This window comes from Cavia porcellus, unplaced genomic scaffold, assembly GCF_034190915.1.
Source record: "Cavia porcellus strain 051 isolate PalLab524CR breed Dunkin Hartley unplaced genomic scaffold, mCavPor4.1 scaffold_26, whole genome shotgun sequence".
Lineage (NCBI taxonomy): Eukaryota > Metazoa > Chordata > Mammalia > Rodentia > Caviidae > Cavia > Cavia porcellus.
The window spans coordinates 22,307,013-23,460,445 of NW_026947509.1; the positions used below are offsets into that span (position 1 = coordinate 22,307,013).

General features: G+C 40.3%; 13 protein-coding genes, 6 long non-coding RNA genes, 2 other non-coding genes, 8 pseudogenes and 16 gene segments (V, D, J or C); 12 read left to right on the forward strand and 33 right to left on the reverse strand.

The window, feature by feature from the left end:
* Window positions 1-8,633: 8,633 nt before the first annotated feature.
* Window positions 8,634-17,730, forward strand: Haus4 (HAUS augmin like complex subunit 4). 4 transcript variants are annotated; one of them, XM_013157787.3, is made up of 11 exons: window positions 8,634-8,774; window positions 10,347-10,421; window positions 11,307-11,393; window positions 13,571-13,713; window positions 14,009-14,140; window positions 14,454-14,588; window positions 15,950-16,046; window positions 16,471-16,616; window positions 16,720-16,850; window positions 17,156-17,224; window positions 17,303-17,730. In XM_013157787.3, exons 3-11 carry the CDS (start codon window positions 11,339-11,341, stop codon window positions 17,484-17,486), a joined length of 1,092 nt encoding a protein of 363 aa, XP_013013241.1. In that variant the 5' UTR covers window positions 8,634-8,774; window positions 10,347-10,421; window positions 11,307-11,338; the 3' UTR covers window positions 17,487-17,730. The 4 variants fall into 4 exon arrangements, with proteins under 4 accessions (XP_013013241.1, XP_063092967.1, XP_003474354.1 ...); XM_063236897.1 differs by having other exon boundaries at window positions 11,312-11,393; XM_003474306.5 differs by lacking the exon at window positions 10,347-10,421 and having other exon boundaries at window positions 8,635-8,774.
* A 15,469-nt stretch (window positions 17,731-33,199) lies between these two features.
* Trnar-acg (transfer RNA arginine (anticodon ACG)) lies at window positions 33,200-33,272 on the reverse strand. The gene has a single exon. It is a non-coding gene; the product is annotated as a tRNA-Arg (tRNA).
* Window positions 33,273-33,537: 265 nt separating this feature from the next.
* Window positions 33,538-42,006, forward strand: Prmt5 (protein arginine methyltransferase 5). Of its 3 annotated transcripts, none has more exons than XM_063236899.1 (17): window positions 33,538-33,736; window positions 34,358-34,476; window positions 34,781-34,866; window positions 35,039-35,173; window positions 36,438-36,550; window positions 36,634-36,704; window positions 37,273-37,436; window positions 37,995-38,156; window positions 38,489-38,566; window positions 38,662-38,720; window positions 38,799-38,921; window positions 39,009-39,184; window positions 39,825-39,934; window positions 40,164-40,257; window positions 40,429-40,545; window positions 40,662-40,726; window positions 41,461-42,006. In XM_063236899.1, the coding sequence occupies exons 1-17, from the start codon at window positions 33,627-33,629 to the stop codon at window positions 41,611-41,613; spliced, it is 1,935 nt and encodes a 644-aa protein (XP_063092969.1). In that variant the 5' UTR covers window positions 33,538-33,626; the 3' UTR covers window positions 41,614-42,006. The 3 variants fall into 3 exon arrangements, with proteins under 3 accessions (XP_063092969.1, XP_003474547.1, XP_063092970.1); XM_003474499.5 differs by having other exon boundaries at window positions 36,655-36,704; XM_063236900.1 differs by lacking the exon at window positions 34,358-34,476 and having other exon boundaries at window positions 33,608-33,736.
* A 5,047-nt stretch (window positions 42,007-47,053) lies between these two features.
* On the forward strand, window positions 47,054-48,186 carry LOC100718606 (tubulin polyglutamylase complex subunit 2-like; annotated as a pseudogene).
* Window positions 48,187-68,214: 20,028 nt separating this feature from the next.
* Window positions 68,215-72,854, reverse strand: Rem2 (RRAD and GEM like GTPase 2). Of its 4 annotated transcripts, none has more exons than XR_002792376.2 (6): window positions 72,639-72,849; window positions 70,989-71,324; window positions 70,639-70,712; window positions 69,640-69,847; window positions 68,623-69,315; window positions 68,215-68,363 (listed from the first exon to the last, which is right to left on the reverse strand). XR_002792376.2 is itself a non-coding variant. In XM_063236901.1 (5 exons), exons 1-5 carry the CDS (start codon window positions 72,739-72,741, stop codon window positions 69,020-69,022), a joined length of 1,014 nt encoding a protein of 337 aa, XP_063092971.1. In that variant the 5' UTR covers window positions 72,742-72,854; the 3' UTR covers window positions 68,215-69,019. The 4 variants fall into 4 exon arrangements, 2 of the variants coding, with proteins under 2 accessions (XP_063092971.1, XP_023422775.1); XR_002792375.2 differs by having other exon boundaries at window positions 68,215-68,367; XM_063236901.1 differs by having other exon boundaries at window positions 68,215-69,312; window positions 72,639-72,854.
* Window positions 72,855-77,201: 4,347 nt separating this feature from the next.
* Window positions 77,202-83,381, reverse strand: Lrp10 (LDL receptor related protein 10). The gene is made up of 7 exons (XM_003474501.5): window positions 82,793-83,381; window positions 82,361-82,405; window positions 81,775-81,910; window positions 79,914-80,104; window positions 78,782-79,799; window positions 78,377-78,506; window positions 77,202-78,264 (listed from the first exon to the last, which is right to left on the reverse strand). The coding sequence occupies exons 1-7, from the start codon at window positions 82,941-82,943 to the stop codon at window positions 77,677-77,679; spliced, it is 2,259 nt and encodes a 752-aa protein (XP_003474549.2). The 5' UTR covers window positions 82,944-83,381; the 3' UTR covers window positions 77,202-77,676.
* Window positions 83,382-83,473: 92 nt separating this feature from the next.
* LOC106028642 (uncharacterized) lies at window positions 83,474-97,394 on the forward strand. 2 transcript variants are annotated; one of them, XR_010043367.1, is made up of 3 exons: window positions 83,474-94,748; window positions 95,577-96,422; window positions 97,039-97,394. It is a non-coding gene; the product is annotated as an uncharacterized LOC106028642 (long non-coding RNA). The 2 variants fall into 2 exon arrangements; XR_001202252.2 differs by lacking the exon at window positions 83,474-94,748 and having other exon boundaries at window positions 94,757-96,422.
* Window positions 97,395-99,672: 2,278 nt separating this feature from the next.
* On the reverse strand, window positions 99,673-111,002 carry Mmp14 (matrix metallopeptidase 14). Its single transcript, XM_003474502.5, has 10 exons — window positions 109,425-111,002; window positions 105,559-105,707; window positions 105,153-105,275; window positions 104,478-104,785; window positions 103,893-104,054; window positions 103,451-103,611; window positions 103,139-103,277; window positions 102,867-103,017; window positions 102,290-102,405; window positions 99,673-101,666 (listed from the first exon to the last, which is right to left on the reverse strand). The coding sequence occupies exons 1-10, from the start codon at window positions 109,521-109,523 to the stop codon at window positions 101,329-101,331; spliced, it is 1,746 nt and encodes a 581-aa protein (XP_003474550.1). The 5' UTR covers window positions 109,524-111,002; the 3' UTR covers window positions 99,673-101,328.
* LOC100718878 (rRNA-processing protein FCF1 homolog) lies at window positions 109,522-111,855 on the forward strand (annotated as a pseudogene).
* A 1,642-nt stretch (window positions 111,856-113,497) lies between these two features.
* Mrpl52 (mitochondrial ribosomal protein L52) lies at window positions 113,498-117,062 on the reverse strand. Of its 4 annotated transcripts, none has more exons than XM_005005653.4 (5): window positions 116,974-117,062; window positions 116,811-116,871; window positions 116,660-116,727; window positions 114,807-114,871; window positions 113,498-114,078 (listed from the first exon to the last, which is right to left on the reverse strand). In XM_005005653.4, exons 1-5 carry the CDS (start codon window positions 116,999-117,001, stop codon window positions 113,926-113,928), a joined length of 375 nt encoding a protein of 124 aa, XP_005005710.1. In that variant the 5' UTR covers window positions 117,002-117,062; the 3' UTR covers window positions 113,498-113,925. The 4 variants fall into 4 exon arrangements, with proteins under 4 accessions (XP_005005710.1, XP_003474551.1, XP_063092972.1 ...); XM_003474503.5 differs by having other exon boundaries at window positions 116,811-116,868; window positions 116,974-117,030; XM_063236902.1 differs by lacking the exon at window positions 116,811-116,871 and having other exon boundaries at window positions 116,873-117,009.
* A 14,518-nt stretch (window positions 117,063-131,580) lies between these two features.
* Window positions 131,581-177,472, forward strand: Slc7a7 (solute carrier family 7 member 7). 8 transcript variants are annotated; one of them, XM_003474504.5, is made up of 11 exons: window positions 134,420-134,517; window positions 138,269-138,420; window positions 139,282-139,828; window positions 171,223-171,348; window positions 172,132-172,276; window positions 173,987-174,110; window positions 174,497-174,600; window positions 174,984-175,080; window positions 176,072-176,221; window positions 176,658-176,841; window positions 177,027-177,472. In XM_003474504.5, exons 3-11 carry the CDS (start codon window positions 139,324-139,326, stop codon window positions 177,131-177,133), a joined length of 1,542 nt encoding a protein of 513 aa, XP_003474552.1. In that variant the 5' UTR covers window positions 134,420-134,517; window positions 138,269-138,420; window positions 139,282-139,323; the 3' UTR covers window positions 177,134-177,472. The 8 variants fall into 8 exon arrangements, with proteins under 8 accessions (XP_063092977.1, XP_063092978.1, XP_013013181.1 ...); XM_063236905.1 differs by lacking the exon at window positions 134,420-134,517 and adding an exon at window positions 137,734-137,750; XM_063236907.1 differs by lacking the exons at window positions 138,269-138,420; window positions 139,282-139,828 and adding an exon at window positions 131,581-131,635 and having other exon boundaries at window positions 134,404-134,517.
* Window positions 144,542-151,323, forward strand: LOC106028617 (large ribosomal subunit protein eL39-like; annotated as a pseudogene).
* A 421-nt stretch (window positions 177,473-177,893) lies between the features above and the next one.
* Window positions 177,894-183,733, reverse strand: Oxa1l (OXA1L mitochondrial inner membrane protein). Its single transcript, XM_003474307.5, has 10 exons — window positions 183,578-183,733; window positions 183,009-183,170; window positions 181,816-182,029; window positions 179,860-180,003; window positions 179,527-179,612; window positions 179,180-179,344; window positions 178,906-179,010; window positions 178,633-178,795; window positions 178,481-178,561; window positions 177,894-178,399 (listed from the first exon to the last, which is right to left on the reverse strand). Exons 1-10 carry the CDS (start codon window positions 183,638-183,640, stop codon window positions 178,275-178,277), a joined length of 1,308 nt encoding a protein of 435 aa, XP_003474355.2. The 5' UTR covers window positions 183,641-183,733; the 3' UTR covers window positions 177,894-178,274.
* LOC111758183 (U6 spliceosomal RNA) lies at window positions 177,940-178,046 on the reverse strand. The gene has a single exon (XR_002792407.1). It is a non-coding gene; the product is annotated as a U6 spliceosomal RNA (small nuclear RNA).
* Window positions 183,734-232,585: 48,852 nt separating the features above from the next.
* Window positions 232,586-233,602, reverse strand: LOC100719437 (olfactory receptor 6E1-like). The gene has a single exon (XM_003474308.2). It carries the CDS (start codon window positions 233,567-233,569, stop codon window positions 232,586-232,588), a length of 984 nt encoding a protein of 327 aa, XP_003474356.2. The 5' UTR covers window positions 233,570-233,602.
* Window positions 233,603-263,429: 29,827 nt separating this feature from the next.
* On the reverse strand, window positions 263,430-264,359 carry LOC100719712 (olfactory receptor 6E1-like). The gene has a single exon (XM_003474309.1). The coding sequence runs from the start codon at window positions 264,357-264,359 to the stop codon at window positions 263,430-263,432; it is 930 nt and encodes a 309-aa protein (XP_003474357.1).
* A 61,727-nt stretch (window positions 264,360-326,086) lies between these two features.
* On the reverse strand, window positions 326,087-338,332 carry Abhd4 (abhydrolase domain containing 4, N-acyl phospholipase B). Of its 2 annotated transcripts, none has more exons than XM_003474505.5 (7): window positions 338,215-338,332; window positions 334,697-334,785; window positions 332,612-332,984; window positions 332,301-332,455; window positions 330,885-330,996; window positions 328,139-328,325; window positions 326,087-327,482 (listed from the first exon to the last, which is right to left on the reverse strand). In XM_003474505.5, the coding sequence occupies exons 1-7, from the start codon at window positions 338,274-338,276 to the stop codon at window positions 327,393-327,395; spliced, it is 1,068 nt and encodes a 355-aa protein (XP_003474553.1). In that variant the 5' UTR covers window positions 338,277-338,332; the 3' UTR covers window positions 326,087-327,392. The 2 variants fall into 2 exon arrangements, with proteins under 2 accessions (XP_003474553.1, XP_005005711.1); XM_005005654.3 differs by having other exon boundaries at window positions 338,106-338,265.
* Window positions 338,333-345,398: 7,066 nt separating this feature from the next.
* Dad1 (defender against cell death 1) lies at window positions 345,399-363,312 on the forward strand. Its single transcript, XM_003474506.5, has 3 exons — window positions 345,399-345,691; window positions 355,432-355,600; window positions 363,118-363,312. Exons 1-2 carry the CDS (start codon window positions 345,481-345,483, stop codon window positions 355,560-355,562), a joined length of 342 nt encoding a protein of 113 aa, XP_003474554.1. The 5' UTR covers window positions 345,399-345,480; the 3' UTR covers window positions 355,563-355,600; window positions 363,118-363,312.
* On the reverse strand, window positions 350,277-351,643 carry LOC106028698 (transmembrane protein 126A-like; annotated as a pseudogene).
* Window positions 363,313-374,818: 11,506 nt separating the features above from the next.
* LOC100719991 (T cell receptor alpha chain MC.7.G5-like) lies at window positions 374,819-931,335 on the reverse strand. The gene is given in 9 exon segments (XM_063236909.1): window positions 374,819-375,387; window positions 375,998-376,105; window positions 376,874-376,918; window positions 377,745-378,002; window positions 439,221-439,277; window positions 917,595-917,598; window positions 930,860-931,073; window positions 931,075-931,159; window positions 931,275-931,335. Coding segments are annotated over 8 exon segments (816 nt in total). The 5' UTR covers window positions 931,321-931,335; the 3' UTR covers window positions 374,819-375,387; window position 375,998.
* LOC134473228 (T cell receptor delta variable 3-like) lies at window positions 451,215-452,704 on the forward strand. The segment is given in 2 exon segments: window positions 451,215-451,560; window positions 451,796-452,704. Coding segments are annotated over 2 exon segments (420 nt in total).
* On the reverse strand, window positions 454,476-469,963 carry LOC106028675 (uncharacterized). The gene is made up of 5 exons (XR_001202284.2): window positions 469,808-469,963; window positions 457,727-458,005; window positions 457,110-457,175; window positions 456,646-456,759; window positions 454,476-455,486 (listed from the first exon to the last, which is right to left on the reverse strand). It is a non-coding gene; the product is annotated as an uncharacterized LOC106028675 (long non-coding RNA).
* LOC106028677 (uncharacterized) lies at window positions 470,731-522,536 on the forward strand. 9 transcript variants are annotated; one of them, XR_001202288.2, is made up of 14 exons: window positions 470,733-471,049; window positions 484,125-484,266; window positions 488,635-488,842; window positions 490,618-491,829; window positions 494,300-494,402; window positions 498,150-498,258; window positions 504,033-506,593; window positions 507,764-507,841; window positions 507,958-509,428; window positions 511,216-511,298; window positions 516,383-516,465; window positions 516,790-516,820; window positions 518,749-518,847; window positions 519,735-522,536. It is a non-coding gene; the product is annotated as an uncharacterized LOC106028677 (long non-coding RNA). The 9 variants fall into 9 exon arrangements; XR_010043370.1 differs by having other exon boundaries at window positions 470,734-471,049; window positions 507,958-509,153; XR_010043371.1 differs by having other exon boundaries at window positions 470,734-471,049; window positions 504,033-504,433; window positions 506,411-506,593; window positions 507,958-511,298.
* Window positions 524,916-529,216, reverse strand: LOC134473232 (uncharacterized). The gene is made up of 3 exons (XR_010043377.1): window positions 529,087-529,216; window positions 527,915-527,991; window positions 524,916-525,210 (listed from the first exon to the last, which is right to left on the reverse strand). It is a non-coding gene; the product is annotated as an uncharacterized LOC134473232 (long non-coding RNA).
* LOC134473226 (T cell receptor alpha variable 38-1-like) lies at window positions 669,780-670,637 on the reverse strand. The segment is given in 2 exon segments: window positions 669,780-670,256; window positions 670,522-670,637. Coding segments are annotated over 2 exon segments (477 nt in total).
* Window positions 726,115-726,951, reverse strand: LOC134473225 (T cell receptor alpha variable 35-like). The segment is given in 2 exon segments: window positions 726,115-726,554; window positions 726,802-726,951. Coding segments are annotated over 2 exon segments (477 nt in total).
* Window positions 747,730-757,335, forward strand: LOC134473233 (uncharacterized). Its single transcript, XR_010043378.1, has 2 exons — window positions 747,730-747,906; window positions 757,267-757,335. It is a non-coding gene; the product is annotated as an uncharacterized LOC134473233 (long non-coding RNA).
* On the reverse strand, window positions 757,289-758,119 carry Cavporv1r-ps603 (vomeronasal 1 receptor cavPorV1R-ps603 pseudogene; annotated as a pseudogene).
* LOC134473231 (uncharacterized) lies at window positions 777,266-779,744 on the forward strand. Its single transcript, XR_010043376.1, has 2 exons — window positions 777,266-778,152; window positions 779,670-779,744. It is a non-coding gene; the product is annotated as an uncharacterized LOC134473231 (long non-coding RNA).
* On the reverse strand, window positions 854,989-855,804 carry LOC134473224 (T cell receptor alpha variable 25-like). The segment is given in 2 exon segments: window positions 854,989-855,434; window positions 855,654-855,804. Coding segments are annotated over 2 exon segments (480 nt in total).
* LOC134473223 (T cell receptor alpha variable 12-2-like) lies at window positions 923,387-924,342 on the reverse strand. The segment is given in 2 exon segments: window positions 923,387-923,969; window positions 924,175-924,342. Coding segments are annotated over 2 exon segments (492 nt in total).
* Window positions 931,336-939,004: 7,669 nt separating the features above from the next.
* Window positions 939,005-939,825, reverse strand: LOC106028671 (T cell receptor alpha variable 14/delta variable 4-like). The segment is given in 2 exon segments: window positions 939,005-939,516; window positions 939,687-939,825. Coding segments are annotated over 2 exon segments (480 nt in total).
* A 14,441-nt stretch (window positions 939,826-954,266) lies between these two features.
* Window positions 954,267-955,104, reverse strand: LOC134473230 (T cell receptor alpha variable 9-1-like). The segment is given in 2 exon segments: window positions 954,267-954,908; window positions 955,050-955,104. Coding segments are annotated over 2 exon segments (384 nt in total).
* Window positions 955,105-973,619: 18,515 nt separating this feature from the next.
* LOC111758115 (T cell receptor alpha variable 23/delta variable 6-like) lies at window positions 973,620-974,352 on the reverse strand. The segment is given in 2 exon segments: window positions 973,620-974,066; window positions 974,219-974,352. Coding segments are annotated over 2 exon segments (372 nt in total).
* A 4,288-nt stretch (window positions 974,353-978,640) lies between these two features.
* Window positions 978,641-979,521, reverse strand: LOC134473227 (T cell receptor alpha variable 12-2-like). The segment is given in 2 exon segments: window positions 978,641-979,067; window positions 979,276-979,521. Coding segments are annotated over 2 exon segments (456 nt in total).
* An 11,253-nt stretch (window positions 979,522-990,774) lies between these two features.
* On the reverse strand, window positions 990,775-991,495 carry LOC134473229 (T cell receptor alpha variable 9-2-like). The segment is given in 2 exon segments: window positions 990,775-991,124; window positions 991,234-991,495. Coding segments are annotated over 2 exon segments (381 nt in total).
* An 18,855-nt stretch (window positions 991,496-1,010,350) lies between these two features.
* LOC101788054 (T cell receptor delta variable 1-like) lies at window positions 1,010,351-1,010,988 on the reverse strand. The segment is given in 2 exon segments: window positions 1,010,351-1,010,658; window positions 1,010,876-1,010,988. Coding segments are annotated over 2 exon segments (357 nt in total).
* A 32,784-nt stretch (window positions 1,010,989-1,043,772) lies between these two features.
* Window positions 1,043,773-1,044,566, reverse strand: LOC111758128 (T cell receptor delta variable 1-like). The segment is given in 2 exon segments: window positions 1,043,773-1,044,261; window positions 1,044,452-1,044,566. Coding segments are annotated over 2 exon segments (393 nt in total).
* A 24,557-nt stretch (window positions 1,044,567-1,069,123) lies between these two features.
* LOC101788115 (T cell receptor alpha variable 23/delta variable 6-like) lies at window positions 1,069,124-1,069,785 on the reverse strand. The segment is given in 2 exon segments: window positions 1,069,124-1,069,496; window positions 1,069,645-1,069,785. Coding segments are annotated over 2 exon segments (420 nt in total).
* Window positions 1,069,786-1,077,405: 7,620 nt separating this feature from the next.
* On the reverse strand, window positions 1,077,406-1,078,246 carry LOC101788143 (T cell receptor alpha variable 8-4-like). The segment is given in 2 exon segments: window positions 1,077,406-1,077,875; window positions 1,077,991-1,078,246. Coding segments are annotated over 2 exon segments (405 nt in total).
* Window positions 1,078,247-1,084,940: 6,694 nt separating this feature from the next.
* Window positions 1,084,941-1,087,179, reverse strand: LOC134473112 (T cell receptor alpha variable 25-like; annotated as a pseudogene).
* A 3,957-nt stretch (window positions 1,087,180-1,091,136) lies between these two features.
* Window positions 1,091,137-1,107,263, reverse strand: LOC111758129 (coiled-coil domain-containing protein R3HCC1L-like; annotated as a pseudogene).
* Window positions 1,107,264-1,118,155: 10,892 nt separating this feature from the next.
* Window positions 1,118,156-1,124,319, reverse strand: LOC101788199 (uncharacterized; annotated as a pseudogene).
* Window positions 1,124,320-1,138,671: 14,352 nt separating this feature from the next.
* Window positions 1,138,672-1,139,530, reverse strand: LOC111758130 (T cell receptor alpha variable 9-2-like). The segment is given in 2 exon segments: window positions 1,138,672-1,139,236; window positions 1,139,379-1,139,530. Coding segments are annotated over 2 exon segments (381 nt in total).
* A 2,996-nt stretch (window positions 1,139,531-1,142,526) lies between these two features.
* LOC101788265 (T cell receptor alpha variable 9-2-like) lies at window positions 1,142,527-1,143,025 on the reverse strand. The segment is given in 2 exon segments: window positions 1,142,527-1,142,861; window positions 1,142,971-1,143,025. Coding segments are annotated over 2 exon segments (381 nt in total).
* Between the last annotated feature and the right edge of the window lie 10,408 nt (window positions 1,143,026-1,153,433).

Below are 1,153,433 nucleotides of genomic sequence, written 5' to 3' on the forward strand. Positions count from 1 at the left end.
TTATTTGCTTGGATATCTTTTTTTTTTTTTTTTGTAAGAAAATATAAGTGTTTTGACTTGAGGAGGTGGGAAAGGAGAAGAATAGGGGGAAATAGAAGAAAAATAAAGACCTAGAATGCAGCACAGGGGTTGGGGATTTAGCTCAGTGGCATAAGCACCTGCCTTGTAAGCAGGTGGTCGTGAGTTCGATCCCCGGTACCGATAAAAATGAAAAAGATAAAAAAAAAAAAAAAAAAAAAAAAAAGAATACAGCACAGCATGAATTGGGGATGTAGGTTAGTGCTGGAGTGTTTGCTTAGCATGTGTGAAGCCCGGGTTCAATCCCGCTGTAGTAGGAGAAAAGAACTAAAAACAAGTAAATGGCAGGTGGGCAGTTGGACATTCCTACAGTGCCGGTAATAGTCCCAGACCCTAACCTAGGAGCTGCACATGTAGCCGTGTGGAGGGACAGTCACCATTTCCTGGAACCAGTATGTACTGGGAAGGGATTAGTGGCAGTGTGTCTCCTGCTGTAAGAGAATTAGAACATTCACTGTATTTTGTGATCATCTAATATGTTCTTGATGCTTTCCATTCCCCAGAAGAAATACTACACGTAACTTGCTGTTTATAGGAAATACTGGGGATAGAGAAACAAACCAAAGGATACCAGGTGGAAGCAACAGAACAAAACTAGAAAGTAAGGGTTCAGGGGGCCGGGGATTTAGCTCAGCGGCATAAGCGCCTGCCTTGCAAGCAGGCAGTTATGAGTTCCATCCCTGGTACCGATAAAAAGGAAGAAGACAAAAAAAAGAAAAGAAAAGAAGGGTTCTTTTCCCATATATTTTTCTTTTTTTGAGACAGGATCTTGCTATGCAGTTCCGCTGGCCTTGAACTTACTATATTGTTCAGACTGGTCTCAAACTTGTAGTGATCCTCCTGCCTCAGCTTTCGAGTGCTGGGATTGCAGGCATACACACTACACCTGGCTTCAGTATGATTTTTTAAAAAGTTAACAGTACGGGGCTGGGGATTTAGCTCAGCTGCATAAGTACCTCCCTTGCAAGCAGGTGGTCCTGAGTTCGATCCCCAGTACCGATAAAAATGAAAAAGACAAAAAAAAAAAAAAAAAAAAAAAAAAAAGTTAACAGTATGCTAGATGAAAGCACTTTAGGAATATGATAACGATACAATGCACAGTCCTGGATTCCTTACTGTTTTAAACTAACTGCTATTAAATATATTTAGGGATCAATTACAAAATTCAAATATGAATATGCTATGTTTCTTTTTTCTTTCTTTCTTTTCTTTTTTTTTTTTTTTTGTCTTCTTCATTTTTATCGGTACGAGGGATCAAACTCACGACTGCCTGCTTGCAAGGCAGGCGCTTATGCCGCTGAGCTAAATCCCCAGCCCCTATTTTTATTTTCAAATATGGGCAGGGGTTACATGAGATGAAGATTTACTGAATGGAGGATCAAGGACTAGAGCCATAGTAAAACACTTGCTAACATGCATGCCCTGGGTTCCATCCCTAGCACCAAAATTAAAGTTCGAAATAATCAGTAAAGCGGTTCTAAACTCGTACATGTAGGATAATCACATTCTGTTTTTAAAATGTCTGTGTACTTGTAAGAACAAGATCTGCAAGGATATGCGCTAAGGTGGTAATGGATTGATTTGTGGCAATATGTTTTATTGTTGGCCTATATTTGTTTTTGTACAATGCATGTGAACTGCCTCTTTAATAATAATAAGCTGCTATAAACAAAATGAATGGTTCCCAACATTTATAATTCAGGAGACTTAATATAAAAGTCAATATTTTGTGTGAAAAAGTGGGTCCCTAAAGTTTTTTGAAGGGCAGAGGATTTGTCATCGGGGCCTCCAGGAGCCCCGCAGTAGCCGTGGCTTGGTCTGTCCTCTGCACCACCCGGCTCTCACCGGAGCTCCCAGCAGCTGTGTATCTGCTTTGGAGTTCAGTCCCCACCTTGCTACAGACTGCCCTTCATGCACTGCATATCACCCTGGCTTCAGCAGACTTTCTCAGGTCAATAACCCCTGATTTGGGTGATTCTGTTGGGCTCCCCATCCTTAGAGCCTTCCATTGTTAATCATTTAAAGAGAACAATAATCCCAGCACTCAGATGGCTGAGACCTGGGGAGTGAAAAGTTCAGGGCCAGCCTGGGCTACATAGAGAGAACTTGTTTCCAAAAATAAAGTTTAAAAAATAATACAAGGACCAATAAATGAATTTTGAAATGCTTCCCAAGAAACATATCAATTCCAGGGCTGGGGATTTAGCTCAGTGGCATAAGCACTGGCCTTGCAAGCAGGCAGTCATGAGTTTGATCCCTAGTACCAATTTAAAAAAAAAAAAATTATACACACACACACACACACACACACACATATATATATATATATATATATATATATATATATATAAATTCCAGATCTGATCTATGCCTAGGGTTTTAATTTGTATTTATTAGTACTTATGAGGATCACATTCATCACATGGAATTATTCTTTGTTTATTAAGCACACCAGTCATGGGAAACCCAGATGTGATAATCTCCTTAACTACCATGGTTGCATACTGTAAATAGCTAAACTAAATTTCTTCCCTTTGATAAATAGAATGTAGAAAATATATGAAATTGCTAACTTTCTTAGGGTTTTGCTTTTTCTGCTGTAAAACCTTAATCATAGGAGGCATTTCAAAATGAATAATGTAATGCTGGGCCTGGTGGTGCACACTTATAATTCCAGCACTCTGGAGGCTGAGGCAGGAGGATCACAATGAGTTCCAGGCCAGCTTGTACTACATAAAGAGACCCTGTCTCAAAAAGCCAAAAACCTCACAATTAAATTCTTCCCAAGCATAGAACACGAAGTACCCTTTGGACTATCTATTTTTTCCACTGGTTCTTATAGTTTTTTTTTTGGTACCAGGGATTGGATGTCATGCTTACCAGGCAGGCACTTGAGCCTCTGAGCTAAACCCCCAGACCCTTCACACATCTTTTTTTGTTTTTAAATCTCTTTCATATGCAAGTCAGTATACAATAGTGTCACCATAGGTGTAAAATCCAAGGAAATACATTTATCAGCCTGGCACATGCTTCCGAGTTCCAGCAACACACGCATTTGTAACAAGAACTGCACATGCTGGGTTTCATGTCCAGCCTTCAAATGATATGAGTCTTCTTCTGAATCAGTTTACAGTTTCTGACCAGACGTGGTGGCATAGGCCTGTAATCCCAGCATTCAGGAGACTGAGGCAGGAGGATCACTGAGAGTTTGAGGTCAACTCAGGCTATACAGTGAGCTCAGGGCCAGCCTGAAGTTTGTGAATATAGCAAGGCTCTGTCTCAAAAAACCAAAAAGAAAGAAAACAATAACAAGAAAAGAATTTATAGTTTCATATTCTTTTGATTAAAATTGTTTCAATCTGTCCCATTTTAGCCCAATTTCTCAGCCTTTCTTTGGGCTCCACATTTCTGGCCAGGCCTAGTGTATATACTAATTCTCAGCAGAGTCTCAAAGTAGACCAGACTCATCTCAGTTTGCATCACAAGTTTCTGTGAACAAAGGGGTGACCCTTCAATCTGTGAGGGGCAGGGTTTGAAAGCCCATGAGAAGTGTTAAGCAATTGCAGAAATGGCACATCAGGAACATTTGTTCTGAAATTTTCATTTTGATGCCATAGGTTGATTACATATTTTCTTTATTTTGTTTTCTTTTCAAATCATGTACTTACAATGGGCATGGAATTTTCTGGCTTAATCATCAATCGCTGTCGCTCTGAATACCTTCATTTTCCCTGAACACCCTTGAAAAGAATTCAAAAACCTCTTGATGCAAGTAAATTTTTTTATTCCTAAAACTAGTTTTTCAGTCCATACTATCATCATCTATTCAATACTTTCAGAGTGCTCTGGCTTACTTTTAAAGTTTTTCTAAACAGTTGGTCTGTTAAGCAAGTCCAAGCTCCAAAGGCTAATTTAACGTTTTAATTTTACAACTAGTTATTTAAGTCTATATTTTTAGCTTGAGAAAATATTCTACTTAAAGATTCCCTTTAGTATCATAAACAGAATACTAAATGCTCAATGGAATCTCTCTGGAGCCTATTTTGTTCTTTGGCTAGAGTAGGAGCACCTGTAAATTTCCATTCTTTGTCATTGTAAACAATGCAGCAAAGAGCTACCTCAGTCTGAAAGGTTAAGTAGACTTTTCCGCAGACTCCCATTTACATTTATCACCAAGGGAAAAACATACGTGAATATTTTTAGAGACTTGACCAAAAGCATTATCTTCACGACATCAGATGAAGGATGGGAACCATGGCTAATGTATCTTTCTCCATTCCTGTCTTCCGGCCTCGCAGGAGTCCAGGTCAGGAATACTCAAGTGTGTTCTCGGCTTTCCCATTAACGATCCCTTAAGCATCGAGTAACTGTATTCTGAACAATTGTATTTTGCACAGGGTGCCCCGGAAGGGGAGATGCACAGCACTGAGAGAGGCTGATCTTGCAGGCCGAGCATTTCATGGAACAAACTACTGAAGATACTAGAGTGTAGGAGTGCTCAGGAGTTCATTCTTCCAAAAGGCAAGTGCCTCCCTGTTCCACTCTCTAAGCTGGGTACCTGGGAGTAACAAAGGAAGTGCTTAGTGAAATATAAAACCAAATGGTTTAAAAGATTTCATATTACTTCTCAGCAGTAAAAACCCTGAACTTAAAAACCAAGTTATAGGGGGCTGGGGATTTAGCTCAGCGGCATAAGCGCCTGCCCTGCAAGCAGGCAGTGGTGAGTTCGATCCCCGGTACCAATAAAAAGGAAAAAGACAAAAAAAAAAAAAAAAAAAAAATTATGAGCTCAGTAGATAGCTCATTGGCATAGTCCCTCCTGGCAAGTGTGAAGTCCTGAGTTCAAATCCCAGTAAAAAACAAAAACAAACAAAGAAACCCCTGAATTATTGATCTGAATTACCACATATATGCACCTCAAAGTAATTACACTGAAAGAACCCAGACAGAGTATCTTTTATTCTATTTCATTTACGGAAACCTCTAGAAAATGTGCAGTAATCTCTAGTGACAGGAAGCAGATCACATCATGGTTAATTCAAGGGAAGAGAAAGTAGAGAGGATTTGGGAAGAAGCGCAAGTGTTACATTACAGAGGGCAACATGTATGTCCACCATCTTCATCATGATGATGGGCTCATTGATGTATCGTTACAGCAAAACTTCTACTGAATTGTGATGGTATGGACAACTATTGTGAAGATAACAAGATATATTATAGTGGCCATAGCTGATTTCCTGTTATTTTGTTTTGAAGTTCTATACCACTTTCACTGCTTTGTTTTGATGGGCTTTATTTATTTATTTATTTGTCTTTTTCGTTTTTATCGGTACCAGGGATCGAACTCATGACTGCCTGCTTGCAAGGCAGGCACTTATACCGCTGAGCTAAATCCCCAGCCCCTTGATTGGCTTTATTCTGTTTTGTTTTGTTGGTTTTATTTTTGTTTCTTTTCTTTTTTTTTTTTTCTTTTTGTACCAGGGATCACACTCATGACCTTGCACTTGCCAGGCAGGTGCTTATGCCGCTGAGCTAAATCCCTGGCCCTGGGTTTTATTTTTGTTAAAAAAAAAAAAAAAACTTACTGAAAAAAAGTTTTTTAAACTTACTGAATTGTACTTTAAATATGATAGGCCGGGCTCAGGGTTTAGCTGTGTCAGAAGCACCTGCCTGGCAAGAGCGAGGTCATGAGTTCAATCCCCGGTATCAAAATAAATAAATAAGGGGCTGGGGATTTAGCTCAGTGGCATAAGCGCCTGCTTTGCAAGCACAGTCCTGAGTTTGATCCCCAGTACAAAAATAAATAAATAAATACCATATGCCAAGATGCCTTTAAAAAAATAGAATTCTGGATAAAAGAAGAGAGATTGGCATTGAAAGAGACAAAGGGAAAGAAAAACGTGTGCTTGTGTATGTGTGCGTGTGTGTGCGTCTGTGGTAGGGTGGATTCTGGGGCTTCTCTTGCATTTCTTTCCGCCTCAAGAACACCAGACGGAGTCTGACTGTAAGATTCTTTTTTCAGTACTTCCCCGCATTTTCAGCTGCCAGGGTGGTCTACAGGCTTAGCTTTCCAGTCTCAGGCAGAGTGAGCCTTAGAACCGCTAACTTCAGCTGCTGCTTTGTGGCTCTTGGGCCTGGAATGCCGCTTCTACCTGCGTATGTTTGATGGGATGTTTCCTCTAAATGATCCAAACTTTCTCACTCCTTTTAGGCCCTTGGTGAAAATAAGATTTATTTCACTGTCTTTTCTAGTTCTGAAAACAAAGTTCAGTATCCTCCTGAAGTCTCCCTGCTACTTATTATCTAAACCGCTCTTCCGACTCCTATTTGCTGCCTGGCATTGTTTGCTTTCCATGTGCACATCTTCTAACTAGAATATGAACTTCTTCGGGGTACAGACTGGATCATATTTATCTTTATGCCTTGCCCAAGGCACCTAATAAGTGTCAATTTAAAATACCTCCGTTTTAGAGTCCTTTCAACACACTTCCCCAGCCATTATCTCATTTGATCATTACATCAACACTAGGAGGTTATAGCCACTGGAAATATGTTATTTCCTCCTTTTGACACATAAGGAACCTGAAGCCCAAGGTCACGTGGCTCCTCAGAGAGGTCTGGTCCCATGCAAGGCCTCCCAATGCTGTCTCCTCAGCCCTGCTGCTGGAGACAGGCATCTGCACCTTCCCCTCCACCTCCTCCTGCGCACTCCAGAGCTGTGCAGCCAGAGCTTTGTAGTCCCACATTTGAGAATTTGACAAGCTCTCCGCAAGAAATTTCTGTTGGTTTCTGATCAGCTCTGAGTCACCAAACAAGCTTGCTATTTTATTCCAAGTGCTGTTTGTTAGGGACATTACGTCTGATATTTAATGACGCTGAGCTATAGAACTGAAGCATAAATGATTTTTAAAAGCCCTAGAAAATGACAGCACTCTAGTATTAAACATGAAAGCTGGCGGCTGACAAGCCACTGAGGTTATGGAATTTCTGCACTAAACCACAGCACCCCTGTTACATACTGTACTAAAGGAAAAGCTGAAGCTGTCCATCTTCCAGCCCACCTCAACCTGAGGGTCCTTCCTCAGCATCCCAGGCTCTCAGCTTCCCTGATGCAAGATTTGATAGCCTAGGTGCAGTTTACTTAACTTTTTTTTGGGGGGGGGTGTTGGGTATTGAACTCATGACCTTGTGCCTGCCTGTCAGGTGCCTATGCCACTGAGCTAAATCTCAGCTACTTAGCACCATTTCATGTCTTTATTTTTTAAATTTTATTTATTTATTTATTTTTTGTTCCAGACAAAGTCTTCCTATGCAGTTCAGGCTGGACTTGAACTCACCATTGTAGCCCAAGCTGGCCTTGAACTAAGGGTGCCCTCCTGCCTCAGCTTCCCAAGTGCTGAGATTATAAGTGCGCACTACTACACCCAGCCAAACATTTTTATTTTTATCTTTTTTTAAGTTTTTTTTTTTAATCGGTACTGGGGATCAAACTCACGACCCATGGGCTTGCAAGGCAGGCGCTTATGCTGCTGAGCTAATTTTATTTTTGAGATGCCCTCTCACCATCTTTCTTGGATTGGTCATGGACTCATGATCCACCTGTTTCAGCCTACCAAACGGCTGGGATTACAGGTGCGCCTGTCCAAACATGTTATTTTAAAAACTAATTCACTTTCTGAGTAGATTCCAATCAATTTTACAGAGACTGGGAGCACTCTGCGTTTAAAATTAAGACACATATCTCAGGCATCGTGGCACACCTTTGTAATCTCAGCACTTTTGGGGGGGGGTGTTGAACTCACAACCTCACGTTTGCCAAGCAGGCACTTACGCCACTGAGCTAAACACCCAGTAATCTCAGAGCTTTTACAGGCTGAGGCAGGAGGATTGCACATTCAAGTCCAGGGGTGACTCGGCCAGATCTTCCTTTTTTTTTTTTGTCTTTTTGAGGCAAGAATTTCATTATACAATTCAGGCTGGTCTTGAACTCATTTCGTAGACCAGGTTGGTCTCGAATTCCCAAGGATCCTCCTGCCTCAGCTTCCCCAGTGCTGGAATTACAGGCATGCGCTACCACGCCCAGCGATTTAGCAAGATTTCATTTTTAAAAACAAAAGAGTCCGAGGATGTAGCTCAGCACAAATGCTCTGGGTTTAATTCCCAGCACCAAAGAGATGAAGGAGAGAGGTAAAGGGGGGAAAGCAGCGAAATGAAAGCGACTACCCTGCCGAATGCTGTAAGAACTAAATGAGGCGAGACCAGGGAAGCAAAACCTTGGCACAGCGCCTGACTCACACTGCAGGCCCTCAAATGTGCGCGATTATTACCCCCTCACAACGTTTGCCCTGAGCAGGGACCGCAGGGTGGAGATGAGGAACCAAGCAGGCGCGCAGGGAACTCGAGGGCGCGCCCTTACAGCTGTATCAAACTCCCGCGCTTCCCCACCCTTAAGGCCCCAGCGCGCGCCAGGCAAGGAAGGGGCGGGGCTTGGAGGGCGGGGCCAAGCCGCCCCGCCCTTCCCACCCCACGTCGCCTCGTGCACTTTCTGCCCCTGCGCCTGCCCCAACTTTCCCGCGCGGTCCTTCGACCTCGGCTTCCCCCAGGGCCTGCGCGGGGCGCGAGTCGGAGGTTCCGGAGCGGGACGCTGGCGGGGAGTGGACGCTGCGGTCCCCTCAGCGCCGCCCCGGGGTGTGAAGGTTTGTGGCGAGGGACTGTGGGCTGCGCCGCGGGTGGAGGCTGGGTCCGGCCGCGGCCGCGGTGTCCGCCGTCCGCCGAGGCCGCCCTCGCCCTTGGGAATCCTTGGCCGCCCAGACGAAAGGGAAGTCGGCGCCGGCGAGCCCGCTCTGCATTTTGATTCATCTCAGGCCCTGTGAGGGTCACATCTTGTGAAAATACCTGTAAAATCAATTTAACGTTCAGTGCAGCGTGTAAAGACAGCTCTAAGGATTTAAAAGACGCCTGAGTCAGAACGTTTAAATGCTCGCTCGGTCCCTGTGGCAGCGTTTTAACACGTCTGAGTGCTGAGGGCGGAGAATGTAGCCTGATTGCCGCCACCGTTTTTAAAGGGTAAAGAAAAGCACCCATTAAAAAACAAAACAAAACACCCTAAGTGGGCCGGCCCCTAGGGACGGAACAGCTGACTCGTGGAAATTGGGGTTGGTCCTTATTGCTTACGAAATTTGTCTGCAAAGCTTATTATGTAGACCGAGATTTTAAAAAATAACAGAATTGTTAAAACAGTGAGTTTAACTAAATAGTGGCCTTTGTTAACAAGTCGGTTATGTTATTTATTCTTAAGTCTCATGCAAGGCAGGAATCTTTATCTCAGTTTTGCAGGTTGAAAAAAAGTCTGGCACCAAAAAAGGGATTTTCTCTTCAGTTCACACAGAAGCAGCGCAGAGCTGCAAATTAGTCTCAGCTTTCTGCCTTCTCAGCTGCATCCCCAAAGACCACAGTTACAAAACACATGAGTAGTTACTTTGATGTCCCTCATAAAAGGAGCAAGTAAACCAAATGCTCTCTGAACACGAAGTGTTAAATCATAATAGCCTTCCAGGTCTGTCCTGCTTTGGGAGGCCCTGCTGTCCCTTTAGAGTTAAATACCTTGCAGAGGGAAAGGGGGTGGAGCAGAAATGTGGAAAATAAAGGGAAAAATTTTGCCTCTGGAGGCCACCCTGCGCCCATCTTTGCTGCCCCCAGGGTTGACGTCATTCTTTACCTGGTTCTGCCTGTTCTGGCCATCCATCCATCGCAGGTACATTAGCTGCGCCTTCCCCCTACTGTGTTGGCATCAACCTCTGTCAGTGTGTCTGCCATGTTCCTCCAGGTGCTCCTTACAGATGCTGTTATGTGAAGTCTAGTTGTTCAAGTGTGGAATGTTTTGTCACACCTGAAGGATAATTCTAGAATGAATGACCGAAAACTACCAACTGATTTTCAGTGAAAGACAAGTTAAAGAAGCACAAAGAAACTACTGTGGGGCTGGGGATTTAGCTCAGTGGCATAAGCGCCTGCTTTGCAAGCCCACAGTTATGAGTTCAATCCCCAGTACCAAAAAACAAAACAAAACAAAGAAACTACTGTGGACTTTGATAGCTGAATTATTTGACTGGGGGGACAAAAGCTGACTGATTCCCCCCCCCCCCCGCAATCTTTCCTCAGTTCGTCCATAATTGGCAAACAGCTCAGTTTTAAACTCAGCTTTATGGTGGTACTGGTGGGGAGCCCTCCTGAGTAGACTTTACTGAATTGGAAACTTTTCCTTTCAGAAAGAGGCTCCTTTCTGTACAGCTCAGAACAAGGAGATATTCCTGTGCTTGGAGTACAAAAATATTTTGACATTGGTGAGTCTGTTCATGAACCTTATGTGAGAGGTTGGCCCCAAGGATGTGTGATTTAGCCCCTCACTGTAGAAGGCCTCCCTGCAGTTCTTTCCAAGCTTGTCGATAACATAAATTCAAACCTCAAGCACATTCATCTGGAGCAAGAGCTGTTTATCTATTTTTTATTTCATTGTTTTGGTACCAGGGATTGAACTCACAACCACACCCTTGCCAGACTAATTTTTTCATTTTTAAAAACTTTCTGGTACCTTTTAGATATATATAACGATAACATTCATCATAGAGAATTTGTATCTGTACATAATATATCTTGCTCCTTTTTTTCCCCTCCCTTCAACCCTGCTTCAAGCCTTCCTTATTTATAAACTGTTTGTGTCCATGTTTTCCTCCTTTTTTTCCTTCTCCCTTCTTTCCTATTCCCCTCTGTTACACATTTTGGTCTTTATTTATATTTCAGTTTCTCATACCATATGAACAATGCAGTAAACGTGTGTCTGATTTATTTTACTAAAGCATTGATGTTCTAAAAGTGTATTCATTTAGCTAGAAATGTCTCAAGTTTATCCTTTATGGAAGAGTAGCACTCCATCATAAAAAACTTTTTTTTTTTGAGACAAAGTCTTGCTGTATAGTTCAGATTACCCCTGAACTCACTATGTAGTCCAGGCTGGTGTTGAACTTGTGCAGTACTCCTGCCTTAGCCTCCTGAGTGCTGGGATTACAGGCATGTGCCACTTCACCTGGCCAAAACACACACACACACACACACACACACACAATCTGTTCATCAGTTGATGGGCATATTGGGCTGATTCTAAGATTTAGCTATTACAAATGGAGCAGGAGCTATTTCTTCATCTTTTTATTTTCTTTCATTTGTTTCAGCACAGATAAGAATCCTAACCTAAGAAAATAAAATGGCATCCGGAGATTTCTGCTTACCTGGGGAAGGAATGGAAATAGTTCAACAAGGTAAGGGTAGATATTTGCAAAATTTTTGATGACTTTATCCAGAGAGGTCTTACCTGGGTTGGGTGTGGTAGTTCACACCTATAATTACAGCACTCTGGGATTTAATATCAGTTTTGATACCTCAGATTGTTTCTTTTCCTCTCTCCCTCTCTCTCTCTCTCTCTCTCTCTCTCTCTCTCTCTCTCTCTCTCTCTTTTTTTAAATCTTTGAGACAGGGTCTCTCTATGCAGTTCAGGCTGACCTTGGGCTCACTTTGTAGCCAGACTGGTCTCGAACTTGGAAGGATCCGCTTACCTCAGCCTCCTGAGTGCTGGGGTTACAGGCATGCGCCACCATGCCTGGCTCGCAGATCATTTTTATGTTTTAAATTCTCCAGAAACTAACTAACTTACTTACTTACTTACTTTGTATTTTTTTTTCCCTTGAGGGCCCAGGCTAGCCTGGAATTCACAGAGATCCTCCTACCTCAGCTTCTTGAGTGCTGAGATTACAGGCATGAATCACCATGCCTGGCCAGAAACTTACATTTTCTATATTTTTACTATCTCTATATTGACTTTTTCAGTACTTTAGTATGGGGAGAGAGAGAGTTCTTATTCTCTTAAAGGACTATGAGTATAAAGGACTACAGAATGAAGATTTGAGTTTTGGTAAGTAGAAGTAAAAGATCCAGCAGAAAAGAAGAAGTGGAAAGAAAGCTCTCTTGAGTACCTGGAATAGCCAGACAACCTAATTTGCTCTTTTTCTCACCCTTGTGCTGGTCTGTATTCACATGGGTTAGTCAGCTATGCTTACAGTAATGAGAATTTGCTTAGTTTTTACTACCCTAAGGATATACCTTTTCTTAGTTTTGCTTATGCTACTAGAGATCAAATCTAGTGTTGGAATTTTACATGTGTTCCCCTCCCCCTTTTCTTGGTACCAGGAATTGAACTCCGGACTTGTGCTTGCCAGACATTGTCCCCGCTTTTTAAATCCTCTAGTGCTAGATGTGATGGTGCACACCTGTAATCCCAGGGAGGCAGGCCAAGGCAGGTGCATTGCTGCAAGTTTGAGGTCAGCCTGGGCTACATAGTGAGTCCCTGTCTCAAAAAACTAAACAAAACTCTAGTAATTCTGCACAAATGAGGCATTTGGGTGCTATGATGACCCCTGCTAAAGGGTTCCTTATTTTTCTTCCTGTCTCATGTTTACCAGCTGCACTTCAATTTATTTTTCCTTTCCTTCCCCTTCGCCTTCGCCTTTGCCTTCGCCTTCGCCTTTCCCTTTCTCTTTCTTTCTTTCTTTCTTTCTTTCTTTCTTTCTTTCTTTTCTTTTCTTTTCTTTCTTTCTTTCCTTCCTTTTTTGGTAGTGCAGAGGATCAAACCCAACCTTGTTCATGACAAACACATGCTTAGCCATTAAGCTACATCTCTAGCCCCTGCATTTCCCTTTTCCAAGAAGTTAGTTTTATTAAATAAATATTTCCCTTTGACATACTTGTAGCCAGGAGAGGTGGTACATACCTAAAACTGCATCACTTGGGAGACTGAGTCAGGAGGATTGTGGGTTTGAAGTTAGTCTGGGTTGATGACCCTACCTTAAAAAGACAAAAGCCAGCTGTGCTGGCGCACATGTCATCCAGCATTTGGGAAGCTAAGGCAGGAAGATCCAGGCCAGGTTGGGCTGCATAGTGAGACACTGTCTTGACATCTACCCCCCAAAATAGGCATAGTAATCCCAGCACTTTGGAGGCTGAGGCAGGAACACCACCATGAGTTAGAGGCCGCCTGGGCTATGTTAGTGAGTTCAGTGCCAGCCTGAACTATAGTGAGACCCAAAGAAAACCAAAAACCGCTCCAAAAAATGAAAATCCTTACATATAAAACAAATGCTTGCTACTTCGAGTATCACCTCTAGTTTATTGTTTTGTTTTGTGATAGGATCTTAAATGTCATGCAGGCTACCCTTGAATTTACTATGTACTCCAGGCTGGCCTCGAACTCATGTGATCCTCCACCTTAGCCTTTGAGTGTGGGATTAATGGCATGTGCCGCTACACCTGGTTTAGTTGGTGTTGCTTTTAAAAGTCTCGTTAGATTTAGAAGCCTGTCCTATCAAAAGCCAGGTTTCTTGGGACTGGGAAACTCAGCTATGCTCAATGCTATAAAGAGCTTTTTCATCCCCACGCCATGAAGTGTGCAGCAAACAGTTTCCTCCTTGTAACCTGAGGGAAGAAGACCTGCTGCAGAACCCGCACTTCAGCCAGCTGCTGCTGAGCCTCTCGAAGCACGTGGATGAGAGTGGCTTAAGCCTCTCGCTGGCCAAGGAGCAGGCTGAGGTAAGGGTCCCAGGCAAAGGGAGGATGGAGGCGGGAAATCCTTCTGAGAGAGGCTCCTGCCTAAACGGTTTTGGTTTTCTGTTTTCTGTTTTTTGGGTGTTTTTGTTTTTGTTTTTGTGGGGTTTTGTTTTGTTTTTTGAGACAGGGTCTCGCTGTGCAGATCAGGCTGGCCTTGAACTCACTTTGTAGTCCAGGCTGGCCTTGAACTCACAGCAATCCTCCTGCCTCAGCCTCCCGGGGTGCTGGGATTACAGTTGTGTCCCACCACGTCTGGCCCAGGTTTTTGGTTTTGTAGGCGTGGAAGGAAGTCCGACTGCATAAGACAACGTGGTTGAGGTTTGAAGTTTTACAGAGAGTCATTCAAGAGCTGCTTGTGGACTACTATGTGAAGAAGCAAGATACAAGTTTAACTTCTGAGGACAAAAAGGTGAATCTGCATGATGAGGTTGGAGTCAGTTACCAGTTATAGGAATGACAGGCCAGCTGCCACTTTGTGGGATGATGTGGTGTAAGGGAAAGATGGGCTTTGAGTAGTGGCTTATTAAGAAAGAAATGGACTGCAGTTATTGGGTGAGGGTTTGAGATAGAAAAATGGACAGGAGAGGCCACTTGCCGCTGAGTTATCTAAAGAAGATGATGTGTAAGGACTTGGAAAATGTGTGAGAACTAGTTCCTAGGGATAGAAGAGTTGGAGGAGGAGAAGTTTTATTATTACTTCTTGCTTTTTCATTCTCTCTCAGTTCCTTGAGACCCTTGAACATCGGCTGCTTGTGACTGAACTGACACAAATTTTAGGCCCCGGCCAGGAAAGGGAGGCACCCATGCTGCTGGGCCTGGAGAAGGCAGACCTTCTGGAGCTCATGCCACCCTCGGAGGTTGGGAGTGGGCTGTGCTGGGAGGAGAGAAGCAAAGTGGTGTGAGGGCCAGGGGCACAGCTCAGTGCACAGCACCTGCTCGGCCAGTGCGAGGGCCTGAGTTTGATTTCCGGTGCAAAAAAAAAAGTTGTTAAACTTTACTGTTTTGTGAAAATTATATACATCCAGGATAGTCAAACTCATAAAAAAATCTATACAAAAAACACTTTATATGGAAAAAAGAAAAGCTGAAGCATTACATCTAGAAATCATACTGTTTATTATAAATAGCTTGATGTAAATGCTATTATAGCCTCCATTCTTGTATAGAGTTTGTTTTTGTGTTACATATTTTAGACTTTTCATGTCAATAAATATCTATAAATAAGGTGGTACATTTCAACCAGGTGTGATGGCATACCTGTAATCCCAGCACCCAGGAGCTGTGGAATGAGGATTATGAGTTCAAGGCCAGCCTGACCTGCACAGTGAGTTTCAGGCTAATCTGGACTACATAGTAAAGCCCAGTCTCAAAAACAAACATAGCTGGATGTGGTGGTGCACACCTGTAATCCCAGCTCTCAGGAAGCTGAAGCAGGAGAATCCCTGCAGTTCAAGGCCAGCCTGAACTGCATGAAACCCTGTCTCAGAAAGACAGTAAAAACAAAAACTAATAAAAATCAAGCTGGGTGTGGTGGCACATGCCTATAATACAGCATTCGAGGAGAGCAAGGCAGGAGGCTCACAAATTTGACCTGTCTGGGCTACATAGTGACACTTTGTCTCATAGTTAAAAAGGACTTAAGTTGGGCCAGGGATATTGCTCAGTGGCACAGCACCTGCCTGGCAAGCTCAAGGTCCCAAGTTTGATTCCTGGTACTGTACAAAAAGGGACTAAATCATTATATATATATATATATATATATATATATATATATATATATAAATTTTTTTTCTTTTTTTTTTCCTTTTTTTTTTTTTTTATTTTGGAGTTGGAGCTAATTGTGAAGGCTCAATCCCTTCACAATTTTTGTTTTTGTACTGCAAAAACAAAAACCTGCCACACTGATATCTGCCTTGCTGCTCACTGGAAAGGTGTTTCCAGTGTTTATTGTCACCAACATGAGGTCTTGACAGTCATGTTACTTAAAACCTTTTTTTCTCCTGCAGTGCTGGAGATTGAACCCCAGACCTCGAATGGGCTCAGCAAGTGGCCCCCTGGGCCTCGCCCTCTGTGCTGTCAGGCTAACCATGGGTCTCCTTCTTGTCTCTCAATGTGTTTTCCTTGGTTGTTACTGCAGTTTTATTATCATGTACTCAAGGCGAGGTCTCTTAATTTCAGCAGTCTACTTACACCTCTCTTTTTGCCTCTCTGGCTATAGGATTTTGCGTGGATGCGAGCTCGGCTCCAGCTGGAAGTGGAGGAGCAGCTCAAGAGGAAGTGCTTTGCTCTGCTTTGCTACCATGACCCCAGTTCAGGTGCGAGCTGGCTCTGTTCTGCTTGTGGCTAGCCTCAAGGGTCCTGAGTGCTCTTTGAGAATAATGGGTTTGAAGGGTCAGAGATGCAGATTGTTTCCTTGCTGAGGGAAGAAAAACACTTTGTAAGGACTCCTTTTATTTAGCAAGGTTCCAGGGGCCAAGTGAGAGAGAAGGACACGTTGTGACTCTGGAGGATCAGATGGCAGAGTGGGGAGAGTTTGCATCCTTGCCTGCTCCCCTAACCTTTATGAATTCAGGGCCACAGCAGGACTCAGAGGTCAGCATGAAGGGACCTAACAATGAGAATTGGACAGCGGAAGGAACTGGGAGAAGGCAGAATGTAGAGGGCTAGATGGGTGGCAAGAACCTGCCCTGGACAGTAATGCCTAGAACATCCCAGGCAGTCCTTTGTCTTTGTGCCCAGATGCTGACAGCGAAACCCTGAAGGCTGCAAAGGTGTGGAAGCTGGCAGAGGACATGGTGGCTGAGAAGCAGCAGTGCCAGGACGCACAGAGCCAGCACAAGGAGCAGCTGGTGCTCCTGGAGAAGAAGAGCACCACTTACACCCAGGTGAGCGGCTGGCCTCCCTCACCCTCCTGGGGACAGAGCTTCTGGTTTGCCTGGCTTGTGCTAGCCTTGCTCATGGCCTCTTCCTCCTCCTCCTGGGCCTCAGGTGCTTCTCCGCTGCCTCACCTTGCTGCAGAGACTCCTTCGGGAGCACCGGCTGCAGGCCCAGTCCAAGCTGGACCACATCAATGCCCAGTACCTGGAAGTCAAGTGCAGTGCCATGATCCTTAAGCTGCGGTGAGGCTCACATACCACTTTGTTGTCCCCTGCCCTCATTTCCTCTCTCCTGTGCCTAGCACCCGAAGGCATCCAGGAAGTGTCACACGGCAGCATTAGCCTTGAATCAACCAAAGGCTTTTGGCTATTTCACTTTATAGCTGCCTGAAATTGATGTGTTAGGTGAGATCCCTGTTCATGGATTGAGGGTGACCTTATCCCAGTCCTTGCTTAGCCCCATCTTAATCATGGCCAGGTACCATGTCTGCACCTAGCTCCGTTGCTTCAGCCAACATCCATGGGACTTACTTTCTTCTCTCTGTCAGGATGGAGGAGCTGAAGATCGTGTCTGACACTTACACCACTGAGAATGTGGAAGTTCACCGGATCATTAGGTGAGGCCCCATGAGGCTGGCTCCTACACCGACAGCTGTGTGCATCCTCATACTGACCTTTCTCTGCCTGGCCCTTAGGGACCGCTTGGAGGCAAGCATCCGCCTACAGGAGCAGGACATGCAGAAGTCACGACAGGCACTGAGCACCTATGAGGTGCTCGGGGAGGACTTTGACAGGCTGGTAAAGGAGTACACCCGGCTTAAGCAGGCTGTGGAGAACAAGCGTTGGGCCCTGCAGGAGTTCAGCAGGTCTGACAGCTGAGCACGGCTTCCACACTGCCCCTGCCTGCCTCCCTCCTGCCCACTGGGCTGCTTCCACTGGGGGCTGCCTTTACTTGGAGGAGAGTCGTGTCACATGCTCAAAACACAGCCGTTGTTGGGGCTGGGGATTTAGCTCAGTGGTATAAGTGCCTGCCTTGCAAGTGTGCGGTTCGATCCATGGTACCAATAAAACCGAAAAAGACCAAAAAATAAAAAAATAAAAAAAACCAGCAGTTGTGCACACATCCTCCTGGTTTCTTGTCTACTGTGACGGGGTCTGTTGAGAAAACTTGGCAGATTTATAGTAGCTCTTTGTCAGTGTCAGCCCTGTGTTTGATTATCTCCTGAATAAAGTTTTGGCATTTTTTTTCATAGGATTTTGGTCGTTTTCCACAGGCAAAAGTGGAGAAAGAACACTGAAGTCTGTGAGTAAAGAGAAGGACTAAATGGGTGTGAACAGAGACAGCTCTGTAGTGCTCACCCAAAAGGTGAGTGGCCATAGCACCAGCCTGTCGCCCTTTGGTCCTAAAGGCTTCATTCTGGGAGAGCAGAGAAGAATTAAACCCAGACTTGCCCTTGAAGAACTGTGATGTCCAGGGTAGCAGCTGCTCAGTGGGCCGTCAGTCAGCAGTCACAATAGACAGCAGGCATTCAGCGCAGTGCTAGGCAGAAACACAGCTACTGGCTCCTGGTTCCCTCTGACATGGTGTGAGGACTTCGTGTCTCTTCAAAGCAGAGGGCAGGAGGAGACCCAAGGAAACAAGTTCACAGGTGCCTTAGCTGAGAACAAGGCAGGGGCCTAGCTGTTAGCAAAACCAGGGGGTGAGAACAGAAGCAGAAGGGTTTTGTTCTACTCAGCTGCTTCTCAGAGACTGGCTCAGGCAGGCTGCTAAAGTCAAATGATGCTCCAGGTTGGTACAGGAAGAATTAGATTCTTACACTGTCCATAAATGATGTTTAGTGCTATTTTTGCTACAGGCAAATGTCCCACACAAAATGGATACATAGCCAGATATGGTGATGACTGTCCCCAGCACTCAGGGTACTGAGGCTGGAGGACACCATAAGTTCAAGGCCAGCCTGGCCTACATAGTGAAACTGCCTCAAACAATTGAAATGGACAAATATCAAGTAGATAATAGAAAAATTCAGAGATAACCAATAATAGATGGACATGGTGGCACACACCTGTAATCCCAGCACTCGGGAGGCTAAGGCTAGAAGATCTCAAGTTCAAATCCCACCTGAGGAACTTTGTGACTTAGCAAAAAAGGGCTAGAAATGTAGTTAAGTATGGAGACCCTGGGTTTAATTTCCAGTACTGTGGGGAAAAAATAAGTTGACTATAAAAAATTGGGCCATACTTTTCAGAATGTCTCATGATCTCCCTGTGGTACCTGATGTGTTCCTCTCCTGTTCTCACATGGTATCCACTAGCTACATGTAGCTATTTAATTCAAGTACGAGTCAGTGATTGAAAATTAAGTTGCCAGTAGCTTGGTGTTTACTGTTTTGTACATACACAGAACATAGATATTATTGCAAAAATTTCTACTGGACAGTGCTGTAAACCTGTATGTCTTGCAAATGGAAGGTAGATCTACAGGCTTGACTGGATTCAGGCAAAACATTTTTGCAAAAGTATGTAACAGGTGACATATAATTCACAAGACACAAACCGGAGCCTCAGCAGGTCAGGATGTCTCTTGCTGTCTCTTTTTTTTTGTGGTTGTTTGTTTTTTGAGACAGAGTCTCACTGTGTACTTCACTTGAACTCACTGAATAGCCCAGGTTGGTCCCAAATTCGCAGTGATCCTCCTGCCTCAGCCTCGTGAGTGCTGGAATTATAGGCAGGTACCACCATATCCAACTAGAATGTTTTAACGTTTTAGCTAAATTTGATTGCTTGGTTAAGGTGGCAGCTGACATGACCATTAGTGAGATCTCTGTAATATAAAAAGGTAGATTTTTTTCCCTTGGGTGTTAGTAGCATCTAGAAATGAACTTCAAAATTTCAAAATAGTTCTAATTGATATGGTATTCAACATTTCCTCACTTAATTAGGTGCTCATCCTCAACCATACTGGGTTATGGTATTTGAAATAGTAACAATCAAAAAAAAAAAAGTGGAGCTTGTCCTTAGTATTTACAACCTGTAGATACCAGTAGGCACACAAAAACAGTCTAAGGAGCCTGGCACAAAGGCATTGTGGTGGATTAACTAATGGTAATGTGTAACACCCAGCTGAAGTGAATCATCATGGTGCTGGGTATACAGGACCCAGCTGAGGATTGTTGCCAACAACATAAGAGAACTGGAGAGGAAGATGATGGCTGTTGATTCTCCTGGAAAAGCTTGTCACGTTGGTTTTCCTAGTACAAACTCAGCTGTTACTGTTGGAGGACCTCAGGTTCTCATCAGCACTGAAGATTGCTGTGGGTCTCTTTGGGAGAGTTCTGGTCCTTACTTAAGGCATTGCTTCCTGGCCCAGTACAGATCCCTCAGCCTGCTGGCACAGACCCTTCATCCCACTGGCGCAGACCTTCTAGCTTCTACCAGTGACTTGGGCCTTCCCAGTGCAGATCCATGAAGCAGACTTGCATGAGTCATTGCTGTGAGCTCTAGGTCTTCAGCTGAACATTACTGTGGGTCCAGGCCCTCGGCAGGATTCTTTGGGTCTCTGGTGTATAGGCAGATTTCCACTCTTCGCATTTGACTCTTTGGGTGAATATTATACAATAATCCTATAAATTACATGTCCTGTATTAAATTTACTCTCTTGCAAACCTTGACTACAACAGGCACATGCCTCTTAACTGCAGCTACTGGAGAGGCTGAGGCAGGACCAGTCAGAGCAGCTTAGCAAGACACTGTCTCAAAGAAATAAAAATACCTGGGCTGGGTATGGTAATGTGCTGTTTTAATCCCAGCACACTGAGGCTGAGGAAGGAGACGTGGAAGTTTGAGCTCAGCCTGGACAACTTGGTGATTTTGCAGGACCCTGTCTCAAAATACAAAGTAAAATTTTAAAAAGGGCTAGAGGCTGGGGATGTAGCTCAGTGTGAAAGCCCTGGATTCTCTCTCTCTCTCTCTCTCTCTCTCTCTCTCATTTCTCTCTCTTTCTCACACACACACACACACACACACACACACACACACAATACTGAATGTAGCTCAGTGGTAGAATGCTTGCCAGCGTGTGCAAGGTCCTACCGGGTTGAAACCCCAGAGTAACAAAAACAAAATGGGTGTGTGTTTACATGATATATATTGCATATAACTATGGTTGCCAACCAGAAATGATGATTCAGGAGGGCTGGGGATTTAGATCAGCAGCATAAGCGCCTACCTTGAAAGCATGTGGTTGTGAGTTTGATCCCCAGTACCAATTGAAAAAAAAGGGGCGGCACAAGCGCCTGCCTTGCAAGCAGGCAGTCGTGAGTTTGATCCCTGGTACCGATAAAAAAACCAAAAAGACCAAAAAGAAAAAAAAAAAAAAGCAAAACACAACAACGAATCAGGAATTTAAAGCAGTGTCTTGGTAAAGAAAGCAGATTTGGCCCAGACTTGTGGAGGTCCATTCAGGATAGAATTTTGGAAGAAATGGTAAAGATAATGGGAAGGTGCAGTGCGTGAAGCCACAGTTGGGAATGAGCAGATCATGTACCTAGGAAAAGCTGTCATTTAATGTGGCCAAAACTTGGGGGAAAAAAAATCCATGGTTTAAATAGAGACTGAAGAACTGGAGGTTGAGAAATGTTCAGATTTTCAACCACCTGAGAAAATTAAATGGCTTGTAGGGCCTGGGGTTCCCAGTTCAGCTCCTGATAGAACATGAACAGTGAGCTAGTTCTTTTGTTTCCAAAGTCCAAAGAAATCTGAGTATTTTTCTATAGCAGTTACGCACGAATTTGAAAATAAAGTGCGGGGAGGGCCTCAAAGACAAAAAACACATACTCGGTAAAAAACTCAAAACTGAGGTGGGGCCCATATTGTAATCCTAACAGTAGGCGAGGCAGGAGGATCACAAGTTCAGTCCAATCTGGGTAATTTAGTGAGAACCTATGTCAAAAAAGCTGGATACTGTGGTAGACACCTGTAATCCTAGCATTCTAGGAGGGTAAGGCAGGATCTGGGCAATTTAGCAGTTCATTAAGAGCCTCTCTCAAAAAATAAAAGGGCTGGGTATAGCTCAAGGTGAAGGCTCTGGTTTCAATCTCCAGTACTATAATAAATAAATAAAATTAAAATTTTTAAAAAATCGGCCATGGTGGTACATGCCTGTAATCCCAGCACTTGGGAGTGTGAGGCAGGAAGATCAATGACTTCAAGAGCTGCTTGTACTACAAGGTGAGACCCTGTTTATTTAAAGAAATAAAATTTAAAGCCACAAAAGTAATTTCATCCTACCTGGGGGTATAGCTCAGTGCAAAGGTCTTGGATTCAATCCCTAGTATAGTAAAAACAACAACAAACAAACACTACTCCCCTTCATTAAAAAAAGTAATCTATTGCTCCCTGGGAGGCTGACACAGAAGAGCAAACACTGGAGCACAACCCAGCAATTTAGTGACTTACCAAGATCCTGCCTAAAAAAAGATGAGGTGGGGGAGATGTAGCTGAGCTCAGTCTGAGGGCCCTATTTTCAATCTCTAATACCTCACACACATGAAAAGATAACGTGTTTAAAGTCAGCTGATTGCAAGGCAGTCATGGTGGCTCATCTAATCCCAGCTATTGGGGAGACTGAGGCAGGAGGATTAAAATTTGAGGCCAATCAGAGCCACTTAGTGAGAGCCTGTCCCAAAAAGGGATGGGGATGTAGCTCAATGACATGGATCCTTTTGATTTCCTGTACTGAAAAAAAAAATTGCAGATGTTAATTACATCTGTATTACACTTTTTTTTTCTTTTTTTTTTTTGTATTACACTTTCACTGCAGCATGGAGGCTAGTGTTTGATGAAGTATCTGTGATCTGGAACAATGCACTCCTAGTGTATGAGGACAAGCCCTAGGGTGCCGTGAGACTGAAGAGTTCTAGAAAGGCAGACAAATCTGGGGTTGCATGAGTGCAGCTCACTGAGAGGCTTCCTCATGGAAGCGTGGACCTGGCTGCAGCAACCCCAACTGAGTCCTTACAATTAGGGTCAGAAAAGGGGTTGTACAGATGGGTTAAGACAGGAGTGGTTTCATCCTAGCTGGAATGAACCTGGTTTCTTAAACCAGTTATGAAAACATTTGGCATTGCTGGAGCCAGGGTCCAGTATGAAAGCTCCACATACCACTCTCATGGTCTTGTCTATTTATAGTTCGCTGGGAAACTATGCAGGAAAAGGAGGCCAGGGTTACTCAGGGGCAGCCATGGCCGGCACAGCTCAAGATGGTTGCATTTGAGTCAAGCAGGAGCCCTACAGCCTGGGACCAGAGACTCAGCCAAGTCAACACATCACACTCACGGGCACTCAAGGCATCTGGCTGTCCTCCAGCCCTAACGTGTTTGAAAGAGTCTCTGAATTAGTAATCAGGGACATTGAATTAAAGGTAGGAGTTAGGTCACTGGGGAGAGGGGCTCTCGTAGGGACAGAGACAGGACTTAGCTGAAATTCCTCTCTATAAAACAAGAGCTTTGACGGGTACCAGACATTTCTAAGCACTTTGCATTCAGTAAATCATTTAATTTATAAGATTAAATAGTATTACTGTTTTCATATTACCAGTGGGGAAACTACGGTACAGAGAGCTAGGGTAACTTACGCAATGCCACAACGCTGGTGAGCATAAGCCCAGGAGGCCTGTCTCCAGAACTTGCTGTACTAACATCCTCCAGTGACATGGTGCAAACCGGCACCTGCCAAGCAATACTGCTTGTTTGTTCTGGGTTTGGGTTTTCTGTTTGTGTTTTTTGAGACAGGGTTTTGCTATCTATGTATACAGGCTGGCCTGGAATTTGAAGTGATCCTCCTGCCTCAGCCTCCCCAGTGCTGGGATTATAAGCATGTACCACCATGACATGCAACACCATGTTTATGTGTTTGGCTTTCTTGGTTTTCTGACTCTGGGAGGGGGATACTCCACATGTCACATGAAGATGCCATCACTTCCAAGTACTGTCCTCCACGGACACTGAAAATGCAGTTTAAATACTAAACTAGTATGCATCCCAGAGACTGGGGGCTAAACGGAGCTTGCCAACACATACAGGCTCCAGCCCTGCACAGTGGGGCCAGGCCCTGAACCGGGAGACTGCAGTGTCCTGGCACCCGAGAGACCAGCCCAGGGGAGCCCTTCCCTCCACAGCTTCACCTCCCAGCTCCTCATTTCAGCCCTGGAAGATTGACCTGACCCCTTCACCCCCATCTCATATATACCACTGCCAAATAAATCTCTCATCTGATTTGCAAAGTTTTCATAAGTATTTTGTAATTTTTATTTCATTTTGTCATCTCTCTGATCAAAAGAGTTTAGGTCTCCACACTGCACACCAAACACAGTCCATGCAATTTAGCTGTGGATTCAGGCTTCAAACTCCAGCTCTACTCCCCACCCCTCTTCCTCATACCCTCTACTAAAGGTATGTGCCACATGGGCACATTTACCCATTCTCTCTCATCTTCTCTCTCTCTCACTCTCTCCCTCTTTTTGGTCTTTTTGAGACATGGTCTTGCTATGCAGTTCAGGCTGGCTTTGAGCTCACTTTGTACCCAGGCTGGTCTTAAACTTACAATGATCCTCCTGCCTCAACTTCCCGAATGCTGAGATTAAAGGTGTCAGCCACTACACCCGATTCCTTACTTTTTCATGCTTTACTGTGCTGATTACTATCCCATTTGTTTTGAAGATATAGAGTCTTGTTATATAGCCCAGAATGGCCTTGAACTCATAGTGATGCTTCTGCCTCAGCCTTCCAAGTGCTGAGATTACAGGCATGTGCCACTACCCTCAGCTTGTTGGTTACTACTCCAATCACCTGATGAGAACTGGTCATTAAATTCTGCCATCAACTGGTGTGGTGCTCCACAACTGTAACCTCAGCACTCTGAGGGGGCAGGAGGCTGAGGCAGGCAAGTTTGAGACCAGCTTGGGAAATTTTGTAAGACTTTGCTTCAAAATTTAAAAAGGGCTGGGTGTGTACCTCCATGTGAAGGTCCTGGGTTCAATACCCAGTACTGGGGGAAAAAAAATCCTAGCATCTTTGAGGGCCATCTCAAATTCTGCTACCTTACTGTCTTTCTAGCTAACAAGGTCTTGCTGTTGCCTAAATCCCCACAAGCACTTTATTACAGCTTCTTGTGAAAAGCTAAGGTGCTTTCCAGGTAAGCCTCAAATCTCCATAGTGTCAGGAAGGGTCTCTGATGTTACCTACATCAGAGGTACTGCCAGGCAGGCAGGAAAGGGTATTCTCCAACTTTTGTGTCTCAGGACTGTTTTACTGTCTCAGTGATTTCTGAGAACTCCAAAGAGCTTCTGCTTTACCAATAGTTTTTCTCACATTCAAAATTGAAAGGGAGAACACTTAAAAATATTTATTTACTTATTTCTTAAAAATACCATTGCACATTACCCAAGTAACGCATTTTAAGGAAAACACCACTGTTTCCTGAAATGAGCTGGGGTGGGCAGAGCAGTCCTGGTTTTCACGGCAGCAAACCCACCTGCCTCCGCCTTAGCAGAAGCTGCTGGGCTCATGCAGACTTGTGTGCGCTGTGATCTGTGGCTTTGGTCAAAGCAAATGAAGAGAAAGTGACTGCACATGTTCATGCAGGAGGTCTTTAAGAACATTTTGTGAAATCTATTGTTTTTTGAAACTTTCTTCTTTTGGCTCTCTTCCATTTAATTGAATCATAACTTTGTTCAAGACACATTTAACCTCAGTTTTCTTTTTCCTTCTGCAGTGCTGGGTATGGAAGCCAGGGCCTCCCCCTTGGCAGACAAGTGCTAAGCTGTATCCCTAGTCCCCAAACCTCAGTTCTCCAATCTATATAATGGATGTGTTAAACCTCCTCCCTCACACTGTAGCTTGAGGATGAAGTAAGATGATACTTTTAAAGTGACTGATGTGTGGTAGAGCCTGTTAACTATTAGCCTGGCTAAGAGGACTGCCATGTTATTTCTATGGGGTGACAGTGTTTGCCAAAGGATTAGTCTACAGAGAAGCTGGTGTTGATTAGGGCTTTGAAAGAAAGCATGTAAAAAACACATAGACCGGAAACACAGCCCGAGAGTTTCCCTTTGTCTCTGTCTCTGTCTGTCTGTCTGTCTGTTTCTGTTTCTCTCTCTCCCCCTCTTTTTCTCTGTCTTTCTCCCCACTTACAGATAGGAGGATATATATATATATATATATATATATATATTTTTTTTTTTTTTTTTTTTTTTTTTTTTGAACTGGGAATCAAACTCAGGACCTCACATTTGCCCAGGCAGGAGCAATGCTGCTAAGTTATATCCTTGGCCTGGATATATTTTTAATGTTTAAATAATAGCTGGACTTGGTGATATATGCCTGTAATTCCTGAGGCAGTAGGGTCACTATGAATTCAAGGTCAGTCTGCACTACATAGTGAGACCCTGTCTCAAAAAAAAAAAAATTACATACTGTAAATATGCTCATTAAAGAAAATTTGAAAGAGATGATTTCACTTGAGGTCATTTTGTGTGTAGAATATGTAATCTGAGTCATTTAATGACATATTACGAGCATTTCTCTACATTATTAAATTTTCTTTGACAACATTGATTTCACTGCATGGATGATTTATTTAACCATGCTTCTGTAGGATATCCAACTTGTTGTACATTTTTAAATTATAAAAATGCTACTCTAAGCATTTCCCTTAATTAATCTTTGTTCTAGTCTGGCAAGATTGGCAAGGGGAGTTTTCTAGAAGTAAATTTATAGACAAGGTAGCTTAAGGTTAAGATCAAAGGCTCTAGCTGGGTATGGTGATATTCACTTGCAAGCCCAGCACTGGGGAGGCTGAGGCAGGAGGACTGCCGGGAGTTTGAGGCTAGCCTGGGCTACATAGTGAATTCGAGGCCAATGGAACTACACGGAAGGAACTTAAAAAAAAAAAGCCCGAGAATCATTTGCTCTAGGTTGGCAGACAGTTAATATCTCTAACATTAGTTTCTTCACCCATGTAAGAGTAATACTTTAAAGGGAGGCTGAGGCAGGAGAATTCATGAGTTTGAGGTCAGCCTGGGCTACAAAGTAAGTTCAAGGCCAGCCAGAACTACACGGTGAAATCTTGTCTATAAATAAATAAATAAAAATAAAAAGAATAACACTCTTCCTATTTCACAGGGTTCTTGTGAATATAAGTCCTTTTCATAGAACTTCACACAAAGAGTTTAATAAAAGTTATTATAATTTTAAGTCATATATAGATAGATAGATAGATAGATAGAGAGAGAGAGAGAGAGAGAAAGAGAGAGAGAAAAACCAGAAATACACATATATATATTTCCCCCCAGGGCTATTGATTTGGGCTCTTGTATTCCCTGGGGCCACTCCACCACTGAGCTGTGTCCCCAATCCTTCAGTCCTTTTACTTTTTTATTTTATGGGGTAGGGGTCGGGTCCGAGAGAAGAACTCACTATGCAGTCCAGACTGACCTTGAACTTGAAATTCTTCTGATTCGGCTTTCCAAGTGCTGTGATTATAGGCATGTATCACCATGCCTGGCTCCTATTTTTTTAAGTGTTATTTTATTTTTTATTTTTGCAGTACTGAGGATCAAATCCAGAACAGAACCTTCACTGAGCTACATGCTGAATCCCTTTTTATTTTTTTGTTTTAAGACAAGGTCTTGGGGGGCTGGAGGTTTAGCTCAGCAGCATAAGCGCCTGTCTTGGAAGCAGGCAGTTGTGAGTTCGATCCCCGGTACCAATAAAAAGGAAAACGACAAAAAAAAAAAAAAAAAAAAAAAAAAAGACAAGATCTTGCTAAGCTGCTATATTGCCCAGGCTGGGTTCAATTTACGAATCCTCCTGCTCAAATTGAAGAATCCCAGAGTGCTAGGATTACAGGCATGTGCCACTATGCCAAACAATTTTTTCTTGTACTGGGGATTGAACTTACTGCCTTGCCCTTTCCCAGCAGGCGCTTGTGCCAGTTTTTGAGATGAAGTCCTGTTAAAATGCCAGACTGGCCTGGAACTTGTTTTTATTTTCTTTTTTAAAATTTTATTTATTTATTTTTTTAATAGCCAGTCAAATTTAGCAGTGGGGGGGTGGTATACCAACTTTAGTGACACTAATGTTAATAAGTTCTGATAACCCACTGCCATCGGACCAGCCTGGCCTGGAACTTGTGATCCCCTTGTCTCGGCCTCCAGAGCAGCTGGGATTATAAGCACATGGTACCATGCCTGGCTTATTCTGTCCATTCTTGTACCAGTTATAACTGTAACTCTATTTATTTAAATATTGTTTTTATTTTTTTTCTTTTGTTTTCTACCACTGCTGAGATGAGATATTGTTGTTTTTATAAAGGATTTGAGGGGCTGGGGATTTAGCTCAGCGGCATAAGCGCCTGCTTTGGAAGTAGGCAGTCGTGAGTTCGATCCTCGGTACTGATAAAAAGGAAAAAGACCAAAAAAAAAAAAAAAAAAGATTTGAGGTAAAGTCTAAAAACACAGACTTCCCTTTTCTTTCTTTTTTTTTTTTTTAATTAGGGTTTTTTTTTTCTTGTTTGATTTTTTCTACAGATGAAAAGTAGAACAATATTTACCAAGCAACAAAAAATTCTATTAGAATTGTGATTGAAAGTTGTAAAAGTGAGAAATTAATTTGGTGAGAGTTGACATTGTTATAGGATTCATTTTTTCCCTAAGAATATGGGTTGTTTCATTTTTTTCAGATTTCTATGATACCTTTAACAAAATTTTATAATTTTATTTACACAGGTTCTTCATCTTTTTTTAGTCAAATTATAGCTGAGTTGTTCTTTCTTTTTTTTGGTACCAGGGATCGAACTCAATAGCTGAGTATTTTATAGCAGCCTTACTCTTAACACTATGAATGGAGAAATACTAGTTACAATAGGTACGTAGGTTGGAGGGTTATTATGTGCAGGGTAGATTCTAAAATCTTTACTATATTAACTAATTTAATCTTTATGACAGCCTTATGAGATAAGAGCTATTATTTACATTCTCATTTTACAAATGAGGAATCTGAAGCAAGAGAATACATTGACATCATTATTAAACAGGTAGATGAACAGGGCTTTCACCTTTTCCCCCTGTCTCCACAGGCAATACTCTTAATTTACAAATTATTGGAATTTATTTATTTATTTGATAATTCTGGGAATTAAACCTAAGGTCTTACACATGCTAGGCAAGTGTGCTACCACTGAGCTATATCTCTAGCCTCAATATTTTTATTAATTATGTCTTCGGATTCTTCTTAAAATATAAGAAAACTGAATTTATGCTATATTTATCTTGCAGCAATTGACTTCTTTGCATTCTAGTATTAATTCTTGTCATTATAAAATTGATTCTCATGGATTTTTCTATGTATTCCACCATATTATCTGCAAACAATGATAAATGTACTCCTCCCTTTCTAAAAGTTATAACCTCTTTTTCCTATTTCCAGTATTATTATATTGATTTTTTCAGAAGAATATTAAATTAGTGATGAGACAAGACATTCTTGTTTTATTTCATCTTTACCTAAGTTGCTGACTATGTATATGTATAGATATATATGTTTCTATGAAGAATATTAAGACTATTAAGCATATTTATAGAAAATGAAATTGACTTACCATTTTTATTTGACTAGTAGAAATGATCAAATGGGTTTTTGGGGGGGTTGGTTTATTGTTAAACCATTACGTAAATAATTTTTTTTCTTTCTTTTTTCTGTCTTTTTGAGACAGGGTCTAGCTACGCAGTTCAGGCTGGCCTTGGGCTCATTTTGTAGCCCAGGCTGGTCTTGAATTTGTGAACAATTCTCCTGCCTCAGCCTGTCAAGTGCTGAGATTACAGGAGTGCACCACCATGCCTGGCATAAATTTCTTCATTCTATAACCTCGTACTAATTTTTGAAGCTCTAGTTGATTGTGTTATATAATTCCTATGTTATGTTAATATACTGTTAAATTTTTACTAATACTAAATATTTTTGGAATTTTACATTTATATCTATGAGTGAGACTGGTCTACAGATTTTTGGGGTGCTATTTCTGACAAGTTTTGATATTAGATATGTTCTGCCTTCATAAGTAAATGGTGTAGTTTTTCATCTTTTTCTGTGTTCAGAACAGTTCTTGCTTTCTATTCATTTTGACAGATAAATATATAATAGAGATGACAAGAAAATGCAAATTGGCACAGATTATTTTGCCTCAGTAACTCTGCCACTTTCATAGCTGGAGGACAGCTTTGATTGTGAGGAAGCAATCTGGAGTGGGAGGAGGGTCACGCGGCCGCTCTTTGGGTACTGAAGAGTGCAGCTGGCTGTGCGGCGGCGGGAGGTGAGTGGAGGCGGCTGGGAAGGCAGGTGAGGGGGGGAGAAGGCAGCGCAGGGGAAATGAGATGAGCAGTCCCTGAAGGTGAGTAAACAAAGGGGAACAAGCAGATCCTACAGAACTGAGCTCAGTGCTGGTGGGCTAGTGGGAGCAGATACGCTTTCCCTTCCAGAAAGTCTCCCGTGTGCTGGCCGGTTGGTTATTGTCTCTTACAGGGAAAAAATAGCATCCTCTCACCCAGTGTATTTGCTCTTCTGTCCCTATTTTCGTCCGAGCAAAGCCTATGCCCCTTGTGTACTGAGTTCACAGGCTTTGAAGCGCAATAGTTCAGCACAGAGGGCAGAGACAGGAAGCAGAGCATGAATGGGTGCCACAGCTTTTTTGAGACAGGGTCTCACTATGCAGTTTGGGCTGACCTCGTGTTCACTTTGCAGCCCAAGCTGGTCTCGAACTTGCAGCCGTCCTCCTGCCCAGCCTCCCAAGTGCTGGAATTCTAAGTGTGAGCCACCTCGCTTGCTTATGCCACAGTTTTTTTTTTTTTTTTTTTTTTTTGTCTTTTTCCTTTTTATCGGTACCGGGGATCAAACTCACGACTGCCTGCTTGCAAGGCAGGCGCTTATGCCGCTGAGCTAAATCCCCAGCCCCTATGCCACAGTTTTGATTGAATGCCTCAGACATGGAGCCAAGACTTGTACATGTTCTCTATTTCTTTTTCAGTCTTTCCCTTCTTGCTCCTCTGCACTTCATGCAGATAGACCCACCGTCACCTGCCATTGTGTGTGGTATAGGAAAGTGCTGCAGGGGAGACTAGGACCAGTGTGGTACAGGGTTACCGAGAACCGTTCAGCATAGTGTTTGCCACGTGGCCAAGACCATTTTGAATGAAAAAAAGACAACAGAAATGAAATTCAGCCCATGGAAGCTTACTCTAAGCTCAGCCACAAATTCTAGACCCTTTTCCCACATTATTTTAACAATATTACCGTTTCACGGATTTCCTTCTTTCTCTCTTCCCCATGGATGGGTTAGTTAACACCCAACAGAACGGCCTCCAGCTTGACATCAGGAGTGAGATGCCAGGAGCACAGATGGTCCACAAGCCAGATAATTAGCTTCTGAAGAAGAAATAACATTAAGTCTTCTGTGAATGCAGAGTTTGGTTGAACACAGCTGGGGCAGAGAACAAGCAAACCTCTTCAACCATTCTTCTTACCTCTTACAAGACTGCAGTGATTGCCCATGTCCTGTGGTCAACAACTTACTGAAAAGACCAGCAGGGAAGAATTCCAGATAAATTCTGTAAATGTTTTACCATGCCAGAGAGGGAAACATAACTCCCCATTCTTTGGGTATAGGTCATTTTCTAGTAACTTCCTTCCAAAGGGCACAATATGGAAAGTTGGAGGAGAGGGAAGGAGAGAATCACTTTACAGTGGAGAAATGAACACCAGCAATTTCTCTTCTACTAGGTAACAGAGGTCAGCGTCCACAGCTATAAATCATGGTGACAGTATATAGCTTGAATGTGTGTGATGTGATGAAAATTATATTTACTTCTCTGATCTTTCTTCCCTAAATACATAATCTCAGTATAATCATGTAAAAAAGAAGAGACAAATTCCAGTAGAGAGACATTTTACAATACACCTGACCACTGCACATCAAAACTATCAGTCATCAAAACTAGGAAGTATCTGAGAAATTATCACAGCTGAGAGAGCCCTAAGGAGACATGAGAACTAAAGGTGATATGGTATGCTGCACAGGATCCTAGAAGAAGGTACAGTTACCTGGTGGTAACAAGGATACTATGGGCCAAAAGCACCTCTAACCGTGTCACGGTGCGTTTTCTTAGCTCTTTGGTTTTCTGACTTTTGGACACTTACGTTGCACCCAGGGCTCCTCAAAGCATATCCTATCCACACCTTTTCTGTGTTTCTCAGGGCTCTGTCCCTCAAGTACCATGGTGATCTCATGTACCCTCAATGCTTCAGTCATTACATTTCTTCTGGAGTCTGGTTCCCATCGTGTTCACACAACTCTCTATTCTACAGCGCCCCCTAGAGGTCCAAATCAGTACATCCAAAACCAAACCCTGATTCTCCCTAAACCCGGGATGACAAAGCTTTTAAAAAGAGGAGCCCCCAAACTGCAAACCCAAACCCACCTATTTGTCGCAAAATGCCAACACTGCAGTTGCACCTGGATACTGAGGTTGTAGTTTATAAAAAAATATATTAACATCATTTGTCTTAAAAACATAGTAACATCAATTCCCCTGGTACCAAAAAAGCCCACAAACACACACACACACACAAAACCCCCATAGTAACAGAGCTTTCAATGATATGAACAGCTTTGTTCTGAAAGGGAAGTTTGCAGTTGGCATGGTTTTGCACAATTAATGTGATCTTTGCCGTCGTACGGATGCTGATAATTTGTCACACCTTGACTAGAGCGATTTGGCTCGCTTACTGACAGAGGGCTCTGCGTGCCCGCTGCTGCAGCACGAATACCATAGGTTCGCCGCCACTGCCCTGAACTGTTTCTCACTTCTCACCGCTCCCCGCGCAGAGCGAGTCCCGGGCATCGCCTCGGACTTTCGTGCCTTTTGCGCTCCTGAATAGCGGTCGACGCCTCCTGCTGTCTTCTCCCCGCCTTCCTTGCGGGTTCCTCAAGGCCGGCGGGCTCTCAGCCTTCCTTCGGGCTCCATTTCGCTCCCTCTGTCTTTCCCTTCTGCTCACCATGGGATTCTTGTGTTTATTTACCTTTTCTGTATTTGAGATCATCACTAGGAACGTTTGGCTGAGTTAGTCCATTTAAAAGGGGACCAAAACCCATTTTTAGCAGTCTCAGCCATTAACCCAGTTTTCTATATACTCAAGTGAAAAAAATTTTTTGATAAAAAGGAAAAAGACACACACACACACACACACACACAAAAAAAAAAAAAAAAAAAAAAAAGAAAGAAAGAAAAAGAAAAAAAAAATTTTTTTGCGAGGGTGCCGGGGATTGAACACAAATGAATTTTTAAAAAGATACAAAAAACACCTCTGAAGAGAGTGACAGGAAAAATTGACCTAGGATAGCTACAGAACTCAACCAATTTAAGACCTGAAAATGTGAGCGTGAAGAGAAAATGAAACTTGAGGTAGTGAAAAGCAAAAGTAGACATCTTAGGTACCGGCGGCCAGGAGTTTAGGGTTGTAATAAAGGAGTACCAGTCCCAACGAGCCAGCCAGGAGTCGAACCTGGAATCTTCTGATCCGTAGTCAGACGCGTTATCCATTGCGCCACTGGCCCTGAGACATGAGCAGCAAGCTCAGTGATGACACTTCAAGCTTACGCTGCAGGGTTTCATGGGACCTGTAGTCTCTTAGCAGAGTTCTACACATACAGAGGCATTCTGGGAGACTGAAACTCGTCCCTGACTAGACCTGGAGATTGGTAGACACTGCGAGAACCTCGCGGGTCCTCACTGTCCAGTCCTCCAATTGGCGGACGGAACCGCGCCGCCCCAGTCCGCCTCTGCCTCTTGAGCTGTGGTAGACGCTCTGGTTGTTAAGGCGACTCGTCCCGCCTTCTGAGGACGCTTTTCGGCTTTGTGATTGGCTGTTGGTATCAAGGAATCCCGGCGTGGACAGCGCGAGGGAAAAGATGGCGGCGATGGCGGTCGGTGGTGCTGGTGGAAGCCGCGTGTCCAGCGGGAGGGATCTGAATTGCGTCCCCGAAATAGCGGACACCCTGGGGGCTGTGGCCAAGCAGGGGTGAGGGCCGTACCTCCACCAGCGGAATGCGGAATTCGGACTCGGGGATGGAGAGGGCAGACTAGTCATACCCTGCAGGAGACGAGGGCGTGAGGAACCTTACTTTTGGAGGGGAGAACCTCGGCCCCCAGTGACGCGAGGAAGGAAACTTATGGGAGGCGTGTGATCACTTGAGTTCAAAAGTCGAGGGAGTTGTTGGTAAACTCCAGCGACGTACGGTCAATACCCCAGGGCCTTGGAAGCTGAGGATACTGTCTGGGAGTGGGAGGAAGTGTTGTGTTAGTGGGCAGGGGTGAGGAGAGGTTGGTCTGGAGTGGGGAGGCGTGAAGGAATGCTGGGGCAAGTCTGGATGTGACAGTTCGGGGAAGAATGATGCTGCGTAGCGTGGATTTCCTTTTCTCCTTACTCATCTTTTCCACGGCCGTGTTTTTGGGGAGAAATTGAAGTGCAGTTTAACAGAAGTGATATGTCCCAAGATGGAGTAAAATCAATAGTCCCGTGGGGTGACTGATGGTTCCTGAAAGAGCTGTGAAAAATCAGAATAGCCTAAACCCAGCTGCTTGTATCTCTGGGCACTGCTACTCACTTTTCATGATGATTCTGGGTCTGTCGCGGTTGTAGGTTTGATTTCCTCTGCATGCCTGTCTTCCACCCGCGTTTCAAGAGGGAGTTCACTCAGGAACCTGCTAAGAATCGACCTGGCCCCCAGACAAGATCAGACCTACTGCTGTCAGGAAGGGGTAGGGACCATCCCATATGCCCCTTAACTATTAGAGACAGTAACAACTTCTACTTTAGTAGGGCCCGTTCTCCCACTTTCCTGACTTGGATTATAATGGTTAGTACCTGGGATATAGATAACTTGTTTTCTCTTGCTTATTGCTAAAAGCCTTAGTTCCCTATTGTGCATCATGCTATCCTATATCTGTGACAGAATAATCTTTGTCTCTCATCTCTGTCCACGTTCTACTAAGAACTAGGAATTGAACAAGTAAAGTGCTGAGCCTCATTTAGTCTTTATCTTTCTTGGGTTGGGGAGTGCAGACTGGAATACACTAATTGTGGGAAAGCTTTCCCCATGGATTCATCCAGACTCAAAAGTGGAGAAGATCCGCAGGAACTCTGAGGCGGTAAGACTGGTCTCTCCCCAGGATCTTTCTAAACATTAGTTCTGTCAGCAAGGTGGTTGGAAAGTCATCCCTTTCCCCAGTGACTTGGAATGGCAAAGTAAATCAGTTTATACAATGTAATTAGAAAGATTTGGTTGTTACCTCTTAACATTTTCCTCCATCTCCATTCCAGGCAATGTTACAGGAGCTGAATTTTGGGGCATATCTGGGTCTTCCGGCATTTCTGCTGCCTCTTAATCAGGAAGATAACACAAACCTGGCCAGAGTTTTGACCAACCACATCCACACTGGCCACCATTCCTCCATGGTATGGCTGAAGGGCTTGTTCCCTGTTGTATGTAGTGATAGCTAGGCTTTGCTAAGTGCTGTCTTATACCCAGGCATTCAGTGGTGCATTTGGCAGAACTGAAAGGTCAATATCCCCCCTACCTAAAACTGTCATGCAGGGCTGGAAATGTAGCTCATTAGTGGAGCTTTTGCTAGCATGGACAAGGCCCTGGGTTTGATCTCCAGTGCTATAAAATAGATAAAAATAACAATAGTATGCAGTTTCTCAAAATACAGAATAGTTGGCTACAGTGCCTCATACCTGTAAGCCTAGCACTTGGGAGGCTGAAGCAGGCTTGCAAGGCCAGCCTAGGCTACATAGTTCAAGACCAGCCTGGAATACCACGACCCTGTTTCAAAGAAAAATTAAACCAAGGTTAGGCATGGTAGCACACACTAGTAATTTCAGCACTTTGGAGACTGAGGCAGGAGAATTACTGTGAGTTTGAGGCCCAGCCGAACTGTATAGTGAAACCTTATCTCAAAAAGAAAAGCCTCCTTTCTCATAAAGCTGTGGAAAAAAAAAAAAGAAAGAAAAGCCAGGTGTGGTGGCACATGCCTGTAATCCCAGTACTCAGTAGCTGGGGCAGGAGTATTGCTGTGAGCTCAAAGCCAGCCTAGGCTATGTAGTAAGTTCAAGGTCAGCCTAAACTATATAGTGAAACCCTGTTTCAAAAAACAAGCCAAAAAAAAAAGAAAAATTTAAACCAAAAAAAAAAAAAAAAAAATCCCAAATATGTAATATATGACACTGAAGGTATAGCTCAGTGGTAGATCATGTGCCTAGCATGCACAAGACCCTGGATTCTGTCTTATCATTGTGTGCAATAAAAGAAAACCAAAAGCCCTATACATAGAGAGTATATAATTATTTCTAGTTGAAATTAAATAAAATCATGGCAGATATTTGTAGAAAGATAATGTACAAAATACTTAGAATCAAGAACAGCATATGGAGGGATTAAATTGTGCTGGGCATGGTGTCACATGCCTATAATCCTAGCACTTCAGGAGGCTAAGGCAAGAGGATCAAAAATTCGAGTCAAGCCTGGGCAACATGACTTGGTGAACCCTCTCTCAAGGTTAAAAATTTAAAAAAACTTAAGGATGTAACCCAGAGTGAAGGTCTTGGGTTCAGTCCCCTTTTCCAAAGGACAAATTGAGGTCTAAAGCAAGGTACTTTTAACTGGCTTTCTGGACTGGAATTCAAAACCAGTTCTAAATTGATACTCAATCACATGCAGTTCTGGATGCGGGTACCCTTGGTGGCACCAGAGGACCTGAGAGATGATATAATTGAAAATGTACCAACTACACACACACAGGAGTACAGTGGGGAGGAGAAAACGTGGATGTGGTATGTCTCCTTTCGCTGCTATACCAGGGTATGGGAAAGTAGGGGGCAGAAATGGGAGGACGGGGGCCATATATATTTGACAGTATTTTTCTGTATTTGGCCAGGTGGCACAATTTCCGGACTTTGTGTGACTATAGCAAGAGAATTGCAGTAGGTAAGTCTCTGAGGATCTTGGGATAGGTATGACCTCTCATGAATAAAGAATCAGTAAAGCCCTGCAGTAGGGTGTGGTGGTGTACACATGTAATCTCAACACTCTGGGAGGCTGACGCAGAAGGACTGCAAATTGGAGCCAAGCCTTGGCAGTTTAAATGAGACCCTGTCTTTGAAGTAAAATAGAAATAAAGAACTGGGGATATAGTTTGTTGAGAGGGATCTGGATCCAGTCTCTAACCCTGGGGGGGGGGGGGGGAAGTTTCATGGATACTCAGCATTTTGACTATTTGCCCTGTGCCTTGTCTTTTTTTATTTTTATTTTTATTTTTAAGGCAAGGTCTTGCTGTGTGGTTTAGGCTGGCATTTAACTCGCTATGTAGCCCAGTCTGGCCTCAAATTCACAGTGAACCTCCTGCCTTAGCCTCTTAAGTGGTGGGGTTACAGGTATGTGCCACCATGCCCTGTCTACCTTGCTCTTAAGAAGAAGAAGCAGACCTTGTGGAAAGGAGCAAGAAGACCTCCTTGCCTGACAGTGATTGACAGGTCTTTCTCTTCCCCTTGCGTAGCTCTTGAAATTGGGGCTGACCTCCCATCCAATCATGTCATTGACCGTTGGCTCGGGGAGCCCATCAAAGCCGCCATTCTTCCCACCAGCATTTTCTTGACTAATAAGAAGGGATTTCCTGTTCTTTCTAAGATGCACCAGAGGCTGATCTTCCGGCTCCTCAAGGTGGGTAGATGGTTCTAAAGGTGGTCTGGCTATGTGCGTTACTTTCATATGCTTAATGCTTTTTTTCCTCTCCTATGGGAGTTTTCCTCTAGTTTCCTTCTTTTTTATTTATTTTTTCTTTTTTTGTACCAGAAATCGAACTCAGGACTTTGTGCTTTCCAGGCAGGCTCTTGTGCTGCTGAACTGTATCCCCAAGCATCCTCTTTATTTTCTAAAGAACAATTTCAGGAAAGTTGGAGGCCTTGACAACAGTGAAGCAGATGTCAGCAAGAACTCCAGAAACCTTGCCAAAGAAATAAAACTCATAAATTTGCAGATTTTATTTTGGAAGTTACAGCAAGGATGCCTATGGTCCTTTGAGCTAGGATAATGTTTATATTGTATTAGAAGGCTTTTTAAATTTATGGGAGACTCTGGCTACTTTTTGTTGGTTTTGGGGCACACACTCAACTGTGGGTCCAAGCCTTATTTTCTAGTAGAGCTCTTTGGCCATGAACCATAATCCAGTATCCTAGATTCTTGGTCGAGGGCTGTCTGATGGTCTGACTTCTCTTGTAGTTAGAGGTGCAGTTCATCATCACTGGCACCAACCACCACTCAGAGAAGGAATTCTGCTCCTACCTCCAATACTTGGAATACTTAAGCCAGAACCGCCCTCCACCCAATGCCTATGAACTCTTTGCCAAGGGCTATGAAGACTATCTACAGTCCCCACTCCAGGTGGGTTTAGACTACACTGAGATATAGCAGGTGGGATGGGAAACATCTCTTAAGAGTAGGTGCCCCAAAATCCTGCTGTAGCTCAGGAGACAATGGAAAGGTTTGGTCTGTTTCCGTTTTGATGGTACTGAGGATTGCACTCGGGGTCTTCACACTGAGCTAAATCCCTAGCCCTTTTTATTTTTGAGACAGGCTCTCACTAAATCAGTAAGTGGCCCAGGCTGGGCTCAAACTTGCACCACCTTTCCCAGCTGAGAAGTTATTGATGTCCTGATACATTGTCTTTTGATAGGAACTGGCTCTCTTACTTTATCTTTTTCCTCCCATTCAAGCCACTGATGGACAATCTGGAATCTCAGACATATGAAGTATTTGAAAAGGACCCCATCAAATACTCTCAGTACCAGCAGGTATAGTGTTGGGCCCAGTGAAGAATCCACACAGGGCTAGGATAACCTTGGGGAGGATGGGAGTATAGCCATGAGGTCTTTTCTCTTTTCTCCAGGCCATCTATAAATGTCTGTTGGACCGAGTACCAGAAGAAGAGAAGGATACCAATGTCCAGTGAGTGCTTTTCCTGCAACCCCAAGGACACGCATGTCTACTTCTCAGTGTGCCCAATCTACTGATTCTTCCCCTTAGGGTACTGATGGTGCTAGGAGCAGGCCGGGGTCCCCTTGTGAATGCTTCCCTGCGGGCTGCCAAGCAGGCTGACCGGCGGATAAAGCTGTATGCTGTGGAGAAGAACCCAAATGCTGTGGTGACGTGAGTAGGAACCTGTCCATTCGGAAGTTTGTCCCTATGATCAGTTTTCCATAACATCACTCCTTATCTGTATGATCTCTGTTTCAGGCTAGAGAACTGGCAGTTTGAAGAATGGGGAAGCCAGGTGACAGTAGTCTCTTCAGACATGAGGGAATGGGTGGCTCCAGAGAAAGCAGACATAATTGTCAGTGAGCTTCTGGGCTCCTTTGCAGACAATGAGCTGTCACCTGAGTGTCTGGATGGAGCACAGCACTTCCTGAAAGGTGTCTTCAGGATGGGTGTATAAATTGGGCAGCAGTGGGGAGGAGGTTACAGGGCTTAAGGGAGATGGCTGGATTTGGGTGGGATCATGTGACTTGGAGAGCTACTGCTCGATGCCCATGAGTAGAGCAGACTTTACCTGAGGACTGCAGACTCCTCAGTTGGCAGGCGTGTCTGGGCTTAGCTTTTGTCAGGAACTTTTGTTGAGCTTTGTGACTCCACACAAAAGTTGGGAATTACCATAGCTAATGACATTTCCATCAGCCAGACTGCCTATGTGAGGTAGTCTCATAATGACGACTGTGTAGTGACATTGTAGCCATCTTTGTGTTAAGTACACCACCATGTTGTCACAGTGATGCAAGCATGCCAGGACTTGTTCCCTTATCAGGATAAATATATGACAGTGCATTTTAGGTTCCTTCAGTTTTAATCTTCTGTGACTGCAAATTAACCTAGCAGGGAAATCTCCCACGAGAGGAATTGGGAGCAGACTAGCCTGGGAATGTGACATCAAGCCACCTCTTCCTGTCATGCCTTTGCCAGCCTTGGTTGGTTTTGATGAGGGTAGAATGAGCTTTTGTCTAGTGCAGAGGCACCATGTTCCTCCTGTGGGAACTAATCTGGCTCTTCTGCCTGCAGATGATGGTGTGAGCATCCCTGGGGAGTACACCTCCTTCCTGGCTCCCATCTCCTCCTCCAAGCTGTACAACGAGGTCCGGGCCTGTCGGGAGAAGGACCGTGACCCTGAGGTAAACTGAGCTTCTCTCCAGAAGGAAGTGCTTTGCCGGTAGTCCTTTAGTTTTCTACCACTAAAGAAGAGGCGAAGGAGTAGTTGGGGATGGGGGAAAGCGGTTGAAGTAACACTGTGTTTTCATCTTTTCCTGTGTCTTTGGGGCTTGAGCTTCTTTTCCTGGGGAAGTTGGTATCCTGTCTGTTTTTTCCAGCTCTTGCTTGCTCTTTCTTTCTCACTTGGGACAGGCCCAGTTTGAGATGCCTTATGTGGTACGGCTGCACAACTTCCACCAGCTCTCTGCACCCCAACCCTGTTTCACCTTCAGCCACCCCAACAGAGGTAGGTTCCTGCATGCTGTCCTGACCGGAGAAGTCTGAGCTTACTGGCCTGCTTTCTCCCACTGGTGTCCTCAGTCTGCCCGAGCTAGGCTTCCATTCCTGGAACGCTTGTGCTCCACTACGTTGTCTGGGCTTCTGGTCCTTCATCAGTCACTTAATTTTTTCTTGACAGATCCTATGATTGACAACAACCGCTACTGCACCCTGGAGTTTCCTGTGGAGGTGAACACGGTGCTGCATGGCTTTGCGGGCTACTTTGAGACTGTGCTTTATCAGGACATCACTCTGAGTGAGTGTCTGCAGTGAGTGTGGCAGACTGCGCCTGTGTACATGTCTCATTTAGATTCAGGGAGAGCCCCAGAGTCAGTAGAGACTGTGATCTTTTTCATTATTTCGTCCACACAGGTATCCGTCCAGAGACTCACTCTCCTGGGATGTTCTCGTGGTTTCCCATCCTCTTCCCCATTAAGGTAGGAGTTGCATTTAAGACTTCATAGGTTAAGGAGTAAGTTTTCCCATTGGTATCCTGCCCCTTTCCCTTCCCCCAGGATGATACTTGGCTGTGACCCATGTTCTTGCTCTAACACGCTCTTTGACCCTGGTGATAGGCATTGGGTTATCTACAGTTACCTCAGTCTTTCTATCCATCTGTACTGTGAGCAGAGCCATCTTTAACAATTCTGATCTTCTCCCTCTCCTGGTACTGCTCTTTGGGATAAAGGCCGAAACCTATGGTAACTTTGCTTATAAGAATCGATACAGTTTTGTCTGCCTGTTTAACTGTTGTTCCCCCCACCACCTCAACCCTATGAGGCTTCTTTGGTTCCTGTAATACTCCGAGGTCTTTTTCTGCCTCAGGCTTTGATAATTCTCTGCTGTACCTGTGAAGTTGTTCATCTCACCACCCAGCTAGCTAATCTTCCAGGTCTCCTTGAACATTTCTGCTGTCAGATAAACTTTCCTTAACCTGCTAGGCGAGATTAGCATCCTGTTTCTTAGGGTTACGGCACCACATACATGTGCACAGCACCTAGCACACCTGGGTGTGATTATTTGCACACTTTTGATTACTTGCTCAGTGTCTGATTGTTCCATGTAGATTTGATACAAGTGTGTGGCTGTTGGAGTAGCCCCTTGTGTATTTAATTTACACAGCTCCATCTAACTCATTAGCTCTACCCTGAACCTCTCTTCCTTCTTACAGCAGCCCATTACGGTACGTGAAGGCCAGACCATCTGCGTGCGTTTCTGGCGATGCAGCAGTTCCAAGAAGGTGTGGTACGAATGGGCTGTGACAGCACCAGTCTGTTCTGCGATCCACAACCCTACGGGCCGCTCATACACCATTGGCCTCTAGTCTTGTGGGCAGGTGTCTAGAGCTTGGAAGCAGCTTTGGGCTCTGCCTGGATAGCAAGAAGGTGCAGCATACCTACGGATACCGTACATCTGTGAATCCCCTTGCCCGTCAGAGAGGAGTATTGAGTCTGGTTTCCTACCTTCCATCAAGGGGGGCAAAGGATAAGAAGTAATTGCAGGGCTCAAGCCAGCACTCTACAAAGGTCATGGACCAGGGTGTGTGGAAGTAGAGATGGATGTGAAGCTGCATCAGCGGGCACTCGGCCTTGAGGACTTTTTGGAATGGCCCTGAGAACATGCGATTGAACAGATCTTCAGCCTTTTCCCTGCCCTTCCTATTGTTTTGATGGTTTAACGTAAGAGGAAATACAAATAAAGTGAAGTTATGGCTCTACCTTGCTACCCTTGGCCTCTTTTTCCACACTTCACTTAGACCCAAGAATATTCATTCAGATCTGTACCCTTATTTTAGCTAAGCTGCAAGGAACCTAGTTTAAGAGGCCGAGTGAAAAGCTGGTTGTGGTGGTGCATGCCTGTAAATCCAACACTGGGAGGCCAAGTCAGGAGAATTGCAAGTTGGAGCCCAGCCTGGGGGATTTAGCAAAATCCTATCTCAGAATTATAATTTTAAAATATAGGCTGAGGATGTTGTTCAGTGTGAAGACTGAGTTCAGTGCCTAATACCACTAAACAATGACAACAAATTCAGAACTGGGAGTGTAGCTAAGTGGCATTTAGGTTCCATTCCCAGAACTACACGTGTGCACACACACAAAATGGTGACTCGCAGACTTCTACATACAAGCTTTCTTTTTTTTTTTTTTGTTCCTAACTGCACTACAGAAACACAAGCTTTCTAACCAGCTCTAGTGAGCTCTTATCTCTTAACGATTCATGGTTAGGCTCTGAGGAGGAGGCACCAGAGAAGCACAATAGTGAAGCTAGCTTTACTTCTGCCTTCATGAACCACTGTTCACTGGTCATCTCCAGAAAGAAGCTGTTTTGTTTGAATAAGATCACAGGATTAGGGGCTGGGGATTTAGTTCAGCTGCATAAGCACTTGCCTTGCAAGCAGGCGGTCCTGAGTTTGATCCCTGGTACTGATTAAAAAAAAAAATCACAAGATTAAACCCGGCATAGTGTTACACATAATCCCAGCACTCGGGAGGCTAAGGCAGCAGGATCACAAATTAGCCCAGTCTGGGCTACAAAGTGAGATACTATCTCAATAAATCAGAGCCAGGAATTTAGCTCAGTGGTGTAAGCCCCTTGCCTGGCATATGTAAGGTCGTGAGTTTGATCCCCAGATCCCCAGTACCCAAAAGGAAGAAAAAAAAAGTCAACCAGGTTGCAGTTATAAATCCTAAGAGATAATTAGTCCAATTCTCCATCGTGCATAAGAGACTCAGTATAGTGATTTTTCTAGTCAAGTCAGACCTGGCACTCAGGTTCTCCAACTAACCAGATATGCTTTTGGCAGCTATATTTAGTAGAACCCCCTCTAAGATACACTTAAAAAGTAAAGGTGCGTATCAGTCTTTTCTAGTTAGAGGAGAAAATATTAGATTGCCTGAGAAACTCAGTTTATCTTGCAGTGGGACATGGAGGGAGGATGGAGGCATGTGACCTGTGGAGCTAAGCTCTGTGGCAGATGAATTTGTGACAAGAAGTGCCTTTCTCAGGTCAGCAGGCCATGATCTGAAGGATTGGGTATAGGACCCGCTCAGAATGAGGGTGTGGAATCCTTCTCCAAAGTGAAAAAGTGCAACTACTCTCTTAAGAAGTTGTCACCAAGGGATTTAGCTCAGCAGCATAAGCGCCTGCCTTACAAGTGCATGGTTGTGAGTTCAAACCCCGGTACCAAAAAAAAGCTGTCGCCAGGAAGAACAAGTACCCCACTTGGCAACTCGGACTAGGGTCGGCTAAAAACATCCTTCTTCCCTCTTTGTTGGCTCTACTCGAAGCTTTGACACAGAAGTGAGACCACCCGATTCCTCGCTCGCTCTTGTTCCAGACAGCTTCCACCGCCTTCTGCGATCATTTAACCAATGAGAGAGTGATGAGTGACTACTAAATGAGGCTTTCGTTCCCCTCAGTCTGTGAGGGATTAGCCAATCAATGGAAAGATATGGTTGCTAAGAAACAGTTGAGTTTGGCTCCACCTAGGGTATAAACCAATGAAAACTTGCATTTTGCACTCTTGCGCCAAAACCGTGATCCAGCTGCTGCGCAAGCACAGATAGCGAAAAGTGCTGGAAATAGCGGGGTGCCGCCATTTTTCGGAAAGAGAAGTAACTTCGGCGGCAGGGCTAAAATTTTGCTGCTGAGACTGTACCTAATAGCTATAGTCGCGTTTCCTCACACACAATCCAAAGCAACAGAGAAAACCGGCCCCCCAACCTGTGGGTGGAACTGGTGAGAAACCCCCGCAACCTTATTCTCCTTTACATCACCTACGTGTGACGTTGCTGCGGGGACCTCCCGTGACGTCACGGCGGAAAACTGCGTCATAGGTAGACTCAGGCATACTTTTAAAATTAAAAACAGAACACGTTTTTTGGCTTACTGTGTTCTGGAAGTGTTCACTGATAGAACTGTGTGGGGGTGGCGGCTGAAAAGATAAGTATGAAATATAAATGACCTTTTTTTTGAGAATGTGGGGAGAGACCCCACCCACCCACCCACACACACACCCTGGGGCGCGGCATCTCCCCCTGGGGTCGCGATCTCTCCGTGGAACACGTGGAGTGGAGGCATATATGTAGCTTGGGTTTGGGGTGGAGCCTGAGGGGACATTAGGGATGCACAGGTAGCCCATTGGTATTCTTTTGGCGCCATAGGTAAATTCCTAGGGGTAGGGGGAGATGGAGCTCCTTGGTTCCGCCTGAGGCTTTACCGGCTACAGCGTCCTGTCTGGGCCAAAATCCTTTCATTCACTATTTACTTTTCTATTTTCTATTTTGGGTACCAGAAATTGAAATCATGATCTAACATTTGCCAGGCAGGCTCTTGTGCTGCTTAACTAAACCCCTTAGCTATCATTGTTTAAATGTAGACCACTGACATGACTTTAGAGATCGTCATCCTTATATCGGCTATGTCCTATACCTACAAGGATACAGCTTCAAGGATGCCGTGACTTTGATCTCTTACTGTGTTTCCGCAGCGTGATCCTTAAAGTCATTCCTACTATAGAAGGAGCTTGGACCCTTTGCAGCCTAAGAGGAAACATACATGTTTTCGGCCATCTGTGCCATTACTCAGACGGATAAGGGAATTAAGACTTCCTGTGCTGGTCATGATGGCCTCTACTTGTAATTTCAGGACTCTGGAAGGCAGAGGCAGCATTGCAAGATCCAGTCCAGCCTGCGCAGTTTAATGACTTAGTGAAACCCTTCCCCCTTCATTTCCAGTGTCTCTAATTGCCCTTTAACTTCTACTGTAGATACTGTAAGTGTATGGTGAGACCACATGTGAGTATCGAGTACTGTACTGAGACACTGTTTTTAGCAGAGAAGGTATCAATGTTACCTATAAAGTTATTTTATTTTATTTATTTTTTTGAGTCAGGGTTTCACTATGTAGTTCAGGCTGGCCTTGATCTTGCCAGGTATCCCAAGCTGACCTCAAACTCACATTGATCTTCCTGCTAACACTCAGGAGGCAGAGACAGACGTTTTGAGTTTGAGGCCAACCTGGATTACATAGAAATACCCAGTCTCAAACAAACAAAAACAAAAAAACAGTAATCCAGCCATATGCCTATAATCCCAGCACTCAGGAGACGGAAGCAGGAAGATCACAGCAAGTTTGTTGGCCAGCATGGGCTATGTAGTGAGCAGGGTCTTGCTATGTAGTTTCAGCTGGCCTTGATCTCAGTATGTATTCCAGGCTGGCCTCATACTCACGGTGACCTTTCTGCCTCAGTCTCCTGTGCCTAGATTACAGATATGTGGCACCAAGTCAGGTAGCAAAAAAACACCAGTTCTTGAAACCAGAAACATTTAATTAGAGAGTAATGGCAATACTGCAAAAAAATAATTCTTAGAAAATTTGTGTAGGTTTAGCAGCCAAAATAAGTGAAAGGAACATTTTGAAGGTCCAAAGATTTTATTTTCAGAGTAATTTTTCTCCACTGAGCCCGAGATTTTGTTTTATTTTATTTTTTTGTTTTTTGAGACAGGGTGTCACTGTGTAATTCAGGCTGGCCTTGAACTCATTGTGTAGTCTAGGCTGGCCTCAAATTTATGTTGATCCTCCTGCCTCACCCCCTTGAGTGCTGCCTGGGATTTCAGGCATGTGCTATTACAACCAGCTCTGGGACTGACTATTTTGATAAATTTAAAGACTATACATGTTTTGTGTGTGTGTGTGTGTGTGTGTGTGTGTGTGTGTTTAAAAGTAAACATTTTAGGGTTGGGTGTGGTGGTTCATGCCTATTATCTCATCGGTTGGCAGAATAATCACTTGGTTGAGTTCTGGACCAACCTGGGCTACATAGTGAACTCAAGATAAGTGTGATCTACATAGTGAGATCTTACATTTTAAACATATAGGTGTAGGCTTGTAATCCCTGCACTATGGGAGGGTGAGGCAGGAGGATCTTAAATTGAATCCTAACCTGGAGAATTTAGTGATTTATTGAGATCCTGTTTCAAAAATAGGGTAAGAGATGTAGCTCAGTGTAGCACCCCTGTACTTTCAGAAAACAGTAAAAATTTAGTTTGTTTCTATAATAACTTATATTTAGATGTTCCCCCCAAATTTCATATGCTTACAGGCAGGACTTCTGGGGGGTGACTGGCTCATGGGGTAACCATCAAGCTTGCAGCCTGGATTCAGTATGAGTGAGGAAGGCTGCCGCTTCCTGCCACCACACCACCCTTCTAGCTCTGGAGTCAGGTGACTGTGGACCTAAATCTGCACAACGTGTGCACTAAATTAGCCTTTTCTCCTTTAACGTGTGGGTGTCAGGTATGTCCTAGCAGTGAGGAAGTAACAAAGATTGCATTTTTTTTATTTTCCATTTCTTTTTGAGATATAATCTTGCTTGTATCTCAGGCTGGCTTTGAAGTTAGGATCCTCCCATCTTATCTTCCAAGAGTAGGAGTCTCAGGATTTCATACATGTACCTCTCCTCCCAGCATTGTTTTACATTTCTTTTAAAATTAGTTTGCAAATCACATGAGAGGGAAGTACACTTATGGCTGGAACATTAGACTTGGGGTCAGAAGACCTCTCATCAAGAATTAACTTCTAAAGTTAAAAAAAATTCAAAAAACTTAACTTCTTCATGTGAGCTATATGACTTTAGACAGGTCACAAAATCTCAGTTTTTAAAATCTGAATGGGTCATTAAGCTGGGCATGGTAGCACACACCTGCAACCTCAGTGCTTAGGAGGCTGAGGCAAGAGGATTGCTGCAAGTTCATGGCCAGTTTGGACTACACAGTGAATTCAAGTCAGTCTGAATTACATAGTGGTTCAAGGTTAGCCTGTCTCAAAAAAAAAGAAAAGAAAAAAGAAAAAGCCGTGGCGGAGACACTGCCCCTGCCACTAGGCTGCAACAAGCCACACCTGGAGAAGCTGACTTTTGGCATCACCTGCATCCTAGAATCTTCTCCAGGTGTGACAGAAGTAACTCTCATAGAGAAGGCACTTGCTTCGTATGATTTCTTCATGGGAACAAAAAGTAACTGTGATTCCTGAGGATGTGAAGAACTTTTATGTGACGACCAATGGCTTCCACATGACCTGAAGTGTGAAGCTGGATGAATACATCATTCTGCTGGCAATTAACACCATCTCAAAACTAACTGAGCTCAACCCATCTTCTATGTATTCACTTCCTAATGCACCAACTCTGGCAGACCTGGAGGACGATACATATGAAGCCAGTGAGGACCAGCCAGAGAAGCCTCATTTTGACTCTTGAAGTGTGGTATTTGAATTGGATTCATGCAATCGAAGTGAAAAGGTTTGCTTTGCAATACTGGGAAACCAGTATTAGCACAAGACACTGAAATCTGATTCCTGGACAGAGCATTAAAGTCTCATAGATATTTTTACTGCTGTAACAGCCTGCTTGTCACCCACCTGGCCCTGCCCCAAGGGCAGTATGCTTTCACCAGCTATGGCATTAGCACACAGGCCCTGCAATGGTTCAACTTACATAAACTCATCACCTACAACACAGACTTGCTCACAGGAGAGACTGACTCCAAGGACAAACTGGATCCAAGCAAAGTGTTCAAGACCAAGACTAAGACTGTAATCCCAAAAAAGGGGCTTAGTCACCCTGCAGGTGGCCAGAAAGGGCCTTTAGCTCCCTCTGCCTCTAAATCTTCATCCAGCTCTGCAAACCCTATGTGCAAATGAGCACCACCACCACCTCTCTATCAGTCCCACAGTAGTGATTTCCATGCACAGACAGACAGCCCAGGGGAGGCCACAACTTAGTTCTGTGTGATTGTAAGCATCCTCCAGACTGATGAGAATCCTCCTGCTGACAATCGCTGGGAGTCAGAAGGATGTAAGTACTGAGTTTTACCCAAGTGTCCTTCTCTTATACTCTTCCTAGGGGGTTGCACCAGCCTCTACCTCCAAAAGCTGTGGAGAATTTTAGATCGCCAGAGAAATCAAAGAGCTTTCCTTTCTTTGCACCCCTGACCTTCAATCCCTTAGCAGTAACTGGAGAAAGAAACCACTGGTTTTTGACTCAAGAAACATTGGAACTGCACAGTTGAGTAGCCACTAAGTAACATGTGAATATTTAAATTATATGAAAACTTCATGTCCTTAGTTGCCTTCACATTTCAAGAATTCACATGACTAGGGCTGGGGATTTAGCTCAGCGGCATAAGCGCCTGCCTTGCAGGCAGGCAGTCGTGAGTTCAATCCCTGGTACTGATAAAAAGGAAAAAGACAAAAAAAAAAAAAAATATATATATATATATAAGAATTCACATGACTAACAGAGTCCATAATGGACAATACAGAGAGCAAGTATTTCCATCATTACAGAAAGTTACTTTGAACATTACATTACAATATTTTCATGCTGGTCCTCCTAAAATCAATTAATTTTTGTTGTTTGATAATGTTAATGCCTTAACTTCATGGGTTGTAATTTTCATGAAAACTTTGAGTATATAATTGTGTATTCTTTATATTGTTTACCAGAAACATATTTCAACATTCTCATTTTTCAGTTTCCTATAAACTCTTTTTCATTGACAAAAGAAAAAAAAATTTGGATGGATTAGATATTACCTGCTTCCAGCATATATTATTTTTCATTGCTAAGAAAATGTAAGGTTATTATATGTGCTACCAAAGGGAGCATGAAATACAAGGTTACTATAAGGCATTTATTTTAGATACACCCATTTGATTTTGTTTTGCTTTCCATTTTAAGCCTTATATTTAGCTTCAAGTATTTTTCCCAAGAATCTTACTCTATAATATGCCTAACACAGTGCCTGGTAGGTATAGGTACTTGAGTGCTAGGTGTAATAATACATATAATAAATCATCAAGCTAGTGTGTGGGCTCTAAGGGTCATCAGGACAGCTTCATTAGCTGCTTTAAAGAGGACAAAGCTTCTGTGCTTATGAAAAGTGATTATTGTAGCCTGTGTGCACCACTGAGGTATATGTAATTGGAATACAATAAAGCTTTTTTTTTTTTTTTTTTTTTTTTTTGTCTTTTTCCTTTTTATCGGTACCGGGGATTGAACTCATGACTGCCTGCTTGCAAGTCAGGTGCTTATGCCGCTGAGCTAAACCTCCAACCTCTACAATAAAGCTTTAAAGTATATAGTCTGTTTTGGGTTTTTTTTATTTGTCTGAGACAGGATCTCGTTATGTAGTCCAGGCAGGCCTTGAACTGGTGGTCCTACTGCCTCAGCCTCGTGATTGCTGGGATTACAAGTGTGTACTGCCATGCCTGACATCTGGGGGATTTTGATATGTATAAACATCCAGAAAACTGTTACGCTCAAAGGGTTTGTTGATACTCTTTTAATATATATGCTGCTGAAGCAAATACTTTTGCCCTTTTAAAATCCTTTCTATCCCCGCCACCTGCTCTCCTATACCTCCACAACCACTGATTTGCTGTGACTATAGATGAGTTTGCATTTTCTAGAATTTTACATAAATGTAGTCTTTTTGGTCTGATTTCCTGTATTCTGTATAATTATTTTGGGATTTATCAATGTTGTATCATTAACTCCCAACTAATAAGTTTTGATATTATTATTATTATGTTGTATCGTGTGTTTCTCCCGAGTGACAGACGTGTATCGGGCAGCCTGAGGGAAGCCAGTTCCTAAATGTGAAAGCTAGTGGTGCAGGGCGCTCTCTTCCAGATCTGCCACAGAAGTGTCCCAGTGGAATTGGTTAGGCTGTCTTGGTTAGCCTGCCTCAACCCTAGTTGGTGTTGGACAGAATGTGCTGAGTGATGAGGTGCAAATTACTGGTGTTTGGAGTATGCGGGGAAGAACTGAATGATAATCTGCATTGTTCTGATGGTGCTTTGTCTTCTGATTTTTAACCTTCTATCTTTACCTCTTTATTGGAAATATGTGCCTGTTTTATGGTCTAAGTTTAAACTAGTCAGTCAGAATTTTGAACAGTACAATGGAAGCCTAGTGTACCTTAACAAGTGAATAGTAATTTAGAGTAGCAGTATTTTCTTTCTATAGGGTAAGGATCTGAACTGCATTTTGGCTCTAGGTATTCAGTCTCATTCTAGACTCTTGACCATTCTAAGCAACAGAGCAGAATTAGTTCAGATCTGTATTGTGCAAAAATAAACCGAAGGGGCTGGGGATTTAGCTCAGCGGCATAAGTGCCTGCCTTGTAAGTGTGTGGTTGTGAGTTCAATCCCTGGGTTCCAGGAGCACGGTTGTGGATTCCCAGTTCGAGCATTCGAGAATCCTCTTTCCCTGCTTATTGTGTCCAGTGAGGGTGTAAAAGACAGTCTTAGTGAGCTTTGTGGGGACCTGGACTCAACGACTGCACTTGTAGAGAGGGCCGTAGGGTGGGCGCAGTGTAGTGGTGGTAACATGTGAGTGACAGTAAACAGTCCTGTACCTCAGACCTGGGCCACATTCCTAATAAAATAATGTCAGTGGAACACAATCTGTCATTCTGATGACTTCCTTTTGGGTAGTTTCCTTGCTTCCTCTGTTACTTACTTTTGTTAGGAAATCTGGGGACTCAAAAACTGGTTAGACAACTGAGAATTCTGATTCCTTCTTGTCCGCTGTTGATGTTTTGCCTACTGGCATCTGTATCTGCTGCCTTGTACCTTGTACCACTTTCCTGGTGAACTCCTCAGCATGAGCAGCGAAGGAAAGAGGTTAAGAAGGACAGTTCCCTGCTCTCTGGGACAGGGAAGCTGAGCAGCGTGTTGCGGGACATCATCTGTCAGGTGTCACAGTGACGCAGGCAGTGTGCACATCGGTGCGCACCAACCAAATGGGGCTCATTCTCAGCGTGGCTGCATTTAAAAAAAAAAAAAAAAAAAGGACAGGACAGTCCCGGCCACACCAGCAGCAGCACCAGCACCTGTACCAGTGGGAGCGGCACCACTGGGGACGCAGGTGAGGGAGTGTGGGGTGGACTCTGGCTGGCCTCTCTGAAGGGAATGGCTGAGTGCAGTAGAGAGAAGCCGGGCAGAAGGTGCTGCTCGCAGGCTGCTGACCTGTGGTAATGGCCCCACTGAGTCCCAGGGCAGTGGTGACTTGGTGTAATGCTCTTCTAGCCTTTGCTTCCCGGTGTGGACTTGGTTTTTTTTTGTTTTGTTTTGTTTTTTTTGGTATGGGGGATTGAACTCGTGACCTCACACTTCCCAGGCAGGTGCACTACACCTGGTGTAGACTTGCGGGTCACTGCTAGCATCAGTGCACTTCAGCTGAGCATAATAAGGAGCGAACTCCCCAGTGGGAAACAGTGGGTTTTACCGCTTTAGGGAAGGTGAGGAATGGCAGCTTGAGAAGCCACCTGCGGACGGGCTGTGTGGAAGTCGGTGTTGTGCAGGCACAGTGAACTGCTGCCAGGTCATCTGAGCTTTGAGCTTTTGAGGTGACCTGTTTCATCCTGGCCCTGCACTCCTTTTGAGAGAGATAATGGAATCTCAGTACTGTGAATTTAACACTGTCTTTCACAGGAAGAGGAGGAGTTGGAGCAGTGGTAGAAAGCACGAGTCTGTAGTTACAGGCCTGTTAAGCTTGGAGAATTACTAAAATGGGAAGAGACTAAGGAAGCCTGTATATTAAAGTCCACAAGAGGCTGGACGTGGTGGTGACTGCCTGTAATCAGTAGTTGAGAGGCTGAGGCAGGAGGATTGCTACAATTTTGAGACCAGCCTGGGCTACAAAGTAAATTTAAGACCAGACAACTGTATAGAAAGCCCACAAGAAATTGTTTCTATTGTAGTCATAGTCGAGACCAGGAGGGAAAAGTGATAGGAGCCAAAGTCATGATCAGCAGCAGACCCAATATTGAGTCACAGAGTGGAGGGAGACTGCATCATGAGGGTCTCGTGTGCTATGGGAGTCCCTCCCTTGCCACGGGCAGCACCCTTTGCTAATGTCACTCTTGTATCTTAATCTGCTAGAACAAAAATGTACTGTGGATCCTGCCTGGGTGTGCTAACTCTGATAGATAGGATACTCAGGTCATCGGAGGGGTGTACAGGTTGAGTACTTGTACCTGAAGTGTTTTGGAGTTGTGCTTCTCAGATTTTGGAATATTTGTGTACATGTAGTGAAATACCTTGGTGGGAGGGACCCAAGTCTAAATGCAGTATTCCCTTTATGTTGCATGTTTACCTAATACATATAGCCTGAAGCTAATTTTTTTTTGTAGGTTTTTTTTGGGGGGTACCAGGAATCAAACTCACAACCTCACGCTCATCGGGCATGTACTTATACCACTAAGCAAAATCCCCAGCCCCACCTGAAGGTAATTTTATGCATTGTTTGTTTGTTTGTGTGTGTGTGTTTGTGGGTTTTTAGTTTTTTGAGACAAAGTTTTGCCATGTAGTCGTCTTAAACTCACTGTAGAATCCAAGCTGGTCTCAAACTTGTGGCAGTTCTGCCTTGGCCTCCCAAATGCCGTGATTATGGGCATGTGCCATCAGGCCCTGCAGTTTGCTTTTGTCCTGGCTACAACTGCAGGTTTCATATTTTCTCCTTGTGTGTGACACACAGCAAGGTTTTGGATTTTGTATCATTTTAGAATAGGGATGCTCAGCCTATGTGAAGAGTGACTTGTGGGAAAGAGAAGGCCAGTGGGAATCAAGTTTTCCTTTTGCTTTTCTCTCTTCCTTAGGCATAGGAAGAGGTCTCATTTCAGAGAAGTGCTTGCACAGGTGAGTTGAGGTGAACCCTGTTTTAGGGTCATGTAGTACGGATGAAAGCTGGGGGAGGCAGACCATGGGATGTGTGTTACTTGGGGGTTAGCTGGAGAACAGTGACCGAGTCTTGGGATATTTTAATCTTAGGGAGTCAATTGATAACCTGAGCCCCAAGGAGCATGATGCTTGTAGTTTTCTGTATGCAGTTAGCTCCCCATATTTGGCCTTGAGATCTGGAAGACTTTTTTCTGTTGGCAAAGTAACCTTCTCACCTTAGTTTTTCTTCTGAGTAGCCTGTCTCTCATTATGACCTCCTTTGCGTCCTGGCATAGGCTCAGATCGGCACCCACATCATTCTGAGGGCATTGCCCGTGGGGAATTCTGTGACATCCTATGCCACTGGCCACTGGTCTGACTGGGCAGTGGCTGCTGGGAGTGCCTGTCATTGTTGTAGGTGTCATGGTGAGCAGGCTGGGAAATGGACATAATACAGTTCAAGACTGTAAGGTAGGGAGGGATATGGAACATAACCCATCATACAGTTCCTCCTTCCAAAAGCTGAGAAAAACTGATGGCAGCTGTAGCCGAAACCAACAACCTGCAGGAGGACAGTGGTGGACCAGTGCCTTTCCATGGGCTTCAATCATGCTCCGGGGCATCTTTGAGCCCTTTGGCAAAGTGAGTAACAAGTTTGGTGTGGTAGCTGTGTGCACACCTGTAATCCCAGCTGTTTTAGAGGCTAAGGCAAGAGGAATGCTTTGAGTTTGAGGCCAGGCTGGGCTCCATAGCAAGACACAATTGCATCAAAAAATAAATAAAATAAAAAGTAAAATATGAGGATCTAGATTGAGAAAAATTAAATTAGAAAAAGTACTTTGGAAAAATACTTTGTCTTTTTTTTTTTTTTTTTTTTTTTTGTCTTTGTCTTTTTTGAGACAGGGTTTCACTATGTAGTTTAGGACAGTCTTCAACTTACTGTGTATCCCAAGCTGGCCTTGAACAACTCCTTTGTCTTTTTTTTTTTTTTTTTTTTACATCTTTTTTTTGGGTCTTTTTTCGTTTTTATCGGTACCAGGGATCGAACTCATGACTGCCTGCTTGCAAGGCAGGCGCTTATGCTGCTGAGCTAAATCCCCAGCCCCTGAGCTAAATCCCCAGCCCCCTTTGTCTTTTTTAACAGAAAGTTTGGAGAGAGATAATTTGTTGACTAGAAAGTTTGAGATATTTAGAGTGATCTGTGAAAGAAAGATTAAAGATGTAAGGTAGTAAAAAGATTACTAATTTCTTCTTATTCTACTATAGATTAAGAATATTGCCCTGATGAAGGACTCAGATAGAGGGCATTTCATTACGGTGAGTCTGGTCTTTTTTTTTTTTTTTTGGTACCGGGGATTGAACCCACGATTGCCCGTTTGCAAGGCAGGCGCTTATGCCACTGAGCTAAATCCCCAGCCCCTAGTCTCAGGTTTTTTAAATTTTACTTTGGGGTTGTCCACTTGTCTGATTTTAGAGTTGGAGGACTCATCAACCTCTCACTTGCCTTGCAGGTGCTGTGCCACTCAGGTAAATCCCCAGTCCCACTTGTCTGATTTTGTAGCTCAGCTTCACCCTCCTCTAGGAACTGTCTCAGTGACCTGTAAGCCCAGCTGCCTGAAGCTCGGACCAGCCTTCCGCACCTTAGGGTGAGTATATTGCTTGAGAACTTGGCTTTGCTCCTGCACTTTGTCAGTGGCCCTGTGGGGGGGCCCCAGCATTCAGCCAGCGTACTGGGTGCTGTGTCTTGATTTTTGGGTAGTAGTAATGATTCCAGGCTGCACCTAGGAGGTTGGGGACCTGAGGGAGGTTGGGTATGGGCTTTTACTGATGTGCTATATAGAACTGGCAGATCGTCAAGATAGGACATTATAGTTCCCCCAGCATTGCCCCATTTGCAGCAGTTTCTCCACTGAGAAGGGTCTTTGTATTAGAAGAGCACTGCAGGGGGAATGGCAGAGCCACGTGGTACTGGGCAAGTCATCTTTCTCAGCCCTCCAACAAAATTATTTCTATTGCCTGTCACTGCTTCTTCCAGCCCTATTTGATTGCAGGCTCAGAACTGGCTTTCTGCCAGCTGCAGAATCCCATTAGAAGCTGCTATTTTCTGGGCTTGCAGTGAGTTATGTTCTATTATGGGAATTGCTCACCTCAAAAGTATCCTATAAAGGCAAGCCACCTATCCCACTGACCCTTGAACTGTCTGTACCACACACCAGGCTGCAGAGCAGCTAATACCAGAATAAATAAAGCCCACTGTGGCGCTAATGGTTCCATAGTGACAAGTACCCATTTCAGGATCTCTGGCAGAAAGGCTTCTGTTGCTGCCTTTTAGGTCAGTGGCCTCAACCCAGAAACAGCAGATGGGAATCCTCTGCATACCAGGGTGCTGTGGTGAAAGGGACTAGAAGCAGAGGCTTCTGCAGATTGCTTCGTTAGCAGCCTTGGTGTGTATGCGTGAGTGGCTTGTCAGCTGCTGTCAGCATTAGTGTGTTCCCTCCTAAGTGAGGCTCTGGAGTTCACATTTCTAGTAGTTGATTCAGAACTAAAATGTAGCTGGGTGTGGTGACACATATTGGTAAACCCAGCACTTGGGAGACCTGAGGCAGGAGGATTGTCATGAGTTCATAGCCCACCTGTACTATATAACAAGACGTCGTCACTTAAAAAGACCAAAAACACAGGGCTAGGGATTTGACTCAGTGGCACAGGGTCTGCCTGGCAAGTGTGAGGTCCTGAGTTTGATTCCCAGTAGGTACCCCCAAAACAAAAAAAACAATGAATTGATCCAGGAGCTTTGGCTTTCAGCCTACCTTACTTCTATTTTATGTCCATTTGTGAAACAACCTGTCAGCATGGATTCCCTGAAGATGATAAACTTTTGCATTGTATAATTCATAGTGGAGCTAGATCAAAAAGTAAATGCATGTACTAGACTGGATTTAATTTCTAGTGAAAAAAAAAAAAAACCCTGAAAAGAAAAGAAAAGAGCACAGCTGGTCCTTTTCAGGGAACCGTTTTTGGGCAGTGGGCTTCTAGGTCACAGGTCCTGGGAGAAGTTTGTACTGAGGCAGCTGCCCTGGAGTAGTAAAATAGGAGGTGTGAAATGGGGCTCAAAGAGCAGGTCTGTGCCAGGCAGTAACTGACACAGCCTGGGCTTCTTTAAGTTCTCAGACTGAGTGTGCCCAATCGGTCCTGGAACAATGCAACTTTAAACCTGCTACTTGACCTGTAAGAGCTAGTCATGTGACAGAAGTTAGCTGGTGGCACAGACATCACTTTTCCTGATGGGGACCAGGAGCCGGATCTGGGATCAGCAGGTGAACATTTGTCACTCACAGCTAAACTGGAAGTGGGTATGGTGTCTACTGGGCAAAACATGGGGTTAGGGCTGGAGGTGTGTAGCTCAGTGGTAGAGCGCTTGCACAGTATGCCTAAGACCCTGGCTTTTATCCTCACACCACAAAAAAACAAAACACATACGGTTAAATGGTCAATCGATTGGGACCTTACTCTTTCTTCTTTTAGACTCTGGAATTCAACTGCCGACCACAGCTGCAATGGCCCAGGCTGCTGCCTGCTACTGATGCAGTGGTTCCCTCTCGAGCTCTGAACCCAGCCACTCTGCCTGGGAGACTCAGACTGGGAAACAGAGTTAGTGGCTGGCCGTGGGAAGAGGGGATGCTCTGCTCCCTCAGCCACCCATCTTTCTTTATTCTAGTTCTGAGTCCAGCTCTGAGACGCACTTCATTGGCAGCTGCATGCCAGTGCTTCTGTCTCTCCAGCCTTTTTATCTCCCAGACCATGTGAGCTCAGGCCAATTTATTCCGAGTGTGTGGTTTTCTTTTGACTTTCCGTTTCCCTTTTCCCTTCTTCTTGCCCCGGTAAATCAGTGGTGCAGCACACTGCCTGCCTGTTCCTGTGGGCCCTGCAGCTTCCTCCTCCAGGTCTGTGCTCTCCTTCCTGTCTTCTGTTTGATGGAACAAGCCATCCTGAGAGCACAAACATGGACTTTTGGAGGAACTGGGGCCACTCAGAAATGAAGCTGCTGCCCGTGCCCCTTTGGGAACAGAACTGTTGAGCAAAGCCCCCAGTTGAAGAGCTCAGAATCTATTCCTACCTCGACACCTGTTTGACCTGCGTATGGTCTCCCGAGATGACTTTCTTGCCCTTTCCCGCCACATCTTAGCGATTCCTGATTCCTCCCCCATTGGGAAGACCATGGGTCATTACGGAATCTAATTAACCTCTCTCCATCCCCTCACCTATAATCTGATAAGGGAAACCCAGTGGCCCTCTGGTCCAGAAGCCATTGGAATATAGGGTGTGCACGTGTGTCTTCTGCTTCGAGGCCCTGGAAGATCGTGGGAGCACATGCATGTGAAGCCTGCCTGAGGCCTCATGTGTTGCAGCTGGAGGCCAAAACTGCTACCGTAGGCTCTGGATCTTGCTGAGAGGCGTAGGAATCATCGTTTTGCAAGGCGGTTGGGATGCCTTGGGATTTTTGCAGTTTAGGAAAAGATGAGGAAGCCAGGCGTGGTGGCTCATGCCTGTAATCCCAGCACTGGGGAGGCTGAGGTGGGAGGATCTTTGGGAGTTTGAGACCAGCCTGGGCTACAAAGAGAGCTCAAGGCCAGCCTGAACTGCATAGCGAGATCCTGTCTCAAAAAAGACAAAAAAAAAAAAAAAAAAAAAAAAGGAAAAGATGAGGAACGTTTCCAGTCTCCTCTGCTCCCTTTGCATGCTTCTCCTTTTGGTCTAGGGTGGGAGGATGGAGGGGAGGCTCTTACTCCTCACCACTTTCTGTGTGCCTCTGCTGTAGCCTCAACTGCAGTGGTCAAAGCCACTCCTACCCCTACCTGGGCATGTGTGAGCCCTCCTCTCTGGATTTCATACCATGTTGTGTATATAAATAAGTATATATATATATATATATATATATATATATATATATATATAAATTTTGTACGAAAGCTGAGCTCTGTTGTGACTGCTGTCCATGTGGTCTGAGTCAGTTGGTATATTGGTACAATGTTAACTTCTGAGCCAAACCCATGATGATTCTAGAGATATAAAATATATATGATGCCATTGTATTTTGTTTTATTTAAAATTTAGAAAGCAGTGTGGTAAGGTGGCAGATGCTTGTAATCCCAGCACTTGGAAGGCTGAGGCAGGTGGATCGCTGAGAGTTTGAGGCCATCCTGGGCTACAAAGTGAGTTCAAGGCCAGCCTGAACTGCATAGTGAGACCCTGTCTCAAAAAAGACAATCAATCAATCAATAATAAAATTTAGGAAGCAAAATGGAGCCGAGTATAACAGCAAACACTTGGGGCCGGGGATTTAGCTCAGTGGCATAAGTGCCTGCCTTGCAAGTACACAGTCGTGAGTTTGATCCCCGGTACAAAAAAAAAGCAAACACTTGTCATCCTAGGACTGGGAGGCTGAGGCAAGAGGATTGCAAACTCAAGCTCAGCTGGTGCAAATTAGTGAGCTCTGGTCTCCAAAGGGAAGTAGCTCATCTCAGTGTGTACTGGGGTAGGGGGACAGCTCACACCTGGATGGAATTCCCCATCTGGGACTGCATTACACTCTCAGCCCCTTGGTTTCTTCCATCTGTTGTCATCTTAAGTGCAGCAAGTATCTTTATTATACCTTCCTGCCCACTATACAGATTGCCAGTCTCCTGGTCTGTGCTTAGAGACAAATCTTGTCTTTCCACCAGATGGCAGTGTGACTAGTGCATCCTAAACGTTTTTCTAGGGGTGTTCTGTGATCCTGAGGTCTGAAGTGCCAGAGAAGTCTCTTAAGCTCACAATCTACCCCATTGGGCTGACTGTACCTTATTTTGTCATTCAGTAGTAGAAATCCCACTCCAGGACCCAGCAGAGTTTGAGCATCAAATATACATGAGGGCTCCCCTGACCTAATGTCCACAGTTTCTTGGTTGGTTCTGTCAGCGCTTGCTTTTCATGTGTGGCTCTGCCTGGAGCACCAGGCGTGGGGCCAGCGGGTTCTGGAGCACTGGTTATTTCAGGGATGGTCCTGTGTGAAGAGCAGGAGCTGTACCTTCTGCTGCCTGCTTTGTGTAACAGGGCTGGGAAAGAGCTCCACTCACTACCCTAGGAACCATCTAAAAAGAGGCCTAAATTCAAGGGCAGGGTTCTGTGTGGGGTTCTTCCATTCTTTACCATCTCTATGGCAACAGAACGTTAAGACTTTATTATGCTAAAAATATGGATAATTGCTGTTAGGTTTTAATTTGTCAGCTCTCAGACTTCTAAGTGAGGTGATGGTTTGGTGGCAATGTTAGTCTTGGGCTGTGCCTGTGTCATAGGAGGCCAGAGGGATTCTGGACTGGCTCCTGATTTTTGCTTGCCACTCTTCACAGTCACCCCTAACACCCCCTGGCCCTATCCTAGTTTGCTTTCTGGATTTGGAGGAAGAGAAGGAGGATGCACTATTTTTAAGTAGGAACTGCTGATCCAGTCCCTGATAGTAGTGATTTGGCTGCTAATGCATCTTTAGAGGTTGAGTGGGGATCAGTTTTGTCAGTCATCCTGAAGCCATGAACTGGGACTCCTTATGGCTGGTCTGGACTCCTCCACATAATCATGTGCAGAAGGCTTGCTTCCCTGTCCTGCTGGGCTGGCTCTTTCCTTGCTTTCTTCGTGCTCCCATCCCTAGCTACTTTGGCTTCCCTAAACATTGGTCCTTCTGCCTCAGGGCCTCCTACTTCCTTAGACAGCCTCTCACTGGGAGGGAGGTGGTGGAAGTGAGGAAACATCTGAGACAACTTCTGCACTGGTCTTACCCCATATAAAGTGATGGCGTCTAGTGGGTGACAGCTCGTGTCATTGTGTGTGACTCAGTGCCTTCTTGTTACTCATTCCTCCACAGGGAGTGATCGGAGTGGAAAGAAGGGGGCAGTGAACAGCCTATATGCCCAGCCTGGGGTAAAATAAACCTCCTTCTGGCTCTCCCACCGCAGCATGGATGGGGTAGGAGTAAAACTGACCCAGATTCTTTCCCAGGAGAATTAGAATTTCCCTATCAGAGCCGGGTGAGGTGCATGCCTGTAATTCCAGCACTTGGGAGGCTGAGGCAGGAGAATCACTGTGAGTTGGAGGTCAGCCTAGGCTACATAAGTGAGTTCAAGACCAACCTGCACTACCTAGTGAGGCCCTATCCACCTAAAACGAAAACAAAAACAAACCCTATCAGGTATCTGGACCAGTAAGATTCTTATCTCATTTGGGACTTACAGCCTATGCTTCTGTCCTCCCCAAGGCAGTACCACTTCTTTTCTTTCCTTTACTGCTCCAGTATTGCCATGGGAACTCTGCTTTTGTCCTCCCCAGACTCCAGCAACTCCAGCTGTGAGCTCACAGTGGGACTCACAGACATTTTCCTGCCAACCTTTAGTCTGGCCTGATGATGAACATGAGGAGAGAAATCCCACCACGCTGTTTTTCCTGTGAAGAAGACCTGATGAGAATAACGAAATAATACTTGGACAGTGGAAAGAGGCAACTTTAGCTCTGAAAAACAGGAAAGTAGAAGGTGGCGTAATGAAAATTGTTATGTCTGTACAAGGTTTGTTGGTCAGGCCTGATTCTGATCACTTTATGTGTATGAAATAATTTTATTCTCATAATGACTGTCTTAAGGTGGGTATCTTGGTCTACTTTGAAAATAAAGCTGATACCCAAAGAGACTGATTCACTTGTTCCACTATCTCACAGGAAGTTGGAGATTCCAGTCCACACAGGCTGGTGTGGATCCCTTGGCCTTGTTTACACTTACCTGCCTCGTAGCACCACTGTGGGAGCTAGGGCTTGAAGTCAGTGACCAAGTGTCACTTTTTTCTATATTCACTATTCAGCTGGGGATGTAGCTCAGTGGCACAAAAACCTGCCTGGCAAGTACAAGGTCCTGAGTTTGATTCCTGGTACCAAAAAGAAAAATATGTGTATACTCACTAGTCTCAGGAGACACAGATTTGGAGGAGGTACTGGGCACTGAGCATAGGACCTCTCAGATGCTAAACAGGAATTCTACTACTAAGCTAAACTCTCAGCCTCGGTCCTGAAATTTTTGTACCTTTAGTCTTAGCTCATCTTGTTCTTTCTTCCTTCTGGTGGTTAAAATCCTTTCCTATTAGACCCTAGATCCTAAACTTTCTTAGTTGGAATTAAACTTTATCAGTATTCCTTGCCCTATTATGGGTCTCATTATGCCTTTATTTACAATTCTTTGTAAACTCTATTATAGGCTGATAAGGCCACCATATAAGTCTTTTTTGTCATTGCTTTTCTTTGTGCATGTTAAGTGTCTGTTGAATTAATTCTGTCTATTAAAAGTCAGAGTCAAGCTTTCCAAAGTTTGTCTCTTCTAGCCTGCTTTCTCCAACATCTTCGTCCATTCCTTTCTAAAAGAAGATGCAGGTCTACTCTTTTTAGTGTTACCATGGTAGCTTGATACTTTCTGTCTAAAGTGTTGCTTGCCATCCACCAGAGACTGATGTTTCCATGGCAACCAGGTAAAGGCAACAGTGATGAGCTGGATACAGGAGAGAGATTCTGGTCTGAGAAGCTGTGTCTGCATTTTCTAGCTTCAGACATTCTTTCTCCTATCTCCCAACTTTTGCATTCTAAATCCAGAACTAGTTTGCTGTTGAAATCTGTGCCTGGTAGAAGAAAGCCATGTGAGTGTGAGGCAAAGTCGACCAATCAACTTCAATCTTGGGGGTGGGTAGGGGGCAAGGAAAGAGCTGATCACAGACCACTTTAAAAAGCTGGATGAGTTCTATTAGCTGTTTCAGATGATCTGTTCTCAAGAACCATTGAAGAGTTGGCTGCAGTTACTGGAGAGCCATTAGGCAGTTATTTTTGAGAGCAATGGGTAGATGGATGAAGTGGTTGAAGACTGGAGAGGAGCCAGTCACTCTGGGTTGCAGAGAGGGGAAATAATGACCTTGGAAACCAGACACTTGTCAAACTCTTGCCAGTGTTCTGGAAAGCATGAGAGCTTTACTCAGCTTTTTAAGCACTGGGAAGCCTACTTGTTCAGAATGAGGGGTACTGAGCATTGGCTTCCTCTGAACTCTGATTACGAACCAGCTATGAGATTTTACCCCCTAGTGGAATGGTCACTCTGGAGCCTCCTGCATGGTTCAGATACCTCTTCCTTCACAAACTAGCTGTGCAACTGTGGTACTTACCTAGCTCAAACTTCTATAAAAAGAAGATGGTAACAGGACCTATCTTCTAGGGCTGTTGTGAAGATGAGATGCTGAGCTTGAAAGCTTAGAACTCGTGATTAGCTAACAATCGTTACTCCTATTTTCTGGGTGCCTACTCACTTGACTTCCTCATTCTCTTCCCCAGCTTCAGAGAACACTCAGCGCTTACAGAGGGAGGAGCGATGATGAAAATCAATTTTAATTGTTCGTGGGCTAAAGTCCCATTGCCAAAAAGTCCTGTGTGACATAAAACCAGCTTACTTTTCAGTATCCCACTAGCCCAGTCTCTTGCATATGGTAGTTCTTGAAACTGAACCCAAGGTGAGCTACATCCCCAGCCCTCTTTTTATTTTTTATTTTGAGATAGGGTCTTGCTAAGTTTTAGTTTCCCAGAGTGCTGAGAGTATAGACATAAACCAAAATACCCAGCCTCCATTCCTTCTGTATGCCTGAGGCTCTATCCATGTAGTCAAATTACAACCAGCTGATTTTAAAACCTAAGGTGAACCTCGCCGAGGTACCGTCAAGGTGCACAGTGCTCTCTGTTTGTCTGGCCAGGGAGGAAGCACCCTAGAGCACTGTGCTAACATCTTCTTAGCGCCATTCCTGACCCACTGTGCTCCCACAGGACCTGCCTTTGCTGGTCTCCAGAACCTCGCCCTGCCTTGCTCATTCCCCTTCTCAGTAGGGACTTTACATCAGCACAAGTCCTCTGTCAAAAGATAAATTACAGTTTGAACAACTAATCAGAAAACTGTAGTGCAATAACATCACATAGGCCTCCCCTTGCTATTCTTCCCTCATATAACCAACCCTGACAATGGCTCACCTGAGCCAATGGGACGCTTGTTGGGTCCCTTGACCATATTTGTACCTGCAGAGTGGAGCTGGGTTCTGCATTTCTCAAGCTGCCTGGGTGCCTAAATAAGAGACTATGACTTAAGTTTCAAAGAACCAAGATTTCCACTGTTTATTGGATGAATTATAAGTGTTTTCCCACAGGAAAGTTGGAAAAAAAAAAAAGAATTATGAGTCTTTGCTTTTTTTTTTTTTGTCGAGACATGGTTTGACTATGCAGTTCAGGCTGGCCTTGAGCTCACTTTAGCCCAAGCTGGTCTCAAACTCACAATGATCATCCTGCCTCTGCCTCCCAAGTGCTGGGATTACGGGTGTGCACCACCAGGCCTGGCTAGTGTTTGGTTTTTTTTAGGTCTCATGTCTGACCTAGAAGATAGGTACCTTATTATCTTTATTTCATAGTTGGAACAGCATAGCTGATGAGGTTTAGAAAATCAGAAACATTTAAAGTGACTCTCACCAGGTGTGAGGATGCACAGACCTGTAATCCTGGCACTCTAGGAAGCTGAGGCAGGAGGACTGCAAATTGGAGCCCAATCTATGAAATTTAGTGATCTAGCAAGACTCTATCTCTAAATTTAAAAATAAATAAAGGGTAACTGAAGTAGATAGAGTGCCTGGGTTTAATCCCTGGTAAAGTGACTTCATCCACTGCCCCTCCCTTAGGATAATACCTCCTGAACGCTAACTGAAAATTCTATAAAGGTCCAGTGAATTCCCACACGGCATGAGTCAACAAGGCCACTGACCTGTGGAAATCTGACATCAGTATTTGAATAAATGAACAGGGCTAGTGAGTGACTTACCCATCAGAAAGCCACCAGGTGGTCAAGGACTAAGAAGCAAGACGCTCTTGCCTGGTTTTTAGGCCCCGAGGTAACTTGGCTTTGCTGTTCCATGTGGCAAAGTTCTTTCCTCATCAGGCAGGCTCCCTGCCATTTCTCTGCCGTGTATCTGCAGCCTCTTGTAGTCTCACCATGAGGACAGTTTTCCCTGCTTTCTCTCATCTGTCTCTAGCTCACATATGCTTCACGGTTCAGTTCCTCAGATGTAAGTCTTCTGAATGTATTTCTTCCATTCAGTGTTTCTAGATCACAAAATAAGGCCCACAGCTGGTGCAAGTACGGTCTGGTGCACTGCAGTTTGACCTATGTTAGCCTCCGTACCACCCCGTCCCTTCCTTTCCCAGCTCCAGTGTGAACTACTTGAGGAGTGGGAATAGTGTTGTCTGAGTATTTGTTTTCTCCTCAGGGCCCAGCACAGTGCTTACGTACTGTGTATGTCTAGTGTTCGAGTAGAAAATGTCCTTAAGCATTTGTCAATGAAAGATAAAGTGTCCACAAAAAGCTTACTCAACACTGGTGTGGACTGTTAGAGAAATAAAGATACGTGTGTAGGGGCTTCCTAGGGTTTGGGAGGACTGCCACCCACAACGCTGGCACCCCTGCAGAAGGGGACAGTCCCTGCCCATCTCTCTGCATCTGTTAGATGCAGCGAGGCCCACAGGTGCAATGGCAGCAGAGCCCAGGGCTGTGGGACACCTTCCTGCACAGGGCTGCCTTCTCCTCTGACCGCTCCTCAGAGAGCACACAGTCTGTGCTCTGCACTCTGGACATGAGGAGGCCTTGCCTGGTGTGGCAGTGCACACCTGTAATCTCAACTCTCTGGGCAGCTGAGGCACGAGCATCCCTAGTTCACATGGAGCCTGGCCATTGTACTGATTTAGCAAGATCCTGTCTCAGAATGAAAAAAGGATGAGATTAGTGCAAAGGCCCTGGGTTAAATCTCTAGTAGCAGTGGGGAGGAAAGGAGGCCTTGTGGGTAATGGGGAGTTGGAAGTACCAGGAGATGGTAAAGGGACATAGACTAAGACACAGCTGCCCTGATTAAGAGCAGCCAAGAACACTCTACCTGGCACAGCTGCTCAGGCTCCAGAGCCCTTCGCTGGCCTCTCACCACAGTGCAGGTCAAAGGTTATTTTGGCTTGGCCACAGGGAGGGTGAAGAGTGGACTGGCTCGCAAAGAAGAATCACCCTCCCAAGTCTGGCAGGCGCCTGGCTTCGTCTTCCGTCTGTTCTGAGCTCTTCCCTGTAGGCGTGTGGAGGGAACACACAGATGGGTCGGCTGCTGGGACTGGAGGGGTGGGGGAGGAGGCCTGTGGTGTGTGGCTCCCCTCCCGGGGGAGGTCCTGCCATCATCTTCAGTAGACGGCGCACGTTTTAAGCTTCTGCCACATGAAAGGCACTGGGCCTTTCTTGTTCCTCACGCTTCTCTCTTCCCACGTTTGAGTCTTGGTGAAACTGCTAGAAACCTGCCCCCTTTTCATGAGTAGCCACAATATACTCAGTCCTAGTTCCTCGCTCTCTCTTCAGTGGCCACTTCTCTACCTTCATCTGTTTGTACCCAGGGCTCTCCTGGGTTATTCTTTCTCTGAAACAGAGGGTTTTAAATTACTTGTTTTTGAACAAGTACTAAATGCCATGGCAGAAAGTTCAAAAGACAGAAGGACATTCAGTGACAAACAAACCTCCTTTTGTGTCATCTGCCTATCCACTTCTCTTTCTGGGGGCAGTTGCACTGTCAATGGTTTGTAATTTGTTGGGCTACGGATACTTCTGTGACTGTAACGAAGTTTGTGAACCCTATTCTTATCTAAATGCGTGACAGCATAAACACATCAAACTGTATATGCCATATCCCAAGAACCACAGATCCCAGGCTGGGCATGGTGGTACAAGCATGTAATTACAGCTCTTGGGAGACTGAGGCAGGAAGATAGCAAATTCAAGGACAAACCACCCTGGGCTATATAGTAACTTCAATGGCAGCCTGGACTACACAGTGAGACACTGTCACAAAGAACCCACCTACGGTCTGGGGCTAAGGATCTCTGCCTGTACTGTATACTTATACTCTTACTATCTTCCTTAATACAACTCGTAGTTCTCCACACAAAATGAAATGCAGGGCTCCTTTGCGTTTTGCATGTGTGTGTGTGTGTGTACATGTGTGTGTACCAGGAATTAAAAACCCAAGGAGCTCTGAGCTGTTATCTCCAGACCTCCCTGCTTTTTAAAGTTTTGAGGCAAGATCTTACTAAATGGCCCAGACTGATCTCAAATTTGCCATCCTTCTGCTTCAGCCTTCCAAGTAGCTGGGGTTATAGGCATACTCCACCATACCCCATTCAGAGATCCTTCTTCAAACATTTTAGCATTAAACTAGGTACAGGACCTGTGTGACTGCACAAGCCACACATCCATAAAGCTAGTCCTGTATCTCATCTTCCTGTGGCTTGTCCACTAACAACTTGATGGCAATTATGCTCACGTCTGTGAGCACTCAACTGTCCAGGTTGTTGCAGAAACTCTTCACATGGAAATTCTCACAGCACCTCAAACTCCTCAGTTACCCTCAACACACACACTCTTCCAGTCCCAAATCTGATTTCTTACCTACTCCTATTACCTGCAGTACTCTTCTTCTTTTAATTTACAGCACCTTTGCACTGAATTCCAGCCCCAGGCGCTATACTGAGAAATTTGCTAAGCTGCCCTAGCTGGGCTTGAGTTTGCAATCTTCTTGCTTCAGCTTCTCAGAGTGCAGAGATTATTGGAATGTGCCAACACACCCAGCCCTTTTATCTTTTCCTTATCTACTCTTTTGCCAAACCCCGTCAGTGCTCTAAAATCTATGCCTCATCTCCTTTTCCTGTCACCCCCCTCAGACGGTCCTTTGTCACCCTCCATATATAGCACTGTTACTGGCCCTTGAGCTCCACTCTCCCAGCACTGTTCTCCCAGGAGACCCTCCTGATCATGTGGCTTCCACACTCAGCAACCTTCACTGACTCTCACTTCCTACATAGTCAGGTGCAAACTCCTTTGCCTGGCATTTAAGGTGCTGTATGGTGGGGCCCCCAATCTTATTTTCCACACTCATCTCTTCTTCCTCCTCTTCATGTCCCTGAGGTTTCAACCCAACTGTACAACCATCTGGTCCCTCCTTGGCCCCATGTTTTCCTGCATTTTAGAATTTGAACTGCCTTCCTTGGCTCTTGTCATGTTCCGCAGAGTTTACACCTTGCCTGCTCCACTACAGCCATGTAATTTCTCCAGCTCTGACACCACAGTCAGCTGCACATGGCCCTGCCCACTGTGTCCCTGCATCTCTCCAGCTCAACTCCCATTTTTTCCCCAAATCCCTATTGGAAGAGGAATCTCAGGTGCAACTAAAATCATCATGAAACGTCAACCAACAGTGAAATCAATCAGCTTTGTGGCTTACTGGGTGACCTCAGGCGAGCTACTTAACAGTTTTATCCAATGTAAAATAGGTAGTAACACCTTATATAGCCATAAAGAACTAACAAACAAAGCCAGTGTATCACTAGGGACAGTGCCACTATTCAAATCATCTCATAACTCCTCTTTCAGAATGCAAGGAAGTCAGAAGTCTGGCCATCTTTCTTCCCACCAAGTGCTGGGAGGTGGGGCGAAGCCCAGCCCTGAGACACTCAGGTAGCTGTGCCGGCTGTCTAGGGTAGAAGAGAGCTGCTGCTTTTGCTCCCTTTGTTCAAACTCAGGGCTCAGGCAGCAGCAGGCGTGGGTGTCCCCAGGGGAGGTAGTGACAGCTTTAGTGCTCACACAGGTTTTGCAGGTGACAGCTGGGACTGTCGGGCCCTGCCAGGAGAGGTGCTAATAGACTCCATGATGCCCCAGTTAATGGGCTCCCGCCCCCCGCGCCCCCCGCCCCATGGATATGGGTCCCACAGAGAACCAGTTCAAGTCAAAGCTGAAACGTTCTGGGAGCTAAATGGAGCCTCAGGTGGGGTGAAGTCTTGGCGCCAGAGCTGCTGAACGACGTCTAGCAGGTCTGTTTCTCTCCACGTCTATTTTCTCTTTTTGTACACGCACAGTTATCTGCAAGAGCTCCGGGTCGCCGGAACTCTTACTACCACCGGACAAAGTTCCAGAGCCTCCTAGAGATTAAATTCCTTGCTCCTCTGGGCCCCCTGACCTTTCTCGTTTATAACAAGTTGCCATCCATATCCCTCCCAAGCCTGGGAGCTCCAAGAACGCAAAGTCAACGTGAACAGATGAAATAGAAAAATTATTTATTGAAAAGGGAAGGGATGGGTCCCTCGCTGGTGCCTCCTAGGACCTGGCCAGGGAATTGCCACCACTCTGCTCTTTCCAGCATTCAAAGGCAGAAAGTTGTCCTGGGATATAGCTCAGCGACACAATGCCTGCCTGACAAGCACGACATCGTGAGTTCGATCCCCGGTACAAAAAAAAAAAAAAAAAAAAGGCAGAAATTCTGTCCACACTTTACCTTTAATAACCTTAAAGGGAAGTACCATTGTGGAAGAGTAAATCACAGAATTTAATCTCAAGAATAGCACTTTCAGCCCCTTCCTGTTAAGCACTTAAGGGCCAAGTGGAGCAGCGCGGCAGTGAGAGGCAGAGTCCTCAGAAGTCTTGAGGAGCGGGCTCTCCGTACCTTACCTTTAACACTTAAAAGCGAGGCATGTTCGGTGTACAACGGAGGTCCTCTCCGTCCAGGAGGCTACAAACCGCTTTTCCAGTTGCCGTTTTTAGAATTTCTTTACCGAAGTGACCAAGCGTTAAGAAAACAAACCAAATACCTTCCAGGATTACTTTCCTTCCTGACCGGACCACTACCCCTTCCACATACCTCCCGGCCGGGGCAGCCGACCAGCGGAAACGCCGGGTGGTTCTGCGCGGTGAGGCCACGCCCACCACCCCCGCCCCTGTGTTCACCCCAGAGCATCCTGGGAGTTTTTGGTTTCCTAGACGGCCTCTACAAAAGAAGCTGGACCTGGGCAGAGGCAAGCTGAGGGCGCGGTGGCCATGACGACCGCAGTGGCCATGGCGACCACACTCAGAGCACTGAGAGGTCGTGACACGACCTGGAGCGTTGTTTGAAGAACTTGGCGTTGCGCGGCACCAGGTTGGCGAGGAAGCGCTTGGCCTTCTTGGTTAGGCTCTCGCGCCGCATGGGTGGCGCGGGACCCTGGGGGCTGCCAGACTCTGGCCGTCGGCCCCCAACGCTGCCTGAGCCCCGCCGGAGCCGGATCTGGCGCACCACGCCCTCGAAGAGCTCCCGCGTGTTGTGGTGCAGCGCGGCAGATGTCTCGATGTGCTTGCAGCTCAGCGTCCCGGCCAGGTGGCGGCCTTCTGCAGGAAGGGATCAGCTCAGGGTGGGCCTGTGCAGGTCCCCCGAGCGCGGCTGAAAGGGGCTGAGACTCGGAGCGAGAAAGGATCCTATGTTGGGTGGTGGAGGTGCGAGGTGGAGGGTGCAAGCGGCCTTGGAGGAGAAGTGAGGGCGAGCGAGAAAAGATTCCTGGGGCCCGAGGTGTGGGGTATTGGGACTCTGACCCTAAGCCTGGGAACTAAATGCAAGTGATTTCGTGTACCAGCGAAGGTAAGGCGACTTTTAAGGAGAGAGACCTCTCTGGAGATTGCAAGTATGGAATCATGGCATAGGCTCAGGATACACACCCTCCAGTGACACCTCCCGGGAGCGCGCCAGGTCGCTCTTGTTTCCCACGAGGATGACGGGTATGTCGTGGTGGGGCCTCCCAGCCCGGAGCCAAAGTAAGGTCTCTGGAACTTTGGAGAAGCTTCGTCGATCGGTGACTGAGAAGACGATGAGAAAGGCATCTCCTGTCTCAAGGCAGTGGTCCCGCAGCCACCCCCCAGAGTCTCCCTGCAGAGGAACAGAGAGCCATGAAATGTTAGGACTGGAGGCATAAAGAGACTAGCTCTGCGTCTCAAAGATGAGGAATCCAGCTGTGAGGCAGGAGCTTTCTGCGTTGGACAGCAGAGTTAGTTAATGGCAGAATCTTCAGACCTAGTGTGTTTGTGGAGGTAAAAGTCCTGCATGGGCATGGAGTACTTGTGGACATAGGATCCTAGACTATATTAGCCAGCCTATGTGTAAGTTCTTTTTTTTTTTTTTTTTTTTTTTTGGTCTTTTTCCTTTTTATCAGTAGGGGGTATCGGTACAGGGGATCGAACTCAGGACTGCCTGCTTGCAAAGGCAGGCACTTATGCCGCTGAGCTAAATCCCCAGCCCCTATGCTTAAGTTCTTAATTCAGAAAAGGCAGCTATAGTAACCTTATGTGCAAATGTTCCAAAGTCCTCACTCTTCCCCTTCCTGATTACTCTTGAGTCCTCAGCTCTTGTTACACACACTTCCCAGGCTGAAGGATTTGTGGATGGGGTCTGTCTCGGTCTGGCTTGAAGCTGCAGGGCTGGTCAAATTCAGATCCTGACTTTCCCCTGGGTCAGAAGGTCCTATAAAAAGTGGCTCTTTTGCCCATGGACCATGTGATTACATATCGGTATGGCTCTTTGCTCTCAGAGATGGTATAAAAGGTCAGGTTCCAGTATGTGTTGAAACCAGGGCCTGCAGTCCTGCTAGTCTTCAGCCAGATTGCCTCTCCCCAGTTCTCCCAGCCCTCATCACCTGCTTATAACCACATCTTAGACCTCACCTGTTCCCAGATGTCATAAACAACTAAAGTCACTTCCTCTTTATCCACCATGATGCGTCTTTCATATGTGTCTTCTGTTGGGAAATAGAGAATAAAACCCATTAGGATGTTCCCCAGAACTCATGAGACCTGGTAACCAGGAAACCTCAGATCCTAGGGCCAGGGAACCCCCTTCAAGGAGGCTGCCACAGAGAACAGTGGAGAAAGTTCTTTGGTTCTGTGGGGGGGGGGTGCTGCATATGCTTGGGGGGGCTGCATATGCTTGGGGGGCCTGCATATGCCACAAGCACATGGGTTCCTGAGTACACTTGGCCCCTGAAGGTTTTGCATTCTCCTGCATTCTCCAGTACCTGCATTCTCCAGATCATGCGTACTCTCTCCCTGGAGACCGCCAAAAGTGCCTGCTAGAGTGCTCTTGCCTACACCGCTCTCCCCCACCAGCATGACCTTGAATACTCCATCCTTTTGGGCTGCCTCTCCCGAGCCCAAGGAATCAGAAGAGCCAGAAGATGAGGCCTGAGGTGGCCAGTCAAGTTCATCTACAGCCTGGGCCCGCCGCAGTTGGTGCTTGTAGGGTAGAGGCATACTGCCTCTTCGTCTGGGAGCTCCAGGAGCAAGGGGTGGCCCGCTTGGGTCCAGCCCTGCTAACAGTTTCTCTGGCTTCTTCAGAAGTATAGCATCTGCTTCTAGAGGGCAAAGAAAAGGAAGCCATGAGTAGGGTGTGCCCAGCTATCTGCAGAGAGCTCAAGCTGTTTGGCTCCAGTATCAGAGGCCCAGTGCCCTGTTAACTGTGACCTAGAAGTTTTTCTTTTTCTTTTTTTTTGTCTTTTTATCAGTACCAGGGATCAAACTCAGGACTGCCTGCTTGCAAGCAGGCACTTATGCTGCTGAGCTAAATCCCCAGCCCAGCTGTGACCTAGAAGAAACAGAATCTTTGGCCCAACCTCTTCCACTAAAGTACTAAAGTCCCCCAGAAACCTGACCCTTGAGCTTCAAGGAGCTGGCATAATGGCTTCCCCATTATAGTTCTAGGCATGACCTGTTCACAACATGCCCCGAGCACAAGGGTACCTGTGCGCAGGCTCACAACCCACTCACACATACACTGACACAGGCACACCCCAAGCTAGGTCTCTGGCCCTGGGGATTGGGGAGGCTGTCCTTCCTTCCACCTTGGGACCCTGCCTCTTCTCACACTGGCAATCCCCAGGCTGAGGAGGAGCAGGAGGGATGAGAAACTGAAGCTGCTGCCCAGATTCCAAAGAGTAGGTGCTAGTAGCCTCAAAAACTTTGTGGGGTGCCTGTTCCAGCACTCTGTAAGATGATGCCTGTGTTGTTCTTTGTAGGTAGATGGGTGTGTGAGAGGCTACTTCCCCCAGTGCATGCTTGTGTGTGAGAATCTTTCTGCATCCGTGGATGTCCCTGTGGATGGCAGAGAATATTGTGTTCCAGGAGAGGTAGAAGTGGGGAGAGGGAGAGAGAGAGAGAAAGAGAGAGAGAGTGAGTTAGCCAGGGGGAGAGTGACAATGCATGGTCAGGGTAACCAGAGAACAACAGACACAACAAAGAGGGGTGGAGAGAGGCTGGAAATAGCCCAGGATCAATATTTGGCCAGCAGCCAGGGTCTCCAGGAGCCAGAAGAAACCCTTACAACAGGTCCCCAGGGTAGCCCCCCAGCTGTGGTTCCCAGGCTTGTGGGCTACCCCTTCCTTCCCGCTTCCCTCCAGGCTATCCCAGCCTGTTATGAATGGGGCTGACCCAGGGGGCCAGGTACCAGTTTCTCAAGAAAAGCCCTGGACTGGTGGGGGATGGGGCACTTGGGTAGTTCCTCTCCCCTCCACGACGACGACCCAGCCCCAGTGCGAGGGAGCAGGGTCTTCTCTACTCCCTGATTGGCTTTTCTTCTCTTGCTGATTGAGCCCCTAGTTCTGACCCTCCCTCCACAGCTTCAGCTCTTACTCCTATGGTTTCAGCTGGAACCTGCTCAGGTTAGCTCTCACCTGGTGTGGGTGTCCCTGGTGGGGAGGCCTGGTGGCTGCCGAAGGGACAAAGTGCTGTGGTTTCTGTGTCCGTGTCCATGTCGGCGTCGGGGTCTGTGTGCATCTGTGTGCGTGTGTGAGCACAGCCCAGCAGCTCGCAGCACCCGCTCCCAGTCGGCAGCACTGTCAGCTTTTCCGTTTAAGTACCACCCCCCCATATGCCCTCCCCTCAGACACCTGGAGGAATGTCCCGCCCCCTGATGAGGTCACATATGCTAATGAGCAGTGATGTCAGCGGGATTCCCTCCTTTGGCCCCCCCTCCCTTTTCTTTGTGTCGTTTTCCTCTGGGAGCACACTCACTGCAGTCTGGCTAAAGCAGGACAGAACAAAGTCAGTGGGGCGGCAGACTAGCATTCAGAGCAGACTGGGGGGGGGGTGCGAGCTAAGAGTGGCAGAAGGCAAAGTCCTGGGGAGGACAGAGTCTTTTCCTTAGGGAGCCAGAACTATGTCTCATTTGTCTCTGTTTCCAACCCCTATCCCAGTGGGTGCTCAGTGGCTAAACAGAGGGATGAGAGCACCAAGACTAAAAGCTGATCTGAAAGGCAAAGAGAAATAGGCGGAGAGATGCAGGGATAGTGCAACAGCCAGCACACCACTGCTCCATCCTGCCTCTGGGTGAAAAGGTGCAAACATACCCATTACCCAGCCTGGCCCCAGGCAAGTGGGGGCTCTCTGGAAGCCACTTCATTTGGGCAGCTTCCTTTACCATTTCCAGGTATTTATCTGCATTATTTCCTTTCTATAAGTCTTCAGGCACAGGGTGGCAGGTGGGTTCCCTGTTCTAAAACAATCATGTGGTGGTCACCAGAATTCCCACCTAGACCCTTCCAAGGCCAGTTTTTTATTTTACACTACGGTGCTTTCCCTGTTACACATATCATCTTTTGGGGAGGAATAATCTATTTTTGCTGTTCTCACCAGACTTTTCCAATGGGAGAGGCAAAAAGTAATCCTGACAGTAATGCACACTGATACTTCACATTATCTGAAGTGAGAGCAGGAAGGACTCCTCAGTAGCTAAAATACTCATGCACTTGCTCATTAGATAAGATCCTTCAGTCCTAATCACAGCTATTTATTCTCATTTTATTCACAATTTTAATGTGTCTATGTGTGTTCCTGTAGTAATAGATCAGAAGCACATTTAGAGCAGCAAGTGATTCTACAAAGGAAGAAAGGGAGGCACCCGTTCTTCCTTTTTAAAGGTGAAGATTCAATAAAGGACCTCACGCTAAGCATGTGCTCTGCCACTGAGTTAAAGCGCAGCACCATCCCCAGCCCCAAAAGAAGCAGGGTGTAAGATCACAGTCCAAGGCAGTGGGCTAACCTCTGACACACATCCTGCAGCAGGCTGTTTGTATCAAGCTCTCTAAAAGGTTGGTCAGCACTGGTCTATTAACATATAAAGTAGCACTGCACATCTCAACAGTAACAGCTTCTGAAGACACTGCTTCAGGGAAGCCATCAGTTTGTATGAATTACCCTCAGCAGTTTAGAAAATTTTATATTGTATTGCAAATCTGCTGAAGATTAGTGTAAAATTATAAAATTATTTCCTACCCAGAGGAGCTCTTTTCTAAAGTTTTGTTGTGCTGGGCCTTGCATGCACTAGGCAAGTGCTATACTGCTGAAAACTATATCGCCAGACCTTTTGATTTTTTTTTTTTTGTTGTTGTTATTGTTCTTTTGTTTGAGACAGGGTCTTGTAATGCAGTTCAGGCTGGTGGAAGAAGAGAATTCACTTTGTAGCCCAAGCTGGTCTTGAACCTGCAAAAATCCTCCTGCCTCAGCCTCCTGAATGCTGGGATTATAGGAAAGCGCCACCATGCAAGGCCAGAGCTTTTAGAGACAGGTTCTCACTAAATTCCTCAGGCTGGACTCAAAACTCACTACCTTCTAGACTTAAGTCTCCCAAGAAGCTGGGAACATACCTATGAGACACTGGTCTGGTGTAAGTCTTACATTGTAAAGGTACAAGCTTTATATATCTGGAAATTTCACCTGAATTGAATTCAGACCCTAGCAAGTTTTCTGCTGCGACTTTTGCCTCCCTCAATTCAGCCCTAAGCCACAGCAGGAGGCTGGTTTTTGCTCTGAGCAACCTGTCCCCCTCCTCAGGCTAAGGGGCTAGAAACTTCTGCTTGAGCACTTGTCCATGACCAGGCACCCTCAGGAATGGCAAGTTTCTGAGGGTAATGATATTTGGAACCAAACACTGCCAGGTATGAATCCTCAATCTAGGAAATGGGGTTGATTAGGCCTGTAACAGAGGTCTGCTGTGATAGTAGCTATGTGTGACAAAGATCCAGCAGAGCCGGCACCTAGGTCTGGGGCTTCGAGGCTTGTAGAACTTGGGGTTGTATAGCTGGCAGTCTTTTCCCCTCCTGCTGGAGCCTTGCTCAGGCTGATTCTGTGCTTTAAGGACTGTTATTTCAGATTGGAATCCACAGCTTAATCTTCATCTGCTGAGAACATCCTCCCTCACCAAGAGCCTTGACAAGGGGCCCTACCCCCAACAGGCACCTGGAAGAGTGGTATCATGAGAGGGTTTTGAGTTGCCCCATGCTAGAGTTTGAATATGGAAAGTGCCCAGAGGTCCCTTGCCCCTGGTTGTATTAGGAGGTAAGACCTAGGGGGTTCAAGTCCTTGGGGGAGTACTCTAAAGGAAACCAAGGGCCCTGGTCTCTCTCTTTCATTCTGCACTAGATGAATGGTTCTAACAAGGCTTGAGCTGCCATATGTGAGGCCTGGGTCAGCAGGGTCTATCCATCATGAACTGAAATCTCCAAAACAGTGACCCAAAAGAAATCCCTCTTTCTCTAAGTTGGTTATCTCCAGTACTCCTTATGGCGACATAAAGCTACTGACACCTTGTTTCTTTTTCCTTGGGTTTCAGTGAAAGCAAACTTGAGTGTGCCCCCAATGCCCCTCACTTGGGCCCTATACTCCTAGAAGAAAAAAGGTCTGGAATGGGTCAAGGGGTGAAGACAATTAGATCATGAGCTTTTGAAATGGCTGTGGAGGAAGAGCCCTGAGGGCAAAGGCTGGGTGACAGATGGGAAAGAAAGCACCAGGATCCTGCTTGTTTTCAGAGCCCAACACTGGGTGGGTCCACAGGCTGTTAGCCTTGGGAAGCAGGCCCAGAAGGGAGGGAGGACTGTGAGCAGCACCCAGGGTTTCCGGATGGTTTCCCATCCAATCTCTGGGACAGGCATGGAGTAAGAGGAGCTCAGTTCTTCTGTAAGCCAAGAAGCCAGGCCCAAAGGTTACACCTGGGCGCATACCATCTTTGCTGCTGATTCAGGTTCCTGCTCACCAGAAGAGGAAATTGTGTAATTACTGCTAGTGAGGATGTTGACAGGGTGTAATCCACAGGCCCCTCTGCCACTAGGCTGGGAATGGTCGGCCCCAGGGGAATGGTCCAATGGCAGATGCCTCAGGGTCTTTCCCAAGAATGGGCACGACCCCTGGTTCCTCCACCCTTCTGTAGCCTTTGTTCCCCTGTTCCTATCAAACCCTGCAGCAGCCACTATACCTTGCTCTCCAGGGACAAGGTTTCAAAATTCTACACGGCCAGCTCTTTGCCTCTGGCCACTGCTTATGCTGCTGCTTTTCAAGTCCAGGGGCTGGCCCTCAAGTGTTTGCCTGTCCTGTCTAGAATTCTCATATCTGTACCAACTGCTGAGAACATCTTTTTATTTATATGGAGACAGGGTCTCTATGTAATTCATATTTGTAACAATTCTCCTGTCTCCCAAAAGTATTGGAATTACAAGCATGCGTCACCACACCTAGTTAGAGAGCAATTTGGAAAGGGGATTCCTTTCGAAACAGGGTCTCATGAGGCAGTTCAGGCTGGCCTTGAGCTCATTTTGCAGCCCAGGCTAGTCTCGAACTTGCAATGATCCTTTGGCCTCAGCCTCCCAAGTGCTGGGATTACCCGTGTGTGCTACCACACCTGGCTAGCTGAGAGCATCCTTTACAATTCTGATTGAGCCCTCTTCCAGAAAGACCCCCTGGATTTGGTCATGGTGATGCCAGCACTTTTATATCCTGAATATTTGTGATTTTTTTTTAATTTATGGTTGCCTGCTTTGAGAGAGCTGGGCTGAGAGCTCATCTGCCTTGCATAGCACAGATGACTGGTGAGATGGAGGGCAGAAGTCACAGCTCCTGTGTGCCTCCAGGACAACCTGCTCCTGTGATCTGCACTTGAAGAGCACTTCATAAATGGGAACTTCCAAGCTGCAGGGGTCCAGATGGCTCCTGACTTCATGCCTGGCACTGAACAGACGACTGGTACTCACCCTTGGGCAGCGGGTAGAGGTGGAAGGGGCTGGTCCTTTAAAAGGGTTTCTTGAATTTGCTTATCTTCTGAATGACACAAAAATCAAGAATGGGGTGGCTGGAAGATGAACAAAAAGACGGCAGCAGGTGGGGCCTGCGCAGAGTCCCTTCTTTATGTAGAGGTAGAAGAGGGGGTAAACACAGGCTGAGATGGCAGGAAGGCAGGGCTCAGCTGATTTGTAAAATGTTAAAACTTATGATTCCTTTATTTTTTACTTTGATTTCCTGGGCAATGGCCTGGTTATGGGACAGAGATATTTGGTACGTGCTTTTTGGTAAATCAGGTTCTCTAGGGATGGAGGTTGGCAGAAGCTCTGGTTCTGCTTGAAACCTCCCCTTGGACGCTGGTGGGCTTCCAACCAATTGGCATTCTGCTGCTTAAGGCCACTTCTGGGTGAGGGTTTGGCAAGAATGGAGTGTCCAGGCCTATGATCCTTTAAGAACCATATGTTCCGGATAGCTGTAGGATGGGGAGTGGGTGGTGGTGGTGGACGGTGGTCTCTGGCTCTATTCAGAGAGGGGTCTCACTGAGCACTCTCCCTGCTGCAGGATGTCTAACTTTCAGCAGCTACACAGGTCAATGGGGGAAGCTGAGCCACCCTCTAGAAGGTTGTGCCACTGTGATTAGAGGCCAGAGGGTGCCAAGTCACCTCAGGAAAGCAAGGGCTCATCCTCTGCCTCAACCACCCAGACTCCTGGCTCAGCCAGTGGCATCAGCAGCACATCATCCTCATCCTCTGGAGCCAAGACTGCTGTGTGGGGCCCAGGCGGGGTCCAGGTTGGTCCTGGGGGCCATAAGCTTGGCAGGAGGCGGCCTCGTAGGGCCTGCACCACTCCAGACAACAGGGATGGCTCTAAAGGCACTGAAGGCAGTGGCCCCGGGGCCTCAGGGACGGTAGGGAGGGCTGGAGTTGTGCTGGCACACGGGAGAGGGGTCTTGATGGGCAGAGCAGGGGCTTGTTCCCCTTCCTGCCCACCTACTGCCCCACCCTCACAGGCTGAACCTGTGCTGCCATCCAGGCCTTCTGGGGGAGCAGAGGAAGGTGTGACTTGGGACCTGGTCTCAGGGGTCCGAGCTGAAGAGTTGATTCGAGGAAGCAGACCCCAGCGACGGAGTCGGCGAACCAGGCGACGCATTGAACGGCCCCGCTGGCGGCGGCGGCCACCTGAGGCACCCCCTGGGGTCATATCCTGTCGCAAGATCTGTAGCAGAGAACGCAGGTTGCCCAGCACTGAGTTCTGCAAGGAGAGGAGGTAGAGGTCAGTCAGAGGGCTAGCCAGGAAAGTGAAGGAGGTGCAGTGTGGGCCATAGTGGGGCCAGTACGGGATCAGTAGGGGCTGGAATACTCACATCATTGGGGTTCTCCGTAGGAAAGTCCTCCACAGGCGGGATGGCACCCTGTGCAATGAGCTGCCCATAAGAGGGGGGTGCCTGCTGTTGCACAATCTCAGCTTCCATCCGGGAGAGGGGTGCAAAGATGCTGGGAGGAACAGGGGCTGCTCAGTCACCGGTACCCCTGAGTCAGGGCAGCTTGCCCCACCCTGACAGGCCTCTCCCCACTGCACCCAGTCCAGGAGAGCTGGACCTACACAATGGCATTCCTAAATATCATCTGATGTCCCCTCCTTCCTTGGGATTGCTTTCCAAGAGCTAATCAAGGTGGGTACCCAGATAGTTGCCTGTAGTTGCACCAGTGGCATGGTCCCACCTTGTCTTGGTCCCCACACTTCTACAGCCAGCCCCACTTCCACTGACCTGTATTCCTGGGTGCGAATGGCATAGAGTTTGCAGGTACAGCCCAGGGCAATGACCAGCAGCAGGCCACATACTAGGCTGCCAATGACTGCAGCTGTGATGACCTTTCGGGGCAAGGCATAGGAACATTCCCACTCATCGCTGCCATCGGCACAGTCTGGCTGCCCATCGCACACCCATGTCTCATATACACACTTCTCATCTTGGCATCGGAAGTTGCCAGGTTGGCAGTGCCGGCATCGTCTCTCATCAGCTCCGTCAGCACAGAAGGTCTGGTAGTTGCAGCGGTCAGCAAGTAGGTAGCAGGCGGTAGCACCAGGGGTGCCAGCAACCCCACAGGGGAAGTGTCCGGGTGGGCAACCAGGGCAGCCCTCCTCATCCGTGCCATCGGCACAGTCCCATGAGCCATCGCAGCGCTGTGCATCGCTGTAGCAGCGTTCCCCTAGGCTTTCACCAGCCCCCAGGCCAGAGCGCAAGCCACAGGGCCGGTCCCAAGGCAGACAGTATCCTCGCACATGGTAGGTAGCATTGAATCCCCGACCACTGTTCTTAGCAGGTGTGTAGTAGGTCACAACAGCCTGGCCAGACAGTGTCTCGACAGTGACAGCCTTGCCATTGCTGAAGTGGGTTAGACTGCGGAGCAGCCGAGGTGTCTCAGGAGGCCCAGGGCCATCATACACATGCACTGCATCCCCTGGGCCCAAGTCTAAGGTGGTGAAGCGCACGGCCAGCCGCCGGCCATCGTGAGGGTCCAGCAGCCACAGGCAGGACTGGGGGTGGGAGACTGAGGAAAAGTGTGCAAATCCAGGGGAGGAGAAGACCCCATAGAAGTCCTCCAAGGTAAGATTGCAGGATAGGATAGGGCTGGCGTCTGGGGTCAGGCTTGGAAATAGGTCTGAGCTGCAACCTGCTTCATCAGAGCCATCGCCACAGGCATCGACCCCATCACAGCGCTGGGCAGCAGGAATACAGCGGTGGTTCAGGCACTGGAACTCTTCCTGCAGGCACATCAGCCAATCTGCAGAGGCATCATAGAGAAGGACTCTGAGGCACCAGCGCCTTGGGACCCTCTCCTCTTCTCCAGGTCATCCAATGTCTGTCTAATGGGCCCTCACCCTCTTGTCCAGCCTACCTTGGCTGTAGGAGAGCAGAAAGCCCTGGCCCATGGGTGCTCTGGCCCCAGCATAGCTGTAGGTGATGGTGACATTGCCCCCAGGCAGCTGCAGAGGGCTGGCAGGTGCCTCACACAGGGAGATCAATGGCTGAAGAGGAGAGCGCAGGAGTAAACGCTCTGAGCCACAGGCCAGGTGCAGTTTCTGGAACCTACAGAGGTAGAAGAGAGCAGGACCTGAGATATTCTAGACTGCCTCCTGCTTCTTCCACCTAGTGCCAAGAAGCACAAACAACTGCTTATCCATGACTCAAAGAGCCACATGAAAACTCAGAGTGAATGCTGGATGTAGAGATACCTGTCTGTAACCCCAGTACTCTGGAAGGCTGAGGCAGGATGACTGCAAGTTTGAGCTTAGCTTGGGCAAATATTGATTAGTAAGACCCTGTTTTCAAGATTTAGCAAGACCCTCCCCCACCCATGGAAAACTCAGCCAAATGTAAACAATGGGGACAGTCCTAACAGAGGCCATGGCACCATGAGATCACCAGATATATTCTGGGATCCTTTCGAACAACTAACTTGTATTCCAGGATTAAGTGAAGAACAGTTTTATTAAGAGAGCAAAAATTTTATTGCTTTCTGGTTGTTGTAGTAATATCATCCAACTATGGCTAGATAGTTCAACGAACCAGAACTCACTAATCCTCAGTACCAGCTGAGCAAGACTGACCCTCAAGGAGGCTCTCTCCAGATCGCTGGAGATCTCTCCAGATCTCTCCCTTTCTGGATAAATTCAAGGCAAGTAAACTGTGTGAAGCAAATAGCTAAGTATTCACCATAGACCTTGACCTGGGTAGACTTGGAATGTTTAACATATATGGGAGGAACTGGAGATGCAGCTCTGTGACAGAGCACTTGCCTAGCATGTGTGAGGCCCTAGGTTCAATTCCAGCATTATAGAAAAAATTCACACCAACCAACCAAACAACCAAGAAAACCAAAACAAACCAAACCAAAACAAAGCAAAACCCTGAAGCCAATAAAAATGATTATGACTAGTTGTGAATTTCAGGCATGTATGTATAACAGATTGAAGAACTCTTGAGAACAGTTTCATCTGAGGCCAAGACCATTTCAAGAGTGACCATGGTCTTTTGGAGATAGCCAGGCCTCAAACTAGATAGGCACCTCTGCCAGGCATGGTGGCACACACCTGTAATCCTACCCTTGAAGCAGGAGAATTTCAACTTCAGACCAGCCTAGGGTACATAGTGAGACCTGTCTCCCCCATCCTCTCCCAAAAAAAGAAAAAAGCCAGATGTGGTGCTGCATACCTGTAATCCTGACACTTTGGGAAGCTGAGGCAGGATGACTGGAAATTTCAGCACATCCTGGACAACTCTGCAAGACTCTCTTAAAATAAAAAATAAGCTGGGCCTGGTGGCACATAACAGCAATCCTAGCAATTGGAGACAAGTTCAAGGCCAGTCTGGGCTCTGGACTACATAGTGAGTCCAAGACCAGCCTGAAATGCATAACAAGACCTTATCTCAAAAAATAAAACAAAACAAAAAAAGCCCCAAAAGAAAGCATAAAAAAATTAAAAATGAAAGAGCTAGGAATTTAGCTTAGTGTGAAAGCTGTGAGTTTGATCTCAGTACTGGAAACAAACAACAAAAAAAAAACCCCAAACAAAAAGTCCACCTCAGTCTAGCCACCAAATCTGGCCCAGAAGGAACCCAACTTTTTGGCAAACTAGACCAAATAAAATTCTCTCTTCCTGTTGGCAAGGATGGAAAGGCTACAGAAGCTGACTCCTGAAGACATCCAGAGTGGGTGAAGAGGCAGGGGAGAGGAACCAGCCTGTCCTGCTGCTCACCTGACTGTCACAGTCTGCTCCTTGCTGCCCAAGATGATCCAGGTACAGTTGGCGGGGAAGCTGCGGCTGTCCCGGCCCAAGGGCCTCTGTAAGGTCCCCTGCACTTCCAACAGCAGTGCTGGGGAGTTCGTACAAGCTGGAGGGAGGAAGGTGGGGACACTGGTAGAGAGATCTTAACACCCCCAATCCTCCCCAGGCCTGTCCTTTTCAAGAAGGAGCAAGCCCCTGCCCCAGCCCATAACCTCTCTCTTCCTCTCCACACTCTTCATAGCTTCACCTTAACTATTACCACCATAAACAATGCTCAGGTCAACTTCATGCCAGCCCCTGGGCAGGAAGAGCAGGAAATACCGTCTCTACTCTGCTGAAGACTATTATTCTAGCAAGGGAGACTAAGCAGGGCTATTCCGCAGAAAAATGAAAGGGTACCTAACAACTACGAGGTGAGGGCCTGCACTGTACCTTAGTCCCCCATCTGTAAAATCAAAGATAAATAGTCTTAATAAATGGCCTTCATTCTAAAATCACAGTAGGTCAGTTCTAATGCCCAAATCCCACGTATAGCCACGGGGCTCCCTCTGCTTACCACGATTAGAGGAAATGGTCCGGTCTGGATGGGCCAGAGCGCCTCCTAAAGGGAGAGCCAGAAAGGGCAAGAGAGTAAGTGCACGAAGTTTTCTTCACCCGAACTCCAGAAGGAGACTTCCGGGTAGCTTCAGGGTAAGTGCAGAGGCGCTGAGGACTGCGATGTGTGACTTGGAAATAAGGCCCGCCGGCGGGGATCGTGGGGCTGCTAGGGTGATCTGGGAACGCCTGAGAGAGGTCCAGGGCTGTGCGGAGCAGCACCGCGCAGGGGTTGGGGCGGGGGACAGCGCTGGGAGCGACGGCAGGGCTGGGGGTCTCGGGCATGCAAGGCAGGACAGGGCGACGGGTGGCAAAGCAGGACACTGGCCGGGCCGGGCCCAGTGACAGCTCTGGCGACTGGGCTCTGGGTGGATCGTCGGGTCTCGGTTCTTACCAAGGAGGAAGAACAGAAGGATGGCAGTCAGCATCCCGAGGCGTCCGGAGACGCAGGGCGAGTCCCCGAACTCTAGTTGTTTCCCCAGCGGGGAGGCAGTGGCGCCCCGAGGGTCCAGGCTCTCGGGTGCCGCCGCCCCGCGGGGGCTCATGGCCAGGGCTCGACCCGAGCTCCGCAGGCCAGGGCTGGGGGCGGGGAGGCGGCAGCCGCCTAGGGCTAGGGGCGGAGCCTCTCGTCAACTTCCGAGTTGTTTCCTCCAGCCGTCGCCGCCCGTCCTCTCCTGGGGGCGGGCTCCGAGGTCCCGGGACTCGGCTCCAAGCAGAGCCGGGGGCTGGGGCGCGCCCTCTTCTACAGTCAGGCAGAAGGCCGCGAGCGTCCTCGTCCAGGCCCAGGCCCGGCTGCCACCTGCCGGGGCTGGCGGCCACTTCCTCTTCAGGCCAAACTTTGCCGACTGTCAGCCCCCAGGGATGGTCCACGCGCCGCTCAGCTTATCCAGCGCGTCCAGTCCTCAGGACGCGGCGGGGGAGCGGGTGGTGAAGAGGTGCGCGGCGCGATTCCCCGGCCGGTGCCCGGGCGATACCCTAGCCTGCCCGGGAGTTGGAGCGGCCAGGCGGAACGAGGGAGGGGGCCGGGAGCTTGGCCCCACCCCTGCCAGTCAGCGCCAACGCCACGCCCACACGCGCGCCTACCCTTTCCGGCCCCGCCCCGCCAGTCGGACTGGACTAGCAGAGCCAGCCCCGCGCCTTGCAGTGGTTTGGATGGAACCTGGTTTCTGTTACGGGACACGTTTTTAATGCGTTTGTCAAAGGACATAAGCATATTTCGTAACTGTAGAGTTTTTCCTTTGGTTCCTTAAGTTCTCAGTAGTTCTTGTCGCAGGGTCAGATCTAGCCGTATTTTGGGTGGTGAACCTTTATTGTAGCAGTTACCACAGGGGTTATAGTATTTGTTTATTCATAGTTCGCAACTCCGCCCCGCCCGATCCCTACTCTGAAACTTCTGGCCGGCCTGGACTGATTACCTTTACAATTTTGGGGGGGGGGGTCTTTTTCCTTTTTATCGGTACCAGGGATCGAACTCACGACTGCCTGCTTGCAAGGCAAGCACTTAATGCCGCTGAGTTAAATCCCCAGCTCCCCCCCCCCCCCTTTTGAGACAGTTTCATTGGGCAGTTCAGGCTGGCCTTGAACTCACTCTGTATCCCAGGCTGGCCTCCAACCCTGCAATCCTCCTGCCTCAGCTCTCGAGTGCTTGGATTACCTGCGTGCACCGCCATGCCCAGTGGACTGTTTAGCTTTGTACTCGCAGACCTGCTTTGCTACTAGAATCCAGTCAGAACTAGTAAATGGTAAATGCATGAATAAATGTGCTACTCCTCGTGCCTCCTGTGTGACTTTGAGAAAAATACTTAAAAGTCTCTGTGAGTCTTGGTTATAAAAAATTTAGAGTTGTTCCGCTTCCTCTTAAGGTTGTGAGCCTCTAGGGAGATAATGAAAGTTGAGCATTAACCATGCTGCTAGGCATAAGAAGTGCTCCATATCTAGCAGCAACTGTTATTTTCAGTCATAGGAGAAATTTCTAATATATCTGGGCTTGGGGTTACCGATTTCCTGTGGCAAGAACAGGTAATATTAATAAATATTAACAACTAGATTGTAAACACTTTGAGCTTCTGCCTTTTGGGCATAAGAGGAGGCTGATGAAAAAGATACAATGTGGGTTTAAATTTTAAAGATATTACAACAAAAGACACATTGCCATTAATCCCCCTGAAAATACTCTCCCTCTTTGGGACACATTTAGCCATTGTTCTTACTGCTTTCTGAAGTGGTTCTTTTGCTGTTTTTTGAGACATGGTCTCACAATATACCCCTGGCTGGCCTTAAACTCTTGGCAATCCCTCTGCCTCAGCCTCCCCAGTGCTGAGATAACTAGGGAGTGCCACTGGACCTGGCCTGAAACAATTCTGGATGTGTTGTTTGGGAGATGTGATTTAAAAAAAAAAAAAATACAGAGAATGGGCTGGGGATTTAGCCCAAGTACTTGCCTGGTAAGTGGGTGGTTGTGAGTTCAATCTCTGGGACAAAAAACAGACAAACAAACAAACAAAAAAACAAAATACAGTGAATGGCATTCAAAGGAAGGATACTAAAACATTATAATCCCAGCATTTGGAGAGGCTGAAGCAAGTGGATGGGCGAGAGTTTGAGGTCAGCCTGGGGTAGACAGTGTCTTCCAAGCCAGCCTGAACAACAGAGCAAGAGTTTGTCTTAAAAAAACCTAAAAAAAAAAAAAAAATTCCAGTGAGCCCCCACCTTACTCACTGGAGCTGGCACTGTAGTGCTTTTTACTGTTCCCCAAAGTCAAAATGACAGTGAAAGGCACCTGTTTTGAATTGATTCAGCACAACAAGGCAGTCATGCCAGCCTGGCCCACATAGCATAGATTCTATGTCAATGAACAAACAAACTTTAAACAAAAATGAGGCAGAAGGAAAAATAAAATACACAAAATAACGAAGACCTTAGAGAAATTAGGGGTTTCTGTAGTGTAAGTTTCAGTGGAATTACTTCATTGAGGTATAGCACATAGGTCTTGGCTGGGGATTTAGCTCAGCGGCATAAGCGTCTGCCTGGCAAGCTTGAGGTTGTGAGTTTGACCCCGGTACCAAAAAAAAAAAAAAAAAAAAAGTGCACGGGACCTGGACATCGGGTCCCTATAGGAAGGGCCTGTGGAAATGCTCTTGCAGACCTTTAAGGAATTGTGCAAAGTGGTAGAAGTAATGGATAATGAAAGTAATGGGTAATTGATATTTTGTTTTCGAACAATGTCTAATAACTTTTTTGTTTTTTTGTGGTGCTTTTATAGGCTGTTCACTATATATGAGGCAGTGTTCAAACCACTTTGGATTATATTAGCACATTTAATGTTCACCACACCCCTGGGAAGTAGGAGTTATGTTTCTCCTCATTTTATAATTGAGGAAACTGAGTCACAGACAAGTTGGATAACTTGCTCACAGTTAAACTATTACCATGTGCAAGAGTCAAGACTTGAGTCACACTATCTGGATCAGAGTCCTTTCTGTTAAAACTGGTAGATTCTAGTATTTTTAGAGCAACACCAAGCTAACCCTAAACCAGATTATAAAACAGTTTATGAACATACACAAGAGAGAGAAGGCATGCCAGTTGTTCACCTGCTCTCAGAATCTTCAACTTCTTTCTGAAAACTCCATTTCCCAGGTTCCCTTGCAGTGTGATTTGATTTCTTTTGAGCTATCGGGATGCACTCATGGGAGATTCTTGCTATTCTGTGAGCTACCTCAGTATCTCCTTTTTGGCTTTTTCTTTTTTTTAGCAGCTTCATATTTGTGACTATTTTTATGTTAATATCTTTTGTTTGTTTTTGAGACAGGGTCTTATACATTTCAGGCTGGCCTTGAACTCATTATATAGCGAAGACTGACCCCAAGAGGGAACAAGATAGAAGTCACAGTGCCTCTATCACAGGCAGTGTATATCTAGTCACAGGCAGAAATGGATATACAAGGCCCTCACTAACCTATACAAAATCTAAAAGCAACACAAGCAGGGCACAGCAACACATGCCTACCATTTCAGGACTTGGGAGGCCCAGGCAAGAAGGTTGCAAGTTCAAGGCCAGCTGTGTGTTATATAGCAAATTTAAGGCCAGCTTGGACTCATAGACCCTGTCTCAGCAAAACAAAACAAACAAGAATATCTAGCAGGGTAACAAGCTGTCCATTCACCGACTGGAACTCAGAGCCTGAGCATAATTTCCAATGGCTCTTGGCTCCCATATTGGGCTCTTTGTTCTCTCTGTCCTCTGGGCCAATCTTTCTTTTTCCATAAAAGCCCATGTCTGCAGCTATGTAATTTTCTCAGCCTGCTTTTTGCTGCAGAAGTTTGGAGACTCAGGGTCCTCTCCTCATTCTGTGTTGTCTGTGCCCCTTTTGATCCAAGCTGAGAATGTTTCTGTCGATCGGGCTTCCGCTGAGATGCTGAGATTACTGAGGGACGACACTGTTCAGGTTTTCCTTTTCTTTTTCTTCCTTTTTTTTTTTTTTTTTTTTTTTTTTTTGTTGTTGTTTTGTTTTGTTTTTGGTACTCAGGATTAAACTCACGACCCTGCACTTGCCAGGCAGGCACTTGTGCCACTGAGCTAAATCCCCAGCCCCCCTTGTTTTGTTTTTGAAATAGGTTCTCATTAGGTAGTTCAGGCTGGACTTGAACTCACTATGTAGCCCAGTGGTCAAACTCTCAGTGATCCTTCTGCCTCAGCCTCCTGAGTACGGGGATTACAGGTATGCACCACCATGTGTGGCTCTGTTTCGTGTCTTAAAAATCTCCATTGTTTGGGCTGGGGATGTAGCTTAGTAGCACAGTGCCTGCCCGGTTGGTAAATGTGAGGTCCTGAGTTTGATTCCTGATACCAAAAAAAAAAAAAAAAAAAAAAAAAATCTTCACTGTTTAACCTTTAATCAAAGGGCTTCCAGAGCTTTACCTTAGCTGCTTTTGAGAAATTTTTATTTTGTACATCTTTTTTTTTTTTTGGTACCATGGATCAAACTCACAACCTTGTACTTGCCCAGCAGGTGCTTACACCACTAAATCCCTGGTGAGAAATTTTTGTTTTGCAAAGAGATGAGATCTTACTATGTGGTCCAAGCTAGCCTTGACTCTAGGACTCTCCTGATTCAGTTTCTCAATTTCTGGAACTACAAGTGTATGCCACTATGCCTAAATCCTTTTGAGATTGTGTGCGTGTGCGTGTGCGTGTGTGTGTGTGTAACTGAGGGTTGAACCTAGGGCCTTTGCACTGAGCTACACCCCAGCCATATTTAATTGTAATTTTTTTGTTTTGAGACAGGGTCTCATTAAGTTGTTAAACTGACCAGTCTGGTGTGAATTTAGTGATCCTCTTGCTTTGGCTTTTCAGAATGCATGGTTAAAAGACATGCTCTACCATGCCCGACTTCTCAAATTTTAACAGAGGATGTTATAGTCAACCTCCCCCGCCTCCCTCTCCCTTTTGAGACATTGTCTCACTGTGTAATTCAGGCTGGCCTTGAACTCACTATGTAGCCCAGGCTGACCTCAACCTCATAGTGATCCTCCTGCCTCTGCCTGCCAAATGCTGGGATCACAAGCATGTACCACCACACTTGGCCTGGCCTCGTTCTTATACAGTGTTTTCCTGAGAGTACCCTGGATTTGATGTCTGCATAAGAAGCCATTTTTAAATTTAGTGTAATTTGCTATCTGGAAATGCTGATTTGAAATCTGGCTACACTTGCATTTGTTTTTGTTTAGAGAAGGTCTTGCTAAATGGCTCTTGAATTTACAGTCCTTCTACCTCAACCTCCTGAGCATCTGGGTTTCTAAGCATGTCCATCACATCCAGCTACCGGCTCCTTTTAAAATAGTATTATCCTGCGGCTCAACACTTCTCACACTTTACTATAAGCAACAAAAGAAAGCAGGTGCCACCTCCAACACTCTGCCTGAAAATCTCCTTAGATTTCTCATTCATTAGCCAGATTTTCTGCTTTCCCCATTGCTAAAGGTTAACTACTGATGCTCAGCTCACCATATAATGAGACTCCTCTTTCTCCCAGTTTAAGAACACCTCCTCATTACCCTTTAAATCTTTATTGGCTGCCCCCCCCCTTTTTGGTACTGGAAATTTAACTGACAGTTTCATGCTTGCCAGGCAGGCACTGGGCTACTGAGCTATATCCCTGACCTTGGCTGCATATTTAAAGGTCTTTGTGAGGCACTGGGGCTCAGCATAGCCCTTGACACTTGCCTAGCAGGTACACGAGGCCCTAGGTTCAATCCCCAGCACTCTGAAAATAGAGACCATAGTTCTACTTATAGATACTTTTTTTTTTTTATCAGTACCAGGGATCGAACTCACGACCACCTGCTTGCAAGGCAGGTGCTTTTGCCACTGAGCTAAATCCCCAGCTCCTACTTATAGATACTTCGAGGCATTTTAATGTTACGCTAACTTCCCAGAATCTTCCCAGTGTCTGCCTTTTGTCGGATTTCAATGTTACTTGTTTAGGGGTGGGTGGGGGGACAGAGTCTCTCTGTGCAGTTCAGCTATGTAGTTCAGGTTGGTCTCAAACTCACAGACATACTCCTGCCTCAGCCTCCCAAGTACATGAGCAGGCATGAGTCACCATTCCCAGCACTAAAATCATTTTTTTTTCTTTTTTCTTTTTTTTTTATCACAGTAACATTCTGCTTTGAGTGTTCAAATCTAAATTAAGTTTCTATGGCTGGTTGATCCATTCCCCAGAATTTCAGCAGTTTAAAAAATGAACATTTGACATTTCAGCATGGCAGAAGGGTGTGATATCCAGTGCAACAGCAGCCATTACAACAACAGTGAGTTTACAAGCTTGAAAATAAAAGGTAACACACCAAGGATGATGGCCTGGCACTATGGGAAGTAGCTTGGTCTTTGATGATACCTGGACCAACCTACTACCAGGCTTCTGGTTCAGTGAGATAATATGTATCTCCATGATTTAACTAGAGATTTAAACGCAGGTTCACTTATTGGTAACCAAACACATTCCTACTTGATATTGAAAGGTAAATCGGACTCTAACCCATGGAAGGACGATGGAGACTCTGCCACGAACAAGTTTATTTGGTGCAAGGGAGGGGTTGTCTCTGACAGACAGTGACCTGAGGGGAGGAAGTCAAGAGCTTCTATGCTCCAGGAGGCCTAACAGGTACATTCTGGGCTAGAGCTGCATTATTAGCATCTGTGAGCAGGCAGTTCTTGGAAAGTATGCAGGGGGCTTTGCAGGTTTGCAGGGGTGACTGGGTTACACCTTTTACCTCCCTCCTTCCCGTGCCCCAGAGCTTGCTGCTCCTTCAGATATAAACTATTAAAGTTAGTACGACACTGTTGTAAAGTTAGTACATGCTCCTGTTCCAAAAAAAAAGTTACATTGGGCCATTTTTTGGACCAATCTGAAAATTTCTTCAGAAAAGATGGAGGAGTCAGTAAAATGTTTAGGAGATGGAATTTTAATGGTTGGGAAATCATCTATGCTTTCATAGAAAAGGGAGGGAAGGGTGGAAGAACATGTGCAGCACAGGGCAAGTGAACCGGGAGTGCATCCAGAAGATGAGGGCCACCATCTTATCTAAACTTTTTTTTTCAGCTTTGTGAGATCCAAATCTTACCTAGACTTTTAAAGACAGAATTTTAAATCAAAATGAGAAAGGCACACTTCCTCCAATAATTTTTGCATTTAAAGCTCATTCTTCTTTTTTATGTCCCAGGGATCAAACTTGGGACTTCGTACTTGCCAAGTAGGCACTTATGCTGCTGAGCTAAATTCCCAGCAATTTTTGCATTTAGATCTGTTTTAATCTATGAAAATTTTCAAAACCTTTTCATGCCAAAATCCTTATAACAAATGTGCACCCATCCACACACACACACACACACACACACACACACACACACCCCTGAACATTTAGCAGAACGTGGTAGCACATGCCAGTAATGCCAGCACTTGGAAGGCAGAGACAGGAGGATTGCTGCAAGTATGAGCCCAGCCTGGACTACATAGTAAGTTCAAGGCCAATATGAACTACATAGCAAGATGCTATCTCAAAAAAAGGGAGGAAGGAAAGAAGGAAGAAAGGAAGAAAGAAAGAAAGAAGAAAGAAAAAGAAATCAAGAGCAAGAGCCTTTACACTGGCGTACAAAGCACTATGGGATTTTGCCGTTACCTGTCTGACGACCTCTTCTGCCGTTTTGCCTCTTCCTACGCTGTTGCAGTCACGTGACCCTGCCCCTTACTACAGCAAGCACGTTCTCACCGCAGGCATGGCATTTGCTGTTCCTTTTGCTTGAGTGTCTTTCTTCCTGAGAACCATGTGGCCTGTCTCTTCATTGCCTCAGGTTCTCCATGGGACCTTCCTTGGCTTTACTATCTAAAATTACACCCCAAAACCGGCTGTGGTGTCACACACCTGTCGTTTCAAGGTTCTGCAGGGTGGAGATAGGAGGATCACAAGTACAGGCCCAGCCTGGGCAGTTTAGTGAGACTCAGTATAAAAAATAAAAAGGTCTGGAGGTGTAGCACAGTGCTAGGTTCAGTCCCTAGCACTGAAAACAAAAAGAAACACAAACAAAAAACAATACTTTCTATTTCACTTCTTCAACTTCCTCTTTAACACTATCACTATCCACCCACTACACATTTTACTCACTTATTTACCATTTGTACTGTGCTCTCTCACAGGAGTGTGAGTTCCATGTGGGTGAGGGTCTATTAGTTTATGTTATGTCCTTAATACCAGAAACCATGGGGCCCTTGTAGGCACTCAGGAAACCTTTATAGGAAGAATGAATGCATCCTGGACTGCTGGTTGTAAGCATCATATGGATGGTGTCTTTTAATCCACACAATTATTTGTTTTTTGGTTTTTTTTTTTTTTTTTTTGTCTTTTTTGTTTTTATCGCTACTGGGGATCGAACTCACGACTGCCTGCTTGCAAGGCAGGCGCTTATGCCGCTGAGCTAAATCTCCAGCCCCAATCCACACAATTATTATTTTAGTCACTTTCCTGTCACTGAAAGAATACCTGACACTTGCAACTTTACAGAGGACAGGTTTATTTTGGCTTACAGGTTCAGTGGGTTCAGTCCATGGTGACAGGCCCCATGGCAGAAGGGATGGGGAAACAGGATGGAAGAGGAGAGTGGCTCACACCATGGTGACCAGGAAGCAGAAAAAGAGGAAAGGAGCCAGGGATGAGAATACACCCCTCCAAGTCACATTCCCACTGACCCACCCTTTTTGACCAGGCTCCACTTCTGAGCATGAGACTTTATTTAAACCATAACAATTACCCTTTCTATTACTGTTGCATTTTTTAGGGGAAAAGGTTAGAGGGGATGAAATCCAGGGGTACCCTGCTAGCAAGTTACATCTCTAGCCCTATTATTATTATTATTATTTTTTTTTGGTCCTTTTCATTTTTATCGGTACCGGGGATTGAACTCACGACTGCCTGCTTGCAAGGCAGGCGCTTATGCCGCTGAGCTAAATCCCCAGCCCCTATTATTATTATTATTGAGGGTTTTTTTTGTTTTGTTTTGTTTTTTTGTACCAGGGATTGAACTTATGACCTTGTGCTTGCCTGGCAGGCACTTTGCTGCTGAGCTATATCCCTGGCCCTTTATTATTTATTTTAAGACAGGGTGTTGTTAAATTGCTCCAATTGGCCTCTCCTCCCTCAACCTCCTAAGGAACTGGAATTCCAGACATGACTCACTATACCTGGCTATGAGTTGCATTTTAAGGATGAGGAAGCTGAAGCTCAGGGAGGATGAATTATACACTGAAGGTCACCCAAGTAGTAAAGACTGGATTGAAATTCAGATTGTGTGATTCTAGTGTCTTTGCCCCTTATTAATATAGGATACTCCTTGCCTGTACTCGAAGCCATACTTTAAGAGGTTAGTAAAATGAAACAACCTGTTACCAGAGGAAGGTAACAGAAATGTTGAGTTTTTAAGCCATGACATATGATGAGGTGTTTATGGAACTAGAAGGGATTTTCTTGATTTGTTTTGTTTTGATCCTGGGAATCAAACTCAGGACCTCATACTTGCTAGGCAGGTGCTTATGTGGCTGAACTATAACTCCAGCCCCTAGAAAGGATTTTCAGTTAAAATTATTTTTAAATTGTTTCAGTTTTTTCAAGGCGGGGTATTGTTATACAATCCAGGCTGGCCTTGAATTTGCAGTGATACTCCTGTCTCAGCCTCCTAAAGCTAGAATTACAGGCATGTACTACCATTCCTGGCCAAAATTTAACTTTAGTGGTAGAATACATGAAAATTTGTCTCAGCACTATGGGAGGCTGAGGCAGCAGGAACTACCTCAGCCTGGACAATTTAGCAACTTAGGGAGACCCTACCTCATGATAAGAAATAAAAAAAGGCTAAGGATGTGCTTCAGTGTGAAGGCCTTGGGTTCAGTTCCCAGTATTGCAAACAGAAAAAGAAGTTTAAAAAGTAAAAAAAGAGAAGAGGAAGAAAACCAGATTCAAATATTTGGCAAGTTGTAGGGTGGAGTGAAAGTGCATTTATTTGGTATAATTTGAAGAAACTCAAGCTGGAATTGACAGCAAATGAAGACGCTCAGCAGACTCCCTGTGTGAGGCACAGAGGCTGAGGGCTCCAGCTGTTGGAAAGGAACAGCCACAGCTGTCTGGCCTCAGAGCCCCCTGCGATGACTCCTGTATCAGGATGGAGACAAATCCCAAAGGACAGAGGCCAGGAGAGCCTCCTGGAGCAAGCTGTGTTAGGTGCTGAAACAAAGCCAGTGAAGGTGGAGGCCAGGAAAAGTCCCTGAGGTCGGGAAGGCATTTCCTGAAGGCAGCAGCTTCAGTGGATACTGTGTTGCAGCTGTAGAGACTGAGTTAAAGAGCTTGCCCAGTGGCCTGTGTCTGTAATCCCAGCTATTTTGGAGGCTGAGGCAGGAGGATTGTGAATTTGATTTCAGCTTGGGCAACTGGGTAACACTCTGTCTCAAAACGAAATTAAAAAGAGGAAAGGGCTGGGAGTGTATTTAAGTAGCATAGTGCTTGTCTAGCACACCCACAGGGACTTGGGGTTAATCCCTAGTAACTTAAAAAAATAATAACGGTGAAGGAATGTAGACAGCTTTAAAATTTTTGGCTTGCGAAGATAGGAAAAAATAGGGGAAATTATGCAGTATCCATATGTAGCATCCAGGAGAGAGCTTTTCAAGATGGGGAAATCTGTGTCTGAAGGAGAATGGAGTTGAAGAACCTGCCATATGGTCACAGGAGGTGGCCTGTCCTTCAGCAGCGAATGAAATGCATTTTAACCTGTTATATCACAAAACTAAGAAATGCGAAGATAGTTTCAAAAAATACTTCGTATATTTAGAATATTTACACTTAACAAATGAAAAATTTTAGCACAAACTGCCATACAAGATACCTATAGTTCTTTCATTTGTTTGCTTTTTGGTTTTTTGAAGTTACAGCTTTAGAAACTTCAGGACTTTTATGGACCCGAGACTGGGTGGCGCAGGGCACAAGCCTGGAATTGCAGGACTCTGAGGCAGGATTGTTGTGAGTTCGAGGTCTGCCCGGGCTACACAGTGAGATTCTGTCTCAAAAAATAAATACATAAAGCCGGGCATGGTGGCGCTCTCCTGTAATCGCAGCACTGGGGAGGCTGAGGCAGGAGGATCCTTGCAAATTTGAGACCAGTCTGGGCTACAAAGTGAGTCCAAGGCCAGCCTGAACTGCTTATCAAGATCCCGTCTCAAACAAACAACTGCTTAGCAAGACCTTGTCTCAAACAAACAGACAACTCAAGTAAAAATAAAAAAGGAGAGTGGACAGGTAGAAAACAGACAAGAGAGAGATTGGGATCAAGGGATTCTCTTGGTTCTTGGGTGGGGAGGAGGAAAGGAGACGGTGCAGGTTATAGGCCTCCATGACCCACGAGGGTATTCTCTAAAGGCCTCAGGGAGGCGACACAAAACTGTCCCGCTGTTGGGCAAAGTGGACAGGGAGCTCCCCTGGCCCGGAGGGACCTTCTGTGATAGCGTTCTGGTTCTGCAAAGTCTCACCTGGCCTCGACCCTGCGGCCTAGGACACTGGCATCCTGGAGCGATCATTGTCGGAGGCATCCACTGGGGGGCAGTGTGACACCCAGGAGCCCAAGGACGGGCCCGAGAGCAGCGTCGCCCTCCCCTGTCCCCCAACCTGCGCCTTCCCAGAGGTGGCGAGCGCCGCGCTCCCTGCAGCCCCCGCAGGCGGACGGAAACTCTGACCTCGCTCTCGCCAGCTGGCAGCCTAAGAACGGCTCGTCTGCTGGTCCCGCCGGAGTCCCGCCCCTTTAAGTACAGGTGTCGGGGTGGAAGCGCGGGAGGGGAAAGGGGGAAGGGCGCTGAGGGTGCGGTCCAGGCCTGGGCTGGGCGGGCTCCGCGGGTCCTGACGCCCAGCACGAGGGGGCGCCACCGCCCTCTGCCAGGCGGGTCTGCAGTTGGGGCGCCCACCACCCTCTGCTGGGTGGCCGACTCGGTGGTGGGGGTGCAGCTTGGGACACTCTGCAGCCCAAGTCGCAGGAGTGTCCGAGGGTTGGGGTATCAGTCATGGAGCTCCGAGGAGTGTAGGTAGGAGACCTCTCTGCGGGGCCCAGCAGGCCAGGTCACCGCGGGACTGGGGGACGACCTGAAGGCATAGTGTTTTCAGAAAAAGCTGGGTCAATGCATCTTAACACTGAGCCCTTCCAGATAGGGAGAGGTTAGAGTTGGGAGTCCCTGCAGGGAATATGAGCCTCTTTACTCCAGTACAGTTTTTCTTTCTTTGTAAAAAGATACTTCTAAGGGCCAGGTGTGGTGGCCCACGCTTGTGGCGGGGTTAGCACTCTGGAAGCTGAGGCAGGAGGATCCCGACGAGTTCACGGGCTGCCTGGGCTACCCAGTGAATTCAAGGCTAGCCTGAACCACACAGCAACACCTTATCTCAAAAACCCAAACCAAACCAAAACAACAGAAACTTAAAGACTGAGGTAAAATTTACAGTGATGGTTCACAAAGTCCACGAAGTTTAAATGTACATTCCAGTGATTATTTAGCTTGTGTATTCTCTGCTTACATGTACACAGTTCTGTACCTAGGTATACAATACTTACATAATCACAGCCTTCACTGTCTGTGTGTGTTTTATCACAGCTTCCACTGGACATTCAGTGCAGCAGGCTTCCTGTGGACCTCCAGTGTGCCCACCACCACATCACCCTTTTGTAAAAGAAAGGACAGAGAACATGTATCCGTGGCTGTGAGGGAGGTTACGAGTTCTAGAAATTCCTTGGGAGAACTGTGCCATCAGAGGATAGTAAAGGCGGGTAACGGCTATGGGATCCATTTCCAGTGGCCAGAGTTTGGCGGATCTAAAGCGCGAGGAACAGTCCCTGGTGTCTGAATAGACCGTCCTAGCTCAGAAGCCCAGAGTTTGCTGGATCCAGGCCTTGTGCTCACCCCAGCCACGCTCCTAGAATAGTCAGGATCTGAGTGTCGCACGCAGTGCTTATGCGCTGCCTGTTGTATGCATCTCTGGCAGCGGGGTGAAGGTGATGTTGGCCCCAGAACAAATGCAGGCAAGTGAGTCTATGTCTGCTTGGCCTTTGGAGCACAGGTCTTTCCTCCTCTTGGTGAGCTGCCTGGCCTTGCCCTGCCCAGGCCCTTCCTGCCCCAGGTCTGGGAAGTAAGTAAGTGGGAAATCCAGTAATGGAGCAGGATGTGACCCATGGTGAGGCAGCTCCCAGATGTGGTCCAGTCCCTGAGTCAGCAAACCACTGTGGGCACTCGAAGTAAGTCCTTCCGTCCATTCATTGCAAGGTCTTGTGCTCTGCTGTTCTTCCTACCCAGATGCCCATCTGGTTCACTGTCCCTTTTGGGATAGGGAGCTTGCCGCCTCCATCCTCCTCCAAGCCATGAAGAACCTGGGTGGCCGAGGAATAAGGGACTTTGCAGGGAGCTGGCCTCACATGCAGGTGGAAGAAACTGCTCCCTGGGGAAGTAAGGACAGTCCCCGCCTGAGGTGTCTTGTGATGCCACCGGGGAACCTGCAGGCCTAGGACTGGTGGCGGTGGGGAGGGGAGGGGGCCTGGGCCTGGCTGGGGAAGGCTGGCCTGGAAGGCGCTGAGCCAACGGTACTAGGTCAGGGTGGAAAGTATGTGTGTGATCTCATTTGGAAGGTGGCTTCGGGCCAGTCAGGGCTGCCTTCCCTCCAGGCCTTGGCTGCTCAGCCCCTTGCAGGCTGCCTGTGGGTCTCCCTACTCTAAGACTGTCTGAGCAAGAAGGCAGAACGCCCAGGGGTGGGCCTAGGAATGCAGAATTAATCTCCTAAAGAGGTGAATTCAGATTTGGGGACAGTAGGAAGGAGGCACCGGGGCTTCTGGGCAGTAGATCAGCCTTGTCTGGGGTTTCTTGGGGGCCTTAGAGAATGGTGACCATCTTGAAGGCCTGTACCTTCTCCAGGCCCAGGAACCCAGATTTTCGCTGCTCCCATCCTTTCCCTGTCCCTGGCATGGTCTCTTGCAGCCCCACTTGAGTCTTGGTGCCTGCTTCAGCCCCTAAGAAGGATGGGGGTGGCACAGCAGCTTCCTGAGGAAGAATCCTTTCCCCCACACAGATGTCGCTGATGGTGCAGTGAGCAAGCCCACAGATGCTGACCGATGTAGGACACAATACCACAGAGACACCCAGCTACGCAGGGTCCATGCTGGAGAGACAACCCAGGCATACTGTCAGAGTCTGATTGTGCAGACAAAAAACAAAACAAACAAACAAAAAAAAAACAACAGAAAAAAACCCCAGACCTAAGGCTTTAAATTTGGAATTAAAACTAAGGTATATCATGTACAGGTACAGATCCCCTACAATGAATGTGATCATTATACAGCTCTAAATTGTACCATTAAACTTAATTGTAATTTAAAAAATTTGGACTTACACACATTGAGCCTGAGTAAATCATTTATCTTTCTAGGCCTCAGTTTCCTGATCTGTAAAATGGGGGGCATTTTAGTGCTTGTGTCATTGCATGTTGTGGGGACCTCAGCAGTTGCCAGCTGTCCCTTTGCTGAAATAGGGAGGTGTGTATGGAGGGGAAGAGGATTGGGAAGCCCATCAGATTGTGGGCAGGGTAGCCTGAAGTAGACAGTGAAGCATAGCAGGGCCAGCCAGATTGTGCGGGTGCCCAGGCCTCTCTCTTCCAGAGGGCACGGTTCCTCTTGGATCTCCTGGCCCCAATCCACTGACCTAGCACCTGGCTGGCAGCCCTGGAGGCATGGGCCCAGCTGGTGGCAGGAGCCCTTAATGAGGAGGTAGGGACAAAGGAGCCCCACAGCCCCCCTCTAATGTGTAGGGTACAGAGGTGGGCAGAGTACTGCCCCTTCCTGGCCCTGGCCCTTAAGCCAGCACCTCTGTAGACCTGGGTCCCTGGGATCTGCCCAAACCTCCTTGCAGATTCCCCTTGGCTCCCTGCTGGCTGCTCCAACTCACATGTGCTGCTTTCGAATAAAGGAACTTGGAACCATAGAAACTGGGTCAGGCCAGCAAAAGCAGAGTTTGCAGCCCTTGAGAGCTACAGGGCCCTTTAGCGCCCCACACCCTAGCCTGGCCAGGGGTTCACTGCAGTGGTGCCTTGTGATCACCAAGACACCTCCCTGGGTTGCAGGTGCCTTGGTGGGGTAGGTTAGACCGGCCCAAGCACATCAGAAGCACAGGACCCCAAGCCACCCGCTTGAGAAAGAACAGAGGCAGGGCCTGGGGAGCTAACCTGAGGCCCCGGAAGGCCAGGCCAGCGCTCTAGCCCTGAGCTACCATCTGCAGCCCTCACTCCATTGGGCTGTTTCTGAAGTCGTCTTCCACTTTTCCCCCTTTGTTTCTGGTCTTCACTCCATTCTCTCCCCCTTGGCTTCAGAGAGCATCTTGTGATTCCAGAATCACGGCCAAACAATTTCCTCGTGATGGAGAAACCGCACTCCAGCCACGGGAGCCTGAGGCTCCCCCTCTTCCCTCTGGCAGGCTCCCCTTTCCAGCTCCTCCACTGGCTCCAGCTGTGTTTTGCAGAACTCCCACTGGATAACATCTGTAATTGCCTCCAGATGTGGACCACAAAAACACAAAGGGACATGAGCTCATCTTTGAGTTTCTCGCCACACACATACCCCCCCACACTGCCCTGAGCTCCCCATACTGCCTTTTCAAGGTCCCTGTCCCGCTAGTGAGGGTGGCGAGATAGACACACATCAGTCCTACCAAACAGCTGTTGGCAGGGGAGGTGCAGGAGGCCAGGCCTGGGGTCAGGGTTCCTGGCTGGCAGGAATGTGGGATACCCCTCTGCCAAAGCAATCATGCCAGCAACCCTGAATAGCTGCTGGGTGGATGACTGGCATAGGTGGGGCCAGAGCTCCGCCAGGCAAGCTGTGGAAGGGCCTGGGCTGGAGCCCGGGTGGGCTGGGCTGAGGCAGGAAGGGAAGGGGGGTGAAGAAAGGGGCTGCTCGCCTCCAGCTGAGCTGACTCAGCAACCAAGCCCATTCCACCCTTGGGCTGCTTTTTGGAGGAAGGGTGGGTCAGTAGCTGGGAACCCCATCTAGGGCAGCAACTCTAAGGAAAGAGGAAACAAAGCTTGGTTATTCTGCCCTTCCAACCTGGCCACCCTAAGCAACTGAGGGGAGACCACTGTTTGCCACGGGCAGGGACCTTTTAATAAGCTACAGGGCAGTCTCTCTTTGGAGTCCTGCTCCAGCAGTGGAGCCCCTGGCCCAGAAAAACCTTCCTAGGCTACTGAGGCTGCCAAAGACAGGCCTCAACCTCGGCAGAGAGATGTTGGGGAACTCACGGGCTGTGGCCAGATCACACGGTAGGGTAATGCAATTTAGGAAGATTTTCCAAGTAGCCTCAGCTTGACCACTTCCTTTAGCCTTCAGCAGCCCTATCTTTTTGAGACAAGGTTTCATCATGCAATTCAGGCTGGCCTCAAACTTGCAGGATCATCCTGCCTCAGCCTCCCAAGTAAAGGTAGCATTTCAAGGCAGGTTGGGAGTGAACAGTTGGCCCTAATAGCATATGACCTGCTCCCCAGTTCTGGGCCCTGAATCCTCTTCGTATGCCACTAAGAATAAACATAATCTTTTATGAAAAATCCCCAAACCCCACCTCATGGAAAACTCTGTTCATGACGCCAGCTGTCTCCCTTTCCAGCCCCCTCTCAACCGCATCCCACGTGCCCCTATGCAGAACAGAACTTGAGCCACACAGAGAATGTGAAACACAGTTTATTCTTTGTGGAAAGGTTGAACAAAGTCAAAAATGTCCTTAGAGGGCACTGACCCGGCCCCGCCCTGCAGGTTTCTGGGGTCAGATGCCTCCACCTCCCTCCCCTCCCCCCTCCCCATGCCCCTTAACAAAAAGAAACAACTTGAATGGAGTTCATATATAATAATTATAATAAAAATATACATTAAACAAAAAAACCCAAAAAACAAACAAGACAGAAATTTAGCCGAACTTCCAGCACCGTTCACCCCATTTCCCCTACCCCCACACCCTACCCCCAACATCCCACTCCTCTCAACACAGGGTCTCGTTCTTCTAAGTCCCCAGTACCGTGGCCACGTCTGGTGGCTGAAGGAGACTTCTGGTGGGTGGGCCAGGTGGGCAGAGTGAGGGCAGGACACAGCGAGGTGGGCTGACTGTGGGTGGCAGGGAGGTGCTAACCCCCCATGAAGTACCCCTGGGCGTGGTGAGGCAGACTGCAGGCCCCTGGAATCTCCTCTGATCCCACGAGTAAGTGGCCTCTCTCCCGAAGGTCCCCAAGTTCCTAGTGCTTGCACTTGTGCCTTCTTAGCTCCCGTCTCCCTAAGGTCCCCAAGTTCCTAGTCCCTGAACTTGTCCTTTCTTGGCTACTGGCTCCTGCCCATCCCCTTGTGCTGTCTAGTCAGCAAGAAAGGGGACACAGAGGAGCCCTCCCCGGGCACCACAGCCCAGCCTGCGGCCTGCCAGCCCCCAGCCACCCACTGCCGCTGCCCATCATTCCCATCCCCGCCGACTGCTCTGCCTCAGGTCCTGGCCCCAGCTGCCTGCCATTTCACCAAGGCTCCTTCTGCGGCTACCAGGCTGATGCCCAGGACTCCAGCTCTGGTCCTCCACTCAGCCCATTCCAGCCTGGGCCACATCCCTGGCCTCAGCTCTCCAACCCTGAAATCCCCATCCGAGGCTAACATTTGAGAGGGGTTGGGGCTGCCAAGGGTTTCTTCCGCCCCAGCTTAGTCCTAATGGCTCAGGCTCCTCCTTTGGATGGTCTCCAGGGTTGAGGGCAGGGGGCAGAAGCAGATCTCTATGAAGAGGAAAGTGACCATCCAAGCCTCCAAGACCCTCTTTGAGCTTCCACCTAGATCTTAAGGTGGCAGAGCAGTCCTTCCCCTTACTTCCCTCACGGTCTCTGCCACCAAAATTAGATTCCTTTTAGCCAAAGAGTGGTGGGAGGCTACTAATTGGGGTCCACCTAGGGTGTGTGGGGCTGGAGTGCCCAGAGCCTCCTGAGGTCAGAGTTCAGAGGTTTAAGGTCAGTCAGGGGATGGAAAAGGAACAGATGACCCCATCTGACCTTCACCAGTGAGGTCCGAGGGTCCTGCCTTCAAGTGCAGAGCCCCCACGACATTCAGATGGGGTTGGACACACACAGAGCTGTAGGGGTCCCCTGAGTGCCAGAGGCTAGAAGGGGCTGCCCTCTTGCTCAGCCCTCAGGGGCCCCAGAAAGGGAAGAAGCAACACCAGGGTGAGGGAGAGGCCAGGCAGGAAGACAAGGCAGGACAGGGGCTCAGGATGGGTAGGAGCAACCCACCCACCACCATCTGCTGCTGCAGCCCTGGAGGCAAAGTCCTTGTGGTAGGAGTGGGTGGGCGGGCAGTGGGGGTCAGACCTTGTCCAGCAGAGAGCGCTGGCAATACAGCAGTCGCTTGGGGGTCCCGTGGCGTCTGAAGAAGAAGACTGCGAGGCCCACGGCCAGTACCAGGAGCAGCAGCAACACGGGCAGCACCACCGCGGCTGCATTCACAGCCCCGCTGCCCTCCTCCTCCACCTCGATGATGATCACCTCTGTCTTCTCAGTCCCCTGGTCCGGCTGGTCCGGCTGGCCCCCTGACGGGCAGCCCATCCAGTCTCGCAAAGCCGACTTGGGGTAGCCCGGCTCCACCTTCAGTTTCTGGTTGTTGAATTTCCAGTATTTATTCCCCTTGTAGAAGTAAGTGAAGACTGGAGGGGTCAGTGCAGAGGTGGTGAGGAGAGCAGATGCGTGTCCAAGAAGGCCCCAGGATGAGAGTACAGAAGACAGTGCAGTTAGGTGAGCGGCAGGGCCAGCCGGGCTCACTGCAGCTGCCCGGCCTCCGTCTCACCTGTCCGTCCTCCCTCCTCTGTTTCTTTCTTCCTTTTCTCCCCTCACACTGGAAATTGAACCCAGGGCCTTGGCACTGAACTATACCCCAAGCCTTTTTCAATTCTTTTATTTATTTATTGCCTTTTTCAATTTTTAAAAATTTAGAGTCAAGTTCTTGCTAAAATGCCCACTCTGACCTTGAACTTCCCTTCCTCTTGCCTCAGCTTCCCAGAGTGCTGGGACTGCAAGTGTGCACTGCTGTGCCCAGCTCACCTCAGTCTTTCTAAACATCACTTCCTTTAGCTGTGAAACTGAGCAGTCATCACAGCAAGTTGGAAGGGTGGCAGGGACAAAGTGGTAGATGTGTCAGAACCCCGAGTCTGATGCCCAACCCACGGGAAGCACGGTGCTGTCATCACTGTGGCTCACGCCACACTCTTCCTTAACCGCGCTCCCCTCCTCCTCCTCCTCCTCTCACAGACATGCTCCCTGCCCGACTCACCTTCATCGCTGCCCATGAACGACCCTCTGGGCGAGTCAGGGATCCCTTCCCAGACTTTGATGTTTTTGGGGTACTCGCTGTCTACTGCCCTGAACTCCTCATTGAAACGGTAGTACCTGGGGGAAGGGGTGTTTGGACACTTAGCATGATTTCAGATGGCAGCAGGACCCAAGGTGGCACAGTCCAGTGAACAAGGGCTGGTGTGGCCCGAGGTAGAGAACAGGCCATTCTGGGTAATGAAGGCCCACAGAGGGAAGTGGCGGCAGGAGGAAGTGGGAGGTAGGGACCAGTCTGCAAAGAGCCACCAGTGGCCCTTAATGACAGTGCCTGGCGGTTGGGTTGGAGCACAGCACTGAGCAGAAGGCATCAAATGACCAGGTCTGAAATGATGACCCGGTCACATCCCACTCAAGCAGCACCCAAGGAGGCTGGCCATTTTAGGCAACATCAAAGGTTCAGCTGGGACTTCTCTAGAGAAACATTTTGTGGGACAAAGAAGGCCTTTTTCCAGACCATGGGGGTGGGAGTGATGGTGTTTCTGAGGAGAGGGGCCTGGGGTTAAGGGCCCAGGTCTCACTTGTTTCCCCGGAAGAAGTAGGTCTTTCCATTGGGCATCCAGAAGAGAGCTGCATCAATCCTGTCCGTAGGTAGCCCTCGGCCCAGCTCCTTGATGTGCTTGGGGTAGCCGGGTTCCAGGGAAGCCTCGTCAAACACCCAATGCTTATCTCCTGCGATGGAGGAAGAAAGGTAGACTCTGGGTTCAACCTGGGTGCTGGGGTCTTTGGAAGAACTCGGTTCCTCCAGGGAGACCCTGCCCACTCCCAAAGAGAAGGTGGACTGCCCGGTTACCTTTGAAGAAGACAAATTTGCCATCTTTCCTCTCATAGGCAGTGTTGATGGATGCTGGCAGGCCCCTCCAGAACTGGCCAATGGGCATTGGATATCCGTCCATCACCTGGTTATTCCTCACTCGCCAGAACCAGCGCTCCTGAAAGCCAGTCAGAGTAGAAGAGCTCTTTACATCCTGTGGCTTAGTTCCACTCCTCAGCCCCTCAGACTCCCCTTAGATTTTAACAAGGGCCAGCCCACCTGTGGCTGGTCCTGCCCCACCTCCCCCCACACAGCCCTTTCATTCCCTGAACCAGTCTACTTCTTACTCACCTTGAACACAAACATCTCCCCTCGGAGCATGGCCACGGTGTCAAAGTTCCCGTCACAGATGTTGGGTCCATAGGTGGGATTTTTGGGCTTATCGGGGACAGAGGGCCGGGAGGTAGTCCTGGGTCGAGGGGGCATCTTAGTGGGTAGCCCTGACTCACTCCCTGGGGGACAGAACAAGAGGAATACTTCAGACTTGGAAGGACAGACAGATGGCCAGAAAGTGCCTTAGAAAAAAGGATATGGATAGGTCCCTGGGGGAGGCTGACACAATCAGCTGGAGGTGACAGAAAAGGTATGCTCCATGGTGGGAGTTGATGAAGGCAGGGGCAGACAGTGTGTGCGTGTGTGTGTGTGTAGGGCACAAGAGAGGGAAGATGCAAAGACCAGAGACCCAGAGGGAATGCAGTTTTGGAAGGAGCATGTGTGGGTGTAGATTACTCACCATAAAGTTGCTGGATGCCCCGGCGGTCATCATCAGGCAACACAAAGTTCTCTGTGTCCATCCACTGGTAGAAGGGTGCCATGATAGCCGAAGGGTCATTGGAATGCTCCAGGCCCAGAGCATGGCCCAGCTCATGCACAGCCACCAGGAAGATGTCATTCCCTGGAGGGATGGAGATGGTGAGACAGCAGCCTAGATCCCTTCCCTTCTTCTACCACACGAAAGTCAATTGGCCACATTTTCCACCCAGGGGCCAAATCCTGAGGTCCTGATTCCTATTTGGCACATAAGGCACAAATCTAGTCAGTAACTGAGGTGGAGTCAGAGTACTCTGAGCAGCAGCCCAATCCCAGAAAGATCTGTGTTAACAGTTCGACCTGTAGGATGCTTTGCAGTCTTTCATTGGCAAGTCAGAGAGTGAGTGAGAAGAGACCAGATGTAAAAAGCTTAAAACAGGACACTGGCTTTTGTTAGACTGGGAGATCTTTGTGGTCCCCTCTAGCCCTCGGACTTTGAAAGAGGAGAATCTTTCCATAAATGACTGCCGGTTCTCCCCAGTGTAGGACCCAGGGCTCCCTCACTCACCATTCAGATCCTCATTCCGGACAGTCCAGGGCTCAGCAGAGTCAAAGTGGGTGTCCCCTCCAATGTTGGGGCCTGGGAAGTAGGCATGGGCCAGGAAGCCACCCTCACCATCAAAGGGTGTGCTGTCGCCATGGAAACCCTCAGCAAACAAGATCATGATGTCGGCCTGCTTCTCATGGCCCTCTCGGATGTAGGCATAGGGTACTTCTCGGAAACGCAGTGGTGTGGCACTCTCCCACACGCGGAATGCCTTGCGAATTGCCTCAAATGTGGCATACTCGCCCACCTTGGGGGTGTAATTCTGGATGCTGAGGTCCAGCCATGGGGGGAAGAGGATGGGGTATGTTAAGATAACAAGGGGCAAAGCTCTCCTCCCCTGCACTTTCCCAGGTCTGAAGCTGCCCAGCCCCTTGTGCCTGACCTGCACCTCCTGCTGCCTACGCACAGCACCTCAGCCCCAGAACTGTAAGCTTAGGGGAGCCTCAGGCTTTGGCTCTCAGGCACTGGGGTATATGCCGGTGGCTGCTCTCTCTTCAGGATTACAGCCATTGTCCTCCCCACTCCCCAGGAGGCTTCCCAGGAATGTAGGGGAGAAGTGCAGGGAGTCTCTGGGTAACACAACTGATAGCGAAGGGTACCAGATGGGAGAGGGGTCCCTGGCCTGTTGGGACTCACCAGAAAGTGATCTCATTATGCTGCCACTTAAGGCCCTGGATGGCATAGCGCTTCCTCCGAACATTGGCCTTGATCTCAGCCCCAAACTTGTCTGGAACACCACAGCGGGGGCGCATCATGGCCCTGGAGTGGGAGACTGGGGTCAGTGTGGAGTGTGAAGAATGAAGACAAAGGACTGCAGGGGAGAGGGTGGAGCCCTAAAGCGGGCCCTGGATCCTAGCTTCTGGCCCCAGCATCAGGGCAGGGCTGGCTGTGTATGTGTCAGTTTGAGGAAAGGCCAAGGTTATGAGGTCAGGGTGACTCTGAGGGGGTCCAGATCAGCACAGGCATTCACGTGGCAATATCTCTGGTGCACAGCACTGCCAGCTGGTGCTGGGCAGAAATCCTAATGGGGTGGAGCACTTACCTCATGGTATCCGCATCAGCTATGCCTGTCACCGGCAAGCCATAGAACTTCTGCATGGCAGCGATGGCAGCTGAGAGGGACTGAGGTGAGCGCTGTGTGTGGGTACGCAGGTCCCCAGGAGGCAGGTAACCATACTGCTGCAGCCAGGCCTGCAGGGAGAGGGGAGTTGCATAGAGCACCCCCACTTGGCCAAGAGCTGCATCTGCATCCCCATAGTCCCTGGCAGACAGGCAACTTTGGCACAGTGAAGAAGGGCGATGTGTTCCTAGCCTGGCTCTGGTGCAGAGTCTGGAGGAACTCCCAGGCTGCTCTGGCCTGGGACCCAGAATGGCTTGTGCTGTTGGGGCTGTGAGCGCAGATAGGACTGGGCACCCATGGCTCCGTACTGGCTGCAGCTTTCTTTTTTTTGGTGTGGGGAATTGAACTCAGAACCTCAAGTTTGCCAGGCAGGCTCTGCCACTGAGCAACATCTTCAGCCCTGCAGTTTTCTTGAAAATGAGAGCACTGGTTGTTTAACAGAGACTTCTACAATCTTTTTAGAACTGAGATTCCTTGCAGTACTTTGATTTCGGGTCAGTGTTCTTGCAAATCCAGCAAGTCCATCTGGAGCAGTTTGTGTCCATGATGGGTACAGGAAAATGTCAGGGCTACACTTCTGTGCACAACACAATGCTCTCCTAGAACAAAGCCGCTTGTCTCCAGGACCCTCACACTGATATCTTTTGAGAAAGGAGAGGAGCGAAGGTGCTAGGGCTGAGGCTGGCTGCTGACAGGTGAAATGGTGAGAGGTCTGATGTAGCCATGTCCCCACTCAAGCACCACTGAGCTAGGCCTTGGAACCTCAAAGCCCATTTAAGACTTTCAGGATGGTGGAGGAGATGAGGGAGACAGTGAGATTCAGTGACTGTAGTATTCTATTTCAGGTATGCTGTGAATTGTTCACAACACAAAGGCTGGAAATTGCCCTAAATTAAAATTAGATTTTTGGGGGCTGGGGATTTAGCTCAGTGGCATAAGTGCCTGCCTTGCAAGCAGGCAGTTGTGGGTTCCATCCCTGGTACCGATAAAAAGGAAAAAGACAAAAATAAATAAATAAATAAAAGAATTAGATTTTTGATCAAAAGGTATGCACACTGCAAAGTCCCACCGAGGAAAAAGTCAGCCTTTATTATAAGAACAACGGAGTATTTTGCTAAAGCCTGAAAAGTAAAACAAGCCAAGATACATATGAAGATGCTTGGGATTCTCTTTATATGGAGACATGACCCAGACAACTCTGGTCCTTGGTCCGGATTTGCCTTTTTAAGAGTCCAAAGGAAGCTACAGATTGCCTAGGCCAGGGACTTGGGAAGTGAGAAGGTGAGGAGGTAGGGTGCTGCACCCCCTACCCATGGTCTCTAGGATGGCTCTCCCCAGGGTCCTTCCCATCTTGGCCCAAGCCTGGGTGGTGGAGCAATGCTCTTGTACCAGGAATGGGGGTGATTCAGGAGCAGCTGACTGGGGACCTGAGCCCGCAGAGGCAAGAATTGCAACACAGTTTTGGGAAATGATCCCCCAAGGCAGACAGCAGTCAGGGCTGCAGATATAAACAACCCATTCTTTTTCCCCAAAAAGCTCTGACAGCCCCTCTTCAGGGGTTCAGGGGTGAGTGCCCTGAACCTCTGGTGTACCCTGGGGAAGCCCATCAGGGTGCTCTGCTCAGGTCCAGAGGTGATCTCTGAGAGCTGTAGGCTTGCCCTGACCTGTGTTGACTGATGGCATTGTCAGTGCCCTCAGGAGGCCTGCTGTAGCCTGTACCCAAGTATGTGGGACACTCCCGTAGTCCCTAGCCTCACCTGTAGGATAGACACACCCTGGACTTCTGACTATTGGGGGAGCATCTGTTTCAGGACTAGGGGAAGGACAAAGACCCACTTTTACAGCTGGAAGTCAAGAAGACTGGAGGAATGCCCTCAGAGAGCCAAGCTGAGGGGAAGGTGCCTAGGGCAGGGTGTTATGTGGGAGGGTGACAAAGACTTGGGCAGAATCCACAATCTGAAGCTCTGGGGTAAATCCCTCTGTGAATCAAGAGGCAGGCAGGTCTAAATATTTACACCCACAAGCCCTGCCCCGTACCCTGTAATGAAAAATGGTAGCTTAGTTCTGAAAGGGACTTCACTTGAGAGCCACAGGCCTGAAAAGGAAGTGCCCGATCCTAGGCCTGGGCAAGTTTTTTTCCCTCCATCTCACGGGGGCAGGCTTGGAGCAAAGCAAGAACCACACAGACTATGAGGTCGGAACCACAGAAGAGAGGACTCTTGTGTCTGCGGCGGGATGGGGGAAGGGCAGGGTGCCAGACAGGCCCAGAGGAAGAGGAGAGGGTCGTGCTGAAGCTGGTGCAGGGCTGTGGAGGCCTAGTGGGAGGGGACCCTGCTGGCTGAGGTCTAGGCCATCCCAGCTTTCCCTCCAGATTGGCTTGTGTTGGGTTGTGGAACTCAGTAGGCTGGCTTTGTCCTGATGAATGGGAGGTGAGAGAAACGTCTAGGGAATACCTCCCACCTGGGGAGTCCCAGAGGGGTAAGCCTGCAGCAAACAGCAGACCTGGATTCCAGCCTCTGGGACTGCGCCTCCTTCCCTCTGCCTCCCACTCTTCCAGGGCCCAGAGGCAAAATAGTGGTTCTGGCACAGAGATAGCCCATGACCCACTTAAAACCGAGCCAGGACTGCGGCCCCTCCCCTAAGGGGCCTCGCAGGGCAGGGCAGGAAAAAAGAGCAGGGCGTGAAGTTGCCAGTGGGTAGCCCCCAGCCATAGGGCCACACTTTTCCGTGCAGCCTGGAGTCTTTCAGGGAAAGACAACGTGTTCGCTCTTCTTTCGGCAGAGGTTTCCTACAAGCTTGGGCCTAGGACTGGGGGCCAAAGCGCAGGAAGCCAAATTCAGATCCCATCCCCCTTCTTTGGCCTTTCCCGGCCCCTCCCAACCGCACCCAGGCCCTCGGCCGGCCGGAGTGGGTTGGGATGGCCCAAAATAAGAAGCTGATTAAATCCGTCTCCCACCTTCACCCCAAAATAAAAGAGTGAGAGGAAAACTTCTCAGGCAACTCCCACGCTGCTTCCTCTCGGGCCCGATGGGCCACGGTCAGGGAAATGGTGAGGACCGAGGTCGGATGCCCTGCGCTGGTCCGCTCCCTAGTCCCGGTGCAATGCCCCCAGTCACCGTGCAATTAACGCAGAAAAACAATTAACGTCAGGAACAAAAAGGCCTAAAGGCGCCGGCGGGGTGGGGACTGAGGAGGCAGTGGCCTGGCTGAGCCCAGGGCTCACAAGGAGCGCTTTGTGCGCATGGAAACGCGGCCAGCACGGCGACCCTGGGGGCCAGGGCTCGGGGCCGGCACCCAGAAGGGTCCCTAGCAGCGTGGGGGCGCAGCAGACAGCGGCAGGCTGCAGACGCGTCCGCACAGGGCTCACTGGCCCGGCTCGCAGCGGGCGCGGGAGCGCAGGAAACTTGTGGAAACAAGAAACTTGCACATGACACCAGCGACGGCGCAGGGCCGGCGCGGAGTGTGAGGCTGCCGGGCTCCCAGGGTCCCGGCACCCAGAGCACAGCCCAGGGCAGGGAGGCGGCGCCCCCATTGTGAAGCTCTTCCAGGGAAAGAAGGAATGGGGAAGCAGGTCGGCGGCGCGGAGGCGGGTTGTGAGAGGCAGGGAAAAGTTTAGTGGATCGGAAGTTTGCAGACCAGGAGGACCAGCGCGGGACAGGGTCCTGCAGACCGGGGCGGCGGGGTCCGAGAGCCCCTGCTCCGCGGGCCGGGCCCGTCCCCGCCTGACCCCCGGGCTCGCCTCCCTCCTGGCGGGCGCGGCCCCAGGAAGGGCCGAGGGGCTCACTTACCTCGGGGCTGAAGTTGCTGCTCTGGGTCAAGCCGAGGGAGGCGAGCGCGGTGCCGAGCGTGAGCAGGGGCAGCAGGAGGCTGCGGGGGCCGCGAGACATGGTCCGAGACGTCGGGGAGCCGGGGCGGCCCGTGCGGCTCCCAGCGGAGCCCGCGCCCTGGGGTTCGCGCTGCTCCCGTCGGGCGCCTTTGTCTCCGGGAGGCACTGAATTTGGATTCCGAGAGCGCGGTCGGCTTGGAGATGACGGGATTGTTTCTCAAAGGGCCTGTTTGCTCTTCTCCTTTCCGTTTTTTGATCTTTCTTCTGCTTAGTCGGCGAAGTGGGCCGGGAGGCTTCTCTGCTCTCCCGTTTGGTCCCTCCCTTCTCCCGCAGCCTCTCCTCCCGTCACCGCCCTAATGCCCTCCTTTCCTTGTGGGGACGTGGTTGTTACAGCCTGAATCCAATTACAGCCAGGAGGGACAGGGAGGGCGGGGGCCGCAAAGTTGCCTTTCTGTGGTGCAGACTGCCATCTGCAGGGGTTGAGGCCACAGCGGACCACTGGGGGGTGTAGGGAGGCCCAAGGGCTGGACCTTGGGAGACTTTGTCCTCCTAAACACATTGCAAGTAGCTTGATACCTGTGGAGTCAGTACTTACCTCATTTCAGAGGGGAACACACCAGGAGGTGAGGGGGTCAGGGCAAACCGGAAGCTCAGGTCTGGGTAGTGGTGGGGACTGGTCTTTCATGTCCCTACACTGGGTGCCTGTTGGAATCTATTTACAATAACCTCTGCTCCCAAAGCAAAGTGTAACAAAACCCAGCTGTCAACCCCAGTCACACTGGGTCTGGGGGTCCAACCTTGTAGAAAGATGTGCTCTCCCACTTACTGTGGTTTACAGTCTGGGTGCTCCCTAAATTAGAATTGCTTGGGTAGGGAAGGGGTACAAAACAATGGAATTTGGGGAAAAGCAAATCAAGTTTAGTAAAACTGTTGGAAAAAAGGGTGGGATTGGAGGTTAGGGCTTTGAAGTTTAGTTCTGCGTTTTCACTGGACTGGAAAAGGAGGTGAATTTCTTTTTTCTTTTTTTTTGAGACAGGGTCTCACTGTGTATAGTCCAGGCTGGCCTTTAACTTACTGTTTACCACAGTCTGGCCTCAAACTCCCAGTGATCCTCCTGCCTCAGCCTTTCCAATTATGGGATTACAGGCTTACACCACCACATCTGCTGGCAATTCTTTAGAGTAAAATCTTCAAAGAAAAAGGGGCAATTACTTAAAGAATAAAATTTTCAAGACTGGACTCAGAACTAAAAGTGAGGAGGAAAAGGAGGCAATTAAATGTAAAACTGTCAGTGATTCTAGAAGAAACAGGAGTATGGTGTGAACATGAGGAAACAAAAGAAAGCAAGGGAAGTGTGCCACCGTGAATTGAATGCTTATTCTCAGAGATGAGAGACTCCTAGAAAAGCATAAATAGAAACCTAAAAAGGAAGAAAAGAAAGATCCTAGTGCTCTCAAGGAAAGGAAGTCTCCCAACATCCTTCCTGTTTATTCTTCCAGTGTGTCACACAGCTGGGCCCACCTTTACTCATATCCTGGCCGATACCAACTTTATCAACTTTTGCATCAAAGCCAAACTGGACTTAGTACAATCAATGATAGACTGCTTGAATACTAAGTTTATCCGTTGTATAACTGATTGTGTAATGGCTGAAACTGAGAAACTGGGACAGAAGTATCGAGTGGCTCTAAGGACCGCCAAGGATCCATTATTTGAAAGATAACCCTGCACACTCACAGGGCCTATGTGGATAGCTGCTTAGTGCAGAGTAACTCAGCACCAGTGTTACACTGTGGCCATGGTTGAACTGACCTTAACCTGGGAATCCAGAAGATTCCTAGAGTTCCTATCCTATGCATTTCTAAACACAGATATAATATCCAGTGGATGCCAGATGATTATGGAGCCCCTCAGTTCTATTTCTTATAAGACAAAATTCCTCTGCCTTCTCCCAACTAACTTTCTGTTTTTAGTTTACTAAATATGCTATAGCATGAATTATCATTTTTAAGGTTATAGAAACCTTGCCTAACTTATACAACATGAATTATTATTCACCCATTTGCTCTATTATCAGCCTAATATGGTTAAATACATTCACTTTTTCGGGGGGCAGAGGTACTGTGGGGTGCGGAGACAGGGTCTCACTATTAGTTCAGGTTGGCCTCAAACTCACAGCGATCCTGCCTTGGCCTCCTGAGTGCTGGGATTACAGGCATGCATCACCACGTCTGGCCTCTATACATAAATTCACTTTTTGAAAATGATAATTTAATATTTGTTGCATTATATTTTTATAAATCAGGTGTTCCAATGGTTGTTCACATAATTTTTTTACTCAACAAATATTAAGTTTATGCTAGGTACTTATTAAGGTATGCTCCTGTCTTGAAGACACAAATAAAAGAGAAAAACATACAAATGAAAAAAAGTCAGGTGTGATGGTGCCCACTTATAATGCCAGCACTGCAATATCTCGGCCAGCCCAAATTACATAGTGAGACCTTACCTTTACAGGGAGATCCAGAAGGATGTGTGAATCATTTTTGTTCTTAGCCCGTTGCTTAAGAGTTCTGGCTGCAAGAAAAGTTGAAGTCTCCAGTTAGAGGACACAGCTAGAAACACGGATGTTCTATCACTGTACAAAAGGGAGGCATGAGTACCTCAGTGTTTGCATGGAGATACAAAGTCATATGGCCTGACTGTACTTGACATGGTCAGATGACTGCCAAGACATTTTTATGACTAAAACATAAACTCATGGAGAGATAGGGTCTGACGTCATTTCAAAGGTTTTGGACTTGATCTTGAGAATTCTATTTCTGTGCAAGTTATTTTACTCCTTGATATAACAAGCAACCAATCAGATTTTCCAGAGTATGTATTTAAGGGTGTGAGGAAATGGGTGGGTATTCATGACTTTTTCATGTTTTTTATTAATACATACTTGCCATACATATTGATCACACTTATAGGGAATTTGTTCCTGTATGTCTTTTTCTGTTTTTTTGAGACAGGGTCTGGATATGTAGCCCACACTGGCCTTGAATTCATGGCGTTCTTCCTGCCACAGCGATTTTTTTTCCAGTCCCCTTTCTTCCTCTTGACCCTGCTCGCTCTCGTTATACAAACTCTGCTTTTTTCCCTTCCAGTCTGTGGGTATTCATGTTGAGGAGTGAAACAGGCAAATATGTATAACCACTTTTTTTTTTAACCTGGAGTCTAGTTTGAGAAATGTATAACCACTTTTGACAGAACCCATTAAAATAAAAATTATTGCTATCCTGTTGAGGGCAGAAAAAAGTAAAATCTTCAGACTGACTGGGCTTTGAGAATAACAGGTGAGTTATGCAGGGCACGGGGAGGGTGGCCTAAAGCTTTCTGTGAGAAAGGGACACAGGTAAGAAAGAGGCTGAGAACTAGGTCTGGAAAAGCAGCAAAAAGCAGCACAACAGAAGCAGGAAAAGTGTGGGAGATAGAAAACTGGACCATCAGCGAAATCTAAGCTCCAAGAATTGCATTTGGTCAGGGAGAGGAAGGACCTAATGGGGGGAAGGGAGGGAAAGAAAAGCAAAGAGAGTATAAAGGGGGAGGGGCTGACAAAAAAAACAAAAACTGAGGTCAGGTAGGAAGCTCCAGAAATGCTAGGGATCCAACTATTGTTTGAGGCAGAAAGATGGTTGTCTAACGCCCAGTCCTGGAAGGGGTACAAAGTCCTTTGCCCTGGAATCCAGAGGGATCATGATCAATAAATAAAAGGCTTCTCAGGTCCTCGGCAACTTGAGTCTGTGGGAGGTGGACCGCGGGAATTATTGGTCTCACAGTGACTATCTGGGGACTGAGCACTTATGTAGGGTGAGGAGGCACTCTTAACCAACCCTTGGAATTCATTCCCAACTACTGCAGGTCTCAGAACCCAGCACCCAAGTTTGGGTCTCCCCACACCAGCCTGGCAGTATGATATCCTGCTGGGTCTACTGAACCTGAGGGAGACTGACACCAGCTATGTGCTGAGAAAGAGGTCTTAGCTAGATATTTTTTGTCTAAGCTTGCTTTTATTTACTTATTTTTCCAAGTACTTATGAAATAGCTACAGCACATGGCTGAGCTACTATTGCATACATCATGAAAGACATGCATGCTGGCTAAAGCCAGGAAAACTGCTGCCTACTTTTCATGTTCACAGAGCAACTATTGCTAGTAAGTTGGGCCAGTCCTGTGGTCCACAAAGGAGGGGACAAAAGCCTTACAGAACATTCAATGCAACTGGTGGAGCAAGGGATCAGGGCTCTGAGCCACTTCCTGAAGATCTTATGGCCTGTTCTTCCTGGTGTGCCACCTCGTTTTACATGGAGGTGGGGGGTAACAGGACAGGACACAAGGCTCTCTTCTAGCTGAGATGAGACATCCAGGTGGTGGAAAAGAAAGCCAGAAAGGCTGGGCAGGGGCATAAGAGTTGCTTCCTATTGACTTTCCAGTGAGCTCTGCAGCAATGTCCCTTTGCGCTTAAGAGCGTTTTTCTGTTTCTGTTCTTCCTCTTGCAGCTTCTCCTGCTGCCTGAGCTGCCAAGCCTGTAACCCAGCATCCATTTCCTGTGACAGCAGTACCACACGTCTCTGAAACAGACAGGAAAACCATGGATAATATCTGGAGCGTGAACACTACACCACACATCCTTTCTTTCAGAGTCAGAAGATTCAGCTAGAAATGAACACTGCTGACTTGGCAACCAGTGCACCAAACCCTGTGCTGGGAAGCAGAGGGAAGAAAATTTGAGGCAGAACACCCACCACTGAGTTCAGCCCTGGAAGCACCCTGCTCGCTTCCTCTCTTCTTGCAGTGTTAAACCATTTGGTTGATAAACCTTGGTATGCAGCGTAAATGTTAACTTACATGTAACATCATTCAAGACAACTTTTTTTTTTTTGTTTTTTTCCTTTTTATCAGTACCAGAGATCGAACTCATGACTCCCTACTTGCAAGGCAGGCGCTTATGCCGCTGAGCTAAATCCCCAGCCCCTAAGACAACTTTTTAAAACAAATTTTTAAGACAGGCTCTTTCAGTGTAGTCCAGGCTGGCCTTGTACTCATGGCAATTCAGTCTCAGCTTCCTCAGTGCTGGAATTACCATCATGTGCCACCATACTCCTGATTTTTTTTGAGACAGGGTCTTACTATGTAGTTTGGGCTGACTTTGAACTCACTAACATGTAACAATTCCCCTGCCTCAGCCTCTGGAGTACTGGGATTACAAGACTATACCACTTCACTTAAGACAAATTTTGATCTAAAAGTATCCCTCCAGTTCTACAGAGGCAGCCCAGCTGGAGCTCTAGCAACTCACTGCAAACTTTTCCCTCTGGGCTTTTCTTTGAAGCTGTCGTTTCATTGGAGGAGCAGGACGACCATCTGCGGACAGAAGGGAGAGAAAAGGCAAGTGTCAGAAATGATCAACATCTCCTCCTAACAGCAATGAGAATACTCCTCTCCTCCATTTCATACCCACTGTAGCTTAACTCCTCTAAGTCTCTTATCTTCAAGAGTGGGTACAACAGACCCTCCATGAGCAAATTCCTAGGCATCTACTCTATTTACTTAACCCTTATTAGCCTGAAATTCAAGGTAATCTGCAGAGCTGAGCCCTTTATGTGCTGGGTGTGGCATGCAGACTCAGAATCCCAGCACTGAGGCTGAAGCAGAAGGACTGAGAGTTCAAAGCCAGGCTGGGGTATATATTGAGTTCAAAGCCAGGGATGGCAGCACACGCCTGTAATCCCAACACTTGGGAAGCTGAGGCAGAAGAACTGCCATGAGTTGGGAGGCCAATTTAGACTACATAGTGAGACCCTGTCTCAAAGAACCAAAAAAACAATCAGGTACATAAACAACAACAACAACAAAAAAACCATTTAGGAGATTAGGAGTGTACTTCAGTGGTAGTGTCTGTTTAGCACACAAGCAACCCTGGATTCATCATTAAAAAAAAAATCAGGTATATAAAATTTCAATCCTTGTAATATTTCTCCACACACTACTGCAAAGAGATCCAGTTACTGGTTAAGCAACAAGTGAAAAAATTTTTTCACTATACTCAGTCACCAGGTACCTAAATAAGCAGGACCAGGTTCCTTGAGCATCCACCAGTGTATCACTACCTACCTCACTGTGTTGTGCAGAAGGCCCCTCCATAATTCAGTTCTAGCTTGGCTTCTGCTGCTACCTACTTGTACTATCACAGGCATTTTTCACTTCAGCATGCCTCAGTTTCCTACTTGCAAATGGAATCTAGAGTGGGGAACACATCTCAGCGGTATCCCCCTCCCACCTTTGAATATATCTATATTCTCTCTCTCCCCTTCCTACTCTTTTTGAGACAGGGTCTCCTTATACTAGCTTGGTCTGCCTCGGTTTCTTAAGGGCTGGATTACAGACAAGTGCCACTATGCCCTGTTTCTATTTTCTTGAGAGAGAAGACTTCTGGGGCTGGGGGTTTAGCTCAGCGGCATAAGCGCCTGCGTTGAAAGCAGGCAGTCGTGAGTTCGATCCCTGGTACTGATAAAAACGAAAAAGACAAAAAAAAAAAAAAAAAAAAAAGAAAGCAGGCAGTCATGAGTTCGATCCCCAGTACCGATAAAAAGGAAAAAGACAAAAAAAAAAAAAAAAAAAAAAAGAGAAGACTTCTTTTTGTCGTTTTGAGACAGGCTCTTGGGTTGTAGTTCAGGCTGGCTTTAAATCACTGGTGAACTTCCTGCCTCAGCCCCTCAAATGCTGGGGTGACAGATGTGCACTACCAGGAGGGCTGAAAAAAGACTTTTGAAAGAAGCTTCTGTCCTCAGTCTCTATCCTCTTGCATTTGGTATAATTTTGGTATGAAGTCTCAAGAGTATTCACACTGAACGGCTTCTTCCTATTTGACTATCATGTCCCCTTTGACCCATGTTGAGTTTGTCTCCCCTCCCCCGCAGTCCCAGGACGGCCCCCGTCGGAATTATCTTCTGCTCATCCCCGAAACCAAGCCGATCCTTTCTATCTTTATTTTCCGTAGTCGTAGTTTACTTGACAAAAATAAACAAGAGAGCTTCTTTTCCCAAACTCCCCTTCCCAAAAACTGAGCCAGACACGGCCCACGCCGCCCCACGCCCCCGCGGCCGGCAGCCTGGAGTAAAGACGCGCAGGGGCAGCGAGTCCGGAGCTCACCCGCGTACGACCAGTCCGGGAGCTCGGTGAGCGGCCCGTAGCCGGAAGGGCTGGCGGCCAGGCCCTGCCTGCGGGGGGGAAAAAACAGTCCGGTGAGGCCCTGCTCCGCCTGCTGGACCCCGCGCACCCCCACCCTGCGCCCAGCACTCACTGGAGGCGCCACTGGCCGCCCGCCCGAGCCGACGCGCTGCCGTGCAGCCTCCGGACACCTACTGGGAAAACAAGACAGCGTTACAGCACTGCCCGCACAGGCAGTGCGGGGTCGCAGGCCGGCCCCTCTCGAGCTTCCGAGTCCATAGCCCTGACCCACTCACTCAAGAGCAAAGTTCCCAAAGCGGCCATGCTGGTGCGGAGCAGCCGGAAGTGGGCGTGGCCCTGATGGCCACGTGTGGTGCTGCTGGGAGAGTGGAAAGCTGCCATCTTGAATCGGTTTTCAGTCATGGGCTCCGCCATCTTGGGTCGGCGTACGGAAATAAGGAGCCAATACAGCTTTGGTTTTAGGCTAGAACCAATTGCTGTCCACTGCTTGCAACCTCGGTGGTGGTCGTTTCTTCAGCGGAAGTCGTGATAGCCTGATAGAATTGTTCTGAAATGTTCCCAATGGACTCTGCCCAGTGGTCTCCAGTCTTGAAGTTTATAGTAACTTTTTTTTTTTTTTGAGATAGTGTCCCGCTATGCAGGACAGACTAGCCTTGAACATATTAAGTCGCCCTGGCTGGCCTGGAACTCACAGCGATCCTCCTAGCTCAGTGTCCTGACTACTGGGACTGTAAGCTTGTGCCACTACCTCCTGCTATTATCGTTTAACTTAGGCACAGTACCACGTAATGGTTATATAGTCTCCCGCATCACTAACATTTTTCTCAGACTGAGTGATCAAATCTAGACCGAATCTGATAATTTTGTTTTTAGGTCTCACTCATTTATCCAACAAAATTGAAGTTGTATTACAAAGTGCAGCAGTAGGTGTAGGAGATTATGTGGCGAGTACAACCAGATGTCATCACCATCAATCACAGAGCTCCTCTAACCTCTCTATAAAAGGTAGTAACAAGTAGTCACACATGTGATTGCAGTACATGTTGTTTGTGAGCATGTATAATTGGGAATGTGAGCCTATTTTAATGGTAAATGCAGGTAAACCCAGCTACTTCAGGAGGCTGAAGCAGAAGGATCTCAAGTTGGAGGTCTACTTGGGCCAATTAATTTTTTATTTTTATTTTATTTTTTATTTTCATTTTTAAAGCCAGTCAAATTTAGCAGTGGGGGGGTGGTGGTATACCAACTTTAGTGACACTAATGTTAATAAGTTCTGATAACCCACTGCCATCGGACCAGCTGCTTGGGCCAACTTAACAGCACCCTGTCTCATAATGAAAAAGGGAGAGGGATGCAGCTCAGTATCAGAGTGCTTGTGCAAGGTCTGGGTTCAATTCCCCAGTAGCAAGAAAATAAGTTTTTCTGCGCCTAGACTAGGGTCCCACCTCAAAGGAATCTCATTATTTATATGCAAGCATTAAAATATTTGAAATTGGAGTTTACTCCCCCTCCCTAGTCCCCCTGGTGCTGGAGATTGAACCCAGAGCTTTCTCATTGAGCTATATTTCACCCCTTTATATTTTTCATTTTGAGGGACTTGCTAAATTACAAAAGTTGCCAACAGCGCTGGACTGGAACTTGGAATCTGCCTCAGCCTCCCAGAGATTACAGATGTGTGCCAACTTGCCTGGTATCTGAAGACACTTTTGATACCAAGCATTTCAAAGAAAAGATTATCTGTCTAGTAAATGTCAAAGCCAGATCTGTGATTCTCCCTCCTTTTTATCACAAGCTATTCAATACTGCTGTGGGAGAAGTCATTTGTCCTTAATGTATTAATTTCTAAAAATACCTAACATTGGTGAGAACAAAAACTTTCAAAGTCATAAATGTAAGTAAAACTGCTTTATGAAGCTCCTACGAAAGTGCACGATACTGTCAACTAGGCCAGACCAGGTTAGACATTTAAGCACTTGCTGACTGGGGGAACCTGAGGGAGTGGTATAATCGCCTCTTTGGAAGTTTATCATTTCCTTCTGCAGGACTGAAGTTTTTCCACAGGAGGTGGCTTTGGGTTGTGCTTTGAAAGAGGGGAAGGGTGGATCCTGGTTTAAGAAAAGCAGCGATTTCAATAACAGTGAAAATAGTATAGGCTAGGGCTGAACAGGAAAAGGGGATGGGAACAAAAGAAACTCGGCTAGTGGCCAAGCAAGGGAAATAAGACAGGATACCACTACTGTCTTGCAGTCCTCGGCTTATTATTTTCTCTTCAAATGCTGAAAATTAAACCAAAGGCCTTGTGTATGCTAGGCAAGCCCTCTATTACCGAACTATGTCCCCCACCTCACACACTACATTTTTACTTATCAAAACACATAATTTATCAAAATTCATAATTTACCTGAAAAGTAGGTAAGACAGTTTAGGGAGCGAGCTATCACTGTACACATTTGCTTGTAGTTTCTAGGGACCTGGAAATGTGGCTGTTGGACTAGGGATGAGGTTGTGTGTAGCGTGTCTGAGGCCAGGGGTTTCAGCTCAGCACCATGGTGGGTAGGCCAGGGGGAGGCCGTGGGTTTACTGTTTTATAGCTACTGTAGTTGCAGGATAAAGACAGAGCGGGTGCTGATCCTAGACTTGGCTCCACACGCCTTTGGTAGTGTTATGGAATAGTTTGTTTAGAAAAGACTCCCCAGTCAAAGGTTTTCCAGATTCTTCTTGCCTCAAACATAGAACTGGATGAGATAAACCAATAGCGGTGCCAGAAAGTATATTTGAAAAGTGTGAGGTAAATGGGTACGGGAGAAACCAACTCTGCAGAGCAAACTTAGGCCACACAAAGAGAAAAAGAGGGTAGAAGCAAAAAATAAAAGTACACGCTAGTTGTGGGCGAGCATGCACACTCACACAGGACGTGCTTTCTGGAATGGCAGCTCTTTTATTCTGTCCAGTCTGCATGGGAGCTCATGAGAAGTCCTGGGTTGCCTTGGGATCTCATAATGGACAGATGCTACTCATTTCTTCAGCCAGTTTTGCCTTGGCCTATCTCCCGTAACATTTCTCCCTGAGAGACACAAATCTACTCATCTTCACGAGGTGCTGAGGGAGGGGAGGTCTCTGTCTTCTGTAGCTCTTCATGCTGGCAAGGCTGTAGACTCTGCCCACTACGATTCTGTACTCTCCAATACCTTGGGCTACTGTGGCCTGTGGCTGCATTGAGGGAAGAAAAACCTGTCCAAAAATAATGAGAAAAGACTTAGTGAGTTGTCTGTTTTATGGGAGAAAGAAACTTTACAATTAGTCCAGATATGAAGAGGTCAGACTTCCACACTTCCTTTGGAGAAAAATGTTTGTTAGAAAGGTTTGTCAGATAAATTACCAAAGGCCTAAGAGCCTTGGCCTTAGCAAGGTCTTGTTTACTTATCTGTAGCACTCCTGGAACTTTTCGCTTTGAAGAAAAGGTCCAGAGGTTTGTAGGAGTAGCTTCTTTCTTTTGGGTGATCTTGTTCTTAGACAGTTCAGGTGGGACTAACTTTATTCTAGCAAGATGAATCCAATTATCTCTGCTACCTTTACTGCAGTGGGTGTTGCAGGGATCAAGGATCATTGAAAAAGGGCCTTTCCATTTTGGCTTTAGCTGCTCAACTGCTGTTTCCTTTCTCCAACAAGTTTTTATGAGCACTTGGTCTCCAGGATGGTCCCTAGGTGGTCCCACTGAGCTGGCCAAGAGCTGGCAGGACTTTGTTCCCTTGATGTTCAGATGTTGTTTGTTCTTGGCCCAGACCAATGAGGTACTGTAGGAGTCTCATGATCTCTGGGTCTACCGTCATGTCAGAGGGTACAAATGGTCTTCTGTATGACATCTCAGTTAGACTCAAGCTTTGCCCAATTTTGGGCATGTTTTGAATCCCATGAATGCTGTTAGTAGCAGTCAGAGCTAGGATTCAGACGCGTCTTGGCATAGTTTTGCCAGAGCTTGCTTTAGGGTCTGATTGGCTCTCTCTGTCTTTCCAGAACTTGGAGGCTACCAGGTAGAATGAGGCTGGTACTTTATTCCTAAAGACTTTGTCACTCCCTGAGCTATTTGAAAGGTAAAAGAAGATCCACTGTCACTCTGGAGACACTGGGGGAGTCCAAATCTAGGGATGATTTCTTTTTATTTATTTATATAATTTTTTTTGTCCTTTTGAGACAGGGTTTCACTCTGTAGTTCAGGCTGATCTTGAACTCATTTTGTAGCCCAGACTAGACTCAAACTCACAGTGATCCTCATGCCTCAAGCCTCCAGAGTGCTAGGATTACAGGTGTGCATCACCATGCCCTGTCTTAGAGGAGAATTTTCCAGAGAAGGAAACCAAAACAGAATGAGCTACCCCTGTATCTATAAGCAGTTGAATTGGTTTATCCATGACATCCCAGATTACCCAGGGTTTCTTGGAGGAGATGGTGGTGTTTGGAGACAAGGACATTGTAGGTTCCCCCAAGCACTTTCTGTCTCTGTCTCTGTCTCTCTCTTTTGTCTTTTTGAGGGTCTCGCTATGCGATTCAGTCTAAACTTGAGCTCACTTTGTAGCCCAGGCTGGTCTCGAACTTGCAATGATTCTCCTGCCTCAGCCTCCAGAGTGCTGGGATGGTAGCTATGTGCCACCATGGCCAGCTCCCCAGTCTCTTTTTGTCATCAGAGCAGGAAATGAGGGTTCTGGCTGGCCTGGCCCTTCTCTGGAAGTGGGGACAGTCAAACCTCCAGTGCCAAGAGTCACTGCCTCACATTTAGAGCAGGACCCAAGGGAGTCGAGGTGCAATCTTGTGCCTAGTGTCCAGTCTTCTTACCCTTGAAGCAGGAACCCTTTCCTCAGATGTCCCAGGGTTTTTCCTTAGGTGACCTGCATGAGTTTAAAGCACCACTACTGGTAACAGCTATAATCTTAGCCTTTTTTTTTTCTTTCCCCTCTGGGTCCTGATTATTGAACACGGAAAAGGCTGTGTCCAGAAATTGGGTTATCAGTATCTGAGGCCCCCTCTGAAGTTTCTGTAGCTTATGTCAAATATGTGAGGCAGACTGACAGGTGAAATGTCCTATTAGTGCCTCTCCCTCCCTGGAAAATGGGTCCGTATGACTGTACTGGAGAAGGGCCTCTGCTAATTAGTTACAAAACAAAGCTGGATTTTGTTCTGTGTTCTGTAAGACCTCACTCACTTCATACAATTAACAGAATCTTTAATGCACCTTTTCATCACCATAGTAAGAGCAGCTATCAGACATCATTTCTAGTCCATGCTGAGTATTATGGTCCTAGTTGGGCTCTGTTGTGGGGAGAATATCCTCTCCAGGGTGGTTCCTTTCCTTTTTTTAAGGCATATGGTCCCTCTTCCTAGCCTCTTCTAGGAATCTTTGTTTTTCATCTGGGGTACAACAAGTGGCCAAGATGAATTTGACATGATAAAGCAAGAGCCAAAAGCTTGGAACCCATTTGCAAACTTCCTGGGGTCTTCTGAGAGCCTGATCCTTCCTTGCACAGCTGGACATTTGCAACTGAAAAAGAATCCTGTACTGGAGGATTTCCTTCCGTCCTGGGGACTCCTCTTAGGGGCAGGACAAGTCGTGGACCAGAGCAGTCGGATGTACCATGTCAGGTTTCACCCGCAGGGCCTAGGCTGTCTGTGTTTCCAGTGGGACTGAGGGCTTCCTGGGGAGGCTGTTGCAGGAGCTGAGGAATGCTGGGTTCCTTTCGAGCACTAGACTCTCACGGAGTCCCCTGGCTGCTCAGAGGGGATGGACCTGATGTTGTGGTCTCAGGGTTAGAAGGGGGAGGGCTTCAACATACATGAAGGTATGGACAGCTATTTTGAAGAGGATGAAAGACATTGTGGCAGCCATTGTTGATTTCCCTATTGTCTAGTTTTTTTATTTTTTTGTCTTTTTCATTTTTATCGGTACTGGGGATCGAACTCACGACTGCCTGCTTGCAAGGAAGGTGCTTATGCCGCTGAGCTAAATCCCCAGCCCCTTATTGTCTAGTTTTGAAGGCCTGTAATGCCTTCATCATCCTGTTCTGATCAGTTTAATACTATTTTGTTTTGTATGAATTCATTGTGTGTGAAGATATGGACAACTATTTAGAAGAAAACAAGAGATGATATGATAGCCAGTGATGATCTTCTGTTGTATTGCTTTGAAATCTGTGTCACTTACATTGTTTTATTCTGATCTGCTTTGTTCTGTTTTGTTCTGTTTAGTTTTACCTCTTTAAAATAAAATTTAAAAAAAAGAAGGGGGAGGGCAAGGTGACCTCCCAGTGTGGTTGTCCTCCCTAAGTGACCTGGCCTGTGGGTCAATCTGGATCCGCGGGCAGTTTCCTGGAGAAGGAACGGGGATTAACAGATAGGGCCAGAGACAGAGAGACGGAGACAAGTCGAGAAAATCTGATCAAGCCTCATTTATCGAGAAAGTGGTTGCGGCTTTTATAGGGCAGGGGCGGGTTGGTGGGACAGGAAGAGGCTATGGGGTTATCTCTGATGGGTCATCGTCACGTCCGTGTATGTGACGTGAGTAGGAGAGGATTATGGTTAATGTAGGCAGGCGCATTATGTGCCCATGTGAGGGAGAGGCGGGGAGACAGCAGCAGGGCAGTCACGCCGCTCCCTACATCTCCTCCCTTTCTATATTTTTTAATCAGCAGTATGGCAGGCCCTGTGAGGACAGCACCTGTCTTAAGTCAAGGACCTCATTACATGGACCCAACCAGGCCTTGCTTGTCATGGGCTTGCAGGACAGCAGTTGGTCCTGTGCCTGTCTTTTTTTTACATTTTTATTTGTCTTTTTCTTTTTTATCAGTACCAGAGATCGAACTCACGACTGCCTGCTTGCAAGGCAGGTGCTTATGCTGTTGAGCTAAATCCCCAGCCCCGCTGTGCCTGTCTTAGGCGGCCGGTGTTGTGGCATGTATGTCCTAGTTGCCCATCTCTGGCTGCCTGTCCATTGTCTCAGGGCGGTTAGGCCACATCGTCATATGGGCCACTCGTGGGAATTCTTTCCCAGTAGGTTTATTAATTTGCCATCTCCAGCTGGTGATAGTGTATCTGAATGGGCTTTGTCATAAATGCGTCTATCTGGTTATTAATGAGAGTCATAATCCTCTGAAAAATACAAGGACCCACAGAGAGGAGAAGCAACAAGGCAGCTAGGGGACCCAGGAGGGGCGCTAGGTAGGGGAAGAGCCCTCCCCAGAGCATGGAGAAGGGGTTAGAGGCCATTTGTGATGGGAGGTCCAAATCCACCATTGGTCAAGGGTGGTCCAAGGAGGTTCTCGAGAAGGCACCACGTAATCTATGGGTTTGGCATTTTCTGTAAGGAAGCACAAGAAGTTGCCTCAGGGTATGTGTTTACTCCTGGGCCTTTTTGGGGTTATTATTATTTGGCTCATTAATTTGCCTAACGAGGCGTTCGGGGAGCCATCTAGCCTCTTTGTCTTGGTGGGAGTATATGCACACTGAACCACATCCCCATATGAGAACGGGGTCAGGGCCATGCCATGAATTAGTCAGGGGGTCTCTCCATAGTACAGAAGCAAATTGTTTTTGTGTTTCAGTATGCCAAAAACACATGGCTGCTGACTGTCCAAAAACATCCAAATTTAAAAATTAAGGATGAATAAGGCATGAGGTAGAATATTTTTGGGGGGATCCTTGGATAGGGTACCATGATCCCCCTTTGACTTTATCAATAGTGAGTTTGAGAGAACGATGCACACGTTTCAACAATGCCTTGGCCTTGTGGGTCAATTGGCACTACCTGGGGCTTGGGATGACATTGCCAGAGCCCTTGGGAATACTGAGTGAGGTTAGGTGGGCTAGCTTGTTACCATAATCGACCGAGAGGGGGCCCTGCTGTTGTTTAGAGGGCAGTCTGAGACAAAGTGTCCCAATTGGTTGCATTTAAAGCATGTACCATTATTTTTTTGCACAAGAAAGACTTGTTTGACCACAGCGGCCATAGCTAGACCCTGGTAGTAGGCGAGGCCTATGTCAGCACATAGGCGTATGTAGCCAGATAGATCTTTCTTCTTTTTATGAGGCCAAATTGCAGCTTGGCAAGCTGATGTTGCATTCTCATAGGCTAATTGTTTAATTAGGGCAGCATTAGTTTCAAAGGTGCCAAAAAGGCACTTGGCTGCCGGAACAAGGCGGTCAACAAAGTCAGAGAATGGCTCTTCTGGCTTTTGTCTAATCTGGGTGAGGGAGGAGGTTACATCACCCCCGGAGGGAAGTTTTCTCCAAGCCCTCATAGCAGCTGCATTAACTTGTGCAAAGAGGCCAGGATTATATCTCATTTGGGCCTCTTTGGTGTTAATATCCCCAGTTCCCGTTAACATGGGAAGGGTCTAAGAGTTTTGTCTAGCGGCATTATCTCTAACAATATTTTCACATTGTTCCATAAATTTAGACTTCCAGAGTAAATAATTGCCCCTAGAGAGAGTAGCTTTGGCTAAATCCGTCCATTCATTTGGAATGATCCAACCTTGGGTCATAGAATCTAAAACAGCAAGAATGAAAGCAGCTGTAGGGCCATATTGGGCAACTGCTATCTTTAATTCTTTTAAAGCTGCCACTGTGAATGGTATATGGGTCCTAATGACTTGTGGACCTAGCTGTGCGGCACTGTCTTGCGGCTGTGTGGCACCATCTTGGGGAGGTACGTTTGTTTCCGTCACTGGAAATGCCATTTTGGGGAGGGGCCCACCCTGATGTGGCGGAAGTGAGGCAAGCACCATTTTAGATAGACAGTTGTGGCGGGCCTTGGGTGGTAGGGGCTAGGATGGCGGTGGGCTGCTATCTTGGGGCTTTTTAACATATCATTTGACTTACTGGAGGGGCAAGAAGGTTTACATTCGTCTCCTGAAGGAAGTGATGCTGGCGAAGCAGAAGCTTGGGTGATGGTTTTATCAATTTGAGGGTCTCAGCAGCGCTGTGTAAGTAGCTCTGAGATTAAGTTCCAGTAGGCAAAGGCTGTAACTGGGACCTTTTCAGGGCCAAAGACCCGATAGTAATCCTTTAATGCATCTCCTACTCTTTCCCATCTTTTTGCATCAATAGAGCCCTCCAAAGGAAACCAAGGGCAAACCTTACGAATAAATTGAAAGTACTGCAATAAATCTTTTTTTTTTTAGCCTTTATCCCTCTTGTCTTTAAAGCGTTACTTAAACTTGACACAAAGCATCGCTTAATGCCTGACCCATGCCGGAAAAAAAGGGAAAGGATCACCATTCACTTACCGTGACTCGAGCGGAGTTGGTCACAAAACTTTTAGTTTCACTTTTACGCATGTGTCTCAGGACGGCTCCCTCGTTGAGCTCTTTGTGCCAGGAGCCCCACGACGGGCACCACTTGACCCAGCCCGCGGGTCAATCCGAATCCACCGGGCAGTTTCCTGGAGAAGGAACAGGGATTAATACAGATAGGGCCAGAGACAGAGACGGAGACAAGTTGAGAAAATCCAATCAAGCCTCATTTATTGAGAAAGTGGTCGCAGGGCAGGGGGCGGGTTGGTGGGACTGGAAGAGTCTATGGGGTGATCTCTGATGGGTCATCGTCGCGTCCGTGTACATAATGTGAGTAGGAGAGAATTATGGTTAATGTAGGCGCATTATGTGCCCATGTGAGGGAGAGGTGGGGAGACAGCAGCGGGGCGGTCACCCTGCTCCCTACACCTAAGTAGATTGGCAAGAGGAGATCCCCTGGAGAGACAAACAAGTCTTAGAACAGGATCACTTGTGACATCTTTGCCTTTCTGGAGCCTGTGCTAAGTACCTAAGTACCATATCCTGGAGCCTTCCCTCTGATAAAGAGTTATAGAAGCCTAAACAAAAGGCAGCTCACACCACCTTTCATGTTTCAGCAGACACACTGTACCTGGACAACCGTCTTATAATAATCTAGAGCACCAGCCTGTACCTGTCTTTTGCCAACTCCTCATTTGTATTGAGTCCAGACCACATTATAATAGTAGATAAGTTGTTCTTGTTTTACGTTGTCAGATCACTTGACACTGTGCCACTTGACAAGGATACAGCATAGTGGTAAAGTTGGCAAAATTCACATGGCGAAGACATCCAATAGATTTCCCTAAAGACAGAAAGGCAACCACTAGCCCTCAGTGTCCCCCTCGTAAGGAGGAGGCCCAGAGTCCGCTTTTACAAAACCCCGGAGAGACGTCTCTGAGAACCTCAGAATGACACTATTCATATCTACCACAGACTGCAGAAGAAAGTTGGGGGCTGGGGTGGGAAGGAGGGGCTCCACTTCTGGACCCATCAGCTCACTAGGGAGAACGGGGCTGGGCCATCTGTTGACCTTGCCTAGCACAAACTTCTGTGAGGGAATGGCGGAACTTGCCAAGCAAAGTTCTTTTAACACCTTGTTGAACTTCTTTATGATTTAACTTGCACATAGAAACCACATGGAAAAATATTTCTTGTGTTTACTCTGACAGAAGAAGTACCATGAGTGGAGGTGGCTCTGTTTTTTTTTTTGGTCTTTTTCCTTTTTATCGGTACCGGGGATCGAACTCATGACTGCCTGCTTGCAAGGCAGGTGCTTATGCTGCTGAGCTAAATCCCCAGCCCCATGGCTCTGTTTTGTATATGTAGTTATTTTAATTAGTTGTTCTGTTAAGCATTAGGCATAGGTCTTTAATGTAGGGCATAATGCCAATTTTGTTATAAAGGTACATTATTGTGGATGTATAATACCCATATTTAATTTTAGAATATTTTTATTGATGAATTATTAAATTTAACCTACAAATTTTTAAATTTTGATATTAATTTTTATTTATTTATTTTTTTTATTTATTTACACAGGGTCTCACTATGTAGTTCAGGCTGAACTTGAACTCATTATGTAGCCCAGGCTGGCCTGAAACTTGGAGCAATCCTCCTGCCTCAGCCTCCTGAGTGCTGGGATTACAAGCATGCACCATCATGGTTAGCCATGAATTTTGTTATATTAAATAATGAATACTTAACAAGGAAGAATTTTTTTTGTGTTTTTCCTTTTTATCAGTACCGGGGATCGAACTCAAGACTGCCTACTTCCAAGGCAGCGCTTATGCCGCTGAGCTAAACCTCCAGCCCCAACAAGGAAGAATATTTAAAAATATTACATTTTTAATATTTGCTTATAAAAAATCAAAATTTTCAATATTGACTGTTTTTTGGTGTACAAAATCTAAAAATTAACAACAGAAATAAATTCCTATATAAAATATAAAGAAAATACCAACAGAACTCTACAAAAAGATCTTCAGTTATCACATCTAAGGTACCCTTCATATATGGCAACAGCACAACTCCATACACACGTGCCACTTACAGTGACAGCACATTTGTTTTGCTTTCTTTTTTTTTTTTTTTTTTGTCTTTTTCGTTTTTATTGGTACCAGGGATCGAACTCACGACTGCCTGCTTGCAAGGCAGGCGCTTATGCCGCTGAGCTAAATCCCCAGCCCCTTGTTTTGCTTTCTTGACCTTTTTTGTGTGTATCTTTTTGAGACAGGGTTTCACTATGTAGTTCAGGCTGGTCTTAAACTCACTTTGTATTCCACGGTGGCCTCAGACTTACAGTGATCCTCCTGCCTCAGCCTCCTGAGTGCTAGGATTACAGGCATATGCCACTGTGCCCACCTTGTACTTGACATCTCGTTGGACTTGCTGCTTTGTCAGGAGATCCTTATTATATTACACAATGTGTAGTCCACAGGGAAATAAAATATCAATAAAGTAGTAAATTCTTAATATATATTGTGCATTTACAATAAACATCATTTCCATATTAGCTCCATACTTATTTACAAACCCTAAAAGACCACATCAGAAATAAGGCTCTATATGAATTTCAATGAAAATACCAATAGAACTTTACAACAAAAATAATCTTTGCTTCAACTGTCATATCCAGGGCAGTCTTTGCACATGAAAGCCACATGTTCCATCTACAAGTATTGCTTATAATGATAGCACAATATGTATTGTTTTCCTGTCCTTTCCTGTAGGGCACAGTTTATTTATGTATGTATTTATTTATTTATTTTGAGACAGGGTCTCTTTGTGATTTAGGTTGGTCTTGAACTTGCTTTTGTAGCCTAGGCTAACCTGGAATTTATGGGAATCCTCCTGCTTCAGCCTCCTGAGTGCTGGGATCACAGGCACGTACTGCCATGTCTGGCTCTTGTGGCCTTTTATTTTATTTTTTTGGTATAAGGAATCAAACTCAGGATCTTGCACTTGCCAGGCAGGCACTGTGCCACTGGGCTGTATCCCTGGCCCTCTTTTGGTATGTTAGAAGAAACAGTGTGCCCATGTAGTTCTTGTCTTGGGCTCTATTCCTGAGCTTTATTCTCATGCCTGGCCAGACCCAAGTGTACTCTGCTGGCTGACTCGCCTGCCAACTTACAGGGTAGTTTCTTTAGAAATGGCTCAAAAGCGTGGATAGGACAAGCCAACAGTGGTACCAAAAACCACAGTATGAAAAGTGTGAGGTAAATGGCTATGAGAGAAACCAGCTCTGCAGAGCAAACTGGGGCTGAACAAAGACAAAAAGGTTAAAAACAAAAATAAAGCTACACGTTGCATTCAGACACAGAACGAGCTGCTGTGCACAGTCACAGGATGGTGGCTTTCCACGATGGTTATCTTCTTCTGCGGGTCCATGTCCTCATGGGAGTCATGAGATATCCTACATAGGGAGTCCTTTATGGCTTGGGTTTTTTTTTTTTTTTTTTTTTGTCTTTTTCAGACAAGGTCTCGCTATGCAGTTCAGGCTAGCCTTGAGCTCGCTTTGTAGCCCAGGTTGCTCTCGAACTTGCAAAAGAGATTCTCCTGCCTCAGCCCAAGTGCTGGGATTACAGGAGTATGCCACCATGCCTAGCAGTCCTGCTCACTTCCCCAGCCTGCTTTGCCATTCCTATCTCCTATAACAATAGCACAGGAATCCTACTGCTGGCAGTTGGAGAATCAAGTAGAAGCCAAAGGTTCATCTAAGAGTCAGTGTTTGGGATTGACAGGGAAGGTGATAGTCTTACTTGACCAGCTCACACTACCACTTATGTTAAAGGAACAGAACCAACAACATGTGTATCTTAGCTCACACATAAGAAGGACACCATCCATTTGCAAAATCGCACAAAAGGGTACATGGAGTTAGCTGAACAATAATGGTGGACCATGTGAATGCTATGTGCAGAAGTGGATACCTGCAATCATCCAATAGCTGTGATGTCCAGAACAGGAGCCTGAGGGCTGGGGCAAGATGAGAAATTTGATCAGAACCAGGAAATTGGGGAAGGGAAAAAGGCGAGTCTTTGGCAGGTTGACAAGTTCAGCTTTTGACATGGGTAGTATGACGTGGCAGGGAGCCCATCCATGGGCTGTAAATAGCAGGAAACATAAGTTAGGACTTTGAGACGGGACAGGGGACACTGTCAGCACTCTGGAGACCTCATGGGGGGTGTCAGGCACCTGGACAGCCCTCAATGACTTCATCAGCCTTAACAACCACAGGAAGGCAGGGTCATCCCAAACTGGGCATCCTTTAACCTTCCTATGACATCAGCAAAGGCGGGAATTAAGAGGAGCATGAAGCACCAGGAGCCTGAGGTTCAGGCCTTTCCTCTCTGAAACTCCTCTGCCTTTCAAGGACACAGTATTATCCACTCAAGTTTTTGTCTAACCTGTTTACCCAAAAATCCTTCTCTTTTGTGGTCTGTAGTCAATCTCTTTTGTTCAAGCGCCTTGCTCAGAAAATTAGGTGCCTTTTGATAGTCACGATGAGTAACAATGACAATGGAGAAGAAACATGTGAAACTGACTGGGCACCCAATTCCACCTCTCTGTGTCCTCTTCCCCTTTCTGTATGTAAGGACAAAGAAATTTTCTGGAGTTGCAGTTGTGGAGAGAAGAGTGGGCACTTTTTCATTAGCTTCCTTTTTAGGACAGTTGAAAGATCAAATCATTATTACTGCATGAAGAAATTAGGGAGTTGAGCCAGGTGCAGGCTGTAAACCCAGCACTGGGAGTGGGTGTGGGGACTGAGGCAGGAGGATGGTGAGTTCAAGACCAGCCTTGGCTACAAAGGGAGCTCTTGTCTAAGAAAAGAAGAAAAATAGGAAGAAATACTGTGGGAACTGAGGGTACAGATAGCTCAGCTATACAACACACTGTTTCGCATATTTCCTCGTTGTTTATGTGCTTTATCGTAAAGTAAAAGTTGTGAAAACCCTGCTAAGTCTGTACTGGCTAAATTCTTTGTTAAATGATTCAGCTTCAAATTGGGTCAATTATGACCTCGGACTACATTTTCCTTGTTGCTGGGTGGCTGGGAAGTCCCTTACACTGGGCACCCTTCCACCAGACTGGCCTCAGAGGCGGGTGGCTCCCTGCGGATTTCTGCGGAGTGGCAATGTTGATTTAAAAAAAATGCAAACGCCGGATTGCACTAAGTATTATTCATTTACAAGCCACCTTTTGGCGTTAAATGGCGTGAAGCGTTTCCGGGTCCCTTTTCTTGAGCTGGCCCTACCACTCCCTTTTTTGTTAGATCTATACTGCGCTGAACTCTTTCAGAGAAGGTGCTCTGGGGATTCCGACCTGTGAACACCCTTACTCCGGACATTCTTGGTTATGTGCTGCCTCCTGGCGGCAGTTTCCCTGCCCGGCCTCTTGCTGGGTAGGGGAGACCACTTTCTTTCTTTCTTTTTTTTTTTTTTTTTTTTTTTTGGTCTTTTTGAGACAGGGTCTCTCTGTGCAGTTCAGGCTGGCCTTGAGCTCACTTTGTAGCCCAGGCTGGTCTCGAACTCGCAATGATCCTCCTGCCTCAGCCTCCCGACTGCTGGGATTACAGGCATGAGTCACCACGCCCGGCGGGGAGACCACTTTCTGCAAGGTGGGATCTCCCGGCTGACTCAATAGGAGTCCCGACGGGGGCGGGAAGTCAGGCCGCCGTCCAGGAGACCCCTCCCCTGGTCCTGAGCAGGCACCGCCCGGTGCCCGCTGCCCCCTGCCCGCGTGGGGCTTCTCAGCCTAGAAGTTCCCGCCGAGCGCCTCCCCCTGCAGGTGAGGGTTGCCAGGGGTGGGAGCGCCGGCTGGCTCGGGATTGGGACGCAGGGAGGGGGACCCGGTGTGTCCCGCGCCGGGAGAGAGCTGGGGAGCGGGCGCTGGGCCTGGCGGCGCTCAGAACTTTGCCCTGCGCCTGCATAGACCCCTCCTGCAGCGCTTCCTAGGGCCGGGCCGTGTGGGTCGGGGCCAGGGCTGCCTGGCCAGGTGAAGGGCCGAAGGGACGCCCTCTGAGGTGGGGTCCTGGCCTCCCGAGAAAGCCGGGGTCGGCGCCCGCAGCCGGCCCTGCCCTTAGAGGTGACCCAGAGCTTCTGGGGCGCCAGGGGGGCGCGTGCTGATTAGACTGGGTCTCGCGAGGGCGAGATCTTAGGGCCGCGGATTCGCATCGGGCCGGAGGCGCAGGGAATGCGGGGCGACGGCGGGCCTGGGAGAGCGAGGGTGCCGGGCGGGCGGCCGCGTGGGAGTCGGGGGCAAAGGTGAGCGCGGGGCGGGGGCGGGGGCGCAGGGAGGGGCGCGCGGGCCACCGGGACCGGGACGCAGCTGTGAGAGCTGAGCCGACGGGAGGCTGGGCTGGCGGCCCCCTCGATGCTGCGTGAACCCCAACGCTGTCCCCGTCTGCCTTTTCCGCCCTTTCACCCGGTCGAGGTACTTTGGTTTTTCCGTGCCACACCTGAGCCTTGGTGTGGGATTAGGGCGAACCAGCACTTCTGGATGCGGGGAAAAACGTTAGATGAGGGCCTTTTTGTATTATTTATTTTTTTCCCATTAGTGAAACCAAAAATCGATTGCAAACCGTTCTAGGCCTCCCTCCCAGTCAAAGTGAAAACCATGCTGTTCCAACCCAATACCATCAAAAAGGCTAAGGAACTCTTGTTCTGAGAAGCCAAGGGCAAAGCAACAAATAGGTCTGTAGGGCTACAGGGTGAATTCAAGGGCCTGCCCAGGGCTCAGCCAGCTGGGAAATCAGAGGAACAAGTGTTCATTCATTCCCTACTCATCCCGCAGACATCTGTTGACTTCTGTCTTTGAGCCTGACACTAGAGGATGGAGTGAGAAACACACTTCGTGGTGCTTAAGTTAACACGGGATGAGAAATGTCCCGGGGAAGAATATTCTCAGGAACAAAACTGTCAAGCAGGCACCGAACAGGCACAGCAGCTCCACCACAGCAGGAGAGGCAGAGCCGCTGCCTGAGGGATAGCCTCTGGCTCTTCCTAGTGCTTCCCTTCCAACTTGGACCTGACCCCAGAGAATGATTAAGGGGCAGGCCAGCTGGGAAGCAGCCTGAGTTTAAAAGGTCGCTGAATTATTCTTAGAATAATTCAAAATTTGGTGCCAGTGAACTCTCATGTCTGTGACTAGTGAAATACAAGTTGGCCTCCTTTCAGTAACAGACAACCCACTAGGGCTCCTTACCTGGACTGCCCATCTCTAGAGTAATTTGTGGAATGTAGTTGTAAGTTGCATGGTATAGCCCTGAGGCTCACAAGCTGACTGTTGTCTGAAGATAGCAGTTACAGCTGGAATTTTGAAAATGCAGGCTGCATTGTTAAGTGTTACTCCCCAGGACAGAAATTTTATGGCATTTCTGCATCTTTTTTGGGGAGAGTTGGGTGCTTCGGATAAAGAACCAAGGGCCTCATGCATGCTAGGTAATTACTCCACCACTGAACTAGGTCTCCACATTTTTGTCTAGTCTTAAGTAGTTTAATTTGTCCATCAAGAAGATGGCTGCCTCAGAAAACTGCAGGACCAATTGTGACCAATTCATTTCTAATTTTGAATATAAAGAGGGTTACACAGTTTTTGTTCTAAAACACTGGTATTCCCATTACCTCTGCTAAGCACACATTTCACAGTGCTTAAATAACAATGCCAACTCATAAGTCTGCCCAGGGTGCCAGGATGCAGTTGGCTTTTACCTAGTGACTCAGACTCACCTGTTCACACCAGCTGTACCAATTTGGGATCTGGGCTGATCTGATGTCCGGGTGTGTGCACAAGTGGTTTTCCCTGGTGTGCACTGCCTTCCTTGGTGAAAACTCTTGGAATGGCATCAAGTTGCTTGACTGCTTGACTGTGGAATCATATGCCTGCTGCAGGACTAGGCACAGTGGTCTGTGAGTGGGATACAGTAAAGCAGGAAACAATGACTGGGGGAAAGGACATGGGAAGTGGGAAGGGGGCTCAGAGGGCACTGTAAATTGTAGGGGAATCTTGCTTGCTTGCTTCCTCTTTTTTTTTTTTTAAGACAGGGCCTGGCCTTGAACTCACTGTGTAGCCCAGGCTGGCTTTGAACTTGAGGCAGTCTTGCCTCAGCTTCTTGAGTGCTGGGACTACAGGCGGGCACCTCCATGCCTGGGTCTGCAGAGGACTCTGAAGTATTCAGTAGATGTGGAGTAAGTGGGGAGGAGGAGCTGAGACTCAGGGTGGAGGTGGTACCTGGAGGCTGTGCGCATCCAGGCCTCCTGGATCTGACCCGGCAATCCCAGCTCCAGCCCATCCCCCGGCCCCGCCCCCCTGCCGGTCGGAGAGTCGCACATGTGTTTTCCTGTTTTCCATTTCGGTCCCGTCACCCTCTGCCTTTCTGCTCCTCAGAATCAACAGCTGCTGCCGCAGGAACCTTAGCTCTGGTCCCAGTAACTAGCACCTTCCCATCCCTGAGGGGAGTCCTGGGAGTCCCTCCTCTCACTGCTGTAGCCCAAAGGACAGGTAAGAGGTGGGACAGCAGGGATGGTGGGGAGAAAGGAAGTGGAAGAGGAAGATGGACTGAGCCCCAGAAAATTGGCAGGGGAGACCCTAGCGCGCCTCGTTTCCTAATGCCCGCCCAGCCTAGGAACCTTCTGCTGGAGAGGTCAGCTCTCCCTGTATGGTAGCCGTGCCGGCCATAGAAGTAAACAGTTTTCTTGCTTCACTTTTTTTTTCTTTTTAAAGGGACGGTCTTAGCTACAGTTGAATACAGAAAAACAAATGGGGAACTGGGGAAGGAGGGGCTGAGCGGCTCGCGTGTGTCTGTTTTGTCTCTGTTGTTAGGGGAACAGTTGGAGGCAGGAGGGCAGGCCGTGGGGTCTCGGGGGAGCACGTGTGCTCTCCGGGCTCGGCGGAGGAGCCCAGATGCTGAGCTTCCCGCTGGCTTCTGGGGGAGGTATGTGTTGTTGATGCCATTGGAAAGTGGAGTTTGGATTTGGGGTTCCCCTGACTGCTCTGCCGGGCGCTGAATGGTGGGGTTCCTCCTGCTGCTTGCTTCCTTGAATCCCTGGATGTGAAACTTCTTCCACAGGCTGTGGGAACACTGCATTGTTCTGTAGTCTCCACAGCGACTCCGGGACCCGGGAAGGTAATGCAATGCGGGAGGTCATCTCCAAAGGCTGCTGGAAAGCCTGGGGCGGCAGAGCCCCTTCCGGAGAGTCTGGGGTTCTGCCTTCCCCTGACTGCCCGAATGGTGGACACATCACCTTGAGACTCAGGGTGAAGGCGGTTCCCTCTTCCCAAGATGCTAGGCAGTGAGTGAGAAAGAGTAAGACGTCTCTATGCGAGCAGCCTGCCCGGCTGGGGTAGCCAGGGCTGACCTGAAGAGGCCAGAGCACTTCCTGCTGAGGCCGCTAGGGGACGCTATTTGCCGGGGTGTTTATGCCTCCTAGGCAGATCCCGCTGGAGATTGAGAGGATTTCACTTGTCTGATTGAACCAGTCAGGAATTCAACCTTGCATAACTTCTATCCGCAGTTCCTTAGTGTTTTCCCTTGCTCTGTCCCTCCGTTTCTTGTCTTGATGTCATATTAGGATTCGTGCCCGTCTCTGCTGAGGATTTGATCTTAAAAGGGAAGTTGTGCCGCTGTGTGGCTGTGTGTCTGAGTGTTTCTATTTGGTTTAGAAGTGGGCAGCCCCTAGCGGTCCCAGTGCTGCCACCCTTTCCCAGAATGAGAGGGAGGAGCAGCCAAGATGGAGAGGAACAAGCATTAACCTAGCCTAAAGGGCAGCAAACCTTTAATCACCTCCTCCCGCAGGTAATTCATGGGGAGCCACCTGAAGGGCTTTCCAGTCTAACAGGAAGCTCCAGAAAGGGATGGGTAGAGGATGGGACACAGGGCTTTAGGGAGACGAGTAGTCCTTTGATGAGAGTGCGCACTGTGTTTCAGATGCGCTCTCTCTCTCTACTCCAGCACCTTACAAGGGGCTTGGGACTTGCCTATAGGGCTGCACAGAATGTTTAAAGAGATCACACTGCTTAGCAGTGTCTGGTCCGGGCTCAGTAAATGCTAGCTATTATTATTATTACAGGAGCACCTTTGGAAGTGCTGGGACAAAAGGACAGTGGCTTCTGAATGGATTTCAGATATATTTGAGGCTGTTTGGGAGACATGGTCCCAGTGGCCCGTCTTGGGTTTGAATAAAAGATTTTGGGATGGGCATGGTGGTACACACCTGTAACCACAAAACTGGGAGGCCAGGGCTGGAGGACTGAAAGTGCAAGCCCCATCTGAGCAGTTTTGTGATTTAGGGATTCTATCTCAACGACAAAATTATCCGGATATGGTGGCACATGCCTGTTATCGCAGCACTCTAGAGGCTGAGGCAGGAGGGTCACTGAGTGTTTGAGGTGAGCTTAGGCTACCTAGTGAGTTCCAGATCAGCCTGGAATGCATAGCAAGACCCTGCCTTAAAAAAAATAAAGAAAAAGTGAGGGAGGGCTGAACATGTAGTTCAGTGAGGTCTTGAAATCAATCCCTAGTACAAAAAAAAAAAAAAAAAAAAAAAAAGAAAAGTTTAAGGGCTACAAAGGGACCAACAAGTAGATTTAAGAATGGTTAGCTGAGCATGGGGGTGCACTCCTGTAATCCCAGCACTTGGGGAGGCAGAGGTAGGAGAATGGTTTCAAGTTTGAGACCAGCCTGGGCTACAAAGTGAGCCCAAGGCCAGCCTGAACTGCATGGCAAGACTCTGTCTCAAAAAGACAAAAAAGACCAAAAAAAAAAAAAAAAAAATGAATAGGTTGAGTTGGGCATGGTGGTACATGTCTGTAATCCCAGTACTTGGGGGGGAGGGGTGGGGCCTGATGCAAGAGGATTGTGGTGAGTTTGAGGCCAGCCTGGTTTACAGAGTGAGACCCTGTCTACAGAAGTGGGGAGCGAAGGTTGTGTTTCTGTGAGCAAAAGGGAGTGATAATTTCAGGCTGATCTTGAGCTCAATGGGGAGCCCAGGCTGGCCTTGATCTCTTGGTGATCTTCTTGCCTGAGTGTCTTGAGTGGTAGGAACACACGTGTGTGCCACCGTGTCTGGCTAGAATACATTTAAAGTATACAATAATCTGAGCAGCTATTTTGAAGATAACAATATGCATTATGGGCTGGGGATTTAGCTCAGCGGCATAAGTGCCTACCTTGCAAGCAGGCAGTCGTGAGTTCGATCCCTGGTACCGGTAAAAACGAAAAAGACAAAAAAAAAAAAAAAAAAAGCATTATATGGGGCTGGGGATATAATTCAGCGACACTGACAAGTATAAGATTGTGAGTTCGATTCCCGGTACTAAAAACCAAAAATGTAATATAGTGACCATTGTTAATTCCTTAAAATTATAATAATAAAGTAGATAATAAAGATAGCATAAACTATGATTTCCAAAAAAGTAGTTAGCTTCTTCTACTTTTTAAGTCAGGATCTTATTTCTTTTTTTTTAATTTGCTAGGCAAACGCTCTATCTCGGAGCTACACTCCTAGCCCTTCCTATATTTTTAAGAGATTAGAGTAAACCTGTATTTGGAGAAGGTGTTTGTAGGAGTTTATGGATACTCTAGGGATCTGACTGTGTTTTCCTAAGGATGAAGGGGCTTATGGGTGGGGAGGAGCTGTAACCAGAGGTGGAGTTTACTTCTCGGTCTTGTTTCTTCTTCTTTTTTTTTTTTTCATTGGTACCAGGGATCGAACTCACGACCGTCTGCTTGCAAGGTAGGTGCTTATGCTGCTGAGCTAAATCCCCAGCCCCTTGGTCTTGTTTCTTTTAGGAGTTTGGCACTCAGACTCTGGGGGAATGGCTGGCTAGAGTTTAAATGTGGCCACCGTCTCTGTGCATGGGGAAGTGTGCAGAGTTCTCCGCTTGGGACACCAGTCACGGGGTGCGGGGTGCTCTTAACTTCCTCTAATCTCAGCTATGAACAGGCTCTGGGTCACACCCTGCAACCTTCCTGCCTTTCTTCATAGCTGGGGTGAGAGCAAAGTGGGGCCGGTGGGGCAGGAGAGCAGGCAGGGTGATCCTGCAGACCAGTCCTTCGCTAGGTGGCTCCCAGGGGAGGTGGCAGAGACTAAGGGCACCCACAGCTGACAAAGGAGATTCTTGAGAGAATGACCTCTTATCAGCGAAAGTGCTGAGCCCAGAGCTCCTTGCTGCCCCTTTGGAAGATGCAAAGGGCCTGTGTGTGAACCTTGGACCCAGACAGTTGCTCAACATTCCTCTTCCCTTCCCGCAGGCCCCCCTCCCTTGGCTGGACTTAAATCCATGGGCCTTTGTCTGGTCTTCCCTTTTTCTGCTGGCTGAAAGGAGAAAGTCAGACCACCGTTGTTCCCGGAGTCAGTTGGCTGCTGCTGCTTCGGGGAACCTGCGTATACCCAGGGCCAGGGAGTGAGTGTGTGTCCCTCCCTCTCCTCTGTCCCCACTGTCCTTGCTCACCCCCGTTGCTACTCTGCTGTGTCCAGTCACTTCCTCTCCTGGGTGCCTCTCACGCTTCATCCCGCCACTTGCCTGAGCAGCCACTCCTGTCTCTGTCCCTGCCGTCTCCTGCTCTGTTGCTGGTTTCCTGTCCTGCTTTGGCTGTTTCCTGGCCTTGGTTTTGGGTGGCAGTCCTGCTGTGCACCCCTAGGTTGGGCTGTAGGTTGGGCCACCCTCCTCTCCCTGGTACTGTTTTGGGTAATGTGATGACTGTGATGGATTGGATGGCCGGAGACCTGAAATGCTGGACACTAGGAATGGTGTCAGGGAAAGGAAAAGTAACAAGAGGAGGAAATTGCTCGACCTCTGCAGGATGGGGTGGGGCTGCTCGGCTTTTCCAGGGATTAAGATGACAGCTGAGGGCGGCTCATGGAGGTGTCAGAAACCTTTAGATTTATGCAGGGCTAGCTGGTGTTACATCTCAGCACGGGTAGCAGGTAAGGCTGAAAACCCAGGCTCAAGCCACTCAGGCCTGTCTTGTGTCTGGCAGTCTCAGGGGAACCAGGGTGCAGTTGTCTACTTGGTAAATCAAGTGAATTGGCCATCCTGATTCTGAAAGAGACATTTTCCCTCTGGGGAGTGAGCACTTGCCCTTGTTAATGCAAGCTGGGGTTGCTGAGATGAGCCAGTTGGAGATAGGTTGTTTGGAGGGAGGAAGCAAGAGAGGTCAGCGGAGGGGCCATCGGCACCATGCCCGCCTCTGGGGGGCGGGGGAGAGGGTCTGTGGCCAACGGGTGGCCACTCAGTGTACCGCACCACCTTTCTTCCTCCAAGGGCAATGCCAGGAAGCTGGTGAGGGCTTTCTTCTCCTCCACCATGGTTGACGACGGCAAGGGCAAGTACGAAGTAGCCCCCCAGCACGAGGCTGCCACCTGCCCTGTGGGCGATGGGGCCAGCCCAGGAGCTGAGCAGATAAAGCTGAAGAAGGAGATCTCGCTGCTGAATGGCGTGTGCCTGATCGTGGGGAACATGATTGGCTCGGGCATCTTCGTCTCCCCCAAGGGTGTGCTCATGTACAGTGCCTCCTTTGGCCTCTCTCTGATCATCTGGGTTATCGGAGGCCTCTTCTCGGTTGTTGGGGCCCTTTGTTATGCGGAACTGGGCACCACCATTAAGAAATCTGGGGCCAGCTATGCCTATATCCTGGAGGCCTTCGGGGGACTTCTGGCCTTCATCCGTCTCTGGACCTCCCTGCTCATCATCGAACCCACCAGCCAGGCCGTCATTGCCATCACCTTTGCCAACTACATGGTGCAGCCCCTCTTCCCGAGCTGCCACGCCCCCTATGCTGCCAGCCGTCTGATCGCCGCTGCCTGCATTTGTAAGTTGGGTCAGGCTGGAGCATTGGGGTTGGAGGGCTGGATAGAAACAGAAATATGAGTCCAGGCAGGCAGTGGGAGGGTGCTGGAGAGGAGTGCCTCTGGAAGCAACTATTTTTATTGGTGTTAAATTAATGTGTGCACTTGGGAGGCTGAGGCAGGAGGATCACTGTGAGTCCAAGGCCAACCTGATCTACATATCTGGGACCCTGGCTCAAAATTCAAAATCAAAAACAAAATCTATGCTGTGAGATGGGGATGTGAATAAAGTATTTGCCAAGCACATGTGAGACCCTGAGTTGCAGCCCTTGCACTGCAGAAAGGAAAGAAGGCAACTCATCTTTCCTTCGTCTTCCGTACTAGACACCGTTGTCGGTAGGTGTGCCCTTTGTGGTTTTTTTCTTGCTTCCTAGGGGATTAGTTTTGTTCTGTCTTTCTAAAAAAGGGATCACAGCTGAGCGTAGTGGTACATGCCTGTAATCCCAGCACCGCACTCAAAGGCTGAGGCAGGAGGATCGCTGTGAGTTCAAGGCTAGCCTGAATTACATAATGAGATCCTGTTTCAAGAAAAAAAGAAAAAAGGATAGTGTTGTTCTGTATGTAATTCTGTGGTATGCTTCTTCCTAGCATTTGTCAGTGATGTTTTCTTCTATGTACAGATCTATTTTTTTTTTTGAGGCTGGGGCTTGCTGTGCAGTCCAGGCTGACTTTGGACTCACTATATTGACCAGGCTGGTGCCAAACTCTCAGAGATCCTCCTACCTCAGCCTCCCAAGTGCTGAATTACAGGTGCACCACCACGCCTAGATGGATTTACTTTTTTTAATGCTTCGTGTTATCCCATGTTAGTTTTGAATATACGTGACTTTTTTTTTTTTTGTCTTTTTCCTTTTTATCGGTACCGGGGATCGATCTCACGACTGCCTGCTTGCAAGGCAGGCACTTATGCCGCTGAGCTAAATCCCCAGCCCCTATCCCATGTTAGTTTTAAGGATGCCCTGTATTTTATTTAGCTAGCCAGTTCTCTGTTATTAGCCATGTATACTGGTTTCAGCAGAGATAGTGTTCCAGTGGCTCTTTGCACTTTTCACGAGTGTTTTCAATTGTGTAGATTTGGAATTGGCACATAGAATTGTACATACTTATGGGGTGGAACGTGGCAGATCAACACATACGTGCAGTGTGTGATGATCAGGTCAGGGTGACTGCCTGTTTGTCTCTTCCGCTATATATCATTTTTTGTGTTGAGAACATGCAAAATTCTCTCTTAGTTACTTTCTTTGTTTTTGAGACAGGGTCTTGCTGTGTAGTTTAGGTTGACCTTGAACTCACTTTGTAGCCCAGGCCGGTCTTGAACTCACAACCATCCTCCTGCCTCAGCCTCCAGAGGACAGGGATTATAGGCGTGCGCCATCATGCCCAGCTGTCTCTTAGTTCCTTTTAATTGTTGTCAGCCTCAGTTATTCCACCTTGGAAGTTCTTCCCACTTCCCACCTGCACTCCTGTCTCCATCCTTCTTACTAGCTGCCTAGTAAGGCACTCGGCTTGTTCCTTCTTCAGATCAACTTTAATGTCTGCTTATGAGTAAGAACTTGTGGTATTTGGCTTTTTGTACCTGATTTTACTCAGCATAATGTCCTCCAATTCCTTCCATTTTGCTGTTAGTGACAAAATTCCATTCTTTTCGTGATTGCGTAGTATTCCATCGCATGTGTACCACGTTTCCTCTACCGGGCCCCGCTGGTGGACGCACAGCTCTACTGCGAGAGGGGCTGCGACAGCACAAGGGTGCAGATGCCTGTTTGCCGTGCCGATGTCATTTCCTGTGGGTGCATCCCCAGTGGTGGTTTTTCTCTTTCTAATTTTGAGAAGGCTTCCTACTGTTTTCTACAATGGCGGTGCCAGCAAGTCTCATCCACAGTTCCCTTTTCTCTGCATTCTGGTCAGCATTTTCTGTTACTGTCGTCATAACGGGTGAGAGCTCATGGTGAAACTTTTTTTTTCTGTAATGGGAATTGACCCAGGACCTAACATGCTAGGAAGTGCTCTATCACCAAGCTTCTTTACTTTTTTATTTTGTGTAGATTCTCACAAGTTATACAGGCTGGCCTCGACCTTGTGATCTTCCTGCCTCAGCCTCCCGAGTGGTTGGGAAGACAGGTGTGGTCACTGTGTCTGGATTAATTTTTAGTTGATTTTTGTCTATGGTGAGAGAGAAGGCTCTAATTTTTCTTTTGCATATGGGTTTCTAGTTTTTCTAGCACCATTTATTGTAGAAACTTGTATTCTTCAGTATACATTCTTACTGTCTTTGTCAAAAATCCGTGACTGTAAATAGGTGGGTTTATTTCTGCAGTCTCTGTTCTGTTCCATTTGTTTATGTATTTATTTATTTATTTATTTTGAGATAGGGTTTCACTATGCAATTCAGGGTATACTTGAACTCACTGTGTAGCATGAGCTGCCCTTGAACTCATGGCAGTCTCTTGCCTCAGCCTCCGCAGTGCTGTGATTACAGGCATGTGCCACTACACTCAGCTTTCTTTCCTTTTATTTATTTATTATTTGGGGTACCAGGGATCAAACTCATGACCTCGTGCTTGCTAGGCAGACGTTTGTGCCGCTGAGCTAAATCCCCGGCCCTCCTTTTATTTTTTATTTATTTATATATATTTTTGGTACTGGGGATCAAACTCGTGACTTCACGCTTGCCAGGCAGGCACTTACAACACTGAGCTAAATCCCCAGCCCTCTTTCTTTCCTTTTAGATCTACTGTATTATGTAATTTTTATGTAGCAATATTGAGTGCATAAATTTTTTTTTTTTTTGTCTTTTTCATTTTTATCGGTACCAGGGATCGAATTCAGGACTGCCTGCTTGCAAGGCAAGCACTTATGCCGCTGAGCTAAATCCCCAGCCCCAAGTGCATAAATACTCACAATTGTTATTTCCTATTTTTTTTTGGTACAGGGGATCTAACTCACGACCTTGTACTTGCCAGGCAGATGCTTATGCTGCTGGGCTGAATCCCCAGCCTTTCCTATTGTTGAACTGATGTTTGCCATTATATAGTGACCTTCTTTGAGTCTTTCCAGTTTTTTTTTTCTTTTTAGAGACATACTGTTTTGTTTTTGTGACTTAGGCTGGCCTCAAACTTGTGACGGTCCTCCTGCCTTCACCTCCAAATGCTGGGAATACAGGTGTGGGCCACCATACCAGGGTATTCTGTTTGTTTCTGGGGAGTCCATTGCATTTCCCAGGCTGGCCTTGGGTTCCTAGGCCCAAACAGTTCTCTTGCTTCAAGTTCCCCAGGAGCTGGGACTACAGGTGTACACCATTATACCTGGCTTCTTTATTTTATTTTACTTTATTTAGCGTTTTTGAGACAAGGTTTCACTATGCAGTTCAGGCTGGCCTTGAGCTTACTTCATAGTCCAGGCTGGTCTCCAACTCTCATAAGGATTCTCCTCCTGCCTCAGCCTCCCAAGTGCTGGGATTACAGGCGTGTACCTCCACACTCAGCAATATTTTATTCTTTTGCTGCCAGGAATTGAACTCAGGACCTTGTGCTTGCCAGGCAGACAGTATTCTGCTGAGCTATATCATGGCACACCTGGCTTCTTTACAGTTTTTGCAGTAAGGTTTATCTGATGGAAGTGAAGCTCTTCCTGCCTACTTTTATTTTTCTATTTGCCTGGGTCATCTTTTTCCATCCCTTCACCTTTAGTCTATGTGTATCTTGGTGAAGTCACTTTCTTGTAAGCGACTTGTATAGTAAGTACTTTTTTCTTGTGGGCTAGGGTTTTCAAAGTATCATTTGCATCAGTCTTGACTTGTTATCTAGCTCATAAATAAAATATTATTTAGATCTGTACGTTCAGCAAAACTGCCGTGGAGGTGCTGAGGTCATCACTGCAGCTGCCTTTTTAAATTGTCCCTCTTCTTTTTTCTTTTTAAGAGAGTTTCACTATGTAGTTCAGGCTGGCCTTGAACTCACAATGATCTTCCTGCCTCACCCTCTTGAGTGCTGGGATTACAGTTGTGTACCACCAGGCCTGCCTGTTGTACCTTTTCTTGAAAGATGCCCTTCCAGAGCTGGGCATGGTGGCACATGCTTGTAATCCTAGCACTTGGGAGGCTAAGGCAGGAGGATCTGGAGTTTGAGGACAGCCTGGGCTATCTATCTACCATGACCCTGTCTTTAAAAAAAAAAAAAAAAAAGAGCCCTAATTGTGTAATTGTGGAGCAGCTGACATTCTATCAGTTTGAGAGTTGTGGCAGTGGTGGTATGCAGGAATTTTGCACTCGGTCTATCTGCTCACTGCATCAATTTTTTTTTTCTTTTTTTCTTTTGGTACCGGGTTCTAACTCAGGACCTTGTACTTGCCTGGCAGGCACTTTGCCGCTGAGCTAAATTCCCCGCCCTGTATCAGTTCTTTCCAGTCGCCCTTATCCCTTCCTTTTTCCCTTTCATTTTCTCCACGCCCTTGTGCTTCTCCCTCTCCAGTTGCTGTTTGTGTGGAGAACCGGCTGTCTCCTGTGGATCCCCCTGGAGTTTGCATGTTCGTGTGCGTGGCTCACTGACCTCCGTCTCTGGGATGTTTGTTGAGCATGGCAACAGCTGGGGAGCCATAGGAGTTTGTGTGCTTTGTGTCGTAAGCAGGGGGTTTTGCCTTGAGGTCTGGATGTGACCTGTAATTTCCCATGCACTACTATGGATGATCTGGTAGGTTGCTTAGGTGGAACTCATTTTAGGATCTGTTGATGCTCAGACCCTACAACCATGAGTATATCCAGGCTTGATGAACATGCCTGTACTTCCAGTACTCAGGAGGCTGATGCAGGAGGATCTCCACAAATTTGAGGCCACATAGTAATTTTGGGCTGCACAGTAAATTCAAGGCCTGCCTAACTACATATTGAGGAACTCCCTCACCAAAAAAAACCTCAACCAACCAACCAACCAAACAAACAAAACATGAGTATAGAGATGCACGTGTTGTGTACAGAAGGATCATTTCATTGAGGTAGTATTTTTGAGATGGCTGCATCACAGTAAGCACCAGAATTCTATTCTCTAGCCATCTTTGCTGACGTCTCTTTAAAGCAGTGATTTGTCTTCCTTCATAATTTGCTTGCCTTTGTAGTTTACTTGGTTTCATAATTTGACATTTCTTTTGGTGACTCAGGATCACCCTCTCACTTCTGATTTCCTGTGCAACTCTGTGGTCTTTGGGCACCGCTGAGGCAGGGAAGAATATTTGCCTCCCCAGTGGCCTCAGACTGATGGCCTGGCTTTATCTTTCAGATTTCTCCTGTTCTGGTTTCTTTCTGTGTCATCTCTGACAGCTGTCATTCCTCCAGCTGTCGATTCTGGACTGTGGCTAACTCCATCAGTCCCCCTGTTTTAATTGCTGCTTCTAATTTGGGAATAGAGACATACTGCAAGCCTGGAATACCCAAATACACATCTCCACACAGTGCACTCGTGAAACAGGCCTGCGTGGTAGCCATTGTTACGATTTGTCTGTTGGGCTCCCCAGCCTGTGGGGTTTTGTGTGTGGACCTGTGACATGCGCAGCTCTGGGAGGGTGAACTCTAGCTGCGTGATCTTCGGTGCAAGGTGGAATGACTGGTCACCCCCAGGCTACGGTGAGAAACAAGATTTCCGGAAGCTGGGCATGGTGGTGCATGCCTGTGGTCCTAGCTATCTCAAGGCCAAGCAGGAGCATCCCCGACGCCAGTGAGTCTGGGAACAGCCTGAGCAACATCGACCCTTGGAGACAGAAAGGTCACAAATTCAAGGCTAGCCGGTGCATCTTAATGAGGATTTGTTTCAAAATAAAATTTAAAAAAGAGCTGGGACTGCAACTTAGTAGTAGAGTTCTTGCCTAGCATGAGTGAAGATTCAGTCTCCAGTATGAAAACAACTATAACAATCACTGTTCCTCAAGTGTAAAGTATTGATTATTACTATCTTTAAATTTACTTTCTTTCTTGGCTACTTGTGGGCCTTTTTTCCCTCTTACTGCTTGGGTTTTTCCTGAATAGTGATGGTGAGATAAATGGGAGGAACTGCATAGGCAGATCTGGACTTTGTGCTATTTTTAATAACTTCAGAGACCTAGAGAGCTGGAAGGTTCAAGAGGGCAACCTAGATTGTAAAAAGTTAGTGACGTGCTCTTCTACTCTGGTCTGCCATCGAGTGCGTGCTCTTGCCTCCAAGTCAAACCACGGTGAGACCATCAGCCACCATCGGATCCGAGGTGGCTTCCCAAGTCAAGAGACTGCCATGGACTCGCTAGGGCCACACAGAGCATCGAAGGCCAGGGGCATTTTGAAAGCATTTTCAAAAGAAGTCTTCTCACAAGACTTTCAGAATCAAACGATTCTTGGCCAAGAAGCAAAAGCAAACTCGCCCCATTCCTCAATGGATTTGGATGAAGACTGGCAATAAAATCAGGTACAACTCCAACAGGAGACACGGAGGAGGACCAAGCTGGGACTATAAGGAATTGCACGTGAGCTGCAGCCCATTTACCCATCGGAAGTCTCAAAGATATTTTTCACCCGCGATTACAGTGTGATAAGCACTAGTGGATCAACAATAAATATTTGAAACCTTTTGAAAAAAAAAAAAAGTTAGTGACGTGATTCACGGGTTTATCCCCTCAGCCGGTTTAATGAACCCCTAGCATAAGCTGGACACTGGGACCGAGGAGGATGTTTTGTTAGTGAAAGGGAGGACTTAGGGGGAAATCTCTAGATTTAACAGAAGAAAGAGATCGCTTCCATTCATTAGCTCCCTGAGGAAATGTTTACTTAGGACATTCTCTATGTCAGGTATTTTACTTTGCTTTGGGAAACAAAGAAGAACATATGACCATGTCTGTCCAAGAATTCATTGTACAGGAAGACGACAGACATTTAACAGGCAGTTGTCATGCAGTAAGCGCATAATGGGCAGCATAGGGGCAAGTGGGACAAGTTTTTTCTGTGTATGTGTGGATGACAGCTCTAGCGGACTATACAGAGGGTGTGACACCTGGTCTGAATTTTAGAAAGACACATCGTTGCATCCTAGGGAACTTCTCCCGGAGAGAAGCATGCAGGCAAATAGGTAGAGAAGCAGAAAAACACGTTGAGACATCATAGAGTCATGGGTCAGCAGTACCCCTGGAATGTCGGGGAGAAGAGCTGAGGTGGCTGGGAGGGGGGAGAGTTTCACGGGATCCTGAGGAGGCTGGACTTGATCTTGACGGAAGGAGAAACTGATGACTTCAGGTGAGGGGCAGCAGGTGGAGGGAGCTACTGAAATGGTCAGAACCGCAGAGCACAGGCGGCCATGTGGGAAGTGTTCTTGGTAAAGATCGAGGGACCGAAGGTGGAGAGCCCAGGTTAGGGATTGAAAGCCGGAGGCTGTGTGAAGGGTGGTGAAAACCTGCTCTTAGATAGCCTCAGAGGCAGAGGCAAGGAGACAGAAGGTAGAATTTCTGCGCCCCTGTCTGGAGGACTGTGGGCGTTCTCAGAGCTGAAGTGAACGCCTGGGTGTATGTAGACCGCACGACTACGCAGAAGGGCAGCCAGGGCTTGCTGTGGGCTGCCACCATGAACAGCGCCTTCTCTGGGTCACCATGACCCAGACTTGGGTCATTTCCCCGGCAGCTGAGTCACACATAGAGAATAAATCAGCGTGTGACCAATGCTGCCAGGTTGTTAGTGCGCGATGGTAAGGATGGACGTGTGACTGCAATGACCAGAATAAGTGAGCTCCTTGCTCTGAAGCCATCACCTTCTGGGAACTGTGGGCACTGGGACCAGGACCTGGAACAAAGGAAGAAAGTTTGGACTGCTGAGAAAACATTTACAGAAGGTGGTGGGCTGTATAACACATGCAGCTGGAAGGTAACTTGCAGTGTGACCGAGGAGCCAGGAAAAATCAGTCACATGCAACCTGGGGGATGGGGTGGGTGCTGGAGGACTGAGAGCAGCTCACTGTGGGGAGGACTCTGGAGCTCCCCTCACCACCACCCCCACTTTCTTTTCCGCCCGGCTTCTCTAACTTCTACTCGCTTTCTCTCTTGTCCTCCTAGCGCCTGTTTTACTGGCCTCTTGGCTTTTCCTAGGGTGTGCCTGGCGTGCCTTGGGTTTGATACAGGTTCCTGTACCAGGAAGCAGAAGCATCCTCCTCAGAGGACCAGAGAGCTCATTCCCTGACTCCATTCACCTCTTTGTACAGATGGAGACCTGTGGGGTGTAGCTCAATGACAGAGCCCATGTTCAGTGTACAGAAGCCTCGGTTCAGTGTCTCACACCAAAAGAGTCAGGTTCAGCCCTGGCTTGGCTTTTCTCCTCCTCCCCCTCCTCCCCTCCTCTTACCTCCTCCTTCTCCTTTTCCTCCTCCTCTCTCTCTTTTTTTTTTGGTCTGTGCTGGGGATCCAACCCTTGGCGTTGAGCAGGCTAGGCGAGTGATCTAGCACAGAACTACCGCCCTCATCCCTCCACCCTACTCCCTATTTTGTTTTTCTTATAGCATTTATCACCACTTGGCATTAATGATTTACTTGTTTATTGCCTGTCTTTCCCTATCAGATACAAACATCATGAGAATAAGAACCTTGTTTTACCCACTTGTTGCATTTCTAGTACTTAGGTCAACATCTGGCTTTTGTTAGGTGTTCATTAAATATCTGTGGGATGAAGAAGGTGGCAGGACATTTTCGGCACAGGGAGAGGCCACACAAGGGCACAGGTGGGAAAAGATATGGGGTGTACATGGGGGACTGGGAGATGAGGTGGCAAAGGGGGCTGGGGGCTGGAACACAGTCACACCTTCCTGGGGATTTAGATTTATCCTAAAGCTTGTAAGGAGCTAACGGAAGATTTTAAGCAGGGCAGCGAGATAGCTGGGTTGGAACACAGGCCAGACTGGAGGCAGAGACATTGTTAGTCAGCTCTTGGAGCGATCTGGACAATGAATGACGGAAGCCTTCAGGAGGCCCTGGTGTGGATGGGCAAGGATACACCTGAGAACACTGTAGGCACTGAAGAAGTTGTAATTAATACAACCAGCGACACTTCCGGCGTATCTAGGGTAAGGGAGAGGAGGTGTTTAGGAAAACTTCCACCAGTCTTGTGTTGGTGCTGGGTACTTAACTCAGTCTAACCATGTGCTTTGCCACAGAGCTGCAGCTGGAGCCCCACAGACTACTAAACTGTGGGCTGGCAAGGTCTGTGTAATGATCTACAACATCTCCAGCAAAGGAACAAAGAGGGAGCTTGGTAAATATCTTTTGAACAGCTGGGCACAACAGTGAGCACCTGGAACCTCAGCTACTTAGAAGGCCGAGATGGGAGAGTGGTTTGACTCATGAGTTTGAGACCAGCCTGAGCAACACAGTGAGATCCTGTCTCAAAAACTAAAGCAAAGTCAAAAGCTGCAATTCTGAATAAAGAGATGAGGTTTCTGGTTTGAGCAGCTGGTAGGAGGTGGCATCCTATACAGGAAGGGGGCAGATTGTGTTGATTGGAAATGGATTTGTGAGATCAGAGATGGGTATGCGTATTTTGAGTTTAGAAAAGAGAGAGGGCTGGAGATTGAACGTTCAACAAATGTTCAGGAAGAAAAAAAAATGTTCAGGAAGCATTTGGCCTGTTTGAGCACCATCCATTGTCTTCTCCGAGCTGTGTGTGTCCTCGGGGCAGGGGGAATATGCACTCTGGGGGTCAGGTTGGGTGCCCCCGTGTGAGACTGCAGTGGATTGTGTGGAGTATGTGATTTACAAGGCAGGAGGTTAGAAACTCCTTCTAGAAGCTCAGGCTGACACCTGAATGAAGACTCAGTGAACAACAGAAGTAGAGCATGTCGGGAAGCTAGTACAAAACACAGGAAGCCTAGAGGTAAGGAAGAGGGCAGCTCTGAGACACGCAAGTTTCAGGCTAGGCTGCCTCACGGGGCTAAAGAGAGTTGGCCTGCGGAGGGAATGAAGGTTGCTCTGGATGTTAACAAATTGCCTAAAATTTAGACACATAAAACAATATTGTTTTCTTTTCATTTTTTTCTGTGGCTCAGAAACTTGTGAAGAGCTTAGTGGCACAGTTTTAACTCAGGGCCTCTGGAGTGGTGGTGGTCAGACGGTGGCAGAAGATGGAGCAGGAGGGCACTGAGCAAGAGGGGGATTGTCCTGCTGTCTTTTTTGTTTTAAGTAGTTCCAGCACCTTTCCTGATGGTTTTCCCACATGGACCTGTTGGGTTTTTTTCCTTACATTGGCAACCTGAGGGCAGTGAGACTGCTTACTAAAGCCAAAATCTTCAAGAAGGAGCATTTTAAGCCACAGACTTTTTTGCAAATGGACCAACTAGAGGAAGCCAGGAAAGCTGGAAGGGAAGGGGACAAAGAGTTAAGAAGTGTTATGTACGTGTGTCAACTTTCCATGGTGAGTGTAATCTTTATATACTGCAAACATGTACTACTACCATGAAAATTTGAAAGAAAGTTATTTCAGCAAACAGCCTGAAGCTGCATTGCCTTTTATAACGTAGCCTACATATTCTGTAGATAGGAATGTTCATAGAGTCCATCCAGCAAGGACCATCTAGTTGCAAAGGAAGTGATACAGTCCCAACATCATCATCTTCATCATCATCACTTTCTTCTTCTTATTTTATTTGTTTAATTCCATCTTTTTTTTTGTCTTTTTCATTTTTATTGGTACCGGGGATCAAACTCATGACTGCCTGCTTGCAAGGCAGGTACTTATGCCGCTGAGCTAAATCCCCAGCCCCCATTTTATTTGTTTATTTTGAGGCAGGGGTCTTGCTGTGTATCCCAGGCTGGCCTTGAACTCACCTGTGGTACTCCTGCTTCAGCCTTCCAAGATCTGGGTTTACAGGTGTACACCACTGTGCCTGACCCAGTCCTTACATCTTCATATGCGGAGTGTCAACATTGCGTTGGAGGAAAAGCATGTGGAATGGGAGACACTATTCCTTGCATTGCCAGCATCTTCTGCTTGACTTGTATATTTATTTGGTACTGAGAATGGAACTCAGGATCTTGCACTCGCCAGGTAGGCACTGTGCCACTGAACTATATACCTGGCCCCTAGGAGACATCTTCGTTAATTGGTACTGAGATGCCCAGGGTTCCTTTCCAGGTTCTTGTCTTGTTTGAAGAATTGGAAAAGACAAAAAAAAAAAAAAGTTTTTACTTTTTTTGTTACTGGGAATCAACTCAGGACCTGACCTTTGCTAGGCAGGTGTTGTGCCACTGAGCTATATCCCCGGCTGGTTTTACATATTTTAAAGACATTAAAGTTAAAGAAATGTAGAGAGAAGACGTGCTCTGAAAAGAAGTGTTCTGCACAGTGAGTGTGGGCTAGTGAAAGTGGGAGAGAAGTATGCCCTTTGGGGTGCCAGGTGGACCTGTAAAAAGGCTCAGTGACCAGGAGGTTAATGACCACCTTCTGGGGATCAAACCCATGACTTTGTGCTTGTCATGCAGGTACTTGTGTCTGCTGAGCTAAAACCCCACCCTGTTGGGTACTCACTTTCTGATGTCAGATCTAGGCTGTCCCATCTTGTGCCAGAAGAATTGAGGACAGCGTTTTCTGATGGCTGAAGGCCCAGGACCTGGAAGCTGCTCTGTGTGTGTAATTGACAGATCACGCCCAGCTGCCCCAGCCTTGCTATGCCCTAATCTGCTGCCTCATCTTTGGAAAATATAGTCTATCTCACACTTTGGAATTTGGTGCATTTTTTCTTTCTTTTCTTTTCTTTTTTTTTTGTACCAGGGATTGAACTCACAACCTCACACTTGCCAGGCAGGCACATAAACCACTGAGCTAAATCCCCAGCTCTGGTGCATTTTTTCTTAAGACAGGAAAAAACATCTTAAGGCTTTAAAAGCTGAAACTGAGTGGATATTCATGACTTAGATTTTAGAATTTGTGATTTTTAGAAAGATTCTTTTTTTTTTTTTTAACATATGCATGACTGAACACAAACCAGTTAAAAAACTGATCCTGGTGAGGGCTGATAGAGGCATGTTTTGGGGATAAAGGTATTGATTATGATCTGTACATTGATTAGATATTGGTGAAAGTAGTTGTTGGGGTCTCTAATTCCAGCAAGTAAGTAGAAAGTAATACCAGTTACTTACAGAGGGAACACTATAAGACCGGTAGATTTGAGAGAATTTTTTTTAGTGTCAGGGATTGAACTCATGACCTTCCTCTTGCCAAGCAGACGTTGTGCTGCTGAGCTAAATACCTGACCCTTTGAGAGAGTGATGAGATTAATTTTGGATATGGAGTTTGATGTGCGTGGTTGTCTTAAGTTACTTTTTACTTCGTCGCTGAGACAAAATACCTGAAGCCCAAACTGGGGAAAGGAAAGGTTTATTTCTTATAGTTTTTGGAGGTTTCAGTCCACACTCAGTTGGCTCCAAGGCAGGCGGGCATGGGTGGGCCGCAGTTCATGGCAGCTGCAAATAGCAAGCCGGAACCTGCAAAGAGCAAGACACACCTTCTTCCTGCCATTACATCACATCCTGGCTCCACCCCTTTGTGGGTGGAGCACTGACACCATCAATCCAAGCCCTGGGCAATGAACGAATAACAAATGCACAATTCAAACTCATGAGGCCTGGGGGACACAGACATAAACCATGACAGTGGTAATGTCCAGTAGTTGGTTGGTGATTCCTACCTCTGCAGTCATGATCCTTGGCTGGTAATGTGCTTTGGGATTGACTTTCCTATAGTAATTTAAAGCTGAGAGACTAGATGAGCTGATGTTGGAAAAGAAGGGAGAACAAGGGGACATTCTAAGGAATATGAACTTTTTTTGTTTGGTTTCGTTTTGAGACAAGGTCTTGGGCTGGGAATATAGCTCAGTGGTACAGTGCCTGCTTGGCAAGCACAAGGTTGTGGGTTCAATCCCTGATCAAAAACCAAAAAACCAAAAAACCATGCAGGGTCTTACTATGTAGTCTAGGCTGGCCTTGAACTCCTAGTGATCCTCCTGCCTCAGCCTCAGCCTCAGCCAAGTGCTGGGATTACAGACATGTTCTATCATGCTGGACCAGACATATGAACATTTGAAGGGTAGGCATTCTGTAAAAAGTTAGAGAAGGAACAGCTATCAACAGGGAGAATCAGGAGGTATAGGTGAAAGGGAATGATTTCAGGAACCTTTTTTTTTTTTTTTTGGTCTTTCTTTTTCATTTTTATTGGTACCAGGGATCGAACTCACTACTGTCTGCTTGCAAGGCAGGTGCTTATGCCGCTGAGCTAAATCCCCAGCCCTAGGGGAATGATTTCAGATTGAATGAATAAGTAACTGTCCAGTCTGCTAGTAACACTGTCCAGTAGGTCAAGCTAGATAAGTAGAGCTGATTGGCTTTATCTATAGGAAGGTCTCTGGTAACTTCCCATGTTAACTTTTTTCCTAAGATGATGAGATTTTAAGGCAGTGAGGGTGCGATTGGAGTTTAGAAATATCTGTTGTTTATGTAGTGAATTATATTCAGTGTTGTTTCTGGGCTAGGCTCCCTGGGTACAGGAACGATGGTAACACAGACTTTGTCCGCTTGTAGCTCAGGATGGGTGGAAGAGATGGCTCTGTAAACTACTTAAGCGTGATGTGATTAGGTGGAGAAGGTGGGGTGGGGGGATGAGTTATAACTCAAAAGTAGCCTTTCTGGAAGAACTGTCAGAAAAGATAAGGAATCAAATGTCATTTGGGATTGAAAGTCCAAGTCCAACCAGAGGAAATCGGGGGAAGCTTTGGCAGGGTGGAAGAGAAGGGGGAGACACCAAACTGCTGGAGGGATGAGGGGAGGGACATAGATACGCTCTCTGGAAGACTGACCCTGGCGGTTGGGTGACGCACCGCGGTAAAGCCCTTGCCTGGCCTGTGCCAGGCCCTGGGCTTGATTCCGATCACATGAGACAAAAAAGGATTGACTCTGAAAGCAAGGAGGGTTACTATTAGTGAGTGGGACCGGAATGGGGGAGGATTTTATGGGAAGACTTAGTACACTTTTAAATCCTAGATTGGATGCCTGCCTTCTTGCCTTCATTGCTCACCATTGTTTTTGTTATGTAGGTCTCTTCTGTTTCCAAATGAATTTTAGGATTATTTTCTCTAATGCTGTGAGGTAAGCTATTAGAGTTTTGATTGGGATTGCATTAAATCTGTATAACAATTTTAGAAGTATGAACATTTTCACTATATTGGGTCTTCCTACAGAAGAACAAGGGATATTTTTCTTTGTTTCTTTTTCCCCCTTGAGGCAGGGTTTCACTATGCAGTTCAGGCTGGCCTTGAACTCACAGCAGTCCGCCTGCCTCACTCTTTTGAGAGCTGGAATTTCAGGCATGTGACAGCATGCCTGGCTTCTTTCCATTTTGTGATAGCCCCTTCAATCTCATTTTCCAGAGTACTGTAGTTTTCAATATAGAGGTCTTTTTACTTTCTTTATTAGATTGATTGCTAGGTATTTCACTTTTTTGGATGCTATTGTGAAAAGTGTTTCTCTCATTTCTCTCTGTGTGAGTCTTTTATTAATGTACAGGAGTGCTATTGATTGGAGTGTTGACTTTGTATCTACTTTTGCTACTGAATTTGCTTATTAAATCTAGAAGTCTTTTGGAGTTTTTGGAGTCTTCTATATAGAGTATCACATCATCCACTAATAGTGATACTTCAACTTCTGTCTTCCTATTCTTACTCCTTTTATTTCTTTCTCTTTTCTAACTGCTCTGGCTAGTCTGCCCAGAGCTATATTGAATAACAATGGAGACAGTGGACAGACATCTTGTCTTGTTCCTGCTTTTGGGGTGAAAGATTTCAGTTTTTGTCCATTTAGTATGACATTGGCTGTTGGTTTGTCACAGATGGGTCTTATCAGATTGAGATAAAGATTTCTGATTTTCTATGGAGTTTTATTTATTTTGGGGTACTGGGAATTGAACTCATGACCTGGTATTTGTCAAGCTGGTGCTTATGCTGCTGAGTTATAGCCCCAGCCCATGAAGTTTTATTTTTATTACAGATGGGTGCTGGGCTATGTCAGACCGTTTTTCTGCACTATTGAGATGATCATATGGTTTTTGTCCTTGATTCTGTTAACATGGTGAATTGCATTTATTGATTTATGTATGTCAAACCATCCCTGCATCCCTGGGATGAATCCCACTTTGTTATGGTGTATAATCTTCGTGATGATTTACTGCATTCTGTTTGCCAGTATCTAGAGAACTTTTGCATCTATGTTCCTTAGAGAGATTGGTGTGTGATTCTGGTTTTGGTTGGATCCTTTTGTGGTTTTGATATCAGTGTAATGCTTTTTTTCAGAAATGAATTTGGGAGTATTGCTTCCCTTTCAATTTCATTAAAAGAGTTTGAAAAGTAGTGACATTAGGTCATCTCTAAATTTCTTGCAGAATTCAGAGGTAAAATCTTATCAGGAACTGGGCTTTTTTTTTTTTTTTTTTGTCTTTTTGAACAGGATCCTGCTATGCAGTTCAGGCTGATGTTGAGCTCACTTTGTAGCACAGGCTGGTCTTGAACTTGCAAAGTTCCTCCTGCCTCATGCTTCAGAGTGCTGGGATCACAAGGTGTGCACCACCATGCCTGGCCTGGCTATTTCTTTGTTGGTAAGTTTTTAAGTATGTCTTCAGTTTCTTTTATTGATACTGGTTTAATTGAAATTTTATATCTTCTCAATTCAGCTTTGGTGATTCACATGTATCTAGGAATCTGTCCATTTCTTCCGTGTTTTCCGTCTTATTAGATGACAGGTTCTAAAAGTAGATATACATGATTTTCTGGATTTCCGAAGGATCTTTTCATTCCTAATCGCATGGATGAGTCTTTTCTTTCCTTTTGTAGATAAAGTTGGCTAAGAGTTTGTTGATTTTTTTTTTTTCTTTCTTTCTGTTTTTGGTCTTTTTGAGACAGCTTTTTGCTATATAGTTCAGGTTGGCCTTGAACTTACTTTGTAGCCCAGGTTGGCCTTAAGCTCACAGCAACACTCCTGCTTCAGTCAGGAATGCTGGGGTTACAGGCCCATGCCCTCAAACCTGGCCTATTTATTCTTTCAAAGAACCAACTGATTCTCTGTACTGTTTTCTTAGTTTCTATTGCAGTAACTTCTGCTCTGATCTTTATAATTTCTTCCCTCAAGTCAAACTTTGGGCTTGACTTGCTTTTCTCTGTTCTAGAAGCTTGAAGTTCAACAGTAGGTTATTTATTTGAACTAGCTGTTTTCTTGATGTGGGAATTTACTACTATAAATATCCTTCATAGGACTGTTTTCATTATATTTCATAAATTCTGGAATGCTGTATTGGCATTGTATTTATTGATTGATTTTTGTGGTCCTGGTGATTGAACTCAGGGACTTGTGCGTGGTAGGTAAGCACTCTACTACTGAGCTACATCCCAAGCCTGAGGCATTATGATTTAATTATGGAAACTGTCTAATTTCTTCTTTAATGTACTCTGTGACCCATTGGCTGTTCAGGAGGGTGTTATTTCATTTGTATGTGTTTTGTGTTTTCTTTTGCAATTGATGTTCAATTTCATTGTACTATGGTCAGATAACATGCATGGGACAATTTCAGTTCCTTTGCATTCACTGAAGCATATTCTATGAGTAGTATGTGGTCTGTTTTGTAGAAGGTCCCATGTACAAATGAGAAGAATGTGTATTCTGACGTTGTGGGGTGGAGCTCCCAGCAGATGTCTACTAAGTCCATTTGTTCAGCAGTTTGGTTCAGATCTAATATTTCTTTGTCTACTTTTTGTTTTGTTGATCTGTCTATTTGTGACAGTTGGGTATTGATGTCCTTCATTACAATTTTATTAGTACTTTAGTTTTCATGTCTGTTAATGTTTGTTTTATATAGTTGGGTGTGCTGGTATATGGTGGATATATTTTTATGACTGTTATCTCTTCCTCTTGCATTTTTCTTTTTATAAGGCTATAGTTCCCTTCTTTGTCTCTCTTAATCAGTCTTGGCTTGAAATCCACATTGTCTGCAAATAGAATAGCTACCCCTGCTTTTTTCTGAGTTCCTGTCACATGGAGTATTGTTTTCTATCCTTTGACTTTTAGTCTATGAATTTAGGTTTTAATTAAATATGTTTCTTGTATGCAACATGTTGTTGGATCTTGCTTCTTGATCTATTCTTCTAGTCTGTTTCTTTTAATTGGTGAATTGAGATAATTTCCATTGATAGTTATACTTGATATGTATTGATTTATCCTTGTCATATTATTTTCCTTTTGGTTTCTTTTTTCTCTCCTCTGTTTAATTACTAGTCTTGTCTGGTGGATTCATTCTGTTGGGATTCATGTAGTTATAGTCCTTATTAAATCTTTCTAGAATGTCCTTCAGAGTATTTTGGAGTGCTGGTTTGGTGGTCATGAGTTTCTTCAGGTGTTCTTTATGATGGAAATACTTATTTCTCCATTAAGTTTGAAAGATAGTTTTATGGGATACATGGATCTGGGTTGAAGACTGTTTTCTTTTAGGGCTTGAAATATTTTACTCCAAACTTTGTTTGACTTGCTTGTTTGTGTTGAGAAGTTTGCTGTGATTCTGATGGGCTTTCCTTTATAGGTGGTTTGTTTCTTCTTATTTTTTTAAGCAGTTTTTAATATTCTGTTCTTGTGTTGAGTTTCTAGAATCTTGATTTACATGCCTTGGTGTGGATTTTTTTAAAATCATCTATATGCCTCACTTATCTGTATATTGAATTCTTTTTCCATGTTTTCTGCCATGATGTCTGTGAACAGGTTTTTTTAATGTCATTGGTACATCTGCTTTTTAATTTCTCTGGTCACTCTTACATTGCTACCCTTTGCATCATTTAGCAGCTGTTGGGTTGATTTTTTTTCTGTCCCTTGCTGTTTTTAAGAAATCTTTCTTTTCATAGCACTGACTGCAGTCCTGTTTTCTGTGTTTGAGATTCTGTCCCCATGTTGGCACATTCTGCGGCATATGCTTTCAGTAGAATTTTTAATCTCCTGAATATCTGTTGGAATATGTTTCATGAATTCCATTTCTTTGTTGGACATTCCTTATCATTTGCTTTGTTACTTCTGCTGTTCCCACTTCTGAGAGGCCAGGTGGGTAGCTTCAAGTTGCTCCACCTCATTGCCTCCTGGGTTTGCCTTTGGTGAGCCAGAAGTCTGGGGTTGCATCTTGCTTAAGTATTTTTTCTTTTCATTTAATTCCTCTTTTGATGCTTGTAAATTGCTTATGGCATTTAACTTTATTGATAGTATTTACAGCCTTTAGGAAATGACTACTTCTCCGAAGTGTCTTCGGAGTGTCTTCCAGGTGTAGCTGGCTTTGGGTGTTGAGTCTGTTGTAAGATCCTCCCTCTTCCGTTTATTGAGGTTAAGTTGCTGCCTACTTGGCTGCACCCCTGGTTCTTTGGCAGTGCCCAGTAGTAGTTTTTATGATCTTTAGGCAATCTCAGCATTGGCATACCAGGAAGAACAACTGAAGAAAAACTGTGTTACTTTGGCTAATTAACAATAACAATAGTGTCAAACACAGCCTAGAAAATGACAAACTGTAGTAACTATTAATTTGTCACCTTCAACCATATGAACTATATTTGTAGTTATATAAGAAAATCTAAAATAAACCAGAAAATTATATGCAGTATATGTCCCTCAATATGGCAGTTTCACACTCATAGGAGAAAATTTAAAAGGGGGTAGGGAGACCAATTGAGAAATAGAAGAATAGGAAGTTATTAGAAGCAAGGCTGGAGGAGAGAGGAAGATTATTTGAGAAACTGATAAGACAGGAGGAGAAGAGAAGGAAGTAATAAAAGAAAGAACAGAACAGAACAAGAACAACAAAAAACTAGAAACAATGTCCAAACTCAAAAATAAGAACAAGCAATCAAGAAAAAAGAAAAGAAAACAAAAACAAGAAAAGAAAAAGAAAGGAGAAAAAAAATGTCTACCCCAGTATGTGTCTTTGTTGTCAGTGGTAGACAGAGTTGATTCATCCCAGAAAACCAGCCGTGGATTTGTGGTGGGGTAGTGGGTGATCCCAGCACACCTGCACTTTTAGTTCCACTGAAGTTTAGAAGTGCAGTCTGGTTTAAATAAAATTTAATTAATTAATTAATTTATTTTTAGACAGGTTCTCACTGTGTAATGTGTGCTGGCCATAAACTCACAGTGATCCTCCTGCCTCAGCCTTTCTAATGCTGGGATTACAGGCATGTATTATCACACCCAGTTTAGGCTGGTTTCTGGCTATGAGCCTGGAACCTGGTTTGTTCAGTGGGTAACACTCTGTGTGCCTCCTGCTGTCTTGAAATCAGCTTCATTACAGTTTGAACTCAGTTGCTTGACTCCTGCCATCTGTATCTAATTCTCCCTCACTCTGACACAGGAAGGCTCTAGAAGGAACCAGCCTGAAACTGCTCTGAGTTCTGTACTCAGCTGGCCCCTCTCCAAAATGGAAGGGCCAATTGCCCTCTTCTGTGGAACATCCTAACTCAGATTGCTCACCAGCCACCTCAGTCTGCTGGGTGCACTTCTCTGGTCCTTTGGTGCATTTCTGTGTGGAGGCCTCTGGGGTTGCTAGTAAATCACCCCTCTGTAGGTTCGAGCTGGACTCAGGGAGAAGGTGCCAAAGCCACCTCCTGTGCTTCTCTCTCCGTGGGCTTCAGTTCTCACTTCAGATCCTTGCCAGCCCCTGGGGACCCACTTTCCCTCCTTCTTGTCTTCCTCATGTTGCTGTATTTGTGTGTGGACACCAGATCGCAGGGAGGCTGCTTCTCTGCTGATCATCAGCCTCTGCCCGAATGGAGGAATTCTGACTTTTGTTGTTTTTTGAGACAGGGTCTTACTATGTAGTTCAGGCCTCGACCCCGCCGTGACCCTGTCTAGGCCTCCTGAGTGCTGAGTTATAGGTGTGAGCCATCACATCTGGGGACTTCTTACTTCTAAAGGACGCTTCTACCTTATCTAGCCCAGGGTATGGAAATGGTTGCTCTTTTTTTCTAGCTACTCTGGCTTTTCAGAGCTCTTTGGGGATCCCTCCAGTTCTCTGCACTGGGAGAGTGTCTGTTACCACAGTAGGAGATAATCCCGCGCCCGGGGCATGTCCTTACCCACAATTAGGGAGCTGGGCACTGTGGTGAAATGGACGTAGGCTTCAGAACTGGCCACTGATTAAGAGACCTCAGCTTTCTCAATTGTAATATGAAGATAATAAAATCTAAACTCTCTGTCAGATTAACTTAGATTATATATATATATATATATATATATATATATACACACATATATAAATATATATATATATATATATATAAAATGTGAGTTATCTAGCACATAATTGTCCGTCAATTGGTGTGTCCTACTGCAATTTATATCCACCATTATTTGCATTTTGCTCATTTTTTCTTTTGTTTTTATTTTGTGAGACAGGGTCTCATTCTGCAATTCAGGCTGGCTTTGAACTCACTGTGTAGTCCAGGCTGCTCTCAAATGCAAGGGGATTCTCCTGCCTTAGCCTTGAGAGTCCTGGGATTGCCATTCTGTGGCACCACACCCAGGGGCATTTTATTCATTTTTATTTTTATTTATTTATTTTTTGGTACTGGGGATTGAAGTCATGACCTTGTGCTCGTCAGGCAGGTGCTTGTGCTGCTGAGCTAAATCTCTGGCCCTTTATTCATTTTTATTTTTTAGTTTTTGTCTTTTTCTTTTTTATTGGTACCGGGGATTGAACTCACGACCGCCTGCTTGCAAGGCAGGTCCTTATGCCACTGAGCTAAATCCCCAGCCCCTCCTTTATTCATTTTTAAGAGCTTTAATTTCTACAGTCTGTCTTTAGATGACTCCAAAGCCATTATTTAATTTTAATTTTAATATTTATTTTTCATCTTTTTTTTGTACTGGGGATCGAACTCACAATCTTGTGCTTGCCAGGCAGGCGCTTATGCTGCTGAGCTAAATCCCCAGCCCATTTCTTGTCTTTTTGAGACAAATCTGCAGTACGCAGTTCAGGGTGGCCTTGAGCTCACTTTGTAGCCCAGGGTGGTCTTGAATTCACAATGATCCTCCTCCTGAGGATCACAATGACCCAGTCTCCTGAGATGCGAGGGACACATCGCTCAACATGTAATCTCCTGGGATTACAGGCGTGAGCCACCACATCTGGTTTTTTATTTTTATTTTTTAAACCATTCTAATTTATAATAGCTCAATGATCAGATAGGAAAGTGAGGTTTGGCAGGGGAGGTGAAGTTTTTCTCTTGGCAGAGTCAGGGTAACTGTCCTGAAGTCCAGCTTCACCCGGCTGTCCCCTCCCCAGGACCACCATCGGCATCCTCATCTCTTCTAGTCTTGCCTTGCCTACCTTGCCCACACCATAACCTAGTTATTTTGGTCTGATTTTTTTCTACCCATTGTTAACAGGACATTTTACCTCCTGTGTCTTTAGTTTGCTTTCTGTACCAGTTAGTAGCACTTTTTCAGGCCTCCAGAGAACAAAGTAGTGCTTTTGTTTGTTTTTTAAAGCAAAGTCTCGCTATGTAGTCCAGGCTGGCCTTGAACTTATTATGTAGCCTGCACTGGTCTCATGGTTATCCTTCTGCTTTAGCTGCTGCGTGCTGGGATTCCAGGTGGGCACCACCATGCCCAGCACAGAATACTGTTCCTCAGGGAACAGATAGGTTCTTTGTGCCCCTTGCATTTGCCCCTGTGAAGCTAGTAGGTTGGATGGATAAATGTCAGGTGGATGAATACACAGAAGATAGGTTTCCAGGTTCAACTTGGCTGAGATGTACATTTCACATTTGTGGATCTCAGTGGAGGGTTGAGGGCTGCTCTGGAAACAGGGCAGAAGAGAGGGCAAACAGCTTATCCTGAGTCTGCCTGAGCCACAGTGGGCCATAAGGGACTTCAGATCTCTGTGTGTCTGTCTGAGGGCCTGGGCCACGTGTTCTTGTTCAGCTTTTCCTGACTAGAATGGTTGACCTCATGTACTTGTGACTAATGAGGTGGAACAGCCCGATGCCAGGTCTCCACCTGATTTTCGCCCTTTGAACCTCCCCCTTGGAAGCCAGTTGCTTCCCTTAGGGGAATTTTCTCAAGAGCCATCCCAGGTTGGCGAGGTTATGTCCCATATTCACCTTAGCAAGTAGCAGGCAGGTCATCGGGTTGCCTCATGCCACTCTGCTTTAGACCTCCTCAATCTGAACTTCTGGGCGAGCCTGGGTGACAAACTCCCCCATATAATCTTTTTTTGGTACTGCAAATTGAACTCAGGACCTTGCACTTGCCAGGCAGGCACTTGTGCTACTGAACTATATCCTTGGCCCTCCCCATATAAACTTGAAGCCCATTCGAGGCTTGGTGCCTGGCTTCTGAAGATTTGAGCTAAACCTAAGCAAGCAAACAATGAGGATCTGATTCATAAGGACCAGAAGAGAGAGGAGGGGGTGTGGATTTGAGAGCCTTCTGGTACCAACTGCATGGCTGCTCCCCAAGAGAGATCAAGGCCACAGGGACCAAAATGCTAACCGAGTTCCAGAGAGGACATTGGGAGAGGTCTGACCCCATGAGCCATCGGGTATGTGCTTTGTGTGTCTTCTTGATCTCATGTGTGATGCCTGAGGAGGTGACACGGGTCTGTAACATGAAAAGGGAAAGTCTGAGGGCCGTCTGTTATCTCAGAGAAAGAGCTGATCCTCGGAGGGGTAAAGAAGTAATATAACAAGGAGACGAGGAATAGAAAGTGTTGTTAAGGTATAGAGAGAATCTCAAGTCAGCAGTAGAAAAGCCACCAATCAACCAATCCACCCACCCACCCAGGTGGGCTGCAGCAGCAGAAAGGAAGGAGGAGAAACTTGAGAGTTCTGGGCGTAGGCAATATGTCTGAGACTCTTCCAGAGAGTTTAAATCTGGACATCTGAGAATACAGCAGTGGTAGAATATTTTGCAGGCCCCAGGAGGCTGACAGGCCTGAGCACAGCAGAAAAGGGGCTTGGCTGTTCTCCCTAAACAGTGTGCCTCCAACTGTACGTAGGCCCCACCTAATCTAGCGACTTGCGGCTTTTCTGAGCAGCATGTGAACACGAGCTCGCTATGCCAGTGCAACCTGTGCACCGTGGTCCTTGCTGATTGCTGTAGGACGAATCAGGTTACTTGCCAGAGGATGCCTGAGTGTGTCACTGCTGCTGCCGAAGTTCAAGGCAGTAAGGCATCTCTTTTCTTTTCTCTTTCTTTTCTTTTCTTTTCTTTTTTTTTTTTTTTTTTGAGACAAAGTCTCACTGTGTAGTTCAGACTGGCCTTGAGTTCACTAGGTAGCCCAGGCTGGTCTTGACCTCGTAGTGTTCCTCCTGTCTCAGCCTCCTGAGTGCTGGGATGACAGAAGTGTGCCACCACGCCCAGCTATCTCTCTTCAGTTGAAGACTGTGATATGAAATAATAAAGAATGCAGGACAGAGTACCTGACTGTAAATTGTGGATACCAGAAAGATGGACGTGGAACAAGGGGTAGAACAAATTTTTAGAGTGATTGTAAGAGAGATGATTAATGTGAACTGAAATTTTAGAGGCAAGGAGAAAAACACAAACGGAAAAGAAAACCCAGCATTTTGGAGTCAGTTGGGTATTAAATAAGCAGAAGAATAAAGGTGTAGGGACTTGCTCAGTAGTACATTTAGAGAAACAGGATAGAAGCCCAGGAATGAAACATTTGAACTCATACCTGCAAGCACTATCCGTAAGACTGATAAACACATTTGACCTTTACTGTAAGGAAGAAGCAGTTTCTAGCCATCAGTGATGTTGATCAGAGTGTGATAGTGAATGAATTGTTCAAAGGTGATGGATTTGCTAGCAGAGCCAGGATGTGTGTATCGGAAGGAGGCAGACTTGTGTGAGGGTTTGCTATAGTAGTCCCATTTGGATTCTTTTGATTGCAGTGAGAAGGAAATTTCAGTTCACCAAGGAACTGAAACCTTTCAAAGGATTTTTCTCTCTTCTGTCTTTGTTTTCCAACACATGAAATGAATGTACCACCCAGTACTACTTCTAGTTCTTTGCCTACAGGTAGGTTTCTTCTTACACCTCAACAGAAGTTTCTTGTTGCTACACAGTCGTGGCCCGTGACTCGCAGGGACACAAAGATGCGGCTGTCCTAACTCCTATCTGCTCACCTTGGGGGAGAAGGATTATCACAAGGTGCCGTGGGAGGGCTCTTGTGTTCACTTGTACATTTTCCCAAAGGCTTCCCCTGTCAATACTGCTGGAAATAAATCCCCATCCGGAAGCAAGACACACAGGGAAGAAAGGGGATAGCACAAAAGCAGGAATAGTACAAATAGTGTGACTGGGAATACACTGCGTACCGTCAGATTAGCCGATGAATAAGCATTTTGTTTTCCTAGTAAGGATCATAAAATTTGCTCAAAGAGGAAAATACAGTGGTAAAGGAAGCCCCAACCCCTTGAACATGTTTTGCTAAAATTGTTTTTTTCTGTTAGAAGTAGAAACTGTAAATTAAAACACAAAGGTTGTTATGCAAAGCATGTATAATCACTGCCATTGAACCTGAGGCTTCAGTGTGTCTCTGGAGGGTAGAGACTTAGTATTGGTTGGTGCTGAGGATCGAATCCAGGGACTTCTTAGTTTTTATTTGGAATCAGGGTCTCACTAAGGTGCCTAGGTGAGACTCAAACTTGTGTTCCTTCTGCCTCAGCCCCTAAATGCTGGGATTATGGGTGTGCACATCTTTGCCCAGCTTGCTGGAACTTTAATTCTGTCTTCTGTGGATGTGATGTGGCCTAGGGATTAGGATGTAGCTATCTTGAGAGGAGTCAGGGGACACTGTTCCATCTACCACAGGTGATAAACCAGCTGTGTGGAAAAGGTGCTTTCTGAACACTCTGGATGGTGCTCACTGCGGTAGCACATGCACTAAAATTGAGCATTCTGGATTGATAGTTTGAGGTTGACTCTTGCCCAAATCCTAGGCTTATTGGTTAAATCTGGTTAGCAAAGTATGAAAAAGAAGAGCGATCACTAGTAAGCTGTAAGCACCTACTAAGAATGTACCGTGCTCATTTTTGGGTTTAGTTTTAACTTTTTTCAGCATGAAATACAGAAGAGCTAGTGCATGTATTGCAAGTGTGTGGAATTTTCACCAAGTCAGTAGGCACAACATTATCTACATGGGGAAACTGGCCCCTGGCCTCTGTTCCCCCACTGTTTCTCCCGATTCTGCCCCTCTCCCCCACCACGGAGAGGGAAATCACCATTTGGACTAATAGCGGCATAGATTTGCCTGCCTTCTTATGTGTTGGGGTGTTTCTTTTTTGGGGGGGGTGTTTCTTTTTGGAGACAGGTGCTCATTATGTAGTCCAGATTGGCTTTGCACTTGCTGTGTAGCTCCAGTGTGGCCTTGAGCTTGAAGCAAGCAGTCCGATTGCCTCAGCCTCCCGAGGGCTGCCATGGCAGGTGGGTGCCGCCACACCGGGCTGATTTCCTGTGGGAATGAACATCACGCTTTTGGGACTGGCATGTTTGTTAGATGTGTCGGAGATTCCTCTGTAGTTTTGTCTGTAGTCGTGGATTGTTTATTCTCCTTGCTTTTCAGTCTTTCACTGAATTTGTCTATTTACTGTGCTGTTGGGAGCATTTGGGTTGTTTTTAGCTTTTTGACTGTTTTACAAGAATGTAGCTTGAACATGTTAGCATAAATGTGTACTAATTTCATTTGGATCATTTGATAACATCATGAGATTGTTAGAGCAGAGGAAGTTCTCCAGGAAATATACTTTTGGTGACAAGGTGAAAAAAGATAGACCAGATAAATGTACAAACTAGTGGATTATTTGCTGGTCCTACTGAACACTGATTTTTTTTTTTTTGCTGTGAATTCTAGAAATAATTATTAACATAAATTCACTGAACAATGTAATGGATTTTTTGGTGTCTGGTCAACATTTGTACATGACTTCTGTGAACTCAGGAGTTATGTTAATCAAATCTGCAGATTAATAGCTGGGTGAGGTGGCACACCCCAGTAATCCCCACACTTGGGAGGCGGAGACAGGATCACTGAGCCATCAAGGCCAGCTGGGCTACAAGCATTGTGAGTTCAGAATGGCCTGAACTACAGAGTGATACTCTACCTCAGAACTCCCCCAACAAACAAACAAACAAACACACAAACAAATTTGAAGGGGTTTGAACGACACAATCGAGGGAGGGGAGGGGACCTATGGTATTTCCGATAAGTGGGAATGGTATGCTAGAAACTCAGAGAAAAGCTACTCAGAATGAATGCAAAGTCCAGTATCAGGCTTAAAAGTCATTTTTTCAGGTCCCAAAAAGAGCTGGGGGAAAATGCTCATCAGTTTGAGGAGGGGAAACAGGAATGGTTAAGGAGTTCAGACTGTGTGTCCACACACGTTTTGAGGCTTCCCCAGCCCTGTGTTTCCAGGGAGAGCCCGCCGGGTGAAGGGAATGAGAAACAAGGCCTGGAGTGGGGGCTGAGTGCTCTGGAAGCTGTGTTTGCCCCATAAAGAGTAGAAAAAGTTGAGTGTTTAGCCTCTACGGGAGCAGACTTAAGGCGGATGGGAATTTTTCTTTTGCAATAGTGGGGATTGAACACAAGGCCTTTGTGCTACGTCCCCAGTCCTTTAACATTTAAAAATTTTTTTATTTTGTGACAGGTACCACCCTGCCCCATTCTGTTCCCAGCTCCCTTTTCTCTCTTTCTCTTTTTCTCTCTTCCTCTCTTCCTTTTTCTCTATTTCTCTCTCTCTTTCTTTTTTTTGTTTGTTTGTTACCAGGGATTGAACTCAGGACTGTGTGCTTACAAGGCAAGCTGTTCTATTTCTCTCTTGTTTTTTTTTTTCTCCATTTAAAAAAAAAATATTTTGAAGGTAGGAAAATACAATAGAATAAGATAGAACAAAGCCAAATGAGACAATGCAGTGAAATTGGTACAGAACTTCACAGCAGGTTATTGGGATAACAGTAATAGGTACTATAGTGTATCTTGTTATCTTCACAATAGTTGTCCTTTCAATCAGGTACAGCAAAAATCAAACCAAATATAGTACATTATAGAACTTATCAAAACAGAATATTGAATAGAAATACAGTTAATCAGAACAAAGCAAAACAGTGATAACAATATTTGCCTTCAAAGAGATGGTAGAAGGGAATCCCCCATATTTGCTATGTTGCATATGGTCAGCCTCCCAAGAGATGCTCATATCTCTGGCTCCTATTTGCTACCAGGGGCGGGGGTGGGGGAGAAGGATGGGAGTTTGAGTTTCAGCCTGCACATAGGTAGGCTCATGGCTGCCTACCAGGGAGGTGAGTGGGTTGTTTTCTTTCCCGGCGCCCTAAGTTCCAACATAGTGGGATCTCGGGAGATGCTGGCTGGCTCTCTCCCTAGGGCACACACTGCTTGCTCAAACCATGGTTGCTTATCAGGGAGGCAAGTGGGTTGCTTTCTTTCCCAGTGCCCTGAGTTCTCACATGGAGGGATCTCAGGAGAAGCTGGCTGGTTCTCTCCCTGGGGCTTGCTCGAGCCATGGCTCTCGGTTTTTTTGAGACAAGGTCTTGGTATTTAGTTCAGGCTAGCTTTGAACTCGCTACATAGCCCAGCCTGGCCTCCATCTTGCCCTGAGCCTCTTGAGTGCTGGGATTATAGGGATTATAGGTGTGTTCCACCATGCCTAGCCCAGGATGTTTCTGAATTGCTAAGTAGTCCAGGCTGTGCTCAAACTTGCTACCTTTCTTTCCTTTTTTTTTTTTTTGTCTTTTTCCTTTTTGTCGGTACCAGGGATCGAACTCACGACTGCCTGCTTGCAAGGCAGGTGTTTATGCTGCTGAGCTAAATCCCTAGTCCCATTTGCTGCCTTTCTGATTCAACCTCTTGAATAGGTGGGATTAGCTTGTAGATATAATATTCTTTTTCAGGGACTGTTTAGTTGAGTATCTAAACTAATCCTGGACAGTGATCTAGACTGGACCTGAAAGCATTGTTCTTTTCTGAATCAACCTGCCAATGGTACATGCCTATAATCCCAGCACTTGGGAGGCCGAGGCAGGAGGATCACAGTGAGCTTGAAGCCAGCCTGGGCTACGTAGGAAGACTCTCTCTCTCTCTCTCTCAAAAAAAAAAAAAACCCAAAACGCACCTGGCATGTTGAATTCTGGGTTTTATTCTAGAGCTGACCTTGGGCCCTAGTGCTAAGGCTAGCCTCTTATTCCTCGAGACCGCATGTAGGCAGAGTTTGATATGAAGAGAACAGAGCATCTCTTTAGATGCTATGGGAATAAAGTCTTTGCAGCAGATTCTTCCTTCCCCTGGGGTTAAATCAGGAATGGACTTGCTCCTGGATCAAGGGCTGAAGGTCATTTTAGGCCATCTTTGTGTGGACTTGGTCCAGGACTGGACGGGGACTGACTTGCCTCTAGAGGTGGAGGAGTCAGGCATATTTGTCTCTGAGGTTAACCTGCAGATACCTCTGTTTTCTGAGCCCATGGTCCCCTCTTGGCCTTGACTTTGAGGCAGGGGGTTGAGCTGTACTTGAAGAGCAGTGCACTTGGCGCTCTAGGGCCACCAGGCAGCTGTATTTGCTGGGGCAGCCATCTGCCATGCCCATTTCCTGATCCCACAGGCCCTGGAGGGAGCTGGGCTCTGGGTCAGTGCTGGCCGGCTCTGAGCCATTCCCTCTACGTCTGTGTGGTTTTCATAGGACCCCTTCCTTCCCACTGAATCCTCAGTATCAATAAAGAGCAGATCAGAGCAAGATGGCGGGTCTGTGACTGAGAAATTAGCTCAGGAGTTAGGGGAAGAGGGTAGTGGGATACAAAGAGGGGTCAAATGTGTGGGTGTGGCAGTGAGAAACAGTAGGTTCAAAATCTTGCGTCCTCATTGCTGAGAGTGCTCCAGTAGAGGTGGCGAGTAGGTTGGCTGTCCTGTCCTCCCTGCCCACACCTGTGGGACCTGAGAGGAGACCTTGAGGTGCACAGCTGCAGACTTTATGCATTAGAACTAGGCCCCTGTGTCTATTTAATTTGGTGGTGTGAGCAGGGGTTACCTTGAAGGTCAATGGGGAATTTGCACTAGTGCATCCTGTTCCCCCAGGCGCATATGGCAGCACACTTGTACCTGATGTTTCTGGTGGGACATCTGCTCTGTGTTGAGGTATGAGGTGGGATTGGAGCCTGATAGTGAGGGGCTGGGTTACAGGAAGGGGAGAAGGCAGAAGTGTAGTGGGAAGAAAGGAATAGATGACTGTTGGAGGAAGATCAACAGATTTGACAGATTTGTAGAGGGCAAGATACAGGCACTTTGCTCATTTTGCAGGATGCCTGGGGAGACTGTCCACTGTGTCTTTAATTATTAACTTAGCACTGGGAAGGTCTGGAGTGTGCATTTTGCTCAGCCCTATGTTGTTTATTGTCTTGTTTATTAGTCAGAAGGGCAAGCCTTTGAATGGGATAGGAATGTCCTTTTTCTGGAAGAACAGAAAAAAGTCTGGTAGGGAGTAGGATGAGGGTGGGGGGGATGGTGGAGGGAGGGAGGGAGAGAGGGCAGTCTTTCCAGCTTCTCAGAATGAAGTCCTCTCTGGCCCAGAAAGGATGAGGCCAGGAAGCAACAAAACAGGAAGAGTGGGGAAACCAAGGCCTTGCACTGTGAGGAGACCTCAGGCAGGGAGTGGTGTGTGACAGCACTGGTGGCCTGAAGCAGATAAACGTACCCTTTCTCCACAGTAAGGCAGAGTGAGGCTGCTCTGGCCCTTGGGGCCCTTGGGAGAAGGTCTTTAAAGTAAGCATTCCTGAGCTGGGTGTGATGGCACATTGTAATCCTGGCATCCGAGGATCACCAAAAGTTTGAGGCCAACCTGGACTACATAGTAAGATCAAATCCAATCTGAAATATATAGTGAGTGCCACCCTCACAAACAAGTAAGCAAACCAACCAACCCCCAAGAAACCAAGAAAGTAAGCAGTACCATGGTGTTCCATATGCTGGGCTTGGGAGGAGGTAGATCGCCAAGGGGAAGGTGTTTGCTCCAAGGCAAGGTGTTGCTTGTGCCTGTCTGCATGCCTGAAGGCCAGCAGAGTATCCAGCTGAGGGGCCAACAAAGGGTACCTGCACCCCCATTGTTTCTGTCTTCTCTGCTACATCTTGGTATTACTGGTCAACCTCACAGCATGTGCAGACTTTCCTTCTTGAATTTCTTTTAAAGTAATGAATTGCAACTTTTTTGGGAGGCAGTTAATAGATACTCTAAATTGTGATGATGATGATGATTTTTTGGTGCTGAGAACCTTGGGCATGCTAAGCATGTGTTCAGCCACTGAGCTACACCCTTAGTCCCTTCTGAGATTCTTACGAAAGTTGTGGACTGTTTTGTTTTGTTTAAATAAAGATGTATGTAATCATACAGGTACAATACTTTGGCAAAGAAATTCAGGCCTTGTGGAGATCCCCATTAGGAACTCTTTTTTTTTTTGTGTGTGTGTCGGGGATTGAACTCACAATCTCACATTTGGCAGGCAGGCGCTTATGCCACTGTACTAAGTCCCTGGCCCAGAACTCTGGTTTTTTAAGGATGGTCTCTAAACTTTACTGATGCTCACTTGGGTAAAGGGCTTGCCTCTAGCACAATGAAGAAGGTCTTGAGAAATGTGAATAGCTCTTCTGCGTTGTCCAGGCATGAAGAAATGCCCGATCCCCATTCTATTGGACTTGGTTTTAGCTGCAAGAGTCTTTTAAATCACAAAAACAAGCAGCTGAGCTGGCAGGCAGTGGGCAGGAAGTCTGGCCTCCATCCTAATGCTTGGCCACACATCCTGACCTGCTGCCCAAACATTGGCTAAGTCCCAGCAGGATTCTGGAAGGTTAGCAGGAATACTGAAGTCAGAGGAGTGGGTGCTGGAGCTGTTGTGAGGAGGATAGGGGTGGGAGTGTATGATGAGAGACTGTCCTAAAAGCCAAGAGCCAAAACATCACTGACCTCACACAGCTACCAATGGCTCCCACTGCTGTGGTTAGGAATTTGGTGCACTGTCCTGGGTAAGCAAAGCTATGATCACGTTGTCTCCTGTATAAGGTGCTAGGGCAGGGGCACAGGCATGTGGTGGTGTGTCCTACCCAAGTGCTCTGCAGATGCCTTTGAATGATCATGGCAAGGACATTCTGGGGCAGAGGTTTCTTATACAGAGCAGACCAGAACTCAAGACATGAGCTCTTTTGGCCCAAGGGTACATCTTGGTGACTGGTGATAGAAATATTGCTTGGGAGCCTAAGGCCTTCTGGGTGGGAAGGGTCAGTCACCAATCAGTATTATTTTTCTTTCAGGTCTCTTAACCTTCATTAATTGTGCCTATGTCAAGTGGGGAACCCTGGTACAAGATATTTTCACCTATGCTAAAGTATTGGCGCTGATTGCGGTCATCATTGCAGGCATTGTTAGACTTGGCCAGGGTAAGAAATAATAGCAACTAACACTTGTTAAGCATTTTCTGTGAGCCACACTCCTCCAAGTACACTTCGTGCATTATTTCATTGAGGCTTTCCAATAACCTGATTTAATAGGAACTGTTAAAATTCCCTTTTTATTACCGAGGAGGAAACAGGCTGTAGAATTCAGTATCTTGCCCAAATGGCTAGTGGTTAAGAGAGGAGGTGAAATTTGTACACAGGCCAACTGACCGAAAAGCTGTCTTTAGCTTGTCTCTGGAGGAGGCTGATTTTGGCAAAAGAGCCGACAGCCGTGCTCTGGGAGTTGGCTTTTATAGTTGATGCTGACTGCTCTGCCTCTGGGAGTGGTCAAGGGTCAGGGATGAACTCCTCATCCCTTTCCTCTCTGGTTTCCCAGTATGAAACCTAACTGCTCTGTAGACCCAGGCATCCTGAGTCCTGTCCTGCTTCTACCTGTGCCAGCCCTACCTGGAGCTAGAAAGGCCTCGGGCACTCTGAGAAGAGCAGGGTGCAGTTCCTGTTCTCCGGCCCTTTTGCTCTGTGGTGGTTTTCTATCCTAGAGCTGCTTGGGTGCTTTCTGTCAAGATTCCCATTCGTCCCATTCTCTATCTGCTGGCCCTCTGTAGATGCCTCTTCTGCTCCCTGTCCTTACAACAATCTCAGGTGCTATAAACCGTTCATCTGCTGCTGCTTCTGTACCTAGCACTGTACTCCTTTCCTGGGTCAGCTGGAAGTCAGGGGAAGGAACTACTAACCCTGCTGCCTTTCACTGTGCTTGGGTTCCAGGAGCCTCGGCTAACTTGGAGAATTCCTTTGAGGGTTCATCGTTTGCAGTAGGGGACATTGCCCTGGCACTGTACTCCGCTCTCTTCTCCTACTCAGGCTGGGATACCCTCAACTATGTCACTGAAGAGATCAAGAATCCTGAGAGGTAGGTGTCTCACCACTGATTTTTCACAGCAGCGACAGCCATCATTTAATGAACTCTTACTTTGTGCCAGGCAACATAACACAACCGCCATGGGGCCAATTTCATGAGCCCTATTGTAATGTGTGAGAGGCCTGAGGTCCTGAGATTTAACTGGTCCATGAGCCAGTAATAGAGCTAAGATGTGAAGTTTCTTGAGAACTCTTTGTAAATTCATCCCTGCGAGTTGCACAATGTGCTCGTGTGTGCATTTAAAATAAATGCTCCTTGCACTTATTTTGGAGGCACATGTCTATAGCCCTGCTACTGAGGAGACTGAGATGGGAGGATTGCTTAAGCCCTGGAGTTTTATGACCAGCCTCAACCTTGACAGTGAGACCCCTTTCTCAAAAACAAACAAACAAAAAACCCAAAAAATACCCTTTTTTAAAAATCTTGGTAATCTCACCCACCTTTATTCCTGTGTAGAGAATTTTAGGTCACTGTCTTCCATTCCTGTTTTCCTTTGGTTCCTTTTGATTCCCTAATGTCTACAGACAATGTGGTATTGTTTCAGTCACCTGAACATTACTACAGAGTGCTTTGTGGGCTTGCAAGGTGAAGAGAACTCTGGCCGGGGTGACAGAGGTCCTGAGCCGGTCTTCCCAGTGATTTGTCCAATGACCTTGAGGGTGTTGCCTGACCTTTTTGCCTGCTTCATTACTGAAGAGGTTAAATTATGGAATCTCTAGGACCTTTCTTGGCTCCAAAATACTATGAATCTGGAAACTAAGATTGCCAGGGAGTGGAATGCCTGTAGAGTTGGAAAAGAATAATAGCCCTCTCAGCAGTGAACTGCTTCCTGCATTAGGACAAAGCTCTCCTGGTGCACAGCCAGTCGCAGCCTGTGGAGCAGATAGCAGCAGGAATCAAGGGCTGCTTGGTGCTTCCACCTACTGGACAGAAGCTGAATGACGTGAGGATTTGCCCCTCTTTTTGGCCGTCCACTGTCCCAAGATATTTGTAATTATCACAACTCTTTTGGGCCAGGGGTACCTTAAGAGATCCATGGCTGGCCTTTTTAAATCCCTTTTTTTGAGACAAGGTCTTGCTGTGTAGCCTAGGCTGGCTTCAAACTCATGGTGCCATGGTGCCTCCCTGATTCAGGCTCCTGAGTCTGGGATTACAGGTAAGTGCCACCATGCTTAGTTTATGTTTCTCAATCATTTTTTCCTTCTTCTTCTTCTTCTTCTTTTTTTTTTTTTCTTGCTATCTTGTTCAGGCTTGCATCAAATTCTAGGCAATCCTCTTGCCTCAGCCTCCTGAGTGCTGGGATTACAGAAGAGAAGCACCATGCTCAGCTGTATTTCTTAACCTTAAAACAAAACTTCCAATGTTTATAATCTTATTAGAGAAGGAATCTAGGTCTTTGGATATAAAAACAAAATCATTGCTATCTTCCTGAGCTATCATGCTGACATCATTCTTGGTAAATCCCTCACCCCTCTACCCCTTTTTCTTTTTTTGCGTAGCCTTTTCTTCTAATGTGATTTTCCTTGCCCCATTTTCTTTATTCAGCTTTGAAGAGTTCAAAGCTTCAGCCAGTGCTCTAGACAACCTCAAGGACAAAGGCACTGAGGAAATTTAGCGGAGTCTCCATCCTGGAAAGACTAAGGATTAACAGAAGGATACAGCTGTGTGACTGATGTGTCCTTTTATTGTGTTTGGCTATAGGAACCTGCCCCTCTCCATTGGAATTTCCATGCCCATCGTCACCATCATCTACATCTTGACCAATGTGGCCTACTACACTGTGCTAGACTTGAAGGACATCTTGAGCAGTGATGCTGTTGCTGTGGTAAAGGACTTTTACTTACAGGAGGTCAATGGCGCATGGTGGGCTTCTGGAAATATCTGTTCTTTATAGCCTTTGACAAAAGAAGGCCAGTTAGGATACTAGGTTTGCAAAAGTTCTGTTAGCCCATTGTGGAAGTTTCAACTTCTGAAAGGAGGAATCTAGGGGCAAGCCTCCTGATGTCTTTCATACTTTAGGCTTTTTTTTTTCTTTTTGAGAGAGGATTCCACTGCAGTTTAGCCTGGCCTTGAGCTCACTTTGTATCCCAGGCTGGTCTCAAACTTGCAACAGTTCTCCTGCCTCAGCATCCTGAATGCTGGGATTACAGGCATTTGCTACCACACCTGGCTAGATTCTTCAAATAATTGTTTTCTATTCCTTTCCCTTAGACCTTTGCAGACCAGATTTTTGGAATATTCAACTGGACAATTCCCCTGGCAGTTGCATTATCTTGCTTTGGTGGCCTCAATGCCTCCATTGTGGCTGCTTCTAGGTAAGAGGGGCATCTTCTGCCGGTGGGGTTGTGTATTCCAAAGAGCCACTGCAGGAGGTAGTACAACTTACAGGACCTGGACTTTAGAATCATCTGTCTGCTCCAACCTTTCTTTTTTTGTCTTTTTTTTATCGGTACCGGGGATCGAACTCACGACTGCCTGCTTGCAAGGCAGGTGCTTATGCTGCTGAGCTAAATCCCCAGCCCCTCTCCAACCTTTCTTATTCCCAGTGGTAGCCTCCAGTTTTTCCTCTCAATACTGAAATCCCTTCTATAGTGTTCACATCTTTCAAAGGGATGGCAAACAGGGAAGCTGTGTGGCAGGTAAGCCAGTCTGATCCCATGCCCACAATTTCCTTAGCCTTTCCTATCTTCCTAAACAGGCTTTTCTTTGTGGGCTCAAGAGAAGGCCACCTTCCTGATGCCATCTGCATGATTCACGTGGAGCGGTTCACACCTGTGCCTTCCCTGCTCTTCAATGTGAGTGTCTCAAGGATAAGACTGAAACCCATATATTGTGGGGGAGGCTTTGGTAGATGTGACTGTTCCTATCTTTCTGAAAGCCTAAAGGGGATTGTGGTAGAGAAAGTACTGATGCAATCCCCGCCATGGGCCAGGCACTGTGTCAGCTGCTGCAGTGGTTTCTAGGAGGCTGATTTCTCTGAGCAGTGGGAACTGCATCGGGTCTAAGATACGGCATCAAGCATGTGGAATATATAGCAGTGATGAAGAGTCGTGACAGTGAGGCAGGCAGCCTTTTTTTGACATTGCTTGCCCTGCATTTTTTTCTAAGGGAAGAAGTAATTATTTCCACAGAAGTGTTTAATTAAGGAAAAACAAAAACCACCCCCCCTCCCCCCAACTCTTTGGAGGAGGAAGCACAGTTGCAGTAGCTTTTGAAGATCAGGGTTAAAATAGTGCAGATGAAGTTTAGGGAAGAAGAGCATCAGAGTCCTGAAGTTCTGTAGCAAAGCAGTGGAACTGGAGATACGAATTAGAAATAAAAAGTTGGAATCATAATGTAAAGGAAGGCACTTTCAAGGGATTATTTTGGGTATTACATTGCTAACATATTGGTTCATAGTTTCCAAGGTTGCAGTCCATGGTTAGCTGGCCCTAAGGCAGGAAAAATGTGCTGAAGGGAAATTTCACTTCTTGGCAGCTGGGAAAGGGAGCACCAGAGAGGAAGGGGCCTGGGACCTAACACGGTCCCCACAAGTCATGTTCCAGGACCCATCATTCAGATGTTCATGCCACTTGGCAAAGAACTGAAGAATGAGCTGGAAATCCAGTCAATGAATTACTGACTTGTACTAGAGAGGGAATGAAGGGCTGAAACTAAGGGTGCTGAAGGGTGAGAACACAAGAGGACAGATGAGAAGACTCTGAAGACTCGGCAGGGACTGGTTTGTGGGGAGCAAAGGGAGTGACAGGGACCCCAAAGGGCACTGACTTGGGCTTGTGCCTGTAGGGCATCATGGCACTGATCTACCTGTGTGTGGAGGACGTCTTCCAGCTGATTAACTACTACAGCTTCAGCTACTGGTTCTTTGTGGGGCTTTCCATTGCGGGTCAGCTCTATCTGCGCTGGAAGGAACCTGAGCGATCTCGTCCTCTCAAGGTAACTTCTGTCTCCTTTTGCTCCATCTGGCTATAGCTTGGTTACAGGGCCTTTACATTGATCTGCACATACAGCTCTTTATATACTAAGTTTTGAGACAGGGTTTTCCTAAGTTGCCCAGGCTGGGTCAAGCTTGTGATCCTCCTGCCTCTCAGTTCCACCAGAGTACTGAGATGACAGGTTTGTGCCCCTTTGCCCAGCTTACAGGGGAGTCTTACAGGACCATTTATTCAAAAGCCTTTGCCTTGGACTTGGTGGTTTTGTTGAAATGATGGGAACAAAGGCAGGCCGAGTGCTTTGGTCTTATTTTTGTGGTGCTGGGGATTGAACCTGGGGTTTGGGCATGCTTGGTTAGCATTCCACACACTGCTAAGGTGGGGTGATTCCAGCTGCCAAGAAAACCAAGCTAACTCCTGGTTGTCTCCTGTGCCCTCAGCTCAGCCTTTTCTTCCCTGTGGTCTTCTGCCTCTGTACCATCTTCCTGGTGGCTGTTCCACTTTACAGTGACACCATCAGCTCCCTCATTGGCATTGGCATTGCCCTCTCCGGCTTGCCCTTCTACTTTCTCATCATCAAGGTGCCAGAAGAAAAACGACCGCACTGCCTTCGAAGGATTGTGGGTAAGCTTTGGATCCTCAAGTTGGCTCAGTGACTTTGAAGGGGTTGTTTTTTCTAGGCTCCTAGTCACTTCTGCCATGGACCTTTCCCATTTTAACCCCTTAGCTTAACTAATTCATTCCCTTCAATGCCCCTGGAACTCAGCCCAGTTGGCCTTCTCTATTTTAACTCACACTTTTCTTTGCAGCATCTGCCACATGGTACATCCAAGTCCTGTGTATGTCAGTGGCTGCAGAAATGGACTTTGAAGATGGAGAAGGGATGTCCAAGCAGGAAGATCCCAAGTCTAACTAAATACCACCTGGGTCCTAGGTCGTGGAGAACAAAGGCTGGTCTGCTACTGGTTAGAGCTGAAGAAGCTGAACAGGAACACTCCCTTCTCCGGAGGTGCTTGCCCAGAAGCCTGGTCTAGGCAGTTTTACCTCTAAACTTGCTTTTTAGAGATGCAAAGTAATTTATTTGTTTTGCTACATATCGTTCCTGATTCTGTAAAGGGACAATAAAGCAGACTGTACTGGGGAGCATGGCACCTCTGGGTTTGCCTATCTACTCTTTCTTGGGCTGTGCTCCATATGTGTCTCATTTAGAGACACGGACCTGTGACGCGGACAATAAAAGGGTTATATTCTAAAAGTCTCAGTGGCTTTATCTTATTAGTGTCTATGAAACACCTCAATTACTCTAAAGATAGACAGACTAAAAACAATGTATCTCATTATTTCTTCCCTCTCAAGCCAGCTGGTAAAAGTTCATAAAATTCATCTCTACACAAAGACAAAAAAACTCCACACTGTTGTGAAATGTATGTGCATAAAATGAACACTACTTTTCATTTTTCCTAATTGTCACTAACCTTCAGCACCTATACTTGCAGTATAGAAAGTGTATAGGAATTCTTGGGTCAAGAAATAGTTTGCAAATGTGGATGAACAACACATGTAAGAGCAAGGTTTAAGCTCTTAATGGCCAGGTTAAAATATTAACACTTCCCAAGAGTAGGCCAGCAAAAGCAATCATGACCCAACCTATTCCCTGTTTTGAGAAACACAACCTCTTTTTTTTTTTTTTATTTTATTTTATTTTATTTTTTTTATTTTTTTTAAAATATGGAACGCTTCACGAATTTGCGTGTCATCCTTGCGCAGGGGCCATGCTAATCTTCTCTGTATCGTTCCAATTTTAGTATATGTGCTGCCGAAGCGAGCACAACCTGTTTCTTTTTAATAAGTACCAGGAAGCAGCCCGTGGCACAGAGGTTTACTGACCCTGTGGATGGAAAGGTCACTTGGACCCCCAGTGCTCTTACACGTGGGAGTGAGTCTGTAGTGCAATCAGTTTTTAAAGTGAACTTCTCTATACCCCAAGGAGATGGCGTTAAGTCTGTGTGAGGATGAACTGAAGAGACAGTTCCTGCCAGGAGGAGCGGGAACACAAGTCAGCCAAGGGTGTCGTGCCAGGGCTTCGACTTTGGTTTTTCGCTGCTGCCGCCACTGCTGGGAGTGTTGGGATCCTTTCCATGCTGCAGCAGAGGGTTGTGGGTAAAGGTCTGTCGTAAGGGACCTGGATGAGAAAAAGAGAAATCGCAGTGAACAGAGGAAAAGAAGACATGGAAGACAGAATCGAACTGCAGTGCTGATTTACCCCTGGCCGCGAGGTCCAAGTGATTGTGCAGGCGTCGCTCACGCTCACGGAGCTGATGTGCGATCTCAGCATTCTTCCAGCCTGTGTGAAGAGGAGCAGTCAGTCCCATCTCCACTTTCAGACCACTGTCGCCTGCTTGTATGTACCTTTACCTTTTTTGAAGCCTGCGATGAGGCCTTCCCGTGGAGGTAATTTGTCAGGGTCATGGACAACACGCGGAGGGATTTTGAGGACAGTGCGTACAGCTGAAATCCGCAGGCAGGACACTTGGACCAGGGAAAACATATTGGAGGAGAGCCAGTACACAAACACTGCCTGGGGGACAACAGAGAGAGGGTGCTAAGGAGCTGCATCAATGGCCAGGCCACTAGGGGGTGGCGAGGTGAGGTGGAGGCTGTGGAGCTGGCTCCAAACTCATTACCTACCGTGGGGAAATGGATGGTTATGGGCAAGACCACCAGGGGCATCACCCTGATGATGTTTCTCATCCACTGAAGGTCAGAGCTCTGCACCCCCGTCTCAGCACCTAGCTGCCAGCAGGGAAAAGCTACAGTAAATGCATGTGACTTTAGTGAGTCTGTTCTCGTCTCTCTTCCATCTACTGTTTCTCCAGGGGGTAGAGAGTGACCGTTCTGCACAATCACTCTGTCCTACTCCTATTCACTCTGGAGGCCTGGTACCTGGTCAACCTGGGCTTACCTCGAGGACACACCACATTGTAGCAGTAACTGCTAGCGGTAATATATACAGGGGATCGCAAACTGTGAGGTCCTGGAACCACCAAAGGCCACCCGTCTGCATGCTGGGCACAGGAAGGTTGGCCATTTCTCTCAAGGCAATGAAGAAGGAGATGAAGATAGGGGCCTATTACACAGGACAAACAGAGATAAACAGTGTCAGCACACTTCAACAGAGAGGACACCTTCACTAACCCATCACTGGGGGCCCAGGGCTGTCACCACCACCTGCTCTTCTGGCATGAGAAACATACAGGAGGTCATTTAATGGGTTCAGGATGAGATAAGAAGGGAAATGGTTTTGCTTACCTGAGTTAGCGGTAGAATGAGAGGTCTTAATAATTTAATATCATGCTTTTTCTGGTACAATGCCATTTCTCTGGAGACCCTGGAAACTGGGTTGAGAAGAAATTAATGGCTAGATGAACAGTTATGTCAGTGAGTGTGAATCCCTTCATCACCTAGGACATGAAATTTCAAACTGACTTTGGCCAACCTTCAGAGGCGTTAGGCCCAACAAACACATACTCTTTAGAACTTGCTCAACTGCAGCAATTCATAGTTTAGGCTGTCCCTTTCTCCCAGTGGAATGCCACAAGTACACATGTGGTCCCCACCATGGTCAGCCTGCTGATGACTTACACTCAGCACTGTCTCCTGCCAACTTGGCCTCTCGGATTCGAGCAGAAAACCTCTGGATCTCTGGTGAATGGTTGTGGATCTTGGCTGCCTCTCGCTGGCCCTTTACAATAACAGGAAAAATCAGGCAGCGGGCAAGGACTGTACCTGGAAAATACAAAATAGGATTGGCATAAACTGAAAGCAGTTCTGCAACTAGGAGTTCTGCAACTAAGGTCTTTAGCTCCTCACTTAAGTCTTTCTGTATTCTAGACTTTTTCACCCTGTGGCTAATGCCCAAGGAGCCCAAAAATTAGGACAGAGTATTGACTTAGTGTCTGCTCCGGCATCACAAAAGTTCAGCAGTAACCTCTCTAAGCAGATGCCCAGGAATCTCGTTTGTCTGCTTGAACAAAAAGGCAACAGGAGCTTCTTTACCTCAATTGCCCCTAAACTTTTCCATGACTAGTGAAACTTTTCCCCTTAAGCTTTTATTTGTATATAGACACTATACACAAATAAATCAAGCTGCCCTGAGTGAAGGAAAGCTGCGCTTTTTATGCTGGAGCACGTATCTAGCTTTGAGGGACCTTTCTAAAACTCTGCAGCTCTGGGGAATGAGGTTTGAAAGCAACTGTTCTAAATCCCTGAAGTAGAAAGTAATTTGGTGGCTTACTGCTTTAGCTCTGTTAATCTTTTCTTTATACTTTGTCTAACCGGTCATTTCCACAACTGTTTTTACTGGGGATTTAACCCATACCTTCACATTGAGTTATACCCCCAACTCTTTTTTTTTGGTACCAGGGATTGAACTCATGACTTCGTGCTTGCCAAGCAGGTGCTTACGCCACTAAGTTAAATCCCCAGCCTCCAACTTTTTTTCAAATTTGAGACAAGATCAAAGATTTTAAGTTGCCCAGGCTGCGTTTGAGTTTGCAATTCTCCTGCTTCAGCCTCAGACTGCTGGAATTAGAACCATGACTGGCTTCTAACAGATACTTAGTTTATGGCATCTAGAGACATATGAATGTTTGGGTTGAGAAGAGACCAGAGAGCTAAGGGTGAAACTCAGAATATCAGCACTGAAGAGGCAGTTAAGGGTACTGGGTAGTGAAGATGGCATGGTCAGAAAGTCAAAACCAGGAAAAGATTTTCATAAAAGGTAAGAATAATATTTCAAGTTTTAAAACAGTTAAAGTAGAAAGGTCAAGTATGATATGAAAAGCACATGTAGTAATGGAGGCATTGGCAGTTAGAGTGGGATGATTTTAGTAAAGCCCAGACTGCTGAAGGTTAAAGAGTAAGGAGGAAGATGGGGAGCCACTGGATGCAGATCTTCTTAATTATAAGAGATAAAAGGAAACAAAGAGGGACAAATATGAAAGGAAGAAAATCTGCCACGATTGACCCATGGGTCATGGTTGAGGGTGATCATATGTAGGGCAGTAAGGAGGAAGACATTGAAGGTGCAGGAAAGAGGAGACAATTGATGTGGCAAGGTATAAGGAGAAACAGGATTGCAAATCACCATTTTGACCTTCACAAAAGCAGTACTGAGTGGCTTCTTATTTGGGGGTTTAAGTGCCTGATCTGACTTTCTACTCTACGACACAAAGGTAGCTTTGTTCATGTTAATAAGATGCCCTTACTCCATTTCCCTGCCTACATTCAAGTGTTTATAACTTTTTTTTTTTGGTACTGGGGATTGAACTCCTGACCTTGCGCTTGCTAGGCAGGCACTTGTGCCACTGAGCTAAATTCCCAGCCCAAAGTATTTATACTTTTTGAGCCCCAGATGATCAAGTGGTTTTGTAATGCTCTTTAGAACCTATAACTATAGTACATCTAAGTACCTTGAGCTTCATTTGAATAATCTTCTTTTCTGACCCTTAAATTTCTATTCACAGAACTGTCATCTTTAAGGGTCCCCCTCAAACACCCCCTTTCCTCTACCCTTGTCCAGGATATATTCTCCCTTACATCCAGCGATGGCCCCCCACCAAGGTAGGCCCAGATCAATATGCATAAATTCCAAAAAGTTCTGGATCAGTCCTACTGGAGTGTATGACCCAAGCCCCAGTTCTGTGAAGCTTGGTTCTACAGCAGCTTGGACTACATCTGTAGCTTCTCCAGGAGCCACCTCAGGTACCACGGCGGGTGAGGGAGTTGCAGGAACAACAGGAGGGGCCTGGACCTGTGTAAAAGGAGGCCATGTGTGGCATTTAGTCATGTGGGACTTGCAGAAAGGAGGTCCTTCTAACAGCCATGTCCAACCTGCAGTCTGCAAGTTGAACATGCCTGTGTCTTAATAAAACATATATGTTTATATACATACATATATATATATATATACCCACACACACATATATATGTATGTTTTGTAACATATATGTTAACTATGTATTTTATATGTGGCCCAAGACAATTCTTCTTTACTCAGTATAACTCAGGCAAGCTATGCTGCCAGATTCTGGGGGGCCAGCAGGCTAGACACACCTACACAGTAACTATTGCTGGTTTCCATTTTGTCAACTCTACTTCTCGTTTTCCCACTTGGCCTACAATGCTCCTAGAGTTCATGCTTTAAAAAGTCACATTATTTTTACAGAAGGAGAAATTACTTACATTGAGATTACGACTTCCCTTTATGCTGGGAAGTTACTTGAATTAGTGCCCAAAGTTTAGTCATGTGAACATCGATATCACCATTTTTTTTTCTGTATATTGAAACTAGTCATGCTTAACAATTTCTCGTTAAATCTTTAAAAAAGATTTGTCTCCAGAGCTGGCGATTGAACCCAGTGTTTCCAGCAGGCTAGGAAATTGCTCTACCAACGAGTTACATCCCCAGTCCTCAACTCAGTTTTTGTGACCAGTAAACTTATTTGATCTCCCAAGAGACAGTATTCACAAAATCACGTATTTGACGTGGAATTTACAGTTTCTATAGCACACAACCTGGAATCACATCTCACACACATCTTCATTGGCTTGCCACATCTGACACAGACACACAATGCCTAGCATGTAACACTTTTTTTTGTACTTTCACTTATTTCCTAATTGAGTTGAAAACTCCAAGCAGGATGTTCATATTTTTGCGAAACTGTAATGTGGAAAAGAACTCTGCTACGTGTTTTCACTTCTTGTAAACGAACAGTGAGGCGTCGTACCTGGGCTTCCGCAAAGGAGACGGCAGAGGTACTGAGGCAGCGGGGGCCGGACACAGCGAGGAGGACGCATTGCGGTCGCCCGCAGCTCCGACCGGCTGGGATCCGGAACCCGGTGACCTGTGCTTTCCAGGGCCACTGCGAGGGCTCCGCGACGCTGTGGAACTGCCCAGGGAAAACGATAACGGAGCCTTTTACTGAGAGTGTGGGAGCCTCAGGGCCTTCTTTATGCTTCCGCCCTCCAAACAGGCTGAGGCCGGGGCTGTAGCTCTGCGCGCGCTGACTGCTGGCCGGAAGGCAGCAACAGGTGCGTGTAGGGCGGCGCTCAGGTGGTCTGCATCTGAGTTGCCGCAGACTCGGGCTGGGATACAGAGGACCCCGCCGAAGGGCGCTGACAGGGGCGAAGGCAGCCGCGGGAAACCGCTAACCGGAGCCATAACCCTCCCATGTCCTCAAGCGATGCTAGGTCATGACACGCTGGTCCCGGCCACCGGGTCAGCATCTGTTCATATCCTCAGCTCTGCTTGCTGGGACAGGGTAGCATCCTGGTGCTCAGCCTCCCGCAACTTTACCTGACGCTGGGGTCGTAGCAAGCGCAGAAGCTGCTGGCGTCCGCACATCAAGGATGCCGCCATTTTGACCGGAAGCGGATTTGCCTTTGCGCTTGCGCAGTTAGAACGCGACGCCGCAGAAGGCGGCCCTCTTGGAAATGGGCGTGGAAATCGTAGTTGTCCTCGCCCTCCAGGTAGTACAGAAGGTAGGTGGGTGGCCATATTTGAAGTGGGTACGAACCCTCGGAGCCGCATTAGCAATCGCGTAAAACCCGTGCCTTGCAGAGATTGGAAGGCTGAAGTCAAGAGCCACTTTAGTCGCCGTTGTTGGTGATGGGGTAATCCTGGGGTTTCCCAAGTTGTCCTCTAATTTTTGTCAAAAAAAAGCCTGCAGAGGGCAGGGGATATGACTCAGCGGCACAGCGCTTTCCTGGCAACCACAAGGTCCAGAGTTTGATTCCTGGCTCCAAAAAAACCCTCTCCAAAAACCAAATAAAAACGGCCTTTAGATGACTGGCTGTGCTTGGCGTGGATTTTTCTTTTCATTTTGAGACAGGGTTTTGCAATGCAGTTCAGGCCGGCCTTGAACTCATTGCCGAGCTCAGGCTGGCCTCGAACTTGCAGTAGTTCTCCTTCCTCAAACTCCCGGAGTGCTGGGATTATAAGCATGTGCTACCATGCCTGGTTGGTGTAGACGTCACACCTGGTGATGTTCAGTTGCTATTACTGTATGACATTGAAGTTGTAGACTCAATGAAAGTTGAGGGTAGTCTGTAGTCTGACAGAAATGGAGGGAAGATAGCTTGGAGTAAATATTTTCCTCTCCTATATTAGGTATGAAGGTACACACCTGTTATCCTAGCATTGAGGAGGCAGAGGTGGGAGGATTGGCTCAAGTATGACCAGCTGGGCTACACAGTTCAAGGCCACACAGAAATCCTGCCTCCAAACCAAACCAAACCAAAAACAACAACAACAACAAACTGAAAACAAAAGAAACAAACAAAAGCAAAACAAAATGCCAGTAACAAAATCCAAAGTGCCACCTTCCCCATTTCCCTTGTTTGAGTGGGGTTGTGTGTGTAAAGTGTGTGACCATAAGGCTACCATGTTCGCCATAAGGTCTAATGTGCTAAAATGAAAAGCTAACATGTTGAAGATGGTTAAATGAAAGCAAAATAAACCTGATTGCTTGGTGATATCATTGAGTTGCTGTACCACTCTTTTTTTTTTCTTTGTCTTTTTCCTTTTTATCGGTACCAGGGATTGAACTCACGACTGCCTGCTTGTAAGGCAGGCGCTTATGCCGCTGAGCTAAATCCCCAGCCCCTTGTTGTACCACTCTTATAACCACCTATTTCTAGACTTGGTTGTGTAATGTAATTAGAGGTCTTTATTGTCCATTCTTAAGTTTCTGTCTTTGGGTGTTCTATTTTTCAAAGCAGACAGCATCCCTGGAAGATGTGTGAGGTTAAGTTCTCTTCCTCTGTGGGGCTGCGGTGCTGGGGAGGATTACTGCCTAGAAGGCTGGCATTAATTATATTTGAACTTGTTGCTGGAGGCTCAGGGATTGGGAAGTCTCAAAAGACCTAGCTTGGCCACCTATCCTAAAAAATCAATCAATGAGACAGGCAATTGTGGAGGGCAGGAAAGGAGCTTTAGTCAATATGACCATGCTGGGAAGGACATGATCAGTTCAAGATCTGTCTTTAAGGGACTGACAGAAGCTTTGGGATTTTACAAAAAAAGGAACAGAGACAAGGGCTGGGCGTCTGCATAGCTGAGGGGTTTGCATAGCTGGCAGAATTGGTAGTCTGTGGTCTGGATGATTGCTATGCCTGGACTGGTTCTGTGAGGTAGCTCTGAAAAAGTCCTTATGGCTTGCAGGAGGAGGACTCTGGGTTCTGTGAGATGTTTGCTTCTGCTTGGGTGTGGGCAGGCATTTCATTACCACTAGAGCTTACTGAGGTATGTTTTATATTTAGTGTTTTGCACTTATATTTGTGTATCTTTGTTAGTCTTCCTGAAATGGGTCCTATTTCCTCCTTTAGGGTTAGGGTATATTTCTGGAGATAGGGTCCTTCCTTGGACAATCTCTGCTCTCACAGCTCTCTCTACAACTCATCTTCTGGATGGGGACAAAGAATCTTTCAAAGCAAGATCAAGTCAGAGTCCCAGCCTGGACAACATAGTGAGACCAGTTTGTTTGTAGGGGTTTTTGTCCTTAATCAGCTGGCTCCAAGACAGGGTGGCATCACAGAGGAGAAACAGTTCATGGCAGAGCAGGCCGGAGGTAGTGAACAACAGAACTGCAGATTTTAAAAGCCACGGCTTCGGTGGTGGTCACTGTAGTTTAAAAATATCAGCGGGTGCAGCTTAATTATGTTTGCAGGCTGTGTGTGTGTATGTGTGTGTGTGTGTGCACGCGTGCATGTTGCATGGCACTGTAGGTGGGATGGGGAGAGGGGAGAAGTATATTAAAACTGATACATAGCTTCAGATTTTAGGCAGAGGGAGGAGAGAGCCTGGAATAGCCGAAAGGTGTACTAAGCTCCTTTGTCTTTCTCAATGAATGCCGCATGAAAGAGATGAGGCAGAGTTTTTTCCAGCATAGGCTTTAATCTGAAAAGCAACTGGAATTTCAGGGAGGAAGCAGCCTGTATATCCACTTGGGAAATGCAGAGCCTATAGAATAATTGGCACTGCCCAGAGGAACTTGTAGGCTTCACAGTTTCAGGATGGCCTAGAAGTGTGATATGGGTTCTGTTTATTGTAATTTACAGCTTTTCTTATGCTACCATGTAAAGAATATTGAAGTTGATACTCGGAGAAAGAGGGCTTATTTAACATTTATCTGATAGACCTTTTTTTTTTTTTTTTTTTTTTTTTTTTTTAGAGAGGCTTTACTATGTAGTTGAGTCTGGCTTTGAACTCACTGCATAACCCAGGATGGCCTCAGACTTGTGGCAGTCCTCCTGCCTCAGCCTCCAGAGTAGTGGGATTACAGGTATATGCTCTCACACCTGACTTACTTTTTTTTCTTTCTTTCTTTCTTTCTTTCTTTCTTCCTCTCTCTCTTTCTTTTTTTCTTTCTCTCTCTCTTTCTTTCTTTTGAGATAGGGTCTCATTATGCAGTTTAGGCTGGCCTTGAGCTCACTCTGGAGCCCAGGCTGACCTTGAACTCGTGGCAATCCTCGTGCCTTAGTTTCTCGAGTACTGGAATTACAGGCATGTGCCACCATGTCTGGAAACTGTTTTTCCCTTCAGTACTGGGAATTTTACCTAGAGCCTTTGTACTCAGTTACATACCCAACCCTCTGTATTTTTTATTTTGGGGCAGAACCTGGCTAAATCATTAAGGTGGCCAGGCTGAGCTTGAACTTACAATCTTCCTGCTTCAGCCTCTCAAGTAGCTGGATGTGCCACAAGGCCCACACAAAAGTCTCACTTATATTGTACAATAAATAACATAGAAACCACCAGTACTTGATATTTAAAATCACAAACTAAGTATAAACATAAAATTTTATCAGTGCATGAAAAGTGAATACACATCTTTTTCTGGACATAATGGAGTGGATTTACTCAAAACAACCAGAAAACTGAACAAGTATACAAAATAACTGCGTTCAGATATTTCACAGCAGACAGTGCAGCACTGTGGTCTTTATGACAAGGGAAACAACAGGCTCATCTATCCAGCTGTCCAAGCCTTCTTCCCAGAGGCGCTTTCCTGACTATGCAAAGGAAGTGGAAAGCCAAGTGCGGCTCGTGGCCTTGCTGGATGAGAAGCTGAGATCACAGCTTGGGGAGGTTGTTACAGCTGAGAGTGCTGGAGGTGAAGGAGCGATGGAGAGAAAGAGCTCTAGAAACCCCATGGCCTCCCCTTGAGTCTTTGCTTGATGCTAAACTGTACACAAATAGGGAGAAACTTCAAATATGCTGACAAGGAACCGCTGAGGAACTGTAAGCTGGATGATTACTGAAGTTCACACAGGGCCCAGAGTTATTCCATTCATCCAGAGAGGGGAGACTTTCTTGAACTCCTGGAACATTAGCAAGTAGAGACATGGAAGAGTTATGTCCTTTTTTTTTTTTTTTTTTTTGGGACAGGGTCATGATAATGTTTGAGGCCTCAAACTTTAGTTAGTCCTCCTGCCTCAGCTTCCTGACAGCAGGGGTTATGGCAGGTTACAGTTTAATAGTAGGGCTAAACCATCTAACAAAGCTACACAGTACCCATTATAACAAAGCTTAAATATAAGTGTTGAGAGGATCAAGGCTGATCTACAAAAAAGTGCCAAAACTGAACATTCTTTAAAGAAAAATAACATGATCTAGACACTCAATAATGTAACATTCATGTGTTTTATTTAATAGCCAAGAAAAGCTACTAGACAGACTGATGCACACCTGCAGCCCCATCACGTAAGAGACTGAGGCAGGAGATCTCAATGAGTTCAAGGGCTGCCTGGACTATACAGAAAGACCTTGTTTCAAATTGAACCAATCCAAACCAAACCAAATTACTAAACAGGCCAAAAAAAAAAATCAAGAATAGAGAAGAGTCAATAGGAACAAACTCAGAAGAGACAGTAATAATGAACCAGAAGGCAATAATATTAAAACAGCTATTTTAACTATGCTTAAGAATAGTGCAGTATGTGCTTAGCATGTTTCAGGTGTTGGGTTCAATTTCCAGGACACATGCACTGATAAATTTAAAGGAAACTTTTAAGTAAGAACTAAATGAAACTAGTAGAGATGATATTTGTATAAATTGCTGGATGACTTATCAGCATATTAGATACTGTGAAATGAAATAATTTCTGTTTATTTGAAAAAATCAGACTAAATAAAACTAAAAAATTACACAGCATCTTAATGTCCTGTGGGATGATATCAAGTGGTATAATAGATGTGTGACCACCAGCAGGAGGAGAGCAAAAATAATAGATAAAAGTTTTCAAAAGTAATAAACTCATAGATCCTACAGATTTTTTAAAAATCTTTTTCCTTTTTATCAGTACCAGGGATCAAACTCACAACTGCCTGCTTGCAAGGCAGGCACTTATGCCGCTGAGCTAAATCCCCAGTCCCAATCCTACAGATCTTAAGGAGGATAAACATACAGAAAATCACATCGAGCCTCATTGTGACTGTGTTCACTTTCTGTCACTGTAACAAAATACCTAAGATAATCAACTTAAAAGGGGCAAAAGCTGATGTCAGTTCCGAGGGTCAGAGGTTTCAGTCCATGTCACTCGGTCTTTTTGCTTTGGACCTGTTATGACACCATAGTGCTGGTGACTGAGGGCATGGTAGAGGAGGACTGTTACCTCATGGTGGCTGGGAAGAACACAGAGAGACAGGAAGGGCGGGAGGCCCATATCCCTTCAAGGGCATGCCCCCATGACATTCTTTCCACTAGGACCCATCTTCTAAAGATTTCACTATCAAGCTGGACATGGTAGTGCACATCTGTAATTCTAACACTTGGGAGGCTGAGGCAGGAGGATTGTTGGAGTTCAAGACTAGCCTGGGCTACAAAGTGAGCTCAAGGCCACTTTGCATAGCAAGACCCCATCTCAAAAAAAAAAAAAAAATTGAAGACAAAACAGAATTATCACTAGCAGATAGACATATATTACAAGGAATGTTAAAAATTCTTTTGAAGAAAAATGGAAACCAGGTGGAAACTCAGATTAAAGCCAAATAAAAAAGAATACTGGGAAATGATAAATATAAAAGATATTTGTTTTCCATATATTAATTTCTCTAAAAGACAAGTGTTTAAGGAAAAACAATGTCAATATTGAGTTTATAAATATGCAAATGTGAAATACATGCCCACAAAAGCTGGCGAATGTAAATGTGTTCTAATTCTGTATTTACTTTCTATATGAACTAGTATAATGTTATCCAAAGATAGCCTGTGTTAAGTTAAATATCCGTATTCCTAATTCCCTGTAGTAACCACTAAAAAATAGATAGGTACGCTCAGAAAGCTGACGGAAGAGAAAAAATGGAACATTAAAAGTATTCAACTAGTACAAGAGATAGAAAGAAGGAAAAGTTGGATAGAGAAATATATATTTATGTTTCTGGATCTTTGGGAGTCTGAGACAGGAGGATGGCAAAGTTGAGTCCAGCTTGGGCAACTTAGGGAGAGCCTGTCTCAAAATAAAATACAAGGCCTGGGTATGCAGCTCAATATGAAGGTCCTAGATTCAATCTGCAGGACCGTTACCACTACCACTACCACCATAAACAGACAGACAGACACACAGATGAAGAAAGGTAAAGGTGGAAAAAGAACAAAGACTACGTAGGATAAATAGAATATAGCATATATAAACACATAGCAATATGACAGTCTTTTCTGGGGGAGGAAGTACCGTGACTTGAACTCAGCATCTCAGTGATGCTGCATTACTGAGCTACATCCCCAACCCCTAATATGGCAGACTTAAATTCAATTTTCTGAATAATCAGATTAATTAAAAATTATTACAAGACTTTAAAATACAGAGATTGCTAGGCTGGACAAAAGAGCATTGCCGGTGGTATCACATGCCTGCAATCCCAGCACTTGGGGGGCCTGGGGGAGGAGGATCGTTGCAAGTTTGAGGGCAGCTGGGGCTAAACAGTGAGTTCAAGTCCAGCCTGAACCCTGTAGTGAGACTCTGTCACACCCTCCTCCACCAAAACCAAAACCAAAAAACCCAGAAAGAAAAAAAAAAAAAGGAAGATCCAGCTCTAGGCTCTCTTTAGAATCTCCTTTAAGTGAATAGACACAGATAGGTTAAAGGAATACTCTTCAAACACTAATTATAAGACAGCTATATTATAGAGAAGCTGTAACAAGAAACATCTAATGATTTAGAAGGGCCAATTTATCATAAAAATGTAATCTCAAAGCTTAAGTACTAGCAGAACTTAAAAATATATGAAGCAAAAATTGATACAACTAGAAGTTGAAAGGAAAAGTAGACTAGTCCACAAGTATACTTGCATGTTTAACATTTCCCTTTCAGTAAATGATGGAAAATCAGGAAGAACACGGAATACTTCAATGATATTATCAACCAGTTTGATCTGGCTGGCATTTATAGAACTCTGCACCTTAAAACTGTAATCATTCACATGAAATAGTCACTTAAATAAGCTGGCCTGTAAAACGGATCTCAAATTTAAAAGGACTGACACTGTATCTAATATACTCTCTGACCACATGGAATTAATACATTCTCTGACCCCATGGAATTAAGTTAGAAATCAATGCAAATATATAGAAAATAGATAAGTATTTGGAAATAAACACATTTCTAGAGAAGCTATAGTCAAAGACAAAATTGAAAGAGAAGTTTAAAAATATTTTGAAGTAATAAAGTGAATGAAAATGAAAATACAGGACTGGGGATATAGCTCAGTGGCATAAGTACCTGCCTGGCAAGTGCAAAATTCTGAGTTTGATCCTCGGTACAAAAAAAAAAAAAAAAAAAAAAAGAAAGAAAGAAAGAAAAAAAAAATGAAAACACAACACATCAGTATTTATAGAAATAAGTAAAGCATACATAAGGGGCTACAATTTTAAGTGCTTATATGAGAAAATAATTAGTAATTATTTTTATTTTGTTTTGTTTTTTGACATAGGGTTTTGCTATGTAGTCTAGGCTAGCCTTGAACTCACAGCAATTCTCTCTTGTTACAGCCTCTTTTTTAGGCAGGGTCTCACTATGTAGCTAAGGCTCTCCTTGAATTTGCTTATGTAGCTCAGGCGGGCCTTGAACTCACATCTATCTTCCTGCCTCAGGCTCCTGAGTGCTGGTTTATAGGTGTGCACCAGCATGCCTGGCAAAAATAATATTTAAAAGTGAATAAACAGAGCTGCCATCCTCATTTCTTTTGTATATGTGAAATAGATATTTCCCCTGTGGTCACGTATAGAATCCTAAAGTGGGTTGTGTGCTCCTTTCCATGTCCTCAATTCAATAAACCTGTTCTTTTTGTTTTGTACTTTTTGCTTCTTTATTGTGCCAGGTAACTCTAACAATTCAGCCTGGCCTTGAACTCACTATTTAGCTCAGGATGGCTTTATAATTTTTTTTACATCTATGCTTTAAATCCTGTAGAAAATAAAGACTAAAGTTATAGCAATATTAGCTTTTTAAAAAATTTTTGTATTATAAAAAGGAAAAAACAAGGAAAATAAAACAGTAAAATCAATCAAAATAAACCAGAATAAGTGATACAGGGCTTCCAAACTTTTTGAAATCAATAATAGTTACCACAATGCCTTGGTTGTCTTTAAAATAGCTGCAGATACCACTTTTGGGCATATTAAAAATTGAACAAACAGGATAGAATAGAATCAATAAAAAAAACAATAAATGCAATAAAGAACCTCAAAACAAGCCAGCAGTGAATACATAATGGCTTCCATAACATGTCTTGTTATCTTTCAAATAGCTGCTCATGCCATCAGAGTTAACATAAACAAAACAAAATAAACCCCAGCTCCTAAAAAACCCAAAACATTGAAAATGATATGGTTGTGTGGGGGGATTTTCTTCATTTAGGTCGTGGTTCTCTCCTTCCGCAGTCCGCAAATGGTTCTGACTCATAGAGAGAGGCTTGGGTCTAATATTGGCTTTTAGATTGTTGTAATCCCCACAGAGCCCCTGAGATGAAAAATGGGGCAAGACCCCAAGATGACAAATGGGGCAAGACGTCTTTTTAAAAGAAGCGCTTTTATTTTAGCTGGCCCAGCAACACAGTGCAGATGGAATTTTAGAGTTTTGACTGATTTTTATAGTTCATTTATGATTAGCTCATTGATCATTAAGTACATAGTGATAAGAAACAGAAATAAGGTGGGCCTTTGTTCCCCTTTGCTTGAGGTAAGAGGCATTTCACAGTGGGTGGTTAGCCAATTCATAGCCCTTGGTCTGCCAATTCCAGGAACATTTATCTCTCATAAAGGGAACAATGGTTGACACAGCATCATTTGTCTCTTATAAGGGGAACAAAAGTTGACACTGCACACAGGTCACTAAGGTAGGGGGGATGACGCATTACAGAACAGCAGAACGATGTGGTCAGTTAATTTATAACTATGTGGTTGGTGCTTGGTTACTAGGGTAACAAGCTCAGTGCAGAATGACAATATTACTAATAACTATCTTTTCAAGTAACTATTTTTGTTAATTATCTTTTAATCAACTATTTTAATTTTTCAGCATCTTAATATAACAAAATTAGTTCATGGATTTATCTTTACAAGAGATCTTTATATTTTCATATGGCTTTGAATTACTGCCTACTATCTCTTAATTTCAATATGAAGTACTCCCTTTGACATTATTTTATAAGGTAGATCTAGTGGTAATGAGTTCCTCCAACTTTTGTTCTCTGGAGTATCTTAACTTTGTGTGTGTGTGTGTGTGTGTGTGTGTGTGTGTGTGTGTGTGTTTCTGGGGATCAAATATAGGGCCTTTTGCATACCAGGTAAATGCTCTATCACTGAGCTCTACCATAGCTCTCTCTTACTTTAAAGATGGTTTTGCCAGTCAGAGAACTTTCAGTTGACTTTTTTTCTTTGTGTAAACCATTTAAATGTATCATCTTATTGCCGTATGGGCTTCCAGGGTCCTGCTGAGAAAAATGGCTGATATTCTTATGGAGATTCCTTTGTACATGAACAGTTGCTTCTGTCTTGCTGCTTTCAAGATTTTACTTGCTTTTCAGTAACTCAAGCACAGTGTGTCTGAGTCTCTTTGGATTGACAACAGTCATGCATTGCCCTCTCAGGGGCTGATGACAGAGACTGTGATCTTTTTTTTTGTCTTTTTTGAGACAGTGTCTCGCTATGCAGTTCAGGCTAGCCTTGAGCTCACTTTGTAGCCCAGGCTGGTCTTGAACTCGCAAGGATCCTCCCACCTCAGCCTCCTGAGTGCTGGGATTACAGGCATGAGCCACCATGCCTGGCTTTCTGCAGTACCAGGGATGTAATTTACGACCTGAGCTTGCCAGGCAGGCGCGTATGCTGCTGAGCTAAATCCCCGCCCCCAGGGACTGTGATCTTCTCATACACCCCATTGCCCCGCCTCTCAAGTGTTCTGAAATCAGAGTGGAAGCCTCCATGACTACATAACTCTTACATATCTATGAAACCAGCACCATGTGGATGATGTCAAGGTCTACCGCTAGCTCGAACAGTATCCAGGTACCCATGGGTCACCACTGCAGCAGCCTTGAGTGCCTGGATGGCTAACAGCATGGAGATATTTTATCAGGTGGCCCTGATGAGAAGGGCACCCTGGAGCTCTCATTTCAAAGCAAAGCCTTGTAAAGGAGTTTACTTCCCCGCTACCACCCTTGGGTGGGTTCTGATCAATTCTGGTGGTATCCTGGCCAGTTCTGGTGGTGTCCTCAAGTCATCATTTCTGTCATCTCAGTGCAAAGCACTTTTCTCCTTCTCCTTCCTTCTTGTGTTATTGGGGATTGAATCACACTGAGTTTTATCCCTAATCCTTTTCGATTTTTTTTTGTGTGTGTGAGAGCTGGCATGGTTGGGGATTCCTATAATCCTAGCATTCCGAAGGCTGAGGTGGGAGATTGCTACAAGTCTGAGGCCAGCCTGGGTTACATAGAAGACCTCAAAAAAAATTTTTTTTGAGTCAAGGTTTTCTAAGTCATTAAATTACCCATTTGGGGCTCAACCTTGCACTTTCCTGTCTCAGCCTCCCATAGAATTGGTATTAAGGGATACATCACCATACCCAGCTACTTGGTTTCTTTTTAATTTTATTTAAGAGGAAAAAGAGAAAAACACAAAACAAAACAAAGCAGTGTAAGGGTACACATAATACAGAACTACCAAAAAAAAAAAAAAAACATAACAGTAAGAAATCACCTGTTAATAGATTACATATTATCATCTTGGAAATAGTTGCTCAAATCACAGTATCAAAGAATACAAAGTGGACATTCAAACAGAGAGACTGCAAACAGCTGTGTTCAATGATCCAAAAACATTAATATAGTCAGCTATTTAACACCCCTAAACACACTGGCTGTTATATCCGTTAGAGCTCTTTTTTTTTTCCCCTCTTTTTTTTACGCATTTTGTATTTTATTACTCCTTAGTTCTTATTACTTTTTTTGGGGGGGAGAGAATAGACACTGCTAGTTCTCCCCCTGGAGGGGCTGCAGTGGGCTAAACTACCGCCGCTTACCAGGGAGGGGAGATGCTGGCTTGGCTTCCCAGAGTCCTAAGCTCCAGCATGGTGTGGATCTCAGGAGACACTGCTAGTTCTCCCCCTGGAAGGGCTGCAGTGGGCTAAACTACCGCCGCTTACCAAGGAGGGGAGGTGCTGGCTTGGATTCCCAGAGTCCTAAGCTCCAACATGGCATGGATCTCAGGAGACTACTTGGTTTCTTTTTAGTGTTTGTAAATGTTCAACAACCATACCTTCTGTGGCTTCAATTTTACATGCACTTCCTTTCTGGAAAACCTGTCAATTTACACATCTTTTGACTCACTTTTGCTCTTTTTTTTTTTTTTTTAATCAGTACCGGGAATCAAACTCACAACTGCCTGCTTACAAGGCAGGTGCTTATGCCACTGAGCTCTTGTTTCTTTCTGTAAATCTGGCTAAAAGCAGCCAATAATATCCAGGCAATTCTCAGAAATAACTGCATGCTGGGGCACTTTAAAATGTCCTCTGTCAGAGTAATTAGTCTGCCACCTTCAAATACCTTACTACAATGGCACTCTGTTTATGAACTTGATTTGTTTTATGATTTGAAGATGGCCATGATTTTGTTTGTCACTCAATTGGAGTTTGTGGAGAATCAAAATTTTGCCAAACACTTTTGTTTGCACACTGAATTGCTTGCCAGCAGATGTGTTGGTGAACCAGCACAGAAAAGCATTACTGTACATGGGAAAATGAAGACTTTTTTTTTTTTTTTGCCAGAATGTAACCCATGGATCCTAGTCCGGTTTCCAGTAATGGTCTTATTCCTACTTGAAACCTTGTGAACCTGGTCTTTACTGTTCACATCCCTATCGACATTCTGGTCTTCCAAGGTCTGAACATATCATTCTGACTGATTCCCCAAACCTTTCCAAACTCTTCCTTCAAACTGCTTCCAAAGGCTTCTGAACTACTTGGTCAGGTACGGTCACAGCCATGACCTCATTTTTCTGGTACTGGGTTTCTGTATGAGTCACCTTTCATTGTTGGGACGAAGTATCTGATATACACACCTTAAAGGAAAAAGGGTTGCATTGGGGCATGGTTTTAGAGGGTTAGGTGCATGGGCTGCAGGGTCCAAGGAAGAAAGGGTAGAGTGGGAGGTCCTGGGGGAGGAAAACTGCTCAGTGTACTGCATCTAGGAAGCAGAGAGAACAGGAATAGCCAGAGAGAGAGAGAGAGAGAAAGAGAGAGAGAGAGAGAGAGAGAGAGAGACAGAGAGACAGAGAGACAGAGACAGAGACAGAGAGAGAGAGAGAGAGGAAGGGGAGGGGAGGAGGAGGGGAGAGGGAGGGGGAGGGAGACAGTCTGAGAAGTCTTATCCCCGTGATCTGTTCCTACAGCCAGGCCCCACCTCTGAACAGCACATGTGACTATGAACTCACCAATGTATTAATCCACTTAATATCAGTCATTCTGAGAAACCACTTTGTAACAAGTAAAATACCACTTTGGGTAGAGAGTATATAAGTCTTAGCCTTTTTTTTTAGGTACATATTTATCCATACATGTTTTTTTTTTTTTGAGTCAGGGTCTTACTATGTAATTCAGTCTGGTCTTGAACTCAATGTGTAGCCCAGGCTAGCCTCAGACTCATGGCAATCCTCCTACTTCAGCCTTCTGAGTGTTAGGATTGTAGGCATACACCACTATGCCTGACTTTTTAATTAATTTTTCACACTATGTTTTTTTTTTTTTCTTTTTTCAGTACCAGGGATCGAACTCACGACTGCCTGTTTGCAGGGCAGGTGCTTATGCCACTGAGCTAAATCCCCAGCCCGTACACACTATGTTTAACAGTCTTGAATACCAAAATAAGTCTCAGAGGAATACATATGGAGAAAATACCTATCTGTGACCTGATGGAGTATCTAATGAGGTTCGAGGACTACACACTGATTAGCCAGGTATGGTGGGCATGCCTATAATTCCAGCACTTGGGAAACTGAGGCAGGAGTATTGCCACAAGTTCAAGACCAGCTTAGACTACATAGTGAGTTCCAAGCCTCTCTGCTCTACAAAGTGAGACCTTGCCTCAAAAAACCCAAAACAAAAACAAAAGACAAAATATCCCCACCCCACAAAAAAACTGTTATACTAAGAGGCTGAAAAATTAAAATAATTGATTAAAAGATAATTAGCAAAAATAGTTAGTTAAAAAGATAGTTATTGGGGCTGGGGATTTAGCTCATTCGCATAAGCGCCTGCCTTGCAAGCAGGCAGTCGTGAGTTTGATCCCTGGTACCAATAAAAACGAAAAAGACAAAAAAAAAAAAAAAAGATAGTTATTAGCAGTATTGTCATTCTGTACTGAGCTCATTACCCTAGTAACCAAGTACCAGCCACATAGTTAGGAATTAACTGACCATGTCGTTTATGCTGTTCTGTACACGTCACCCCCTCAAGTAATTTGTGTGCTATGTCAACCTTTGTTCCCCCTTGTAATAGACAAATGATGTTATGTTAACCATTGTTCCCTTTATGAGAGACAAATGTTCCTGGAATTGGCAGACCAAGGGCTATGAATTGGCTAACCACCCACTGTGAAATGGCTCTGAACTCAAGCAAAGTTTCTCATCGCAGTATACTTAATGATCAATGAGCTAATCATAAATTATTTTTTTTTGTCTTTTTCCTTTTTATCGGTACCGGGGATCGAACTCACAACTGCCTACTTGCAAGGTAGGCGCTTATGCCGTTGAGCTAAATCCCCAGGCCCCCATAAATGAACTATAAAAATCAGTCAAAATTCTAACTCAGTTGCACAGCTTTGCCAATTCCATCTGCACTGTGTCGCTGGGCCAGCTAAAATAAAAGCGCCTCTTTTAAAAAAGACATCTTGCCCGTTTATCATCTCAGGGATCTTGCCCCGTTTTTCATCATGGGGCCTTCTTTTTGGGTGGGTTACAACAAAAACCCACACTAATTGTGAAGGCAAAATTAACATGGGTCATCGTACACAAGGGAAATTTATAAAGGAGGAGAGTGGGTGAGGCTTTGCCTAGTGCTTTCAGACAGAGAGAGCAAGGCAGTAGATATGGAAATAACAATGAGCATGGTAGATGGAGGACAGGACAGCAGCCCGCAGGAAAGTCTACTCCTATCATTGCTTTATGAGGACTTTACCCTAAAGAATTAATGAAGTATTTTTAAATAAAGTATGGGCTATTTAGTCAATAAACAGTACATGGATAACTGGTTATTTATTTATTTACTTATTTAAGACAGGGTCTTGCTTGCTATGTAGTTCAGTAGTTCAGGCTGGCCTTGAACTTAGTATGTAGCCCAGGCTAGCTTTGAACTTACAGCCTGCTGAGTGCTAGGGCCACAGGCATAAGCCAGACTTTAAATCAGTGAATATATACACATAGGAGCACATAGACACATAAACAACAGATGCTCAACTTAAATTATACAGAGTAAAAAAGTAAATGTGAGGCTGGGGATATAGCTCCATGGTGTAAATGCCTGCTTGGAAAGTGCAAGGTCCTGAGTTCAATTTCTAATACAACCCCCCCCCCGCAAAAAAAAAAAAAAACCAAAACAATAAAACTAAAATGCAGAGGAAAATTTTATAATTTGGAAGAAAATAGATAATTTTACTATTTTTGAATAAAATAGATGATAGCCTATTGCTGCCAAGAAGTACGGGTGATAAACCACTTCTCTTGGGGAAAAAAAAAAAAAAAGAAGAAGTATGGGTGAGTTAAACCGAGTTGGCTGAGACTGAGCCTCAAGAAAGAGGCTGTGACCTCTCGGAACATAAACATCACACATCAAAGCTGAAGCACCAGCCTCAAAACCTTAGATGCTGCCTAAACTGTGTTTTACAGATAACTCTCTCTGCATATTGCAGAGGTGATTTCAGGCCTCTTACCTGGCCCAGCTCACTGTACTCATGTATTTCCCACCACTCTCACTATCACTTACCTCCGAGCCACTCCTCACTTTCTGAATTAATCAAACCTGGGTTTGGCCCTGGGTCGAGGTCTTGGTTCCAGTTAGCCATCATACTAGCTGGACTTAGGAACCCCTTGGCTCCCCACAACTACAAATATGCTTTAGGATTTTCATTCTCACCATGTGTTGCATTGGAAGTGGTAGACTGGAATTAACTTATTAGAAGTCCAATATCTTCTCATTGGGATTACAGATGTGGACTTTTCTGGACCGAGACGAGGTCTAGAAAGGCTTCAATAGTAGAGCACACCTGTAATCCCAGCACTTGGGAGGCTGAGGCAGGAGGATTGCTGTGACTTTGAGGCCAACATGGGCTACATAGTGAGTTCAACTCCCAGCTCCTAAATACAGACGTCACATTAGGTATCAGAACTTAGACTGCAACAAATGAATTTGGGTAGACAAAATTAAACCTATACACTACTATTTATTCCTTTCTCACCCCCATACACTATTTTAAAGAATAGTTGACATATCACTGACATAAAAACAAAAAATGGGACCAGTTTGACAAGAGTAAACAGGTTTATGGTGGATAGCAGTAAGAGTTGGTGAAATAAAAACTATGATACCTTAATTATTGATGTTCACTGTGTGTTGAACATCATTTTTACCAAGTCACTGATTTGAACATTAGTTTAATATGGCTCCACATTTTAAAAAAGTTTGAATCATTACGAATTTGGACTTGGTTTTATTCTTTTAATTAATACTAAATTAATTTATTGTACTGGGGAATGAACCTAGGACCTTTGCACTAAACTATATGCTTAACTCTTTTCATCTTTTAAGTTTGGGAAAAGTTCTCAGTAAGTTGCTAAATTGCCTAGGCAGAGTTAGAACTTGCCATTCTCCTGCCTCGGCCTCCCAGAGTGCTGGGATTATAAGTGTTGGTCACTACACTCAGCTGGACTTTCTGTTTTATTATGTAGACCTGATGGATAATTTGTTTTTTTTTTTATTTAAAGAAAAGGAAACAAAAAAATACATGGAGATAAAAAAGGGTAGAAATAATACAAACTTACAGAAAAACAAACAGTAAGAAATTGCTGGTTGATAAGTTACACATTGTCATCTTAGAAATAGCTGTTCATGTTATAGAATTAAAGTATTTAGAATGACATCCAAAAAGTGACACTACAAACCGTTCTGCTCTATGATCGAACAAAAGCTCAGTAATATGGTTATCAGTCCTACACATTTGTTTTACATCTCAAAGAGGGTAAGAGTAAACATATCAAAACAGAACAAAGCAGTTAAAAAAACAATTTAAAGAAATGCAGATTTCAAAGCGAGTCCACTGGAGATCTTCATTGTCTATCTACCTGTCTCTAGTTTCTTACAAATAGTTGTCCCCATCTTCACCCACTTTATATACTTATTGCATATTATAGAACTAATCAAATCATTGGAGGCTTTTTAGGTCCTCAAGTTCCAAATTAGGAAAGACAATAGTAACTACCATCGCATCTCTCATTCTCTTTGTGATAGCTGTCCCCATCTCTACATCTGATGGATAATTTGAAGTTAAGAAAAGGACACAGGAAAAGTATTTTAGGAAGACCAGTCTGCTAACAGAATAGAATGGAGTCTATTCCATTCCGGGGGACTGTAGAGGTTATCTGTAAAGGACCTGAGGGTAAATAGTTTGGGACATCTCATCTTTGTTTCCATCACTGAACTTTGTCCTTGGGATGTGACAGAAGAGTGCGGTGGTGGTATTCTGGGGCAACTTCAGGTAGGAGAACAAGTGGCAGGCTAGAGGTGGCCCAGTGACCATAGCCAAGCCCTGGGATAGGCTGTAGGGAAGGAAGGTAGCAGGTGAAGAGGAGCTGGGAGGAGAACTGGCAGTGACTCTTACCTATGGTGAGGATGAGTGCGTTAAGCCAGGGCGATGTGATAGGCAGGGAGAGACAGCGAAGACATTTTAGGGGAAAGCCCTGCAGTCTAGGTAACAGATGTGATGTGGGACTTGCCCCTATTAAGGGGTCCAAGCAGCCAAGTGAGGAAAGTGGGGCTGCTGCCGAAAATGGGCAAGTTAGTGAATTGTGTATTGTCCGGCTGCTTCAGAGCCTGTTGTGCTCTTTCCTTCCCTGTCGTCTGACGCGTGGAACTCCATTTCTAGGGCTCTCTTGGCTTCCATCTTCTGGAGAGATTCTGATAATGGGAAGTCACTGGCTGGAGGATGCAGAGAGGAAGGAGAAGGAACCCAAGGTGACCACAAATCGCCTTTAGCTTTCTCTGCTTCACATAAGACTTCCAGCAAGTGCACCGCCTCCCCCTTTGAGCATACAGTCTTTCTGCCCTTGATCCCAGTCTCCTTCTCGCTTGGCCTTTAACTTCTTATTTCCTAATGGCATCTACTGACTTCATTTCTCAGACTTTGAGTTTTGAAGGTAGTGTTATCCCGAAGTATAAATCACAGTACTCTTAGGTAAGAAAGCTCTGGCCAAATTCATTTGTTTATTTGTTTGTTTGTTTTCGGTACTGGGGATCAAACTCATGACCTTGTACTTGCCAGACAGGCACTTGTGCTGCTGAGCTAAATCCCCAACTCGACAGGTTTTATCCCTTCTGAAACAGGAGTTATTCAACATGACCTAGACTTGAATAACAGAATGGTACTTGGAGATTTTGTTTGTTATACAAATTGCAGAAAATAAATTGAGTGTCATGATGTGCATCTGTAGGCCTAGTAACTTAGGAAGGTGAGGAGAAAGACTGCTTGAACACAGGAGTTTGAGGCCAGCTTCTACAACATGCTGAAACCCAATCTCAATTAAGAAAAAAGCAGAAAGTATAGTTCACTGTAATATGAAAAATGTCAGCACTTTATAAGACTGGGTAAAAATAAGAAAAGATAACATGGTTTTATATAAGAAACAACTTTTTGTAGTGTGCAGTTATAGGTAAACGTCTAGTTTTTACGGTTTGTTGACTCATGAAACTTTAGGCAAAATATAAACACAACTGTGCGAGCAGAGTAGCTCACTGGGAGAGTCTTTGCCTGGCATTCAAGACACTCTGGGTTCACCTCTCATCCCTTGTGGTGGGGAGAGAAAGAGAAACAACAAAAATACCTGAGCTTTGTGAGTTGGTGGAAAAAGAAGTTTCTGTTATTACAACAAAGACAATAACAACAGGAAGAAGACTGAAATTGTTTCTCTGAAGCTGTATTATTTATGTCAGACTGAAGATTCTTGTTGAACATTAAAATTTGTCTCCACTCTGTCATTTATCTTGACTCAACCTGTATTGCTGAAATTTACAAAGATAGGTAGCAGGATGATTTCTCTTCTTAGGTTCAGAGGCTTTCCCTCCTTTTTTCCCTGTATTCTCTGTGTTCTCTTATGTTAGATTGTCTGCTCCTGCACAGACACCGTGTACTGTAGTTGGGCGCATTGTGTACACAGTCAGCCTTTTCTACAGTATAAGGTAATTGCATAGGACAAGGTCACTTGGCTAATAAGTCAGGGCAAGGAGGTATTCTGGAGCTTCTACTAACCAATTCTGGGACAGTTTGAGCCTCAAGATTAATAAGGGCTGGAGATGCAGCTTAGGGGCTGAATGTTTGACTATCAAGTATAAGGCTCTGAGTTCCAACATTGACACTGAAAATTATTAATGATTGTTAACTAATAATAGCCCATTGATTAAGATAGGGACCCATGAGTATACATGATATACATGAATAAAGAAAAATATAAAGGGCAGAGAAGGGAAAAACTTCTCCATATAGCATAAAACCAACTAATAAATGCAGAAGGAGATATGGAATTACAAAATCACATTTGGCAACTGTCATATTAAGGTTGGCTTCAGATTGGGAGCGGTGACCATATATGAAAACTAAATTAGCCAGGTGTGGCAGTGCATACCTGTAATCCTAAGGATTACTCAGGAAGCTGAAGCAGGAGAATTGTGTGAGTTCAAGGCCAGTTTGGACTACAGAGTGAGTTCAAGAGTAGTCTGAGCTATATAGTGAGACCTTGTCTCAAAGCAAAACCAAACAAATAAAAAGCCAAAAAACTAAAAGCTACCAGATAAACTCAGTTCTGAAGTTTTTTTGGGAGTATTACATTTTTAAAAACAAAAACATTATTTTTTGGTACTGGGAATGGAACTCAGGACCTTGCATTTGCCAGCAGGCACTGTGTTAAAAATAAAAAGTTAAAAAACATTTTTTTGTGACATACACCAAAAACGGACACATGCTGAAATATATGGCTTGGTACAGTTTTGTAAACCCCAACCCTTGTCACGACCCAGATCAGGAGGTAAAACATCACCCACAACTTGAGAAACACTCTTCCCAGGCATCACCCTTCTCCTTTCATGAAGGTCAGTGACCATCTGACTTGTATTGTCACACAAAATAGTTTTGTTTATTTTTGAATGTTTTCTCAATGATTGTAATCATCCTCAATGGTTTTCTTTCTTTTTCTTTTTACATTTTTTTATTTTAAAGGGAATAAAGCAAAACAAATAAAACAAAACAATGAGAATGATATTGGACTTAAAAAACAAGATAGTAGGAAATCTAGAATAGTTACTATATTCCATATTGTTACTCTCTCAATAGATGCTCAGACTACTTACTAGCTTTAGGCCTGCAAAGCCAATCAAAGAATACAAGCATTAAGCTCTTTCTTTACTTCAGTTGCTATCCTCTCAGCCTGTGTTCCTCTGAATCAGCTGTTTGCTTAGGTGGGGATGGATCTTCTCTCCCTGCCTGTGCTCTGGCTGACTCCTGGCTGGCTGGACCACTGATGACACACGGGATGGGGAGGGCTCTGCTTTCTGGTTCTCTACGGCTGGCTTGCTTGACTGCTTTTTAAAATTCTTTTTGATTCAGGGTTTCACTATACATTTCAGGCTGACCTTGAACTCACAATGGTATATTTGTGGGATTCGTTCTTTGTAAAATTCTATTTATTTATTTTGTAGTACTAGAGATGAATCCAGTGGAACTAACTCTACCGTTGAGCTACCTCCCCCAACCCCCGGCTCTTTTGGTTTTTTATTTTGAGATAAGGTCTTGCTAAGTTGCCCAGGCTAGCCTTGAACTTGCCATCTTTTTTCCTCAGCCTATGTTAGTAACTGGGATTATAGGTGTGCATATGATGCCTGGCTTGTGGCACTGTATTTCTTTCTTTCTTTCTTTCTTTATTTTTATTTAAGGAGAAAAGAAAAAAAAAACAGTGAAGGGGTACAAGTTATACAGATTTACAGAAGAAAAAAATGTGCAGTAGGAAATCACTAGTTAATGGATTACATATTGCCATCTTAGAAATAATTGTTCAAGTCACAAAGTTAAAGCTTGTAGAGTGGACATTCCAACAATGATACTGCAAACAGTTCTGTTCAATGATCCAATAAAACTCTGTGTTATCATTTTCTATCTTATACACTTAAATATACATGCAGTTATATAGTTTAGAGCACTTTCTTTTCCTCTCTTTTGTACAATGACTATTACACATTTTGGGTTTCATTGCTCCCACGGTTCTTATTGCTTTTTTGGAAGAGAGTAAAACCAAATGTGACATAACAGAACAGAATCGGTCAAGTCAAAAGGGTGGACATAATAGATAATATAAAAACATAATACAAGGTGATCAACAATGGTTACCATAATGCCTCCCGCTATCTCTAATAGAATTGCCTATATCATTAGTTGTAATACAATTGAACAAAACAGTAAAGAACAAAACCGACAAAACCAAAACATTGGAGACATTGTAGGTCTTCAAAAGTAGATAAAAGTCAACGAGAATGGGCGTTAAAATGAATCTCATTATCTTCTCAGCTGATGCCTAAACTTTCGAACCTGATACTATCCAGCAAAACAGAATAGAGGAACCTCAGTCAAAAACAAGATGGTGAGAGTAATACAGGGCTTCAAATCGAGATAATAGAAAGTCAAAGTGGGTTACTATATTATATCCTGCTATTTGTTCCCTTTAATTAAATGGATAAAAATAAAAAAGTAAATAATGGAGTGGAGATTGAGAAAAAAGAGGGCATAACAGCGAAACAGGGCAGATCAAAACATAACCATTTAAGCAGAATAGTGTTTCACCACCAGATAATTCCGACCCAAAAGTAGTTACCATATTGACTCTTTCCTTGAAGTCCTTGAGTACAACTTCGTATACTGTAGCATTAAGTATATCAAAACAATGTAAAACCATTTAAGAGAATGACAGCATTATAGAGTATTTAGAATCGACTAACAGAAAATGAACAATGGTTTCTGTATAATCTCCTTGTCTTTAAAAGGTTTTTGCTTATACTATCGTACATAATAAAATCCAATAAGATACAACCTGTTTAGACCATTGGAGACAGAAGAACAAAAGCTAGATGAGACTTCAAAACAAGATGGTACTAAATCAGTATTACCTATTAAGATGTCATTTTCTCCAAAATAGCTGTTCCTATCATCCAATCTTCTCTGTCTCATTTCTGTTGAGCTCTTTTTCTGTCAGTAGCTGTCAGTTTGTCTTCTTCATTTTGTTCTCTGCTCCATTCGTTGTGGCCTCCCCGCCACTATTTCTGGATTCTTTGTATTTTTCTTTTTTTAGAATATCCTGCAGTACTCTCTGTAGAGTTGAATTGGTGGTTGCAAATTCCCCCAGTTCCTCTTTATCCTGGAAGCACCTCGTTTTTTTTTTATCAATTTCCAGGGACAGTTGTGCAGGATATCTCAATCTTGGCTGGAGATTATTATCTTTCAAAGCTTGAATTATTTCCCCCCATGCTCTTCGTGATTTGATGGTTTGTGGCACTGTATTTCAATAGTCTATGATGCTTTTTGTGCCTTCTGTGACTGTTAGACATTTGGGTTGGGCAGTATGTAGCCTTGAAAGTGGCCCCCAACGATCTGTGCCTCCGGCTTTTTGTGACATTATGTAATCCTCTTCTGCTGAGTGTAGCCTTGCTGACAACCTGACTGCGACATCGAAACAGACGGTCATGAAGCTGAGACATGCTGGGCTCATTATTCATATCAGTGTGGACTCATGAACTTCTGCCTGAGCTGATGGCTTAGGCCATATTATTATCATTTATTATAATTCTTAGATTGTCCCAGTGAGAATTCTCTCAAATTGTAATCCCTCCTTTGACTATTTCCCATTCGTCCTTTGAGCATTTCCTCATTTTATGCTACAACAAGATATCTGAAGCTCATCTTACCCCACCTCTCTGGAATCAGTTATTTCCCTTAGAGATTTTAATGAAGGATGAGATCTATAACCCAAAATCTATCTGCTTAGTGTGCTCATTGTAGCTAGAGTGTTCCATGCCTACATTATCCTTCCATCCTTGTCATCTGTCAAGCATAAATTCATGTTAATACCTCCAACTCCAATTTAATACCTCCATTTCCCCCAGTCTTCTTGCATTCTGTATACATAAAATCCCTCCCAGTCACCAATAAACCTGACTCTCATCTTTTGTACTTTACTTATTTGCTCAATCCTCAGTATGTAACCAATTTTCTAGTCACACAGACACCTCCTTGGCCTGCTTTCCTCTTAACTCTGCCAACTTCTTCATCCTACCTCTTATGCCATCTCCTTGGCCAGCATCCACCTTGGTTCTCTGCCTCCCTGTGGAGGCCTTTTTCATGAGATGGGCAAGGAAGCACGGGGAGGGAAGAGGAAGAGCCTCTGTGACATTCATCTGCCTCCCACTCTCATGAGAGTTGGGCACCTCCAGACATTCCCGTGTGTGGTTGCTTCACAACTTAAAGCGATTAGCATTTGCAGGTTAATTGTTTAGTGAGAATAAGGGACAGCTAAGAGAAACACTATGGGAGACTGTTCTAGCTGGCGATGTGCAGCGGCAACTCTAGTCTTAGTTTTCTAGGGAAAATGTTTCTGTTCTCATCAGTATTCATGTCCATGAGTTTGCCATAGAGGATGGGCTGGTTTGGTGGGAGTGGAGTGGGAGGTGGATTTTCAGTTCTGCTCTGGGATGGAATGGACATTTTAGAATGGCTTTGGGATCAGTTGACCTCCCCAGATACCCTGTGGTCAGGATAGACTTCTCAGGTACCTTCAAATTGTAGCTGGGTCCCGGGCCATGGGCTAGAAGTCTAATGGCCTCTGGAGGGCAGAAGAACACCATGTGAGGCTTCCTCAGCTCGAGTCTCATGACTTTCTCTAGCCAGGTTATTTGTTAGTAAACATCTGGGTTTCTTAACAGACCAATTGTTCTTCACAATTTGTCAAATAAATTACAAAGAGAAAACGTTTGATGGTCTAGAATCAAACTCAGAAAAATGAAGTGCTATTTAATGTTGTAAAGTTAGGCTGTGGTTTACAAATACAAACAATTAAGAGCAATTTATAAATTCATCAATTACCATAATGTTGACTACAGCGGTTTGGTGTAGTGTTACTTGAATTTCTAGCAGGGATAATAATTGCTCGTGACCTGTGTATCTGCTGTGTAGACCGTAGCTGCAAATGAGGATTCTCAGACTGTCCAGGTGCGCAGCCTGATGACACCACTTTCTAGACACATGTCTTTAGGCACATCAGTTACTTTTCTTGTGCTTTGGTTCTCTCATCTAAAAAAATCTGTAAAAGTACTAGATGGGATTGTTATGATGCTTAAGTAAGATACCACAAAATTTTATTTTTGTATTCAATACTTATGTCATTACTAATAATACTGATATTATTTTCTGAAATTAATATATGCCACATAAAACAGATGTGTAATCTTAGTCACTAGGACCAAGATTTTCACTTTAAGTGATTAGAGTTACAACAAAAAAAACCAAGAAGCAAATTTGAGAAGCCCATGTTTGTAATCCTAACTACTCAAGAGGTTGAGTCAGGAGGGTTGCAAGTTCTGAGGTTAGCCTGGGCAACTTAATGAGTTGGGAACTCCTGAGTTCAATTCCATTACTTTCAAATTAAATAACTAAATAAATGTATGCATGTAAACATTCTTTCGTTTCAATTGCTTATATCATTTTGTTCATGAGGAATTTTTTTTTTCTTTTCCTGTATCTTTGAGACTGGCTTTCATAAGGTATTCAGCCTGACATTGAACTCATTTTGTAGCCCAGGTGGGCCTTGAACTTGGAGTGATGCCCCTGCCTCAGCTTCCCAAGTGCTGGGGTTACAGGCATGTGCCACCACACCAGGCCTAGAGGTTTGTTTTCCTAAACTGACTTTATTTTTCAAAGTAGTTTTAGATTCCGAGAAAACTGAGTAGATGTCACAGAGATTTTCCACATCCCCTGTGCTCACACAGATGCAAGGCCTCCTTTACTATTGATATCCTGGACAGGAGTGGTACATTATTAACATGGATAACACGTCATCACCCCAAATCCACAGTTCATAGGGTTTATGCTTGGTATCGTTGCTTATGGATGTGGGCTGATGTCTTCCTCTTCAGTGCAGAGTTGTCCCTGTTTCCTGTGCTCTGTCACCTCATTCATCTTCTCTCCTAGTTCTTTTGTATTAAAAAATAAAATGTCTCACTAATCTGCAACTGTTGTATATTAAGCAACCAATCAGTATTTTTTAATGAATAGATGAAGGAATCACTGAAAGGAAAAAACAGTTACAGGCCTTGAGCAGACCTAGAAATGAGCTGAGGGTGTGGACATAGTGAGGAGGTAAGGTGGAAAGAGGAACAGAATGGAGCAAGGATCAGAGGAGTTGGGAATGGGACAGAATAAGCAAAAACATGGCTCTTTATGAGAGTGGTATAGTGGGTTTCTAATATTTTGTGATAGATAAGACAGACAAAAACCATGGTTTGCTCACTATATGAGTATCTTCTAAAGAATGAAGTTCAGCCAGGTGTGATGCCACATGCCTGTAATCCTAGCATTTGGAGGCTGAGGCAAGATTATTGTGAGTTTGAGGCCATCCTGGAATCATACGATGATTTCAAGGCCATCGTATGAATTACAGAGTGAGACCCTGTCACCAACTAGCCAACCAACCAAACCAACCAATCAACCAGCCAAACCAAAAAAGAACAAAACAAAACATTGTGAAGGTCCAGACTGGCTGGGTGGGGCAGTGATCTGGTATGTTTTCAGAGTCTGAAGAATAAACAATGTGGTGATCACCAGTGTAAGATAACCTAGAGGAGCACCCCAGTAAAAGGGTGTCACTAAACTGCCCCAGCTGGACTTCTGCTTGGGATCCTGCTGCGTCAGATTGCCAGAATGCTGAGATTATGGGTATGAGCTGCCATGACGGGCAGCAGTTGTTTTTCGGAATCATCTGCAACGTAAGGTATTATCATTATTAACCAGTTTTATTTTTCAGTGTTTTAATTACTTGAGTTTGTTGGTATATTTTAGGTATACACAGTGATCACATTCACTAGAGGGAATTTGTGCCTGTACATGATAAAACTTGATTCTGTCCCCCCCCTTCACTTCAGCCCTTCTTCCTCTCCTTATTTACAAAAGCTTTGTTGCCATTTGTTTCTCCTTTTCTAACCAGTTTTTCTTCCCCTATCCTTTCCCTCCCTACCCACTCCCTGGCTCCCCTTCCCATTTGAACATTTTCTTCCTATTTCATGATATCTATTATACTTTTTTGTGCAGAGCAGCTGAAGCTGGAAATCCATCACACATGTGGGGCTGGAGCAAAGCCAGGGAACAAAGAGTGCCCTGAGCAAGCTATGTAAACAAAGTGCTCCAGCCTAGAGGACATCAAGCCCCAAGACAATCCAAGCAATGGGTTGCTAGGGGTGTCATGTGACATTATCTTGCTAACTGTATAACTAATCACACTGCACTGGCTGAGCAGTTTCTTTTCTCCCCTCTGAAGAGAGGGCTCCACCTAACCTGCATTACACATTTTGATACTTATTTACACTGGGTTTCTCACACCAGAGAAACCATGCACTATTTGAACACATGTGTCCATTTTATTTCATTTAAAAATATGGCCTCAAGGTGCACATTTAGCTAAAAATGTCTCAAGCTGATCCTTCTGTATGGCAGATAATACTCCACTGTATATATATAAAACACACACCCAAATCTTTTTCATCCATCCATTGGTTGATGGGCATTTGGGCTATTTTCAAGATTTAGCTGCTATTAAACTGTGCTGCTATAAACATGATATGCATATATTGCTGTGATATAGTGATTTTAATTCTTTTTTTTATTTTTTTATTTTATTTAAAAAGAAAAAGAGAAAAAAAAAGCAGAACAAAACAAAACAGTGTAAGGGTACAAGTAATTCAGAACTACAAAAAAAAAAAAAAAACCAGTAAGCTATCACCAGTTAATAGATTACTCGCTATCATCTTAGAAACGGTGTTTCAGGTCACAGGATCAAAGCACATAAAGCGAACATTCGAACAGTGAGACCGCAAACAGTTGTGTTCAGTAATCCAATCAAAAATATTAATATGGTGTTCTATGTAACAATGTAACACACCTAAACACCCTTGCTGTTGTATCCTTCAGGGCACTTTTCTTTCCCTCTCTTTATTACAACAAAATTTACACATTTTGGGTTTTATTGCTCCCCTAAGGGAGTAAGATCTTATTACTTTTTTTTTGTAAGAGAATAAAATCAAGCATGATACAACAAAGCTGTCAGTCAAAACCAAGGATAGACATAGCACATGATGTAAAAACAGAGTACAAGGTTATCAACAATGGTTACCATAATGCCTCTTGCTTCCTTAAGAAGAATTGTCTATCTCATTAGGTATTATAAAGTTAAACAAAACAGTAGAGAACAAGACCAATAAAACCTAAACTTTGTAAATCTTACAGAACCTCAAAAGAGGATAATAGTCAAACCAGAATGGGCATCATGGTGAATCTTATTGCCTTCAAAGTAGTTGCCTATACTCTGATACTTGATACTTTCATATAGAACAGAATAGAGTCTAATCAGTCAAAACAAGATAACGGGGGTATTACAGGACTTCAAGTTGATAGGAAATCAAAAAAGTTACTATAATATATCTTGCTAGATTTTTTATTTTTTCCCCTTAGTTAGCAAATATTACTCTAGTACCAAAACCTGAGAAAGACCCAACTGAAAAAGAAAGCTACAGACCGATCTCCCTAATGAACACAGATACAAAAATCCTCAATAAAATATTGGCAAATAGGATGCAGCAAATCATCAAGAAGATTACACACCATGACCGAGTTGAATTCATCCCAGGCATGCCGGGATGGTTCAACATACATAAATCAATAAATGTAATCCACCATATCAATAAAGCCAAAAGTAAAATCACATGATCATTTCCATAGATGCAGAAAAAGCCTTCGATAAGGTCCAACATTCATTCATGATAAGAACTTTACCGAAAATTGGAGTAGATGGTCTTTCCCTCAATATAATAAAGGCCGTCTACGACAAACCAACAGCCAGTATCATACTAAATGGCCAAAATTTGAAAGCCTTTACTTTAAAAGGAGGCACAAGACAAGGATGTCCTTTATCACCTCTCCTATTTAACATAGTACTGGAAGTACTAGCCAGAGCAATTAGACAAGAGAGAAAAATAAAAGGGGTAAAGATAGGAAAAGAAAAAGTTAAATTGTCATTGTTTGCAGATGACATGATACTCTACATAGAAGACCCCCTAAACTCCATTGAAAGGCTCTTAGATATAATAAATAAATTCAGTAATGTAGCTGGATACAAAATTAATACTCAGAAATCAATAGCATTCTTATACACTAACAACAAAAACACAGAGAGAGAAATAAGAGAAGCCACACTCTTCACACTAGCAAGCAAAAAAATGAAATATTTAGGAATTACTCTTACGAAAGAAGTGAAAGACCTATACAGGGAAAATTATAATACACTGAAAGATTTTAATTCTTTTGAGCAGATACCAAGAGGAATATTTGAGTCAACTGGAACCTCTAGTTCTAGTTTGCTGAGGAATCTCCACATTGATTTTCGTAGTGGTTGCACTATACTCCCAGCAACAGTGGAGAAGGGTTCCTCTTTCTCCACAGCCCCAGTAGTATTGGCTATTGGTTGATTTCTTGATGATAGCCATTCTTTCTAGAATGCGAGGGAATGTCAGCACAGTTTTAATTTGCATCTATCCAATGACCAGTGATGTTGAACATATAATTATTTGTCATTTCTTTTTCATCTGAGAAGTGCCCATTTATTTCAGATCCCCTTTTTTGGATTGAACATTTAAATTTAGGGAGTCTGGTTTTTTTGAGTTCTTTATGTAGTCTAGATAGTAGTCCTTTGTGCTAGAAACAGCTGGCAATATGTTTTTCCCACTCTGTGTGTTGTCTCTTCACACTGTTAGTAGTTTCCTTGGCTGTGCCAAAGGTTTTCAGTAAGATGAAATCCCAGTTGTTGATTCTTTGAGATTCCTGTGCAGCTGAGGTTTTGTTCAGAAAGATTTTGCCTATACCGGTGTCTTCAAGAGTCTACCTGTTCTTTGGTTTTTTCTCTTTATTATTTTTATTTGCAGGAGGAGTTGAAGCAAATTTTAAAGAGTGTTTTTCTTTTTCCTCCACATATGAATCATTCAAGTAAAACCAAATTAACTGTAGAAATGTAGCAAAGCAAGTGGAAATCATAACAACCTAAGAAGCAAAAGGTTGCATCGTGGTAATTACTGTTAATTAGGGGTTGTCTTCTGGTGAAATACTGTGTTGCTTATATTATTCTGTTCTGATCTGCTCTGTTATGTCCTGTTTTGTTTTAATTTCGTTAAAATAAAAAAAGAAGCAAAGGTTGAGAAGGGTTTTTCTCTATAGAACAATATGCCCAAATGCCATATGATTTACCTGCTGAGGTCAGCCTCCTCAGGAGGTGAGCAAGGACCCACTGTAAGGGGATGTTTCCCTCTAAACATCTGAGAATGTGTTAACTTAAAGCTTAAGATTAAAAATAGAAAGAAAAAAAAAACTAAAAAATACACGTAGCCCCAAGACCACCCAGTCATAACCACCTTCCATCATCAATCATAGGCATTTATTTCATTTTATAAAAAGATTAATAAAAATATTGAAAAAATTATTTTCTCATCTTGTATTTGTAAAGATAATAGAATTTGTAAAGATAATAGTAGTATCTTCGAGAACTGACCAGAAACTGCCCCGCAGTTTCCACCCTGCTAAGGATCAGCAGAACTAGAACGTTTGGGACACTGGAGCCGCTGGTGGAGAGTGGGAAGCCCAGCTCAGGAGAAATCAGAACATACAGGAATGGGGGGCGTGGGAGTGATTAGGAGCAACTCCACGTGACACATGGCTGCGTGGAAAAGGGGAACACAAGGTAAGAGTTCTACTTATTCTATCTTCTGTAGGCTTAGTGCTTTTCTTTTAATACTTATTAGCTAATTTATTTTTGGTTTTAGTATTTATATCTTGATTAAATATTATCTTTCATTTTAGCTTAGTGCATGGTGAAAGATAGGGGTCTAGTGTCAAGCTTCGGCATGTGCAAAGCCAGTTTTTCCAGCAGCATTTTTACCGATTTATTTATTTGTTTAGTACCGGGGATTGAACTTATGACCTTACACTTGCTAGGCAGGAACTGTGCCGTTGAGCTATATCTCTGGTCCACCAGCAGCATTTATTAAAAATGTTATCTTTCCTCTGGTAAAGGTATTTAACACCTTTGTCAAACATAAGGTGACTAAGTATGTTTGGAGTTGTTTATGCATATTCTAATATGTTCCATTGATACTTGGGTCTGTTTCTTTTTCAGTACCATGTTGTTTTTATCATAGTAGCATTGTAGGATAGTTTTAAGTCATGAACTGTGATGATCCCTGCCATGTCTTTGTGGTCCAGAATTGCTCTTGTTGTTCTAGGTCTCTTCTGGTTCCAAATGAATTTTAGTATTGTTTTCTCTAATTCTGTGAGATATGGTGTTGAAATTTTTTTTTTTTGAGACAAGGTTTCACTCTGTATTTCAGGCTGGCCTTGAACTCACTTTGTAACCCAGGCTCAATCTCACAAGGATCCTCCTGCCTCAGTCTCTCAAGTGTTGGGATTATAGGCATGTGCCATCATGCATGGTGTTGGAATTTTGATTGGGTTTGCATAAAATCTGTATAATAGTTTTGGAAGTATGGTCATTTTCACTCCACTGGGTCTCCTACCCAAAACCAAGGGATATCTTTCCATTTTCTGTTATCTTCTTCCATCTTCTTTTTCAAAGTCCTGTAGGTTTTCAGTGTAGAAGTCATTTACTTCATTGATTAGATTGATTCCTAGGTATTTTGTTGTTTGGATGCCGCGGTGAAAGGTGTTTTCCTAATTTCTCTTTCAGTGAGTTTGTTATTTGTGCATAGGAAGACTATTGATTTTTGAGTGTTAACTTTGTATCCAGCTATGCTACTAAATTTGCTTATTAAATCTAGAAGTCTTTTGCTAGAGTTTTGGGGTCTTCTATGTAAAGTATCATGTCATCTGCAAATAATGATAATTTAACTTCTTCCTTTCTTATTGTTATTCCTTTCCTTTCTCTTGTCTAATTGTTCTGGATAAAGTTTCCAAGAGTATATTGAATAAGAGTGGAGGAGTTGACATCCTTGTCTTGTTCCTGATTTTAGAGTGAAAGCTTTCAGTTTTTGTTTATTTAGTATGATATTGGCTGTTTGTTTGTCATAGATGGCTTTTATCAGATTGAAATAAAGACTATTTCAATTTTCTGTAGGGCTTTTTAAAAAATCACAATGGGGTTGTACTTTGTCAAGAGCTTTTTCTGCATCTGTTGAGTTGATCAAATGATTTTTGTCCTTGGTTCTACTGATGTGATTCATTATGTTTCTTGATTTTTGTATGTTGAACTGTCCCTACATCTCTGGGATGAATGCCACTTGATTATGATATATAATCTTTTAGATGATTTGCTGCATTCTGTTTGCCAGTATCTTACTGAGAATTTTTTTTTTTTGGTACTGGGGATTGAACTCATAACCTTGCACTTGACAGGCAGGTGCTTAGGCCACTGAGCTAAATCCCCAAGCCTTATTGAGGATTTTTGTCTCTGTGTTCATTAGGAGACTGACCTGCAGTTCTCTTTTTTGGTTGGATCCTTTCGTGTTTTAGTATCAGGGTAATTCTTGCTTCCAGGAATGAATCTGGGAGCATTGATTCCCTTTCAATTTCATGAAAGAGTTTGAGAACAGAAGCATTAAGTCTTCTCTAAATTTCTTGTAGGATTCAGCAGTGAATCTGTTGTGACCTGGGTTTTTATTTTAATTATGTCTTTAATTTCATTCACTGATATTGGTTTATTTAGATTTTTTCTTGAGATAGGGTGCTGACTCAAGCACAGGTCTTGGAACTCTTCAGAGAGATGGCAGAGGATGATGAAAAACAAAAGTCAAGGTCAGAAAGCTGAGGTCAGATGGAGCCTTTCCTCGAGGGAGAGAGAGAACTGCTCAGTGACTGCTGTGCATTTATTTGTACACTGGGGAGGCTTTTGTCAATTGAAACCTCTCTGCCTAGCAACTTGTTTGCTTGGATTGCTTATGGCACCTGGAGTTCTTGGAGCTGGAACAGCTTATTTGTGTGTCTTGCCTCCTTCTCTCTATGTTCTCAGAGCTGGCCTTTAGCCCCACACTGATCTCCAGCTTCATCTGCTCTCTACAACAGGGTCTCACTATGTAGTGAAGGCTACTCACTTATGTAGTCTAGGCTTGCCTCGAATTCACAGTGATCTTCCTGCCTCAGCTTCCCAAGTGCTGGGATTACAGGCATGCCCAAATTATAGCAAATGTTAAAGGGCCTAATAGCCTGGGATAATTTTGGCATTCTTTCTTTCCACAGTTACAATGCTCTAGTTGGCCAAGATCAGGCAGTCGGTAGAGAATGCCAGTTCACAGTTCACACTGCTGGCCAAGCACCCACTCTGTGCGTGCAGAAGCCAAGTATTCTTTAATGTCTCACAGAGCTAAGAAGGCTCATCCCTTGAATCTGATAAAGATGATGTGAATAGACAAGAAAGCAGTCATAGGGAAATGGAAAGAGTTGTTAAAGTTGTGAAGAAAAGTTTCTGGATCATTAGCCATCATGATTGGCTTTTTAGTTTCCATGTCCTTTGCATGTGACACAAAATTTACATATAATGGGAATATTATATCTAAAATTTTGGTAATCAAAAACATAGTATGATGGCCTGAAGAGGTAAAAATAGATGAAGGAAACAGACATCTAAATAACTAAACATTTGTAGCTATCCGCATAGACTTTAGTCAAATTGACAGTGTTTCTTTCATATGAAATATTTTATCTTTCAATTTTAATCTTTCTTTTGTCCTATTTGATCACAAGGCTATATAACCTCTTGTGGAGTGGCAGCAACTCCTCCTCCTCCTCCTTCTTTTTTGAGGTACTGTTGCTTGAACTCAGAGTCTTTTTTTTTTTTTAATCGGTACTGGGGATCAAACTCACTACCATGCGCTTGTAAAAGCAGGCACTTATGCTGCTGAGCTAAATCCCCAGCCCTGAACTCAGGGTCTCATACATGCTAGGCAAATGCTCTACTATTGAGCTGTATCCCCAGACTTTTAGTTATCTTTTAAAATTTTATTTTAAAGAGAAAAAAAAAAAAAACCCAAGGAAAATCAAGAAGTAAACAAATCTAAAAAGCAACAATAAAAGCAAAATGACAACAACATCAAAAACAAAAAAACGATAGCTATATAAGTTTTCAAACAAGATGATAGGAATTTAACAATGGTGTTATACTGCATACTGTTATCTTTAAAATAGTTACTCAGGTTACTAGATATAGGAATAAAACAAAACATTAAAATGTAACAAAACATTGGATTTCAAAAACAAGACAGGAGGAAATCCCCCACAGGTGCTGCAGTACACACTGCCATCCTCCAGATAGCTGCCCGGACCACCAGTCCCCCACACCCCCTCCGCCTGCAGAGTCAACCAAACAGCACAAGCACCGAGCTATTCCTTTCACCACAGTTGCTATCATCTCACCCAGAGTTGTCTGAATCAGCCATTTGCTGGCCCACTAGTGGTGGGGGAGGGGATGCTCTTCTGGTCTCTCTGCCTGTGCACCAGCTGGCTCCCAGGAAGGTGTGGTTCTGCCTCTTGCTCATTCCCAAACATTTTTTAAAAAATTTTTATTTTATTTCATTTTAAAGAGATTAAGACAAAAGAGGATAGAACAAAGCAGATCAGAACAGAACCATGTAAGCAACACAGCACTTCACCACAGACAACTGGATATTAACAGTAGGTACCATAATGTCTCTTTCTTTGAAATAGTTGAGCACACCTTCACATACAATACTATCAAACATAACAAAATAGTATAAACCATTCAACAGAATGACAGTGTCAGAGGGCATTCAGAACCAAATAACAGAAAATGAACAATGGCTACTATCTCATTTTTCATAAAAAATTTATTTATACTATCACACATATTAAAATCCAATAAGACACAACATGATAGAACCAATGGAAACAGAACAAAAACATGGTAGGACTTCAGAGCAAGATGATATTAAATCAGCAATGGCTGCCATAATGTCTTATTTTCTTCAAAATAGCTGTTCATAATCCCCAGACTTTTAAAACATTTTAAGTTTGGAACTTGGTCTCACTTGCCCAGAGTGGCCTTGAACCTGTGGTCATCTCACCTCAACCTACCTTGTAGTTAGGATTACAGGTGTGTCTAATTCTAAGAAACATTTGGTATTTAATGTCTAGTTATTGTTGTTATTAATTTAATTTGCCCTATTAATATTCTAGATTTCAGTCTGGAGATGTGAATGGATAGTCACATTACAGGAACAGTTAGGTAATAACATAGTATCCTTTTAATTGTTTTTGATGAAATTTGTGCCTTCCTCACATATCAAGTGTTGCTAATAATAGAAGAGACAAAGGATCACTCATTAGAAATTGGGATTTTTTATAGATTACATGGGCACAAATGTATCTTATTTCTTAGTTTACAGAGAGGGAAATGGAACTCACCTCACTTTGTAGTATTGCCTATCTATCCAGGTGTGCTGGTTGATGCCTATAATCACAATACTGGGGAGGCCGGGCAGGAGCCTGAGGCAGGAGGATCATTGCTAGTTTGAGGTCAGCCTGGGTTACATAGTGAGTTCAAGGATGGCTGGAACTACATAGTGAGACCTTGTCTGAAAAAAACAAAACAAACAAACAAATGTTGCCTATTTCCCAATAATAAAATATGCATTTGGTTTAGTTTTTTTTTTAATACAGGCTAACTGTATTCCTAGATAACTTAAAGATTCATTTAATTGGAACATGGTTTCTTAAGGGACAGTGTCCTACAAGTCCCACCTACTATTTTCCATAAAATTTTCATAGGTTCTTAACCCTCACTTTTACATTAGGAAGGTTTAGTTATTGTCTCATAGTTACTTTAGAGTTCACCTACATCGACATTGTCAATAATTCTGTTTAGTTAAAATGTGGGCTCTTTTTTTCCCTTTGAATAGAGGAGTAGTCATATTGTTTGCCTACTATTTTTCTTTCCATTGTTAAATATATAATTTTCTTTTGAAAGAATTACTCATTTTTTAAATTTCTGAAGTAACATTTCTTTTATATATCCTACTTTTTATTTTTAATTGTTTATATGTCTTATTTTTTGAAAATGAATTCTTTTTAAGGAATGTCATTCTTTTTTTTTTTTTTAGGAATGTCATTCTTGATTTGTAATAAATTCAGTTTGTCCTAGAATTCTTGGCTCAGTACCTACATCTTCAGCAAGGTCTCTCTTGGTTTTAGTATTTAAATAATTCTAATAAATTGAATGTTATTGTCAAGAAATGATAAAATGATTTTGTACAATTTGGTTAAAAATAGTCAACTCAGAATTGTTGGGTATTTTATATAAGTCAATAGAATAGGTGAGGTAGGCAGAAGTCTGAGTATGCCATAAAGCCTTTCAAGAGTCTTGGGGCTGGAGATTTAGCTCAGCGGCATAAGCGCCTGCCTTGCAAGCAGGCAGTTGTGAGTTCAATCCCCGGTACTGATAAAAAAAGGAAAAAGACAAAAAAAAAAAAAAAATCCTTTCAGAGTCTTCCAGGCCTGATGACAGTAGTACTTGTATTGTCTAGAATCTGAGCCTATCGTATTATTCCTATGAATTGGAGTTCATGTAAATGATAGAAATGGTTAAGTCCCATCAGTAGGGTGGCCAGCCATGCTGATAAGGCACATGCAGGTTGTCATCAGGACAGGTTTATGCTGTGGCAGTGTTGTAATCAGGGGTTGCAAGGAGAACAATTACATGCAGGACACATAATTTATAGTATTATTTATAATGGTCACCCAATGAGTCAAATATAAAGGAAGTGCAGGACATCTGTCCACAACACTAAAGACCTAGAAAATCCAGCCAACGGCCTGGATCCCATGGCAATAACCTTCATGAGTTCAGCAGAAAATCTAGATCCTGTGACAATGACTCATGCAAATCTGTTTTAGGGATCTGTGCTGGGAAGGTCCAAAGGCGGAAGCTGGAAAGTATATGCCAGCGGCATGAAGAATGTATATCAGCAGGCTGAGGGTTCTATTTACTGGAGCCAAGGAGCGATGCTCAAAATAAGGACCAGGGCTCCTCTGAAATGTACTGAAGTCATCCTGAGGTCCTAAGCTCTTCTGACAATGAGAATAGCTGAGTACATATCAGGAAGCTAGCATGACAAGCTTCTCCTGGAGATTAAACAGCAAACGTCATTTCCTGTGGAGCCAGGAAGTGATGGTCAAAGGATGGACCAGAGAACCTCCAAAGTGAACCACAATCATTTGCAGCGACAATATCCCAAGCTCCTCCAATGATAACAGCTAAGTTCATATCAGGGGAGCCAGCATGATGAGCTCCTCCAGGAGAACCCACAGCTCCAACAACAATACTTAGGAGAACCCACAATGCTACTGTTCCTCTCCAGGTCTTCTTTTTATGGAGGCAACAGTCCTCAGGTGGGCCATCCATGGTCAGCACCACACTGATTCAGTTCAGCTGGTGTTTAAATTAACCACCAGTTACCAGTCCACTACAGCTGGCTCTAATAAACTGTCTACCAGGTAAAGGAATTTGTCATATCTATTGTCTCCAATATGAATAACAATATTCTGTAGTCATCAAATTGATTGGACCCAATTAATATTCTTCCCTTTTCCTTCACAGAAAGAAGTTCTACTGTTTTAGCTATGGGGTTTTTGACCTAAAATAGAAAAATCTAGAAAAATAAGTTCCTTTTGGTAGATTTAAAATAGGATTCTGCCAGTCTTAAACTTGGTATTTAAAAACAGTTTAATCATGCCACATAATGAAAGGATTTGTTTTTTGAGGTAGTGTAAAATTTGAACCTTTCTGATTATCAAGACTTGGTTTGAGTAAGAGGTAAGGAAACAGGAATAAGAAAATCCTGACTGAGGAGATCCGATATCATCACCATCATTAGAAATTTCATTAAAATCATCAAGATTAGCACAGTTCATTATTATTTAAGAATGCATACCAAGTCAAATTCCAAATAGCTCAGATTTTGGTGAGGGGCAGTATTTAGGATTAAATCCAGGGTATTTACACTGAGCTTCTATCTTCTAAATTTTGAAACAGGGTCTTGCTAAATTGTCCAGTTGGGGGTTGGGGTTGAATTTATTTTCCCACCTCAACCTCCCAGGTTGCTGGGATTACAGATATACACCAAGACACCTGGTTTAGGGGAGACAATTTTTAAAAAGATCTATTATATAAAGGCAGTTGAGACTCTAAGAAATATGTTTTCAAAGACAGTCAGTGGAAGAGTTGTTAGAGGGGTTTTGGGGTTCATGTCCTTGATTGTTGACTTAGTTGAAAATGGTTATCACCAGGTTTTTAAAAAGCCCATGTGAATGTGTCCTCAGAAGGAGTCAGTGCACATCTGAGATTAGAAATGTGAACCTGACAGTGTTCTCCCTGAAGTTTTGTTTAATAGCACTGGGTAGGGTCCCTTATACAGAGGCTGGAGAGTCTTTGATGTGGTGTCCCTTGCAATAGAAGATGAAATCACCAGGTTTTCCCTCTTAACCATTCACTCTTTTGTCTGCAAAGAATGCCAAGTCCACTGTTAAGATTAGTTTTATCTGTTTGCACATAGCCAGCCTTATCGATGGGAGTTATAATTCAATAGAGTTTAAAAAAACAAAAAGTACAAAACAAAATCAACAAAAGCAAAGACATATGTAGTTTGTATAACAGTTTTCAACCAAGAAACATTTTTAATAGCAATACCAAGGTTTACCAAAGATAATAAAAAGTCTAGTTTGCTTATAAAATGAATTTAGTTTATCAGAAAACTATAAGAGAAGAAATGTGCCTGGAAAGAAACAAAAACAAACTTAGAAGAACCATGATTAAAGATTTGATGACTTTCACAATTGACAAAGAAACTGGCCTATTTCTTGAAGCATCTAATAATTTAACATTAGAATTGTGACTGATAATGTTACCATAGATACTGAACTTGTGGTCCCGCAAATGTCAAGGAATGACAAACCAAAGGAAGAAGTTACAGGGGTTATATTAGAAATAAAGAGTTTCAGGAAGGATCCTGCTTGGGTGACTGCTGAGGCTCTTTGTCAGGAGTAATTTATAGAGGCAGATTACAAGGTGTGGCAACATGGGTCAAACTACAATCAAACTGTAGGATCACAAGTACAACCACTTGGTGAATGTGACCCAATAGGGAATCGAGTCATGTAGCAATGGTACATAGCATCTTTCATCACTTACTTTAGCTCATTTAGAACTTCTAATTCAGGAGGACAAAGAGAGGGGAGTATGGGTCCACATGTTCTGGTTACCACCTATGCATCTGTGGCCTAGCTGGGCTCACATGGTGCTAATCACAGTATAATCTCAAGCTGGTCTTTATCACCAGTGAGGCTCACAGGTGTGGTCAATGCATTTCCATCTTGAGACCTGCTCTTCAGATTCACCTCTGGCCACAATCTTGGTTTGTCTCATCTGCATTGACCTCCTCAAGGGCCCCATCCCTTTCTGACTGTCTATCAATTTTTATCTCACTTAGCTGTCTATAATAAAAGTATATGGGCCTCAAACTTATGCTTAATAAATGATATTTTAGCTTTTTTTTGTACTGGGATTGAACTCATGACCTCGTGTTTGTCAAGCAGGTACTTATGCCGCTGAGCTAAACCCCTGGCCCTTAGCATTTTTACTAATAACCTAGACACCTGAGTGTAACCAAATTTAGTATATTGTAACTTTAAGATTTTAGATTACTAAAAAATGATTTTAAGGTTATTAAAAATTTATTTATAAATACCCCATTTTTTTTTTTTCCTTGCTGGAACTGGAGACTGACCTCGGAGCCTTCACATTGAGTTACATCCCTTCCCTCTTTTAATTATAATAAATTGCTGATTTAATGAGTTCTCTTTCAGGAGAATTGTTTGTAAGCTGAAAAAGTGAGTCTTATGCAGTGCATCTATGAAAGTTCACAATTTGTTTGTAAGTTGGGGGACTTACTGTATTTATAGATAGGATCTCTGTCTTAGGTATTTTTTCATTGCTGGGACAAAATACTCAATACTCACAAATTAAAGGAAGAGAGGCTCATTTCAGCTTACGGTTTGTAGAGGTTGCAGCCTGTAGTTGGCTGGTTATATGGCTGTTGATGGCCTGGCAGAGGGGCATAACAGAAGAGAAACTGTCCGTAGGTGGGCAGGCAGGAGGCAGCAGCCAAGGAAGTCTGCCTTCCCCCCATTCTATTTGGACCACAAGCTGCCCAGGTGGCACCACCTGCACCTAGGGTGGGCCCTTCCTCCATCCACACCCGGAACTGTGCTAAACCAATCAGTGGATCAGTTTAGTACCACACACGTTCAATCCCAGCATCACATGCCCCACATCCAGCCAGCTTCCCAAATGCCCACGTATCAGCCTGTGAGGCATTGAGGCGACATCAAGCAGGCCACAACAATCTCCCTAAATTGCTAAATTGCCTAGGCTGGGGTTGAATTTGGAATCCTCTTGCCTGAACCTCCAGAGTCATGGAATGATTATAGGTTTACCCCTCTACACCTGGCAATTTATCCTATTCTTAGCAATTATCTGAATTGCTCACAGAAATTCTGAAGCTGTAAACAAAGCTGGCTGAGTATCATTTAACCATCTTTTAAAGTACATGGATGTTGGGCAGTTTTTATCCATTATGGTTTGGATTAGAAACTTATACATTCCATTTAGCAGTGCTTATAGGGACCTTTGGGAGGTGAGGTGGATCATGATGTCACTGGATAGGGACTGAGGGGTTCCCTCCAAGAGGAGATGGGGACCTCAGCTCAGTCTGCTCAGTGGTTTTTTCCTAGGTTTTCCAAAACAGAGTCTCACTACGTGGTCCAAACTGGCCTCGAACTCACTGTATAGAACAGGTTGGCCTTAAACATGAGGTGATCCTCTTCCCTCAGCCTTCCGAGTGCTGGGTTTCCAGGCTTGTGCTACCATGCCTGGCTAGAAAGCCATACTTTGGAACATTATCTAGTGGACAATCCTTCCAGCTGGACTCATTTTCTATTTCAGTTATAGCCTTTAATGAGTAGGGCAAAAGCACTTTCTAATGACCACCCAATCCAAGAAAGCCTCCTTTGAACTTTCTAAAGTTTCCCCTTCTAATTTATTATAGGACTCAGGCATTTTGTTTGTTTGTTTATTTATTGGCTTTTTGAGACAGGGTCACTTATGCATTTTGAGCTGGCCTTGAACTGACTTTATAACCCAGGATGGTTTTGAAATCACAACGATCCTCCTGCTTAGCCTCCTGCTGGGATTATAGTTGTGTGCCACACACCAGGCTAAAATAGAACATCTTGCCACAAATCACAATGTTCAGGTCAGCCAAGGTCAAGCAGTCTGTGGAATCTTCAATACAGAGGCAGCTTCTTCACAGACTCTTAGTTCCTAGGGTTTTCACGTACATCCATTCCACTTTCCCCACCATCACGGACCATTCTGAGAGGGTTTTATCTTCCTATGGAAGCTCTGGACAAGGTGTCGTGGTCTATTTTCAGTTATTCGTTCTAAGAATACACAGACCCTCCTATCAGGAAAGGGTTTTGTTCAGGAATAAAAAAGGCTGAATACCCCTTTTTTCTGTCTTTGACCATTGCTTATCACTTCTCTGATTTCTACTTACCTTCTTTTTTTTTTTTTGTAATTTTTCTTTTAAAGAGAATAAAACCAAGCAAAATAAAACAGTAAAGCCCATCAGAACGAAACAGTGAGACTACCCTCTTCATTAAGATGACCAAAATTAACAACTTTGGCTATTAATCAGGCATTAGTGCCCAAGACCTTAGCTTTGACTAACGTTTTAAATACAAAATGGATAGAATATATTTTTTGTATTTCTCTTATTCATCCTTCAGTTTTTCTCTATCTCTTCCCTCTGACTTTTAGTTTATAGACAAAAGCCTTTCCTGGGGGTTGACTGTTCCTTCCAGTCTGACTCTGGAAACTTTTCCTCCTCCCAGTCCCAGCTGTGTTTCTCAGGTGTCTCCTGGCCCTCTCCCTGGAGGGCTGGGGGCGCATCTGCCTGTGTAAGCTGCTTGCACAGGGCGGGCAAAGCCTGGGCTCATTCTTCGGTGACAGAGAATGAGGGCTTTTGCTTCCGCTTTCCATGTGTAGAAGAAAGAGAAGCCTACATGGTTTTCTGACTGTTTGTGTCCAGGAAGGGCCCACTGATCATGAAAGCCCTCCAGCTTCTCTTATCCAAGCAGAAGGCGGTGTTCATTTCCACTTGAATAGAGTCATGAAACTCTTTTTCTTACACTGGAGCTGGCTATTTTGCAAAAAACAAAGAAGTTATACATTAGCATGGAGTAACTGGCTTTTCTCACTAGCTTTCTAACAATGACTAGAGACAATGGTGTAATTATAAGTTACCAGTTGAGAGAGGCATAGCTCCACACAATCTGAACAAAATTTCACAATTCCTTTAGAAGATTTAAACTGGTCTGCAGATCTAATGAAGAGCCTACTTTGTCCTTCTCACTTTCTCACGGCTCCCACAGCACTTCCGCCTATTTCAGCCTCTGGTCTTTGCCAAAGCCGTTCCCACAGCCTGGAGTGCCTTCCCTCCTTTCTTTTACTTATCTTTTATTTACTTCTCATTCAAGGCTCATTGCGGGCACTCTGTCCTTTATGAATGTTTTGCTTTTGCAGCTTCAGCCTATTCTAGCTCTGCTCTTTGGGAGCACTCGGTGGTAGCACCATCTGATTTCCCAGACCACACTTCAGCTGTTACATGGCCATGTTATTTGCAGAAATGAGCTCTTTGAGTAAACCGAATCATTTTTTAAGTGTTCCAGCACTTAAAACAGGTCCTGGCAATGTGGGATTTTGCTGAACTTCTGATGGAATGAATGTTAAGCATATGACTGATTCTCAGTAATAATTACTGATTGATTGATTGTGAGACTATGATAAGAGATGGTAGGTACCCTACCTCCCAGTATCACCATTTTAATGCTCATCAGTATTGGGTGCAGTGGCTTGGTTAGAAATTACACCTTCCTCATCCCACCATATATTTTTACAGTGTTTCCTCTTCCCCCTTCAAAGGGGTAGGTGATCTAAAAAAGAGAAAAATAAGGAGGATAAGAAGGGGTGAGTAAATAACTGGGAAATATTTACAAACCTTGTATAGTCTTGGTTGTGAACTGCTTCCAGCTCCACAGTTTGGGATTACGTTCCATCATGACTGCATGAAAATTGTAGAAAGAATGGTGACCGAGCAGGGTTTCATTTACATGCAGAAATGTTTAAGTATAGTGCCTGTTTTCGCAGATCATGGGGCAGTTTTGATCAACCAGCCTGCATGCCCTATGGCATCAGTGGCATTTGACCCAGAGGGAAGACTACCTCCCTCTGGGAGCGAGGTTACTTATGGACTCAGGATTTAAGGAGAGAACCCGTACTTATGGCTTACTGTCTCACCTCAATGGTAAATTCTCTTCCTGCTCCTCCTGAACATTTTTCCAAGTCAGACAACTGTGGGCAGTGAAACAGAGTCTCCCTGTACTCCCTGGGCTCCTGTCACCAGCCCCTAAGGACTGTCCATCTGGTAGGAAAAAACTTTCCAGATGTAGGAACTAGCAGGGCTTTACCTTGAGATTTCTCCTCCAAGTTGTTGAGATGACAGAAGTACAGTTATAGGTCTCTAGGAAACAAGCTAAAAATGATGAGTATACTTATTTATCAAAACTTTGTGATATGTTTTGAGAGAATGTAACTCCCAAGGATGTAGTAGGTAACGACATGTAAACATAGACAAAGGGGACCCTATTCTATCTGTAGGTGGCAAGAGGAGAGCAAAGTAATAGTAACTGTATTAGCTTTCCCACTGCTCAGACACAATACCTGATACCCAAATTTATAGAAGTTTAATTTGGTTTGTAGTTTTGGGGATTCAGTCCACCATCAGCAGAAACATGGTAGAAGGGGATGGTGGGGAAAGATGCTTAGTTCATGGTGGCCATGGAACAGAGCAGAGGAGTAGTGCTAGAGTGCAACCACATTAGTAGCCAAGGTCATCCCTCCATGACCCACCCAGACACACCAAGGAGGGTGCTTTCCTGATCTCCTAGGTTTTTCTTAACCCAGTTAAATCGACATATTAGGATTAATCATTTTAATAACCAACCAAATGATCAAATGTGTTTGTAGCTTGATGTCCACCATGCAGTAGCCATCTACTGAGGACCAACTTAATGTTAGACCTGAAGCGAGTTCCTGTCATTAGAAAGCACATATGCCTGTAATCCCACGTTAGAAACACACATGCCTGTAATCCCAGAACTAGGAGACTGAGGCAGGAGGATCCTTGTGAGTTCAAGATGAGTCTGGACTACAAAGTGAGCTCAGGGCCAGTCTGAACTGCGTAGTAAGACCTTGTGTAAAAAAAAAAGCAAGCATATAGTGATGTGGGGATAGGGAAACATGGGTTTTAAATTTGAAGTTTTGTATGTGAAAACTGACACTGAGACATAAAATTACTAAGGCGGTCAGAGAACACCTTGTTGGAGAATGATATTTAAACAAATTTATAGAGTGAGCTGGACTCATTACAGGTCCAGCTGGGGAACAAGCACTCTAGTGGAAAGAACACATCAAAGGCTGTCCATGGAGGGCAAGCACAGAGCAAGCATCTCAGAAGCAGGAAGGAGGTTGGTGCAGCTGGAGGGCAGCAGGTATAGCATGGGGGACAGGAGCTGCTGCTGGATGATAAGGCCTGGGCCAGATAGGGAGGAATGAACGGGAGGATCAATTTTAGCAATTCAAACCCTCAGAATCACTATGGCTAGTGTAATTTGGGTCTGATTTGAAGATCGAAGGGAACTATTGATGAGTTTTAGATAGGAAAGTCATTGGATCCAGGTATGTTTTATCAGATTCACTCTGGCTTCTGTGTGGAGGACGGTTTGAAGGTAAATGAGAAAGGGCTAGGAAGGTGGGTGAGGGGACCATCAAGATCCTCTGTATTAGTCGGCTTCCTCATCACTGAGATGAAATAACTGCTACCCGCAGCTTATCGGAGGTTTATTTTGGCTGATGGTTTTCAGAGAATCCAGCCCATCATAGGCTGGTTCCAAGGCAGAAATGGCATGGTGTGTGGGGTGGGGGCACACCTGAGGAACACTGCTCATCCCGTGGCAGCCAGGAAGTGCAGAGAGAAGGCAGAAGCAGGGGACGGCAACGCACCCTTGGTCATGTTCCCAGGGACCCACCTCCAACCCGGTCCCACCTCTCAGCACAGTTCACTGCTGAACTCATCAAAAGATCCGCTGATGTGTATAAGGCCTCGTGATTGAATCACTTTCCAAACACATGAGGCTTTTTGGGGGGGTTATTTTATATCTAAACCACAATTCCATCCACAAGAGACACTGGAGAGAGGTGAACTAGATGATAGGAGAGGTGAAAGTAGAGAGGAGAGGTTGGTGGATCTGTCTATCTACCTACCTACCTACTTACTAATCATCTGTCTAATCTATCTGTTAGGGTTCACTAGAGGAATAGACTTAATATAAAATAAATATAAAGGGTTTACTAAGTAGGCTTACAGTGTCTGCCTGTGGAACCAGGATGGAAGAATGCAAAATGACTGCATGATGGGGAGCTGGAGAATCTAGTCAGAGACAAAGCCCTGGAACTCACTGCAGAGTCTGGAGTAAGAAAGCTGGAGGATCTGCACTGAAGGCCTGAAGGAGCTGGAGCTGGACATCCAAAAGCACTGGTGAAGCCTGGAGCTTCTAAAAGAGGTGATGGAATGATGTTTCCCTTTTTATTCTTTTCAGGCTACCATCCTATTGGTTGGTGGTGCCCATATCCATGGCAGCAATTTACATGCCCAGAACTGTGCTCCCCTAATCCACTAGGCATTTCTTTTCTTTTTTGGCAGAGGGGTGGTACCAGGAATCAACTCAGGACCTCATGCTTGCCTGGCAAGTGCTGTGCCACTAAGCTAAATCCCCCGCCGTACTAGGCATTTCTTAATCCATTCAAAGTGACACATTACAATTAATTATTGTAGCTGTTGCTGTTGGAATTGAACTCAGGGCCTTGTGTATACTAAGTAGGCAGTGTCACTGAGCTACATCTCCAGCCCTTTGAGACACTTTTTTTTTTTTTTTTTTTTGAGACAGGTTCTTGCTGTGTAGTTCAGACTGGCCTTGAACTCACTCTGTGGCTCAGGCTGGCCTCCAACTCGCACTGACCCTCTGCCTCAGCCTCTTGAGTGCTGGGATTACAGGCACATGCCATCACGCCTGGCTTTTGAGATACATTTTCAAGGGGATATTGGTAGAGGTTATATTTATATTTTCCTTAGTGACAGCAGGACTTTAAAAGAGAAAATTGCCCTGAGTCACTGAAAGCAGGCTCCTGTGCCACATTTTTCTTCAGGAAGGGTTTCACAGTGGCTCTGAATCTGTCTGAGAATCTCCCTTAAAATGTTGAATGATCTTTGACTTTCTTCTTGTTTTCTTTTAGAAGGCTCTATTCTTTCTTTTCTATTATAGTGGCTTCTACTCTTTTAGTCTAAGTATTTTCTCCCATCTTCCCCATCTCTCTCTCTCTCTTTTAATATTTCTCCAGCAAGATGCTAATTTCATTAATTTTCATCTTTCTTCTTTCCTTAAATGTTTTAACTTATAAATGTTTCCCCAGGTACTGACAAGGGGTTGTTTTTCGTATTTTTGTTATTGTTTAATTTAATGTTTTATAACTTCCAAATCAGACTTATGAAGTAGTTAGAGATTTCTAAACATACAGCTCTTTTTAGGTATCTCTCATGCTTTTTTTTTTTTTTTGACAGCAGTAATGCCTTCACACTTCATTCCAGCTATCTATCTATCTATTATCTATCTATCTATCTATCTATCTATCTATCTATCATCTATCTGTTTTGCTTTTTTGGTACAGGGGATCGGACTCACAGCCTCACACTTGGCAGTATTTTTAAATTTTGAGACAGAATCTTGCTAAATTGCTTAGACTGGGCTTGAGCTTGTTATCTTCCTGTTGGAACTTCCCCAAAATGCTGCAATTACAGGGAAGTGCCAACATGCCTGGTTTAAAGCTTAGTTATTTCTTTTCTTTTCTTTTCTTTTTTTGTCTTTTTCTTTTTATCAGTACCGGGGGTCGAACTCATGACTGCCTGCTTACAAGGCAGGCGCTTATGCCGCTGAGCTAAATCCCCAGCCCTTAGCTTAGTTATTTCTTATTGTTGACTTCTCTCTTAATTTTATGCTAGTCAGAGAAGAGAGTCTTTTAAAAAAGTGTCATGCTTTATGGAATTATACATGATCATTTAAAAAAAATTTAGAGAGAATAAAACCAAGCAAAATAGCACAGAATAAAACAATCAAAATAAGACATATAAGTGACACAAGATTTCAAAACAAGATAATAGGAAATCAACAATGGTTACCATAATGTATTTTATTATCTTTGAAATAGCTGCCTATGCCATCATATACAACAAAATCAAACAAGATAAAACAAAATAAAACCCAACCAAGCAAAACAATGAGAATGATACAGGATTTTTTTCTTTTCTTTCTTTCTTTTTTTTTTCCGGGTACCTGGGATTGAACTCATGACCGCTTGCTTGCAAAGCAGGTGCTTCTGCCACTGAGCTAAATCCCCAGCCCAATGATACAGGATTTTGAAATAAGATAATAGAGAATTAAAAATGGCACCACCTTCAGAAGGAGATTCCCCCATATCTGATACATTACTTATTGTTATCCTCTGAATAGATGATCAGACTGCCAGCTTTAGGCCTGCAAAGTCAGTGAAACACTAAACACTACAAGTGTTAGGTTGTATTTTACCTCACTAGCTATCATCACAGCCTGTGTTTCTTTGGATCAGCTGATCACTTATGGAGGGAATTGGCTCTTCTTGTCTCTCTGCCCATGCACCTGGAGGGCTGGTGTCTGGCTCTCCCCCAGTCATCCTGCACATGGTGCTGACTGACAGGAGGTCTTAGCTAAGCTTTCAGGTAAATATTAACTCATTCAGAGTGAATACGGAGTCTGTGAGGCAGATTCTCTAGTGATCCCCACATGCATAACTGACATAGAGAGGAGTTCTGCTTGCTCCGGGTCAGATGGCTCACAGACAGCTGTGCTTGGGTCTGAACACAGGCTGTGTTTCCAGTAGTTCTGCTCACAGTCACTGTGTTACACGGCCTGCCAAGATAACTACCGTCCATAGTGTGCTGAACCTGTGTAACTAGGAGGCTTCTGACCACGCACCCTTTCAGCTCATTCATAAGGATTGGTTGTTTCTGAATCTTTCTTGGATAATAGGGATTGTGATTGTAATTATATAATTTAACTACATACAAATTAAGCCAATGAAATATGAAAAAAGAAAGTTGTTTCTATGAAAATTAAGTTGAGGTAAGCGCCCCCGGTGTGGGCCAGGAGGAGAACCAGCGGCTCCCATGAGCCTACAGGCACATGGACTGAGAATCAACACCCGCTCCGTAGCTACTGGGGATAGATGTCTCAGCATCTTTTGGGGGGATGACTATATGCAATATAGCAAATATGGGGGATTTCTATCTTCTGTTTGAAGGCAAATGTTGTTTTCACTGTTTTGTTTTGTTATGTTTCTTTTGTTCTATTCAATACTCTCAAATGGTTTTATCATGTTCTGTTTTTGGTTTGATTTTGCTATATCTAATTGACTGGACAACTATTGTGAAGATAACAAAATATACCATAGTACCTTTACTACCATCCCAGTGTCCTGTTGTGAAGTTCTGTACCAATTTCACTGCATTGTCTCAATTGGCTTGTCTCAATTGTTCAGTCTTGTTCTGTTGTATTTTTACTACTTTCAAAATAAAATTTTAAAAATTATAAAAAAATAATGTTGGGAACTTAGAGTAAGCTATATATAAAGCAGTAAATGTCAACACTTACCAATGGAGAAAAAAGGGAAATTAAGTTGATTCCTTTCCATAGGTTTCAGTAAGGAAAGGTAGCAAAATTGTCCCCCATCCCTCCTCAAGTACCAAGGATAAATTCAGTACTACTCACTTGCCAGAAAAGTGCTTGTGCTGTTGAGCTAATCACCCAGAGGGAGATTAGAGGTTAGTAAGACACTGTTTAGAATGGGGAGGCAACTGGGGATGTAAATCAGTGTGAAGGCTCTGGGGTCAATCCCCAGTAACACACGCACACACATACATGCACACATGCACACATGCACACGAAGTTGAATAGGCATAGGTAAGAACTGTGAGGGTTGGCAAACAAACAAAATAAAAATCCTAGAATTTTTCTCACTATTATGAAGAATCTTTAAATATTAGAAGTATCCTTCTAATATTGCAACAAATCCTAAAAATTATGGAAGATACATTATGAATACAGTTTAATCAAAAAAGAATGAACAGTCATCAAAGAAAAGATACTTATAGATTAATAAATGAATCTGTCTTTGTGGGATTTTAAATATAAGTTAAGACATGCATCATTTTAAAATTTTTCTCCTTCGGCTTTCCTGAAATAACCAATCAGGTGCTGGTCTCAATATTTTTAGAAGAAAAGTTTTCATTGTGGTTAGTGAACTGTGTATTGAATTAAATTTCTTTACTTCTTAAAAAGTCTACTTTGATCTTCTATTCTATTAGATCCTTTTATGTATGGCAGTATCTTTCTAGTCTGTTTGCCCAGTTCCAATGATCTCTTTGTTCTTTTGGCAATACTAGAAATTGAACCCACAGTCTTGACTGAGCTATATTTTCAGCCTTTACATTTTTTTTAAATTAAAACTGTGTCTCACTAAATTGCTAATTTGTCTGTGCTGGGCTCAAACTGGGGATTCTCTTGCCTTAGCCTCTTAGACTATCGGAATTATACCACTGTCACTTGCTATAATAAATGTATTGTTTTTTTTTTTAAATTGTATTCTTGTAAATTTTAAAAATCAAATTAGAAAATTCTAGCAAAAAGACATGCTACATTTATTATTGTAATTTAAAAACAAGGAAAGATTATGAAACTAAAATACAGGTTAGATTCAGAACTATCAAGAAGTACCATACCTAGCTGTGGTTTATAGATTTTTCTGTGATTTCTGAACAAAACAAAGGACTTACAATGATATGTCTAAGAAACTACCATATATTATAGTACATGACAAACAACTCTATGAGAGGATAATCCACGGAGATAAGGAAGAAGGCTTCATTAGTTGATGGCCAGGCAAGGAGGAATCCTTTGCCCTTTGTTAGTTCTGGCTCAATTTTGTGAGAAGACCTTGCTCATTTGCTCCCTGAAGGCCTGCTTCACCTGTTTGTTCCTCAGCGTGTAGATGAAGGGGTTGAGCACTGGGGTCACCACAGTGTTGAGTAGCGCCACCATCTTGTTCTGGTCTTCCCCCTGCCCACCCTTGCCTGACCGGATGTACATGAAGATGCAGCTGCCATAGAAGAGAGACACCACAGTGATGTGGGAGGAGCAGGTGGAGAAGGCTTTCTGCTTCTCCTTGGCTGAGGGGATGTGCAGGATGGTGTGGAGGATGTGGCCGTAACAGGTGGCCGTGACAGCCAGAGTGCCCAGGAGGATGCAGTTGGCTATAACAAAATTCAGAAGCTCTATCAGACTTGTATCTGCACATATGAGCTCCAGGAGTGGAAAGCTGTCACAGAAGAAATGGTTGATGATATTGGGGCCACAAAAGGGCTGCTGACATATGATGAAAGTTGGAACCAAGATGAGGAGCAATCCTGTCATCCATGCAGAGAGCACCAGCTGGACACACAGCCTTTTGCTCATGATGGTGGCATAACGCAAGGGGTTGCAGATGGCCACGTACCTGTCAAAGGACATCACAGCCAGTAGGAAGAACTCTGTGATGCCTAGGAAGAAATAGAAGAAAAACTGGAGAAAACAAGCTGGTAGGGAGATGGTCCTGTGGCCCGTGAGGATGTTGGTCAGCATCTTGGGGAAGATGACTGAGGTGAACCAGATCTCCAGGACAGCAAAGTTGCGGAGGAAGTAGTACATGGGGGTGTGGAGGCGCCTGTCCAAGAGGGTGATGACTATGATGAGGAGGTTCCCCAGCAGCGTGATGAGGTAGGTGAGGAGCAGCCCCAGGAAGATGAGCATCTGCAGCTCACAGGCATCTGAGAGGCCCAGCAAGACAATCTCTGTGACTGTGGTGCAGTTCCCCATGGCTCCTCTGACCTCTGCCCGTGATGTCTGCTCAGAGGAGCTTGGCATCAGGAGTCAGGATGTTCTGAGGATCTGAGGACAACCTGCAACTGAAAGCAATAAGGAATTAGTGTCACACTTTGCACTGAAAGAAATCCTTTATTTCTATTCCCTTTTTTTCTCCCTCCTTAGGCTGATCACCCAAACCCCTTACTGGATCAGTAACTAGTCATATACTTGGATCTAATTTGAGTCAATTTTTTGAAATTATTTTGGAAGGTTATGTGTTTATCTATTATTTCTTCCATTTTATTTGATTCTCTCGAAATCCCTTTCATTCTCTTAGATTATATTTTCTCTGACTTTCATACAAGGGATGTACAAAGGATCTCACAAGACATTAAAATATTTTGTGTGAACCCTGATCTCTCAGTATCACAGATTTTTATTGGAAGTGCTGATATAATGCTCACATGGAAGTTGTTACTGAAGGCGTTTGAGTTCAAAGGTTGTGACTGCGTCTGTGCTGCATTGCTTACTAACTTTTCTGGGGGTCAGTGGTATAATCTCACCCAGCCTACTTGGGGAAACGGCAGGGTCCTGTGTAAAGTGTTCTTGCAGGACTTCAGTGAGTAATGCATAAGCAACTCTTAGCTCAGGATTGATCCCAGAGTGAGCAATTACGTACTGTTGGTTATTTTTATTTTTCCCTTTATGGCTGAGACTCTTACAGGATAATAATAGTATGTAAGGTTTCCAGTTAAAGAGAGGATATTGGGTTTGGGGGTGACATTATTTTCTTAATATTGAGGATTGAACCCTGAGCCTTATGCATGCTAGGCAAGCATCTGTCACTGAGCTATATTCTCAACCCACAATCAGTAACTTAAAAAAAATTTTAAAATTATGACAATAGCCAGGTGTGGTGGCACAGCCTGAAATCCCAGCACTTGGGAAGCGGAGGCAGGAGGATTGCCATGTGGCTGAGGCACATGTCTCTGTTATAGTTTTTATATTCTCATTTATTGCTTATTTTTTAGCATACATAAATATTCTCACATATTGTGTTATTTTGTACCCATTTTCTTCCCACATATTACTGTAACAATTTTTGATCTGTTATTGCCAGCTGATATTTATTATTTGGAGAATACTTGTTGAGGAATACATTTATTATAAAACTGACATGTAGAAATAAAATAGTGCTCTTATAGATTATATATTTTAATGCTTTTTGATAATTTCTTCAGAAATACAACGTAATAATAGTAAATGCTGATGTTCTGAGTTGTTCATGTATTCAATTTCAAGGAAATACACCTGTTCTTTAGATGATTATTTTTAGGTCACACTGCTTACTATTTTACTTCAAGATGTGGATAAAGAAGGAGGCGATTTTGCCACTGATTCACCTTCATAGAAATGACAGGTTAAGCGAGCTCTGGTATTGCAAAGTTGACCCATCCAAGGTCAGAACAGGAACTAATATCATAAGGTTGAATCAGAGAAATGGCAACATAATACATTATAGAAAAATATATATATATGGACTGGAGAGTAACATGGGAGGAGAATATAATTGCTGTGCAAAGTTGAGAGGGCTGTGGGTGATTTTTCTTACCTTTTTTATTATTACTTGTATGACTTAAACCCCAAATCGGACAAAGAAATAGACAAGCTGGATGTGGTGGCACATGGCTTTAATCCCAGCACTGCAGGAGGCTGAGGCAAGAGAACTGTAAGTTCAGATCTTGCCCGGGCAGTTTAGTAAGACCCTGTCTTGAAATAAAACCTGGAAAGGACTGAGGATGTAGCTCAGTGGCAGAGCAGTCCGACGTTCAGTGTCCGGTACTGGAGGAAAAGACATGGTGAGCTAATTTGGTTTTGGAGTGGAGTGGAAACAAGCAACTGTCCACGAGATAAGAAAACCCGTGGGATTCTGTGACTCACTGGCTCCACGAGTCAGGATACTGAGAAGGATGAAAAAGTCGAGAAGTCAGTTGTGCCACTGTCTGTCAGTGGATGCCCGATAGCGAATGACAGATTCCAGGCAGAGTGTCCAGGAGAACCAGATTCTCATTCTCTTGCCAAAGAGTGCACCAGGCGAGTTATCTTGCAAGGCAGTAGGGGGACCCAGCAGCTCTGATGACATAGATCCCGGTTTTTGTGGGAAGCCTCTGGATCTGTATCACTGCCTGAAGATCGTGCCTCTGTAGGGATCGGTAGACTTTGAAAGCGAAGGAACTTCAGCCCCATAACATGTTCTGCCGGCCAGGGACACAGGCAGGGTCTGCCCTCTTTGCACTGCACGTATCACCAAACCTTTATGTCTTCCAACAACCAAACTCTGCTCAACACTGCTTCCGGCCTTTGCACCGACACAGCCTAGATCACGGCAGAAACGAACTGTCTCTGACATTTGCCAGAGCTTCTGGGTCCACCAGTCTCTTAGGAGGCTGCTATCGCTTCTCTTCTACAGTGTCACTTGCTGAACCACTTTGTTGGAGAAATCTATGTAGACATCTAATTAGCTCTCTTTCTATCTCTGCTGTAGTAAAGGCCACATGGACCTCAGTGGATGCAAATTCCTATAACTCACTTCACTTGTGCTTAGGGGTCTTCTGGCTAACAATAGATGTCTTCCTGGTCCATGGTTTCCACATGTAGAAGATGCTGTAGATAAATTGTTCATGATAGTTTCCTAGTTTCTGTGGAACTGGTAGCTAGACTGGATATTTGGGGTTCTTTGGTCTCCATGGAGACTCAGATACACAAGATGCACAGCTCAAACTTAACCCATCTGAGATTCTCAGCTCTTCTCTTGATGGATGAAACTGTACTTCCCTTGAGAATCATTACCACCAGTGCTAACAGGGACCTAGGAAGATCCCTTACCTCTTGTTTTTTTCAACTTTGGGATTATAAGTTTTGACCCAGAAGCAAGAAACTTGTAATGAAATTTAAGTGTAACAAAGAAATACATTATAGCATTCAACCCACTGTTAACAAAGGCTTATTGTTCTCCTCTAGATGTTGGACCTACAGAGGCAGATGAGTTTTGGAGAGAAAGACAGTAGAAACAATCACACAATTACCATATAGCTAGCATTCTGAAGTGGAGTTCATAGGAAATTTTGACCCAGACTGAAGGAAAAGGGTCTTAGTCTGCTTGGGCTGCTATTAATAAAATACCAGACTGGGCATCTTAAACAACAGAAATTTACTTATGATTCTGGTTTGTTATCTAGTGAGGCTGTATTTCTTGGTTTGCAAATGGCCACCTTCTGACTGTATCCTTATGTGGTCTCTTCCTTTTTTTTCATAAAGGCACTACCCCTATCATAGAGATTCCTTTATGATTTCATCTAAACTATTTCTCAAAGGCTCCATATGCAAGTGGTTTGCATTAAGGAAGAGAACTTCAACATTCTCAGTAAGAACCTTTAGGACATGACCATGAGGGAGGGTACCTCTAGGGAGTTATATAGGGCCGAGATTTGAAGGATGAGTTGGATTGAGGGGTTGAGGAACTTTTAGTTAATTGAACATTAATCTAACATCTGCTTTTTGAGCCCTACTAGGCACTCTACTATAACCCAGGGATGACTGTGTGGTAAATGAAACCAATAGGACAACCTGCCCTCGCAGAGCTTATGCACCGTTTGCAAGTCATGGTAAGGGGACCTTGGCACATTGAAGTTAAAATTACTTTGCGGTCCTACGTTTTTTGGTTACAACACTATTCTCTAGACAGAATAAAGCCTTTAGGCCTTCAATATAAAAACTGGTCACTGTAACTTGAATTCAATATAAATGATATGATTCTAGGAGCCAGTGGTGTGATTGACAAGATGAATGACTGCATTTCTGATATCCGTTTTAAAATATATTTGGATGTGGTGACACATGTCTGTACCCCCAACATGTGTGAAGCTGAGGCAGGAGAATTGACATGAATTTGAGACCAGTCTGGGCTACACAGCAAGATCCTGTCTCAAAAAAATTAATTAGGAGGTTGTTAATTTGACTGAGAAGTTTATTTAACTAGAGGTTATGGATATCCTTGAGATGGCACAGTGGCTTCCCTAAATAGTTGGTCAGTTTATGTAATCTGCTAGCATGGTCTCTTGACTCCTAGGAACAGTCACGATCACTGTGACCTGTAAGAGACCCATCACCCAGACAGTCGATTATAAGGAGTGCAGCTGGCACACACCAGGTGCACCACCTGGGCTCTGCTGTTGGAAACTGTCTTCCTCCTTGGGCTGGACCAGAAGGGCCTGGCTTTCTGAGGTCTGCCGCTTCTCAGGCTGAGATCACCCATTTGTGGGGCCTCTGGCAGGTACAGCGAGAAATGGGAATTTTAACCCCTTGTGTGACTAAGGGTCCTTTCCTTTGTTACCCCTCTGGGCCTTGAGAAGGCTAAGCAGGAGATTAAAAAACTTTACTCATAATGAAAGCAGTGACAGAGGCGCTTGTACCACCGCCTGCGGGAACTTTCTCCCTAACTTGGGGAACCAGACAGGCTCCCCACCAGACTAGAGACCAGGCCCGAAGGGTAAGAGTACTAGCTGAGGCTGGGAGCTCCGCCCAACGTGCAGGAACTTTTGCCCTGACCTGGGGACACAGGCCAGTTCCCCACCAGACCCAGGGACCAGGTCAGATCAGAGACTGTGGCAGCGGGGGCTGGGAATTCCGCCCAGCCTGAGAAGACACTCTTCCTGGCCTGAGGAGCAGGCCATAGTTCCCTGCTGGGTCCAGTGAGTGGGGCCATCGAGGGTAGCCCATCCCAGGCTGGTGGATCTCTCTCCCACACCTGGAACAACACCTGAAGCTTCCAAATACAGGAAAATGACAAAACAAAAGCCTAAAATGCAATCTCAAACATCCAGCCCATCCCAAGAAAGTCCAGGAGCCATGTGCATAGAAGAAAACACATGCCACATGACTGACATACCTGAAATAATGGTAACTGAAATAAAGAAGCAAGTATGGGAAGCCTTAAAGGAATTCAAACTAGAAATATTCTCTCAGATGAACGAAGAACTGATAAAAGAAATGAAGCGGATGCTAAACATAGCTAAAGAAGAGGCAGTTAAAAAATTAGAGGAACTAAACGGAAGGATAGAATCCCTGGATGAACAGTATAGGAAGCAAACAGAATACATAAAACAGATCAAAGAAATATACAGGAAATCAAAAACTCCATTGAATGTTGTAAAAACCGCCTCAATGAATGTGAAGATAGAATCTCAGACTTTGAAGATAAGATTGCAACAAGTGAACAGGAAAGAATCTTTTAAAAATAACAAGAAATCAGGAAATAACAATTCAACACCTACAGGATGACGCAAAGAGAAACAACATAAGATTGATAAATGAAAAAGAAGGGTACAACATAAAGGATGTCAAGAGGATATTTAGAGAAGTAATAGCTGAAAATTTCCCAAACATGAGATTGGAAACTGATATCAAGATCAATGATGCATATAGATCTCCAAATAGTCACAACCAAAATAAATCTACACCCAGACATATATGACCATCTCAGAAATTGAACAAAAGAATAGAATATTAAAGGCTGTCGGAGAGACAAGACAGATCACCTATAAAGGCAAACCTATCAGAATTACAGCAGACTTCTCAGCACAAACAATAAAGTCAAGAAGAGCATGGAGTGATGTATTTCAGATCCTAAAGGAAAATGATTTTCAACCTAGGCTGATGTACCCTGCAAAACTGTCCTTCAAATTTGATGGAGAAATACGATACTTCCATGACAAAGATCAGCTGAAAAACTTCATGATCACCAAGCCAACCCTGCAAAAATATGGAAAGACAGCCTAGATAAATTTAGGAAAAAACCACTAAACAAAGCAGACAGTTGAACAGAGCAGAAAGATAAACATGCAACACCAGAAAGATAATATGTCAACAATAAACCAATTTATAACACTTCTTACTATTAATGTAAATGGTCTCAATACACCAATTAAAAGAAACAGACTGGCAGAATGGATCAAGAAACAAAATCCAACCATATGCTGTTTACAAGAAACCCACCTAACTCAAAAGGATACTCACAGAATCAAAGTCATAGGATGGAAATCAACATTCCATGAAACAGGAACCAAAAAAAAAAAAAGCGGGGATAGCTATTCTGTTTGCAGACAAAGTCAACTTCAAGCCAATAATGATTAGAAAGGATAAAGAAGGTCACTACATACTGGTTATGGGAAAACTCCAAGAGGAAGATATAACTATCTTAAATATATATGCACCACAGTCTATAGCACCCAGTTATATAAAACAAATACTAACAGAAATGAAAAAGCAAATCAGCAGTAACACAATTCTGACAGGAGATCTTAACACACCATTGACACCAATGGACAGATCAACCAAACGGAAAATGAACAAAGAAATAAAAGAACCGAATTGCACCTGTGAACAAATGGACTTAATAGATATATACAGAGTATTCCCCCCAACAACAACAGAATACACATTCTTCTCAGCAGTACATGGGTCATTCTCTAAAATAGACCATATATTAATTCACAGAATATATTTAAATAAATGCAAAAGGGTTGAAATTATCCCTTGCATGCTATCGGACCATAGCGCCATGAAATTAGTAATTAACGATAAAAGATACTGCAAAAATCCCACAAACACATGGAAACTGAATAACACATTCCTGAGTACTCAGTGAGTCACAGAGGAAATTAAAAAAGAAATTAAGCAATACCTACAAACAAATGAAAATACGGACACAACTTACCAGAATCTATGAGATGCAATGAAAGCCGTCCTCAGAGGAAAATTTTTTGCACTGAGCTCCCACATCAGGAAAACAGAACAAATACAAATAAATAACATGATGCCACATCAAAGAGCTAGAAAAAGAAGAGCAAGTCAAGCCCAAAGCCAAAAGAAGAGAGGAAATTATAAAAATCAGAGCAGAAATCAATGCAATAGAGACTAAGAAAACAATTCAAAGAATCAATGAATCAAAATAGTTGGTTCTTTGAAAGAATAAATAAAATCGATAAGCCCCTGGCCAACCTTATTAAAAGAAGGGAAGAAAGAGCTCAAATCCATGCAATAAGAAATAAAAACGGTGAAGTCACTACAGACTCAATAGAAATACAGAAGATCATCAACACCTATTTCGAAAACCTCTACTCTCAAAGGTTTGATAACACAGAAGAAATAGACAGATTCTTAGAAACTTATGAAGTACCAAAGCTAGATCAAGAGGATGCAAAACTGCTGAATAACCCAATCTCTATCAATGAAATTGAACATGTAATTAATTCCTTACCTACAAAGAAGAGCCCAGGCCCAGACGGATTTACTGCAGAATTCTACAAGAAATACAAACAAGACCTAATACCGACACTCCTCAAACTGTTCAATGAAATTGAAAGGGAAGCAATCCTTCCCAAGTCATTCCTAGAAGCAAATATTACTCTAGTACCAAAACCATGGGAAAGACCCAACCGAAAAAGAGAACTACAGACCAATCTCTCTAATGAATACAGATGCAAAAATCCTCAATAAAATATTGGCAAATAGGATGCAGCAAATCATCAAGAAGATTATACACCATGACCAAGTGGGATTCATCCCAGGCATGCAGGGATGGTACAACATACGTAAATCAATAAATATAATCCACCATATCAATACAGGCAAAAGTAAGAACCACATGATCATTTCCATATATGCAGAAAAAGCCTTCGATAAGGTCCAACATTCACTCATGATTAGAACTTTACAGAAAATTGGAATAGATGGTCTTTACCTCAATATAATAAAGGCTGTCTACGACAAACCAACAGCCAGTATCATACTAAATGGCCAAAAATTGAAAGCCTTTACTTTAAAAGGAGGCACAAGACAAGGATGTCCTTTATCACCACTCTTATTTAATATAGTACTGGAAGTACTAGCCAGAGCAGTTAGACAATAAAGAAAAATAAAAGGGGTAAAGATAGGAAAAGAAGAAGTTAAATTGTCATTATTTGCAGATGACGTGATACTCTACATAGAAGACCCCCTAAACTCCATTGAAAGACTCTTAGATATAATAAATAAATTCAGTAATGTAGCTGGGTACAAAATCAATACTCAGAAATCAATAGCATTCTTATACACTAACAACAAAATCACAGAGAGAGAAATAAGAGAAGCCATACTCTTCAAACTAGCAAGCAATAAAATGAAATATTTAGGAATTACTCTCACGAAAGAAGTGAAAGACCTATACAGGGAAAATTATAATACACTGAAGGAAGAAATTGAAGATGATCTCAGAAAATGGAAAGACATCCCATGTTCATGGATAGGAAGAATAAACTTTGTGAAAATGGCCCTTCTCCCAAAACTGTTATACAGATTCAATGCAATCCCAATAAAAATACCATCAACATCCCTTTATAGATCTAGAGAAATGACTCCTAAGGTTCATCTGGAACCAGAAGAGACCTAGAATATCAAAGGCAATTCTAAGCAACAAAGGCAAGGCAGGAGGCATCACAATCCCTGACTTGAAGTTATACTACAAAGCAACAGTAGTAAAATCAACATGGTACTGGAATCAAAACAGAGCAGAGGATCAATGGAATAGATTAGCAGATACAACCACAACTACAAACACACTCAACCACCTTATCTTCGATAATGGAGCCAAGCAGGTTCCCTGGAAAAACGACAGTCTTTTTAATAAATGGTGTTGGAAAAACTGGCTCTACATTTGCCAAAAACTAAAACTCGACCCAAGCCTATCACCATGTACTAAATTAAAATCTAAATGGAATAAGATCTGAATATTGAAACAGAAACACTAAATCTATTGGAAAACAAATTAGGTAGAAACCTTGAAGACATAGGGGTAGGTAGAGAATTCATGAACAGGACTCAAACTGCATGGGAAATACTTCCCAGAATCAATAACTGGGACCTCCTCTTATTAAAAAGTTTCTGTAAGTCAAAAAAAATCTCCAGCATAGTGAAAGGAAACCCACAAATTGGGAAAAGATCTTAGTGAACTCCCCCTCAGAAAAGGACTTTTGTCTAAAATATATAAAGAATTAAAAAACATCAGACCCCCAAAATTCAAAGACCCAATCCAAAAATGGGCATCTGAGATGAATACACACTTCTCAGAGGAAGAAATACAAATGGCAAATAAATACATGAAAAAATTTTCATCATCATTGGTTATTAGGGAAATGCAAATTAAAACCGCACTGAGATTCCATCTCACTCCTGAAAGGATGGCCAGGATCAAGAAAACCAACAACAACCAGTGCTGGAGAGGCTGTGTGGAAAAAGGAACTCTCCTACACTGTTGGTGGGAGTGTAGACTGGTACAAGCTTTGTGGAGGTCAGCCTGGAGATTTCTCAAAAAGCTGGGATTGGAAGTCCCATTTGTTCCAGGTATTCCACTACTAGGCATCTTCCCAGAAGAACTGAAAGCATCATACCAAAATGATATATGCGCACCTATGTTTATAGCAGCACAATTTGTAATTGCCAGATCTTGGAAACAACCCAAATGTCCATCAACTGAGGAATGGATAAAAAAGCTGTGGTACTTCTATACAATGGAGTACTACTCAGCTATAAAGAAGGATCACATTGAGGTATTTATCAATAAATGGGCGCAGCTTGAAACCATACTCATAAGTGAACTAAATCAAACTCGCATCTGTGAACTCCGAATAGTTTCTCTAGTGTAGGAAATGAATCAAATATATAAAAGTACGTGATAACCATGATTCCCCATTATATGGCCTTGAAGCCTTATAAAATTTTCACTCATTAATTGGAATGGCTTTATTCTGGGCTGTTTGATATTATGGCCGGTGATGCAATGGACAGCTACTTGGAAGAAAATGAGACATAGTAATAGCTAGTGCCGATTTAATACCATCTTGTCTTAAAGCCGCACCAAACTATGGTTCTTCCGTGTCCATTGATTCTATCATGTTGTAAGTTGCTGGATTTTATCGTATGTGGTAGTATAAACAAAAATTGTTATAGGCAAAGAGATAATATTGAAACCATTGATCATTTTTTCTGTTAGCTGGTTCTAAATACTCTACAATGCTTTCATCCAGTTGAATGGTGTTACACAGTCTTGATATGTTTGATGCTATAGCATATGAAGTTATATTCAAATATTTCAAAGAAAAAGACACTATGGTAACTACTATTAAGTCGGGTTATTTGGTGGTGAAGCACTAGGTTACTGAAAGTGTCATGCTTTAACCTGTTTTGTTATGTTGTTATGCCCCTTTTATCTCATTCCTCTCCCTTATTCATTAAAAAATTTAATTTAAAAAAAATCAACCAATAAAAAATGCTGTTGAATCTGTTGGGAAAAAGAAACCCTTTACAACTGTTGGTTAGAGAGTAGACTAGTACAAACACTGTGGAAATCAGTATGGATATTCCTCAAAAAATTAGGATTAGAGGTCCCATTCAACCCAGGTATTCCCCTTCTGTGTATCTTCCCAGAAGGATTGAAAAACATCACACCACGGTAACATATGTGCAACCATAAGGTTCAAAATATACAATAGTCACTGTGAAATGAGAGGAAACTGTTCAATAAAAAGAAGAAACTAAGATAGGGGAAAAGAGAAAGGATAGAAGGGAAAAGAAAAAAATGCAAGTTAGTTATACCATTAGTGTCACTTAGTTCACTGAATAGGAAAGGTTGTGCTAATACTGATTGAAGAAATTTTGCCCATATTTTGTACTTGAGTGACTAAAGATAATGATGTGTAATTTATCAACAATTGTTTCTTTTTCATTATTTTGTTGTGAAAATTTGTTTTACCTTTTCTTCTTAATATTAACAAATAAAGTAAAAAGAAACTTTATTCATAGTTTTACTGTGGATTACTATGTAAACATTTATTTCTAAATAAAGGACTTCTCATCTTTAGAAAAAGAATGCAATTTATTCTCCCCTAAACTAGAAAATCGGTCTTTGGTTATACTACTATTAGGGAAAGAAATAAGCGTGAGTAAATATTTAATAACAAGATGTGGTGAGGGATGTGAAGGAATATAACTGAGGCGTTAGGTGAGGCCTGCCTTAGCTGGATGCTGAGGAAGGCCTCCCTGGGACAGAGATTTCAGCTGAGTCCTGAAGGCAGAGATGGGCCATCTGGTGATGGCCGGGAGAGTCCGGGTTGCAGAGCATGTTAGGGTAATGGTATGAGCAAGAAGGGCAAGAAGGCAGTGGGTCAGGGGAGGGTGGTGGTGACTGGAAACGTGGCTGGATGGATGTGCTGTGTTTGAAACTTGCCGAGCCTCACAGAGCACGCCCAGTAAAGAGGGTATGTTTCATTATCTAAGTGCAACTGAAAGCTACCAGAAGGCATTAAACAGCGAGGTGACATGAGTTTGTATTTTAAAAATCAAGTACTCTGGGGGAGGTAGGAGAAGAAACTGGAGTGGCAAAAGCAGGAGAATGGATCAAAGAGTGATTGCAAGGTTCTGGGAGAGAGATGACCTGGGGAAACTTAAATTCTGATGAAGAGTTAGTAGGTTGAGTGGGAAAGAAAGGCAGGCAAAGATGACTTGAGGGCATGCACAAAGGCACTGTGGCCAGAGAGTATGAAGATGAGAATTTGTAGGCTGGCAGGAGAAGGAACTCTTGAAGAGGAAGTCAGTTAGTGTTCTATCTTGACTCAGGCAGTTGATACCTGAGAAGTTTGTGTACCGGTGGCAAACTCTGTGACTAGTTATTAGTTCAGAAGTATAACTGTCGCCTGCAGTAAAGCTGGGGCATAAACTGGCAGAAACTAGTTAGAAAGTACCCCCTCATTGGATGGAGAATTGGTAGGCCTTAGGATTAGGATGGAGAGCTGTGTAGAAAACTAGGTCCAATTCCCAGTAGGCAGAGAATTTTGGCAGGGAGACATTGTTTCAGGAATCTTTGAGATCACTCACCATTGTCACCCTGGGGTTTTACCCCCTCTTTGATTATAGACTTGTGTGCGATCCTGAGCTAAAGAAACCCAAAGAAAGTCAGGTACGTATAAAAAATGCTTGTTTTAAACTGTGATGTTTAGGGATAACGTGTCTCAAGCAATAGTTCATTAACACATTTCTCTTCAGGATTCCAGCCTGTATGGATATATATGTGTATTTATTTATAGACAGGATCCTGCTCTGTAGTCCAGGCTGAATTTACTAGTCATGTAGCAAGGGCTGGCCTTGAACTTGAGTTTCCCTTCCTTCAGCCTTCTGAGTCCGGGAGCGTCCTTTATTCCTGAAGTGTCATGGTGAGGCACTACTGCATGCATGATACACTCATTATACTCATCATGGCCTCTGTACCTTGGTCTTGAGAAAAGAAAATGCCTTATTGCTTTTAACATTTAGAAATATTTCATCAGTCCTCAAAAGAATTAGTTATTTTAGCTTGAATTATCTTTTTTTAAAATTTTTTAAAATTTTTTTTATTTTTTTATTTTTTTTATTTATAGAAAAGGAAACGAAAAAAAAAATACATGGAGATAAAAAAAAGGGTAGAAATAATACTAAATTACAGACAAACAAAAGGTAAGAAATTGCCAGTTGATAAGTTACAAATTGTCATCTTCGAAATGGCTGTTCAGGTTATAGAATTTAAGTATTTAGAATGACATTCAAAAAAGTGACCCTACAAACCATTCTGCTCTATGGTCGAACAAAAGCTCCGTAATAAGATTATCAGTCCCACCTATTTGTTTTACATCTCTAAGAGGGTAAGGTTAACCATATCAAAACAGAACAGAACATTTAAAAAAAAATAAAAAACAATTTAAAGAAATACAGATTTCAAAGCAAGTCCACTGGAGATCTACCTTATCTAACTGTCTCTAGCTTCTTACAAATAGATGTCCCTAACTTCACCCACTTTATATACTTATTACATATTATGGAACTAATCAAATCATTACAGGATGATGGAGTCTTTTTAGGTCCACAAGTTCCAAATTAGGGAAGACAATAGCAACTACCATCGCATCTCTCATTCTCTTTGTGATAGCCGTCCCCATCTCTGCATATGCTGAAGTTCAGCTGAAGAAACCAGTCCAATGTCATTCTAATCAGCAAGCAATAGATTGCTAGAATTTATATTATAATGCTACAAAATAAGCCTCGGGTTTTTCAGGTCTCTTCCTCATAGTATTTGTTCCTATCCTCTCTGTATTATAGGGAAAACCAAGTCATAACAAGACAGCGAAACAATTTCCTAGAAAAACATGCAATGGATAAGACTTATAAAACTATAATATAAATGATCTTCCGTAGCTACTATGTTTTCTCTTGTTATTTTCAATAGATTTGTCCACAACACTGGCTTATTATAGTTAAACATACTAACACCTATTTTTATAAAAACTTATCTTTGACTGCATTGTAGTATTTGAGAGCTGTTACTGATTCATGCAAGTATGGATATCCTTTACATCTTGTCATGCTCAGAGTAGTTTCTTCTACTTTTAGGGTTGATTCTAACACGCATACCGATTTCAAATAGGATCAGTCAAGGCCAACCAATAGTCTTATGATTCAGATACAATTAAGATCAGTCATAGTAAGACAATGTAAGTAATACAGGATTTCAGCCTAAGTCAATAGGAAAGTAAGGATAGTTACCATGGTATAACCTGCTATTTTTGGTTCTAGAGGTCTGTGTCCTCAAATCTGACATGAGTGGACAGACCAGAACAAATTTAATTCAATCTAAATATGGCACTAGGACTACTGTGTCTTTTAAATCGTTATACACCATTAGCAATGACCTCTGCTTTTTTTTTAAATATAGTTTCAGAGCTGTCTCTACCAAAGACTAGCTTACCGTCTCTGCCTCATGTCTGCTACTCCACTTTTCTGCTATAATTTGTCCACCTTATTCCCTCATTCCATTGTCTGCCCCGTTCACTGAGGCTTCTCTGCCACTGTAGCTGTAATCCTGATATCTCTTCCTCTCTTTCTCTGTAATGTCCTTCAGCGCTCTCTGTAGAGTTGGATTGGTGGCCACGAACTCCCACAGTTCCTCCTTGTCTTGAAAGTATCTTATTTCTTCATTAATTTTTAGAGAGAGTTTTGACGGATATATGAACTTCGGTTGCATATTTTTTCCCTTCAGGACTTGGAATATTTCTCCCCACTCCCTTCTTGACTTAAGAGTTTGTGTTGATAAGTCTGCTGTTATTTTGATAGATTTCCCGTTATAGGTAACCTGCATCTTTTCTCTGGCTGCTTTTAATATTCTGTTTTTTTGGTGGATTTCTGGGATCTGGATTATTATATGCCTAGGCGTAGATCTGTTTTGGTTGTAGGTAGCTGGCGTTCTGTATGCTTCTTTTATCTGGATATCATTTCTTTTTGCTATACGTGGGAAATTTTGCCTTAATATATCTGTGAATATTTTTTGTATTTCATTTTTGGATGTTCCTGCTTCCTCACTCACATTCTTTATTCTTAGGTTATGTATCTTTTTATCATCTTCCAGTTTTAGAATTGCTTCTTTCTGGTTCCTTGTTATTTTTAAGAGGCTTTTTCTTTCACGTTCATAAGCCCTAAATCTCTCTTCAAGTTTCAGAAGGTTGTCTTTAGTTTCTGTCAAGGCATTTTGCCAATATTCAATGGAGTTTTTAGTTTCCTGATATTCTCTTTGGATCTGTTTCATGTATTCTAAGTTATGCTTAAATTCTTCTTCAGATGCTTCTCTTTCTTTTCTGATTTCCTCAGTTCTTCCATCTGTGTTCTCTTGGGAGGGGCTTGTCATTTCTTTAATTAATCTCTTTATATCTTGCCTCACTTGGATCAGAAGTACATCTTTAAATTCCTCTATGAGATCATGTAAGTACTTTTTAATTTCGGCTGATGCTGTGTCGAGTAGAGGATGGTTACTGTGTTTGTTCTCTTCAGTGTTTAGTCCTCTTGGGTTTATTTTCTCCTGTTGAACAGCTGGAGATTTTTTTTTATTTTTATCTCTTGTCATGTTTCTGGTTTCTTTCAGACTGTCCTGGAGTTCTCTGGCCCTCTCCGAATTGCTTAGGGCCTCTCAGAAGCGTGCTGGCTTGAGTTTTTGCTGTCCTCCCCAATTTGCTGTTATCTGGGGTAGGCTGGGATGCAGGGGCAGTACAGTCTAGTCTCTAGCCTCTGTGTCAGTTAGTTCATAAATTAGGCTGTACTTTCTGGTTGTCACTGAGTTGTGACTATTTTGTATCCACTTATTGGGCCCCAAGCAGAGGCTTGGTTTAGCCCCAGTAGCTCCTGCCAGTTCTCTTTGAATCAGAAGCAGCTGAGTAATGGCACAGGATTCTGCCCAAGTCCCAGCCGTTCTCTTCCAAACCTCTCTGTGACAGGAGCACCAGAAAGGCAGATCTGCCCAAAACTAAGATGGCTCCCACTAAGTTCTCTGTGTGGAGCTGAAGCCAGCAAGTAATCAGGCTCTGCCAGGACTCAAGATGTCTTCCACCAGCCCTCCCTACAAGGGGACCTGGTGATGTCACCAAGCTGCGGTTTCTGCCGCCAGGCTAATATGTCTGCACCAGACTCTGTGTTATTGATTTCCCCGTGGTGGCTGGCCAGCTGTTCTCTGGCCAAACCCAGCAGCCGCGGGGTTCTCTGTACTCACCAGAGTCCGGTGCAAGTCCTCGTTCCGGGACCGCCGCACACCAAGCTGTCCACTTTTCCCGCACTCCCGGCTCAGCGCTAACCAGTCAGATATCTGTGCACCGTTTAGATTTGAAACGCCAGAGCTTTGTGCATCCGCTCTGGTGCAGCGGTGCAGAACTGGCTGCTACTTGGAGTCTCGGTCTGGGACTCAGTTTCCCGCAGTCCCCAAATGCAACTCAGCTTTTCGTGCTGGGTCCACGAGTCTGTTTGTTGATTTAAGGGCGCGGGATTTGCAGCCTCCCGTTATCGGCGTTGAAGGTCTCAGCAGCACTTTAAATCCTCCAGCTGTACTGTCTTGGTTAATAAGAATCGCTATCGATTTGTCTGGCCCTCTCCATGCTGTCTTTTTTTAGCTTCGAGTTTGAATTCTCGGGAGAGACTCTTCGCTCGATCCCCTAGCCCGCCGCCATTTTCAAAATCAGCTTGAATTATCTTGACTATTAATGTAGTTCAACATGTTTACTTTTTATTGTTTACTTTTTTTGTTTTCAATATATATTATTTGTAAAAAGGCATCAAAAATTTTCAATATTGACCTGTTTTGGTGTAAAAAATATAACAAAGGACATCAGAAGTAAATTCTCATATAGACTACAATGAAAATGCCAATAGCACTCTCTAGAAAAGATGTGTACCTCAATTACCACACGCCAGGTACCTGCACACGTGACCTCAGCACATTCCGTGCACAGGCAGTCCCTGCCCTGACAGCACACACCTTTCACTTTCCTGTTCTTTTTGTAGGACATACCTGACATCTAAGTGTTCCTCGGGACGTTTTTACTATATTATGTAGTTTGTAGTTAACAGGAACATAAAATGTTAATAAAATAAATTATTTTTAAATTCATAGTATTTATTGTGCATTTATAGGAGACATCAGCTCCTCTAGGAGACATTTTCACATCAGCTGTTTGCTTGCTTTCAAAACCTAAAAGATAAGATCAAAAGTAAGGACCAGTGTGAACCACAGAGTAAACACATACGGAATTCTACCACAGAAATAAGGTTTGCTTCAATTGTCACACCCCGGGCAGCCCTCACATGGCAACTGCAAGCCCCATTCACAAGTATCACTCCCACCGATAGCACATAGGTTTTGTTTTCCTGTGCTTTCTTACAGGGCATAGTTAACATCTTCTTTGTTTTCCTGCCAGTGTAGTAGTCCTTTAGGATGTGGTGCCTGACTGTTCACCGGTCAGCTCGCTGGTGTGCTCCACAATTTGTTTACATAGCTCCCTTGGCAGGAGCATTTTGTCTTTCCTCTGCTGTAAATGATCTCTTACGAGTTTCAGTTCCAGTCCTCTAAGAAAATGTCTCCATGGTGTTTTGTATTGTTTATTTTTTTGTAAAATATCAAACTATGTCACACATTTTTATGATTAAGTAAAACACAACCATTGGCCAATGCTTTGTGTTTTAAGTGGCATCACAGTTGCTGTATAACTCATCACAGACACTCGCCTTGTGTTTGGGTGTTGAAAAGTTTCCATCTCAGTCTTCTGTTTTGTCAAGGTGTCCCCATCAGTATTTCCATCATGGTGAAATTTTGACATCAGCTGTACCAGTTTGTTTTTCTTTGTCACATAGGAAGCCAATGTTGTGTCTTTCTGAAATTCAAAGATTGTACTATACAATTTTTAAAAAAATTTTATTTAAGGAGAAAAAGAAAAAAAAAGCAGAAAAAGGGTACAAGTTATACAGAATTTCAGAAAAAAAATAAACAGTAGGAAATCAATCATTAATGGATTACATATTGTCATCTTAGAAATATTTGTTCAAGTTACAAAATTAAAGCTTATATAGTGGACATTCAAACAGTGAGACCAAACAGTTCTGTTCAATGATCCAACAAAACTCAGTAATATCATTGTCTATCTTATACACTTAAATATACATGCAGTTATATCATTTAGAGCACTTTCTTTTCCTCTCTTTTGTACAATGACTATTACACACTTTGGGTTTTATTGCTCCCACAGTTCTTATTACGTTTTTTGGAAGAGAGTAAAACCAAATGTGACTTAACAGAACAGTCGGTCAAATCAAAAGGGTGGACATAATAGATAATGTAAAAACATAATGCAAGGTGATCAACAATGGTTACCATAATGCCTCCCGCTATCTCAAATAGAATTGCCTATATCAGAAGTTATAATAAAATTGAACAAAACAGTAAAGAACAAAACCAACAAAACCAAAACATTGGAGACATTACAGGTCTTCAAAAGTAGGTAATAGTCAACCAGAATGGGTGTCACAATGAATCCCACTATGTTCACAGCTGTTGCCATACTTTCGAACCTGGTACTATCAAGCAAAACAGAATAGAGGAACATCAGTCAAAACAAGATGGTGAGAGCAATGCAGGGCTTCAAATCAAGTTAAAAGTAAATCAAAATGGATTACTATAATATATCCTACTATTTTTTTATTTATTTTTCCCTTAATTAAAAGGATAAAAATAAAAAGTAAATAATAAAATGGAGATTGAGATAAAAGAGCGCATAACAACAAAACAGTGCAGATCAAACCATAACCATTTAAGCAAAATAGTGTTTCATCACAAGATAATACCGACATAAAAGTAGTTACCATATTGTCTCTTTCCTTGAAATCTTTGAGTATAACGTTGTATACTGTAGTATCAGATATATCAAAACAATGTAAAAGCATTTTAGAGATAACAGAAAATGAACAATGGTTTCTGTATAATCTCCTTGTCTATAAAAGTTTTTGTTTATACTATCACATAAAATAAAATCCAATAAGATACAACATGCTAAGACCAATGGAGACAGAAGAGCAAAAGCTTGATAAGACTTCAAAACAAGATGATACTAAATCAGCATTACCTATTATTACATTGTTTTCTCCAAAATAGCTGTTTCTATCATCCAATCTTCTCTGCCTCATTTCTGTTGAGCTTTTTTTCTGTCATTAGTTGTCAGTTTGTCTCCTTCATTTTGTTTTCTGCTCCATTCATTGTGGCCTCTCTGCCACTATTTCTGGATTCTTCGTATTTTTCTTTTTTAAATATCCTGCAGTATTCTCTGTAGAGTTGAATTGGTAGTTGCATATTCCCCTAGTTCCTCTTTATCCTGGAAGTACCTTGTTTTTCCATCAATTTCTAGGGACAGTTGTGCAGGATATGACAGTCTTGGCTGGAGGTTATTATCTTTCAAAGCTTGGATGATTTCTCCCCACACTCTTTGTGATTTGATGGTTTGTGCTTAGAAGTCTGCTGTAATTCTGATGGGTGTTCCCTTGTAAGTGATCTGTTTCTTGTCTCTGATGGCTTTTAATATTCTGTTCTTATATTGGATTTCTGGTATTTTGATTATTATATGCCTGGGTGTAGTTCTGTTTGGGTTTTAGGTGGCTAGGGTCCTGAATGCTTCATACATTTGAGTATCTTTACGTTTTGCCAAATTAGGAAAATTCTCCTGTTTTATTTCTGCGAGTAGCTTTTGTAGTTCATTTGTTTGTGTCCCTACCTCTTCTTTTATGTTCTTAATTCTTAAGTTATAGATCCTCTTATCATCTTCTAGTCTTTGTATTATTGCTGTTTGTTTCTTTGTTATTTTTAAGAAGTTTTTCATTTCAGGCTCCCATATTACAAATCTGGCCTCCAGTTCAGACAATCTATCCTTAGTTTCTTTCAAGCTGTTATGCCAGCTTTCAATAGAGTTTTTAGTTTCCTGGTAATCTCTTTGAACCTGCTTCACGTATTCTATGCTTTCTCTATTTTCTCCATCAAACAATTCTCCCCTCTTTTTCCATTCCACCATCTTTTTTTTCTGGGGTGATGCTTAGTATTTCTCTACCTATTCTGCTTATGTCTAGCTTCACGTCATTAATAACTTCATTCCTGAACTCGTGTATGAGGCTCTGGAGATAGTGCTTTATGTTTATTTGTGCCCTGTCTACTTTTGCCTATTTCTCAGGATTGGGGGGCTGAGGGGCCTTTCTTGTTGCTCTCTCTTCCCATATTGTTTGTTCCTTATATATGCAAGCATATATAGGAGGCCCAGCTTCCTTCCCTGTTGGCCACAGTCTGCTTGAATTGTGCTGGCTAGGTGTTTCCGCCCACTGCAGCGCACCAGGGAGTTATGGACTGGGCATCCTCTGTGGGGCCCGCCCCTCCAGGTCACCTTCAGGAGCTGGGACCTGAGCTGTGCTAGCCTACTGGGTCTTAGCCAGCAGCCCACCTAAGCTAGGTACTGCTCACCAATCCTGCTTGAGAGGGGGCTATGTGACTGAAGTCACTACAGCACCCTGTTCTGCTAAGTCGGCCCAGTCCCGGAATGTCCTCTGTTGGCCCCTCCTAGACCATGGAAGAGTCCCAGTTTCCCTCACTCACTGGAGGTCGATGCACAGCTCCCCACCCGTCCTGCTCTCAACTCCATTCACTGATTCCCGTTCTCAGAGCTTTCGAGCATCTGTCTCCCTGCAGAGCTGATTCAGATGCAGCCATGGCGACAAGAAACCCAAATCGCGGTTTCCAATGGCGCGGCCTCCAGCTTCCATCCTGAGGCTTTATCTGTTCCTGTTGTAGCACCAGGATTGCATTCCCAGTTGGTTTCTCTCAGCCCAGTTCATTCTTGGGTCAGCAGGGCATATCTCCTCTCTTGCTTAGGATTCCTCACTCTGCACCATTCCTGGATCCTAAGCTGGGTCTTTCAGAGAGCCTCCATAGCTGCTTCTATCTGTCGGTCATGTTCTCCGATTGTACTATACAACTTTGTTTTGAAATTGCACCATTTCATTTGGAATTTCTGCTTTGCTCCTGTGTACAATTCCTGTGCTGGTCACCTTGTGCTTTGATACCAAGTGTAACATCAGTTGGAAACTGTTGACCAGTTGTCCAGTGTCACATTTTGATTAGTTTGGGAGATCAGAGCAACAAGGCTGTTCACAACATCGCTACGCTTATTAACATATAAATAAGGATTTGATAGCTGAGTTCCAGGATAAATGTCTAAATTGAAAGCATAATAAGGATCTGCATCTTCAAGTGCATGAAATTTTATGCCATATTTTGACCTACTGCTTTTATATGTGTTTTACATTTCTGTGATCACTATGAGAAATCCTTGCTAAATACAGCAGAGCTACGAATGCTTTCCATCCAGCTAGTGAGCTGTCATGGTAAATTCATTTTTGAATATGATTTGTGGTAGATTAACTAATGATCACCTTGTAATATGCAGCTGAACTGAATCAGTGTGGTGCTAGGTATGGATGATCCAGCTGAGGATTGTTGCCAACAGCATAAAAGAGAACTGGAGGGGAAGCTGCTGTGCTGTTAATTCTCCTGGAGAAGTTTGTCACACTGGCTTTGCTGACATAAACCTGGCTGTTCTTATTTTCAGAGGTGCTTTGGTCCTTGCTGTCACTGAGGATGGCTACAGTTCTCTTTGGGGAGCTCTGCTCCTTTCTTTGAGCACTGTTTCCTGGCCCTAGTGCAGACCCCTCCACCTGCTAGCCCAGATCCCTTATCCCACCGGTGCAAACTTTCTATTTGCCAGCACTGACCTGGGGACCTTACCATTGTAGATCCTGATTTATACTTGTATGGGACATTGTCATGCGCTCTAGGTCATCAGATGGACTCATGAAGGACATTATCTTGGAATCCTGGCCCTTAGCTGGATTCTTGGGGTCTCTAGTGTGTGGACAGATTTCCCGCACTCTTCTGCATTTGAAACTTTGGCTGAATATTACAAAATAATCCTATAAATTGTGTGTCCTGTATTAAGTATTTTCCCTTTTAAACCCTGACTACAGCATGGCTATTTGTGTATACAGAATGTTTTACTTGGATTTTAGCTGTTGTGCATTTCATAGCGGCTTGCAGCATTTGCCCAACACTTAATGGTAGTGCTGGCATTCTGTCCCATACGTTTCACCTCTGCCACGGTCCTTACTGTATTTTCAGGCCTAATGCTAACATGGGATTGTTCCATTTGGTTCATGGCCATTTTGCAACATTTTGACTAGTCAAATCTGTACTCACATTGCTGTTTTATTTGCTATGTGGATCATCCCCTGTGTCTGTCCCAGTAGATCCTTCCTGCATTTCACTGTCACAGGACATCGTCACTACCACCATCGTCATCATCGTCGTAGGCACTATCCACCCACACCACCCACTGCTCTTCTCCTACAAAAGCGGTATTTTACCATAATGGGTCACTTTTATCATCCATGCTTGAATAAGCTAATGATTCATTTTTTATTTCCCCCAAAACTTGCAAATCTTGTTTTTCATGTGCCCTTTTACTGAATTGGGCTAATTCTTTTTATTTTTTTTTTAATTTTAAAGTTTATTTTAAGGGGAAAAAAGAAAAAACAGAAACTTCAAGAAGCAAACAAACCTAAAACCACAACAACACCAACAACAAAAACAAAATGACTACTACAACAAAAACCTCCCAACAATATAGGGTTTCAAAACAAGGTGATAGGAATTTAATAATGGTTATTATACTGCATATTGTTATCTTCAAAATAGTTGCTCACTTTGACCTATTTCTGTTGAAGCATTTTCCCATTTAGTTTTAGTTCACCTTCCTCATTTAAAATTTCACATGTTCCCAAGAGTCCTTTGTCTTTAAATTTGTTTCTTGCATACATGAAAAAACTAATGTATCACATTCAGGGTACAACTTCAGGCTGAATCATCCGAACTATTAATGCTTCTGTGTGCAGAATCAGGTTTTGAATTTACAGGCTTTGCTTTAATTTCGGTTTAATTTCTCTTGTCTTGACTCAGACTAAACATATAATGAAACATAAAGTTAAAATAATGTAAGATGGCATTATAAAATGTATGAAAATATAAAAGAATGGGTTGATGATCTATTTTAGCTTCATGGTAGATGGTTTGGAAGATGCATGGTTCCTAAGTGTTCAAAGAGTAGAATGAATGAATCTCAACAAGAATCGTGACACTGGGGCTGTGGTTCCTGTGGCCCACAAGGGCCTTGTGATGCCTGGGAAACTTAGAGAGCTCTCACGGATGCTGACATACGGTGCCCAAACACAGACCGGGGTGAGAAGATTAAACAGGGGACAATTTCTCAAGGGGGAGAAGTGTGCTGACAGTGAATTCATCAGGTGGTAAACTTGGAGAGAGGGAGACAGAGAGAGAGTTTCACAGACAGAGACAGACAGACAGAGAGAGAGAGAGAGAGAGAGAGAGAGAGAGAGAGAGAGAGAGAGAAATGGGTCCACTAAGTCCATATACAGAGAGAGAAGTGGGCTCACCAGGGCCAGAGGGGAAGAAGGTATATTGAATCCAGCAAGTTTTAAATGTGGGGCAAAGAGTTCTCACAGAACGTGCATATGGAAATGGTTTAAATAGGTGTTTATAGAAATGTTTGTGGTATTTTTGATTTATGTATTTACTTTGTTTTTGTGGGTTTGTTTTAGGAAGTGTTTTTCTGGTTAGAGGAGCACAGAGAAATTGGCTCAGAGCACTACTTTAAAGCCAGGGCCTAAGAAGGGTGGAGGGTGGAACAGCCCCTCCCCTCAAAAGCATAGTCTCTGATTTTTTTTTCCAGCTAGATGGGGAAGCAGTGATGGAGCCAGGAAACAGCCCTCCACACCAGAGGAATGTCTCATAGTGAATTCTATTTTACAGTGCCCAGTTTTAATTGGGCACAAGCAGAGATTTCTGCCTTTTCAGCTTGGAGAAGTTTTGTTGCACTGCAGGGTGAAAATTTCTTTTTCAGGGAAAAGAAGCCATTTTTTATCTTTCCCTTATGATTAACACTAAAGAAAGTCACTGGAAAGGATATACTCATCGGAGAAGGTACCTTTGCTGCCACAAATCACTGCCTTATTTTTCAATTGCGTGTCGAGGAGCGGAATAAATTAGCTACCACAAAAGCTTGGAGAGAACTTCTCTAAAGGGTGAGGTAGCCTTTATCTGATCTCTCTGTTCACCAGGGTCCTAGTAAACCTTTCCAGGGGTTTGTGACACCCTCCTTGTTGCGCGCTAGTGGGAAAATTATAAGTGGTCCAAAGGCTGATGGTTTGGCAGTTAGAATTTTAAAATGCAAATACATGGTGTCAAGAGGCTTTAAGGGCCCACAAGAATTGGGCCACACTGGCTAAGATGACTTGAATTTGTGCTGATATTGGCCCCTCATATGGGCAGGGGGCTGCCTTGACAGCAGTGAAGACTTTGATTATTCACCCACAGCCTAGAAACAAGGTTTGAACTGTGGAGGCAGAGGACATTGTGCCCAGACTGTCCTGCTGCACCTGTGAGGGGGCACAGCTGTTACCGATGCCTCTAACAAAACCTGGCATCTGTATGAGGTGTAGTTGAAGGTATCACTGGGCACATGAGTGCATGTCTAAAACTAATGTGCCCATCAGCCTATTTAACTCTGCCAAGCAGTGGAAGCACTTTCCCTAATTCCTCCCCTATCTTTTTTTTTTTTTTCTTTTTTTTTGATTTTTATCGGTACCGGGGATTGAACTCACGACCGCCTGCTTGCAAGGCAGGTGCTTATGCTGCTGAGCTAAATCCCCAGCCTTTCCTCCCCTATCTTACCCTCCAGTGCCCAGTGTGTCTCTGGCTTCTGGTGAGTGACAAAAGATAGTGGAGTTGAGACCTTGGTTCCTCCAGATTCATCCTGAAATGGGATTCAAAGTTATTCCTACTGGAGTCTATGGACCTCTGCCTCCTGGAACAGGGAGTCTCCTGCGAGGCCAAGGCAGTCTTATTTTAAAAGGTCTCCAGGTGTCACCTCCTGTCATCGACACTGACTATACCAGGGAAATCGAGGTTATGATTCAATCTATTCAAAACACTGTTCAGGTCACACCAAACTCTTGTATTACTTAATTCGTCATTCTTTCCTTAATAAAGATTGGAAACATTGCAAATAAGGAAGGGGATCCAAGGGTTTTCGGTCCTCTAATAAAGACAGGGCTCAGCAGTAGTAGCTGTGGCATTTCTTACCCCCTTGTCAAATGGACATTAATGAACTTCCTTGATGTCACTGATTATGCTTGTCCTCCAGACAAATTGATTCCATTCATTTCCCTCACATTTTTTGCTTTTCCTTCTAAAAGAAAGATCTTCATTAGGCCTGGTGGTACATGCCTGTAATCCCAGCACTCAGGAGGCTGAGGCTGGAGGATCATTGCCAAGTTTAAGACTAACCTGGGCCACAAAGTGAGCTCAAGGCCAGCCATGAGACCCTGTCTCAAAAACAGAAACCAGAAAGGAAGAAAAGAAGAAAGAAAGATCTTCACTTTGGACAGTGGAAGGAACCTAGCCCACTACTCACTTGGGGTAGAGGTTATGCTTGTGTTTTTCCAGAAAACGCTGAACAGCCTACCTGCCTGCTATAGCATAGTGTATGGTTGTATCATGAACCCTGATCTGCAGAAGGAATTGATTCCACCATTCAAAGAGCTACCCATAGACAAGGATGGGGCTGGGCCTTGACCGGGGCTAACTAAAGGAACTGACCCAGGATACCCAGGAGATGGTGAATAAATAGGAATGAAAAATAGGAATCAAAGTCTGAAGGAGGTCATAAAGTGTAGGAAGATAACTGAACTAGAAGGAACGTAAAAGAAAGTTATTGGTATTCTTTTTACTTTTTATTTTAAAGGAGGTGAAATAGAACAGTAAAAAGGAACAAAACACTTGCGCTGCAGCAACCATTAAGAGCAGCAGCCCTGGCTCTGCGCTATCCCGTGGCAGTGGGCCTCCCGAAGGGCCACAAGGTGATGAGGAAGGCACTGTCCTGAGGCACAGTCCCACACAGACACCTCACCAAGTGCACCAGCTTCGAGTGGGACAGGATCCCGGAGGTACCCCTTGAGCTGCTCCACATCGCCAAGGGCAAGTGGGCCTCAACTCCATCAAGAAAAGGGTGGGGACGCGAGGAGCTGAGCAGCATGGTGACTGATATAAGGAAAGTGGCCGCCCAAAAGGATTGAGCCAGGTCAGAATAAAGCTTTGCAGAACAAAACAAAACAAAACAGTGATAGGACAGTAGGCAACCCACAATTGTTACCATGTCGCATACTGTTGTTCTCTAAATAGTTGCCCAGACCACTTGTCCCAGGCCTGCAAAGTCAGTCAAACAATATAAATGTCAGGTTGCTCCCCAGCTCCAATCATCTTAGGTCTGGTGGCATCTGGCTGCTTATTCCAGGGGAGAGGTGCGGCAGGAGGTGGGGGCATCTTCCTGGCTTCCTCTCCCTGGCCTACAGCACCCCCCCGCAACACACAGGGAGGCTGCATGGCTTCCTAGCTGTTTCTTCCCATGTGGCAGGACCACCTCCCTGGGGTTCCTATTTTTTACTGAATTCCTGAATTATCTCTCTCTATGAGTTTCAAGTCACAGTTCAGATCCTTCCCGTGTCATAGGACCCACCTCTCTCTCTCTCTGTCTCTCTCTCTCTGTCACCTTGCTGTGTTCCAGGGTCTGGACACCATCCTTTTCTTCCTCTGCTGCTCATTACTCTGCCATTTTCTTGGAAGTGATTGGTATTCTAAAGACAAAGTAACAAGAATATAGATTAACTAAAGATAAACACTCAAGAGATCCCTGCTGATTGACTTACAACAAAACCTGAATAGTCCATTCATAGTTATAAATTCCTAAAATTGTGAAAGTGATATAATTTGATCCAGTTAAAAATATATTGAGATATTTGAGTGTACTCTGACTTTGTAAGATGTCTTGACTGTCAGCCTGCTGGTATATCTGTTTGTCTGATTGTCAGTCTGTAAAGTTGTGTGTCACTTTGGCTGTTTGTCATATATGTAAACAGCTCTTTTTTTATTTGAGGTCAACTTTCTTTTCTTTTTTCCTTTTGGTTTCCTTTTACAGTTTTGGAATATTTGTTCATAATTTGTAGATTTAAAAGTATGTGTTACCAGCTGGTCAACATAATATCAAAGTAGATTTTCTGAGAGAGCACCAGAAATTTGCTAAGGTAACTAAGGTGACCTTTTGGGCTGGAGAATTATTGGTTAAGGCTCCCTTTGGTGAATAAAGGAGCAACTGGCTGGGAAAAGTCTCAGCCTTTGTTCATTAACAGGAGGCCCCAATGAGCTCTAGCATTATGGGAGACACCCTAATAAATGTTATTAAAAATATTGTGATATGTCTGTGTTATCATCAAGAGGATTAAGTTGTCCAGACAATATGATTTTTTGATTTAACCATGTTCTTGTACAAAGGTTTTAATATGGCTACAACTGTTTTTGTAGGATGCTGAATGCATTCCTGCATGCAGATGTGCAGGTCTTCTGAAGTGTGTATAAAGGACTGTTTATAGTGCTACTTTTCTTCCAAATTAAGACATCCATCTTTGGGGCTGGGGATTTAGCTCAGCGGCATAAGTGCCTGCCTTGCAAGCAGGCAGTTGTGAGTTTGATCCCCGGTACCGATAAAAAGGAAAAAGACAGGGGAAAAAAAAAAAAAGACACCCATGTTTGACAAAGAACTTATGTAATATACATTCCCTTAAAGGTCAATCAGGTAAAGGTGTGTTATGTCTTAGATAAGGATAATTTTTTAAAAGGGAGAAAAATTCTATGTCAAAATGAAAATTTATGTCAGCATGATTGCCATATTGTAAATTTATGTGTGGTTTTTTGATTTCTAAGTTTTTGTGTAAAATATGTAAGTGTAATGTAATTTTTTTTTGTCTTTTTCCTTTTTATCAGTACGAGGGATTAAACTCACGAATGTCTTCTTGCAAGACAGGCACTTAGGCCGCTGAGCTAAACCCCCAGCCCCCATCTTTTTTTTTCTTTTGTCTTTTTCCTTTTTATCGTGTAATGGAAATTTTTAAAGGATTCTAATCTTAGAATATCCATGCTTGTTAGAGAATTAAGGTTTTAAATTATTCTAAGATGCTTGATATTCAGGTTAGAGAGCAATAGTAAACTTCCTGCTGCCACTACGACTACGATGTCATGTAGTAGTCTTCTCTTTGCATGTTAAACTACTAAGGTTTAGAGACCAAAAGATTAGAAAGATAGGTGGGCTAAGAGGACAGCCCTCCGAGGTCAACAAGGTCCTGGGATATAAGGGAAACTCTGCAGTGATGTCCTGTAACTTAGTGAGTCCCTATTCTTCTGATGAGGGAGATTAGGGGACCACATAGGAAGATGATCTGTGATACATAGGGTGCCTGAGGAGAGTCTCTAGGAGACAAAAATCTCCTAAGCTATCACGGAAAGCCAGCTGGTAAAGCAATGGCTGTGACTCATCCAGATGGCTGACACAGACAGAAACACTAACAGGTGCTGTACATGGCCCGGATAATTCCTGAGGAGATGTCACTAACCTGGAGAAATAGCAAGAAATTGATTTTGAATTGTACAGGTCTGGCTTTAACCTGGTCTTAAACATCCAGCAGAAAATTATAACCATAAGACAGCTGTCTACAGAGCCCTTCAAACACAGCTTTTCCAAATGCAACTGGATCAACTACAAGTACAGAAAAGGGGAGAGGTTGGCAGCTGCTGAGCTGGTGAGCATTCCCAGGGGCAGAGCCAAAAGCACAAGTGCCTGAACAGGAGTGCACCAAGGGCATGGAGCTCCTGAGAAACCCCTGAGGGCACGCAGTGCTGGAGGTGAACAGGTGTTCAGGCCCGAGAACAAGGGCTGTAAGAAGTCAGCTAGCTCAGCAAGGGGATGTGGTATGACCAGTGTATCAATAAACACACTGTGGGGGTTGAGCAGTCTTTTTCTCCCATGTGGAGGAAGGGCTTCTGTCTCTGTCTTTAGTCTCCTTATCCTCTCGTCATTCTTCCCCTTGGGAACTTAGAGAGCTCTCACTAACACCAACATCCCTTCACCTGTAGATGGGCCTATAGGCTGCTTCCAAGATTTAGCTATTGTGAATTGCACTGCTATAAACATGTACATGCATATGTCACTATATGGTGTTTTAAACTCTTTCAGAAGACACCTAGAAGAGGGACAGCCGGACAAATGGAATTTCTTTTTTCAATTGTACCTTCCAGCCACTATTCAAAGCACTGAGTATAGAATAATGCATTTGACTTCCCATAATCCTTTGGAATGGCGATTGTCTTCTTCACTTTACAGGTGAAGAAATTGGGCTCAGAGAGGTGATACAACCAGTAGACGAAAGACTATGATGGAATGGGGAATTTCTGTTTTAATAGGAAGTCTACTAAGTATACATAGCTTATACGCAATGTAATAAGCAGTGAGACTTAGTCAGGTTTTAGCTCTTTTGGGTGTATTTCTTGACAGACCTACAGATTTTAAATGAAGATGATGCTAGCAGAGGACACTCTGTCTTCTGAAGGTGTTGGAGAAACTGACACAAGGCAGCCAGTGCAGGAAAATGCTATCTCTGTGGCTATGACAGTGGAGGTTTATACTAAATTGCAGAGCTTGTCACTATACTAAAAAACCTCATGTTTTTTACAGAAGTGCACTAGACATAGATGGAATGAACAGAAAAATTCAAATCCTATAACTAAAAATGTCTTGAGGGTCCAAAAGCCTTAGAGCACAAGTGCCTTTTGGCATGGCACTGAGTGAAGAGGGATTGTCTTGGGTCACACATAAAATATACAGTTAATGAATATACATAATAAAACTCCTTTTAGTTTTTATGTTTTAAGGTACTAAATTATTTTATAAAGTAACACAGAGCAAGCCAAAGTTTACTACTTAAATAAGAAACTTACATGTCTGCTTAGAAACGATGAATGCCTGTCTGCACAGGCACACATACGTGTGGGCAGGGACAAACATTGCCATCAATAATCTCTGCAGTTTACTCTCCACGGCACACCAGCACGTGTGATATCGAATACACCCGGGTTTCTGTTTCACTGACTGCGTGATGCGCACAGGAGGCAGAGGGAGCTGTGCACCCACCCCTACATTGTGTTCCGCTGGCGCTCACACGGGCTGTGCTGGAACTCCCTGCAGTTGAGTCACGGAAACTATCACTAGGAATTTCAGTTTCACTGTGAAACATTTATGATGTATCAGAGCCACAGTACTAGCTGTCCATGGCTGCGTGCAACCCGAGGGTCTCAGGCTGTATGCACCTGCGTTGGAGTTTATGCTGAGTGGTATAGTCACCAGACAACAGAAAAATCAAAGAAAAGGTCACAGTTGCATTAAGGATTAATATTCTCTTAGTTTGTCTGGAATATCAACGTCAACCTTTTACTGCCACAGGTTTAAGAGAAGACCTTGCTCATTTGCTCCCTGAAGGCCTGCTTCACCTGTTTGTTCCTCAGGGTGTAGATGAAGGGGTTGAGCACTGGGGTCACCACAGTGTTGAGTAGCGCCACCACCTTATTCTGGTCTTCCCCCTGCCCACCCTTGCCTGACCGGATGTACATGAAGATGCAGCTGCCATAGAAGAGAGACACCACAGTGATGTGGGAGGAGCAGGTGGAGAAGGCTTTCTGCCTCTCCTTGGCTGAGGGGATGTGCAGGATGGTGTGGAGGATGTGGCCGTAACAGGTGGCCGTGACAGCCAGAGTGCCCAGGAGGATGCAGTTGGCTGTAACAAAACCCAGAAGCTCTATCAGACTTGTATCTGCACATATGAGCTCCAGGAGTGGAAAGCTGTCACAGAAGAAATGGTTGATGATATTAGGGCCACAGAAGGGCTGCTGACATACGATGAATGTTGGAACCAAGATGAGGAGCAATCCTGTCATCCATGCAGAGAGCACCAGCTGGACACACAGCCTTTTGCTCATGATGGTGGCATAACGCAAGGGGTTGCAGATGGCCACATACCTGTCAAAGGACATCACAGCCAATAGGAAGAACTCTGTTGTGCCTAGGAAGAAATAGAGGAAATCCTGGAGTAAACAAGCTGGTAGGGAGATGGTCCTGTGGCCCGTGAGGATGTTGGTCAGCATCTTGGGGAAGATGACTGAGGTGAACCAGATCTCCAGGACAGCAAAGTTGCGGAGGAAGTAGTACATGGGGGTGTGGAGGCGACTGTCCAAGAGCGTGATGACTATGATGAGGAGGTTCCCCAGCAGCGTGAGGAGGTAGGTGAGGAGCAGCCCCAGGAAGATGAGCATCTGCAGCTCACAGGCATCTGAGAGGCCCAGCAAGACAATCTCTGTGACTGTGGTGCGGTTCCCCATGGCTCCTCTGACCTCTGCCCGTGATGTCTGCTCAGAGGAGCTTGGCATCAGGAGTCAGGATGTTCTGAGGATCTGAGGATAACCTGCAACTTCCAGGTAAAATGCATGAGCATCACAGTTTGGGGTGCAGAAATCCTTTTTTTCTGTGAAGGACATATTTTTCTACCACATATGTTCTTTTGCAGAATTTCTGAGGGTACCAGTGTTGTGTTTGTTCTCTAGTGTGTGTATTAGAGGACAAAGTACTGTTTCCACAAGGCTCAGAACCAATAATCTTCATCTTACTCTTCTTAGCTATATTTCTTTCTTAACAAATTCCTTTCTTCCTAGCTAAATAATCTGCTTTCAAAACCACTTATCCATATCTTTTCTGCAATATTGGGTGTTTATTGCTAAACATTTCATGTCTGAGGGTGTTGGTATTTGAAGATGGCCTGAATCATTGGTGACTTTGTCTAGTATTTGGTTTAATAAAAAGGAAAGAGGAAGCCTATGAGCGAAAAGCACAATTCTCATAAGTTACATACAGGAAAATCCATATAATGTCTGCATAGATAAAAACTTCGTAATAGGAGTTTCATATTCAAAGTTCTTAATAATTTGTTCCCAAATATTTCCCGCTCCTTCTCTCATATGAACGCTGGGTTTTAAATATCATACACCCTTTACAATGTTTTTCATTCCTTATACATTTTCTTGTATCTACTTTTATGTATGACAGTCTTTTGTAAGAAACAGGCTTTTAAATCCTCTTTATCCTTAAAGTCTTGTGTCAATAAGTGCTACCTTCTTTATGGAGACTTCTCTGAGTGAATAAGCTTTTCCCTTTGGGTCTCTCATAATTTTATTACATTTTATCTTATTATTATAATTAGTTTTCATTTGTTGCTCAGTGAGTCAACAATGCTTTACTAATGTGTGTTTCTTATAGCATTTAGAGCAAATTTTCTTAAAATGATCAACTTTAATGCACATTTATTGACTAAATGAATTATACCAACTCAGGCATCTGAAAGATGCATTCGGTAGGCATTTGACATAGAGGAGACATGTTACTCATGTAGTAAATACATGCTGGGGCTCAAGAACCTTGCAGAGTCAGCATGCCAAGCTGTCTTAAATAAGTCCATCTGAAGAGAGCTTTAGCTCTTGAGGAGGTGGAGGCATCTCCTTACATTATCTAAAGGTAGACTCCCTATCTTTGAAATGGCCTAGGGTTTGAGTTAACATATAGATGGAAGTCTGGTTGGGTATGTTACAGAGAGCCTGGCTGCAAAATAAAAAAGAAGAAACAAAATCAAACCCAAACAATGAAGATTAGTTAGGTCTCTCTAAAAGTCTGCATCTCTGGGAGTTTCTTTCTTTAAGCATTTTCAATGACTACTTTAATCATCAGGCACAGTCATAGCAAAAATTATTTGGGGAACAAGATCAAAGCCCAGTTTACATACTTTGGAGGAAAGAGATGATAGGAGAGGTAGGCGTATCAAGTAATTTTAGTAGGAAGAATGAACTGTTAAACTATATAAACATTTATATTAACATTTCGCTTTTTATTGTTTTGTCTTCTTTTAAGTTAGGCTACATTATTCAAAGTTGTCCCACAAAGCTAACATTAGCACTGACATATCACCCTCTGAGGATATAATAGGACCACTCCTCAGGAGTCACCTCCAGGCTCATCGTTTGTCTAGATGCACCAGTGGTTGCTAAGGAGGCCTCTGCAGCCTAAGCATTTGGTTCAAAGGTGACCCCAGGTGGCCCAGAAACTTACTCTGCTCTTTCCAGAACAAAAACAGAATCTAACATGAACCAGACACCAAGTAACACTATCAGGGGTTAACGGAATGGCTATCAGTCCCAGGCACTGTGTGGGACACACTGGGAGAAAAATAAAAATAGATGGTGAGGTGAATGGGAGCAGGATAGAGGAGGAAAGCATGAACTTACCACAGAGAAACCCTGAAAGGCCTTATAGCAACTTACATGACCTGCAGATGGGCCAGCGTTCAACTATTAGTTTTCTTGTTTCAAACCAAAGGTCACTAGTTGAGAGGTACAAAGGGAAGCTGGTGACTTCGTGAATCCAGGTATTTCTCCCTTTCTCCTGCTTGGTGAAGGAAAGAGTGACACACCTGGTAGCCGGAGAGCCTGGATCCGATGCGCCATTCTCCCACATTGCTCTTGACTTTAAAGCACAGTTGTGTAGCACTCAGTGGGAATGTACGCTTCACTTGTAGATTTGTTTTGCCACGGTTGGAACTTCACCTGCTTCGGAGTGGGTCTAGTACACTTAGAATGAGGTGAGGTCTTTCTGATCAATGATAAAGTATGAAGAATTTCACCAGATTCAATGTCGTCCAGAGCTTTGGCTTTTGTACAGAATACCAGGAAGGACAACAGTGTAATTGGGCCAGGGGAAGCTCTTCAGTGGACTGAGTAGTGTAATGGCTCTGATCGACTTAATGTTAACAGTCTCTGCAGCGGTCTGGCATTGACTTGGATGGTAGGGCTAAAGTTACAGTCGAGACTCAGTATCTGGGCTCGATGTGGCAGACTGTGAAACGGGATATATAAACAAGTGCAGGGAAGAAGAGCGTTTGAGAAGTCCCTGGTGCTTGGTCATCTGAGCTACCCAGACACAGATGACCGTGAAGATCTAGGGTCAGGTATCTGTCTAGCAGTTGGCTGGGAGAAGTCATTCTGAATATACTACTCTAGGGATTGCAGGTGATAACTGGTTCTTAGGGCTGTTTCTTAGGGTTGCAGTCTTGCCCCTGGGCCCTAGATGCAGGTCTTACATTGTTGGTATGAGAACAGAATTTCATGAATTTGATGGCATCGTCTTAAAGACACCTGTCCTTCCCAAAGCTTCTTCAGTTGGCAGCTGCATTCCTTATAGTGGAGATGATTTCTTGGACTCTGTTACCATTCAGCTCAAAGAGCCCAATGAGTCAGGTGCTTGAAAATCTCTTCTTTCAGAAGCTCATCCTGGGGACAGCCTTGGAAAAGGAGTTATTTGAAGCTTTTCTCCTTCATCCTCCTTTGGCGTAATAGGGCAATTCTGACAAAGAAATCTTTCATCCTCGCATGGGCCCAGTCTCCATGAGATGAGATTTCTCCTATGGACAATGGGGCTCTGGGGAGCAGGGAGGGGGTGAGCTGCTTCTTGGATAAACACATCTCTTTGTGGAAGTGACATCAGGGCTGAAGGATCTGGGCTGCTGCTTTGTTTCCTTAAGGGAGCTATTCATCTCTGTAGTTTGGTGGGGCTTGGAACTCCTAGGGAATTAGTATAATGAGCCCCACTCAGCCTCTTTCCAACTCTCTTGGCTGTTTCTACAACTTTCAAACAAAAGTTTGTGTTGTTTGTTCAGATCAAGAATAGCAATCACTTTTAGTTAAAGTAATCAATCCAATTATACTTCTCAAATGGGAACTCCCGCCTAATATTAGGCAGTTCTATTTTCACAGGGATGTGACGGATCATTACAAGTAACACAGAACTTTGGCCACTCCTAGCCTGACAATAGCCCCATTGGGGCTGGGAGGAGTAGGAAATGGAATCCTGAGGGGAAGGAACAAAATGGAAGAAAATGAAAAAGTTGGAATTAATTTGTCTATAGAGTATTCAATATGTAGTGCTCAAATTTGAATAATTAGCTGAAAGATTTGTAATTCCTTTATGATGCAGACTTTCAAACTTCTTCTGGCTATTTTGAATTTTATGATATTTATTGTTATCTATAGTCACTCTCTAGTGCAATACAGGATTAGAACACATTATCACTCTCTGTAACTTTGTGCCTGTTGCTTAAACTCTCTCACCTACATTCACCTCCCCAGTCACTGGTAATCTCCATTCTACTTTATACTTCTATAAAGTCAACTTTAAAATAATTTTTATAAGGTCAGCTTTTAAAAGGCAGTGTCAGCCTTATCTGTGTTGCCACAAATAACAGGTCTTGGCCATTTTCACACTTCGAGGAGAGAGAACAAGGCCACACCAGCAAAAAAGCCCAGTCTGGGAAACTGCCCTATGTGCAGGCCACTGCTGGACTGGGACAGCCTTGGAAACCCCAGCCCCTTGCAGTGCGAGGACTGGCAAACAAGAAGTACCAGCCTCCTCACCCCCATCCCGTAAGTGACCGGTTTGTCCAGAGAAGCACAGGCTGTGATGGTAGCTATCAGGGTGAAGTGAAATTGGATGCCTGCGGTGCTTTGGTGTTCACTGACACTGCAGGTCTACGGCCAGTGGTCTGATCATAGATTCAGAGTATATCAGTACGCAGTGTGGCATCTAGGGGATCTCCTTCTGAGGGTTGTAGCCATTGTTGATTCCTTGTGGTCTTATTTTGAGATCCCATATCATTTCCATTGTTTTGTTGGGTTGGGTTTTATTCTCTTTTGTTTTGTTTGATTATGTTAAATCCGATGACAGAAAAAGCCATTTCAAGGATAGCAAGATATATTAATAATGGCAGGAATTTTGGATTACTACTGGCTTGTTTTGAAGTCCTTTATTGCATGCATTGTCTTGTTTTTGTTGTTTCTATACCTTTTTCTTCTGTTTGATTTTTACTATGTCCAAAGTTATCTGCAGCTATTTTGAAGATATCAAAAGACATTATGGTAACTATTGTTGATTTCATGTTTTAAAGTCCTGTGTCTCTTATACTGTTTTGATTTGATTTGGTTGGTTTTGATTAGTTGTATTTTGTCTTATCTTCTTTAAAATAAAAAATAAAATAAATGACAGATCCTCATCCAATTTTCCTTTTTATGACTTAATAGTATTCCATTCTGTCCATATACTATATTTTCTTTATCCCTTTATCCATTGATGGACAATTAGGTTGATACCATATCTGGGTTATTGTGAATAGTACTGCAGTAAACATGAAAGTACAAATATCTCTTTGACATACTGATTTCATTTCCATTGGATATATATTCTGTAATGGGATTGTTGGATCATATGGTAAGTCTAATTTTAATGGGGGTACTGGGGCATGGAACATCACGCTTGCCAGGCTGGTGCTTATGCCACTCAGCTAAATCCCCGGCATAAGTCTAATTTTTTGAGGAAACTCTGTACTATGGTTGATAATGGCTGCACAAATTTACATTCACATCAACAGTTTGTTAGAACTCTCCTTTCCTCCCAGATTTATTAGGACTTGTATTTCCTTGTCTTTGTGATAATAGCCATTTCTAATCTGGTAAAATTATATCTCATTGTGATTCGATAAGCATTTCTCTGATGATCAGTGATGCCAAACATTTTTCCATATATTTATTGACCATTTGCATGTCCTATTTATTTTATTAATGAAATGTTTGCTTTACTCTTTTTTTTTTTTTTGAGATAGGATCTCACTATGCAGTTCAGGCTGGGCTTGAGCTCACTTTGTAGTATGGCTGGTCTTAAATTTGCAACAACCCTCCTGCCTCAGGCTCCCAATTGCTAGTATTACACACATGCACCACCACACCCAGGTTTGCATGTCTTCTTTAAAAGTGTCTGTTCAAATTTTTTGATGATTTAAAAATTAGGTTATCTGGAGATTTTTTTCTTTTTGCAATTGATATGTTTGAGTTCCTTATATAGTCTAGATAGTAATATTTTGTTGTAGTTAGGGATTATAAGGAGAACAATTACATATACAGGACACATAATTCATGGAATTGTTTTGTAATGGTTACTCAAAGAGTCAAATATGAAAAAAAGAATGCAGGAGATCTGTCCACACACTAAGACCCAAAGAATCCAGCTGAAGACCTGGGTCCCATGGCAACACCCTGCATGAGTCCAGCTGAAGACCTAGAGCCCATGACAGTGCCCCCTGTGAGTCTAACTGGAGGCCTACAGCTGATGACAATGACTCATGCAAGTCTGTTTCATGAATCTGCACTAGGAAGGCAAAAGGTCAGAGGTGGAAGCTAGAAACTCTTCACCAGAAGGGTGAAGGATCTGTGTCAGCAGACTGAGGGTTCTGCGTTACAGCCGGGAAGCAATGCTCAAAATAAGGACCAGGGTTCCCCCAAAAGTACCACAGCCATTCTCAGCAAAATGAAATCCTGAGCTCCTCTGATGATGAGAACGGCCGAGTTCAGATCAGGAAGCCAGCATGACAGGCTTCTCCTGGAGACTGAACAGCACACCATTTCCCCCTTTGGAGCCAGGAAACAGTAAAGACCAGAGCTCCCCCAAAGTGAACTGCAGCCATTCTCAGTGACAGAGAGGTCCTGAGCTCCACTGTCACTGCGAACAGCCACGTTTGTATCAGGAAAGAACCTTGACAAGCTCCTCCAGGAGAACCAATGGCAACAATATCACAGAGAACCAAAAGCCCTACTTCTTTCTCTCTAGTTCTCTTTCTTACCTTGGCAACAATGCTCAGGTGGGCCACCTGCACTCAGCATCATGCCAGTTCATTTCAGCCGGTATTACCACCAGTTAATCCACCACACCATTCATTAGCTGCAGTTTGCAAATATTTTTCCCATTCCATACATTGTCCCTTTACTCTGTTGATTATTTCCTTTGTTGTATAGATTCTTTGTAGTTTGAATTCTGTCTGTCTTCTTTTGCTTTAGAGATTTGACTCAAAAAATTCTTGTCAAGACCAAAGATGTGATGTGTTTCCCCCATGTTTTCTTCTAGTTAGTTTCTGATTTCACACTTAAGTAATTATTTTGATTTTATTTTGTATATAGTGACATTTCTTTATGAGCTTTCTATTATGTTTCGTTAACTTACAATTTTTTATCTGTACCATGCTGTTTTGGTTAGTATTATTCTGTAGATGTTTTGAAGGCAGGTAGGTACCCCTATCTTTTTTTCCCCTCAAAATTTCTTGTGATTTTTCAAGTTTGTATGTGCGCGTGTGTATGTGGGTGTGGTTTCATGCTAATTTTAAGATTTTTTTCCTAAAATATTTCTGTGTAGAAATCATTAATTCTTTGAAGAAGATCACACTGAATCCTTTGGTAAGGATTAGCATTTTAACAATATTAATTCTTCCAATCTCAGAACATGGGACAACATGCATGCATGTGTAAGGGTGTTTTCTATTGCATTTCTTTCTTCAGTGTTACATAATTATTTTAGTGATCTTCTTAATTTATTCCAAGACATTTTATTTTATTATTTTTAGGTACATGTTGTAAGTAGATTGCTTTCTTCATTTCCTTTTAAACTAGTTTGTTAATAGCTTTTAGAAATGCCATTAATTTCTAGCTGAGGTGGCACATGCCTGTAATCTCATTTGGAGGGATTATGGGTTCATGGTCCACCTGAGCAATACAGCAAGACCCTGTCTAAAACAAAACTAAACTAAACTAAACTAAACTAAACTAAACACTATTGGTTTTTGCCTGTTGATTTTGTATTCTGCTACTCAGTTGAATGCATTTATTGAAAGTATGTGTATGTATGTGTGTGTGTGTGTTTCCAGTATTTTGTACATGTAAGAGCAAATCATCTTGCAGACATGAATGATTTGGTGTCTTCCTTTCCAGTGTGGATGCCCTTTAAGTCTTCCTTTTGCCTTATTGCTCTGGCCAAGAGTTCTGTTAGTAATGCTGAATAAAGTGCTGAGCATGGACAGCTTTGTGCATTCCAGCTTTATAGGAAAAGCTTTCAACTCTTCCCTATTCAGTATGTTATCTGTGATTTTGTCACATATGGCCTTTATTGTGTTAAGATACATGTCTCCCCTAACTTTTATAGTTTGTTGAAAGATTTTATCATGGAAGAATATTGAATTTTATTGGATTTTTTTCTGCTTTTTGAGATGGTCATATGTTCTCAACATTCTGTTAATGTGATATATTACATATTCTGATTTATGTATATTGAACCATCCTTGTATCTCTGGGCTGAATCCCACTTGATCATGATGAATAATGTTAGATGTTTTGTTGTATTTGATTTGTTAGTATTTGGTTGAAGTTTTTTTTTTTTTGTATCTATATGAATATTTGACTTTAGTTTTCCTTTTATTATGTCTTTGTCTGGTTTTGGTATAGCGTGATACTGGCTTTATAGAAAGGGTGTGAGAGGATTTCCTCCATCACAATTTTTGGAATTGGTACTAGTTCTTTTTTGAATATTTGGTAGAATTCAGCAATGAGTCCAATTTGTCATGTAGTTTTGATAGGAAACTTATTACTGAGTCAGTCTCATTATCTGTTATTGACCTGTTTAGATTTTCTATTCTTCCTGATTTAATTTTGGTAGGTTTTTGGTTCCATGGAATTATCCTCTCTTTAACACTAATTTGTTAGCATATAATAGGTCATAGTGGTTTCTCAGAGTCTCCTGCTTTTTGATATGTCAATTGTAATGTCTCTCTTCCATATCTGACTTTAGGTCTTTATTTTTTCTGTCCATCTAACTGAAACAACTCATGGTAGGCAATTTATAATCATCATTCTGGGAATTAAAGTAAAAAAGGAGAGAGAAAATGAGAAGACACTTAAACAAAATGCAACCTCAAACATCAAGTTCAACAAAGGAAAATCCAGGGGGCAGTGAAGTTGGACAGTCCAAAAGCCTCCCACCAGACCTCTCTAAAATAGTAACAACAAAGTAATTCAATGAGGTTCTGGAAAAAAATCAAACCAGAAATAATCTCTCAGGTAACTATTTTGTTGTCCAAAATAAAGAGGATGCTTAATGACACTAGAGCAGATACAGACAAAAAAAACAGATGAGCTTAAGAAAATTATGCAAGCAATGAATGCTCAGCATAGGAAAGAAATGGAATCTATAAAACAGATTCAAGCAAATATCCAGGAGAATAGAAATCCCACTGAAAATATTCATAGTAGATTAGGCCAATGTGAGGATAGGATCTCAGATATTTAAAACAGGCTTAAGTTAGTGACAAGGAAAAGAAAGGTTTCTGAAAAATAGCAAGGGACCATGAATAAGCAATCCAGCAGCTGATAGATGAGACAAAGAAGAATAACTTAAGATTGGTTGGAGTCAAAGAAAAAGTAGATTCTACAAATGATATTTAAAAATGTTCACAGACATCTTGGCTGAAAACTTCCCTGGTAGAGAAAAAGAATTTGTCATACAGATAACTGAGGCATATCAAACTCCAATTAGCCAGGGCCAAAAAATATCTACAGCTAGACATATGAGAGTCAATATTCCAGAAATTTCACACAAGAGTAGAATCTTAAGAGCTGTTATAGAAAAGAAACAAAGAAAAGCCCATCAGAATCACAGCTGACTTCTCAGCTCAAACTCTCAAGTCAAGGAGAGCTTGGAGTGACGTATTCCAAATTCTAAAAGATAACGACCTTCAACTCAGGTTAAGGTATCCTGAAAAACTATCTTTCAAAACTGGTGGAGAAATTAAATACTTTCAACACAAAGAACATCTGAAGAAATTTATAACCACCAAACCAGCACTCCAAAATGTCTCGAAGGACATTCTAGAAAGAGATAATATGGTCTACATCTCCATGAATCCCAACAGAAGGAATCTACTAGGGAAGACAAGCAATTAAACAGAGGAGGAAAAAAAGAGAGGAGAGCTTACAACAGGAAAATAATGTGACAAGGATAAGTCAACACATATCAGTTATAACAATCAGTGTTAATAGTCTCAGTTCATCAATCAAAAGACACAAACTGGCAGAATGGATCAAGAAGCAAGATCCAACAGTATGTTGAATACAGGAAATACATTTAATAAAAAAGAAATTCATAGACTGAAAGTCAAAGGATGGAAAATAATACTTCATGTATCAAGAACCCAGAAAAAAGCAGGGGTGGCTATTCTATTTGCAGAAAAACTGAACTTCAAGCCAAGACTGATTAAGAGAGATAAAGAAAGTCACTGCCTCCTTTTAAAGGGAACAATCCAAGAGGAAAAGATAACAATCATAAATATATATGCAACAAACATCAGTGCACTCAACTATAAAATAAATACTAACAGACATGAAAAATCAAATAAGCCATAATACAATTGTATTGGGGGACCCCAATATCCCACTGTCATAAAAAGACACATCAACTCTGCAAAAAAATCAACAATCAAATATTAGGACTGAAACAAGATTGTGGACAAATAGACTTGATAGATGTCTATAGAGTGTTCCACCCCATAACATTAGAACGTGCATCCTTCTCGGATGCACATGGAATGTTCTCCAAAACAGACCACATACTAGCTCATAGAACATGCTTAGGTCAATACAAAGGAACTGAAATTATCCCAGGCATATTATCAGACCATAGTGCAATGAAATTGGAAATCCGTGACAAAAGAAATCATAAGAACTTCATAAACACATGGAAATTGAGTAGTATCCTCCTGAACAACAAATGGGTCACAGATTAAATTAAGGAAGAAATTAGACAGTTTTTACATTTGAATGACAATGACAATACAACATACTAGAATTTATGGGACACAATGAAAGCAGTCCTAAGAGGAAAATTGATAGAAGTAAATACCCATAACAAGAAAACAGAGCAAGCACATATAAACAATTTAAAGGTGATCCTCAAACTTCTAGAAAAAGAAGAGCAGGCTAAGTCAAAAGTTTGTATGAGGGAGGCAATTGTATTCTCAGAGCGCAAATTAATACACTGGAGACTTTAAAAACAAAGAATCAATGAATTGAAGAATTGGTTCTTTAAAAGATTAAATAAAATTGACAAACCCTTATCCAACCTTATCAAAAAAGAAAGAAAAGACTCAAAGTCATGCAATTAAGGGTGAAATCACAACAAACCCTGTAGATACCCAGAAGATCATCTGTCTATACCTACAATGAAAATTTGTATTCTAATAAGATGGAAAATGTAGAAGAAATGGGCAGATTTCTAGATACATATAAATTAACAAAGCTGAATCAAAAAGATATAAATCCTAAACAAACCAATATCAATCAATGAAATCTAAGATGTAATTAAAAACTTATCTACAACAACAACAATAAAAGCTCAGGCCCTACCAGATTCACTGCTGAATTCTACAAGAAATTTAGAGAAGACAACACCACTACTTATCAAAACTTTAATGAAATTGAAAGGGAAGAAATACTTCCAAATTCATTCCTGGAAGCAAGCATTATCCTTATACCAAAACTGGATAAAGACCCAACTAAGGAAGAGCAAAAATCCTCAATAAGATACTGACAGACAGAATGCAACAAATCATCAAGAAGATTGTATGCTATGATCAAGTTGGATTCATCCCAGGGATGCAGGGATGGTTCAACATATGTAAATCAATAAATGTAACAGAGCCAAGGACAAAAATCAAATGATCATCTTAATGTATGCATAAAATGTTTTTGACAAAGTTCAGTGCTCATTCATTATACAAAAAAAAAAAAAAAAAACCCCTGCAGAAAATTCAAATAGATGGTCTTTATGACAATCTGGTAAAAGCCATCTATGACAACCAACAGCCAACATCATACTAAATGGACAAAAACTGCAAACTATTTCTCTAAAACTGGGAACAACACAAGGATGTCCACTGTCTCTGCTCTTATTCAACATTGTTCTGGAAATTTTAGCTAGAGCAATTAGACAAGAGAAAGAAATTAAAGGAATAAAGATAGGCAAGAAAGAAGTTAAACTATTGTTATTTGCAGATGGCATGATACTTTACATAGAAAACCACAAAAACTCTACCAAAAGACTTCATATTTAATACACAAATTTGGTAGCATAGCTGGAAACAAATTCAACACTCAAAAATCAATACCCTTCCTACACATGAATAACAAACTTATGCAGAGAGAAATTATAGAAACAACACTTTTCACAATAGTATCCAAAAAATGGAATATCTAGGAACCAACCTAATGAAGAATGTAAAAGATCTCTACTCTGAAAAAGGAGATTGAAGAGGACATTAGAAAACTGAAAGATATCCCTGGCTCTTTGGCAGGAAGAACCAATATAGTGAAAACAGCCATACTTCCAAAACTGCTACAAAGATTCAATGCAATCTCAATCAAAATTCCAATAGTGTGTCTCATCAAATTAGAGAAATCCATCCTAAAATTCATCTGGCACCAGAAGAGACCGAGAATAGCAAAGGCAATCTTGGGCAACAAAGGCAAGGCAGGAGGCATCACAATCCCTGAATTAAAATTGTACTATAGAGGATTCCTGAGAACATGGCGGACAGACAACAGCAACTGCTGAACGCTCTCTAAAGGCTCGGCTCAGAGGCCAGGAATGATGCGGACTAAGGAGATACGAACCAGTAGAGATATGCTCTGCTGACTCAGGAACGAACTGGGCTGAGAGAATCCAACTTGGAATACAGCCCTGGCGCTAAAATAGGAACAGAAAAATCTCGGTGTGGAGACTCGACTCCGCGCCATCGGAAACCGCGGTTTGGATTTCCCGCCGCGCGGCGGCCGGCCACCTCCACAGCGGCTCGGCAAGGAGAGACGCGACCCCCGAGCTCTGGGAACGGGCGTCTGGGAACGGTCTCGGAAACGCGACGGGCAGGAAGGAAGGCTGACTGGTGGCGAGGTGAGCGAGGAACTGACTCCCTACCGCAGTCTGACTCCAGCGGAGGATTTTCTGGGCGCGGGCAGTCCTGTAAGAGCAGGGCGCGGTGGCAACTGCAGCCGCGCATTTCCCTCTCGGACGGGATTGGTGAAAGGTGCCTGGCCGGAGGGACGCTGCTCGCGGACTCCCTAGGCTGGCCTAGCCCAGATCCCAGAGCTTGACGGTGGCCCGGAGGAGCCACCGACTTCCGCGTAGGCTGCTTCCTCCGCAACTCCCTGGGGCGCAGCGGTGAGCGGGAACAACTAGCCAGCGCAATTCGATCAAGCTGTAGCTGACAGGCAGGGAAGCCGGGCCTCCTGTGTAAGATTACATTTTATAAGGAACAGGAAATATGGGGAAGGGAAGCAACAAAAAAGGCTCCTCGACCCCCAATCCTGAGAATCAGGCAATAGTGGACACTGTACCAATATACATTAAGCGCCATTTAGAGAGCCTCATAGACCAATTCAGGAATGAAGTTATCAATGACCTGAAGCTAGAAGTATGCAGAATAGTTAGAGAAATGCTAAGCACCACCCAGGAAAAAGCAGATGGTGGAGTGGAAGAACAGAAAAAGAGGGGAGAATTGCTTGATGGAGAAAACAGAGAAAGCATTGAGTATGTGAAGCAGGTGCAAAGGGACTATCAAGAAATCAAGAAATATACCCAAGACTGGCATAACAGCTTGAAAGAAACTAAGGACAGACTATCTGAATTGGAGGGCAGACTTGAAACATGGGAGAATGAAATGAAAAACTTCTTAAAAATAACAAAGAAACACACAGCAATAATACAAAGACAAGAAGATGATAAGAGGAGCCATAACTTAAGGATTAAGAACATAAAAGAAGAAGTAGGGACACAAACAAGTGAACTACAAAAGCTACTCACAGAAATAATCCAGGAGAATTTTCCTAATTTAGCAAAAGGTAAAGATACTCAAATGTATGAGGCATACAGGACCCCAGCTACCTACAACCCTAACAGAGAAACACCCAGGCATATAATAATAAAAATTCCAGAAATTCAATACAAGAACAGAATATTAAAAGCTGTAAGAGACAAGAAACAGATCACTTACAAGGGAAGACCCATCAAAATTACAGCAGATTTCTCTTCACAAACCATCAAATCACGAAGAGCATGGGGAGAAATAATTCAAGCTTTGAAAGATAATAATCTACAGCCAAGATTGAGATATCCTGCACTACTGTCCCTGGAAATTGATGGAAAAACGAGGTGCTTCCAAGATAAAGAGGAACTGGGGGAATTTGCAACCACCAATCCAACCCTACAGAAAGTATTGCAGGATATTCTAAAAAAAGAAAAATACAAAGAACCCAGAAATAGGGGCGGGGAGGCCACAACGAATAGAGCAGAGACCAAAACGAAGAAGACAAACTGACAGCTACTGACAGAAAAAGAGCTCAACAGAAATGAGACAGAGAAGACTGGATGATAGGAACAGCTTTTTTTGGAGAAAATGACATCTTAATAGGTAATGCTGATTTAGTACCATCTTGTTTTGAGGTCTCATCTAGCTTTTGTTCTTCTGTCTCCAATGGTCTAAACAGGTTGTATCTTATTGGATTTTACTATGTACGATAATATAAGAAAAAACCTTTTAAAGACAAGGAGATTATACAGAGACCATTGTTCATTTTCTGTTGGTCGATTCTAAATGCTCTGTAATGCTGTTATTCTCTTAAATGGATATACATTGTTTTGATATACTTAATGCTACAGTGTATGAAGTTGTACTCAAGGACTTCAGGGAGGGAGTCAATATGGTAACTATTTTTGGGTCAGGATTAGCTGGTGGTGAAACACTGTTCTGCTTAAATGGTTATGTTTTGATCTGCCCTGTTTCGCTGTTATGCCCTTTTTTTTTCTCAATCTCCACTCCATTATTTACTTTTTTATTTTTACCCATTTAATTACAGGGAAAAATATAGCAGGATATAATATAGTAACCCACTTCGACTTTCTATTATCTCGATTTGAAGCCCTGTATCGCTCTCACCATCTTGTTTTTGACTGAGGTTCCTATATTCTGTTTTGCTGGATAGTATCAGGTTCGAAAGTTTAGGCATCAGCTGAGAAGATAATGAGATTCATTACAACGCCCATTCTCGTTAACTTTTATCTACTTTTGAAGACCTACAATGTCTCCAATGTTTTGGTTTTGTCGGTTTTATTCTTTACGGTTTTGTTCAATTGTATTACAACTAATGATATAGGCAATTCTATTAGAAATAGCGGGAGGCATTAGGGTAACCATTGTTGATCACCTTGTATTATGTTTTTATATTATCTATTATGTCCACCCTTTTGACTTGACCAATTCTGTTCTATTATGTCACATTTGGTTTTACTCTCTTCCAAAAAAGCAACAAGAACCGTGGGAGCAATGAAACCCAAAATGTGTAATAGTCACTGTACAAAAGAGAGGAAAAGAAAGTGCTCTAAACTATATAACTGCATGTATATTTAAAAGTATAAGATAGAAAATGATATCACAGAGTTTTATTGGATCATTGATCAGAACCGTTTGCAGTATCATTGGTGGAATGTCCACTCTACAAGCTTTAATTTTGTGACTTGAACAATTATTTCTAAGATGGCAATATGTAATCCATTAACTAGTGATTTCCTACTGCGCATTTTTTTATTCTGTAAATCTGTATAACTTGTACCCCTTCACTGTTTTTTTTTCTTTCTTTTCTTTTCTCCTTAAATAAAAATTTAAAAAAAAAAAAATTGTACTATAAAGCACCGTGATAAAAACTGTGTGGTGGACCGGAGATTTGGCTCAGTGTTGTAAGCACCTGCCTGATGAGCGTGAGGTCATGAGTTCAATCCCCAGTACCAAAAAGAAAAAAAAAAAACAAACCAAAATTGTGTGGTACTGACAAAAAAAGACTTGAATGTCAGTGGAACAGGTTAGAAGATGCACAAACAACTCCAGACTTACTAAGTCTTTGACAAAGGTGCTAAACATATTCATTGGGAGAAAGATGGCCTCTTAAATAAATGATGCTGGAAAAACTGGCTCTGCAACTCTTGAAATTAAAGTTGGACCCACATATTTCACCATGCACCAAACTAAATTTGGAACAGATAAAAATCTAAATATTAAAACAGAAATATTAAATCTGCTGGAAGCTAGAGTAGGAAAAAATCTTGAAGACACTGGTGTAGGCAAAAATTTTATGAACAAAACCCTGATCACACAGGAACTATCACAAAGAAACAACAACTGGGATCTCATCTTATTAAAAAGCTTTTGCACAGCCAGAGAAACCACCGACAGAATGAAGAGACAACCCACAATGTGGGAAAAAATGTTTGCCAGCTGTTCCTCAGACACAGAATTACCACTGAGAACATATAAAGAACTCTCAAAAAATTAGATCTCCCAGATTTAAGATCCAATCGAAAAATGGGCTTTTGAGATAAGTACACACTTCTCAGATGAAGAAATAAAAACAGCACATAAATATATGAAAAACGTTCAACGTCACTGGTCATTGGAGAGATAAAAATTAAAACAACACTGAGATTTCATCTCACAACAGAAAGAATGGCTAGTACCAAGAAGTCAACCAACAACAAATGCTGGAGGGGCTGTGGGGAAAAAGGGTACCTCTTCTACTGTCAATGGGAGTGTAGACTGGTACAATCACTGTGGAAATTAGTGTGGAGATTCCTCAGAAAAACTAGGATTGGAGGCCCAACTATTACCCAACTTTAACCCAACTATTACCCTTCTGGCTAACTTCCCAGAAAAATTAAAAGCATCATACCACAGTGATATATGTCCACCCATGTTTATAGCAGCACAATTTTAGAAATAACTAGGTGCCTGTTGACTGAGGAATGGGTAAAAAAGATGTGGCATTTTTATACAATCGTGTAGTACTCAGCTGTAAAGAAGGATAAACTTGAGACTTTTATAGGTAACTGGATGCAACTACAGACCATACTTTTAAGTGAAATAAATCAGACATACATGTATAAACATTGAATTGTCTCCCTAGTGTGAAAGCTGAAAGAAATTTTATACATATATATATGTGTATGTGTGTGTGTGTGTATATATATATATATATATATATATATATATATATGATAGTTAAGATACTTATACTACTGATCTCTCTGAGTTTATTAAAGAGAAAGGTTTGTGATAGTATTGTTCAGACAATTAAAGGCAGGTAGTTTGTACTCTGAGTAAGTGATCTGAAGATAACAAAACACAAAATATTAATCATTGTTAACCTCTACCTGTTTTGAAATTTTGTTCTATATTTTTCTCTTTAAAATAAAAAATAAAAAGAATTTTAAAAAATAATATCTTCCTGTTGCATTTTCACTGAGAGCATGATTTTCTTGATTTGACTTACCTAGCTGTATTCACTCTCTCACTGAACTTCCTTAAGATCAATATTTTGAAATCCTTTTCAGGCATTTCACACATTTTCTTTGGATCAGTTACTAAAAAGTTATTGTTCGGCTTTGATGGAGTTACATCTTTTTGTTCTTTCATGTATCCTGTGTCTCTGTGCATCTGGTGGAGTGGTCATTTATGATTTTACAGACTAGCTTTCATGGAGAGGTATTTTTACCTGTAAACATGTCCCAAGGTGTCAGTTGGGTAGGGTGGTAGGGTGCATTGGCTTTGGTTCCCGTGGGGCAGTTGTGTAGTCTCTGCAGTTTCACCAGCTGTCACCAACATCAGTGTTGCCTGCCAGTGCTTCAGTGCCCTTTGGCTTTCAGGAGTCTGTGTGGCAACTCTGTGGAGCTGTGTGCAGCCTCATTTACACTAAGCATAGGTTTGTCACAGGCTCCTACGCATGAAGGGGACAGCCTCTGGTTCTTGCCCAGATTCATCCCTATTGGACAGGGCATCACATGGGCTGCAATGCAGGCATTGAAGATGCTCTACTCAGATTCCCCATATCTGAGTTTAGGGCAAGAAGCCGTATATGTAAGCACAGTGTTGTAGTCTTGGAGCCTCAGGGTTAGAGTTAGGGACATCCTGTGGTTAGTGGCTTCCAGGTCACCGTACATTCCAGCAATGGCCTTAGCACTGCTGGAATGATGTCATACAGTAAAACACTGTGTCACAGGAGTGGAGAGATACAACATGGGCTTCTGGAAAAATGCAACCATGTACACTATAGGCAGCTGCTTACACAAGGGAGTGTGAAGATAGAAGAATTTTCTAGCATCAAAGGTTGTTGGTGTCATCATGTCTCCATTTGATTCTGATTTAATCAATTTTACCTGAGCAATTATACTTGTATACTTGGTTGACCATAGTTTTGTCTTATCTTATGCTCACTTTGTGAGTTGCCCTTTCCCCCCACATTAGACCTGCTCTATAAAAACCCCTAGAAAAGGCAGGGTCTTGGGCAACCCACTTAGGAACCCTTCTGTCTCTCTCTCGGACAGAAGCTTTTTTTGTCTCAATAAATATATTCTGCTCTTACGGAAAAGATTATTGGTTCAGCAGGTTCTGGGAAGTCTACTGGGTGCCTCCTGCCTAATTTTCCCTTTTGGAAAACCTCTGCCGGTTTCAAGCTGTTCCTGACTGAGGAGATGAGGATAGCAAAGGTGGAAGGTTTCGTTACCTTCCTTATGCCTCCACATACAAATCTCTAGAGGGTCCCCGCCATTTTTGTGCTGCATTCCAGCACCTTCCCTAAGTCAGTGGTTTTGCACCTTTGTGCATCTGTGTGTGTGTGTGTGATAGAGAGAGAGGGACAGAGAGAGAGGGAGGGAGAGAGAGAGAGAGAGAGAGAGAGAGAGAGAGAGAGAGAGAGAGAGAGGCATTGGGATCCTCTAATTAGCCATCTTGCTGTGTTCTCTTGTACAAAATGAATTTTTAAAAATAAAATGATTGGTGAATGAAAAACGTAAATATGTCAATCTCTCTTTCATCCCACTCCTGACTACTTCTGTCTAAATTTGTCCTTCTTAGGTATTTTGGTCTAAGTGAATTGTTTCATCATTTCCTTGGTGATCCAAGTCACAATATTGGGAGTTGAATAATTTTGCCTTTAAAATATCTTATGAATGAATTTCTTTTTTTCCCTCATCCTTCCTACTGTTGCCTTAACTTAGGCTCTTTTATCTCATATCTTCACTTTAATCTCATTCTTGTTTTGGTTCTTGACATTCTGCTGGAGTGATTTTTAAAAAATTTTATTTAAGGAGAAAAAGAAAAAACAGAAAAAGGGTACAAGTTATACAGGATTAAAAAAATAAACAGTAGGAAATCACTAGTTAATAGATTACATATTGTCATCTTAGAAATCGTTGTTCAAGTTACAAAATTAAACCATATAAAGTGGACATTTAAACAGTGAGACTGCAAACAGTTCTGTTCAGTGATCCAACAAAAACTCAGTAATATGATTATCTATCTTATATGCTTAAATATACATGCAGTTATATCCTTTAGAGCACTTTTTTCCTCTCTTGTTTACAATGACAATTACACATTTTGGGTTTTATTACTCCCACAGTTCTTATTACTTTTTTTTTGAAGAGAATAAAACCAACTGTGACATAATAAAAGAGAATCAGTCAAATCAAAAGGATGGACATAGTCCATAATGTAAAAACAGAATACAAGGTGATCAACAATGGTTACCATAATGTCTCTTGTTATCTTAAAAAGAATTGCCTATATCATCAGTTATAATAAAATTGAACAAAGCAGTAAAGAACAAAACCAATAAAACCAAAACATTGGAGACATTACAGGACTTCAAAAGAAGATAATAGTATACCAGAATGGGCATCATAGTGAATCTTATTGTCTTCACAGTTGTTGCCTATACTTTCAAACTTGGTGCTATCAAGCAAAACAGAATAGAGTAAAATACAAGGACTTCAGGGGGGGAGTCAATATGGTAACTATTTTTGGGTCAGGATTATCTGGTGGTGAAACACTATTCTGCTTAAATGGTTATGTTTTGATCTGCCCTGTTTCGCTGTTATGCCCTCTTTTTTCTCAATCTCCACTCCATTATTTACTTTTTTATTTTTATCCATTTAATTAAAGGGAAAAATATAGCAGGATATAATATAGTAACCCACTTTGACTCTCTATTATCTCGATTTGAAGCCCTGTATTACTCTCACCATCTTGTTTTTGACTGAGGTTCCTCTATTCTGTTTTGCTGGATAGTATCAGGTTCGAAAGTTTAGGCATCAGCTGAGAAGATAATGAGATTCATTATAACGCCCATTCTCGTTGACTTTTATCTACTTTTGAAGACCTACAATATCTCCAATGTTTTGGTTTTGTCGGTTTTATTCTTTACGGTTTTGTTCAATTGTATTACAACTAATGATATAGGCAATTCTATTAGAAATAGCGGGAGGCATTATGGTAACCATTGTTGATCACCTTGTATTATGTTTTTATATTATCTATTATGTCCACCCTTTTGACTTGACCGATTCTGTTCTGTTATGTCACATTTGGTTTTACTCTCTTCCAAAAAAGCAATACGAACCGTGGGAGCAATGAAACCCAAAATGTGTAATAGTCATTGTACAAAAGAGAGGAAAAGAAAGTGCTCTAAACTATATAACTGCATGTATATTTAAATGTATAAGATAGAAAATGATATCACAGAGTTTTATCGGATCATTGAACAGAACTGTTTGCAGTATCATTGTTGGAATGTCCACTCTACAAGCTTTAATTTTGTGACTGGAACAATTATTTCTAAGATGGCAATATGTAATCCATTAACTAGTGATTTCCTACTGCGCATTTTTTTCTTCTGTAAATCTGTATAACTTGTACCCCTTTACTGTTTTTTTTCTTTCTTTTCTTTTCTCCTTAAATAAAAATTAAAAAAAAAAAAAGAATAGAGTAAAATCAGTCAAAACAAGATGGTGAGAGCAATACAGGGTTTCACATCAAGTTAATAGGAAATCAAAGTGGGTTATTATAATATATCATGCTATTTTTTATTTATTTTTCCCTTAATTAAAAAGATAAAAATAAAAAAATAATAAAAAAGGAGATTGAGATAAAAGAGGACATAATGACAAAACAGCACAGGTCAGAACATAACCATTTAAGCAAAATAGTGTTTCACCACAAGATATCCCGCCATAAAAATAGTTACCATAGTGTCTCTTTCCTTGAAACCTTTGAGTATAACTTCATATACTGTAGCATCAAACATATCAAGACAATGTAAAACCATTCAAGAGAATGACAGTATTACAGGGTATTTAGAACCTACTAACAGAAAATGAACAATGGTTTCTGTATTATCTCCTTGTCTATAAAAGTTTTTCTTTATATTATCACATATAATAAAATCCAATAAGATACAACATGTTAAGACCAATGGAGACAGAAGAACAAAAGCTTAATGGGACTTCAAAACAAGATGATATTAAATCAGCACTAGCTATTATGATGTCTTGTTTTCTCCAAAATAGCTGTTCATATCCAACCTTCTCTGCCTCATTTCTGTTGAGCTCTTTTTCTGTCATTAGTTGTCAGTTTGTCTTCATCATTTTGCTTTCTGCTCCATTCATTGTGGCTTCGCTTCCACTGTTTCTGGAATCTTGGTATTTTTCTTTTAGAATATCCTGCAGTATTCTCTGTAGAGTTGAATCGGTGATCGTAAATTCCCCTAGCTCCTCTTTATCCTGGAAGCACCTTGTTTCTCCGTTAATTTCTAGGGACAATTGTGCAGGATATATCAATCTTAGCTGGAGGTTATTGTCTTTCAAAGCTTGAATTATTTCACCCCACGTTGTTTGTGATTTGATGGTTTGTGCCGAGAAGTCTTCTGAATTCTGATGTGTGTTCCCTTGAAAGTGATCTGTTTCTTGTCTCTGACAGCTTTTAATATTCTGTTCTTATATTGGATTTCTGGAATTTTGATTATTATATGTCCAGGTGTAGTTCTGTTTGGGTTGTAGGTAGCTGGGGTCCTGTATCCCTCATAGATCTGAGTTTCTTTACCTTTTTTCATGTTAGGGAAGTTCTTGATTATTTCTGTGAATAGCCTTTGTAGTTCATTTGTTTGTATCCCTGCTTCTTCCTTTACATTCTTAATTCTTAAGTTATAGATCCTCTTATCATCTTCTAGCTTTTGTATTGTTACTGCTTGTTTCCTTGTTATTTTTAAGAAGTTTTTCCTTTCATACTCCCACATTACAAATCTGTCCTCCAGTTCAGATAATCTATCCTTAGTTTCTTTCAAGCTGTTATGCCAGCTTTCAATAGAGTTTTTAGTTTTCTGGTAATCTCTTTAAACTTGGAGTGATCTTTAAAAACACAAATAAGTTGTAACACTTTTTAACCAAAATCAATTGATTCCTCCAAATAACCTATAGAACACCATTCAAGCTTCTTAAATGACATTTTTTTGCTCTTGAGTCCACCAACTGCTCCATTTCTATTCACCCATCCTTTTTCCTTACATAAGCTAGCCTCCAACCAAACTACTATGTGCTCTTTTAAAAATTATCTTACTTAAAATTTTTTATCTAAATTTTTTTTATTTTAAGGATAATAAAACCCAACAAAACAAAACAGGATAAATCCAATCAAAATAAAGCAGTGAAATTGGTACAGAACTTTAAAGCAAGACAGTAAGAAAACAACAATGGTTACCATAGTATACCTTGCTATCTTTACAATAGCTGTCCATTCCATCATCTAGCAAAATCAAACCAAAACAAAACAGCATAAAATCAATCAAAGCAGAATATTGAATAGAGCAAAACAATTAACCAAAACAAAACAGTGAGAACAATATTGGATTTCAAAAACAAGATAGAAGGAAATCCAGCCTTCACCCCTCAAACCCCAGACCTCTGGAGGGTGGCTGCTCTGTGCCTGAAAAAGTAAAATGCAATCTTCAACATCTAGTCCAGTAGGAGCAAGTACAGAAGAAATTGAAATAGAGGACTTTAAAAGTCATACATCTGAATTTTCTGAAAAGATAGCAAGTGAAATAAACAAATCCATGAGGCTACAGAGGAAATCAAATTAGAAATAGTTTCTCACATAAAGACAGAAATGACAACATTAATAAAGGAGATGTTCAGCATAGCTAGAGAAGACGTAGATTAAAAAAAATACAGGAGCATGGGAAACTGATTGAAACCTTGAATGGACAGTGTAGAAAACAAGTAGAATGCATGAAAAAAATTCAAAGAGATAGCCAAGAAATAAAAAATTCTATTGAAAGCTGGCAAAACTGTTTAAATGAAGCTGTGGATAGAATTTTGAACCTTGAGGACAGGATCTCAGCTAGTGATAATGAAAGGATAATTAAAAACAACAAGGCAGCATGAAATGACAATTCAACAACTTCAAGATGATGCCAAGAGAAACAATATAAGACTAATAGGTATCAGTGAAGATGCAGGAGTCAACACAAATGACATTGGCAAACTATTCACAGAAATAATAGCAGAAAATTTCCCAAACATGGGGAAAAAAATCTGATATACAGATAAGTGAGGCATATAGTATGTAAAACAGTCACAATTGAAATAAATCTGTACCCATACATATAATAATTAAGATCCCAGACATACAGCATAAAAACAGAATGCTAAAAACTGTTAGAAAAAAAGACACCTATCAAGGAAAGCCCATCAGAATCATGGCAGACTTTTCAGCACAAATCCTCAGTTAAGATGAGCTTGGAGTCAAGCCCTAAAAGGAAACAACTTTCAACCCAGATTGATATATCCTGAAAGACTTTCTTTGAAATTTAATGGTGAAATATTTCCATGACAAAGAACAACTGAAGAAATTCTTGTCCACCAAACCAACCCTAGAAAGAGTACTGAAAGGTATACCAGATAGAGATAAAAATGACAATAATTTCCAGAACACCAACAGAAAGAAACCATTAGATGGGGCAAGCAATTAAGGGAGAAAGGCAGAAAACCAACAGCAGGAAAATAACATGACAAAGTTGAGCCAGTACATATCAGTAATATCCATCAATGTAAATGGCCTCAATTCACCTGTAAAAAGAAATGGATTGACAGAATGGATCAAGAAACAGGGTCCCACAAATGCTGTATACAAGAAACACATCTGACTCCAAAGGAAACTAAAGATTAAAAGTCATAGATTAAAAGTCAAAGGATGGAAAACAATATTCCATGAGACAGGAACCCAGAAAAAAGAAAGGGGTAGATATTGTATTTGCAGACAATGTGAAATTCAAACCAAAATGATCAAAAGAGATAGAGAAAGTCACCACATACTTGTCAAGGGAATAATTCAAGACGAACAGCTAGCAATCATAAACATATATGCACCAAATATAGGAGCACCCAATTATATGAAACAAATACTAATAAATATGAAAAACCAAATAAGCAATGACACAATTGTAATAGGGGACCTTAATACCCCATTGTCACAAAAAGATACATCAATTAGACAAAAACTCAGCAAAGAAATAACAGAACTGAATCAAATGTGTGAGCAAATGGATTTAGTAGGTGTTTACAGTGTGCTCCACCCAACCACATCAGAATACACATTCTTCTCAACTGTGCATTGGACATTCTCCAAAATAGACCATTTATTAGCCCATAGAACACTCTGGTCTAATATATATAAATATAAAGGGATTGAAATTATATTATTTGACAACAATGCACTGAAATTGGAAATTAATGGCAAAAGAAATTGCAAAACCTGCATGAATACATGGAAATTAAATAACAACCTCTTGAGCAATCAACGAGTTACAGGTGAAATTAAAGAAATTAAATAATACTTACAATTCAATGAAAATTCAGATACAACATTTTGAAACCTGTGGGATGCAATGAAAGCAGTACTAATAGGAAAATATGTAGCAATAAATTGTCATATCAAGAAAACAGAATGAGCACAAATAAACAACTTGATGTTACATCTCAAGCTTCTAGAAAAAGAAGAGTAAGTCAAACCCAAAACTCATAGAAGAGAGGAAATTATAAAGATCAGAGCAGAAATTAATGCAATTATGACTAAAAAGCAATATAAAAATTAATGAATCAAAAGTTTTTTTGAAAGAATAAACAAAATTGATAAACCTCCAGCCAACCTTATTAAGAAAAAGAAAGAAAAAAACTCAAATTCATACAGTAAGGACTGAAAAGAGAAAATTACTACAGATCCTATGGAAACTCAAAAATACCTACTTTGAAAATCTTTAATCATATAGGGTGGAAAACAGAGGAAATGGACAGATTTCTAGAAATGCATGAGCTATCAAAGCTCAATCAAGAAGATATAACAGAGCTGGGTGTGGTGGCTCATGCCTGTAATCCTAGCACTCACGAGGCTGAGGCAGGAGGATCATTGTGAGCTTGAGACTAGCCTGGCCTACAAAGTAAGCTCAAGGCCAGCCTGAACCATATAGTGAGACCCTGTCTCAAAAAACCAAAAAAAAAAAAAGATATAACAATTTTGAATAACCCAATATCACATATTGAAATTGAAAACATCATTAAAAACTTACCAACAAAGAAAAGCTCAGGTCCTGATGGATTCACTGTGGAATTCTACAAGAAATTTAGAGAAGATTTAATGCCAGTACTCCTCAAACTCTTCAATGAAATTGAAAGGGAAGCAATCCTCCCTAACTCATTCCTGGAGGAAAGTATTACTCTGATACCAAAACCAGAGAAAGACCCAATCAAAAAGGAGAACTATAGGCCAATCTCACTAATGAGAATTGATGCAAAGATTCTCAATAAAGTACTGGCAAACAGAATGCAGCAAACCATCAAGAAGATCATATATCATGACCAAGTGGGATTTATCCCAGGAAGGCTAGGATGGTTTAACATACACAAATCAATAAATGTAGTATACCACATCAACAGAGTCAAAAACAAAAATCACATGATTATCTCAATAGACACAGAAAAAGCTTTTGATGAAGTCCAACACTTGTTCATGATAAAAACCCTACAGAAACTTGGAATAGATGGTATCTATCTCAATCTCATAAAGGCCATCTATGACAAACCAACAGCCAACATTATACTAAATGAACAAAAACTGAAAGCCTTCACTCTAAAATCAGGAACAAGACAAGGATGTCCACTATCGCCCCTTGTCATGATTTATGTCTGTGGCCCCCAGGCCTCATGAATTTGCATTGTGCATTTGTGATTGGGTCATTGTCTAGAGCTTGGATTGATGGTGTCAGTGCTGCACCCACATAGGGGTGGAGCCAGCATTCAATGTAATGGCAGGAAGAAGGCGTGTCTTGTTCTCTTGCCCGTTTCTGCCTTGCTGTTTGCAGCTGCCATGAACTGCAGCCCTGCCATGCCACCTAGCCTTGGAACCAACTAGTATGGACTGAAACCTCCAAAATTTGTAAGAAATAAACCTTTCCTTTCCCAACTTTGGTCATCAGGTATTTTGTCTCAGAGATGAGTAAAAAGTAACCAAGACACAACTCCTATTCAACTCCTATAGTTTTGGAAACACTAGCCAGAGCAATCAGACAAGAGATAGAAATTAAAGGAATAAAAGATAGGAAAGGAAGCAGTTAAATTATCACTATTTGTAGATGACATGATACTTTATATAGAAGACTCAAAAAACTCCATCAAAAAACTACTAGAGATAATAAATTCAGCAGCATAGCCAGATATAAAGTCAATACTCAAAAATCAATAGCATTCCTGTACACAAAAAACTCACTGAAAGAAAAATTATGGAAATATCATCTTTCACAATAGCATCTAAAAAAATGAAATATCTAGGAATCAATCTAACCAAGAATGTAAAAGACCTATATGCTGAAAATTATACTACTCTAAAAAAGGAAATTGAAGAGGATATTAGAAAATGGAAGGATATTCCTTGCTCTTGGTTAGGAAGAGCCAACATTGTGAAAATGGCCATACTCTCAAAACTGTTATACATATCTAATGCAATCTTAAGCAAAATACCATTAACATATCTTATAGATCTAGAGAAAACACTCCTAAAATTCATTTGGAAACAGAAGAAACTTAGAATAGCAAAGGCAGTTCTGGGCAACAAAGGCAATATAGGAAGCATCTCAATTTCTGACTTGAAACTATACTACAAAGCCACAGTGATAAAATCAGTATGGTGCTAGCAAAGAAACAGACCTGAGGATCAATGGAACAGATTAGATAATGCAAACATATCTAGAAAGATACCCAACCACCTTATATTTGACAAATGGGCTAAACATGTTCACTGGAAGAAGGATAGCCTCTTTAATAAATGGTGTTGGAAAAATTGGCTTTCCGCAAGCAGGCAGTCGTGAGTTCGATCCCCAGTACCGATAAAAAGGAAAAAGACAAAAAAAAAAAAAAAAAAAAGAAAAGAAAAGAAAAGAAAAATTGGCTTTCCACATGCCAAAGGCTGAAACTAGACCCATGCCTACTACTATACACTAAAGTAAAGTCAAAATGAATCAAAGATCTAAATATTAAAACAGAAACACTAAATCTATTGGAAGACAAGATAGGTAGAATACTTGGAGACATAGGGGTAGGCAGAGACTTCATGAACAAACCACATGGGAAATATTTCAAAGAATCAACAACTGGGATCTCATCTTATTAAAAAGTTTTTTCACTTCAAAAGAAATCACCGACAAGTGAAAAGAAAACCCACAGAATGGGAAATAATTTTAGCCAATGATTTATATCCAGAGCATACAAAGAATTGAAAAACATCAAGTCTTCTAAATTCAAAGACCCTTTCCAAAAATGAGCATCTGAGATAAACACACATTTATCAGATGAAGATATACAAATACAAATAAATACATGAAGAAATGCTCACCATCACTGTTCATTCAAGAAATGCAAATTAAAACAGCATTGAGATTTCATCTCACTCCATAAAGAATGGCTGCCATCAACGAATCAACTGATAACCAAATGTTGGTGAGGCTGTGGGGAAAAAGGAACACTTCTGCATTGTCGATGCGAGTGCAGACTGGTGCAGCCACTGTGGAAATCAGTATGGAAATTCTTTAAAAAACTAGGATTGGAAGTTCTATTCAACCTAGCTATTCCCCTCCTGGGTATTTTCCCAGAAAAATTGAAAAGGTCATGTCACAGCAATATATATGTACACCCGTGTTGACAGCAGCACAATTTATAATAGCTAAATCTTGGTAACAACCAAAAGGCCCATCAACTTCAGAATGAATGAAAAAGATGTGGCATTTTAATATAATGGAATATTATTCAGCTATAAAAAGGATGATCTTAAGGCTTGTATAGGTAAATAGAGGCAACTGGAGACTATCCTTATAAGTGAAATAAATCAGACTCATATTTGTAAATATCACATTGTCCTCTATTATAAAAAATAATAATATAAAACTGAAAGACCCAAAAGGTATAATAGATAATAATAATATGTAATAATGTAATAATAATAGTAATAATGACAGGGAAAGAAAGTGTTCTAAAGGATATAACTGTATGTATGTTTAAGTGTGCAAAATAGATAATCATACTACTAAATTTTTATTAGTTTATCAAACAGAATAGGTTGTACTGTCATTGATTGTCCACTTTTTTTGTTGTTGTTGTTTTTTTCATTTTTATTGGTACCAGGGATCGAACTCACGACACCTGCTTGCAAGGCAGGTGCTTATGTCGCTGAGCTAAACCCCCAGCCCCGATTGTCCACTTTTTATGCTTTGATTTTGTAACTTAAACAACTACTTCTAAGATAACAATATGTAATTTATCAACTAGTGATTTCTTACTGTTACTTTTTAAAATTCTGTATTATTTCTACCCTTTTTTTTTCTATTTTGATTTTTTTCTTTAAATAAAAAAAGGAAATTTCCCATAATTTCTATCTTGCATATTGTTATCCTCTTTCTAGATGCTCAGATCATTGGCCCCAGGACTGCAAAGTGAAACAAAAAATATAAGCCTTCAGTTGCTTTTTGTACCTCATTTACTATCAACTCAGCCTGTATCAGGAACAGCCATTTGCTTATGGCAGAATAGGGGCGAGGTGGGGGCTGGTGATTCTTAGCCTGTGCACTGGCAGGCTCACGGAAGGCATTGACTTTTCTTTTCCTGGTCCCCACATGGCCTGCACAGCTCACCAGAAAGGCTGGCTGGTTGGCTTGTTGGTTGGCTCCCAGTCCACAGCACGGCCAATTTTGGGGAGACGCTGTCTGACTTTTCTCTTCCTGGGCCCCGCATGGTCTGCTACCACAACCTGTGTGCTCTTGAAAGCATCATGTTCTCTGGGGCTTCCTCCATGCCTTTGCGTACGCTGCTTGAGTTTTCCATGGGAAAACATTTCTCAACATTTCTTTCCTTTGCCCACCTAAATGCATTCCTTTTCTGTTCTGAAATTGCCCTAGATATATTATCATAGTTGGCTTTTCCCTCTGTGTCCACTTGTTAGCTGTCTGACCCAGGACAAATCCTGACATCAGGAAACGAAGCATCTGGCACAGTACCAATCTGGTGGTCTTGCAGTTTGCAAATATGAGTCTTTGTATTATTTATGAGTATTTCTCATTCCTTCCTAGATAGGTTGACTAGGAAAGAAATGTTGCAGAAAGCAGAATAAAGTCTAAAGCTTAATGTTTAAAACCTGGAAAAGTCTTGATGATTTAACATAAAGCTTTCTTTTTCCCTAAGTGTCTGCGTTAGAGGGGAAACAGGAGATGTGAAGGGGAAGGAAGCATTTACTCTGCTCTTCCCAAAATGTTGGATATCTGAAAGGAAAGAAGGCAGAGAGTATTGTGTGTCTGATGGCAGAGAGCATTTTCAGTTTGCTTTCTGCTTAGAGCTTTAGACGAGTGATAATATCATAGAGGAAAAGAAGCTGCCTACGCTTTCTAGCCGGGTAGGAACTTTGAAATGATAAAGAATTTTCTGCAGGTCATAGAGGCACAGAAATACAGGAATGAAATCCAGAGTGCTGTGTTGCATCTAAAAGTGGGAAGGGACAGCGTCCCAGCCTTCAAGGGTCCTGCTGATGAAAATGAGGGTTAATGCACCAGTGCCTGTGCCGGCTGATGGTGTGGGTGGGGCAGCATGGGAAGATGTCAGAGGTTAGCAGGATAATGGACTGGGCTCTTCCTTGCCTCCTACCGTTAACCTCATAACTTCAACACAACTCTGAAGGAAACTGTCCTGTGGGAGAATCTGGAATTGACTAAGATTTAATTTTCATCATCAGGTTAATGGGGTGTCTAGGGAAATTAAACTGGATTTAAAAAATAAATCCAGAAAGTTAAATTAGGTATTCACATGAATGTGTGAACTGAGGCTAGTATTTCCTTTACCTGACATCAAATAGTGTTATAAATTAATTAAATGTTTACATAGAATACACAAAGGAGAAGTATACATATTAAATTGATATAAGGCTTGCAATAAGACATAATTTAATAATTCTTTTCCAAGAAAAATGTGGAAACATTCTGCTACTCTGAGGTATAGTGTGTCTTAGTTAATTATGTGATATAGTGGAAAAGACTTTGATGTTAGAGTCAGAAAAAGTTGGCTACACATACTGATTCTGACCTGCTGTCTGGGTAAGCTTTCCTCTCTGTCCATCATTTTTCTTATACCTAAGTGCTCAAAACACTTTAGTTTCTCTCCTTTCTTATCAGATTTGTCTAATATTTCTGACAATTTAACTTGTAGATCTGTCATTACTATTAATATCAAATAATATTTCATATATTTAGTAAATTAAGGTTAAATTATTATTATTATTACTATTTGGTACCTGGGATCAAACTTAGGACCTCATACTTGCCAAACAGGCTCTTGTGCTGCTGAACTAAACTCCCAGCCTCAGGGTTAAATTATTATTAAAATTCATCATTTTTTGGAGACAAATCTTGTTATATGGTGCAGGCTGTCCTTGTGCTCACTATACATAGTCCAGGCTGACCTTGAACTTGCAGTGATCCTCCTGCCTTAGCTTCCTGAGTGCCAGGATTACAAACGTGCACCACCATGCCCCGCTTGCACCATTTGTTTTAAATTCTGAACAATTAATAGTTACTATTAGTCATATGAACTATTAGCAACTGTTAGTTACTCTTAGATAGTAGTAGGTATAAGTATGAGTTACTGTCATAACTGTAGGTAATATAGACCATATTTTGGGGGTTTCTGAGGACTGAACCCAAGGCCTCATGTATGTTAGGCACCTTCTACCACCAAGCTACATCCTCAGTCACCTATATCTATTGTTCTATTTTATTTTAAAGAGGATAAAACCAAGGAAAATAAAAGAGAATAAAACCAATCAAAATAAACTAGTTTAAGTGGTACAGAACTTTAAAACCTTACAAAATCAGCAGTAGTTACCACAATGCCTTTTGTTGTCTTCAAAACAGCTGCAGATCCCTTCAGACATAGTAAAAATTGAATAGAACAGAACAGAGTAAAAACAATAAAAACAAAACAACGAATGCAATAAAGGACTTCAAAACAAGCCTGTAGTAAACCCCACATGGCTACCATAATATATCTTGCTATCTTTTAAATAGCTGCTCATGGCATCAGATTTAACATAATGGAACAAAACAAAAGAGAATAAAACCCAACCCAAGGAAACAATGAAAGTGATATGGCTTCCAGGCAGGGATCACTTCCTTGTGAGGCCTGGTCCTCTCCCTCTACAGTCCCTGAATGGTGCTGACTCATGGAGAGGGGCGTGGATCTGTCTGTCCCCACTCTGGCGGTGGCCTGTGCATGGTTTCCAGGTGGGGATCATCTCTTTGTGAGGCCTGGTTCTCTCTCCTATGATTTGGGAATGGCTCTGTATATCTGTTATTCTTAAAGAATATATCCATATTATTATTTCTTGAGTCATCTATTTTAAGCCACATATACTTATCTCCCTCAGTAAAAGGTAAGGAATTTTTGCTCCTTTACAATAATTCTTTCCATGGGGAAGGGCCCTCCTGGAGTGATAGCTGGCCATTGTCAGAATGAGTGATCCAAGAGAGAGCAATTTGGAAGCCTTAACGACTTTTATGACCTAGATTTGAAACCCACACTGTGTCATCACCTGAATATTCTATTTATACGAGTCATCTTCGTTTAGTGTGAAAGTGTTTTGAAACAGGGCATGAATTCTAGGGGCAAAGTCATATTGGAGAGTTACAAACTGTGGGGAAGTTCTGAACGTTTGGCTGCATCTGGCAGTTGTGAACTTTTCAGTAGATCACCTGGCTGTGCTTTGTTTGAGAAATATCTACTCTGAATTTTTAGTTTTTTCCTCTGAGAGAAGTCAGGGAAAAGCTTGTTAATTTCTACCTATAGGACAAACATGTTACTCCAAGTATTCTGGAAGCTCTGTGGAGGAGAAAAGCTGGGAGAGATTTCACTGTCCACAATACCCATATTCACAAAAACTCCATCTTAAGTGTGCTGCTCACACCATCAACTAACGTGTGCATTTTATGCTGGCTGTAAACTGGATGCCCTAGTGACCCATCTCCTCTAACCAGGCGTCACCTCCCAACGTCACATCCAGCTATAAACTCCCAGTGGACTATGAGTATCGTGCTCTTATGATCCAATTGCCTCCCCCAATCCCCACCTATGAGCACATGAGGATTTTTTTTTGGGTGGGGGACATCTAGACAGCTACCTTCATCATTATCTATTGGACCCATGAGAAACACAAGCTTGCCCAACAACAGTGCATGTTCAGGGTGTCTCATGGCTGCTGCTTCTTAGACTGATTGTCTCTACGTCAGTCTGTTTAACACAAAGCAAATTAGCAAGTCTACTGAATCAAATCAAGGAGTAAAATGTTTTCTATAAGAGATCCCCAATATTTAGGAATAATTTTCCCTAATGCACCTGTCATGGTTTCAGGGAGATGTGCTATAATCCCTCAGAGACTTACAGTCTCCTCCCCTTTCAATACTTTTCTGTAGACGTGTGTGCATGCAAGCATGTACCTTGCAGTAAGCCCCAGGAAGAATCTGAGGGGCTTCCAACTCTTATGAGCTTCTTGAACTTAGAATACAAGATACTTAATATGTGTCATATTCATTTTTCTGCAGTTTGGAGACAACAGGAAATATTCCACTGGACATCCTATTGTAATGTTAGACCGGTGTCGCGAGGAAGACTCTAAGGGCCTCGCTCTCATGTAAAAACAATGGGGTTTTTATTATTCCGTGTACACGGGGTCCTCCAAACAGGTGGAAACGGAGAACCCTGAGTTGGGGCAAGGCTGGTGTTTTTAAGGATGAAAACCGCAAAGCAAGCAAGCATTGTTACAGAAGCCAATCATAGCAGTTAGAGCAGAACAGTTGGTGATTTGTCCATTTGTGATTGGTCAGATCATGAGGGGCGACCAGTGGGTCAGAGTTGATTAACTGTCTTGTTTTGCACAGCTTATTTTTAGGTCACCTAGCTCCTGTGTGGCTTGGTTCTGACATACTTCCCAATCTTGATTAGCATAGTCAGCAGACTTTATCTCTGAGTTTCCTGACATAATTACCTTACTTTAGCACCACAACCTTTCTATTTGTAGAGGGCAACAATGGTTAACATATCAATTGGGTAAGATTTTACAATTCTTTACAGAAGAGAGCATTGATTAACATATCAATCTTTTACCCAGGGAAAAAGGAAGACACACATTTACAGTTACAGGTATTACTATGATATAAACGAAGCTATTTCTGTGAAGAATGTACAATCTAATACAATCTGATGCAATTAACACAATTTGTGACGGGGCTACCAGATAGGGAAGACCCAGGATGTCAGGAGCTAGTACCTCAGGCCTTTGTTTTATGGCCTTTAGGAAGTTAAAACTTAACCTAGTTGGATTTGAAGGGAGAAGGGGAGGGGAAGCAGCAGATGAAACGAGCTTTCTTCGTCTCTTCAGTAACAACTAAAAATAGCCTATAAAGTACTATATAATCCAAAAAAATTCAAAGAATATGTACTGGTTACCTATTGCTTTGTAACATATAACCCAAAATTTAGTGTCTTAATAAAACATATATCACAGTTTCTGGGTCAGGGATTCAGTAACACCTTTACTTGGTGGTCCTAGCTCAGGTCATTTCATGAGGTTGCAGTTGAGATGTGCTGACTGTGGCTGCCATCATTTGGAAGCTTGATTGGGACTGAAGGGTGTACTTCAAGATGGTTTATTCACATGCCTGGCAAGATGGTTCTGGCTGTTAGCAAGAATCTCTGATTTTTTTCAGAAGGGCTTTTTTCCAGCGTGGTGGCCCAGTGATAGGAGGATTCTTAAATATCAAGTACCTGGTTTCTCCCAAAACAAACATCTCTAGAGAGCCTGGTGGAAGTAAGACCTTTCCTCACTTCCTCCTACAGGAGTTGGGAGGAGGGGCAAGGAACAATGTAGGATAGTGTTAGAGGTAGGAGATACCATTGCAGGCATATTTAGAAAATACCAGCTGCCACATATGGACCACATCGCTGTGTGTTTCTTATGGTTTGTAAATATCAAATGAGAAAATTGCATGTGAACTGTTTGATACACTGCATGGCACATAGGAAAAGCTCAGTAAATGTTACTTGAACTCCAGCACTGTCCTTAGGAGAATTTTTTAGTTCGGGATAAATGCTATTTTAAGTTTCGGAATTACTGTGGGTTCTCAGAAATATCTGATAAAGTTGAGGCAGGTTAAATTGCAAGGGAAATTGGATGGCGGTCATTGTGATTACTTTTGAAGAGTCTTCTTGAAATGTGAAGTGCAGAAGCTGCCTTTTGTGTGAAGGTGAAAGGTATCAAATCAGAGGAGAATTCTCTGTGGCTCTCTTGCTTGCTTTGAGATAATGAAAATGCTTTGGATTGGAAGTTTCATTACAGTGCTATGATCTATTGCTTTTGACTTTATTTTCTCATTTTTACATCTGTTGTAATGATCAGGTCAATGTACACTTTCTCATCAAGGTCTGTAGGACGGCTGGAAGAGTCACAGATTTTCAGATGTTGTGATATGTAGCAGCAGTAACTTTGCTTTGCCAAGTGATGTGAAATGAGCATCCCTGACAATGAACCTACCTCAGACAAACTCAGCCTGTGCTTCGTTGTCCAGCTGTGATGATTTAGATTCCTCTCTCTGTGGCTTCAGAAATCCGTGTCACAGCTGCACCAGGAAGTGGGCAAATGCTGTTCTCTTAACCTGTTGTTCGTGATGAAATCGTGTTCTTCTTGTCACCGTGAGCTGAAGGACATCTTTTTATCTAGTCACTTTGACTTGAGGCTGATGTCAGAAGATTTTGCTTTTAATAAATATTCAGTGGCGCATGTATTTTAAAAATTATTTAAAAATTTAAAAATTAATGCTTGTATAAATAAAAACTCGAGTGGTATAGAAGATTAAAAAGTAAAAATAAAAACATTTTCTTTTCTCTTTGTCTTAGTTACTTTCTCATTACTGGGACAGGATACTTCCACAAGTTAGAGGAGGAGCAACTGGGGATTTAGCTCAGTGGTGGAATGCTTGTCTAGCAAGCTAGAAGCCCTGAGTTTGGTCCTTAATACCAAAAAATAAAAAAATAAAATATGAAAAAAAGTTAGAGGAGGAAAGATTTATTTTATCTCCAGTTTCTAGAGGTTTAATTTCACATATGGCTTGTTCCAAGGCAGAGTGGCAAGGCTGAAGGGCGTGGCAGAGGGAAACAGTCCATGTAATACAGGCAGAAAGCAGAAGTCTTCCTTCTTCTCTCCCTTTTTATTCTCTCCAGGCTACAAGCCTATTGGTTGGTGCCACTGATACTCAGGCTGGATCTTCCCTCTTAAGTCTATTGCCAACACCCAGAGACATATTAAATTAATCAGTGGATTAACCCAGTATCACATATAGTTACTCCCAAAAGCTGCACCTATGAGTGCATGGGCCTTTCAGGGGACATCTAGATATAAACCATAACATTCTTCTTCTAGTTCAATTCATCACAAGCACCACTGGTAGTACTTTTTGACGGGGTTGTTTGATGATTATTATTTTACCTTTAAATATGTATGCCTGTAATAATAATTATGCTGTATCCATGGTTTACCATCTTTAGGGAGTATATATGGCTATATTCTGAAAGATGAGACATGCATTGCTTTTTTAAAAAATTTTTATTTAAGGAGAAAAAGAAAAAAAGCAGAGAAAGGGTACAAGTTATACAGATTTACAGAAAAAATAAACAGTAGGAAATCACTAGTTAATGGATTACATATTGTCATCTTAGAAATAATTGCTCAAGTTACAAAATTAAAGCTTTTAAAGTGGACATTCCAACAGTGAGACTGCAAACAGTTTTGTTCAATGATCCAACAAAACTCAGTAAAATCATTATCTATCTTATACACTTAAATATACATGCTGTTATATCATTTAGAGCATTTTCTTTTCCTCTTTTGTACAATGACAATTACACATTTTGGGTTTTGTTGCTCCCACAGTTCTTACTACTTTTTTGGAAGGGAGTAGAACCAAATGTGACATAACAGAACAGAGTCAGCCAAATCAAAAGGGTGGACATAATAGATAATGTAAAAGCATAATACAAGATGATCAACAATGGTTACCATAATGCCTCCCACTATCTCTAATAGAATTTCCTATATCATCAGTTATAATAAAATTGAACAAAACAGTAAAGAACAAAACGGGCAAAACCAAAACATTGGAGACATTATAGGTCTTCAAAAGTAGAGAATAGTCAACCAGAATGGGCGTCATAATGAATCCCACTATCTTCACAGCTGTTGCCTAAACTTTCGAACCTGGTACTATCAAGCCAAACAGAATAGAGGGACATAAGTCAAAACAAGATGGTGAGAGCAATACAGGGCTTTAAATCAAGATAATGAAAAGTCAAAGTGGGTTACTATAATATATCCTGCTATTTTTAAATTTATTTTTCCCTTAATTAAAAGGATAAAAATAAAAAGTAAATAATAAAATGGAGATTGAGATAAAAGAGGGCATAACAGCAAAACAGCGCAGATCAAAACATAACCATTTAAGCAAAATAGTGTTTCACCACAAGATAATCCCAACATAAAAGTATTTACCATATTGTCTCTTTCCTTGAAATCTTTGAGTATAACTTTGTATACTGTAGCATTAAATATATCAAAACAATGTAAAACCACTTAAGAAAATGACAGTATTACAGGGTATTTAGAATCAACTAACAGAAAATGAACAATGGTTTCTGTATAATCTCCTTGTCTATAAATGTTTTTGCTTATACTATCATACATAATAAAATCCAATAAGATACAACCTGTTTATACCAATGGAGACAGAAGAACAAAACTTGATGAGACTTCAAAACAAGATGATACTAAATCAGTATTACCTATTAAGACGCCATTTTCTCCAAAATAGCTGTTCCTATCATCCAATCTTCTCTGCCTCACTTCTGTTGAGCTTTTTTTCTGTCATTAGTTGTCAGTTTGTCTTCTTCATTTTGTTTTCTGCTCCATTCATTGTGGCCTCTCTGCCACTATTTCTGGATTCTTCGTATTTTTCTTTTTTAGAATATCCTGCAGTATTCTCTGTAGAGTTGAGTTGGTGGTTGCATATTCTCCTAGTTCCTCTTTATCCTGGAAGCACCTTGTTTTTCCATCAATTTCCAAGGATATGTCAATCTTGGCTGGAGATTATTATCTTTCAAAGCTTGAATTATTTCCCCCACGCTCTTTGTGATTTGATGCTTTGTGCCAAGAAATCTGCTGTAATTCTGATGGGTGTTCCCTTGTAAGTGATCTGTTTCTTGTCTCTGATGGCTTTTAATATTCTGTTCTTGTATTGGATTTCTGGAATTTTAATTATTATATGCCTGGGTGTTGCTCTGTTTGGGCTGTAGGTGGCTGGGGTCCTGTATGCTTCATACAACTGAGTATCTTTACCTTTTGCTAAATTAGGAAAATTCTCCTGGATTATTTCTGTGAGTAGCTTTTGTAGTTCATTTGTTTGTGTCCCTACTTCTTCTTTTATGTTCTTAATTCTTAAGTTATAGATCCTCTTATCATCTTCTAGTCTTTGTATTATTGCTGTTTGTTTCTTTGTCATTTTTAAGAAGTTTTTCGTTTCATTCTCCCATATTACAAATCTGCCCTCCAGTTCAGATAATCTATCCTTAGTTTCTTTCAAGCTGTTATGCCAGTTTTCCATAGAGTTTTTAGTTTCCTGGTAATCTCTTTGAACCCGCTTCATGTATTCTATGCTTTCTCTATTTTCTCCATCAACCCATTCTCCCCCCTTTTTCTGTTCTTCCATTCCACCATCTGTTTTTTCTTGGGTGGTGCTTAGCATTTCTCTAACTATTCTGCTTATGTCTAGCTTCAGGTCATTAATAACTTCATTCCTGAACTTGTCTATGAGGCTCTGGAGATAGCGCTTTATATCTATTGGTGCTGTGTCTGCTACTGCCTCTTTCTCAGGATTGGGGGCCGAGGACCCTTTCTTGTTGCTGCCTCTTCCCATATTCTTTGTTCCTTAATATGCAAGCGTATATAGGAGGCCCAGCTTCCTTCCCTGTCAGCCACAGTCTGGTTGAATTGTGCTGGCCAGGTGTTGCCGCCCACCGCAGCACACCAGGAAGTTGCAGACTAGGCAGCCTATGTGGGCCCCCCCCCTCCAGGTCAGTCTACCTTCAGGCGCTGGGACCTGGGTTGTGCTAGCCTACTGGGTCTCAGCCAGCAGTGTCAGGTAGGCTAGGCACTGCTCCCACCAATCCCACTTGAGAGGGGGATATATGACTGAAGTCACTGCAACGCCCTGTTCCCGCAAGTCTGCCCGGTCCCAGAATGTCATCTGTTGGAGTCTTCTAGACCATGGAATAGTCCCAGTTTCACTCACCGCAGGTCAATGCACAGCTCCCCACCCGTCCTGCTTTCAACTCCTTTCACCGATTCCTGTTCTCAGAGCTTTTGCTCATCTCTCTCCCTGTTGAGTGGATGTAGATGCAGCAGCGGCGGTGGGAAACCCAAATTGCGACTTACAATGGCGCAGGCTTCAGCTTCCACACTGAGGCTTTTCTGTTCCTGTTATAGCACCAGGATTGCATTCCCAGTTGGTTTCTCTCAGCCCAGTTCATTCTTGGGTCAGCAGGGCATATCTCCACTTGCTTATGATTACTTACTCTGCACCATTCCTGAATTCTAAGCTGGGTCTTTCAGAGAGCCTCCATAGCTGCTGCTATCTGCCATGTTCTCCCAGAAGTCCATGCATTGCTTTTATAGCACCTTCTATTTTCTTTGACCTCTCCAGTTCCAGACTAGAGGTATATAAATTTTTTGTTCACATACCTGATGAAAACCGGTATACTAGAATCTCTTCCTATTGATGTTAGTTTTTATAAATATCCCTTTATCAAGTACTAATAAATTAACTGTCCTACCATCTCTCTTCCTAACATTTTTAGTTGTACTGTTGTTTTATATTGTCAAGATTTAAAACATTCATTCTGTTCTGTAACTTCAACTAAATATTTGTATAGGTTAACTAGGAAGTGGAAACACTAAACATTATTATACTGCTTAGTACTATGGTACTGTAAATATTACTGTAGTTTGATTGAATACAAGGAAAGATTGCAATTCACATCATTTACAACTTTGTTGCTTGAAGGGAAGTCTAAGTGTTAAGATCAAGCAAAGGTTCAGGTTTGGTGGGTCTGGAATATCATAAAATTTTGGGGCTCTCTCAAGAGGAAAAGATTCAAGATCACATATACAGCAGTTACACAGATCCATCCTTTGACTTTCAAAGGCCTGTGTGACTGAGAGGCTCTGAATCATTAGCTTCATGGTAAGTTTCCTCTTTGGGTCTAATGGATCCCCTTTGATTTCTCAGCCTCTTTCACTCTTCATAGTTCATAGTTCATAGTTCATAGTTCACAACTGCTTCTGTGTTTCTTGTATTCCATGTGTCCCATGGATTTCCTTTTTCATTTTGCTGGGTTTCCTCCTTCAGTATTTTATTTCACAAAGTTACAGTGGTATTTTATTCTTGCAGTGCCTGTATGTTACATATGCATTTATTTTGTTTAAACTCTATTTTTTAGCTTGATTTTGAAATCTAAGTTCAGAAAAAAATTTTCCCAACTGGAAGGATAAATAATAAACTAATAAAAATGATTATTACCTTTGGAGGCAGGTGAGGTAGGGTGAACCAAGAAGGCGAGAATGAGACTCTTTAACATTTTAAAATGTTGTTTCCTTATTTTATCAAATAAAAGTATTACTTTGAGTCGATTGTAGCGGTGCATGTCTGTAATATCAGCTACTCAGGAGGTGGAAGCAGGAGCATGGCCAGACCGAGGCTGGACTGGTCAACCTAGTGAGGTCTTGTCCCATAAAAAATAAGAGAGACTGGGGATTTAGCTCAGTGGCATAAGCGCCTACCTTGCAAGCAGGCAGTTGTGGGTTCGATCCTTGGTACTGATAAAAATGAAAAAGACAAAAAAAAAAAAAATAAATGTAAGAATAAAGAGGGGTGTGGATTTATTACTAGCAGAGCATTTTCTCAACAAGGACAAAGTTCTGCATTCAACTTCCAAAAAAACAGCAAAAAACAAAACTAATTTCTCTCCACTGCAAGGTGGCTGAAATGACAAACAGTTTGATGTCATTCTTACCTTTGTTTCTTTCGGGAACTTGTTTTTCCACTTCTGTAGACTTTTCTCTGGGAGTTCTGACATTTCATTAGATTGGATCTGAAAGGAGATAATTTAAAAATTAATTTAGTTTGGCTTTACTGGACTATTTTAAAATGAAAATTAGTGAGCTTCAGGGAAATATTCTTCAGGCACTCTTCTGGGTGTTTCTTCCTTCTCAATGTCTTGGCTCTCATCATTTGGGGCTCTTTTAGATGATTGTCTGGCTTCTGAATTCATCTTCTATGTCTTAAGTTTATTTTCATATTTTAAAATTCTTTCTAGCCTTTGTGATAGGACATTAAATTGAATTCTGATTTCTAATAAAGTCTTGATGTTTATTTTATTATTTAGAGAGTCTAATGAAAATTTTTTTGGAGGCAGGGTCTCACTATGTTGTTCAGGCTCACCATGAACCTGCTTGTGTAGCCCAGGCTGGCCTTGAAGCCATGGTGAGCCTCCTGCTTCAGCCTCCCACGTGCTGTGCACCACTGTGCCTGCCTTGAAAATTGTATTTTTAATGTCCAAAAAGTTTTTGTTCTTTGATTGTTCCTTTTTGCTTTCAGACTATATGCTTTTATGGATGCCATATTCACTGAAATCATTGTAAAATTATGACACAATTTAAAAAGTTTTCATTTCTTGAGTCATTTCAGATTTCTTCAATATTACCTGCTTATTTTCTCATCTGTATACTCTCTCTTCATGCTATTGATTTTGGAAGAAATATGTGGTGGAAAAAAAAAAAAACAGAAGAAAAGAAATATGTGGTGGTATCAAGGCATCCAATAATAGTCATGAATAAAGATTTTGTTAAATAAAAGTAGTTGGTGTGTACTAGGTCATAGAAAAAGAAATCTCTGTGATTCAGTTTGTCACACAATTGAAGTTTGTCTTTAACCTAAAACTTAAAAATAAAAGCAAGGGACATGTACTCAACTTTCTTAGAATATGGGTGTCCAATCTTTTGCCTTACTTGAGTGAAGAGGAATTGTTTTGGATACACTCCACGCTTAAGCACTGTTCATTAGAGTCTTGAAAAATACTGCTAAGAATGACATCATAATGTCAGTATCTTATGAATTTCTGGGGCCACATTACTAGCTGTCCAGGCCAGATGCAGCCCATGGGCAGCAGGTTAAATATGCCTTCTTTGAATATGAGGAAAATTCTAAATTAAATACTATGAAATGATTCCAAGGAGGGTGATGACACCTGTAATCACAGCATTTGGGGAGCTGAGGCAGGAGGGTCACTGTGAGTTCAAGGCCAGCCTGAACTACATAGAGAGACCCCATCTCAAAAAACCAACCAACAAAACAACCAACTGCACAAAGAAACAAAATTTAGTATTTATCTAAAGGATAATAAATCATGATCCATGATCTAAAAGGTTTATTGCAGGAATGCAGATTGTTCAGTGTCAGGAGGTTCAGCAACAAAATCTGTGACAATGACAAAATAATGTGATCATACCAATAGATGTTGATGGTCATTTGGTGAGATTTGGCAGCCATTCTTAATTTTAAAACTAACATTAGAGAAAGAGGCAGTTTTATAAACATATCAAAAAACAATTACCACACACATCAATAAAATTAATTGAAAATGGTTTCAGTTTGATCCGGCCCATGGATCAATCTGTGGGCATCGCCGGGAGAGAGAACGGGGATGGAGGGGGCAAGAGGAAAGAGAGATGGAGACAAGTTGAGCGGTTCCAATCAAGTCTCGTTTATCCTGGAAGTGATTACATCTTTTATAGGCCAAGGGCGGGAGATGGGACAGGAAGAGGCTACGGGGGTGAATACAACATGGTCATTGTCACGTCCGAGTATGTGACATAAGCAGGAGAGGATTATGGTTAATGTAGGCAGACGCAGTGCCCATAGGAGAGAGAGGGGCAGGGGGCTGTTGTGCGGCTCCCTACATCTCCTCCCTTTCTATATTATTTAATCAGGAGTATGGCAGGCCCTGCCAGACAGTGTCTGTCTTAGGTCAAGGACCTCATTACATGAACACAACCAGGCCTTACCCATCATGGGCTTGCAGGACAGCAGTTGGTCCTGTGCCTATCTTAGGTGGCTGATGGAATTAACATGCATGTCCTAGTTGCCTCTGACTGCCTGTCCATTGCCCCAGGGCAGTTAGGCCGCATTGTCATATGGGCCACTCGTGGGAATTCCTTACTGGTAGGTTTGTTGATCTGCCATCTCCAGCTGATGATAGTGTACCTGAATGGGCTTTGCCATAAATGCATCTATCCATTATTAATGAGTGTCATAATCCTCTGAAAAATACAAGGACTCACAGAAAGGAGAAGCAATAGGGCAGCTAGGGGACCCAAAAGGGGCACTAGGTAAGGGAAAAGCTCCCCCCCACACACACACACATCAAAGAGAAGGAGTTGGCAGCCATTTGTTGTTGTCGTTGTTGAAGTTGTTCTTCTATTTCTTGGAGCTTGTCTTGCATAACACTGGATGCAGTCTATTTGGCTGGTTTATGTTCCTCCAGACCAAGAAGAGCCTCCTCTGCAGTCACAGTGGGGTTCTGTGCATGGCTGTCAGCAGTTGTAGTCTGTTTGGCAGGGGTCTAAATCTACCATCGGTGTGGTACGGCTCAAAGAGAAGGCTCAGTAGGCAGCATAGGGCTCTGGAGAGTTGTGTCACCTGTAAGAGAACACTGGGGATTGTGCCTCAGGAAATGACATTATTCCTGGGCGTTGCATGGGGTCTTTGAAGAACTGTCTACTTGTTTTATGAGGCGCTCAGGTAGCCATCTAGCCTCTCTATCTTGTTGAGCATAAACACACTGAACTGCGCCTCCATATGAGAATGGGGTCAGGGCCATGCTATGAATTAGTCAGGGGGTCTTGCCATAGTACAGAAGCAAACTGTTTTTGTGTTTCAGTATGCCAAAAACACATGGCTGCTGACTGTCCAGAAGCATCCAAATTTTAAAAAATTAAGGATGAACAAGGCATGAAATAGAGTATTTTTAGGTGTCTCCCTTGTGGAATACCATTTCCCCCTTTTTTATTTTATCAACAGTGAGTTTTAGGGAGAGATGTGCCCTTTTAACTATGCCTTGACCTTGAGGGTTATAAGGTATGTCTTTTATATGATCAATATTAAGATGTTGACAGAAACGAGCAAAGGCAGAACTAGCATAGCCTGGACCATTATCAGTCTTTAATTGTTGTGGGCATCTCAGAACTGATAAGGTAGTTAACATATGGCTAATAACGTTTGGTAGCTTTGCCAGTCTGGGGAGAGGTATAAATGAAACCACTAAAGATATCTATAGTTAAATGAACATTTTCAAGATTGCCAAGCTCAGGAATGTGGGTGACATCCATTTGCCATAATGCATTGAGGATAAGTCCTCTAGGATTAACCCCAAAGTGTGGAACTGGGAAGTGCATGGCACAAGAAAGGCAATTTTTTACTATCTGTCTGGCTTGTTTTCTAGTGATCTTAATACAGAATTACAGAAAAATAAATGGTAAGAAATCCACAGTCAATAAGTTACATATTGTCATCTTAGAAATAGCTGTCCAGGTTCAAAATCAAAGCATGCAAAGTGACATTCAAACAGTGACACTGCCAACAGTTCTGCTCAATGATCCAACAAAAACCCAGTAACATGTTTATTAGTTCCACACACCTGCCTTCCATCTCAAAGAGGGCAAGACCAAACATATCAAAACAGAACAAAACAGTTTAAAAAAAGATTTAAAGAAATACAGATTTTAAAGCAAGTCCGCCGGAGATTTTTACTGTTTACTTAATTGTCTCTAGTTTCCTCCAAACAGTCGTCCCCATCTTCATGCACATTAAATACACACTGCATATTATAGAACTAATCAAATCACCACAGGATGATGAAGGCTCCTCAGGTTTTTAAGATCTGACATTGGGGAAGACAATAATAACTACCATAGTGTCTCTCCTTTTAGCAGCTGTCCCCATCCTTACATATGCTGAAATTAAACTTAAGAGACTAGACCAATATCACTCTGCTCAGTTAAATGAGTCAAAGTAATTGACATTGGAATTTATCTCTAGAGTCTTTTTGTAAAATGACCAGTCTCTCCACAGGCAAAACAGTCCTGTTCATGTTTTTGAGACAAGAACTGTCCAACTGCAAACCCCTGCAAGGTAGCAGCCACAGCAAAGGTGTATATATCCTGTTAGGCCTGTTCTATTTTTACAAGGTCTTATAGCGGCCCTGCAGATGGTGCTGGCTTTTAAAAGCCAGCTGTTCAACAAAATTAGTGCCTGCATCAGCGTGGCCAAAGACTCCGCTAGCAGCAGCAATCAAACAATCAACAAACTCTGAAAAGGGTTTATCTGGGCCTTGCTTAATGCTAGTGAGAGAGGAGCTCATATTATCTTTTGCAGGCAACTTTCTCCATGCTCGAGTAGCTGCTGTTTGAATTTGAGTGAAAAGTGTTGGATTAAACTCCTTTTGGGCCTCTCTGCCGGCATAGGCATCTTTCACTATTAACATATTAAGGTTGAACCCATTGCCAGCTTGTGTATTGTGCCTGGCAGTCTCTTTGCAGTTTTTTGTATATTCTGATTTTTACAAAAGATGATCACCACCCGATAAAGTCACTCAGGCCAATCTTTGCCAATCTGTAGGTATGAGCCAGCCGTCAGCCAGAGAATTTAAAACAGCAAGAGTGAAAGCAGCTGTAGGGCCATATTGGGCAACCACTGCCTTTAATTCTTTTAAAGCAGCCACTGTGAATGGCGTATGTGTCCTAATGACTCGTGGAGCTAGCGGCACAGCGCCCGTGCCATCTTCCGGCTATGTGGCATCATCTTGGGGAGGTACATTTGTTTCCATCACTGGAAACGCAGTTTTGGGGAGGGACCCACCCTGATGTGGCAGAAGTCAGGCAAGCGCCATTTTAAGAGCGCCACGAGGCTTGCCGAGGCAGGCGCCATCTTAGGGGCACTATAAGGCCTTGTGTGACCGTCTCCTCAATCTGAGGATCTGCATGCCTCTGGGCAAGCAGCTCAGAGATTAAATTCCAGTATGTAAAGGTGGTCACTGGGACCTTTTCTGGACCGAAAACCCTATAATAGTTTTTGAGAGCATCTCCTACTCTTTCCCATTTTTTAGAATCAATGGTGCCCTCTAGAGGGAACCATGGACACACAGCATGTACAAACTGAAAGTACTGTAGTAAATCTTTAGTTTTAACCTTAATCCCTCTAACCTTGAGTGCCTCCCTGAGGCCATTCACGAACAATTCGTGCTCACTAAGTACTTGCCCCATGCCAGTAGAGAAATTAGATCCGTTCACCACCGTGATTCAGGTGAAATGTAAGGTGGCCATCCGCACAGATGACAGGGACAAATTCCCAAAACAGTTACGCTGGCCGGCGATTTACTCCCGTGAACAGTCCCATGTGGAAATCTCTCGTGCCAGGTCGAGCCCCCACATTGGGCGCCACTTATCCAGCCTGCGGATCAATCTGTGGGCCTCACCTGGAGAGAGGACGGGGATGGGGAGCTGGGCAAGAGGAAAGAGAGATGGAGACAAGATGAGCGGTTCCAATCAAGTCTCATTTATTCTGGAAGTGATTACATCTTTTATAGGCCACAGGCGGGAGATGAGACAGGAAGAGGCTACGGGGGTGAATACAACAGGGTCAAAGTCATGTCCGGGTATGTGATGTAAGCAGGAGAGGATTATGGTTAATGTAGGCAGACACAGTGCCCATAGGAGAGAGAGAGGCAGGGAGGCAGCAATGGGCTCCGGGGAGTTGTGTCACCTGTAAGAGAACACAGGGGATTGTGCCTCAGGAAATGACATTATTCCTGGGCGTTGCATGGGGTCTTTGAAGAACTGTCTACTTGTTTTACAAGGCGCTCAGGTAGCCATCTATCCTCTCTATCTTGTTTAGGGTAAACACACACTGAACCACGTCTCCATATGAGAACGGGGTCAGGGCCATGCTATGAATTAGTCAGGGGGTCTCGCCATAGTATAGAAGCAAATTGCTTTTGTGTTTCAGTATGCCAAAAACGCATGGTTGCTGACTGTCCAGAAGCATCCAAATTTTAAAAAATTAAGGATGAATAAGGCATGAGATAGAAAAAAGTAGGACCTAGATAAGAACGCTCCCTATCAATGTTACTTGAAATTATCTGATTGGCTTTTCAGCAAACGCAGTAGTCCAAAATTGAGTCACTAGTTGAGTCACTGGAAAAGACAGATAAATACATTTATTCAAGCTGGTGATATGATTGTATAAAATTCAAGAGATTTAGTAAAATATCACTAGAATTAGTAAGTAGTAAAGTGGGAAAAATAATGTATTTGCATAAGAACTATAACGAGAATTGCTTATGAATAAGTTTAACAGGAAAGGTAACATCTTTATTAAGGAAATTATTTACATAAAACTTAAACAAATGGAAAGCTATAACATGACCTTGAGAGGCCTTAATATTGAAAAAGCTAATTCTTTCAGAAGTTAAACCAATGCAATTACAGTGAGAATACTTTGTGTATGTATATGTGTGTAAATCAGCACAGTTTAAATAAATGATAGGTGCTTTAGAGTAGACAAAGGATGTCTTTTGTTTGGAAAAATTTAGAAACTAGTAATTAAAAAAACCTCCCAGACATCAATGGGAACCTATGGTTTTAAGAACCATATAAAGGGGCTTGGGATTTAGCTCAGTGGCACAAGCATTTGCCTGGCAAGTGTGAGGCTGTGAGTTCAATCCCTGGTACCAAAAAACAAAACAAAACAAGAACCATATAAAGTTCCCAACTCTATTTCCTTTTTACAATTAGTATCCATTTGCCATAAAAAGCTAATAATGTTTTGATGTACTTACCCTCCCATGTGTATAGCAAATGAGAGTGGATACTGACATAAAGATAACAAGTAGACTGGTAGAATAGAATAGAGTATCCAGAATAAACCCTTACATACAAGACTCAGTACTTGTTTATTAGGCTGGGAGTCCATGATTCAGAGGCCAGCTGGTTCAGAGCCTGGAGAGAGCTGGGACTCTGCTTCCAAGGTAGTGTGGTAATGGCCTCTATGTTCTCATGCAGTAAAGGGAGGGGTTCAAAAACTGTCTAGATATTTCCCTTCAGTTTTATGAGGTTGTTCTTTAAGCCCATTGGTAAGAGTTCCCCTCTTCAGGATTTAGTCACCTGTTCGAGGCTCTACTCATAGTACTGCTGCACTGGGATTGTTTCAACATTGAATATTGGGAGTGGCACTCAGATCACCCAACTATACACAATGATCTTGGAACTATTTTTTTCCAATCTTCCAACTTGTGAGCCAGGCTCCACCATGGGGATCCGGAAGAGACTCAGCAAGAAAACAAACCATGCATTCCCTCAGCCAGCCAGTGCGGAGCGAAACCAGAAGAGCTCTGCCCCTAAGCAACTGGCTGCATCTCAGGACTCTCTCAGGACTGGGGTGAGATGACAGCAACCGAGGGGAAAGGGATGGCTTGATGCTCGGCTAGGTTTGATTGACTTTGCCTGGGCTGGTGGTCTGGGCATCTATGTGGAGGGTGGCAGTGTGCGTTGTGGCAACGGTGTGGGATTTCCTTCTGTCTTGTGTTTGATATTCCATGTTTCATCCGTTTTATTGTTTTGTTTTTTTTCCTGTATCTAGTAACTTAAGCAATTATTTTGAAGATAACCACATGCAGTATAACAACCATTGTTAAACTCCTATCATCTTATTTTGAAAAACCATATAGTTATTGTTGATGTCATTTCGCTTCTTGATTTTTCTTCTATTTAAAAAAATGTTCCAACTTACGTACACGTACCAATTTCCCACAAGGATTGCAACCATTAAGCAAACATGTACTAAAAAAAAAAAGGACAAAAAGATTTATGTGATCTGAAGAGAAACCAGAATATGAAGACTAAAAAAAATTAAAAAAAAAAAAAAGTAAAAAGAATCTTCCGGGGCTGGGCATATGAACTCATGGTGGGACGCTTGTCCTGCGTATGTACTGGCAGCTCTGAGTTTGATTCCCAGCATGGACAAGAAAAGAAATCCAGTAGGAAAGTTCTTTGTTGCTGATTGGTTTGACAAATGCTCAGTTCTGTAAACCCAAAACATAGGCAAACAATAGATTTCACTAAATTTTTGAAGAATTCATATGTACATATTTTTGCTGTTTCCTACCTAATAATATGAAATGATTAGAGTGTTTTTTTAAAAGCATTCATGTCAATGCTCTTTAAGGCTTTGACATTTTTAATAAGAGCTTATGGCTAGCTGTTGTCTTCAGGTACAATTCATATTCAAGTTCAAATTAACAAAGATAGAGATTATACTTTTCTAATTGCATAACTAGAATTAACATTTCAATATTGAGTACAGTTGTTAATTAGGCTTCTTAGGAATATTTAAAATTTCTCCCTATCCTTAATAAGAATTTAAAAATTGAGTTAGGCGATAGATTTTGGGTGTTCATTATACTATTCTTTAAGATTTCCTGTACATGCAAGCATTCTATAATAAAAATTGGGAAACATTGTTTCCAACTGGGTCTGTTTATATAACTAAAATGGTCATTTAGGAATACCACAGAAGAGATAAAAGAAAGAAGGGAATCAGGCATAGGAAGGAACACAGTAGTGAGTTATAAATGGTCATCATCCTCTGTTGTTTTTCCTTACAGAGAACAGAGAGCCTTGTGGGCTGGCAGGAAATATTTAGTTTAGATATAATAAGGATTATCCTCCTGTAGGACATTCCTTGACCCTCCTGAGGAAAGGTTTCCCCTCTGGGGAGTGAAGTGGTAGGGTTTCTCTTGAGACTCATTACAGTGATAACAAGGCCTCAGCCACTTCTAAATCCCTCAGCTGTTGATGGCTCTATCTTGGAGACTGAAAGTTTTAATCCCTTGGCTGTTGATGGCTTTATATTTAAGAATGGAAGTTTGCTCTTTTTTCCCCTGTCACAAGTATAGTAAATTTAGATGAAGTTTAATGAGCTTTGTTGAAGGAATGAAGGAAAGACAACAAGCAAGGGCCTTCCTCGGGCTGGGCCAGTGTGGTTACGGCCATGGGCCATAGAAGCCATGTGCACTGTGTGGTTATGACCGTGCAGCAGTAGACCAGGAACTGCAGAATAATTCCTTCCTTGTTCTCTTTTGAGGGGTCTCTGTCTGCCCTCGACCTTTTCATCCTCCAGACTCATCCAGCTTTTCTGGCCACAGGAGTTTTGATCCTAAGCCACACTAACTCATACCAGTCTTAGGTAGGCCTCTACCCCATGGCCTCTGCTCAGGGTCACCTCTTTAGATGGGTGTGTCCTGTCCGTTCCTGCTTATTCACTGTTCTCTCATTCTTCTTTATTTTTATTCATAGCGCTATCTGATATGTTGTTCACATATTTATATTTGTCTTAGAAGGAAAGCTCCATGAAGACAGAGATTTTAATCTATTCATTTATCAAAAAATAAGATAAATTCTTTTCCTACCAATCTGGTATGAAAATGTCCATCTCCTTATCCTTGCCACTATCAACAAGCTTTAAAACTTTTGTTAATCTGCACATAAAAAATAACATCTCATTATTATTATTATTGTATTTCCTCTATTACTAGTGAGGTTGAACTCTTTTTTTGTTTGTTTTGAGACAGGGTCTTGCTGTATGCAGTTCAGCCTGGCCTTGAACGAATGGCAAAGGCTGAATAGCTTTTCATATGTTTGTTTTACATTCATTGCTTTCTTGTGAGAATTACTTAGTCTTATGCTTTTTTGGTGAAGATAAAAAGTTTTATTTTTCTGCTATGTTGCTTTTTCTCCTCTCTTAATTCCTTCTTTCCCCTCTCCCCCCCCTCCTTTTCTTTTCCTTCTTTCATCCTTCTGTTTTTTGATAGGGGTAGAGGTGATTTGGGGAGATGAGACCTTGCTGTGCTGCTCAAGCTGGTCTAGAACTCCTAGGCTCAAGGGCCCAAGGGACCCTCTCACCTTGGCCTTGCGGGCTTATGCCATTGTGTCATGCTGTTTCTCCCTTACGGCCACCCAGACACTTCCACTTTAAGTTCTGCAGTTTTCTTTTTGGCATTTATCTGCGTTTAAGTCCTTTAAATAGTTTTGCTTCTCTGAACAATGTTATCTTCCTGTGACCATCCTCCAGTCATGAGATCCACATGACTGATCTGTTTAACTTTCTGTGATAAAATTCCATTTCCTCTCCTGCTTTGATCTTCTGCAATGCATTACTTTCCAGGCTTTATTAGTAATAATTGAAAACACAGGTTAAAACATTCCTGAAATTGATAATGGCTAGCAACAAAAATGATATGCCTTCCCAAACCTATCACAGAATATCCTCACCTTTGCATAAAAGCCATAGTTCAATCCTGAAGACTAGAAAGGACATAATTTCAGAATTTAAAAATGTTGAAAACCAGGTTACTTGTTTTGTTACAGAGCAGAAACACTTTGTCTTGGACCAACTCAACTCCATAAACCTGGCTGGGAAACCATTACTGTAACACATGCTTTTGCAATTTTATTTGAACACTTTCTCTTTCCTTAAAAAATCTGGAAAGAATCTGATGCCTAGTGTTTATGTTATAATTCATCAGTGGCCAATAAATATATCATAAATTCCTTTTGTTGTTGTCGTTGGCCTTTTGAGACAGGGTCTCACCGTATAGTCCAAGCTGGCTTTAAACTGAGTAGGCCAGAAGTCAGTGATCCTCCTCCTCAGCCTTTCAAGTGCTGGAATTGCAGGCATATGCCACTAACTAAGCCCAGTTATACTTTAAATGTTCAGGCCTCTCCAAAATCATATTCCCAAATTATACACCTGTAGTCTCAGCTACTTGGAAGACTGTATACTACACATGTGGTCACCTCTTTTCCAAAGTTGGACGCCTTAAAGAAGATGTCACTTTTCCAAAGTCAGACTTAAAAAAAAAAAAAAAGATGAGACCGAGCCTGGTGGCACGTGCCTGTAATCCCAGCACTTGGGAGGCTGAGGCAGGAGGGTCACCGGGAGGTCAAGGCCAGTTTGATCATCAAAGTGAATTCAAAGGCATCCTGAACCATGTAGTGAGACCCCATATCAAAAATAAACAAGATGAAAAATTGATGCCCATAAGTGTTCTTACTCTTAGTCACAGGTAAGTCAGGTTCCTTCAGGTTGTGTAATTTGCTCTCATGGGTACCAGCTAAAATGTGGCGCTGCTGTTTTACAACAAACCATAACAGGCCTCAGAGCACACTCCAGGAAGGTGCACCAGCCATCAGCAAGGCAGGGACTGCAGATTCCCCAGCTCTTAGTCACGTTACCAGCCAAGGGGACAGGGTCTTCCTGGACTGGAGGAAAGTATTCTGCGCACCTGTGGTTACCAGGTGGTCCTCGGTATTCCATCTAGGAAGGAAAAAATTTTTCCTGCAAAAATCTTATGATGACGGTGTCTTTTCTTCTCAGCCCCTGAAGAGTAAGGTTTAGTACGATAGTGACAAAGCCTTGGTAGTGTAATAATGCTGAAGTCATGCTATGAAAAATGGTCAACGTAAGCAAGAGAAGAGACAGTTTGTCTTGAGATACTTTACCAGGATTGGGTTGTAACTGACCCTCAAAATCTCAAATGTCTTGATAGTTTCTGCAAGATCGATCAGGATCCTGAAGGAAGACAAAAAAGGGAGGAAGCGAGGCATGGTAAGGTACACCTGTAATTCCAGCACTTGGGAAGCTGAAGCAGGAGGACCCACATGAGTTTCAGGCCAGCCTGAACTACATAGAAAGACTCTGTCGCAAAACAAAGAAAAAACAAAACAAAGCAACAAACAAAAAAACCCAATTCAAAAACTTGAAAGAGAACAGAAGAGACCTTTAACACCGCATCCGAGGAGGACTCTGAATGAACTGGAAAGTCACATGATGAGGAAAGTACTGTTTTTCACTTTTCATTGGGTATTCTGCTTGTCATCAGCTAATAGTTTTAGTTTCTCTCTGATCATGACATACCTGCAGGTGGAGGCTTGTACAGTGCTGTATCTGAGTGTAGAGGTAATTGTCAGGGCTTTATCACCCTTTTGGCAAAGAAACCAGATTGCATTTTCACCTCACATGGAAAGATCTCAAATTTAGCACATTTCCTGATAGTCACTGAACAGTGCAGCACCTCCTAGGTATTAAGTGGGGTCACAGTCCTTCACATTTACTTGTAGAAGCTCTCCTTTTATTTTTTTTATTTATTTATTTTTATTTAAGAGGAAAAAGGGAAAAACACAAAACAAAACAAAGCAGTGTAAGGTTACACATAATACAGAACTACAAAAAAAAAACATAACAGTAAGAAATCACCTGTTAATAGATTACATATTATCATCTTGGAAATAGTTGCTCAAATCACAGTATCAAAGAATACAAAGTAGACATTCAAACAGAGAGACTGCAAACAGCTGTGTTCAATGATCCAAAAACATTAATATAGTCAGCTATTTAACAGCCCTATACACACTTGCTGTTATATCCGTTAGACTCTTTTTTTTTCCCTTCCTCTCTTTTTTACAACAAAATTTACACATTTTGGATTTTATTACTCCTTAGTTCTTATTACTTTTTTGGGGGGGGAGAGAATAAAGTCAAATATGGCAAAACAAAGCTGTCAGTCAAAACCAAGGATAGACATAGCACATGATGTAGAACAGAGTACAAGGTTATTAACAATGGCTATCAACGTTGTCTCTTGTTTCCTTAAAAGGAATTGTCTATCTCATTAGATATTATAAAGTTGGACAAAACAGTGGAGAACAAGACCAATAAAACTTAGGCATTGTGAACATTACAGGACTTCCAAAGGAGACAATAGTCAATCCAGAATGGGCATCTTTGTGAATCTTATTGCCTTCAAATTAGTTGCCTATACCCTCAGACTTGCTACTGTCGCACAGAATGGAACAGAGTCTAATCAGTCAAAACAAGATCGTGGGAGTATCACAGGACTTCAAAACAAGTTAATAGGAGATCGAAAAGAGTTACTATTATATATCCTAATTTTTTAAATTTTTCCCTTAATTAAAATAAACATAAGAAATAGCTAAATAATTTTTTTTAAAGAATAGTAGTTACCATAGTGTCTGTCTTTTTCCTTAAAATATTTGGATAAAACTTCATATACTATAGCTTCAAATATTTCCATATCAAGAAGCCCAGAATAAAGCCTTTCTAATTAATAAGTGAAAATTTTATAAGGCTTCAAGGCCACATAATGGGGAATCATGATTATCACATATTTTTATATATTTGAATCATTACTTACATTAGGGAAACTATTCGGTATTCATACATGTGAGATTGATTTATTTCACTTATGAATATGGTCTCAAGCTGCGCCCATTTATTGATAAATATCTCAATACGATCCTTCTTTATAGCTGAATAATACTCCATTGTATAGAAATACCACAACTTTTTTATCCATTCCTCAGTTGATGGACACTTGGGTTGTTTCCAAGATCTGGCGATTACAAATTGTGCTGCTATAAACATAGGTGCACATATATCCCTGTGGTATGATGTTTTCAGTTCTTCTGGGAATATGCCTAGAAGTGGAATAGCTGGAATAAATGGGATTTCCAATCCCAACTTTTTGAGAAACCTCCAGACAGACCTCCACAAAGGCTGTACCAGTCTACACTCCCACCAACAGTGCAGGAGAGTTCCTTTTTCCCCACAGCCTCTCCAGCATTTGTTGTTGTTGGTTTTCTTGATCCTGGCCATTCTTTCAGGAGTGAGATGGTATCTCAGTGTGGTTTTAATTTGCATTTCTCTAATGACCAATGATGATGAGCATTTTTTCATGTATTTATTTGCCATTTGCATTTCTTCATCTGAGAATTGCGTATTCATCTCAGATGCCCATTTTTGGATTGGATCTTTGAATTTCGGAGGTCTGAGTTTTTTTAATTCTTTATATGTTTTAGACAAGAGTCCCTTGTCTGAGAGAGAGTTCACTAAAATCTTTTCCCAGTTTGTGGGTTTTCTTTTCACTATGCTGGAGATTTCTTTTGACATGCAAAAACTTTTTAATAAGAAGTGGTCCCAGTTATTGATTCTGGGAAGTATTTCCCGTGCAGTTTGAGTCCTATTCATGAATTCTCTACCTACTCCTATGTCGCTAAGGTTTCTACCCAATTTGTCTTCCAATAGATTTAGTGTTTCTGTTTTAATATTCAGATCTTTGACCCATTTAGATTTTAATTTAGTACATGGTGATAGACATGGGTCTAGCTTTAGTTTTTGGCAAATGGAGAGCCAGTTTTTCCAGCACCATTTATTAAAGAGACTGTCGTTCTTCCAGTGAACCTGCTTGGCTCCTTTATCAAAGATAAGGTGGTTGAGTGTGTTTGTAGTTGTGGTTGTATCTTCTAATCTATTCCATTGATCTTCAGCTCTGTTTTGATTCCAATACCATGTTGATTTTACTACTGTTGCTTTGTAGTATAATTTCAAGTCAGGGATTGTGATGCCTCCTTTGCTGCTTAGAATTGCTTTTGTGATTCTAGGTCTCTTCTGGTTCCAAATGAAATTTAGGAGTGATTTCTCTAGATCTATAAGGTATGTTGATGGTATTTCTATTGGGATTGCATTGAATCTGTATAAGAGTTTTGGGAGAATGGCCATCTTCACAATGTTTGTTCTTCCTATCCATGAGCAAGGGATGTCTTTCCATTTTCTGAGATCATCTTCAATTTCCTTTTTCAGTGTATTATAGTTTTCACTGTATAAGTCTTTCACTTCTTTCGTAAGAGTAATTCCTAAATATTTCATTTTTTTGTTTGCTAATGTGAATAGTCCAGTTTCCCTTATTTCCCTCTCTGTGATTTTGTTGTTTGTGTATAGGAATGCTATTGATTTCTGAGTATTGATTTTGTATCCAGCCACATTACTGAATGTATTTATTGTATCTAAGAGTCTTTCAATGGAGCTTAGGGGGTCTTCTATGTAGAGTATCATGTCATCTGCAAACAATGACAACTTCACTTCTTCTTTTCCTATCTTTACCCCTTTTATTTCTCTTTCTTGCCTAATTGCTCTGGCTAGTATTTCCAGTACTATATTAAATAGGAGTGGTGATAAAGGACATCCTTGTCTTGTGCCTGATTTTAAAGTAAAGGCTTTCAATTTTTGGCCATTTAGTATGATGCTGGCTGTTGGTTTGTCATAAATGGCCTTTATTATATTGAGGTAAAGACCATCTATTCCAATTTTCTGTAGAGTTTTTATCATGAATAAATGTTGGACCTTATCGAAGGCTTTTTCTGCATCTATAGAAATGATCATGTGATTCTTATTTTTGGCTTTATTGATATGGTGGATTACATTTATTGATTTGCGTATGTTGAACCATCCTTGCATTCCTGGGATGAATCCCACTTGGTCATGGTGTATAATCTTCTTGATGATTTGCTGCATCCTATTTGCCAATATTTTATTGAGGATTTTTGCATCTGTGTTCATTAGGGAGATCGGTCTATAATTCTCTTTTTTAGTTGGGTCTTTCTCAGGTTTTGGTACTAGAGTGATATTTGCTTCCAGGAATGACTTAGGAAGGATTGCTTCCCTTTCAATTTCATTGAATAGTTTGAGGAGTGTCAGCATTAGGTCTTCTTTGTATTTCTTGTAGAATTCTGCAATGAATCCATCTGGGCCTGGGCTCTTCTTGGTGGGTAAGGACTTAATTACATTTTCAATTTCAGTAACCGAGATTGGGTTATTCAACAATTTTACATCCTCTTGATCTAGCTTTGGCACTTCATATACTTCTAAGAAACTGTCTATTTCTTCTGTGTTATCAAACTTTTGAGAGTAGAGGTTTTCGAAATAGGTGTTGATGATCTTCTGTATTTCTATTGGGTCTGTAGTGACTTCTCATTTTTCATTTCTTATTGCATGAATTTGAGCTTTTTCTTCCCTTTTTTTAACAAGGTTGGCTAGGGGCTTATCGATTTTATTTATTCTTTCAAAGAATTTTATTTATTCTTTGATTTGTTGATCCTTTGGATTGTTTTCTTAGTCTTTATTGCATTGATTTCTGCTCTGATTTTTATAATTTCCTCTCTTCTTTTGGCTTTGGGCTTGACTTGCTCTTCTTTTTCTAGCTGTTTGAGGTGTAGCATCAAGTTATTTATTTGTATTCGTTCTGTTTTCCTGATGTGGGAACTCAGTGCAATAAATTTTCCTCTCAGGACGGCTTTCATTGCATCCCACAGATTCCAGTAAGTTGTATCTGCATTTTCATTTTCTTTTAGGTATTGTTTGATTTCTTCTTTAATTTCTTCTGTGACCCACTGATTACTCAAGAGTGTGTTATTCAGTTTCCATGTGTTTGTGGGATTTTTGCAGTATCTTTTATCGTTAATTTCTAATTTCAGAGCGCTGTGATCCGATAACATGCAAGGGATGATTTCAGCTCTTTTGCACTTGTTTAAATATGTTCTATGAGCTAATATATGGTCTATTTTAGAAAATGATCCGTGTACTGCTGAGAAGAATGTGTATTCTGATGTTGTTGGGTGGAACATTCTGTATATGTCTATCAAACCCATTTGTTCACAGGTATGATTCAGTTCTGTTATTTCTTTACTCATTTTCTGTCTGGTCGATCTGTCCCTTGGTGTCAATGGCGTATTAAGGTCTCCTGTTACAATTGTGTTACTGATAATTTGAGTTTTCATTTCTGTTAATAAATTGTTTTATATAACTGGGCGCTCTGGAGTTTGGTGTGTATATATTTAAGATAGTTATCTCTTCCTCTTGGAGTTTTCCCCTTACGAGTATGTAGTGACCTTCTTTATCCTTTATGGTCATTGTTGGTTTAAAGTTCACGTTGTCTGCAAACAGAATGGCTACTCCTGCCTTTTTTTGGATTCCTGCTGCATGAAGAATTGTTTTCCATCCTTTGACTTTCAGTCTGTGAGTATCCTTCTGGGTTAGATGGGTTTCCTGTAAACAGCATATGGTTGGATTTTGTTTCTTGATCCATTCTGCTAGTCTGTTTCTTTTGGTTGGTGCATTGAGACCATTTACATTAATGGTTATTACTGTTAAATGTTGGTTAATTGTAGGATTCTTATCTCTCTGCTGTTGCATCTTTATCTTTCTGTTCTGTTTAATTATTTGCTTTGCTTAGTGGTTTTTTCCTTTGTGTATCTAAACTGTCTTTCAATATTTTTTGCAGGGTTGGTTTGGTGTTCATGAAGTTCTTCAGCTGTTCTTTGTCATGGAAGTATCGTATTTCACCATCTATTTTAAATGATAGTTTTGCAGGATATATCAGTCTAGGTTGGAAATCATTTTGCTTTAGGATCTGGAATACTTCACTCCATGCTCTTCTTGACTTTATTGTTTGTGATGAGAAGTCTGCTGTGATTCTGATAGGTTTTCCTTTATAAGTGATCTGTCTTTTCTCTCTGACAGCTTTTAATAATCTATTCTTGTGTTGGATTTCTGGGATGGTGATTATTATATGTCTGGGTGTAGTTTTATTTTGGTTATGACTATTTGGAGTTCTATATGCTTCACTGATCCTGATGTCAGTTTCTGATCTCATGCTTGGGAAGTTTTCAGCTATTGCTTCTCTAAATATCCTCTTGATATCCTTTATGTTGTCTCCTTCTTTTTCATTAATCCCTATCATTCTTATGTTATTCTTCTTTGCATCATCTTGCAGTTGTTGAATTGTTGTTTCCTGATTCCTTGTTATTTTGAAAAGATCTTTCCTTTCCTGTTCACTAGCTGCAATCCTGTCTTCAAGGTCTGAAATTCTATCTTCACTTTCATTAAGGCAGTTTTTACAACTTTCAGTGGAGTTTTTTATTTCCTGTATATCTCTGTGCATCTGCATTATGTATTCTGTTTGTTTCTTATATTGCTCATCTAGGGATTCTATCTTTTTGTTTAGTTCCTCCAATTTTTTATCTGTGTTTTCTTTAGATATATTTAGAATCTCTTTCATTTCTTTTATCATTTCTTCTTTTATCTGGGATATTATTTCAAGTTTGAATTTCTTTAAAGCTTCCTGGAGTTGCTTGTCAACTTCAGTAGCTATTGTGTCTGATATATGAGGAGGATGGGATATATTTTCTTCTAAATACATTCCTCCTAGGGTTTCATGAGATGGGCTGGAGGTTTGAGGTTGTAATTTGGTCTTTCGTTTTGTCATTTTCCTATATTTCTGTGTTTCAAGTGTTATTTGAAAGCCTCCTCAGGATCTATTGAAAATCCCCTTCTATGTTTGCAGCTACTGAGACTCTGGCACCATACTACCCCAGGCCATTGGGCCTGCAGAACCAATGGCCCTCCTCTGCTTGTTCAGAACTCCGAGGTTCCAGACAAGCTGGGCCTCAGGGACACTGTGCGCCCACCTGCCCCTTGGTAGATCCACAGCTTTTGAATCGCAGCCGGGTTAGGGTACTCACCACAGGCCACAGTGCCTCAGGAGCCTGTGATCCCTCCCTGCTTGCATAGGTATCCACAGTCCTCCAGACAAAGGAAGGGCCTTCTGCAGGCACTCCGGCTCTGCCCAGCTCCTCCTCTGCACACCGATGGCTAGGCGCGGCTGGGCACAGGCCGAGGTGCCTCAGGAACCTGGGATCCCTCCCTGCTTGCAGAAATATTCACTCCTCCAGACAAAGGAAGGGGCTTCTGCAGGCACTCCGGATCCGCCCAGCTCCTCCTCTGCACGCAGGTGGCTAGGCACGGCTGGGCTCGGGGGATAGTGTAGGCCCGCCCACCCGGTGAGCTCCACAGACCTCCAGGTGTAGCCGGGATGGGGAGGCGGCAGTAGTGGCGTCTAACCCACTGCTCCACTTCACTGCACCCAGAAGCCTGGGGGGTCTGGAACAGTCTGAGATTTGGGCAGACTGTGCTGGCCACTCACCACAGGCCGAGGTGCCTCAGGAACCTGGGATCCCTCCCTGCTTGCAGAAATATTCCAGAAGCTCTCCTTTTAAAAAAGATTACTAGGTTTTGTGGCTTAGATCTCAAATGGCCCTAAATGGCTCATGGACTGGATCTTGTGACTGGATTTTAGGAGGCACCACATCCATCACTGACGAGTTCAGGAGCCCAATGTCCTGTTAGGAGGTGGGGCCTGGCCCTGAAGGTCCTTCCTGCTTTGCAGCCTGGCTGCGCCTCTGCCATTCTGTTTTTTCTTTGAAGTCAGCTGAGCATAGGCTGAAACAGTGAATCCAAATGAACCTCTCCTTCTTTAAACTGTGGATGATGTTCATTTTGTCCCACCAATGAGAAAGTGAGCAAGACAGTAGGCCTTGGAGGAGACTCCTTATCGCTTGCATGCTCACCATAAATCCTTAAGAGTCTACCAGGAATGGTGCCAACTGGCTGCTATGTTCAGCAGGACTTCTGTGTCCAGCCCTGGGAGTGTTAAGAATGCCTTTTAGAAGGAGCCTGTGTCTTTGTTCTTGTATAGTGGCCCCGTGTCCAGCTTTCGCTGGATCCCAGCATACAGCTCCCTGAGGGACCTTCCGTGGGTGTCTGCATTTGTTCCCAAGGGCACATCTGCATTGTGTTGGGTTTGGGAAAATCTGATCAGCTTGTTGTGTGCCTTCCAAAGAGAAGTGATTCAGGATGGACTTTGGAGAGAAGCCCAAAGTCTCCCTAGAGGTCTCTAGTCAAGGGTTAGAGACGCACAGCCTCTTAGATCAGGCCTGCAGACTCTGGTCCTCAGGATCTTCTACAGAATGCACTGAAATGCAGATTTAAGCCAGATCTACTGAATATATCCCAGGAGTTTACACTCTAAGAAAGCACCCTGGAGGCTGGGCATAGTGGCACATGCCTGTAATTCCAGAACTCTAGGAGGCTGAGGCAGAAGAATGACAAGTGAGAGCTTAGTCTTGGTGAGACCGTCTCAAAAAAAAAAAAAAAAGGAGTGAGGGGGGTTGAGAACGTAGCTCAGTGTGAAGGCCCTGGGTTCAATGCCTGATACCCAAATACGAAACAAACACAAATCAAACAGAAAACCACCCTATTTTTTTTTTTTAAGCAAGCAGCTTTGACACCTACTGCATGGTGTCATTTGGCCCATTCTTTAGGAGGGTAATAGAGTCCCTCTGATTTTACTTCCCAAACATCTTTTGAGTTTTTCTCCTGTGTCCACCAGCCACCAGTCAGGTGCAAACTACCAGCCTCTCTGGTTGGGAGTGCAGTAGTGGCCTCAAAGTGCTCCTTCAGGGAGATCCTGTTCCCCCAAGCTATGGGCCAGCACAGCCGGGGTGGCTGCTTCAGTCTCAGTCTGTCTCACTCTGTCTCACTCCAACTGTTGCTCAGTTCTCTCCATCGCTTTTTAGGATGAGCACACTCTTCATGTGGACAGAGGGGCAGCCTGAACTGGTCCCTACTGTCCTCCCCAGATTGGCCCAGAGCTGCTTTCCCTAAGGGGCTCTCATGGTCAGTTGCTGTCCTCTCCAGAGGTCCTTTTCCTCACTTCACCTGCTCACCCTCAGGGCTTTCCCAGCCTCTCCTGGCCAGCACATTTCAGCTGCAAATTTTTTTTTTGAGACAGGGTCTAAGTATGTAGTGCAGGCTGGCCTTGAACTTACATTGATTATCTTGCCTCAGCCTCCTGAGTGCTGGAATTACAGGCATGCATCACCACACCTGGTTTATTTAACAATCTGTGTCTCTCCAAGTAGACTGGAACTTCTCACAAAGGCAGGGGCCGGACTTTATTATTATACCTAGTGCTTGGAACATATTAAACTCTAACAACCTTTCCTCTTTCCATATTGGGAGATAAGACAGAGTCCTCAGGTGGATTAGAGCTTTGTAGTTATCCTAGGAGGGGTTCGGTCTATCCATTCTTTGTTCATTTGCTTTTGGTATTTGCAACATGACATGCTCCTTAAAACTGGAATTCTTGGCCTAAGTGAACCCAGCCAGCAGAACAGGCATCAGTAAGGAGCTGAACACTTGGTATACATATCTCACTTCCTTTGGATTGATCAAATCAAACATTTATTTATGAACTCCTTGGCCTTATGTAGTTTATATTGAGGGAGGAAAGATGGGTCATTAAATAAGTAATCCTAAGTTTACAAATTTTACAAAAAGGGCAGTAAGGTGTACTTCAGAGACACACAATATGGGGTCCAAGTCTAATCTGAGGAAACAGGGGAAGATTTAAGCTGAGATCCAGAGGGAGAGGAGTTACTCTGAGAACAGGCCCACTGAACTTAGCACATCAGCTGAGCAGTGAGGAGCACGCGGCTCCCCTGTGAATGGGGGAAGAACCATCCATCCTCTGGATCGACTCCTCTTGCATTACCAGAGGTTGGCCAGGGATCCATGCTGGTCTGGAGGGCACATGGGCACTAACTGGAAGAGGCAGTGATGTGTAATTAGGGACCTCTCAGAGCTCACCTCTGATTCAGGTACCACATGGATACCTGTGAAGTCAGTGCCACAAGCACTCTTGGATGCGATATGATTATCAGCAGCAGCAGTTTTAAACTCATTTCTTTATTAATATAGAAAAGGAGCCCAAGACAGCTGGACCAGTAGTAAAAGCACCAGGAGTTAACACTACTCTGGTAAAAGGGTTGGCTTTACAAAAGTGAGGAGCAGGCAGGAGCCGCCCTGCTTCTGGGGCCAGGCCCAGCCTACTGCCCAGACCTAGGAGCAGCACCTGGAGTGAGTTCCTGGGAGAGGGATGACAGGTAATTCAGGGGCGGGATGAGCTGGAGACCATGGCAGGGATCAAGGGTCAGGCAGTGAGAACCATCCTATGGGGACAGGCTGGGGCTGGCTTGGGGCTCCCCACTGGAGAAGGGGCTCTTGATAGGCCAGCTCTGGATGTAGGTAAAAAAATACTGCAGATACCAGTGGGCACGGTGAATCCAGACATGGCCCTGGGGTTTAAGGGCCTTTCTCCCCTCTACCAGGAACCACATTTACTTTATTTATACTACACGTGGGGCTTCAGGGCCCAAGGCACAGAGGAAAGCTAAGAGGCCTCCCATGGGTAGGAGGATGGGGCAAGGAAGGAAGTACTTGAGTAATCCCAGCTTAAGCAGCCAGGAGCAAGACCCAGGGCAGGACAACAGTATTCCTGTATATTGCGGCTAGGACAGGGCAGGCATAGGTGTAAACTCGGCCAGTGAGCAGGACCAGCCCCACTGCAATGGTGCCTGGCTTGAACCGCAGCAAATCAAGTGTGCAATGCGTACTAGGTTCCAGCAGACCCAGAACCACAGTGGGCTGTGTCACCCATGTCTGCCTTGGCCTTTTGCCTCATTTGTCAGTGAGGGCTTGGATGTGACCTCTGAGGTCATGGAAAGGACTCTGTAAGTGAATGGAGCTCCGGACCTGCTCTTGGCAGTTAAGTGGGAACTGATCTTAATTAGTCCATGGATGGAGCCAGCACAGGATGGGAGTGAAGGAGAAGAAAGATGCTCTTGCATGGAACCTACTCAACAAACATTCCAGAGAAAGGATGCAGCGTGGCTCAGTGTTGTCCCTTCACAGTCACCATCTGGTACCTCATGGCCTGGAGAGAATGGGGTGGCAGTGGCAACCCTTTATGTTCTTCCCCATAGTGGGGAGCTCAAGGCCTCCGTGGCTTCTGTCTCCAGCCCTTAGCATGGGATCAAGAGTGCTCTTTTTGACTATGGTCCTATCTTGGGACAGCCCAAGACTCTGCCTGGCTGGCACATGTTAGTTGGTGAGGAAAGGACAGAGATGGGGGGACTAAGCAGACAGGGAGGCGAAAGCGACTCTCTGACTTTCTCCTTCTCCTCTGGTGAGGGCAGCTCAGTCAACTGAGTCACAGATCTCTTCTACCACGGCGTTGAAGATATGTGGTTGGTCCGCATAGACATGGTGGGATGCACCCTCAATTTCCTGCAGAAAGAGGATCCGTGCATAGGATGGTGCTTTATCCTAGGTACTAGAATGCAATCCCACCGTTCCTCCTCCTCTCCTTCGCCTTGCTCACCTGCCACCCACCAGCTCTTATCAGAAACAATGCTCCTTCTTTCTTTTGCATCTTGGGACTTTCTTTTGGGAGCCAATGGATTTCAATATCCCATTCCACTTCCTCTTAGCCTTTTCCTGTATCTTCCCTTCTGTGTCAGCCCCGCTCTGATCTCCTCCGTTCATCAGTAACCCAAGGCCTGAGGGTGGCACCCAGCCTACTTAACCATGCTTATTGGCAAATGAGGGAGAGGGTACGATGAATAAGACTAAAGGAAAAGCAGAGTATGAGGAGACATCTTCATGGTGGCCTCTAATGTTCACGGCCCTGGTTTTGGGTAGAAAAACCAGGGACAGGGCTGGAGAGGCAGCATATGCCTGACTGTTGGGCAAGAACCTGCCTCAGCCCCTACCTATGATATAATAGAGCGAGCAAAACCTTTCAAATCCACTACCCTATTTCAATCTTTCATTCCTCTTTTCCTTGGACTCTGATCCCTCTTCTCTACCCCCAGAATGACAGACTGGCATTCACCCCACAGCATTTCTTGCCCAACTCCCACCAACTGGGTGTGCCTACGTACCAAGTCTCGGACGTAGGAATCCGGCCGCTGCATTTTCACCTTTTTTCCTGTGCTGGTGTCAATCCAGGTGTTGGCCCCGTAGATCATGGTGATGGGCACATCTTTTCGAATTAAGTGAATCCGCTCCAACATGGGGCGCCGGGCCCAGCCAAAGGACTCCATCATGGCCTTGAATGCCGTTTCACCACTGCCAGAAACAAAACAGGGAATGGCAATTAACAGAATAACCCTGACGCAGAATGTGTTGACTTCCTGGTCTTTTGGGGGGCTGGGGCAGCGTATTAGTTATCTTTGAATTCCTGATCTCAAAGCCCAGCACAAGGCTCATCCAATGTGGTAAGATTAGCAGGTGACTGGATTTCCAGAGGTCACAACTGGAAAGGCCCATGGCACTGAGAATAACCCAAGAAGAGAATGTGTTGCTCTTTATTCAATAAATATTTATCTTGGGCTGAGTGAGGGGACACTTGTAGAGGACAGATGAGGTCCCTGCCTCCTGAGCTCACATAGGAAGATTGGGTATTAAATGACTAACCATCTAACTGAACATTTAACTTAAAAGTTTCTGAGGCTTACAAAAGTCTTACAGACAGCTATGAGGCACTCAGACGAGGGACTCAGTTTGAGAGAGCAATGAGGCAGAATTCACCGGAGGTCAACCCTGAACAACAAGTACTGGAACAGTAAAAAGGGTCTCTTCTGGGTCTCTGGAAGTAGGAGGAGTTGTATGAGGACTGAATATTTTGTGTTAAGGGAGAAGCAACAAATGTCAATCTGCTCTACTTTACAGCCTGGTCATTTCCTTCAGTGGAGCTAACTTAGGCCATAGCATGAGGTGTCTGTGGGCTGAGGCAGGCACCAGCTTCCTGGGCTTGTCTGCACCTTTGTGGGAGGTGGGGATGCTGGGGCACTGCTACTCTCTAGCCATGGCCTGGTTAGTGTAGTTATATACTGAGTCTTTTTAGCATCCCTGGGATGAACTCTGCTCAGGCTACTAGAAATGCAAAATGTTTCCTTAAGACATCACAGTGTAGGGGCTGGAGATTTAGCTCAGTGGCATAAGTGCCTGCCTTACAAGCAGGTAGTCGTGAGTTCGATCCCCGGTACTGATAAAAAAGAAAAAGACAAAAAAAAAAAAAAAAAGACAGATAAATTATGGACTTTGGAGTCAGATAAATACGAATTCCAAGGCTGGATGTTTTTTTCAGGATGTCATGTAACTGAACAGAACATATTTTTCTCTTCTACAAATTGGAGAGAATTAAACTTACTTATTAGGCCATGATTAGGAGAATGAAAATATATACAAAGCCACAAAGTTTAGGTGAAGTGAAGTACATAACCCAAACATTTTCCTAAGCCAAAGTTCACATTTTCCATAGGATTGATTATAGAATTTCTTGAACTTGTTAGTTACCAGCACAGTAACTCAAGGAGTTATAAAATAGGGTGATAGTGTTTGAGGAGTGAGGGAGCTGGGTATCCTGATGTCATTGTTGCTTCCTCCTAGCACAAGTTGTTAGATGATAGACTCTGTGGCTGGGAGGTCACTGTACAGAAGCAGGTCCAGAGTTGGGCCTGAGAGACTAGCCCTGAGCCTGCAGAAGCAGAGAGGAGCCAAGAGTGGGAAGCTCAGGGTACCTGATTTGACTCTGGGCTGAGTTTCTACAATGCTGCCTAGCAGGGGACCCCCCACCCCGCTGCTGAGCTCATGTGACATACTGGCTAGACAGCTCCACCTTCCCAGAGCTCCTTGGATTTGTGGCTAACACTGATGGTGCCACTGAAAGGGAAATTCCTACCATCCGGACAGCTTTGGGCTCACAAGAGGTGATTTGGGCAGCCTGGAAAGAGATGGGACAGTGGCCCTGCTTCTGAGATGCCCCCCAGCAGCTCAGGGTGAGGCCTATACAGAGGTGGTGTCACCAATGTGGCTTCATGGTATCAGGCACTAACAGCCACTGCTGTAGGAGAAGATTAAAGATTACTCCCTTGGCTCTGCCCTGGTTGTTAACATTGCTGTGACTGCAGGGTGGGGAGCTGCGGGGTCTGCTGTATGAGTAGAGACAGGTACCCCTACACCTCCAAAAGAAGTGAAAGAATTTCAATTCCAAAATGGTAAACAACTTCTAAGTGAATGAAATGAAATGGGGCCAGGAATATAGCTCAGGGCATAAGCGCCTGCCTAGCAAGCACAAGGTCCTGAGTTTGATTTCCCATCCAAAAAATAAATTAAATGCACACTCTTTCACTCAACAGTTCTCTCTATAGGGATGCATTCTGTGCATGTATTGTGTATGTGTGCAAAGGCTTTGTGCCAGGTCACGTGACACTGTAGACTGAAAATTATGGAGAAATTTGAGAACTGGAAGTCAGGGACAGCAGACTTCATCTCCTCCCTCTTTGCCTTTAAAAAAAATACCAGGATTATGCAATTTTTTCATTTAAAAAAAAAAGAACTTTTAAAATGTTTTCCAGACTCTTATCCATCAGGCCAGCTGCCTATCTCTAAGGAAAAGGGCAGTCCTTCCTCTAGAGGCCAAAGGCATGTGGAAATTAATCCATTATCTTTTACATCCCTAATGTGCCCAACCATGGGGATCTCTCTGGAAATGGTCAAGCCTGCTGGTACCTGTGTTCCCCAGACTTTAGTGCTTTGTGGGGAAGAGAAACCAGGCACAGCACTCTGTAGCTGGAGTTTTATCTCCCAGGGGCCCCCGCAGGCTACGCTGGGAGCCGTCCTCACCTGGGATTCTGTGCATTACAGTGGTAGATATACTCAGATATTGTATCATCTTCGAAGAAGTCTGCAAACTTGCGCTTGAAGTCTGGCCGGAAGCGCTGCACCAGGCCAGGCCCTGGGAGAGGATGAAAACAAGGAGCCAGTTTGGACCATAGAAGGGACGAGATTCCTACAGTGTCTTTTTAAACAACTGTAACCAAAGGTTACAGGTTTATTGCTTTATGCATTTGACATTACAGTGGCACAAAGAATGCAGATGTCTATTGGGAAGCTCCAGATACCTTTGGTGGGTTACCAAAGAATTTACACAGCGACAGTCTAACATTCCTGAGAAACCCGGTTATTCTCAGCTCAGTGAAGTTCTAGAGTCTTTTTCTACAAGGATCACAAGCTCCATAAGAATCTATAGTTGAGATTTTTTTCACAGTCTGAGCTATGTTCTCTTTCTTCCTGGGACCCTTCTGGCTTTTTAATCTTCTGAAGGTAGCAGATAAAACCGGAGCACATCCCAAGAGTCCTCTCATTTTCAGAATATGTGGAGAGGTGACCTTAATAACACTGGCATCTCAGGCTCAGGGCACCCTGTTAAACAGTCTGTTCCTTTCACCTTTATGATACAACAGACGTGAGTATTGGTCCTACTGGTCAATATCTCATCTTCTTTCTTCTGGTCCTCTGTGAAGGGAAGTGTGCCAAGGTTGATCCTTAGTGATTAACTTATAGAAACTGACTACTGAACATTACTTTATAAACATAAAACATCAGTACAAGACATGGGTCACCAATCTTCCAAAAAGGAAATCCACTGTTTATTTCTTCAGAGGAAAAGCTCTCCAGAGAGAAAGGTATAGACAGTGTGAGGGCAGAAGGCTGGAGCTACTCTCCATGGCTGGCTCTCTACCTCCACCTCCTTCTCTCTCTTGTACTCACAGAATCTGCTGACAACGCCTTAGTGCTAGGGGGCACAAAGTAGATTAAGATGTGATCTTGTCTGGAGCAAGGCATGGTTCAGAGGGATCACTGATCCCTCCCTGCCACAGGTGCTGGGGAGTTATGGTTTGGGTTCCAGGGTTAGTCACTGCACCTGAATCATTAACGGGCTGCCATACAGACTCCCATGCAGCAGGATACCCCATAATCCCTTCCTTTCTCTGGAGAGTGTGCCAAAGCACTGGGTAGTTGTTTTTCTCATCTGTTCCTTGCATAAGAAAACTTTTTCCATGCAGATGAAAGGGAAGAAAAACAACCTTCTGAAATCTCAAAGAAGTCTGAGTCAGATTAATGGCTTAAAGTAACCATGCAAGGTCAGTCCCACTGCTGATGAGAGTAAGTGAGGATGATAGGGAAACACATGCAGTGGGGACTGGTTAAATGGGACCGCCCTGGTTGAAGGTGTGAATTAATCCACAGGATACTCACCCCAGGGCCCAGCTACTCGAAGAACAGCCAGAGGATTGGAACGCCCCAGAATAGATGCCACAGCCTTGACCCAGGTTGGAGGTGCACGGATCTCACTGGGGTCTGTCGGTCGCAGTGGAAAGCCCCATGGGTCCACCAGGATAAGGTGCTTAACTCTACATTATGGGAAGAGAAAGGAACACATTTATTTGAGTGACTGTACCATTGCCCTTAAATTTCTTGGAAGGGAGAGAACTATTGGAAATGAATACTGAAAATACTCAGCAAGGCAAGGAATCAGGTCACTAAGGAGAGGGGTGGCTTTTCATTACCTTTCAGGATACTTGATAGAGTAAGAAGTGGCCAGGAATCCTCCCAAACTGTGCCCCAGAAGGATCATACTGGGGATCCCCATAGACTCCCGCCACGTTTCTATTGAGGTCACAAACTCATCCTCGGCACCCTCTGCGTCCCTTGGGAAGGTTGGCCTTGAGCTTCTCCCAAAGCCGAGCAGATCGAAGGTGTGCAGCGTGCGGCGGGCACTCAGCGAATCCATGTTGAGGATCCAGAGCCCCACACCACCCCCAAAGCCATGCACCATCACGAGTGGGGTGCGGTCCTTTTGCTCGGGGCTCACAGTCACCGTCCAGATCTTGTTCTGGTTTGGGAGGGACACATATCGGGCCAGGAACTTGTTCTGAAGACCTGGAAAGGAGAGAACACCATGGTGAATCAACACTACTTCCTGATGGCAAAAGCCACTCTGCCTGGACTCTGCCTGTCCTCGAGGTTTTTCTCTCCATTTCTCAGCCCTTCCCAACTCCCTTAGCTCTTCCTTCCCTAAACCCTCTGACCGCTGAGAAAGACCAAACTTTAAGGAAGGTGTTCTGAGATCTCTTCTTGACTAGGCCTCCACCTGTCTTCAGCCTGCCTAGCTTAGTCTTAGCAAGAATTCTACTAAGACAGGGTTCCAAGAATCTCCTTACCCTTTATATGTGATTAAAGTCTTTATTCCCTACCTTTTATGTCTAAGTCCTTTTCTTTCATTCATAATGAAACCTATTAAGTCAGCTTAGTAAGAACTCCCCATCCTTGATACCTCTTCTTAATTATTTTCTATCCAGTGACCTCTTCAATTGGAGTCTTGCTATGCAGTTCAGGTTGCTTTGAGCTCACTATGTATCCCAACTCATGGTGATCTTGCCTCAGCCTTCTGAGTGCTGGGATTACAGGCACACACCACCACACTTGGCCTTCTTTTCAGTTTTAAATTTCCACTTGTTGCCGGGCGTAGTGGCTCACCCCTGTAATCCCAGCACTGAGGTGGCTGAGGTGGGAGGACTGTTGTGAGTTCGAGACCTGCTTGGGCTACAAAGTGAGCTCAAGGCCAGCCTGAACTGCATAGCGAGATCCCATCTCAAAAAAAAAAAAAAAAGACAAAAAAAAAAAAAAAATTCCCTCTTGTCTTTGGAGGATTCAGAATTGAGCCTGAGCTCTTGCTCTTATTCCAGTAGTCTTAGTCTTCCTAACTCATTTAATTACTCCGATTTTTTTTTCCTTTTGCAACACATACCCTAAAGAATTTAAATCCAAGCATAATACGTGGACTATGTAGATTATAGGTATCAGAGGAGCCATCTTATTCCTTGAGGCTGTGTGCCACACTCCCTTGGGGCCCAGGGTGACAGAAACACCACTGAGTTGAGCTTTTGTGTCCACTGCTCTTGAAGTGGTGTGTGCTTATGACCTGACAAGTGGGCAGAACTGTGCTCCAGCCAGCGGGGAGGGTGATGGGGCTGTGCTGAGTCCTGGGCTTACTGCTCACAGATGCTGAGGCGGGGCAGTGTCTGCTCTGCTGCTATGGCCATAGTGACTCCGTGCAGCAGCCCCGGGGAAGTGGCCTGGGTTCTTTTGAGCCAGTATCTACTGCTGTTCTCGGGATGCCTGTCCCAGCGCAACACTGACCATGACAACTGGTCCCAAACTGGGACTAGCTGAGATAGGTGGTGGCCTTAGCTCAATAGAGCACAGGAAACCTCCATGCTAGAGAGTATAGGCTTCTGGCCCTTGGGTACGAAGATGGCGAATTAAGAGGTGCTTGTGTGTTTAGGAAACAGAGGAAGAGAAGGAAGACAGTGGAACAGGATGGGGAGACAGGCAGCATGCATATATGTATGTGTCTATGAATGTGTATTAGCGCATAATACTATGGAGAGGGTTTGCATAAAGTTGTAGGATGTGGCAGGAATGGGCACAGCTGGGGAGAAGCTGACAGAGGAATTTGGTGTCTTGTGTGAATCCCTCTAATCACTGACATCTCCTCCTCCCACACAGGAATCAGTGGGCTTGGTGTAACCAGCTCCGGGCAGATCCCACAACCTTTCTGGAAGACAGGACAAACTGTTCCTTCTACTTACACTGGAGGATCCTGGCTTCCACATTCTTCAGCTGAGACATGGAAGTGGGACGCCACGCGGGCAGCCAGCTGCTCAGCCAGCCTTGAGGCCTGGGACAGGGAGACACAGATACTTATTGGCAACACTGGAAAGGTTGCTTTTCGGCCTTGCTGAGAGTTAGCAGAGTTATCTGGGTACAGGGTGTTTCCCAGCCTCGGGAGAGCTGCCCACGAAGGCAGTGGGCAGTGCCATCCCTGCCTGATAGACTGATCCGCTTCCCAGGTAAATGGTTGCTCACACCCTGCCACTCAGCACACTCAGCTGTGTGTATATCGTTTACAACGCTCTTTCACACTCATTATCGCATTCAACTCTCTTTTGTTATTGGTTATCTTATTTGTGTTGAAGAAAATCAGGAAGGGAGAGAAAGCAACTTGTAACTAACAGTTCAGTTATCCCTTGCCATCCCCAGGCGAGCTGTTCCTTCAAGGTGATACAGAAAGATTCCCATGCTACCTGTGCTCCTGGCCCTCCTCCACACCTCTAGAAGTACGGAGCATGTGTCAGTGCCCAAACACATTCTCGGGTAATCACTAAGCCCCACCCTAAAGAAGCAGACGAGGCAGGTAAGAGGCTGGAGGAGGGAGACCTAGGTTCAAGTCCTGCTATCATTCCTTGGTAGGACACAGATTACCTCTGGCCTTGTTTTCCAGATTGTAAAGTGAGTAAAGAGCTGGCCCATGCCCTTATCCCATGTAGAACACTGTGAAACAGACAAGCTAATTCATCCTACTTTCTCTTTCAAATCCAGTACCTTTAAGTCATTACAGAGTAGTGATTAAAAGTACCATCTTTGAAATTAAAAAGTGAAAAACATCCCAGGATCTCAATTGTAGTCCTGCACTCTCACTGGCGCTGGCCTGTTAACGCATCTTTGTGTGTAGATTTGTAAGAACCTTGTCAGATGCCGACCACAAATTAGACGCTCAGCAGTTTTCATTCTTTCTTTCCCATCACACATATTATTTCTCTTTTCTTGAACTCTGCCTTAGTAAAAGGAGTTCAGGACACACACCAACAGCTACAGGAAGGGCCCATGAACATCAGCGCTATCAGTATGATTTTGTGAGGGAACCATTACCCTTTCTGTGAAAACCCTTCAGTACTCAGTGGGCATCTTGATGAATCATTTGGCCCTTAGAATTTTAAGGAGGATGTTTCTTTGGAAATCCAGTCTCTTTGTTTTACTGACTGCAACACCACAAGAGAGATCGTACTAAAAGTTAGGAAAAGGAACAGAACTAGAAGCCAAATCTCAAATCCAGGTTTCTCAGTTTCTCTTCCTGGGTTCTTCCAACTTGTATTTCAAGACCAAAAAATGAACATTCAGAGTATACGACCATGCTGGCACTTGTCTCTCTGTTTTCTGAAGGAAGAAGTGATCCAAAGTTGGAGGCTAGAGTTCTAATCCAGCGCTGCCACTTACCAGAAAGTCTTTGTCAGTTTTTTCATCATTTAAAAAGAGAGTATCTATTTCATGGGGGTTTTATTTTGCTTTATTTTATTTTGTGATACTGGGAAATGACTCCAAGGCCTTTGCACTGAGCTACCCCTCTACCCCTTTTTCTAAGTGTTATTTTGAGACAGGGTCTTGCTGAGGTATGCAGGTGAGGTTCTAACTTGTGATCCTCCTGCTTCAGCCTTTGAGAGCTCAGATTGCAGGTGTGCACTACCACATGTGATCAGACTGTTACAAGCATTAGTTAATATAGCTAAATCACACAGAATAGTGCCTAGCACAAGATAAACTCCCAGGAAATATTCTTTCCCTCAGCTAAATATAAGCTACCTCTATTCCCACTGTCTTGCAAATAGAAACTTTTTTTTTTTTTTTTTGGTCTTTTTCCTTGTTATCGGTACCGGGGATTGAACTCACGACTGCCTGCTTGCAAGGCAGGTGCTTATGCCGCTGAGCTAAATCCCCAGCCCCTCAAATAGAAACTCTTGAAAAATGTTTGCAGTCTGAAAGAAAAACTCGGGAATAGTAGTACATCAATGGTTTTAGCCAGATGAGAGCTATCAGGCTTAACCAACGTAATCCTAGTCAGATCCTATAATTTTTTAAATAGTTTACTGGAATTCCTTGTTGGCTTGAAGCATGAAGACCAGGCCCACAGAATTTTTTCTCTCAAGAGATAAGCCTTTCACATCAGGGAGAGGGTGACAGGTTAGGTCACAACACCTGGGCCTCACATTGTCCAAAACAGAGCTCATAAGAAATGCCATCCCCTGGAAAGGCACCACAGGTGTTCAGCAGGTATTTATGAGAAGTGTCTCACTTTGACTTTCTTCCAAAAATATAACAGGTAAAGTAGCAGAAGTGGCTCCTGATACATTGTATCTGCTCAGTACCATTGGAGAGGTTAAGTGCAGATGTGGGAAACTTTGAGATAAGGATCAGAGAAGCACCCTAGCCATGAACTCAGCCTGGTGGGAGTAAAGCCAAAAGTGGAGAGAAGCTCACTGTCTAGGGCTTCTATGATCTTGGGCAAACCTTTCAAAGTCAACAGCCTGAGTTTCTTTATTTGTATATCAGGGCTGAATGACTTGTATCTCTTCCAGCTCTAATAATCTATTTCTCTAAGTCTTTGAAAACATTGTTAATTTTCACTTGGAAAAACTATCTTAGCAACGCCCTCCTGGACAGGACCTTCCAGCCTAAGGAAGCGATTTATTAATGTCATCAAGCTAATTTGTTCTCCTGGACTATCAATTCTACAGATCCAAAAGGTCCAGAAAAGGCCTTGCACCGGTGAAACCCAAGGCATGGCCTGGCGCTGAGTCATTCTGGAAACAACTTTTCCTTGCTGTCAGACCGCAATTTGCTAGTCACACCACCTACAGGTGGCATCCCAAACCTGACGCCCTTGGTTAAAAACAAAACAAAATAAAACCAGCAAATCTAACAAAACTGTGGAAACCACTGGGTTAAGGATGTGAGACTAAAAGCATTATCGATTAGGGGTGCAAACAGCAACATGTCATGGCAGGCAAGAGCTGAAGAAACTTGTATGCCCATCACTCCACACGATCCAGCGCAGTGGAGACCTCTCCCTCCTTCCCCCGCCTCCCCGGGGCCGGGCCAGGACCCGCAGTTTTCACGGGGTCCGCTGAGGTCGGTCCTGGGGCGTCCGGACTACCGCCCGCTGCAGCCCCCCGCACGCGCGTCCCACGACCTTGCGTTTGGGGAGCTCTCGCGCGTTAGCACCAACTGAGGGGCAACGGAGAAGACTAAGTGGAAAAAGTCAGAATCACTGAGCTGCAGGCGAAGCTCATCCACCACCGCTCGCTCCCAGGCGCTGCCAGCCGCCTCTTCTGGCAAAAGCAAAGCAGGAAAACGCAAGCCCCAGCCCTTCCTGGTGTAGCCGACCTGAGACAGGAAAGGTGGGAAGGTGTCTAACACTGTTCCTCAGCCACAGACAGTCCCGGGATCGCGGCCCAGAGAGAGACAGAGAGAGAGAAAGACGGGATTAACTCACTGCTGCTCCAGATCATCAGCCATAGTAAACAAGCCCTGCAGGGTCGAGCTGAGCCAGCCCATCCCTCCGCCTGACGCCAGCACCAGCTGACCCAGAAAGTCTCGGGTAGCGAGGGGGCGTGGCCTGCTAGGGGGCGGGGCTCCCGGGCTGGGGGGGAGGGGGAGGGGAGGGGAGGGGGGAGAGGAGGGGTGGAGTGTGGGGGTGGGGGTCTGTTCTGGTTGTGCGAGCTCCAAGCAGAGATGAAAGCGGGTGGGGGGAAGGGGTGGGGTGGGGTGGGGGTGGTAAATAGGGAGAGAGGAGCGTCACAAAAGAGGACAGCGATCCTAGCAAGATTTGGGGGACAGTGAGGAAGGCAGGTAGTGCTAAAAATCGAAGTCCTTTCCGGGAGCGCCTTCAGTTCTCCCTTCTCTCGTAATTGAAAAGCTCACACTCTCTCTGGGCTTCCTCTATAACTGCCTTCCGAGAAGCACACCCCTTGGGAGTTCCATATCATAAGATGCTTCAGAGGTTTGTGGAGACTTCACTGGTTGCTTCTCACAAAGGGCCTGGGGGCCAGGTTTCAGAAACAAAAACAAAACACAAAACAAAACCAGAATGCCTAGTTACATTTAAACTTCAGAGTAAAGAAATTTTTTAAGACTATGTTAAAAAAAAAAAAAAAAAGTATGTCTCCTGCAAATATTTGAGACCTAACTGAGAGTCCTGTAATTTTATTCTTTTACAACCTGCCAGGATGGGCTTTCCTCTGTTCTGGAGATGAGTTCGGCCCCAGCTTAGTTATCAGAGAAACTGCGCCTCTGCGCCCAGGCCTCTCCTGTCTGGAGGACCCCGCACCTGCTGAGAGTAGGGACAGTAGCCACACCAACCTCTGCGGCTTGGTCTGCATTAGGTTTGTGGGTGTGCGCGTGTGGGAGATGTGGAGAATTCATCAGGGCCTTCAGCAGAAGAGTCAGATCCGCAAGTTGGCTACAGTTACTTGGGGTTTACTGAGACTCAGTAATTAGGAGCATACGTGCAGGGGTCAGAAGTCTGGTTTTAGGTCCCTGTTGGCTTGGCTGTGTATCCATTGTGCTCAGCTGAGCCAGTTATTTTGTGTCTCTAATTTCTTCCTCTGATTTATGTCTTGTAAGAGTTAACTAAGTTAATTCAAATAGACATTTAGTAGACTTTCCTACTAAAATGTTACTTGCTATTATTATTCAAAGCCAAGCATTACATTAGACACTAAGAACAGGATTAACAAAAGGAAACAAATAATCTGCTCTCCAAGTGTACAGAGACTTTCTATTTGCTGTGCATGGTTCCAGATTGTTACTACTTTTGTAGAGCTGGCAACTTTGATTTATTTCTTTATTTTGAGACAGGATCTTGCTATAGAGTTCAGGCTGGCCTTGAACTCATTAGGTAGCCCAGGTTGGCCTCAGCTCATGACAATCCTCCTGCATCAGCCTCCTCAGTGCTGGGATCATAGGCCTATGCCACTACTAGTAAATGCAAAGTCTACAGCCCAGGCATGGTTGTGCATGCCTATGATCCCAGCACTTGGGAGACTGAGGCAGGGGATCACTATAAATTCGAGGCCAGCCTGGAATATAAAGTGAATTCAAGGCCAGCATGAACTCCACAGTGAAACCCCATCTCAAAACAAAACAAAACAACACAAGCAAAAGTCTACTGAAGAAGAAAGTTACCTATAAAATAATATATTAAATGCCATGGGCTTTGGGAGTTATATTTTAAATTGTGTCACAGAGGAAATTCCAGGCTATCTCACTCGAGGACAATACAATCTCCCACCTTCCTGAAAACCAGTAAGATGGAGAACTTTTTGAGCTGAAATTTTTGAAGTAAAGCTAGAACTGGTATTGAACTCTCCACAGCTCGAATCATGAAGGCAGTACAGGGAATCATTTGTATTTTGTTTCTGTGTGTGTCAAATTAGCTTTAAAGTACTGTGTACTTGGAAGCAGGAAACTGGAATACACAGAATTTGCCTTTTTAAATTAAAGTTAATAGATCCTCTGAGATGTCCACAGAGCTGGGATAACAGGGGTTGACTGGATCTGTTAGAATTATACACAGCAGAAGGAACTCTCACTGCCCAGATAGGCTTCTGGGGAGAAAATGTATGGTGTCTTTTCTCCCTTCTTTAAGACAGGATGCATGATAGACAAATGTGAAAATATACATCCTATCTTCCATATGTGTAATTAGATGTGTAATTAAAGTATTAGTACAGGGGCTGGGGATTTAGCTCAGCGGCATAAGCGCCTGCCTTGTAAGCAGGCAGTCGTTGAGTTCGATCCCCGTTACCAATAAAAAGGAAAAAGGCAAAAAAAAAAAAAAGTATTAATACAGCCATTATAGGTGGAAACTAATTCCACAACTCTTTTTCCTGAGCCTCTATGTTATCATTAAACATTCCAAAGGCAGGTGGAGCTGATAAACTAATATTCCAGCCTGGCCACGATAGACTGCTCTTTGGTTTCAAACAAGTGTCATTGCCTTTTGAATGAACTATGAACTAGGTATGGCTATGAACTAGGTATGACTCCTAGATTAAATATAGAACTAAGTGAAATAGCTCTGGATTTGCTCTGTCCATATGTGCCTACTTTAGTTTTAAATTAAAATAATCAAAATGGCTTTGGTCACTCTAGACCAGCACTCAGCAGCCTCATATGTTCAGCTGTGATTATGCCGGAGAGCACAGAGACACTCATCATCACAGAAAACTCCCGGACAGGGCAGTGTTGCCCAGGCACCGATGATTTCAGCTTCCTGTTGTAGGGAGAGCAGCAGTGCACTTTGTTATTAATGACCACTAACTACTTTCCAAGGATTAAATACTACCCTTGGAAAGGACGATATGATAGATTCTCTTTGGTGGCGGGGATTTTTATAAGGGAGGGAGATGAAACAAAACTGACTGTAAATTGTCCCCTTCCCTCAGGGAGTGAAAGGATGAAGTGTTAGGCTCACTGAAGGTATCTGCTGCTTGTCCTGGACTTGCATCAGAAACTTGATACTTTCAGAATCTGATTTCGTACTGCTTGCAATCCTACGTCCCTTAAAATTTTCCTTCTGAAAGTAATAGTCTGTTTTATCTATTTGTTTGGAAACATGAAGGGAATTTTGGTTTAACTGAGGCTGAAGTTGAAGAGGTAGACTGTTACATGACTTTTGCTGCTCAGTTTGGAGGATTTGTCTCTGTCTTTGTCTTTGCCTCTCTTTCTCTCTCGACAGAGTATGCTATGTAGTTCAGGCTGGTCTTGAACTCCAGGTAACCCTCCTACCTCAGCCTGCTGAATGCTAGATTACAGGGGTGCATCACCACACCCATCTTGAATTTGTGTTTCTTTTAGTAAATAATGTAATTTCTTATTATGGGGAAATATGATTAATATAATGGATTTTGCCCTTATGGGAGGAGCCCTTGAACCTTTTCACTGTTTTATGATGTCGAGTGTTTTAATAATGAAACCTCTAAGGCTTGAGATAGAAGAAATAAGGACAGGTAGAAAGGAGACAAGGAAACGCAATTTTTTTTTGTCTCCCTTATTATCTTAAAACTGTGGGTGAGATTCATGCTCAGCTCTGCAGGTAGGCATGCCAATCATTCAGAAGGTTATTAGTGCTAAATGTTACCTGGTGTGCCTCATGCTTTTTCAAGACTGAGGTATTAAGATAAGGGTAATTTTCAAGGTTTTCAAGATACTCAGTTGCCATTTTTCCCAGTTGCAAACTCGTTCAAGTAATGCCCAGAAGTCTTCAAACCTTCAAGGATTCTAGAAAAGCAGACCTTTGCAGACCAGCCACCCAATGATAAGATCACCTCCCCTCCAGCAGGAGCAATTGTTCCTTGACAAACACTGAGGCAGTCCTCCCTCCTGAACAAGGAAAATCATCTTGGATACAATCCAAATTGACTGTCAAGCCGCAATGAATCCCGTAGAACCATGGACACCCAAACTGTGAAACAGACAGACCGCACCATGTCCTAATGCAGCTAATCCTTTTTTTTTTTTTTTTTCACATCAGTAATGAAACTCAGGACCTTGTGCTTGACTGTGCTGCTAAGCTATATTCCCCCAGCCTCACCCCGGTGCCCAGCTAACTCTTAAAAGCTGATCTCATGCTTTTGTGGGCGGGCCAGTCTGAGTCACCCCATCACAGCGTGCCCCATGCAAGGTAGAGATCCAAGCTGGAGTCTCTTTCATATTCTCCTTTACTTTCTTTCCTTCTTTTTTTTTTTTGGTACCTAGGATTGAACTCATGACCTCACACTTGCAAGGCAGGCGCTTATGCCTCCGAGCTAAATCCCCAGCCCCCTCCTTTACTTTCTAACTCTGCCTAATAAATGTACATTATGCCTTATACTGAGGCAGTATGAAATTATTTTGGGGTGTGTTGTGAGACAAGAACCTTCTGAGTGGGCTGAGTTGAGGTCCCTATCTCTTTTTTTAGAGGGATCTCCTTGAATCCCTCTAAGGACAAGTCTACTCTGACTTCTGTTTCAATTTATAAACTTGATTTGCACTCTTAAGAGCCATCTGATTTGTAGTCCTTTAGTGCCATCTTTTTTGTGTTTAAAATATTGTGGGCCCTGTAGTTTGGTCAACTTCTAATTGTTCTGAGAAACAGAGAAAGAAGATGAAAGGATTTTGGCCCAGTTGGGACTCGGTAGCCAGTAAAGCCTTGGAGGCAGAACCAAGGGGCTCCATCTTCCCCGCCCCTAGGAATTTACCTGTGGTGTGAAATGAATACCAACGGACTACCTATGCATCACTAATGCCCCGTAGGCTCCACCTCAAACCTAAGCCACATGTAATGCCCCCACTCCACATGTTGGATGGAGAGAATGCCAGCCCCCGGAGACACTGGAGGGTCAGGGGGTCTCTCCCCGCATTCTTAAAATAAAGGTCATTTATATTTCATACTTCTTATCTTTTCAGCCATGCCACAATTCTATCAGCAGATATAGTTAATTATCATGACTCATGATGACCAATGACCAAACATCAAATATTTACTGGGTGTCGACCATTATGTAAAGTGCTTAATACTATCTCATTTAATCCTCACAGCATTCCAATAATTCAGGTATTATTTTCACTTTATAGAAAAAGAAAATAAAATTGTCAGACTAAATAACCTGTTTTGATTAAGCAACTAGTCAACAATATAATCAAATATAGCACAAGTCTGTCTGACTCTAGAGCTTGCACTCTTACTCAACATTATGGATATAAATTTTTACATATATTAAAGTTCTGAAATATGTTAGTTAAATATATTAGCAATTCCCCACTGACAGATCAGTTAAGTAGAATCATAAATTGAATACAAAACAAGATCTTTTCTTGTTGTTTTAAGGAGTCCAAAAAAGTTTCGTTTTATTACTAGTAGGTCTTTGCAGGTCTTGAAAAGGGATGCAAAGTCAATTAAAAAACAAACAAACAAAAAAAAAAACAAACCTCTTCTGTTCTCCTGGGGGAATTCCTGATTGATGACAACACCAAAGGCAGCAAAACATAAGGGGAAAACTGCTGGAGGAGCCTGACTGGTGGCATAGAAACCTTGAGGAATTCACTTTTGAATGATTAAAAAGCATCAGCAAGGGCTTGTGGCATTTGAAGTGGAATACTGGGGAGGAAACTCACTATTTGCTGGTGAGACAGGAAGAAAGGTTCAGTTGTGGGGGACACTGATGCTTCTTGCCATATTATGTCAAATAGGGTAGTCAACATTTTTCTTTTCAATAACATTGAGAGGGTTTAGGCTGAATTGCGCAAATTTTGGGGTTTGTGGGAATATGCATCTAGACTGTAAAACTAAGGACAGGGGTACTTTCCTTCTAAAACCCAAGCAAGGCTTTGCTCATTACCGAAAATCAATACATTTGTTGATGCTGATTAAGTTTCCACTACATGCAAGTTAAAAAGTGAAAATGCTGCAGTGTTGTTCCCTCACTGTTTTAGAACTTTGCGCACATAACGTTTATGGTATGGTAATGTTGGTTAAAGTAGTTAACCTGAGGAAAGATTTGCAGTTGACAGGTAAGAGGCATTAGTTTTAAATTAGAGTAATGTAAAATTACAAGCGCAAGGAAAGCCAGAAGGCAGACTTTTTAAAAAGTTAAAATGCTCAAAGTGTATTGTTAACTACACTGTTAAAATAGAAAACTTCAAACCTATCAAGGCGTATTATGTACATGTATACCAACTTCTCATAATGAATGTAGTCGTGTACTGCAAATATGTAAATAAAAATTTAAAGGCTCGAACCTTCATTTCAGAATCCTCTACAAAATGAGATGGAGCCAGACATGTACTTGTGGGCCTTTCAACACTGATATGTTGGTATAATAAACTGGGTTCAAAACGCCAGTTTCGTGGAGGAGAGCTAATCTTAATCTTCATTCTGGTGCGGGATGAGCGACCGTTCTCCAATCACCTTTTCATTTTGGTGGCCACCATATCATATTCACCTTTAAGTTCTACAACTTAACACAATGTTGGGCACCTCTATAAGTGCACAATGAATAAATAAATACCTGTAGGCTTATGTTCTAAGGCGGGGCCGGATTCTAGGTTCCCGTTGACCTTTAGAAGGTCAACCTGTTTTCCTCCCCCTCTTGCCCCTTCCCGGCCCCCATAATCAAGTCTAAACTGGTGCGGCACAGTCATTAGCCTCAACGGTTCTTAGTGCGTAGCAACTTGGCTTGCTGTGATGATCTGTGATAGGCATTTGAAGAAAGAGCGCTTCATAGAATTAGGGCCCGGTTGTAGTTGAACGCGGGATAGCGTCAAACATTGCCTTTGCCTTTAAGAATGCTGTAGCGTTTAATCTTTACAGAAGTATGAGGACCAAAAAGACCCGGAACCTTTCGATTAGCTAAGTCGTCCGCCGTTAAATCTCTTCCCCGGTCCTCCTACGATATTGTATCTCCAGGACAGAGCAAAAGTGGGCGTTACCAACCAGAAGGAAATAGGGCAGAAACTGTACACGTCTCCAACCCACTGACTGATCCATTGCGCAGACGCATTAACTATCTCTGGTTGTAGTTTGCAGTCTGTGGATGCAGTCTGCGTCTGCGCATTAGTTATCTTGCACATTAGCTTCGCTGTACGCCTGCGCAAATTGGCATATCGGGTGGGCGGAGCTGGGTCGCGTTTTTGCGCGTGCGCAAATGCTACATCCGTTGCGGACGTCTGATCCTGCAGGAGTCCGGGAAGCGAGGCCTGGAGCAATCATCTTGTAGTCATGTCGGCCTCAGTGGTGTCCGTCATTTCGCGGTTCTTAGAAGAGTACCTGAGCACCACTCCGCAGCGGCTGAAGTTGCTGGACGCCTATCTCCTGTATATATTGCTGACTGGAGCGCTACAGTTTGGTTACTGTCTCCTCGTGGGGACCTTCCCTTTCAACTCTTTCCTCTCGGGCTTCATCTCTTGTGTGGGGAGCTTCATCCTAGCGGGTAATTTTACACGTAGTCCCAATAATAATGCGTTACTTTGGTGCTCGACTTTGTTCTCACAGTAGTCTTCGCTGTTTTATGCCACAGCAATCACCCTCTGACGTCAGGGAACAGTCTGCATGACACTCTTCTTGTGAGGAAAAATTGAGGCTCAGAAAGATCACTTGCCTCATACCAAACAGCTGCAGAATAGCTGGAGTTAAATGGCTAAAGAAACCCCTTTCATGTTACTCCCCAACCCGGTGACACACACTTTATATTGGTCCAGAGAAACCTCTCGAATTTCCACTTAGTTTTAATAAGGCTTAAAGTTGGCATACTTTTAAGTGAAAAAAAAAAAAGCTAACCCTGAATCGTCTTTTTTATCCAGGTCTGATTACTGCTGACCTCCAGTGAAATATTTTAATGAAAGCGTGAGAAGTATTCGTGTAAATGCCTTGTTGGTCGAGTCAGTCTTACTTGATTTTGATTTTTAGCTGCTTCTACTTATTTTTTATTGATGAAGCTAATTGTAGTTTATTTAATTGTCTTGAACTCGAATTTTATTCACATGAATTTGTCTTAATTTTTTTTAATTCTCCGCATTTGATAACCTTGTAATACTGCCCTATTGAATGAGCACTTTCTCTGTAAACGTTTGCCAAAATTTCACCATTCTTGCCCAACCGAATTCAACGAATAGATCAGTCCAGGAATGTTAGCTGTTCCGTTTTATAAGTGGTCAACCTCTGGGCGATTCTAGTCACTGGTATGGCTTGCTGTTTGACTTTGAAAATGTAACAAATACACCCTGTCCTACACACTTTTACTCCCAGCACTGAGGGAAACAGAGACAGTAGAAAGGCAAGTTCTAGTCCTGCCTGGACAGTCGAGCAAGATCCTGTCTCAAAATGAAAAATAAAAAGAGCTGGGGATGTTGCTCAGTACAAAGACCCTAGGTTCAATACATAGTAGGTGAGAAAACAGTTTCCCATGTGATCACTGTCAGTCAGGCCATTAGTCGTATTGAGTTGAATATAAGGTATTACGGTAAATGCTTTGGGAATTCATTAACTGTTCCTTGACCTCAGAGTTTATAGTCTGGTTGGGGGGCATAGACAAAAAGTAGTGTTAGAATTTTTTGATGACTTCGTTTACAGTCTGCCATACTTTAGACTGTATTTTCTATATTCACATTGCTAGTTAGGACTCACCAGAGATACATTTACTTCACAAAACTTAAAATAGGCCTAAGAACTGGATGATCTGTGTCCTAGCTGGTTCCGGAGTTTGTGGAATTAGTCTGTTGATTGATTGGGTATTTAATTATGATATTTTGAGTTTTGTCCTAGACCATTAAAACTTGGCTCTCTTCGGTGCCGTTTTAGCCTACAGCATAAGTTCAAGTATACTGTACTTTTTACTGTGTGAGTCCAGTACTATTCATAACTAAAAGGTTTTTTTTTTTTGTACCGGGGATCGACCTCATGACCGCGCGCTTGCAAGGCAGGGGCCTGTGCCGCTGAACTAAAAGTTTTTTTTTTTTTTTTTGTCTTTTTCCTTTTTATCAGTACTGGGGATGAACTCACGACTGCCTGCATGCAAGGCAGGCGCTTATGCCGCTGAGCTAAATCCCCAGCCTACTAAAAGTTTTAGTAGCCAACTGGAAGAGAGAACCTTAATGAGAACCTCTGATTACTTTTTTTTTTTTTGTCTTTATCCTTTTTATCGGTATCAGGGATCGAACTCACGACCACTTGCTTTCAAGGCAGGTGCCTATGCCACTGAGCTAAAACCCCCAGCCCCAATTTTTTTTTTTTAATCGCTACCAGGGATCGAACTCACGACCACATGCTTGTAAGGCAGGCGCTTATGCTGCTGAGCTAAATCCCCAGCCTCTCTGATTGATTTTTTAAAAATAATTTCTTGCCGGGGATTTTGCTCAGCAGTGTAAGCGCCTGCCTGGCAAGCATGAGGTCATGAGTTTGATCCCCAGTACTAAAAAATTTTTTTTGTTTTGAGTTTGGTGGCACACATCTGTAATCCCAGCGCTTGGGAGACTGAGGTAGGAGGATTACTGTGAGTTCAAGGCTAGTCTGGGCTATAAAGTGAGTTTAAAAAGAAGTTTCAGCTTGTGTGGTATGGTCCAGGCCTGTAATCCCAGGACGCTGGGAAGCTGAGGCAGGAGAAATCCAAGTTTCAAACCCATCCTGACCAGCTTTGTGACTCAGCAAGATCCTATCTGAAAACAAAAAAGTGGAGAAGGGATATAGTTCAGCAATAAGGCCTGAATTGAATCCTCACTACTGGGATGGGTGGTGAAGTCATCCTGGCTTCCTAAACCTCTAGGTTAAGAATGACTTCAAGGGGCTAGGGATGTAGCCCACCGGCACAGCACCTGCTTGGCAAGCGTGAGGTTGTGAGTTTGGTCCCTGGTACCAAAAATCAAAAACAAGCCACCAAAATCCGCAAGTGTTTTGTGCCTAGACAGACATGGAGGATGCATGCTACGAGACCGAAAGTTCCTATGCAGTTGTCCTTAGAAACGTGTTAGCAGGGCCTATCCTGGTTCTGTGCTACACCTGTGTGTGGCAGGACCAAGCGTGCTTTCCTTCCTGAGGAGCAGAGCACGGCAGGAAAGTAAGGAAGGCATAAGCGCAGTGTCAGCTAAAAAAAATGAGAGGGCTTTTTTTGAGTATTAAAAAAATCAAGTAAAATAACAAAATGTGGCTTCAGGAAAAGAAAGGACACATGATGATTCACTGTTGGCTCAGAAAGGTATCCATCTGCATTTTGGTCCACTTATGCTGCTAGTAGAGATCTGCTTTAACAGGAAACTTGAGATTTTGGATGCTTATCAATTGTTCTGATTGTACAGAAAGGAAATCTTGTACTTGGTGATATTTTTCTCTTTTTTTCTTTCTGAATGAAGGAGGCCAGTTTGGCTGGCGAACAGCGATTATGTTGAAAGAGTAGGTGGTGCTGGATGCTGGAGTTTTAGGTACCAGGCCAAAGGATTTAGACTGTAGGTTACAGGAGAGCATCTAAATTTTTTTTTTCTTTTTTTGAACAAAGAAGACTTAAAATTGTTGTTAGCATGTAGGATGAGTTGGAAGGAGGAATTCTTTAGTGTGATTTCCTAGGGTTTTCTTTTCTTGGTAGTTTATTTCCCTTTGTGTGTATTAATTTAGTGTGTGTTCTTTGAAAATAGTACATTTTAAACCAACTTCGAATGCTACCACATTTGTAAAAGAACCTATTTGAACCCAATAATATGAAGGCAATCTTTTCTTTTTTTCTTTACCTTCATGGCTGAAAGACTTACTCATGATTTCAGGAAGACTTAAGATTTTCAGGAAAATTACCAGTACAGCATGAAAAGTATATATATCACATTACAGTATATTATTTTTTTGATCAATAGAGTGGTATAGTAGTCTTTAAAAAGACTTCTGGTGGGCCAGGGATATAGCTAAGTGAGTTTTAAGTACTTGTTGGCAAGTGTGAGGTTGTGAGTTTGATATGTGGTACCAAAAACAAAACAAAAACTGAGACACAAAATTTTTCTTCTAGACAAGGCTCAAACATCCTTAGCAGCTGTGTGTCTTATCATTATAGGAAGACAGCTGTCCCTTTTTGAGAGTAATATTCCAGTGCTCCAGGATGGGGATTTAGCTCAGTGGTGTGTCTGCCTGGCAAGCTCAAGGTCATGCATTTGATCCCTGGTACCAAAAAAACCCCCAAACAAGTGCTGGCAGCTTTTTAGCCCATCCCCCTTTTAACCTAACAAATCTGTGAACATTTAAAGTGTTGTTTAGAAGAGATAAGTGGAAACAGTAAGACTATCTTTAAAATAAGGCTTGAAATCAGATTAGGTTTTTTTTTTTTTTTTTGTCTTTTTCGTTTTTATCGATACCAGGGATCGAACTCATGACTGCCTGCTTGCAAGGCAGGCGCTTATGCTGCTGAGCTAAATCCCCAGCCATCAGATTAGTTTTTTGTTCTGTTTTTTTTGTTGGTGCCCTGGGCTCCCCATATGCTAGGCAAACACTCTATGCTGAGCTGTGCTGAAATTAAGTCACTATAACTTTAGCCTGTTCTGTTCTGTAACCTATGAAGCAATTTTGGCTTTTAAAGTTAAAAAGTTTTGTTATTAGTTTACAAATTCAAAAGGAGTTTGAATTTGAAAGGCAAGTAGGCTTAATCCAGAGTGTTTTCTATCCTAATGTAGTTACTGGGGCTCAGCATTTCTTGGGAATTGTTTTTAATGTTTCCTGTAACTGCTGCCTAGGAGAGAAGTGCACCGTCCTTGCCCTTGTTTGTCTTCTTCCTGAATACCTTCATTGCTGCCTCTTCAACCTCAGTGCGCAGGCGCTCAGGTCTCTTGTATGGTCTTCCTCTCTGACCTTCGGCCTCTGGTGTCTCTTCTAGTCCATTTTCCAGAGGTTTGCAGGCTTGCATGCTTGATTTCACTTGCAAATCTGATTATGTCACTCCCCATATCTTTCTGGTTCTCAAAATAAGGTTAACAGAGTTTTGTGGCACATAAGTTCTTTTTTTTTCCCCTACTATTTTATTTTTGCATATGTATTTGGTTAAAAAAAAATCAGTGTATTTCTAGGGTTGGTTCAGGTAACTGAAGAGCCTTTATAAGTAGTTTATATTGTCTAGATTCAAGGTATGCAGCAACCGAAGTCTGAAATAAAAGGGGAAATAACATCTTTCTAAAGAGAGGCTTGGATATTCTAATCCACTATGTTAAGATACTTCCTTCCTCTGGTAGCAGGGTTGATTGATGCTGGCTGCCAAGACAACCATTCAAAGGTTTAGCCAAGCAAACAGGGTACAGACCACCCAAAACTAAACCAGCCTGTGTCATGGTACAGATTTCACAATTCAAATCCCAAAATTTGGGTAAGAGGCATTTGCTGACACAAATGGGATCGCTGCCATCAGTAAGCCAGCAACTGTACAAGCCTTTGTTATGTGCAATGTGTGCCGAAAAAGACTTTGCGATTTAGACCACAGAAAGCAGCATTGAGTCCAGTATATGCTGATCCGTGTTCAAGTAGACTCCTGTCCGTTTCTGAAGGTTGTTTAATTTTTTTGGCTATATCAATGAAGTTTCCTTGATGTTATCACCTGGCTTATGATTTGCCGTCTTGAGCCTTACACTCACCTCCCAAGTTTTCCCTCCAGGATGCCACGGTTTACTGCAGCCTCTGCTCCTCTCACCAGGGTGCAACCGTCTTTGTGTGACGTGTGACTCCACTGGCACATAAGTTCTTTCAGGGTCTGGGCTTCCCAGTATCCATCTTTTTCTCTTATCTCTGCCTCCTCCATACTTTATGCTCTAGCATTACTGAGCTTCTGTCATTCTGTCATTCCATGATTACAAGCTTTATTTTATCTTTGGCTGTCTTCAAACTTCCTTCATTTCTTAGATTTCACAACTTAAGTATTCCTTCCTTTGGAACCCTTTCTGGATTTTCCCTGCAGATCTGATTCCTGCTTCACTATGTGAGTATGTGTTGGGGGAGGGGTTTGGAGGGAGATAGATGGGACATTTGTATAGTATTTGTTGTTCCATCTTGAGGGCAGGGGCTTTCATCCCTGAAACCTCTATTCCTAGTGCTGTGTATATTGAAGTGTGGACATACATATAATAATTTAAGAAACACTCAACAATTAAGGCCAGGTTCTCTGCTAGAGATTCAACTGATAAAGCACACGTAATCCCTGTTGTCATTAAGTAGAGTCTAGTGGGAGGCTATACAGGCAAATAACTATGGGTACAGTGCTGGTGGAGAATTTTGGATGAGAATAGGAACTTGCTAAGTACCTAGCCCTTTTGTCTTCCACCGAGTGGCAGCAGCCCACCTCCACCTGTACCCGTAAATTCTGACTGATGGTCTGCTGTAGTGGAGGATGTGGCTCTTCCTTGCCGGCATCCAGCTCCAAGTCAGAGTCCATTCAGTCTTGCTCCATGAGGGGCACCATTGGTTTCTTTACTGGATCACGGTCATCATTTTAACACACTCAAATACTGTTCTGTTTAAAAAAAATCCACTTGACTCTAGGCATTACTCCTATTTCTTCTACATCACAGAATTGTTGAAAGAATAATCTGGTTAACATTTCTAATTGCTCACTTTTCATTCATCCCTGAACCTACTTTTGGTGCTAGTCTATTCTCACTGCTTCCCCAAACTCTTCTTGCCTATTGCCAGTCTAATATCATCTGCTTTGCATTATCTGACTACACTGCAGATCTAGCATTTAATATAGTTGCTTCCTTGAAAGTGAAATGCAGTACTTTTTTTTTAAAGCTTTTATAATCCTATTCTGCTTGTTACTTCTCACTAATTTTTCTTTCCTGCTGTTTCTGCTGGATGCTTCTCTGTTTAAGGTCCTTTCACTTTGTGTTTCTTTACATAGTTGAATTTCAATAACTTATCTATAATAAGTTATGAATAACCTATTTGAATAATCAATATCTACAAGTTCAATACTTACATTTTTAATTCCAAGTTAGTCTATTCATTTGCCAGCTCATTGCCTCAACTTGATGTCTGCTGGGTTCCTTCAAATTAACATGTCCAAAATGGAACCTTTCTGCTCAGCTGTCTGGCCCTTTACAAGAAAGTACATGATGTCAACACTGGTTGAGTCATGGTATATAGGAGGTTACTCTTATGCTTCATTTTATCTTTCACATCCATTTTATCAGCAAGCTCTGTCTTCTCCCAAATATAGTCTTATCTTTTCATTTTTGTCCATTTTTACTATGATTATCTTGTCGTCTTTGGCTCTGAAGTAATTTCTTTAACCTGCAAACTGTCCCTCATATTGTATTTCTAGCAACCTTAAAAATGTAAATCAGTTATGTTTCTTAGCTACTAACACCTTTGAAATACTGTCCCATTGCACTTAAAATTATGTCCAAACACTTTTCTGAGGCTTTCAAAGCCCAACAGTGTTTGTCTTCTCCTGATCACTACTGTCTGTTTAGTTTGACTTGTTGGATTTTTTTTTTTTTTTGGTACCGGGGCTCAAACTCAAGACATTGCGCTTGCCAGGCAGGCGCTTAAGCCACTGAGCTAAATCCCCGGCCTTAGTTTGACTTGTTATACCTAGAATATGTCAAGACTCTTTTCACTGTCTAGAATTCTCTGTCCCCAGATCTTTGAAATACTGGGTTTAGGTAGCGGCGTCTTAAAGGACTTTCGGTGATGACTGAATAAAAAAATGCTTTCCCATCTCTATTGTCCTGATATTTCCTTGTTTGTTTATTTACTTGTAACATTTGCCATATGTTTCATTTGATAGACATACAAGTTTCTTAGAATCTAAATTCTTGTCTTTCTTGTCCTCTGCCTTGTTCCCAGCACCTGGCATGATGCGTGACTTGTAGTAAAGCTCGGTAAATATTTTGTGGAATGAACGACTATTTAATGAGATAGATTAAATTAGAACTTCTAAAGTGGAGGAGATTACCTCAGGTGGTAGTAAATTTCCATCTTTGGAAGCACACAGGGAGACATAAGATTCTTTGTGAAGGAGTTTTTTGAAGAGGTAAAGCCCTTTACCTTTTTTTGTTCCCAGTTCATATGAAAGATAGGACACTTTTACTAGTGACACAGGATCTGGAGTGTTTGTAATTCTCCTCCTGGGCATAACTTATTAAGTTGTGTAAAGGGTAAGTATACTTTGGAAATCTTCCCAGGTGATTCCAATGATTTCCCCATCCTCTGCCTTTTGGGTGTTTCATACATCAGTGGAGTGTTGGTCTTTATGCACTCTGGGTCGTCTTTGTCCTTGTGGGATTCTGATTCTTAGGTTGGCATTGTGATAATTTGTGTTACTGTGATCATGATTAGGATAACACCGTTCCTGACTTTACCTACCTTCGCAGTGCTTTTTCTTCTGTTCCCTAACTTGCCTCCAGAATGCTATTACCTTTTACTCTCTACTCCCATTGTCATCAATACATTTAGTGTCTTGTTTCTCCAGATTTTTTTAGATTCCAACTACAAGTAATGACCAAAGAATTACATATACCATTACAAGGAAAATATTTTAAAGGAGAGAGATATAGAGTGGAGTAATTGTTTTGACTTTTTTCACTTAGTAAAAGTGACTAGCTTTATGTTGGAGTATAAAGAATTTGCCTTACTTTCTAAAATAATTGCATGGGATTTCATTGCATATCTAGAGCATAATTTAATCTGTTTGATAATTTTAGGACTATTTTATTTTTTTTTCAATTTAACAAACATGCTGTTAGAATGTTCTGTAAGATACTCCTTTGTCAAAATGTAAAAACATTTTAAATATTAATGGATATTGCTTGTTGCTTTCCCAAACAGAGAAGCCATCTCTACTTCCTGCAGCAGGATTTTAATTGGTTGCCCTTGCTGCAGTCCATGTCCTTCCCGTTCGGGAGGGGCTGGGTGCCTGAGGAGATCAGTGGCGCCCACCCATAGTGTTACATGTTTAAACATAATGAGAGAGCTGTTTCTGTGGTGATGGACTCTGGAGAACTAGTCTGATAGTTTTCTAACCTTTGGATGAGATTTTAGTTCATTGCTCTTTTTTAGTGATAGAATGGATGTTAGCCTGAAGCAAATTTGAGTTTTCTTCAGTCGGGTTATTTATCACAGGCATTGGGTATTTCGGAAAAGTCGGGAGTTTCCTTTTCATGTCACTGATGACTGTTGCTAATGTGCCTTGTTAGAGTCTTCAAGGGTACATAAATGTGACAGTGGAGAGTTCTGTCAAATTACATAATTTAGGTCTCCTTGTTTTGAGACCAGCGCCTGCTAGAACTTTAGATCAAAGATAGTTTATTTGCAATATAAGGTCTTCAGGGATCAGCATTATAGTCTCTGTTGTCCAGTGTACACATATTCTATTAGAAAATAATTCAGTTTTTATGACTCTGTGTTTTGCCATTCAGCCCAGCTCTTGTGTTTTTGTCTCAGTTACATTTCTATCTAATAGGTTGGCTGAGCTGATTTGTTTTAAAGAAACATTTATATCAGGAGATAACAGAGTTTTTAGGGGTTTTGGTTTTTGTTTATGTATGTTTTTTTCTGTTAAGTCTCTGGTTTTTAGTGTAACTCTGAGAAGTCATTTTTTTCTTTGAATTCTCTTTCAATAGACATTTAAGAGTGCAAAACTTGTCTATAGCTTGATGAGGTTGATATACCTTGAGACCATTATATCAAGAGAAATAAATCAGACATACACACTTAGATATTGCATCATTTCTCATATATGAGAAATGCAAAATACAAATAAAAGATGACAGATGATAGAGGTAATTTTCAATGAAAAGGGGAATAAGAGATGGAGGGAGAAGGTAGAAAAGTGAAAGGGGATGAAAGGAAGATTTGAAAGGAAAAATGTAGAGCTAGAGCTTATGCAAATGAAAGATTGAGAGATGGAAGGTGAGGAGAGGTATTGGTTGAAAAAGGAATTAAAATGTGTTATGTATTTATAACGACCCTCCATGATAAATGCAGTCATTATGTACTGCAAACATGTACTAATAAAAATAAAAATTTGTGAAGAAATAAATTCGCCAATCTATCATCTTGGTCAAGATGCAGAGTACTGCTACACATTGGAAAGCACCTTGTGCATGTACAGTCATTTCAGGGCACAGTTGTTTGTTGTGTCCTAGGATATATGTGTACTCGTTAGCAGTTGTATTTGTTTTCTACATCCAGATGATTCTTGTTTTATTTCTTGCGCAGTGTGCCTGAGAATACAGATCAATCCACAGAACAAAGCGGACTTCCAAGGCATATCCCCAGAGAGGGCGTTTGCTGATTTTCTTTTTGCCAGCACAATCCTGCACCTTGTTGTCATGAACTTCGTTGGCTGAATTGTTCCCATGCTTAATGAGGAGACGACTGGGAAAATGTAAGTGATGATCATAGCTCTTGTCCTGTGATATTGATTTTAGAAAGAGAGATTAGATGGAACTGATATTGGTCATGTTTGGGATTCCCATATTAACGACTAAGACACTTGCAGAATTTTCCAGTGCTCTTCAAAGTATGCATTAATATAATTCAGCAGTGGTACTATTTTTGGTTATTCTCCTGTTTTAGAAATGTTGCAGTAACTGAAAGTGATTGTGATTAATACTGTAATTTTTACATCAGTAACTAAAAACAACTCAAAGTTTTGAAGAACATTAATTGCAGATTTTGCCTTTAGATCTATTTGCTTTTAAGCTTCTTATTTTAACCCTAGATGACTTTAAATGCTGGGTCATTGTCTTCATAGTGCACAGTGTAGACTTACACCTGAAAGGACTATAAGTTGAAGGAATGAGTATGACCATTTGCTAATGCCCTACATGGAAATTATTGGGGAGATTGGATTAACTTGGGAGAATATTTAAAACATAAAGTATGGTGCCATTTGGTTTATTTGCTCTTTTACTTTGGCTAGCCGTGAAGCTATTTTTTCCCAAATAAACTTATATAGAATTCTGGTAGAAAAAAAAGAAGCAGCAGCAGAAGTAGAACTAGAGCTGTTTTGACTGACAGAAATCGAACAGCCCTGCCTGCTTGCCCTCTCCGTCACGTGTGGTGCGCTTTCTTCTTCATCTTTCCCTCCCAAGTGAAATCCTGAGGCTCTAATAAGTATGCAGATGCTTTCCAAACTATGTATCAAAATTACTGCTTTTGTATGAGGAAGCAGAGACCCAGGACAGTCTGGTAGCCTCTCCCAGCTGCGTGGTGGGTGGCTACAGAGGCAGTGTCTGTCATCTCCTGCTGCCCAGTGCTCATGCAGCTCACTGATGATGGTGCACTAGAGACTTTAATGGTAATGCTGTTACCAGGTGGTAGAGAAAAGAGAAACTTCCAACATAACATCCTGTTTGGGGGAGCATATCCCATATCTTCTTGTCACTGCATGGAAAGCTATCATATTTTACTAATCCAGGGAAGTCTAACATGAGATTTAGAGCAGCTGTGTGCAAGTGGAATAGTGATACTGACTGAACTTCATTTTGTGGCACGAATTAATCAGTTACTATAATATAAAATCCTTTTTTTGATACTACCTCCAGAACATTTCTGTTCAGGTGAGATTTTATTTTTAGTCTAGTAAGTTGGTAGAGATCAGTTTATTTCACTGAAAAAATTTGAGTGAACCACCTCATTCTGCTCTCCTAGTACAGTTTAACTCCTTGAAACCTAGTGAAGACTTGAGTTTTCCTTCCCTTTTCTGTCCTGAGCTTTTTGCCTGTTATTGGGATTCACTTGTCTTATGGAATACAAAGAAAAGTAAAATGTGGTGTCTGCTTTTATTTTTAATTTATTTCATTTTTTTGTCTTTTTTATTGGTACTGGGGATTGAATTCTTGACCACATACTTGCAAGGCCAGCGCTTATGCCGCTGAGCTAAATCCCCAGCCCCCGTGGTGTCTGCTTTTAAAAGTGGACAGTCTAGGAGAGGAGAAGACATGTAAACATAACACTTGAAATGTAGTGTGGCCGGAGCCTCCCCAGAGATCTGAACTTCATGCTGTTAGAAACAGGAGGGCAGGACTGTGTTGTCTGAGCGCTGGGCAGTAGTTGAGTTGTGTGCCCTGTGGAATGGCGTCTCTTACCAGGGACTAGTTAACTGTTGCAGTAGGTAACCTTGATTGTGCCTAGAAAACTGACCTCCAGCATTGCCTTTCTCATGCTTGAAACATTATAACTCTTGGCCTCTCTGATAGAGACTGTTGGAAAGGCCCTATGTCTTCTGATTGCCTTCTTCTGTGTTTCTGAAATTCTTTTTTTAGATGAGTCATGGTGTGTACTTAGGAAGGGAACAGAGCAAACATTTCAAGGATATTCTCTAGCCTCAGAGAGATAACAAATCATGGAAAATTATTTCCTGTGATCATCATGACTGGAGGAGGAGTCTGCTGCAGAGACTTTAGTATTTCAAAGTTATAACAATAACAATAATAACAAAAAAAGCCACAAAAAAGCAGCCTCAGCAGAAACTGTACTGCAGACCATATTGATGACATAGAACCACCTGTTCAGCTGGGAATTATGGCCCAAGGAACAACGGAATCTTCCAGTGCCAGATTGCAGTGTTAAATCACCCCGTAGAAGGCAGTATGTATGTTTATAGAAAAATACTCTCTGGGCCACTGCCCAGAGTGTTTTCCTTCTTTTGACATAGACTATCCTGCCCACTTGTGGTTTTTTAAATATACATTTATTTGCCCCTTTTATGTGGTTTTAACTCAACTATCTGTACAGTGTACCAAAATATGTTAGAAATAGCTTCCAAGTGAATTCTCAATATTTATACCAATTCAGAAGGTCGCATAAAACAGATTGAATGTTCTCTATATTTTTCAACTTAGTACTGGATGTAGAAAAAATAAACATCTGTAGTGTAACTGATCTTGCATGAATTTGAGAGTGATATTTAAAACTAGGGGCCATGCTGGAAAAAGCGGATCAGAAGAAAATGTTATTTAGTAAAAGAAAATTCTAGAGGAAGAAAGTTAACAGATACTGTGGTATATCATGCTTTTAAATGATTCTTGTTCTGTGTCTCATTTCATTTTCAAAGTTGGCACCATAAGGATAGGCTTGCTATTCTTATTTATAGGCTAGGAGAGTTTTGCTAGAATTCTTGTAACTGATAAATCTCATAATTCAGTCCAACTTCAAAAACCCAACTATTTCTATACCCTATTTTTGCTCAGTTATTTACTATATGTATAGTATTTGCCAATTGCAGAGTTAAGGAAGTACATTTAAAAAAATATCACAAGTGTTTTATCATTGTCTTTATTCTTGTTATGAGAATTTTAAAAAGACAGAAAAAGTACTGGTACCAACAAACATTCCATATTTATTACCTGGAGTTGACAGGTTTTGAACAAATTAAAGATGATAGCATCATTTATTTCCTGTAAGATTTAAATTTCATGGCACTTTTGTTCAGCCAGTACTAGTGTAATGTGTGGATTTCTTACTATAACCTTTTCCAAATTTGAGGCTTTGTAGTTTTCTGAAAACATATCCAAAGATAGTAGTTTGATTAACCCTATGGTAAAAGTTAGCTGTTCTAATATGTTGTCAATACTGATTCTATGTGGCTGTCCAGGTAGTCAAGAATAGACCTTTTAATTATAATGAAAATATAAGGTAAAAATGCTCCCAGTATGCCTGCCTGCGAGCCTTAAGAATCCTTACATACTTGACATGATGATCAGTTTTGTGCACTGAGGTGGCAATAAGCTTTTGAATGAATGTGTGATGCCAAAACTCAGTAGATTCAGGTATTAAAAATGTAATGCTTCCTGTAATTATTTCCTGTTTTGTTTTTACATGTTTATTTGAAATTCTTTTCAAATAATGTCAGTCTGTTACAGATTTCTGAAAAGACCTAAGGAAAAGGGACAGAGATAGACTGGGTCGTAGTTAGGAAATTAAAGTTGATACTTGAGCCCTGGGTCAGAGGGAAGATGAGCAGGACACAGCCAGACAGAGTGCCCAAGGTGAAGTGTTCATTCATATGATGGACCTGTCCTTAAAATTCAGCGTTCAGGCCTGGTATGGCAATGCATGCCTATAATGCCAGCAATCAGGAGGCTGAGGCAGGAGGATCCCTATGATCCTGAGACCAGCCTGGGCTACATAGTTCAAAGCTAGCTTGGGCGACACAGCAAGATTCTTTCTCAAATACCCTCCCCACCCCATTCAGTGTTCACTCCTAGCTAAAGCAAAGAGGCTGCCTGGTTGGGCAGAACATTTTAACTGTGACAGGCAGTTATGTTTACAAATATGCAATTGTGTTGACTTTTGAATTTGTCAAAGGTAAATTTAGAGAATTTCCTCGGGAGGGGAAGCTTAATGTTATTCTTTAGGCTGTACTGCCACCTAGTGGGTTGTACATTTCCTTTGCTGAGAGAATGTACTACCACCAGACCAAAGAGAAGTTGTCTGAGGAAAAAAACTACTGATCTTTGTGGTAAAACAGTTTCTTTCCAGTCATAGGGGGGCAGCAGAGGTCCGAGTAAGTTTCAGTGCTGAGTCAGGGCTCAGTTTACATCTGACCAGGTGTAGGCAGTGTTGAGCTAGGGACAGAAGGGCACAGAAGCTTGGAGTGGCCTGCATTATCCAACCTACCTTCCCCATTTTTTGTACCTGCATTGAATGTACGTGATTTTTACCATTCATCCTGTGAACGCAGACGAGTAGTAGCATTCCCATTTTACAGTAGAGGCAGTTGCACCAGGCTCTGAACTAATGGGGATTTTAATAATGGGCATTTGGACTCCAAACTTTGATATGTCTTGCTCTCTGTTATGTTCAAAAACTTCTGCATGATGAATATATACATCTTTCAATTAGAAGGTTTTATTAAAAGTATTAAACTTGCTTTTTTAAAAAATGGAAATAACTTAGGAGAGACTCAGATTTTTATATGTTTCTGCCAAGTTTCTTAACATATGCAAGAGAAATGCAGGATAATGAAGATCAGGAGTCTTGACTTTATCTGGTGAGGGTGACGCAGGACCCCTGTCTTCTTCAGTGGAGAAATAGTCTGGGTCTGCTTTGCCCGGTGTGGTAACCACCAGCCACATGTGGTTACTGAATATTTGAAATGTAGCTGAGTGACTGAGGCATTGCATTTTTCATTTCATTACATTTGAACTAACTGAAGTCACCTGTAGCTCGTGGCTGTAGTGAAGGACAGCACATTGCTGGCTGGACAGTGCATTTGTCAGTCAGGCTGCAGTTTTCTCATCTCTAAAAAGGATGATTAGTGTAGCTGATCTCTGAGGCTCCTTTCAATTTTAGAAATATCTGGCCTGTACTTTCTAAAATTATGGTGATTCACACTGAGCTCTGAACTTGGAATTTCTGCAGAATAGTCTTTGATTCATATTATCTCCAATTTCTGTTTTAATTGGGTGTCCAGGTTCCAATGAGATAGATTAGAAGGAAAATCAGCATTTGATCATATCTGCCCAGTGCTGGTGTTTGAATAGAGAGGGTGCTGGAGAAAAGTACACATTCCAAATGGAAATGACCTTGTCTGGCATAATTTCTATCTACACGAGGAATAATTATTTCTAACAGTTCTTTGTGTTGTGCCTTGCTTTCTTTTATGATGAGAACAGACTGATCAAATGCCACTGTCTTCATGGGTGAAATAGACTGAAGAAATTCTGTTATCTTTTCTCAATAGGTGTCATATTTTTTGTATGTCTCTGTATTAGGGGAGGACATTTTATTCATCAGTTTCCCAAAACTTTTATCCCCTGGTTAACAGTTAAAACATTCTTTTAACCATTCTTTTCAACTTTGTTGAATTAACACATCAAAGAACCCTAGGGACCTCTGGTTTTGTAATAGTGTCTGGTAAATATATCTTTACCTTAAAAGAAGAGAGCAGACCTTTGTCAATGGGATTATGTGAAAGGTGTTATCTGAATTCTTGTTCTCATGAGTCCGTTTTACCTTCCACATTGACTGGCTTCAACATCTTAGATTTTAAAAATGTTTTAATATAAAATCTTGAAATTGACTTTTGTATTAAACTAAGATGGCTAATTCTGAATGTATCATAGCTTTTTTCACTGAAATGGCCTCTCTTACCATAAGAACTGATGCTGTAGGTCTGTAGTCTATTGGCAGTGTTTGCTTTAACACATTCAGTAGAAAAGACATGTTCTGGGGCTGGGGATTTAGCTCAGCGGCATAAGTGCCTGCCTTGCAAGCAGGCAGTTGTGAGTTCAATCCCTGGTACTGATAAAAACAAAAAAGACCAAAAAAAAAAAAAAAAGACAAGTTCTAATAGGCTAGTTTAATCTCCCGCCCCCCACCCCATCAGGGAATTGAACTCAGGACCTTGTGCTTACCAGGCAGGTGCTTGTGGCACTGAGCTATTACCACCACCACCACCACCACCCCCGCCCAGTCCTGTTTTACCTTGTTTAGCAGTATAAACATTTTTTTGCTCAGTAATTTTGTTCTTCTTTTATACATTTGCCACAATTCCACCGATAGAAGAACATTGTGAAGTTGTGTAGCATTTCTTTAAATGTCAATGATAGTTAAGTAAAAACATTATGGTTAGAAGTTTAAAGAGTCTAGAAGTTAAAGAGTTTAAATTGATGCTAGAACTTCTAGATCACACGAAGTAAGATGGTGCCCTTTACCTACTGAGATAGAGAGCCTGGCTCTTCTGAAAGGTAGCATTCCCCGGCCTCTTTTCAATTCATGGCATATGTAGAATATTACAGTGTGTTTATGACAGATGGGGGAAAGTCGGTTGCTTCTGATGGGAAACATTGCATTGGTGCCTCCCTGGCCACGCTGCAGTCCTCTGGCCGGGAAGCTGACGCCGAGGAATGCCAGAGGAAGCCTGTATTGTTCTGGGAGGGAACTACCTCTTACTTTACAGGTTCTAGTTTCACATGGCTCTAGGAGCAGTGTCACCACTTTTCTTGGTGTTATTTTGCACCTTCTTATCAAAGCTAATGTTTAAATGAAAACTGCATGAAGCTGGGTGCAGTGGCTCTTGCCTGTAATCCTAGGTACACAAGAGACTGACACAGGGGCTTGCCAAGTGTGAGGCCAACTGGGGAGAAAAGAAGGTCTGTGACTGTAACTCGGCGGGAGAACAGTTGCTCAGAGTGCACAGGGGCCTTGGTTTGATCCCTAGCACCACAAAACAATAACCAAAAACCCCCAAAGCTCCAACCAGTAATAACTAAGTTATTTCTTCTTTTACTCCCCCCTTTTATTCTTTTGGTCTTTCATTAAATCTGAGGCTGAGGATTTTTCTCTACTTTGTTTCTTGAATCCTTTCTCTATTGTGTTCCTCTAAACTGGAAATCACTGCTTTATAAGTGTTCTAGATTCAGAGAGGATCTGACAAGACTGCAACCCCGTCGAAGAGTCAGTGGCCAGGGAGTCAGAGTGACTCCTGTGGTCCCAGGTCACTGATGACCAGAGTTAGAACTCAGGTTTCTCAGTTTCTAGTCAGTTGTGTCTGGGTGGGTTCAGAGTTTAGGTTTGAACACTATCATTGTCATCATCGTCATCATCCTCATCAGTACTGGGGACTGAGCACAGGGCCTTCACACTGAGCTGCGTCTCTATTTCTGTATTTTTTATTTTGAGATAGGATCCTACTAATTTGGTGTTTTACCCAGGATGGGCTCGAATTCACCATCTTCCTGCCTCAGCCTCCCAGAATTCTGGGATTATATGTGTGACCACCAAACCCGGCTTGAACATTATTTTTGTAGCTAATACTTGAATTAAAATATTTTGTAGAAAATGTTTATCTCTTTGTGGATATTCTAGTCTGGCTTAAATACTGTCCTGAGTTTAGATTTGGGGTCTTGTCCGCAGTATCGTAAATCATTTTACCTTTCTTTCTTTTTTTTTTAGGTTCACTTTTTAATGTCTCCTGGATACGATTTCTTAGATGGATGTTTCAGATTTGTGTTCATTACCAGCCCTGCTCTGGTGTGTAGGTGGAGGGCCCCGAGGTTCTCGCACCAGCTTCGTGATGGATATTTGTTACCAGGACCTTCGCATTGTTACTGTTTACCCTCCAGATTAAAACATTTTGTGCCATCCTCCTGTATGCCTCTGACTTCATTTTTATTGGTTGAGAAATCATTTTTCCCTTCACGAGGGTGTGCTAATAAAATAAACTGTTTATGAATTGGTAACTTAAAGCTATGGACCTAGATCTTTGTTTTTAATCACGTATTTGAAGTGAGTGACAAAATACAGTGCTGCTACCTGAGAACGGTGGAGGCGAGCCTTTGGAGGCACGTGTGTTGTTTTTCTTTTAGGAAAGAAGATTTTAATGTGTGAGTTGTTTTCTAAACTGAACCCTCAGTCTTCAGGTTCAAGTGCAGTGCTGGCAGCTTGTGATAAGTAGGTGGGTTTTGCATTGCGGTTGGGCACTCGTCTAAAAGGCTCACGTCACCGCCCTAGGAAATGGCGTCCTTTGGCCTTTCCTGGAGTGGATAACCCTTTGCTAATCCTTCCCTGCTTTTCTCGCAATGCATGCCAGGAACTGTACCATTAAGTGCTAAGTTAGGAACTGAACTAAGCTTATGCTCATGTTTACATTGGTTTTAACATGCTGTGGTAGTAAAAGGTGAAACTTTTAAAAAAAAATTTTATTTAAAGGAAAAAAACAAAACAGTATAAAGGTACAAGTAATACAGAATTAAAAAAAAAGAAATCACTGTTAATTAATAGATTACAGATTGTCATCACTGTTAATAGATTACATATTGTCATCTTAGAAATAGTTGTTCAAGTTACAGGATTAAAGCATACAAAGTGGACATTCAAACAGTGAGAATGCAAACAGTTGTGTTCAATGATCCAACAAAAAGTAATATGGTCATCTATCTTACACACCCAAACACACTTGCCAGTTGTATCCTTTAGAGCACTTTCTTTTCCTCTCTTTTTTACAATAACATTTACACATTTTGGATTTTATTACTCCCATAGTTCTTATTACTTTTTGTTTTTTGGAAGAGAATAAAACCAAATATGACAAAGTCAAAACAAAGGATGGACATAGTACGTAATGTAAAAATAATACAAGGTGATCAACAATGGTTACCATAATGCCTCTTGCTACCTTAAAAAGAATTGCCTATATCATCAGGTATAATAAAATTGAACAAAACAGTACAGAACAAGACCAATAAAACCTAACCATTGGAGACATTACCGGACTTCAAAAGATGATAGTATTCAAATCAGAATGGGCGTCATAGTGAATCTTATTGTTTTCAAGGTAGTTGCCTATACCCTCAAACTTGATACTATCAAACAGAACAGAACAGAGTAAAAGCAGTCAAAACAAGATAGGAGCAATACAGGGCTTCAAATCAAGTTAATAGGAAATCAAAAAAATTGCTATAATATATCCTAATTTTTTTGATTTTTTTTCCTTTAAAAAATAATAATAAATTTTTTAAAAAAGGGGGAGATTGAGCTAAACGGGGACGTAACAACATAATACAGGTCAAAGCAGAACAATTTCAGAAACTTTTTATTTTTGTTTTTTTGAGATACTGTCTAGCTCTGTAGTCCAGGATGCTCTTGAATTTACTGTGTAGCCCAGGCTGCCCTCAAACTCAGCGATCCTCCAGCCTCAGCCTTCAGAATTCTGGGGTTACAGGCCCGTATCATCAGGCTTGGCCTGAAGTATGTATCTTTATAGGTGGTGTAAGCCGAGTGCAGAAAGAAGGAGTTATGTGCATGTTGATTTGTAGGACTTGAAATTCTCCTGAGCACCTTCATGAATGTTGTATTCTTGCAGTTATCTTAGGGCTAACAATCCTTGTTGGATAGGTGAAGACATTAGAGTTCCAATTTCTAGTAGTCTTACAATCAGTTCATGACAAAGGTTGGATGGAACCGAGTACGGTGACTCGCTCTTGTCCTATCTACGTGGAGGCTGAGGCATGAGAATCTCATGTTCAAAACTGGTCTGGGCAACTTGGTGAGACATTGTCGCAAATCAAGACTATTTAAAAAGGGCTGGGGAATGTAGCTGAGACCGAAAACTTACTAGTGTGTTTAGAACTCCTGTACTGGGGTGTGTAGGGAGGTTAGGTAGAGCAGAGGTCTGTTGGCCTGAGTCTAGGCATATGTACATGTATCATGAGCAGCCCTGTGCCCATCATGTGAGCTCACGATTGCTGTATATGGGATACAAGCTGTGTTGAGAGTTGTGCTATTAATATGTAGCTGACTACTGAGTTATGCTCAGAGGTTCTCTAGTTTGGCTGCATATTAGCATAACCTGAGGAACTAAAAGGCAAAATTCTAACACCTGAGTCTTACCAGACCTGTTAAATCCTTGGGGTGGAGCTACAGTTGAACTCCCCAAGCGATTCCAATGTCAGCCACGTGGAGAGGCAGCGCCCTGGATTCCTGCTACTCTCCATGTGGTCACTGATTTGTAAAGGAGACACCCAGACCTCATCCCAAAACTACATAAGCAAAATCTTTATTTTAACAAAGTCCCCAGTGATTCAAGAGCTTTGAAAAGTTTCAGAAGCACCGATGTACCATAGCGGGTTTTTAGCTTTTGGTGTATTTTGCAGTTACGTACAAACCTGGTAAAAAGCCTCGACCCCTCTTCTTTATTAGCTCACTAATACTCAAGAAGGAGAATGCCTAGAGAGGAGTCTGAACTTTCTCTTGTTCGCAGGATAACTCATAAAAAACGGCTGTGGGTATGGGCCACAGCTTACCCACACCGGGGCTCTGTTCACCAAGATTATGACTAAGCAGTTTAATTTGCCTGACACTTAATACAAATGTCGTGTAGCTATGTCAGGAGACCTCTGAATTATGTTTATTCTTGATTGGATAGGTATTTCAAATAAAAGCATTTGAATTACAAACCAAATGAGTTAAACCCTGGGAAAGATAATCACTTTATCAGGGAAGACACTGCAGTTTTTGGAGCCTTTAATATACAGATTTAAATTTTCATAATGATCTTGAGGGACATGGGACAGATATTAATCCTCAAATATCAGATGAGCTGTTGCCTGAGATGGAGATTTCTCCATGCCAGTCACCACCATGGGAAATTCATCTTTGGTGTGTTTCATCACCATTTGCAACAGGACAAAAACCTGCTGACAGCTTTTGTAATCTTGAGTTTACGTTTAGGTAAAGGCTTATTGTAAGAGACTAATTTGTTGTTAGGCCTCCGTTGACCTGCTCTGTGGTTCTCCTTACACACAGAATTAGCTGAGGGACTGTTCTTCGGCCCTGCCCCCAGTTGGCTTCCTGTTGTTGGGTTTGTTCAGCTGAAGGGTTCTGTAGGAGCTGGGCTGTGTAGTAGGTGGAGGTCTAGCCTAACATTTCCTGTGCCTCCAGCTCAGCACCTCTGCGGGGTGGTTTATTTTTATTTTCTGTGCTCTAGTGAGGCCGGAAGCGATTTACCACAACCTCTGCATTTTGTCTGCTCTTTGCCATTCTTTGCAGCGGCGGGAAGCCCAGCCCCAGCCCCTCTTGCCCACATGCTTCCTGTCCCCTATCACATGGAAACCATCGCTCTCATGTTTTCTTCTCCTAGCAGCCTGTACCTTGGCCTCTTTGATTAAATCCTTTCATCTTGAGCTTCAAAACACTTTTGTTATGATGGTTGGAAAATACTTGGGGAGGTGGTGGACGTCTGGGCCCTGGCTTTGGAGGCTTCGCAAGGGATGCTGGTCAGTTAGCAGGAGCTGGCAGCTTGGGTACCAACGGCATGATCTTGCTGCTTTTCTGTCCTTGTCGGTTGTGACTCTGGAGTCTGGATGTCTAAATTAAAAACTGAGTGTCCTGTGACTTTAAAACTACAGTTAATTTAAAAAATTTAAATATAAAATATGGGTTTCTTTTGTGAGAGGAAAACTCCTTTGAAAAGGATCTTAGGCAAGAGAGTAAACAAGGGAGATGAAGGTTACAGAGGATCAGACAGAAAGTATTTTGTGTTCACACTGGATTTATAGGTAGGCCCACACTCCTGTCAGACTGCTTTGCATGGGATAAAGCGATATTTTCAAGCCACTAGAGAGGCAGGCTGATGTTGCAGAGAGACCTTTGTATCATCTGAAAATGTTGATTTAAGGACCAGTTCTGCTGCTTCCTGTCTGTTGACCTTTTGTCTCTAAAATTTAGCAAATAATTAGGCACCTAGACTCTGTCTCAGTAGTGTTCTGGATTATAAAAGACAAGACACAGCCCTTGCCATCTGGAAGTGAGCGCTCAGGTCTGGGATTGGATTAAGGGCCCTTCTGTTATTTACATTTTTCTGTAATCCCACGAGGTAGATGGGTAGTGTTCTCTTTCCAGATGAGGAAATGGAGACTCGGTTTGCCAGTGTTAGGATTTCAATCCTTTTCCTATCTGGTCTGAAGTGTTAGGATTAGGCTTTGACTAGATAAATAATAACCACACGGGGATGGTAACACTTGATACTGTACTGATGTGAGAGAAAGCACCTGTCTGTGGACCTTCTCTAAAACTGTGTTAATCCAGCGATGGTGCCAAGAACTGTCCCACCGACACACTGCTTCCCCCTCAGCTGCACACTGGGTTTCACGGCTTTCAGCCTAAGGACTGTGGAGGCCAGTGCAGGGAGGAGGAGGGGCATCTCCTTAGGAAACACCCTTAAGGTCTGCTCCACCTTTTAAATCCCAGGAGGGATCAGAGTGGACACAGTGTCTCCTTTTGTGAGCCCAAACTCAAAGAAAGAGACTTAAATTACCACATGATTGGAATAATTCCATTTGTGTGTGGGGGGCAAAGATAAAACTATATGATGTGATACTACATGGGGATGGGGAATGTATTGTCATGGGTTCAAACTGGGACATCACTTGAGATTTGGGCAGTCCAGAGGAGACAGAGCTGTGGCCTGGATGGGAAGGCTTTATTCTCAGGTGCTGCTTAGCTGTGTCCCTGCGGGGCAGTCCTGAGCCCCTGTCCTGAGTGCCCAATGAGGTGACCTGTGTTGAAATTGTGTTTCCTTGGATTTAATGTCCACTGGAAGTCACCTTCCGACCCAGCCTGAACCATATACAGGGAGGCAGCTACCTAGAGTCATCAGGAAAGGTTTCTCTTACTGGATGGCATTCAGGCTGAGATCTGAGCACAGAGGGTCAGCCGTGGGTTGGCCATGGGGAATGTCTGGACATTATCAGCCATTTTTGCTATATGGTTGAGTAGAAAAGTATCACTTCAACAGACGGAAATTTATTGGGCATTGTCGTGGTTCTGTTTTGCCATCTAATTTAATCCTAGAGAAGGGTCAGCTAAGCACAAACAGTCACAGTAGAGTGAAGGAACACTGAGGCAGACTGGACTTGGGGGAGGGATCCTCAGAACACAGTCCTCGGCCCTTCCTCCCTGGCTGCGGCTGGCCCCTGGGCTTTGTGTCCACAGTGCTTAGTGGACAGCGAGTGGGTCAGAGTCTGTTCGCTGTGAGCCTGTGTGAGCTGCTTCAGCTGTCTCCTGATTTCCCAGAGGGGGAGACCCTGGCTCCTGCTGAGGCTTACTGTGAGGGTCGGAGGAGGTAACGTCTGATTGCGGGTTGCATAGGCACAGGTATTGTTAACAGGGATTCTGGACAAGGGTGCTGCCGGTCCACTACCTCACTGGAATAACGGGTCAGAAAGGAGAAGGGAATACACTCTAGCATGATGAAGGTAGTGTGTGCCAGTCTCGCCGGGAAGCAGTCCCTGTTAAGTCCCCAGTTAGGAAACTCTAGGCTGCAGCATGTAGCACACACGTTTCCACTGCTGTCTAAACCACATTCCTTCATCTACCTCAGCCTTCTTGAGTCCTGCCGGCCTTCTGGTCGTATATGCAACACGCTCTTCCTCTAATGTTTTCCTTCCTTTTCAGTTGCTACGTTTTGTGTGGTCGGGTGAGAGGAAGGCTGGACTGGCTGCTTCCCTGCTTCAAAGTGGGATAAAAGGAGGGCTTTGAAAACGGGGTCCTTTTGTCTCTGGCGCGGGAAGGTGCCCGCATTCTGGGACGGAGGGCCACTGGGCTCCTCCTCCATGACTGGGTGTTCTGCTCTGAAGGGAGGTGGCCACCCAGAAAACCTGCTGCTGGGGGCGCTGCAGAGGTCCGACTCCAGGCTTTTAGACTTTAATGGCCTGCCAGGGGCTCAGAGGTGTCCTTGGGAAAGCAGGGGCGGCCACAGGGATAAGAAGCCAGGCTGTGGGGAGGGCTGGTGCAGCAGAGGCCTGGACTGCTGCTGGGCCCAAAGTGCTGGTTTCCGTGAGAAACTCGGCCGCAGTCTGGCTAGTGCCTCTTGGTCCTGTAATTTCCCCTTCATCAAGCTTTCCCAAAAGCAGTGGCAAACTGCACATGAGAAGCTCCCGCAGCCACAGTGACAGGAGAATGGAGATCCACCATTGAAAATGCTGAAGCCCTGCAGGGGCTAGGGAGCCCTTAGCTCCCCTGGGCACCAGCCGAGTTAACCCTCCAAAGAGCGAGGGGGACCCCGGAGATGCAGACTCCTCGTGCGTACCATTGAGGGTGACGCCTGCCCTGCACCTCCTCGGGGTTAGGGGTAGCCCTGCTTTCCTCTCCAGGCTGGAGCGTGGTGGCAGTGACCACATGCGGGGCCGTGGTTCCCCTTTCTTCGGGTCTTGATGTGCCACTGCTTCGTATTTGCACTGGGATTTCAGTTCACTAAGTCTTTTCACATCATGCTTTCAAACTCTTCGCAAACTGAGAAGTGGGTGGTCAGGTATGTTTACCTCCCATCTGTGTAATGAAAAATTGAGCCACAGTAAAGTCAAAAGCCCTAGGAGAGAAGGGTGGTGAGGGATCGTGACACTTATAGATAAGTGACCGGTTCCCCTAACTCCTGGCTGGGGGGAATCACCCCCGGAATATATATTAACAGACACCATGAAATTAAAGGCATTGCCCCCTCTCTTTTATGCTTGTGTACTTAGTTGGACTGCGTGTGTGGATTTCTAATGAGAATGGACTTTATGGATATAATTTATACACACTAACACGTACTGAAGTGAGGTTATGGCTTGAGGCAGTAGCTGTGTGTATACTCAGACCAAATACAGCGCTCCTGAAGGCCCCTTGTGCCTGGTCCCAGTAATTCCTTCACCTTAGGGGCAGCTGGTATTCTGATGTCTGTCATCAGTGATTCCTGTGTCTGTTCTCGAGCCTCATCTCCGTGCAGTCACAGTGTTTGTACAGGGACCAAGTTCCCGGAGCCTGGCACGGTGTCTGGCATATGGCTCCTCTATGCTGACCCGAAGCTCTGGCTGGCCCAAGGCTCTGCTCCTCTCTGGGCTCCCTTCAGTGAGTGGAGTCTCCTGACTCTGGGTAGGCAGTGCCCCCTGCTGCCTGCAGCCCTGACCCTAGGCCTGCTCTGCTCTATGGGGTCTCACGATCACACAGAATCGGAACCCAGTGCTGCACTGGCACAGGGCAGGGCCTTGTGAAATGAAAGTCATCCGCCATTGCATTTTCCTTTGAAATACAATGTATTTTCCTAAACTTCAGGTGCTTTCCCTTCCCAGAATGGGAAGCAGAGGCAGCCTTCCTTTGGTGGAGCTCTGCTGCCCCCTGGTGGGTAAATTAGGACCCTGCCATAGAGCATGATCACCGAGCCTGCCACTCGTTCAGGTCTCAGGTTCTGTGGTCTTCAGAATCCTGGTCTGCCCCGAGAGGCAGATGTGCATTTGGGGTACCACCCTGCCCTTCATCCTCCTCCTGGAGTGAAGCCGGGAGTGTGTGGCTGCTGGTGTGGATGGCCTTTGGAGAGCCGGGCCGGCCATGTGTGGGCCGAGATCACTCCCATGCGCCCTTCCCATGGGGTGTGGGCTGGACCCAAGATTTGCATATCCATCCTGTACTTAGAGTCTAAGAAAGTCTGATCTTAGGGCAACAGAAGTGGGCTGAGGGAGGTTTCTCAGCAGTGGAGCCTCCTTGGCCTGCTGTTCTGCGTGGGTGCAAGTCAGCAGGGGAGCCCGCCTGCCCCTCCCGGAGTGGCTTTGTGGCCCCTTTCTTGCACCTGTGGCTGCACGGTGGTGTAACGGCTTGGCCTGCCTCCTCTTGGCACGTGGCTTGGGGCGATGCTATCTCTAACTCTGTATTTTTAACTTCTCTTTCCAGAGGATGTGGCTTTTGCGGGAAAGCTTCAAAGGGTGGCCTATTTGCCCCTGTTAACAACCATGATGTCATGGAAATGGGAGGGGGCCGCCCAACCCCAACACCTGGAGGGAAGTGGAGACTTTTTCCACTTCCTGTTCTACTTCTGGCTACTGACTCAATGTCTGACCTATTTATTAATTTCAAAACGCAGCTCCGTGTGTGATACTCAGAGGAACCCTGTGCATGAGTGTGTGAAAGGAAGCCTGAAGCCACCCTGTTTCCTGTGGGGCCTCTTGGAGGCCTACAGCCCCCAGCAATGAGTGTGTCCTTAGTGAGAATGAGGATGCCCGGCCTGCGGCCCCACATCACCCATCTCAGGCAGAGCCCTTCTGCCCGCCCTTTGTTGGAGAAAGTAGACTGGAGATGGGGCTTAGGATGGGTCACAGGCAGAACGTGAAGAGAGGTGTTCAGCAGACCTCGGGTGGTCCCCTGTGACTGGAGCTCAGAGTCCTGGAGGCCAGTGTGTCTCCCAGAGTAGCTGTCCTCCAGGCTTTATTGATGGATGAGTGCCTGCCTGGGGCTCCCCTGGCCAAGGGGCTACCAGCCAGCTTGGAAACAGCAGCTCACCCGGCCTCTTGTTCTGTTAATCTCCACTTTCCTTTCTCCTGTTTCCCGCCCCTCATGCTCAGGTCCCTCTTTAGTGCCTAATGGTGTCAGCCGTTCATGCTTCACTTGCTGGTGTGTGCTGTGTACCAGGCATGGTGCTGGCTGGGGACCTCGGGATGAGTGGGGCACGCTTTCTATCCCAGGAGCACGCATTTGAATCCACTTCCTTGCTGAGATGTTACTTGATAACCAGTTGGCTTTATGGGTGAAGCAAACTGGTAACTATCTTTTCGGATGCAGATGACTGCCCCTCCAGTGTGGGCAGTGGCAGGGGACTGCTCTGTTGGGCTGGGAAACCCCACCAATTCTCCTAAAACACACGGACTGTGGCTCCCTGTGCTTTCTGAGGCCAGGCCTCGGAGGGAAACTTCAAACAACTCTGCCAACTTTTAGGCCTGGGTCACAAGGGGTCACTGGGTTCATTTTTCTGCTTGCTAGGCTTTAGGGGCAGTAGAACATCTGTCCAGAGAAACCCACTCCGCAGCTAGCTCTGGGAACATGTTTGCTCTTAGATGTCAGTCCTTCCTCTCTGAGCCAGGGTTCCGGGGCGATCAGGCTGCCGGAGTCCTGGCCCTGTCTTACGGGACTGGGGCTCCTCAGGACTGGACCGCCACCTTCCTCAACTGCCTCTTTCCTCCAGGCTGAACAATGCCCAGTTCCTCCAGTGAGTAGCTTACATGGTGCAAGGTCCAGAACTGATCTTCCCAGCTGGCACAGGGACCCTTCTCCTGGTTTCTCCACAGGCCACTTTAATTCCCTCTGAGACCTCGGTGTGAGTGGTCAGAGGCATGTAAAGTACTGGCCTGGGCCACCACACTCACCACACATTCATCACCCCTGATCGCCTTAGCCTTAGCCTTACTGGCTTTAGGCTTAACAGCTTCAGACATGAGGGAAGGTTCTCGCTGGCTGGAGGAACCCTGGTTTTAGGTGTAAATTTCTCACAGAGTGTGGAGCTGACCCTGCTCTCCCGATGGCCTCTCCCTTGCCAGGCTTGTCACTCTGTGTTGCTTGGGCTGGGCCTGAGAGAGGAAGCCTTATTTTTGCACTGACGTGAGTGGATTCCCAGCTTGTGTTGTATCTCCTCATGTGGGGCTTTAGGTGACCTTAGGGGACCAGTGACCACTGGCCCTGTCGCCTGGGGGAACGGGGCGGGCCTGACTCCGCAGGTTCCCTCAGGCTCCTTTTGGTCTGGGCTTCCCTTCGGGTCCATGGAGGGACCTGTCTTTGGTCTCTTCGCTGCCTTCATGCTCTGTCCTCTGTGTCCCCGTCAGCCTTAGCACGGCCACAGCCAGCTCTCAGGGCAGACCTGCTTCTGAAGCACCCACGTTTTCCTTGCCTGGCTTTCCTTTTGCAGAGGAAAGTGAATTACCACTTTAGAGGAGGAAAAAAAAAAAAAAAGAAACTAATTTGCCCTAAGTTTTTAACAGTTGATAAAGGCTTGCTCTACTAACCCTCCCAGGGGCATTTTCATTTAATATGGGGAAGAGAATGCTTTAATTAAAAGATTCCCAGTGCTAGAATCTGGCTTCATGAGGTAGAGGAGGAGGCGCTTGTTAAGGAAGCGGCCTCCTGGAGCTCCCTGCAGGCAGTGAGGAGCTGCCTGTCTTCCCACCTGGGGAAGACAGGGCCTGTCCTGCGCTGTGAGAGGACCTGGCAGGCCTTTCTCCATAGGAATCTCCAAGGGATTCTATTTAGGCTGGAGATGAGACAGCTTAGAAAGAGCCAGGGATTCTGTCCACATGTTGGGAGGGCAGACCAGGAGATGAGGTGCTGGTTCTCACAGACTCAGAGGCCATGGGTGGCCTCCAGTCCTAGCTGACATTTTATAGGTGGTGACCCTGAAGCCACAGGGGCAGGGACATGCCCCAGGACACCTGATAAAGCTGGGAGCACCATCACTAGGAGAAGCGCCAGCTGAAGGGATCTGCATTTTGCTGGCTTGTGATCAGTGACCTCGGGGAACCCAGAGGTATTTGGGGGAGGAACCCCTTTCCAGTCTAGAAATTAGTAAGCACTCAGCACTCAGCTTTGGTCTTAACCGGGCAGTTGTTAGGATGGCCGAATGGCCTTAATGAAATGTTTCCATCTGTGTGCCTGTCCCTAGGGAAAGGTGCTCTGGTAGCAGGAGGCTCAGAGGAGAGGAGAGTATCTGTGGGGTTCCCGGAATTGCCCTTCTTTCCCTAAGGGCAGAGCTTCCGAGGTGTACTCTCCTTGGCCACGTCCTTAGCTTAGGGGAGAGCTGACCCTCCCAACCTTACTCTCACATCCGGGGTGCTGGGCAGATAGAGTCTCACTGTGGGCGTGATCTTCTCCCAGCCCTGCTCCTGGACTGGGCTACTCCAATGGTGAGGCCTGGGCCTGGGACCTGGGCAGCAAAATGGGTTTGTGGGTAACACACAGTCAGTGTGCAATTGTCAGTGCAAGTCCAGTGTGAGAGAAAAGGCAAAGAAATGTTCCCGAGGACAGGAGACAGTGGATGGCATTTCAAGGGCCCTTTCTGTGTGGTCCCTATCTGGCAGATTTTAAGTACAGGTCACTACCACCCCTGTGTGTGGTCTTCCTGTTACGGTGATGCAGTGGTGTGGCATGAAAACTGAAGAGGCTTTTCCTGATCCCCAGCACAGCTCGGTAGTGGAACTTTTTAGAAATTCTTCCAAGAAGAGCTTGAAAGCAGCAGCTTGTTGAGTTAGGCTGCCTGTACAGCAGGATGGACAGATGCCTGGGCTTCTCTCTGCCCAGCCAGTGCCCGACAACATGCAGAAAATGGCCCCAATCAAAACCAGTCACACAGGAACACAGTCTCTGCTCTTTTGATCACTTTTAATGAAGCCAGGGCTGTAGAATAATATACATTGTATTTCAGCATAGCAGGGAGGGCCTCGCAAGCGACGGTGAGCCTTTTAGAGCTTTCAGTGATAACAGACAGCCCATTGAGGCACACATGCTAGAGGTTTGCACCACTGGGATGAGGTAATTGCGTTCTACAACTTGCAAAAAAGAATAATCTGTATTTCTTTATGAATACTATTTAAAAAGTAAAAACTTGTCACAACATTTTCTAGGAGCTAGAGGCCCCGCTGGGGACTGGTCACCCATGGACAGCACAGGTGGTTTCTGTGGAGTGGGAGGGCTTTCTTCACAGCCGTGAGAGGCTGTGGCACCTTTGCTATGAATGGTGACAAGCAGGAGTTAGGGAAGGGGTGAGCGGAGGCAGCAGTGTTTGCCAGCTCTTCGGCAGTCTTCGTCTCAAACTCAGCGTGGACTTGGTGGCCAGAGCGATGCTGGGAACCTTCTCCGCGGGCTGGGAGCACTCCCTGCTGCTTGAAGAAGGGGAGGAAGGAGCAGCAGAACACAGCCTGGTGTGGCTCCGACCTGGGTGGAGGAAGAGCAGAAGTCAGGCTGGGTGTGGAGGAGGACTGACCGGGAGGGGCAGGGACGTGGTGGAGGAGGCTCTGTACAGGCTGTGTCCCCGGAGCAAGCGGGCCTTGGAATCCTTTCGGATGATAGTGGCCAGGCTGCATTGTCATCAAGATGACTGAGGACACTGTGGGTAGGCGGCAGGGAGCTCTAGCCAGGTTAGGGTTAAGGGTATAAGGTCTCCTCACATGGAGCTGAGAGTGCCATGCCGGAGCGAGAAGACACCAGGAACAGCACTGGGGGTCTTAAGGGGCTCGACAGAAGTGTGTGGTGTGACTGCATCAGTGTCTTCTGGCCTCCACTCATTCACATAGTGTTCCTGGCATTACTTGGCCTCGGTTTGTTCATTTCTAATACCGGAGTAATGGCTGCTCTGCACACCCCAGAGGCTGAGATGAGTGTCTGTGGTCATACACATGTTTTAGGCCATTGGTATTAGCAACAGGAACTTGTAGGAGGTGGAACAGTTTGCTGGGTGTAGATTTAGGATTTAAAAGCAAATCTGGCGGGGAGGTTTGTTCCCTGAGCTTAGAGACACCCCCCCCCCAGCTCCGGTGGCCCTCACCTCAGCTGGACCACAGCCGCAGCGTCATGAGCAGGTTAAATCCAGCCACTTTCAGCAGGAGGATTCGGAGGGCCATCACTGACAGGTTTTCAAGGTTTAAGTTCATATCTGTAAAACAAAGAGGCCACTGCTGTCACAGAGCTGCAAGCTCCTCGTGACACTGGTGGCTTTCCCCGGGCAGGCCATGTGGGCGATCATTCCTTCCTGGATCTGCCTTTTCCTTTGAGTTTCTGTGCATATCCCCCTGCAAACACTGTGTGTGTGTTGTGTTTTAAAACAAAAATACCAACTGGACTTGGTCTTTGCTTTATTTCCAAGTCCCTCTGGGGATGCAGATCACAGCAATCCCTTGGGTCTAAAGCGTAAGGAAGAAGGATTCAGTAAGAACAATTCACGTGGCAACGAGGGCAGGCGGCCAGGAGGCCAGGAGTGCTGGGAACTTTACAGGACCTCTTCTTCTGGCCATGTGATTTTCCTGACAGAGAGCAAACCCTGTGTTTATAGAGGGAAAGTGTTCTGAGAGAGGCCTGGTTGGTTCACAGCTGTACAAAAAGGCAGGGCATCCAAAATGTCACAGCTGGACACCCAGCAGCTTTCTTTGGCTCTCCTAACTAAGGAGCTACTGAAAGGAAAACAAACCAAGGAGCGAGGCATGGTCTCCTTAAAACTGGACTCATTCTCAAATGGAAAAGAAAATTAGATACGCTGGGATGGATTCAAGATGTCTTGCAGCCTGGGGCGGGCCTTGAACTGATGTTCCCATTCCTTATGACTTGATTACTAGAAGAACTGCCCTGGATCCCTCCTCCATCCAGTTGATACTGTGGGTCTGTCACCTCCCCAGTGATGTGCAAAGCTGGGCTAGGCCCCGCTTACCTGTTTCAAAGCTTTCTTCTACCAATGTGGCATTGCAGGGGTAGTCTAAAAGGAGAAACAAAGACATTTTCTCAGAGTCCAGAGCATGCTGACTCCCCCACCCCAGATCTCCTGGTTGTTGAGCAGATAAATATAATATCTAAAGCCTTTCCTTGGTTCCCTTGGAGCAGTCTGGCGGGAACTTCTGATGGGGCACCTGCTAGAAGAAGACATGGCCTGGCAGGACCAACGCCCCAGTGTCTTGGTGCCATTTAACTCACTCCACAAAACTGACTGTGCCCAGTACAAGTTACGCAGTGTGGGTCCCAAAGAACTATCAACAGACCCTGCCCTTGGGCATGTCCCATGCTGTCCAGTAGGGACCCAATAGAGGCAGGGAGGAGTATACACAGGACAAGGGTCATCGAGAGACAGGTTCTTTCTCTCTTTCTTTTTTTTTTTTTTTTTGGTACCAGGGATTGAAATCACAACCTTACGCTTGCCAGGCAGGCGCTTAGGCCACTGAGCTAAATCCCCAGCCTGGGGCAGATACTTTCAAGTGTTACAAAAGTCTTGATCCCCCTACCCCAAATCTGTTCCTTTGTTTTCTCTGTGTCGGTATGTGGTGCTATCACTGACTCAGCTACTTGGGCAAGAGAACCCAGGCAGCTTTCCTTGATCTTCTGTTTTCCTTTTAATTTCTGGGTTGTGCTATCTTTAAAACCCAAATGATGTCTCTATGCTATCACCTGGTGCAGGCTTCCATCTCTACTGTAGTTTCCTCTCTTCTTCACTCCTGGCCTACCACCTGTCCTCCACATAGCAATCAGCCTGATCTTTCAAAAGACTAAAAACTAGGATGTGTTCCCCTGCTTGCATAAGTAGTACCTACCTGAGCTGGGGTAAAACGTAGGATCTCCAAAGGTGTTTCTACAATCAAAATTAGATTTACTGCTCCAGGCCACAGCAGCATTGCTCTTGGAATCCAGGGACTTCATGTTCAGCACAGTTGGCTGAGTATGAGGCACGCCAGGCAGCACAGATTCTGACAGATTGACGTTAGAATCAAAATCGGTGAACAGACAGACGGAGGTATTTCTGGATTTCGGGTCTCTCAGCTGGTACACGGCAGGTTCCGGGTTTTCAATGACTGTAGAAAGAGAGGACCAGGTTAGGACATGGTCTGCTTCCTTGTTTGCTCCACCCCAGGCTGGAGGGAAGATACTAGTGATGGGCAAAACTGGGCTCATTCATTTTAGAAACTAGGGGCTCTTGATACCCTGGGCCTTAGGAACAGGAACAAGCCAGGAGTCCTGGCCAAGAACTCAGGCTCTCAGGGATGCTCTCTGCCAGGCTCTGCCTATCGGTCTAGGAAGTCAGAAAAGCAGGCTACTTAATGTCACTATTCATTCCTCTGCTTAACAGGAACTTTCCCCAAACCTCAGCAAGTCTAGTTAGTAATAGTACTCTGGTGAGACAAAGGCAAGCATAAGAAACAAAAAAGATTCCCCAAAGCAAACCATAGATCGATCGCCCCCATTTATTTTGCACAGTGGCAGGAAATGGAGGTTTATGATATGTTAGCTTTAAGTTAAAAAATCTTTCATAACACAAAGATATTTATTTCTCATCGGTAGTAATTTTAGACTACAGACTGGAACACCAGTGTCCAAGACCCGACTCTGCTTTTTATTGGATGTAAGGTCTTCAGTAAGTCAAACCAGCCCTTTACTTCTCAATAATTTCATCTGTAAAGTGGAGATGTTGCCTCATCTACTTTGGCTATTCTGAGAAACAAATGAGTGTTTCTCCATGTAAACTTAGACCTGATGAACTGTACAGCACTGAGCACATGGTGGTAGCGGGAGCTACCGATATGCCAGGGCATCACCATGGTAATGTGCTGCGAAGTGACACCGAGCCCGTATCTAAGCTTTATCCCTGAAGCAGGAGTTGCTGGAGGCTTTTCCGTAGTGCTGAGACTAATTCTTTCGGGAGTGTTTCCACAGGATTTTGTGTTTTTAATGTGACTCTTATTGTTTATTCTTTCTGACCTCCCCCTTTACAGGAGGAAGCAGAGGATTGCCAGGAGTATTAACATGTTGGGGCCACCCAGTGAGTTGCTGGCAAGGCTGCGATTAGAATTTCCTGCCTCTGTGGTTCTCCCACTGTTACACAAACTTTCTCAGATCCCTGTGATGCACCCGCTTGCTGAGCCAGCCAGGGTGGCCTTGGCAATGCAGACCTCCAGTTGCTTCCAAACCCAAAGAGATGAGCTCTTGGTGTGGTCCTGGGGTGCTGTGTCAAGGCAGAGCTCCTGGGTGTGGGGCTTCCCTGGAGCCGCAGAGCTGGGGTGAGCTCATGTTCAGGCACACAGAGCTTGGATGTCCCTTTTTCAAACAAATGAGGTGGCGCTGGAGCTACTTGATATTTTCAGCATCTTAGGAATGAGCCATTTTTAATTTAGAGGTCTTTAGGGGTCCATTTGCCAGAACATTGTGGGGAGGAGAGACATCCTGTTCAATCCTGGTGAGAAAAATACATTCCACTCCTGATAATATCAGAAGGTAGCCTTAGCGAGACTGGATCAATTCTTCAGTGTGGAAGTTCAGGATCCCAACCTGTCATCGTAATTCATGACTAACTACAGAAGCACATGTCTGAGCGCTCCAGTGTTTTAAATCCCGTGAGGCACAGCAGTGATTGAAAGCTCCTTACCACTAAATCTGTGCTCTGTAGTTAGGCACCAGGAACCCAGAAAAGAGTTCGAGATACAGATCTGGTTCTCACAGAGGCTCTGGAGGGCAGCAGGAAAGAGCATGGGGGAATTTCTCTGAAATACTGGAAATGCTGATATCTTTTTTAAGTTGCGTCAGGAGTCCACATCCTGATACCTCTCTCGAAGTTTCCTTACCGAAAGCCTGTTTCTCTTCCTCTGAATGGGGAGCCACCCCTCTGAGAACCCACCTTGGAAGGAATCATCCCTAGAAAAGGCTGACCTCTCTCACTTCCCAACTGGTCTGTATCTCTAACATTGGATTCTCAATTTCCTGGTGGCTGACTCAGATCCTAATTTATGAATTCTCTTGAAGGCTCTGATATTTCTTATTTGCATTTCTAGAAAGACACCTTCTTTGTCTTGCTCTCTCATCATCCAAACTTTATTATCAGACGTGTTCACTTAGGCCAAAAGGCACGTGCCTTGTTCATTCCTAGTACCATGCCTACTTTCTCGTTATTCTTTATCCCTAGAATTCCACTCTTCTCTCTGCACATACAGATCTTACCAACCCTTTAGGGCTTAACGAAACCTTCCTACCACAGAGTATCTCTGCATTGCCAAGTGATGGGGAACCTTTTAGAGATCGACAGCACAAACTACAACCAAAGTGCCAACACTACTATTAAACCTGAATGCTCGGTTGCTGGGGTGATGCTGGGGCAATTGTGTACCAACAGAGAGGGCTCTGCATGCCCACTAAGTATACATGCCTAGATACTCTATCACTGGTCAAGGGCAACTTTTCAGCCAGGACCCTTAGCCATCTGAATCTCTATTGTGTCTATTGACATCGTCCACTGTTAATACTAAAACATTTTTCAGGTTGCTAAGTATACAGCACTTCTATATCCTTGGCTAGTCTTTATACTATTTGGGGATAGGTCAGGCATCTGTCCTAGGCTTCTTCACACTCTGACATTTTATGGAACAATAGCCACTTAGAAGTCATTAAAAAATCCATTGCATGATTAAAGTCAAATTTTAATGTGTTTAACCCAGAGAAACATAGATAATCATGATCGATAGTGATGCTTTTCCCTTTTCTAGGCCTTTGTAAGACAATTAGTCACAACAGCTACAGTTGGCCTCCCCATAGTAATAATGGATATCCCCAAGGAAGGGATGAACAACGCTGGTGTGACAGGTGGTAAATGGTGCCACTTGGGATGACTCACCAGCTGTTATGGACACTTGCGTCCCCTCCCCGAATATGAGTTTACCAGCCATTCCTCCAGTGTTCACACCATAGATGACACCATTACAGAAAGTCATGGGATCTACCTGCTACTTAAATGGGAGATGTACTGATCTCCTGTAGGACTGTCACATTCCTAAGAGTTAGACCTTCTGTTATTTTGTATTGCGATTTTGTTTCTGGTATATACAGTTCTTTTCTCTTGCTCTATTCTGCTCTGGTACCTTGAGTTGAGTTTGAAAGTTCAAGAGATTTCCATAAACCAAGAATTCAGTACAGTGATATCCCCTATTCAGGGCAACAGTATGTTGTATTCTCAATTGGAATGTCCAGGACCACAAACTTACAATCTGCCTGGTGGCCTCTAAAGTCTCAGTTTAAGATAATATCTCCAGAGGACTTAGTGTGAGGTGGAAGGATTCTCTGGGGATGGATAGAAAGAACCACTTAAGATTCCACAGAAGAAAATACCTGGGCTCTAATTGGTATCTTGCACAAAGAGAAATACCTGTGCATTCCACTCTTGTCCCACTCCACTTACTTGGCTGGATGCTCAGTCTAGTCCCTGCTCCAAAGATTAGCTTGCTGTTTCCGTACCCCCACCACAGGTAAACTCTTTGCGATAACCTTCCTGATGGTAATCTGCTAGAACCATTGGGCCTCAGAATACTATCCTAAAATGCTCTCGAGCTCTTGGTTTCTTAGATCTCCTGATTCCCAAGGAAGCTGTTCTACTTTCTCTTTGCAGTAATGTAAACTTTAGTGTAACAAGGCCATGAAAATAATCACAGTATATTAGAAGTGCTCCCACATGATTACTTGTTATATGCAGGATGTTATCTTACATTATGATGTGGTTACTGTCATTTTGCTGTTAAGTATGGAGGTTGTACTAAATATGCTTGGTATATCCCTGATCTCTCATCCCTATTTGGTTCTGCCTCCATACCTTTTCATTTCATGTGATACCTGCCCTCTGTGTAAGAGCCTGGGCCTAAGGGGCCCAATGGAGTGAGAGTTCATGACTCTCCTGAATTCAGGAAAGGAAGACTCTGTGAGCAGGCATCCTGACCTAGGCCCATTAACCAACCCACAGAATTTAGCTACCTGCTGGAAAAAAAGAGAATTGGAATTTGCCATTAAACCATTTTTTCCCTCCCAAGGGTGCTTAGCTAATTTCCTGGATGTTGAGAGTATCTGATGCTGATATTACCAGCTTTGCTTGAAATGACTGAGTTCCTGAAACTCTTTTTTACATTTCTGTAAACTATTCTGCTCAGATTTTCATGTACTCAATTGACTCTTGTTGCTTCTGACTCTCATATGAGAAATGGGAACATCTCAGGTCACCGTGAGAGCTTGTAGAAATGGACAATTAGTACTTCACATATCCCTGAGTTTGCTATAAACTATTACCTGTTTTCTCATAGACAAGTCATCAGTGCCTTTTGCCCTGCTCAGTGGCAAGGCATACTCACGTGGGTGCACAGCCAGCCTGGTTCCTGCTCCAAAGGTCAGCTTACTGTAGCCACCAGATAGCACACAATGGAAGTGTGCTTTACAAGAACTCTAACCTGGGCAGACCCACCTGGCTGGGGCACTCACCACCTGTCCCTGCTTTCTGGCTTCTCTCAGTCAGCCTTTCTCCAACAGCTACAGCACAAAGACTACTTGTCCACTGGGTCAGAATACTCATCCTTCTGTGTAGTAACCCCACTAACCTTTCCCTCAGTCAGCTGGCCTCTGTCAGGCATTGCCCAAGGGCAGGCATCTGTTCTGGGTCCCATGGCTGAGGGTGAAGGTGAATCCATGGCAGAGTATGGAGATGAGCAGAGGTTAATGCAAGATGGAGCTGGAAGGGGCGAATCCACAGCACAGGAAAATCTGGGATAGGGTTTAGTGCTGGAACTGAGGTCTGCGGAGGGCTCTCTCTCCTTCCACAAAGGCCTCTGTTATTTCTCGAGGGCACAGAGAGACTAAAATTGCCATAGGAATGTTTACATAAAATGCCCAAGAAGGGCGGCTGAGCTGTGAAGGCTGTGAGAGTCAGTGCCTGGGATCTGAGACTCTCTGGAGTTTCTCAGACTGAGTTGACATTCACACAGGGAAAACAAGTCCTCAGAGTTTGAGAACAGTTTAGACAAGTACTTCTCAGTGAGAATTTTATAGAACCTCAGTCCTTTTAAATGTCTCTTTAAAAAAGAATTCTAAACTCGAATAAGTTTGGAAAATGCTATCTACTGTGTTTCAAAACTGACAAGGCATATTAGCATTTTAAAGTCTTTGAGATGTTCTACAGAAATCCAGAGCTTTTCAAACTTATTTGACCTAAGAACCCCCTTTTTAAAAATATAGTCATTAGCATCCATGGAACATATGCAGGTATATATATATATATATATATATATATATATATATATTCAGATTCCTTGGAAGTGCCTTCCCTAGCTCCAGGAAATTAAAATTCCATTCTAAATGCTAGTCTAATTTTATCCATTAAGTTTTCTGTGCTCGAAATCTGTTTGTTCTCTTGCCCACTCTTACAGCCACAATTAGAGGCCTCACTGATGCTGATTATTTCTTTCTAATCATCATGAAACAGCTTCATTTTGTTGAGGCAACTGCCAAACACCTAGGAAGCTGAGCAGTAACACTCCTGCCACTGCCAGTGAAAGCTCTGGGGCAGATCTGTGTGCGGGCAACAGCCGGGTCCTGCCCCACTCAGCACTTTGCAGGGATTACCTCCTGGGAGCAGTGTGACCTGAAAGCCTTTCCCAAACACGGATTTTTAGTTTTCCTTTAATGCACCTTCCTATATACCTTGGAGCTGCATATGGAGTATGATTGAAAGATATTTTACCTATTTAATTAAGAACACACTGAAGACACATTACCACTAATTCTTTGAGAGTAGCCCCCTCCCCGCCATGCTGAACACACTTACCACATCATTCTTACCACTTTCTGAAGCTGTTCTGCAAGTCTGTTTCCTGTCTTTAGTTGTGGTGTCTGCAGGCCTCACTATTCTAAATTGATCCATAATGACCTTTCATTGTCATTTTGACTTTGGGAAAGAGCCAGAAGTTGCATGGTGACAGATCCAGGGTAGAAGGGGATTGAGGATGGCACCATAGTGTTTTTACAAGCCTGCTTTTCTGTTGGGTGATATCTGGCAGCACCACTTATCATATTTTATTACACCTAGTAAAGACACTCACGAGAGAGGTCTTCCAGAACTGCTTCAGACAGAGGCAAGAATGATGGGATCAGTGTATCTGAAGAGAGGGGAAGTATTTGGGGGAAGGTTAATGGCAATTTGTCTTTTACCTAATAAATGTTTTAATTTAATCATTTAGTCACTGTAGTTTTTTAATCATGCTTTATATTTCAAAGACAATTCTGAACCTATGAGGAATTTTTTTCTTAGAATACTATTCCCTGGATAGACTTTATAATCTGTCATTAAACCTCCTTTCTTTTTGCTGCTGAACCCCATTTATGCTGCTATCCTGTCACAGCTATTGCAGTTCTTATGTCCCTAAACTTTGTAGGGCTTTTAGGCTTTGGTAAAGCACAAATGAACTGATAAATACAGAGGAGCTTTTCGCTGGGGAGATGGATGTCACACACACACACACACACACACACACACACACACACACACACACAGTCTGTATTTTTTACTGCCCTTTCTTCCCTACCTGCATTTGGCTGGGTTCTCCCTGTTTTGAGGTCTGACAGCTCTCTCCATTGGTGACTACATGTTAATATTTAATCCAATACCTGCTAATGTCTTAAACGGTAATTATGTCTCCACCCAACACTTCCTTGACTTTTCCAGCCAGAAGGAACATTTCCCCCCTAATAGTCACCTGCATGACCCCGTCCCAGGCATTTTGCTGCGTTGTAGAGCTGTGAGAATGAAGGAAAGAGGGTCCTGTCCTCACAGAGGCTGGGTGCTGGGGGCAGGCATGTAGGCACAGGGCAGTAGGGTGGGAGGTTAGGTGCCCTCCTTTGCACTCCCATTGTATGCACCTCCACTGTGACTTGGGCACCGCGGGGCTGTCGCTGTCACACTCTGAAATCCTGGAAGTACAGACTGCATCTCCTTCCCTTTGCCTGCCACTTTCCCTTCCTTTTTTCCCCCACGTCTCTGGCATAGATCTTGGGGGAGTTACTCAAGGATTATTTGTTGAATTCCTAAATTCTCTAAGTATTTTAATTTATTTTAAATGCGATCCTGCTTTCAATCTTTTGTTAGGGATATTTCATTTATCTTAAAAGATAAATTGATGCTGGTCCCATTTCCTAAACTAATTATTTTGTTTTCATGGCATCTATTTAGGCTTTCATTTTTCAGTTGGGTACGGAGTTGTGAGAATGTGTCCAATGTCCAATGTCTTTGGGAACTTTAAATTCATGAAACTAAATGATAATAAAAATAAAAAAATATATTTCAGCATTAATCATTCGCAGTTCCTTCTCTGATAAAAATCCCTAGAAACCACCAGAGTCTATCTCTGTAAATACAAAAAGGCCTTTTCCCATTGGCAGTTACCACTAGACAATAAACTGTCAAGACAAAAGCTGAAAACTCAAAATATCATTTCAACCTTAGCCCGGGAATTAGTGACGCATCACCTAATAGCAGAGGAAGGACTGTCCAGGTCTGGCCAGAGGCTAAGGTTAAGTACTTACTTGGTTGCACCTGGAGTCTTGTTCCACCTCCAAAAGTAAGTGCTCTGCCCCCGGTATTTACACCCTGATGCAAAACAGTACAAATACCCATCCTCTGCCACCTGGAGTAATTGCCTGCCACTCCTAATTCATTTCGAGCCATCTTTCTTAGGACACAAAGCTTTCAAACAGCCTACCCTCCTGTTTTGATGCTGAATTTTTCTCTTCAGGTAGGTCTATACCTAATAAATAGTCTCCCTGTTTCCCTCTATGCGGTTTTCTTGTATTTGCCAACCCCATTCATTACTTCAGAAATGGTGAGTCCTTATTCTGAAGTCACTGACTGTAGCAAGAGGGCTCAGGATGGGTAAACCAAGGGCCAAACAGGTAGCCTGTGAGCTGAGGGTCTTCCTTCGGAGACTGCAGGAATAATGGTGGAAACAGTGTACTGATTTGGTTAAAAAAAACAAAACAAAACAAAACAGACTCTATAGTCAAATAGGTTTGAGTTAAACTCTAGCGATGCCATTCTAGCTGTGTGATATCAGGAAGGGTATTATCCTACGTCTCTATTTTTTATGTGTACAATGGACATAGTACAGCTGCCTATCACGGTGAATATGTACACTAGATGAGGACTTATAAAAAAGAGAGAACATGGTCACTGGCACCTATCAGACATGTGGTACATAGTGGCAAATAACAGGATGATTCTCAGCAGTGCTTCCTGGGGAAGGGATGAGACTTCTTACAGCCAGAGGAGACCCATCAACACCCCAGAATTCCTCAGCGTCTTGCCCTGCCTGGGATGCTAATCTAGGAACAGGGTCTACCACAGTCCAGGGGATGTGGTGGCAGAGTCTCAGCCCTAGGGGATGGGGCAGGGCTGACCTCTTGGTGCCGAGACAAAAAGCTTACTTCAGAAACCTAACAAGAGTAAAGTCTTTTTTCTCAAAATGTGGGTATTTGCTCTGTAAAAGCAAAACCCTTGGCCAGCACAGTGTCAATCATTTCATTAGATTTGACTCAGGAATAGTCACCCTGCTCAACAGAGGGCCCCTTTAAAGATGGAGCAGACCACAGCACACTCTCACTCTTGCGATGCCTTTCCATAAAGTTGTCTATAAAGTGTCCTCTGATCGTTTTGAGGATACTCACATGGATTAACAATGAGCCTGGTCCCTCCTCCAAAGGTAAGTCTGTAGTTTCCTCCTGATACACACAGCGAGAGAAGCCTTTGCTAAATCTTCTCTCCTGCAACCTCTGTTTACCATTGCCCACGTGGAGGTGGGGCAGCAAATCCAGGGAAGCACTAGTCACACTCCTGACCTTGCTGGACACCTGTTCTGCTGTCCTCAAGCCCCAGATGCCTACAGCCACAGACTGGAACCAGGGGTAGGAACTCAAGAGCTTCTTGGCTCCCAGTTATCCTGAGAACCATCACTCTCCTGTCCACAAAGAAGCAGGGGCAGCAACCTCTTTCATACTCAAAAGAATCCCTGGAATCACCATCCCCCTGGCTTTAGGGCTGACACTCTGAGGATCTCACTTGCTTTATCAGATAGAGGCAAGTGGCTTCTGAAAATGCCCTGAGAATGGGAAGTGAAAGAAATTTTACTTGATATTTTGCTGAAACTGTTTTGCTCTTCTGTCTTTGAAGCTTCCCTTGTTCTCATCCTTCCCTTTTCACAGCACATAGGTATTCTGCATTTTTCACCTTCTTCCTATACCAGGCCCAGGGATTTGATTTTTTTCCTTCTGTCTTTTTATACTAGGAATCGAACTCAGGACCTTATACTTGCCAGGCAGGTGCTTGTGCCACTGACTATATTCTCGGCCCCCAGAGGTTTGATTTGTGCATAATCCCATCTGTGCAAGATTCCAAGTACATTCAGGTCCTTCCTCTTTGCCACCTGGGAACAGGCCAAGGCCCTCGAGGCCTTTGGATTCCTTTATTTCTAGTGATCTTGATTCCCATGTGGCCCTGTGTCAGTGAAACCCTGGGATCCAGACAAAAGAGTCACAACACTTTCCATGAAACTTCCAAAAGATGGGAGGAATCAGAGCACATGCTGCCCACATCAGAGAGGGAATACAGGCTTGTATCAATCATAGCTGGATCCACAGTCCTGAAACAAGGCAGGAACTCAACCTTCGGTCCCCAGCCCTAGTTGGCTCTCAGCGCATCTCACAATGAGTCAGAAGCTCACATTAGCAAAGAGCTCAACTTGGCCCTGCTCTGTGCTGCCCATTAGCGTGGCCTCTGAAGCTTAAACCCAGGCTGCCCCTGAGACATGAACAAAATGTCACCAAGATGCTATCAGCTCTCACTTGTATGGTCCTTCCCTTAGAGGACAGCACAGCCGCTTCATACAAAGAATGGAAGTGTGGTCAGGGAAGGTGCCAGAAGGGGAGGTGGCAGAAATCAGGGTCTGCAAAGCTTTGGGACAGTGCTCACTTAAGAACCTTGGGGGTGGCACTAGTGAAGGATACACTTTCCTCCCTCCCCTGGAAATACCGTAAAAAACTGTCCAGCACCAGGGTGGGCCTGTGGAGAGTAGTTCTGAAAAGACCCCAACTCACTTACTTGGTAAGACCACCACTTGGGTCCCCTTCCCAAAAGTCAGTCTGTTGTTGCCATAGTTACACTCTGAGGAAGTGCATTACAAAAAGGTTCAGGACTGGCTTATCCTCTCATAGAGGACACAGCCCCTTCACTGTATCTCTGAAAGCCCACACCCGGGAATGGCGCATCCTGAAGTGTTCCCTATAATGGGTGCTGGAGGATCCCTCCTTAGTGAGGAAAATAACACCAGAGTCACCATGGCTTTATCCTCCTCCCACAGTCACCAATGACAATGTCTGACCATTTTTCTTCTGGGGGAAAAAAGAATCTTTACAAAACTTTGTGAAACACACTGCTTCCTACATAGTCCTGGGGGGCGTGAGTGTTTCCAAAGATACCGCGGAGCAGGTGGGTGTTTTCCCACCCCTTTTTCCACACCTGAGAAGAAGCCCCCACTTTTGGGGGGACACATTTCTTTGCCAGAAAGAGTAGGAACAAGAGCTTTTCCAGCCCACTGCACTGGGGCACATTCTAGAGACATGTCTCGGTATCGTGCAGAGCCACGGTGCCTTCTCTGGCGCTGAGCAGGTGCCTACCTGGGTGACTCATGCCTGACTCACGCGTGTTTCTGTCCTCATCCTATTTACAGAAGCTGAGTGCCAGTGGGGCCTTTTGTGCTCAAGACAGTCAGACATCTCAGTAGAGCACAGACTCGAATTCATTTCCAGAAACATACGTATGGGCAGGAATCCTATTCTCTGCCAAGGAAGATTCATTCTGCTTTGCCTGTCCCCAGCCTGCAGGGCTCCCTGCCCCTCCATTTACTGTCTAGGCACACGCACACACAAACTGGTACAGATTTGTCATTACAAGGGCTTTGCTTCTCTGAAAAGACTGGAAGCTCTTAAGCTCAGAGGCCATAATTTAGGTCCCTCCTTTTCTTTCTTTCTTTCTTTCTTTCTTTCTTTCTTTCGTTTTCTTTCTTTCTTTCTCTTTCTTTCTAAACCAACTGTGTGGTCCCTGGCTTGTTGATAACATTCAGTAATCATGTACTGAGTTGAACTGACTTTTTCTGTGCATGATTATTGCGATGAGGAGGCTGGGTTTAAGAAAGGTTAGAAACCAAGTGCACTCTGAGTAAATGTGAGCTGTAAAATCTAAGTGCTTAGGCAAGGAAAAAGCAAGAAAGCATTTCCAAGAGAGCTAATAAGGAGACAGCATAAAAACCCAAACATCACGAGGTTTGTGTTGATCTTCAGCAGAGAGAAGGGAACTAAATAAAACAATAAAAAAAAGACTCAAAGGAAGTGAACATTTTTCTCCCAATATTTTGACAGCAATTTTCTTTAAAGGTTAAAAAGAATAATGATGACAGAAAGTCTATACCCAAAGTAAGCAAGAATTATTGTGATTAATAATGAAATAGTAATAATAAGAATCCATCACATTCCAGACTAATGGTTCTGCATATAAATATACAAGTGTATACTCAGTATCGGGACGGGGCTACACATTTCTAGAATTCCGACTTACTTGGGCTGACCAACAGTTGTGTGCCAGTTCCAAATATGAGTTTCTCAATGCCTGTGCTTCCACCCTGACCTATCTCTATACAAAATGGTGCCCTGTGGCTGGACCAGCCTGGAATTCCCACACAACACTCCAGTTTAATATTAAGAGTGTTCCTGCCTCTGTGTGCATACACCCAAGTGGTAGGAGGCATACAATTCTACTACTTAATCCTCATTTCTCAAGACCATTGAAAGATGATAAGAAGTAAGGCCAAATTCCCAGCAGGTGAGTTCTGTATACCATGGATTGTATAAAAATACCACTATTATTCCGATGGAAAAGTCTTGCATGTAATTATAGAGTTTCAGTTCTAGACAGGAGTTAGAGTTTTATTTATCCATAAGGAATGATGCTTGTGGATATCATATAACACAACACTGTTACTGTTCCTTTATCTCCTTATTTAAGCAGCAATATTATGCCTCCCCACTCCACTCAACAAAAAGGAAAAATATTAGTTAGGATAGATGTCCCTTGACCATAGTATGAACCAGGTTATTTCATGGAACTTACTTGCATTTACCAATAGTCTTGTTCCTGTTCCAAAGGTAAGTTTGTAGCCTCCTGTATTCCCACAGTGATTTGTCCTATGACAGAATGCACTGTTTCCTTCAGCTTCCATTTTAACTACATACCTAGGGGGCAGGTTTAGGAAGCCTGCAGTAAGGTGTAGTTCCTTTTAACATACTCCTTTATTAAACCTATTTGGTATTTTCCTGTTTGTGGATGAATTTTACCACCTACCCACAGAAGGCTAGCTCTCTAAACAGTAGTCACAGAATGTGGTCCAGGACCAGGTCTCCCAGCTTTTAGTCTCAGCTCTAGTTCTCACTGACTTTACAACATGGGATGATTCAACCAGCTCCTCTGGGTCTTAATTCCTTATTGGAAAAGTGAAGAGTGCTGAACTAGGTATTTCTAAGCTCCTTCTTAAAGTTCTATGATACAACATCTATGGAGAGAAAAGATAAACTACATGTTCCTTCCCTACTCACCACAGTAACATCTCTCATTTATAAGAAAATCCTGGCATACAGTTTGAGAACACCTATACTAGTAAGAACAAGGCTTTGAGATCAAGCAGTAGAAACAGATTTGAATTTAAGCCTTTTAAACTTGCTAGCAAGGGCAATGTCTTCTCTGAGCCTTAGTTTTTTCTCCTGTAAAATAGGATGCTCTTGCTGCTTTCCAGAGTTTCTTGAGAGTAAACAATACAATATGTTATGCATCTAGCATCATGCCCACACATCAGAGGCCCTGAGATGGCAGCTAGTGTTTCTAGGTTAAGTTAGAGTATTAATTAACTAGGCTATTTCTGTAGGGTTGCAGAATTTGTTTATGAAATATCGACATGAGTCCATACCCTTGAGTCAGATAAATTCTATAGAGATTGAGAGTTTATATAGAATGAGGTCTCAGCACAGCAGATTTTCAGTGCTTTGGTCTTCTCCTGGAAGAGTCTGAGGTACACAGTAGGGCACTGACTTGTTTGATATCACATCTTCAGTTGGGGACAAATCATATCTAGCTCCCTGGATGAAGCTGGAGGCCCTGGGGTCCTTTCTCTGTACTTCCTACTCTTCTTGGACAATGTTTAGTAAAAAAGGACACCTCATCTGTGGGTATGACTTACTGGGGTGTGGATAAAAAGGCTTGAATGTCATCCCTGAGTTTGCCTCTGAGTTTGCAGTGGAAGTAGAAAGGGTCTATTAGATCGTAGCCATGCAATTTTCTGCTCTTCTAGCTTTTCCCCTCTATTGGGCTCAATTTAGCTCAATTCTAGTGTTAAAAAGTCTAATGTTGGTTAGAAATTCTGTCAGCCTCAAGTCTTGGGGAATAGTCTTCATGGCTTACCAAATTCTACCCTAAAGAAATTTTCGTGGTTGTATAGTCACTGAATACTTTCATTAATTTATCTCTAGTCACAATTCCTAATGCTTTAGTGTGAGAGTACATTTAATTAAAAATAATATATAATGAAAAAAGTGATCCTGCCCTTCCTCCTGTCCATTGATACCAAAGTACATTTTGTAGTAACCACAGGATCTGATACTTACTCAGGTTCACCTTCAGCAAGGTGCCAGTCCCAAAGGTGAGCCTGCCTCCTCCTCCCGAGTCCCACAGTGTCTGAGGCCTCACAATAAACTCCCTGAAGCTATTTCACCCCTTCTCCTGGTTTATTCTAATGAGTGAGGAAATATTCAATATCAGCAGAGCTGTTTGACGCATACACACGAGAATAAAAATCCCACTCCTCCCAATAGATAGGATAAATTCAGAGGCTGATGGTAGTAAGGGGCCAGAGAAGTCATCTGAGCCATTCTCCATTTATACATGGAAAAGCAAGGCCCAAAGCAAGGGATCTACTCTAGGTTACACTGCTAGTTGGTAGCAGACACTAAACACAGATCTCTTTGATTTTCAGTTTGGTGTTTTATCCTTTACATTGCACACTAGCATGTGCGGTGTCATTTATTTTATTTTCTTCTTTCTTGTGGCCTGGAAACTTGATTACTTTGGGTGTTTAATTTCAACTAAACAAGGATTTATCAAACATTGATTTTGTAAAAAAAAAAAAAAGTATCATAGGGTATGCCACAGACCTTGTTCTCAAGAATCTTTCACTTTTAATAGGTAGATATTCTTAGCAGTGAAAGATTTCTGTAGCTGCATATGTCACACACTGTCTAAGCCTGTACAACTGAATTTGGTATGCAAAGGCAAGGAGAAATATGGGATCCCTAGGGGAGAGATACTGTCTGGCCTTACCGCTGGAAGCTGGGCTATTTTTGGAGAAACCTCCATTGTCCTGATTGTCTGAGTTGTTAGTTTCTACTCCACTCTGACTTAGTGAATTCATTTGATGGTTATCTCCAATCTTTAGTCATTTTCATGTTTAGATGAAGAGGCCATGGAGGCTCACCCTTAAATTTGGTGAAGGTCAGCTTATAAACAAGGATGATACAATCCACGAGGGTAAAACACAGTGAGTACCTGAAGAAATCTTAAACCAGGTAAGGGAAAATAAGGAAGGAGTGGTTTAGCATTTACCTGGAGAGACTAGGAGCACCGTCCCCTTCCCAAAGGTGAGTTTGTTGTATCCTGTATTCACACTGTAACAACCCTCCATACAAAAATGGCCTGCAGCGGCAGGCTTTTTAAACCTTGGTCTAACAGGAAAGGGCAAAGAAAAACCATCACTTAAGGAGAATTTAAAATGTGCCAATTGGATCAGCAAGCTACTCACATTACCTCATTCTGGCCACAACTGGGCCAGGAGCTTTGATATCATTACCTTTATTTAAGAAGTGAGGAGCAGGTGACCTGCACCTAAGTGAGCTGGGCTCACGAAGGAAGGCACAAATATCCTGTGCTCAGAAGACACTGTAGCAGAGGGCAGATAAACCTCAGGAGGAGCCATGAAAGCGAAATCCTCCCCTTCCCTTCTGGAGTGGGATGGCTGCTGTGCTGGGGCTCATTCTTTTCCCAGAAACAGGTATCAGAGCTATACTAACAGTGACCCCCAAACCTGCAGCTCATTCTTCATGACACAACCATTTCTCAGGACTTGGAGATATCTTACCCTCAATACTTGTTATTCTCTGATACCTTCCTTACCAGGTCTGATCAGCAGTCTGGTCCCACTCCCGAAGGACCATTTATAGCCTGCATCCTTCCCACAGTGATCCACATTCAGCCCAAAACCTCCACAGCTCGCACATCTGCCTTATAGCTAGAGATGTGGCCCTTTCACCTACAAAGGAGGCTGTATCTGAACTTTTTTTTTTTTTTAATTTGAGTCACTTGACTCAAACCTGGGGCATTTATTGTTAAAATGAAGTTTCCACCTAACCACATCTTTGCTCTAGTATCACCAAACTCACGATTTTCAACTCAATTTTTCTAACAGATGCATCTCGCTTTTCTTTCATTTCCATGACAGTTATCAATTTTTAGCTTCTTGCCATAGTGTCTCCCCTAATTTTAACATCAATCAATCTGAAACTTCACGGAATAGCATTGCAGTCATCGTGAATGGCAGCTTCTCACTGTCCTCAGTGAACTCGGTTTGCGAGCCCAGTGACTCAGTGGTGGCCTCCAGTCCTGTCGGCCTCCAAAGCAAAACAACCCTTTGACAACATGCCAGCATTCTGCTTCAGATTTTGTAACTTTAGTCCTCATGCTTTGCAAATCTACTGTAAGGCCACTGGCCTTACTGCCAAAGTCTTTTTCTTTATCAGTAAGAAAGAATACAATTTTAATAGAATGAGACTATTAGGATGTTAAGGGCTGGGTGAGGGATCCTTATAAAGTCCCTTTCTTAAAATCTTCTCAGAATGATCAGGAAAGAGAAGGCCTAGTGTATGTTCCAAATGTTACTTTCTGGGATGAGATAACACAAGGACAAAGAAATACTTAGGAAATGGACTTACTGGGGATGACCTGAAGCTTTGTCCCAGCTCCAAAGGTAACTTTCCAGGGGCTTCCTGATATCACACTGCAGTGCAGACCTTTACAAAAAAGGCTTCCTTTTCTTTGCCATTGTCCTTTGGGCAGCATTCCAGTCACTCTTCTTCCATGGAGAACCGAGTGCTTTTTTTCTAATGCTTATGGCCACAGATCCATAGGAAAACAGCCATTTTAGGCTGAGCATGGTGGCACATGCCTGTGATTCTAGTACTTAATAGGCTGAGGCAAAAGGGTCACTATGAGTTTGAGGCCAGGCTGGGCTACATAATGAATTCAAGGTCATCCTGAACTACAAAGTGAGATCCTTTAGAAAAAAAAATCCATTTTGCTAAGAACCTATCTAATCTCTTTACCTTCAAAGAATTCTACTGTGACCTAGCCTTTTCTTTGCTCCATAGACAAATGATATTTTGCACGAGTATAGTATTTAAGATCTTATACAATATTTTCACACACATTAACTTATTTTATCCTTAAAACAATTTGTGAGGTATTTTCTAAAGGGTTTTATTTTATAAAGACACTGTGGCCCAGGTTTAGAAGAACTGGAAGTGTTCAGCCTGACATCTTCCCTCTCTCTTGAAGTTCAACTCTCTAGGTTGTTTCTGGCTATCAGTTTTGGTCATCTACATGACTATTTCCTTCTCCACAGCCAGTTCTTTCTGTTGCTTATGCCATTACTTTAACATTTTTTTCTCCATTTAATACGTTTAAGTCTGCACAAACCATTAATTTCTTGACATGTGGGCTTTACAAATAGTAAGTTCAGTGGCCTCAGTGGCCACATCAAGCCTCTCGCTTTAGTGACAGGCTGCATACTTACTAGGTTTTAGTGATAATCTTGTCCCACTCTCTAAGATGAATGTGCTATAAATCATAGTACTCTACTGCCTGACAAAAATGGTCAGGCTACCCTGTTAACAGATTAATGTGATTAGCATGCATCTATCCTCCCTCAAGGGGGCTCTGGCTGGGATTCCTCCTTTTGGATTCATGGAATAAAGGCTAAGCTGTGGAATTAAGCCCACGGAAGCCTCTTTTTGGGATATAAAAGTAATGGTACAATAGAAGTGGCAGAAAGAGCCCAAAGAATATCTGCTAGACAACTCTGAAACTTATTCCTTTAAAAGAGATTTGCAAAATTTCACCAAGAAATCTTGTTTTACTAGCCAAAGAATATCAGCTCTGATCAACACCTGTACATAATCTCATTATAGTGCTTAGTAAGTTACTTATATTCTTATAGATAATCTTTTTTTCCTATATCATTTTATTTAAAAAACTTTGCAAGCATAGAGAAGGACAGGAGAGATGCCTGGAGTATTAGGATAAGGGCTAGCATCCATTTTTCCATTTTGTTTTAGTGGCTTTCCTCATGAAACCCCAGGCTACCTTGATTTAAAAAGGAGACATTTAGTCACCTGTGCAATACAAGATGATGAGATAAATATGAGCATTATGATAGGTGAGGGATATAGCTCAACACTAGAGCACTTTCTTAGCATGGGTGAGGCTCTGGGTCCAATTTACAAGACTGGAAAAAAGAAAGCTGCCAGGTACTTACTGGAACTCACTGATAGAATGGTTCTCTTCCCAAAGATCCATGTGTTTCTTGCTTGGTAGGCACAGGGAATTGAGGCTCTGCAAATATCTTGTGTGCTTGCTCACTCAAACCTCCTTGCATGCAACTACAATCAATAGAAACTCAAATTCTGCCCTTGCCCTTGACCAGCAAGTTTTCAGTGTTTAGATGTAAGGTACCAAAGCTCTGTAATTTCCTGAGAAGTCGCAGTTAGTGGTTGGTCCTTTACTTGCTCAGTAACTTTCCAGTGAACACTGTACTAGGCAATGAGGAGACACTGAGAGCCTCCCAGACACATCCCTGTCCTCCTGGCACTCATAGTCAAGAAGGAGGAAATAATATTGTATTAAGCAATAAATGAATACACAGATACTACAATGTCAAGGGATTAAAGGGTGGGGAACAGGAGATAGAGCAGCCAGGTGGTTTTTATGATCAATAGCTCCTCAGATTGGCTTGGGGAGTAAAGCCCTCTCTAGGAAGGTGCTTTCTGAAATGAAGTCTAGATAATTATCACTCTCATTTACGGATAAGCAAAGTGAGAACTAAAAGATCAAATCACACAATGTATCAGTAATGGACACGTTGATCATGTCTCTCTGGCTAACATACTAGATATAAATGCCACCACATAAAGAGTATGGCTCTGGCCACTAAGGGCATGAGGATGTAAAGGGTGCCAAGTGGAAGAGAAGATGACACCTCAGGGTGGATTTCTCTGATGAATTTGGCTGCTGAACTAGGGAGATATATATTCTGCATCTGTAGTAAGCTTGAAAACTTACCTAGCAGAATAAGCTCTTGTAGTACTTAGGATGGGGAAGGTATCCCACGAAAGCTGGACAAAGGGAGGACATTTGGCAGTCCACTTAGGCTTTCAAAAAAGCTTGTAATTGGTCTCAATAACTAATCAAATTCAGAATTCATTGCAATACTTACTAAGATTCACCTTTAACATGGTCCCTCTTCCAAAAACTAGCTTCTGGGCACTTGAAGATACCACTGTGATCAAAGCCACCACAAAAAACAAAGGGTGCTACATTTCCAAGCACAAGAATTCTCCCAGGAGCCTTCTGTTCAGTTGAGGTCTAATCTAACCCTAAGCAAACTCAAGAAAAACATTAAACTTATCTAGTCTCTGAAATGTTAGGAAACCTCAGGAATCAGTTACAACACTCTCTAGATCTCATGTGTTTCTTTCCTAAGTAATCTCAAGCACTGGAGGATTTCCAGCGAAAGTTTTGGCCCTAAATTCTCATATTATTTCTTCTCATAACCAGAGGGGTTCACCTTTTTAAAAGTTTGATTCTTCCTCTGCCATTGTCAAAGTCCATTAAACTTGTGTCCCTATAAATTTACCTCCAATGGAAGTTTTCATAAAATCTAAGACATAAGAATCATGAATCATCTGGTACCTGTACTTTTCAAGGAGATTCCATGCACATTATTTCATTTGAGTCTAATAGAATCCCTTGAGGCAAGAGGGACTGGAACCATAACTTTCCTGTTACAGATGAACTGAGGCTTAGAGAACTCTTGAGATCTGCTCATGGCACCACAGACAGTAAGTAGCTGAGCAGGGGTCTGCATGGTCTTTTGCCTTCCAGTTGAATGCCTTAATAATTTACTTTGTCCACATTCATATATTGATCCCATCACTTTACCTTTCAGTATCTCTCCTTTCCTATTCCCTTCTCAGATGAAAGAGCCAAACTTCCCCAAACAAAGCCCCTAACCCAACATGACCTCCTTAAAAAAGCACCACCAAATCCTCCAGCTCAATTCCTTTTTAGAATAATGCCTTTTAAATCCTTACAGAGGTTCTGTGAGCTGGAAGATAAGGGTTACCAATATTTCAGTTACATTAATTAGAAAAAATAGAGAACTAGAGGAGAAATATCAGAATGATGGGTATAGAGGCTGCAGCCTGTGCAGACAGCCCTGTATTGAACCTTAGCAAATCCGGGTTCTAGCCCTTCTATTGCAGTTGTGTTCAGATCATGTCACTATTCTGAATAAAAAGAATCACCCCTTCCTACCTTCCTTTGTTACTTGAGACAACCAGGTAGTTTAAGTGCGATGAAGAAATAAAGTACCTTTTCTTAAGAAAACAGACTCTAGAAAAAATCATGACAGAAATATCCTTTTCCATACTGAATTCACACACACACACACACACACACACACACACACACACACACAGGTACAGATAATAATGCACACTTACGTATAAGACCAACACTAAACATTCATGATCAAGTTTCAGATAGATGGGTTTGGGCTAACATGTTATGCTCAAATTAGGACTGATGATAATTGCCTATTTCAACAGGCAATAGACTCGTGGTTCAAGTCCTAATACTCACTTGGCTTAACTAGCACCCTTGTTCCTCCTCCAAAAGTTAGCCTTCCTCCTGCGATGTTGGTCCCACAGTGATGTGAGGCCCAGCAAAAACACAGGGACTGAGGAAACCATGCTCTGTAGGTACTTGACAAAGAATATTCTCTATGGCCTTGGAAAAGCAGAGGGGTGGCAATGTTCCGGGTAATCTATCCCCCAGCACTGTATCCACTTTATAGAGTCAAAATATATGCAAGAGGGCACAATTTCAGTCTAGCTCATTCATGTATTTGTTCGATTCTCTGATTTGGCCATTTGGATATGGCTCTATGAGTAGGAATAAAAACTCTAATGCACAAACTCATTCAGGAGCCCATTTGACCATTGTGAAACACCCAGTGAACCCAAAAACAGATCTCAGGGTCTGAATGAGCCCGCACAGACCCATTCCTGTGCACATGGGGACTTGCTAATAGGGTCTCTCCACTCAATTTAGTGCCCAAGGAAGGGAGAGATGCTCTGGTCCAGAGTCTGCCCAGCCCTGTCAGCTGCTGTATCTGTTGTGGATGGTGGATCAGTTTTACTTTCTTTGGTTAGTGTTTCAGAAAGAGACTTTTTCTAGCTAGTCTAGAGCCCATTTTTCAATAAGGCTGATGTCAAGAAAGGGTGTGAGCAGGCTTCTTGAGGAAAGTTTATAGAGTGCAGAGGTCATTCTCAGAGAAAAGTGCAGGGGGTAATGGAACTCCTCACAGGACAGAATCACAAGAACCCCCCCCCCCAAATAAATCTCATAAAGTAGTCATCCCATTTGGTTGCCTACTCTGGGTTCAGAGCTATATTCTTTCTTCAATGTTGTATGAGGACCAGCGCAGGTGTTTGGGGCATTCCTTGTGTCTTCAAATGGGACTGCCCTTCTCCTTTTCCACTGGCGGGTACCCCACAGCCTCCTCAGGTGTTTGAGCTCCTAAGAAGGACTCTTGGTCATCTGGACCTTCCTTTTCTTTCTTTATCCCCGGCTACCTAGGGAGAGTCTTCCAGGAGAGGCAATACACACATTCCCTTTGTCTTAGGATCAAAGGAAATTTTTTCTCTCCTTTCTAATTTCTCCATAGTAAATGTTTCCTTGGAAGTAGAAAAGGATGCACTCACCAGGCATGACTGTCAGCTGAGTTCCCCTTCCAAAGTACAGCCTTCCCAAGCTGTAGCCTCTGTCCACACAGTGCTGACATCCTTTGCATGAACTTGATCCTACTCCTCCCTGCCCTCTCACCCTAACTTTGGGGTACCGGGCTAAAACTTCACCTCTAATTTCTGTAAGTGGCTTTTAGACTTTTTCTTTTTTGGCTAGAAGCCTAAGCCGGACAATCAATCCCTCAGAGGTTCTATCTCAAGGGACAAATGACCTCTGGGAACAGTAGACTTTCTGCCCTCAGAGGTGCTTCCCATCAGAAAGCAATTACACAGCCTTTTGAGACTGTTTAAATTGGAAGGAACTTCGCTCCCTTGGCCCTATCTCCCAGGATAAAAGGCTGATACTTACTTGGACTGACATTTTGTTTGGATTCCTTTCCAAACTTGTAAAAACTTTGATAGGGCAGATCTGTCCTCTGAAACATCACCCCATTTCCTTTATTCTACCTTGGTCCTCCCTCCAGGCACCCCTTTATCTCTTTTTTCTTGTTTCTTTCCTGATAGTTCCTTTTATTTTCCCACTGACTGCATTGAGAAGTCATACCCCATTGTCTTCTGGGTGTAAAAATATCTAGGATTTCACTTCTGAACAATTTGATGACCTATTTCTTTGGCTATCAAAATAATAAAAAGAGAAGAAGCAGGTCTAAGCCAGCTTTTCATCCTCTAGGCTTGAGTCATGGGCTCTTAGCACTTCAGAGTTGAAAGGGATCCCAGAGGTGATGTGCTGAAACATCTAGAATGGCTCCGAAATCCCTGCCACAGCACCCTGTTTTTAGCTGGAAGGATCCCCAGGAGTTTCCCACTTCACAGCCAGCGTTTCCACTGCATGGCACCTCTACTTGTTCAAAAAAAGGTTCAGTGGGAAGCTGGAACATATCTCTCATCTGCTGGTTTGGTTTTGATTTTACCTTCTCTATTAAACTCTTCCCTCATCTGCATAGCAATTCCTCAAATATTTGAGTTTTTCCTTTCTTAAGGAAAGGATGTCCTTTCCTTTCTTAAGGAAAGGATGTCCTTTCCTTTCTTAAGGAAAGGATGTCCTTTCCTTTCTTAAGGAAAGGACTTTTATAGAGGCCTCAGAGAATTTCAGATAGTTATTTTGGTTGTTATCTGACTGTGAAGACTGTGCTGTGGGGAAGACATCCCCCAGGAGCAGGCCCCTGGGGAGGACCAGGAGGCGAGACAGGCAAGGACAGAGAAAGTCTGTGGTCCTAAAGCAAGCTGGAAAAGCATTGGAAATTCAGTTCCCAACCACTGACTGTGTTTCCTGGGTAAACCTGCTCATAAGAGTAGTCACCATCTGTTTAGAAGTGTCTAGTCTTTTTCCTTCTTACTTACTTGCTCTGACAGTGACTGTGGTTCCAGCTCCAAAGCTCAGCTTGTAGTCTGCAGAGCCACAGTGACAGGCCTTCCTACATAAACCTTGTCAAGGCCCTCAATTAAGAGAGTGGCCTGGGGGACAGGAAGGCCTGGCTGGTGGTCCAGCCCTGTCTCACATACGCTACAAGTCTTTCAGCCTCTTTGTTCTTAATGTCATAGTTCCTCATCTTGGACAGTGGGAATCACAGTATCTACCCGCCAGGAGAGCATTAGAAGGGTTACAGCCGTGAAGGTGGGAAACGCAGTTCCACAGTGCTGTCCACAAAGCAAATGTCCAATAAATGTTATTTAAGAGATTTTAAAAATCATTTAACTATTCTCATCTCATAAGAATACATATAATTTTAATGTTACATCTCCTTTCTGAAATTGTGAATATTTATAGATATTTTAAATTATATCCAAACATTTTCTGTCAATTAGTCAAAGTGGCAATAGTTAAAATGTGGGGATTTTAAAATATAGGATAACATGTGAAGAATATAGTCAAACATTTTAAAATGTTCATAGGATGATAGGATTTATTTAAATATTTATGTCTACTCAAGGGACATAGGGATAAGGAGTGATAAAATATTGCGATGAGGTTCCAAAAACATAAAAGGACTCAAAACAAATACAGAGCAATAAGAGGAATTTGGTATAATGAGCTGGTAACCTTTTCTTGTAGACAACTATTACTTACTTGGTTTTACAATGAGTTTGGTCCCAGATCCAAAGTGCAATCGGTTAAAGTTTTGCACCATGTACAACATCATTACAAAAAGTCCCCTGGAACTTCTCACAAGGGCGCTGCATTACCCAGCGGTGACTCACCAAGTTACCTGAGGTCCAACCCAAACCTGCTCATTCTTTTCTATTCCCTGGAAAATTCAAGAATCAAAGTGAGGAATGAGCTGAGAAGACACATTCATTATCGGAGACAGGCAAGATAAGGGCAACTGATTTTCTTCATGGCTTTATCGATTTCTTTTCTTTAGTTTTCTGCTTGGGTTCTTTCTTATGTCCTCTGTGTCCATACACACAATATCTAAACCAAGGACCCTGCAAATAAATGCTGTCTACTTATTTCTCTTTCTAATTATTAATGAAAATCCTTCTCAAGTAGACAGGACTACAAGGAAAATCCTTATTCTACTTTCATACCTGGGGCTATCTGGAAGCTTCTCTTTTGGACCCTATACCTGGTAAATCTGGGTTGTACTTGACAACTAGACCTGAACTTCTCTTAAGGACATCCTGAGCCATGCCAGCTAGGGGGGAGGGGTGTTTCTAGGTATGATCTAACACGATCATTATTTCCTATCTGTCAGAGGCTCTCCATGATACCACCAAGTGTACCTTAACACCCACAGTGATAGCCCCCACAGCGAAACTCTGCATATTGGCTTAGTTTTGCTTCCTGCCTGCATATTCACTACAGAACAAAAGAAAAACAGAAGTAAAGAAAAAAAAAAAAAGGCTGCTGTGTTGGCTGTCATTTGCAAGTCTAGGTGAAATATTATTTATGAGCAAAATATTTTGCTGACAATTTCAAGAGAAAGGAAACCTCAGTGCCAACAGTTAGACACCCACACAGTTGAATTTAAACAGATGAACACAGTTATGAGAAATAAAATAGAGGTGACTTCAGTCTAAGCCAAGTAATTATAATACTTATGCAGTTTTAGAGGCCAAGGGGCTTACTCGTTCTTACTTGTAGAAGGGATAAGCAATGTATTACAGGAATGCTTCACTGGAAGGGCACCAAAGAGCTACAGAAATGGGGTTTCATTTAAATATCTTATGTAGGCACATTTATGTTTAAAGACTTTCAGACTTAAAGACTTCAACACAAACTAGAATAAGCTAAAGTGTAGCTGGCCAATTAAACTCTTAAGATAGTTCTTGGTGAAAACATCTTGCAGCATGATTCTATTACAGAATCTGCTCTCATTGTTCAGCGGGTCATCTGGGTTAGAATGTCTTCTTTACTCATTTTTCCTGAATTGCGATTCCAACTTAGCAAAGAAGCTTATTTTTCCCCTTTGGCTTTTCATAACTAGTTCTCTTTCCACTTTTCCTTTTCCCGTGTGCGCTGATGGCCTCCCTTCCTCCTCAGCCTTGGTTTCATCAAGCTGCATTTACATACAATATACCTGCATCAGTTAATACACTGCTGCAAATAGTATTAAATTGTGAAAGCCTACCAGGCACAACAGTCAGCCGGGTCCCAGATCCAAAGGTGATTTTCCAGCCTGAACCAGAAGAAGCACTGTGATATGCTCAACAACAAGAACCTGATCAAAGAGGCCAGGCTGGCAGTGCACAGACAAGGTGCTTCACGTTAGAACTGTAGGATCAGTTTTAGTATTTCCTTAGGTAGTGAAGATGGTATAAAAGGGTCATATCCAAGAGATCAAGATGAGCACTGTCATATCTGAGAGAAAAAAATAGGATCCCCCCAAGCACGTGAATTTCTTGAGGATACTGTTACAGACCCTGGTCTGATCACTGATTCTAACGTTACAGTAAGTGCACAAAAATTTGTCAAAAGAATCCTAAACACTCCTCAAACTTTAGATCAGAGACGGATTCAGCAAACGAAAGACCTGAAGTCTAATTCCTAGACTCAGCCATAGACTGGCTTTGCTGTGATGATTAGTCCCTCCTCAAGCTCAGGTTTCCTTACAAATAGAAACTATCTGGACATGCTTCTCAGTGAGGTTCTGTTATATGAATTTTTGGCTGAAAGTCCCAGAAACAGGAAATGTCCCTCAGTAGTCATGAATAAACAAAAAGTGATTTTCAGATTTTAATAGAGACTAATCACACTTACTTTGGTCAATGCTATTTACAAAGTTCTTTTTATACATAGACCTAATCTCAGTCAAAAGGAACAGTGTCTTAGAAGATTTATTAAGGAATTAGAAATCTTATCACTGATTACTGTACAAATCTAGCCATTGCTCCATCCATCTTGGTATCAACACACGTGTTCTGGGAACCATTCCTAGAGACCTCTCTGCATGGCTCATTTTGCACTCGGATGCCAGAGTCCAGCAGGAGACTGGTGGCCTTCTATATCTGACACTCATTCTCCCTCTCTAAGCGTTCTTCATATACTGTATAATTGGGTCTAGATCAGTTCTTAATCCACAGACATTGCTTAATCCAGGGATACAATTTTATACTTGCTGGGTCTCATAGATAACTTGGTTCCCTGTCTAAAGATAAGCTTTCCTCCCTGGTATAATTCATACTGTGTTACATAGCCTGTCAAAAACACATCCAATCTACCCGAACACATTTCTAATCCTCTACCCCCAGTCCACAGCTGATTGCTCCCACACCACAGCATGAATCATAGTTGTATTCTTATTGTGACTTTTTTTTTCCCCATAAGGAGAATAAGACTATTCACATGCTGGCAACTGATTGAGAATAATGAAAATTTCTATTTATCCAAAAATGTTTCTATTTAACACTAAAATGATCTCTCATTTTTGTCTAATGGCTCTGGATGTTGTAGCTCAGGAAAATGGCTTCCTTTCAAATGTGTTTCTTACGGCTCAGCTAGACATCTTTGGCACAAGCGGGTTGCAATTAAGGGCAGGTGAGACTCCAGGGAATCTGGCTTACCTGGGGTGACCACGACCTGGGTCCCTGCTCCAAAATGCAATTTTACCCCGCCAGCCTGTTGTCACACTGTGACAAACACCTCTACAAAATGGCTTCCCTGGAGAAGACAGCTGCTAAATGAAGACAAACTGCTCACGGGGAAACAATCCTGCTACAAAAGGAAGTAACCGGATACCAGCTTTTCCCACCTTCTCTTTTAATTTCTGTTTTTACGAGACACTGGGGATGATGTGTGCCAAGGGCTGCACCTCCTGGGCAGCAGGGCCAGAGAGGGGTGTTGCAGGGGTCACTGTGCTGGCTTGAGACTCAGGAATAAGGGACACTCAGTCATCTAGAAGTTTACCTTATACAGAGTTCAGCACCTCTGACACCCAACCACAGCTAATTACAACCTTCACCCTTTTGTTTTAATAACTAACTGTTTCAGATTCATGAGTCCAGTGGAAAAGCTGTGTTAGGATGCTTAGCTCCTGTCCCTGTTGGGATAATATAAATCAGTGACCTCTCTTGCCTCAGTTATTAAGTCTGCCAAGTGGACATAACTATGTTGGTGTCTCCTGCTGTGGAAGACCTTGCCAGTGGGGGGTTTTATCAGGAGTCTGGCAGAGTGGATAGGTCTCAAGGCTGCCTTATTAGTGGGGTTCTTGTGGATTTCTTTCCCTCCACATCCCCCAATACCTTTATGGCAAGGTATTGGCCTTGGTCTGCCCACCCCTTGGCTGTCCTTCTGATCCATGGAGGTCCACCCAGAAAAGCGCAGGTCTTCCTGTATAATCATATTCATCACACAACTCAAATTATGTGCCACTTACTGGGCTTGACAAGCAGCCTTGTCCCCTTCCCGAAAACAAAGGAGAAGCCTTGTCCTTTCCCACAGTGATTATCTCAGCATCAAAAATCTGCCATTCAGTCGTGTGTGGTCCCCCCCCCGCCAAGAAGGTTCCTCTAATACACGTCCAGCAGTGTTACTCAGCACCCAGGCCTGCGTTTTCCCTTCTGGAGTAAGTGAACCCCTCCTCTCCTCATTGTCCTCATGGTTTCTGTCTCCTTATTCCCTTTCTACTTTCTTCTTTGTCACTGCTCCTAGGTCACAGTGGACCTCTGGCCCTGGGTCCCTCCAGCACATCCCACACTGAGCACTGGACTCCTCTCCTCTGCCCACTTTGCTGTACTTACAGGGCAGCACAGACAGTCTGGTTCCAGGACCGAAGACCATTCCCTGGCCATAGTTATTCGCACAGTGCTTTGGGACTCAACAAAAACCCCCCAAAGCTTCCTTCACACACTGCAGCACCTCAGCTCCAGAACTCCTATGTTTGCCTTTAGAGAGAAAGATCAGCCCATTTATCCTGTTGAGTTCTGAGAACAAAGGACATTTGGGAACCAAGCAGACAAAGGTTTCCAAATCTAACCCAGCCCTGTCCTCCAAACCCCAAAAGTTGCAGCTCTGCGTTAAATGAGCCTGAGACTTTTCACTGAGAGGCTCTGGAGGGTTGGAAGAGGCTTAAAGAGGTTCTCTCATTTCTCCTTCTGCCCCAGGTAGGGCTGCACTTCCCTCACCCCTGATAGGAGGGTGTCTATCTCCTTTCAAAACCCTCCAGAGAAAGTACTCTGGCAACAGCTCCCGACAGCTCATTTTCACTGTTCAGAAACCTATTAAGAAGGCTTTCCACTGACTTCACTTCCTCTGTGTGGGCCTGAGCCAGGCCCTGTGGTCTGGTCCTGGTGGAGGTGGAGGTCAGAGCCCCTCACCTGTCCAGTCCCTTCTTTCCCTGATTCAACTCTTCCCTGCTGGGCCCCTCCCCACTTTTCTTGGAAAAACACTGCCCCCATTCGTATCCACCTACAGCACTGTCCTCCACTGCAGGTCGCACAGTTTGTTTAATGGCAGTGTCAGGAGCTGGTTCCTCCTGAGCTTCGCTACCTTGAAGAGTACAATTCTGGAATAGACTGCTCTTCCCAAGCAGCTTCTATCTGCTTTCTGTCCCTGTGCCTCCATAGCAGGAGGGGAGCACCCATTTCTTGGAAAGGGACTCAGGACACCTTAGGGAAGTTCACACTGGGGTCACTGTGTTTGCTGATGGAGTAATGTGAGCCCTGCCCTGTGCTCCTGCGAGCCATGTCCCTGCTGCAAGCTCTTGTGTGTAGCCTGCAGAGCCCCAGCCTCGAAGCCCTCTGCAGCAATCTTTCCTCTGCCTCTGCCACTTGCATGGCTTTGTATTTAAATTAGTCAGGATTCTTTCCATTTCCAGGATTCTTTCTAAATCCCAGGTGAAGAATTTCACAGAACAGGCTGACAGTCTCCACCCTGCCCCCATTTCTGCTGAGTTCCTGATGCATGACAGAGCTTTGACAGAAGAGCCCAGGGGGTGAAACAAAAGCTTTACTCTGCATTAGAGCTGCTGTTTATCATTATTATTAATAGCTGGAGCCTGATGAACTTTCCCGATGTTCTGGGCACTATGCTAAATATTTCAGCTATATTATCTTATTTGATCCTTACAATAACTCAGCAAGATTGGTATATTTTTAGCACCATTTTATGGATGGGGAACCTGATAGAGAGGTTAAGTAATTTTCCTAATCACACAGCTGGCTAAGTAGTGAGGCAAGGACCTGAGCTCAGGTTTGTATGTCTCCAGAGCTCATGCTACCCGACAGAATCCTAATTATTTGGGCTTGAGATATCCAGAGGGAACACATAGGGGTCTCAGAGGTCCTGCAGACTAGACCCAGTACTGAATCTTTGTGTTGCATGGCAGGAATTGTGTTCTCAATCCAGATGTGCGGTTTTTAGCGGTTCTTTCCAAAGAGAGACTTAAATGGTGGCAGGGGATTAAAGTAAGAGGGCAGAAAATACTTTCTGGTGGCAAGGGTTGCTAAATTTTGGAATTGATTACAGAGAAAAACTGAGGTGTTCCTGCGCTTCACCATGGATCAGAGCCAACCCCATCCCATGTGGCCAGGCTGCTGGCCACAGGCGGTGGGGTACGGTGTTCCCCGGAGGTCCCCCTGACATTCTAGTTAGCTCCATTATTGTTTATATCTGTATTTGTTTAAAAATGTTGTCTGTGCTCCTGAGAGCCCCTCACCGCGAGCTAGAGCCAGAGAGTGTGCACATGCGCACACAGCTCGTTTTAAAGCAGGGAAGAGAACAAGCTCTCTCTGGCCTGGGGAAACAGCATTAATAAAGAGTCCAAGTAGGGGCACAGGATTAAAGTATCTCTCAAACTAATGATTTGATTGATTGCCCCTAAAGGCCCAGGCAAAGAAGAACACAACTTACTTGGTTTTACAGTGAGCGTGGTCCCATCCCCAAAGGTTAATTTCGCTGCGTTGTTGTTACACCATGCTCCATGCTATTGCAATAACCTTGACTGGGCCTTCTAGGAAGCCAGGTGGAGGTGGGGGAGGCAAGCAGGGAAACAAAACCTGAGAAGCCTGCCCATGGCCAAAACAATCTCCTTGTAATTAGGTTAGAACGTGGGAGGAATACTAATAACTAGCGACTTCCAAGCTCAATTCTGTTTGCTGTGATTTTCCTTGAAAGAAGGTCCTGGCAGGAGCTTCTCTCAGGAAATTCACACTGAGTGGCTACCGCTGGTCTCTTGGGACCCAGTTTTGTTTGTTATTCCTGCCGGGCTTTTGTCTATTTTCATTCAGTTCCTGCCTTACCCTGCTATGTTCCCCGGACTTTCCTTCTCATGGAAACTCACATGTTTTCTCAGGGAGAGACTACATGGATATTAAAAGCCCAACTACAAATCCCAGAGGATATGTGCATTAATAACCTTGTTTTCCAACTGGTATCACAAACCACCCAACACAAACCAAGCAAAGAAAACAGCACCTGTGTTTTGACAGCTCCTGCATGATGGAAGATAGGCTTCTTGGGAAAAATAATTAGCAAAAGAGGAACTTACTTGGTGTGACTGTGAGTCTGGTGCCCTTCCCAAAAGTGAGTCGGTAACTCCCAGACCCAGAGTATGCACAGAGTTTCTTTTCTTTGCAAAAACCTCGCAAGTGCTGAGATAATTAAACCACTCACAATACAGGAACAGCTCTGACACAAGTTTAGGTGAGACAATAACTGGACTATAGGCAGAAAAGAAGGGCATTCCAGAGGCTTGTCAGGGAGGAGACCAGCCCTTGCAGCCTTGAAGAGACCCTTGGGGCTTAGGAGGGCAGCTGCTCTGTCCTCCTGTGTTCCACCCTCCTGTGTTCCACCAAGGTGTTTCCTGACCAGAGACCCATCCAGCTTTTTAGGGCTCCTGGTTTTTATGCATTCATTTGGCAACAACCTCAACATTCAGGCAATTCTTTCTCACATTTATAGGCTGAGCATCTCTGGTGCCGAGACTGAAATCTAAAATGTTCCAAAATTTGAAACTTTTTGAGTGCTCATATGATGCCACCAGTAAAAAATTCCACATCTGACTTCATGTGATAGAATTCAGTCAAAATGCCAATGCACTAAAAATTTATATAAAATGACCTTGCATATATAAGGTGTATTAGAATCGTAAATTAATTTTATACTTGGCCCCCATCTTTAAGACGTCTCATTATGTGAATGCAAATATTCCAAAATCCAAAAAACTAAAATATGAAACATTTCCTAGTCATAACCATTTTAGGTAAGAGATCCCACATCTAAAATCCTACAGACAATTGTAGTTTTTACCCCTTAAACTTCCCTTCTTGAAGACCAGTGATTTTATATTAACACATTCCATAGAGAACTTCCTTACAATGTGCTGAACTGTCTCACTTCTGAGGAAGGGAATGGACGCTGAGGGAAGGGGTCAGGGTAACTACTGTCTTTATCTGTAATTGGAAGAGTTTACAGTGAGAAATTCTTAAGTCTTACTTAGGCAAATTACAAGTGATGAAATTAAGTGGAGACCTACAATGTATTTTAAAACGGCCCCTGGACCTCAGATGACCCTCTCTGTGCTCCCCTAGGCTTAGGAGTCTCAGGTTCTCTGAGCTCAGGTTGGCCTGCTGGAATCAGACTAGGGAATTGGGCTGGGATGTGCTTTCAGAATAAGCTGGATATGCTAAGGCCAGAGGACAGAGCAGGACCTAATTCTGTGCTTGCCCATGAGTGTTGGGTTGGCTTTTCATTTCAGCAGAGTAACTAGTTCATCTCCCTGCTCAACACCAGTGGCTTATTTTCTATTAAGCCTGTTTTGTGGTGCTTGGAATAGAATCCAGGTCTTCATGCAAACTAAACATATATTCCACCATTGAGGGACATCATAGCCCCCAACGGACTTTTCTTGGGGCAAAAGCATTGTTAGGTTCACTAGAAAATCATTTACAGAAAGAAATCATTGTTCATCAAAATTAGGGAAGGCCAGGAACACTTACTTGCAGTCACAGAAAGTCTTGTTCCCTTTCCAAAGACGAGCTTTGTGTTTCCTAAATAGTCACAGTGACTGTCTCCACAACAAAAACCATGAGCACTGGGCCCTGAGGTTTTTCCTGGGCCTTTCCTCCCATTAAGTCTTCTCTTTGTTAGAATCACCTAGGACTCTTTCTACTTAACTGTACTTTTCTTCTCTCTCTCTCCTTCTCAATTCTTGGCCCCCTTTTCTTTAATCCTACAGAATATGCTACAATCACAGTAGCTTCTGTACATGGAGCTGTGGCCCAAGAATGCATTTGTGAACAGCTTTCAAACTTGCAGCTTATTGTTAGTTTGTGAAAAATACTTCAAAAGAAACCTCTGAATTTGGCCTCACAGTGAACTCTTTGCTATATTTAAATGTAGACATAGAAAGGAGGGATCACTTCTTGCAGAAGTAGAAATGATTTGGAAAATGACACAGAGTGACATCTCAATGCAAGAAGTCATGCTTGGCTGGGATTCCATTTTTGTTGTCCCTGACATTAAGATAGCTCTTAAAGAGTTTATCTTTTGTCCATCATGGAACAAGGGAATAAGAAGGCATGGGGCATCAGAGCCAGGAAGCCCAGCAGAAGCCAACCAGAAATGTAAATCTCTTATCATAAGTGATAGGAGAGACATTTGTGGGATCATTTAAAAATCCCACTCTATATTTCAGTTGGAGGAAAAAAAAAATCACACTGTGTTAACAATGCGTCTGAACAAATTCCACTGGGATGAGCCTAGGGGGAAGACTTGAAAATAAATTCTAGACCAAGTTTCATGCTTTTTTATACTTCATGATAAATATACAGTGAAAACTATAATTGATATTTGGGTAGCAGAAGCCTGCAGCAACTTTCCCAGCATTAGGTGTGTGGGGAACAGAGGTGAATTTATTATTTGGCTAAGCTATAGAGGGGTCCAGGCATTGAGGCCCCCCCATGTGTACGACAGCTTAGGAAACTTGCTCACCCAAGGATGCAAACACTTTGAACTCAGTGGAAGTCAATGTCAGAAAAATCACATGAAAAAACTTACTAGAGAGAACGTGAAGTCGTGTGCCTTTTCCAAAGGTGATTTTGTAGGAATCTGATTTACACTGTGATTGGGATCATAGCAAAAACTCCTAGTGACTCTTTTTTTTTTTTCGAGAAAGCTACATATTCCTTGATGAATATTTCACCTTCATGGGCCTTAACAGATTCCCATATTGTCTCTTCTCTTATAATAAACAGGCCTCATTATCTGTCCTGCCATCTTTCTCTGTATCGCCTGGTTTTTTTGCTTGAATTTTATGCTGCTTATTGCAAATGTACAGAAAGGAAATTGAATGACCTCATTTGATACTGAGAGTAAATTACAAAAGCAGCAATTCAACAAACTCCTTTCAGATTTCAAACACAATTCTGTGTCTGTAGGCAAAAAAATATCTGGCTGACAGCCACTGAACTCTTTAGAGCCCAGAAAAAGGGTGGGGTAGGAAAGGGGAGCTTTGGACACACAGCTGGATTTCCACCTGAGCTGGAATTGCATAGAGTCCTTACTTCACTCTTAGCTGTGGACCGTGAGCTCTGGAACCTACTATATCACCAAAGTCTGAGGGTGTTTTGCCTCAGATCAAACAAATGTTTGTTCTCCTTATGATAGCTGCTCCCTGGCTGCAGGTATGGAGATTATTCATTTTGGCTCAGAGAGGTCCTGGTCTTTGGGGAAAGGTTCCCCATGGATGTGTTCTCTTACCACAAGAGATAGCAAGCAATCCTGATCTATTCTGATTTGACAAAGGTCCTGGGAAGCCCCATTGCCTTCTCATTATCTGTCTGACCCCAAAGAGCTCTGTATTGCAGGCATTGAAAAAGGTGAAATGGGATGGTTATGCTCACTTAATCTAAAACAGACCTAATGGAATCAACAAGCTCATTTCCTTGTCTTCCAGAATTTCTCTAAACTATTAAAAAATAGGCCATCTTGTTTTAAAACTCCTTTGGTTGCTCATCCCAAAGATTCAATTATAATATATTATTGGGTTTAATAACCCAGTCGGTCAAATCAACAACAGCTGTTAATATTAGTGTTAATATTACTACCATTCTTAACATTACTATCATTGTTCTTAGTTTGTCTGACCTGTAGATAGGGCTGACTCTCCAAACTGGCATCATGGGGAAACTGGTCCCTCAAGAGAACCTCTTCTCAGGACAGCCAGGCTCCCAAAGGCCTTTTCCTTTCCTCCCAAATAGGTGTGTTTAAAAAATCTTTATACCCCATGGAGGCATGGATCATTAAACAAAAATCTTTTCATGCCTGCCATTTTATTTCACTATGAATTTCCCTTCAGGTGTTTTATAAAGTCATCTGGGATCATCAATTCATCTCCTGATTACCCTCTCCACCATTGCATTTGAATAGTAAAGCTGCATTTATAGTGAAATTTGACATGCAAGAGACTAGATGGGGACATTTGTCAAAATAGGACAACACTTGGTTTTCCTGTTGGATTTTTAGAATAAGTATATGTATGGCCATGAGAGACAAAGAAGGTATCTTATAAATATTAGAAGCATTTAAAATGAGATAGATTCTCATTTTTAATAGAAGACAAGTATTGCAAGCAAAATCACAGTAAACACACAAATCATTGCAGAATGCAGTTTAAGAGATACTGTGGCTGTAAATAACTCATGGCCCCAATATCTCCCTGGAAGAAGGAAAGCTGAGCCACCATATTAAAGGGGATTTGGAATGGTCTCATTTTGCATCTATTTATTATAATTGCTCTATGCTCAACAATCATGAATGTTTCATGCACTTACAAAGATCATTTTTCAAAAGGTACATCTGTTTACATATTAAATTAAATCTCTACTAACTTCACAGAATTTATTTGTTTAGGCAAATATAAATAGGACATGGACACTTACTGGGCTTTACCACCAGCTGGGTTCCATCTCCGAAGAATAACCTGTTATTGTTATTCCCACAGCATTTCCTGCCTTTACTTAAACCTCTAGACAAACCCAGTCAGACACATGGCACCATGATGATGGAACAGTTGGATTCTCAGTCTCTGGAAATTGGCCAGAGACCAATTTTCTTTCTTCTGTGCCTCTGGAAATTGGCCTTCTATCACAGGCAGAAAAAAATGGGTTCTGCTACATAAAGCAAGCTATTTTTCCTTTAAAATGACCAAACTTACAAGCCTTTAAAACCATTTTGCATCTTTAAGCTTAAGTATGCCAAAACTGCATCAAGTAATTTGTTGATAATCTTTTTCTCATATGTGGGAATTGAGCTCTAGACACACAAGTCTCAAGAGATCATGTTTCCTATAACCATGGTGGTGTTTTGCAGCCATCAAACATTTAAACTCCCTTCCAGACTCGGCCTAAGCTCAGAATCTGGTTCCTCACTCACTGGCTAACTTACTTTGAGCCTTCTGAGTGTGTAGCAATGCCTATATGATAGCCCAGAAAATGTGTTCCCAAAGATGTTCCATCATGGACTTAAGTTACTTCAGGCAGAAAGGGCCAGGGAGTAATGACACTTCATCTCCCGCCACCTTAAGAAGGCCAGGTGCAAAATAAATGGAAGCAATGGACATTCACCTTTATAAAAAAAGATTGTATACTGTAGGGAAGGATAAGGGCACATACGAGCTCCTTTATCCCAAAGCTGAGCATTGGCTACGTATCCTAAGAAACTGTGCTGAAGAGAGGGGAGTGAGCATTCCAGATGGGGAGAGGAGGGAACTGACTTTTTTGATTGAAGTAGAGCTTTAGGGATGGAGGAGACTTGATTTTTATACCAAACGTGACTATGATGTTGATTCTCAGATTTGAAGAAGAGTTAAAAACTGATTTTATTTTTCTCCTTTCAGTCTGAGAGCAGCAGGTGTCCAAAACAAATAAAAAGGACTTATTCTAAGGGAAGTGGAAGTGTAGCAAATACAGGAGATAGAAGGAAGATGTTAGATGGGTCATGGTTTTAATACTGAGCTAGCCCAACCAAAACTCTCTTTCTCCTCTCTCACCTCCAACAATCTTCCCACGGATGCTTCTGGAGTCATGCACTTCATGAGTTATGTTTTGAAAGAAAAATAAGATGTGGTCTACAGAATCAGCTGACACAGAGTTGTATAAGCAGATTAGCAGGGATGATCAGAGCTGACAAATGGCTGGAAAATGGGATTCACAGGAGAAAGCCTGCAGTATTCAGATGAGAACACTTTTCCCACAACATGTTTTTCTCCCTAGAATTTATCTTAAAATTACTACTGTTTTCTATTCCCCAACAGAATGGGAAATTTTGAAATTTTGAAGTATCATGGCAGATAAAGGATGACAACAGAGAATAAAGTCAACTCTCAGCTCCCCGTCACTGGAATGTGGCTACTACTTGTTACCACCACTTGGAACATAGAATCCACCTGACAAACCCCAGTACTCACGTACTTGGCTTGACAGAAAGCAGAGTGCCAGTCCCAAAGATGAGCTTGTTTGCACTAGACCCAAAGTTCCCACAGCCCTTCAGAGCCTTACAATAACCTTCAGAGAGACCATGACAGAAGAAGGTGAGGGCTTCTCTGTGTCTTTCTGGACTAGAAAAGCTCGAGAGTCCTGTACTCCCCTGACTTGCTCTGACATTGACTTTTAAGTTCTGGGATTTTTCTAAAGCCCAGAACCCTGAATGATGCACCAGCATGTCACCGAGAGCTGTGCACGCATCTTCTCTCCATACTAGAGAGAGGCCCAAAGCAAGGATGTTGGGAAAGCTGTAGGCACACAGTTTTCACCTGCAGCTCTTTAACTGGATCTTTTCACTTTTCTTTTCTTTTTATTTTAAAAAGGATGAAACAAAACAAAGCAAACCAAACCAAAACAGAACAAAAACAGATCAGAGTAAAACAATGCAAATAACACAGGACTTCAAGACAAGACAGCAGGAAATCAACAGTGGCTACCGTAATGTCTCTTGTTTTTTTTTTTTTTTGAAACAGCTGTCCATACCCTGACACACAGTAAGTTAGCACAAAATGAAACAGTATAAAAGCAATAAAAACAAAAGAATGAGAGCCTTAGAGGTCTTCAAAAGCAGACAATAGGAAATCAATATTGGCTACCATATTGTCTCTTGCTTTCTTCAAAATAGCTGTCCATACCTTCACACATACTGAAATCAAATAATTGGAAACAGACTAGAACCAAGCAAAACCAAGAATAAAAGCATTATTAGACTTCAAAACAAAATGATAGGAAATCAGCAGTGCCTATCATGATGTTTTGTTTTCTTCAATGTAGCTGTTCATACCATCACACATACTACATCTTTTTCCTTTTCTTTAAACTTATTCTCCCAATGGAATAGGTTGGTTCATCTTTGGGAAGGAATTCCAACCATATTAGAAGAATTTAAAAAATTCCCTAATAACTCAGCTCTGTTTTTAGGGGTCTGTTTAAGCATTATTCATCCTGGAAGCAACTAGACAAACAAGAGTTGGTGGCTGACTTTGTTTCTTACCAAGACTAAAGATTGCATTTGTTTTCTCAGGCTGGATTATTCTTAAAAATGTAATTTACATGTCACACTCTGTGTATTATTCAGCTAGTGTTTCTTCTCCCCGACTGTCACATATCTGAGACTTACCTGGCTTTACAATTAGCTTGGTCCCAGAGCCCCAGATCAACTGATAGTTGCTATCTGCACAGACACAAAAACCTTAACAAAAACCTTCACTGCCCTTCAGGGAAGCTTATTAGAGATAAAGCTCCGATGAAAACTCCAGAGCAAATCGCCTAAAACAATATAGGACTATTGACCATTGAAGATTATTTGCTCACTTAATTACCCTTGATTCCCTCATCCATGATAGATTCCAGACACAGATGATGATATAAAATGGCTAAACATTCAAAGTCAATCTAGGTCTCTCTGCATATGAGGGAAGCATAATTCATAAACAGTTTTAAAATTGGAGAAGTTGAACTTGCTTCACCTTCCCTGGCATTTTAAATAAAAATATAAAAGAGAAAAACAGATCATTTGCTTGGAGTCGTAATGTCTATGACTCCCTCATGTCCTCTGTTCACCGCTGGCTAAGCCTTTGACCAGCAGCATGATGTTCACCTACACATAAATCTTATTTGGCACTTGGAGGACGTGTATATCTGTGAGAACTGCCATCCTGAAAACCACGGCTCCAGTGGCTGGAAGCCTACAGCACACGGTGCTGGGAAGGGTGGTGGGAGCACTGTGAGAATGCACCCAGGCAGGCTGGCTATTTACAGAAAATGCCTTTGAAAATTGCTTCTTAGATTCTAGTACTTACTTGGCAAGACTTGTAATCTGGTTCCATCCCCAAAAACGAGCTTTGCAGCACTGAAGGACACAGTGATACTGAGGCCTACAAAAACCTCCTGAGTCTCTGAATTTTCCCCATCACTGGTACTAAATGCCCGCCAACAGCAAGGAAGATTTGAAGAAATATTCAAAACTCAAATACAATCAAACAGCCAGTTTTGTTTTGGTTGAGTTGCCTCTCCTGAAAATGCCTATGGCTTATGCTTATTATGTTTTCAATTCACAAAACGACAGCTCAAGGTAATTCACTGAAGGAAATCAGGGAGTCTCAAGCTCTAATCCTACTTCTGATTTTTTTTGGTTTGATTTAAATTATTTAACTTGTTGGTGCTTCAGTTTTTCTGCTGTGAAGTATGTTTGATGATGTGTGATCCTGTTTACCTTATTAGAGAATGTTGTGAAGATAAGGGCTGGCAGTGGTGCGGCGGGTTACAGTGTTGAGATGCATTTGGAATAATGTGGAAAAAATGCTACTGTCAAGTCAAGCTATTATTAACATGAATAGCAGGGAAGATCCTACCAGAATTTTATTGTCAAAATTGCTAACACAAAACCTTCCTTGGTGAAATCTAAAGGCAAATAGATCTGTCTCATATGTTTTCCTATAAGAAAGTTAGTGGCTGTAACTGCTTCATCTGCCAGATGAGGCAGGCACAGAAAAGGTCATCAGAATTCTGAGGTCTAACGATGCGGGAATAGAAGTCATGGCTGTCCTCCCACAGCACTGGCTGAGCAGAGATTGGGTCTCTTGACACACTCATTCCCCTTTGCTGTTGGTGGCATTAAATGGAATCAAGTCTACGTATTTTTAAAAAGGAATTTGACCTTCTGAACGGTCAAACTGGCTGTGGTGGTAGACCCAGAGATTGTATCCCATTAGTTTCTAGCTAGGACACAAGAAGGGAATGTGGTGAACCCTTATGTTTTACAGATGTATTAACCCCCATGAATGAAACCAGGCACACTTACATGGTAAAACAGTCACTTGAGTGCCGGACCCAAAATGCAGCATACCTCCAAATGCTTGTTTGTCCACAGTGGTTGACTCTATTACAAAAACTCTGCTACTTCTTCACAGACATACATCTTGGTCCCAAAGTGGAAGCTAAAGTTTCTTAGTCATGCGAGAGGACTCAGATACATGCATCATGCAAATGATGGTATTCCTTGTTTTTTTTTTCCAAACTCTTGCTCATTCCAGGCCAGCTCCAGCCTTCTTGTAGGCATTTAGAGGCCATGACACCTCCACCTATGCAGGGCTCTGCCATCAGGCAGGATTTTCCAGGTCTCTGAGCACAGGAGCATTTTCCAGGGGCTAAGAAACTTCTCAGAACCACACTGACCTGCTGAGGAGGCAGGCACCCGTGTGTGTGTGGTGAGGGTGCTGGTGCTGGCTTGGACATGATAGGAATTGGAGGCAGGGAGAAAGGAGTCCAGTGCAAGAGTTAGAGTTAGAAGGAATAGGATTTGGGTTGGGAGGATTTGGAAACAAAAATAAGAAGTGAATACACACTCTAACAGCTGATGTCAGAATTTGCCCAGCTTGGTTATGCAAGGATGCAAGAGTTCTAGGGGAAAGCAACTCTTCTGGCTCTGCCAGTTGCCCTGACCTATTTATTGCTGCTCTTCCTCCTGTGAGAACCTCTTACATGCAGCTGAGAAGCCCCACACTACAAATAGAGACCATCTCCCTGCCTTATTCCTATGTCACAGAGCCATCTGACCAAGTGTTCTGCATGAGTGGGTAGGAACGGCAGCCACAAAAAGATACTCCGAATCTGTTTCTCTCTTCCTAATTAGGCTGTCAATCTGTTTAGCTAATAAGTCGTATAAAGTGTCTTAATCTCTTCCAAGGAAAGGAGTCATATAAATGCAAAATAGCAGTAGCAATAAGTCAAATGGCTTGCTGGGTATCTGCTCTTTGTGTGAAGAGACGCTGTTTAATAGAAGGGAAACTTTCTGGGGGGAGAGGAGACAGACTGGGGAGAAACAAACAGCATTTGTTTTTATTAGACTGAGTCTATATGGCACAAAGTAAAACAGATTTGGTAATTATTTAGGTAATGTGACAGTCAATTCAAGTAATTTTGAGCCCAAAGAAGTTTGCTCAAGGAAGTGCCTAAATATTTGGATCAGCTACTGACATTAATCAAATTAACTGGACGATTGTGCTATATAGACACAAACTAATAAATGTACCCTGAGATTGTTCTTCTGAAAGGCTTACATTTTATAAACTTAACATTAAAGCTTGATGAATATTTATACCTACTGGCTTCATTCTGGCACTGCAATTGACATTTCCCATTTTTTCTTGCAACACATGTCTTACATTTAGAGCTGCAAAGGTAAGAGTGACCTTCTCCCTGGAGAGTCTTATCAGGTTAGCACGCGGAAGCTCATTTAGAAATCCATTAGGTGTCTGAGATGTGAGAGCAGGTCATTATAGATTAAAGGCCTTTGCTCAAGTGGTTAAGGACTTACAGGAAATAACAGTGAGTCTTGTTTCATACCCAAACATGAGTTTGCCCTAAATGTATATTGCCATGGTATTTTTGTCCAGTACCAAAAAAAAAAAAAAAAAAAAAAAAAAAAAACCTTTCTCTTACTTTGCTAAGTTTCTTTTTCTTCTTCCTCCCTTATGAAGCCCACCAGGAACATGCTATACACACTTTGAACCCCAATTTGTGGTAACCTTTAAAAAGACCATCCTATAAGTGGGACAGTTAAGATTATCTAAGAAGTATGATTCCAGAGTTAATGGTCTTAATCACTACATCATTCCTTTTATTAGCTTTTAAATTTCTATTTCTATAAAAAGTGCTATAGCCTATTCTTTTTAATCAAAAGCTCAGTCAATAGTTCCCTTTCTCTCCATTCTCCATTTTTTTTTCCCAAACAAAAGCTTGTCATTTTTATGCCACCTATTTTCTCCTTGAAAGATAACAACTGAAGGCTTCTGGTGGTCACATGGATAGCTTTTACTTTAGAATACTATTATGTAAAATCACTTTTTTCGAGTGACTAACCCACATTACATGTTTTCATTTCTCCCAGGTCAGGCAAACTTATGCTCTGTTAGCCTTAGCCTAGACATTCCAGATCCAATTCACTTAAGTTTTACTCCTGATTTTCTCACTAGCTGAAATCAGATAGACTAGCCAAGGCCATATTAGTCACTTTGCACTATTCTATAACTTTCATAAAAGGAAAATAAAATCCAAGAGTAAAAGTCTCTGGTTAGAAATTAAAAATTCAGAGATTAACCAAAACATGACGGACAGTTGTGGTTCCCTTGGGAACATTCAGACCTACCTGGTTTTATCTGTAAACTTGTCCCTTGGCCAAAGATTAGTTTTCCTGTGTTGCCAGTCACACTCTAATGCTGCTCTTTACAAAAACTGTCAATGGGAATCATTTCTGTTTCTCCCTTCCTTCCCTCCCTCCAGCAACCCAATTTAGTAAAAAATAAAAACATCTTTACTGAAGACTTACTGTGTACCTACTACCATGCAAGTTTCTTTACAGATATTACCTTTTCAAATTCCCTAACATCTTGCAGGGTAGGTACTATTATTATCCTCACTTTACAGATGAGAAAAATGAGACAAAAGAGATTAGATAACCTGCCTGAGGGCACACATCTAGGAAGCAGGAGAGTTAAGATTACCCAAGAAGTATGATTCCAAAGTTAATGGTCTTAATCACTACCTTATTCTTTTCCTTAGCTTTTTTATTTCTATTTCAGATTTTCCTTTGAAGTTGTATACCAGTAACACTCATAAAATAGTTCATTGACTCTAATAAATGTGCCCTGAGATTGTGCTTCTAAAAGGTTTACATTTATAAGTTTAACACTAAAACCAGACTAATATTTATGCTCACTCTCATTTTGCCATTGTACTTGACATCCTCACCACCTTTTTTTCCCCCCTACAATTGTGTTACATTTAGAGCTTCAGAGGCAAAGATGACCTTCTCCCTGGAGAGTCTTATCAGGTTAGCACAAAGAAGATAATTTAAAAGCTCATTTAGAAATACATTAACGTCTATATTGAAGATGTCTTTCCTGGAGCCCCTTGGCTCCACTGTGTCGCTCCTGCTTCCCTCTCAGAGTTTTGCCAAGCCTGGCGATCCAGCACTGACCCAGGACCTGGTCTCAGCCAAAGCCACAGCAAATGCTGCTAGGAACACATTTTAGTTATGTAAAACAGAATTCTGAACAGGGTGAGTGGTCTCTAAAGTGTTCCTAAGGTTTCCTGGAGAGAATAACTTGTCAGAGGAGGCTAAAATTCAGATGAAATCCACTCCTTTGCTATACCTTCCAGCAAGTCACAGCAAGGAATCCAAGCCAAGAGAACTGAGAACTGCAGAAACTACACGACTAGTTTCAGTCATTCTGGATAATATGGCAGGTGGGGATGCTCTCTAGTGTGGTCAGTGGGAAGACTGTGGGTCCTGAGAGTCCCCAGAAACTCTTGATTTCTACCTGACTGGAGCGGTAGAAGTATTTACTAACAGCCCATGGTGAGGCTGGTGCAGTAGGGTTGACCCAGGCCATGAATTGGGATGTGTATTCGTACTTTGTCCAACTCTCAGTGCTTCCTGATGACCCTTTTGTGAGAGGCCAACCTGTTGCTCTGTCACTATTCCCTATGCTTTCCTACTTCTGCACTCCTGGGTTCTTTTATTTAGTTATTTTCACTGAAGGATAGGTAAAGACTCAGCTTCATTGGACAGGACAAAAACACTAGACATTTTGAAACAAGGCTTAAAAAAAGAGAAATTTCTGAGATATTTCAAATCGCACAGACAAGTTTGAAAGCATTAACATGAAGACTCACTTGGAATTACTGCCAGACTTGTCCCCAATCCCCAAATCAGCTTACGGCTGGAGCCAACATTACACAGTCATAGAAAGCTTTACAGAAACAGACCCGTCGATGTGTACCAGGAAATCCCTTACAATCCCCAAATCCAGTCAGTGTGTTCCTTCAGTTTGGATGCTAGCCGAAAGGCAGTGAGGAAGACCGTTTATTATGGTGGTCAATTCATGGTATGCCAGGATGGAAAGGCCTGTCTGAGTTTAAACATCAGAACAAGCTACCCCCAGAGCAGGCCAGGAAAAGCTGTACAATTCTGATGAAGTCACTAGAGAAGGATTCTCCCACTCCAGGGCTCATCCTCCCCTGTGTTCAACAAATCAGACTTTCTGCTCCAAACAGTTAAAGACAAAAGCACAAGGAACCCATTTTTCTCCCGTGCATTTGTTCCTGTGTCAAATAATTTACATAAGCATCCATTTTCCATGTGTACATATGCCACAAATATATACCACATAATCAGTATAATTAATATAAAATAAAGTTAAGTATAGAGGAAAGAGAAAACTGAGCTTATTGCTATGGTTTCCTTTTGAAATTAGAGCATTCATTACAGATTCAGCAGAGATACTCACGGGGTTTGACCATTAACCTTGTTCCCCCTCCAAATGTGAGCACGTTGCCTGCATTATTATTCACACAGTGATCTTCAGCTCAGCAAAAACCTCCTGGAAACTGAAGTAAGTTTTCCCTAAAGATCTTCTGGAAGGAGTGATACTGTGAGCATGGAGAATATTAAGTAATTGTCACAGTAATAAGCTGGCACAAAATTCTAGCAGCAGCTTGGATTTCGGGACTCTTTCTACATTAGAGAAATGAAGGATATTCTAACTATTCTAAGGAAGGAGTTTTCCCACCCAGACCCAGAATACTGACTGCCAAAATCCCAGCACATCCTCTAGTGTTTTAGATAATAATTCCCCAGAGTTCTGAAAATCATATATCTCATGTGGAAAAGCAGAAACAGTTTATGTCCATGGACCAAAGCAAAAGCAGTCAGAGAGACTATATCACAGTGAGAGAGTTTGAGGGAAGCTGTTACTGGCCACCTGGCAAGAAGGGACAAGTGTGCTGATCTACTCCTTCAGGGTGCTGTAGCCGTGCATCTTGGAGGAAGGACCAGCTTCTGGAACAGCTAAGATGCCTAACTTCCCTGGTGACCAGAACAAGGGATGTCCACATGCAATGCTCTCCCTGAAAATCACCCTGATTCCAGCTTCAGGTCCTTTTATTTTCTGCATCCCCCATCCTTTTGAGGTGATTGTTTTGAGCCTCTCTCAATTTTGACATCACTTGAAGGAAGGCCTGAGATAAAAACTCCACTAGGATCACCACTGAAGATCGGCATAGCTTTCTTTTCCTTTGCTTTTACTGGCCCCCTTGAAGACCAGGAATTTAACATTGAAAATTAGAGATGAGCCACTCCAGGGGTAAAGCAAGGAACACATAAGCAGCCATAGATTTTCTACTTGGGTTTAATCCGTGCTGTTTTTCTTCCAGTGGATATGTTCCTGTGGACATATCCCTCTTCTTACACTCATGACAGCAACCAGATTCCCTTCTTCCTACTTTGCTGTCTGCCTGTTGGAGCGCTTACCCTGACCATCTTTTTAAAGAGTATAATTTCTCAAGTATCTTCCTGAAATTAAGTCTGATGGCAACTGTGCTGGCTCTCCAGGTGAGAAGAATATGAAACCTGCTCATTTGACCTGATTTTAGGAGGTGCCTATTTAGGAGGTGGGTCCAGGATGCCTGCTGTGTGGACATAGGACACAGGTGTAGGCACTCGTAAGTATTCACGGGAAATAGGCACCCAGTTTTCCTGGAGCAGAGCATTTGTGAAAAGGAATAATTAGAAATAAATTTGGAGCCCAGACAAGGCTCAGATCTTAGAGAGTGCTGAGTGACAGGCTACACAGTGGACACGATTTTTTTCTTGAGATGGTTTCTCAAAATGTTAGTGCCCAGAGGAAGAAGCATAGAGTTTTATAGAGGGAAAGGCATAATCAAAAAGTGAGTGAAAAATGTGAAGCAAGACTACAGTTTTAAAAGAAGAGAACAAAGAACATTCAACTCATAATCTGTTTAGGGGAGTCACTTGAGGTTCTCGATCCATAAATATTTCCCAGTGATTAATAAAACTCTTACAAGATTGGTGGTTAGTCCATTATTATGAACCTCAGGGCTCTTCTTTACCATTACTGTTCAGAGTGGAGGGACTCAGAATTGCCATTTTGGATAGCAGTAATTTTAGTATCTATAATTAATAGTGATTACTTCCTTTATTCTCTTTCTCTTGACCCTCTAGACAAGAACACATCAACAACTTGTAAAATAAAGCCTGTCTTGCCTGGAATACTCACTCATTAAGACCTTCAGCCTGGTGCCTGCCCCGAAGATGTATTTGTTTGTTCCTGTGTTAGTCACAGTGTTATGTATCTCTACATAAACCAGCAGAAGGTTACCATTTCTTGAAGCAGCTTACTGTCCAACAGCTCCCATCTCATGCTATCATTATTGCAAAGTGTTTATTAAGTAAAGAGGCTGATTTAGCAAATGTACTAGGACTTAAACATCTAAATGATTGTTGAACCCTTCAAAATCTTCCCTGTAGGACTCCTCCCAGTGTCAGCTTAGGAAGCACAAAATGAACTAATGTCATTATTTTATTGTTACACTTCATTTTGGATCCAAAATGGCATTAGTAACTAGTTTGAATCCTTCTTTTACTGATGTCTTCTTTCTGAAAAGCTTTTGATTATTAATAAAAGTGAAATCTGCTTTCAAAGGATTAAGCTATCATGGATGCTACAAAGAGACAGTGCTGTGGTCTTTGAGGACACTTTCAGAAGGGGACTCAAGCAATGGCAGCTTGTGGGACCAAAGTGCATACCACTTCAAGCTGAGTGCTTTGAGCCACTTGTTTAAATGTACAAATCCTATTTGTTAACATATCAGTCCCATTACCTTATTGTCACTCTTGATTCAGGCACAGCAGATTGCTGATGAAATGCTACTAAAATGTGAGATGGCAGACATTTCTGGCAGTAGCATGCCTGCTTGGAAGGTATTCTTTTCTGTAATTCTAACTGAAAAAAGCAAAGCAAACAAACAGAAAAACCCCCACCAGCATAGAGATAGCCTGTGAATTTTCAATATTGCTTTCTATCATCCATCTCTATTACCCTCTCCCTGACAGCTTCGCAGCTTGGATAAACATTCTGCTTCCTCACAGATAATCCCGTGAAGGTGAGAAGCTTTCCAAGGTACTGGACTGGGACCCTCTGCCTCTCACACAGGGTCAGCTCAGTCCACTGAGGTAAGGGGGTGAGATTGCTCCCGGGATGAAGAGTGGGACTTTGAAATAGAAACAAGGTCACTAATGTGAGACTGTTCTCTGTCTGGAAAAGGCTGTACTCTTCTGCTCCTCTCTAGAAGGACAGAGCCACAAGAGCTTGTAGCTGTCGCTACCCTCCCTTCCTCCAAATTCTCACCCCACGCTCCTTATTTTCCAGTTCTGCCAGATGACAGAGCATAAACTCAATTGGGTCCTCATCACTTATCTGTTAAGGACACGCTTCCTTGGCTGCACACTGCTGCCTTGGTAGCCTCCCTTTTCATTAGATTGTTTTTGTCTTTATCATAAAGCTTTTCTTCTTATCGCTACCTCTTTCCAAAAGCCACAGTGTGCTCTGTGGACCTTCCAGAAACACTGATTGCAGTATTAGTACAATTTATCAATCTGCCCATAGACCTGATAACCACATCCAGCCTCCAGGGAAACATGTATTCATATCTTACTCACACATCCAATGTAGTTAACAACTGCATGCTAAATGAAGCAATTAAATTTAGCTGTGTTTCAACAGGTCCCATTGGATTTCTTTTCATAAAAGGTAATTAGTTAACCACAAGAACTCACCGGATGTGACCAACAGTGAGGTGCCTTTGCCGAAGTTAAGTTTATACCCAGTGTTGAGTTCCACAGTGTATTTTCCTCTAACAAAAAGCTCCCTATAGTAGCCCCTCAGTTTCTCTTCTTCTTATGATCCTCTAATAAGCTACTGTCTAAAAACCAATCACATAGTAGTCATAGGCAGACAATGGCTCATCCAGGCCTGTGATGGTTTAAATAAAGCTTCTCTCTTCCATGACACCATTAATGGAAAGGTCTCCCTGCCTCATAGTGAGGTGGGCAGGCAGTCACTCTGGAGAAGCCCATCCTAGAGAGGGGCTCTTCCTACATATTTGAAGCCCAAAGTTTGCTCATGTCCAGTAGAGAGAAATGACAGCGTGAACCATGGGCTTCCAGGGGGCAATTCACAGGAATATTTCTGTGGAGCTAATGGGAGAAAGGGGAGAAGAGATCCAGGGAGAAGAACTGGTTAATGTCTTTTTACTCACTCTGACTTATGCTTTATTGCACTCACTGTGCAGGCTTCAAAACCCCCACTTACTTGGTTTCACAGAGAGCATAGTGCCTTTTCCAAAGGTGAGTTTTCCTTGGCTTCCTCCCAAATCCACAGTCATATGGGGCCTTACAATAACCAGCAGGTAGGAGGGCATAGGAGACAGAGCCAGTGAACTTAATCTTCCCTCTAGTGGAAGTCTCCCCACCCTGCAGCCTCAGCTCCCAGCTTCCTGGCAAGGTTAGGACATTTCTCTAAAGATGACAGCTGCTTGAGCAGATAGAGCTGGGCTTGATCTTAAATCACCACTTTTGCTTCCGCAGCACCGGGTTCTGATGGGCTGCTTTTGCTTAAGATACGTGAGGGCAATAACAAGAGACATGGCCCCCAGCACAGACCTCAACACTGGAGCCAGAGAGTGGCTATTTTAGGAACCGGAATAGGACCATGCTGTTCTCACAGCCTTAGTTTGTACAAAGGATAGTAATAACAGAACCCTAAAAAGCCAACAACAACAACAACAACAACAACAACAGAATGCTCCTCTGGGGGTGGAGGGGTTCTTATTGTGAAAAACTTGATTTCTGGATTGTTGGGTCTTTTCATTTTGTCCTATCAGGAAGTGTGGGCCTTCATATTATCCTTAATATTTCTATATATCCAGAGCCAATGAAGAAGTCAGTGAAATGTACAGCTTCCTCCTGAGCTAAGCTTTGGGATTACCAGTATTTAAGAGCCAACAGACTTGTAACCAGCTGAGGGTCTCAGGGACAAAGAAATCAAGCATATTGATCATCTTTATAGTAACAGTGTTTTAAGTCTCAGATCAGCTTCTGAGATCGACCCATTCCCCTTACTTACTTGGTTTTATCGTCAGTCTGGTCCCTGCTCCAAATCTTAGGTTGTTGTTATTATTACCACAGCCATACACGCTCTAACAAAAACCTCCTGGGGAAACCTCGCAGCCAGCTCCCAGTGAGTTAGGGACAAGGATGACAAGCACTGCTAAGTGCCACACAACACAACCATCTCACTCTTCTTTCCAACAGGTATGGAGCTATTATGTTGAGCCTCTATGCCTGAACATGGGTACTTCTCAGTGCACGAAGCTCAGCTGAGTTAGAACCAAATAGCCATGTAATTCATTTTCAAATGGGCCCCTGAACAATGCATAAACTAGTGCCTCAGAGCAATCAATTCCAGGCACACTGCCTGCTTCAGGCACTCCTGTGCATGAGGACCTGCCGGGTGGCTTGCCTGAGAATTTCTACAATTTGCATATTAATCATAGGTTCAAAATGCTCAAACCACTCATCTATAAAATTTCATGTTAATTATCATGCAGTCATTTCATAATTGGTAAATAATGAAATATAGCAGTGCTGTGGGGAAACGTGTTGGCATTTGATTCTGACTCAGGGGGTCAAGGTTTTGCTTTTAACGCACTGATAGTCTAACAGTGATTCCTGTCAGAAGTTGAGCAGGTAGGATGCTAAACTGCTTCCTTAAAGTCCCTAAAACTGTCCTTAGAAGGTCAATCTAGCTCACTTCCTGGCATTCACACCTATTACCCATGAAAGCTTATCTGAGTAAGAACTTGCTCTGTTTGACAATGCTTTCCATTCTGTTGCTCAGAGTGACAAAGTCCTGGTGATGTTAATCCTCAAATTCACAGTTCAAAGGAAACATACTACTTAAGGAAGACTGAAGAATCTTGGAGCAGAAAGTTTTCACAGTTGCAAAGGAAAGGCTCAGCGGTGGAAACCAAAATAGCACAAGTATGGTTTGCATGCATGTGTCTCAGTGAGGTCACTCTCACCAGAAGGAAGAGAGGACCAGTCAGCCAGGATATACCCTCTGTAGCACTCCTTCTTTTAAAGTCACACACACTTAAGTTACCTCACAGTTCCCGTTACCTACCAAGGCTGACCTGAAGTCTTGTTCCAGTCCCAAAGGCAAGTTTCTGCCACTGACCATGATTACACTGCAAGATTCTCCATGACGAAAACCTGGTGCTTGACTTTCCTTCCATCCTCCCTGTGACCTCTTCCTGGTGATCCTAGCAAGCCCTTGGGGATCGCTTTCCAGGCTTGGAGTGTGAGTTCTTATGAGAGCAGTGGCACCTTGGCCAGGTGCTGGCCTGATAAACACTACCTGGTGATTGCTCTCTTTGACCTGAATGGATCACGGCTCACTGGCTAGTTGATTAAAGCTGAAGAGTTGTCAAGTTCAACTCTAAAGACATCGGGCATTAAGCTCTTTGTCCTTTCTCTTCTGGGTTTCATGTTAATGGGCCCTTCTTGTCACACTTGATGAATGATGGGACTGAGAAATCAAATGATTAATAACTGCTCTAATTTAATGTCCCAAAGTCAGATAGAGCAGAGGGCATGGAGACAGAGAAGGAGAAGCAACTGCACCTCTCTCTACACAACCATTTCAGCAATTCCAAGGAAAGCAATTTTCATTGCAAAAGTGTTTGCTGGTGATGTGGCCTGCATATATTTCTGTCCCGGTCCTACGCTCATATCCTTTGTTTGCCTGAGGTGAGGATTACCAATAATGGACTTCTAGTCCAATACAGTTGCAAAAAGGCAAATCTCAGGGGTTCTGCTGAGCACAGAATGCATTATCTCCTTTATCCCTGTGGCTCAAAATCTCTTAGCTACCTAGGATGGCATCAATGTGTCAGTGGTACCAAAAGCTCAAGAAAAAGATTTCTAAATATTTCCAGAGGGGCTGTATTTAGACCCCTACTTCAGACGGAAGCACTTACGAGGCTGGATGATCAGCTGGGTGCCTCTCCCGAAGGTGAGCCGCTGAGCACCTCCAGTATTCACACCCTGAAACAAGCCTTGACAGAAACCTCCTGCCAGAAAATCAGGCCTTGTGCCTCTGAGAACCTCCACAGCTTTTCTGAGACCCACAGTCACCAGCGACGGTGTTGCAGCTCTGCCCTGTGCTACTGGTCACTTCTTCCTCTCTCTTAATGTTGGCATGAAAGCTCACATCTCTCATTACCAGGGGCCTGAGGACGGGGAGAACTGTAGCACAACGAACAACAACATCACAGTCAGCTTCTCCATCAGAGTAACCACAGCCACAAAATTCCTCTGACACATAGGAGAGGGTAGGTAGAACAAAGGACCCTAGTCACAAATATCAAAAGAGACACAAAAAGACACAATAGTTTGTATATCTGGAATCTGCAAGAGGAAAACTCAAATGTCAGGCCAGAGCAAAGAATTGGAAAAGACATGAAGATTGTATTTTCTGCTTAGACTTACTGGGCCTAACTGATAAATGAGTCCTGGTCCCAAGAGTCAGCTTCTCCCAGCTGCTGCTCGTCACACTGTTGTCAGCAGTGTTACAGAAACAGGACAGACCTTTGTATCCTCACTAATCTGTCTGGCTTCTCCTTGACACTTGTCCCAGAAATGGCCTGTGAGCCAGGCAGCGTCCAGCATTTCTTACACCTAAGTCACAGGCTCAGGGGGAATCTTTAAGCTCCAAACCATAGGCTGAAGTTCCCTTTGGCAAATGTAGACACCCAAACAGCAAGCAATGTAGGCCACATGCAAGCTGAATTTTCTTTCTTTCTTTCTTTTTTTTCCTGAGTTTAAACACCATTTTAAAGCTGTAGGTCACACTGGTAAATTGGCATGATTAATTCTCTCAAAGGTAATGTATGGAAATTCTTAATAATACTAAGGAAGTGCAAGTTTTTGCATCTGGAATTTCACTTATTCTTTCTTTACAATCAAATACTTCCAAGTCAGAGTCTGTTCAAAACTTGGTTGGGAATTGAGGTAGACCAGAAAGTATTTTGTACTCACAAGGTTTGATCTTCAAAATTGTTCCTGAGCCAAAGGTCACCTTGTTCCCATAGCTCACACAGCATTAAACTCTTCTACAAAAACAGTACCTGGGTGTGAGTGGGGTGTAGGTGCCTTAGTGCTGAGAGGAATGTTCCACTTTGCACTTAAGACCTGCTGGTATTTGGCCAATGACAGTATAATAAGTTGCAAAATTTTGCAAATGTAAAAAGATTGATCATGTTATGGTAAAATTTGGCTATTAGAATTTGTATTAGAATTTTGTTGTTTGGGATAAAATAAATGCTACAACTCCTCCAAGGTTTACTATATCTTTTTTTTTTCCAGGATTTTTCTATCCCTGTAGTCAGAATTTTCTTTCACTTCATTCATCCTAATCAGATTTTCCTGTTCCACATAATTTCACTCTGCCATTACGCTCTCCAAATTCTAAGTCAACAGCAATTACCAACTACTAAAAATTTCTGGAAGCACTGCTTGGAAAGTGAACTCATTATAGGTGACTTCCACATAGTTTCAAATGTTTTGGTCTCTGAGTTGAGCCAGTCTGACTGATCCCTTTTGAGTAAAGCATTCTTATGCTCAGTTCCTCTCAATGGCATCTCCCCTGGGTGTGCTATGATCTCCTGTGAGACAGCTCCCTGGACATTTCAGGCTATTATGCCATCTGGGACACAGTAGACCGACTGTCACTGGATCCCGAAGTCCCACGGCTTAGTTCTGCCATTACCTCACTTCTAGCACCAGGATTCTCTCTGAGCTCCCTTGCCCTGGATTCAGAGTATGGAGAGATAATTTCCCTGTCTCATCCATGAAGAAGAGAAGAAATAGACCTTGATGTGTACAGGTGCTTCATCTAGCCTTGCCGAGAAGGGCTCTGTAATGTAATTTTCACTATTGGAGTCTGAGTCATGAAAATCTCCAACACTCATGTCTTTAATTTCTAATGCAGAAAAGCAAAAAGAGAGAAGAGACTTCTAGGTAAGAGAGTGGTTATGACAGCTGGGGAAACCAGACTTGGACACGTCCCATACTTCTGGTTCTTGTTCTTCTATATACATACTTTTTCCATTTTGCAAGGCTGTCTGTAAACATACTGAAACTTTCCACAGATTTTCATTGCTGGTATAAGAAATCTATCTGCCCCATATTTTGCATAATACTCTATGCATATATATGGTATACCTTTATCCCTTATCTGTCATCTATTGTCACAGGCATAAGTGTTTCTAAGAGTTAAGTCTGTGCCTCGTCTAAACTGTAATTAACTAAATGCAGACGTGTCACCCCATCAATAAGCTCCACTGGGGACAAAAACCCTGGAGTTTTTCAAGTTTCAGTTTTACCCTTGGGATCAGTGCTTGGCCTTCCTACTTAGGGTGGCCCTGTCCCATCCAGGGCACGAGCTCTTAGTACCTTGCAAAGACATTTACCATCTGCCAAAAGAAACAACAGCAGGTTACCTTAGTCAGATTAAGCTGCCTGACATTCTGTCTAACTGTCACTCTGTTTCTCCTGGTTTGCTTGTTTTTTTGATATCCTATGTTTCTACTGTTTTTTTTCTAAACACAGAATTTAAAGTTAAAATTATCATACGAAAGTGAAGATGCAGTCATTCTTTCTGAGTTCTCTTCACATGTCACATTAGCACATGATAGCAGCAGCAAAAACAGAATTGTGAATTATATTTTCTAGTTATGAATTAAATATTCATGACTGAAGCTCCTTTAGAAACTCAGATATCTGACTGCCACCCATCTCTACGTGCTATGAGAAAGGACAGATGGAAATCTCTGTCTATGCCTGTGTGGTCCAGTCTGACCCTCAGAATCTGATATGAGATGATTTCCTGACAGAGACAAAGTACTTACTGGGTATAATGGTGAGCCTGGTTCCAGTTCCAAAGGTTAGTGTCTGACTTCCATAGCCAGACACACAGTGTGCTAAGCCATTACAAAAACCACCGCTCCAAACTCCCCTGGGTGTCCTGGAAGCCTCTGCCCATGTTTTGTGAGCCTACTCCCCTCAATCCTTCCAGGAAATCAAAGCCACCAGTATCCTTTTCCTACCATTTTCTGCTGGAACAACTGGGAGAAACCAGGACAAAAGGCTGTTATCAGGGGAGTCATGACATGTATTTTGGTTTTTCTGCTAAATTTATCTTTAGAGAGAACAGAAATCCTTTTTCTCTTTCTAGGTGGTATCTGTGCACTCGTTGGGGGTGAGTGTGGGCCCTCAATCCTCCACATCATTCAATGTTCTGTTTCTGCCCTCGTCTGGCTCCTTCTCCTTTTGCCTCCATAGAGAATCATCCTTCAACTGTCTGTTCTGGATGCCTCTGCACACAGAGCCCCTTCTCCTCAGTGCAGTCACAGAGGGAGCTAGGGGAGAGGCCCCAGCTACAAACAGCCCTGTCTGTCCCTTGCCCCACAGGAATTTTCAGGGGAAGCATTTAAAAACTTGCACTGTCCTAAATCATTGCTGGGGTGGAGAGGAGGTGCTCCAGATAAACTTATCCTTAGAAGCAGAGAAATAGCATAGCAGACTTTTGATGGTTCCCTCTGCAGTTGAAAGGGTTTGTTTTACACAATAGCGATGGAAAATTTCCTTTGACTTACTTGGAATGACAGTCAAACTTGTTCCTGTCCCAAAATAGAACCGGTTGCCACTGTTCCACTGTGATAGGAAGCTCAACAAAAACCAGGAGGAAGAGAGAGCCAGAGCTCACACCTGGGCCAACAGAGGCCCCAGCGGCAGGCGGTGCACTCCCCTACCCTCTGCATGACTGGTAGGAACAGGAATATTAGCAGGAAAGAGCTCCTGGCCTCGCAGCAGCTGTGACCATGTGTAGCCGGAGGGATAAGTCCTCCTGAGAGTGGATTAAAAGGAAGGATAATGTGCATCTTGTGCTGCTCGCTGTCTAATTAAAGGTGTAAGCCCATTTGTCTTATGCTTAGGTATTAAAAAATTCTCTTTCTTTCAAGACTTAATTTCTCTCCTGATGATCATATCATTCTGAAATGCATTTTAATCAGGGGTTCTTATGACATCTTTGGACTCTGGGAAGAATTTTATTTCTTTGTGAAACTTCTGGAGCAATTTGTTGATCTTAGCCCTGCCCAAGACTCTGATCACCTTGCTATCTTCCACCCTGCCTTACTTGTGGGACCCCTCATTATCACTGTCTGTCCCATTCTCTGCACCCCACCTCATCCCCCATTTTCAGTGAGAACATGGTGGTAGAGGACAGTGTGTTTCATGCCACATTTTAAAGACTAAACCCACGTTTGCCATTATTTGACCTTTTTTTTCATATACCTCTGCGCTTTCCTCTTTCTGACCTCAGCCACACTGCTAGCTGCACAGCCGTCTGAGTCCCATGTACCTGACTATCATCTCTGTCACACTGCACAAGCAATACCATGGGAGACTTACTTGGGGTGACTGATAGCCTTGTCCCCTGCCCAAACGTCAGCTTGTTGTTGGAGGATGACACACAGCTACCCAACCCTTTACAATAACTGACAGGTGACTCCTAAGGAGCATAGACTCCAGGCTTTCTTGATACCACTTCAAAAGGCATCTCGAGTGTTACCCAACACTGCCTATGGGATCTGAGTTGAAGCCACCACTATGGCAGATTCTGTTGGGGATAACGGGAAACTTGCTAAGAATGTGGACTTCTCCACCTTAGTGTCATTAGCATCTCTGACATGCTGCAGACTTAAGAAGCACCCTTGGGCTCTCTTGTCTCCTCCTCCCTTCCCTGTTATTCCTCAGTTTGTTCAGCATTTCTGTCTGCACCTCATCTCCATCTCCAAGCCCTACCTTGGTGACACCAGGTCCGCAGACACCACTGATCTGCCTTCACTGAGACGGCATATGCTTGCCGGTACACCATGATTAAAGGACTGGAAATACCAGGCTTTCAGAGGCTGAGATGGGGCTCCCCACTCCCTATCTCTGGTCAATATGTTGTTCTCATTTGTCTGGTTAATGAAGAGTTGACTTTTCTAAGTGGATGTGTTTTGCCGAAATGACAACTGCCAGAGTTAACAACAATAGCTGAGTACTGAAGGCCCTTCTGGCCTTTCAGACCTTGTTGGCATATTTCAGTCAATTGGTTCTTGAGCTCAAATGTCAGCTTCTCAGTGCTGGCTCTCACATCACGGTGCTTGGAGAAACTCAACCAAAAATGGATGATATTGGTCCAATCTGTACCCTGCTCATTAGAACCAGACTGCAATAAGAGGCATCGTACATATTTGAGACATCACAAGTGGGCATCTGGCCCAAGAGCAGTGCTGGCACATTCTAGCTCTACATGCACTTGCTGTGAATTTATGCTGCTACTCAGAAGACCAAACAGAAAGCACTATCAGACACCTCCTCCACAAACACAGAAGTGGCACTGTGCTACCTGCCTGAGCAGCCATGCCTGTACCAGAGAAGGTGCTCCAGGCACGCAGGGGCTGGACTCATCCTTTTGCATGAGAAGACACTGTTCTGGGTGGAGATCCTGGGGAAACAGTGTCCTGCTCTGGCAACGGGAGTCAGGGCACCTTTCTCTCCGATCACTTCCTTCCCATTTCAGGCTTGCCAAGCTGCAGTGAAAGACATATTCTTGCTTTTTAACTGTTTTCCCTGCCCATCTCTTACAGCTTTGATTTCTTATTTCTACACACCCGCTCTCCAAGCTGCAGGACCTCCTTAATTCATGCCCATTTGGCTCTCTTAGGGCCCCTATAAGAAAGACCCACATGGGGATGCTGTGAGTTTGAGTCCTTCCAGCTTGCTTAGCTTCCTTGTTACTCAAATTCCCTTTCCAAATATCAGTTGCTCATAGTTGTCACAAGTCTCCCTGCAGCAAGGAGTTTTATGACAACTGACAGGAGGAACTTTATGAATCTTAAAAAATAGTTGCATTTCTCTCTCTTCCCAGTGGGGTGCAGCCACAAACACACCACAGCCAACTCTTTCTATCTGCTCTAATTATCAGCAAGGATACAAGTCACCACAAGGAGGAAGCCAGTGGTCTTGTATCTGAAACTCTTTGGAATTAATTGTAATCCTTTGCCTGTGGTTTGGTGATAGGAAATGGACACAGCAGATGCTTATTTCTGTCTATCCTTTCTCTTTTTCCTTTTGTAAGTTTTGTACTTATAGAAGCAGTAGGAACATAGAAGGATTTGAAATAAGGCCTCAGAGTCCTATTCAGTCTTCAGTTTGCCTTTCTCTGCTTTCATTTAATACCCATTCTGAACTGAATATCATGCACCTATTCAAACCGCTCCCAATTATCCCTCTCCACTGTGGCTGAGATCAGTGGAACTGGCCTCAGCTGTGCCAAGAAGAATTTAAGATTGATATAAGGAAGAACTCTCTGACAGAATGGTGCTAAAAAATAGAATTGCAAAGAAGTTAGGGCCTCGCCTCCAGAGAAGCCCCTGAAAGCAGAAAAGAGTCTAACTTTCCAAGGTGAAGGTCAAGAATAGCTTTGCTCATAGCAGGAGGAGAGAGTTGAGTCTAAAAGGGAAACTCTGCATATTGAGATGACGAAGAGAAAAGACCTGGATGACACTAGTTAGCTACAAGCAAGGTCCGGCTCCCATACCGTATCTGTTTCTTTAAAACTTAGCAACATGGATGAGATTCCAGAATTCTCTTGGTGCTTCTGTCCTCTTACACTTACTTGGATAGACACTCAAGGTGGTTCCTGATCCAAACGTCAGCTTCCCATAGCCAGCACCACCACTGTTAACACTGTAATGCAGGCCTTTACAAGAACCCTGCATGAAACCCTGGGGTCACTGCCCTCTTCCTAGATTATTTATGGGGAAAATAAACCGACCTGATGGGGCTAGACTGAGGTGACCAACCAAGTTTCTCCCTCTGAAGGTCAGAGGACCACTTCCACACCTGATCCTGGGGCATCTGGCCTCTGCTCCCCAGGGCCTGCCCCCACTCTCCCTCTCTATTTCCTTCGGTTTCTGTACTGAAGCTTCCTGATTTCTCAGCTCTCTTTCTAAAGGTCTCATTTCCATTTAACAGCATCATTTTCAGGACAATTTCTCTGATCAGTTTTCAAGACATGTCCTTTCCTCCCTTCGAGGTGTCACACATTTCTGATGACAATGAATTGATTACAAGGAGACAGGAGGAGAGTGTTCAGTCTTGTGGAGGCTGACTAGAATTATATGAGGCTAAGACTTCAGCTTTATGAAACACTGTCTCTTGAGCTCTCCCTCATGCCCTGCCACACAGAAGGAAAACAAAATTCTGGGCATATTAAATGGAGCCTTCACACAGTATGACTTTTCTGTCAGTCTTGAACTTGGTGAAATGTAGGGAATAGCTCTCAGAAAGCCTATATCTTATTTTGGTGATTAACTATCCTGGAGACTATTTAGGTTTAGCAAAGAAAGATGTTATTTTGGGGAGCTCCTCCATCTTGGGGTAACTTGGTCATCTAGTCAGGCAACAGTCTTAGCTGTGGTGCCTGACCTCACACAGCAACCGAGTGACCATAGGGAAGCAGGCAGGTGAGGACCCAGAAGGGACAGCTTTTTGCATGTTTGCTTGGGGTTGCTGTAAGTTTCACCCTTTGACAAAATTTCTCAGTGCTGTCTGTCACAGCCATGGGAATCTTGGGCTATATCTGGGCTCATTAAGTGGTTATGATTGTGATCAAATCCTAGCCCAAAGTATAGAAAACATTCTTTTAGTCCTTTATTTGAACTCAACTTTTAAACTGCTATTCCTTTCTTTTTTTTTTTTTTTTTTTTTTTTTATTTAAGAGGAAAAAGAGAAAAACACAAAACAAAACAAAGCAGTGTAAGGTTACATATAATACAGAACTACAAAAAAAAGCATAACAGTAAGAAATCACCTGTTAATAGATTACATATTATCATCTTGGAAATAGTTGCTCAAATCACAGTATCAAAGAATACAAAGTAGACATTCATACAGAGAGACTACAAACAGCTGTGTTCAATGATCCAAAAATATTAATATAGTCAGCTATTCAACATCCCTATACACACTTGCTGTTATATCCGTTAGAGCTCTTTTTTCCCCTTCCTCTCTTTTTACAACAAAATTTACACATTTTAGATTTTATTACTCCTTAGTTCTTATTACTTTTTGGGGGGGGGAGAATAAAATCAAATATGGCAAAACAAAGCTGTCAGTCAAAACCAAGGATAGACTTAGCACATGATGTAGAACAGAGTATACGGTTATTAACAATAGTTATCAACGTTGTCTCTTGTTTCCTTAAAAAGATTTGTCTATCTCATTAGATATTATAAAGTTGGACAAAACAGTAGAGAACAAGACCAATACAACTTAGACATTGTAAACATTACAGGACTTCCAAAGGAGACAATAGTCAAACCAGATGCTATTCCTTTCTTTAAGCAATGACTCATCAGCAAAAGGTTAAAACTTTAGCTTGGTGAGATGGATGAGAAGGGAGAGAGAAAAGGCTGACATCTAGCTGGGCAGAAGCACCCATTTACTTTAAAGACCAGCATTTAAACCACCTTCCCAGCTCCTTAATATTTCTCCGTATTCACAGTATGACCCCTGCCTGATCCCACACACTTTAGCCTCCATAAGCAAAACTAGGTACCGGCCATAGGCTGAAGGCCTCAAACATATGGACATCTAAGTGTTACCCGGGCAATAATCTCTGTGTTCTGCTGATAGAAGGAAATGGAATTTAGTCATGGGCTTCTTGGACTCCAGCCTTGTGAACCCTGCTTGTAAAGGGCCCACTGCATAGGAAATCTGGCACACAATTACTGCTCAGAGCTTTGGAAGTATCCTGCCTCATGTGCATGTTTTCCCTATGGTTAGGCTGTCAAACTCCCTGGCCCATTCAGCATTTTAAAGCAAAAGGGTTGTTAGAGCTTACGGGCCCCCCTAAGGAAAACCAAGTGCTGAGAGGGCTCCTTGCTTCGGTCTGCGTTCTGGAAAGCCCACCCCAGATCCTTGCGCTATTCTGTTTAGAGCAAAACATCAAAGATAAAACTGACTTTCTCATCCCCCGCCTTGCCTGCCTACCCTGGGAAAAGAGACTGAGTCCTTGAGTCTCCTGAGATGTTCATATGAATCCCTTGAAGCTTTAATGTGATAAGACCTCGGAGACGGCTGAATGCATGGGATTTGACAACATCATGTATTATTCATTGTTTCAGTTGTCGCAGACGTGCTGATTTCACTCCTGCCAAGCAAGGCACTTCTGCCAGTGAGAACTGCATGGCTAACTGCCCTGTGTATCTGCAGGCTGCGCCAGTCCAGAACACTCCAAGCCTTGGGCCACAGGGCTGGCTCATTGATCCCTTACGCTGCATACAGAGGGTCACGGAATCATTTACTTGTTTCCCTCTCTCCCAGCCAGTTTTCAAAAGAACTTTGTCTGCTCTGTGTTCATGCCTTTCTTAGTGTGACATCGTTCCTAGATCATAGAGAGCAGTGCTGAATAAAGCTGAGCTTTCTGGCCTGTATTCAGCATCCAGGGCACTTAGCTTATGTCAAAAGAAGATTGGGTCCCTTCAAACCTTTCCCATTTTCCCTTTACCTGAATGTTATAGCAAGTCAGTCTTCTCTGCATTAGTTGGAAGCACTACTCTGAGAAGCCCACCAGCAACTTAGATTCAAGATGTGCCAAGAGCAACCACAGCTCTGTCTTTTCATATATAACATCTTGAACTTTTTCAGTGCACACATACCCTCACTGTGAGAAAACAGTGGGTGTGGATGTGAAGGGGAGGATGTCCTGCTCTATTCTCATGACTCAGATGATGGATGAATTTACCCTGGTTCTCAAGAGAACTAAGTGGAGCCAAATTAATTAATTTGGTAACCAAGGAAAAAAATGGGGCTAAAAGCTCTGTCTGACTCACCCAGACATTTCTACCCATGGAGATCTTAGTTTAGTGGTTTAGAGGACTGAGAACAGTTCCTTTAAGAGAGATAAAATGAAGATAAAAGAAGAAATCTGCCTGTAGAATTCCTAGCATTAGTTAATGAAATCACAAGGTCTCATTATTTCAGCAGTTTGAGTGAGTTTTAGTATCTCCATCAAGAAGATTTATATTTGGTCTACTGAATTTGCATAGTCACAATATGCCAATTTCCTTTCTATCTTTTTGGCAAACATTGCCTGGCCTTAGCTGAATCCCTCAGGATCCTATATACAATTTTCCTCTCTGCACCAATAATTTCACTTAAGATGAACGATAGGAATGTTTTTCAATAAAGGTAATTTAGTCTTCATACAATGGAGTGCTAGTCCCTCTGATGTGGACCATATACCCCTAACACAAACCTTAGATTTGGAAGCTAAGCTAGGATGCTTTGGAGAGGCAGGTGATTAAAATAAGAAGCCTTTGAATCCCCCTTCTCCCGATTCCCTTCCACTTACTTGGATTTACCGTTAAGAGAGTTCCTTTTCCAAATATCAGTTTATAGGTGCTGCCTCCAGTATTCTCACAGCCTAGCAAGGCTTTACAAAAAACAGGAAAGGGTTTCCCTTTGCAGAAGAGCCCTGGGTCTCAACACTGCACTAGACTACAGGTTTGTACATTCTTTCTAATTCCTCAAGGCAGCTGTTGCAGGTGAGACCTTAGCTTCCAGAGGTCCTTGGAATTCTTACGTATTTGTATGCTTGTATACATATTTATATACTATATTTTAAAAATTAAATTAAAATTCTTTATTGTTCTTTTTATGACTAAGCTGCCACCTTCAGCTTGGTAATCCATTTCTTTTTTTCTCCTTTCCTAATTTTCTTACCCTGGCTGGTGCTCACATAGATCCTACTTTATTGCACTTTGGGGGAGATTTACCATTTTTCTGCTTGTTGCTGAAACTGCTCACACGGACTCACTAGATTCTGGTTTACTGGGAACTGACTGCAGAAAGGGAGGAGAGAGAGGAAGAAACATTAAAGGTGAGATTTGAGAGCTTTCCCATCTCCCCTGGGCTGCTTCTCTGTGATGGAGCCTACAGAACAAGTATGTGCCCTTCTGGAAGCTTTCTGGACCAGCCTGGAAAGGAGACTGTGGGTGCTGCATGTAGCCCCAGTCTCTGTACTTACATGGGTGGACAGTCAGCTTGGTGCCGTGCCCAAACACCAGCTTCCCGGAGCTGCTCCCTGAGCTACACCCCAGCACACAGCTTTACATAAACCTTAAACCAGGCCCTACCTCTGCCCCTGAGGAAGAGATTGGAGAAATGTGGGCCGTGTCTCCTTGGGCTGCTTATTTTGTTCTTCACAAAGACCTTTTACTACTGTAGACATGTGTCAGATGTTCTTTGCCAAATATTTAAGGTCTTTATTTTCCCTTCATAGAATCAAACTTTTTTCACCTTTCTTTCAACCTTTGTAGATCTCTTCCTAGAACAGATAGAATTCAGAACATGCTAGGTCTCTTGAGTGAACATAAGCTGATTTCCTCTTGAAAGTTTCTGGTTTGAATCCTGGGGTCTCCTGTTCCAGGAGTACATTAGGTAAAAGTGGGAAGCCAGGAGAGATCCTGCTCCCTGGATTTTCTCATCCATCCCTCCACACCTACACATGGATTGATTTTTGTGCTTGTTCCTTTTCTCCTGGCAAGGGCATTGCTAGCACTTGTCACTAACAGGGAGCTATCCTCAAAATCAGTTCTAAGAGACAGCAACCCACATGCCCCTTAGTCTTGAAATAGACTTTGTTTTTCCTTCGGCCCAAGAAAATGTGGTTGAGAAACAATTTCCAATTTTGCAGTGCGAAGAGGATTAGGAGAAAATCTGTTTGCCTCTGTTCTCTCCTTCCTCCTCTGGGCACCTCTTCAATAGTTTTAAACTATTTATAGAAACATCCCCTTTAGGGTTAGAGAAATGTACTAAGTTTCTAATCTCTTCATCTTTTTTCTTGCTATCTATTTACTGCAGTCACATATTTACAATCTAAATTTACATTTAATTTCCATTTGCAGGTGCTTCTAATGCACTTTTCTATTACTTCCAGAACACTGTAGGTAATGATAAACTCTATTGAAATAAACAAAATCACAAGGAGTTTTCAGCGCTGGAGACTGACATTTCTTTCTACTCAAGACAGGTTGGGATGAACACTTTACAGCTCTTCCAGGCAAAAAACCAGGCAGGGGCAGCCCAGTCCACTGAGCTCTGAGCTTGCAGGTTTGACATGCTGTATCTAAATAACTATCTATTGAGTATTGCTCCTTGGGATTAATTTGGATTTTCTCTTTAATCTAGCTCCCAAATGTCAGATTCCCATCTCTTTAGCTCTTTAGAATCTCTCTGACAGGGAAAGCTTAGGGTAAATCTTATGGATGTTTTTTGAATCTAAACCAATATTTCATCTCTGTACACCTCATGAATAAAGGAACTAAAAGAAGGATGAATACAACGCCTTTGGGAAAAAATTTATAACCATTCTTTAGGAAAAATGAGAATTGTGAATAAAAAGGAATTGCACATGTCTTTTCTGATTACCATTCCTAATATCTGGAGGATTCTAAATATCCAGTCTATTTGGAAACATAGCAGCTCTCTCACCTGTTCCTAATACCCTGGTTGGCTACTGCATGTACAAGTCAGCATGGAAATGCTTTTGTATTTGCTGCTGTTTTAGGCACAGGGAATTTAGGAAGGTCTTATGATGGTAACACAATGTTTATGAAGACATTTTGATTCTAGTCTTCATAAAGTGAATAATAATGTGGTCAAAAAGTAGAATGTTTAGTTGATATCTTTTGGAATATGTATGAAAGTTAAACCCCAATCCACTGTTTGGAATGAGCTTGCATTGTCATAGGAAACTGAGGCTTTAGGAAGCAAAATTTCAGCTACACTGAACTTAACCAAAATTAGGTTTGTTTTGAGAATAGCAGGGCAACCCTCAAAATATCCTTTTGGCTGGAGAGGGGAGAGGAGCTGTTATAGTTGGTTAGGGAATCTTTCTCTTCCACTCAGATGCTTTGTTACTGCTTTTTCACTGAGGGGCACAAAAAATGAGTGGATACCAAAAGAGAGCTTCTCTGATGCACACAGCTCAGCCTGGGCAGGAATGAAAATGTTCCGTGAGGACCCAGTCAGGAACGCAGCAGGAAACAGCCTCCTGGGCTTGTTTTTAGAAGTTCATGCTCTTTCTGACTAATTGGAATATGTGATTTCAATCTTGCCTTTCCCAAAGTATCAATTTACCATCAGTATTAGTATCTGAGAATAGGTTTACCTAGCTAGCTTGGCTCCGAGATTATCTGTAAAGGGGCTTGGATAATTTTCCTTCCTAGTGGCACCCACAGAGAAATCTTGGGAAGACAAGGAGGTGACAAGAGTGGCCATGATCTGCTTATGAGCAGCCACATCTCACCACCACCTTTCAGAGCAGGTCAAATTCCAGCCCCTGCCATTGCCATGTCCTTGAGTCTAACCTGCCCTTTCCTCTCCCCCTTCTAGGTGCCTCCTGCCCCTGTGCACCAAACACCAATTCCAGTTATTCGTTATACACACAGCCCCAACATTAACACAGCAAGCCTAACCTTCCCAGATACAGTACTGAATGGTGTTGAATACGGTCCTATGGGACTCTTGTCTGCAGGATCATTTTCACCAGAATGATTCCTGGTGAAAGGCTGCTAAGAACTGGGTAACTTTCACTGAGTTTCTAAGAGTGGTGGCTTATAGTTAGAAACAAGTAATCATCATTAAAACATACCTGGTCTAACAGTCAGAACCGTTCCTTTTCCAAATGTCAGCTTATTACCGGTCCCAGCATCACACAGTGATGGGGGACTCTACAAAAACCCAGCTGCTCAAAGCCCCCTGAATTTCTACTTTCATGTTTACTTGTCATGCAAGAACGCTCTGCTAATGCCAACTTTTTGTAATGAGAGTCTGGTGGCAGGGTTCAGGGACAACATGGGGTCTCCTTTTGCTTGTATTTATTGTCATTTTATTGCAGAAGTGCAAATGACCGTCTTACAATTGCCTGTTTTGATAAAAGAAGAGTAGGAACTGCCTCTCCCATTTTACAGAAGAGGAAAACAGAGGCTTAGAGATTTAATTGATTTTCACCTTAGTCGCATGGAAAATGTCATCGATTATGACAAGGACAACAGCAATAATAGCAGCAACAACAAAATAATACCAATAACTCAGCTTTTTAACAACCCGACTCTGTTGTTCAGTTTACACTGGCACTAGCATTCTCACCTACTAGATAAAGGCACACCATGGGAGTAAACAGCTGTGTGCTGCATGAAATAGGGATATAGTCACAAGTGTGTGAATTAGTCCATTAATGGGATTGCTGGGTTTGTTCCTAGATGATAAAATAGAACTGAAAACTTGGGAATTAGGGTTCTAGAGAGGAATTAGGAGGTACTACTTATTCAAACTTACATGGATTTACTGTCAGTTTTGTTCCTTGTCCAAAGCTGAGCTTTTCAGATGCTCCTGAGTTACACACCCACAGACTGCTTTACAAATACTGCCACGCCAGACCCTTCTAGCAAGTTTGGAGAGCCAAGACTCACCCACGCTCCCCCAGGTGCACAAAGGCAGAAACACAGTGCTGTGTGAATATCTAATTGTGTGGTTATTCCTGGAAAGGGAGCGGAGCCATGGAAAAAAATGAATCACTGTTTTTCCTAACAGCCCAATGGATTGTTGTCTTCATAATTAGTTAAGCAATTAGTTAATTCAGTTGGTTGGCAGATGCAGTTTATTTTGAGAGCTCAGGTTTTGGGGTGAGAAACTTTATTTTGAAATCCAGGGAAAACTCTGTAACTTGCTGCACCTCAGTTTTCTCACTTGGAGAGATAGGGAAGGGGTATAGCTTAGTGGTGCTGTCATGAGGATTAGGGATACATAACTGGGTGGCAGTGGTCCTGTGGCTCAACCCCTGGCTGTCTGATCAAAGACGCACTTCTTCAAGAATTATTTTCCCAGCTACAGGGAGCACAGGGCTAGTGAATTTCCCCTCAGGCACAATCCCTTCCCTAATAAGCATTTAGTTCTGGATTCTCAGTGCTATGCATTAAGTTCCAGGTCCTCTTCTTACTCCATCAACTTGAGTGAGTTACTCAAACTCTTTACTTCCCTAAAAATGTAAAAAGTTCTCTTATAAAATGAGGATAATAGCACTAAGTCCTAGAACTGGTGGAAAGGTTAAGGGGACAATGGGTAGGAAGTCTGCTGTGTACTGTCTAGCATTTAGTAAGCCGTGAATGAATCCTTATTCTTTTCCTCCCAGGAAGACAAACACACTGTCTGCATCCTCTTTTCACAATGATCTAAAAATCTGGAAATGTTTGGGAGCTTCTCTTTCTCTGATTGATAAACGAGCATAGTTTTGAGCACCCATAAAAACCAAACAATTTGGCAAAGAAGTTAAATGACTTGAGAGAATTTAGAAGAAGTTGTGTCCAGCTGCCTTGCTGCACTGTGCAGAGAAGGTATTTTTTTAGCCAGGTGAGATTTGGATATTGGCAGAGATGAAGCAAGAAGCCACATCGCTAGTAGTTAGTTTATAAAGGATTTCAAATCACATTCAGAAAGAGGGTTTAATACTTTCTTCCACTTACCGAGATTTACCGTGAGCTTTGTTCCCTTCCCAAACGTCAGTACAGAGCTACTGATTTGCTGAACACTGTGCTGAAGGTCTTTGCAAAAACAGGTAGTGTCAGTTTAATGAGGGCATCTTCGTAGAGCTTCCCAAGGACTAGAATTTTTCTCCAAAACCAAGTTCAGAGGAAGGACAAGTATGATGTCTTCTGTTTAGGTATATTCTAGGACTTCAGGGCTGAAGCATATGTCCAGATATATGATATGCACTTCATTGCATGGGAAGGCTCAGCAAGCCAATTGTGTATACATAGTCCTTGGTCCAAGGCAATCCCATAACTGATGCAATCTGTCATAAAATATAAACTTTTTCTGGAGAAGAAATTAGTTTTGCAGAATTTATAGGCAGTGTTGGATGGTTAGAGTCTTTGTAGATAGGGCAAGCCTTTTCATTCAGGCCTTTTCCATCTTTGTCTCAGTTTGTAGATGCTGTGCCTTTCTCCTGCTATCAAGTCCAGTTATTGTTCCTATTTCAGCAGACCTTTCCTTTCAACAAGCATGGAATGGTTTATCTGGTTTTGAAATTTGTAACTGTTTTGACTTCACTAAGTTTTGCATAAAGGATGTTTGGGGATGCAAAAAATGCCACCCTGCCAAGGACTATGACATTTTCCCTCTCTTGGGTCTGGGGTGGTCAGAGCTATGATCTACCTTGGTTTTGCCTTCAACCTTGGTATCAGACTCAGCTGGGTGTCCTCGAGCAAGTTTCCAGCCTCTCTGAGAGTCACTGTTCTCATTGGCAAAACTAAAGAGGTGGATAAGGAGAATTTTCAGGACTTTCCTTGCTGAGAATTTTTGATTTGATTTTCTGGATTTAATCTATTAAAAAATACTGTGCAATTTTTTTTCACTGGCCCATCTGATTTTTCTCCTAAACAAAATAAATAAGCAAACAGAAGAAAAGTAGGTCTCTACTTCTTAAATAAGGAAACGGAGTTTTCAAAGGTTACCATTTGAACTTTTTACAAGTTTGAAGTGAGATTTTTGGAACCAAAGCCACAGGGAGAATTGTCTTTTTCTTAGTATCTTCCAGATAATTAAAAAAACCAAACAAATAAATTGACACCTTTGGTTTAAAGATAGTATTTCTAAGCTCCACTCTTACTTGAGCACCTGTTCCAGAAGTAAACTTTTTATTTCCTTCCCACAGGAGCTGCTACCTTTACATAAACTACACACTCTGCTTACCCACGGAAAAGGTGATTTGATGTTTACAGCCTTTTCCCATCGGATAAGGGAATTCATTATCTAGCTGGGTGTTTTAGCCCTTGATTGCCACGTGTTAGGTACTAAGTTCTCCCACAGCACGTCTGATCGGAGGCACTCTCCTAGGCGTACAGCTAACCAAGCCCCTTTCTAAAGCATAGTGTCTCGGCGCTCTCCATCCAATGCCAGGCCCTTTCCTGGGGTTTTCTTGTGTTGAGCTGAGGCTTTCTCCACTCAGACCTAGTTCTGTCTCAAGGATGATGGGTGCAGGAGGAGGCCAGCTTCCTGTGAGCAGTGATTTGAGATTGCCCTTTACTAAAGCAGGCTAGGATACAGGCCATGAAAAGGGTAGTGCCAACTATGGCAGGGTGGCCCAAAATTCTCTGGCTCCACTGGGAATAGTGACTTCATTTCTCAAAAATCCAGCTGGTTGCTTCTTGCTGTCCCTGCTACTGTACAGACTATAAGAAGATAACTGCCAGTGGTTATTGCTGATTTCAACCTAGGGCAAGGAAGCTTCACCTAGGTGAAGAAGCCAGGCTCCCCTTCTCATTTCTGGAAGGACAAAAAGGGTCACTTCTATGTGGACTGCTGGGAGCCTAATTTCAGAAACATTATTCTTAAAATACTCCCTCCCTATAGACTTTACACATCAATGTAAGAAAACCAGCAACCGGGAAAATAAACCTCCCTATAAAATGATGAAATAAATGCTATAGTCAATCATAATGATTTTGGTTACCTGACATTTTAGGTTCTCCATGTTGTTGTGCACAAATTTTTTTTGAAACCAAGCTACTGACTCAGGGCCACTGCTAGCTATCTGTATCTTGGTCTCAAAGCTAAATTTGTTATTCATCCACGGTCTCTGGCTTGCTGACAAAAGCCCCATCTCCCTTCAGGCAATGACAGTGTCTTCTCAGAAACAGATCCAGATGATGCCTGGGAAAAGATGTATTCTCTTAATAAATATTTGTTAACTAGAATTGTGTTAAACATTCATATTTTGTTCATATTCCTTAAGGACTGCTTACATCTTTCAGCTGGAAAGCAAGTAATTCTGCCAGATATCACTTGCTGAGTTTCACGGTTTCTCTAGTTGTAGCTCCAAATGTCAACTTATTATTAATCCAATACCCACACTAAAGGGTCACTTTACAAAAACTAGAGGTGTCAGTGTGGTTCAAGCGACATGACACCAGCTGTGCTCTTGGCTTGCTAGGGAGGGAGATTCCTTTGCTCCCCAAAGGAATCCCCACTTCCCTGTGAAAGAGCAGCCCTTCTGCTCTCTTTTGGAGTAGATAGGAGGGAGCAGAGTGGATTTAGCCATGAAGATGATAAAGAAGATATCTAAATGTCATCGCTATGCAGAACCTTTTTTGGGGGAATCAAACTGATGGTTTCCCCCAAGGTTATTTTCAGTGCTTTTCTGTAGTCCAGATGCAATAGTAAGTGGGTTCCAAGTTGGCATCTGAGCCTAGGCCCCTAGGCTCTGATATATCACACATACTGAACCAAAAAATTACGATACCCTCCCATAAAGCAGTGTTTTCTTTTTTCCTCTTGCTGGGCAACAGGGAGCTCAAGCAATAGGAGAAAATAAACTAACTCTCAAGCTGGTTCTGCCACTTTGTACTTTAGTATTCTAAAATATGAGCCCCCAAAGAGAACTTAAGGGTTGATGCTGAGTCTCTGGGAGGTTAGTAAGAGAACTTAAGGGTTGATGCTGAGTCTCTGGGAGGTTAGTTTGCTCAAGATCATGTAGGTGGGTAAAGGCAGAGCAGAGCTGGGATTGGAACTCAGGACACTTGAGCCCCAGCTCTGCTTTCTGTGCCTCCTCTTTTGTGCCTGAGGAGGGCAAGGGCCTTCTCTGGGAGATCTTGTCTGTAGGGGCCACTGGCTGGCCCAGGGTATGAGCCTTGTCTTTAAACAGTGGATAAGTCATACAAAGGAGGACATGGCACATAGCTTGTGATTTTAGGGAGAGATAGAATTTCCTCATTCATTTAAAAAATTACATTCTGAAGGCTGCAGGCAACAACGATTGATAGCAAGGGAAATGGCCCATGAGATCCCAGGGAAGCCAAGGAAAAGATAGAGATTGAAAAATTTGCCCTTTACCAAAAGGATAATCCAACAGGGAGTTGGTTCTGATTATTCTCTCTGCAGGACTCATTATGGGGAGTGACATCAAGTGCAGAGATAGCAAATACAAAACGCTGTGCTGCTGCCTCCTGTCACTGTGCCCATGGTAGATGCTGCTAACAGAAGCATCACTCTTCTTCAGTACAGAAGGGTGTCTCTGGGAGGTAAGTTTGCTAAAGGTCATGTAGGTAACTCATGTAGCTCTTGGTAACTGAGATGCAACTTCCCTGCCCTGGAGACCAGCTGGAGAGAAGATCCTATGGATGGCTTGAGATGGGAGGAGCCAGTCCAGGTCTACAAAGCACTATCACTAACCTGGCTGGACCAAGACTGTTTTTTCCCCCTGCTGTTTCAGAAACGCCAGGGAAAGTCCTTCTTCCTCATTGGTGTTCTTCAAACCTTGGCTTTGTAGAGGTCACAGAACAAAAACCATGGTGATGCTCTTTATACTTCTTATTTGTAGTCAGAAAGGTCTTTCCACAAATTAGAGGCCCTGTAATGGCTGCGTTGCCTCTGTTTGGGGATGGAAGAGGTCTGCTGGTCCTTGTCCTTCCCCAATATGCTTCTTGCTACCCATCTTCCGAGCTCTGTCCTGGAATTCTAGAATGGAAGGTGGCACAGGAAGGAAGTGATGCAGGAGCTTTTCCTGGAGCTTTCATCCTGTTACCTCACGTTTACATCTTCCTAAGCCTTCCCTTTAATCCCATGTCTCTAGTCTTTCATAAGAGATCCAGTTGTATCCATCCAGATAAATTCCCCTGTGTTCTCAGCTGCTAAAGACGCCTTTTTGTAGATGAAAATGTCCCTTGTCCTGTCAGGATGCTAGTTTATATCCTTGAAGACAGTCCTCTTCGGGTGATTGGTGGGGAAAGGCCCCGTGGGCCAACAGAGAAGCAGCTGCCTGAGTCAGGACTGAAAGGGGAATGGAGACAGAAGAGCAGCTTTGACTTAAATTGTGAACAAAAATGTTTTCCTTCCCCGACCTATTTTCTGTCAACCTTCAGTATGACCTACATATGGAGATGGGATGTTAGAGCAGCAGAGGGCGCTGCAAGGTCAAAAACAAAGCTGCCCACCTCAAAGGACGCTGGGAGAAAAGTTCCTTTACCGAATGACTGGCTTGAGCAAGACCCAGGCTGTGGAACAAGGATGGTTTTGATCAACCCCATAGGCTCCACCCTAACTCTAACTGGTAATTTGGGCTAATGAAAGGCAGCCCTGCTTCTCAGCGGGTGAAGGTGCTGGCAGGACACCTGGTCCCTTGAGTCACACTGGCCGCTGGCCATAGAGTAACACACTTAAAGGAGAGAGGCTAGTTTTGAAGGATAAGTAAGTGTGTAATGAGTTACCAAACCTCAAAGGTCTCTCCTACCCCTATATTTCGGGGTAAATGAGTTATACCACAGTTGTGACTTTTGGGAGACCTAAGATCATTTGACTTGAAAGCTTATTTCTCCTGTTCTTCATACTCTTCAGGATGAGAAGGGCACAGCTGGCTCTTCAGATCTCCAGGGAATATAGCACTTTACGCCTCTGTGTTTGTAGCACTGGGAGCAAATTAAAGATGTGAAGTGTCTTTTCATTTTTTTAAATTGTTGATTGATGCAATATGTCTTTTGCCAGATTTCACAACTTTACTTTTTTATATTTACTCAGCATCTTTTCTTTGAATAGCTTTGATGAGAATAATGCTCTTTGGAGCTATATTCATCTGTCTATTTGATAAAATTGATAATAGCAGCAACCATCCCTAGTATTCATAGGTCATTTACATGCTGAGTGTATTGCATGTGTGATTTCATTTTATTTTCCAATACTCCTATAGAAAGGCTATTGTTATTATCTGCACTCTTATAAATGGAGAAATTGAGGCTGGGAGGGGTTAGGGCACATCTAAGATCATACAGCAAGTCAGTGCTAGAAGGATATGAACCAGGAAGGCTGGCTCCAGAAGCGTGCTCAGCTATGACCTTGCTTGGCTTTCTGAAAAGAGCCTTTCCTAAAGGGAGGCCATTGAAGGAATGCTGGGAGGACACCAGGGAAGAGAGGTTTCTGATTTTGCCACTCCAAGTGGCACTCAGGTTCTGAAACTTTGTATGAAGGGGACAGGATGTGAGCTGAGTGAGGATGCTTGAAGTCCATGTCTCTTCTCTCGGATGTGTCAGACGTAACTGAGGCTGGGTGCATAGAGGAGGAGTATCAGTTCAGCTTGAAAAGTTTGCTTGTCCAGTTAAGAAAGGGAGCCCTCAGCCTAGCGTAAATAGCAAGCCTGGGTAGGGACTGAGCAGAATCCATGGTTTGGAAGACCTGGAAAGGGCCTATCCATTAATAGCCTCTGCTTAGGAGGGTGGCCCCTGTCCTGAGCATTTCTCTTCCATATCCAGGGGGGCCGGAGATGCTCATATTAGGACTTTAGCCCACATGATATTTCCTTTTGGAGTCCTCCATGTGTAGGTTTGCCAGATAAACTACAAGATGTCTTGTGAAATTTAAATTCCACATTAACAATGAATACTTTTTAGTATAACCATGCCACAATATTGCATGTTTCAAATATTCTTTAAAACTTTGTACTTTATTTGAAGTGTACATTTAACTGGGTGTCCTATATTTTTATTTGTGAAATATGGTGATCTCATCTGTGCTAGTGGTGAATTTTTCAGTGCAGAAAGTTGCTTTGCTTTATAGCAAAAACGTTTATTGATCGTCTGTTAGGTGGCAGACACAAGCCTACGGGCTGGGAATGTTCAGTGAAAAGACAATGCCTTTAACTTACTGAAGCTTCTGTAATGGTGTGTGTGTGCGTGCGTGCGTGCGTGCGTGTGTGTGTGTGTGTGTGTGTGTGCGTGCGTGCGTGCGTGCGTGTGTGTGTGTGTGTGTGTTTCAGGAGGATGTGTTGAAAGGGAGAAGGAATAGATGCATAAATCTAATGATTTCAGATGGCAATATGAGGGGGAAACATGAACAGACAAGAAATTGAGGATTTTCTTAGCATTAATTTTTTTTGAAATTCTGTATTATTTCTACCCTTTTTTTCTGTTTTGCTTTTTTTCCTCTTTAAATAAATACAAAAAAAAAAAAAGAAATTGAGGAAGATGATGGGAGGTGGGAAAGTACTTTCCTTGGATTGCTCAGTGTTTTTGAGCTGAGATTTGTAAAAAACTGGGATCAGAGTTTTTGGCAGCTTAAAAAGTGAGCAGATAGAGGACCAGAAAGGAGACAGCCGTGTGTGAGAGGGAGCAAGAGAGCAAAGAGCAGAGGTAGGTGAGGCTGGGAAGGAGGCCGAGGATTTACATGGCATCACATGATCTACAGAAACCTGGAGAATGGATTTTCTAGGGACAAGAGCAAAGGAAGGGACCTTAAGGGAGCTGTTACAGTGGTCCTTGCAAGAGCCAGCGATATTGACAGGAAGTGGTGGCAGTGCAGACTGGAGAAGTAGTGGACTGAAGATACAGTTTTATGATAGAACAGATGGGTCTTACTGATGAGGAGGACACAGAGAAAAGGAAGATGAAGGAACTCTTACAGACACTCTCAGGCTAGGGAAATGACTTAGTGTTCTCAAGAGCAATGCCGTGGAAAATTGTATTTCTATGGCACGTGGCTGGGAAGGCCTGGCTCAGGAGTTCTGGCCGCCCCAGACACAGCGATCCCCCTGAACACTATCTCAGCAAGCCGGTAACCCACTTTTGGCAGTTCACCCACCAAAGCTCTGCTTTGATTAAGAATCTTCCAGTGGGGGCCAAGTGTGTGCTGTACAGGGCCCAATGAGAGAAGAGGAGTCATGCTACTGAAACGTCTTCCTCAAGTGTCTGAAATTTAAGATTTCATGAGCTTTATGTTAGGACAGAGCTTAGAAACAATCTTTCCCAACCCCCTTCTCTCCTCTTTATCCAGAAACATACTTGTTTATTCAATTTATTAAGTACTACAAAGTTACTCATTCAAATATTAGACTTATTGAGGTCTACAAAGTATATGCGACTAAGTTGAGTGCCATGAGACAGGATGCTCGAGTGTGATTGGTGGTTTGACCAGTCCGTCACCAGAGGCTGCAGAAACAAAGCAAACTGCTCTCATAGCAACTGGATATCCAAGTTCCTTCTCTCCCTTTCTTCCTCCCTTTTTCTCCTCTTTTCATCCTTCCTTTCTTTTTTCAGAGAGGGAAAACAATTTTCATTGTTAAAAGCATTAGGTCAAGACAAACCAGCATCACCATAAGCAGCCATTTCCTCGATGGAGACTTTGCCCAAGGGTTACAGCTGAGACAGTCACGTGGCTGCCCGGGCTGTCTGCTCCCCACTATTGCTATTTCCCTCTTGTCTCCTTCCTGTCATAAGCCATTAGATAGCCTCAGAGATTTCAGAAACCCCGTTTTAGTCTATATCTTCTGCCCTCGTACAAAAACAAGATGATTCTTATCTTGGGCTTCAGCCTTTTATTTTTCTGTAAGTGGATTCATTTGCTGACCTGCTTCTCATTCTGTACCTAATTCCCCTCCTCCATCCTGGTTCCCTTTCTCTGATTTGGAAGAGTTGGCCTCTTTGTCTCTTCCACTTGATTTTTCAGTCATTCTCTGCTTTAAACTGTCGTATTTTGTCCTTTCCTTTTTTCTCTCCTTGAGTTCCTCTGTGCTGGGCCTGTGTTGGGCTCAATCCCTATTTTCTTTTTTTCTCTTCACAGGTAAAGATACAGTGTGTAACACATTGACCCAGAGACCCCTGGACCAGATGGTGGAAAGTGGCAGCGAGACAACGTTGTTCTGCACCTATAGTACTGAAATCTCAGATCCAGATTTGTACTGGTACCGAAAAATGGCAGATCAGTCCTTGCAGTTCATCCTTTACAGAGATAATACCAGATCTCTTGATGCAGATTTTGTTCAAGGTCGATTTTTTGTGAAGCATAGTCAGACCCATAAAACTTTCCACTTGGTCATCTCCCCTGTGAGGATGGAAGACCAGGCGACTTACTACTGTGCTTTAAGTTCCCACAGTGATACAGGTGCTTGGGGAGTCTGCACACAAACCCCTGGGCACAGCTCGGCAGAGCCACCTCCAGGGTGATGTTATGTCCTGGGCCTGGTTTCTTTCTCTCAGTCATCTGGGGGGCTAGCCTGGCCTTTAGAAGTGCCCAATGTGACAACTGATTAATCAAAAGCCCACTTATATCCAGGGAACACTCTGGCTTCCAAAGAGCAGAGTATCTCCCACTTCTGACCCAGTGGGCCCTCACCCCCTGAGCACCTTGTGATTGGCAATGGACAGGTGCAGGGCTGAGTGTGCACTGTCTTTGTGTTCTGACATTGTGCTGTGTTAGCCACGAGGGTGTCAGAACGGTGCAGGGGAATGGTGTGGGGCCAGTCATAAGAGTGGCCATTGGCAGGGTTTTTATTTTAATCTCCATCATCATTTATTCATTATTGTGAGTTGGCCTGTTTTCATCTTTCAAACCAAGTTGGACACAGAGTTAGGAAATTAAAAAAATTAAAATTAAAAGTTTTTCTAATTTACCTTTTGTCTACGTCTTAGTATGTTTAGCTACCTTACTACCTCTGGGTGTCCTCTGATGCTTGTGCTTTTCTTACTTTACCTGGAGAACATTTTCCTTTCACTGAAGAATATCAAGGCCCTCCTTGATAGCTGTCTGTGAATCCCCGAATCCCAGTTCTCCAGGCCCATGTTTGGAGTGCAGCGGTGTCTCCAGAGGGGGCATTTCCTCCAGGGAAAACCAACTGAGTGTTGCTGGAACAGTGTACCTTGGTCTTTTGGACTCAGTCTTTCCTTTCATTTTTACTGACTTCTCTGCCCTGACAGACTATTAGAGTTATTTGACACAATCTTAGAAACAGAAGAGGCACTGACATTGTTTTACAGGGAAGTGAAGATAGATGCAGAGTCTTACGGCTGGTTAGGACTGGAGATAGAGGTTTGGTGCTTCACTTCCATGGCTCTCCTGGCTGCTACAGCCTAGGAGGTTTTCTCCACAGGCATTTTGGGTGACAGTTTATCTTCACATCATAAATAATGGGTGTAGCTGGGCTAGGTGGTGCACACCTATAACCCCAGCATTCTGCCAGCCTGAGGCAGGAGGATTCCATCTTTGAGCCAGGTCTGGGGAACTTAGTGATTTAGTGAGACTAACTAAGTGAGTTACAAAATAAAACTCACTTAGTGAGTTACAAAATAACTAAGAAGGACTGGAGATGTTGCTCAGTGCAAAGTTCAAGAGTTCAATTCCCAGTAATCCCCTCCTCCCTGAAACTGGTTGGAGAGTACCCACAATAGGGAACAACAGAAGGACCATAGGGTGAGGGGGCCTCAGGACCTGGGCAAATAGCCCAGAATCCTGGGGCTTCTGTTTTTCCACCTACTGAGTGTGTCACACAGCCATTGATGGTCCCATGTGTAATGGCTCCCGATCTGAAGGAAGCCAAATCTCCCCTGGCTCCTGCCTTAAATCTTTTCTGGAGGTTCCTTTTGGTAGGAGAAATTAATAGTCCTCTGATGTACCAGGGTGTCTGAATGCTGGCACACAGGCCAGAGGGTAGCTCCTTTGCTGCTGAGTATAGGACAGTCCTGAAGTTTGGCCCAGCTGACTGACACTGTCTTTACTTTGGGGATGCAGTGTGCTCTTGGAGCAGGAACTTTGACCTGATACTCTTGAGATCTTGGTTCTGTTTCTGGCAATACTCTTGCTTCAAAGAATAACTTTACTCATGGTGCATACTTTTTGAGTGGGGACAGCTTTTTCCATCTGAAAATGAAAGATCTTTCTATTCCTAGCAATTTCAGAGAAATATTCTGACAAACAAAAGGGAACTGAATCCAATATTTGAGAAACCAGCGTTCTTTACACATGCAAGGTGAAGTTGCGTGGGACTGTTTGCCCTTGAGTGGAACTGGCGTATCCGTGTAGATGTCTCTAAATCCAGCATTTGCTCACAGTGGTCCTGCCTTCTCTCATTAGGTTGTGAATACACTATGTGGAAGTCTGCAGTCAGCAGTGGCAGGGGAATTTGTGAGAGTCATTTTCTCACTTGTAATGTCATAACCCCCTGCTTCTCACCCATGGGAGCTAAGGAAACCACAATGTGAGGTTGCAGGGGCCCTTGGGCAGAGCTGTGGCCTTGCTGAGGTGGGAGTTGCAGGCTCCAAGCTGCACAAGCTGCTGATTATTGCTGTAATAATAGCAGCTGCAGCAGCAGGAAACCAGAACTGCGTCCCCCAGGCGAGAGCCTCAGGCTTGGGGCCCAGGAAGCCGCAGTGTGACCTATAAGCTCAGTGTGGCTTTTGGCTGACTAATATGAGTTCACAGCGCTGACTTTCCCCCCATGGTGGCCCGCAATGAGTAAAGCCAGAGGCAAGGTGCACACAGTGCGGTTTAATAAATGCAACAGAGACAGGGGCTAAGAAAGAGGGCCCAACACATCAAAGACCCAAGCAAAAGCATCAGTGTCCAATGATCTCTAACTCCCTCCATACAGATTGGCAGGCAAAAGACAATAAAGATACTGTTTTTTACAGGGAAAAATAGAAGCCTCATTTCTTTCCCTCTAAAAAATGCTTGCACAGTGAGATGCTTAAAAGCAGGACCTATGTCCTTCTCATCTTCGTACCTCAGTACAGTGCCTGGGACTCAGAGTCAGTCCATGAATGTTAAAACAATTAGCAGAAACAAGTGCTTTTCCTCTGTATTTTGCTCTGATCTTTGCTAACGGAAAGGACAAGTGCTAGTGAGATTTGAGAAACCCCGTTGCCTGCTTAAAGAGTATAATTTTGTAAAGTATCAGGAAAAGAGGAAAGCACCAACATTGTCCCTGTCCCCTCACTGCTGTGTAATATCTCCAGTGGCTGCTGGAATGAATGCAGAGGTTGGATGAGCCGCACGAGAGAAGATGAGGATGGCTTCTTGGGTGAAACTAGTGCTGGTTTGGGCAGAACCTGCCGTGTGTAGATAAAAGGACACCTGCTCTCCTCCTCTCAGGGCCAACTTTCATTATAGACATTGAAGCAGGGACCTGTTAGCTCCAACTTGCTACTTTTGGAAAGAAAGAGTGAAAAATAATGATGTATTATTTTTCACTGTGTATCAGTTGTAGGAATATAATAAAATAGGCCCTATATTTTTATGTCTATTCATCCCTGCATAAAACAGCATATAAAGTAGTTAGAATCATAACCCCCATTGCCAAGGACATTTGTTTTCTACCAGATTGAAAGATGAGCTGGGTTTGTTGTCTTCAGTGGGAAACTGATTTAAATAAGGTGGTGACAGGTCGACCTGAATCACCAAGAAATCAGAAGCCTAGGAGACAGCATCTTTTATGCTTTTGATTTCCACCAGTGAGCGTAGCTTCCTCATGCCAGTCAATCTGTAAGTGAAAGAAAGTCATTACAAAATCACAGACCTAAAGGCTAGAAGGGCTCTGTAGCTCTGATATTGCTTGGGATGGCTGGTACCCACTGCACGGTACCACAGCAGACTTCACAAATCAGCAGTGGCACCTGGCCTGGTATACGTGGCCTGGTAATTCAGCTATTGGTAGAGTCTATCTGTATTGGCACAAGCTATGAAACCTATTTGCTCCTGTAGTCGCTCTCAAACTCAGCCTAGAGAAGGGAAACAATCTTACTAAGGCAACATAGTGAGCAAATGACAAAGTTAAGACTGAGACGTGGCTCTCTGACTCCTTACACAGCGCTATTTGTATAACCACGCTGCCTGTGTTCCCGGGACTGTTAGTACAGTACTGTTAATACAGTCCTGGGAGCTGGACAGCCATGTATGAATGACTGGGTATTTTACAGTCTGGGTTGACCAGGCCAATACTCTGTTACAGAGTTGTTTCTAGAACAGAAATTAGGACTGATGGATATTTGGGGGCATTTGGAAGGGAGTAAGGGGGAGGAGGTTCGTAAGCCCTGGTTTGAATTCCATCTAGAAGATTGTCTAAAAATGGAATATAAATAGTGGGAAAATAATTAACATCTCTGTCTCATCTTTGCATGTGTCCTGGGTAGCTAACAGAGTTGTTCACTACTAATGGTGGTATAAGTTAATTCCCAGGATAGGCTGGTCCACACATCAGACTTTATGATTAAGGAATGGTACCTGGTATCTCCTTTATCTGGATAAAGATGAATTCTGCATTTCCTGAGCATTATTCTAACTAAGTTTCATTTAAAGTCTTGCAAATAACCCATGGTCCCTTGGCCAATAAACAAAAGAACTGTTAAAAAAGACTAATTCTCCTTATTTTCTCCTTGGGCTGGAGTTGGTGGTTATTACCTGGTATATTAAAAAGAGATTACCTTATAGTACATAATGAGCTTTGAGTCTGGTTCAAAATAAAAGAATAACAGGATGTGGGATGTTATGTCTGAGATAGCCTGCCTTATTAATTCTAAATGTGTTGCTTTGCATTTTTTTCTCTTCCAAATACTTTTTGCTTTCTTACCATTTCTAAATCTCTTTTCTCCATGTACAGCATAATTTGGCGGATACAGGACTAAGTAGCAGCTAATTTTTACCTTAAAAGAAAAATAGCTTGGCAGTCAAGACAAAATTTATGGCCACGCTCTTGACAAACAGCATTCGCAGCCCCAGCACTGTGAGAGACATCATGTTCATCGTCGGGATATAAACTATGGTTGAACAAGAGAAAAGATGGTAAATTCAGGGAAAGATCAAACTCCTTTCTAAATATTAGGCTTACAACACTGTGACCAGCATGCTCCAGATCACCCTGCTTGTCCTGGGAACCCCAGCTTGGTGCCAGGTGCATTCAGAGTCCTTGGAGTGCTGCTTGCACCTAGCGAGTGAGCTTTGGAAACACAAGCTTGCAGCAGGTGGGCTCTGCTGGGACAGTCGGGCACGAAGGGGGCCAACTGGGCTCAGCATGGTTACTGTTTTCTTTTGAAATCTAATTCTTTTTAGTCTCTGTTTATAATTATGGTGCCTCAATTGTGAACTTCACCCTGTGAGTGGAACTAACCTTTTGGTTCATGGCAGGTCTTTTCAGGTTGGTTCCTGTTTGCAGGTTCAGTTTGTGTTCGAAAGTCTGAAAAAAACAGCAGTGGTCAAAGCTATGTTGACAACCAGGGGACTCAGGATTGTAGGGTTTTAAAACTAGAGGAGACTTTAGATAAGTAAACTGGGGACCAGAGAATATAACTTAGTTAGGGTCTAGTCATGATTATGTAGTTAGCATGCCTCCTGGTCTGGACTTTCTGGGTGCCACAGAGACACTATCCAGACATACTACAATACGTAAGTAGGACTAGGATTTTTAACTGAGCTGCTCTTTCTTTGGACTAGATGCACCAGGAATTTCAATGCCAGATCCTACTATAGGATGGCATCTCCTTTATTGAAAGAGATAGTTGTTGGTGAAGAGGAGAGAGGGGGGGATAAATGAAATGGGATTTGTCTTAGATTCCAACAAGGGGTGAAGGCCATTTTCTTCCCAGTCACTAATGAGGACCCTAAATCTTTTTTCCAGAATGATGCTAAATTGAGAATGATGATCTACCCAGAGTCTACATTTTTAGCTTCTTTCCCCCTCAAATTTCCTTCTTCATTGTCTCCAGACCCTTGAAGTCAGATACCTACCTGATGAAGTTGTCTTCACTTCGAAGTCAGTGGAACTCACGGTTTCATTGTTGAGCTGAACTGAACATGTTACTGAATTTGGATCTTCGTACTGACCAAGCTTGACAGCACTGTACTTCCCGCTGGGAGAGACGACAACCGCAGGTTCAAATTCCTTTACCTTATTAGATGATACGAGATTTATATTTATGTTCTTGGGATAGAAATCCTTCACCAGACAAGCAACTTTTGTTCCATTTTTCATGACAAAAACAGATGGTTTGGAAGGAGGCTGAATTCCTGCAAATGAGATCAAATTATTTCATCAGATGATTACAGCTTTGTGAGAGTTTAACAGTGGTGATTATCTCAGTTTTTCTGGGTCAAACAGTAAAAAAAAAAGGGCCAAACACTACAATCTAGAACCCCTGCATCTTGTTGGTGGCCTTGGCTTGTTAGTACCTCCATAAAATAATAATCATTCCAAGGTGAATGAAGGACAGTTAGTTTGACTTCTAGGTTTAGAAGGCACAAAGAGGAAGTGGTGGAGCAGAGGTGCAATATAACAGCTACGAAGAAGTTTCTGGATTAGGGTGGCTGCTCGTGCTGTGCATTATGCCAGTGAAAGAACTGAGGATCACAAAAGGCCTGCAAAACTGGTTCAAAGGCTCTGAGGATGGCAGTGTCACAATCACTGCAGGTGTCACCCCTTTTCAGGGGCAGAAGGGCTGGCTGAAGCTAAGCAGTATATCACTTTGTCATTAGGTGAATACTTATTCTTTTGTAACAGGTTGGCTATTGTACAATTTCCCTTGAATCTTTTAATCAGAAGAAACAACTATCATTCTCAGAAAGTACTTGTAGATGTAAAACGGGTTTAAGCCCACTTTTTGCTGTCTTACTCTGAGAGGAGTTGTGGAATGTTGGTCCTAGTAATTGGGCTCCTTCCTGTCTTTGTCTTCTTTTATGCCTTACCTTGAACTGCTATCTATCTGCTACTTTGTATGCATCTTTCTCTCTCCTTAAAACTGAAATTCTTGAAACTTTGAAGAAGGTAGTAATGATTTTTTCACACTGTGCTTCATCGAAGTTTCTGAATTGTGATAAATTTTGTGTCCTGGAGACTAGGATTCTCAGACTGTCTTCAAATGATTGCTAAGGAAAGAGCCTTGCTTGTCTCTGAATCAGGAGAGACAATCAACGCGTGAAAAGTGATCTGGATATATTTTCAGTCTTAAGCTTCATTTCTGGTTTTCAGTCTTAATTGCTCCTGTGAACATGGCTCTTAGCATTTGTAACTTTGGAGATTTTTAGCTTCTTGGAATGAAATGAAAACTACGCTGAATTCTAGCAGACTTTATCCTCTTTGGTTTACAGTCAAGACATTAAGTGCTACTAAAGAGAAAGTTTGGTAATGAATGTGTAAACAGAAAAGAAATGATAGTTCTAAAGCTTTTCCCTGTGTCTGGGTTACAGGTTCGGTTGTGCAATCCCTGGAAATGGAGCTACAAACCAAATCAGTTGGTTATAGCTGGTTGAGAGGAAATGATTTTTAGTCAAAGAGTTCCTCCTGATCACCACTTTGTGACTAGACCATGGATGAGTAGGGCTTTCCTAGGAGATAAGATGTCCAAAGAAGCCCCCTCATCACTACCAACAGCATTCTCCATTTTTGTTTTCTTCTCCAAGATGCTCAGTTAAAAGATGGGGTTCTGTTCCAATCACTTAGGCAAGAAAATCATTCCCCAGAATCAAGCTCCTTGTTTTGGCTTTAGCTCTAGATGAGAGGGGAGATTTTTCTAACGGGTTTTCCTGGAACCTGCTTTTAACTTGTATGAGAAAACCTTTACTGGTTTGTTTTCTTGCATAGTGTAAGGCACTGATAGCAGAAACTGATAATCTAGGCATTAACGGCTGGGAACCACATGACTTGCTTACTCAGCTCTCTACACAACTGTGCTATTTGTTGTTCATGAACCTACCTTTGGTTTAAGACAGGTTATGGCTGATAGTCATGGCAGTTATGAGTTAGAAAAGAAATTTGTCCATTAAACAACAGCAACAACAACAAAGACCATGAAAACCAAACTTAATAACAAAACAAAAAACCTAAGCCCCATCTCCTTGGATATTAAATAGTAACATATTTAAGATATTTTAGATCAAAACTAGTTTGATTTAGTTGGACAGTTAAAGCTTGCTTGAGATTTTGACATCTAAATTCATCAGGCATTTGCCAGTGATCATTTTGGGCTGGGGAAATTGGTTTTGAATAATTTGAACAATGTGATGTAACTGAAAAGACATATGTTTGAAAAAGTTCAGCCACTTAGGATATTGAACTCTGAATTGATTAGTCAGCATTTCAGAAACAGTATAATGTACTGAGGTCATAAAACATTTTTCTCAGGCCCTGTATTTAAATTAATGACTGTGTATTCAAGGCAGTTGAAAGAAAAATATTTTATTTAATCTATTCTTTGGTATCATGGTAATAAAAAAGAGGCTATGTGATTGAACTAAACCTTCCTTTTTTCTTTTTCATAGATATAAACATGCAGGGTGGTTGCCATATGTATCCTAGTCTATTTTATATTTAACTTAAACCCAAATTTAAAGTTGTGTGAACTTTAAAACAAGATTTAAATTTTGGGCCAGATTTAAATTAAGAGTTTAATTGTTTGCCCTTTGACAATAGTCTGTCTTCTTGTTCTATGAATATAATTAAATTTTAATACATGTTTCAAGTATATTTGTTTGGATACTTAATCTTACTTTTGGACTTTCTCTTTTTTTATGAGCATTAGTAAGACATTAAGATTATATGCAGGTTAAAAGTAAAAAACCAACAATTGTTATCCCCTAGGAAAACCCTAATTTAAACAACCAACAATTGTATCTTTCCTGATCAGTCTTTCTTAATTTATAAACTTGGATATCATCTCTTTGAGATTCAGATGGAAATTCCTACTGGTATCATACTAATTACAACATCTATAATCAATGTCACTCAGAATTTTAGTACTCTCTACTAGTATTGCATTTAACTTAAACCCTGAAAATTTGCTCTACCTGATTGCTCTGATCATGCTAACTTTCTTGCTTTAGATTCTTCCAAGCTGCAGAACATTTGTGAATTGCAAGGGGGTATGTGTGCTAGTCTGTTTAACCAAGGGGTGGGTGTATAAGGATCAAGCAACTTCCTGGGGAATTTGGGCCAGAGTGTCTTGGAAAATGTCTTCTCTACATCTAACTACTTCTACTACTAGTGTGATTCTCTTAGATTTCTTGGGCTTTTTGGGTTGCTGTAGATATTTCACAATCCATGGGGACTATAGTTTTAATATTTATAAATTTTTAAAACAAAAGTGATAATATCTACTTTAGTGACTCAATGTCTTCACTCTAGCCCACTTTATACATCATATTACTCCATCTCTTAATTATAAATTAACTTTCTACTTACAATTTGAAATGCAAACTGCATGGCAACCCCATTCCCAGGACTCAAATTATCTATAGATATCAACTTACAAGGTTCAATGAAGAGTTTGATGCCAGCTCCAAAAAACATCTTTCAGGGTCCCAGGAGCACACTGTGACACTGCCTTTCAGGTGACCTGCCTGGGGCTGACCCTGGGTCCCGGGCTTGAACACTTGTGCATCTGTGCCTGCCTCTCCTGCCTGCTGTCTTGCTGAGTGTCTCTGCAGCTCAGAGAACTACAAAGTTGCTATTGATGAGACCAAGTGACCAAGAACACAGAGTCTCAGTTCCCTTTGAGACTAATAATAGTTGAATGGTTGGATAGGAAAATGAGTATAAATTTCCCATCCAAAAGATGTAGGGACAGAGTTGAAACAGGGCAGAAGAGGATTACAGGTGATTGATATGGGTACCTTCACGATGCAAAACTCAACTCTAATTTATTTTGAGGGCTCTCTAAGAAGAAAACAGCTCGATGTAGGAATGGAACGCTGTATTGACATTTCTTATAATGAATGCTAGGCCAAGGAGAGGAGGTATTAGAAGCAGGTCCTGCTCTCATACTCTGGTTCCCTTCTCTTGGGTCTCAAATGCTGATTTTCATTAGAAACCTAATTTTCCCCATCACTCAGTGAATCTCATAGTAATAATGAATCTCCTTGCTAATTCCCTGATCCCACTGAAAGGCTTTCAAGACCTGAGAGTTGAATAAAAATTGGTTGCCTTTGGGGGATCCCATTGGTGCTGTGAATTGTGGATGCAGGTCGGAGAAGCCAGTTTTTGCTTTGGATTGCTCATTTTTGTTTTATAATTTCTACTGACTTCTGGGTCTAGATACAAGTCTTGGGAGTGTACAGTAATCATGTAAAATAGAACTTAAAGACCATATGGATTAGTCTATCTGTTCACCAAAACTCAAGAGTCTAGGGGTAGAATCAGGCAGAAGAATGACAGTTGTGCAGGGTCATTATTTCTTGTCAAAACTTTTGGGACTGGGGACATGGTTTGAAATTCTCATTTCCTCTACCTGAGCGTCATGTCATTATATTTCACGCCATCACTGCAAGAGGAGAAAACCAGAGAAACAAATGGAGTGTCAGTAGAAAGTGTGGTCTGTGTCCCTGCAGAGAGGCTAAGCATTGGTTTCATTTTTTTCCCTCAAGACTCACAAAAGCATGAGCTCCAGGATTTGATTCTAGCATTGCACACAATTTAGAATTTCAGGTGGAAGTGACTTAAAGGGAAAGTGAAACAATCCTTTTTACCCATGTGCAATTTGCTGAACCTCTATCAGACTGCAATCAACTACAACATGGTTCCCTCCATCTTTTCATTACTCTAGTCTCTCTCCTTTCAAAGATAAGAAAATCCACCAAATCCTACTATTTTACTGGAAGCAATAGGCAATAAAGAAACCCTGCAAGTTTATACATCCTCTGAGCAACAGAGACCATGTTGACATCACCACTTGCTTTTAGGATTGTCAAGCAGCCTCATCACATTCGTGTACATGTTCCCACTTATTTATTTCCTGTGAAATAAACAAAATCGATGCCTAACCATATGAAAGGCAATGCATGCCTCATCAGACTCAGCATTTTGGGAAGTATGGGAAAGATTATTGTTTTCTGGCCTGGGGTTAGTGTTTGACTGTTGGCAGCCAAATTACCTGAATGTGGCCCAGACATTAGAATGGGCCAGTGGAAAAGAGACAGTCACTTCCATGAAAGCACCATTATTTCTGTATTGTTTGGGAGTTGGTGGCTGTCTTTCTACATTGGTTGTGGATTTCTGAGCCCTCATTCAGACTACTGATTGAAGTTTGCAAGAGATGAATATGTAACTCAGAGCCAGGCTAAGACGGGACTTTGGGGAGCAAGGAGTCTGCGTCTACCATGCTGGTTTAATGTAAATTCTCAGTAAAATAAAGAGGCAAGTGCAAGACAAAAGAGAGGGAGGGCGAGTGAGAGAGAGAGAGAGAGAGAGAGAGAGAGAGAGAGAGCGCAAGATGCATAACTTACTTGGTTCCACAAGAGCTGAGTCCCAGTTTCAAAGATAAGCTGTGCTGGTATAGCACTACGTAGGCATCAGTGCAACAACCTTGCTGCCTACTCTCCTCCTGATAGTCTACCTCACCTGCTTGGAAGTGGGTAGGTGGAGCAGGATGAGGGGTGCTGGAGACACAGAACTTTGCAGGGGCTTCTGAGTTCTAAACAGTGTGTTCTGGCACTCTCATATCTACTGTGTTCTGAGTGTTGACATTTAGGGGAAATTCATAGGTTTTCTGCTGTTATTCCATCAACCTGCCATCTCTGTTGACCATATCTTACTGCAGGACTGCGTTTACACAGGGATGAAGAATCATTTTGGCTTTGCAGAGAGCTGCTATTGTGAGCTGAAACATAACTATACATAGGCTCAAGTATGTCAGCCATAATAAGGCTGTGCCTCAGTTGGAGGGGGAAGGACATGATGGCTGGAGCAAAAGTCATTCAAGTCACAAAAGACAATTACAATTGTATAAATACTTCACTACTTGACAAACAACAGGTGTCTATACTACTTCAACAAACACTGCAACAAATTCCATGAGGTGGTATTATTAGGTCCATCTCACAAATGATATCACTGAAGGCAAAATTAGCTAAGACAGTGAATGGCTGGGCGTGGTCTCACTCTCAGGTCTCTGGAGCCCAATTTCTACCATTACCTAGAGTAATAGGTGATATAAAGGAAGCTGTCACTTGTCCAAATCTCTATGATCACACAAAGTTTATTAATAGATGCATAGAGAAAATTTTGACCTGCTTCCATTATTTTTTTAATTAAATACAGAATTTCAACTGGGCCATAGGACTTTCACATTACTGGATTTCTCGATTTTTCCTGTCAAATTATCTCTAAGAATTGTTCTGGGGAATCATCAGAATCAGAGTGCTCAGGCTAGATGACATCTTGTAAATCTTTCAATCCAACTACAGGGAAACTAGAGTTCAGTGAAATTTCAGAACTTATCAACCAAGGAAAAAGATTGGAACGTGGTTTCTGAATTCCCAGTTTAGCATGCTCTTCATTATCCCACACACTCAACACCCAAATGTTTGCAAGGTGATTCCTATAGGGTATGACCCAGATGTGTGCCTGGTGACTGCACAGATGTTGGGAGAGCTGGTCCTCTAGAGTTAGGCACAGGAAGACAAGAAAACTGCCCAGGAAAGATAGTAGCTTGAGAAGGCTGGATGAAGCACATGCCCACCCTGAGTTTTACAGGACTCAGTCCATGCTCCTCAAACCCTCCATGGCTAAATTACTTGCTGGAGGAATTTTTTAAGAACTTGAGATCTATTTTCCAATTTAGTGATTCAGGAAAATATTTAGCAAAGACAATTGTCAAGTATAGTGTGCACAAGAAAGAAAAGTTAATTTATTTCCATGGTTCTACTTCTAGATAGATTCCTTTGACAAAGATTACTGTTGCCCTACACCCAATAAACATAATTCAAAAGCTATTTTGCTTTTGTCTTTATGCTAACTAAGGCTTCTACAACACATGACACCCATCTGATGAGATTTTCTGTTCCAGCTAATCAACATCTCTCCTCTTCAGTCTTACAAGCTAACTAACACTCAGGACAAAACAGGGGAGAACTCTGGCATCATGTAGAAATCCAAGCTTTTACCTTCTGATAGAATTTGTGCTCTGAATGAGAAAGCATAAGTGTATACTGGAAAGGAGTTTTCTGTTTGTCTGCTTGATCAGGGAAAGAAAGGCAGAATGCTGGCCATAGAGCAGTGGTTCTTAACCTTCGGGCAACACTTGGGTCGGGTAAAGACCCAGTAGGTTCTGTTCTCCACTCTAAACTTTTAGCAATGCCATTGCATACCCCTGCATCACTGCCAAGCATTGCACAGCAGCCGGCCTTTTTAGTACAAAACATTTAAATTCCACAGTCCATTTTAATAATGTATTCATAAATACTACATTTTAGCAAGCCTTAATGCCATACTTACACTTAGAAGTGAAGTTAAATTGGCTTCTGTCATATGTAAAAATCAGAGTCTACGAGATTTCCTGTATGTCATTCAAAACACCATGGAGAGAAAATGCATTTTCCGCTCAGTTTAGAACCCATAAAGGATTGTTGTAGGTCACATTTTAAGAATCACTGAAATGTAGGGTGGTTCTCAGTTGTGGTAAAGTAGAATGAAGTCACAAGATTCAAAATTCAGTTTTGATTCTGTCCCTAAGTGTGTAATCTTGGCCAAGGCCCTGAACTTTGCTGAGCTTTATTAGCCTTCTTTATAAAATAAAGGTAATATTTTCTATATTGGTAGATTATACAATTAAAGGAAAGGATGTGTCCAAAGCATTCTATAAACTACAGAGCCCTGATGTACAAAGCCCTAGAATGCTTACTCGAGAGAGACTTAGAAAAAAAGTTTTGCTTATATCAGGGTTGCATCATTTAATTAAAAACAGAGTGGCCCCTGGGAATGATTGTTGGGAGAGGTCACAAAAGGAAAACAGAATTTTTCTTTTGCTCTTTGAGATGAAGATGGTGCCCACTTCTTAATACTATTGGTGGAGGACTGGAATCCAGGTCTTTTTCTTCCCGGCTGTTTTCTCTAAATCCATTGTGACTTCTATTCTGTTCTCTAGTTTCCCTCTCATATCCAAAAGCAAAGGTCTTACCCTTCCCTGCCCCTACTGAGAACCGGACCTCATTTTCAAATTCTGCCCCTTGGTACAGTCTTTCTCTGAACTATGTGGCCTCCTGACTCTTTACTCCAGGCAACACCAACTCTGCTCTGCCTGGAAGTGCCCATCCTCCAGATAGCTGCGTGACTCGCTCTGACTGCTGCCTACTCTGGTCTGCTCAAATATCACCCTCCAATAAGGCCTTTAAAAGTGCACACCGCTGCTTCTCACTAGTACTCTTTATTCCATTTCTCTGCTTTATTTTTCTTCACAGAGCTTATAATCACATAAAATAGTGTTATTTTACCCTCCGTCTTTGGCCATTTGAAAGTTAGCTCCAAATTGGCATAGATTTGCTTGTTTTGTTTGTGTTGATTCCTTGGTCCCTTGAATAATGCTCAGCACCTAGTGATAGTGACATATCACATGTTGCCGAGCTGGGACTCAGGCTTGGCTCTGCAGGTTTCCAGTTCCCTTCTATTTTCTTCTCCCTTCCACAGTTGACTGGTCTTCTGACTGACCAATTCATTTATGTAACACTGACTGAGTGCCTCTAATGTATTTCTGGAGATGTAAGGGCCATCTCAAAGTCCTTGCCCTCATGGAGCAAGGCAAGAGGACAATAAGTTAGCAAATAGTTTCCGGTGGGTAAGAGGACTATACATCATAGTGGAGGGAAGGCATCTGCAGAATGATAAGTTGTGGCTGGGGAAGAACTCACAGGAATCAACCATTAAGTAGACTTGGAAAAGGAAGAAGAGTAGACAGAGTGATCTGGAGGTGTGAGGTCTCTTTTCTAGGAGGTGATCATCATGACAGAGAGTATGTCCAAGATGCCAGCCCAAGGGCCACTGTCTGGGAGGAACAGAAAATGATTCCTAGGAATTCTGGAAACATGTTGATGAGTCTAGAATTTTATGGGCTCCTCTTCCTTAGAGAAAAGGGAGATTCTGTGGTCACCTTTCTGTGTTTAGATGCTCTTGGGCTCCAGGAATGTGGTGTGTAGAGTGGGCCTCTCCTGGCTCCTCCTGAGGAAGGAGAATGGCTCCTTGAAGGAAGTGGTGGGGGGTGACAAGTGGAAGGGAAGCAGCATACTGTTGTCTCAGCTTCTGCCGCAGCTCAGCAGAGGCCTGAGAGAACAGCTGGCCCAAACAGGCAGGACCTCCACACCCCTGTGCTTCTAACAGCCTCAACAGAAGCGTGAGGTCTTAAGGGCACGGACTGTAGATGTAGTCAGATGATTCAAATTGTAACTTTGCTAAGTTTTGTGACATGGGGAACCTCTCTGAGATTCAGTTTTCTGATCTTTAAAATACAAACAATGGCAACTAATTCCACATGATCATTGTGAGAGTGGACAAAATGGCACTTAAAAAATGCCTAGCCCAGTGGCCTGACACATGATAGGCATTCAAGAGGTGGTAATTGATGTAGTGGTGATATATAAGAATAGATAGAATGTTAAGTCTGTCTCATGGTTTACTTTCATGAAGATGTTCCTGATGACTGTGACCCTTTTCTAGCCTTCTACACAATGTCATCATTGTGCCTAGCACTCATTTACATTGTGGTGCTTACGTACTGTTTTGTGTGTTCTCTGGTCTGTTTTATGAAGTCAAGTGGTGTCCCCAGCTTTGCTCTACCTAGGAGCTAAAATGTGTGGTGGGGTGTGCGGTGTGGATGTGTGCAGACCTCTGTTAGTTCTGTGCTACCTGGGAACCCTGCAGATAAGAACTTGAAAGAATCTCCTGAGGAAAGAAAGCATCAAAAGAAAGTAGACTTCTGAGAAGATAAAGGCCTGAATTCGCAGTGATGCTTCATTGATCCAATATTAGTTGGTTGAAGGAAGGTTCCACTCAAAGTTATTCTGAATCCTGCCCCCTTTAGATGCTCCTTACTTTTTTCCATTTCGAAAGATAACAATGTATCTGCTAAGCTTTCTCCAAACTTCAAATAATCACATCTCTTTTGTTGGTCCTATCTACCATCACAATTTTCTAAACAATTTTCTTTAAATTTTTTCTTTAAATTTTCTTTAAATTTTTCTTTAAATTTTTTACTTTTTAACTTAAAATATAATCAAGAGGAAAATTTTAATCACATGGTTTTGATGGCTTCCTATACTATTCTGGTATGTATTAAAAGCTCAGTCCATATGAAAAAGTCCAGCTTCAAAATATCTACAATCCCGTGCTCTGCTGGGCCAAACAGGCAGAACCTCCACACCCTTGTACTAATGGAGCAGCCTCAATAGAAGAGTGAGGTCAAACTTAAGAGCACAGACTGTAGATGTAGACAGATGATTTAGATTATAACTTTGCTAAGCGGTGTTACTGGGAGCCTCTCCACATTCAAGGAAATTCTGGCCCCAGAGAATCAATACACAGAGCAACTTGATTCACGATGAAGAACTTGGCGAACAAAGGGATATTAAGGGAAATCAGTTGCTAACTTTGTTGGGAATGTGAACAAACTATTTAGTGAGAAGTTTTAACTTCAGAGATGTTTAAAGGCAAGAGCCTGAATCACTCCAACTTACAAAATCTTATCAAGATTTTGATTAAAAGAAAAAACTTTTGAGTTTTGCTGTGTAATTCTGCTACCTTGTATCTGAGCCTGTCTTTCCATACGTGGAGTTTGGGCCCTGTTTCTTCACAGCATGTGAGGCCTGGGGTGCCCCCATACTCCAGGCTTGTCCGTTTCCTGCCTCTGCCCCCAGGCCTCTGCCTCCTTCACTTCATACACACGGGCCTGTCTGTTTCCCCACTGTCTCTGAGCGATGCCTCCCCCATTACACCCGTCCACCTCTTACTTAGGAAAATGTAAGCTGGAGGGCAAGTCATCAGGGCGGGATGTGTTCTTTCTTTTCTAGTGGCTAGTTTGGTAGATTTGGGGCCATTGATCCCTATTGCTAGGCTTCTCTAAGACCTTTGAAATAGATTTTTGTATTGATATATTACTTTATCTGGTTTAAGACTAATAGTCACTAATTTGAAGCTGCTGCCAAGTTTCAGACCACTGTCTTTTTTTAGGTACCACTTTTTTTTAACTCACCGCTGAATTCAAATGTCACTTAACAAACTATACCTTCTGTGTTAGCACAATTCTTCAACAACTTTAACACTGATTCCTTTATAACAGTTAATTAGTGAGTGGCACCACATCCTCTTTAGGAAGAAGATGAACACTGTGAATCCTTCGAGAGCCAGTCTGACTCTAGAACATTTCTTAGCTGAAAACATTACACACAAAAGTTTGTTCTGCTTGGAATCTGGTCTAATTGGGAAGCACAATATTTCATATTTCTTTCTAGTAGCCTGTATTTCACTTGAAGCTTAACTAATTAGAAACAAATGTCTAAACACTTTCCTTCCTTCTAAAGAGAAAGGTGACCACATATTTACAACAAATGACCCCTAGATCTGGCTTAATACTTCATACCTAAGAGAAAGATTTGGTTTTGGGCTCTGCTGAGAACATGAGTTCAGTCTAGTAAAGATCAGGGCTGTTTATATCTGGAACCACCTCGATAGGATCACACGGACTCAGGCCAACCTCATTCCAGGTCCATTTTGACTCTGCTCAGTGAGCTGGGCCATTGACCCTGTGGTTTCTACAGCCTGACCCAAATCTTGTGGACTGGGCAGAGTTCTTTCCAATTTCTGTGCACTCTATGGGTTCTTTCACATCCCCTCAAACCTGCTTTTTGCTTTTTAAACCAACACTTTCCCCAAGACTCTTACAGAGGGCTAATCATAATTTACCTCTTCCCAAGGGTCCTCCTGGATGCTATCACACTAATTACACAATTACACTGACCTAGTACCCTCTCCTCCTCCTCTTGTAGCTTTCCTGATATTTCTGTTTCTCTGGGTGGAGGATGCCTTAACTTAAGATTTCAGACAAAAAAATTACTTACTTGGTTCCACAGTCAAGCGGGTTCCTTGTCCAAAGAAGAGTTTATCTGTGTCACAGCCGTTGAGGGCCTTCTAAAAACCTCCACAGCACTTCCGCCTTCCTCTGTCCTATCAGCTTCAGGGCTGGAGTGTCTTTCATGCTCAGCTCCTTGCAAGATGGCACTTGTTACTCATCCAACAGGTTCTTGCCAATTTAACAACTGTTGGTAGGGATGGCTTTGCTTGTTTTCAGGGAGTTGGTGGCAGCACATATTCCCAAGGCAAACGTTTCCAGCCTAGCACACTGCTGAAGTTCTCTGAACTGTACCTTTGATTGTTTTGGATTGTCTCATTTTTTTGGCACACCCCTAATGCTCAATTTGGAAGGCTGGGACTATTGAGGTGCTGGGTCTGGAGTCTGTGATTACTACCAGTGTTACTTTATGGTCAGATAATGTGTAGTGCAAGAGGAGACAGGGTGACATGAAGCACTGACTGATGGTTTCCTACATATAAATCAATCTCCAAATCCACAATCCCAAACTGTAAAAGCAAAGCACCTAAACAAACCTCTCTAGGGACTTGGGTTCATATGAAATGACTCATATAATTCTTTTTATTTTTATTTTTTGCAATAAGATCAACATGAATGCAGGACAAGCAAGATCATTTTAACACAACAGTTTTCTTGTATTCTCAACATGTACTGTAAGAAAATGTTGAAATGCCACTTTCACCCAGGAAGAACTGCAGCGAGTGAGAGGCCAGAGTGGTGTCTTCTCCCCTTCTCCCCTGATCCAGTTGGCTTCCTAGCATTCCTGCTGGGCTACAGAGCAAGGAGGGAAGGCTGCCTGCTGTGTTCATCCCCTGCAGCACAGGACATAGGCAAAGGATTTCCCAAGGAAGTGCTGCCTCTGCCCTGAAGTTTTTGTACAGGTCTCTGTGGGTTTTGTAGCACTGTGCGTATACCCCCAGTCACAGTGCTATAGAGCTTTACAAAAACCTCCCCCAGGTTTCATACTGTAAGCCTCTGACAACCTCCGGAACCAGATGTTTTCTGCGAGTTAACCTGCAGCAGAATCAAAGGGCTTGGCAGTTAGATCAGCCAGGCTGCCTGGGCACTTCTGTCCCAGACTCTTCTGCCCCGCTGACTAGACCTGCCCTGGGGTCAGTAATTAGAATGGACTTTCAGAAATCATCACGCCCACTGCCATTTGTGCTTTCTGGCTAGTCTATCTTCAAATAGGTTCCTACGGAGAAATCTGGTATGTATCTGAATGTCTCATGTGCATTCTACGTGCTGTGGGGTAGGCAGAGAATGCTTGTGGTCAATGCAATTTCTCCTGTCACCTGCTAAGCTTCTGAATCACCTTTGCTTGCCCTGCTTTAGTCTTGCATAGTGTTATACAGTCTACAATGGGCTTTCATGTAAATTTCAAATTTATTCTTTTTTCTTGACCTTTCAGTTGCTTAATTCAGGGCTAGTAGCTCACATGGTGCTTTGTGAGATTCAGGAAAGGCAACCTGCTGGGCAGAGGCAGAGGCAATTTCTTTAGACCTTGCAAACAGTGCATGCACTTTGGTGGGCTTTGTAAAAGGTGCCTCTTTCTCCAGATGCTACTGCTCTGCACCAAGGCCATGGTTACTCCAACAGGCCATGAGCTGAATTTCAGACTCACTTCTTCTCTTGACCAAACACACTTGTGCAGGGCACAGTCTGAGCAGTGGGAATCCAGGGCGCCAGTCAAAGCCAGCAGACACTTTTTAGTTACTCTCTTACTTGATTTCTGCCTTTTGGTTTAATCATGCTCTTGAAAACTTTCCTTGAGCCACTAAAACACCAGAGTTTTTTTTTTTTTTTTTTATCTGTACTACCATCATTGTGAAAATAAAGCAACGTGATAGGTTCATTGAAAGTGATCTTCAGAGTTAACCATTAAAGGAGAGTATGTGTTTTGCTGTTGCTGTGGCTTATCAGAAGAGAAGCAGGATTGTACAATGGTTGATATTCATACTCACCGAATGTCTTAGGCCAACTGGTCACTTAATTTAGGAATTACTATTTCATTTATCATCTTTCTGATGATTCCTGCCCACTGTATGTGCAACCACATGCCCGCCCTGTAAACGCTAAGCAGCTTCAAATCTGCAAAGTCTAACATTTTTTTTCTGATTTAAAAAAACCATGGAATGTTATTGTCTCAATAACAAACAGTGAAGCAGAATAGGGCAGAAAGCAGGAAAATTTGGGCCTCCTAGAGAGAGCCTGATGAAAATAGAAATTGTAATGTAAATTCTCAAATATAGCTTGTATTGAGTGCTGTCTCTAAAATGGCAAAAGGTGAGGGGTATTATGTAGAGGACAAATTAAACTTTGATTAACCTATAAGAGACTCATTGACTTCCTTCTAATGTCGTGTGCAGAGTTTCCCAAGAAGCAGCCATCAGAAAGTGACTTGAATAGGAGTAGTAATAATAGACAAGTTGGGAACTCAGGTAAGACTGTAACAGTTATAGTTCCCAACTCTTCACGCTCTTCCTATAGCAAATGCACATATCTGGGTTCTCTGCCACATGAGTTGGCAAGATTTTTACCACATGTAGAGTATGCATTCTGTATACACTGGGGCTTTGCCGTGCTTTGATTCACAGAGTACAGAACTGAAGTCTCAAGATGTATCTTGTGTTAGATTTCTACCAACACTCTTGAACGCCTGTCCTCTGAGGTGGAAGAAGTTTGCTTTAGGGAGTTGCTGCTTCTTCAGCTTGGTCCTAGAATGAAGTCACAGAGCAGACATGAGCCTAATCCACATTGTGAAGCTAAGTCTAGCTGTGGGCAAAAGTGGCATATGAAGCAATTAAAACTTTGAGTGCTCTTGTTGTAAGGCATAATCATAGTAGTATTAGCTGATTATTATAGGTGGTGATACGCTTTTAACTTTATATCTTCAGTGTTATTTTTTGGTTTCCCCCAAAGTCCCCCCAGTCATTCATTTTGGCAGGTGACTGGAAGTCAGGGACTTTTGGAAGGTGACTGGGTCTTGGGGGCAGCCTACTTATCAGTGGATTAACCCACTGTTGAGTTCATAGCTGAGATATTTTTAGGAGAGGGCCACCGGGGTGTGAACTGCAACAGTATATTCTTGTCCTGGTCCCTTTTTTCCCCCTTGGCTTTTCTTGTTTTGTCTCTGTGCTTCTTGACTGTCATGGATTGGGCAGCTTTCCTCTGTCATGGTTTCCCACCATGCCATTTGTGCCTTGGGACCATGGACTGAAGCTTCTGAAACCATGAGTCAAAATAAACATTTCTTCCTCCAAGATGTGTATATTAGGAACGTTAGGTATTAAGTGTGTTAGATGTTTAAGTGATGAAAGGCTGACTCAGACATTCAGCAATTATAAAATTATATGCTTAAAAGCTTTGGTGGCTCCCCACTACTGCTATTTCAGGTTAAGTCAACATGAACCACCAGGCCTCTCTTTATCACTACTCGTTTCCTGAATGTTCCATGTTATTGCACGAAGTTTTTGTCTTTGCTGAATGACTTTTTTACATTTGATTAGTGTTATACAGAAATACTCCTTTCTTCTATTCCCTAATGGTCTTTAGCCCATCTCCTTAAATTCCTTTCATTTTCTAAGGCTTAGCTCAGCTGTTGACATCCCTGGGGAATCCTACATTATTATCCAAGATTGGTCTGTGCTAGGTGCTTATTTTTTCCTGAATTTTCATGCATTCAGTGCTTATTACTATCATTGCTCTTAAAATCTTTTTCCTTTCTGCTTTATAAGGTAGAAGCACTTGAAAGAAGGATCTGTCTTATTCACCTCTGTGCACCTTGGGCTAGCAAAGCACCTACTCAGAAAGTGCCTTTGAATTCAATTCAGGGACAGGCATTCCTGATTCAGAGGGGATATGTTAGGAAGTGGCAAAGCTATAGTCAAATCTACCCACAGCATTCCAATTTTGAGTTTGTCCTTATTATTTGTTACCAGGCCAGAAACAGTACTATGGGCTGTGAACCAATAGTATCATTAGCTGTGTACAAATTGATTTTAAACATTAGTAAGCATCATTGAGAAGATTAGTTTGTTGTGATTTGCTCCACAATATGCAATGCCTTCTACAGCCAAATAGAAATGAGTTTCACATTTCCACACATTTGTAGTATTCAAATGACATTTTCACCTATTAACAAGAGTATTTAAAGATCAACTGTACCTCTGGAGATAAGTTCTAGAGTATCATAGCTTGAACACACTTCAAAAACCTTATATTCTCTTGTTTAATTCTTCTGCACATGGAAAACTTGTTTCCTCCCAGCAATATATGTATAAAGATTTATACCTCTTACCTTGTTCTAAAATAAAACAAAAAATGGATCAAAGACCTAGATACAGAATTAGAAATACTGAATCTGTTGGAAGAAAAAATTGGTAAAACTCTTGGAGATATAGATATGGGCAAGAACTTCCTGAACAGAACCCCAGCTGCACAGGAATCAACAAATGGGTTGAATCAAATTTGAAAGCTTCTGCACAGTAAAGGAAACAATTAACAGAATGAGGAGACAATATGTAGAGTAAAAAATTATCAACTATTTTATAGCCAGAAGGCTAATATCTAGAATTTATAAAGAACTCAGAAAAATTAGACTCACCAAAATAAAACTCCTGATCAAAAATGGGAAATTGAAATAAACACTTTTCAAAAAGAACAAGTGTATGTTTAGAATCTTTGGCCATTAGAGAAATGCAAATCAATGCAACACTGAGATTCTAACTTGCTAAGTAAGAATGGCTACTAACAAGAACTCAAAAAACAACAAATTCCGATAATGGGAGTGAAGAAAAATTGCTGCATTGTTGATGGGAATGTAAACCATAAAGCCACTATGGAAATCAGGGTGGATAATCCTTAAAAAACTAAAAATAGAAGTTTCACTTGACCCAGATATCCTTGGTCTGGGTATATTCCTGAAAGAGCTAAAGACATAGTATTACAGAGATCCATGCCTCCCCATGTTTACAGCAGCGTAGTTCACTGTAAATTATGGAAGTGGTCTATGTACCAATTAACAGATGACTGGATAAAAAGAATGTGACACATGCACACACATTACATACCCATAAAGAAGCATAAATTTGTGGTTTGTAGGAAAATGGATGGATCTTGACACCATAATGCTCACTAAAACAAGTCAGACACAAAAAGTTGAATGTTTCACAATTTCTCTGACACGAGAAACCTCAGATAAATAATTTAAAATCAAAATTGAAGACAGATGGTAAGAAACAGATAGGTGGACTCTGGAGATGGGAAGGGGATGTGGAGAAAGAAAAGCAGGCAGTGGGAAAGTAAAAATGATCAGGATGTGAGAAGAATGTAATTATATATTTCAAATATATACTGATTAAAACATCATGTGTTCATTCTCCTGGACTTTTAGATAGGATGGTCTAGGGCAATCCAGGGAGATACCATAACTTGGCCAGGGAAATCTATTGAACACACATGAAATCAGCTACCCCTGTCCCAGTGCAGTGTTCTTCCTGATGCACTAGGCACATACACATATTTTAGATTCAGGCACTTATGACTTGGAAGTGTTTCAGCCCTCCAGCTCTTCTCCTGCCCTGGAGTAGTTGCAAATGGCCTAGGCAGCTTGGCTCTCTCTCTCTCTGTGTGGCTTTCCAGTGTTTTGTGAGATGCTCTTCTATGAGAAAGAGGTGGCAATGTCTGCATTCATTAGTTGGAATGATTTTATCCTAGTTTGTTTGATTTTATTATCTGTGATAGTATAAACAGCTATTTTAAAGAAAATAACACATTAGAATAGCCAGTGTTTATTTAGTATCATCTTACTCTGAAGTCCTATTATGCTTTTGTTTTTCTGTTTCCTTTGGTTCTATCCTGTTATATCTTATTGGATATTATTATGTGTGATAGTATAAACAAATTTTCTGTGGAAAATGAGATAATATAGTAGCCATTGTTCATTCTCTGCTATTTGGTTCTGAAAGCCCTGTAACGCTTTCATTCTTTTGATGGTTTTATACTGCTTTGTTATGTTTGATACTATTGTATATGAAGCTATGCTCAACTATTTCAAAGAAAGAGACATTATGGTAGTTACTGTTAAGTATGGGTGGTCTTGTGATAAAATGCTGTGTTACTTGCATTGTTCTGATGTGATCTGCTTTGTTATGTCCTCTTTTGTCTTAATTTCTTTAAAATTAAAAATAAAAAAGAGAAAGAGGTGGCACAGGCTGCAGGTGGGTGAAGATCAGCTCTTCCTGGAATGAAGTCTACTCTCACTGCCAAGAAGTCTCATTTTTCAGAGGAAAGGGATGGATGTGTACAGTGACCATGGTACTGTCCAACCCAGGATGAGAACAGGCCTTGTATTCAATGGAGGGTCAGGCTGTTTAAAAGGTCTGGTGGTGCATGTTTGTTATCCAAGCCCTCAGGAGCCTGAGGCAGGAAGATTGTTTCATGTTCCAGGCCAGCCTGGCACACATAATGTGTTCAATGTCAGTCTGAACTAAATAGTGAGGTCTTGCCAAATGAACAAATAAACACAGACAACAGCAGCAACAACAGCAAACCCAAAAAGGATAAAAGTTCTTTAAACTATGTCCAAGGAGGATCAGCTGAAGAACATGAGGAGAGTATAAAGCAAAGTAAAGAAGATTCTAGGGGTGGGGGTTGATCGTAGACTTCACATATCTCTCAGGAAAAAGCCGGCTTGTTAGAGGACAGCTGGATTCTTATGTCTGTTAATGCATTCTCTGTACTGCAGTGCACTATACTGGTCTGGTGAAAGAAATGAGGAACCTGGCCTTATACAGATAAGTAGCTGAGAAGGAGGAGTGTTTTAATGGTCTTTTACAATATGGTGGATACAGTATTCCTGACACTGAATACAAATTTGACAAGAGGTAGTTTCGTAAAGTTTAGTTGCAATATGAAATATGAAACCATGTTTTGGAAGTTATCATATTTTACTGCATTAAAAATTGATTTACTTTATAGTTTGAGTGGAATTTCACTCAGGCATGAGTGACATTATCCACTGGTCATTTGGGAAATAACTGGTCATTGAGTTAAGCATCTTTCATAGGTTGACATGTAACTAATGTCACCACTTTTGAACAGAACAGAAAAGTGTATAAATATTGCAAAGCCATCCAGCTCATAGTGGCGAATGTGTTTTCTATGCAGCCCTAGTTTTTGCCCTAAAGCTTAGATTTAATCATTAGGAATGATTATCAATCTTTTTTGATGCAACTGTTTATTCATTTTCAATAAAATGCTGCCAAATACCCACAATTGGAAAACTGTAGTTGTCTGTCATCATTGCATTGAGTGAAAATAGTACTTCATGAAAAATGCAGGTGGTTCAGCTTGAACTCAAGCAGCAGCACCAGGTTTGTGTTTGGTATAATGATCATAATTTGGTAAAAGTTCCTTATGTATACTTCCAATTTTGCCACACAGAATACTAAACAGATATTCTCAAGAGTTGAGTTTCCATAAAATTAAAGGTTTTTACTGCTTTTCAGTGTTATAGGCTATATTGGGTCCTCACTGATACACTGAAGCCCTAACCCCCACACCCCTAACTGTGACTGTATTTGCAGTTAGGGACTTTAAAGAGGTTACTGAATTAAAACGAGATGACCAGGGTGAGCTTTAATCTAATAGGACTGGTGCCCTTGTAAGAGGAGAAATTTTAGACATACAAAGAGAAGAGACCCCAGGAGTGTGTGAACGCAGAACGCGGACCATGGAAAGACACACAAGAATCTGTCCATCTGCAAACCAAAGAGAGAGCCTCAGAATAAAGTAGCCCTCCCAGCACTTTGATCTTGAACTTCTAGTTTCTAGAATTGTGAGAAAATCAGTTTCTGTTATTTAAGCCTGTTATTTAAGTCTGTGGTATTTTGCTTTGGAAGCCCTAGGAAACAATTAGTAACATTTATTATGAAACTGCCTTCTTTTCTGTATGAGTATGTAGCAGTGAAGAAAAATAGTATTAGCGTGGCATTGGCATCACTGCCACAGTTCGTGCCAAGGTTCCACGGTTTTACCCACCACTGAGGGTGCACCATCAGTGCAAGCAGTACTGGAATAAAAAGGGCAGGTAATATTTTGGCATTATTGTGGAAATAGTTCTGATCTTGTGAGATCCCTGGAAAGATCTTGGGGCCTCTAGCTGACCATGGGCCATCCTTTGAGAACTACTGTCCTACTACTAGAATATTTTTGTGTTGCCGGAGCTTTATCAATGATTTTATCTTGTGTATCAATTTTGTCATATACTTTGATTGACAAGCAAGACATCAGAAGCCTTCCACTTCCAGGCAAAGGGTGAAATTGATTCATGCATTTTGGTTAGAATCTTTAGTCAAGACCATGAATCATCCTGTCATTGTCTCCTATTTCTTTTTCTTGGTTGCTTTTCCTTGCTTGGTTGACCTTTGGACCTTGCTCAGTCAGACACTTGGAGACAAGATGCTGGATCTAAGAAGTTGGTGTCTAGTGACAAAATGAGAGTGAAGTGATGACCTGAGAGTATGACACTGTCTTAAGTATGCACTTTGTATTTTTGTGCATTGCTTCAGTGTTTTCATTTTAAAATAGTGCCTATTTGTTTCAGTGGCAGGCACTGCAACTGTAGCTTGAGTTTTTTTTTTTTTTTTCCAAGATTTAGCAAAATTTTCCAAGATTATAAAGAGGAGCAATGGACCAACATAGCTTGTATGGCTGATGAACCGAAGCATATACTTAGCAACTGGACAGGGATTTAGAGGGTCTGGGCTTTTGAACAGAGGCCTGTGTAAGACCTTCTGAATTCTTAAAGCCTGGTTAAATTCTCTTCATTTGAGAGTTAGAATACACACTGGTTTTGTCAGAACCCTTTTTTAGCATCTCTAGAAAACCATCCCCCTAACGAAGTCAGCTTGACAATCAACTGATTGGAATTCATTGGTTCAATGATAGGTGCCTGGGATACCTCCCATCCCCACTGCCATAAGTGGAGACCTGACTTGATTTGAGCTGCTATCATTATCTCAGATCTTGAAAGTCAATGGTTTTAAGGTACCTCAGCTATACTTATCTTGAAAAAGAACAATAAGAATTCAAAACTTGCAACATTTAAAAAAAATTTTTATTTAAGGAGAAAAAGAAAAAAAAAACAGAAAAAGGGTACAAGTTATACAGAATTTCAGAAAGAATAAACAGTAGGGAATCACTAGTTAATAGATTACATATTGTTGTCTTAGAAAACTTGTTCAAGTTACAAAATTAAAGCGTATAAAGTGGACTTTCAAACAGTGAGACTGAAAACAGTTTTGTTCAGTGATCCAACAAAACTCAGTAATATGGTTATCTATCTTATACACTTAAATATATATGCAGTTATATGCTTTAGAGCACTTTCTTTTCCTCTCTTTTTACAATGACAATTACACATTTTGGGTTTTATTACTCCCACAGTTCTTATTACTTTTTTTTGAAGAGAGTAAACCAAATGTGACATAACAGAACAGAGTCAGTCAAATCAAAAGGATGGACATAATAGATAATATAAAAACAAAATACCAGGTGATCAACAATGGCTACCATACTGCCTCTAGCTATCTTAAAAAAGAATTGCCTATATCATCAGTTATAATAAAATTGAACAAAACAGTAAAGAATAAAACCAAAACATTGGAGATATTACAGGACTTTAAAAGAAGATAATAGTCAACCAGAATGGGCGTCATAATGAATCTTATTCTCTTCACAGTTGTTGCCTATACTTTTGAACTTGGTATTATCAAGCAAAGTGGAGTAGGGGAAAATCAGTCAAAACAAGATGGTGAGGGCAATACAGGGTTTCAAATCAAGTTAATAGGAAATCAAAGTGGGTTACTATAATGTATCCTGCTATTTTTATTTTTCCCTTAATTAAAAAGATAAAATAAAAAAGTAAATAATTTAAAAAAGGAGATTGAGATAAAAGAAGGCATAACAACAAAACAGCTCAGGTCAGAGCACAACAATTTAAGCAAAATAGTGTTTTACCACAAGATATCCTGACATAAAAGTAGTTATCATAGTGTCTCTTTCCTTGAAATCTTTGAGTATAACTTCATATACTGTAGCACCAAACATATCAAGACAATGTAAAACCATTCAAGAGAATGACAGTATTACAGGGTATTTGGAACCAACTATCAGAAAATGAACATAGCTTTTGTATAATCTCCTTGTCTATAAAAGTTTTTGCTTATATTATCACATATAATAAAATCCAAGAAGATACAACTTTTTAAGACCAATGGAGACAGAAGAATACAAGTTTGATGGGACTTCAAAACAAGATGATACTAAATCAGCACTAGCTATTACGATGTCTTGTTTTCTCCAAAATAGCTGTTCGTACCATCCAATCTTCTCTGCCTCATTTCTGTTGAGATCTTTTTCTGTTGTTTGTTGTCAGTTTGTCTTCATCATTTCACTTTCTGCTCCATTCATTGTGGCCTCTCTGCCACTGTTTCTGGGATCTTGGTATTTTTCTTTTTTAGACTATCCTGCAGTATTCTCTGTAGAGTTGAATTAGTGGTTGCAAATTCCCCTAGTTCCTCTTTATCCTGGAAGCACCTTGTTTTTCCATCAATTTCTAGGGACAGTTGTGTAGGATATATCAATCTTGGCTGGAGGTTATTATCTTTCAAAGCTTGAATTATTTCCCCCCACGCTCTTTGTGATTTGATGGTTTGTGCCGAGAAGTCTGCTGTAATTCTGATGGGTGTTCCCTTGTAAGTGATCTGTTTCTTGTCTCTGATGGCTTTTAATATTCTGTTCTTATATTGGATTTCTGGAATTTTGATTATTATATGCCTGGATGTAGCTCTGTTTGGGTTGTAGGTGGCTGGGGTCCTGTATGACTCATACATCTGAGTGTCTTTACCTTTTGCTAAATTACAGAAATTCTCTTGGATTATTTCTGTGAATAGCTTTTGTAGTCCATTTGTTTGTGTCCCTGCTTCTTCTTTAGTTATAGATCCTATCATCTTCTAGTCTTGTATTATTGCTGTTTGTTTTCTTATTATTTTAAAGAAGTTTTTCATTTCATGCTCCCACATTACAAATCTGCCTTCCAGTTCAGATAATCTATCCTTAGTTTCTTTCAAGCTGTTATGCCAGCTTTCGATAGAGTTTTTAGTTTCCTGGTAATCTCTTTGAACCTGCTTCACGTATTCTATGTTTTCTCTATTTTCTCCATCAAATAATTCTCCCCTTTTTTTCTGTTCTTCCATTCCACCATCTGTTTTTTCTTGGGCAGTGCTTAGCATTTCTTTAACTATTCTACTTATAGCTTGTTTTATTTCATTAAATACTTTGCTTTTGAACTCATCAATGAGGCTCTGGAGATAAAGCTTTATGTCTATTGGTGCCATGTCTGATATTGCATGTTTTCTTTCCTCATTCTCCTTTGCATTCACCTTTCCTGGATCAGTGTTCTCAGGATTGGGGACTGAGGACCATTTCTTGTTGCTTCCTCTTCCCATACTTTTTGTTCCTTCCATACAAGTGAGTATAGGAGGCCCAGTTTTTTTCTCTTTGTCTGTTACAGTTTGTTTGAATTGTGCCGGCTAGAATTGTTTGAATTGTTCCCGCCTACTGCAGTGTACCAGGGAGACACAGACCTGGGCAGCCTCTGCTGGGCCCGCCTCTCCAGGTCAACCTACTGAAGGCTTCACTGCTAGGGTGCACCACCAGGCGCAGGGACCTGGTTTGGGCTAGCTTACTGGGTCTTAGTCAGCGGCATCATCCAGGCCAGGCACTCCCCACCAATCCTGCTTGAGAGTGGAATATGCTACTAAAGTCACTGCAGCATCCTGTTCCGGCAAGTCTGCCTGGTCCCAGTATGTCCTTTGCTGAAGCCTCCTACTCTATGGAAGGGTCCCCATTTCACTTACTCACCACAGGTCGATGTAGGGCTCCCTGCCAGTCCCGCTCTCAACTCTGTTCACTGGTTCCGACTCGCAGAGTTTTCGTGTGTCTCTTTCCCTGCTGTGCTGATTCAGACGCAGCAGCGGCAGCAGGAAATTCAAATCACGGCTTCCAGCGGTGTGGGCTCCAGCTTCTGCGCTGAGACCTTATCTGTTCCTGTTATAGCACCGGGACTGTGTTTCCAGTTGGTTTCTCTTAGCTTAGTTCGTTCCTGGGTCAGCAGGGCACATCTCCCCCTGCTTAGGACTCCTCGCATTGCACCATTCCTGGACTCTAGGCGGGGTATCTCAGAGAGCCTCTATAGCTGCTGCTATTTATCCACCATGTTCTCCCAGAAGTCCAAAATATGCAACATTGGGTTAATGGTTTTCTTAGTTTATTTCACCTGTATAGTCAGTGACTGTTGTGTCAGACATATATCATCTGAATATACACTTTTAATTTTGGCTAACTCCTACAGATAAGGGAGTTTTGGAGGAGAGCAGTATTTTTAAAGAAAGTACGTGAATTTTTAAGTAACAATGTATTTCACTTTGTTATCATTTAAATTTTCTATAGATTTGTTCATTACTTAAAAAGGAAAAATTCAATGAACATTTTGTTACAAACATTTTGAAATATTCCAAAAATGAGATTAATCAAATTAATACTTATAGAATGATCACCTAGATTTAATAATTGCTAATATTTGTCATATTTTCTATTTATTTTGCTCAAGCAATTTCAAATGCCATAATTCCCTTCTACATACTTCAATATATGTTTTTAGAAAGGATATTTTTATTTACTCACAACCACATTTTTCACCTAACAAAGTTAATAGTAATCCCGTAGTATCAACAGCCAATCCATACTCAAATTTGCCCAATTCTTTCCAAAATGTGATTTAAAGACTTTTTTTAAATGAAAAAACAAAGATTGTTTTAAAGACAGTACATTTCATTTGGTTAAATGGCTAAATTTTTAAGTTTCTTTCATCTTTCTTTAGTTTCTTCCATGGTTCCCCTTCTATTGTTTCTTCTTCATTTCTTTTATTTCTTTTTCCATGACATTTCTTATTGGAGAGACTTGGCCTGTTGTCTTCTAGGGTATTTCACTGAATTAGTTCATTTACCATTGCTAAAATGAAGTGTGCAAAGCTGAGCACTTTATAAAGCACTGAGGCTAATGTAGTTCACAGTTTTGGAGGGACAAGTCCAAAGTCATGGTGGTTATACAAGGGCCCATGCCCTTGTATGTTGCTTCCTGGAAAATGACATTATGGCAGAGGAATTTATGAAAGGGAGAGATTGATGTGGCACGACAGAAAGTTGGGAGAGACCAGAAAAGGACCAGGATATTTCTTTTGTTACAACCCTCTTGCAAGAACCATGTGGGGTCCCATGAGAGCTGTGTCAGTTCCTTCCAAAGACAGCACCTTCAGGAACCTAATTACTTCCCACTAGCTGCACCTCTTGAAGGTTCCACACCATCACCCAACACTGCCACACTGAAGACTAAGCTCTGAATTCATGAATCCTGGGGACATGTTGAAACCATATCCAAATCATAGCACTCATTGCCTGCATTTGTCGAGTTGTTGCTTTGCAGAATCTCTTAACTTGTTCTTCTAGTTCCCTTGTCTCTTCTTAGAACTAAACGTTTGATTAATGTTGGGTTGTTTATTTATTTATTTAGTTTCATCAGGGATACCTTGAAGTGATGTGCTTTGTGTATTGATTCTTGTCATGAAGGACTAATAGTTTCATGAGGTTAACACTGGTCACAAGGATGAGATGGTGATGATCTATGTTTTTCATAAAGTTATACATTCCCATTGGAACTAGCGTACATTCTGAGACTTTAAAGTGTTTAACTTTTTTGTCTTGAATACCTTTCTCTGCATAGTTTCTTTGGATGCAGGAGGAAGCTAGTCATACTTCTTTCTGTAACTGTAAATATCTACTGCCTGCTGTATAGAAATATATGATCGTATATGTTAAAATTAATATACAAAACTATCTTCATTTTTATTAAATAAGTAATCTATGGCTGTTATATTCCATTTTTTCACTAAAAATGAGAATTTCATTAAAAATAATTATCTTTGTGAGTTGTTTACTTTCAATGAATGGTAAGCATTTGATGGTATTTTGATCGAGTTGGTGTATTTTTTCTTTGAAGACACACACCTAGTTGTTTTGAACAGCCTAGGAAGGAAGAGTGAGCGTAATTTTCTTTCCTTGTGCATTGCTGAATAAAAGCAATTGGATTTGGTGTACTAATTGGCTATCGTGATCCCCTGATGAAGAGATTAATTTCTGTGACCTTTGGTTGAACTCATGCAGGGTTAAGAGAAGAGTCAAGGAGAGTCATGGCCTTGCAAGCTCTCAGATCTATCATATTAGCACTGATTGATCTCCTGAAGTGAGCAGAAATATTTCTTCATTCCCAGGAAATATCTTTCAAAAACCCAAACTCAAGAAGGAGGTAAGCCGTGCCTGTGCTTTGGAATGAGGGAATTGCTTGGTGGTGGTAGTCAGACCAGGCGATTCCTTGACTCTGAAATTCTACTCCCAGTCGTGCTAGGTGTTTTTCATCTGACCAGCAATGGGTTCATCTTCTCTCAAGTCTTCTGCTGATTCCATCCAGCCAACAATTTCCCTCCCATCACCCGTTTACTTGTTTGTGGCCTTCCAGTAGCTCAGGTTTTGCTTATGAAGAATCTGCATTTTCTCTCTCATCACAGGGCCATCTATTCCGTACTGCCCACTAGCAGCCTTCTTGCCACCCCCTTCATTTGGCAGTGTTTTTTAATTTTGAAGAGAACTAAACCAAACAAAATAAAACAGAATAGAGTCAATCAAAACAAAACAATGAACATGGTACAGGACTTCAAAACAAGATAAAAGGAAGTCAGTAATGGCTACCCCAGTTTTTGCATCAGAACATGGAACATGAGCTGTTAGGATTTAGGGCTTCAGTAGTACTGGAAATTCCCCTGTGCACCTGCTTCTGCTGATGGCTTCTAGAAATACATTATTTTTAGTTGGAACTCTGCAAGCACAACATACAGAGTACAGTGGAATTCATTTCGTGACTTCTTTTTTGAGTATTTGGTTTGTTTTGTGCTAGGCATTAAGCTCTTCAAGAGAAAGAAATATATAAATTACCTAGATTGGATTCAATTTATTGGTTCATCATATGCTGGTGTGTGGCAGGTATACAGGTACTAATCACTGTTTGTCCTATCCCTTTAGTTGTCCCTGATAATTCTGCTTTATAGTGTAATGGATATAAAGAATAAGAATTGACATAGGTGGTTGTGAAATACTTATCACTGGAAGCTTTGGTGAAACGTGTTCACACTCTGAAACTATTGCAGTAGATGGAAAGAGGTTAGCACCAAAAGAAAGGAGTTGGAGTGAAGGCACTCATATTATCTCCTCATATATTCAGTGGACTCTGCTCAGTGCCAAGACTGACAAACTGGATCACAGCTGGGTGTTTTTGAACAGAGCCTTAATACACTTCCACCTCTGTGGTACGCTGACACAGTGAAAAACATCAGTACAAAAACCTTCCTCTTCCTTTTTCCTGTTCTTGGCACCCTGCCCTCCCCACCCTCCACCATCCACAATACCTTGCAAATCCCCTTTCACTTGTGCTGTTATTGTGGTTAAGTGCTATAAAATTCAGAGGCACAAAGTTATTATAATTACACAAATCAGTGAGTAAAAACACTGAAAACCTAAAAAATAAATGGGCAATGGACACCAGTTAATAATTGATTAAGAAACTTGGAAAAATATTTTAACCCTCTAATAATAAAAATCTAAGTAAAATATTAGCAATCCATTTTGGGGAGGACAGATATTTAAGTAGATGCTTTTACTTAAAAAAGTGATGCAACCAATGCTGGCAAGATGTTGATGGCAACATAAATTACTATTTTTTCTGGAAGTCAAGCAGTTAAAAAGAATGAAAATATCCTTAGTGTTTGTGCAAATATTTTACTTCAGAGAATTTGATGTGGAAGAATATTGAGCATGTTTGAGTGTAAAATGAGATTTTTTACCCTCACAGAAGAGGGAGACTCTTAGATTCCTTACACAAAAAGCAGCATTGCGATGCTTGTGCTCAATTATCTTATTTTGAACAGCGAAGCACAATTGAGTGAAGATGTATTAACTTTAACTAGCTCAATCAAGGCTGGTGCACGGACACTCATGAGAACTGGCTGATGGAGTTAGTAAAAAAAGATGACTCTTCTTGGATCTCCCAAAGCCTTCAAAATTGCAAGTGTTTAGTATTATTTAAATAAATACTGTAAAGCAAATGTTCTATTCTGGAGATCAAGAATCTGTAGGATAATATATAGGCTAAATGTCAAAACAAAAGTGTGAATGTTCTTAGCAATATGGCTAAGATATTGTGGCTGAAAAGTAGATATCATGATCAGTTCATATCTGGATTAACAACATACTGTATTTTAAACAACCTAAACATGAATTTGATATACTCGGAAAAATGCAGATTAAAAACATGGATCTAGTAGTGAGACATTGATTTTAGGCCCTTGTGAAGAATCTGAATAAAGTTATTTTATGAATTATGAGAATGGAATAGACCAGTAATTAAAATGAATATATTATTTAATTAATATGTACATGTAATGAAATTAATGCATTAAAAATTTAAAATTAAGTTGATAATTTCATCCATGACTGTTAGGGCTTATATTTTAAAATTGGCCAAAACCTTTACTATGAAGTTGACAATACTTCTTATTGAAAAAAAAGGGGGTTTTCTTTATTTTATAGACAATTTATTAAATGTCTGTATAATGTATACTGTATAATATTTTACATATGTAGATAAAATTATATACTTTATATTCTTATGTGATACTTTTAAACAGTGAAAAAGATAAACACAGATATGTTCATCATGGCAAATTTTTATATTGGGAAAAATGTAGGAGCTACCTAAATGCTTTTCCATAAGAAAATTGAGTCCACGCTAGTATGTCCCAAGATACAGCACTAATGTAACCTATTAAAGTACAGATTAGAAAATACCTACTAACATAGAAAATTGATTACATATTGTTAAAAGGGATACAAATTAATATATAGAATATGATGATATTGATAGACTGTAATAATTGGTACATGGACTAGGAAAACTTAGAAGAAATATACCAAAATAGTAAGTGTGGTTGCTCTGGTAGCAGGTCTAATTTTCTTTCAACATAGAATTCTGTAATGAACAAAAGAGCTCAGGTCACTGAGTTCAGCTCCCAGCCAGCACAGGCAACCTCTCAGGAGTCATCGCTGAACTCTCCTGCAGACACTGGCGCTTGTTTCACTGCTGATCTATGGCAGAGCCATTCCCGCTGTTAAAGTGCAGGCTGTCTGCAGGTATCTCTCCTGCCATTTGACCCCCAGGCTGCCCCCTGTTGCAATGCTTTTCTCTAAGATCGGTCAGAGCCTGTTGACTGGTGCTCCAGACAGACCTGCCCGTGGATATGGAAACAGAAGTGCTCACTCTGGGAGCTCTAGACTTCCCAGGCATGGTTCACAGAGCTCCAAAGAGAAGGCAGCCTTCTTCCTTTCATTCTGAGCACTGTTTCTTAAGCTTTGAAAATTCTGCCACAGTCCTTCAGTCCTTAGCTTACGGCTATTATCTCTTTTGAAATAAAATGTTACCTCTGCTCCAATCTTAGAAAAACTACTGCCTTCTCTTATTTCCATCACTCAAATGTTAGTGAAAATTGGATTCAGGTAATCATTGAGATTGGATTTGGACGGGAATAGAATGAAAGCATATGGGAGGTGCAATAAAGAGAAGGGTCCAAGAAAAAGGCACAGAAAGAGGAGAATGGGGAGCCACAGACAACCTACTTTACAGCTGGCAGAGGGATGGCGTTCAGTGGCCTGCCTTAGTCACTGGCAAAATTTTGGATCATTCCAGCCACAGCTAAGCAGCCTTTTAAAAAATTAAAGCGACACTCCTTGAATTTTCACATATTCTTTCAGAGTCTTTAGGAAAACACACATTGTAATATCGACCTTCACATTCTTTGAGGAGATCAGGTTAGTATCAATACTGAGGGCTCACAACAGTATTTCCTGGGGTACTAATAATGTCTTTGTTCTACTCCTCGCACTTTGTTCCTCTTATTTTTTGGCTTTATTAAATAGGTAGTACACAACAAAGATAGCTTTCTTGGGAAAAATAGTTTAGAAAAAATCTACAGACTTAGGGGGATAGCCAGGGTACGGACCATTGCAGTACTCGGACATCCTTGTTAGCCCTGGTACAAATTAGCAATGATAATCTGATCATCAAAATCCCCATTCTCACTGTCCTATATGCAGAGAGGAATGAGTCTTTCTCCTGGTTTTGAATTCCATCAGTGCAAGATCTTGATTCCCAAGAGACTTAATTAAATACCAGGAGGTTCTCTGGAGAAAGTCTCCTAGTTCCTCTCCAATCTTTGAGCAGGTGTTAAATGACTGAAGGGATCACATATGTGGGAACTGCCAACAAGATGATTCTCATGCCTAGCTCTGGTGGATGCTTTCCGGGTACGTGGCGGTTGTGGCCAACATCTGTTGTGAATTGGACCAAAGCCAGCAGCTTTTGTTCTCTGAACTGGAAAGGAACTCAAATGTTGGATGTTAGGGGTACAGGGTGCCACAGGATGTGGACATTTGGGGTTCTGGTGCCTCCTAAGGAAGCGGTAATCTGTTGGATCAGGCAGCAGACGGGAGGACCAAGTTCCTAAAGCACATGACCAGATTCTCAGCATTCAGGACTCATTTGTCCTGCCCCTCCCAACTTTTCTCTTAGGATGCAAGCTTTTCCAGGGTTATTAAACAAGCTCTACAATCTGGTCTGGCTAATGGTATCAGTGTGATGGTGTATATACTGTTGAACAAGGAGATTCTTCCTCCAGATGTGACACAGACAAGATGACTTGGGGTGTGGAAGCCAAAAGGCCATGGCAGAGCCATCTTGACCTTTCGCTGGCAAGCAATCCATCCAAGAGAAAGTTGTGGTAGGAAAAAATTTTCTCTCTTGTTTTTCTCAAAGGTTAGTCAATGCTGTGCAAAAATGGTTCTTCCTCTACCTAGTCAATCAGCACTGGTAGTTGAATTAATTTGTGTAAGTGAGTAGAATCTCAGTTTTCATTCTAAATTCTGTATATGCAAAAACAGCGTATGGGAACTGTAAGAAATATATTCAAATAGGGATATAGATTGATCAGAGACCTGCTTTTTATATAGAATCCTTGCAGTCTTTACATGGGAGAGCGGAGAGACTTTCTCTAAAGTCTTACTCGACTGCATCTCCAGACTAACATAATGCTGGGTTGACTTGTTCTAGGCAACTTTTGAGTGAACTAAGCCTGCCATAAATATATTGTAGGACCAGCTGTGGTATTAGGAAAACAAACATAATCCAAAGTTGAAGTTGTTAAGATGACAGTTATTCTTTCTTCCATTGAGGGCGTGTGATCTGAGGAGCTTTCCTTCAGCCCACAGAACTGATGCATTAAGTGTCTGTGCCTGAGAGCTTTATAGGATCTGTATATACTGCAGAATCTAAGAGTTAGTTCTGAACCTTTGCAAGAGTCATCTGTCAATGACCCAACCTTTTCCAGTGACAAATTACAGTGATAAAGTAGCTGGACTGGGCTATAGATAAAAACCCCTGAGTCTCTGTGAGTTTGGCAGTCCCAAGGGTAAATGGAGTTCAGGCTTAGTCAAAAAGTGCTGCTCCAGGCCAAGTCTTTGAGAAAAATGCCCACAAAGGGCGCAAGGAGGCGCTAACTTTCAGACCATACAGCGTGGGAAAAACAGAAACGGGAAGGGACCTGTTTTATAACACCTTCTGTAGAGTTGTAAATAGTCTGGAATGATCACTGCTGTAGGGTGTTAAAGCTCAGGTGAGAGAGGCCAGGAGGGAAAATTGAGAGGAGGAAGAGTTTGTAGAGTATGGATACTCTGTTAGTAGATTTCAAAGAAAGCATGACTGCTAAAAAGTGAGGCCTAAGGAGACAGACAGAGAGACAAGACAGAGGGAGAGAGAGAGAGAGAGAGAGAGAGAGAGAGAGAGAGAGAGAGAGAGAGAGAGAGAGAGGAGATATTAGAGACAATATATTGCAGATGACACTAAGTGAATGACTGGGTTTGAACAATAACACAGAGATTTGTTTTTTAACTGATGTAGTCCAGGGTGTGTGTGTGGGATCTCTTCATAGAGTTTTGTGGAAAAATTTTTAAAAATTTCATATACTGATCTTGCCATGGAAATGAGAATGTACAGGAAAGTCCTGGTGGCAGTCAGCTTCTGCAAGAAAATACTGGAAAGTACAAATAAGTCAGGCACTTGCAGAAAACATTAAAAATCCATTAATGGGGCTGGGGATTTAGCTCAGCGGCATAAGCCCCTGCCTTGCAAGCAGGCAGTCGTGAGTTCGATCCCTGGTACCGATAAAAACCAAAAAGACCAAAAAAAAAAAAAAAAATCCATTAATAAATGGTCAGGTTTATCACAGCTTAGAATGTATGATTCTCCATCAGAGAGTGTTGGTAACCACATTTCAGTACACGGGTCTGGGTGCCTTGAATGGAGTAAAAATGGCAGCTGCTGTTTTGTGTGAGTTCAGCCAGGAAGATGCAGGGAACCTTTTGGCCCCTGATTCTGTTGTTCAACAGAAGACTCTACTCAGAAACACTCAGAGATGTCCATGTTTTCAAGCCTTTTGTTTTTGAATGCTGTATTGGACTAATACTGCTCTGAAGACCTTACCTTTTTCATCCCATGTAGGAGAGAAACCCCATCCTGGAGACGAGGATGACTAATTGCAAGCCCTGTGGAAGACCTAATTCATATCAGTACCTCAGGAAGCTTACAAGCAGATTCTGAAGCTCTTATATAAGAATATACATTTCCTAGTTGTTTTTTCTGTCTGCCCCAAATATAATAAGATAATGCTCTGTTTGGTTATTTGGGAGTTAGCTGTATCTTCCTTTCTTCCTGGAGTACTCTGACGGGTTTCCTTCGGAAGAGTATAAGACTGAAGATAAGCCACAGCCTGAAGTCCAGGTTGCTGACTTGAGCACAGATGGGAGAACGTTAACAGCCAAGAAATATGAGGTCTTGGCTCCTTTCCCAGAACTGCCAGGCTAAGACCTTGGCAGAGACTCAACAGGAAACTGAACTCTATTTGCATATCCTTTTATACATGGGAGATTAAAAGCTTCAACCTTGAGTGATCACAGTTTTGGAGAATCACAACGAGGCATTAAAGAAAGGGAGGAGTGTCCCAAGGGCGATGAGCTGGGGGTGGTGCAAGGTGGCTATGAGGTTTACAATGACTTTCAATCCCCTTTGATTAATCATGAGTGTATTTCACTTGGTTCTTTTTTGATTTTATCCCTTTTGGGTCACAGAGAGCTATGTTTCCTAAATCTTGGGAATCTGTCAAATTTGATCCCCCCCCCATCCTTCTCTTTCTGGGCAGAAATTTATATAACTTCTTAATACTGGAAGAAATTTAGGGATTATCTAATAATAATCTAATATTATATAAACTCTTCTACTGTACATAGGAATAGGAGACGCAACACAAATAAGTTAACTGATTTATCCAAAGTCCCATAGAAAGTTAAGAGTTCTGTCTCCTGAATGATTTACTTTTTCAACAGGCTGCTGGCTCTTGGCAGCTGGAGTTTCCTTAGATTTCAGATAGCTTCTTTCCAGTTTGTGACTTGGCATAGACACCTCCATCATCAACTTTCATCAGAGCTTGTGTTCCTGGCCAGACAGTGGCTCTGATTCCCTGGCTTTTTTTCTCCACTTCCTCTGGACCAGGTCCCTATAATTCTTTAATGAAAGAAGCCAGAGGACTGGAATGAGTATATTCATCCTTGGGATTCATTTAGGGAAACTTGGCTCTCCTGGTTAAGTATTGCAGTGAAAACTAACTCCAGTAGACTACATGGACAACGGGAAGATGACCAATGTCATGCTGCACAGGTTAGTAATTAGCATTATAGCTTTCTTTCTAAGATCAGGAAAAGGTGCCTATATTCCTAGAGGGTACAGTAATTAGATGTATCCTAAAATTGGGGAGGACTTTTGGGAGAGCATTTCTAAAGCTGGATAAGGTCAGAGTTTTTGAAAATTGAACCCCCTAGCCTTGTCCAGTTCTTGTTCTAGACCTCGGACCATGTTTACTAGAAAAGAAATTTGGCATGAAAAGTTCACTGTCCTTGTTATTTCTGGTAGAGCCGAGACACTTTAATCTGGTGCAGACAGAACAACGAGGGCATGGCAACTTATGGAATAGAAACATGGCACAGGGATGGTGTTGCTTACGCTATCAGTATAGGTAAAGCATTCAAGAGGTTATGGAAGAAAAACTCTCCTGTAGAGGAATCTTTACGAAAAAAAATACTGGTAGTACATTTGAACATTTTGGTTTGGGAAAACATTCATGGTCACTGGGAATGACCCTTTCCTTCTCATTTTTCAGTAATGTCTCTTCTGGATGAATCATTTCTGGGTGAATAGTCTACTTTTTACTATGAAGTGTTGAGAGGAATGGCATATTCATGTTATCAAGCACGTTCAGGGTGCTCACCACCCGGGTGTGCAGATGCTGGCTGGCTGTTATTTAATTTAAACATCATAATAACCCTGCAGAATTATTTTCCCTGTTTTAAGTAGGAGGAATTAGAATAGAATAGAATAGAACAGAGAAGTTAAACAACCTTCTTTAAATTCTAGAATTAAAAAGCAAGAAATTGTCTGATTTTTGCCTGATTCTTTTTACTACTAAAAGAATTTTAAAAGATACTTGCAGCTTATAGTCCAAAGTTCTAAATGCATTCATGATGGATTGACTGCCAAAGTTATAGACAATTTACAGTCTTGTTTTTAAGTTCAACATATCTATATTTTTACCTATCTGCACTTTGTTACTACTTATTGAAGAGAGAAAAATTATGAGAACTTTGCTGAAAACAGAATTTTCATGAATTAGCAACTGTGGCAAAGATTACAACAGGTGCTTACTTGGAACTCAGACCTCAAGTCTGCTCCCATCTTTCACCCTGGCATGATGACACATGTTGCCTTTTTTTGTTTATTTCTTCTAAGGCCCAAAGTCAAAGGGAAAAAATGATCATGGACAACTAGCCTCATCTGAAGCAAGTGAAGGTTAAATTGTCTGACTATCCAGTAATCATTCAGGACAATCCCTCAGTAAATAGGATTTTTGGAAGCATCACTCAAAATTGATTACTTGGAGCCCCTAAAATACGTTTCTTCACTTTTTGGCTTAACTGACTCTGAATAAGTAAGTGGGAAGGAAAAAGACCAGGAAAATTCAAAGGAGTAAAGTGGAAAAGCAGTGTTTCATAGGTAAATGAGAATAGTTGGAGGATGATTGAGGTGGAGGTGTAGATGTGGAGGGGGGACCCAGTCTGAGAAAGACCACTTTCCTGTGTGCAGATTCTCCTGCTCTGCCTACCAGTGAGATTTCAGTTCTTTTCAGCTCCCAGAGGTAAAAATAAAGTAATACTCAATTGAATTCTATTTCAATCTGTTGGTTTGTAAATATAAGTGATTATTGACATCATTTCTGATGATCACAAATCTTCCTCCATGGAAAATGAGTTAATGCTTAATAGCTTTCAAAGGACAAAGCTAGGAAACAACCATGCTATCTTTCTTGGAGATACCAGTTCATACAGACGAGCCCAAAGTTAAATTCAGGGATGCAGGTGAACATCAGGAATTCCTCAACATTTCACAAGTCCTCCCAAATGTTGAGTCTCTGGGAAAGAGGAAACGATAAAAATCATAAAAGACAGGCATCACATCACCTCAAAATGATGACCCCAGCATTGCCATATAAAGAGGGCCACATAGGCAGATACCACATGCTAGGGACTGAGGGTGGGAAAATGTCACAGACGAACTCAGAGGATACTGTCTTCTCAGATTGTAAATGTGATGGCAACATCATGGAGATGGTACCACCCTCTGTGCACATCTTTCTTTGATAGAGTCTACTGTATACTGTAGTCCGTGAGGACTCTGGGAGGGTATTGGGCCCGTTCTTTGCTCACAGACGTGATTTGAAAACCAGAATTAATATGCTCCAGGAAAAGAAGACTCTTGAGTCATATGGTACAGCAGCTGTGGAGGTAGGCTACCTGCACTTGTGTCTCAGCTCAGCCACTTAACAAGCCATAGGACCTCGGACAATGCCTTAACCTCATGTTTTGGTTTCTTGATCAGTAAATATCAATAATAAAAGCAGTAAGTCACTGTGGGAAACTAAATAGATTATATCATGTTAGCTGATATAAAAGGGACTTGCATATAAGAAAGTCCATCAGTCAACATTACGAGCAATAAATCTTCAGTTGCTAATGATTTTCATGTTTAGCATCTTTTGTTTGAAATTTCAGAAAGTTTTCTCTTTTGCACAACTCAGGAATTGGGAAGGACAGCTCATAGGAGTTACAGAAAATGAGAACAGGAAAGGACCTCAGGCCACATCAGATCCAGCTTTGTCACCTTACAAATGAGCTGAGGAGGTGAGGAGATGGGCCCTGTGTCTCACAGGGTAGATATAACTTTTAAACACAAGGTACAGGTGAGTAGGGGTCTTTCCTGCTGTAATAACACTTCACTAGTAGCAATCAAACAATGTCTAATTTCTCTGTGACTCTTGCAGGGGAACTCAGAAACAGAACAGGACTGTGGTCCTGTTGAAGGGGCTGACCAGTGCTGACTATAATAAAATTATCAACTTTATAATTTTACAGCACCTCACTGGCTTTCTTTTTCTTCACAACATTGTAATATTGTTGGTTTAGCCTTATTTCAAAGAAGACAGGAGGGAGATTTTGTTTCTGAATGGAAAGAGGGAGAGCTGATGGCAGGCTCTGGTCTCAATCTGTCCCTTTCTGAGGAAATAGATGGAGACCAGAGCAGTCAGAGGCCCTGCAGTGATAAGCAGTGATAAGCAGGGCCCCTGGTGAGCAGGGTTATACAGCTGAGATGAGAGAGGAGAACAGTTTTTCTTCTTTTCCCAGGAAAGATGTGCTGAGCACCTGCTGTGTGCTTAGTGTGATGCCAAGTACCCAGAGGAATACAAAAGAACCCAGAGCAGGGTTTGAGATTTCAAGGAGTTTCTAGAAAGAGGTAGAAATCATAAAATGAACTGTAGATAAGCCCTCTGGAGTTATTTGAGGGCTTTGTACTCCAAAACACAGAAAAAACTTTTCATCTCCAAACCAAGAAGGCCACTAGTTGGGGGCTCAGCTTGTCTGGGAGGAGAAAGATTTTCCAGTTGAGTGGAGGGCAGAGTTGCTTAGCAGAAATGTGGCCTGGAAAAATACAAGTAATAGGAACTTTTCTGTGGGCAACTAGGAATCAGTGTGTAGTGGGACTCTGGTGATTTTGTGTTCTTTTCACTTTGCACTAGCTGATTGTGTGATGGTGGGAAAGTATATTATTAAAGTTCACTTGTGGAAGAGAACACACACATGCACACATGAACACACACTCATACACACACACTGCTATCTGCTTGCTGGAGAGCCAGAGCATCCATTGAAAATTTGAAGGTGTAGAACTCACTACAGAGTCCAGTGGGAGTGTATCTTGGAAGGCTGAAGGGTCTGCATTGGAAGGCTGAGGAGTCTGCAGTGGAAGCCTGAGGGGTATGCAGTGGAAGGCTGAGGGTCTGCACTGGAAGGCTGAGTGTCTTGCACTGGAAGGCTGAATGAACATTCAAAGGCTTGGGTGAAGTCTGGAGTTCCTCCCAAGAAGCAAAAGGGAAGATTTTCTTCCTCTTTCCCTTTTTGTTCCATCCAGGCTACAAGCCTGGTTGGTACTCCCCACTACCAGAGTGGGTCTTTCTTCTGTAGTAAATTCCTCATCCAGACACGCCCAGAACTGTGCTCGCCCAATCCACTTGGTGTTTCTTATTCAAGTTGACACCACAGTTAAGTCATCTAATATCTTCATCCCTCACTTTCTTTGTCTAACTGAAGAAGCTGAGCTGGCTGGTGACTATGTCTCACTGTCTTAACGCTATACATGTGGTAGGAGCTTTCCTCTACGTAGAAAGAGTAATGACGATGGTTTTGATGCTGAGAAATGGACTAGCTGTGAACTCAGAGATTTTAAATTGACTCTTCCTGCAGACCAGAGCCACTGTTACTGAGCCGCTTCTCTGATTTCAGCTGATAGTGTCAGTTACACTGGCCCCTCTGTAGTTCTTTGTTCTTATTTATAAATGTGGTGCATGAAATCCTTCTACACTTCTTTAGAAGAACAAGGTAATTAATCTTTTACTAATCATTCATGATTTTGACACAGGCATGAGGCAACCATGGTTGGGGGCTTTTATGTATGAGGAAGCCTTTGATGAGACAGCTATGACACATTCCAGCTGCGTGTCCTTGGTATTGTCCTGTGCGGCTGACTTCCCTGCCTCACTGCCTCTGAGTAATACTTGGTCAGGAGACAAAGGGACCTGGAAATCGACTCTGGGGTCTTACCTGGGCCTTGGGGCTCCAGTACACCTAGGAGTCATGGAGGCTCAGCTCCTGCAGCTTGGCTATCAATTGTAAATGTAGTTCAGGGTCCTCTACAGTCACTCCCATGCTCAGGTTCTCTGACTGCTTTCTGGAGAGGAGGAAAACCATAAACCTCACCAGTGTGAGCACATGTTTTATTTAAGCTTTATAATCTACTGGATAGTTTTCAGGGGGCATGTTGATCTTCAAATACAGATGAGGCAACAGGTTGTCCCTGAAGGCTGATACAGGTGGGCAGGCATGGGCCTAGAGAAAGGTGTCCTGCACTTCGAGTAATTTCATGGCTGAGAGGACACCTCATCAGGCTGTAGACATAATCTGCCTTCTTCCTCTTTATGCTGTAAGTTTTGATACTTTCTGAATTGCTTTCATGCTGTCCCTCCCAAGCCCCAACATGCTTTGGTTAATTAATGAAATTCCATCATGGGTCTTGAAAAATGAAAATCCGAGCTACTGTAAAGGAGCTCTCAGTAAGATAAGAAGAAAAAGCTATTCACCTCCCCCAACCTATAGGAGAGCTGGTTTTATTATGTGTTTTAAAGCTATTCATGAAAATGTTATTTCTAACAGAAGAATGCGGCAAACTCTAACTCCAAATGTTGGCTCTCTGTCCACCGCCAGGCCTTTTGCTGAAATGTCACTTTGTCATTGCAGTCTTTCTTGACAACTTGATTGCATTTTTTAATATCCTCAGGCCCTTGGCAACACACTCTCTGGTTTCTCTCCCTCTCCCTGTCTCTGCCTCTGTCTGTCTCTAATCCTCTCAGTCTCTCTCTTTTCTTCTCTCTGGCAACTATTGCTATTCGTATGCATTTTACTTTTAAATTTAATTTTATATGTATTTATATTATTTTATATGTATTTATATGTATTATATTATTTAAATTTATATGTATTTCCACTAAAATATAAATTCCACGAGCTTCCAATAATCATAATTCTAATGTTTCTAGGACAGTACCCTGCACATAGTAGGTACTTTGCTTTTGAAAGAATGGATGGATGTGTTGTCACATGCTATGAAAGCAATTATAGTCTCCAAAAATCTACACATGGGATTGATTTTCTTTCCTAATAACTCTTTGCCCTAGTAACATATTTATACTGACATTTCTTTTTTCTGAAAATTATAAATACTCGTGAAGTTTTGTCCTTAAGCCAGAAGAGGATAATTTAAACTTCCTTATCCTACTGTATGCATACAGGTGGAAAGAAAACTTATGACTGTTAGATTTCTTACTTAAATACAGGGTAAGAGAATCTGACCTCACTTCAATTTATAAGAGCAATTGCATTTTGGCTTGAGTTTCATCGTTCTCCCACTGGTATTTTTGCTATTGAGTATGGCATGCCGCTTAGCACACTGCTCCACTGGCTGCTTGCTGCCTGGAGTCCTCGACCCTCCAGGGAATGCTTTTGGAAAATCCCTTCATATTCAGTGCACACTGCTGTATACTGTTATCACTCATAACTCCATGTTTTTGTGTATGCATGAATTGCTGAAAAATAATAAAAGCCCCCAGTGGATTTTGTGTTCTTGAAGAAAATCAAAACCATGGGAGATGTGGTGGTGGTAGGTTAAAGAGGGTCAGGAGTCATTCTTTTGTGTAGGAAAAGTTATTGCTATGGCTTTTGGTTACGAAATAGAGTTTTGCAGCTCTGCTTAGGGGAGCAGTTTGCAAAATTCCTTTGTGAAATAAAGTGAGGGTGTTTAGCTTTTTCTCTGATGGACAGACTCAAGTCTTGGGACCTTGAAGCACAAAAGTGGCAAAAGATAGAGAAAAGAGTTTTACCAGCAAGTAGATGTCCAAGGAATATAAGGACGCTGACATTTGCTCTCCAGGTAAGTGATTTGGTGTTTTATTTTATTTTTTTTGTCTTTTTTGTTTTTATCGGTACCGGGGATCGAACTCACGACTGCCTGCTTGCAAGGCAGGCGCTTATGCCGCTGAGCTAAATCCCCAGCCCCATGATTTGGTGTTTTAAAGTTCTCTAATGTCAATCTTCCAGCAAATCTTACACAATTAATAGAATTCTGTTAGGACAGATGAGATTTAAATCAGAGAAAGCAACTGGGAGGGCAGAGTCAGTGCCAGTCTTGTGTATCACTGCGACCCTGACATCCAGCAAAGTACAGTGTACCCAGCCCCTTCTCACTAGTGTTTCATTCAGTCCTTCACTTAGTGCGTTTACAGGGCACCTGACATGCATCAGACTTCTAAGTACTAGAGTTAAGGCAATAGCCGGGGATCTAGCTCAGTGGTTGTAAGTGCCTGCGTGGCAAGCGCAGGGTCCCTGGTTCGATGCCTGGTACCAAAACAAAAACAAACAATAGAGTTAAGGCAACAAAAATAAAAATAAAAAAAAAAACCAGACAGAAATCTTTGTCATCAAGGATGTTGTATCCTGGAACAATAACCAAGCAAAATTTATATGTCAAAGGGTGCTCAATGTTATAGAGCAAAATTAAGCATACACGAGAGATGATATTTGCTAGAAGAATAAATGAAGTGCTCTAACAAAAAATTAAAGCTGTGTAAACCTGCCATCTCCATTAATATTTGAGGGAAATGTGTTCAAATAGAAGAGAAGGCTTGATTCTGGAATTTATTCACTTTGACACTGGAAAATTTTGTCAGCAGCGTGTATTGTTTGAGACACTGCAGTGTCCAAGGACCTTGCTTCGAGCAAGGCAGGTTTGGCTGGAAATTAATTTTTATTCTTTGTACAGTGGCTGCTGCACCTTAATCCACCACACTGTTTCCAGGGCCCAATTGCTCATTTTCAAATACAGAGAACTGTAGATAGGAAATCTGGAGCCTATTCATTACCTCTGTGTGAGCGATAAGCAGGTGACAATGGAAGAGACACACTCAGACGGTTTTCCTCAGCAGGGTAGAGGTGAGTGGTAACGCTGTGGACCAGAAACCCACAGGACTTTCCCAGCCCTCATTTCACCAGCTCCAGCCTCATACTTCCTGTGCCAGACAGCCCCTGTGGAGAGGAAAGAGCAGGGAATCCGAGACCTACCAGAGGGAGTCCAGAAAGATAGCACCTCTCAAAGTGTCAGAAGGAATGAGAATGTGTGTTTATTTCTCACACTGTGGGGATGCCAGGTGGGGTGGGGTGAGGCTTGGTTTCACTGTCCTTCTTTAGGTAGGAGAGTATCTCTCCTCTCTCTGCCCTCACTGCATCCCACCCCCAGGCTGCCTACCTAAGCAAATAGGAGATCCAAAGTGACTGAGTATGGACTGAGCTTTCTCTAGTTCCACCTTCTTAAATTAGTCAAGAATAAGTCATGCTTTTTTGGAATCCCTGTTTTACATAGATCTGGCAGGGTTTTCAGCTGCTCAGAAGTAGACTTGCTGCAGGTGACAGTAAGATCCTGCATCTCCGGTCACCTGATGCCTTAGGAATTCTGAGGAGTGCCTGGTTGTTTGGACCACAACTTTACCCTGAAACTCGTCACCAAAAGTGAGGCCATCAATGTCTCCTCTTAATATATGAAACTCAGCATGTTGATCTGGGGCTTCCTGTACCAGTTAGTAATAATTTCTTCTTCTGAGGAGCACCTGAGGGCTCTTAAAGGACCCCCACGCCATCCAGACACAGTCTTAGTATTGAGGTGCCAACATAACATCTGCCATGACTCTTCAGAGAACAGACAGAAGGAGAGGACACTGAGGTCTTTGAGTAAGGGACTTGTCTGTGAGAGCCACATGCTGGGAGCTTTGCTGTCTCTTGGCGGCTGAGTCTTGCTTGGTTGAGGGTCCAGGTTCTGCCTAACCTATGAGGTGGATGTAGAGGCAGACCCTCTGCATAGCTCCACACAGGAAACCCGTCTTCCAAGTGCTCCCTGGCTGGTCCCGCCTCTCATCCAACACCTTCTCATACACTTATGCCTGGGGAGACCAGCTCATGTTGGCAGCTGTTTCATTCCACGGAGGAGCCCTACCAATCACAGGAGGCTCCAAATGTCTGTCTCCTGTTAATGAGATGGCAATGCCACCTTCGAGATTTGACAATGTGGTCCAGTAAGTAAGCCAGCTGAGAGGAGGCTGAGCAAATTATTGGATTGATTATAAGGTTTCTGCTACCTGCCGTAGACATTAAATTTGATATTGTTGCTCCATTTTCAAATTAGCTATACATGTTGAGTTCACTGTGCTGATGTTAACAGTTAATACCAAGCAGAAAAATTATTGATATTTACAGCTGCAATCAAAAGAACTATCAAACAAGGAGATCGATACTATGTGCACAAAGACCCACTGCCAGCTCCCTATAGGCAAAATTGGATAAGGATTGCTTACCATGTGTAAAAGAGCAAGCCAGTGAAACATTGTCACCAAATTTAAATCAGTTTCCTATTTTTTTTGGAGCTCATCTGTCTTTTTTTCCTCCGGATGGATAACCTATGTTACACTGACTTATACCATGCAAGAACATTGTAAACATAGATGAAGCCACCACTACAGTTTATGACAGCATAACATTTATTCAAATTTCAGAAGGGGTGCTTGAATTCTTTGGACCTATACTTTTGAAGTTAAATCTCAGTACAATTTGCAATTTTGTGATCCAACAGGTAAATTAACAGTGGCATCTAGAGAGCGCAGCAGAAGGAGAGACATAGTCACTGGCTAACCAAAATAAGAGTGAAAGTGTCAAACAATGTCTGGGGATGGATCTGAGAGCTAAATTCTCTCCTAGCGGAGGAAAGACCCACCTAAACTTCCTTAACATTCCTAGTGTGATTGGGACAGACTGTCCCAAGGAAATTTAGGAGTGAGCCCCTTGGGTTTGCCTGACCCCATGCAGCTGCTTTTCCCACACGGCTCTGTTTGTTCAGCCACCCATCTTACCACCATTCTCGGAGAACTATAAGCAAGTACTCAAGGCAACCACATTAGTGGACAACTGCAAACTGCACCATCAGTATCCACCTGAAAGACGTCATGGTGCTCATGCCTTGTATAGTTCTTTGCAAGAGCAACTTCTGCCAAAGCAGCTTCTCTGGACTTGCTATTTTCACATCAGTTTGCCTAGCTGTCAGTAAGTCCTAGAAACCTAGGTATTCTTGCTATGCACCAGACCCTGAAGAATCACCAAGGAATGGCAAGCATATCTCTTGTCAATCAGCAATCAAAAATTTGCATAATGAGTTCCTTCACTGAACTGTAATAAGTATTCTACAGAAGCAGGAGACTCATGAGAGCTTGTTACAGGCAAGGTCCTGGTCAGGATAACTAGGTCTGTTATCCCTCCAGAGCCACTCGACTTCCTGCTGCTCTAAGAGGCTGATGTGAGTGAGCTGCATCTGTTTCCCTTCTTCCTGACAGCCCTCTGGTTTGGCCAGTGGGAAGCCCCATCTGGAGTGTGCAGGCAAGGGGAGAGGGAGATGTGTGTTACTACCCCAGGTTCCTTCCTGCAAGGCTCGGGATGACTGAGGTTGCCTTACTGCTCCGGAGACTCCAGTGCTTCTGTGGCTGCAGATTTCAGTAACGTCTCCTCCCTGCCACGCTCCAGGTCTAGGGTGGTAGCAGCTTCTTGTTTGCCAGCACCTCAGGGGTTTCACCATCTTTTTGTTGTTTGTTGCTCATAATTCTCTTGTATAAGCTTCCTACAGCTGCCCGAAAATATCAAAAATTTAGTGGTTTAAAACAACAGTTTGGAGGCTAACAAGCCGACCTCAAGGTGTCAGCTGGACCTTGCTCCTCTGAGCCCACAGGGGAGACCTTCCTTGCCTCTTCCTAGCTTCTGGGTGTGTGGCTGGTGGTGATCCCAGGGCGTGCTTGTGGCTGCGGGACTGCAGTTTCTGCCTTCACTGGCACATGGTTCTCTCCCTGAGTGTTTGTCTTGACCTGGCTGTTGTGTAAGGACACCAGTCGTACTAGTCCGGGGATCCACTGTACCCGAGCATGACCCCATCTGAGCTTGTTCTGTGTGCAATCACCCTACTTCCCAATAAGTTCACAATCTAAGGTACTGGGGGTTAGGATACCAACATTTTTTTCTTGGAGGCATCACATATCAATCCCTGACTGATGGTCCAATTTGTGTAAATATCCCTTTTATTAATCCTCACTAATTACTCAGAATGACCTCCACCTCCTGTTGGTAGCTTAACTGAAACATCAGGTAGAGGGGGCTGTGTAGGAAGGAGGACATTGAAAAAAAGAAGAGAAAAAGAAGAAATCATGGGGGCAGGAAGAAGAACCATGGGCTTAAAGTTGTATCAGTATCAAAAGAATAGTTAGCAGGGCTCAAATCAGCCTGTGTTCCAAATTATTCAGAAAATTTCTGGAAAATCCCCCAAATGCATGCATACCTATGACCATAATTAATATATTCTACAAGTTAGAAGTAACTTTAAGGGTTTATTGTTAACTGGTAAAAACAGTCTTCTTGTAGGCCTAACAGAGAGCTGGAGTGAATGAGGAATCACAGCCCAGGTGAAGGCAGGAAGTGTGGGGTGGAGTTTCCCTAGCAGGGCTCCATCTGGGCTGGGAAAGCCAGCTGGGCCTGGGCCAGGGCGGAACTGGGGCAAAACGTGCCGGTCCTAAGGTACCCAGGGCTGCTCTGCCCTCAGGTTCCGCCCTTGCCAGCTATGTGAAGGTTGCATTCCCTGTGTTCTGTCATTCTTTCTGTGTCAAGGCCAAATGTAGGACCATTGTTTCCCAGGCCCTAGGGAATGTCTGTTCTTTTGTGTGACTTCTGGAGAGAACAATTTTTTTCCTTTAAAATCTGTGATTTTAAAGAGAAATACATGAAATTATATTTGCAAACACTTGGCTCATTGCTTAGCTATTTTTTAGTTTTCTCCTTGCTTTAAAAATAATGATGATAGGAGAGAGAGAGAGAGAGAGAGAGAGAGAGAGAGAGAGAGAGAGAGAGACAGAGAGAGACAGAGACAGAGAGACAGAGAGACAGAGAGAAAGAGAGAAAGAGAGAGACAGAAACAGTGAGAGAGACAGAGAGAGAGTAACACAGAGAGAGAGAGAGAGGAAGAGAGAGACAGACGAGGGGAGGGAGAGAGAGAGAGAGAGAGAGAGAGAGAGAGAGAGAGAGAGAGAATGAATGTGTGTTTAAATTACTTGGGATTGAACCTGTAGTCTTCACACTGACGTATATCTCCAACCTGTTGTTTTATTTTTTACTTTGAGATGGGCCTCACTAAAAGGTTAAGCTGCCCAGATGGCTTGAATTTACTGTCTCCCTGCCTCAGCTTCCCAAAGTGCTGGGATGACGGGTGTGCACCCCGCTTTCTGCTGACACCTAAGATCTGAAGTTAGTAGGAGGGGCAGGAGTGGTTGAGGGCTTGGTTCATCTTCTCCCGTGATCTCCAACAAGCTTCCCTTCTTCATGTCTTTCCCAATTGTCATTCACTGTGATAAACTGCTCAAGTGGGTTCTGGAGGCACCTTCAAATCATCCTTCAGCTCCTCATTTGTAGAAATCGTGCATTGTGTACAGTGCTTTATGCTTTATGAATGTTGCCTCACGGTTGTTATTTGGTTTGCTTTGATCTCCAGGGTCATCTCGCCAAAGCATCTGTTAAACCCTTCCTGGTCCTCAAAAATACTGACCAAAGTGACCCAGTTTCTTCTCTCCTCAGGATGTCTGACAGAAGCCTGTTGTGGTCCACAACACACAACAGGAAAGGGCAGGAAGGAGCTCATTCCTCCAATGGAGCCACAAAAAAGACCTGAGGTCTCAGCTGCGCTGCAGGATGCCTCCAGGATGCTTCATTGCAGAACTTCTGCTTCCTACAACCTCCTCTGACTGGGAAGGTTAAAAAGGGAACTGCTGACCCTAATATGCAAACTGCCACAAGCTCTACTCGTTTTTCCATTAGCATGAGATGGATTGAGATGGCTGCAAGGTTGATGTGGCTCATATTTCATTTTCAGGGCTGTATGGTGGTGGGGAGGACTAAGCAAATCAACCAACAGATCAAACAGCAGTGAAAGAAGAGGAGTTTATTGGCTTCATTGGGAGCAGCAAAAAGAATGAAAGGTTTGAGGGCAGAAAGAACTGCAGCAAGTCTTATAACTCTTGCTTCAACTCAACTTTCCTGTACTCTTATGGAGAGATACTCTGCCTGTTCTTTAAATGAACTTTTAATGTTCTTTAAATGAACTCCTTGAACTCACATTTTATTGCTTTGTTTTTAAAAACTAAGTTTTAAAATTAAAACTAAAGTTTTAAAATTGTTTTTAAAAACTAAGTTTTAAAATTAAAACTAAAGTTTTAAAACTAAAACTAAGTTTTAAAATTAAAACTTATTTTTAACTGTCATATGAAATTATGCTGTGATTTGATGAACCGGGCAATGTTTAAATCTGGTTGAACATATCTATCTATTGAAGCATTTACCATTTATTTATAGTGAAAATGTTAAAATTCCTTTCTTTCTAGTTTTTTGAGACACAGAATACATAATTGCTATCCGTAGCATACTTACTGTATATTAGCACACCAGAGCTTCTCACTCTGATTGAACTCTGACTTAGTAGCTGTTGATCACCCTATCCCTGCTCCTCCCCTCCCACTACTATCCCCAGCCTTTGGTAACCACATTCTACTCTCAGCCTCTGTGAGAGATCAACTCTTAGATTTCACATATGAGTGAGACCATGCTGTGCTTGTCTTTCTATGCCTGACTTATTTCACTTAATTTGCACAAACTGTTGAGGATTAGGCAGCTGAGTAACTGTATCTCTGTGTAGACTAGCCTCGGAAAGGATGCTATTTATAAGACTGGGCTGAAAGAGGTCCTGGAACTAGTATGTGTAGATCTTTTCCTCACTGCCTGCTCCATTTCTTAAAGAGCAGCTGTGTTGTTCTGAAGACTACCGAATTCAGATTAAGAAGATGTGGGAAGTGATGACTCCATCACTTACCTGTGAGTCACTTACCTCCCCACACCTCAGTTTCTTGGGCTCCAAAATGGGGATAATACTATTCCATGTTGGCATCAGGAAATTATACATGGGAGCTCACTTTGTGATCTACAGTTAGGCAAGTGCTGAGGCCAGCTGACTGGTGTGGGAGGTGGAAGGGTCAGTGTTCAGCTTCTTGGGTAGGTTGTCCAGTAATAACTCTTCTCTTTTACTGTGGCTCTGGCAATCTCCACAGGAAATTGCACGGTTGAGTTTTCAATTCTACCAAGAAAAGTAAACTGCAAAATTTTGCTGTGAGTTACTTTTCTCATTTGCTGAGTTAGAGAGTTACATTTTCTCATCATTACTTTTACTTTTCTCATTGAGTTATTTATGACAAAATACCCAACACTTACAAATTAAAGGAGGAAGACACAGTTTTGGCTTACAGTTTGTACAGGTTTCAGTCCATAGTCAGTTGGCTCCAAGGTAAGATGGCAGGGCAAAGGAGAAACAGTCCATGGCAGGGGAGGCAGAGAGCAGCAGCAAAATCTTTCCAGACTACAACCCTTTTGGGTGGTGGTTCTCATATCCATAATCAATTTTTCCATTATCTACCCCCAGAACTATGCTAAACCAATTTATCTATCACACACTCTTAATCTTAGTATCTCACATCCTAATCCAGCATCACACATCTGGCCTAATCCAGATCACACATGATCTGGCCACCTCCCAAAAGCCCCACCTATGAATACTTGAGGTTTTGGGGGATATCAAGTTATCTGCCATAACATACTCCCAAAAGGAACAAATGTCTCTAGCTTTTGTTACTCCAATAAGGTACCTGGCTTGACATGGGAAAAAGCATTAAGGTAAAGGGAAGACAGAGAAATTGAGGAGTATGTCAGGGGACTGAGCTTCCAGGGTGGAATTGCAGTGCCATTTTCATTTTCAGTCTTCTTACAAACTTTCCTGTGGATGCTTTCTTTGGAGTCATTCACTTAGTTATTTAGAAAGCACCCACTAGTTTCTATGGTGTGGGTCTAATGAGAAAACAATGTTTTTGACTTGTGATTCTGAGGCTCCACGGTAGCTCTCACCTGTACAGGCAACAGGAAGACTCGGATCTCTGCAGGAATTGCACTGAGGAGCAAAGAGCTCTGTTTCTGGACCATCTCCTGGCCCTTAGTTCTCTTCTCAACACTTCATGGCTCATAGATTTTGCCTTGTCTGTGGACAGGAAAATGAACCTGAGTCAGCAGATGTTCTCCCCTCCAAGAATATCTTCAGTGTGAGTCCTTTTTCCTTCTGCAGCAAATTTCTCTTCTAGAGTGAGGTTAACAGCTTGGTAGGGAGATGTTGGTATTCAGTGTCTGTGTGTTGTTAATGCTGTTTTCCTCTCTCTTGGTGGAGCCTTCTTTTATTTCTTGTCTTAAGATATTTATTTTGGACTTTTTGTTTGTATACCAAAGCAGCTGCTTCCATATACTTTGCCAAAATGCCAGTCTTCCATAAGACAAAAGCTCACATCTGCAGCATAGAATTTAGCCGAACGTATTGTTACACTGGATTTGATTTTTAGTAGCTGTTAAGTGTCTACATTGTACTCTCCCCACATCAAGTGCCCTGTAAATGTTGATGTGGACTAAAGAAAACATAAAATTATCAAACAAACATAATGGGAAGATGAAGTAAGTGGAGCAGGCAATGAAAATTAAATGAGAAAAAGCAAAGTTAAAGAATAGGAAAAGGTTTAATGGAGTATTATAGAATTATCTACTGAAAGAACAAAGTAGAATAAATAAAAATAAAAAGGAAATATAGCAGCTTAGATGAAAGGAATGTGGAGGGTGGAGAATGAGGGAATGAGGACAATTACTCCCCAGCCTCAGCTCCCACCAGGACTGCATGGGAGTTTTAAGCACTATGGAAGCCTGGGTGCAACTCTCACCCAGCCCTAGTCTGATTTAAGCAGGCTTGGCTGGGTTCTGGGCAACATGATTTAAAAAAAAATCTTTTTGGATTGCAGTGTAGGCAATTGTTAAAAAGAAAGAATTGTAGTACAGAAAAGGCCTATTACAGTGTTATATCAGGGCACAAAGCACAGATGCCCCTGTAACCATGAGTGCTATTATGGGAGAAGCAGCTGCTGTCTCCTTCTTGTCCCTTTTCCATGACATTATGAGCCCCCAATAGCTTGCCTGTCTTGTAACTTCTCTTTGCTGCCCTCTATAAACCAGAGGATGCTGAGGACCTGCTGAGGTCTGCATCAGTCATCTTCCTATTCCTCTGAGCTCCTATAGCTGGTGCTGGGCACTTCATGTGTCCTTAGTCTTTCCTAGGCACTATCATCCTGGTCTTTTGGGTCTTTCTGTGCTGAATGAAGTGGGGTAAGTTTGTGTTCTTGGTTCTTTCTCCTAATCCTGCCTTGACTTTTCACATCAAATTCTGTGTTTTCCAGCTCCTGAAGAAACTCTGATGGGTAGAACTCAACCAGGGGAACACCTAGCTGACTCATGGCAATGGACAATGCACCACTGTATGTGTATGTGTGATGTGGAACACAGCTGATAACATAGCACCCTCAGTGTGTTGGGCGTTCTTCCTATCTTTCAACTTCATTTTCTCCTTTTGTTCTTGTTTCCTAATTCCCAGGCTTACAAAAGACCACAGCTATCCAGGAAGACACACCATTAACAGTGAAGATGTGTTAACGTCTCCCAAGTGGCTACTGTTTTTGGAGGGAGGATTTCTTTCTACTTGCCTGGAATTTCTGATTTCGCAGTAGGGATTTTCTGCCAAGAGAGAGAACTGTGGGTCACACGAAAACTTTCTGCTGTCCCTGGAAATCCTTTTTATTTTGTCTTGCTTGCCAGGAGCCCAAAGGGCTTGGTGAAGCTCAAGTAGAAGTAGAGAAGCTAGAAAAGAGGTTTTCATGTTGCTAACAGACTGATCTTATGACTTTGTTCTTTGAGCTCCATTTACAAAAAACAAAACAAAGCAAAACAATCCCAAAGCAATATGATTTCATACTCCTGTCCAACAATATCTCACCAGAGAGTTAAAAAAGTTGGAAAACCCTGGACAGTAGAGTAGGCTGCGGAGAGTTGGTGACAGTTAGGGAGAATATCTGCATAAATGCTCTTCCCTCTCCTTTGGTGGTGGGAGTTACCTAATAGAATGTAAATGTTTTAATTTTTATAGAGAACTCAAATTCTACTACTTCAATTATATAGCTTATTTTATATCCTCCAGTCTGCCAGTGGTCTTCTTGGCACGGAGTAATGACATAGTTGGGCTTTCCAAGAATCTCAGGGAAGCTTCTTGCTTCATATTTCAAGGAGAAGCAAATAAATACCCTTTTTACTCCAGGCAGAAAGAGCGGAGAGAGTTGCATGTGCCTCCCTGGCAGTGAGACCCTCCCTAGTACACCTAAATTTGGGGATAAAGAAGCAGTGTGTGGTGTCTGATGCCACACACAACAGAAGATGTATGGATAAGAGATATTGATGGAGAGGACTCATCCTGTTTTCCCTGAACAGAGGTTTGGTGGCTCTGGTTCTCTGTGCCAGTAGTGCCCACTACCACTAACAAGTACTTCATCGTTGATAAATCTATAGTGCCTCCTAGTTTTGGGGCTGCTGATTTTTACTCTCCCTTCCCCAATTAGGAGGCAAAGGAAACAAGGCAGAAAGAATGGCAAAATGGAGCTAGAGCTAACTGAAGAAGTGATGGAGTGGTGGAGGTGGTGGTGGTGCTGGACCTTGGAGTCCCTATAGGGCACTTATGGGAAGACTCATGTCATTATGGTTTGGAACTGGAATGTCCCCAAAACCCTCATGTGGTCAAAGGTGAGGCTTTGGGAAGATGCTTAGATTGTAGGCACTCTGTGCTCACCAGTGGATTCATTTACCAGAGTGTTCAGGTGCTGAGTGTGCAGTCGGGATGTGGATCTGGTTGGAAGACATGGGTCATTGGTGGTGTGATCTTGAAGGCATTACTTCCATCCCTTCCTCCGCCCATCCCTCTCTTTTTACTGACCATTGTGGTTCAAACAGCTTTCCTGTGTGCAGGCGCTTCCAGTCTGATGTTTCTGCCTAGCAGTCAGCCAACCATGGATTGAAATGTGAGCCAAAATAAATCTCCCCTCCTTTAAATTGAGACAGTCAGATATTTTGTCTTAATAGCAAGGAAATTACCAAGACAGATTTTGGTACCAGAGAAGTGGGGTCATTGCTGTGATTGTGCTGGGCATTGTGATTTCAAACTGGTTCAAGGAGGGTGCCGGAAGTGTTTGGACATTCTGGTCAGAAAAGTCCTAGAATGTTTAAACTGAGCTTGATGGTAGATTCTGCGCAGAGTTCAGATCAGAATTCTGAAACAAATACTGATGATGAAGGCCTGGCTCAGGAGATTTCAACTGGGAACAAAGACTCCTTTGGTAGTTGAAGTTGAGATGTTATGCTCTGGCAGAAAATTTATCTACATTTTTTCCACTTTGTGGGAGACTGAGGCAGCAAATCAATTATTCTGTCAGAGGAAATTTGAAGGCAGCTTGATGAACAAGCTGTGGCATTTTTTTTTTCTTTTCTTTTTTTGGTCTTTTTGGTTTTTATCGGTACCAGGGATGGAACTCACGACTGCCTGCTTGCAAGGCAGGCACTTATGCTGCTGAGCTAAATCCCCAGCCCCAAGCTGTAGCATCTTTAAGCCATATTTAGAGTGAGAAGCAGGAGAAAAAAGTCAAACTGAATATTTGAAAAAATTTGCTGGTGGACAGAAAAGAAGAGCCTATGAAGTTGGCTTCTGTAAAGTTAGGGCTTGTAAAGTTGAAGTAGAGGAGAGCCTGGTTGCTGCAAAGATTAACATTACAAAGAAGCCAACTACCTTACATCAAGACAATAGGAAAAATGCTTTGACAACATCTCAGGAATCAACCAGACCCTTCATGGTCTTAAAAGTGCTAAAGTGAAGGACTTTGCTTTGAAAAGAGAGCCCCAGGGAGCCCTGCTAAAAAAGGGCTACCCTAATGAATGGGTTCCCTAGGTTCAGTGTGCTCAGTCATCCAGGCACCTGGAAGCCTCTGCAACTATCACACATAGGTGCTCAGTGACTGGTCAGACTAGGACTGGTCCTTGGTATCATCCATGTGCTGCTATTTTTGTGGATATGGAGAATGCAAGAGTTACAAGATTGGGGTGGCTTCCACATGGACTTCAGAAGAACCCCGTGGAAGCCAGACAGTGTGTCTCTGAGAGGGCAGTGCATGAACCTGTGCCAGAGAAACTGAAGGCACAGTAGAGACCTCAGGAAGTTAGAGATGCCAGGAACATGGATTATCTGCAGAGGAAAGCAACAGGCAGAGAGCAAAACCATTCCAAGAGAGAGGTTATGAGGACTGTAATTTGTGATACCATAGGGGCAGGATGTCCCAGCCTTTTGAATTCACATTCCATTATGCCCTTTCCTGAGTGCTGAATGTGGAACTTTAGGATTTAATGCTTGCCTTGTTGGGTTTTGGTCTTGCTTTAGTCTCATTCTTTTCTGGCACTCATACTTATCTCTTTTTGAATGGAAATGTTTACTTTATGCCAGTGATGGCAAACCTTTTAGAGTTTTCAATGATACCAACAGCCCACTGCAGTACGTGTGCCATAGTTTTGTCACCACTGCACTATATCATTGTATATCAGTGGTGTTAACTTTCTTTCTGATTTTATAAGTGCTCATAGATAACAATTTATCTTGAGTCTCAGAGGAGACCTTGGACTTGGACTTTTCAGCAATTCTGGAAGTGTTAAAACTTTGATGAGTCTTACATAGACTAAATTCATTTTTATATAAAGAGATGTACATGAGTCTTTTGGGAGCTAGGGGTAGAATGTTGTGGTTTGGATCTGAAATGTTTTCCAGAACTATCATGTACTCTGAGACAAGGCTGTTGGAGGTTGATTGGATCACAGAAGCGTTACATTCATCAATGGATTCATTCATTGGTAAGATCGGGGTTGAGTGTGCTGTTTGGGCTTTGTTAGAAGAAGCAGGTCACTGGGGGTGTGACCTGGAAGGGTGCATCGCCCTCTCTGACTTTTTTTCCTCTTTGCTTCCTGGTTGTCATGATGCGAGCTTGGGTTTCCTCAGCCTAGGCCCTTCCATTATTCCATTTCTGCTTTGGCTCTGACTTGGACTGAAAAATGAGACAAAATAAAATTGTCCATCTTTAAATTGCAGGTGCTGCATATTTTGTCCCAGCAATGAGGAAGTGACTTAGACAGATATGCAGATAAGAAGTGTAGCCCAAAGTTAGCTTTGGGAGCTAGGGAAGAGTTCCTAAGTCACTTAGGAAAAGTAGTGTTCAAGTGGGACCTTGATCTATTACAACTTGAGCCACTGTGACCCAATGTCCTCCTGTTCCAGGAATTGGGCCCACACCACATCTACTCTTGTCCCATTTCTAGGATCTTTGTATCTCAGACAGATTTTGTAGCATTTACAGTGAATATTGCTGGTACAGATATAGAGACAAGTACAGGGCCAAGGGTAATTTATTTGTAACATTCAGCATGGCTATGGATGCTGTCGTTAAGTGGTTATTTTTCGTTCACCATCATACTACTGTGTTAAAACCTAGTTTAGAATGCAAGCGCTGTTATATACAATGTGTATATGACAAGTTAAAAGGGTCTTCACGTTGAGCTGCATAATGAATGCTTAGCATGAGTGAATGAAAAGATTACTGAACAGAAGTACAAGCTATCCTTTTGGGAGGGCTCTAATTGCAAATTAGTCTAAGAGTTAACACAGTACCTGACTGAATAGTAACTGTGGGAACTTTGGAAGTTACCAAAGGAGGGTAGAGGAAATACTGCCAAATTGCCCTTGGATGATGAACAACTTAAGCACCCATCAAACTGAAATAATGTTGTGTCATACTACCTGACAAAGCACATGATATTGATCTAATCCGGCATCAGAGTCCAGGCTGGGGTGAGAACTCATGGATGGAAGATAACAAAAAATGCAGAGAGGAAGCATGTGCCAAGAAGGATGAACTAGAAGAACCCAAGGGAAGAGGAGTTTTGGAAGGCTCAACTGACAATGATCTCTCTGTGTCAGAATATCTTATTTTAAAAAGTAGTAGCTTAAGCCACAGATTAGTGACCCAGAGGTTGAGCTGAGAATCACAGCTGTAGCATGTTAGTATAACTGTCACCTTTATTCACCAGTTGGCTATGTTTGCACTGACTTACAATGTGGTTGGGGACTCAGCTGGATAGCATACCAAACACCCAGCAGAAATTCCTCACAACACTGTCTGCCTTGAGGACCCCTTGTTAATAAATACAGTGGCACAAGCTATTTATGTTTTGAGGGAAATGTGATAAGGAAGGGATACTAACAGAAAAATAAAGATAGAATTAAAAATGCTGTGGCATCTGAAAAAATATGTTTGCAGAAGAGATACAATGCAAACAATTTCCTTCTTGTTTTGATAACTACTAAGTTTCAGGGATGTGGAGGCTAAAGAGATGGGAAAAAAAGCAGCTTGTCCATAAACACACCAAGGAGCTGTGCAAGAGGACCACATGATGACCACGGCCTCTCCGTGTGGTAGGGAGGAGCCCTGACTCACTCAGTTCAGCTAGAAAAATGCTCTTAGTTTTTCTGCAGACAGTCCAGTAGTACTTCAGCATGGCCACTCTCCTTTCCTTCTAAGGAAATATAAAGCCTAATTTATTTTGCCTGGAGGAAGAGAACTAGGGAGAGGCTTAGCAAAGAGCAAGAGCAAACCTCAGAGCAAGGCTCAGAAGTGGCTCAGAAGCGCAATTGCCCCATGCTGTTATTAGCAGTATACTGCTGAAGCATCTCTGTGTGATCCAGGGAGTCTGCCTTGGCCTGGAATCCAATGGAGTAGTAAATGTTATGCAATTGACTTGCTGCCCTAGTCAGGTGGGAGATTTTTAGGCAAGCACCTTGTTGCCTTCCTTTTGTTTTTCATTTTAAAGTGGGGAGTAGATTGGAGTGAGACGGTTGCAAGGTATGAGTCACATATGGCTGTAACATACAGGCATCGCCAGATGGGGTGCAGGAGCATAAGCAGTGTATAAAACCTTTGCGGCAGCTTCCCACAACCACAAGGGATGATGTTGGCTTATTTTAGCATTTTTAAACTCAAGCATTCACTTCATGCCAATGTATGTAGCTGTGTTCTCTCATTTTAGATTGTTCATTTGAAAATACAGAAGGATGAGGCATTATTTCTTTAAATAAAATATTCCCTTTCATTACATCTGGGTCTCGGTGATCCCTAAAGCAGAAAGTCAGTTCAAACATTAAACTTAATAATCATATATTAAACATTTACGATTCCCTACACAGTGGAAACTCAAGATGAAACAGACTGAGGAGACCTGCCCTCGAGGGTTTATAAATTAGGAGGAGGATGAAGGAAATAGCCAAACAATTACAGCAAAAGAGAGAACACATGAAATAAGAGGCAGGTGTTAAGGTGGCTCAGTTGAGGGGATGAGATGTAGGAGAGATTTACACTGGAGATTATAAATTTGTGAGTCACAAATACGGTCTTGATGACTTTCTTCATTTTTAAGACAAAATACTCAACAAAGTTCAAGACATAGTTCAAGTAGTCAGGGCTTATAATGGAAAAGATTTAATACAGTACACACAAGTTTTAGGATTATAATATTCATCCAAAGAATCAAATGGGAAAGAGTGTGGGAGATCTGTCCACACGCTGAAGACCCAAAGAATCCAGCTGATGGCCTGGATCCCATGTCCTGGCCCCCTTATGAGACCCAAGAGAGATTTTTGATGGCAAAGTCCCAAGATTAAAGGATGCATGTGCGCAAGACATCAGCACAACAGCAGGTAACATGGAGCAGAGCAGAGCAGAAGAGCATAAAAGCCAGAGAAAGAGCCCTACCTGTGTCTTTATTGTATAATTTTTATACACATTGTTATCTCATATATATATTCTTGTAGAATGCATGTGTGTTTACCTGTGCTATGTCGTGGTTACTTAACTGCATTCCACTGTGTGCCTGTACTAGTGGGGTCACATGCTCAGGTGTCCTTCGATGCCCCTGAGCTTTGAAGCAGTCTGAGTGGTTCCTCATACTATGGCAACATTCTGCATGAGTCTAGCTGAAGACCTAGAGCCCATAGCAATGTCCTTACAAGTCCAACTGGAGGCCCAGAACCCACAACAATGTCTAATGAAAGTCTGTTACAAGGATCAGCACTGGGAAGGCCCAAAGGTCAGAGGTGGAAGTGGAAAAGTCTTCTCCAGAGGGATGAAGGATCTGTGCTAGCAGGCTGAGGGATCTGCCCTGGAGCTAGGAAGTGAAACCCAAGGTAAGGACCAGAGCTCCCCCGAAAAGGACCGCAGCCATCCTCAGTGACAGCGAGAACTTGAGCTCCTCGATGGTAACAGCTGAGTTCATATCAGCAAAACCAGTGTGATAAGCTTCTCCAGGAGAATTAACAGCACACATCTTCCCCTCCTCATCTTTCCCCTTCTCTTTTTATGCTTTTGGCAACAATCTCAGGTGGGCCATTCACACCCAGCACCATGCTGCTTCAGTGCACCTGGGTGTTAACAAGTTGCTCATTAGTTAATCTTCCGCAACACATGCGTTTTTGCTCACAGTTTGTAGAGGTTTCAGTCTGTAGTCTGCTGGCTCTTTTTGCAGGACAGAAGAGGATTGCTGAGGGGAAACAGTACACAATAAAGCAGGAAAAAGGCAGTGAAGTAGCAAGCAGCTGTAGCAGTGAGCCTACCTTCTCTCTCTGCCCTTGCATTCCATGCAGGCTATAAGCCCATTGATTGGAGCCATCCATATCCAGGATAGCCCTTCCACTATCCATACCCAGGACTGTATTAAACATGTTTAGCTGTCAGACACCCTTAATCCAAATATCACACACCATATATCCAGCAACCTCCAAAAATCCCACCTATGAGTACATGAGGCTTTGAAGGGACATCCAGAATCAAGCCATAGCAGGTACACATATGAAATTTAGTGCTGTGAGGAGGAATGTGATCACTTAGGAGAAGGAGAAGATGAAGAAAGACCCAGGAAGGGCCCTGAAGCTCCACAGAAGCTCCATTTGAGAAGGAAGAGCAGCAAAGGAAACTGAGAAAGACCAACGATGGAGAGAAATCAACAACATGTGGCCTCAGAAATTAAACATTGGAAGTATTTCCAGAGGGAATGGGTAGCCAGCAATGAGTCTGTATGATCACTGGCAATTCTGTGTGTGTCTGTGTCTGTTTCTTCTGATCTTAAACTGATAAATCCAAAAAGGTAGATCCTGTGTCTGCTTGGCTCATGCTATATTCTCAATAATCGGACGCAGTATTTAAGAGAGTTTGATTTTCTGCACAAAGAAAGGAAGGCCTTGAGATAGTTTTACTTTATTAGGTGGAGGGTAATACTTGAGTAGCACTGTAAAATTTCTTACATAGAAATTGATCGTAGCAAAAAATGCAAGCCTTTTTTTAGGCACCTGTAGAGACCTGTTGGTCTGTTGACATCATCAGGTGTCCTTCAGTCTAGATCCACAGAAATGAGGAAACAGCTTGAAGTCCTCTGACTGATTCTCCATTAATTCTTTAGGATTCTAGTGTTGGCCACTAGAATTTCATGAGACATTAATGGTTGTGCCATTACAAGAAGAATTCTGCGATTTCAATCTTGGGTTAAATAGGTATCTTTACAGTAGGAGTTTTCAAAGCATTTAATATGGTGATAAGAATTACTATGACTATTAAATGACACCATTAATCTGTGGCATTTGCCAAAATTATCTGTGCATGGAATTCTTTTCATTTGGGCAACAAATATCATCTTGAGGAACAGCGACATTCTGAAGAGCAATATAGCAAGTGCTGACCTAGAACAATTCTTAGAAAAAAATAACATCAAATTTCTTTTGCATTGAGATCAGGAGAAATTCTTCATGATGGAGACAAAGTAGTTAAGTAGTTAAGTGGAGTCAGAGAGTGGTAGGCTGTGGTCATTATTGTAAAGCATTTCATCCTCCTTTCCTATAGATGAACGATGATCTTGTTTCTGCTTTTGGTGGGTGGGTCCTACCCAGCCCACGTGGAACTTGCTCAAGGAAGAGCCTTGACTGGTAAGTGTGAGTTGATGCGATGCCAGGTCTGAGCAGAAGCTTTAGGAAGCACTTTGAACTTCAACTAGTAGCTCTTGCGTTCCTGTTCTTCTGCTCTAAAAACAGTATGCCACAAAAAGAGATTTCTCTTCCAGCCAGGGGTCTGTACTGGCAGGACACAGGGAGCAACACTTAGTAACCAACTTGTGGTAAAAGCAAGAGCAAAAAGCGAATGTTCATTGTTGTAGGCCATTGAGAATGGAGCACTGTGAGCTGATTAATGTGAACACGAGATATGGATGGCTGGAGGAATCGCATCACCGTTTTTTTTTTTTTTTTTTCCAGAGCTCTCAGAAGACATGAAGCCAGAGGAAAGGTAGAAAGAAATCTGAATGGTTTGATTTACAGCGGAATGTTTTTATACCTTGCAGGAGAAAGAAAAGTTTTGCTCTGACTAAAAACAATTCCATGAATGAAAACAACTTAATCTTATCCAGATAAAGATTTAATAAATGTAGTGGAGGCTACAAGGTGCCTGCATATCTGAGAAGAAGTTTCAGTATTTCACAGAGTGTGAAATAAAAGAACACACACCACAGCAGAAGTTCATAGCCATCCTGAGGGCATTATTTGCCTCCCTGTAGAGTATCTGACTTTCTTAAACACCTCTCCAGGCTTTCTCATGGTTCCCATAGCAGGACAGTGAGGTGGTCTGAGGCCCTGCAGCACCAGGTTCTGGAAATCCCAGAGGCTTACAATGGTTCTTGAATACAAAAAAGCTAAAAGGAGTGACTGGTATAGAAGGAAATAATGTTCTCTTTCTTTCTCCTTCCACTTTGTTTGGCTTAGTTTTTGGTCTCTTTAACCCCGACTACTGTCACTTTAGCTGGCCTGTTTCATGCTATGTGCCGCAATAGCACTCTGGGAATCTTTAGGCCTTCCCTGACAAGGTAAATATACTGTTCTGTGGTTTGAATCTCCATAGGGTCCTGTGAACACTCACACACACTCAATTCCCTTGCAAGAAACAAACAAACAGACAAACAGACAACCAACAAACAACAAAGAATCCTCAAACTGGTAGTGTCTAGGACAGAGTTAAGCATTTTCCCATTAAATTCCAGGTTATTAGTTGCAAACATTATACCACATGTGCACACGTGCAAGCGTGTGTGTGTGTGTGTGTGTGTGTGTGTGTGTGTGTGTGTGTATTTGTTGAGGATGCTCATCTTTGTCCTAAGGAATCTTCAAGCACCACTTACCTCAAGGAACCAGTGTTGTCTCTATTATGAACCCACATTATCCCCTTTAGAGGCCTCCCAGGCTTGGGCTGTCAGAGGTTCTCTATGTTTTTAAAGCTGTTTGGTCCTTTCTCTGTTAAAGCTTATTTTTACATCTGTTTCTCCCACTAGAAAGAGCACCTTGAAGACAGGGGTTGAGCTTTGGGTGTTTTGTAACTCAGCAGCTGGCACAGTGCTTAGGAATATAGTATGTGCTAGGTACATATTTAAGGGATGAGAGTATGCAGCTCTATAATTATAGACTTATGCATTTTAATAATACAGCTGCTGAAAACAGCCACACAAAATAAAACACACCAAAAGGGCTCATTATAAGCAAGCTAGGAATTGCTGAGAAAATAGTAATCATATTGAACCCTTATGATTTCCTCAAAGCTAGCTAGATTTTCTGGGCAGGTTTTACTTGCCTGGGAATGTTCTCTTTAGTGTGCAAAGCAGAAATCGGTGGCCTCTGAGAGCTTATACTTCAGCTTAGGTATCCCTGGGATCCCCAAGACTACACAAAAGTAAGAGTACAGTAAGACTTAGGGCCCTGCTGATGCCCAGAGTTCATGTAATTTTTCAAATTAAAGGATGAGCAAAATCATATTTGGTCTTTGTTCTCCCAAAGCTTACAGTGAGAAAATAAATTTAACCAAATTGATGAAATACCCTTATAAACTGAGTTATGAAAGCACTAAAAAAATTAAAACAACCTGAACTTGTTGGGAGATCCCAAGACACTGCTGAAGAATTTATTTGTGGATTTTATTCTCAAAAAAATCTGTAGGAGCTGAAGTGTTGACAAGATTGGAGAAATGTTCCATCAGGAGGGAATAATGTGCACAAGGGCCATGGGGTGGGAGGGTAACTGGTACTTTAAACAAACTGCAAGAAGGCATTTTGACAGCATGTAAAGCAAGGAGGCAAGAATATGAGGTCTGCAAGGGAGTTGAAAACGGGTCAGGCCATGCAGGGTCTTAGAGGTCTTTTAAACATTTGAGTCCTTTTTTTTTTTTAACAGAGGAAATTGCTGAAGAATTTTTAAATCTGGGATGTAATATGATCATATCTGCATTTTGAAGAGACCACATTGGCTGCTATAAGGAGGACATATTTGAAGGTACCAGCAACTGAATAGCTTATTCAAAAGACCATTTAAAGGGGAAAATGGTAGTTGGGACCAGGCTTTGGTAGTAGAGAGAAGAGAGCAGAGAATGGATTTGAGATGAAGGTGTTATTCACTACAATAGGAGGCTTAGGAGAGGATCATGTTCACAAGGGTGATCTTGATTTAAATCCTAGAGTTGAGTTGGAGAACCTCTGAGATATCTAGGTGGACATGTTATATAGTGGGTGAATCCCTTGATATTAATTCATGTATTCAGTACATATTTATTGGCTATCCACCTTATGTTAGTCAACCTCCTAAGAATTATATGCTGCTGAAATGCATGTTGAACTTGGATTATCTCAAAGAGCTTAAAATTTATTAGACTATATTAAGCTGAAACTTAGTCTATATTGCTCCAGTAGGCATAACAAATACAAATATATGAAGCTATAAGAAAGCAAATCTATCATTGGTATAGGAAATCACTTTTAAAAATAATAACTGTCATTGAAAATATTTGAATGGAGAATGGAAGATCATTTATTCAATCAATATTTAATGAACATGTAAATTGAACAGAGGAATTTCTGCTTGACCTTTAAGATTCCTTCTGGCTTTCAAATTCAATGATTTTTAACTTGCTGTTTAAAATCTTATTTGTTCCAAAGGAAGGTCACAGTTTGAATTTTGTTGAATACGTTTCTTATTTGGACCCTAACTCCTTGGGCACTTTCAAGAGGCTGTAATGAGTACTTTCCTCATAGCTATGACATCTTCAGAATACACAGTGTGTTGTACGGTGGAAATATGTTGTCCTTGTTGGCTGTTGGTGGCCTCCTCTGGTGCAGTGGAAGAGGTGGATGCAGATGCTTTTCTTTTTTTTCTCTTGCCTCCAGCTGGTAACTGTGGTTCTACAATACTGGATGACCCGTTTGTAAGTGCAGCCTTCCCATTGGGCTGTTCCTGGACACAGAGTTCCGACTTCTGGCTGCCTTTGGGCAATTAGGAAGGAGCTTTCTCTTCCCAGCCTCACAAAATTCCTCTGGCTCCTCTACTTGGGGAAAGCAGCATCCCGTTATCATCCCTCTATAACTGAACTCAGATTTTTTTCTTAAGAAAGTGGACACTCTGAGACTTCCTTTCAATGCCCTGAACTCTTTCAACTGAACATTTGCATGAAGGATAAAAATAAGTTAAAAAATAAAAAATAGAATGCACAACAATTGAGGCAACAATGATACCAACTTTGCCAAGTTTCAACTGCTTTTACCAGTGAACTGGGGAGAATGTGGACGATAAAAATGTACTGATGTTCCTGTGTCTCACTGGGAATTGGGGAACACTGAGAGACAATTGGTCTGTGTCCTTACCAGGCTAGTGGCCCTGTTCACTGCTGGGCAGTCTGACTGCTTTCCCAGGATTACTTCTTCTTTGATCCCAGGCTGTTTTTCATGTTCATCCCACGCCCATCTCAGCTTCTGAGTTTCTGCACCCTAATGGGGCCTCAGCAGGGGACAGAACTCCCCGTCCTCATTCATCCTGTGGAGGATTGGAATACTAGAGACACACGCTGTCTTCCCCCAGCCCTTAATCAGACATTAACAATTCATGTTGTTTTCTGCTTAATCTTGAGCTTGCAGCAAAAGGTCTGAGATTTCTATGGCTTACCCAAAGAGCACATAGATTTAATAAGTAATTCATTTCCTGGTATGCTTATGGATGAACAAGAAATGGTCATTTCTAGAATTCTATGTAACACCACTTTCCAATGAGCATGCAAGAATACAGTGTTATCCCAGTAAGAATACTGTTTATATTAGTAAAAAAACCTATACTGATTTTGAGGTGACAAATTGCTTACCAATGAATCCTATACCTAGCTGACATCAGAATCCCTTTAGGAAAGTTTTACAGATAGGATTCTTGGGTGGCATGTGGAAAAAACTGGTTTGTATATTTTTTAACTTCATGAAAATTTTCACGAATGATGAATGTTGCAGTTTGATTGTGAACTCTGCTTTCATTAATAGATTACTGTAAGAGTGGGTTCCTCGGGGCTGGGGATTTAGCTCAGCGGCATAAGCACCTGCCTTGCAAGCATGCAGTTGTGAGTTCAATCCCTGGTACCAATAAAGAAAAAAGAGTGGGTTCCTCACCACAGAAGTGGGGTTCTGATGAAAGGATGAATTTGGCTCTCTTCTCTCTGCTCTTTCACAATCTATTATGCTTCTACCTTCTACCATGGAGTCACACAACGTAAAGGCCTTGCCAGGTGTAGACTTTGGATCATAGACTTCCTAGAGTCCATAACTGTGAGAAATAAATTTATTTTCATTATAAATTACCCAGTCTGTGGTGTTCTGTTACAACAGCACAGGGTGAACTATGACAACGTATTCCCTGCTTCCTACACCTTAATATATGCATAATTTGTCTGGGGATCTTTTCAAAAATACAGATTCTGATTTGGTAGATCTAGGGTGGTACATAAAACTTCATTTGGAAAAAACTGCTAGGTGATGCTGATGCTCTTGGTCTAGACTACACATGGAATTGCAAGGTCTTAGACTAGGAGTTTTTAACCCTCAGGAGATGACAGAAGTTGAAGTACCTGGGAAATCAGAACCCTAAGTCGACAACATTCAACCAGAATCTCTGGGGCTGTATTCCCAACATTAGTGTTTTTAACGAAGTTTCCCCAGCAGATTCAAGTAATGCTGATGGAATTGAGTAAAAGCGCTAATCAAAAGATGATCACTGTGTAATAGTCATTGTACAAAAGAGAGGAAGAGAAAGTGCTCTAAACTATATAACTGCATGTATATTTAAGTGTATAAGATAGAAAATGATATCACAGAGTTTTATTGGATCATTGAACAGAACTGTTTGCAGTATCATTGTTGGAATGTCCACTTTACAAGCTTTAATTTTGTGACTTGAACAATTATTTCTAAGATGACAATATGTAATCCATTAACTAGTGATTTCCTACTGTTCATTTTTTTTCTGTAAATCTGTATAACTTGTACCCTTTCTCTGCTTTTTTTTTTCTTTTCTCCTTAAATAAAATTTAAAAAAAAAAAAAAAGAAAAAAAGATGATCAGGGCCGGGATTTAGCTTGGTGGCTCGAGCACTTGTCTGGCATGCTCTTATGCAATTCCTTCTTTTCAGTGTGGGTTGCATTTACTTCTAACAAACAGAATATGATGGAATAATGGTACACCTCTTCCAAGATTGGGCACATTCTCTTCCTCGGGAGGCCTTGCCTTAGGGAAGCAAGTTACTCTGTTCAGAGGAGCCCCATGGTGATGTCCAAGTGAGGACTCCAGGCTGTGAAAATCCTCACAAGAGAGCTTGAAGTAGATCTTCTTGCAGCCAAGTCCTGAGATGACTACAACCCTGCCTGATGCACTAACTGGAGCCTGATGTGGGAGCCCAGGCCAGAGGAGTCAGCCAAGCCACACTTTGGGCTCTTGACCCACAGAAACTGTGAGATAAGGAATGATTTTAGTCTCTCAAGTTTTTGAGAGGTTTGTAACAACAGATAACTGATACAAAGTTCCTGAAATATCCTCCCTCTTCCTTTCTACTTATCTAACTTTCAAATGTTGGCTGTTGTAAGAAACTTTTTCCTCCAAGTGATTGGTCCTTCATGAATTCTTAGAGTACCACATATAAAGTCATAACACTCATTATTATATAGTGTGTGCCGTCTTGCATTTTTGTATATCTTCTAATCTTTAATTATAATTTTAAAGTATTTTTTTATTAATTTTACAAAATTTTTGGTTTTAAATATATATTTAGATCATATCTATTTCCCTTTAACTTTCTAATGTTTTTCCTCTTAACGGTAAATTGTAAACACACTCACAAAAATAGCACTTAGACTAAAACTTGCCTTAGAACTTTTTTCCCTCAGAACCTAGCCTAATATCATGAACACAATAAGTGCCCTATCAATAAATGTGTGATAAAAGATGATAGGTCATTAGGAAGAATGGATGGAAAGAATTAAAAAATTGAGTTTTGGTTGTAGTTTTTTCACTTATGAAGGAAGCCTGCTTATTACCCCTCTTTGCCGACCTCTATGGGTCCTTAGAACTTCTCTGTAGCTAATACAGAATGTAAAACACTCAACACCTGAAATGTAGTTATAGAAACATTTTGGAAAATGACTCTGCTCATTCTTCTTCATAGAGTAAATGCTATCCCTAATGGCTTTGGAAATTTTGATTAGAATGCTAATGGAAAACCAGCCTTGCTTTATCTAGTTTATGCATATAAACATTTCCACATAATGACTGCAATGAGCCACAACACAGATGATTGTAGAAATTCTGTTTCTCAGCCTGCCTCCACAGTGAGAGGCCTTCTCGGCACTGAAGGTTGTTACTTTCTACCAGGACTCTGTGAGACACAAGTGTGGAGGAACCTTGGTCTAGCACATAAATCCTGTCAGCCTCTTCGACTGATAAAGCAACTGCAAAGTCAAACCTGTGGTCCGAGCTCAGCTCCAGCCTCCTATCAGAGGTTACTGTGGAGATTATCAGGAGCTCTTATCTCAGGGTTGGTGCACACTGGATCTGCCCGGTTGGTTTGGCCCTAGGCTTTCTTGACACCATAAGAAACTGAATTGTATTGGAGCTGCAGTAATAAGTCCCTTTATCTTTTGTTGTTGATTTCTGAATGTCAAGTATAAATTGACTTTTAAAATTATCAATTTTCCCCTTGCATATTGTCATGAGAATTTCTTTGTTTGTATACTAGAACTAGGGAGTTATCTTTATTCTTCTTACACCAGCTCATTGGTAGTTCTTAAGTCCACTCCTTTGCTCTGCAGCAGAAGGTGGCAGCTTCCCAACCTGTACAGTCAAAGACTTGGTGTCTGATTCTAAAATTATGTATAGAGAGACCCCTGAAATGAAAAGCCTGAAGTTGGGGGGGCTGTGAAGAACCTCCACCCCCAAGGTATGGAATGTTTGAGCCACCTCAGCAGTGATTCAAGCTTTCAAGTACCCGGCAAATTGCTCCAAGTTGTTCCGAGAGTGAAAGGACCGTTCTGAAGATGGTGATGCAGAGGAGTGGATAGGTCCACAGCAGGCTGATGGGATGCTTCCTGGGCTGCCCTACCTGGATCCACTGTTCTCTGCTCGTAGAAGTCTTGTTCATTATAGAGGTGGTATGGTGGGTGGTCACAGAAAGAGATCTGGGGCTGGGGTGGGGGTGGGGGAGTCAGTCATTGGGTCCCAAAGAAGCAAAAGAAGCCATTTGGTATGGGAATGATGACCATTCTGCTGCCACACATCTCCTGTGCCATCACTACAGCTTCCTCTAGCCCCACTTATAGTGACTTCCTCACTCATTCTCAGTACTTCAGCCCCTGAAAATGCACTCGCACAGGATCAAAGATGTCTTACGGTCTCCCATGTGCCCTGCTGCTTAGCCTTCTTGGACCAACTGTAACTTCCTTCTCTCCTCCGCATCTCACCTAAGGGAAGTGCCTCCTGGGCTTCCTGAACATTCTGGGCCTTGGCATTAGTCACTTCTATTATAGTTGTCTTAAAATTCCTTTGTTTCCTTCATTGAACTTTACTATTATTTAGAACAGAAACTGCATCATATTTATAGTTGTATTTCCAGTGCCAGAGCATAGCTTGTCAACATTAGTAGCCCCTTGACTCTCAAAGAGTCTAGAGGACCGGCTGGCTGCGCATCTAGCAAAGGCTGGGGTTATTAAAGGATTTGTGAGCAACCCAGGCTAAACCCACGTATCTTCTACACACTGTTGATGTAGAACTTGCATTTTGGTTTTTGTACAGGGAAATAAACTCACAGCCTCACGCTTGCCAGGCAAACTTGCAAGTTTAAGCCTGGAGCAAAGCCTTCGTTAGAGGAAGGGAAGGGGTGCAGTGGGTGAGCTTCTGTGTAGCTTTTAACTCCTTCAGACTTTGGGCAGGAGAATAGGTGTGTAAGTGGAGCCACGTCACAGATACGTGGGAATTGTCCATGTCTTCTGTGCCCTTAGTCAAAGGATAGCTGAAGGCGGAGAACGCATGGATGCACTAAAGACCCAGTCTTTTTAAAAATTTTATTATTTAGGATCAAGAAAGACTAGCATTCTAGGAAGCAAAAAGTAGTCAAAACAAATCAACTCCTGTTGATTGCTATGTGTTCAGGCTGGTACTTTCTTCTCTGGAGGTGTCTGCCAGTCTGGGGTCTGAAGTATCAAACACTGGTTTATGGGATCACTCGAATATCCATGGGAGAGAGGGTAGGACTTCTGATTTCTCCTTCTAACTAGAAGTTTCAGGAACCATTTGGTCTTTGATTTGAGAATATTTCCACTCTCTTCCCATCCTCTTGAGTTTTCTGAAAGAAGGAGATAAATTTAGTGAAATATCACTGATGCATGCCAGTGATCCCACCCGGCATATCTCTTACCCATTATTCCCAGGCTTCTCATAAAAAGTTTTGGTACCAGGGAAGTCAGACTGTGATGTGCGTCTGTGACAGATCCCTGCTCAAGTCTGGCCTCTATCACACGTGGCTCTGCTTCTAATTGCTATCTTTCCTCTCTGGTTTTTCTGCTCTGTCACTGGCCAGTCAGGCAAGCAACTGAAGAGCAGGACTAGAGTAAAAGCAAAGCATGGGACAATGCTTGTGCTTGTGTTTTTCCTCGGGCAAGCTGTTTGTCAGGACTGCCTTCAGTAAGTGATTCCTCCCAGCCCCTCTTATGAGGGCTCAGAATGCTCAGATGGCTAGGATTACTATGTTTTACTGAAATGTCTAGGCCTCATTGGTTGTTTTAAAGCAAACATGAGGTATTTTTGCAAATTGGTGAGGAATTTCAATGGATGTCAAAGAAAATCACAGTGTCATTTGTTTCTAAAAAAGATTTTGGCAACCAATTTTCCATCTGCAACTCACTTACCCAGCTGTGTGGTACGGAGCGAAACAGCTGCCGAGCAGCACAACATAGAAGCAAGTTGGGACTCTTGAGTTGTAATTCTACTTCTGTTACCGGTTTGGGATCTTGGGATGTAAATAAATAAACTTTTCCATATTTAGCTGCAGCTCAATTTTGGATTCTTTTAGGATATTTTCCTGGCTCTCATTACCCAGCTCATCGTGATCTAATTCCAATCTGCAATTTCCTCCTGAACACTCTCATAATTATTCCAACCAAGCATGTGCCTTGTTCTCTCATGTCTGATTTGACTCCTCAGTTAGACCATCAGCCCTGTAATAGTGTAAACTCTGGATAAGAGAAAGCTTGCATAACTTGCCTTGACCTTTACTCTTGGTGTACACACTGGTACAGAGATGACACTCAGCCTTCATTGTTGCATATAGAAATGAATCAAGCCACTTCTAAAACTTAGATTTATGTATGCATAAGCACGTGACTAGTTTAACTTTCCTGGTAACCCTTTCTTTTAGTGATTGGCCTTCAAGGCCTGGAGATTGGAGGTTCCAGTTAGGTGACCAGGTGGTGGGAACAGACTCTGAAATATTTCTCAAGCTTGACTGCACATTTCATTTTGACTCCTACAGACCACTGCTAGGAAACCAGACCTTGGGCGGTACTTGCCAGTCAATGTATAGTGCTCTAAGATTTTGTTCCTTCCTCTCTCACACTTTTCTTTACCTTTGGTAACAGCCAGCTTTGAAAAAAGAAGAAAGATGATGTTCTCCCTGAGTATTCTTTAGCATGCCATAATAAATGACAGAATTAGAGACTTGAGTGACAATGGCACATTTCTCTATTGTGTGTAACTTTTGAACTTTGGCTCTGGGGAGGAATATGGATTATTTCTTTGCTGGCAGAGAATATCCCAGAGTTGTAGGTGTCCTTAAGGAAACCTATGTCCTCTTCGACATTCAGAAATTCTGGGATATGTTCCCAGTGACCCCAACTGTCCTAGGGAAGAGCAAGCCCAGGAGGAATAAAGTCATTTATTAACACTCACTGAGTCTGTGCCTGTCCCATCAAACCCAAGACTTTGAAATCTGACCAAGTGCCAGTCTTACAGAAGATCCTTTCCCAAATCCTTGTCCCAATAAAAGTCTCTTGCTTTGTGTTCTCCTGAGCTATTCCTGGGGTGCACCAGCACGGAGAAGCTTGTATGTTGGCTGCAAGTGAAAAAGCCGGCCAGGTGGCAGGGGATTCAGGTTTCCACTGCAGCACAAGCGGGGAGGCTGAAGCAGCAGGAGATGCATTATCCTCAGAAAAGAAAATAGAGGAGCAGCCCTCAATTCACACCAAGAAACCACGGGTGCTTTCTCCCATAAGCAAACGCCAGCGTGGAAGCATCTACGTAGAGCCTTTTTCCTTTTGTGGACAGCAGAACCTTATCTGACACTTCGTTTGCCTTAACATCAGGTTTAACTTCATTTATTGTCTTTCCACAATGAGATGGGGACTTGACACTAGGTCAGGTATATGCCTGCCAGGTTGATAGAGCTACATTTATTACTTAAAATAGTAATAGCTATTATTATTTGTCTTTTTGAGACAGGGTCTTGCTGTGCAGTTCAGGCTGGCCTTGAGCTCACTTTGTAGCCCAGTCTGGTCTCGAACTTGTAATAATCCTCTTGCTTCAGCCTCCCAAGTGCTGAGTGCTGGGATTACAGGTGTGTACCACCACATGCGGCCTACTTATAATTATGTTTATATATAGCTTTAATCTTATCTCTGGATCTATACTTATAAATTATTCTACTGCTCTACTTACTTAATGAATGGTGCTACTGTTTTATTATAGTATCTCACCAACTCTTGACTAGTGAGGGTCTTTCTTATTTGTTCTTTCTCATGTAAAAAGCCCTTAATCATTTGTCAGCATCCAGTGATAAAGGTCCTGAAGATCTTCTGGCTTGTATTTCTTTGAATTTCCATTGACATTTAGTTTCTACCAGAAGGGAGACTAATGTAGAAGATAATGCTTAATTGTTCAAGAGATTGACTTGCTTCTTGACAACTTCCTAAAGGCTGAATTCGGTTTGACTCTAGGGAAATACAGTAATCATCATCATGAAAAGACCATCAACAACACAAGCAGTTAATACTTACCAGGGCTTCCTCTGTGCAAGTCTTGCTCTAAATACAGCATTTGACATCTGGTAGTTCACTTAATTCTCACAGCAATCCTTTAAGGAAGGTTATGGTTATCAGTATTTTGTAAATGAGGAAAGCAAGGTATAAGGAATTCTCCAAGCTCATATAGTTAGTAAGTAAATAAGCTGAAGACATGGGATTCAGATTTCAAGAAGTGTGGCTTCTAAGCCTGAATATGAGCTTAATCACTTTAGTTGTTTCCTATTCCATCCATTCATCCATCATTTATCTTTAATCATGCATTTATTTTACTATATATGCTACCCAGACATTTAATTTTTTCAGGCTTTTAGAAATGTTGATAAGCTGTCAAAGATTTGTAATTAAGGTGTTAATTTCTGGCCTTGTATTCGTGTCTAATTCACTTGTCACTTTGACTATAAGGGACTGTGCTTTGATTTTCAGATTCTTGTAATTCAGTGGAATTTGGTTCTCATGTCTCATAGTTTAATAAGATAAAAGTGCTACCTGATGAATAATCTTATTATTTGAGAAGTGCTTATTTTATATCTGTGTAGTCCCACAGTACTCAGTGTATCAATTTTCCAGTTATAAGAGCCTCTTAGTTTTAATGAACGAATTGATGAATAAGCCAGGCAAGTTCAAGATGACACGGAGTGCCCTGCATCTTGTTGGAAGGTAGAATTTCCTGTGTTGTGTCACTGGAGTCTTACATTTTTTGTTCATCGTGGTACCTGCATCAGGCAGTAGTAAGCGACTGTACCGGTTGCATGTGCTTAATGGTTATGGTACTGGAGGACGAATTCCCACAGAAACATGGTAATGCTCTGCTTTCATGGTGCCTATGTATGTGCAGGTGAGCCTTTGATTAGCTTTTTGCAAGTTCCCCAATATAGCCAGAATTGCCACCCGGTTGGCACTGGAACTTCACCTCCATTCCAGTCCTGGCAGCCACACAGGAAGACTATGATTTTAGTCCCATAGGAACCATCTGGGAATGGGGGGCGGGAGGGAAATATAATATATATGTATATGTATATATATATATATACATATATATATATATAGGCAGTGAGAGAGAGAGAGAGAGAGAGAGAGAGAGAGAGAGAGAGAGAGAGAGAGAGGAAATGAGCACTGAGAGGTGATGGGAAATCAGACTCACTCACCTGGGGCCATTCACAGAGGAAGGGCAGCCAGTGCGGCCTTGAGTCTGCGGTTCTCAGCGCTGTGTGGCACACAACCTGTTTTGCATGCACGGTGTGCATGGTCACCTTATCTACCACAGCCATGTGGCTGCTTCCCTGCTACAGTAATAAAGGAAAGGTCCTTGGGGGTGGCTGGTGCCTGCGCTATCTGAAGACACACTCAGATGTGTTCAGAGGCGGCCAATCCAACAGGCCCCACTAGAGGAGGCTTGGGTGTCCCTCCGTCACTCGGGGCCTGCGTTTGCAGCATATGGTGCCATTCTCTTATCAGTCCCAGGCGGCTCATTCTCTGAAAGGAGACAAAGAGGGAGATGGTCTTTTGTTGGAAGACACTCGGGGAGTCATGATCTCTTGGGTCCTTGTTCCTGAATGTCAGGTATCTAAGGTGCACAGAAGCCTGAGTAAAAGCAGGAACAATTATTTTTCTGAATGCACTGGCAGTTTCTGGTTCCGGAATTTACTCATCAGAAGCCAGACAGGGGGAAGTAACTTGTTCATTTTGAATTAATCAATCAGCCTTGCGTTTGGGAAATACTTATTGAGAACCAACTGTATACAAGTTTTCACCCAAGTGCTGAGCATACAGTAGAAGCAAAAAGCAGCCAAAGTTTCTTCTGTTCATGGAATTTAAAGTCTGGTAGTGATGTTTAACTGGAGGCAAGAGAAAAAGGTACAGCTTTTCGGCTAGTGCTGGGGTGAGGGCCGGGGCTTTCCAGAGTCTGTCCCTGTCCAGAAAGGTCTTTTTAAAATCTACACAGCTGGTTGTAAGCTCTCTGTGGAGTATCCCAGCCTGAAATTTTCCCTGTCAACTCATCCGGGAGTCAGAGAGTGCTTTTCTGCCTATCTTCCTTTATGGCCACCCTCCCACCAAGAAACCATTCTATTTGTTGACAGTTAAAATTCTGGAGCTCCTGACTTAGCACTGTTATCATTCTATTTTTGGAGTAGAATCAGCTTGACTGTGATCATTCCCACAGAGAGGACGAGGCTTCCTTTCATGTGTACGAAGACTGCAGAGCCAGGAAATTTAAATTTAGGATAACTAACACAGACAGAAAATAAAGCATGTGTAAGGTCAAACTTACTTGGAGAGTTCACTTCCACTGTTTTTCTCAATGTCTTTACTCTCACCTCTGCTGCTCTCTCCTGCCTCATGTCTTTCCCTCTTTCTCTTCCAGGACTGCTTGTCTTTCCGCACCAGGCTTTCATGAACAGTTTTAAAGGAATAATAGCATGGTGGGGAAAGAAATGAGAAGATTCCTAGCCCAGGATGTTTGTTCTCTGGATGACAAAGCAGAGTTAGGGGCAACTGTGATCACACAAACGTAAGCACAGGTAGAGGTGGGAGGCTGATGTACGGCTGTGAGTGGGCCCCCGCCAGTGTGAGTGGTGTAATACTGGTGGCCAGGGGTCCTCCACAGGCTTGGCCATGACTGTGCTGGTGATATCTGGGACAGTGGCGCTGTCTGGAATGGTGTATGTGTGCTGCCTGCCAGACTCAGACAGGCCACCCACAGCTCCAGGGGAAGCTCTTCCTGGTGCCAGGGGAATGGTGCAATAAAATGGGATGGGGCTGTTACCAAACGGGGAGGTCAAGGATTTATGGAAGATTTTCTCTGGATATTTGTTTTCTTGTCCAGGTGAAGAATGGAACAAAAGGGAATTCATAGAAGGAAAAAACTACAGATGATCAGCTTAGATTTCATATTCAGTTATCAAATAGTTACAGACACAGCAGTCAGGTGTTTACTTACACAACTGACTTTGTAAATAAGAGGAACAGGCAGTTAAATATGCAATGGTTTTTGAGGGTTCCAAGAAGACCCTGCTCCCACATCTTCTCCAATGGAGCCTAGAATTCAGCTGTTGGAGAAAATTCTTTGGGCCAGAGAAATATAAAAATATTCCTGGAAAAATCAAAGGATTAATTTCTCATGGCAAGGCCTGGGGGTATTGGTCCTACAGAACCTTCTAGCACACAACCAGGATGCCAAAAATGGTCATCCTTCTCTTCCCTGTCATTGCACATATCATTCATTTACTTTTGACTCATCTCTTGAATCTATTTCCTCTTTCTGGGTCCTTCTTTCTGCTCCTTCTCAGTGTTCATCAGTTTTTGTATTAACTTTGTGTCTGGTCTTACTGCTTTCAGTCACAGATTAATCTTCCTGTCCATAGTTATCTTTCTGAAATAAATTAAGTGTATTCCTTGTTTTGTACACTGACATCTGCCCATGCTCCATATTACAGAATCCACGTGCATTAGCCTGGCTCACAAGGCTGATCCCAGTGCGCACACAGCCACCATCCCAGTCACGCCCTGGCCCCGCTAGTACAGAGTGACTGCTGTCCTCTTAGTGAGCCTCTGCACTCCCTTGCTTAAGCTGCCCTCCCTCAGCCTGCTGGGTTCTTCTCCATTCCCTCCATTCATCAAAATCATTCATCCTTTAAGTCTCTTGGACTAGAACTTCGACCAGGGAGCATTTCCTAGTGCTCCTGAGCCAAGCTAATTTCTTTCCTTTGAGCAACTGCGCATTGTATTCTGACCATCATTTATCATGGCCTGACTTGAGACAGTGATTTGAAGGTCTGTATGTGTCTTCCTTTGGAAAATACACGCCCTCCTATTTTCTCACTGCTAGAGAGGTCCATCACTACAATGTGGATTTTCTAGAGAATTGATTTTCAGGGGGCTCCCAGGGGGCTCTGTCCAAGTCACAGCTGCTACATCAGTCTCCACTTGGCCTTGTGGAAAAACTGCTGCACTCTGAGGAGAACTCAAAAGAGATTTTCTGGTTGGATAATTATTTGATGAAAGAACCAAAGGACCTGGATTCTACTCCTAGTGATATTTTGTGTTCACAGCCCTTACTGGAGCCCATGGTGTTCTAGGTAGCATAATAGGCCATTTCCTTAGGGAGCATCCCAATGTGTGCAGATTAGGAGGACTGACTAAGACTTCCAGCTGTGTCACAGCTGCACAAAAAGTTGAATCCATCAGTTAATAACCAAGACTGCTTAGCTTTGGAGTGGTAAGCAAAGATTATAATTTCAATGCAAGCAATTTCAGACACTTTCTCACCTGGGCCAAGGTGAATGTCAGGGCCAAGGTTGAAAACATGGGAAGGATTTTGGGCTTTTTAAAATCACAGGTGGGAGAGCTTGCAGTCTGCCATAGATGTCAAACCTAGATATCATATCTGGCACCAAGGCCTCAGGCAACATCCAGCCACCAGAGATCTGGACCTGAAAACCAGAGCCCTGAGGCAGAGAGCTGTGTTTGAATGCAGTGAGCGAACCCCTGAGACACTCCTTTCCTCCTGAGTCTTCTGTGTTGACTGTCAATTTCCTCTTTTATGGAAATTTCTATTCATTGTTTTTTGTAAGAACAGAATAGAGATTTTACGGAGAGTCCTGGCCCTTAATCACACTAAGGCGGCTGGAGAAAGTCACAACATAGGACACCCTTAATATATGATTCACTTGACTTTCATGGACAGAGATGGAAAAATGCTGTTTTTGAATGATTTTTTCAATCTGTTTGCTTTCAGGGAAGGCGTCAAAGGACACATTTTTTAATAGCATTTTTTTTATGAGGAGGAAGGGGATCTTGTACTCAGAGGATCTAGGTTTAAACTGTAGAAAAGGTTTAAGTTAGACTTTTTAAAAATAACATGTATTTTATAAATGCAGAATTTCTTTCTTTCCTTCTTTCCCCTTCAGCAGAACTGCTCCTTGAAGACTGCTGACAGCTGAGTTTTTGTAGCTGGAGCAAAGACTGAATGAAATTTATAATATTCTTTTTTTGTTGCAAATGAATTTATTGACTTCTAAAAATATTTACTCTTTATTTTGGAGACCATGAAGTCATCATAAAGCTGTACACAGATATTGCACACCAACATGGTACTCTGTTAAGAAAAATTAAATGGCATCTTGTTAGTAAGAATGAGTGGAATATTTTTCCTCAATGTAAATTTTTCACAGAGATAGTGATGCTCCATGCATGCTGTCATCAGATCTAATAACACAATGCAACCCCGTGTTTGCTTGTTGGGGCTATGAAGGTCAGACCGCCCTGAGATGGTAGGAGGCAGGCACAAGGCTTCCCTGGAGGAAATCTTTCCTTTCTCCTTGTCAATCACCCTAAGTTAGGAAAACAGCCAGGCTTTTATTGAGCCAAAAAGACCTTTTCTACTACATGTACTTGGAGATGTGGCAATGCTTAGAGATATTTAGTGGGGGCATTAAGGTGATCACTGCTATGTGAAAGCCTGCTAGAGGTTGGGAGACCCTCATTATGAGTTTGGGGTCTCAGAATATGCACTGGTTGAGCTGGTTGTGATGGTGCATCCCGGAATCCTAGCACTCTGGAGGTTGAAATGGAGGATTGCTTCGAGTTCGAGTTCAGATTGAGCTACCGAGTGAGACTGTCTCAAGAAGAAATATATGCACTGCTTTTTCCCTTTGAATATTTAGCTGTGCTTTAAGTGGTGAAGAGAGTATGCTGGGCTCATGATGTCATAGAATGTACCGCGATGAAGGTCGAGAGGAGGTCATGTTAGAGGAGTCTTACGAGAGGACATGAGGTAGCCTGAAGAAGAGCTCCCCCAGTGGAGGTGTCAAACCCCATAGAGAACCACTAAGTGCCATGAATTCCCATAGACATCTGGAGATGCACCATATTCCAAATGATGAAGCTATCGGTTACCTTCAGTTGGATGTTAATCAAACAGTGTGCTTCACAACTCACAGGCTAGTGAGGTCTCAGGACACATGGGCAGCATAACGGAGGATCATAGAAATAAGACAAAAGAAAGCCTTGAAGCTGTGTTTGAAATAACATTTGTATAGTGACTACCACTGGTTTAACTTAACAACCTGACTATCCACAGCTGTCTTCAATATTAAAAGGTCAGCAACTGATTAGTGACTTAAACTTTGAGTATCATAAAAAGGAAAAACAGTGACAGAAATGCAACTGACTGATCGAAATTTATTATGCACGTATCCATTCATCCATCCACCAAATATTTGTCAAGTTTGATGTTTACTCCCAGGAATACAGAGTTCACTGAGACATTACCCTCCATGGTTTATGGCTGAGTGAGTGGGGACAGGTAGGACTCTGTGGTCTCTCATCAGAGAGACAGATTAATGACATGATTAGGCAAGCTTCCCTCTCAGTCTCCTTCCTAGAGATTTTATTTTTCAGTGAACCTCCTATTCCTATGATCCCAGGTGCAGTAAGCTGGCTGTACTACAAGGCTGGGGTGCTCTAAAGGTCCTTGGTATTGGCTTCCAACACAAGACTATATTCTGAAATGATGCAAGGTGGGGACACACAGGGAGCAAGAGCCTAGTGATTTGGCCAGTCCAGCATTGCCCCCCAGTGGTCAAATGAAGGAACATGTGGACTGATAAATTCCCGGAGGGAGGTTATGAGAGGGCAGTGGATTGGGGGGCTGCAGAATGATTCCTCCAGACAGATGTCAGGAAAACAGAATTGGAGCCATAGCTGAGAGATGAAGGTGAAGACTGACATTCATTCATATCTGGACATTTTGGGAGGTTATACATAGAGAGAGAAACAGAAACAAAGACCAGTATGTTTTGCCAATTTGGATTTTGTTAGAAGAAATTGAAACCAGCGGGAGAGATGACCAGGCTGCCTTGGGGATTAGAGCCGTGGTAATGGTTGGAGTGAGGGAGTGGCGATCTGGAGCTGCACACTCAGTCTTCTCAGGCTACCCTTTTCAAGGCTCTAGAGAAGGTTTCATCTAGAATTACCGTCTCCAGGGCAGCCCAGAAAGGAGCACAGATTTGAATGAAATCGAATGTAAACTGCTGTGGGCAATGAACTTTCTTTCCCCCATTAGGTTTACAAAAGAGTTTAGTCCTTCAAAAGCAAAGTTTGCATCCATCCTGGAACTTCAAAGACCTCAGAGTTCTCTGTCTTGCGCGTCCAGTGACTTGTCTTGCAAGTCCAGTGACTTGGCTTTGAAGGGAAGCTCTCACTAGCAGAAGTCTCCCCCTCCTGCCACACACAGTTGGGTCAATGTCAGTAGAAGAGCTCAGCATAGCAGGACACTGTCATGTCCCCGAGACTGTAGATTATGAGTCAAGGCTGCAGCCCTGGCAGCCGGTCTGCTGTTGGCACGATCTGCGACTAATGCAATGTCTGCACCTTGTCTCCCATTTCACCTCAGCACGTGGTGCCCATGAGACACCATCACTCACCTTCCGAGATGAGGGGAGCAGGGGGTCCACCCTTACCCCGAGCCCTCCCTTGCTGAATTCCATTTGGTTGACCCATGACTCGGCTTCCTGGATCTTCACCACGCTTGAGACCTTTCCTGTCTCTATCTTTGCTGCTTTCCTGCTCTGCCTGCCTGAAAAGATGGAGAAATGGGTCAGAGAAACTTTTTGATCAAGTTTAAAAATAAGACAGACTCACCAGGTACAAAGTTGGGTTTCTAAAGCATAATGCACAAAAGGTCAGATAGTTCACATCACTGTCTGTAAAGTTCAAGCAGTTGAAGCCAGATTGTAAAAGACCTGACGTGGTAACAATTCAAAATGAATGAATGGCAGGAGACCTGAGAGTGAGATGGTGGAAGAAAAGAATACTTCTGTTATTGGGGTACCAGAAGACTGAGTGAGTGACAGGAACTGTGTGCAGCTGTCCGTGCACTGGTGTGTGAAGTTTGTGAAGTCAAGAACTGTGTCTTTTGGCTCCTCCCTGATAACCCCTGAAGATAGGAGGTGCTTGATAATAAGCATATTGTCCTGTGTCACCGTGGTTAAGAGACCATGCTTTAAAAACCCAACAATCTGGAATTAGAGATCTTTCACTTCAATTGTTCAATCTTAGAAAAGTGTTTTAGGCTTTCTGAGCCTCGGGTTTCCCACCTGTAAAATGGGCATAATCATATCTTCCCCACTCCCACATACCTAGAAAGCTGGTGAGGGTTAGAGGGAAAGATGCATCCTGTCTGGCATGTGGCTGATGCTGAGTAAACAGAAGTTATTTACACTACTTCTTTCCATTGTGAGTATGTGCAGATTTTTGTGGGTTCATGAGTTTTTCAGTGTAAGCCAAACTTAGCTATAAAATAAAGTCAGGCTTATTTCAGAATAGGAAAATGTTGCTTTTAGTTTTATTTTTGCAATGTGGGGATAAAACCCAGGGTCTCACAGATGCCAGATAATTGCTTTACCACTGAGCTCCATCCCCAGCCCAGAAAAGGCAAAGACATAAGCATGAGTTCAAGCAGGGTCTTTTCCTTTGTGCCCTGTGCCACTTCGAGAACTGTGAAGACTTCGCCTGTCCAGCGTGTTCTTAGCCCTGTGTAGAATGGGGAAGCCTTCTGTGATACATAAGGTTCTCCCTGAAGCAGGCATGAGGCTCAGCGGCTTACTCTCCCCATCGCTCTGAGGCAGGATGCTCACTTGACCGCTGACTCTGGCTTTTGCTCTGGTAATTGTGACTGTTCCACTCCCGGGAGCCACCAACAAGAGAGACTCAGAGTCTCTGTGTTCAGTCATCACTGAGAGCCTATTAGGAGAACAAGGTACCATGCAGCTACTTGAAAGGCTGAGAGTCTAGAAATGGCCGTTGCAGAGGGAAATTCTCCTGCTTGGCTGACTAGGGCCAAGTCTATGGCTTTAAAGCAATTGGCACAGATGTTGAGCGGGGGGTGCATTCATTTTGTGCTCAATAAAACAACTTTTATTCAAGGACGTGAATTGTTATACCCTTGGGAAAGGTGAAGGTATAGAAACAGGCTGTAATTTCTTGGAAAATCTAATTCCCCTGTAGCTGGAGACAGATAGGATGAGACAGAGGGAGAGAGACAGATGAAAGGGAGCTCTGTTATCCCAGGAAGTCCTAGGTAATTACCTAGCCTGAATTTCTCCTGGAGTTTCCGGGTGGTGCCAGATGTGTGCAAGGGCTCTGTGGGCACCCCACAGAGCCAGCGCACAGAGTCCACCTCCGCCCCCTGGCTGCTCCTCATGTCTGGGAACACATCAAAGGAGGTTTGATATTCATAACTGCTGTGAGTCATTTTCACATGGAGCTGCGGGAGCTGCCTATACTGCGGCAAGCTGTATTCAGCCCTTTGTAAGAGCAGCTGAGCTGAACCAATCCTGCATTATGGTTGAGACTAGATTCCTCCTGGGAGACCTGGGTTTGCCCCCAGACCCCTGTGCAGAATATAATAGGTCTTTTTATTGAGAAACAGTTATTAAAACAACTTCCAGTCTTGGATTAGGCATCTCTACCACCCACAAGAACAGCTCTGCTGGTTTCTTCCCCCAAAGCACAACCACCTCCAGGCCCTGCCATTGGTGTCAATGACATCCGAAGCCTCCCTGTTTGCCTCACTCTGAGGACAAAGGACATCAACAAGACTCCAACCATGACCACATTTCTTCTCCCCTGGAGTATGAAATGCTGCTTGCTCCCGTTGAGCTTGGCTATTGTTAGAAAAAGTGCCCTGGGTGGCCCTCCTTGAGGGCCGGTGGGGGTTTGGGAAATTAAAACGTAGGACTGTAGAGTTGGAAGGGGCCTTAATCATCACCGGATTCCAGTCCCTGCAGTTATGGATGATAATGGAGGCGCGGGAGGCTAAGTGAATTGTCTAGGGCCTGCAGACAAGCAAGGACTTCTGGAATCATGTTCTAAAAGAGGAGGCAGACAGCGGCAGGGTGAATCTTGCTATTACTTTTGTGCAGAGGCCAAATCTATGGGAAAGAGATGGGGAGCAGCAGAGGCAAGGCTGCCTCTCAGATGTGCACCTCTGTTTCTCTGTGAAAATGACTATTCTTTGCCTTCATTTCCAAGATTGTTGGGGGGCTTCACAAGAGATCCTGAGAAGTCCTGGGCTTAACAGGCTCATGAAGGGTTCCAGGATTGGATAACCTGGTCTCAGTTCTTCAGCCAAGGTCTTAGGAAGGCCCTGAGCTTGGAGGCTTAAGAATTAAATAAGGAATAGGAAGAGGGGTGCAGGGGTATGGGAGTGGAAAGATGGTTGGAATAAAGAGTAAACCGTGAAGGCTGCCCTCCCCAGAGCTGGTGAAGATCTCCAGGCAAAGCTTTGTCCTGGAAGGAAGCAATTTCCTGCAGTTAGTGGGACAGGACGAGACTCCCTACTTTTTGGGGGTACACAGAAGCCTTGGTCCCCTATCAGGCACATTCTAGTAGCTCGGCTGTATTTCTTCAGTGCCTCAGAAAGGCACGAGTGACTTTGCTCTCTCAATTGCCGGAGTTCCCTTTCCCATTTGAGGTTTGCGGTGAAAGGTGGGACCACAGAGCTGTCTGGCGGTAAGGGAGAGTCTTATAAATGAGGCCCGGAGGACTGCAGGGAGCTCGGAGAGCGGCAGAAGCCCTTCCGCTGCGAGGGAAGGGGTCGGGCAGCAGAAGCATCCTGCGGTCCTCGCCAAGCGGTCCCCCTGGGCTGCCCCTGTCTGCTGGGACCTCGTGGGCACCGGGCGTGGCGGGATCCCAGAGGCCCAGTCCCTGCACAAACCCCCACACCCTCCTCTTAGCTCCTGTGGGTTACTGTGCCAGAGACATCAAGGACAACTCTGCAAGGCGATGCAGTGAAAGACTAGTTAGGTGCCTCCTGTTTAATAACCAGAGAAATATTGCGGGGCGGTATCTCTCCATATGCTGTGGCATCTGCATCTGGCATGGAAGGGGCTCATTTTCCTCACGTATCCCATTAAAGATGTAAAGCAAGATGGAGGGGCTTCAAGCCCAGCGCTCCCCAGGGGCCCTCAGCTCGCGTTCCTTGCCATCTGCTGCCATCTAGTGGCCGCTTGTCTTTCTGCATAGCCGTTTTCAGACAGTGAAGCTTCCACGCCGGAGGAAAGAGGAGCAAGCCAGAGTCACAGCAACACAGAGTCATGCAACTGTGTGGATCTCCTCATACTCCTTGTTACCCGCTGAAGATTGGTACATGTCTCTGGACAGACACTTGGGCCACCTTAAGATGCCTCTGGGACCGAGAATCTCTATCCTCTGCAGAGGGATCTTCTGTTGATCTCACAAATCTGCCTACCCACCAGACTTTAAAATCTAAGAAGTCTTGCACACTAGGAAAGTCTTGCAAAAATCCAAGATGAATTCCTTGACTGGGGGACAGAGTCCTACACTCCTTCCTGAAATACCTCCTTATATACTGAAGAATCCTCCGAGGCTGGGAGGGACAAGGACCAGAGTAGGAAGGGAATTCCACGGATCTCTCACTGTAAGGACAGGAGTCCTGGCCTTGGTTCAGGCTCCCTGTTTCCAAAGAGTGACATTGTGTGACCTCCAGCCTTGGTGCACCAGCTCGGATCTCCAGACGCTGTGCAGTGTAAAGAGCTGAACCTGCCATTCTGGCTCGCCAGAGCAGCAAGGAAGTGCACGCAGGGCTCATGCCAGCTCCAGGGTTTGTGCACTGGGGGCAGGTGCCTGTGTACTGCCGTGGGCTCCCAACAGAAGAGGGCGGAAGCCTTGGCTGCATACTGGGATGCAAAGAGTGAGGTTGCTTTTTGTTGTCAAACCAAGCAGTTAATGCCCTTCTCTTTAAGCCTTGGCATGTGCTCGTTAATTTCATCAATCAGTTCCTTTCTCCATGTCTACTTATCTCTTGCACATGCAGTGAAGTAGACACACACAGCAGCCTATGGCACATCCTGAACGCCTGTGGATCTTACTATTAGAGGAGGAAGCAAGGATGTGGCACACTGGCCAAGGTGGTGTTACTCGCCTGCGTGAAAAGCTTCAGACAGACAAAGCAGAGCCTCAAAGAAGAATGGATCATTACAGTTCACCGCAGCCAGAGAAGGTCCTGGGCAAAGGAGCGACTCAAAACGCCCAAGGAATTCGCAGTGGGTGAAATGCTAAGCCACCTGGCTCCCTAGCTCCCCAGAACCTAAGGACTCAGCTCTAGCTGTCAGCTGTTTTCCCGAGTTGGAGGATAAGCAGAGGCACAGGGAAATTTTCCAGGGCTCTATTCAATAGGCTGCAATAGATTTCTTCCCCTTCTTAGTAGTATTGCGTATTCATTCTTTGACATGTTCCCTCATTGATTCGTTCAATGAATCTATGCAATACAGACACGGGGGTAATCGAGAGAAATCTAAAGCCCCAGGCTGACATGGAATTGGAGCTTCAGAGGGCAAAGAAACCTCGGCCTCTTCTTGTCTTTATTTGTTGAGTAACTTGATGCTTGGTTGTGTGTAAGTTTCTGCCTGTGTGGTTCTCCACATTCTCCACTGTGTCCTGTGTGTTTTCTCACAGCCCTTCACCCCCTTGTGTCTGGGGGTGACTGTGCAGGCTCCTAGGCTTGCCCTTAGGAGCAATGCGCAGAAGACACAGTGTTGGTCACATGAAAATAGTCTATAAACAAACAAGCAACACCCCATCCGGATTTTGTCTTGGTGGACGAGTAAAGTAGACTTTAGCTTGCAATTATGTTTGATATGTCTTGGGAGAAAGCAATTCCATTATTCCAAATTTTAAAAAGTCTGTGCTGCTATGGTAAAGGTTTACATTCTGCAACTACAGAGCTTGGTGAAAAGAGACCAGACAGTTGGGGGAAAGATTTTGTGTAATTTAAATTTACATAGATATGGGTTCTTATATTTACTGACAAAAACAAGAAGCCTTGGTATCAGCTCCCCAGGAGTATAACCTTTACCAACAAAGCAGTTGGTGAGGAAGAGCTCAGAAAAGTATATTGTTTATTTAGTTTCGGACTATTTGATGAGGAACAGAACTTGTTCAGTTGAGCTGTAAATTAATGCACGACCTTTTATTACCTTGCCTCCTCCCTGTCATTCTTTTACTATGTGGCCTTTTCTGTGTCACAACCTTAGACTCCTTCTTCACCCGCTTCCTCTCCTGAGGCTGCTCTTTGGTTTAGCAAATCACATGAAATAAAAGGCTTTTGTAGACATTCCCGAGCCTTGTTTCTTTGAGAGTTTTATTGTTGAGGAGTTACATTCTGGAGACAGAATATCATATTCTGCAGACAGAATATAAACTTCCAGGGAACGGTTGGTATCAGAGAACTTGTGTGTTTCTTGGGCACTGGGACACAGGGCTCAGCTACCTGGTGGCTTTAGTTGTGTCCTAGAGTCCGGCAGTCACTTTGGTACTGTTCTCGCCACCTGCACCAACAACCTTGTAAATGCTGTCAGTTCCTTGTATCTTGGTTCCTTCATTCTTCTGAAAGTGTCACAAAAAAGTCCTGCTGAATTTCATAGGCTTGTCAGGATGCCCTGGGACTTCGAGCCTCCTGTGGATTTGTGAGAACCACAGCCCTGAGATTTCCGCCTACTCCTTTCACCGTTCCCCATCATGTTTTCACCGAGATTAAGAGTTTAATCCCAAACTCACTAGCTAGGAAGTAGGCAAGTTAAATAAATTTAGTTTTCATTGGGCATCTACATTGTGCCTTCAGCATCACAAGTCTGCTTACTTAACCTCTGGAACCAGCCACTGTATGCGTTAGATTTCTAGTCTGTGAAATTGGAAGTCTTCAGCAGTTGAACAGCTCTCCAGATTCTTAGAGATAATTAGTGCTACAGACCATATTTGATTCTTGCTCTAAATTTCTGGCAATTTCTACCACCATGCTGAGGAAAGAGGAAGGGTCAGGCCTGTTTTCCTCCTTCTCCTCTACCCGCTTCTGTGTGGAGTCGCTGTTTGGAGGTGGAAGTTTCCTTAGTTGCATTTCACAGCCCTGGAGCCTCACTCCTGAGGCTGCGTGTCGCAACCAGACATAGGAACCCAGTCGTTTTGGTCACCAACTTCAGGTTTCAGCAGAACTGAGATCTTGGTTGGAAGCCTCACTTGGGTGGTTCAGAGTGCAGAGTGCAGGGTGCAGTGTACAGGGGACAGTCCAGGCACTATTACAGCTCTCCTCCGCCTGCCGCACTCCCAGTGTACTTTCTGACTGGTCTCTAGTCTTTGGCAGTCTTTGATTGGTTCACTGGAGGTGTTCTAGAACTCATAGGTGTGTGTGTGTGTGTGTGTGTGTGGTGGGGTTGTACTGGGGATTGAATCCAGAGCCTTTGAACTGAGATGTATCTCCACACGTTTTTTAATATTTTGTTTTGAGACAAGGTCTTGCTAAATTGCCCAAGTGGGACTAGAGCAAGTGAGGTTACAGGTATGCACAAGTACTTCTGGCTTCATATAAGCTCTCTCTCTCTCTCCTTCTCTTTTCCTCTCTCTTTTTTAGCTTCCACTGTAAAAAACATCATTGTCTGCTTTGGGTGCAAGTCTTGCTTAAGTTATTCTCACCCCCCAACTCTGCCTTTCTAACCTTAGGTCTTGGATGGGACCCTTGACTTTTCTGGGGCTCAGTTTCCCTGTTTTATGAATAAAGGTTTGGTCTAGCAAAGGGCTGAACCTTGTTATTGCCTGGAAACCAACCCGAGTAGTCTGGGAAGCAGAGGTCCCTTCCGTGGGGAGCAGCCCTCCCTTGTTTCCTCCAGCAACATCTGCCCTTTTCAATTTGTTTTCTTCGAGAAGCTGGTTGTAAGTGCTCAGCCTGATTTGATTTTCTTGTGTAAAAATGCTGGGGAATCACTGAGCGCTTTCTTCTCAGGCTCTGAAGGCCTCTGGAATCAATCTGGGTGACAAATAGAATTGAGTCTCTGGGCCAGCATGCCTAGATTCTTTTGTGGTGGTGTTTGCTGTTTGATTTTGTTTTTACAGAAGGTGGGAGTTAGTGATTCAGTGAGGGACGGAGGCATCCCCCTAAGAAATCTTTCATATTCATGGCATCATAGTTGTGATACTGACGCAATGTTTGGTCTCAGACAAATGAGATTTTGTGTTGAGCACCATTCTCCGTTCATAAAATGGGAGGAGCCATGCTGTCTTGAAGCTTCGGGTCTGAATCAACTACGGGGTTCTTAAACAGAAGGCAGGCAGGTAGACAGACAGACAAACAGACCAGAAAGCTTGCCCTTTCCTACCCTGGAATTGGCTGTGTCAAGTACTTAGGCTTGGGAGTTAAATGCTGGCCCCAAACACAGAGCTCACAATGGCTCAGCAATAGGCCCCAGCCTGAGGAGGAGTCACTGCCGGCACCATGACCACACTCCTCTCCCTGGTATTGTGAAGGAAGGAAAAAGACATCGCTTAGCATGGAATTACTGGATAAGAATTTTGCATTTGGTTTTCTTACCCATGCCCCCATTTTACAGATGAATATTCTGACTCTTACATTACTTAGGTGGTCTGACCTGCACCTGATAAGTAACAGAGGCAGAGGCAGAGCCAGGTCTCTCTGCTCTCTCAAGCATAAGTGCCTTTTACATGGGTTATGCATTGAATCTGGACTGGAGCAGATCATGCTAAAGTTCTGATTCTGCTATGAGCATCAGTACAGCTAGTCTTTCTTCTTGACATCCTAAAAGGTTAAATTCTATCAATCATACTCATCTCCAGTAATATCATATTAATGACCTGCAATGTTAATTCAAAAGATCTTAAATCTATAAGTATTTTTGTAACATCTATTTATGTTGTCCTTTTCATAAAATAAATATTCCCTTTGTAGGGCTTCACTCAACTTCGTAGTCTGGCATTTTCACATCCCAGAGCATTTGTAGCTGATAAATTTTGTTCTATATGCCACTTCTCCAAGTAACAGGTTTGGATTTTACCTACACCTTCAGTGGATGAACTCCAGAGGGTCAGTAATGGATAGATTTCACATATCACAAGAGGCTGATGATGATGTAATTTTTTTGTGCAGAAATTTTGTGTGCGTTTAAATCTTACCAACGAGTGGCTAATGTATAAGAAAGGCCAGTCCTGAACTAACATGAAGAATTCTGGGGAATTTCAAATGCCAATTCTGCTGCTTTTTTTTTGAAAACTTCAAACTGGAATAGCTGTGCGGTCCCTCTGGCCTTGTCTTGGAACTACAGAGGAGCAGTGTCCCCTGGGTTGCAGAGGGTGGCATTTGTCTTCTGTTGTTTTCCCCAGTGATGTTAATGTGATTCCCAGCAGGGCTCAGAATCATCTAACAGAATCATCCCTGGAGGTGGATTCTCTTCAGAGTAAGAAATTCCTACAGAATCAGTTCTCAAACCTTTGGTGAACATAACTGGGAGAGAGGAAGTTCCCCGCCTTGGTGGCGGCCCTTTGTCCTTTGCTAGTGTGCTGCCTCAGGTTGTATCACATCTCCTCCCAGAGGTGTCCACTGAAAGAGCAAAGTCCCATGGGTGGATTCCAAGTGAAACCACGGCATCTTCTCCACTGGAGATGAAGTGGGAGGCAACATAGATTGGGAGGGAAGTGCTCCTTTTGGGGGGCACTCATCCTAAGTGGAAAACATGTAACTAAGAAAATGTAGCCCTAAGGAGGGTACCTGGATTCTCGAGGTCCCTGAACTACTGTGAGGAGGAGGTCCTCCATGCACTAGTAATTAACATCCCCTCACTTTTAGGCACCATTCCTCCCTTCTCTCTGATGGCTATGTAGTTGTAGCATGAGATGACGGATCACCTCTGGGAAGTGAGGGTAGCTCTGGGCTGAACTGGAGAAGGAGCACGTCAAAAGCACTTATTTTTGGCCTTATCCAATGAAGGTCAGATGAAAGAACACATTTCTCACAGGATCCTAGGCTAATATTTTCCAAATTGACCTCCTTCTGAGATCCACTTTGGCTAGGTCAATACCCCACGAGCTTCTACCTCTCCTCTTTGTTGCTAATGTAAAATAAGCTCATGGAAATGAAGAAAAGAATGATATTACTCTGGCTTGCACACTAATGAGCACTTTCACATTGTCACAGTGTAAATATTAAAGTTATAAGAGGCAGCCCAGGGACCAACTAATTATTTTAAATACCCCAAGTGCTTGCACAGAGTCTAAAATGCTACACTGAGGAACTATATCTCCATTTGCATGGGAACTCTTAAGTTCTTTAAAATCAAAGTTTCCAGTTGCTGCTAGGGGTGGGCTAGGAGGGCGCTCCTCAGTGACCCATAAGTTGTTAGAACTGGAAAATACAGAAGGCTTCTAGTCCTCCCCTCCAGACTGTGAAACTGAAATCCAGAGTGCTAAGAGCTCAGGATTAGCTGGAGGAGGCTGTGACTGGAGTAGGAATTGGAGGCCTGCGGTTGGCTCCTCTTTTCACTGTCCCTCCTGCTGGGGGAGATGGCAAGAACGGAAGGTTTTTTTCACAGTATTTAGGATGAGTTTATTCCCTAGAGGACACCTTTGTCACTTGTTTGTCTTCCTAATTCAAGGGAATACAGTGTTTACGGACCACCTGTGATTATTATCATGGAAATATCTGCATTCATTCCATTTTTGTTCTGAAACTATTGGTGAAGGGATCCTTCCATTTCATTAGTCATTTAAAAAAGTGTAGACGAGGACTCCAAAGTTAATTGCTTGTGTCTGTACATATGCCCGTCTCTCCTCAAGAACGAACACGACCAAGTGCTGGGGGTGGCAGGTTTTTGGAATTATTTAATTCAGTTGAATATTTTGAAGACTGTGACCAAACATCATTCTGTTGTCAATTTAAGTTTCCCCGCTCTGTCCCCTGAGGTTAGCCATCCTTTCCCACTTATTTTTCTAGATTTAGAAGCAAAACATCGTTTTACTTTTAAATAAAAGTGATTCACCCAGAAGGTTATGCTTATAGTTTTTGAACAAAAATAATGGAGAGCTTGATTCAAAGTCTGAAATAGTTAAATTCAGAAAAGAATTAAAGACAGTTTTATTTTACATGGCAGGTAGCAGATTTTAGGAATTCTTTTCTTATTCCAGCAGTGCAATATATGAGTATATGTTCTAGAGAGAGTTAGATAAATTTATGTTAGGCAATAAGCTTTCAGAAAACTAGGAATATTTTAATGGTGCATAACCCAGTATTTTTAAAAAAATTTTATTTAAAGAAAGACTAAACAAAACAGCAAACAGGTAGAAATAATACATACATTCAGAGAAAAAAAATAAACAGTAAGAAATCACTAGTTGATGTTTACATATTGTTGTTTTACAAATAGTTGTTCAGGATACAAAAATGGAACATGTAAAGTGGGAATTCAAACAGTGAGACTGCAAACAGTTCTGTTCAACTGTCCAACAAAAACTTAGTAACATGGTTGTCAATCCTACACACTTAAACATACATGCATTTATCCATATCTTCAATTATGTTGAGACTGAACAACCCAAGCAGGCTAATATCACTCTGAACAAAGAATAATACTATTGCTGGGTTTCACATTATAACACTCCAGGATCAGCACTGGGTATTTTAGTATATTTAGTTTTAGTATATTCTCTTTTTCTTCAAAATATCTGTTCATTTCATCATGTATCATAAGATCAGTTCTCATAAACTGCTTATAGATTCTACACATGCATGAGTCTTAACATGTATTTCTATCCTTTCTATATTAGAGGGAGAAACAAAACAAAGCAAGACAAAACAAAACATATTCCTACAAACAAATGAAACAACAACAACAAAAAAACATTTAAGACCATTGAACAAAGAGTTCTACTATGGTTCCTGTGTTGTCTCTGGTTATCTTCAATAGAATCGGCTATATCATCAGACATAGTGTAATTCAATATATCAATAGATAACAGTATTAATAAAAACTCAACTTTGTATATAGTATAGAACTTCAAAAACCAGCAGTTATCAAAGCAGAATGTGTATCGTAGAGTCTTATCTTCAGTGTAGTTGCCAATACTCTCAGACTTGATACTATCAATCATCAGTTTTGAATAAAATCTTCTCTGCCTCATTTCTGTTATGCTCTTTTTTTGCCATCAGTTGTCTGCTTATCTTCTTCATTCTGTTTTCTGCTCCATTCATTGAGGCCTCTCTGCCACTGTTCCTGGAATCCTAGTACTTTTCTCTTTCTCTAGAATGCCCTGCGGTATTCTCTGTAGAGCTGGATTGGTGGTTGCAAATTTCCCAAGTTCCTCTTTGTATTGGAAGCATCTTGCTTCTCCATTAATTTCTAGAGACAGTTTATCAGGGTATAGCAATCTGGGCTGGAGGTTATTTTTCTTTCAAGGCTTGGAATATTTCACTCCAGGCTCTTCTTGACTTGATGGTTTGTGTCGAGAAGTCTGCCATTATGATGGGCCTTCCTTTATAAGTGATCTATTTCTTGTCTCTAACAGCTTTTAACATTCTCTTTTTATATTGAATTTCTGGAATCTTGATTATTATATGCCTTGGTGTAGCTCTGTTTTGGTTTTAGGTGGCTGGAGTTCTGTATGCCTCTTATATCGGAACATCATTTCCTTTTCCTATGTTTGGGTTGGGAAGTTTTCCTTAATTATTTCTGTGAATAGCCTTTGTAGTTCCTTTGTTTATACTCCTGCTTCTTCATTCACATTCTTTATTCTCAAGTTATAGATCCTCTTGTCATCTTCTAGCCTTTTTATTGTTATTTTAAAAAAGTTTTCCCTTTCATACTCCCACATTGCAAAGTTGTCCTCTAGTTTGGATAATCTATCCTTAGTTTCTTTCAAGCATAATTGCCATCTTTCCATAGAATTTTTAATATCCTGGTGATCTCTTTAAATCTGCTTCATATATTCTATATATTTTTTTTATATTCTTCATCAAATGGTTCTCTCCTTGTTTGAGCTCCTCCTTTCTTCCGTCTCTATCTGCTTGACAGGTGCTTAGTATCTCTTTTATTAATATTCTTATATCTTGCTTTACTTGGCTAAATATTTCACTTTTGAACTCATCTATGAGGTCCCGCAGATGTCTGTTTATGTCCACTGATGCTGTGTCTGATATTGCATGTTTGCTATTGTCATTCTCCTTTGTATTTACCTGTCCTGAGTCAATGTTCTCAGGGTTGGGACCTGGGGAATTTTTGTTGTTGCTTCCTCTTCCCATCTTTTTTGTTTCTTCTAGGAGGCCCCAGTTTCCTTCTTTGTTGGTTACAATTCTTCTGAAGTGCACTGGCTAGATGACCCTTCACGAGCACTGTCATGTGCTTGTAAATTGCAGACAGGGACAGTGTATGCTGCTCCCCCCATTAGTCAAGCTGCTGTGGCCTGCACTGTATTACTATGCGCCACCTCCTCTCCGGGTCAGTCAAACTTCTGAGGCTTCACTGGGTTAGTTTGCGCCACCGTAGGGACTTGATTTTGGATAACCTATTGGGTCTCAGCCAGGTCATGTGACCCAGACCTACGTCACTCCACCAAAGGGAACAACAGACTGAAGTCACTGCTGCCCCTTGTATTTGCCAATCCTGCCTGGTCCCAGAATGATGTCTGCCAGAGCCCCCATTTCTGTGGAATGGTTCCACTCGCGTCACTCACCACAGGTGGATGCAGGCACCCTGTCAACTCAGCTCTCCATTCAGCTCACAAACCCCCGGTCTCAGTGTAACTGCGCCTCCAGTGAGTCAAAGTGGTGGGACCTGTGACAGCTCGGCCTGTTGGCAAGATGCCTGCTGCAGCAGGAGCACTGAGCCTTTAGCTGTTCCAATAATAGTACCGGGAATGTATGTTTGGTTGGTTCTTCTCACCTTAATTTCTTCTTGGGACAAGAGAATTCATCTCCCTCTTTTTGGGGCTCCCCATACTGTATTATGTTGAATTCTAAGTTGACTCTCTCAGGGAGCCTCTGTAGCCAGCTGCTATCTATCCGCCATCTTTGCTCCCCTGCCCCCGCCCCCATAACCCAGTATTTAAAAGATGCTTTCACTAGATGATTTTTCTTATTACAAAAGTATTTGTTTACTTAAGGAAAAAATGTGTTTTCCATATAATTATAAAAAAAGAAGGAAATCACCCAAGATTCTACTACCCAGAGATAATTATATCATTTTGGTATATTTTCTCCTAATTTTTGTTGAGAAATTTTATCTTGTATATTCAGTTTTATGTCAGCCTTTTTCTATTTATATTAGAGCAAAAAAAAAATTCCCCAAGTGATTTAAAACTCTTCAAAAGCTAGTTTTAAAAATTTATTTTTAATTATAAATTGACAAATTGCAGTTCTACGTCTTTATGCAGTACAAAGTGATGTTGTGATTTGTGAATATAATGTGGAATAAATAAATCAAGCTAATTAACTTATTTATCACCTCAACACTTTTTTGTGGTAGGAACATTTGAAAGTCTCTAGTGATTTTGAAATATACTCTGCATTATTTATTTACCATATTGTGCAATCTGTCTCAAAGAAAAACAGTGTATTTCTCCTGTCTTACTGAGGCTTTTGCACTCTTTGACTATCAAATCTTCATGCTCCAGCCCACTCTCCAGCCCAGTACCCCCACCCCTTGTACCCTTTTTCTTCCAGGGTGTGATTGCTTTGCAGTCCATATGTAAGTCAGACCATGATGTGTCTTTCTGTACCTGGCTTTTCCACTTAGCACAATGTACTCCACTCCCACCCATCCATCTGTGTTGCTGCAAATGACAATACATTTTCATTTTTTAAAGCTCATTAGTATCTAGTTGTGTATAGGTGCCTTCTTTTTTTTTTCATTCATCTGTTGATGGACTCTTAGGTTGATTTCATCAGTTGGCTTTTATGAAGGGCACTATGATTAAACATACAAATGCAGGCATCTCTTTGGCACACTGCTTTCCATTTTGGGGGATGTGTACCCACAAGTGGGACTGCTGGATCACATAGTTACTTTACTGTTTAGCTTTTTGAGGAATCATTGTGGAGTACATTATTGTTACCCCTGCTGCACGGGTGAGCCTTTTCAGCTGGGGATAGAAGTAATTAATCACTCTTTGTTCGTATGTTGTGTTCTAATTTTTGTTTCATAATTTCTGTAAAATATTTTGGTTACTTTTATTGTGTTATTACAATCACTTAAGAATAATTTTAGATCACCACAGTAACTCCAGACCGATTATGAGATGTTTAGCTACGGATCTAGGGCAACTACCACGAGTGGCTGCGACACGTAAGTGGGAGCTTTTCATGTACTTTCCCGGGATATTTTCTTTCCAGTCCTATTTTGGTGGCTGGAAACTTTGGCTTCTTGAGTTTTCCTTCAAGCCCCAGCTTGCTGGTCTGTATTCCTGCTTTGGGCAGACAGGTTAATTACCCCTTTTCTTGCTCTCTGACACCTTCTTCCAGCAAAGACTTCTTCACCTCCTACATTTGTAAGGTCTAATTCTGTAATCCCTCTCTCCCTGCCTCCCTTCCCTTCCTTCTTCCCTCCCATCCTGCCTCTCTTCCTTTCTTCCTCCCTTTCTTATTCTTTCCTCCTCCTCTCCTTCTTCTCTTTCCTTCCTCTCTTCTTCTCCTCCTCTTCTCTTTCCCTTGCTTCTCTGTCTCTCTGTTTTGAGTGAATAATTTTTGTTGAAGCCCTCAACAATTAAAGAGGAGCAAATGGTGAGTTTGGGTGCCATAACAGAAAATCTCACCTAGCTATACCATTATCCTCAGTAATGAGCATTGATAATGATTATTATTTTTTTATCCTGCAGCATTTGTGATGGTTCTGCTTCTTTACATAACTCATAATGGGTGCAGTTATTGGTTCTGGAAGTCATTCCAGAGATAGAAGCTTAAGAATAGAAATTTGGTGTTTATTCTCTGAGTGACACTTTAATCACATTATTGCCCATTTTAAGCAAGATACTAGTAGTCTCTGACATCAAATGCCTATAGGAGGCAAAGGGTTAGGTTACCAGGTTGTTGTTGCCACTGAACAATAGCAGAAATAAGGAATCTGAGGAGTATTAGATTTGTGTGTTGCTTCAAAGTGCCATAGAGCAGAGAAAAAAAAATTTAACTGAGGGTATTACTTTCTCAGGTCAAAATCATGACAAGAAAGAAAGTTTCTGTTACTATCCTGAAAGTAACCTTATCTCTCATAACAGTAAGATTTGATATTTGTGAAAGTCAAACCAAAACATTAATCTTATAGATAGTTGAATTATACCATCATTCTAATTCAAAATCTCTTATGGTTAAAATTAGGCCTTTACTGGGGTAGACTGGGACCCTGAAGAGTAAGATGGCAATATAGGGACAGATTCTGGAGACACTAAAGACTTTGAGTCCCTCGCTCCCAGTATTCTTTCCCAGAAGAAGAAATCTTTTCTCTCTTGTCTGATTTCCCTTTGCTTGAAGAAGTTAGGATGATGTTCCTGCGAAGAAATGCTGACAGTCCCTAGAGCGCACTCTTGACACATATCATCGCTCTGTAGTTATAACCAGACTCCCGTCTTGGCAGGCCCACGGGGGTGGGTGTAAAATTACAAGTTTCCATACATGTCAAAGGATTGTTAGAAGTTCTAATTTATACTTGCATATCCGAAAGTTGATACTGCCAATTTTCCTTCTTCTCTTTCTCAAAAAGATCTATAACCACATGGAAAACGGAAATAACCAGACTTTTGGAAGATTTCTGAACATTGGTTCTTCAGTGATGGCAGTGATGCCTGGAAACTCAGTTTCCTGTTGCCTACTTACTGGAGTTTGCTGAGGGGATTTACTGAGGGCTACCTCACAGCGTGCTTGGTTGGGTTCTAAACTCACCTCATGGTGTCCCAAGTGCTAGAATGCTTATGCACCTCATGGTAGAATAATTATATTAGTTATTATGTCTGCAAACTAAAGCAGAAGACATTAGAGCTGCTTCTATATTCCCAGATAGTAAGTCCAGAGTAACACTGCATTCTGGAGAAACTGTAGCAATTACCATCTCTATGAAGTACTTAAATGATGCAGAGCTGGTGATTTTTCATCTCATCTCCATTCATTTTATCTATTTAGCCAGTGCAGGTGATAGATGGTGTTGAAGAAAAGGTTATTGTACACTTAATCAGACAAAGAATATAATCATAGTTATTGTTCTAGATGTGACTTCATTGCTGGAGTAAATCAACATACTTTGATGTCTGATGCATGAATATTGAAAGAAAAAGCCCACATTTTTTTTCTTAATATACCCGTTAAGAAGACTATGCAAAGATAACAATGTTCCTTCATTGCTTTGCCTCACGTAATACACAAGTTTCAACCTTGCCTTATCTCATTGCAGTGGGAAATTGATTGTCTTTACGTTCCACAAGATATCACATGGGCAGACATCAGCATAATATAGTCAAGAGAAATAAGTAAATCCTTGCCCAAACGTAGGGGCTTCATCTTCAATGAACTCTCTTGGGGTTCCATCATCTGTAGAAAGTTGAGATACCTTTTCCAACATATAGGTGAGCTGTTAGATCTGGTCCTTCCTACCATTAAGAAAGCATTATTCCCTAATGTGCAGCTCTGAATTTTGGAATCAATGTATATTTTCTTTGGGTGTGTTCTGGTAATCCAGATGTCTTTACTGAGTAATCTGAAAGGCTTCCATTTGTGACTAGAGCCTAAGACAAGGTTTTGCAAGAGGCTGCCAGGCAAGCTTCCTACTGCTTTTGTCAGATGACACTGCCAGTTCAGCGATGCTTAAAGTGTCTATTGAATCTTTGGAAAGCCTCTTAGGTGAATGATAAGGCAGGTTTGGGGGATCTGGGAAAAATCATACCAATCTCTGCAGGTACCCATCCTCCTTTTGAGAAACAACTCTTGGCTATTTACTAGGTTCTAGTAGACTCTAAGTATTTGACCATGAACCACTAAATTAGCACATGGTTTGAAATGCTTGTCATGCAGTGCATGTTACCTGACCCACAAAACTACATGCACAAGAGTAGAAATGACACCTATGAGAGTCAGGAGTCAGTACATCCTGATGGCACACAGAAATGACATTAGCAAGACGTGCGGTTTTATAGCACCTAATTGTGCTACAACTGCCTCGTCTCCTTTAGTGTGTACATATGGGCTTATCAAGAGTGTCTTATGATCAGTTGAGAGAGGAGGAAATATTAGTCCTTATTTACAAATGGTTCTGTACAATGTGTCAGCACCATCTCAAAATGCACCTCTATAACTCTACAGTTCACTGGAGAAGCAGGGTGGGGCTGAAGTACAGTGACAAAAAAATCTCAGCAGGTGAAACTACAAGTGTCTGTTGATTTGCTTACTGGAAAAAGATACAATCAGGAATATTCAACAGTTTGATTATGTGATTAGGGCCCTTGCAAGAATTTAATTGGATAATTGATGACACAAAAATCTGAGGATAGTTCTCCAGAATTATTATACAGTTTGAAAATATTTTGTGTTCCCTGCAGATTCTGACAACAACGACAACAAAAAACAATCTAGGCATAAGAAGAGTTTAATATTTCAATGGACAGGATGATTTGCTTTACAAGTCAACCTGTTTCAATGGACAACTTTGTCTTTGGCCTAATGGGATAGTAAGCAAAGTCATACAGTGAAGAGTTAGTTATGTATGATTTCAACAATGTGGACTTTTACTAACCAAGGAATACTGGCTACTGCCACTGTTGAGTTCTTTTAATCTGTCAGGAGCAGAAACTATGACTGAACTTGTAGTGTGCCATTGATATTGACCAAAATATTCCAGAGTGTAAGTGACTTACAGCTGCATATGTCCTCGCTCGGGGCTACCACTGCATTTGCACCAGGGTCTCATAGTCTTAGACTGCTTTAAGGAAATGAGTGAGTGCCTGTGCATTTCTGTAATATGCAGGATTCCTTTAGGGAGAAATTTGGGTATATATATCCCCTTTGGTGATAGAAAATTTCCTAACACTGCATCAGAGATGGCAACTCTATGCCCAGTCCTCCTTACCTGCTTTTCTTTCTTTTCTTTTTTAAAATACATGTTTGTGGTACATAATGAATACATTCATTTGTGGGTAGTTGCATCATAATTCTTTTTCCATTCCTTTCCTCTCCCTCCTTCTCCCTTCCCACATCTCTTGGTCTCCTTCCAATTTGTAAAAGATCTATTTTCCTGTTACCTATTTTCTATCTATTATTTTACTCTTTAATTTATTTATACTTTGGGTTTCTTACAGATGTCAAAGATGCATCAGTGTTTGAAGGTCTTCCTGCTTGCTCTGGTTAGTTTACCTTTGTTCTTCCTAGATGTTTCCACTAACACATCTCTAATTTTGTCTTAGAATACATTTTGTGTTTTAGCAACTGATAGTTGATATCAATAATTATTCAAGAAGAGAGGCAGGGGAACTGACTTATTTTAAAACCTTGCTGGCTAGGGAGATCCCACCCCTAATGGTATTTGGAGCATTGATAGTGCCCAACACAAGCTTTGACATCAAATTGCTGGAGGTTTCACTGGTGGATGTTGTGGTGAAAATTTTGGTGGGTGAAAATTCTGTAGGAGACACAGTAATGCAGACATTTGAAAGGCATGAAGTGAACAATACCTGCAAAAATAACAGAGTTCACTGGTTCATACCAAATTAAACTCTTGAGAAAAGATAATGAGAAATGACAGCATTAACAAACAAGGCCAGAGGGTGTCTTTTATAACCAAGAGACCTTTATCTTCTACAAAGGAAGGGCAGGCAGAGTTGACGAGCAGAAAGGATTTGATAGAGCTGCAGAGCTCCAGAAGCATTTAAATGCTAAGCCATGGAAGATCTGTTATGCTGTGGTAACAGGGCCCTGGTTGGGAAATCTGAAACCCTGAAATGTGGAATGGGGACATTTGGGTGGATGTTCCCGGGGCTATAAAAGATCATAGCCTTCAGATGTGGTCCATAGTAAGAATCAGCATTTTCCTCTGTGTAGGAAGGTGGCAGACAATCTTTTACTCTTTAAGGAACCAATACTATGCAGGATTCTTTTAAAGGGAAATTTGCCTATGTATACTTCAGTTGGTCTCATAGAAATTTCCTCCTCTCCAGGTTTGTAGCATTATGACTATGGTTGAATCCAAGCATAACCATTATGAGCTAGATTATAAGTTGCTAAACCATGGAGCTGAGTGGGCTCAGGAATATTAATTACATTGTAGAATGAAAACAAAATACTTGCGACTGAACCCAATCTGGATAGCAAATTGCATGAGTGGGTATCCCTAGGATTTCTCACACAACTGCGCCACTTTCCTTCCTGCATCTTTCCTCTAAGGCCATTTCAGGTGGCACTTGTAGTTGACTGAAGGAGAAGAAAAAAGGCTGAGCTTGCTGAATAGGTAAATTTGCTTGGTACATGTGTTCAAGCCAAAAATGTGCTGCATCTGTCATGGAGCAACTTCAAGTGTGGCTTTAAAAACATTGGAACCAGGTGTGGTGGCACATGTCTGTAATCCCAGCACTTGAGAGGCTGAGGCAGGGGGATTGCCATGAGTTTGAGGCTAGCCTGGGTTACATAATGAGACCCGGTCTCAAAAAACAAAACAAAACAGAATGAACAAACAGAAAACAGTGGAGAGGGATACTTTCCGTTGTATGGTTCTCTGAGTAGTGCTCTGATAACCCATATTTTGTATGGAACTAAAAATAGCCTGAGGTGAATATAGATATAGGTGTAGATATAGATAAAGATAATCTGGGCAGTGACCAGTGGCTTAGCTCCCTGGACAGGAGTCTAGAGGGAAAAGAGTTGGAAGATTAAAGACAAGGAGATCTGAGGTAGAGGCATGAGAATGCACATATGGGGGATACAATGTGAAGATTTTCATATTACATTTTAACATCCATCAGAAGGTAGCACAAAATAAGTAAGTGGCTAAAATGACTTCAACACTTAATAACCAGGTATACAACATGGTTTCACTAATCTGGTATTAGCTGGTATTTATTCTCACCTCACTAAAACTGTATAACAAGCATTTGAATCAATTATCTATGGCATAAATTGCTATGGAGACTAGGTTTGGACCCAGAAACACGGAGTTTCACTTATTCAGGCTGAAATGGCTACTACTACCTCTGAATTTTTATTCTCTGGGCAGCAAAGGTCAGTGTTGAATCGTGATACAGCACTATTACTCATGTATATCACCAGCCTCTTGGAGGTACATTAGCTTCACAGACCTCTAGTTATCCTAGAAGGTTCAGTGGTTTATTATGATCGATGTGAGTTTACCATTTCTAACTGTGCAACCTGAGTCAGCAGTACTGTTCATGGTTTTATGGAATGCCTGACCAACAAACATGGAATCTCATACAATATGGTACCAAATCAATGGACTCATTTTATAACAAAGAAGGGGGCAGGTGTGAGCCTGTCACCATACTAGAACCAGAAACTTCACTTTCTGGAAGCAACCAACTTCATGGAGTGCTGGAATGATCTACTAAATTTGAAATGACAGCTCAGAGGAAACACATCACATAAACTGGGGGATTACATTTCTAGGTGCAGCGTATGCACTACACAGGAGATTCTATGGCTCTGTGTCTGCAACAGGAAGAATGGATGAGTCTGGGAAACAAGATTTGGAGGCAGCAGTGGCCTCACTCACATCCAGTGACCTGTGAGGGCTTTTGTGCTTCCTGTTTCAACAACTCTGAAATCTGCAGAGTTGGAAGACCTGAACCTCCAAGTGGTCCTGTTGCCAACGACATGATAAGGACTCCACAAAATAACCACTTAGGGTTTCTGTGATGCAAACTAACCCAAACTTGAGTCATTTTAAATAACACGCTGTTATCATCTCCAAAAGCTCTCTGTGTTGAATAGTCTTAGTGGGTTGATCTTTGCTGGGGTTTGTGTTTACAGTCCAAAGTTAGCCAGGCTGGAATTGTCTGAAGACTACACTGGATGTGACCCCCTAGATGGCTTCTCCTTGGCCTTGGAATGGGATAGATGAATAGCTGAAGACTTACAAAACATCTCTCTCCACATTTGCCTTTCTTAACCTTCTTTACTGCTTATGTGATAGCTGCTTTCCACAGAGTAATGTTTCAAGAGATCCAGAGAGAAACTGCAAAGTTGCTTTTAACAAAGTCTCAGAAGTCCTGTAATACCAATTCCATAACCTTCTTATAGTTACAGTCAAATCTCAGAGTCCATCTAGATTTCAATTTTTTTTTTTTTTTTTTTTTTTTTGGTACTGGGGATCGAACTCACAACCTTTTCCCTGCCAGCAAGGTACTTATGCCATTGAGCTATATCCCCAGCCCCCAGAGCCCATCTAAATTCAAGTGAGTGAACTACACATAAGTATGGATATCAAAGAGCATGGCCATTTTTGAAGATTAGTCATCACAGTTGTCCTGAATACTTTATGAATAGAGAGGTTTTTATATTAATACCTATTCTCTTTACCAGTAAATATTTATGGAGAATCCACAGTATGTGTGGAGCCTGAACATGAGTAGAAGAAACAGAGGAGACATTCTTCCCATCCTCAAAGTATGTGCAGCCTACTGTGAAATATTCATATTCACACACAAGCTAAGAGTAGGCTGAAAATCCCACTAGTAAGAATTAATGTACTGGCACTGATGGGCAGTGTGTGTATTACAGCTCCTTAAGGTGAAATAAACAGATTGATAATGGCATTCTGAACATAGTTGTCTCAACAATAAAATAATAGAACATGTTTTTATAAAAGATTTCACAACTCAAATATCCTTGATCTGATCATTCATTTATCTTGACTTATTCTTCATAAGACCAGCTTGCCTCAAAGAATTACTTATGAGGATACATCTAAGTATCAAAAAATATTGTGTAGGGGGAGAAGATGGCTGCTTAGGGAGTGACAGAAAGGGTGAATATTTCTGAATTAGTGCTGGAGAAAAGCAGATATCCTGAGGCGGGGGAAAAAGATACAGTCTGATATGGGAGGATAAATGAAAAGTCTTGCTTGGCTAAAATTCTGGGAGGTGAATGAAGGGAAATTGGACCAGTTTTGGATCACAGTGTTCCACTCCCAACCCTTGGGAGAGCACTGGACTGAGGGAGAAGCCAGTCCTTCAGGAACAACCTGGATGATTGAATGGACTCACAACCTTCCTACTAGGCACTGTGAGCAAGTCATATGTAACACAAGGACTTGGAGAAGCCAAAAGCAGAATGGAGTTGAATGAATCACCATGCACCTGTGTCTAGTAACATAGCCCTCCAGTGCCTCTGAATGGTGATACTGAGAGGACAGAGAAGTCCTGCCCAACACACAAAAACATGTTACCCATTTCTTGTACATGCAACAGTAGTGCTGATCATGATTCAGAGCGCTGTGATAGGCTGTATCTACTTGCATCTTCATAACCTCATATGTCATATGATGGGCTTTTCAGGGGTGGCAGGACATGGATATGTGATCGATTCACTGTGCGATGCTAGGATTATGGATATGAGTGTTACCTGCTCTGAGGGTGGGTGGCCTACATAAACCATAAGGGTCAAAGAGGGTCCTAGCTGGTTGCTTGTTGTTTGCTCCCTTCTGCCTGTCTTGAACTCTGTGATGCCCTTCTTCCATGCTGTTCTGCCTTGGAGTCAGCCAACTATGAACTGAAACAAATTGTGAGCCAAATAAATCTTTCTTTCTTTAACTTTGGATGTTGGGTATTTTGTTTCACCAATGTCTTGTTTACAAAGCAAAATATCTGACACCCAAAATAAGGGAAGGAAAAGTTTATTTAGCTTACAGTTTTTAGAGTTTTCAGCCCATACTCAGCAGGTTCCAAAGCAGGGTGGTGTGTCTCAGGGGTAACCGTTATGACAGCTGCAAGTGACAAGAACTAGATGGGCAAAAGAGGAAGCAAGCCACTTTCCCTCCCTCATGTTGTATGCTGACTACCAGCCCCTGGGTAGGTGCAGCGCTCACAAGGGCAGCGCTCACATTGCCAATCCCAGCACTAGACAACAAACCATTCACAAACACTAGACTCAGGTGCCTTTGAAAGGTGAGGGCTTATGACTGCAGGTCACACCCAGAGCACAACTTGCAACTGGGGCACCTGCTGGAGGAAGAAGCAGCCCCCCAGCTTTGGGAAGGCAACTACCTTGCCAGTGAGAGGAAACTGCCTTCTGGCCACAGTCAGACCATGACTCTAGGGTAGAGAGAGCTGTGTGTGGCAGTTATCAACTCTGGGTTAATACTATTGCAACTGTGGGAAGGTTTTTATTTGTATTTTTATTTTGGATATTGTAGTTATTGTTTTCATGCTTCTTGGTTTGCTGTCTCTCCTTTTTTTTTTTTTTTTACTTCCCCTCCTTTTCTTATTTGGTTTTCTTTTTGTCTTTGTCTTTTTTTCTTGTTTCTCTTTTTGTCTTTTCATTTGTTCTGATTCTTGCTTCTTTATTGGCATTGCTTGGTTATTACACCTTATTCCCTAAGGTTTAAATGAATAGATGTTTAATGAAAGTACTCCATCTTAACAGTTCAGTTGGTGCTTTCATCAGTGAATGTGATGTTTTATAGTGACCACTTGTATATTTTTACTTTTAGTGCTTTTTAATATACAAGGAATACATATCTGTTGAAGAAAAATTAGCAAACAGAGAAACTAAAAAATTACTCTTATCTCACTTTCAGGAATAACTGTTGTTAACATTTTTTAAAATTTAAATTAAAATTTTTTTTTTGTTAACATTTTGATGCCTGTCCTTTTAGACCACTGTTTTGGATAGAAATACAATGTCAACCATATGCATAGTTTTAAATTACTTTAGTAAATACATAAAAGTAAATCATAAAGAAACATAAAATTAATTTCAATGATGTATTTTATCTAAGTCAATATACTTCAAGCATTGTCATTCTAACATTCATGTATGAATGAGATTGTTCACATTCTTTTCTTCACACTGCCTCTGACATGTAGTGTGTATTTTACACTTAGAACATCCTGGCTTGGACTAGCCATAATTCAAGTGTTCACCAGCCAGTCTAAGTAGTGGCTATGTATTGGAGAGCCATACATAACATTATAGTTCTCCTACAGAAATGAGATCATGTGAAGTCCAGTGATGTAACTTTTTCAAATAAACTTTTAATTTTAGAATACTTTTGCACTGATAGACATTGTGAAGCTAAGTACATGGAGTCTCCAAATACTCCGTACCCAGTGTTCCCTCTGATTAACATTTTACAATTACTGAAGTAATATTGGCACATAGTTAACAACTAAACTCCATATTTTTTTTTTTTTTTGTCTTTTTCATTTTTATCGGTACCAGGGATCGAACTCACGACCGCCTGCTTGCAAGGCAGGTGCTTATGCCGCTGAGCTAAATCCCCAGCCCTAAACTCCATATTTTAATTGATTTAGATTTTACTTAATGTCCATTTGCTCTTCTGTTTCACATCCAGCACATCACATCACATTTAACCACCATGGGTTCTTTTTTGGCTATGAAACTTCCAGGCTTTACCTGATTTTAATGACCTTGAGAGTGTTGAGAGGGCACTAGCTCTATACTATATAGGATTTCCCTCCATTAGGATGTGTCTGATGATTTTCTCTTGATTGACAAAGGTTAGGTGTTTTGGGGAGGAAGGCCATGTAGGCAAAGTGCTATTTTTCATCACATCCTATGAAGGTTAGATACTATTACTATTAGCATGATTTACCGTAGTTGGTACAAGTTTGGTCACTTGGATTGAGGTACTGTCTGCTGGATTTTATTATTACAAAGTTACTCTTTATTTATATATTTATTTATTTATATTTTAAAGAGGATAAAACAGAATACAACCAAACAAAACAAACCAGTGTAAAAGATACAGGACCTTAAATCATTACAAAATGCCTTTTGATGTTTTCAAAATAGCTGCAGATAACTTCGGATATAGTAAAAATAAAACATAATATAATAGAATAGAAACAATAAAAACAAGACAATGAATGCAATAAAGGACTTCAAAACAAGCCTATAGTAAATCCAAAATTGCTACTATAATATATCTTGCAATTTTTGAAATAGGTCTTCCTGCCATCTGATTTGACATAATCAAACAAAACAAAAGAGAATAAAACCCAACCCAGCAAAACAATGGAAACAACATAGGACTTCAAAACAAGACCTTAGGGAATCAACAATGGCTACAACCCTCAGAAAGAGATTCCCGCTAGATGCTACACTGCGTACCTCTGGCCCCTGAACCTATGATCAGACATTTGGCACTAGACCTGCAATGTTAGTGAAACACAATAGCACCACAGGCATCCAATTGCATTTCACCTGCATTGCTGTCATCACAGCCTGGGTTTCTCTAGATAAGCCTGTCTCTTACATTGAGGGTGGGTGGAGAGGGGGTGGGGAGGGTTGGTACTTCTTGTTTGCATGCTGGAAGGGGCTGGTGTCTGTTTCAGTCTGGTTGTGGCCCACACATGGTGCTGGTTCCTAGACTGGGCTTGCTTGCTGGTGTAGCTTTGTTCTTTTTACCCCTGGTTTGCGAATGGCCTAAAGTGAGTCACTCTTTTTAACCTCTCTCCATACTGTACCTGTTAGATGAAGGCCACAACATGTGGTTCACATGTAAGGAATGCGAGCTATGTTTCGTATCTTTGAGTGTGGAGTGTTGACACAAATTATTTGTAATTCTGCTGTGTGCAAAATTTGTCTATTCTTTTCCAATTATTTCTCCAGTAATTTATTCATATGGATATTAACTCATAAATATTTATTTTGCACTTTGAATTATTACTCAATATCATTTTATTTGATTGTTTCAAGTGTTCTGACTGGCCAGAAGGAGCATTTTTAGTTGGCTCCTATGTTATTTTGACATATGCCCATCAGTGTGGGTTGTTTTTGTTAGTTTGTTTTATTATTTTCTGGTGCTACAAATTTCCCCAGGGTTGTCTTTCTCTTCTCTGGTCTACCATCAGCCATTTCTCTAAGGAACTTCAGTTTCTTTTACTGGAAAATAATATTAGTAATCAGGATCTCAAAGCATAAGGCCAAAATGCCAAAACAAACAATCTCTTCCCCCAAAAGATCTGAGATCTAGGAATGCTCATTTGCTAGTGGATGCTGTTGCTTTTCAGCTGATAGAGCAAAAAGATACACATTTGGGTGTGTGTGTGCAAACATTGTAAATACATGTATTTCTAAGTGCATCCATCTGTATCTGTGTTAACCCAAAGTTTATATGATGCCTGTAACTTTTTCTGCTTACTAATGTATTATGATTTATAAACTTTTTCCTTTCAACACATATTTATAAATTTCTGAATGTGACAGTAGCATCACATTTTTTTTTTGTTGTTTTGACATTTATCTTGTTAATTAGCTATTGTGGGACCTTAATAGTTGGTTATGATTTTTTGTTTTACATTTCATTATAATAATATATTTATATCTTTTTATTACATGCAATATTATTGTCTAGGCATATAATCCCTAGAACTATCATGGCAAAATCCAAATGTGATCATTAAAAAGCTTTGAGATTCTCATTGTTGAAATTTTTCTGAAAATTTGTAGAAATTCACTTTACCAGCGTTGTATCAGTCATTTTGCCAGAGCACTGTATAGTCTTTTATAATCTGACAAAAAATAGTGTGCTTGGTTTCAAAATGATAGTATTGTGATTATGTAGTGAGGGACATTTGTGTGTTTAGCAGTCATTTGTATTCTTTTTCTGTGAAACACCTATGGATTTTGTTCTATTTGTGTTCATTTAATTTTTACTGATTTGGAGATTTTTTTAAAAATATATTAATCATATGTAGCTTTTGTTTTGATACATATAAGTGTTGCAATATATTACAAGTATTATAATCATGTGTCTTATAATTTAGTTTTTATTATTCAGATGATGAAAATTGACTTGCTGAATTTGTCAATATTTCTTTCTGTAATTTTTATAAAGTCAGTTTTTTTCCAAAATTATTCACACACACACACACACACCCTCATTCTTCCAGTACTAAAAAATTATGAACTTTCTCCACTTGAAATTTATTTTCTGAGGTAGTGTCCAATTTTATTGCTAGATTTCTGGATGGCTATCCAGGTGTTTTCCCATATTTATTGACAAGTCATTATGATTTAGGGTGCTAAATTTAAAGTCTTTTTGGTTTAGGGTGCTAAATTTAACATAAAATTCTTCTTTGCAGCTGAATAACTTATTTCTAACTTTAGGTTTTCTAGTTTTATCAGTCTGAATATCTACCTTTGTAATACCTTGTTTCTTAATAAGCATAGTTTTAGAACACATTTTAATACTGAGTATGTCAAGTACTTAGCTTTATATTGGATATTCATCTCATTTATTCTTCCAGATAACCTTTAAAAATCATTTTTACAAATTTCAAAATAAAAATGCTTCTCCATTTTGACTGGAAACGTGTTTAAATTTATGGCTTCCCCCGGCAGAGAGTCGAGTCTGTGGGCAGGCAGAAGCACTTTTATTTTAAGTAATACTGGATTACAAAGAACAGTGGTGTGGTTTCATTAAAAGGTTTTCCTAGACATTAAGCTTTCCCCACTGTCTCTATTGCTCCAAGCTACCTGGGAGGAATGGGCTAAATTAATTATTCAATGCACAATATATGGAGGAGTTTTATTCTCTGAACTCCTGCGGAGAGTGGAGGTTATTTGAAAGCATTTTGTTCCGCTGGGATATTTATCTCACTGTACTTGTGTATAACGTTGTCTTCAAAGGCAGCTGCTCCACGAGGACAGTGAAAGCAAAGCAGAGCATCCTCTCCCTAAAAGTTCTATAAACATTATTAAACACCTGCAGTATGCAATCCACGCTAAGTAGTGTGGGCTGTCTGTACTCGGTGGCTTGCAGACCAGAGGGGGAGATGAAACAGGTGTGAGAGGAGCACAGTATAGAGCCAGCAGTGTTGCTTGCCTTCATAATTAGCATGTAGTGACAGTGGCATGGTGGCAGAGGGAGAAGTGGGGTGGTGTTGGCAAGTCATCTTTCACAGGGTGGGGAGATGTCCTGACTTACAGAATATTCTGATTTTTGTAGTATTTTCGCCTTGGCCAATTTTGAATTGCCAGCATGATCCCTCCAAAGGCGTCACACGAAGACCCGTGCACATCGTGCTGCCCTGTGGTAGCAGCTGGGCCAGCATATGAAGAGAGAGACGGGAAATGGGCGTGGAAAGATGGTGAGCTTCTAAAGGTAGAAATGGAGGGGAACATATTATGGGAAAAAGAAATATCAGGTGCAGAAGTTTAGAGTTAGGAAAATAACAGTCTCAGGTGGAATTTGGATGTTTTTCAGTTCTTCGGAGAGATGCCTTAGGGAGATTAATCAGGCAGCACTAAGCAGTGTGCATCTGAGCAGCAGAGATCAGGAAGAGGAAAGAACAGACAAAAGGCCAAGGAATAACTCAAATACAAGTGTAGCATCTGGTCCTGGTTCTTCGAGGAGACATTTGGAGTTGCTTCCTGTTTTGAATTGCAGAAATGAATACAACATTGAATAAATCAGTAAACAAATTTATTTTGTTTGAGTACTTTATTTTAAAAAATGCTATCTGTTTAGTATTTTTAGTTATATTTGCTTTGATTGCAAATGATAGAAAAATCCACCTCAAAATGGCTTAAGGAACAAAAGAACTTAATTGTGCAACTTTTCTTTTGCGTTGCTCTGCTGGGGCATTGGCCCCAGGACCTCATATGTTCTAAGCAAGTGCTCTGCCAATGAGCTACAGCCCCAGCCCTGCCCAATTTGGACACACTTATAACAGCAGGGCACACTGTGCACCTTGCTCCTGCCAGCTGCTGCACTGCTTTGCTCGCGGGTTTTCTCTTACAGCCACATCCTGCTTGCTACACAGATCTAAGTGCTAGAGAATAAATGTCCTCAATTTAGGAGCTGCCCTCACAATGACATACAGGACTTGGGTGTCAATCCCCTAGCTCCTGTGGCCCTCAGGTGGGAAAACTTGGGGCAGGTATTTTGCTCTGGTTCCTGAGTTTCCCTGGCAGGATCTAGCTCCAGTGGCCCATGGTATCTGCTAATTTGATAAAACCCTCTTGCTGGCTGACTTCCCTTTCCATCTCTCTTGCCTGTGCTCCTTCTATTTCTCCACAGAGCACCTTTCAGTCCAAGACATTCACTCTGCTCATCTGCTTCTGGGAGAACCCAAGCTAAGACAACTGGTGTGTGCATAATAAGGTTTCCAGTGGGTCTGCTTCAGTTACGGAGGGACCTGGGGGCTCCAATGTTATCTAGATTTAGTTTTGCTCTCTTTTCAGGGTCATGCTCTTCCCTTGTGGTGGGAACCTGGCAGCCCCAAGTTCACATCTTGGCTTCTTACATCCCCAGCAATCTTCCTAATATTTCCATATAAAATTGAGATATGGCATGGGTAATGTGTTTACACCTGAACCAATCACTGAGGCCAGAGGGATGAACCATGTTAAATGATCAGGGGGTTCCACGGTGGGTAGGCTTTATCCAAATTTAAACATGGGTAACAGGACAGGAGTCTTGCTTTGTCTAGGGAAAATCAATCAAGGTGTCACCAGAGGACGACATAGGTGTGGAACATGCAAAAACTATGCATGCACACCCTGATTGACTTTGCCATCATTCTTAGGCATCAGAGTCAGCGACGAACTTGGTCTTGAGGTTTAGGTCTTATATACGTGACCTTGTTCCTTTGATGCCACGTGTGGGGAGACTCATCGTCTACCTCTCCCTTCTCATCAGTTCCCCCCACAGCATCTGCATCTACCCTCTTCCTGTCCTATGGATTGTTCTCTTCTAGGCTTGTGGAGCAGGTGGCTGTTTTTACTGGGCCCTGGGATTTTTGTAAGGCTGTTTCTGTTACTTCTTTCACTGTGTCATCTGCAACAGCACAGAAGTACACAGCGGAGTTGCTGCGTGTCAAGGCTGAGATGGTGAGCCTGAGCACTTTGACCGAATTCTGAAATACCACAGAGTATTGTCCTTCCTGTGAGCTCCCATGTTCAGAATATAGTTTAATTATGCAAGTCATCTCTCCACTGGATGACTGAAGATACCAGTACATCATATAGTAAGAAAACTGACTGTGATTTTGCAGTCGATGGTGGCAGATTCTCCTTGTGTGTACGCTACATTCGTAGGTTGATCAATACGCTGAGCATTGCTAGATCCTGCAGAAAATAGAAAATAAAAAAAAAGACTTATCTGTTGATACTACTTACAAAGAGGCTATTGCCAGTAGCCAGATTTTGACCCAAAAAATGAAGCGGTGAAAAGCACAATCCAGTCCTGTGCTAACTTCTTTTTTTAACTGCTCCTACACCTGCCCCTAGGGTCATTACCAGGGCAGATAAAGGTCACAGTGGCACACAGGACAGCAAGCAATCTGGGCTGCATTTTTGAGGCTCTTCCCACTGGTGGAGTGGCGTTTGTCCTGCTGGTCCCCTGATTGATTCCAGCAGTGTCATTAGAGCTGTGTACCACGTGACCGAAATAGGGCTGCTACTTCTGACAGCATAAAATGTGGTTTCCGCCTATGTGAATTTAGCCATGTCACAGGCTGCCTGTAGCTGCCCTCCCCGCTCGCTTCTGCCACACCTGTTCCTTTTCTTTAACCTGCATTTTACATTATGAAAGACAAAAAAAATCCACCTCGACTCTCCTTACTCAGAGTTGAACATTGCTAATACTTTTTTTGCATGTGTCTCTTCATTTTTATAAGCAAATATGAAGCCTTTAAAGAAATTAGACATTAAAAATTCTTTTTTGCTTAACATTAGATATATGAATATTCCACCACACAATTTAATGGTATTTGAAAATATGTTTCCTTGGCCTTCCTTTAAAATTTTTAACATTGTAAACCAGGCATTGTGGTGCACAGTTATAATCCTAGCTCTTGGCAGGTTGAGAGAGGAGAATTGCCATGAGTTAGAGGCCAGCCTAGACTCCATAGTGAGTGCAAGGCCAGCTTGAACTGCATGGTAAAAAAAAAAAAAAAAAAAGTATTCAATTGTAGTAAGATCACTTAACATATGATCCCCTTAATAAGTTTTTAAGTGTTCCAGATATTGTTGACTAGATGTACAGTGCTGTACAGCAGATCCCTAGAGCTTAGTCATTGTATGTGATTCATCTTTATGCGTATAATATGCTCATTTATGCTCACCTGCCCCAATACCTTGTAACCACCATTTCACTCTTTCATTCAATGAATGTTTACATTTTATACTTATTTTATAGCTAGAGTCATGTACTACTTATCTTTATGTGACTGGCTTATTTCATTTACCATAATGCTTTTAGGAATAATTGATAATGTTACATTGTGTTAGTTTTCTATCTCCATAACAAAATAGCTGAGATAAGTAACTTATCACAAGCAGAAGTTTATTTTGGCTCACAACTTTAGATGCTCCAGTCAAAGACTGGGCATATACATGGCTTTGGGCCCCTGATGGAAGTGCCAGATAACAATGGCAGGAATGCATGGTGAAGTGAACTGCTTACTTCACTTAATGGCCAGAGAACAAGAGGAGAGGAAGAGACTGGGTCCCACAGTTCTCTTCCAGTGCACAGCACCCAGGAACCTAAGACCTCCTTTTAGATTTGTCTTCTAAAAGTTCTATCGCCTTCCAATAGTGTCACCTGGGGAACCAAGCCTGTAAGATGTAGGCTTAGGAGACACATTCAGACCACAGCATTCTACCAAACTAAAGTCTTCTGGCCCACAAAGGTTCATATCTCTCACAGTGCAAAATGCATTGTTTCCATCCTGAGACCAGGAGTGAGAGGGACAACAGGTAGAATATGGCCAATAAACACTAAAGATAAAATCCTATCTGAAGCTGAACAAATACTAAAGATAAATCCTATCTGGAGCTCAAAGGACAAAAGACTAAGAAAGTCTGCTGTACTGATGTCAGAGGTCTGTGTAACAACAGCAGTGACTGCATACCTTCATTTTCAGGTGTCTGCCAAGTTTGAAAATGCCACCACATGGCACTCACCAATGACAAACTACCCCTTGGGTACCCTCCAAAATCACTCGCCAAAGGCTGCACGTGAGTCCTTAGATTTAGGTGTTTCTATGACATCCTCCCTTGGAGCCCCTCTTGGCTAGTGAGAGCCTCTCTTTGTTCATTCTAATAAACCACACTCCTGCTACTATACCTGGACATCATGCTTTGCTGTCTACAGAATAAGGACCCAGAGGTGGGGGTAAATTGGTTACAATCTTGAGTCCTCAAAATCTTAAGTATTCCAGCATTGCTAAAAGTCCACGTCCAAAGTCTCCTCCAAGACCCAAGGCAGATCTAACCATGAATCCCTATGAGAAACAACAACAAATCACATCCTTTCAAGATAGAATTTTGGGACAGGCACAGGACAAACATTTCTATTCCAAAAGTGAGGGACAAGAAAATAAAAGAAAGGCATCAACACAAAACAAGACCAAAATCCAGCAGGGTAAACATTAGACCCCAAAGTTCCAGGTACAGCTTTTAGGCTACACCATGGCATGACGTAGGCTCCCAAAGGCTTGGGCAGCCCAGCCTTGCTCCTTGTAACCTGCAGCCCACATGACCTTTCTTTTTGGCAGCTTTTCTATGCTGTTTGTGGCTTCTTTTGGCAGGTGTTTCATTCTGCTAACTATAATTTCCTGAAGTCTCCAATGCAGTGTGTCTTTATTCTCACAGCTCCTTGTACTGTGTTGCTGGGCTCGCGTACAGGAATCATGACACTCTGGCACACTGTGGAATCCCAAACTTTCCTTTTGAAATCTTGGAGGGAGCTATCATTACCCCATAATGCTTGCATCCTTTATGCCTGCAAAATCAGCATTACGTGTACAAGGCAAGCTTATCACCAGTAGAGCTGTATCCAAGCTCCTTTGAATTCAGGTTATTGTGTCTCTATGTGCCTTGCTGACTGAACATGGGAAAACAAATGTCACACAGGGCAACTCAAGCCTTTTTGTTGAAATAATTCTACTATGAAAAGTCTGTGAAACCAGTTTGCATTCCTACACCTCCGAGCCTGTGCTGGGTGTGGGAGATTTCTGAGATGCCTTTGAGGTCTCTTTTCTATTGTCATGGTACAAAATACTTGGTTCCTCTTTATTGGTGAGAGCAGTTGCAGTCTCCTTGTCTACATTTTTGCACATGTTCCTTTTTATGTCAAACAGCAAATTATCCAAATCTTTCTACTCTGTTCCTTCTTGCTCCTGATTCTTGGCTAAAGATAGCTAGTGTCTTTCATTCCATGTTTTGCTGCCTTGAAATTTAATCTGCCAAGTTAACTACTCCATCACCTTTATTCTTCAGCACTCAGGAATGGACAAAATTCAGGAAATGGACAAAATTCATCCAAATTCTTTTCCATGGTGCAACAAGGGCGGCTGTCAATGAAAATCCCCAAAGAGGTCTCATCTTCATCTGAAACCTCATTGGTTTGTCTCCCCTGTCTGCATTCCTCTCAGAATTTTGGTCATCACCAGAATCACCTTTTAAGTTCTGCTTACTGCATTCCAGGCTTTTTCTAACCTGATCCTCCAAACTCTCCCACAGATCAATTCCAAAGGCTCCTTAACACCACCAAATACAGCTATCGCCTGCAGCTTCATTTCTGGGTACCAATTTTTTTTTTGATAGTCACCTTTTTACCAGGATGACAAATATCTGAGATAATTAACTTATGAAGATCAAAAGCTTGTTTTGGCTCCTGGTTCTAGAGTTTCCAGTTAATGATGAGGCTGCTGCATGGCAGTGGTGGAGAGCACGTGACAGAGCCAACTGCTCACTTCACCTTGTGGCCAGGAAGAAAAGAGCGGAGTCAGGGAGTAGGGTTTCACAGTACACTTCAAGGAGACTCACCGATGACCTAGGGACTCCCTCCAGGCCCGATTTCCTAAGGATTCCATCACTTTCACTAGCACCTCACTTGGACCAAACCTTCAACGAGTAGGTCCATGGGAGCTGTTAAACAACCATGTATTGTAGACTTTTCTTTATTTATGGCTAGATACTATTCCATTATGTATATTCCAGTATTTCCATGTCCTCATTGACATTTGTCTATTTGTTTTTTTATGATAACCATTCTGATAGATGCAAGGTGATATCTCATCATGATTTTTGATTTGCATTTTTCTAGCGTAGAGCATTTTTCTCATATGCTTGTTGGTCGTTTATGTCTCATCTTTGGAAAAATATCTCCTCAAGTCCTTAACTCACTTTTAAGTCAGGTTTTTATTATTTTAACCAATGAGCTGTTGATGCTCCTTACATATTTTGGATGTTAACCTTCGCAAGAAGATAGGTCCCTGGATGACCTTGGCCAACTCTGTTCCCCAAGCTCCTGCTTTAATTCTCAGAATATCCATAGAGTGCAACACCCCAAACTAAGAAGTGAATATTCAGAACACTACAGGATGTGTCCCCATTCCTCCCGGAATAGGATGTCCCGCAGTGCTTGAGTTCAGTGAACTAAGTAATGCTCTAGATACAAAATCCAAGCTTTCAGGATCTTTCAGAAGTGGTGCATTGTTAGAGACACACAGATAAGACTTATTATGGTTTGTGTCTAGATATCCCACCAAAGCCTTCTGCAGTCATAGGGATTTTTTCAGAGGTGGCTGAATATAGAGTGTGTGATGCTGGGATTAAAGATGTATGATTGCTAAATCAGCCTGCTGATTGGCTGGGCACTGCCACAATCCTGGTAGTCTAGATAAGATAAAAGGAGCAGAAAGATGCTGTTAATGTCCTGTTGCCTCTGCTGCCTTCTGCTGTCATGAACAGTTGCCCATCTGCCATGTGCCATTCTGCCTCGGAGCCAGGTGACTACGGACTGAAACCTCTACAAACCGTGAGCTAAATAAACCCTTTGCCCTTGACTTTGGGTGTTGGTATTTGTCTAAGTGAGAGAAAAGTAACTAAGACAAGACTCCATGTAGCTTGGACAGCTTTTAAAAGCCTGTTAGGGGTCAGCCTGCTTAGGCTTCTGTTTATTTTCACTGTCTATCTGCAGCAATACATCTGGTTTGCCTGAGCTGTTATGCTCGCATTCTGTCTCACTGAACCCAAGCGATAAACAGCCTTGCCTGTCTTATCAGAGACAGTTTAAAATATTTTGTTCCACTCTCCAGGTTGAGTGTTTACTGTACTGTTTTCTTTGTTGGGCAGAAAGTTTTTAGTTTGATATAGTCCTCCTTTATATTTGCTTTTAGTGATTGTGGTTTTTGGTAAAATCATTGCCTGGACTAATGTCAAGAAGTATTTTCTTATGGTTTCCTCTAGTATACTTAGCTTTAGGCATTGTATTAAAAGATAAACAGGGCTTCAGGATGAAGTTTTCTGTCTCAACTAGGTTTAGACATGGCTTGAGGAAATTGTACATATGTGAAAAAGGACCTTTTCGTCATGGAGTTTCTGGAAGTTCAAGAAGACCTGAAAGAAAATCTTTCTTTAGTTACCTAGATACTAGTCAGCCTTCTGACTCTTAGCTTTACCATTTTATTCAGGTCTCTGGCAAGTCTTCAGGCTTGCCAGCAGAGTTCTATTGTTCTTAGAGTCATGCTATGGGCAGTTCAGAGGAGGAACAGCCTCCTTAAAATGTTCTAGGCCATTACTTTTCAAATCTGGTGATTGTACATTAAAATTCACTGGAGAGTTTTAAAAAGGCATTGAAGGGAGAGAGGAGAGAGGAAGGGGGAATAAAAATAATTAAGATGTGTTATATACATGTATCAACTCCCAATGATAAATGTAATCATTGTGTACTACAAGCATGTACTAAAAATGAATGAATGAATGAATGAACGAATAAATGTATGTTGATTGCAGAGACCCAGACTATTGTAGGGACACATTCTAGTATTCCCAGCTTAACACTTAAGTGAACAAATGACATGAAACTAAGAATGGTAGTTCTTAAGTAAATCTAAATATAAACAGAAGCAGAGTTACTAATAACAAGGAGATAAATTAAAGAATATGTTAGAGGAGGGAAAAAGGAAACATTTTAAATATTTCCCTGATTTGGAAAGAACCAATTTTATAAAATCTAACACTGAGATTTAAAATTTAAGTGTGGTGCATATTTGTCATGTTCCCATAAAAGCGATTACTTTGTTGTACCGTAAATCCACTGGTAATTACCAAGTTTGGCCTCCAAATACTCAGACCTTTATTTTTCACTCAGTTTTCTCCTGGGCTCCAGATTGTTGGAATAGTGCCAGAAGCCAGCCTCTCTGAGCAATCAGAGAAAATTTTAATAAGAACTTGGCATTAGTGTCAAGACTAACACTTGGAGATTTGCACTTCTAAACCAATACTGATAAAAATTCTATCCTTTGGAATCTAGTATCACAAACAGAATCAAGGGTCTTTTGAGGTCATCTAGTTCAACTTTCTTATTTTGAAGATGGGGAAAAAAATCATTAGACCTTTTTAGTTTTGGCAAAACAAACAAAGGTGGTTACCATACCAATGTCTTTGTCTTTTTCCTTTTTGCCTGGTCTTTTCACTTTGAATTGACATGGTATAAAAACACTCTAAAACTGCTTTCTTTCTTAGTGTCTTAGTTACTTTCCTTATTGATATCTGCAACATACGAAGGAAAGGTTTAATTTGGCTTACGTTCTAAAAGATTCAGTCTTCACATGGTTGGCAGGCCCAGAAACAAGAAGGCATGGCAGAGAGACATGGTACAGGAGAGCTGATCAAGGCATGGCAGACAGGAAACAGGGCACAAAGGGATATTAGAAGGGAGGTGGAGGAGAGAGGGAGACCTTCTAGGTCACACCTACTCCAAGCAGACCCCACTGGCTAATAGTAAGTCAGATATAAGACCCCATAATCCCATTGCCTTTCAAAAGCCCTGCCTATGATCACCTGAGGCTTTAGGGGCATAGCTAGATCTAAGCCATGCATAGGGATGAATAACTTGCTTCTGTCTACGCTTTTAGTTTCTTTGGTTGACTATGAATTAAACTGAAGTAAGACAAATTAACAGGAGAAAACAGACTCTAATTGCACACATGTGCATGAGAATCCCACAAAGATACGAAGCTCAAGGAAGGGGCTAAGAGGTCGAGACATATGTCATCCTTAATTACAGAAAGAGACAGGGGTTTTAGTTTTGGGGTTGGAAAAATGGAGATGAATTACAGGAAGGTGAGAGGAGGAAATGTATGGTGAATAAATGTTGCTTTAAAGCATATAAAAGTTTCTTAGATGGTAAATGTTATCTCAGAGTAGCTCTCTTCCTGGTATAGATGCCTTTACTAACAAAAATTTCCTTTACACAAGGGGAAACATTTTAGGCAGCTGAGGGGGAGATAAAGTTAATTTACACGGCTGGTTTTCAATTTTTTCTAGTTTAAAGTAATCAGTATAATAATTAGTATGCTGCAGGGCATGGTGTGCATGCTTTTAATTCTGAAACTCAGGAGGCTGAGGTAGGAGGATTGCCATGAATATGAGACCAGCCTGGACTACATAAGTGAGTTCCAGACTATCTGCAGTACATGGCAAGACCCTATCTCAGAAAAAACCAAAATCAAAAAAGATTAATATTCCAAAGTGACATGTTTGGGTGACATGCTGTGAACCCCTCACCTGTTTGAACTTTCACCTGCATGGCATAGGATCTCTTCTTTCCTCTTCCATTTTACCTGAAAGAAGAGATGATATGCTCAGTGTTCCTACTGATTTTCTCTAAATTATGTTTAGGAGTTGGTATTTCTGGTTGTACAAGCACAATGGATAAGGAATAGTTGAGAAAGGATGGAAGAGAGAAATAGTCCCTGATCTACCTTGCAGTTAAGCCAGCCTTTAAAGTTACGCTGTGCTTTTCTGGGAGGTCCTTGATGTGTGCGATAAAGCTTGTGCACCAGGAAGAGAAACCTGGCAAGGTATTGATCAAAAGCTTCCTCTTGAGGCAAGAGATTAGAAGAGGGCAAACTGACTGGACAAATGGGCATGACTTGGCAATCATGGAGATCTGTGACATGTTCTCACAATGCAAATTCCAAGCTTTGTACCTGGGACCAATCAGATGGGACTGTCATTAATTCTTGTGGCATGAAATAAAGCATGATTTTGAAAGGGCATTTTAGGTATGACATCAGGCTTGCAAATGAGAGATAGGATAGGAGATATAGCTCAGTGGGACAGTGCCTGAGTTTGATTCCTGGAACCAACCAACCAACCAAACAAACAAATGAATCAGAGACAAACAAATGAATCAGAGACAAACAAATGAATTAGAGACACAAAAGACCCTCACGGCTGACTGTGTGGCCTCTGTCAGCTTCTATCAGTGATCTACCCTTATTTTGCAGAATGTACTTCTTTTTATTTTTCTTTGCATGTCTTGTCTAGTTCTTTGTTCAGGACACCAAGAGCCCAGAAAGAACCCCTGAAAAGAATCCATAAGACTCAAGAGTGTGACAACAATCTGTTTTACATTAGGACGAGAACCTCCCAGATTCTGTATGAGATTACCTCCCAGTGCTACTTCTGTGTTTCTGTTAGTCTTCATGAGTTTCTATATCTTCTTGTACCAGTAAGAAGAAAATTAAAACTGAAGAAGAAAGAGACAATAACAACATCAACAATCCGTGACTCACACTTCCTAGCCACAGGAGTTTCAGGAGTTTTGTTCTCTTCCTCACACTCACTGGCTCTAGCACACTTTCCTCACAGAAACTGTGAAAAGCATAAAAGTGTGTGTCACATTAAGACATTAGCTTGTGAAAGACAAAGAATTCTGTGGACAAGCTGGAAACAAATTACCTTGAATAGACTTAACAAAAACTTGAACTATAAGAACACTGTTTGTGAAGGCTTGGAAGGAAGTGAGGAACTTATTTTTGAAACTGAAGGAAGAAGGGGTAGTGGCAAAACAAAACTTTATGAAATTGTCCCGTAGTTACATGGAAAGCAAACTTGTAAGTGATAAATTTGGTTATAGAGTAAGAGATTTTGTAGTAAAGTACTGAAGGAGTCTCGGGTTTTTTCTTGTTGTATACAGGAACAAGACAGATGCAGTAGAAAACGGATAACTTGAATAAAATATTATTAAACAGAGAGGTTAACCCTAAAGTCTTCAATCACTCTTTAGTTGGGAAAAATGCTAAAATTAGGATGTTGCATAGAAAAATTTTGAGAGTATACGAATTTTTCAGAAGCTTCTGGAAGGTTAAAAGGTAGAAGCATTCAATCATACAAAGGGATCTTTAACGAGATTAAGGATGTGCCACATAGATCCTCCCAATCAAACCAAAGGATTTATGGGAAGATTAAAGTATTATCTCTTACCTATCTGAACAACAGCCAAAGATACAAGTTGTCTGGAAAATATTTGTTGGTGTACCTCTTTATCCTCTGACGGCATGAATTTCATAGAAATCTGTGTGAAACACACAAAGTTCTTGGGAAAATTGTTTTAGCAGAAACACTATTGAGTTCGACTGAAAGGGACAGAGTACACAATAAAAAGAGGCCCTCAGACCCCAGATGCTGCTGGCAGGAAGCAGGCTAATGAAACATTCAATTGCAAATATGGTGCCCTTCCTGACAGAAGGGTGACTCAGAGGGTAGAACTAGGGCCTTGGGTAAACTGACAATAATTCCCAGGTCTTAACATCCAGTCAAGAAACTTCCCATATTGGCTCAAACTGGGTTTCAGAGCTGATATGGCCCAGTGGTTCTTTATTATCCTCTCTCCTCCTGTCTTCGAACCAAAATAGCTATAGCTGTTACTTATGTCTTTCTATTATGTCTGTTCCAACATCGTGTGATGGATGTGTTGGGTGTGTGTGCGTGTGCGTGCGCGTGTGTGTATGTGTGTGTGTGTGTGTGTGTGTGTGTGTGTGTGTGTGACTTCTTTAGTTTTACAATTTAACAGATAGAAGTGAATTGTGCCCTCATGTTACCAAGAGGCCTGCATTGGGTCTTGACTCTCTGGGGTTACTCACCTGCCCGCCATCAAGAGTGTTTGAGAAGCCCACAGATATGGAAGAAATGAGTTATCTCCAATTTGATCAGATTGGGAGGGGAGCTGTCCACCTCCTCTAATGCACAGAATTCTTGAGGGATCTGAGGTCCTTGGTCACCTGTCAGTAGCTGATAGGTGGGTTAGTGTGGTGATTGTGTCAAAGGCGTGGGAGCATAAAGAGAAAGGGATCCAATGCTTGAGCACACACAAAAAGGGCCCCAAGAGACGGAGGGGCCAATACATGAGGAAGCCGAAGTCAGAGTGTCGGCACAGGGGCTCCTAGGCAGGAAAAGATCAGGATAAAAGTCTCATTTAAACTTCTTTTTTATTTAAAAAATCCCCGGAATTCAAAACAAGATAATAGGAAAGAAACAGTAATGAATACATTGTGTATTGTTATCTTCAGAGTAGTTACTCAGAGTATAAGATACAGGCATGAGGTATCATACAAACAATATTAGCACAAATCTTTCTTTCTAATGAACCAATCAGGATAAGTATCTTATCTATCTTGTTTGTATATATTTTTTCTTTTCCCTTCCTTCCTTTTCCTTTTTGCACATCAGTTTTTCTTTTCTTTTGAACAGTTTCTTCCCGGTTCACAATATCTATTGTACATTTTGGATGTTATTCTTTCCACTTCTTACACTAGTGAGACTATATAATGTTTACACACGTGGGTCTGATTTATTCCACTTATGAATATGGTCTTGAGTTGCATCCATTTACTTATAAAAGTCTCCAGTTTATCCTTTTTTATAGTTGAGTCGTACTCCATCATATACAAAACATTTTTTTATTTAAAAAGAAACAAAACAAAACAGTAAAAGGGTGCAAGTAATTCAGAATTTAAAAAAAAATAAACAGTAAGAAATCACTAGTTAATAGATTACATATTGTCATCTTAGAAATAGTTGTTCAAATTATAAAATTAAAGCATACAAAGTGGACATTCAAACAGTGAGATTGCAAACAGTTCTGTTTAATATCCAACAAAAGCTTAGTAATATGGTTTTCTATCCTATACACTTAAATATACATGCAGTTATATCCTTTAGAGCACTTTCTTTTCCACTCTGACAAAACATCTTTTAAAGGGAATCCTACTAAAAGCAGCTTTTGCCTCTACAGTTAGAGCAGTTAGAAAGACAAAGGTAGAAAAGAGAGAGAAACCACACTTGAAAAGGGGCCAGGTGTGCAGGTACTATAAGAATTTATCCAGAGAAAGCCAGAAACACCAAAGACCAGGGTCACCAATCTCCTCACCCACTTCGGATAAAACATAAAGGAGACAAGGGGCAGCCAGTTAGGTACTCTTATTTAATACATAAACACACCCACGCACACCTATCACTGCACCAGATGCACGCATATCCCCTTAATCATTGATCTAAGTTACCTGTCTTTTTTTCCTTCAAAGAATTAAATGTTTACATTGAGTAAACTGAAATTATGGATAAATTTCAGGACATTAAATTTCATGATGTCTAAGTTCTGACACCAAAAGCACAGAAAACCAAAGAAAAAGTAGATACTGGGACTTAATCAAAATTAAGAACTTTTGTAAATTCAAGTTTTTATAAGGCCTCTCCTCACATACACTTAATTGTCACAAAAGGCCAGAGAAAAACCCAAAGGGCCAGGAAGCATAGAGAGAGGAGCCCAGGTTAGGGTCAGAGTCCCTCAGCCAGTCAGTCGGTGACAAACTCCAGGAGCCCACCTGGGGCGGGGTGGGGGAGTGGATGTGCGAGTCCTAAATGGAGCCAGGGACCAGGGCTCCGGGTATTCGCCTTTCCAGTGCCCCTACTCTTCCTGAGGAGCTATCTTCCCATTTTTTTCCCACTCATTTCCAAATAAACCATCTTCTTTACTTGAAACTCAGCCCCTTTAATTCCTTACTGGTGCTAAGAATTTATGATCCGGGTACCAGCGGAGCAGCCCTCTCATCCCGGTCCGCAACAAGGAGGTGTCTAATAGCGCCACCTACTGGAGGATTGTTTTTAGGAATCGGGTGTAACAATAGTTCTGGTATCAGGTTTGATGGCATTTTTCTAATTCAAGCGTTCCAGAGGCAGAGGCAGGAAATTGCCTGGAATTTGAGTTCAGCCTGGGCTACATAGTAAGTTCAAGGACAGCCAGAACTACAAAGTAAGGCCCTATTTCAAAGAAAAAAAAAGAGAGAGGTAAATTCCTCCACCCTTGTCTCAGAATGCAGTGCTAATTAACTACCTCGGTTGGTCCCTTGAAAACCTGATAGCTTTGTTGGTGGCTGGCCAATGCAGGTTATCCCACAGTGAAGAGGAGGTGACAGACCACTGAGAACACTGCTACACACTCTTTTAGTCAAATATGAGTAACAACACAGGTCTAGAAAGCCCGTCACTCATGCAGTTTGTGGAGAGTTCATTGTCAGGTTTAATCTTTATACCTGATAGAATTTCAAAACATTGGAATTTTGATAGGCAATAACTACAAAATTTACAAGGAAGTGTAAAATAAATTAATGAGAGCAAAGTAAACCCAGCATGTGCAGTAAAATTGAAGGAAGGGACAGAGTATCCAAGATCATAAAAGGAAACCAATTTCCTTGTCATTTAATTCTATCAGAAAACGTATTTAAATATATTTTTATAGTTCTTTTAAATGTAAACCAACATCGATTACCATTGAGGCAGAAAGTACACTGCTTAATCATGCCAAATACTAAGAACTACAATTTTAGTAATCAAGCTGCATTTGCCACTTTAAAAATAGTGAATATGGCTTTAGAATTTCTTTGGAACACACAATAGAACCACAAAAATGTAGAAAACAAGCTACAAGAATTAATGTCTATTTATAAACCAACAACATATTTTGTCACATTTTAAATGTACTTTGCATTATGATTTAGTTTTTGGGTGTTTATATACTGCAACTGAGAAAACCTCTTTCCTATTGTCAGTCTTTGTTATACTGTTTTTTTGAAATATTTAATTCTAAATATATTTCAAGGTAAGGATGATTAAAGAAAGACTTCTCCTTACTGACTAAAAGGAACAAAACTTCTTTCAGTTAAATCCTGCCTTACTTTTCTCATTGTTGAGGCAAAATGCCTGACACCCAAAGTTAAAGAAGGAAAGGTTTATTTGGCTCACGGTTTGTAGAGGTCTCAGTTCACAGTTGGTTGGCTCCAAGTCGAGGTAGCATAGCCAAAGGGCATCACAGAGGAGAAATAGTTCAGAGCAGGCAGAAGGGAGAAGGCAGCAAATACAGCAAACACCAAGCTACAGTGACAAGCAGTGATGCTCTTTGGTCTGTCTTATAGCTTATCTAAACCTGTTATAGTCCGGGTTTACGGGGGAAGCCGGGCATGATAGCACATACCTATAATTCCAGCACTCGGGAGGCTGAGACAAGAGGATTGCCGTGAGTTTGAGGCCAGCCTGGGCTACAAAGTTAGTTCAAGGCCAGCTTGGTGAGATCCTGCCTCAAAAATGACCACACTCCCAACAAACAAACAGCAACAACAATGTCAAATAAACGGGGAAAATTTAATACAAGACACATAATTTATAGGATTATTTTAAACTATTCATCCAAAGTGTCAAATGCAAAAGAGGGAGGGAGATCTGTTCACACACTAGAGACCCAAAGAAGCCAACCGAGGGCCTGGATAACATGGCAATGGCCTGCATGAATTCAGCTGAAGACTTAGAGCCCATTGCAATGTCTCATGCAAGTCTATATCAAGGATCTGCCCTGGGAAGGCCCAATGGTCAGTGTTGGAAGCTAGGAAGGAGCACCAGCGGAATGGAGGATCTGTGCCATCAGGCTGAGAGATCTGCACTGGAGTTAGGAAGCAATGCTCAGGGTAAGGACTGAAGGTCCCCCAAGAGAGTTGCAGCCATCCTAGGAATGGCAAGGCCCTGAGCTCCCCTGATGATCAGAATAGCCAAGTACACATCAGGAAAGCTAGCTCGATAAGCTTCTCCAGGAGGATCAACACCATCTTCCCCTCCAGTTTTTCTTTTATGCTATTGGCAACAGCCTTCAGATGGGCACTCCACACCCAGCACCCCTCTGATTTAGTTCAGCTGGGTGTTTCAAGCTGACCACCAGTTGTCAGTCCACCACAACACCCTTAATCCCGGCATCACACTAGGAACAAACATCATGTTCTTTACCTCAGTGTCACACTCCTATATCCAGACATCTCCAAAAAGCACTACCTATGACTGCATGAAGCTTTGGGAGGACATCTAGATATAAACAAGCTGTAACAATTAATGGCTTTCTGAATTGTAGCAGCTTAGCAAAACAATTTAGTGACATTTGCAGCATGTTAACCTAACAATCATCACTGAGTGCATTATATTAGGACAACTAGTTTTTAGGATAAGATTTTTCTTATTTAGATATATTTTTTCTTAGACCACAGTCTCTAGTCAGAACATACTTAAGTGTTTTCCTGAAAAATATACTGCTGGGATTATGATCAAGTTACAACAAAAATATAAGTCTTAGATCATTATAAAATGCTACCATCTCAGGAATCAAATCCACACATAGTTCACCAGTACTTTAAAAAATCACACTATTGGGGCTGGGGTTTAGCTCAGTGGCATAAACTTCTGCCTGGTAAGCATGAGGTCATGAGTTCTATCCCCAGTACCCCCCCAAGTCACATTATTTCTTTTAGCCTATTTTAGGCTGGGGCTAAGAAAAGAGACATCTACAAAGTTTCTTGAGCTTAAGACTTTTAATAACATATTTTAAATGACATTTAATTAACGGTTAAATATATTTAATTTAATATATATAGAGTCAATCAATGCCTATTCTTAGTATCTAGTCTTATTTATATAGACTCTTTCAAAAAGTATACACACTCCAGAAAGAGAAAAACTTGTTTAAATACTTTAATACTAAATTTACTGAGACATAATGAGATTAATGCAAGTTACCTTTGTTTTCTATAATTATGTGGGGTGCTCAAAGTGGTAGCCATTAGCTTCCAGACATTTACTAGTGTGGCTAGGGTGACGTGGTCACTGAGATTGATGCACATGCATTTTCAATTTTTTCTCCAAGGGCCAGCAGTGTGGTGGGTTTTGTGATATATGACATCCTCTAGGGTTCCCCGTATAAGGGTAACAATATCTGTTGAAAAATATCATAATATTTTTCTTTTCTTGAAGTATATATAAATTTTTTTGTGGACTCTGTATTTCCAGGCTTTTGTTAAACAACAGATGGTCATATTTGTATCTCAAGCTATAAATGCTGCACGTAGATGTAAACATTGCACATTCATCCAGGAAAAAATCTACCACTTCCAACAAAATCCTATCACATTCTGGGTTCAAAAGGCTGCAAATTTTTGTTTGCAAGGTAGCTTTTGCAAAATAAAATTATTTTAAAGACCACAAAATATTACCAGCTTTTAGGTCCTGGAGAGATTCTTTCCAGGTTCTTTGTGTTTTGAGCAAAGAATGGGACAAGACACACAGAAAAGGTAGTGAGATTTACATTTATTGAAGATGGAAAAGAAGTATGCTCTGCAGAATGAGAAGAAGCCAGTGAGAAAAGACTCACATGACCATGAGGATTAATGACAGGGGTCTTTGGTATGCAGTCTCTAGTTCTTAGATTGCTTCTCCCCCATACAAATAAGTCATTTGGCATGGTTCTTATCAGAAACTCACTTGGGTTGATGTCAGATTTAAATTGTCTTACCTAAGGCCTACTTGATTTTGCACCAAATGTAAATGAAGCATTGATAATGGCTTCCTTTTTGGCTCTTTGTTAGCTTTTTGATGTCCCAGGGAGATTTTAAGCATGTCCCTTTGGTGTCCCTTGCAATGAAAAAAACAGTGACCTGCCTATTTTTCTTTTTTTTTTTTTGGCTTTTTTTCATTTTTATCGGTACCAGGGATTGAACTCATGACTGCCTGCTTTCAAGGCAGGTGCTTATGTCGCTGAGCTAAATCCCCAGCCCCGACCTGCCTATTTTTCAAAGAAGTTAAAACAGTGAGCTGCCCCTAAATGGATAGGGATTTTTATTTGCTTATTCATGTTGTCCAAGGTTACCCAGTGTTCCTTTTAGAGATGGGAGTTGTTTATAGATGGGGCATTGTGCTGTGCTCCAGATCACTTTGGTCTTGTCAGTGTGGGAGGTGTCTTAATTACTTTAGGAATTGCTGAGACAAAATATCTGACATCCACAAGTTACAGGACAAAAGGTATATTTCAGCTTACAGTTTGTAGAGGTCTTAATCTATAGTCAGCTGGCTCCAAGGCAAGGTGGTGTGGCAGAGTGACATTGCAGAGGAGAAACCATTCATGGCTATCAAAGCTTCTGGGGGACTAAACTGCAGTGCTAATGATATTATATTAACAGTGGGATTACTCTTGGTTACTCTAATTAGATTGTAAGCAATCAGATTGTAGCAGAAAATGCCCCTTTCTGTCCAGGTAATATACTTCTGTTTCTGTTAGTTGCCCAGGTAATCTCCAGTTTACTTCAGTTCCTGTTACAGTTCCTGTTTCTATTGTCTCCTAGAAATGGCTGGTCACTATAATGCATATTGTAAGAACCAATCAAAGACAGCCAAGTAATCTACTTCTGGACTTCCCTCTTACAGACCCTTTAAGAATTTTAGCCCACCAGTGTTTAGGGCCTGACATTTTTTCTTAAGGTTGACATTAATAAACCCACCTCCAAATCCTGGGTGACATTTGGTGCTTCTGTTTACCGTTGCAAGAGTATATGCTCCTTGGAGGGAAGGACCATTATTTTTTAGGCTCATGTCAAGATGTCAAGGAAATATAGTGGGGTTTTGTTCAGCAGCCAGAAGTCATCGTATCTGTTGTGAGCCAAAGGGCAGAATACCTTCCACATTGTTGATCTTCTGGCTCTCAATTTTGACTTTACTGAAGGCTGTAGGAAATAAGATTATTAAAGAAAGTGTGAATGGGTTTTGCAAGTGGGAGGGATATAAGTCATTGGTAGCCAGACAATTGGCTATGATGGATGGAGAGATTATTGCTTCCTGCTATCTATATCCATGTGCAATGAGAGAGACCTGTGATATGCTCTTAATCAAAAAAATTTGCAATGATGATGGATGTCACTCTGTTAGTATACTGCATTAGAGAAGATTCTATCTTAGCAGAATAGAATGAGAAATTCTTCCTGCTGGTTTGGCAATATAAGTGACCATGTTGAGGAAGTCCTTGGGCAGAGAACTGCAGGGAACCTCTAGGAACTGTGTATAATATGTAGGAAATAAGAACTTTCAGCTGACAGCTAGAAAAAATCTGGGGTCTTCAGTCATATAACTGCAAGCAAATGAATTTTGCTCACAGCTGGAGGGAACCTGGGGATATATTCTTCCATAATCAAACCTTGGATTAAAAAAATACAGCCCAGCACATACCTAATTTGGAGTCCTGTGAGATCCTGAGTAGAGAACCTTGTTAAGCTGTGCTGAGCTCCTGCTCCACAAAAACTGTGAGATAATATGTGTGTGTTGTCTTAAGCCACTAAGTTTGAGGGGGCTGCTTATACAGCAGTAAAGAAGTAATAAAGCGTGTGCCATTTATTTAAAGTATTTCACGGGTGTGTGACTGAATATATGTTCTATACCATCTAAAACAGAGCCTGTCTTTTGGGTACTGGTTGCAAGAGGGGCCCATGGTCCGTGTTTGAAAAGATTGCACCCAAGAATTGCTGACAACTCACCACATTAAACTACAAATTAAAAAGTTTCTAACGGAATTATGTGGATAAGGGAAGAACAAAATCAGTCATATTAATCACAAAGATTAAACTATCTTTTAAAGTAATAGATACGTAGTAATGGAGATGATAACTCTTGTTTTTAACTTCTTTGTTGATGGAGTCCTCTTGAAAAACAGATGACAATTATAAATCCATTCCTACTTGTATACGTGGAAATACAAGTCTGGCAAAAAAAATATGAGTTCCCCGTATTAGGAGTTCCATGGCAGGCATGAAGAATAGTTGAGTGGTTTCCATAGTGATCTTTATGAAAAGTAATGAGTGAAATTAGATTATGTATGGATGTGTGAACAGTCAAGGGAGTATTTATATAGACATGGAAAATTGTAATTAAATGTGGATAGAAGGAAGACAGGTAACCAGTGACGACATCAACATTTTATATTTCTTTTCTAGAAAAATAGTGTCATTAACATAAATACTGTACAAATGCAGAATAAGAGGAAGACTTGGAGAAACTGTGCATGAACTATCATCTCTAGATACTAGGTAGAAATGTCTCCCTCATTTTCTAACTGCAGTTATTCAAGGCCTATGAGTTTTGTATCAGTAGATTTCAGGGCTAATTTATCTGTCTGTAAATGGTCCTATGAGAGGACATTCTTCAGTAAGAGAAGCGCCCTTTCTTAACCTGTTACAGACTGGAAACTGTGTCCTCTTAAAATTAATATTTGGGAGGCCTAGCCTCTAATGTTTAAAAACAATACCTTTAGAGAGGCAATTAAGGTTAAATGATGTCAGAAGAGTGGGATCCTAATCCAGTAAGACTGGCGTTCTTGTAAAAAGAGAACGAGATTCCAGGTATGCTTCATATAGAGAAAACGCTATGTCACACATAGAAAAGGCTACCTCACAAATGGAACAGGCTACCTCACACATGGAAAAGGCTACCTCACGCATGGAAAAGGCTACCTCACGCATGGAAAAGGCTACCTCACACACAGAAAAGGCTACCTCACACACGGAAAAGGCTACCTCACAAATGGAACAGGCTACCTCACGCATGGAAAAGGCTATGACACACGTGGAAAAGGCTGTCTCACACATGGAAAAGGCTATCTCATACGTGGAAAAGGCTATGTCAGACATGGAAAAAGTTACTCCACACATGGAAAAGGCAACCTTACACATGGAAAAGGCTATCTTTTGAAAAAATTTTATTTAAAGAAAAGCTAAACAAAACAGAAAATAGGTAGAATACATATGTTCAGAGAAAATAATAAACAGTAAGAAATCACTAGCTGATGTTTACAGATGGCCATTTTACAAATAGTTGTTCAAGATACAAAAATGGAACATGTAAAGTGGGAATTCAAATAGCGAGACTGCAAACAGTTCTGTTCAACTGTCCAACAAAAACTTAGTAACATGGTTGTCAATCCTATGCACTTAAACATACATGCAGTTATTCATACCCTCATTTATTTTTAGATTAAACAAATTAAAGCAGGTTAAAATCATTCTGAACAAAGAATAATAGTATTGCTGGATTTCACACCATGGCACTCCGTGATCAGCACTGGGTACTGTAGTGTCTTTAAAATTTAATTTAATTTAAAGAAAGACTAAACAAAACAGAAAACAGGCAGAAATAATACATAATTTTAAAGAAAAAATAAACAGTAAGAAATTACTAGTTGATGATTACAGATTGTCTTCTTACAAATAGTTATTCAAGATACTAAAGTGGAGGATATAAAGTGGGGATTCAAACAGTGAGATTGCAACCAGTTCTGTTCAACTATGCAATGAAAACTTAGAAATATGGTTATCAATCCTATACACTTAAACATACATGCAGTTATACTGTTGCTGGGTTTCACATTATGGCACTCCAGGATCAGCACTGGGTATTTTAGTATCTCTTTTTCTTCAAAGTATCTGTTCATTTCATCATGTGTCATAAGATCAGTTCTCATAAACTGTTTATAGATTCTACACATGCATGAGTCTTAACATGTATTTCTATCCTTTCTATGTTAGAGGGAGAAACAAAACAAAGCAAGGCAAAACAAAACATATTCCTATAAACACATGAATTGAAATAAACATGTAAGACTGTTGTACAAAGAGCTCTACCATGGTTACTGTGTTGTCTCTTATTATCTTCAATAGAATTGGCTATATCATCAGACATAGTATAATTGAATATATCAATAGATAACAGTATTAATAAAAACTCAACTTTGTATATAGTATAGAACTTCCAAAACTGGCAGTGATCAAACCAGAATGTGTATTGTAGAGTCTTGTCATCTTCAGTGTAGTTGCCTATACTCTCAGACTTGATACTATCAATCATATCAGTTTTGAATAAAATCTTCTCTGCCTCATTTTTGTTATGCTCTTTTTTTTGCCATCAGTTGTCTGCTTATCTTCTTCACTGTGTTTTCTGCTCCCTTCATTGAGGCCTCTCTGCCACTGTTCCTGGAATCCTAGTACTTTTCTCTCCTCTAGAATGCCCTGCAGTATTCTCTGTAGAGTTGGATTGTTGCTTGCAAATTTCCCAAGTTCCTCTTCGTCTTGGAAGCATCTTGCTCCTCCATTAATTTCTAGAGACAGTTTAGCAGGGTATATCAATCTGGGATGGAGGTTATTTTTTTTAAGCTCTTCTTGAGTTGATGGTTTGTGTCGAGAAGTCTGCCATTATTCTGTTGGGCCTTCTTCTGTAGGTTATCCGTTTTTTGTCTCTAATAGCTTTTAATATTCTGTTCTTACATTGCATTTCTGGGATCTTGATTATTATATGCCTGGGTGTAGCTCTGTTTTGGTTGTAGGTGGCTGGAGTTCTGTATGTCTCTTATATAAGAATATCATTTCCTTTTCCTGTGTTTGGAAAGTTTTCCTTAATTATTTCTGTGAATAACCTTTGTAATTCCTTTGTGTGTACCCCTGCTTCTTTATTCACATTCTTTATTCTCAAGTTATAGATCCTTTCGTCATCTTCTAGCCTTTTTATTGTTACTGCTTGTTTCCTTGTTATTTTTAAAAAGTGTTCCCTTTCATACTCCCACATTGCAAAATTGTCCTCCAGTTTGGATAATCAATCCTTAGTTTCTTTCAAGCTGATCTGCCATCTTTCCATAGAGTTTTTAATTTCCTGGTGATCTCTTTGAATCTGCTTCATGTATTCTATATATTTTTTAATATTTTTCACCAAATGGTTCTCTCCTTTGTTTGAGTTTCTCCCTTCTTCCATCTGTGTCTGCTTGAGGGGTGCTTAATATCTCTTTAATTAATTTTCTTGTATCTTGGTTTATTTGGCTAAATATGTCACTTTGAACTCGTCTATTAGGTCCCAAATATAACTCTTTATGTGCACTGGCACTGTGTCTGATATTGCATGTTTGCTGTTCTCATTCTCCTTTGTATTTACTTGTCCTGAGTCAATGTTCTCAGGGTTAGGTCCTGGGGAATTTTTGTTGTTGCTTCCTCTTCCCATCTTTCTTGCTTCTTCCAGGAGGCCCCAGTTTCTTTCTTTGTTGGTTACAATTCTTCTGAAGCCTGCTGGCTAGATGACCCTTCCCACTGCCATGTGCTAGTGAGCGGCAGACAGGGACATTGTATGCTGGCCCCTCCTCTCTGGATCAGTCAAGCTGCTGTGGCCTGCACTGTATCACTTTGTGCCCCCTCCCCTCTGGACCAACCAAACCTCTGAGGCCCCACTGGGCCAGTGTGGTTTGTGTGTGCCACCGCTGCAGGGAATTGACCTTGGATAACCTATTAGGTTTCAGCCAGGTCATGTGACCCAGGCCTAGCTCACTCCACCAATCCCATTTGGGAAGGGAACAATTGACTGAAGTCACTGCTGCCCCTTATACTTGCCAGTCCTGCCCAGTCGCAGAATGTCATCCGCCAGAGTTTCCCTATTTATGGAATGGCTCCTCTCCCACCACTCACCACAGGTCGATGTAGGCACCTGCCAACTCAGTCCTCTGTTCGGTTCACTGACTCCCAAAGTCAACGTAACTGTCCCTCCAGTGAGTTGAAGTGGTGGGACCTCGGACAGCTTGGCAAGTTGCGGCAGAACCTTGGATGGTCAGCAAGTTGCCTTAATTTCTTCTTGGGATGACAGAATTAATTTCCCTCTGTGTGGGGCTCCCCACTCTGTATTATGTTGAATTCTAAGTTGACTATCTCAGGGAGCCTCTATAGCCATTTGTTATCTATATGCCATCTTTGCTCCTCCCCCTGGAAAATGCTATTTCATGCATCGAAAAGGCTACCTCACATATGGAAAAGGCTATCTCACACATGGAAAAGGCTACCTCACATATGGAAAAGGCTATCTCACACACAGAAAAGGCTACCTCACAAATGGAACAGGCTACCTCACACATGGAAAAGGTAATCTCACACACGGAAAAGGCTACCTCACACATGGAAAAGGCTACTTCACACAAGGAAAAGGCTATCTCACACACAGAAAAAGCTACCTCACACTTGGAAAAGGCCATCTTACATATGAATAAAATGGCCATGAGTAAGCCCAGAAAACCCTCTGAGGAAAAGCCAAACTCTTGGACACCTTGATCATGAACTTTTAACCTCCAGTACAGTGAAAAATAAAGTTTTGTAGTTATTTAAGTCGCTTAGTCTACAGTATTTTGTTGTGGCAGCCTTAGCACAGTAATATACACTTATACATAGAAGTGCAAAGACAAAACTTCTTGATTTCCCAGGATTTATATTTAGAAGTACTAAAATACTTCTGGCATTTTATAGTTGAAAGATATCTTTTATTTTCCCAGTGAAGATATCCTGTAAGCCCCTTTTGTGTGCTTGTACGATACTCTATCCATAGTACCTATTATGGATTAAGAACATAATCCATACCTGTTATGGTGGTCAACTTAATGCCAGTTGGATTACATCAGTATGGCACTGAGCATAGATGCTCCACCTGAGGAAAGTTGCCAGTATAGAGAGGTGGAGGAGGAGAAGGAAGGCATTAATGTGTTGTTGCATTGAGGCATTGTGGGTTCTCCTACGAGTTGTTGTTTGAGCCTTGGTTCTCTTGGGGAAACTTTGTTCCTCACATCAAGACATTGCTTCCTGGCTCTGGAAGGGAGAACCTATGCTGCTTAGTCTCCAGGATGAACTTGTGACACTGGCTTCCTGGCATGTACTGACTGTATTTGTTGTCAGAGGAGCTTGGGGCCTCCATGTCTCTGAGGATGGCTGTGACACTTTGCAGGACAGCTCTGGTCTTGTTGTGAGTGTGACTTCATGGCTCCAGCATAGAACACTCATCCCACCAGCACAGCTCCATCACCCCACTGGCATGGACTTTCTAGCTTCCATTACTGACCTTTGGGCCTTCCCAGCATGGATCTGTAAAAGAGACTGGCGTGAGTCCTTCTTGTGGGTTCTGGACCTCCAGTTGGACTTGTGGGAGGCACTGTCGTGAGCTCTGTGTTTTCATCTGGACTCATGTGGGAAATTGCTGTGGGATTTAGGCTCTTGGATAAATATTCTATGTCTTTAGTGCTGTGGATAGATTTCCTGCATTTTCTTGTGTTAACTCCTGGTGAGCATTATAAAAAATAATATTATAAACTCCATGTCCTTATTCTAATTGTTCTCTGCACAACCCCTGACTACAACAGTACCTTATTTTCACATTTTATTAGGATTTTATATTTTTGTCTCAAGTGTGTCAAGGCTATGAATTCATTGAGTTTAGGGACTGTGTCTTATTCATACCATTGGCAAGGACCACAGTGCTTGTCATATGGCAGGTCAAGCTTCCCAACCTTGTCTCATCTCCTCAAAAGTGGCTCTAATCAATAGTTATTCTCATTACAGAGACTCCTATTAGAGATGCCTGGCAGCACTTCCAAGCTCTCAGAGACAGCTGTAGCAATTTTATTAGTTGATGAAAGCAACAGCTGCCAGAGACAGTACTTCCTAGGAGCTGTTATTGTGACTCCCTTCTCCTGTGTTTTTCTTTTTCTGAATAACCATTTTGTCCCAGATCTGAGGCCACTCAGTGACACCATAAGATCATTTCATGTGGAGCCAGTTTGTTTCAGATGTGGTGTTGCTCACATTTCCCAAGAATTTCATTGTAGGTTAGAAAAGTTGCATGAAAACACAAGGTTGTTCAGCTTCCTATCATGTCACACTATGTTAGTTGCTGTTCCCAATCTGTACTTCCATCAATAGCTCTGGAAGCTTATTAAACAGTCCTGGAATGGTTAGAAAAAATGCCCTGGATTTTGATGCTTATGCTTAAAGTTCATATAAGTGACCTTTCTGGATGGAGATGGTCTCCTTTACATTGGAATTCTAACTTCTAGAAGACAAAAATGAGCTGCTGGGATGACTGGTAATTTAGAGTTGGGCAGGATGTTAGAGGTGCAGTTGCTAACTGGACATCTGTTCATAGGCTAGCATAGCTTTCTACAGTACCTTTATAAAGAAAGATTTGATGTACATGAATCTTAATTATGTTTTATTCAACAGAGAATATAGTTTTCTTAAACAGATAAGGTACGAATGCATGCCAACTTATCTCAGAGAGAGTTATACTGGTGATATGATATATTGGCAGAAGTCCAAATTACCTTCCCTGAGTTGTGTCAGCAAGGTGTGTAGGTGTGGTCTTTTTAGAACCCTGTGATTGACATGTTTATGGATGTCTTCTGAGTGAAACTGTCTTTTCCTTCTTCTACATTCTCAAGCACAGCCATGCTCATTAGTATAACAATCCTGATATTGCTCTCTAACCCCTGACCCCAGCTCCTCCAGGTAAAGGGAAAAACCATTTCCTGATCAGTCTATTTAAATCACAACTTTCATTCTCTTAGCCTCCTATTTATTGTTATCATAGCACTCAACTTGCATAGACATTGTTTTTATGTCTGCTCATCCTCTCTCTCCTATTAGACTATCAGAAACCTGTTGTCAGGTACGTTTTCCCCTTGACATTACATTTTTGGTATCTAACTCAGTACCTGTGACATATTCACAAATAAATGTAATCTTAAGCAAGATTATTGCTATGAGGTTTTAGAGTTAGCAAGAGTGAGCACAATTGCCTTCAGATGGATATGAATTAGGATGCAATTTTAATACTGAAGACGGGGAATACAGAGTCTTTGAGGCAGAAGAAATGGCCCCAGTGAGAGTGGAAGTGGTGAAGCACAGTGTATTTTCAGAGAAAGGCTGGTCTCCGAAGGCATCCTGAGGTGATTTTGAAGAGACCAGAGATGGTGGAATACCAGTCTGGCTGTGCTGCTCAGGCTGGGTTAGAGCAGGTGTGCAGCCCTAATGGTTTCTGTGTGAGGGATCTGGAGGACTGCGTCAGACCAGCTGAGGAATGCTGTCCCGGCTCACCTCCTTCTAGGGGATGAGGGCAGAAACAACACATGTGAGGTCTGTGGCCAGCAACTACAGCAGGAGGAGCTGGCTTACTTTCTGAACTCTACCAGGAGACAAAGTTCAGACAATGGGCTACTAAAAAAATTTTTGCTTTGTTTTGAGCAAATTCTGTTTTTGTTGACTTGCCCAATTACCTTAGGTATAGATGCAGGAAGTAAAATGCTTCTGTTCATGTGGCCTGAAAAAATTCCATCCCACCCCACACCATGACTCTTTCCAGTGTACAAGTCCACCAATAGGATGGTTTTCCCCAACATAATCAGTAGTTTCTTCTCTAGGCCTCAGAGGACACCTCTCAGGCCCTGTGTTCCTGCCTCTTCCTGGCCATGTTTGTAGGTCTCTTTAGGTTCTTGTAGCTCAGGCTATTTCTTGACAGGCTCCTGGCTTTTTAAAAAAATTACTTCGTCCTTTGGTCTCTACCAGTTCTCTGAGAGCCCAGAAATACAGATCCTTGGCTGTAATTGTGAGTTGATGAAGATGATAAATTTGGATTCTTCCTGGAAGTTCACTGAATAGCATCCATTTGTTGAACTGTCATTCTAATTACACCAAAGAATAGGATGAATCTTCCACTGTGGAGTCTGTTTGGAAGATTCCACTATGAATCAATAACATGGATAGTGTTCTTCCAGGGTAGAATAGAATCACAGATTCCCTCTCTTGCATGGAGACTCAGTGAAACTGATGACCCTTTGAGCCTTGCTGGTACTTAGATGAAAGAGAAGATGGCTTTCCTGGAGGATGGATAATCAGGAACTACTTGTGTCAGGCATCACTAGTTCAGTTCTCCCCTCTGAATGTTAGATTTCATTGGTTAACAGCACGGTTTTGCACAACATTATCCTTGTGTTAGACATCAGCCCTAAGACACCAGCTGGGGCTTGATCACACACTGCCCAGGTGACAGATGGCTATAACATTAGCCTTTGGTTTTTCCAGGGGTTTGGCATGTTCCTAAACCTCCACAGTACACTGATTGGTGACTGAAGCTCTCAGGTAAACAGTGGCATTCTTAGGCAAGATATTCCAGGGGCCTAGAGGTCATTGCACAGGAGCTCAGGGAAAAAGGGCAGACTGCTTATGCGAAGATCAATTACTTGCTACACAAGCCCCAGAACACTAGCAGACATTCCAAGGCCTCCAGGGCTCAGAGGTGACACAGTGCCAGGTTAAGGTCATCCCTACAAGGAAGATGAGGACCCTCCCAGCCCAGACTAGGGTGAGCAGGCCTGGCTTCTGTCCCAGAAGGTTTTGTTCCTGCCTTTTTTGATCATGTGTAGGATCCTTAAAGTTTTTTGGCACTTCTATTACAAGATATGAAAAAGGTTTTCTGAGAGGACTGGCTAACAGTGGATGTTGGCAAATCCCTATCATCTTTTTACCTCGCTTTTTCCTTCTCAGCTTCAGCCTTGTTGGAAAATGACAGTCCTATGTCCTCAAGACAAAGATTAATTACTTGGCCAGGATGAGTGAAAACATAGATTTCCTACTGTGCACAGACATGGTGTTAAGAATTGATGACAAGTAAGAGAACTGTGATTACCTATCTCACTCAGCATAGATCTGGTTTGGCAGGTAGACAATAGCATTAGAGGATATCCCCAAAGAAAGTTTCTTCAGAAAGCAGAGGATATAAATGGAAGAAGAGTAGGAGATCATTCCACAATTCGGCTTTTCTTTGTGGCTGAGCTGCCCCCACATGCTTCTGTTAAAATGCTGCAGTACCTGTTCCTTTCCCACGGGGTATTCCTGCAGAAGGCCCTTAACGTGTGGCCTGGTTCTTTCCTCCCTAGCTGACTCAGGGACCTCTCTATTTTGAGATACGAACTTTGCACTCCAGTTCTATACCTGACTTTCTGCAGCTGGTGCTGAAACTGTACCAACTTTCACTTAAAGCTTTACATATCTCTCTAAGGCCATGTAAAGATTCTTTCACAAAGGCTTTCTGAATGATAACGACAGACAATATGTCATCATGTCCACTGTTTAGGATATTACTAGTGCTATAAGTGGTGCACATACTTCATTTGGTAAATCCCTTTATTTCAAACTCTTGTTTGAAAACTACTTTCTTATTGGCTGAACTATTTCCTTATCTTCTCACATGTGCTTGTTTCAGTAACAAAAATGTAAGCTTAGTAAAGTCAGGAACATCTTATTTACCTATTTTTTTTGGACAAGAGTAGATAATCATTAAAGAATATCCAGTAGATATTTCTTGAACATGAGATTATTGGCTCTATTGCAAATGAAATGAATGAGAAAGAGAGAAGCAAGTAGCATGTAGACTATTGGTGGTTACTAACTGTGATATATCAACTTGGCTGGATTAATAAATTCTTTCTCCTAAAATGTATTCATTTCAATTTCCCATTTTTGATTGGGTCTGTTATTTTAGAGGACTGAATTTGTTTGAGTTCTTTATACATTGTAGACATTAGCTTCTGACTGAGGAGTAGCTGGCAAAAATTTTTCTGATTTTGTAGGCTGTCTTTTCACTTTGTTAGTTGTTTCCCTTGTTGTGCAGAAGCTTTTCAATTTTATATAATCCCATTTGTTGACCTTGATGTTATTTCTTATGTGGTTAGGGTTCTGATTAGAAATGTCTTTCCCTGTGCCTGTGTCTTCAAGAGTTTGCCTATTTTATTTTCCAGCAGATTCAATGTGTCTTTTTTAATATTTAGATCTTTGATCCACTTTGATTTTAGTTTAGTACTGAGTGAGAGATATGGAGTAGATTCATTCTTCTGTATGTGGATAGACAGTTTTTCCAGCACTGTTTGTTAAAGAGGTTATGTTTCCTCCACATTCTTGTCTATATTATGTCCGATGTCTGCATTTTTGTCCTGTACTCTGTCACCTGTGCCAACTCATTGGTTTCAGAAAGCTGTATTCTCTCCTAGGCATTGTTACTGTCCATGGCTGTGCTGTATCAGTTCAGTATAAATGTGTAAGTATGCTATACTATCATCCACATTGTCTCATACATCTGATAAACTGTCCCTCCTTTGACAGTTTCTTTCTTCTTCTTTTTTTTTTTGGTGACACTGAGGTTTGCATTCAGGGCTTCCACGCTGAGCTACATTTCCAGATCTTTTTTAGCTTTTATTTTGAGACAGGATCTCACCAAGTCAATATGTTAACCAGGCTGTATTTGAACTTGTGATCCTCCTAATTCGGTGTCCTGGAGAGGTAAGGTAATTAGAGCTCTGATTAGGACTGTCGTATCAAGTGAGTTTCCTTGTATTTTCTCACTGACTTCTTTATTCTGTCTCTTTCTTCCCTCTTCTGGGAATAAAAAAATTTGTCTTATTCTTATTTTTAAGAAATGTGAATTCACCATATGTAATGGAGAAACAGAAAATTTGAAGAAAATAAGGATCACCTTTTGAATCAACCATGCAAAGATGAGTTGCATAACAACTTGGTGTACTAGATTTTTCATATGTACATAAATTGTATAGATCTATGTACAAAATTGTAACAATGTGATATGCTCAATTTTATGTATTATGTATTTTTTCTGTAACAGCAAGAGTGTCTCTAGATACACGGTGTGGTTTTAATGGCTGTATTTGTGTAGAAACTGCCATGATTTATTTAACCATTATATCACTGGCACATATTTATGCTTTCCCCAACTTTTGATAAAATACTTCAATGTAATTAATGCACAGTTATGATTATTTCCTATAATTAAATTCATAGGAGCAGAATAATGGGAAAAGTGAACCATCTCTTTCTTTGCCTTTTCCTCTTGTGTGGGCGAAGCTCAGAACCCGAAGAAAGCATATTTTTCATCATGACCTTTGTATCTTCAATCAGAAGCCTTCAATACTCCAACACACTCCTGAGCTCTTCACCGAGGCACTGGTTATTTGTAACTTTTCTTTAAAAGCTGTAGCTTTAAATTACAATGGCGATGCATCAGGCTGTTATCATCATATAATACAGAGAGAGGTAAAAGAAAAAAAACCAGTCTCTTCTCTGCCCTACCTTCATCTTTCTTCTGAAAACTGCATATTCCTCACATAAACACTGTACAAATTCATGCATACTTTCCTAGACACACACACACATACACGCATATATATATATATATATATATATATTTTTTTTTTTTTTTCTTTGTGGAATATTTTTCAACTTTCCTTCCCCAATATATCTTAAGCATTCTTCCAGCTCAGTGCACCTTGAACTAATATATTTCCTCCCATAACTGCATGACAGTTATAATATAGCAGATTAGTTGCCATTGCATCAACAGTTTAAGGGAGACAGTTGTGGCTCTTCTGGTCTTGGTGAGACTCATGCATCTGAGTCAACTGTAGCTCAATAGAGGTCAGTTTTACTTGTCTTGGCTGGGCTTTCTGACAAATTTAGGGCCTGAGCTGGGACTCACTGACTTGGTTCTGGTCCATGTGGTCTCTTATTCAGGAAGCACCCTTGGTTTATTCACATGGTTAAACCAGAGCTTTCAGGAGAGAAGCACAAGGATGCAGAGTCTTGAGAAATGGGCTTCCAACTTGCCCAGTCACCTCTGCTATAGTCAGTTGGCCAGTGCAAGTCACGTGGGTAGCCCATATTCAAGGGCTGGTGAAACAGACTCCATCTTTTCTTTATTTAAAAAATTTTTTTGGAGACAGAGTCTTGCTGTGTAGCCCAGACTGACCCCAAACCTACCATTGTTTTGCCTCAATCTCCCAGGTTTTGGGATTATAGGTGTGTACCATTATGCCTGATTTTAGACTTTACCTTTTCATGGAAGAACAGAAAAGCCACGTTGCAAAGTGCATGGTTGTAGGCAGGCACATATAACTGTGATTTTTTTTTTTTGCAACCTACCACATATGCATATTCCATTATTTAGCCCACCAATCTACTAATGTTGGGTATTCAAGTTGTTAGTATTAATTTCCCTAGACATTTATTAAATAGTGCTGAGTTAGCATCCATAAAACTCGCACGAGGTTACACTTTATCAGCAACATATGAGAGTTTCACCACATCCTTGTCAGCCTAAAAAACTTTCTTTCCAAAAGATGAGTCATTTTGTTAGACAAAAATGGTATATCATTTCTATTTGATTTTGGATTTTCTTAATTATTTGTGAGGTTAAATTTATTTTTCAATGTTTTTTAAGCATTTTAGTTTTTTCCTGTGAATTGTCTTTTCATGTCGTTTGAATACTTTTCATTTGAACTGTTGAAGTTTCTTATTTATTCACAAATGTTCTTTATTTTTTAGAAAGTAGCCAGCTTTGTTAAAAAGCACGAGAACTTAGACTGTCATAGAAGCCATCAGATCAGTGATTTCTGTAATCCAGGGGAGCTGAATGCTTTTTAGTACCTTGATCCTAGGGGAAATTGTGTTCACAGCATGTTGAGAACAAATCTTGGCAGAACTCTGCTATACCTATTTCTTTCCAGAGCAACTTTCTTGTCTTTCATGAGTAATATTAGAATCAATTTTCTTATTTTTCACTCTTTACGAAGGAGAAGCCCATACATTAAAAATGTAGTGGAGAAGTTTAAAAATACTAAGGTACAGAGACAGGATGCTTCATCTTTTCATGATATATGAGGAATGTAGGTTCAGCTTTTTATAAGCACAACACAGAGTAGATGGTGGTAGTGGTGGTAAGATACAAATTGGACAAATTTCCTAGCATGGAAATTTAGAGTTGAGGGGCTGGGGATTTAGCTCAGCAGCATAAGCGCCTGCCTTGCAAGCAGGCAGTCATGAGTTCGATCCCTGGTACCGAACGAAAAAGTCCAAAAAAAAAAAAAAGAAAATTCAGAGTTGAATATAACCTTTGAATTCCTGGGTTTCATAAGGACTTTGAGAAGCCAGGCACAGTGGTACAGACCTATAACCCTGTACTTAGGGAGACTGAAAAGGATCACTTGTTCAAATTCTGCCTGGCAACTTAGTAAACCCTGTGGAAAAAAATAGAACAAAACAAAACAAACCCCCTGAGAATCCACATGTGCACCAGGCATTGTATAACTGGTCAAATATCATAAATATAGCATTATAACTGATAGTTCTGGCGTACTTTCACTATTTCAGGTAACATGATTTTTAAAATATATATATTTGTTTTTATGGGTGAAATATATATGTACATGGATGTATTTTGATTAGTTAAAACAAAGAAATTTATCTAAAAGTATTGCTATATTCATAGTACTTTTTCAGTTCATGAATGTTGAAAAACTATTACTGTGCAAAATTTTGGGCTTTCAAAAGGAAATCTTTAGATTTAAAAGATTGGGACCCATTCACTTATAGATAGGACATGGCGTGAAATGTCTTTGCTGAAGATTGGCACAAGATGAAGTGTGTGTGTGTGTGTGTGTGTGTGTGTGTGTGATTGCAGGATAAGATATAGGAATTAGTTATTTGAACATGAGCCTTAATCTCAGTTTCTGGCCCATAACTGGGTCTATCTCATGGTCTCCATTTCTGGTGCCTATTTTGAGGTTTCTGTTCTGGTAGGAAGAGGAGGATTCCTGCTGAGGCTCACTGAGGAGTTTTTATGACTGTCTTTCCTGGAGACTACTTTCTGGGTTTCTGGACTCACTCAGTCCTTGTGGGCTCTTCTGGGAATTAAGAGCCAAGCTCAAATTGCATGTGATGAAGCAGTAACATATCTGGACATCTGCTAACCACTCATAGTTAAAGCAAGACAAAAACAAAGCAACCCAAACGCGCGCGCGCGCGCATACACACAAACACACACACACACACACACACACACACACACACACACACACACACACACACGCACACATGCACTCACACACAAACAGCTTGGGCATCAGCACCGTTCCCCACCCTCCCCACAAACACTGAACTGCAGGACACAGGAAGCCAACCAACAGGTCCCGGCTGGAAGTGCTTAACTGCTTAGTCCTTAGTAGCATCCTCTGCATCTTAGTCCTGGTGGAGTCAGAAAGCTTAGAAAAGGGACAGATTACATTGCTCTGCACAGAGATGTGATGTGAACAAGATTTTTACTCATCATTACCGTGGTTTCCTCCAGACAGAGCTAGAGGTACTTGTTGAAGACAAGATAAATTTGAAAGACATTTGAAAAATATCTTTGATGTAACAATTGAAAATGAAAAAAGACATTTGCTCCACCTTTATCAGGTTTCAAGTGGTGTGAAGTTGAGAAAACACTGAATAAATCTGAAAATAAGTTGGATGCTGTCAGACAGAAGATACTGTATTTCAAATGAGAATATTGCACTGTGTTTTAACATAATTCTGCTATAGTCACCTTACTTTTTAAAAATCCTTTTTACAATGAAGAATGTCTTTTCTTATGTTTCCAATTTTAGTATAATCTGCACAGTCCTTTTTTATTGATTGAATACACTGGGCCTAAATCAGCAATGCTACATTTAGCAGCTTACTAACCAGTGAGTGGCAAGGTCGGTGAGTGAGAACAGCCTCTTTTGGTAAACACAATTAACAGTTACAATGAATAATCTCATGTCTCTAACGAACAACTAATGAGTGAGATTTCTGCAACAAATGTGACTAGCTCCTAGTTAACAGGCTTTGGAACCATTAGGGTACTTTTTGAAAGGATTTTGCCTAGATAGGACATTACAGAGGTGGGAGGTGGGACCAAGGGACATTTACTTTGAGGTCACTTTCCCTGCCCCTTATGCAACTTACCTGTGGCAAGAAAAGAGTTCCAATCAGCTACTTGCACACCAGCAATGCCACCTTTAAGCACCGCCCCAGTTGAAAACTATACGTATGCCCCCCATACCACGTTTCAGGCCAAGAAAGCCAGACCCCCCGCAGTCTTGGAGAATAAAGGCCATTTTTACTTTATATTTTCTCTTTTACCGCACCGAAAATCCTATCATTTGGTTCCCCACCTGGGAAGGCAGAGTGAGTGGCTCCTGGGAATCTCTCCTGGTTTGAGTCGCCTTGCCCGGGAACTCTGCCGAACCACTCTGGGACTGTGTACTTGTCGCTGTTAATCTGCATGCAACAGCGACCTTCCTCACTCCACACAGGTGAGCTGCCGTCTGGGTTTTTTTATTTCCGTACCTTAGCAAGTTTGCGACAGAAAACCCATCCTGCTGTCCCTGAACAGGGATACCAGTTTTCATGCTCTTTAGGCCGCATGGTTTGAGGCGAGCCTGACATTTTTGTTTGCTGGGACCCCATCCCACACTCTATGGTGACTAGGCCAAGGACAATGGGTGTGGGATGTTCTGTGTCACACTTTCAAAACAGAGGATGATCTTTTTTGATATGTGTTGACCCAGCACAGGTTTCACATTCCTTGGGGGAGCTACAGCTCTTACTTCCCGAGGTGAAGTTGTTATCTCAGCTCACTTATAATCAGGCCATGAGGACCACTTCCTCTCCTCCCAAAAATACACCTTTGGGTTGCCTGTTTCATAACCTTGGTGCTCTTGGCCTCTAAAAGGCTACAAAAACTAAAAAGCTGATCTTTTATTTGAGCTTTTGTTACAATGGCGACAAGCTGGCAGAAACCCCTCATCTTTAGACCTTTTTCACTTTAAGGACGTGTCTTTCTCTCACTCTGTCTTCTGTGATGACCCAAATACTTCTGGCTCACTCTCCTCCACCAGGGTCTCTCCCCCTCCCCACACTTATGATGTGGCTCCTGTCTTTACAGCTTCTCCCCTGTATCTCACATACCAAACCCCACAGCCTTCTCAGCCAGAGGTTTCTTTGTCCCTTGCATTGTCCTTTCCTCCTCCTTCACCCACTAGGGTCTCTAATCCTTCCTCTGGCATTTCTCCCCAGTCTCCAGTTTCTCAATCCCTCCCGCCCGAGCCTTCTGTCCTGTCTGAGAGTTCTTTGTCTCCTTCCCCTGCATCATCATTTTCTCTGCCGGCTCACCATACTTGGTCTCAAGCATCCCAGCCTTCTGGCAGGCCACATGGTTGCCAGCAGCCATGTTGATTGCCTGCACACACCTGACAGACAGATCTCTACTCCTGCTTTGAGAATAGGCTGGCCCCAAAAGATTACATTCCTTTTTTAACCTTCTGAGCTGTCTCAGATTAGTCATAAATTAGATTCCTTTTCTGGTATTCTTATTTCAAGAGATATCTCTATTAATTGATCTACAAGAAGGTTCACACTAGTTAATTTATTATAGTTCAAATTGCCCAAATATATTTGAGTGCACTCTAATTTTATGACTGTCAGTTTATATATCTGTTGTCTGTTTGCCCATTTGCCTGCTCTGTAAACAGCTGTTTCTTTTTATTTGAGCTCAACAATTTTTCCTCCACTTTTATATGTTCAGATCACTTAATAAAGGTTTATTTGGGTTATAGATTTAAAAAACATGCTTCCAGCTAGATTGCCAGCTGGTCAAAATGATGCTAAAATTGGTTAAACAAAATCCCTTGGGTTGAGGAGATGCTGGACAGGACTCCAATTGATAAACAAGAAAGTGGCCACCTCGTAACTTTAACCAGCTCTTGTTCATTAATTGGAGGTCCCAATAATCTCCATAGCCTTATGGGAGACACCTCAACTAAAGTTCATATGACTAAGAATTCATTGTTGCTGATCTGATGGTATATTCATACCTTCAAATATAAAATTGGGATTGTTTATGATGACAAGTGTTTTCTTTCAGATCCAGACCAGCCAGGAGATTCAGATCAGACCAACGTGAGGTCACTAGTCAAATAATAATTTTTAAACAAAAATTTATGTAATGCTTAGAGATGCTTAAATAGTGAGTAGTCCAAACAATGTCACACATTTCTTCAGTGCTCAAATGTTAGAACACCCATGGTTAATAGCCACTTAATGTTCTATGTTAAGCTTACTGCCTGTACTACACTGTACTGTTATCAATCTTCTGTATGTTCAACAACTAAAATTAAGAGATCATTATAAATTCATTTTGGATTCCTTTTTCTGGGATCCACCAAATCTTTTCCATAAAAATGGTTATATGATGCAGGGGGTGACAGAGCAATGAGACCAGCACTGGGGCTAGGCTGGGGCAGGGGCCAGTCTGAGCCTTTTCCAGCCTGTTTGCCTACCCTGGCTCAGCCTTCCGCCAACCAGTGGGTGCCAGGCATAATTAACTATGCTTAACTTGTGTTACACCATAGCTGATTTCTCTCCTAAATAAAAAGATAAAATTAATAAAATAGGCCATCCTCCAAAAAGCAGATGGCATTAGATATTCTAACAGCATAAGAGGTACTTATACAATTGTAAAACCTAAATGTGTATATGACAGATGAATGACATGTCAGTTTCTAAAATTCCCTGGACCTTATCCTCCTTATGGAAAGCCATTGCTAAGTTTATAATCATAATACTCTGTTGATTGCATTATTTGACTCCTGCATACTTAATTGATGTTTTGCCTTTGTCTCCTTTAGACTTAAAGTTGTACATCTACCCAAGATAAAAAGCAAAAGTCTTGTGACTGAGGAAGAGACAGATGCCTTACATTGTGGGCCAGATCCCAAGACAAAAGCCTAAATTTGGCCATTAAACTTCACAGTGAGACCTGCCTAATATGGCTTTTCATGTTTTCAACAACAGAGATAAAAATTAAAAGAAAAAATAACAGTCTGATCTTTTAGCAGTGATACTTGGAGCTCTGACACAAGTAAACTGACACTAGGTGGAGATACTTGAGCCCCTCCTGGACCATACTTCAAGTGCAGCGAAGAAGGACTTTGGGCAAGAGATGCTCCAATCTTGGTGTTCCCTTGGGGCCTTGCCCCTATTGCAATCTCAAGGGCCACTGGAAGAGCAACTGTCCTAGCCACCAGAGAGGACGTAAGCCATCCTCTAACTCTTTGTCCTCACAGGAAACTCCATCACTGCCAGATTCATCACTGATCTGATCTGCTTCAACTTGCTGCTGAAGATTGATGGGGCTTGGGGCCCACAGCCCCTATTACGGTGTCCTTCTCAGAGCCCCAACTCCCACTGGAGGTCTCAGGTAGACATTCTCTGCACTTGTGGATATAGAGGCCATATATAGTGTTCTTCCTGAGTTTTCAGGCTACTATATTAATTCTTCAGTCTCTATAGTGGGTGTTGACAGCCAACCTATGCAGCCTTTGCAGATAGGGCCTATTCCATGGAGGTTCCAAACTTGCTTCTTCTCTGGTTGATCCCATAGTTTGAGATACTTCCAATCTCACCTGTGCTACCCATGCCATGCCTATTATAATTGTCTCATGGATCCTTCAATTTTTCCTTGTGTTTCCCAATGTCCCATAGCTCCCAAACATTTACAGGGACATAAACTTTAAGCATAACCTTAAGACAATGGTTTTCTTAAACCTACCCATTCACCCTATAATACTCCCATTCTCCTGGTACTCAAGCCTGATTGGTCTTACTGTCTAGTACAGGACCTTAGGGCACTCAATAGTGCTGTTACTCCAATCCACTCAGTGGTGCCAAACCCTTATATCATGTTCTCTTATATCCCTCCCTCCACCACTCACTTTATAGTCTTGGATCTTAAAAATGCCTTTTTATTCCTTTGTGTTTTTGCAGACTGACCCAGACACTCTGAGGTCTCAACAACTCACACCTGCCATTTCTGTGCTAGAACCTCTCCTCAGGGACATATAGCAAGCACCCCCTTCCTTTCTTATTCATCAATTTCTTGGACACAACCCTGTTTAGGACTGGCAGGTAGATTACATGCCCTGCCACAAAATTCTCAAATATCTTCTCACCTTTGTTTGTACTTTTTCAGGATAGATAAAAGCCTTTCCCACAACCAGGGAGACTGCTGATACACTTACTAAAGTCCTGTTACAGCAAATCATCCCACAGGACTTCAACCAAGGTGGAGTGGCCCCTAACTGGTCTTCTTGGCAACCCTGACAGCAGTCAAAGTTGCTGGACTGCCATCCTGGTTCCACATCACTCAAGTGGTGCCCTCCCAACCCTCAATCTTTTACCATCCTATCACCCACTCATCTCTGCCTCACCAAGGCCTCACAGCCACAGCTCTCAGGCTAAGTCATGTTTTGTTATCCAATTTGGTTCCTAATTCCTTATATTCTATTAATTAATTATCTTTTTTACAGCAGGACTCTTAACAGTCTTTCCTAAAGATTCCCACATCATGTGTAATATCGTCTTCATGTTGTTCTACATGACAACTGTCTTAGTTTTCTCTACCCTCAGCTGTTTAGTCAAATGTGAGATCCCTGAAGATCTAGGCTCTTATCTTCCTTACAGTGACACAGCCATGGCCATCCCCATCCCTCTTATTCTTTCCAGCTCAACTCCTGGACCAGAGACAAGCCCTACCTACCTACATTCTTAACTTTTATCCTTTCAGATAGGGGAATAATCACCTCTCATAACTTCACTCCTCTTAACCCCACACTTATTTTCAGAATTCCACCTCACCGTGGAAATGATTCTACCTCACCGTGGTCCCGATAAAATGACATATCTAAATCAAAGGCACCTTTCCATCTACCTCACCTGGGTCCTTAAATATGATAGTGGCCTGCCTCCTCATAACAACTTGTCTCTTTGTCTTTCCAGTCTAATGTGTGAGCATTCACCAGTGATAAAGTTGTCCTGGCTGAAACACCTGGCACCAGCTCCTGCATGGGCATCAACTGTCATCCCATCAACCTTCCTAAAGCCCAATATGATGCCCTCTTTCAGCAGTAAGTAGTAAGAGAGAGAGAGACTTTGCCTTTTTTCTAATAATAAAAAGATGGAAATGAAAGGATTTTGCCTTAGACAGGACGTTATGGCAGTGGGAGGAGGGACTAAGGGAGTTTACCTTGAGGTCACTTTCTCTGACCCTATGCAACTTACCTGTGGCACGAAGAGTCCCAATCAGCTACTCACACATCAGCAATGCCACCTTTAAGCACCTCCCCAGTGGAAACTATATGTATGACCCCCGCACCACGTTTCTGGCAGAGAAAGCCAGACCCTGGCGGTCTTGGAGTTTCTCTCCGCATCTTTAGAATAAAGGCCGTTTTTACTTTATATTCTCTCTTTTACCGTGCTGAAAATCCTATCACTTTTCATAGTATTAAAAGAAAGTTTTTAAAATTTTTTAGTTAACAGAGATAAACAGAAAGCTTCATCATCAAAAGATACAGTGTATTGATCTATCTTATATTTTACATTTACTGGCATGGTTCTTCATTAACTACTCCTCTTTTCTACCTATATGCAAACAATGACTCGAGTTAATGGAGTATATCACAATGTGCCAGGCATTGATCTAAGTGGAAATAAATATGATCATCCACTAGAGCAACTGTGCGGGGTAGCTGTTTACTATCTCACTTGAAAAACACACCCGAAACTGGAAGCATGGAGAAGCCGAGCAGCTTGTTGAGAATCACATGGCTAACAGATGAAGGACTGGAACCGGGGGAGTCTGGTCTGAAATGCTTGTGCTTTTATCTCTGTCCTGCACTGTTATTTTATCTCATCAAGCAGAAGATGATTCTTAAATCGGTGTTATTAAGTCTCAAAAGTCCTTGATCTATAACCCTAAAATTTCTGTGAAGTTTCATGCAAAAAAAATGTTATTTAGCTTTAGCTTGACTTTTAATCAGAGCTGAATCAAAGATAGTTTGAACTCATAAAAATTCATTTCCACAAAGAGCTACTTGGAGAAAGCACACATCTGTTCACTGAGCTATTATTTCAAAACTTCAAGAGGATGTGCAGGCGGGGGCTTTTCAATATTGCACCAAACATAACTCAGTGTGGTGAGGTCAACAAGCAACTTATATTTTAATAAGCAACAATAGGGAATGTAAAAAAAGACTCAATTTTTCTGTTGTGGTGTTCCAACTTCCACTTGGTGATGCCTGCTGATTGATGACTGCTCGCCTTGATCAATTCAGTGGAAGCCTCAGCACAGATGTATGCAAACAATGCGGAGAATGGTGTCTGTTCTCTTTTGAAAGGATCCAGTTTTGTGGTTAGATTTATGATTTCTTTTTCTTTTTTCTTTTTTTTTTGTCAACAGTAGCTAATATGAGGTTTCTGAGAAGGTGAAGGATGAATGCTCCTTAGGTTTTGAAAGTCAGTTGTTCAGAAATTCCCAACCATATGCTGGTCAATGAGTTTGATGTCAAAACAGAGATGATTGATAGAGAGGAGGACATTTCTTAACAGTGCAGCTTGCAATCTAACTCCTGTGAGTACCCTTAAGGGAGACCAATTTGCAAAGCTGGTATTTACTATTGCATTTGACTTGGTTGTGGCATTTACATAGTAATGTTTTCGGTTTAACTCGGGAATGTTATTTTAAATCCTTTACATGCTGCATGTAAATGTGTCCAAATGAGTTATCTTGTGTTTACTGTTTATGCGCCTATTTAAAATTGTTGTTTGCCAATCACTGCCTCTGTAGTGATGTACGGTCAGCAGTGTCCCTTAATGGGGAATATAGTACTCCTTTGGTGCCTCTAGGAACACTGTTCTGTATTTGAGGCTTACACCAGATTCCCTACTGACTTGAGCTATTTTAATAAGCACCCAGGTTAGTAGTGTTCTGCTGTATTTTAGATTTTCTTTTATCTAGAAACAGCACATAACCCTTGGTAGGCCTGAGGGAACATACAATATAGGAGGAAGCCATTTGCTATTTGTGTAAGAGTGGGTTTGGATTTGGCTGACTGGATACTAGGGAAGTTGTGGGTAAATATTTTGCAGTTTACTCAGATGTATAAACCAGGACAACTTTATTTTCTATAAATGACTTAATTTTAACTCCAGTAATCATTTTGCCTAGTACCAGAACTCTTACTTTAAGCAAATATTGGATTTGTTCTGTTAAATCACATTCTGTAAGTCAATTCCAGGCTTTCTCTCCCTTAGATTTTCCTCTTCCCTCGCCTTGAAATAACATTTAAGTTCTAGAGGTCTTAAATGGTACCCTGGCAAAGGTGGGGCCACTGGTCCACACTAGTGTCTGTAGCTCTCTGAGTGTTGTTCTGCTTGCTCTCTATTTTTTTTTTTTAAATCATACCATTAGTTTATATCCAGGTCCACCGAGGCTCTCTCAGTTATTGTCTATGACTTTTGTGTGCGTGTGAAAATTGTTTCCTAACATCAGTCAGGCAGAATGTGGCTTCTTGTGTCTCCTGGGCCAGCTGTGCTAGCACACAACTGTGTCTGCATGGATAGAACCATACAAGGATAATGTCACCACGCCTGTCTAAGAGTGTCACAAGTGCCCTCTATTCTCAGATTCTTAAAAACCTATTTGTGGGCTACACTATTGCTTTTTCCCACTCTGTTGGTGGGAGGGATTGTGGGGGTGAGGTACAGAGATTTTTATCAATGTCTTTCTTTCTTCTTTTTGTTCCTATCACTCTTAGAAATTTCCACAGATCAAAAACATTGCATGAAATCTAAGATTGCATGATTTGTCTTTGTATCAACCTATATCCTAAGAGAACTTTTTCAGATGCAATTCCTCCCTGAACTAGGACCTCACAAACATTAAGCATGAATTCTACTATTGATCTACAACTCCAGCACAGCTGCTCCCCAAAATTTTTTTTAAAAAAATTACAGCTTCATTACATAGGCATGATTGATTGCTTATGTAGTTGAATTCAGTTGCTAGGTCAATGATATTTGGGATTTACAGCCTTTACACTAGATGATACATTTAGTCTTTCTGGCATCGTCACTCCTGCCACCTGCCACCACAGGATGTGGCTTGCCCATGTTGTGCCATCTTATTAGCAGGAACTTTTAGCTTGTCCCAAGGAGACCACCATCAACAATGAAGACATGTCTATACTTGAGGAAATTCCAAAGGTTTAGAGGTTATCTCCTAGGAGCTGGCAGAAAGGCCAGATGTATCTTTCAAGAAGGTATATTCCTTATTATATATTAAGAGGATCAACAAAATCCATTTTATTTTAAAGAGAAAAAAAATTAAAAATGAAAGAACCAATAAATCTCAATGTCACTAACTTAAATTTCCCCCATTGTCCCTTAGGGCCTGGATTACTATGACCTTTTACATAGTACAATGCAGGTTTTAGGGTGCTGGTCTAATGTCCTTGCTGTGACTACTCTGCACGTACACACACTCTCTGCAGTTTTTCATGCTGATGCCTATTTTTGGTGAATTCTCTTTCAAGGTCCTATATTGTCTCTAGTTGTTGGGCTACAGCCTCAGTCCCAGAAGCACTGCTATATGTACCTCTAAGTCTCTTCAATAACTGACTTACGTCTTAGTTTCTTCTCATTGCTGAGACACAATGTGTGACACTCACAACTATAAAGAGGAAAGGTTTAGTTTGGCTCACAGTTTGTAGAGGTTTTAGTCCACAGTCAGCTGCCTCCAGAGCAGATAGGATGGCGGAGAGAGAGAAAGATAGAGAGAGAGAGAGAGAGAGAGAGAGAGAGAGAGAGAGAGAGAGAGAGACACAGAGAGGGAGAGACAGAGAGAGAGAGAGAGAGAGACAGAGAGAGAGACAGAGAGAGAGAAAGCTTAAGGAAGAAGTGAAGGAGTAATGCCCTTGAAAGCCACATTCTTAGTGACCCACCATTTCAGGAGGGTTCAACTCCTAATGTCACATTTATCTATAAATTCATTAGTTGATTAATCTGTGAGCATCACACTCATGCACCAATTACCTTGCAAAAGCGGCACCATCAGGTTTGAGGGAACATCTAGATATAAACCATGGCAAGTTACCTAATGTGTCATTGGGAGTATCCACACTTGAGGGCCAGCCTAACACAGAGTAAGATGCATACCTGATGCTTAAGAGTCATTCAGTCATCAACCATTTATTATACTTTTTAATGTATGTTACAGACTATTTTGAAGCTAGGACATTTAATACAGCTTAGAATTTAATGGAAAAGATATATTATGCATATAATCTCACAGAAATACATGAAAATTGTGTTAAAGCCTAAAAGCCTTTTTTTAAAAAAGAAAGACAAAAATGGGAACAAATTTAGATTAGAGGACAGGAAAGTGTTTATTAAGGAAGTGACATTTAATCTAAGATTTAAACAAGGGAAGATATTAGCCAATTAACTGGAAACACTGATTTGATTTGCGTTTGTAAAAGGCATGATGTAAGCTCTGAATTTAGTCTTTGATCTGCCTCTCCATTCTTGCCAAATGAGGAAAGTGTTCTTTAATTAAACTTGGGATTCAATGGCCCTTTAATCTAAGCCCCTTACTGGGTTCTGAGGTTTAAAAAAGAAACTTAATGGACACACATAGGGAGGTTTTGAAAAAACATTAAAGGAAGAAGGCTCTGTTAAGTTCTCAGTTTATCTCATGCCCATATGTGTAGCAAATGAAGGCTCTTTTCTATCTTTTAGGAGGCTGGTGCTTGGTGCTAGATTGATTCCATGAGATCCACCGTGCTTTCACTCATAAAGTATCAGGGAGATCATCGAGATTGGCTTTACTTTTGTTATGATTTAGACCTAGAATGCTCCCCCACCCAACGTTCATGTGTTCAGAGGTTGAGCTTTTGGAAGGTGATTGGAACTTGGGTCACTCTATCTACCAGTAAATCAATCTACTGAAAAGATGAATGTGCTGTTAGGGGGAGGATCTGGTTGGAAAAACTGGGTCCCTGAGGTTATGACCTGTAAGGGTTTTTATCCTTCCTTGGTTGCTCCTTTCTTGCTCTGCTGTGATGTGTGGTGTTTTATATGCTGAACCTCTCTGTCATTTTGTATCTGCCTTCGAGCTGGCTGACTATGGATGGAAACTTGAGACAAAATAGACTTCTCCTCCTTTATCCTGTAGATGTTGGGTATTTTGCTCCAGTGATGAGAAAAATGAGCAAAACAATTCTTTTGTACAGTTAGTTTTTCCGGGCAAAGAGACTGGAAGTCATGGTAAAATACTGTGAACTGTTCCTGGCTGAGATGAGTCAAGTGTGAGGCAATAAAAAGATGACATGGTTTGGCTACTTGGCTTGGACATTGGAACACAAGCTACAGGGGGCCTCAGAATAAACCCTGTGAGATGTGGGAATGTGAAGTGAGGAAGAAGAAACCACTCTACCTACTCTATGCAGAGAGGTCTTTGGGAAAGGATGTTAGGTGGTTTACAGGACCATTAGGCCAGCTGGAAAAAATCTCTAGGTGAACTTCCCACTTCAATCACCCAAACAAGTAGGCCTGGAAGAAGCTTGCTCCTCTGTAACAATCAGAGCTGCCTCAGTGTAGTGACCATAGAACATGTAGCTAACCTGGCCTAACTGAGAAGTCCCTGCTGTGGTCCAGTCAAGAATCAGTTACTGCTGCCAACCCCATGCAACCTCCACATTTCCAAAACAAGACAAACAAAACAAAACAAAACAAAACAAAACAAAACAAAACAAAACAAGAATGCTTAGCTTTTGCTTGGTCATCTCCCAAGCAAAAATTCAGCATATTATAGGCCTGCACATCATCTGTAAGGAAGCCTGGGAAATATAGTTTAAACAGAGTTCTACTTTGGCCACAGCATGTGGAACTATCAAGATTCAGATGATTTTTGAATCCTTTCTGGAAGTCATTAATGATGGTTGTTCATTAGAGTAAAAAAGAATTCCCAGAGAGATGTAACAACACAAATGACTATAGGGATAACAGAAAGGTTCTAAAAGTGAGGAAATCTCAGTCTTAGAAGATAAAGAATAAGAAGACATATAGTGAAAGTATTTAAGACATTATAATAGGCAGTGGAAATGAACTAGATCATTAAAACAGTAAAACTGAGGCCTGAAGTTGACAGCGATAAGGGCTTTCCATTATGCCAAAGCCTCCTTCTTACAAGTGTCAGCGTGGTTAGAATTTATCATCACTTCACATCATGCATAAGTGAATTTAGGGATGATAAATGAAAACTAATTTTTCAAGATGATTGCATTATTGACAAAAGAAAAAAGACAATTAGGTTAACCAATAACTGTTTTGTCATGCCAAATGGATGACATTTATTTTTGTTTTTACTCATTATCTAAACCAGACAGGTCTATTTCCTAAATATTTAAATGAACAATTCTTTAAAAATGGCCAGCAGTGATAAATGAGAGCGAGGAAATTGTGAAATATTAAAGAATTAAGGAATATGTGGCTAAGCAACAATCTTCTGTCTGAGTTTAAGGTGTGCTTGAAGAGCACTGTTCTCTGAAGTCTCCTGCACAGCTCTTTCCTTTCCTGGGTAGGTTTCTGTCTACATGCATGGGGAGCGCTCCATTGAATACTGAAGGGGAGTTCTGTCTTTGTGTGCCTTTTTCCCTTTGGGTAGTCTGCCCTGTGAACTCCATGCCACAAATCACACCTTCCTACCGTGTTTCCTGCAGTAGTTCTATGTTTTCCTGCTTTTACATACTACTTAAAAGGCCAGTTGCCAACACTTCTTTAGAAAATTGAAAACTAAAATTATTAAGTACTTATTATTTGCATTCTACTTTCTTCTCTCAAGATTTGGGATATTAACACATGAGTATTAGCAAACTGTTGTGGAATTAAATCCAATACTAATAAGAGCTATTATATTCTGCTGTGTTCCAGGGACTGTGTTAAGTACTTCATATATTACTTCATGCAGTCTCCACAATCAGTATTAGGTGCTATTATTTTCTTTTATAGTTGAGGAAAAGTGAGACACAAATTAAATCACATAGTTAAGACCATCCAGTTAATGAACAACAGAAATAGAATTTTTATACCATGGCAATTTGACTCTAGAGTCTATATATTCTATTTCCAATGTAAAAATCATGGATCATTCTGTTTAATATACTTGGTGATGATGCTATAGAAATTACAGATGGTCTATAAGGGGAAAGTATTATATTTCAAAAGCTTCAAAAAGTTTATATTTTCTGTCTGAAGATAGAAACAGACAAGTCTGAAAAGGCAAGAGCGAGAAACAGGACTTGACGTTGGAGTTGAGGTACAGCTGCAGGTGTGTGGGGAGCACTGTGCCCACCACACAGAAGTAGGTGGGAGAGTCTCTGGTCTGGGAAGCTGTGATGTGCAAGGGGTTGTGTTGTTCTTTGATGTTTATCGAGGCAATTACTCTTTGATTCTTCTTCATCTCTATGCTCAGTATAAACAAAGAGACAATACTTCCTCCAGGCTTCTGTTGTAACCAATGTTAGGTGTTCATGATTGTCTAATAACTGCTGTTGATTGTGATAAATTCTCTTTCTGGGGCACTCAGGTACTGAGGACTTTGCTCCACTTCCTTTTCACCTCTTACCCCTATTCTTAAAGACATCACCAAGCACCAGATAGCATCACTGAAGTGTCTACGCATTTCTTTCTCTCACATATTTGCTAGAGAGAACTCCTCATTAGCCATTTGGAGTATGTCTTAGTTACTTTTCTCTCATTGCTGGGACAAAATACCCAACACCCAAAATTAAGAAAGGAAAGGTTTATTTTTAGCTTATCGTTTTTGGAGGTTTCTGTCCATAATCAGCTGGCTCCAAGGCACGGTTGCATGGCACCATGGCACCCAGGCAACACTTCAAGGCAGCAACCAGCAAAAGCAGCCGGAGCATTAGGTGGGGAGAGGAAGCCTCTTTTCTTCCCTTAGAGTGTATACAACCTCCCCTGCTCCCCTGGCAGATGTAGCACTCACAAAATCTCTGTGCCCTCCTTTTGCACAGGATATTTGGAAAGTAGGGATCCTGGCTTGCTGCTGAGTCTCTTAGTTAAATTTCTAAGCTTCTCAAGTTAACTCAATGTATCAACCATAACATAGTATTTTCATTGCCCTTTGCAGAAGTTTGAAAACATTAGACTTCTCACACACAGAAACTCCTTATTTTTCATCTTAGCTGAAGCTGCACAACAGCCAAAGGAATCTGCTGGTTCTTTATTATCACTGCAACAGAAGCTCTCATAGGTCTCTGGTAAAGGATTTTAGAATAAAGATTAGTTGGTCAGAGGAGGCTTTTATTATTATAACTTTTCTATGTTTACTTTAGAAGCCAAAGGTATTTCCCACTGTCAGAGATAGCAGAAATGCATAAATATACACTATTTATAAGATTACTTGAAAAGGAAAGTAGCCCTGATTTTTAAAATATAATGCCCACATTGCCCCCTGGTGGCAAGATTAAGAGACATTTATTAAGTAGGTCAAATACTCTCATAAGCTCAGCATTACTCAGGATCCCAAGAATGGGGCCGAGGTACAGGGACAGGAGTCCAATGATTGTTTTATTTCAACCGTGCTATGTTCAGCTATGTTAGATCAAGTAGATCTCTCAAGGACAAGTTTGTTCTCTTTTTAAAAAGATATTTCAAAAATCCCTGATTTTTGCATAGGACATCTTTATTTTCCCGTACAATATTATTTCAGACTACTTTAATCTTATCATTCTTATTTGGACTTGTTATGTACAGTTTGTCTGTGTTTCTCCAAATCTGATCCAGATACTCTTTTTTTTTTTTTTTGTCTTTTTGAGACAGAGTCTCCCTATGCAGTTCTGGCTGGCCTTGAACTCACTTTGTAGTCCAGGCTGGTCTCGAACTTGCAACAATCCTCCTGCCTCAGTCTCCCAAGTGCTGGGATTACAGGTGTGGGCCACTATGCCTGGCTCAAATACTGTCTGGTCAGACTCTTACTTTATTCATCTGGTTTCCACTCATCTATGATTGTTGTCTATGATTCAGTGGTTTTATCGTGTTGCTTAACTACTTTGAGCCTGAAGTAATTTTTCACCTTTGGGATTTGTTTCCATCCAATCACCTGTCTACTGGAAGTGCCCCTATGTATAAGGATGGATTTAGACCTCCTTTTTCTGACAATAGGTTATTGAATCTGGGTGGACACCAGGCTCATTGATTTGGACTAGAGATACAGAAAGAGCAGTTGGGCAGTACTTGTTACTAGAGCTATAAAACCCCATAGGGTCTGAATCAGAATCGTCCTTTTGCTATCTGAGCAAAATCTGACAGGGTTACAGCAACTTCTGGTCTCCCAATAGGAGAACTCAGCATATATCCACAGAGAAGTGAGCTTAGAAAGAACAACCAAGTGATGATTTTCTTCTTCCTGTGAGATCCAGCTGTAGTTTTTGCAAATGGATTTTATGAGTCTTCACTGTCCTCTCAGAAAAATCTTTTCCTTGAGTTAGTTTGGTTGAGTTACACAAAAATACTATAAAATTCAGGTCTTTTTATTCTTTATTCCTTATATTGCAATTGACTTTTATAAAACTATTGCACATATATATATTTCCAGTTTTTTGAAATTTTTTATCTATAATTCATGATATAAATAAATGCATTACCTACCAATCTCCACTTTATTTTCTTTTTGAACTCACTATGTAGCCCAGGCTGGTCTCAGACTTACAGCAATCCCACTTCCACCTCCTGTTAGCTACCGATCTCAACTTTGTGCTATTTCATTTTTGAAGGGCATATTTTATGTGAATTTACATTAGCTGTGAACAGGCCACGATGAAAGCTAAAATCCTGTGATGCAGAAATACAAGTGTTTCTCTACACCGACTTACATGGACTTACATGGAGTTGCTGGAGATTGATTTAGTGCATACTAAGCAAGTACCACAGAGCTCCATCCCCAGCCTCTATATATGGTCATCAACTGTAATGTTATGTGGAATGGCAAAGTGAAAAGAGAACATGATTAGAAGCAATTGGATTTGACCTTGAGTCTTACTAGCTACTAGTGTCCTCGTCTGTAAAATGTAGATAATAATACCAAGTGTTGTTTTGTGATGAGGATTTGAGATAACACTGAAAGTTAACAGAATAGAGTGGTTAAGAATGAAGGCTTTGGTGGTCTACCTATACAATGCTTATATATCAATTCTCCTCTTTCGGACTCTGTGTTCTTGTACAAGTTATCTAACCTCTGTGTATTTAAGTTTGCTTATTTTTAATATAGGGTTAATTAGTTTACCTACTTCATGATGTTGTAGTGAAGATTAAATAAATGAGTGAGCACTTAGAACAATACGTCATATATATTAAACACTTGACAAATGTTAGTAATTATTGTGGATAGTACGATAAGGCCTGTGATAAATACATCACTCAACAAATGATATATGATATTACTTTTGTTTTCCTAATTATATGAGAATCAAAGTTGTTAAAAGTTTTGCAAATGTTTGAGACATTTAAGTGCACAGAAATTTCTGGAGTTTAGCAACCTTGTTTTATTTTATTTATTTTTTATACGGGTAATCACATTCAGGACGTCATGCTTGCCAGGCATTATACCCTTAAGACATCAATTAACTTGGCCACATTTGCATGGCTAATAAATAATAGAGTCAAGACTGGTATACAAGTCATTTAGATTCTAATTCCTAAGCATATTGCCTTAAGGCCAAGAGAGAGCTGACCTAACTGAGAGGGTCTGAGACCCCTTCCCAGATCTTGTTTTCAATAAATGAAACCCCTGTGCCTTGTGGTGAGAAGCACTTGTAGATGATTTATTTTCTAATAATGTGCTAGGGGGACTGCCTGTGTGAGAGAACAAGGCTCCTCAGCTTGGGTTTCCCAGCCTTAGTGCATGCTTCTTCTGAGGACCTGTGGTTTTTGAACAGCTCTTCTTGCATCCTTGACACTGTGTCATTCAGAAGACAATAGTATACAGCTGAGTCTGATACCTGGACTGAATATTTTACAATGGGGGAGGTTTTTTCTTTAATACTTCTGGCACCAAAGTTTCTGCTGTTTTCCATGGTCTCTCTCTCAAGAAATTGAAGAGCTTTGTTGGGATACTGGACATACCAGAAAAGGGTGGGGTACCCTTTCGATGTATAATTGCAATCCATAGTCACAGATGCTCCTTCTAAGACAATTATGTGGCCCGTTTGTTTGACTGAACTGCCATCAGTTCCTCCTGCAGTGGAAAAGAGAGCTTGTATTAAGATTTGACCATAAATGCATTTTTTTTCTTTCTGAGACAGCGTCTCACTATGTAGTTCAAGCTGGTTTTGAGCTTACTATGAGGCTGGCCTTGATTTACGACAATCCACCTGCCTCAGCCTCCAGAAGGCTGGGATCACACGCTTGCTTTATCATACCTGGCAGGGTTGCAGCTTTTGCAGGTGATTTAAATTATCCTGAAATAAGAAAAAATATTCCAATAAAACATACTTACCAAACATTAAGATCAGAATTAGAGAGTGCAGAGATGAGGTCATTGTCAGTGGTTTCTGGTCTGTCAGAGGGATCACAGTTCATGAAACAAAGGGATCACAATTGTACTTAGAAGTCGTGCATACACTATAATTGAACTAGTGCACAGCGCCTCATGTGACAGGCTGAGGAAGTCATCTAGGTCTCAGAGATCTACTCTGTGTCCTCTGGGATGCACTGGATGCAGTTGGGTCCTTTTTGGCAAGGGGAACTTACATATCCTAATGGAGCACATTCTTAAAGGAGAATGTCCCCACTAGACCTTAGACATCACAACATGTCAGAAGTTTAGCCACTAATGTTTTCATTTTTTGCTGTAATTAATATAGGTTTATATCAACTTTGTTCACCACCTAAATGTTTCTTTCACTGAAAGTACATTTTGATAAAATGTCCAATGGTGAAGTGGTAAAACAAATATGTAGCCAAAGTTAAAGCTGAATCTGAATATCAACAAAATGATTTGAATTAACTTCAGAAATATAAGACTATATCTGACATTTTATTCAAAATTTAATGTCATTAATTATAATATTAAAAGTTTAGCAATCAAATTTAGTACTATATCGTTTGCTCCTCTTATATTTTACATTTGCAAGCTCTACTAAAATTGGTAGTGACTCAAGATTGTTTTTGGTTCTTTTCTGGGAGAAGGTGATGCAGAGGTACACTTACCCCGTTTTTCCTTTTGAAATCTGGACTTCAAAGTTTGGACGACTGTGATGTGATGTGCGATTTCACTGAAACGTCCTGCAAAGTGAAATGCCATTCACTCCTCCAGTTTTATTGGCTGCTTGTTCTTCCTTCTTGGTTTCTTTCTCGGGTATGACATGATTTTATCTAGCTTCCCAGAACTGGAAGACTCTTCAATAATAACATGTTGCCTTAGACAGGGAGCAATGAGTTAGAATTACTTACAATCTTTATTTCTAGTTATATAATGAATATTTCAAGATAAATAATACACATTTGGAAAGTGACAGGAGAGGTCCTTGGAATAACAAAAGAGAAATGAGAAGAAATTCCATAACTGTCTGCCTATATCTGTGTGGGTTAGGTATGTGTGTCCTGGAAAATCATGACTTTTATTAGAGTGAATAGGAATGGCTTGGAATAACAGAAATAACAAAACCAGGTAGAAGTTTATGCTGCTGTTTTGACCAGAGCATTCTGAGCACTGTAGCGGAGGCACATGTCAAGGACCTGGGGGTGAGTCCGTGCTTTCCTGGCTAGGACAGGTTCTCCTGTCTCGGCACACAGCACTTGTGAAGGTCAAGGCTCTGACTTACACTCCTGGCTGAACATCTGCTCATTTGCTTTTGGGGAGTTTTTCTTTTAGTAGTTGTTTCTCTTTCAGATGTGAGACCCCAAACTCACTAATCTGACTGAGTGTTTTGTGGTATATATAAAGTACTTGTAATTCTGTGTGGGACTCTTTCTCATCTTAGATAAATCAAGACACTAGGTGCTTCTGCACTGGAGGAAAAAAGCAGCACAATACCATGTCATGGCACTTTTCTTTAGGGGTTATTTTAAGCATAATTTTCAATATTTATTAAACTAGTGGCTAGAACAGGGAAGAGGAAAATTCTGGCTTGTGAAACCTGTGGTGTCCTTTCTGCATGTAATTAAGTCAGTGCAAATTAGTAATGATATAATAGCTAATATTTGTTGAGTGCTTAGCACTGGACTAGGTGCTTTGCATATAATAGTTCACTTGACTATAGGAAGTAGTGTTAAAAATATTCTCCCCATTTTACAGATGAAGACATCGATGATCAGAAAAGCGAAATAAATTGCTCAAGGTCACATATTGTTCAACAGTGGCAAAACAAAGCATTCAGCATCAGATCTGTCTTTGCGGTCTCTGAGTCCACAGACCTTGTCTGTCTGTTCACAGATTATTCAACTGTTATGCATTAGACTCCAGGCAGAACATGTCAGATAATAAGAGTTCAGTATCTGTTGATTTAATGAGTCGATCAATGAGAGAATGAAATACAGTCTTGTGTTGCTTACAATGGGTTGCATTTTGAGAAATACATCATTAGGTGATTTTGCCATTGTGTGAATGTCAGCAAGCGTCCTTATACAAGTGCAGGTGGTATAGGTCAGTCACCTGTCATGGCACTTGATACCAATCAAGTAAACATGCTATTTAAGAGGTTACTGGTGGTATAACATTTATTCTGCTTTACAGTAAACTTTTAAAATAAGGATTGCACTCTAAAAACAATAACAAGAATAGTATAGTAAATATGTAAGATAGAGGCATAGTTATTTATTATCATTATCAAGTACTGTGTGCTATATATAATTACATGCAGGATACTCTTTTCTGACTGGCTGTGCCATAAGTTTGTTTACATTGGCATCAAGACAAACACATGGGCAATGTATAACCCTTGGGCAATAGGACTTTTTCAGGCCATTTTAAGCATATGGGACCCTATATATTTGTGACCTGTCTAAAATGTTGTTATGTGGTGCATAAATACATTTGCTTTCAGAGCCTGGGAATTTAACAAGGCATCTATACCCTGTTAGTGCTATGTCTTTACATCTTTGCTACTTGCTTTAGACGAAGAGAAAGCAAGCAAGAGACTCATCAAAAAGCCCTGGACTGGCTGTGCTAGTGACTTTTAATGATGGTGCAGTTTCTCCTACGAGGAACTCTGAAATACAGTCAACAGGGAACAAAGTTGGGGATCTAGATGCCCCCTATTGGTCAAGACAGTGACTGTTTTTCACTTTGAAATTATAAAATATAAGGGAAAAATCATCCCTTATTTGGTTTGGTGAAGAGCTCTTTTATGTATTTTTTTTTTTTCCTGGAGATAGATACCTCCTTGCACTTAGGTCTCTGCCACTGCTGGGGTCCTAGTTGAAGCGTTTGTTTTCAATTTGCAGTGTCAAGAGAACAGAGTATCTCACTAGCTCAGAGGTAGGTTAATCTGTCCTTGCTGTACTGTTATCAAGTTAATGTGAGAACTTCCTGATGCTCCTGTCTATCACATCAATTTATAAGCAGTTTGTTTGTGGAAGGGAAGTTCAAGCTTAAGCCCAGGACCAGTTTTATGGGTGTGAAACCTGTGCTGTCTCACAGGACCTCACACCGAGTGGGCTCCAAACATAATTCAAAGCTCTACTTGTCACTGTTTTAATACGCTTTGAATGAGAAATTCTGCCTTTTCATTTTGGACTGGGCTCAGCAAATTATGTAGACAGTTTTGCTAAAGATTATGTCTCCTGGAAGCCTAAAAACTGATCATCCTTCTCTATTTGCTGATTATTTACCTGTGTACAGAACAGTAGGCCTTCATTACATAGCTGGTCACTGAAGCATGGTGGACTTTCATTTTCTCCCATCATCACAGGACAATTTTTGAAGGTCCCTAAGTTGCCTAACTTTGAGAAGGGAGTCTTTGAGAAGGGAGTCTTACATAATAGAAGAAAGCACCAGTATTGCCTTCTGGAAGATGCTTTCTTGTGTGTGAGATCAAGATACCTTCCTATCATTCTGCCTAAATACCCAGGTCATCTGCAGCCAGGGACCCCCAGTGAGGCTGTCAAATGTGCATCCATCTCCTATTCCATCTCCAGGAGCGGTAGGAATAGCTAGTCCTTATAGAAAGCCTTCTGAACCTTGTCAAGGTCCAGAGGAGTCCACAGTTACAATTCCAGGAAAAAGTTATTGAAATTCCAATAAGTAATTCTAATATACAACTTCCAGAGCAATCCACGGTACAAATAAAGACACTAAGGTATATTTGTAGTTATGGGAGCCAAAGGTGTCCTAAGTCCAGCTAGAATGATGGCTAAGCAGAACAAAGGCCCCGATTCAAGGCTGAGCCCAGGTTATATTAATTTGTGAAGAGGAGAGTGGCTCAGTAATGAGTGACTGTGAGAGTGGCGAGAGTGGCAGGAAGTTCGTGAGTGCTGTGGGCTGGGCTAGGTAGGAGGCCTGTGCAACATACAGAAAGAAGAGAGAGAGAGAGAGAGAGAGAGAGAGAGAGAGAGAGAGAGAGAGAGTAACCTGCGTATCACAGAGTGGAGCAGTATCTAGTGTTTCGAGGCCAGTGCTTCGGTTTTGATGTGTAATCAACATGCCCAGAGACATCAGACATCACAGCTTCTTCCTCGAATCTTTTTTTTTTTTTATTTAAGAGGAAAAAGAGAAAAACACAAAACAAACCAAAGCGGCGTAAGGGTACACGCAATACAGAACTACAAAACAAAACAAAACAAAAAACCATAACAGTAAGAAATTACCTGCTAGTAGATTACACACTATTTTCTTGAAAACAGTTCCTCAAATCACAGTATCAAAGAACACAAGGTGGACATTCAAACAGGGAGACTGCAAACAGCTGTGTTCAATGTTCCAAAAACATTGATAAAGTCAGCTATTTAACACCCCCAAACACACTTGCTGTTATATCCGTTAGAGCTCTTTTTCTTTTTTTTTTCCCTCTCTTTTTTACAACAAAATTTACACATCTTGGATTTTATTACTCCTTAGTGCTTATTACTTTCTTTGGGGGGGGGGAAGAATACAGTCAAATATGGCAAAACAAAGCTGTCAGTCAATACCAAGGATAGACATAGCACATGGTGTAGAACAGAGTACAAGTTTATCAACAATGCTTATCAACGTTGTCCCTTGTTTCCTTAAAAAGAATTGTCTATCTTATTAGATATTATAAAGTTGGACAAAACAGTAGAGAACAAGACCAATAAAACTTAGGCATTGTAAACATTACAGGACTTCCAAAGAAGACAATAGTCAAACCAGAATGGGTATCTTAGTGAATCTTATTGTCTTCAAAGTAGTTGCCTATGTCTTCAAACTTGATACTATCATATAGAATGGAACAGAGTCTAATCAGTCAAAACAAGATCGTGGGAGTACTACAGGACTTCAAAACAAGTTAATAGGAAATCGAAAAGAGTTACTATTTATATATCCTAATTTTTTTGAATTTTTTCTTTAATTAAGACAAACATAAGAAATGACTAAATAATTTTTTTTGAAACAATAAGGGGGAGATTGAGATAAAACAGGACATAACAATATAACAATAGAGGTCACAGCATGACTGTTTCAATAACCTAGTACTTCACCACCTTATAACCTGACTTAATAGTAGTTACCATAGTGTCTTTTTCCTTGAAATATTTGGGTAAAACTTCATATACTCTAGCTTCAAATATTTTCATATCAAGAAGCCCAGAATAAAGCCTTTCTAATTAATGAGTGAAAACTTTATAAGGCTTCAAGGCCACCTAATGGGGAATCATGATTACCACATATTTTTATATATTTGAATCATTACTTACATTAGGGAAACTATTCGGTATTCACACATGCGAGATTGATTTATTTCACTTATGAGTATGGTCTCAAGCTGCGCCCATTTATTGATAAATATCTCAATGTGATCCTTCTTTATAGCTGAATAATACTCCATTGTATAGAAATACCACAACTTTTTTATCCATTCCTCAGTTGATGGACACTTGGGTTGTTTCCAAGATCTGGCGATTACAAATTGTGCTGCTATAAACATAGGTGCACATATATCACTGTGGTATGATGCTTTCAGTTCTTCTGGGAATATGCCTAGAAGTGGAATAGCTGGAATAAATGGGATTTCCAGTCCCAACTTTTTGAGAAATCTCCAGACAGATCTCCACAAAGGCTGTACCAGTCTACACTCCCACCAGCAGTGCAGGAGAGTTCCTTTTTCCCCACAGCCTCTCCAGCATTTGTTGTCGGTTTTCTTGATCCTGGCCATTCTTTCAGGAGTGAGATGGTATCTCAGTGTGGTTTTAATTTGCATTTCTCTAATGACCAATGATGATGAGCATTTTTTCATGTATTTATTTGCCATTTGCATTTCTTCATCTGAGAATTGCATATTCATCTCAGATGCCCATTTTTGGATTGGATCTTTGAATTTCGGAGGTCTGAGTTTCTTTAATTCTTTGTATGTTTTAGACAAGAGGCCCTTGTCTGAGAGAGAGTTCACTAAAATCTTTTCCCAGTTTGTGGGTTTTCTTTTCACTATGCTGGAGATTTCTTTTGACATGCAGAAACTTTTTAATAAGAAGTGGTCCCAGTTATTGATTCTGGGAAGTATTTCCCATGCGGTTGAGTCCTGTTCATGAATTCTTTACCTACTCCTATGTCTCCAAGGTTTCTACCTATTTTGTCTTCCAATAGATTTAGTGTTTCTGTTTTAATATTCAGATCTTTGACCCATTTAGATTTTAATTTAGTACATGGTGATAGACATGGGTCTAGCTTTAGTTTTCGGCAAATGGAGAGCCAGTTTTTCCAGCACCATTTATTAAAGAGACTGTCGTTCTTCCAGTGAACCTGCTTGGCTCCTTTATCAAAAAATAAGGTGGTTGAGTGTGTTCGTAGTTGTGGTTGTATCTTCGAATCTATTCCACTGATCTTCAGCTCTGTTTTGATTCCAATACCATGTTGATTTTACTACTGTTGCTTTGTAGTATAACTTCAAGTCAGGGATTGTGATGCCTCCTGCTTTGTCTTTGCTGCTTAGAATTGCCTTTGCGATTCTAGGTCTCTTCTGGTTCCAGATGAAATTTAGGAGTGATTTCTCTAGATCTATAAGGTATGTTGATGGTATTTCTATTGGGATTGCATTGAATCTGTATAACAGTTTTGGGAGAATGGCCATTTTCACAATGTTTGTTCTTCCTATCCATGAGCAAGGGATGTCTTTCCATTTTCTGAGATCATCTTCAATTTCCTTTTTCAGTGTATTATAATTTTCACTGTATAAATCTTTCACTTCTTTCGTAAGAGTAATTCCTAAATATTTCATTTTTTTGCTTGCTAATGTGAATAGTCCAGTTTCTCTTATTTCCCTCTCTGTAATTTTGTTGTTCGTGTATAGGAATGCTATTGATTTCTGAGTATTTATTTTGTATCCAGCCACATTACTGAATTTATTTATTGTATCTAAGAGTATTTCAATGGAGTTTAGGGGGTCCTCTATGTAGAGTATCATGTCATCTGCAAACAATGATAATTTAACTTCTTCTTTTCCTATCTTTACCCCTTTTATTTCTCTTTCTTGCCTAATTGCTCTGGCTAGTACTTCCAGTACTATATTAAATAGGAGTGGTGATAAAGGACATCCTTGTCTTGTACCCGATTTTAAAGTAAAGGCTTTCAATTTTTGGCCATTTAGTATGATGCTGGCTGTTGGTTTGTCATAAATGGCCTTTATTATATTGAGGTAAAGACCATTTATTCCAATTTTCTGTAAAGTTCTTATCATGAATAAGTGTTGGACCTTATCGAAGGCTTTTTCTGCATCTATAGAGATGATCATGTGATTCTTATTTTTGGCTTTATTGATATGGTGGATTACATTTATTGATTTGCATATGTTGAACCATCCTTGCATTCCTGGGATGAATCCCACTTGGTCATGGTGTATAATCTTCTTGATGATTTGCTGGATCCTATTTGCCAATATTTTATTGAGGATTTTTGCATCTGTGTTCATTAGGGAGATCGGTCTATAGTTCTCTTTTATAGTTGGGTCTTTCTCAGGTTTTGGTACTAGAGTAATATTTGCTTCCAGGAATGACTTAGGAAGGATTGCTTCCCTTTCAATTTCATTGAATAGTTTGAGGAGTGTCGGCATTAGGTCTTCTTTATATTTCTTGTAGAATTCTGCAGTGAATCCATCTGGGCCTGGGCTCTTCTTGGTGGGCAAGGACCCAATTACATTCTCAATTTCATTAGCAGAGATTGGGTTATTCAACAGTTTTATATCCTCTTGATCTAACTTTGGTACTTCATATGCTTCTAAGAATCTGTCTATTTCTTCTGTGTTATCAAACTTTTGAGAGTAGAGGTTTTCGAAATAGGTGTTGATGATCCTCTGTATTTCTATTGGGTCTGTAGTGATTTCTCCTTTTTCATTTCTTATTGCATGAATTTGAGCTTTTTCTTTCCTTTTTTTAATAAGGTTGGCTAGGGGCTTATCGATTTTATTTATTCTTTCAAAGAACCAACTCTTTGATACGTTGATTCTTTGGATTGTTTTCTTAGTCTCTATTGCATTGATTTCTGCTCTGATTTTTATAATTTCCTCTCTTCTTTTGGCTTTGGGCTTGACTTGCTCTTCTTTTTCTAGCTGTTTGAGGTGTAGCATCAAGTTATTTATTTGTATTCGTTCTGTTTTCCTGATGTGGGAACTCAGTGCAATAAATTTTCCTCTCAGAACGGCTTTCATTGCATCCCACAGATTCCGGTAAGTTGTATCTGCATTTTCATTTTCTTTTAGGTATTGTTTAATTTCTTCTTTAATTTCTTCTGTGACCCACTGATTACTCAAGAGTGTGTTATTTAGTTTCCATGTGTTTGCGGAATTTTTGCAGTATCCTTTGTCATTAATTTCTAATTTCAGAGCGCTATGATCCGATAATATGCAAGGGATGATTTCAACTCTTTTGCATTTGCTTAAATATGTTCTGTGAGCTAATATATGGTCTATTTTAGAAAATGATCCATGTACTGCTGAGAAGAATGTGTATTCTGATGTTGTTGGGTGGAACATTCTGTATATGTCTATCAAACCCATTTGTTCACAGGTGTGATTCAGTTCTGTTATTTCTTTGCTCATTTTCTGTCTGGTTGATCTGTCCCTTGATGTCAGTGGTGTATTAAGGTCTCCTGTTACAATTGTGTTACTGATAATTTGAGTTTTCATTTCTGTTAATAATTGTTTTATATAACTGGGTGCTCTGGAGTTTGGTGCGTATATATTTAAGATAGTTATCTCTTCCTCTTGGAGTTTTCCCCTTACGAGTATGTAGTGACCTTCTTTGTCCTTTATGGTCATTGTTGGTTTAAAGTTCACGTTGTCTGCAAACAGAATGGCTACTCCTGCCTTTTTTTGGATTCCTGCTGCATGAAGAATTGTTTTCCATCCTTTGACTTTCAGTCTGTGAGTATCTTTCTGGGTTAGATGGGTTTCCTGTAAACAGCATATGGTTGGATTTTGTTTCTTGATCCATTCTGCTAGTCTGTTTCTTTTGATTGGTGCATTGAGACCATTTACATTAATGGTTATTACTGTTAAATGCTGGTTAATTGTAGGAATGTTATCTCTCTGCTGTTGCATCTTTATCTTTCGGTTCTGTTTAATTATTTGCTTTGCTTAGTGGTTTTTTCCTTTGTGTATCTAAACTGTCTTTCAATATTTTTTGCAGGGTTGGTTTGGTGTTCATGAAGTTCTTCAGCTGTTCTTTGTCATGGAAGTATCGTATTGCACCATCTATTTTGAATGATAGTTTTGCAGGATATATCAGTCTTGGTTGGAAATCATTTTGCTTTAGGATCTGGAATACTTCACTCCATGCTCTTCTTGACTTTATCGTTTGTGCTGAGAAGTCTGCTGTGATTCTGATAGGTTTTCCTTTATAAGTGATTTGTCTTTTCTCTCTGACAGCTTTTAATAATCTATTCTTGTGTTGGATTTCTGGGATGGTGACTATTATATGTCTGGGTGTAGTTTTATTTTGGTTATGACTGTTTGGAGTTCTATATGCTTCACTGATCCTGATGTCAGTTTCTGATCTCATGCTTGGGAAATTTTCAGCTATTACTTCTCTAAATATCCTCCTGACATCCTTCATGTTGTCTCCCTCTCTTTCATTAATCCCTATCATTCTTCTGTTATTCTTCTTTGCATCGTCTTGCAGTTGTTGAATTGTTGTTTCCTGGTTCCTTGTTATTTTCAAAAGATCTTTCCTTTCCTGTTCACTAGCTGCAATCCTGTCTTCAAGGTCTGAAATTCTATCTTCACTTTCATTAAGGCGGTTTTTACAACTTTCAGTGGAGTTTTTTATTTCCTGTATATCTCTGTGCATCTGCATTATGTATTCTGTTTGTTTCTTATATTGCTCGTCTAGGGATTCTATCTTTTTGTTTAGTTCCTCCAATTTTTTATCTGTGTTTTCTTTAGATATATTTAGAATCTCTTTCATTTCTTTTATCATTTCTTCTTTTATCTGGGAGATTATTTCGAGTTTGAATTTCTTTAAAGCTTCCTGGAGTTGCTTGTCAATTTCAGTGGCTATTGTGTCCGATATATGAGGTGAATGGGATATATTTTCTTCTATATACATCGCTCCTAGGGTTTCTTGAGATGGGCTGGAGGTTTGAGGTTGTAATTTGGTCTTTCGTTTTGTCATTTTCCTATATTTCTGTGTTTCAAGTGTTATTTGAAAGCTTCCTCAGGATCTGTTGAAAATCCCCTTCTATGTTTGGAGCTACTGGGACTCTGGCGCCACGCTACTCCAAGCCATTAGGCCTACAGAACCAGTGGCCCTCCTCTGCCTGCTCAGAACTCCGCAGTTCCAGACAAGCTGGGCCTCAGGGACACTGTGCGCCCACCTGCCCCTTGGAAGCTCCACAGTTCTTCAATCGCAGCCGGGTTAGGGTACTCACCACAGGCCGAAGTGCTTCAGGAACCTGTGGACCCTCCCTGGTTGCAGAGATATCCACAGTCCTCCAGACACGCAGAGAGGCCGGTGAGGGCACCCCAGATCTGCCCAGCTCCTCCTCTGCAGACCTATGGCCAGGCGCGGCAGCTAAACAGGTTGGGCTAGGCTGGTAGTGTGGGCCAGCCCACCTATCGGGAGCTCAGCAGGTCTCCAAATGAAGCCGGGAATGGGGAGGCTGATGTGGAAGCCTCAAACCCACCTCTCCCCTTCACTGCACCTGGAAGCCTGAGGGAACTCCAGCAGACTGGGCGCAGATATCCAGAGTCCTCCAGACACGCAGAGAGGCCAGTGAGGGCACCCCAGATCTGCCCAGCTCCTCCTCTGCAGACCTATGGCCAGGCGCGGCAGCTAAACAGGCTGGGCTAGGCTGGTAGTGTGGGCCAGCCCACCTATCGGGAGCTCAGCAGGTCTCCAAATGAAGCCGGGAATGGGGAGGCTGATGTGGAAGCCTCAAACCCACCTCTCTCCTTCACTGCACCTGGAAGCCTGAGGGAACTCCAGCAGTCTGGGCGCAGAAATCCAGAGTCCTCCAGACACGCAGAGAGGCCAGTGAGGGCACCCCAGATCTGCCCAGCTCCTCCTCTGCAGACCTATGGCCAGGCGCGGCAGCTAAACAGGCTCTTCCTCGAATCTTAATCTCAGGAGATAGCGTGGCATCACTTGGCCTAGCTCATATGTACTACTTGGGAACTGTAGGTGGGGTGTCACTGACCTGTCGCATTGCTTTAAAGACCACACGTCAGCACCTCAATTAGACTCATTTGCATTGTGTAAAGCCAATTGAAGAAGTAAAGACAAATTTTAGCCAGCTCTGAACCTATCAATACATGGAAACAGGGCCAGGTTTAGCCAACATGGAGATAATTGCTCTTCTTTCCCTGAGAGCTGTCCTGTGGTCCTCCACAGCTCTTGAATAGATTTTCCTTATGGAAGAAGCTGGGGCTCAAGGTAACTCCAGACTTACCCAGTCCTTACTCACATTAGGCATTTCCTAATCTAGACCAGTCCTTTCCTGACCTGGAATGAGCTTCAAGGCTCATTAGCTCATTTTCTTCAAGGGCTCACTCAGATGTTATCCTTCCAGTGAGTCTACTCTGACATCATACCTAAAATTACAAGTGAAAGCACCCTCCTGCCAGTGCCCTACCAGTACCCTTCCAGTATGCTGCCAGTACCCTGACATGCTCTTTGTTTCCATAGACTCATTTCTAATTCTGTATTATGTTTATTAGTAAGTGCAATTTACATAAAATCTGATACCTTTATGTACTTTGTTAAAAGATACAGCTTGTGTGACTGGAAAAGTCTGGTATATAAAGAACATTTAATAAACCTTTGTGTCAATTAATTATTTGATCTGAGGACAATCATGCTTTCTGTACTACTAAGGGACTGAAGGCATTCTCCATGGCTGCCCGCATTCCTTCTACAGGTATAGCAACTACCTGCTCGGGCTTGTGCATTTTACATTCTGAGAAGCAGAGGTAACTGATTGCCAGCAGGGTGGGCTTCCTGAGAAGAAACTGGTTTTCCTAATGGAGCTCCCACCTCAGTCCGAGTCAGTAAATTTGGGAAGAGTGCTGAAGTGGCAGATCAGGACAGTAAGCTGCAGGTTTTCTTCATATTGCTTCATAATCACATGGTTTGGAGTCTCATTCCTATGTCAGGGAGAGGTGTGACACTTCTACGAGAATGCAGCTTATAATTGCTGTGGTTCAAGGTGTGTTTGGGGGTGGGGGTCCTCATCATTAGCATCTGACATTGGCCCTGCTAGATTGTTGTGTGTTGCCTGGGGAAACCAAACATTTGCCATTATGAGTTTCCTCCAATAAAACACTGTTACAAAAACTCTAACATGTATGCTATTGATTTGACATATAAATCATTTCATATTAAATGCCATAAAAACTTTGGCAAGTAGACATCCCCCCCACTTTTTAATGAGAAAACAAAGGCTTAATTGCATTTGGAAAGTTGCCTAGGGGCACAGTGTTTACAGTAGGATTTGGAATACCAAGGAATTCCTTCTGACATTCACTATGGTGTTTGTGCTATTGTATAATTAGACTATCCAATTCTAAATGTCAATAGTTTCAAATATATTTTCCTTCTTTTAAATTGATTTTCCCCCATAACTCCTTTGCTACAAATTCTGGAAGTAGATCTTATTGATCTTGGAGAAGGAGATTGCAAAAGCATCTAATGAGACTAGAGTCAAATTCTTGACTTTGTATTGCAAAACAGACTTTAAACTTTTAAGAGGAGAAAGCATCTTTAAAATAAAAATATTTAAAAAATTTTAAGGGCCACACATCCAGTCATTTTTCTTTTGGAAAATTTGCTTATCAAAAAGCTACTCAGGTTTCAAGGCTGCTTTTATCATGCCTCTTGAGTCTAAAATCCTGCAGTAGTAACGCTGTTATAAAAACCACAACACCAATCGTCTAGCCAATGAAAGGGAACTTTTACCTCCTTCCTATCTAGAACTCTCAGAGAATCTAGTTTTGCAAAATTATCTAATCTAATGTATGTATTTCAGACTCAGTAAAGTAGAAACCATACTGTGCTCTAAAAACATCAGAGAAGACTTGGCTTCCTTGAATGAGTTTATGGAATTAAAATCTATGTGCCTGCTCAGTGATCCTCACTAAGGAGATTTACAGTCCACAGCCTAAGAGAAAGTGTGGTTGAGTCTCTGGATCAGTAGCTCCAGCAAGAGAGGAGGAGGAAGTCATGGTTGCAGCTAGTGAAGAGCCTGCATGTTAAATCTTAGGGAAACTCCTAGAAGTGTCATGTGATATTTACATGCACGTTCTACTATCCAGAGTTTAGTTTATGGTCATACTTAGCTGCAAAGAAGCCTAGGAAACACAGGCTTTATTCTGGGGATAGAATAAAGAAGGGGAAGAGAGCAGAATGACTAGAGGGAAGAATGATGGGCTGCATCATGCAGGATAAGGAAGGACTTTGTGTAATGATGCGAATTCAGAAGAAATGGATAATTTCCTAGATGTTAGATAATTCTAAAAAGACATGTCATAAAAAGTATGTGGCAAAGCATCACAACTAAATAAATGAAATAAGAACATTTTTTCCTAGAAATTCTTGATACAATTAGTGGAAGATTTAAACAGTCCTTTTAAGACTGTGACAGATTTAATAGAAAAAAACAAGGACAAAGAAAGTTTATGATGTGATAAAATTTTTGATTGTATATACACACATATACAAATTTCTAGCTTTCAAATAAAAGTAAGTATGATTGTGTACTTGGCTTCAAGAAGATTTTAACAAAAATTTGCAAAGAAGAGCTTTTATAGGTATGTTCTTTGATCATAATCTAATAACCATAAAATTAGTAATAAAAAGTAAAAATTGTTAGCCCTTTTCTTTTGATACTAAGAAATAAACTTTTAAGTTGGGAATAATAGTGAATACCATAATCCCACTGTTCTGGGAGGGTGAGACAAGAGAATTCCAAGATCAAGGCCAGCCTGGGATACATAACAAGTTTGAGGCCAGATTGCACTACATAGTGAGATTCTGTCACAAATTAACCTAGCAGCTAACTAACCAACCAATCAACTAAACAACCAAATATCCAACCAATGACTTAAGAGAAAAAAATGACTATGTCAAGAGCAATATAAAATAGAATAGTTCATACTGAGCTTATTTGACTATGTGAAAGACACAGTCAAAGGAAGATTATCAGTGTCAAATGGCTTTTCTGGGACATAAATAGCACAACAGGAAAAAGCATCTCATTTTCTAAGCTTCCAGTAAGCAGACATGGCAACTTGTGTGTCTGCTCAGGATGAGCCCAAGAGTTTCATGGAACTTCCTATTGGCTGACACTCTGGCCATTGACAACCAGTGCCCAAATCCAGGGTTAGTAGAAACATGCATGAAGGCCCCATGGGGGCTACTTGTTTTGTATGCTCTAGCATGATGAAAATCATCACCTTTGAATAATTTTTTACTAAACTATCACGTTTACAACTAACTGATTTAGTGTTGAATGCCTGCCTTATACATCCTAGAATACAGTGTAATGATATATAAGATGTGATCCAGAAATACAGTGAATATTTAAGTTAAAAATTATTATAGTAAGAAAATTTCCCTCAAAATAGTATCCTGTGCTTCAAACACTCTTATTCTGTCATTATCGCCACTTTTTGAAGCAGTTCTAGAAGTCCTTTCTTGTGTCTTTAGCTGTGCTGCTGTGACTGCCTTGGTGTCCTGATTGATTAAAAACATTTACCTTTTATGATCACTTTGACTGTGGGGAAGAACTGGAAGTCACACTGTGCCTGATATATTGAACAAGGTGATATTTTTACCTGTCTGATTTTCCCCTGAGTGGCACTTGGTAGCAGCATTAACTATATTTTTGATCACATCTGGTAAAGACCTTCATAAAAGAAGATTTCTAGAACGGCTTTAGAAAGTGACAAGAACAATGAGTATTTTGAAGAAAAGGGGAGTATTTTAAAGGGGACTTAGTGACAATGTGTTTTTCACTATAATAAAATTTTAAAAATTAAAATAAAAATTACCATGTTTTAAATTTTTAATTGGTACCGGTACCTAATGATTACATTCCTTGTGGAGAACTGGGCCATTCTTTATCTCCAGGATTTCTACTTGGCACCTTCCCTGGATTCTATTTCTTAAGTAAGCTCTTCATTCATATTTTGAATAGTTTTGCTTAGCTTTTTAAATTTCTTGTTCTTCCATAACTGCACGGGTCAGTTTGCTTGTTAGTTCTACTACCTTTTGGGTTACGTTATCTTAGAGTTTGCTGAGTTTCTTTGCTTCCTCTTTGATCATTCAGTGCAGCTCAGCTTGGTGTTTGATTTTCTCCCTGTTGCTGTTCCACTGATCTGCTTTGGGAGAGCTGGGAGTCTTTGGAGGCATTTTGTTGCCTTGTTTTTCTGAGTTTTGTGTGTGGGTTTCTACGTGTGTTGAGAGCTTACGTCAAACAGAGTAAAGACAATCTGTGGTTGGTATAAAGATCTCTACTTGTGTTCTGTTTTTCAGTGGTGCGTTTTTGATTTTATTTTTCAGAACGTACTTTTTACCACTTTAACATATTCAATTTAATTGGGTTGGACCCTATCACTGTGCTGTAAGCAAATAATTTCTGCTGGTTACAGCAGCACCCACAGATTCAGCCTTACATTAAAACTAACTTTGATAATTCAACCCTTTTGTCAACACCCTTTACAGACTACATTAATTTGTTATTTGCAGTTCATTTGTGATGTAGAGTTGAAGGTTAGGGAGGAGAGAGGAAGGGGAAAAACAAGGAGCTATGTCAGTAAGAAGATAGGGAGGTAAGAGATGTGTCAGTAGGTGAAAAGCAGGAGATCAGACTGTGCTAGAATTGTTTTATGGAAGTTCTATGTTGGGGGGTTTTGAGTGAGTGCTTGTGTAAGCAGGAGGAGGCAGGCAGACAGGCAGAAGTATATGTAGAGATTGAGGGGAGGCCATGAGATTGTCAAAACCTATTAATACAGTTTTAGTTAGTTTTGTTTGGGTTTTCTAAGCCTTATTTTGTTCGGATTACCTCTACATGCCTTTGAATAGCACTGTTTAATTCATATTTTTGAACGCACATTACCAAGCCCTTATTTATGTACACCGTAAGATGGGGAGAGGAGGAGAGGGCAGGAGAGGAGGCAAGAAGATGAGGAAGAGAGAAGAACAAAGAATAGGGAGGAAAGGAAATAAAAAAGAGAAGGAGGTCTAACAGAAGGAACAGGCCAAAAGGGAAAACCTTAAAGAATAAAGCAAAATAACAAAACAATACCAACAAATAAACAAGAACCAGAAAACAAAAACAGAAAAGAAAAACCAGCCGAGATAACTTAGATCAAACATCAAGCAAGGAAACGACAACCACAGCAACAAAGATAAAAACGAAAGCTTCACACAGTTCTTACAGCCTTAGCCACGTCTGTGCAGCTCCTGGACATCAGCCTGGTGGTAGGCAGCCAAGCACTTTCCCCCCTGGACCAGTCGCCTATCTGCCCGAATCAGTGAGGGCTGTCACCTGCTTTGGACCCTGTCTTGGCTGCAAATTGTGTCCCAGCTGTGACTAACTGCACGCCTCCATGATGATCTCAGGCCCTGAAGGCTCTGTTGATTTTGGGGGAAGCAAACATCTGACACCCCTAGGTTCTCCATTTCTCCCTCAAATTCCTCTGGGGAACTCACACTGTGCTGCTTCCTTCTGCCTGGAGAATGCTATGGTTATCTCCAGCCTTCCCTCTACAGGATGTCCTGCCTAGTACAGGACCAGGTGCTACTCTCTGTGTGTCTGCCTACAGTCAGTCCTGTCCCTGGAACCTGGGCTGCCCCGAGGCTCAGCTGAGTATCTCATTTGCCAGCGGAGGGTGGCCGGCAGAGCCTTGTGCTCAGGCTTTTGCACAGTTTGGGGAAGCAACAGGGCAGTGTCTGCTTGGGTCTGGCTCCGTGGAGCAGCGTTGCCCTCTGCCCAGGCATCAGTCTCCATCTCTCCTCTAACAGATCTCTCTGATTATACTCTCCACTCCACGCTCCTGTGCAGTCTCCCTGTCCTCTGTGCTCCCAGCTGGAAGGTGCTGCCTCGTGGGAGCTGCTGGCAAACATAAAGAGGGCATTGAGTATCCTACAAGCACAGTACTCTCTCTCTCTCTCTCTCTCTCTCTCTCTCTCTCTCTCTCTCTCTCTCTCTCTGTCTCTCTCTGTCTCTCTGTCTCTCTCTCTCTCTCTCTCTCTCTCTCTCTCTCTCTCTCTCTTTCTCTCTCTCTCTCTCTCTGTCTCTCTCTCTTTCTCTTTCTCTCTCTCTCTCTGTAATGGGCAAATTATGTTTTTTCTGGGTTAGGCAAGCCTTCTCTGTCCCCACAGTCCTTCCACTTGAAGTACTGTTTTTGGGCCCCTTTTTTGTCCCATCCCCTTCTCCTGCTTTTGGCTTCTCTGAAGCCCCAGCTTGCACGGATCTCACTTGCCAAGTCTGGTTGGGAAGTCAGAGTGATGTGAGTCTATGCCTTCAGCCAGGCTGTCATGGAAGGGCTGGCTTCCTCCGTCCGTCCATTCCTCCCAGATGGTGTGCAGGCGTGGGTCTTGTTTTCCTTCATATACTCCCTGGACCCTGGATTCTCTTGTCACTTATCTTCCAATATCAGCTTTATCTTTTGCTCCTGCTTCAGGATCGTACCTGCTTTTCTCTAGGACATCTTGCTATCTCCATCTCCTCCAATGTCCCTCATGATTTTTATCATACCTCACATTTTCAGCAGCAGGGTTTCTGGGAAGTAAAATAAAATATCCACAAAGTCATTACAATTCGAGAAAGGATCAAGAATGGAGGTAGGAGAAACTTACTTTATTTAAATTACAAATTATATTTAGTTACATAAATTATATTTATTTGTTTCTTACTTACTGGGGGCCTTTGCACTGAGTTATATCCGCAGGCCTCTCTTTTTTAAAATTTTATTTAAAGAGAAAAAGAAAAAAAAAAAAAAGAAAAAGGGTACAAGTAATACAGAATTTAAAAAAAAAACAGTAAGAAATCACTAGTTAATAGATTACATATTGTCATCTTAGAAATTATTGTTCAAGTTACAAAATTAAATCATACAAAGTGGACATTCAAACAGTGAGTCTGCAAAGAGTTCTGTTCAATGATCCAACAAAAACTCAGTAATATGGTTATATATCTTATACGCTTAAATATACATGCAGTTATACCCTTTAGAGCACTTGCTTTTCCTCTCTTTTTTACAATAACAGTTACACATTTTGGGTTTTATTACTCCCACAGTTCTTATTACTTTTTTTTGAAGAGAGTAAAACCAAATGTGACATAACAGAACAGAGTCAGTCAAATCAAAAGGATGGACATAATAGATAATGTAAAAAAAAAATACCAGGTGATCAACAATGGTTACCATACTGCCTTTTGCTATCTTAAAAAGAATTGCCTATATCATCAGTTATAATAAAATTGAACAAAACAGTACAAAACAAAACCAAAACATTGGAAACATTACAGGACTTCAAAAGAAGGTAATAGTCAAACCAGAATGGGCAACAGAGTGAATCTTATTGTCTTTAAAGTAGTTGCCTATACCCTCAAACTTGATACTATCAAGGAAAACAGAATAGAGTAAAATCAGTAAAAACAAGATGGTGAGAGCAATACAGGGCTTCAAATCAAGTTAATAGGAAATCAAAATGGTTACTATAATATATCCTGCTATTTTTAAATTTATTTTTTCCCTTAATTAAAAAATAAAAATAAAAAATTAATAAAAAAAGGAGACTGAGATAAAAGAGGACATAACAACACAATAGCACAGGTCAGAACATAACAATTTAAGCAGCATAGTGTTTCACCACAAGATATCCTGACATAACAGTAGTTACCATAGTGTCGCTTTCCTTGAAATATTTGAGTATAACTTCGTATACTGTAGCATTAAACATATCAAGACAATGTAAAAGCATTCAAGAGAATGACAGTATTACGGGGTATTTAGAACCGACTAACAGAAAATGAACCATACATATAATAAAATCCAATAAGATATAAATGGCCAGTGGAGACAGAGCAACAAAAGCTTGATGGGACTTCAAAACAAGATGATATTAAATCAGCACTAGCTATTATGATGTCTTGTTTTCTCCAAAACAGCTGTTTATACCATCACAGACAATAAAATAGAACAACCCAGAATAAAACTATTCCAATTAATGAATGAAAACATTATAAGTCTTCAAAGCAATATAATGAGGAATCATGATTACCACATACTTTTATGTATTCTTATCATTTCTTACACTAGGGAAACTATTCGGTATTTAGACATGTGGGTTTGATTTATTTCACTTATGAGTATGGTCTCAAGCTGCACCCATTTATTTATAAGTATCTTGATGTGATCATTCTTTATAGCTGAGTAGTACTCCATTGTATAAAAATACCACAATTTTTTATCCATTCCTCAGTTGATGGACACTTGGGTTGTTTCCAAGATCTGGCTATTACAAATTGTGTTGCTATAAACATGGGTTCACATATATCACTGTGGTATGATGCTTTCAGTTCTTCTGGGAATATGCCTAGAAGTGGAGTAGCTAGAACAAATGGGACTTCCAATCCCAGCTTTTTGAGAAATCTCCAGACTGACCTCCACAATGGTTGTATCACTCTACATTCCCACCAACGGTGCAGGAGAGTTCCTTTTTCCCCACAGCCTCTCCAGCATTTGTTGTTATTGGTTTTCTTGATCCTGGCCATTCTTTCAGGAGTGAGATGGAATCTCAGTGTGGTTTTAATTTGCATTTCTCTAATGAGTAATGATGAAGAACATTTTTTCATGTATTTATTTGCCATTTGTATTTCTTCATTTGAGAATTGTGTATTCATCTCAGATGCCCATTTTTGGATTGGATTTTTGAATTTTGGGGGTCTGATTTTTTAAAATTCTTTATATGTTTTAGACATAAGTCCTTTATCTGAGGGACACTTCACTAAGATTTTTTCCCAGTTTGTGGGTTTTCTTTTCACTATGCTGGAGATTTCTTTTGACTTGCAGAAACTTTTTAATAAGATGTGATTCCAGTTATTGATTTTGGGAAGTATTTCCCGTGTGATTTGATTCCTGTTCATGAACTCTCTACCTACCCCTATGTCTTCAAGGTTTTTACTCAATTTGTCTTCCAATAAATTTAGTGTTTCTGTTTTAATATTCAGATATTTGATCCATTTAGATTTTAATTTAGTACACGGTGATAGGCATGGATCTAGCTTTAGTTTTCAGCATATGGAGAGCCAATTTTCCCAACACCATTTATTAAAGAGACTGTCCTTTCCAGCGAACATGTTTGGCCTCTTTATCAAAGATTAGGTGGTTGAGTGTATTTGTAGTTGTGGTTGTATCTTCTAATCTATTCCATTGGTCTTCAACTCTGTTTTTATTCCAGTACCATGTTGATTTTACTGCAGTTGCTGTGTAGTATAGCTTCAAGTCAGGGATTGTGGTGCCTCCTGCCTTGCCTTCATTGCTTAGAACTGTCTTTGCTATTCTAGGTATCTACCTACTCCAGATGAATTTTAGGAGTGATTTCTCAAGATCTCTGAGGTATGTTGATGGTATTTTTATTTGCATTGAATCTGTATAAGAATTTTGGAAGAATGGCCATTTTCAGAGTATTTATTCTACCTATCCATGAGCAAGGGATGTCTTTCCACTTTCTGAGATCATCTTCAATTTCTTTTTTCAGTGTATTATAATTTTCCCTGTATAGTCTTTCACTTCTTTCGTGAGAGTAATTCCTAAATATTTCATTTTTTTTGGTTGCTAGTGTGAAGGGTGTGGCTTCTCTTATTTCTCTCTCTATGGTTTTGTTGTTAGTGTATAGGAATGCTATTGATTTTTGAGTATTGATTCTGTATCCTGAATTACTGAATTTATTTATTATATCTAAGAGTCTTTCAATGGAGTTTTGGGGGTCTTCTATGTAGAATATCATGTCATCTGCAAATAATGATAATTTAACTTCTTTTCCTATCTTTACTCCTTTAATTTCTCTCTCTTGTCTAGTTGCTCTGGCTAGTATTTCCAGTACTATATTAAATAGGAGTGGTGATAAAGGATATCCTTGTCTTGTGCCTGACTTTAAAGTGAAGGCCTTCAATTTTTGGCCATTTAGTATGATACTGGCTGTTGGTTTGTCATAAATGACCTTTATTATATTGAGGTAAAGGCCATCTATTCCAATTTTCTGTAAGGTTCTTATCATAAATGAAAGTTGAACCTTATCAAAACTTTTTCTGCATCTATAGAAATGATCATGTGATTCTTACTTTTGGTTTTATTGATATGATGGATTACATTTATTGATTTACGTATGTTGAACCATCCCTGCATGCCTGGGATGAATCCCACTTGGTCATGGTGTATAAGTTTCTTGATGATTTGCTGCATCTTATTTGCCAATATTTTATTGAGGATTTTGGCATCTGTGTTCATTAGGCAGATTGGTTTATAGTTCTCTTTTTTAGCTGAGTCTTTCTCAGGTGTTGGTACTTGATTAATATTTGTTTCCAGGAATGACTTAGGAAGGATTGCTTCTCTTTAAATTTCATTGAAGAGTTTTGGCAGTGTCGGTATTAAGTCTTCTTTGTACTTCTTGTAGAATTCTGCAGTGAATCCGTCTGGGCCTGGGCTCTCCTTTGTAGGTAAGGACTTAATTATGTTTTCAATTTCATTAATAGAAATTGAGTTTTTTAGAAGTTTTACATCTTCTTGACCTAGCTTTGGTACTTCATATGTTTCTAGGAATCTGTCTACTTCTTCTGTGTTATCAAGCCTTTGAGAGTAGATGTTTTTGAAATAGGTGTTGATGACCTTGTGTATTTCTATAAAGTCTGTAGTGATTTCACCTTTTTCATTCCTTATTGCATGAATTTGAGCTTTTTCTTCCCTTTGTAAAATAAGGTTGGCTAGGGGCTTATCAATTTTATTTATTGTTTCAAAAACCAACTCTTTGATTCATTGATTCTTTGGATTGTTTTCTTAGTCTCTATTGCATTAATTTCTGGTCTGATTTTTATAATTTCCTCTCTTTTTTTGACTTTGGACTTGCTCTTCTTTTTCTAGATGTTTGAGGTATAACATCAGGTTGTTTATTTGTATTCATTCTGTTTTCCTGATATGGGACCTCAGTGCAATTAATTTTCCTCTGAGGACCACTTTCATTGTATGCCACAGATTATGGGAAGTTGTATTTGTATTTTCATCTGCTTGTAGGTATTGTTTAATTTCTTCTTTAATTTACCTTATGACCTACTGATTACTCAAGAGTGTGTTATTCAGTTTCCATGTGTTTGTGAGATTTTGCAGTATCTTTTATCATTAATTTGTAATTTCATGGCGCTGTGACCTGATAACATGCAAGGGAAAATTTCAACTCTTTTGCATTTATTTAACTATGTTCTGTGAGCTAATATATGTTCTATTTTAGAGAGTGACCCATGTACTGCTGACAAGAATGTGCATTCTGATGTTGTTGGGTGGAACACTCTGTATGTGTCTTTCAAGTCCATTTGCTCACAGGTGTGATTCAGTTCTCTTATTTTTTTGCTGATTTTCTGTTTGGTTGGTCTGTCCCTTGGTGTCAATGGTGTGTTAATATCTCCTATTATAATTGTGTTACTGTTAATTTGGTTTTTCATTTCTGTTAATACTTGTTTTATATAACTGGGTGCTCTGGAATTTGGCGCATATAGATTTAAGATTGTTATTTCTTCCTCTTGAGGTTTTCCCCTAACCAGTATATAGTGACCTTCTTTATCTCTTCTGATCATTATTGGTTTGAAGTTCACATTGTCTGCAAACAGAATAGCTATCCCTGCTTTTTTGGGGTTCCTGTTGCATGAAATATTGTTTTCCATCCTTTGACTTTCAGTCTGTGAGTATCCTTTTGGGTTAGATGGGTTTCTTCTAGACAGCATATGGTTGGATTTTGTTCCTTGATCAATTCTGTCAGTCTGTTTCTTTTAATTGGTACATTGAGACCATTTACATTAATGGTTATAACTGTTATATGTGGGTTTATTGTTGGTATGTTATCTTTTTGCTGTTGCATTTTTATCTTTCTGTTCTGTTTAGTTGTCTGCTTTGCTTAGTGATTTTTTCCTAAGTGTATCTAAACTGTATTTCAGTATTCTTTGCAGTGTTGGCTTGGTGATCCTGAAGTTCTTCAGCTGTTCTTTGTTATGGAAGTATCTGATCTCTCCATCAATTTTGAGGGACACTTTTGTAGGGTACATCAGTCTAGGTTGGAAATCATTTTCCTTTAGGATCTGAAATACTTCACCCCATGCTCCTCTTGACTTTATTGTTTGTGCTGAGAAATCTGCTGTCATTCTGATAGGTTTTCCTTTGTAAGTGATCTGTCTTTTCTCTCTGACAGCTTTTAATATTCTATTCTTTTGTTGAATTTCTGGGATGGTGATTATTATATGTCTGGGTGTAGTTTTATTTTGGTTATGACTATTTGGAGTTCTGTGTGCTTCATTGATCCTGATATCAGTTTCCATTCTCATGTTTGGGAAATTTTCAGCTATTACTTCTCTAAATATCCTCTTGACATCCTTTATGTTGTCCTCTTCTTTTTCATTTATCCCTCTCAATCTTATGTTGTGCAGCTGTTAAATTGTTATTACCTGATTTCTTGTTATTTTTAAAACATCTTTCCTTTCCTGTTCACTAGCTGCAATCTTGTCTTTGATGTCTGAAATTCTATCTTCACTTTCATTGAGGCGGTTTTTATAGTTTTCAATGAAATTTTTGATTTCCTGCATATCTCTTTGCACCTTCTTTATGTATTCTGTTTGTTTCTTATATTGTTCATCCAGGGATTCTACCTTTTAGTTTAGTTCCTCCAATTTTTTTAACTGTGTCTTCTTTAGATATGTCCAGCGTCTCTTTCAATTTCTTTTATCTTTTCTTCTTTTACCTGGGAGATTACTTCTAGTTTGAATTCCTTTCAACTTTCCCAGAGTTGCTTCTTTATTTCAGTTGCTATTATGTCTGATACTTCAGTTGTATGGCATATATTTTCTTCTATGTACATAGGTCCTAAGATTTCTTGGGATGGGCTGGAGGTTTGAGATTGTAATTTGGTGTTTCATTTTTTCATTTTCCTATATTTCTGTGTTTCAAGTGTTATTCCAAGACTTCTCCAAGGCCTGTTGGAAATCCTCTTCTATGGCCTCAGCTCCTGAGACTCTGGCCACCTGGTTCCTTGGATTAAGAGAGGGTCACTGGGGGTCGGGCAGGCCAGCTCAAGGCCCCGCTGAGCTGGGCCAGTGCAACAGGAAGCTGTGAAATTCCCTGTCAGGCTGTGCAAGGGTCCTAAACTAGCTGGGCTTGAGGGGATGGTGCAAGGACACCTACCTCAGGCCACCCAGCTTCTGGAATGGGTGGTGCTGGCAGGCTCAGAACTCCAGTGTCTGCCAAGCCCAGCAAGGAGCAGGGAGACATGTGCAGGCTCGTAGGAGACCCACTGAGCTGGTCCAGAGCAACAGGAAGCTGCAACATTCCCTGTCTGGGGCCGGGTGAGGGTCCCACACTAGTGTGGCGGGGGGGGGGGGTGATGCAGGGACACTCACCCCAGGCCGCCCAGTCTGGAACAGATGGCACTGGCAGGCCCAAAACTCTAGAGTCCGTCAAGCTTACAGGGAGCAGCAAGACCTGTGCAGGCCTATGGGAGCTCCCTTTTTGTTTTTTGAGACAGAATCTCACTATGTAGTGCAGGCTGGCCTTGAACTCATGACAATCCTGCCTAAGCCTCCTTAGTGATGGCTTTACAGGTGTGCCCCTGCCCACCCAGCTCCTCAGCTCTTATTTCCTTTTAATTTTGAGACAAGGCCTAATGAAGTATCCTAAGCTGTGATTGAACTTGTGATCTTCCTGCCTCAGTCTTCCAGAGTAATGGAATTACAGGTGTGTGTCACTGCATCAGGCTTAGCTCTAAATTTTAAATAAGTGGAATTCTGAGTCCTATTTATTCATTTTGGTGTTTGTTGCTGTTCTGAATCCTAAGATCTTAAAAGTTTATTTTCAGAATCCAAGAGTCAGTTTGAAAGAAGGAAGAAATTTTGGCATAGACTTAAAGGAATACTATTTCTTTAGAAAATTAGAATGCATTGAACAATCTTTGTTTTCTTGTCATAAATAGCTTCCCTGTAAAAATTTTTCAACATGAATATCAGTGTGTGAAGGCATGCCATTAAATGCTACAGGAAGAATGTATAAAATATGATGTGTCACACTGTGTCGTGCGATTATGTAACAAACAAACTGAATTTATAATGCAAAATAAATTTTTTCTGACAAGCAATCATTAGCAAGGAAATGTACTTGTGTAACAGTTCAGGAAATCTGAAATTTATGAAACGTTGTGAATATTTATAAACACTGGGCCAAAGTTCCTTTCTCCCTAATCTGGAAGAGTAGAGCTTCCTCTTAGCTTCGAGGCTGATGGAACTGAGTCAGTTTTTCATGTCAAATTTCATTTTGTCTGGATATGGAAGTCATTCTGGACAGTGGCGGAGGCGCTGCCTGGTGACAAGAGCTGTGGGCTGAAGTGTGTCGCTGCTCAACCTTTCTGACTCACCCACAAATTGCTGTGGGAGCTGATCAACCTGCATAGACGCTGAGGCAACCCAGAGAAATAAGTATTTTTATTTATTTATATATGCTCTGCTTTTTAAAATATGCTGTCTCTTAAGAAATTCTAGAGTTTGAAATATTAAGATCTGGAAATCACGAGGTCATGTGTTCAATCTCTGGTGCAAAACACAAAAACAAAAACAAAAGATCAGTTTTTGCATTGTCATTGTAATTTACATTTCATTGTATATTCACTTAAGAACTTGACATAATCAAGGTAATCACTTTTCTGGATGTTAGGGATGAAAATTTGATGAAACTGGCATCTGAGGATACTGATTAAGGCTTGTTTACCCCATGGTAGAGTGGGAAAATTTGTTTTCAATTATCTTTGTCTAGTGTTCAAATTGGGAATTCCCTGAAAGACTTGTTCTGTCTGTCTTGAAAAGGGCAGTGTTTAAATAAATGTCACAACTTTGCATAATAAATATAAAAAAATGGAAGAGAAGAGGAAACTGGTAGCTGATGTACAAAAACAAAAACAAAAACAAGAAAAGATATTCTTATGATTGGCCAGAACACCCAATAGACTTGAGGTAAATCCTGATAAGGGCCAGAAAGTAAACCTTCCTGAGATTCTGTTCCAAAAGAGCAGAGGCGTTCATGGGTTGTGGGAGCTTAGACTGCATATGAAAACGACCTTGTAACTGGGTGTGGAAGAATTGGCCACATTTAGAATGAATGCTTTTTGGTACAGTATAGTTGATTGGTAGCTTCAGCAAATTTCTCATTTTTCCAAAATTATTCCTAAGAGTACAAAAATTGCATAGTCATTGACTCCTTGCTAGATGAAGAAACTGGGAGAGAAGAGAAAACAACAAACTCCACATTAAAGTAAGTTATTCATAACTTCTTCTCCTACATCTTTAATAAATATGAGATATAAATCTACCATGCTCAGGGCTTCTGTATTTCCTTTTTTGCCCCCTCTCTCTTTCCCCTTTCCCTTCCCTTCCCTTTCTTTTCCATCCCATTCCATTTCTTCTTTTTGGTCTCAGTACTAAAGATTGAACCCAGGCCCTTTGCACTGAGCTGCCCTGCCTTCCTAAATTTTGTTTTGAGAGTTATCTTGTTACTTCACCAAGTAGCCCAGGTTGGGATCAAACTTGAGTCTCTCACTCTATCTCCCAGATATTTATCAATTTTCAAATTTAAAAGGCAGTAAATTAAAAATATGGTTCACCACAACAGAAGAAGGTATGGATTGCTCATTAAATTCTTTCTATTAAATAGTTCCCAAATTAGCTCTTAGGGCTTGCTCTTGTTTCATAGAAGTGTATGCAAAATATTTAATGTTAGCCAATTATCATGACTTCTTCGGTTTCCTTTGTTCATTCTTCTACTCATAGCCAAGATGAAACGTGAGCTAAAAGTATGGGCATCAATCTCTGACTTTATTTCCTTCCTCATAGGATTAGCAGATTCTTTAGCAGAATGAGGATGGACCTCTGTATCTTTGGAACTCAGAACTCAATTGAAGTCAATATCATTTATGAAGTGCCTACATTTATGCATTTAGGATAAAAGTAGAACTTTGTAGTCAAAGTTTTTGTTATCATCTATTCTGTTTGTCTACTCAGTAAGCTGTACCTATCATTCTGTATTTACTAACTAGGTGGTCCCTTATCCATGACTAACAGTCATTTTCTAATGATAAGTTTAAAAGAGAACATGGACAGAAGAAAGAAGAATAAAAGAACTGATGCATTCTGGACCAACGTATTCCTACTGTGATGGGTGCTCTATTTTAACATTTTGTATGAAGAAGTATAATCTCAGTTTAAATGCAGACATTTTCTTGAGTTGCAGTTCCATGTTATTCTTTATACATTCCTGAAAAATGAATAAAGTGGATTGCAGCCACGACACAAATATCATTGTACACATGAAGTATCTGAGGAATAGCACTCCTGTCCTTTCGTGGCCTTTGAGAATTTTCTTGATTTTCACAGTATGATGGGATGGGGTCATACATGTTTCTCCTTTGTCTAGAGCTATAACTAGATCAATTGATGAAATAACAGGGATACTGAGGCAAAATATTTAGAAAGAATTAATGAGTCACCATAGTGTGCTATCCAGATCAACAAGTTCACCAATGTTGATAAGAAGGCAACAATGCTTTTTTTCTGTGTGGTAGATGTTTCAGGAGTACACGAACAAGGATATCTTATGTGCACTTTCATTGCCAACCAATATCACAGCTGTAGAACTATTCAAGTCTTTGCATGTTTACCTATAAAAAATCTGAACTGGTCATTTTGTATTGGTGCATGCACAGGTAGAATTGCTGCTATGGCTTTCTGGTTTCACTACTTGGGTCAGAGATGCTGATCTGAATGTGAATATGCACTATATCTTCCATAGAGAAATCCTGACTATTGAAAAATGTTCCCTGAATTTAAGTAGTCAGCATGTTGTCGAATGTTATTAAAGTTATCAACTACATTAAAGTACATGTCCTGAACTTGTGTCTGTTCATTCAACTCTGCAAGAAGATGAATGCAAAGCCCACACATCTCATACACACAAAAAATGAGATGACTTTCTAAAAGTAGATCAAAGAGTTTTGAGTTATGAAAGACAATCCTAACATTTCTCTTAGAAAAAGTTATCACTGAGAGCATATTTCCCTAACATAGAATAGGTTGCAAAATTTACTTACTCATGTGACATTATTTAAGCTGTGCAATGAGCTCAATCTATCACTTCAGTGGAGAATGATACCTGTGTTCTAATCAGCAGACAAATTGGTGGTATTATGGGGCTGTTATTGCTAGTATCTACACATCAAAATCTCATAGAGTTATAGGTGGGGCTTTTCAGGGGATTTAGGATTAAGGGTGTGATACTAGGATTAAGGGTGAATAGTGAAAACTCCAGCCTAGGTGCACATAGGTGGCATTAACTAGTTAGGCTGGTAGCTTGGATGGGACATGGAAGGACAGAAGAAGGCTACTTCTGATGCTCGCTGCTTGTCACCTTCTGCAATGTACTGTTTCTCCTCTGTGATGATGCCCTACTATGGTTCTCCTGTCTTGGTGCCGGCTGACTATGGACTGAAACCTGTGTGCCAAAATAAACCTTTCTTCCTTTAACTTGTAGGTGTTGGGTATTTTGTCTTAGTAATGAGAAAACTAAGTAAAACAGGAACAATGGGTGAACATTGGAATTATTGACATTTTTCAAATATTAGCAGATATTTTGAAAGAGACTGAGCCAGAATCTTCTTTCTCCCAGCTATCCTGGCTTTTGAATGAGTTTGAGCATTATTTCCTGTTATGGCTTGTGTTCAGAAGTGGTCAGTGGTGGAGCTTTTTTAGAGGTAGCTGTATCGAGAGTGTGTGATTGATTCGCGCTACAATGTTAGGATGAAGAGCAGCAGGATTAAGGGTTTTAGTGCAGCCTGCTCCAGGTACTCTGCATAATGCAAAGTGATAGAAAGAGCTATGGTTGCTCCTTTTCTTGTTGGCTGCCTTCTGCTTGCCATGAACAGTTTCTCTTCTGTGATGCCCCTCTGCCATGCCATTGTGCCTTGGAGCCAGCTGATTATGAACGGAAACTTCTACGAACTGTGAGCTAAATAAAAATTCCCTTCCTTACCTTGTGAGAGTTGAATATTTTGTTTTAGCAATAAAAAACATAAATAAGACACATTTTAATCATGAAAGACCCCTGAAATTGGATGCAATGAATTTGCCACCCATTCGTGAATAAGCCAAATGACTTGATTTTGTTTGTGCTGGAAGAGGGTCAGCTGCTTGAGACTACAAATAATGTAGCCTTAAAAGTATATTTGAGAAACTTCAAATTCCCATATATTCTAGGTTAAAGCCAAGGTGCAATAGTATATCTTGAGTTTGCCACAAAAGCGCTGAAAAACCTGCTTTCATTTCCAATTTCCCATCTTTCTGAAGCAGAGTGTTCTGCAGTGACAGCAACCAAAATGAGATTACAGAATACACTGGTTGTAGCAACACATTTGGGGCATCACTGTTTCCTGTTATCCCCAGATGAGACCATCAAATTGCAGGAAAGCAATTTCACAGCTCCCACTGATTCCACATTATCGTGAGCTGTATAATTATTTTATTACATACTACAGTGTACTAGTAATAGAAATAAGGTGCACAATAAATGTAATTGTGAGTTAACTGATGGTGTCAACTTGAGTAAGGAATGCCCAACAAAATTGGGTCAGCATAGTTCTGGGTATGGAAGTCCTACCCTAGGGAGGATCATTCCCAGAATGATATAAAAGGAAAATGAAGAAGGAAGACTTGCTTTTCTGTTTATTTGGAGGAAGTTTAGCCTTATCTTTCATCTTGAACATCATCTCTTGGCTTGCATTTCTCAGGCTTGCGTTTTTCAGCCTGCCAGCACATACCCTCTACTGCCTTCTACTGCAGACCTCGACGCCTTCTGAAACAGCCTGGCACTGCACAATACAGTGAGCCCAGGCCTTTCCTGGACCCTTCAAACCTGAAACACACAGAAGGGCCCTTTTCGCTCTCCCACATCTGACTCTGTGGGCAGCTATTGTAAACCAGTCTTGTAAATCCTCATAAATTTATATGTCTTTCATTAAATCTGTTTCTCTGGTAACTGACTGATATAGTAATGGACTCCAATCATCCTGAAACCACCTATATCCTTCCATCTGTGAAAAAACTGTCTTCCACAGAATTGGTTCCTGATGACAAAAAAGCTTGGGGCTGCTGTTATGGGTTTCTTAATTCTTCACAGGGACGGCATCTTTTTAAGCTTACATTTCAATTAGTAACTGGTCCAGTTCACTAACAGTCTTTAGAACAACAGAAGAGAGGAGCAGAATAAACTTGTAGACTCAGAGCACATACTGTGGTGTCAAAGAAAGAAAAATGCCGCTGGAGAGTCACTGATCCTAGAAATGCAGGCACCAGCACTTTGAAAAGTAATTGGAGATAAACAAGGCCTCCAAAATATTAAAGAATTGATATTATAACACTGAGACATGTTCTAGTTTGGGCTTCTGTAACAAAGTCGTAGACTAGCTGCTTGTCACAACAGAAATGTGTTTCTTCCAGATCTGTGGGTTTGAAGTCTGATATCAGGGTGCCAGCCAAGGAACATTCTAGTAAAGATCCTCTTCAGAATTACAGACTTCCACCTCTGGCTGTATCCTACTATAGCAGAAAGAAAGAGAGCTCTCTTCTATATTTATAAGGGCAATAATCTTGCCTAAGAGGGGTTGACCCTCATGACTTTGGGTAATTCTAATCACTTACTGGAGGCTCCACCTTCTAATACAGTGATATTGGGGGATACAAATTTTGAGTGAATATAAACAGTCTCTAATTATGTATAAACAAAGATCAAGGAAGTTCTAGTGTTCCATAATGATTTTTTAACTAGATAGTCACTGTCCACTGTAAATTATTTTTGAATGACAATATCATCGGACAAATAGAACAACAGAAGAGATGAGCAGAATAAACTAGGTCCAGCATGACCTAGAGGAAGATCAGTCTAGGTTATCAAAGAGATACTATGCTTGTTGCCTTTAAACAAAGGGCTTTTTAATGTTTCAGTGAGCAGATCAGGGCCTAAGATGTAATTTTATTCCATTTTATTAATCTTTACTTATGTCACTTATGTTACAAAAAAATGCATGTCTCCCAGTAATAAAATGTGGATTAGTTCTGTAATAAAGTCATATAAAATCCCTGTAGATTTTCTGAGGGTTATATCCCTCAGTAAAGTACATATTGATATCATGGAATCATTGTGAGTGGCTTTTAATAAAAACCTGGAACTGGTCAGGATAAACTACCTGTGAGCCACTGATGGCAGCTTTGGTCAGTGTTACCAGTAGTATCTTTCCTTAAGCAGGTTGATGCACAATCGTAGTACCATCCTAGAGTAGGGAAGTGTAACTGGATCCTTTGATACTATGATGTTCAACATGAAGTATATTTATTGCTAATGTGTGGATTGCAGCAGGAAGAAAATGAGCCTTTGTGGAGGACCCATGATACAAATAACAAAACCCACTTAACCCAGAATTCTGTGGTTGCTAGAGCTCAGGCAGTAGCCATGTGTCTGTGAAGGAGAAGACAAGGGAATCTGTAACCTTTGGAGCCCTGGCAGGAGGTAACTTTGGTCAAACTGTCACTGGGGCAGTGAGGTCATCTTTCAGGGGTCAGCAGTTTTCTGACATTCTCTCTCAAGACCATGAGGGAGACAGGATGCCTGCAAGAAACCAGGTGAGGTTTCCTAGCGGTGGTGGACTGAAACTTATTGAGTTGCTTAAGCCTTCCAGATTCATATACAAGCCAGGAGTGATAGTGGAAAAGGCCTCGAGAGAGATCATAAGCTTCCTGCTTATTTGGCAGGCTAGTTTCCCTAACAACTGGTTGGAAAAACAAGACACAAGAGTATTCGTGTCCACAGGTTTTAGACAAGTATGCGTAATGTATTCATTTCATGGGATGGGTTTTTTCAATGAAATTTTTATATTCTTATAAGACCCTACAAGAAAAATGTCCCCATACAATGCAATAAACAGTTATCCAAATCACAAGAATAACTACTGCAGTCAATATTTTAATAGCAACACTAGTTAAGGAGCCTACATTTTTAATAAATTATTTATTCTTTCATTGGTAAATGCAGTATATTGCAATCATATATGAAACAATCCGTGACTCCATATTTCATGGGAATTATTCATGACAGTTGCACTAGATGTAAAATTGCTCAGTGATGGAAAACTAATGGATTTTGACTGTGAAGCAGTAAAGAAGGAAACATTTTCAGGAAAGACACTGCTAATATTTTTTTTCACCCAAATGCATTTTCCTTTTAAGAAAATTTCTGCAGTTAAGCAAATAAAAGTTGAAATATAATCTTTTTTTCATTCATTTCAGAATTTTTCTTGCCGAAGGAGATGTGGAGCCAGTGAGCTGAGCCTTACAATTGTCCCTGCAGGAGGGAGCCCTGCAGTACCAGGTGGAGGTTTGTGCACAGACTGGCAGCCTCAGGGGAGCACTGTGTAACCACAGTGAGGCTATGCTAGGAGGCTGCATTGTGCGGAGTGCTGAGATTGGCTTTAGTTTCAAGTGAGGCTGCTGTCACTCCTTTTTACTGCTCCATTTGACAGCAGTACAAACATGAATTCCAGGCTTCCTCCCTGCTCCTATCTGTACCGCTGTGGAGGTCCTGCAGCAGTGCTTAAATAATTGTAGTAGACTTCTCTCTCCCGGGTGCTCAGGGACCAAGGGCTTTCCTGCACTTTCACCTCTCCACTTAACACTGCTTGAAGAAAACATTTCAGGAGATGTTCCCTGGCTACCCCATCACCCAGTTTCTCCTCAGGGAGGGCAAAAGAGGTACACTGACTTTTGTTGCTACCCCTGAACAATGTATAGATAATTCTTTTACCATCCCATGGCTCTTTCCAATAAACCTTCAATTGATAGTCTATCAGAATCACTGCTATCACTGCTAATAGTGTCTCTATCTTTTTTTCTCAGTCCAGTTCACTGGAATCAGATGTAAAAAATTTGAAAGCTGACCAGGATTCTCCAAATATGTTTTTATTTTCTTTACAGAGGCACAATTTCAATAGATGTTCAACCAGCTACAGTCATTCCAGGAAATTTACTCAGTTCATCCTTTTCATTAAAAAAAAACAAAAAACAAAAAACAAAAAACTAAAGAAAAAAGAAAAGAAAAAGGAAAAAAAAAACAGGTGGCTGTGGACTGAAGTTGTTAGGGGAAATAGTGCCCTCTTCAGGAGACTTGCAGAAATTGCTGAGAAAGTAATTTCATAGAACTGACAGATACAGAGGCAAATTTTACTTCTTATAAACTAGAAAGTAGCCTTAAAAATTTCTTGGCAAATTAGTTTGTAGAATCTTACTGGTCTCATAGAGAAATTCTTTCAAGTGACATAAATATAATTAAATAAACTTAGGCAAGTTGAAAAATGCATTGACTCCGTTCAAGTTGGCAAGAAGTATACCTGGGCTTTAGGTGTTTAGGGGGCTACGAGGACAGTTTTCCTTCAGTAAGCTGCTTCAATAACTGTATTAACCTTTGTTAATTTCTTATTATCCTATTTTGAAACTCTATATCATTGTTTTTATTTGTTTATTTTTCTCTCTTTAAAATAAAAAAGTAAGTTGTTTTTCTGGTTTGTAAAAACAGTAGCTCCCTATGCCTGTCCTGCTGTCTGAACTCGTGGACAGTTGGTGGGGATGAGGTGGGAAGGGTCTCCTTGCTTTATGACTCCTCTTACTTCTGATGAACTGGGTTGGTTTGTGAACAATTTTGTGTGCAGTGTGCCTTTTGTGTGCAGTGTTCCTGTCTAGGGTCAGTATCTTCAGGTCCCCAATTAACTCTTACACAAAACTGTGGAAAGCAGAAAAAAATATGTTGATGACAAGTAATATGAATTGAGCTCTATTAGATAACAGTTATGCTGAGTGAATACATAATCTTGTTGTGGCCTCAAAATATCTATATTTTACAGAAGAGGAAACTGAGGCTTAAGATGCCCAATAAGAAGCTTAAGATAACATGGCTGGTAAGCATGGGGTTGGTATTTAATCACCCACCTATTTAATGCACTAATGCCCAAACTTGTGTTTTCTCTTCAAATGCACCAAATTTTTGTTCCAATTTGTGGCTATAAGGCAGAGGCTCCCCTGCCATGTTCACTGCAGTCAATGTGAGACAGCTTTCTACATACAATTTTTCTGCTTTTAAAATACCAAACTCTATTGTTTCAAGTAAGTTCTTCCAGAAATGCCTTCTCCTACACGAACTCTGTATAACAGATAAAACAACAGAGTGCTGAGTTTTAAGAGAACTTGCCAAAAAATGCAAGACATAAGGAGAAATAAAACACATCTTAGTCAAAAGTACATTCTGAGTGTCCACCAAATGTCGAGTAATGTGATGAATGAGGGATGAGGTTATTAATTTCCTAAGATCTAGTTTCCATCTTAATGGAGCTGTAAGTTATTAGGGAGATTAAAATAACATAATAGAACAAAGGTTAATTGTGCAAGGCAGGATAGCTTTGCTTTACTTTTTTGTTGTTTTAAATAAGCTCCGTGTGGATTCAGAAGAAGCGAATTATGAAAAGCTGTAGGGATTTACTACAGTCTCTTTGGAGGAACTAAGACACGAAGAATACATTATATTAAGAAAGAGAGAGAGGGATTGAGGGAAGGAAGAAGAGGGTCAGTTTCCGAAAGCATAGGGAGCTAAGACTGAGGATGATGTGTTTCTGAGAAGATGTTAAGATTGGTTTATCATAAAACAGGCTGGGAATTAGCCTCAGAATCAGAGTGGGCTGACAAAGTGAGGGAAAGATTATGATAGTGTCTGAAATCCCTTAGGAGAGGCTCATGTTTATGAGAAAGCAACACTCTCATGGGATAGGGAATAGTACAGTGCTATGATGTGACAATACAATAAAAAAGGGGTGGTTGGGAGTTGGTGGGGTAAAGGAGGAAGGCATGAAAGAGACATTAGTAATAGAGAGAAGAGAGAGCAGTCCCCTGGGCTTGGTGAAGGAAGAAAAGACTTCAATAAGATAACTATCATGGGGAATTATAAACAAAGGCTGGACCTAAGAGTTCATCAAGGGACAAATAATCAGGAATTGGTGGCCGTGCATAAACCCAATTGTTTAAAGAGCGTGGAGCCATTTACAGAAGCTGCTAAGCTGGATAGGCCCCTCGTAGACAAAATGCTTTGAAATTGACATGATGGTGAGCTATGAAGTGAAACTGCCCAGATGAGTATAAGGATTAGAGGACAGAGTCTTAGATAAATGGAAAATGCTTGACACGTGGAAAATCTCAACAAATGACAGCAGCAGCTGTTGCACTGTTTCTTTCCTCACACTGTGAGGTTTACAGAGGCAGAGTTTCCCCTACTGGATATGGTTTCCCAGGGTTCAGCATAATGATGGGTGCATTTTTGGATGAAATATGCCTTTTTTTTTTTTTAAAGATGGGAACACGAAAGAGTTGAGACACAGTGGTTGGTCTGTGTAATATTTGTGTGCTGGGTGTTAGGGGAAAGAGGAAGACACAAGATTCAGACGTTTTTCCTTTAAATTTAAAGCTGATTTGGAATTTTACTATAAGATACATTTTAGGAAGTTGAGGTATTTAAATGAAAAAGTGATAAATTTCCAAAAAATCCATTTCAAAATATGAACTGATGATTTAAAATTTCTCTTTATCTGTATCTTCATCTTTTTCTTTTTGATGTTACACATTTGTGATTGTTTTCTTAGCAGATTTTGTAGAACTTGACATTTTTAAAAAATAAAATTTAGTTTTCATTTTGCTTTTAAATTCCAGTTTTTATTACTAAAATTACCTCCTTATTTCGGCTTATTTGGTTTCTTTGTTTTTTAAATTTTTGAATTGCAAGATTTTTTTTACTTTCTTCTTTACCAATAAATATATGTAATGCCATGTATTTTCTTATGAATACTGCTGTGGAAAAAGCCATAGAGATTTTTGGGTAGTGCTACCATTAGTGTTAATTTTTAATAGTCTTTAATTTTAACTCTTAGTGTTTTGATCTGGAAATTATTTAGAATAACTGGTTAATTCACTTTCCATTCATTTGTTGACTGTCTTTTAATTATTAATTTCTGGCTTTATTGTGTTGTGTTCAGGGAATGTGGCTTGCATGAATCTTTTCTATTACATCCTTGAGACACTTGTTTGGTGGTAATGTTCCACAATTGTATCTTTAATTCAAAGTTATTTCCAACCTTTGTGTCTTTTGTTGCTGAGAAATAGATATTAAGGAATCTCGTAATAATTGAAATGCTGTTGAGAATTTGTATTTCTAGCAAATATTGCTTTCATTTTTCTGTTGCAGCATTGTTTATGGAATAAAAGTAGCCTCCGTCTTTCACCCACTCACTTACCGATTTGACAAGTAATGATGCAGACTCCGTTGTGTTCTAGATCCTGGATCGGGTTCCTAGGTGATGGCAAAGATGAAGGCAGATTGTCTTCCGATGTCATGGAGTGTGCTGTGTTTTACAGGTAGCGTTAACACTCAGTAAGTGCTTGACACTAAGTGTGAAGGCTGTTATCACAGGAGACGGGCACTGAGGGAGGCTGAGCAGGCAGTTCCCTGTGCCCGGGGCCCAGACAAGGCTTCCTTGAAGAAGTAACATTTAAACTAAAACTGGCATATATTTGGATCTGCAAGCAGGCAGTGTTTGTCATGGCTCTGGAAGGAAAACCATGACGTACAATTGTAACCTGAAGAACATGGCACCAGTATTAAAAATAGAAAAGTACAAGCAGGTTTCAGGGAATGGTGCTGTACCCTGGGACTGGCCTTGTTCCAGGCTTACATAAGAGACAGCAGGTAGTCTATTGGGACCTACAGGAAGAAGGGCTGTTTCTCCTAAAGCAGTGGACTTTGTGATTTTAGAGCAGTGTTGGCTGGCATCAGTCCCGGGGAGGAAGGCAGGGGATTATGCACCCTGACCGTATATTTCATCTTCCCCCGACCTCTGAGGTGCTCCTCTGTGGCTAAAACCAATTGGAAACCAGAAGGCCAGACACATAATTGACTTGCTCCTTCTGTCTGGTCAGCTGGGGCCTGAGGCAGAGTAGGAGGATTGAAACAGGACATGGAAGGGCAAGCAAGAGACAGTAGATACACAGCACAGTTCAGAAAGGATGCAAGAGACATGGAAGATGAGACCAGAAAGGCATGGTGAAGCGAGGAAAGCTTGGTGAGCCTTGGTAATGATTTGGATTTTGCCCTATGAGAAATAGGAAGTCATTGATTAGTTTGAAGCAAGAGAGCAAGTATAATACATTTGCATTTATAAATGATAACTTTGGCTAGGGTGAGGAAAATGCGTTGAAGGAGATGATGAAGGATTTCTTTACCAGGATGGCACAGGAGAAGATGATGTGACAATGAGATTACTTTGCTCATCTTGAGGTTGAAGTAACTGTACCAAGAGGAGTCTTGCCAGAGATACCTATTGTCCATTCAGTAGAGCTAAGTGGTGTTTGAGTTAGGAATCAGTGAGATTCTCCAGAACAGGGATGTTGATACCAAGTGACAAACTTCAACCCACTTACTTATCACAAAGTGCCAAGACTGCAATTCAGTCTGAATACTAAGGTTTTAGTTTAGAAAAACAACTGTACATTAACATCTTACATCGTAAAAGAAAACATGTGTGATGTAGGTTCACCATCACTACTCTAGAATCTGTATATGTGTGCATACCTTGGCAGGCTGAGGCAGGGGGACAATGAATCTGAAGGTAGCTTGAGATATACAGATTGTCTAGTCTAGAAATCTGAAATATTTCCAAGCCAGATAAACTGGTAAGGGAAATAACTTCCTGTAAGACATCTGTGCCTGCAGAGTAAGTTTCTGTGATGCTCCTGTTCAAAGTCAGGGTGCATAGGAAGGTTGCAGAGAAAGGTCTAACAGACACTTCATGGGATTAGAAATTTATACAATAAAGTAATCACCTAGTCACTTTAGACTTCAAGACCAATTGTAGACTATTAAAAATAATTAGGAATGTTTTAGGACATGGGGTCCATTTCTTCTACAAGGGACCCTTTAAATGTCAGTTTAAGCAGACTAAATAAATATTGGCTAGTTAGCCTTTTGTCCAGACCAATTGTTTTGGAATCAGAATTTTACAGCATAGATATCAGGAATCAGTGATCTGATTCAGTATCACAATAGCCTTAACAGGGCTAAATACTGGTATTATAATACCAATAGAAAATGATCCCGTGTCCAAATCTGATTAAAGTTCATAAGTGATAGAACCACAAATGAAAATGGCTAATTCCATAAGTTTTTAGAAAAAAAAGATATGACTGTGTAGACAGCGAAATAAAATATTGTTAAGATTTACATTACAATCTGGGGTTAATTTTTCTTCCAGGTTAGAAAGTCAAAATACTTATTTCATCTTTGTACATTAGCTTTCAACCCTCTAGAGTGTAAACCATCTGAACTATTTCTCAGGTAATGTATTTGTAGCTACATACATCGTGACAGCAAAGTTGTATTCCCCAAGAATGTCGGAAAAGTACTTACTTGGAAATAGTCTTGCATGGTAGAGAATAAAAGAACTAGCAATTTTTATTTTTTACTTCTTCCAAGATAGAGATAACTTTTTCCTCTCACAATACTATAAATGAATGACCATGGCATTTCAAACTGCTCTTCCTGAGATAAAGATACACGTTCAGGCGACTTTGTGTCATGCATGAGCTCAGTCTCTCATGATTTTCTAGCTCATCAGTAGTTATTCTTCCAAGGCAGAAATGTCAAGCAGGTTTAGGAAATTTATCATTTTTCTTGAAATTCGAGTTTTTTCTCATATAAACTTCCTACTAATCTTCTTTAATTTCTCTTAATGAAGATTGGCTGGGAATGTATTCATAATATTTACAATAGTCTAAGTATTGCTATTCATACTAGAGAACACATACGTATTGTAAGAGGAACAATTTCCATATCATTAACTTCTTTGTGAAACCGTTCTAAAAATACTCAGGGAACTTGGGTGAGGTTCCTATTTCTTATCTCCCATTTCACCGCTAAGGTTGTCCAACTTTATATGAGAAATAATTTTGTTTTCAGAATTGTCTTGTGGTTTAAAAATCTCTGGGGTATGGAACAAAGGGTGTTAAGGAAGCTTCCTTTAATTAAATCATCAGGAGTCTGACCCCAGTCATTTTACTTATTTATTTATAAATTTTATATAAAGAAAGACTAAACAAAACAGAAAACGGGTAGAAATAATATATACTTTCAAAGAAAAAAAACAGTAAGAAATCACTAGTTGTTGATTACAGATTGTCCTCTTACAAATAGTTATTCAAGTTACTAAAGTGGAGCATATAAAGTGGGGATTCAAACAGTGAGACTGCAACCAGTTACATTCAACTATCCAACAAAAACTTAGAAATATGGTTATCAATCCTATACACCTAAACATAAATGCAGTTATCCATATCTTCAATTATGTTGAGATTGAATTAAACCGCAGCAGGCTAATATTACTCTGAACAAAAAATAATACTATTGCTGGGTTTCACATTATGGCACTCCAGGATCAGCACTGGGTATTTTAGTGTCTCGTTTTCTTCAAAGTATCTGTTTGCTTCATCATGTGTCATAAGATCAGTTCTCATAAACTGTTTATAGTTTCTACACATGCATGAGTCTTAACATGTATTTCTATCCTTTCTATATTAGAGGGAGAAACAAAACAAAGCAAGGCAAAACAAAACACATTCCTATAAATGCATGAAACGAAATAAACATATAAGACTGTTGTACAAAGAGTTCTACCATGGTTACTGTGTTGTCTCTTGTTATCTTCAATAGAATTGGCTACATCATCAGACATAGTATAATTGAATATATCAATAGATAACAGTATTAATAAAAACTCAACTTTGTATATAGTATAGAACTTCAAAAACCAGCAGTGATCAAACCAGAATGTGTATTGTAGAGTCTTGTCATCTTCAGTGTAGTTGCCTGTACTCTCAGAGTTGATACTATCAATCATATCAGTTTTGAATAAAATCTGTTGATACCAAGCAGCAATCAAACAAACCAGATTTAACTAAGATCAGTCATGATAAAACAGTATAAGTCATACAGGGCTCCAGATTAAGATAGTAGGAAATTAAAGATGATTACTATGCTATATCCTGATGTGTTTGGGATAGCTGTCTGTGCCCTTGAATCTAATGCAAGTAAACAAACTGGGACACAATAAAATCTATCAAAAAAGAATAAAACTATCTAAGCAGAGTGGTGTGAGTAATGTGGGTTTTAAATCCTGATACACTATTAGCATTATTTTCTGCCATCTTTTTTAAGACTCTCCCTCCCCTTTCACTCCTCCAGGGTACACTGTGCATTTTTGGGTCTGACCAAGACCCTTGGTTTTAAATTGGGGGTGGGGGCAACCTGCTATTTACCTAAGTGGTTCCGAACCTTCTCTCTCCTGGATTTGATCTCTAATTATATTCCTTTACCTATTAAAGCCTGCCTTTCCAAACCTATCCACAAATACTGGTCTAGTTGCCCCTATTACTCTTTGGTTCTCTGTCACATAGAGCATTGTTTTTTCATATTTAATTTCAGTCCATGTGCTCTTTTTCATGTTAAGTATATTTCCTAAAAATAGCATCTCAGTGGACCCTGCCTCCTGATGTACTCCATGTGTGGTTCTTTTTTTAAATTTAGTGTATCAAGGCCATCTATATTAGAGATTATAACCAACCTTCTCTGACTTATTTCTGTTATGCTCTTTGTTTGCCACCAGTTGTCTGCTTATCTTCTTCATTCTGTTTTCTGCTCTCTTCATTGAGGCTTCTCTGCCACTGTTCCTGGAATCCTAGTACTTCTATCTCTCTCTAGAATGCCCTGCAGTATTCTCTATAGAGTTGGGTTGGTGATTGTGAATTTCTCAAGTTCCTGTTTGTCTTGGAAGCATCTTGTTTCTGCATTAATTTCTAGAGACAGTTTAGCAGGGTATATCAATCTGAGATGGAGGTTATTTTCTTTCAGGGCTTGGAATATTTTACTCTAGGCTCTTCTTGACTTGATGGTTTGTGTCAAGAAGTCTGCCACTATTCTGATGGGCCTTCCTTTATAGGTTATCTATTTCTTGTCGCTAACAGCTTTTAATATTCTATTCTTATATTGAATTTCTGGGATCTTAATTATTATATGTCTGGTGTAGCTCTGTTTTGGTTGTAGGTGACTGGAATTCTGTATCCCTCATACATCAGAATATCATTTCCTTTTCCTATGTTTGGGAAGTTTTCCTTAATTATTTCTGTGAATAACCTTTGTAGTTCCTTTGCTTGTACCCCTGCTTCTTCACTCACCTTTTTTATTCTCAAGTTGTAGATCTTCTTGTCATCTTCTAGCTTTTGTATTGTTACTGCTTGTTTCCTTGTTATTTAAAAAAAGTTTTTCCTTTCATAATCCCACATTGCAAAACTGTCCTCCAGTTTGGATAATCTATCCTTAGTTTCTTTCAAGCATCTTTCCATAGAGTTTTTAATTTCCTGGTGATCTCTTTGAATCTGCTTCATGTATTCTATATTTTTTTTAATATTCTTCATCAAATGGTTCTCTCCTTTGTTTGAGTTCCTCCCTTCTTCCATCTGTGTCTGCTTGAGGGGTGCTTAACATCTCTTTTATTAATCTTCTTATGTCTTGCTTTACTTGGCTAAATATTTCACTTTTGAACTCGTCTATGAGGTCCCAAAGATATCTCTTTAGGTCCACTGGTGCTGGTCTGATATTGCTTGTTTGTTGTTCTCATTTTCCTTTGTGTTTGTCTGTCCTGGGTCAGTGTTCTCTGGGGACTGTTTGTTGTTGCTTCCTCTTCCCATCTTTTTTGTTTCTTCCAAGAGGCCCCAGTTTCTTTCTTTGCTGGTTACAATTCTTCTGAAGCATGCTGGCTAGATGATCCCTCCCACTGCATTGTGCTAGTGAGTTGCAAACAGGGGCAGCATATGCTGGCTCCTCCTCTCTGGATCAGTGAAGCTGCTGAGGCCTGCACTGTATTACTATGCGCTTCCTCCCCTCTGGGTCAGTCAAAGTTCTGAGGCTTCACTTCTTTAGTGTGAGCCACTGCCATGGGGAATTCATTTCGGATAACCTATTGGGACTCAGCCAGGTTGCGTGACCCAGGCCTAGCTCACTCCACCAATCCTGTTTGGGAAGGGAACAACTAACTGAAGTCACTGCCGCCCCTTGCACTTGCCAATCCTGCCCGGTCCCAGAATGTCGTTCGCTGGAGCCCCCGTTTCTGGGGAATGACTCCACTCCTGTCACTCACCACAGGTTGATGTAGGCTCCCCGCCAGCTCACCTCTCTGTTTAGTTGGCCGACCCCCAACCTCAGTGTGACTGGGCCTCCAGGGAGTTGAAGCGGCAGAACCTTGGACAGCTCAGCAAGTTGCCTGCTGCGGTGGATGCACTGATCCTTTAGCTTTTCCAGTAGTAGTACTGGGACTGTATGTTTGATTGGTTCTTCTCACACCTTAGTTTCTTCTTGGGACAAGAGAATTCATCTCCCTCTGTTTTGGGCTCCCCATGCTGTATTATGTTGAATTCTAAGTTAACTATCTCAGGGAGCCTCTGTAGCCAGCTGTTATCTATCCGCCATCTTTGTTTCACCCTCCCCAGTCATTTTATTAAGAAGCATATTTCAAAAAAAATTTAGCTTTTCACATTAGAATTTATTAAACTATATATTTAAATGTTTCCATCAAGTTTTGTTAATAATTATTTACATAACAATCTAGAAAATTTTTTTAACAATTAGTATGTCAGAAGAAATAAAAATAATTTAAATTTCATGTATATATTCTAGGGTGACAGAGATTTACAACAAAAATGTATTCATGAAAATTTAAGTGTTCAGAAGTTGAATAGAAATATGACTTTAAGGAGAGAAAAGGGAAATACAAAGTCTTTAATTGTTAATACAGAGCTTGTTCATGAATTTTAATTGGATGTTGATGGATATCAAACCACTTGGGGATTATAATTTTATTGGCTATATTTAAAATCATATGAGTTTTATTTGAAACTACCAATATTTATAATACAATGGAATTAAAAACTCTGGCAGCTATTTAAACATCTTAACTAAAGTTAAAACATATTAGAAGTTATCGTTAAAAAGTGTGAAGGTTTTATAGCTTCCTGATGTCTTGCTGCCATTATTTGAATACATTGGTTGGCCCCAAAACAGTACTCACTTTGGTGATGGTACAGGAATCATTGTGAATGCAATAGTCCCCGCTTACCTGTGGTTTTCATCATTTCAACGATCTACTTCAGCTATGGTCCAAAAGTAGTAAATGGCAAATTTCAGGAATAAACAGTTAAAAAACCTTCGTTTTATTACAGTACAGTATTATAACTGCTAGCTTTTATTGTTAATCCATGACTAATTAATAAATTAGATTTTATCATGGATATGTACACATGTTTGTGTAGGATAAAACAGTCTTTAGAAGGCTTGGTATTATCTGCGATTTCAAGCATCTACTGGGGTTCCTAGAACATGTTCTCCATGAATAAGGAAATATTATTGTGCATATTTCTACTTAACTCCTTACATTTGTGTCCCCTAAAGTTTTCAGTGGTAAGTATGAGTCCTATTAAAATTCATACAACCTCATGAACATTTCCCCTTAGATATGAGTTCAGCCATAGCAAGATTGAGTCTTTTAGATGCAATATTGCTTCCCTTTCCAAATTTGTGGATGTTATATACAATAAATCATCAAACAATGTGATTCTGAGCTACAGTAGAGAGGTGTCTGTTGCAGAAATTAACTGGGTTATCTGTTCCATTCCCTTTGGTAAATGGGAAGAAGAGGTTTGTTTGCTGTATTCAGTGGGAAATGCTGGTTTCTGGAATCACAGAGAGAGGGCAGCAAGGAGTCAAGTGGAAGAGGCCAAGCAAGAAGCAGAGGACAGTAAAGCCATGTATTTGGTTTTCTTAACAACCAGAGTGGACTTCAAGCGTTAACAAAGAACATTAAAAAATATTCATAAGGATTAACTGATGGAATCTCAGTACCTGAAGTTCCAACCCTCAAGTTTTTAAGTAACAACTAAGATTAATGCAGGTACATGTGCAGAATTAATAATCTTATAAAAAAGGCCCAGAGAACTTCCTTGTCATTTTGGCACTTAAAAGCAAAGGGAGAAGGCTATTTATGGCCAGTAAATGGGTCCTTACCAGACAACAAAACCGTTGGTGACTTTGCCTTCAATTTCTCACCTCCCAGAAATAAACCTACGGTATGTATTTTTTTGGCAGCCACTATCAGTTTAGGTTAAAAATACGAAGTACCAGAAGACCTTACCATGTGAATTGTCATCTGAATTCCTGGCTCATGTAGCTGAGTATCCAGGGTCTGGGCCTTAGATAGTAACTAGCCAGGTGTGGATAAATAGCTCCATTAGGCCTTTTGGGGGTAATATGATAGCACCATTCCTAAAACACACTGTCCCAATCATTGCCCTCCATGTCAAAGTCCATCATTACAGAAACTTCTTTGTCTTTATTGCAGGACTTTTCAGGGCACTGTCCCTTCCAACACTGCATCTGCTTCTTAGTCCAAAGGGACTTCTGAATTCCATGAACCTAGACACAGATCATGGGGCTCCAGAGGACACTTCTGACTCTTAGAGCTGCTCCCAGCTTTTCTCCAGGTCCATCTTCCTACCCCACAGCAGACTTCTCAAAGCCTATAGCCTCTCTTAGAACCCCTTGGTAAGTATTCCACTATCTGATCCTCTTAGACTCCTTCCAAGTTTATTTGAGTCTGACATTCCATCACTGCAGTGGTGTCTGTCCTTAATAGAGAAGGAAATCACAAGAGTCTTGACATTTAATTTTCTTGTTCTGTTTCCATCTTTCTTTTTCCTCTGTCAATCTACCAGAACCAATAAAATGGAGCTTTCTGTCAGCCTTTTATCTTTCGTCAGACTTCTGAAAAACTCTATGATCAAGACTGATGAGACTCAAATTTAGAATTTTATGTGCTTAAGTATCATGTAAGTTTGCAACTTTATAAGTTTCTTTTCTTTCTCTCTGAATCATTGATTGATTGATTTGTCCACTTCACTGAATTTACTCAGTATCTCAGGTTTCTTTGAGGAAGACTATGGCAGAGCGACAGCAACAATGCAACAGAAACAACAGAAGTGTAAAAATCAAGAAGAAAAAACTAAGAGCAGAAACAGAAACTCTGAAGGATGTTTGAAATTAAAATGCATGCAATCAGCCACTATTACTGGAATTGAGTTGTCATTGGCTCTGAGCCTTTTTAGTAGTCCGAGTAAAGAAGAAGAAGAAAAAAATTACAGTCCCTGGAAATTACCTTGTCTATGTGCTAAAAACAGGCCACAAGTATAGGTATAAGCTGCCCTCGTATTAAGTCTGGAGAGAATTTTTTCTTATGTATAATCATGAAAAATGTGAATTAATATGTAAATTATTTGCTCAATAAAAAGCTCACATTTTGCCCAGTAGTGATTCTGTAGGACTGTTGTTTATAATGTCCCTTGCAATAAACTGTTTCCATTATGACAAAATAGAGTTTCTTAAAGGAAGAAAATTATAATGCACTGGATCAGTAGAGGACCTACACTGAAATAGCCAAGACAAAGATTGAGTTTATAACTACAAGTTATACTTTTAGAAAAAAATCTGGGAAATGTAAGGCTAGGTCAAACAGAATAGTGGACAATGGGGATAGAAGGCTTGTCAGAACATGGCCTCTTATGCATGTATATGTATTATAGGTACATAATATACATGTGAATCTATGCAACACACACATTATTAATACTGCATTTATATTGCCTGGGAGAATCTTTACATGAGTTTAGTTTTCATTTTAGGCCAATATTATGCTGAAAATTGCAATGCCTGAGGGCTCTCTACAACTGAATTTCATTTGTTTTACATTATGGTTTATCATTATTTCTCTTTTTCTATGCGATGCACTTGACTCTGCTTTTCGTAAGTGATATTCAAAACTGTGTTATAGATAACTCACGATCCACTTAATATATGTTGAATGGTGAAACCATGATCATCATAAAAAATTTAAAAATTCTCACATATTTACTTACGGGTGTCATAATCTGTCTTACTTTTGCTTGAATACTAATCATATATAACATTTGACAAATTATTTCTAGGACTTTCTATTCTGCATTATTTAGGTTGCTTTTGTCAATGTTTCATGACTTCTGAAGTGTTTATCCTCATTTTCCTTCAGCATTTTACCACACTATTTCTGTTTTCCTAACCTTTGAATTATTATGTTGCTTATCTTTTGCTTTCTCTGTCTTTTTAATTGTTTCCACCAAACTCTGATCATATTCTTGTATTGTCTGACCTATTTTAATTCTTTTTTTGGTAGCAGAGATTGAACTCACGACCTCACGTTTGCCAAGCAAGCACTTACACCACTGAGCTAAACCCCTGGCTCCCCTATTTTAATTCTTAATTATGTCCTCAAACATTTTTGGCTACTTCAATAGTGAATATATTTTAGGAAAAACAAAATACATTGGCTTTAATTGCCTGCTAGTTTATTTCTTTTACTTTTATATCTTTTAATATTTAAGAGACATTAAAATGAACCATTATTCATAATACTTGAGGAGCTATATGGTTGATAAAATAATACTTTCACATATAACTGAAATGATCAATGCTTTCCTAGTTTATGTGACTTGAATGTTTTTGCCCTGACTTCTCCATATTTGTTACCTTTAATCTTTTTCTAGAGTTTATGTTTATGTGTAAGATCAGTTTTAACATGATACGTAGTATAAAACTGTGTCTTTTAAAGTTTTTCAGTTTTAGTTCACTGAGCCTACAATTGAACCCATCCCTCAGCTAAAGTTATAATTTACTTTTTGTTCGTGCTTGAGACAAGATCTTGTTATGTTGTTTTGGCTGGCTTTGAACTCACTGCATAGCCCAAGCTGGTCTTGAACTTGAGCCAATCTTTTACCCTTAGCCTTCTGAGTGCTGGGATTATAGTATGCATTATGTCATTCTACTAACCACATGTAAATGATGCTGAATTAATCTGTATGCTGAATTTCTGATTAACAGAACTTGTATATCACTGTGAAGCAATTTATTCATTACTTTTTGCTTGTTAGTATGAGTAATTTAAAAAATATTTTATGGAATTTATATGTGGATTTATTACTGATTTTTGATGGTAAAAGCAGTTTGAAGGGAAATGAATAGTGTTAGGGTCAAATGTTATTTTTGCCTGCCAGTTATTGTTTGTTTTTCTAATAGCATCATGGCTTTGTCTTGGGGAGTCACTTTATGTTTCCCAGATCTGGGGAGTCACTTCCTGTTTCCCAGATCTGAATAGTTCAGTCCAAGCAGAGTGAGTCTCAAGATGTCTTCTGGAATTGTTGGAAAAGAAGCCTGATCTTTCTGCTTAATTTGGTAAGGTTATGCAGTTATGATAGGCAGAATAATGGTCCTCTCACATGTGTGTCTTTATTCACTTGGGTTGCTACAACACAAATATCGCTGATTAGATGTCTTGAATACCATTTATTCTTCCCAGTTCTGCAGGATGGAAGTTCAAGATTGAGATGCTGGTAAGTTCAGTGAGAGTCAAGACCCAGCCAGCTTCTTGTTTTATAGGTGGTTGGGTTCTTTTGGTAACCTCACATAATAAGCAAGGGAGGATTTTCAAGGCCTCACCATCCATTGACTCGCCATCTGTTAATAAAACATCTAGCAAAGGTAAAACCTCTGTTATCATTATATTGGGGGCTAGAACTTCAATATATAATTTTGGGGGGACACAAACATTCTTTGATAGCAATTGCCATGTCCTATTCCTGTAGTCTATAAATATGTTACATACATTACATGGTAAAGTGACCTGGTAAGGTAAATGCGATTAAATTAATGATTTTGAGATGAAGAGGTTATTCTGGAATAGCTGAGTAATCCCAGTGTAATCAGCATGGTCCCATAAGGGAAATGTAGGAGGGTCAGGAGGGCCAAGAGACCAGAATGCTGACAGAAATGAAGTAAAGATCAGTTATGAGTCAGAAGCAAGGACTACATTGTCTGTTGGACTAAAAACCATGTATGTTACGCTTTGGTAGAGCATCCAGCAGCAATACCCACATGTCTACTGCTGCAGATGGCAGAAGACCTTCGAAACATTCACATGGCACTGGTTTTAGGTGCATCCAAAGTACAAGAGTTGTAGAGTCAAGAAAGCTTCTATCCAGATTTCAGAAGAAGTCCTGAGAGGTCAGGCAGTACGCCCATGATAGGGCAGTATGTAAAGTTGTGACTGTGAAGCTGAAGGTACAATGGAGACCCAAAAAAGGATGGAGAAGGATGGAATGTGAATCATCTAGGAAAGTTAGCAAGGAGTGAGCAAAGCCAGCCAAGGGAGAATTCACGGGAGCTTTAAGCACCAGAGAGCTATAGGGGCAAATCCACCCAAGCCTTTTGGAGTTCATAACTTTTCACAAATTGCAGGGGATGCTGGAAGTAGAGCTGTGGGATTTAATGTTTACTCTAATGAGTTTTGTACTTGCTCTGTTCCCATTCCTTACTATTGTCCTGTTTATACCTTTTGGAATAGTAATGCTTATCTTGTGTCGTTTTTGTTGGAAGTGTGTAACTTTTCATTTGTACAGGGGTTACCAGCTAAGAGTTTGCCTTAAATCTCAGAGAAGACTTTGGACTTGGACTTTTAAACAATGCTGAAATGTTGTTAATGCTGGCAATTCTTAGGATAGACTGAATGCTTTTTGCATAAAGGGATGTGCATGAGTCTTTTGGGGGGTAGGAATGGAATGCTATGGCTTGCATCTAGCTGTCACTCCAAGGTCTCATGCACTCATAGATTGGGAGTTTCAAAGGTGGCGGGATTAGAGTGTGTAAATGTGGATTAAAAGTATGATAATTTTAATGGGGTGGATAATTGAAGTCCCATTCTGGGTACATATTGGGCCCTGGTCCCTGACCTAGATCCCCAATCTCCCAAACAAGTGTACAGTGAAAGCTTAAATAAATGAGACAAGTGGTATGATTTTAGGGCTCCAAGAAGGTTAAAGCCCTTTAGCAGAGTTTGAGAGTCTGAGGGCTAAGACAAAGACTTCTCTGGACTGCCCATATTTATTAGGTTTTCAAACAAAGAGATGGGATACTGAGGAAACCATGGGAAATGAGCAGGACCTTGGGAGTCACTTCACAGACTTCTCCAAGTAGTGAATTATGCTAATTTAGGAAAACTGTCTTATCTCCATGATGACACTTATGCAAGAGTGAGATGCCTACAGCTGTAGTCTCTGTCTACTTAATTGGTATTTGAGTCAGGTGTCCTCAGCTGTGGCCTTATCTTGCCTTTTGAAGTATGTCTGGCCTCACAGGCCACTACAGGCGTTAGCCAGGACCAGAGATTAATAGAGGTTCACTTACTATGAATCAGCTCCCATAGCCAGGCAAAGGGCCTAGGCCTAGTACAGTCTCACAGATAAATAAAGAAAGCCAATCAGCTAATTTTAAATCCTGCTCAGAGCCACTTCATAGTAGTCTCCGACAGGTACAGATGTCACTAATCAATGGGTTTGTAGCCTATTTGCTATAAAAGGGAAAGGCAGGCTAGGTCTTGCTGCTTCACTGTCTCCTGCCTGGTTTCCATGGGCTCTTTCTCCTCTTTGATGCTCTCTGCCATGCCATCCTTCCTTAGAGTCAGCCAACTATGGACTGAAACTTCTCCAAACTATGAGTTGAAATAAACCTTTTGTCCTTTAACTTTGGTGAAAGGAATTTTGTCTCAGCAAGGAAAAAAATAACTAAGAAAGTCATTTAAGCCACTGTGTTCAAATTAACCTGTTATAGCACCAGTAGGAAACTAATAAAGCAGGACATAATTTTGAGGCTTCTATTTCCTAACTTTGTGGCCCTCACTTGGCCTGAGCCTGAATCAGAATAAAGTTTGTATAAAATCTGGAAGACATAGAGAAGCAATTAGAAGTCACACAAGTGGTTTTTCTGAAAAGATGGCAACTAACGTAAAAAACAACTTTATAAGGATGTAAAAGTAATTGTATAGAAATAATATCTCAAGTAAGAAAAAAATCAACAACATAATGAAAGAATTGTTGAGTATATCTAAAGAAGGCACAGATAAAAAAGAAGAGCATAGGAAATAATGCAAATTTAGAATGAACAATATAGGAAGGAATTACAGTGCTTGACACAGATTCAATGAGATATCTAGGAAATTAAAAACTCCATTGAAAACTGGTAAAATTTCTTGAAAGAAACTGAAGATGGACTTTCAAACTTGAAGACAGGATTGCAGCTAGCAATTGTGAAGGAAAAGCTCTCTTAAAAAAACATAAAACAAGGAACCAGGAAATAACAATTCAATGGCTGCAAGAATACTCAAAGAAACATAATTTAAGAGTGATTAGGTATCAGCAAAGAAGCGGGGATCAACACAAATGAAAATAAAAAGGCTATTTACAGAAGTAATAGCAAAGGCAATACTGGGCAATAAAAGCAAGGCAGGAGGCATCTCAATTCCTGACTTGAAATTATACTATAGAGCTACAGTGATAAAATCAGCATGGTACTGGCAAAGAAATAGATCTGAGGATCAGTGGAACAGATTAGAAGATGCAAACACAACTACAAAGACACTCAGCCACTTTATATTTGACAAAGGGGCTAAACATGTTCACTGGAAAAAGGATAGCCTCTTTTTGGTGTTGGAAAAATTTGCTCTCCACATGTTGAAGACTGAAACTGGCTCCAGGCCTATCACCATGCACTAAACTAACGTCAAAATGGTTAAAGATCTAAGTATTAAAACAGAAACACTAAATCTACTGGAGGGCAAAGGAGGTAGAAATCTTGGAGACACAGGGGTAGGGAAAGAGTTTATGAACAAAATGCAAACTGCACGGGAAGTACTTCAAAGTACTGGGATCTCAGCTTATTAAAAAGTTTTTGCACGTTTAAAGAAGTCACCAACAAAATGAAATGAAAACCCACAGAATGGGAAAGAATTTTATCCAGTAGTCCCTCAGACAAAGGACTTATATCCAGAACATACAAAGAATTGAAAAACATCAAGTCCTCCAAATGCAAAGACCCTCTCCAAAAATGGACATCTGAGATGAACACACAGTTCTCAGATGAAGACATACAAGTGGGAAATAAATACATAAAGAAATATTCACCATCACTGGTCATTTGAGAAATGCAAATTAAAACAGCATTGGGATTTCATCTCACTAGAGAAGGAGTGGCTGCCATCAAGAAATCAACTGATAACAAATGTTGGTGAGGCTGTAGGCAAAAAGGGACACTTCTCCACTGTTGGTGGGAGTGTAGAATGAACAATATAGGAAGAAATTACAGTGCATGACACAGATTCAAAGAGATATCCAGGAAATTAAAAACTCCATTGAAAACTGGTAAGATTTCTTGAAAGAAATTGAAGATGGACTTTCAAACCTTGAAGACAGTGCAGCCACTGTGAAAATTAGTATGGAGATTCCTCAACAAACTAGGATTGCAATTCCTTTCAATCGAGCTGTTCTCCTCCTGGGTATTTCCCAAGAAAAGGTCAAGTGATAGTGATATATGTGTACCATGTTTACAGCAGCACAATTTGTAATAGCTAAATCTTGGAAACAACCAAAATGCTCATCAACTGCAGAACAGATGAAAAAAGATGTGATATTTTTATACATTAGATTATTACTCAACCATAAAAAGGAGATATTGAGGCTTGGTAAATGGAGGCAACTTAAGAATATCCTCATAAGTGAAATAAATGAGATTCACATTTGTAAATATCATAGTCTCTCTAGTGTGAAAAGTAAATAATAATAAAAATTGAAAGAGTAAAGGGAACTAAAATGTATAATAGACATTGTAATAATGAACGAGAAAGAAAAGTACTGAAAAGGAAAAAAAATTATAGGTATGCACATATAACTGTATATATCTTTAAGTGTGCAAGATAGACAACCATGCTACTAATTTTTTGTTGGTTCATCAAATAGAATAATTTGTGCTGTCATTGATTATTTGTTCATTTTTTATGCTTTGATTTTGTAACTTGAATGACTGCTTCTAAGATAACAATATGTAATTTATCAACTAGAGATTTCTTACTATTATTTTTTGAAATTCTGTATCATTTCTACCCTTTTTTCTGTTTTGCTTTTCTTCTATAAATAAAAAAAAGAAAGAAATAAGAGTCAGTCCCTGATAATTTAAATTTAGTTTTTAGAGTGGAGAGAGTGAAAAACATACCTAAATATCATAAAGGGTTAGGTTGGCTGCACTAGCAGTATGCTTAGGGTTTCAGTTAGGACATAGAGGAGGAAGTGGTCAGTTTTTCCCAGGCAAAAAGTTCAGGATAAGAATGCGGAGAAGGGAGCAGCTTGAAAACATGTAAACAATGCCAAGTGGTTAAGCAAGATAGGCATTCGGGAACAGCACCAGCAAAGGCATACAGATGACCTCATGGGCTAAGATGACAGGAGTATACAGGGCGGGGGATAGGACTGTGCTAATGATGACATGCTTGCTAAGCAGTGAACTAACAAATTCACTGGCAAATCATCCTTGACTATTTACCCATTCCATGCATGGTAGGTACAGGATGTATGGTGGTGGTCTCTGCTTTGGTGGGACTGTCATTCTGATTAATCATGGAGACCTCCTGTGGGAAATGGACTTTATTACAGGGGAAACTGTCATGATCTGATTTTTATCATTCAGATGACGGTATGAAGCAGTGTTTGGAGTGGGTACAATCAAGGGCAGAGAGACTAGATGAATCCTTGTTAATTCAAAGGAGAGGAGCTGAAGAAGGGCACTAAGGGCAAGGATGGAAGGAAGAAGCAAGCTTTGATATGAGGATTGATATCTGGCTTGAATTTATAATCTTGGTGACTAATTGGGCCCCAGAGGTAAAGGAGAGGATGAAACCTAAGTGGCTTGAAGTGATCTACCTTGTGAGAGTGGTGCTTTCACTGGCTTTGCGGGATTAATCTGTTTTTTCCAACCAAGCAAGAGTTCAGGGTGCTGACCTCTGCTGGAGTGTGGTGGTCTAGAAGCTGATATCTCCTGAGTGAGTGGTGGAAGTGGGTGGGTTTGGGGAAAGAATTCAGTAATCTGAATTATTTTGATTCAGCGGTTCATCCTTGCCCTTTCCCAATCCACTCATTTCCAACCATTCACTCTAAATACAGGACTTCCAACCTAGGCTCAGGACCCTACCCGTTGGACTTAGTTTTGCCTGTATGAGTGCCTTTTAAAACTTTCTTGCATTTGCTAAGATGGGCAAATGGCATTAAATGTTCCACAAGGAAGATTAATAGTAAGAGAGATGAGTTGTAGGCAATTTTGGACATAAAAAGGTGCTGGCACTATTATTTCCCTTATATTTTTAATTTTTCCTTAATGTTTAGCAAGGTAAATCTTGTTAGGGGCCAGACATCCCCCATTTCTCAGGGGACGTGAAGTGATGACTCTGCCCATGGCAGCTGCTTGGTCCCACTTTTAGACCTGCCTTTCATAAATGGTTACTTCCTCCCAGGTTACTCCTCAGAAACAGTTACATGCTATAGCATCTCTAGGTTACAGAAAGAGCAAGACCAGGCTTAAAGTCAGGAAGGATGACTAGGGAACAATGAGGTAGTTAGATATAATGTAGATTTGGGGACTGTTTTTCATAATTAGAAAGAAATAATAGATGCAGAAAAACCACACAGATCAGACTGGAAGGTTGAAAATAGAGAGAGTCACCACACTGGAAATTCAGCAACAATGGATTTTCATTCTGTAACATTCCCGAATCACAAACAGATGAGGAAGGAAAACTAGAGAACAAAAGAGGTTTGCACAGCAGGTGAGAAATACAATTTTGAATATATTGATTTTGAAATGATTGTGGGGCTTTCTAGAAATTAATAAAATAAAAGACCAACACACATTCTGGAAGAATAGCTTTGGCTCTAGCTGTGACATTTGGAGGGTCTGGCCTGTTCTATGCCACACACAGGTTGTGAGGGCGAACAGAACACATATGAATGCATTTTTTGGGAAAAACTTTAAAGCTTAGGTACATCCTTTATTTTACTGCTGTTTCAAGAATTATAGAATCATTTCTGTGTTCCCTACAGTCAGAGAGAAGAGTATTTTTCTGCTGTGAAGAAGACAATGACTTGCTCATTATTTTCCTGTTACTCCACCCCATGACCCCTGCACAGATGCTGAGGTCTGAGGTTTTTGTGTGTCTCTCTTTGGTGCTTGGATCACTGTGAGTGTAGAGAATGCACAGAAGTATGTGGCAGCATCCCCCAGATTTGAGTCTGAGATCTTGAGACTGAAGGACTTTGCTGCTTTCTGGAAGTTCACAGAGAAGCGAGCCTCAGTTGCGTTCTGCTGCTTGTAAGCGTCTTGGCGGATAATGAAGATCATCTGCCCACTGGGAGGTTGCTTGTACCAGAACAAGTAATAATTGGTCTCCGAAGTGTCATATGTGCAGTCCAGGGTTGCTGTTGCTGCCTCTGGTATGGATATTTCTGGTCGAGACTGAGTGACTTTCTGGGCCACACTGATTCCTGTGGAAAAGAGGTGAGAGAGGAATCTGTTGGGATATTGTCCTGGAGGGAGAAACAGACTTACAAGCTGGCTTCCATCCCCACCCACTTTTACTTTTGATTCAAACCTTGTAAGTCATGGTGATTCTTGATTCAAGCTTTGTGTTAGATTTTTTTCCCCTGTAGTTGGACCTGATGTAAAGATTAGATCCCTGTGATGTTAGTCTATTTGCCTACTTCCCAGTCGAGTTGAATACTAGTAAAAATAAATACATTGCCTTCTTACCAAGAGAAGTGGAGAGCACAAGTGCCCACAGCAAGCTGAGAAGTGCCATGCCAGCGGCTCTTTCCTGTGGGGTGAAACAGCTCATGTTCTGACTGGAGCCTGGGTGTCTGCTGGCCCATGGCCTCACTGCTTCAGAACAGGAAATGACTGTGTATGGGTGGGCTGACAGCTCCCTTAGCAAAGCTTATCAATGTGCTTCATCTTTAGCTGTAGAGAATAAAACTTTGAGTATAATGTCAAGGGAAAAAGGATGCTGTCAGAGCTATAACTTATTCTGGAATAAAAGTGAAGGAGAAAAGGAACTGATAAATTGTTTTCTTGAAGACACAGTTTGAGAAAATAAGACAGAGGGGAGAAGAGGCAAAGCTAATGTAATGACTCAAATTTTCCCTGTAAGCTTTCTTTTTCTCTTTATTCCTCTTTCAGTTTCCTCCCTCCCTCTTTTCTTCTTCCTTTTTCTTTCTTTCCGCTCTTACTCCTTGACTCCTTTCTTGAAGTCAGTATCATAAAGTGATCTCTATGTTTTGATAGCATCAGTATTGATTACGTTATCCTTTGATCAATGCTTCATTTTAATCCTATTGAGAAATTAAATAATTTTGAGAGATAATTAAAAGTGATGATGGCAGCAACAATGGCACTAAGTCTAGAGAAAATCTGAGCCAGAATTGTGGCATCTAACTGTGCCATTATTCACTGGACACTTTTCTTTTTGTAAGGAATTCCAGGATTGGCTGTGTCAGGGAGCTTTACAACACCGATGATAAAAGCTCGTATAAAGACTTTTGTACATGTTTCTTAATGACTGTGTGAAAGAAAAATAAAAATTAACATAAACTTTATTTGAGAACATTCTTTGTTGCACACCTGACAGATTTTTATTGTCATCTCATTTTTCTTCATACATGCATGTTTCTAACAGAGACAAAAGGTCAGGAATCACAGCCCTCATTTGATAGAAGAGGCAGCTGAGCAAAAGTGAAAACTCACAATGCAAGGAGCCATTAGTCTAATTTGCGTGAATTTTCTCTGCCTGCTAAATTTGTGTCATTCAAGGCCATCTCCACAGTCCAGCTTTAAGTGAACTTTCCTTGCTGGTAAAACACTAAATGGAACCAAAGACTAAATTAAAAGCATTCCTGTGTAGAAAGTAGTGACCTTTACCATCTTTTCTGGGTTTTTTACTTTCATTTAGAAAAAGTAACAAATAGCGGGTCTTGTTGAAGGTAGAACAGGTCTAGCTGTTGCGTTTGTTTTCCCAGGATGTGTGTTTTTATTTTATTCTTTGTTAATATTTATTTTTATTAGTGCATTTTTGTGGTATGTAATAATTACCTCCATTTGAGGAATGCATATTTATATAATTTCTTGATCATTGTTGACCTCTTTATTCTCTTTACCTTCTTTGGCTCTTGTTTACTCAGTGATTAAAGTTCTGTCCTATCTACCACTTTTTTCTGGCCGAAGACACAGAAAAGTGGGCAAACACGTTATGCTTCACAATTTCCTCTTTCCAATCGCTGTGAGAACTCTAGAGATGATCTGCTGGATTCTTTTCCAGACTCAACTAAGTCAGGCTGTGAATTCACTAAGGAGGGTCTCAAGATTAAATTTATTCTTGTCTCTTGCCTGGGCTCACTGTGCCCATCATGTCACTTGGGATTCCAAGCCAGAGGATCAGCCTTGGTGTTTAGATCGTTTCCTGGACTTCTGGGTCTGGACAAGCAGAATTTAAATACCCTATGTTCATCATAGGTTTCAAGCTTCTACATAATTAATTAAGTTATTGAGCTCTGCAGATCAAATCAACTGTTGTTCATGAAAGACCTTTTAAATCGGTAAGTGATGCACTCTGTGATGAATAAACAGCCTACCTTTCCTACAATCAGAACCTCTCTGGGAAGCCTGAGGAATTCCAGTGTTCTCAAGTTAGCAAGCATATGTAACAAATACAGCCTCAGGATTCCTCACCAGAGTTAGTTAGGCTTTAAAAAGTGAAACATGGAGAAAAAAAAAATATGAGCATGAAGTGCCTTCCACCATGCTCTCATGGGAGAACTTGTACAGATGCACAACAGCAGTTAATGACACCAGGGGAAGAAGGTGCTCCAGACATCAAGAGGAAGGTGCTCCTCTCAATTGATGGTTAATCACTCATGTATCATTTTGGTGTTCTAATGACTGTGATTCACCATATGAATTTACAGTTTTCTCATCAGAGGTGGTGATGGATATGATTCGATAACCTCCAGAACAGAGGTCCTAGTGTAGAGTGCTGGAGAGATGAATTTGATTGCTCCCTGGGGAATGGTTCTCTACTGCACAGAGGCAGGAGGCTGGTCTCTTGGCTGGGTGGTCTGGAAGTGCAGGGGGTGGTGGAGTTGGCATTTAGTTCTGATGGAGGTTGCTGATGTATTTTGTGCTACATTGCCTAGCTAAGAAGAGAAAGAAAGGTGCCAGATTTATTCTAGATATGATTCATCCTTTACTTGTGGATTTAAAATACTGTTCAAATAATTACAGTAGACAATAAAATTCTCTCCCTCCTAGGTGGTTAGTTAAGATGCACTTCCCTCGTTTTAAGCTAATTAAAAGATAAAGTTAAAAGGTAGATGCATTTCTTTGTTGAGTCCCATCTGCAGAAGACACAGTCCAGTCCTCAGAACCCTCTGGTCTTCTGGGTTCCTGGTGATCTTAATTCATGCAGCTCATATCCACCAGATCATAAATGTGGCTCCTAGAAGCACAGTGCTCTTCCCGTGCTTCCCTTTATGCTACAGTTTCCAAATTCATGAAAATGTGAGCGTAAGCTTTGGAATCTGACCTAGACTGTTCAGATAAATTGGTTTGTTCCAGTTTTTTGGTGTGCGTTAGGAATGGAGAAGATTCTTTGCCCTGAGAGGGGCTGCTGCCAGTAAGCGGAAGCAACCATCGCCCTCTTGAGGCCAAAGAGTCAACTGCCCTGGAGGTTACTCTTTCTAAAGGGAATACCTTGGCTTAGTCACGAAATTTGTTCTGAAACTAATCTGCTTAATATGAGTCTCAGATTTGTGTTTGCACCAAATAAAAATAAATTGGCATGTATAACTTTCCTTTTATCCCTGCACTTTAAAATCAGCTTGTATCATATCTCTTCACGGAAGCCTTCCATGTTAGAACATACTTAGGTTTCCCCTTAACGTTCTCTCAGGAATACAGGGTGGTTATGAAATAAATTCGAAGCATGATCTTGGGTTTCTGTCAACAATTCCTATGTGGCTCGCACTGCTAAGGACAGTGAGGAATGTTGAAGCGCACACCGAAGCACAGGTCCCCTGGAGAGGGGTGGTGGGCATCTGCGAACAACAGCAAACGGCTGAAGGCATCACCAAGAGTCAAACTGGTACAAATTCAGTGCTGTGTGATACTGAAAGAAAGAATTGAAGGATTTGTTTACTAGCAGAGAAGATCTCTTAGAGAAAATGGAACTTTAAGGTGAGCATTATAGGATTAATATAACCTTATCAGACTTAAATACACATAAAAGGGAAATCTATCTGCACAGAACAACCAGTGGAGAAAAGGTTAAGCTGACAATGAATTGAATTTGCCTAAGTGTCAATCAAGAGAATAGGTTCCTGTAAGAAAGGTATATTTGGGGGAAAGGAAGGAATGAAGCTTAAATAATAAAGGATAACAATAGTGGTTATTATCGAGAAATAGATTCAGTGAGGAGTTTAGATTTGGTTAGCTAAGTTTTTAGCAGTGGAAAATATGTAGACATATGTAGAGACTGGAGGTTGATAAATACTATCTGCCTCGCTATCTTCTGAAAATATAGAGATCTTTAAAATTAATCACTTGTGTCTACCTGCCTTTATTACTGTGTTGCAGAGGCTGTTAAGGCAGGAAGTAAGAGAATTTACCAAGACTAGAGTAAGGAAAGGACAGATTTATTGAATATACTGCCAGAGAAGGGGCAGTGGGCAAGAGAGTTCTGCCCACAGGAGCAGGGGTAGGGGGCGGTGTAGGCTGGAAGAAGGGAGGGGCTCCTTTGGTACACTTTGGAAGACCTAGAAAGTTATAGATTAAGGAGCATTGGAAAGAAAATTTTAGGATGATTGGCGTAAGACTATATTTGTCTTCTCTGAAGTGTGAGTACATGGTACCCTCGGTGAGATTTTGGTGTCTGGCCATAGGGTAGTACAACAGTCACTCTTGTTAGGAAAGGAGCACTAACGACTGTTTTGTGCAGGTTTTTTCAACATCTCATTCGGATGTAGAGTACATGCCTCTGAAGTGTGTCCAAATGGCGGTGATCTTAGTCACTTTTCTTGTTGCTAGAGCAAAATACCCGACGCTTAAAGTTAGAGGAGGAAAGGTTTATTTAGCTCATAGTTTGTAGAGGTGTTAGTCTATAGTTGACTGATTCCAAAGCAGAGTGGTGGGTAGCATGGCAAGGGGGCATCACAGGAGAAACGGACCATGAGAAGGCAAGCAGGAAGCAATAACCAGCCCGCAGCAGCAGTAGCAGGCTCCTTTTTCCTTTTATCTCATCTAGGCTTTTGTGTGGTGCCACCCACACCCAGGATAGGCCTTCTCATTATCCACACCCACAACTATGAAAACCAATTAGTGGACTGCAGTAGCCTGGGACTGCAAGGAAAACAAGACCATACAGGATGCATAATTTCTAGCATGAATTATAATGGTCACCCAAGGAGTCAAATACAAAGAAAGTGCAGGAAATCTGTCCACACACTAAAGACGTAGAGAATCCAGCCAAGAGGCTGGATCCCATGGCAATATACTGCATGAGTCCAGCTGAAGACCTGGAGCCTATGACAATGACTCCTATGAGTCCAACTGGAAATGTGGAGTCCATGACAGTGACTCATACAAGACTGTTTCATGGATCTGTGCTGGGAAGGTCTCAAGGTCAGCAATGGAAGCTAGAAAGTCTGTACCAGTGGGATGAAGGATCCATGTCAGTAGGCTGAGGTTCTGCACTGGAGTTAGGAAGCAATGCTCAAAGTAACAACCAGAGCTCCCCTTACCACAGGTGTGGTAAACTACCACAGCTGTCCTTAGTGACAATGAGTCCTGAGCTCCTCTGATGTTGAGAACAGCCATGCTCATATCAAGAAGCCAGTGTGACAAAATTCTGGAGATGGAGCAGCACACCATCTTCCCCTCCAGAGCCAGGAAGCAATGCTTAACATAAGGATCAGAGATCTCCCAAAGTGAACCACAGCCATTCTGGGCAACAACAAGGTCCTGAGCTCCTCTGACGATAACAGCCAAGTACATATTAGGAAAGAAATGAGACAAGCTCCTCCAGGAGAACCCGCACCAACAGGAGAACCAAACAACAACTTTTTCTCCAGTTCTCTTTTTATGTTGGCAACAATCCCCAGTCACTCAGCACCACACTGATTCCATTCAGCTGATATTAAGTTGACCACCAGTTTTTAATCCACCACATGGACTAACCCACCACCACACATCCTTAGTATCCGTATCACACATCCTACATCCAGCCATCTCCCAAAAGACCCACCTATGCATGCATGAGGCTTTGGAGGGACATTTAGATACAAACCATAATAGTTGCTGAAAAGGCCTTTCTCTGACTTTTAGTACTCCCCTTACTGGTAATCATCAGCCCAACAAACTTTACTTTGTAGCTTCTTCTATTCTTCATTAATTTTTCAAGAATCTCTATATTAGTTTGGTTTCCGCCAAATAGATACTAATCCAATGTCTTGGGTGAATGACATAGTTTCTTTAAGAATTGATCATAGGAGGAAGCAGGAGTGAGAAAGTTAGGAGAGTACTACTGGGGTTTGATTCTACCAGGATCTTATGAGAACAAATAGGATGCTTTTCAGAATTGTCATCTTGAAGGACACAAGCCCACTTCTTTTGTACAGTGGCTTTCTCTCTGTGGGCTGTTATTTGCTAGCAAGAATGGCAATTCCCCTGTACATTCAGGATGTGCTTACCCATAGACTGTGAGAGCTTGGATCAGAGAAGATCTCGGGTAGGAAAAGAAAGATCAAAGTACAATGTGGATGTTAATGTTGGATGTTGTCAGACTGAAGTGAGTCTGAGTTCTCCCAGAATTGTCTACCAGGGCTATGACTAAAATCAGAGATAGACACTTGGACATGAGATATCTGTAACAACCTTCTGTTTGAACTACTCAGATCTGTGTTTGCCTTATATTATTCCCACTGTGTCACTGAGTCTTTAAGGTTGTGACTGGTTGCACTCTATTAGCAGTATTCAGTACTGAAATGCTGTGTGACCTGAACTTTAACCTCTACTGCATTAATGAGCATTAAGGCCACAACTGACATTCATTTTCTCCCTCCTCACCACACACTTGATTTCCTTGCCCTGTGATGTTAGCAGGCCTTAATTACTTGCCCAATGGACTGACCCATTTCTTCACTGATAAAGGGTTATTCTTACTGAGCACTTTACCCTTTTCAGCCATTGTTGCTACATTGCCACTTGCTGTTTTTATTGGTCACTGAAATGCCAGGAGACATTCGCAATGCATTTCAGAGACACAATTCCTTACTCTCATTTTGTCATAAGGAACTGGTGCTTCATGATAATTGGGGTCGTTCTCAGTCTATTACCTCTTCTGCCTGGTGGACCACTAGCACCAGGAGTTCAAAGTCACTGCAGCACGTTCAGTGGAACCCTTTAATTCCCCAGTGTAAGCAGTTTCCCTCTGGGAACTAAGACTGCTAAACCAGCCGACCCTTGGGTTATGGAAAGCTGAACACAAAATTTTGCAAATGGGTTACAAAGAGATATATGAAAAGATTATATTTTTGTCATTCAAATTTGTGCCTCAGTAATGTAGATCATTCAGGGTTTAGTGAATATTATTGACTCCCAGAAGACAGATTTCCAATGCTAAGGTTGTTTCCATGAACTGGCTCCATGGGTGAACTTTTTTTTTTTAAAGAGAAAAAACAAAACAAAACAAAACAACAGCAACAACAAAACAGAAAAAAGGGTAGAAATAATACAGAATTACAGAAAAATAAACAGTAAGAAATCACTAGTTGGTAAGATACATATTGTCATCTTAGAAACAGTTGTTCAGGTTACAAAATTAAAGCATACAAAGTGACATTCAAACAGTGACACTGCCAACAGTTCTGCTCAATGATCCAGCAAAAACTTAGTAATATGGTTATTAGTCCTACACACTTGTTTTTTATCTTAAAGAGGGTAAGATTAAACATAACAAAACAGTTCATAAACAATTTAAATAACTACGGATTTCAAAGCAAGTCCACTGGAGATCTTCACTGTTTATCTTATTGTCTCTAGTTTTCTTCCAAATAGTTGTGCCCATCTTTGAATACATACCGCATATTATAGAACTAATAAAATCATTACAGTATGAAGGAGGCTTTTTAGGTCTTCAAGACCTGACATTGGGGAAGTCAATAATGCCTACTGTAATGTCTCTTATTCTCTTCGTAGTAGCTGTCCTTATCTTTACGTTTCCTGAAATTGAACTTAAGAGACTAGACTAATATCACTCTGAACAGTGAATAATACTATTGCTAGATTTTATATCATAATGCTACAGAATTAGCATTGGGTTTCTTAGTGTCTCTTCTTCTTTAGAGTATCTGTTCATCACTTCGTGTATTATAATCTGCTCCCATAAATAGTTTAAAAAATTCTTCCCATGTGTGAATTCCTACATGTATATGTGTCCTCTCTGTATTATAGGGAAAAACAGATCATAACAAGACAACAAAACAAATTCCTAGAAAAACATGCAATGAAAAAGACACATAAGACCACAATATTAGGTGATCTACCATAGTTACCATGCTTTCTCCTGTTATTTTTCAATAGACTTATCTATATCATCAGGCTTAATACAGTTAAGCATAGTATTACATAGCTATTTTTATAAAAACACAACTTTGAAGACGTTGTAGGACTTGAAAGCGGTTAATAATCAAAATCGGTATGGATATCTTTTACATCTTGTCATCTTCACGCCTCTCCTCCCAGACCTGATACTATCAAGCATACCAAATTTGAGTAAAATTAGCCAGGGCAAAACTGTGGCCTAACAAACCAGCTTCAGATAAGATCAGTCATAGTAAGACAATGTAAGTAATACAGGGCTTCAGTTCAAGTTAATAGGAAATTAAAGATAGTTACCGTGGTACAACCTGCTCTTTTTGGGTTAGATGTCTGTGCCCTCAAAGCTGTACTGATGGCCAGTTTCTCTGGCTCCTGGAATTGAGATGCCTGGTAATCAACAAGTTAAAAGAAGAAGTAAATCTCTGGGAAATGGGAGGGAACTGACAGGAAAACCAGAAAGCTGTGGAGAGACTGGAGAAATGGAACATAAGAAAGAAAAGAACGGAAAAGCTAACCCTGGTTCCTGGGGAGAGTGACACGTCTCCTAACACAAAGTAAGTTAGGAGAGGGTTGGCAGGTCCAAGAGGAAACAGTGGAGGGAAACAGTGCTCTCCCCAAGAAAAGCCCGATATTGTAAACTGTAAAAGCAGCACAAGATTTTACTCTGCAAATGACTTCTGATGGCAGGCTCGAATCTGAGAAGAAACCCAGTGTGGCACCTCTCATGTTTCACAGTGTATAATCAAAAGCCACTTGGGGAACGGGTTAGTTGTTGAAGACTGAGCCACAGAACTACTACAGAACAGCTACACTTCAAGGTTTCTGGAGTCACTGTATCATAGTGACTGGGTGGGAGACAGTCAGAAGTGACAGTCATGGAGAGGTCACTGGCTGGACAGATTCCCTGAGAGGTCTGCGCTTAGGCTGGGAAGGTCAGAGAGGTACCAGTTTCCACAGTGAGAAGCCAGATCAGTTGCATGTGGTTTTTAGAGGAACAAGAACTGAAAGTGCTTGGGTTAAGTCCTGTAGACTGCCTGATTCCTTCTACCTCCTGTCTTGCTATCTACATCTAGCACAGCATTCAGTGGTCTGTTAGGTTCCCCGTCTTGCATGGTGGTCATGCTTGGGACAGAAGGGCCACTGGAGGAAGGGGACAGCTCATAAACCGCAGTTTTATTTAAAAGTGAATAAAGACTTCCATTGGGGCACACAGAAGGGCATGAAATGTGGGAACAGCTGTAGTGATTGGCAAGCACCACTGACCAGCCATACACAGCAGAAGAGGGGAGGCGGGATTCAACATTCACACACAAAAGCAGGAGTGTGCAAACAAAACAGGTCTTAGTAGTGACTTGCATCCCTTCCTGTGTCTGGTGGATTCCAGTACTGCTGGCCCTCGGAAGAAACTACTCATTCAATAGCAGGGGGGAATTTCTTTTTATTCCTTTCTCTTTTTGTTTATTGATTTATTTGGATTTTGATGTTTCTTTTCTTTCTTTTCCTTTTTCTTCCCCTCCTTATTTTGCTTTCTGCTTTCTTGTTTGTTCTGTTCATTACTTTTGTCAAGTTCTATTACTCCTTTACATCCTTAATAAGATCCTTTATCTCACTTTTCTTTCCTTTCTGTCTTCCTTTTCTTTATTTTTCAAGTTTTACTTCTTTTATTTTCCCTTCTTTTATGTCATAATTGCAAAATGCAATTGATAATTACATTTTGCATAATGCAAAATGATCACATTCACCATAAAGAATTTGTACCTGTATATGATAAAACTTGATTCTTTTTTCCCATTACCTTTCCCCCTCTTCAACCCCTTTCCCCTCTGCATTTACAAAAGCTTTCTTTCCATTTTTTCCTTTTCTCACTGTTTTGTACATTCCCTTCTGCTTCCCTCTTCCTTTGTTCCCCTTCCCATTTGAACAGTGTCCTCCTATTTCACAATACCTAATATACATTTTGATTCTTATTTACACTTTTGGTTTCTCACACCAGAGAAACAATATGGCATTTACCTGAGTGTCCAATTTATTTCACTTATGAGTCTCAGAGTATACCCATTTACCTAGGAATGTCTCCAGTTTATCCTTATTTATGACAGAGTAGTGCTCCATTGTATTAAAACCCCACATCTTTATCCATTCACTAGTTGATGGGCATTTGGGCTGTTTCCAAGATTTGACTATTATAAACTGTGCTGCTATAAACACGAGTGTGCATACTTTGCTGTGGTATGATGCTTTTAATTCTTTTGGGAAGATATCCAGAAGGAGAACATCTGGGTTAAATGGGACTTTTAGTCTGTTTTTTGAGGAATCTCCTCCCAAGTGGTTGCACCAGTCTACACTTCCACTAATAGCAGAAAAGGGTTCTTTTTCCTTACAGCCCCACAACGTTTTTTAGTGGTTGATTTCCTGCTAATAGTCATTTTTTTCTGGGTTGGATGAAATCTCAGCACTGTTTTAATTTGCATCTCTCAAATGGCCAGTGATGTTGAACATTTTTTCATACATTTATTTGCTGTTTGCACTTCTTCTTAGAAGTGTGTATTCATCTCATATGCCCATTCTTGAAATGAGTCTTTAAATTTTTGGTGGGGGCGGGGGGTCTGATTTTTTTTTTTGAGTTCTTTGTATGTTCTCAGTAGCAATTCTTTGTCTGAGGAATACCTGGCAAACATTTTTACCACACTGTAGGTTGTCTTGCTGTATAAAAGCTTTTTAATATGATGAGATCCTGGTTTTTGATTCTTGATGATAGCTCCTGTTTGATTAGGGTTTTGTTCATAAAGTCTTCATCTACACCAATGTCTTCAAGAGTTCTACCTATTCTATCTTCCAGAAGATTTAATATTTAGATTTTTAATCCATTTTAATTTTAGTTTAGGGCATGGTGAAAGATATGGATCCAATTTTAATCTTTAGCATGCGAAAAGCCAGATTTTCTATCATTATTTATTAAAGAGGCTTTCTTCAAGTGAATGTGTTTGTCCCATTGTACATTGTATTGTCATTATCATTTAACTGAAGAAATTATGTAATTTCTTCTTTAGTTCCTCTGTGACCTCTTGGTTGTTTAAGAGGGTGTTTAACTTCCATATAATTATAAATTTCTTGTGGTTTCTTTTGCTATTGGTTTCCATTTCATTGCACTATGGTCTGATAGCATGCATGAAACAATTTCAATTCCTTTGCATTTACTTAGGTATTTTCTATGAGTAAGTATGTGGTCTAATTTGGAGAACATCCTGTGTGCAACAGAATATATATTCTGACATTGTAGGGTGAAACATTTTGTAGAATCTACCAAGTCCATTTTTTCAAAAACTTGGTTCAGTTCTATTAATTCATTTTGATTTTTTGTTTAGTTGATATATTTGTGACAGTGGAGTATTGAGATTCCCCAATATAATCTTATTTGACTTTTTATTCTGCTAATATTTATTTTATATAAATATAAAAAACGAGTGCATTGGTATTTGTTGAATATATATTTAAGACTGTTATTTCTTCCTCTTGGATTGTTCCTTTTAGAATGATGTAGCATTCTTCTTTGTTTCTCTTAGTCAATCTTGACTTGAAATTCATTTTGTGTATAACAGAATAACTATCCATGCTTTTTTTTTTCCTGGGTTCATGTTGCATGGAGTATTGTTTTTCACCTCTTAGACTTTCAGTCCATGAATTTCGTTTTGAATAATGTATTTCTTGTATGCAGCATATTGTTGGATATTTTTTATTGATCTATTTATTCTTCTAGTCTGTTTCTTTTGATTGGAGAAGTGAGACCAGTAACATTGATGGTTATATATTGGCTTACTTTTTTCATATTATTTTCCTGATGTTGGCTCCTTTCCCCTGCTGTTTAATCATTTGCCTTGCCTGGTGGATTTCTTCTGTTGTAGTTCATGAAGTTTTAGGCCTCATTATCTCTTTCAAGAATGTGCTTCAGAACATTTTGGAGTGCTGGTTTGGTGTTCATGAATTTCCTCAGGTGTCTTTTTCATGGAAGTATATTATTTCTCCACCAATTTTGAAACATGGCATTGAGAGGGTATATCAATCTGAGTTGGAAGTTGTTTTCTTTTAGGGCCTAAACTACTTCATGCTAAGCACTCTTTGACTTGAGGGTTTGTGTTTAGAAGTCAGTCATGAATCGGATGGGCCTTTCTTTATAGGTGATTTATTTCTTTTCTTTAACAGCTTTAATATTTTATTCTTGTGTTGAATTTCTGGAATCTTGACTATGATATGCCTGGTTGTAGTTTTTTTTTTCATTATGGCTAATTAGAATGCTGTAAACCTTACTTATGTGTATGTCAAATTCTTTTTTTCCTGCCAGGGATGTTTTCTGCCATGATGTTTGTGAACAGATTTTTTATATCATTTGTGCTGCCTCCTGCTTTTTTCATTGACTCCAAACAATCTTAGGTTATTCTTCTTTGCATCATATAGCAAGGAATTGATTGATTTCTCATGGTCCCTTGGTACTTTTAAGAAATCTTTCTTTTTGTGATTGCTCACCACAACATTGCCTTCTGCATCTGAGATTCTGTTCTCACATTGTCTCATTCTGTTGCAAATACATATTCAATGGACTTTTAGTTTCCTGACTATCTGCTTGACTCTGTTTTATTGTTTTTTTGAATTTATGGTTTTCACCGTATTTCTAAGTTCCTCTTCTTTTTTTGTCTCTATCTGCTCTAGAGTCACTAAGTATGTTTTTCATTGTGGTCACCTGTTGGGGACCACAAGTTCACAGTGACTGGTTTTGCATATTTCCCTGTGGGATGAAAGGAAGGATTGGGATTGTTGATACCACTCATTTGGGATTTCCCATTGACTCTTCCAAGCATAAGATCATCTATACCTTCTTAAGTCATCTCAGGATTATACTCAAGGACAGGATACTTCTAAATATAAAATCATCTACACTTTCTTAAATCACCACAGGATTATATTGGGGCCAAGATACTTCAAATGTAAGATTATCTATGCCCTCTGGAGTCAGAGTCTTTGGAGGAATTGTAATCCTTTTCTAGCCCCACCTATCACTGTATAGACCAAAAAATAGTGATTATTTTGGGAGTGCGAGAGGTCAGATCCAGAGACACTGACTACCCAGCCACTGTTGGAATATGATGCTTGTCTCTGTTTTTTGTTTCTCTTGCAGCACTCTTGAGACTGACATTTGGAATGCTTGGCCAGGTTCTCAATATTGACAGTTGGAACTGTTGTCTGGGTTCCTGATAAGCACCATCTCTAGAGTTACCTAAAAAATGATTTCTGACTTGATTTTTTTCCAGGGCATCATTTATTTGCTTTGTTGTTACTACTTCAGAGATGCCAGATGGGTGGCTTTTGGATTATTCCATGTCATTGCCTTTGGTGAACTGGATGCCTATAGTTTCATCTTAAGTGTTTTTTTTTAATGTTTTTTAAAAAAATTTTAATTCCTTAGTTGGTGCTTGTAAATTGCTTATGGTAAGTCATTTTACTGCAAGTATTTAGAACCCTAAGGAAATACTTACTTCTCAAAGGTGTCTTCTCAGTGTAGCTGATTTTTGTGTTTGGAGTCTCTTGCAAGATCCTACCTCTTCAATTTGTTGGGTATGAGAAGTTGCTGCCTGCTAGGCCTAACCCCTGGTTCTTTGGCACTAGACCACAGTACATTCCATGGCCCTTAGGCATCTCAGCTTTGGTATACCAGGAAGAAGAGCTGGTTAGAGCCATTATACCACTTTGGCTAAAATGGTACAATCAGTATAACAATAGCATCAAAATATAGCCTAGAAAATAGCAAACTGAGGGACCATTAATTTGCTACCTTTATCTGTATGAACTAGATTTGTAGTTATCTAACAAAATCTAAAACAAATCACATAATTGTATGCAGAAGAAAATTTTTAGGAGAAAAATAGAGAAATAGAAAAAGAGGAAGAGATATTAAGCAAGGCTGAAGTACAAAAGGGGATAATACAAACTTTGGGAAACTCATGAAAAGACAGGACAGAAAGAAGAAATAAAAGAAAAACAAGAATAGAACAACAAACACAAATAAAAGCCATGGTCACACTCATAAAACCAAGACTAAACAATGAAGGAGGAGAGAGAGAGAGAGAGAGAGAGAGAGAGAGAGAGAGAGAGAGGAAGGGGAAGGGGAAGAGGAAGAGGAAGAGAGAGAGAGAGAGAGAGAGAGAGAGAGAGAGAGAGAGACAGAGAGAGACAGAGAGAGTCAACTTCCAGGCTTGTCTTTGCTGTCACTAGTAGACAACATGTGGAGACAGAGTTCAGATCCATGTCTATTTGTCCTAGCAAGCCAGCAGTAGCTTTCTGGCAGGGTGGTAGATAGTCTCAGAGAGCCTGCATCTTTCTTTCTCCTGAAGTTCAGGCTGATTTCTGCCTGTGAAACTGGAAACAGACCTATTCTCCCTGTAGCCATCAGTGTATCTTCTGTGGATTTGAACTCATCTGGGAGCTACTAGACTGGCCAGTAGTTGTCCTGAGTTCTGAGCTCGGTTGGCCCCTCTCCCGGATGGCTCCTGGTCAATTTCCCTCTCCCATGGGATATTAGATTCCACAGATCCACCACCAACTAGTGTGGTCCTCCACATCTACTGTTCCCTTCCACTCTACGTCACTCTGTGGACCTCTGGTGTTGACGGAAGTCATTGTTTATCTACCGATTTGAACTGTTCCTCCCACACAGCAAGTTCTGAGTCAGGGAGCAGGCTCCACTGGCTACCTTCTTCATTATTGAAGTTTCTCTCTTCAGTCTCACTGTGGAATTCAATTCTCACTTCATATCTTTCCTAGGCCCAGGGGACCTTTCCAAACTTTTTCTTTTGTGTTGCAGTATTCCAGTGTTTGAATGATAACTCTCAAAGGGGATGTTTCTCTTCTGTTTACCACTCCATCATATTCCTGGAGGTCTCTCCCCCTTTTACTCATTCATTCTTAATTATATTATCATTATTAAACTTTATTAATCTTTAGATATTTAATTGATTCTATTCTATTATTGTTCAGTTCTTTTCTATGGTTATTGTAAGGTGTTGCATTTAATAGATGTTTACTGCCAATATTTATGTCAATATTTGGTTTGTATATGTGTCCATATTTTTTACTTCTTTTAGTACATGTTTGCAGTACATAATGATTACACTCACTGTAGGGAACTGGAGAATGTACATAACACATTTCAATTCTTTTCCCCCTTCCCCTATCTCGTTTTAACTTTTCTAGCATCAGATTCATTTATTTCTAAGAACTTATAAAGTTAACTATTATATATCCAGATTGAAAACCAATTATAGTTACATGTCTCTTTTCTATTTTTAAGGATAGTATGCTAGTAGTTTTTATTGGTTTTTAGGTTATGTTATTACCTAGTTGTTTTTGATTCTATCCTTGTTTTTGATTTTGTTGCTGTTGCCCTGCTGGTATAGTTGCTGTTATTAGTTGATTTTTACAGAATGTCAAATTTTCTTTGTGTCATCAGTACTGTAGTTTATTTCAGGATAATTGACTGCTGGGTAAATTGTACTGCACCCCCCTTCCCAAATTAATGGGATCAAGGGACAGAGGAAAAGGTCTAGAGTTAGCTATCCCCAAAGTAACTTTACAGAAAGAAGATACCAGCTAAAGAGGTTGTCATACTATTGACAAAGTCTTCCTATTATAACCAACCCACACGCCTCAGAACACACACACACAGAAGAAGGAAATATGAGAAAAGGCAACAAAATACCACACAAACTCCAGACTCCCTCAAAGCTGAATCGTGAGCATTGATGGGGTTGAAATAAAAGCCAAGCAGCTGAATCATATGAACTGACAGAAGAGACAAAACCCTCCCAACACCTGATTAATAAGTTGCTTGACAAGTTCAAAGTCAATACAGCTAACCGGATAATGGACTTAAACAAAATGATCAGTGAGCATATGGAAGATATTAACAAAAAAGTAGCTGAGTGAGATAAGTAGATATAAAACATGAATGACCAGTTTGGCAAAGAATTAGGGTCCATGAAAAGAAACCAAACAGAAACTCAGGAGATAAAACCTTCTATCGAAAGTCTGGGTGGCATAGTGACCAGTGTGAGGAAAAAGTGTCAGGTAGGACTTAGAGCTGAGAGGTGATCATATACTGAGAGATGCCTTAAAACAGTAAGAGAATATGGAAAATGGATCCAATAGTTGCTCTATTATGCAAAGAAGTTGCATTTAAGAAGAATTGAAATTAATGAAAAATCAGATGACAGAATGAATTGCTTAAAAAACCTGTTCACAGAAATAGTAGAAAAAATTTTCAAGTATGGGAAAATAATTTAATGTAGAGTTGAACAAGGACTATCGAAGCCCAAAGAGCCATGTTTAGAAAACAAATTTGCCACAATACATCACAGTCAAAATCCTAGAAGTCCAACACAAGATCAGATTCTTGTTAGAGAAAAGCAACAAATCATTTAGAAAAGTAAATAAATCACAATTACAGCAGACTTCTCAACATGCAACATTATAAGTCAGGAAAGCTTGGAGTGGTTTAAATGCCTAAAAGTAAACAACTTACAATCCAGGTAGATACATCTTGCAATTTGGAAGATATATCTTCCAAATTGATAGAGAAAAAATGTCTTCCTGTGACAAAGAGCACCGTAAGAAATTCATAACAATCTAACAAACACTTCAAAATATTCTCAAGGATATCCTATAAAGAGACAATGAAGTCAACAATGCCAAAACATGCAACAGAATGAATACACACAGCCGGGTGAGGAGTTAAGGGGAAGAGGGCAGCAGCAAGTTAATAATAATACAACGACAGAAACAATGCAATACCTTTCAGTAATAATTATCAATGTGAGTGATCTCAGTTCCCAAATAAAGAGATGGATTGTCAGAATAAATCAAGAAACAAAACCCAATGGTATGCCGTGTAGAAAATTAATATAAAAAGATATTCATTTAATATAAAAAGATATTCATAATCTAAAATATCAAAGGATGTGAAAACAATATTCCATGCAATGGGAACCAGAAGTGAAGCAGGCATAGCTATCTTATTTTAAGACAAAATGGACTTTAAGCCAAAACTGAGCAAAGAAAGTCATTACATATGGGTCTAGGGAACAATGCAATAGGAAAAAGGAACAATTAATGAGCTTATACACACTAAATACTGACATACCTGACTTTATAAAACAAAAACACTCCTGCACATAAAAGAGATCAGATAAACATCACTACACTTATAGCAGGGAACCTCAAAAGTGCACTGTCATAAATAAAGAGATTGACCAGAACAAAACATTCAACAGAGAAATAACAGAATTGAATCAAACCTAAACCAATGGACTTAGTAGATATCTACAAGGGATTCCACCCAACAACAGTAGAATATATATTCTCAGCAGCACATAGAACTTTCTTCAAAACAGATCACATGCTAGCCCACAAAGCATGCCAAGTAAATTCAAAAGAACAGAAATTATACTATGCTGTGTTCTAAAGAAGTTCCCGTTCTGATGAGATTCAATTTTGGATTTGGACTGACACTTAAAAGCACAAAAAACAATTGACAAAGTGGAAAAGATTAAGATTCCTGGAGGTAAGATCTTTTAGGCAAATTATAGGGATTCCCTGGACAGAGAACATAGTTAGGATGTCTGACCTATCATATGTACTATACAAAATTCTGATATTCCTGTGCAATTGTGAAGGTACTTTGTAAAAAAGCAAAACACTGCTCCTGTACATGTTTACTGCTACCTACCTTAAGGATTAAGGCTTGTAGATGTGTATCTCCTTGTGTCTCATATGTTGGATAAGAACATTTATTACCAAGGGAAGTCAGTGGTTTCTATTCCTGCTACCCTAGCCACTTGTCCCACATCTCTGCACAGATGTTAAGGTCTGAGGTTTCTGTCAGTGTCTACCTGCAGTGCATGTCACTGTGTGTTCCAAAGGGCACAGAAATATGTGGCAGTGTCCCCCAGATCTGAGTCTGAGATCTTGAGACTGAAGGACTTTGCTGCTTTCTGGAAGTTCACAGAGAAGCGAGCCTCAGTTGCGTTCTGTTGCTTGTAAGCCTCTTGACGAATAATGAAAATCATCTGTCCACTGGGAGGTTGCTTGTACCAGAACAAATAATAATTACTGTCTGAAGTGTCATATGTGCAGTCCAAGGTTGCTGTTGCTGCCTCTGGTATGGATATTTCTGGTCGAGACTGAGTGACTTTCTGGGCCATGTTGACTCCTGTAGGAAAGAGGAGACAGAGGACCAGACAGACTCACAAGGTGGTTCCCACCCACACTGCCCTTTCTTCTTCACTCAAGTCCCAGGAAATATATATCAGTCCTCTGTCTCCTGGGATCTAAAATCCAATACAGGTTTGGTGCTAATAATCTTTCTTGCATCATGGCTCCCTTAGATGACATTAGAGATAAACACCTACCCCTTTCTTACCGAGACAGATAGAAACCAGGAAGGTGCACAAGAAGCTAACCAGTGTCATGGTAGCAGCTCTCCCCTGCTCGGTGAAGAGTCTCCTGCTCCTATCTGGGTTCTCCTCTCCTCAGTGACAACTCTTCAAAACAGGAAATTATATCACAGGTAGCTGGGTCACTTCCTGAAGAAAGATTTCCCCGTACTTTTCGGTTTCTCCTTCAGAAAGTAGGCTTATGGTTACAGTTTCAAATGCAGTAGAAAGTTTAAAAATGTTTTTGAATTCTTGTAGTGCAAGATGAAAAAGAGGAAATGAAACTGGCAGATTTCTCATAAAAATGACAAAGTAAAGATGGTAAAATATAAATAAAAATATGGATAGTAAAATACCTTTTTATTATTATATTTATTTTTTACATTTGTATAGTTTCTTAAAGTAAAAAATTGAGAAAAATATATGCTTGTGGTGGAAAAGCAGTGAAAGATTTAGAAAATGTGGAAATGGAATATGTAGCAACTAATTGTGCTTCTCTTTTCAACAGATATTTAAAAAATAAGACCTTGCTGTGCTTAATCAAGAAACTTTGAAGTAATTATTGCAAAAGTTCTCACAGCACTAAATTATTCCAAATGATTTAGTTTAATTTATATTTAAGTCTTTCCTTTCCTTTTGAGAAAATATTGCAAACAAAGAACTTTAAAGAAACCGCATTGTGATTTATTAGAAGTGTGCTTTTCCAGAGTGAATGACAAGGATCTGTAATGTCAGGGTTATAGTCCCAAGCCAGAAGCATGAAATGGGTGCTCTTACATTGTGGAGGACTGTCTGAGGAGCATGAATTTTCAGTGGCATGGATTTAGGTAGCTGAGTGTCCCCACTCAGAGAGATGTCCATTGAGTCAGGAAGATTGAGAACAGCCCTGAGTGATGCTACAAAAATTCCTTGTGCTCTTAAGCTCAATATGATAGCAACAGACAAAGCCATGGAATTTCTTCTAGATCATCTCCATTCTTGTTTCATGATTTGAATTCTTGTACCCTGTCAGATCCAATACAAGGGTGTGTGTGTAAGTAGTTTACTGCAGTTGATTCTAGGAAACTAGATGGAAATGAATAAGGGCAGGGAAAGGAAGGTGATACAGGTATGCCATTAAATCAGCTACCACGAAGGCAATTGGAGTCCAGTCCATTTACAGGACAGCCCAGCCCTTGGAATTACCCCAGATGGGGCATGAAGAAGCTGGATAAATCATTAATACGCTTGTTGCTCACGGATCAACTTCTGCCTTTGTGGCATTTTTAGCTTACCCTGAACACTGTCCACACTGCTCCCTGAGCCAGAAAATGATTCTCAGCATTGGTGGGATTTTCACCAAGCAGTGCTCAGTGTGGAGATGGGACTGCCAAGAAAATATGAGTGGTCACAAATGGCATCTGCCCACTTATTCCTTGCCCTGGCCAGATATATTTGTGCTTTGTGTTCAAGCCACTCAGATATCCAAGATTAGAAGGAAAGACAAAGCATGGTAGTGGATCAAGCTGAAGAGGCTGTAGCTACTTCAAGACTGTGATTCATATTTATTATCTCTCTCCAATATCATTTTTTGTTTCTTTTTACCTTTTGCTAATAATTCTATTAGCATAGATTTCTTTCTTGGGAAGGTAACCTAGGACTTTATCCTCAGAGAGTCTAAGCCCCTGACTATTCTGCTCTTGCTAGACATAGTTGTTACAGTTGCCCGCTTACAGTAATCACAGACATGAAAATCATCTCTTGATGCACATTCCTGGCTCCTGGTAGGTAGGTGACAGTCTAGATCAGATGCCTCAGTAACTCCTTTCTGCGTTTCTGATCTGCTGGCATAAGGATCCCCAAATGACCTGGCAGCATATGTAGGTGTAGTAAAAAGCTTTCTGTTCCCTAGTATAACCATGCCCCTGCCCCCGTTTTCTTCAATAGGAACCCACCCTCTTATCAGGAAAAACTTGGAATTGTGAGAACAAGAATTACAAAAGTGGATCATTAAAAGTTTTTGGTTTCTTTTTACGTTTTGATAAAAGGCTCCAGTTCTATATATTTTGTCTTGGCTCCAGTTCTGTATATTTTGTCTACCAGGGTTCCAGCACTGTCTTAGAGAACACCTCTTACACATCTCATAGTGCCATCCTTAAGCTAACACATTAGCTAAAACTTTAAGTGGTCACTTCCATGTTCTACCAGATGAGTATGGGTGGTGCTAGATGTGGTAGGATTAGTGTGTCCAATGGTCATATGCCCATTGTCACACTCCCGTGCTATATAAATGGGCCTATTGCTATAAGGAGATATGAGAGTCTTCATTGATAATTAATGGTCAGATACTCTCAGCCCTCAGCCGATGCTGCCACGTGTAGCTCTGTGGAATGGAAGGCAAATCTATTTCTGAAATATGTATTAATGAGAAGCATTATGCTGCCTCCATGGTGGAAGTGATGTGACATAACTCACTTCCCAACAAGTGACTGATTTGTTTCCTGAAAGGATGATTCCATATTGAAGATTCACTGCCTCTACTGCCAGTAAGTTGGATATTTGGCAGTAGGAGTAGCTAAATCTGATGAGGAAAAGGAAAAATCCATGTTTCTGAGGCGACAACTTTGCTCTGTCATCTTGGTTGATGCCTTCAAAGGTCTGTTACTGAAGCAATGAAGTGCACAGGAACAGAGACCAGCCAACAGTCACTGGATGGATCATCTAGTCTGTGTGGATATTCAGTGTCTCACCCTTTCTGGGTGCTCTCTGGGGGATACTGATATGAGACACAGTGATCTGAACAGTTTGTGCCTACACTCACTGCTCCTCCACTCCTCCACACATCATTCTTTTAGTGTCTAGTCATTTTGAAATGTGACGGATTCTCCTCTCATCCCACCTACTCCAGGTTCTGATGGTTTCCACACTGTGTCTATACCCTATCCTCAGACCCACCCCACTTCCTCTCTAGAAAGCTGGTTGAACTTCTCTTTCAAGAAGGAATCAACTCTCCCTTCATCATATATGCTTTGTTTTCCCTTGCCCTTTTTGAAACTTTGTACCATTTCCCCTTGGATTTAATATTTGATCTTCTAAGCCAGTCTTTCTGAAATGCCAAAACATGTTTTCTCTCATTACTGATTTGATGGTCTGACTTTCAAGATTTTCTATTTGCTGTATCTCTTTAAATGTCTACCGAAGAGCTCAAAGGCAAGAGTTTCACTCTGTTCTCTGTTTTTAGTGCTGTCTTTTTCTGGTATTAAGCCTCAAGTTTTCGAATTAGTTTTAACAGAGGTAAGGGTTTCACACTGAGAAGAAAAATACATTCTATAGTATTTGAAAACATAATCTATCTGCATAGGGTCTAAATTTTTGACAGTCTGTTACTTAAAATGTTTCATGTTTCCTTTTTCTCACACTGAAGTTAGAGCAAATGTCCCTAGAATCCACAGGAGGTGTGCCTGGGTACCTCACAGAGTTTGGGTATGGATTGCCGGAGCTTGCCGGGTACTATGAGCCCACATAACAGTGTTGTGGAGCCAAGGGTTTATGATGCCTAAGGAAAAGTTTTGATCTCATTTAATGAGCCTTGCTGTGAACTGTGCACTCATCTCACTCACCACACAAAGCACTTGCATCAGGGAGATGCGACCCTCTTCAGAATTTTGCCTAAACCATCAGAAGACATGGCAACTGTCCCTGTACTACAGCTCAGCGTGATGCTCTCAGTTTTCTTGATGTTCATGGAAGAAGGGTGCTGTTCCACAGCTGTTGTCTATTTGATCTTGCTCAGGAGGAATGCAAATACTTTTATACATAAAAAGTGGTTTTGTTTTGTTTTTAGAATTTTCCTCATTTATTTTATACTCCTTAGGAGAAGCCCCAGGCTGCACCTGATCTCTCCAGATTCCATTGCCAGAGTTACCACCTCTGTCCTTCACTCAGGCCCTTTCTCCTGTTCCCCCATGGTCACTATTCCCAGACCAGCTGTGCGCACAGGGCCACCAGGGAAGCCCTCAGAAGGCCCTGCTTCTCATTCCCGGAGCACTGAGCATTCATCTCAGAAGCTGTGTGCTGGCCATGCTGGTGGGGCCTGGGTCACTGTTCTGCTTCTCCTTCCTCCCGTGTGGGAGCCAGGGACCTCACTGTCTCATGGTTCCCTGTGCTCTTTCTGGTTGCTCCCATTCATCTTGTTCTACTTTCTAGCAGCCTCTCTGTCGTGGAAGTGCCGCCCCCAAGTGGTTTGAAACTTTTAGTTAATAACTTTAAAGAAATTTCCCTCTGCCACTAGAGACCATGCTCATAAGTGAAATAAATCAGACTCGCTTGTGTAAACATCATATTGTCTCTTTAGTGTGAGAAACTGAAAGAAATAATATATTATTTATATTTATTTAATATATATTAATGTATTATTTATATTTATATAATATATAGTTATATATTTACATGTTATATATTTTATAAATATTTATTATAAATATAGTAAATATAATGTATATATCTTTTATGCATGCATAAAATATATATTTTATAAATAGAAATACATATTATAAATATAATATATATATTTATCTTTTATGTATATAATAGTTAAGACAGTTATACTATTAATTTTTCTTAGTTTATTGAAAAGGAAAGTTTGTGCTAATATTGTTTGGACAATTAAATGCTGATATCTTGTACTCTGAGTAACTAATTTAAAGTAACGTTGCAATATGCAACGTATTAGCCATTGTTATCCTCTAATTGTCTTGCTTTGAAATTTTGGGCTTTTTTCTCCTTAAAAATTTCCCTCTTAACTCACTGCATTAAAAGAAGATAGAGCAGAGACATGAAGAACAAACAAAAAGGAAAAGAAATAGTCTTAAAGTGCTCTCTGTGGATGACTATATGAATGTGCTTACACCAAGAATTCTTTCTTGCTCTCCTTACCCTTGTGGAGGTCTTTGCCTGCATGCACACCATTCACAGAGGTGTAAACTGCTCTAGGCTGAGAGAAGACCTGATTCCTTTCTTTAGTGATTATTTCCATAGCATAGTGTGATTGTATCTCTCAATCTAAATTTATCTCTCAAAATATAAAATAGGGAAATATAATATTCTTTCTCTTACTATGTTCTCAAGTTTTAGAAAGCAGTCTAGTGTCTAAATAACCCTAAAAATGCTACTGCTTTTGCAAACATCTAGGTGCTTTTTATATTTACATCTTGGCTCTTGAGTATATTCTGGTTCTTTCTCATATTGGTCACATACATAGTAGTTATCTGAAATCCTATGTCGTGGTCTCATAGTTGCAGCAAGGGTTAAGTACTCAAGAGGAGCAGAAGCTAAGGAAAAAACTTTATTCTTTGTGTCCAATCAGCTTGCTGATTCTATGTGCCTACCACTTAAATACATTTTCTCAGTTATTTTCCATGAATAAAGCCCTCATTCTGGCAAATCCATTCCCATACTTTTTTTCCTTTGCTTGTTTTTGTGGTCATGAAGTGAAAGTGCCTCCATGCTGAGAGTTTTGATGAGTAAATAACTGCAATCTTCTTTGATGTTAATTACAGACAATAATCTTGCATTTTTCTTCATGTCTGAAAAGATGTGCAACAGGGAGACTGCACCTCCTAGCGTTTTCCATGAAGCATGTACCTCACTCTGGAGCTAGCTTTCCCCTGGTGATGCAGGGATAGATTGGGCTGGGCCCCACATTCACTGTCTATAGGCTAAACCACCAGGTGCATAAAGGTGGTCACAGGAGAGTCTGTTTGTGAGACTCATTATTCTGGGAACTTGTCATTCTTTTTCCCAAAGTGTCCTCAAAGCACATCAAGTCTGGAGCAACAGAAGTGCTAGCAAAACTTCTAGTCATTTTAAGTTTTGTCTATTATCAGTGCGGATACTTACCAGGAATTTTTTCAGAAAAAGGAAGTATTGTCTAGGAAGACTAGATGGAGCACTGAAGGAGATATTTCATGAGAATTTTCCTTGTAGTCTTCTCTTATGTCTGAAGCATGCTAATTTCAACAATAGGTAAGTACCAGCAAGAATATATCTATTTAAATTAAAGATTACTAACAGTTTTTCCAGCCAATAATAGACAGGAATTGTGGTAGGTTTACAATAAATGTTGAGTATCTACTACTTAAAGGTCACTCAACTTATTCCTGTGAGGATGTTTAATAAAATGCACAAAACAGAAAAATGCTAATTTTATAGTTGTAGAGATAAGAAAAACACTTATGAAAATAAATAAAATTAACTAACTCTAGGGGGCAGTACATAGATATAATCATGTACTGGTGTAGAAGCAATGTAGAAAATCCAAAAAGGTCCCTATCAAAAAGCTGGTTTTAATGTAGGTAGCATTTTTAGAAAACGTTTCACTCACATGTCAAAGCAAAATGAAGCAAAAACAAAGAAAAAAGGTTAAACTGTGGAAGCAAAAACAGACAGAAAGAAGTGAGAAAAAATTCGTAAGTAAAAATTAAGACTAGGCAGACAGGAAAATTAAATAGAATAGTAAATCAGTTTTTAAGCCCAATTATGTATGTAAATTTAGCATAAGATAAAGAGAGCATTTCAGGTCATTGTGGGGAAGTGACTGTTTAGTAAGTATGACTGTTCAAACTTGAAGTGGGTGGTGGCAAATGTGACTGTGACAGTATCACACTTTAGGCCTTGTAGTCTTTACACAGAGATTCCTATAAATGTGGGTTTTGAAGGTGTGTGAAGATTTTTCTAACATTGGTCTGTTCTGGAGTATGCTTGAGGCCCAGATGCCACGCGGCTGCTTCTCTCTCATTTTTCTTTCTCCCATCACCCAACTCCCAAAGCACTGAATGAAAAAGCATATATCTTTGTCATCCCGAGGACTGCATTGCTCTCCTGGGTGCTCAAAAAAAATCTCAAAGACACCTAACAAACAGCCAAATTATCAGCTTCTGGCTTATCAGAGAGCCCTTAAAAGCCAAACAAGAAATATTGTAAAACTGAGATATATTTCAACTAGACAAAAACCTCAAGACAAGGTTTCTTATCTTTATTCATCTTTCTTAGAATTAGAAATTTAAAGTCAGTTGGTTGTCACTGAAACTCATCATATACATGCCATCCTTATTTGAATTGAAAAATAAAGCTGGACTTTTTTCTGACAGAAAGTCAAATCTTAAATGGCCAGTTTATTTCACAGTGTAGGATTGTGGAGAAAGAAATGAAAGAAGATTCCTAGACTGTTGGTTCTGATAGCTAGGTGAAGTATAGTGCCATTTTATTGAGATGGCCAAGGGTGGAGGAAGAGCCTATAGGAATCATTAGATATGCCAAACAAAGCAAATCAGAACAGAACAATGCAAGCAACACAGGATTTCAAAGCAGGACAACAGGAAATCAGTGTTGGCTGCCATGATGTCTCTTGTTTCCTTCGAAATAGTTGTCCATACCTTCACACACAATAATATCAAACATAACAAAACAGTGTAAAACCCATCAAAAGAATGAAAGCATTACAGGACTTTGGAACCAGGTAACAGGAAATGAACAAAGGTTACTATGATGTCTCATTTTCTTCAGAACAATTGTACATACTATTATACATAATAAGAATGAAATAAAACACAACAGAATAAATCAAATAAAAAAGAATAAAAGTATTATAGGACTTTAAAATAAGATGATAGGAAATCAGCAATGGCTACCCTAATGTCTTGTTTTCTTCAAAATAGCTGCTCATATCTTCACACATAATAAAATCAAACAAGACAGAATAGAATAAAGTCAATTAAACAAACAAATGAAATTATTATAGGATTTCAAAACAAGATAATAGGAAACCAACCATGATTACCATAATACATACCATTATGTTCAAAACAGCTGCCCAGATCATCAAACACAGTGAAATCTAACAAAACAAACAAGATAAAACAAAATCAAACCTAACAAAATTTTGAAAACATACAAGAGTTCAAGACAAGACAATAAGAAATTAAAAATGGTTACCACTTTCCCCTCCTAGTTGTTTCCTTCCCTATCACTTTTATAATATCTATTGTGTTTTTTGGATCCCACTGACTCCTTCTTATGCTAACGTTCACTCATTAGTTCAAACTATTTAACCCATGAACATGATCTCCAGTTGCATCCATTTACCTACAAGAGCCTCAAGATTATTCTACTTTATAGCTGAGTAGCTTTCCATTGTATGAAAATATCAGACCTTTCTTATCCATTCTGCAGTTGATTAACAAGTTAACCTTGCCTTTTTTTCTGGTCTCCTGTTGCATGGAAAAATTGTTTTTCCTCCTTTGATTTTCAGTCTATGAATTTCCTTTAAAGTTAAGTGTGTTTCTTGTATTTGGTATATTGATGGATCTTGTTTCTTGATCCATTCTCCCTGTGAACATTAATGTAGATTAATGATGTAATCATGGAGATTAATGTACATTAATTACATTAATGTAATGTAGACTACATTAATGGTTACGATTAGCATACATTAGTTTTTCTCTGCCATACTATCCTCCTGCTGTTGGACCTCCATTTTCCCCCTTCACTTAGTTTCCTGTTCTGTTGGGTGATCCTCCTCTGCTGCTGTTTCTAGAACCATGATCTTTATCTATCTATAGAATATCTTTTAGCCCTCTCTATAGGGTTGGTTTCATGGTCATGAAGTCTTTCAGTTGTTCTTTATTATGGGAATATCTTATTTTTCCATAAACTGTGAAAGATAGTTTTTCAGAGTAAATCAATATGGGTCAGAAGTTGTTTTCTTTCATGATTTGAAACACTTCACTTCAAATTCTTCTTGACTTGATGGTTTATGCTGACAAATCTGCTATGATCTGACTGATTCTCCTTTATAGGTGATGTTTCTTTTCTCTAACAGATTTTAATATTCTATTTTTTTGTGCTGGATTTCTGGGATTTTGATTATTATATGTCTGGGTGTAGATTTATTTTGGTTATGGCTAGTTGGAGTTCTATGTGCCTCACTTACCTGCATGTCAGCTCCTTTTCCCATGTTTGGGAAGTTTTCTGCTATTACTTCTGTAAATAGCGTTTTTATTTCAATTGTGTTGACCCCTGCTTCTTCACTGATACCTATCACTCTTAAATTATGTTTCTTTGTGTCTTCATGCAGCTGTTGAATGATTATTTCCTGGCTCCTTGATATTTTTAAGAGATCTTTCCTTTTGTGATCGGGTAGCAACCAATCTGTAGATTGTAATTAAAGCCAAATTTCTGGATGGGATCCCTCAGTGTTCAGGTAGACAGAATTGTCTGTTAGGACTGAGCCTTGAGGTAACACCATATTTGGAGGTTGGGAAAAGGCGACTGAGCTAGGACTGGAGACTGAGAAGGGGTGGCTGTGAGACTTTAGGCAAAGGAAGAGTGTGTGGTCACTTAAAGCTTAAGTGATGATGGCCTTTCAAGCAGATAGTCACAATGTTAAGTTTTTCTGAGAGATTCAAACAGATAATAAATATGGTAGTGGATCATTAGATTTGTGGATGTGAAAGTCAGTGGCAGCCTTAGCAAGAGTGACTTCAGTGGAATAGCAGGACTGAAAATCTGGCTGGTTTGCCTAAGTAAGAAAAGATTAGGGAGTAGAGATAATAAATTTAGAAAGCTTTCTAGAGAAATTATGTTATTAAAAGAGACAAGGAGCAACAGCAACAACAAAATAACCCTGTAAAGTTTTTAACCCATTGGACCACTCAATCCAGTTGCAGGATGTTATCTTAATGAATTGATGCTATTTAAAAAGACTTAAAACTGGAAATAATTAAAATATTACCAAATCAGGAAATTATGCAGTTAAGTATGGTATGTATGTGGTATAGAATAGTAGGCAATCAATTCAAATTATCTTCAGTGACAAAAATGAAACTATTAATAAAAGTACATAAGTGGCTCCTATGTTATGATGTAAAGTGTGCAAAAATCAGAAGCAAAGCAGAAATAAAAACAAAATAAAATACAGAAATAAGTAAAAATGATGAATTTTCATGTCTCTGTCAGTTACAAGTTTCAGTATTTTTCAGTAGAAAGTCAAAATCTAAAATAGGGTTAATACATTTGTTATAATTATTATCTTGCTTTGCATAATTCCCATTAGTTTGAATATAAAGTGCTTCTGGGCACCATAAATTCAGCTCATAAAATAGTATCTGACCACAAGTCTCCTCCTTTCCTTTTAGCTACAATGATTATGGCTGTAAATGACAGAATCTCTTCTCAAGAGAGTATTTTGACTCTTGCAGCTCTAGGCTGAGCTGGATTTATAGGCTGTGATGCTCTCAAAAATCCGTCTTTCATTATATCTCAGCACTGTCTTTCTACTAATCTTAGACTAAGCTGTGAATGATGCTCCCTAAGGTTGTGCAGTGAATAATACGTGGTAATTCCTTAGAGAAAGAAAAAAAAAACCTCCAAGAAAACTACAGATATTTACAGACACAAATCTGTCTGCAAAGCTATTGTGCTCAGTTATTCCTTCCCTGTTTATGCTTAGCCTGTTGTTCATAAAGGTTTCTATTTTTGAGATGCTAGAAACCTATGCTAATGACTCCATCAAATTTTGATTATATGGCAGATTAAAGCAAATCTTTAATGTATTCTTTGAGGCAACTTTTTTATGCCCATAGATCCATTTTTGTTTCTTCTCTTTTTCTCCAAAATTATTTTGGGTTTCTTCCATCTATTCAAGACTAAATGCCTCTACTGCATTACTCACCACTTTGCACCAAGAAAATCTCTCTGGCAAAACAACGATGAGTGGAATTATCCAAAAATCCATCAGTTATTTTTCTAACATGATCCATTCTAGGCAAATGCCTGGCAGACAAAAGGTGAAAATCTTGACCAGAAGTTTCTATATCTGTCACTTCACTGTCATTGAATAATACCACAGAAAACCTTTCATTCAATAAAGTAGAATTCTCATTATTCTCACTTTCTAATCTTAAAGGCTAACTTTCTCTTCTTAAATGATGTGGAAATAAAGTTAAATTACCTTAGACAGAATAACCATTTAAGTTTTACTATAGTTTTTATGTACTTGCTTCATTCTCAAAACTTTTGCCAACTAATAGGAAAATGAAGCTACAAGATTCCTAAAAGTCTGGCATATTGCTGCCTGAAAAAACACTTTGTTTTATTAACCCAAATCATGCTTTTAAAAAAGTAAGCCAAATTAGGCATCAAATGTGTTTGTGATGATAAAAGAAAGACACAAGGGGGTAAATTAGGAATTAGCCGTAATGTCTATCTGCCTGGTTTACCCAAATGGCAACTCAATACCATGGAAAACAATGAATATGGGAACATATCTCAGTCATGCCTGCACAGGTTTTGAGTTAAGTAAAATTGCACATTAGTTTGGGGACATTTTCAATGAAAATAATGCAAGAGTTTTTTCAGTTAGACAAGGAAGCAAAAAGATGCAAAAGAAGTGTAACTTGCTGTAGTTATTTGGTTTGTACTACTTCATTTAAGAATTTATCCTTTATGAGACAGTGCAGAGATGTTCTTAAGGTCCCCATTCACACCCAAACAAAATTAATAAAGTGATGTCGAATTGTCGGTAAAGTGTTTAGACTTTTCCTCTCCTGTAATTTGGGTTTTTAGTTGATGGTAAATCTGCTCAGAGAAAAGGAAAGTGATCTGTCTATTGAATCAATTATTATGGAAATCTTTTTTTATAATTAAATATTCTAAGGAAAGTAAATCATTGGTGTTAACAGTTTATCATTAGATTAATAGCTCCTTTTGCAAAACAACTTCAAGATATTTCTTAACTTTTTGCAGTCCTCTTGCAATAAACATTGCTTGGCGTTAATGTCCCCTTTTATTTCATAATGCCTTCAACAGAACTACCCCTTTTTGTCAAATCCAAAAACAATTTCCTGAACCCTTCTTGCTTATTATTTCCTGATACTTGTCCTTAATAAATTTATCCTGCTCAGAATGTGTTCTTTTTATTAAGTTCAATGATGCATTTTAGGTATACATAATGATCACATTCATCAAGGGAATTTGTACATGCACAAACTTTATTCTTCTTTTTTTCCCACTCCCCTACCAGCCCTTCAGCCCCTCTTTGCCTCATTATTTGTTTACAGCGAAGCTTTGTTTACATTTTTCCCTTTTTTCTCATTCATATACTCTGTGATTTTTGATCATTATGAATGCAATTTTAAAAAATCATGAAATTTTCACACATTTTTCATTATTTAGATCTTCTATTGAATTTTATCTCACTTGAAAGGTGAAATATTTAGCTGTACAAAATCATATTGTTTTGTAATCCTCCCCGGAACATCACTGGAAAATTAGCATTCTACATTTCTTCAATTATTTGTTGTAATAAGTGATAGTTTGTACCTTATAGTCGTTTGTTTATTTTGGAAAACTTCTGATTGCAGTTCTTCTGTATGGTGAGCTTAAATTTGTCTTCTTATGAGTTCTAACCATTGAGTGTAAACTTGCTTTTACACATGCGTATAAATATCATCAGTCATTTACTCAACCAGTGCTTGGTTAGATAGATATTATCTATTGAGACAGACAGTCTCATGATCATTATATATAAGCTTTTTTGTACTAGCATTATGCTATTTATAGAAAAACATATAAAACATTTTTATGTTGTCTGTCAGTGTGCAGAGAAGAAGAAACAGAATAAAAAAAAAAAAAAAAAAAAACAAAAAAAAAAACATTATTTAGTGCTGATTAGAAGTGGCAGTTAGTGAGCAGGAGTTTGTGTACAAATTGAAGGTGCCAGGGGCTGCCAGTATCATAAGACAGAGATTGGAGCCTGAGTCTGTGACTGTCACAGAGCAATGACTTGTTCTTAAAGACTGGGGCTTTTAGCTGGGTCTGAGGATGCATACCTGTAATTTAAGCACTCTGGGAAGCTGAGGTAGGAAGATCATAAGTTTGAACCCAGCCCATGCAACTCAACGAGAGCCTATCTCAAAATTAAGAAAAGAAAAGAAAAGAAAAAAGGCTAGAATGTGATGCAGCTCAGTGGGAAGCCCTGGACCTTCACACACACACACACACACACACACACACACACACACACACACACGATTGGGATCCTTATATTTTCTGTTTTATCTCAGAAATAATGAAAAATGGTGCAACAGATATCCTACTATTAAGTTTGGAATATAAAATCTATAATCTTGCATTATTACAGCTAAAAATAGAAGCCTATGCTTACCGGTTCCTCACAACTGGGGAATCTGCTGTACTTTCTGTTGACTCTGATCCTTGTTCAGCAAAGAAACAGGCACAAAAGACCACACATCAACTTTACACTTACATGTGGTTTATTTTACTTTCCCAACTTTCCTGGAAATCTCAGAGGAATCACTCTGAGGTTTATTGTCTTCTTTCTCTAGTCTTTTTGGGGATGCCATTCATGTGTTCCTTTTGTCTTTTCAGAGTCATTCCCATTTGGACTATGAATACAATCCCAGGATCACTAAAGAGGGCTCTAGGGTTACTGTATTCATTCTTTCTCACATTCTGAAATAATGTGTTTGCTAAACATGGAGAGTGAGGAGGTATTTGCATTAAGAACAGCAAGCTAGTCAAAGTCATGTCTCATCCCCGTTTCTACTTCTTCTTTCCCTGACACCTAGGCATCATGCAGACATCCATATAACTGTTCACACTTGAGCAGCCAAACCCAGAAAAAAATCCTTCCCATCGGTAGTGCAGAGACAGAAAATCAGTAACTGCTGGGGTTACACTTGGTAGCTGCTGGCAAGATGTCAAATACACCTTACCCACTACATTCCTAGTGAGCACTCACTGCGAGTGACAAGGGTCAGTATATTTTGAACATGTTGCCAACAAAGTCCCTTATTCTACCTAATGGAATTTTCAGTGGATGAAAGAAATACAGTTGAGAAAGCCTGGCACTTTGGCTGAGATGAGACATGCCTATCTTTCTTCAAAAATTATTAAAAACATTCCGTTTTAATGACTTTTAAACAATATGATAGAAATAGTCTTTTCTTTCTTTTTCTTTTTTTTTTGGTACTGGGGATTGAACTCACGACCTTACTCTTGCCAAGCAGGCTCTTATGCCACTGAGCTAAATGCCTGGCCCCACGTAAAAATAGTTTTGAAGAAAACTGAAGTAAATTTTCTGCTGGTGCTTGTCTTCTGTTTTCATTTGTATAGTCTCTGTGACTTTGAAGACATGTGGGTGCTGGAGTCTGGCATGTGTCAGAGCTCTACAAACTCACATTCTGCCTGGGCTTCACATATCTTGCTGCTCCCATCAAAGTTCAAGAGCCAATTAAAAGAAATACATTAGAGTCATATTAAATGTCAGTTCCCTCAGGGGTCTTGTTTAGCAAGGCCAGAGAAAGGGGCAAGGAGGAAGCTGTTTCATTACTAGTAGTCTCTTCATTAGGGAGGAACCCCAGAGCCTCTGTCTGTATAGGGCTGCTGTGCAGACTCCTGCAATGACTCACAGAATGCCCCACAGTCTCCTGACATATGTGTTCAAACAGTAAACTGGTACTGCTTTTGCCTGGAAATATCAGCCCTGATGGTCTCTCCCCTTTCTTCAGTCTTTTCAGTCATGAAATTTCTTAAGCTACTGAACGATTTCCCTTGCATAGATGAGGAGGCCAGCTCCAGTGCATGACTGTACTCCACAGAACCTGAGAAGCACTGAGGGTGGGCCCCCTGAGAGGGTGAGAAGTGCATCTGTGGGATTTTGGGATCTGTGTTTACCTGAAGCCATGGATCCTCGACTGTGACATCTAGATTTTTCACTGATTCTGGGATACTGTGATAGAGTGTTCGGTCCAGACAACAGTGGGGAATGTGTAAGAATGTGGGAGGCATGTGAGCTTAGTGTCTTTGGATAGAAAATGTATTTATTCAGTGACAGGAAGAAGTGAATCTGGCAGAAGTGTCCAATGGAGCTTTGGGGTAGTGGGTGCTGGCATGCTTCAGAATGGATACTAGAAACAAGATGTGTCAGTGGGTAAAGGAAAGAGTAAGAGGACTCCAGGTGACAGTGGACCTCACCATTTAAACCTTATTGTTTTTGAAATACTCTCATCCAAATTAGAAAAATTCTGAAAAACCTGACTAAAAAGAAAGTATAAATGTGAGCAAATGGGAATGAAGATGCAGTTTTTGAAGTTTCCTGTTACTTCACAGAAACGTGTACAGAGTTTTTGTTTGTTTGTTTGGACAGATGAAGGCTAAATTACCCCTAAGGCAAAATTTTTTAAAGGACATATCAATGGCAAGCATATGAAAAATTTCTGTATACAATATATCACTAAGGAATTACAAATTATCACAACGAGCTACCACTGCACACTACTAGAATAACCAAAACCCAGACTATTACAGCAGCATATGCAGGTTAGGACATGGAGAAAGAGGAAATCTTAATTTTTGCTGGTGGGAACACAAAATAACATGGCCACGTTGGAAGACAGTGTGGCAATTTCTTACAAAATTAAACATAGTTTTAGCATAAGATTTAGCAATCACATTGTTTGGTTTTCATCCAAATGAGTTGAAAATGTGTGAATGTATATAACAGCTTTAATCATACTTGACCAAACTCAGAAGCAACTAAAATGCCTTGCAGCACATAAATAAACTATGGTTCAACTGGACAATAGGATTTGCCCACCACTAAAAACAAATGAGCTATCGAGTTATGAAAAAATGTGGAGAAACTTAAATGTATATTACTAAGTAAAAGAAGCCAATCTGAAAAAAGCTTAATACTGTAGTATTCTAGCTTTGTGACATCCTGGAAAAGATGAAACTGTGGAGACAGTGAAAAGATCAGTGCTTGTCAGAAGTTAGGGAAGAAGGACAGATGAAAAGGCAGAGACTAGAGGAATTTTAGGCCATTGAAACTACTTCATATATACTAATAGTAAATGCATATCACTATATATTCCTCAAATCCACAGAACGTGTAACACCAAAAGTGACCTGAGTATTATGGACTAGTAGGGTGATGTGTCAGTGTAGTTTCTTCAGCATTGATGAATGTACTATGCATTATAATATTAGTTATATGGTAGGCTATGGATGTGAGGGAAAAAGATGCACACGAGGAATCCGTACTTCTGACTCAATTTTTCTATAAACCGTAAACTTTAAAAAAGAAAATATGTAAAAACAAAAGTCAGTAGATAACATCTAAACATCATAGTGCAGGAAATCATTTTTAAAGAACATTATTAAGAAATATAGAGCAGGTATCAAGAACATCTAAAGAATTAGAAGTCGATATATTTTGTGAACAAGTATGGAAGATTGGCAAGGAATAAGAAACTAGATTTCCAAAACAAGTTTTCTGTACTAACTAGTGTTTAAAAATGCATTTGTTACTTTGATTGTACTACTTTTAATAATAAGTAACATAAATTGTTGGCTACTAAGAAAGTATACAGTATCAGTAACTTTTCTTTATATGGAATGCAGTTCTCTAAATGGAGAAAAATTCCAATTACAATACATAGACCACACAATATTTAGCAATTAATTTCACAATAAATATATATCTTTAAAACAGAGTAAAAGCTTTCAATTTTTGTCTATTTAGTATACTGTTGGATGTTGATTTGAAGCCATCATAGATGGCTTTTATCAGATTGAGATAGAGACCATCTATTCCAATTTTCTGTAGGGCTTTTTTTAAAATCATGAATGGGTGCTGGACTTTGTCAAGCTTTTTCTGCCTCTATTGAGATGATCATATAATCATGTCTTTGGCTTTGTTAACATGATGTATTACATTTATGGATTTACATATGTTGAACCATTCCTGCATCCCTGAGATGAATCCCACTTGGTCATGGTGTACAATCTTGATAGTTTGCTGCAGTCTGTTTGTCAGTATCTTACTGAGGATTTTTACATCAGTGTTCTCCAGATAGAACACTGTAATTCTCTTTCTTAGTTGAGTCTTTCTTTGGTTGGTGAATCAAAGTAATGTTTGCTTCCGGGAATGAATTTGGCAGCAAGGCTTCCTTTTTAATTTCACTGAAGAGTTTGAGAAGTAGTGGTGTTAGGTCTTCACTAAATTTCTTATAGAATTTAGCAGTGAATCCATGAGGACTTTTTTTTTGTTGATAGGTTTTTAGTTACATCTTTAATTTCATTTATTAATATTAGGTTATTTAGGATTTTTATATCTTCTTGATTCAGCTTTGGTAATTCATATGTATCTAGGAATCTGTCCATTTCTTCTGTATTTTTTATCCTATTAGAATATAAATTTTCAAAGTAATTGTAGATGATTTTTCTGGATTTATATAGGATCTGTTGTAGTTTCACCATTTTCATTCCTTATTGCATAGGTCTGAGTCTTTTCTTTCCTTTCCTTTTTTTTGATAAGTTTGGCCAAGGGTTTGTCAATTTTTTTAATCTTTCAAAGAAACAAGTCTTTGATTCATTGCATTATTTTTTAGTCTCCAGTGTGTTAATATCTGCTCTGATCCTTATAATTTCCTCCCTTGTGTGAACTCTTGGTTTAGCCTGCTTTCCTGTTTTTTAGAAGTTTAAGGTTCAGTGTTGATTTGTTCATACGTGCTTGCTCTGGTTTCCTGATATGGGTATTTACTGTTATAAATTTCTCATTTGAGACTGATTCCATTGTGCCCTACAAATTCTGGTATATTGTATTGTTATTATCACTGAACTGTAAAGGTATCTAATTTCTTCTTTATTTTCATCTGTGGCCTATAGATTATTAAATAGGGTGCTATTTAATTTCCACATGTTGATGAAGTTCTTGTGGTTTCCTTTGGCATGGATTTCCAATTTCATTGTACTGTGGTCAGATAATATGCATGGGATAATTTCAGTTCCTTTGCATTTACTTAAGTTCTACGAGTCAGTATATGGTCTATTTTGAAGAATGTTCCGAGTAAGTGCAGCTGAGAAAAATGTGCATTCTGATGTTGTGGGGTAGAACGTTATATAGGTATCTACTAAGTCCATTTGCTCAAAGGTTTGATTTAGTTCTAATATTTTATTATTCTGATATTTTATTATTAATTTTTTGTCTAGTTGTTTTGTGACATGGGGTATTGAGATCTCCCAATACAACTGTGTAAAGATTTATTTGATTTTTCATGTCCATTAATATTTGTTTTATATAACTGGGTGCACTAATATTTTTGCATATATACTTATGATTGTTATCTCTTCCTTTTGGATTGTTCTCTACCAGGATGTAATGACCTTCTTTATCTCTCTTAATCAGTCTTGGCTTGAAATTTACTTTATCTGCAAATAGAATAGCAACCCTTGCTTTTTTTCTGAGTTCCTGTTGCATGGAATATTGTTTTTCATCCTTTAATTTTCAGTCTCTGAATTTTTTTGAATTAATTATGTTTCTTGTATGCAGCATATTGTTGGATTTTGCTTCTTGATCCTTTCTGCCAGTCTGTGTCTCTTGACTGGTGAATTAAGACCATTAACATTGATGATTGTAACTAAAATGTACTGATATATCCTTGTCATGTTATCTTCCTAATGTTGGCTCTCCTGTTTTTTCCTTCCCTTTCTTTAATTGTTTGCCTTCTCTGGTGGATTTCTTTTGTTGGGGTTCATGGAGTTCTAGTCCTCATGAACTCTTTCTAGAATGCCTTGCAGAACATTTTGGAGTTTGCTAGTTTGGTGGTCATAAATTTCCTTAGGTGTTCTTTGTCATGGAAGTACCTTATTTTTTCCTCAATTTTGAAAGGTAGTTTTGTGGAATACGTCAATCTGGGTTGAAATTTATTTTCCTTTAGACTTGGAATATTGTATTCCAAGCTCTCCTTGACTTGAGAGTTTGTGTTGGGAAGTCATCTGTAATTCTGGTAGGTTTTCCTTTATAAGTGATTTGTTTCTTTTCTCTAAAGCTTTTAAAACTCTATTCTTGTGTTGAATTTCTGAAATATTGACTATGATATGCCTGGATGTAGATTTTTTTAATCACTGCTAATTGGAGTTTTATATGCCTCACTTATTTGTATGTCAAATTCTTTTTCTCTACTAGGAAAGTTTTTCTGTTAACATATTTTTATGTCATTTATGTTATTTCCTGCTTGTTCATTGACTCCAATTAATCTTAAGCTATTCTTCTTTGTTTCATTCAGCAGCTGCTGGATTGATTTCTCATGATCCTTTGCTAGTTTTGAGAAATCTTTCTTTTCCTGGTTACTAACTGCAAGTCTGTCTTAAATATCTGAGATCCTGTCCTCACATTGGCCTAATCTGCTTTGAATACTTTCAGTGGAATTGAAAACCAGTTTGGTCTTGCTCGCCTAAGTTGAATGGCCAAGAATTTCTTCTTCCAGGTTAGTAGGAAGGAATTCAATGGCTATTTTAACCAACACTCAGTTCCTCTGCGACTCTTGCACTATTCTGCAATGTTCAGAGGTTGTGATCAAAGATGTTCTTGTGGGAGATTAAAAAAATCAATTTTCAGGTGGTTGAAAATTTATCTTAAAAAATAAAATGTTAAAACTGTTGAATAAAAATACAGAAATATTTAGATTATGAGAAATATTTGTAGAGTAGATACTCAATAGCAATAAAGAGGACAGGCCTCAGAACATGGTAATGCATGGCTATAATCCCAGCACACTGGGAGGCTGAGGCAAAAAGATTCTAAATTTGAGTCTTCCCAGAGAATTTAGAGACAGAATAACTGTGCGATCACAACAACTATAACAACAACAAATACAACAACAAGTAAAATGCACTGTGGGTGTAGTCAGTGTGAATAGTGAGGGTTCAATTTCCAGTACCTCAAGAAAAAAGGAGGAGAAGGAGAAGAAGAGGAAATGAAGAAGGGAGAGAAGAAAGAAGAGAAAGAAGTATACGATGATGAGGAGGTAAAGGACAAAGAGGGGGAAGAGAGAAGAAGAAGGAGGAAGAGCGATAGGGAGAAGAGGAAAGGTAGGGCTGGTGTATGACTGAATGTAGAATGTGCCCTTAGCACACATGAAGCCCTGGGTCTGGCACTTAAAAACAAACAAAAGACAAAAGGCAAGCATTTTTTTTTTTACTATATTAAATTTCGAGAATATTCAAAGGCAAAAAATTAATGCATTCTGTATTATAAAGAGTCAGCAGGCAGAGCAGTGAGTTAATAAAGTGGTGGATTAAAAATTAGTGGTCAATTTAACACCAGCTGAACTGAATCAGTGTGGTGCTGAGTGTGAATGTTCACCCAAAGATTGCTGCCAGATAAGGGAGACCTGGAGAGGAAGCATTTAGCATTGTGCGTTCTCCTAAGTGTTGTTTGGAGCTGTTGGTTCTCCTGGAGAAGCTTGTCACGCTGGCTTCCACGATATGAACTCAGCTGTTATCACTGGAGAAGCTCAGAACATCGTCATTGAGAATGGCTGCAGTTCACTTTGGGGAAGCTCTGGTCCTTACATTGAACATTGCTTCCCAGCTCTGGTGGGGAAGATGTGTGCTGTTCAGTTTGTCATGCAGGCTTACTATATGAACTTGGCTGTTCTCATCAGAGGAGCTTGGGACCTTGTTGATGCTGAGGATGTCTGTGGTACTTTTCAGGGGAGCCCTGGTTCTTATTTGAGTGTTGCTTATTGGCTCCAGTGCAGACCCTTAACACTAGCACAGATCCTTCATTCTGCTGGCACAGAATTTCTAGCTTCCACCGCTGAACTTGGGGCCTTCCCAGCAGGGATCCCTGAGACAGACGTGCATGAGTCATTGTTGTGCGCTCTAGGGCTCCAGCTGGACCCATGAGGGACATTGGTGTGGGCTCTAGGTCTTCAGCTGAACTCATGCAGGATATTACCAGGAGTTCCAGGCCCTTGGCTGGGTTCTCTAGGTCGTTAGTGTGTGGACAGATTTCCTGCACTTTCTTTGTTTTTGAATCCTTGGGTGACCACTATAAATAATGTCATAAAGAGATGGGAGAGAACAGGTGAATCAGAATTAACCTTTGCTTATATATTTTTAATTGTTGTATTTATGACCACAATCTGTACTGTATTGCATTTCTAATTTGTAGTATATCAAAATTTGAAATCATAAAATTAGATTTTCAAAATCTACTAAAATTTGAAAGTGAAAGAAATTTAGAGAGTGTGCATTAAAAATATTGTTCAATGAAATATTTTGAAGTGTTTCTTCCTGCCACAGTCACCTGTTTCCTCTCCACATTTCAGTTATGCAGCCTGAAGTTTTTAATCTTCTTAGTTCAGCTCTGTGGGGTCTCTGAGTCCCTGCGGCAGCCACAGAGATGGACGCAGGGCTCCTTTGTGGAACATGTAGCTTCTCCTCTGACCTTGCACTCTCCATAGTTATTTCAAACTAATGCTTGTCTTGTTTCTTATTAGAAAACAAATGTCAGATTTTGTTCCCTACTGTTGGGCATTTTAAATAAAACAAGTGTTTTTTTTTTTTGGGTTGGAGAGAAAGTAGAAAAGGGAAATATTGGCAGTATTAATCATAGAATTGAATTATTGAAAGTTTTCACGTATTGAGCAGGAGAACATTTGTTCTTTTTTTCCAGCAGTCATAAGAACAGAGCTAAATCAGTGGTAATTTGTATAAGTTTAGATGTATGTGTATGAAAATAGATTTCTGTGAAGTTAGCCTTCTGTGAAGATAAATGCATATGACAGAGATGAGAAATAAGACAAGAAGCCTGGACTGAAGTTAGAAGAATCTTTGAAAGTCAGAACGCTTGATTTTGTTCCTCTTGCCACTTAGCAATTGTGTGACCTTGGAAAATTAATCATTTGAGACTTGATTCTCTCCTTTATAAGAAGTAATGTTATTGCTATTGGAATTATTAAATAAAACAGCATATTTACCCAGTGATTTACATGAATATAGAATGAAATGATCTTTATAAGTTGAGATAGTCTTGAAGTCCATTCTATTGAACAAAATAAAATGGAGTTGTTAAACAAAACATACATGTGTTCACATTTATGTAACTGTATCACAAAATAGTATTGTTTCATGAGTATACATATAACATACATGTCCATATTAATTATGATAAAGGATCTAGAGTCAACATTAAAAACCCTTGCCTCTGAAAAGAGAGACAAGATAAAGATGTGAGCAGGGAGGGTTTAAACATTATCTGTAATGTTATGACTTTTAGAAATGGGAAGACATCAATACCTTATGTCATTAAGATAAATTAATTTATAAATATATACTTAGTTATTTTAAAATAATTCTAAGACAGAACTCAGTGTAAGGGTACAACTTTCCCTAGTCTTCTTTCTTTGAAACTAGAGTTGGTTTCCATGAGGTTAATGTTGATGTCTCTTTTTCATACAATCAACTCAAATCTTTCACTGTTGATTCTACTACAGAGAGAGAAGAGAAAAAACCTGAAGGTGGCTCTTTCTTGTTTGCCCATATCAAAGATAAGTGTGAAACTCAAAGAACTCTTCAGAGTAAGCTGTGCCAGTGGTGCTGGGAAAAGAATTAAGGAAATGAAGTAGGAGGGTGGTGAACCACAAAGCTGGTACCTCAGAGCCCAGTGGGTGAGTACAGCTCAGGGCACTGAGCTGGGATTGAGAATGCGAGACATAAACTTGGAAATAAGAGTCTCCTTATGATTTTATTTTTTATATAAGCAAAATAATTATTTCATGAAAATACAAAAATTAAAGTACTGCAAAATACAATATCAGATAAATTCTTACTTTCACTTCATTTCAAAGTTTTAAATTTTGTTTTATCTGTCTTCCAAGCTTTTGATAACAGTGCAAAGATCATGGTTATAATATGAATTCCGTATTGTAGTTAATTTTATGTCAAGAGCTGTTGACAACTGTATTTCTAAATTGTTCTGAATAATTAGTTCATTATATGATTGTAGATCATTTTGTCAAGTTTCTATCCAAAATCCTTCAAATGTTTTAAATTTTTTACTCCAGTATGTTCTGGCCTAAAACTTCTTTTTCTACATAAAATTAATCTCTAATCTGGATTCTGAAAAATGAATAAAAGGTATCAACTGTTTAATGAACCTCAATATTTCTTTTTATGTCTTTCTCTGTGTAAAAAGGTTATACTAATATTGCGTTGGTTACAACAGCGTATGAAAATAATAATTTTTCACAAATTGAAGGTTATATACTACCATTTTAAAATTATTCCTTCATAAACAATTGTCTCCCATAGTTAGCTTTAAGCAAATCTTTGGAAATTATTTTCCAATTGCAACACTTTTTGCCATTTTAAAAAACCCAAATATCTTTTGGTAAAATAAAGCATAACTTAAGTTCTACTTTTCTGTCTTTTTTGCAGGCTCTCTTAGGAAATGGTGCTGCAGAAAGTTAGGAGCAGTGTGGCTAGAGCAGGCTTCATTGTGAGTGGCTGAGCCCTGAGGCTTTTGCTCTGGAAGCCATAAGATGTCCAGTGCTGCTGCTGGCTTTATATTGAGTCAGGGTCTAAATTTTTTTCTTTATAGCTCACTTAATGTCAGTACAAAAATGCAAGATTGTGCACAGATTGGGTTGAGAATCAGGAGTACAGTAGAGGTATAGCTTGAATCAGGGCAGTAGGCATCAAGGTGCCCTCCACCCAGAGGAGTCCACAAGGGTGTTCATTGCATTGTTTGGCCTCTTATCTCAAATAGGAAGGTAGAATTGATGCAGGAGTACGGCAGTGGTTAGTCAAGCAATGTCTCTCTCTCCTCACCCATCTAGCACAACTACAGAGCCTTTTCCTCTTCCCTGTAACCTTATGAGGAACTGTTTCCCATTGTTTACACCAGGAGAAAAGTCCATTGCCCAGGAACATGAGCTCAGGAGCTGGGGACTCAGCATATCTTTGATTCCAATTGTTGGCCTTACTGAGCATGAGTTTCAAAGCTTGTGTAATGAACAGGGCTTCCCCATGTAAGAAGTTATCTCTATATCTTGGACATGGCTTTTTAGAGTTCTAACTTTTCGAAAATTATTTTGCCTATGTGACATAGGGAAGAATCTTAGTAGAAAGGCCCTTTAAAGCCACAGTAGTTATTGAGAGAAAAGAGTACCTGGAATGTGCCATCCACTTAATCAAAACAGTGTAGTCTTGTCTCATATAAGTTTTGTCATTATCTCTAATTTCAGGAAAGTACAGTTCCAAAAGCTTAGGATATTTGCCTACAATTATATAGCTCTTATATAACTAGCACATAATTCTCCAGATATAATGTTTCCTATCACAGTATCTCAGGCAGAAAAAAATCAGAAACAAAAAGAAAGACTTCTCTGTGGTTATGCGAGCTTTTCTCTCCATCTTCCTGTGCACGGAGGTTCCGGTACAGCTCCTCTGTGAAATGCTCTCTTTGTGCCTCTCAGGGCACAATAATAAACGGCAGTGTCTGTAAGAATGAGGTCTCTGATGTACAGCTCTATTGAATTTGCTGTACTCTTTGAATAAAACCTTCCCATGGCAAAGCTGGCATCTCCTTTTAGGGAATTTTGCCACCCCCTGTGGAGAATATATTCTGGAGCCTGGTTTGGATACTGTCGAAACCAAAAGAAAATGATACTGCTGGTAGATGAAACTTCATAATTACACAGCAGGGACACAGTTTTCTTTTCTGTTGAAGATACTTCTGTCTTCTGGGATGTGATAGAGTCTGTTTTCCCACGTCCTGCAATATAAAAAGCACAACAGGCACAGTATCAAACTAGGGTCTTCCTGCAAACAAACAGCTAGATGTTGGATAACACTGTTACCTGCGAGGGCCAGGACTAGAAGGGAAGTCAAGATAAACTTGTTATTCATCCTTTTTTCTGGATTCTTGATTTGTGACTTTATAGTACCCAGTAGATGCTTCAAAGTATCTCACAATCAAGTCTCTGGGAGGAGTTTCCTAGAGGGCTCTGAGCAACACTCTCAGGTCAGAAATGGGAGGGGCAAAACCTAGCTGCATAAAGATGTTTTTTGAAATAACTCCTCTTAAAATGACTCTGAGAGATACTATTCTTAATTTGAAATAATTTGAACCCTCCTCATCTCTCTAGACTTGTTTATTCATGTGCATAAACACAGGCAAAATGGAAAGTAATCATACTAAATAGCTAACAGTGATAATTTCTGTAGGTTGACTTTATTAGAATGTTCCTCTAATTTATTTTACTTTTATGCTTAATGACTATGGGTCTTTGGATAAATATTTCAGTGAGAAGTTGGTCTTTTGAGATTCTGTTATGTCTTTGTTATAGCTGGAAACAGGAAATAGTGAAAAAGAAACTTTCCCCATTCCAGCTCAGGTTCCCTTCACAAAAGGCAGAATCTCTGAATTGTGAATTGTAAATTCTTCATATCGCTAAACCAGAAACACTGAGGGGAGATTTACCCAGAATTCTTGTTTCATAGTCTTAAAAAGAAATGAAACCAGATTTTTCCCATCTGGACTACCTGACTGGAGCTTGAAAAGGAGAGAAGAAAACAAACAAACAAAAAATCAAGCAAACTGTTGTGTTTGTAAGCTAAGAAGTGGTATGGCATGTTGGATTAATTTCACATTATTTCTTTCCCTTCTATTTCATTAGTTTCCTGTGATTCTGATACTGACTCCATTTCCCTGATAGTGAAACCAATGAAACTTCTAACAAATTCATGAGCCCAAGTTGCTTTTACTACCTGTGTGGTCTTACCTAGAAACAGGGCATTAAAGAACTCCATTAAAAGGACAGTCATTCAATTACCAGGTCTTGTAACGTTAGCACATTTCCAATATAAGGCAGTTTTAATCTGCAGTGATTTGAAAGGATAGCAATCGAAAGTCTTGTTTTGATGTTGTGTCATGGGGTCACGAATGGTCATGTATTTTTGTTACTGTAATTAAAATATTGAACTAAAAATATGAGTGTCAGATAATAACTTCTTTGCCTTGTAGCTTTTTTTTGTTTGTTTTTTTGAGACAGGGTCTTGCTATGCTGTCAGGCTGTCCTTGAGCTCACTTTGTAGCCCACGCTTGAACTCACAGTGATCCTCCTGCCTCAGCCTCCCAAGTGCTGGGACTACAGGCGTGAACCATCATGCCCAGCTTTTTTGTAGCTTAATTTTTAGAGTTTTAGCAAATTCCTCATTGAATAGTTGTATATCCTTGGCTGCAGCCCTTGAGCACAGAAAGCAGGTGATTATGGAGCACTGTGCCCTACAGAGCAGTGTCCCCAGGCTGGGTGGCTGTGACTGGGTACTGAGAAGTTGCACTAAAAGAGTTTATTTTAACTGTCCTAACTTCTCTGGCCCACTTTAAATTAGTGTAAACAGAAAAGTAGGACTTTTCTCTTTCTGCTTAGCTGTCTGCAGGTTTTGGAAGCTAGTCACTTCGTAACTGTGGTTATGTCCCTCAAGGACAACCAGAGATGGGGGCTCTGCACCACCTTGTCTACACTGTTCACCCCTATTTAGAAAAAAGTGACAAAGTTACTAGATGAAGTGATGTCAGGTCAAGTTTTCACCAGGGTGACTACTATTCGCTATTAAAATTATAGGAAAAGTTCGATCCCCGGTACCGATAAAAACGAAAAAGACAAAAAAGAAATTATAGGAAAAATCAGAGGGGATGAATACCTTTTCCTTCTTGGTTTTCTGAGAATCAGTCTCAGATTTTCTCAATTGTTTCTGGCCCTTCGTAGTTACTGCTCACAGCTCAAGTGATGCCAAAATGTAACTAGTGAACTCTGTGCCCACCTCTTCATTCTTCAGTTCTTAAGTCTGTTTTCCTGGGAAATGTAATTTATTGCTGTAAGCATGTTCTTTTCTTAGATTCTACACCGTGTTCCACCAGTGCCCGCAGAAGGCTCACTCAAGCTCACACACACTCTGAAAGGGAAATAATAATTTGGCTATTAAGCCAACCAGAAAACAAACATCATTTGGTTCTAATTTAAATTTAAATTTAAATCCCTCCTACTCAATCACCCAGAGGAGTCATTGGGAGCTGATGCAGAAAAGCTAGAAACTTGCATCCATATGTTTTACTAATGATGAGAAGACTTCTGAAATTCTCCCACTTTTGAAGGGCATGCTATCCAAGCTCCTCTCGTTCTGTGAATCTATGGTTTTACAGGCATTGCAGAAAAATGGCAAATCCAGGAAAGCAGTAAGAAAATAAAAACAAAACCAAAATCTATCACAGCTTCACCCTGCCTCCATCCAGAACTCTTCGTTGTGATTGTTTTGTTCATAATAAAATATGCCAAGTATTTGTTAAAAGGTATAGTAAGCTTCTCTTCTCATTTTCTGAACTTTTTTCCTAAAGCATTATAAGCTAGTAATGGAGATGAGGACAGTGGGTTAGACTGTTCTTCTCAACGTATAGAATCAGATCTGGCCCCTCTCTTATCTGTTGTTCTGAGTGTTTTCCGGCCCTAGGTGCTTTCTGTTTTAGTAACACGTAATTGGAGTCTATTTTCTTTTGTTCTGAGGAACTGAGATATTTCTGATTCTGAGTGAAGGTTTCATTCTTACTCCTTTCCACAGTGGCCTGTCTGAGAGCAAAGAAAGACAAAACAGCTAGGTTTTCACACCAAAAGACACTACATTCTAATATTTTGTCATGAATTTTAAAGAAAATTTTGTTTTTGAAGAAAACAAGTTATTTTTAATTGAAGAGTGTATCTTAAATATATTACCATAACATTACATGTAGATCTAATTTTTTTCTTTAGCCAATGAGTTGTATTCTATCATATAAATATGTCATTATTTAGCCATTTACTTATCATGAAAACAGAGTTGTTTTTAATTTTTCTGCTCAGCATGATATTTACTGTGAAGTTTTAGTGCATGAGTTTTTATTGCATTTAGGGAGTTTCCTTCTATTTGTAATTTATAAAATATTTAGAATTTACCAATATTTAGAAGAATAGCAAGCAGTTTCATGTCAAGGAAGCCAAAAAGGAGAGAGAGAGAGAGAGAGAGAGAGAGAGAGAGAGAGAGAAAGAGAGAGAAAGAGAAAGAGCCTTATGAAAGTTACACCCTTCAGCATCATGCCTCCAGTGACGCCTTTCCTCCAGCTAGGCCCCCACCTCCTACTACCCCATTGAATGATGAACTCACCAAGAGCTTAACTCACTGCTAGTGCCCTCACAATCCAAGCAGTTCTCTAGTCATTTTTAAATTCAATCAAGTTGAAAATCAATATCAAGCATCCTAGAGCTCAGAATTTTATAGTATTTGATGTATTTCTGGACATAGAAAATAATGTAGAAATTTAGACTATCAGAAATTCTTAAAGTTCCAGCCAAACCTACCTCTAGACCTGGCATTTTTTTATTTTTACTTACTATTATTTTATGCTATTGGGTCACTTATTTTTCCTTATCACTTCTTGAGGAAAGTATAGCAACTAACATTTTCCTGGGAAACTGATCACTTCATGTAAACCTAAATATTTATTGCCATAGCATCAATTATAGTCTTCTTATATTCTTAAAAGTCTCTATATTATAATTTTGTTTCTCTGCTTTTTGTAGTGTTTTTAAGTGTTGTTACCTTTTCCTCCATCAGAATTTTCTCAGGTAGTTCGCAGAATCACTCTTCAACTTATAAATCAAATTGTTGATTTTTTCCTGCTTATATTTTTATTGATTTCAGAAAAATCTTGCTTTGCAGTTTGCTTTTGACTTCAAAACTAGCATGTTTATATTTTCATGTTTCTCATTTACATTTCTTTATTTTTTACTTTATTGTTATTGCAAAGTTGTAGTACACGAAATTAATTTATCCTCATCTTGGGGAGCAGGTGCATGTGTCTAACACAGCTTGTTTCTTTTTATTATTTCCCCTTCCTGCCCACCTGCTTCCTTTTGCCTCTAAATTCCCTTTTTCCACTTTCATCCTTAGCTCATGTTTATATATCATACATAACATTTGCATTCATTGTGAGTATTTGGTATATGTACATATTCTTTTTCATAATTTTAATACATATTATAACTTCCTTGGTGATGGAGTCTGATAAAACCCATTTCTATTTGCTCCATAATGAAGAAGGTTCACAGCTACCTAGAGTGGCAAATCTCAACTTTTCTTGCACTCGTGCCACTGTGATTCAGGATTCTTAAGGAAAAGATGTGCTTACTCTGTGGTCTGCTTTTTGTCGGCTGGCTAACTGGAGCTTGATGTGGCCATGACTAAGCCATGACCTTGCACATGACCCCAGAGTTCCAAAATGGAAATAACCTTAACATATATCTCAAAGATCGTGTACAAAAGCTTCTGTTGACTGGAATAACCACACTAGACTTTCACAACAGAGACAAATAGACTTTGTTTTTTCAGTCTCTGAATGTTTAGCATAGGAATATCACATTATTTTGGCCTGTTTCTCACTAATATGCTTGGAGTATAGTTTGATTACAATCCATTCTATCAGTTGTTATGTAGTTTTGTCATTGTCATTGTTTAGGAATGTATACTTTTCATAAAATCAGAGGAATTCATCTAGAAAGAGTCTAAGATGACTAATACTTTTTTTCTTTGTTTCCATGAAAGTTAAGGAAAACTAATTATTAGAATGTGCAGATCTCAAAGACAAATGTACTTGCTTTCTAGAGAAGCTACATTTCCTAGTAGACATTAAAGTGATGGATCATTTCATTTCCAAGCCAGTCTTTTTGTGACTATGGAAATGTGGCTTAATCTTAAAAATTTTAGGCAAGAAACAAAGCCCAGAACCTATGAAGTAAAAAACAGACAGATCTGACAGCACCACAATCAATACTGACATATTCTTTTGCTGCTTGTGAATGTATCTATTTCGTCACTAAGAAAATAGCATGATTTTGCCCCTCCCCGCCTTTTCCTGATGTTTTAGTATTGTGTTTTTAAGTAGCACAGAGACATGCATGAGCAAATTAATTTGGATTTTCTGATTTTATTCATTTAATACTTTTAATTATCTTTTCTGCCAGAAACTGAGGAGCATAAAGAAATGAATAAGAGAATCTTCATGTGCAATACTAAATACATATTAAAAGCCTTCCCTAACCCCTAGTTTAAGCACCAGGAAAGAGAGAATGGTAAGTACTCCTGCATACAGTGAATTGGAAATGGGGTAGCAAGGAGAAAATATGGTCAGGCCACTACTTCAACACTGGAAGTAAGATAGGGATGGGCACCCTACAGACTGCTGTGAAAAATGTTACTTGGATTATGAAATTTACAGATCTTAAGGATTATTCAAATGTATAGTAGGACACATAGAATTGGTGAACTCTATCTTTATGGAAATATTCTTTAATAAGAGAAAGTGAATTTTTATTTAGCATTTCAGAAAATGATGATTTCTGTGAGACATTAAATCCATTAACGTTAAGGAATTACTTGGAAGTGCTCACAAGATTGTTAATGGAAGTAGACCATCTCTTTGCCGAATCATCAGCTAATTCCTTCCAAGAGACTTTGACTTTTCCTTAAGGACATCTAAAATGAAGAATATCTGTGGCATATTTTTTCTGGGAGCAAAACAGATAACATGCTTGCCCTAACTGGTGTGTACATTTACTGTGTGTGAGATAATTTTCTTCCTTAGTACTTAAGTTAGTGTTGGAAGGGGCTTTGCTCTTATCTTTATGAAACACAAGAAAGTTAAGTAACAAGGATATCAAGGTGTATTATCAATAGTGTTTTCTGGAAAATGAGGACCTGATATAATGGGACAAATATTTTTGAATGATTAACCTAAAACTTTCTGCCATGCTTGACTTCTTACGACAGCTAGACAAGTCAAACTACCTTACAATTAGCACTGGATGTACCATAAGGTTCTGATAACTGAAGTTTAAGATCTATCTAGATACTTTTGTGGTAGCTTTGCTCTCCTGATAAAAGAAAAAATGAGGAGCTGTTGCTTAGGTCTCTGTGTCTTTCTTCCTTGAATTTATTTAGGGTACCTACAACTATCTCACAACTTTTTATGACTGTGTAGCCATAAATGAATCCACTAATAAGGTGGAAGAGGGAAAAGGCTTAGGTATTGGTGAGGATTCAGTGTTATCATGGATTCTACGTCTTGCTTGCCTTCTGTTTTGTGAAATTATTAAATGTTACTGTTTAAACCAGTCTTACAGTTTTCCTGCTAATTCAAACAGATAATTACAATGGATACTTACAAAGTTAGATAACTAAAGAGAAGTAGAGTTTCAAGAGTCAGGATTTTTTAACCAGTCATTTATATGATAATGAAGTAGTTTCAGAACTTGATATTCAAAAGAAGGTACTTATTTGGACAATGAAAGAAACTTTGTATTTGAGGGGACGCTGTCTGCTCAAATACAAAATCAAAGTAGTTGATAATTAGTGAAGAAAAATGAGGAGAGACTTGGATAGGTAGGAGAAGTAGGGACTGGATTATCTTTTTTTTTCATTTAAGGAAAAAAAAGGAAAAAAACCGAAAAAAGGGTACAAGTAATACAAAATTTAAAAAATAAACAGTAAGAAATCACTAGTTAATAGATTACATATTCTTATCTTAGAAATAGTTGTTCAAGTTACAAAATTGAAACATATAAAGTGGACTTTCAAACAGTGAGAGTGCAAACAGTTTTGTTCAATGATCCAAAAAACACTCAGTAATATGGTTATCTATCTTATACCCTTAAACATATATGCAGTTATATCCTTTAGAGCACTTGCTTTTCTTTTCTTTTGTACAATGACAATTACACATTTTGGGTTTTATTACTCCCACAGTTCTTATTACATTTTTGAAGACAGTAAAACCAAATGCGACATATCAGAACAGAGTCAGTCAAATCAAAAGGATGGACATAATGGATAATGTAAAAACAAAATATAAGGTGATCAACAATGGTTACCATACTGCGTCTTGCTATTTTAAGAAGAATTGGCAGTTATAATAAAATTGAACTAAACAGTAAAGAATAAAACCAAAGCATTGGAGACATTACAGGATTTTAAAAGAAATTAATAGTAAACCGGAATGGTCGTCATAATGAATCTTATTGTCTTCACGGTTTTGCCTATACTTTCGAACTTGGTACTATCAAGCAAAGCAGAATAGAGGAAAATCAGTCAAAACAAGATGGTGAAGGCAATACAGGATTTCAAATCAAGTTAATAGGAAATCAAAGTAGGTTACTATAATGTATCCTGCTATTTTTTATTTTTCCCATAATTAAAAAAATAAGAAAAAAGTAAATAATTAAAAAAAAGGGATTGAGATAAAAGAGGGCATAACAACAGAACAGCACAGGTCAAAACATAACCATTTAAGCAAAATAGTGTTTCACCACAAGATATCCTGACATAAAAATAGTTACCATAGTGTTTCTTTCCTTGAAATCTTTGAGTACAACTTCTTATACTGTAGTACCAAACATATCAAGACACTATAAAACAATTCAAGAGAATGACATTATTACAAGGTATTTAGAACCAATTAACAGAAAATGAACAATGATTTCTATATAAACTCCTTGTCTATAAAAGTTTTTGCTTATGTTATCATATATAATAAAATCCAATAAGATACAACTTTTTAAGACCAATGGAGACAGAAGAATACAAGTTTGATGGGACTTCAAAACAAGATGATACTAAATCAGCACTAGCTATTATGATGTCTTGTTTTCTCCAAAATAGCTGTTCCTCCATCTGATCTTCTCTGCTTCATTTCTGTTGAGCTCTTTTTCTGTCATTTGTTGTCAGTTTGTCTTCTTCATTTCGTTTTCTGCCCCATTCATTGTGGCCTCTCTGCCACTATTTCTGGAATCTTGGTATTTTCCATTTTTAGACTATCCTGCAGTATTCTCTGTAGAATTGAATTAGTGGTTGCAAATTCCCCTAGTTCCTCTTTATCCTGGAAGTACCTTGTTTTTCCATCAATTTCTAGGGACAGTTGTGCAGGATATATCAATCTTGGCTGGAGGTTATTATCTTTCAAAGCTGGAATTATTTCCCCCCACGCTTTTTGTGATTTGATGGTTTGTGCCGAGAAGTCTGCTGTAATTCTGATAGGTGTTCCCTTGTAAGTGATCTGTTTCTTGTCTCTGATGGCTTTTAATATTCTGTTCTTATATTGGATTTCTGGAATTTTGATTATTATATGCCTGGGTGTAGCTCTGTTTGGGCTATAGGTGGCTGGAGTTCTGTATGCCTCATATATCTGAGTATCTTTACCATTTGCTAAATCAGGGAAATTTTCTTGGGTTATTTCTGTGAATAGCTTTTGTAGTTCATTTGTTTGTGTCCCACTTCTTCTCTTATATTCTTAATAATTAAGTTATAGATCCTCATCATCTTCTAGTTTTTGTATTATTGCTGTTTGGTTTTTTTTGCCATTTTTAAGAAGTTTTTCATTTCATGCTCCCATATTACAAATCTGCCCTCCAGTTCAGATAATTTGTCCTTAGTTTCTTTCAAGCTGTTATGCCAGTTTTCAATACAGTTTTTAGTTTCCTGGTAATCTCTTTGAACCTGTTTTATGTATTTTATGTTTTCTCTATCTTCTCCATCAAACAATTCTCCCATTTTTTTTTTTTCTGTTCTTCCATTCCACCATCTGTTTTTTCTTGGGCGGTGCTTAGCATTTCTCTAACTATTCTGCTTATGTCTTGTTTCAGGTCATTAATAACTTCATTCCTGAACTCGTCTATGAGGCTCTGGAGATAGTGCTTTATGTCTATTGGTGCCGTGTCTGCTATTGCATGTTTCTCAGGATTGGGGGCCAAGGACCTTTCTTGTTGCTCCCTCTTCCCATATTCTTTGTTCTTTATATTTAAGCATTTATAGGAGGCCCAGCTTCCTTCTCTGTCAGCCAAAGTCTGTTTGAATTGCGCTGGCTAGGTGTTCCCCGCCCACTGCAATGCACCAAGGAGACACAGACCTGGGCAGTCTATGCCAGGCCCGCCCCTCCAGGTCAACCTACCATAGGCTTCACCGCTAGGGTGCACCTCCAGGCGCTGGGACCAGAGTTGGGCTAGTCTGTTGGGTCTCAGCTAGCGGCATCTCGCAGGCCAGGCACTCCCCACCAATCCTGCTTGAGAGGGGGATATGTGACTGAAGTCACTGAAGCATCTCGTTCTGGGAAATCTTCCTGGTCCGAGTATGTCCTCCGCTGAAACCTCCTTCTCTATGGAAGGGTCCCAATTTGCTCACTCACCACAGGTTGATGCAGGGCACCCAGCCAGTCCCGCTCCCAACTCCTTCCAATGCTTCCCACTCTCTGAGCTTTCATGCTTCTCTCCCCACTGTGCCGACCAGGATGCAACAGCAGCTGCAGGTAATTCAAATCGCAGTTTCCAGTAGTGTGGGGTCCAGCTTCTGTGCTGAGACCTTATCTGTTCCTGCGGTATCACCGGAATCGCGTTTCCATTTGGTTTCTCTTAATTTAGTTCGTTCCTGGGTCGGCAAAGGACTAGGACTTCCTGCCCGGCCCCATTCCTGGATTTCAAGTGAGGTTTTTCAAAGAGCCTCTGAGGCTGCTGCTATCTATCCGCCATGTTCTTCCAGCGGGACTGGGTTTTCTTTTGAAATTTTATAGATTATTTTCTCTTGGTGACTTGGCAAGTGAATGTGTTATTGCATATTGCATATTGTACCATAGTAATTAAAATGTAAGTCCGAATCTGAGTCCCTTAAAGGTAAGTTTTCCTTCTTGTAAATCCTTATATATTTTCATGTACTTTCTTGTCTCATGTAGTTCTGCTAACTTTATCTTTTGGGCTTAGTGACTCAACTACTGTATTAAGGAGGGTGATACTTTATTATTTTTTTACTCATTGCTGATACTCTTATTTTTTTATTCATTGCTGAGACAAAATACCTGATGCCCAAAGTTGGGAAAAGAAAGGTTTTTTTCTTACAGTTTTTGGAGGTTTCAGTCCATACTCAGTAGGCTCCAAGGCAGGGTGGCAGGGCTGGTAGCAGATCATGGCAGCTGCAAACAGCAAGGTGGAAACCTGCAAGAGAGAGAGAGAGACACACACACACCTCCTTCCTGGCTCCACCCCTAATCCAGTGTAGCACTCACACCCCAATCCAAGCGCTAGACAAGGGCTGGGGGTTTAGCTCAGCAGCACAAGCACCTGCCTGGCAAGTGCGAGGTCATGAGTTCAATCCCCAGTACCAAACACACAAAAAAAACAAAACAAAAACCAAGCGCTAGACAATGAACCAATCATAAACTCATAATGCAAACACATGAGGCCTGGGGGCTACCAATATAAACCATGGCACTAACTTAACTCGGCTGAATGTTTTCTTCACAAATGTTAACATCAGGACACTGCATATTCTCTCTCATATATAGAAGCTAAAATAAGTCAAGGTGAAAATTCACATTGTGATTACTGCAGATTAAAGTCTATTACTTGTGATTACCACAGATAATTACAGATTACTACAGATTGGGAGGGGCATATGTATGTGTGGAAGGGTAGTAAGGAGGGTTTGGATTTGAGTAGTGTGTGCTGTCTCCATATATAGAAATGTACTGAATCCTTTATATATATATTTAAAATTTATGAATCTTTTAAAATACACAATTTATACTTGTTAACAAAAAATAAAAACAAAAATGCCCCTTTAGGAATTGTTTTAGTTGTATCATATAAGTTTTAACAGGTAATATTTTCATTTTCAAGAGTTTAAATATTTTGGTTTCATTGTAATAGTTTCATATGGCTATATTATAACCATAAATTATGATTCTAAGTGTTTGATTATATAAGGAGCTTATTATATCTTTGTAGTTTTCCTCTAGTTCTATCTGATTCTGTCCATAGATAACTTTTGAAAGAATTATTTGGTTTTACATCCTTTATGGCCATGAGCAGGATGAATTTTTCTAAATTTTTCATGTGTACTTGAATAGAATTTCTGTATTCTAATTCTTGGGTGTATGCTTTGACCTATTGGTAATGTGGATATCACCTGGTATAGTGTCCTTTAGATCTCATTTTGTTTATCCATTCATCAAGGGAAGAACATTGAAGTTCTTTATGCATTTTGACTACTAAAATCGTGTAACTGAGAACACTCATGCATGTTTTTACATGATCATATTTTCAGTTCACTCCACAAGACATCTGGGAGTGTAATTGCTCCTAACTCTGTGCTTAACCATTTGAAGAAATGTCAAACTGCTCTCCAAAGTTGATGCACCATTTTATATTCGTACCAGTGGGGGAAGAAGATTCTGATTTCCCCACATCTTTGCCAATCTTCCATTTTCTCCTCCTTCCTTCCTTCCTTCTTCTCTCTCTTTAAAATTATAGACATCCTAGTGAGTGTTATGTGATATCTCATTGTGATTTTGATTTCTCTAATGAATGATGATGTTGAATAATTTATTTGGGGGGGTACTTGGAATCAAACTCACAGCCTTGCACTTGCCAGGCGAGTGCTTGCACTGCTGAGCTAGATCCCTGGCTTACGTTGAACATATTTTTAAGTGTTTTTGTTTATATATATATATGTATATATATTTCTTACTGCACTATCTATCCAAATACTTTGACCATTATTAAATTGGTATTTGCCTTACTGTTGTTTTGTCATATTTAAAATATGCTTTCAATACTATTCTGATCTGGAAATTTGCAATATAATCTTCCAGTTTTGTGTTTTGTTCCATTTTCTTTTGTGAAAACTTTGTGGACTTTGATGCACAAGACTTTTTAATTTTGACGAAGGCTCATTTAGTTGTTATTTGATTTCTTTGTGTGTGTGTGTGTGTGTGTGAGAGAGAGAGCCTAAGAAACCATTGCACACCCAAATTCACTAAGATTTACTCATATATATTCTTTCAAGCTGTTTTATTTTTAGCTCTTACATTTGTTTTTAAAATGAGTTAATTTTCATGTTTGTGTGAGGTAGAGATCCAATTTTATTCTTCTTTATGTGACTATCCAGCTGACTCAGCATGATTTGTTGAAAAGATTATTATTTTTCCATCTAATGATCTTGGGCCTCTTGTTGAAAGTTAATTTGCCATAGATGTATTAGGTTATTACTGAACTCTCATTTCTACTCCAATAGTGTCCATCCATTTTTAAGAGAAATGTGTTAACATCATGTACTGAGTATATATTGATGCACTCTGTTTATACCTTGACAAAACATAAATAAGTATAAAATATATACATATATTACATATATTAATATATATATATCACATATATACATACATATATATATGACAGAAAGAGAGAGAGACAGAGAAGAAAAGTGAGTGAGAGAGAGAGATTCATTAAGCAAAGGTATTCTTGAGGACAGAGGACTTTTAGTAGCGGAATGGTAGGTTACACAGGTTGTCTGCATCATCGCACTGCATATGTAAAGCAGCAGGAGCTGGAGGAAGTGCATTTCTGGAGTCACAGCTTGAAGTTCGAGGACAGGCTGCAGGTGCTTGTGGAGCACTGTGCTGCCCAGCACAGTAGTAGGTTCCTACATCATCAAGCTTGGAGGCTGGAATGCTCAGGAAACTGTTCTTCCTTGTTTCATCTGACCAGGCAGCCACTTTTCCACTTGTTATCAATTCATCACTCTTATATATAGTTATCAAGAGGACAGGAGCTTCTCCAGGGTATTGCTTGTACCATAGAAAGTAGTTTAATGTTGTTGAAGCACTGCAGTTCATGGAAACGTCCTTTCCTTCCTGCGTGGTTATAGTCTGAGGACTCTGTTTCAACTGTTGACCACTCACAGCTGGTTAGAAAAACAAAAGAAAGTTACAGTGTCTTCAGATCACTCTTCTCAGACCTGTGATGGACACTGACTATATTCTTGAACTCCTTAGCCCTGTTGCCATATTTTTCCCTTTTCTTACTCCTCTAGATTTTCTTTTTTGTCTCTGTCTTTTCACAGACACAGGTAAAGCCTTATCTTCTGCCCTCACAGAGTTTCCACCCCTTCAGAATTTTCGGAGGAACAATAAGAAATTCCCAAGACTCACATGTGAGTTGCAGCTGTAGGATCACTAGTAAAACTTCAAGGAGCATTTCCATCAGCAAATATTGATCTCCTAAATGGGTTATTACTTCAGTATACTCTCTGGGCTTAGCACAATCAAACACACACCAAGGTTATGTCAAAACACCCATTCTGTGTGTCAGCCAATCCAATTGCTCACTAAATGTTTCTTAGCACTTTGAGCTAACCATAGTTAATTATGCATGGAGACACTGCCCCCCTCTGGCTGGATGCTAGATTCTGGTCCTTTCAGATCCTTCTACTTCTGTCAGTCATTTGATGAACACACTTTTCTAGTACTCGCTATATGCTGACTTTCGCCAGCATAGAGGCATGAACAAAGCAAACAAGGACTCTTACTTGGGCATTTTATAAATCTCTGGAATGTCAGTGAAGGGTGCATTTTTTGATTAAGAATAGTAGGATTTTTTTATTTTAAAGAGATTAAGATAGAAGAGGACATAACAAAGCAGATGAGAACAGAACAAAATTAAGCAACACAGTATTTCACCACAAGACAACCTGTTACAACAGTAGCTACCATAACGTCTCTTTCCTTGAAATAGTTGGGCATACCTTCATACACCATAGTATCAAACCAAACAGAATAATATAAAACCATTCAAAAGAATGAAAGTATTACAGGGCATTCAGAACCAAATAACAGGAAACAAACAATGATTAATATATTATCTCATTGTCCATACAAAATTGGTTTATACTATAACACATAATAAGATACAATAAGATACCGCATGATAGAACCAATGGAAACAGAAGCACAAAAGTATCATAGGACTTCAAAACAAGATAATAATAAATCAGCACTGGATATTATAATGCCTTGTTTTCCTCAAAATAGCTGTTCATACCATCGCAGATAATAAAATCAAACAACCCAGGATAAAACCATTCCAACTAATGAATGAAAACAATATAAGGCTTCAAAAAAATGTAATGGGGGATTATGATTACCATAAACTCTTATGTACTCTTAAAATTTCTTACACTAGAGGGACTATACAGTATTTATACATGTGATTTATTTTGCTTATGAGTATGGTCTCAATTTGTGACCATTCATAATTTCATAAATTTATACATATATAAATATCTCAATGTGATCATTCTTTACAGCTGAGTACTACTCCATTGTACAAAAATATCACAACTTTTTTATCCATTCTTCAGTTGATGGATACTTAGGTTGTTTCCAAAATTTGGCTATTACAAATTGTGCTTCTATAAGCATGGGTGCACATATATCACTGGAGAATGATATTTTCAGTTCTTCTGGGAATATGCCTAAAGGTAGAATAGCTGGATCAAATGGGACTTCCAATTCTAGCTTTTTGAGAAATCTCCAGACTGATCTCCACAATGGTTGCACCAGTCTATACTCCTACCAACAGTGCAGGAGAGTTCTTTTTCCCCCACAGCCTCTCTGGCATTTGTTGTTGGTAGTTTTCTTGATCCTGGCCATTCTTTCTGCAGTAAGATGAAATCTCAGTGTGGTTTTAATTTGCATTTCTCTAATGAGCAATGATGAACATTTTTTCATGTATTTATTTGCCATTTGTATTGCTTCATCTGAGAAGTGTGTATTCATCTCAGATGCCCATTTTTGGACTGGGTCTTTAAATTTCAGGGGTTTGAATTTTAATTCTTTGTATGTTTTAAACAGCAATCCATTGTCTGAGGGACAGTTCACTAAGATTTTTTCCCAATTTGTGGGTTTTTTCACTATGCTAGAGATTTCTTTTGACATGCAGAAACTTTTTAATAAGACGTGATCACAGTTACTGATTCTGGGAAGTATTTCCCATATGGTTTGATTCCTGTTCATGAATTCCCTACCTACCCCTATGTCTTCAAGATTTTTACCCAATTTGTATTCCAACAGATTTAGTTTAGTTACATTTATTGATTTACATATGTTGAACCATCCCTGCATGCTTTGGATTAATCCTCTTGGTCGTGGTGTATAATCTTCTTGATGATTTGCTGCACCCTGTTTGCCGATATTTTCCTGAGGATTTTTGCATCTGTGTTTGTTAGGGAGATTGGCCTGTAGTTCTCTTTTTCAGTTGGGTCTTTCTCAGATTTTGGTACTAGAGTAATACTTGCTTCCAGGAATGACTTAGCAAGAATTGCTTCCCTTTCTATTTCATTGAAGAATTTGAGGAGTGTGAGCATTAAGTCTTCTTCATATTTCTCGTACAATTCTGCAGTGATTTGTCTGGGCCTGGGCTCTTCTCTGTAGGTTAGGACTTAATTACATTTTCAATTTCATTAATAGAAATTTGGTTACTCAGCAATTTTACATCTTCTGGATCCAGCTTTTATACTCCATATGCTTCTAGGAATCTGTCCATTTCTTCTGTGGTATCGAATCTATGAAAGTAGAGGTTTTTGAAATAGGTGTTGATGATCTTGTGTATTTCTATAAAGTCTGTAGTGATTTCACCTTTTTCATTTCTTATTGCATGAATTTGAGCTTTTTCTTTCCTCTGTTTAATAAGGTTAGCTAGGGGCTTATGAATTTTATTTATTCTTTCAAAGAACCAACTCTTTAATTCATTGATTCTTTGGATTGTTTTCTTAAGTCTCTATTGCATTGATTTCTGCTCTGATTTTTATAATTTCTTCCCTTCTTTTGGCTTTGGGCTTGACTTGCTCTTCTTTTTGTAGATGTTTGAGGTGTAGCATCAGGCTGTTTATTTGTATTCGTTCTGTTTTCCTAAAGTGGGAACTCAGTGCAATAAATTTTTCTCTGAGGACTGCTTTCATTGCATCCCACAGATTCCAGTAAGTTGTATTTGCATATTTGTTTGCTTGTAGGTATCTTTAATTTCTTCTTTAATTTCTTCTGTGACCCACTGATTGCTTAAGAGTGTATTATTCAATTTCCATGTTTTTGTTGGGTGTTTGCAGTTTCTTTTATCATTAATTTCTAGTTTCACAGTGCTATGATCTGAAAACATGCATGGGATAATTTCAACTCTTTTGCATTTATTTAAATATGTTCTGTGGGCTAGTATACAGTCTATTTTAGAGAATGTCCCATGTGCTGCTGAGAAGAATATATATTCTGATGTTGTTGGATGAAACACTCTGTATATGTCTATCAAGTCCATTTGTTCACAGGTGTGATTCAGTTCTGTTATTTCTTTGCTGATTTTCTGTCTGGTTGATCTGTCCTTTGGTGTCAATGGTGTGTTAAGGTCTCCTGTTATAATTGTGTTATTGCTAACTTTATTTTTCATTTCTTTTAACACTTGCTTTGCATAACTGGGTCCTCTGGAATTTGGTGCATATATATTTAAGATAGTTATCTCTTCTTCTTTAAGTTTCCCCCTAACCAGTAGGTAGTGACCTTCTTTATCTCTTAGGATCATTCTTGGTTTGAAGTTCAATTGTCTGCAAACAGAATAGCTACCCCCACTTTTTTTCCAGTTCCCGTTGAATGAAGTATTGTTTTCCATCCTTTGACTTTCAGTCTGTGAGTTTCCTTTTGCGTTAGAAGGATTTCTTATAGATAGCATATGGTTGTATGTTGTTTCTTGATCCATTCTGCAGTCTGTTTCATTTAATTGGTGAATTGAGACCATTTACATTAATGCTTATAACTGTTATATATTGGTTTATTGTTGACATGTTATCTTTCTGTTCTGTTTAATTGTCTGCTTTGCTTAGTGGTCTTTTCCTATGTGTATCTAGACTGTCTTTCAGTTTTCTTTCCAGGATTGGATTGGTGATCATGAAGTTCTTCACCTATTCTTTGTCATGGAAGTATCTTATTTTTCCATCCATTTTTAAGGTCAATTTTGCATGGTACAACAGTCTAGGTTGAAAATCATTTTCCTTTAGGATCTGAAATACTTCACTTCATGCTGTTCTTGACTTCATTGCTTGTGTTGAGAAGTCTGCTGTGATTTTGATAGGTTTTCCTTTATAGGTAATCTGTCTTTTGTCTCTAACAGATTTTAATATTTTATTTTTATGTTGAATTTCTGGGATGGTGATTATTATATGTCTGAGTGTAGTTTTATTTTGGTTATGGCTATTTGGGGTTCTATATGCTTCCCTAATCCTAAAGTCAGTTTCCAGTCTCATGTTCGGGGAATTTTCAGCTATTACATTTGTAAATGTCCTCTTGATATCATTTATGTTGTCCTCTTCTTTTTCATTTATCCCTATCAATCTTATGCTGTTTTTCTTTGCATCATCTTGCAGCTGTTGAATTGTTGTTTCCTGATTTTTTGCTATTTTTAAAATATCTTTCCTTTCCTGTTCACTAGATGCAATCTTGTCTTCAAGGTCTGAAACACTATCTTCATTTTCATTGAGTCTGTTTTGACAACTTTCAATGGAATTCTTGATTTCCTGCATATCTCTTTGAATCTGCTTCATGTATTCTGTTTGTTTTTTATATTGTTCATCCAGGGATTCTATCTTTTTGTTTTGTTCCTCTAATATTTTAACTGTGTCTTCTTTAGATGTGTTCAACATGTGTTTGATTACTTTTATCATTTGTTCTTTTACCTGGGAGGTTATTTCTAGTTTGAATTCCTTTAAAGTTTCCTAGAGTTTCTTCTTTATTTCAGTTGCTTTTGTGTCAGGTATTTCAGGTGTATGGCATATATTTTCTTCTATGTACATGGTTTCTAGGTTTTTGTGGGATGGGCTGGAGGTTTGAGATTGCATTTTGGTCTTTCGTTTTGTCATTTTCCTATACTTCTGTGTTTCAAGTGTTTTCCCAAGGCTTCCCCTGGGCATGTTTGAAATCATCTCCTATGCCCTCAACTCCTGGGACTGAATGGAGGTTGCTGAATGTGGTCCAGTCAGGCCCTCAGGCCTTCCCATGCCACCTCCAGTGTTTCAGGAAGCTAGGAAGTCACCTATCCACTGTGGTGATGGTCCAAAGCTCTCCCCAGGCAAGAACCAATGCACTGGAACTCACTTTATGTGCCCTTTATGTGGAATTCACTTTATGTGGTTAGGAAGTCACCTAACCACTGTGGATGATGGTCCAAAGCTCTCCCCGGGCAGGGACCAATGCGCTGGAACTCACTTTAACTCCCCTGATTGAAGAAGGTCGCTGGGCATAATTTTGTCAGGCTGCAAAACCTCCCAAGTGTAGTCTAGTGTGGCTGGAAGCTGGGCGGGTCCCTGACCACTGGGAGTGATGATCTTAAACTCTCCTGGAGCTCGGGATGGTGTGCAGGAACTCACCCCAGCAGGCAGCTGAGTTCCCTGGATTGAAAGAAGGTCCAAAAATAGTAGACTGGGGGCTGGGGATTTAGCTCAGCAGCATAAGCACCTGCCTTGCATGAGTTTGATCCCCGGTACCAATGAAAAAGACAAAACAAAACAAAACAAAAAAAGAATAGTAGACTGAAGATGTATTTTCCTCTGTTCCTTTTTGAGAATCAATTGAAATGCTAATAAAAATAGTTAAACAATAAAAAATGTTTGAATTATGAAACACAATCCTAAGAGTCCACTGAGTAAAATGCCACTGAAATCCAGGGGTCTTGCTGGTTTCAGTAATTAGGGCACCTGATATCCCAAAGCATCAGAGCAAAGGTGGAGGTGAGAAACTTTAAACAGATGTGGGAAGAATGAAAGTACAGTTCCATAAAGAGCACTTATAAATTTCTTCCATCTTGACCCAGAAAGCCAAGTGCCCAGTGTTTTACAGCCTCTTTATGGAAGAAATCATTTTTGTGATGATCCTGATTAAAGAGGCATGAGGGCCCAGAATGCTGGGCTTTGTTGAGAATGAAGAGAGGCAAATACTTAAAAGGAGAGGAATTGAAGTCATCTTTCTTTGTTCAAGCACTGGATCCATATCTCATTATGAATGAGCACCGCAGGATCACTAGACATTTAAAAAAATCTCTTAACATGAATAGAAGAGAAAGAAACTAAAAAGGGAAAGGAGCCCAACAGGAACAGGAAAGAAGAAAGTTGCCATCATTTTTAACACAAGGTGCAAACATTATGGGTTTAATAAAAAAAGCAAAAAGAAATAACAAACTTCATTTAAAAATTCTTATTGCATACGTTTACAACACATAACGAATACATTCATTATAGGGAGCTGATACATGTGTATGTTGCAACTTAGTCCTTCTCTTTCCCATCTCCTTCTCCTTCTTTTTCCTTCTTCCATCCCTAGATCTGCTTACCATTGGCAAAAGTTCTACCTCCTTGATTCCTATTGTCTATATCTCATTTTGCATTTTCTTCATGATTTGAGTTTTTGACAGACAAGAAGTCATGCAATATTTGAACACTCTATGTCCGATTTATTTCTCCTGGCATTATGGTCTCAGACCTTTTTGACTTACAAATGTCCCAAATTTATTGTTCTTTATGGCTGAATACTACTCCACTGTACATATGTATCATTTGTATTTACTCATCTCTTGATGGATATGTGGACCATTTCGAAGATTTAGTTATTGTGTTTTGTGCTGCTCTCAACACGGACATGCATGTATTACTATGATATGATGTCTTTAATCTTTTGGAAAGTTCTACAAGTGATAAAGTGAGTCAAATGGAATGTCTATTTTAAAGTCTATTCATCCTGATTTCCATAATTATACTAACTCACATTCCTACCAGCAAAGTTAGAAGGGTTCCTTTTTCCCTGCAGTCTCACCAGCATTTGTTATTATTTGATTTCTTGATGATGGTCATTACTTCTGGGGTAAGATTTAATCTCAGTGTTGGTATAATTTGCATCTTTCTAATGGTCAGTGATATCGACCATTTCTTCATGTATTTATCAACCATTTGTATTCTCAGAAGTATCTATTCATTTTGCTGGGTGTAGTGGTACAAACCCATAATCCCAGCATTTGGGAGACTAACGCAGGAAGAGTGCTGTGAATCTGAGCCCAGTGGGGCTATATAGAGAGTTCAAGGTCAGCCTGGAGTACATAGTGAGACCATGCTTCAAAACAAAAACAAAAACAAAACAACAATAACAACTGCAAACCAAAAAAGAAGTGTCTACTCATTTCAATTGCCCATTTTTAAAATTCGATCCTTTTTGGCAGTTCTTTATATATAGATGATATCTGTCCTATATTTGAGGAATAGCTGGCAATTTTTCCCATTATGCAGGTTGTCTCTTCACATTTTTGGTTTTTTGCTTTGTTGTAAAGAAGCTTTTTAATTTGATACAAATCCATTTCTTTATTCTTGATGTTATTTCTTGTGCAGAGTGATAGAACCGTGGGGGAATGGTGGCGGCTGAAAAGATGAGAAGTATGAAATATAAATGACCTTTATTTTGAGAATGCGGGGAGAGACATCCCCGACTCCCCGGGGCATGGCATCTCCACCCCAGGCCCCGTGGAACACGTGGAATGAGGCACATAAGTAGCCTTGGCTTGGGGTGGAACCTAAGGGGGCATTAGGGATGCACAGGTAGCCCATTAGTCTTAGTTGGGCCTCAGAGGTAGATTCCTAGGGGTGGGGGAGATAGGAGCTCCTTGGCTTTACTGGCTACAGTGTCCAGCCTGGGCCAAAACCCTTTCACAGAGGTCTTTGGTTCAGAAAGTTTTTGCCTATGTGTATGTTTTCAGAAGCTTTTACAAATTTTATCTTCTAGCATATCCAATGTTTCTGTTTTAATACCTAGAGCTTTGATCCATTTTGCTTTAATTTTAGCACAGGGTGAAAGATTTGGGTCCATATTCATTATTCTGCATGTGAGCAACCAGTTTTCCCAGCATGCTTTGTTCAAGAGGTTATCTTTTCTCCAGCATAGATATTTGGCTCTGTTGAAGATCAGTTGGCTGAATGTGTCTGAGCTTTTTTGTGTGTGTGTCCTCTGTTCTGTTCCATTGACCCACGTGTTTATTTGTTATCTTTTTATTTTTAACTGTAGCTTTGTAATATAGCTTGAAATTTGGGATTGTGCTATCTTTTCCTCTGGTTTTGTTGCTCAGGTTTGCTTTTGAAATTATGGGTCTCTTCAGACTCCTTATAAATATTAGAATTGTTTTCTGTAGTTCTGTGAGGAATATTCTTGGTAGTTCAATTGGGATTTCATTAACTATATATCAGCTTTGGAAATATAGCTGTTTTTGACAATTTTGGTTCTGTCTATCTAGGAAAAGGGAATGTCTTTCTATTTTCTGATGCATTCTTCAACTCCTGTTTTAGGATACAATAGTTTTTATTAAAGAGATCTCTCACTTCCTTGGCTATATTGATTTCTAAATGTTTAACTTTTGAAGATATTGTTAATGATATTGTGAAAATTTTCTCAGTTTCCTTCTTGATGGATTCATTGTTGGTGTACAGGAATGCTGTTGATTTTTGTGTTAATTTTGTGTCCTGCTATTGTGCTGAATTTATTAGTTGCACGAGTTTTTGGGTGCAATTTTTGAGTCTTCTGTAAAGGATCATGTCATCTGCAAATAAGGGTAGTTTGACATCTCTTTCCTATATGTATCCTATTTATTTATTTTTCATGCATGTTTGCTGTGCTGAAGTTTTGGGTACTGTTTCAAACAAAAACAGTGAGAGCTGACATGCTTGTTTGCAATTTTAGAGGAAAAGTTGTCAGTGTTTCCCCATTATTGTGATCCTGGCAATGAGTGTGTTATAAATGGCTCTTACGAGTTTGAGATAAAGTCCTTCTATACCTATATTTTTTTAAAATCATAAGAGCTGGGGATTTAGCTCAGTGACATAAGTATTAAAGCATCTTCACATTGGTGACCTCAAGTCTGCTTGGTCATGACATATTTTTTTTTTTAATGATTTGTTGTACCTTTTGCTAGTATCATGGTGAGACTTTATTTCTATGTTTATCAAGAAGATTGGCCTCTGGTTTTCCTTTTTCTGTTAAATTTTTCTGGTCTTGCTATCAGGATAATACTAGTTTCCAGGATTGAGTTTGGCTGCACTTCTCTTTCAATTTTATTGAAGAGGTAGAGGAATAGTGGTGTAAGATGTTCCCTGAAGTCCTGGTAGAATTCCGTGGTGAATCTTTTTTTTTCTTTTTTTTCAGGGATTGAACTCACAACTGTGCACTTGCAAGGCAGGTGCTTATGCCACTGAGCTAAATCCACAGCTGTGGTGAATCTTTTGAGTCCTGGGTTTTTCTTTGTTGGTAGTGTTGTTTTTCTATCTCTGCTTTATTACCTATTATTGGTCTCCTCAGACATTTTAAAATATCTTCTTGGTTCAATTTTGGTAATTCTTTTTTTTATTTGTAAAAGAGAAAAGTCAGAAAAGAAAAACAAAAAGCAAAAGGCATAAACAACAACAGCAGACTCAAAACATTAACAATATAGGCCTTCAAAACAGAATGAAAGAAATTTAACAATGGTTGTTATATTGCTATGTTCTCTTTTTTTTCAAAGAAAGAAAAGAAAATAGCAAAACAGAAAATTAGGGTAGAATGAATTAAAAAATTATCATGATAGAATCACTAGTTGATACATCACTCATTGTCATCTTAAAAAACAGTTGACAAAGTCACAAAATCAAAGCATAAATAGTGGCTAGACACTCAAACATTGACAGTGCAAATCCTTCTGTTCAATGTTCCAACAGAAGTTCAGTAATATGGTCATCTATCTTACACACTATATGTACCATTATACTCTTTAGAGCACTTTCCTTCCCTTTCACTTTCACAGTATCTATTATACTTTTTGGATCCCATTATTCTGCCAGTTTTTATTGTTTTTTACACTAGAGAGACAATGAGATATTTACTCATGTGAGTCTTGTTTATTTCACTAATGAGGATATTTTCAAGTTCTCTCCATTTACCTATAAAGGCCTCAAGATAATCCTTTTTTATAGCTTAGTAATATTTCATTGTATAAAAAGGCCACTTTTTTTCATCCACTCTGCAGTTAATGGGCATTTTGGTTGTTTCCAAGATGTAGCTATCACAAATTGTGCTGCGTGACATGGTTGCACATGTATCTCTGTGATATGACATTTTCAATTTTCTGGGAAAATACCCAGGAGGAGAATAGCTAGATTGAATGGAACTTCCTATCCTAGGTTTTGGGTACTCTCCATACTGATTTCCATAGTGGTTGAACCAGCCTGCACTCCCACCAACAGTGGAGCAGTGTTCCTTTTCCCCACATCCTCACCAACATTTGTTACTAGTTTTTTCTTGATGGCAACCATTCTTTCTGGAGTGAGATGAGATTTCAATGCTGTTTTAATTTTCATTTTGCAAGTGATCAGTGATGGTGAATGTTTCTTCAAGTATTTATTTGCCATTTGTATATCTTCATCTGAGAACTGTGTGTTCATCTCCAATGCCCATTTTTGGAGAAGGTCTTTGAATTTGGGGGGCTTAACGTTTTCCAGTTCTTTATATGTGCTTGATATAATTCCTTTTTGAGGAATTGTTGGCTAAAATTCTTTCCCATTCTGTGGGTTTTCACTTCATTTTGTTGGTGATTTCTTTTGAAGTGCAAAACTTTTCAGTAATATGTGATCCCAGTTGTTGATTTTTTGAAGTGCTTCTCATGCAGTTTGCGTTTTATTAATGAATTCTCTCACTATCCTTATGTCTCTAAGGTTTTAAGCTAATTTGTCTTCCAGTAGAGTTAGTGTTTCTGTTTTAATATTTAGATCTTTGATCCATTTTGACTTTAGTTTGGTGTATGGTGATATGCATGGGTCTGTGTTTAGTCTTCAGCATGTGGAGTGCCAAATTTTCCAACACCATGTATTAAAGAAACTATCTTTTTTCCAGTGAACATGTTTAGCCCCCTTGTCAAATATAAGGCGGCTGAGTGTCTTTGTAGTTGTGTTTGCATCTTCTAATCTGTTCCATTGATCCTCACATCTATTTCTTTGCCAGTACCATGCTGATTTTATTACTGTGGCTTTGTAGTATAGTTTCAAGTCAGGAATTGAGATGCCTCCTGCCTTTCCTTGTTGCCCAGAATTGCCTTTGCTATTCTAGGTCTCTTCTGCTTCCAAATGAATTTTAAGAGTGTTTTCTCTAGATCTGTGAGATATGTCAATGATATTTTGATTGGGATTCCATTAAATCTGTATAACAGTTTTGGGAGTATGACCATTTTCACAGTGTTGGTCTCCCTAGCCACGAGCAAGGAATATCCTTCCATTTTCTAATATCTTCTTCGATATCCTTTTATAGAGTAGTATAATTTTCAGTAGTATAATTTTACATTCTTGGTTAGGTTGATTCCTAAGTATCTGATTTTTTAGAAGCTATTGTGAAAGGTGATATTTCTATAATTTCTCTCTCAGTGAGTTTTTGTTTGTATACAGGAATGCTATTGATTTTTGAGTGTTGACTTTGTATTCAGCTACACTGATGAATTTGTTTATTACCTCTAGTAGTCTTTTAATGGAGTTTTTGGAGTCTTCTATGTAGACTATCATGTTGTCTGCACATAATGGTAATTTAACTCTTCTTTTCCTATTTTTATTTCTTTTATTTCTCTCTCTTGTCTGATTGCTCTGGCTAATGTTTCTAGAACTATATTGAATAGGAGTGGTGATAATGGACATCCTTGTCTTGTTCCTGATTTTAGAGTGAAGGTTTTCAGTTTTTGTTAATTTAGTATAATGTTGGTTGTTGGATTGTCATAAGTGGCCTTTATGAGATTGAGGTACATACCATCTATTTTGAGTTTCTGTAGGATTTTTATCATTAACATGTGTTGGACTTTATCAGAAGCTTTTTCTGCATCTACTGAGATGATCATGTGATTTTTATTTTTGGCTTTGTCGATGTGGTGTATTACATTTATTGATTTGCATATGTTGAACCATCCCTGCATTCCTGGAATAAATTCCATTTGGTCATAGTGCATTATCTTCTTGATGATTTGCTGCATTCTGTTTGCCAGGATTTTATTGAGAATCTTTGCATCAATGTTCATTAGTGAGATTAGTCTATAGTTCTCCTTTTTGGTTGGGGCTTTCTCTGGTTTTGGTATCAGAGTAATACTTGCCTCCAAGAGTGATTTAGGGAGGACTGCATTTCTTTCAATTTCATTGAAGAGTTTAAGGAGTGTTGGCATTAAATCTTCTCTAAATTTCTTGTAGAATTCAGCCATGAACCCATCAGGACCCAGGCTTTTCTTTGTTGGTAAGTTTTTAATCACATTTTTTATTTCAGTAGCTGATATTGGGTTATTCAAAATTGTTACATCTTCCTGATTGAGCTTTGGTAGTTCATAGGTTTCTAGAAATCTGTACATTTCCTCTGTGTTTTCCACCCTATGTGAGTAGAGATTTTCAAAGTAGGTGTTCATGATCTTTTGAATTTCCATAGGAATCTGTAGTAATTTCCCTCCTTTCAGTCCTTATTGCTTGGATTTGAGTTTTTTCTTTTTTTCTCGATAAGGTTGGCTAGAGTTTATCAATTTTGTTTATCTTCTCAAAAACCCAGCTCTTTGATTCATTAATTCTTTGTATTGTTTTTTTTTTGTTTCAATTGCATTGATTTCTGCTTTAATCTTTATAATTTCCTTTCTTCTTTGAGCTTTGGGTTTGACTTCCTCTCCTTTTTCTAGGAGCTTGAGATGTAGCATTAGCTTATTTATTTTCTTGATGTGGTTATTTATTGCTATATTTTTTTCCTTTTAGGGATGTTTTTATTGTGTCCCAGAGGTTACAGTATGTTTTAACTGCATTTTCATTGTGTTGTAGGTATTGTTTTATTTCTTCTTTAATTTAGTCTGTAACCCACTGGTTGCTCAGAAGGTAGTTATTTAATTTCCATGTATTTATGAAGGTTTTGTAGATTTCTTTTGCTGTTGATTTCCAATTTTATTGCACTATGGTCAGATATTTTGCATGGGATAATTTCACTCCCTTTGCATTTATTTAAGAATGTTTTATGAGTTAATATATGGTCTATTTTGGAGAATGTCCCATGTACAGCTGAGAAGAATGTATATTCTGACGTGGGTGGGTTACACTCTGTAAACATCCACTAAGTGCATGCATTCACAAGTGTGATTCAGTTCTGTTATTTCTTTGCTGACTTTTTGTCTAGTTGATCTAGCTCTTCATGACAGTGGGGTGTTAAGGTCTCTTATTCCAATTGTGTTCTTGTACACTTGGTTTTTCATGTCCATTAGTGTTTGTCTTACATAGTTTGGTGCTCCTGTATTTGATGCATATATATTTATAATTGTTAGTTCTTCCTCTTGTAGTTTTTCACTTAGAAGTATGTAGTGTCCTTCTTTAACTCTTAATAAATTTAGGTTTGAAGTTCACTTTGTCTGCAAACAAAATAGCTACCCCTGCTTTATTCTGGGTTCCTGTTGCATGGAATACCATTTTCCATCATTTGACTTTAGTCTATGAGTTTCTTTTTGGGTCAGATGTGTTTCTTGTATACAGCATGTAGTGGGCTCCTGTTTCTTGATCCATTCTGTCAATCTGCTTCTTTTGACAGGTGAATTGAGCCCATTTACATTTATGGATATCACTGATATGTACTGGCTTGACTTTGCCATGTTATGTTCCTGTTGTTGGTTTTGGTTTCCTTCCTTGTTTAATTTGTTGTCCAGCCTGGTGGTTTCTTTCTGTTGTTGTTCTGGAGATTTTGGTCATTTTTATCTCTTTCTAGTATTCTTTCAATACTCTTTCTAGGGTTGTCTTGGTAGATATGGAATTTCTTCAGTTGTTCTTTGACATGGAAGTATCTTGTTTCTCCATTAAATCTGAAAAACAGTTTTTCTGGGTACATCAGTCTGGGTTGAAATTTGTTTTCTTTTAGGGCTCGAAATACTTCACTCCAAGCTCATCTTAATCTGAAGGTTTGTGCTGAGAAGTTTGCCATGATTCTAATAGGCTTTCCTTGATAGGTGAGTTGTGTCTTTTGTCTAACAGCTTTTAATATTCTATTTTTATGCTGTATGTCTGGGATCTAAATTATATGTCTGGGTGTAGCTTTATGGTGGTTATGACTGTTTGACTTTCTATATCCTCACTTCTTTGTATGTCAGATATTTTTCCCCATGTTTGGGAAATTTTCTGTTATTACTTCAACTTAGTTATGTCCTTTGCATTGTCTCCTGCATCTTTGCTAATGCCTGTTAGTCTTATATTGTTTCTCAGCACCATATTGAAGTTGTTTGATTGTCATTTCATGCTGCTTTGTTGTTTTTTCATGGTGACTATCTGTGATCTTGTCCTCAAGGTCTGAAATTATATCCTCAGCTTCATTTAAATGGTTTTGCCAGCTTTCAATAGAATTTTTTGTTCCTTGAATATCTATTTGAATTTGTTTCATGGATTCTGCTTGGTTTCTACAGTGTTTGTTCAAGTTTTCAAACAATTTCCCATGCTCCTGTATTTTTAAAATCTATTTCTTCCTAGCTATGATGAGCAAACCCTTTACGAAAGTTGTTATTTGTGTCTTTATGTAAGACATTACTTCTAATTTGATTTCCTCTATAGCCTCATCGATTTGTTTCTTTACTTCATTTGCTATGCTTTTCAGAGATATGACTTTTAAAGTCCTCCATTTTGCTGTCACCTGTTCTTGCACCTGATGGACTAGATGTTTGAGATTGCATTTTGGTTTTTCATTTTGCGATTTTCATCTTCTGGGCCATATCTGGCTATTTAATCTCAATGGTCAGAACTGTCAACAGTGTATGTCCCAGGGTCCTACTGTATGGTTGTTGTCTCCCCAAATGTTGTGTAGTGACCGAAACCTACCAGGGTCCTCTGTCTGGGCAAGGGACCATCAAGTTTCCTATCAAACCACCACTACTAGTCCACCATAGTTCTGGGAGGGAGAGTGTGAGCCAAACATTCACAGCAGTGCTTTGTCTAAGAGATAGGAAGGGTAGCTGAGGGCAGCGGGTCGAGCCAGTGTGGGTGCAGTGGTTCTATGGGCCAGCACATAGGAGGAGCATGCTGGGTCACAGGCACAGCTCAGCAGCCTGAGCCAGGAAGAAGCCTGCTGGTGTTCCTCTGTGGGGAGGCAGCGGGAGGGCGCTGATTAGGAAAGTCCCGCTCACGCAGCAGGGTGGCCAGCAGCACCCTGGGGGTGCTGAGGTGCTCAGGTATGCCCAGCGGCCCTATCCAGGTCAGGGCTGGGCAGCTTCCTTGGGACGGTGCCTTCGTACTGGCTGCAGTGGTGGGTGTGTGTGTGAGATTGGTAATTCTTATATATCTAGGAATTTCTCAATTTTTTCTAGGTTTCCCAGTTTATTGGGATATAAATTTTTAAAGTAGTTTCTTACAATCCTCTGGATTTTGGTAGCATCACTTGTGATTTCAACTTTTTTACTTCCAAGTGCATTTATATAGGTTTTTTTCTTTCCTTGTTTTGTTAAGTTTGGCTAAGGTGTTATCAAACTGCTTAACCTTTCAAAGATCAGCTCTGCTCAGTTTACCTTGTGATTTGGAGACAGATCCCATCCCCAGGAACCAGTGTTAGCAGTCCCAACTGCTTCACTCTTTTCTCTGCATTGTCTTCAGTTTCTCTGTGATTGCTAGTATGAATCTTATATATAGGATATATAAATATTCCTTCATATATATTCTACATATATATTCTATATGATCTGATATCTATCTATCTATCTATTTATCTAAATATCCTTTAGGCACCCAAGAATAAAGCTACTTCTTGGCTATTAGCTGTAATTTGTAGCAAATTTTTTGAAAACACAGGGCTACTAAGGAAATATTCGTCTCTGGAAGCTACAATAACCTATGTAACATAGTTGTGCATCACAAATTACACATCATAAATTAATTGTTAAAATGATCAGTTAATTGGAATTAAAAGGATCAAATATAGCAAATCATTCTAGTGATCCTGTTCAGAAATAAAATCCTGCTTTAAATGGATAGATTATTTCTATTTAAAGTTCTTAGAGCAGAAAAATTCCTTATCAGAACCCTTAGCTAGAAAAACATGAAGTAAATATATGGGTGTGTTATTTTTTTTTTTTTTTTGAGTATAACTTCAAGAAAATGACACAGTTCTAAGGCTGTAAACATTGTTATAGGGTAGATTTGGGGACCAAAAAGGTTTAACTCAGTTAGTAGACCAGGGGCAGAGTTATATAGAATGTTGGTTTTCTAGGGCTGCCATAAGAGAATAGCTAACGTAAGCCACAAAAGTCAGTTTTCTCACCTATCTGGAAGTCCAAGATCAAGGTGTCATAAGGTCATGTGGTGTGTCAGTGAATGTGAGAAAAGAGGAGGGGAAAGAAGGAGAGAGACAGAGCTAACTCTCTCATGTCTCTCTCTTTCTGTCTCACTGTTTCTCTCTCTGAAACAGGGTCTCACTAAGTAGTCCAGGATGGCTTTGACCTCACTATTTAGTGCAGGCTGGCTTCAAACTCACGATGGTCCTCCTGCCTCAGCCTCCCAAAAGTGGTGGGATTGTAAGCATGAACTGTCACACCTGGCTTCTCTGACGTTTCTTTTCATGAGGCCCTCATAAATTGGAACGTGTTCTCAGCATCTATCCTATCACTTCCTTATAATCCTTGTCCGCCTACAAATGCAGCCACATTAAGGGCTAGGGTCTCTTTACAATGTCTAGATCCCATCATTCCCATTTCCTTTTGTAGAGTTGTGTGTAGAGTTTAAACTTGCTTTCAGACTCCAAGTGAGTGACCAAGAGCATGAGAAAACTTGTTTAGCAATAAATACTGGCAGAAACAAGTAGGTATGAGACCTTGCCCTGTCCTGTCTCTGACATGCTCCAAGGTGCTGCTCAAGTTCTCAGAGCATTCTCTGATATGAATTTTTATTCTGACCAGGTCAGAAATGATTACTTCCTTCTACAATCAGTGTAGATCTAGTTGTTTCCATGAATGGAGAGCTGGATCTTTCTGCTCAGTTTGGCTTTGGCTAAGTTAAATGATAGTTCCATTTGTGTCTAAAAGACTGACACAGAGTTCACATGTTGATTAAATGTTCTTTTTTGGATCTCTGTCCAGTGGTTCAGACTGTCAGAAATTCTCCATGAAAAAGAAGCAGAGGAACTAGTTGGAAAGCTCTTGAAAGTTAAATTATTCCCTGAGCAGTACAGAAAAAGAGCAAAGTTTAATGTCATAGATGTCATTCAATTATAAGTTCTATTTCCAAACCAGATGACCCTGAGGATGTTCCAAGTCTCTCTGAAATCAAGGTCATCTGAAAAATGAATAATGTCTATTTTCTAGATTGGTGGAGGGTTACAAGATAAACAATACCCACAATCTACCACATATTAACGTAATGTAAATACAAGTATTACGTAAGTGATAAAGAGTACTGAATACTCCCAGGGTCTTTTATTATGCTTTTAAAGTAGGTGTTATGAGTTTTATTTTACTGATGAAGAAATCAAAGTTTTAAAGAAGATACCACAGTACCTTGTTCAAAGTCACACAATTAAGAAGTGTCAGACATAAGATAGTCCTTTTTTTCATCCTAGTGCTTCTAATCCTAGTATTGCACCATGAATCAATTCCAGCACTGCACACTCTAGATCCATCTGTGAAAAGCCCCATCTGTGACTGAATGAAGCTTTTGGGAGACATCTGGATACAAGCCATCTCGCTGCACTCTGTTCTGTGTATTGTCAAACAATAGTGACTTACTTTTCCCTTCTGAACTGCGTTATCTTTCTGAATAAATTTGCATGAAACATGGGATTTTAAACTGCTGACACTATGGTGTCTGCCCCCTGTTAGTGGGAGCCACCTACCCCCTGCAGAGTTCAGAAGTGGGGGAAACGGTATTTAACTATGAAAATTCTTTGTTGTCCTACTGCAATAGGAGCCGCAAGTATACCATAAGGCAATTTGATTTGAATTTACTGCTTCTCTTGCATCCTTTTTCCAAACAGAACAGTCCCTGGAGAGCTAACTAGAATATTAGGTAGAGATAGAAGTGAGACTATGCACCACTCGTTTAGAGAATGAACAGGAAGATAAGTATGGCCCATTAGAATAGGGGAAAGTTCCGCCAGAAAGTTATTGACTAGAAACCTTAGGATTCCAGTGGCCTAATGGTGCAGTATCAAGTCACAGTGTACGCGCTGGGCCTGGTGAAAGGCAAGTGGCACAGAATAAGAAGGAGGAAAAGGTACAAGAAGGGAGAAGGACCAAAGACCTTAGGCTCAGGCCTTTTGTCCAGGAGTGTAAAACAAAGCAAGGGAAAAAAAAACTGTGCAAGATGAGGACTATTAAACACAGTCTGCTTCTCTTTGCATCCACACATGAGGTGCGGGGCCACCTAGGAGCGTTAGGCAGTGAGAGAAGATAGGGCCAGTGTTATTGGAAAGGAAAGCCCTCTGCTCTCTCTCTCCCTGCTTTCCTCAACTCCTATCAACCCTCTAGCTGTTGGAAAGTCACAGTTAGAGAGCTACAATTGATTCATCAATTTCTTTGGTAGAGATTAGGCAGCCCTGAAGTTCCATCTAAGTCTCACTACTCAGTGAGTGCAGACAATTTCTCTATTCTCATTCCCACTGTGGCCTTCAAAGGACAACTGGAACTTGGCATCAGGCTGTCCTAACAAATCTCTTTTCATTTGTACAGGACTCTTTTGCTTCACACACAGTGCTCAGTTAATAAAGGAACACAGTGGGATAGGCTGGGAAAATGGTATCTCTGTTTAGTATTCAGCTCAGAAAACCTCTGTCAGCTGATCAGAACACATCAGCGGTGTGTGTGTGTGTGTGTGTGTGTGTGTGTGTGTGTGTGTGTGTGTGTGATGTCATTTAGGTGCTCCTTTCTGATCCTTCTCTCTTTTTACTGCCTCAGTAGCCTCCTTGAAGAATAATTGGTAAGTGAGACTTTAGCCGCTTCTCACAGAACACCCCAATCAGGCAATGATGCTAAACACCCTTGCAACTCCAGGTCTGGACCACAAAATTGGGTGAGACTGACATGGTCCTGGATGTGGATATGCTGCTCTGTAGCCCATCAGTATTTCTCGCTTTCAAGGCCTTTCAAGGCTTTCAGGGTGCATCTGAGTCTAAGATTACAAAGTGATGAAGTGCAGGAAGGACAGTGACCATTTCTTAGAGTTAATTTGTCCCTTCTGTCCACATGCTTGCTTATCTTATTAACCTTCTTGGAAGACAGTGGGATTTTACTTAGATTCTTGCCTCTCATGAAGGCAAGAGAGTGGTCAGAGGATTGCAGTTCAAGATGACAGCTTTCTATTTCTAAGAAAGAAAATTACAGGTTTTTGGTTTAGGGAGCAGCTAGCTGCTCTGTGACAGTCTGTTGTTTTTTCAATGCACATCTACACTGCTTTTCCTGCTGGAAAAGAGAAAAGGCATAACCATCTCCCAAAGGGGATAATCTCATATGCCGTGCCTGTCCTAAATCTGGGTGAATATCTCAGAAGACATACAGCTCACTTAACCAGGGCAGGATGATGTAGTGTCTATTGGTATGGGGATTTATGAACTAAAATTATTTGGTCCTCTGCCTGTATACACAAGAGGAAGAGGGGTAAGAACCATATGAAATTTGAAGAGTGGTTTCTTGTCACAGTTCTTTTAGGATGATGCAGAGACTGAAGATGGAAGAAAGTTCCTCCGCAGGCTTATCGTGGCTGCAAGGAAAGTCTTCATCCATTGGTTCTGATGATTTCTGAAGCTGCCTCTGGGGAGATTCTTCTCTACTCATTTTTTTCTTAGGTCTTATATAAAAAAGGCCTTGAAAGGTATTTCTTTTTTAGGGCTTCATACCTCTCATGGTTCATTTCCTGGTTACAGAAGATTGGAAACCAACATTGGCTTTAAATCCAAAACTGTAGAAGACTTTTTAGATTTGAGATCGTGGCTACTTAGGATTTCTATTTATTTATTACATCACTCACTAAGAGACATTTTAAATTTTTTTTGTAGGTCTTTAGATATGTCTATTTCTTATTAAAATTAGGTTGGAGACATATCATAGTCATGATTTTATCTAAAAATATTTCATTTACTTTAGATTATCATTGATTAATCCTGAAAATACTATTTCAAAAACTGAGGGCTTGCAGAGTATCAGACTTAACAGGTACAGTCTATGGCCTTGCTTCATCGTAATATAAGCCCCACGAATAAAACAGTATGAATGTGTCAATTTTAAGAGGTAGAAGTAATGACTTAGAAATTTATAGCTACTGCTTAACATTGCATAGCTTTTAAGGCAGAACTGTTTACTCTCTGGAGCATTTTAGATTCTCTAAAAAACATGTGAATTATTTCTCTTTAGCCTGTGATCTTACCAGTTTTTCAAACAATATTTTTTTACACTTGCTTTGAGTTGGCTATATGTTGGGTATAGACACGGAGGATAAAGAAAAATGCACCTTGAGGCCATAATATTAAAGGGAATAAATCAGACATTTAAGCTTAAATTTTGCATAAATAAAGAACACAATAAAATACAAGTAATAAGAAACAGGCAGGTAGATCTTTTTCAAGAAGGGCAGAAGGTATAGAGGGAAGATAAAGGGAGAGGAGGGGAATAGGATGAAAGAAAAAAGAATTAAGCTGTGTTATGTGCATATACTAAGGAAGAATGTAATCCTCATAAGAAATGTAATCATTATATACAGCAAGCATATACCAGTAGAAAATAAAAATTGAGAAAGTTTAAAAATTCTTATCATTTCATGTTGTGGCTAAATGGAAAAGAATCTTTCAAGCCACTGGATACTTCAGAGTACAGAATATGGATGAAAGCACAGTTGAGATCAGAAAATAAAAGGATGAAGAAAAAAGACCGGAACAAACTAAATAAACGGAGTAAACTAAAGCAAGGTGAGATGAACCTTGAGGGAAATTAAAGTGCAAAAGACAAAGAATAGATGAATATGCTGGTGGTGAGCTGGCCAGAACACAGAACTTGCAGGTTTGCTGGTCTTTTAACCTGTCATCTAACGTTTCAGAGCTGCTTACAAGCTTGTGAACCTGGCTGCTTCCTGGGACTTCTCATTCGGCAAGAATTTTCTACCATGCCATGCCTGGTTGTTCCCCCTGCTTACTGTGTGAGGAAGCTTCAGTCTTTGTCACCCTCTGGACAAGAACCCAGCCACAGGGAGGAAGCTGGTGACACAATGAGAAGTGGAGGTCAGTCTAGGCCCTAATTGTGTACACACAGCTACCTGTCTATACATTTCCTATTTCTTTCTACATTTATAACTGAAATGTAGAGAACGACTATTGCCTGCGACTCTTCCCCAGTGTGCAGCAGGATTGCTACCACCATAGTTCCATCATAGTTTTAATCTGTTACAGAGAACCTAATAATGAGTCAGAGCTCCCTTTTATGAAGAAGGTGGGTAAGCGGCAAAAGGGAAACAGGTTCTTAGGGACAATAGCTGCATACGATTTGTGCTGTTGTTACATAAATTATTGCAACTCATGCTACTTATCCCAGTTTGAGGTTGCAGTGATTAAAAAGTGACGTAATCAACAGCCAGTACAGTAAAATTAAATTTGTGATTGAAGATACAACTCCCCCTTTTATCATTCCTACTCCCTTCCCTCTTTAAAACTTTTTCAATGAGACAAGTGCTGTGATTTCAGGTTTCCTTTTGTCAAGGAGCACCTCTCAGCACCCTGTGTCAGGACAGTGTCTGTACCCCAGCTGGAGGTTTGGGGACAGCCCTCAGAGGTGTGGAGATTACTGTGCATTTCCTGCACAGAAGTAGGTGCCTGAGTGGCTGGGCCGGGTGGCTGTGATGCGCAGGGAGCTTTGCTGCATTTTCTCATCTAGGTTGGCAGTTATTTTTCCATGGCTTTTCTCATCTCCACCTTTGTGTAATGTCATCAAGAAGACAGGACCTCCGTCAGTCTGTCTGTACCAGTGTAAGGCGTATAAAGTGGTTGATGAACTGCAGTTTATGGTGAGCTCTTCTCCTTCTGGAGTCACCAGAGACTGACTCTGCCGCAGTTCTTGGCTGCTGACCCCTGTTCAAAGGGCAGGGTAAGGAAACATAGGAAACGCCCATAAGTTCTTCATGATCATAGCAGGAGGCTGACTTTTCTCCCCTTTCCCCATTCCCTAGGCATCATCATCATCATATTAACACAGAATACTGTCTTTTAAAAAAAAAAAAAAAAACATTTTCTGGTTCTCAAAAGGCCTTCTCAGGACAGAAAATGACAGTGCCTGTCGCCATCATCTCACAACTCCCAGATGAAGCACAGACTCACAGGCTGCCTGCAATCCCAGCATCACCATGAGTACATGCAGGAGGGTCTCCATCTCTTGGCTTCTCAATGAAGTCAGGGGAACAGATTTTCCTGAAAAGTTTCTCCAAGAGGTTCATTCATCCAGGGGGCTGCACCAATCAGAGACCATCCTGGGTGCCTACTTGTCCGCACTGAGTTTATCTCACTCCAAATGCTTTTTAAACACTGCCACCCTTTGGCTAAACTGAGAAATCGTAAGAGATGGGTGGTTTTTTTCTGGAGTTAATTTGCATATAAGATACATCTACTTATTGCAATAAAGTATGCTATTTATTATGAAAACAGAAAACATTTTGTTGCTCTTACATGCTTGAGAAGTTTTTCCCTTTATAATTAAGAGAAAGTGATAAATTCTACCCTTTTATGCTACAAACTGTTTTCTTATTTGGTTTTATCTGCGTTTGAATTCATCTTTTTAGAAAACTACCTACTTAAGGAATACTTGGCATATAACAAGTATGTGCACATATTTAAAAATTAAAACTCATTAGTTTTTGACATGGGCATGCAAATGTGAAATCATCGCAATCTAGATGACAAACATTTACATCCTTCCTATAACTTTTCTAGCCACATCCTACCAATCCCTATTCAGAAAATATCTGAGCCGTCTTCCCATTTTTAACCAAATCTCCACCACTTAGACAATTTATTTATCTTGGTCTGGTCTGTTTTTTTTTTTGCATGTAAAATAGGAGTAACAAAATTCATCTGATATATTTGTTATGATATATGGGAAGGAACTCGGCATGTAGGGGACACATGAGAGCACCTGGGTGGATGTGACCTCCAAACCTGAACTCTGTCTCCCAGAGACTTCTATCTATTGGTCCCATGACTTCCAGGGCTGTCTTTCATTCTTTGATTCCTCAGATGTTTGAGGAGAACAAGAATATTCCCTTGAGTGTTTTCTGCTTCAAACAAGAATTTATATTTTGCTAACTGCTTTTGTTAATTTAGTCTTATTAGTGCCCATTAATGTTGCAAAATATTGGAATCAGACTCAGGACCTTGTACTTGCCAGGCAGGCACTGTACGGCTGAGCTATATTCCTGGTCCTCTACTATATTTTTGTCCTAGTTGTGAACCCACTATCTGCCCTTACATTTGCTTTCTTTCTCATATTTCCTTTATCTTGTCTAATATGCTTCCCTCTTTCATGACACAGTTTTAGATTCTGCATATTAGGGTGAACATTCAATATTTACCTGCCAGAGTCTGGGTTATTTCAATTAACTTGATGATTTCTAGTTCTATGCATTTTTATACAAATAACATGATTTCATTCTCCCTTATGGTTAAGTATTCTATTAAGTATATATGGTGTTTTAATTATTCATTTACTTACTGATGGAAAACTAGCTGATTCCATATCATGGCTACTGTGAATTGTGCTGTGAACAACATAGTCATGCAGGTATTCCTGTAGTATGTTGATTTTAATTCATGCTAGTGGATACCAACGGGTAATATTGGTGCATAAAGCCATGGTTCTACTTTTAGTTTTCTGAAGAACTGTTATACTTATTTCTATAGTGGTTGTACTAATTTACGTTAGTACTAGCAGTAAGCAGTAAGTTCCTCTGCCATCCTTGGCAACTTTTTTTTTAAATTCTTGATAATAACCATCTGACTGGGATGGGATGGAATCACAGTGTAATTTTGATTTGTATTTCCTTAATGACTGAAGATGCTGAATGTTTTTGCATATATTTACTGGGTGTTTGTTCTTCTTTTAAGAACTTATTTAACCATTTATTGAATGAGCTTCTTAATTTTTCTGTGTTAAGTTTTGAGTTGTTTTGTATATTCTAGATATTAAACGTTCATTGGAAGAGTGGCTGGTAAAGATTTATCTCTGATGGAGACCACTATGAAGGGGTTCCGAGCAGGATTTAAAACTAACCAGTTGGCTTTCTATGTTTACTTCAGCTCTGTCCAAGACCTAAGCCCCTTTTATGATGGACAGCAGATTCATAGTAAATGAACTGCTATGAGGCCCATAGTGGCCTATGATGTTGCGATGTCTCAAAGGGCAAGAGAAGGTCACAGCTGAGGATGCCTGGCTCCAAACTCAATTAGATAAAAAGAGACTATAGCTTCAGGCTCCACTCCTCCCACAAATGTCAATCTGAAGATAAGACAGTTCTCCTAAATTAGCACACTTTACTACCTGGAGAAGTCTTTGAACTGATTCCCAAGATCTTGCTCAGTTGCCCCATTTTCCTCAGTATGCTCTTCCTTTGTTTGAAAATCAAATAAATATGGGTGCTCAGAGAAGTTATTTATCTCAGTCTCCTGGAATCTCTAGATTCTGATAGAGGGTTTTGATCTTCCTGGAGTCCTAAGATCATGTCACTTGTCTCAAGCATTCACCATCCACTTGTTTGGGAGGTTGTCACCTATTTGGGAGGTTGCGGGCCTGTTCTGTCCATGATATGCCTCTTCATTGTGTTAGTTGTTTCCCTTCCAGTGTAGAAACTTTTATTTTATTGTAGTTCTATTTATTGATTCTTGTTCCTTGATCTTACTCTTGTTATTTTGTGCTATTAGAGCCCTACTCAGGAGTTCCCTACCTGTGCATATAGGGCCAAGTGTCTGCCTTATGTTTTCTTTTAGTATCAAACTTTCAAGTCTTATAGCTATACCTCTGATCCATTTTGAATTGATTATTTTGTTCAAGGTGAGGATTTATTAAAAGTAATAGGAATCTACTTTTAGTCTTATAGAAACAGATATTCAAATTTTCTCAGCGTCATTTAGTAAAGAGGCTTTTCTTTGGTTCTAATGTACATTTTTGGTTCTCTTGTCAGGAATCAGGTGGTTGCAGTTGCATGGGTTTGTCACTGTGTTCCTCTATAAGACTCTAATGATCTACATGTTTACTTTTGTGCTATGATCATGTCCTTTGTGTTACTATGGTTTGCTCTTTTTTGCTTAGGATTGCTTTGGCTAGTCTGTATCTTCTGTGTTCCTAGCCCTTCTTAAAAATACATTTTTATTTTGAGACGAGGCTTCTTTTTCAAATTATACAAATTTCCCAGGCTGTGCTCTAACTTTTGATCATCCTACAGTTTCCCTTACTACTAGGATTACAGGTCTGTGCCATTGCAACCCATTTATTTATTATACCTTTTAAAAGACTACGAAAGAATTAGATCAATGACTACAATGGAAGAATAGGATGGCCAAGGTGGAAAACTGAATTGAGTTTGGAAGACCAAGGAAAACAAATTTCACATATTATTCATTAAGAAAATTCATCTGAGGAGAAAGGAGAAGGACTGGTGACCTTTCCAAGAGGCATGGCACACATGCTTACCAGGAATAGCAGTGCCTGAGGCATGATGAGGAGTGATGGAAGAAATCATTAAATGATGGAAACTTTTTAAGCTGAAGGTCTCTTGAAGTGCACTCCCAATGGTATTCCAATTAATACAGCAAGAAAAGGCAGCTAGTAGCAGGAAATAAGTTTCTTTACAGAAAAAACTTCATTCAGTGTTACATGTTTCATTTGAACTGCAGAAATTTTGAAGACCATGGAAACACTAACTATGGAATGATTGGGACTAAAGTCCACATATATTTTTCCAACATAATGAAAATTCATCAGCCATGCTGAAAAAAAGATGTGCAAGGAGTCTAGCCACTTATCACTTGTATCTCGTCCTTGAGGACTTTAATAAAAAATTGAGTTGAATAGAATAGATTTTAAGGTGCTAAAAGATGAAAATTGTGTCATTCAAGAAGTTTTGCAAATTGATATATTTAAAGAAAACACACCATAGTATACTACCAAAAAAATCTTTCCATATCTCATGAAGACTTATTGAAATGAAGAGATGTATTTAACTAATATTTTGACATATTTGGTATATAATAAATGTATCTATAAAACATGGATGAGGTGATAATTGTGGTTAAATTGATCCAAGCATCAAGAGACCTACTACTGTATTTTGTTGATTATAAAGAGGGAACTGCCTAGACTGCTGAATTCTTCCAATAAGTTCAATTTTCATAGCTTTTAAAATATATATCTATGCTTTTCCTATACAATGAACATCCAGTCTCTTTGGTTATTGTGTTTTACTTTTTAGGGTACTGACATACATCTAATACCTCAAATAGAGCTTGGAGTATTTAAGGTTGATGTATATACTTCTTTTTAAATTTTTTTTATTTCAAAGAGGGTAAGATTAAACATAATAAAACAGATCATAAGGGAACAATTTTAAGAAACACGTATTTCAAATCAAGTCCACTGGAGATCTTCACTGTCTATCACATTGTCTCTAGTTTTCTTCTAAATAGTTGTCCCCAACTTCACACACAGTGAATACATACTGAACACTATAGTACTAATAGAATCAGATCTAATCAGGATTATTAAGGCTTTTTAGGTCTTCAAGACCTGACATTAGGGAAGTCAACAATGGCTTCCATAATGTCTCTTATTCTCTTCAAAGTAGCTGTCTATATCTTTATGTATGCTGAAATTAAACATAAGAGACTAGACTAATATCACTCTAAACAGTGAATAATAATATTGCTAGATTTTATATCATAATGCTACAGAATTAGCACTGGGTATCTTAGTGTCTCTTATTTTTCATAGTATCTATTCATTACATGGTGCATTATATAATCTGTTCCTGTACACTGTTTAGAAATTCTCTACATGTGTGAATGTCTACATGTATACCTATCCTTTCTGTATTACAGGGAAAAACACATCAAAACAAGACAATAAAACAAATTCTTGGAAAAACATGAAACGAAAAAGACATATAAAACTACAATATTAGGTGATCTACAGTAGTTACTATGCTTTCTTTTGTTATTTTCAATAGAATTGTCTACATCATCAGACATAATATAATTGAACATAACATTACATAGCAATTTTAATAAAAACACAACATTGGAGACATTGTAGGACTTCAAAAGCAGTTAATAATCAAACCAGAATGGGTATCTTATTACATCTTGTCATCTTCAGAGTAGTTGCCTCTACTCTTAGACTTGATACTATCAAGCATACCAAATTGGAATAAAATCAGTCAAGACAAAACAGTGGTCTAACAAACCAGCTTCAAATAAGACCAGTCACAGTAAGACAATGTAAGTAATGCATGGCTTCAGTTTAAGTTCATAGGGAATTAAGGATATTTACCATAGTATATCCTGCTATTTTGGGGATAGCTGTCTGTGCCCTCAAATCTAGACCAGAACAAAACAGAATCAAACTAAACAGAATGATAAGACTAATGTGGCTTTTAAATCCTCATACACTATTAACTATGCCCCATGCTTTCCTTTTTTAGGCAATTCCTCCCCTTTCCCTTTCCCATGGTGCTTTGTATATTTTGGGTCCCACTAACTCCTTTAGTTTTTAGATTACGGGGGCAACCCGTTATCTATCTAAGTGGTGTTGAACCTTTTTACCCCTGAACTTGATCTTGAGCTGTATTCTTTTACTTACTAAAGCCACAAAGTTTTCCTTCCTTATAGCTGAGTAGTTCTCCTCTGCACATAAGTGTCATGACTTTCCAACCTATCTGCAGCTGCTGGACAAGTTGTACCTATTTCTCTCTGGTTCCCTGACAAATAGAGCATTGTTTTCTCATCCTTGACTTTCAGTTTATTAACCCTCCTTCAGGTTGAGTATATTTCCTATTTAGAGCATCATGATGGATCCTATCTCCTGGTCTACTGGTCTACTCTGCCTGTGTTTCTCTGCTACTCTGCCCACCTTCTCTGCTATTCTATTTTTCTGCTATTATTTGTCCACTTTTCTCCTTCATTCCACTATCTGCCCCATTCATTGAGGCCTCTCTGCCACTGTTACTGGAATCCTGTTTTTTTTTTCTGTCTCTCTAGAATGTCCTTCAGTATTTTATGTAGGGTTGGATTGGTGGCCACGAACTGCCATGGATCCTCCTTGTCTTGGAAACATCTTGTTTCTCCCTTAATTTAGAGAGAGAGTTTTTCAGGGTACATCAATCTGGGATGGAGGGTATTTTCTTTTAGAACTTGGACTACTTCACTGCAGGCTCTTCTTGATTTGATAGTTTGTGTTGAGAAGTCTGTTGTTATTTTGATGCACTTTCTTTTTTTTATTTATTTAAGGCGAAAAGGAAAAAAAACAGTGAAAGGGTACAAGTTATACAGATTTACAGAAGAAAAAAATGAACAGTAGGAAATCATTAGTTAATGGATTACATATTGCTATCTTAGAAATAATTGTTCAAGTCACAAAATTAAAGCTTGTAGAGTGGACATTCCAACAATGATACTGCAAACAGTTCTGTTCAACGATCCAATAAAACTCTGTGATATCATTTTCTATCTTATACACTTAAATATACATGCAGTTATATAGTTTAGAGCACTTTCTTTTATAGGTGATCTGCTTCTTTTCTCTGACTGCTTTTAATATTCTGTTCTCATGGTGAATTTCTGGGATCTTGATTATTATAAGTCTGGGTATAGATCTGTTTTGGTTGTAGTTGGTTGGAGTTCTGTATGCCTCATTTATCTGGATATCATTTCTTTTTCCTATGCCTGGGAAGTTTTCCTTAATTACTTCTGTGAATAGCCTGTGTAATTCATTTGTGTTACTCCTGCTTCTTTGCTCATGTTTTTTATTCTTCAGATATAGATCCTCTTGTCTTCTAGCCTTTGAATTGTTACTTCCTGGTTCCTTGTTATTTTTAAGAGGTCTTTTCTTTCATGATCACACATTGCAAATCTACCTTCAAGTTTTGAAAGGCTAACTTTAGTTTCTGTAAAGGCATTTTGCCAGCTTTCAAAGGAGTTTTTAATTTCCTGGTAATCTCTTTGGATCTGTTTCATGTATTCTAGATTTTGTTTATATTATTCACCAAAGGATTCTCTTCCTTTTCTGGGTTCCTCCATTCTTCCATCTCTGTCTTCTTGAGAAGGGCTTAGCATTTCTTTTATTAATCTTTTATATCTTGCCTCACTTCAGTTTTAAGTTCATCTATGAGGTTATGAAGGTATTTCTTTATGCCTGCTGATGTTGTGGCCAATATTGCATGATTGCTGCACTGGTTTTCTTTTGTATTCACCTCTCCTGGACTTATTTTCCCAGGGTCAGTGGATGGGGATTTTTTCTTATGTCTTTCTCTTGTCATGTTTCTGGTTTCTTTCAGACAAGTGTGTGGTGGAGGTCTCAGGCCCTCTCCATATTGCTTATGGTTTTTCTGAAGTGTGCTCGTGGGGGGACTTGCCGCCTTTTCCAGTTTGCTGTTATCTGAGGTACATGCAGGGACTGTGGGCTGGCCCCTCTCCTCTGAGCCAGTCAACCAGCGAGTGTCTTCAGTGCGTTCATCTGTGGTGTGCAGATGTCATAGGTTCAGGATAGGTTTATCCCTGGCTATTGGGTCCCAACCAGGGGTGTGACTCAGCCCAAGCAGGTCCCACCAGTCCTCTTTGCGTCAGGGGTGGGTAACTGACACCACTGCAGTGCCATACTCAGGCCTATCCTGCCCAACTCCAATATGTCTTCTAGCCAGCCACACCCGCTGCAGGATCCAATTTCCAGCACTCACCATGATTTAATGCAGTTCTCCACCTTGGCTCCACTCCATGTCATGTCCTCTTGCCAAGGGCCTGGGACTCACCAACTCCTGTTATTGGTGGCCGTGGCTTCAGTGTGACCGTGAATTGTCTGACTCCACGGCTTGCCCAGCACAGCATGGACCAGTCTCAATGAGTGTGTCCGGCTCCAGCCCTCCACCAGTGTTTTTCCTTCCTCTTCCCCTTTTTCTTTTTCTTCAGTTTCTTCCTGGGTTACGAGAATCCCTCTCCCCTCATCCAGCCCTCTCCATGTTGTCAAATTCTAGCATCTGAGCTGTTTTTCTCAGAAAGGCTCTCCATCCAGATACCTATCAAGCCACCATCTTCATAGACCCTCCCCGCTTGAAATTTATTGTGATTTTCAAGATAGAAATTTGAATTTCCTATTAGATGTATTAAAAATAGATAAAATATATTCATTTTACACAAAACATCATAATTTAAATATGTAATCAAGGTGAAAGTCATGGATGCAATATATGTGTAAATTCAATCTAAGGCCTCAAATTCTCGGCATTATTTAAATTTCTTACATATCTGTATCCAAACCAGCACCATTTGAAATCCTCAAGTACTGCGTGCCTTTTCCTTTAATATAAAATAATCTGGGACCACCCTCTGTTGCAGGTGAAATATGTGGAGTATCAAATCAGTCACTGAATACTTTTTGCCAATGGATAACTCTCATTATTGAAAGGGAAGAAGTAAATATGGAAGTAATTTTATTATTTTACATCAGCAGAAAAAGGCAGGTGAGTGGTTAACATGATGGTAAAATTCCACTATTTTGCTTCAACATTGGTATTTTATCAAATGTCCAAAATGAATACAGTCACAAGATTATCTGAGCAAGAAAAGATCACAAAGCAAAAACACTTTGGGTGACTTTGGGCTCAAGAGGGTCTGAAAAGATAGACTGGGTATGTGGATGTTCAGGGCTTTCTGGTGGTGTTTGGAAAGGATTTTTACCTTTTAGAGGTAAAATAAGAGGTAAAATTAGAGGTATCATAAGGAACAGAAACAGACCTCAAATCAATACAACTCTTGTATATGATCCTATTTTATTGTGCACAAATATCTCAACATGACACAATGCATAAGGAAATCCATGGCCAACAAGAACGGCATTGTTACTGGCTTTTTGGAATCAGTGATGGGCATATTGATGAGCATGTTGATGATCCAGAAGAAAAAGAGGGGGAGGAAAAAGTCATGTCAAGTGTTTGGATTGAAGTCAGGCCCCCTAGAATTACTAGAACTGACTGTGATGACTTAAAATGCACTTAAGAGAGAGATAGTAGTAAAGATGGAAATACCCAAGGAGCTCTGTGTGAGCCAATATTGTCCAAAAATGTGTTTCTCCAAAGGATAACACGGTATATGGAAGCAATGAGAATGTGATGGCCAATTAATTGATCAATGTCAAATGTATGAAAATTGAATCTATGCGTTTTTTCAGATGAGGAAAAATCAACAACATACAATATATATTAGTTTTTAAATGGAATTATTGAACATACACAAATTTGTACTTCAGAATGAGAAGAGATTGGTGATATGTCTAATTCTTACACTTCAGGTGCAGATGTGTCACTTCAAAACCTGTTACCTGGGATTCTTGAGGACTTTAAATTATAGAAATAAGTGTGAAGAAAGTGGAATCCATTGGTAATATCTTACCTTGTAGTATATTAAAAAGGATGATATTTTGGCTTACATGAAAGGCAAATTTACAAGTTTAATACATTTTTCATCAGTGTGTCCAATTACTTTTCATCTCTAAACCTATGTTTTAATATCCTAAGATCACTAAAAAAGCATTATGGTTTTATCACATAGAAAGTAACATGCTTAATTGAATCTCTCTCTTTTTGAGCTCTGATTGTGCACACAATTCTTCCAAATCATATTTCATTAAACATGCATCTCATACAGAATTTTCCAAGTGGTAGTTTTGCCTTTTTTTCCCAAACCATCAATCAACCTGCCATTAGAAATCAAATATGTTTTATGATTTTATTGTTCAGCTTACCTTCAAATAACCTATTTAATATTTATGTAGTTCAGACCTTACTCAGTCAAGGATAAGAGACCTTAGGTAAAACATCAGGCTTTTACTGAAAATAAGCACTTTCAACTGTGCCTAGCACATGATTTAAGAAACAGTACAATTTGTGACAGAAACAGGCTCCAAGAAGAAAATATGAATAACCAACAATGGAAGAAAAAAATCATCTAGAAACTTAATATCTTAATAATACACACTACTCTTGAATTTTAAGAAGAGAAAAAATCAAAAGATGAAAATCAGGCAGATAGAAATTTAAACCCACATTATAGTCATGGAAACTGAAAACATATATAAGACTCTTTATCAGTCATATTCTGTCAGCAAAACTGAAAAACATGAAACTTTTGGAGTCAGATATTTCAGTTTTGCTATGAGTAGAAATTTAAGATGCTCTAATCAGGAAAGTGTGAAAAAGTTGAAATGATGGACATGTTAAGTACTTTATTGTCTTAACCATTGAGTTTATTCTAAAGGATTCAGAATGCGTGCCAGGGTCAGGTAAGTTGGCAGGTAAGATGCTAATTGTGGTTAAGATGACAGTAGGTGTGTCAGCCCAGATCACTGCACGGTGTCTAAGAGAAACACACTTGTGAAGGTGCAATAAAATATACAAAGAGATTTCAGCAGCATATTGAAGTGATCATTCACCATGATTAATAAGGATTTATACTTGGTAAAAACAATGTATGAGTCAACATACAGAAAACGGTAAGAAGGATTATTAACAGGATAAACCATGACACACCTATATGATCACCATTACAGATGGAGAAATTTTTTTTTTTTGTTGTCTTTTTCCTTTTTATCGGTACCAGGGACCGAACTCACGACTGCCTGCTTGCAAGTCAGGCGCTTATGCCGCTGAGCTAAACCTTCAGCTCCAAGATGGAAAAATGTTAATTGACAATATTCAACATCTTTTGTGATGAAAGTCTCAAGCAGTTAGATACAGAAGAAATTTAGCTTAACATAATAAGAACTGTGAATCACAATCTCATAGCAGCAATCAACATCAGCGACTGAAAGTGTTACTGTCAGATGAAGATCAAGAAAAGAATGCCCGCTCTTGCTGTTTCTATCCTGCATGGTACGGGAAGTCCTGGCAACACTAATTAGGCAGGAAAATAAGTAATTAATAGCATTAAAATCTACATACATTTTAATGGCTGTAATCCAATATAATCCAATCAAAATGCTAGCAGAATTACAAGCACCAGTATTAAAATTCACACAGAAATATAAAACACACCCAATATCCAAACAATTTTTAATTGTAAGAATAAAGCTGGGGTGACCCCTCCATCTTGATTTCTAACTGTTTACAAAGCTCAAATTACCTAATGAGTATGTTGATGACATAAAAATAACATTATTGCTTAATGTAACAGGATAAAGGTAATTGGAGTAACCAAACCTAAATACCCATCAAATTTTTGACACGCCATGAAGAATACAATATGGTAAAATAATCTCTTCATTTATCAGTTATGGAAAAACTGGATATTCACAGGCAAAGAAATGATTTTGGATCTAAGCTAATATCATATATCAAATCTGCTCCAATAGGATTAAAGACTGCAAGACATAGCACCATAAAACTCTTTGATAAAAAATCAAAGAACATATTCCTTGATATTGGTTTGGGAAATGATTTTTTTCAGTGTAAAAATAAAACTATAGGCAAGAAAAGTTTAAATTGTGTCAAACTAAAAAGTCAGTTTTAAGAAGAATAATACATTAAACCCAAGTTTTTAGTGGGTATCAGTACCCACTAAAAAGGCAAATAATGTCAGAATTAAAACATTAGCTATAGAAATCGAGAAACTGCAAATATTTGGTAAGTGATATTGTGCCTCTTTAATAAATTTGAAAGTGTGAGGGATATGTGAAAATTCCTAAGAGATTTTAATTGCCATAAAGGATTTTAGAATTGTAGAAAGTTATACATGCACAGTGCTCCCCATGATGAAATTGAATTTCTGCAAGAAATTCCCAAAGCATGCTTTGTTGGTGAAATATGTCAAACACATTATTTATACAGTTTCTGAGGAGAGAACCAAGGGAATTCTATTATGAGTTTAAATTGAACTTAGTAGAAAAAGGTACTATATAACTATAGTTTAAAAAGTATGGTAGCAAGAATTCTACTTTCAGGCCTAAATAAGAAAGTCTGTAGAAAATAATTGTAAAAATGAATCCTACACTATGTGAAATGATTCAAGTGATAGAGCAAGAAAATTATGCACAGATGCAAGCTAGGTTTAACATAAATGTTTTAATATTATGCACAATAGTAGATTAAAGGAGAGAGATACATAATTCCAATAAATTCATAAAATCATGTGAAAAAATTCAGCATATATAAATTGTTAAGATTTTTATGATGTCACAACAGAAAGAATTTATGATACTATAAAATATCGACAAATATTTATGATTAAATATGAAAAGCTTTTCTTTTGAGACAAGATATGAATAAAAAAGCCCTGCTAGCTCTCTTGATTCCTGATGGTTTTTGAGAAAATTTATTGTCAATAATGAAAGTAAAAAAACACAGGATAAAAATAGCAATTTTTTTTACAAGTCAGGAAATTTTATGAAAAATTTAATTCATTCATAAAAGTGTTGGATAAATTATTTAAATTTTTGAGGCATTTTCCTAGTTATTGGGTGCACAGCCAGTATAAAAATCATTTTCAATTCTATATTCCACAATAAAGTTATTTCAACTGCTATTTTTAAATTTAGAACAGAAAAAAGGTAAAAATTGCAACGAAACAGAGCTTTAAAACAGACTATTAGGAGAGTAACGATAATCATAATATGCATTGTTATAAGCATAGTAGTTGTTCAGAGTACAAGATACAGGCATGAAACATTGTCCAGAAAATTACTATCACAACACTTTTCCCTCAGTGAACCAAGAGAAGGCAGCGATATAACTACCTTAACTGTCCCTCCCCCACATTTCCTTTTTACTTCCTTTCTTTTCTTTTTCTTTCATCACAGTTTTTCTTTTATTTTGAACAATTTCTTCTTTATTTGTAATGACTGTAGTAAAATTTTGATCTGTTTACTCTTTCAGATTCTTACACTAGCGAGACACTATGATGTTTACACATGTGAGATCGATTTATTTCACTTATGAGTATGGTCTCAAGTTGCACCCATTTTTCTATAAAAGTCTCAAGTTTATCTTTCTTCCCAGGCTGAGTAGTATGCTGTTTCTATCTATCTGTCTATCTATTTGTCTGTCTATCTATCTATCTATCTATCTATCTATCTATCTATCTATCTATCTGTCTATCTAGATATCTATCTATCTATCATCTATCTATCTGGGAAAATACTCAGAAGGAGAATAGCTATTTCTAAGGCACCTCTAATCCTACATTTAAAGAAATCTCCACATTGATATCCACAGTAGTTACACCAGTCTGCATGTCCACCAACAGTGGAGAAAGGTTCCTTTCCTCCTGACATCCCTGTCAGCATTTGTTATTGATTGTTTTCTTGATGACTGCATTCTTCCTGGAGTAAAATGGATCTCAGTGTTGTTTTAATTTGTATTTCTCAAATGACCAGTGATGCTGAACATTTTTTCATATATTTATTTTTCATTTGTATTTCTTCATCTGCAACGTATATATTTATCTCAGATACTGGTTTTTGGATTGGAATTTTGAGTTTGGGGGGATCCAATTTTTCAACTCTTTATATTTCCTAGATATAACTTCTTTGTCAGAGGGACAACTGGCAATAATTTTTTCTCACTATGTGGTTTGTCTTTTCACTTTGGTAGCTTTTTTTGTGCATAAACTTTTTAATAAGGTGAGATACAATTTGTTGATTCTTGATTATATTTCATGTGCAGTCTGGGTTTTGTTCATGAATGTCTGCCTATGTGTTCAAGATTTCTATATATTTTCTCTTCTTCTAGTAGCTTTAGTGTTTCTGTTTTACTATTTAGATTTTTGATCCAGTTTAACTTTAGTTTAGTGGTGTTAGACATGGGTCTAGCTTTAGTCTTTGTTATGTGGAAAGTCAGTTTTTTCAGCATATTTCTTAAAGAGACCATTTTTCTTCCAGTGAACATGTTTGGCTTCTTCGTCAAAGATAAGGCATGTTTGTAGTTGCATCGGTGTCTTCTAATCTGTTCCACTGATCTTCTGGTCTGTTTTTTTCCCAACATCACACTAATTTTATCACAGTAGCTTTGTAGTATAATTTTAAGTCAGGGATTAAGATGTCTCCTGATTTGCCTTTGCTGCCCACAATTGGCCTTGTTATTATAGGTCTTCTATGGTTCCAAGTGAATTTTAGAAATGTTTTCTGTTGTTCTGTAAGGTATGTTAATGGCGATTTCATTAAATCTGCATAAAAATTTTGGAAGTAGGGACATTTTCACTACATTGGTTCTTCCTATTCATGAGCAAGGTGTATCTTTCTATTTTCTGATATCTTCTGCAATCTTCTTTTTAAGAGTACTCTAGGTTTCAATTTATAGACCTTTTACTTCTTTTATTAGATTGAGTCCTAACTATTCCATTTTTTCGATGCTATTGTAAAGGGTGTGGTTTCCCTAATTTCTGTCTCTGTGTTGTTGTTTGTGTACAGGAATAGTATTGATTTTTTCTTTTTTATCGGTACCGGGGATCGAACTCACGACTACCTGCTTGCAAGGCAGGCGCTTATGCTGCTGAGCTAAATCCCTAGCCCCTAATAGTATTGATTTTTGAGTGCTGACTTTGTATTCAGCTATGTTACTGAATTTGGTTATCATATCTATAATTCTTTTGGTGGAACTTTTGGGGTCATCTATGTAAAGTGTCATGTCATCTTCAAGTAATGACAACCTCTTTCTTTCATATTCTTATTTCTTTTATTTTTTATCCTATCAAATTGCTCTGGTGAATGTTTCTAGAATTATACTGAATAGGAGAGGCAACAGTGGATATATTTGTCTTTTTCCTGATTTCAGAATGAAGGCTTTCAGTATTTGATCATTCAGTATGATGTTAGCTGTTGATTTGTCATAGATGACTTTTATCAGATTAAGATAAATACCCTCTATTCCAGTTTTATGTAGGGTTTTTTTTTTTTATCATGTATGGGTGTTGGCCTTTGTCAAAATCTTTTTATACATCTACTGAGATGATCCTGTGAATTTGTCTTTGGTTCTTTTAATATAGTATATTAATTTGTATTTGTTGAACCATCCTCATATTACTGGTATGAATCCTACTTGGCCATAAAGTATAATCTTCTTAATGATTTTCTGCATTCTGTTTGCCAGAATCTTACTGAGGATTTTTGCATCTATGTTTATTGGAAGATTGGCCTGCAGTTTCTTTTTGGTTGTGTTCTTCTCTGGTTTTGGAATCAGCTATAGTACTTACCTCCAGGAATGATTTTAATAGTATTGCTTCTCTTTCACTTTCCTGAAATATCTTCAGCATTAGTGATATTAGTTCTTCTCTAAATTTCTTGTAGAATTCAACTGTGAATCTGTCAGAGTCTGAGATTTTCTTTGTTATTAAATTTTTAATCACATTTTCAATTTCATTGGCTGATATTGTGTTACTTAGAATTTTTATATCTTCTTGATTTAGTTTTGGCAATTGGGTTGTGTCTAGGAATGTATCCATTTATTCTGTGTTTTCCATTTTATTAGACTATAGATTCTTAAGGTAAGCATTGATGATCTTTTGTATTTCTATTGGATCTGTTGTGATTTTCCCCTTTTCATTCCTAATTGCTTGAATTTGTGTTTTTTGTTTCCCTTTTTGGTGAGGTTGGCTAATGGTTTATCAATTTTATTCTTTCAAAGAATCAACTTTGCAACTTGATTCTTTGTATTGTTTTCTTAGTTTCATTGCATTAATTTATGCTCTTATCTTTATGAGATTTATTTGATTTGTTCTTTTTTTTCTAAATGTGTGAGTATTAATATTAGGTTGTTTTTTTGAAGTTTGTGCTATTTTCCTGATGTGAGAGATTATCATTATAAATTTACTCTTAGGACTACTTTCATTATATCCAACAAGTTTCAGTATGCTGTATTAGCATTGTTATTTAATTGCATACATTGTATAAATTCATCTTTAATTTCCTCTGTGATCCATTGGTTGTTCAGAAGTGCATTGTTTAATTCCTACGTGTTTGTGTAGTTTTTGTGATTTCTTTTGTCACTAATTTCCAGTTTCATTGCACTGTGGTCAGATAGTGTGCAAAGAATGATTTCAATTACTCTATATTTACTAAAACACATTTTTGGGCTAGAATATGGTGTATTTTGGAGAATGACCCACGTGCAACTGAAAGTAATGTGTATTCTGATGTTTTGGGGATGGAACACTCTGTAGACATCTACTAAATCCACTTGTTGACAGGTATGATTTAATTATATTTTGGTTTACTTATGATAATTATGATATTAATTATGATTAATTATAATTATGATGTTTTGGTCTAGTTGGTCTACCTATTTGGGAGAGTGGAACAGTAAGGTCTTTCACTATAATTGTGTTAGTACTTATTTGTTTATTGATGTCTGTTAATATTTGTTTTATGCGGGAGTGCATTACTCTTTGGTGCATATATATTGATGATTGTTATCTCTTCTTGGAAATTTCACTTAACAAATATGCAATGATCTTCTTTGTCTCTTTTTTTCAGTTTTGGCTTAAAGTTTACACTGCCTGAAAATAAAATAGCTAGCCCTGCTTATTTATTTTAAAGAGAGTAAAACAAAACAGTTCAAAGCAGAGCAGAATAAAACAGTGCAAATAACACTGGATTTCAAAAAAAGACAGTAGGAAATCAACAGTGGCTACCATCATATCTCTTGTTTTCTTTTAAATAGTTGTCCATACCTTCACACACAATAAATTAATATAAATCAAAATAGTATAAAAGCAATCAAAACACAAAAATGAGAGCCTTAAGGGCTTTCATTATCAGACATTGAGAAGTCAATATTGGCTTCCATAATGTCTCTTGTTTTCTTCAAAATAACTGTCCATATCTTCATACATATTGAAATCAAATAATTGAAAAAAGGATAAAACTAATCAAAACCAAGAAAAAAACATTATTGACTTTCAAATCAAAATGATAGGAAATAATCAGTGGTTACCATGGTGTCTTGCTTTCCTCAGTGTAGTTGCTCATACTCTCACACATAGTAAAATCAATTCTTGCAAACCTTTCAGGTGAAGTTCTAGGCATATATAAGCCTATACATGTACATCTATCCTTTCTGTATTAGAGGGGAAAAATAAATAACTATAAGAGAAACAATACAATACAAAACAAAACAATACAAAACAATAACAATGTAGGCTTTCAAAACATGGTAATAGGAACGTAACAATTTTTATTGTTTTGCATAGTTATCTTGAAAAGGCTTACTTGAATTACCAGATGTAATCATGCAAAATTGATCTAATCCTAATGGCTGTTATCTGTTTTGTTCTAAGAACTAACAGAATTAGTAATACAATCATCTTAATAATCTTAAGTGTAAATATACAAATTTATATCTTATTTTGTTTCTCTTCTTTCTTTTATCCTTTTCCCTATATGAATTATCTTTTCCTCTTTGAGCAGTTTCTTAATCCTTCACAATATTTAATGAAGATTTGTATCTTACTTACTCTTTTAGTTTCTTACACTAGGGAGACAATATGGTGTTTACATATTTGAGTTGAATTTATTTCACGTATGAGTATGGTCTCAAGTCGCATCCATTTACTTATAAAATCTTCAATGTGGTCTTTCTTTATAGCTGAGTAGTATTTCATCATGTAAAAATACTACATTTTTTAAATGCATTCCTCAGTTGATAGACATTTGGGTTGTTTCCCAGATTTAGCTATTATAAATTGTGTTGCTATAAACATGGGTGCACATATATCACTGTGGTATGATGTTTTCAGTTCTTCGGAGAATATTCCCAGAAGTGGAATAGTTGGGTGAAATGGGACCTCCAATCCCTGCTTTTTTAGGAACCTCCAGACTGATTTCCACAGTGCACCCTTCTACACTCCCACCAACAGTGAAGAAGTATTCATTTTTCCTTACAACCTCTCCAGCATTTGTTATGGATAGTTTTCTTGGTACTGGCTATTCTTTCTGAAGTGAGATGGAATCTTAGAGTGCTTTTAGTTTGCATTTCTCTAATGACCAACGATGTTGAACATTATTTTCATGTATTTATTTGTCATTTGTATTTCTTCATCTGAGAAGTATGTATTGATCTCAGAAGCCAATTTTTAGATTGGGTCTTTGAATTGTAGGGGTCTGATTTTTAAAAATTCTTTGTATGTTCTAAACAGAAGTCCTATGTAAAGAGGTACATTGAACCAACATTTTTTCAAAATTCATGAGTTTCCTTTTTACTCTGTTGGCAATTTCTTTCGACATGCAAAAACTTTTTAATAAGACAAGATCCCAGTTGTTGATTCTGGAAAGTATTACCCATGCAGTTTGATTTTTATTCATGAATTCTCTGCCAACACATATGTTTTCAAGATTTTTACCTACTCTGTCTTCTGGGAGATTTAGTGTTTCTGTTTTAATATTTAGATCTTTGATCTATTTTGACTTTAGTTTAAAGCATAATGATAGGCATGGGGCTAGTTTTAGATGTGGCATATGGAAAGCTGGTTTTTCCAGCACCATTTACTAAAGAGGCTATTTTTTCTTCCAGTGAAAGTGGTCCCTTTGCCAAAGATAAATTGGCTGGGGACTGGGGATTTAGCTCAGCGGCATAAGCTCCTGCCTTGCAAGCAGGCAGTCGTGAGTTGGATCCCTGGTACTGATAAAAAAGAAAAAGACAAAAAAAAAAAAAAAAAAAAAAAAGTTGGCTGAGTGTGTTTGCAGTTGTGGTTGTGTCTTTTAATCTATTCCATTGATCTTCAGGTCTATTTTTATTCCATTGCCATGCTGATTTTATCACAGTAGCTTTGTAGTGTGACTTTAAGTCAAGGATTATGATGCCTCCTAGCTTGTCTTTGATACCCAGAATTTTCTTTGATATTCTAGGTCTTCTCTGGTGCCAGATGAATTTTAGGAATGATTTCTCTAAATCTGCGAGGTATGCTAATATATTTTGATTGGAATTGCATTAAATCTGTATACCAATTTTGGGAAAATGGTCATTTTCACAATGTTTATGCTTCTTATCCATGAACAAGGAGTGTCTTTCCATTTTCTGTGATCATCTTTGATTTCTTTTTTCAGAGTACTATAATTTTCATTAAATAGATTGTTTACTTTCTTTGTTAGATTGATTCCTAAGTATTTCATTTTTTGGATGCTATTGTAAAGGGCATGGTTTCTCTTATTTCCCTCTTAGTGAATTTGTTGTTTGTGTAGAAGAATGCTATTGATTTTTGAGTGTTAACTTTGTATTCAGCTACATTACTGATTTTGGCTTTTACATCTAGAAGTCTTTCAATAAAGTTTAGGGGGTCTTCTGTATAGAGTATCATGTCATCTGCCAATAATGACATAACCTCTTCCTTTCCTATCTTTATTCCTTTTATTTCTCTCTCTTGTCTAAGTGCTCTGGTTAATATTTCCAGCACTGTATTGAATAAGAGTGGTGATAGTGGACATCCTTGTCTTGTTCCTGATTTTAGAGTGAAAGCTTTCAGTTAAGACCATTTAATATGATGCTGGCTGGTTCTTCATAGATGGCTTTTGTCAGATTGAGGTAGAGACCATCTATTCCAGTTTTCCATAGGATTCTTATCATGAATGAGTGTTAGACTTTATCAAAAGCTTTTTCTGCATCTATTGAGATGATCATGTGATTCTTATCTTTGGCTCTATTGATACGATGTATTATGCTTATTGATTTTCAGATATTGAATCATCCCTGCATTCATTGTATGAATCCTATTTGATCATGGTGTATAATCTTCTTGATGACTTGCTGCATTCTGTTTGCCAGTATTTTATTGATTTTTTTTTAAATTTTAAAGATAGTAGAATACAACAAAACATGATAGAACAAAGCCAATCAAGATAACGCAGTGAAATTGATACACAACTTCAGAGCAGGATACTGGAATAAAAATAATAGATACTATAATATATCATGTTATCTTCACAAAAGCAGAATACTATAAAATCATTCAAAACATAATATTGCATAGAGCAAAACAATTTATCAGAACAAAGCAAAACAGTGAAAACAATATTGGCCTTCAAAGACAAGCTAGAAGAAAATCCCTCATGTTTGATTTATTGCCTACTGTAATCCTCCCAAGAGAAGCTCAGACCTCTGGCCCCAGGTTAGGATAATCAACCAAACAATACAAGCATTTAGTTTAGAGATCTGGCTGATCTCTAAACCATCCAGTTACAAACGGGTGGGGGAGTTATTGAGGATTTTTGCATCTGTGTTCATTAGAGATATTGGTCTGTAGTTCTCTTTTTTGGTTGGGTCTTTGTCTGGTTTTGGTATTAGGGTAATATTTACTTCCAGTAATGAGTTAGGGAGAACTGCTTCCCTTTCAATTTCATTGAAGAGTTTAAAGAGTGTTGGCATTAAGTCTTTGAAAGGGTTTTGGCCCAGGCTGGATATTGTAGCCTGTAAAAGCCAAGGAGCTCCTATCTCCCCCTCCCTTAGGAATCTGCCCCTGGCGCCAAACAAAGACCAATGGGCTACCTGTGCATCCCTAATACCCCCCTTAGGTTCCACCCCAAGCCGAGGCTACTTCTGTGCCTCACTCTACAGGGTGGAGATGCCACACCCCAGGGGGTCGGGGGTGTCTCTCCCCACATTCCCAGAATAAAGGTTATTTATATTTTATACTTCTTATCTTTTCAGCCGCTGCCCGTTCTCCTCCCCCCACAGTTCTATCAGTCTTCCTTGAATTTCTTGTGGAAATCATCTGTGAATCCATCAGGACCTGGGCTTTTCTTTGTAAAGTTCTAATTTCTTTTTCAATTTAATTAAGTGAAATTGGGTTATTCAGCTGTGTGTCTCCCTCAAAACTTTCCAGACTTTTAATTTCAATTTTAGATAACATCTGTGTAGAGGGCAGCAATGGTTAACATATCAATTAGGTCAGATTCCCAGGAATTTACAGTTCTTTGCAGAGGGGAGCATTGATTAAAATATCAATTAGGTCACCCAGAAAAATGGCACATACAGAACAGTATGACATGTTATAGGTACTTTGGTCATATAACTTAGGCATAACACAAACATTATGAAGCTCTTTTTGCTAGTGTACAGCAAACTGCTTTCATGCATCCCACAGGTTCTGATAGATTGTATTTGTATTTTCATTTGCTTGCAGAGATTTTTAAATTTCCTCTTTAATTACCTCTGTGACCTTCTGATTGCTTAGGAGTGTAGTGTTCAATTTATATTTGTTAATGGAGATTTTACAGCATCTTTTGTCATTAATTTCCAGTTTTACAGCACTATGATCAGATAGTATACATGGGATAATTTCAATTTTTTTGCTTTATGTAAGAATGTTCTATGGGTGAATACATGGTCTATTTTAGAGAATGTATATTCTGATGTTGAGTGGAACATTCTGTATACATTTACTAAGTCCATTTGTTCACAAGTTTGGTTCAAGTCTGTTATTCATTTGCTGACTTTCAATCTAGTTGATATGTCTCATTGTGTCAAAAGGGTGTTAAGGTCTCCAGTTATAATTGTGTTATTGCTTATTTGATTTTTCATTTCTGTTCATATTTGTCTTACATAGCTGAGTGCTCCTATATTTGGTGTATATATATTTAAGATTGTTATCTCTTCCTCTTGAAGTTTTCCCTTAACTAGTATGTAGTGACATTTTCATCTCTTCTGGTCATTCTTGGTTTGAAGTTCACATTGTCTGTAAACAGTACAGTTACCCCTGCTTTTTTGGGTTCCTATTACATGAAGTATTGTTTCCCATCCTTTGACTTTCAGTCTATAAATTTCTTTTTGGATTAGAGGGGTTTCTTGTACGCAGAATATGGTTGGATGTTGTTTCTTGATCCATTCTGTCTGTTTCTTTTAATGGGTGAATTGAGGCCATTTACATCAATGGCTATAAGTGATATATATATATGGCTCACTTTTGTCACGTCATTCTTTCTGCTATTATTTCTTTACCTTTCTCCTCTCCTTGATTGTCTGCCCTGCTTAGTGACTTTTTCTGTCTTTTTCTGTTGGTGTTCTTGGGGTCATAGTTGTGTTTATGTCTATCGAGAATATCTTTCAGTATTCTTTGCAGGGTTGGTTTGGCAGTCATCAAGTTCTTCAGAGGTTCTTTGTTGTGGAAATGTCTTGTTTCTCCATCAGTTTTGAAGGACAGTTTTTCAGGGTACTTTTGGGTTGGAAGTCTTCCTTTAGGACCTGAAATACTTCACTCCAAACTCTTTTGACTTCATTGTTTGTGTTGAGAAGTCTGCTGTAATTCTGATGGGCTTTCCTTTATAGGTGATTTGTCTCTTTACTCTAGCAGCTTTTAATATTCTGTTCTTATGTTGAATTTCTGGGAATTTGATTATTATATGTCTGGCTGTAGATTTATTTTGGTTTATGGCTATTTGGAGTTCTACATGCTTTAGTTAACTGCATAACAGTTTCCTTTCCCATGTTTGGGAAATTTTCTGCTACTATTTCTGTAAATATTTTTTGATATCCTTTGTGTTGTCACCCTATTTTTCACTAACACTTATCAATTTTATATTATTTTTCTGTGCATCATCTTGCAACTGTTGAATTATTATTTCCTGATTACTTGCTATTTTTAAATGTCTTTTCTTTCCTGTTCACTAGCTACAGTCTTCTTTTCTAGGTCTGAAAGTCTATCTTCACATTCATTCAGGTGAGTGTGCCAGGTTTTGATGGAATTTTTGATTTCCTAGATATCTCCTTGAATCTGTTTCATGCATTTTATTGATTTCTTATTTTGTTCATGCAAAGTTTCCATATTTTTGCAGTGCTCCTCAATTTTTTAAACTATGTCTTCTTTAGATGTGTTTAGCATTTCTTTTATTATGTTTATCATTTCTTTTACTTGGGAGATTATTTCTGATCTGAGTCCCTTTACAGCTTCATGGAGTTGCTTCCTTACTCCAGTTGCTATCATTTTAGAAGTTTCAGGTTTATGGCTTATACTTTCTTCTATGTCCATGTCTCCTAGGCTTGTTTGGGATAGGCTGGAGGTTTGAGATTGCATTTTACTCTTTCATTTTGTCATTTTCCTGTATTCCCCAGATTCCTAGTGGCACTTAAAGGCTCCCCAGATGGGGGGTGTGACTAGATGGACCTTCAGCAGCCCCCATATGGCTCACTAAAGCTTCCCAGCTGCTTGAGTTCACTGGGCAGGGCCCTACCATGTTCTGAGTGGTGTTGTAAGGCTGAATGATACATGGAGTGTACTGAGCAGGCTTTCAGCTCATGCCATGAGGCACATCAAACCACCCCAGTTGCTTGGAGTCTCTGGGTATGGTTCTACCTGGTTCCAAGTGAAGACCTACAACTACACAGCTAGGTAGGGATTGCTGTGGTAGGCTTTAGCTCACACATGGAGGCTCTTAGTTACCTGGCAGTGGCTGGGCAGGACCCACCCAGGACCTCAGTGATAACATAAAGGCCCCACACTGTTTGGGGGCACTGGGTGGGGCCTACTAGGTTCCAGGCAGAGTCCTATGGCTGCACATTTAGGTAGGGATTGTTGTGGTGTGTTTCGCAGGTGGCTACCTGGAAGTCTATTTCTGCTTTTTTCTGGGTTACTGAGGCATGGAACATTGTTTTCCATCCTTTAACTTTTAGTCTATGAAATTCTTTCTGGATTAAATTTTTGTGTGTGTGTGTGTGATACCAGGGCTCAAACTTATGACTGTGTGCTTGCAAGGCAGATGCTTATTTTGCTGAGCTAAATTCCCGGCCGTAAATGTGTTGCTTGAATGCAGCATGTTGAATCTTATTTTTTGACTCATTCTTATATTCTGTTTTTTTTATTGGAGAGTTGAGACCATTTACAATGATGGTTGTAACTGATAAGTATTGGCTTATCTTTTTCATGTTAGTTTCCTGTTGTTGGCTACCTGTCTTTCTCCTCTGTTTAATTGCTTGCCCTGCTTGCTAGTTTCTGTCTATTGGTGTTTGTGAGTTTGTGGTTTTCACTATCTCTTTCTAACACATCCTTTAGAGAATTCTGTGGAGCTGGCTTGGTAGTCATGACTTTGTTCTGTTGTTCTTTGTCATGCAAGTATCTTCTTTCTTCACTGAATTTGAAAGATAGTATTATGGGATAGATCAATCTGGATTGAAATTTGTTTGCTTTTATGTCTTGAAATACCTCACTCCATACTCTCCTTGATTTGGGGGTTTGTATTAAGGGATAACCTGATTCTCATGGACTTTCCTTTATAGGCAATTTGTTTCTTTTTTCTAGTTGCTTTTTTGGGTCTTTTTGAGATAGGGTCTTACTATGCAGTTCAGTCAGCATTAAGTTCACTTTGTGGCCCAGGCTGGTCTCAGACTTGCAATGATCCCCTGCCTCAGCCTCCTCATTGCTGGGATTACAGGCATGTGCCACCCTGCTTGGCTAGAGCTAGTTACTTTTAATACTTCGTGCTTACATTGAATTTCTGGAATATTGATTGTTGCATGTCTTGGTATAGATTTATTTTGGTCATGGCTATTGGAGTTCTATAAGCTTCATTTATTTGTATGTTAAATTCTTTACCCATGTTTGGGAGGTTTTCTGCAAAGAGGTTTCTATGAAGAGATTTTTAATGGCTTTTGCACTGTCTCCACCTTCTCACTCATTCCAATCGTCTTATGTTGTTCTCTTATTGGATTGATTTTTTTGTGGTCCCTTGCTACTTTTAAGATATCTTTCTTTTCTTGGCTACTAGTCACATCCCTGAATTTTAGTTCTGATAATGTATTCTTGCCTTCATTCAATCTGTTGCATATACTGTCATTGGAGTTTTTTCAAACTCTTGGATGTTTGTTTGGATGTATTTCATTGACTCAATTTCTTGTCTATGTTGGGTTTTTATGGTTTCCAATGTTTTCGTAAGCTCCTCTATTTCTTTATCTGTCTGCTTTAATTTCTTCCATTTTGATTGGCATTTCTTTTGTACCTTAGATATTAACTTTTCTATGGCCTCTTCCATTTGTTTTTCACTTCTGCTGCTATCATTTCAGAGTGTTCCAGTGGTGATCTAATGATATCTTGTATCTCTTTATGCATTGGATGTGTTCTGGTGGGCTGGGCATTTGGGGTTGCATTTTGCTTCTTCCTCTTGTAATTTTCAATTTTATTTTGTTTTCTGTGTGGATATTTCCAGATATTTTTATGTTAGCTTTATCCCTTGTGTTGAGACTTTCCTAGGTGATGTCTGTTCCTCAGGGATGTCTTCTAGATATAAATGGTTCTTGGTCCTTCTGTGTATCCTAAGAACCTACCTTCCCAAAATATTAAGAATGTGAAGCTACTATCTATTTGACTCAAGGTCCATTATTTTGGTACTGGACTATGGTGATGGTTATGACCCTTTGCAATCTCAGTGTTGTCATATAGGGGAGAAAAGTTGATTATAACAGGAATAGCATCTGATTAAAGTAATACACTACCAAAAATGACAACAATTAGCTTGACATCTTTAATCATAGGAACAAGTTCTATAGTTATATAGCATGATCCATCTTATAGCAGGAACTTGTATGCAATAATTTTACACTTAGTAAAGTGTTATTACCCTGTTGTGGGGGGTGGTTAAGAGGGAGAGGGGTATTAGGGAGAGGTGGGTGGGTTAAGTATAGTACGGACACATTTGGTGAGCAAAGGATGGTCATCAAGTTTTGGGTAACTGCAGGATACAAGAGCGAAGGATTGGAAGAGAAAGCCTGGGAGTGTTGAAGTGAACCAGAAAGTGAAGAAACAATGTTTACTCACATGAAAGTCTCATAAAGTCTAGCAAATCAGTTGATGAAAGAGAGGAAGAATACAAGTGGAATAATACAAAGGGAAAGTATAGAGATCTAAATCATGAATGAGAGGGAAAAGTAAGTAGAAAAGAGGAAGAAGAAAAAAGCCAGAAAAAATAGAAAAATGAAAAAATGGAAACAAAAATAACCACACACAGAGAAAAAAGCACCAAACCTACAGGAAGAAAAACAAAACAGGACAAAACAAGAGAGAGAAGAAAAGAAAACAAAGGGGGAAAAACACAAACAAAAACAGCAACACACAAAAAAATAAAGATCAAAAAACAAAACAAAACATGCTAGCTGGGTGGATTACTAAGAGGAAAACCCTTCAGACAGAGAAAAATAAAAGCAGTGAGATTCCTTTAGTGTCTACAGGTCTGTGGGACATCCCAGTCTGATCCTAGAATATGTACTCTAGCCAGGATTGCAGGTGGATTTGTGCTGGGTTTGGTTCTCATCTTTGTCTCTGGATTTATGAGGTAGGATTAGTTTTCTGTGACTGAAATTCTCCTCAACTATTTTAAAAAAAGAAAATAGAAAAGATAGAAGAAAGAAAAGAATAGGGAACAGAAAAAAGAAAAAGTGGCCCTACCTGCACACTTCTAGTCTGTGTGTCTTTGTCCCCAAACACACAGCTGGTTCACCTAACTCACCACCTCCTGGCTTGTAGTGTTACTGCTGCTTTGGGATTTTCTGCACCACTGGTCCTGTCTGTCCATCATGTGTTTTTCAGCTGGAGTCTTACTGTATTGCTGGCATTTCTGCTGATCTCTGGTCCCTGAGTCCCACCAGTGAAGAGATCAAAGAATCTGTCTCAAAGTGACTTTTCACCAGTCACTGAAGCTCTGAGTCAATGGCAGGAATGGGGTCCATCTCAAATTCTCTCTCTACAAGTCACTATAACTCTGGGTCAATGACATGAGCAGGAGCCCATTTTGGAGCCTCTTCCTACCAATCATGGCAGCTCCTGAACTACTATTTTAGAATGGTACCATTTAAATAGCATAAAACAAGTTGTAACATTAACAGAAGATAAAACTATGCTAAACTCTCAATTGGAAATAGTGGCATTAATTAAATATGACTGTAGAACTTTAATAAAATGAGTATCAACCAATTTAAAGTAAAGAATAATTTATGTAAAATAAAGGATGCTAGGAGCTAAGACTAATAGAGCAGAAAGGGTTATAATGAAATTTGACATTCAAATGTAAATTACTTTAAGTGTAAAAAATATTCAAAGCATTGAAAATGAAGAGGGAAACATACAAGAAATCATATAATATTAGAGACCCATTTGGCTTCTCCCTGTATGTTTGAAAGGCATTTTCAAATACATGTTAATGATAAATGAAAAAAGTTAAATTACAATGAAGAAAGTGTGACAGTTAAAAAAAACAATTAACAATACAATAACATACAGAGAGAGCTTTAATAGATATTAATGTAGCAAAGAAACAAAAAATATAAAAACTTATATGAAAGAAATAGTGTCAGTAAAGAGAAAAGAAATATATTTGATACCTATATATAGTTATAGGTGTATTAGGTATAGGTGTATAGGTATTAGGTGTATAGATATTAGGTATAGATGTATTAGGTATTAGGTCTATTAGGTATAGTTTTATCATCGATATTGGTGTATTACGGCATGAAAACATTACAGAGATAAATCCAGGAAAAACTAAATCTCTCTACAGAAGCATCTATTGGCAAATGGGAATATTGAGGCATTTATATCTCCCACTCATATCCAAGGCTGAGTGCTTTAGGATCCTTGCACAGGTCAGTTTGCTTCCCTGAGACAGGGAGGCATCTTGAAAAGACTGTGTCTGACTAGGAATGATTGTATGCCAGGGATGGCAAGGCAGGATGTCTCTCTTAACAGGCAGCCATTACCTTGTCACCTGATTCTTCCATGACCTTGTTTATTGTATATTATTTTGATGGACTCACAGGAGAACAAATCACTCTCTCAGATTCAGAATGAATTTCCTGGTAAATACTTTAGGGTTATTAACTAGAAATACAAAGTCACTATTTAAAAATGCTTTTCCAAGTGCAACCACACCAGAAAGTAATTTAGGAAGTCTTTAAAAGTTACTTTTCACACAGGTAAAAGAAATCACAGGCTTTGATACAATAAGATCATTGAGCAGAAGCCCAGAGGACACATTTTCCCCTATTTATTTTGCCACAATACAAACCTTTCTTCTTTATAATCAATATATGCTAACAAAACTAATAAAAGCCCCAAATCCATCTTCTAGTGTCTTCTTCAATTTATCACTGTTCTGTAATTTCACACAGAGGTTTTTCATTGTTAAGTTGATCTCTAGGTACTGTTTTATGAAGTTATAGTGAGTGAAATTGTCTTCCTGATTTCTTTCTCAGCTAGTGCATTGTTGGTATTAGAGAAAAGTCATTGATTTTAAAAGTTGATTTTGTGTCTTGTGACTACTCTTAAAATGAATCAGTTTGAATTTTCTGAAGTTTTATTTAAATAGAATCATACAAGATATAATTGCTTCTGTGTGGTTCCTCTCAGCATATTTCTTTTGAGACTGTACTAGGAAGTGTGGGATGCCATAAAGAATGTCATAGATCAGGTGGCTTAAAAATACAAAGTTATTTGTGTCATAGATCTAGAGTTTAAAATCAAGGTACCAGTCAATGTGTCTTTTGGTGTGTTTTTTTTTTTTGCCAGCATACAGAAGACATTCTTTTGCTGTGTCCTCACATGGTGAAGATGTTGAACACGCTTTCTGGTATCTTTTCTTACAGGAACACTAAACTCATTTTGAGGTTCCTATCCTTATAGCTTCATGTAAGATTTCAATATATGCTTTTATGGGGATACAAACATATGATCCATAACAGAAATCTTTCTGTGCTAGCTCCTTACGGTTTTCTATTATATAGAACCATCTGTTGCTGATATTTGAATTATTTCCAAGTACCATTCTCCTACCTACTATATGAATGTTGATTGTGGGAAGCCGCCTATGATGGCGCCCATTTCCTGCTTCCGGGTTCTTCCCGGCCTGAACAAGCCCGCCAAATTGTCATATCTGCCCAGTTACCCGTGACGCTAGCCTATCAGATTGTTAGGCGCGCTTCTCTGTGATTGGATACTGCTTCCCCTTATAAGAGGTTGTTCCTGCCCCCAACGGCGGAAGAGGAATCAACGTTGAGGGTGGCGGACCTTGTTAGGTCCGGTTCGCTGTACGTAATAAAGTTTGAGAGCTGATCCTGCTCGAGTTTGGCCTCCTGTCTTCCGCGGCTCCGGTCATCTGGTGGCCCCCGTACGGGGAATAAAAGACTCAGCGACGTGCCTCTTCGGCCGGGAGGTGCGATTGCTGTCGCCTGCGGTACGACGGAGGACCTGGCCCAATAACAACGGAAGGCCGCGAGCACCTCTTCTCTTCACCCTGATCAGCTACGTGAGATACAGCGGTTCCCGGGACAGGTGAGTACTGGGTCACCTGGGTTGGGTGGACGCACCTAACAGATTTTGAGCGCCACACGAGTGGACGCTGGGTTTTTTTTTCTTTTCTTTTCCCTTTGCATCTGTTTTGCTTTCGCTTCGCTAATACAGCCCGACAGGCTTTTGATAGAGCTCGATCGGAATGCTCAGAGGAGCCCAGAGCCACTGCCGATTGTGGGTCTCCGGAGGACCCTCAGGGCTCTAATTAAGGTTCAGAAGAGGAGGTTGTCTTCGCTAAACAGGACCCTCCTGCACAGCTTAAAGAGGAATTCAGGGCTCGGGAAGATAAAAAGGGGAACCAAACACCACCCTGCCCGAGCTACTCCGCCTTACGGGAAGACCTTAAGCCCTTCCGCCCTTTGGCAAGTTCGTGACCCACGATCACCCCCTTCAGGGCGCCAGGCCCCACTAAGCCCTTCCGCCCTTTGGCAAGTTCGCGAATTCAGGGCTCGGGAAGATAGCACCGCCGTGGCCGGAAGAGGAGTTGCTCCCTGGGCTGCCACCACAACCTATGGCACCGCCCTGGTTAAAGGGAGAGCTACTTCCTGGGTTGCCTTCTGCGCCCCCATCTGGGGAGGGAGGAGGACGTTCCTTCCACCAGAGGGTATGGTCGCGGCTTCCCTTTGAGTGTTCCGGTCTCCATGCATTCCCGGTACAAGTAGGAGGCAGGGGAGGAGGAGGATATTATGAGCCCTTAGAAATTAAACAACTTAAAGCTATCAAGGACGCAGTTTCAGCTTATGGGCCCAATGCGCCATTTACCATGGCGCTTTTAGAGGCATTGGCAGGTCTGCTTTTAACTCCTGGAGATTGGACCCAGCTGGCACGCGCCTGCCTCTCCCCCGGACAATATTTAGATTGGAAGTCCTGGAATGAGGAATTCTGTGTAGAGCAGGCGGCAGCCAACAGGGAAAATAACCAGAGAGAGTGGAACAGGGATATGCTATTAGGGCAAGGAGCCTTTGAGGAAGATCAAACTCAATACCCTCGCCAGGTTTATGAACAAATTAGCCGCTGTGGCCTCCAGGCCTGGAGACGGCTGGCTGGAAAGGGAGAACATACGGGTCACCTTACAAAAATTATACAAGGGCAGGGAGAGCCATTTTCAGACTTTGTGGCCCGCATGCTTGAGGCCGCTAACAGGATTTTTCCAGATGCTGAGGCGGCTCACCCTCTCATAAAACAATTGATTTTTGAACAGTGCACTAAGGAGTGCCGTGATGTCCTAAGAACTAACAAAAATAGGTCCTTAAGAGTGGACACGCCTGTGCCGTGAATTGTGCCACGGCCTAACGCCCAAAGGAAGAATATCATTGGCACTCTTTACCATAAATTTTTTAAACCTTAATCATAATAATCATTCCCCTGCCATGGAGCACAATAACCCGTCCCCGGCCGACAAAGGGCTGGAGAGATGGAAAGATGTCCTTACAGGACAATGGATGGGCCCGGATCCAGTGGTTAGTTGGACCCGAGGTGCGGTTTGTGTCTTCCCACAGGAACCAGGTCGCGAACCGCTGTGGGTCCCGGAAAGATTGATGCGAGCAGTAAACTCCCCACCAGTTCCTGATAAAGCACAGGAGGATAAGCCCGCGGACACAAGTCAACTCGACCCTTCTGGGACTGACGCTCAGCGCCCGAGACCATCTACAAACTAAAATGTCTGGTTTGGAGCTTTTTCTATTCTGTGGGTTCCTATTAATCATGCTCAGATTCCACAGAACCACCACAATATCTTTGGGGTCCTTGGCACCACCCGCCCACATTGGCACCTTTTTCGGTGGCCTCGCCCGCCTCACCCAGGGTTTACACCATCAATCAAACAGTCCTTGATTATGACCCACCCGCTTAACTCCGGTCGACCCTCCATTTCTCTTCCTTCTGTCCCACGATTACCTCTTTTTGGATCCTAATTGCCATGGCTATCCTAGTAGGGCTTGTGGTTATTAAATGCTTGTTAGATCGCCTCATACAAACTCAGCAGCAGGTTAAGATCACAGCTATGGCAGCCATGCAAATGGCAGCAGGTGGCCCATCAGGCCAGCAGGCCGCCGCATATCTCCTTCACATTGCAGAACATCAGCTATAAGAGCTGAGTGGGCAAGCCAATGACGGGTAAGACGGGAAAAGCCCTCCCGGTCAACCTAAGACAGGCTCCACTCAGATATACATGGCCTATAAGGCCAGGGGTCCCTTCTGGAGTCAAATTATTGGCATTGAGATGCGAGACCAAGGGTACTGCAGTGCCATCTGCCCCAAAGGTTGGGGGGAAGGCAGGAATGAATGTCTATATGCATCCAGGTTCGGTTCACAAAAGCCTGGCCCTGCGAAAAAATGAACCACTCACCTTGAGCATGGTCCTGGCGCAAGGATATGCACAAAACAGGGTGATGCACAGCAGGGTATAGACCTCTACATTCTCTCATGCCTCGGCCTACAAGGTAGGCCCACTCCTAGGTGTCTAACAGCAACAAGGTCATAGACACCTTGGAGGGACCCACAGACCATCCTATTTTAATAAATAAAAAAGGGGGAGATGTGGGAAGCCGCCTATGATGGCGCCCATTTCCTGCTTCCGGGTTCTTCCCGGCCTGAACAAGCCCGCCAAATTGTCATATCTGCCCAGTTACCCGTGACGCTAGCCTATCAGATTGTTAGGCGCGCTTCTCTGTGATTGGATACTGCTTCCCCTTATAAGAGGTTGTTCCTGCCCCCAACGGCTGAAGAGGAATCAACGTTGAGGGTGGCGGACCTTGTTAGGTCCGGTTCGCTGTACGTAATAAAGTTTGAGAGCTGATCCTGCTCGAGTTTGGCCTCCTGTCTTCCGCGGCTCCGGTCAGTTGATGGACATAGCTTTTATTTTTTGAAGGAGATTATGCTAGGTTATGGGATAGATGCATATTTAGCTGCTCAGGAGACAGTAGACCTGTTTTTTAAATGGCTGAACTAGTCACATTATCAGTAGCAGTGATGAGAGTTTTGCTTGCACCACAACTTCATGAATGCTAGCCATAGTCATTCATTTTTATTTTAGTCATTCTTCTAGATGGTAGTAGTATCTCTTGTTTTAATTTGTGTTTCCTTTATGGCTATTTTGAGCATTGTGTGCTTATTTATCATTTTAGGTCTTTGGTGAAGTGCCTATTCAAATTTTCGGCTTATTTAAAAGATGAGTGTTTGCCTTGTCTTGTAAGAACTTCTTGCATATCCAGGAGATTAGCTCTTGCTTGTTAAGTGCTGGTGAATGGAAAGTTCAGGTTTCTAAGCACTCTCAGAGCTCTTCTCCTTCACCCTACCTGATATCTGAGTATGTTTGTTTGTGTTGTACAGGGAAATATTGTTCAAAACCACAATACCAATGATAAATTTTCCACCTTCTTCTATTCCTGAGACCTCTAAACCCAGAACTCCTCATAGCCTGTGAGAAGAAATGTGGCTGTTCTCCTGAGCTGGTGCACAGCACAATCTGCAATAGCTAAATCTTGGCTACAACCCAAATGCCCATCAACTGAGAAATAGAAAGAAAGATGTAGTAGTGTTGTATAATGGAGGGCTACCCAGCTATAAAGAAGGATAAACTCGAGACTTTTCTGGTAAAGCGATACAATCAAGACCATTGTTAATTTCCTATCATCCTATTTTGAAATTCTGTATCATTACTTGTATTATTTTTCTTTTTAAAAAATAATAAATAAATAAATAAATAAATAAAGGAATGTTTCCTGATGTATATCCCTATTTTGAAGTTTGTATTGGAATCCTTTATGAGGGTCAAGCTCAAATAAGGTTGAATAAACAAAATCATCGAAAAAAGATTTTTCCCTTCTTTACAGTAAAGATAATACATCCTAATTCACAGCTTGGTGCTCCATTGAGCTGGTAGGAAATACTCTTAATTCCAAGAAATCAAGTTCAACTCCACGTTATAAAGGGAAGAGACTTTCTGTTAAGTCTTAGAAACACTAACATGTAATTTAACTTCAAGAGTTTGAAACATCTTTTGATATAAATTACCATAAGATGAGATTAAAATCAAGTGATATAGCAGAAGAGATTATTTGTAATATATATTACAAAAATAATTTCATAATTGTGTAATATTGGTGTGAACATTATGATAGAAAAAAGTTTGCATGAGGCTAAAAGCTAAGTTGTCTGGGGATCAGGATTCTCAAATTGGAGCCTGGAGCAAAACAGTGTCTCAATCATGTTTTAGATGGGCATTGCTGGGTGCCTCTGCTCTGAGTCAGGCACAGGTACCTTGTAGTATCCAATGTTATCTTATATGAGAGTCCTGCTAATGTATATTTTATCGTCAGCAGCCTATGTCTATGAGTGACATCCATTGAAAACACTGAGGGAAAAAGAAGAGAAGGAAGAGATGAAAAGGGAGAGGAAAATGAAATGATGCCATTTGAGAAATTAGGAAGAAAATATGAAACTCTTTTTCTGGATATTCTCAAAAGCAACTACTAAAGAAATAGGAAAGAAGGGATGGGGAAGTACTTTAGTGGTAGAGGACTTGCCTAGCATTTATGAAGGCCTATGCTTGATTCCAGCACTGCAAAAGCGATTAAGTTTAATAGATAAAATTTCAAGAAATAGTTAAAATTACCTCTCTTTCTGATGGCTGAGCCCATTAATTCACTATATCAATAAATATTTGACCATTTAAAATTGAACTCTGTATTAGTCATATCTACCTGTCTGTCTATCTATCTATCTATCATCTATAACATATATCTAATTATTTATCTATCTGTCCAGGAGCGGAAGCCAGGACCTTGGTAGGCTCTGTGCTGAGGTTTTGCTGTATTTCCTAGGTCAGTCTCAAATTCCGGGGCTCAAGTGTTCCTCTCTTATTTTCCTAGCGGTTAGAACAAAATGTTTGTTCCCGTTGATTCAACTTACCTCTTTGCTTTCCACGAAGATGGGTTCAGTTATTTCCCTGCATCTGAGAAAGGGTTTACCCATGACTTTGAAGCTGTGCATGTATTAAAAAAGAGACTTTATGTAAAATAACACCTCTAGCTATGTTCCTACCACCGTGTTTGGAAGGCCTATATTGTCAGTGTTTTGGGCTCTTTGCTATTGTTATTTACTTGTCTGTTTTGTTTCTTAGTTTTCTAATAATCTGTTTTTTAAATTTTTTTCATGTAATGCAGAAAGGGTAGGTATACATGTAGAGGCTTATACATGCCTAGAACTTCTAAATAGTTTATGAGAATCGATTATATTGTGCATGATGAAATGAACAGCTACTTTGAAGGAAAACAGACATTATGGTATGCATTGCTGATTTCATATCATCATGCTGTGAAATCCAGTAATGCTTCTATTCTTTGTTCAGAATGGTTTGAGTCTGTTTTGTTGTGTTTAATTTCAGTGTATAAAGGTATGGGCAGCTATTTTGAAAAGAACAAGAGACATTATTGCAGCCCTTGTGATTTCCCTGTTTCTGGTTTTGAAGGCCTATAATGCCTTCATCACGCTGTTTTGATCAGTTTAATACTATTTTGTTTTGTATGAATTCATTGTGTGTGAAGATATGGACAAGAAGAAAACAAGAGATATTGTAGTAGCCAGTGATAATCTCCTGTTGTCTTGCTTTGAAATCTATGTCACTTACATTGTTTTCTTTTGATCTGCTTTGTTCTGTTTATGTTTAGTTCTACCCTCTTTAAAATAAAATTAAAAAAAAAATAAAAAAGAGACTTTAAAGTAAAAGCTAACAAAAAGGGTGACTGCAAGTACAGCTCAGTGATATCTTTCCTTCCCCTGGAAGACGCTTGGTTTGCTGCCAGGGCAGCCCCTCTGGTGAATGTCCATATGTGCTTATTTAAAGCTAGGGACTATTTCAGGTAAGTTTGTGTTTCTTTCTAAGGATAGAAATTTTTGATATGATACCTCCCTCTAGGAGGAGGCCTCGGTGAAGAGCTTCCTATTGTAAAACTCAAAGATTAAATTATTTGCAGCCACTTTGGGGATTTAGAATTCTGTGATGCTTTCTCAATGGTTAAACTCCTTTTATTGCTACATCATCTTATTCTTTCTATGCTTGAGGGCAACTCCAAACCTGTGTTATTTATCACATAATGTTGGATTTGGCACAGAAAAGAATTTAGCAATAATTTGTCAGGTTAATGTATTAATTTTTACTTATATTATGAGGAGATGAAAGTATCCAACAGTAAAAGTAAATGAAATACTAGACCTATAAGGAAAGAAAATTTGAATTGTGCATCAATTATTTCCCCATTCTCAGTAAAAAAGAAAGAAAAAGAAAAAGAATTTCACAAATCGAGAACAGGAAATTTCTGGTTTTGAGAACATGGCAGTATTTGACATGATATTTATGAAGCCATAATTAATTTAATAACTAGTCTTGTGCATCTACTATGTATCAGATTATAAAATTAAAATATTAATTCAGTACTGGTATAAATGCACAAATAAAATTGATGGGGTTTCTAAAGAAATTTAAAATGTAGGATTCATGATGTCATCTAGTTATATTATACAAAAATCAGACAAGCATTAGAACTTTTATGTACCATTCATTACTAAAAACAACAGTAAACACTGTACTTTTTATTTTTATGGAACAGCTTTGTTGAGGTAGAATTCACACATCATGCAACTCATTTGTATAAAACAAGTATAATTTAGTTTTTTAAGCATCCTTATAGGGTTGTGCCATCATCACCATCATTGTAGAACATTTTAATTACCACCCAAATAAAGAACTCTGTACCTATTAGCATTCACAAATGACTTTCCCTTGTGAACCGCATGGGTACTAATCTGGTTTTCTTTTCTGTAGAATTTTTGGACATTTTGTATAGATGGAATTATACAATATGTGACCTTCTGAGATTGGCATCTCATTTAGCATCATGTTTTCAAGATTCAACCAGCTTGCAACTTAAATCAGTATCGCACGACTTTTTATTGGTTAATAATATTCCATTGTATGGATATACAATACCATATTTCCTATCAATTCATCAGTTGATGGACATTTGAATTGTTTCCACAGTTTGACTATTATGGCTAATACTACTACAAACATTTTGTGCACAAAATTTTGTGAAAACTTATGTTTTCATTTCTGTGGCTGGATCATTTAGGATTATATAAGAATTTTGTTTAAGGAACTTCTAGAATATTTTCAAAATTGACTGTTCCATTATTCACTCATAAAAGTATATTAGAGACCTGTTTCCCTAACTTCTTGTTCAGACTTGATGCTCTCTATCTGTTTTGATTAAACCACTAAGTGGATGTGATGTAGTCTTTGCCTGTGTATTCGATTAGCCTTTCTGATAGCTAGTGATGTGGAACATCTTTTCATGTGCTTATTGGCCATTGGTGTATTTTATTTGAAGAAAAATGAGCATTCAAATAATTGACCCACTTTAAGGTGGATTGTATTTTTATGTTGCTGTCAGAACTATTTGATTCAAAATCATTGTTTCATTTTATTGTTTTTTTCTTTAAAATAAAAAATTAAAAAAGAATTATTTATATGTTGTAGATACTACACTCTATCAGAGATCTAATTTTAAAAAATTGGTGTCAATTTTTGGGAGGATTTGTTTTCTTGATTCTATTCACTGAAATGCAAAAGTCTCAATTCTGATAAAATTCCATTTAATCTTTTGCCATTTGTGATTCAGCATCAAATCTAAAGAGGTGGTATCTAAGTCAAGGACATAAAAATTTACTCCTATTTTTTCTTCTTCAAGTTTTATAGATTTAGCTGTTAGTTTTAGATCTTTGATACATTTGAGTTGATTCTGTGTGTAGCATGAAGAAAAATTCCAACTTTATCTCTCAGTATGGACATTCCCAGCACTCTGTGCAGAGAGCAGTACTAGTAGTGAATTTTAAAAGTGAAAATATGAGTTATCCAGTTTTTTTTATTTCCCAAACTATTTTTCTCATTCTTTAGCTCTTAAATTTCATATGAATTTTCATGTCAGGTTTTCAATCTCTGCTGCTGTTTTTTTCTCTTTAAAATAAAAAAAAGCCTGTGTGCATGTTTATACTTGTAATATATTCCTTATGGATTGGCACATTGATCGTAAAATATCTTCCTTTATTAATAGCAATATTCAGGGGGTTTCAACTTCTTCACCTCATGTTATTAGTAAAACCACTCCAGCTTTCACAAGATTTCCATTTACATGATAAACATGATTCTCCATCCCATTAGTCTCACCATATTTGTATCTTTTAACATGTAAGATGTCTCTTATATACAATATATTTGAATTTTGTTTGCTTTTTCACTGAATTGCTTAACCTACTTACATTAAATGTATCCAATTCACATAATTGGAATTATAACAGTTTTTGAAGAGGTAAACAGAATTTGTGTTTTCACGACTGGTTTACTTTCCTTTGCGTAGATTTTTAAGGTTCATCTACATTTTAACAGATATCATCAGTTATTTTTTATTAGTACATATTTGCAGTACATACTGTTCACATTTCTTGTGTGGGGTTGGTGTATGCACATCACACACTTTAAATCCTTTTTTCATCCTCTTTCCTCATCTCTCTCTCCCCTCCATCTCTTGATCTCTTTCACATTTGAGACAGACTCAGCTCCCTACTTCATATTTTCCATCGTTTATTTGGCTCGCTACTTATGATTGGGGTTTTCATGTTCACGTCAAACACTACTGCAGTGCGACTGGGTTCTCCATTTAGTAACTGATGAGTTCCTTCCCTTAAAGGTCACTGCAGCTGGGTCAGGTGAGACTCAGATACAGGTAACTGCTGTAAATTGACCTTTCTGTAAAAGTAAGAATAATTTTGTGGTGGAAGGAAAACATAATTGAGCTGTCTTGATCTATTGTAGTGTTTTTTGTTCTGGAATACGATCTCTGTGAGGTTACTATTGCAAGCGGTTCCTCTTGCCGGCACATCTTTTTGACTCCTCTCCCTTCCCAGAAGGAAACTTGCTATCCGATGGGCACCTGTCCTCTGTGATTTCCTTCTCACAGATTGTACCTGACTGTAAGTCAGTGTGGCTAATCCTTGCTGAGTATCTGAGCATCAGCTTCTGGCTGACTGTATTTGCCGCTGGTGTCCTAATCTGGTGAAAGTTGGGGCCCTCTGTTCTTACTGGGACAGGGACTGTGTGGCCTCTGACCTAGCACTGCACAGTGGTGACGGGTCTGGCTTCCCTTCGCTCTGCCTGAGATGTCTTGTTTTTCCTCTTTTAGAGAGTCATGCTGGTATTTCACATGAAGCATTCCCTGCCTTGATTGTTGTGTTACAGATTTCTTGATATTCTCTTGAAGGAAGAGAGAAATTTTCCCTTCCATCCAGACATAAATGCTACATGGTAAGGGAGTTAGCTCGGTGGTAGTGTTTGCCAGGAATGTGAGATCTTGGGCTGGATTTCCAGCACTTCCCCCTCAAACAAACATGAATATTAACTTCATTTTTATACCAATTAATTTTTCATTGAAAAGTTAGTAATGTATACACCAATCCTCAACCATTATTGTTTTGACTGCTTTTTAAAAGTTATGTAAAGAAAGCAATGCAGTATTGTATATGTCTCTGTTTTTCCTCCATTCAAAATTATGTTTGTGAAATTTATTTGTTATTTGTTAAATTATTATGTGTTCATTTTCATTGTTGAACTTACCCTGTTGATTGCATTTATTCATTTGATGTGTGATGGATATTTCTCTTGTTTTTGGCTATCGTGGCAGTATGATTATAAACAGGTTGTAAGTATCTTTCATTGCATGTATGCATGATTTTCTGTGGAGTATTAACAAGGAGTGAAGTTTCTGAGTCACTAAGTATGGAACTTTTTGATTGAAAGTAAGTGCTAAGCATTTACCCCTGAGCATTATCATCAGTTTATGGTCTTTCTTGTTTCAGAGAGTCCAACTCTTCTTTATTACTTGGTGTTGTGTTTCTTTTTAACTTTAGACTTCTTGGTAGGTATGTAGCAATAACTCAGTTTCCATTTCATTTTGTTTTCAAATAAACTACTGAAGCACAAATTGCATGCAGTAAAATGGACTCATTTTAAGTGTTTTGAAATATGGTATACTTTGAAATGTTTATTGACTTGTGTAATAATTGTGTAAATCAAGGCACCAAACAATTATTTTACCACAGAATGTTCCTTTGAATTTCTTAACCATCAATATTGTCCAACTACAGGACACATGTAACCTCTTATCTGTTTCTTTTGTATGGATTAAATTCATAATTCATCTCTTTTAGTATTTCAAATGAGTAAAACTACACAGTGCAATTTCTTTTCATCTGGCTTCTTTTCTTGCATGTAATGTTTTAAGAATTCTTCATCTATATCATTCTTTGATTAAGTAGTTTCTATTTATTGTTGAGTAACATTGACTTTTTAATGAATATTTGGGTTTTGGTCAGTTCTGAGTTATAATAAATGAAGTATTGGATATTTATTTAGATTAAGATATATCCTACACATATTTTTATTTTCAAATATGTTCTGCAAAAATATTTTTATAAATTTTTTTATTCTCTTGGGTAACTTTAGAGTGTAATTGTTAGATGTGTACAGCAATCTTTCATGTTACAACTCTTTCTCTCTCAAAGGGCTGCAATCTATAGAACAATATCTAATAGAAATAGTGTTTATGATGTGCTTGAAAGAAAGCATTTATTATTTCACAATTAATTTATACGTTTGCTTTCTGTGAAATGTATATTCTTTACTGGAATCAGAAAGTTCTTTTCTGTTCTTAATTAGCCAGTGATCTATTTATTTATACTACAGTATTTATTATTATGAGTAAATGTTTATTACGTATCAAGTGCATCCCTGTTCAACAATAGGGATGATTCAATCATATCTTTTAATGATGACTATAAATTTCATTCATTTAAAATGTTAAATGAAGATTACATAAGCATTGTATATTGGTTGTGATATATTATTCTTTCTTATAAACCGTTACTTTTTAACTAATATTTTAGTTAGATTTTTTGAATTAATGCTCATTGAAACATGTTGTCCTATAATTTAAAAAATGCTTTCATGTTACTGAAATATCTTGCTGGCCTTGAAGTTTGGGATAATGCTTCCTTTTTTTCCTTTGTACTCAAGTAACTTTAGACTATCAGTTACGTTAAGACAGCTTAGCTATAATTCAATAAGAATAACTCAAATCTCAATGGATTAAAGAGACATTCATTTATTTATTGCATATACCCAGACCATTTTGCATCATTATGATGAATTTGAGTGAGATTTTAAAAAATCAATTGATAATAATCACATTCATCATAGGGAATTTGTACCTCTTTATATCTTGATTCTTTTTTCCTATTCCCCATCCTACCTTCAACTCCTCTTCTCTTCTTACAAAGCTTATAAAAGCTTTGTTTCCATTTTTCTTTTCTCTTCTTTTCTTTACCCTTTCCTCTTTCCAAGTTCATCTTCCCATTTGAATATTTTCTTTCTTCTTTATAATATCTATTTATTTTTGTCTGTATTTATACTTCAAGTTTTTTATTTGGAAGAGAATAAAAGCAAATGAAATAAAGCAGAATAATGTCAATGAACACAAAGCAATGAACATGATACAGGAATTCAAAACAAGATAAAACAAAATCAATAATGGCTATCATAATGCCTCTTATTATCTTCAAAATAACTGCCCATACCATCAGACACAATAAAATCAAGATCAAAGAAACAATGCAGTACTTACATATGTGTCTGATTTACTTCATTTAAGAATATGTCTCAAATTGTTATCTACTTACCTAGAAATGTCTCAAATTTATCCATCTTTATGGCTGAGTAATACTCCACTGTATGCTAAAAATGCCACATCTTTACTCATTCATGAGTTGGTAGGCATTTGGGATGTTTCTAAGATTTAGCTATTATAAATTGTGCCACTATAAATGTGGGTATGCATACATTGCTGTAGTATAGTGCTTTTAATTTTGGGGGGAAGATATCAAGAAGGGGAATAGCTGGGCCATATGGAACCTTTAGTTTTAGTGTTTTGAAGAATCTCACACTGATTTCCACAGTGTTTGCACCAGTCTACACTCCTACCAATAGTGCAGAAGGGTTCCTTTTCCTCCACAGAGCTGCCAGCTATTACTATTGTTTGATTTCTTGATAACAGCCATCCTTTGGGGAATGAAGTGGAACATCAGCACTGCTTTGATTTATATCTCTCAGATGACCAGGGGCAATTAGAACAGACTTCTCAACACAGACTGCTAAGTAGGTGAGAGCTTTCAGTGGAGTATTCCAAGCACTGCGAGAAAGCAGACTCCCACCCAGACTGAGGGACCACACAACTTATTTTTTTTCATCCTCTCCCCCTTCAGTCCCTGCCTGCTCCCTCCAACTCTTGGTCTCCTTTGCATTTGCAAACACTATTTTCATTTTTTTGTTTTTACTCTGCCATAAAGAAAGATAAACTTGAAGCATTCATAGACAAACAGATTTACCTTGAATTCATGATGTTAAGTGAAACAAGTCAGACACACACGCTTAAATATTGCATGGTTTCTCTTTTTTCTTTTCTTTTCTTTTCTTTCTTTCTTTCTTTTTTTTTTATTGGTACCGGGGATCGAACTCACGAATGCCTGCTTGCAAGGCAGGCGCTAATGCTGCTGAGCTAAATCCCCAGCCCCTGTCTGATGGTTTCTCTTATCTGAGAAACCCTCTTCTACATGGTATTTTAAACAGAAAGTTACAAATATTACTTTTCCAAAAGGTCTGTCTACCTGTTTTCTAATTTTCTTTTCCTCACCCTTTGCCCTTGTTTCCTGGAATCATTTTCCTATTGCAAAAGATCCATTCTCTTTTTCCTTTCTATCCATCTATATCATTCTCTGTTTGTACTTTGCCTTATTCAAGTGAGAGATACCATATGATACTTAAACTTGCGTGTCTGATTTACTTCACTCAATATTATATTTTCTATGTACAACCATTTTCCTACAAATGTCTCAAATTTATCATTCTTTATAGCTGAGTACTGTTCTGATATGTATGTGTTTCTATCTATCTATCTATCATCATCATCATCATTATTATTACTATTATCTATCTCATTTTGTTTATCCAATTGTCTGTTAATGGGTATAGGCTACTTCCAGGATTTAACTATGTGGTATAAACATAGATTTACAAATATTTCTCTAGTGTGATGATTTAAACTCACAGAGGCAGACACTTAGCAAGGGGATGGTTAGGTTTATGGGATTTCTAATTTCAGTTTGAGAAATCTCCATCATAATGTCCATAATGCTTGTACTTGTTAAATTCCTACTAACTATGAAGAAGGGTTTTTTTTTCATCATAGCCTTGCTAAGATCTTACTGTTTATTTCCTAATGGTTGCCATTCTTTATGGAATAAAGGTTGTTTGTTTTAGTTTGTATTTCTGTAACTGTCAGAGATGCTGAACATGTTTTCATACATCTGGTGACCATTTGTATTTATTCTTCTGTGGATGCTCATTTCTCTTCCCCATTTCTTGACCGGGTCTTCAATTTTGGGTAGTTTAACTTTTTGAGTTTTTTGTATATTCTAGTATCTTCTGTCTGAAATGTACCTGGATAATTTTTTTTCCCATTATGTAAGTTGATTCTTTCATTGTGCAAAAGCTTTTTAGCTCAATATAATCCCACTTGTTGATTTTTGCTGCTGTTTCTTGTGCATTGAGGTTCTATTTAGAAAATCCTTTCCTACATGTATGTCTACTACATGTAGTTTTATCTTTCAGAAAATTTAATATTTATCTTTCAGAAAGTTTTATCTTTCAGAAAGTTTAATATTTATGTTTTAATATTTGAATCTTTGACCCATTTTAATTTTAATTTAGTGTATGGTGAAAGATAAGAGTCCAGTTAAAATCTTCCTCAAACAACCAGTGTTTTTCCCAGTGCCACTTGCTATCTTTCCTCCAATATGTTTTTGACATTTTTGTTGAAGATCAGATGGCTCAGTGCGTCTGGGTTGGCTTCAGGATCCTTAGTCCTGTTCTGCTGACCTGCAGGCCTGTTCTGATCGCAGTACCATGCCGCCTCCATCACTGTTTCTTTGTGGTACAGCTTCAAGCCAAGGATTGCTGGGCTCCTTATTCTGCTCTTACTGCCCAAAGTCACTTTTGCTATTCTGTCTGGGTCCCTTCTGGTTTCATCTGGATTTTAGGATTATTTTTCTAAATCTATCAAGTATGCTGTTGGTATTTTGATTGAGATTTCATTAAATCTGTATAAAAGTTTTGGAAATATAGCCATTTTGACAATGTTAGTTCTGCCTAGTAGGAAAATATTTCCATTTTCTTGCATCTTCTTGAATGTCTCTCTTCAGGGTACTTTAGTTTTTTAAAGAGGTCTTTCACTTCTTTGGTTAGACCAACTTCTAGATATTTCATTTTTCTTGACGCTACTCTGCAGCCAGTCTTTAATCCTCCTAGGATATAAACTTTTATGCTGTGTGTTTTTTTCTATGTGTCTTTCACAGTGTTCTCCTTTAGAGACAGAACTGAGCTGGTGTAAAAGCAAAGATAAACAATCAAGTAGTTGTTTTAAAATGCTGCTATTCATTCATTGCTGTTGTGTGACATACTCCGTGGGAAGAAATAGAAATGTGCTGTTATCTGAAGAACGGAACTTTCACACACGGTCCTGTTTGCTTTCTGAGCCAGCTGTGCAGGACAGCTTCCTAGAAAAAATTCAGCGACTTCCTTTCAGATGTTGTCATATGTACCTTAACAACTAGCTGCTGACAAATGACTGGTAGGGGTTGTAAGTCTTCCCAGAGAATGTGAGAACAGGTTATCACCTTAGGTGAGTTCTGACCTTTTGGTAAAGCTCTTCTGTCATTTTTGTTTATACTGGGCTGTTGAAAGCAACAGGAATATGTAGCGGAGTCTCCTGGCTTTGATGGTGATATGATGAGCTGGAGAGATTTAGTTGCTTTCTGGAAGATCACTGCATATCCACCCTGTGTTGCCTTGTCTTCTGCATTTGTCTCCTGAAAAAGCAAAAAATAATATCTCCACTTGGAGGGAATACCAACAGAGTACACGACATGAAAGAGTTGTGTAATATAAACAGTCCAGTTTTACAGTCTTGGCTTCCTGTCTTGATTTTGCTGATTGTGACTGAATGGCCCCCTGGGCCAAGCTTGAACCTGTAGACAAGAAGGAATACCAAGAAAGATCCCTTGAGCTGATAGGAATGAGATTTTCCAAGAATTTTGTGCTTAACTTTCAGGCAAAGTGAAAAGAAAAATCTGATTCCTTCTACCTTCCTTCTTATTTTCTTATCTCTGAGAGTCTGACATATTTGGCCATCTGGTCATCTCCTTTCCTCCTCCACTGTGTTCTCCCAATGTGAGACCTCAGGCATGCTGACAGCTACCATTCCTGCCAAGGAAGGAAAGGTTAACAGTAGCCATGATATGCTGAGACGCCATGTTGGCATCTCTGCTTCTAAAAAAACTCTCCTGTTCTGAGCCAGGGGCTCAATATTAATCTTTTTGTGTAAAGCTCCACTTAGAAGTACTGAATATGAGCCCAATGGCTGTCTCAGAACAGGAAATTGCTATAGCAAGTAAGGCAGGAGATTTTGTCAAATCATGTCTTACATAGTCCAAATTAAGGCACTAACTGTGTTGAGGACAGCCTGTTTCTCCTCATAAAGGTTATTCAGTTACTCTCCAGAGAGTTTTGGGCCATATCACTGTATTCCCACTGTATTCCCATATTAAGAAATAAAATAGCTATCTAGAATAGTCTTTTCTAATGAAGAAAAACTATCTGACGTCAAACTACAGTTGTGGCTGGCTTTGTAACCCTCTGCAGGTGTGGATATATCCTCTTACATGCAACATTTCTTTCCTGTCACCTTTCCCTCTCAATTTATGGTTTCAATAGTTTCCTTGAAAGTCGCATCGCTCTTATGATCATCTTAGACTTCAGGTTGTCTTTCAAAGGTGTGATCTGTATAATCTCATTATATTAGCATGAAAGAAAATTTCCATTCCTTTCTACTTGCTTGGCCCTGGGTTTGGCTGTTATAGAAGCTGTCCTCTATGATGAGATACCTCCCATGATTCTATTCATAGACAGTCCCTGAGATAAGAAGATAATGATCTTTTTTTCTATTTTCACCCCACCTTTTTACATTACCCAAAGAAAATTAAAAAAATTCTATAGCTGCTTAAATCAGTTTTATCATCGCCCATAAGAGAACACAGATGTGACAGATCTCTAATTTAAGAGATGGAACTTTAATCACCACATATAACTTTTTGTTATCCTTCCCTCAATCTCTGCTTCTGCTTTCATACTTTTTACAAATTAAAGTGGAAAAATCACTTCTTTTGAGCTAAGAGACGTATTAGAGTTTACAATGAGATCTAGAAATTAAACATTTTTATTTTAATTTTAAAAATTTTATTTAAAGGAGGAAAAACCCAAAACAGTATAAGGGTACAAGTAATACAGAATTTCAAAAAAAACCAGTAAGAATAGATTACATATAGTCATCTTAGAAATAGTTGTTCAAGTTACAAGATTAAAGCATACAAAATGGACATTCAAACAGTGAGACTGCAAACAGTTGTGTTCAATGATCCCACAAAAACTTAGTAATATGGTTATCTATCTTACACACTTAAACACACTTGCAGTTGTATCCTTTAGAGCACTTTCTTTTTCCTCTCTCTTTTATAACAACATTTACACATTTTGGGTTTTATTACTCCCACAGTTGTTATTACTTTTCTTTTTGGAAGAGAATAAAACCAAATATGACAAAACAAAGCAGTCAGTCAAAAAAAAAGACGGACATAGTACATGATGTAAAAACAGAATACAAGGTGATCAACAATGGTTACCATAATGCCTCTTGCTACCTTAAAAAGAATTGCCTATATCATTAGGTATAATAAAATTGAACAAAATAGTACAGAACAAGACCAATAAAACCTAAACACTGGAGACATTACAGGACTTCAAAAAAAGATAATAGTCAAATAAGAATGGGCGTCATAGTGAATCTTACTGCGTTCAAAGTAATTGCCTATACCCTCAAACTTGATAATATCAAACAGAACAGAACAGAGTAAAATCAGTCAAAACAAGATGGTGGGAGCAATACAGGACATCAAATCAAGTTAATAGGAAATCAAAATGTTACTATAGCCTGGTAATTGTTTTTATTTTTCCCTTAATTAAAAAGAACAACAAAAAATAAATAAATAAATTCTTTTTTAAAAAAAGGAGGAGATTGAGATAAAAGAGGACATAACAACATAACAATACAGGTCAAAGCATAACAATTTCAGCAACTTAGTGCTTCACCAGAAGGTAACCTGACTTAATAGTAGTTACCATAGTGTCTCTTTCCTTGAAATATTTGAGTATAACTTCGTATACTATGGCATCAAACATATCAAGGCAGTGTGAAACCATTCAAGAGGATGAAAGTATTACAGGGTAGTTAGAACCAGCTAATGGAAAACAAACAATGGTTTCTAAATTATCTCTTTGCCTATAAAAATTTTTGTTTATACTATCACATATAATAAAATCCAGTAAGATACAAAATGATAAAACCAATGGAGACAGAAGAAAAACAGTTTGGTTGGACTTCAAAACAAGATGATATTAAATCAACACTAGTTATTATGATGTCTTGTTTTCTTCAAAATAGTTGTTCATATCATCACAGGCAAGAATATCAAACAGCCCAGAATAAAACCATTCCAATTAATGAGTGAAAACTTTATAAGTGTTCAAAGTCACATAATGGGGAATCATAATTACCACATAATTTTATATCTTTGAATCATTTCTTACAATAGGGAAACTATTTGGTATTCATACATGTGAGTTTGATTTATTTCACTTACGAGTATGGTCTCAAGCTACGTCCATTTATTTATAAATATCTCAATGTGATCCTTCTTTATAGCTGAGTAGTACTCCATTGTACAAAAATACCACAACTTTTTTATCCATTCCTCAGTTGATAGACACTTAGGTTGTTTCCAAGATCTGGCAATTACGAATTGTGCTGCTATAAACATGGGTTCACATATATCACTGTGGTATGATGCTTTCAGTTCTGGGAATATGCCTAGAAGTGGTATAGCTGGAACAAATGGGACTTCCAATCCCAACTTTTTGAGAAATCTCCAGACTGACCTCCACAATGGTTGCACCAGTCTACTCTCCCACCAACAGTGCAGGAGAGTTTTTTTTTCCCCACAGCCTCTCCAGTATTTGTTGTTGATGGTTTTCTTGATCCTGGCCATTCTTTCAGGAGTGAGATGGAATCTGAGTGTTGTTTTAATTTGCATTTCTCTAATGACTAATCATGATGAACATTTTTTCATATATTTATTTGCCATTTGTATTTCTTCATCTGAGAATTGTATTTTCATCTCAGATGCCCATTTTTGGATTGGATCTTTGAATTTTGGGGATCTGATTTTTTAAATTCTTTATATATTTTAAACAGAAGTCCTTTGTCTGAGGGGAAGTTCACTAAGAACTCACTAAGAACAGTTTGTAGGTTTTCTTTTCACCATGCTGGAGATTTCTTTTGACATGGAGAAACTTTTTTAATAAGAGGTGATCCCAGTTACTGATTCTGGGAAGTATTTCCCGTGTGGTTTGAGTCCTGTTCATGAATTCCCTACCTACCCCTATGTTTTCAAGGTTTCTACCTAATTTGTCTTCCAGTAGATTTAGTGTTTCTGTTTTAATATTCAGATCTTTGATCCATTTAGATTTTAATTTAGCACATGGTGATAGGCATGGGTCTAGTTTTAGTTTTTGGCATATGGAGAGCCAGTTTTTCCATATGTTTCCATATTAAACACCGTTTAATCAAGAGACTGTCTTTCTTCCAGGGAACATGTTTGGCTCCTTTATCAAAGATAAGGTGGTTGAGTGTGTTTGTAGTTGTGGTTGTATTTTCTAATCTATTCCATTGATCTTTGGCTGTGTTTTTATTCCAGTACCATGTTGATTTTACTATGGTTGCTTTGTAGTATAGCTTCAAGTCAGGGATTGTGATGCCTCTTGCCTTGCCTTTGTTGCTTAGAACTGTTTTTGCTATTCTAGGTCTCTTCTCGCTCCAGATAAATTTTAGGAGTGATTTCTCTAGATCTATGAGGTATGTTGATGGTATTTTTATTGGGATTGCATTGAATCTGTATAATAGTTTTGGGAGAATGTTCATTTTCACAATATTTATTCTTCCTATCCATGAGCAAGGGATGTTTTTTCACTTTCTGAGATCATCTTCAATTTCTTTTTTCAGTGTATTATAATTTTCCCTGTATAGGTCTTTCACTTCTTTCATGAGAGTAATTCCTAAATATTTCATTTCATTTTTGGTTGATAGTGTGAAGGGCATGGCTTCTCTTATTTCTCTCTGTGTGATTTTGTTGTTAGTGTATAGGAATGTTATTGATTTTTGAGTATTGATTTTGTATTCAGCTACATTAATGAATTTATTTATTAAATTTAAGAGTCTTTCAATGGAGTTTAGTGGGTGTTTTATGTAGAGTATCATGCCATCTGCAAACAATGATAATTTAACTTCTTCTTTTCCTATCTTTACCTGTTTTATTTCTTTCTCTTGTCTAATTGCTCTGGCTAGTATTTCCAGTACTGTATTAAATAGGAGTAGCGATAAAGGACAAACTTGTCTTGTGCCTGATTTTAAAGTAAAGGCCTTCTATTTTTGGCCATTTAGTATGATACTGGCTGTTGGTTTGTCATAGATGGCCTTTATTATATTGCGGTAAAGACCATCTATTCCAATTTTCTGTAAAGTTCTTATCACAAATGAATGTGGACCTTATCAAAAGCTTTTTCTGCATCTATAGAAATGATCATGTGATTCTTACTTTTGGCTTTATTGATATGGTGGATTACATTTATTGATTTATGTATGTTAAACCATCCCTGCATGCCTGGTATGAATCCCACTTGGTCACGGTGTATAATCTTCTTGATGATTTGCTGCATCCTATTTTCCAATATTTTATTGAGGATTTTTGCATCTGTGTTCTATCATTCTCTTTTTTAGTTGGGTCTTTCTCAGGTTTTGGTACTAGAGTAATATTTGCTTCCAGGAATGACTTAGGAAGGATTGCTTCCTTTTTAATTTCATTGAAGAGTTTGAGTAGTGTTGGCATTAGGTCTTCTTTGTATTTCTTGTAGAATTCCACAGTGAATCTGTCTGGGCCTGAGCTCTTCTTTATAGGTGAGGAATTAATTACATTTTCAATTCATTAATAGAAATTGGGTTATTCGGCAGTTTTATATTCTCTTGACCTAGCTTTGGTACTTCATGTGTTTCTAGGAATCTGTCTATTTCTTCTGTGTTATCAAACCTTTGAGAGTAGAGGTTTTCAAAATATGTGTTGATGATCTTTCGTAGTTCTATAGAGTCTGTAGTGATTTCACCTTTTTCATTCCTTATTGCATGAATTTGAGTTTTTTCTTCCCTTTTTAAAATAAGGTTGGCTAGGGGCTAATGAATTTTATTCTTTCGAAGAACCAGCTCTTCGATTCATTATTCTTTGGATTGTTTTCTTAGTCGGTATTGTATTGATTTCTGTTCTGATTTTTATAATATCCTCTCTTCTTTTTGGCTTTGGGCTTGACTTGCTCTTGGTTTTATAGATGTTTTAGGTGCAACATCAGGTTATTTATTTGTATTCTCTCTGTTTTCCTGATGTGGGAATACAGTACAATAACTTTTCCTCTGAGGATGGCTTTCATTGCATCTCACACATTCCAGTAAGTTGTATTTGTATTTTTATTTGCTTGTAGGTATTGTTTAATATTTTCTTTAATTTCCTCTGTGACCTACTGATTACTCAAGTGTGTATTATTCAGTTTCCATGTGTTTGTGAGCTTTTTGCAGCATCTTTTATCATTAATTTCTAATTTCAAAGTGCTATGATCCGGTAACATGCAAGGGATAATTTCAACTCTTTTGCATTTATTTAAAAATGTTCTTGAGCTAATATATGGTTTATTTTAGAGAATGACCCATGTGCTGCTGAGAAGAATGTGTATTCTGATGCTGTTGGCTGGAACACTCTGTATATGTCTATCAAGTCCACTTGTTCACAAGTGTGATTCAGTTCTGTTATTTCGTTGCTGATTTTCTGTCTGGTTGATCTATCCCTTGGTGTCAATGGTGTTTTAAGGTCTCCTGTTAAAATTGTGTTACTGATAATTTTATTTTTCATTTCTGTTAATACTTATTTTCTATAACTAAATGCTCTGGAATTCGGTACATGTATATTTAAGATAGTTATCTCTTCCTCTTGAATTTTTTCCACTAACACGTGTGTAGTGACCTTCTTTATCTCTTCTGATCATTATTGGCTTAAAGTTCACATTGTGTGCACACAGAATTGCTACTCCTGCTTTTTTTGGGGTGTTCCTGTTGTGTGAAGTATTGTTCTCCATCCTTTGACTTTCAGTCTGTGAGTATCCTTTTGGGTTAGATGGGTTTCTTGTAGACAGCATATGGTTGGATTTTATTTCTTGATGCATTCTGCCAGTCTGTTTCTTTTAATTGGTGCATTGAGACCATTTACATTAATGGTTATAACTGTTACATGTTGGTTTGTTGTTGTCATGTTATCTTTCTGCTGTTGCATCTTTATCTTTCTGTTGTGTTTAATTGTCTGCTTTGTTTAGTGATTTTTTCCTAAGTTGTCTAGGCTGTCTTTCAGTATTCTTTGCAGGGTTGGCTTGGTGATCATGTAGTTTTTCAGCTGTTCTTTGTCATGGAAGTATCTTATTTCTCCATCCATTTTGAAGGACAGTTTTGCAGGGTATATCAGTCTAGGTTGGAAATCATTTTCGTTTAGGATCTGAAATACTTCACTCCATGCTCTTCTTGACTTTATTGTTTGTGCTGAGAAGTCTGCTGTGATTCTGATAGGTTTTCCTTTATAGGTGATCTGTCTTTTCTCTCTGACAGCTTTTAGTATTCTGTTCTTATGTTGGATTTCTGAGAAGGTGATTATTATATGTCTGGATGTAGTTTTATTTTGGTTATGACTATTTGGAGTTCTATATGCTTCATTGATCCTGATGTTGGTTTTTGATCTCATGTTTGGGAAACTTTCAGCTATTACTTCTCTAAATATCCTATTGACATCCTTTATGTCGTCCCCTTCCTTTTCATTAATCCCTATCAATCTTACGGTTTTTTTTCTTTGCCTCATTTTGCAGTTGTTGAATTGTTATTTCCTTATTCCTTGTTATTTTTAAAAGATATTTCCTTTCCTGTTCACTAGCTGTAATCTTGTCTTCAAGGTCTGAAATTCTATCTTCACTTTCATTGAGGTGGTTTTTACAGCTTTCTGTGGAATTTTTGATTACCTGTATATCTCTGTGTGTCTGCTTTATGTATTCTGTTTGTTTCTTATATTGCTCATCTAGGAATTCTATCTTTTTGTTTAGTTCCTCCAGTTTTTAACTGTGTCTTCTTTAGATATATTCAGCATCTTTTTCATTGCTTTTATCATTTCTTCTTTTACCTGGGAGATTATTTCTAGTTTGAGTTCCTTTAAAGCTTCCCAGAGTTGTTTATTTCAGTTGCTATTATGTCTCATATTTGAGGTATATGGCATATATTTTCTTCTATGTGCATTGCTCCTAAGGTTTCTTTGGATGGGCTGGAGGTTTGAGATTGTAATTTGGTCTTTTATTTTGTCATTTTCCTATATTTCTGTGTTTCAAGTTTTTTGAGTGTTATTCTGAGACTTCCTCAGGCTCTGTTGGAAATCCTCTTCTATGCCCTTAGCTCCTGGAACTCTGGCACCCAGTTCCCTGGATTGATAGAGGGTTACTGGGGGGTGGAGCAGGCAGGCTCAAGCCCTGCCTCTGGAACCCATGGTGCCTGGCCTGCTTGCTTAGAACTCTACAGTCTGCCAAGCACAGCTGGGAGAAGGAGGCTGATGCCGGCTTCCCAGACCTGCTGCGCTGCTCCAGTGCCCCCAGAAGCACAAGGTTCCCTGGCTAGGGCCAAGCATGGGTCCCAAACAAGCTGGACCGGGGTGGGGGGAGGGAAGTGCACAGGGCACTTACGCCAGGCTGCTGGGCCTCTGGAAACTAGGGCTCCTGCCTGCCTTCTTAGAACTCCACAGTCTGCCAAGCACAGCAGGGAACAGGGAGGCCGATGCGGGCACTCAGGAAGGCAGAACTGCTCCCAACATTTTTATTTTAAGACCAACTTTATTGGATATATTTACATGGAATCATGTTACAATTCAAGTGCTACATTTAAACAGTTTTGATAAATGTATAGACCTGAGTAACCACTGATCTTATCAATGCATGTATTTTTAAAAAATTTAAAAACAAAAAATAAAAATGGTAATATAGAATTTCAAAACAAAATAATAGGAGGTTAACACTGATTAATGTACTGTACATTGTTACCTTCAAAGTAGTTGTTCAGATTACTAGATGTAGGCATGAAAAAAGTAGTCAAACAATAAAACCACAAACTGTTCTTTTGGATGAACTAACACAGATATCATATATATATATATATATATATATATATATATATATATATAATCTTTTTATTGTCCTGTAATTTTCCTCGTGTCCCACTCTAGTCAATGAACTTCATTTTCAAATTTTGGCAATCACCATGCTGATATTCTCACCATAAAGTATATTTCCTTTCTCTAGAATTTCTAGTTTTTTCTCTCAGAGTAATATCTAAAAATTCATTCATGTTGGTTGATGGGTCACTTGTTTATTTCTTTCTGTTGCCAAACTATTATTTTATGACTACACCTCAATTTGTTTATTCATGAATGGATTATTTTTTCTGTCATCTGCAGACACTTATTGAACTTTTAATTTAATACACTACAATATTCAGTGCTAAAGTTTCTCTTTTTATTTGTTTTTATTGTTTGCATTTCTCTACTGAGTTTTATTTCTCTTCATTTCTTAATAGCACATCTTTCTTTAATGCTTTGTACATGTATATTGCTTTTCATTCTTCACTAAATATTTATTATACCAGCTTAAAATATTTATCTGCTAAGTTCAATACCATTGTGGGGTCACTTTCTGGTTTTTTTCCAAGTGTGTCTGAATAACATTTTTCTAAATTTTGGGTTGTGAAATGAAAATTAATTACCATGTTTCCATTTGTGTGCTTAACTGCTCTGATAAAGAAGAAAGATTAATTTTCTTTGCCTATCATGCATTCTTATCAATAAATTAAAGAATCAGGACTTACTGAACACTTACTATGTCCCAGTGTTGCACTGCGTTTTACATAGGGAGACAGTTGAAGAATAATCTTCCCTGTTGCATGTTTGGGGAAACAGGTAAAAAAGAAACAGGCCAGTTTTCATTTTCAGATAGAATGCAGGTTCCCAGCAGAGGTTCACATATGTAGCCTAGGTCACATCACCACTCAGTGTGCTTTATGAAGTTGAAAATGTGATTATCTTTGCAATCTAAGTTAACTATTATATAGTACCTGCAAAGCAATGATATAATCATCAGGCAAATAATGTAAAATTAGATATGATCTTAAAGGCATGGCTCACTTTTTGTTACATATGGAAGTGAATTTCCTTCAGTCTTCACTTTTTTTTTTTTAAATGGACAAGCTTTCCGTTTAGCATCCCATGAGAGTCCTCTTCCAGGCAGGATGGTGTGGCCCAGCTTTAGTTTTTTTTTTTTTTTTTTTTTTTTTTTCACATTTTTTTTTTATTTAAGGAGAAAAGAAAAAAAAACAGTGAAAGGGTACAAGTTATACAGATTTACAGAAGAAAAAAATGAACAGTAGGAAATCATTAGTTAATGGATTACATATTGCCATCTTAGAAATAATTGTTCAAGTCACAAAATTAAAGCTTGTAGAGTGTACATTCCAACAATGATACTGCAAACAGTTCTGTTCAATGATCCAATAAAACTCTGTGATATCATTTTCTACCTTATACACTTAAATATACATGCAGTTATATAGTTTAGAGCACTTTCTTTTCCTCTCTTTTGTACAATGACTATTACACATTTTGGGTTTCATTGCTCCCACGGTTCTTATTGTTTTTTTGGAAGAGAGTAAAACCAAATGAGACATAACAGAACAGAATCGGTCAAGTCAAAAGGGTGGACATAATAGATAATATAAAAACATAATACAAGGTGATCAACAATGGTTACCATAATGCCTCCCGCTATCTCTAATAAAATTGCCTATACCATTAGTTGTAATATAATTGAACAAAACAGTAAAGAACAAAACCGACAAAACCAAAACATTGGAGACATTGTAGGTCTTCAAAAGTAGATAAAAGTCAACGAGAATGGGCGTTATAATGAATCTCATTATCTTCTCAGCTGATGCCTAAACTTTCGAACCTGATACTATCCAGCAAAACAGAATAGAGGAACCTCAGTCAAAAACAAGATGGTGAGAGTAATACAGGGCTTCAAATTGAGATAATAGAAAGTCAAAGTGGGTTACTATATTATATCCTGCTATTTTTTCCCTTTAATTAAACGGATAAAAATAAAAAAGTAAGTAATGGAGTGGAGATTGAGAAAAAAGAGGGCATAACAGCGAAACAGGGCAGATCAAAACATAACCATTTAAGCAGAATAGTGTTTCACCACCAGATAATTCCGACCCAAAAGGAGTTACCATATTGACTCTTTCCTTGAAGTCCTTGAGTACAACTTCATATACTGTAGCATTAAGTATATCAAAACAATGTAAAACCATTTAAGAGAATGACAGCATTATAGAGTATTTAGAATCGACTAACAGAAAATGAACAATGGTTTCTGTATAATCTCCTTGTCTTTAAAAGGTTTTTGCTTATACTATCGTACATAATAAAATCCAATAAGATACTACCTGTTTAGACCATTGGAGACAGAAGAACAAAAGCTAGATGAGACTTCAAAACAAGGCCACAACGAATGGAGCAGAGAACAAAATGAAGAAGACAAACTGACAGCTACTGACAGAAAAAGAGCTCAACAGAAATGAGACAGAGCAGATTGGATGATAGAAACAGCTATTTTGGAGAAAATGACATCTTAATAGGTAATACTGATTTAGTACCAGCTTTAGGTTTAACTGCAGTCTTTGAAGGTCTGAATACCATGGTGTTCACAACCCAGGAGCAAATGTCTAAGTGACCAGGTTTGGAAACCATGGCATGCAGGGAGCTTTGCTGCTTTTTGTCATTAAACATAGTAGTGATTCTCTCATGATTCTTTGTATCTGCACCTTTCAGTAACATCAGGAAGATGGGATTTTCAGCATGTTTCTGCCATCACCAACGTACAAACACAAAGTCCTTGAGGAATTGTAGGCAGTGATTGTTGGAGGATCAGGCCTAAAGTTTCTATTCTGGCTACTCTGCCCTGGAGAGAAAAAAATTGAAGAATATAAGAAACTTTCACAAGATGCTCAATCTTATAAAAGAAAGGATGATTCTCTGTTCTTAACTCAGAACAATACATAATTACAGAACACTTTACATACTTCTTACTTCTGGTCCTTTCTCGGGTCATATCTAGCACAGAAAGGTGACCCACGCTTGCCCTCGAGGTCTGCCACTGCGTCAAGCCTCCCCTGGACTAGGGCACAAACGCCAAGTGAGCTGTCACAGCGGCTGCAGCACTTCAGCATCATCTCCATTCCTCAGCTCTCAGGAGGCCTGGTGGCCAGCCTGCCCCTGCAAACTTCCTCAGCAGCGGTTACTCTGAGCTCAAGAAAAGGCCTGATGTGGTTGATTTCAGGATGCTGCAATTTTGGGAACAACCAGTGAGAGACCTGGAACACCCTTTTATCAAACTTTCCAGAACACTTTTTAAACAGTGCTTTCCTGTGATCAGGTTGAGAACTGTTGATTAAATTAAGGATCTTTGGTGTTTCTTGAGTAAGATTACAAAGATTCTTTCTTTTGCTATGAGGAAGGGTCTATCAGTGTGGTGTATTAGAATTATTTCAAGATTAAGAGAAAAAAATGAAAGGAATATTTATACAGTTATACACAATTAAGTGCAAATATATATGTGTGCATATCTGAAATGGAAGTACTCTTTCACATATCATTTTAGTTATATTATTTGCTTGATTAAATCTTTTTCAGTCTTTGTCATTGACTCCAGAATAATGTACATGCATCTTGTAATAGCTAATAATTTTCAAAAAATGTTTTTTGCTCCTTGATATAGTTTCATAGTTTCTGTTATTCACTTTCAATCATATGCTCAAGCAATTCTGCAGTAGTTTTGTGATATTTTCCCAAATTAAATCTTGACTTAGTACATTAGTACATTCTGCTGCTTTTTCCTACAATACTCTCTTTGACTTTACCTTTGTGTAACTCTTTTATGGGTCTTGATTTAGACATGACCTCCTGAGGTCATTTTCCCTTTCATGATTGTTTCCTCTGCGGCATGTTATGTTCTAGTTTTCTCCTGTGATATATTTTATTGTTGTACAATGTTATAACTCACTCCTTGGCATTGCATGCTGTCTTAAGCCAGCAACAATGTCTATTTCTTCCCTTCTATCTCCTGTATTCAAGTCCAAAACACATTAAGCATCAAATGAGTAATTTCATTTGTGCAATGTCTGGTAAACAGAGCACATGTAGTGACTTCACAAAAGTTGTGACTTGTGAATTTTATGGCAATCATATAAACATATGTTCTTAACATAGTAATATAACACACACATTTCTACACATATAAATTTATACATTACATATAGTTGAAGTACATGTGTAAGTATATATGATTACATTTTGTACTCATCTGGACATGTGTGCTCTGGAAATACACAAATGAATATATATCATATTCATATTATCTCATGTATATGAAAAATTCATAGCACAAGCCTGACTTCCAGCCCTAAAATTCCTTAATTTATCTCTTATTTTATATGTGCTGCTGCTATACTGAAGATGATTGTCTTCACCCTTCTTTTTTATAATTTTTATTTGCAGTACATAATGGTGACATGCACCATGAAGAGTTGTTACACATACATAACACATTTTAATTCTTTTTAAATACCCCTTTCCTCTCCTCCTACCTCCTTCCATCATCTCTTGGTCCCTTTCCCATTTGCAAAATATCTATCTTCCTGTTTCTTATCAATTTTTATTATGTCCTCTAAATTATTTATACTTTGGGTTTTTCACATAAAATGTGGTATTTAAGTTGAATGTCTAATTTAGAAATAAATTTTGGTTGTCTTGAAGCACATCCATTTTTCCTACAAATAACTCAGATCCATCCTTCTTTACGACAGTGTAGTACTCCTCTGTGTTTAAATACCACATTTTCTTTATCCATTCATGTGTTGATGGGCATATAGGCCACTTCCAAGAATTAGCTGTTGTAATTGTGCTACTATACATACAGTTATATGTGTATCTCCATAATATAATGTCTTTAACTTTTTTGAGAAGACAACAAGAGAAATAGCTAGGTAGAATGAAATTTCTATTTTTGGATTTTTATAGAATCTTCATATCAATTTCCATAGAGTTTGTACTAGCTTACACTCTCACCAAAAATTTACAAGGGTTCCTTTTTCCTTGCAGCCTTGCCAGCACTTGTTATTATTTGATTTCTTGATGATTGTCATTCTTTTTGGAGTAAGATGGAATACGGGGAGTAGCTGAGCTAGAGACCCATCACACATGCATGGCTAAAGCAAGGCCAGTCATGAGAACACGGAGTGCCTGGGCTGAGCCAGGTGAACAAGCTTTTGCAGCCCCGTGAACACACTGGCATCTGAAGTGAGCCAGGTGGATGAGTTGCTAGGCAGAGGGGTTTCACCTGGAACCAACTTGCTGAGTGTATAAATGAACGCACTGCAGCCATTGGGTGGCTCTTTTCTCCCACCAAGAGAGGGACTCCACCTGACCTCAGCTTTCTGCCTCCTGACTCTTGTCTGTTTCTTCATCCTCCACTGCCCTCCTCCTAGGAATTGCAAGAGCTGGGCTGGATGCAGCCATGGAATTTCAGTGTTGTTTTAATCTGCCTTTTTAGAATGGTCAGAGATGAAGATTTCGTCATATGTTTACTGGCCATTAACATTTCTTCTGAGAAGTATCTATATATTTCAATTATTCATGTTTGATTGGATCTTTTATTTTAGAAGCTAAATGATTTGATTTATGTACTCTGGATTTATGTACATTAGTCTCTGTCTAATGTATATCTGAAAAAAATTTTCCCATTCTATATGTTGTCTCTTAACTCTCCTAGTTGTTTCTGTTGCTATGTAGGAGCTTAAATTTGATATAATCTAATTTGCTGATTATTTCTTGTGCAAATACAGTCTGTTCAGAAAACATTTGCCTATGCCTATATCTTCAAGAGTTTTATTCATTTACCATCCAGTAAAAGAAATATTTTTGTTTTAGTATCTGGATTTTTGATCCATTTTGATTTTAATTTGGTACAGGATGAGAGACATGGTCTAGATTCATTATTCCACCTGTGGATAACTAATTTTCTTAGAACCATTTGTTTAAGGAGCTTTCTTTTCTCCAGCATATGTTTTTGGCTCCTTTGTCAAAGATCAGACAGCTGAATGTGCCTGGGGTTGTTTCTGTTCTGTTCCATGGATTCGCATGCCTGTTTCTGTGTTGGTACCATGCTGTTTTTATCATTGTAGTTTTGTAGAATAACTTCAAATCCAGGATGTGATGCCTCCTGCTTTCCCTTTGTTGTCTAGGATTGATTTCGCTACTCTGGGTCTCTTCTGGCTCATGTGAATTTTAGAATGGTTTTCTGTAGTTCTATGAAAAATCCTGTTGCTATTTTTATTGTGATTGTATTATACCTATGCATTTGTTTTGAAAGTATAGTCGTTTTGACATTCTTGATTCTGCCTACCCAGGAACATTTTCTAATGTTTTTCCATTTTTTCAATGTCTTCTTCAATCTCTCTCTCTCTCTCTCTCTCTCTCTCTCTCTCTCTCTCTCAATCTCTCTCTCTCTCTCTCTCTCTCTCTCTCTCTCTCTCTCTCTCTCTCTGTGTGTGTGTTTCTGGCACTGAGATTCAAATTAGGGTCATTATACATGCTAGATTAGTGCTTACTACTGAGTTACATCCTCTGCCCCTTTAGCTTCTTTATTCAAGATATCATAGTTTTCATTGTAAAGGTTTTCTACTTCTTTCATTAGATTGCCTACTAAGTAATTTCTCAAACTATTGTGTGTGATACTGTTTTCATAATTTCTTCTTTGCTGTGTACATTTCTGATGTACAGGAACACAATTGATTTTTGTGTGTGGATTTTGTGTCCCTCTGCTTTGCTGAATTTATTAGTAGGGTATTGAATAGATTTTTTGGTTTAACATAAAGAACCCTGCTTTCTGCAAGTAAGCATAGCTTGACTTCTTCCTTTACTGTTAATATCCTTTTTATTTCTTTCTCTAGCCTGATTACTCTGGTTGAAGTTTCGAGTACTATATTTAATAGGAATAGTGATAGTGGGTGGTCTTGTTTTCCTCATTTTAAAGAAAAAACCTTTCAACCTGACCCCATTTCACATGATTTTAGAGTAGATTTTTCATCATTGTACACTTATTTGTATCAGTGTTTTTAAAAAAGCATGTATGGTTGTTCAATTTTGTCAAAGGCTTTTTCTGCGTCTGTTGAGATGCTCACATGATTTTTATTTTTGCTTCTGTTAATGTGATGTATTCCATTTATTGATTTGTGGGAGTTGCACTATCTTCGCATCCTTAGGATGAAACTTGGTTGGTCCTAATGCATGACAGTTTTAATAATTTGTTTCATTCTCTTTGTCATTATCTTGTTGAGGATTTTTGTTCTTAAATTTATTAATATGTTCATGATGGGGCCATAATTTTTACAGCTTGATGCCAGTAGCTCTGAACCACCACTGGTGCATGTGTGACTGTCCCATCATGGGGCATGGAACAGCGCCATCAGATTACAGTCATACATGTACCACACAATAGTGGTTCAAACCAGTGGGAATATGTTAAAGATATTGAAGAAATTTTTATTTTTAATTGAGTCTTTATCTGATTTTAGAAGTAAGGTAATACTAGTCTCCAAGAGTGACATTGGGAGTACTCCTTCCTTTCCAATTTCATTAAAGAGCTTGAGGAGCATTGCTATTAAATCTCCCTTGAAGCTCTGGTAGAATTCACCAATGAATCCTTTGGGCCCAGGGCTTTTCTTAGTTGATTGGTTTTTAATTGCTGACTCAATTTTAATGCCTTCTTGATTAGGTAAGGTATTTATATCTGTTTGGTTTATTTTTGGTGATTCATATGTGTTAATGAATGTGTCAAATGCCTATAGGTTCTTCAATTTATTGGAGTACAGGTTTTTGAAGTAGTTACCAGTAATCTGGATTTTGGCTGTGTCTGTTGTGATTTAAACTTTTTCATTTCTAATTGCATATAAATGGGTCTTTTCTTTATTTGGTAAGATTGGCTAAGAGCTTGGCTATTTTGTTTATTCTTTTGAAAAACCTGTTCTTAGATTGATTCATTATATTGATTTTTGCATCTTAATTTCATTAATTTCTGCTCTGATCTTTATAATTTCCTTCTTTGTAGTAGCTTTGGATTTGGATTGCTCTTATTTTTCTAGGAACTTAACATGCATCATCCAGTATTTTATTTGAACCCCAGCTGTTTTTCTGATATGGCCATTCACAGCTACAAATTTTCCTTTTAAGACTATTTTCACCATTTTCCATAAGTTCCAGTATGTGGTACCAGTGTTACTGTGTGATTTCAGAAACTTTCTATTTTTTCTTCAAGTAAGCTTTATGGGCTAATATGTGGTTTGTTTTGTCAAGTTTCATGTGCTTTTGAGAAGAATGTGTATTCTGTTTTCATTGTAAAACTCTGTAGGTGTCCATAATATCCATTTGTTAAAAAGTGTGGTCTAACTCTAATATTTCATTGTTGAGTTTTTTGTCTAGTGGATCTATTTTGAGAATGATATATTGAGATATCTCAGTATAACTGTGTTAATGTTTATCTGATGTTTTATGATCACTAGTGCTTGTTCAGTGCACCAGTGATTGGTTTGTGTGTATTTTTAGTTTTTATGTCTTTGGCTAAATTGTTCCCAATAATATATATTGACCTTGTAATTAGTTTTGGGTAGAAATCTTCTTTGAAAATAAGATAGCTACTCCTAGTTGTTTTTGGGCTCAGATTGCATGAAGTTTTGGTTTCCATCCTTTGATTTTTAGTTTGTGAATTTATTTTGGATTAAATGGGTTTCTTATATACAGCATACTGGGGTTTTTTTTCTGATCCAGTTTGCCTATGTCATTTGGTTGAAAAGCTGAGACCAATCACACTGAAATGTATTGACTTATTTCTGTCATTGCGTTATTTTTGTATTGTTGATTTTTCTTTTTCCCCTTCTGTTTTAGTGCTCAGCCTACTTAGCATGTGCATCTCATCAGGCTTTTTGTGCTTTGTTGACATCATCATTAAAATTTTTTGGAGGGGCTGGGGATTTAGCTCAGTGGTGTAAGTGCCAGCCTAGCAACTGTGAGGTCATGATTTTGATTCCTGGTATAAAAGAAAAAAATTTTTGGAGTGCCATTTGGTGGTCATAAATTTCTTAAAATTTTCTTTGACATGGAAAGACTTTATTTATCCATCAATTTTGAAAGAGTTTTGCAGGATACATTATCTGAGTTGGAAGTTGTTTACTTTTAGAAATTCTAGTTTCTCCTATCCTTTAGGAAGGCTGCTACAGAAGGTTTGTTTTTACAAGTGATTTGTGCTGTTTTCTAACAGCTTTTAAGATTCTATACTGTGTTGCATTTCTGGAAGTTTGATGTGTTTTGGATAAATTCTTTATTTGATCATGGCTATTTGGAGTTCCATATGGCTCACTTATCTGTACATCAAATTATTTACCTGTACTTGCAAAATTTTCTATTATTTTTGAAAAAAATTTTTTGCATTCCTTTTATCTTGATTTTTTTTACTAATTCTAGTTAATATGATTATTCTTCTTTGTATTATGTATCAGCTGTTGCATTGGTTTTTCGTGTTCTCTTGTTTCTAAGTTTTCTCTGAGTATATGGTTGCATGTACCAGCCCCATCTTCTAGTTCTGACACTGTCCTCACACTGGTCCCTTCTGCTTTTCATACTTTTAATAGAACTTTTTTGTTTCATAGATTTCTGATTGGTACCTTTTCATGGACTTTTATTTTTGCTAAATTGGTCATGTACTTTTCACATATTTTTGTTTATCTCAACTTTCTTATTATTAGTGTCTTCTGTAGCAACTTGTTGTTTTTTTCCTGTTAAATTTTGTTGCTTCTTATAATTCAGCTATTTGGCTCTTGATTTTCTCCCCATTGATGATTCATTTTGGTATGATCTGGGAGCTTTTAGAGGCATTTTGTTGCCTTGTTTTCTTCTCTCTCTCTCTCCACATGTGCATGCTTGCTGAGGATTGCAGTCAATAACAGTGGAAAGACTTTGTTGCTGGTATGCAGATCTTTTTAGCTAGTGTCTCCTCTATTGCAATGCATTATAGGCCTGGCTAACGGTAGGGCTCTGCCTGTGTCCCATGACTAGACCATCTCCACTAATTTGGTGGAGGGGAGTGTGTTGTGTAGTTGGTCTAGCACCCAGTTCTCTGAAAATGAATCACAGTATCACTGATAACACAGCCAGATAATAGTATATAGTAAAAAATAATTAATAGCAATAATTGTACCACCCTGATAATAGAAATGGAATCAGCAAAAATATTAGAGTCAAAGACTAACTGGATATTGGCATATCATAAGAAGCAATAAAATGTAACACTGTACTATTTTTAATAATGGAAAAGAGATCTTTATTTTTAATATAGATGAAAACACAAATTGATACAAAGTAAACATTTACTGAATGCAAATCTATAGCATAATTAACAGTAGAAAAGAATTGAATAAAAATAGCATAGAGGCAACTGAGTATCTGGATTTCAAAGCTTAATCATAATACTAGTAAAGATAAAGGTGGTAGGAAAGAAGAAAATGAAAAAAGCATAATTACAAAAGTAAAAAATAAAAGTGAGATGAATGATCCTGTTAAGAAATAAATGAAATTAATAGATTTAGATAAAATCAGCAGAAAAGAACAAATGAGAAAAAGAAGAAAAAAAGAAAAAATACCAAAAAATAAAGGAAAAAAGAAGAGAGAGGGAAAAAAAAGAAAAGAAAAACTCTGCAAATCCTTAAAAACAAGGGGAAAGGATTAATCAAAAAAGATTCCTCTATGTTTTTGACTATCTGGTTTCTTCTCAGAGCCTACAGTCTCAGAATCCACCAGATATGGAGGAGAGAGAGTGAGTCATTACTTATGTTTTCATTTGTGAATTTTGAATCCTGCACATCTCTCCTGATAAACATGGTCAGCTGATGGTTGCCACTCTAGGGTCATGTTCATTCTACTTTTTCCCAACTTCTATATCCTTCTGTGCACCCCAAGTCATGGTTTTCTCCTCTGACCCCAGATTTACAGCCTGTAAGTTTGTGCTTGGCTTCCACCTCGCTCCAGAGGCCGCTTTGTCCTTTACCCCAGGTTGTGTCAACTGTCCAAGCCAAAGCATGTCCTGACCTGCTGATGGGGGGCGGGAAGTGAAACAGACCACTGAGCTACTCTGGTGTAGGCACTGGGATGGGGTGGGGAAGTTCTGCTGGGCTTAACACCATCACTTTCATACCCTGCTTCCTGTAAAAGGCACATGTGACCGGCCTAACTTCTCACCATGAGGGGTCGGACCCCTATGTCCTTCCCAGGTGGAGTTTAAACATCTCAGGTGATATATGTCTACTCTCTGTGACTGTCTCAACTGTTGTAGTAGAGTAACCCTAGAAATCCTGAAGCAGAGTTGTTCTGTAGTTAAGACCCCTTCCCAGGAACACTCTTGATTAAACATTCTCCATTATTATGGGCACGTCCTTGGATTTCTTCTCTCTCTAGCCTGCCATACAGAAATAATTACTTTCAGAATAAAACCCTATGCTGTTTTTGTAGTTTACAGTAAATGTAGTCTTTTTTTTTTTTTTTTGGGCTAGACCTCAGCCAAGTTTGTTGTTTCTCGCTGGAGTTGTAAATCTCTCTGGGTTTACCTTGTGTTAGGAGAAAGACCCCTTCCTGAGATCTGGGATTAGTTTTTCTCACTCCTTCATTTTTTCTCTGCCTTATGCTGAGTGTCTCCAACTTCTTTGCAGTTTTTACCTTTCCTGGAGATCTAATTTTTCTTTATCAAGTTGTAGTTTTTTATATATCTTGATTCCAAGTCCCAAAGAAGTTGCATTTTGCTCTGACATTTTTATTTTGTCTTAAATCTGCTATTTATAATCCGTCTATCTTGCAAACTGGTAAAGTCCTACTAAATATTCAGATGGCAGCACACACTGTGGGTCCTTGACTCCCCTTCAAAACTAGGCTGAACTGTTTCTTTTATATTCTTACATAAAGCATACTTTATGTTGGTCAAGTATCTACAATAGTTAATTAGATTATAAATTCAGCGAGACAAGGTATTATATAAGTTTTTCATTATTACAGCACATAACGTGTAGAACTTAAGGAATACTTATCCACTGTTTGAAAAATCTGAAAGCAATTTTATATTAGCTGGAAATTATTGTCCTTACATTACCAATTAAGGCCCCTATATAAGATGCTAAGATGTTGATTTACTTGCTCAGTATTACACAACATATTCATGGCTAGCTCAGTGCTAGAAAGAAGCTCATTACCAAAACATGCTGAAGGACAGGAGGATGTGATGAATGCTGGAGAACAAATGAACTGTAAATGTCAAACCAATGTGAAGAGCCCGAATTAAAAAACAGAGATAAAATTGCACCTCCCAACTCTTGGACCTCTTCCCATTTGTGAAGGCTCTGTTTTCATTTACTTATTTTTTTCATTCTCTTTCCCTCCGCTCTCTCTCTCTCCTCTCTCCTCCCTCCATTTCTTGTTTCCCCAGCCACTTGTAAAAGATCTCTCTACTTCCTATTTATCTATCTTCTGTTTTGTTATCTATCGCATATCTATCTATCTATATATCTAATAACTATCATCTATTTATCTATATCTATATCTATATCTATCTATCTATCTATCTATCTATCTATCTATCTATTTTGAGTTTTTCATGTAAGAGAAACCATGTGATGTTTAGGCTTGTGTGTCTGATTTATTTTACTTAATATGTTCTCAAGATGCATCCATTTACCTAAAATGCCTCAAGTTTGTCTCTCATTATGACACAGTACTACTCCATTATGCAGGGAATGAAAAACAAGTAAGATTTGTTATGTACATGTGCCAAACCCCACAATAATTGTAATAATTATGTACTGCAAACATGCACTAATTAAAAATGGAGCATAGCATTCCATTTTCTGGTCCCGCTCGGTAACCTTTGAATTATAGAGAAGGCATCAATATATTTTCCTATTGCAGAATTCCATCAAACATAGACATGAAATTAGGTAAGTACAATAGCAAATAGAGTGAAACATACTCTTTGTAGCTGAATTTTGTAATTTGGTTTGAATAACTTAGAAATCATATTAAATAATCTGAAAATAAGAAAAGTGAATTTATTGCCTTTGGGCTATAGAGCATTAGAAGTAGTTTTTTTTAAGGAACCTAGATATGTAGTAATTGAGCTGATTATTAATATATCTTCAAATTTGTTGTAATTGAAATGAAGTAATTCATGACAGCTGTCTTTCCCACAGCTGTTTGAAGACAACATCTCTAACATACTCTGCACTTGAGCTGATGTCTCTGGCTGCAGCTTTGATTTTAATCACATATGCTGGGTGCCTGAGAGTAACTGATATTCACAACAGTGTTTAGTACATAAGACTTTGGAGTTAGAACCTGATATGTGCATGAACTTAAATCCATTGTAACTAAGAAGAGCAGTGCTTAATATTCAATTCTGTTTTTTCATTCTTGTCTATATACATAACCAAAGATATTGGGATTTTTCTTTTCTTATACCAAAGTAAGGAATTACCAGGAGTGGAAGAAATATCGCATATGAAATTGGTGCTCCTTTGTTCCAGGACTTGGAGGAATCAAGGAATGCAATCCACACTGAGTTCACAGCATTGTATTCTTGTTCAGAAAGAATGAGAGAAGTGATCTATCTATAGGCTATACCTTGTGGTTACACTGTAATTACTCTGCTTCTTTTAATGATGGTGACTTATTGGAAACAACATAATATGATATTCACACTCAGCTGTAAGAATTTACACAGAGAACAAAACAGATTGTGAAAGAAGTGCTGACCTAAGTAAATTTAAAAATGAGTGTAGTTTGTAACGTTGAAGGCAAAGGAAACTTAGAATATATAAGTAGTGTTCTGTAAATCATGAAATTGTTTTCCATGAAGACACAAGCTAATAATTCTGATACTTGTATTCACATTTACTGAAATTAAGTTATTATGTAAATGGGTGGTGTGAGCCAGGTTTTCCTCTTTTACAGTGGAAATTTATAGACAAGTAAGGGGGAGGAAGACAGTTTTGTCTGTGTGGTAATAATAATTTAAGGTTCAGTAAGAAGTAAAGTTTAACTTAATGTTGATACAATGGTGGTGTTACAATAAATATTTATAACTATGTGAATATAGACAAGTTAGTATTTATATGGCTTATTTTTTGCCTAAAGACATCTTTCAACTCAGAGAGCTTAAAATGAAAGACACTGTAATAAATTCAATAAACACATCTAATGTCCAGGCTAAACAAATATGGTACCATCCTCTATTAAAGAAACAAATGACTTGTAGAAATAGTTAAAGGTGTGTGGCTGGAAATATACAAAGCATACCAGCAGCATTTGTAGTACCTATAAAGTAAAAAACGTACTCAAAATGTGTGCACATGTGTGCACATCCATCCACCCACTCACTCCTGTGGACACTGACGGCTGCTTGTCCGAGAGACCTGGAGTCAAGTGAAAAGTGGTTAAAGCTGGTAAAATTTCATGATAAATAAATATTGCATTACAATGCAAAATAAAAATAAAGCTCCTATACCGATATAAATGACTGAATAAATTAATAAAGAGAAAAGAATTTTCTTCTTTGTAGAATAATAAATCAGAATTTAAATATTCAGTAAAAAATAAGCATCTAGGGCTGGGGATTTAGCTCAGTGGCATAAGCACCTGCCTTGCAAGCAGGCGGTCGTGAGTTCAATCCCCGGTACTGATTTAAAAAAAAAAAAGCATCTACAATAAATAGGCTATTCTCAAATGAAGAAGTACAAAATGGCAAATAAATACACAAAAAATGTTCAGCATAGCTGGCAATTTGAAAAATGCAAATTAAAACAATATTCAGATTCCATCTCAGTCCAAAAGGAATATGTATGTCCAAGAAATCAAATATTAATAAATAGTAGATAGTCTGCAGGGAAAAAGAAACACTTTTTTATTGATGGTGGCAGTATAAACTGATACAACCACTATGAAAATCTTTATGGGTATTCTTAAAAAAACTAAAAATAGAAATTCTATTTGAGCCAGCTATTTGCCTTCTAGGTATCTTCCTGAAAGAATTAAACCCATCATATGACAGTGATTCGTATAAAGCCATGTTTGTAACAGCAAAATTCATAATAGCCAAATACTGGAACAGCCTAAATGTTCATTCCAGATGAATGGGTAAAGAAAATGTGGTGTTTTACACAGTGGAATACTATTCTGCCATAAAGCAGAATAAACTTGAGTCATTTGTAGGAAAATAGATGCGTCTCATGATCATAATGTTAAGTGAAGTAAATGAGACACAAAACCTTAATTATTACACATCTTCTCTTATAGGAGAATCCCAATTACTTAAAAGAGTAAAATAAAAGATAGACAATAGGGAATAGTCTGATGGATCTTTGACATATGGGAAAGGAACTGAGAGATAAAAGGAAAGGGGGAAAGGGAGAGAAATGAGATTTAAAAGGGGAGATTGTGAACCGCTGTGTACACACACCAAATTCCTATGAGGAATGTGATCATCATGTACTACAAACATATAGTATATATCATATGTATAAAATGTATATAATATATATAAGGCGGGACAGAGGGGTGAGAATGGAGGGAGGGTGAGGGCGAGGGAGGAGGTTTAAAAAAAGAGAAGTGAGAAATATCATATAGTCATATGCATTTACAAACTCCCTACAGTGAATATAATTGTGTATTTTAAGCATGTCCAATGAAAAATAAAGAAATAAAATAATAAAGAAGTGATTTAAAAATCTTTCCTTTTTCTTAATTGTTTAAGTAAATTTAAGAAGGATTAGCATTAATTCTTCTTTAAATGTCTTATAGAAGTCATTGAGGAGGCCATTTAATTCTGGGCCTTTTGATGGAAGGTTTTCGATTATTGATAAAAATCTCCATATTAGTTGTATATTTATTCTTCATTTCTCTTTGTAAACTCATTTTATTCACTTATTTTTCATTTTTATTTCTTCATGACTTAGTATTTATAGGGTGTGTGTTTGTAGAAATTTGTAGATTTTTAACTATCAGGATGGTTTGCATGTGATTGGTCATAATTGTCTTTAAATTTCAAAAACCAACATAGAAAAATCAGTGGCATGGGCTGAGGACATAGCTCTGTGGTATAAGCACCTGCCTAGCAAGCATAAGGTTCTGAGTTCAAATCCTGATACAAAAAAATCAATATTATTTCCACACAGAAGAATGAACTATCTGAAAAGGAAATTATAAAAATAATCCCATTTATAATTATAACCCAGAATGTGAAAGACTTGTATATTGAAATTTATAAAAGAAATTAAGGCAGACAAATGGAAGCACATCTATGATCATGGATTGAAAGGCAGTGTTACTGAAAGTTCACACTACCAAAAGTGATGTGTGGATTTAATGCAAAGTCTTTATCAAAGTCACAACAGCATTTTTTAGAGAAATAAAAAAAATTCTAAAATCATGTGACCACAAAAGACTACAGTTAGCCACATCAATTCTGAAAAATTATCATCTTGTATCTCTAGTATAAAAATAATAAAAATAAACTGAAAGTAGTAAGATCCAAAATGTATAATAGATATTGTAATAATGAAAGGGAAAGAAAGTGCTCTAAAGGATATAACTGTATGTGTAAGTGTGCAAGATAGATAATCATACTACTAATTTTTTGTTAGTTCATCAAACAGGATAGTTTGTACTATCATTGTTTGATTGTCCATTTTTATGCTTTGATTTTGTAACTTGAACAGCTACTACTAAGAAGACAATATGTAATTTATCAACTAGTGATTTACCGTTATTTTTTAACTAGTCATTTCTTGTTATTTTTTTGAAATTCTATATTATTTCTGCCCTTTTTTCTGTTTTGATTTTTTCTCTAAATAAAAAGTATGTCTTGAGGAAAAAAAAAGCAAAGCTGAAGAATCACATTTGCTTACCTTAAAATTTATTATCAAGCCACAGTAATAAAAACACTATGGTATTGGTATTAAGAGAAACATAGATAAATGGAAAAGAATATATAGAGAGCCTGAAAATATTTCACACATTACAGTCTGTTGGTTTTCAACAAGATTTTAAAAACATACAACGGAGAAAGAACAATCTCCTCAGCAAATGGGGTTGGAAAAATAGCCATCCATCTGCAGAAGAGTGAAATTATACCCATGTTTCATTTTATGTAAAAATCTATTTAAAATGGACTAAAAATTTAAATGGAAGACCTGAGATTTTAAAACTAATGAGAGAAAACCTAAGAGCAAATCTCTACGATGTTAGTTTTAGGAGAAAACTTTTCCTTTTCAAACATATAATTCCCAAAGCATAGATGACAAAAGCAATAATAAATTAATGGGGCCACATTGAACTAAGTTCTAGTGCACAGCAAAGGAGACAACCTGGACTCAGCCTAGAAGTGTCAGCTGCACCACCCCAATAGGAGAGTCCTTTTGTCCTTTGAATCACTGAAGTCCATCACTGAGATTCCTCTGAGAGTCCTAGATGGTACATTCTTCCAGCATAAGGCTGTTTCTTACACAGTGAGAAGCGTCTGGTTTACCGAAGCTCTGGTCAGTTCTGCTCTCTATCTCCTGGATAACGTGAGGCAGCTTCTGCATCAGCCCTTGCTGCTTCGCTTTGCACTGGATGTTACAGAGATGACTTTTCTCATTAAATTACATGAACTTTGGTTTATGTAAATCACTAGTTGAATTTGTTCTGGTAACTTCAAATCTTCTTTTGAAGCATCTTTACAAAGTTTTCAACCTTCATAGAATTCGATAGGTACTAAACTTGCTCTAGGTTAGTCTGAAGTGCAGGGAGTATTGTGCCTGGTTTGATCTAATAATCCAGAGCAGTTAAGCCCTCTCTATTCAGCTTTATGTTTCAGTGTGTCAAAAGGTATGATGCTTTACATCTATTTCAAGAATTTTCCTTTGTATTTACCACATAGGTGAAAAGTGTGAACTCAATGATCAGTGAAAGTTTGAAGTTAAAAAAATGACATAGCCCCTGTGATATGAAGAAGTATATTTCATTTTTTTCTTAAGGTATATTAAACACATTTTAAAAATCTGAATTACAAATAGACTTGTTGAGTCATACAAATTGACAATGAAAGTTGAAAACATCAAGATATTTTTATTAATATAGCAATTTCCCTACCACTCATTGATAGTGGAAGGGAACCTCAGAGAGATAAATTCAAACATTAAGGTCACTTAAATTTGAAGTAAAAACTGTATTTTTGATTAATTGACTACCCACTGGAGAACCTGATGAAAATTTGAGGAAGTTCCCACATCTAAACTCTTAAGATCCTGCGACAATCTTGGCCTGTTTTCATATTTTATTTCGGTCCTATGAGGCTGCCTCAATTGGGAATCATGATGGCTATGAACAAGGTTTTTACATCTGACGTGATGTACAATGTGCTTATGATTGTTATTATTGCCCACAGTGACAAAAGAACACAACTTTCTACTGATGGACAATGTGGTAAGTAATCCAATGTTTGCTGGAGTAAAAGAGTATATAGCAAATATTCCTGGGAAAGGCTTAGAGGTATTTAAGTGAAGAAATAAATGCGTATGACTTAGGGGTATTCTCAGGTACATTCAGTGTAAAGTCACAGGTGTTCCCCAAATAGCAGTCCGGTGTTTTTTCTTTTTATACAAAACTGGGGCACATTACTGGAAGCACACTCTGCACAATTATGAGAACTTGCAGGAGAAACTTTTTTTCCCCATTCCCCAGAAGATGTATATTTTCTTCTTGGGTGCAGTAGAGACAGAGTATCCTCACTTCAGGAGAGAAAACAAAGAACCACCAGAGATTCGTGGTTTGGCTTAACCAGCAGCCTTTCTCTGACAGCAGAATAGGAAAGTGAGTGGTAGTTATGTTGACTGGCACTCTATACCTCTGGGCGCTTTCATAGATGATTTTTAAGTCTTGATGTGCGTCAGATTCCGCTAACCTTAACTTGCCTCACCTACGTTAAAGCGTGCTTCTGTGTACTGCCTTGTGAAGCAAGCTTGTGACCTCATTTTGTGAAACCTGTAAGTCAGAGCTGGTGTGGCTCTGCTGCGGGTTCGGACACAGGCTTTAGGTCCCTGCAAAGCACAGTGTACAGAGGCTGCCGCTCAGGCTGGGAGGCCTTCCTGTTTATGGAGAGGGGTGTAACACTTTTGTTGAGGAAGCTAGAGAGTCTTTCATCTTTGTTTTCACCCACAATTGAATGTAAAGATATCAGGAACGTGGAACTCTCAGCAGGGATCATTTCTGTACCATATGAAACAATCAAATAAATTATTTTATTCACAGTTCAGAATAAAATGTCTTTTCCACACCAGGAAGGAGAATCTTACTTAACCTGCTTGTTGTCTTTCTTGTGTTGATTATTTATCTCTCTTTGGAAAGAGAATACAACATGTAAAATTTCATTTTTAAAATTTTCTGTTAGCTCATATTTGCAGTATATAATAATTCCATTTATCATGGGTAATGTATATGTGTACAGAACATATTTTCATTCAAAAAGTCCTCTTTCCCTCATCTCCCTTCCTCTTTCCTAGAATTCTTGGTCCCTTTCCCTTTTGGAAAAGATCCTTTTGCTTATTTGCTATTATCTACACTTTAATTTCCTCTATAATTTATTTATACTTTAACTTTCTCATATAAGAGAAACTATGCTATATTTATTCTAGCATGTCTCACTTATGTCACTTAGAATTATCATCTCAAGGCACATACACTTTCCTGAAAATGCCTCAAATTTATCATTTTTATGACAGAGTAGTGCTTCATTGTGTATAAATAACATGTTTTTGTTATACATTCATCTGTTGAACATATAGGCTCTTTCCAAGGTTTAACTATCATGAATTGTGCTGATAGAAACATGGGTATGCATGTATCATGATAATATAATGTCTTTAACATTTTTGGGAAGATACATAGAAGAGGAATAGCTAGGTTGAATGCAATTTCTACTTTTAGTTTTTGAGGCATTTCCAAACTGATCTCTATAGTGCTTGTACTGTATTCATTCCCACCAACAGCTCAAAAAGGTTGCTTTCTCTCTGCAGCGTTACCAGCTTTTGTTATTTGACTCCTAGGTGATAACAGTTCTTTCTAGGTAAGATAGAAGCTCATTGTGATTTTAATTTGCATTTCTCTAGTGGCCAGAGATACTGGACAACTATTTCTTGGCCATTTGTACTTGTTCTTTTGAAAAGTGTGTATTCATTTCAGCTTCCTACTTTCTAATTGGGTCTTTCCTATTGGAGTGTCCATTTTTTTTTTTTTTTTGAGGTCTTTATATATTCTAGAGATTAGTCCTCTGCTGAGAAGACTAGCTGGTCAAAATTCTTTCCCATTCGATAGATTGTCTCTTCACTCTGTTGGATGTTTCCCTTGCTGTGCAGAAACTTTTTAATTTAATATGTCTATTTGTTGATTGTTAATGGTATTTTTTGTGTGACTAGGTGTCTGCTGAGAAAGTCTCTGCCTATGCTTATGACTACAAGGATTTTGCCTAATTTATGTCCCAACAGGTTGGTTCTCCTTTAATATTTAAATCTTTAAACCATTTTAGTTTAGTATAAGGAGAGAAATAGGTTTAGCTTCAATCTTTTCTGTGTGTAAAGCCAGTTTTCCCAACGCCAATTGCTAAAGACGCTATCTTTCCTCTAGTGTATGTTTTTGTCCTTTTATAAAGAACAGGTAACTGAATGTGCCTGGGGCTGCTTTTGCATTCTCTGTGATCTGTATGTCTGTCTCTGGGCCAGAACTCCTTTTTGTATCACTAAGTATTTGTAATGACCTGAAACCTGAGTTTCTGATGCTTCCTGGTTTTCTCTTATTGCTAAGAATCGCTTTGGATATTGAGTATTTATGGTTGCTTATGAATTTTAGAATTATTTTCTCTGGTTCTGTGAGAAATTCCATTAGCTTTTAATTGGGATTGCATTGCATTTGTTGGTTTGTTTTGAAAATATGGCCATTTTGTTGATATTGTTTTTTCCTATCAAAAAAAAGGGGGAGATAACTTTTCATTGTCTGAACTCTTCTTTGATCTCCTTTTCAGAGTACTACAGTTTTCATTGTAAAAGTCTTTTATTCCCTTATTTTGGTTACTTTCAAAGTAATTTTTCTTGATGCTGTGATAATGTTTCCTAATTTCTTTCTTTATAAGCTCATTTGTGATATAGGAGGATTGATACTGATTTTTGTGTGTTAATTATCTTGCCACATTTCTGAACTTAGTTATTAATTATAGGAATCATTTTTTGAGACAAGATCTCATTACGCAGTTCAGGCTGAGCTCAGTTGGTAGCCCAGGCTGGCCTCAAACTTGCAGCAATTTACCTGCCTCCGCCTTCTGAATGCTGGGATTACAGGCATGTGCCACCATGCCTGGAAGGAATCATTTGTTTTTTCTGGGGAGTCTTCTATGTAAAGGGCCAAGTATTCCATAAGCAAGGAAAATTTGAATTCTTTCTTTGTCACACGTGGCCCTTTTATTTCTTTCTCTTCCCTGATTGCTCTGGCTGATGTTTTGAGTACCATGTTGAACAGGAGTGGTGATAGCGATCATCTTTATCTTGTTACTGGTTTTAGAGGGAAAGACTGCTTTTCCCCATTTCATATAATCTTGGCCAGAAGTTTGCCAAAAATGGCTTTTGTCATTTTTTGTAGAATTTTTATCATGAATTGCTGTTGAACTTTGTCAAAGGCTTTTTCTGCAACCAATGAAAAGGTTATCTTACTTTTGTTCTTGTTTCTCTTTAGGTGGGATATATTGCATATTTGATTTGTGTATGATGGATCATATTTGCATTCCTTATTTTTCCATACCAGGAATTGAACTCATGACCTTGTGCATGCCACGCAGGCAACTGTGCCCCTGAGCTAAATCCCCAACCTATATTTACAGTGCTATAATGAAAACTCCTTGGTCATGATGCATGGCTTTTTTTGTGATAAGTTACATTGTTTTTGCTAGTATCTTGTTGCAAATTTTTGTGTCTCTGTTCATTGAAGTAATCAGCCTGTAATTTTCTTTTTGTTAAATTCTTATTTGATTTTGCAATTATAGTAATGCTAGCTTCCAAAAATGACTTTGGGAGTTCCCCTTACCTTTAAATTTCATAAAAGAGTTCGAGGAGTACTATATTGATATAAGAAGTTCTCTAGGGCTGAGGATCTAGCTCAGCAGCATCAGCGCCTGCCTGACAAGGGCAAGGTCATGAGCTTGATCCCAAGTGCCAAAAAAGAAAAAAAGAAGTTCCCTAAATTTGTTTTAGAATTCAGCAGTGAATCTATTGGGTCCTGGGTTTTACTAATTGGTAATTATCTACTTATTGCTTCAATTTTATTAGGTCTTTAAAAATTGGATTATTGGGTTTTTATTGGATTATTAGGTTTTTATCATCTTGCTTCATTTTTGATTATATATATGTGATTTACTCATTTCTAATTAATTCTATAATTTATTGGAATACAGTTATTTTTGAAGTAGTTAATAGTAATCTTCTGGATTTTGGTTGTCCTGTTGTGATTTTGCCCTTTTCAGTTCTAATCACACACATATGGGTCTTTTCTCCATTTATTTGGTGAGCTTGGATAATGATTAGTCTATTTTGTTTTTCTTTTGAAGAACCAACTGTTCAACTCATTGGTTGTTTGTGGTATTTTTTGAGCTCAATTTCATTAATTTCTGAATCTTATAATTTCTTTCATTGTAGTAGCTTTTGATTTGGATTGCTCTTGTGTTCCAGGATCTTGAGGTCTACCATTATTTGGGTTCACTCTCTTTTTTTGATGTGGGCAATTACTGCTATAAATTTATCTCTTTAAATTACTTCCATTGTTTCCCATATATGCAAGTAAATCGTACTGGCATTATACTTAATTTCCTTATAGAAAACTAGTAGAAACAGGGAAGCAGGCTCGCCTCATTTGGCACCAGTGAGAGGCAGAGACCTGCTATTTGGGCTGAGGAACTGCTGAGGCTATTCTGCTCCTCCTGAGATGTAAATGCTAGAACTCGAGAGGTCCTGACATGGTAGAGTATGTGGCAATAAAGTGATGCTAAATCATATCATAGAACAATTAGAATGAAAAAATAACATTTTCCTGCTAAGAATGATAAGATGGAAAGATTTTAAGTGCTTTGTGGCCTCAAAAGAGCACAGGTCGAACATATAGAATTTACTTAATGCTCAGCTGTTCATCTGGGGCCTTCCACATCAATGTCAAGTGTGGGTATCCCTACACAAAGTATGCTATGAAGTCATGTTGGAAGTTCAGATGCTAGAAAAAGAAGCACCAGTGAGAGACTGGTCCTCAGCCTCGTTCAATTTTTTTTTTTGACAAGCTTCAGGCAGAATCACTGGAGATGGGTTATATTCCTGTTACCACACATGAAAACAGTTTGGTTGGAGGAAAAGACTGCTGCTATTTGTCAGAGTATTTCCTCATTATTATTTATGAAGACTACACTGGTCCACTAGATATGTCTGAAGAAGTCTCTTTTGTCTAATAAAGATTACTCAGCAATCCTATCAGGAATTTGTGAGGCATAAGAGGTTATTACTATGATGTCTTCATTGTAACAACCCAGAATTAGATTACTATCTTAAAGATTATTCATAAAATCATATTACAAATACTTTCTTTTGATAAGAATTTTTGCTAAATTATATTATTCCCAGATCCTCACATGACAAGAAATTTATCTCCTCATATTCAACAATTCGTGGAAATGCAGGAGACCATAGATCGTATCACTCATTTCTCTCTTTTCTCTTGCAAATCATGTTGCTAACTGCATTCTTTAAAGGCACATCTTTTTCCTGGTTAGAGTTTCTGACTGTTTCATCATCCAATAAGTATCTGGGTACTTATTTCTTAGAAACAGGAAAACCTCCTATTCTATTCACTTGTACTCGTTTGGTGAATCAGTCAGGAACCAAGCAATGATGCAGAATCTGCAGGAATTCGGAGGCACAGGGGCTTCACTGTAGGAACTGGCCATACACAGCTGTGAAAAGGTGCTGGGGACGTGAAGGCTCAAGGATACTTGCAGCATCCGAGCCAGAATCCCCAATCAGTCAGACTCAGAAACCAAGTATTTTGGTTTCTGAAGTGTGGTTGAAAAAGCAGTTTGTGATGAAGTCCCAGGAAGCTACTACGTTTCTGTAACTGCCAGTTGCCTGTTCATGTTGCCAGCATATGAGGATGGTTGTTCAACAGGGTTAAGCAAAGGTAGACATACAGTGCAAGCAGCAATGTGCCAGGCATTTCTGTGTGTGTATCATATTTCACTATGTGACCTCCAGAGAGCGATGGCTGTTTCACATTTGCCTTCCACATCCCTTGAACAGGAATTCAAGGAAACTGTGGAAACTTGATTACCAGTTTAATGCAACATACTCCACCATCATCTACTCCCTTGTACACTTTTCATCAAGTTATATGTCATCGAGTTATATTTAATTTTCATATATAATAATAAAATCCTGTTGCTGCTGAACATGATGCAAGTCTCCTGTATAAAATTTAAAATGAATTAACTTTTCCCCCAAAGAAGTACAAAGCCCCGTATGTCACTTCACACATTATTGAGTGAAGTTAATTCTTTCTTAATTGAGTTATATTTCTCTGTTGACACCTTGTAACTTCTAGACTGAAATATAAGGCTAACAACTAAAAAGCCACCATAGAATAGAGAGTGAGAGTGGGAACTAAAATCAAGAAAAATACTTTGTTCTGACATACTCATTCATATCATATACGTGGAAGAATAACTACACAGGGGCTTATTTCTGCAAATGGTCATGAGTTTGTAGCTGCTATGGATACTTTTTTCTTCTACTACAAGTTCATTATTTTCTTTGCTTTAAATAAATATGTTCTTTTGTCTAGCATGATTATGTCCCAAGAATCTGACATTAGCAGTTCTAGTTATATTGTTTTGCTGTATTTTTCCATTAAAGTTTATCATCATTCATACTAGCATTAAGATGTGCCGCGGAGATAGTCTCCTTTAAGCCTTTGCATTTAGTAACCATAAAAGGCATTGTTGGTGATACCTGGTGGTGAAATAATGCCTTTCTTTTTTGGTAATTGACTGGCAGCAGCAGTCCATGACATTCTCTTGTCTGTACTCTAATGTCAAGCTAGTCCCACACGTCACAGTCTCCCCGTTCAGCCACCCAGATATGCATCTGTGGAGCAGACGCACAGTGATTGCCTGGCCACCACAGGCTCTTCCCAGACTTATAGCTGGACCACCTGTGTTTCTTGTCTCGAGGAGAACTGGGCCACTTGCTAGGCTCTCATATTCACAACTAGAAAACGAAGCTTGAGGTAAATGTAATTGACTCTTTGCAAAAGTAAAAAGGACATCTGTTTCATCAAATTTTCATTGTCTGGTTTTCAGCAGTGTTAATGTGATGTGTGTAAGTGTGGTTTACTTTTTCAGTTTGTGTATGGTTCTTTAGTATTTGTTTTGCATTTGCCTTGTTTAGATATGCTGAGTGTCTTGTATCAGTGAAAACATTTATCAAATTGGGAAATTCCTAGTCATTATTTCTTCAAATATTGTTTTAGTTTCATTTTCTCTGCCCTCTCTTTTCTACCATTTGCATATATTAGGCCATTTGCATTGCTGTTATCACTTGTATAATCTGTTTTTATGCCATTTTTTTACTTTATCTGACTAAAGGTATTTTATACTTACCTGTCTTCAGAATCATTGTCTTTGTATATCCATTGTGGTTTAGTGTTAAACCTATTCATTGACTTCTTAACTTCAGATAATGTATTTTATAATGGAATTATAATGATAATGAAAATTTTAATATATTTTATTCATTTGCCATTAATTTTCTTCAATATACTAATCGTAGTTATTTTGAAATCTTTGTATGTTTAACTTCACATTTGAATCACTTGTGGACCTGCAGCTGTGCCTTCCTTTATCTATCTTCCTTTATCTTTATCTTCCTTTACCTGCAGCTGTGCCATTTGACCTTTATTCTGGGTACATTGTATTCTTAATAGTGTGTGTGTGTGTGTGTGTGTGTGTGTGCGCGCGTGTGTGTACACCATTCCTTGTAATCTACTGGAGTCTACAGTTTTGTGGCAGTGTCCAATTTAGGGTCTGTCTCCGCTGTCACTGGTACACAAAGGAGGCAGACAGAGCCCTGATCCATGTCAAATGATTCCAAAAGCCTGCAGGAGGACTAGAGATTGCTGCTTCTGATGCTTTCAACTCCATACAAGTTAAGACTGATGCTGGCACCTAAGTTCATATATCCGTCAAAACTCTCTCTAAAAATTAATGAAGAAATAAGATACTTTCAAGACAAGGAGGAACTGTGGGAGTTCGTGGCCACCAATCCAACCCTACAGAGAGCGCTGAAGGACATTACAGAGAAAGAGAGGAAGAGATATCAGGATTACAGCTACAGTGGCAGAGAGGCCTCAGTGAACGGGGCAGACCATGGAATGAGGGAATAAGGTGGACAAATTATAGCAGAAAAGTGGAGTAGCAGACATGAGGCAGAGACGGTAAGCTAGTCTTTAGTAGAGACAGCTCTGAAACTATATTTAAAAAAAAAAAAGCAGAGGTCATTGCTAATGGTGTATAACGATTTAAAAGACACAGTAGTCCTAGTGCCATATTTAGATTGAATTAAATTTGTTCTGGTCTGTCCACTCATATCAGATTTGAGGACACAGACCTCTAGAACCAAAAATAGCAGGTTATACCATGGTAACTATCCTTACTTTCCTATTGACTTAGGTGAAATCCTGTATTACTTACATTTTCTTACTATGACTGATCTTAATTGTATCTGAATCATAAGACTATTGGTTGGCCTTGACTGATCCTATTTGAAATCGGTATGCGTGTTAGAATCAACCCTAAAAGTAGAGGAAACTACTCTGAGCATGACAAGATGTAAAGGATATCCATACTGGTATGAATCAGTAACAGCTCTCAAATACTACAATGCAGTCAAAGATAAGTTTTTATAAAAATAGGTGATAGTATGTTTAACTATAATAAGCCAGTGTTGTCGACAAATCTATTGAAAATAACAAGAGAAAACATAGTAGCTATGGAAGATCATTTATATTATAGTTTTATAAGTCTTATCCATTGCATGTTTATCTAGGAAATTGTTTCGCTGTCTTGTTATGACTTGGTTTTCCCTATAATACAGAGAGGATAGGAACAAATACTCTGAGGAAGAGACCTGAAAAACCCGAGGCTTATTTTGTAGCATTATAATATAAATTCTAGCAATCTATTGCTTGCTGATTAAAATGACTCTGGACTGGTTTCTTCAGCTCAACTTCAGCATATGCAGAGATGGGGACGGCTATCTCAAAGAGAATGAGAGATGCAATGGTGGTTGCTATTGTCTTCCCTAATTTGGAACTTGAGGACCTAAAAAGACTCCATCATCCTGTAATGATTTGATTAGTTCTATAATATGCAATAAGTATAGAAAGTGGGTGAAGTTAGGGACAACTATTTGTAAGAAGCTAGAGACAGTTAGATAAGGTAGATCTCCAGTGGACTTGCTTTGAAATCTGTATTTCTTTAAATTGTTTTTTATTTTTTTTTAAATGTTCTGTTTTGTTTTGATATGGTTAACCTTATCCTCTTAGAGATGAAAAACAAATAGGTGGGACTGATAATCATATTACGGAGCTTTTGTTCGGCCATAGAGCAGAATGGTTTGTAGGGTCATTTTTTTGAATGTCATTCTAAATACTTTAATTCTATAACCTGAACAGCCATTTCGAAGATGACAATTTGTAACTTATCAACTGGCAATTTCTTACCTTTTGTTTGTCTGTAATTTAGTATTATTTCTACCCTTTTTTTTAAATCTCCATGTATTTTTTTTTCGTTTCCTTTTCTTTAAAAAAAAAAAAAAAAGACTGATGCTGGCCTAGGTTGTAGGGTTGGGACACAAGTTGTTTGGCTTACAATGCTCTAGGCCTCTCTTGCCAGCTGGCCTACTCAGCTTCAGCTCCCTGATGCTAGATGTCTCCCACCATTGTGCCAGCCAGTCATTGGGAGCCCTGAGATGGAGCCCAATCCATGGCTGCACCAAGTCTTGGGTTCAGTTGACCACTCCCTGAGACTTCGACTGGCATCACTCACCAACTTTTAGAGCTGACAGCGTTCACTGCTCCAGTCTCCTGGTGCATATTTCCTTGGAGGCCTCTGGAATCTCTGAAATGGAGGCCTCTGGGGTCACCTGCCCTTACTGTGTGTGTACAGATTCAAGCCTCCTCTCTCATATCATAAGCAAGGAGGCATGATAGAGTATAGCTTGCCACCTCCTTTTTCTGCATTAATGTCTGTCTCCTCATTTTCCCTGTGGGCTCTGATTCTCCCTTCAGATCCTTCCTGGGTTCTGGGAATTCATTAAATTCCTTCTTTTCTTCCCCAAATTGTGGTATTCCACTGTCTAGATTTTGAATCTTAGAGAGGCTGATTTGCTGTTCTTTATCATTCTACTATATTCCTGGAAGACTCTTCATGTCTTGTAATCTAGGTAATAACATACAGAATCTCTGGATAAATTTCTTTTTCTTTGAAAATGTTACCTTTATTACATTACCAGCAGATCACTTTAATTCTTTTGAAGCTCACTATAGTCTCTGTGGGGAAGGTTTTCTTTTTCTTTTTTGTCCTAGGACAAAGCTCTGACTCCTAAAATATGGGCAGTATTATGATTACTCAATTAAAAGGCTAAGGTGTTTGCCAAGATTTATTTACTCTGGCTAAGATAGAGCACTAATTTTTTCCTGAGCACAATATCCCTGAAATCTCCCTGGAACTTTATTAAACTCTAAATGTCCTATCTGTTAGTTTGTAGAAACTTTTGTAAAATCTGCCTGAGCATTTTCAGTGTATGTACTCAGCTAGCACCTGACATAGATTTCAGGGCCCTCTTCTATGAGGCTCAACACTCTCCAGTCCTTTTTTCACCATGTTAATTTTTACCAACAGCCTTAATTTTGTGACACAAAGCCTGGTGCTTTCTATTGGGATTTTAAACCCTCATTCTGTGGTTTAGAAAATACTTGCCAGAGAGAAATGTTCACTGAATGTAGGGGTTTGCGAATACTTAAAGTTTGTAAACTTTTCCTACCTATTGTGCTTGGAACATGGTTGTTTTTTATGTTTTTTAGTTTTATACAGTTCATAGTTAGAAGGCAATGCTACTATTAGCTCTACTATAAGAACCAGATCTTTGTCTTTTTTTATTGTATATTTTTTCTTTTTTTAAAAAAGGGAATAAAACAGAACAATAAAATGGAACCAAACAAAACAGTAAGAACAAAATTGGATTTCAATAAGACAGAAGGTAATCCCCCCAGTTCCTATATCCTATATTGTTGTCCTCTAAATAGATGCTCAGACTACCTGTCTTAGGCCTGCTAAGTCAATCAAACCATATAAACATTAAGGTGGTTCTTTTAACTTCGGTAGCCATCATCTCAGCCTGTGTTCCTCGGAATCTGCCTGTTGCTTATAGGTGGGATTGGGGTGTTATTGTCTCCCAGTCCATGCACTGGCTGGCTCCTGGGAGGGAGTTGGCTTCTTGGCTCTCCTCTTGGCCCATGACTGATGCTGGCTCACACTAGAGGTTTGGCTTCTTGATTCTCCTCCGGCCCATGGGGTCGGGGATATAGCTCAGCAGCATAAGCGCCTACCTGATAAAAATGAGCTCCCGATTTCTGGTGCTAAAGGAAGAAATGTTCTATTAAGATAAATGTTCTATTAAGATTCTTAGGCATTTCCTATTTCTAATGACAAATAGCAATTTTTCAATAATTAAAAATATATCATATTTTATACATGTATATATGTTTATCATACTTTGTGCAGCATATTTGCAAATGGTTTCTACACTTAATGAAGTGTGGTAGAGAAGTTGTATTTTCTTGTGAAGAAGTTGTTTCTCAATGTAGTTAACCCTTTCTGTGCTCTGTGAGTATGAGATGCTTAGTGACTTTTATTCCTTGAATCCTTCCCCTTGTGTAATATAAGATACAGATAATTCAATGGTCTTATTTAAATCTCTCATGACAGTCACCTACCTGCAGTATTGCTGGCTTAAGTGCTACATTTTTATGATCTCTTTCTCTGGATATCTTCATGATATTGTTTCCTTCCCCACTCCCTATTGTCATCCACTCTAACTCCTGCTAAGCTGCCTTTTTTCAAACTGAGGCATCACACATTCCAGGAAACAGACTCTGAATGACAAGTGCTTTTTTTTTTTTTCTTGGTAAAGGCTTACTCTGTAGTGCAGGCTAAACTTGAGCTCATTTATGTAGCCTAGGCTGGCCTTGAATTTATGATGATTCTCTTGCCTCAGCCTCCTGAGTGCTGGCATTATACTCAGCTGACACATGTTTATTTTTATGGTACTCTGCTCTCCTAGTTAAAAGCTGCTTTTAAATTGTCTGAAAATAAAAAGGTAATCTCCACTAAAGTATGTATTCAATGAGAGGAGTAATTTCATTTTTCAAAGCTAACTAAATAGCACCTAATAGATATTCAACAAATATTTGTTGGATGATTGAATTTATGAAACTTACGCGTGAAGGTAGTTGGGAAATTTCATCCTCATATTATCTATTAACACAGAGCCTTATGAATGGATTTAGGGGAATCTAACTAGAAGTGCTGACTTCCTGATTTGGGATTGAGATTTCAGGAATGGGTTTTTAGCATAGAGATATTTACTAGAATATATCTGTTAGCATTTCCAACTCCTTTGAAAGCAAAATTACTTTATCAAATATGTGTTTTTCAAAATCAGTCAGATATTGTTAAAGTCTCAGAAGTATCTCTGCTTGGCTGGTGGGTTCTCAACAACCACAACCACATATCTGGGTATAAAAGCTCCTGGGTTTGTGACGCACTGTGCCTCATAACTCAGAGGCAGGTGGCGAGGTCTCTGTTGTGATATTCAAAAGGTATGCTCATCCTTCATGCTAAGAATATCTCTTTATTTATCTTCCTTTTTCTTCCCTACTTCTACATGTAAAAATTTTTTATGAAACTTGCCCCAAGGATCTTTACCAGTGTAAACCATAAAGTGATGTAGAAAGGCTAAGTATAGGTGAGAATGCTGCTTTCTTGCTATTGGATATGGAGATATTGAGGACTTTCCTCACTCCTGTCCAGGAGTTAGATTCAGACATGAAAGTGTCGGTACACCCATAAGTCTTTCCTAGAAAACTATGCCCCAGAGATCTACAGATGAATTAGTTTCATGGGTGTAGTGTAGTATCAAGCTGCAACTCACTTAGAAATATTTCTACATAAAGCAGGAGATAAAAGGCAGTAGAAATGCAGTTGACAACACACTGGGTCTCTGCAGTTGCTCCAGGGATAGATGTTCAGCTATTGTTTCATGTATGGGCTGCAGGTGTCTGGGGAGCACTGTGCCTGCACCGCACAGAAGTACAAGGCTGAGTCACCAGGCTGGGAGTCTCTGATATAGAGTCGGCTATAACGTTCCTTAAAATTAACTGTGGCTTTTAGTCTTCCTTTCTGCTGCTCTCCTGAAGCTATATAAAACAAGGATACAAGACGTCCTTCCGGAGTTTGTTGGAACCATTGCACACTGATGGAAGTAGAATAATTGCATGTCAGGGAGGAGCTCCTCTTCTCTTGGATGATCTGGACTTGGGGACTCTGCTCCACCTTAATCTGCGCTCTTATCCCTGTTAAAAAGGAGAAAAGTAGACACAAGGGAGGATCATTACAGAGTTCTTATAGTTGTTTCCAAGTATCAGAACTTTTCCTCTAGTATTTTCCAGTAGAGCCAAAAAAACAGCCCAAGAGACTTGTATTTTCTCCCTTCTCTGTCACTTCCTTCCCTCTCTGGTTCACTTTTAAATTTAGTTGTGACATCCTTCGAGTAATCCCTGCAGGTTTTAACTCACGATAAATTTGTATCCACAGGAGGCCCAGTAAGAATCTTATCTGTGTCTTCATGATTTTTCTGCTGTATGGACACACTGAGAGGTCGAGTGTCTCCAAATATCAGTGTGTATAACCTCTTGAATTTGAATTAATTTTTTTCCTTGGTAGATCAACTTCACGAGATAGACTGAGCAGCATCTTTTTCTGAAATTTATTTCTCAGACTTGTAGTGGGAAGCCCCACCCACCTGTGGTTTAATCCACATTCTGTACACTGTTTTGTATGTGTGTGTGTGTGTGTGTGTGTGTGTGTGTGTGTGTGTGTGTGTGTTGGGGTGATGTAGGGACTGTTTTTGTAGGTTTTAAGGATCCTCCTTTTTAGTGCATTATGGAAAGATGTGGAATAAATTGGGTGAAAAATGGGATCTCAGTAGCCTATGAATAGAATAGAAAGATAGAGCCTGTCTATGAAGAGACATTGATAAGGTATATTGACCAGCTAAACATAATGAAAGTGAGAGACTTAGTTTTGAGTGAGATGTATAAGATTATAACAAATTTTTATGTTCCATAAATTATTTATTGAATTTAAGAAGTCAAATAATAAAATATTAGCCCAGGTTATGTGACTTCTAACTGGTCATAAACATCTATTTCTACTCTGTCAGTTCAAGAGTTCACGTACAGACCACTGATTTTCAGCTGTGGGCTATTGGCACTTCTGGGTGGGGGCATTTGGCTGTCAGGAGACATTTGCGTTCATTGTGACACAGGGTTGTGCTGCTGGCCTCTGGCGAGTAGAAATGCTGCAAGGGAACAGTACACAGGAGCACTGCTGCTCTTTAAAGAATCATTTGGTTCCAAGTGCTACAATAATACTGCTTTTGAGAAACTTAAACTGGAAAATGATTCTCAGTTGAATCTACAGCCATGTTTTCTTGCTTTTATCCCCCACCCTCTTTTAGTTAACCTCACTATAGATTTTTGCTCTTGCCTTTCTTTTATTTCCCTCGCCCTTGAGTTTCTAATCTCACAGGAGGTATAAGATTGGTCCAGTGAAGAACGGTAATTTCTGGGCAAAGACTAAAGCTTATATTTGTCCCTGATGCTAAAACATATGGATAAGCGAAGTCAACTGAAGTAAATGTAGAGCAAACTGTTTTGTTTTAGTCTCCAGTTTTGTTCTGAACCTTGCAGATGAGACAAAAATTTGGTTTAAGAATACACAAGATCAAAATATACGGTGAGGGGCTGGGGATTTAGCTCAGCAGCATAAGCACCTGCCTTGCAAGCAGGCGGTCGTGAGTTCGATCAGTGGTACCGATTAAAAAAAAAAAAAGGACATGTTACCTGGAAACCTCTTCATGATATTCCCCTTACTTCAAACACACTTGTTCCACTGTTTTTGCCACTTTGAATCAGCTATGGAGGTTCTTTTTCATGTCTTTCTGAGACGTGGCCCAGCAGATGGGTGAATGCCGCTGCTGAGTGCCATCTAGTGGAAAGGTAGGCTCCTAAGATCACGAAGCTGTGCCATCTAACTTATTTAGCCTATGACCTGTGGTTCCTACTGGAAGTCAAAATGACCATCACAAATACATATTTTGAATCAATTTAAAACATTAAGATAGACACGACAGACCAGCTGAAGACATGTGAGAGGGCTTGCAGACATGTTTCAGAAAATGACAAAGAAGTAGGATAGATGTGTTCTAGGAGGGTATTTTGAAGGGGATTACTGAGTATTTTTCTGGTCCATGTCCCTTGTTACATCCCCTACCCTCTTTCTAAATTATTAGCCCTTTTCGTGCTTTAAAAACAGTCTTTTCAGTCATTAATCCTTAAAGTCCAGAGAAACTCTTCTGTTGGTAGAGTGCCTCCTTGTGGACTGGCACACAAAGCCAATGCCACTTCCCATGCAGTTCTGCGGCCTCCCACTCAGGATGTGGAGCTGCATCTTGGGCATTCACAGTGTACTTTCAGGAAAGTACAAAGTCTAGGAGAAAGAAGAAAGCAAATTGTTTGAAAATCAGTGCTTTCAATGGAGTTTGAAAGTCAAAGCTTTTTCAATTATGATACCTGTGGGCCCTGGTTGGTGACCTCCTGTGATCACGCATACAAGCTCCTTGGAAGAACGAACTGTGTCATTTCTGCATTTTCTGTGAAGAACACATAGAAAGACACAAATGAAATTTTGAGTGTACCTTTTTGAAGGTATGATTCATACTTTCAATTTTAAAAGTTTTAACCTATTTTGCTAGACAATTCACAAACTGTTGCTAATTCTCACAACAGCGCTGTGAATTAAGTATTTATACTTATTTCTCATAGCTCTTAGGAGATACTTATGCTCATAAAGTTAATATAAATCCCCCAAGTCACACAACCAGTAAACGGCAGATGTCCTTTGCCATTTGCAAAATGACTGTTGTTTTCAGGGAGGCCTTGTAATCATGGTGACTCTGGAACGCTTTGGGGAAATCTGCAGGGAAAAATACAAACTAAACTCTTGCCAGCCTAGACTACTTCTCCACCAAGGTAGAAAAAAGAACATATAGTTTTATTATCGAATGAGCACTAAACTAAAATGTGGTGTGCACCACAGAAAATCCCTGAACATATGACAAAGACAGAAAGAAATCTTATGCTGTTATAGAGCCAAGAAGATGCACCAACCTGCACAATCCTTAAGAGTAACAATATCTGAATCCTTGGGTAAGAGGATTAGCAGCATATTTGCCACTTGTAAATCATTCTATGTTTGTCTACTAATTAGGGCAACCAAATGCATCTTTTAAGTATCTTTTTCTAAAGGAAAAATATGTCACTTTTTATGGCAAGAGATAGAACTTCAACCTGGAGAGCACACCAGCAAGTTTAGGTGTCTTTCATTCTACAGGAAGTTGAAGATGGTGCTTTATTCTGGGTAGGTTACCCTTCAGAGACAGGGATCTCAGGCTCCGGGAAAATGCCACCATAGCTAGTGAAACTGACAAGAAGCTTATTTAGCTTTTAAGATTTATATATTTCTCAAAGAGACAGAGAAGTGAGTTACTATTTTAAGTTTTCCAAAGTAAGCATGGATAAAAAAATAAAAGGTGGTGTCTTTTTTTAAATTTTGTACCATGAAAAATTAAAATTGTTTTCTTATTTTTAGGTGTTTTTTTCCCTTAAAATATATAGAATTCAGGGGTGGCGTATGATAAATATCTCATGGAATATTTTTGGAATGGTATCTTAGTTACTTTTCTGATTGCTAAGACAAAGTACCAGATGCCCAAAGCTTCTTTGGCTCCCAAGTGCCCCAGCTCTATTTTTATAGCCAGCATCTCCAAACATTTCCTAACTCTTCTTTGCACAAGCCAACTCTGAAGGCTCCTAAACCACATGGTCAGGTATAGTCACAGCAATGACCCTACTTGTCTGGTACCAAATTCTGAGTCAGTTACTTTTCTCATGGCTGAGACAAAATACTTAACACCCAAAACCAAGCAAGGAAAGGTTTATTTGGCTCACAGTTTGTAGAGGTTTCAGATCATGGTCAGTTGGCTCCAGTGCGGGTTGGCATGGGAGGCAAATCTTATAGTGGAGAAATAGTTCTTGGCCTGTGGACAGTAGCAAAGCAAGTAAAGGGGCCTCAGCAGCCTTTTTCTGCCCATTTTGTGTTTTATTTAGGCCACCAGGATTAAAGCAGTACCAAGCCAATCAGTGGACTGATTTAGTCACCTATGCTTAATTCTGGTATTGAACCATGTGTAAATCACATACCCTAGATTCAACAACTTCTGAAAAAGCCCCACCTATGTCTAAATGAGGCTTTGGGTGAACACCTAGACACAATCCATAACAAACAAGCCTACTGGGGAAATATGTGGTTAAAAAGTATGAAAAGTGTGAGATTTTGGTTGTTAATTATTTACATAAACCTTGATGTTAAAAATATTTGTTAAAAGACATGTTTAAGAAAATTAGATTCCACAATCTTCCATAAATGCAATAAGCTGATGTAGGAGTTTTAAAGTCAAGCTCCTCTAATGGAAGATTTTGTCTTTCACAAAATTTATAGGAACATACATCAAGGTAAGCTGGCAGAACAGAAGTGTCCTCGGTGTGACTACGTGAGTGAAAAAACTGGAGTCAGGAGAATCTATATTCAGAGGAGAGAAAGATGGAAAGAACTCCATGAATCAGGAAAGATGTGAGAGAAATGCTAAAATACATGGAGAAGCAGAAAGAAAACACGGAGAAAAGAACAGTGGCTGCAATGTCAGCCCTGTTCCTTGGGAGTGGGGAAGCACCTCTGCACAAGGGGGCTGCAAACCACAGCTGCAGGAGAGAAGCGTGGCGCCCTAAGCTGTAAACCCAGTGCGGGAATTTAGTCTGAAAGTGACTTCTTTTACAGGTCAGGCGAATTTGGAGAAGAAATCCACTGCAGTGCTCATCATATCTCGGAGAGCTGTAACCAGAGTCATCCTGAAAGGATTCTTATTATTTTGGAATGAGCCACCTCTGGATCACACGTCTCAGAAAAGCTATGGTTCAGGGTCTCTGGGGATACCCTGCCACAGTGCCTGGGGGAGACAGCCTATCTGAGGGTTTAAGGCAGCAGGGAGCCTGGGGTGTGGAAAGCACAGACTGTGGCAGCACTGCCCACTGCCTGGGATGTGAGGACCACCATGCGTGGTTTTCTGAGGTGGACACTCGAAGAGTGCTGGGTCCATGCCACTGAATTTCTTGGTTCCTGCCTGCTCTCTTCCAGCACAAAACTCAGTGGTGTATTTCATCCTCCCATTCTTTGACTTGGACATTTGCCTTGTGTGCTGGGGTAGGGATAAGGAGACCTCTTAGATGAGTGGAGCACTAAGTGGTCCACGTTCCATGAAGTGCCTCTGGGTGTATAGAAAGAAATAAAGGGCAAATAGCCTGTGCAGTGAATTCAGCCTTGTTACAGACAGAATACCATTAACTGGTCTCACCAGCAGGAAATGTGGGGCAGGGCTCAGCATTCGCACAGCCCAGTTGGTTATGTGGGAGTGAAAAGAAAATACAATAGGCCCCAAATACCACTGACTACCCAACCTCAACAACTGGTGGTTTCCAGTGTTACAGATCCTAGAGAGAAATCTTTCTAATCCAAATTCCTCAGCATGAAGAATTATTTTGGATTCATTGTACCTTCACTTTTATCAGTACCATTTTCATGATATTAGATTTGTTTGGATTTTCTAATTTCTTGAATTGCATTCATAGCTATTTTCTTTGCTAATGAAGGTCTTTATAAAAAGGTAGATTTTAATATCAACAGCTAGTCATCATTAGCTGGTCTGTGGATCAAAGAAACAGATCTCAGAGATTCTTTCTTGTCAAAAAGATATAGCTCAGGCATTCTGGCCTTGGGAATACCTGCGTGTTTTTATGTGTATTTTCTGCCTTCCTCGGTTGCTATCTACTTCCATCCTGTGGATGTTATCCTGGAGCAGCCTCATTGGCTACTCTGTGCCTCTCAGAGTCGTACCAGCTGCTTCTTGCTAATTTACCCCGGGCAGGATCAGCCTGTTGGATCGTCAGTCTTGAGCAGCTGACAAACTGTTCATGTCATTTGTCACAGGACTTGTGTGTCCTTGAAGCTAGAAATCTACTTTTGGGATGGGAAGCTGTCTGTCCTAGAGTGTTTATCGGCTTCTGCACTATGATTTGGGATGATGCCTGTGAGTGACCGAGGGATCAGAGTGCTGGTTCCAGAAGGAGAAGGCACGGCATGGCAGCAACAGAGCTCCAGATGTTTGTGCCTTGGGAGGTCACAGCTGGGGCCTGGCTTCTCTCCCATCCCGGAAAGGAAGACTCAGGGTAATGAGACTTTTTGATGGGACCCCTGATCTCAGATGACACATGCTGCAAACTCTGACATGAATAAGGGAAAGGACATGGTAAGAAGGATATTAGGGGATTCTTCATTCAACACAGAATTGCTTCAGGGTCATCTACCAAAGAAATGACCTTTGGAAGAAACAGGAAGCTCCCATGGTCTTCATGGTCCTTAGTATACCCTGCCTCTTTCCTTGGGTCCTCATGTGTTCTGTGGTCCCTGCAGTCACAGAGCCGCTACACAGATACAGGACTCTCACAGGAACTCGGTCTCTGGTCTCCATTCTTGATTGGCATCTCCTAGCTCAGTGTATGCCATTCTAATTTTTGCTTCTAATGCTAAATTTAACTATAGGATTCTTCTTGACCTGACCTCATCAATCTGTCTGTACTAGTATTTATTCTTTTTTCTAAGTTTCTTTATATTTTGTTTTAAAATAATGCATTCTTTTTGTATTTACTTATTTGTTTATTGTTTTTATCTTTATCTATACATGTTTGGGATGATGATTATATTCCTTGTGGATATTTGTACATGAATATAACACATTTTCCTCCCTCTTCCTTATCCCTCCTCCATTTCTTGGCTCTTTTCCCATTAACAAAATATATATTTCCCTGTTTCCTAATATCTATTTATTTTGATCTTTAGTTTACTTATACTTTGGGTTTCTCATGTAGGAGAAATCATGTGATTTTTAAAATCATGTGATATTTAAGCTTGCATTTGGTTAATTATACTTAACATTATGGTCGCAAGGTGTGTCCATTTTCCTACAAATGACTCAAATTTATCCTTTTTTATAGTAGAGTGGTATTCTATGTATGAATACCACATTTTCTTTACCCATTCATTTGTTGATAAGCACATAGACCACTCTCAAGCTTTAGCTATTATCAGTTGTACTGCTGTAATCATGGGTCTGCTAGTATTGCTGTAATATGACATCTTTAAATCTTCCAGGAAGATACCTAGTAGGAGACTAGATAGGTTGAATGGAATTTCTATTGCCAGATTTTTGAGGAATTCCCATAGTGGTTTGTATAGCAATTGTTCCATGTAGTTTACATCTTCACCAACAATGTAATGGATTCCTTTCCCCCTACAGCTTTGCCAGAATTTAGTATTATTTGATATCTTGATAATAGCCATTCTTCCTCTGGTAAGATGTGATCCCCTCAGTGTTGTTTTAATTTGCATCTTTAATGACCAAAGATGTTGAACATTTTTCATGTACTTATTGGCCATTTGTACTTATTCTGAGAAGTGTATATTCGTTTCGATTGCCAATTTTTGATTGGGTCTTTTATTTTTTGAGGATTAATTTTTGGAGTTCTTCATTTATGCTACATAGTAGTCCTCTGTCTGAGCAATAGCAGGAAAATGAACTTTTCCATTCTATAGATTGCCTTTGTACTTTGCTGATTATTCCTTCTGGTGTTGTAGTTAGGGGTTGTGCAGAGAACAATTAGAATTAGGACATGGAATTTATAATATTATTTTTAGGATGGTCACCCAGAGTTAACACAAGAAAATGCAGGATATTTATCTGCAACACCAAAAACATAGAATATTTAGTCAAGGGCCTGAATCCCACAGCAGTGTCCCACATGAGTCCAGATGAAAACCCAGAGCTCATGACAAAGCCTCCCACGAGTCCAACTGGAGGTCCAGAGCCCACAAGAAAGACTCACACCAGTTTCTTTTATGGATCTGTGCAAGGAAGGCCCAACAGTCAGCAGTGGAAGCTAGAAAGTCCATGCCAGCAGGGTGAAGGAGCTGTGCTGGTGGGATGAGAGTTCTATCCTGGAGCCAAGAAGTCACACTCACAACAAAGACCAGGGCTGTCCTGAAAGGCACCACAGCCATCCTCAGTGATATGGAGGCCCCGAGCTCCTCCTCTGACAACCACAGTCGGGTACATGCAGGAAGCCAGCATGACAAGTTCAGCCTGGAGATCAAGTGGCACACATCTTCTCCTCCGTAGCCAGGAAGCAATGCTCGATGTGAGGACCAGAGCTTCTCCAGGAGAACCAATGGCTCAAACAGCAACTCATAGGAGAATCCACAATGCCTCAATGCAACAGTGCCTTAATGCCTTCCTTCTCCTTCTCCACCTCTGGCAACTTTCCTCAGGTGGAGCATCTACGCTTAGTGCCATGCTGATGTAATGCAGCTGGCATTAAGTTGACTACCTGTTCTTAATCCATAACACCTGGATGTGCAGAACTTTTCAATTTAATATAATTTCATTTCTTGATTTTGGTATTATTTCTCATGTAGCCAAGTTTTGTTCAGAAAGTCTTTGCCTATCCTAATATCTTCAAGCCTTTGTAAGTGCTTTATCTTGCAGAAGATTATTTCTGTTTTGGTATCTAAGTCTTTGAAACAGTTTGATTTTAGTTTACTGCATGGTGAGAGAGGCATGGTTCTAGAGTCAGTGTTCTGCGTGTTTATAGCATCTAATTTTTCAGACACCATTTGCCAAAAGTCTATCTTTTCTCTAGCATATGTTTTCGGCACTTTTGTGAAAATCAGATGGGTTAATGTACCTGAGGCTGTTTCTGCACCTTCTATTTTGTTCTATTGACCCACGTGTTGTTTTTATCTTGGTAGCTTTGTAGCACAACTTGAAATCTGGGATTGTGATGCCTCCTGTTTTGCTCTTGTTGCTCAGAATCACTTCTTCTATTCTGAGTATTTTCTACTTTCATATGACTTTAGGACTGTTTTGCCAATTTATGTGAGAAATGCTGTTGGTGTTTATTGCATTTGTATTAAATCTATCAGGTTTGGAAGCACAGCCATTGTGATAATGTGTGTTCTGCCTGTCCAGGAACAAGGAATACCTTTCCGTTCTCTGATGTTCTGTTTGATCTACTTTTTCAGAGCACTGTACTTTTCATTGTGGAAGTATTTTACTTTCTTGATTCAGTTAATTTCTAAGTATTTAAGTTTTCTTGATGCTATTGTGAATGGTATTTCTTTCTCAGTGAGTTCATTATTGATGTACAGCAATGCTATTGTTTTGAGGTATTGATTTTGTCTGCCGCTGCACTGCTAAATTTGGTTATTAATTTGGTGATACTTTTTGTGTCTCCTACATAGAGGATCATATCATCTGCAAATAATGATTATTTGATTTCTTCCTTTCCTACCTATATGTATTCTATTTATTTCTTCCTCTTGTCTGACTTTTCAGGCTAATGTTTTGAGTAGTTATTGAACAACAGTTGCAATATATATTCTTGCTGCAATCTTGATTTTAGAGGGAAAGCTTTTAACTTTTTTCCATTTTATTTGATGTCAGCCATCGGTATCTGAAAAGTGACCTTACTAATTCTCATGTTAAGGCTGAGCAGGAAGGAACTTACTGATATCGTAGGTAGTAGCAGGAGGAAGAAAAATCCTGAGAAGTTGTAACCTGAGTTTTAATGGAAGGAAACTCACCAAGTATATACAAATACAGTGCCGGTGTCACCTTCATTCATATACAGTTTTACCTAGTGACTAATGGGGAAATCTAGTTAGCCACCTGCATCTCCTATTTTGCTAATTGACTTACATAATCTTTGAAAATAAAGAGAAAAAATCCCACATAGCTGATGTAGCAGTAGATGCAAAGAGGTGACCACAGTTAATAATCAGGGATATGTCAGGACAGAGGAGAAATGATTTTCTATTTCCTAGGTAGAAGAAGTAACTGTAAAGGACCTGACATTTATGAACCTGTAGAGAGATGTGGAACAGATCCAGGGCAACAAGAATGAAAGGTTGGAACCAGGTTCTGTCTATCAGATGTGCAGCCCCAGTTTCATCAAGTATCAGGATGTCTGTCTGTGTGACTGAATATCCAAGATGACAATATGTGTTCTGTGCTTTTCCAGTATTCTGTCTCTCTCTACCTCCCTCACCCCTTCACCTTTCTTCTGCCCATCATTCACTCCAATATGTGTGTATAAGACACTGCATCACCAATATAATAAATTGAAATTACTGACTTTAAATTTTATAGCCATGGATTCAAAATTCAATTTTCTTTCCATAACATATGAATGTTTAATCATGGGCAGTGTTACTTATATTTATGCTTGCCAGAGTTTGAGTTGACCCTTGAATAGTATTTTTCTTATTTAATTATTGGGTCACCTCATGGGATGACTATGATATTGATTCCCAGCATGAAGATGATGAAATTGAAGTTTAAAGTATTGATTAACTACCAGGCATGATGATGTATGGGTCCATCCCTACAGTCCAGGCACTCTGAGAGGCTCAGGATGGTCACAAGTCTGAGCCCAGTCTGGGTGACTTAGTATTTTAGTGAGACTATTTTAAAATTTAAAGACAAAGTGTTGGAAATGTAGCTGAGCATGAAGGCCCTGGTTTCCATCCCTAGTACACACATAAAAGATGTTGCTTAACTTTTATACTAAGATTCTGTTGATGACAGAGTTGAAGTTTAGACACATATCTACCCAATGCATAAATGTTCTCTCTTAGATGACTTACATTGATTTGCTTTACAGAAATTATTTCTAATGTACATTTTATTACAATTCAATTATATAGCATATGTTAATAACCCTGCACAATCTGTGCTGTCTATACATAACCAGAGAAGTACTCACACAAAAACCTGAAGAGAGTAGGAAAATAAGAAATGATCTCTCCTAGTTGACGTAGATATTTTCTGTAAGATACAGCTCATACAATTGATTTTTTGGTTTCTATATTAAAATTGATTTTTAGAAAGTTAACAGGCTATTTTTAGAGCATCTTCAGGTTTACAGAAACATTGATCAGAGCATAGAGAGAATTCTAATATAGTTCCCATCTGTCTACTCGCAGAAAAAATTGATTTTTACACTCTCACCAATCAAACCATGCAGAAGAGCTCATGTTTTCCACTGTTGTGTCCTCAAATGCTTTTGACTGTTAAATGAGATGTTAGCATGTTCTCACAATGTTGTATTTGGAGGGACTCACCACAAAGCAAGAGAAAAGTAAGCACACTACAGAGGGGAAGGCTTCACAGGCCTCCTATGCACTGCAGTCTGAGCTTAGGGGCTTGTCACATGCTGGTCCCAATAGCCCAAGAAAGGGGCTCATGTTCATAGCCTCTCCATTTGTTCTCAAGCTTGACAGACTGTGTGACTTGAATAGACTTGTCCTTGTCCATTCAAAGGTTAACACGGTTCTACATAACTGTTAGTGAGGTCCCACTTTGTGTGACAGTATATAGTTGCACTGTAAGGTACCCTATAATATCCAGCTGTAACTCACCATGTGTATGGAAGCAGACGTTTAGTGGCAGATAATTGCATAACTAGAAATTTTTAAAACTAAAGAACAATTCTCCCATTTCTCTCTGAGATATTGCTATATAGGAAAGCTCATGGCTTGCTCCAGAATTGTGGTTTGCTGAAAGTTGAACAGATTGCAGTTTATCTTTAGGTCATAGGAGAGCCAATGTAAGTTGCCAGAGGCACAGTAACTTTTAGGTAGGTGCCTGATGCTGTGACAGCAGGAAATATTCCTGTTTCCTGGAATTCAACCTACAAGTGGACTTGCGTTTCTTGGAGTGTTTGGATTTTTTCTTCTATGTAGCGAAACCCTGGTCACATGTTAAAAGAGAGGGTGAGAGTATTGGATTGATTCTTTTATATATATATATATTTTGTCTTTTTCATTTTTATCGGTACCAGGGATCGAACTCACGATCACACACTTGCAAGGCAGGCGCTTATGCTGCTGAGCTAAATCCCCAGCCCTGATTCTTTTCTATTTTTGTAAGCAAGTAGTGTCTTTATCTTTTCTAAGCGTTGCTTTATGTACTATATTGTCGTTTGAGTGTTTTATAAATACCAGTAAGACAAATGGGTTGATACTGATGAGCAGGTCTGCTTACTTATTCTGTTATTTACTAAGAATGAAGAGTTAAGGTAGTTTTTGTCCATTTTCCCTTTAGCATTTAACCCACTCTAGCTGTTAAGTGGATTAATGATTTTAAATATTTTGAAGCTTTGTTAGCTATACATATCTTTTTATAATTACGTAACATATATTTCTATAGTATTTCTTTTTCTGAAGTCTGATTCAGACATTAATAAAGCCCTTCTAGAATTTTATTAGTATTTTAATGGATATATTTTTTCATTTTCTTATTTTTAATCTGTGTCATTGTTTTTAAAATAGATTCCATTCAGACTGCAGCATCATTTCTCAGAAAAACCATGTCATTTGGCAACATGTTCCTGAAACACATATTTTCTGTTGCCAAGGTTCTTGTAAACTGAAGAATGCCTTCAAAGTAGAAAGGACTAGGATGTCCAGATAAGCGTTACCCAGACTCTGAGGAGTGAGCAAACTGAGGTGTTCTGAAGAACCCATATGCTTAGGCAGTCACTCCTTGAAGTTCTGGTCACACAGTTGGAAAGAGAGAGAGCTGGTGACCATGATATATAAACCCCTCCTGCTGCACCTAAAGCAGAGCTGCTGTTGAGTGACTCCTCTACCTTGCCACTGCTAAACCTGGCGGGCCACACTGTTGACTGGTAGGTGTCTCACAGGGATTTAAAGTGGTAAAGCATGGTGCTGCTGACCTGTGTACATCTCTAATAGGGTTTGGCCAAGTAGAGCCATTGCCTTGTTTATGCCCTCAGTGGGATTCTGCCCATGTATGCGCCATCACTGTCACACTGCAGTTAATTCTGTTTTCCCTGTTGGTGCCTGGAGTTGGTCCTAGTACACCTTAACTCTCACATAGTCGGTTTCTAGGTATTTTCTGTCTCTTAGTAACATACTCAACCCCCCAGCACCTGAGTTGGGGATGAGACAAATCTCTCTTTAAATTTGTGTGTTCAGGCCCCTTATATGTACTATAATTATTGATATAATTAGATTTAGGTCTATCAATTTAGCTTTCTGTTTGTGCCTTTTATTTCTGATTCTCAATTCATATTAAAAATTTTCCACTTGTTTATTTTTTATTTTCTATTGAAAATATATTTGTAGCATGTAATTTTAGATGACTATTCAATATTGCCTTCAAAATAAAAAAATCATGTAGCGAAATAATTTGCTTTAAATATAACAATAATTTTATTACGTAAAACTCTAACAGTACTTTTCTTTTGCAGATAGGGATGCAGAAATACATCTACAAAACTCTTACAAGTAATATTTTATTCTGTCACTATGCTGATTGATTTCAGTGGACACCATTTACAAAGAAATCATACTGACCATGGGATTTTATTTTATTAGTACACAGCTGCAGCACGTAAGGTTTACATTCCTTGTGTGCCTGGTGTGGAGTCGATACATGTATATCACACAGCTTCATTCTTTTTCTTTCCTTACCTCTCCCTCCTACCTACAAACCTCCATCTCTTGATCCCCTTCCCATTCTAGAAATATCTAGCTCTCTGCTCCTTGTATCTATCTCTTCTTTTGCTCTTTACTTATATTTTGTGTTTCACATATAAGAGAAACCATGCAGCACTTAAGCTCGTGCGTCTCTTGCATCTGAGGTTTCTAAGCGTGGGTTGCATTATTATGGCAGCACGATGTCTTCAGCTCTTTTGGGACGACACCTGGGGGAATAGCTGGAACGAATGGAATTTCTATTTCTAGTGTTTTGAGAAATCTCAAAAGCCTGCATCATAAACATATGAACAAGAGTTGTCAGAGAATTGAACATGTGATGATAAGAAATGCGTTTTGAAAAAGGATTTTAGTAGTAATATATTTTAATCAATACATAATTTATAGATATTTGTGGCATGTAGTGCAGCACATCAGCACTTGTATGTAACATGTAGTTTCATATCAGGATAACTGGTATATCTATTAGCTGTTCTGAAGTATTCTTTAATCTACTAGCTGTTCTGAAGAATTTTAATTATTCACCATAGTTATACTATTATGGAATATAAGAAGATATTTACCCTTTTCAATTTCACCCTAGTACCTGTAAAATATCCTCTCCAATTTCCTCTCTCTGTACCCTTCCCAGGATTTGGTTATCTACTATTCTAATATGTACTACTTTGAGATCAACTTTAGATATTTAGCTATTTATCTTTAGCATGTGTTTTCCTATATAATTCATCTATCTGACTTTTAGCTATTTCACCTTATGTTTTTGAGTGATTTCTGTAAAGATTATGTTATGCCTATTTTTTAGCCCCTATGGTCTATTTAGAATTATTTCATCAGTTTGATAAAAATCATAAATCTTACAATTATGAGGGTTACTTTATGCTACTTTATAAGTGTCCATCATCTTTTTTCTTCAGACTTTATAAACCTCAAGAGACAATCTTATAACAATTTATTTTAACAGTCAGATGAAATTTTAGTAATGAAGTAAGGAAAATTGTTGTAATGCTGCAGTGAATCATGAGAATTATATATATTCAAGATCTTAATTTCTATTGTTTTGGAGATAGCAGAGGTTGGTAGCTACCTTAGAGCTCTATTTTTATGCCTTTGAGGAAGCTCCTTAATGCTTGTACTATTTTACACTTGCAGAACGTTGTGCAAGTGTTCTGGCTTCATCAATACTCATCTTTTTAAAAATATGTATTTATATAAATACACTTCACATTATTTTATATATAACAGCCATCATAAACTAGGCGAAGGTAGCCTACTGTAGTTTTATCTGCATTTCCTATCTCGTTGGTGATACTAGGCATATTTTTTTTTTTTTGTGCCAGGGATTGAACTCACAACCTCGCATTTGCCAAGTAGGCACTTAGCCATTGAGCTAAACCACCGGCCAATACTGGGCATATTTTCATATATTTGTTGGCTCTGCAGAAAAGTGTTTTAGTTTGATGTGCTTATTCTTGTATATTTTTGCTTTTGTTGCTTTACTTTTGGTGTCATATCCAAAAAATCATTTCCAAGGTCAATGTTCTGAGCATTTTCCTCTATTTGTTCTGGTGGTTTTATAGTTCTGGACCTTATGTCTACATCTATTCCCCTGAGTTAATTTTTCTGAATGGTGTTTTATAGGCACTGCATTTCATTGCCCTGCATATGTTACTCTAAATAGCCAAGATATAGAATCCATCTTATTGACTGAAGAACGAACATAAAATGTCCACTGATATAACTAGATATTATTCAGCCTCTTAAAAGAAGGATATCATGCTATTTGTGATGACATGGATGAACCAGGGATATTATATTCAGTGAAATAAACCAATCACAGGTTAAATACCATTTCATTCCACCTAGAGGATATCAAAAAAGTAAAAAAACCACAGAAGCAGAAAATATAAAGGTGATATCTAGGGACTGGGACAGGAAGGGACCAGTTGGGAGTTATTGTCCAATGTCCATGAAGTTTTACTTATATAAGTGACTCTCTAGGGCTATTTTGTACAATATGATGCCTGCAATTAACAGCAGAGTATTGCATACCTAAATTTAAGGATGGACCTTGTATTAAGTGCCCTTACATCAGTTCAACAGAAGCAGTAGCAACAAATGATAAAAATAAAGAAGCTGAAGAAACTTTTAGTGATTTTGGATGTGTCTACGTTCCTGATTGTGATGATGGTTTCAAGAGTGTATGTACATGTCAAAAGTCATCAAGTTGAATGTATTAAGTGTCAGTACTTTTATATATCAATAATACTTCAGTAAAACTTTAAAAGAGAATTAAAAGCAATTTCTTGTATCTTGCCACATATTTTATCATTTCTTTGCTCTTCTTTTATTCTTCAAACTCCAAGATATCCTCTGGTATCGTTTCCCTTCAGCCTGAAAGAGTTCTTTCACTATTTCCTTTAGAACAAGTCTACTCATAATGAATTTTTTCCATTGTGTTTAAGAATCTGTTTACTTCACTATAATTCCTATTGTATATTTTCACTGGGCTCTGGAATTCATGTTCGACAGGATTTTTTTCAGCTTTTATATAATGTAATCGTCTATATGACATATCTGGTAGGCAACTATAAGGGCTTTGATTTTACTCTGAGAGAATCGGGAAGCCATTGCAAGCATTTTGTCAGAGAAATGACACAATCTATGACTTACACAGGCTGCGCTGCACGACACCACTTGCTGTTGTACGAATGGAATGTCAGGAGGCAAGCAGGCGGGCCATCGGGAAGGTGTCACAGGCACGTGGCAGTAGCCAGACTATGGGTTAATTCTTAATGTAAGGAAAACTGGATTTCTTGATGGATGAGATGCGAGTACTGACAGTAAAAAGGAAAGGTCAAAGATAACTATGTTTATATCCAAAGATATGGCACGAATGGAGTTGTTATCTGTTCACAAATAAAAGACAGTAGAAGGAGCAATCTGGAAAGAATGGGGGGAAAGGTCAGTATGTCAACACTGGTTACATTAAATTAGAATCCTGGTGCTCAGAATGCAGTATCTCCACCCAGAGGGAGGCCATTCATGTGAGTCTCTGTGTTCTGTGTCTCATCTATATGACCCAGTAGTGAAAAAGGGAACTTGAAATTCTTTTTTTTGCAAGAGTTGAAGAGTCTTCCGATCTCTGTTCCTCCACTCTGCTCACTTTCATCACATGACAGACCTTGCTAAAAACAGGCTGGACTGTGCCCACGAGTGGCAGAAAGTCCTGTATTCCAGGAGGTTTATGTTCAGCTTCCTCTGTAGCCCTGAGCACTGTGTAACTCAGAGCACAGAAGTACAGGGCTGCATCGCTCCCGTGGGCTCACGCCTTCTCCAGGTGGAAGGAAGATTCATTCTTCTTAAACTCAGCCTCAAAGCCTCGGACACCTTTAATCTGAGAGGCCCCTGTTAAGTACTTGAGGACAAGTTGGAGGCCTTGGCCAGGTTGCTGGATGTACCAGAAGAGGTAAGGTGGTGCACCATAGGTATAGTTGCACTTCAGCAGCAGAGGGTGTCCTTCAGAGACAGTGACATGGCGGTCAGGCTGGGCCACCGATGGGCTCCGCTTCCTCCTGCAACATCAAGCCTGCATCAGTGAGACCAGGACAGATTTATCTGTAAAGAGGTGGTGACTGTCCTTAGATTTTCATTGAGGAGCTGCTTCCTCTGTGGAGGTGGCAGCAAAGATTGCACGATTACTTACTCAGAGTGAAGGGTATTCCAAGCAGGAAGACAGTCACTGAGAACATGGCTGGTTGGTGAGCAGTCTGAGAGAGCTATTCTACATCTCCCTGAGAAGAAAGAATTGTGTTCTTAGAATGGAAAAATCTGAGATTCAGGGGTTTTCTGTTCAGGCAATGTCTAGAGGTCAATACTGGAGGACGCTTCCTTAACAGCGTCTATTCTGGAGCTGATCCTTCTCAGAATGCAGATCCTACTCAGAATGCATTCAGCGTGCTGTGAAGGAAAGTTTGCCAGAACCCAAGAATTTTTGTCTGCAGAGCCTTTTTTTGTTTGTTTAGGCAACATCGCCCCCTGGTGGTCAAGTATAGAAAAAATTAAACCTTGAGGCATAAGTGCTGGTTTTGTTTTGTTTTTGCGGTGCAATCGATGCATTTTCAAAGGTCTGCTTATAATAGGATATTTTAATCTTATGTACCAAACAGTATCATTTTATGAGGTAAATGATTTAATCATACTATTTTGAAAGTAAGGAAGCTGAAGAATGGAAAAAAAAGATACAATCGTTTGTCTGAGTAATATAGGATTAAGAACTGGTTAACCAGTGAAAATTTCCCACTATAGCCTGTTAGAGTAGATATCACTCTTGCTTAACAGAATCAAAGTCAAGTTATATGAAGTTAAATAATTTGCCCAAGGACACAAGAGGATTAGGATCTAATTCTGTTGCGCTCCAAGCTCAGCCCTCCCCGCTGGGTTACTTGGTGTAGTGATGCTGTTACAGAGGTGGAGGACTGTCACAGAGACAGTGTTCAGAGAAAACAGAGGAAAGCAGAGACCAGAGGGAACCTCCAGGAATTCAAACACTGCTGCGTTTGAAAGTAAGAGGAACTGTAACAAAACAAACCCTCAAACTGTCCAGAGAATGCAGTACAAAATCAGAAACGGCTGGTTCTTAGAAGGGTTTTAAGAAGAAATGAATGATCAAGGGAACAAACACTAATCAAATGTCTAACAGGAGGAGGACTTCTCGGTCGTTGGTTTTTTTAACAGCACAATGATGACAATTTGAGTCTTTTCAGCAGAAAATAAACTGTACTGAAATGAGGGAAGGAATAAAAATTTGAGTATAGAAATCTCTGGAAGGGTTTCTGGGTTATCTAAAGAGAAAAAGGAGATGGTGGACCCTGGATGGAGATATTAAAATAGTAATGGATTTTTAAAAATGTGGCATATTTACATGCTTTTGGAAAGAATCTATAAGCTGTGGTTCAGATGTCTGAGAAGACAGGATTGGAATATAATCCTGGATCAAAAGATCAAGCTTTGGTACAAGGAACAATTATGTCTAATTTTGTTGAAATAAAGGAAGAAAAGATCTGTTTGGTTTTAAGCAATACTTTGGGGGATGTGAAGGTAAAATTTTGAAGTATCTGTTATTTTCTGGGATGGGATGGTTTTGTGTTTGTTTAACCTTACTATTGTATGTGATACACAGAAATTAAATCCTGCTTTGGGGTTTGCTGCACATACGTATCATCATTTTGGCTGCCCATTTCCTCATCCTCAACTTTCCCTTCTTTTCTAGATCCCTATCGTATCTTGACAGAGCCTACTTCCCTGTTTCTTTGCATGGTTTTTATTTTGCTCTTTACTCTTTTCAGATTAATATATGAACTATTAAAGGGCTCAAAAAATGAGGTGTTAAAAGTAAATGAGCCAATCAAAAATGGGCACTTAAAAGGAGTAGCATTTCTCAAAAGTAGAAGTACAAATGGTCAATAAGTACATGAAAAAAGGTTTGCTACATTTGACCCTTCAGGAAATACAAATAACACTAAAACTCCGCCGGATACCAGTAAACATGGCCACCATTGTGGCCGTGCACCTCCTGCTTCACTCTCAGGTTTGCACACTGCCCTGCCAGTGGCACACGGCCTGGCCTCCTGGCTTGCTTCTGAAATCTGTGTGGAGGATTCTATGACCTCACAACTCTTGCATTTTGCTAGCTGAAGAAACGGTACCACCTGGATGATGCCGTGATCTGCTGACAGTCTGAGGAGCAGCCTGAGCCCCTTGAACTGCAGCCAGGTTGCAGGGTCCTCCTTGTGCTGCGAGCCTAGAGCCTGCATGGTAGGAAACATTTCCCCAGGCAGCCTTAGCAAGCTCCGCTCCCAGGGGCTTTCTTCTTGAGAAGTCTTTCAAACTAGGGGCGTTTTTACCTCATTGAGCCTATAAAAGTTGGGGTCCGGCCAAATACCGAGAGGCCTTTGAGTCATTTTTCCTCTCATCCCAAGGCAAATACTCGCTTTCTTAAGCTACTCTGTTCAGCATGCACGCTATGTTGGGTCTCACTTTGCTGGTGCTTGCTTTCTTGTGAGACTTCAAATTTTAATAAATCATTTACTTCTGCCTTTTTCACCTGATTGTCACTGTAGATCTGACTAAAAGAAGCTGGTAGTACTCATGCCTGAATACTGAGCTATCTTGAAATTCTTGCAATAGATTAATTAGTACAATGCCACTTGTTTCAGTTTCCTGAAAATCTCAGCATGTGGTCAAATGAAGACACATTTTCTCCCAAAATGTGACACACATGACTTCTAGTTGAACTTCCAGTGAAGTGTTCCTTGTCCACACCTGAAATCTCAAGCTCCTGGCCCTTAGCACTGCATTGCTGTCAGTATTTGGCCTTTTGAGCTCTGACCAGAATTGCCTACCAAGCTCTGCTTACATCAGTCTAAGGCTTCTCTAATCTGTATCTCCAGAATTTTCCAAATTCCCCCTGCAAACCAGTTTCAAAGGCTCTAGAATCACCTGGCAAGGTATACATACATAGCAATTACCCAACTGCTGGCATCACTTTTCTGTATTAGTCAGATTTTCCACTGTAGGACAAATGTCAGACACTTACAATTTAAATGAGGAGAGGTTTATTTTGACTCACAGTTTTGAGAAGATTCAGCCCATGGTTGGTTGGCTACAAGGAAGAACGGCATGGTGGGGACACATTGCTAAACTCATGACAGCCAGGAGGAAGACAGGGAAGGAAAAAGCTGGGCACAAGAACAGAGTTCTTCAGGTCATGTCCATCCTGCAGTGATCCACATCCAACCAGGCCTTACCTCCCAACAGTGCGTTCAGCTAAGAAGCTTATCAGTGATGAATTCACTGCTAAGTATACTGTCCTCATGATCCAATCACCTAACAAACCCATGAGACTTTGCGTGGACATTTTAGATCCAAATCAGAATAGACCCAGTTTTTCTTACCTACCTTCTCTCAAGAATTCAATATTTGTAAACTATGTGACTCTCGCTTGCAACTTTAATGTACAACTTTTTTTAGTTACAACAAAGATGTTTCTAAAGATCAGCAGGAACCAGTGACCTAGATAAAACTTTCTTGAGATGTATAGATTTGCTTCCTAAATTATTTTTCATGTATTCAAACCTGTAGAAAAATCCCCATCTCTCACCCCGTGTTACTTCTCTTTTGGGAACTTGACTGCTGTCTCTCTTGACAATGTTCTTTGATCTGATTAAAACTCCTCTCTTCTCTTATCCTGGTGGACAGTAAAATTCTTTATATTGCCCATGTCACTGATCTGTCTTTCCAATGCTGTCTCCCATGGCAGAGTTATTCTGGAGGAGGAAGCCAGTAAACCCCAGCCATACAGTCAAATTGAAATTATGAATCAAATTCTTGTTTCTGTAGATCCTAGGGAGAAAATGTCAGCAAAGGGTAAGTCTTTTTAATAAGAAGAAGATATACTGACATTTTGCTCAGGTTATCATAGAGAAGGAAATAAATAGTGAACAAATCCATAAAATATCAGACTAGTCTCTGTTTAAATTGATAGAAAATCCAAGCTAAGTTGTAATTATATTGGCATTTTTCTAACCTTCAAAGGTTAATTACTTTTAGCTGTTATTTTGGCATGTGAAATAATTTCATTCCTAGATATTTTAAAAAAAAATTAACTGCTACATACAACCATACTTTTATATATGTGCAATATATAAATTTGGTTAAACATATTTATCCCTACAACCTTTTGTAAGTTATGGAAAAAACACTCAAAATCCTTTCCACTAAGTGTTGAAATTTTAGAGGTCTGTGGCGCCAATGAAGGATACATTCAGATCCTTTGAGAATTTGTATCTTTGTCAGAATCCACTGATTTTTTCCTGAGGTAATTGAAATTCCATGAAGCATCTCTGTAAAAGAAAACCGATAACTGCATATTAGGAATTAAATTTACTAAATTTCATGTCTAAATGAGTGAATTTCTACACGCATCCCTATTGCCATGAGGAGGAGGGGCACCATCTCTTTGCAGACAATGTGACTTTAGCTTTCTCCACCTTCTGAGCTACCCTAGGGATGAGACACTCTTTGTGGCTTCTCAGGGCGAGGTTTGGGTACAGGCAGCAGGTGCTTGGGGAGCACTGTGCCGCTGCACAGAAATAGGTTCCTACGTCAGTTCCCCGGGTGGCTGTGATGTGCAGGGAGCCGTCCTGTCTTCCTTCTTCAAATCGGGTTGTCAGTCTGTCCTGCTTCTTCACTTCTCCACCCTTCACTAGCCTCACCAAGAGGACTGGATGACCCCCAGGCTTCTGCTTGTACCACTCTAAGTTGTTTAAAGAGGCTGAAGAATTGCAGTATGCGGAGAAGTTCTCTCCTTCCAAGACGTGCCAGAATCGAGGAATTTGCTTTACCTGTTTTCCATTCATTTCTGTGGGGAAAGACAACCAGCGGCATCACAAAAATTTGATAAGATCCCTATTCCTTAAGGTACACCATCTTGGCCATTCTCATTTTTCATGCCCCCCTGCCTCCCCTTCATTTAGCTTTTATTTCCCAGTCAGAAAGAAACAAGAAGTCTATTTCCTGCCTTCAGATATTTTCCTACTATGCTGAAATTTCTGGAAGCACCCGGGATTGTGGAACTCACGTGACAACTGCATCCATGCGATCAACAGGCTTGCGATGACCTGCATTCCTATTCCCCTTGAGAGAGAGCCCAGACTGCTTCTGGGTGAACTTTCCTAGAACTGGCTTCTTCTAGCTCTAAAAATAGTTGTGATGTGTCATGCAAAGTTCGTGTGTGTGTGTTGGAAAGGAAGAGAAAAAGTGTTTGCAGCCTGAGTCAATCTGTGTTTGCAGAGGCTGCCCCCTAGTGACTGATGTTGGAAATTGCTTATTTGATATCCAAGCGTTTTAAAATGTTGCTAATTTCTACTATATGAGTGTGTGTCATTAATCAGGAAGGGATAAATATCAATTTGTCATTACTGAAATTGTTCATGAAGGAATGATTTGCCTGATAGAGGCAGATTCTATTATTAAAAACTGGGGATCAGAAGAAAACAGAAAGTCTTACTTTGCCATCCATTTCTATTTTCATCGCGAATCATGCTTGCCATGTAGCATGTTTGCACATGAGCTCATGCAATGCACTGTCACACATTTCAATAAATGTAGAAAAGACTCATAATTATAGACAGCAGATCACCTCAAACAGAAAACAAAAAATACATACTGTTCTTCGTCATACAGATTTCCTTAATAAATTATTCAATTTAGAGTTGGTATCCACAGCCCTATTATGCCACTGGTACACAGTCCAGCAGTGGGAGGCACATTAGTATAATTGGAAGTAAAAGCTGTATTCATTAAATATCATTTCTTGTATGAATGCTTATATAAAAGGCTTAAACAGAAAAGTTTCCTATTGTATCGGATACATTCTGTTAATACACCATGCAGTAGAGAGGAGTGGATGAACACAGAAATTAATTTTGGGCAAAGCTGTGTGGTTCCACAGAACTTTTGTCAGATTGTCATAGTTATCCTAATACTCTAACTACCCATTAATTTTCTAAGTTGCCCTTGTACACCTAGAGGGTGTACACCCTTCTCATCCTGAAGAAAGTTACTGTTTTCTGTGGTAGTTAACAGCCACATGGGGATCATTTAGTTAAATGTAACTTAAAATTTAGTTTCTAATTCAGATCATCTACATTTCAAAAGCTGACTAGCGACATGTGGCTAGTGTCTTCTGGACAGTACAGATAGAGACCTTTCTGACCATCTCAGAAAGTTCTACTGGATAGCACCGCTCTAGAAAACAGGGTCTATAAAGTTGAAGAATCATGTCTATTTTGTTTTCTGCTGTATCACAAATGCACTTCCTAGTAAGTGGCAAGCACTTAATAAATATGTTTATTGTTCAACAACACGTCCTCAAAAGCATAGGTCAAATATTTACCCCACATTTTTGGTACATACATGAACACATTTAACAATCATAAACGAGGTAACTCTTATCTATGAGTAATGGGCATATAACTGAACCTGAGTACAGACATACATGGTAAATGACTAACACCACTTCCCTAACTTCCTTAGCCTAATTACATTTACATAGCTTCGCAGTTCTGGGAGTGAACATATTATTTGAGGTCTACCTATCAATTCAATATGAAAATGTAGAGTTTTTAGTGTTGCTATGTGAATGCATTACTGGTAGAAATCTTAGCTCATCATTTGCCACTAGTGAAACATTACAAATAAGGTAGAAAAGGATGGAAAATAAAAATTAAAGGTAGCATAGGCAAAGGCTATACCAATGGCCTTATATTTTTAACTAGTTTCACCTTAAGATTTTGTAATGGTTTTTCATTGTATAAAATAAACAGGAAGTGGTCTGATCAGACACATTTCCTAATAACTCTTGTGGCTGTGTAGAAGCTGGATTCAAGCAACTGCTGTCATTCAAGAGCATGCTGAATTCCTGAAGTAGGACAGTAGCAAGGAGCATAGATATAAGACATAGATATGAGTGACATTTGAGTGATAAATTCATACGTCCTTGATAACAACAGAGTATCGTCCTTTATTATTAGTACCTAGCATCAGTCTGACCTAATAAATGCTTGTGGGAAGAAATGTTGGAAGATGCCCTCGTTGATTCTCATGGCCTTGTGCCATCCCCTGCCACACTTAATTCAGTCTGGCTCCGTGACCCACTTTAGTAAATACAAGAAGCCAAACTAACATCATGGCAATTATTTGCCTATTAAATTAAAATTAAAATACCCTGGCAGCTTCACTTTTGGAAGACCTGAGTAACCAGATAAAACAAGCGGCTTCCCTGATAGAGAGACCATGAGGAGAAACCACACATAAGGCCACACGGAAGGAGCAGACCCTGAGAATTTGTGCAGAGAGGGCAGTCCAGGCACGTAGGGGACCCACTGAGCCCAGCTGTTCTGGCATTTCTACCAAGGTTCCAGATATGCAAATGAGTATTTGGAGAATTCCAATTACTTAGCATTTTCATATTTAAATATTACTGTAAATGACTCACACAACAGAAATCCAGACAATTCTAGATAAATATGCAATATTTGTCCAGTTTAATATTTTATAGCAGGTTTGAATGGCAGAGGCTATAAAATAATTTTATCTTTTGTGCATTCATTCAACATTTATGTGTTGGTTTCCCTGGTGTGTACTAAGCTGTGTGTCACACATGGGGGATTCGATGGTAAAAGGGGTAGATAAGGGCGTATTAACTACTGGAAGAAGGAAAAGGGATTTAAAAAATAAGATAATTTTAGGTAATGATAAATATTAGAAATAAGACCATGGATCCTGTGCAGGGATGATGTGGCTCTCCTCACGTGGCAGGTGTGGAGAGAAAGCTCCATGCTGATGCTGCCCTGTGACAACAGGCACATTTTTAATCTCTTGCACGATCACTTTTCTTTTCTCTAAGTAGCTGGTAGATTTTGTTGGGTACTGGTCTAGACATTAGCATTCCTCAGCCTTTCTACTTCTCCTAATACCCACGGGTGGCAGATGTTTTCACTACCACGTGGTAAGGATGAGAAATGAAAGCATAGACTCTTTAAGGTAATTAGCTCAACACAACTCAAGGAATGAAGGTTAGATCTAGAAATCCAGCTGACATCTGTGGTTCATTTTTCACCATCAGTGACTCTGGATCTCACTTATAAGGATATTTTATAATACAAAAAAGAGTAGAAAAGTGGATTTAAGCTCACTTAGCAGGGAAAATGTCTTACAACTTGTGCAACAATACCAAACTTTAGTTCAAAGTATCCCACTATTCTCCGGCCCAAATCACACCATATACTATGTTTGTCATTTAGAGGTCAGTCGCCTTCACACCTGGCTAGGCAATAAACAGCCAGCACGTCGTCCTGCGTCCTCTTCCACATGATTTCTGCAAGGAAACAGTTCACTGACCTTGGTTGAACAAAGATCCATCTTTTTGCTACGACGGTTCACCGCAATCCAACCTATAACCACGAGAGGGCAGCAAAGAGGCCAGTGTGAATGTGAAGCATTTTAGCCGGACACCAGGTGGCAGCGCTTCCGCTAACAACCGCGTCTGTTTTGGATACTTGCAGCGCGCTGGAACCAGATTCTCAAGGAACCAGAATACAGTAGATATATTCACAGGTTTCGCAAAGTGGTGACATTTGGGAAAAGATATAGGAAGTGCAGAGGTGCACCACGTAGGTACTTGAGGGAAAACAATACAGGCATGTTGGGAGCCTTGAAGCTGGAAACTGACCACTTGTGCAGGGCTGCGCTTGGCCAGGACATACCCATACCGGAAACAAAGAGCTCCAGGGTAACCCATGTGAAGTTGCTACAGCTCAGAAAAACGCCAGTCCCCTAAATAATCCGAGCAATGGGTTGCCAGGCAGCAGGGTTGAAACTGATATCATCTTTCCATTGGTTGAGCAGTTCCTTTCCTCCTGAAGGGCTCCACCTGACCCCAGCTTTGTCTGTTTTTATTTTCTTATCCCCTCGAGGTCCTTCACCCCAAGCACCTCAAGGGCCACAAGGGTCGGGGCACAGGCAGAAGGGGCAAAATCAAGGGGCAAATGTCCTGATGTGGAAACACAGTGAGAGTGTTTCAGGAATATCTGCTGCTCCGGCCCTGTACACCTACAGGCCGCTGTTTTCCCAGGGACTCACATGCATTCATCATTGCTACCTGGGATTTGATTTTTAAATCTGTTGCTCTGTTTGTAGTTTACGCCCAGGTTTGATGCTTTATTTCAGTTCTCTTTGGCCTGCAGTTGAAGCTGGTGATCCCTGAGATGTCAGCTGACTGCTCTCATATGGTTGCTCTTCTGTGATCAAAACCTTGCCGGGTAGGATCCTGTCAGCGCTGCGCTGTGGCTGGAAAGGGAAGCCAGGGATTCTCTTCAGAATTAGGGGAAGTTCAGTCTTCTTTCGCTAACGTTTGAAAATGGGAACAATAAGCCCTATAACGTAGTCTTTGATAATTAAATAGTGATTCTGAAAAATGTAACGTGGTGGTGATTTATGTGTGTTAAATACAATAAATATCAATTTTCTTTCTCTTTCTTTCTTTCTTTCTTTTTTTTTTTTTTTTTTGTAAAACTTGCCTTTCCTTAAGTATTCAGGCCTGTGTCTCTTTAACAATTTTTCTTCTCTTCACATAGGTTTAATGATGGATGCTTCTAGAAGACTGACTCAGTCTCCCTTTTCCCTGAAGGCAGCCATTTGTTTTCCTCTATCCTCTCAGCGTTATTTCCTTCTGACTGTATTAGCACACTCAAAGTGCTGAGCTGATATACAGGAAACTCTCAAATAGGCTTTATTTTCATTTTCCTGACATTGATGAATGCTTCTTACCCAATGGATATATTTTTGAAATAGATAAGTTCCTGTCTTTTAATTGTTTATATTCTTATTGCAGCTAGTTTAAAAGTTTTACTTGTGCCAGGTGGGGTGGTGCACTCCTGTCAACCTAGCCTTCCAGGAGCCTGAGGCACAAAGATGACAATTTTGAGCCCAGTCTGGGTAACTCAGTGCCTTTGCAAAATCCTGTTTTAAAATAAAAATGAAAAAATTGGGCTGAGGATAGAGCTCAGTGGAAAAGTCCTGAGTTCAATCTCCTGTACCAAAAAAGTTACATTATTTGCTTTTCATTAACAACTTTAAAAATGGTTTTTGATTGTTGACTTTCATTGCTTCTGATAATTCAGGCACCACTGTTCGTGACATTTCTAAGAACACGGCCTATCACTGCCGTGATTAGGATGGAGTGCTGACAGACTTTGGGATCTGCCTAGCGGGCTGGTGGAGCACCCTTCGGGTGTGTCTGGGTGACGTGGAGGTGTGACTGTGGGAACTATGTGTGGTCCCTGGGACCTTTATCTCTGGTGCTGCTCATCCCCTCTGCTCCTTGGCTGCCATGAGCTAAGCAGTTTTGTTCATCACATCTTTCTGCCTTGATGTTCCTGCCTTGAAGCCTGCCAGCTATGGTCCGAATTCCGTGAAACTGTGAACTAAATTAAAGCTCTCCTTCTGTGAGTTGTGAGTTTTGAGCGCTGTGTCTCAGCAATAGGAAAGCTGACCACTATAATCACCTTTCTTTGGCCATGGTGACTGTTTTTCTTTTGGTCTCATTTATCTGACTGTGGTAGTACTAAATGTGCTGGTGAGAACTGGCCTTATACCTTGTTGTATCTCAGTCACCACAAGGCACCAGTGGGAAAAAGTGGCTGAAGAGAGACATGAGTGCCACACAGAACAGCTGCAGCACATTAGCAGGAAGCATGATTTTTCTGTTGCTTTTATTTGAACACTATGTGTTGTTACAAGAAATACTTATAGATGCCACCTTGACAAGGGAATGCTGTGGTGGATTTGCACTGATCCAACCTAATACCTGGAAATAGATTCCTTAGAATCTGCTGTATTGTTCAGAGTTAGGATTGGCCCTAAGAAAAATGATGTGCGATGTGTGGGTAGTTGTGATGCACAGTCTTAATGTATTTGCTCTGCAGGTTCAGAGTTCCAAGCATGGGGCAGCTCACACACTTTGCTGCTGACCTGCCAACTCAACTTGTTATTCTTTTTTTTCAGTGATGAGGTACAAATCCAGGGTCTTGGGCAGCAAGCTTTTTACCACTGAGTGTCATCCCCGGCCTGCCAGGACTTACACCTCCTTCATATCCCAAGACCTCTTCTGGCTTCTCTTTGTTTTAGGCTGACTGTGTGTACAGCATGATAGCCATCAGCTCTCTTCTCCTGCAGTTCATTAATCCACCAAAGAAGATTGAAAGAGGGTTTGTCTTTTCAATCCTCATGGTACCATTAGGTCTTTATGCATCACAGTCCATCCTCGTGTTTGCCCTCATCCTCCATCACCCTAAATGTCTCCATGAGCTTCATCCAGTCGACAAGCCCAATGCCAGGTGCAAAGATGGTAACTTTGCAGAGAGTCTCTCTTTTAGCATCGGCAATCACAGGAGGTCTCTTGCTCCTTATTATTATCCTCTTATTCCACATCACCCCTGATAGCTCTGTGTCTCTGATTCTATATAACGGACACGAAGCCTCAGCAGGGCACTGAGGAAATTATTTTCAAGATGATTTCTGCTAACTGGACTTGAGCTTGTGCCGTGGGTAACTTTATGTTTCGTTTTCAACAACCTTACATGTGCTCTGTATGACTTTAAGGTAAAAGCTGAAGGCCTAGGATGTTCTAGAAGAGCGTTTTTTCCTTTCTGAAGGCAGCAGAAGGAGGTTTTACTGAGAGTTAAATATTCTGATCCTAAGCACGGTTGCTGCTTCTTCCCTGGTATCCGCAGGTGTGCTTCTCAGGCCTTGTGAGGCTGTTTCCTACAGAGCTCTTGAATTTTTGTCCAGCTTTTACTATTGCTTCAAACACTGTGCATATTCCCAGAGAGCGCAGAAGTACTCTTCACTCTCCAAGACTGAAATGGTGAGACTGACAGTTTTAGCTGCCTCCTGGAGGTAGACAGAACAGTGACTATCCTCTTCAGTCTCATCATAAAGTTATTGGCACATAAGGAAAAATCATCTCTCCACTAGGATGTTTCTTGTACCAAAAAATATACTGTAACTGCCTCTCTTCATAAAAACAACCCAGGGTAACTTTCCCCTGCATGCCCAGATACGTTCGATTGGGCTCCAGTCAACTTGTAGGCCACACTGGATCCTGTGGACACAAATACAAAACAGAGCTGATCTTTGGACATAGTAAAGAAAATGTAATAAAAATTAGGCTAATTGAGGACCCCCAGACAAACCAAACTGAAGCACACTTGGCTTTCTTTTCTCCTGTTTCCTTTCTTCCTCTAGCCCAGGTGAAGCGCCCTGTGCCTGTGTGTAACCCTTTCATCTTTAACGTTCTTTCTGTGTGGGAAACGTCTGCACCAAATAGCTGAAGGCCCGGCCTCCAGGAGCAGGCTGCAAGGTGGCAAATGTCTCACGTACTTTTGCACAGTGTGTTTTCTTCCTCAGGCTCAGTGTTCAGCATCTCTGAGATCTTGGGAATGTATAAAAGTTATAGAAGCACTTTTTGGGATCTTACGCTGTTCCTCCAAACAGGAAATAGGGTTTCTTAGGTTCATAGTTTACAAAGTCTGTGCATACAGATGAAAAGAAACAGGACTCATCTGACTTGTTCCTTTCATTACTGTTCTGTCCCTGGGTAGTTAGGTTAGGCTGCACCTCAAAAGGGGGTCTGAGAAAAGCAGATAATTCAAGGATTGGAGCTCAGGGCAACTGCAGCTGGAGTTGGTTCAGGCACACTGATATTACTAAGTGGAATAATTTTCAGGGTGCATGTGTTACCATACTGATTATGAGCCACAGAGTTTCCCTGTTACTACTTACTGTGGAATGTAGCTACTGATCTTCCAGTTGGTACATTGTTTTAAATGACGAATTATTATAAGGAGACCAAAAAGATATCTAGGAAAGAAAACATAGTCTCTAAAATAATACCACATACATATATATTATAAATAAGAGATCAGATGGTGCACAGGGAATTTCCTAATTCTGTGAGATTTACTCCTCTGTCCTGCTGTCCTCTGAGCGCTGACAGGGACCTTATGTTTTGGTTTGGGGTGGGTATTTGTACCTAGCAGATGTAAACTACAAGTGCCCACAACAGTCTGGAGAGGGATTTCTCTCCTGTTGAAATGGCTGCTCTGGGTCTGTGACAGTCCAAGTGTATGTAGTAGCTGTTTCTGGAATGTGGTTTTTGAGTGTGTTAACTTTGAATGAGTTATGATATCAAGGCTGAAAAACTATTTTTCTTTCCTAAAAATTGTTTTATCCTGTTTGTCATGATTTCGTTAATAATCGATGATATCTGGTGAAAGATAAAACTTAGTATTAAAGCAAATATTTAAGGACATAAATCATTGAATTTCAAAGTTTACTAAACTGATCTATGTTAAGATCTAAAGAGATGATCTGAGACAAAATACTATGAATTCTGACTGCATTGCAAGTGTTTATTCAAGTTTTGATTTTTCTCTCACTTCAAATCTGATCTTAAAGTGACACAGTCACCAATCCTGTAAGGGACAGAAGTCCTCAGGTCCTTTTTTTTCTCACTCACCTCCAACCATGGAAAATAGAAATGTCATAAAGAGAAAGAGAGACTGAAAGAAGCTTCCCAGTTATGCTGTCTTCCCAGTAGTTACGGGAATGCCAGTGGCTGTAGCAGTAAAGGCAAGAATCATGATCTGCTAATGTCAGGTGTTTCACTATGTTGCTGCCATGTGTAGCTAGCTGTGCACTTTTTGGTACAATTCTGTGATTCTTATTGAAGTTTCCAGGAAGAAAAAAGCTTTTCCCTAATTGCTGTTTCATAAGTAAACATATTTAGGCTTTTGATAGTACAAATTTTTTATTAGCACGTTTTCAGTACATAATAAATTAATTCATTGTGCGTAGTTGGTACATGTACACCGAACATCTTAATTCATCTCCTTCTCTTCTCCCCAACCCCTTCTTTCATCTCTTAATCTCATTTGCAAGACTCCTATCTTCTTGTTTCCTATTGTCTACCTTTTGTTTTACCCTTTAATTTATTTATAGTTTGGATTTCTCATGAGAGGGACACCATGTGCTTTTTAAAGTATGGATTCAAGATGCATACATTGTCCTACAAATGACTCAAATTTATCCTTCTTGAGCAGAGAGGTACTCCACTATATATAACTGGCACATTTCCTCTATCCATTTCCACATTAATGAGCATTTAGACTACTTTCAAAATTTAACTATGAAGAAGTAAGCTGCTATCAAATATGGGTTCTGCAAGTATCATGATGCCATGAACTCTTCTGAGAAATACTTTGCAAAACAAGAGTATTTTCTTTATTGGACCCTGATTCAATGAACATTGGCTTCTACTTTATGCTGAAAACGCATTGTGTAAAACCCTCAAATTCTGAAAAGTTATTTTTGTTTGACTGGCCCATAAATAAATCCAAATGGAAATAGCTGAGCTGTTCTATGCAAATTGCCCTCAGAACCCCTGGTTCTTTTATAAAGTTCTGAGGCTCATATTCCACATGCAGAAGCCACAGAATCATGCTAACATTCTCAGTTTTTCCTCCCTTCTAAACTTGTGTTATGTAATGTCCATTGCTGAAGAAAACCTGATTTTAGTAATTTTTTACATTTTCTCCCTTTTTTATATTGAAAAACTCTGTGTTGTGCTCTGCAGAAGGGAGTGCCTGCATTTTTTATTTAAGGTTGAATGTTCTTTTGTTCATAAGCAAAGTAAGAGGTCTACTAAAAGAATTTTTATTGGCCTCTATGTGGCGTACTGGACATACAATTGGTGAGGCTGAAAGTAATGAGGTTTTCGTTCTCCATTCTTAGGACTGGTGCAGATGTAAGAACTGAGATTGCTGTGCATGGTTGCTACCATTTACAGTTTTAAAAATGTTCTACATAATTTTACATATAAAGCCATAGGCAATTAAATAGCAAACATTTTTATATTCTGTAGAAACTATAACATATTTAGTTTTCTCTCCCTGTTACCTCATCTGGTCTCTCTTCACCTCAGATATGTCCGAGAGACTTAAATAGGCATCTGTGTTCCAAAATGGCAGCCACAGTTGGGATTATTCTTACACATGCTTTTAAAATAATCACACTGACAGACAGATATCACAGAGCAATGGATTATATACAAAGTGTGTTTGTATTTTAGATATCTTCTTAATGCATGCAGTATGCATTCTGTCATTTTCTTTTTGCTGCCAAAGTTTTGTTTTTAAGATACTCATGAGAAAAAAATGTACAAATACTCACTTGCATGTAATAAATATATTGCATTTTAGGATAAGCTACTGTTTTTCTATTCTGTTACTGAGAAAATATTACTTTAAAACAGTGCTGCAGTTAACAAGCAGCAGATACAAGTTCACATTGTTGAATTTCTCTAGTATATATACCAGGAATTGAAATTCTTTGGTTTTTATGTGCATCAGTTTACCCAGTTTAGCAAACTGTTCTAAGTATTTAAATACCTTTTTTCTCTATGATTGTTTTCCTGCATCTGGAAAAGTCTAATAATCACTTCTTTATATCTTTTTTTCTATAATTACTATTACCAGGCATTTAAAATTTTATTGCTTTGAAAGAAGTGAAGTAGAAATTTACTTTACTTTTCCCGCTTGATTACTGGGGCAGTTGATGTTTACATGCTCACTGGCCATTTTTATTTCTTTTTCTTTGAGTTACATTTTATATTCTAAACTATTTGTTTTTTTAAAAACTATTTATTTTTGGATTTTAGCAGTTTACTTGTGTTAGCTCCCTCTAATCTTACTTTCTAATACTTTCTTAGGATTATACAATTTACAGGTCCACCAGTCTTTGTGTCTTCTTTTAACCTTTTAATGGAGCACATAAGCGAGTAATTTTTTCTTTTATTGATAATTCTCTTGGGTTTATTTTAAACCATTCTGATAAAAATTTAGTGATTTTAAATTTATTTTACTTTCCATTTTCATGAGTTGTATCTGATAGTATATATCTCTGTCGACATTTTTCTCTTAGTATTGTTTAAAAATATTATTACTGCATAATAATTATACAGAATTATGAGTTTCCTTTTTTGCATAATTGCAAACATAACACACTGTTATGGCTTGAGTCCAGATGTCCCCCCAAAGCCTCATGCAGTCATGAATGGGAATTTTTCAGAAGTGGATGGATCTAGAATTTGAGATGCTGAAACTGATTCATGGTGCAGTGGTAGGATCAAGGGCACTAGGATTAAACATCTGAGTGTTAACCACCCCAAGTAACCGGCATAAAATGTAAGTGATAAAGGCTATGGTCATATCGTGCTTGATTTTGCTTTGGTGTCTTCCTCTTGCTCTGAACTTGTTCTCCTCTGTGACGGTCCTCTGCCAAGCCACCCTGTGTTGGAGGCAGCTGATTACAGGCGGAAACCTCTCCAAACTGTGACCTAAATAAACCTTTCCCTGTTTAATTTAAGATATTGAGTATTTTGTCTCAGTCAGGAGAAAAGAAACAAATGCACCTATTTTGATTGTTTTCATGCCTTTGCTACTTCTTCAACATTCCTTCCCCCTCTCCACATGCCCTTTCTCATCTCTAACAGTTTTCCCTCTACCTTTGTATCACTTCTCCATTTATCACTATATTCTATATATAAAAGAAAGCATGATGTTTGGTCTTTTGCATCTGGCTTATTTCACTTAAAATGATGATCTCCATTTCTATTCATTTCCCTGAAAATTAATTAATTCTTATTTATGGTTGAATAATATTTTATTCAATGTATATAGCATATTTTCTTTATCTATTTACATGTTGATGTGCACCTAAGCTGTTTTGATAACTTGGTCACTGTCAGTTATAACAAAATAAACATAGGTAAGCAGGTACTACCGTACTATTCTAACTTTAATTCTTTCAGGAACTTATCGAGAAGTGGAATAGATGTACCAAGTGGTATCTCTGTTTGTAGTTTTTTGAGGTGCATGATATCATGATATAGTGATGTCAGTAGCATACTTGTGTTTATTGTGTCTGTACTATTGTATTTCCACCAAAAGTGATGAAAGGGCCTGATATCCTCACATTCTCACCAGCACTTTTTTTTATCTTCTTAATTCTCCAATTTATTGGAATATACTTACAAAATATTTTCTAATAATTCTCTAGTATGTCAGTGGTAACTGTAACTGTTGTCTATTGCCTTTTTTATCTTGAATTTTATTGATTTGGATAGTCTCTTTTTGTTAACTTGCCTAAGGGTTATCAATCTTGTTTATCTGTTCAAAGAACAATTTTTTGTTTCACTGATCTTTCATTTTGTTTTTTTAGTGGCCATTTTATGTTTTCATCTCTGTTCTTCATTATTTCTATTAGTTTTCATTTTGAGTTTGTTTTTCTCTTGCTCTTCTAAGTCTTTGAGATACACCATAATGTTCCTTATTTGATATATTTTAGATTTTTTAAAAATATAGGCACATTCAGTAATAAAGTTTCCTCTCATTATAGCCTTAATTTTACAGATTCTGGTATGTTTTATTTACATTACCATTTGGTTCTAGGTATTTCTTAAATGGCTCACTAATCATGTAAAAGTGTATTCCTCAATATCCACATGTCTTGATTTTTTTCTAGTTTCATTTTCTCATCTGATAAGGTGCATGAGGTTATTTAAAAAATAATTTTTTGTATTTCTTGAGACTTGCTTTATAGTCTAAAGGGTGTTAAATTTTGGAGAAAGCTCTGTGCACTGATGAAAAAAATGTATGTTCTGTTTGTTGAATGGAACACTTTGTAGATGTTTGTTAAATTCATTTTATGTATAGTGCAATTTAATTCTGATATTACTTTGATGATGTTTGTCTTGATAACCTATTTGTGAGAGTGGAGTATGGAAGACACCCACTATGTGTTGGGATCTCACTGAACCTTTAGTATTAGTTTTATGAAACCAGCTAAAGGAACTATGTAACATTCAGATGAGTAAGTCAGATTAAGCACTAAGTAGTCATGATTAAAAAGAACTTCTATCTGACCTATCTTAGTAAAAATTTCAGAAACTCAACAGAAGGACATAATCTTGAAGTCTGTTACAGAAAAGGAGAAAAAATCACTTAGATAAACCCATTAGAATCATGACAGATGTCTCAACACAAATCTCAGAAGCCAAGAGAGCTTAGAGTGACATTTCAAGCCTTGAAAATAAGACTTTCCAATCAGATTTAAATATCTAGCAGAACTATCTTTAAAACTGATGGAGAAAGAAGGTCTTTCTATGACAAATAGCACCTTTGGAAATTCATAACTATCAAATCAGCACTCCAATAAATTCTCAAGTATAATCTAAATGAAAGACAGTCAATGATACTATGTTTACTGGAATGAATGTATCAGGCAGGGTGAGTAGTAAAGGAGAAGTGAAAAAGGGAGTTAGTAACAGAAAAATAATGCCATGACAGAATAAATCAGCATTTGTCAGTGATAACTCTCAGTATGAATGGTCTATACTCCTTGATCAAAAGACACAGTTTGGCAGATAGAATTAAAAAGAAAACAATTGTGTACTCTATCCCTTCAAAAGAAAATCAGACAAAAAACAAAGGATGGAAAATAATATTCCATGAAAAACAACTAGGAGTGGTCATCCTATTTCCAGGCAAAGTAGATATCAAGTCATAACTGATCAGAAAATTCACTAAGGTCATTGTACAATGGTTAAGATAACAAAGAGGAAGAAAACATGGCAAAATTAACAAAAAACATTAGAATTGAACCACACCTGTGAACAACTGAACTTTATATCTGTAGTTTATTCCACCCATCAACAACAGAATATATATTCTACACAGTAGCACCTGGGACTTGCTTCAGAATCAACCACAGACTAACCGGTGAAGCATATGTATGTAAATATAAAAGGATCAAAAGTATTCCATACATCATAGCAGTTCACAATGCAATGAAACTATAAATCAATGGGAATAGAAGCCACAGGAATTTTACAAAAATTTGGAGATTAAACAATACAATCTTGAATAATCAATGGATCACAAAAGACATCAAGGAGATAAACAGACAGTTCTTAGAATCAAACAATAGTGCTAGTACAACACTCCAGAGCATATAGGAAACAATGAAAGCAATTCTAAGATGAAAATTTATAACTCTAAAGACCCACATCAAAAAGCAGAGTGAGCTCAAATAAACAACCTAATGGTACATTGTAAGTTTCTAGAAAAACAAGGACAATCCAAATTCAATAGTACAAAAAAGGAGATCATAAAGATCATGGAAAAAATTAATGAAATTAAGACTAAAGATATAACAAATAATCACTGAAAAATTAACAAACCAAATCTGAGAATCCTTTAGACAATCTTACTAAGAAAATCAAAGAACAGTGTCAATGTGATTAGAAATGAGAAAAGACGTGATCACAATGGACACTGCTGAAATCCAGAGGATAATTAGTAACTGCTTCAAAAACTTGTATTCCAACAATTTGAGAACCCCCTAATGAAGATTCTCAGATACATATGAATTACCAAGAAAAATGAAAAAAGATACAAAACACTGAATAATCCAGTAAGAGTCAATGAAATAGAGTCAGTAATTAAAATCCCACCAACAAAGAGAAATACAATGAAGACACAAATTCTACAGTACGTTCAGGAAGATCTAATGCTAATTTTCTCAAATTCCTTAATGAAACTGAAATGGAAGCAAGACTGTCACACTCATTCCTGGCAGCTAGCATACCTTAATTCTAAAACCAAACAAATAAAAGAAAAAAGAAAGAAAACTACAGGTTAGTCTCCTTAATGAGTATAGATGCAAAAATCCTCAACAAGCTACTGGCAAAGATAATGTGACAAATTATTAAAAAGGTCAAACAAAGTAACCAAGTGTTCTCCATCTAAAGTATGCATGGATGATTTAGCATACAAAAATCAAGAGGAAGAAATCTGAATAGATACTGAGAGTATACAGAGAGACTGAGTTCAGCTTAGCTCAGTTTAATTACTAACTAAATTAGTGACTACTTAACAGAGATACAAATTTAGGATACCCTTTGAAACAGTCTTTGGTGTGGGAGAACCTAATATGTCAGGGTAAAATACTATAGAAGTCAAAGTGACAACCAGCACCTGGTTCCTGTATGCTCTTAATGGACACATATAACCTGTAGTGATGTCATTGTACACAAAAGATCAAGAAGAAAAGAAAAAAATAGAGCTAAAAACCCTGCCTGATAGGTCTGCTTGCAATGACATTTATGTTACAGTCTAAATTAGTCAGATTATTCCTCCCCCTCAGTTCAAATGGGGAACCTTGGAGAGCTTGGGGCTGGCTGAGGAGGTGGTGCTGAGCCCTCCTCTTGTGCTTGTGGCTGGGAATTTGGTAAATCAGCCAGTGGCTTCAATTTTTCTGTACCTGGGTGTGAGGGGCTGGGTCTGACTCATCATCTACAGGTAGATTTGAAGGATGAGCAAAATTCCCTAAAGTTTGATATGCGTTATGAAGGCATCACCAGCTGGTGACTACTTCACTGTTTTCACCTGTGCACCTCCCCAGCAGGTTGGAGAAAGGGACAGGTGTGCTGTAGGGACTGTGTACTAGAGACCGTGAATGTTCAATCTTCTGTTGTTTCCTGAAAGGTCTGCCCTGGACCCAGATCTCTTCCTACCACAAAACTTTCGGGGTCCCTGTTTTTGACCCAACAAATCCAGGTGCTTCTGGTGTTCTCAGGATCAATGGTAGGGTGTTTTTTCTGATCATTCGGGTGAGTTTCGAACTCAGATTCTCAGCCAGTGTGAGGTTCTCCGCCACACACTGAATTTACAGAGTGCTTCACTGTCTCCTTCTCTCTTCAACTCTGGAGCTCCAGGATACCATGGTTAGCTCTGGCAGACTTTCACGATTTCTGTGCAATCCAGCTATAGACATGAGATTTTCTCCACTTCTGGTGTCTAGAGGTCCCAGCTTCCTGAGACCTCTGAGTTTAATACTTATTTCCCTCTGTACTCAATGCCAGGGAGGCTCAAACCTCAACTATCAGTCCATTGCTTTTCCTTTCTATCCCTGACTCAATTCCCTGAGGCTTGTTTAGCTTTCATAGCTACCCTGGGACCATCGCCCCTGAAGAGGGAAGCACTTTTCCTTCATTATGAAGCTTCCAGGCTTTGTCCTGGTAGGAAATCACAGAGCTTGTCTGCAGAGTGTAAAACGGTATCTGAGCGAGTGTCCAGTTCCAGCATCTGTCCTGGCCTCTTTCCCCTAAAGTTTTTGTGCAATTCATAGCATGCTTTGGTATCCAGATTTAACTGGGAGCCAGTCGCATGAACAGGGAAGCACTTTTCTATTGTTATCACAGCCTCTGGGCGTTGTCCAGGAAGGGAGCCTCCTGACTCTGTCACCCTTGAGCTCTGCACTGGAAATAGTTTTGGGTTTGGGTGGGCATCTTTACCTTTTATGGTAGCTTTCTCGTTTTCTATATTTCACCTGGTTTTTGTCAGATTCAGATTGTGTTTCTGTGGTTGTTGTCTCTACCCTTTGCATAGCTGCTTGCTGATATTTTTGGGTCTTGGGAGGTTTGTAGGTGCTGTTTCCTCTACTCCACTGTGATCCTATTTCTTTTAAAAAATGCAGCTTTGGATTTCTTATTGTGTTGCTTTGTTTCATATTGGATACTTTTTGTATTTATTTTTATATCGAAATAAATTTATACAGTGAAGTAAATGGGTGATAAATGAACAGAAATTTTGAAAGTAGCAAAAAGCCCCGAAAAACCACATTCGTAGCAAGAAATGTAACATTTCCTTCACTCACTGCGTCAAGATTCTTTGTGGCCAAAGCAAATATTTCCCAGCCCAGAGTTCTAAGCAATCTCTGCCTTATTTCCCCATGAGTTAATGTGCTTATTTCAGAATTTCACATAAATGGAAGCATTCATATGTATCTTTTTGTGTCTAGCAATATTGCTAGGGACAAATAATTGAGGTTTACTTATATTCTTGCTATAACATAACCTGTTATGCTATATAACAGGTTATTTTATTGTTACAAAAAGTTATAACAAGTTATTCTAGTGAATGCACATAGCACAATAAATTTAATCTATTAAAGCACCTATAAACATTAAAGCACCTATAAAGCACCTATAAACATTCTTATAAAAGTCTTTTGTGGATATGAATTGTTTCATCTTGTCTTCTGCCTTTTCGCCCTTCTCCTCTTCCTCCTTTTCTGCATCAAGTAAGTTCTCCTTCCATTTCCCAGGTTGGCCTTAAACCCTTATTTCTCCTCCCTCAGTCTTCTAAGTAGCTGCCACTACAGATATGTCCCAGTGTGCCAAGTTTAACATGGTTGTAAGTTTTCACTTCTTTTGATTCAAATGACTGGAAGGGAGTCACTGACAGATGTATGCATAGTTTAGTTTTATTAGAATCTACTGAAGCAATTTCCTAGTTTAAATTCCAGTCATTGATTTTGAGAATCTGTTTCTCATCTTCTTACTCTTTTTTTTTTTTTTCGGGATAATAGTAGACTCACTTAGAAGCTGTAAAATAACAGAGTTTGAGTTCTCTTGCATGCTCAACTTTTCTCAAAGTTACACATTATATAACTGTAGTTATGCACCATTATGCTCATGTACTATTATCAAAACCAAAATATTGATTATACTACAGGAATTCATACTATCTAGTTTTTATCTACACCATTTTCTTTGTGGCGTACAATTCAGTGAAAATATATTACAGGAGTAGGTATCTATAACCACTGCTGTCGCCAAGTCATAGAACTAGTCTATGACCCCAAAGCAGTGTCATCTCTCTACATTGTCCACACACTTCAACCCTTTTGAACCATAAGTTTTTGAGACATGGCATATGTTTGGTTTATTCCTTATTTGTCCTATTTTATTATTGTGTAGTATTTTTTTAGTAATATGCAATAATTTGTTTTTATTGAATCAATTAAGGGATTATTAACTTACAGGGTTATTGGACTATCTCTCAGTTTGGTTATTATGAATAAGAATCTTGTAAACAAAAGTCTTGAGTAAATACCTAGAAGTAGAATTTCTACTCAAACTTTAAGAGTAATTCATTAAAAATACCCAATGGCTTTTCAATTAGTTCATATAAATTTGCATTCTAATATAGATATACATACATATATATATATATATATATATATATATATATATATATAATGTTCTATTTGCTTCACAACTGACTGGGTATGTATAAGAATTTCAAAATCTTTAAATCTAAATTATTTTGGGTTGGTCCTTAAGCTAAGTTCATTCAATGTACTTAAATAAGTGTCCCATCACACTACACACTAGTGAGTTTACACATTTACTTCCTCTAAGTGAATGGAAGTTAGTCTCTGCCTGAGCAGTCTTTGCAGAAGTCTCAGTGGCAGATTTGTGCACGGGCTGCAGGTGTCTGGAGAGCACTGTGTGCTTGCTGCACAGAAGTAGGTGGCTGAGTCTCCAGGCTGAGAATCCTTTATATGCAAAGAGAGGTATTTGGAACTTTCGCTAAAGAAGACTGTGAATCTTCCATCTTGCTTTTCATCTGTATATGAAGAAACAGCTATCAAAAATGTAGGAGTTTTACCAGGGAATTGGCGGTACCATAGAAAATAGTCAAATGTACTTCGCTCATAAGTACAGTTCAGAATTGATGTCTCTCCTTCCTGGTTTGTCAGAAATGGAGGACTTTGTTTCTCTGGCTGCTGGTCATGTTTCTCCTTCTGTTGGCCTCTCACCCCTGGTTAGAAAGGTAACACAAATCATTAGTTCCTTAAATTTATCTTTCCTTCATTAAATTGGTATGTGTATGTTTTGACTGTAATCCAATTTTCTCATTGCTCCAAATTAATTACTTATCCCAGGATTTCTCCTCTAGTACTCACAGGCCAGGTGAAGTCCTATAATTAGAAGTAATGCTCTCATGATCTTGTCCATTTCTCCTGGAGCCAGGGCTAAGTGCAAACTCAGGTGTCTTCTAGTATTTACAGACAGCTGCAGCTCAGACTCTAAACTCACACCCACTTTCTTTTAAAAGCCTCCACCCTTTCACAAGTGCTATCACCTCAAGCTATTTTTTTTTTTTTTTTTGCAAAGGAAGCACCTATCTATGTCTTCCGAATAGAAAACTTAGAATTGCTGAAAGTACAGACATTTGGAATTCCTTCTTTAAACTAGATAAGGATCAGTTCCAAACTTCTCTTGCTACTCTCTTTCAATGGTTTCCTCAGACCTCCTAGAACATTAAAACCCATACGATATGGCAGTTGATTATGTCAATAAAAACTTGTTTTACAGTACTGGAAGAGAAAGATAGTTCTATCAAGTCAAAATATTAGTACGGTGATCTGAATTTCATTTTTATTAAAAATATTACTAAAGTTCATGAAGAACACACATGGAGCATAATGTCTCATTATAAACTAAGGCCATGAATCAGAAAATAAAGAACACTTTGTGCTTTTGTCCACAAGGAACTTAAATTTTGTTACATTATTTGATTTGTGTTCTTATTTTTTATGACCTAAGGAATGATAGAAGAGGTTCTTTTCTTTTCTTTTCTTTTTTTTTTTTTTTTGGTCTTTTTCCTTTTTATCGGTACCAGGGATCGAACTCACGACTGCCTGCTTGCAAGGCACACGCTTATGCTGCTGAGCTAAATCCCCAGACCCTGTCAATTTCTTTTATTATCAAAAAGTTAATCATTTCTAAGAATATTCCGGGGGGAAGAAATTAGAAAATGTTGAGCTACTTGTTCCGGAGGTGTTTCTAACAAGTGAGTAAGATCTTGAATAAATAAGAGAGGTGGAAACTATTCTGTAAGCTTCAGAAGACATGAGGCTTTGATCATTCTGAAAGGCAGCATTTTTAGTAACTCTTCAGTTTGAATTTACATTGAACATATTCTTCATACTTTATTCTAATGGAAGAAGCTGAAAAATATGGAGTCTCTATTTTGGTTAAATGTTCATACCTATAGAAAATAGAGATAGATATGAAGGACAAACTTGGAAGCACATCTAAAAGTAGGGATGGTTTGTATTATAAATAAAGTTAAAAGAACATATGGAAGATATTTTCTCTCCTGAACTGCAGGAAGATATTTTTCTATCTATATTTCTTTTTTTTTAACGTTTTATCAGTACCGGGGATCAAACTCACAACCGCCTGCTTGTAAGGTAGGTGCTTGTGCCGCTGAGCTAAATCCCCAGCCCCCTATCTATATTTCTTGTTATCTCAGACCCAATAAGATAAACATCATAACCCAGAAGATGTTTCCCAAGCTATTCAATTTCATTCTAATCCGTGAAAGAGGATGTTGTTTATTGGTATGGATATGCTTTTCATTTTCTTACCCATTTGAACATGGATTCAACCTATTCTGGTCCCCATACACCGCTATCTGTTAAGATACATTTCAAAACCACTAAGGGATGCCTGAAACCTCAAAATGTACTAATACCTATTCATGTTATGTTTTTCCTAAACCTATACATCAGAAAACCACCCTCATTTTTTGGCACTTTATGACTTTTCTTTACAGTATCAAAATTTCTAGTGCTACAAATTTTGCACTATGGGTCTTTAAGCATTATGATACCAGAACAGTGTCTCACATCATGAGACAGCTACTAGATAACAACTGGGCAGGTAGTGCATACAAAATTGGTACACTGGTCAAAAGGGGTGACTCACCTGCCCTGTAGGATGGAGCAGGATTGAAGGAGATTTAATTATGCTGCACACAACAGTGTGTTAATTAGAATGCATTGATTGTTTCCGAAATTTTTCACTTACTGTTTTTCTACAATGACTGGATGCAAGGACTTGAATTCATACAAAGTGGAACTATGGATAAGAAGGGCTACTGTGTATGCTCCGAATATCAACTAGATGGCTCCCAGACTCGGGTCTCATTCATGAAAGACACAGTCCCAATCTTTAATTTATCTCCACTAGTCATGGACAGCAAAAGGAATCCTAGAGACTTGAGTGTCTAGACAAGATAACCAAGGAAGGAGAGATGAATTCTGCTTCTTGATCTAGTTTAGAAAGTGTCCTTATTCAAGAGGTACCTGAACTGGGCCTTAAACCATGAATGAATAGATTTTTCCATGAAAAAGAATTTTAGGCTCAGATTAAATCAGTGAAGCTGGAGATTGGGCCATGTATGGGTGACAACACTTTAGACTCATGTTTGAGAAGTTAATGTGGCTCTAATCTTCAAGGGTAATCTGTATTTTCAGAACTATTTTCTTCCAAAGTCGTATTTTTCAGCCCTCTGAGGTGAGGATAAACTGACACTTAGGTAGATGGTAGATAGGTTACATAGGCACATATTTGAGATCTAAAGAAATTGAACAACAGTAGAAGAGATTACTTTATTGGGTTTAGTATTTTCTAATTGATGAATATGTGTAAGAGAGAGACTAATTTTTAAAGCACTATCACCCCTTTGTGGCCACGGAGGGAGATTTTACTCAATATTTTCCTCTGGCTTAAAAAAAGTCTATGGCTGGATTTGGTTCACAGGTCATATATTATTGAAAACCATCTTATCTTTTGATTGTTAGTCATCCTTACTAATACCTTTATGAATAGTACACTCATTAAAAATCCATTGTCTTTATTGAGTTATGAGAGCTTACATGTTTTATAAAAAATTTTTTGAATAACATATGTATTTCAAATAGCTTTTCCTAGTTACTGGCTTAATTGTATTGCTTTCTTAAAATGTCCAAGTACTTTTCGCCAGCAGAGTTAAAAGGACTGGTGACGTAAATTAAAGAAAGCTTAATAAATGATAGATCATATTCATTAATCAGAAACTGTGATATCTTTAAATTTGTCAAGTTCTTTTATAAATTTAATGCAAGATTAGTCCAAATTCTGTTTTTATGTGTAAATTGATATAATAAGTCTGTAACTTGTACAGAAAAACAAAGATGTCTGAATAACTCAAAGCACTTTTAAAGAAACCATAGTAGAAATATCATTGTACCAAGACTTACTATCAAAAACAATAATCTAAAGGATCTCATATCCATGAAAATAAGACCGATTATATAGATATTGTAGTGAGTTAGAGAGCGGGAATTACTTAAATAGGTTCATACACATGAGCTTAATTAATTTTCAACAGTGATGCCAGACAAATGCAATGTAGAACAAAAAGTGCTCTCAAGAAATGGTGATGATTATCCAAATTTATCCACTGACAATTCCTAACAGGCCTAGTTTCCAGTCCTCTTTATGTTCCTTCCATTGTCCTGTGGCTTGAGCGTGATAAAGAGAGAATGATTTTTGAGAAAAGAGATTTTCAATGTTGAATAATCTGAATTTATAATTATCTGGTTCCATTTAAAATATCCCTGCCTTACTGGATATAAGTTAGAATGTGTGAAGGTACAGAATATAAAACTGAGTGGTTTTTGACATTATGAGTGCTGTGGTGTGTTAAAGAGTTTTCTGCACAAGAAACAAAATCTGATGGAATAATAGGAAGAAACAGATAATTTAGCAGTAGCTGGACACCACTATCTCACCTTCAATAATACATAGGGCAGATAAGAGAATAACTTCAAGGAAATGGAAGACTTGAGCAATGCTATAAAGCAAGCTGACCTTGGACACCATCTTCTCCAGCACGCAAGGGACCTTCTTCAGGACTGACCAGGTCCAAGGCCACAGTGAACTTCAAGAACAATATAGAGACTTAGCTGAATGGAGCACACATTTTAACATTTCCTTATGTCTTTTTATCATATATGAATATTAAGTGAATGTTTTCTTTTCTATGCTGCCCAGGTGGAATGGGTTGCAAACACAATATTTGCTTTTGCTGCGTTTTTAAGATAGCATATACTAGTCGTTATGAATTAAAAACTGGTGATCAACTTAACGCCAGCTGAATTAAAACAGCATGGTGCTGGGCCCATAGATGGCCCATCTGAGGAAAGTTGCCACCATAAAGAGATGTGGAGAGGAAAAGTGAGGCATTGTGGGTTCTCCTAAGTGTTGTTGTTTTGAGCTATTGGTTCTCCTGGAGGAGCTTGTCATGCTAGCTTCCCTGATATGAATTCAGACATTGTCATCAGAGGAATTCAGGACCTTGTTGCTGTGATTGACTACGGTTCACTTTGGGGGAGCTCTGTTCTTTATATTGAACATCGCTTCCTGGCTCCAGAGGGGATGTGTGTTATTTAATCTCCAGAAGTTTTTCACACTGGCTTGCTGATTTGTACGCAGCTGTTCTCATTGTTGGAGGAGCTCGGGACCTCATTGTTGCTGAGGATGGCTGTGGTACTTTTCAGGGTCGCCCTGGTCCTTATTCTGAGCATTGCCGCTTGGTTCCAATGTAGAAGCCTTGGCCTACTAGCACAGACCCTTCTCCTGTTGGCATAGATTTTCTAGCTTCCACTGCTCATCTTTGGGCCTTCCCAGCTTAGATCCATAAAAAAGATTTGCATGACTCATTGTTGTGGGCTCTAGACCTCCAGCTGTACTTGTGGGAGGCACTGTCATAGGCTCTAGGTTTTCAGCTGGACTCATGCAGCACACTACAGTGGGATCCAGGCCTTGCCTAGATTTTCTAGGTCTTCAGTGTTGTGGACAGATTTCCTGCGCTTTCTCATATTTAACTCTGGGTGACCATCATAAAATAAAATTATAAATCCTGTGTCCTGTATATAATTAATTTCCTTTCAACCCCTGACTACAACAGTAGTTCTGTCCAATTTTCTTTCATATAAGATACTCTGCTAGTTCCAAGTTAGAGATCCGCAATGCAAGAGGCATAATTTGAGAAGCAAAGATAAAGACCATAGTCCCAAACTGATGAGTCCCAAAATAATGTGGCCTTGAATCTCTGACAATGTAGGTAGGTAACACTAGGCTGTGAAGATGCTGCTGTGGTGGCCCCATAATGCGCCTGTGGCTGGCACAGGGCTGAGCTCATCTGAGGTTTGTTCACCAGTTGCAGGCACCAGGGGAGTGCTGTGGGCTGCAGCACAGAAATAAGAGGCTGAGTCTGTGAGATGAAAAGAGGAGATGGACAGTGAGTTGTGGCGTTCTTTAGGGACTGTCGTGGCCTTTAATCTTTCATTCTTTTTTGTTCCTGAAGGAATGCGCTAAAGGCTGATGTAATATCCTCCAGGCTTTTGGTGAAACCACTGAACATATATATACAGAGAAAAACTACACAACAACGTGGAACTAGCTCCCTCCTGGAGGATCTGGGCTGTGGGACTCTGCTGCACCTGCATCCTTCTCACACTTGAGTAGGAAGGGAGACACAGTCAATGGTGACATCTCTGAAACACCTACGCAGCACTGAAAATGTCTTCATGAATGATGAGAGATGGAAAACTGCAAAATTTGTGAACTTCTTTTCCCTTCCCATGTACGCAGTTGCAAAGTCTTTTCAGAGTCCCTGAATTTGAAGCAGTCCAATTTACAGCAAACCTGGGTGCACAAAAGCCCCAACACAGAACCCAAGAGCCTTTTTGTTGTGCTTTGTCTGGCTGTGTCAAATGCATTGCATGTATTTCACCAAACCTGGGGAGTGGGAGTTGGAATTTGATTCTTGAACTGCTTTAGCTTCTGCAGCCAATCAACTCCATTAGAGGAACTTTCCCAGGACCAAACCCTTTTGAGTCCTCTACACCGTTTTTTGAGAGAAGCCCTTCTCCCACACAAACCTGCTGAAAATCTGATTGGAACCTTGTAGGGAGAGACAAAGGCCATTAGTTTATTATCAGAGGGACATTTTCTGACCATCTTGGTACTGTAAGAAGTTGAGGGACCTCTGAGGAGGAATGGGAGGGTCTTCTCCAAAGAATTGCTTCAGCTATACCAATCAGAGCCTAGAAAGTGGCACAGAAAGACACTCACATATTTCAATCCAGAAAACTGGTGTGTGTTTTGACTCATTCATCTGTGAGTTAATTTAGATGGAAGTCATTTCAGGAATACAAAGTAGTGTGAATATAAATAATATTGCAGAGTGAAATTACTGAATTTCTGCTACTATCATATACAAATGTGTCTTTGGAATGCCCCTGGGCTAATAAAGAATTGTAGTAAATAGTATTATAAGCATTGGTCCTCTAGGAGGTGGGGGAGTGGGGAAAGTTTAGTCAAAAATTCCATGCTACTGTTATTTAGGAGAAAGAAGATTGCTGTACAATGCACAATAGGGTAACTATAGATAACAAAACATTGTGTGTTTCAAGAACTAGAAGAAAGTATTTAAAAGTTTTCACCATAAATAAATTATAAAAGTTTGAGATGTTTAATCTGACTTAACATTATGCAATGTGTACATATCTAAATATAACATATCTTGGATTTTATAAATTTATGTGTCAGTTAAAATAAATATAATAAAAACAATAAATGAATAAAAATAAAGATAGATCATCTTCAAAATGTCTAAATTATGAGGGAAAGTAGAATGAATTTATACATCATTTTTGCATATTATTTTGTCTGTACAGTAATTTTTTTCTTATTTTTGTCCTATGAAAACTTCCTGTGTCTCATCCTGGAAGTTCAGCAAATCCCTTTTTTTCTTTATAATTCTTCTATCTTCATCTTTTACCTCTGCTTTTCATTCTTATTAAGTTTCTGTTTTTATATTCTCTTTTATCTTTATAGCCTTTCTTTTGGCTGCCAAGGAGAGAGAAAATGTTGAAGAAAAAATAGCATTGTGTTGTTGTGAAATTATTTTGAAACTGTGGAAAAAAGTTATATTTTTTTCTTGATATATGAAAATCATATGCATTAAAATTTCAAAAATTACAGGAAAGAAAAATATACTTTTTATTTTTTTTGAAATCTCTCCCTTTTTGTTTTATGAAATGTTTTGTGGTTCCAGGTATACTTTTGTGCATCTCAACTACATTCAATTATTCCAGGATTATAATATTATTTAAGATATTCTAGAACATTTCTTGACCCTGAAAGTATTACACTAATATTCCAAAATTAATTGCAATTCTGTGTATTTTTTATTTTAATTTTTTTATTTTAAAGATAATGAAGCCAAACAAAATAAAACAGAATAAAGCCAATCAAAACAAAACAGTGAAAGTGATACAGGACTTCAAAACAGAATAATAGTAAACCAACCATTGCTACCATAATGCCTCTTGTTATCTTCATAATTGGTGCCCATACAATCAGACATAACAAAATCAATCAAAACAGAGTAGAATAAAACCAATGAAAACAAAACATTGATTAAAACAAAACAATAAAATGGAGAAAAACAAAACAGTGAGAACAATGCAGGATTTCAAAAACAACACAGAAGAAAATCCCCCGTAGTTGCTGTATTGCATATTATTATCTTCTAAATAGACGCTCAGACCACCAGCGTTAGGCCTGTGAAGTACAAACAACATAAACAGTAGGTTGTTTTTGTCCCTCACTTGCTCAGCTCTTCTGGTCTCCCAGCTCTGGCTCACAGGGAGAGTGCTTCCTGTTTCTACTCCTGGCCCACAGTTACCCAATTTTCTGTGTATTTATTCTTTATTTTAATTTTTGACATAAACATGTCTAGTTCAAATAAATATAGAAGACTTTAGAGAGAGAATATTTTAGACAAAACTACCTTAGTTTGAAAATAAGAATAGAGAGTAGTTATCCAATAAAAATAAACCTCAATAATATTCTGATTTAAATACCCATGTGTTTGCTGAAGAATATTGAAATGAAGCAATTGTAGGCTAAACTATCATGGCAGAATAGTGTTTCCTCATTTGTTTCATCCTATGGTATTCCACTGGAATTTGTAATTGAATATGTGTCATTATGAATAAGTAATGTTGTAGGTCAGTCTTCCAACAGAACATGTATTTGTCTGTTGAATTAACCACCATTTATGTAAGTTCTGTTTTACAGTTGATGCTTCTCTTCTGAGATGTAGCTAATGGGAGCGAAGGGTGTTACTGGTGCAGTACAGTTATAGTTATACTACAGTATAACTTCTAAACAGGAAGTCAACATTGGTACAATGACAAAGCTGTTGAATTGCATCTTGTTACCTGAAATAAAATGGGAATGAGGGAAAATTTAACGAAGGATATACATGGTGGATAGGTTCTAGTAGGGTCAGGAAATGGAAAATGCTATAATTAGAAAATTAAAAAAGTATAAGGGGAAAAATTCAGAGATTATTTGTATCCCTTGTTATTATGTCTAATATCTACTTGCACTTCTTATGTACTAAAAAATAAAATTAGTGTGGATCAATTCTAAAGATTAGAAATGCAAAATGATTCATGACCCTGGACAGCATATCAAGAAGAAGATACTTGTACTAGAGTTTTTGTTGTTGCTGTTCATTGACTTTAGCTCAGACCACCAGCCCAGGGAACTGGAACATCATTGCAGTATAAATATATAGTGCAGGACCAGAGATTCTGAGATCTAGGGTATGAGGTGATTAATTTGGGGAAATTCCTAAAGAGAGAAGTGGACATTAGAAAGTATCAGCATTTAGAGCTGCAGGTCCTTAACAGTAATCTCACTTATAGAGCCTAGAATAGGTCCAAGTTATCCCCCAGGCTATGATGGCTTTACATCCCTGCATTCACCAAGGGGCTCTGTGCATTATAGTTTCTTGACACTGGCCTGTTGACTAGTGATCAACTTGTAGCCTGCCCCAAGTATGATCCAAAGACAGAGCAACGTGTCTTCAACATTTGATAAACTCTGTCCTCCCATTCTACTATGGAGAATGTTAGAGTCACTGTATCAGGCTCTTTCATCCTATGACACCAAGCCCAGTGCCCACTGACACAGCATTAAGCCTCCTTCATTGTTAAACAAGCAGGCAACTCATGCTCATTCTGCTTTCAGCACCTGTCAGCATTTGACAATGCAACTGTGTTCCAGACAGGGCTCTGATGCTGAAGAGCCCCCACCAGCTGCCACGGTCCCAGGAAATAGGGATTGACCTCACTCCACAAGGAATGTTTGGCTTCCCTTTGCCCTCTGCCTGGTTTAGGACATCTCAAGAGAATCTGTGTCTCCTGGAGCCCAGTGATCTGGCAAGGATAGTGGCTTCATGTTTGCCAACTGATCACCTTCTACATGATCTGATTCTTGAAAACAGTGCGATGATGTTGAGACCATTATATGAGCATACTTTCTGCTGACTGCTCTCTAATAGACACCGCTATAGCCACAGCACATGACATCTGTAAATGCTGGGAAACAGATGTGTCTAATGTCTTGTGAAAGAACCATCACATCATAGTCAAGTAAATGATTTATATCAGTTAATGTCTATTCTCTTTCTTCCTCTACACTTCTTGCCTCCCTTTTCCCATTTTTCTTCTCTCACCTCCTTTTCCTCTACTGCAGTGTCCTTCTTCTTCCTCTTTTCATCTTTCTTCTCTCTTTTTCTCTCGCCTACCAAGCTGCATTGAACAGCAGCAGACGCTGTGTGTTGACAGTGACTGACTTCCCCACTTGCTCTCCTGTCTGTGGGCTTTTACCTTTTTTTTATTACTATTGCATTATCAACCAGTGTGTGTGTCACTATGGAAATTTCATAGCATTCTTGTATTTGCACAAATTAAAGTGTGTAACTACTGTGTATTGGGATTAAACAATATAGTTCTCTTGTGAGACTAGAAAATCCTGGAAGAAGCTACTCACCAGGAACTAGCTAGGTATCTTTCTAGATTTTGCAGATGAGGAAACACAGGGCACTTGGGTTCTTTATGCAATGGTCTTGAGAACATCATATGGGCATTCTTTCTGCTGACTGTTCCTTATCAGGTAGCACTATAGCTTCAGAACATGATATCTGTAAAAACAGGAATCACGTCCTTCTTGTAAATGACTCCACCTCAACTATTACTGTAGAAACAATCTCACAAATAACAGATAAACTACACTGAGTTTCCCAAACTGGAATGCATATCACAATACATGAGAAGAAAGCAAAAATAGTTCTATGAGATGTTACATTAATTTAAATATGTGCATCTTGTGGATTTGTTTATAACTTATAGTTAACAATTAATTTTTTTATTTTGCTGTGATTTTTTTATTTTTTAAATTAATTTTATTGGTATACTTTAGAAATACATAATAATAACATTAATCATATGGGATTTGTACCTATACATTATATATATACATATTTTTTTGAAAAAGGATATCACTATGTAGTGTAGGCTGAACTTGAACTCCTTTATATAACTTAAAGTGTCCTCAAACTTGTGACTATCCTCCTGCCTCAGCCTCCTGAGTCCTGGGAGTACAGGCATGCACCAATACATCCAGCTATATGATATATTTTGATTCTTTTTTCTCCTTTTTCTATTTTTTAACCCTACTTCTCCTCTTTATTTACAAAAGTTTTGTTTTCATTTTATTCTTCTTTTCTCCTTTCTATTCCTTCCTTTACCACTCATCTCCCATTTCTCCTTCCCATTTGAACATTTTTCTCATGTTACAATATTTATTATATATTTTAGTTCTTATTTACACTTTTGGTTTCTCACATTAGAGATACCATGTGATATTTGAACATGTGTGTTCAATTTATTTCACTTAGAAATATGGTCTTGAGGTGTATTCATTTATCCAGAAATATCTCAAGTTTATCCTTCTTTATGTAAGAGTAGTATTTCATTGTATAAAAAATCTTCTTTGTAAATTTGTTGGATGATAGATATTTAGGCTGTTTGCAAGATGTAGCTATTAAAAACTGTGCCACAATAAATACAGATGTTGATATATATTGCTGTGATGTGATGTTTTCAATTTTGGGGGGAAGGTACCAAGAAAGGGAATAATTAACTCAAATGGAGCATCTAGTTTTAGGTTTTTGAGGAATATCTGCATCAATTTCCACAGTGGTTGTACCTGTCTACATTCGCACCAAACAGTGGAGAGGGGTCCCTTTTTCTTCACAACCCTGATAGCATTTGCTGTTGGTTGAGTTCTTGATAGTAGCTATTCTTTCTGGAGTAAGATGAAATATCAGTTTTGTATTGATTTGTGTTTCTCAAATGACCAGTGATATTGAACAATTTTTATATACCTATTTGTCATTTCTATTCATTCATCTGAGAAGTATATATTCATTTCAGAAGCCCGTTTATGCACTGGGTCTTTGAATTTTGATAGGATGATTTTTTGAGTTCCTTATATGTGCTTGGTATTAGTCCTGTGTTGCCAAGCAGCTGTCAATTTTTTCCCCCACTGTGTGGGTTGCCTTTTTACTTCATCTGTGGTTTCTTTTGCTGTCCAAAACCTTTTTAATAAGATGAGATCGTAGTCATTGATTCTTTGCGATATTTTCTGTGACTTTAGGGTTTTATTCATAAAGTCTCTGCCTATATCTATGTCTCAAAGAGTACTATCTAGTCTATCAATCAACAGATTTAGTTTTTCTGTTTAGTATTTATATCTTTCTTTCATTTTGATTTTAGTTGGTTCTATGTTGGTTCTTCCTATTGAAAAGCAAAGGCTATCTCTCCATTTTCTTGTATCTTCTTCAATCTCTCATTACAGACTACTGTAGTTTTCAACTTAAAGGTCTTTTGCTTCCTCCCTAAGTATTTCATTTTTTGAGATCTATTGTGAAAGGTATGGTTTCCCTCATTTCTCTCTCATCGAGTTTGTTATTTATGTATAGGACTGTTGCTGAGTTTTAAATGTTGACTTGTATCCAGCTACGCTACTGAATTTAGTTATTAAAATTAGAAGTATTTTGTTGGAGTTTTGGGAGTCTTCTATGTAGATTATCATGTCATCTGCAAGTAATGATAATTTAAATTCTTCTTTTCTTATCCTTATTCCTTTTATTTTTGTTTAATTGATTCATCTAATGTTTCCAGAACAATATTGAATAAAACAAGTGATAGTAGGCATCCTTGTCTTCTTCCTGATTTTAGAGTGAAAGCTTTCAGTTTTGATCATGTAGTATGATGTTGGCTATTGGTTTTGTCATACATGGTTTTATCAGATTGGGATAAAGACCATCTATTCCAATTTTATGTAGGATATTTATCATGAATTGGTGTTGAGCTTTGTGAAATGCTTTTTGTACATCTACTGAGATGAGTAATTGTTTTTCTGGAGACAGGGTTTTACTATATAGTTGACTCCATCCTTGAACTCACTTTGTAGCCCAATCTGGCCTTGAACTCACAGCTTCCCTTTTATTTCAGCATTCTAATTATTGGGGTTATAGGTGTGCACCACCATACCCAGTTCTGAAATAAATATTTTTGTTTTTGGCTCTGTTAATATGGTGTATTACTTTTTCTTGTTCAAGGAATCAAACTTAGGACCTTGTACTTCTTAGACAGGCATTTGTGCCACTGAGCTATATCACTGGCAAGTGCCTTACACTTATTGATTTGCATGTGTTGAACCATCCCTGGGATGAATTCCACTTGGTTATGGTGTATAATCTTCTTGATTTGCTGTATGCCATTTGATAGTATTTTGAGGACTTTTTCTTTTTGTGTCAGGGATTGAAATTATGACCTTGCCCTCACCAGGCAGGAGCTTACACAACTGAGCTACATCCCTGTCCCTTACTGAGGATTTTTTGCAGCTATGTTCATTAGGAAGATTGGTCTATAGTTCTCTTTTTTGGATGGTTCATTCTCTGGTTTTGCTATCAGGGTAATACTTGCCTCCAGGAATGAGTGAGGAAGTATTTCTGCTCTTTCAATTTTATTTAAGATTTTGAAGAGTAATGTCATTACATTTTCTCTAAATTTCTTGTAGAACCCAGAAGTTAACATATCAGGACCTAGATTTTATTTTGTCAGTAGGTTCTTAATTGTATCTTCTTTTTTATTGACTGATAATGGCTTATTTAGAAACACTTGCCTCCTTAATTCAGATTTGGTAGTTCATACATATCTAAGAATCTGTTAATTTCTTAAGTTTTCCATGTTGTTAGAATATAAGTTCTAGAAGTATATATTGATGATCTGGATTTTTGCCAAGCCATTTGTAATTTCACTGTTTTCATTCCTAATTGAGTGAATTTGAGTCTTTTCTTTCCTTTTTAGATAAGGGTGTCTAAGGGTTTGTAAATTCTGTTTAATTTTTCAAAGAACCAACTCTTTATTTCATTTATTCCTTGTATCATCTTCTTAGTCTCAGTTGCATTAATTTCTGCTGTGATCTTTATAATTTCCTCCTTCATATGAGCTCTGGGGTTTACTTGCTCTTCTTTTTTTTTTTAGAAGCTTAAGGTTTGACCTTGGGTTATTTGAGCTTCCTTTTTTTAAATTTGAGAGTTTATCACTATAAATTTCCCTCCTAAGACTGCTTTCATTGCATTCCATAAGTTCTGATATATTGTATTGCTATTGTTGTTTAGTTGTAGAAATTGTCTGATTCCTTCTTTCATTTAATCTATGACTCATTGGTTTTTCAAGAGGGTGCTATTTAATTTCTATGGGTTTGTGAAGTTATTTGCCATTGATTTCCAGTTTCATTACACTATGATCTGATAATACACATAATTTCAATTCTTTGCTTTACTTAAGTATGTTCTATGGGGTAGTATGTGGTCTATCTTAGAGAACGTCCCATATGCAGCTGAGAAGAATGTGTGTTCCCCACATCCCACTATGCACAAGGAACTTGGCCCATTTCCAAGAGTTGCCAAAGTTCTAGAAATTTCAGCATTTCTGAAAAATCAACATTCATTGTATCCTTTAAGATTTAAGGCACTCTTTTAAATGCAATCCCTTGTCAAATAAAAAGAAATCCAAGCACTTCCAACATTCAATGGCACAAATATTTATTGGCATTCCAAAAGGTACAAACATGGGAATAGAAAGGAATGAGAACAAAGGAAGTCTAAAATCCAGCAGGGCATATGTTAAGTCCCATATTCCAAGTCCAGCATCACTAGAAATCTATGGCAAGTTATGAACTCCAAAGGGCTTGGGTAGCTACACCCATATGGCTCTGCTGGTGGTTGTAACTCCTGTACATTCTTTGTGGGATGTCTTTGCTCCCTTTTTACAGTTTTTGTCGTACAATCAATGTTCATGGATTCTCCAAACTTCTGGGGTGTCTATTGTACCTTTAGTTTTACACTGACAGCTTTACACACTGCCTTCTTGGGAAATACTGCCTGAAATCTGGGTGGAAACCTTCTTGAACCCACAACTCTCACATTATACATGCACATAAAACCAGCAACATGTGGATGACAGAAGTGTCTGCAGCCAGCTATAGCAGTAACCAGCCTTCTTTCTCTCTTGGATGTAAGGGTTGAGTGCCTATGAACCGACTCCCAAGGAATGACTTTGCTTAGTCACTGCCATTCTGGAATATGGAGCTGTGGGTCTTTCTTCTCAAGGCAACGTATTTCACTGTTGCAATTTTGAGTCACAAAAGGTAGACTCCTGCTGGCTTTTGTGATGTCTTCAGGTCATATTTTTCCATTTTCCTATTCGTTCTCACCAATCAAGATTGTTCTACATTTGCAGTCCACAATTGTACTGGTGCTTCCTTTCTAGCCAAACTCATAGCATTTTAAATCATTCTACTGGACCTTTTGTTCTTGGTTTTTAACATAGATTTGGCTAAAAGCCTGCATGTCACTCCTTCAAAATTAGTCTGCCTTGGAATTTCTTCTGCCTGATTAATTAGTCCACTGCCCTCTCTCGCAGTCTCAGGCAAAGTCTCTGGACATGAAGAAAAAGTAGGCAAACTTTCTGTCAGAGCATAACACACATCATCTGAAATCCAACAGCTAAGGTAGGCTTTCTTCCCAGCAGAATCTCCTGAGATTGGTCTTTACTGGCAGAATTTCTGTCAGCATAGTGGTCTACTAACTCTGACCAGAACCTCCAATATAGTATAGCCTGTACTTTTTGATCCTGCATCTCTACATCACTCCAAACTCTTTGCACATGCTAGTACCAAAGACTCCCAAAGCACATGGTCAGATATAGCCACAGAAAGGAGTCCATTTCTTTGGTTCCAAGATATGTCTTAGTTACTTTTTTTCTCACTGCTAAAACTAAATATCTAACACCCAAAGTTAAAGAAGGAAAGTTTATTGGGTTCACAGTTTGTAGAAGTTTCAGTCCATAATATCTTGGCTCCAGGGAAGGTTGGCATGGCAGACAGGCATTGCAGGGGAGAAACAGCTCATGGTGAGTAGTAGGTAGCAAAGCAAAGAAGAGCACTGATATTTTAACATTTTGTGTTTAGATTAATTCACGCTGAACTGGATGGCAAATTCGCATAAATTTAAAAAACAAAGTGAATATACATCAAAGTTATTATGCATTCAGACAGAAAATTTTGATCTTTGCATTATGAGGCCTAATATTCTCAGTTCTTTCCATCTTTGTAGGTGAGCAAGAAATCTGGTTTTAATGTGCTATGTAATTTTTTGATGTTTAAAAGCTGAGTGAGTCTTTTTAAAAAATACTTTTTCACAAAAAAGTAAATATCTTTCTTGTTTAGCACTGGTTGTAACAACTTAGCAAAAACAAAACAAAACAAAACAACCAAAAAATCATATTTAGGCTAGAAGTAAGTACTGGAGAAAACCATATGGTATTAGTTGCCTAAGAGTTGTCATTCTGGTTGTGACTCTTTGTCATCTTCAAGGCTTCAAAACGATCAGAAACTAGAAAGGGGGAAAGCAGGATACTCAATAGGTCAAAACAAGTTTCAATCTTGTCTAATGCATTCTTTAGGTAGGTTCTTAATGGGAATAACATAATGATCACATTACAAAAGAGAAAAGTGAGACAGAGATAACTTGAGGAACATTAGGAATCTATTCCATTTGTACAAGAGGTTGCTAGTATGACTATGGATTGTGTCTAAATGAAATCATCTTTTCTACCACCTAATATTATTTTGACAAACTTCTATAAAAAGAATTGATATTAAAAGTGAACTGAAGCATTATATGTAATGTTGAACTAATAAATTTATGAATGATTCTGAAAATTTAACAGATCATAGATATTGTCCAAAGATGTGCTTTCCCAGAATAAATTTCTTCCTCTAACAGCCTGTATTGCCAAAATCCTGGTAACTTCCTTTTTGGGATGATGACTCCTGGCCTTGATTCCTACAGCAGGTGTCTACCTCAGACAAACCCTGGGATTTTTGCACACTTCTTTCCAACAGTCCCCTCAGTGTGGTCATGTCAGAGCACAGATATATACTGCTGAGTGCCTGATCTAAGAGGCTGTGATGGTGAGATGGTGCTGGGAGCTTTCTGAAAGTGCAGAGAAAACAGGCTATATGTTGCATTGCACTCACTGAAAAGGCCCTCAAGAATAAGGAGAATCATTTTCCACTTGCTAGTTGTTTGTACCAGAATATGTAGTAAGTAGGATTATGTTTTTCATACAAACAATCCAAGGTTACAATTCCCTTCTCCAACACAGAAATTGCAGTCTGAGCTTGATCTCTCTTATGAGCCATGTTGATTTCTTCAGGAAAGAGGAAAGAAATAAAATTACCCTTTAAATTATACATGGTGGTATAAGGGATAGAATAATTTAGAAACCAGCACTTTGCCTCTATTGCCCATTATCTCTCCCTTTGAGCCTCATCAAACAAAAATGATGTGTTTTCCTCAGAACCCACAGGATTGAAAAGAGTCTAAACCTTATGCTTGTGAATATACTTACCACAATGGAGGGAGGTGAGAGCTGCTCCACTAACCTAACAATCATTATGGTGACAGTACTTCCACCCACCAAGATGTTCTTTGTTCTGTATCAACTCTGTATCTTTAAATTTTTTAAAATTTTATTTTAAAGATAGTAAAATACAATAAAACAAGACAGAACAAAGCTAGTGAAGACAATGCAGCAAAATTGGTACACAACTTCAGAGCAAGATACTGGGATAACAATAATAGGAACCATAATGTATCTTGTTATCTTCACAATAGTTCATTCATGAGGTGTAGCAAAAACAAACCTAAAACAGAGTACTATAAAACTAATCAAAACAGAATATTGAATAGAGCAAAAGAATTAATCAGAACAAAGCAAAACAGTGAAGACAATATTGGCCTTCAAAGACAAAATAGATGGAAATCCCCCATATTTGCTAAATTGCATCCTGACATCTTCCCAAGAGATGCTCAGACCTCTGACCCCAGGTCAGCATAATCAACCAAACAATACAAGCATTTAGTTGCTTCGTGTGCCTTGATTGCTATCAACTCCAGCTGACTTTGAAAACATCTAACTGGTGAGGAGGGGAGTAAAGATTTGGGGTGGGGGTGGAGCATGTGACTTTGATTCTCAACCTGCATACTCTAGGCTCAAGGGAGACATAGACTTGTTTGCTCTCCGCCTCTCCCTAGGCTGGCACTTCTTACCAGGAAGGCTCATTGCTTTCTTGGTTGGTCCCCCAAGTTCCAGCATGGTTGATTCTTGGAAGATGATGACTTGTTCTCTCCCTGGTGCACCTGAGGTTCACGCCGCTTACCTGAAATCTGTATCTTAATTTTGTACCCTATGCTCAACATATGGAAGCAAAGTTGCTGGGCTGTATGATGAGTCTGCTCCAACAGGAAGTGCAGTTAGCAGGGTGATTTTATCTGTGTCCTGTGAAACACTTCCTGAACAGGTGGAAGATGCCAGTATGCTTTTAGAACCTGTGTTGCAGTATAATTTATTGTACAGGAAATAGTGACTTGCAAAATTGAATCACATTCAGCTTGTTCTTCTTGGGTAGAAAACACAAGATGTTCACTGTCTTATCGATTTTAGTGAGTATGTGGGATAATAGAGTCATGCATCCTTATATGCATTCTGTTCTCCTGACAGAACAAAAGCTAATAAGTAACTACCAAGTTTTGACACTATGGAAATAAACAGCCTCAGTAGTCTCAGTCTTTGTTCTATTTTGCCAGTCATTGAATTTAGCTAAAGTTACATGAACAGCATTTTATTGTTAATGAAACACTTCGTGTCTTGCCTCATGAGTTACAACATCTGTCAGGAGTGAGCCATTCCAGGTAACCTCAGGAAAATATATTCATGTCTGTGTGCACACTTGTGTATGTTTTACACATGTGTGTAAACAAAAACTAATTCATAAAATTCTACTCTGTGCCCAGATACAGGAATTTCTATTCTAACACAACCATGTGTTCCTGAAAAACCTCTTGCTCTTTCAAATCACGTGTATTAGTGGTGGTGGAAATTGGGATAATAAAAGCCCCAAAATATACAATTTGTAATGATAACATTAGTAAACACAATAGAATATGTGTTGCATATATCACTCATTGTCAGTAGTATTCAAGTTCCACTAACAGGCAGAGAATGTCAGAAAAGATCACCAGTTCTGGCTGGCAGCAGGCAGGATGGCTGGCTGAGTTTCTGCAGAATGTTCATACAAGGCTGAAAGCATTCTTTCTCTTGGTGCTTAATCTGTCTGTGAAGGAACAAAGAGTAAATATTTCAGACTCTGAGGTCATACAATTTATACTGCTACAGTGCGTCTCTGGCCTTTTAGTACAAACACAGCAGTGGTAGATGCATAAGTGATCAGTGTGGTTACTTTCCCCTTTATTTACAAAAACCAGAGACATACCATTTTCTTTGACCTCTGGCCTGTAGTTTTCAGGCTGCTGCCATGCCCTCAGGATTTCTTCATATACTTCCAAACACCCATGGACTGAGTTAAGGAACTCATTGGGCGTTGTTTTCCTAGTTGTCCTTTCACAATCTTATCATTTGTCTTTGGGAGTCTAAAATGAAGTATTTAAAATAAGTTAATGAATAGAAATGAGAAAGTCTTGATCCCTGTGCCTAAGGTACTTTGGTGCTGAGATAATGTTCTCTGACATTAAGCAGCACACAGTGCAAGATGTGGTACATCACACCAGGAAGTTTTACTATCTCCAAAGAAGAAATGAGGGTTAGTGATTAGCATGGCCAAATTTATGCTCTGACAAAGTCACTGTCACCACAGTACAAAGGACAGTGAGAAGTGTCGAGTGTTTCAAGTATGTTGGGGCAAGGGTGGGTTTTTAATTGGGTCTGGAGGTGAAGTAGGCTGTGATTTGTTTGGAAGACGTTTTAGGAGGCAATTCTACAGAACTGAGACATGGATTAAATATTGTAATATAACCAAAATAAGTAACCACAATCAGGATCATTATGTAAATCCTAATATGTTCCAAGATTGTGGAAAAAGTAAACTATATAATATCTATTCTGTCCCAGTTCTTCCTATAGGAATGTGAATGAAACAGTGTCAGGTTAAAAATAATTATCCTGATATTCCATCTCTTTCCCAGACAGGGGAGGAACACAGCCTGGGATGATAGCAACTGAGGTACAAAAACAACTTAATGCTTGTATTGATTGATTGATTTTGTAGGCCTGTGGTCAGTAGTCTGAGCAGCTATTTAGAGAATAAATACGTAATATAGCAACTATGGGGGATTTCCTTCTGTCTGACAGAACTGTTGGGGATGGCGGCATGGCTGAAAAGATAAGAAGTATGAAATATAAATGACCTTTATTTTGAGAATTCAGGCAGAGACCCCCCCCCCCGACACCCCAGGGCACAGCATCAACCCCTGGAGTTGGCGATCTCTCTGTGGAACACGTGGAGTGGGGGCATATATGTAGCTTAGGTTGGGGGTGGTGCCTGAGGGGCATTAGGGATGCACAGGTATCTCATTGGCACTAGTTTGGCACCAGGGACAAATTCCTAGTGGTGGGGAAGATGGAGCTCCTTGATTCAGCATGAGGCTTTACCGGCTACAGTGTCCTGTCTGGGCCAAAACTCTTTCACTGTCTTGTATTTGAAATCTAATATTGTTCTTTCTGATTTTTTGGTTCACTTTTATTTTATTTTATTTTATTCCCTTCAAAACAAAAGAAAACAAAACAAAAATCTGGCAATTTTCACTGACCACGAGCATAGTTCCAAAAGATATCACTTATTGTGAAGGGCTATGGTCATTGGGTGGTCACAGCCAACATATCCTGAAAAGTGTGGAATACCTGTATATCTGGTACTATCATTTTGCATAAAACATACTGGCCTTCTACTTGGTGATTAACAAATAGTCACCATTTCCCAGGATCCTCTGAGTTACTATTATAGCTGTTTATCTTCCATAAATATCTTGGCCTTATGATGAAGATGAAGTACTTTAGTACTTGAGCTGTTGAAGATGCAGAAAGATGGGCAACAGGTCAAATTAACTCTGTATTGTGTTCTTGGAAAAACACTCCTTAAATGAACAACCTGTCCACATGCAGAGCTGTGTAGAATCTGAGCACTTAAGAAAGCAAAAGACAGAAACAATGAAGAAACAAATGGTAAGTTTTTTACCTAATTTTTGCCACCCATCTGTTCTCTCTCTGTCTCTCTGTCTGTCTGTCTCTCTCTTTCTCTGATTTTTTGGAGACAGTCTTTCTATGTAGTCTGCAACAGCAAGCAGAAACATTGAAATGGCACCCAGAATTAGGGGGCAGACTTATTTTTTGTCAGTAGCACAGATGGGGATCATTCCCAAAGTATCAGGCCCTGATCTCTGATGGGCTAGGGTTTATATGGGATAAGCAAGAAGTAAATACAGAAGCAGAATGGCTTGTCAATAGGGATTAGTTCTTATGATATGTACCATAGTGGCCAGCTGTGCCTTGGAGTGACAAATTGTTTCTAAGAAACAGAAGTTACAAGAACTGTAATTGGAACTATTAGCTGAGCAATTAATGAACTAAAGTATATGGGCTGGGGGTGGGGGCATCTTGTTTTACAGTGCAGGCTGCTCTTGAACTTGTTTATGTAGCCCAGACTGGCCTTCAACTTAGGGTAATCCTCCAGTCTTAGCCTTTGGAGTGCTGGCTTTACAGGCATGTGCCACCACATCTGGCAAGAGTCAGTCTTCTCTGTAAAAGCAGTCTCAGGTCCCAGCCAAGTAATCCAGTCAGATGTTATCACAATACATTAAAGGTGCTCCCTATAGCAAAGCTAGTGGGAAACTAATAATGTATTGCCCGGCTGTGTGACTCCCAGATTAATGATTCTAAGATGACTAAGAGCACACAACAGCATAGGGATTATTTTTTTCTTGATAAATTTATTTTATGGAAATATTCTGCTTTTGAGGTTTTATCAGGCCTTTTTATGGGTCTACTGAAACATGTCATGTTACGAAGGCAGCCTAGGAGTTTGTCATTCTGGTCTTTTGTGTTACTGCCCCAACTTGGTGGCTTCTCCCTGTCTCAGATCTTGATGACACAAAAGATGGGAAAGGGGAGATGTTCCAATACTGAGCAGTCCTTCCTTGTCTTCTACTAGTGTCCAGGGTTTAGTTTTTCCTCAAGCTATTTTATCACCCAAATCTTCCATTTTAAGTGAGGAATTAAAGACCACTACACTTAGAGCATCCAGGATGACAGAAGTGAGCCTGACATTTTAGTTTCCCATTCCAAGTTTCACACCCTTTGCCATAGTCCAAGACACTTCACGTAGAAAAGTCATCTTCCCCATGGCCAGTAGGTGTTCCTTCCTAGAAAGGTAAGCACCCACTGCACCAGCTGCCAGGGCTTCCAGGAGGCAGGGCTGGTGGGGTTTTTGTCAGGCTGCAGGTGCCTGCTGCATGCTGTGTGTCTGTAGCACAGAAGTAGGTAGCAGCATCCACGAGCTGGGCAGCTGAGATGAACAGGGAACTAGTTTTGGTGGAGGCATCCAGGGTGGCTTTTAGTCTTCCCCTGTATTTCTCTCTCTCGTTTGACCGCATCAAAAGTAGCAGGGCAAGACTTCCACGTGAATCCTGTCTATACCACTGTAGGTTGGTATTCATAGATTTGTAACTGCAACTCACAGAGGCATTTTCACCCTCCTGAATGATCTGAGCCCGAGGAGTCTCTGCTTGCTGGCTGTTCACACCTAAAGTGAAATACAGGACAGAGGCAGAGTCAGTTACTGCATTTCCAGATTAACAGGAAGACTTCACCCCTCAGCAATGTGGACTCTGAACATTTGTCTCCCTGTTCCACTCACCAGCGGCCCATACTCACTGGACAGTTGAAAACACAGGATCACCAAAGACACTTTCAGCAGCTCCTCCATTCTTCTTGCTGGTCAGGTTCTTAAGAGACTCTGTTCCGGGCCTTGAAATGAAGCCAGGCTTCTAAGCAGTTAGTTCCTGTTACTGAGTATATAGTTCATCCTCCTCTCAAGAGTCTCTGTTTCTTACTCTGCTAGTCAGAGGCGGTGGCAGACTCAGTTCTTTACTACACACACACACACACACACACACACACACACACACACACACACACAGGAAGCACAGATTTAGTCTGAGGAGAGGTAGGCACTGCCATCTGGTGGTATCTGGTGGGAGTGATCTCATTCTGCCAATAGACCCTCTGGAATAGGGGCAGTGTGCAGAGTTGGCACAGCAGGGACTTGAAAGTTATTCTATTTTCTTTATGGAACTTTAATTCTAGCTTATATGAACAGATTTAGTTTAATTTGAGCAAGAACTCAAAAATACAGAATGCTAGAGCCAGTATTTTGCAGAATACCTTTGAGAAGCACTCCGAGGTTTCCTACAATTCTTATAATATTTGAAATATTGAAATATTAGAAATATTGAAATATTTGAAATATCTATGAATTTCCTTTCTTAGATTTATTTTCTTAAAAGTATATATAAACCAGACTTTTAAATTTTTGAGCAACAGCAATTAACTCTGATTGAATTAAGCAGAAAATGAATAAATTAGTGAATACGAAGTTTGCTTCAGAATTCCTAATAAGGTTAGGAACTGAAATCAAATCCCCTGCGTTAGGAACAGCCCAGGACCTTTTCTTTGAGTAGCCTCTGGCTCCTCTTTTGGGTCTGGACCCTGTAGGTAGTCCTATATGGCTACCCATGTGGAGCATAACATGCAGTTACAATCCCACTACCCTCCTGCTCTCTCATTTCCATCTTGGTGCAATTTCAACCACTCCCAAAAGAAACTCTAAGTCTTTCTCTTTTTTGCATAACACCAGAGTCAAAACTGGGGAATCAGATTCAGGGCTGCTGGGGCCTGAGTCATGTCCACACCTGCCTGTGCAGTAAGTGGAGTGTACAGAGTATTAGTTTTCTATGACTGCCATAATGAAATGCCACAGAATGGGTGGTTTAAACAGCAAGAATTATTTTTCACGATTCCAGAGGCGAGGTGCTCAAAGTCAAGGTGTCAGCAGGTTTGGTTTCTCCCTCCTTCACTTACACATGATCACTTTCTCACTCTTTACTCACATGGTCGCCTTCTGCCTGTGTTTGTGTCCTTATCTCATTTCATAAGGGTACAAATTGGGTCGAAATAGGATCATCTTAACTCCATTTTAACTTAAATTCATTTAAAAATCCTGTCTCTAAGCACATTCAAATTCTGACACATTAGGGTTAGGGACCTCAACATGCGAATTTCATGGGAACACGGTCACCTCATAAAAATGAGTATTTGGGAATTTCACGTACTGTGGCAGGAGGCAAGAAACTGCAGGCAGAAAATGAGCTTCCCAGTCACACCACTGAGTTTATATCCCCTATGAAAAAGGGATAACTGGTAATGATATTATGCTACATTTTCAAAGTTGTGAAAGTTAATAATTAGCTAATAAAATGCAGCATGGTATTAGGACTGATTGGGTTGACTCAGAGCTCCCTACTGCTACAAGGCAACAGTCAAATTTATGGCAAAAATCCCCTGGAATGTTTCCTAAATGTTTCAGAATTGAACTTAGATATTCTGTGGGAGCAATGTGGGCAGTGATGGCAAATAGAACTGTGAAGGAAGGAGAGAAGGAAGTGGAGGACACTGTCTGCTGGAACGGGTGAGGATTAGAGGATTCTGGGAGAACAGGCCAGAGTAAGGTTTGGGTCAGACAAAACCAAAGCAAATCCATGTCTTAAGTAGAAAGCTGTCAAAAATGGGTGATTTTTGAAAAAGAAGTTGATGTTGTTTTTAAAGGTAACATTTCAATCTGTCTACTTTCTGCTGTATCTTTTTTTAAAAAAAATTGCTAGGAAACTTAGAATAGTGAGGAAAAATGAGAAATTACCTGACTTATCTAATGTATTATTACAAAGAGAGAAGGAACCAGGTTGTATGAATATTTGTGTGTACTGACTACACAGAATAAAATAATTCATACTCTGAGAAGAACTAGGAGATTAGATATTTAGGATAAAGGGCAACTTTTCATTGTGCCTTTGAATTGAGAAATATGAGAATTATTTACCATTTGCAAATTAAATTAAAAGCAAAAAGATTTTAAAACACACAGTGTTTTAAGGAACTCGAGTATGATTCAATATTAAAATACCCATTAATAAAATACATCAGCTTAAAATGTCTGTGTAATGTGTAAGACAACAACAGTCAATTAAAATATTTTCCTTATATAAATTTCTGGATGAATTGGAATAATCAAATAACTAATCACACAATAAGGCAAGGCATATCTCTTCAAATCTGTCAATGAATATTGTACACAGTGAATAAAATGACATCATTTTTTAAAAATTAAAATAAGGGATGGGATGTAGCTCAGTGAGACCCGCTCTGTTTAGCATAACCAGCCTTGGGTTCAATTGCAAGACGGAAAAAAGACAAACATTTAAAACAAAAGATATAAACATTTAATGAATGTTTAGAAACATTCATTAAATGTTTTCCCTATAAATACCCTTTCACACACAGTAAAAGAATTCTACTCATAATGCCAACAACTTTGCTTATCCATAACATGTTCTGGGCTGAGGGATGACAGGGCAACTGGCTCAGGACCCTCTAAACCAAGAGCTACTTTTCTTGTTACTTTAATAAGCACCCGTTTAATTTCTGCCTTTTCACCTATGGTTTTATTCTTTGACTTTGTGAGACAAGGGCTTGGGTTTATGTGGTTTTTATGGAGTTAGATCTTTGAGGATTAATAAATGTTGACAGGACATAGATAAATGCGATACCTCCCCTTGCCTCCAATCCTACAAGATGCTTGCTAAGTTTCTTTCATTGTGACCTCCTATTATTTCCTTGTCCCAAATAAATACTTAAATCTTGTAGCCTCCCAGTTAGATAAGAAAAAGAAAATTGTCTCCCACAAAGAAATCTGGGCTATTTTCCACTGAAACTGTAAATGATGGAACTTTTGTCAGTTATGTGTCTGTGAGTCACGGGAGTATCTGACTAGTTCAAATGATCTGCAAGATGAAAATTGTTTTCATGATAATACTAAGATATGTTGAGGATTGGTTGTGTTGACATTAACATCAATATTGCAAATGCAACAGCTGTCATTTTAACTCAGTAAAGTCAAAGATCCCAAACTGTTGCTAGTGGTTTCTGTGTATAGATTGCTACCTCATGCAGAGAAGTACCATATTCTTGAAAACAAAAACTAAAAGTTGATTTGCATAAGAATGTCCTTATGAAGAAGTAAAAATATTATTGTACCTTGCCCCATGCATGAATATCCTTTTGTCATTTTATGGGATGACAGTCAATGCCGGAAGGTTCACCTATAGTGTACTGATTGTTTTGAGTTATCAGGAGAGGACTGGGGTACTGTTAGAAGCGAGAATTGACCTTCTTACTTTGTCACAGAATTCCATGGTTTTGTTTCAAAGCATGACTGCATAACAGTTGTTTGATATTTTTTTGAAATATAAAGTGTGTGAGCTAACAACTAGAAAAACAACAGAATGGTCATTGCTAGTGATAAAATTTCAACATCAGACAAAACCTAGAATTTTGAAAAATGTACATTCCTTGTGGAGTTGTTGGTGCCTTCCTTATTTTGAAAGTTTTTCCTGATAAGATTGATGATGATAGCAGAGTGTGAAATGTTTAAACTGTTTACTTTGTTACTCTGTAAACAAATAGGAAGCCTGTAAAATAGTTCATATGGCCCAATATCCTCCTTACCAGCTTAGTCCACTGGTGACACCTATAGAACTGTCACCAGAGAGAGTATGAGATAGAAAACCTAATCCAATGCAGTGAACAGCCACTTTGAAGAAAATAAGACATAGTAACAGCTAGTGCCGATTTAATAGCATCTTGTCTTAAAGCCACACCAAACTATGGTTCTTCTGTCTCCATTGATTTTATCATGTTGTAACTTGCTGGGTTTTATCGTATGTGGTAGTATAAACAAAAATTGTTATAGGCAAAGAGATAATATTGAAACCATTGATCATTTTTTCTGTTAGCTGGTTCTAAATACTCTACAATGCTTTCATCCACTTGAATGGTGTTACACAGTCTTGATATGTTTGATGCTATAGCATATGAAGTTATATTCAAATATTTCAAAGAAAAAGACACTATGGTAACTACTATCAAGTTGGGTTATTTGGTGGTGAAGCACTAGGTTGCTGAAAGTGTTATGCTTTAACCTGTATTGTTATGTTGTTATGCCTCCTTTTATCACATCCTCTCCCTTATTCATTAAAAATTATTTAATTTTTTAAAAAAATATATTAACCAAAAAAAATGTTCCTGGATCTGTAGGGAAAAAGAAACCCTTTACAACTATTGGTTAGAGAGTAGTCTAGTACAAACACTGTGGAAATCAGTGTGGAGATTCCTCAAAAAATTAGGATTAGAGGTCCCATTCAACCCAGGTATTTCCCTTCTGTGTATCTTCCCAGAAGGATTGAAAAACATCACACCACAGTGACATATGTGATACCATAAGGTTCAAAATATACAATAGTCACTGTGAAATGGAAGGAAACTGTTCAATAAAAAGAAGAAACTAAGATAGGGGAAAAGAGAAAGGATAGAAGGGAAAAGAAAAAAATGCAAGTTAGTTATACCATTAGTGTCACTTAGTTCACTGAATAGGGAAGGTTGTGCTAATATTGATTGAAGAAATTTTTATGCCCATATTTTGTACTTGAGTGACTAAAGATAATGATGTGTAATTTATCAACAATTGTTACTTTTTCATTATTTTGTTGTGAAAATTTGTTTTACCTTTTCTTCTTAATATTAACAAATAAAGTAATTAAAAAAAAAAAAAGAAACCTAATCCAGCCTTCTCATACAATAACTGCAAATTTGCTGACTCCTGTCACAGAAAGAATTTAGAGTGATAGTTGCAGGAATACGAAGGATTTTATTAGGCAGAAATTAAAAGGCACGCACTCAAAGAACTAGAACGTGAGCTTTTAAGAGACAGAAAGACATTCTACAGTTTGTAGCTGGGAATATTTATGTGTTTTTGTTGCAAGCAGCTGAGTTAGTCAGAAATACAGGCAATGAGATAGGGCTAGGTCTTCAATAGAGCCAGTGCAAATCTGAGGCCTCCTGCTGTGAGGCTCAAAACAAACAAAAAAAACATACAAATGCACCCATATTCTGGGATTGACACCCTAAATTGTTCCCATCCCCCTGGGTGAGAGCCCACTTTCCATATGACTGGCTTCCCCATTTGTCCCTAATGTAATCAATTCTACCTGAACTATTGATCTTATTGCCTAACTATAGTCATGTCCCACTTTATGCCCATCTGCCTTGTGAGTTTCCAGTCTTCCCTCATCTTGAACCCATGGTTTTACTCTTTAAAGCCCCTGAAAAAGGCAGAGTCCTTGGCAACCTGTGGGGGACCCCTTTGGTCTCTCTTAAGACAGAAGCTTCCTTTGTCTCAATAAATATATTCTACTCTTACCTCCATTGTTCCCAAAATTCATTCTTCAATTTTAGAGAACACGACACTCGGACATAGTAGGTTGGGCGTTTCATTCCCTTATATCATTTTTGACAGTGAATATCTGTGGGAATCTGACAATCCAAAGCCTCAGTTTTGTTACTGGGTGGTGGAGGATGGTCCCTTCATAGAAAATTAATGATCTATTCATAGAGCAAAGTTACTTAGTTGGTGAAAAGAAGGTGTCTATTCACAAGTAAAAGAATATTTGAAGGAATAAAAAGAGATGGTCGAAACCATTTGCAGGTGAAAGGGAAATGTCCACCCTGGGAAAAAAGAGGGGAAAAAGTTGAGCTTGTGTCCTGACAATGTAGCTTTTTAAATTTAAAAATTATAATTTTTCTTTCCTCCTTTTGCCTATATTTTTATTTTTTCTATCCTATTTCCCTCTCCAAGACTTTAATCCCTTATTTTTAAGGAATATAGATCTGATCCCTTATTTTTAAAGAGTGTAGAAGGCTTTCTGTTCTGTCTTTCATAACTACTTCAGGTTGAGGAGTGGCACCAATCCTGCCTACCCCGGGATCAAACCTCTCACCCTGACTGATCTAAAAGAGAGAAAGATGGGTTTTGTTGCATGATAAACCATCCTTATTTTATAGTCAGGAAAAGACTACAAGAGCAGTAAAAGTTGCTGATGCTTAAGTTTATTGATACTTAACATGATATTATAAACATGTAAGACAAGCAGAAAGCATGAGTTAAAGTTAGAATATTGATTTATAATGACTTAAAATGGTAGAAGTTAGTAGCATTTGGTACATGAAAGGGTTTTGCCCTATATCCGACATTATGGCAGTGGGAGGCAGGACCAAATGATGTTCACCTTGAGGTCACTTTCCCTTCCCCTATGACAACTTATCTGTGGCGCAAAAAAAGTCCCAATCAGCTGCCCACACATCAGCAATGTCGCCCTAAGCACCACCCCAGTCGGAAACTATATGTATGTTCCCCACCCCACCTTTCCAGCAGAGAAACCCAGACCACGGCAGTCATGAAGTTCTCTTCATGTTCTTAGAATAAAGGCCATTTTTACTTTATATTCTCCCTTTATCGCACCAAAAAAATACTATATACCTATCAGTATAAGCCTTTTTTCTTTAATACTGACCTCCATTTTGAGGTATTTATTTAAATATGCAGGTACCCTATAAGATCATATGGATTCTTCCTTGCTTTATTACTAGGAAAATTCATGTCCTATTTTAATTGTAACCATGCAAATAATTACACTAAATGAATATATCCATATTTTCATGACCATTGCCATTATTATTATTATTATTTTTACTGCAGGCTTAGAACGTGGGCCTACCCTCTGTGTTGTAGAATCTGAAGGCATTTTTAGTAACTGCCTCTAGAAAATGTGATGCAAAATCTGGGGAAGTCAACAGAATTAGTCTGTATCACAAAAGTAATAATAGCTGGAATATCTATATTGATATTTTCATTTTATAACACTCCTACACAAGAAACTAAAACTTCATTTGAAAGATACTTGAAAGTACATTAAAATAACCATTATTAATGGCACACAAAGAATCACCTGGAAACACAGGCTCTCTGTGAGCAAAGGCTGGATTTAATTCTGTCTGTGTGCAGACAGGCTGAGGTTATGCATTATAGCAGCAGCTGGCTGGAGTTGAGTTTATACAGGGTTTGGGAATAGGGTTATAATCCCAAGGAATCTGGATGGAATGTTTGGAAAAGTCAGTGTATCTTTGTAGATAATTCTGGGGTTTCTGGGGCCGGGGAGAGAGTGTACGTCCTGTCCTGAATCCTCTTTATATCCATCTGCTCTATTTGGTGAGTGTGGCATGACCCTTTAGTAGTTTCCTGTTGTTTATAGATGGCAGCATTTTCACTGAGAGGGTCTCTCTTAGGTTAAGCCTGACAATAACAAAGCTAATACACTGAGAGGCCAAAGGACACATTTGAAAGGGCTACTAGGACTAAGAACCATGGCGTTTTAGAGCTGTAGACCAGAATGTGGCAGGTACAGTTGTGCACTGACAGTAGGGACTGGTGTAGTATTTGAAGATATCTAGCCTAACTGTATTATGTTACTGTATTGTTCTTTGCAGAACCATTTTTGGGTATAATTTTCTGTTGAGGGTTTAATACTAAGACAATTAAGACCATTGTTAATCAAAATTAATCTCTCTATATATGTATTTTTCATGTTCAGTTAAGGTTTCTCAGGGGTTACTTTGTCAGTAACCACGTGTGGAAGAAGGATGCATCCCATTCACGGCTGGTTTGATTCCTTCTCTTCTAATCCGGCAAAGTTTGGGCAGCCTGGGATGCACAGGGACCCCCTGGTACCCACATATGTACCCCTCCAGCAAGTGCAATGACAGCCCCACTGGTGAATTCTTAGCAAAATTTCATAAGCTAAGCTTGAAATTCAGCAGCATTCCTCTGTGGAATTCCTGTAAATACTGTTAGAATCCTGGTTGGTGTTTTCTTGCTTGTTGGAGTTTTTCTCTGAGGTCCTAATCAGAGCCCTGACAGGTATACTTACTCTAACATGTTTCTCCCTTGGGAGAATACTGCTTCATCCTTATGGATTCTATACCCATGTTCTCTAGAGTTCTTTTTATCCATTAACAAATAATAGAACAGTAGCTAATCCTTTATTATTATGTAATAATTTTCATATTAAACTTTCCTTATGCAAATTATTGCCTTTTTTGGGTAATAGTATATTTATTGAAAAGTATTTCCTTTCTTTAATAATAAAATAACTTTAGCTTATTGGAACTTTTTGCTTTGGAAGCTTTTTATTTCTTCAAAATTTGAGTTCTTGTAGTAATAGGCTGAAACACAAACTCACTCTACAGCTGTACAAAATTAGTTACTTTCTTTCTTTTTTTAAATGTATTTTTAAATAGAATAAAACAAAACAAAGTGCAACAGAATAAACCAACCAAAACAAGATAATGAGAGACAGGGATTTAGTTCAGTGGCATAGGTGCCTGCCTGCCAAGCATGAGGTCGTGAGTTTGATGCCCAATACAAAAAAGTAAAAAAATAAAAACAAAAACAAGAAATGGAAGTAATACAGGACTTAAAAATAAGATAGTAGGAAATCAACAAGGACTACTATAATACCTCTTGTTATGGTTACAATAGCTGCCTATACCATCAGACATAGTAAAACAAAACAAAAAGACATAGAATAAAATCAAATGAAACAAAACAATGAAAATGAAACAACTTCAAAACAAGACAATAGGAAATTAGCAATGCTATGATAATGCCTCTTGTTATCCTCTAATAGTTTCTCAAACTACCAGTTTTAGGCCTGCAAAGTCAATCAAACAATACAAGTGTTAAGTTGTCTCTCTACTTCAGTTTCTGTCATCTCAGCCTGTGTTCCTCCAAATTGGCTAGTTGCTTACTCGGGTGGTGGTGGTGGGGCTCTTCTTTCTGGGCCTACAGGCTGGTTGGCTCACAGTGCAGAGTGTGGCTTCTGCTTCTCTTCTGGCTGTTGTGACTTCTGCTGACTCACAGAGTTGGCAGTGGTTTGGGATTCTGGTTCTTCTCCAGCCAGCATGACTTCTGGAGCTCACAGTGTGTGTGTGGGGGCTTGGGTTCCTGGTTCTCCCCTGGTTGGTACAACTTCTGCTGGTTAATGGAAGGAGATGGGGTTCTTGATATTCCTCTGGCTATCATGATTTCTGTGGGCTCATGGGGGTCTTGGCTTGAGTTCCTGATTCACTCCTGGCTGGCCAACTCTGTTGGATCATGGGGGGGCGCTGGGTTTCCAGTTCTCCCCTGATTGGCTAACTCTGCTGTTTTATTTCCTGGCAGTGATCAGATCTGTGAAGTGCATGTGTGGAAAGGAATTAGATATATAGAGAGACGGTTATTCACAGGTATAAATCAGTGCAGTACTAGGTTAAGTCTCTGCTTAGGGGTATGGTGACAGGCACATCTGGGACTCCTGGGGACTCAGAATAGTTGGAGAGGTGTGACGACACCACATATGCCTAGAAAGTTCTCTGGTCTTGAAATCAGTGCTTTTCGATTCTGTACTGTATGTTTTTACTTAAAACTTCTAGAAAGAGCAAATGTACTTGATTTTAAGTTGATTAAAGCAGAGTAGGTAATAAATTTTTTTGGATATATTATTGAGGTCAGTGTGAAGCTAATTGGCACTGATGACATTTATAAATAAGAGGTGAACTCAGTGGCAGATTCTAAGTATGAATGTACCTCTGTGTCACATATAGAGCCAACGAGGCTGAGTTGTGCTCCCAAGTCAAGGACTATGGGTAGATGGAGGTTTCCCCCTGTTGAGGGCAGTCAAGAAACCTGTGGTCCTAGCCCCCACGGTGTGTGTCAGGAGTGTTCAGTGTACCTGAAGAGCAAGCACAAGGCCACCAGAATTCTAGCAGCTGAACTTCACCTGCACAGGAGCCTTCAAAACTGGAGATACAGTCATCAGGCTGAGTTACTGTGTGTGCCCTGCTCCTCCTGGCACAAACTGTGGATCCCAAAGAATCAACAGTCTGTGAAGAACAAGTCATTAATCTGACTGATTCACAGGCTGTAGAAAGATAGAATGAAAGCACCTTTACTCAGCGAGCAGTGCTGAGGCATTTTAATTAAACGCTGAAACATTGCAAGATCAAGCTATTTTCCATCCATCATCATTGACAGTGACCTTTCTTACACAAGCAATAACCCTTTAAAATGTTAGTTCTGCAAAGTGCAAAAACAATATGCTACAAAAATGGAATGCTCATTTAAAATTCTAGAAGAGAGGCAGACTGGTAATTCTTGCCTTATGTGAAAGTGCTTTTGTAGCTGTCAGGCAGACTCCAGTGTGGTCCTCTGCTTTGGAGTCAGATATAAATCTGGCGTAAAGCAGCAAGAGACCGTAGCTGAAGAACAGGAAGCTTTCAGTCATGGAGAGACAGGGCTGAAGAGATCCATGTGTGGTTACAAAGGACTCCTTTCTATTAAGAAACTCCCCCCACCCAAGCAGCTGAGAAGAAGATAGAGACAGGCTGCCCTTCATCTGTGCTTATGTAAAGAGGAATATGAGGAGACTGAGGCAGGGGGAGAGCTTCCCTTGAAGTTTTTAGCAGAGAACTGACAAAGCTGATCATACCAGAGCCCTGCTAGCTGTGCCACTGATGGGACAGGCAGAAACATGGAGGCTTCCTCCTCCCCCCACAACACTGTCTCTGCTCACACTATCCCTGTGATCAGGTAAGTCTGGAGAAGAGGAGAAAAGCCTCAGCAAGAAATAAGAGGCTCATCTGGGCCAAGGACAGCCTGAAATAATTATCAGGATCAGAGACCCCATTCCCTTAACAAAACATCAGAGCACCCAACTTAAAAGGTGGTTGACAATTCGCTTAAAAAGAAAGATCTCGGGAAAAAGAATATCCCATTAAATATTTAAATATTTTGTTTTATCTTCTTTTAGAGTAAAGACAATTAAAAGAAATTAAAGTTCTATAAACCTAGAACAACTTATCTAGGACACATAAATGTCTCCAATGAGGCTGTGGCTGATGGAAAGAGAACGAGGACGTGGATACAGTGGCCTCCTGTCCTCATTTCGATGTCCTTCTGTCACCTCCCCGGCCCTTTCCCAGTTTACCTTGCTCATTCTGCTGTTAGCATGGGGCAGGGCCACATTATGTTTTAACTGTAGTAAAACCGAGAATACTAAAATTACTGTCTTAGCCATTTTTAGTACACTGTATACTGTTTAATAATATGAAGTATTTTCACATTATTGTGTGACACATCTCTAGGACTTTTGCATCCTGCAACAGTGAAATCCTACAAGGCTTACCATATAGTTTTGAAATTCAATGAAGCCCATCTTTTTTCTTTCTAACTTATAATTTTTCCTTTTTACCAATATTTTTATTATTTTTCTCCAATTTCCTCTCATTTCCTTTGTCTTAGTTTTCTAATTCTTAGAGAAGCTATCAGAGAAGACAAAAATCACTAGAATAAATTTGGAGCCATGTTTCAGAATTTTTAGCCAGAAAAATCAATGCAGCTTATAAGTAACTAAATGTTTTTTCCTGGAGCTTTGAGCTTTACCATGGCCCTTGTTGATTCTTATGCTCCATTTGTTTGGATAATCATCTCTGTTTCCCCTAGCACTTTGGAAGTCTTTAGAACTTCCTTATTGATAAATATGTGGTAATTCTTCTTATGCCAGTATGTCAGTCTTCAGGTGTTCTCCAAACTGCTTCTAATTCTTTTTTTTTTCTAATTCTTAATAAAATGTTCACTAATATACAGGAAATAACCTCAATCTAAGATTAGGGACAGGGAAGGAATCATTAATCTCTTTGCTGTTATTGAAGATGGTACTGTAGGATTTCCTTAGAGCAATTATGCAAGGTAAAAAAAAAATCCAAATTTAAAAAAGAAGTAAAATTGTGTCTGTCTGTAGGCAACATGGCATAATTTGTAAAATAACTCTTTTAAAAATCATTATAAAACATTAGAACTAATAGATTTACTAAGATTACAGAATAGAAAGGAAAATACAAAAGTTAGCTATATTTCTGTACATTAATAACAAATTATTTAAAAAAAGGAAATTAGGAAAACAATGCCATTTCCAACAGCTTCAAAAATTTAAAAGTTAGGAATAAACTTTAATGAAAGAATTGCATACTGAAAACTATAAAACTTTGATGACAGTAATAGATAAGACAAAACTAAGTGGGAAGACATCCCAAGGTCATAGATTGAAATGTTCATGCTACCTAATTTAATCTGTAGATTCAATGTAATCTTTAATCAAAATCCTAATTTCATATTTGCAGAGGTATAAAAAGCCAGATTTTATTTCTTAAGACTCTAACATACCTACAAAAGGACCCAAAGTACCTAAGATAAGCTTGAGAAAGAACACACAGATGTTAACAATTCTTTGTTTCAGGATATATTACGAAGCTTTAGTAATTAAAATACTATGGGATGGAAACATGAACCAATGAAATGGAACTGAAAGCTAAGAAAGCAGACCATAAATAGATATTCAGCTGGTTTTTCTTAAAGACGTCAGGGATCCACAATGAGAAAAATTACTCTTTTCAATAATTTTGATATGCGCCTGCAAATGTTGACACTGGACATACAAAAGTGTACTAAAATGGATTAAGACTTAAGTGTAAGACTTTAAATTATAGCTGCTGGGGAATTATGGAGTGAATAGTTAGACTGCAGGACAAAAGTGTGTAGGCTCAAGGAGGAGTAAATTGTTAAAACTCTGGGCAAAAGTACACAAATAATTTATCTGAGAGGCAAATAGCATGCAGGCTCCATGAGAGGAAGCATTTAAACTTTGGTGCAAAACACACACTCTGTGAAGAGTGAATGGTTTAACTATGGGCAAAAGCACATAGGCTGTGTGAGAACTGATTAACAGTAAGAAGGTGAGATTAGTCAATACACTGTGTCTGGCCAGTTTACCTTCCCCCAAGGAAAACTGTCCAGCCTTGAGAAACCCCATGACCAAATTTCGCTTTTCTCTTGATTTTTTCTTTTATTCTGACATTCTAAATGAATGTTGAAAAACAGCCTGTGCAGGCCTCTCAATGATTGAACGAAGTCTCATCTCTGAGTAATCTTTTCATCCTTTATGCCCACCATGGTTGAACACTGTGGCAGCCAAAAGCATAAGAGAAATGCTTCTCGTCACTGGTCCTGGCAATGACCATTTTTTGGATACAACACTAAAAGCACAGGTAAGAAAAGCAAAATTTCACAAGTGGAACTATATCAGACTAAATTGAAAAGCTTTCTGATAGCAAAAGAAACAACCAGCAAAGCAAAAAGAAAAAAGAATATAGCCTGTGGAATGAAGGACAATATTTACAAGCCATGTCTGATTAGAAGATAATCTACAATGTAATTAATAGTCTTTCAGCTAAACTGAGCCTGACTTGAAAATGGGCAAAGAGGTTGAATAGACATTTCTCAAAAGAAGATGCAAAAGCAAATAATCATGCAAGATATCACCTTACAATTTTTGAGGTACCTATTATGAAAAACAAAAGACAAAAGCAGCGTTGGTAACAATGTGGAAAAATTGGAGTCCTTTTTAATGTTTGATGGGAATGGAAAATGGGGCAGATACTACAGAAAGCAGCAAAAAGTTCTTCAAAAAGTTGAAAGTAGAGTGAACCTATAACCCAGGAACCCCTCTGTGGGCATTAATGAAGAGTAGTTGAAATCGGATCTAAGAGCGGTATCTGCAGCATCATGTCTGTTGCAGCACTGTTCACAGCAGTAAAGACGGGACACAAAACAAATGTCATCGGATGGGTGCGCGGATAAGAAAATGAATGATAAAGTATTATGCAGTTTTGAAAAGGTAGCCTTCTTGCCATGTGCAGCAGCATTGATGAGCTTCGAGGACATAGTCAGTGAAATCAGCCTATCACAGAATGACAAACATCCCGTCAGTGAGTTTGTAAGAGGTATCTGAAAGGATCAAACTCCACAAGCAGAGAAAATAATGGTGAAATTCAAGGCTGCCTGAGTGTTGAGGCTGATGGGGAGATATTAGACACGGGGCACCAAGTGTCAGCGGCACAACAACAACTTCTGCAGATCTGCCGCGTCTGGCTATAGTTATCAGTGCCCAATTGCAGACTTCCAATTTGTTACTATAATAGATCTCATATTAAGTGTACTTATTATAACTTAAATTTCACAACATTTAAAAAACAGAGGTTTTTAAAATTCCATTCTATGAACCAAACCACAAGTAAAAAATTCAAAGTCTTAAGTGTAGTATGTACATTTTTGAAATATATATATATATATATATATATATATATATATTTGTCTTACACTAAGTGAAAACAGTCTCCTATCCTGGATACCTCTGTGAGAATTAATATGTCTGCTATTGCGAACTTTGGCAAAGGTGGTCTATTTTCCTGTTAACTTTGTTAATGTGCCTTGAAAATGAAGAAAAATGTTCATTACATATGTAATTTTATATGATGTTATGAGATAGTATGGCTTCTTAAAATGGAATGTCTAGGACATTTTCAGTGTTATTTTATCTATTTTAGTTCCTATTTGTTTATGGGGCTATTGCTTCAAATTTTTGATGCAATCCTGGAATAGCAGAAAAGATTGCAACTGGGTGGCTTTTAAATTTCAGTATCTCATTAAGAATTATGATCAGTTTGTTCACTGGTTTTGTGTAATGCTTAAATGATCAGCAATCTAGACACTTTATTTACTTCGATTTTGTCAGTAACATAGAGTGGAGTAGGATGATGCAGACATGAAGCTCCAGTGGAGGGCCTGCTGTGTGCTGATCAAGGCTCTGCTGTAAAGGGTCACCTGAATGTGAGTCCAGATTACACAGCTGAGAGCCAACACTGTGACCAAGGGCGTCAGTGTCACTGACTGATCACTGTCTGAAGGATTGCAGATAGCATACTGAATCCAGAAATGACTTTTTTTTTTTTTTTTTAACACAAGTGCTGTTGCACTTTTTTTTAAAACATAGGTGCTGGACTTTCTTGGAAAGCCCCTGATGGAAGCTTGGAAACACAACTTTCTGGTGTGCTTTCTCCAGAGCGCTTGGGTCAGTGGGGCGTTGGGGATGAGGAGGGACCCTTGTAGAGAAAGTCACCATTCTTCCACCTAGACAGAATACATTTGACCTGGTAGGTCACTGTTGCTGAGTAATCTACCCTCCCTATTTGCTGTTGCGGAATAAGACACAAAATGATTCAGGTTGAGCCCTGAAGGCCCATAAAAAGCCAGTCTCCTGGAGTTGGAGGCTGCGGTCTTGTGTTATCCAAGAGAGGTATCACAGCACAGGTGTCTGAATTACACTTCAGATTCTGAGGTGAGTGTGGCCAGCTTTCTCTGCAACATCCATGCAGAGTAAGGAAAAGCATCTGGACTCGCTGTGAAGGCAAAGTTGTCATTTAACAAGAACAGAGTCACTTTTGTGGAAGGGTAGAGGGAGTGGCACGTACTCATCCAGGGTAAAACTGCTCTCAAGCCCAGGGATGAGCAGCAGAAGCATGGCTAACGTAGATGGGCTACAGGATGAGAAGCAGGTGGGAGGTAGCCCTGGTCAGGGAGCCCCTGGGACTAAGAGTGGGGAGGCTGTTGCACATGTGTCTTTGTGTTGACAGATTTCAAAGACAGAAAGGGGGTGCCCTTTAAGCAGTCTGGATGCTCTCTGGTCTCTTGTTAAGTCACAGGTCCGCATCCACCGACAGCAGGGGTGGGGGTGCTCAGTCTGAGGACGCTGCCCAAGGGAAAGGCAGGAGCCTCACACAAGGTCGCTATGGGCAGCAGCGCCCTCCTGGAGGCCTGAGAAGGGACCAGGGTTCTAGAGGGCCCAACGTTCCCTTCTCATGTGAGATGTGAAGTTTAAACTTTGGTAGAATGTGTGTCTTTGTTCCAGAATCTGTGATGATGTCACCTCTATAGCACATTCTGTTGGCCCTGAAATGCGTGAGAAACTGGTGTTATATAAAAATAGAAGAGCACAGTAGTGTGCTTCACTGAGAGATTAGTCACGGAAGACAGCATTCTAGATACTGGAATATGACTGAGACCTTTAACATTATTTTGCAATAAGCCAGCGTGATAAGAGGGAGACAAGCCTTCATACGATCCCTTTGGAGGAGGGCATCAAATTGAGGAAAGACATGATAATTCATTTCTTGCTATTGAAAAACATTAAATAAAGCCAGAATTTCACACTTAAACTCATCTCAGCCTGTCAATCAATACAAACCTAGAAAGGCCATGATTTTATTTGTAAAGCACAAATAATGAAGACACCTTGGTTTCAAGTTAACAATCTGATGTTTTTTAAGTTGTGCATGGTTAAGAAGAGAAAATGAGAAAGACCTTGTTTCAGTTTTCGGTGACTAGGACAGCCCAATACATACAGTGTCAACTTATAAGGATATCACATTAAAAGAAGCATTAACACTTAACAAACATTACGGTTATCTTTGGAGAAAATTAAAATGATAAAGTAAGGAAAATATGACAAATAACTGATTCTGGAAATTACTAAGGAGAGAAAAAATAAATATATAGGAACTCAATAAAGCAGTAAGGAGTAAAACCAACAGAAGAGAAATGAAAGGAACTCGTGGGAGGGACAGAAGCTGTGGGAGAGGTTGACCACATTCTTCAGCAGAGACGAACATGCAGCAGTCATGTACGGATGGGAATTGGGGCCAAATCCCAGGTGTCTGCTTTATGATTGAATGAAAAATGAAACTTAGGGAAGATTTTCATTTTTCACTCAGCTCACACTGGCATAGAAACCATTGGAAACTAAAGGCAAAGTAGATAATCAAATAATGTGAGGCTCACAGAAATGAGAAAGGAGCGTCTGCCCACGAGAATAATTTTCACAAGGTCAGAATAATTCACTCTTTTCTGGACATTCCATTGCTTGTTTTGGTTACTCTTCTCTTTGCTAAGACAAAAATAGTCAATATCCAAAGTTAAAGGAGAAAAAATTGAGAGTAGCTTGCAGTACATAGCGGCTTCAGTTCAATTTTGGATGGCACCAAGGCAGGGTGGCATAGAATAGGGGCATCGCAGAGGAGAAAAACATAGTTCATGATGTGGAAGGTATAAAGCAGGAATCAGCAAAAGCAGCAAGCAGGAGGCATCAAATCAGCCCTCTTTCTGTCCCTTATGTTTTATTCATGCTGCAATCCCGAGGACAGAGAGTACTCGCACCCAGAGTGGACCATTATCTACACCTGGCACTATGCTGCACTATTCAGTGGACTAGTTTAGTAATCACACACTGTTGATCCCAAAACACAGACAATCCCAGTGCCAAGCACACCAGGCCCAACCACCGCTAAAATGCCCCACCATGGAAGTTTTGGGGCCATCTAGACAGAAGCCCAAACACTCCTGAAACCATCTCCCTTGGGCTTCTGATATATGTCTTGATTCTGCATATAGATTTTTCTATACACAGATTTTTCTATACATTAGATTTTTCTAAACACAGGAAGGCGGCGATGCCCACTGCCAGCGTCCCTCGGTGAGACAGCAAACCCCAGCCCTCAAGCTGGGTGGGGGGAAGAACTACTCCATCCACCCCTGCAAGCAACTGGCTAACTTGGAGAAACAGAGACTGAGATGATAACAACTGAACTAAAGAAACAACCTAGTGCTTGTATTGTTTGATTGACTTTGCAAACATAAAGCCAGTAGTCTAAGCATCTATTCAGAGGATAACAATATGCAATATAGTAACTATTGTGGACTTCCTACTGTCTTATCGCTGTTTTGTTTTGTTTCATTTTATTGTTCTATATTATTCCCTTTAAAATAAATAAATAAGAAATTTTGGTGTTGCTAGGATGTGCTTCTCAGTTAAAAATTTTGTCTAAGCACATGTATTCTCCTCTATTTCTCTAAAATTTCCACTGTAATAACATTCATGAATAGAAACACAGCAGCAATCCTAGCACTCTGATAAGCTAAGGCAGGGAAAGGCTCTTGCAAGTTCTAGCCTTCCCTGGGCAACTTCATGACTTAGTGAGACCCTGTCTCAAAAGAAAAATAAAAACCATGGCTAGGGCTGTAACTCAGTGTGAATGTTCTAAATACGCTGTTTCCTTGATCACAATACTCTCAGAAAGTTCCAACACTTAGCTTCCAATAATATAACCCAAGTGCCCATCAACTGAGGAATGGATAAAAAAGTTGTGGTATTTCTATACAATGGAGTATTATTCAGCTATAAAGAAGGATCACATTGAGATATTTATCAATAAATGGGCGCAGCTTGAGACCATACTCATAAGTGAAATAAATCAATCTCGCATGTGTGAATACCGAATAGTTTCCCTAATGTAAGTAATGATTCAAATATATAAAAATATGTGGTAATCATGATTCCCCATTATGTGGCCTTGAAGCCTTATAAAGTTTTCACTCATTAATTAGAAAGGCTTTATTCTGGGCTTCTTGATATGAAAATATTTGAAGCTAGAGTATATGAAGTTTTACCCAAATATTTCAAGGAAAAAGACACTATGGTAACTACTATTAAGTCAGGTTATAAGGTGGTGAAGTACTAGGTTATTGAAACAGTCATGCTGTGACCTCTATTGTTATATTGTTATGTCCTGTTTTATCTCAATCTCCCCCTTATTGTTTCAAAAAAAAAATATTTAGTCATTTCTTATGTTTGTCTTAATTAAAGAAAAAATTCAAAAAAATTAGGATATATAAATAGTAACTCTTTTCGATTTCCTATTAACTTGTTTTGAAGTCCTGTAGTACTCCCACGATCTTGTTTTGACTGATTAGACTCTGTTCCATTCTATATGATAGTATCAAGTTTGAAGACATAGGCAACTACTTTGAAGACAATAAGATTCACTAAGATACCCATTCTGGTTTGACTATTGTCTTCTTTGGAAGTCCTGTAATGTTTACAATGCCTAAGTTTTATTGGTCTTGTTCTCTACTGTTTTGTCCAACTTTATAATATCTAATAAGATAGACAATTCTTTTTAAGGAAACAAGGGACAACGTTGATAACCATTGTTGATAAACTTGTACTCTGTTCTACACCATGTGCTATGTCTATCCTTGGTATTGACTGACAGCTTTGTTTTGCCATATTTGACTGTATTCTTCCCCCCCCCCAAGAAAGTAATAAGCACTAAGGAGTAATAAAATCCAAGATGTGTAAATTTTGTTGTAAAAAAGAGAGGGAAAAAAAAAAAAGAAAAAGAGCTCTAACGGATATAACAGCAAGTGTGTTTGGGGGTGTTAAATAGCTGACTTTATCAATGTTTTTGGAACATTGAACACAGCTGTTTGCAGTCTCCCTGTTTGAATGTCCACCTTGTGTTCTTTGATACTGTGATTTGAGGAACTATTTTCAAGAAAATAGTGTGTAATCTACTAGCAGGTAATTTCTTACTGTTATGGTTTTTTGTTTTGTTTTGTTTTGTTTTGTTTTGTAGTTCTGTATTGCGTGTACCCTTACGCCGCTTTGGTTTGTTTTGTGTTTTTCTCTTTTTCCTCTTAAATAAAAAAAAAACCAAATGATTTAATCTAAATTATTTTAACTTATTAAGAAAGGTAAGACCAATTCTTTATACCCTATAGGAAGGATAAAGAAATTTAAACTCATAGTAAGATAATTAGTCAATCATTGATGAAGTGCTCCTCATTTACCAAGAGAGTTCCATGTTAATAGTAAATACTATTGGCCCCACACTAAGTCCAATTTTCTTTCTTTTTTAATAATTTTTTATTTAAAAAAAGATTAAGATAGAAGAGGACATAACAAAACAGGTCAAAACATAACAGTTTAAGCAACATAGTGTTTCATCACAAGACAAGCCGACATAACAGTAGCTACCAAAGTGTCGCTTTCCTTGAAATAATTGAGTATACCTTCATATACTATAGTATCAAACATAAAAAGAAAGTGTAAAACCATTCAAGAGAATGAAAGTATTACAGGGTATTCAGAATCAACTAACAGTAAATGAACAAAGGTTACTATATTATCTCCTTGTCTATAACATATTTTTATACTATCACATATAATAAAATCCAATAAGATACAACATGATAAAACCGATGGAGACAGAAGAACAAAAGCTTGGTGGGACTTTAAAACAAGATGATATTAAATCATCACTAGCCATTATAATGTCTTGTTTTCTTCAAAATAGCTGTTCCTACTAACACAGACCATAAAAATCAAACAACCCAGGATAAAACCATTCCAAATAATGAATGAAAACATTATAAGGTTCAAAGCAAAATATTGGGGAATCATGATTACCACATACTTTTATGTGTTCTTACCATTTCTTACACTAGGGAAACTATTCGGTATTCATACACGTGAGTTTGATTTATTTTGTTTATGAGTATGGTCTCAGGCTGCGTCCATTTATTTATAAATATCTCAATGTGATTATTCTTTATAGCTGAGTAGTACTCCATTGTATAAAAATACCACAACTTTTTTATCCATTCCTCAGTTGATGGACACTTAGGTTGTTTCCAAGATCTGGCGATTACAAATTGTGCTGCTATAAACATAGGTGCACATATATCACTGTGGTATGATGCTTTCAGTTCTTCTGGGAATATGCCTAGAAGTGGAATAGCTGGAACAAATGGGATCTCCAATCCCAGCTTTCAGAGATATCTCCAGACTGACCTCCACATTGGTTGCACCAGTCTACTCTCCCACCAACAGTGCAGGAGAGTTTTTTTTTTTCCCATACCCTTTCCAGCATTTGTTGCCAGTAGTTTTCTTGACCCTGGCCATTCTTTCTGGAGTGAGATGGAATCTTAGTGTTGTTTTAATTTGTATTTCTCTAATGAGTAATGATGATGAACATTTTTTCATGTATTTATTTTCCATTTGTATTTTTTCATCTGAGAATTATATGTTTACCTCAGATGCCAATTTTTGGATTGGATCCTTAAATTTTGGGGGTCTGATTTTTAAAATTTTTATATGATTTAGATAGAAGACCTTTGTCTGAGGGACAGTTCACTAAGATTGTTTCCCAGTTTGTAGGTTTTCTTTTCACTATGCTAGAGATTTCTTTTGATGTTCATAAACTTTTTAATAAGACATGATCCCACTTGTTGATTCTGGGAAGTATTGCCTGTGCGGTTTGATTCCTGTTCATGAAACCTCCACCTAACCTTATGTCCCTAAGGGTTTTACCCAACTTGTCTTCCAATAGATTTAGAGTTTCTGTTATAAATTCAGATATTTGATCCATTTAGATTTTAATTTAGTACATGGTGATAGGCATGGGTCTAGTCTTAGTTTTTGGCATATGGAGAGCCAGTTTTTCCAACACCATTTGTTAAAGAGACTATTGTTCTTCCAGTGAACATGTTTGACTCCTTTATCAAAGATAAGGTGGTTAAGTGTGTTTGTAGTTGTTGTTTTATCTTTTCATCTATTTGATTGATCTTTGGCTCTGTTTTTATTCCAGTACCATTTTGATTTTACTACAGTAGCTTTCTACTATAACTTCAAGTCAGGGATTGTGATGCCTCCTGCTTTGCCTTTGCTGCTCAGAACTGTCTTTGCTATTCTAGGTCTCTTTTGGTTTCAGATGAATTTTAGGAGTGATTTCTCTAGATCTATGAGGTATGTTGATGGTATTTTTATTGGGATTGCATTGAATCTGTATAACAATTTTGGAAGAATGGCTATTTTCACAATATTTATTCTTCCTATCCATGAGCAAGGGATGTCTTTCCACCTTCTGAGATCCTATTCAATTTCTTTTTTCAGTGTATTATCATTTTCCCTATATAGAACTTTCACTTCTTTCATGAGGATAATTCCTAAATATTTCATTTTTTTGGGTGCTAGTGTAAAGGGTATGGCTTCTCTTATTTCTCTCTCTGTGATCTTGTTGTTAGTGTATAGAAATACTACTGATTTTTGAGTATTGATTTTGCATCCAGCTTCATGACTGAATTTATTTATTACATTTAGGAGTCTTTCAATGGAATATTGGGGGTCTTCTATGTAGAGTCCCATGTCATCCGAAAATAATGACAGTCTAAATTCTTCTTTTCCTATCTTTACTCTTTTTATTTCTTTCTCTTCGCTAATTGCTCTGGCTAGTATTTCCAGTACTATATTAAATAGGAGTGGTGGTAAGGGACATCCTTGTCTTGTGCCTGATTTCAAGGTAAAGGCCTTCAGTTGTTGGCCATTTAGCATGATACTAGCTGTTGGTTTGTCATGGATCGCCTTTATTATATTGAGGTAAAGACCACCTATTCCAATTTTCTGTAAGGTTCTTATCATGAATAATGTTGGACCTTATCAAAAACGTTTTATGCATCTATAGAAAATGATCACGTGATTCTTACTTTTGGCTTTATTGATATGGTGGATTACATTTATTGATTTAGGTATGCTGAACTATCTCTGCATGCCTGGGATGAATCCCACTTGGTCATCGTGTATAATCTTCTTTATGATTTGCTGCATCCTATTTGCCAATACTTTATTGAGGATTTTTGCATCTCTGTTCTTTAGGGAGATTGGCCTGTAGTTCTCTTTTTTTAGTTGGGTCTTTCTCAGGTTTTGGTACTAGAGTAATATTTGCTTCCAGGAATGACTTAGGAAAGATTGCTTCCCTTTCAATTTCATTGAAGAATTTGAGGAGTGTGGGCATTAAGTCTCCTTTGTATTTCTTGTAGAATTCTGCAGTGAATCCCTCTGGGGCTCTTTCTTGTAGGTGAGGACTTAATTACATATTCAATTTCATTAATAGAAATTGGGTTATTCAGCAGTTTTACATCTTCTTGACCTAGTTGTGTTACTTCATGTGTCTCTATGAGTCTGTCTATTTTTTCTGTGCTATCATACATATGAGAGTAGAGGTTTTTGAAACTGGTGTTGATGATCTTCTGTATTTGTACAGAGTCTGTAGTGCTTTCGCCTTTTTCATTCCTTATTGTATGAATTTGAGCTTTTTCTTCTATTTTTTAAATAAGGTAGGCTAGGGGCTTATCAATTTTATTTATTCTTTCAAAGAACCAACTATTTGATTCATTTATTCTTTGGATTGTTTTCTTAGTCTCTATTGCATTAATTTCTGCTCTGATTTTTATAATTTCCTCCTTTCTTTTGACTTTGGGCTTGACTTGATCTTCTTTTTGTAGATGTTTGAGGTGTAACATCAGATTGTTTATTTGTATTATTCTGTTTTCCTGATATGGAACTCAGTGCAATAGATTTTCTTCCGAGGACAGCTTTCATTGCATCCCACAGATACTGGGGATGTAAATTTGTATTTGTATTTTGTTTGCTTGTAGGTATTGTTTAATTTCTTCTTTAATTTTTTCTGTGACCCACTGATTACAAGCGTGTGTTATTCAGTTTCCATGTGTTTGTGGGATTTTTGCAGTATCTTTTATCATTAATTTCTAATTTCATGGTGCTATGATCTGACAACATGCAAGGGATAATTTCAACTCTTTTGCATTTATTTAAATATGTTCTGTGGGATAATATATGGTCTACTTTAGAGAATGTTCCATGTACTCCTGAGAAGAATGTGTATTCTGACGTTGGATGGAACACTCTGTGTATGTGTATCAAGTCCATTTGTTCACAGGTGTGATTCAGTTCTCTGATTTCTTTGTTGATATTTTGTTTGGTTGGCCTGTCCCTTGGTGTCAAAAGTTTGTTAAGGTCTCTTGTTATAATTGTGTTATTGCTAATTTGGTTTTTCATTTCTATTAATAGTTTCTTTTTATAATGGGGTGCTCTGGAATTTGATGCATATATATTTAAGATTGTCATCTCTTCCTCTTGAAGTTTTTCCCTAACCAGTATGTAATGACCTTCTTTATCTCTTCTGATCATTATTTGCTTGAAGTTCATGTTGTCTGCAAACAGAATAGCTACCCCCACTTTTGGGGAGTTCCTATTGCATGAAGTATTGTTTTCCATTCCTTGACTTTCCGTCTGTGAGTATCCTTTTGGGCTAGGTGGATTTCTTGTAAACAGCATATTGTTGGATGTTGTTTCTTGATCCATTCTGCCAGTCTGTTTTTTTTTTTAAATTGGTGCATTGAGACCATTTACATTAATGGTTATAACTGTTATATATTGGTTTATTGTAGACATGTTATCTTTCTGCTTGCATCTTTATCTTTCTGTTCTGTTTAATTATCTGCTTTGCTTAGTGGTTTTTTCCTAAGTGTATCTAAACTGTCTTTCGGTATTCTCTGCAGGGCTGGTGTGGTGATCATGAAGTTCCTCAGCTGTTCTTTGTCATGGAAGTATCTGATTTCTCCATTAATTTTGAAGGACAGTTTTTCAGGGTACATCAGTCTAGATTGGAAATTATTTTCCAACTTAGGATCTGAAATACTTCACTCCATGCTCTTCTTGACTTTATTGTTTGTGCTGAGAAGTCTGCTGTGATTCTATCAGCTTTTCCTTTATAGCTGATCTGTCTTTTCTCCCTGACAGCTTTTAATATTCTATTCTTATGTTGTATTTCTGGGATGGTGATTATTATATGTCTGGGTGTAGTTGTATTTTGGTCATGGCTATTTGGAGTTCTATATGCTTCACTGATCCTCATGTCAGTTTCTGTTCTTATGTTTGGGAAATTTTCAGCCATTACTTCTCTAAATATCCTCTTGACATCTTTCATGTTGTCCCCTTCTTTTTCATTTATCCTTATCAATCATATGTTGTTTTTCTTTGCATCATCTTGCAGCTGTTGAATTGTTTTTTCCTGATTCCTTGTTATTTTTAAAAGATCTTTCCTTTCCTGTTCACTAGCTGCAATCTTTTCTTCGAGGTCTGAAATTCTGTCTTCACTTTCTTTGAGGCAGTTTTTACAACTTTGAATGGAATTTTTGATTTCCTGTGTATCTGTTTGCATGTATTTCACATATTCCATTTGTCTAATATATTGTTCATCCAGGGATTCTATCTTTTCATTTAGTTCCTCCAATTTTTTTTAACTGTCTCTTCTTTAGATATGTTCAGCATCTCTTTCATTTCTTTTATAATTTCTTCTTTTACCTGGGAGATTATTTCTAGTTTGAATTCCTTTAGTTGCTTCTTTATTTCAGTTGGTATTATTTCAGGTATTTCAGGTGTATGGCCTATGTTTTCTTCTATGTACATAGCTCCTAAGGTATCTTTGGATGGGCTGGAGGCTTGAGATTGTATTTTGGTCTTTCGTTTTGTCATTTTCCTATATTTCCGTGTTTTCAGTGTTGTTTCAAGGTTTTCCCTGGGCCTGTTAGAAATTTTCTTCTATGTGCTCAGCTTCTGGGACTCTGGCCATCCAGTTCCCCAGATTGAGAGAGGGTCACTGGGTTGGGGCAGGCAGGGCCAAGGCTTGCTGAGCTGATCCAGTGTGGCAGGAAGCTGCAAAGTTCCCTGGGTGGTGGGAGCAAGGATCTTACACTCCCTCCCAGGGGATCGGAATGGTGTAGGGACATTCACCCCAGGTCTCCCAGTTGATGGCACAGGCAGGCAGACTGATCCAATTCCCCGGAACTGGCCAAGCCTGGCAGGAAACTGGAAAGCTGGTTCAGTGTGGCAGGAAGCCATAAAGTTCCCTTGCTGGCATGAGCTAAAATCTTAAACTCCTTCCCAGGGGTTTGGGATGGTGCAGGGACACTCAACCACAGGCCACCCAGTCCAGAGTTCAGAGCGTAAGAAAGCAGGCCCAATTCCCCGATGCTCACTAAATCCAATTTTCAAGACCAGTGTAGCCAAGACCCAGATGGTGAGTTTTGACTATCCTCAGCTCCCAGCTGTCCCTTGCTTATAAAATGAGCCTCTCACTGAGATTCACAATTGTCCAATACAGTGTATCTCAAGAAAGACCACAGCCAGTGATTTTTGCTGCTTTATTATAATGCAAACAAAAAGTCAAAAGTCTGGACCCTTACCTCAAATTGAGGGATCAGGTTTGTGGTACAATGCATTCCCTGCTGTTCTCCAGATCAGAGTAAATCAAGACTCCCGCTGAACCCCACCAATACTTCTCAATCTGATTTCTGCAACAATTATGGGCAAAGTATTCCATGTTCATACTCTGTTTTGGGGAATATAACTGTGCCTTTACTAATCATATAATTATGTTCTTACAATTATATAAACAACACTGGACAGAAATCTTGCTTATTTTTTGAGAAAGGATCTCTCTATGTAGTTTAAGCTGGTCACGAACTCCTTATGTAGCCCATGCTGGCTTGAACGTGTAGCAATTCTCCTATTTTAGCCTGACAAGTCAAGGAATTACAGGCATGTGATATCATGTCTGGCCAGAAACCTTACTTTCTGATCCTGTGAACAACATAAACAAGCTCATAGTTAACAGATGACAACTTCCATTTTATGATGTGTAACTTTAAGTTTTTTTCTGTAATCTGTCTTAATACCTATTACAAGAACTTATTTATATAAGAAAATAATCATTGTCCCTGGGCTTGCTGTGACACCTGAGAATCAAGGGAAGGAGACACTGCTATGATCTTCAGTGTCTCCATGTCTCCTCACTAATTATTGCCAAACCACCCCACAATACCATGTGGTCTGTGAAAGCTGATCTATGCAGGTCTTTAGTCAAACAAACAAACAAACAAAAAAACAACAACAACAACAAAGTCCTTTATTTCAGGAAGTCTTCTAGATACCTTCTTGAGAAATTTGGACTCGCTCTGCACCTCTGATCTCTGAGGCCATGCCTGTTCCCCTGTGGTTTGGGTGCAGGCTGCAGGTGCCTGGGGAGCACTGTGTGCTCACTGCACAGAAGTAGGTGGCTGAGTCACGGTGCTGGGAGCTTTGGATGTGCAGGGAGAAATGCCTGCTGGCTGTGCTGAGCTGCGCTGTGAATCTTCCTTCTTTCTTGTCCCCACTGGAGTATATGGATATCAGCAGCTCAGGGCCTTTCCCAGGGTACTGTCGGTACCACGCGAAGTTCCGAGAGTCACTGTCCCTGAAAGTGCAGTTGAGAAAAGCAGTGGCTCCAGCTGGAACACTGTGGGACTCGGGACTCTGCTGCACCTCCTTCTGCTGGCCGCTCATCCCTGGGAAAAAAGACAATGGTCAGATGAAGAAGATTATTTAGAGAGCGGGTGCTTAATATTCAGAATGAAAGTTATCCTTCATAGGCCTCCAGCAGTCTTTCCTTACTCAGAGAGTAGAAGTGCCCAAGTGTTTATGCAGAGGCCTTGAGTAGACAACAATGGTGCACATTGTACTCTGTATCCCCATAAATATGCCCAAACTTACAGATGAATTGAAGCCACAAGATCACTAGTAAAATACCAAAATATTCAGTCATTCTGTCTCCCTGGTTCATTGAGATTTGATTTAAAAACATGGCATTTTCAGACACTTCTAGTTTCTCTAGAAACCTAAAAAGAAATGAATTAGCTTCCTCAGTTACAGAAGAGGCTCTTTTTTGGCACCACCTCTGCAATACACATACACACGCCCTCATAGGACCCCTTGAAAACTGTCCTCAAGGTCCCTGAAAAGACAGTGCCATCTTGTGGAAAGTGAGAAAAGGCATATTCAAGATGGAGACACTTGCTGTGTGAACTGTTAAAAGTAAAAATCTGACTAAATTGAAGTTTAAGAAACATTTGCTCCAAAACAGTCCCTATGGATGTGTAACATGTGGATATGTGCATTGTTTTACACCAAATGACAATACTCCAACCAACCCAACATTTTCCGCATGTGACTGACAGAAATGTATGTTTCCCATGTTATCTGAGCAGTGCTGCGTTAATCCATGAGTGCATATAGAAGAGGAAAATGGTCAGTAACAATGCTAATGTTGCCTAACCAAAGTGGTACAATGCCAGTGCAGTTAAGTTAATGCTAAATATGAAACAGTATTAAAATATCCTTTAAGTTATATGTTGAAATTTGGGGAAAGAAATCATTGATCATTTCTATACTGGATATAAAGCTTGGGTTTTGGTCACTTTTTGACAAGCCAAAAATAAACATTTCATCCCAAAGTCACTTGTGTAGAACATGATGGCTAATTCATTATATTCTGGGCCTATTGTGGAGTACTCAAACTGGCTGAATCTCAGACCATAGGAGATAGGACTGTGGCTAATCCCATAGGCTGATTTCATACTACTACTTAGAAGTCTGTTCAAGCAGCTTTAATGAGGTCTCAATGTGTGTCAGAAAATATAAGACTAGTTATTAGTGGATCAGGTTGGAAGATAACCCCCATGTGTCTCTTTTACTCCTGCAAATCTTACTGAGTTTGCCAATAATGTCAGGTTTTGACATTGCTATCTGGACCATTTCTCACTGGAGGGAGGAAGTAATGTCTGTCTCTGAGACAAACAGCAGGCTCCTTACTGCTTGGTAATGGAGAGTGTGTGTGTGTGGGGTGGGTTCCCTGAGCTCAGAATCCCTCCACTGAGACACACACCACTGTAAGTGGAGCACCCATCTGCACCCACTGTAGCTTCCTGTGGGATCTTGGTGAGGAACAACTGACACCAACCTACCAGTGCTTCTGCTGTTTTCTGTGCTGTTGGCATAAAGTCCTGTGCGTCTGACTCAGAGTCTTGGTCATTACTAACAGCACCAATACAGCAACAAAACAGCATAATTCATTAGTTTGAAAAAGGTCAGAATTCAAGACCTGAAACACACTTTCTACTGTAGTAATGATCTGAATTATATTTTAGAAAAATAAGTTTTCCAAAACTGAGCAGAAATGGATCTTTGTTTTCAATTTCCTCTGATAAAATGCATGAACAATTTCCTAATATATTGTAATGAAATAAAGACTTCTGCAAAATCAGTACTAGAAATTCAGATGCCTATTAATCTTGTAAAGAGCTTAATAGCTGCCACACAGATAGGAAAAGTAGGAGTATTATTTATCAGTCCATTGACCACAATAATTATTTTTTAACGTATATTTTAAAAATCTAATCTATTACAAAATGTCTCAAATTAATCATTTAAGTTTGTTTCCTGAGGAACTTGTACACTTACAATATTTTGAAATAAAGGCATGACAAATCATTATAATAACTTGACCTGAGAAATTATTTTGTACATTTCTAAATCTTGAAATTATGGCTTTTTTCTGTCCATAGAGTGGGCTCAGGCCTTCTGACTGTGTTTAATAGAGTGAGTTCTGGTAAATGAGGGAAGGTTGAGATCTTGTCCTTATGAGAAACAATTATTTGATAGCAACCTGTGAACACAGGAGAGTGGAGATCTCAGTCTGGGGAAGGAGGGCAGAGAGAACTGTGCTGCCCTCTAAGGAAGCAAAAACCATGACTACGCTGCCGGAGCAGGAATGAGACAAATGAAAAGGGAATGAGAACAGGGCCAAGCAACGTTACTCTTTGCCTAGATATTTATGAACTGACTAAAATCATTCAGTCAATAGTCTAGACACTAAGGATAAAGCTGTTAATTAAGAAATTGTTAGGCTGGTCTCATAAAACTGGTTTTCTAATTGAGGGAATATATACTCACCACATGGAAACATAAATCAACAACATTGCTACATGTTACAATATTTATCAGAAAGAGGGAACTAACGAGGGTGGATAAAACAGCTAGCGGAGGGCTACACAGGGCTACTTAGGCTACATTTGAGCTAAGATCTGAATGACTCAAAGTGGACAAAATTTGGGGGTATATTTCAGGTGGATGAAACAGTAATGCAATACTAACTGTGGGAAAAATGGGGCAAGTTAGAAAACTAAAGGAGCCAGTCTTGTGGCTGCTGAGAGAATGGGAAAAGAAAATTAAGAACCAAGACTTCCGGGCATTGTGTTTTATGCCTGCTGTCCCATCATTCAGGATGCTGAGACAGGAGGACTTCCGTGAGCTCCACCTGGACTACGTAGTGAGTTCAAGACCAGTTTGAACTACACGGTGAAATCTTGTTTTAAGAACTGATACTGAAAGATCAGACCAGGTTTAAATTATGTAACACTTTGTGTATCACAGTCAAAAGTTTGTATTTTATTTTAGCAACAACAGAAAGCCATTGAAACATTTCAGGCAAGTATAGATCTGATGACAGCTCTGATACTATTACTCTGGAAATTCGTAAGGCTGGTGCTTGTCCAACAGCTAAGTACCTGAGTCTGGTGGAGACCTTTGCAGCGCATAAACTTGAGCTCCACAGGTTTGGGAGGATTCTGAGGTTTTGCAGTATCAGAGACTGCTCTTCCTCACTCTGAGAAATGTGCATGTGTGCAATAGATGCCTTGGAGAAAATGGGCAAGTGAGAAGGTACTGTGAACCAGTGCAATGCTTTTCACACTTTATTTTACACAGCTTACTGTGGGAAAGGACTCTGATTCTGCCTGCAGGACTTTGATGTGCTTCCATCTTGTAATAATAAAGTAATTTATAAAAAAATGTGCTTCCATCCTGTATTACTGACTTTTTAAGACAAATGTCTAATCTCACATGTTATTAGGAAAAAAATAAAAATGGTATGAAAACTGTCACTTAGGTGGATATGACTTTAAAACAAGAATACCCATAACTGATGAGGTATAAGAAATCAGCGGCATCGTGTGATACTACCGAAACCACCATTTGGTGAAAAAATACCTTCATGAAAAGTGTGCATTCAAGTGACCTGCTTTTTTCTCTGATGCCAGAAACTCTATATCCATTAAAATATTGTTTTATGATATCCATAAAAGATTATCTATATCATTGGATAGTTAGAACCAATTTCAGAGCATAATCAGGTTTCTAAAAATATCAGTAGAAAGTACAGGGTAGTTACTTTAAATTAGGCCCTTAATAGAATGCCAGTATTTGAAATATATAATTATAATGTAGACAGAGATAACCATGTTAATATTACTGGATTCATAATAAGCCACTTTCAGAGAAAAATACAGCTGTACTTATATACTATAAAATTTTTAAATGGGGATGGTTATCGTTTCTAGACCATGAATTATAGGAGTGTTTTCTTTTTGTCTGAATGCTTATATTGTGTCATATATCAAAAATAACACATTTAATTAAGTAATACATTTAGTTTACAGCATTTAACTCCTTCTTCAGACAGAACATCCTGCTTTGTGTCTTTTGTGGAAACTCCAGCTGTTAAAGAGTCAGAATGCCTGGATTTTATTTGCATTAATTATGCTTTTGATAAGTCTCACCATGTTGGTGTGTTCTAATCATTTCATCAGTGCAGTGACAGGCATGGTCTGGGTCAGTGAGTCTTTCTTAAAGTGTGTTTGATAAACAAGTCATGTCAAGAGGTATAAGTTTTAATTAGAATAAATACAGTGCTATTTTAATTCAAAATAGTACAACTACTTTTGAAGATAGTTTGGCATTATTTTACATATTGCTTTCAGGATCCAGAAATCATGCTTCTTAGTATCTTCCTCAAAACACATTTTCAAAACACATTTCTACTCCAGAACCTGCACATAAATGTTTATATTGGCTTTACTCTTAATTATCAAAATTTGGGAGCAACCACTATGCCTTTCTTGAATTGAATATATAAATAAACTGTCATCTATCCATTAAAAGAGATAATATTCAGCACTCAGATGAAATGAGCTATGAAGCTATTAAGGACATGGGGAAAATGTAACTTCATGTTATTCAGTGAAAGAAGTCAGTATAATAAGCAGCATACTTTATGACTCCAATCAAAGGATATTCTAGAAAAAGAAAACTATGGTAAGAAGGCCAGCAATTGTCAGGGTGTCGGCTCAGGATGGATAAACAGGCCAAGCACAGAGGATGGTTAGGACAGGGAGAATAATCTATACAGTAGTATAAGGGTAGATACAATCCCTTAAATACTTATCAAAATCCATATAATAACAACCAGAAAGGTGACTACTAACGTAAACCATGGACCTTGGGTGACTGTGATATGTGCCTGTGGGTTCATCAGTTGTTAGAAGTGGGCCACACTGCTTATAACTGGAGGGTTGGTTGGTTGGGGTGATATGAAAACTTTGCATATTTTTCTCTTCATGCTCCTGTAACCTAAACCTACACTGATTTTAAAAATCGTTTTAAAAAGACTGAAACTTTGCAAATGTGTGATCTGTAGTTGAAAGTTAAACATGATGAACAGAGACAATCACATTAAAAATGGGCAGATATATAAAAGGAAAATAAACAGAAAATGTACTTGGTAAATATGTTAAATGAACTTATATTTGATTCATAATTTATTGAATCATAAAAACAGAAAGAGTGGTTAGTAAGCTATAGATACAAAGTTTTGTACTAAAAAAGATGAAGGAAGCAAGTATTCTTCTCAACCACCAGTGCTGAAGGTCTGAGAGTGAAAATTAGGTTAGGGACAATGTTTTAGTCCTGCAGATCACTACAAGTACGGCCCATTTTGCATGATATTTTATTTTTCTAAGTTGAATCTCTTCTTTTCTTTGTTTCCCTCCTTGTTTCTTCCTTCTTTTTCCTTTGTTTCTCTTTCTCCCTATCTTTCTTCTTTTATTCTTTCCTTTCTGTCTGTCCCTGTCTCTGTCACTCTCTCTCTCTCTGTCTCAGTGTCTCTGTCTCTGTCTGTCTTTGTCTCTGTCTCTGTCTCTCTCTGTCTGTCTCTCTCTCTCTCTCATACTGTGTTTCAATCCTTAACAAACATTTCCAGTATTTGTTGCTTTGCAGACTATGGCAAAGGGCGTAGTCAGTTTGTTACTTGTAGATCTTTTTCAGTGGACCGTCTTTTTTTTTTTTTTTTTTTTTTTTTGTCTTTTTCGTTTTTATCGGTACCGGGGATCGAACTCACGACTGCCTGCTTGCAAGGCAGGCGCTTATGCCACTGAGCTAAATCTCCAGCCTCCCCCTTTTTTTTTTTAACATTTTCCCTTCTGAATACCATCACTGTATGTGTGTGTGTGTGTGTGTGTGTGTGAGCACACACAAGTACACACCATCATCTTTGAGGCTGTGAGGGGAATTGGCAAGTTTTGTTCTTCCACCTTTTGCCACAGTGCTGCTACCTTTGATGCTTCCTGCTCCTCCGCTCCCAGCACCCGGGTTTCATTGGCACCTGGTCTGCTGTACAAGTTTTCATGCTTCATTTTAGGGGTTAAATGAAACCTCTAAAATCCTTTTGGTATCGCTGTTGCTATATCCTTTTCTATATTTTGTGGGTTTCTGCATTTTATGTTTCCTTATCATCTTTCAAATAAGGTGTCATGGTAAGTGAAAGTTAAAACACATGCTTAACATTTCTTTGGTCCTGCAAACAAACTCAGCTGAGGTTGTGCGAGAAAGTCAAGTGACTTACACAACTAAAAGAGATTCTCATGGTTTAGACATGAGTTGTTCCTTCAGTTATGCCTTTGGTTCCTCCTTTTTCCTGAATATACATTCTTGTTTACAAAAAAAGAGGAAAAATCATCTGCATTATTAAAATTCTTTTTTTTTTAACCATTTGCATCATTGATATAAGTGAGGTCTATTGTTCCTTTTTTCTTCTTTTTCCTTTATTCTCCATTAATAAACCTAGGGCTTGGGAGGCTGCACACTCTGTCTGGGAGACATTGTCAGCATTCACTTTCTCTGGCACATGTGGCTCTTGCATAATAAGACACAGCGGTATCTACCAGGGTGGGCGACCTGGTATAGGGCCAGACTGTATCTGCAAGGATGCACACAAGGACCACTACAAGAGTCATGTGATTTTTATTTGAGAACACCTTAGTCCTGAAAAAGGAGCTCTCAGGTAAAAGCCTGGTTTCATGCTCACTAGTGGAAGGCTGGATGTGGCTGGTGTTTACCTCTCGTTCCTCGGCTCTAGACACTTGTAGGCTATTACACCAACCAGAGAAACGGAGAAGTGAACACTATAGCTGTGTTGAAATCCCAGTGGATTCTAGGAGCAGACACCACGCCAGGCCCTACCTGCTGCCCAGAGTTTGTGCTCAGCTCCCCCTGCAGTTCCTGCCACTGTGTCACTCAGAGCACAGTAGTACACAGCCGAGTCTGACTCTTCCACCGAGGCTTTCTCCAAGTGGAAGGAACTGGCTCCTTTATCATATGTGGCTTCAAATCCCTTGTTTCGTCCCTGCTCATTGGCTGTCACGGCTTTTAGGAGAAGCTGTGGGCCTTGTCCAGGGTATTGGACATACCAGAAAAGAGTAGCGTAGGTTGAGATGTTACCTGTAAGTGCAGTTTATGGTCAGAAAAGCCCGTTCTGAGAGGGTCACTTGGCCTCCCATCTGTGTCACTGAGTCTCCATGTGTCTTTTCTGGGAAAAAAGAGATCCATATTACTTTGAGAATAAAGCACTTAAATAAATTTCATTGTTAAAATTTTTGCTGACATAAAATAGGAGTCCAAAGTTTAACAGGCATTTTACTTACCAAGTATTATTAATATCACAGTCACTAAGCCTGGAGAAGTATTCATCTTTAGAGGATTGCCTAAGTAATGTTCTTGCTGTTTAACTCATAGAACTGTTGAAGTGGTGTGAAATGATTCTGAACAATTCACACAGGATGAGTTTGTGTTAGGTTACTGCGCCCCCTGGTGGACAGGAATGAGTGTTCTCCAAAGTGAGAAATAGGTCTTCATCTCTGACTTTACTTGCATGCAGACTTCAAGTTGTTTTTGCCAATTTGAAGGAGACTTATCACAAAATCTAAGTACTTTTTGTTCATAAAACTCTACCTGACAGGAAAGTGTTTCAGTACTGCATCCTCAGGCGTCCATTTTTGTGGACATTTTAACATAGGAGTTTGTGTTCTCATGCATGTATTGTGAGGCAGCTTGCAATCTTATTAAAGCATCAGAAAAGTGATTTGGGGTGAAATCATAGGAAGTAGTGAATTCTGTGGTTAGTAAGTGATTTTTTCTTCGGCATTGTTTCCCAGCATTGTTTCTAATCAAATACTCAAATATTTCTGAAATTCACTATATTTAAAGAGAAAACCATGATTCCTAGAAACATAATTGAAGTAATTGAATTCCTATTGAATAAGCTAATATCAATATCTTTTCCGCTACTACTTCACTGATTCCAAGACAAAGTGACCTGCCATGTGAATCAGATAAATGTTAATCCTATACTCTGGTGGAGACCTGGCCTCAAGGATGCTTTTCATATGGATGAAAGCTCAGTCAGCTTCTGGGGTCCACGCTCATCACACAGTTAATGGAATTTATCCGTCCAGAAGTAACATAAAAATAGTGTCTTAAATATAGACTTACATAAGCAATTATTTTGGAAAAAAAACCCAAGCAATTCAGAGCCATTTGTTTGGGCTCACTCACATTTTCCATTAAGCTTTAATCATTTTTCAGAACCTGACACAGAATTATGTTAGGAATTTTGAGAACTCAGCTACAAACTTCCATTCTGACAAACACAGAGTCTGTAAAATGGGTTGAAATGATGTTGGATCATAAAATAAAGTGTAGCAGAGAGTTCAGTTTTTAAAAATGAAACCTATTCTATAGAGGGATGATTAATGGCACAACTGTGTGAATGCACATACTACCACTCAACTGCATGCTTAAGATCATTCTGGTGGTGTATTGCATGTGCTGTGGTTTCTACCACAGTTTAAAATATTTTTAGAGATTTTGAAAGATGTTTCCCTTTAAGTTTCTATCTGCACCTTTGCTACTATAAGAGCAATAAAAGATACCAAAAAATCACTGATCATCCAACTACCACCATTCTAGTTTTGAGACACGAGAAAGTGGGGTTAGAGTTGGAAGGAGGACATCAGAGAAGATGAGGATTGCAGCTGTGGTCAGGACTGGGGCTTTGCAAAATGAGTTGCATGACGTCATTTAATGCTGTGGGAGGAGAGGAGGATAGATGAAGTAAAGGAAGAGGAGGATAGATGAAGTAAAGGAAGGGAGCAGAGAAAATGGTTATTCATGTTCTGTGCCTTCACTGTCTCTCTTGTGTCACCCAATAATTACTGATCTTTTTTTTTTTTTTTTTTTTTTTTTCTTATCGGTACCGGGGATCAAACTCACGACTGTCTGCTTACAAGGCAGGCGCTTATGCCGCTGAGCTAAATCCCCAGCCCTAATTACTGATCTTTGCACCGGTAAGGCTGGTGTAGGTGAAGCAAACTTGGAGCACAGAAATAGATCCCTTTCACACCAGAGCTCACAACAAGGCTTTTAAGCAGAGTTCTCAGGTTAAAATTTGTGACATAGTAAGTGCTGACTGGTTTTTGGGGGGTTACATGAACATGTCAGTGAATATTTTTTTAAAAAATGAGGTGCATTATTCTGTTAACATGCTGCTTTTAAGATATATAATTTGAATATTTGTTTCTTTATATGAGGATTGATATTTTCACTGTGTTATCTTTGTAGATGTTGGATTAAGGCTTAGCCAGTTCTGTTAGTAAAGCTTAATGGTCTAGATAGCATATATACGTTGCAAATTATATGTACGTTCATGTTAGAAGTTCTAAGCTACCAAACCAGTGTGAATTTTTATAATAACCTCTATCTGCATGTGAAATAAAAATAAAGGTGAATATACAAAAGAAAGTGGAAATAAAAAATATATATGCCAAAATTTCTCCTGTTTTGATGAATATGGAGGAATAGTTGAAAGAAATTAAATACATAGCAGTAAGAAACTTCAAGGTGTAATTGGAGTATGTGAAAGGTTTTTTTTCCTTTAGAGAGAAAAATAAAACAGTTTCAAAACATGAACAATGCTATATATATATATATATATATATATATATATTTATTTATTTATTGTTATCTTCAAATTAGTTACTAGAGTACAAGATATCTGCACTGTCTGATCATTTAATTGTCTGAACAATACTAGCACAAACCTTTCTCTTTAGTGGGCTCAGAGAAACCAGTAGTATACCTTAGCTATCATATATACGATATCCTATATACGTATGATTTATTTCATTTATGAGTACGGTCTCAAGTTGCATTCATTTACCTATAAGTCTCCAGCTTATCCTTCTTTATAGCTGAGTAGTCCTCCATTCTATAAAAATGCCACATCTTTTTGATACATTTCTTGGTTGATGAGCATTTGAGTTGTGATCTATTGGTTGTTTAGAAGGGTGATATTTAGTTTCCATGTGTTTATGAATTCTTGTGGTTTCTTTTGCTATGGACTTCCAATTTTGATGTACTGTGATATGACAGTATTCATGAGATAATTTCAATTCCTTTGAGTTTACATAAGCATGTTTTATGAGCCAGTATGTGGTTTATTTTGAAGAACATGTCGACGTGCATCTGAGAAAAATGTGTATTTTGATGTTGTAAGGTGGAACACTCTATAGACATCTACTAACTCCATTTGTTCAAACAATTGGTTCAGTTCTACTATTTCATTATTGATTTTTTTTATCTAGTTCATGTGTGTTTTTGTGACAGTGCAGTACTCTCTCAATACAATTGTTTAGGATTTATTTGATTTTTTATGTCTGTTAGTATTTCTTTTATATAGTTTGGTACACTGGTATTCCATGTGTGTTTATGATTCTTTTGTCTTCTTGGATTGCTCCCTTGATGAGAATGTAATGACCTTCTTTATCTCTCTTAATCAATCTTGGCTTGAATTCACTTTGTCTAGAAATAGAATAGCTACCCTTGCTTTTTTCTGAGTTCCTGTTACATGGAGTATTTTTTCCATTTTGACTTTCAGTCTATGAATTTCTTATTTAATTAAATGTGTTGTTTATATGAAGCATATTGTTGAATCTTCCTTCTTGATTTATTCTGAAAGTCTGTGTCTTTTGATTCGTGAATTGGGGCCATTAATATGGTTGGTTAAAACAGACAGATATTAACTTATTCTTGTCATGTTATTTTCCTGTTTTTGACTCCCCCATTTATCCCTTCTCTCTAATGGTTTGCCTTGCCTGGTGGATTCCTTCTGTTGAGGTTAACGGATCTGTAGCTCTTATTATCTCTTTCTAGAATGTTCTTCAGGACATTTTGGGTGCTGCTTTTATGATTATAAATTTCCTCAGCTATTGTTTGTCATGGAAGCATCTTATTTCTTCATCTGTTTCCAAAGATAGTTCTTGGGGGTATATCAATCTGGTTTGAAAGTTGTTTTTCTTTAGATCTTGGAATACTTTACTCCAAACCCTCCTTGACTTCAGAATTTGGGCTGAGAAGTCAGTTGTGATTCTGATGATCTTTGCTTTAGAGGTAATTTGTTTCTTTTCTCTAACAGCTTTTGAGATTCTATTCTTGTGTTGAATTTCTGGAATCTGGAGTATGATGTACATGGCTGTAGATTTTTTTGGGGGGGGTATGGCTAATTGGAGTTCTATGTGCCTCACTTATCTGTATGACAAATTCTTTTTCTTTACCAGAGAAGTTTTCTTCCATGATATATGTGAACATTTCTAAATATCATTTGTGGTGTCACTTGCTTTTTCATTGACTATAATCAATTTAAATTTTTCTTCTTTGTGTCATCTAGCAGCTTCTGAGTTGAGTTCTCATGGTCCTTTGCTGTTTTTGAGATATCTCTATTTTCCTGGTCACTAACTGCAAGTCTGTCTTCAATGTCTGAGATCCTATCCTCACATTGACCTAATCTACTTTGAATACTTTTGGCAGAATTTTTTCTCCTGGATATCTTCTTGAATCTGCTTTATGGATTCCAGTTATTTCCTATGCTAACCTTCTATAATTTTCTGAAATTCATCTATTTTTTATCTCTGTCTGCTTTAATATCACTAAGCATGGTCTTTATTTTGGACCTCATTTCTGCAGTTATCTGAGAGACTGTTTCTCATTTCGTCTTTTCCAGAGCCTAATTCAACTTCTTTGTTGTTATCATTTCAGAGAGACCTGATAGGAGGCTTTTGGATTTTCTTATCTCATTGCCCCTGGATTTGTCTATGGTGAACTGGATGTCTGGGGCTGAGTTTTGTTTAAGTGGCTTCTCATTTTCTTTTCTTTTTTGATTCCTGAAGTGATTCTTGTAAATAATCTGTGGTAGGTTGCTTTATTGCTAGTATTAGGATCCTTACATGATGACTACTTCTCTGAGGTACCTTTTTTGTGTAGCTGATTTTTGGTTTTGAGTGTGTTGGAACATCTTACCTCTTCAGTTTGTTGGAGATGAGAAGTTGTTTGTTTGGCCCCTTCCCTGGTTTTTTGACACTGTGCCTCTATATTTTCTGAGACCTTTAGTCAGTCTCAGTGATGGAATAACAGAAACAACAGCTGTTTAGAAAAATTATGTCAATTTTGGCTGTGGTGGTACCAATAGCATCAAACACAGGTTAGAAAATGACAAACTCAAAGCTGGGGATTTAGCTCAGCAGCATCAGAGCCTGCCTTGCAAGCAGGCAGTCATGAGTTTGATCCCTGGTACCTATAAAAAGGAAAAAGACAAAAAAAAGACAAACTGAGCTAATCCTTAATTTGCCACTTTTAATCACATGAATTAGACTTGTGGCTATATAACAAAATCTTAAATAATCAGAAAGTTATATGCAGGATACAGTGATCTGTCAATTTTTCCTCCAGTCATTAAAATTTAAAATAGATTAAAGAAAAAATAGAGAATTAGAAGAAAAGGAAGAGCTTAGAAGTAAGGTTGGAGAACAAGGGAGATCACACTAACTTTGCGAAAGTGATGTAGAGGACTGGAGGGAAAGTGCAAAGGAAGAGATGAAAAGCACAGAACCACAACCACAGAAGGGCTAGACACTGTGACCATATTTATATAAAATCAAGATCAAACAATGATATAGAAAGAGAAAAACAGAAAATAAACCGAAAGATCAAAAAAAAAATGTGAGAGAGGGTAAGGAGAGAAGAAAAAAAAGTCCACTTCCAGGCTTGTCCAGGTTTGCCTCTGCTCTCTCTGGTAGACCACCTGTGGAGACAGAGTCCTGACCCCTTCTGATCTATTACAGCAGGCCAGCAGTAGCTTTTTGGTGGGGTAATAGGTAATCTCAGTAAACCTTCACTTTCTGGTAGAGTTCAATCAGTCGCATTTGGCTGATGGTCTTCTGAGCATCTTCTGTGGTCTGAACTCTGCTGGGAGCCACTAGATGGAGCCAGCCACAGTTCTGAGTTCAGGTCTCAGACAACATATCTCCAGGATGACTCCAGACCTAGTGTTCTCTCCCATGGGAAGACTGAGACTCTTGCACCCACCACCAGTCAGTGAAGTCCTTCACATCCTCTGCTCCCCTTTACGTGCACTGCTCCTCTCCACTGCCATGTATCTCCACAGAGGCTTTTGGGGTCTCCAGCCATCACCATCTCCATCAATATGTATCTTCAGGCTTGAATTGCTCCTCCATTGTAGTGAGTCCTGTGTCAGGAAGAACGTACTGCCGGCATCCTCCTTCTTCTTCATTGGGATTTCTCTCTTCTCTCTCTGTGGGCTTCAATTTGCCCTTCAGATTCTTCCTGGTCCAAGGCAGCTACTTTCTTCTTTCTTGTTTTTCTCATGTTGCTATATTCTATCATCTGAGTGGTGGCTCTCTGAGAGGAACTTTCACTGCTGCTTAGTACTCCACCATCTTGCTCAGGGATCAAGGTTTTTACCAAGTGATAAAAATATCATTTTCCAGAATAAAAAATAGTAAATTGATATTTTGCATGTTAATATAAGCTTTAAATACAGAGCTAACATTCCAATTTTCAAGTATTTTCATTATTTGTTTTCACTTAAGGTATATTGAACATAAGGAATTAATTTTTTTTCTTATTTTGTCTATTTCATTTTTATTGGTCCCAGGGATCGAACTCATGACTGCACACTTGCAAGGAAAGCGTGCCTATGCTGCTGAGCTAAATCCCCAGCCCCAGGAATGAATTTTTAACATTTATGTTTAAAAATAAATGTGCAAAAATTGTCAAAATATCTTGGAGGAAAAGTACTGGTGAGGAGTGATTTGCCTAAATAAGTAATAAAATTTAGTATTAAAGTCCCTTCTCAGGCAGATATCAAATGAAACAAATAGATCAGTGGGAGTAATAAAGCGTGTTGGAAGCATAGTTTACTGACAGGTTAAATTTGATATTAAAATTATACTAATTATTTTAGGGGAAATATGTCTTATTTCCTACAAAGAAAGAGATTTATGTCTCCATGGTAATGATCCTCTTACGTGCTTCTAAGAGCCACTGTCATCCAATCATGTCATGGACATGAATGGAAAAGCACCTATAAACCTTAAGTGTGGAAACCAAACTCTTCCATAGTAGAGGAATTATCAAGATGGAAGGAACTTTTAGTTCAAAGTTTATTAGTGTGGAAACTCCTAGAAAGTAGCTGTGAGTATCATTACTCACAGAAAATCTAAATCAAATGAATTCATTAAGCAGTGTAAATAAATGAGTGCTTTAAAAAAGGAAACATATAGACAGATTTCAAGGCTTTTCTTATTTAAAACAGTGCTTACATCATATTTATTCAGTGTCGATGTCCGCTCCCGGCCGGCAGGAAGGACACACGACAAAGTCTGGTAGTGGACAACCTTTTCTTTTTATTTTCCTTCTCCGTACAGCCTGCCCTGGGTTCTCCCAGCTGAAGCCTCCTCTGGTCCGCTCCCCGCGGCTCCTTTTGTGCTTCAGTCTGCCCCAAAGCCTCTACCGGTCCGCTCTCCGCGGCTCCTTTTGGGCTTTTACTTCTGGGCTTCTACCTGGCTTCTTCTTCCGCCCAGGGGTGGCACCGGTATATATACGGGTACAGTGTCCAATCATGTTAAAGTAAGCAAGGCAAGCTGATTGGCTAACATCATCAGTTGCCAGGCAGACTATATTGTTGAGCGGGTTGTTTACGCGGTAAGCAGGAAACTAACATATTCGATGGGAGGGGTAATCTACCTCAGGCTTTGCTCTTTACCACAGGCCGCACGTCCGCCGCGCAAGGCGAGCTATCACAGACGCGGCTCCCAACAATTCAGTATTTAAACAAATTCATCCATAAGCCCAACAATTCATAAGACTTTCCTGTTTGTATGGATTGTGGCAGCACAGCATACAAACTTTCAGTTTGTATGAATGAGTTCTGATGTACTTAGACAATTTTTTGAGCTCTATCTGATGCCCAAATGGCAAATTGTCTATTGTGGTTGTTCTTTCTTTTGCAGCTTCAATCAACTTTGAGCCACAGCTTCAGTGATATAGATGATTATGATTACTGAAAACCCTGGATTTGGTCTTGAACCCACAGAGGGGTTTCTCACAATGAATGTCTTCCTCCAACATGAGACACCTGTGCGGCCACAACCTTGGCAACTTCTTGTTTGGGTTGGTGACTTCCTGACTTACAGCAGGGTTTTTGTACACCTACCTCTTGCATTCCTCTCACTGTGCTGTCTGCCAGTGCACAGAAATACAATCCTGAGTCCCCCAGCTGTGAAGCTGAAATGACAAGTTGTATGAACTTGCTTGCTTTCTGGAAATACAAAGAGTAGCGACCTTCTGCTGCATTTTGTTTGTAAGAGTCCTGACGAATGAGGAAGATCATCTCCCCACTGCTGGGCTGCTTGTACCACAGGATACCATAGTTTGTAGAGCTGGTGTCATAGGTACAGTCCAGGACCACTGCTTCTGTCTCCTGCACTGATGCTGCTGTCTGGGCTTGAGTTACTTTCTGAGCAATGCTGGACCCTGAAGGAAAAAAGACACAACTACTGTTAGACATTGGGCTATGTCCTAGAAACAGTGAAATTTCATTTCTGTACCCTGTGAGTCAATCTTCCCAAAGTCCCTGCTATACATTTACTGCATTCCGATTCTTAGGTCGCAGAGGAGGCCCAATCTTAATGAGAACTTCCTACCTAGCCATGTTGAAGCCATGATCAAATGTATCAGCCTGGAGAACCACATGTTTGTGTTCTCCTAGACAGAAGGCACCTCTTTCTCTTCAGGTTCAGGACACTGCACTGTGATTTGAGCCCGACAGGAAAGAAGTACTGGGCTTTGTGTTGCAGCTGTGCTAGAGCAGGAAATCAAGGTTTCCTGACACAACAAGTGGGAATGAGTCATGTCACACTGTTCTGTGGCTGAAACCTGAACATCCTGCTAAATGAACAAACTCCTACTTTGATAATGTAAAGCTGAAAATAGACATAGGTATATTGAAAGAAAAGTTAACTCGAACTGATATACTTAGTTATTTCATCCAGTGGTATGTTGGACCTGGGAGGTTGGTGTTTAATTAAAAATACTACATACAATGGATTACTGAGGGAATCCAAAATGTGACCATGAATCCTCAAAAATATGTGCTGTTGCTTACTTAAGGTAGTCATCAATTATTGTATCAAAGAAAAGCAAAATTACTTGAATTAATCTCTGTAGCTCTTTTGCTTACCTGTGAATATAACAGTATTCCTACTGATGTTAGTCCAGTTGCTTGTTTTGGGTCAAACAGAATAAAGAATGTAACTCTCTTTGTTACAGGTTTAGATTGAAATCTCAATATTGAATTCTGTCATAAAGCTTTCAACAGCCCATCTCTGTTCATTCAGGCCAGAGTAAACACGGGTCTGTTTACTCAGCTAACAAATTTTGATATTGCATTTTTTTCCTTTTGCCTCTGCTGGGAACCGAGATGAGCTGCTATTATCTGTGCTCACCTCTGAGGGAAAGGTATCCTGAACGATCCAATATGCCTTCCCAGGATCATGGTATCAGTCGATCACGGTATCAGTATTTAAGGTGGACCATTATTATTGTGTGAATATTAAAGATACGGCCATGTTTTAGATGTATTTCTTAAAAATACAACAAAGAATAAAGACCTCATAAAACGTTTATCCTAATGTATTTTTTGCTAATATGGCCCAAGTCTATCCTCCTTGTCACAAGATCATTTTGGCCTTGCCAAGCTTTGTTAAAGCATCTTCAGATCTTTCCGAAATCCCCATAAACACACTACTGATCTTCCCTTTAAAGTTACCCAACACTTTCCTATCAGGAAATTCACTATTTATGAGATTATTTATATCTTCTCATGGTACTGAACTATATCACACTTATTAGGGGAATCTCATGACTGTACTTCTGTCATTCAAGAGGCATCTATATCTAGCAGGTATTTTGACAGTCTCTTACCAAATTTAGAATCAATTTTGTTTTTAGTCTTACCAGAACTAGTAAACAGTACAAGCACATTTATGCAACAACTACTCCAGATGACATTGTAGAAACCAGCCATTTATGAGAAGCAAAACTAATTAAATCACCTGAAATTTTGACTCACTTTTGGGCATGTCAAATCACAAAATCATAGCCGGTATGGTTAAAGTGTTTAACACTTCTAAGAAGTCAAAACAATGAAGTTTCTTGACCTTTGCCTTTTTTAGCATTGTGCATTGCCTGTGTCCCAATAAAAATGGACAACAAATAATGAATTATTTAATCTCTTTACGCTATTGAATATTTTTTTATGAAAAGAAAGTCTTACATTATCAGAGACACTGTAAAAGTGAGGGAGGAAATATTAGAGCAGCTGATGGAGCTAAATTAAACAAGTCTTCCTCGTTAAACTTTGTAAGGAGCCCTGATAGAGCATACATAAGTGCACAGAAATGGTCCATAATTCCTTCTTAGATGCAGAATCCCCCCAAGTTTATAACATTAAAAATGATTAGTTTATTTGTCATTGAGGTAAGATCTTTCAAAATTCTGAAATTCTAAATTTCTGAAATTCAAAATTCTGAAATTCTAAATTCTAAAATTCTGACTGGTGGAGCTAAATATGTTTAAAGAACAGCTGGTAAAATCCTCCAGACATGACTCAGCACCATGAGCACATGTTTATTGGTTCTATCATTAAATGTACACTTGTAGGAAAAAAAACTTTTCTAGGTTAGTAGAGAATGTGGGCAGTTTATGCCTTTCTTTTGACCGAGGAAATCCCAACAAAACTATAAAGGTAGGATATTAACAGAAATTCAGTGTTACTGAACTGTTTGACTGAAAATATTTTATAAAATTATAATTAGCTAGAACTCAATATTCGTGGACAGAACTGCATACAAAATGTGTTACTTTTTCTACATGAATGAATTATAGGTGTGCTTTAGTAACAATACTTTTGTTTTCTTCATAAGTTGAAACACATTCATGTCAGAAACTCATAGCAGTTGTGATGACTGAAAATCAGTTTGATACTGTGTTTTCTACTTGTGCCCCCCCCCACATCATATTTTTGTGGAGTAGGTCTGTAAGGTTTTGCCCTCATTCAGTAACTTTATTTTTCTTACCGTTTTTCTTATCCATATCTTCTGAAAAATTACATAAATAACAAATGAATTATTAAAACAGCGTTTAATTACTGGGTCAGCCCTCCTTGGATCTAGATGGCCGGTGTAATGCGTTTTTACCCTTTCTTCTTGTGATTCTTCATTTTCCTCCTCACAAACTTGTGTTTTCTTGCTGTGATTTGGCCTCCAGTAGGAAGATTCAGCTCCCAAATGCACACTCCACTCTTACAAACTTAACTAGATGAATATTCAATGATATTCAATCTTTTCATGGACAAGCCAAGAGGTTGCTGTTCCTGGACTTCAGGTAATCAGCATTTAGGAGACCTAAACTCAATGTCCTGTTGTTTTGTAAATAACTCAGGCAAAAATGTTCATGCAAATTATTTCATCAAGTCCTATCAATTACCAGGTCAGCAGATAAAGTACATATTATTGGTCCTTAGTTGCATTTACAAACTAATACCACATCACCTGTCCTTAAATGTCAGTAATGAAAAGGTAGCTACATTATAGATATTAAATATCTATAATAAGTAAGCTGTTATAGATAGCAAGTAAGCTTCTCTGGACAATCTCTGAACAGTCAAATCATAGATGCTTACTGAGTTCTGTCCTTCAAGCAGCAGAGCCTTGTACAAAGTAGACAGTGCAATTGAGACTTGTTTTTCATCCTTTTTTTTCTTACATTAGTGATGGAATGCTATTATGTCTAGTTTGAGCTTTTGTATCTTCTCACTAATAAAATAACTTGTTAGGTATAGGCTTCACTTGAGACAATAAGTACACTACTGCTATAATTCAATTCTACTGAGATCTTAGTAATGCAAGAAAACTAGTGAATTAGTGGCTATGTCATTCCACACCAGTGGGAAAATATAAATTACTGAGACTAAATAAAAACAGCTAGAGTACAATTTGATCAATAAAAGCAGCTCTAAAGCATCCACTGATAAAATTTTAGATAAAATTTTGCATGACTATCAACTAAACCTTTTTGTTTTTCATTGCCTGTGTGGATTTTTGTTTTTAATTTTTGGTTAACTTGACATGTTTTTCTAGCATTAGAAATTACAGTTCCAAATAAATTCATTCATAATGATGTTATTTTCTAAAATGATGTAGAAAGTTTAAAATGTTTAGGTTCAGGAAAAACTGAATTTGGTCATAGAAATGGAGATAGGGAGACTGCATAGTGGCATGTTCTTCCTTTAACCAAGTTCAAGCTTCTCACGAGGTTAGGCATTATTTGATTCCATTCATGTGACATTCTGAGAGTATACAAATAGGAACAGACCAAAGCGTTCAGAGTTAGGGATGCACAGACTATGATTATAGTGCAATAGCACAAAAAAGTTTTCGATGTGATAAAAAAATTATGTACCATGATTTTGTAATAGAATCATAAATCTGTACAGTTAGAATTCAATATTCACAGATAGAACTGTATACATAATGTGTTAATTTTTCCATATAATTTAGGATGAAAATCAGAAGCACTAAGGAAATAAAGTAACTGATTTCTTTTTTTTTACTGAATTATGCTGTGTGTGTGTGTGTGTGTGTGTGTGTGTATATATATATATATATATATATATATATATATATCCCTCCATTTTCTCATTATGGAAAAGAAAAATCCAAGCATGGCCACTGTAGTAAGTAAAATAATAACTCCTCCCCAAACCAAGTCTTAATCTCTAGCAACAGACAGGGTACAGAACTATCAGTTCCATATATTTGCATTTTATGTATTTTCCATATTTAAAGTGTAATGCTATGTAATGGGAAATAATCCAAATATAATTTTCTGCCGAGTCAAAAGCTGATGTATGACAAGAATTGTGATATTGACACTAAAGTGATATTTGTATGAGAAGAGTCAATAAAAATGTCTTCTTAAATTTCAAGGCTGTGGAATGTCTGCTTAAATATCTGCTTAAATTTCAGTAGCGTAAGCGCCTGCCTTGCAAGCAGGCAGTTGTGAGTTCGATCCCTGGTACTGATAAAAACAACAACAAAAAAGACAAACAAAATTTAAAGGCTGCATTTTAAGAGACAACATCACTGATTTCCTTTTGGGAATATATTAAATGCACCTTTAGGGGTGGCCTGCCCAAACAGCATGAAGTTTGGGGGCTTCCCTTCCACCTCTGACCTCTTCATCCAGCTCTTTCTTATCATCCTGTACATGTATATCAAAACATCAAGTTGTAACCTTTAAATGCAACAAAACAGAAAATAGGATAGAAAAACAGTGTATGAGGCAACAGTCAGCTAATGAAATCTAAAATTTTCTGTGCATTCTTGAACCTAATCTTTTTTACTATATGCTTTTATTGACCCTATTTTAGTTTCCCCTTACAAACCAACATGGCAAACACTAAAAGATTTGCTCTAAAGGATCTTCCAGGCCAGGGTCAGTTTTGTTCTCAGGCTGCAGATGCCTCGGGAGCAATATATGCTGGTGTGCAGGAATGTACAGCTGAGCTTCTGGGTTGGGCAGCTGTGATGCGCAGATGTGCTTGGCTGACTTATTCAATAAATTGATGAGTCTTTGGTTTTTCCTTCTGTCCACATTTGAATGATTGTTTGCTGAGAGTCTCCCCCAGATTTCTGTTGACACCAAGGGAAGTAGGAGGAAACATTGTCTGAATAAATATACTTTAAAACAGAAATGTCTCCTTCAAGGCTTAAGGACGCTGCTTGATCTTCTCTCCTCAACTTCTCTCTATGTAGAAAGAAGAAGTCAGAAGAAGATGAAGGTTGTCAAGTCATTCATCTTCACAGTTTTATTTTCTTCACTAACTACAGCAGCCTGACTACAGCCAGTCTTCTTCCTGAATGTCTAAAGAGCATCCATTAATACATGCCGTTGGCTCCAAATTCTCAGTTCACATCCCAGCTGCAGTGACAAGAACTCGCATAAAGCGAGATTGTCTTCCTTGTTTCTCCGAAATAGACAAACCTTAGACTTGGAATCTCTCGTCATGATTATTCTCAGAGTGTTCCTTTTTACCCTCTAACAATTATGGTGGTGTCTCATACTGTCACCCTGAGGGCGTGGGGGAGAAAAAAAGCCTCTGTTTCTTTCCTCAATCTATTCATCCATGAAAATGAACCCCCATATATTCACAGCACCAGTTGAGCTATGCTGACACCTTGTGGTCACATTCCTAACTATGGGACTGACTTCTCAGGTTAATACGTTCTTACCCTATGAGACACATTAAGCAAAGCAATAGGTAATACAAAAATCAGATCAGATGAAATGTAAATATGTAGAGATCAAAACTGATATTTATGGACTCTGCTGACTCATTGTTAATAAACTGAAAAGAGGTACATGTTGTTGCTATTTATTTCATAGCAGGGTGAGTTCACGTTTGAAGTCAAGGAAGGGTCGTTCTCTCATAGAGAAAAAAAAAGTTGTCTTTTTGAGCCAAATATGTCTAAAAGATTTGTCTTCCACAGATGCAAAATCTCTTCCTAAAAGAAACGTAAAAGCCAAAGTTCAGAGTAAGAGTGAGAGGACCACTGAATATCTGAAATGAATGTTCTCTCAGACCCTGCTCCCACACTGGTCCCGACTGAGACTTTACTATTTCCAGAGAGTGGATAATATCAGCAATCAGCTTCCTTCTGGACAGATGTTGTGATAAAAAGTTAGCACAGTGTCTCAGTGGTAAGGGAGCCTGGAGATAAGTGGTTTACTCCAACTTTGGAAACTGATCAGTAGATTGGGTTCTTTTGTTGTAAGAAACCTGACATGCTTTGAAGTGTCTTTCGCTTATTGGTTTGTATTCTGTACAGTACTAAAAGAAAGAGTAAAAATTCTCCAAAAACATCAGGTAGCACAATGGGAAAATGTGAACACATCGAAATTCATTCTTGGAGTTTTTATTTTTTGCTGTTATAGTGGATGGCATGTTCTTAAATGTAATGACTGACTTATATCTTCTTTGGAATTTCCTCTCATCTATGGGAAACACTCCAGGCATGGACGCCTGATGCCTTGATCATTGATTTTTATCTAAACCTCCACTATATTTTTCTTTGCTCCTAAATTTATGTAATACTACTCAGGACCATTCTCCTGAAAGAAAAATTTTTTTTATTGTTGTAGTCAGGGGTTGTACACAGAGAACAATTAGGATCAAAACATGGAGTTTATTTATGATCTCTAACCCACCATTTACTTTCCTTAAAACCCTCCAGCAATCAGACATTTTTTCACTATGTTCAAAGAACACCGTTAATCCCTTTGTTTTCCACCTGAAGAAATGTGTACCATTGGTCACATCTACTCGTTTTCTCAATAATGTCGTGGTTCCTGGGCACCTACCCCGGTGTGTTACAGTACAAGCCAAATGGTTCCCTCTTCTTTCCTGCAACTTTTGTTAGCCTACAAAACTTTGTGCACAGAGAGTTGCTTACAAGCTCTTAGTTTTTCACATTCTAGACAAAAGAAAATTAAAAATTTATGCTGGATCCAGTGATTCCATCATGTCCATGGCAGTTCTTACTAGTATTTCGAGCAGAAGTTGATGTTAATACCCTCACCCCGTGACTAGTTACCAAAAATAAGCATCTTTTAGAATCTTTAATATTCCAACATGAAACCATAGATATACAGAGTGAAAGCAAAGAGTAACTGAAAGAAATACAAAGTGGATTATAGCCACACATTTCTGAGTTGGATTTGCCAAATTTAGATACTAACAGAATAGGAAAATACTGTTAAAAACACCGATGAAGTCTTTGTGAAACACCTATGAATTTTAAATTGTAATTATCCTTTGGCCCTTAAATTGCTTAGACTTGAATTGCTTGAAGACCTGACTGTGATAATTTTCTGTGTCCTTCAGGATGCTAATCAATCCTAACTTGAATAATTCATGTCAGAAACTTTTCTACACACAGGAATTTAAAAATGAGGAAAAATATTCTGAAATATTGTGATCTGTAAATTTAAAACTAGAAATAGAAATTGTAGAAAGATCATTCATGAATGACTGCTAAACAGAGAGACATCTTGCGAAAACCAAACAGGCTGATGCAAATTTTACTGTCTGGGTTGATTGAGAGATATTATAAGGGGAAAGTTTTCTTAAGATATATCCCAACTAAGAGTTTCCCCTTAATGCAGTCAACCTCAAGGCAAATCCCCGAGGATAGAGTTATTATGAATAAGCACATACTTTACCCATCACTGTAGAGCACTATTTAGTATTACATAGTTTGGATACAAGTAGTTTGTGTTTAACTCCTCCCTTTTTTCCCCAGACAAATTTTGTCTGTTTGCTACTGTCTTCTGGACTATGGCATGGCACAAAATACGCACAAATAATTCTTCACTAAGCAAAACTGTTTAATAAAAAATTAAGAACTTTTTGTAATAGCAGTAATTGGGCTTACTGCTCATCTGTCTAAAAGAGAGTTTACTACAGTCTGGCCACTATCCTAATAAATCAATTAGTAAAGATGAAAATTCATTCTTTTTAGAGTCCAAATTGAATGAACTGAAAAGAAACAAGTGTACATACATGTACATGTACTCGGAAATATTTGTTTTATATATATGTAGGTATTGAGAAGATTGTATATGTATAAAAGAAAAAAGTAGTTTGAAAAACAAACTTTCACTTGCTCTTCTGAGCTCTGTGGTTTTGCACTCTGGAAGTCTGAAGAAGTTCTTTTTCTGCTCTGATGTGCTTGAATTTACAATGATATATTTTCTTTGGTACATGATATCTTTTGAATCTGAAAGCACATATTAATGTGGAATTTTATTGAGTCAATGAAAAATTGTAAGTTTTATCGATCATTTCTTTCCCTTCACTTTGAATATTTTTTCCCATAAAACTTCTAATACACATATGTTGAAACTCTTGGATTGCTTACTTTTCTCATTCTGTGTTATTTTTGTTCTACATTCTAAGTGATTTTCCTGCTGACTTTGTCCTCGCTTTCTTTTAAGAAAAACTCTATTACATTTTTGTGTATACTGAAAGATTCTGCTTATTAGAAAATTTGGTTTTTTTGATTTATGGGAATCTGTGGGATGCAGTGAAAGCAGTCCTATGGGAGAAATATATAGCAGTGAATTCTCACATCTGTAAAACAGAACAAGCACAAATAAACAACCTAATGCTGCACCTCAAGCTTCTAATAAAAGAAGAGCAAGTCAAGCCCAAAGCTCACAAAAGGGAGAAAATTCTAAAAATCAGAGCAGAAATTAACACAGTTGAGACTAGGAAAATACAAAGAATCAATAAATAAAAGAGTTGGTTCTTTGAAAAAATACACAAAATTGATAAACCCCTAGTCAACCTTTTAAGAAAAGGGAAAAAAAGTCAAATTCATGCAATAAGGACTGAAAAGATAGAAATCACTTCAGATCCTGTGCAAATTCAAAAGATCACCAATACCTACTTTGAAACCTTTACTTGCATAGGCTGGAAAATACAGAGGAAAAGGACAGATTCCTAGGAACATATGAATTACCAAAGCTGAATCAAGAAGATATAAAAATTTTGAATAGCTCAATATCCATTACTGAAATTTAAAGTGTAATTAAAAACTTACCCACAGAGAAAAGCCCACATCATGATGGACTTAGGACAAGAAATTTAGAGAAGACTTAATGCCAATACTCCTTGTACTCTTTAATGAAATCGAAAGAGAAAAACTTCTCCCTAACTCATTCGTGGAGGCAAGTATTACTCTGATACCAAGAACAGAAAAAGACTTCGTTAGAAAGGAGAACTATAGCCCAATCTCCCTAATGAACACAGATGCAAAAATTCTCAATAAAATACTGGAAAATAGAATGCAGCAAATCATCAAGATGATTACACACCACAACCAAGTTGAATTCATTCCAGGAATGCATAGATAGTTCAACGTATGCAAATCAATAAGTTTAACACCCCACATCAACAGAACCAAAATATTACATGATCATCTCAATAGATGTAGTACAAGGTTTTGATAAAGTCTAACACTCATTCGTGATAAAAGCCTACAGAAAATTGAAATAGATGGTCTATACCTCAGTCTCAGAAAAGCCATCTATGATAAATGAACAGTCAACATTACACTAAATGAACAAAAACTGAAAAGTTTCACTTTAAAATCAGGAATGAGACAAGTATGTCCACAATCACTACTTCTATTTATACAGTTCTGGAAATATTAGCCAGAGCAATTAGATAAGAGAAAGAAATAAAGGAATAAGGACACGAAAGGAAGAAGTTAAGTTATCACAATTTGCAGGTGACAAGATACTCTACACAGAAGACCCACAATTCCGGCAAAAGACTATTGGAGTTAATAAATAAGTTCAGCAACATAGCTGGATACAAAATCAACAGTCAAAAGTTACTAGCATTCCTGTACACAAACAACAAACTCACTGAAAGAGAAATTATAGAAATAAAACCTTTCACAATAGCATCCCTCCAAATTCCCCCAAATATTTAGGAATCAATCTAACAAAGTGTGTAAATGATCTACATATTGAAAATTACAGTACGCTGAAAAAGAGGAGGATATCAGAAAATGGAAAGATGCCGCTTGTTCATGGATAGGAAGAAGTGACACTGTTGAAATGGCCGTACTCCCAAAACTGATATACAGGTTCAATGAAATCCTTATCAAAATATCATTAGCATACCCCAAAGATCTAGAGAAAACATTTCTAAAATTCATTGAAAATGGAAGAGACCTAGAATAGCAAAGGTTATCTTGGATAACAACAAAGCAGTCATCACAAATTCCTGACTTGAACTACAGTGAGCTACAGTGATAAAATCAGCACGGTACTGATAAAAAAAAAACAAACAAACAAAAAACAGACTTGAGGATCAGTAGAACAGATTAGAAAATTCATACACAACTACAAAGACACTCAGCCACCTTATATTTGACAAAGGGGATAAACATATTCACTGGAAGAAAGATAGCCTCTTTAGTATGTGGTACTGGAAAAATCAGCTTTCCACATACTGAAAACTAAAAGTAGACTCATGTCTATCACCATGCACTAAGCTAAAGTCACAATGGATCAAAGTTATAAATATTAAAACAGAAACACTAAATCTACTGGAAGACAAGGTAGGTAGAAATCTTGAAAACATAGGGGTAGGCAAAGAATTCATGAACAAAACACAAACCGTGTAGGAAATACTTCAAAGAATCAACAACTGGGATCTCATCTTATTACAAAGGTTTTGCACATCAAAATAAATTATTAACAGAGTAAAAAGAAAACCCACAAAATGGGAAAATATTTTAGCTAACTGTCCCTCAAAGAATTTATATCTAAAACATAAAAATTCAAGAAATTAGCTCCTCCAAGTTCAAAGATCCAATCCAAAAAAGAGCATCTGAGATGAACACACAGTTCTCAGATGAAGAAATACAAATGGGAAATAAATATGTGAAGAAATATTCTACATCCCTTGTCATTCAAGAAATACAAATTAAAGCAAAACTGAGATTCTATCTGACTCCAAACAGAATGATTATCATCAAAAAATCAAACAATAGTAAATTCTTGGAGGAACTGGGGGAAAAGGAACCCTTCTCCACTGTTGGTGGGAGTGTAGACTTGTACAGTCACTGTGGAAATCAGTGTGAAGATTCTGAAAAAAGCTAGAATTGGAAGTCCCATTCATGCAGCTATTCCCTTTCTGGGTATTTTCCCAGAAGAAATGAAAACATCATACCACACTGACATATGTGCACCCATTTTATAGAAGCATAATTTGTAATAGTTACATCTTAGAAGCAACCCAAATGCCCATTTATCATGCAATGGATAAAAAAGTTGTGGTATTTTTATATAATGAAGTATTACTCAGCTATAACGAAGGACAAACTTGAGGATTTTAGAGGTAAGTGGATACAATTTGAGATGGTACTCACGAGTGAAATAAATCAGACTCACATGTATGAATACTGCATTGTCTCCCTAATGTAAAAAACTGAAAGAGTAAATAAGAACCAAAATGTATAATAGATATTGCCAAAGTGAAATGGAAAGAAATTGCTCAAAAACAAAGAATAACTAGAATAGGGGAAAGGAGAAAAAAGAAAGGAAAAGATTATATACACACATATGTACAAGATAGATAACTACACTACTAATATCCATTAGTTCATCGAAAAAGAACAGTTTGTACTTTCATTGTTTGGTTGATCATTTTATGCCTATATTTTATAATCTGAACAACAACTTCAAAGACAAAAGTATGTAATATATTAAGCTGTGTTGATTTCCTATTATTGTTTTGAAATTTTGTATCATTGGTTTTTTTTTTTTTTTTTTGCTTTTAAAATAAAAAAAATTATCCTCTTCTTGTTTTCTGGCTGCTGCAGTTTTGTTGTCATTAAGATTTTGTTTCATTCAGCTTTGGCACTCCTTTACCACTTGCATTGTCTCTGTATTCTCTGAGTGATTTCTGGCTTATTCACTCCTCAGCATTGTGGTTTTTCCTTCTTTTATCGCTTTTCTTTTTATTAGATTTAAGTAAACATTCTGATTATGCCTGATGGCCTATTTCTACACAAATTGTGGTTTATGAGTTTGCTAGGCTCCTGAAACATCACCAATTTTCCAAGAAAGAAATAGTCGTGTAATTCTTTTGCCATATACTCGTTTAGTGAAATTCAAATAAAAATTGAATGTAAGAGAAGCTGAAGGTCTCACCTATTTTCAAGTTGACAATTCAGTTTGTTCTGCTTTCTTTGATGTCCTCTAAACCAAGGTCATTTCCAGAGACTAAAAATTCATTTTCTTGCTCTGACGAATCATTTCTGTTGTAGAAGGTAGTAGTGAAGCAGTGCTTCAACTGCTATTTAAAGTCTTTTAAGCAAATTTCCTGTTTTAGTGCCATATAATTATCTCCACAGGCATAATCTTGTACCAGAATTCAAAAGTCAATGTCATCATGGTCTATGACTCCAGGGCCTGGCTTGAATGCTACAGTATAAATTATAAGACTTCTTCCTGGGTTTCATATTTGCCAGTGTTGGTTTCACATTTCACATTTCACATTTCTTGGCAGTTTGCTATCATTTATTATATTTTTCTCTCTCTGTTGTAGTCAGTAGTTGCAAGAACAATCACATACAGGACTCATGATTTATAATACTATTTAGAATGGTCACTCAAGAAGTCAAACCCAAAGAAAGTGCAGGAAATCTGTCCATGAAGCTAAAGACGTAGAAAATCAGATGAGGGATTTGATCCCGTGGCAACAACCTGCATAAAGTCAGCTGAAAACCTAGAGGCCACAACTATGACTCATGCAAGTCTGTTTCATAGATCTGCACTGGAAAGGCCCAAAGGTCAGTGGTGAAAGCCAGAAAATCTATGTCAGCAGGAAGAAGGAAGCCAAGAAACAATGCTCAAAATAAGGACCAGGGCTCCCCCTAAAAAGTATGACAACCATCCTTATCGACAAGGTCCTAAGCTCCTTCAACAATAACAGTCATGTTCATAGCAGGAAGCCAGTGTGATAAGCTTCTCTTAGAGGTTGAACAGTACTCATCTTCCCTTTCAGAGTTAGGAAGAGATGGTCAAAGTAAGGATCAAAGCTTCCCCAAAGTGAACTGCAGCCATTCTCAATGACAAAGTCCTGAGCTGCTCTGATGTTAACAGCCAAGTTCATATCCAGAGAGCCGTACAACAAGCTCCTCCAGGAGAATCAACAGCTGCAAATAACAACAACACTTAGGAGAACTCACAATGCTACTCTTCCTCTCCGGGTCTCCTTTTTATGCTGGCAACAGTCATCAGGTGGGCCATTCATGCTCAGCACCATGCTGATTCATTTTAGCTGGTGTTTAAGTTAACCACCAGTTACCAATACACAACTCTCCCTCTCTCTCAACTTTTTTTCAAGTTTTTAAACCTGTTTTGATGTTTCTGGTATTTCATTTGTATCCTTTCTTCTTTTCCAATATCTTTTCAGTGATGAAGTTTAGTCTTCTTAAATATTTTTTAAAAACTTCTTCAAAGGTAAGCATACAAGTCCAATCTGCTATACTTTGTGAGAAGTTAGATTTCTTTTTGCAGACTCTTCAGGCCATTTGAAATAGTTTTCTATGCACATAAACTGTTCATAGTCTATGAGTAGTTACTAATTTGATTAATAAGTCATTTGAATGGAGTCTTGAAAATTTGAAAAGGTAAGATAGAAGACTAGGAAAGGAAAATTATGAAAAGTCAAAGAGTGATGGGCAAGATTTCTTCAATGACAATGACAGTTCAACAGCCTACATGGCAGCGTTACAGTCCCTGAAAGAGAGTCATCCATACCATCACTCCATCCCCGTTTTTTGGCTCAAGCACCCTTGTACAAAGAAAAATGTACTCTCGATGTGCATATAGGGACAAGCAAAACAAAGTCTCCAGTATTTTAGAAAAACTTCAAGATATCTGTAGTTAAATACAAACATTCTCCTTCTTTGCCATCGTTCCTCCTTTGCTTCTGACCACCATTTCCCATTCCATCTATTATTGGCCGTTAGTAGGAACAATAGTTTGAAAATTACTGGGGAAGCTGTGATTCCTTCCTCCACCAATATAAAAAAAAAGGGTTTTTATTTCCACAGAGTATTTATTATGTAGACTATGGACATTGCCTTTCTATTTCCACTACTGTCTTGATGATGAAAAACTTCCTGAGAAATTATAGATAGGAGAACTCTACAGTGTTGGTCCTGGTAACTTGCTATTGAAAATATTAGAGGATTTATACCACATAGTTTTCTCAAAAAGAGACTAAGAAGTGTTTTATCTTTTGTTTCTATAAATGTGGTCAAATTTGTGACTGTTTGCCCCCTCCTCCCTTTCTCTTTCTTTGGATTATTCCTTCCTTCCTTCCATCCATCCTTTCTTCTTTCCTTATAAACTATTTCCTAGAAATCATTAACTTATCAAAGAGACACTAAGCATTTGCACCCTTGTATGTAACACCTGTGTTTCTAAATGGACTACATTGCTGCATTACCATAGACAAGATCATGTGACTAGAATTAAGTGCAAAGATGAACAAAAACCATTTCATTCATCTTAAGATTTTATGCTTTTAGAATTCCATTTTTTTTTTTTTTTGTACCAGGGATCGAACCTATGACTGTGTGCTTGTCAGGCAGGTGCTTATACCACTGATTTATATCCCAGCCTCTGGTTTTATGCTTTTAAAATCACAAATTCCCAGCATGACTGAGGAGCTATTGTGAAAGGCTTTTTCACTCTCGCCATGGAAGGATAGAGGCACATCTGCCTCTTGTTCCTCTGCAGTGGCTTTAGTTTTGATTTGGGTGACACAACAGTCCCTGGAGTGGTTGGTAGATGACAACAATATTAGATTAGTGCCTGGTCCCTAAACTAGAATAACCTCACAAGCAAACACCCAGAAGTCAGGCCCCTTGTCAGGGCTTAGAGTTTGTGCTCAGCTCCCCCTGCAGTTCCTGCCACTGTGTCACTCAGAGCACAGTAGTACACAGCCGAGTCTGACGCCTGCACTGAGGCTTTCTTCAAGTGGAAGGAGCCGGTTTCTCTGTCATATGTGGCTTCAAAGCCTTTGTTGCTTCCCTTTTCCTTGTCCTTTGTGGCTTTCAAGAAGAGCTGTGGAGCTTTTCCAGGGTACTGGATATACCAGAACAGGAAAGGGAAGCCTGTGGTTTCATAGGAACAGTTTATGGTCAGGCGAGGTCCTTCAGGGAGAGTCATCTGACCCACCGTCTGGGTCACTGAGTCTCCATTGCTTCCTCCTAAAAAGAAAAAAATAAAACAGTAACAATTCCTGGCACCTTACTTTCAGCTTAATGTGGTTTTCCCTCAAAGAAAATTGTTGCTAAAAATGCATCAAAATCGAGTAAAAAACTGTAAACTTTAAGGGTCATTTTACTTACCAAACATTAAGAATAGTAGTACAATCAGTGGTCCTGGGGAACAGTCCATTTTCAGAGTATCTGGAGTACACAAATCTTGATTTGTTGATGTAAAGAAAGTTTAAACTCACTGTGAAATAATGAACACAAACTCAGAAGGAGAACAGGAAATGTGTGTTAGCAAGGTGCACCGCCTTGTGGGCGAGATACCAAATCTGATCTTTTAAAAGTCAATGCGGTATTTCTATCTCTGGTGTTTTTCTAGGATACCTGTAAGCCTTCAGAAGATAATCAGCAACTTGAAAAGACATTTGGCATTTTTCACAAACTTACTTTTACCATGTACACTGTCTTATTTGGAAACTCTATGTCACAATATTTCTACGAATAATTTACTTTTTATTGTTTTGTCATTTCAGTCACATTGTGATTCCCTGAGAAATCATATAATCAAGTTTTAAGACTAAATCAAAGGAATATCAATACATATTCAGACATCAGTGTCAACTTTGGATTGAAGAGACTGAAATTATTTGTGTGTGTGTGTGTGTGTGTGTGTGTGTGTGTGTGTGGTAATCCTGTAACTGCAATAATGTGAGAAACCTAGCAGAAAGTAAATATTTCTTACATATGTAAGTAAATGAATAAGTAAATGGTCTTTTGTTGGAGAACAAGATTAGTTAAAATACCATCTTGCCTGACATTTACATCAATTATCAAAGACAAAGTTAATTAAAACTTTTAAAATAAAAAGAAAACAGTCATATTAAATATAGATATATACGAAAATTGAGTAACAGCTGAGGATGTAGCTCAGTGGTAGAATATTTGTCTATCTAACCTGCACAAGGTATTGGGCTCAGCCTCCATGGAGTGCAAAAAATGTTGAAATATGTTTTAGTGTTGAAGACATACAATAAAGTTATTAACCCTTTATAAAACCATATGGTATTAGTTTCTTATGCCTATGGTATTAAGCATACCTAGATAACGTGATCAGCCTATGTGCATTAGGTGGATTTTTTCCTGTGCATGGTTGCTAATCTGTAGTTCTGATACTAAACTTTTCACTGAATTGTGTCTTAAGTGTATTTTTTGGCAAAATGTCCATCTGCCAACATTACTGGCCAACATAATGCAAGAAAGTTACTCTCACCACAGAAAGTTAATCTGTGTTTCCTACTGTTTAGCAGCATAATAAAACTTTCAATGATTGTTTCTTTCTTTCCTAATTAGTGCTATGTCACCCTTTGTTATTCAGTTACATTAATCCCAGGCCTGGTGAAACAGGGCCTGTAATATATTGATGTAATTTAAAGAAAGTGATCACACAATAAGGATATTAGATTTTTGGAGTCCATCACCACTTGCGTGGGAAAGCAGCGGTGCTGTCCTCAGAGAGAATATTGAGCTCAATTTAATTCACCTAAGCTTTGGATGAGCTTCCTGGCTGCCTATTTCCAATCTGAAGAGAGATACATAGGTACTAAATGTGGAAATGATTATCTTGGCCAATGCAATTAAAAATCAGCCTAATGTAGCCAAGTACAGTGAGTAGCCTGCACCTATAGTTTCAGCTACTGGAGGAAATGAAGTAGAAGGATCAGGATCACAAGTCCAGGAGTTCAAGGCCAGCCTGGAAGGCATAGTAAGTTCCCAGATTAAAAATAAAAAATGTAATACATGCATATGTATATATAATACATATTCCTACCTGCATCTACATGTATGTATGTTTGCATATTATATATGTATATACATGTATTTCTATATTATGTGTGTGATCAGATGTACAAAATTACAAAATTATAATCTAAACATGGGACCTCTACCTAGGAAAATGAAAAAAAATTCTTTGTTTACTTCAAGCAGAATTATGAAAATTCATTAATTTTAGATCAGTGGTGTTAATATAACATTTAGATAAGACAATGAAATATTGTTTTCTTCTCTGACACAACCAGAGTATCACATTCAGTTTTGTGTACCACACCATCAATGAGACATAGATGTAGCATCTATTGAGGAAATAAAGCTAAATGATGAAAGCATTGTACAATAAGATAAGAAATTATGTCTGAAGACATTAAACACAAAGTAAAAGTAAATATGCATTGTTTCTAGTATGCTAGAACTATCAATAGTGGACCGAGCCAAGAGAAACTTCTGAGAGGAACAGAAGACCTGAGAGTGATGTAGATAGGTCAGTAGCAGTTTTATATGGGTGGAAGTCAGCTCTTGTAAAATATGGGCAGTGTTTATTGTGGCCAAGAGCAAAGTTATTTTCTGAAAGACAAGCCTTTATTTGCTTTCAGACTCCTGGGGCTAAAAGAGATCAATTTCATGGACAATGAGAATAGAAAAACAAGCTTCTTATTTTCAGGCAAATAGGACCTGTTGCCTAAAGTAGAAAGTTTCCAAGGACTGTGATTATTCATAGCAACAGAAAATAAAGTATGTCCTCAGGATACACAATTTTTGCTTTTTCTCCTATAGGTTTTCTCTTATGCAGAAATTGTCAGTTTGAGAATTTAAATGTTAATAGATAATAGTTTTAATTTTAAGTATCAGAGCACCACACATGATTAGTGCCCCATGTCTCCCAAAGTCCCAATAATAGTAGAATAAAAATACAAAAGCAATGGAAGTGAAAAAATCCTGAAAAACTGTAAGAAGACTGTAAAGGAAAATGCAATGAGTAGTCTTTCAAGATGGCATTGATTGGAGGGATTAGAGATCAAGGAGTTTGAAAAGTATATTGACCTTTCATATGCCACCAAACTTGTAAGGGAAAACTAACATCAATTCTCAAACAGTCCCAAAAATTGAAAGAGAAAGACGTTTTCCAAACAGTTTCCATGAGATCAACAAAAACAGACAAGGATCAATGACAACTCAAAATAAAACAATAGAAAATTACCTTGCTGAACGCAGATGCAAAAATTCTCAACAAAATACTAATAAAAAAATTCTAGTAGCACATCAATATATCATTCCCCATGATCAAGTAGGATTTATCTTGTGTGATAGTTAATTGCATTAATCCAAATGGACTAAGAAACACTGAGTGGAGTAGTGGAATGTAATTTCCAGATGATTGATTTGTGAACCTCAATCTCAGGAAAGAAGACATGCCCTGGGTGTGGGTATCACCAACCAACAGGCTTGTGGTCTAGATGGAATAAAAAGGGAAAGGAGAAGCAAGTCTTCCTGTTTTGCTCCTTTGCCATCCTCTTCAGACATTCATGTCCATTTCTGAGGTTTCCAACCCAAACTCTTTAGCCTTCCTAAGCAGATCCTTTGGCTCTTGTGGAATATACTATGTATCACAACAGAACACAGAATAAAAGTCATACGATCTTCTCATATGGAGAGAAAAGTAATGATAGAGACTGTGAACAACTTAAGTATAGTAGAAATATACCTCAGGATAGTACAGAATATTTAACCCACAGACAACGCATAGTGATTGTTAAAACAACTGAAAGCATTGCCACTAAGATGTGGAACTGGAGTAGTATGACCACGCCCTTCATTTCTACTCAAGATAGTATTAGGAATTTATATCAGAGCATATGGCTAAGAGAAAGAAAAAAGAAATACAAGTAGGAAGCAAGAAAATCAAGATAGCCTTCTTTGCAGGTAATGTGATGCCACATACAGAAAAACCTGAAGATTTCACTTTTCTAATTATCAAAATGGATACATTCAGTAAAGTTACAGAATTTAAAAATCAGCACTTTTATACACTAAGCATTTCAACACTATTTTATTTTTTTATTGGTACCGGGAATCAAACTCACTACTGTGTGCTTGCAAGGCCGGGGCTTATGCCGCTGAGCTAAACCCCAGCCCCTTGACACTATTTTTGAAAGACATTATGAAAGCAATCCCATTCACAGTAATCAAAAATTTAAATACTTGAGAATAAGCTTAGCTAAAAATTCTATGATAAAAGTTATAAAATGCTGATCAAAGATATTGAAGTACATAAAAAATGGAAACATTTTCATGCTCATGGATTGTAAGAATTTAGATTGTCAAAATGTTCGGATGATCTGAAATTTCCTGTCAACAGTAAAATTCCCATCAGGGACATTCTTCATACAATTATAAAAAAAAATCTAAAATTCACGTAAAAGTACAAAGGACCCCAAATGCTTAAGCCAATCTTCAACAAAGAATAAAGATGGAGTCACTATACAATGCAAAAATCAACTTAAAATAAAGACCTATATGTGAAACGTAATACTATGAAATTACTAGAAGAGAACAGAGAGGATTCAAATCAAGCCATCAGCACAGAATTTTTTTGATGATAGACCCCGTGGAGATGGTTATGAATGAAAAGTAGACAAGTGGAATTACATGAAACTAAGAAGTGTGCATAGCAGAGGAAACAATGAACAGAGTAAAGAGACAGTCTAATAGAATGGGAGAAAGTATTGCCAACCTCACCTGATAAAGCATTAAAATACACAGGAATCATAAAAATTTAAAATAATCAATAAAAACAATTAATTAAAAATGAGCAAATTGGGCTGGTTGTATAGTTCAGTGACAGAGCACTTGCCTAACAAGGGAAAACGCTGGCTTTGATCCCCAGTACCAAAATAAAAAAGCAAAATTGTTGGTGATGATGTGATGCAAAGGAAACTCCTATACACTGTGGTGAGGAGGTAAATTAGCACAGCCATAAAGAAGACTATGGAAATTTCCCGAAAAGCTAAAAATGGTTCTAGCTGAGCTATTTCATTTGCAGGGGGAAATAAAAGGAACATACCAAAGATGTTGCTGAACTCCAATATTCTTGAGGTGCTGTTCACAATAGCACATATGAGACATCAATCTATGTGATCACTGCTCGATGGATGGAATAAATATTATATATTTATAGAATAAATGATGTATTAGTTAATACATATCAATAGTGGTATTGGTATATATATATCAGTTTATATATAGTATATAATTATATATGTATATATAGTGTGTGTGTGAGAAGTGGAAAGTTACTCAGCTGTAAAGAATGATGAAGTCATTTGCAACAAACTAGATCAACTAATAAACATTATATTTGATGACATACATCAGACAAGGAAATTACTGTTGTGCATTGTCTCATATGTGAAAATCTAAAAAAAAAACACTGATATATATATGTAGTGTATGTCAATAAGCTATTCTACTGCTGAGTATGAACCCATCAGAATTCTATTCCCCATTTTCTTACAGATAGGGTTGTTTCTAATTTGGAGCTATTTGGCTTCTGTAAATTTCCTCATATAGACTCTAGCGGATATGTTTATTCCTGTTGAGGAAATGTCTAAGAGCAACCTGCTGGATTACAGAACGAGCATTTTCCACTGGTTGTATCAATTTGTTTCATAACAGCATGTGTGCTCTGGTTACTCTACATTCACGTCACACAGCATCTGCTTTGATCTATAATCTCCTTCTCTTTGCCATAGATGACTCTTTTAACTTATGCTTTTTTCCCAGGAAATAAAATCAAATGTGGCTTTATTCCACAACAGGAAAAAAACACTGAAGAGTTAAAAATCATTTTAAAAATAATTTTAAATCTTCTGTCCCACTTCTTGGGAATTTAAGGGTGGAACTGCATTGGGCTATTTCTCTGTGATGAGCCCATGATGATTCTATGTTTTCTCAGACTGCTGAAATAGGTGACAGGAAGAGACAGTAGGGAACAGCGACCAGAGCAAAGTAGAGGATACATATTTTATTAAACCATAAACTGCTTCCCAAAAGAACAGAATTTCACATTTTATTTACACTGTTTGAAAAGCTCACCCAGAAATTCACACGATGGGAAATTCACAGACCTTGGTTCACCAGCGATGGCTCCCAGGGCTATTAGGCTTCTCCACAGTTTCAAGCATGAACAGGACTGCAAGAAGGCTGGCATGGGTGCTGAAACATATTTCAGCCAGAGCTCAGGCAGTATCACTTCAGCTGAGTACAGCCTGAGACCTGTATCCATGGGGTGTGGTGGAGACTGAATTTCATGGAGGAAAAACATATTTAGACATAAGGTTTGCAAGGTGATGACTTTTGAGTAAATGTGTAGGAGATATGAAGAGGTGTTCTAAAAATGTTTTGGGGACTGCACTGCAGGAGAAAGAGCAAAAACAAGGGGCAAATGTCCTGACATCGAAACATGTTGGCAACATTTCCTAGTTCACTGCTGCAGAAGAGATGCTTCAAAGCATTCAATGCTGGTAACTTCAAAGCATTCAATGCTGGTAACTTCAAAGCATTCAATGCTGGTTAGTTGATGATTTTAAAATCTTTGATCCCTGGGCCAACTTGTGGCCAGGTTTGGCATCTTTAAATCCACAGTTTGTGTGCGCTCTGGTTGAATTTTGTATTTCACCATTACTGAGACATCCACCTGACCTGTTAATCCTCTACGGCCAAATTCCTGTTCTCTAGGTGGCTCTCAGATGCTGTATCCTTGATGAAGAGAAGTTAGAGATGCTCTCTGGATTTAGGGAAAGTTATGTTTCATTTTCTCAATTATAAAAATTGGAACAAAATCTATATCTTAGTGTTGTGAAGTGTAAATCAGACGATGATTCTGAAATGTTTAATACCATCTCATATATAGTAAGTGCAATAAACACAAACTTCTATTTTCTTGGTTAAACCCTCCCTTTCCTTCAATGTCCAAGTCTATTCATTACTTCTTTTTCTTATTTCCCACAGGGGTTAAACGATGGATTCTTTTAGAAAATTTGGTCATTTTCCTGAAGATTGTTATCTTTTCTTTATCTGAGACCATGTACTCCTGACTTACATTACTCTACCTGGGGTGTTGAAAGGACACAAATAGAGAATGTACATGTTTTCAAAATTTTCCTAATGATATTAAATGCTCTTTTGTATGCTTATATGCTACTCAGTATAGTATTTTTGAAATGGTAGTGTTTTTGTCATTGTTATTTATTCTTATCTTATTGATTTTATGAAGCATTTATATATTCCTTTTTTGAGTAGAGAAATATGCATTGTAAAGCCAGGTGCCCTGCTTGGTATATGGCTGTAGTCCCAGCTACTCGGAAGACTTGAACCAGCCTGAGAAACATAATGAAATCTTGTTTCTTAAAAAAAAAATTAAAAATACATACACATATAGTTTTCCAGCCTATGAATGGACTTTAAACCTTCATAGAGTGTTTCTGGCTATGTTTCCTTGGCTAGCATCAAACTTATAATGCTGAGGCCTCAGTTTCTCAAATGGGTGTGACAGTAGGCATCTGCTAGGATGTCCGGTTTAATAGTAATTTACAAAAAGATAACTAGAAATATATTACATGTTCATAAGAAGATTACTAGAAGAAATTATTTCATTTCATTAAGGTCTTTAAAATTTCTCTTATCTTTTTTGACATCTATTGATTCAGGTGACAATTGAGGCATTATTCTTAATGTTATTCCTCAGAACACAGTGTATGAACATTTTTATGGGTGACAAGATTATATTGTAATTGTTTTTCACTTAAATAGGTATTCCAAATATGGTTATGCCTTTAGTTGCTTGCCTGAAATTCTCCTGAAAATGCAGAGTTGTATGCTTACAGAATTCCTGATCCAAATTTATGATGTTGCACACAGGATTGCTTCTGAATGAGCATCTTGTTTCACCGAAAGTCAAGTGTGCTAGTGAGTAGATGCTTATGATGAGTAAAGATATTATAGGGTAAATAAAAGATCAGGGAGTTAGAATAACACCAGATACAATCACATGACCATGAAGACAAGTACTCTAGTAGTTATCAGATTTCCTTCTCAATTTGATAGGACTGTATTTAGGTATATATTCATCATGTTTTATTCTTTTCCCACTTGCCTACATGTAGTTACATAAGATGTGCTAATGAGAATCTTACATTCTGTTACATCTCAGTATTTATATTTCAGAGTATTAACAAGAGAACATGACTCATCTGAAAAAGACATGACCATCACACACAGATAGACATAGGAACTTTATGAACTCTTTGTGGAACAGGATTAGCATTTTTTTTGGTTGAGTAGGACATGGTTACATCATATTACAAGAAAGTGTGATTGTTTATAAGTACCTTATGAGTTACAGGAGGTGTATATGCAAGTCAGAAAGCAGGTATTATGGTAGCTTTACATTGTCTCAGTTTAACTTTCTTGAAATTCATTTCCCAGAATTTGCTTTCCTGTGTGGATGTGGTTCAAGGTTGACCACAAAATTAATGGTACGTGACATGAAAGTTGGTGTGACACAGCATCCATTTTTATAGATTCTTTAGATTCCAGCCTCCTAACCCCAAAGCACCTCCATGTGTTGTCACTGATATGTGGTTATCTTATTGCTGACGTAACTCTGATATCTGCCACCACATCACCTCCTCCAGCTGGTCCTTGTCTTGGAACAAGCATGGCTGTAGCATGGTGGTAAATGGCACTGCTTTCCTTGAAGATCAGCCACAAAGAGAGACTGAAGGAGGTGAGCAGCAGAAGTTTTAATTTGCCCTTGTGGATTGCAATCATCCTCATAATTTCACACTATCCACACAAGTCACAGTTGTTTCACGTGCTTATCCTAATCCAGATTTCTTTTCCAAATATGGGCCTAACTGACCTTCATTTAATTCAGGCTCAATGCCAGATATAAAGACAACAGCGTGGTAGAGACTCCTGTCAGCTTTAGCAATTGCCTGAGGTTTCATTCTTGTAATTAACCTCTAATTTCAAATCATTCTTAGTGGTTCCACTTCTCTGATTCCACCTAACTCACCTAAAAGTCAAGGGGGAAAGACTAAGAAAATAATTTCATTCTTTTTTCCAGATAAACAGATCCAAACTTGTGCTGTGGGCATCTTAAAATAAAAGTAACACAGAAATAGTTATGAGGCAGGTTTTCCAACTTTTTACTACTTTACTTAGATTATATATAATCTATATTTTACTCAAACATTCCAAAAGAATGTTTCAGCTGTTTCCAAATGAGACAGCAATAGTTTTGCTTACAATTAAATCTGATTGAGACTACAGAAAGAGCAACCACTGTGCTTTTGTCTTGTTTGAAGTCTCTAGGCGAGAGTCTCAGCTGAGATTCTTCAGTAAAAGATCTGATCCTCTGACACGATTAATAAAATATTGAAAGAAATAAACTAATTTAAAACCAAACACAAACCAGACTGAAGTCCACTTGCTTGTTTTTCTACTGTTCTTTTTTTGTCCTCTAACAAATGGGAAGCACCTTGCATGTACCCACAATCTTTTCATCCTTACCCGTTTTGATAAGGTTGGGATGGCCCGTAATGGATAAGATAAAGATCACAAATACCCACAGCAGGCTGGAAAGTGAAATGTAGCCCATATGCCTCTGCACAGCGTAGTTCTGAATGAAGCTCAGAATTCAGAGTCTGTGAGTGTTTGGATTTTTGTATACGTTTCTCCTACGATTCTTTGTTACTTGTCTAAACAGAAAACTGGATTTCTTAGATTCACAGACCACAAGCTCTGTGCACACTTGAGAAAAAGTGTGATCACTCTAAACTGGTTTTTTTTTTTTTTTTGCTTGTCTTTCTGATAGTTACATAAGGAAGCACCTAAAAGTGGGGTCTGAGAACCAGAGTGAGCCTTGAGGGTTGAGCTGAGGGGAACTACAAATTGAGCTAGCTGACACACATTGATGTTACTCAGAATAATTTTCTGTATCCACTTATCTTTAAATTGGTTGAGTCATGGGCTTGCATTATAATTTACTTATTGGACATCAGTTTAACAAATATGTACTGTTCTCTGCAGGTGTCTTTGTTTTTGTCTGCGAAAGACAGTCATATCCAAAACACTTGCAGTATCTTTTTTTTTATTGAGTTCTAAAATCTATTTAAGTTATACAAAAATAAAGCTACTTAGAGATAAAATAATACTAAATAAAATAATAAAGTAATAATAAAAATTAATAATAATAAACAAAATTTAAAAATAAATAAATAAAATAAAAAAATAATAAGAGCTATGTTTATGTCCTTGAAATTATATAAAGAATAAAGAATTGTTTTTCAAAATTAGATGATGTGGCTTGCTGAATAGATTTTTAAGAGGATAAAGCAATCCTTCTGCTTCCACACACAGCTATACTTACGATATCCTGTATTTTACAATTGTTCAGACATTGTATTTTCTATCCAGTTGCTCCAAAGCATTTAGTTTCACTTGTTAAATTATGCATATTATTTCATTTCTAAAATAATCTCGTAACAATGTTTTTTGTGATACAGTGCTATTATCTGCTATCATATATTTTCTGCAGTGCTTAGGGACATATGAGCACCTCAAAAATTGGTAGCTGGGTTCTGTAAGCTACTATAAGGTAGTGTGATTTGTAATTGTTTATCTTGTCTTTGTTGTCATTGTTTTAATGTGTGAATTAAGGTAAGGGTAACAAAACACAAATGAACAAGCAGAAAAAAGAAGTAAAAGCTCTCTAAAACAGTTCTAGTTCTCAATACAGGCTTTAATAACAGATCATTGAGCACTGTAAAGAAGAGCTTCTGAATATTTTAAAGGTCATCTGTGTCCCATTTCATCTCTGAGGGGCAGCTATGTCCTGGATAGAAATTCTTTGTACCTAAGCAGATGAAGACCTGAGAGCATCATGGTGGCAGGGTTTCCTGCCTATTAAAATTACTGCTGTGTGCCCAAGACACTTCAGGTCGAGGGTCCTTCACCAACCTGTGATGTTGATCTCTGAAATGTGTTTTGAGATGGGAAGACTTTGAATGTGCTGATGTCTGGGTTGGAAGCCTTTCCTATCCTAAACTTTGTTTTATCCTTTCTTGTGATTTAATGTAAAAATTATGTTATCTGGTAAAAGAGAGAGCTTCATATATAAGGCAGGATTTAAAGTTATTGATAGTGTAAAAAAATTTCCAAGTTTACTAAATTGATGTGTGACAAGATCTGATGGGCTTCTCTAAGCAAAATGTTATAAATTATGGCTGTGACTGCAAACAGTCATTCAGGTTTGGAATATCCACCTGCTTCTAATTTTTAATCTTAAGATGAAGCATGATGACCAGTCCTTGGCTTCCCTGCAGAGACAAACTGGAGTGCTGATCTTCCTTTCACCGCACTCATCCCAGCCTTGGGAACTGGTCACTTCACAAGGACAAGCACCTGGCTCAGACAGATGAGATCAAAACAGACTTTAGACTTCTGAGATTCCTGCAGTGCTTTACCAGAGTGCCTGTAGCAGCAGCCAGTTACATTATTTATGATATCCCTGTGCTTATGTTAATTAGTCATCCTTGTGCTGCTACCATGAGTGTCTACGCACTGTTTGGAATCAATTCTGTGCTTCTTATAGTTTTCAGGAAGAAAACAGACCTGGGGCTGTTTCTTCAGAGAAATCATCTAAAGCATTCTTTGTATAAATGTTTAAAAGAAAAATACTTTTCTCTTTGGACATTGAATGAATGAATATTCTTTTATGCATTATCCTGAATATTCTTCTGGATCAGTCGCATGTCAAACTCTCGAACTTGAAAACCTATTTTTCCTTGATTGCCCCATGAAGAAATTCAAATGTAAAGTGCTAAAATATTTTATAAAAATTTTCTCTCAGATTTTCTCTGCCTCCTTTATAAAATCTAAAACCCACTTTCCCTAGGAAGCCATAGAATCACTGCTGAGGTTCCCTGACCTTCCAAATCCTCCTTCCCTCTTGCATCCTTGACAAGCATCTGCTTCGATGCTGACTTCTAACCCTTCTTATACTGTAGGTTTTTTTATCCTTGTACTATTTATGTCCAATGAAACCTACTCCAATTGGATATAGATACTACTGTAAGTTTCTCACCAACTTCTCAAACTGCTAGAAAAGGAAGTGAAACAAACTTTGAGGTCCAGAGGGTATAAGCATACTCACCAGTTGTGGTGTATCTCCTATTGCTAAGATCCAATTAAACTTATTCTCTTTTTTACTTTGTCTTGTACACAAAAGCCATGTACTGGGAGAAGGAGAAGGGAACTTCTGAATGGTGTATTTCAGCTGAATATGCTTTACTTTGTTCCTGTTTTACCTTGTTTTGTGTTTTTGAGTTGGAGTCTTGTTATATTGTCTGGACTGGATTTGAATCTTGAGTTCAAACAATCTTCCTCCTTCAGTCTCCAGAGCATCTGGGACTACAGGTTGACTCTGTCATGTAAGCTGCACATGCTATAACGTGGGCTGGGGATTTAGCTCAGCGGCATAAGCACCCGCCTTGCAAGCAGACAGTTGTGAGTTCAATCCCTGGTGCCAATAAAAATGAAAAAGACCAAAAAATGCTATAATTAATTAACAAATTAATAAATCTTCCCAATGGAGTTTAATTTTGCTGTGGTTCTGCAGACCTCATCTCCTTTCCTCTGTTCCCATCCTCTCTCCCTTCCCACTCCTTTCTCTTCTTCTCCTCCCTATCCTCCTCTCTTTCCTCCTTCCTCCTTCCTTTTCCTGTTCCCCTCTCATCCCTCTTAATCTTTTTGGACCGAGTTAATGTAGTCATCCTTTTTCTCCTTATTTTCCCAAGAGGAAGCCACAACTCGGCAGATTTCCTATAAATTTTCAGATTTTAGTCCTAAACATATATATTACCAAACAATAATTTTTTTGTATGTTGAGACTTCTCAGAAGTAGTGCCATGCTCTATGCATCATTCTGACATTTGCTTCTTGTAATCAGGATTATATTTTTAAGCTTTATCTATGAAAATATGTGTGGAAAAATTACCACTAACTTATTGGGGCAAATTTATGCTATTCGCTTCTTGGAGGTCACAAGTTCAAATTAGATTCATTAATACAAAATCAAATAGCCTGCTGGTCCATTTCCTTCTTCACTTGACATATGTATGGGTTTTCAATATTTTGAATAAATTACCTTTTCCTAGTTCACTGATGATTGTGCTTATTATTTTTAATTAGGCATCTTATAAGTGTCCTTTTTGTTCACATATTTAACTTTTTGAACTTACACATCTGGAACTGAAATGGCTGATTCTGAAGGCACCTTTTTTTACTAGTTCAGGCATATTGTTCTCCTAAGTGGTTGTCTAAATAGTTCTCTGTGCAGTTGTTTTTATCTATCTGAAAAACCGTACAATAGTCCTAATTCCTTGTATTCTTGTCAGTTTTAATATTATTTTATTTTTAATATTTTATTTAATATTATTTTATTTTTGTTTATCTGATAGATCATAGAAAATTCTTTTATGCTAATTTTCTCTGATAACTGTGGAAGTTGATGTTTAATATGTCCCTGACCTTTGAATTAGTCTTTGTATGTTTATTTGGGACAATTTATTTTTTGCATTTGCAGCAATTCTTTATCCTTAATTATTGTCTTTTTTGGTCATATATTTTAAAAACACATCCTTCAATATCTTGTTTTTAATTCAGTAGTAGGACACACATACAGATTAAAAGTTAACTTTCTGTTAAAATAGTCAGAATTTCTAATTGTCAAATAACTTTAAAATCAAGTTAGTTTTTCTAATTTTTAAATTATGTTTGATAGGATATATTTTTCTTCAAATATCTTCTTAAAAATTTGAAAATATATTTGTTCCAGTAATACACAACTTTCTTAATAAATGTTTAATTTCTGCTATAGATTTGATTTTCAGTCTTTATATTAATTCTGGTTACATTTTCATTGTTGCTGTAGGAAATTGCCACAAACCTGTTGGCACATAGTTATGACTTTACAATCCTGGAGGTCTCAAGCTATAATCAGATTACTATAAAGCCCAGGAGGCAGTAAGTAAATTTCCTTTTCATAAACAGCTGGAAGGTATAATATATTTTCTTGCCTTTTTGCTTTTAGAGACTTTCCTCATTTCTGCACCACATTACTTTTTTCATTCTAATACCTTACTCTTCTAAAGACAATTATGTTTAGGCCTGTTATCGCAAGCCTTCTAGAGAGGAGTATCCAAACTACATCCCCACATACTTATTGATCACAAAGTGCCAACACTGCAAATAAACCTGAATACTAGAATTTTAGCTTAGAAAAAATAAACCTTACATCTTTTGCTTTAAAAGAAAGACAAAAACATATGTTCCATAGCTTTGTCATCACTGGTTTAGGTCTACCTGGATAATTAAGAGTAAACTTTCCACCTCAAGTTTTTATATTAAAGCACTGGCAATGTCTCTTTTCCCAAAAGCTATTTTGTGGCACTGTTTCCCCTCAAACTCGTGTGATGAATTCCTAATATATTGAACATGATTTTCTATATAAATAGGGTTGTCACAGGTTTCTATAGAAATAGGGTTGTAATTAGTTAAGATTAAGTCATGCTCGAGTAGGGTTGGCTTTTACTCTAACATGAATAGATGTATATGTCCTTATAAAAATAATGTTATCTAACAAGAAAGGAAAATGGAAAGAAGACTACAGGAGAAGGCACAGAGTGACAGCAGCCATCCCCAAGCCTCAGATGAACAGAGCCAGAAGAGATTGAAACACAGCTTCTTTATGTGTTCATAGGACCCAAGCTGCTGATTCTCTGATTTTTCTGGCCTTTGAGAAAATAAGGTTCCATTTCTCTTAAGTATCCAGTCTTTCATTGATTGTTATAGCAGCCCTAAGAAATGAATACACCATAGAAAGAGCCATTTCATAGGTCAGAATTACGACACACAGTTTTAGGAGGCCTCAGCTAACATGCTGTTTAACTATTTTCTAGTTTTTCATTTATCAGCATTACGAAAAAAATTTTTTTTATTCATTAAAAGCTCAGCATAGGAATTCCCCTTTTGTTGCTTTTTTTCCTTTTTGGTTAACTAATGTACTTAACTATATTTTTATGACAGTATAAATTGCAGTAAAATAAATGACAATAAATACAGAATAAGAACATTTTTAAAAATTTCAGATTTGTAAAATGGTCCCCTATAATTAGAATGTTTTCTTCCTTCATTGCATCATGATCCTTCATCCCCCAACCACACAGTTTACAAACCACTTATGTATCTCCTCTGCTGATTTGCTTCGCAATATTGTCAATTATCTATTTTAATTTTCTATAAATGAAATCAAATAGCATATACCATCTTATGCTTTCCACTATTGTCAGGCATAGAGAGGTTGAAGTTTATTTGTGTTTTATTTATGTCTTGATTACTTTCGTCATTTCTGAGACAAAATACTTAATCCCCAAAATTGAGAGAGAAAAGGTTTATTTTAGCTCACAGTTTGTGAAGGCTTTAGTCAATATATCAGCTGGCTCCAAGGCAGGGTGGTATAGCATTGGGGCAATACTTCAAGGCAGCAGAAGACACCTACATTAGTCCACCTGCAAGAGTTACCAAAAATCCTAAAAGCTTCAGCATAACATTCCACATCCCAAGTCTCCTCCAGGATATAAGGCAAACTCTTAGCTGTAAATCCCTGTACAAATGAAAAGTTGAACCCCTCCAATATTCAATGGCACATTAACATTTTAATACATTTTAATTACAAAAGTTACAAGCAAGTCAAAAATTCAGCAGGACAAACATTAAGTCCTGTTGTTCCATGTGCAGCATCTGAAGCAACCTGTGGCAAATTGTGAGCTCCAAAGGGCTTGTGTGACTCTATGCCTGTGGCCTTTCCAATGGTTCTAGTTCCCACAGCTTCTCTCTTAGGCCTGCTTTGCTCCCTCCTTGCAGGTTACATTATATGAACCATATTCCTGGCTTTTCCAAAGTTCTGGGCTCTCCACTATACCTTTGACTTCAACTTCAGAGCTTCACATACTGCTATCTCCAGGTCATGCTGCCTGGCTTGTGAGACCTGCTGAAATCAAGGTGAAACCTTTTTTTTTTTTTAAACCTCATAGCTTTTACAATTTTCATGCACCTAAAACCAGCTCCACTTGGATGATGATAAGCTCTGCTGCCAATTGGAGTAGTAACCAGGCTTTCCTCTCTCAGGGCTGAAGGACTTGAGTGCTTGGATTGCTGAGCACTCTGAACCCAATTCTGAGGAACAAAGTTTCTACGCTGCTGCCATCCTGGAGTATGGTGCTCTGTGGCTTTTTCCTCAAAGCAAAACTTTTGAAGTCTTGAGGCTGAAAAAATGTAAAGACTTACTGCTTCCTGTGATGCCCTTAGGCCATGCTTTTTATTATCTTATTTCCTCTCAGCAATGAAAATATCCTCAGCTCTATCTGTGTAGTGCACAATTTTACTGGAGCTTCCCTTCTGGCCAAACTCACATTTTAAGTCACCCTGTTGGACTCTTTGCTTTTGAAACGTAACATAGATCTGGCTAAAAGCCACACAATAGCCATGCCACAGCCTCAATATTTGACTGCCTTGAAATTTCTTTTGCCAGGTTAATTAGTTTATAGCTCTTAATCTTAGTCTCAGGCAAAGTCTCTGGATATGAGTGAAATAACAGACAAACTTTTTGCAAAGTCATAACACTCTCATCATTTTTAGTTCAGCACCCAATGCAGTGCTTTCCAGCAGAAGACTCCCTTGCCTAGTCTTTAACAGTAGGATTTCTATCAGTCTGTTCATCTTCCAAGCACTAACCATAATCTCCCATACAGAATAGCCTAAGGCATTCCAAACCTACTCTTTCAGTAGACATCTCTGAACTTTTCCAGACTCCTCAAGCCATTCCTAAAGGCTCGTAAGCTGGTGCTAAATTTCCTGGTGCCAAATTCTGTCTTATTAGTTTTCTCTCTTTGCTGAGACAAAATACTCAATTCTCAAAATCAAGCAAAGAACAGTTTATTTAGTCCACAGTTTGTGATTTAACTCCACAATCAGTTGCCTCCAGGACAGAGTGGCATGGCACAGAGGCAACATTACAAAGTGGCAAAAGACTATAAAGGCAACAAGAGCAAATAGGGGGAAACAAGCCTCTTTTCCTTCCTTATAGTGTAAGCAGGCTGCCACCCCTAGGGAAAGTGTAGCACTCACCATCTCTGTGCCCTCCTGGAACACAGGTTCAGCATGTTTACAAAGTGAGGATCCTGACCCCCTGCTGGTCACTTAGTTAAACTTCTAAGCTTCTCAAATTGACACGTTGAATCAACCATAACAGTATGTTAGTTGTTCAGTCCCTTTTTTATCTGATTAATATTCCATTAAGTGCATGTAGCACAATTGATTTAGCTGCCGTTTGTGAATTTCTCCAGGTTTTTTTCTATTATGAATAAAGATCTTCTGAATTTTGTTATACAGTATTTTCATGAACTTATATTTTCATGTCCTTTGGACAAATGAATAGAGATCAAGTCACTGAGTCATGGAAGATGCATGGTTGATTTTATAAGAACGTGTTGGAATGACTACCCACTTTAAATTACAACTAGCAATATTTAAAGTCAAGTTTTGGGGCCTGGGATATTTCTCAGTGGCATAGCACCACCAGCCTGGCAAGTATGAACTGCTGAGTTTGGTTCTGGGTGCCAAATAATAAAAATAGAAGTAATAAAAATAAAATAAATTTGAGTTGTTTCATATGCATATTTTTGTTTGGAAATAATCTTAGATTTACATAGAAGTACAAAAATAGTACAAATTTATTTTGGCACATTTAACTTTCTCCACAGAAAATATGCTGCATTAGTCTATCTATATATTATTGTCTTTATGCAACATTATCAAATCAAGGATAGTGACAGGATATTTTTCAAATTCTGATACAGTAATGCTCCTATATAATGCTGTTGATTAAAATACAGACCTTAGTTTGACTCATAAGTTTTTACATACACTCTAAGATGTGTCTGTGTGTGTATAACAGCTTTAAAACTTGAATCATGCAGCAGCTAAACATACTCACTATTGCAATCATGACAATGAACTGTTCCATCAGGCACAATTCTTTCTTGGGCCCTTCCTCCCATCTGATAATCCCTGGCCTCAACTGGCTTTTTCTACATTCCTATAATGTTGCTAATTTAAGTATGATATGTAAGCAGATCATACAGTATGCAATTATTGAAGTTAACATGCCACTCAGCACAGTACTTTTGAGATCCATCCAAATTGTCTGTATCACAGTCCTTTCTTCCGAGCTGCATTATTTTCCTTTGCTTGAGTGTACTATATACATCTATCCATTCACTAAATGAAGATAGAAAGCTTTTTGAAGATCCATTGTGTGTTACCTTTATTACTAGTTAAACCCATTTTATTGAACTGTGGTGCTGTATTAGAAGAAAATAACATGATTTATTGCTCTGTTTATCAGGTAATGATTATTTGGGTTGTTTCCAACTTGTAGTATTGGTTTATTATGGATAGGACTGTTATAAGCAAAAGTACTTGTATAAAAGTATGTTTCCATTCCTCTTGGATGAACAAAATGAAATTTCTTATCATGTGGTAAAATCATTTCACAAGAAACTTCCAAATGACTTTCACTTGGGAATGCACCACTTAGCATTCCATCAGTAATGTATGAAAGCCCCAGCTGTCCCACAATTGGTTGATTGTTTTATAAAAGTCTCAAATATTTTAACTGTTATGTGTTTTGGTATTTGACAAAACTAAATAACTTTTGTAACCATTTTTTCGTATTACCACACTAGTGAGTTTTTCACTTACTGTGCCACCTATTTGTGCAAGTGAAAGTACCTCTCTCCCCGCCTAAGTCTTGAGCAGGGCTCTTCAGGAGCCCCAGCTATGGGTTTGGGCACAGGGTGCAGGTGCCCGGAGATTACTGTGTGCTTGCTGCACAGAAGTAGGTGGCCGAGTCTCTAGGCTGCACAGTCCTGATATGCAGGGAAAACTCTCTGGCATCTTTACTGAAGAAGACTGTGAATCTTCCATCCTTCTTTTTATTCAAAGTTTCAGGTATGGCTATCAGTAATTCAGGTCCTTTTCCAGGGAACTGCCGGTACCACAAGAAATAGTCAAGTGCTCTGTTTTCATATGTGCAGTTCAGAATTGAAATCTCTCCTTCCTGGACAGTCAGAGACTGAGAATTTTGTTTCACTTGCTGCTGGTCACTCTTATCCTTCTGTTGGCCCCTCACCCCTGCTTAGAAAGATAAAAAAAAAAAAATGTCTTTAGGCTGCAAACTTTGCATTCCTCCTTTGAAGTTTTACCTGCATGATTTTGTCTGATCTCTAAAGTTCTCATTCCTCCAGTTTAACAATATATCCTGGAGTTTATCTTCTACTACTCACATGCCAGTTGAAGTCCTAGAATTAAAAATGATGCTTTCAAGATTTTGTCCATTTCCCTTGAAGGCAGGGTTCAGTGCAATCCCAGCTAGATTTTTATTCTTCACAAATATCTGGAGCTCTGACTTTAAACTCACATTCACTGCGGTTTTTCAACAGGCTCCACCCTTTCACAATTGCTTTACTGCTTAAAGTTGTTTCTGGGGAGAGAAAGCTCTTTCCTGTTTTGTCCTAATTTAAAATTGCATGAAGTACAGTCATTTAGAATCAGAAGTTCCTTTATTACATACTGATAAGGATCAAACTCAAACTTCTACTACTCACTTTCTTTGTTTTCTTTATACTTCCTAGGAGGTTAAAAATCACTCTCTAACACTCTTGGGTATGTTAGTAATAGTCATCCTGATTTACAAGAGTGGAAGAAGGAATCACATGAAGTTTATGAATTAGCACTAATAGTGGTATTTCATTTTTATTACAGACATTAACAAAGTTTACTAAGGACACACCATAGGCAAAATATCCATTTACAATCTAAGTTCATGAACTAGGGTACACAAAATATATGCCCCCATTTTCTTTAATGCCTTGAATTTTATTATAGCCTTTCAAGTGTGTTTATATTCCAATTAACATTAATAATTGATAATAGGAAATGAAATTGATACTATTTCCTTTACATTTCTTATAAATTATACACCAAGTAAATTAAATATTTCTAAAAATATAACTGAAGAAAATTTTGGAAGGACTTGTATTGCTGGTTCTGCAGGACATTTGAACTGCTGATGGATAAGAAAAATTTGTTAGATTTCAAAAGATATGAATTTTGGTCAACAAGAAATGCAGCACTCTTGGTAAATCTCATACTAAATTTCAGTAAACATGAAATAGTTTTTTCAATTTTTTTTCAGTGATAAGATGTAAAAAAATGAAAGATTTTGTTTTGGTTTTAATATTTGCACTGGTGAGACAGACATACAGATAGAGGTATTCAGGACAAATTCCAACACAACACTAAAAGTGGTGATAATTTGTATTGTAAATAATAAAAGTTAAGGAACACAGGAAGACATGTTATTGTGGGGAGAGCAGAGAATTTTGTTGTATCTATATTTGATGCAATTTCCAATCCAATAAATCGAATCCAAATTATTCATAGTCCAATAGGATTGGTTCATATTTCTTCATTTCTATCAAAACAAATTCTACTTTAATAAACTAGAGAATGTTTTTTGCTAGATTAAATTTTGCGTATTTTTTTTTCATTTATTTATTCCCTTGAAATGTATCTATCTTAGAATATACACCTCTAGCTCTGCTGGGTACATTGCAAGACCTCCAGTCTTGAAGCCATGAACAGCACCAAACTCTCTGTATAATGTATGTTTTTCCATACTTACAAACTATAATAAAATACCATTTTTGATTTAAGAAAAGCACTTTATCTCGTGTTTGTCATGTCTACATCATTAGTTGCACTTTGGGAGCCTTATTAAGTAAAACAAGGATTACACACAAGTACTGTTTGTCATGTCTACATCGTTAGCCGCACTTTGGGAGCTTTATTAAGTAAAACAAGGATTAAACACAAGTGCTGTCACACCTTAACAATCATTTTGATAACGTGACAGCTACTAAGTGACAAATCAGCAGATAGCACACAGCGTGAATACCCTGGACAAAACAATGATTCATGTCTTCGGTGGGGTGGAATAAGACAGGAAGAGGTTTTATCATGCTACTTGGAGCAGTGTGAAGTTTTAATTTAGTGAAATACTTATTTATGATTTTCCATTCAATATTTTCATGATTGGCTACAGAAATACGCAGAAAATGAGCCTGAAAATAAAGAGGGAATACCGTCAATGTCCCGAAATTCTTGCCAGATGAGTAAGACTTGAGTCGCATTCATAAAAGACATGGTTTTAATCTCCAGTCTAGTCCCAGTACTCATGCACAGCTAGGTGAAGCCTGCCAGAGCTGTGAATACCTAGATAAGACCGAGGCCAAGAGATGAACTCTGCTTCTTGACCCATCAAAGAATGGAAGTGGTGCTTTAACTGAGCCTCAACGCAAGAGTAGATTTTGTAATAAAAAAAAACAGTGAAGGGAATTCTAGAATCAAGTCAAATCAGTGGGACTGGTGATTTAAATGTGTCTGAAGTCACAGAATAGTTAACACTGCCCTTATCTTTAAAACAATCCAAGTCTCCAGAGAAGTCTTCCTTCAGTCATATTTTTACAATCATAGCTGGATACTATCACAGTGGGATGTTATGCTATAATACTGTAATAGTAGGATAAACAGGCACTGTTTAGGAAGATGTATCATTATATAGGCAGATGCATGTTTGACATTTAAATACATTGAAGTAGAGCAGGAGAGAATAATTTATGTATTTTAGAATGATGACCACTTGTACTTCATGGATATTTGTAAGACAGGCAGCACTGTCCCCTAGTGGCCATATGGGGGATTACATAGGACAGTTTTTGAGGCTTCTTTTTATTAGCTTATGTTTACATATAGAATAATGATGTTCCTTCTGGGGAGTTAGTACAAGCACATCATGCATATAACCTATCTTGACCATTTTCAGTGGTGTTCCTCTATCTTCCTTCTCTTCCTTTAAACCATGCCAGTGAAGTAAATGGGTCTTTGGCGGGGGGCAATGATTGCTTCAGATGGAAGTAGTTCTGTCTCCTTAAGATTAGATACAATACATTGGTTGCCCTTTGTCAGGTGTGTCTCAGGTGAATCAAGAGAAATTGGGATTCTGGACATTTCAGTAAAGGGGGGTGTCTTTAGAGGCAGACACTTCCTTCAATATTCATGTCAGACCAATATGATTCTTTTACACTAAAGAGAACATGTTCACAAATAGACTTTAAAAAACATGAATGCCCTACATTTTCTAAAAACTCGCCAATCACCTTTCTTAGTTTTAGCAAATAATGATATGTGGTGGTATGTTACTGTGGTATTTAGTTGCATTTTCCATGATGACTGTGATTTACAATAAAGATCAGTAAGTCTTTTTCACAGAGGAGTCACTATCTGTGAGTCATTTAGTCTGTGTTTTAGCTACTCAGGTCCATCACCGCAGGCTGAAAGAAGCTGTGTTCATTAGAGTGGACTGGGAAAGAGGCAGCAGTGACGGAATGCAGGGGATTTGTAAGACTGGGAGAGACAACACTTCCTGTTTCTTGATGTCAGAAAAGAGCAGGAGGTAATTCCACCATGTTGATGGCCACATTCCACTGACACAAAGCGGAGTGATGCTGAGCAGCCTGAATGCATGATGTTGACTTAGTGCATGGTGCCTGTGTAGGGAAGGCTCAGAAAGTTCAGAAGAGTGGCCTGGACAGAGGTTTGCTGTGTGGTTGTCAGTCAGAGTGGCATAAAAAGAGCGCAGGTAAGCAACTGCGAGGGCTGAGGTGCTGACAGGAACAGAGAGCAGGTAACCTCTCCAGAGAGCAGCAGAGACTGTGGGCTGGACCAGTGCTGCTGTGCCCTTCCCCTATAATTGTAGGTGACTGGTCGCAAGAGTGAGGCAGATACTCTGTAGTCCCATTCACAGGAGCTCAGCTAACACCTACAGAGCTTTGTCTATAGAAAGAGGACAGTTTTGTCTGTTCAACAAATCCGACCTGATTTACTCCCTGCTGGGCAACACGCTTATTCATTTGCATGATTCCAGCTCAAGCATCAGTTGACACCCAGCCTCCCAACCACAACTACAGAGGACTGGAACTCTGCTTCTAACAGGCTGCAGGGTGAGGACTCTTCATTTTTTAATCTAATAAGAAAGAGCATCCTAGTGGAATTCTGATTGTAGTATAAAAAACAAAACAATTTGAATGGATCCTTATTTGAAGATTCTCTGTCTCTTTCTCCCCCTCTGTCTGTCTGTCTCTTTCTCCTTCTCTTAATGCAGTATACCAGACATATTGAAAAAGTGAATTGAAGGAGCAAACGGTATCACTAAGTGTGAGGGAGTATTTGTTATTATACTAAAACACTTCATTTACAAACTTCATTACAAGATAAATATTTTTAAAACTTGTGATTTAAAATGAGTAGATTTAAAAATGTATGTATTACACATACCATTTGTATATCAATCATAATTAAATCTTATATTTTAAAATCATAATTCAATTTTGAAATGAGGAGAAAGGAAATCATTGGAAGTGAGGGATGCTTATGATGTTATAATGATAACAGTTTCAGATTTATAAGCTCAATCACATAAAGATGCATAATTTAAATATGGGCACTTTTTTGGTAAACAGTATAATTTTTTAATTAGTGTGTCAATAGGCAATACAAGAATATTACCACCAGACCAATATTGTGTTTTTTCCTTCATTGTCACTATATATAATATTATAAAATATCGCATTAGTCCTTGAGACTCAGCTACTACTGATTTTAATTCCTAGTGCACCTGGAGCAGGTACAGAAATGCCCTGCCCTGTGTTCTCTGTTCTGCTTTCGAGCTGCCTGGGCTCTTGTGGTTTGGGTGCGGGCTGCAGGTGCCTGGGGAGCACTGTGTGCTCACTGCACAGAAGTAGGCAGCTGAGTCACGGTGCTGGGAGCTTTGGATGTGCAGGGAGAAATGCCGGCTGGCTGTGCTGAGCTGCGCTGTGAATCTTCCTTCTTTCTTGTCCCCACTGGAGTACATGGATATCAGCAGCTCGGGGCCTTTCCCAGGGTACTGTCTGTACCACCCGAAGGTGTTGGAAAGGCTGTCCCTGTAAGTGCAGTTGAGAGAGGCGGTGTCTCCCTCTGGAACACTGAGGGTCTCAGGACTCTGTTCCACCTCCTTCTGCTGGCTACTCACCCCTGGGGAAAAAGACAATAGTAGGACAAAGAAGATCAGTTGAATAAAGGTTGTTTATCTGCCGTAATCAATGTAATCTATTAATGGGCCTCCCATCCTCCCTTACTTAGAGGCTAACACCGTCTGTGTTTCTCGCACAGCTTTGGAAGAGACAAGTATTTTGGAAGAGACAATCAGTATTTTAGTTCCCATAAAAATGCCCAAACTCACAGATGAACTGAAGCCACAGGATCAATAAGGAAACACTAAAGGATCCCATCTTTATCCTCACCCTGGTTCACTAAGGATTTAAATTTTAAACCTAAAAAGTGAGAATTCTTCAGACACTTCTAATTCTTCTGATGTAAGCAATATAAAAATGTCTTTCCAGTTAGAAAACAGAGGTTCTTTACAATACTCCTGATAACCACCAAGCACCTCTCTTCATCTGTCACTGCCTCTCTCTCTCTCATACATACACGCACACATACATACGCATGTGCACACACACACGCACACACACACACAAACACACCACACATATAGTCATAGTAGCACTGGGAAATACCCTTGGAGTTCCTGAGAAGTTACTGCCATCTGCTGGACTCATGATAGTACTAAAAAAATTCAAAATGTGGGGTTTTGCTATGTGAACTGTTTAAATAAAAACCCTAGCATTTTAATTAAATTAAAAATTTAAGAAACATTTGCTTCAAGTCAATCTCCACTTTTCTGTGAAGTGTGTGTGTTCATGAATTTTACATGAAATGGCAAATCACAAATCCATACAATATTTACTCCAAATAACTGATAGAAACATCTGTTTCTCATATCTATCAGAGAAATATGAATTTAGTACATGAATGTCCATAGGAGAATCAAATACTCAGTATTACTTAAATATAATTTAAAATGTTATAGTGACATTGTAAATAAAATTTAACACTAATTCCAAAACAAGATTAAAATCCCCTTCAGCATAAGTGTTCATTTCTAGGGATGGAATGTCTCACTGCTGGAAGTGTCAGTATTTTTCTTCTTTCTGGCGATTAAACCAAAACTCAGCATGTTGGTCCAATACTCCTGTGTGGGTCATAGTGGACAGCATGCTGTGTCCTCGCTGTCTGTACTCCAGGATTTCTCCCAATTAGCTGAATGTGGAATTGTGGGGAACATCATTGTGGTTAATACCACAGATTTATTTCATCCTACTATTTAGAACTTCACTGAAGTAGCTTTAATTAAATGTTTTCTGAGACAAATGAAATTATTTAGTCCCAGCCTCTGTCAGGCAGATTTATCAGAATGCTTGCTCATGACAAAACTTTCTATAGACTAACGTAATATAGGGCAAAGACTAGATAAAGAAGATGGCCCATGTGAGTCATTTTTATTCCTCCATGTCTCAAAGAGTGTGCCAGTAATCTAAGGCTACAACCTCGACATCTGGGCCATTTCTCAGAGGTGTCTTTGTAGTAAGTATCTGTGACAGATGAAGTAGTGTCCTATCTGAGACAAAGATCAAACTTGTTTACTGCTTACCATTAAAACAGGGAATCCCCCAACCTCAGAGTGTCTGTGCTATGACAAGCTCACTGTAGGCAGAAGAGTCAAGGGACCAGTGGTGTCACATTTTGGTACACCAGGGAGGGAGTAACTGAAGAAAAATACTAGTGAGTTTGTGTTTATTGTGCCTTTAGAAGTGAATTACTTTATCTTTAATTCCAAGGCTATGCATCATTCAAACAACGAACAATACTCAGTTGAAAGTTTAAACTAAAAGGCCCAATACACCTTCTTTACTAGAGAAAAGATATGAAGTATTTTTGAAAAAGATGATTTTCCCAAATTGACTGAAATGTATCCTTTTTGAAAGATGTAGTATGTAGCTCCTTGTGGGAATTACACACTATCTCTGGCAAAATGCATTAGAAAATTTCAGGATATTCAGTGAAGTAAAGACTCCTGCAAAATTAGTGCTACAGGCTCAGAAGACTACAAATCTTACGAAGATCCTAAAACTACTGCTCAAACAGGAAAACTAGGAAAGTTATTAAGCAGTGCTCTGACCATCATAAAGATATTTTACAATACCCTGTACAATTCTAATCTGTAAAATGTCCATCAATTATTTTAATTTATTTTCTGAAGAACCTTTTTCCTAGCAGTAATTGAATCAAAACTTTGACAGGTGCTCAAACCATTCAATAGGAGAGGTTATTTTTAATTTTGCTACTTTTTTGGTTATGTCTTTTCTTCTTTCTATCATTCCCGTACATGGCTTCCCATTAGAGTTCAGTCTGCCCTTCTGATAAAGTGAGTTGCATTGGGTGACAGAAAGCAGAGACTCTCAGTGGATGGTAATTATTTGCTAGGTGTGTCTGGGCACAGTGAGATAGGGATGCAATTTGGGTAGACCAGAGCTGCACATCCCTACTGAAGAGGAGACTGTGCAATCAGTTGGATTTGTTGAGCTCATAATGAGAAGAAAAAGGAAGACTGAGATGAGGGCCAAGAGCATTCCTTCCCTCATTCACTCAGTCATTCATTCTTTAGATGTCTCTGACCTGACCCCAGTGGGTCAGTCACTAAGTCTAAAAGAGATAACCGAGGTGGGGTAGAGGGTATGAACAGCAGGAAGACTGGAAAATCAGAAGATCTCTCTTCTGTAGTTATATTTCAGCTGAGAACTGAATGGGGAAAATGAATCAGAGTGGCTGAGATTTGGAGGAACAGCGGTTCAGGTGGATGAAAGACTTAAGTGTGAGAAAAGAGATAGGAAGTTCAGGAAACGGAAGCAGACCAATATGGGAGAGGAGAGTTAGGAGCAGACACTGAGGAGCCAGGCCAGGTTCCAATCGTGTGGCCCTTGTGTATATCCTCACATTTGTATTTCCCTCAGCAGCCATAGAAAGCTGGGAAGCTTTTCAGGTAAGTGGAGATAGTTTCTGATACACACTCTAAAACAGTCACTCTAGGAACCCATCAGATGACACTGCTGCAACTGACACGTGACAGATTCTTTCGGGGACTTGTCAGGCTGTGGATCTGAGTCAGTGCATCTGGAGGCCCTGCGATTTTGCACAGTACAGAGACTGCTCTTCCTGGCTCTGAGAGCAAGGGCATGCGCAATAGATGCCTTGGAGGAAAGGAGCCAGCGAGAGGGTGAACTTGGACCCAAACAAGGTGGTTTGCTTTTTTTCTGATGGGTGAGACAGGATATTGATTGTGTGTGCTGGAATCTGTTGTGTTCTCGGCCTGTTTACTTAGTTTTTAAGACCTACACACGAAGTTTTAAAGTTGAAACACCATGAAAACTTTCTCCTAACACACAAAATAAGTTAAATAGTCTTGTCCACAGTCGACAAGATATTGGGAATCAGCATCATTAACATACCAGTGCTGGAATCACATATCAGTGAACAATATCATCACGGAAAGTAGAATTTCAAGGTCACGTGTTGTCTCTGAGGAACTGTATTTCCAACAAAACTATAACTTGATGTGTGTAAAGCACTGGCACACACCTGCAATCTCAGCCTTCAGGAGGCTGAGGTAGGAGCATTGTTGCAAATTCGAGGCCAGCCTGGAAAACACAGTGAGTTAAATGCCTGCTTAAACCTCTAAGCAAGACCCTGTTTCAACAACAACAACAGCAGCAATAAAAAATAACAAAACCCAAACATTGTCTATACTATTTGGAAACAATATAAAAGTGATTACTCCTTTACAAGTCTGTATGAAATAGGAAATCATTTAAAAATAAGCCATAACCATGAAGCAATAGTAGCTAATAGAGCGAGAGCGAGAGAGAGAGAGAGAGAGAGAGAGAGTTCAACCTTAATCCCTTCTTAAAATTTCCTATTATTTAATCTTCATTTGTTTTCATTACTTCCTTCTGTCTATTGTATAAGAATTGCTCATTAGATTGGGAAATTATTTTTTTTAAATGTTTTTTTTTTTTTTTTTTGTCTTTTTCCTTTTAATCAGTACCGGGGACTGGACTCAGGACTCTGCTTGCAAGGCAGGCGCTTATGCAGCTGAGCTAAATCCCCAGCCCCTGGGAAATTATTTTTTGATAATCAATCATTTGATTACAAATGACTTAATTGAAAATTCATTTAATTTAATTTGTTCCTTGGAGCCTATGTTGATATAGATGTTACTACAGACAATGCAATGTATGTGTTGTGAGTTTACGTGATTCTGTCTATGGTGAGGAATTTGTGACAGGTACAGAACTTCGGTGCCTATGGCTTCAGACACCTGCTGGTCTTGAAAGGAATCAAGGGAAGCCGGTGTGTGGGCCTCGAGGTTCACAGCACATTCCTGGGACAGAAATGCACACTGTGCACGAATTAGGACTTGAACTTCATGAGGGGAACGCCTTTGGTGTTTTAATTTGTCTGTTTTGTTAACTACTACTCAAACCTATGTGTACACCTAAAATTTATTAGCTATCTGATAAATAATTGCATAACAAATACATTCAATTTGTTTCTGTTCTTTAAGACCTAATTGGATTTTCTATTTCCTCATAAAGAGTCCACTGGCCTTTTCTATGCCACAGCAATCCCCAGAGAACAAATTTAAACTTTATTTTCTTCATATACTTTGAATTTTATCTATTGCTTAAATTCTTATGTGTGTTATACATTTTCTTAAATTGTAAGTCTTGTGATAGTTTGATTCTAGTTAGAGCCAATCATTTTATATAGTTCATTATAAGGTCAAAATTTTTAATATAGGGCATTGTACAGATGCAACGTTTACAGTCTTTCTGAGTACTATATATATATATATATATATATATATATATATATATATTACTTTTCCTTACCTACTTCATGATTAGCCAAGAGGAGAATCTTTCATAACATTCTGAACACAAAAGAGTTATTAATTTCTGATGTTTGGAGGTTTCAATAATAGTGGCTGAAATCAGTAAATGTTTACTGAGCTTTGATTTTGGAACAGAATTTTGAGTGCAGTAATTCATTTAATTCCAACCACAACTGGCAATAATAGAAGTTAGGAATTTGAGAAAGGCCACAGAGAAGCAGGGAAAAATCATATTTAAAGGCCGTTAATCTATCCAAAGTTGTCTTCTCCTTGTCTAATATATAATCCTAGTGCTGATGAGCTTGTGAAAAGATCTATCCATCATGGAGTCACTGAGCATTCAGCAGCCCAGCACTGTGGCTTTCAAAGACATCAGGGGATGAGCTCCCGAGGAACAGTGAGCAACACATGAGCTGTAGGACTGTCACCTTCCAAGGAAGGCAAGAACGAGACTTAGGGAAGAGAATATCAACACAGTGCTACCAAAAACAGTTCAATTTTGACTGTTTAACACTATGATTTATTTCAGATGAGGTCTGACAAATTCATGTACATGACAGGGAAATACTGTCTGTTTATCACATGTGCTTCTCTGTGGCAAATCATCATGACCTTGCAGATCTGTTACAGTAATATTTGAAAAGTGTTCTAATAATTTATACATAATAGGCTTAGAAGAGAAGAGTTGGCCCTAGGTAGAAAACAAGTGCCTTGTAAAAGTTTCAAATTTTTAATACTGTTAAATAAATAAGGGAAGCAGAAACGATATCATTTTCAGCACAAGTGCAAAAGAAAAATAACATTTGATCAATGTCATTTCCTCCATGTTTTTATTTACTATTTGCAAGTATTTGGCCAGGCACCTCTGGAGAGCAACTTCAGGTCTCAGAGCATCTCTAAGGTCGCTCGATGAAATCCAGTAAGGCCCTCCATCTCATCAAGTAATGAGTGAATTACTGTCGCTGAGGTTGATGAGGGGTTATGCTGTGGAGAGGGCTGGTTCTTGTCCCTCTCCTCCAAGAAAGGAGTGTGGGTGTTTTGGTATTCAGCATCAGATGTGCATCACTGGTGGTGACTTAGGCACTCAGTGATTGATGATGGAGAATGACACCTTCTGAGAAACTCACCAAACTCAGCAGAAGAAGGATGCCCTGCAGGGGAAGACAAAGAGCTCTGTAATTTGCAACTGAGTTATCTTGGTTTGGAGCAACCTCACAGATGGCACAGAAAGGACTGGAATTATATTTTTAGCTAAGTTTCTCTGAAAAGTACTTGCTTTCCTTACCATACTGGAATTTATGCTTATTTGCTGGAGATTTGCTTTTTTGCCCTTCCACTTACTAAGTAATGTATCAATAGCTGGAACTTTGACCTAGCTAATACCTCCCCTCTGACAAAATTATCGTCTGCATCAGCAGTGGTAAAGTAGCATAGAAATATTATACTTGTGAATGCCCAGATGGCACAGTAAAATTTACATATTGATTACAATGATATATACCCATGTTTCTAGCAGTACAACTTGCAATAGCTAAATCCTGAAAGCAGTCCATTAATAGATCACTAGATGAAGAAAATATGGCATTTATTCACAGCGAAATACCACTCCGTCATAAAAAAGAATAAATTTGATTCATATTTTTAGGAAAATGGATGTACTTTGAGACCATAATTTAATTAATTAACTTTACATTTTATTTTATAAAAAAAGCAAAATTTCTTAACAAAAATAAGAGAATAATAGCCAATACACTATGTATCATTATCTTCAAGGGAGTTACTCAAAATACAAGAAATGAGAAGTTTAATTGAAATATATGAGACATACAAGGTTAAATATCACATGATTTCTGAGAAACCCAAATTATAAATAATTTAAGGAACAAAATTATAGATAGATAACAGGAGACAGGGGGAGAGACCATTTAAAATGGGAAGTGGACCAAACGTTGGAGGGAGAGAGAGGAAGAAGAGAGAAGCAGCATCAATAATTAAGGTATGTCATGTACTATATCAGCTCCCCACAGAGAGGTAACCACTATGTACTGCAAACAGGTATTAATAAATATTAAAATATCTTAAAATGAAAAAAAAATAAATTTACATGTTGGATGAGGATATCGTGAGTCTATGTAGACATTCAGGTTGAAGCTCAAATTCAAGGGTGTCTCATATAAATGCTAACCCACTAGTGAAATTGTATAGCACATCGTGAACTCTGCCCCTGCTCTACCACTGACAGCCTTCAGCTTGAGGATTGGGCACCAGCTGCAGGTGTGTCGGAGGCAAGGCGAGGCCACCATAAAGATGGGGTGGGTGGAGAGGCCGAGCTGGGGGGCTGAGAAGTGCAGGGAGCAGTGCTTGGTGCTCGGTGCTTGGGTCCAGAGTTGCCATGCATCTTCCACTCAGTGCGCTGCTCTCAGGAGAATTCACAGTCACCACAGGAGCAGGGTCCCTCCCTGGCTCCTGTCTGTTCCACTTGAAGTTGTGAAAGGAGCTACGGTGTAAGTACATTGGCGAGCGCAGTTTTCTCCTTGCAGAATAAACTGTGCTCACCAGGTTTTTGCCACTCACCACTATTCAGATGGCTGCATGGAATCAAGCAGCAGATGCCACATTCTCAACACCAATTTTCACCCCTTCTTTACTTCCCACAGAAATCCAAGCTTATTAGAATACGATCCCAGTTTCTTCTCTCTTCCTACCCTAATGCGCTGTACTTAGCCCCAAATCCTATGATGGCTTGTTTCTGCACAGGCACCTTCACATGTGCTGAGGATGCGCGAAGCCTCTGCCCTCGGAGAACTGCCTTGTAATGAGTGGAAGGTTCAGCAGTTAAGCCCAGATGCAAGTTTCCAACGTTGAAATTCATGACAACTTCCAATTTACTGCTTCTATTTTTTAAGTAAAATAGAAATTCAATGAAAAGGTAAATATTTGAGACCCCATGCAAAATAAAAAACCTGAAATGCTATAACCACATAACACAAAACAGGATTTCAGACAAGAGTTAGTAGTGTAAAGATTTTATGTGTCCACAGTACCCAGATATTTGTTGCATCACTAATCTAGATACCACTGTAAAGATATTTGTAGAGGTTAACAGTTAATAGACTTTGAGTCCAAAGTTGAGACTCCAAAGCACGGTGAAGGTCTTGTGAGATCAGTTCAAGATTTTAAGAGAAAAAATACTAAGCTGTCTCAGGGAAAAAGAAAAAGTGCTGCCTCTGGAAAACCTTCAAAATTGACCTGAAAATCCAGGCTTTTGTGGCTTTTTATTTAACCTAACAGCTGTTTTGAAGAAAGTGGAAATTCATTTCTCAAAAGTGCAGAAATCAGTTCTTCCAAACAAATCATAGCTAGGTAGTTCACAAGATTGATAGCTACACACAGCTGTACACATATAGATGTATAAAATTTCATGCACATTTCAGGAAAAGAAAAACTTTTATAAATATGTTAGCACTAAATTGATCGAGATATTAGAAGACTAACAAAAATTTATCTTTGGCCTCTCCAATGACAAGCAGTGGCCATTAGGTTCCAGGCATTTATTAGCCAAACTTCTGCCTGAATAACCTTGGTCACTGAGATTGCTTTGCACACGTTTTTCAATTTCTTCCGTAAGGACTGGCAGCGTAGTAGGTTTTCTGTTACATATGACATCCTCTAAGGTTCCCCCTAGAAGTGTAACTCTATGTGTTGAAAAAAACCCTATTTTTCTTTTGCTGAATCATGTATACATTAATGTGATCCATATATGTCTATTTATATATATTATAATTTTAATCTATATATCCCTAAATAATATAGATACATAGTTTATGGCTTTTATGTATTTTTCTGAACACTTATTCACAGTAAAATCACTGTTAAACACGTGGATGCTGATATTGCTGGTAGTGTGGTGGGTGATATCTCTGATACTGCTGTAGTTTGAATACATCCTCTAAAGCTCTTCTGTTGGAAACTTAATTTCCAAGACAACAGTTTTGGGAAGTAGAGACATTTCTAATGAAATTTTAGGTCATTAGAATTTGGCACTCAAGAGTAGATTAATGTCATTAAAACATAAAATTATGAGTATCCAAGTAGACAAAATGGGAAAAATCCTAGGTGAACCCATGCCTGGCAACGATTGCTACAGAAAACACCAGCTAGATCCATGCAAGCAATTATTGATAGGCTGCATTTTATTCATATTGAAAACTTTTTCTCTGTGAAAGGCAACACTAGTGACTGAGAAGGCAAGCTTCCACTAGGAAAAGTTATTGCAAAAACACATCTGATAAGGGGCTATTACTGAAGCTATACAAAGAAATCTTAAAATTCAGCAATAAGAAAGCAAATGGAAAAACTGGGTGAAACACTTTGCAAGACTTTATCAAAGATATACGCTTATGGTAAATAGCATTATGAAATAATGTTCCATATATATGTCATCAGGGAAATTCAAATTATAAGGTACCACTAACATATCAGCTGCAACACCAATTAGAGAACATGACAACAAAAAATGCTGGTGAGGATATGGAACAACATGCAGTCTAATTTATTCTTCTGAGAATGCAGACTGGCACAGACACTTTTGGAATCAGTGGAGAACTCTCACTTTATGTGGCCAAACAATCAACTCCTTAATGTTGGCCCAAAGTACCTGAATACATATGCCCACAGCAAAACCTGTGCAGAGATGTTTACAGCAGCTTCATTGTTAGTTGCCAAAATCTGGAAGAAAGTCATATGAATTAAAGGAATAAATAAATGGTGGTTTCGCGATAAAAAGGAATATTATTCAGCACTCAAATGCAATGAACTATCAATCCACGAAAGCCATGGAGAAGAGTTACATGCTTGGTGGTCAGTGAAAGAAATCAGTCCAAAATGCTACATTCTAACTAAACACAATATGGAAAAAATAAACTGCGGAGATATTTTAAAAGGCAGTGGTGACTGGGTTTGGGGCTGGGAATATGAATAGGAAGAGCACAGAGGATGTTCACACAGTGAGAGTTCTGCATGACACTCTACTGGATGATACATGGCATTAAACTTTTGTCAAAATCCGTATGCTGTGAAACGCCACAGGTGATCTCTAACATAGAGCCTGGATTCTGGGTGACTGTTATATGTGGTGTGTGAATGAAAGTTCACCAGCTGTAACAAGTGGGCTACTGCAGATGAAGATGTTGGTAATGAGGAAAATGCAGAGGTGTTTGGGGTGGTTCAAGAAACTTCTGTAATTTCCTCCCAATTTTGTCATAACCTAAACCTACTCTAGAGAATTAAACCTTTAAATGGTGGAGCTTTGCAAATATGTGATGGGTGGAACAAAGTTACTTATGAGGAGCAGAGACAATAGCCATAAAAATAAGCAGACAGGAGTGGGTAATACTATAAAGAAAAAATGTAAGTATTTGAAATTGGAAATGAAATTGCATCTACTTCATAATTAAATGAAGTATTTTGTTGAAAGAGAAAGTGTAACTGATAAGCAATAACAATGAGATGTCTGGAGGAAACAGTTATACTGAATGAGGACTGCTCATGGTATAAGTTTGTGACACTTATTTATGGGATGATTTCAATGCCACACTCTGCTATGATCATGTTTCTTTCAGTGTAAGATTTAATTTTCCTATATTAACTGATTATTCTATTCTAGTATTTTATTTACATATTTTAAATGTCTCGCTTTTTAAATAGGCTGCTGTTCGATTTATCACAGGCTTTTCAAATTTCTGGACTTCACAAGCAATCACTGTTTGCTTTGCAGTCTTTAGTGAATAGAATGGTTGGTCTGTTACGTATTTTCTACCTGGATTCTCTCTCTTCAACCTTTTCCTTGTGATTTGATTCCCACACCTTCACACAAGGGTACCGCACACGTTTGATGCTCTGTGATCATCTCTCTCATTAGGTTTAGGTTTCATCTTTACTTGGTCTGAGTGCAAGCTTCTTTTTCTGTATATGTGACTTTTTATTTTCTATATCAACCAGTAATATTGTGTTGTTCTCAGTGTTGTCATCTTTTTGCTGTAATTTGTTCATTCCCCTTTCAGTATTTTTACTGTCTTTTTAACAGTTTGCTGGGGAAAAAAGAAAATTTATACTCTTAACTTTCACTGGGACTGTAACAAACTCACTTGAGGAGGTATTAGAAAGTCACATGATCTCTGTAACTAAGACAAGCAATTTCTTCAGCAATGTTTGGATTCCCCTATCCATTTTTTTCTTGAGAGAGGGTCTCACTACATAGTCCAGGCTGGCCTCGAACTCAGGCCAATCCTCTTGCCTCAGCCTCTTGAGTGCTGCGATTACAGGCATATACCACTACACCCAGCTTCTCCTTTCTCTTGAATATCAGCCATGTCTAGCTTATGATTTTCCCCAAATAAATCATTCTTCTTCATGAGAAAAGCTTTTTAAAAAAATTCCTGCATCTTTCTTAATATTGAGCTTATGTTCATCTTCCTTTCCTCTCTTACCTTCTTTCTCTATTAGGAATCATAGGCTTTTGGGATATCATAGATTTGCGGTCAGTTGTCCTCCCAGGTTTTGTTAGGGAGACAATATTAAGATGTTACATTTGACTCTTTAATAATGACATCAATATCTGCCAGCACAACTCACTTGTGAGGGTTGAAATTTGTCTGCAAATATAAGTACAGAGGCTACAGTGGCTTCTTGGGTTTTATCTTGAAGGCATTTTAGCCCTGAGTAAAGGGTTAGCACTGTAAAATTCCACTTTCAACTTCACTGGTGAGAAGCTAACTTGGAGATGTCCTTTGTTTCTTCTGCTGTGGATTTTATAGAATTTTTCATCAAGCACCAGCACACACTGTGCTGAAACCACAGTGGATCCCAAAGGCAGACACCCAGCAACCAGGCTCCTGGTCCTGCTCAGAGTTTGTGCTCAGCTCCCCCTGCAGTTCCTGCCACTGTGTCACTCAGTGCACAGTAGTACACAGCCGAGTCTGACGCCTGCACTGAGGCTTTCTTCAAGTGGAAGGATTTGGTTTCTTTATCATAGATGGCTTCGAAGCCTTTGCTTATTTCCCTTTGGTTGGCTTTCACAGCTTTTAGGAGGAGCTGCGGACCTTTTCCAGGGTACTGGACATACCAGGAAAGCTCAGGGTAGCCTGAGGCTGTATAAGTGCAGTTTATGGTCAGAAAAGTCTCTTCTGTGGTGGTCACTTGGCCTCCCATCTGTGTCACCGACTGTCCGCATGTCCTTCCTGGGGAAAAACAGATTTGTGTCATTTTAGGCATAAACTCCTAGAGAAACTGAAGGATTTTGTGACATCATACACAAAGGACTCTGCATTGCAAATACAATTTACTTACCTACTATTAAGACTATCACCGTCACCAAGGCGGGAGAAGCTTTCATCTTTAGGATAGCGCCTAATTAAATTTCTTGACTCTACATGTAGACCTATTGGAATCCTAGTGAAATGATGAGAGCTTAAACCTACAACCAGGACCAGAAACGAGTTTGTGTTAGGAAGCTGCTCCCCCTGCTGGACAGGGACCGACCTCCAGTAAATGTTTTCCTGGACTTCAAGTCAGAAATAACATCTCATCTCTGTTTTCATTTATAAGAATGTGTCAGTCTTCCGATGGCCTGTGTCAACTTGTCAGACAGTCACTGTAACCTCGAAGGTCTTTTTGTTCACACAGTACTACCTGGCATGAAAATGTCTCACTAGCGACCCCGAGGGTATCATTTGCTGTTTAGTGCTTGTCAGAAGATAATTACCCTGGATTTTTTAACACTGGACTTCATATTCTTACGTGTGCATTGTGAAATAGCCTGAAATTCATAAAATGTATAAAAGTGACTTGTCACACCGTTATCATATACTTTTGTTTTTCAGCACTGTTTCTCACATTACAGCAGTGACTGATGGGTACTAGATGCCCAGTTACATAAAACTAAAATAATGATTACTAGTCTTTGGTGGAGGACTCAGTGCTACATCCACACAAATACTTTGTATGTTCTAAATTAACACCAATTCAGGGATATTGTCTTTAAAATTTTTACTGGCACACTTTTGACCTACACATGGTCACACTCACCATAGAGAATATGCTCCTGCCACGGTGTGACTTACTCCTTTTTCCATTCCCCTCTCTGCCCTTCAGTCCTCATTCTCATTTACAAGGCTTTGTACCTGTTGTTTTCCTTCAGTTCTTTTCTATCTCCATTCCCTTCCTTCCTTTCTCCCTTCTCCCTCCCTGTTCCCCTTCTTTGTTGAACATTTTCTCCTTATGTTCTAAAATCTGATTCACCATTTCCTTCTTATTTAGCCTTTTGTTTTCTCACACAAGGGAAACAGTATGATATTTAAACATGTGTGTCCAACTTATTTCAAATTATGTTAAATTATGTTCTCAAAGTTCATTCATTTACCTAAAAATATCTCAAGTTTATCCTTCGTAGATATACTATCATTTTAAGAAAAGCTTTTCTGGAGAAAAATTCACACTGTGTAAACAATACTCAGATAGTCCTGGATTTCAATGTGACTGACAAGCTAGAAGTGTGAATCCTAGACTCATTAAGATGATTGAGTCTCTTTTGAGTAATTTGAGATTGTTCATTTCCTCCCACTATCCCACTTGCTCCAAGCAAGATCAGCTGTATGAATCTGGCAAGTGCTAATGCAGGACTCTCATGGGAAAGCCTCAGGGATACTTTTCACATTGATGGAGGCTTAGACCAGTTGTTTCTTGGAGCTCAGTTTCCTCAGGTTCAGTTAAAGGTGCCCTGAAGTTCAGAGTCAATGCATCAATATCCTCTTAGACATGGATTCAGAAAACAGACTCAGATATTGTTTGGGTCCATGTCTTCTTTCTCTCTTTACCTTCCCCATCTTATTGACAGAACCCAACACAGAACTATGATAGTGAGGAAGTTTGAACAGTCAGCTACAAAATCCTCTTCTGGTAAATGGTGTCACTGAGAAATAAGTTGGGAACGTTACTGGTTTTTAAAACGCAATAACAGAGAGAGTTCAATTTTACATGTGGCTGTTTGGTAAGTGCTGTGTTCCATAAATGACTGGCTGTACAGCAGCATGATGAAGTGAACACCACGGAACTGCACACTTACAAATGCTACGATGCTATGTTTTATGTCATGCTGACTTTCATCACCTGATACATCACCCATCCTTAAATGATAGAAACAGAAAGTGAGCAGTATAAGATTTTAATTCAGCTTTTCCAGAGTTTCCCTAAGCAGCCAGTCCACAGAAGATGATCACTGATTTGTGATCCCTGAAATGCATGTTCTTACATGAGGTAGACAGTGAGTCCACAGCTATCAAAGCTCTCTAGATGATGAAATAATTAAAGGCCACGCTCTCAACAGCGGTTCTTTGTTTTTTATCCTTTATATATATGTTTCACATTTTTATTTGATTTAGTGCATGTTTGCAGTGCATAGTGATTATATTCATCACAGCGAGTTGGTACATGTTCAGAAAATGTCTTACTTCTTTTTCTGCCCTTCCCTTCTCCTCCATACTACTTTCCTCTGTCTTTTGATTCCCTTCCTTTTGGAAAGACCTATCTTCTGTTTCCTATTATTTTTTTATTTTGCTCTATACTTGTATCTTCCTATTCTAGATAATCTCATGAGAGAATTAAGCAGATCATATGACTGTGATACATGATTTCCATCCAAGTGACGCTTGGGGTGTTAACATCCCAGCCAGGGCTGGTTATCAACTTTGTGATACTCATACAAAGTGAAAATTTGAGGTCCCTTGTTCAAAAAGCAGAAAAATCTCTAACAAGGAATATAAAGCTGTCTTTATAAAATAGTTTGTTACTTATAAAACACATAAGACTTATACCTACATATACATAACCACTATAATAATATTAGATGCAAAATAATTGGTGTCTACATGAAAAACAGTTTAAATTAAAAACAAATAACATTGCCTTATGAATAGGATGTCTTGATTAATCATAAGGTTTTTCTTCCTTTTCTTATTAGATTTTCAAAAGTTATTCTTTCAACAACTTCATTTTGAAGCAGTACAACTGAAAGTGATGTCAGATGCTCTTGATAAAAGCAAGGTTGCAATCAGAATCTTTGATAATTTCCAATTTTGAGAAATGATGTAGCAGATGCTAAAGATCTTGGGAATATTTTATTGACTGTGACAACATTAGCATAAATATCTGATGAAGTAGTTTGAAATGAAAATTTTAATAAATCTAGGATGGATGTTTCTAGTGAAACAATTATCCTAAGATGATTCACCCTCATACAAGATAGTTCATGTGACACTGAATTTTGATTTAAATGTAGTGTACACAATAATGCTTTGTGTCCTCTAATATTTTCTATAACTCAGTATCTTAAAATGGTTTTTTGACTTTCATATAACTCAAAGTGCATGCTTTTATATCACATTGCTATTATATAACTTCTAAGGAAAATCAATATCAAAATCATTTCATTGTTAATAATTGGTTCCTTCTCAGATTCTTATCAAAATAGTTTTTCTTCATAAAGATATATTTTTATATTTAATTTTAATTTCTAAGTCTATAAAATTCAGTCTGCAATATGACATCAGTTTTTGACCAGAGTTTATGAACCTTTTGAAAGATTCTAGTATTTCCAAAACAGTGTATTTCATTATGTATATGCTTATTTTGTAATAATTTACTAATAATGTTTATTAGTACTTACTTTTAGGTGCCTTGCATTACTAAAGAGCTCCTAGTGTGCAATGCACTTGGAATGGGGCAACCAGCTTTGTCCTTGAACCCAAGTCTCCAAGGATTCCTGTCCTGAAGCCCAGTGTTTCTCATGTGTTCATTTACAATTCCCAGCTGTTAAAGATTTCACATACAGAGCACAAGCTCAAGGACAAAGGCATTAGGATTGTCACCACAGCAATAACAGAACATCTAGGCCATTTGTGGGCCAGGTCTGTGGATTTTGAGTCACCTGCTCAGGAGGCTGCTCTTGTTCCCAGCTTTCCTGGAGTTGCCTGTTTGTCCTTACCTTAGTTCTCAGGATTTCATCCCTCCCCAGGTAATCCTACACACTCACACTCATGACCTTGCAAGGCAGAAATTCAATTTGCTTTGCCATTGATGCAAGTTTAGACCTTGAGTTTGGTCTTCAAGGTGTTGCTCCAAACTTTTTGTTCAGTTTTGCGTACCACCAAAGATGTAGGGAAATCTGGAGTAATAGATTCACTCAAAATGTAAGTAAGGCCAGTGGATGTTAACATCAAAAACAGAAAAAAGTCCAATGAGTTCTTCTGGAAGGGTGCTATTTGGAAAAGACTACAGTGCATATTGTTGACCTTGTTGTATGTGAACATAACATACAAATTTATCAATAGGTGTCATAGGCCTTGGGGACTCTGCTCTGGATACTCCAGAGTACAGTCTCTAGTGTCAGATATCCTGGGTGGGAAATCCTCTCTTGCTTCACTGGTTAGCAACCATGTGAGCTCCAAAGAGCACTTCTGCTCTGCAACTTTCAGTTTACTCCTGAGTGAAGTGGAAATATATTGTCAGTTCTTATATCATATATGTAATCACCTAGACAGAGTGACCGACATTCAATGACATGAAAGTTTCATTTTTTAAATATTTTTACACATTCCACGAGTGAAATATATATATATATATATATATATATATATATATATATATTCACATACTCTCATTGCATTTCCATGAAAATGGAATAATACAGAAATATCTAGAATATCAACTCATCTCTTCTCAGTTTGTTGAAAATCATGAATTTATCCCAGCCTTTTTCATCACAGTGACTTATAAGCAATTGATACACTCTGAGAGAGGATCCTCTTCACAAGTGCCTTGGGTCCTGCCCTCTGTTTCAGTGGTTCTTTTTACACTTAAAACAATTTCTGGAAAAGAAAATATATGAACCATATAATGTGACTGCCCTGAAAAGTGATGTTAGTAGGAGTCAAACTGGTATAGTATGAACCAGGAAATGTAAAGCCGTGTCTGCTGCAGGGTGAGTCCCCCTGAGGCAATGGCTGTGGCTCAGCCCCAGCTGCAGTTTGGGGCCAGGCTGCAGGTGACAGGGGAGCACTGTGCTTCTCCTGCACAGAAGTAGGAGCCTGCATCTCCCAGATCAGAGGCTGTAATTTGCAGGGTACTGAAACGCTCTTTGGAATTGAATGTCGACTCTAGCCTTCCATTCTTCTTTGTCCCAGAAGTCAGGAAGAACAGATTGAGGAGCCTGCCTTCTTCATTTTGCAGAAACCATTGCACAGTCCTCATGGTGGTAGAAAAATTGCACCTCAAGGCATGGCGGGCTCCCTCCTGGAGACTCAGGGTCAAAGGGCTCTGTTCCACCCGCACCCCTCTCACCCCTGTTTGGAAAGAGAGAAGCAGACACATATGTTGGCACTGAGGAATCACTGAGCACTTAGAAAAACCTGAACAATATCCTAGGAAACGCCCATGGCGACAGAGAAGAGCGCAGGGCCCCCGTGCCAGTCCTCCTTTTCCATCTTTCCACTGTCAAGCCTGCAAGCCCCAGATTCCAGGCAGGGCCCTCCACTCACAGCAAACCTGCATGCACAAAAGCCCCAGCAGGGCTCCCAGTTTCCTTGCCATGGCTCCTGTCCTCGTGCCTGGGCACCTTTCTTCAGGCTCTAGAGTCTGTTAAGTCCTGCGCCCAAACCTGTTCTTAAAGCATCAGGTTCCCTAGATTCACTAAGCACAAGCCTCATTTGAACTCTGCAGCTTCTTAACAAGAAACCCACACACAGCTGCCAGGCAGAATGCACAATAATCACTACAGTGGCCTCTAGTGGATAGAAACCATTAATACAGGCCATTTCAGGCCAGCAGGACTCCCCAGCGCTCACACAACACCAACCTTAGTTTTCCTGGTGAAGGCAACTTAGAAGGTCAGACATCAAAATGCCTGGATTGGACTGAGGTTTAAAGAGAAGAGCTCCTGTTATTGCTTGTGTCTGTATGTCCCCCAAAGCCTTGTACATTATGGGGCACACGCTTTTCAGAGGTGGGTGAATCTATTATGTGATTGATTCATGGTCAAATGCTGGGATTAAGGTGCTAAATCCACTTTAGGGAAGGTAGCTTGCATGCAATATAAGGGACAGAAAGAACCTCTGCCTCTCCCCCGGTGCTTTTTGCTGTCTTCCATTGCCATGAACTGGTGCCCCTTTGCCATGTGCCACACTGCTTTGGAGCCAGCAGATTATGGACTCAAACCTCTACAAACTGTGAGCTAAATAAGTAGCTCCTGTCTTTAAGTGTTGGGTATTTCATCTCAGCAATAAGAGAAATGTAACTAAGGAAACCATTTTTAGGGCTGGGAATGCAACTCAGTTGTAGACTGCATGGCTTCAAGTCATGGCTTCAATATCCAGCACTGAACGAAAACAATAAATTTATAAAACATTGTTGTATAAAATTAAATTTTAAAATAGGTCAGCAATCATCTTGTGTTATTCAGTTGATTTCTTTAGATTGAAATAAATCAGAAAACTTTATGAGCATTTCACTTGGAATGGGTAAAATGAGTATATGAAGTGAGAAGAGACAGTAGTTTATAGTTTACATAGAGCTATGATGAAAATCAGAGTAGAAATCTGGAAGGAATGAAACTGAAAGCTATGTGGTCCCATAGGCAGGAAAATACTACCCATGGTATAGTTAAACAAAAACTTGTGAGGAATGTGGATACTCCCCTCACTCTACCCTTTTTGAATTTTAAAAGTTTTGTTTAAATTTTAATGTACTTTATTAGTACATTTATGCCTTGTATTAGGTGTCCCCCCCAAAGCTTCATGTGGTCACGGGTGCCACATTGGCATTAAGAAGATGGAAAATGGAAGCCCCCACCCTAGGTAAAAGTGGCATCAATCGATAGATTTGTGTCCTGGATGGAACACCAAGGGTCAGAAAGAAGGCAGGCTGCTGCTGCCTCTGCTGCTTTGCTGGCTCCTGCCTGCGCTGCCTGGACTCTGCCTCCTCTGTGTTGCCCTCTGCCACGCCACCCTACTTTGGAGCCAGCAAACTATGGAATGGAACTTCTATAACCTGTGAGCTGAAATAAAACTTTCCTCCTTTAACTCTGGGTGTTATGTATTTTGTCTCAGCAACAAGAAATATAACTAAGACAATATGTAACAATTACATTCCTAGGTAAATTTTTATCATGATTTTTATTACATTTAATTTTAGAAAAGTTTCTGAGTAAATGAGTAACAGTAATAAAATACTATATATAGACCAAAATCCCTGCTGACTCCATGTGTGAATTCTGGCCCTTTCATCATTTATTGCCCTTCTTTCCAGTTTGGAGGGGATGCTCCAATTTGCTGTCAATCATATAACTAATGTATGAAACAAGAGAAAACAATATTTGTTCTATAGCATTTTACTTAAAACAAAATATTGCATCGTGTGTACATCTCTTCGGAATATGTTTTACGAACTTCATAATAAATCTCATAGGTCTTGTGACACCACACATAAGGCCCACTTTTCTCTTGCATAGTATTATGGGCATAGTTTAGTTTACAGAACCCTTCCTTTGTTATTAACACTTAAAGTGTGGTTAATTAAATATGACATGCAACATGGCAGCAAACTGCTTAAGACATTCATTTTATTCATGTGTACATGTGTTTCTCTAAGGCAGACGTGAAGAAGTGAAGGGATGAACCAAGTGGCTGGCATGTGGTGCCTCTCCAGGCAAAGGGAAAAAGCTCTGAGGACCAAAGGAGTGAAATCATGCTCTGATTATTGCAAGAATGGCTTTTGTTTTGATCACTTTGATAATTTGCATACTGTGCCTGTAATTTGTAGGCTAATTTGATAAACTCTGAAGTGATTGTCTTACATATAACTGCTGCAGAGTTCACCAGCCAACCATGAAATGATTCTAAAAGTAGTAGTTCACTAAAGGGCAGCATATCCAAAGAGAAGAGAGGGATGCAGAAGGAAAAAATGTAGAAAAACACTATATAAATAAAAAATGAATAGCATTTGTCATGGAAACAAATTGAACTATATAAAAATTATATGTTTTTATATATGTCTAATATTTATGAATACCTACAATAAGTACAGGAACATGCTACACATTTTCTAAAACACTAGAGGGAAAAATGGGACAATACAACAGAAGAGACACTAAAAAAATAGGTGGACTACCTCAAACATCATCAAAACAATCCAAACATATCAGCAATGAAAACATACATTAAAATAAATGATCTCACCAGATCAAAATTAAAAATCATGTTACATACTGAAGTTGGACTAAGTACATACCATGCTGAGGTAAAATGCAGGGTTATTGAGATGCTCTAGGAATTTCTGGCCTCTGATCCTCTTTTCTTACCCCATCTTCAAAGACCTCAGCAAAGAATCCAGGGTCAGCCCTGGTGAAAATGCCTAAAGGTGCTGTGATCAGTGGACTGTGGTTTGTGAAATCACACCTTCTAGAAGTCAAATGAAGTATGCCCTACAGGAAGTTAATCTGTGCTTTCCACCTGTCCAGAGACATAACAGAAACTGTCACTGAATATTTTTTCTTTCTTTCGTAGCTAGTACTTTGTAAGCCTTTATAACCAATTACACTAATCTTGTTCTTAATGAAACATAGGGCCTCTAAAATAATGAAGTAATTTACTCTAGAGAACATGAACACACAATACGACTGTTAGATTTGGGGGTCCATCTGTATAGGACTAGAAAAGCAGTGTTATATTTTTTAAGCAGGCACATGCGATCAACTTCTCTCAGCCAGTCTTTGGATGACCTTGCTGACAGCGGGCTGCCAGTCTACTGAGGATGAATAGGAGGAGAAAAAATTATCTTAGCCACTGACATTAAAAAACAAGTTCCAATGTGGCTGAGTGTAGTCATCGGAGTCCCAGATGGCTCGGGAAGCTGAGGCAAGAAAATCTCTTGAGCTTAATTAAGAAAATGAAGTCACGTTGGGCAACATAGCAAGACTCAAGCTTGCCATGTGTACACCCATGTGTTTGTGTGTTTGGTGAGGTGTACAAAATATAAGTCTAGAATGGGATGCTTATTTAGGACAATGAAGAGAGATTGACTTTGTCTATTTCAAGCAGGATTATGGAGATTCAGTGTCTTCAGATCAACAACAGTGAAATGCAGTATTTAGATAACATAGGCAAAGGTCATTGCCCTCTTCTCTGACATGCTGGAGTATCAGCCAGTTCTGAATACTGCACCATGATGGGAGCGTGAGAAGACTCATGTGTGTGCTGATGAAGCGAGGCTAACCGATGATAGCACTGCACAAGATGACAAAATAATGTTTGAAGAACTGAACGACAGAGTAAAGGTCAACATGCCTCAACATAGTAAATGCTTTACATTATTAACCTGCAGCCAACATCATATTGGAAAGGGGGAAGTCTAAACTGTTTCCATTCATCTGGAACCTGAAAAATGTGACCATTTCATCCACTTTTGTTTAAGATAGAAATAAGTGTTTCAGCCAGAGCAATTAAGAAACACACAGACGTAAAGAAGCATACAAATACAAAGGGAGGAAGAAAATTATCACAATTTGAAGATAGCATTATTCTGTATATACAAAAACAAAAGCCTATACTCTCTTGATATTATAACTGATAAATTCAGTAAAGCTGCAAGGCACAAAATCAAAGAATACAATGAGTAATCTCGGTATTGCTGCACAGGGACGCTGTTGATTTTTGTGTGTTGATTGTGTGTCTTGCTATCCTGCTAAATTTGGTTGTTAATTCTAGCAGTGTGTTAGTGGACTATTTTGGGTCTTGCAGATTGTGTCATCTGAAAATAATGTGTTTATTTCTTCCTTTCTTATGCCTTTTTATTTCTTTCTCTCACCTGGTTGATTTGGCTAATGGTTTCAGCATTCCTTTGAACTGAAGCAGTGACAGTGAGCGACCTCATTTTGTTCCGGATTTTAGAAGGAAAGCTTTCAACTTTTCTCTAATACGATATAGGCAGTAGGTTTGTGATAAACAGCTTTTATCAGTTTGAGATAATGTCTGCCTATAATATTTTTTTCAGGTTTTTAAAATCATGAATGGGTGTTAGATTTGTTAAGGCTTTTGCTGCACGTTCTGAGATGATCGTCTGACATTTGTACTTTCTCCTGTTTATTTGAGGGATTTTATCTATTGATTTGCCTAATGTTGAATGATCCTTGAATGCCCGGGATGAAGACTACTTGGTCATGTTGTATAATCTCTTTGATGGTTTCTTGCATTCTGTTTGCCTGTAGCATGTTAAGGATTTCCGCACTTGTGCTATTTAAAGAAATTGGCTGTAGTTTTCTTTTTCTGGTTATGGAATCAGGGTGATGCTAGCTTCCAGGAATGACTTTGGGAGCACTCTTCTTTAATTTCTTTAAAGAGTTTGAGGAGCATTGGCATTAGGCCTTCCTAACAGTTCTTATAAATTTTATCTTATAAATTTTATCCATCAAGTCAGAAGCTTTTCTTGTTGGCAGTTTTCATATTACTGCTTTACTTTCATTACCAGTTATTGAATTATTCAATGATTTTACATTTTCTTGGCTCAGTGTTGGCAATTAACATGTCTAAGAATCTATTTTGCCTGAATTATCCAACTTGTTGGAGGACAGATTCTCAAAATAGTTCTAATAACCTGGATATTAACGGTACTGATTATGATTTTACTTTTTCTATTATTAATTGAGGTGATTTGGTTCTTTTCTTTCCCTTTTTGTGATATTGGCTAAGAGTTTGTCTATTATATTTACCTTTTTGATTAACCAAGTCTTTGACTGATTGATTCTTTATATCTTTTAGTGTCAATTTCATTAATTTCTGCACTAATCATTATAATTTTCTTTCTTCTACTTGCTTTAGATTTGGATATTTATTGTTTTTCTAGGATCTAATTATTTTCTCATATTGGTCACTTCTACTTTCCATTCTTTGAACAGAGTTCATATTCTTCTTAGTTTTATTTAGTACATTTTCATGGACTCTACTTCTTTTGTTATTACAAAATAAATATTTTTTAACAACAGTGTTGCTCATTCATGTTTTATACCCTTGTGTGTAGCTCACTCTTTTGAATAATTTGTCTGAGAGAGCTTTGATTTTCTTGCCTTCAATGCCCATTGATAATATTTTAAGGAGTTGGGAAGTTTTGAGATGGATTTTCTTGCTTTGTCTCCTCATGTTCCTTGTTCTCCTTCTCCTTCTCCTCCTCCTCCTCCTCCTCCTCCTCCTCCTCCTCCTCCTCCTCCTCCTCCTCCTCCTCCTCCTTCTTCTTTTTAGGTTTGAGGGTGCTTACAGTAGACAGTCTGAGTTTTTAGTATGGAGTCTGCTCCTTAGTTAGCATCTGGCTGTCAGTGGTGTACTCATTGTGGTTAGCAGGACACCTTTGTCTCTGTTACAATATCCAACCATTTTCACTCATTTGGGAGGGAATGATGCAGTGTATTGGCCCAGAGCACAGTTCTCTGGGAAAGGACCACAGTACTGTTGGGAACACAATGAAATCTGGATACTGGCTTCCAGAGTGAAGCTATGAAAAACAAACTCATGTCTGCCTGGCAACACCAAATAATCAGTAACATTAGAAACATCAAAGACAAAATAGATACTGACACACCACAAAAAGCAATGATGTACCATCCATGACCATATAAAAGAGGTCTATAATTACAGCACACACATTAAGATAAACCAAATACTGACATACAATAAATAACTACTAAATATTGTAAGTATACCTCCAATAGTAATAGAAAAGAACCCAACAGCAATAACATACAGTTAACTAACTAAAGATTAATAGACCTTACTAGTTATTCTATTGAAGATATTGGGGTGGGGAATAGGAGAATTAAAGATGAAAATTTTGAAAATTTAATCAAGTGCCGAGGGTGGCAATGCATATCTGTGATCTCGGAACTCAGGAGGCAGAGCCAGGAGGATTGTTATGAGTTTGAGGGCAGCCTCTGCTACACAGTAAGTTCAAAGCCAGTCTGAATTGCATAGTGTGATCCTGTCTCAAAGGATAACAAAATAAAACAAGAAAAACCAACAAAAATCTCAAGTAAACATTGTGATATGAGGAGGAGAGAAAAGTGAAACATTCTGTTAAGGAGTAAAAAGAAGATAACAGAATTTGATGAAGAAAAAAAGATAAAAGAATATTAAGAAAAAATTTAAAAATAAAAAGGAAAGAAAAGAAGATAGAAAAAGCCCGCAAGCTCCTCACAGTGAAGAAGAAAGAGATCAAAAATATTTTTATCCTATTTTCTTTGAAAGAATGGTCACATTCCAGGATGTATGGTTTTTTAAGCCAAGGTTTTCTCCACCTGGCTTTATAGACTATGCATTTATGAGCTGACCCCTGTTCTCTGTAGGTTGTGACAACTGTCCAAGCCAAATGCATCCTTGCCTTGTTGGTAGAAGGGGAAGCAATCAGAACTGTGACCTGTACTGGTTATAGACAGTAGGGGAGGGGCTCCAGCAGACTGTTGTACTTAATGCCAGCATCTTCTGACCAGTTTATTTCAAAAGCCACACTTGCAAATTCTGGCTTCTACCCCAGAGTGTGGGACCTCCATGTCCTTTTCAGCCTGTGCTTGATTTTTCAGGAGGTAGTTTTCTAGCCTGCATCCTTTCCTGAACTGTCTCCCATGGCTGTCTCTTTCCTAGAGACTGAGGAGAGTACTCGAAGCCCTGAAATTGTTTTTCAGTTGTTCTGAGACTCAGTCCTAAATAATCAATCCCTTCCCAAGATGGTGTGCACTTGTGGTCAAAATGGTAGGTTGCTGCTCCCCAACCATTGCCTGCTGTGTGGAAGGAGTCACTTTGGGAGTAAAATCCTATGCCGTCTCTACTGCTTACAATAGCTGGGGGTTTTCTTGGGGCTAGCTCTGCTGGACAATCTGTTGTATCTCCCTGGAGTTCCCAACCCTGGCGCTTATCTTGTGTTTAAAGAGACAGGTTGCTTTCCTGGGAGCCTGGGTACACTTCCAGGTTGCTTTATTCTTTTCTCTGCATTGAGGTCCATTTATCCAACTTCTCTGTATCTTGATTTTCCTGTCAGTTATCTCCTGATTCCTAGAGATCTAATTTTGTTCTCTGTTATCAAGGTGTTGATACCAAGTTGTCTCGAGGTTTCTAGATTCTGGCTTCCAGAGAAGTTGTATTTCACTGCTTATTACTATTCTATGATTTGAGTTCTCACCCTTTGCTACTTGTTTTAACCAAGGTAACTACTGCATTTAATAGATGCTTGTCTGCTACATTTTTGAAAGCTGTAATAGTTAAGGAGGAGGGGGAGAACGTGTGGATCTGAAGCACACCATCCCATTGAATCTTTTACCACCAGGGTTATCAAACCAGGGAAGATATCACTTTGTTCTATGCCCACACCCATTAGATGATTCTCAGTCCTTCTCAGGGAAAGCTGAAGGTTGGGGGGGGGACAGACCTGTAAGGTGCAGAGTCTGCAGAAAGGGCTACAGGTAGCCAGAGAGAAGAACCAGGACACATGGTCATCCTTCTGCCCTTTCACAGCCTCTGAGGCAGGTTTGCTCCCAAACTGATCCTTGCATCAGACTCCCAAAGAATAGATGTCTTTCCCTAGAGCTCCGGTTAGACCAGATTCTGCCCCCTGAGAACTGGGTCTCAGACTTGTGATGAATTTTCACCTACATCTTCTGTTTTACTCTTTTGAATCCAACAAAGTTTAGCAGCACTGGGGGCAAGTATCTGACACATTACTTTTCTTAACCTTTACTGTTCTATGAAAAAAGACTTGTGGCCCTAATTTCATACTGAATCATTGGGCACTATGAATAAGTAATCACAGAAGGTCGCAGACACAGTGAGTGGCTAAAAGTCTAATGGTGAGGAGATCATGAATTGTTTCCTATCATCTGTCCTGAGATTGCCACAAAGTCCATCATTACTGATGATCACAGGAGGCCCCTCTGGAATTCAGTGCCATCAGCCTGCTGTTAGTTCTCTTGTCCTCCTGGACTTGGGCGTCAGAATAACCATCTTGGACCAGTTGACAAGGATCACTGCTTTACACAATCTCAAGACATTAGGCTTTAATGGACTCTTCAAGGAGAACTTTTAGGAGGAACTAACTGGTCACTTGGTCAAATGAACTTAGATAACATGTTCTTTCTTAAAATGAAAATTTAAATTTTTTAAAGTTTAAAATAAAATCATTTAATATATTTTAAAAGAGAGCTTATATAAGTGCATGTTATTTTCAAATTAGCTAGTGAGTAAACACTAGATGAAAGAGGACATCCTCACCTCCATTGAGATTGTGCTGATCTCTGGTAGAAATGGGGGAGGACTTTACAGGAGGCACCAGGCAGGCTCTGCCATTGTTCCTGCAGGGTAATTTGTTCTGGTTCCTGGAAAGCATTGTTCAAATCAGAAAAAGCCTCATAGAGGAAGATGACTGACTTCCGTGAGCGCTACTAGCACATAGAAGTGAGAAAGAAGATTATATGAGAAACATATAGTGCTCTCGCATCTTTTAAAATTGTGTTTTAATCACTTAACTAAGCAGACAAACAACAGACATACATTGAAAACTCTTGTATTATGTTTCTTAATATATGAACATTTTCTTGTTTGTTTTCCACAGTTTAAACATTTCTGTGTCTAAGATGTCTTTTACAGTCAAAAGAATATTATTGTTATTGTTGGAATACTATTGTTATTGAAATTGTTATTTTTAGTAGTTCAAAATATCCTTTTTGTGAGAATTTTACTAAATGGATTATGAAGAGCCCACTAGAATATCAGACCAACACATGGATTTCATTCAGTATGACAAAACTCACAGTTTTCTGATAATAGACTTTCTTTCTCTTCATAGTTTATGAAAGAAAGACTCTATTGTGATGCTTACATAGTGACACTGGGGAAAATATTTAACTTTATATGAATTCAATTTCCTTTTCTTTAACAACTTGTCACTCTGCAGTGCTCTTGGCACTGGCATTTACCTTCTCATTTACTTCTTCTATTAACTACTATGGTGGACGTTATTAATACCCACAGAAGGGAGTGAAGAAACTAAGCATAAGAATTATTAAGCTCTCTTCCCAACATTAGACAAATAATGAGTGACTGCTTTAAACTTCATCTCCAGTTTATAGTATCACGAACTTTGCTACACAAGGTTCTTAAAGAAGGCATCAACTTGAAGAACTCCAATAAAAATGAGAACACTTGTCCGAATTATCTGGGACAGTAACTCCTGTTAGGCATTCAGTCACATCCACTTCGTGCATAAAGTAATATGAGATCTGGAAATGCAATCTGAACTTTGAGTGTAGTCTATCTGCAAGATAAAGCTCACAATTCTCTGAGGTGTACACTGAAATTTAGATACTAGATTTCCTGTATTATCATAGATACACATGGTCTGTCATATTTCTTACGATCAATGAAATGTTCACCCTGAAGCTATGGTGGAGACTGGAGTCCCATCAGAACGTGGAAAGAGTTTTTACCACTCACTGTTCCCTAGGATGGCTCACTTTTCTCTATCAGTAAGTCCTCTGTTATCTTTAAGGATACTTGTATAATAGATTAACAGGCAGAAAATTAGACACAATTTCACTTAGCAGAGAAACTTGTACAACAATACAAACTAAGGGATAGTTTGTAGCCAAAACCACCCCATGTGTTTTATTTTTCAAGATTAGTCACCTTCACATCTGAGCAATAGATCAGCAATGAGCCAGTACTCTCGAATTCTGTTTCGCACCATTACTGCTCTCCTAAATCCAGAGACCTTGGTTCACCATCCCCTGCTTCTATTAGGCTTAGGTTTAGCCACAATTTAACTCATGACTTCCGGAGGACTGCACCATCTGCATGAAGGTCATGGAATATTTTAGTAGGACACCAGGGGGCAGCACTTCAGCCAAGTGCTGATAGAATACTGGACACAGGGAGTGTGCTGCAGCATGGTTCTTAAGGAAGGAAAATAAATGTAGGACAGATTTCATAAAGAGGTGACATTCATGCAAAGACATAAAGAGCAAGGGTGAACCACACAGATATTTGAGGAAAGCATTACAGGCAGAGCGGGCAAATCAAGTGCGATGGTCCTCATATCATCTCAGTGTTTCGGGGACACCTCCTCCTCCAGTCCTCATGCTTCCCAGCGCCCTGCTGTAGGAGAGACTGGTTAAGGCATTAGTCTCATAGTAGCGAAGTAGCAAAGTTTTCTGTGGTAACTGCGTAGTTGATTTTAATCCACTGATCATTAGGCAATTGGGACCTGTGTTTGGCATTTTTTCTCCTCCATTAGGGACCCAGTTTAACCCAGTAGTGTCACCTTCCCTGGATGCTGGTCACTTGCTCTCTGTCCAGTGTTTTTCCGTAGTCAAACCCTTAGGAACCTCTCAGATGCTGCACCCTGGCCGACAACAAAGACAGAAAATCATTTCAAAATCAGTAAAAGTTGTGTCTCATTTCCCAAACATTAAAAATAGGAACATTTAAATCTGTATCACAGGAACTTGATGTTTAAATTAATGAAAAAATGTATAACACTGTGTCTCATGTGTAGCACGATCAATACTGAATTTCATTTTCTTGGTAAAACCTCCCTTCCTTCAGTTCAGTGTCTGGTTCGTGGCTCATTACTGGGTTTTCTTCTCTTCAGATGTGTTAAGAGAGGGAAGCTTCTAGAACACTTAACTGTCCTTTTCCCTAATCATTGCTCAGGTACTCATTAGTTTTTGTTATGCTTTTGTGATCATTTCCTGCTGAGTGCACTGTCTCACTATGTTTCTGTTTTCATGTCCCAAATGTGTAATTATTGCCCTTTTTTATGCTTGCTAGCCATTGTCATATGTCTGAATCAGCTAAGCTTTCATCATTTTGATTGATGGTTTCTAAGATTTTTGTGAATGTTTGGCATATTCTGCAATGGAGTCTTTTTTTCAGAAACATGCATCGCAGAGCCAGGTGCCATCACGCATGGTTGTAGCTCTAGTCACTTGGGAGGCTGAGATGGAAGGATTCCTTGATGTCAGGAACTTTAGTACACTTTGGACAACACAGTGAAACTACATAGCTTAAAATGATAACAATGAAGAAAAGAAACACATATTACAAATACAGTTTTCCAATCTCTGAATGGACTTTCTACATCATAAAGAGATTTTGTTTTTGTTTTTGTTTTTGTTTTTAAGAAAGACACTGACTAAATTTTCTTTTCCTGTCTTTGATTTTACAATGTTTCTGCCTCAGCTTCCCAAGTAGCTAAAATTTGGGAGTAGCTGAAACTATAGGCACACATCCACGTGAGTTTTTAGTAAAGCCAATTTAACATATCTTTCATGTTAATAGGAAGATAGCTTAAAAGTTTACTTTTTGTTATGCAATTTTCAAATGCTTTTTCCCTGTTGGCCTCTGTTGCTCATCATGAGACGTCAGGCATAATCTTTAATGTTGTTTCTCAGAACTCAGTACTTGAGTTTTCTCTAAGTCCTGCTAAAATTTTATTGTTTTTTTATTCACCTACAATAATCAAATACGGACTTACTTTTAGTTACCTGCTTGTAACTTTCCTGGCGAAAGAGTGTGGAGGGCTGATGGAGTTACTTATTCAGAATCATAGTATGCTATTCAGCTCTGCTCCTGACTGGGGAGCTTGTTTTATAAAATGTCAGGTACATCAGTTGGTTGAGTGTTTTTTATGAACAAGGCGATGATGGAACAGTTACTTGTGCAAACCAGCTACAAATTTGTGATCATTTGTGCAAACAAGGACAATAATAGTTGTGGAATTTGCATTTCAATATAACATATACAAGTTCATATATACAGTAACAATGGTTTACTCTCCTCCCATTTATTTTCATGTAGTAGCAAAAGATGTGCTCATGAGAGAGAATCTTATATCTCACTGTATCTCAGTACTGTACTTAAACTGTAGGACTTCAACAGGAGAGTGTGTCTCAGCTAGAGCAGGGATGAGCATCCCCCTGGATGCCTAAAGAAGCCTTTGCATGCCCTTTGGGACTTTAGGTTAGCTTCTTTTGGTGGGGTGATAAATAATTATGCCACAGTAGTCGGCAGCATGATTGGTCTATTGTTTCTTTTCAATTTTTAAGTGTTGTGAAAGGAGATTGCATCAAGTTTGAGAAGCACGCACTTGGTAGCTTTGCACTGCCTCGGCTCTCTGACAGTGTATTTCCCAGAATCTGATTTCCCACATTGTTCTGCTTTAGAGTTTGCCACAAAAGAAAAAGGTTTGAGACATGGGAGGTAAGTGTGATGGGAAAGTCACCTCTCACATGTTTTGCAGGTTCCTGGCTCCAGGCTCTGGACCCCTCCCCCACAGTTGGTTCAACTGCCAGATAATGTTCCTGTTGATACAACTTCTCAGGCTCCCAACACATCCCTGATTCAGCTTCTCCTCAGCTTGGGACACAAGTGTGTGTAGCTTGTTGGCAAATGACAGTGCTTCTTTTGAAAATCACCAAGCAGCTCATATAGAAGGACTTGAGGGACAGGCAAGTTTCAGTCTGTCCTTGCATGTTCCCGTTGTTCTCATGAGCCCAGTATGTTCTCAGATGTCACAGTTCACCCACACGCTTACCCTCACCCAGCTCACCTTCCCAGATCTGCATCTAGTGGGATTTCAGTCAGCTCAGAATCAGTATCAGATGGAAAGACAATGGCTTTGCAGAGACTCCTCAAGCTTCAACAAATTCCTGAGCTTTAATCTGTATGGTTTTTCTCTAACTGTACATCAGTCTTGGTGGTTCTGCTTCTTGGATTGCACGTAGCCAACACAAAGCTCATGCAAACATGGCTAAGCAAAGACATTCGCTTCTCTTCCAGATCAGTATACATAGAATTAGGCTTTGCATGTGATCAAGGGAAAGTGACACATTAACCTATTACAGGGCAATTTTACAACATTAGATGACTTTATACACATTTTATATGATTGACTTTAGAATAAAAAATTCAAGGAAAATACTGATACACTGTGTATTAACTATTGCTCTTATCTTATTTTGTTATGAAATTTTGTTTTATTTTTTCTTAGAACAATAATAACATTTGATCCCTGGTACCAAAAAAAAAAAACAAAAAAGAAAAAATGTAGATGGGCTATTTAAATCAACATAGAGAAGGAGGAGGAAGAGGAAGGGAGGAGTGGGAAAGGGAGAGGGAAACAGAGAAAGAAGACATTCCACCAGTTCCCAACTGAGAGGGAAACAGGTCTTATTCACACTTTAACCTTCTGATCTAGACCACAAATGAGGCGACCACAGTACCCTCTTCTCATCTGGGGTCTGCAGGTGTGAGTCCCTGCTGACCTCCCACTGCAGGGCCTGGTTCTCACGGAGCTCCTGAGTTTTTGTTCAGCTCTTACTATCACTTTAAACACCGTGGTCTTTTAAAGCACAGAAGTACTTCGCAGAATCTCCCATCTGTAAGGCTGAAATGGTGAGGCTCATGGACTTAGCTTTTCTCTGGAAGTTGACAGAATAGCGATCACTCTGTGTGCTCTGTTCGAAAGAATGCTGACGAATCAGGGAAATCATGTCTCCACTAGGAAGCTGCTTATACCAATAAAGTGAGTACGAGCTCTGACTAGTGTCATAGGAGCAGTCCAGGGTGACAGCTTCCCCCTCCGGCCTCCACAGGGCTGACTGAGCTTGAGTAACTGTCTGGGCCGCACTGGATCCTGTAGAGTCAATCAGAAAACAGGGCTGATTTTATCATATGGTGAATACAATATTACAAACATTAGGCTAATTTAGGGTGCTAAGTTAAAGCAAACTAATGTCAGAGTCCATTTCTTTTCTTCTATCCCTCTTTCCTCTAGTCCAGGGGAAGCACTGCAGGCCACTCTGTGGTCCCTTTACTGTTATCATTCTTGGCTGTGTTTGGACCGTCCATACCGAAGTAGATGAAGGCCACAGACACCCTCAGCAGGCTGGAGAGCAACATGTGGCCCACACTCCTCTGCAGACTCAGCCTTCTCGGTCTCTGACTGCCTGGCCACGGAGGTGAGTACCTGCTGGGTTTCTATGGTGTTTCTCTAAACCGGAAATGAGGCTGTTTGGGTAAAAAGACCACAGAGTCCATGTAGAGATGAGAAAAAGTACAGCTCACATCAAACTGTCATCTGTCTATTTATCTGCTGTCGATATCTAGGCCTAAAAAGGCAGACAAAGACTGGCAGTTGGTATTGAGCTTTGGATCTCAGGAGATCTGCAGTCGAGCTATTTGAGACACACTGATGCATAATTCAGTAAAATTGATTTTGACCCACTGACTTTCTCTCCAGTCTACCTACTGGTTACTATTTAATAAGTATTTACTCTTTACCATGTAATATTTTGCCTTTATGAAAGACAATTACTGTATTTCTTCCTTCTTAGTCCTAGGATATATTTATAATTCATCAATCATAAAACAGTTCTAAATCAAATGATAAAAGTCAATACTTAGATCTTTCCAAGCCTATTATTTATTTAGTTTATTGTTTTGCGATTTGTTTTTATTGACTGGGGTTCAGGGTGTTGGATGGGACACCTTGGGCACACTGTTCTACCACCCGCAGGAATGTCCATTGTAATATTTCTAGCCTATTATGTTCTTGTAAAAATTTAACAAGAATAAAATGTTGCTCTTTCAAAAAGTGACACTGAGTTTTACTTACTAGTTATCTGGAGGAGGATATTTAATTTTATTGCTTTCATATAAAGAATTACTCTATGCCATTGGTCCAAAAATGTACTGAGAATCACTTGTTGAATTCTGTGTTTTTATTTATTTGAATGTTGAATCCACTTAAAAGCATATGATCACCACGGAAATTGGTGGCCAAGATTTTGTGTACTGCTATGTGATTGTGTGGAGTGTAGCTATTAATTTTACATATGACAGTTGTTTCTCTTTATGAATTAATTTAATGTAACCAAGAGAAGCATGGGCAGCTAGAAAAAAGCATAGAAAGTCTCTACCCAAGTTCTAATTCTTGGTGCACTTATAAATAACAGATCAATGAGTGGTGCTTGGAAGAGCTTCAAAGTATTTGAGAATTCTTTGCTTGTTTATTTCATCTCTGTGTGCTGGCTTGTAATTACTCGCACCTAAGCAGATGAGATCACAGATGCATGCCACGTCCTGGGAAGTTGCAGGGTAACCAGCTTCCTACTGTTGAAAAGCTTCCCTGTGCTTGTGATGCCCTCCCTGTGTGCAGCACCCTTCAGCAGCAGGTAGCAGCTGCCCATTGAATGTAACTTTTGTGATAGTCCAATCTGAATCCTCTCTGATATTTAGATCAGGAAATTTGTCCCTTCCTAAGCACTATTTTGTCCTTCCTCATGAGTTAAGTTACAAATGATATTATCCAGTAGAGGATAAACATTAATATTTAAGAAAATAGTCGTAAGAGATAATCACTGAAAATGTCCAAGTTTAGTAAGTCAGTTTGTTATGACTTGATTGGCATATCAGAAATACACATGAATTTGTGCTGTATCCACATATATCTATTTGTGATTGTTCTCTTGTCTCCAATCTCATCCTAATGTGAAGCCCACTGACCCCCCCTATTGTCTCCCTAATAGAGTTAAACCAGAAGTCCTTCTCTTTCTTCTTCCCACTCACCTCAAAGCTTGACAAGAGCAAGCTTTACAATGAAAGTGAGACCAAAACAGGCTTCCACAGTCAGACCATTACAGTCAGACCTCATGTAAGGCCAATGGCAGCAGCAATGTCATGTTACTTATAACTTTTCTATCCTTCTCCAGGGTTCTTCTGTAAAATCCCTGAAATCACATTCCATATGAAACTGCATGGACCCTCCCGATGTCCCTGGCGATCCCCAGTTCTGGCTCCCTCCTTCATCCTTGACAACCTGTGCTCTGATACTGACTTCTATCCCAAACATGGTCTTCTGTTGTATTCGTATATACTCATGTCCTTGAAAGCTTCTTTACTCAGACATAAATACTTTATGAAACTTCTCATTCAATTATTCAAAATAATAGGGCAGACAATACTGTTTGACAGCCAGAGAAATTCATAGCCTGACCTTTTTGGGCACATTGCTTGCTGCTAGGGATTTTCCCCTACAGATCTTTTCAGATTTTGTACTTATGTATCACAAAACAGCATATTTTGTTTGTATGTTTAGTTTTATCATAAATGTTACTATGTAATATGCATTAACCCAATATTTGCTTTTTATAGTCAACATTATATTATTAGAATTTTTATGCTAAAACATGTGTTATCAGTTCTTTTCTGAAAATAGCTTTGGATTTTAGGGTATTAATGAACTACCTTTTGCATTACACTGTTGATCGATTATATTTTTTTTTAAAATTAAGCTTCATTCTTGTAAATTATACTATACATTCATATGTTTGAATTTTTAACATAGACATCAGGAATTGCAATGGCTGTATTTGTGGATATTTATATTTTTGAACAGTGTAAACAAATTGCTCTCCCAATTACACAAATTTTTCTCTGTATAGTTTTTTTTCCATCTTATAAAGCATAACAGTGCCAACTCTTTAAGTTCTTGTTATAATTTAATCAGTTTTAATTTTATTTGATAAAAATAACATGGGAATTTTTTACCTTGATTTACTCTGATAACTCGGGGTGTTGATACTTTTTATTTTCACTTATTATGTCTGTCTCATTTTTGAATTATCTGTTTTATTCTTAGCGCTTTCTATTTTGGAGTTTTTCTTATTTCTTCATAGAAGTTCTTTCTCTAACCTTGACTTCTAATATTTATTGATTTCAACCTTTAGGAATACATCCTATAATCTGTCTTGCTTAATGTTGTCATGGATAAGACATACTGAAAAGTCCTGCTTCATTTAAAATTATCTAGGGATTTATGATTACTATTACCAGTCAACTTCAATGATTATATTTCTGTTTAGTTTTTCTATTTCTTCTTGAGCTATTTTGAACAATACATATTTTCCATTAACTTGTTTCTTTTCACAAACGTTTTAAAACTTATTGGTGTGAATTGCATGCAAGTTCTCTTAACAAACTTTTACTGCTAAATGAGCTATGTTAGTTGATTAGTCTTTATTTTTGTTTTTGTAATTTCTGATTATTGCTGTAAGAAATTATAACAAACATGGTGGCATAAGGCAGTACAATGTTTTCTCTTGGCGTCCTGGAGGTTACAGGTCCAAATTAAGTTTCACTAATGTGGAGTCAAAAGGATTTCTATCTGCATGATTTTGACTTTAATCCAATTTTTTTATTTCGCCAATTCTAAAACTAAAAATGATGGGCCCAGATTCTTACCTTTTTCTCCAGAAACCAGGGCTCAGTGCAAACACAAAGTGGCCTTTTATTCTTCCCAGATGGCTGGGACTCTGACTCTAACTTTACACCCATTTTTAACCTTCCAATAGTCTCTACCCTTTCACAGGTGCTTTCTCTTAGATCTCTTAGAGGCAAAGGAAACACTTCTCTATTTTGTCCAAATTTAGAATTTCTGAGAATATAGTCCTTGGCAATCCCTTTTCTAAATGTAGATAAGATTCATTTCAAATTTCTCTCTCCTAATCTCCTTGTATGATTTCCTTATACCTCCTAGAATATTAAATTTCATATGCTGTAACAGTTGTGCAGCTCACTAGTAATCAGGCTATTTTTCGATAGTAGAAGAGAGGGAATTTCATGAAGCCAGAAGATTAAAACCTATGAGGACATTTCAGTGTTATTACAAATATTGATAACGTTAAATAAGGACACACAATGGGCATAATGTTTCATTACAGGCTAAGGTCATGGATCAGAAAAAAAGAGAACATAAAGGTTATTGTCCTCAATTTTATTTCAGTCTTTCAGATGTGTCCATATTTCAAATAATCTTAGAAAATGATAGAAAGTGATTAAATCATTGAACAGGTTTTCTGTCTTTTTACATAGATCAGCTAAATTTTTATCTCTAAAAATAAACAGAGGAAAATTAGGAAATCCTAGAATTATTCATTTTGGAGAGCCTTGATCTAGTAACTAGAAAATGAAGAAAACTTTCTGAGGACTCCAGAAGATATGAGGTTTGGCCATGTGGAAAAGAGCATTTTTGGTAGCTCTCAATATTTTCTCACACTTCATTTTCATAGCTGAAATATGAAAATATTTGATTTAAATATTTATGTGGGTCAGGCATAGAGTCAGAAATTGAAAAATTTCAAAGCAAACTAACTACAAAACTTGGTGGGTTTTCAAATAGTCAACTTGTAACTGCCAGCTGAACTGAGTCAGCGTTGTTCTGGGTGTGGAGAGCTCACCTGAGGATTGTTGCCAACAGCATAGAAGGAGAACTGGAGGTGAGATGGTATAGTGCTGCTGGAGGAGCTTGACACGCTGGTTTTCCTGCTACGAGTTCAGCCATTTTCACTGTCAAAGGAGCTCAGATATCCCCTGTTGCTGAGGATGGCTGCAGTTCTCTGGGGAGCTTTTGTCCTTAACTTAAGGTCCACTTTCTCTCTCCAGTACAGATCCCTCAGCCTGCTGGCATGGATCTTTCATCACACTTGTGCAAACTTCCTAGCTTCCAACACAGGCTTTTGAGACTTCCCAGTGCAGATCTTTGAAACAGACTTGCAAGAGACCTTGTGGGTTATAGGCCTCTAGCTGGTCTCCTACAGGACATTATCAGGATCCAGGCCCTCAGGTGGATTCTTTGGCTCTCTAATGTGTAAATAGATCTCTTGTACTTTTCTGCATTTGACTCTTTTTGTGAATATTATAAAACAATCCTATAAATTATATGTCTATTATTAAATCTATTCCCTTATAAACCCTGACTGCAACTATGGCAGAAAGTGCCACCCCACCACCCCCACATTGGAACATCAGGTAACCTGCAGTTACTTTAGTTCCTGTTATAGTTTTGTCACTTCTGTTTCCCAGAAATGGTCACTATGAGGCACATTGTAAAAACCAATCTACAACTGACAAGCCGCTTTACCTTGTACTTTTGCTTGTGACACCATAAAAGCCTAAAAGCTTCCCTCCCAGGGCCTTTGGGACCTGACTTCTTTTGGGAGTGGTCCTGGTCAGGTCCACCAGTATAAATAAAGTGATTCACTGCCTCCAAACCTTCTTGGGTGTTTCACCTTGCCTGGTTCCAGTTTGCCCAACGCAACAAGTATGTATTAGGAAAGCCTGTATTATAAGTTGTAAAAAATAAAGGAGCATAAAGATAGCTTTTTTAGGGTTGAGAATTTAGCTCAGTGGTATAATTGTCTGCCTGGCAAGCTTGAGGTCATGAATTTAATTCCTGGTATAAAAAACCTCCCCCAAACAAACAAACAACAACAACAACAGCAAAGAGAGGTTTTTGTAGTACCTGTATTTGATGCTGTCTCATATTCAACTGAAAACACCATTACATTTCAATAGGAGATTCTGCTCCATCCCATTTTATGCCATCACTGAATGGTGTGATTTCTATTTTTTTCCTAAGTGTTGGTATTTTTACTCTTCATTTACTCATTCAGTTACACATGCATTTGCTAGAGCACGTACTTCCCTAGTCTCTTTATAGGTACATTCCAAAGCTCCCAAAGTGTCTGAAACCATATGTACACTATGCCTTTTTTTTGTGTGTGTGCTATACTTACATAGTATAATAAGCTTGCCTCTTTTTTTTTAAACTATGGAAAGCACTTTATAGCCTTTCTCTGGCATATCCACTTTGCTAACACAATGGCCTTGCACTTTGGGAATTTTATTAAGTAAAATAAGGATTGCTAAACACACTGTCTACAATACTTTGATAGTCATTCTTACAGTGAGACCGCCACTAACTGATAATTGGTCAGGCAGCATACAGAGCATGGACACTCTGGACAAAGGGCTGTATCAATTGCTGGGTTGCAGCAGGATGGCAGGGGATATAGTCATATGATGCAGAAGATTATTCAGTTTGGAATTAATTGCTTATTTATGAATTTTCCATTTAAAATTTCCAGACTATGACTGGTTAAGGAAGTTGATCCCCTGAGTAGTGGAACTGAGGATATGAGATACTGGTTCACATGTTCTGAGTGACCTCTAAATACCTGCTAGCTAAGCAGTTCTTGGATGCCATCCATGAGAAATGCTCTCTAGGTCTCCAACCTAGATCCTATTTCCATGGACTGCAAGAGGCATCCTAGCAGAGATCTGAATACCTAGATGACTTGATACTTGCGAATGAAAGATCAAGTCTGCTTCTTGACTCACTTAGAGAAGAGTCGTAATGGGAGAGGTGCTTGAACTGGTTCTTAAGCCATGAATGGACTTCCTAGTGAAAAGAATGGGCCAGGAAATTATAGGCTCAGTTAAATCTATATGGCTGCCTACTGTGCTATGTATGAGCAAGAAGTTACGGTGGTTCAGCCTACCAAAGATGGCTTGAATTCTTCAGCCCTCTGAAATGAGGATAAACAGAGACGGTTTAGTTTGATGGACTAGTTAGATGGATAGATGCATAGACACATTTGTAACCTAAATAAATTGAAGGTTAGGGGAGAATAATCTATTAGATCTTACAAGGATAACCTCTGGCCATTTGATGAATATGGGCAGAAGAGACAGACTTTAATGTTCTCTAAAGCAGCATTCCCCGCTGTGGTCATGTAAGGAAGTTCCACTGGACAATTTCCTTAGAGATTTTGGTTGTTTTTATTCAGCAAACTCTGACTCAGTCAGAACACTAAGTTGGTGAGTGTATGGTCATTGGTTGCTTCTGCTGGGAGGTTTTGCCCTTGTTGAAGTCAGTTATGAAACGTTTGCAGCCTTGCACTCAGGTGTGTCACTCTAGGTTCTGGAAGAATTGGTTGGCACTGGAAATACCAGGAAAAAAAAACCCAGGCTTATAATAAAGTGAAAACAGTGTTACAACCGTGCCTGCGGTTCCTTCAGAGGCAACCACTGGCCCTCAGGTTGCATGGTCTCCTTCTTCCCCTATCCACGTCAGATCCTGCAAGCTCTTCACAATGACGGGAATATACCCTGAAAGAATGTCTAAGTTAGATAACTATTCTATGCCTCTGTCAAAACTCAATATCTTTAGCTAACATAATGGACATGTAATAGTATCTAATGACATTTACTCACAATTCATTGATAAATCCTTTAATCCTTTTTCTATAGAAGGTCAAATATTAAATATTTTTATCTTTATGGGTCATTCACTGATAATTAAAAATGTATAGTATGACTTAAATCTTTTTTTCCTTAAAGGGTCACATGGTAAATAGTTTCAGTTTTGAAAGTCATTCAGTCTCTGTCTGGTACTCATCTCTTTCTCTGAAGCATTAAAAAGCCATTCATAATACATAAACAAATGGTATTGTTTTATTTCAATGAAACAATAAAACTAGGTAATGGCTGGATCTGACTCGTGGTTGCATTTTGTTGACTTTTGATGAATACCTTTCTGTGCCTAGTTCATTTTGCTCAACATTATGATCTCTAGAACCACTCATTTCCTGCAAATGAAAAAAAAATACTCATGGAGAACACCTTTATGTGTTATTACAGGTAATTTATATACCTTGTTTTTAAAGAGTATTCTCACTTTTTTTAAAAAAAAAAACTCCTTTTTCATTGAATTTTAGGAACTCTTGAAATATTTTATATAAAAATCCTTTGAGCAGCGTATGTGTTTCAAATAGTATCTTCTGGTTGCTGTTTGTCCTTTCTTTCCCTTAAGATATCTAATTCTCTGCCTGGGAAACTTTAAAGCAAGGCTGACATGAATTAAAATCCTTAATAAATGGAAAGATTTCAGTTCATGAATTAGAGGACAATAAGCTTACTTCTCCAAATCCTTTTATAAATTCACTTAAATATCATTTACAATTCAGCAGTCTTTTCATATAAAATTGTGATGAGTTTATAATTTATATGACAGCGGAAACCTGCTTGAATAACCCATTGAGATTTTTGAAAGGAACTTTACTGGAAAACTCATCTTACCAAGACTCAGAGTAAAGAACACTAACCCAAAAGTTTGTTACTGGTGAAATAAGACATGTGGATTCATACAAATGTTGTATCAAAGGAAGAAACATATGTATGACAGAAATAGGCCACATGTATATGTTCAATTATTTTTCAACAAAATTGCACGACAGTGTAATACATGTTTTCACAGAATGTTACTAGTCTTTGAGTTCTACCAGCTGACATTAACTAATGAGGCTAATTTTCCAGTTCTGGTATTCACTCCCATTTTCCTGTAGTTTGTGAATAACAACAGTGATTTCTGAGAAGAGAGCTTTGATTTTTGCATAATTCAAGTTGATAAGTAACTCATCCCATTAAACATGACTACTTCACCTGATTCATTAGAAATACAGAGTCAAGTGGATTTTTGATGCTGCGAGTGCCATGGTGTGTTACCTGCATTCCACCACAAACCTCTGTGTTACCAGCTGTCTGTCACTACTCCACACTACCTTGAATGATCTACTTCAAAGGGGAAAGGTTTATTTGAGTTCATAGTTTGGGAGGTTTAGGCCATGACTGGAGAGTCTTGCTGCCTTTGGGCCTATGGTGAGGCAGGGCATCATGGTGACCACACATAGTGGAGGAACCTGGTCATCTCACCTTGATCAAAACAGAGAGAAGAAACCAGTCTCCTACAGTCACTTTTGAACAGCATTCCTCCATTGAACTAAGTCCATCAACCAGCCCCAGTCTCTCCACGGTGCCAGGCGGAGCATGCAGAACATGCCACATAAAAATCATAGTAGATGCAAGTAAGTTGAAAGGATGGAAAAAGTTGTACCTTGGTAACAGCAATTATAAGGTATATGGACTTGCTGTACTCTTACTAGACAAAATACACTTTAGACCAAAATGGGTACTACAGATAAATAAGGACACTGTAATAATACAGGTTTAATCATTTAGGAAAATATAAATATACAGGCACTTAGTAACAGAACCTAAAATACATCCAAAATACTTGTAGCAGGAGCTGACAGAATTGCGGGCAGAAACAATTGTTGGAGACTTTACTATCTCACCACTAAGAGCAGGACGACTGGGTAAGACAACAACAAGAAAATGGAGCACTTGAGCAATGCTGTAAAGCCTGCTGACCACACACCCCTCTCGAATAAGTACAGAGTCTTCTCCAGCACACAGGCACCTTCCTTAGGGCCCTGACACACATCAAGCCTCCAGAACACGAAAGGGACTTAAGATGAGTAAAATACACATGTTAATATTTTTCTGACATCTATTTTTCCTACAAAATAAGTCAGTGAAACCTTACTTTTTCTCTTTGTTGTTTGAAGGGTTGCAATTGCAGTATTCGCCCTTGCCCAAGAGGTCTTGCTGTGATGCAACAGACACAAATCTGCTTTAGATGTGCCTCTGAGCCTCAGAATGATCAGGAACACCTAAACCTGGAACTTACCCCTTTTTTACCATTTGAGAATCCAGTATATTGTAGCTTAACATTTATTTTTGTTCAGTCCTTTTATCAACTGTTCTGGTAGTTATAATTTAAAGATTTGTAATGCAGAACACATTATTGAGAAGGAAAGAGAAAAATCTACAGGACTAAATCTACAGGCTCCAAATCTAAGGACTAAAAAGTATGTGTGTGAGTGTTTGCCAGCACAGGTAAGAAACAGTCAGCTGTGCAAATGCTGAGGTGGTGGCCCAGTGAGGTCACTGTGGTAGCGGTTGGGATTGAGTCCAGCCCAGGGTTAGTGCACTAGCTGCGGGTGCCTGGGGAGCGCTGTGGACCTCAGATAAGGATAAATGGCTACATCTTTAGTCTAGCAAGAGAAACGGACAATGAACTGGCAAACTTCAGCTACAGTTACGGGCTTTAGTCTTCTAACCTACTTTTTCCCTCAAGTGATGTGCAAAATGTTCATGCAGCTTCTGCCAGGATTTTGGCAAAACCACTGCACGGTGATTATTGTGGTAGAAAAATTGCGCTACAGAGTGGCACCGGTTCCCTCCTGGGAGATCAAGTCTGGAGGACTGCTTCACCTCCAGGGGAGTTCCTCTCACCCCTGGGTAGGAATGGAGAAAGTCAAAGGTGATGTCAGTGTAACACATACACAACCCTGAGAATGCCCTCATATACCGTAAGAAGGATGAAAGTTCACAGGAATTGTGACTGTGTTCTTCCCACCTGCAATTGCAAAATCCTCTCAGATTTTCTGAATTTGGGACAGATCCACTGACAGCAAATGAGGGTATACACAAGCCCAAGGTGAGTGCCCAAGGGCCTAGTCAGGATGCATTGCCTGGTGGTTTCAAACAGCTACGTTTCACTAATCCTGGGGCTGAGGCTTCAGGACTTGCATCTGGTACCTTTCCTTTAGTTTCACTGAAGAATCTAACTAAGCCAGGCACTACACAGGCCTCCACAGCCCTTTATGCAGGAAGCTCCTCCCCCACCTAGATTGGCTGAGAATCTGTGGGGAAGGAAAGTTTATTATTTTATTATCAGAGGGATATTTTCTCTTTATCTAAATCACAAGTAGTTCGAGGAGGGGGAGAGCCTCCTCCAAAGAAAAAGTGCCTCAATTGCATGAATTAGAGAATAGTCAGAAAGATGGGGTGCAAGTAGTTAAACCCAGAAAACAGGCATGGATTCTGATCAAAGAATCTTTAGTAGGCTGAGAATTAATCTAGGTTAGTCAGTCTAGGAATACAAAGTGTAAAGGCATACATAATATGCATGGATAGGTATTGGATTCTTATGATTGGAATATATGCAACGTGCATATTGGGACTCACCTGGAATAATCAATACTATAGGAAATGACTTTGTAAGAGGGAGGGGGTGTGGGAAACACTGAGAAGTGGTTCTGTGTCAGTTACAGGAGCAGGAAGCTCGTGTGCTGTTATTGCTCATTTTCCAACAGGAATCTTTCTGTTTGTTACACGAATAATAATGTAGATAAATATTTTCATAACACTGTACACTTGGATATATTCATTATGGTTGCAATGTCTGAGGACCTCAAATTTGGCCAAAAGTACCCCCTCCATTCGAGACATTACTCCTTGTTTTAGAAAGCAGAGCTATTATTTAAAGAGGTGTTTTTAAAATAGAGGTTTCTGAAATGATGATGATTAGTTTGCTCTCATAAATAATCACTTTCTCCTAATTGCTATTACTGACCCTCATCTCAAAGCTCAGGAAATTTCTCAAATCTTTCAATAGCTATTCCCTAAGAGATCCCTCAGGAGAGCCTGAAATTTAAAAGCTTTAGTGTCTTCTGGTTGGCTTAACTCTAAAGGAAAGACAATCCTCTTTGACTTGAGTTAGAGCTCTCAACCCAGCTTTTCTTTTCAGGATTATACATGTAGATTATCTGGAAGGCAAGAAGGGTCTGTTGGATAAGCAGGAGCATGAGGACCCTTTATCGCCATTGTTTCTTTTTGTAAGAATGCACCTCTTTTATGTAGTGATGCAAAAACAATCCTTTTTATTGTTAACTGTGAACTTAAAAATGTGAACCTCCCATTATACATCATCATGGTTTAACAGATACATTGTTGATCTTGGCAAACACAAAATGAATGGGATACTGTATCTTCCTTCAGAGATCTTGCGATGTGGTGGACAGACAAATACCTCTGTAAACCCAATAAAGGTCTAGAGATGCCGTGGTAAGTGCACGCCACCAGCACTACCTGAGCTCCACAGCAGGCGAGTTGCTTCAGGCTTTTCCACCAATATGGGACTCAGTATAGGATCCGGTGCTGAAGGTTTTGTGTGCAGGTGACATGGGCAAACAGTAACAATAGTGAAAGTGAATTATTTGAAAAGTAATCCTATATTTGAATACAATAAATGGAGAATATGATCAAGTACCTAGACAGCACAGTATCATCATTACACTCTAATAAAGAGAGCCCTTCCCCACAGTTCCGTATTTTACAAAGCCAACCAAATACACACACACACACACACACACACACACACACACACACACACACACATATATATATATACTAAAGAACATGGGTGTTTCTGTCACTCAGTTTTGTAGTTTGTAAGCTTGCACAGCTGCTGTACCAACACCTTTCAGTCTCCAGGAAAGTGTTCCTTCACATGCCTGCCTCTGGCACATGAGACTGCATTTGACTGTCAGGAACTTTGCATCATAATTCTGATACAATAGGAAACAGACTATTTGAGGGCTTAGGGGAGGCATTGAAATTGATGTTTGTAGCTACTCCTTTTGTATGGCATCAAACTGTAAATACTCTGAATACCCCAAAAATCTATTTCAATGGCAATGGATTTGCATATTCATAGAGAGAAGCTGTGCCCAACAATGAAAAACTGCAAACAACTAAAATGCACAGCAACATAAATGAATGGCAGAGTACACTGAGTGAATGTAGTCAGACCTGGAAATGTGAACAGAATTCCAGTCTCAGTCCAGTTCCATGAACTCCAGGGGTAGGTAATGAAAGTCAGCAGAGTGGTCTAAGGTGTGCCGTGGGAGATGGGCTATTGTATTGGAAATAAAACAAACAAATTCGCTTGAGTAATGGAATTTTCAACATGTAGATCATGTGGTCTTACATTTCATTGAGATTCAGGTGTAACTTTTGTATAATTTGTTATGTGCCTTATTCCTCATTTTAAATAGCAGGTGAAAAGCAAAGAAACAGCTTTATAAACATTAAGATTAATATTATAACCATTATCTCCGAATTTAAAGTTATTTCCACCATCAGGGAGGCCTGACTGGGTATGTACAGGTCAGGGAAAAAATATGCACACTCATTTAACTTTGGAAAGGTCTGGGCATGTTGTACATATAAAAATGGAACTTTAAAAGTAATAGAAGGGGCCGGGGATATAGCTGAGTGGAACAGTGCCTACCTGGCAAGCAGGAAGTCATGAGCTCAATCCCTGGTACCCAAAACCCTAAAAAATAGTGGAGGGAAGACTGCTGAGTCTCAGACAAGATGCACATTGGAAAATACGTGTTGACATTATCAGTCCCAAATCTGCTGGTGTTACCATGCTATCTTCCCCGGGGGTGATGCTAACAGAGGCTGGATTTGAATAGGGATGAGGAGGGGGAATTGAGGAAAGAGTAGAGAAAAACTACTTTAATTAGATAATGAATTAGAGATGGAGTAGTGACTAGGATGGATTCCAAAGGAATGTATTAAAATGAAACATTTTATTTACAACATTGTGACCAGATATTTTATGAGAGAACAAACAAATATAGCATTTTGAACAAAGTTTGAAGACCTGCTCAGTGTCTTTCCAACTGACTAAAGACTAAATATCCTGTTTTCTCATTTTACATCTGCTCTTCTGAGATTTATATGAGGTAGTTCTGGGTTGTTGTAAAAGACAGACTGACCCCTGAACTTGCACATATAACTGTCCAGTAGAGTTGGACATAACAGATAGCAATATTTCCCTCTCTCCTATGTCACACAGCTTCATTCTGCACAAGAAGCTTTGGAAAGGAGTCTTGAGTGATAAATGAACAGGAGATGACTCTTCCCTATCTCCAGGCCCCCCGCTGCAGGATTTCAGCACAGATTGTAAGTACATGGAGAACACTGGGCATTCAAAGCCCATAAAAAAATAGCCACAGCTGCCGACTTACCAGCAGTGATGTGCAGAGAACATTTAACAACATTTTAATGACTCTTTTTCCTCTTCTCTCTACCCTTGTTAAGTGCAAGATGAGTCTGCGATCTTTCACAAGATCTTGCCTGTACCACTGCAGTTATTTAAATTCCAACAAATTTTACCAGGTTTGGGGCCAGGCATGTGACCCATTTACTTCTTTTAACCCTCTAAAGAAAATAGGCTTATGGGAATCATCTAACAGCAGAATCAATTTGTATTTTAGGAGAATAGTTATATAAGGTCACATTGCTGGGAAGTGACTAAAAGGCTAACTGTAATAGCATGTTCCTTTCTAGCAGTCTCTCCTAATAGCACATTGTATCTCTTCTGTCCACCCTGGATCCTGGGGTGATCTCCTAGGCTGGGTGACCTGTACTGTTGTTTTGCACCAATCCCAGATCATTGGGCTTCAGGAGGCTCCTCATGGAGTGCTCTGGAGGGGTGTTAGTTGGTCATTGGTCTAGGTCTTTGTTAAAGTGGAAATTGGAATTTTTTCCAAGGGGAAAAGCTTGCATTTTAAGTTTTCTGAATTGTTGGGTTAGTGTCTCGTTTTCAAGTTACCTAGTTACCTACCAAGACAGACTAGATGAGAAAGAATATTGCATGAATTGTGCAGCTCTTGGGTGACAGATGTAGGGGAAACTGCTTGTTGGGGCCTCCAGACCTAGGCATTTTCTGCTGTGCCACCCAAGTGGTGTGTGTACCAGTTTTCAAGGAGACAATATATATAACAGGGCAAAAGGGGTAGACAAAAATGACTGACATGAAATATCAGCAAGACATAGGAATGAAAAGACACACAATACCGAGTATACTCGCAGCCTGGTAAATTCTGCTTGCCTTACATGTGACTAAACAGAAATCCAATAGGAATATACTGCAGAACTCTACTTTTCCTCACATCTGAATGGACAAATGATTTTTTTCTTCTTGTTACTTTCCTAGAATTTACAATTTTCTACGATTAAGGTCAATTTTAAAATAAAAAAGATATTTGCATTTTTCTAATCTAAACACTTTTCTTTGTGGAAATACTACTTAATTGATTATGAAAAATGGATTGTGATTAAAAAGTTCATTGGTGAGTTAGTTCAACACATTCATGTGATTTAATGAGACAAGACTCACATCATCCTCTATAAAGGGACTTCACTCTTGAGCTGGAGATACAGCTCTACGGCTCAGTAATCTGCCTGGCAGGTGCAAGGTCTGGAGTTCGATTCCAGATCCAAACAAAAGCACTTTATTTTTTGCATAAGCAGAGGAGCAGGTCTCTCCTGCCACCCTCGCTTTGTGACACTGAGGAAATTATTTAGCTTCTCACATATTCAATTTCCTTTTCTTTAACTAATGCATTGTTGTCTGTCATCATTGACATGCACCATTTCATTCACTTTTTGCTATATGTTTTCAACACTAGATGCAGAAATAAATTTACTAAGCTTAAAATCTGTGAGTCACCTCTCCGATATCACTCAGCAAATGAGTAGTGGGGTCTAGAAATTCAATCTATCTTTATAATATCAAGATCTTTGTCATATAGGAAATATGTTACTCATCTTGAAGAATTTACATAAGAATTAAATGAGAACACATGCATATCATTTACAAGGTAACTCAAATACTCAGCCAAATCCACTTGGTGATACATAGTATATTCAGGGATTAGGAAGCAGGGTATGAAATGGTATGGGAAACTATCCATAAGATGAATCTCACAGTATCTTAAGGGGTGCATCTTGTAATGCATACGGTATAGCAGATTTTATGAATTATCATAGGCATCCATGAGCTGTCGTGTTTTTTACTTTTAATGATACATTAAGGTTGTTTTGAAAGTTTTGTATTCACAGTACACCATGGAAAGTTTGCCAAGCAGTATTGCATAAAATGTCTTATTTTTTGCCATCCATTCTCAGGATATTTCCAAAATGCAATAAATGACAAGATAGAAAATAAAATTTCACCTAGCAGAGAAAAACCTCCCAACTTGTGTAACAGTGTGAAGTTTTGTTGCACAGACACCCTGCAGTCCAGATCACTTCATGTATTTTCATTTTCAGGTCAGTCACCTTCACATCTGGCAAGGGAGCAGGTCAACAACCAGCCACTCCTGAGTCTTCTCCATAAGATTACTGCAATAGGAAATTCACGCGGGCTGGCTGGTTCAGCCCTGCAGTTCCTGTTACAAGCTTCGCCACAGTTTCACACACGAACGGTAGAGGGCAGCAAAGAAGCCAGCACAAAAATCACATTTTAGCTGGACATCAAGTGCTTCGCCCAAAACTGCTTGAGTTCTGGACACCTGAAGTTGCTGGAGGCTGATTCTGTTTAGAAACAGGTTTCATACTATGTTGACGTTTAAGTAAAGATATAGAGTACGTTCAGCGCTACACCATGCGAAGGAAAAGCATTACAAAGTGAAGAACAAAGACAAGTGGTGAAAGTCCCGATAAGGGAACTGTCAGAGTGTTTCAGGAGCATCTTCTTCTCTGACTTCTTACACTTCCCAGCCCAATGCTATCGAAGAGATGCGATGAAGTAAATACGGCAGTCAGCAGTGATAACTGATTGGACAATGCGTTTTGATTCTGTTTTCCGTGGGAATTTCATATCATTTTCTCCAGTTTGCTTAGCTGAACCCAGTAATGTCATCATTACTGAAACATGAGCTCCCTGCTGTCAGCGCTTCTTCAGAGCCCAAACCCCGCTCTTCAGGATGCCTTCAGATGATGCACCCAGGCTGACAGAGTAAGGAAAGCTGTGTCTCATTTTCCAAAGACTAAAAATGTACAAAACCTGTATCATAGAAGTTTTGATATTTATGTTTAACAATGATTCTGAAATGTGTAATAATATGCCTCACTTATAGTAAACTCAAAAGATATCAAACTTCATTTTCTTGGTAAAACCTGCTTCTCTTTCAGAGTCTAGGTCTTCAGCTCATTGCTGCATTGGAAGCTTTTCGAAGGTGTAACATCCACTTCCTTGGTGTTAGTCATTAGTTGCCCCTGTGCTCCAGGAGTCACATCCACCTGACTACAGTATTTTTCTGGGATGCTTAAGGAAAACAAATGGAGCACTCAAAAATTTTTTTTTTCATTTTCCTATTAAGTAGAAGAATTAACTGCTTTTTAAATATGCTGCTTTGTTACTTTTGAAATTCAAGTCGTATTCTGAGTCATGTTTCAGAAACATTCTCTCAAATATGCGCTAGTGGATATCTGTACTCCAACCTACTTGAGAGATTGAGTGAGGAAAATCTCTAGAAACCAGGAGTTCAAGGTCACCCTGAGCAGCACAGTGAAACCTGGGTAAGAGTACACTTGAATCATTTGCAAGTAAATAGTGCACTTTGAGACTACAATGTTAAGTGAAATTATTAAGAAAAATAAGCAAGATATTGCATGATTTTTCTTTCATGAGAAGCCTAACATAAAGAACAAAACAAAAAATAGATAATAAGGAAAAGAAAAATTGATCTTTTGTAAAAGAGAAGGGGAACAAGAGACAGGGTGGAGAGGAAGGGAGGGAAAAGGCAAGAAAAGATAATTAAGATCTGTTATCTATGTGCACCAACTCCCCATGTGGAGTACAATGAGTATATACTTCAAACATGCAATAATAAAAATAAAAAGAAAAGAATTAATGAGCAAAAGAAACACACATTCTTTTTCAAAAAATTTTATTTAAAGAGAAAAAAAGCAAAAGACAAAAGAGGGTAACAATAATACAAAATTCCAAAGGGGGGGAAAAAACACTAAGAAATCACTAATTGACAAAATACATAGTGTCATCTTAGAAATAGTTGTTCAAGTTACAAAATTAAAGCATACAAAGTGGACATTAAAACAGTGAGACTGCAAGCAGTTCTGCTCAAGGGTCCAACAAAAACTTAGTAATATTGTCGTATATCTTACACACTTAAGCATACATATATTTATATTCTTTAGAGTACTTTCTTTTCCTCTCTGTTTTACAATATCAGTTACACAATTTGGGTTTTATTACTGCTACGGTTTTTATTAATTATACACTAGAGATACAATGTGATATTTATAAATATTCTTATTTATTTCACTTATGAGGATAGTCTCAAGTTGCCTGAATTTATCTGTGTAAGCCTCAAGATCATTTGAAGCCTGAGTAATATTTTTATAGCTGAGTAATATTTTGTTGTATAAAAATATCACATCTTTTTCATCCACTCTGAAGTTGATGGGCATTTTGGTTGTTTCCAAGATTTAGTGATCACAAACTGGGCTGCTGCGAACATAGGTGCACATATATCACTGTTACATGAATTTTTCAGATTTTCTGGGAAAATACCTAGGAGAGGAATAGCTGGGTGGAATGGAACTTCCAATCCTAGTCTTCTAGGAAGACTTCTAGGAAATCTCCATACTGATTTCCATAGTGGCTGCACCAGTCCGCACTCCCACCAACAATAGAGCAATGTTCCTTTTTCCCCACAGCCTTGCCAGTTTCTTATCAGTTGTTTTCCTGATGGCAGCTATTCTTTTTGAGGAGAGATGGAATCTCAGTGCTGTTTTAATTTGCATTTCTCAAATGACCAGTGATGGTGAACATTTCTTCATGTATCTATTTGCTATTTGTATATCTTCATTTGAGAAATGTGTGTTCGTCTCAGATGCCCATTTTTGGAGAGGGTCTTTGAATTTCGGGGCTTGATGTTTTTCAGTTCTTTATATGTTCTGGATATAAGTCCTTTATCTGAGGGGTTTCTTGCTGTAATTCTTTGCCATTCTGTGGGTTTTCTTTTCACTTTATTGATGAATTCTTTTGAAGTGCAGAAACTTTTCACTAATATGAGATCCCAGTTGTTGATTCTTGGAAGTGTTTCCCATGTAGTTTGCATTTAGTTCATGAATTTTCTGCCTACCCCTATGTCTCCAAGTTTTCTACCTACCTTGTATTCCAGTAGATTTAGTGTTCCTGTTTTAATATTTGATCCATTTTGACTTTAGTTTTGTGCATGGTGATATACATGGGCATAGTTTCAGTCTGCGGCATGTGGAGAGCCAATTTTTCCAACACCATTTATTAAAGAGCCTGTCTTTTTTCCAGTGAACATGGTTAGCCCCTTAGTCAAATATAAGGTGGCTGAATGTCTTTGTAGTTGTGTTTCCATCTTCTGATCTACTCCATTGATCCTCAGGTCTGTTTCTTTGCCAGAACCATGCTGATTTTATCATTGTGGCTTTGTAATATAGTTTCAAGTCAGGAATTGAGATGCCTCCTACCTTGCCTTGTTGCCCAGAATTACCTTTGCTATTCTAGGTCTCTTCTGTTTCCAAATGAATTTTAGGAGTGTTTTCTCTAGATGTGTGAGGTACGTCAATGTATAACAGTTTTGGCAGTATGGCCATTTTCACAATGTTGGTTCTTCCTAGCCAAGAGCAAGGAATATCCTTCCATTTTCTAATATCCTCTTCAATCTCCTTTTATAGAGTAGTATAAATTTCAGCATATAGGTCCTTTACATTCATGGTTAAGTTGATTCCTAAGTATTTCATTTTTTTTACATGCTATTGTGAAAGGAAATATTTCCATAATTTCTCTCTCATGGAGTTTTTTGTTTGTGTACATGAATGCTATTGATTTTTGAGCACTGACTTTTATCAGGCTACACTGCAGAATTTGTTTATTATCCTTAGTATTCTTTTAATGGATTTTTTGGGTCTTCTATGTACAGTATCATATCATCTGCAAATAGTGATCGTTTAACATCTTCCTTTCCTATATTTATTCATTTTGTTTCTCTTTCTTGTCTGATGCTCTGGCTAGTATTTCCAGAACTATATTGAGTAGGAGTGGTGATAGTGGACATCCTTGTTTTATTTGTGATTTTAGTGCAAAAGCTTTTAGTTTTTGTCCATTTAATATAATGTTGGCTGTTGGTTTGTCACAGATGGCCTTTATATGAGATTGAGGGAGACACCATGTGTTCTGAGTGTTCTGATTTTTATCATGAACATGTGTTGGATTTTATCAATTTTTTTCTGCATCTATTGAGATGATCATGTGGCTTTTGTATTTGGCTCTGTTGATGTTGTGTATTACATTTATTGATTTGCATATGTTAAACCATCCCTGCATTCCTGGAATGAATCCCACTTGGTCATGATTTATAATCTTCTTGATGATTTGCTGCATTCTATTTGCCAGTATTTATTGAGAATTTTTGCATCAATACTCATTAATGAGATTGGCCAATAGTCCTTCTTTTTGATTGGTTCTTTCTGTGGTTATGGTATCAAAGTAATACTTGCCTCCAGGAATGACTCAGGGAGGACTGCTTACTTTTCAATTTCTTTGACGAGTTTAAGGAGTATTATCATCAAATCTCCTCTAAATTTCTTGTAGAATTCAGCTGGGAATCCACTGGATCCTGGGCTTTTCTTTGTTGGTAAGTTTAATATTACATTTTCAATTTCAAGAGCTCATACTGGGTTATTCAAAATTGCTATATCTTCTTGGTTGAGCTTTGGTAGTTTATATGTTTCTAGAAATCTGTCCATTTCCTCTGTTTCCACTCTATGTGAGTAGAGATTTTCAATGCAGGTATTCATGATCTTTTAAATTTCCACGAGATCTGTAGGAATTTCCCTCTTTTTAGTTCTTATTGCATGGATTTGGTTTTTTCTTTGTTTTGCTTGATAAGGTTAGCTAGAGGTTTGTCAATTTTGTTTATTCTCTTAAAAAACCAACTTTTTGATTCACTATTTCTTTGTATTTTGTTTTTAGTTTCAATTGCATTGATTTCTGTTCTAATCATTACAATTTGCTCTCTTCTATGAGATTTGGGTTTAACTTGCTCTTCCTTTCCTAGAAGCTTGAGATGAAGCATTAGGTTGTTTATTTGTGCTCATTCTGCTTTGTTGGGATGACAATTTATTGCTATATATTTCCCTCTTAGGACCACTTTCATTGCATCCCACAGATTACAGTTTGTTGTTTCTGCATTCTCATTGAATTGTAGGTATTGCTTTACTTCTTTTTTATATAATTATTATTTTTTATTTAAAAAAGTATATATAAAGGGGGGATTAAGATGAAACACAGGTCATTATGGAACAATTTAAGCAACATAGTGTTTCACCACAGGATAACCTGACGTAACAGTAGTCACCATAGTGTCTCTTTCCTTGAAATATTTGAGTAGGCCTTCATATACTATCAAACATAACAAGACAGTGTAAAACCATTCAAGAGGGTAAAAGTATTACAGGGTATTTAGAACCAACTAACATAAAATGAACAACAGCTTCTATATTATCTCCTTGACTATAAAAAATTGTTTATTCTATCACATATAATAAAATCCAATAAGATACAACATGATAAAACCGATGGAGACAGAAGAACAAAAGCTTGGTGGGGCTTCAAAACAAAATGATATTATATCAGCATTTATATTATAATGTCTTGTGAATAACTGTGCATACCATCACAGACAATAAAATCAAACACCCAAGAATAAAACCATTCCAATTAATGAATGAAAACATTATAAGGCTTCAAACAATATAATAGGAAATCATGATTACCACATACTTTTATGTATTCTTACCATTTCTTACACTAGGGAAACTATTTGGTATATATATATATATATATATATATATATATATATGGTATTTATATATGTACACCAACTTATTTATAAATATCTCAATGTGATCATTCTTTATAGCTGAATAGTAGTCCACTGCATAAAAATGCTACAACTTTTTATCCATTTCTTAGTTGATGTACACTTACATTCTTCCCAAGGTCTGGCTATTACAAATTGTGCTGATATATGCTGGGTGCACATATATCACTGTGGTATGAGGTTTTTAGTTCTTCTGGGAATATGCCTAGAAGTGGAATAGCTGGAACAAATGGGACTTACAATCCCAGCTTTTTGAAAAATCTCCAAAATGACCTCCACAATGGTTGCACCAGTCTATAGTTCCACCAAAAGTGCAGGACAGTTCCTTTTTCCCCTCAGCCTCTCCAGCATTTGTTTTTGTTAGTTTTCTTGATCCTGGCCAATCTTTCAGGAGTGAGATGGAATCTCAAAGTGTTTTTTTTTTTTTTTTTTTTTTTTTTTTTTTTTGCTTTTTCATTTTTATCGGTATCGGGGATCAAACTCACGACTCCCTGCTTGCAAGGCAGGCACTTATGCCACTGAGCTAAACCTCCAGCCCCTCAATGTGGTTTTAATCAGCATTTCTCTAATGACTAATGATGAAGAACATTTTTTCATATATTTATTTGCCATTGGTATTTCTTCAACTGAGAATTGTGTATCTCAGATGCCCATTTTTGAATTGGATCTGAATTTTGGTGGTCTGATTTTTTAAAATTATTTATATGTTTTAGACAGAAGTCTTTTGTCTGAGAGACAAGTCACTAAATTTTTTTCCCAGTTTGTGGGTTTTCTTTTCACTATACTGGAGATTGCTTTTGATATGCAAAAACTTTTTAATAAGAGGTGATCCCAATTATTGATTCTGGGAAGTATTTCCTGTGAAGTTTGATTCCTGTTCATGAACTCACAACCTAACCCCCATGTCTTCAAGATTTTTACCCAATTTGTCTTCCAATAAATTTAGTGTTTCTGTTTTAATGTTCAGATCTTGGATCCATTTAGATTTTAATTTAGTACATGGTGATAGGCATGGGTCTAGTTTTAGTTTTCAGCACATGGAGAGCCAGTATTTCCAACACCATTTATTAAAGAGACTGTTGTTCTTCCAGTGAACATGTTTGTCCCCTTTATCAAAGATAAGGTGGTGAGTGTGTTTGTAGTTGTGGTTGAATCTTCTAATCTATTCCATTGATCTTCGGCTCTGTTTTTATTCCAGTACCATTTTGACTTTACTACAGCTGTTTTGTAGAATAACTTCAAGTCAGGGATCGTGATGCTTCCTGCCTTGCCTTTGCTGCTTAGAATTGTTCTTGCTATTCCAGGTCTTTTCTGGTTCCAGATGAATTTTATGAGTGATTTGTCTACATCTATGAGATATGTTGATGGTATTTTTGTTGGGATTGCATTGAATCTGTATAATAGTTATGAGAGAATGGTGATTTTCACAATATTTATTCTTCCGATCCATGAGCAAAGGATGTCTTTCCATTTTCTGAGATCCTCTTCAATTTATTTTTTTAGTGTATTATAATTTTTCTCTAAATAGGGCTTTCACTTCTTTCATGAGAATAATTCCTAAATATTTCATTTTTTTGGTTGCTAGTGTGAAGGGTGTGGCTTCTCTTATTTCTCTCTCTGTGATTTTTTTTTGCTAGGGTATAGAAATGCTATTGATTTTTGTGTATTGATTTTGTATCCAGCTACATTGCTGAATTTATTTATTATATCTAGGAGTCTTTCAATGGAGTTCTGGGGGTCTTCTATGTAGAGTATCATGTCATCCACAAATAATGATAATTTCACTTCTTCTTTTCCTATCTTTACCTCTTTTATTTCTCTCTCTTGTCTTATTGCTCTGGCTAATATTTCCAGTACTATATTAAATAGGAGTGGTGATGAGGGATATCCTTGTCTTGGGCCTGATTTTAAGGTAAAAGCATTATTTTTTGGCCATTTAGTATGATATTGACTGTTGGTTTGTCATAGATGGCCCTTATTACATTGAGGTAAAGACCATCTATTCCAATTTTCTGTAAGTTTCTTATCATAAATGAATGTTGGACCTTGTCAAAAGCTTCTTCTGCATCTATAGAGATGATCATGTGATTCTTACTTTTGGCTTTATTGATATGGTGGTTTACATTTATTGATTTACCTATGTTGAACCATCCCTGCATGCCTGGGATGAATCCCACTTGGTCATGGTATATAATTTTCGTGATGATTTGCTGTATTCTATTTGCCAATATTTTATTGAGGATTTTTGCATCTGTGTTCTTTAGGGAGATTGGCCTGTAGTTCTCTTTTTTAGTTGGGTCTTTCTCAGGTTGTGGTACTAGAGTAATATTTGCTTCCAAGAATGACTTAGGAAGGATTACTTTCTTTTCAGTTTCATTGAAGAGTTTGAGAAGTGTCGGCATTAAGTCTTCTTTGTACTTCTTGTAGAATTCTGCAGTGAATCCATCTGGGCCTGGGCTCTTCTTTGTAGGTAAGGACTTAATTACATTTGCAATTTCATTAATAGAAATTGGGTTGTTCAGCAGTTTTACATCTTCTTGACCTAGCCTTGGTACTTCATATGTTTCTAGGAACCTGTGTATTTCTTCTGTACTATCAAACCTATTAGAACAGATTTTTTTCAAATAGGTGTTGAAGATATTCTGTAGTTCTACAGAGTCTGTAGTGATTTTGTCTTTTTCATTCCCTTATTGCATGAATTTGAGCTTTTTCTTCCCTTGTTTAAAAATAAGGTTGGCTAGGGGCTTATCAATTTTATGCATTGTTTCAAAGAACCAACTCTTTGATTCATTGACTCTTTGGATTGTTTTCTTAGTCTCTATTGCATTGATTTCTGCTCTGATTTTTATAATTTCCTCCCTTCTTTTGGCTTTGGGTTTGACTTGTTCTTCTTTTTCTATTTGTTTGCGGTGTACCATCAGGTTATTTACTTGTATTCATTCTGTTTTCCTGATGTGGGAACTCAGTGCAATAAATTTTCCTCTGAGGACAGCTTTCATTCCATCCCACACATTCTGGCCATTTGTATTTGTATTTTGTTTGCTTGTAGGTATTGCTTAATTTCTTCTATAATTTCCCCTGTGACCTACTGATTACTCAAGAGAGTGTTATTCAGTTTCCATGTGTTTTGGGAATTTTGCAGTATCTTTTATCATTAATTTCTTATTTCATGGTACTATGATCCGATAACATGTATGGGATAATTTCAATTCTTTTGCATTTATTTAAGTACCTTCTGTGGGCTAATATATGGTCTATTTTAGAGAATGTCCCATGTACTGCTGAGAAGAATATGTATTCTAATGTCATTGAATGGAACACTCTGTATATGTCTATCAAGTCCATTTGTTCTCGGGTGTGGTTCAGTTCTGTTATTTCTTTGCTGATTTTCTGTTTGGTTGATCTGTCCCTTGGTGTTAATGGTGTGTTAAGGTCTCCTGTTATAAGTGTGTTACTGCTAATTTGTTTTTTCATTTCTGTTAATACTTGCTTTATATAGCTGGGTGCTCTAAAATTAGGTGCATATATATTTAAGATTGTTGTCTCTTCCTCTTGAAGTTTTCCCCTAACCAGTATGTAATCACTTTCTTTAAAGTTCACATTGTCTGCAAACAGAATAGCCACCCCCACTTTTTTTGGATTCCTGTTGCATGAACTATTGTTTTCCATTCTTTGACTTTCAGTCTGTGAGTATCCTTTTTGGTTAGATGGGTTTCTTGTAGACAGCATATGGTTGGATATTGTTTCTTGATCCATTCTGTCAGTCTGTTTCTTTTAATTGGTTCATTGAGACCATTTACATTAATGGTTTTAACTGTTACATGTTGGTTTATTGTTGACATGTTATCTTGCTGCTGGTGCATGTTTATCTTTCCATTCTGTTTAATTGTCTGCTTTGCTTAGTATTTTTTTTTCCTAAGTGTATCTAATCTGTCTTTCAGTATTCTTTGCAGGGTTGGCTTGGTGATCATGAAGTTCTTCAGCTTTTCTTTGTCATGGAAGTATCTTATTTCCCCATCAATTTTGAAGGACAAGTTTTTCAGGGTACGTTGGTCTAGGTTGGAAATCAGTTTCCTTTAGGATCTGAAATACTTCACTTCATTCGGTTCTTGACTTTCTTGTCTGTGGTGAGAAGTCTGATGTGATTCTGATAGGTTTTCCTTTATAGGTGATCTGTCTTTTCTCTCTGACAGCTTTTAATATTCTATTCTTATAGATTTCAGGGATGGTGATCATTGTATGTCTGGGTGTACTTTTATTTTGGTTATGGCTATCTAGAGTTCTATATGCTTCACTGATCCTGATATGAGTTTCCATTCTCATGTTTGGGAAATTTTCAGCTATTACTTCTCTAAATATCCTCTTGACATCCTTCAAGTTGTCCCCTTCTTTTTCATTCATCCCTATCAATCATATTTTCTTTTTCTTTGCATCATCTTGTAGCTGTTGAATTGTTAATTCCTGATACCTTGTTATTTTTAAAAGATCTTTCCTTTCCTGTTCACTAGCTGCAATCTTGTCTTTGAGGTCTGAAATTCTATCTTCACTTTCATAGAGGTGGTTTTTACAACTTTCAGTGGCATTTTTGATTTTCTGTATATCTCTTTGCATTTGCTCTATTCATTCTGTTTGTTTCTTATATTGTTCTTTCAGGGTTCTACCTTTTTGTTCAGTTCCTCCAATTTTTTAACTGTGTCTTCTTTAGATATTTTCAGTATTTCTTTCATTTGTTTTATCATTTCTTCTTTCACTTGGGAGATTATTTCTAGTTTGAATTCCTTTAAAGTGTCCTGCAGTTGCTTCTTTATTTCAGTTGCTATTATGTCAGGTATTTCAGGTGTAGGGAATATATTTTCTTCTGTGTACATAGCTCCTAGGGTTTCTTGGGATGGGCTGGTGGTTTGAGATTGTATTTTGGTCTTTTGTTTGGTCATTTGCCTATATATCCATATTTCAAGTGTTATTCCAAGGCTTCCCCAGGGCCTGTTGGAAATCCTCTTCTATGCCCTTAGCTCCTGGGACTCTGGCTGCCCAGTTCCCCAAGTTGAGAGAGGATCACTGGGGGTGGAGAAGGCAGGCCCAAGCCCTATGGTGCAGGTTGGGTTTGGCTGGAAGCTGTGAAGTTCCTTCACTGGTGGGAACAATGATCCCAAATTCCCTGGTTCAGGGAATGGTGCAGGGACACTCATTGCAGGCTGCTCAGCCTCTGGAACTGAGGATTCCTGCAGGCCAGGGACCCTAGAGTTCACCAACCATAGCAGGGAGCTGGGCAGTTGTTTCAGGCGGGATCAAGACTGGCTGAGCTATTCCAGTGTAGCAAGAAGCAGCAAAGTTTCCTGGCTGGGCCCCAGCAAGGATCCCAAATTCCCTTGGTTTGGGGGATGGTGCAGGGACACTCACCACAGGCTGCTCACCCTCTGGACCTGAGGACGCTAGCAGGCCAGGGACCCCACAATCCACCAATCATGGCAGGGAGCCGCACAGGCAGTTGTTGCAGTGGGCTTAAGAGCTGCTGAGCTGTTCTAGTGCAGGAAGAATCCACAAAGTTCCTTGGCCAGGTTCCAGCAAGGATCCTAAACCTACTTCTTTAATTTCATCTGTAGCCCATTGGCTGTTAAAAGTTATTTTTTAATTTCTATGTATTTATCAGGTTTTGCAATTTCTTTTGCTATTAATTTCCAATTTCAGTGCACTATGTCAGATATTGTGCATGGGATAATTACAATACTTTTGCAGTTATTTAATAATGTTTTATGGGATAATATATGATCTATTTTGGATAATGTCCCATGTGCAGCTGAGAAGAATGTGTATTCTGCTGCGGTTTGGTGGAAAAATCTGTAAACATGTGTTAAGGCCCATTGCTCACAGGCATAATTCAGCTCTATTGTTTCTTTGCCAACTTTTTGTCTAGTTGATCTATCTCTTTGTGACAATGGCGTATTAAGATCCCCTGTTATAATTGTGTTCTTGTGCATTTGGTTTTTTTTTTTTATATCCATTAGCATTTGTTTTATATAGTTGGGTGCTCCTGTATTTTGTGCATGTATATTTATAATTCTTAATACTTCCTCTTGAATTTTTCCACTAATGAGTACGTAGTGACCTTCTTTATCTCTTTTAATCATTTTAGGTTTGGCATTCATGTTGTCTGTGAATAGAATAGTTACCCTTGCTTTTTTCTGAGTTCCTGTTGCATGGAATACTATTTTCCATCCTCTGACTTTTAATCTATGAGTTGCCTTTTGGGTCAGATGAGTTTCTTGTATACAGCAGTTTGTGGGATTGTGTTTCTTGATACATTCTGTGAACCTGTTTCTTTTGATAGGTGAATTGAGGCCATTTACATTTATGTATATAACTGATATGTACTGGCTTGACTTTGCCATGTTATGTTCCAGTTGCTTGCTTTCTGCTTTTCCCCTTTGTTTAATTGCTTGTCCTTCCTTGTGTTTTCTTTCTGTTGTTGTTTTGGAGATTGTGCTCATTTTTATCTCTATCTAGTGTGTCTTTCAACAGTCTTTCTAGGGTTGGTTTGGTGGACATGAATTTCTTCAGTTGTTCTTTATCATGGGAATGTCTTATTTCTCCTTTAAGTTTGAATGAAAGTTTTCTGGGCACATCAGTCTGGGTTGAAAGTTGTTTTCTTTTAGGACTTGAAATACCTCACTCCAACCTTGTCTTGATGTATTTGTACTGAAAAGTCTGCCATGATTCTAATGGGCTTTCTCTGATAGGTGAGTTGTGTCTTTTCTCTAACAGCTTTTAGTATTCTGTTTTTTACTGCATGTCTGGGATCTTAATTATTATATGTCTTGGTGTAGATTTATGTTGGTTGTGATTGTTTGGTGTTCTATATACCTCACTTATCTGCATATCATATTTTTCCCCATGTTTGGGCAATTTTCTGCTATCATTTCTGTGAATATTTTAGTTATGTCATTTGTATTGACTCCTGCATCTTCACTAATGCCTATTAATCTTATACTATTTCTCTTGGCATCACTTTGAAGGTACTGGATTGTCATTTTGCACTGTTTTGTTATTTTTAAAAGTTATATCCTTTCATGATCACTAATTGTGATCCTATCTTCAAGGTCTGAAATCCTATCCTAAGCTTCATTTAAATGTTTTTGCCAGCTTTGAATACACTGTTTTGTTTCCTGGATGCCTCCTTATGTTTGTTTCATGAATTCTGCTTGCTTCCTATAGTGTTCATTCAATGTTTCAATCAGTTTCCCATGCTCCTGTACATTTTTCTCTATTTTTTCTTTAGCTACACTGAGTGATTCCCTTATTATTGCTGTCTTCACATGGGAGAGTACTTCTTGTTTGATTTCCTCTATAGCTTCATGGAGTTATTTTTATTTCACTTGCTATCTTTCCAGAGATTTCTGGTGTGTTACTTTTGAAGTCCACTATTTTAGTTTCTCCTGTACTTGCTCCTGGTGGACTAGATGTTTGAGATTGCATTTTGGTTTTTCGTTTTGCCATTTTCCCCTTTTGGGTTAATATTTGGTCCTTCACTCCCACTAATGTCAACTGTTGGAAGTGTGTATCTTGGGGTCCTACTGTAAAGTTGATGTTTGTCCAGTTGCTGAGTCCCACAGTGAAGAGGTGGGCCAGTCACCTAAATTCCCCCTGCAAGGCCTTTTGTGTGAGTTCTATGTTCTTCCTAGGCTTACAAGCCTAGAAGGACTGATGGAAATCAAGCCTTAGTTCCTGCTGTTATTATGACTTTGCGTTGTTCAGAGTCACCAGATCTCCCTGTTTATAGTGTTTGTTTCAGGTGGGACCCTACTATGTCTCTGGGTGTCCCACAGGCCCCTTCAACTTTCTCCAGATTGGGAGAGGCCTAACCCTAACCCTAACCCTAACCCTAACTGTAACCCTAATCCTAACCCTAAGCACTGTCCTCAAGCTATCTGATAGTGTCTGTATGGAGGAAGGACTCACCACCCACTTGCCAAGCTCACCCATGGCCTACTTCTGGAGGGAGCCTCTCTGTTGCTTCTGTTTACTCATTTAAGGTGGCAAACTCTATTCTTATTTTAGGGGCAAACTCACCTCACTGATGGAAGCCTGCTGAGTTCTTCTTATGGAGTCTCCCATTGATACTGTATGGTTAATCCATGCAGTCCAAGGTTCTCTGGCTGGAGTTCATGGGTACCGCAAGGTGGTCTGCACAGATAGTGGAAGTCACAGCACGTGCCTGGGTTTGGCTTGGCCCTGTGCATGCCTCTGGCTGGAGTTCCCGGGTCACCCACTCTACCTTTTTTTACTTTTGAGGTAGATTCTATGCTTGGTTTAAACTTGTATCTCCTATCTCAGGGTTCCAGAGGGCACTTTTCACATTTTTAGATGTTCTATTTCATCCCCTCCCTTTCTCCTTCTTCTTACCCTTCTTTTTCCCCTGGTCTTCTTCTTCCCTCTTTCTTTCCTGTTCCTTCTCCCTGTATCTTTCTACCTGTCTATCTAAGATAGGGCCTAAGTTCCCTGGGCTGATCTTGAACTCGCAATTCAGGACTAATCTCTGAGTACCTGAGACTACAGATATGTATCAGTATGCCTGGTTTAAGAGTGACTTTCAACAAGAACAGTTTAACCACTGAACAGTTTACCCTGCAGAAACACCTGAGCAGTGTGTTGGTTTACTGACTAGCCTGGGGTTGCTCAGCAGGTGTCATTTCAGTCAGATGATACTTTGTATGAGATATGTCTTTTATATTGTTTATTGTTTTATACCAGTTATTTTTGCATATTTTTATTTAGAACATTGTATTTGCCCTTAGTATTTGTTTCTAGTGAAAGCTAACAATAAGTAGTGGTTATTTTTTCTACTAATTTGTGTTTATTTTATTTCCTAGAAATAACCAGTAATTTTCTGCTACTCTCTATAAAAGCTCTAATAGTAAGTGCATTAGACATTATTGTTTATACTTCTCTAGAATGCAATATTATTACAACACATAATAGATACTTTTGGAACACTGAGTCTTAATAGGAGGGAAGTGCCAAAAGATCTGCAAAAGAAAAAAAGCTGATAAAGAGAGAAACATTAGCATAACAGAAGAAAACTCTGTTATGAAATGGAAAAACAAAAACATACATCTCCTTATTGGAAGTTATTCTTATTTTTTTTTTTTGTCTTTTTTGAGATGGGGTCTCACTATGCAGTTCAGGCTGGCCTTGAACTCACTTTGTAGTTTAGGCTGGTCTCAAAATCGCAGTGATCCTCTCACCTCAGCCTCCTGAGTGCTGGGACTACAGGCATGAGCCACCATACCCAGCCCTGGAAGTTATTCTTAGCACACAAATTCTAGAACTAGAAAGAAGACTTGAAACTTAATAATGTTTAAAATATTTTTCAAAATTTCCATAGTGGTCAGTGATTATAATAATTTGATAAGTGGTGCTGACAGAATTGACCAACATTTAACAAGGTATCCTGTAATCAAAAGGCAAAGAAAATATTATTGTAAAATATTGATGCACCTTCTGGATCAAATAATATGGAACTCATTATTTATTCAAAACAAGGGAATTCAAAAAGTCATTAACAATTTAGATTAGGTTTAATAAACCAAATAACTGAAAAACATCAGACTATTGAATGCCAGCCAGGAGATCAATTATTGACATCTTCACCATTACGTTTAGTGGTTACATGTTTTATTTAAATTATACCTCTCACAGAAAAAAAAAAGAAAGGCTAGAAGGACAGTGTAAGGTGTATTATTCAAAGAAAGACAATGCAAAAAGAATTCAGAAAAAGATAAGATAGTACCATGAAGATTGTAACACTGTGTAGTGAATGTTTTAAAATATACTATACACAGAAAAGTTATGAAATAAAATTGTCATTTTTATATTTTCTGTTATATTATCAAATTAACAAAGTATACAATTTTTAATCTTCTTGTATTTAGATGATTGGACTGATAAATGGTTAAACTATGTTTCATGTCCACAGAATGATAGCTTGAAAATTTTGTTTTATTTAATTATTTTTAAAACTATTTTTTTCTTGTTGACTTCTATTGCTTTTAATGGGAAGTTATACATTATTTCAAACATTTCTAAGAATAGTATTTATCTGGAATAAGATCATAGAACTTTGTCTGGGTGTTACAAGAGGTCATTGTTTTTTGTACAAATGTGTTCAAATATACTCAGTTGTCTGCCTATAACTCTCAGGCCAAAAGAAAGGGAAAGACTTATTTACATTACTCTGCATGGCACTGTGCTGACTGAGGGCTTGTTGTACAGAAAGTCGAGGGCACCCACGAAGGGTGGTGCTTGCTATCAGCAAAGAGATTATGAAACAGACAGTTATAAACAATGAACTGCAATCATGTGACCATTTGTGGAAACAAAGACCACAGAGATATAGAAGTTCCTTTTCATTTTGATATAAATATATTTATATTTGAATAAAAATATTTTAGTGTCTTTCCATTTGCCTGCATGCAGAGATACTAGATGTGCTAATGAAAATTAACCTTGTGTTTCACTATTTAAGTTGCAAGGAGCTTGCATCTAAGCTAAAAAAAGGCATAAAAATTCCTCACAGATGGACACAAGGATTTATTTTTATGTTCTTGCGGGGAGACTGTTAACGTGTACTAACTTTGGTAAAGTAAGGAATTGTGTTACATTAGCAGGACACATGACTGTACTAGGTTTACCTTTGAATTGTCTCAGCTGAACTCTCTGGGAGTGTATTTTATGTGACTTCCTTCCCTGTGATATAGCACTGTCCGCAGAACGGTACAACACAGTGGAGGTGGTTGTGCCACAACTGCTGTTTCTTACCACCTCTGTAGGTTCAGGCTCCAGGCCTGGGGCACCTCCCGTAGGCTGCTGATGCTCTGCCAGCTTAGCTCGTTGTTGGCATGACTCCTTCCCCTCCCACTGCAGCATCCTCAGTTTCCTTTTGTCCTGGGACAAGGATGTATGTAGCAGGATGGCAAAGGACAGTGATTCTGCTTGAGGTTCACCCAGCAAATAAATTGCAAGGAGGTGAGATGAGAAGCAGACAAGTTCTAGTTTGTCCTTGTGGAGTTCAGTTGTTTTCAGGTCCTCATCCTAATTCCTCTCTCCAGTGTGAGTCTCTCTGAGCTCCCATCAGTTCAGGCCAGTGCAGATCCAAAGGCCTTGCTCTGCAGAAGCCCTGTCTCCGGATCAAGCAAATGCATAAGGCAGAACCCGTCATTACCCTCCGATGCTACATTACTTCTGTTGCTTCTCTTCCTGTGGTTGCACCTGACCCAAAATCTAAAGAGAGTCTAGAAATAGATTCCCACTGTTGTTCCCTATATCTACATTTACATATGCATGGTTAATATTTTAAAGTGAAATTAAGACTTCAAATTATTATTTGGCCAGTTTACAATCTTAGTCGACTTTTTACATGTTCTCTATCCTCTTTTACCTACTCAAAAACACATAACAGAACGCACCAAAACATGTCCCTGACATGTTTCCAAATGAGACAGAAAAGAGTTTTATTTAGAACTTAATCTTCTAATCCAGATCACAGACTAAGGAACCACAGTGCCCTTTTCTGGTCTGAGATCTGCAGGTGTGAGCCTCCGCTGGGCTCCCACAGCAGAGCCTGTCTCATGAAGCACCTGAGTTTTGTTCAGCTTTTACTGTCACTTCAAGCACTGTGCCTTCCCTAGTAGCACAAAAATACTTGGCTGAATCTTCTATCTGTAAACCAGAAATGATGAAGCTCATCGAGTTAGCTTTTGGGAATTCGACAGAATAGCGACCAGCTTTTTTGGTCTGACCAGAAGTACTCCAAATAAGCAGCACCATCTCTCCACTGGGAAGTTGCTTGTACCATGAAAGAGTGTCTGAGCTCCACTGTGTCTCATATTCACAGTCCAGAGTGGCTGTTTCTCCTTGTCTCCCAGATGTGACTGGCTGGACTTGAGTCACTTTCTGGGCGACACTGGGTCCTGTAGAAACAAACAGAAAAATGAGCTGATCTTCGGATGTACTGAATAAAATATCAAAAGAGAATAATTTAGGACTTAAGCAAAAGTGAAGTCATAGGCGGCTTGCTTTTCTCCCATCCTCTTGTCCTTCTCTTCCCCATATGAAGCACCACATGCCTGCGTTCAGCCTTCGTATTTGCACCATCCGTACCCGAGTAGATGAAGGCCACAGTCACCCACAGCAGGCTGGAGAGCAGCATGGGGCTGGTATCCCTCTGCACAGGCTGCTTTGCTGTGCCTCAGGCTTAGAGTTTATGGTCTGTGAGTGCCTCAAATTTAACTACTGGCTGGGTTCTTAGTTACTCCTCCAAACAGGAAATGGGGTTTCTTAGGCTTATAGGCCATGAGGTCTGTGGCTCATCCCACTGTCTACTTGTCTTTCTCTGATACCTTAGCCAGCACCTCAAAAGAAGGCCTGACAGTGGTGGAATTAAGCTGGGAGCTGAAGGGAGCTACAGATTAAGCTAACTGACACACACTTACATTCCTCAGTGGAGTATTTTTGGGAATCCATTTAGAGCAGACTTCATGATGATCTGTGGACTCTTTTTTAATCTAGTTACTGGTCACGAATTTAGCAAATACTTTGCCATTAGGTCTTTGACTCTGTGAAAGACAAATCATATCCAAAACAATTATAGAATCTCTTCCTTCTTATTTACTCAGGATTATGACCTATTTAAATTTTATAATTACTATGACTACTTCAAAGTTAAATGATAAAAGTAAAATCTTTCAGAAGTTGCTGAGTGTGTTTCTGTAAAATTATTTCTTTAAAATTCAACTTGAAATTTTATTTGGTAGGTAATAAGAGGCTGAGTTGTTCATTTCTTTTTCTTGCAAAAACAGAAATATGCTTATTATATCATGCATTCTAAATTTGTCCCTCTATCACATTTTCTATTCTATTTTTCCATTTAGACAAGGTCATATAACCACTACATCTAACTACTACAGAAAGTGGAAGCTGAGTTTCGTTACATATTTGCTGTCATGTGGTCATGTGTAATGTACATAGCAAGCTTCCATTTGCTTCAGTCATTTAGTGGATGATTTACTGTAAAGTAGCCAAAAAGCAAATAGACAAGAACACACAAGAAAAGAACACACAAGAAAAGAACACACAGTCAGATTCTCTAAAACAACTCCATTCCTCGCTATAGGTTTAAACAGCAGATCAAAGGGTGGTATATCAAAGAACTGCTAAGTATTTGACAAGTCTCCTCTGAGGGCTTGAGCAGCAATCAGTGACCTGGGTTGTAGTTATTTGTATCTAGGGAGATGGAGACCGTGACTTCACCTGGCAGCCTGGGGGACACCATGGGGACAGGATTCCCCTTTGTGGAAACAGATGCTCCATGCCCCTATTAGTCCAGGGGAGGATTCCGCAGGAGAAGGCAGCAGTTGCAATGGAAGTGTGGGTTCCACATGGGTCAAGGGTGAATGTACCGTGATCCCCAGGTTGGGAAGCTTTTGCCTTCCTACATATTTGTTTATCCTTTCTTGTGATTAAATTGACAAATGAAGACTTCTGATAAAAGATAAAACTCAATACAATATTTAAGGAAGTAGTCAAAGCAAGTGTTAGACATTTCCCAATTGAGTAACATAATCTGTGATAAAAATCTGTGGGCTTGTATGAAAGCAGATATGCATTCTGTATTTTGATTGCTTTCTTGCTCCTAAACTGATGCTAGTGTGAAATATGCTGGGCATTCCTTACTTCCCTACAGAGAAAACTCAGAAAAGTTCACCTCACTTGCTCAGAAAGGTAAGACAGAACAGTTCTGAAATCTCTCCAGGAGTGTATAGGAGTGTCAGTAACAGCAGCACCGGAAACTCTTGAGTTTAATTTTGTTATAAATTCTTAGGAGGGAGAATCATTGACCTTCTTAATTCCAAAATTCAACCATGCTTTTACCATAAAGATGTGTATATAGTTTGGAGCAAAGCTATAATTCTTATTTTGGATTCAGAAAAAGAAAACTTTATTCAAATGGCTGTTCCATCAATTCAAACATCCAATCTAATAATAGTAAAAATGATGTCCAAAACAAATTTTTTTTCTGATTGGACATTCAACAAGTTAAGATTTTATTCTAGTTTATGCTAAAATTGCATCTGGTGAAGGAGTTAAAATCAAACTTCCAAATTCCAAAAAGTTATTAATAAGGAAGCCCAAAGGGGAATAACTGAGCTTTTCTGTGGGCCTCTGTCCTCAGACGTTCCCTGTATTCTTTGTAAAATTCTGAATCCACATGAGAAATGAAATCACAGCATAAGTTACTGAGGTTCCTAATTCTTCCTCCCTCTTATGCCCTTAGTAATGCTGGCCTCCACACTGGACACTGCATTCTAATTTATCTTCTCATGTTTCAGTCCTGTTCAACTGCTCCAATCAGATATAAGTACTATCCCAAGTTTCTGATGCAACCCTTCAAACTACTAGAAAACAAGAAGAAAGAAACACAAACTCTGAGAGCAGGAGGGCGTTCACACACTGACCTCTGCTGGCACAGCTCCTATTGCCAACAGCAAGTAGATCTGATTCAATTTTTTCACTTTCTCTTTCTGTATACTGAAAAATTAGGCATTGTAGATTAGGGAAGTGAACTTCTGAGTTGTGTATTTCATATTAAACATCCTTTATTTGTGCATTGGCTTATTATCGTTATTTTGATTTTGCTTGTTTGCTTTTTTATTCATACATGTTTGTGATACATAATGATTCATGATTCTGCACATGTGCATGAAACATCTTAATTCTTTTTATGCCTCCCACCCTTGCGTCTACCTTTTGATATTCTTCCCATGTGCAGAAGACCTTTTTCTCCCCTGTTTTTTGCTTTTGAGACAGCATCCAGCATCCAGTTCATGCAATCAGATCCTCTTGTCTCATCCGCTTGACTGCAGCGTGTCCCACCTCACTCAGCTGAACATTCTTTAATTCATAATCACATTAATGGATTTTTCTCAATGGAATGGCAGATTTATGTGGTATAATGGTTAATATATTTTAGAAAGTAATTAGAGATTGTTTCTTCATACCGTACAACCATGCTCATCATAAAATTGTAATTGTGGCTATCACTGAAAAATTATTGTTACATATACAGCTATTGTGAAAGTATAGAGAATTATCATAAACACCTTTGCACCCAGGGAAAAGAGTAACATTGGATTGTATTTGTATTTTGAGGTTTCTCATAAACGCTGTCATCATCAGTATGTCTTATTCTTTTTGTATATACACTTTACTTTTAAGATTCATGTTATGAGTTATGTCCAGATGTCTCCCCAAAGCCTCATATGTTTATGGGCGGGGTTTTCAGAGGTGGCTGGGTCTAGAGTTACTGTTGTAACTTGTGGCTTGTTGTTTCTTTGATATTGGACTCTATGTACCTGCAATGTCTACCAATTAGAGGAGATACACACCTTGAAGTGGACATTTAAAAAATTTTCTTTCTTTCTTTTTGTTACCTACACTGAAAGAAAGATAAATTCTTTAATAAATGGTGTTGGAAAAACTGGCTCTCCACATGCTGAAGATTAAAACCAGACACATATCTTTCACCATGTACTAAAGTAAAATCTAAATGGATCAAAGATCTAAATACTAAAACAGAAACATGAAATTTGCTGTAAGATAGAGTAGGTAGAACTGTTGAAAATATTTGTGTAGGCAAAGACTTCATGAACAAAACCCTAGTCTCACAGATAATCTTAAAAGAATCAATATCTGGGATCTCAGTTTACTAAAAATATTTTTCACAGCAAGAGGAACTACCAACAGGGTGAAGAGAAAATATACAGTGTAGGAAAAAGTGTTTGTCAGCTGTACCTCAAAGGACTACTATTTAGAATATATAAAGAATTAATAAAAATCAAATATCCCCAAATTTAAAGACCTGATCCAAAAATGGGCATCTGAAATTTATGTGTCCTTCTCAGATGATGAAGTGATGCAGGACAGGGGTTCACTGTCTTTCAAATAATTTTCTCTGTGTTACTGTTTGAATGGTTTCTGTTTACTCACATTCAATTTCCTGAATACGTTTTCTTTAATATTCTATCTGCTCTTACTATCATCCAAAATATTATTTTGGTTCATACCATGTATTTTTAAGTCTATAATTTCTTTTGATAGTGTTTGTATATCTTTCTTCCCATTCCCTTCCTTTTTAAAATAATATTTGTTCCCTGTATGTCCCTTAACATATTTAATATAAGTACTTGCAACCCTTTGCTTGATAATTTCAACATATGGACAATCTATGAGCCTGATTTTATTAACCTTTGTCATTTCTTTGGTTCAATTTCCTGTCTCTCCACATCTCTAATAATTTGTTTTAACATATAAGATGCTATAGATAGTGTATTAAAATCATAAGTTTTGGTATTTTATTCAAAAGGATCTTGACTTGTATTCCTATCAGGCACTTAAATTACTACTGAATTGCCTTGACCTTGTGGAGAATTTGTTTAGGCTTTATAGAGTTGGATTTATTTTACATTTACAAGTGTTTAGCATTTAGGACAAAGATATTATATTAAATCATACAGCATGGTCCTTCTGAACTTTCAACAAAGAGCACAAGATGCACAAGAGGATTTGAAAAATGCATAGTGCTTTATTGTTTGTTTAGTAATTCAAGTAATTTTTCTTTGGTAAGAATTCTACTACATTCACAATCTAAAAAGCATTGTGTTGGGACACCATTTCTGTAACAGACCAGCACATGAGATCATGAAAGAAGACGGAGAACTATATTTCTACTGAGAATACACTGTAATTGTACAGAATAAACATAGGAATAATGAAATTTCTCTTGTAGGATGAACTACAAAAAGGACACCACCCTGCCATTTGACAAAGAAGGACGTCTCTGAAAAGCAGCCAGTGAGAAAAACAAGCAGCCAGTGAGAAAGATAAGTAACCACAGCTAAAGTAAAGCTCTGGAAACACTATGGGCTGCCATGTTTACTATGACAGCCAGTTTCCTAATTCCTTGCTTCTAATGAGGAATAAATGGTGCTTACACACTCTCAGGAAAGCCATGTCATTAAGGCAAAAGCTCATCACACTTTAAAAGAAGTTAAAGAAATGGGCCAAACCCAGGAGGAGGACATCGGAAGGGTTTCCCCTTGGGGTGGAGACCTGAGAGCCCCTCATTTCTGCAAATGAAAGACAGTGCTGGGGCCCTGTGACAATGACTGGGTGAAAATGTTCAGGAAAGAAAATGCACTTCACACATACATATGCTGGTGTTGTTTTCTTTTTCTCCAAGAAAGAAAGTTTGAATTGTACGGATTCACATTGCGTGAAGTTTTTCAACATGTGTTTAGATAGATTTGACCTTGTCAATCATTTCCAGTTCTAAGACACTCTGATCCTCTAGTTTGCTCCTGATTCCTCCATCCTTCCAAATTCTACCAGAAGTCCATGTTTCCCATGTATGTAGTCACTAGAGTCAACATTTTCATTCACTCCTGAGACCATCCACTCAGAAACGTCAACTAAATGCTGCATCATTTACACTGCTATCCTTCTACCCCACCCCCAAAAGCACCTATTTTGGTTTCTCAGGTAATTATTAGATTGTGTGTTCTTGGTGTTGAATTCTACATTTCTTTCTTCCAAGATCTGGAAATTTGCTTAAAAATTCAAATGGGATAGAGCCTATAGCACCTGTTCTGGTCTAGAATCCCACTTTGTACATTTCAGTGAGTACATTACCAGAGAGTTTTCATCTGAACTGAATGATGCTTTGCTCTTCACCAGGAACCCATCTAACCTTGCCTGAACAAAACCATAAAGAACTTCAAAAACAAAATTTAAATAGAATGAACATTTGTTTGCAAGTAACTCGGTCTGCAAGTGTTCTACAAGAGAAGCAAATATTTCTAATAAAATTTAACTTGATAAATGAATGATGTCTTGGAATATGAATAGTACGTGATGCTGAATCTCACATGATCACACCTGAGCCAATAGATCACTCTCCATCTCCTTATGGAATGGAGGGTGATCATTTCCCAACAGGAAAATGTTATGGAGGAGATTCAATCTACAGAGGAGAAGAATAAAGCGGAGGAATCCTTTCCTTGATATGAGAGTGGGATGATGTGTAAAATGTAGGAAACAGGGAAAAATTTTGTAGAAAATTATCCCCTAATAAGGCTGAAACAGTGCATGTGATTAATCTGTTTAAAAAATGCAATGTCCTATTTCCACAAAATTCTTAAGAGGGGGCAAAAGTAAACATCATTGGAAAGATTCCTCTTTAATGTTGCACAAAAAGAAAAGGATTCCACTGAGCCAATAGGTAGTGATGATTCTGCTAGTGATAGTGAAACTCATCCTACATAATAAACCTGCTTTTTCTTGTCTTCATCATACCAGCCATGAAAGGTTTTGAATGAAAGTGCAGTGAGTTTATTTTTCTTTATGTTTTATATTTTCTTTATTATTTACTATTATATTACAATAGTGTGATCATTTTTTAATTTTAAAGAGGATAAAACCAAGGAAAACAAAACAGAATAAAACCAATCAAAACAAACCAGTGTAAGTGGTACGGAACTTCAAAACATAAAATCAACAATAGTTACCATAATGCTTTTTGATGTCTTCAACATAGCTGCAGATAGCTTTAGACATAATAAAAACCAACAAGAGAACAGAGTAGAAATAAAAACAAAACAATGAATGTAATAAAGGACTTCACAACAAGACTATAGTAAATCCAAAATGACTACCATAGTGTACTTTGTTATCTTTGAAATCACTGCTCATGCCAATGGATTTAACATAATTAAACAAAATAAAAGAAATTAAAATCCAACCCAACAAAACAGTGAAAAAAATACAGGACTTCAAAGCAAGACCATAGGTAATCAACAATTGCTACCACTATAAGAAGGAGATCCCTCCTAGATGCCATACTGTGTACCCCTATCCTTTGACCAGATGGTGATACCACTGGCCCTAGATCTGCAAGGTCAGTGAAACACCAAAGCACCACAGGTGACCAATTGTATTTCACCTCTGTAGCTATCATCACAGTCTGTGCTCCTCTTTATCAGTCACTTATGGAGGTGTTGGGGGGTTGGGTTGTTTGTATTTCTTGTTTGACAGCCATCGTGCTGGAAGTGTGGCTGTCTGCACTTTGGCAGCAACACACATATGGTGTTGGTTCCCACATGGCACTTGCTTTCTGGTGTGGCCTTGTTCTCTCCCCCCACAATCTGCAAATGGCACTGATGCATGGGGAAAGGCTTGAGTCTGGCTGTCCCCGCTCTGGCAGGAACCCATGCATGGCGTTGGTTTCCAGGTGGGCTTGCTTCCTGGTGGGGACTTGTTCTCTCTCCCCTGCAGTTCATGAATCATGAGATACTTTTAATGAATATTTTTGGATTGTGCAACAAAACACCTGTTTCATTATTTCTTATGGTAAATTTGCTTGGTGTCTTAGTTACTTTTTACTCATGGCTGAGACAAAATACCTGATGCCTAAAGTTGGGAAAGGAAAGGTTTCTCTCTTACAGTTTTTGGAGGTTTCAGTATTCAGTCGGCTCCAAGACAGGGTGGCATGGTGGGGTCGCTGTTCATGGTGGCTGCAAACAGCAAGGCAGAAACTGGCAAGAGAGAGAGCCACCTTCTTCCTGCCATTACATCACATCCTGGCTCCACCCCTGGTGGGTGTAGTACTGACACCATCAATCTAAGCTCTAGACAATGAACCAATCACAAATGCATAATGCAAATGCATGAGGCTTGTGGGCCACCTACATAAACCATGACACTTGGATTACAAGCATGTTTCTGGAACAAAAAAAACCAAGGTTTTACTGAACACGGTATGTTCTTATGTTTCCCCTTAATCAAAATTCTTGTGTTCTTTTTTCTTTGACTGTTGCTTGCACTGTAATACTGCAGTATAGTGCATGTAAGCTACTACCAAATTTCCCCAGGTTGTTGGTCAGTAAGTGACTAGATGAGATGAGAAAGGTGAAACATGCCAGAGCATAGGAAGAATTGTATTGACTACTGTGCTGCTCTCCAGGTGAACAGGATTCAAATTTTTTATAATGACTGAGAGGCTCACCCAGAATATCATGTGTTGCCCTGCAGTATTCCACTACTTCTGCTTACCCAAAGTAACTGTACTCCTTTTCCCCTTGTCTGTTGGCTCTCTAAGGCTGCAGCAGCTGAGGAGGAGCTGGAGGCTATGTATCTGGGTATTTCCTTGCACACAACCTCTTCCAAACAGAGCTCCCCAAACTAGGGTGGACTGCCACTTTGGACAATGCCGCTTTGGATAATCACCTCTCCCAAGGAGAGTTGGAGGCGATAGGGGCAGATCTATAAGCTTCAGAGTCCTGATTGTCAGAAGACTCATCCAGAGGCAACCAGCATGGAAGAATCAGGACACATCACACTCTTTTCACTGAGTCTGACAGCCTGGAACCCAAGGAAATGAGTGTCTGGTCAGAGCAAAGTTCAGGAGCTGAGAAGTGGGATCTCACAGAGGCCTTGACCTGTGGTGAACTCTATTTTCTCAGACCTCTCTTTTTACTCAATGGAATCTAGCAAACTTTAAGGCATTGGAAACATGACTGGAATGTTTCAGGAATACTTTCTCTAGCATCTTACGCTTCCCAGCAGACTTGTAGAAGACACTCATCAAAGTGTTCAGCACTGTTAGCTGGTGAGTTGATGATTTTTTTCCCATCTACTATTCCTTGTTAATTGCACCTAATTTTGCCATTTTATCTCCATTTCCTTTAGGATCCATTTGAACCCTGCAATGTCACCGTCACTGAGACATAAACCATGTGCTTTGGGCCACTGTTTTTCCCTAGCAAAGACCCTGTTCTTTGGGGTTCTCACAGACGCCGCACCATGGATGACAATGCAAGTCAAAGGTGCTTGCTAACATTAGGAAAAGTCATGTGTCATGTACCAAATATGACACATGGAAACAATCAAAGCCATATCATAGTGATTTGATGTTTAAATTAAATAATGATTCTGAACTGTATAACCCAGTGCCTTCATATAGCAATAAATATCAACTTTGATTTTTTGGTAAAACACGCCTTTCATTCAATGTCTAGGTCACTGATGATGAACAATTTTAGAACTTACAGTGATAACAAACAGCTCTCTGCAGCATGCATGGCATGGGTCCAGGTCTCCATCTATGGCTATGTTTTCTTCTCTCCACATGGGTTCAGGGATGAAAACTTCTAAAAACTTCAGTCATCACCTTTTCTGGAGTTCCTCTCTATCTTTACCTACACTTTGATTGACGTTTCCTTATGATTACCTATATTATCATGTTCAGTGTGCTAAAAGAGCACAGATGAAGCTCTTACAAGGGGTTTTATTTTTATTTCCCTAATATGCAATGATATAAAACTCACTTTGGAGGCTTACTTGCTATGGAGCATCACATTTCTGAAGCAGTAAATTTTATCATTTTGATTGATGATGTGTTTATTATCGATGTATAAACTATCAATGTATTCTACATTTGAATCCATCTTTAGAAACATGCATTTTAGGGCTGGGGACCCTGGTACATACCTATAGTCCCAGCTTCTCAGAAGGTTGAGGCAAAAATATTCTTTGGGCACAAAAGTTCAGGGTTACCCTGGACAACACAAAGTTGTGGTTATGACATCCAACCTGGACATTGTATTCTGTGTTGCTCTTGCAATTTTCACTCCAGAGAAAACTACTCTCTGAGCGTTATTCCAGATTTCTGATTGAACTTTTAAAACTATTTGGAAGGGAAGTAAAGCACTCTTGGAATTCCAGAGAAAGTTCACACACTGATCTCTGGTGGTTCATCTAATGCTAAGAGCAAATTGATTTCATTTTCTTTTCTTTTTTCTCTTTTTTCTTTCTCTTTTTGTGTCTCTTTTGGGCATTTTAGACTGGGGAAGGGATTTCTAAACTGGATTTTATGCTGACATTTATATTCTTTTGGTGTGTATGTGTCTGTTTGTCTGAGATGGCCTGAAATTTGTGAGATTAAGTGATTCTGGTGCAACAGCCTCCTAAGAACTGAAAATTTTAAGTTCATAAATAAATTAAAAAATTGTTTTTCAGGGGTCTGGGGATTTAGCTCAGCAGCATAAGCGCCTGCCTTGCAAGCAGGCAGTCGTGAGCTTGATCCCCAGTACCGATAAAAAGGAAAAAGACCAAAAAAAATGTTTTTTTGGAATTTTCATTGGCATTGATGTGATGTACAGGGATTGTTTTACAAGGTAGTAAGGATCCATTTTCCTTCCTGGGGACTGGGGGAAATCACAAAACTATTGTAGTTAATACTCATTTAAATATCAATTTTTAAGTGTATCACATATCTGTCACATACAAAAGTAGATAAAGTTATGAAGCAGGTATCTTTGTACCCAGAAATAAATGAATAAATGGATTTTAATTCTACAGTGTTCTTTTCAGACCTGCCTCTCTCCACTTCTCCTTGGTTCAAATATTACAGATACAGAAGATTTAGCTCAGTGGTACAGTGCCTGCCTGGCAAGAGCAAGGTTGTGAGTTCCATCTCTGGTACAAAAAAGACAGATGAAGTAGTCGCCCCTGTTCTTTCTCTTGTCTTTCCGAAGGAAGAATTGCTGCTGGGAAGATTCCATACGGACCTCTTCAGATTTTGTCATTATAGATATGAAGCACAAAATAATGTATTTTATGTATATTTGGAGATTCAGTACATATCATTCCAAGATTTTTTTGTATTGAACATTATATTTTAAAAGAGAAAATACAGCATGCGTGGAATCCCTTTTTGCTTGAAAAAGTTCCACATTTTTTAATATAAATACGCAATTTTTTCATTCACTGCTGATTATTGTTACATTTTAAAGTAATGCTGTATACCAGAAAATGCCTCCTTATTCATATACATAAATATTTGTGCTGATTTTTTAAACAGGGTCTCTTGAACTCACTCTGTGGCCCAGGCTGGCCTTGAACTCATGGCAGTATTCCCACCCCGTCTCCTGAGTGCTGGAATTATAGGTGGGCTCCACCACACCTAGCTTGAAAGTTTAAAATGCAGATATCAGAAATTAATGGGGCTGCAATTTTAGATATATCTTTTAAACTATTTTAGCTAAACTGTTCTCCTAAATAATTACATAAGTTGTTTAATGTGTTATTATTTTTATTTGGAAAACAGACAGTGTTTTATCCCTATGGTATTGTAAATAAATAATGTTATCAGAGTTTGATTCTAATGATAGAAATAATAGCAATTTTGTTTCACCCAAATTTTCTCTGACAAGTGTTAAAAATGTGTTGATGTCAAATATGTTCACTGATCATTTTTATTTCCTCTCTAAAATGCCTTTGGGTCTTTCTATGTTTTTATTTTGGTATTTTTTCTGTATATCAATTTCTCCTCTAATCTTAATTCCTAATATTTTATTTCCTAAATAGTTTACAAATACATCTTATATAAAGTACCTTAGTTTAAATTTTGTAACAGGGAACCACATGCCTGTTAAAAATAGTTTTACTACAAATTCTGTAGAATTGTTAATTGTGATTATCAGGTACATTTAGTGGTTATAAATCTACTGTTTTTCTTTTTCTTTTTTTTTTTTTTCTGGTACAGGGATTGAACTCACAACTGTGTGCTTGCAAGGCAGGCACTTATGCCACTGTGCTAAATCCCCAACCCCTGTTTTTCTATTATATGTTGGGTTATTTTAGACAATACGCTGTTTCTTTAAAATTGTTTCCTTACTTAATATCTTTAAAATTCATGCTGAAAATTGTATGTAATTTTATCTTAACCTATATTAATTGATATTTTGGATATATTTACTTTTCAGTGTTTCCTATTACTTTTTTTTTTATCAGTTGCTTATTTTGCCTCAATAAATTATACAAATGGTCTCACAAATCAATGCAAACAATTCTCTGAGAATTCTGGGGATCATGAATCTGCACATCAGTTTCACTAATGTGCAGTCGGTTTACTTCCTTTTATCCCTGCAGAGAATAATCAGATTTATTATGTTTTATTCTTTTTGAGACAGGGTTTCACTGTGCAGTTCAGGCTGGCCTTGAGCTCACTTTGTAGCCTAGGCTGGTCTCGAACTCACCAAGATCCTCCTGCCTCAGCCTCCCAAGTGCTGGGATTACAGGCATGAGCCACCACACCGGGTGAATAATCAGATTTCTTATCCTACTAGCTTTTACAGGCTTTCTTCATTTCTATGTCTCATTACACTTTTTATCTTTTGTTGCTTTGATCCATCAGGATGGTTCAGGATAGACTATCCGTGTCTACATCTTTATATTAATTTGATCTATAAATTCTGTTTAACCACAAGCTATTCTGTCAAATTTTGTTTCTCAAATTAATATGCTGACTTTCTAGAATATTTGAATGTGATCATTTTTTGGAAACACAGTTGCCACAGGTGCACTAGTTAAGGCTGGGGGGGTGGGGCTCAGTTGTTCCTACAATAAGGCTGGGCTTGTAAAAGGAACGCAATGTGAACAGGCAGGGACACACACAGAGGGGTGACACTCAAAGGTGACACAGAGTTGACGTGACCATCTAGGAGCATAAGACTCCTAGAGAGAGGAGACGGTTCAGAAGAGCTCCTCCTTAGAGCCCTCAGGGTGGGCACAGGGAGCCAACAGCTGATCTCACTGAGCGCCTCTGGGACTGGGAGGCGGTGAATGGCTGACACTGTCAGCCGTCAGATCCGCGGTTCTCTGCCCTGGAAGCCCTAGGACATGAATGCACTGTGTGAGATAACGTGTTCAGAGACAATTCCATCATAGAGACCTTCAGGGACATTTAGCTCTGCTTACTTGTTGTCTGTTTTTCTATTAACAACATTACCAAGTGCATATGCTTTATTTCTTCAAACTTGTCCATTGTCACGTTAAACATTTTATTGCCATGGTTTTGTTTCCTATTTGATTTATTTTTGTATTTTTTTATTCTAGTAAAAATTATGAATGAAAGTGTTATGAAGATTAGATTTGGAGGAAATTTGAAAACTGCAAACAGCCTCGTAAATCCCACCTAAATCAAGAAATAAGAAAATTTCCTTTCTTTACTCCTGCACAATCCCTTGTGCCTCACTCATAACATCTCCAAACCACAATGTAACATGGTTCTGCTCTATATCACTGTGGGTTAGTTTGCCTATTTTAGAATTTCATATAAATGTAGAGCACTTTATGGATGACTACTGTGTGACACATAACATGCAATAGGTTTATTTTCCTTGTAATTATTAGTGTTTCAGTCCATTTTATGGATGATTAACATTCTATTAAATTTTATAGCTTAATCAATTTAATCTCTGTAGAACATTTTCTGTACTTTATTGCTGTTATAAATAAATGTACTGGAAGTCTTCTCATACAGTCTTTTCATGGATGTATATTTTGGGTAAATGAGCAGAAATACAGGTCACAGTAGATTTATGTTTGGTTTTATAAGAATCTGCTGAATTTATTGCCCAGTTTGACTTCAGCCTAGTAATGCATCAGAATATGATTGTTTCCCTTGATTAGTTTTTATATTTAAGTAGTTGTTGTAGAATCACAGAAACAGAAAACTAACATTGCTTTCTCTTGCACATTGTTTTCTCCACTGTTAACAGGTTGCATTATCATAGTATGTACCACTGGTACCTTCGTACTTATATATCATTATACATTACTGTACAATGTGGCTCACCAAATTTTGTGAGCACTTGTGAGAGTGTGTGTGTAAATTCATTGAAAATCTCCCATTGCATGGGTAAGTGTAGCTGCCATAGTCACTGACATAGAAATGTTCTATTGCCCACACACCCTTCCTGCATACACCGTCCCACCTACAAACCTAGGAGATCACTGATCTCATAAACAACTCTATAATGTTATCAACTGAAGGATTGAATTTAAGTTAAATTCTGTATTATATCATCCTTTTTCTGTCAATTCTTATTATTTTTTACACTACAGGGACAATGTGATACTTACTAATGTGAGTCATGTTTATTTCATTAATGAACATATTCTCAAGTTTCCTCTATTTACCTATAAAGGCCTCAAGAGCATCCATTTTAATAGCTGAATAATATTCCATTGTATAAAAACACCATACGTTTTTCATCCTCTCTGTGGTTGATGGACATTTTGGTTGTTTCCAAGATTTAGCTATCACAAACTGGGTTGCTATGAACATGAGTGTATCACATGTGTCATGTGACATGACCTTTTCAAATTTTTCTGGGAAAATACCCAATAGGGGAATAGGTGGATTGAATGGAACTTCCAATCCTAGTTTTTTGAGGAGTCTCCATACTGATTTCCACAGTGGTTGCATTAGTCTGCAATCCCACCAACAGTGGAGAAGTGTTCCTTTTTCCTGCATCATCGCCAACATTTGTTATCAGTTGATTTCTTGATGGTAGCCATTCTTTCTGGGATGAGATGAAATCTCAATGCTGTTTTAATTTGCATTTCTCAAATAACCAGTGATGGTGAATATTGCTTCATATATTTATTTGCCATTTGTATATCTTCATCTCCAATGTCCATTTTTGGAGAGGGCCTTTGAATTTGGGGGGCTTGATGTTTTTCAATTCTTTATATGGTCTGGATATATGTCCTTCGGCTGAGGGATTGTTGGCTAAAATTCTTTCCCATTTTGTTGGTTTTCTTTTAACTTTGTGGTGATGTCTTTTGAAGTGCAAAAACTTTTTAGTAATATGAGATCCCAGTTGTTGATTCTTTGAAGTATTTCCCATACCGTTTGCATTTTATTCATGAATTCCTTCCTACCCCATGTCTCCAATAATTTTACCTACCTTGTCCTCCAGTAGATTTAGTGTTTCTGTATTAATATTTAGATACTTGATCCGTATTAACTTTAGTTTAGCGTATGGTGATAGGCACGGGTCTATGTTTAGTCTGGCATGTGGAAAGCCAGTTTTTCCAACACCATTAATTAAAGAGACTATCTTTTTTCCAAGGAACGTGTTTAGCCTCTTAATCAAATGTAAGGTGGCTGAGTGTCTTTGTAGTAGTGCTTTCATCTTCTAATCCGTTCCATTGATCCTCAGGTCTATTTCTTTGTAAGTATCATGCTGATTTTATTACGTGGCATTGTAGTATAGTTTCAAGTCAGGAATTGAGATGCCTTCTGTCTTACTTTTGTTGCCCAGAATTGCCTTTGCTGTTCTAGGTTTCTTCTGTTTCCAGACGAATTTTAGGAATATTTTTTCTAATCTTTAAGGTAGATTAATGGTATTTTGATTGGGATTGCATTAAATCTGTATAACAGTTTTGGCACTATGGCCATTTTCACAATGTTGGCTCTTCCTAGCCAAGAACAAGGAATATCCTTCCATATTCTAATACTCTCTTCCATCTACTTTTATAGAGTAGTATAATTTTCAGCATATAGATCTTTTACATTCTTGATTAGGTTTATTCCTAAGTATTTCATTATTTAGATCCTATTGCAAAAGGCAATATATCCATAATTTCTCTATCATGGGTTTTTTGTTTGTGTACAGTAATGCTCTTGATTTTTGAGTGTTAACTTTGTATTCAGCTGCATTGTTGAATTTGTTTATTACCTCTAGTAGTGTTTTAATGGAGTTTTTGTGGTCTTCTATGTAGAGTATCATGTCATCTGCAAATAATGGTAATTTAACTTTTTTTTCTTATTTTTATTACTTTTATTTATCCCTCTTGTCTGATTGCTCCGGATAATATTTCCAAAACTACATTGAACAGAAGTGGTGATAGTGGAAATCCTTGTTTTATTCCTGATTTTAGAATGAAGGCTTTTAGTTTTTGTTCATTTAGTATAATGTTGGCTATTGGTTTGTCAAAGATGGCCTTTATGAGATTGAGGTACATACCATCAATTCTGAGTTTCTGTAAGTTTTTTTTTTTTTTATCATGAATAGGTATTAGACTTTATTAAATGCTTTTTCTGCATCTATTGAGATGATCATGTCGTTTTTATTTTTGGTATGGTGTATGACATTTATTGATCTGCGTATGTTGAACCATCCCTGCATTCCTGGAATAAATCCAACCTGGTTGTGGTGTATCATCTTCTTGATGATTTGCTGCATTCTATTTGCAAATATTTTATTGAGAATCTTTGCACCAATGTTCATTACTGAGATTGGTCTATAGTTCTCCTTTTTGTTTGGGTCCTTACCTGGTTTTGGTATCAGAGTGATGCTTACCTCCAAGAATGAGGGAGGGAGGACTGCTTCTTTTTCAATTCATTTGAAGAGCTTAAGGAGTATTGGCATTAAATCTTCTCAATTTAAATTTCTTATAGAATTCAGCTGTGAATCCATCAGGACCTGAGCTTTTCTTTGTCAGTAAGTTTTGAATCATGATTTTGATTTCAGTTGCTGAAATTGCATTATTCAAAATTATTATATCTTCTTGATTGATCTTTGGTAGTTCATGTTTTCCTAGAAATCTGTCCATTTCCTCTGTGTTTCTACCCTATGTGAATAGAGATGTTCAAAGTAGTTATTCATGATTTTTTGAATTTCCATGGGATCTACAGTAATTTCCTTCTTTTCAGTCTTTATTGAGTGGATTTGAGTTTTTGTGTCTTGTTCTTGATAAGTTTGGTGAGGAGTTTATCAGTTTTGTTTATTCTCTCAATAAAACAGCTCTTTGATTCATCAATGCTTTGCATTTTTTAAAGTTTCAATTGTATTAATTTTCTGCTCTAATCTTTACAATTTCGTCTCTTCTGTGAGCTTTGGGTTTGACTTGTTCTTTCTTTGCTAGAAGCTGAGATGTAGCATTGGGGTTTTTTTGTGTGTGTTCATTCCATTTGCTTGATGTGACTGTTTTTTGCTGTATATTTCCCTCTTAGGACTGCTTTCATTGCACCCCTGTATGTTGTAAATGCATTCTAATTGACTTGTAGGTATCGCTTTATTTCTTCTTTAATTTATCTGTAGCCCACTGCTTGATCAGAAGGTTGTTATTTAATTTCCATGTATTTATGCAGTTTTTGCAATTTATTTTGTCATTAATTTCCAATTTAAGTGAGCAATTGTCAGATATTACACACGGGATAATTTCAATACCTTTGCATTTACTTAAGAATGTTTTATGGGATAATATGTGGTCTATTTTGGAGAATTCCCCGTGTGCAGCTGAGAAGAATGTATATCCTGATGTAGTTGGGTGGGACACTCTGTAAACATCTATTAAGTCCAAATGCTCACAGATATGATTCAGTTGTACTATTTCATTGCCGATATTTGTCTAGTTGATCTATCTTTTTGTGACAATGGGGTGTTAATATCCCCATTATAGTTGTGTTCTTGTGTATGTGGTTTTTCAGTCCATTATTATTTGTCATATATAGTTGGGTGCTCCTGTATTTGGTGCATATATATTTATAATTGGTAATTCTTCCTTTTGAATTTTTCCACTATCAAGTATGTAGTGACTTTCTTTATCTCTTTTAATCATTTTAGGTTTGAAGTTCACATTGTCTGCAGATAGAATAGCTACCCCTGCTTTTTTTTCTTGGTTCCTGTTGCATGGAATACTGTTTTCCATTCTCTGACTTTTAATCTGTGAGTTTCCTTTTGGGTCAGATGTGTTTCTTGTGTACACCATATTGTTGGATATTTTTTTTTGATCCATTCTTTCAACCTATTTCTTTTGACAGGTGAATTAAAGCCATTTACATTTATGGACATAACTGATATATACTGGCTTGACTTTGCCATGTTATGTTTCAGTTGTTTGCTTTCTGCTTTTCCCCTTTGTTTAACTGCTTAACTGCTACCTGGTGTTTCCCTTCTATTATTGTTCTGAACATTGTGGTCATTTTTATCTCTATCTAGTGTGTCTTCCCAACAATCTTTCTAGGGTTGGTTTGGTGGACATGAATTTCTTCAGTTGTTCTTTGTCATGGAAGTATCGTCTTTCTCCATTAAATTTGAAAGATAGTTTTTCTGGGTACACGAGTCTGGGTTCTTTTAGGGCTTAAAAAGCTCCAAGCTCCAAGTTCCAAGCTCATCTTAACTTAAAGGTTTATGCTGAAAATTCTGCCATGATTCTAATGGGCTTTCTCTGAAAGTTGAGTTGTGTCTTTTCTCTAACAGCTTTTAGTATTTTGCTTTTTACTGCATGTCTAGGATCTTAATTATTATACATGTGAGTGTAGATTTATGTTGGTTGTGACTTTTTGGCATGCTGTATGCCTCACTCATTTATATAACAAATTTTTCCCATATGTGGGAAATATTCTGTATTACTTCTGTGAATAGTTTAGTTATGTCATTTGCATTATCTCTTGCATTTTCACTGATGCCTATTAATCTCATATTATGTTTCTTGGCATCATCTTGAAGCTTCTGGATTGTCATTTCATGCTACTTTGTTGTTTTCATAAATTCTACCCTTTCATTGTCACTGTCTGCAATCTTGTCCTCAAGGTTTGAAATTCTATCTTCAGCTTCATTTAAATGCTTTGCCAGCTTTCAATAGAATTTTTTTTTGTTTCTTGGATGTCTCTTTGAATTTGTTTCATGGATTCTGCTTGTTTCTGCATTGTTCATTCAAAGTTTCAATCAATTTCCCATGATCCTGTATTTTTGTCTATTTCTTCTCAAGCAACATATTTACTAAGTTTTTTATTTCTATCTTTACATAAAACATTATTTCTAATTTGATTTCCTCCATAGATTCATGGATTTGTTTCTTTACTTCATTTGCTATCTTTTCAGAGATTTCTTGTGTATGACTTTTAGAGTCCTCTATTTCAATGTCAGCTGTACTTTCTCCTGATGGATTAGATGTTTGAGATTGCATTTTGCCTTTTTGTTTTGTCATTTTCACCTTTTGGGTAAATATTTTGTCTTTCAACCCCAACAGTCTCATCTGTCCATACTGTAAATTTTAGGGTCCTACTGTGTGGTTGATGTTTGTCCAGTTTCTAGGTACCACAATGAGGAGTCATCTGAATTCCTCCTACAGGGCCTCTTGGGTGAGTACCATATTTTTTTCTGGGCTAACTAGCCTAGAAGTACTGATGTAGGTCCATTCTTAGTTCCTGCTTTTGCTATGTCTTCAGGTTGTTGTAGGTCACCAGGATTCCCTGTCTATATTGTTTGTGATAGCTGAGGCCCTACTGTGTCACTGGAGGTCTATTTACTCATTTAGTTTGTCACACTGGCAAGACAATATGGTGTTTACACATATGGGTCTGGTTTATTTCACTTATGAGCATAGTATCATGATGCAACCATTTACATATAACAGTGTCAAGTCTATCCTTTTTTGTGGCCATTATATATTTTTAAAAAGGATACTTTTTTTGTTCTTTCCTTGGTTAGTGGGTATTTGCATTATTTCCAAGATTTAGTTATTACAAATTGTGCTACTCAAAACATGGGTGCACATATATTGCTATGAAATGATGTTTTTAATTCTAGGAAGATACCCATAAGAGGAATAACTGGGTCAAAAAGGACTTCATATTCTAATTTTTTTTGCCGAATCTCCACACTGATTTCTACAGTAGCTGTACCAGTCTACACTCCCGCTATCAGTGGACAAGTGTTTCTTTTTCCCCATAGTGCTACCAGCATTAGTTATTGGTTGATTTTTTTGATGATAGTCATTCTTTCTAGAGTGAGATGGAAATCTCAGTGTTGTTTTAATTTGCATCTCTTGAATGACCAACAACATTGAATATTTTTTTTCAAATATTTATTTGTCATTTGTATTTCTTCATCTGAGAAGTTCACAATCATCTCAGATGCCCATTTTTGGATGTGGGGTGAGTCTGATATTTTTTGATTCTTTATATGTTCTAGATTCAAATCCTTTATTTGAGGTAAAGCTGACCATAATTTTTCACACTCTGTAGGTTGTCTTTTCAGCCTGTTGGTGATTTATTTTTTGTGCAAAACATTTTCAATAAAGTGAGATCTTATCTGTTGATTCTGTGTAGCAGTTCCTTTGCAGTCTGGGTTTGTTCATGAATTTTCTTCCTGCACCTGTGTCTTTGAGATTTCTATTCTAATAAATTGTTTCTGTTTTAATATTGGATTTTCATTCATTTTGACTTTAGTTTAGCACATGGTGATAGACATAGGTTTAGTTTTAGTCTTTGGCATATGAATAGCCAGTTTTTGCAGAACCATTTATGAAGGTTTTTTTTTTTTTTTTTTTTTCCAATGAACATGTTTGGTTCCTTTGTCAAAAATAAGGCAACTGAGTATGTTTGTAGTTGTTTCTGCATCTTTTAATCTGCTCCACTGAGCCTCAGGCCTGTTTTGTTTTGTTTCTTTTTTTTCTCAGTGTGTTGTTGATTTTATTAGAGTAGCTTTGTAGTATAACACAGGTCCAGTATTGTGATGCCCCTTGTCTTGCCTTGTTGCCCAGAATTTCTTTTGCTAGGTCTCTTCTGGTTCCAAATGACTTGTAGGAATGCTTTTCTCTAGATTTGTGAGGTATGCTAATAATATTTCCACTGGAATTGTATCATATCTTTAGAGCAGTTTGAGCATATGGCCATTTTCACTATGTTGGTTCTTCCTCTCAAGAGCAAGGGATATCTTTCTATTTTTAAATATTCCCTTTGATCTAGAAGTGGAATTTCTATTCCTTAGATAAGATCATTTAACAAGAAACTGCTAAGAGATTTCCCAATAGGGTCCTGAAAATTTGCACCCTATTAGCAATGTGTAAAAGCCTCATTTGCAACACAATTGTGGGGGTGTTTGTGACAATCTCAAAGCATTTAGTTTTTATTATTAAATATACAGCTATAATATATGTTATCATAGGGAATTTGTACTGTACGTAATGCATCTTGGGTTCTCTTTTTTCCCAATTCCCCTCCTGTTCCTTCAACCCCTCTTCCCTTCCTTATGTGCAAATCATTGTTGCCATTTTATCTTTTTTTTAATTTTTTCTTTTTTCCTTTCCTTTTGAATAATTCTTATTTTGCAATATCTATTATACAATTTGGTTCTTAATTACACTTTTAGTTTCTCACATCTGTGAAGTAGTGCAATATTGACACATTTTTCCAATTTATATCACTTAAGAGTATGGTCTCATGGAGGAGCAAATGATGGCAGATCAATACACAGCAGAATACAGAAGCTCCCTGAGACAACTCAGATGCCAGAATAAAACATAGTAGAGAGGTCCAGACAGAGGGAGATGGATACTCTCCACCCAGGAAGAAACTAAAAGGAAAAGAGCTGGTCAAACATGCAGTCCCAGGGCTATCACTCAAGCAGTGAAGATTAGCAGGCACAGTGCTCTCATCGGAGTGCCCAAACTCCCCCTTCTGGGACTCACACCTGCCACTACAACTCATCCCAGCCACCAGAACTCCCACTGTTGGACTTGCCCCAGCTGCATGAACTCTGCCACTGTGATTCACTGCAGCCACCATGACACTGAAGTTGGAGGTCAGTGAGCCAAGGGAGCACAGAGCCAGCAAGAGATCTGCATTGACCCACAGAGAGTGCTGGAAATAAGACCCTCCCATGGGAAAGGGGCAACCAACTGTACAAAATGGAGGAATTATGCAGGACAGGCAGTAACAAGGAATAGGAGTGACTTCAGTTGGTTGTTCCCTTCCTAGACCAGATTGGTGGGATCTGCTTGGCCTGGATCACTCCCCTGGTTGGGACCCAATAAGTCGTTCCAAACCAACTCTGTGTATGCGAAACATACTAACAACAGTGAAGGCCCCAGCAAGTTGACTGACCCAGAGGGGAGGGACCAGCATATGCCGCCCCTGTTTGCACATCAATGACCAACAGCAAATTGGAGAGGGCAGAAATCCATAGCCAGCACACTTCAGAAGAACCATAACCAACAAGGAAAGGGGCTGGGATCTCCTCTATAGACCTGTATGGAATAAACTAAAAGCATGACAAGAGAAAGAAATAAGAAAAAGTCCCTAGCCCCCACCCCTGAAAGTATTGATCCAGGAGAGGTAATTGCAAAAGAAATTGAGGGCAGCAAACATGCAATATCAGACACGGCATCAGTGGACATAAAGAGATACCTTTGGGACCTCATAGATGAGCTCAAAAGTGAAATATTCAATCAAGTATAGCAATATATAAGTAGATTAATAAAAGAATTACTAAGCACCTCTCAAGAAGACACAGACACAAAAATGGAGGAACACAAGAAAGGAGAGAAATGTTTAACGAAGAATATAAAGAAAACCTAGAATACATGAAGCAAATTCAAAGAGATTACCAGGAAATTAAAAATTCCATTGAAAGTTGGCAAAACTGCTTGAAAGCAACTATGGTTTAGACTATTAAAACTTGAAGATAAGTTTTCAATATGTGATCATGAAAGGAAAGATCTCTTAAAAAAATAACAAGGAAATAAAAAGGAAATACAAAGGCTATTCACAGAAATAATTAAGGAAAACTTCCCAAGCATAGGAAAAATAAATGATATTCAGATTTATGAGGCATACAGAACTCCAGACATCTACAACCATAACAGAGCTACACCCAGGCATATAATAATCAAGATCCTAGAAATTCAATATAAGAACAGAAAATTAAAAGCCATCTGAGAAAAGAAACAGATCACCGGTAAAGGAAAACCCATCAAAATCACAGCAGACTTCTGGACACAGACCATCAAATCAAGAAGAGCTTGGAGCAAAGTATTCCCAAGGCTTGAAAGAAAATAACCTCCAGCCAAGATTAATGTACCCTGAAAAACTGTCTCTAGAAATTAATGGAGAAACAAGATGCTTCCAAGACAAAGAGGAACTGGGCGAATTCGCAACCACCAATCCAACTCTACAGATAATACTGAAGGAAAATCTAGAGAGAGGAAAAAAGTACCAGTATTTCAGGGACAGTGGCAAAGAGGTCTCAATGAATGGGGCAGAATGTGCAATGAAGGAGAAAAGCAGACAACTAGTGGCAGAAAAATTAGCATGGCAGAAAAACAGCATAACAGAAATGAGGCAGAGAAGGTTGGCTATAATCTCTAATGTAGATGGCCTTGATACTGTAAAAAAAAAAAGAAACATAGGCAGACAGGAGGTAGGGTCCACAAAGATGCTCTGTATAAGAAATATAATTAACTTGAAAAAGGATTTATGGACTGCAAATCAAATATGAGAAAACAATGCTCTATGTGACAGGGAATCAGAGAGTAACAGGAGCATCTTGACCAATAGCTGCCAATAGGTTGGAAAGACAGGCTTCTGTAGGTAAAGGAATACAACTTGACATCAAGTCCAGAAGTGAAAAGATTCAGAACCACTTTGGTAAATAGTAGTTTGCACCTCCATCTAAAAACTGAGGGAGTTGGTGGGACCCAAAAGGCACAGTGCACCCTGTGGAAGAGAAAGGGGAGTAATAGTCAAAAAACGAAGGCAGAAGATATTGTTAATAGTGTGTCAGGATTTAAAACCCACATTAGTCATACCATTCTGTTTAGACAGATTATATTATATTCCAGTTTGTCTACTTGCACTGGATTTGAGGGCACAGATAGCTATCCCAAAAATAGCAGGATATAGTATGGTAATCATCCTTAATTTCCTATTAATTTAATCTAAAGGCCTGTATAGCATATACTGTTTTACCATGACAGATCTTAGTTGAGTCTAGTTTGTTAGGCTGCTGTTTCACATTGACAGATTTTCAAATCTGTTATGATTGATAGTGTCAAGCCTGAAAGTTCAGGCAACTACACTGAAGATGACACGATTCACTAGGATCCCCATTCTGCTTTGATTATTACCTCCTTTTGAAGTTTTATACTATTGCAATGTTTTATTTTTATCAATATTGTTATTACTGATATATACATTATATTATTATGCTATGCCTGATGATATAGACAATTCTATTGAAGATAACAAGAGACAACCCAGTAACCATTGTAGAACACCTTGTAACGGGGTTTTGTATGACTTTTTCATGTCATGTTTTTATAAGAATACGTTTATTTTGCCTTGCTTTGTTTTGTTTCTCCCTCTAATACAGAATGAATAGAAATACATGTAGAAACTCATGCATGTGTAGACTCTATAAACAGTTTGTGAGAAGTGATCATATAATGCATGATAAAATGAACAATTACTTTGAAGAAAAAGAGACACCTCAGTACCCCAGTAACGATCCCATAGTGTCATAATGTGAAATCCAGCAATATTATTATTTGTTCAGAGTGATTTTAGCTTGCTTTGTTTTGTTTGATCTTAACATACATGAAGGTGTGGACAGCTATTTTGAAGAGAATGAGAGACACAATGACAGCCATTGTTAAATTTCCTATTGTCTGATCTTAAAGACTTAAAATTCCTTCCTCATCTTTGTCAGATCAGTCCTATACTATGTTGTTTCACGTGCATTCATTGTATGTGAAGGTATGGACAGCTATTTGGAAGAAAACAGACAACAGGATTGAGAAGATCTCTGATTGTCATGCTTTGAAATTAATGTCTCTTACATTGCTTTCTTATGTTCTGTTTGTTCTGTTCAACTGTGTTCAGTTTTACCCTTTTAAAATAAAAAAAGAGTGTGGTCTCAAGTTGCATCCATTTCTCTATAGAAGTCTCTGGTTTATCCTTTTTTGACCAAGTAGTACTCCATTGTATTAAAAATATGTCTTTTTAAAAATCCATCTCTTGGTTGATGGGAATTTCGGTTGTTTCCAAAATATAGCTATTACTGAGTTTATGCATATATGTTTTCAACTGTTGGTACGAATGAAGGCTAGCTTCTATCACTCCCAGCCTAAGTGTTGGGCAGGTCCTGCTAGAGCAGCGAGGGCAGGTTTGTGCACAGGCTGCAGGTGTCTGGAGAGCACTGTGTTTGTGCTGCGCAGAAGTAGGTGGCTGAGTCTCCAAGCTGAGAAGTCCTGATATGCAAAGAGAGCTCTTGGTCACTCTTCTTGAGAAATACTTTGAATCTTCCGTCTTCCTTTTCATTTAGAACAGATCGTATGGCTATCAGAAGTTCAAGGCTTTTACCAGGGAGCTGCCGGTACCATGGGAAGTAGTCAAATGCACTGTTCTCATATGTGCAGTTTAGAATTGAAGTATCTCCTTCCTGGACTGTCAAATACGGAGGATTTTGTTTCACCTGTTGCTGGTCACCTTTATCCTTCTCTTGGCCGCTCACCCCTGCTTAGGAAAATTAAAAAAAAAAGTCATTAAGCCCTAAAATTGTATTTCCCTTTTAAAGTTTCTACTTGTGTGTTGTTTTCTGTTCTCCAATGTTCTCATTCCCTCAACTTGATACCATACCCCAGGGTTTCTCCTCTACACTCACATCCCCTCTGAAGGCTGAGAATCAGAATTGACGCTCCCAGAATCCTGTCCATTCCTCCTGCAGCCAGGGCTCAGTGCCAGCCCCGTGGTCTGAGGTCTCCAGGTGGCTGGAGCTCTGCCTGACTCACACCCACTTTAGTTCTGTCAGCAGGCTCCACCCCTGCAGGTGTTTTCACTTAATCTCTGTCACAGGAAGCACTTTCCAACTTGGGCCAATTTTTGTCTTTGAAATCAGAAATCTACTCTGTATACATAGAGTATTTGTTTAAAATTGTTCTCTGTTGATGTCTTTCTATACTTTCCAGTTCCTAGAATATTAAACCTCATATGTTGTAACAGCTATGTCAATAAAAATCATCTCATTATACAACAATGAAAGAGAAGGAATCCCAGGAAGCAAAAGATTAACACTTATAAGGCATTACACTTTTCATATTAATCTTAAAGTTTTTGACATCACAGTTGACAAAATACTACATTTTAATCTAACATCGTGGGATTTATATGCTTTGTCTTTTTTGATCTCAAGGAACTTCAATTTTCTTTTCTTCTCTTTTCTTTTCTTTTCTTTTTTTTTTTTTTTTGTCTTTTTCCTTTTTATGGGTACCAGGGATCGAACTCACGACTGCCTGCTTGCAAGATAGGCGCTTATGCTGCTGAGCTAAATTCCCAACCCCTCAATTTTCTTACAGTCTTATAAGTGTGCTCCTATTTCATGACTAAGAAATGATAGAAAACAAGTCCAAGCCAGTTGCTTTGCAGTTTCTATAAAATGCCTCTCAGGTAAATTAAATATTTCAAAGAATATCTGGTGAAAAAATTGGAATATCCTGTAACAATCTATCCTGGAGGAGCTCTGACCTTCTAATAAGAGGAAGAGAACATTTTGCTGACTTCAGAAGATATGACAACTTGGCTGTTCAGAAATAAAGCATTTTTGGTAACTGGTAACTCTGATTCTGAGTTTGAATAGGCATTGAATATTTTATCTATTCTCATGGATGAAAACGAAAATATAAAGAAATAAGTTGCTATAGATTTTTGTACCATGAGGGAGTAGTGGCAACAACTGATAAATTCTAAAGCAACCTGAAAAGGAGGAATGGTCTCAGTTATAAATAACAGAAGTCAAAAGAACAAAATACAGGTTGTTTTCATGAAGTGCAGGATGGATTTTTTTCTGTGTATTATATGTTATCTCAGCTCCAATCAGGGAAAACCATCATAATAATCCAGTAGGAGAAAGTGGTGCAGATCCCTCAGTCTGTCTAGTCCCATTCTGAGGCCGTATCAGATAAGAAGTGCTTTAATTGCTTAAGGTTTTTCTATATGTTTAGTGTATCCTCCCTTATCTGTGGTTATTACATTTCAAGACCTCAAATAAATGTCTAAGCCCCAAATAGCATCAAACTATAGGGCAGATCCAGAACCTTTTTAGACAGCAGAAAATGCTCCCTCTGTGTGGCTGTGACGGCAAGAGATTTTCCAGCAGCTTCACACCATGGTTTGAGGGCTGTGGTTTGATAGCATCCTCCAGGCCTATAGCACTGTCCACCCTAGTGCAGGTTGCCATCCTCACCCATTTCCCCCTTCAGTCCACAAGTTTACCAACAAGCCCAGTGTCCAGTCAATAAAGTGTTACCCATCCCAGGTGTGGAGACTTACTCCCAACTCATCAAACAGGACATCCAGGACTCTGAGTGCCCCATTCTTCCACCGAAATGACTGTTACTGCCTGGCTCTGGTGAATCTGGGAACTCCTAGACTCCAGACCCACTGGATGTAACAAAATCCAATATATTCTGCTTTTCCTATACTTTTTTTGTAAACTATAATTTCCTACGTGTATTTCCTATACTATAATTTTCATTTTTTTCACCTAAAGAAAGCAATTCATGGTCTTTCGTTACCATATCCACATTACCAGCACCTTTACTTTTGCACTTTGGGACCTTTGTTAAGTAAAATAAGAATTACTTACACGCAAACATTATGAACAGTCACTCTGATAGTGAGGTGCCTATAAAGTGACCAATGACCACAGAGTACATAACATGTCTACCCCATAAAAAATGAGGGTTCATGTCCCAGGACAGGTAGAGAAGGAGGGCAGGAAATTCTTCCATGCTGCTTTGAACAATGTGTAATTTTAAAAATTCATGAATCATTTATTTATGAATTTTCCACTTAATATTTTCAGACCACAACTTGCTCAGTATCTAAAAAGAGAACCTGAAGATAAGGAGGCACTGGTGCTTATGTACAGGACATCCACCAAAAACCTGCGTATGGACAGTATCTGGGTCTCACCTGTGAAAGGCTAGTCCCAGGCTCTCAGATCAGCCAGGACTCAGGGACAGCAAGGTGAAATCTCTGAGATAGTTGATTGCTTAGAAAAGGTCACCAAGATGGAGAGATGAGCTCTTTTTCTTGACCATGTCACTGAAGAGATTGGACAGAAATTGTGCTTGAAATCTGTTTTAAACCATGAGTGGATTTCCCAGTAAAAAGAATATAGAAGAAAATTCCAGTTCAGTTTAATCAGCATGGTTGTGGATTCAGTAATACATGCGTAGGTCACTTTGTGCTCACGAAAGTTAATGTGGCCTTCACCTTGAAAAATATCCTGTGTCTTCAGAGAACTCTTCCCTTCCAAAGTTGGATTCTTCAACCCTCAGAGCCTACACATTATTTAGGTGGATGGGTGGATACACACATGAATTGACAGCTGATATAAAACTAAGCCAAAGCAGAGGAGGTTGAGAATGATTTTTAAAGAGCTCATCTCTGGCTGAGTGTGTGAGAGACATTACTCTGATCTGAGTCAGCACTGCCCCTCTGTGGCTGTGCAGGGAGATCACAGACTCCTGTGAACAATTCCCTGTGACTTCATTTTTATTAATGGATCTGATTTTAGTTTTTCAATTTTGTATTGTTTCCATTTGAGACACATAATAAGTAACTTCATTGTGGAGTGTTTGTGTCTATACACATCACACCTTGATCCACTTTGCTTCTTCGTGTCTTCCTTATTTGGACCCCCTTTCCACCTCCAGGAAACCTGTCTGGCCATGTCCTATCATCTGTCTTTTACTTTGCTCTTTAAATTATTTATAGTTCATGTTTCTCACATAAAAGAAACCTTGTGATAAACAACCTGTGTTTGGTTCATTTCACTTAGCATTATGGATTCGAGGTGTATCAATTTTCCTATGAATGACTCAAGTTTATACTTTATGTCTGCATAGTACTCGCTGCACACCCATGGCTGGGCAGTACTCTGCTGTGACAAATGTGTGAGATATGTGTATTCTTTATCCGTTCACACGATGATTGGAACACTGGGTTCTTCTGTTCACCAAACCTTGCTCGCTGAGCTGAGTGATGGCTGCTTCTTATTCTAGAATTACTGTAGAGGAGAGAAGATTGCCCTGTTGGGTCTCTTAGAAATATCTGCCGCCCTCAACCGAGGCATTTCCCAGTGACATCTGGAAGAGTTGGTTAGGGTGTCAGCTAGGCCAGGAAAAAGCAGGGCTACTGGGCTGTGAACTGTGCATCTCATGCGTCCTGTGGGCCCTTAATTCAGAGGCACGTGCTGGGCCTTGGGCTGAGCTACTGCCTGACTCCCCTGTCCCAGCCTCCCTTACCCATGTCATGTCGGGGGGAAACCTCCAAGCTGAAATGCATGCACCCTTACGTAGCCTCTAAATTAGACAGCTAGGAACCTGGGGAGCCATCTTTGTTTTTTTAGTAATTTTTTACTTTTGTACCTGATGGTTATATAGTGATAGTTTACTGTGGTTTTCATTAGGATTTTTCTTATAAACGTAATGTAAAACATGTATCAGCAAACTTTGTCCACAAAGGGTCAAGTAGTAAATATCAAATTCTGGGCTTGGGTGGTCATTCATTCCCTATCACAACTTCTCATTTCCTCCACTGAAGCATGTGACACGTCCTTGATTAGCAAATGGCACTGCTTTAATTGAACTTCATAAAAGCCGACTCATGACTGCCTCTGGGTCATAGGCTGTACTTTGTTGAACCCTGAAGAAGAGTATCTTTTCATGTTCATGTATTTTATTTTTAAAAACTCTGCACAAATATTTTGCTCATTCTAATATTCAGTCTTTTGTTGAATTTTGAGAGCTTATATATGCCTTTTTTCACTTCTACATGTTTTCTATATTATAAAATATTTCTAAGACTTCTGTCCTGAAAAGCCCAAAATATCACTTATAGAAATTAAAGAAAGGTTTAGTAAATGAAAATATATGTTACGTTCATGAATGAAAAGATTCAATAGATATAAACCTCCCAAATTCTGACATAAATTCAATGAGCTGTGAATTAAAACTCTTAATTCTTCATATGAATTGAAGAAACAACTCCATAATTATATGGAAAGTAAAGATGTTCAAATAATCTCAACTCAGCAACACTGGAGGAGTCAACCTTCAAATTTTTGGGAAGTATAGTACGCCATGGAATTTGATATTGGTGAACGTAAAAGACATAAGTTAAGCAGCTATTGTATCAAAGTAGAAAAATAGGTATTATAAAAATAGACTCAGATATACATCCATGTTCAATAATTTTCAAGGAATATGCAAGACAGCCCAGTGGGGGAAATGAAAGTGTTCTCAAGAAGCGGTGCGGACACCTGGGTGAGTCTCTGGGCAGCGCCACATGAGGCTGACCCTGGGTGACTGTCAGCGACGGCTCCATTGCTTTGCAAGCCGAGAGTAATAAATAAAGACTTCTGAGAAAGGAGCTGTTTGTGTTTGTACCAAAAATTAATATGTTTATTAATATGTTCATTAATATCAATTGGTTCACTTTGAAAGGTTCATGCACGCACATATAATAGTTTAATTTCTCCTTCACCTGCTTCCTCTCTCTCCTCACAAGCTTTACCTTGCAGGGAGTTCTAACATGTGTTATGTTTTGTGTGTATATCCATACCCCTTATTACTGGCCCTCACACTTCTTTCTGTTATTTCTTTTCTGTTGACTAATAAAAATAAAATCTCTCATACTTTCTTGGTATTTTTTAATATTCTACATATTAGAATATTTGACACTTGTTTTTCTGAATCTGACTTATTTATTCAAAATGATGGTCTCCAGTTCCCTCATTTTCCTGAAAAGGACAGAATTTCATTCTTCCTTAGCACGTAGTACTGCCCCACTGTATACATAATGTCATGTTTTGTCACCTGTTGATGGGGACTTATGAGTGTCCATATCCTGACCACTGTGAGCTGGGCTGCACTCCCCCTGGGTGTGCACACATCCTTACACTCCTCTGACTTACTTCACTCAGGTGTGTGCGGGGAGCAGTGCTGCTGGACCCAGGGGGAGCCCTATTTTTATTCCTCTGAGGAATTTCCGTACTGATTTCCACGGTGGCTGTGTTTATTTGTATTCTCAGCAGGAACCGGGCATCCTCACCTGCATTTATTGCCATTTGTATTCTTGATGAGATACAAGCTGGCTGCAATGAGGTGGAATCTCCTTACTTTCAATTTGTGTTTCTTTATTAGTCAAAGATGTTGAACATTTTTTGTGTTCCTGTTGGCCATTTGTACTTCTGCCTTTGAGAGATATCCGTTGAATTCTTTTTCTCATTTTTATGGAGCTATTTTTTATGTTACACTCCTGAGTTCTTCACATATTCTAGATATAAAATCTGCATTTGAAGAACAGCTGGTAATGATTTTCCTCCATTTTGTAGGTGCTGTCTTCACTGTGTTAGTTTCCTTTGCTGTGCAGAAATTTAAAAATGTGTATACTATTTGTTGACTCTTATTATTATTTTCAATGCTATTAGTATCTTATCCAGGAAGTCACTGTCATTCCTTTGGCTTCAAGTATTCCCCTGTTTTCTGTTAGCTCTTTCAAAGTTTGAGACAGAGAGGCCCAGGCCTCTGACTTTGAACAGCTGAGAAACAGAGTTTCAGTCTTCTACAAGTGGATATCCGGTTCCCAGGAGGGCTTGTTAAAGAGACTGCATTTGGTCCAGTGTGTAGTTTTGGCTTCCTGACCAGAGGGATGAAGCTAATCTGTAGCAGGTAACAAAGTGGGTTACAGTAATAGTTGCACACAATTTTGTTCATAAGATGACTTATACATAGAAATTTAGCATAGGTTTTTATTGGATGGTAGAACATAGGGGATTTTATTTTTAATAATGAACATGTGTCATTATGCGAATAAAAATCTAGTGCCCTTTTTAAAACTGTAACTACATATGCTTCCAACGTTTCCTCACTGACTCTTGTTTCATTTCTCATTTTCCCACTACAGTTTTCCTTATTTACCCTGTTTTCTAAATTAGTATAGGTAATTATTTCTTTTATATTATGTTTTCAATGGCTTTTCTAAGGTTTATATTGTATCTACAAACTAATATTTCACGTTCTATTTAGTATTACTTGGCTACTTCAAGAAAAATAGCTGACACTGGGTCAGTCATCTTCCCTCTCCTCGTTATGTTATATACTTGTTAGTTGTCTTTCATACTCAGATTCTGAAAACCTCATCAGGTGATATTATACTCATTGATTTCAATGCTTGTGGGCATTTTAAATAAGTCAAGTAAATAAATAATTCAAGTACAGCACTTAACAAGCTGTTTAAAAAGAGAGCAGGTTAAGTGTCCTACAGCAGTAGCACCAAAAACAAATCCAAATGAAAAAAAAAGGAAAGAAACAGGAAATGCAGAGAGGTGGCAGATATTGTCCATTTTGTTGGTTGTGATGGTGGTTACAAGGGTGAATGTGAATTCCAAAATCATGAAGTTGAATCTATCAAATATGAGTAGTTTTGTACAATAATTCTACTTCAATAATGCTTTAAAAAACTTAGTAATCTCTCACATTTTATATTTATTATGTTGTTCTTCCATTATTCTTATACTTTTTTTGGTACCAGGTATTGAACTCAGGACCTTTCGCTTGCCAGGGAGGTGCTTATACCACTGAGCTATACCCCCAGACCTCCTTCTTGTGCTCTTGAGATTGTAGTATTTCAAGCCCTGGTGTCTTTGCCTTCAGCTTAAGCAAACTTCCTTTTTATTCCTTTTAGAACAAATGTGCTCATAATAAATTTTCTCAATTTTGCTTTATTTGAAAATGTCTTAATTTTATCATAATTATTTTAGAATATTTTCACCACTTACAGAACTCATTGTGGATGGTTGTTTGCTTCTGTCAGCTGTTTAAAAGTGCAGTGGGAGGAGATCATGGCTCCCTGGCCATTGCACAGAATTTGGTTTTATTCTGAGGGCTACAGGAAGCCAGTGCAGGAGTTTTATCCATGAGTGACCTTACTGGTACTTCACGGCTGCTGTACTAAGAATGGAGAACAGGGAGACAGGCACAGGGAACATTATAAGGCTGGACCTAGATGAGTTAGACCCAGAAGACGAAGTAGCCAGGCCGTGGGTTCAGTTGAGAGGTGAGGACTACTGGATAACATGATGGATTAGATGTTAGCAGTAAGGGGAAACTGAGTCAGAAATAAATCTGAGATTGTACACCTAAAGATCCTGAATGGAGTCTCTATCAACTGGAAAGCAAGTGGTAGTAGGCAAGCGTTATGATTGGGAGTGGGGAAAGACCAGGTCAGTAACCATTATGCAGAATCAGTGCACTGACCTAGAGTGCAGGGTCTTCACCCACACAGGGAACACCCGTGTGAGCTCCTCTGCCCGGTGTCTTGTCTGACATGACACAGTAGGGAGAGAAAGAACTTACAGAAATTCCAGTTCTTCGCAGGAGTCTAGCATCTCCCAGGTCTCCGCTGCTCCCCTGCTCACTTTCATCACTTCAGAGAGCTTGCTAAAAACAGATCACGTCTTGCTCTCGCCTCACAGAAAGTCCTGTGTTTCTAGAAGTTTGTGTTCGGCTCCCCCTGCAGTCTCAGGCACTGTGTCACTCAGGGCACAGAAGTACATGGCCGCGTCGCTCCCCTGGGCTGAGGATTTCTGCAGGTGAAAGGAGGTTTCACTCTTCTTAAACTCAGCCTTGAAACCTCTGGTGCCTGTAACTACAGATGACCCTGGTACATATTTCAGGAGGAGCTGGAGGTCTTTTTCAGGTCGCTGGACATACCAGAAGAGGTAAGGTGTTACACTATGGGTATAATTGCACTTCAGCAGCAGAGCGTGTCCTTCAGCGACAGTGACATGATGGTCAGGCTGGGCCACTGACTGGGCTCCACCTCCTCCTGCAACATCAAGTCTGCATCAGTGAGACCGGGACAGACCCACCGTAATGGCACAATGTCCCTCTCCATTTTCATTACTTCAGGGAGGCAGGAACAGGGAACACTGCATACTTACTCAAGGTGAGAGGCATTCCAAGCAAGAGGAGGGTCACTGAGAGCATAGCTGGTCAACAGGAGTCCCAGAGTGCTAGGCTGGGAGAGTCCCTCAAAAGGAATTGGAGTCTCTCTAATGGGAATCTCACATCTAAAAGTTCCTTCTTCAGGCACAACCGAGACTAATGCTAAGAGATGCTGTCTTAACGATGACAGCATGTACTGTCAGCAGTACTCTGTTTGGTGTTTGTCTTGCTCAGGCTGTGCACTCAGTGTGCCAGAAGGCAAAAAGAAGCCCCTAAGAGGAACAGACATTTCCGTGCAGGCAAACACTGCCCCCTGGTGGTAGAGTACAGAAACAAGGTGAGCATTAAGGTTTATGTGCTAGATTTTCTTAGTTTAATATGGTGAAAATGTTTTCAAGGGTCTATATTTTGAGAGGATATTTTAATTTCACGAACAAAATAACACCATTAAGTTATATTAAATAAATTATATTATCATGCTCGCTTAAAAAATAAGAAAACTGGGGGCTGGGGATTTAGCTCAGTGGCATAAGCGCTTGCCTTGCAAGCAGGCAGTCATGAATTCAATCCCTGGTATGGATAAAAAGACAAAAAAGAAAAAAGAAAAGAAAAGAAAACTGATATATTGAAGAAATAATGCCATTTGTCCAGTATCACGATGAGAAAAATGGACTTGGTCCTACTAATATGTGTTAAGAGTCCACAGTATTGGCCAGGGTTGACCATGACAAGTTTTTCAGTGCTGCCTTTTAGAATAGACATTTTCCTAAATTCACACCCAGAAACCCAACTACTATAGCAATAATGTGCCCAAGGACACACAAGTTTCAGGCTATTATAAAAAAGAGGGTGAAAGCTGACCAATACAGATGCTCAGAAAAAATCCAAAAGGCAATGCGGACTGAATAAACTCTTTCCAAGACCAAACACTGCAGGAAAAATAAGTGGAGGAGCTACTAAAGAACCTCAGCATCGTCAGAGAGTGAAGTGGGAATTCCGGAGTGGATGAGGTTCTGAGAGAAGCAGTTTTAAGAAAAACTGTGTGATCACAGAGCAAAAGATGAAGAATGCACAAGAGAAAGATTGTTTTTCAATGTCTGTTGATCTTTTAACAACATAAAAGTGAACATTGGTCTTTTCATTAGAAGATAAACTATTGAATGTAGCAAAAACATGAGACAAAATAAATTTGCAGTATATTTTGGGATATTTGGGTTACATAAAGGAGAAGAAAAATACATGATATCAACTAGATTTGGTTTTTAGCACTTGGGCAATGTTTGCATGATTTGGAAAAAACAATGAATCAGAGTTCAGAGATGATAAATAGAATAGAAATAAGATCACAGATCAAAAGATCACGTATTGGCAGGAGGAACAGATATTTCTAGTTTTATTGAAATAAAAGAGGAAAGGATCTGTTTGTGTTTAAGTAATTCTTTGGAATATGAAGGAAGAAGTTTGATGCACCTATTATTTTCTAACAGAATTTATTATTTCTTATGAAGAGAAATTATTTACAAAAAATCAAATGGAGATCACTCTGGGTTAGAAATTTTGAGTTGTGTAAAAAGTTTTGAAATAACACCTGCAAGGAAGGGCAGGGAGAAATAATTAAAGAGATAACAAGTGCTTGCCTGGCACCAATATATATCAAGTTAATGCTGATGGTAACAAATCTCAGCAACACCAGCCTACACCTCTCTGTCATTATTTTGAACCCTCTGCATCAGAAAAAGTTCGTATCATAAGGATGACATTTATGAATGATTGGGGATTAATACAATCATCACTATGGTGCAGAATTGCAATGTGAATAATGTAGTCAGTGACCAAAGAGTTTGAGTAAAAAGCTCTGGAATGAAGTTGTTGGTAAGACCACAGAAGAAGCCTTTGGAAAATAAGAAAACAAAAAAGGAGGGAATATAGGATGAAGCAGCAACTAGATCTGAGTGAATTTGTCAAGTAGGGACTCCTGGATATGTTGATGGATTAGATGTGATAACATATAAGTGATAATATAAATTCAAAAAACAGATGCACTGTAAGGATCTGTGCATGGCTACATAAGCATGGGTGGATTTAGACTGGGTGTAAGATTTTAGGTGGACCAGCATCTGATTGGAGAATTATTGTAAGATCGTTCTGGATTGTGGAAAGGCAAGTTTATGGCTAGGGGATTCAAATTAATGGTATTTGAAATTGCTGAGTTCTTTTATCAAAATGCCCCAGGCCAACAGTAAAGTTGGATTGTATTCAGTTTGCAGTGGAAACTATTAAACTTGGTTAAATTCTTCAGTATGTGAAGTGTCTTGAATGAGAAGATGATAATAAGAAAACAGTAGAGGAAAATCAGGCCAGAATCTCAAAATTGCATGAATAGTGCCTAGGTTTTACGGGTAACGACCTGTATAAATACGGTACCTATAAGTCTGGCGTGTTTTAGCTGTGGTAGAACAAGGAACACAATGGAAAGATAATTATTTCTCACAGAGAATTGCATTTTTATTCAGACACATGGAAATAATTCTCACAAAGACTATGAAATGTGGCTTTTTGTCAGTGCTGAAGATCAAACCGAGGGCCTCTTGCATGCTAGGAAAGTACCACGTACGACATAAATATATGCCAATATTTTGTTTTTGATAAAATGGAAATCTGAAAGCCAAGTCAGTATTGAAAACAGAAGAACCGTCAGGTCCCCTGGTGAATGATTATTCTCAGAAAAGTCAGTCCTGTAGGACAACAAGTGCTTTCCAAGGTCCTAGTGTGGAGAAACTTGTTTGCAGGAAAGCAATTTGTGCTGAGTTTTTCATGCAGAGTAAATAGATAGCAAGTTTCAGGCTCTCCAGAAAGGCACAGCTCTTCTCCAAGGAAACACAGATAAAGTCTTCAAGGTTTTCTGTTTGCAGATAGGAGCACTGAAGGAGAAATGCGCAATCACACTGAAATCCTGACAGAGAGCACACTGAGAAAACCGGCTCTGGCTCTGAGACACTGCTGCACTCACTGCCTGAGACAGCGCCTGCCTGCAGCAGAGGCTTTGGGATGCTCACTCAGGCTGCGCACGGATCTTCTCTCTTTACTATTTGTTCATAACTTAGTGCAGATGTCTCCACTCTTTCCTGAAAAGCTGCTCTCTCATCTTCCTTTCCTTTCTTTTCTAACATGAGCTCCAATGTCAGTCACTCCAAAGTTGTTCTTTTAAATGTCACTAATCTACACGCTTCTCTTTCTTTCTTACATTTACCCAGCTTGCAAAATCTGAAAGCTCAGTATTACTCTGACCCACTATCATGCCAACCTAGAAACATGTCCTTGACCGTGAGGTTATGTCAATAATTGCCAGAGTGCTTTTTACAAATCGTATTGATATAATACAAGGGAGCCCTTTATCATTTAGAACTATAACAGACACTTTTTTTTCCCTACAATTGGTGAATTCTTTTCTTTTGTACTAAGAGAATCTTGACGGTATGAAATTAGCTCACTTTACTTTTGCAGCTGCCAGTTATTTCACTTCATTGATGACAGACAGATTTCTGAATTCTTATTCTAGAAAGTAAACTATGTGATTTTCAAATGTTTCCCATTTTTGTGCCCAGGATGTGTCCTTTCCCATGTCCCTTATTTGTATACTTGTGTGCTTTGTTTCTAATAAAATTTTATGTATTTTTAGTGTAAGGTTGATGTAGTCAGGGATTTCAAGGAGAACAAGACAATACAGAACACATAATTTACAGAATTATTTTATAATAATCACCCAAATAGTTAAATATTAGAAGTACAGGAAATCTGTCCATACACTAAGACCAAGGAATCCAGCTGAGGGTTTGGATCCTACACTAATGTCCTACATGTTTCCAGCTGAAGACCTAGATACCATGACAGTGTCCCCACGAGTCCAGCTGGAGGCCTAGTGCCCATGGCAGTGTCTCATGCAAGTTTGTTTCACAGATCTGCATTGGGGAAGCCCCAAAGTTCAGTGGTGGAAGCTGGAAAATCTGTGCCAGTAGGGTGAGGGTTGTACACCAGAGCCAGGAAGCAACATTCATAGTAAGAAGCAGGACTCCTCTGAAAAGTACTAGCCATCCTCAGTGACAACGAGATACTGAGCTACTCTGATGATCAGAATAGCCAGGTTGCTATCAGGAAACCAGCATGACAAGCTTTTCTTGGAGACTGAACAGCACACCATTTTCCCCTCCAGAGCCAGGAAGCAGTAAAGACCAGAGTTCCTTCAAAATGAACCACAGCCTTTCTCAGTGACAGTGAGGTCCAGAGCTCCTCTGATGATGAGAACAGCCAAGCTCATGTCAGGAAAGAAGCCTGACAAGCTCTTCCACAAGAACCCATGGCAACAGGAGAACCAACAACACCATGGAGAACCAACAATACTTAATTCTTGCTCTCCAGTTCTCCTGTTTATCTTGGCAACAGTCCCAGGTGGGCCCTCCATGCTCAGCACCACGCTGATTCAGTTCAGCTGCTGTTACAAATTGCCCACCATTTATCAATTCACCACACAAGTTAAAAATCATCAGTGTATTATCTGGTTTGTGAAACTTTGAGTGAACAAATTAGCTATCTACTTTGGAGTGGCTGATTTGCATCAGCATTTCAAATATCCTTAACAGAGTTCTTAAAATATTAGAATTCTCAATATGTACATTTACCCACATTATTATAAGTTGGGAGACAAAGAAAAAATACACCAAAATTTTTCTTCATTCTGAATTCTTATTTCTTGTGTCATTATACCACTTAACAGTGCAGAAACAGCTTTACTCATGGAAAGCCCTTGGGGATGGAAAGTGTGGTAGGACTGATCACAGTTCTTAAAACCAATCAGCAACTGTGCAATTTATAAAGATAGATTTGGAGCAATATTTTACAGCAGAAAACATTCAGGGAAAGGTCAGATTTTTTAATAGTAAAGGGTTATTTCTGAACAGAAACACAGGTATGAAAAAGACACTAAGATAAGGAAAATGTTTTTTGAAAATCCTGTTTAATGTTGGATAGGCAGACACTAACTGTTTGCTGGTAGCACAGATTGCCAAGTATTTTTAGATGCCTTTTGAATACTATCCGAGCACTGTCTAGAAACCCCATAAGATGAAAATAAATGTAAGTCCTATTACTCAACTATTTCATGACTGGAAAAATACCTGTCACACACAATTTAAATGAAAAGAGTTTTCAGAGGACTCAGTCTGGGATTGTTGGGCTCCAAGGCATACGGCATGGTAGAAGGCCCTGGTGGAGAAACACTGCTCCCACCCAGGAAGCTGGATGCAGAAAGGAAAGGGAGGAGCCAGAGTCTAGAGCACACTTTTCTAGTCCATGCTCTTAGGGGCCCACCTGTCACCAGGCCTGATCTCCTGAGAGCATACTCAGCCACTGAGTTCATTCACTGACAAATTAACTGATGCATGTAGCATCCTGATGATCTAATTACCTTCCAAATATGAAAATTTGGGGAAATTTTAGGTCTAAGTCATGATATTCTTCCTGTGGCCTTCAAATGTCTTCTGTGCATCTCATTATGCAGGAATGCATTTAGTCCCTCTGTAACAGTTGCAAAATTTTTAACATGTTTATCATTGCTGAAAAGTCCAAGTCCAAAGTCTCTTCTGAGACTCTAGGTAAAGTCTTAGTTTTGAGTCCCTGCACAGCAAACAAACAAACAAAAACATTCCTATCCCCTAAGGAAGATGGTAGAATAATACAGGCAGAAATTAGAGCAAAACATTATAAAATCTCACAGCATAAACACTAAACCTTACATCTCTGTCAGCAGCTAGGGCAGCCTGCGGTGAGGTGAGATGTGAGCTCCAAAGCACGTGGGAGCCCGACTCATGCAGCCTTGCTAAGCAGCTGCAGCCCCCATGGCCTGTCTGCTGAGGTGGCTACAGCCATTCCCTACAGTTTTCCTCAGCAGAAGTTCCATATTTTTGGTATCTAACTTTCTGTGGTCTCTGGTGTGAGAGTGCTTTCAGTTCACTCTCACAGCTCCATGCACTGCCGTATCAGGGCTGCACCACCTGGCCTCTCAGGCCTTCTTCTGAAATCTTACAGAAGCCTCCTGATCTCACTGCTCTTGGATTCTGTAATTTGAAAAACCTGCACCATATGGGTGACTCCCAGTTCTGCTGCCAGTTGGAGCAGAAGCCTGGCCTCTTGTCCTAGGGCCCCTCACCTGATGGCCTGGTGTTTGAATTCTAGAAAACACTTCCCAGGCAACCCTGAATATGCCAGGCCCTTGGGGCTTTCTTCTCAAAGCAAAACCTTTCAGCATTATTTATCTCTTTATGCTCTTGAGCCCGTGCAGCTGACGCCTTCTCAATTCCTGAAGCACTTTCAGTTCATCTTTCCTGTTCTCCTGAAGCAAAGCATTGTCTTCCTTTAATGCTGCTCTTTTCAGCAACCACGTTTTCTCGGGTCCCAACATTTCAGGTACTCTTTGTTGCACTTGCAATTTTTTTTTTATCTTAAAGAGAATAAAATCAAGCAAAATAAAACAGAATAAAGCCAATCAAAAGAAATCAGTGTAAGTAACACAGAACTTCAAAACCATAAGAAATCAAGAGTGGTTACCATAAGGCCTCTTCTTGTTTTCAAAATTGCTGCAGATCCCTTCAGACACAGTAAAAATCAAACAACATAGAACATAATAGAACCATAAAAACAAATAATAAAGGACTTCAAGCAAGACAGTAGTAAATCCAAAATGGCAGCCATAATGTATAAATCTTGATTTAATTAAACTTCTAAACATCTCAAGTTGACATAAGCAATTCACCATTACAGCTGTTTACCCTAATTTGATCATTACACAATGTATATATGAATTTAGCTAGGATGTTATAGTTAGATGTACATATAGATGTGGATACAGAGGTATAGATATTACGTGAATTAAAAATTTTAAAAAGTTTACAGTTTTGGCTAAATGGTATATATGTCAATTTATCTCAGCAAAATGTCATTTTTACAGAAAAATAATGTCTTTATATCAAAACTCTATAATATTTAGGCAATTCCATAACAGGTAGAACTTAAGATACTCTTAAAAATTCACTTAAATACTGTATGCATGTGAACATTTTTCTTCATGTAATATACATGCTGTTTTATTTAGTTTTACAAGTAGTTTAGTATGAATTTTTTTCCTTATGTAGTATGTGATAGTTCATTCAGTCTTACAAGTAGTTTAGTAATGTTTTGTCTCCATTATTTCAATATATTGCACTAGTTCCAGTATTATCATATTTTCCTCATAATTGCTTCCAAAACTAAAAATAGTTCATGAAAAAGATGCAAAGGCTTTACTTGGTCATTCAGTTCTAAATGCCTTGATTTTAAAGTTAGATTCAAGGAAGTAAGATGAGAGGTAGGAAGAGAATTAAGAGGTAACTATCAGTGTTCAAAAGCTTGCTGAATGCCTATAAATGGAGAACGGCAAGGCGTGTAGGTGTAAGGAAATGAATGTGAGTTGTGTTTGAGGGGTAAAGTCCCAGGGTTTGGTAACCCCTGGGTATGCATTGTGCTTTATTAGCCCTCTAGTGTCTGCCTGGCACAGGGAGTGTGTGTGCTCTAACACTTGTTTCATGAAGTATCCAAAGGGCCCCAGTGACACTTACACCCTCATGTAGTTCCCTACCAAAATTACTGTAGTCTAACTCCATGGCTCACTTTAATACATAGTGAAGCAAAACTAACATCATGGCAATTATGTGCCTAAATATTAACATGGCCTGGGAGCTCCACTTCAACACTTTTGGAAGCCCTGAGCCACTTTGTCAAACAAGCAGCTTCCAGGAGAGAATGGCCATGAGAGGAGACCACGTCAGGGCCTCGGGGAAGGAGTGGTGAGAAAGGAGCCCGCTGCTTAGGGGACCATTCCAGCTCAGGGGAGCTCTAGTCATTTTCTTTTTAAGAATAAAACATACATACAAACATGGAAGTAGTATATATCAATGAGGCTCCAAGTAATCCTTGATACATTTACCCACTGAATAATGCTTAAATCAGGTTAAACGTGGGTACTCCTACAATCTTTTAGTGACATTATTTTTATGGTTTCTTTAAGGAGAAACCTATCAACAACATTTCCTGTAGCGCTGAAATCTGAGAGAAGCTTCTTGGGGACCTGTGACATCACGGAAAGATGCCCTCAGAATCCACTGATTCTTCCTGGATTAATTGGAATTCCCCGAGACATCTCTGTAGAAGAAAACCAGTAGCTGTGTAATAGGAATTAAATTATCGTGTCTCAATGAGTGAATTTCTACACGCATCCCTATTGCCATGAGGAGGAGGTGGGTGCACCGTCTCTTTGCAGACAGTGTGATTTCAGCTTTCTCCAGCTTCTGAGCTACACTAGGGATCATAACCTCTTTGTGGATTCTCAGGGCGAGGTTTGGGCACAGGCAGCAGGTGCTTGGGGAGCACTGTGTCGCTGCGCAGAAATAGGTTCCTACGTCAGTTCCCCGGGTGGCTGTGATGTGCAGGGAGCCGTCCTGTCTTCTTTGTCCAAACCAGCTTGTCAATCTGTCCTGCCCCTTCACTTCTCCACCCTTCACTAGCCTCACCAAGAGGACTGGGCGTCCCCTGGCCTTCTGCTTGTACCACTGTAAGCTGTTTAAGGTGCCTGAAGAATTGCAGTACGTGGTGAAGTTCTCTCCTCCTCCCAGATGTGCCAGAATCGAGGACTTTGCTTTACCTGTTGTCCGCTCATTTCTGCGGGGAAAGACAATGAAAGGCATCATACAGAACAGACCAGGTTTCTATTCCCTAAGCTACACTGTCACTGGTCTTTCTCATTTATCACTACCATTTTTCTCCTTCTTTCCATATTTCCTTCCTCCCCTCTTACTGAGTTCTTATTTCAAAAAAGCCCAAAAAACCATAAAGTCAATGTTTTTCCTGCAGATAATTTTCTACCATTCTACAGTTTCTGGAAACAACCAGGGAGTCTGAAACTCACGTGAAAATTGCATCCGTGAGATCAGCATTGTTGCCACGAGTAGCATCCCGGCTTCCCCTTCTTAACAAAGAGCTTCTGACTCTAACTGCTCCTCCGTGGATTTCCCTACCAAAGCTGACTTCAGCTCCAGAAAAGTGATTGTAGTCTGTCTTGCAAAGTCTGTGTCTGTGCTGGAAAGGAAGAGAAATATAGTAGTAGGGCGTCTTCAGTTTGAGGCATCTATTTTCCCCACTCACTTGAGGAGGCTGTGCTTGCAGGTGCTGCCCCCTGGTGACTGCTCTTGAAAATTACTCGTTTGATCACCAATTTCCTTAAAGTTGCTTTCAAATTTAGGTAGCAGTTGTATGTGTCAATGATTAGAAAGAGTCCATTAATACTAATATTGTTCAGCAAGGAATGATTTACCTTGAAAAATACACTCTTATGTTTAAAGCTAGGGGATCAGAAAGAATCAGAGAATCTTATTTTTTCATTTCTGAATCAAGAATCATGCTGTGCCCGTACATGTGCTCGCGGAAGGCAAATATTTCAATAAGTGTAAAAGACTCACCAGCTCATGTTAAACAGCAAATCCCCTGTAAAAGAAAATGAAAACTACAACTTTTGCTTTGTGATCTAAATTTCCCTTGAGAATTACTCAGTTAACAGCAGTTTACTATTTTTCTATTACTTGTATTTACCACGTGCGTGTTCAATTCTCTTTTCTGTAAGTTGCCAGCAGACTTCTCTGGGTCCTGATCTAAGCATCAGCACTCATAATCCTTCCTACATCTCATAATAACCATGTGTGGTGCGTGTTTCCAATAACTGTGTGAGACGGATAAGGACACTGAGGCATGGGGTTGTTAAGACAGCCTGTCCAAAACAGTTCCAATAATGAGCTGTCTAACATGGTCTGGAAATCCAAATGAGGGCTGCTGTCTACCCCTTACTGTGCTGCCTTCCTGCCTTAATCTGTCTGCTAATGACACATTTCCCCCAACAAGTGTTTTATAAAGAGAGGAAGCATGAGGTGGAGCAGAGATCTCATGGCAAGAGACAGAGAGTGCATGGGTGTAGATTTTTTGATCTCTCTCTCTCTGTTCTGCTAAAGCCACTGATATTCATTCATCAGTGTTACCTTGGGCACCTTATCTAGTGTTAGTCACCTCCCAAAAGCCCTACCTCAAAACATCAAAGTCAGATTGAGTTTCTATCCCTATCTCACAATGGAGATTCAAATTTCACTAACTCTGAAGACTTAACAATAAAAATAAAGCAAGGATATCTATGCAAGTCATGCAATATAATAACGTCTCTAACTTAGGAATTTGCATGATATATAAAATATTGAGAGGCTGGGAAACACAACATTAGTGTAGTGGAATCTATTCACACCACAAAGCTCACAATATTCCAGTTCACGGGTGATGGTCATTATGTTTCTTAACTGTTAATGAGAAATAAGTGCATTGTGATGTTTCATGGGGGATTGGAGCCATAATCAGACATGGAAATTTTCCCTAAAATGTCTCATTTTTCTCCATCAAGAGGTCTTCCTCCTACTTCTAAGGATACTTCTATTATACAGCAAAGAGTAGAAAACTGATCCAGTTCACTTAGCAGAGAAAAATCTTCCTACTTTGTGCAGCAATGTCCAGGTAGATACTGTTCTCCAGCCTGAATTAACCATGTATTATGTTTGACATTTCAAGTTCAGTCACCTTCACATCCAGTGGGGCAGCACATCAACAAGCACCCTGTGTTTCTGAGTCCTCTTCCTCATAATCAGTACAACGGGAAATTCACTGGCCTTAGTTGGGCAGTGGTGACTCTCCCTGTGACAAGGCTTAACCCTAGTTTAATCTAGGCACAATAGAGGACAGCAAGTGAATGTCAAAATACTTTTGCTGGACACCAAGTGGCAACACTCACCCAACAACTGCTTCAATTGTGGAGCTTCTCAAGAAGAAAAACAGAGTTAGACCTAAGTTTTACAAGATGGTGACACTTGCACACAGCAGTAGGAAATACAGAGTGCACAGTGCAGGTGTTTGAGGGAGAACATTACAGGTAGGACGGGCAAAGGAAAAGGACAAATGTCTTGCTGTGCCATCCCGCTCAGCGTGTCTCAGAAATGTCTGCCCCACTCCTTAGACCCTCACACTTCCCAGCACAAGTGTTTTGGAAGGAACTCGCTAAGGCAGCCACCACTGACACCTGGTATGTTGTTTTTTAACCCGTTGATCTTCATATAATTTATGGAGGTTTGGTGGAATTTCATTATCACTGACACCCGGTCACCCTGCGCTGGTAACATTCCTTCCCTGCAGCCAAAACTGCTCCTTAGGACCTGCTCTGCTGTTTCACCCTCACTGAAAATACAAGTGAGAAATGCTCTTCAGCACTAAGGAAAGTTTAGTATCATCTCCCAAACATTCATAAATGGGAAAATAATACCTACACTATAGTGTTTTTATGATTAAATTACATAATAATTCTGAAGTGTGTAACACAGTGCTTCACATGTATTGTGCAAAATAATATAAACTTTCTTTTCTTGATTAAAAACCCAATGTATTATTCAGGGTTTTATAGAGAAAACAGATATAACATGAGATATACAGATGTTTGAGAAATGACAAGATTGACTGAAGATTGTGAGCCACAGAGTCGAATATGAAGCATGCAGAGGGTCTCTACACAATGGAGGCTGAAGGATTCAACCCAGGTCTGGAGTTCACCTTAGTGTCTTGTGCAAGTCCTCACCAGCTGGCTGATGGGTCTGTGACAGAAGGCGGAAGCCTCTATGATGAAAGGCTGAAGAGTCTCTGCTAAAAAGTTGAAGAGTCTACACTGGAAGCCAGGAGATGAAGTCTAAACCAAAGGCAAAGACCGGTGCTTCTCCAAAGAATGGCATGCATCTGTCCTTCCTCCTTCCCTTTTATACCTCCTGGTGATGAGCCACCCTAGGGTGGGTCTTCTACATCTTGGGGTGTAGTGTTGCTAAACCTATTTATTTAAGCTTCCAAATGTCTCAAATTGACACAATCAACCAACCACTACACCCACCTTTGCTTCAGCATTCATTCTAGGGCTCTTTAATGTTTTTTCTCCTTTTCTCATAAGCTTAATCAAGGATGCTTCTAGAAAAATTAATCATTGCTAGTCTGAGGATAGCCATTCTTTCCCCTGTCTTCCTGGGGTCATTTCCAACACCTGTAGTAATACACTCGGGTTGGTGAGACTCTCCAATGGACTTTATTTTCTTTCCTGAATATAATGATACTAAATGTTTTAACTGCTTGCTATCTAATGAATTTCATATTTCTGAAGTAGCTATGTGTTTATCCTATTTATTGTTTACTGTCTTATCGATTTACATGAGCATGTGGCCTTTTTTAGAAGTAGGCATTGCTAATATTGGTTTTAACCCTGTGCACTGACTTTTATCATCTTCACAGTGATTTTTTTATGTCATAAAATGGCCTTTAACGTTTCCCTCTCACAGTACACTGCTGTGTAAAGTAGAAACAGCGTGTAACTCCTCCAGACCGGCTGGAGGAAGGAAGCTGGCAGGTACCCGGCTGCTGTGCAGCTGGAGTGACCCCAGGCAGGAGGTTCAGTGCCAGCTCTAGATCCAGATGCCTACATCTGTGGCAGTTCACCAGTTTCGGAGCTCTGGGCCTGGCACTGTACGTGGTATGGGTGCCAAGCATAGCTCTAGTCTGTCTGTCTTAATTGCTCCCTAAATGTCCACCATTCCTGTCTCCAATATTGCTCTCTTCAGGTTTGTCAGGAAAGAAAGAACACTCTGCCTGTGCAGGGCCTGAATCTCCCATGGCTGCAGGTTTGAATCCCCTGTTCTAATTTGCATTTGCTTTGGACATTTTGGGAAGTGAGATCCACACTAACATGACTTGTCTGTCCACTGGACTCTTGTAAGTTGTGTTTTCCATGATTTTTCTGGGCTGACAATTGCCTTTTATCCCTACCACAGCAGGGAAATAACAGAGAACTACACTTATGAATGAAGACAAATGGCTACTTTTTTTTCTACTTGGTCCATCTTTGTCTTGACAGCTTATTCTCTTTCTTCACCATCTATGTCCCTGTGTACACAGCTCTGGAAGGATCCTCTTATCTGAGGATAGAGAAATATTTTTCTAATTCATGGAGTTTTTCTTTTCATTAGGTGAAGTTCTTTAACAGGAAATGATACACCAAATTCTGTATTCTCTAAGACATTTTGTTCTTTTGTTTTGAACTCTTTAGCAGTTCTTAGTTCATGTAATGCCTCTGTTGTGTCACAGTAATACCCAGGGCACTGCCCAAGGCATTCTCTGAAAGTTCTTTTGTCCCATTTTATGTATGCAGTTCAGAGTCCAATAAAGTGGTATAATGACTACCAGCAGTCTTCTTAATAGATATGGGGGAAGTACACTCTGACCTGGTCTCTACCAACTTTCCTGTTGATTCTGTTAAACTAGATGAAATACCTTCAGCTTAAGTATCTGAGCAAGCAGGCAGGTTGCTGAATTTTCAGAGTCATTCTCACTTCTAACTGCATGAGGAGGGGCTGTATCTGCATTCATTTCCATGTATATTGAGAATCTATCTAGTACAAGTATCATCTGATTGGACTACACAAGGCCTACCTACAGCCACATGATCACATGTAGCACCTGTAAAGTCCGCAACACATGCCTTACTGGTAATGTCATCTACACTCTCAGCTCCATCATCTATTTCATGAGCAAAGACAGCAGTATCAGAAGGTTTATGCTTTCCACATGACTCTGCAGTGCTGTCATTCTCCTTACTCTTCTAATCATTGTTGGATCAATAATGCCACTTACACGCTTTAACTTGCTGACCATAGTCAATTGATGAGTGATGTGAGCCATCATCTCAGGAATAGAATCTATACCTTTCTGATCCAAGATGAAACCTGTACAGTTGGCTGTATCATCTACATTCTCAACTTCAAAGTTTTGGGGGCCTGGTCTAGATCCCCAATATCCCAAATTACTGTAAAGTGAAGGCCTAAATAAATGAGACAAGTAATATGATTTTAGGGCACCATGAGGATCAAAGCCCTCTGCAGAGTTCAAGACTCTGGGGGATAAGACAAGGAATGTCTCTGGGTGGCCTGTATTTATTTAGTTTTCAAACAACGAAGGGGTTAGAGTAGAAAACGCAGAAAACTGAACAGACCATGGGAGTGGTTCCAGGACTTTCCCAAGTGACAGGTTATGTTTCATTGAGGAGCACTAGCTCGGTAAATTTAGGAGAAGTATCTTAGGAGATCTCCATGCAGTGTTTCACCACAGGAGTGAAACACCTGCAGCTACAGTCTTTATTTAGTTCATTGGAGTTGGTGTCCTCAGTTGTGACCTTGCCTTGCCCTTTGAGGCCTCTCTTTTTTCTTGGGTCAGCAATGCCCTGGCCGTGCTGCAGTCTTGCACGTGTGTTCAATTTCCAGTTTCAGTGGCTCCCAATGTCAAAGCCATATGTACAAGTCTGATCAATGAAAATATCTGCACTTCCAGAAACAGAAAAGGCAGAGATGCTTCCATTGCTGAGCTTCGTTGTTCCATCTGGTGTTGGGAGCCTGCCGTATTACCCATGAGAATATAGCCACAAGATGGCGTCCGCCTACCGCCTTGCTGCTCCCCCGCCCATCGTGTGCCCAAGATGGCGCACACATCCTGCTTCCTGGTTCTTGCTCGGCTTACTGTCCCCGCCATATATGGTAATGATTGAATGCTTCCTTGTTGCCGCCCAATCGCCTGTCCCCACGTGTAATCCCATGACTGGATAACATTAGCTATATAAGCCCACGTATAGGAAGTGCCCGACGCACAACACGTAGGAAGCCGTCAAGGACGGACGTGTATTGAGGTTGTAGCCCAGTCAATAAAGGAGCCTGCAGAGACAGAGTGTTCGTGTGCCTCATTCTGCGGGACAGACGCGGCGCCGGACAATCTGGTATTCACATGCTTCCTTGTGTAAGTTAAGAATCCAAGCATTGCTCTGCTGGTGCAAACACGCTCTCAGGTTTTAATCCAGCAGTAAGACCTCTAGGAAGTCAAGGTATCAGCTGCACAACTGTGGCATCAGTTTCAGTATCGCTTTCCAAACCTTTGTCTTCAAAAATTTCCCCACTTAGTTCATGTCTACTGAAATCTCATAATTCCTTTCTCTGAAATGGTCTGCTTAGAACCTGATTAATCTCACTAATTTTTGAATGAGACTGTGAGAGAAGTATTCCTTCATATCTTGTCACATCTGTACGATGAGCCTCCAAACACTCCACTGCCTCTGTTTTAAAATATCTCTGTAAGGTTATTCTAGACGTAAGCCCAGCATTTGAGACTCTTTGCTGCTGTTCTTTGGACAATGCTTCTGTGGATAAGGTGAGACCTTAGTACAATCCTTGTCTTTATTCCTTTTATGAAAACATGTGTCTTTCCTTGATTTTGTTAAAGATTTCTTTCCTTCTCTACAATTATTCTCCCCTCAGCAGTGTTAATTCTAAGTCTCAGATCCTCAGGTTTGCTTACAAAGATCTGTTTTTGGGAAGGTAATTTTCTTTTTGTTGTTCTTTTACCGCAGATTTAGGAGGACCACAGCTTTCATTGTTATCTGTCCTACGGAGAACTGTGTTCCTATGAGCCTTAGGCACATAAAGCATCATGTGAGGCCTTCTGGCTCGACCTCTGCACCTCTCACTTCTTCCTGCATGGCGCCACCTCCATCCTGTAGCCCACGCTTGCTTGAATACAGTTGTTTCAGCTGCCAAGCACTTGGGATTACAGGTGCTCACCACCAAGTCTGGCTCACATTATCTTCTTTGAATAATAAATCTCTTATTAAGACTCTACTCTCCAACATGCAGGAAGATTGTGTCTGAAGGTAAATTTTACAAAACGTTTCCTTCTGACGAGCAGCAGCTTCATCTGGTTGAAGTCAACAGCCTCTCCTGCTGCCTCCCAAGAGCTCTATCTCTTTGCTGGCACCCCTGGGGCTCACACCAATGAGTAGTGATTCTTAATAAGAACTATTGAAGATGTGTTTCACATTGGTGGACAGATAGTTTAATTATTTCATTCTGGCCAGGTGGGGTAACACATTCCTGCCATCTTAGCATTCTGATAGGCTGAGGCAAGAGGATCACAACTTCAAAGCCCGCCTAGTGAAATTAAACATGAGCTGGCTGTGCCTAGTGTTTTTGTTTATTTTAGTGATGCTTTTCTTTAAATAAACTCGAGAATATGGACTTTTTCTTCCCTTATTGAATACATCTGCTAAAACTAGAGTAGTGAACTTGTAGAATTCTTTGTTTGTCGCTGTGACTCTCTATGGGGCATTGTTGCAGAATGCAGGCCTCTTTTATAGAAAACCTAGTGTGTGAGTGAGTGGAGGTGTTAGCTTCAAACTAAGGCATTGTGTGAAATTTAATTATTGAATATGTTAGAAAAAAATCACTGCCAGCTGCAGTTATGGAGTTATTCATAGAAATAAGAACTATAATACTTCAGTAATTTCCTTTTCCGTTTGATATGAACATCATCTGATAGCAAAAATTATGTTAATGAGAGTCATTCTTATACCTGATTTTATCTCAGACATTAAGGCACAGGATATCAGTGGAAGAATGTGACCCAAGAGTGTTTCCATCTTCTATAGGCAAAAGTGCTAACAGTGTTTTGGTAGAGTGAAGAACAATCATTTCATTTCCATGAAGTGTAGTCTTTCCATTATTTCAATCTGAACACTGTGTGTTGTCACAAGAGGTGCAAATGGATGCCAGGTTGGTGAGCGGATACCCTGGTGGATTTGTGTTGACCCAATTTAACTGTGTGGAAATGTATTTCCCACAATTTACTGTATCATTCAGGGTGAGGATTGGTCACCAGAGAAACTGTGTGAGACGTAGCTTGTTGTTGTAATGTGCAGCTGTGTTGTATCTGCAGGTTCAAGACTTAAGACACTGGGGCAGCTCACCTGTGCTGATCTGCCAGCCCCCTTTTTTAAACACTGTTTCTCAAGTGCTGAGGAACAAGCCCAGGGCTTCGTGCATAATGCTAGGCAAGCTCTCCACCACTGAGCTGTGTCCCTGGCCTCCAGGGTGCTTGGATTGTTGACTTACAACTTCCGCTTGTCCCACCACACTGCATTCAGGGTCTCTTTGTCTTGGGAGAAGTCCGCATGCTGAATAGTGGCCAATAGCTCTGCTTCACTGCAGGTCATCAGACTCTACATGGAAGAAGAAGGCATCCCCAGTTATGTTGGAGGCAGCTCTGGTTGTCAGATGTGAATAGAGCATCAGAACTTTTCCAGTAGTGCCCAACCAAGATCAAACCTATCTTCTTCCAGGGTCAATTCTTATACCTACAAATTTTCATTATTCCCTAAGAGTATATATTTGTATATTCCAATAAAAGGAATTCAGTAAGTTTATAGTATGTAACATTTACATTCATATTATTTCGTAGTCTCATAATGACTTTGACGTAAATTAGCTCCCAGATCAGGAAAGCACGTAGAGTCAAAACATACCCTGTAGTACCCCCTTCAGTACCAATACCACATTTTCTTTGCCCATTTGTCTGATAATGGGCATATGGAGGTTTCTTCAAAGATTTAAACACAGATTTAAAAAGAGAGAGCTCTTTTTTCGCTCTCTTTTTTACAACAAAATTTACACATTTTGGGTTTTATTACTCCTTAGTTCTTCTTACTTTTTTGGGGGAGAGAGAATAAAGTCAAATATGGCAAAACAAAGCTGTCAGTCAAAACCAAGGATAGACATAGCACATGATGTAAAACAGAGTACAAGGTTATCAACAATGTCTCTTGTTTCCTTAAAAAGTATTGTCTATCTAATTAGATATTATAAAGTTGAACAAAACAGTAGAAAACAAGACCAATAAAACTTAAGCATTGTAAACATTACAGGACTTCCAAAGGAGACAATAGTCAAACCAGCATGGGCATCTTAGTGAATCTTATTGCCTTCAAAGTAGTTGCCTAAACCCTCAAACCTGATACCATCATACAGAATGGAACAGAGTCTAATCAGTCAAAACAAGATCGTGGGAGTATTACAGGACTTCAAAGCAAGATAATAGGAAATCAAAAAAAGTTACTATTATATATCCTGCTATTTTTTTAAATTTTTCCCCTTAATTAAAACAAACATAAGAAATAACTAAAACATTTTTTAATGAATAAGGGAGAGATTGAGATAAAATAGGACATAACAATATAACAATACAGGTCAAAGCATGACTGTTTCAGCAACCTAGTGCTTCACCACCAAATAACCCGACTTAATAGTAGTTACCATAGTGTCTGTCTTTTTCCTTGAAATATTTGAATAAAACTTCATATACTATAGCTTCAAATATTTCCATATCAAGAAGCCCAGAATAAAGCCTTTCCAATTAATAAGTGAAAACTTTATAAGGCTTCAAGGCCACATAATGGGAATCATGATTACTACATATTTTTATATATTTGAATCATTACTTACATTAGGGAAACTATTCGGTATTCACACATGTGAGATTGATTTATTTCACTTATGAGTATGGTCTCAAGCTGCGCCCATTTATTGATAAATATCTCAATAAGATCCTTCTTTATAGCTGAATAATACTCCATTGTATAGAAGTACCACAACTTTTTTATCCATTCCTCAGCTGATGGACACTTCGGTTGTTTCCAAGATCTGGCGATTACAAATTGTGCTGCTATAAACATAGGTGCACATATATCACTGTGGTATGATGCTTTCAGTTCTTCTGGGAATATGCCTAGAAGTGGAATAGCTGGAATAAATGGGACTTTCAATCCCAGCTTTTTGAGAAATCTCCAGACTGACCTCCACAAAGGCTGCACCAGTCTACACTCCCACCAACAGTGTAGGAGAGTTCCTTTATCCCCACAGCATTTGTTGTTGTTGGTTTTCTTGATCCTGGCCATTCTTTCAGGAGTGAGATGGTATCTCAGTGTGGTTTTAATTTGCATTTCTCTAATGACTCAATGACCAGTGATGATGAACATTTTTTCATGTATTTATTTGCCATTTGCATTTCTTCATCTGAGAAGTGCATATTCATCTCAGATGCCCATTTTTGGATTGGATCTTTGAATTTTGGGGGTCTGAGTTTTTTTAATTCTTTATATGTTTTAGACAAGAGTCCCTTGTCTGAGAAAGAGTTCACTAAAATCTTTTCCCAGTTTGTGGGTTTTCTTTTCACTATACTGGAGATTTCTTTTGACATGCAGAAACTTCTTAATAAGAAGTGGCCCCAGTTATTGATTCTGGGAAGTATTTCCTGTGCGGTTTGAGTCCTGTTCATGAATTCTCTACCTACTCCTATATCTTCAAGGTTTCTACCCAATTTGTCTTCCAATAGATTTAGTGTTTCTGTTTTAATATTCAGATTTTTGACTCATTTGGATTTTAATTTAGTACATGGTGATAGACATGGGTCTAGCTTTAGTTTTCGGCAAATGGAGAGCCAGTTTTTCCAGCACCATTTATTAAAGAGACTGTCGTTCTTCCAGTGAACCTGCTTGGCTACATTATCAAAGATAAGGTGGTTGAGTGTGTTTGTAGTTGTGGTTGTATCTTCTAATCTATTCCATTGATCTTCGGCTCTGTTTTGATTCCAATACCATGCTGATTTTACTACTGTTGCTTTGTAGTATAACTTCAAGTCAGGGATTGTGATGCCTCCTGCTTTGTCTTTGCTGCTTAGAATTGCCTTTACTATTCTAGGTCTCTTTTGGTTCCAGATGAAATTTAGGAGTGATTTCTCTAGATCTATAAGGTATGTTGATGGTATTTTTATTTGGATTGCATTGAATCTGTATAACAGTTTTGGGAGAATGGCCATTTTCACAATGTTTGTTCTTCCTATCCATGAGCAAGGGATGGCTTTCCATTTTCTGAGATCATCTTCAATTTCTTTTTTCAGTGTATTGTAATTTTCACTGTATAAGTCTTTCATGTCTTTCGTAAGAGTAATTCCTAAATATTTCATTTTTTTGCTTGCTAATGTGAAGATTTTAGTTTCTCTTATTTCCCTCTCTGTGATTTTGTTATTCGTGTATAGGAATGCTATCGATTTCTGAGTATTGATTTTGTATCCAGCCACATTAGTGAATTTATTCATTGTATCTAGGAGTCTTTCAATGGCGTTTAGGGGGTTTTCTATGTAGAGTATCATGTCATCTGCAAACAATGATAATTTAACTTCTTCTTTTCCTATCTTTACAACTTTTATTTCTCTCTCTTGCCTAATTGCTCTGGCTAGTACTTCCAGTACTATATTAAATAGGAGTGGTGATAAAGGACATCCTTGTCTTGTGCCTGATTTTAAAGTAAAGGCTTTCAATTTTTGGCCATTTAGTATGATGCTGACTGTTGGTTTGTCGTAAATGGCCTTTATTATATTGAGGTAAAGACCATTTATTCCAATTTTCTGTAAAGTTCTTATCATGAATAAATGTTGGACCTTATCGAAGGCTTTTTCTGCATCTATAGAAATGATCATGTGATTCTTATTTTTGGCTTTATTGATATGGTGGATTACATTTATTGATTTATGTATGTTGAACCATCCTTGCATTCCTGGGATGAATCCCACTTGGTCATGGTGTATAATCTTCTTGATGATTTGCTGCATCCTATTTGCCAATATTTTATTGATGATTTTTGCATCTGTGTTCATTAGGGAGATCGGTCTATAGTTCTCTTTTTTAGTTGGGTCTTTCTCAGGTTTTGGTACTAGAGTAATATTTGCTTCCAGGAATGACTTAGGAAGGATTGCTTCCCTTTCAATTTCATTGAATAGTTTGAGGAGTGTCGTCATTAGGTCTTCTTTGTATTTCTTGTAGAATTCTGCAGTGAATCCATCTGGGCCTGGGCTCTTCATTGTAGGTAAGGACTTAATTACATTTTCAATTTCATTAACAGAGGTTGGGTTATTCAACAGTTTTACATCCTCTTGATCTAGCTTTGGTACTTCATATGTTTCTAAGGATCTGTCCATTTCTTCTGTGTTATCATACTTTTGAGAGTAGAGGTTTTCGAAATAGGTGTTGATGATCTTCTGTATTTCTATTGGGTCTGTAGTGATTTCTCTTTTTTCATTTCTTATTGCATGAATTTGAGCTTTTTCTTCCCTTTTTTAAATAAGGTTGGCTAGGGGCTTATCGATTTTATTTATTCTTTCAAAGAACCAACTCTTTGATTCGTTGATTCTTTGGATTGTTTTCTTAGTCTCTATTGCATTGATTTCTGCTCTGATTTTTATAATTTCCTCTCTTCTTTTGGCTTTGGGCTTGACTTGCTCTTCTTTTTCTAGCTGTTTGAGGTGTAGCATCAAGTTATTTGTTTGTATTTGTTCTGTTTTCCTGATGTGGGAACTCAGTGCAATAAATTTTCCTTTCAGGACAGCTTTCATTGCATCCCACAAATTCCGGTAAGTTGTATCTGCATTTTCATTTTCTTTTAGGTATTGTTTAATTTCTTCTGCGACCAACTGATTACTCAAGAGTGTGTTATTCAGTTTCCATGTGTTTGCTGAATTTTTGCAGTATCTTTTATCACTAATTTCTAATTTCAGAGCGCTATGATCCGATAACATGCAAGGGATGATTTCAACTCTTTTGCATTTGTTTAAATATATTCTGTGAGCTAATATATGGTCTATTTTAGAGAATGATCCATGTACTGCAGAGAAGAATGTGTATTCTGATGTTGTTGGGTGGAACATTCTGTATATGTCTATCAAATCCATTTGTTTGCAGGTGTGATTCAGTTCTGTTATTTCTTTGCTCATTTTCTGTCTGGTTGATCTGTCCCTTGATGTCAGTGGTGTATTAAGGTCTCCTGTTACAATTGTGTTACTGATAATTTGAGTTTTCATTTCTGTTAATAATTGTTTTATATAACTGGGTGCTCTGGAGTTTGGTGCGTATATATTTAAGATAGTTATCTCTTCCTCTTGGAGTTTTCCCCTTATGAGTATGTAGTGACCTTCTTTGTCCTTTACGGTCATTGTTGGTTTAAAGTTCAAGTTGTCTGCAAACAGAATGGCTACTCCTGCCTTTTCTTGTATTCCTGCTGCATGAAGTATTGTTTTCCATCCTTTGACTTTCAGTCTGTGAGTATCCTTCTGGGTTAGATGGGTTTCCTGTAAACAGCATATGGTTGGATTTTGTTTCTTGATCCATTCTGCTAGTCTGTTTCTTTTCATTGGTGCATTCAGACCATTTACATTAATGGTTATTACTGTTAAATGCTGGTTTATTGTTGACATGTTATCTCTCTGCTGTTGCATCTGTATCTTTCTGTTCAGTTTAATTATCTGCTTTGCTTAGTGGTTTTTTTCCTTTGTATATCTAAACTGTCTTTCAATATTTTTTGCAGGGTTGGTTTGGTGTTCATGAAGTTCTTCAGCTGTTCTTTGTCATGGAAGTATAGTCAATTTTGAATGATAGTTTTGTAGGATACATCAGTCTAAGTTGGAAATCATTTTGCTTTAGGATCTGAAATACTTCACTCCATGCTCTTCTTGACTTTATTGTTTGTGCTGAGAAGTCTGCTGTGATTCTGATAGGGTTTTCTTTATAAGTGATCTGTCTTTTCTCTCTGACAGCTTTTAATAATCTATTCTTGTGTTGGATTTCTGGGATGGTGATTATTATATGTCTGGGTGTAGTTTTATTTTGGTTATGACTATTTGGAGTTCTATATGCTTCACTGATCCTGATGTTGGTTTCTAATCTCTTGCTTGGGAAATTTTCAACTATTACTTCTCTAAATATCCTCTTGTCATCCTTTATGTTGTCTCCTTCTTTTTCATTAATCCCTATCATTCTTATGTTATTTTTCTTTGCATTGTCTTGAGTTGTTGAATTGTTGTTTCCTGATTCCTTGTTATTTTTAAAAGATCTTTCCTTTCCTGTTCACTAACTGCAATCCTGTCTTCAAGGTCTGAAATTCTATCTTCACTTTCATTAAGGCGGTTTTTACAACTTTCAGTGGAATTTTTTTTTATTTCCTGTATATCTCTGTGCATCTGCATTATGTATTCTGTTTGTTTTTTATATTGCTCATCTAGGGATTCTATCTTATTTTAGTTCCTCCAATTTTTTATCTGTGTTTTCTTTAGATATATTCAGAATCTCTTTCATTTGTTTTATCATTTCTTCTTTTACCTGGGAGATTATTTCAATTTTGAATTTCTTTAGAGCTTCCTGGATTTGCTTGTTAATTTCAGTAACTATTGTGTCCAATATTTTAGGTGAATGGCATATATTTTCTTCTATATACATTGCTCCTAGGGTTTCTTGAAATGGGCTGGAGGTTTGAGGTTGTAATTTGGTCTTTCGTTTTGTCATTTTCCTATATTTCTGTGTTTCAAGTGTTATTTGAAAGCTTCCTCAGGATCTGTTGGAAATCCCCTTCTATGTTTGCAGCTACTGAGACTCTGGCACCACTTACCCCAAGCCACTGGGCCTGCAGAACCAATGGTGCTCCTCTGCCTGTTCACAACTCTGCAGTTCCAGATAAGTTGGGCCTCAGGGACACTGTGCGCCCACCTGCCCGTTGGAAGCTCCACAGCTCTCCTATAGCAGCCGGGATGTGGAGGCGGATGTAGACACCTCAAACCCACATCTCCACTTCACTGGACCCGGAAGCCTGGAGGGACTCGAACAGTCTGGGCTTTGGGCAGAGTGTGCTGAGCACTCACCACAGGCTGCAGGGCCTCTGGAACCTGTGATGCTCCACTGCCTGCTGAGACATCCACAGTCCTCCAGACACATGGGGAGGCTGATGCAGGTGCCCCAGATCCACCCAAACCCTCCTCTGCACACTGATGGCTAGGTGTGGGAGTCCCAAACAGGCTGGGCTCCAGGGATAGCCTGGGCCTGCCCACCCGTTGGAAGCTCAGCAGTTCTTCAAGTGCAGCCGGGATGGGGAGGCGGATGTAGAGGACTCAAACCCACTTCTCCACTTCACTGCACCCGGAAGCCTGGAGGGTCCTGAACAGTCTGGGATTTGGGCAGAGTGCGCTGAGCACTCACCACAGGCCACGGTGCCTCTGGAACCTATGATCCTTCCCTGCTTGCTGAGATATCCACAGTCCTCCAGACATACGGGGAGGCTGATGCAGGTGCCCCAGATCCACCCAGCCCCTCCTCTGCACACTGATGGCTAGGTGCGGGAGTCCCTGATTCCCTATTTGACAATATTTTATTGAGGATTTTTGCATCTGTGTTCATTAGGGAGATTGGTCTGTAGTTCTCTTTTTTAGTTGGGTCCTTCAGGTTTTGGTACTAGAGTAATTCCTTCTAGGAATGATTTAGGAAGGATCGCTTCCCTTTCAATTTCATTGAAGAGTTTGAGGAGTGTTGGCATTAAGTCTTCTTTGTATTTCTTGTAGAATTCTGCAGTGAATCCGTCTGGGCCTGGGCTCCCCTTTGTATGTAAGGATTTAATTGTATTTTTGATTTCATTAATAAAATTTGGGTTATTCAGCAGTTTTACATCTTCATGATCTAGGCTTTCATACTTTGTATGCTTCTAGGAATCTCTCTATTTTCTCTGTGTTATCAAACCTTTGAGAACAGAGGTTTTTGAAATAGGTATTGATGATTTTCTGTATTTCTATTAGGTCTGTAGTGATTTCTGCTCTTTCATTCCTTATTGCATGAATTTGAGCTTTTTCTTCCCTTTTTAAAATAAGGTTGGCCAGGGGCTTGTCAATTTTATTTATTCTTTCAAAGAACCAACTCTGATTCATTGATTTTTTTGGGTTTTTTTAGTCTCTATTGCATTGATTTCTGCTCTGATTTTTATAATTTCTTCTCTTCTTTTGGCTTTGGGCTTGACTTGCTCTTGTTTTTCTAGATGTTTCAGGTATAACATCAGGTTATTTATTTGTATTCGTTCTGTTTTCCTGATGTGTGAACTCAGTGCAATAAATTTTCCTCTGAGGACAGCTTTCATTGCATTCCACAGATTCTGCTAAGTTGTTTTTGTGTTTTCATTTTCTGGTAGGTATTGTTTAATTTCTTCTTTAATTTCCTCTGTGACCCCCTGATTACTCAAGAGTGTGTTATTCTGTTTCCATGTGTTTGTGGGAATTTTGCAGTATCTTTTATCAGTGATTTCTAATTTCATAGTGCTATGATCTGATAGCATGCAAGGGGTAATTTCAACCCTTTTGCATTTATTTAGATATGTTTTGTGAATTAATATATGGTCTATTTTAGAGAATGACCCAGGCACTGCTGAGAAGAATGTGTATTCTGTTGTTTTGGGGTGGAATACTCTTTATATGTCTATTAAATCCATTTGTTCATATGTGTTACTGTTAATTTGGTTTTCATTTCTGATAGTACTTGTTTTATATAACTGGATGCTCTGGTATTTGGTGCATATATATTTAAGATAGTTATCTATTCCTCTTGGAATTTTCCCCTAACCAGTATGTAGTGACCTTCTTTATCCCTTCTGATCATTATTTGCTTGAAGTTCTCATTGTCTGCAAGCAGAATAGCCACCCCCACTTTTTTTTTGAGTTCCTGTTACATGAAGTATTGTTTTCCATCCTTTGACTTTCAGTCGGTGAGTATACTTTTGTGTTAGATGGGTTTCTTGTAGAGAACATATGGTTGGATTTTGTTTCTTGATCCATTCTGCCAGTCTGTTTCTTTTAATTGGCGCATTGAGACCATTTACAGTAATGCTTATAACTGTTATATGTTGGTCAATTGTTTACATGCTATCTTTCTGCTGCTGCATCTTTGTCTTTTGGTTCTGTTTAATTGTCTCTTTGTTTAGTGGTTTATTCCTATATCAATCTAGGCTGTCTTTCAATATTCTTTGCATGGTTGGCTTGGTTATCATGTAGTTTTTGAGCTGTTCTTTGTCATGGAAGTATCTTATTTCTCCCTACATTTTGAAGGACAGTGTTTCAGGGTACATCAGTCTAGGTTGGAAATCATTTTCCTTTAGGATCTGAAATACTTCACTCCATGTTCTTCTTGACTTTATTGTTTGTGCTGAGAAGTCTGCTGTGATTCTGATAGGTTTTCCTTTATAGGTGATCTGTCTTTTCTCTCTGACAGTTTTTAATAATCTATTCTTTTATTTGATTTCTGGGATGGTGATTATTATGTGTCTGGGTGTAGTTTTATTTTGGTTATGGCTATTTGGAGCTCTATATGCTTCATTGATCTTGATATTGATTTCCAATCTCATGTTTGGGAAATTTTCAGCTATTACTCCTCTAACTATCTTCTTGACATCCTTTATGTTGTCCCCTTCTTTTTCATTTATCCCTATCGACCTTATGTTGTTCCTCTTTGCATCAACTTGCAGGTGTTGAATTGTTATTTCTTGATTTCTTGTGATTTTTAAAAGGTCTTTCCTTTCCTGTTCACTGGCTGCAGTCTTGTCTTCGAGGTGTGAAATTCTATCTTCACATTCGTTGAGGCCGTTTTTATAACTTTCGATGGAGTTTTTGATTTCCTATATATCTCTTTGCATCTGTTTTATATATTCTGTTTATTTCTTATAATGTTCATCTGAGGATTCTATCTTTTTGTTTTGTTCCTCCAATTTTTTAACTGTGTCTTATTTAGATGTGTTCAGCATCTCCTTCATTTCTGTTTTCATTTCTTCTTTTACCTGAGTGATTATTTCTAGTTTGAATTCCTTTCAGGCTTCCCAGAGTTGCCTCTTTATTTCAATTATTATTATTTCAGGTATTTCAGGTATGTGGCATATATTTTATTCTATGCACATAGCTCCTTGGCTTTCTTGGGATGGGCTGGATGTTTGAGATTGCATTTTGGTCTTTCGTTTTGTCATTTTCTTATATTTTCAAGCTTCAAGTGTTGTTCCAAGTTAGGGAGAGAGGTCAGCCAGGCTGGGAAGGGTTCTGTGGCTTGGCAGGACTCACTGTTCCCAGCAGGAACCTGCAGTCTGTCCCCCAGGCAAGGGAGAGAGTTCCAACAGGCTGGGAAGGGATTCCCTGCCCCTGCTAACTCACTGATTCCAACAGGAAGATTTGGCCTGGCCCCCAGGCAAGGAAGAGAGTTCCGCCGTGCTGGAATGGGGTTCCCTGCCTCTGCTGGACTTACTTGTCCCAACTGGAAATGGAGGCCTAGCCCTCAGGCAAGGAAGAGAGCTCCAGCAGGCTGGAATGGGATTCCCTGCCTCCGATGGACTTACTGATCCCGACAGGAAGATTTGGCCTGGCCCCCAGGCGAGGAAGAGAGTTCCGCCAGCCTGGGATGGGGTTCCGCACCTCTGCTGGATTTACTCATCCCATGCACTGTTTCAATAGAGATTAAAATTCCATTTCCAGTAAAGACTTAAGTCTGAGCTCCTTTTAAATCTCCTCTCCCCTCCCCATTCTTTTTAGGTTAAGTCTCGATTTCCTGTGAAAGCCTTAAGAGTCAGTTTCTTGTATTCCCCCCACCCCCTTCAGCCTATCTGTAATAAATTGTGCTGTTACTTAAGAGACCTGTAACTGCAAGGAATTTACAAGAGATACCAAGAAGCCCAGATGTTATCAAACTGTGTCAAAGTTCGCAACATTCCTGGGGTTTTCGGTTTTAAAAGCCCAACTCTTTAGCTGTAAGGTGCAGTCTTCCATATTGGCTCCTGGAGGCTGGGTCACCAGGCCTGGCCTAAAATAAAGCCTTTGATCCCTCAATTTTAATTTCTTGCTTCCTTGGATTTTATTCTGGGGTCTGAGCTATCATATGTGTTTTTCTCATGACATAGGGACAGTCCTAGCTTAGTCCATGACTGCATGTAAAAGTTTCAAACACTCAATAACACCACTAATATAGTTCACCAAAGTGATGTAATTCCTATGTGAATAAAATTTAACACTCATTTTGAAGCAGAATTACAACAATTCAAGGTTGTATGCTTCTTTATGGGGAGACATCAAATGTCTTTCTGTGGGGAAATGATGATTATTGACATTATGCCTATTTTTTTACAATAAAATCAATGATAAGCATTTCAGTCTAAATTTCTACATGTGAGTCATAGTATATCACATGGTGTACTCCAGTTTTCTGTGCCCTGGGATGACTCACAACTGTCTCTACTCAAGAAGCTTTAATTAAACAAAGTGTGGCACAAATTGAAGGCATTTAGTCTCAGTCCCTGTCACTCGGATTAATCAGAATGGATGGTGAGGTAGTATAGCTGTCATGAGACAAATTTCTACATCACAATATGGGGTCAAGATTGGGTAAGAGTAAAGACAGTGTGTATGAGTCCTTTAACTACTCTGTGTCTTCCCAAATGTGTTTAATATAAGCTGTGATCTCACACACTGAGTGTTTTCTTAGTGCTATGTTCACAGCAAACAACCATTAAAGTTGAGGCAGTTTTTCCTCTGAGACAAAGAGCAAGTCTGCTTACCATTTGCTGTTAAGGAGGGGAGTTCCCAAGCTCAGACTTTCTCCTCTGAGGCACACATAACCTTAGGCACAGCATCCATATTCACCCCCTGTGTGCCCTTGATAGACATCCGATATGGAGACCTTGAAAGGATACACCAGTGTTTACGCTGTTTGCTGTGCTAGTGCCAGTATATTCCTTTCCCCGGGCCTGGAAGCTGTGTCTTTATTGACAGCATTACTGCAGCAGTCAAGTTAGCTCAGAAAAAGGTAAAATTCAAGTCCTAATAGGCCCTTTTTTACCTTTAAATTACTTTTGAGAAAAATAATTTTTCCAAAAATGCATTTTTTGAAGGATATAATATGTAGCCATTTGTGGGATTTGCACATCACAGTCTGGTAAAACATATGAGCAATGTTCTGACATAGTTTTATGCAATAAAAACTACTAAAATATCAGTGCCATAGATGTAGATGACTACTAATCTTATGAAGAACCACATAGCCACAAAACAGGTATTGAAGTTGGACTATTATTAACCAATTCATGTGAGCATATCCTTTTAACACCTAATCTCTTATAAAATGACTACAAAGGTTAGTTATCTGAATTCATTTGTTGGGGAAATTTTCCCCTGTATTTTGAAATAAAATTTTAACTCTGTGACTTGAGAATTTATTTTTTATTTTCCCATACCTTTTAGTTGTGGCTTTTTGCTCTGTAACATTTTCTATGGGTTCAGTCACCTTAGAGCACACTGGCTCAGGTCTTCTGATGAGATGATCTTCATTGGGGGAGGAAAGGATGAGAGCATGAGTGGAGTTAATTTTCGGCATAGTGCCCTGAGTGCAGAAAGGCCAGGGCCTGAGTGTCGGGCAAAGGGCCAGGGAGGACTGAGCTGCACCCCATCATGCAGCAGAACTCACACACTAAGCAGGAGTCACTGAGATGAGAAATAGAGAAATGAAAGGACAAAGGTGAGAAGGACTCAGCCACACTCACTCACTCACTCACTCCCTGATTCATTCCTTCCGTGGGTGTCTGTGAGCTGACTGCAGTGAACTGGGCATCATCTAGACACCAGGGATAAAGCTGGGGACTGAACAGTTTCCCTGGCCTCATAAAACCTGTAATCTAACTAGATAAATAATCACTCAAAATACTGGCACACAAATCAACAACATAGCTGCTTGTTTTTGTTCTTATCCTATGGAAATAAATAGTTTTGGACAGGAAGATCTGCAGAAGCAAGAGGATTTCTCTAAGTAGTGGTGTTTGCAATGAGACTTGAAGGGGAGAATAAGTCAGGCTGACCAAGATTTGAGGGAATAATACTTCAGGAAGATAACAGAGTAAGGATAAATGTGGGAATGGACATGGCCAATTCAGTGAAATGAGGGAGACTAAGATTGTTGGGTCACCCAGAGATGGGAAAGGAGAATTAAGAGCTGAGATTGAAGGGTCAATCAAGGTAAAAATTCTGTACACTTTGTATCTCACAGCTCAAAGATTGTATTTCATTATAGGAATAATAGAAACTCCTGAAGCACTGCAGACATGGGTAGATTGGATCAAACTTCTAACAAGCACTGTAACAACTGACAGATGAATGACTATCTAGCTGTTAAGTGACAAATCCTACTGGGGGGCTTGTGAGCACACAGGGGATGTGGGGAGTCCAAAATGGTGCACAGGCAAAGTGACCACTCTTGCTAGTTATGAGGAGTGCTGATGTGTTTAGTTGATGCCCGGAGAGGGAAAGGCCAGTAAGATGGTAACTTGGGTCAGAACAACACATTTCTACGTTTTTGTTTTTTATGTATCTTACTGTAGGAAAGCATGCTGATCCTATGTGACGGACTTTGATGTTTTCTCATCATGTCTTGTTTTTTAAGACCAAAATGCATAATCTCATTGCAAATAAAAAGTAAAATTAAAATGCTGTGAAAACTTTCATGCAAAATAGTAACTACTTTAAAATATTAATGTACAAAATGATTAAGTAGTGATAAATTAGCATCATTGTTGTGCCACTGTTGACATCACCTTTTGATGAAAAAATCTTTAAGGAATCAGTCATTCAGTGTCATGGATTTTGTCATATTTGAACATTTTTTCCAACAAAACTATAACTTAATGATGTTCATTAAAAATATTTCTGCAATTTTGAGGCTATTCAAGGGTAACTAGTGAATTCAAGACCACTCTGGGCTATATAGTGACACCATATCTCAAAAGATAAGAAACTCACTAAGAAATAGAAACAAATATCAAGAAGTTAGAATTTTTTAAAAAAAATCTATGTAAATTTATAGAGCAACCATTTGAAATTATACTCTTGATCTGGGTGTGATGGTGCACTCCTGTAATCCCAGCACACAGGAGGCTGAGGTAGGAGGATTACTGCAAGTTTGAGGCCAGCCTGGGCTACAAAGTGAGCCCAAGTCCAGCCTGAACTGCATAGCAAGAGCCTGTCTCAAAAAAAAAAAAATAATAATAAAAAAAGAAGAAAAAATTATTCTCTCAATACCTTTTGCTGTCATGGAAATTCATAAATATAATGTGGAGAAAGACAACCATGCTAAGAAATACTGTATGTAATGACCCCCTTTAATAAAAAATACAGCCAAACATGTATGCTTCCAGCATTTTAAATGATATAAGCTGCCACTTCTAGGTCTTATAAATGTAGGAGTCTTTTATTGTTATCTGAGTCCTCCTATCTTCTAAGTCACCCAAAATAACACATTTAACTAAGAAATTCATTTAGTGTAATTTACAATGCAAACTCCCTTCTTCTGATTCTGATTTCTGCTATGGACATTTTGGGGAAAATCACACAGGAGTAAGCAGCCATGTGTTCTGCTCCTAGTTCTCATTTCTCTAAGTCCCTGACTTAGTCACACCTGCCTGTGTGTATTAATTAGTCCATCAATTAAACCACAGAGAAGAACTGGATCAGCTTTTTTTAACTCAAAATTGAGGCAGGAGGTCCTGTCAAGCAATGCAGGGAGGAGTTTCTTCCAGGAAGAATCTAAGTATAGTGGTATTTTATTTTATTTTAATTATTTTTTAAGAGCTGAATATATTTATTGAGAGAAGAAAGTTTTTGTCTGAGAGACAAAAGGGGTCCCAAATGAGTGTTTTAATTTGTATTAAGAAAATATATGACCAGCATATCAAGTATATAGCTTCATAAATAATATAATTTTAAAAAGAACCATGTTTATTTAACTATTAATACAAGTTATTTAGTATTAAATTAAATAAATACAGTGATACCTTTGTTGTCAGTTGTCAACTTATTCCAAATTAGTGTTCAAACACCAAAAGTTTTGCCTTAAGAAATCATGGAAACCAAATAATTGGTTCTGAGGTCCAAATTTTCACTTACAAATTCATTTTTCTAGGACTTGAACAAATTTCACATTGATTTCTTTCTCTAACACTATTATTGTCCTCAACAGTTTTTCTCTTATCTTTACTGCTGGTATCGGTAACATTGTTTAGAGCCATGGTTACAATAAATTATGCAAATAATGTCCAAAAAGAGCACAGTGAAGACTGTTTTAAGCTCCTAACACACACATTACGTGTTGTCTGGCCTGGAGAGGAGCTCAGGAGGAAGCTTCACCCCTCACGTCCGCAGTGAGATGCCATGACTGATTCCTGGCGGTTACAGGTTTCTTCAGGCTGGAGTTTTGGTTCAAGCAAAGTTGTGAACACTGAGCAGATTCTGGGGTGACTTTTCTATTTGAGTAGAGGAAAGTTAGAGCTCGGAATGATTTGACAACTGAGCTGTCACTGTAATGGTGTAAGGAGATACAGTTTAACAGTACTATGGACCTCATGGTAAAGTTCTGGTGAAGAGCTGGGTTTATGAAAGTTTGTTTCCTGGTGGTGAAGAGCTGGGTTTATGAAAGTTTCTTTCCTGGACTTGGAACCTGAGCCAAGAGGGGTCTTCATCTCAGAGAAAGGAACAAGGAATGGACAGATATGTGGGAAAGCCGGCACAGGATCATCATGGTCAGCTCCAGGGAATCAAACAATAACTCAAACTTAATTCCATTTGAGTTCAATTCATCACACGTGGGACATGGTATCCTTTCTACCTGTTCAGGGGCAGAGATTTTAAGGCAAACCACCTCTAGATATAAAGCACAAAGCCTTCTGTCTTTCTCTTCTTGCAGTCAGGCCTGTGCTGTGGTCAAGTTGCAGGTGGGGGTGAGGCTGCTGATGCTGGGGACAGCAGGACGGGAAGCACAGAAGCAGATGACTGGACCTGTGACACAACTTCTTCCCCAGATCTTTTCACAGTCGTGTGTGCCTTCTCTTTCTGACTGGGAAGAGTGAAGGTCAAAGACACCAGTGCTTTCCCAGGAGACTGTGGGAATGGAGGAAGTCAGGGGCTATTCTGCCCTGAGAAGCCCGGTTATGAGCAGCCTACATTCTCTGCTGGACACTCGAAGAAAAAGGGCTCTGCTCCCCCACATGCAGGCTGCTACCCCTTGTTTAAACACACAAGCGCATACAGAGGAGATTCACTAAGCTTACTATTTTTGAAGGATATTCACTCTTCACAGTCTCCACAATTGGGAACAGGACCAAAAAACATCTTTCTATAACTTCAAGACCAATGGAAATTTACTAAATCCAAAACCAACAACTCACAGCACAGCATCCAGGAAAAAGTCATGAATGAAATGTCCAAGAGCTGCTCCATCTGTCAGACCCACTGAAGACTCCAGTTCTCAATGGCTCATGCCCCTGACTGCACATTTGCAGTTCTGCCACTGCAGAGAGCTGAGCGTCTCCTCTATGCACCAGAAACCGGATTTCTCCAGCTGTGCTCAGGTCATTCAGATACCCCAGATTTCTGCAGAATAACCAGTAAATGGCCACATCAGGACCAGGCATGGATGTGCCAGACCTAAAATACTGTGTGTGCCCTAGATTAATCTTTTTCTTTTATAGGAATTATAGAGTAGATACCATTCATTAGAATCATCCCTCTGAGAAAGCTCTTTCCTTCCCTTTCCCTTTTTTTATTTCTTTCCCTTTATTTATTTATTTTTTTATTTTAAAGATCGTAAAATTAAACAGAACACAACAGACCATAAGGAAAAAATTTCAGAAACATGGATTTCAAAGTAAGAACACTGGAGATTTCACTGTCTATCACATTGCCTCTTGTTTTTTTCCAAACAGATGTTCACATCTTCACACACAGTGAATACATACTAATCAGAACAGGATGATGAAGGCTTTTTAGGTCTTCAAGAGCAGACATTAGAGAAGTCAACAATGGCTGCCATAATGTCTCTCAATCTCTTCGAAATAACTGTCCATATCTTTATGTTTGCTGAAATTAAACATAAGTGACTAGACTAATATCACTCTGAACAGTTAATAATAGTATTGCTAGATTTTATATCATACTGCTACAGAATTAGCACTGGATATCTTAGTGTCTCTTATTCAGAGTGTCTATTCATTACATTGTGCATTATATAATCTCTTCCCATAAACTGTTTAGAAATTCTACACATGTGAGAATGTCTCCATGTGTACCTATCTTTTCTGTATTATAGGGAAAAACAGATCAAAACAAGACAAAAAAATTCCTAGAAAATCATGAAATGAAAAAGGACATATAAAACCACAATATTAGATAATCTACTGCAGTTACTATGCTGTCTCCTGTTATTTTCAATAGAATTATCTACATCATCAGACATAATATAATTGAACATAGAATTACATAGCATTTTTAATAAAAACACAACATTAGAGATATTGTAGGACTTCAAAAGCAGTTAATAATCAAACTGGAATGGGTATCTTATTACATCTTGTCATCTTCAGAGTAGTTGCCTCTACTCTTAGACTTGATACTATCAAGCATACCAAATTCAAATAAAATCATTCAAGGCACAACAGCAGTCTAGCAAACCAGCTTCAGATAAGATCAGTCGTAGTAAGGCAATGTAAGTAATACAGGACTTTGGTTTAAGTTAAAAGGGAATTAAGGATATTTACCATAGGACATCCTGCTATTTTTGGGATAGCTGTCTGCGTCGTCAAATCTAGTATGAGTAGACAGACTGGAACAAAATAAAATCAAACTAAACAGATTGATAAGACTAATATGGCTTTTAAATCCTGATACACTATTAACAATATCATCTGCCTTCCTTTTTTAGACAATTCCTTTCCCTTTCAGGATGCTTTGTATATTTTGGGTCACACTAACTCCTTTAGTCTTTCAGATTAGGGGGCAACCCATCATCTAAGTTGTGCTGAACATTTTTACCCCTGAGCTTGATCTTGAGCTGTATTCCTTTACTTACTAAAGCCACAAGGTTTTCCTTTCTTATAGCTGAGTTTTCCTTTCTTATATCTGCAGCTGCTGGGCGAGTTGTCCCTATTTCTTTCTGTTTCCCTGTCACATAGAGCATCATTTTCTCATCTGTGACTTTCAGTTTATTAACCCTCTTTCAGGTTGAGTATATTTCCTGTTCAGAGCATCTCAGTGGATCCTATCTCCTGATCTATTCTGCCTGTGTTTCTTTTAGTTAGTGTACCAAGGTTATCTATATTAGTGATTATAGCCCACCTTCTCATCTCATCTCTGCTACTCTGTTTTTTTTGCTATTATTTGTCCACTTTTCTCCTTCATTCCACTGTCTGCCACATTCATTGAGGCCTCTCTGCTACTGTTACTGGAATCCTGGTATTTTTTTCTATCTCTCTAAAATGTCCTTCCATATTTTATGTAGGGTTGGATTGGCGGCCACGAACTCCCACAGTTCCTCCTTGTCTTGGAAGCATCTTGTTTCTCCTCTAATTTTGAGAGAGAGAGTTTTTAAGGGTATATCAATCTGGGTTGGAGATTATTTTCTTTCAGGATTTGGACTACTTCACTCCAAGCTCTTCTTGATTTGATAGTTTGTGTTGAGAAGTCTATCATTATTTTGATGAATTTTCCTTTTTAAGAAATCTGCTTCTTTTCTCTGACCACTTTTAATATTCTGTTTTTGTGGTAAATTTCTGGGATATTGATTATTATATGTCTGGATGTAGATCTGTTTTGGTTGTAGTTCGTTGGAGTTCTGTATGCCTCATTTGGATATCATTTTTATTTCCTATGCTTGGGAAACTTTCCTTAATTATGTCTGTGAATAGCCTTTGTAATTCATTTGTGGTTACTGCTGCTTCTTCACTCACATTTTTATTCTTAAGTTAAGACTCTTGTCTTAAGACTCTTGTCATCTTCTAGCCTTGTGTTATTACTTCCTGGTTCCTTGTTATTTTTAAGAGGTCTTTTCTTTCATGATCACACATTGAAAATATATCTTCAAATTTTGAAAGGCTAACTTTAGTTTCTGTCAAGGCATTTTGCCGGCTTTCAATGGAGTTTTTAATTTCCTGGTAATCTCTTTGGATCTGTTTCATGTATTCTAGATTTTGTTTATATACTTCACCAATTTTTCTCTTTCTTTTCTGGATTCCTCAATTCTTCCATCTGTACCTTCTTGAGAGTGGCTTAGAATTTCTTTTATTAATCTTTTTATATCTTGCCTCACTTGGATTAGAATTTCAGTTTTAAGTTCACCTATGAGATCATGAAGGTATTTCTTTATGTCCACTGATGTTGTGGCCAATATTGCATGTTTGCTGCACTGGTTTTCTTCTGTATTTACTCTCCTGTACTTATTTTCCCACGGCCAGTGCCTGGAAGCTTTTTATTATTTCTTTCTCTTGTTATGTTTCTGGTTTCTTTCAGACAAATGTATGGTGGAGATCTCAGGCCCTCTCCATATTTCTTATGGTTTTTCTAAAATGTGCTGGTTGGGGTTTTGATGCTCTCTCAAGTTTGCTGTTATCTGAGGTGCAAGTAGGGATGATTTGGGCTAGTCCTCTTCTCTGAGCCAGTCAACCAGCAAATGCCTTCAGCGTGTTAGTCTGTGCTGTGCAGACATCACAGGTTCAGGACAGTTTCATCCCTGGCTATTGGGTCCCAACCAGGTGCATGACTCAGCCCAAGCAGATCCCACCAGTCCTCTTTGGGCCAGGGGTGACTGACTGACACCACTGCAATTCCAGGTTGAGGCCTGTCCTGCCCAACTCTAATATGTCCTCCAACAGGCCCCATCCACAGTGGGACACAATTTCAAGCACTCACCGTGAGTTAATTCAGTTTTCCACCTTGGCGCCACTCTGCACTATGCTGCGTCCTCATGCCAAAGCCCCCAGACTCACCAACTCCTGATTTTGGAGGCCATGTCCTCAGTGGGACTGTAAATCGTATGACTCCATGGCACACCCAGCATGGCGGGGACCCGTCCCAGTAAGTGTGTCTAGGTCCAGTCTTTCATCCACATTTTTCCTTCTTTTTTTTCCCCACAGTTTCTTCCTGGGTCATGAGAATCCCTCACCTTTCATCTGTTCTCCTCCATGTTGTTAAATTCTAGTGTCTGTGTTGTTTTTCCCACAGAGGCTCTCTACCCAGCTACCTATCAAGCCACCATCTTCAAAACTCCACTCCCTTTCTTTTCTTTTGCTGTTTCTTTTTCCCTTCCCTTCCCTTCCCTTCCCTTCCCTTCCCTTCCCTTCCCTTCGATTCCCTTCCCTTCCCTTCCCTTCCCTTCCCTTCCCTTCCCTTCCCTTCCCTTCCCTCCCCTTCCCTTCCCTTCGATTCCCTTCCCTTCCCTTCGATTCCCTTTCCCGCATTCCCTTCCCTTTCTTCCTTTCCCTTCCCCTCTTCCCTTTCCTTCCCCTCTCTTCTGTTTCTTTTCCAGTGTAAAGATCTATGGGTGAGCTCACAGTTATGAATCTAGTGTTTGGCACTGTTACACCATGCAGTGTAATAATCTTATGTATAAGCCTTGCTCCACAAAGTTTATGGGAAGTTATCTTAGAATTTACAATAAAGTATATCAGAAGCAAAAGATCATCATATTCCACATGTAAAATGTGTGAGATTAATAAACTAAACAATCAAGGATTATAGCTTCATTGAATAGGATAAAACCAGTGTGGAGTAAAGGGTGACCTCAGCAGTAACCATGCTATAATAGTGATACAATTCATACCAGAGAATGAAAAGATAACCCTTACTCCATACCTAAGATTCAATATTATTTTTCTTTGCTTAAATTCATTACATCATTCCATCTGTATTACAGAAATAATTACCATTATTTTAAAAGCTTTTTCAAATAATGCTATATAATCAATTGCTTAAAACTGTTTAATTTAACTCAGTCTGTACACCTTGTGGTGAAAAGATATCATTACAGATAATCACATTTGTATTTATCTAAGAAATACTGTACATAAGACTTCAGTGATAGACACAGCATTTCAAATCTGTGACTCTTAATTATCATATGACACCTGTCAGTCATGAAGGAGAGAACAGGCCTCTGCTAGGTCCCAAACTGCACTGGATATTCCTGTAAAAGCAATGGAACACTGCAAGTCAATCAAGAATCAAACCTCATGAATGAAGCTGTTTTGTTATTTGTGTTTATCTGTTTTGCTTCCTTCTTCCTTATACCTAGAAAATATCTGTCATTTCTAAAATATCTGATAAATAATTGTACAATTAAAACATATAATGTGTGTCTGTTCTTCAGGAGATAATTGTATTTTGATTTCAGCATAACACTTTTTCCAGTCTTTATTTTGTCTGTGTTCCGGGTGATCTCCTGAGAAAAATTTTCAATCTCATTTGTGCAATGATCTCATCACTTGTGAAATTAAATGCAACCAAGTAAATCAACATCTCAGAATTCAGCAAGGCATGGTGACACAGGTGTGAGCTTAGCAATCTGGGAAGCTGAGCGGAAGGCCCAGGAGCTGAAGTCAGTCTGGAACAGAGCACGACCCTTTCTCAAGCAACCAAATACTAAATTATCAGTTTCACACTAACCATATCCAATACCAGATGAGAAAGATGAACCACCTTCTAAGTCTCATGTCAGTCTTCAGCTTCAGGTTGGGGACAGGCAGCTGGTGCTTGGGGAGCATGGTGTGCCTACCACACAGATGTAGGAGGCAGAGTTGCTGATCCAGGAGCTGTGATGTGCAAGGAGCTGTGTTTGGTGGCTCCATCCAGAGTCACTGTGTACCTTTCATCCGATGTTTTGTTCTTGGTGGTAGCCATGAGTACCAAGGGGACGGGACCTCTCCCTGGGTCCTGCCTGTACCACCTGACATTGTTAGCGGGGCTCAATCACTTGAAGGCTGCAGTTCTCTCCCTGAAGCACAGTCAGAGACTGAAGACTCTGCTGCACTACAGGGCTGCCATTCACACCTATTCAGAAGGCAGCAGGAAATAAGAGACCAACAATCTAGCTTCAACACCTTCTAATTTCCATTCTTTCTGTGCTGTACAGAAATCCCAGCTGGATCAGACTGTAACCCCACTGTTTTCCTTCCTCCTACCCCAGTGTAATACACTCGATCTGAGTCCTGTGAACATCTTCCCTGCCTGTGTTTCAGGATTGGAAGTCCTCGCAACTTACACCAAATACAAGGCCACAACACCAGCAAGGATGTCCTCACACGCTTCTCCATTATTATTATTATGCAAGGTGCACCTCTGCCAAGACTGACTTGTCTGTACAAAATCGTCTCTTCATTATAACATTTAAAAAAGGTTCTCTGGGAGGATTCCCAGCCAGTGAGATGTCATATTCATCTGCAGACACAGTACTTACTTTGTGGGCAGGCCCAGGGCTACACTGCCACCCCGGGGCCTGAGCTATAGTTGCTCAGAATTGCTAAGTTCTTTTGTTAGACTTCCTCTTCATTATTTGCAAAGGGATATAGAATACAAGCTTCTACATGTCTTGAGGAGCACAATAGATTACAAATACAGTTGTGTATTTGACGATCTGAAGTGAATTCTAGCTGCATACGATATGAATGGGCCTTTTAAGTTTTAGCTTTCTCTCCTGATAATGGATACGGTTAGTGCAAAGCCAGTAATTTGTTTTTTGTTAGTTTGACAAAGGGTCTTGCTGTACTCCAGCCTGATTTCAACTCTTAATCCTTCTGCCTCAGGTTCCCAGATTGTGGAGAATACAGTTGAGCTACCATGTCTTGATGGATTTTGAACTGTTTAAAACTGACAATTCATGTAAAAGACCTATGACAGGACTACCTTGAACTTCAACTAAAATAAGTGTTGTATTAGGATAGGAGGTTTTCTTAGCTCTATTCTAATATATGTTTGCTTTCTAAAAAGTGATCCATCCAGAAGTAGGCAAATAATAAACCCTTCTTTAATGAATGAGAAGTTTTGCTGCCATGGCGATAGTAGTACTTTGCCATTAATTATGAACTGAACAGTTTTCAAAGCGTGCTGTTGCTCAGGCAGAAGTATTTGCTGAGGATAAGCAGAGTCCTTGATTGTAGAAACAGATTCTTTTGAAAGAGAAGTGGGATATTTGAGCTCAGATGCTGGAAAGTTCTCAAAGTCGAAACCTGTGAAAATTTTCACTTCATTCTTCATATTTTCTCAGTAAAATAGAACTCCAATGAAAAGGTAATCATGTGGGGAGTTGCTGTGTATTTATAACTGATTGTAAAGAGACACAGAAAACAAAAGAATGAACAAAAGTATTCCAGTTAAAAATCAAAAGAAAGCTTGTTTATTATTCTCATATAAGATAAAATAAGCTTTTTAAAAAGAATTAGTAGAGGTAAAGGGGTTACAATGATTAGTTTTGTGTGTCTCCTTGGCTAAGGAGAACTGAGGAGGGAGAGACTTGCTCTAACACTTGTGTAGATATTGCTGTGAATGCTTTGGGATGAGAATGGGATGAGTAGACAGAGCACAGAGAATGGTGAGAGAGTAAAAATACTCTGTGTGACATTCTATGGGATGATATAGTCATTAATTTCTGTCAAAACCTATGTGATATGAAATTGTAAAAATGACATCCAAGATGAACAGTAGACGAGTGACTGTGACATGTGAGAGCAGGGTCACCATTTGCAGCAGGCAGACGACTCTGGCTGAGAATTTTGGTAAAAGTGAAGGCTACAGGATTTGATTTTTGGATTTATATGAAAAATCTCACTACTTTCCTCTCAAGTTTGCTGAAGCCTGAAATAGTGAGGTTCCAAGGACTCCCTTACTTAAAAAGTTTTTAACATAATATTTGTTCAATAAATACTTGCTGGATGAATTGACACAAAAATCCAAAAATTTACTGCTTTGTCAGTCATTTGCTTCTAAAATTCTTCATCCAGCGTTTTTCCCCACTGGATGCCACGGCCAAAGGGTAACTGTTCTCTGTGTCTGTTCTTTTGCAATTTCCCATCAAAATTCTGTCTGTAACTTGCAGCTACAGCTTCATGGATGTGGATGTGTGTAATTACTGATGCCTGTGGATATGACCATGAGCTCAGAAAGGGGCTTTCTCAGTGAGCATCTCACTATAACACTACCCTGTGCTGCCTCAGTCCTAGCTATTTCCTGTGGGAGGTGGTGGCTCTCTTCCTTGGCCTCTGCAGCAGGTGGCTGTGTGAGGCAGAGCTGGGGTTTTTGTTCTCCTCCCCCAACAGTCCTTACACTGTGGTTTCCCTCAGTGCACAGAAATACACTGCTGAGTCCTCCAGCTGTGAAGCCGAGATGATAAGGTGGATGGATTTGCCTGCTTTTTGGAAACGCAAGGAGTAGCGACCTTCTGTTGCATTCTGTGTGTCATAAGAGTTCTGGCGAATGAGTAAGACCATCTCCCCACTGCTGGGCTGCTTGTACCAGAAGAGATTGTAACTTGGTTCACTGGTGTCATAGGTGCAGTATAGGATCACAGCCTCCATCTCCTCTGCTGACACTGGCGACTGGGCTTGAGTTACCTTCTGGGCAATACTGGATCCTGAAGGAATAAAAGAATCAGAGAGTTTAGCTGTATGCAGAGTGGCACAACTTTCCCTGTGTGTACACTGTCATCGCTGTTCCCTATTCACTGAAGTCACAGAGGAGGCCTAGTCCCACTGGATTTTCATACCTACCCATGTCGAGGCCATGAGCAGCTTCAGCACCCCAGAGAGAGACATGCTTGCCTTTACCACCCACAAGGGAAGTGTGTCTTCTTCACATTCAGTGCTCTGCACTGTGATGTGAGCCTGGTGGGGTGGGGGATGGGAGAATAGCTGAGCTCTGCTGAGGTTTCTCAGAAGCAGGAAACAGAAGTTTCCTAGTGAAAGGTGTGGGCGTGAGTCCAGTCACACTGCTCTGTGTTCTGGCTGGCTGTCTCACCCAGCCTGAGCCTCCTTTTAAATCAACCAATTCTGATACATTAATATTGCTATGGTAGCTATTCAGCTTGATAATACATAGGAGCCTATTGAAAGGGAAACTCATTAGAATAACCTCTGTCCTTCCTCACTGCATCTGTGGTGGGCCTCAGAGGTCAGCACGTATTTAAAGGCACTGTGTACAGAGGATTAGGAAGACAGTGTGAGGTGCAGTAGTCATGCATCCCCATGTGTATGCCTGTGATTTAGTCTAAAGGAGAAATCACTGGATCAGTGAAAAGCAAAGTTCACTGAAGCCATCACTGCAGCTCTTTTGATTTAGCTGTTGGTGTAAAAATATCCCTCTCACTTCCAACGTGTGATTGGTTTTCCCTCCTGGGCTAATCAGCACAGAAAGCCTCAGCTGTCTTTCCCAAACTCTTTAGCATATTACATCTAAGTTTTTAAATTTCTGACACAGTATAGCAGTACATAGGGTAATGAACTATTAATTTTAACATTTGTGTTTTGCATATTTTAATATTTTTTTTACATTTTATAATAAAAATAATGGATGCAGTTTTCTAAGAAGTCAGAAACCCATGTGTGATAAGGATTGTAATACAAATTCTGAACATTATAGGAGAGACATCTGAGTAGAAAATGTAAACTCACCTTTAAAGATGATTTCAAGACAAAGATCTCGCCAGTTCCCTTTAAAAGCCTCAGGACTGCTGAACACAGAGAGGCTCCTGGCTTTGGACCCCCTAAGAGGGCATGGGGTTCTTGCTTTGCAGTCCATTCTGCCTCCTGCTTCTCATCATCCAGCGGCTCTTACTCCCAATGCGCACAGATGCCACAGCATCATGTTTGACATGGTAGATGTACGCAGTGACAAATAAAACAGACAACATAATCTATGAAGCCACAGTCAGCTAGCAAAACGTCCTAAGCTTTTTATTTTCACATTTCATGCTTTTGATGGCTTCATATTAGTTACTAATTAAAAAAAAAAAAAAAAAACCACGACAGTCGCTACCCTGGAAGGTCTGTGTCCAAGGAAAGAGGTGGGCTCAGCTCAGGGGAGGGTGTGTTCCCATCCCGGAGAGGTCTGGCCGGCAACACCTGTCCTGCTGCCCTAAAGGATGCAGCTGAACTTCTGTAGTGAGTGGCTGTGGCATTCGGGGATTGATTGGCTGACTGAAAGTCCTTTCTTTGCTTTTTGCTGATGTTTAAATGAACGTCCATAAGGAGCTCAGGACCTTTTCTAGCTCCTTGCTTGCACTTTGGAGTACAGGATGGAGCCTGCCTGAGTCAGTGCCTTCCTGAGAGAGCTGAGTCCTGCCTGGACCTGTGGGCGGGTTCTGCTCCTCCTGTTCTCCTGGGCTGCCCTATGGGAAGAAGAAAGGCAAGGAATGGTGCAAGGTGCCAGGTCCTTATGCTCCAGAATTCACCTTTCATACCATAACAGAGAGACCCACATAAAACTATTCTTCTCTCTGGGTGTGTAAGGGAACCTGCTGATACACTCTCCAGGTCCAAAACCTTAGCCCACAGCCACAGCCACAGGAACTCCAATAGCGTGTGGGTGTCGGTCTTCATTATTCTTCTGGAATAGGATCAGTCTCATCTAGCAGTCTTCAGCCCACAGAGTTACAGAGTTATTCCTATTATCAAGTCCGCCCGTTTTTATTTATGATTAAAGTGGTTTCTCACTTAGCGGTTAAGGTGGCTTCTTCTGATTTCTACACAGGCAGGAAGAAGAGTCTCTGCTTGGGGCCATCAGCTTCCTATCCATTCAGAATTAGCTGAAATGAGGGCCGGGACACAGCTCAGCTGCGCAAGCAGGTGCCCGACAAGCACAAAATGTGTTCTGCCATCTGGCAGCAGCTTCCTAACTACTGAAATTGGGTTAAAAGCTTATACTTTATACTAAGGGCTCAGCCATGTACAGTTCTCTACATAGGTCTTTACTGGAGAATAGATGCACAGTTAGTATGAAGAGGTCAAGTCCGATATTCATGTTCACTGCTGAGTCATTGTTAATAACTGGAATGAGATAAATGTTTATTTAGCAGCAGACTGAATTTAAAATCAAGGGAACTTCCACATTCTCATTAAAAAAAAGCAAAATTTTCTTTTCAGCCAAATCTACCTTCAAGATTTATCTTTTACAGTGAAAACACTTCTTAAAAGGCACGTGTGAGCCAAAGATCAGAGAAAGAGAGAGAAGCTCTGAGTATCTGAGATGCGGTTCTCTCAGCCTCTGCTTCTCCAGGCTGATCCAGCCAGCCACTGTGCTCTTCCCAAAGAACAAATGGTCGCACACAGCCCACCCAGGCCACTTCTGTAAAACTGGGGGTTGAGAGCATTAAAGAACAAGTTCCAGCTCAAAGTGTCCCTCATTTACGTGAAGTGAAACTCTTGCTTCTGGCAGTCAGATTGCTTAGACCACAGCTCTCCCAGAGCCAAAGGGTAGAGCTCAAAGCACCTGGACCCCTGAGGCTGCTGCTCTTTGCTCGGAGATCTGATCCTTCAGGAGTGTGACAAGGGACAGATTCCTAAAAAAAGAAATGAGGAAGTGGGTTCTTTCTATTCCCACTCATTTAATAGCTAATTGTTTTATACTTGAATTTTTCATGTGGTTTCTTCCTTTGTAAAATAAAGTGGGACTAGAAGATCTCTAAAGATCCTTCTAGATGTAAAAATATTTTATACCATTAACAGAGAAAATGTTTATTATATGGTGGCTTTATGAAATATAGAGGCATATGAGGGTGCGGAGAAATTATCCGGTACCATGGAATTACAAGATCATTTTTAAGTTCACATGTAATTTAGTGTCCTTGAGGTTATACTAAGCAGTCCTGTGGTTTCTTAAGAGAGAGATAGAATCTTTATAATGATGTAGATGTAGCATAAAGTTTCACACTAAAAAAATGTGTTTCTAATGCTAATATTTTATAAGTAGAATACATTGATTCCTTATACTAATATTTCTCCCCACTCTTCTGTAACTTAATTTATTAGAGTTTCAAAAGTTATTGTTTTAGCAACTTCATTTTATAGCAGGATTATAAAAAGTATCTTGGGTACCTTCAGTAAATGAAGTATTGAGACCAGAATTTTTGTTTTTTTCTGATTTTGAGACATTATACAGTTGATATTAAAGATCATTAGAGTATTTTACTGATATAAGAATATTAGCATGGATACTTAATGAAGTACTTTAAAATATAGATATTAGTAAATATATTTTTCCCAGTCAAATAATTACCATAAGATAATTTACTCTTCATAAAGATCAATTTCATGTGAGTCTGAATTTTATTTTCAATGTAATTTATATAAAAACATCCCAGTGTATCCTCTGACATTTTCTATAACTTGATAAATGAAAGTGGTTTTGTGATTTGTACATAATTCAGAATATTTGTTTTTATATCTCATCAATTATTGTAGTTATGGATTGTGCAGAGAAAAATTAGAATCAGGACATGGCATGTATTTTATAATATTATTTTTAGAATGCTCACTGGGAGTTAACACAAGAAAACTCAGGAAATCTATCCACAACACCAAAAACACAGAATATTGGGTCAAGGCCCAAATCCCACAGCAATGTCTCATATAAGTCCAGATGAAAACTCAGAGTTCACGACAATGCCTCCCACAAGTCCAAATGGAGGTCCAGAGCCCACAAGAACGACTCACGCCAGTGTCTTTTATGGACCTGTGCTAGGAAGGCCCAAATGTCATCAGTGGAAGCCAGAAAGTCTATGCCAGCAGCATGAAGGAGCTGTGCTGGTAGGTTGTGCATTCTACTCAGGAACCAAGAAGTCACACTCACAACAAAGACCAGGGCTCTCCTGAAAAGAACCACAACCTTCCTCAGCGACACGGAGGTCTTGATCTCCGATGCCAAGCACAGTCAGGTACATGCCAGGCAGCCAGCGTGACTAGTTCATCCTGGAAACCAAGCAGCACACATCTTCCCCTCCAGAGCCAGGAAGCAATGCTCGATGTGAGGACCAAAGCTTCTCCAGGAGCACCAATGGCTCAAACAGCAAGTCCTAGGAGAACCCACAATGCCTCAATGCAATAATGCATTAACGCCCTAACGCTCACCTTCTCCTTCTCCATCTCTCTAGTTATGCTGGCAACTATCATCAGGTGAGATATCTACACTCAGCACCAAACTGATGTAATCCAGCTGGCATTAATTTGATCACCAGCTTTTAATCCATCACATCACTATATTTTCAAGTATAAGGATGTATTAAAATTGGTTCATTCAGAAGTTCACATGCAAAGCATTTTTCATATATTTAAATTTCTATGCTGTGAAATCCAATCTGACATATGGCATCACTTTTAGAGTTCCTAAACTTTTTGCAAGGCACTAATGTGAAGTTTGGGGAGGGCGCCACTTTCCCCACACCTAACCTGTTTGCCAGAAGAAGTGCTGTTCTCAGCAAAGAGGTGGCTCAGTACTGGGGTTGCTTTCAGCAAACACAGGATGCTGTAAAAGAGGTAAAACAGAGCATGGAATTCTGCAAGCAGGGGGACGTCTGTAGACATCCGATCACTGACACTGGATACTTCAAGGTCTTTGACCACAGAGGCACTGGACATTCAGAGAACTTTGACCACGGATTTTTGCTCAGATCTCCTCACCTGAGATCTCTGACATTTATTATCCAAGATCAATAAAAGTCTATGGTTTGTGTGTGCTACCAAGATGGACTTTTCATTCTCTCTCTGCCTGTACTCAGACATGATAAATTTTGTGGCATGTTACCTTTACACAAACCTGGTAGTTTCTGCTGGTCTCTGATCCCTGCAGTTCCTTGCAGCTAATATACTTCCAAAACAGCTTATTGCACTACATATGCATACACATACATTCTGTAATAATCTGTCCTACTTTCAGTTTCTGATAATTTCATAGAAGTGTTCACTGACAACCACTTTTATGTGTCTCGGACTACTAGAGAGCTCTTAGTATGCACATGCACTCAGAATGGAATAACCAGCTCTTCAGTATAGAGGTTACTGGCGATGCCCTTGGACCCAAACATGCATAAGTCCCTGTGTTCCTTACACGCTCCTGTACATGCTCCATTCTCTTATCAGTTTTCACTTGGAGTGCACAAGCTCAAAGGCTGATTTATTAGGAATGTCACAACAGCAACAGCAGAAAATTAAGTCCACTTCTGGGCTCTGTATGGGGCCACGCCTGCAGACCTCACAGGCCACCAACCAGGAGGCTGAGCTTTCTCCCAGCTTCCCTAGAGCTGCCCAGTGGCCCTTGTCCTAGTTCTCAGGGTCTCACTCTTTTGCAGGAAATCCTGTACATTCCCGTAAAATCCGTGCAAGGGTGGGCACACATACACATTTAAACCTTGGCTTTGCTTGTCAAGGTGTTGTTGCGAAGTTTTCTGCTCATCTTCCCATAACATAAATAGTAGAACATCTGGAGCAATACAGATACTCAAAACATAAGCAAGGTCAGCCAATGTTAGCATCAGAAGAAGAAAAGTTCAAGCAGCTCTTTAATAAAGGGTGATGTTTAGAAAACACTAAAAAGCAAATTATAATCCATGATGTGTATGAACACTTAGTACAGATCATCAATGCGCATCATTTACATTGTGGAGTCTCCTCCTTTGGCCGGGTCAGGGAACAAGCTCTGGTGCCAGATACCCCAAGTGGGGCGTCTTCCCTGGCTTCACTAGTTAGCAACCACACAAGCTCAGAACAGGGCTTTCTGCTCCAGAGTCCTCCGTTTACTCCTAAGCAAATTGAAGAAATAATTTCAGTACTTAGATCACATATGTAATCACCTACTCAGAGTGAATGACACTCAGTGACATGAAGGACATTTCCATTATATTTGTTATGGTTTCCAAGACTGAAAATATAAAAATACAACCACAGGATGGGTCTGCAGTAAAAAGTCTGATGTTAGCACAAGTAACAGTGGTACAGTGTTAATGAGGAAACCCAAAGCCATGCATGCTGCAGGGTGAGTCCCCTGAGGCAGGAGCTGTGGCTCAGTCCCAGCTGCAGTTTGGAACCAGGCTGCAGGTGAGCAGTGAGCACTGTGCCCCTACTGCACAGAGGTAGAAGCCAGAGTCTCCTGGCTCAGCGGCTGTCATGTGTAGGGTGCTAGAACGTTCTTTGAAATTAAATGTTGACTGCAGCCTTCCAGCCTGCTTTGTCCCTGGAGACATGACGAACAGACTGACAAGGCCGCCTCTTGCATTTTGCAGGAACCAATGCACCGTGTTCTGGGTAGTAGAAGCAGTGCACCTGAGTGTTATATTCGCTCCCTCCTGGAGACTCAGGGTTGAAGGGCTCTGCTCCACCTGTGCTCCTCTTATCCCTGTTTGGAAAGAGAGAAATAGACATGCATGTTGGCACTGGGGAATCACTTAGGAGTTTCCAAACCTGGACAATATCCCAGGAAACGCTCATGAGGATGAAGAAAAGCCCAGCATCTTGGTGTCAGTCCTCCCCTCCCTGCTCCCAGTCAGGTATGCAGATCCCAGGCGGGGGTCCTCAACTCACAGCAAACTTGCACCCACAAAAGCCCCAGCAGGGCTCCCAGTTTCCTCTCCATGCCTTCTGACCTCTGCCAGGGGGTTCTTTCTCCAGGCTCTGGGTGTAGTCACGAAAGCTCCCAAACTTGCTCTTACAGGAGCAGGTTCCTTGGACTTACTGAGCACAAGTGACATCTGAGCTTTTTTCAGGTTCTTAACAGGAAACCCACCCACAGTTGTGAGGGGAGAATACTCAGTAGTCACTGCAGTGTCCTCTAGTGGGCTGAAACCATCAACACAGGTCATTTCAGACCCGTGATCCTCAGCCCTCACACACCACACACTCTTCACTCTGAGTTTCCTGATGCGGAAATGCAGGTGCTCAAAAATCAGAATTCCCAGGGTGGATGGAGGTTATAAAAGAACCACTTTTAGGGTTGAAGATTCAGCTTAGTGGAAAAGTTCATGTCTTTAGCTCTGGCTGAAGATCCAGCTCCAAATAATAACAAGAGTAATAAAATACCACACATTATCCCGAATCCCCATGGACTCCCCCTTCCAGTTCTGCCCTTCCATCCTTCATCACCTTAACTCATCCTTCTTCTTTCCAACCTGGGAAAGCTGTGCTAATCGGTATCTCAGAGTATTTACAGTCTTTACAATACACCAAGTATGTGGAGCAAGAGAACATAGTGTTTGTTCTACAGCATTTTACTTGATACAAAATGGTTCATCATTGGAATACCCTTACATAACAGACTATAAACTCCTTAATATATTTGCAAATTTTATGATAACACAAACATGGCCTATGGTTCCCTTGGACTTTTTATAGGCATAGTTTATTTCTTATAACCGTGTCTTCATCGATCAACTCTTAAAATGTTTGCAGTTAATTAACAATGACACATAACACTGCAGTAATCTGCTTAAGGCATTTCTTTTATTCATTCTACCGAGGTTTTTCTAGAAGAGAGTTAAGAAAGAAGTGAAAAGACGACCCATGTAGCCATCAGGGGGAAAGCTCTACCGTGAAACTGATCCCAGTGAAAAGGATCTGAAGAGGAAGGAAATGAAATCATGCTATGATTTTTGTGGAAATGGATTTTGTTTTTATTAATTAATTTATTTATATATGGAATCTGTAGTTTGTCAGTTAATTAAATAAACTCTGAAATTACTTAAAATACATATATATGCATTATATGTATATATATATATATATATATATATATATGCATAGAGTCCACTAATCAGTCATGAGATGATTCTGAACATAATAAATCAACTAGAGAGAAAATAAAAGAAGAAAGTAGATACACAAGGAAAATGATATGGTGTACACAAAAAATTAGTAGCATCACACATGGAAAAATATGAAACATACACAGAACTATATATGTATATATATACATATATAATTTAAGAATTTTGTCACCAGAACAGAAATGTATTACAAATTTTCTAAAACAATAAAGGAAAACAAACGTTTTTCAACCCAACAGAAGTCTAAAAAGGAACAAAAATCAATGTTATTTCAACACCAAACATTAAAATTGAATCCAAACAAAAATAATCTGATTGCATCAAAATTAAAAATCTTGTTACATAACAATGTTAGGCTAACTAAATACTATGGTTAGATAGAATACAGAACTACAGGATGTACCTGGTGTTTCTGACATCTGATTCTCCTCCCTTGACACATTTTCTAAGGCCTTAGTCTAGGAGCCTGGGTCATTTGCAAGGAGAGATTAAACCAGGGCTGAGTGGAAAGGCCTGATGACCAATGGACTCCTCTTTGTGACCAGCGCTCTCTGGAGCCTAAATAAAGAACAGAAGATTCAGTGTCCCCGAAGGAAACTGAGGTGTGCTTTCCTTTCACTCAGAGATATAGCAAAAACTTTCATGGAGTATTATTTTCTTACTTAATCAGTATATGGCCTCCTCGGTGGCGAATTCCATTAATCTTAGCCTTAATGAAACACTGGTCTTGAAACACTGGCCTTGAAGTCACCTCTTGCCTGCTATGAGCTGTTTCTCCTCTGTGACGCCCATCTGCCCTGCTGCCTCACCTTTGAGTCCGTAGACTATATTTCTCAAGGATTATTGCAAGCTGAAATTTTCAAGGATTATTTCAATCAAAAGTTTGTTATATATGAGACTCTGATGATTAATACCATCCAAAAACTTGGAAACTCCAACTTCTTTACCTATTTATGTATCTTTGGCCTGACCCTTTCCACTGGACTCCAGCCAATAAAACATCAGACTTGACTTGTCACAGCTAAAATCTTGGTCTCCTCTTCTCTTCTGGGTGCCAGCTTTGGTCTGGGTGATATATGTCTTGGAGTATGGTGCCCTGGCTACACAGAAATAGATGGTTAAGTTCTCAGGGTGAGCAGCCATGAGGTATAGAAAGAGTTGTCCCTATTGTTCAGAAGAGTTTCCCCCTATTATTCAGAAACACATTGGATCTTTGGATTTGTTTCTTGTCCATATCTGAAGGACTATGAAACAGAAATTAGAACCTTCTGTCAGGCCCCTGACTATGCCAGTAGAAGAAGGAGGCAGAACTGTCTACTTAAGTGTAATTTAAGTGAACTGTGTCTTCCTGGATGCCCAGGAAAGAGCAGCCCTGCTCTACCTGCTATTCTCCACTCATTTCCCAGGCAAAAAGAAAAGTTACACAGGATTACCAAGCCATTGCTCCTCAGATCTGCACTTTCCCCCTACAGGACTTCCAGACAGTAGGGAAATAGCCAGTCTCCTCCTTGAGCTTCCAGTGAATGTTGGTAAAGACCTTGATTCTTTTTTTTTTTTTTTTTTTTTTTTTTGTCTTTTTCGTTTTTATTGGTACCAGGAATCAAACTCACAACTGCTGGCTTGAAAGGCAGGCGCTTATGCCGCTGAGCTAAATCCCCAGACAGGACCATGGCAGCCAGCTGGGAAGAAGCAAACCGCTTCTGTCTACTCTCTGACAGCCTGCAGTGCAGATTTATCTTAGGCTCGGACCCTTGCAATCAGCACCCAAAGAATGGATGTCTTTGAGCTGAGTTCTCATCAGACCGGACTCTAGCAGCCAAGAAATGAGTCTCATTGTGGCCTTACCTGTGTCATCCCTCAGTTTCTTCAAGATCTCTTGATTTGCCCTTTGAATCCAAAGAAGTTTAGCGGAACTTCAAGGGTCAAGGTTCTCCGAACCATTTCAAAACAAAGAGGGTGATGCTGTGGCTCTAATCCCATGGGTGAATCATCTGGGGGTGTGAGAAACAGACCCCAATGTCACGGATCTAGTAAGTAACTGAAAGGTTAATGACAAGGAGACTGTGCTCATTCCTGTCAGCCTGTTACAAGTTTGTCACAAAGCCTGGTTGCAGGATCACTGTAAACAGGGGGAGTAGCTCTGCTGACCACTCTGGGTCTCAGGATGGGGGGATCATCCCAAGCTGACTGGTCAGGATTGCTGCTTCACACAGATCCCAGCCAGAAGGCATCAGAGCACCTCTCAAGGATGTCTTGGTGTTAGTTGGTTACTCGGTTAAGTGACCTTACCATTTTCTTAATATGGTTTTCTTAATATGGTTTTTTTTAATATGGAAACTGAAATTGTTTTCCAAAGGTAAAATGAGATTGGGTCATAAATTCCCAAAAAGAGTTATGTTAGTGTACACTATTTTCAAATTTAGGCAATAAAATAGATAAATGAGATGAAAGAGGGTCTCTCCACTCCCAGTGAGTGTGTGCTTCCCTTGGGGGGAGACACGGGGGGACTCGCTGAGGACTCCAAGCCCAGGCTCCTCAACTGCTCCACCCAGGCAGTGTGTGCTGTTTTCCAGGAAACAGCCATCAACAAACACAGTAGAGGAACACGACTGACTTGAATAAATACCAACAATGCACGGAAGGGAGACTAAATCAGGAGCGTACAGTACTCACACATCTTTGTAAATTATGCTTTAGTTATGCGAATGAGCAGAAATCTGCTGAAATTTACTGCAAATTCCAATACTTTTCTAAAAATAAAAAAACCTAATATTTTTTTCTCTTTGATTTCCTAGAAATCACAAATTTTCTATATCTAAGATTTATTTTATTTTTTATTTTATTTTATTTTATTTTGTCTTTTTCCTTTTTATCAGTACCGGGGATCAAACTCATGACTGCCTGCTTGCAAGGCAGGTGCTTTTGCCGCTGAGCTAAATCCCCAGCCCCTAGATTTATTTTATAATCAAAATAATATTACTTGAAAATGTTTAAATGTATTTATATTGAAGATTAAAATTTTTGAGTTTTACTGTGAAATTCATATATGTTACCAGAAGTTCTAGAAGCAAGAATTTGAAGAGAATGCATTTCTTAAGCTCCCTTTTTATGGGCATTCTAAAACTGGATCACCAGGCACTGAAGGGTCAATAATTCAAATTCTTCTTGTGGAATTCTACTAAGTCATACTATAAAATAAGTGACAATAACTTAAAGTCCATTGATGTATCAGGCTAGCAGATAGATATCATTCAATAAAATAGAACAATTTTCTCTAATTGGTATGAAAGGAGGCCTGTGCTATACTGCTTACGTGGTGACACTGGACTCTGGGCTCAAACACATTTAATTTCATTTTCTTTAAGACCCTTGCTACTGTCAGTTGGCACTGGTATAGGTAGGCACTGGCACATACTACCTCATTTATTTCTTAAAATTACCGTAGTAGACATTACTAATATCCATATACAGAGTATTTATAGGGATGAGGAAACTAAGGATAAATATAAGTAAATCATTGTCTAATATTATTCAACTATTCTGTCATAGGTTGAAAACTCCGATGCCCAATTCTAGTGTCAGGAACTCTGCTCTGTGTGCTCCATAAAAATTCTACCACCTTGGAGGCCTCTAATAAAGATTATATGAGAACCTATGTCTGATCATCGAGGGGAATAACTTTCCTTTGTCAGGCACTCAATTAAATCCACTCAATGAATAAAAATTAAAAGGACTGGGAACACAATCTGAAATTGTAGTGGAGTCAATATATATGATAAAGCTTACAATATTCTCCTGAGGTGGATTTTGTAATTCATAAAGCAGGTATGATAAATTATCATAGACACCTACGGTCCATATGGTACTTCTATTAACTAGAAATCTGTGCATTTTGATGGTATAGTGGGGATTAAAAATTACAATATTTCGTGGAAATAATTTACCATTCAATTTTCCCTACAACTGGTTCATTTTTTCTATTGCTAAGTTTCGCTCCCATGTGTCAGGATATTTCTACATTACACCAAAAGGCAGAAGAGGGGACACAGTTTCAGTTAGTAGAGGAAACCTCCCACCTTGTACAACAGTGCCAAGCGTTGTTCCCAGGAGGACTCACAAACCCAACTCACTCCATGTGTTTTTAACTCTCAAGGTCACTCGGCTTTATATGCGGCAGAGCAACAGATCCACCCCAGCCAGTCCTCCTGAGCCATCTTTTACTTCCTTGCTGGTCTGTTAGTTCTCTGCCCTTCAGTGTCCTTCCCATGCAGGTCCTCTTGCATTTCAGGCTGTTGTCAATTACCCCATGACCAATGCAGGATAGTAAGGCAAACAGCATTGAATGTCACAAAGTATTTCAGCAGGACACCAGGGGGCAGCACTTCAGTCAAGAACCACTAAACAAACACTAAGTGTATACTAAGTGTACTGGAGCCTGACTCTCCAGGAGAAAAGTGGATTTAGAGACAGGTTTCATACAGTGGTGATATTCGAATAAAGGTGTGGAAAAAAGCACGAGTGAACCACACAGATATTTGGGGTGAAACATTAAAACATTAAATGCACAGATGAGGGATCATCTCCTATCTCGTTGTTTCTCAGGGGGAGAAGGGCAAAAGCAAGGAGCAAAGATCCTGATGTGGAAAAATGCTCAGAGTATTTCCAGAATATATTTTCTAGCCACTTACACTTCCCAGCACACTGTTGTGGAGGACACTGGCTGAGATGCTGTAATCGTGTTTCTGAAGTAGTTAAGTTTTCATTGGTAAATGGTTACTTGATGACTTTAATCTACTGGTGCCAGGGCCACTTGTGTCTGTCTGTCATTGTTGTCTCCAGTTCCTATTGGGTCAAATTGACCCCGTTAACACCACCTTCCCTGGGGCAGTGGTCACTTGCCCTGGGGTCATTACTCTCCACAGGCAAAGCCCTGCACCTTAGGGCCTCTCAGATGCCGGACTTGGGCTGACAATAATGACCAAGAAACTTCTCAGAATTAGGGACAGCTACATCTCATTCCTCAAGCATTAAAAAAATGGGAATATTAAAAACTGTATCATGGGTGTTTTATGTTTAAGTCAGATGAGTCCAAAATGTGAAATACTGTGCCTCATACATAGCAAACTCAATAAATTCAGCTCTCATTTTCTTAAGAAAGTCTGCCTCTCCTTCAACTGAGTTTTCTCCCTACCCCATGAATTAAATGCTTCCAGAAATGTTAACCACCCCTTTCTCTGGAAGTAGTCACTCATTTTTGCTCTCCTTGTATGATAATTTCCTCCTGACTACACTATCTCACTCAGGGTGCTAAAAACGATAGACAGACCATATGCATGGAGTCTCTATTTTCATTTCCCTGATGTGCAATGGTATTAAGTCTGTATGGATTGTTAACTGGTGATCAATTTAAACACCAGATCAACTGAATCAGCATGGTGCTGAGCATGGATTGCCCTCCTAAGGACTGGTGCCCGCATGAAAAGGAGACCTGCAGAGGAAGAGTAGCGTTGTGGGTTCTAATAAGTGTTGTTTGGAGCCATTAGTTCTCCTAGAGGAGCTTGTCATGCTGGCTCCCTGACATGAATTTGGCTGTTATCGTCAGAGGAGCTTGGGTCCTTCTTGTTGAGAATGGCTGCAGTTCACTTTTGGGGAGCTCTGGTCCTTATTTTGAGTATTGCTTCCTGGCCCTGGAACGGAAGATGTGTGCTGTTTAAGCTACAGGACAGATTTGTCATGCTGTCATTCTGAAGTGTACTTGGCTCTTCTCATTGTCAGAGGAACTCAGGATGTCATTGTCACTGAGGATGGCTATGGTCCTTATTTTGAGCCCTGGTCCTTATTTTGAGCATCGCTTCTTGGCTGTCCAACAGAACCTTCAGAATGCTGGCACAGATCCTTCACCCCACTGGCATAGACTTTCTAGCTTCCAATCGCTGACCTTTGGGTCTTCCTAGTGCAGATCTGTGAAGTAGACTTGTATGAGTCATTGTTGTGGGCTCTAGATTTTCAGCTGAACTCATGCAGGTTATGGCCATGGGATCCAGGCCGTTGGCTGGATTTTCTAGGTCTTCACTGTCATGGACAGATTTCCTGTACTTTTTGTATTGGATTCCTTACATCATCATTATAAATAATACTCTAAATTAAATGTCCTGTATGAAATTGTTCTCTTTGCACCCTTGACTACAATCAAGTTCTTTTTTCTAAGCTTATTTGCTATTCTCACATATCTGAAGCAGATGAACTTTCATAACTTTTATTGGTGGCTGCTTATTGATTTGTGAACTTTCAACATACTCTGCATTCGAATCTTTTCTCAGAAATGTGCACTGCAGAGCCATATGCCCTCGTGCATGCCTGTGGGCTCAGGTACTTAGAACACTGGGGCCTGAGGGTTCCCTGAGCTCTCAGGTGCTTCAGGACACCCTAAGAACAAAGAGATAAATATAGTTGATAGATAGATGGGTAGATAGATAGATATACAGATAGATAGATACATAGATAGATAGATAGATACATAGATAGATAGGTAGATAGATAAACAGATATCAAATATACTTTTCCAATTTTTGGATGAACTTTTGGCATTTTCAAGTTTTTTTGAGGGGAGGAGGAAAGGACCAGGCTAAATTTTCTGTGTTGATCTTGACCTCAGCTCTTTAGTCTCAACTTCTCAAGTAGATGAAATTACAAGTTACTGTGCAGGATTGACATTCATAGAAAAATAGGAAAGACTGTGAAAGTACTTTTTCTGAGGACTTTAAAATTTTTCTTCTTTATTGATGGCCATTGTGCTACTATTCTTTGTTGAAAGCAAAAGTGCTATTATTTAGGTTGTTTTGTAAAGTGTATGAATTCTCTCTGGGTGTTGGAAAGATTTTATTGCTCTTGACTGCAGATCTAGATTTACCTTCACTTGCCTGCCTGAAACTCTGCTGCCAACACAATGTAGCTGACTCACAGTTCCTGCTCCAAATTTATGGCTTTGCATACAGCATTTCATGACTATTTGTGGAACCAAGCACAGTAACTGCTATGAAACTTGCCCTTTATCTAATATGAACATATTTATATGTATAGAATCCATGGTTTACTCTTCTCCCATCTGCATGCATGTACAGTATAAAACGTACAAATGAGGGATAATCTCCTATCTCATTGTCTCTCAGTACTTAAGCTACAAGACATCTTTAAGAGATTGTGCCTCACATAGAAAGCCCACCGAGATGAAGCAAAACCTGTGTAATGTTGGGCAGACAAGATGAGAACATTTTGGGTAAAGCCAGAAATAGTTGTATCATCTCAGCAAGAAGTGTGATTGTTCCGTTTTTTTTTTTTAAACTTTTAAGTGTTGGTGAAGGAGATGAATATGCCAAGGTGAAAGGGTTAACTGTGGTAGCTTCTTATTTTCTGAATGCTCTGAAAATACGCTTCCCAGCATTTGCTTCCATATGTTGTTCTGCTTTAGAATTGGTCACAGAAGAAATGGCACAAGATTTGAGAGGTCAATGTGACACAGCAAGCATTTCTTATATACTGTTTACTTGCTATTGTGCCTTTTCTATTGTTTTGAATATTTGTTTTTTTGAGACAGAGACCCTTGGGTTGCCCAGGCTGACCTGGACTCCTACTCCCAGTCCATCCTCCTGCTCCGCATCCTGAGCAGCCGTGAGTGTATGAACCCTCTCTGCACCACCTAACTGCACACCTTTTCATTCATTAGGAAATCACAGATTCTGTCCTGGAATTTCTGCAGTGTAGCAGGCATGTGTTTCATAGAGTTCTGTAAGGAGAAGTTTCTTTCTCCATTCTGTGGATCAGTGGAGATCCTAAAAATCTACTTGCTGCTATTTATTTAGAAATTATTTTAAATGTATTATACAATTATCACATTTAAAAAATATAGAAAATTATATGGCAGAAAACTTACCAGGCAGAAAAAAGTGATTGTGTTGTTTTAATTGTATTTCTTGCTCTCTTTCCCTCTCCATGACCCTCTTCTTTTTAAAAAGTATTACGCAGATAAACAAGTCACCCCTGTTTTTTCTCCTCTCCTTCCAAAGAAAGAATTGCTGGTAGGAAGATTTCATTCAAATAATTCAAAATTTTGCCCTCATAGACAGGTAGCACAAAACGATGTAGTTTATATTTTGAGATTTCTCATCAGTGGTGTCATGCAGTGTGTACCATTCTGATATTTTCCTTTTATACTCAACACTATGTGTTTAGGATTCATCTACACATGTGGAACCACTTATTTGTTATAAATATCTACACATTGTATTCTAGGAATAAACTATGCTTCCCATGACACTGGTTCCATTACACTGATGGCTGGTTATATTTATTTTTAAAATGTGCTGCATCTTTGTAAATTATTTGTTGTTCAGGTACTTAAATTTTAAATTTAGATACCAATAATTGGATTTGTTGAATTTCACAAGTACCTAATTTTAACCAGTTTAAGCAAACTATTGTAGTCTCCTAAATGGTTATATAAATTGTTCTGTCTGTATGGTTTTCTTTCTAACCTGAAAAAGTATAACTGTTCTATATCTCTATATTTTTCTCAACAGTCAATGTAAGCAGAATTTATTTTGCTTCTCTACTAGAAATAACGTAAATTTTTTACTTTAATTTCTTCTGATAGGTACAGCCAATGTTTTATGTGTTTACTCACCCATTCTATTTCTTCTTCTTGAGCTGATTTTTGTATACTTACCTGCTTTTATTTTGGATTGCTTTCTTATTTTTCATAGCAGTTTATTCCCTAGCTTTAGTTTTAGGATGTATGTTGCTTAATTTTGCCATGAGGAACACGTCAATTAAAATTTATTAAAAATTATCTAGATATTTCTTTTTATAATTATTAAATGAATGGTTAAATGTATACAGATTTTTATTTATTATTGTGTTATTTTGGATGATATATATTTTTGTATGAAGTGATTCGCTTTCCTAAAATTTTTAAATTTTAACAGTGCTATTTATATGTAGTTTCCACTTAACAGTTTTTTTTTTTTTTTTTTTTTTTTTTTTTTTCTACTTGAGCGATGTCTACTTCTCAGTCTTTTATTTCTATTTTTACTAGTTTCTGATTATTGCTTAAGAAATTACAGCAGCCATATTGGCATAAAGCAACACAGACTTTGTCCTACAATTCTGGGAGCCACAAATTCAAAATTGGTTTCCCTAATGTAAAACCAAGAAGCCAACAAGTATGTTTCCTTTTTCCAATGTTTTCCAATACTCAGAGGGAATCATCTGTTTTCTTGCCTTTCAGATCTTAGAGGTTTTCCTCATTTCCACGGCACACCACGTTTTTCATTCTCACTCTACTGACTGTCTTATGATTAATTCAGCCATGCTGAGCAATTCAGGACAAACATTCTGTACCAAGATCTTTATATTCATCTCATCTGCAAAATCCGTTCTGCCATAAGCCATTCTGATGAATCATGCCCCTCAAATTCATATAATGAAGTTCAAATTTCTCACATTTTTGAATATGAAATTGTTTTGAAATATAGTAATCATGAAAATATGGTAAACATGGTCATGATGGACATATTCAGTTAAAGCCGTGCTAGAGTAGGCAAGGCTCCTGTCCAGTATGACTGGGCTTATAAAATCAATGTCACATTGAACTTGGATTTAAAGAACACCCCCCTGGAACTCCCTACCACCCGGCTCTGTAGCTGTAACTTCCTGTTCTGGTGCAGATAAGCTGGGCAACAGCAACCTGGAATCAGGGCTTGTGTCATCTTGATCCTACAGGATTCACAAGGCTCTATCTTCTTTAAAGACTAAGTTGTTAATTGCCTTGTCTTGCTTCTGTACCCCACTTCCAGTGTCTAAAGATGAATCCCCTGAGCCAAATATATACAACTAGAGCCTTTCCTTTATTCTAACACCCAGCACTTTGGGTATGAGATCAGATGTGCATCTGGAATCCTGGAAGTCAGTCCTCCTTGTCACCATCAGGCTCTCTGACCTCTTGTATTCTGCAACAATATTAAGAAGCCCAAGCACACAGAGGGGCTATGTTGAAGGAAGCCATAGGGAAGGTGCAATCATTTCAAGTCTCTGACAGTCAGAGCAGGAAGACGAGTTGGAACACATCCTCTCAAATTCTTTCAGAGAGAGGATACACTTGTGGCATCCAGATGGTGACACAATAAATTTTGTTACTGTTACCTGTCCACTCTGACTTTTTCTATGACAGCTCTAGGAAGCTAAAATACCTTGTAAGGTACCATATTGCCAGATTCTGGTGCTTACGATATGGACTCAGTTAGTAGCTATTATTCAGGCTACTGCACTATTTAATAAGAGTAATTTTTGCTTTATCAAAATTTCTGTGTTTATTTTTTCACATCTGTACTTCAGTTCTCATTTTACTGTGTTTGTTTCCTATTTGTTAAATTTCTATAATTATCTTTACTTTTATTGAAGTATAAATGGAGCAGTAAATTAAGGTTAAAAAGAATAGAAATAGAAAAGCAAACTCTCCAATATTTGCAGTGACACCAATGTATCCTCAGTTAAACTGTCCTTCTTTGCCACCCCTGCTCTCTCATACTCTGACCACTGGCTCCCACTCCATCTGTTACTGCTCTTCAGTCAGAGAAACGGCCTGAGAGGTGTTTGGGGTGCTGGGATTCCCTGCCCACCAATGTCCAGAAAAGGGGTCATCTCAGTGGCTTCCTTCCCCAGCCTGTGGACACTGCCTGTCTCTCTCAAGGACTGTCTTGCTGATTAAGAGCCACTCACTGAGAAATGATGGAGGTCGGAAGCCTTTACAGGTGTGCACCTGTCTAACCTAGTCTGGAGAAAGTCAGTGTGTTCATGCCACATAGTTTTCCTGACAGAAACTAATAAAAGCACCATCTCTTTCCTTATGTGAGGTCAAAGGCAGCACGTTATTCTTCCCCTTCCTTTCTTGCATTTTTTTTCTCTCCTTCAGAGCATATTATCCATGAGGCTGTAGTTTCCCTTAAAATCACCAGCTTATCAGGGAGACAGTAAGCATCTTCACCTACCTATGCCACAGCTGTGAATAAATATATTATTATTTTGGTATCTAGGGACAATGACATGAAGATAAAATTACATGAAAGCATAAACCATTGCATTCATCATAAAGTTTCCGCTTTTAGAATCATGAATCGCCTGCCTGACTGAGAATCCATTATGACAGTGTGTTTCACTCTCACCATGAAAGTGTCTTGTGGGAGACACGTTTACCTCCTGTTTTTATGCAGTTTTGTTAGTTTTAGTTCCAGTGATTTTACACTATAATAGCACCAGCACTGGTTGATAGGCAACAGCCATGTTAGACACGTTCCTGGCCCCTAAACCATAAAACCCAAGGCAGACAGCTGCAGCCAGTTCCCTCGTCATCACTCAGAGTTTGTGCTCAGCTCCCCCTGCGGTTCCTGCCACTGTGTCACTCAGAGCACAGTAGTACACAGCCGAGTCTGATGCCTGCACTGAGGCTTTCTTCAAATGGAAGGAGCCGGTTTCTCTGTCATACGTGGCTTCAAAGCCTTTGTTGCTTCCCTTCTCTTTGTCCTTTGTGGCTTTCAGGAGGAGCTGTGGACCTTCTCCGGGATACTGGACATACCAGAACAGGCCCGGATACACTGCAGTTTCATAGGAGCAGTTCACAGTCAGGGCAGTTCTCTCTGAGAGGGTCACTTGGCCTTGGGTCTGTGTCACTGACTCTTCCTCGCTTCCTCCTAAAAAGAAAGAAAGAAAAAAATACAATTTGTGGCAGCTTACCTTGGTCCTAAAGTGGGGTTTTCTCACAGAAAACTGGTTAAAAATTGTCTCAACATTCTGGTTCAAAAGACTTTAAGATTTATGTGTTATTTTACTCACCAAATGTCAAGCATAACACAATCATAATTCCCGAGAAACAGTTCATTTTCAGTCTCTGGAGCCCCTGCCTCTGGGCCTCTTCCTGTAAGAAAAATTTACTGTTACAATGAGAGGGTGACTATGAGCTTAGAAGTAGACAGGGGCTGTGCATGAGTTAGGAAGATGCGCCCCCTGGTGGGCAGAGCGGTGAACTCAGTGGATTGGTTCATTGTCCTCTCAGTGCCATCTTCATCCATGTCTCTTATTTTTTATTTTATTTTTTTTTTCAGATTCCTGTTAGTCTTCGGAAGGTTATGAACAATTCAAAATTTGGTGTTTTCATAAATTTATTTTCCCATGCAGATTGTCTTGTTCTGAAATTCCATGTCACATGATTTCTGTTAGTTTCTTGTTTAGCCATTTTGGCTCTTTGTGATTTACCGAAGACAATTACACAAGCTTTATTAAACAATCAGTGGATACTGAAATTTAAAAAAAAAGTGTTTCAGTAAAATACACAGGGCCATTGATCTCCTTGGCTTTGAGTGTTCACCTTTCATTGTCTTCGCTACTGTCTCAGCTGTCTGGGAAGTTCAGTTAATTTTGTGTCTGTAGTTGTGTGATCGTGGCTGCTGTGATCCCTGATCCATTCAGAATGTTTCCCTGTCTAGTGATTTTGCCTTTGGAAAAGAGCCAGCTGTTACGGGGTGCCAGACCCAGTGAGGAAGGCGGATGGGGCACACCTCCGTGTTTGTCTAGGTGGACTTTTCATTAAATAGGTTCAGCAGCAGCCTTCACTGTGCAGTATTTTCATATTTTTATCACACTTTAAAAAGACACTCATGAAGAGGGTGTCCAGAGCGGCACAGGAAGGCGGTGGGAATGATGAAGCACCTGTGTGAACGGAAGGCCGCATTCTGAGCAGGTTAATGAGACTAAGCCTTCCACTAGGTGGTTAAAATTTTAGTTTGCTAGTACATGTATACTGTGCATAATGTTTACATTCGCTGGGGGAAGTTGGAAAATGTACATAACACACACTAATTCCTTTTTCATGCTCTTTCCCTTCCCTCCTTCCCCTTCTACCATCCTGGTCCTCTTCCTTTTGTGTGTGTGCCTGTTTGCAGTACACACCACACTTAAGCTCCTTGAGCAGAATTGGTTCATGGAGACAACATATTTAATTCCTTTTTTGTCCTCTTTCCTATCCCTCTTTTCCCCTTCCTCCATCTCTTGATCCTCTTCCCTTTGAGAATGAGATAGTACTCTACTTTCTACTGTCTAATCTTTTTTTTTTTATTTTAGGTTCCTCATACAAGAGAAACAATGTGATAGAAATCCTCCATATTTGATACATTTCAGTTAAAATGTATGGTCTCAAGGTGCAATCATTACCTATAAGTGACTCAAGCTTACCTGCCTTTAATGCAGAAAAGTACTCCATGTGCATAAAAGAGAATACTTTGTCTTTCAGTCCATCTCTTGATGGACACACAGGCCACTTCCAAGATGCAGCTACTATGAATCATGTTGCTATAAATACGGGCATCCGTGTATCACTGAAATATGATGTCTTTCACTCTTTCTGAAAATGCCTAGAAGAGGGAGAGCTGAGTAAAATGGAATTTCTGTTTTTAGTTTCTTGAGAAATCTCAAACTAAATTCCACAGTGGTTGTACTAGTGTACATTCCCACCAATAGTGACAGGTGTTCCCCGTAGCTTCTCCTGACCTTAAAAGCCTGATTTAATTTTCCTATATTGAGTAACTGACTATTCTAGTCTACTATTTTATTTGCATATTTTTAAATGTCTTGCTTTTAATACACTGCTCCTCATCTTATAGCAGGATTTTCAAATTGCTGGGCTTCACAAGTAATCACTGTTTGCTTTGCAGTTTTTAGTGGATAGAATGGTTGGTCTGTTACATATTTTCCAGCTGGATTCTCTCTCATCATCCTTTTCTCTTTGAACAACAGCAAAACACAGACAGACAGACAGACAGACACACACACACACACACACACACACACACACACACATCCACACCTAGCACCATTTTTCTTGATGATCTGAGGATGACTTGTGATTTGATTCCCACACCTTCACACGAGGGTACTGCACACATTTGATGTGCTGTGATCATCTCTTTCATTAGGCTCAGGTTTCATCTTTACTTGGTCTGACAGCAAGCTTCCTTTTCTGTACATGTGACCTTTTATTTTTCTATATCAATCACTAACATTGTGTTGTTCTCACTGTTGTCATCTTTTTGCTGTACTTTGTGGTTTCATGCCTCATTCACTATTTTTACCGCCTTCTTAAGAGCTTCATGGTGAAATAAGAAAACATGTATGCTTCACTTTCACTGGGACTGACTCATTTGAAGTGCTGTTAGAAAGTCACATCATCTGTGCCACTAACCTGGGTCATTCATCATTTAGACAGAAGTGATTTCTTCCACTGTGTTTGGATTCCCCACTCCTCTTAATTCTTGAGAGAGTGTCTCACTACATAGTCCAGGCTGGCTTGAACTCATGCCAGTTCTCTGACCTCAGCCTCTTGAGTGCAGCGATTACAGGCATATACCACTACACACAGCTTTTCCATTCTCTTGAACATCGGTCATGTCTACCTTATGATTTCCCCCCAAATAAATCCTTATTCTTCATGAGGAAAACCTCTTTCAAATTCCTGCATCTTTCTTAGCATTGAGCTTATGTTCACCTTCGTTTCCTCTTTTCCCCACTGTCTCTATTAGTAATGTTAGGCTTTTGGGATGCCATAGCTTTGCGGTCACTTGTCCTCCAACATTTTGTTAGGGAGACAAAATTAAGATTTCATATTTGCCTTCTAATAATAAGATATCAGTATCTGCCGGCACAACCCACTTGTCAGGGTTGAACTTTGTCTGCAAATCTGCAAATAAGTACAGAGGTTACAGTGCTGGTTTCCTGGGTTTTATCTTGAAGGCATTTTAGCCCTGAGTAAAGGCTTATCACTTTAAAATTCCACTTTCAACTTCACTGGTGAAAAGCGAACTTGGAGATGTCCTTTGTTTATTCTATTGTGGATTTTATAGAATTTTTCGTCAGTCACACAGCACAGACTGTGCTGAAACCACAGCGGATCCCAAAGGCAGACACCTAGCAACCAGGCTCCTGGCCCTGCTCAGAGTCTGTGCTCAGCTCCCCCTGAGGTTCCTAGAACTGTGTCACTCAGTGCACAGTAGTACACAGCCAAGTCTGACTCCTGCACTGAGGCTTTCTTCAAGTGGAAGGAGCTGGTTTCTTTATCATAGATGGCTTCGAAGCCTTTGCTTATTTCCCTTTGGTTGGCTTTCACAGCTTTTAGGAGGAGCTGCGGACCTTTTCCAGGGTACTGGACATGCCAGAGAAACTCAGAGTAGTCTGAGGCTGTATAAGTGCAGTTTATGGTCAGAAGAGTCTCTTCTGTGGTGGTCACTTGGCCTCCCATCTGTGTCACCGACTGTCCGCATATCCTTCCTGGAGAAAAACGTATTTGTGTCATTTAAGGCCTAAACTCTTAGAGAAACTGAAAGGTTTTGTGATATCATACACAAAGGACTCAGCATTGCAAAGACAATTTACTTACCTACTATTAAGACTATCACCATCACCAAGGCGGGAGAAGCGTTCATCTTTAGGATAGCGCCTAATTAAATTTCTTGACTCTACATGAAGAACTATTGGAATCCTAATGAAAGGATGAGAGCCTAAACTCACAACCAGGACCAGAAACGAGTTTGTGTGAGGAAGCTGCGCCTCCTCTGGACAGGGACTGACCGCAGTAAATGTTTTCCTGGACTTTTTCAAGTCAGAAATAAGATCTCATCTCTGTTCTCATTTACAAGAATGTGTCAATTTTCGGGTGGCCTGTGTCAACTTGTCAGACAGTCACTGTAACCTCGAAGGTCTTTTTGTTCACATGGTACCACCTGGCATGAAAATGTGTCATTAGCGACCCCGAGGGTATCAGCTATTTGTTTAGTGTCTGTCAGAAGATAGCAGTTACCCTGGACTTTTTAACACTGGACTTCATATTCTTACGTGTGCATTGTGAAACAGGCTAAGATTCATAAAAGGTATAAAAGTGACTTGTCACACCGTTATCATATACTTTTGTTTTCAGCACTGTCGCTCACATTACAGCAGTGACTGATGGGTACTAGATATCCAATTGTGTTACATAAAATTAAAATAATGATTACTAGTCTCTGGTTGAGGAATCATTGCTACATCCACAGAAATATTTTGTATGTTCTAAATTAATATCAATTTAGCGATATTGTCTTTAAAAATCTTACTGGCACACTTTTGACATACACATGGTCACACTCACCATGGAGAATATGCTCCTGCCACTGTGTGACTTACTCCTTTTTCCATTCCCCTCTCTGCCCTTCAGACCTCATTCTCATTTACAAGGCTCTGTACCTGTTGTTTTCCTTCAGTTCTTTTCTATCTCCCTTCCCTTCCTTCCTTTCTCCCTTCTCCCTCCCTGTTCCCCTTCCTCTTTGAACATTTTCTCCTCAGGTTCTAAAATCTTATTCACCATTTCCTTCTTATTTAGCCTTTTATTTTCTCACACAAGAAAAGCAGTATGATATTTAAACATCATCTGGTCCTGCTCAGAGTTTGTGTGTCCAATTTATTTTAAATTATGTTAAATTATGTGCTCAAAGTTCATTCATTTACCTAAAAGTATCTCAAGTTTATCCTTCTTAGATATACTATCATTTTAAGAGAAGCTTTTCTGGAGAAAAATTCACACTGTGTAAACAATACTCAGATAGTCCTGGATTTCAGTGTGACTGGCAAGCTAGAATTGTGAATCATTAAGATGACTGAGTCTCTTTTGAGTAGTTTGAGATTGTTTATTTCCTCCAACTATTTTACTTGCTCCAAGCAAGTGGACCATCCGTATGAATCTGGCAAGTGCTAATGCAGGCCTCTCATGGGAAAGCCTCAGGGATACTTTTCACATTGAGGGAGGCTTAGACCAATTGTTTCTTGGAGTTCAGTTTCCTCAGTTTCAGTTAAAGGTGCCCTTAAATCCAGAGTCAATGTATCAGTACCTTCTTAGACATGGATTAAGAAAACAGACTCAGATATTGTTTGGGTCTGTGTCTTCTTTCTCTCTTTACCTTCCCAATCTTATTGACAGAACCCAACACAGAACTATGATAGCAAGGAAGTTTGAAAAGTCATCTACAAAATCCTCGTCTGGTAAATGGCTTCAGTGAGAAATATGTTGGGAGCCTTACTGGTTTGTAAAAGGCAGTAACAGAGAGAGTTCAGTTTTACATGTGGCTGTTTTGTAAGTGCTGTGTTCTATAAATGACTGGTTGAACAGCACTTGAATCAAGTGAACACAATGGAACTGCACACTTACAAATGCTAAGATGCTATGTTTTATGTCATGCTGACTTTCATCACCTGATACGACATCACCCATCCTTAAATGATAGAAAATGGAAAGTGAGCAGTATAAGATTTTAACTCAGCTTTTCCAGAGTTACCATAAGAAGCCAATCCACAGAAGATGAGCACTGATTTATGATCCCTGAAATGCATGTCCTTACATGAGGGAGGCAGTGGGTCCTCAGCTATCACAGCTCTCTAGATGATCGAATAATTAAAAGCCATACTCTCAACAGTGGTTCTTTGTTTTTTATCCTTTTTATATATGTTTCACATTTTTATTTGTGTCAATGCATGTTTTCAGTACATAGTGATCACATTCATCACGGGGAGTTGGTACATGTACAGAAAACATCTTAATTCTTTTTCTGCCCTTCCCTTCTCCTCCATACTACTTTCCTCTGTCTTTTGATCCCCTTCCTTTTGCAAAAGACCTATCTCCTGTTTCCTATTATTTTTTTATTTTGCTTTTTACTTGTATCTTTCCATTCTAGATAATCTCACGAGAGAATTAAGGAGATCATATGACTGTGATACATGATTTCCATCCAAGTGAAGCTTGGGGTGTGAACATCCCAGCCAGGGATGGTTATCAACTTTGTGATACTCATACAAAGTGAAAATTGAGGTCTCTTGTTCAAAAAGCAGAATAATTGCTAACAAGGAATATAAAGCTCTCTTTACAAAATAATTTGTTGCTTATAAAATACATAATACTTATATCTACATATATAACCACTATAATAATATTAACTGAAAAATTAGTGTCCTACTTGAAAAATAGTTTAAATTAAAAACATTGCCTTATGAATAGAATGTCTCAATTAATCATAAGTTTTTTCTTCCTTTTCTTATTAAATTTTCAAAAGTTATTCTTCCAGCAACTTCATTTTGAAGCAGTATAACTGAAAGTGATGCTCTTGATAAAGACAAGTTTGCAATCAGAATTTTTGATAATATTCAATTTTGAGAAATGATGTAGCAGTTGTTCAAGATCTTGGGAATATTTTATTGACTGTGACAATATTTGCATATATAGCTGATGAAATAGTTTGAAATGAAAATTTTAATAAATCTAGGATGGATGTTTCTAGTGAAACAATTATTCAAAGATGATTCACCCTCATACAAGCTACTTCATGTGACCCTGAATTTTCATTTAAATGTAGTATACACAATAATGTTTGTGCCCTCTAATATTTTCTATAACTCAATATCTGCAAATGATTTTGTGACTTTCATATAATTTAAGTGCATGCTTTTACATCACAATGTTATTATATAACTTCAATTATAAGGAATGTTAATGTTCAAATCATCTCTCTTGTTAATAATTGGTTCATTCTCAAATTCTTATCAAAATATTTTCTTCATAAAGCTATTTTTTATATTTAATTTTAATTTCTAAGTCTATGAAATTCAGTCTGCAATGTGACATCAGTTTGAGACTAGAGTTTCTGAACTTTCGAAAGATTCTAGTATTTCCAAATAGTGTATTTCATTATGTATATGCTTTCATTTTGTAATAATTTACTAATAATATTTATTAGCATCTACTTTTAGGTGCCTTGGATTACTAGAGAGCTCCTAGCGTGCAATACACTTGGAATGGGGCAACCAGCTGTGTCCTTGAACCCAAGCCTCCAAAGATTCCTGTCCTGAAGCCCAGTGTTTCTCATGTGCTCATTTACATGTTGCAACCTGTTAAAGATTTCACTTACAGAGCACAAGCTCAAGGACAAAGGCATTAGGATTATCACCACAACAGTAACAGACCATCTAGGCTGTTTATGAGCCAAGCCTGTGGATTTTATGAGTCACCTGCTCAGGAGGCTGCTCTTGTTCCCACCTTTCCTGGAGGTGCCTGTTTGTCCTCACCTTAGTTCTCAGGATTTCACTCCTTCCCAAGTAATCCCACACATTCACACACATGACCTTGCAAGGAGGAAATTCAATTTGCCTTTCCATTGGTGCACTCCCACGTTTAGACTTTGAGTTCACTTTTCAAGGCGGTGCTCCAAACTTTTTGTTCAGTTTTGCATACCACAAATGATGTAGGGAAATCTGGAGTAATACATTCACTCAAAATGCAAGTAAGGCCAGTGGATGTTAACATCAAAAACAGGAAAAGTCCAATGAGTTCTTCTGGAAGGGTGCTATTTGGAAAAGACTACAGTGCATATTGTTGCCCTTGTTGTATGTGAACACAACGTACAAATCTATCAATAGGTGTCATTGGCCTTGGGGACTCTGCTCTGAATAATTCAGAGTACACTCTCTAGTATCAGATATCCTGGGTGGGAAATCCTCTCTTGCTTCACTGGTTAGCAACCATGTGAGCTTCAAAGAGCACTTCTGCTCTGCAACCCTCAGTTTACTCCTGAGTGAAGTGGAAATATATTGTCAGTTCTTATATCATATATGTAATCACCTAGACAAAGTGACCGACACTCAATGACATGAAAGATTCATTTTTAAATATTTTTACACATTCCAAGAGTGAATATATATATATATATATATATATATATATATATATATATATTCACATACTCTCATTGCATTTCCATGAAAATGGAATAATACAGAAATATCTAGAATATCAACTTATCTCTTTTCAATTTGTTGAAAATTATGAATTTATCCCAGCCTTTTTCATCACAGTGACTTATAAGCAATTGATGTGCTCTGAGAGAGGATCCTCTTCACAAGTGCCTTGGGTCCTTCCCTCTGTTTCAGTGGTTCTTTTTCCCTTTGAAACAATTTCTGGAAGAGAAAATATATGAACCATATAATGTGACTTCCCTGAAAAGTGATGTTAGTTGGAGTCAAACTGGTATAGTATGAACCAGGAAATCTAAAGCCATGTCTGCAGCACAGTGAGACACCTGAGGCAATGGCTGTGGCTCAGCCCCAGCTGCAGTTTGGGGCCAGGCTGCAGGTGACGGGGAGCACTGTGCTTCTCCTGCACAGAAGTAGGAGCCTGTGTCTCCCAGCTCAGAGGCTGTAATTTGCAGGGTACTGAAACGCTCTTTGGAATTGAACGTCGACTCTAGCCTTCCATTCTTCTTTGTCCCAGAAGTCAGGAAGAACAGATTGAGGAGCCTGCCTTCTTGATTTTGCAGAAACCATTGCACAGTCCTCATGGTGGTAGAAAAATTGCACCTCAAGGCATGGCGGGCTCCCTCCTGGAGACTCAGGGTCAAAGGGCTCTGTTCCACCTGCACCCCTCTCACCCCTGTTTGGAAAGAGAGAAGCAGACACATATGTTGGCACTGAGGAATCACTGAGCACTTAGAAAAACCTGAACAATATCCTAGGAAACGCCCATGGCGACAGAGAAGAGCGCAGGGCCCCTGAGCCAGTCCTCCTTTTCCATCTTTCCACTGTCAAGCCTGCAAGCCCCAGATTCCAGGCAGGGCCCTCCACTCACAGCAAACCTGCATGCACAAAAGCCCCAGCAGGGCTCCCAGTTTCCTTGCCATGGCTCCTGTCCTCGTGCCTGGGCACCTTTCTTCAGGCTCTAGAGGCCGTCAAGTCCTGCGCCCAAACCTGTTCTTAAAGCATCAGGTTCCCTAGATTCACTAAGCACAAGCCTCATTTGAACACTGCAGCTTCTTAACAGGAAACCCACAAACAGCTGCCAGACAGAATGCACAATAATCACTACAGTGGCCTCTAGAGGATAGAAACCATTAATACAGGCCATTTCCGGCCAGCAGGACTGGGTCCCCAGCCCTTACACAACACCAACCTTAGTTTTCCTGGTGAAGGCAACTTAGAGGGCCAGACATCAAAATGCCTGGATTGGACTGAGGTTTAAAGAGAAGAGCTCCTGTTATGGCTTGTGTCTATATGCCCCCCAAAGACTTGTACATTATGGGGCACATGCTTTTCAGAGGTGGGTGAATCTATTATATGATTGATTCATGGTCAAATGCTGGGATTAAGGTGCTAAACCCACTTTAGGGCAGGTAGCTTGCATGCAATATAAGGGACAGAAAGAACCTCTGCCTCTCCCCCGGTGCTTTTTGCTGTCTTCCATTGCCATGAACTGGTGCCCCTTTGCCATGTACCACACTGCTTTGGAGCCAGCAGATTACGGACTGAAACCTCTACAAACTGTGAGCTAAATAAGTAGCTCCTGTCTTTAACTTTGAGTGTTGGATATTTCATCTCAGCAACAAGAGAAATGTAACTAAGAAAACCATTTTTAGGGCTGGGAATGCATCTCAGTGGTAGACTGCATGGCTTCAAGTCATGGCTTCAATATCCAGCACTGAACAAAAACAATAAATTTATAAAACATTGTTATATAAAATTAAATTTTAAAATAAATCAGCAATCATCTTGAGCTATTCAGTAGATTTCTTTAGATTGAAATAAATCAGAAAACTTTATGAGCATTTCACTTGAAATGGGTAACATGAATATATGAAGTGAGAAGAGACAATAGTTGATAGTTTACATAGAGCTATGATGAAAATCAGAGTAGAAATCTGGAAGGAATGAAAACTGAAAGCTATGTGGTCCCATAGGCAGGAAAATACTGCCCATAGTATAGTTAAACAAAAACTTGCGAGGAATGTGGATGCTCCCCTCACTCTACCCTTTTTGAATTTTAAACATTTTGTTTAAATTTAATGTACTTTATTAGTACATTTATGCCTTGTATTAGGTCTCCCCCCCCCCAAAGCTTCATGTGGTCCCGGGTGGGTGCTGAGTCACTGGATTAGGGGATGTGAATGTGGATCAAGGGTGTGACACTGGCATTAAGAGGGTAGAAAACGGAAGCCCCCACCCTAGGTAAAAGTGGCATCAATCTGTAGATTTGTGTCCTGGATGGAACACCAAGGGTCAGAAAGAAGGCAGGCTGCTGCTGCCTCTGCTGCTTTGCTGGCTCCTGCCTGTGCTGCCTGGACTCTGCCTCCTCTGTGATGCTCTCTGACAGGCCACCCTGCTTTGGAGCTAGTGAACTATGGAATGGAAATTCTATAACCTGTGAGCTGAAAGAAAACTTTCCTCCTTTAGCTCTGGGTGTTATGTATTTTGTCTCAGCGACAAGAAATATACCTAAGACAATACATAATGGTAATATTCCTAGGTAAATATTTATCATGACTTTTATGGATTTTTGTTACATTCAATATTAGGAAAAGTTTCTGAGTAAATGAGTAACAGTAATAAAATACTACATATAGACCAAATTCCCTGCTGACTCCACCTGTGAATTCTGGCCCTTTCATCATTTATCACCCTTCTGTTCAATTTGGAGAGAAGCTCCAATTTGGTGTCAATCATATAATTAATGTATGAAACAAGAGAAAACAGTGTTTGTTCTACAGCATTTTACTTAATACAAAATATTGCATCATGTGCACATCTCTTTGGAATATGTTTTATGAACTTCATAATAAGTCTTGTAGGTTTTGTGACACCACACATAAGGCCCACTTTTCTCTTGCATGGAATTATGGGCATAGTTTAGTTTAGAGAACCATTCCTTTGTTATTAACACTTAAAGTGTTTGTGGTTAATTAAATATGACACATAACATGGCAGTACACTGCTTAAGGCATTCAATTTATTCATGTGTACTTGAGTTTCTCTAAGGCAGACGTGAAGAACTGAAAGGATGCGGGTGCCTCTCCACGCAAAGGGAAAAAGCTCTGAGGACTACAGGAGTGAATTCATGTTCTGATTACTGCAAGATGACTTTTGTTTTAATCACTTTGGTAATTTGCATATTGTGCCTGTAATTTATATGCTAATTTCATGAACTCTGAAATGATTGTCTTGCATATAACTGCAGCACAGAGTCTACCAGCCAACCTTGAAATGGATCTAAAAATAGTAGATCACTAAATGGGCAGCATCCCCAAAGGGAAGAGAGGGATGCGCAAGGAAAAAACAGAAAAACACTATGTAAATAAAAAACGAATAGCATTTGGCATGGAAGCAATTTAAACTATATACAAAATTATACACATTTCGTGTATTTATATATGTCTATAATTTAAGAATACGTATCATAAATACAGGAATATGCTACTCATCTCATAAAACACTAAAGGGAAAAATGGAACAATGCAGCAGAAGACAGATTAAAAAAATAGCAGGACTACCTCAAACATCATCAAAACAACCCAAATATATCAACACTCAAAACATACATTAAAATAAATGATCTCACCAGATCAAAATTAAAAATCATGTTTCATACTGAAGTTGGACTAAGTGTGTACCATGCTGCGGCAAAATGCAGGGTTACTGAGATGCTCTAGGACTTTCTGACCTCTGATCTTATTTGCTTGCCGCATCTTCAAAGACCTCAGCAAAGCAGCCAGGGTCAGCTGTGGTGAAAATGCCTAAAGGTGCTGTGATAAGTGGACTGTGGTTTGTGAAATCACACCGTCTAGAAGTCAACAAAGGATGCCCCACAGGAAGTTAATCTGTGCTTTCCCTCTGTCCAGAGACATAACAGAAACTCTCACTGAATGTTTTTCTTTCTTTCCTAATCAGTAATGTAAGCTTCTATAACCAATTACATTAATCTTGTTCTTAATGAAATATAGGGCCTGTAAAATAATGGAGTAATTTACTCTAGAGAATATGAACACACAATACAACTGTTAGATTTGGAAGTCCATCTGTATATGACTGGAAAAGCAGTGTTATAGTTTTTTAAGTAGACACATGCTATCAACTTCTCTCAGAGGAGCTTTGGATAATCTTGCTGACAGTGAGCTTCCAGTCCACTGAGGGTGCGATAGGAGGGAAAAAATATCTTAGCTGCTGACATTAAAAACAGGATCCAATGTGGCTGAGTGTAGTAATTGGAGTCTCAGATGGCTTGAGAGGCTGAGACAAGAAAATCTCTTGAGCTTAATTAAGAACATGAGATCATGCTGGACAACATAGCAAGACCCTAGCTTGCCCATGTGCACACCGATGCGTTTGGTGAGGTATACGCAATATTAATCTATAATGGGGTGCTTATTTAGGACAATGAAGAGAGATTGACTTTGTCTATTTCAAGCAGGATTATGGAGATTCAGTGTCTTCAGATCAACAATAGTGAAATGCAGTATTTAGATAACATAGGCAAAGGTCATTGCCCTCTTCTCTGACATGCTGGAGTATCAGCCAGTTCTGAATACTGCACCATGATGGGAGCGTGAGAAGACTCAAGTGTGTGCTGATGAAGCGAGGCTAACCGATGATAGCACTGCACAAGATGACAAAATAATGTTTGCAGAACTGAACAACAGAGTAAAGGTAAATGTGCCTCAACATAGTAAATGCTTTACATTATTAACCTGAAGCCAACATCATATTGAAAAGGGGAAAGTCTAAACTGTTTCCATTCATCTGGAACCTGACAAATGTGACCATTTCATTCACTTTTGTTTAAGATAGAAATAAGTGATTCAGACAGAGCAATTAAACACACAGACATAAAGAAGCATACAAATACAAAGGGAGGAAGAAAATTATCACAATTTAAAAATAACATTATTCTGTATGTACAAAAATAAAAGCCTATACTCTCTTGATATTATAACTGATAAATTCAGTAAGTTGCAAGGCCCAAAATCAAAGAATAAAATCAGTAATCTCAGTATTGCTGCACAGAATGCTCTTGATCTTTGTGTGTTGATTGTGTGTCCTGCTATCCTGCTAAATTTGGTTGTTAATTCTAGCAGTGTGTTAGTGGACTATTTTGGGTTTTGTAGATCACGTTATCTGCAAATAGAGTGTTTATTTCTTCCTTTTTTATGCAGAGCCTTTTTTTTTTTTTTTTTTGTCTTTTTCATTTTTATCGGTAACTCACGACCGCCTGCTTGCAAGGCAGGTTCTTATGCCGCTGAGCTAAATCCCCAGCCCCTTGCATAACCTTTTTATTTCTTTCTCTCACCTGGTTGATTTGGCTAATGTTTTGAGCATTCCTTTGAACTGAAGTGGTGTTAGTGAGTGACCTCATTTTGTTCCTGATTTTAGAAGGAAAGCTTTTAGCTTTTCTCTAACTAATATGATATTGGCAGTAGGTTTGTGATAAACAGCTTTTATCAGTTTGAGGTAATGCCTGCCTATAATATTTTCTTCAGGTTTAAAATCATGAATGGATGTTAGATTTGTCAAAGGCTTTTGCTGCATATACTGAGATGACCATCTGATTTTTGTACTTTCTCCTGTTTTTGTGAAGGATTATATCTATTGATTTGCCTATGTTGAATGATCCTTGAATGCCCGGGATGAAGACTAGTTGGTCGTGTTGTATAATCTCTTTGATGGTTTATTGCATTCTGTTGGCCTGTAGCATGTTAAGGATTTCTGCACTTGTGTTATTTAAAGAAATTTGCTGTAGTTTTCTTTTTCTGGTTATGGCATCAAGGTGATGTTAGCTTCCAGGAATGACTTTGGGAGCACTCTTCTTTAATTTAATTGAAGAGTTTGAGGAGTGTTGGCATTAGGTCTTCCTAACAGTTCTTGTAAATTTTATCTTGATTCCATCAAGTCAGGAGCTTTTCTTGTTGGCAATTTTCATATTACTGCTTTACTTTCATTACCAGTTATTGAATTATTCAAGGATTTTACATTTTCTTGGCTCAGTGTTGGTAATTAATATGTCTA

Bases quoted from the DNA above. Each gene is read 5' to 3' on its own strand.
- Rem2 (XM_023567007.2), bottom strand. From the start codon at position 72,741: ATGCACACAGACCCCGACGCCGACATGGACACGGACACAGAAACCACA. The intron at 70,713-70,988 runs GTACTGGAGAAT...ATTTCCCAACAG, and splicing joins GCATGATCTGGAGAATGCAG to AAGACACATATGAAAGACGC. The intron at 69,316-69,639 runs GTGTGTATCCTG...CCCTTCCTGCAG, and splicing joins CCGGGAGGTGTCACTGGAGG to AAGGCCGCCACCTGGCCGGG.
- Slc7a7 (XM_013157727.3), top strand. From the start codon at position 139,324: ATGGTTGACGACGGCAAGGGCAAGTACGAAGTAGCCCCCCAGCACGAG. The intron at 139,829-171,222 runs GTAAGTTGGGTC...TTTTTCTTTCAG, and splicing joins GATCGCCGCTGCCTGCATTT to GTCTCTTAACCTTCATTAAT. The intron at 174,111-174,496 runs GTAAAGGACTTT...CCTTTCCCTTAG, and splicing joins GCAGTGATGCTGTTGCTGTG to ACCTTTGCAGACCAGATTTT.
- Haus4 (XM_013157787.3), top strand. From the start codon at position 11,339: ATGGCATCCGGAGATTTCTGCTTACCTGGGGAAGGAATGGAAATAGTT. The intron at 16,047-16,470 runs GTGCGAGCTGGC...CTTTGTGCCCAG, and splicing joins CTACCATGACCCCAGTTCAG to ATGCTGACAGCGAAACCCTG. The intron at 16,617-16,719 runs GTGAGCGGCTGG...CCTGGGCCTCAG, and splicing joins AGAGCACCACTTACACCCAG to GTGCTTCTCCGCTGCCTCAC.
- Prmt5 (XM_063236899.1), top strand. From the start codon at position 33,627: ATGGCGGCGATGGCGGTCGGTGGTGCTGGTGGAAGCCGCGTGTCCAGC. The intron at 40,546-40,661 runs GTGAGTGTCTGC...TCGTCCACACAG, and splicing joins TTATCAGGACATCACTCTGA to GTATCCGTCCAGAGACTCAC. The intron at 40,727-41,460 runs GTAGGAGTTGCA...TCCTTCTTACAG, and splicing joins CCATCCTCTTCCCCATTAAG to CAGCCCATTACGGTACGTGA.
- LOC100719437 (XM_003474308.2), bottom strand. From the start codon at position 233,569: ATGCCAAGCTCCTCTGAGCAGACATCACGGGCAGAGGTCAGAGGAGCC.
- Mrpl52 (XM_005005653.4), bottom strand. From the start codon at position 117,001: ATGGCCGCTTTGGGAACTTTGCTCTTGA. The intron at 116,728-116,810 runs GTGAGTGCTGGG...TCCCCCCCGCAG, and splicing joins GGCGGCCAGTGGCGCCTCCA to GCAGGGCCTGGCCGCCAGCC. The intron at 114,079-114,806 runs GTGAGTTGCTAG...TGTCTGTTTCAG, and splicing joins CCCAGAGGGAAAAGTTTGCA to AGACGTGTGGTACTGCTGTC.
- LOC100719712 (XM_003474309.1), bottom strand. From the start codon at position 264,359: ATGGGGAACCGCACCACAGTCACAGAGATTGTCTTGCTGGGCCTCTCA.
- Oxa1l (XM_003474307.5), bottom strand. From the start codon at position 183,640: ATGGCGGCATCCTTGATGTGCGGACGCCAGCAGCTTCTGCGCTTGCTA. The intron at 183,171-183,577 runs GTAAAGTTGCGG...TTCCCTGGGCAG, and splicing joins TGCTACGACCCCAGCGTCAG to TTCCACAGCGTCGCGGAGCC. The intron at 182,030-183,008 runs GTACGACGCCTC...CCTTTTACACAG, and splicing joins TCTCCTTTGCGGAAGCCCAG to GTCCAGGCCCCTCCTGTTGT.
- Mmp14 (XM_003474502.5), bottom strand. From the start codon at position 109,523: ATGTCTCGCGGCCCCCGCAGCCTCCTGCTGCCCCTGCTCACGCTCGGC. The intron at 105,708-109,424 runs GTAAGTGAGCCC...CTCTCCCTGCAG, and splicing joins GCAGCAACTTCAGCCCCGAG to GCCTGGCTGCAGCAGTATGG. The intron at 104,055-104,477 runs GTGAGTGAGGGA...CCATCCCTCCAG, and splicing joins CCGGAATGAGGATCTGAATG to GGAATGACATCTTCCTGGTG.
- Dad1 (XM_003474506.5), top strand. From the start codon at position 345,481: ATGTCGGCCTCAGTGGTGTCCGTCATTTCGCGGTTCTTAGAAGAGTAC. The intron at 345,692-355,431 runs GTAATTTTACAC...TTTCTTGCGCAG, and splicing joins GGGGAGCTTCATCCTAGCGG to TGTGCCTGAGAATACAGATC.
- Abhd4 (XM_003474505.5), bottom strand. From the start codon at position 338,276: ATGGGCTGGCTCAGCTCGACCCTGCAGGGCTTGTTTACTATGGCTGAT. The intron at 334,786-338,214 runs GTGAGTTAATCC...TCCCTGTCCCAG, and splicing joins GCTGATGATCTGGAGCAGCA to GCCTCAAGGCTGGCTGAGCA. The intron at 332,456-332,611 runs GTAATGAAAAGC...CCCATAATGTAG, and splicing joins TCTATCAAGTATCCTGAAAG to AGTTAAGCACCTTATCCTGG.
- Lrp10 (XM_003474501.5), bottom strand. From the start codon at position 82,943: ATGAGCCCCCGCGGGGCGGCGGCACCCGAGAGCCTGGACCCTCGGGGC. The intron at 80,105-81,774 runs GTGAGCAGCAGG...CTACCTCTGTAG, and splicing joins GAGCAGACTGTGACAGTCAG to GTTCCAGAAACTGCACCTGG. The intron at 78,507-78,781 runs GTCAGTGGAAGT...TGTTCCTCCCAG, and splicing joins ATTCGCACCCAGGAATACAG to CATCTTTGCACCCCTCTCCC.